We start from the raw sequence: 1,078,515 nt of genomic DNA on the forward strand, positions 1-1,078,515 counted from the left end.
GAGTTAAAGACAAATTTAAGAACTCATAAATAACATTTGCAATGTAAACAACACAGCTTTTACATTAGCTTAAAATAAATCACAACAATCACAACACAGTATTTTATTTGGTCTCAATATTGAAGATGTTTTCTTGAATTACTACTTATGTAGAGCTCAAAATGTAATTACATCTATGATTTTTCTTCAAGAATCTAAAAAAGAAACAATTGGTATGTTAGCATAAAAGTATTTTCATTGACAGCATTTTAATTTCATTCCCTTATCCTCTCATTCCATAAACATGTCTTTCTCTTTGCCCCTTGTCAATAGTCTGTGATGGGATCATGTTGTGGGAAATCAGGAGCACATCTTCCAAAGGACTGATGGTTAGAAATGGCACAGGGATGGGAAGGGGCTCTCTGGTCAACCGATAATTTATAATTTTCACAAATGGCTGACCCACAAGATTGCTTGTGAAAAAAAATTTGTCCAAAACTACATATTAAAATAAAGAATGGAAGATATAATATCATACATAATCTTACATTTTACAAAAGACACAGTGATTAGCCCTCTTCTGTGTTTAATGTCTGCTGTGCTGTATAATGTCATGGAGAGGCCTTCTTCTTATAAACAGCTTTTCAAGAAGCCACATGGGATTATCTTTCTTTTTTGAGCAAAGGGACTCATTTCTCTGAACTACACATTTATGACCATGAATGGGCATGTGCCACACACACTGACCAGGCATGTCCCTTAGAAGTGAAGGGTAATCAGTGGACACAAGTCACCAATTGTGCAGGTGTCTTCGCACACACCCCGCACTACTGAGGACTCTCATAGAAACCAGGACTGAGGTAAGACAATGAGTTATACTCTTTCTAATCTTAGGTCTATTTTAGTCTCCTTGACCCCTTCAGGGTTGGAGTCTAGCCTACCTTCATGTTTTAGAAATAAAGTTTTATTGTAACACAGCTGCTCCCATTTATTTTACATATTATCTATGGACAATTTTCTGCTACAGTAGCAGGCATATATTTGAAAGAAACTATATAGATTACAAAACCAAAAATATATACTCCACAGCCTTTAGAGAAAAATTTGTTAATCTCAAGTGATGATGATGTAAAATTTCTTTAAGCACTTGCCAAATATTGTAAATTTGTTTTATGAGCTAATATAAGCATTAATGTACTCAGGCAAAAATATTAGCCTTGTATCTATGTACATATAAAAGTAATTGTGTTAAAAACTTATTATATAACAAAGAAAAAACCTATTTGTGTTTTCTCTACTCAAAAATTATTTTACAGTGAATACTACTGGAGTCATAATACACTTACTTTATAGATTAAAAAAAAGCAGAACTTGACTTTTGCTGCCTGAAGCTTGCTATGTTTCAAGGAATACAATGAGACCCAAAGTGCATTGTATTTTCATAATAACAAACCTGTTGTAATTTGGGGGCATTTCCCTGCACTTAAATTGAATAAGATACTAGCAGTCAATCGTGAAATGAAACCCTAAATTAATAACAGCAGCCTGGCTGGATGCTTGATAAGAACACCAGTTTTCCTCATTAGTGTGAGTCAGTCTCTGCTGTTTTAAATCTTGATAGAGGGTAGGGATATGTCTGGGTAAACTAGGAAATACAAAACTGTCTACTAATTGTGATTTTTCTCCGTTATGTAATCAGAACCTGCAGGAATCCTTTTAAGCTGACTACTGGCCCATGGTTCGCCTCTGATAGGAGTGTCATTCTTATAGGAGGTCTCACTGTGAACAAGTCTAGGATGTCTCTTACCAAGGGGCTCTTACCTACTGAAATAGCTGGGTGATTGCTATAAAAATATGATAAGAATCCACAGATATACGCACCATTGGGTCGTTTCCACCAGCTTTCCTCAAGGACCCTTTTCATCATTTTTCTAGCTCTTCAAAAATGTCAGGGTATTCCCCCTCAGTGCTGTAGAGCAGAAAGAGAAAATTGTGCATGGTAAGGCTCTTAGAGAAGAAAGCATCTAAACAAATGATACAGTGGAACCTATGCTATTCTCTGGGCCCTGTAAAGTGCTCTGGGAGCGAAGTAATTATTTTTCAGTTTAGTTCTTACCTGTGAATGATTTTTTAAATTTTTTATTTTAAGGTGTCTAAAATCATTCCTACACAATTACAATCTGGTGAGCAAAGAAAGTCATCTTGTATGGCCTCACCCATTCAGGGTCATCCTTAATTATACTCACATTCTAACCAAAAATAATTGGAATAAAAAGAGAGCACCCCACTTCCGATTTATTGTGCTCCAATGTCTACACACCCCAGACCGACTCGGGCTTTACTGAATCTCAGAAAACAAAATAACTCAGATATAATTGGTAAAATAAGGGAATTGAAGTTCTCATTCAGGGAGTTCCATGTGACACCAAATTGCTAGTGGACTGTGCTTTCCATGGTTAAAAACCAGCTATTTTGTTAAAACTTGCTTCCAGATTCAAAGAAGATGCCTCTATAGTCCTCAGTTTTAAACCTGGAGACACAATAGAATCAACCAGGGGGCTCTGAAGAGACCCGTATGTCTAGAGCCATATCCGTAAAGGCACTCATTCCTGGCAGTGAGTTTGGGTAGGGCTCTGTCCAGAGTTGCCTGATGGCAGCCAAGGTTGAGAATTACTGCTTCAGAGGATAGATACTGAGATAGAGGAATAGGGAGGTTCCCTCTGTAGCTTCTTTCTAAAAGTCCTTGACAAGTTCTTGTTTTAGCAAGTTGAATTTCTTTACCTCCTCTTCCCATTCAGGATTGAGTTCAAGTATTTCTTCACAGCCATTTGTTTCCGAAGGCGCGTATAGTTGTCAGTGAAGACCGCATCCGAATGCCGTTTGATTGGCCCCTGGCCTTCTGAGATGTCATTGCTAAGCGATGTGATGGAGATAGAATCAAGGATTTTTAGCAAGAAATTATAAATATACCACAGTTCCAATTTTTCTTGGTGTCAAATAAAAATGAATTCTAATGCCCAACTCATTTTCTATGACCAAAAAAATACATAGGAAAAAAATACCCCTAAGCCTAAGGATGAGAGAGTGAGAACTAATCCAATATATGTTGGCACTTACTGGGAGTGTCTTAAGATACGTTCAGTAGTACGTACCAAGTGGGCAAATGTTCTGTCAAATCATAGGGGGATGTTTAAAGTTTGTTTTCTGCCACTGGGAGAAAAAAGTTATTTATAAATTAATGCTTCGTGAGGAGCTATGTCACCTGAATAGTGCCATCTAAATATTCAACTATTGGTCATTTAAAGAAAGAATCTTCCAATGCATGGTTTGAGCAGGAAGTTAAAAAAAAAAAACTATTATGATTAACCTTAACATTTGCTTCAATTTATACCATGTCTTATTTATTTTTTACTGTGTCTACTTCAATTTGATTGAAGATTTACAAATGTTTGCTCCTAAAGGAAAATAAGTGTGTCTAGAGCCAGTGAGAATTTTATTAGTAAGCCTTATTTCCTTAATCCATGGGACTGGTATATTTTATTGAAGAATATAAATTATTTTTTAATTAAATTAAATACGATCAAATTTATAAATGTGCAACAAAACTAGCAGATTATTAACAGTGCAAATATAATCCTCAGATTAAAGATCATAATGTGTTTGATAAAATAATAATAATTTATTTTTACCCAAAGCGTTTTCCAACAAGAGACTCAAGGTATTTTTTGGCAGAAAGTTGACCCAAGAGTTTGCTATAGTCACTGGTGAAAACTCCATCAGCATGTCTGGTATTCCTAAAACAAGAAAGGATAATCATTATTTTAAAAATGATTTTTCTAAAATATTATTTTGGCTCAATCAATAAGAAAGAAATTAATAAACTTATGAAAGCTCCTTATAAAAACTTAAGTCCAAAAGGAGATTTTCTAATAATTGAATTAGATTTTCTAGCTTCCTACTAACCCATATTTTTTTCACCCTCAAGTTTTGAAAAGCAAAGAAATTAGCTTTTGTAGAAGTATATATCAACATTAAATAATATTCCCTGATAGAATCTATAAAGCAAATTCTTCTCTAAGAAATATCGGTAGGAAAAATATAACATTTGAATTAGTTTCCACTTATTTATGGTGCTTTATTTCTCCTACCCTTAATAATGACAGACATAAGGGGAAACAATCTTGATTATTACCCATATTATGTCTTTTGCTATTTCTTCTGCCAGTATTGGAAACAAAATCCTTTAAAAGAGAGGAGCTTAGGGTTTATCAACCAACTTTTCTGTTCAAATGAGAAAATGTTTTTTCTTTGTCCTCAGTAGAGATCTCTACTGTCTATACTTCAATGCTGCTCTTGACAAATGTCTCTGTGAATGTAGATTTTATTATTAGACATCTTTTCTTTCTGTGGACACGAAACTTTTTTTAAAAATATATTTTATTAATTTTGTACAGAGAGGAAGGGAGAGAGATAGAGAGTTAGAAACATCGATGAGAGAGAGTCATCGATCAGCTGCCTCCTGCACAACCCGTACCGGGGATGTGCCCACAAACAAGGTACATGCCCTTGACCGGAATCGAACCTGGGACCTGTAGGTCCCCAAGCCGATGCTCTATCCATTGAGCCAAACTGGTTTCGGCAGGACACGAAACTTTTGCCTTAGAAATTTATCTATCCTGAAATCTTAAATGGGAAAGTTTTCCTAAAATTGGTGCAATATCTGATGTTGGCATTTTGTGCAACAAAATGCAAGTGATGATTAGTTCACCCTGGCTTGTTCCATGTTACAGGCTCTGCATGCAAGTCATGTACATAAATGCAGCTGGAGGAAGCCCTGGCATGAGGAAACATGCATTGTTGCCCTGCAGAAATGGCTTCATGGAGACACAAAAATAAAAAGCACTTATAATTCAAAATGTCTTTTCTGAAAGACTACTTTGTAAAAGTGAACTCACCTAGATGCATCATAATAGGGTGTGCCATTTTCAGCTAAGGCATTTTGCAAGATGTCAGTGTCTACTTTTAATGAAGCTTGGTCAGGTTCATCTTCTCCTTCATAGGATATTCTGTCACCCAACCTATCAGGGGAGAAATATAATACATTATTTTATCAGAAGTTTGTGCTTATGCTTATAAATTATTTTAAATAAGATACCCAAAATCTTGTGAAGCATTGCCTATTTACAAAATATGTATAGTATATCTGATTTAAGGATTCAATGGTTTATGAGAGTGTAAATAATAACATTTTATTTATCCCATAAAATAGATACCATCCCACTTTTATAAGCTGTATGCATCAGGTGTGATAGCTACTCAGTTCCATCCCATCAGGACATTAAGCAAAGTATACTTCCTTGGTAATATCTTCAGGTTGCAAAGTTCATAAGCATAAATTTCATAAGCACTTTGAAAACATTTAATATTCAGTATGAAAATGGTGAGCAAATTGTATGCTTATTGATGTTTTTGTATTGAAGAAACTTTTCTCTGTATTGAAGAAACTCAAAGAATCTCTACGTCTCTGAATTCTTATTCAAATTTCATTAATTCTGTGGGGCCTTTGGTTTCTAACCTTATGTATTTCTGTAAAGGCTGTACAGTGCTTCACTGAAAGACTAAGGATAGTCATACCTATACACGGAATATTACTACATTTCATAAATGCATACACATTTTGAACACCAGCACACTATTAAAATTCTCTGTTTGTATGTTTTCTCTGTTAGGGGAAGCCTCTAAGGAATATGTTGGTTCCTGGGCACTTGTGTATCTTTTGGTGATGTGGTAGCTGGTAGTCAGTAACATTCTCTTTGAGAATGAAGCCTAGTAATCAATGCAAAACACCGGCGTTCTCGTGATTGTTCATCTGTGATGCTATAACCATTCAGTCAGAATCATTCCATTTAGTTATCAAAGCAACAGAGGCTTTAAGCAGAACTTGTGAAGAATAGTAGTTAGTGCCCATTTATAGGGCTCTTAGGTATAGGACTAAAGGAAAGTTTAAACTAATGTAGTTTTAATTGACCATTTATTTCTTTAAACATACATTTATTTTATTTCAGATAGAGCTTTAAATGAGCTATATTATAATCTATGAACTTAAAATATAAAATACCACACAAAGAGAACAGTAAACACTAAGAATTTTTAAAAACCAAAACCACATATACTAAGTTACTCATGGGGCAAGAGTATCTCAGTAGATCAATTATTCACAATTCTTAATATTAGCAAATGAATTCTGCATTGATAGAGCTTTCTCCAACATGATTCTATATGTATTTTTATAATCAACTACTAAAAACTTATGATTATTTGCTGATTGATCTTAAAAATGAATGAAAATGAGGCATGCAACAAAAGTTCTATTTTTCCATCAGATACTGATCTGAACTGAGATGCTGTATGAAAGCTCGTTCCTCATCTAAAACTGCTTTTGAATGAATGGAAAGTCAAATTCTCCTTCCTCCTTGTTTGGAGATGTGAACTATCCTATCCATAACACTAGACAGTGACGCTGTCTCTCATGCCCTGAGAGTGATGCTGGGGCCCAGGCTAATCATGGGCACCTGGTGTTGAAAAAAACTTGCTTAATTCATCAACCAGATATTTAGTATTTAAATAAATAACATGTAATTTTTGAGAGTTTGAGCTGTCCAAAACCCCAGGTAGAAAGTCCTGGTTTAGATGAAGGAATGTCCAACTGTCTGAATTGGAAAAAAAAAAAACAAAAAAAAACTTACCTCAGAGCAGAAGGTGCTCCGAAAAGAGGCCACGCCAATGTTTGAGAGAAGAGCGTGCTAGAAAGGAGCAGGAGCAGGATGAGCTGGGGTGTCCTTCTGGATTCCATCTCTGCACCTCGAAAGAGAGAGTCACATCAGACTTCCCATCCACGGACCTCACCTGCTCGTGATTGTGAATGTCCAGCAAATACTGAAGACTCTTGCACAGAGTTTGGAAAAAAGTCATTTTCATCTTATAGAAACAGTTAAACTGTAATAGTATTGCTTTTTAAATGAAGAGGATTTCTCTTGGTGACGGGCGCTTGGATAAAAATTAGGATCCTTTTGAACTACTTCCAAGCTTTCATAGTTGACCCAAGTATATATTTATTGATTGGCTTACTCTCATCCTGCTGGAAATAGCCTCAGGGGCTATCTTCTATTACAAAGTGATAGTATCAAATTTTAGTATCATTTCTAACAACTGCAAAAAGATGATTATTTTTCCTACTTTAAGATTCTGCATCTGATTAATATAAAACTAAATTATTTTACATTTTATAATGAACATGTACATATAAATGTGTATATATAACAGTACTGGTAACATACTTCCTTAAGCCTGAGTTTGAACAACTTAACACAATTACTGGTGAAAATTGATACCTCCTCCCCCAAAAAAAATTTTTTTAAACCACATATCACTATTGACCTATTTTTTTCTACAGGGAAAAAAAAAATTAAAAACAATGTGTGATTTTAACATGTAATCCACTTTCACAATTTATGTCCAAATGGTTTCTAGATAGAAACTTAAGACTCATGATCTGTTCTCTTGCTCTCTATAAAAATCACAGAATTTCAATTTAAAATAAAAAGGAAGATAAATGCTTCCTAGATTCACATAACCAACATATGACAGAGAAAGAACAGAACTTACAAAATAAGTTTGAAACTTCAAGAACAAATGTACCCACTGAGCCCTTCAGTCAAAAATGTATATACAAACAAAAAAGAAAACACTGCTTGTATACATTATTTTTAAAAACAGTATCGAATAAAATGGCAAGCAGGAAAACCATCTTTTAAACAAAAGAATTCAGAAAATTCATGCATGCGTGATAAATTGAGCCATTTCTATCCTTCCCAGGTGACTGAGAAATTCCTCTTTTTGTTGTTGTAAGGAAAGAACACTGTAAAAAAATTTTCTAGAGAGAAAAAAAATTCAATCTACCCTGAGAAAGTCCCAACTGCAGAGAGGGATCAAAAGAAGAAAGCTGTCATTGTCACTAACCTTGCCTAGGAGGGTTCTTGGAGAGCCTTCTGTTCCACAGAAGGTTGGAGCTGTCTCAGGTGTTGAAGTCCCGTGAATCCAAGAAAGGCTCCACCAGTTAGAGTTGAATCAGACCTTGTTCTGGCTAAGGGTTATTGCCAGCAGCTGCTTACACTCTACCTTGACCAGCAGTTCAAAGCCCATCATTTTATAGGCCTTGTACTCAGGGCTGAGCCATCACAAGACTCTGAAAGACGTCACAGCAGCTCTCCCACAGGATGAATAGAGCTTGAAATTCTTATCTAATTTCTGATTTATATAAATATATAGTGAGCATCTTCATGACGTAAAAGAGAGGAAATTTACTTTCCTTTAAACAAAAACAGCTATTAAGTTTAATGTAAAATAGTGTAATCTTTAATTAGCAGTAATGATGTAAGCAAGTGAATTTGCATTATAGTCAAGGACATTGAGGTTCTTCCAGAAAAAAAAGGATTTCATGTGCAGGAATAGGTTTAAAAAGCAATAAACACTTATGGTTATTTTGCTTACAAATGTATAATTTTATTTTATTACAAGGCATCAATTCTTCTAAAGCCTTTATTTTATTTTTATGCTATTTGTGTAGATCCTAATTCATATATTCTTTCTTGATATCCTAATTTTTAAAGCATCTAAAGCTAATTCTTTTTTATTTTTCCATTGTAATAATTTCTTTATGTTGAAACTTTATGTTAATCCCAGTATAAAAGTTTCAGAAAGACCCCAGGCTAGGGTAATACACACTCTGTAGTAGAAGATGGTAGTAACACTGCTATGTGACATTTCTATAGAATGTCATCATTTCCAGTGCGCTTTCACAGACATAATCTCAAATTACTTAAAAACTAAATTATCAGACTGTCTACCTCAAGGAATTCAATTTTTCTTCTTTTTCAAAATTTTTACTCATCATTTTTATAAATCTTTGCACTGCATACAATTACTGTGTTTCTCTCCCATTCTCCAACACACACCCACACCCACACTAGCTTTTGAACATCTCTAACCCAATCATTTGAAGATGGTCTCAAAGAACAAGTTAGAAAGCATGGAGAGAGTACTGTGCTTTGATACATACTTAATTTCTATCTGTGGGTTTTTAATTCATGGTAGTTTGGCTTACATTTAACCATAGTTCAAGGTAAAAAAAAAATACAGCCATATGAACTTCTTTCCTTATATTTTTTAAAACTACCAGTGCACATATTCTTTTACAGTTTTGTTCTTAAATTTATCAAGAGAGAATGACTCTAAAGCCATGTTCTTTCTTGTATTTTAAGATTTTAGTATCTATTTGGTTTGTTCAAAGTCAGACTGATTCAGTAAAAGAATATCCTGCTATGCTAATCATACTTTCTAATCCAGTTACAAGAAAAATTAAATGAATTAAACTTCAAAATGGCTGGAAATTTGTTTCCCAGTTGACAGCTCTGACTTAAACCAGAGTTCCTGTGGCTTAATACCAGGAAATCATTTTTACCTGATTATTACAAACAAGAGGTTGAAATGATTCTCATATGGAATTTTTTATCCTTAGATCTTTGTCACTCAGTTCTTAGTAAAGCAATGTTATTTAATAACATCAACAGCAAAGTAAGTTGATTGTGAGTTACAGAGAAACTGATGTTGAGTGATAAGTAGAAAATTCTGAAAGAAAAAGAATAGAAAAGTGATGGTTATTTCATCAAAGGAAGTATTTAGCTTTAACAAAAAGTAACTATTGAAGATTTTTCTAATGATAAGGACAGTTTCTCCCATTATAATAATAAAACACAAAAATAAAAAGAGTTACTTGGTGGTTTTTTTTACCTCAAGATGAGAAGAAAACAAAGGTCTGTAGTTTTCCTATGAATATATGGTGGAAAGCAAAATTGAATTTTAAAATGGAATCATAGCACCATCTGCAGGTTCAAAGAGTTAATCCACAAATATGTTGTTTTTTTTCTTCTATTTTTATTCAAAGAAAAGGATGCAAACCAGAGATCCTTTAACCAGATCCATTATGGATGCTTCCAGAAAAATAAGCATAAGAAAAAATATGTAGTTGAACTTATACTAAATACTTTACTATGAAATTCAGTAAATACAAAAATACAAATGTGAATTTACTGTATAATCTGCTTTTCCTCAACTTTGACATATCTTTCAATATTTTTCACACATCTTTAACAAAACTTACTTTCCAGCTTAAGGCTTCTCAGTAAAGGGCTGTTTATAAGAACTATCATTTGTTCATTCTGCCAGAACAAATCTCTAAGATTCTCTGGGGTTAATTACAAATTGGGATTGAAAGTTTAATCATCTGATCTTCATTTAACTTATTTTTTTGTTAAGAACTGGTGGTTTACTATACTTGTTGTTATCACCATTGTTGATGCTAACAGGTCAGATAAGGACAACAAAAGCCCATAAAAATATTGAGATCTTCCCTCTCTCTTTCTCATCAACAGGACCAAGGACAGAGAAATAGAATTTTCATTCTAACCCAAAACTTACTGATTATAGGCAAATGTGGTGAAAGGGATTTTCAAACTCAGGAATCAGACAGAAACTCAGATTCACCGTTTCTTCCTCAGTGCAAAGAGATAATAGAGGATCCTCATCCTATATTATAAAAGTCTAATATGCTAAGTGTCCAGTCAACCATTCAGCCAATCAAAGTGTAATATGCTAATAATATGCTAAGGCTGCTCACCCACTCGCTATAACGTGCAATGACCACCAGGGGGCAAACAGTCAACCTCTAGGTTAGCTTGCTGCTGGGGTCCAGTCAATTGGGACTGAGTGAGATGGGCCAGACATGCCCTGGAGCCCTCTCATGGTTTGTCAGTGGCTGGCCAACCTCCTGCATCCCTTTCCAGCCCCAATCGTGCACTGGTGGGGTCCCTTGGCCTGGCCTGTGCCCTCTCCCAATCCGGAACCCCTCAGGGGATGTCAAAAAGCCAGTTTCAGCCCAATCCTGCAGGCCAGGTTGCACAAATTCATGCACCGGGCCTCTAGTTGCTATTATGGATGAAATACCTTAGGGTGCTCTTTGGCCTCTTTGAGGGACAGCTCTGTCTGCCTTTCAGCCTAATTCACACTCAGCCTGAAAGCTATCCACTGCTCTAGAGGTGGCAACAGCTTCCTGCTGAGGCTCGTCCATGGGTCTTTTGCCACCTCATTGGTTCTAAATATCCTTTAAACTCTTCTTCCATTAACCTGTGGAGGCAGATGTTTGTGTCCAGCTGGGTCTCTAACTTGTGCACTCTTATTCTTTACCCCAAATCATACTTTTAAGAATATCTGGAGACACTTCATTTTAAGATTCAGTAGTTTTAGATGGATTGACTGATCGTTTCTAAAGTTTTATGTTTTGTTTGTTTGTTTGTTTGTTTTTTTATTCAAATTGTGAGATTGCATCAAATAATCAACATGGAAACTTGGAGGAAGATCATTCTAGCCTGGAGCACTCTGTCAGGTTTTTGAAGATTGTGGCTAAAATGGCTAAAACACAAAATGGAAGCCCATGCAGATACTTGATGCTACTCAAGACCCTATAGGAAAAGAGGCTGGATCCATTGCTCATATGTGCCAGGAGGAAAGGTCAATGTGCTGGCAGAAGCCAACATCAAACCTTGATCCGGTCTTGGCAGGGAGTAGCAGAATGGCCCTGGGGAAGGAGATCTGAGGCAATTGCACCCTCCACCTCCCCTGGGCTCCTGGCACCTGGTCCTCACGCCTCACTGTCTAGGAAGCAGGAGATGTGGCTATTGGACAAGCTCCATTTTTTTCTTAATCATTATTCTGATATCCTGTGTCTGTACTCATTTCACTGTCCTTCCCTGTCTGGGACACTGATGTTCTATTTGATTCTTAACACCATGACATTTAGCTAGAAAGAATGTATGAAAATTTAGTCCTGCTGCTTTGTTTGGAGAAATTATAACAATTCAATATTCAAATGAGCCAACTGACTTCCAATGAGCAGCAGAGGTGGGATTGGAACGCTTCTATCTCTACAACTTCACTGGTTTTTCCTGGATTATGAAGCCAGCAAGTCCAACCTAGTCTTAAGATAGGATGCTCAATCCAGAAACTTATAAATATTCAAAATACTTATTTGAAAAATAAAAATCACAAATTACAAAATTAAGGGAAGTTAACAAAACAGTATAATTCCATAGTTGTCTTTACCCCCCTTACCATAAGGCCCCAGGGATAGTTTTGTCTCATGTTTTCTTATATTCCATCACAAACAAAGATGCACTATCTATCTTCATGAATATAGCTTTATTACTTCCCCTAAATAATTTCATTCTGATAAATTCCTAGAGTAAAATTGCTATGTCAATTCTGCTGTAAACAGTTGTGAAGCTGGCTGGCGAGATTTGAAAGCGAAGACTAATAAACCACTTAATTGAAATCTCTTAATTATGTACAAATGAAACAATATTTCCTACACTTAGAGAGTAGCTGGCTAAAAAGGAGATGTCCAGCTATTATATTAGCTTCTCTAGACTTCTCTCAATAGTGGAACCTTAAATAGAACGTTCACTATACCAATGCTCTTGATCTCCCAGTAATCAGGATGGTCTTTCTTTCATGTTAATTGTTTTTAATGATTGAATAATATTTTGAGTGGAGTAGATACATTGCTCCTTTACTAGACACAAGCAACAGAAGAGTAATAGTTTTATAAGCAAATAGCAAAATTGTGTTATTGCACATGGACGAAGTCTAGCTTAGTGGCTAAAATGTACACTATGGAGATATGCCACCCTTTGAATACTAGCTCCACCATTTGCCTACAATGTAAGATCTCAAGTAAGTTATTCAATCTTTCTGAGACATATATTTACATATATATGAATAGATAGACAGTATATTTATATATGTATGTTTATAAGTGTATATTTACAAATTAGTACTGAATATATACTTCATAAAGAAAAATACATTAAGATGAATATGTTTATAATATACTTATGTACATGTTTTTCTCAATATGTAAAATACTTATGTATACACTCACAAATATACATACAAGATGTATAATACTTTTTATACATATGATCTAGCCAAGACCTTGAGAAACTGCTACCCTGACAATTGCCAGAAAAAAAAGCCTGTAATTTATTTATGGTTAACAACCCCATTCAGCAAGTTATCTCATTCAGTTACAGAGGAATCCATTTTGTGAGCCATTTATCTTAGCATATTGCTCCAGGAAAGTGCATTGCTCAAAGCCAGTCTGTGGATGATTTATTCAACTTTTCTTTTGTAATGTTCAAGCTAAGTTTTTGAGTTCGCCTGACTTAAAAATATTCATGTTAAACTTATCACCACACTATATATAAAGTTTTAAATTTATTTTATTTGGGATATATTCAGAATCATTTTTAATAAAATCCTTATCTTTCCCAGCAATAGCCCCTGGGCTTAGCTGCAATCATATATGGAATAGGTTTCTCTACCAATTATTCCTCAATCAGCACTTCATCTTCCATACCTGGAGGTCAAGCTGCCCAGGTGAGCTGACTAGTAGAGAATGTATTTTCTCTCTTTAGTGGGCAGAGAGAATTTTTTCACTCTAAGAAGTAGGCAGAGAGAACAGTTTCAAAATTCATGTTTTAAAACCACTTTAAGAAAAGTATTCATCATGGATATGAGGCCTCTTTGTTTTTACAAATCAGTGGTTCTCAATCTTCCCTGATTCCAAAGGGCCTTCTGATACTAGGTACAAACCCTGTCCTCAAAACAATACATCCGTAGCCATACATGACCGCTAATGTACACAATTTATATTAGTCCTAGAACTCTTCTTTCACCATTTATCAACTCCTTTTGGGCTCTTGAAACTGATTACAAAGGTTTGCTCAAGGTACTCCAAAAATCTCTGAAGCACACCGAGGTGCTGCTTACCTCAATGATATTAAAGCATTTGCCCCAGTAGGTTTATTTTTACTAATTCTTTTTTTATGATAACAACTGACTAAATTCCCATAATACTCCAGGCTTTAATTATCCTGAGCCTACTGCTTAGGATACTGTAATGAGTGTTTTGTTTATTATATCACACAGGATCCTGTTTAGTATAAACTTCGAATCGGAAATGACTGAGCTGCTCCTGGATAAAAGATTTGACTTTGTTTTGTGAGCACTTGAATGACATATCTGTTCATATTCCTTCCTTTAACTTTACAATTAGAATATGGAGAGATGTAGCTGTGGCCCTTTGCTGGTGAGAATTTAGTGTGAAAGACTGTTTTCTGAGCACTAACCTGATTGCTGACTCCATTTCCTCTTGGCCATAACTTTCTCATCTACTTCTTATTTATGATATCTTGGTTGGAAACCCTTTTATAAATACTAAGTAACAAGGCAAAGTAGAAAGAAGGAAAAAATGGGATAAAGGAATACAAAGAAAGGAAAAGTTTTGGAAATATATATTTTTTGTACTTATACTCCTTATATCCAATTTCTTTAAAAACAAGCAATTAATTAAATATTTAACTATAATTTACATTTTTAAAGACTTTAAACGTGTAAAATACAACTGCTAATGGTAATAGAAATTGCCTTTTTTTGTTAGTCCATGTGTTCCATTGTTGGTTGTAAAATCTCAATTGTCAAAACTTTTCATCTTTTTTAGCTATGAGACATTTTTATACTGTTTCTCTTGGAAACTTTTAAATATATGGAAGAGTAAAAAATGGTATCATGAACACTCATGAACCCATCACCTAGGTATTAAAAACGGTTAATATTTTTCCATATTTGCTTCTCTTCTTTCCATTTTCCTCTGTTGAAGTATTTCAGAGTAAATAACAGACACAAAACCTCCTCTCACTATACAAAGGCAGTATGAAAGGGCATAGACAACAGATTTTTGCGAGATAGAAAACAGGGAAATCCGCACAGTAACGTATTCCCAATGACATAGGGGGAAGGCACGCGTTTGTAGGGGGCCAAACAAGTCTTTCCCGAGGGAAACCACTTTCACCAGATGAGTAGCTGGACTTTGGTTTTGCACCTGTCACGTGGCAAATAATGCTACCATCTTCAGGATGTTCCCTGTCAGCCATTTCACCACGCATGATGGTGCTATTGCAAGTGTAGTTTCATCATTTCTGAAGGCAAGTGATGTGATGCTGGGGAGGTATTGATGAAATTGGTACAGTCGTTTTTCTTTAAACAGATCCTAAATAGTTACAAATCCATCAGAACCACCTGTGGCAAGTGTATTGTGGCAAAATGGCATTGACTTGGTAAATCTGCTTATTTTCTTTTAGTCTTAAAGCCATACTTCTTTTTCTGTCTCTCTGGGCTTGGGTCCAAGCACTTAAATGCCACTTGGCCTTCAACCAAAACCACCCTACTTGTTTGGAAATGCTCATATGCAGCCATTCTGGAATTTTAGCTTTAACCGCAGAGCTGCTGTCAGTAGCCCATGTTCCTTAAGTCCTGCAGCCTGCCAGATGCTGAGAGGGTACGCTATACCTTTTCAGCTGAGACAGTCCTGGCATTACAAGGAGTCTGGGAACCCACAATTTAGCTGTCTGATCCTATTTCCCAGTAATGTCACATTCACTTTTGAACAGTATTTAGCACATCTGACAGGAGCACCATGGATTCCAACAAGATTCTTTTAAAAATGTTTTTATTGAATTTATTGGGGTGATATTGGTTAATAAATTTATAGGTTTCAAGTGTACAGCTCTATAGTTCATCATCTTTATATTGTATTGTGTGTTCACCCAAAATTAAGTCTCCTTCCATCACCATTTATCCCCTCTTTATTCTTTTAAAAAAATATATATTTTATTGAATTTTTATAGAAAGGAAGAGAGAGGAATAGAAAGTTAGAAACATTGATGAGAGAGATACATTAATCAGTCGCCTCTTGCACACCCCCTATTGGGGATGTGCCCCCAACCAAGGTCCATGCCCTTGACCGGAATCGAACCTGGGACCTTTCAGACCACAGGCCGTTGCTCTAACCACTGAGCCAAAACAGTTTCAGCCCCTCTTTATTCTGTATACTCCACCAACCACTCCCCTTCCCCTCTGGTAATCACTATACTGTTGTCTGTGTCAATGAGTCTTTTTCTTAATCCATTAATCATTTCCACCCAGCACCACATATTCTTGATCCATGTTCAATCATATAGTTCCTTTAAAAAATTTATTTTTATTGATTTGATAAAGAGAGAGAGAGAGAGAGAGAGAAAGAGAGAGACATCAATGATGAGAAATAGTCATTGATCAGATGCTTCCTGCATGCCCCACACTGGGGATCAAGCCTGCAATCTGAGCATATGGCTTGACTGGGAATTGAACCATGACCTCCTGGTCCATAGCTTGATGCACAACTACTGAGCCACACTGGCAGGGCCCGATCATGTATTTTCGATGGATGGTCTAACACCCTTCTCCAGGCCTGTGTTCAGTTGTAGAATGAACCATTCAGGGCAGCACTGGTGTGCTTGTCCTTGAACCACATGTAGTTGGCCTGGACACCATAGTGTTCATGGATGTGTTCCAGGAGACCAACAGGAACTGATGTTAGGGTTCAACTTCACTGAAGAGATCCACCCTCTGGTGGCTGGTTCAATTCTAACTCATTAGAACCACTCACCTTGGACTCCTCTCAGAAGCAACTTTGCTACTCTGGCTGTCTCCTTGCTTGCCTCTGAAATTAGAATAGCTCACCTCTGCAGGTTTTAGTATGCATCTCTGAAAATAAACACCTGTTTTTACATAATCACAATAACATTTTACACCTAACAGAATTCATAATACTCTCCTCATAGTTAATACCTAGTCTAACCTCAAATTTCCAGGGATCCCATCCCCCCAAAATATTTTTATAACTGTCAAATTTTCTGAACCTTAACATGTATGAAGTAAGCATACTCAAAGTTCCTCTTTATATCCATTTAGCCATTTTGTTTACCTCTAAATGCCAAGATGCATGGATATAACTAAATGATTAGTAAAAATGAAGTGTTAGAATATATCATACCATGATCCCATTCAGTAGCAAGAGTTAATCATAGACTATTTAAATCATTAATACAAATTATCTTCCAGGAAAATTTCAGCTCTCAATGTTTATACAAAATAAAATGTTATTTATTATGAAATATCCAATGGTTCTATTACTTAAAAATAATATAAATTGGTTTTTAAATATGGGCTCACTGTACCTAAAAGTTTACTTTTTTACAATATTTATACCTTTGAAAGAAAGAAAAGTTCTTCTAGTTCTTTCAACAATGATAAACATTGCTACATTTTTAGCATTTGATTATGTTCTCTGCCTCCCTTTTAGAAAACTGGTTTCTATGCTAATTTACACTGTTCTTTGTATAATTTTCTGTTCCTGTTGAACATAGTCATGTTCTTTTATAGGCTTAGAAATATTAGAGATAAATTTCTTTTTAAAGATGTTTTTTCAGCAGCATTACCTCATCAGCATTGCCTAATTGTATAAAGCATCTGTAGATCAGGGATCTGGCAAATGTTGTTTTATTTTTAAAAACAAATTTCCAGTAAATCCAGTTTTCAGTTTACACTTATAAAGTCAAAATGTCAAGATGACTCAAAAACAGTACATTAAATTGCAAGTGAACTTTCCAGATTTGATTTGGTAAAGATAGGACAGGATTCAACGAGACTGTGTGTCTACAGTATGCCTGAGCGAGCAATCAGAGATCATTCAGGAACATCACGTCAAAGGCCAGACCCACACCACGTTAAGCAAATACCTTGAAGTGGAATTGGCCCTAATAGAACAAAATTTTTTTTTTCTCAAAAATGTCAACACATGTGGGAAATGTTACTGAAGTGTCTCCTCTAATGAGAGTTTCAATGCGGAATACACTGTGGAAAAGCATGTACTGAGGGGTAAGGCAGAGGCCGAAAAAGTCACAACACGCAGAACCATGTCTCATTTCTATACCACCCAGGCGAATGGAAGTGTCTAAATAAAGACTGAAATTATGTCAAGCAACACGTCGAATCTTGATGTTTATCTCACATGAGCATCTCTCCACTTCAAGACCTTCATGGAAGGGATTTGAATAATAAATTGCACTTGTCCAGAAAAAAACAGATTTAATGAAGTGGGAGATTTATTCTGGAGAGTCTGAATAATGAAAGCTTTGGGATATATGATCCAAATTTTTAAATTGAGATGTAATGTGATAGGTTTTTTTTACCCATCAGTAGGTATTACACTTTCTGTTTCATGAGAGGTGCATGGCTAAGCCATTAACATCAGTGAACTCCTTCTAAAGCACATGTGTCAAACACAAGGCCTGCGGGCCAAATCCGTCCTGCCAGGCCTTGCAATGTGGCCCGCACCGCGCTGTCATCACTGCACTCCGCTGCGTTTCCATCACAATGACAGTTTATGACTGTTCAGTAAACCATTCGGCCCGCGATTTAGGCTGGATTTTAGATTTTGGCCCCTTCTCTGATTGAGTTCAACACCCCTATTCTAAAGGATGGTCTTCACTCCTGCCTATCATTTAAATCACAAGAAAAGTGCAACCTGGAGAAATCACTACCATGGAGAGCTGATGGGCTCTCATTCTAAGTTTTAGAAATTATGCATTCATGCCAATAGATGTTTATAGCATGATTATCTGAACACCAAGATATCAATAAGCAGAAGCCCTGCCAGAACGATGGAATAAGAACCTCTGGAAATGTTCTCCTTCATAAAGATAATGAGAACACTGGGCAAAAAAAAAAATAGCTCTAACATTTTCAGGACTCTGGAAATTAACTGAAGATTTGTATCAACCCAGGGAGCATTTATTTAAGGAAAACAACAGAATCTTGATAAGGACAATGGGCCCTGTGGCATTTTAACTTGCCCATTCTTAGTTCTTTCTTGGCAGCTCTGTGGTAGTTTGAAAATCAGCAGCCCTGCAAACCCAGTATCTGTGACAACCAATAGCCTGGCAGTCACTGGAGAAGTCAAAATGAGTGTTGTTGAAACACACACACACAGACACACACACACAACACACACACATACACACACACACACCATCTGGAAAGTAGTTAGAGTGCTAAAAACATAGTTTACTGAGAAAAACAATTACAGTAGGGGAAAACAGACCTCGATATAGAAAAACTGGTTCAATCCTGAATACAGTAAGGAAAAGTGAGAATTTATAACCAAAGACTTGAATAGAGTGAGGCTCAATTGAGGGACAATGAGAGGAAGCATCAGCGGTAAGGAGGGATCCTAATTAAATTGGCCTAACAGTATTCTTATCAAAGGTAGGCCAGGGAGATCAGACAGCCCCTGGGAAGATGGTGGAGGGTAAGGAACCTGATTAGACATCAAGAGTTATTAGATAGTGACTGATTGGTGTGACTCGGTGGTTGAGCGTTGACCTATGAAGGGAGGTATAGTTTAATTCCAGGTCAGGGCACATGCCTGGGTTGTGGCCTCCATCCCCAGTGGAGGCATGCAGGAGGCAGCTAGTCAATGATTCTCTTTCATCATTGATGCTTATTTCTCTCTTTTCCTCTCCCTTCCTCTCTGAAATCAATAAAAATATATAATTAAAAAGAGTTATCAGATAGCAAGGATGGAGTATTATGGTTAAACTTAGCAGGATTTTTGCTAAAAGTGAACAATGCAGAAACATACATGGAGGCTGAAAAGTTAGGGCCTATTTGAAAAAAGAATTTGGGAGCTAGAGTGGCATTTGGTCAAGGAGAGAGTCTTTGTCACTTTAGAACTTCTCAAAAAGCCTCATGCCCAAGGAATAGTCATTGTCTAACCTGACTGGCAGCTCCTGGAAGCCCCATTCACAGTGTGTGACCCCATATCACCTCATTCAGAGGTCACTCAGACCTAAACCTTAACCCTCACCCTCCCCCAGCCTTAACTTAATCCTATCTCTAACACTAACACTAACACTAACACTAACAAACACTAACACTAACACTAACACTAACACTAACACTAACACTAACACTAACAAACACTAACACTATCACTAACACTAACACTAACACTAACACTAACACTAACACTAATACTAACCACTGTTTGGTCCTTTGTTTCACTTAGGGACAATTCTGAAGGGACAGTCTAGCTCTCTCTATATTAGGGGTGTCGAACTCAATCAGAGAAGGGGCCAAAATCTAAAATCCAGTCTAAATCGCGGGCTGAATGGTTTACTGAACAGTCATAAACTGTCATTGTGATGGAAACGCAGCGGAGTGCAGTGATGACAGCGCGGTGCGGGCCACATTGCAAGGCCTGGCGGGACGGATTTGGCCCGCGGGCCTTGTGTTTGACGCATGTGCTCTATATGATTGGCTGCTGCCTCTTTTGGACATGCCATTCATTTGAACCTCTTCTTCCCAACATTGTCCCTTCACTCATTCACAGATATTCCTTGCTGAGAGCTCCCCAACCCCATCAAAATTTCTGCACACAAATGACCATTTTAGAGTCTGTTTTCAAGGGTCCAAACTTAAAATAGTAGTAATAATACCAGAGAGAGAAGGAATGTTTGAAGCAATAAAATCATTAAGAAGGCAAAAAGGAAATGCATAGTATGGACTGAAAAAGAAGGAATTTTCTCCATTTTGATAAACAGAAAGGAGGGGAAGAGACCAGGTGGGGGAACTTTGACAGAGAGTCACAGTAAAATTGTGACACATAAAGAATTATTCCCCTAAGAAAATTAAAGTGTTAGGTAAGCAAAAAATTGAAATATGTGTTGGCCAAGCAAGACAAATACTTGTCCCCTACAAGCGAAATTTGGGAGCACAAAAATAAATCAGAAAGATCTGGAAACCAGAGAGCCAGATAGCTATGGAAAAAAAAAAAAAAAAAAAAAAAAAAAAAACACACACAGAAGATTCTCTCCCTGTCTTCCCACTGAATATCTTTACTCTGAGACCTTCAGGAAGATTTGGTCATTTGTTACTCACCAGCTGCCAGCCCTACTTCCTCCTATCTTTGCAATCAATAAGCAATTTAAGTATCAGCCCTCCACTATCTGTTCTCAGCTAAGCTGGAGCTTACCTACAAAGCCTGATTTGTATTGTTGTACACATCACTACATTGTACAACTAAAACTAATACAATTTTATATGCCAATTATATCTTAATTAAAAAAAAACACTTTATTCTCTAAAAAAGTTAATTAAGTAATTTTGGAATATAAACTAATGTTTTTTTATAATATTTTCCATATGCATTGACTCATTGAAAAATCATGTTTCATTTATTGGTGATGTCACCTTTTTTAAAAATACATTTTTATATAAAATAATGTTTGTGTCTCAGGAATAAAGAGTGGTCTAAATTGGGTTTGAAGGCCAAAGTAAATAGGAGATATTCAAAGTAATTCAAGAAATAACCCGTGAATCAAAATGAACATCAGTTTAATTTGTTTCATAAAAAATATTAAACATTTCAAATAAAAATACAACTAAAAAAGTCTGCAGGTTGTGCTTTAATTTCACATTTCAGACATTGCACAATATATACAAGACACTCATTTTGATTGTGAGATATAAAAGTTTTTACTCCCAATATGAAATGTTTCACTTCTCATGTTAAACAATAAGAATGACATACATGCAAGATAGCTTTGTTATCAAGATAATGATCCCTTGAAATTTTATGTGGCTATATGATGATTGCTAAATGTGTTAAAACACACACACACACACACACAAAAAAAAAAAAAAAAAAATTTAGAACAAATTGGTTATCCTGTGAGCTTTTTTTCTTTCTTTCCTTTTTTTTTTTTTTTTTTCCTGGTATATTGCATTAAAGAGAACTTATCTATAGACATCTATAGACATCAGTAAGAATAATTGTCCTTAAGAAATGATATAAATATAAGCTAAATAACACTAGTAAAAAATGCTATGTAAAACATCTTATTATGTAAAAATCATTACAGTCTTAAGCCATACCTTAGTAGCTGGGACCACCGCACTGCAGAAACTAAAATGAGGGTACAGTTTCCTTCACCCAAAATCCCAATGTTCATAGGAGCAAACAAACAGTGACATAAGCAAAATATTCACTGTATCAGAAATAAAGCACAGGCCTGTAGAGTCATTATTCAGTGAACTTGTGTCCCTAAATGAAAAAGGGCAGCCACAGGCATCTGGCCCCTGAAGTCCCTGGCACCCACATGTGGGAATGTACCTTTCTTTAAGAGGATGACCATCTTGTGGAAGTGAACTCCTTAAATAACTGCCCGCAGTTATGGCATGGTTCAGTCCTTTATAAAGACTCTTCACAGAATCTGAGGTTAAATGCACAGAGATGCATATGAGGGACGATGCCTGATGAATCAATCCAGGAAGGAGAATTCTTCACGGGTGTAACATCTGTTTCAATAACGGACGTTGTCCCCACTCATTCCAACTTATTTGTTTATGAAATGACAGGAGAAATTCTCTAGATAAAGTGCTTTCCCTATTGCTAGATTTAAATCTAAGACATAATACTTATCCCTTAGAAAAAAATGTTTTTAGGTTAAATACATTGGATTTGTGGCTGTTGTTTTTCTAAAAACATAATGACGACAGTGAAGAAAGTAAATTATCATGTGGGTAAATCCAGGGATTCTGCCTCCATGATGTGTGGAAAACGATTCTGAGGAAAAGCACCAAAGTAAAGTCAAAATGGAAGTGTCCTGTCACACCCACAGAGTTCAGCTTCTTTGCCTTGAGGCCCATCCTTTGCGTGAGTGGAATCAGGGAACTTTGGGATTGTCTATGTTCCTTCATTTTGTGTCCATATAATTCATGAGAAATCCAAGACTGTGAAATCACTCACTTGTCATTCCAAAGAAAGCAAAATTAAAAATTCCTTAGGCCAGAACACGTTTTAAGTGACACTGATTTCTTATACCCTATCAGTATTTCCTGAAGTGTGGTACACGCACCCCCAGGGGTACGGGAAGAGTTTGGTGGGGGTATGCGTTGCACCGGAGTTTGGTGGGGATTTGCACTGCACCGTGCTTAGCTGCGCCTAATTCTACGTTCTCATGAATACGAGGGCTACTCAGCGTTACGAAAATTATAGAAGGGGTACACATATGTCAAAAGTTTGGGAAACACTGCTCAGACAGCGAATGGGGATTGTAAACCATACCTATCTTTTTTTTTATTTTAGTCTAAAATACATATACTGCATTACTGATAGTTCTTAGATTAGAATCACCACCTTTAAAAACCCTCACGTGGAGTACAAAATACGCAAATATATAACGATTTGTGAGAACAGTACTTATTTGTGAGACAAGGAAAAAGGGGATCAAAGAAAATGCACATCGTGGTGTTCAGCTTTCCAGTTTGGGAACTCCTTGGTCGTTTGAGCCATTGTCCTCCAAATCCTGTTTATAGTCCATCTATGCTTTCCCTTCAAGAAAGGACCAGGAAGGAAAGAACCAAGTTCACCAGAACACCTCCTCAGAAATCTGGGAACGCCTTGATGATGGACTCGTAGGTGGGCGGGGGCGGCGGGGCCAGGCCCACGGGGAGGCTGCTGCTGGACCAGTGGAAGTCGGGGCGCCTCAGGCTCTGCGCGGTGAGGAGGGCCGGGGAGGTGGGGGATGCGGGGAGAGTCATCACCTGGCTGTCCGTGTCCACGGGGAGGGGTGGGCTCTGCAGAAACGGGTGGAACGTGGACGCCCTGAAGCTGGATTTCCTCGGGAAGGAGTTGCCCAGCTCCAGGGAGGCCTGCCGCTGGAAGGTGAGGCTGGCCAGGCTGAGGTTGCTGCGGCGCTCATAGCCGCTGTGGCGGTAGAACCCAGGCCTGGCGAGGCCGTGGGAGTAAGACGACCTGGATCGCCGGCTTGAACTCCAGTGGGAGATGCGGGCACTAGCTCTTCTTCGGGACAGACAGACCCACAGGGCCCAAATCAGTCCTCCGAGGACCAGCCCGATGGCCATGGACACTGTGAAGGAGATGATGAGCTCCTCTGAAACAAAGAAACACAAAAAACCAAACAGGTCATTTGATTTGTAAGTAGGGACTCAGCTGAAGACACAGGGCAGGATGCACATAGGAACTATGAGATGGTATGTGCAGGGTCCCTCCTCCCAGAAATGTATATACACTCTAAATAATTATTCATTCCACTGGGTTACTCTGAAAAGAAGGAAACCTTAGAATCAATTGTTCAAAGTGTGTATACACTTTTTGGGACCCACCTGTATGATGACACCCATTTTAAGTTAGAGAAATATCGATAGATGATTGTACTAGATGGACATGAACAAGTAAAAGCTGTTGTTTCCATTTAAACAAAAGGACATGCTAGTAACATAACATTTTATTGGTACCATTTCATGTTACTTACATTATTTTGTCATCTTTTAAAAAAATATTTTTATTGATTTCAGAGAGGAAGGGAGAGGAAAAGAGAGATGGAAACATCAATGATAAGAGAGAATCATTGGTTGGCTGCCTCCTTCATGCCCCCTACAGAGGATCGAGCCCACAACCTGGGCATGTGCCCTTGACCAAAATCGAACTCAGGATTTCTCAGTCCATAGGCTGACATTCTATCCTCTGACCTAAACTGGCTAGGGCTATTTTATCATCTTTAAGAAAGAAGTAATAACTATAATCTTGTGGGGGTTTTTTGTTTTGTTTTGTTTGTTTTGTTTTTAAGGACATTATTTAGCTCATAAAATTTTATAGGGCTGCAAATCTAGTTAAAAATTATTGCCATTTGAGTTCCAGTAGTAAGTAATGCGCTGAGTTCACAAGGAATTTGGTAATTGTATTGATTTTGCCTTTTCCTCTGTTCTTATCAAGTCCATCAAAGTCTCCCATCAAATCCTGCCTGCAGGGTTCATGATGTCTCACTTTCTGAGCTCATTCAGAGAGAGGAATTCCTGGGCTAGAGCCATCTGGTAGGCTGACTGCTTTATGTTATATCCTCTGAAATTCTGGACTGTCACTTACATCTACGACTCATTGATGACATGACTTATACAGACTACTGGGCTCGTTCTCAGTCCCAAAGTACTGGTTCATGCTGCCCTCATGTCCTTTGTTTTGATAATAAAATTCCTTTCCCTGGATTTCCATAGAATGTCCACTATACACTAGTATCCTTCAATTCACAGAACTTGTATTTGTTCAGATTTCCTGTTGTGATGGGAAATGGGGGAGGACAGAAAACCTTACCAAAAGGGAAATTCTACCTTATTGCTTCGTGGGAACTACACACATATCCTTGAATGAAACTGGGTAATAGAGCCTCTGGTTTGAATGGAAAGACACCCTGTTTATCAGAAAACCCCTCCAGCTTTATCACCCACCACATTTCTCCATTCTCTGCCCCATGATCTAACCCATGAGCCATGTTGATTTTCTCACTAACCCAAAGCATATCATTCTCTCTTAAATCCTGTGATTTCCCACATATTTTAAAATATATTTTTATTGATTTTTTACAGAGAGGAAGGGAGAGAGATAGAGAGCTAGAAACATCGATGAGAGAGAAACACTGACCAGCTGCCTCTTGCACACCCCCTATTAGGGATGTGCCTGCAACCAACGTACATGCCCCTGACCGGAACCGAACCTGGGACCTTTCAGTCTGCAGACCCACGCTCTATCACTGAGCCAAACCGGTTTCGACAGATTTCCCACATATTTTTTTCTTTATATCTAGATACAATTTTTACATTTCAGTCTGGAAAACTCATTTTTCAAGCTCCATTTCATGTATAACCTTTTGGATAGAGACACCTACTATTCATTAAACAATTAGTTACTCTTAAGTAGAGGAGTAAGCTATCTTATCCAATTGCTTATCCGGAAATTAACTAAATGGGGTTGTGAAATTGGGAAAACAAAAGAAGTTCCTTTCAGGAGGAGGCAGAATTTGATTTCCCACCCCTTGAATCTGGTCTGCCTTCATGACTTGCTCGGGCCGATAGGACTCAATGGAAGGAAAGCTGTGCTAGCACAAGTCTAAGTCTCAAGAGGTCTTCCAGCTTTCACCCCTCTGCTCTTGAGAACCCTGCACTTGCCAGCCAATGAACTCATCCGGGCTAGCCTCTTGGTTGTTGAGAGCTACATGGCCCAGTTATCCTGTGACCCTGGCCAAGAGACTGTGAAACTACAAATATGTGAGAGGGATTATTTAGGTAATTCAGATTCTAGTCAATCCAACAGCTGAATGTGATACATGGGAGAAGGCCAGCAGGAGATGCATTAAGCTGAGCTGCATCCACATTGCCGACCCCAGAATTATGAGCCATGTCAATGATCATTTAGGCCACTGTGTTTTGGGTTGGATTGTTACACAGCAAAAGCTAACTGATTCAAATTCAGCTTCATCCCTAACATGTTTGTGATTTTTAAGGAATTTGTTTGACTCATTTGTTTTATTATTTTTAATGGAGTCAGACTTTATATGATTGCCAAGGCTTTTGTTTTGTTTTGTTTTTTGGTGTTTTTTTTTTGTTTTTGTTTTTTAGTGTTTTTTTTGTGTGTGTGTGTGTGTGTGTGTGTGTGTGTTTTACCAGTTTGTTGTTGTATTCTATGAAAATCAGTAATTCAGAAATCACAAAATAAGCTAATGTTAATGAATATATAAGAATGATTATTGCTCCTTAATTTTAAGATATATTTCATGTCTTTCCACCTTTCATTATTACATTTATCTCCTGAGGAAAGGTTATATTTGTTATCTCCTACTTTCCCAATATCTTTAGAAATATAGAAATCCTCTAAGACAGTTTTTTATATTAAATCTAAACAATATTTTTTTATAATAGAAAGATGACTTCTGAATTACAAAATGATTCAGGAAATATCTCTTAGACCCAGTATTGTTCTTCCAAAATGCGTCTCACAAAAATAATACTGAGTCATAACCTGAAAATGCAGTCTCTTGAGATGAGGATTTTATTCCATTAGACTCTATCTGGAAAAAGCAAATAAGTAAAGTTAGAACCGAACGTAAGCCTTGCTAGTAATATAGTAAATTTCCAAATTAATCTTGATTGGGGCTTCACATATTTGGAGCCCAGAAAAAAAGTTATAGGAATTCAGTTTCCAAGACAATGGCAGCAATGTAAATAAGAATTCTCCAACATTTCTTCCAAAAGAAAAAACGAACGCAAAACACTAGAGAACAACAAAATGAACAAATAAAACTGTACAAAACCCATGCCTTCAGCATAATTAGAAGACAGTGACATCCAACCTCCAGCTACCTAGAAAATGAACTAAGAAAAACAACAGAGGTGCCAATCAATTATCTTCCATGCTTCCAGCGAAAGCCTTCATGGAGAAGAGAGGCAATTTTGTAAAAACTATAAATGATGAAAAGGTGTTCTGGTCCCTGAACACAGTGCTTTAGGAAAGAAGCTTCTGGTGCATACAGGGAGTGAGGAGGCACATTTCTTTGGAAAGACTGCCAAAGATCACCTCTCATATGATTGCATTTATAAGAAATGTCCAGAAAGGACAAAACTGTGGGGATAAAAAGCACAAAGCGATTGCTTAGGGCGGGTGGGAGAGAATGGGAGTGACTGATATGGCAACAGGGTTTCTTTGTGAAGGACAAAATGTTCTCAGATTAGATTGTGGTGATGGTCACACAGCTTTGTGGCTATAATAAAAACCATTTATTATAAATTCTGTGGGTAAATTCTGTCCCAATGAAGCTTCTTAAAAACAACAAAGGTGCCGAAGCCAGTTTGGCTCAGTGGTAGAGCATCGGTCTGCAGACTGAAAGGTCCCAGGTTCGATTCCGGTCAAGGGCATGTACCTTGGTTGTGGGCACATCCCCGGTAGGGGGTGTGCAAGAGGCAGCTGGTTGATGTTTCTCTCTCATCGACGTTTCTAGCTCTCTCTCTCTCTCCCTTTCTCTCTGTTAAAAATCAATAAAATATATTTTAAAAAAAACAACAACAACAACAACAAAGGAAGAGAAAAAGAGGGGCTTTTGGTAACTATACAGTGAAGGAGAAAAAAAAAGAGTAAGGGAAAATTCGGGATCCTTTGAGACAAAAGAAAATTAAAAACCGTTAAAGGACACACAATTCCTCTCCCACCTTCAACATATAGAAATAAAAGTCAACCAGTAAAAACATCATACTTTGCTATATGGTGGGGAAAGAGGATTCTAGGAGACTCCCTGGATTCTGGCGTGGAAAGACAAGGATGGACACCAGATTTGAAAGTCTGTTATGAACAAAATTACTTGGGAAAATTATGGTAAACAAAATTATGTTTTCTATTGATATATTTCTCTGAGTCAACAGCTCCATTAGGGAATTTTAAATATCAACAACTTCAAATATGGAAACAGAGATATTGGGTTTTAGCGAAAACAAACTCTTAAAAATGTCTTGGACTCAACTTTCTCATTTTATTGATATTGAAAGATTGTAAGATTTATATAGTAGAACTAACATAATTTTTTTTAATCCTCACTAAGGATATGTTTATTGATTTTTAGAGAGAGAGGAAAGGAGAAAGAAACATTGATGTGAGACAGAAATGTGGGCCATTTGCTTTTCCTAAGTGCCCTAACTAGGGATCAAACTAGCAACCTAGGTGTGTCCCCTGACAGGAATCAAACCCAAAACTTTTTCATGTATTGGGCAGCATTTCAGTCAACTGAATCACCCAGAAAGGGCAGAACTAACATGATTTATTTTAATAATTGAATATTGACACCAGCACTGTTCAGGAGACTATGGCTTTCACTCATGTATAATATAACATAAAATGAGGAGACAAATAGTCAAGTTCACAAAGTACATGCCCTGGCTTTTATATATAAACTTATATAACCACTAGGGTTGGAATGAGGGTCCTACATATATCAGGATATAAGCAGGTATATTAGATGAGGACAAACACATATATTTACTTTATTACAACTAAGTGGAGATAAAACCAAGATCTTGAAACAGAGTCAGTTACCCAGTAAAAGCATTTGTAAGATTTACAGGAGTTTCCATACAGGTGTTTCTCAGTGTATCTACCCTTCCAACCTCTGGACTATAGTCTCTTCTGGCAAATAAAGTGTTCCTAATGGTTTATCTGTAGTGAGAAATAGTATCAGTTTCAATGTCAAGAAAAAAAAATAGAAACTTTCAAAATATATAATCAGGGCGAAATAATTTCTTTTCCTTAAAGTGATTCAGAAAATTAGCAAAGGAAACCAAAATACATGGAGTGAGAAACATAGTTATATGCCAGGTGACTTCCTTTCAAAAATCTATTATTGTTCTAATATAAGAAAACAAGGGTTGCAGAGACTGGTTTGACTCAGTGGATTGAGCATAGGCCTGCCGACTGAAAGGTCCCAGGTTTGATTTCGATCAAGGGCATGTACCTTGGTTGCAGGCACATCCCCAGTAGGAGGTGTGCAGGAGGCAGCTGATCAATGTTTCTCTCTCAACGATGTTTCTAACTCTCTATCCCTCTCCTTTCTTCTCTGTAAAAAATCAATAAAATATATATATTTTTTTAAAAAGAAAGAAAACAAGGGTCATACACAAACTCCAGTAGATAAGTTGTTAAAGAATATTTTCAACCACCACAATCTTTGTAAATACTAAATATAAGTTTTGTGAGTAGAAAGATTATTATTTTTAGTGGCACTAAAAGTAGAATAATAGTCTCACAAGAGAAATTTGATAACATATCTATTTTAAATTATTATTTCCTATGGGTTGGTAATATTTCTATTTGACATCATAGACCTAGTGTCTGGGCCCACAATATAGGCAGAATAGATGAGTATGATTCAAAATATGTGGTTGTTATAAATGGAAGACTGTATATGGTTATATACATAGCTGAAGAGGATTAAATATTGAATGCCAAAAGTACCTGAGAATAATATATACATATTAATAATAAATTATTTAAATTTTGAAGGAATATAAATTCAATAAGATGGAGCTACAGAAATTATAAAAATGCGAGAGAACATTATACTGCGTTAGATATGGATTTGCCTAATTTTGTTGTTCAGTTGAGTGCACATGCCATGAAACTGACTTCTTTTCCCATATGGTCAGTCAAATATCTGTTTTAGAAATTATTGCACTAATTCTTATGTCCTTGCTATCTATGCAGAATTATTTAATACTTACAAATGAGAGTAATGACAAAAAAAACTCTCTAAGACTTGCTGAAATATATGGTAAAAAGCCGATCTATCTTGCTATGCTACCTTCAATATAAACTGCAAGAACAAGTGTAGAAATGCAGAAAAGCAGTAAGAAAGAAATATCAAGAACCACAATTATAATAGCCTGTTCCAAAATGGTCTTTCATAAGGAGACTTTTTTGTTTATAGTGAATGATTATATTGACACAAATTGTGAATCCAGAAAATATATAATAAAAACAATACCTTTTGGCCATACAGCTTTACAATTATGTAGTTCAATTCTGGCAGACTTCTGCCCATAAATTTTGGGAGCTTAAAAAAAATTACTATAAAAGAAAACATACCTGAAAAATATATTGGCTCAGATATTTCTCTTTTGAGGACAGTTTGCTTCTTATTAGGGGAAGAAAAATGAGCCATGATTTCACTTCATATAATTGCAATACAATGCACATAATGAGGCCAAACAATTACTTTTAAAAATGCAGATATCCATTTCAAGGCAAAAAAGAACAAATTCTGAATCAATATACAGATGATGTATTATAGAATTGTACACCTGAAATCTATTAATTTTATTAACCAACACACTGCAATAAATAAATTCAACAAAAATAAATAAACTTAAAAACCAGGAACAATAAATAAATAAGATCAGTAAGGTATGGCATATAAATTAGGTATTGTTATTCCAATTTGTATTAAGTTTCTATACAACTAGCAAGGGACTGGCTCATATGTCCTCAATGAATAATTTTTATTAAAATGGGTATTTAACTTGCCCAAGTCATATTATTAATTTTGACTTACTAAACGGTCACTACAGTGCCTCTCAATTCTAATATTCTAATATTGAATCTGGTTTTTAGTAAATCTAATCATTACCTCAAATTTTATTAGTATTAAAATTTAGTGGAGGCTACCATCTAGTGGTCTTGAGTTGAATCGTTTCAAAATCTGAAAAGAATTTTTGTCTTTGATAACAGAATGAAACATTGATCTCTTTACAAAATTTCTTACAATTATTAGAATAATGAAGCTTAATTATTACCAAAGCAGGCTATGTACTAGCATGCTGTTCTTGGTTCCCTTGAGTATAGAGGAGAATGTTTTAAGCAATGAGATGTTGGCAAGAGCTTTTTAGAGGGAATAATATTTGGGGCACAGAAAACTCATTGAATTACAATAATTTCAACAGAGTAATTACTTTTATGAGCATATCATCTGCCAGAAAATCCTCTCCTGTCTGTTCTCACAATGCTTCTATATCCAGAATTCAACTTTTTATTAACTACTCTGCCACCTTCATGGTCCAAGCAGCACCATCTCTGACCTGGAATATTGCAGTAGCCTTTTATCTGGTCTTTTTGTCCTACTCTCCCAATTATGTTCTATTCTCAATATAATAGCCACAGTGAACCTTTGAAAATGTAAGTCAAATCACATCGCTCTTCTAAGCCCTCAATATTTGAGTAAAAGTAAACTCTTAAAAGTGGCCTCTATAGATAGAGGTTCCAAGTTGACCTGTATCTAATTATCTCTGCTCACCTCTGCTCTTCTACTGGCTCATCTGACTCCATCCGCACTGCCTTCTGCCAACAGACTCCTTCCTGACTTAAGGCTTTGCATAGACAGTAGAAACATCATATATAATAAAAGCCTAATATACTAACTGTCCAGTCATAGGGTCAGCCGTTCAACCAATCAAAGTGTAATATGCTAATGATATGCTAAGGCTGCTCAATTGCTCGCTATGATGTGCACCACCAGGGGGCGGATGCTCTGACTGGTAGGTGAGCTTGCTCTTGGGGGTCTGGCCAATCGGGACTGAGCAAAATGGGCTGGATATGCCCTGGAGCCCTTTCTCAGGCCCTCCCTGGCTGGCCAATCTTCTGTGTCCCTCCTAGGCCCTGATCATGCACCAGTGGGGTCCCTCAGCCTGACCTGTGCCCTCTCAGAATCCAGGACCCATTGGAGGATGTCAGAAACCAGTTTTGGACTGATCACGTTGGCCAGGCTGAAGGGCCCCACTAGTGCATGAATTCATGCCCTGGGCCTCTAGTGTAAAGATGAGAATCCAAGTAAGTTTTTGTAGACTGATCCTTTCGGTATACTGACTATAAGTACTGGTTAAACTACATACCCTTCCCTTCCCCTAAAACAATTGCTATCTGCAGGCACTGAAGAATGATCAAACATAGACAGTTACTAGAGGGAAGCTGACACTTGGAAGAAAAGAAGAGCAAGAACTAAATTATATTTCTACTTTTCAAAATTCTGGCCAGAGCACAGTTTCCAGTCTGAGTTATGTGGGGCAGGTGAAACTCCACTGAAAATCTATAATATTTCCAGTCTGAAGAAATAAGCACAACTGAGGACTGCAAGGGGGTATCTTCATCTAGGCTGTCCTTCTCAGGCTGATTCTGTTGCCCGCCCTGCACTAATTGTTTTAACACTTGCACAGCATGTCATAAGTTTTGAGGTATGGTTACTATGAAAATGCAAGCTTGTCATGATTGGCAACAACCATCATCATTTTATGCAGCTCACGTGTGTGAAGTCTGAGACATTGATATACTTAACGCTCAAGTTTTGTTTTTCTAAGCTAGTCTTTCTTTACTTCTACAAGTTCAAAGTGAGAAGCAGCCAGTTGACTTTGGTAACCATGGACAATGTCTTCCACTGCATTTTACAAGATTTTCAAAACAATGTCTGTGGAGTCAGTGATCAAAATAGATATTAATTTAGATACACATAAGAAAGAAAAAGAAAAAGATGGGCATTTATGTTTCAAGAAACTTTTATTTTTTGTATATTCACGTTTACACTTTTGCATTTTCCAGTTAATATCCCTTACTTCAGAAAAAAATAATGCGATCTTTTACATATTTTCCCCAAAACATTATATCTGCTCTACATATTTGCCCTGATTTTGTTAATGCTTATTAACATAACACTCCTCTTCCTGCTTTTCATTATTTTTATCTATTTCCCATTGTATTCACATACTAAGACAAAGAAACACCAGGAACTATCTTTGGAACAGTAAGTTTGAATTCTTTTTCAAGCACAGATTTCTATATTTTTTTTTTTAAAAATTGTCATCAACCGAAGGACTTTTATACATGCATATAAGTACAACCAATGGACACAAAACTCTGGGGAGGGAGGGGATTTGTGGTAGGGAGGGAGGGGGGCAAAAAAAATCAATTAAAAAAATTAAAAAAATAATAATAAAATAAAAAAAATAAAAAAAAACTATCATTTTGAGGATTGGCAAATAGACTCCAATGAAACATTTGCTCTTCCAGCTTCAAGTTTACTTAATGATTGCCATCCATGTTGTAGTCAGTGGATAATGATTTCCTTTCCCTAAGTGAACCTGAGATTTGGTTGTTGGGGGGGGAAAAAAAGGTTTGGCTTTAACAATTAATTTTTGCAGTAAGAGCTACTTTGCTTTTGAATTCATTTATACCGCTGCTTAGATTTGTAACAATGAATTCAGTGTCAGCACACTCTAGCTGTGTTTCAGACATCTACTTTCTCTGTTATGAGGACACCAAGTAGTATTGTAACAAACGTATCATCAGATGTCCACAAGTCTACAATGCAAAGGCTTATCATCTGTGGGTGTCTATCTGAATAAGCCTATCAAGCCATGTTTTAGCTATGCAAATATAATTTAATTTTTTCTTCCTAATTTTGTTATATAATTATTGTAGGATGTTCCCTAATATAATTGACAAATGGAAGCAAACCTAACTGGTCGATGGTAGAAAGAATGATTCATTCCCTTCATGTGAGTTTCCATGATGGTGGACCCGTCGGGGCGGTTGCCAGGGGCAGTTGGCCACTTCTGCTCACCTTTCCCCTCATTGTTCCCAAAATATCCCCTGCAACTGCCACAAAAAGTCCGGAATAGCTTTCTCCGTGGATTAAAAACTTGTTCTGGATTCATAAACAGGGATCTCCATCTAAAAAAACTCCCTTGTCTCCTCTGAAGTCTTTTTCTGGATGTAATTCAATTTGCCCCCTTGATTTTTAACATTTCCTTGAACCCAAATTACATGTCAGTTTCACACCCTAGGCCTTCCCGGGACCTCTACCAGTGGTTGGCAAACTCATCAGTCAACAGAGCCAAATATCAACTGTACAAGGATTGAAATTTCTTCTGAGAGCCACATTTTTAAAACTTAAACTTCTTCTAATTCTACTTCTTCAAAATAGACTCGCCCAAGTTGTGGTATTTGTGGAAGAGCTGCACTCAAGGGGCCAAAGAGCTGCATGTGGCTCGCGAGCCACAGTTTGCCAACCACAGCGCTAGCCTGAACAACTGGTGTTACTGACTCTCGGGATTCTAGCGGCAGCTGTGTCTGATCGCAAGCCTCTGTGTGTGCCTCCCTCTCCTGCGCTGGCTCCTCTGTAATGTTAGACGTGGTGTTGTTCCCCCTTAGCTTTTTCTAGCTCAGTTTTTCCCCTCTAATTTCATAATAGGATTCCTTATTTTTCCTGTGGTATCACACTCCTTCAGTACTGACTTATTAGTTAGGTGCCCTTTGGGAATTAAAAAGTATAGCATTGACCATGTATGTTAAGTTAGCCTCTACAGGAATTCTTAGTTTCATTCAATACAATAACCTTCATTTAGTACAACTAAAACTTCATTTTCTGACAAAAGCCACATTGTCATATTCCAAAGAGCAAGTTCTGCCGCCTTGCTTCTCATCTTCATTCTCATTCTTTTCTAAGTATATTTTGTAACACCAGCCCATCTATGCCTGTGGCCCAGGTTTTTCTGGGTGTCTTTATAGCCCCCAATAAAGGTATTTTATGTTTAAAAAAATCCATTATAATCAATCCATGGAAACAGTCAGTTTACAGTAAACAAAAGGTCTCAAAGATATCCCATGTTTTCATAAATCACAGTACATTTCTCTGCATCCTAATTTTAAATAAGAAACAGGTAAAGAAAATATCTTACCCCAAAAGTTTTCTGGCCATGGACTTCCTAAACTTGTGGTGTTATTGGCCATAATATCCGCCAGAAACAGGAGAGAGAGGAGAGAGGAGAGAAAGAGAGAAAAGCCAGGGTGGCCAAAAGCTGCACTCTGATTCTAGGTCTTTGTGATTCCGCAGGAGAGAAATAATTTTCACACAACCCTTCATATACTTGTGTTTGCATAAAAGGAAACAAGTGTATCATGTTTCCTGCTTTTATACTCAAATTAGCAACTGTTTTTCTTATCTTGGAATTCCACATGGTTCCCGAGACACAGAACCATTTCCTTCTCGTCATTTCCTCAGCGAAGGCACTGAATGCCTCCGCTTGGCTGCCTCCAAACTGCGTTTGGAGTAACAGACTTTTTTCCTTCTCTCGCCATCTCTCACTGACACACACAGGGAGATTCCAAACCCAGCTGCAGCGCGGGTGACATTGATTCGGGAGAGAGAGAGACCGTTTCCAATGGTTAAAAATTAACTTTTAGAGGCGAGCAAATTCAGAAACCCTGGTTCTGTTCAAGGACAATTAATTTTCTAATGCCTCTTTTTTTTTTTTTTAATCTAAATCCGTTGCTTTTCAAAACTCTTACCATGTCTCGTTCTATTTGTATGTTAATATTGAAAATGTCTTTATTTCGTAAATATGTATCTACTATGTAATTTAGATTGAATTACAATTGGTATCTAAGTATGAAAAAAGTTTCTAGAGTGAAAGAACCTATTTTTAAAAAGATGATAAAAAAATAAAAGAGAGGCTCTTTTATTTGACAAAGAGCAGTTTTTCCATTGTAAAAAAAAAAATTAAAAATGAGCCCAGACAGTGTGGGTTAGTTGTTGAGCGTTGATCTATGAACCAAGAGATCATGGATCAATTCCTGGGCTTGATCCCTAGAGTGCAGCATGCAGGAGGCTGCCAATCAATGATTCTCTCTCATCATTCATGTTTCTATCTCTCTCTCTCCCTCTCTCTTCCTCTCTGAAATCAATAATAAAAAAAAATTAAAAACATAAGTAATAGGAAAAACATAAATACAAACATTTTATTACAACAGAATTTTATATGCTACAGCAAGGAGTACGTTGAGCACAGTAATTTTTCTTCCTGGGGAGGTGAGAGAAGGGATGATCCTGGTATTGTGTGTGAAAGTATGAAAATAATTTTGCCCAGGAGTAAGTGGGTAGAAAGGTTGAAGGAACAACATGAAAGGAGAAGAACAATTACAGCCCTCACTGGGGATGACGAGAGAGTATGCAAAGTGTGGCCCTCAGAAAGGCTGACATGAGACTTTTCAGGAGCTGTGGGTTAGTTATTACTTCAATTTTCTGTCTACAAGCTTTACTAGCTGAGGCTACATTCTCTGAGCACTGAGAAGTCATCGTAAGTAGGAGTCAGGGCTAAACCATACTTAGTAACTGCGCAAGACTGCATTCAGTGGGCCATTTTCCTTAATCTTTGCCTAATCTAGCACTAGCTCTGGCACAGTTTGCATTCACCTAACTGGCCATGGATTCCTTATGTGGCAGTGTGAAGCCGCAACCACCTTTGTGAAGTAAGATACTCCTGAATATCTGAAACAAAAAACACGGAGCTTATCGCATATTAATCTTTGTACTCCTAATTCTCTAAAAACTAGGTTGTTTCTGCTCATTTTTTATAGACTTACAGTAACTGTAAATGCACTGGATGTTAATATATAGGCCACCCGAAGGAGAATAGGAAAAGAAAAATGTTATAAAAATTCAGAGACATCATTGGGAAGACTCATCTCTATGATATTCTTGCTGAGGTTTATTTCCATATAGTCAAATAAGTAAAATATCCATACTGTTGTTTAAGGAAAGCATATGTGGGGCCTCGTTTTAATAGCTACTTTTACTTCTCAATATTATGTCCAGTCAAAATTTATGAAAACAGAAAACTAAAAGGTTATCTTATTTCAAACATATATATATAATCTGGATAGAATTATATTGAAATACTTCTAAATGATTTCAGAAACAGCAGGATTCTTCCATTACTCTATGCATTTAAAAATCCACATTTGGTTGTATTATAGATGAACAATTCAATACATAATAATTTCAAAACTGGATGCACTTTGAAACAGAATTTATATCAACTGTATTCACTCTGAAACAAGAACCCAGATGGTAGAAAGGATGGGCCTGCTTGGTCCAAACTGCCTCGTGGGCAGAAACAGAGTTTGCTCCACCTCAGGCCTGGGGTGCAGGCCCGGACTTCCTCTTATTGTTCCAGATTGGAGCATCTAAATTTTCTCCAATACATTCCACTTTTGCAGATGGTCAGAACCCGTCAAAACTCTGAAGAAAACTTGTTTTTTCTATCACTATATATAACCCTGGAATACTTTTCTTTTCTGTTAACAGCTGTGGATGGCATTCGTTCTTATCTGTGCATGTAATTTGCTGGTTAAGGATTCATACTGTTTTTTGGCAGCGATCCATGTAAATGGGTGTTTATTATCTATGCGATTTCTGAGTCCCATGACTTGTAATGCCAAAACAGGAAGTGGACCTTAATCTTTCCAAAACTGTAAGGTCTGCTTTTCTACTCTTCAGATCTGGATTCCCCGCTAGTCATAACACACAATCAGAGGCTTGTTCCTCCCCCAGAGTCACAGGAGCTATTCCCTCCCTTCATTTCGGCCTCTTGGTCCTTCCAGGGCATTTAGTAGTCCCCTGTCTGAAGTGGCTCGCTAACCACCCCCTCTCCTCTGACCCTGCGTTACCATTCTATTCAGAGCGCTTAGCAGGCCCTGACTTTGTTCCATGTGTCTTTTTGCTTTTTCTTTGTCTCTTATGCTCTTCCATGAGAGGTAAGCTCTATGAGGACAGGAACTTTATTGATCTTGCTCTTATCTGTGTCTACGTGGCTTATATAGTTCTCTTAATAACATGTTATAAATAAATAACAAAGCAGTCCTAGCTGGTGTTGCTCAGCGGATAGAGCAGCGGCCTGCAGACTGAAGGGTCCTAAATTCAATTCCAGCCAGGGGTGCATGCCCAGGCTGTGGGCTTGATCCCCAGTAGGGGGCATGCAGATGGCAGCTGATCCATGATTCTCTCTCATCACTGATGTTTCTGTCTCTCCCTCTCCCTTCTGCTCTGGAATCAATAAAAATATCTTTAAAAAGAAAAGAAAGCCCTAACCGGTTTGGCTCAGTGGATAGAGTGTCGGCCTGCAGACTAAAGGGTCCCAGGTTTGATTTTGGTCAAGGGCATGTACCTTGGTTGCGGGCATATCCCAGTGGGAGGTGTGCAGGAGGCAGCTGATGTTTCTCTCTCATCAATATTTCTAACTATCCCTCTCCCTTCTTCTCTGTAAAAAATAAAATATATTTTTTAAAAAATAAATAAATAACAAAACAGGCTCTTATTAACTAATTATTTAATAATAAAATAATTCCAAGGGACCGGAAGATAAAATTGTTTTAGCCATTCCATGTCAGGTTAATAAAAAATGCCACTTACCACTGAAAAACCAAAGTTAAAGATCTCTATTTTTAAAGGCATTCAATATTTTAAAAGTTTGAGTTAGTACTTGATATAGAGACAAGCAATACAAAAGAACATTGTCAGACAAACTCAGACTTAAGATAAACATTTGACTTTAAACTTTCCTTTTTTGCTTTATTTTTAAAACTATCATTGGTTGTTGCCCTCATAATAAGTTGACCTAAGCAATTTAGTATTTTAGAAAAAAATCCAGACAAAACAAAAAACTAGAAGTACAGCTTATAAGTAAAAAGTACAAAATGAATTGATTCAAGTGCCTGAATTTGTTCAGAAAAGAGATAAAGAGATAAATAATTTGTTCACATATATACACTGAGAAAAGAATGAAACTTCATTAACTGGAAATACAATATGAATTAAAAACAAATTCAAATATCATAATTACTGAGGAAATATTAAAGCATTCCCTTTAACAGAACATTTGACCACTATCATGATTTCTATTCAAAATCAGACAGCACGGCCTTGCTGGTACCATGAGAAAAACAAATAATATACTATGTAAAGAATTAGAAAGATAAAAATGAAAGCATAATTTGTTGTAGGTTGTAAAATGGTCTACATTGTCACAAAAAATATAAGATATACAAAGGAAAGAAGTCATTACTAGGGAAAAACTACAGCAATAACAAAAACATACCAGACTTGTGGAAAATGATTTTATTGAAGGAGTGACTTGTATGCATGCATATAAGCATAACCAATGGACAGAGATGGGGAAGAGAGAGGGTGAGAGCATGTGCAGAGGGGTGTGGGCAGCTGAGGAGCGGTCAATGGGGTAAAAGGAGACTTACTATGTAATACGTTAAACAATGAAGAACTCAAATCACACACACACACAAAATGGTAGAACCTACATAGAACAGAATATCTCCATTTTCAATAGTATGGATGGCATTATGTTAAGTGAAATAAGAAAGACAAGTATGACATGATTTCACTTATATGTGGAATCTTAAACAAGAAAACAAACAAACAAACAAAAAGATGCAGAGAATAGATTGGTCTATCAGCATTTTTACATGAGCAGCACTCAAATCTATGTACATCTGTCACACTGAGAACCAACCCACGTGGGTTCAGTGGGGCCTGAAGGATTCCATGCGCTGAGAAGTCAGTGATGTTTCACTAATTTTATCTCACCCATAAGAATAGTTCGCTTTGGTTGACATGATCATAGCTTATTATCAAGGTCCTACAGCCTGGCTATATTTTAATAAGAAAGTTAATTTAGCGTGGCATACTTGCTATTATTGCAATAACATAGGCTCTCACCATGATTAGTGTTCATTCGTGAATATTCCCCAAGGCATTCATTCAAAAACACATTCTAAAACCTATTAGGGTTTATGGCAAATATTTATCTTAAATTTGAGGAACCAATTCCATTCTTTTTAACAAAAAAACTTTCCTATTCCTGTGATTCATATGTAAACCTACATTTGATAAATTGATATTCAAATTTCCATACATTTGAGTCCAAATGGCACAGACCAGAAGATATCACTCATTTAGAACAACATATTAATGTACAACCTGTCTAGTCACAACAGGTTGTACGTTAATATGAAGTCTCAGGACTTCAATTCTTTCTTTTCAATCATTGATGACAGTTTTCAGTCTAAAGATCTGTATATTTAACTAGAAAAGAAAGAAGTGAAGGTAGAATAGAAGAGTCCTGTTTCTTCACTATCTCATTGGCCTTTATTTCATTGGATCTTCTGGCTTGAATCAGAATAAATCATTTATGGTATCAATGATAACAGATTTGTAATATGTTTTAATGTGTTTTAACAAATCTAAAGAGTGCAAGTGCAGTCCAAACCTATAGAGAATTTTTATAATAGTTTGTTTTTCAGCCAAAACCAATGACAATTGCCAGAACACAGGATCTCAAATTCTCTGGAGAAAGTTTCTTTTTTGCATATGAAATAAAAGAGGAAACTTCAGGAAGGTTATGTGAAGGTGGGAGAAAGCAAGGTGGGGATTGGATTACAGAATACAATTATATGCTGTTTTGAGGGTAGTCTCTGTCCCAGGGGTATCACTTCTAACATTTCAAAAGTATGTTAACCTAGGGGCACAAAAACAATGGAAATAGGTAGCTTAAAGCAAGGCTAAACTGTCTTTGGTTATACACCATGACCTGCCCATTTAGGAATTTATGGTTAGATCACCTTGTGAGGTTACTTTTTGTAGAACCCTCTTTTCGTCCACAGGAGGAGAGAGTAAGATGGAGAGGAGGGCTAAAGATTGTAGAGGGCAGTAAAGTGAGAGTATAGAGGAGATGAAAGTATCGTATGTTCTAGACTTTTCTTCTCAGGAGGCACCTTCTGCTCTGGTCCAGGTTCCATTTGGCCCAAAGCACTCCATGGTGTCGCCTCCCACCAGAACTCACAGGCATGTCACCTGCCCCAATTCTTTCTGCTCTAGCCTGCCAGGACATCAGGGAAGCTGTGGAGAAAAGAATCAGGAAGCTTGTTCTACCTCTCACATATTTGAAACATAGGAAATGACTCTGCAGAGTGAGGTAGGCGAGCATTCCTTTTGCTTTTCCCTTTCCACGATTTCTTCCTCCCAGGCCCCAGGCCCTGCTCTCAACATTCTTGTCAAAATTCTGGCAGGAAAGTGGTCACTCTGTGACCTTGGTCAAGTCATTTAACTACAAAGCTTTCTTCCTAACCTCTAAAATTAGAGCCAACATTTAACCTGAGGGCAGCATACCTAAGCTCTGCAGGCCTTGTTTTAGATGGTAATCAGTTGTTCACAGCCAAAAAGAATGCAGGGTATCATGCTCTCATGAGAATGCATGAGAGCTTCATTTTTAACTTTCAAATCATTTCTAATATGACATAAAAGAAACTGCATTTTCTCTTGCCTGACATATGTCACATGCATTTTACTCCTGTGTTTGTTTGTCCATTGATTTCCTTCTATCATTCTTTCTATGATTTTCCTGGTCTTTCCCTCTCCAAACTCTAATGTCTTTAAATATAGATAGATAGATAGATAGATAGATAGATAGATAGATAGATAGATTTCAGAAAAGAAGGGAAAGGGAGAGAGAGAGAGAGAGAGATAGAAACATCAACAATGAGAGAGAATCATTGATCAGCTGCCTCCTGCACACCTCCCATCGGGGATTGAGCCCACAACCTGGACATGTGCCCTGACCAGGAATTGAACCCTGACCTCCTGGTTCTTAGGTCAATGTTCAACCACCGAGCCACACTGCCCAGATGGAACTCTAATATGACTTTATGTGTTAATTGAGGTGATCATAATACCTATCCCACAGAATTGATTTAATGAAAAGACTCACATGAAGCACTTAGATCCTGAGGTCAGTGGAGGGTAACTATAAACAGTGTCTGACTTACACAAAGCTCTATTATTAATGTCTATTAAAAGACCGGGGTTAGAAAAACTCTAAGGGCAGTTTTAGGTATTATTTTAACTAATTGCATAATGATTGTTTCCTAATGACAGTGAGCTCTTATGAGTCCCCTTCCCGCCCCCCCTTTTTTTTCCAAATGTCAGGCTATTAGTCTGAGAAGATAATAAAGATAAAACGAAATAGTAGTAGTGGACTTCAATAAAGACTGAGATGGGTTTACCTAATATCTAAATAGATTAGTAGAAATTATCTATATTATAAAAGGCCAATGGCCGTAAGGCTGTAATGACCAAATGACCAGTCACCAGGAGGTGATTGGGCCCCTCGTCCCTCCCCCAGGTCTGCGAGCCTCTCACAGCAATGGGGCGGGGCTTGCGGCTGTTACAGAGTGGTCGCTTGCAGCAGCAAAGCTACTCGTGCATGGTAGGTCTGGGTCTTACGCAATTTTGCACACTGGGCCTCTAGTGTTTAAATAACTAAAAATTAAATGACTAGTAGAAGCAAAAAATGGAAATGGTAGAGCAATGGTAGAAATTATTTTTGAGTGAATATAAATCTTGAACATAATTTCTTGTTTCTTACATTGTGAGAGTGGCATGATTTTATAATTTTGAATAATTTAAAGTAAATTTTGCCTTGAAGAAATGTACTTCAATAATAAAGGACAGAGATAGGTGGAAAACATATCTGTAGGTGGAAAAAAAATATCTCCTTCACCTCTCTTGTCTCAAAGGAATCATGACACATGGGGGTTCGTGGCTATCCAGCTCAATTACATTATCCAAATGCAAAATATTATCCATAGTGTCCTCTACCAGATGTACTTTTGGTTATAAATAAAATGCTAAGTTTTAAAATTGTATTATATTTAGAGAAATAAAATACTCCAGCTTTTTTTTTCCTGCCTTTTCCCCCCCATAAACCTCTTTCCCTATCTTTGACAGGGCATTAACATTTTGAAAATATACAGCAAGCTAGCAGTGGAGTAGTTGTTTTTAGGCTTTATTGAAGACTCATTTCCTCTTACTGGGTTCACACCCTAAGAGGAATTCCAGGGAGGAGACAGGAGAGAACTGTTCTTGAAAATCTATGTGTAATCAGTGGAATTGTATTCCTCTGGGAGTGGTTGGTTTTTTTTTTTTTTTTATCACACAGTGTACTTGGTAGATAACAAATGCCCCTCCATCCAAAATTCTCAATGTCCAGCCAGTTCCTCTCCTCACTGGATTGTGCTTTACACACTCATATGCAAACTTTCGCTTGAAACAGCACTGGTTTGTTTATTATTATAACCTGCATTGGCTCTTATCAAAATAATTTTAGATGTATCATACACGGGCAAGAGATATACGCTTCAAAAGAGAATGATAATCTCTTTTTAATAAAAGACAAACAAACTAACGGAACCTCTAGAGCTGTGATTTTCAACCTTTTTCATCTCATGGCACACACAAACTGATTACTAAAATTCTGTGATATATCAGGAAATATATTTTTTGTCAATCTGATTTTTTAAAGGGTATAATTTTCATTTATTCACACACCAGATGGCTATCGTTGTGTTGGCTCTTGTCTTTTTTCTTCTTCTTCTTTTTTTTTTTTTTTTTTACAATCCAAGGGAAAAGACATCAGTGCCTCTGACTAAAAAACCAGCTATTGCACATTTAAAAAATTCCTGGGGCGCACTGGTTGAAAATCACTGCTTTAGAGGATGACTTTTGGTAAAATGGTGATTTGTTTAACAATACAAAAAACACCAAATAATCAATCATATCTTAAAAAACAAGGTACATATGTATTATGTGGGTCCACATTGTATCTTTTCATAATTTTAAGTTTTTATTTATTCAGTCAGTTTTTAATTTGTTTTAGTTTGTTAATAAATATATTCTGTGAAGAACACCTTTTCAACAGTTTATGTAAATAAAAGTCTACCTGTCATACATTAATATTTAGGAACATAAATTACATAGCATAGGGATAATACTTCGTGGTATAAAAGATGTAACTTCAGCCTCTTTGCACCTTAATTACTAAATGCATGAGAGTCTAAAATGAACAGAGAGCCAAAAATAATGCTAAGGAGTAAAAATTAATTAAACTGTAAATTAGTGGTGTTAAAGAAAACCTTTACATTACACATTGAAGCTAATTAAGTCCAAATTGAAGAAAAGGTGTTGTTTTTAGCAATCTCTGAAAAGAAGCTAAGCAAGAGTAAAGATATATTGTGATGTCATACTATTTTTCTTAGAAATTAGCATTTAAAAGTTAATTTCTGCTAACAGCCATTCCCATGATTACAGTCAAAGGTGCAAATAGTTTCTTTTGCCCTTAGGCAGTAATTTTTTATTTGCTTTATATAATTTTTAAAATCTTTATTGTTAAAAGTATTACAGTTGTCCCCTTTCCCTCTCATTGTCCCTCACAACCCTATTGTCCTTCATCACCCTATGGTCCCTGTTCATGGGCAATGCAGATGTGCATATAAATTCTTTGGTTAATCTCTTGCCACTCCTTTCCCCACTTCCCTCAAAAAATTCCTCAGTCTGTACCATGTTTCCATGCCACTGGTTCTATTTTTTTTTTTTGTCAGTTTATTTTGTTCACTAGATTCCACATATATGTGAGATCATATGGTCCTTGTCTTTGTTTAATTGGCTTATTTCACGTAACATAATAATCTTCAGGTCCCTCCATGATGTCAAAATATATAAAGAACTCATATATTAAATAATTCAACCAAAGGAAGACAAATGACCCAATTTTAAAAATGGGGAGAGGGCCTGAACAGACATTTCTCCAAAAAGGACATACAAATGGCAAAGAGACATATGAAAAAACGCTTAACATCACTGATCATCAGAGAGATGCAAATTAAAATGATAATGAGGTATCATCACCTCACACCTTTCAGAATGGCCACTGTCAATAAATCAACAAACAAGTGGTGGTGAGGATGTGGAGAAAAGGGAACCTTTGCACACTGCTGGTGAGAATGCAGACTGGTGCAGCCACTATGAACAACAGTATGGAGTTTTCTCAAAAAAAATTTAAATTAAAAAATGGAACTCCCATTTGTCCCAACGACTCACTTCTAGGGATATATCCTAAGAAACCCGAAGCACCAATCAGAAAAGACATATGCACCCCTATGTTCATAGCAGCACAATTTACCATAGCTAAGATCTGGAGATTCCCCAAGCACTCATCAGTAGGTAAGTGGATAAAAAAAAAACCTGTGGTACATTTAGACAATGAAATACTATACAGCAGTAAAAAAGGAAGGCTCTTTTACCCTTTGAGACAGCATGAAAGGACCTCACAGTGATTTTAAAGTAGCCAAATATTGAAGAACAGAGGCCTGAAAGTGGGCAAGTGATGATGTGAAGATGGGGCAATAGGAAACAGTTGCAGGAACATGAATATTGCTTAGCCCTGTGGTTGGCAAACTCATTAGTCAACAGAGTCAAATATCGACAGTACAATGATTGAAATTTCTGTTGAGAGCCACATTTTTTAAACTTAAACTATATAGGTAGGTACATTGTTATGAACTTAATTAGGGTGCTCCTAAGCTGGCCTTTGCTGAAAACTCAGGGGGCCAAAGAGCCGCATGTGGCTCGTGAGCTGCAGTTTGCTGACCACTGGCATAGCCAAACTGTCCCATACAGTAGATACATTTGGCTATTTAAAATTACATTTATATTAACTAAGAATTAAGTAAATTAGAAATTCAGTGTATCAGTCCCACTTGCCACGTTTTCTGTGCTCAAGCTAGCATGGCTGGTGGTGGCCGCACTGAGCAGCACACATGTAGATTTCCTTCATCACAGGAAGCGTCATTGAAAGGTGTTGTCCTGTAATTTCCAGATTTGGAAAAGGCATCCATGGAAATATGGATAATTTTCAAATGTATTTGGGGCTATTCAAATTCTATAAAGAAGTGATGAGCCCTAGCCAGTTTGCCTAGGTCAGTGGTCGGCAAACTCAGTCAATAGAGCCAGATATCAACAGTACAATGATTGACATTTCTTTTGAGAGCCAAATTTTTAAAACTTAAACTTCTTCTAATGCCACTTCTTCAAAATAGACTCACTCAGGCCATGGTATTTTGTGGAAGATCCACACTCAAGGGTCCAAAGAGCCACAGTTTGCTGACCACGGGCCCAGGTGAATAGAGTGTCGGCCAGCAGATGAAGGATCCCGAGTTCTATTCCAATCAAGGCACTTTTGGAAGGCAACCAATAGATGTGTCTCTCTCACATCAATGTTTTTCTCTCTCTCTGTTTCTATCTCTCCTTTCTACTATCTCAAAAAATCAATAGAATAATACAACAAGTGAGAATTAACAACAACAAATAATTGATGGGCCAGGAGAAATATGCTTTTACAGTATTAAAAAGTAAAATAATCTCACAAGAAACACAAAATTTGCCTCAGATAATTCTGGATTCCCACTCTGCTGAGTAATCCTAGACACATTGCTTTTAGTTTCTGAGTCTTTGTCCCTTTATTTGCAAGATAGGATAACATATGCTTCCTCACAAGAAGTTCATAAACATTACAAATGATGTCTGTAAAGTGCTTCCTACAATGCCTGGCACAGAGTAGATATTCAAGTAATTATTGCTTTTCTTAAGTAACCATTGGGAAGAGGGTAAAGCTAGTAATGGTCATACATAAAAATCATATCTTTGAATAAAGTGTGAGTCTATATTTGCTAAAAATATATTTTATAAGCCTGAGTTCATTTCAGAAGCTTCACACCAAAAGTGTTTATGATCTTAGTAACCACTGGACAGAGGAAATGACCAAGTCAGGACAGGAAAATATGTACCCACAAAGGAATCAGGGAGTCAGGAAGAGCATAATGAGTAAAGCGGGTATGAAGGGGAAAGGGAAAGATGATAAAACAGAAAGGAGCAGATATATGAGGGTAGAAAGAGAAAATATCTCAGATGAAATTCCTCCTGGAAATACAGCAGAAAGAAATGGGAGGCATAAGGACATAATCAAATCGGAAAGGAAAAATCATTTCTCACTTCAAGACTGTAAGGGAACAGTTTTTTCATTAAACAAATTTTCCTGTGCAAGAGAGGCAAACATGTCCAAAAGATTCAGGGGGAAAAAGATAGCAAAACTTCTAACGACCATCTCTTCCTGGCAGGCTTCACCATGGAAGCGAGTCACAGGCCACTGTTTTGTGATGTACAAATGGCACAGGGTGAACTAGGTGACAGTTAATCTTTCAGATGCAGTATGCAGTGTTCACGGTAAGAGTTGGGCTCTGCCAACCAGAATTTAAATTCTCTGCGATTACTCATCCAAAGAGGCAGCCCAGAAAACACATATGGCCCAGGTCCCAGGGGAGCATATGTAAAAATGAACATATTACATGTCACTGTGGCCAAACCTCTCATATCAGAGAATACTGGAGTCAAAAAGATAGCATGCCGGTCTAGGGAGGGATCTCGGTATTGCTGTGTATTCCCTGGGGAAAACATGGGTTGCCTGAAATCCATCTGGACACTGCAGGAGACAGGGTGTGTGGGAGAGGAAGCAAACCACCCCTTGCACAGGAGGCCAGAGCTTTTTAACACCCAAACACAGTGGGGATGTGTTGGCTGAAACAAGAAACAAGGTGAAGAAAGAACTTTGGAAACTGTGAGATTGCTCAGAGGCCCAGACTCAGAAACCAATTTCCATTTGATCCTGAAAAGTAGAGTCAAGACTATAAAAAGACAGTAGCAAAACCTATTGTTATTACTCAACGTGTGTATACTGAATACCCATATTGCCCCCAAAATAGAGGTAAGTATTGGAGATGCAATGATGAACAAGACAATCACAATTCTAGCCCTTTTAAACTTAAAAAATTATCTATGTTCAAAATTAGGTAATTTGATTTATACTGTCAATTTAATAAACACATATATGTGTACTGATGAAGGCATTAGTTTAGAAAAGTCAGCCATGTTGTCTATCATAAAACCTTATGCTCCATCTGATGAAATCCCCGAAGGAGCTGATGAAACTCACCAGAAGGTGGCAATACACAACTTCCCATCTCTGCCATTAAAGTTGCTGCAGCTGAAAAATTAGAGATTACTTCTATTTAGCCTGTAACACCTCTATAAGGATTGCAAAATTATTTTTTTCTTTTTAATATATTTTATTGATATTCTACAGAGAGGAAGAGTGAGGGATAGAGGGTTAGAAACATTGATGAGAGAGAAACATTGACCAGCTGCCTTCTGCACACCCTCTACCGGGGATGTGCCTGCAACCAATGTACATGCCCTTGACCAGAATCGATCCTGGGACCCTTCAGTCTGCAGGCCGACGCTCTGTCCACTGAGCCAAACTGGATGGGCATCAAAATCACTTTTCATTTTAGTCGTTTCATTAGGAATGCTATGTATATTTTGAATACTACACAGTATTGACATTGCCAAGTTTATAGGTTTTATTGATTATTGGGTAGCTTAAAAGTGCACTGTTATAAAAATCTCAGGTCAGAAAGCCCTGAAGACTTTCCTTTCACGCCCTTGTTCTCTCTCTAACCTTTTCTTATTTTCAACAATGTGCACAGCAAGATGCATAAACATTCGATTAGGTTATCCTATCAAAATTAGTTGTCTTTTACATTTGAATCCCTAGCCTCAAGATATATTTATTGTATTATACATTTTTCAAGTATGTTTTATATTCCCTAAAAAGAAGTCAGAATTTTTACCTTCATTAGTGATACAAAATATGTTTTTCTCTCTAAATGCAAGATAAAAATATTTTAGTTACTTTTTCTAATGGAACCATCTAAACATTCAAATGCCCACTTTAATCTCAATGTAAGGTGGGAATAGCGCTAATAATTTAAAATTATGAATGGGTCAGCCAGATTTATAAGAGTAATGGACATATACCCACACAAAAACTTGCAGTTACCTAATAAAAAGGTCATTTTTTAGAGATGTTTACTGATGTATGTAAGGATGAGATAACTAGACACCTAAGATTTGCCTTAAAACACTTTATAAAAGGAAAAATATTTAAAATGTTAGGTAAAGCAAATATAGCAAAATATTACATACTGTTAAATTAAGTGATGGGTATATGAGAGTTCTATCCACTTATATGCTTGTTTAAAATTTTTTATAATAATATGTATGAAGTGACAAATAGTAACTTGTTAATATAACAGAAAAGGAACTTCTGATTTAAGGTAGCAACCAGGGTATGCATTTGACTCCCCAGCCATTCTGATACTCCAATGAAATAAAAGACTAGGGACCCAAAAAAGGAATACGTAGTCACAAAATGAGATCGGTGAAAGGAGATAGCATCTTTAGCATGGAAAAGATTTCTAAAAAAAAAAAAAAAAAGATATTTGGAAGACTGGGGGATGTATGTTTATGGATGAAACCAACAAAGAAAGACATGCCAAGAATACCCTATGTGGTTCCTATAAAGCAAACCAGATAGCTCACCCTAATTCCTGCCTCAAAGTCAGAAAAGTAAGAAGAATAGGGACAGGAAGTAAGGCTGAAAGGGAGGGAAGCTGCAGGTCTGCATGTGTATAGCGCAAAGACACCAGGTGGCACTCCTACACCTCTTTTTACCTCACTGCGCCAATGGCAGTAGCCTAACTGGGGTACTCTCTGTCCCAATTTGCCTAGGACTGAGGGGAAGTGGGACAAGGAAGGAGAAGCAAAGTTTGTGACCCCTTTATTTGCAGTAGGCTTCCCTCCTTCTAAATAAATAGCCTTTAAATTGATCTCTTCACATGTACAATATCAAACAATATCTTGGACATAATGATTCTTTGGGACAAGAACTGAGATCTAATGAGAAATGACAGGGGAGAAGTTTAACCAAGAAAAACAGATAGGTTAGAAATTGATAAAGCAATCAAAAAAAGAAGAAAAGAAGAAAAAGAAAAAAACACCAAAAGAAAAGCAAAGCAGAGCAATTGCAATGCCTGAAAATGTACGAAGTAGGACAGAAAAGGACACAGCAGAATGACATGAAAGATGTTTCCTGGAATTGTCTTTAGGAAGATTAGCCTGGTGGAAAATGTCAGAATTTCTGCTGCAGTAGAAACAAATTGGACGAGATGGGAAGTACAGAAAGAAATGGGGGTGGAGGTGGTATCTAGAGAAATTAAATGACGGACAAAGTGAAAGAGGCAGACATTTTGGGTTAAGGACAACATCATTCTTCTTGTCACTCAGGTGCAATATTTGTGATTTATCAGTGATTCTTCTCTCTTGGCTTCTATAGCCAATCGATTTACTCAGTCATTGTTGCTTTTACTTAAACAATGTCTTTGATATCCATCTTCCTTTTCCTTCTGGTTTGGTTTGGACAATGGGGAGCACCAGTAGAAATAGGAGAAAACAAGAATGTAATGCTATTAATTTCACTAGCTCCCTTCCAGTCACCTCTGAAATTACCTATATTTCTAAGGGGTCCTTATTCCTTTCAACACCTTCTTCTCCACAGGAATGTTCACAGAACTCCCTTCTTCCTTTCAACCAAGTTTACTCCAGATTCCAGGAGCCTCTCCCTCCCCTTTCCAAGTCCCTGTGCTATGCCTTATGGTTCTACTGAACCCCACCCACATCTTTATAAATTGGCTTTTTGAATACAACAAAACAAAAACATCTCACCTCAAATTAGCCTAATTGAGTGTTTATGATCTCTATTTTTGGGGGTGATTCTGACAAACACAGGTACCTATACTTTGCTTACATTGATCATTTGCTGTGGGAAAATATTTTGTCAAGTTTAAGACCCAGAATAGGTCCTGATTGGCTAAAGCCACTGAGAACATTTTATTCCTTTGGCCACAGTGATTGGTTGGGTGGGAGGTATTGGCACATAACCTAAATTAGTCTAATTTGGGTAAATTTTAGGACACTTGCCTGAAGCTTCCAGATGCAAGTTCTTTTGTTCTCAATGAGTGAACCAAGAAGCATGTAGTTCAATTTTTTGCTAGTAACTGTTCTACAGCCATAAGGGGACTCAGCCTTCAAATGAAGCCAACATGTGGACAGCAGCACAGAGAGGCAAAGAAAGAAACCAAATCCTTGGTGGAAACTTTGGGTTAATCCTGAAGCCTAGCTTTTCAGACTTTTATAAACTCATAAATCTTCTTTATTGTTTCTGCCAATTTCAGCTGCATTCATGATAATGAGTCTACACTAACACATATTACTACGCTAACACAGAAACTTAATCCTGATGACTTCTCACAAATTCTCCAGCTAAAAATGTGCATGAGGAAATGCAATAAACCAGGAAGAAGAGATGCACAAATAAGGATCTCTTTTCCTTCCTGAGAGCTCCTTGAAGTATTTCCAAGTGGCCAATAAAACTGTGTACCAGTGAGCTCATTCAGCCATTCTGGAACATGCTTTGTAGGAATCCAATTAAGAACTTCTTCAGCCCACATGATCTCTTCCCACTGCACACTCATCTACAACCTGATGTCATTACTGGCACAGTTATCTTGTAAACAAAAGCTCAGTTCAAAACGCAGTATTTAGAAGAGTAGTGCACAAGTTAGGCAGAGTGGTGGTGGCAGGCTGTGAAACAAATTTTTAAAGTATCCACAAAAGGTTATGAGCCTAATGTGATATGATATATGATAGTAATATACGAAGAAGAACAAAGACTCTGACATGTCTAGACTGTGACACAAACCCAAGGGAATTATGAAAAGAACACAATCTTATTGTAGAAGTGAATTAATCAGGGCATTTCAGAGATGTCTACTTCTCAGGGGCCATATCAGACATAAAACTACATATCCAATCAGAGCTGAAGGTACAATGCTTTAGGATAGTTACAACATTGCGAACCAAACAGAAAAGTTAGGATTAACAGCTGAAGAGAAAGAAAAATATCTTATTCTACCATTTTACATGATGAAATATGGGATTATCCCATATTTATGGCCCAATGCGGTATAGATGTCCTGGAGATTTGGATAATAGCATAACAGCATCACTGATGGTCTGTAGAATTCCATGAGTTATAGTAAGATTGCTACATTATTCATGCATGTAATTAGCAAATATTTATTGAGTACATCTTATGTGTTTATTTTAAATGCTGAGAATTCAAGAGTTAACAAACAGGCAAAGCTATATGCCCTCACGGAGCTTATATGCTGTGGGTAGACAGAAAATAAACTTTTATTCACAACCCATTCAATGTTCTCTCCTGTGTCTCAAAGGCTGAAAGTCAGGGAATTACCTTTCCCAGGGGATTCTCCTTTCCTAGGAGATTTGGGTGAATTTGCATTTTGCCAAGGCTCTCACATAAGATTTGGAAGGCAAAGAGGAGTGCTACAGTGGCTGGCTGAAGGCAACCGGCCATCATGGGGACTTCAGAGCCAGGGCACTGTGACACTGCAGGCCATTTGCTGCAGTATTTTTACCTCTGGGTGGCAGCAGCCAGTTGCTGAGTCCTGGGTTATATCTACAGTGATATTACTTGAAAGCTAATGGCAGTCACACTAATGGTCACTAATCTAGTTTACCAACAACTTCTGATCACCTAATATCAGATCCTCAAGTTGTTTTTCTTTTTATTTAGTTAATCCTCTCATAATCTTACATACCAAGACTGGTTCCAGACCTTCAAATATGGGAATCTCCTATGGTTGGTTAGTTGATGTGGTTGGGTTAATATACAGTGTTGACCTCATTTCAATTTAAAATACAGTTCGAAGGAGACACATTCTGGCTAACAGTTACTTAAATGAACACCTCTGGCTGACTAAAATCAAGAGTCTATCTATTAAAGATAAGGATTTAGGAGAGCAAGTTGACTATTGCTGCTTTATAGAGAAGAGAATTAGACAGACTGAGGTGTGTGTCGGCTACTTTTGACGACACTACAGTGGAGGCTGTAAGAAAAAATATGACAAGCTCAGAAACTTTACAGTCTTGGATCAAGCCAGGATCCTCACATTTGAAGTCATATAATTGATATAGCCAAAAATCAGACCTGTCTGCAGCTGCAGGTAGCAAGTTTATAATGCAAGACGATTTCAAAGCCTTGCTAGGCCTCTTGTGTGGTTGTTAAGGACTTTGTTGGTAAGAGTGGGCCCTGGGAATGGGGAAAGGGACATTTTGGAAGAGTTGGGTGAATCTTAGTACTCTGAATCCCAAAACCTCCCAAAACTTCCTTGCTGAAGGAAGTAACCCCCTCCTCCCATCAGTCCTTTCCCTCATTTAGCAGATTATAATGACTCTACCAGCAGCAATCTATCATAATAAAAGGGTAATATGCTAATTAGACCGGACATCCTTCTCGATGAAGGTGGGGCTGGAAGAAAGCAGCATGGGACCCAGGTGCCTGCTGGTGGCCCAGAGGTAAGCAGCCCAGATCCCGGGTGGTAGAGGGAAGCCAGTTATGGCATCCAGAGGAAGGTAGGCCTAATTTTGCACAAATTTTCGTGCATCAGGCCTCTAGTTACATCATAAGAGACCACCAATCACTTAAAACTCAAACAGACCATTATTGACTGCATCCAGACCTGAACAGAAACAAAGCCCCATTAGCATAAATGTAAGAGATCCCTTCTGTTTAGAATTTCCATAGAAGTTTGCTTTGAAGAGACTGAGGTAAGAAGGTGGAAGGAGAGACCCCCTTGTGGGACTGCCCAGGTGCTCATGTCATAGGATAAACCTCAGGAACCTTGATCCTTTTGATCAACCAACAACATGGCAAAATTTTGCCATAGTATTAACACCATTACATGAAAGATAAATGATAGAAATATAAATAATCATTTGCTGATTTCATATAGGTGCTAGGGCTCTCATTTTACAAATATAACAAAATGCAGTGATGCAGCATTTGGGATAGAACTGAGCTGAAGTGACTCTGCAATTTCTTGCTATTCTTTGGCTCTTCCTGTTCATGCAGAGAGTTGCCATAAGGTATGAGACTGGGATCCTACATAAACCAAGAGGAGATAAAGAGAAGGCTGACAAGAAGGATGGCCTTGGGCTTGGAGGAGGGAGTTGGTTTGCTGCCCTGGCTGCTGCCTCTCAGCCTGAGAAGACCCCATGATTACATTCTCTGCTCTCAGAAGCTGGTGTCCTCACCCTGTTAGCCTTTTGAAAAGTGAAATTGAGACTGATTATTTCCCTTTATTTGCCAACTTCAGAAATATCAAAAGAATAGTAAATGTAGCCATAACTATAACAACATGTTCATTACCGGTATATTGCATTTAGTGAGCACGTGACAGGCACTGGTAGGTATGAAGTGCTTTTCAAGTATTCACTCATTTAGTCCCTCAATAGCTCTATGAGTGAGAGAGGTTGTTATAATCCTCAATGATAGGTTTGTAAAATCCGAACTTGTGAGCAGTGAAATTTCTAGCTTAAAATCATGCAGATAGTTAATGATGGAGTCAGGACTCAAGCCTGGGCCTTTCTGGCTTTAACACCCAAGACTTGAACCACTGTACTATTCTGACTTCCTTTTGCCCCTCATGAGGCCTTGAGTCCTGTTTGTTTTGTCTATTATATATCTCTCCAATCTAACCACTTTTCCCAGCACCAACGCTCTAATAACGAATGCTATGATCTTTCTAAAGGATTATTGTAGCAGCCTCATAACTGGTCTACTTTTACCCATTTTAACCCCACTTCTAATCTGTTATCTGCATTATAGCCAAAGGGAAATTTAAAAAAAACATAAATCTTATTAATGCTGCACACTTTAATGACTTCATGTAAAGACCCATCCCTCCACACCAATTTTTCAGGCCCACATGGCCTGCCCTTTACTACATTTTGAGCCTCATGGTGTCCATTGTTTCCTGAAGGTCCTGTCCCTTCCTTGCTTTCTCTTCTCCCATCTTCATCGGCTCCTCGAACGCACCATGTACTTCTCTTTTATAGACCGTTTACAAATGCTGCTCCCTCTGTCTGGAGTGGGCTTCCAGACTCCACCCCTGCCCCGCTTAGACCTAGCTAGTGCCATGCTTTCTGAAGATCACGGTTTCAATGTCACTTCTTTAGCCACATCTTTCTAATCTCTAAATTAGTTCCCTTTGCTGAAAGGTGTCATAACAACATTTGCCTTTTCTTGGAGGTTTGTGTTTCCAGTTATTTGTATGGTTCTCTGATGGATGTCTACTTTCTGAACCATACTGTAAGCTCTTTGAAAGCAGAAGCAGTCAGGTTTTTGCTTACCAGTGTAGTCCCACGCCTTAGGGTAGCATTTGATGTATGGTAGGTTTTCAAACAATAGTTGTTTTAAAAAAAGGAACAACAACACACTTCCTGGGGTGTAAGAAAAAGACAACGTTTTCTAAAAGTCTGTACTGTGCTTAGTCCTGCTGTAGAGGATAAAGTTGGCAGAGAAGGGAAAGTCCAGTTCATCGGTAGCCAAGACCAGCCACACCGCCCTAGACCCTCCATGCTTGAGCTGGGAGAGCAGCAGCGAGGTGTAGTTAAGGAGTTTCTGTTGGTGGGAGCAATGTTTCAGGGTTACAACTTAAGTGGCTCACTTCTCTGGTAAGCAACTTAAGGAAGCAAATGCTTAACACACAAAGCATACCTTTCTCCTGCCCCCAGAAGCCTGCAGGGTGAATTGGTTATCCACAGGGAAGGATTGTGGGAGCTCTGAGCCAAATTCTTTTCTCCTGGGGGATAGGTCTAGAAGTCTGGATACCAGGCTGGTATCTACCCTGGCAGAGGGTGCTATTTAGAATGACTCCCAACGAGCTCTGGGATCTATAATGAGAGTCGCCCTGGGCAGAGGCTGAGGCACAATATACATTGAGACTGACACCAAACACTGCCCTCTCCTTTTCAATTAGAGATTGATTCTTTGGGCTCTAAAGGAAAGATAGTTTAGCAGATTCACTTTAGACACAGCCATGTTACTTAACTATGGAGACAGTTATTGTGTGAACTACACAGAGGGAAATTCCACAAACTTAGATGTGAAAGTCTACTATATACCTATGCTATATGCTATAGCTTCTTGCTTTTAACTACGCACACACATTGCTTGGTGCTGTATAAAACAACAACAAAATAAATCAAGGACAAGAGAAAAATGATGCGATCAAGAGAAGTGGTAAACATGAGATGTCTGAGGCTGCCGCCAGCATAGCATAACACACCCTTTTACAGCAAATTTTTCTCAATAAGTAAAAGAATACACTAAAATAATGATAAAAAGTATAGTAAATACACAAACCAGTAATGGTCATTTTTTATTATTATAAAGTATATGTACTGTAGGCAATTGGATGTGTTAGTTATGGGATGATAAAAAGTATAGTAAATAGTAATGGTCATTTTGTACAAAGCGGAAGGGAGAGAGAGATAGAGAGTTAGAAACATCGATGAGAGAGAGTCATCGATCAGCTGCCTCTTGCACACCTCCTCCTGGTGATATGCCCGCAACCAAGGTCATGCCCTTGATCGGAATCGAACTCAGGACCTTTCAGTCCCCAAGCCGACGCTCTATCCATTGAGCCAAACCGGTTTCGGCATAATGGTCATTTTTTATTATTATAAAGTATAATGTACTGTAGGCAATTGGATGTGCTAGTTATGGGACAGGTGGGACAGTTTGTTTACAGCAGCATCACCATAAACATGTAACCCATTACATTATGACATATTTTAAAAGTATGTTATTGATTTTAGAGAGAGAGGAAGGGAGAGGGAAAGAGAAAGAAAAAAACATAGAACAGGTTGCCTCCCATATGCACCCCAACCTGGGATGGAGCCAAAACCTGGACATGTGGCCTAACTGGGAATTGAACTCCTGACCTTTTGGTGCACAGGACAATGCTCAACCAACTGAGCCACCCGACCAGGCAGGGCTGCATTCCAATATAGGGTTAGCAGGTTCCAGCCTTCTACAAACTTAGAAGACCGCAGTGTAGATGCAGTCTGTTGTTGACAAAAACGTTGTCATATGGCACAGGCCTGTTCTCATTTTTATAGAATCCAAAGGGGGAAAATTTTTTAAATGCAAAGTTCAAGACTGGAGTGTTGGCAGTAAGTGAGGGAAAGAGAAACTTTTGCTTTGTGAGCCAGCCCGCCCATTCAGCAAGTTTAGAGAGTAAGAACTGTTTGGTTCAGATTGAAAATTCTAGGGGGTGATTATTATGCTTAAGATTCTTGCGACATCGCTTCCATTATGTTAGCTGCCCTCGTCCCCTGCCCCTGTCCGTGAAGGGAGGTCATGTTTGACTTTGCTTGGAAACCATAAAACCACAACAAAATCCTTCTCTCGAGGGCTGCTAGGCAACACCAACGCAGAGATCTCTCCAGCACCAGAAGGCCTTGCCTGAAAAACGCACACAGGCTCAAGTGGTGCAGCTGAGGAAACTGAAGGCAATTCCTCAGCATCACCTTAATAAACAACACTCAGGCATAAATCCATCTGAGGAAGGTGCCCAGTACCTTCTCAGGAGAGCTAAGCTTGATAAACAACAATAGCCAAACCCTGCAAAGCCCTGACCAGTCTCCCCTACGGTATGGGCTGCTGATTTGACAGTCAAAAGGTCAGCTGCCCTTATCTTTCTGGGAGCCCTTTGAATGGGAGCCCTGGAATGTTCTTATTGAACCGCATCACTTCCTTCCGGGGACCATCAGGGCACTTCCCGGCCTTTTCAGATAGCTTCTCCTCCAAAAAGGTCAACGGGTGTGTGTGTGTGTGTGTGTGTGTGTGTGTGTGTGTGTGTGTGTGTGGAGGGGCGGGGAGGAACCCCAGGCGGAGGTCGGGCCGGTGGCTGCAGCGGTATTCTATTCAATAGCTGGGGCTCTAGGCCCTTTCTTCCCGCCCAGACCCCCAGGGGCTGAGAGGCTCATAGAGGGGGGTCGCAGACCGGACTTGGCTGCTGCCGAGAACTGCCCGAGGCCACGCATCTGCGGGAGGGAAGGAGGGAGGGAGGGAGGGAGGGAGGGAGGGAAGCCAGTTCCACAGCCTCCTGGTCCCGGTCTGGGGACCAGCGCAACCTGGGGCCTGGCGCGGGGCCAGGAGGGGTGTGGCGCCTCCGGGCTGTGCCGGGACCCCGCCTGGGAACCGCACCAGCACCCGGCCTGGCCCTCGGAAGGGAGTACTAGCCCGGGGAGCAGCGGGGGGAGGCCTGACCCCCCAGGGTGCAGCGCGGGGAGGACCGGTTGCAGAGGGGGGAGGACCGGTTGCAGAGGAGGGAGCAGCCTGCGCCGGGGGAGCGGTGCGCCAGCTCGGCGGCTCGGAGCCCGCCCCGCGCGTTGCACTCGGAACCGGGGCGGCCGGCTCCCCGCAGCCCCGCATCCATCCGCTGGCGCCGGGGCTCCGGAGCCCGCGCCGGCCATTCGCTCCCTGCGCCGCCCGGAGCCGGCACCGGCCCGGGAGAGAGAAGGTAAAGGGGAGGAGAAATGGGGGCGGGAAGAAAAGGAGAGGGGGTGAGGAGCTGGGTGCCAGCCGGAGGGATGGCAGACAGATTGCGAGCAAGTTTGCACTGGCTGGCAGGGCGGTGCGTGCAGGGGGAGGCGGTGGCTGGTGGCGGCGGGGGCGTGCGGTGCTCTGGGATGGGGAGGCAGGCGGAGGGATGGGCGCTCCCAGCCTCTAGGACGTAGTGCCCCCATCCCTAGCCCCCTCTCCGGCTTGTCATTTCCGCTGATGGCACCCTTTTCTGGCTCCGGTGATGCCGGAGCAAGAGGCTGCCTCCCTGGCGTTGTGATTGTGATGGCTGGCAGCGGCGCTCCGCTCAGAGGGGAGATGCAGGGCCGTGGGGTGGACACGTTCTCGGAGCCTCCCTTCCTCCACCCGGGACTATTTTAGGAAGGGCCGAGGGAGCGGGGACGGGCGGCAGAGCCCTGGGCTGGAAGCCTGAAGGAGGCCCCAGGTCCAGACTCCACTCAGCTGTCACCCAGCAAATGCAGCCGCGGAGAGCCTTCCCTAGAGGCCAAGAGAACTTTCCTCTCCGCCCAGAAACACGCTCCAGACAGACAGGCTGTGCCTTGCTCTCTGCATGGCTGCTGAGGAGTCCCTCCTGTGAAGGGATGCTTCCCGCGGCCGCAGGTGCAGGGCGCGGGGCCCGGAACCAGCGAGATCCTAGAACAGCATCAGCTGCCCAGCAGAGGGATGGACCCCTTTGCAAAACGGAGTCGGGTGCAGCCTGGATAACGGCGGGGATGCTGCAAGTTCAGGCCCTCTTTCGTGAAACAGAGTCAGGTCCGGCCCAGCCAGAAGCATCGTCGGTTGTGGAATCGGCCCTGCCATCCTGGAATGTGCATTTCTGAGCTGCCCCGTTTGGGATAGAAACCCAGGATGTAGCTGCAATTTTCCAGGGGAGGTTAAGAAAGTGCAAAGTGAATTGTTATTATTTTTTCTTTTTTTTAGCGGCCTATGTCTGTCTTCATCTGGGAGCCACTTGCCAAAAGTAAACATTTGTCACCAGAAACCAGATCTATCCAAGAGAAAGTGTCATGATTCTCAATTAGGCGAAGGTTATTAATGTGACCCACATGTGCGTGAAGTGCTGATTTCACCATGAGTCATGAGGCCGGTTTGTGCAGAGGCCCATGGTTGCCCAGGGTGAGAGAGAGAGATTAATAGTATAGATAAGAAGTCCCTGACATCACCAGCGCAGGGGAATAGAGCATGTCTTTTCTCCTTGTGTCTTTGAACCTGCTTATTACTTTGTGGCAAATGTAGAATGAAATGTGCCAGATGAAGCTAGCATCGTATGTTTCGTGCAAAGATACAAGCACAGAGTGGCTCAGATAACATTGCTGACCTTTGAACACATTTGCGTAGCTTCTATGTGACAGTCTCCTTACTATCTTCCTGGCTGGTGATTTCCCCCAGTTTTCTTTCTGTCGTCACTGTGTCACTGTGCCCATAAAAAGAGTTGTTTTCACTGGATGCTTTTCTGCAAAGGAGTAGGGAGTGGGGCCGGGCGGTGTACCAATTTTAAGATGTTCCAGAATTGCCTGTGTGAAATGTGTAGGGTGCTACACCTAAGGCTCGCTCGCTGATAATTATGCAGCAGCTTCTTAGAAATGAGAGGAGGTGTCATGGAAAGAGGAGGCAAGCCCTTGGCTGGGCGAGCTTGGTAGCAGTTTCTCCTGCGGGTTCCCGTACTCAATTCTGCAGCCACACCCTGTGGCCTGAAGTGACAGGCACGGGCCCCAGGACGCCCCGGTGAGGAAATCTGCATTTCTCCTCCTCTGTGGTACAATCCTGTGCCCTTCCTTACAGCCAACTCAACAAGAGCGAATGCTTGGCAACGAGTGCGGTATATGCTCTAGCAAAGTATGACAGAGAGGAAGCTGATATGTTTGGGCATGGTTAACCATACTCCGAGTTTATAAAAATGAAGCTGAATTGTGACACTCTCTCTCATGCCAGTCAGCTCTGTCCTTGGTCTTTTGATGACTTGTTTGTATTTTTGCTCTTGCAGGCGAAGGACCAATGCTTATTTGGTGCCCTGTAGATTTTATACTAGTGAGTAATCACTGATACCCCAGCCACATACACTGAGTGGCCAGATTATGATGATCTCTGAACACATAATAATCTGGCCACTCAGTATATATTCTATATAATAAAAGGCTAACATGCAAATTGTCCCTTCTACCAGGAGTTTGACCAGCAGACAGGCAGGCCACCCGCAATGACCCCGCCCCCTGACCGGGCTGGCTGGATCCCATCCATGCACCAATTCGTACACTGGGCCTCTAATGTGTGTGTGTGTGTGTGTGTGTGTGTGTGTGTGTGTGTACACTGATGGCCAGATTATTATGCATTCAGAGATCATAATAATCTGGCCACTCAGTGTACTTTAGCAGTATATTTATGATAACTCCAGGATGGCCCTCTTCTTTCCTTTAGCCATTTTTATACCATTTAGCCATCTTAATGTTTTGTTATTAATTAGTACCATTACTAAAGGGTGAAAGAGAAAATCAGTAACGGAATTTAAAATTAGACACGTATGTGACTCATTCCAGCCAAGAACTTAGCTAGAAAGAAGGAGGTCAGAATGCATTCATTAGCTTTTCTATTTTTATTTAAGTGGATTTTAATAGCGATGCTCTTCTTGAGCATATTTGGGTAGCTCATTAAGTAATATCTGCACTCCATGCATACCCTAGCAACATGCTGTCCATCAGTTTATGTTTTATGGTGTCACTTCGTCTTCAATTAGGAACATGCCACATCAGCTTTGATTATTGCGGGTTTGGAGTTTTCTGCTCTCCTTTCTCCAGGCCTAAACTTATAGTTACATTATTTTAAGATGTATTTCTGTGGCCTCAGAGGATCTCTTCTAGCATTTTTTCATAGTTAGTGTCTTCCTTTTTAGGAGCACAAACCAGAAACTGCTTCACTAACCAGTTGTCCACTCTGCCTGGAGACTGGCAATTCCCCGCTGTGATGACTTGCTGCTATGCTTCTCACAGAGGCACATGCTGTTTAGATAGGACAGTGGTCGGCAAACTGATTAGTCAACAGAGCCAAATATCAACAATACAACAATTGAAATTTCTTTTTGAGAGCCACACTTTTTAAACTTAAACTTCTAACGCCACTTCTTCAAAATAGACTTAGACTTGCCCAAGCCATGGTATTTTGTGGAAGAGCCATACTCAAGGGGCCAAAGAGCCGCATGTGGCTCACAGGCCACAGTTTGCTGATTGTGGAGATAGGAGAATCCCAAACAGCAGCCAGTTTAAAATCCCTCTGCATTCTGCACAATAAATACAACAGATAGCTATTGATTGGGCATTGAGCTTGTTTCCACAAAACCCTGGGTTTCTCTGTTATAACACTCACTCTCCTTGGCTGTAGTGTTGATTTATCATCTCCTCTGGTACATAAGCTCTCAGAGAGGCTTATCTGTCTTGTTCACTGCTATTTACTCAGTACCATTGTCAAATAGTTTCTCAATACCCTTTTTTTTTCCTGAATGAAATAATACAGGAATCTTGCCTCTCTGCTTGGCGTGGAGGCTGGACTTAGCTACCTTGGAATCTCAGTTCCTCCTGCTGGAAGGGTTTGGAGATGGTGCAGGGACTGCTCATTGGTACACAGCCCAGCAATGTCTACCTAATTCTTCCTTTGCATCCCAGTGCGGGTTGCTCCCCTCTCCCTCTCCCACCCCTCACAATATCCTCTGCCTGGACATGGTTGTCCTCCCATCATTCTGGTTTGAGAGGTCACGGGCACAGCCACTGCTAGGTAATCAGTCAGTTTGAGGAGTGACCTTCAAGACCTTGTGACCTTGTACCTGTAGTGGTTTTAGCTGTCACATGTGCTGCCATTGGTTTTGGAACTGAAGAGCACACGTGAGAGTATTTCTTCACTCAAATTGCAGGTAGAGAAACTGAGGCCCGGGGAAAGAAGATGGGACCAGTGATTAACTGAAACTCTACTACATGCCAGACACATTTTCAATTTAACTTAGCAGGATGAAATTAAACTTATTGGCATAAAATTATTTCCTTTTGCAGATGAGGAAACAAGTGCTTAGAAAAGTTCCCTTATCTTAAGGTCACTCAGACAGTAAGGTGCAAACTTTGGATTCAGCTCCATGTCTTTTTAGCCCATTTCAGGGCACCACACTCCCTGGGACCGGCAGTGGTCGAGAGCTTCTGTCCACAGAACCAGCTCCAGATCACCCAACTGGCTGGAACACAACTAAGCCTAGAAATCATACCTTCTAATTCCCAGTCTCCTTTTATTATCTTTGTTTTACTAATTTAAACTTTTTGAATCAAGTTGTATGTCCTCTGAAGTCAAAGTATCAGTAAAAAGCAAAAGTATCATGATTTTGCAAAAGAGGAAATATGTGTACACATGCAAAATATTTTATCTCGTGTGTAAAATAGGAAGGATATTGCATCAACCCCTTTTGCAGTGGGGAAGAAGGTTTTCTGGGGGTTAGCTCATAGAGGTGAGGTATTATGAACTTGATTTTATTAAACAAAAATATGTGTTGAGGACTGCGATGTGCTCACAGATATACTTGGTAATGAGAGGTGAGATGTCAAAGCAATAAGACTTATAGTCTCTATACCTGCAAAATATTCGTGGTCTAATTTGAGTGAGATAAGGCTAGCAATGATCTTAGAGTGAGCTAAGATTAATAATGGTGAAAAATATAAGACAAATCATATGCATAATAGTATAGATGGGTAGTATTGGAGCAATGGAGGGAAAATAATGCTGAAGGGTGGTACTAAGATGAATAGGCCGTACTGTAGAAGTAAGACTGATGCATAAGCTGAAGTTGGACACAACAAAGCTATTCTGACTTTCATGTGGTATCAAAAGAGGGAAGGATAAATACATATTTCAGTGTTAATCTATTGGGTAACATGAATGTGAACTATGAGAGGGTAGGAACATGGTGATAAGCCATGCGATGACTTTAAAAAAATACTTTTCATTTCACTATTCTTGATTGACTGTGGTAGCCATGTCTTACCATCTGCGAGCTACAGTGCTGAGCATGGCTTGGTGTGGGGCAGCTGAATGAAAATGAATCTCTTTTCTCATCCCTACTTAGTATATATGTAGGCAGGTAGATGATAAAGATGATAGATAGATAGATAGATAGATGATAGATAGATAGATAGATTTCAGAAAGTTATAGTGTTGCATTTGGAGAATCTAACTTTCTAACAGCTTAGAGGAGGCACTTGTAAGATTCCTCAGGCACTTCTCATTGTCTGTTGGTTTTCAAATTAAGGCAGCTTGTGTATGTGGGCAGGTGAAGGCTGCTAATGGGCACAGTCATCGCAGGCTATGGGCCTGGATGCATGGCAGGCCAGCCATAGTAATCATTCCTCCTCTGAGAATCACTGAGAGAGCCACTCACTGAGAAGCCGCCAAGTACTGGGTCTACTTCCAGTGGGTATCCTTTCAAGCAGCCAAGAGAAGTTCGCTTCTGCCCTTTTATCAGTTAATGCCATTCACTGTGCCCACCCCTGTCCCCTAACTTGCTAAGTGACCAGAGTCCCTTTTCTGCCCCAGTACACTTTTTAGATGCTTTTGCACGTGGGGACAGTAGCGGTGTGCAATGTTTTGCATCCTTTTCAAAACGGTAATCTAAAAGAGATTACTGTTGCGCTGCTGGTGTGGCTCAGTGGTTGAGCATCGACCTATGACCAGGAGGTCACAATTTGATTCCCGGTCAGGACACATGCCCAGGTTGCGGGCTTGATCCCCACTGTGGGGCATGCAAGAGGCAGCCGGTCAATGATTCTCTCTCATCATCTATGTTTCTATATTTCTCTCCCTTTCCCTTCCTCTCTGAAATCAATAAAAATATATTTAAAAAATAAAATAATTTAAAAAGATTACTATCAGCTTGGGCATTTGTGCTTTCTAACCAGAACCCAGTATATACTAGTGTTAATAATGACACCTTACAGCTTCTACTTAACCAATCCTTCACAAATAATGTTTATATACATTCAGTTGATAATAGAAGTTTTATAGCATTCATAGACTCCTCTTACATTTTTATTTTTCCTTTTGATAAGTGGACCATCACACGTACATGTGCTGTGTTTTCTCTACAGTTTTGTTTCTATCATCCTCCCTTGCCCCCCTCCCCATTCCTCTTCTCCACCTTCATCATCATACCACAGACATGTGTGTGAACTGTAAGAAGTGTCACTCTTACAGAGGCCCTTTTAGTTTGGCCCCACGCTTAAGTTTCTTTCTCTGGGCACATTTTGCGCTTTCCTCTTTTTCGGTCATTAGTTATTTTATCTGTGGCAAAACCTGCTCTTCAGCTAACCCCAGGGTTAAGAAATCCTTGTTCCAAGTACATGTCTCAATGTCAAGATTTCAGCAACTACTCTCTTATCTCTTTTCTCCTTCCCCCACTGAAGAATTATGAGCTAAACTGGATCAAAGCAGAGACTTTAGGAAGAAGTTAGAAGGAAAACATCTTGTCCGCTTAACCACCACTACTCCACCCTTACAACTTACTTCAAAATCTGTGGGGAGAGAAATAACACTAAATCTAACCAATTTTGACTTCTAAAGTCAGGATATTTGAAACTCCAAATTTTAGAATAAAATAGTTTTATATTTATGTTTTAATTCACCAAAGTGTTGTTAGGAGCTAAGATTTGATCTCATTCCTGGAAAGTGTACAAACAAAATGGCAAAACCAGCTGTGCAAAGCAGGCTAACACAGTGTAGGTAAGAGAGCCTGTGGGGAAACAGACATAGAACTCCTGTTTTAAACTTTCACTTTTCATAGACCAATGGAGAAAGTTTCTAGTTTAAAAAACATGAAGTAAAAGTGAACATTTCTCCCCTTAGCTACCAATTCTATTGCATGTGTCTTGTGTATGAATTTGTTTTATCAACTATCATCAAAATTCCTTGTAGTTGCCTAGTACCTTATAAGTATTTTTCCCATTAATCATTCTACTTGGTGGGGAATCATCTCTTCAAATTGAATAGAAATAGCTCTTATTTTAGCACTATGATGACCTATGTAGATATTTTCATATGCACCCTTTCTGTGTGTTTTTCAGGTTCCTGAGTTTATTGAAGAGGAAGGAAAAGAAGTGGGTTTCACCTTGGGGAGTGCTTTCTCCACCCTGACTGCCATCGTGCCCGGGGTTGCATCATGACCCCATAGATCCAGTGAAGATCAAGGTGTTTTCTGGAGCGGCCTAGTCCTGCTCTGCCTGGAGCCAAGGGTCTCTGCTGTGAGTTTCCTGCGCAGCGGACACCATGGCAGCCTCCAGGACGGCCTCTCGGTCTCCGCGGGACATTGCCAACGTGATGCAGAGGCTTCAAGGTAAGGCACAGACGTGGCCTCGTTGTCTGGCTTTCGTTGTTACTGCGCTTTCAATATCCTTTTCTCTCAGAACCTTTTCAAGGTGCTTGCATGTTTATTCAATCTTATGAAACCATAGCAAGGAATCGCAAAATGTCATTTATCCCAGTGTTTTCAAAGGACTCAATGATACTTTAGGATTCTGTCTTCTTCAGGTACAAAAAGACAAAGTTCTTATTTTGAATTTGCATCTGCATTTGTGCAGCCTTATTAATGGTTATTTGGTGTCCAGTGAGAGTCCAGAGTTATAGTAAATTATCTTATCTAATAAAGAGGCAATATGCAAAACTTACCATCACTCCAACACACAAGATGGCCATACCAATGTAGGGGAAGATGGCTGTCCCCAAGTGGACACAAGATGGCCACTAAAAGATGGCCAGCAGGGGAGGGCAATTGTGGGGGATCAAGCCAGCAGGGGAGGGCAGTTAGGAGTGACCTGGCCATCAGAGGAGGGCAGTTAGAGACAATCAGACCAGGAGGGGAGCAATTAGGTGCCAATCAGGTGGGCAGGAGAGTGATTAAGGGTGATCAGGCTGGCAGGCAGAAGCAGGTAAGGACAATCAAGCATGCAGGAAAGCGAGCGGTTGGGAGCCAGCAGTCCTGGGTTGTGAGAGGGATGTCCGACTGCCCATCAGGATCGGGCCTAAACAGGCAATCGGACATCCCTTGAAGGGTCCCAGATTGGAGAGTGTGCAGGCTGGACTAAGGGACATATGCCCACTCTGTGCACAAATTTAGTGCACCGGGCCTCTAGTCCTTCAGTAACAAATGGCAACACAGCACCGTGACAGTAGTAACAAATAACTAGATGCTATTGTCAGATACGTAAACTAGTGGCATACTTATCCCAACAGGAAAGCCCTTAGAGATACAGAAAGTCTTTAAGCAAAATGAGGCAAAGAGGCCCAAAGGGGTGGTGAGATCAATGGTTAGTGGCAGCCTGTGGACTGGAACCGATCCCACCAGTGTTGTTTCTTTAAGAGCATGGTGCTCTTTGCGAGAGAGTCAACAGTCAAATGTTATGGCAGCTCATAAATGAGTTCCTATTTGTGGATTTTCTTTAAACATGTATAGTCCTTCCTTGAGCCAGAAAAATCATCATCATCTATAGATATAAGAAAATACTGCTTCTCTGTGCAATTCCCATTCTACCTCTCCCAGGTTTCAAATGCACGTTCTTAGGATATAAAAATATTCAATATTATCAGGGATTTGCTCTAGTCTTTGTCAAATAATCTTATAGGGTGGCCTTTAGGCTTTCTAGCAAGTGGTCAGTGTGGCTTTGCACCATGGGCATCATATTAATCTGTCATAACTCCACTTCCCCGGCTTGCAGTGGACTTGATGTGCATAGCATTAATTTTCAGTTAGGCACGCTTGACCTTTCCAATACAGACTAAATGCTTCAGTCTGGATGTTTATGGCCTGGAATATGCTCCCTGTTTTAGAAAATCAGGTCATGAGGGAAACTGGGAGTTTCTTCACCTGACCAGAAACCACCAATTAGAAGCTTCCATCCTCATGTGATCCCCAATCATTTTTATCTGCCCAGACAGAGTTTTGATGCTTTGGTTCGAGTGGTGCTTATTTCAGATTTATTGTTGTAAAGATGACACTCGAGATGCCAGAAAGAGCCTGGCTAGGTAAAGGAACAGATCTCTGTTGAGTATGTGGGCATAGACTTCCTCCATAGGCTAAGTGGATCTCTGACTGGGTCTGCCCAGTGCCAGGGACCTCCAGTGTAAGTTGTATTAGGTTTAGTAATAATTAATGTCGTTTTCTAATACTTTTTTAAAATCGAATTTATTTAAACAATACAACAAAATTTAATCAACAATATAGTTGCCGTTGTTTTCTACTACTTGTGCCCAATGCTCAGGAAGCATTTTAATCCCTCTATTGTAAAATTCTTGTGATTTTGATGCAAAAAATTTGGTCAATGCATTTTTGAGGCATTCTTCATTATTAAATTTTTTTCTAAGAAGAAAGTTTTGCAAAGAATGAAACAAATGGTAATCAGAAGGGGCAATATCAGGAGAATATGCAGGTTGAGGGAGAACTTCCCATTCCAACTGGCGCAGTTCTTCAGCAGTGATTCTTGCAGTATGTGGTCGTGCGTTATCGTGGTGAAGAATTACGCCCTTCCGATTAATCAGCGCGGGTTCTTTTTCTCTTAAAGCTTGGGCTAACCTTTCCAATTGGGCACTATACACTGCACTTGTAATGGTTTGGTTAGATGGTAAAAGTTCATAATGAAGAATTCCTTTAAAATTCCACCAAACACACAACATCACTTTTTTCGCATGCAAGTCAGGTTTTGGCGTGGGCTGCGGAGCCTCATTTTTGTCCAACCGTTGAGGCCGCCTTTTCAAATTAACATACAGCACCCATTCTTCATCTCCGGTAACTCGCGAAATTTCTCAAACCAACGCTGGCATTTTCTGGCGCTAACTGCATCTTGACCAAGAGCACTACAGATGTTTTTTGCAGCCTCACTTGCTTTTCTTCCTAATTGGAACTCGTAAAGCATGCAGTGCCGAATATGCTCTTCATCCGCCATCTTCTTAGCCCTAGTTTTGCAACAAAAACCAAACCAAACACAAACTTTTTCAAGCAAAACTTGTTAATTGCACTTCACACGTTCTGTAGATACCACGTGTTTGAAGGTTATGTCAATACAAGTCAACGCCAAGCAAGATTTTAAACGAATGTTTTAAAACGACATTAATTATTACTAGACCCGATATGTCTTTACTTGGGGAGGTGGAACACTGAATTTGGAGTTCCATGCCTCTGTGTCTTGTCTTGGCTGTTTGCCTGGGTGTTAATTACTGAGCCATTCTGTGCATTTGGTGTCTCAGTGACCTCATCTTCGAAGTAATGGAAAGGAAACCTACAGGTCTCTTACAAACTGGGGGAAGGTAATTAATTAGGTGATTAAGCAGATTTTCCTTTGAGTGCATTAAATGGGAAAATTATCTGGATGTGATTGACAATAAAGGGAAATTATAAAGAGTACATTTGAAAATAACTCAGAATTGGATTATGATCCTACAGACATTTTATTCATATTTTAAGTTGAATGACAATTCTTTCAAGGTTATGGTTAGGGGTGAGAGGAAAGAACAGAGTACTGTACTAATGTTTAGCGTGATTTTTAAAATACATATATATTTTAATGTTTGAATGTAATTTATTTATTTTTAAATTCTTTATTGTTTAAAGTATCACATATGAATCCTTTCCCCCCCATTGATTTCTCCCGCTCATCCCCGCCCCCAAGCACATGGCCTCACCCCCCCCCATTACTGACTGTGTCCATGGGTTATGCTCATATGCATTTATACAAGTCCTTTGGTTTATCTCTCTCCCTCTCTTCCCTTCACTTCCCTGCCTTCCCTCTGATGTTGGATGGTTTATTCAATGCTTCTATGCCTCTGATCTATTTTAGTTCATCAGTTTATGTTGTTTATTATATTCCATGTATGAGTGAGATCATGTGATATTTATCTTTCTCTGACTGGCTTATTTTGCTTAGCATAATGCTCTCCAGGTCCCTCAGGCTGTTGCAAATAGTAAGACTTCGTTTTTACAGCAGCAAAGTATTCCATTGTATAGATGTACCAGTTTTTTTAATCCACTCATCTGCTGATGGGTACCTACGCTGTTTCCAAATATTAGCCATTGTAAATTGTACTGCTATGAACATAGGGGTGCATATATCCTTTATGATTGGTGTTTCTGGTTTCTTGGGATATATTCCTAGAAGTGGGATTACTGGGTGGAAAAATTAAAATATTTTTTGTGGTGGATATATAAGTGGTTTTTCTTGAGATGTGTATGGGATGGAGGAAAGCTTTGGAGGCTCCCTCCTGCCCCATCCTTCACCTGTGACAGTGGATGTCCTATTTAATATCCATACACTTAGGGACCCCACTTACAAAATGGGGACTGACCCTCTCGGGATTGTTGTCAAGCTCAGTGAGTTGCTTTGAAAACTATAAATACCGGGATGTGGTGAACAGTTGCAATAGCCATGGAAGAAAATTGCATGAGAAGGCAAAGTTCTCATCATTGGTTGCAATTTTTTTTCAGATTTGGAGAGGAATTCTAATGGTTTTATATATTCTGTGCTGAAAAAAACTAGTAATTTTATTACATAGTGAGATGACTACACTTACTATATTTTTGTTTTTCCTTTCTAGTCAAAGATAGCGTTACAACATGTCATAAGGGTACCTGACAAATTTAGAGCAATAAACCTTATAGTTTAGAAAGAGATGAGATTTCTGAGCACTAGACAGTTACATTAGCTCTTAGCATCAACTATGTCAGATGTATATGCATACATACATACATACATACATACATATTAATATATATATATATATATATGTTATTAATGGTTATAAAATGAAAGGTCTTGCAGCCACATCTAGCCTGGCCTGCATCAGAGGAAACAAAATGGACCTCCGGAAGTGAAGGGGCCTGGCAGATCGATCTGCTCGCCTATTGATCTTCTGGTTAATCCCGCTGATTCAGCTGGCGAGGGACATGTCTCCTCCTGTGTTCAGTTCTCTCCGTCCAGCTCACTGATGTTTTGAGCCCAAGCAAGAGTCAACATCCCGGACAGACAAGACCTGTCAAGGGTGTTTAGTGACCAATGGAGGGTGGGCATTATTGCCCAGATAATTAGGACACATGAAGAAATTTATTTGAGGAAAATACTTTTTCTATGAACCGAATTAGAACTAGAGATGCTATCTATTTTCAAAGTTCAAATCCCTAAGAACATTCTTCATTCTTCATTCTGCCTCTCACCCCACCACTTTTTTTTTCTTTCTTTTTTTGTCTGGATAGATAATCTGAGTAACAAATGCCTTTCCACATCTTAGGTTTTATTCCCATATCAGAATCAGATCCATGTATTGCAACTTATGTTTCCTCTCTTGCTTATTTAGTTTATAACCATAATATTTGGCTGTTTTTATGCTTTTAATTTTTATTTCTAGTGCAAGAAGATTAAAGTGCAAGACAGATTGCTACATCATTTAGCTGCTACTGTAGTCATTCAGTGTCTCACCTTTGCCAATATCTGTGCTTGTCTGAGCCTTGTGTCTGAGGCTGAGATCCTGAATTATGGATGAGCAGACAGACTGCAGTGCGGGGTTTCATTTGATCTTAAGAATAATGAATGTTTTCTGTAACTTTCATCAATTCAAATATAAGCTTAAAAGCAAACACTGAACACAAAGTATAACACAGAGATATTAAAATGTTAAAAGCAAATAATTAGTATGTACATTTTCTGCTCTTAATGGCTAACGGGATCCATTTAGCAGGTGGCTTATGGAGACTCTTTCCTTTATAGTTACACCTAAAAATATAAATATCTAAACTCTTCAGGTTTTCAATTTCTTGAAGATAATGATAAGAGTTTAGCCTCTTGGTAATTTTTCATAGTACTTCCAACACAATGTTTACTTAATAAAATTTGTTGATTGACTTTTATTACATTTGTTTTTTTATTTGAAAATAATCTACTAAACTTTAAGGATTTTTAATTAACGTATCCATGTTGACTATTGTAAAATAAGGGGTATCAATGCAGTCTTACAGAGCAAGGGGTAAATGCCAGAGAAGATTCAAATGGGCAGGCTCAGGGTCATACAGAGGTCAACTCAATCTAAAAGTTGGATAACGAATTACAAAGTCAAACTTTGATTTTTAAAACTTGTGAGTAAATTCAAAGAGAAACAAATGAAAAAAAGATAAACATTTACTATTGGAAACATGCCTATGAAGTTTGCTAACTGTTCAGTAAAATAGAATCCTGGCCTCCTTCTAGAATATTTAAGTGTTTTTGGTTTACTATAATATTTATTATAAACCCATTACACTGTGAAAGAAAAGCTCAGACTACCAAAAATGATGACTGAAAAATAGAATAAACAATAATAAATAAATAATGAAAATGCAATTTGCTCTAATTTAATATTAAGTAAGCATAAGGAAAGGGATAGTTTTCCATCTTGTAAAAATTCTAACTTTTTATAGTTCCTTAAGAGATGAAGTTTTATACTTTATGATCCTGAGTTAATCTCTCTTCTTATTAAGCCACAAAACAATGACAAAAATCTATCTATTGTATTTAGGCAGAAAATTTTTTGGTTTAATTTCTTTCTACAATGAATGTTGTATGATCTTACCTTGAATTTAAATAGAATACAATTTTCAGCATATAACAACAATCATTTCTTTATATTTTGGAACATAGGTTAAATAAATAGTTGATGAATAAATGGATCAACTGTGGCTCCTAAGTTAATGAACTGAAAATAAATTTGTCCAAGACTTGTAAAACCAAAGAAACCAGTAAAATTGGATTCTACTTTGAAGAGATTATTTTTCTGAATTTTTAAAATCAAAAATAATTTTTGACCATCAAAGTACTTTAAGGACACACATCCTACCTGAAAGGGTGACTGTGTTCACCTCAGATGTGTGTGCTGTTTTTGTAGTTAAAATGCTTTCAGTCCTAAAGGTCTGTTACATGTTCATATTACTTTTTTCCATATTGCTTTTTAAGGTATTAAAGAGCTTACATTTGTCTAGTGCCCTTTCCTCCGGGTCTTTCTGTTTGCAGAGCCATTTTATCCATTGTGCACTATGATGGACAAAGTGCCTGAGGCCTTATGGATCTTCAAGGGTCTGTAAAAATATTGGCTGTCAAATAGAACAGGAAACTGCTAAATTAACAAACATTTACAAATACTAAAGTTATGTCAATTAGTCACAGGTAATCAAGTCAGTTCAAAATTATCTATGTATAAATGTATTTCATATGGGGTATGGGTTCCTTTTGTTGCACTTGGCCTTTAAAAGTGGGAGGGTCTAGAGCTTACAAGTAAAAGGTAAAGCATTCTCACACACTGGTCCCAAATTAATTACTTTTAGCAGACACTTTAATTTTGTTTCTCTCCTGGTAAAAACCTTCCTTGACCCTTGACATCTCCATGAAAGCCCCAAGTTCTTGGCTTGGCTTCCCTACTCAAACTCCATCTTAATTGTCCAGCATTTGTCTGCTCTAGCTCCAACCCAAGATGTCTGCCAAGTGGCACAACTTGCAATATCCTGAAGGTGCCCTGACTCTTGTTTCCTCCTGGAGCGAGCTCTACTGACTGCTTCTAAAACTCAACTTATCTTCCAGGCCTAATTGAAGGCCCATCTCCAAAGCTTCCTCAACAAAAGCTATCTCAGGGATAAAATCAGAAATTCTCTCTTCTCTGTCTAAATTCCTTTAGCACTTGTAGCACTGTTTTTGCAATCTTACATTGCTTGGCATTATGTTACATCGCCATGTCTAATCCATCCTCTCCAAGTACAGAGTGGCAGAAATTGGGTCAAATTCACATTAGTGCCCTGCACATTGACCAACATGCTACACTTCATAATGGGGATACTTCATAAGTATTTGTTAAATGACTATAATATATTTAATATCACATAGATAGTCAATGATGGAAACAGGGAGACCATGAGAGAGGTAAGTTTGGTAATAAAGATAAGAGTGACTTGGACTAGATTTTAAATAGTGGCTAGGAATAGAAGTGGTAAAAATCTAGATACGTACATGTTTTAAAGTAAAACCAAAATAATTTGCTGATGGAAGGGGTATGATATGTGAGAGAGAGGGATGAAAGTTGTCCCCTCATTTTTCATTTTGAAATGGAGAAAGACCAAAGACTGTTGGGAATAAGATTGAGGAGGAAAATCAAGGGTTATTTTTTGGGTTTGATTTTGTTTTGTACATGTTATATTTTAGATACCCAATGACATCCAAATGTCCAAGAAGGTAGTCGAGTCTATATGACTATAGAGATCAAAGGGGAGGGCACAGCTGGAGAAAACATCTGGGAATCATAAGCACACTGATAGCCTTTAAGGCTATGAACTTGGTTGACACCACCTAGGAAACAAGGACAGAAAGAAAAGAGAGGAGGTTTGAGAAACACTAGGGGTTGAAGAGCGAGGAGAGTCCCACAAGTGAGACTGAGAAGCTGCAGCCTCAGTGGGAAAAAGAAGAGAGAAAGGAAGAAAGGGTTCAAGGAGGAGTGATAAATTATATTAATGCTAATGTTTTCATATGTTTATGTTTCTAAAGGTTTATTGTATATAAGTATCTACCTATCTATAGCTATATCTATCTATATCTATATCTATATCTATATCTATATCTATATCTATATCTATATCTATATCTATATCTATATCATCTATATCATCTATCTATATCTCTCTATCTATATCTCTATCTCTATCTCTATCTCTATCTCTTATCAAGGAGGAGTGATAAATTATATTAATGCTAATGTTTTCATATGTTTATGTTTCTAAAGGTTTATTGTATATAAGTATCTACCTATCTATAGCTATATCTATCTATATCTATATCTATATCTATATCTATATCTATATCTATATCTATATCTATATCTATATCTATATCTATATCTATATCTATCTATATCATCTATATCTCTATCTATATCTCTCTATCTCTATCTCTATCTCTATCTCTATCTCTATCTCTATCTCTATCTCTATCTCTATCTCTATATATATCTGTATCTATTTATCTATATAAATAGCAGTCCTGAGTAGGTGCAAGTACCTGTGTATATAGTTCAAAATCATTTGGGGAAGAATAAAAGGGTAGTCTAATGCATTGCCAATAAAGATTTGCAAGGTGGCCTGACCAATGTGGCTCAGAGGTTGAGTGTTGACCTATGAAGCAGAAGGTCAGGACACATGCCCAGATTATGGGCTCCATCCCCACTGTGGGGTGTGCAGGAGGCAGCACATTGATTTTAGAGAGGGAAGGGGGAGGGAGAGAAAGAGAGAAACATCAACGATGAGAGAGAATCATTGACTGGCTGCCTCCTGCACACTCTGCACTGGGAATAGAGCCCAAAACCCAGGCATGTGCCCTTGGCTGGAATTGAACCTGGGAACCTTCAGTCCATAGGCTGATGCTCTATCCACTGAGCCAAACCAGCTAGGGCAAAAAAGTATATATTTTTAAAGTGGAATATTTGTCTTTATTTACATCTTTAAAAAAAGAGTTGCAAGATTCTTGAAAGTTACTTAGATAAGAGCAGTATCTTAAGAATTTATTACAGCCCTAGCTGGTTTGGCTCAGTGGATAGAGTGTCAGCCTGCAGACTGAAGGGTCACAGGTTAGATTCCAGTCAAGGCACACGACCAGGTTGTGGGCTCTATCCCCAGTATGAGCATGCAGGTGGCAGCCAATCAATGATTCTTTCTCATCATTGATGTTTCTGTCTCTCTCTCCCTCTTCCTTCCTCTCTGAAATAAATAAAAAAATATATATATATTTTAAAAAATTCTATATAATAAAAACCTAATATGCAAATCAACCAAACTGCAGAACAACCAGTGGAATGACCAGTTGCTATGATGAGCACTCACCATCAGACACTCAACACAGGAGCTGCCCCCAGTCCACAGGCCCCAGGCCCTCCAAGATAGGTGACTGGGGGAAGGGAACAGGGTTGGCAAGTGGGTGGTGCCAGGCTCGCCAAGGTGAGTGCCAGCAGGGGCCCCTTGATCACCCCACAGGTCACCCCACAGATTGGTCCTGATCACCAGCCAGGCCTAGGGACCTTACCTGTGCACAAATTTCATGCACTGGGCCTCTAGTTTATGACATATAATTCTGTATTTTCTGTAGAGCCCAATAAAAAATGTAGCCTACGGATAAAAGGCCTGACACTCAGACCCTGATCAAGTCTCCATTCTTGTGGAGGTGGGATCCCTTGCTGTGACCTGACAGGTGGTCCTCCTGAGAATGGTGCTCCCAGTGATGTCATTTGACACATGTGTGTGACTTGCATCTCAGTACCTTCCTTCCTTGTGCACTTCTTTCCCTCATAATTCTTCAGTTGCACCCCTTGACACTACTATTAAATTCTTTTCAGACAACAAAAGTAATACTTATGGGAAATCTTTATGGAGTTGGTGTCATCCTTTTCCTTTGCTTTGATCTGTATTTAATTAGGTCACAGATCTTTTCCAGAAAAGAAAATGGGAAGTATGACAGTATAGGCGTTTGGATACCTGAAACATGGAGGACTCTGGGATTTCCTCTCCATCAAAACTAGGACTGGACCCTTCTCAAAAGCACTACAACTGGAAAACTACATTTGCATTTAGGAAACTCTTCCACTGAGCTGGTAGCTATTTAACCCTTCCTGTGTTGAGCCAGACCTGAGGCGTTGGGTTAGCCTCTGTATGAGGGATGAAGACCACACAGGTGCCCATGAACTTCAGAGTTCCAGTAATGTGTAATTTAGGTCAATGTTCACCTATAATGGGAAAAAATACTGGACTTTAAATTTCATGTGATATATCCCTCATATACCTTAAGAACCTTAGAAAACTAATTCTCACCCCAGGTTATTATTTTTCTCTTTTATTTTATTTCTAATTGTGGCTGATGGTAATATTGAAACATCTCTTTTTGTGTGTGACATTTATACCTAAATACATAGCTCCTGAATTTTGTATGATGTTCTGCAACTTTAATTAAGCACTTATTAATCATAGGTATTCAGTTATGTACTTGTTTATATAGTTAAGAAGCCATCATGTAAGAATATATATGCAGCTTTGCCATATTTCTAAGAATGGGCAAATTATAATTTTCTTCTAGTTTCTACTCAAATAAGTGAATGGAACTATCTGGGAGAAAAATAAATTGGCTGCTGCATCAAACAGAGTTAGGGTTAAGTGATTTATATAAGATTTTGAAATCCTTGGATGTAGTAAAGTTAGCTTCAGTATTTTTAAAGTGGTTTCTATGGTAACTTATGTTCTTTTTTCCCCCATTGTTCACAATGACCTCTTGGATTAAAAACAAACAATTCCTTCCTCTACTGATATTAATCTTTCATGTTTAGTAAACAGTGGTCTCCACCCACGTTTAAAAAGATATATTTACCATGAATTATACAACTTTCCTCCATTCTTTTGCTTCCTTTCTCAATTGTCACCAACATTGTTCACGTGGCACTTGGGATTCTTTTTATCTATTTATTCTTTATTATACTGTTGACTTGTTTACTGATTGGGGAGAATTTTGTGATTTCCAAGGACTTACCTTGTGGGGTTTCTTTTGTTGTTGATGATGATGATGTACTTACTATTTTATGAGCCATACATTCATTTTGCCAAGAAATACACTCATTACATATTCATAGCCTCTTCAGCTTCTTTACTTTCCTGAGGCTTCTCACCGATTGTCTTATTTTTATCTGATTGTGGTTGATTTAATTATTGCTTCAATATTGAACAGAAAAATGTGGAATTTTTACTCAGAAACCTGGGAGTTAAAACTAGCCCTACCCTCAGTATTATAATGCATGATCTTTCAAAAATACTTCTCCCACTGTATCCCCTTTTCCTGTCACAATGACTCATTCTAACCTTCAAGATAAACTCATTATGCAAAAAGGGTTTTTATTATCTGGCTCCTATTAATCTTCCTTCCTAATTCCTCTTCCTAGATTGTGGTGTTCCAGTTTTAGTTCCCCTAATCTTACTTTGATCTCACTTCCCCTTCTTTGCTGGTGTTCTGGCCCCTAGGCCCCACCCCTGTCCTTTCTGTTTTATTTTCCTGGGCTTCTACTTGGGCTCCAGGATACACTGTGTTCCCTGCGAAGACTTTCCCAGAATCCCCAGCCAAACTGAAAAGCCCCCTCCTTTGCAGTCTATTTCAACACACTTCTACTAAAGTATTAATTACATCTGTCTGAGTGGCTAGTTGGTTTTTCTGTGTCCTATTAGAATTTTGAGGGCAAAGGTCTTGTCTTATTCAACTTTGGATATCCCGTACTGACTGACATGTAGTCAATTCATTCAGTCGTGTATTCTGACATTGAACAAATATGTTTTGGATCATCTGTGTCCAAGTCCTCTGACGACAGATATAAACATGATTGGCATACAGAGTTGCCATCCCCTGGGGCTGTTGTCTACTGGAGGGACATGATAATTAATAAGGAGTTTGTAAATTGGGTGATAGATATGATGATGGGTAAATATAAGTTGGATGAATAAATTAAATTTCCACAACAAGATGCAGTAGTAATTAAGTAGATTAACCAGGGTAGCAGACCATTTGATGGTCTAAATTATTTTCATGTAGTCTTTTACTCTGCCTGAGTTGAAAAACCTACTCTTAAAAGCCTAGATCCCACCCAACTGGTATGCTTCAGTGGTTGAACGTTGACCTATGAACCAGGAGGTCATGGTTCAATTCCTGGTCAGGGCACATGCCCAGGTTGTGGGTTTGATCTCCAGTGTGGGACATGCAGGAGGCGGCAATCAATGATTCTCTCTCATCATTGGTATTTCATTCTCTCTTTCTCTCTCTCCCTTCCTCTCTGAAATTTAATAGATATATATTTAATGTTTATATGTTAATATCTATTAAATATATATATCTATTAAATATATATTATATATATTTAATATATCTATTAAATAAATATCATATATTTAATATATATTAAATATATATATCTATTAAATTTCAGAGAGGAAGGGGAAGAGAAAAAGAGAATGAAACATCAGTGATGAGAGAGAATATATACGTTTTTTTTTAAAAAAGCCCAGATCCTTAGTTTTATATGGGATGGTTGTTTAGATTGGAAGAAGACTTATACTTCATAATTTAATGTTCTTATGTTGCAGATGAAATTCAGTTCTATAACAGTGAAGTGAAAAGTCAAGGTTATAGGTGGCTATTAGAGGAACTACAATCTCTGAGAGCATTGAAGTCTAACTTGATATTCATACATTAGTGCATGCTCCTTCAACGCTATTCTTTTGTGTGTTTGCTAATGATCTCTGGATAGTTATGGGTAGGAGGCAAGATGGGCTACATAATTTTCAGGGCCAACCACAAAGTGAAAATACGAGCCCCTTGTTTAATACTTGTTAAGGGTAATTAACATACAGCAGAGCATTAGGCCAGGTGTGGGGTCCATCTGAGCGCAGCGCCATGTGCAATACTCACGTCAGACACTTTTAGTTGTGCTCTGAATTGAAAAGCCAGCACTGGCAGGAGATGAGACTTTGAGGACTTGGGCCCCTGAGGACTTTAGGGCCATCCCAAAAGAGAAAGTAAGAGGTAGGAAAGGGTGAAAAAGCAAAGAAGCCAAATGTCCAAGAGAGCCCATAGCTATTTCAAAATTGTACTTGGAGTCAATGTTGCATAAAAGGCAAGCAAGAGTAGGGGGTCGTGCCATCCTCCTCTGAGCAGAGCACTCAGCTGGAACTTGAGTGCTGGGAGCTATTAGTCAACTGCCCCAGGAGCCCAGCACAAGGGGGCCGGGAGTCTGCCCGTCACATACCACATATCTGCCTGGGTTCAAAATTACTTATCACAAAAGTAAGTTCATGGCCACTGGGTCTCACACAGCGATATTCTTTCTAGATCTCATTTAGTAAGAAAGAGATATTCTGAAGTCATTTTTGCATTCCAATGTTGAGAGTTTCCAATTTACACATTTATAGCAGGTAGATACTTATGTATAATGAATGCATGTTAAAAATTAATAGAAAGCATGTTTAAATCAGACTGGAAACATGCTAATACAAATAGCACTCTTTAACACTTCTATTTGGTTTTATATCTGTTTTCTAAGAAATACTTTTGTGAACAAAAATGGTTCATTTTCTAAATAATAACTTTCACCACTTTAATGATAATCAGACAAACAATCAAGGAATGTTATATGTCTAAAGGTTTGTTTATTTTCTTCTTTTGTTACTTTGTACTTTTAAAACAATAGTTTTGTGATGTTGAATCTTGAAAATACTTTTATAAGTTTACTATGATGATAGCAATGGTCCCATAAAACTTCACTAAATATCTATAAATAGTTGGAAGCAAGCTAGTTATATTAAAAAACCAACTTTGGCTATTTAACATTACCTATAAAAAGATCTGCATTTTTTAGATTTTCTAGGTGACACAATGATTGAAATCTAAGTGTCCTGAAAGACAGAGAATCCCACAATTTTTTAGGAAAAAAAAAATCTTAAAAGATCAACTTGCCTAACTCTGATTTTTTAAAATGAGTAACTGAGAGTAAATGATTAAAGATTAAATGACCTGTACAAAATCATGTATTTAGTGAAAGCAAAATAAAACAAAAACCTAGATTATCTAAAATTTTATGGAATTTCTCCTCATTGGTAACATTATATGGCTCATTAATAAGAATTTACTTCTTAGCTCTGTTTTGAGTTGAAAAGCAAGGTTGATAATTAGTGTGTGCTTAGTTCATATAAAATTATGCACTTTGTATTTACCTCAAATTAGAGCAGTTATTATAAATAATTGGAGCTGTTGAGGGCAGAGGCAATGTCTTTTTCAAAAGCAAAATATGGTAAATGTTCACTGAATATTTGTTGAATGGATATTAGATTTGTAAATTTACCTTCTTCACAGTGTGCCTTTGAAAAGAAATAGAGATAAAGATGAGATTCAGAGAGAAAGAAATTCAGCTCATCATCATTTTAACTGCTTCAATAGTACTGTTGTGAAATTTTCTCTATAGGTATTGCTAACTTGCTGTAGTCACTTGAACTAGCAACTAGTAACTATTAGGCTATAGCTTAAAATATAAGGCTGTTGCCTGGCCAGTGTGGCTCAGTGGTTGAGCATTGATCTATGAACCAGGAGGTCATGGATTGATTCCCGGTCAGGGCACATACCATGGTTGCAGGCTCAATCCCAAATAGGGGGCTTGCAGGAGGAAGCCGATCGATGATTCTCTCTTATCATTGATGCTTCTATCTCTCATTCCCTCTCCATTCCTTTCTGAAACCAATAAAAGTATGTCATATATATATATATATATATATATATATATATATATATATATATATATATATATCACTGTTCTCAAGGATTCTTTTTCTTCTGAAATCTTTGCCATACAAATGGCTAGTTGATTGCATTTGTGTGATCTGTTGTTTGTGTAATGCAGAATGAGTTGGCAGTTCAGCAGATATTTCTTCTCTACAATAAATATAAATTGAATGCCTTCTATGTCCCGTCATGTCCTGACCCTTCAAAGCTGTGACCAGGTTGGAACCATGATTGAAGAACTTTGCAACCAGTCCCTGGACAGGGCGCAAACGATGCTCTGGAAGTGGGCTGAGATTCCTCCTGAGCTGAGAGGGCAGGCAGCCCCAGGCATCTCCCTGGCTGCTCCTGAGCTGTGCTCTGGCTTGGGCACTGGCCCTTCCTCACAGTCATTCTCAGGCCAGGTTTTAGGAACTAGGCCGCATTCTGACAGAACTGCCAATGAGCTCCCCCCTCTGCCACACCCCGGAGGAGCCCTTGGGTTGCAGACAACAAGCATGGCTCCTTCTCTCTAAGCATTGCCAGGCCACAGATGATAAAGACAGAGGGTTGAGGAATGCTCACAGCCTCCCCCACAGTGCATCCGGATGCATCTATGCCACAGAGTGGTAACATTAACCCACTTGTCATTCTTTTTTAAAAATATATATTTTATTGATTTTTTACAGAGAGAGAGAGAGAAGTATAGAGAGTTAGAAACATCGATAAGAGAGAAACATCGATCAGCTGCCTCCTGCACACCCCCTACTGGGGATGTGCCCGCAACCAAGGTATATGCCCTTGACCAGAATCGAACCTGGGACCTTTCAGTCCGCAGGCTGACACTATATCCACTGAGCCAAACCTGGGGAAAAAGGCTTTTGTTCCATGTCTAAGACATCTAGGAATAGTAATTGTTAATTGCTACTTTTCTGAATTTTATGTTTTAACTTTAGTTTGGGTAAGGTATAAACTAATCTAATAGCATACTCTGCTCATTTTAGTTAAAACCAAGCATTACTCTAGTGAACATAAATAACTCCAATAATAATTACTTTTACATGTTATTTAGTTAGTATTAGTTATTATTTTTTAAATATATATATATATATATATATATATATATATATATATTATTTCAGAGAGGAAGGGAGAGGGAGAGGAAAAGAAACATCAATGATGAGAGAGATTCGTGGGTTGGCTACCTCTTGCACACCCCCTACTGGAGATCAAGTCTGCAACCTAGGCATGTGCCCTTGACCAGAATCGAACCTGGGACCTTACAGTCTGCAGGCTGATGCTCTATCCACTGAGCCAAACCAGCTAGGGTAAAAATTTTTTTAAACTAGTAAAAGCCCCAAAGCCTTAATCACAATTATAAAAATTTCTTTAAACATCTGCATTTAGAAAAGTAAAATTGTTCTTATGTCTTATGTTCCAAACTATAAAAAGAGTTATGTATAGTTTTAACCTATAATTTGTTTTAATTGGCGCAGCTATTGATGCTTCAAAAATAGAATTTTACAAGGTAATTTTGAACCAATCCTAAATGTGGACCACAGGATGGAAGTGCTGTTTGCATTTCTTCTTGGCAGAGTTGCTTGCAACCAGCTACATGTGAATGTGAGCTTTTATATGCTGGATAAAGAAAACTATTTCCTGTTATCCAAAATAGCTTCTAATGAGGGTCAGATTATTGATGCAGAACTTTTAGATACCCCCTTTAGTTTCAAGGACAACCGGTGTGTTGAAGTCCCAAGTAGCTTTTGTTTCTAGTTTAAGAGAGGAAACATTAACCCATTACTTTATTTCTTCATGGCTTGCTATCTATTTAATAATTTAACATAGAAAATGTGATGCCTAGAAAATGTAGAGGTTGTATCGTTTTTAGCCACATGGGCTAAAAGAAGTAAGTCCAAATGGAAAATGGATAAGCTTTCTGTGGTTTATTTTTATTTTTTAAATCCTTACCCAAGGATATGTTTATTGATTTTTAGAGAGAAAGGAAGGGAGAGAGAGAGAGAGAGAGAGAGAGAGAGAGAGAGAGAGAGAGAGAGAGAGAGAGAGAGAGAGAGAGAATGAGAGAGAAACATCGGTCCATTGCCTCCACATGTGCCCAGACTGATATCGCACCCTGACTGGGAATCCAATCCCAAGCCTCTTTGGTGTTTAGGATAGTCAACCAGCTGAGCCAGCCGGTTGGGAAGCTCCCTGTACTTTAAGAAAAATTATCCCTCCAAACTGTAGTGATTACTTTTAGCATTCTATCAGTGAGATGAAACAAAAATATATTACATGGGTTCCTAAAATTTCCCCACATTTAAATAGCTTACTTTTCCAAAGTTATCAAAATAATGTTTCTTAAAATTCAAGCAATTTAGGAAAGTATATAGTGATAATCTCTCCAATACCACCCATAAATGCATGAGAAGGATAGATATAGATACATACATACATACATACATACATACATAGGTAGATATTATTTTAGTGGATATTTTCCCAAGTTAGTATACATGTCCCATTGCTATGGAATATTTTCAGAGGAAGTCACTAAACCTCTTCCCGTAAAGAGAGCAGCTCTCCTGCATCCACGTCTGACTTGAAAGGGAACGTGGCGAGAGGATTTATGTCAGGAGCCATGCCTTCTTTCCTCTGATCCCCTGGGGCTCACGGCAGAGCATCCGTGACATGTGATTTAAAAAGACACAAACATTTTTTGCAATATGACACCACCTGTGTTATCATAAAGCTGAATTTAGACCTTGGGTTGCAGAATATACCATTGAGAACAAGGAGGCAAACCAAAAAATCTCTCCAGCTCCGATGTAATGTAGGCAATTGGCTTTTCTTTTCTCTTGAACCTCCCAGACAGCTGTCTCCGCTCGCATTTTCATGCTGTGAGTGGGAGTGAGAAGCTGTGAGAAGTCAGGGAAATAATAAGGGCCAAGCTTCGCGTTCCTGGCCATGGTTATTTCACCTGCACAGTCGTTACTTTAGTTTGAAATACACAGATCCTCTTCCTGGCCAACCCCTGCTGCTGCCTCCTCATTCTAACCTGTCTCATATTTACTCCTGGTTTGTTCCTCTGCTCATTGTGAGTGGCCACAAAAGGGACACTCCCCCTTCCCCCACCAAAACTGGTTTGGCTCAGTGGACAAAGCGTTGGCCTGTGCACTGGAAGGTCCCGAGTTCCATTCCAGTCAAGGGCATGTACCTTGGCTCCGGGCACACCTCCAGTAGGGGGTGTGCAGGAGGCAGCTGATCTATGATTCTCTCTCATTGATGTTTCTAACTCTCTATCCTTCCCCCTGTAAAAAAAAAATCAATGAAATATTAAAAAAAAAAAAAAAAAAAAGGGACACCCTCCCACTAAGTTAGCTTTTAGAGTAGCATGGGTCTCTCTCTTCCTCCCTCCATTCCTTCCATACTCCTCTGTCTCTCTGTCTCTCTCTGTCTCTCTGTCTCTCTCTCTCTCTCTCTCTCTCTCTCTCTCTCTCTCTCTCTCTCTCTCTCTCAATAGTAACTAGGTAAAACTTGACAGGTATTAATAAAAAAAAAATAAAACAACTCTGGGTCAGGTTTCAGATCATGAGAAATCTTTATATCCAACTTGTTCCAGAAAGGATTGAAAATAGAAACATGTATACCACCAGATGCTGCCTGTTTTTAAATGAGGACGTGACTAGCTTAGGCTGGAAGGAAGTACAGTGCTAATTATCATTGCCTTCATTCTTCACTTAGAGTAGGCAGATCCAAGCTTCTCTCACTCTGAGGGTGAAGGGGTTGAAAAAGTGGAGGCATGGAGAGTGGGGAAGAGCCACGAAGCTCCTTACTCCTAAGCTGTGGAGCACCAGCCTTTGGCTTCTGTTGAAGGAGCACAAGCACTGAACCAAAATGTGTGGGAATCAAGGGGCCAGACAATCCAGGACAGGGAGCCTCTGGGCAGATAAACTAAAGCAGCAGGTGAAGGCAGGAGATGCTTCCAAAGCACGTGTAGCCTTTAAGCACAGCCCATGACGGGCCGTAAGGGGGCTGGAATGGAATCAGTAAGGCGCACACACACCTCACTCGTCTTTTAGATGTTTTCCCATTGCCTAATGCTTAGATCTCATCCTGTGAACTGTTTCTCTCGGTGCTGTTTAAATTCCATTCCTACCGGAACTATTCCTAAGTCTACTGACTCTCAGCTCATTTCATGATTTGTAACCTTTTCTGTGGGTGTGGAAGGTGCCCTCTGCCCATGGCCTGAACCTCATTTTTGCTCTTGTAGCCATGCAGCAGGGCTGTGTCCTGCCTGGAACCTTCAAGGAAAGGAAGGAAGTTGTATCCTCATTCTGCTGTGGTTTGCACTGGGCTTGGGCAGCCATCTTCCACTCGCTTCCTTTGCCCCACCAGAGGTCTCGATGCACTGGTGGTTGAAAGTCAACCTTAACTTACTGCTCCCTCTTCTTTGGTTTGTCTGAAATGTATTGATTATCCCATGGTGCAGGATGAATGCCCAGTTTCTTCAGTTAACTCTGTGCCTAGTTGGGCCTACTGTTGTCCATGGTCTCGACAAATGGCACCATCACCCATAAGTAGTGTCTCTAGATTACAGCAAATGCTTTAGGCATTTAACTCCTTGAACTTCTGCAGACATTCTTGCTTTTTGTATAATAAGTGCTCCCTAGCTTAGTGTAAGTTGTTAGAATATACCCTATGTTCAATCGAATGAGCAAGGTTCCCTGACCTTAGACCACATCAGGTCAACAATGCTGTTCCCATTTCCCAGTTCTCTTTGGTGTCTTAGGTCTGGAAGGTGATCTTCCGAGATTGTCACATTATAGGCTTGCAACTGTAAGACAAGACAAATGCATGAGAAGAATCCTAGCATAGTTTCTATCAAGAAGAGAGAAAAACTATTTGTTATACCCTTACTGGACATATAGATCCTTAATGAAATGCCATTATTGCCATGGCTATCTTTAAGTAAGAGCTTTTAAATTTCACAGTACATAAATTCATATTCAAACTTTCTGAGAATTACACAGATTACAAATTTTTTAATGAAATAAAGAACCATCTAGGGAGAAACTTTTCCTCCAGTGATTCCAATTCCTTCCCATCTCTGAGCTTCTCTAAACATCAAGGAGCATTTAGATTGCCTGAGGGCAAAGCTGAGAAGAAAGAGGAAACTGATCCTAGGAAGTGGAGCTAAAAGATTGTCATCACTGCTGAAACTGGTTTGGCTCAGTGGATAGAGCATTGGATGAAGGGTCCCAGGATGGATTCCGGTGAAGGGCATGTACCTTGGTTGCAGGCACATCCACAGTAGGGGGTGTGCAGGAGGCAGCTGGTCGATATTTCTCTTTAATCAATGTTTCTAGCTCTCTATACTTCTCCCTTCCTCTCTGTAAAAATAAATAAATAAATAAATAAATAAATAAATAAATAAATAAATAAATAAAATATATATATTTTTAAAGATTGTCATTACTTAGAAGAAAAATACAGAGGCAGGTTTTCAACAGATCCGTTTGTTTCTTTTTTGAATTATCTGCCAGCAAAATAGCACTTCTACTATAAGAGAGAAAAGTTACCACAGTTTCTACTTGGTCATGAACCACCGTAAAATTCTGCATCCAATTCTCTGTGTAAGATAAAAGAGAAACAAAAGACATTTTTGTTTGTTGTGGTGTTTTTTTTAAATTAAGAAACTTTTTTATCATAATTTTCACCATTTACTAGCCTTTTAAATAAAAATTATTACATAGATGGTGCATTTTATACTCCTGCGTCTAAAAGAAAGCTATGCAAAGGTGAGATCTGTTTGGACTGTCAGTTCCTTCTTACCTAGGCAGTAACAGCTGTTCCTTGTAGCCTCGCCATCTGTTGTCTTGTTTTGTCACCTCTACTATGGTTTTTTTTTTGCCAAACCAAATCTATTCTCTTATTGTTAAACTGTTTATTTTTGTTACTATATGTGAAGTTTCAGGGCTTGCCAAATGTTACTACATTTAATATATCATCCAGTCCTGGCTCACACTAATGGGTTTTGCTGGCTTTTGCTGCCACTTGCCGAATCTTTTCACATAAATTACAGAATCTTTTTAAGTCCCATGTTATTTTTTGGGTTCAACCCAGCTAGTTACTCTCCATCATCCAAATATTTCTTGTTTCCACTTACCTTGTCTTCAACTCCTTACCAGGGAGATACCATTCTATGTACTTAATACTCATCTGTTCACTAGTGGCACCTTATTAAAGTGCTTGCGTGTGGTCTTCTGTGCTATAGGACAGATATACAATTTCACGCTTGTCATTGCTTTCTTAAGATAAGCACACAGTAAAAGAAATAGTGGTATAAACAGAATAATATATCTGAATACACTTGATTTAAGTGAACATACAAATGGATTTTAATTTTTAACATAGACAAGGGGTAGAAATTTAGTTATACAAATGATCAGGGTTTTTTTAAATATATTTTTTATTGATTTTTTACAGAGAGGAAGGGAGATGGATAGAGAGCTAGAAACATCGATGAGAGAAGAACATTGATCAGCTGCCTCCTGCACAGCCCCTCCTGGGGATGTGCCTGCAAACAAAGTACATGCCCTTGACCAGAATCAAACCTGGGACCCTTCAGTCTGCAGGCTGATGCTCCATCCACTGGGCCAAACCGGTTTTGGCCAAATGATCAGTTTTATAACCACTAGTTTGGGATTCTTACTAAAATAATTGACCAAAGTCATGCAACTTTTTGTAGTTTATTCATTTTTATCTGCAAATTAAGGGAAAAACACTGATGTTTCCGCTCATAGATAACATCCAGAGCACGAATTCCAAGATGCATGATGCATGTCATCTGATGTTTACAAATAAATTTGCCTCCATGCACTTAATGCGAAAACCTCATGCTGCTGAAAACTCAAATGTCTGTTGGTTTATTGAAATATCTGCAGCCTTCCAGATTAGTGCATTTAAATAAAATCCATCACTTTATTTCAATTCAATAAAAATCCTCCAGGACTTATTTCTTTAGGAACCAATTTTTTAATTTTCCTTTTTTTTTTTTTTTTGTTCTTTAATCTGAGTGTCACCTATGGAGGATTGCTCAGATGTCAAGAGAGGGAAGAAGGAGTTCCTGAAAGCCTGTGGTTTTATGATAACCTAATGGCATCAGATAAGAAGATGGGAGAATAAGGACATATATGTAACACTGTAATCAATAAAGAAATTAAAAAAAAAAAAAGAAGAAGATCCAAATAGGATTTTTTTTTTTTTTTTAATCTTCTTCTGTATTCCAAGCACTTCTGAGAGCAATCCTTAGTGATGTTTTCCTCTGCAGGCTTGTAGAGTATTTATTAGCGAGTGGGTTCTCCAGTCAAAAAGTTATGACAATTTGAGAGATTCCTAGGGCGTGGACCTAGTGCTTTAAACAAATGCAGAATGATGGTTTTTCTTTCCTGTGAACTTTTCAATTGAACTTATTCAAGAAAAGGTAAACTTTCCTGGACTTATTCATGAATGTCAATGAACGTTGAAAATCACATCCTTATGTTGGCACTCATTCTTGTTTTGAATATGATGAAAGGCAGGGAAGAGCTCTCTGATCTCTTACAAAAGAGAATGACATCATTTGAAATTACTAATTCTTCTGCTCTCCTCTGTGACACAGATGAACAGCAGCAGCATATCTGGGCTAACAGAGACCAGCTAGATGAGAAATAATACTACTTATTATGTCATAAAATGCTCTTGTAGGCCAGTGTATCATCTTTCCAAAATAGACCAAGTATTGAATGAGTGTGTACATGTTCCTATCACTCAGTCTATCCGATTCTCTTTCTGCATAATAAAAGCAGACGTACTCAGACTCCTGGAAGCCATTGTTAGCTATCAATAATGGTGAATAATTGCCAAATTTTTTTCCTTTTGTGATCTACAAATGGTAAACTTTCTTTTAACTCCACAAATTAAGACTATATGATGTCCAAATTAAAAGTATGCTGTGTTATTTTGAAAATCCTGAAGCTGAAACCATTTTTATTTTAAGAAGATATTGCTAATAGACCATTGAGTTTGTGAAAAAATGACCAATGAGATTTAAGTAATTGAATTATGTAAAGAAGAATGGTTTTAATATTTTAATGTGTATGTTCAGTTCCTGAATCTGAGCTTTTTCTTCCTGGAGCCCCAGGAAATATTTTCTCTCTCACCTTGTTTAGGTGTAATAAAAGGGCAGTATATTTGTTATCATTTTATCAACTCAGTGATTCTGCTACTGAATTAGAGAGAGCTCATGGGTCAATTCTAGTCTCAGAAAAACATGGAGAAATATCTATAAATATAAAAGGCTAAGAAACCATCCAACTGTCTGACCATCTGACTGGCCAGTAGATATGGCGCACACTGACTACCAGGCAGCAGATGCTCAATTCAGAAGCTTCTGAGCTGTGGTGATGTGGCAGCAGTGGTTCTTGGTGACATACCCCAGAACCAGAAAGGAGGGAGCCCAATTCCTCACAGGACCCTGCGATTCCACCTTTAGCGGTGGGTTATGTTTATCATGTAGTTATTGTTTATTTATTAATCAAAGTATATATTATTTTCATATACATTTTACTAATTTTCTTTCATCTCTGACACTTCTATTATAGAGAAAGAGCAAATAGTGAGATTAAAATAGTTTTTCTAATTAATTTCCTTTCAATGTGCATGAATCCATGCACCGTGCCACTAGTATACATATAAAATAATTGTTTTCCTATAAAGAAGAAATGATATTTAATGCCATGGTTACCAAAGGGAATGTGAAAGAAAAAGGGAATTCTTCTAAAGGAGAAAAGCTTTCCATTTGACTATTTTATTCTTAGAAATGCATTCTACAATTGGGGAATAATTCCCATGGTCTCTGAAATTTATGCTCACTCATTCTGAGAACGTAAGGTATCTGGGCTACTGAATTAAACCCAATCCAACAGGTATTTACCTTGCATGTGCTCAACCATATAAATTTCATAAGGTAGAAAGCCTGAGGAGAAGAGGAAAATGCCATAGGGAGTTGTAGTAACTGTAAGATTCATGTCTCTTCAATGCTTAAAGATAAATTTGCCTGCACATGCTTCATAGGCTAACATCATGTTGCTCAAATCTGAAATGTCTGTTGGTGTCTGAAATATCTAGAGTCCCTGGAGCTGTGCATGAGAAAGAAATCCATCACTTCACATTCAGTTTAAGAAAGACCAGCCATGTCTTTAAAGATGTGAAGAGTAGTTTCATTGAACCGTACTTTATCAATTTGACATCCACATTTTTCTCGGGCATATGCACAAGAAAAAGTAGATTTATTTTTGTGAGTGTACAAAACACGGAGCTTATTCTTATATTATTATTTGTTAATTATTGTATTCTTATTATTAACCTGCTTTTGCACCCCGCCCCCACCCCCCACCCCCACCCCCCGAACATGGAAACACTCATGTTCGCAGAGGTTGGGCCCTTTTTTGTCTGTATCTTTGGAGAGTACCAGTCCTATATGAAATCAGCCAGTGTTCTGGTAAGTCAGACTGTCTATAACGCCCAATTTACTTAAGGCTGTCAAATTCAACAGGAAGGGGAGATGATAGGGAGAAAGATCTCTTAGCAATTAATTTTTAACATGGCATAAGTGAAACTATAAAAATCATGCTTCCCATACCCGTCTCTTTCACTCTGCCTATATATCACACTTACCTTGAGCCTAACTAAACATCTAATACTTCCAGTCACCATGTGTAGTGGAAGGCTTAAAGAAATAAGAATAATTGAAGGAGACTTAAGTTTACACTATAACCATAACATTTTTGAAATGAGAAAATGGTTTTAAAATATTTCATTATAGAAAGCTGACATTTAGATATATATCAACAAGTAATTATTCTCTAAGGAAGTTCCAACCAAGGGACATAGATCAGAGAGGAGCTTTCTTTTCTTAAAATTATCCTCTGCTCCAGTTACACCCTTTTGGGAGAGAAGCACAAGGCATAGTAAAGAAGCCGGTTGGATCAGTCCCAGGTCTGCAGCCAGTTTAGCCTCTCATCTCATTCCTATATATGAGTCCCCAGTTCTACTCAAGACATATCTGATATTTGAAGCATAAAAGCATAGAATTTTAGAATGGAATGAGACTATAGAGGTCATGGGCCCAACAGTGGGTAACTGTAACTCATGTTTAGTTGAGACAGCCACAGTGGCTTGTCACACTTTACTGTCCCCCTATCGTCCCTCAGGATTGCACATGTGATTCTTGCTTGACCCAAAGCTATCAAATATTCATGGAATTAATGGATAAGCTGTTAACTGCAGACTTCTCAGACAAAACGTCCCCATTCACTTCTATTTCTGTAGCTTTCAAATTAAAATTTATGCCCTGTTCCTCTCTCTTGTTTACACCCATTTATTACCCAAACTCATTTTGTGATTGATTTTCTGTTAAGAGGATGAAATGTTTGCACATTAGTGAAAGCCTGCAAAAGATAAGAACTTAAAATAAATGAGAGTATATGGAATTTCCTGGTAGAAAACGGTTTTCTGAGATTACTAGTAGCCTTTCTCAGATAACCAAGACTATTCAAGATTATTTCTTTATTATTTTTATATATTTCTTTGTATATTTCTTTAGTAATCCCGTAGAATGGCTAGCAAATACCTGTTATCTCTATTACAAGGAAATATTGAAAAAGAAAGCATTTAAAACTCGGGCTTTCCTAGGTTTGCTTTTGGGAATAACTAGCTGAGTAACTGTGTACTAGGAGGTTTGCTTTTGCGAATAACTAGCTGAGTAACTGTGTATAAGGAGGAGCTGTAGATGGACAAGCTGCTGTGTCAGAAGGTGCTCCTGTGCTGGGTGTCCTCCCAAGTGCCCAGCTGGATGAATCTCTCCAGGGCAGTGGTGTCCCTGGGGCCAATCTCAATGCCAAATAGGAAGGGGGAACTGTAGTTGTGTTCCTTAAAAGGAGCATGTCTCCCTTTCTGCCCCCTGATGTTTACTAGAGCTGCAAGGGAAGAAAGCCAAGATGTGTGCGTCTTGAAAGAGCACCTCTGGTAAATCTGATCTAACCCATTGCTCCCCCCTGCCATCCATACAGAGGGGCAGCTTGGCTCTCTGAGAGGATTTATTTTCTTCCTCTTGACCTTGCTTGTCCTACAACCCAGTCATGCACTGATCAGGCCTTTCATTGGCTGTCTAGTTTGTACCTACTCAGAGTGAAACCATAAAATAATCCTTGTAGAAGAAACTGCCTTTCTGTGTGATACTAGATCACTGATTTTTCCAGTTTCAGAGTATTTTACTCATTGTAAATGCCATCTACATGTCAATTGTCTGTTTGATCCACCAGGCACAGATCACATAATACACATCTGTGTCCTTACTGCCTAGAGCCCAGGGTCTCAACATTGCAGTTCTGTTAAAAGTTTCCGTGGTTTTTGTTGTTGACGCTGATGTTGTTTTACTCTCTACTATCTGCCTTAGCACCCATTCTGCTCTGAGACATCTATTTCTGATGGAGTAGGTAGATGGTAGGAGTTGAGGAGTCTTAAAGGCCGGCTAAGCTTCAGACAGACAAAGGACCAATGGAACATTTTTTTTTAAACGTGAGGCATTTACACCCAAGGTAAATGGCCAATATAATGTTGCTGTCATCATTCTTAAACAAAACATATACAAACCCAAGGTAGACATTAGCCTCTTTAATTGTGGTTGATGTATTAAACCTAAAATTAAGTTGATGTATTATCACCCTAAGCCTAATTTATAGTAGTTGAGTTCCATGTGGCATAAAAAGAATTTCTATAAGAAAATAAGTTGGACTTCAATTATGAATGGCAACCCCAGATTTTTAGCGAAGTGAGAACTAAAGGGAATGAAAACATAGAGGGCTGCCTGCTATCAAGTTCAGTATCTTACAGGGCCCTGGAGAGAGGTGTTCTAGTCTCCCACAGCAAGATTGCCACAACAGCTCCCATGTGAGCAGGGGTGTGGGAAGGGAAATGAGAAGAAGATATTAAACAAGAGGAACTTGCTAAAGTGATTAAGTTCCCTTTATTCTCCTTTCTGCCTGAGCAGTTCACCCCACAAAAGTAGCACTAGTTTAGGACCTTTTCCATTAGTCTAAAAGCATCCTCTACTTTTCTGCTACTCATTAGTTAATGTGATTGAGTTGGATTTTCTCCAGCGCTGGTATTCTTAAATGCTCCTTATTTTCAGAGGTGTTTGTCACAGTGAAAGTTTGTATCAACCTAACTATGTAAATGTAGGAGGTTGGCTGGATAATTAAGCTTAGCCATTTAATTAAATAGTAGATATCCTTTAGAATAATGGTGTAAGCGTTCTGGCAAGAGATTTTGAAGGATATTGTATTACATATCTTTCCCTGAGATTTGTCAAAAACAAAAACAAAAAAAGGACTGGAAAAATAATAGTAAAAACAACTTTAGTCAACTTGAAAATAGTCATAATCCACCCACACAACCAAATATCTGCCAAATAAGAGTGACATTTGGGTCAGCTCAGGTGAAGGACATTGAGAAGTTCTCCAGAGCTCAGGCAGGGCATGGGCCGCTGTCACAGTAAGCATTGTGGTCCTGAAACAATCCTTCACAAAGATTCCATGGCCAAGGCAAGACAAGCCCTTGTGGGTGAGAAAAGCATTTTTACACAGCTCTGTTTCCTTACAGAAGCACGTTCGAGAATCAGGGTTAAAGAAAGAAACAGAGATGTGTCTTATTCTCTGTGGTCTAGAATAAATGCAATGTAGCATTTTACTAAAAGAATAATATACCATCAATAAGTTTTCTCTTAGGTATGGAGGGATAATTCAATAACCCTTAGGTAATAAGGGCTTTCCTGTATATATCAATACTAATAAAGGGTAATATGCTAATTAGATCGGACCTCTTCCAGACATCCTTCCAGACAAAGCCACAATGGTGGGGGGGCCAAGGCAGAGGCGTTTAGGGATGATCAACCCGACAGAAGAGAGCAGTTAGGGGCGATCAGGCCGACAGGGGAGTAGTTAGGAGCATGAGGCAGGCAGAGATGGTTAGGGGTGATCAGGCAGGCAGGCAGGTGAGCGGTTAGGGGCCAGCAGTCCTGGATTGTGAGAAAGATGTCCGACTGCTGGTTTAGGCTCTGTCCCTGAGACAGTCAGACATCCCTCGAGGGGTCCCGTATTGGAGAAGGTTCAGGCCAGGTTGAGGGGCTCCCCACCTGCGACATGTCCTTGCTTGTTTCCTCACTGCCCCAGGGCTTATGTGTTGTCTAATTCATTCACATCTGCTCTCAGGAAAGAACCTAATAAATTCAATCATGCGGAGGCACACATGACAAAGAAGGCAGAGTGCTCTCCTCTGGGAGATATGTAGTCTTCAGTTAACCATCACCCTCTTTAAAATGGCATGGATGACCACTAGGCAGGAAGGCTCTACTGAGTCACAGAAAGCTCTCATGGGGTTGGGGGCAGCCAGCGGGATTTCTGGAAACTGTATAAGTTTCTAGGTGTGTCTGTTTCCCACACATTGGAGGTAGGGTGTCTCCTGTTTCTCTAGTTCTGCTGATGGAGACTTGAAGACCACATGTGGGAATTGTAATAAAATAGGTAACATTCATAGATTTCTTTTTATCCTACACAACCCTCACAATAACCTTAAGGAGCTGGTAGTCTCATTATCCCCATTTTAGAAATAAGGACATGAAGATTTACAGCAGCGAGGTGGCTTGTTCAAGGCCACTCACCCAGTAACGGCAGAGGTGTCACTACGAAGGCCAAGACTTTGGGCTGGTGGTGTGGGGAAGAGAATGCGATGTCCCTACAGGCCCCTCCCATCTTGGGCTTCCTTGATTTTAGGATGTGACCCAGGAGGCCAGGTGTACTAGGAGTTCTGGATCACTCAGGTTCTTTAATGAGGGTCACTGTTTAGAATCTGAGAAGAGATTCGTATATTTCAAAGCATTCCCTTTTAGTGTTAAATAACTTTTAGTTTGGTAAATATATTCACAGATCATTGTTCTTTATAAATGAAATAATTATAAAACATATAAGATTTGTAATACTTCAAAAGACCTCAACTTTAATAAAAGTACTAATTTCATATTAATAGTACTTTATGATTTTTTATTCATGAACTTATTTATGTATTTTTATTTATGTCTTTAGGCCCTATTTATAGCTTAATGCTAGATATAATAATCTGATTTATAAAACAGCTGAAATGATTGCAACCCTCCATAATGTGTATTTAGAAAATATGAAATAAATTTGCATTGGAGAATTAGAAATAAATTTGCATTGGAGAATTAGCAAATGTTGAAAAGGCCACGATATGAGTGGCTGATAGTGATTAAGTGCAAGGAACTGATATAATATAATTGAGCTAAGAAAAAAAATATATAACTTGTGTTTGGGCCTATTAATCTATATAATAAAAGGGTAATATGCAAATTGGTCACAACACCTCACAGTAACAATGGAACAGCAGGCTGTTTGGGTGACAAGGCTGGCAGGGGGGTTAGCAAGAGATGACCAAATGACTGACTAGCAGGCTGCATGGGGCGACCAGGTCGACAGGGGGCCGCTAAGGGGTGTCTAGGCCAGAGGGGGTGGGGGCAGTTAGGGGTGACCAGGCCAGCAGGGGGGCAGTCAGGGGCGATCAAGCTGGCAGGCAGAGGCAGTTAGAGGTGATTAGGCTGGCAGGCAGGTGATCAGTTAGGAGCCAGTGGTCCCAGATTGTGAGAAGAATGTCTGACTGCCAGTGTTGGTCTGATCCCTGGGATCAAGCTAAAATTAGCAGTCGGACATCCCCCCAGGGGTCCCAGAATGGAGAGGGTCCAGGTTGGACTGAGGGGACCTCCCCTGCTTATGCACGAAGTTGGGCACTGGGCCTCTACTAATTATATATAATGAGCCATCATTTATTTTGCCAAATAAAGGAAGTGTAATTTTCTATAATTAGTACATAAAAACCAGTTTCTATTAGAATGATTATGACTTTAAATTATGGCTTGTGGTATATTATTCCTGAATCAAAGTAGCCATTTACTTTTCAAAAGCCCTTTGAGAGTAGATATCAATAGAATACATTATCACAAGGTGATATAACATGATCTTCCTGCTGAGATAACTTCATATTTGCAGGACTACTACCATCAATTATAAATTTGATCTTTCTTTTTAAATTTAATTCTACAGGTGTGTATGTGCACATGCAGACATCGCTAAACACTATTATGGGGCGAGCATGACTAGCTATGTGGAAGAACGGGTAAACATTGATATTATTCCTGCAAGGAAGGATGTGAGAACTACTATGGAAGTGTTTCTGATAAGGTGCTACAGATTTTGAGAGGAGGAAAGAGAACTCACAGGGATGATAATATCACAGGAGAGCTGGCTTGGTGAACCAACGGTTAAGGAGGAGAGGAATTTTTTACCAGGTGCAACAGAGAAGCAGAAGTTATCCACCTGGGTGTCAGGGTCAAGTTGAACAAAGATGGGATGGGGTGACAGCTGGGGAGATGGGTCCAGGACGTATTTAGGAAGTGAGGAAGGGCACAGTTTGGCAGAAGCAAGCTGCAGTACAGTTCAACTATACCTATATGGGTTACTGGTGACATGACTGGAAAATAGGTTGAGGCCAGGTCGGGAAAGGTTTTGAGTTCTGGGATATGGCGTAAGAACCCAGCTAGGCGGTGGTAACCCATTTTAAAGTGGCAAGGGAATGATGTTATCAGAGTTTTGCTCTAAAAATTAATCCAGTGCTAGTGAGTGGTGTGAATCAGGGCACGGAGAGATGTGTCAGGGCAGACCAGAGCAGATGTTTAAGAATCAGCAGGGAATATTTGCATAAACACCACGCCCAGGTCCCAGTAGCCATGATTCTGATTCAGTGAGTCTGGAGGGACCCAGGAGTCTGCAAAGTCACCAATTGCCCTGAATGAGTCTTAGGCCGGTGGAGCATGATGTTCCCTTTAAAAAACATCAGGGCTCGGCCAGTGTGGTTCAGTGGTTGAGCATCCACCAATGAACCAGGAAGTCATAGTTCGATTCCCAGTCAGGGCACGCGCCACCCAGGTTGTGGATTCAATTCCTGTAGGGGGCGTGCAGGAGGCAGCCGATCAATGATTCACTCTCATCATTGATGTTTGTATCTCTCTCCCTCTCTCTTTTACTCTCTGAAATCAATAATAATATTTTTTTTAAAGAAAAAAGATACATTAAGAAGGGTAAGAGCTATTAAACTAAAACTGAAATGGGAGTGGTCTGAGGATGAGAGTAGAAGCAATCAAAGGTGACTGAGGCTTAGGGTCGGGCAGGGAGAGGCTTACCTCTGCTGTAGTCTGTTTTCAGTTGTTTTCACGATCTTGGTGAATATGCTTCAGCAGCATAGCCTCTTGCAAAATATAGATGGGAGCCGCATCTATATTTTTACCTACAAACATGGGCTCTAGCTGAGCCTTGTGACTTCTCCATGGCACTGAACTAATTGTAGCTCCTCATAAAATCCTTCCTGCGACTGAAACATTTGCAACAGGTTTCATTCTTGCTAAAGACTGAAAAACACTTCATTAGCCCCAGTGATTGTGGGAAGTCTTTGAATACAAAACTTGATTAAATTTAAGGAAAAGACAAGAAAATCCCTTTTTATTATGTGAATAATTATTATTGTCTGACAATTGAAAGCTGGCATTCTGTGCATTCTTCGATTTATTTTATTTTTTATTGAAGCTATTGGGGTGACATAATAAATTTATATGGGTTTCAAGGATAATTTATTTTTAAAAGCCTTTTCTTATATGACATTGATTGGTACAAACCATATTTGCTTTGGCACACAATCTGTTTTTTGTTTTGTTTTTCAGATCTTCTGTTAATGCTCAATTATAAAGTCAAATTCTATGTCCATTTCCTCTTCTTGCTTTGAGGGCTACCTACTCTTCTTTAATCCAATGGCCTAAATGGAGTTAGATTTGAGGAAGTCCAAAGACAAAGCTGGATTTTTCCACTGATTTTTGACAGCCAAATTGGGGAGAATGTAAGATACTTTTTTGTACTTCCTCCAGCTAATTTTAATAGGAAGGTTAAGGATCTGGCTGTCCTATTCTTATACCTGCTGTGACCTAAGGATCTTGCCCAGGTTTTGAAAGCCCTTTGGTTTTGTGTCATTGTCTCACTTGGAAATATCTGTCTTTTGGAGTGAAGATTTTGTAGTAATGATTCTCTAGTTACTTACCTCTGACAAATTTAGGAATGTATTTCTTAGAAGTTATGCTGATGGAAAAATGACTAGGTTTAGCAAAGTGAACACACCAAGTTGCAAAGGATTACTCACTCATCAAGAATCTAGACTATAATATACTCTTAGAAACCAATTTACTGAAACAAACAGCAACAACAAAAAGAACCACTGTGCCTGCTCCCCAGCACTTGACAATCAGTTCATGCATAACACTTTTTACCTATTTTGTATACTAGAGGCCCATTGCATGAAGATTCATGCAAGAATAGGCCTTCCTTCCTCTGGCTTTGCTCCTGACCGCCCAGGAGCCTGCAAGTCTTTGCACCTGGACGCTCTTGTAGCTCCCTTTGCCTCCTGCTCTCCTCCTCATAGCAGGCGTCCTACCCTGCCTGGCTGCTCCATGTCTGAGGATACAAATTAACCCACCATCTTTATTGGGTTAATTTGCATATTCACTCCTGATTGGCTAGTGGTCATCACAGAGGTCTGGTCAATTTGCACATTCATATTTTATTAGTGTAGATATCTGAAAGCCATAGAATGCAGTAACTGCATGAAGCAAACAACTAACATGGATTAGATTTAACATTAGTGAAGAAAGATAGTTTGGCACATATTTTAAAAAAGAAAAGAAAAGAAAAGAAAAGAAAAGAAAAGAAAAGAAAAGAAAAGAAAAGAAAAGAAGCCACAGCAGGAGCAGTTTAATCGCTGACTGAATGACCACCAGAAAGACATGCATGGGCATGTTTGTGGATTAGTCAGGGTCCACTTTGTTCTTATTCAGTACATTATGCAAGAGGCATCTCCCAGAACATTACTGATGGTGCTACGAGAATTATAAGAGAAACTTTGCTTAAACTGAATATTTTTTAAGAGGCTACACTTACATGGTAAAGGTAGGGTGGGAGGTAATAATAAAATAAGTTATCACAGAGGAAGCACCCGTTATGTTCTGTGCTAAGTGTGTTACACAGACATGGCCCATTTACCTCCCCCGCAGCTCTGGGAGGCAGCTGCTATTAGTATCCCTTCCCGAAACTAAGGAAACTATGCTTAGGTGGGTTAAGATGTTTGCTCAAGGTCACACAGCTAATAAGCGGTGGTGAACTTAGGTCATTCTGAATCCAAAGATCATGTTTATCCCCATGACAACACTCTCTAAAAATGGAAAGCCATTTCAGAAGATCACTGAGCTGCATTGAAATGCCTATCACTGCTCTCTCAAATGTTATCAGCAATCAACATAATTACACTATCAGACAAATATTTTAAGGATGTAAAGCGCTGGTTTTTAAACTTCAGTTTGGATAAAAATTGCATGAGAGTTGTGCCCAGAGCAGAGCTCTAAGCCTTAAACAACTCTCTAAGTACCATCTGCAAGTATCTATATGGAGAGATGGCAATATAGTGTATTTTCATTCTTCCCTTTATTTTGAGGCTCAAATTGTAATTACAAACTGGTGTTTGTGCCACTTACACAGGTTGGAATCAGGAGATTCTTGCATGCTTATGTCTTTCAAACTAACTGATAAAGAGATGACTAAGAGCTCGAATAAACATTCCTAATGTATTCTGCCTCTTTTTTTTTTTAAGTTCAAATGTATTCTGTGGTTCCAACATGTAGAACAGAGATTTAGCAATAACCTACTATACATATATTTTTTAAAAATTTTATTGTTTGAAATATTACTTATAGCATTACTTATGTCTCCTGTTCCCCCCCCTCCCCCCCATTGACCTCTCCCTGGCCACATACGCACACATGCCCTCACCTTCTTTTGTCTGTCCATTGGTTAGGCTTATATGCATGCATACAAGTCCTTTGGTTGATTTCTTACCCCTCCCCCACCCCCGCCCCCAACCTTCCCTTTGAAGTTTGAAAATGAAGCTACTATATTTGAAAACGAAGCTGCTCTGTTTCTTAGTCATAGAATTTTGCCTTCTAGGGTAATGCTATTTTAGGATAGGTAGGTGTTATTATCACAATGTGTTTGATCATCTTAATCAGATATTTAAATGCTTGACCTGATTCTTGAACCAATGTGCTGGTGTGCCAGGATGACAGACTTTCACCGGGAAGTCCACAGACTTTATATCCACAGAAGTTATACAATAGTTTATACAAGGCTCAGGTCACATGGTCATCCTTTTTGAGGATCCGTATTCTGAAAGCTTCTTGAGCATTCATTACCATATTTACAATTGGAGAGTGATGATTTGGAGCCCTCTAAAGGATCCAACCTACTTTTTCATCCTTTCTCTCTAGCTTCTCTCCTAGGAGGCCTCTCTCTTAGAGAAGTATTTCTTTCTCATTCCCCAGCCCTTCTTTTTCACTGCTGGAGGCTTTTCAGCAAAATGTCTAATTGGAGCAGCTGAGATGGAGGGTGAATGACAAAGACCTGCCCTTCCCGGAGGTGTTTGCATTCCTGAAATGCTTACTCCACTTTCTACACTGAAGGCAACTCCCTGCTCCAGAATGTGTGGTGAGATGTGTTCTGTGCTGGTGTGTGTCACCAGGAAAACACACCACCACCACATCACTCATTGAATAAGAAGTACCAATGAGCGAAGTGCATGGGATCCCTGTTTTATAGTTTGGGGCATGACATTAATTCTCTCTACCTCTGCTGCCTCTCCTTGGAAGTGACTCACCCCCTAACAGAAAGTGAGTCACCTTTAGAGAAAGACATCTCTGTAGCTCATCTTTCCAACGGCAGGGGATCTAACAGAGGTGAGCATTATTTCTAACTCTCTGTGGCTAATTGGTTTTGTGACATTGGGCAGGCCACGGACTCAAACTGCTTCTTATTCCATACAGAGGATCCAATTCTATTATTGTGTTATTCTGAGTTCCCTTTATTTGGTTTATTGCCTTGAAGGCTCTCCAATGTGATTAATTTCTCCAGAAAAACATGTGAAATGAGCAGTTTTACAAGAAGCAAGACATTCACTACTGACATGAATTGTTTTAACGGCTAAGTAGATTTTTTGTGCATTTTAAATACATATAACAAATGGACCACACCTTAAACCAGGGTAGGGAGAGAACTGAATGAACATGAATTGACAATTGGCAAAAATACAAAGGTACATTTGTTTGTAGAAATCAGAGTCAAATATAAATGGTAGCTCTAGCTGGTTTGGCTCAGTGGTTACAGCTCGGGCCTGAGGACTTAAGGGTCCTGGGTTTAATTCTAGTCAAGGGCACATGCCTGGGTTTGGTCCCCAGTGGGGAGCATGCAGATGACAGCCGATCAATGTTTCTCTCTCATCTTTGATGTTTCTATCTCTCTCTCCTTTCCTCTCTGAAACCAATAAAAAGTATATATATATAAATTGTAGTAAAAATTACCTTGGTTATCATACTGGTTATAGTAAAATGTGAACTATTACATAATGACAATATCAACTAGAATCTTAAGGACTGTTATTAAAGTTGCAGACATTTATTTTTAGAAATATAGATTTCTCAAATGCTCAAAGCCAGTGCAAGACTGCGGTTTGAAGATACCCTTCATTCCACCTTATTAGGAAGTGACTGGGGAGAGTTATTGTACCTACAGAGATGACAATCTCTTCGCAAGGGCACTGTGAAACTTTGTGATGATGCTCAATCTGGCATCAAGTATTTTTAATATCTGCCATGACTAGTGTTGTTCAGTGGTTAGAGTGTTGGCCTGCAGGCCAAAGGGTCTGGGGTCATGAGCTTGATTCCTTATCAAGAAGAGCACCTGGGTTGTAGGTTTCCCAGCATTCATAGGGGTGTGTGTGGGAAGCAACCTACAAATGTGTTTCTCTCTTTCCCCCTCCTCCCTTCCACTCTGTCTAAAAATCAATGAGGGAAATGTCCTCAGGTGAAGATTTAAAAAAAAAAAATTATAACCCATTACAAATAGCATGTTAGTTGGACATAGCAAGTAAGCAGGGGGCAATTTTAAAGTAAGCCTGAGTCATATATTACTCTTTCCTTTTGAAATTATTTAAGAATATAAAATGCTGATATTTTCTCTACCAAAGAGAAAGCTTCCCTTGGTCATCTAAGTCACTGAAAAGAAAGAATCAAACCCTTACCCACAGCAGTGTGGAGACTGCCATCAAGGTGAGCCTGGGCCAGGGGTGCCATGGACTAACCGGCCTGATACGGAGGGATGCCTAGGAAAGCCCAGTCTCAGGAAGGGATGGACAGAGAGACTCGCCACTCTGGTTGGAAAGCTAGGAGAAGGGCAAAGTCTGTTACCCGACTAAATGGCTCCATCTGCCTGCACGCATCAAAGCCCAATAAGACAGGAGTCTGCAGCAAAGAAAGTGTTATTTTGGGGAAGGGACCACACTGGAGTCACAGGTGAGCTGGTGTTCAATGACCTGGCTCCCAGCTGGCTTCCAGGGGATGGGTTATACAGGGGAGAAATAGTCGTGGTAAGAAAGGGAGTTAAGGTCACAGTGAGGGTCAGGGTTTCTGCTGAGTGGCCAGCACTAGGATAGGGGTATTGACCAGGGCATCTGGTCCTGATGTCAGCCAGGGCAGTGCTTCTGGTTTCACTACTTTGCTGGGCCTGGAGCTGAAACAGCTGAGGCCTAGATGTTGTCTCTAGTTTGTCTGAAATCTGTTTCTGTGGTCAACAGACCCGAGTCTTTGTCCCTAAGAGTATTTGGTGCTGATCAGAACCTCATTGTGCTGTGTGGATGTGCAAGGGAGAAGGAGAGGGGTGAGTCTGGTGCTGGAGGAGGCCAGCTGGAATCAAAGGGAAAGAAAGGAATAAAGGTCATATTAAAGAAATGACGTTTCTGCAGTTACAGGAGTCGGCTCAGAAATCATATGGCTTCTTGAATCTGATTTTTATCTAGTTTTTATTTTTATTGCACAACAGCACTAAACTAGATACTCACACTGCTTTGTGTGCTTCTCAGATATTGACTCAGGTTAGACTCCCAACAATCTTAGGAGGCTGTGATCAGCATTATCCCCATTTTACAGATGAGGAAACTGAGAGGTGGAGAGACATGCCCAGGAGTGAATTTTGGGTGCTGGCTGCACACCACGGTGTCTCAGGGTTTTCCAGCTTGTGGTGCAGATGGTAACTCTCAGGCTCAACTCTGCGTGAGAGCCACCTTGGCAGTCTTGCTGGACAGGTCGCGGATCTGATGCCATAGATGTGGGGTGGGGCTGTGGAATTTAAATTTCTAACAAGTTCCCAGTTTTAGACTAAAGACATCAAGACAGAAGACAAGATATTATTTCATGTTTCTCCATTGCCTTTGCTTCAGAGAATAATGGAAAAGGTCAATAGTAAGAATGGAGACAAAGAATTCAGTAGGAACATCTGAATCATCTATTCTACATATGTCACCACGGGGGTAGAGAGAAACCCGCTGTTAAAGAGCTTTGATATTTAAAAATCGAGTTGTATGGGTTAGAGAAACAAAAGAATGTAGAATTTTATGTTATCATAAGAAAGGAACATGTTTCATTATTTAAAAATTAGCATGATTTGGTTAATGTTTAAAATAATACCTAGAAACCAAAGGACGCGTTACAGTGTCACAAAAACCTAAGAGCTGGTGGGTTGTTTCCTACCATTGAGGTGATAGCTTTACGTGGTGAAAGGCGCTGGCATAACTGCAGTGGTTTGTGAAATTAATATTTGAGTCAGGCCAAGCCCTGTATGGACAATCCCATCAAGACACCTTGCTCAGAGTGGCCTGTGGTTTCCCTTCCTGCCTGATGGCCATTTGGCATCCTCACCGCTGATCATTCCACTAAGCCTGAGCCTAGAAACGGGAACTTGAGAGATACTGCCAACTGCTCTGTTAACTCTGCTCTTCATATAATTTGGAAGGTGGTGGATTAGACTGAAACTGCCTCTAAGCCCATATTTTCTGCTCCTGTGCCTCCTTCTCATGACATTTCTTTGTCATGGCTGTTTTGTAACTAGGATTTTTTTTCTCTCTCCACGTTTGCATCGTTTCTTCCCCCAAAAAAACAATATTGCCCTTGACAACACAAAGTGGAAATCACGGGGAAGGTCATGCTGGCTGCTTGCTGCAGCTTGAGAGGAGAGACCGTGTTATTCTTGAAAAGTCAGCATCCCTATCTTGCCCACGTGTTTCTTATGGGCCTTTCTGTCTTTATGTCCATGAGCTAAGATGCTCCACTCTGGGTTCTCACATGCCCATTACATGTAGTAATAATTTTATTATTACTACAATAAAAGTGAGGCTGCTATCGCCTCCTGGCCTTGACACACACACCAGCACACAACTACTGTATATTGTTGGAGAGGAAAACCCCATACTTTTGAGATGTAAAGGGACTACATTTACAAAGCAGTTAGGTTCAGGATCCCATCTTTTCCCTCTTCTCTCCTTGCTCACCTAGCCCTCCCCCTCCCAAAATCACCCCTCTGCTTAGCCACTGCCTGGCACACAGTCTGGGTGCAGCAAAACTTTCTTCAGGCCAGTGAAGAAACTCAGTCCTCCTGAGGAGCACAGACCCTCTTTAATCTGCCTTTGCACCCCCACCCTTCCTTGCCCTTGGTACTGAGTAGCTGCTTACCCACGGGAAATAAGATTTAAATGAGAAATGTGAAAAAGTAAGAGATGCTAGCTATTTGTAAGTCCGTTGTAGGCCATCTCTTTTTTCTTCTATTGCGTAGAAGTATGTCTTTCCTTAGAGGTGCCTTTTTACGTTTATTGCAGCAAAGAAAGTGTCTACCTGGGGATTTTTAAGGGATTTAAAGTTAAGCAATCTTTGGTTCATTCCTGTGTGAATACAGGTGAGCCTTTCAAGAACAATAAGGGTGAAGATTCAATGTTGAATGTATTGGTGTTTGGCAGAGAGGAGAATATGCATAATAGAAAAAATTTAAAAACTTAAAAATACCTGTGTGGACAAATGCCAAATGACTGCTAAGTCCACACGTTTCCCTTACTTTTCAGGGCTACGCGTGCCATTCTCAAGGGTGACTCACAAACCCTGGGCTTGCTCTCAAAAGCTGCAGGGTTAATTTACCCCCCAATAATTAATTAAATTACTTGCTCGCCCTAAACGTGTCCAGGTAAGAGAAACATAATGGCTCAGATTTGCTTAGGAAATATGTGCTGGGATGCGTTAAACTTCAGACAGAGCCCTGATTCTGAGTGTCCAGAAGCAGGTGGCGGCAAAAGGAACCATGGAAACAAATAGCGGGTTCTCCTGGCTTACCGAAACCTTTGGGCTTTCTTGCCTTTGTTCAGTGCCTATTCGAGGAACAACATAAAAGACAGCAAAAGTAGCATTTTATGTACCTAAATAATGTAAAACTTCTCCAATATTGTTTGTATGTATTTTTATAAATGCTAAAACTTTCTTTTTTATTTGAGAGAGAGAGGGAGAGAGAGAGAAAGAGAGAGAGAGAGAGAGAGAGAGAGAGAGAAAGAGAGAGAGAGAGAGAGAAGGGGAGAGAGAGAAAGGGAGAGATAAAAAGAGAGAGTGAAATATCTATTTGTTATCCCACTTTTTATGCATTCATTGGTTGATTTTTCTATGTGCCCTGACTGGGGATCAAACCCACAACCTTCGTGTATTGGGATAATGCTCTAATCAACTGAGCTATCCAACCAGGGCTGTGTATACATTCTAAAACCATGTGATTTCCCTGGCAACTTTCTATAATATGTATTTTATATTGTGATTGTAATTTTTATCACGTGTCATAACATTAGGTACTTGAAAAAATTTCAGCAAGTTCAAAGAACAAATTAGAAATGAACAAGACTGTGTAGATATCAATATGAGACATGTAAATGTTCTAATAATATTGGTCTACAAAAGATTGACTCAATTTCTTTTGCCCAGATTCTAAAATTACAACTTTACTTGTGAATCTAAGATTATCATTTGAGATTTTTAATCATTTGAACATTGTTTTTCAACCAAATAATAAACCCTACAAAGTTACTAAGATTTTAAAAACTAGTGAAACTGCTTGAATTCTTAAATATTGACTTGAAAAGCTGTTAATTTCCCCCCCTGAAAGTGCATCTGAAGCACTTTTCATAAATCGATGTGAAACTGCCTTTGCAGAAATACTGGCGTGGGGATCCGTGCATTTGGTCAGCGAGCAGGGGGCCAGGCTGATGACTGAGAGGAGAGGGAGATGCGTTTGTAGAGGGGCTGCTGAGGGATCCTGGCAGGAGAATGCCCCTAGCAGAGTTGCAAGTTCCCTGGTGACAGCAGTGTTTTGTTTACCTACAAATTGAATTAGGTCAACATCCAACATGTCCTATAGCAGGCGGGATATGAGAAAAACAAACATCAAGACTCCTGGTATGATAAAAGGTACTATTGTTGTTGTCTCCGTGTGTGTATGCATCTGTGTGTGTGTGTGTGTGTGTGTGTGTGTGTGTTTATTTTTTTCTTCTAATATAATTTCATCCTGAATTTCTGGCTATAACAAAATTGGGATTATGTAGAATATATTTTAAAATAACTCTGAGTTTAAAATTATTCCTTCTATTTTATCTGAACATAAGACCAATGGAGGTGAAATGAATAGAACTGATTTGTGCTCAGGATTGATAGTTCGGTATTTGTAAGAAATTGTTTTTTTGTAAGACATCAGTGCATTATATCTGCCATTTGTGACAGAGTTGACTTTCTTCTTCAAATTAATGAATAAAAATCCTCTTGGAGCCCGAATCTCAAGCAAAAAATTTGTCATAGTCTGTGAATGACTTCATTTTCCTTTTGCTACCAGTATTATTGTTTTTAAACTCCAAATTTTAAAGCACATTGACTTATTTCATATCGTTATGTGAGCATAATGGAATTAATTCAACTTATCTTTAATTCTATTGCTTTCAGAAGTAAAATGTGAGGATGACTCAGAATCCCACTGCTTTACCATATGTTTAGATGTGGGGGGGTGGGGGGGAGGTGTCAGATACACTAGTTTGCCTCTGGCTCCAAGATCATTTTCCTTCAGTGATGGCCCCAAATGTAGTTAGTAACTGAGTCTTCTTTCTCGCTGGAAAGAAATGCAGATAGAGTGATGCACTGAGAACAGCTTGCTCTTGCTGCAGACTGGTGCTTCCCAAAGTGTTATATATGCTTTACCATGCACTCTTCCAGCTGACTGAAAGCTGCAGTCTGGTGTTTGGTTATTTATAAAAACTCTGAAATCTTATGTGTGTTTCCTTTTTATCTTTATACCAGTATTAGTAACTTTTATTTAGTTCTAATTATTCTCTGTTTCATTGAAATAATTCAGTTTGAACTTAAAGTACTTAAAGGTATAATAATTTAAAATATCGGAAAGTGGGGTGGACAAAGAGAACAGAAAACCTCTTCTGTGTTCCTCAAGGACATAATTAAAATGATCACATAGCAACCAAAATTAATGTAACGTATAGTATATTATTTTATATAATATGTTATATATTCTTTCCCCAAAGATAGAATTACAATAACCACATCAAAAATGACAAGGGTTTCTTTCTAAATTGGGAGAGGCTGGATTCTGCTTGTTACCTCTTCCTAAGATTCCTCATCATATTCCCTTCTAGCTCACTTCCCATTGGTTCAAATATGCCAGCCAAGTCCTCCTTTTTCCACGTGTCTGAACTCACTTACCTGCACGGGATTTGAGAAACAGCTGGTTTAGGGAAACAGAGCAATGGGTCTGTGGGAAACTGGGAGAGGTTGTGCCATACCCCAGAACACTCAAATTAAAATGTTTGCTTAGAACGCTGCTAATGGAAACAAACAACAAAAACAAACAAAACACCCCCCCCCCCACACACACACACAAAAAACACACACACACACAAAAAAACCAAAAAACAACCCCACACCATTCTGGACTCAGATCTGGCCACAGGCCAATTTTGGCAACTCCTGTTTCTCATTTGTGCAGGCTCCTGGCCAATGATAGGCAGGAGCTTGAAGAACACCGATGCGGGAGGAAGTCAGACAGGATGGTTACATGGAGGCCAGGCAGAGGCAGGACCACAGAGCGGCTGCGGAGTCCGCTGGTTGGAGAAATCCAGAGGTGCCGCTGGTCAGCAGGCTCAGAGGGCAGAGGGCAGAGGGCAGAGCTGAGCTCCGTGGGTTGGACTAACAAAGCACAAGCGTCAGTGAGAAGCAGCCAAAGTGGTAGAAAGTGTAGAATGTCGGAGACTCTGAATAGTTGTCCATCTCACGGCAGGTGAAGCCTTTCCTTACCCTTTTCTTCACTTTCTTCTTTGCTGCCACTCCAATCCCGTCCTCAGGAAGGCGCACCAGTGGGCCTTGGGAATGGCATTCATCGGTGCACAAATGGAGGAGGCAGTGTCCCGTGGTGAGAGGGGTGGGGCAGGCTTTGACTTTGGTGTCAGACAGGTAACGGGGTATGTTGATTCCCTCCTTATGCCAAGCAAGAGAAGGGAGGTGCCATTCTCTGGGGTTTGCAAGGAGCCCATTTTCAGAGCAGCAGTTAACTCAGTAGTTGATGTGACACACACAGTAGGGTGCAGCCCAGGTCCTGCCCTTCAGCCCGGGGCTTCTCATTCCCCAGCTGCCCAGAGTGTTGCCTGCTGAAGGCTCACTGCTGAGACCTCCTCAGGATGCATCATCAGAGCCAGGGATTGGCTTCATCCCACTCAGGCCCCCTCCCCAGGGTAGCCCATATCCAGTGAGTGGTTGATGCCTGGGGACAAAGTTCCAGCCTTTGCCTCAATTTAGGACAACCCCAAAAGACCATCCAGCCCCAGAGTTCCTGACTGCCTCTCAGTGCAGCATCGTTCTCTGCCGGAGCCTGCTTCCCTCATGTCTTTAAAAATGTTGTTTGTAAGAGCACATCTCCTCTCCACCCCCACCCCAAACCTCCTGCTGACAAAATTCCTTCTATACTTTGTCCCTGTGGTAGAGAAGAATGCCAAGACAGATGCAAATAGGGAGGTGTGGAAGGGAAAATGAATGTGTGCAAGCCCACTTTCTGTGCCCCTGGTTAGATTCTGTTTCCTGCTCTGTGGAGGGTGCTGGAGCAGGGGTGAGGTGGGCGGAGAGTGGGGAATGGAAGAGGTGGGAGAACTGAAGACAGGAGGTCAAGGTGTCATGGGGAGGAGACATCCTTAGAGCTTAGAGCTCAGGAAGGTGGTGGAACATAAGGTCTAGCTTGGAGGTGCCCTCTCTATTGGCTGGGTTCTAGCCACATGGTTGCTCTCGTGGTGTGGTGCAGGGGTCAGAAAGACTTGGCGTGGCTTTGGCACTTCCTTGATGAGACCTGTATTTCTGAGTCTGAGCTGTCTTATCTGTGATTGGGGATCGATCGTGTCAGGGTTGACTATCTCTGGGGTTTGGTCAAAATCAGGTGTGTATCTGTCCTGGAAACTCCTACGGGCATTTGGGCAAGAGGGGAGAGTAGAGAGGAGTGAGTGAAGGCACAGGCTTTGCAGAGACCCAGAGCCACGTGCTGCCACGCTGTGTCACGTTAGGCAAGTTGACTAACCTGATAGCCCTGCTTCCTTATGTGCGAAACCGGGGTGTGGCTTGGGAGAGACATTTCCTCACAGAGTTCTTGCACAGGTTAAAGTAGATGATGTGTGTAATCATGTGGGCAACATTATGACTGCCATATGGTAAGTTCTAAATAGATTACAGTTATTATCATTAAAAATCAACTTAAAAATAATTTGTTACCATACAACTAAACTTGAACATGAGGTTCCCATGAAATCCCTAAGGGACACTCACCTGCTGTGTCATATGACAGTCCCTGCTGTGGACGGCATGGCCACAGGGTCTGTGAGCCAGTGTGTCTTTCCCGAGGAGGAAGGTCACTGATGCCACCCCTCGCCCAGGCTGGAGGGGTCACGGGCTGCAGCCCACCGGTGCCTGTGCGCCGCGAGACGTCCTTGCACACGTTTGCGATGGGAATTTCCAGCACCAGCTCCTCAGACTCTGTGATTTGACCTTACTTTTCAGATTTACTCTTTTTATCATTTCATCTCCATGTCAAATGTAGGAATGTCAACGTTCGAATCACAGTTCTCTTTACACCTTCTTAAGGGGACATGCACTATAAAATAGAAAAGTGAAATGGTGTCAAGTTGTTTTATTTCTGCTTGGATTTTCAGGAAAATAATAGAAAAAGAAAACTTTGATTAGAAGGTGAGAATAAAAAAAACACAAAAACAACAAAATCCCACAAATATGGGATAGAAGTCTTTAACCTGCTTCAGACAAAGGGGAGCAATTTAATGAAAAACTAACAAACAAACAAACAAAACAAAAAAACAACACCTGTACTTTGAAGACACCAGCTGGAGGAAAGTCATATTTATTTGCGTTAACTATATGGTTTTAAAAAGCCTTGGCTCCATACTGGATATAAAATACATCAACGCTGTGGTCAACTACTCTCTCCTCTCCCTCCATCCAAAAGACTGCATTTGAGTGACTAAAAGACCGGGATGAAAGCGTAGCTTTATGTTTGAGCAGGGCTTGTGCGGAGATGGCATTTCAGGAAATTTTTCAACACCCGCTTCCTGCGGCTGGGCTGGGTTTGCTGAGCTCCGGCCACAGGAGAGATTTCGAAGGGGCTGTGGCTTTCTTGCAACACCAGCAGCAAGGCGCACTCTGCAGCAGGACCTGCGTGTGGCAAGCTCGTCCCGCGCTAGCTTGTAGCTCTCCCAAAGGCCTCTGATCGGAAATGATGCTTGCCCAAGGTCAGCTGTCCTTGCTGCTCAGGAGAAATAGCCATGGAGAAGCAGCAATTTCTCCCCACTGCGATCCCAGCAAACCCTAGGGGCTGGCTTGCATTTTCTGCAAGTTCACGTTGCCCCTGGCCTTTCATTCATAGCCCTGGTCTTTCTCTTCATCCACTCATTGGTCCGATGTTACTGTTTCGTCTTTCCTTGCTTTGCATGTACAGGCCTAGGGTTGTTGTCTGCTTTAAAAAAAAATTAATTTCTTTATTGATTAAGGTATCTCATATTTGTCCTCAACCCCCCCATTTCAATCCCCTCCCCCCTCTCCCCTATTAATGTCTCCACCCCCCCTATTGTCCCTGACCACTGGTTGGGCTCATATGTATGCACACAAGTACTTTGGTTGACTAGGTCCAACCCTCTGCTCTTTTGATTCCTGCTCTCCCTGCTGGGCTGGGAGGAGCCACAGCCACCCTCTGAGCTGGCGCCCCAGCTGGTTAGAGTGGGTGCTGGCCGGCAGGTGGGGCCCAGTGCATTTATTACAGAAATGAGGCAGGTGATCTGCAAGTGAATCAGGTGGGAATGAGATCAGAGTAGGCGTCAGATCTCCCGAATTTGGGCCATGGTTTTGTATGTCTCCAGCCTTTATCCCACTTTCTAGATTTCTGACACATGTCCTAACTCCTACTGTGCTTCATTTTCTTATTAACAACTGGGTTAATGTACCTCCTCTGTCTATTCAGTCACACGACTTTTGTAGCCTGAGACCAGTGAGCAGACATGAAAACATAATTCACATGTGGTAAGGACATAGGTGTAATCATTAATTCACCATGTGAATTTTCTTTCCCAATGTTGTATATCCACAAATAGAGGAAGGAAAACGTGATGGAGAAAACACATTCACAAACTTCTGCCCAAACTATTCAAATTGATTATCTTTATTTAGATTTAAGAGGTATTGAAGAAGCCACTGGTACGGATTGTCATACTGGGTTCTGCTGTTTCCACTTTCTCATTATACTTATTGCTTCTTTTCTCTTTATTACAGTTATTGCTCTGCTGTTGGGCACACCTTTACCATTGTACTTAGTATTGTATACTTGATTCTTTTATAAAAAATATTTTTTAAATATATTTTTATTGATTTCAGAGAGGAAGGGAGAGGAAAGAGGGATAGGAATATCAGTGATGAGAGAGAATCAATTGGCTGCCTCTTGCACGCTCCCTACTGGGAATTGAACCCACAACCTTGGGCATGTGCCCTGACCAGAAATTGAACCGTGGCCTTCTGGTTGATAGGTTGATGCTCAACCACTGAGCCACATCAGCTGGGCTGCATGCAGGATTCTTTCCACAAAAGTTGAAGGGCCAGCTTTGTTTTCTAATTCAGAATCTTTTGAATTTTAGGGATATATGGTGGGCATGCCACATACTATGTATCATCTTCAAGCAGTTTGTAATCACAGTCATTAATATTTCTGCAGGGAAAAGTATGAATTTTAACAGTAAGTGGGATAAAGATTATAAACAGCCTCTTCTCAATTCTTTTTCCCTTCAAATGATTTTATTAAAATGTTCTGAAATTAAGGTTACTTAAGTATCCAAGGCTGGTGCTCCTCTCACCCACATCCCCATACATACCTAATTAAAATTCTCATTTAAAGAAAGCATTTTTCATGCTGTTGTATTTATAAGGAATAACCCATTGCGGGATTTCTGCCTGGTATATTGTCTGACCCATGTGTCCTTAGAAAACCAGACAATTTAACTACCTCCCAACTAAACATTCATTGAAGATTTATTTATTTATTTATTTATTTATTTTTATATTTGACTGACTGGCATGTACTATATGCTTTTTCTGGTCTGACAGTGATAAAATTAAAATGTTATGGAGAAATGGCTCAACTATATTTTTAACTAACAATAATCAACTGAAGCTGGTCAGCTATTTCTTTTTTTGACTTTTTAAAGTTCTGAAAATATTTTAAAGGTTCAGAATAGTAAAATAAACCAAGCACAATATGAGGATATCCACACCCGCTCCCCTCCCACCCGCTCCTCACCACGTAGCACCAAACTTTCCAGATTTGAATGACAGCGTATCCTAGGCACCACAGGGTATTTCATTCCTATTGGAAAAATCATGGAATTTCTGTATAATCTTTCAGCAACGGTCATCGACTTACCGTGCTGTGGTATTTCTTAAAATAAATATATCTTTAGATAAAGATTTTTGCCCCAATAAATATATAAACTGTGGAAATAATCCAGTTTGATAATAACTTTTTGAAATAGTTAATTAGACAATAATAATATAAAGGAAACATATACAAATTTTCTGGCTTCCCCTGAATTGAGTTTGCCAGATTAGCTGAGATAGAAGGTCCATCTGAATTCTTCTTCACATCAACTCTTGTCCTCCTGTTTTCTTTCATGATGGTTTTAGGGCTGTGAGTTAAGACATCTAAAAGAAGAAAAAAAAAAAAGAGCTGCAAGATTTCTAAAGGCCGAGAATTACTAGTAGATGACGAAAAGTTGTTTCTGTTACATTATTGATCAAAGCAAGCACAACACAAGATCAGATTCAAGGAGAGGGGAAATTCCATTATACTGTTTGATGAGGTGAAGGGCAAAGCCACATTGCAAAGGAAGATACAGATTGGGACCAGAGAACTTTGCGGCCATAATTTTAAATTTGTTCTCTGGTCACCATTTTATGTATCCTTTCTATAATACATCAAAACACAGGCATCTCCTCTCAAGACATCAAAAGTCTCATCCAATTATGGCACCAAGCTCCGAGTTCAGTATCATGTGGTCTGCATCTGGTCCAGGTTCGGATGAGGCTCCTCACTGTGATTTCCCCCAGTCTCCAGGCTTGTAAACTTAAAGCTGAAATTACTGCTCCCTACTGACCCGGCATGCACTGACGAGACCAGGGGAGTAGCCATTTCAGTAGCTGCTTCTTCCAAAGAAGGGAGGAGTGAAAAGAAGGTAGCCATCATGGTCCAAAGTAACTCTGAAATCCAGCCTCGCACATGCAGCCAGCTCCTTTAATCCAGGGGCAAGACTTTTTATCTTTCTGACTAGAGGCCTGATGCCTGAAATTTGTGCAAGAGTTGGCTTGCCTTCTCCTGGCTACTAGTATTGGCTTCCCTCTGACACCCAGGACCTGGGCTTCCCTCGCAGCCCTGGCTTCATCTGGAAGGTCCTTTGGAAAGAGGTCTGGTCTAATTAGCATATTACGCTTTTATTATTATAGATAAGAAGTGGCTCGTGTTTGTGGCTGATAGTTTTCTTAGGCTTCTTCCTAGCCACAAAAATGTCTGGTTCCCAAGTCCTCTCCTCATTTTAAACTGGCCTGTCCCTTAGTCCAAGGTGGTGGTGTTTTTACTTAACAAATTAGTTGGCTTCCTTAAAATCTGCTTGGAGTATATTCTGTGTCCCCCAAACCCGAAGTTTAAAACAAACTTTGAACCACATGTGGAACTGCTATGGGCAATGCTCTTAAGATTCTTAGATGCTGGTTTGTCTAGTTGAAAAGTTCAGCAAGGCACTACCTTAATTCTTTAGAGTTCTTAACAAAGAGCCTACAGTTACACCCATGATTTATTGCTACCTCAAGTCTGTTTTTTACTTTGTAGATCTTTTTTCACAAGAAACTGGAAATAATAGGCCATCATATTTTCTAATCTACCACATCAGAGGTTTCCTCTCAATTTTACTCTCAAATTTAGGAGTTTATTTTTTTAGTTTATCTCTTAATTTTCCAGTCTTTTATAAGATGCCAATTGACCTTTCATAATTGTCTTTAAAACATATTTTTATTGACCACAGGCAGGAAAGAAGAAGGAAAGAGATAGAAACATCAATGATGAAAGAGAATCATTGATTGGCTGTTTTCTGCACACCCCATACTAGGGATCAAGCTTGCAACCCAGGCATGTCCCCTGCCTAGGAATTGAACCATGACTTTCTATTTTATAGGTTGACCCTCAGCCACTGAGCCACATCAGCCAGGTACCAGTTGACCCTTTCAGCGTTCTGCAGGGAAATCTCTCTAGCCAGAATCACCAGTTCAGGTTATTGCAGATGACAGAATATCTATATATACAATATATATGAAAGGCTACATGACTGACCGAATGTCCATCCAATCACCCAACTGACCAACCGGCTGGTACATATAATGTGCACTGGCAATTTAAAAATAAACGTTGACTCACGCATGCATGAGATATATAAAGCTCTCGCTGACGCCAATCACACATATGTATTTTGATCAGTCATTGTTGATCATGAATTTGGCTGTTTTTGTTGACATTTCTATCATAGAGAAAGGGCGAATAGCAACATTAAAATATTTCTTCTAATTAATTTCCTTTCAATGTGCATGAATCCATGCACTGGGTCACTAGTATATACATGAGATACCTGTGGCTCTTTCTCTAATCATCTCTAGCCATCCCCTCACTGTTCTTCCAGCCTCCACTAACAGTCTCAGTGTCCTCCAGCCTCCTTCTTCACCAGGTCCCAAGGCAACACCACTGTTAAAGCAGCACCACACTCTCAGTAGCAATTTCTGTTTCACTCAGCCTTTGCCACACCATCACCGGAACTGAGTGGCTGGTACTATAACACATTGCAGTTCCTCACGTGTCTGTGAGCGGGCTGTGCCTGCACTCACTGGTGTGGCTGCATTCCGCTGGAGCAGCAGAAGGGCTGTCAGCTGGTGTTGGCTGCCACCTGGGGGAGGGGTCAGTTCTCCTCCAAGTGACTTCTTTCCTTGTGTGGTGGTCTCAGGGCAGAGCTTCAATAGAGCCAAAATGGGGCTTCAGACTTACAGAGACCTGACCTCAGAAGTGTCATATAATCAATCCCTTTAACCACATTATTTATCAAAGCAAGTCTCCAGGCCAGCCCAAGCTCACGGGGTGGAGAAATTGACTACATCCTGGTAGGAGAGGCAGCAAAGTGAAATGGCAAAGGATGTGCTGACAGGCCAGGAGGAATTTGTGGACATATTTTGTAATCCAGTCACAGCCTGGTACTATGCATTTGTTTCCATCCATTGTTTAATTTAAAAATCTAAACACTGGGTAATTGTAAACTGCTTATTTCATTATTTCATTACATTAAAATATTCAGTATACCTTAAATCCTACTCATGTCTGACAAAATTAGTGATTGAGTTCAGTAATTATAGATCTATAATTACGATCATTTAATTCTGATCCCAAAACAACCATTTAACTTGGGCCCTCTGATTGTGGCTGTTATTTAATTAATGATAATTACATTGTCACCTATGTTCTTATTGTGTTTTTTAATTTCCTTTGTAGCAACATCATTTTGTTGCATCAAAAATTTTAATCTTTATATTTCTATTTTTAAATCCTTCCCAGTGTTGTTTGTTTGTTTGTTTGTTTGTTTTGTTGTTGTTGTTTTTAGATGAATCCATCTGCATAAAAAATGGCATAAAGTTTACTTTATTAGGTACCATTAGGAACAATATGATTGTAAATGTATGATTTTTCAAAATTTACATTTTCAGGTAATTGAAATCTTTAAGATTTTCTTTAAGCCATTATTGTCATTAAAGCTCTAAAGTGTATAATAATAATCTGCAAAATAAGAAAGTTAATCATAACCTATTGCAAACTGAATGTACCAATCAAAAATAAATGTACCAATACATGATCCCCTAATACCAATATATGATGCGCCAAATTTCAGACTTAACAACTATGTCTACTTACTTAAACAGTCTTTTTATTTTTGTATGTGTTTATACATTTGAGATGTTATTGAAATCTGTATTTTGTTTGTCATGATTATTTATGTTCTGATAAAAATATACCATCTTTATATCCATGCCCATATATGAAATGTTATATCCCTCTGATATAAATTCTTATAGAAGAATTTGTTAAATATATTGAAATATGTTAATTTCAATTACGGTTAGCATTTTTGAAAACATCATATGTTAAAAGGGTACTTATGGGCATGTATTTTTAAAAAATTAATTTAGTAATTATATTTAAAAGCTTGTTGCCATAGTATTCTCTTTTAGTTTTATGTTATATACTAGAGGCCAGGTGCACAGATTCGTGCAGTGGTAGGGTCCCTTAGCCTGGCCTGAGGCTCTCCAACATCCCCTTACGGGTACCAGATTGCAAGAGGGTGAAGGTCAGGCCGAGGGACCTACCAATGCATGATTGTCCGGGAAGGGACCTACCAATGCATGATTGTCCGGGAAGGGACCACTGGAGGGCTCCAAGTCATGTCCAACCCATCTTACCCAGTCCCCATTGGCCAGACCCCAGAAGCAAGCTAACCTATCTCCTGGAGCATCTGCCTCCTGGTTATCAGTGTGCATCATAGTGACTGGTCAAATGGTTGAACTAATGGTCAGACTCTTAGCATAATAGGCTTTTATTATATAGGATTATATATATATATAGTAAATGTGGTAAAATGAAAATACCATAACATACTAGTATATGTGGTAAAATGAAAATACCATAACACACTAGTATTTCTAGGCAGCAAATTTTTCATGATTGATTGCAAAGGCTCCAAACAACCCAGGTCACCTTTTACTGTATCTCTGCGCTTCCAGGTGCATGAGTAAGTCACCCAGGGCAAACCACAGCTGTGAGAAATCAGCAAGTCACTATTAGTTATGACTCAGCAGGAGGAAAACTGGTAACTATAATTAGGTGTGACAATTTCTTAACGGTCAAATTTAATCACCCTTTTTAAGTTGGTTTCATTCCTGCATGTGTCATGATCTTGTCCTGAAATGTCAAAATATTGAGAAAATATATAAACACAGCAAAGAAATATAGAAATTGAATCTCAGAGTCAGCTCCCTTTATTTCTCACCGTTTCTAGAGAGGGATATTGCCTTGGAATTTGGGGAGTCTTTCTTTGTAAAAAAATCTTTATTGTTAAAAGTATTATATATGTCCCTCCTTTCTCCCCATTAACATCTTCCAATCCAGCCCCTGTCCCCTACCCCAGGCTTCACCACTGTATTGTTTGTGTCCATGGGTTATGCATATATGCATACAAATTCAATGGTTGATCTCTTCCCACCCACCCATCCTCCCCTGCCTTCCCTCTGACAATGAGTGGATTAGACAGCTAATGATTATCTATATATATAAAAAGCCAGCAGCCAGAATGCTGTAACAAACAGAACGACCATTCACTATAACTTCCACTGCCGCCAGCTAGTAGGCCCGATTGTAGGTGGGGCCAGCCAACCAACCTCCTGCAGACCCTCCCCCAGCTGGCCCCACCCCTAATCTCCCCCCTTATCCCAATAGGGGGCACGGCTGGCCCTCCAACCCCTGTAGTCCCGCCTCCCTGCCTGACCCCACCACAGATTGGCCCCTTACCCCAATTAGGGGCAGGACCAGCTGGCCAACTGCGTCTCTCCCTGGCTGGCCCTGTCCACAGTGGGCCCCCACCACCCCGATAGGCTCATGGCCCCTCCCCCAGCTAACTCCACCTCCAATCAACCCCCCACTCCAATTAGGGGCTGGGCCAGCCAGCAAACCACCTGAAGCCCCGCCCCCCAGCTGGCCCTGCCCTGATAGGTCCCCCCCACCAATTAGAGGTAGGGCTGGTCAGCCAACACCCATGCTCCCCCCCCCCCCGCCCCCCAGCCAGCCTGAACCTGATTGGGGTGGGCCAACTGGCCAACCTCATGCCATCTCCATCTCCCAATAGGACTAGCCCCAATCTGTGCAGATCAGGGCCAGACTGGCCAGAACCCATCTGTGCACAAATTTATGCCATGGGCCTCTAGTTTCTTAAAATAACAACATTAACCCAGGACCATGTGCATGCACTAGTCTTCCTCCATAGACTTCTCTCAAGGACCAGCCTCCAAGTCCTGAGGTCTGTAGGGCAATCCACTTTGGAAGCAGAACCAGTGATGAGAGCCTCAAGGGTGAAACACCTAGAGAACTTCCGTAGCTAGAGCCACCCATCCCCCCACACTACACACTTTTAAAAGATAAAATAATATGATTACTTCCAGAGTTCTATAACTATGAGTTTTTTTCATGATATAACTTCATGTCATATTAATTAGAATTTTTTTCCCCCTTCTAGATGAGCAAGAGATAGTACAAAAACGAACTTTCACAAAATGGATCAACTCTCATCTGGCCAAGGTAAAGGAAACTACCAGAGTTCTGTGTTTACCTAGTTTGAGCCCATAAATCATTAAATGTACAGTATGAAGTCATGCTGCTTTTTCTTTTTCTGTGGTCGCCATTATTAATCAGTGATATTGTCAACCCCATGAGTTTAACTGTTGCCTACGTATAGCACTTGCTCACATTGCCTCTGAGAGAAGTGAAAGAATGCCGAGAGCCAAGAGCAGCTATTCATGTCAATTCAAGGAATACTGAAATAGTCCTCCAGTTATTTCTCCTGTCCTAAAATGTGTGCCATATGAAAAGAATTGGTGCTGGATTTTATTTTTTGTGTTTGTTTCAAGAAAGCAGCAAGGAGTGGTCTGTCCTGAGCAAAGAATCCTATCTGAGGAGGTTATACTAGTGTCTCTAATGCTTTGATAAGAAGTACCCAAGTAACTGTTGTGGCAGGACACTCAAAGGGCTAATTCCGAGATTATTGAAACTGACATTAGGTTGTATCAGTGTCTGTATTTGTACAGTGTAATGACTGAACATAAACACTGATATCCAAATTCCAATGCAGCTATTATTATAAAAAACTAGAGGCCCAATGCACGAAATTCATGCAAGGGGCTCAGCCCTCGCAGCCGTGGCTTGCCTAAGCCCTTGAAGCCCTGGCTTCATCCAAAAAGTCGTTCGGTTGTCTGGTCTAATTAGCATATTGTGCTTTTATTATTATAGATTAATCTCTTATCTTGCTGATGAAAAATATGCAAACAAAAAAATCATTGCATTTATAAAAATAAAAACAGACAACGGGACAATTGTCTGACTTGAGTGAGAGGATCCTTTGACTGAGAGCTGTACCTACAGTGTTCGAGGCATAACTCTATGAGCAGTTTTTGATAAGAGATTTCCCCAAAGTTTCTTTTATGGTTTAGAAGCAAACAAAACATGGCAATGTGTTTCAGTCCAACTCTACAAATTAGCTACTTACTGTGGTGTCTCTAAGAGGCTTTGGTGACAGAAAAAATGTTAGTAAGACACTTTCCCAGGCCTTGGAAAGCTCACAGTCCAGCCAAGATTGAAGACAAGAACAATGTGTCTAATAGTTTGATGAACTGGGATTGTCTCTCCTGCAATCCCTTTCTCAAAGCCGCCTGGTGAGAGGGAATTCTCTGGCCCAGGGTGCACCCGGCTTCTACCCTAATAACGCAGTAGATGCCTCTCATTTTCTCAGGTCCTGGCTGGGGCCGGCAGCCATCACTTACATACAGAATTCACATCCGCTGGGAAGGTTACTTCTTTCTTACGTGAAAATACAGTTGTTTTTTTCATATTGTTAGATTATATGCTAATTGTAAATAATATTAACAATATGCCTCTTACACGTGTAAAGAAAGTAAAAATCATCTCAAATCTTACAATCCTGATAGGGCCATCGCTAACATATTAATCGCCACTTTTCTACACAGGGACACACGATTTCACAAAAAGTGGATTTATAGGAGAGTGACCTGTATGCCTCTGTTTCATGCAGCACATCTCTCCATGTCAATAGCCACAGAGCTACATAGCCATTTTAATGGATGAATAATTTTATTATAAATATCTAAGTTATAAGTCACAAAGTACTCAGTAGCCTATCGGTGGTCATTTATGTGGTTTCTAGTTGTTTGGTAATTTACAGAACCCTACATTGAAAGTCCTCGAGCCTTTATCTCTGAACACGTGTGTGATTTTTCTTAGGATAAACTTCTAGAAGTGGGTGGCTAGTCAATTAATACATGCCAAGAGCTTATGTGAATGCCCATTTCCTTACACTGGTAACGGACTTTAGAGATACAGTGTTTTCTAATCTGATTGGCTAATATACTTTTTAATTTTGTTTTAAGTAAGGTTGAATACCTTTGTGAAAGTTTTTAAAGTAAAATTCTTGGGATACACTTATCTATTATGCACCGAATACTTAAATAGAAGGGGAAGTCTGAATATATGCCATGCCATACAGTGTGTGAAGGGCGTTTGTAGAGCAATTATCTTCCAAGAGTTTGTTTTCAAGTCTGTTCTGTAATTGCTTCTTTATCACTGTTTCAAGTCGCTTTACACAGTGATGTGGTAACTGGCTATTGCACGAGGCTTTACCGATGTGTGTTGTTTTTTCTGGTTTCTTCCAATCCTGCTCTGTACCTCGCCCCTATAATCTTCCACCTAATATCTAAGCCCTCCCTTTCCTGCGGAGTTCAAGCCTCTTTCATTTGTGAGGCACCTCTGACCACCTGTGAGAGTGCGCCCCTGTCCCCTAGCACATGCTCTGAGGATGTTAGCAGTTTCCCCACAGCCCCTCCCAGGCCATCCCCCTCCTTTCCCTGGGCTTCCTGCCTCTGGTGCAGGAGGATCTGAAATCTCTGCCCCAGTCCAGGATCCGCAGCTAGGTGAGGCTCAGCATGCCTTAGATTATCTGGTACTGTTCCCTCTCTCAGCTTCCCAGCAACTTGGTGAATCACGGAGGCATGTGCTAATTCTTGGAATTTCTTTTAAGTCCCAATAGCCCTAAGCACAGTGCTGAGTGCCATACAGAGCTGTTTGGTCCAACAACAGCACAGAGTCTGCACCTGCTCTTGATGTTTTTATAATAGTAAATGCACGTCTGGGGAGAAAAAGGAACAGTGCATCTGGCGCTGTGCTATGTAGCTCACACGGGCTATTTTACAGCCCTCATCTCCATAGCCTGCTGCTGCTCAGATTTTAATCCAGACAGGAATCTAAAGTCCATGTGGTTTTTCCTCCTTTGCACATTTTTGCATCTATTGTATTCTTTTGAAAGACCAAGAAAATTATGACTTCCATAATTTAACCCTACTGTGATTGAGTGTGTTTTCTTTTTAAGTATATTTTATCGATTTTTTTTACAGAAAAGGGAGAGGAATAAAGAGCTAGAAACATTGATGAGAAAGAAACATCAATCAGCCCCCCGCCCCCCCCCTCCCCCCCACACACCTCTTACTGGGGATGTGCTTGCAACCAAGGTACATGTCCTTTACTGGAATCAAACCTGGGCCTTTCAGTCTGCAGGCCGACACTCTATCCACTGAGCGAAACCAGCTATGGCTGATTGAGTGTTTTTGTTCTTTTTTTTCTTTTTCTTTCTGCACTAGTGACTTTGTCTTTCCTGAATTACCTGGAAAACTGAAAACAGAAGCAGAACTAGGATCCTAACATTTGTTATCCTGAGCTTTTTATACTGACGCTGTGGTATCTTGTCAAACACAGCCAAACCCACAAATCCACTGGACAGCACTCTCCTTTCCTGACTCGCTTACATTGCAAAAACATTCTGAAGATCAAATTTGACCCCGTTGCCCTTCCTAGGCTGTTGACAATTTTAGGACAGCTATAGAGCTGAGCTCTATATCTTCACCTGTCCCAGCAGCTGGTCACATGACCCCCTAGTGATTCCTCTCTCTCTTCCCCAGCTTTTGCCCACCTTCATCCCTGAGTTTTTATTTACAGCCCTATTTCTTTCTCATCCCACCCCCATCTCTGTCCCCTGCCTGTCTGTCTCTAACTCTCCCATGCTGTCTCCTCCTCCATGACAAGACTACTCAACCTTTCTGCCTCCATCTCCATCTCCTCATGCCCATTTTTATCCTCATTTTCATCGCTATTCCTGTCTGTCACCTGCACCTCCAAGCACGTGGGCCTTCTAGGCTTCATGGTCTCATGGAGGTCACACTTGCTCACGCGGCCAAGTTAAAAGGGAAGCATGCACTGGCCTTCCCACTGTGGTGTGCTTGCTTCCTTCTGAGAATGATCATCTCTCTCCTGCAACAGAAACAAGGCCAATCTCATGTCTTTGATTCAGTATCTGGACCACGACATCCTGTTGCTTTTCCTGCTGTCCCTGTGAGGAGACTTGCTTCACAACCTCATCTACACCTAGTTACCTTCCAAAGGCCCCACTTCAAATCATCACCATGGACAGGGGGTGAGGGGGGGTGGGTGAGCTGTAAGGCTTCCATATTTGGATTGAGAGACACACATTCAGTATGTAGCAGGCTGGTTTGAAGCTCTTGAGGATTTTTTCCCAAAACTTATAAGATAGAGACCAGTACTCAGACCTGTAATGACTTCTCTCCTCTTTCCTAGTAAATGCTTCCTTGTGTGATAATGAATGCCGATTGTCCATAGTTCTGTGCTTTGGAATTATTTCAGATAATCTCATAAGCAAACCATTTAAAAGAGTTAAACTGCATTTTATTCCTTGATTGTGGTATTTTTCTCCTACAATTTTCTGTTGGCATCTACCAATCAAGGTCAGAAAATGACCCATCTCAAGAATATTTTTATGCTGGTACTCAGGATATTAGTCCTAAATCGCCTATTACTTATGCTATGTAACACAAGTTATTTTATCTCTAAAAATAAGAAAAGAGAAAAATGCTATATTGGGAGGAAAGAAAACACGTGAGAGTTTCAACTCTTCCAGAATGCAGGTTGTAAATCTTTTGTAGGGTCTCTGTGTCTGAGAGCTTTAGCATAATAGTCCTGGGAATTTTAGTGGATTTAATCTAGAATGATAAACCATTTCATCCTAAATTTTGTGATTATGTCTTGCTATTACAATACTTTCTTTAAAAATTTAAGCAAACTAAAATACTTTTTTTTGTTAATCCTCACCCCAGGATTTTTCCCCATTGATTTTTAGAGAGAGTGGAAGGAAAGATGGGGAAACAGAGAGAGAGAAATAAAGATATGAGAGAGACACATCAATTGGTTGGTTGCCTTCTGCACATATTCCAACTAGGGCTGGGGATCGAGCTTGTGACTGAGGTATGTGCCCTTGACTGGAATTGAGCCCGGGAACCTGCAGTCCACAAGCTGGTGCTCTACCCACTGAGCCAAACCGTCTAAGGCACAAATACTTCTTTAAATTTTTTAAAAATTAAATTTATTGGAGTGACAATGATTAATAATTTTATTTGGCTTACAAGTATACATTTCTATGATACATCATCTGTATATTGCTTTGGGTGGTGGGCACACAAATGCAAGTATACTTTTATTTTAAAGGGCAATTTAAAAGACTCATTTAGAAAGTTTTCATCTGTTTTCTCAAAATCTTCTTTGGAAACTGACCAATGGATGAAAGTGGGAGGGTATTTATGGGAAATTTTTATTTTTGTTCTTATCTGCTTTCTCAGTTGCTAACTAATAAACTATTTCTAATTAAAATTATTAACTCTTTTACTAATGACTTTTATTCTATTGAAATAGCTATCTATGAATATTATGACAGCAGTATGAAGATAGGGTGGAAATAAAAGAGCAATCTGTTTGCAAAAATATGCTTTGCTGAAAACAAAAATCTTATACAAGTAGAAAGAAAAATAAAAACTTTCTGTGTTTTTGTGCCATTGTTAGTACACATGTAGACTATTTAACATTGTGGATACAATTATCAGTTCATTTTGGGGGGTTTGCTTTGTTTTCAAATAGAAGCCTCTACGATTCTGCAATTGTACAAAACATTGTAAATCACAAATTGTTAATATAACATAACAGTAACAAAAATGAAAGGGTTATTTTTATTTTACATACCTTATAATTCCTTTCAGAAAAGCGCTTCATATTTAGATAAGAACCCTATAATTTTTTTCCTTTTCAAGAAGAAACCTGAGCCCTGGCCAGTGTGGCTCAGTGATTAGAGTGTTGGCTGTGCACAGAAGGGTTGCTGGTTCAATCCTCAGTCCTTTTGGGACCAATCAACATGTCTCACTCACATCAATGATTCTCTCCCTCTCCCTCTTCCTCTCCCTCTCCTTTTCCCTTTCCCTCTCCCTCATCCTCTCCCTCTCCCTCTTCCTCTCTCCCTTCCCCTCTCCTTCCCCCTTCCCTCTTCCTTTCTCCCTCTTCCTCCCCCTCTCCCTCTTCCTCTCTCCCTTTCCCTTCTCCCTCTCCCACTGTCTTTCACTTCCTTCCACTGTCTCTAAAAACAATGGAAAAAATATCCTCCAGTGAGGATTAACAAACAGAGAGAGGAAGAAACCTGAATCTTTCTGTTCTGTTTGCTCTGCCAATAAAAGCAGGTGTAGTATTGTTTTTCAACTCGCCCAATATTGATTTTGAGTAATGGCTTTTCATAAGGAGGTCCTCATTCAGCTCCAGTTTGTCATCTGTCATTGATAAAAATGTTTCTGAATCTCAGGGCGGCCATTTGTTAACTCTTCCCATGTTCCAATTACTGCACTTTATCAGTTTTATCTTTTATTTTCCTTAATCCTAATGGCAATAATCAAATATAAGTATTATTTCCACCATTTTCCAAATTATGAAGTTGAAGTTTAGAGTTCATTATTAATCTTAAGTCACATAACAGGTGTGTGAAAAACCCAATCCCAGGATTCCTAAGCTTGGGCACTAACCACTGTGATACACTCCCAGGAGGCATTTGTTTATTTAGCTCTTCATGCAGCAGATACTTTTCAAGCACCTATTTTGTGCAAGGCATCCTGGGTACAGTGGTAAACGAAGGCAGGAGAGCCCAGGCCATGGTGGAACTGACAGCCGCAGAGGAGGCCATTCCCGGGAAGTGTGGCTGGGAAAGTCCGTGAGAGCGGAAGTGCAGGGTGTCAGGGAGCACGTGGCAGACACCACCCACCCCGCAGGTCATCTGAAGGAGGGCATCGGACAGGCTCCACAGGAAGACACATCTAAGCTGGAGCTTGAGAGATGGCCAGGGGTTGGGTACCGCTGTTTTCAGAAGTTGAGATGAGAGAAAGAGATGCAGTAAAGGAATGGAAGATAATCAGGAGGACTTGAAAATGTGGGTTCCAGGAGTGGAGTGGCAAAAGAGAAAAAAACAAAGAACAGTCATAAGAGAGTTGGATGTTGTGTCATAGCAGCGAGGTACATTAAAGGCTCTTAGGCAGAAAAATGAAATGACCACTCTGGCCCTAAACCTCTCTCTCAATCTCTTTTAACCTTTCTTCCTGCCCTCTCCCCCCACTTTTCCCCTCCCTCTCTCCATCTCTCTCAAGTAAATTAGAGTGAGATTGCAGGCAGAGTGAACTTTCTATAAATCGGATGGGAGGTGAGGGCAGATTGGATTAACATGGTGGTGGGGAATGGAGAAGAGGGGAGAGACAAGGTGTGTGAGATTACACTGGGCTATTAACTGGAATCTTAGAAAAGAAAGGGTCAAGAATGACTTCTAGTTCTGACTTGAGCGAATGATTAAGACCATTACGGAGACTGAGCACACAGTAGGTTTGGGGAAGAACTAATAAGCTCAGTTTTAGAGAAATGACTTGATAGAGATGAATCCATTTGATTTAGAAGTTAGAAGTCACTGGCCAGCACTGGGAGTGGCTTTGCCATTGAAAAAAACAGACTCCAGCAAGCTGATGAGCACATGAAAGGTAAGGACGTTAGGACACTGAGTGTGCATTGCATGTTCCTGAGACAGAGCACTAGCTGAAGTAGCACATGGGGTCTGGCCAGCGCTGTTTTTATGAAGGGCGGGTTTCAAAGTGTCTGTGCTGAAGGGAATCAAGAACTATTGATACTATTGATAATAGTAGAGAGGGAGAGGCTGGAATGAAGGAAAACAAAGTTATGTTGAAGACACAAGGCTCCCAAGGAGGCAGAGTGGGAGAGAAATAAAAAGCACAGGTGGATCCCTAACTGATGTTGCTTAGTGGATGGAGTGTCGGCCTGTGGACAGAAGTGTGCCGCGTTTCATTTCGGTCAAGGGCACAGGCCCAGATTGTGAGCTTAATCCTCAATAGGAAGCATGCAGGAAGTAGCCAATCAATGATTCTCTCTCATTAGTGATGTTTCTTATCTCTCCCTCTCCTTTCCTCTCTGAAATCTATCTGTTTGTTTTGTTTTGTTTTGTTTTAAGAGCACAGGTTGAGGTGAAGGTTTGGACTAGAGGAGAGAATTCTTTTCTCTGAGACCTGATGGGCCTGGAGACCCCTAAGTTCAGGATGAGGTTGAGGGGAAGAGAGGAAAAAGATGGACTTGAATTTGAGAGGATTCCCACCAAATGGCTACATGCTTTTTCAGATCTAACAGAATAGTTCACATTTTTTAATAAAACATTTATGTTGGACTATTTTTAAAATTGACAGTTCAAAAGATGTCAGTTCTTTCACATATTTAAATTGCTTTATCTTAGGAAATTCCCAATTTTTATTCAAGGTCTGTAGAGGAATGTAATTATATGGTGCCATCTTGGCCCCCAAAGAGAGCAATTAAAGATGTGTTTTTATAAAAACTTTCATGAGTTAGATTTTTAATTAGAAAAAGAAAGTATAAGTAATCTTGACATTCACGTTGGTTATACTCTTTTATCAAGTGCTTGTAGTTCTTGGTTTTTCTCTCATTTTAACAAGTGAAGTAGGATGTTATATTTGGATTTAAACACCCTTGATTCATTTTTTATGATAGTTGGCTGGGAAATACATATATAGTTTGGCAAAATGTCCTCTGGGGAAAAAATAGGTCTCAGATAGCCATTGTTTAGCATTTCTATAAATGGAGCTTCTCTTTCAATATGCAATAAACAGCCCTTTCTCCATCCGCCTGCCTTAGATCTCTGCGGCTATTAAGAGGAGGCACTGAGCCTTTGAAATGCTGTAATTTGCAGATGACCTCAGGCATGATATGAGCATTATTTTACTTTTTAGAAGAACAAAAAAACAAAAACAAAAAAACACAAAAAAACACCATAAAAGATCAGTTAGGTACTGTATTAGTTAGCTAAGGCTGCCATAACCAAGTACCACATACTAGGTGGATTAGAATGAGACTCTGATTATCTCCCCTTCCTGAGGCGACCCTCTGAGGTTCTGGGTAGAAGCCTTCCTTGCTCTTCCAGCTGCTGGGGGTGGCCTACATGATTTCACATTCCTTGGTTTGCTGCATTGGTTCAGTCCCTGCCTCTTTGCCTCTGTGTTTGTGCCCAGATTTCTCCTTTGTATAAGGACACTAGACTTCGTGGATTAAGACCCATCCTAATGACTTCATTTTAACTTGATTGCTTCTGTTCCCCAATAAGATCACATTCTGAGGTACTGGGGTTAAAACTTCCACATAGCTTGCGGGCGGGTGGGGGTCACAATTCCACCGATACTAAGTTCTAGGAAGTACATTTTATTTAGTACCAAGTGACATACATATATTTCTTTAAAAGGAATACTTCTGACTTACCAATGATAATGACATGAAACACTTTCAGGACTGAATTTTTTCGCATCTGTTTCCTGTATTCACTTTGGTGGGATCATTAATGAGCTAAGGTAAGGAGAGAAAGAAGCAAAGAGCAAAAGGGAAATGTAATAATTCACTCCGGAAGCCATTCTTCAGTTGTTTTTCTGAAGCTACTGTAGCTTGGTAATCCTAAACATACTGATAAATTCATTCTTTCTAAATACGTAACTAAAGGGTTATGAAGGAAAATTATCATTTCAAAAACAAATACCAATCATTCACTTATTAATAGAATATTAATTTATTGATAACATAAGTATAGTTCTAACAAAGCTAATGCAGATTAATAAATATTTTGATAATATTTATCCAATTCTTTTAGAAATATTTGTTTTGTATATTTATTCAATAAATACTTTGATGCTGTCTTTATGCTCAGCAATATTCTAGGTACTGAGAGTGCAGCAGTGATCAAAACAAAAAAAGTACAATAACCCCCTACCGTGGCACTTATAACCTAACTAGAGGCCCAGTGCATACAATTCGTGCACTGGTAGGGTCCCTAACAGCTGCTGACTGCCTGCTATGTACTCCCTGCCTTCCCTCGGCCGACCCTGCCCCCTGGTTGAGCTCCTCTGTGGAGGAGATAATTTGCATACTAGTACACTTTTATTATATAGGATCAGGGGGAGATGGATGGTAGAGAAGGCAGATAAGTGGCTCTATTCAGGGTAGACTGAGAAGGGTCCAGGACAGAAGGAGGGAGAAGAATTAGAAGGTTGTTGAAGTCATCCAGTCAGGAGACGAGTGTCTGAAACCAACACAGACAGTGGAGCTGGTGAGCAGTGGTGGGATTCTGAATGAGTTTTGAAAATTAAGACAGCAGATTTGTTGATGGATCTGATTTGAGGTATGAAAAAAAAGGTTAAGAATAACCTAAACTTTGTACTAAATCAAACAAATAACTTGAGGAATACGTTTCTATTGTACAAAATGAAAATAACTGTGCAAGTTGTTGAGAGCAGAGCTTTCCAAGCAGATTTAAAAGTGGACTGGAGGGCAGTTACTGCTTTTAGGATATTTATTGGAAATTGAATGAAGTAATTAAGGAAGTGGAAATGATTGCTCTATCTGTCATAGGAAACAAAAAAGAACGGGAACTATCTTCTCACTTTTGCCAAGTAAAGGTGGAAAATAATCGCAGTGGTGCTTTTATAAAGGGAAAGAAAGGAAAACAGATTACACATAAAATTCTCAAATCACTTTACCTGGTTTCTGGAGATATTGGGACAATCTAATTTGATTTTCTAAATAAAGCAAAAATAAAACAAAACAAAACAAAAAAAACCTTTTAGATATGGAATTACTTTTACTTGGCTACTGTCTACGGTTAGCATCCTGATTATACCGATCTGATCTGAGGCTACTTTGGCTTTTTTTTTTTTTTTTTTTTTTTTCACATTTCATGTGGTGGGCTCTTTGCCAACCTTTGGGAGAGGTAATTTGCTCCACATCTGTTGGTCAACCCCTCTTCCCTTCCCACTCTCTCTGTTCCTGGTGTTTACCTTGTTGCTCCCACCCATCAGATAACCATCAGAGGATGCAAACATTTTAGACTGTTGGGATTTTTTCCACATACTGTCCCTCAGCCTGTGACATGACTCCTATTTAACATTTATATAAACCAGCGGGAGTGTTTTGTCCTGCTCTAAGAGGGCTGGGCCATTGTGTGTAGACAGGGTTCAAGATGCATAGAATACACCTTGAGTACCAGCCCTTGCCTTGGGACTGCCTTACCCACCATCTGGGACCATCTCAGGCTGTGACTGTGGTATTTCCCGTGAGCCTGAGGGTGCTCAATGGCAGGTGTATCCCAACCAGAGCAAAGAGTTGTACGTGTCATCGTCTGTTCCTTTAGAACTTTTCCACTTCAGTTTTATTGATGTGACTTAGTATCTAGCAATTATGCATTTTAAACCCTAGGGTATGTGTTTGATATTTTAGAGTAAAATGCTGTAGCTATTTTTTTGTGATATACAATGTTTTGAGAGGTTCTTCTCTAAAAGGACAAAGCATCTAGGCTGCCTACTTGTTCTGAGACTAAAGGTATTAATGACTAATGATGACCTGGCTTGCTCCTGGCATGGGATAGGTGATTTTGTCTTCTCCTTGCCTAAAGAGTAAATCTTGCATGCTGTTCATTTCCTCGGTGTCGATGTGATACTTGTAACTAAGGAATTCTTAGATTCTAGCAGATGTGTAGATCTGCTGATAAAGTGATGATATGCCAGTAATGTTTCAAAATAGGTTTGCTTTCTTCTTATATTACTGGTTTCAGTCTAACACCCAAAACTTCTTTCACCTTAATTGCTGTGCATGTGATTGCCCTGCTATTACAAAGTTAAAAATGATAAAAATATTTTAGTCTGCTATCATTTTTATAATTTGGATATAAACTGAGTGGCCAGATTATTATGATCTCTGAATGCATAATAATCTGACCACTCAGTGTGTGTGTGTGTGTGTGTGTGTGTGTGTGTATATATATATATATATATATATATATATATATATATATATATATGTTTTAGAGGCCTGGTGCATGAATTTGTGCATAGGTGGGGTCCAACCAGCCTGGCCAGGAGGAAGGGACATGGGTGGTTGGCCAGCCTGCCTGCTGATCAAACTCCTGGTCAAGGTGACAATTTGCAAATTCTCCTAATGATCTCAGATTCAACATGAATATCTGTGGAGTATCTAAATATGACTGACAGGGCCAAGAGGAAGAGAATTTTTCCAAACACTACCGAAAAGTTTTCCATAATCTTATCTTAATAAAAAAAAAAAAGATAATTGTGTTTTTGAAAAGTGCCTTCTAGATCTCTATCTAGTGCCTGAAGCTGCAAATTGGTGAGCAACAAGACCACATTATCTTTATTTTCCATTAAGTCAGACTTCAATAAATTGCCTCCTTTCTGAATCTCCCTCTTGGCTTCCAGGACCATGACCTGAATCTACCACAGTAATCAGATTGGCCCATAAGTGCTTACATATGTGACAGGAGAGACATTTTAGCTAGAAGGCTTTCTATTATAGCAGTGCACACACACACACACACACACACACAAAAAAAAAAATGAGAACAACCACAATAGTACAGGCCTCCTCTCACTGACCATTTGCTATTATAAATACTGTGTTAAGCAAAAAGGGATAGCAAAGCTTGGTCAGCTTGTTCAATCATCAATAGGACTTTTTTATTCTCATGTAATTTTTGATAATGGAGGAGTTGATTTGTTTTGTTTATTTTGTATTTTGGTTTCACACAATACTTATGTGCAATTGGATAGTGCTTGTAGAAATATAAAGATCATTGCTATCTGGGCCAGTGTGCTCAGTGGTTGAGTGTTGACCTATGAATGTTTTGACCTATGAATGGTTAGATTCCCTGTTACAGGCTCGATCCCCAGTAGGGGTAGTACAGGAGGCAAACAATCAATGATTCTTTCTCATCATTCATGTTTCTATCTCTCTCTTCCTCTCTGAAATTATACACACACACACACACACACACACACACACACATATGTGTGTGTGTGTGTGTGTGTGTGTGTTTATTTTTGCCAACTCTTTGCAGTAAGTTGGCCAGAGGTTTATTTTCTCCCTTTTTTACTTGTTGATGTATTACATAAAGAATTGATTACATAATGCTAGATCCTATAATTCAGTGTGCTTAAAATATAAAACTTGTATATTACTAATTAAATTGACATAAGCATTTTTATTTTAAATGGACATAGTTTTCCCTAATTTCTATTTTGTGTGTTGATAGCTCTCAGACTGTACCTCCTCACTTTGTGTAGGAAGACACTGGGGGAAATTTTTCAGAAACAACTCATATTTCCCCCAAAAAGAGAGATTTTGGCATTATGATTTTATTCATGCCTATCTCCTCCCTTAGATTCCAAAAGACATTTGTAAATACCCTTGCTGAGTGTGTTTTAGTCACTAACTACATATTTACAGACAGCTAGTGCTGAGCACTGGGCCTGGTACTAAGTATATAAAGAAAAATCTGACTTCTCATGATCTCAGTCACTGGGAATACAGGTTTGTGAATAGCTAACTATAAAGGAATGTGATCCTTGTCCTCTGAACAGCATACTTGGGACAGAAGAAGTAGTTACTTCTCATTGAATAACTGAAAAAGATTACATATAAACTGAGTGATGAAAACTGACCAGAGATTTGCTAAGAAGAAGAAGAGGAAAGGAAAGGTATTCTAGGTATTTGTGTTCAAATAAAATCATCTCCTCTACTTTTTCCACACACAGACTGAAAAACTCATTCATTCATTCCTTCAACAAGTATGTAGTGAGTTCCTACTGTGAACAAGGAATTCAGAAACAAGATACTTCTAGGCCTGTGTTGTGTGACGACAGTCTGTGATTGCCTAGAATCCGTATACCACATTTAAAGATCCATTCAGAGAAAATTACATTCTTTCCATTAGCCTATAGCACACACTGAGTGCCAACCATATGCTCAACAGTGTTTAGGAGAGAGCACTGAAGGGAGGATTGAAGGGTCCTGCCCATCCAGGCAGTTTCGTGAAGACGAGAGGAGTTGGGATTGAATTTAGTGATTGGCCATAGATAGGAAGAGATGAGAGAGAGGAGGAATAGAGGCCTGGGTGCCAGGCAAGCTGGTCAAAGAGGTTTAGAGAGGAGCAGATCAAGGGGAGGATGGTACCAACAAAACTGAAACCAGAGAGTCCAATGGGCTAGGGAACTGCTCAGTGGTCACAGCTGGTGTGAGGGCCGCTCCCAGGAGCAGCTGGCGGGGAAGGAAGCAGTGAGCACAGTAGAGGAGAAACAAGTCAGGCAGGAGTGATGTCAAGAGAAAATGTCCTGCAAAGTCCCAGAGGCCTGCGTATGTTTAAGACAATATGGCTGTATGGATGCAATTTATTGCATTTGGGGATCAAATGTCTTGGCATATTTATTATTTCATGAAAATTCTCTGCTCTAATTTTCTTTATATATTTTTAGGTTAACACAATCTGTGAAATATTTTTATTTGTTCACTGAATATGTTACATATGCATGAACTTTTCCCTCATTTTCAACTGTTTTTGAATTTTAAGATGCAAATGGACATTTGCAGTGATAAGTGGGCCATATTTCTAATGATTATGTATAGCTCACGCAATAATTTTGATTCTTATTACATGGAATAGTTTTCATTGCAATGACTCATGTTATCCTGAATAATTTTATTTATATGCTTAGAATGTAAAGTCATTATTACATTTTTTTTGCTACATAAATAATAAGCAGTCTCAAAAAGTGGAATTTAAAAGAGAACGATTGCCAATAAAAATTGTTATTTTTGAACATGTATTTCTCAGCATGAGAACAAAATGTATTCAGCTTTTCAATTTATAAAGAGAGAAAAATGTGGTTAAAATTAGAACTGTACCATTCAGAGAATAATTCATAAAGTCATAAGAGAAATGTAAATGCTGCATGTCAGTGGGTAGTGAAACAAATCACATTTCAGTAAAACTTTTAGCTACATAAAAATCTCTTATTTTAAAGAATGAAAATTGAAAGTCAGGGATCCAACATCAGGCCTTTAACATAACCCAGAACCAGAAAACTGTAGAGATTGAACCCAGGTGATACATAGAAAAAAAAAATGTTATTCTATGGGAAATCTGATGAGCATCATGACTTCTTTACTTCCTTCTGAGCCAACACAGACCTTAATTCAAGGTCAATGAGCCCAGCATATTAAGTATTGTAATAACCTTCTCAAACAATCAAAGACCCTCTATGAATTGTAAGTGGTCGTGGATTTCCTTTTGCCCTGGTTAGTCTGTACTCTTGCACTTTTGATCCTCTGGGTCCAAAGCCACATGGTGAGAGAGGTTTGCCAGGCTGTGAGATGGACCATAGCTGACCCACCAGAGGTGAAAGCTGGGCTCTGGGATGAGCTAGCAGGGCCCCCTGCAGGTCACTGAGCTAGGCGCTCTCCTGGAGAGATTGTCCTACAGAGGTGGGCACCTGGTTTAAGCCCCAGAAGTGTGCTCACTTAGTGAAGTGAGAAGGTTGTGCTCGCTTAGGAAGTGGGAAGGTTGGCCCAGTGTAGCTGGGGCACCTCCTGCTCCCCTTCTAGGCCCTGCTGGAATGTCTCCCATCTTTTGCACTGAGCACGCCCTCTTTCCTTCCCTTCTTCCACACCACCCATTCGTGACAAAATCCCTTTCTAGAAAGATGCTTGATTGCATGTGAAAGCCTCAGCATCAAGTCTCCCGATATTTTTGGATATTGAGTTTGTCTCCAATGGATTGTTATTCTCCTTATAGCTATCAAAAGGTGATTGCCAATCATATCCAAGTAAATCTTACTGAGGTATTTTAGAAATCTCCCTACAAATGTCAGCAAAATGAGTAGGAAAGGTATGACAGAAAGAGACAAGCAGTTTTTTTTTGTTTTGTTTTGTTTTGTTTTGTTTTAATTAACAGCGGAAACCGGCACTGGTGATCGAAGATCTTTTTGAAGACATGAAAGATGGTGTTAAGCTGCTTGCTCTCCTGGAAGTCCTGTCTGGGCAGAAGCTGGTAAGAATTTCTTCTGTGACCAGACTCATCGAATTCTTCCCATCTGGAATTGGCGGCGGTGGGGTTGGGAGTGGAAGGGACTCTGCCCATGTAAGATACAATTTTCCTCTTTTGTAGTCAGTAAGATGCAGGAAACACTAGTCTATTGGTCACTTCCAGGAGAAAGGAATACATTCCCTTTCTCATTCCTTCACACCTTTAGTAGGTTTAAAACAGTGTCTATTGTAGCACAACCTTAGAACTAAGAGCAGAGACTTCCTCACTAGGCAGTCAATCATGGTTAACTCTTGCATCCGTGTGGTACCCAGGCAGCTTGGTTGCACACGGACACCCATCTCACCTGTTAGCGAGTTTCAGCGTGCCATTTGGAGAGGAGTGTTGGTCCATTCTGGGGTATGTGGATAGCCCTTTGTTGAAAGGTGAGCTGACATCAACACGGCAGGTTTTCATAAGCTTGTGGCCACCCTCCAACACCACGGCTTTGTCCCAGGAACAGCGCGTTCTGAGTTATTTGCTCTCACAGACAGAGAAAGCAGCAGCGTGAAAAACAACACTGACAGTGAGTGCCATGCTTTTCCTACGGTACTCAATTCATATTTTTTCCTTGGCTTATGTTTATTTTTATTTCAGAGAGATGGAGAAATAAAGTAGTTTGCAAACATAAGCTATGATAAATGCTGTTTGCCACAATTAGAGAAAGGAGCTCAGGAAATGGTCTTCTTCGTGGTGTGTACACAGGGTTCAAAATTGAGAGTACTTATCTTTTTCTGTGTTTATTGCATCTTGACAAGTGCTACACAATCATTATTTCTTGGGTAACTTAGTGTTTTGTTTTGTTTTATAATAGTTGCTTTTCCCTGGTCATAAGTTTCTAGTTAATTTTGTGAAGGGAGTTCTCAAAATAGCTTTTGGAAGAGGTTGTTTATTGAAAAACAAAACAAAACAAAACTGATAGTGATGCTGTATAAGTCATTTTCCAGTTTGATTCATAGAAGACGCTTCCTGTGTCCCGGATGCCATCTCTGCTCACGTCTGATGTCAGCCATATAGTGGTTAATTCATGGATGCAAGAGTTAAGCGCGCCCCTCTCCCTCCCCCAGCATCTGATCTCAAGCACAAGTAGCATACCTCTGGGATTCTGCCCTCCGGGTTTATCAAAACCACAAGTTGCACCAGGGAGCCCTCAGGTATAGGAGTTAGCGGGCCCAGAGGACCCTCAACCAATGGCAGTAGGAGTCCATGATAAATGCTCCAGCCTGGCACTTGCAGGAGGAAGGGTTCTGAGGCAGATCTTACAGATCTCAGAGAGTGCCAATGGGATCCCCAGGGAGCTGAATCCATTTGCCCACAGTGGGGCCCTCCAGAGCACACCCTTTGTTAGCTTTCCCCACTTCCTCGTTTCACTTTTCACGAATCTTCACTCTTGCTTCCTGGGATCACCTCCCCAGTAAATTACACACAGCCAAGTCCTTTTCTCAAGCTCTGCTCTGGGGGAAATCGAACAAGACGCATGAACAGCCAGTTTGGAAGACACAGATGTATGCATAAACAAAGTAAGCTGGATAAGTGTTAGGATGTAAGAGGCACTGAATTGAAATACATACTCCCTTGATGGCCAAATATACCTGGTCATATGTATATATCCTCCTGAAATACGCTATTTCCCAGAAGGTTGAAGGAAACTTCATTATAATTCAAATGTATGTATTTTAAGGAGTATGTTATTCTAAGTACCAATATAATTCTGCCATGGTACATTAGCATAGGTCAAAGCAGACATAACCTGAAAATAATCCAGATTCGCTTCAAAAGGAGAGGAGATTCATGATACTTAATATACTAGCTGTCAAAATGAATGAAATACAGTGACAGGCAACCACATCTATGAATCTTAGGAATCAAATATTATGTAAAAAAATAAGTCTCAAAAGATTAATGCAGTGACAACCTTTATATAAATGTAAAAACTAAAAAAAAATATTTTAATAGTGTATATGCATGAAATGAATTTATATAAAAGAAGAGCATTCGACTGGATTTAGTGTGATGGTTGACATAGATGTAGGAAGGTAGATAGATGAATGAACTGAATGATGGTGTTATTGGCTTTCATATGTAATTTCTGGATCCTGGCTTTGTTCAGTAGGTGCTGTTTACATTATAAAAAATAACTAATTAAATAATAACTAGCCTTAGCTGGATTGGCTCAGTGGATAGAGTGTGGGCCTGTGGATCAAAGGGCATATACCTTGCTTGCAGGTTTCTCTCTGGCCCGGGCCCTGGTCAGGGCACATGCAGGAGGCAACCAATAGATGTGTTTCTCTCACCTCGATGTTTCTCTCTATCTTTCCCTCCCTCTTCTACTCTCTAAAAGATCAAAGGAAAAATATCCTCGGGTAAGGATTAAAAACAACCAAACAAATAAATAAATGGGCCATGTATAGATCAATGGTAGGACTAGGTCATGTATAACAGAGGTTCCAAAATAAAGAATAAATGAAAGTCAAAAATTTTAAAAGCACATTTTTAATTTAAATATTTGGTTTAAAATATCATAGATGTGTTTACCTAGTACACTATAATTGGGAAGTAAAAGGTACTTGGTTTGAGCTGCAATGGGAGATTAGTTAGGGTCTGGTGTCACAGAAAAGAAACCAGTTGACCAGCTATGTGATAATGGAGACATTACTTCACCTCAATTATCCAGCTGGTTCCTATCAACGTAAAGGAGGCTAATCCTATCTACATTATTTCAATTCTTTTGATTTTTAAACTTAACATTGTGGTACATAGAAAGCATATGATAATTTTAGTAACTCGAACATAAGTTATCAGAATATACATTTGTGTAGATAATATTTTCATTCTCACAATCCTACTTTTTAACCTTGGCCTTTATATTTTGATCATCCAAACCTAGAAATGTCATAGCATTGTCAATAACTTTTCATGTGAGTATAACTGAATAAAAAAAGAGTGACTTACCAAGAGTACCTTTGCAAAGACTTAATTTTGTTTAGAGCAGTTTCAGATTTACAACAAAATTACAAGAAAAGTACAGAGACCTCCTATATACCCCAGGCCCTCATGTAAAGCCTACTTTTCATAAAAATATTTCCTAATCTATAGGATGACAGGGTCAGTAGACAGCATAGGAATCTTGTGAATTTCCACTCTAAGACATACAGAAATCTGAAAGACTTATTGAGTATATCAGTAAACTACTAAGGTGCTGTGTGGATAATGCCCTTTCGTATACCTGCCCATCTTTATAAACATTCGCCAAGTATGTTTAAATAGACTTACATAGATTTTATACATCTCTTTTTATTTCTTTATCTTTTATTGAGCCATCCTCTGACTGTGTGCATTTTGGTCTATTCCTATTCCCCTTTCCTAGCCGTGTGAACAAGGACGCCGTATGAAGCGGATCCACGCGGTGGCTAACATCGGCACTGCACTCAAGTTCCTTGAAGGAAGGAGGGTAAGAGAGACAAAACCAGAACACTTAAAGAGAAAGGTGTGGGCGTACAGATGTTTTTAGTATTGGCTGCAGAGTGAAAACTCTGCTTGTGAGTTACACAACACACACACACAGGCAGCATCATTATAAAAATAATTTTAAATTTACAGAGAAGTGGCAAGAAGGGGGACAGCGATTTCATGTCTACGCTTTATTCACCTTCCTCTAAAGCTGACAACTTATACATAGTATGTGTATGAGTACACAGAGTACAATTATCAAAATACGGAACTTCACATTGGTCCGATACTGTGAACTGAAGCATAGACATGAGTCTGATTTCATCAGTGTTTCTCCCATGTCTTGTTTCTCTTCAGGATACAATGGATCCCACACCTTGCATTTGATCCTTTGCCCCTTCCACTCTATGGCACTTGCTCATTCTTCCCTAGTCTTTCACGTCATTGACACTTTTCATTACTGAGGGCCCAGTAATTCTGGAAAAAATGCCTCTCAATGTTATGATTATATGGAAGCGATGCATATTTTGCAAGAATTCTAAGGAGGTGATGTTGTGTTCTTGTCAGCACATCATATTAGTGGATATAGAATACTGATAGGTCTCATTGCTGGTCATGTTAAGACATTTTCTGTGTTTCCTTTATGGTAAAATTATTATCTTCTCTTTATATTATAACCGAGAAAGAACTTAAGGAAGTCATTGACATCAGGCTAATCTTCTGTTTATTCTTAAACTTTGCTCACTAATTTTAGCATTGATTACCTTCAGTAATTATTTCTGTGCTGTTTGCCTAATGGTGATTTTATATTTCCCTCATTTGTAATGTAAGAAATTATTTTCTTTTTCCTCCAATTATTTATTCAATTACTTATTTTAGCACAAACTTGAGGATATTTATTTTATTCTACAGTTTTAATTTATTACTTTTTTTTCTTTTCTAAATTTTGGCCATTAAATTTCTTCAGTCTGGCTCCTGCGTATCCTGTATTTTCTCTGCCCCAGTCCTCCTCTAAGGAAGCTGGGGTCCTGTTATTAGCAAATGGCATTTAGAAACCAAGATGTGAGTGCTTGGTGTGCTCATTGTTACTGAGGTTTCACTGCTCCTAGTCTTTCCCGACAGACAGATCTAGAGAATATGTTTACTAACCTGGGGATATCTCTCTCACGTGCTCACTCATTTCTCCCATATACCATTATTTCAACTCAGCACGTAACATAGTTTCAGAATTGCTGGCCCATGTCCCTGTGAGAAACATATTGACTAACTGGAGAACAATATTTGCATGCAGTTCTTTTGGTTCTTATCATTACAAGATCCAGTCAAAAGACTGCCTCTACATGTACTTAAGTTGCTTCTGTTCTTCCTGTCCCTTTTAATGTTACTCATTGAAATAGAGTTGTATTCCATTTTTCAGATCCTCCTTCTGCAGCATACACATTCTAGTTGACTAATGGAGGAAGGGAGTGTGGAATGAGATCATTACTACGATCCTAAGAGCAAAAGTTATACTCAGAGAAGTGCCTTCCTCATCCTTAGTTCTCCATTATCATTCCTTCCCTTTCACTCCCCTTCACATGTCTAGGTAGCTGATCTCTCTAGTTTCTCATTGGTCATGCTTGTATTTCTCTTGCACAGGTGAGCAGATGTTTCTTCATATGCCACCTTCTTTTTGCCATGAGGAGAGTGTGCTATTGATGCACTCTCACACTTTGCTTTTTAAATTTAACAGCGTATTCTGGAAACCATCCAAGTCAGCTCAGGGACAGCTTCCTCATTCATCTTCGCAGCTGCATAGTATTCTATGGTCTGGATGTGCCAGAGTTTATTTAACCACTCTCCTATGAATGAGCACTTATGTTACTTCTAATATCACTTAAACAGAAACAGTGATGCAATTAATAAAACAGATAATGAAATTGTAGCTAAGAATTTTTGAGCTAGAAGTTCAAGAAGTCCTTTACGTATTATTAATTTTTGTCTTTGTTTAGAGATTATGAAAAAGAATAAGTAGTTCTAGTTGGATTCTATGAAGATTGATTATTGAGATAGACTCCATTTTGCTAGGATGGAGGAAATAACTTTTTTGACAGTTGGGAAGGCATTGAAGTGGAAAATTGGAAACAATTATAGGCAGATGAGCATGTGTCTTGAACATGTTATAATTATCAATGCCCCAAATAAAGAACTAAACACTATCAGTCTCTTTCTACTTAACTACTTCTTGGTTTTCCTTGTCTTTAAATTTTATTCTGCAAATAATGCTCTATATTTACTTCCTGCATTTTTATTCCCTTTGAATAAAGAATGCTGGTTTTCAAAGATTATTTTTTGTATATATCATCTTCTCCCTTTGCCTTTCATGTCAGTCCATGTACAGAGGATCACCGGTTAGTACAAATTTTAGAATTTTTAACTCCTGACTTTTATAGGTTAAAGAGAACATAAGTTTCATGCTATTTGGTAACAAACTTCAAAGTAAGTGCATCTTCTTAAATTATTCATCACAGTTTCTTTTAAGTTCTGGTCAAGTTCTTGTCTGATATTTTGTTGGTAATCCCTTGCATGATGTCACATTTTTCAATAAAGTTTATTTTATTTTATTTTATTTTATTTTATTTTATTTTATTTATTTTATTTTGTGGTTAATTTTATTGTGTGCACCACATGAATGCTCCTGAAAAACCCACTGAAACCATGTGCTTGTTGCTTTTATTATGGCTCACCCTACTTACTCGTGTGTATCACTACACAGGCATGACCAAGTCTTATTGATGTCTAATAAAGTGTGTAACGTTGCATAGTTAAATGGGTTATAATCTCTAGTGCATTGCTAGTACAGTGTTTCTTTCTAAACAGATCAAATTAGTCAACATTAACTCCACCGACATTGCCGATGGCCGACCCTCCATAGTTCTGGGACTGGTGTGGACCATTATTCTCTATTTCCAGGTATTGTGCCATCGCTCCTTCATTAGTTGATATAATGTCATGGAGGGAAGGAATGGTGGGCATTTTAATGATGCTGTCATTTGTCTTACTTTTGAGGTTGATTCTCAAGCTGGCAGAAATCTGACCTTCACACATACATTGGTTTTTGGTAGCAGAATTTCCTCCTCTTCTCTCTAAAGGAGTTGTACATGTACTGCCCCAATCTGAAAAGTGGACAGGACACAGTGAAGATGAAATATTGCTATAGCAAGTTCAGAAAATTTTTCTTTGTCTGGAAGGGAGCAGGTCTATGCTCCTATTAGACATTAAAGAGAGAAATTAACTTGCCATCCCATCCAGAATAACAGTTTTAGCCTTTATTTTTTTAAATACATTTTTTATTTATTTCTAAGAGGAAGGGAGAGGGAGAGATAGATACATCAATGATAAGAGAAAATAATTGATTGGCTGCCTTCTGCACTCCCCACACTGGGGATTGAGCCCACAACCCAGGCATGGACCCTGACCAGGAATCAAACTCTGACCTCCTGGTTCACATGTCAGTGCTCAACCACTGAGCCACACCGGCCAATCTAGCCTTCACTTTTTTTTTTTTTTTTTTTTTTTTTTTAGAACAGCTTTACGTTTACAGCAAAATTGAACCTAAGGCACAGAGATTTCCTCTATAACCCTGCACCCATGCATACGTTGCCACCTCATAATCAACATCCTGGCCAGAGCCCTATATTTGTGAGAATGAATGAACCTATATTGACACATCATTATCATTCAGTTCATATTAGGCTTCCCTTTGGGTGTTGTACATTCATGAGTTTGGATAACCATTCGGTTTTATTTATTAACTCTCATGGATTAGACGAGAGTTTCTTTCTGGGTCTAAGATACAGCAAGAAGTATGAAGAGAAGGACAGCCATCCACCCAGCCCTTTAAAAACTGACATTTTGTCAGGAGTGTTCAGGAAGTTAACAGCATTTTTAGTTGGAAAAGTGAAACATCTGAGGAAAGAAGAACAAAGGTAATTCCTAAATTTTCGCCAACCTTTTTTCCTCCCACATAGATCGAGGAACTGACCAGCAACCTGCCACAGCTGCAGGCCCTGTCCGGCAGCACGTCCTCCGTGGACAGCACAGTCAGCTCCGAGGCTGCCAGCCCCCCCAGCAAGCGGAAGGTGGCCACCAAGATCCAAGGAAACGCCAAGAAGGCTTTGTTAAAGTGGGTGCAGTACACGGCCGCCAAGTAAGTACCGGGAGTTTGGTTACACTGAAACCCTTGAAGAACGTGAGTTACCAGTGCATGCTGAGGGCCTCTTCCCACGACTGCAAAATCTGAGGAGACGTTTGAGTGGTGGCTTTGCTTCAGGTTTCATTTCACTCCTTCCTTGAGTTAAAATGTAAACACTAATGCTCTAGGAAAATCCTATATAAGAAAGAGGTAATATGCAAATTAACCTCACGCCCTCACACAAGATGGCTGCCCCCATGTAGTCAAAGATAGCCACCCTCATGTGGTTAAAGACGGCTGCCACAAGATGACCAGCAGGGGATGGTAGTTGTGGGTGACCAGGCTGGCAGGGGAGGGCAGTTGAGGGCAATCAGGCCAGCAGGGGAGCAGTTAGGCTTCGATCAGACTGGTAGGGGAATGGTTAGGGGGTGATCAAGCAGCCAGGCAGGTGAGCAATTGGGAGCCAGCAGTCCTGGATTATGAGAGGGTCCCAGATTGGAGAGAGTGAAGGCTGGGCTGAGGAACATTCCCTTCTTCCTCCCCCCAATGTACAAATTTTGTGCACTAGGCCTCTAGTTCTATAATAAAACCAATTTCTTCTTCATTTATGTCAGTAGGCCTGATTAAGTCATTTCATCCCTACACCTTAGTAGCATGTGGGATAATTCTATTCAAGTCATTGCTTTGGACTTTTGCTCTTATGAAATAATCTTTACACAACTAAATTTAAGATTTAAACTTGGTTATCTCAATGTAAGACTATTGGGTTCTCTTCAATAATAATGTGAACTACGGTTCAAATTTTGAAAGATTACATGTTATTTTTTCCTGAAAGTTTCTAGCAATTTTATTTATTTGTTTTATTTTTTGGTTTCATCTTCTATCTGGGATGTAGATTGTTTTGTCAACTTCAGCTTTATGGATGAATAATGTGCTTCTAGTTTGGTTTCCTTCTAGGTATAGTAAATGTACATGTGTGTACATTTATGTGATAATGCTGGGTAGAAAAAATACTACTTTGAAAAAAATGTATTTTTGTAGCAATTTCAATAGAGTTTTCAATTGAGCATATTAACTAATATTAACTAATTAACTAATATTTTATGGTAAGATCTGTTCACATAGAAGCTGTGCTTTTGTATGATTTTCCTAAATAACATGTAAAAATTATCTCACTTTCTGTTTTGTTTTGGATGCCTGAATCTAATCTGAATACTATTCTTCACTTCCAGAAAATAGTTGTAAACAAGCACTTATCATGATAAAATATTGAGGCCCTAAACACAGGGAGTTCTATTTTTAAAGTGTTTGGAAAGCAAAAATAAGGAAAGACAGAAATAAACATAAAGAAGATATAATTAGTGTTACTAATTTATTTAGTTTTTAAGTGAGGAAACGTGGGCTAAGGGAAAATATAGATATAAAGGTAAGATGGACCGAGAGGCTAAGGTACACATGAATAGATAATAGAACTTTCTGCCCAATCCTGGTGGATATTGGCCAGTATGTCAGCTGAAAAAATTACAAATTTATTGCCAAAGACAGAAACTCTAAGAGAACCAGAACAGGATTCAGGACTACTTGACAAATACTGAAGTCTTACGAAATTGTTTTTTAAATATTTGTGAGAAAGCCAGTGATTATATCTGATGATGCTATTTTTAAGGCAATGTATTTTATGAAAGCTGAATGTAAAACATAATTTAAAGTAAATCTTAAGTTTACTGAGATAAAAATTAAGGGCACTTATGAACTTTTGATGCTAATCAGTTTATCAGTTAGATATGTTTTATTAAGTTTCAGTTCATGGAAATTTTGAGAACATAGTGTAAAAAAATAGAACTGAGTGATGTTATTTCATCTAATGTCTATTATATTATGTCTATTATAACCTGTGCATGTGCAACATAGTTTGCTTATCATTATTATTTAAAATGTTACTTTGTTATATATATTTTTATAATTTTACCATCAGTTTGCCAGACATTTTAATCTCAACTAGTTTTCCTTAAAATGTGCTTTCAATTGAGTATCTCTATCACTGAAAATCTAATATAGAAATCTTTAAGTATGGAACTATAATTTCTACATCATATCTTCTTACCCTCTAAAATACTGTTTTGCTTAATTTTTCTCAAAACCAGTTAGCTAATATAGCTAGCTTCATATCATTTATTGCTAAAGAGCATTGGCTTCTGCACGAGGCCTTGAGAAAAATGAGTATTACCTATTCAGACTGTGACATCATTCTATGTTTTTAATCTCACAAAGGCAGACTGGAATAGAAATCAAAGACTTTGGGCGGAGTTGGAGAAACGGGGTTGCCTTCCATTCGGTCATCCATGCTATCCGGCCGGAGCTGGTGGACCTGGAGAGGGTGAAGGGAAGGTCCAACCGAGAAAACCTGGAGGAGGCTTTCACCATTGCCGAAACGGAACTGGGGATCCCCAGGCTACTAGATCCCGAAGGTACATTCAACAGTGTTTGCTCAACTCAGTGGACTTGCATGTTTTACACCTAGAAATTACACATGATTTCATGTCTCTATGAAGCACAGAGAATTTGAGAAAAGCATACCTCTAAGTAGTGTCTCCCTGTAATGATTTTCATTTGGAAAACTATTTACTTCTATAATTGGGAACAAACTATAGTTCTATCGCTCAAATGACACTTCGATATTGTGGCTCTATATTTGGGAGAGGTCTATATTTGGCCATATGTAGTTATGCAAGCTAGCTAGACACTAGTTATTCAGTGCCATGTCTGTGTTTAAACTACTACCCACTCACCACAATTCTGAAACTTACCTATTTTGTGTATTTTATTAATTCGAAGATGTCTGAATAGCCAAATAGTATCTCAGGATTTTGATCAATTAATGTTGAGATTTCAATGAAACAAGTACTACTTTTCTAAAACCTCCTGAAACATCATATTTATGAATTACAAAATTTCTGCCATGTATGATTCAGACTATATTTGTCCCCCCCCCCAAATATTTCTAAATATCAATCATGTTTTTCTTCTGCCTTTAGTATAGTGTCTTTGGTAGATTGGCTAGATTTCAAAGCTTGTATTATTATAATCTAATTAACATAAATTAATTTGGTTTTGGTTTTTCCAGATGTTGATGTCGATAAACCAGATGAGAAGTCTATTATGACCTATGTAGCCCAGTTTCTGAAACAGTATCCTGACATCCACAACACAGGCTCTGATGGACTAGAGAATAACGTAAGCATTGGCTTTTCTTTAAGTATTGGTATGAACTCAAGGACAGTAACTCAGATGCTTACCTACGCATGCTCTTTCCAAAAAGTTAAATTGTAATGCATTTTTATCTAGAGCAACTGAGTAAAGAATAGATATCACCAATTTTGGAGGTAATCAGAGGGAAAGACTTCTCTGCTGTGTACATTGACTATGACAGAAAAGGCAATATTAAGTGCTGGAAATATGTAACGCTGATGAGTTAAAATTGAGGAAAGATATTGGTGTTGGGAAACTTTATTTTAATAATTTAAGGATTGAATACATTTTGTATCTATCTCATCATTTGTGCATCTAGATCTTGAGCCCCACTGTTCTATTCAATCTGATGAAAACTAATTTTGACTCGTAGACTTTGTTATATAAATTGCTGTTCACATCACACAGGGCAAATCTATAAAAGTTCTAATTATTCACCTTGGTTAGATTTTCTTTTAGCCTTTCAATAATTTAAATCACATTTACATATTTTCATACTGCTCAAATGACACATGCCTATTGTAATAAATAAAAACAACAAAAAAAAGAAATTATTTCTGTTCTACTTTCTACAGAGAATGTATTCTAGAAAAACATTTAATGTGTTGGTGTGAGATCCAAGCATTTTTCTATGTATTTATAGAATATTTCTATGTAATATTTTAACAAAAAATAGAATCACATTATACATACAATTTTAAATTTCCTTTTCATTGTACAAAACTTTTCAATGTCATTCTCTCTAGGTCATCTTATATATGTAGAGCAATTTATTTATTCAACTTTAATTTTTAGAAATTTCTGATGTTATGCTGATATTAACAATGCTTCTGTGAACAAATTTTCAATAAAGCATTGTTTTACAGTTCTTTCTTAGAAATGTATTTCCTAGGCTAAAGACTAACAGATTTTTAATGCTTTTTGAGACTTTTTTCTTTTTAAGTCCCTTGTAGGAAAGTTTATTCCATTTTTATACTTTAGCTAACTCACCAGAAAGCCTATTTTCTCAGGCTTTAACAACAATGGATATTATCATTTTCCTAACTTGTTAAAAGTAGTATTTCTTTTTCTTATGGATAATTTCTCATAAGGCAAAATGACACCAGGAAAAGTAACAAATGGCAATTTCAAAATGTGTAAAAAACAATCCCTCTGTCTTTATTACTTAAATCTCATCTAGAGTTTTCAGAGCAGTTTGAGAACACAATGAAGAGCAACAGCAAAAACAAAAGAACAAAATAAAATCGCTTTTCTAAATAAACCTAGGAACAGGTTTGAGGAGGAAAAAGGCCCAAACTTTTTCAATAGGAAAATGCTTTGCACTAATAGACATCAGCGATTTCACACAAGAATTAAGCAGAACCACTGTCACTGGTTGCTTGGATAAAGTTAATCCGACATTAGATAGAGCTATAGTAGTTTGTTAAAATCTACAGATTCAGGGAACATTTTTTGTTCCTTGCCAGGATTCAGGCAGAAGCATGGGCCTCCTGAGTAACTAACTTATGGCTCGCAGAGCAAATGTCCCTAAGGAGCATCCCATGAGGCCAGAGCTCAGACTGTGTGCAAATCCCAGCATAGATTCCAGTCACGTGCTTAGAGCATTGGGAGATCTCTGGGTTTGGGCGAATATAATGGGGCAGGGAAGCTGCTGTGAAAATGAGAAACTCTAAAGAAAGCACATTAGACAACAAAGCATCGAGAAACTCAGCTTCCCCTCTGATTTTCAAATCTAACGTCTTTATGTTACCCAATTGGATTTATCTCAGATCTGGTTTTAGAGTTTGTAGTATTTGAATTTCTGACATTAATCATCTTTCTGGAGTACATTTGGTGGCTGGGAAAGTCTGAGGACCAAAAGGGAGTGCTTTCCTAATGCCCACAATAGGAATTTAAAACAAAATCTCTTAGAGACTTGAAACACACACACACACACACACACACACACACACACACACACACTCACTCACTGCAGGCATAAGCTTGTTAATGAACTTTAGTAAAGAGGCTTTATTTCCCTGAGATCATTCTCATTATCTAAAAAATAAGTTCTTATTATTCTTTTAAAAATCCCCTCTGTCCCTTCCCTAAAAAGTGGATGCCAACGATTTCTTCAGGGTTATTTCTAAAATTAATTTTGAGAAAAACATATTTTAAACTTTGCCCCTTTTTAATGTGGCATTTGTAAAGTTGGGCATAATCACCTAAAATGACTATTTTAAGTAGAAAAATGTATATTTTCATGATGTAAGGTCACTTAATGAAGCTGAATGACCTCCTAATCCTGCCTCATGAACCATGAAGATTTTATAGACTCTCCCTCTAGGGGCGATTGAATGCCATCACTTCAAACACTCAGTTCTTATCTATGCAAGCATTACTAGTTTATTTTTTAATCAATTTTTTAAATATTGGCATCAATATATCTACCAGGCTTCCATTTTTGGTGTAATTTATTTCTATGTCCTTTTTTATGCATTTATTTGAATTATTTTATTTATATTAGATAACATCTTAAATAAAATTTTCTTTCTGGGAATATATACAATATATTTTTCTACTTCAACCAACAAAACAGATAAGGAAACTTTTACCTAAAGGTGTTCCTTGTGTAATCAGTACTCAATGGTAAATAAAATAAAATCTTCAATTGTTTATCACTTATTCATTCTCTCATTGCACTAAATATTACAGGCTGCTTTCAAAGGCACATCATAGCCTTAATTGTTGATCTAGAGGCAGAGAAATGCATACTCTGATCATATTTTTAGGGAAAAAATATGAATCCACTAGTGATTTCAGAGAGGAAGGGAGAGAGAGACAGAAACATTAACAATGAGAATCTTTGATTGGCTGCCTCCTACATGCCCCACACAGAGAATCAAGCCTACAACCCAGCATGTGAACTGACCCAGAATCAAACTATGACTTCCAGGTTCATAGGTTGATGCTCAACCATTGAGCCACACTGGCCAGGCTACATTGTTCTTTTAAAAAGTTTAAAATTTCAAGACAATTTATAAAATGCATATATTGCCACATATAACTATTACCAATTAAAATGAAAACATCAAATGCCAGAATACTACATTGCCTTATAGGATTCAAACATTTAATGCTTCAAAAGTTATGAAAACAAAACAAAACAAAAACACACACAAAAAAACTCGTGAAAAACATCTTAAAGTAACTATACCCTTAAAATTAGTATCTATTTACTTATAAACAAATGCTTTCCCATTGTTCTTTTCTTATTTTTTATATAATTTTGTCCCTGATTTATATTATTTTCCTATATATTATCTTTTCATATTGTTAGGAAATATTTCCAGATTTCCTACTTTTTGCAAATTCTATCCAAAATCTTAAGGTAAGATTTAATTAATCTTGAATTAGTAACTTCTTTCAAACATCCTCCATTTCATAGTTAGTTAGCCATTCTTTTGCATGCATTTGCCTTTATATACACATTTCTTTTAATACCTTAATTCTGTTATTTTCTTTTCCTTTCTATTAGAACAAATAACACATGTAATTGTTATAGAACGTTAATTACAATCTAAGCCACTCCCATGGACTTTTCTACTAATCTTTAAATATATAATGACATCAATTAATTACTTTTTCAATAACAATTAATAACACTAATAAAAGGGAAACCGTACGGTGACAATAATTGTTTTTATTATATTTGAAATAGAAAATAAAATAAAATTAAAGACATTTTTATATTTTAATTAATTAAAAAGGAATTCATTAACTGAAATAGGTAAGTATTCAGTTAATTTATAATCCTGAGTGAATTGCATCTCTTCTGCCCAATATTGGGTCACATGGCTTAATAAAGTTCACATGGTTTAGTAAAATTTTCTTGCTGGGAATATACACAATATACTTTTCTACTTCAATCATTCCCTTTAGAATATTCCCTTCTCATAAACATGTTCTTAATTAAATTAGTGGGTCTTTTTGAGAAAGAAACTATAGATAATTTCAGCATTCAAATAAAATTAATGTTTTTTTTACAGAATTCACTCTTGTTTTTTACTCTCCAATAAGGGGTGCTGGTGGGGAGAGAGAAAACTTCTCAAAGACAGTTGACTGATTGAATATTACGGCCTCTCTACTACAATCAGTCTGGTATTAATCAGCAATTAAACAAATGCACAGTTACTAATATAATTATAAAATCTGCGGTTCCTAGAGAGAAGACAGGCTAATTCTGAAGGAAACGAAAGTTTGGATAGAGCAATTCGAAAGAGATTTGACAAGGGCACAGATGACGGAATCAAACTTGCAGGATAAATATCAGGTAATGCATGAAAAAGAGACTTCAGTTTTAAAAAGCTCTGCATGTGTAAGATTCATATACGTCATTTAATCTATGTTGAATATTTCAAGTGATATGAATGAACAAAGGCTGTAAAGAAATCATGTGCATTATCTTGTTTGCATGTGATTTGATAATTGTGTTTCGACATAAACAAGCAGTTTGAATTGTGTGGGTTCACACTGTGTATACGGCTCTGAGGTTTCGTGACTTTTCCAGAACTCAGGGTCTTAGAAATAACCCGGAGCATAAATAAATATCTTGTTGTTTTTATATTAATAGAAGTCATGATTTTGCAGATGTCACATAACAAAACAAAACAAAAAAATCCACCAAAATTGATATTGATGCCAAATTAAAGAATATTGTAGAACAAGCGGGCTTGAATAAAGGGTTGCCCCATGCACGTTTGAAGTGGGGCCCATTGATGGGATCAGGCTCCACAGACACCTGCCTGGTTCCACACCATTGCATTCAGGGGAGGCCGGGCTGGCAGTGGTCTTAACTGGATTTGGCTTCCAGTTTCTACTTCCAAGATACAAAATCACATGACAGGTTTCCCAATGAAATTGTGACTTACTATACGCACTGTTGACATTTTCCTCGTATTTAAGATGGTACTGCATTTTAGTAGCAAAGCTATGCTATAGTCTAGTGTACATTTTAGAGGCAAAGCTATGCTATAGTCTAGTGTAGATGATTATATTTCAATCATTTGCAACTACAAGAAAAAGGTATCATGATGTGAGAGAGTCAACATGGCAAACCACAAAAGATGTAGCTATTGGATTAGTGTGTGATTTCATATCACCATATCTAGAAAGTGTGCCTGGATGTAGATGGATGATGCCATCCATGTGATATTTGATAAACTAGGCAAAATGGACAATGTGTGGGATATGCCTTTTTTGCTTTGAAATTCAATGTAATATTTTCCCCCAAAACATAAAATTTTTCTGGGATGAGCTCCATTTAAAAAATGATTAAACCTGTAAATTGAGAATAGAAATGCAAGGATGGAGTGAATGTCCTTATTTGGTCCCTTAGTGAGTTGTAGTTTTAGCATAAATTGTCATAAATTAATTCAGGTTGTGAAAGTACCTGTTGCACAGGTGCTACCTTATAAATCAGAACCGAGGGCTTAGAAAAGCACAGAACAAAAACACACCTCTGGGCCAAAGATCACCGGTTTTGTGAAATTGGGTCAGAGATCATCTGAAATCTGAACAGATTGTGGGTTTATATGCCATCAACATTTTCTATCTGTTTCCATTTTCAAGCAAAAGTATATTTCCCAGTTTTTCCATGCACAGAGTTTTGTGGAATACAATTGAAGATCAATTTTATGTTTTGGTAATTTTTTATTACATTAGGTTAGAGGACTAGGAGATACCTGTGGTAAAATATTGATGCACCATCTCCCCCCAGTGTTCTTCGTGTAGATTTACATGTGTGTTCGCTCTGAGATTTAGACATTATTTTTTTAAAATATATATTTTATTGATTTTTGTACAGAGTGGAAAGGAGAGAGATAGAGAGTTCGAAACATCAATGAGAGAGAGTCATCGATCAGCTGCCTCTTGCACACGCCCTACCGGGGATATGCCCGCAACCAAGGTATATGCCCTTGACCAGAATCGAACCCGGGGCCCTTCAGTCCCCAAGCTGACGCTCTATCCACTGAGCCAAACCGGTCCCGGCTAGACATTATTTTAGATGTTTTTTGTTATCTGTGACATTCTGTAGGGCTAACCTCATGCTCTTTAACCTAACTGCACATATTAGTGGTACTTTCAATTCACATGTGAACATGGAGTCACCTTTTAGGATGTATTAATTTACTATAAAATGTGTAGAAAATACTTAGCCTGGGGCCTGGATCATGGTCAGGCATGATGAATGGCAGCTGCTATTCTTAGCATGTCTGTTATTGTTATTATCAACAACATATATGGAGTACTATCCAAATATAAAAGACTGTTATTTAGGAAACGTAGTTTCCTTTGCTTTTCTTGACTCATTGCCATGTTGTTGCTGTTTTTCCTCTTTCTAGTCATTCAAGCACTTCAGGGTCCAATATGAAATGAAAAGGAAACAGATTGAACATCTAATACAACCCTTACAGAGAGACGGGAAATTGTCACTTGACCAAGCACTGGTGAAACAGTCCTGGGATCGAGTGTCCTCCAGGGTAAGCTCCCCCATGATTGACTTCATAGGGCTCACGTAGTTTAGTCAAGAACATTTTCCATCATCCTTTTCTACACTGTGATGTTGCACCAGGTCCCCTGCCTCTGCCTGAGGTAGGAAAAGCTTTTCTGTGGGAGAATTTTTGTCCTTTAAGCTTATGGATGTGCTAATATAACACCTTTCCTGCCTCGCCTGCCCTACAATAGGCTGTCACCATTGACCACGTGACAGACTGCAATCCTGGAAGACCATGTGGTTACATCTCACTTTACACAAATTAACTCTGAGCTGTTTAGCACGAAAGCCTTCACAACATCTCCATTTTCCATATTCATGTTTCATCAGTAGTTAATAAACTCCCCATATTCACATTCATTTTTATATTCTTTAATTTAACATATCTTCTCACCTGGTCTTTCATGAACCCGAAGGAAAATTGCTCAGGAACTTTAATATTAATACTTTGCAAACTCAAAGACCAACATTTCAATGCCTGTGACACTTCTGTCACTAATGGAGCTATTTTCCTTGAGTGTCCCTATTTTCTTTTATTTCTATAATTTATTTTTTTCCATAAATTTCATCAAATACTGGCTTAGTTTCTAAGTACCTTACCCTATTCTACCTGGCATTCCATCAAGCTGGAAAATGGTATTTGAGAATTGAATAAAGTGGAAAACATGCAGACATGGTTATGAATTATATAATTACTAGAGGTTTGGTGCATGACATTTGTGCACTGGGTGGGGGCGGGGGTCCCTCAGCCTACCCTGTGCCCTCTTGCAGTCTGGGACCCCTCTCTCCTTACTGCCTGCCTGGCTGCTGTGCTCACCAGCCATGAACCAGCTGAGCAGCACTCCCCCTAAGAAGTGCACTGACGACCAGGGGGCAGCTCCCGTGTTGAGCATCTGCCCCCTGGTGGTCAGTGCACATCATAGCGATTGGTCTTTCCACACTTCTGTTGATTTGCAGATTAGCCTTTTATTATTTAGGATAAAAAGAATCCTGAACATTTGTCTGACTCCAGAGATGTCTAGATGGCCCTGGTTTTTCTGATTTCCGGCATGTGGGTTCTGAGCTGGTGCATAAACTCCTGCCTTCCTGAGCATGTCTGTATCCCAGTCCTTGTACTGCAATGTCTTCCCCATCCTCAAAGCATCAGCTTGAACACAGATCATGTCTTACTTGGTATTTATTAAATTAACCTGAAATGATTAACGTAAAGCTTTATGTAGGCTTTGAAACCACTTGGGGGAACTTTAGGAATTGCCTCTGTTTTAGAGATAATCCAGTCTTTCTTCTTTTGCATTTCAGCTCTTTGATTGGCATATACAGCTGGATAAGTCTCTCCCTGCACCTCTGGGCACTATCGGTGCCTGGTTATACAGGGCAGAGATGGCCCTGCGGGAGGAAATAACCATTCAGCAGGTCCACGAGGAAACCGCCAACACAATACAGCGAAAGCGTGAGCAGCACAAGGTAAACTCTGATCAGGAGACCTCCCAGCATTATGTGGTGGGGAGATGTGGCCTATTTAGGACTCACACTGACCGGGCTTCCCAGGCACCCATTCCCACTGACTTAGAGATCTCACACTGTGTATAGAGCTCTGAGGCTTGGAGACTTTTCTAGAATTCAAAGTCTTAGAAATAACCCAGAACCCAAATATTTAGTTATTGTTTTTATAGAAGACATGATTTTGTAGATGTCACATAACACCAGCAAAATCCACCAAAAAATGACATTAGTGCCAAATGGAAGCTTACTGTGGAACGAGCTGTGAATAAAGGATTGGGCCATGCATGTTGGGAGCAGCCCATTGATGGGGTCAGTCTCTACTGAGACCCGCCGAGTTCCACACCATTGCATTCAGGTGGAGGCAGGCTGGTGGTTGTTTCTCCACCTCGTTACACTGCTATTCACTGGATTTTGGCTTCCAGAAAGCCTGGGCCATGTCCATGCTGAGATTCCCAGTATATTAAAAAAAAGGGTGGAATGCTAAAGCCATGTCACATTAATCACACCACTTGAACAATTAGCAGTTCATCCTAAATACAATTCCAAAATTATTTTCATGTAAATCCTGTAACAATTAAAACAATGCTTAACCAACGTGAATATTTCATACAAAAGGAGTCACATAGGGTTTCACCAGTAAGTGTAGAACGCATATAGATGTGCCAGTTCAACCAATATGCACCAGGGAGACTGGTTAAGGTGCCTCCAATCCAGAGGTTTGAGAAACAGCATGTGTCTGTGGTTCATTTAAGATATATCTAATCTAAATGCTCCACCAAAGAGAAAATGCCCTACAGTATTCACCATGCTGTTTATTAGCATGAGAGATTTAGCAGAAATCTTACTTCAGAGTATACTCTAGGCCAGTGGTCAGCAAACTCATTAGTCAACAGAGTCAAATATCAACAGTACAACAACTGAAATTTCTTTTGAGAGCCGAAAACCGACTTCTGCACATGGGCCACGAAGTCTCAATTACACTATGCGTGCATGGTCGCATGTGGTGTTTTGTGGAAGAGCCACACTTAAGGGGCCAAAGAGCCGCATGTGGCTCACGGGCCACAGTTTGCCAACCACTGCTCTAGGCAGCATCTACCCCTGATGGGGTATGGGTTTCAATTGGATGCATGCTGTCAGTGATTATACGATCTGAGTCTCTGGCTCCCTGTGCCAGCCACTAAGTGTGCCGCCGGAAGCATCTCTCTTGCCAAAGAGCAGTAAACAACCATGAAAACCAGAGGTGAACTGGAGTGGGGAGGAGAAGGGTAGGAATCAGAGACTGCAAGATAGGGAATGGGATGAGAAGACAATAGAAAGCAGGCAGAGACAGGTAGGGGGTAAGATGAAGTTCAAGGCAAGTTTCCAGAATGATTTTTTTACTGAGGTAAGAACTCGTGCTAGATCTGGGCATAGGTATTTGAAGTCATAGAGTCATAAAGCAATGTAATTGTCAATTATAAGGTAAACTTTCATTCATCCAAAATATACTTATTAGGTGCCTATAATTAGCTAAGCTTTGGTGATGTGAGAAATATGAATCATGGCTAGGATAACTAAAATTATAGATTTTTCTCAAAAGGAGAAAAATCGGCTCATCAATTTGGTATCAGTACTCTGCTCTGCTACTTTGGGCTCACTTGAAAGTGTAGAAAATTGAGAAAAGCACAATTCTAAGACTCATCAATATGTCAGCAAGAATGTTTGAGAATATTATCTTGCATCCAAGTCCCAAAGTAATTATGGCTCATACCATAAAAACTTAAATATGACCTTAAGATATAGAATTCTTGATTTTATGCATTCATCATATTAATATTTTTAATATAACAAATGACCATCTTTCATTACTCAATATATAGGCAGTCTTTGAAAATTGAATTTAGATAAATATATTTTTTCAAGAGTTCATTTTATGTATTGACCAATGTTTTTTTATTTGTATGTATACTTATATGTATGTAGAAACATGTTTACTTATATGTATGTAGAAATATGTTTATTCTGGAAAACAGGTATACCTCTATATTTTCTGTTTTTCAGATGCCCTAATGCTTAGTTATCTAGAAAGCTAACAACAATAATCATAGCAAATTATACCCTTGAGAATTTAGCCATATTTCAGTTCTAAGTACTTAACTTTGCTAAGCACTTGACCTTGGGATTATAAAATAGGTGTTATTATTTTCATTTTGCAGGTAAGTAAACTTTAGGCAGAGAAAGGTTATGTGTCTTGTCTAAGGTCACATAGCTGATAATCCAGGTTTTTTAAGTATTAAGCTCAAAATGTACCCATAAAACTATTGCATATTATAATATATGTAGAGTGATTGAATCTAAGTAGTTTTCATTAATAACATTGCCTTGACAAAGGTCAGTCATAAGGAATCATGAGACTAGTCATCAGATTCTAACCATCCTCACTACAGGTACTGACTCTACCTAGATCACTTTGCTTCCTTTCTTGAAGATTTTATTCCCTGGATGGTAACACAAGCCATTATTATTAATAACTTCCACAACCTGTAGGTGATCTTCCAATATCCTAGCCTTGTCTCTCTCAATCCCATCCTGCACCCTAATCTAGCTATTCCCTGCATAGACAGTCTAACCTGTCATCACCACTAACTGAAACCCCTCACAATCTCTTTCTCAGGCATCTCATGTCCTTGCAAAGTCACCCCAATCCCAAGTCTTCATTCCTCTGTGTTCTATCCTACTGCCATCTTACTGTCCTCATCCTCCCCAGGCCATCAATTAGGTCCCTTGGGACCCTGCTTAAATTCCGTTCTTAGTCATTCAAATCACTCCTTGTACACACGCTGCCCACCTCACCCAGGTCTCACTTTGTCCTGCTCTCCTGGTTAAAGCACAGCCCTGGTGAAAGCCCACGCTCTGCCTAGATCCTGCCCACACAGAGGCAGCTGACTGTGGCTGAGAAAATCACACCCCCGGCGTGATGACTAACCCAGATGGGAGCCTGACACTCCAAAGGCGTTTCCCAACTCCATTCTCTCTCCATTCCTGGTACAACTATTTCATACCTTGTTTTCTCAAACCTTCCACACCTCCTCCCCCATCCTTACTTTTAGCTGCTAACAGGGCTTCCTCTTTCTCTGGGAAAATAGAAGCAATCAAAAAAGAATTTCCGCAAGCTCCTGCGACCACAGCATCCCACCTACGTGCATCTGTGCTTGAATCTCCCTCTTCACTTCTGTTACTATGGATGGATCATCTGCTCCGAGGGAAGGCCTACCTGCCCCACATGCACTAGATCCCACCCTCCCTGCTCGTCTCCAGAGGACAGTTCCCCTAGGTCATTATTATCAGAAAATTGTTCACAACTTTCTCTTCTATTTTTTGGTAATCCTTTCTGTGCCTACAGTTAAGCCCCTATGTTTGCTTCATATTGTTTCTTTGCACCTCTCGCGCTCCTTACTTACACTTTTGGCATTGTTGGTTTTCTCTGTCATATCCCAACCATCTTAACCCATCCACTTTCTTATCAGAGGAATATTATCACTTTAAAAAAATATTTTAATAGTTTATTTATTTTTAGAGTGGAATGGAAATGGAGAGAAAGAAAGAAACATCTGTGTGAGACCATAACATCAATTATCTATTGAACCAGCAAGCTCATGGTAGACAGGATGATGCCCAACCAACTGAGCCATATCAGCCAGGGCAATAATTATCTTTTTTTTTTTTTTTTTAGTGGTATCATCCTGGCAGCTGTGTGAGAATAGACAGGGTTAGGGAGAAAAGGTAGGAGCCAATGAACCAGTTTCAGTAATCTAGATAGAGACACTAGAACCAGGGTGGTCATTGTAGAGATGGTGAGAAATGGTCAGATTCTGGATAAAATTTTAGGTCAGAGCAAAGAAAATTTTCGGCATTAGATATTGATTATGAAGGAAGGGGAGTCAGACATGACACTGATTTGGGGACTGAGTAACTGGAAAGTGGAATTTTCACCAATTAAGATGGAGAAATGATAAAACAGATTTGACATAGAAGTTGTCTGGATCATAAAAAGGAGGTGGAGAGTGACTGAAATACAGCAATAGCTGCTTGAGGTCTGTCCTCTGTCCTTGGACCAGCATGGCCGCATGAACTACCCTCTTTCTGGGCAAAAGAGATTTGTGAGTATCTGTGCAGTCACCTGCAGACTCAAAGCAGGTTAAAACGTAAATACAGCCAGGTATCTGAGGATAGAATAGTTTGCCCCAGGCTTTTTCTACAAAGTAAACATTAATATCCTGCCTCCAAATTAATGTCACCTATGTCAACAAACGCATATGACTTCAAACATTTTAATTTAGAGTATGAGAGCTTCCACTTTCCCCTCCCATCAAGTGTTTCTCCTACGGCTTGAAGCTCTTATTGGCTTCTATGTTCTCCAGATAACCCACTGAATCCTGGTGTGGGAGGAACAATATTCACTTAAACCTGTCACTCTGGTGGACTAATGTGTCTTACTCTCAGAGAGTGACGAGCAGTTGAGTATTTATTCTGCTATTGAGAAATGAACTATGGCATAAACAAAATATGGCATGAAGTTGTTCACCTCTGTCTTTCTTTGCAATTGGCTAGGAATTGTGAAATTCAGGTAAATCTTTATATGAATAGGTCTGCTGACAGTGAAAACCTCAGAAAAACAAATCAAGGGAGATTAAAATGAATCTAAATAAGTTATTCAAATTATGGAGTTCTATACAGTCTCAAGGAATACTTATACACTTAACATGGGATATCCACAAGAAACTCCCTGTGCTTATTTGAAATCTTCCAACCATAAGGGTATTTTCATAAAATATTGTAATGTAGTCGACTTACTTTAGATGGCAAGCAAACATCACTTTATGACAGCTTGCATGTATTCAACAGAAAAAAAAAAATGTCTAATCTTTTCTTTTTCTTTTTTTTTTTTTTTTGCCATGAAAGGGTTAAATTAGTTGTGCTTAGTTTTAAGCTTTAAAAAACCAGCATCCCTAAAATTCCAGGGAAGAGAAAAATACCACCAAATCACTGTGTGGGGGAATCATGTCATTTTCCTTTGGGTCATGTACCTTTAAAACGTGTGAATGCATTGCTGTGCGAGTGGCATGTGTGTTTGAAAGATGCCATGATCGTTAGCTACAGCTCTCGCCGGGGCCTTGCAGACCAGCATGGGCTCCTGTGCGAGGGAAAAGCCGGTGACAGGCGCTGAGCCGCATGTGGATGTGGCAACAGCATCAAACTGTCGAGCACATTGACTCATCCGTGCAGGCTGCAAAGGATGCTTCTCAGGCTCCTGTGAACATGTGGCCTCATTTTTTAAATTATTTTTTTTCAAAAATCGCATCGTAGGATCTGCTTCAAAACACAGATGCCCACAATCGGGCCTTCCGTGAAATCTACCGGACCAGGTCGGTCAACGGGATCCCTGTGCCACCGGACCAGTTAGAGGACATGGCCGAAAGGTAAGAGGTCTGAGGTGAAGCCTCTTTTTAAAATGCTCGCTGAATGAATGCTTTTTCCATTGCTTTCCTTTTTTTTTTTTTTTTTAATGCATTTGCATTTTCTTTGACAGAAATGCTTATATTTGGTAGAGTAATGGGGCTCCCATAACATATGCTTAAGGAATGTCAGCATGCTAAACACATTATTAATGAAAGAGTTAACCTGCTTGTGTAGAGAGCCTGGAAATCACAGAACCGGTTTCTTCAGAGGCTGTATTTTTATTCAGGGCTGTGAGGAACATTATGTAATATTGCAAGAACAGTGCATAAAAGAAACAGATGAGAGATGTTGGCAGGGGAAAGAGCTGTATCAAAGTCTTCCCTCAATCCCGATTCGCCTTTACACCCAGAGCCAGAAAAGGAATCTGATCTCCCGATAGTGATCGATCAGCCAGAGTGTAGAGGACCCAGTGCCTGCGTTAGATTCCACCAGGACTGTGACAGGTTAAGTAAGCCCCGCTCTGTTACTTAGCTACATCCTGTGAATTCTCCTTGTTTTATTTCTAGGTTTCATTTTGTTTCCTCCACATCAGAACTGCACTTAATGAAAATGGAATTTCTAGAATTAAAGTACCGTCTGCTCTCACTGCTGGTTCTTGCAGAGTCGAAGCTGAAGTCTTGGATCATCAAATATGGGAGGAGAGACTCCGTGGAGCTGCTGCTGCAGAACTACATCGTGAGTGTCCCTGGGGCTTGGGCAGAGGAATCAGAGGACCAGGGAGGTAGCATTGAACACCTGCCTGTGCATCTGATAACTTAATCTTGGATTGAAATGGGAAGGGCTCCAGGGTGTCAAAGGGGGTCCATAGAAGTTTGTGAGCTATTCATTGCAAACTGAAATACACACCTATATTCTTTGGAAATAGAAAAGATTTTGCTGCATTAACCACATTAAACCACTGTGACTGACTTATTGCTTAAAAAAGAGAAGTTTTTGCATTGTATACCCATGGCTTTGACTGTGAGCTCACCATTGAAACTGAGTGAAAAATAATTAAAGGTTATCTTCTTGTTTTCTAAAACCCAATCTTGGAGAACAATTCTCAATTGTTGTAAACTATTTTTTTTTTTTTTTTTTAGATTAGGAGAGCATGTCTTTTTTTAATGGCTATTCCCTGACCACTTGCTTCTTGTGTGCACTCAGGAAAAGTAAAATTTGTAAATCTCTGTGCCAATATAATTTTTAAAGATTATCTCATAGTTTGGGTTTTCAATAAAGATTATTCATATTTTAGTTTATTTATATAGAATAGTAGCATTGTATTAATGAAGGAATTAGGTTTTTCTATAACTAGGAGTTTCTATTTACATGTAATTAGAGAATTATAATTATCAAAGGCAGCTTATTTCTCTTAGGTAACCCCCCCCCCCAATTTATTAAAAATTCAAATTTTCTCACTAAAATGAATGTTAGTAAGACATCTCAGTTCTGTCTTGTTCAATTGATGTTTAATAACAAATTCTAAATACTAAATTAATAAATCCAAAATATAGGCCCGTATTTTCCCTGACAGTCACAGATAACTCTGTAACTGGTATGATTGATACTTGTTGAAACCATGTCTTTATTGAAGAAGCATCCTAGAACCATAAAATATTTTGCTACATTTTAATTTTATTTTCTAAGTGATAATGGAACAGCATGCATTTAGGGAGGGGAAGGTTTAACAGGTTTGTAGTAAAATATTTCTTTTGGTTTAATTTATTGTCTCAGAAATAATTGTCAAAAAATGTGAACTCTGTTGTATGTTTCCTTATGCATTTTTAACTTTTTTATATTTTATTGATTTTTTACATAGAAGGGAGAGAGATAGAGAGTTAGAAACGTCGATGAGAGAGAAACATAAACCAGCTGCCTCTTACACACCCCCTACCGATACATGCCTTTGACCGGAATCGAACCTGGGACCTCTCAGTCCTCCGCAGACCAATGCTCTACCACTGAGCCAAACCGGTTTCGGCCATTTTTAATTATTTTGAAAAGCAATAAAAAAAATCTATATTTTTAACAAGTACTTACATCAAACTTTTAAATATTAACTACAGATGTGCATTTATGTATTCAGGTTTAGTCATATAAATGATACACTCTGAACTCGGTAGATAATTATTCAGAATTCATCTTTTTCCAGCTATTTAAGGACGACTAGTCAGATTGAAATGCCTAGTAGGAGTGTTGTACCAGGTTCATGTTCAACACAGTGATGTTAGTAATTCTCTTTGACTTCCTCAAGTAAAAGGTTTGTGAGTGGAGAGTTGTTGCCAATGATGGGAGGAAAAATAGTCAGTATTTTCTGCAGGTCTATGAAGTTCACCAGACAGCTCATTTTAAACTGCTTCCTAAGTCCAAGTCATTTGTAAAATTGCTAGTTACTCTTATCAACAGCGCAGGTTTCAATGAACATGTCCTAATATTCTTATGCCCTGTGAATAAGATCTATTTATCACTCATACTATTTTCCAAAAAGGGTTTTAGGTATTTTTCAACAGTTTAAATAACTTTGGAAGATTGAATATTTGTCACATGCCAAGGGTTTTCGTATTGTCTCACAGAGGAAACAAAGACGGAATGCTTTAGGCACATGCTCCAATGGCACAGTTGGCAAGGAGCGGAGTCAGGATTTGAATCCACCTCTTTCCGACTCAAAAGCCCTTGTGCTTAAGCAGTAAACTTTACTAACAAAATTGGCTGAAAAAAGGGATTTTTAACTTTAATAGACCAAATCGTTAAAATAATCTCTTGTAGCTGAAAGAACTAAAGAATTGTAACTCACATAAATATTAGTTCCATTTACTATTGGTTCCTATTGACAATGTTTCCCACTTTCATACGGTAACCAATAGTTTCTACTATTTCTGTCACAGGCAACATGGGTTTCGGGCAGGAGGAGGTCAGATGGGGGGCCTTATGGAAGTTTGGCCACCAGTCACGCAGAAAGGTGTTGAATCATGCTCAGCTCCTTACTACCCATGCCACCTTATAAATAGCTTGATTCTAGAAGATTCACTTTTCCCCAAATCTATATATAGTGGTGCCTCGCATAAAGAACGCCTCGCACAGTGAACGCTGCACACAACGAACTTCATTTCATGATTCATACAACGAACTTCGTTTCACACAACGAAGTCGCCCGAGCTTCCACGACCGCTTTGCCCGAGCTTCCACGACCGCTTTGCCCGAGCTTCCACGACCGCTTTGCCCGAGCTTCCACGACCGCTTTGCCCGAGCTTCCACGATCGCTGCCGATGTATTGCATCCTTCCACGCAGGCACTGCAGGCAGTCGTTAGTCACTGCGCTTAACTTAAGCACGTATCGCGGCAATCATTCTTCATTACGAATTAAATCACGCACGTATCACGGCAGTCGTCCTTTTAAGTTAAACTCAATATTTTTTTTATATCATGATGTATCTAAATAAAAATAACAAAAAATTTATCTTTTTTTATGTCATCTTAGCATATTTTATGCTACAGAACGAATTATTTTTTTTTAACATGTATTGTTATGGGAAAACGAGTTTCACATAACGAACTTTTCGCATAACAAACTTGCTCCTGGAACGAATTAAGTTCATTGTGTGAGGCACCACTGTATACAAAAGTCTAAGCGACCATTCAACTGGTAGCTATGACATGGACTGACCAACAGGGGGAAGACGCTCAACACAGGCATGGAAACATGGAACAGAATGATGAATCTCAAAGGGAAGTGGGGAGGGGAGAGAGGATCTTCTATGCATAGTAGAAATCTTATATGCATAGTAGAAAAACGATGCATGGATTTGTGCATCCGTGGGATCCCTCAGCCTGGCCTCTGGGGATCGGGCCAAAATCGGCAGTCTGACATCCCCTGAGGGATCCCGAATTGCAAGAGGGCACATGCCAGGCCCAGGGACCCCAACTGTGCACAAATCCATGCACCATGCCTCTAGTTTATTATTAATAATAATAATAGGAATTTTCTAAGGAACAAAGAATGACTCATACTGTTTTACATCTACCTCACACCCACAGACACTCTCTTATCCTCTTGGAGTTTGGAGGAAAATTACTCTCTTTAAAACAGATTATTTCAAAGAGTATAAAGACTTTCAAGTAAAATTATAAATCAGGTTCTTAAATATGACCCTTTCCTTGTTTTCTAAATAAAACAATTTACTGTAGTGAACCATATGCTGTTACATCACCTAATAACCAAAATAATATTCAGGATCTAAATTTTCTATAATTATCTTTGCCTTAGTCTGAATTCTCAATTAAATATTTTAAAATTTTATTTTTCAATTAAATTCGGCATGTTCCACATTGGGGATTGAGCTTGCAACCCAGGCTGCCCTGACTAGGAATTGAACCGTGACCTCCTATTTCATAGGTCAATGTTCAATCCCTGAGCCATGCTGGCAGGGCCAATTTGTACTTCTTAATCCCTTTACTTTTTTCACCCAGTCTCCTAACCACCTTGCTCTCTGGCAGCCATCACTTTTTATTGAGTCTGGGTGTGTGTTTTTTTTTTGTTGTTGTTGTTAATTTATATTTTATTCTTTAGATTCTGCATATATTTACAATAACCAAGATATGGAAGCAACCCAAGTGCCCAACAATAGATAAGTGAATAAAAAGTCATAGTGCATATACACAATGGAATATCACATGGCCATAAAAAAGAATGAACTCTTACCATTTGCGACAGCATGGATGGATTTAGCAAGTATTATGCTAAGTAATATAAGTCAGCCAGAGAAAGACAAATACCATATGATTTTCTTATATGTCAAATCTAAAGAACAGAATAAAAGAACAAACAACAGAAACAGAATTTAATCTTACTCATCTGGAAAAAATATATATACCTTTGTTAAGAGTTAGAAAATTAGAGAATGTGCCTTCTATTACTTCTTGTACAAGGTCCATGGCATGCAGCTGATAAGTACTTAATATATTCCTGGAAAATACTTCACAAATGCTTGTTGGTTAATTTAGGCTACATGCTACTGATAAGAGATTACATACTGTAATGAAAATCAGAGGACTGGTTTGGCCCTTGCTCTCAGAATTGTTCATAATATGACCTTGTGGGTTAACACATGCTTCAATTTTACTATGGAAGAAAGAGATAACATTTTTTCCCAAATAAAATATAAAAAGAGCTCTTGGAACTTTGGACTATGTGAATGCAACATAAGTAATATGAACACTTATTTTATTGTTTATGATTATTTTATTAATGTACATAGACAATTCTGATGAAACCCCTCCTCAGAATTGATTTTTAAAATCTTAAATTATCTGGCTTAGCTCCCTTTGAGTGAAATTGATGAGCTTTTTATTTCTTATAACTGTATTTATCTTGTGAGAGTAGAAGTAGTCTTTTCCATTAAGACTTTGAATTTAGTGGCACAACCAGGTATCTTATTTTTCTATAAATGTCTACTGACTAATACAGCTTATTTGTTCAACTTTATATCCAAATGTAAACCTTATTTTGAAAGAAATAAACGAATTCTGTCGCTGTTATTTTAAACACACATTTGTGTTTACTTTTGCAAAACCTGAGAGATTGTCTCTAGATAGCTCACAGTAAAAAAGAGGTTTGGCAGTCTTCCTGCTTAAGTAATTCTAACATACAAAACAATTCATATTACTAACTGGATTGACTCAATCTCCAGAAAAAAGAACCAAAATAAATGAAATAATTAAAAAGTAAAATAAAGAAAGCATTGATCTTTAAAAATTATTTAGTTTTCCTCATAGGAAAGCTGAAAGAAACTTTAATAAAATTCTACAGCCCTAATTGATTTGGCTCGGTGGATAAAGCATCAGCCTTTGGACTGAAGGGTCTCAGGTTTGATTCCAGTCAAGGGCATGTAACTTGATTGTGGGCACATCCCCATTAGGGGGTGTGCAGGAGGCAGTTGATGGATGTTTCTCTCTCATCGATGTTTCTAACCCTCCATTCCTTTCCCTTCCTCTCTGTAAAAATCAATAAAATACATTTTAAAAAACCTCACAAAAAAAACAAAACTCTACAATATTTAAAATATTCTTAGAACATTTCCTTTTCTACCTATCCCCCCCTTTGACTAGAAATAAAAATAGAAAAAAAAATTTCTCTTCTTCAATTTGTTTATAAACTACTCCAACAAAAGCCTAATTAAGTTTTTCTGTCCAGTAGAGGCATGATTTCCCATTTCTTTGGCACTTGTAACAATTTTCTCCTTAACTTCTTGAAGTTTTTGCCCAAACTGAAGACTATTTTTAAAACTTTTCCTGAGATATTTACCTTTTTAATTTCTTACAGTGTCTTGAAGATTGGGTGTAATTTTCCTTAAAAAAAAAATCAAATCATGACTTGCTTTACCTGGTTAAGTTACTAAAAATGTAAATTACAGTAAATTACTTTTCCTTCAGTTGGGGAGCAGGGAGAGCTTAAAGAAATAGCACATGAGGCTAAATAATGAGTCAGTCAGACTGTTGTGGAATTACTTTATCCTCACACAAAAATAATGAAGCCTATTAAAATGATTGAATAACGTATTCATCATAAGATCCCTCATTCCAAGCTTTACCATTTCCCTGAAGAACAGTTAATATGTAAGTAAGTGCTTTTACACATAAAATGATATGAAACAGGTATTATACAGGTAATTTTTAAATGTTATGATGAAATATGATACATGTTTATCAATAAAACCTAAGGATGTCTATTCAATTGCTGTCTGAATAGTTTTGCATCTTCAAGTTAAGCATTCATCAGCCTACTATTGAGGACTTCAGCTGGTTTTTGAAGGCTAATTTTGCATTTTATACTATGACATCAAGTATTTCAGCGAGTTCCAATCATAAGGCCTAATTATACTATTAAGAGAATTTAAAGAGCTTTTGGTGATAGGTTGTTACCTATAATTACATAGACTTCCTACTTTGTAGAAGTAGGAATAATCTTTGAAACAGGAGCTATTTCATATTTGTTGTTTTAACTGTTATAAAACTTACCTAAGGGTTTGTTGTGTGTTCTCAATTTTATAGGTATCCATTTGCTGATAGCAACTCTATTACGTATGTAAATTACACACTGGCATGCACATGCCTTATCTGTAATTTTTATACTAGAAAATTGAAATTAGAGATCATGGGTAGAATGTGATATTATTAAACCTTTTTTCTATTCTTGTGAACATTTTTGTACTTATTTTTTATTATACGGGAAGTGTGCTATGTGCCATTTATTTATAATCTGAAGTTCCTTGGAGCAATCATTCACCAGAATTATTGTTCAAAAAGCAACAGAATTTCACTGTTATACTCCAGTGGGACACTTGATAATGTTCTTCTAAATTTAGTGCTTTCTAAATGTTAGCCTCAGGTTCCCTGCAGAAACATCTAAAAACAAACCCTTGGGTAGAGAGGAAATAGAACATTTTCTCAGTCTAGGGGTGAGTTAGAATTCAAAGTGTGGAAATGCTTTATATTCTCAGAATAATTAAGTTATTTATGGAAGTTGAATTAATTTGACATTTTTAGGAAGGAGGAGGTTGGTAAATGTGGGTAGCATATTCACATACATACTGAAGAAAGTTGGGTTTGCTATTTCCACCTAAGCCAGTATTTCTTATCTTCTAACTATTCCCCCTTTTCTAGTCTTTTATAGAAAACAGCAAGTTCTTTGAGCAATATGAGGTGACATACCAGATCTTGAAAGAGACAGCGGAGATGTATGTCAAAGCCGATGGTTCAGGTAAAACTCGCGGCGGGATTTGTTTCAGTGTTGAATACAGGAAAACGTAGGAACTACAGATTTCTACATGAAAAAATACAGATTTCTATCTGAAATCATTTTTTCTCTCTCTTGTGGAATATCTGTATGATCATACTATTGGCCTGGAGAGCATATATTGAATTCAGCCCCACTGACTTTGTATAATGCCTAACCTGCACCATCATATGTGTGTGTGTGTGTGTGTGTGTGTGTGTATGTGTGTGTGTGTGTGTGCATCTCTGTGAGTGATCTTCTAAGGGAGAGCAAAATAAACATTCATTTTCTAAATTGCAATTTTCAACCTATTTTCAATTCTGAGGATTAATAGCAAAAAAATGGGCTAAGTTGAATATTTTATAAAGTAACTCGTGTAAAGACCTAATTTGTAAGATATTCTTATTTCAATTTTTAAACATCTGTCATATTTGCTGAAAATGAACTATAGCATGTGTGTTTGATACTCAAATATGTCTATTTGAGTGCATATAAAATGTGAACAAACACACATGTCACTTATTGCATCCCAGTTATTAGGAATTTTCAATATATTATCATCCTTACAGTGTAATAGACTCTAGAAAAAGGATATGGAAGATTTAAAATATAAAATAAAGATTGTGGTTTTGGCTTAGTTCATAGAGCATCAGCCTGCAGACTGAAGGGTCCAGGGTTTGATTCCAGTCTAGGGCAGGGACCTCGGTTGCACTCTCCTCCCTGGTCCTGACCCTGTTTGGGGCGTATGCAGGAGCAACCCATCCATGTCTTTCTCTCAAGACATATTTTACTCTTTCACTCACTCTTCTCTTCTCTCTAAAAATCAATGGAAGAATAGCCTCATGGGAGGATTAGAAAATGATAATAAAGTAATAAAATAAAGATTGCAATGTGTGTCATCTGTGTCAGTGGAAGAAGCGGAGAATGTGATGAAATTCATGAATGAGACCACGGCCCAGTGGAGGAACCTGTCGGTGGAGGTGCGGAGCGTGCGGAGCATGCTGGAGGAGGTCATCGCCAACTGGGATCGCTATGGCGACACGGTGGCCGGGCTGCAGGCCTGGCTGGAGGATGCGGAAAAGATGCTGAGCCAATCAGAGCTTGCCAAAAAGGTGAGGTTGCTTCTGACAAGAGAAGATGAGCAGGTGCAAATTTAAAAAGAAGGGACTGTTAACAGCATAGTTCTCTAGGGAGGGCTTCACATTTACTCCTTTTGTAGGAACAAAGTATGGACTTTGCCTGAAAAGCTACATATTCAGGGTAGTACACTGTTTTATACTAAGAAAGGCGCCGCTTTATCAAAGTTATGTTGGAACAGTTCCTGTTGGTTGCTCAGTGTTTGCTTGTGCATTCCCAAGAGCAGTAACTGATGGGGGAGAGGCAAACCCAGTGGACAGCAGGGGGCGCTGTACTCACAAGACCTGGACCTGAGTTGGCAGGCCCTGTGGCTTTCCAAATGTAAGATGCAAACACAGTACTGGCTGTGGGGGTTGGCAGCCACAGTTAACAGATGGGTCGCTGCATTTTTTGTCTCTTTGGTTATCCTTTTTTGGGGGGATGTTATTAACCCTCCACCAAGGGTCTCACTCTCAGCAGGCGTGATTCCCCCCCTCCATTTACAGGTGAACATGTGCATATGCAATGACACTTACATTTAATGTCACTTACATTTAAAAATAACGTGAAGTGGACTGATGTCTATCTATACAGGGGTGGGCAACAGTAAATTTATATTTGTGAGTATGTGAAACAGAGTTCATTCTTGTATTTTTTATCATTATGTTATTTATTTGTAGTATCTGTCTTCTTATTGTTGCTATTCTTTCATATCCTTACTTATGATTTATCTTTTAGGTAATTATGGATGGTGATGTAAACCTACTTTTTCCCACCCCTGTATATACTTCTTAATGGGAGCCAGACATTTCCCATGGAAAATCCATTTACATGTAAAAGATGTTAAAATGCCAGACTCCATTAAGAAATATAGTACATGTGTTAGAATTACTGCTTACCATGCAAAATTGGTTCATCTATTGTTGTGTTATACAAGTAGAAGTGTCATTTTTAAAATGTTTTGTCATTTCATATTTCATTTAGGTTACATATTCTTGTGTAGCCAATGGTAACAGAAATGATATAGCTATACAGATTGTGGCTTTTCTGATTAGACCTCAGTGCCTGAGTAGATGTCGTATGTGTTAATTTTATCCTAGGAAACATAACTGCCAGAAACAGAACTGTTCTCGTATATTTATGGAGGAAGAACTCCCACACAGAGCTTATGAAATGGGTTTTCAATTATCTTTTTCTGCTTTCACTGTGGTGTGTGTGTGTGTGTGTGTGTGTGTGTACATACACTGGCACATACATGCTTAACTTGAAATCAGGTGGAAACTGCTTCATTGTCAATGGTGTAACCTTTAACAGAAGAGGGAGGATGTTACTGTATTTAGTGTTCCTGGCCCAGATATTTAATTTTTAAATTTTTCTTTGATGGTTTAGCTCCCTGTTTAGTAATTATCTTAATGATCTGCTGTATGCAGGTATTACAACCAAAAGTAACAGGTTGAAAGTTTGTTTACAATTTTTTTGAGGAAGTCAAGCAAATATGTTTTTCCAATCTATATTTTTCTACAATCGTATCTCTTTTTTGTTGTGGTTGTTGTTAGTTCTCACCCTATGATATTTTTTCCCATTGATTTTTAAGAGAGTGGAAGGGAGGGGGAGAGACAGAGAGAGAAACATGGATGTGAGAGAGACATAATTGGTTGCCTCCCATCACGTGCCCCCAACAAGGGCCAGGGATCAAGCCTGCAACCTAGGTACATGCCCTTGACTGGACTCGAACCCAGAACCTCCAGTCCAAAGGCCGACGTTCTATCCACTGAGCAAAACCGGCTAGGGCAATAGTATCTCTTTTATATGTCTCTAGCACTGGCTTTTACTCACCAGAAGACAATGTATCCTTTATGCTCACAAAAATTCAACTTTTCACCTGAAAAATAGGAATAACAGAAATGGTCACATTTTGTTTTGTGTTCAGTAAAGAAAGGGTGTAGATGTTTTTATAGAAATACACTCAGCATTTCTAGTTCATACTTTTGAAACTATTAAAATCTTGCATTTTGAGAGTTAGGATTTACCTTAAAATTTGCACACATTGTTAAAGATATTTCTCTGAGTTTGGTCCTTATCATATTCTTTATTAAATTTGGCGTATGATTCACAGTAGCATGCCTTGTTTATTGTCTAGGACTTTTTTCGAAATCTGCCTCACTGGATACAGCAACACTCTGCCATGAACGATGCTGGCAATTTTCTCATTGAAACGTGTGACGAGGTGGTTTCCCGTGACCTGAAACAGCAATTATTACTTCTAAATGGGCGCTGGCGGGAGTTGTTCATGGAAGTCAAGCAAGTATGTCTTTCCAATCAATAGATGCCTGAAGCACGCATGTGCGATACATGTTGCCATAAGCAGTCTGTTTAGAGGCTATTCTGTGAGTCTCTAATAACATCGGCTTATTAAAGCCGAGTCCAGATGTGTGTGGATCTGTTATATTCATACGTGGGCCTTTATTCTTTCCCCTGAATAACAGAGGGACCTAACGGAAATGTAGGGTTTGAGTAATGATCATATTGCCATCTGGAACCTATGCATATGAAGCGATTGATTCATGTTTCAAATTATAAGTCCTCACTTCTGTGCTAGCTCATTTTTTTTTTTTTTTATACTTTCATGGTCATTGGGCTTCAAGTGTATTTACATAAAAGTCAGGAATGAGAATCTTCCTCTACCATGTAAGGATTCCATGAGGACATAGAAGTGAAGGTTACAGACATCTAGTCCCGGTTTCATGATTGTCACTGATGTCCACCCCCCTTTCCTTAACAGTACGCGCGAGCTGACGAGGTGGACAGGATGAAGAGGGAATACACAGACTGCGCCACTGCCCTGTCTGACTTCGCAACTGAGGCCCACAGGAAGCTTTCTGAACCCTTGGAAGTCTCTTTTATTAACGTCAAGTTATTAATTCAGGACCTGGAGGTGAGGCGGCTCTCCGGACCACAAAGGGAAAATCAATCCTAGTCTCTGGGAAAATCAAGAGCAGTGAAGCTGCTCAAATCATTTTAAAGCTTCTTCTATGTCTCTTTTGATATGTGTATCTTCATTGGTACCTCCAAAAATATGTTTAAATTGTATTTTTTTTAAAAAAGTACTTGAATTTTTAAAGGCATATTTGGGCCATAAGGTAACTTCAAAATCATTTTTTAAGTTGGAGGTTATTTTTTCTTCAACCAAATTATAAAGCACTAGAGGAAAATAGGATGGCTCTGTAGATGGCTCCTTCCCATAGAAATCTCCAGCAGTAACGGCTTACAAAACGGATTGTGCTATTTAAGTGGTTTGAATACCCCACAGCTCTCAAAATGAAGTAATGGAAGGATATTGAATGACATGAAAAACTTTTCCAATTCACTATTAAGTGAGAAAAGTAAAAAATAGCACCATCCTTTTTTTTTTTTTTTGGTAAAAACTAAAAATGGATGTAAACACACCCAGGAAGCCACATTACTGTTGATGGCTTTGGTGATCCCTCTGTGGGACTTTAACTTAAATTTTTTTTATCCTAATGTATCTCTATCTATCACATTTTCTGCAATGACAATGTGTTATTTCTTAAAGAAAATAAATTTATTTCCTAAACTTAGAGGGAGTGCCCCAAAGTGTTCACATTCGTTTGTTTACATCCTACGTTAGCACATATGTTGAAAGTGTGAAGATTACGTCAGCATATGTTACCTAAGGATTTCTGCTTAGTTTTTTTGTTTGTTTATTTGTTTTTAAAGCTTTTACTTAGGCCCTGACCAGTTTTGGTCAGTGGATAGAGCATTGGCCTGCAGACTAAAGGGTCCCAGGTTTCATTCCAATCAAGGGCATGTACCTTGTTGCGGACACATCCCTGGTGGGGGGTGTGCAGGAGGCAGCTGATTGATATTTCCCTCTCATTGATGTTTCTAATTCTCTATCCCTCTCCCTTTCTCTCTCTAAAAAAATCAATAAAATATATATTTTTTAAAATTAACAAAAAGCTTTTACTTAGCTATATATTACCAACATATAGTATCTTAGTAATGAAGGAAAGCAATAGCTGGAATCTCCAAAGGTTTATGAGTATAAATATAGAATGTTCTCTAGAGCATACTGACTTTTGCCCAGCCCTCTGCAGAATCCTGAAATTAAAAGGAAGTAGCAGGTGCTAATTTAGCTGTCCCCTGCTTCCTGCAGGACATCGAGCAGAGGATCCCTGTGATGGATGCTCAGTATAAGATCCTCACGAAGACAGTGCACCTCGTCACCAAAGAGAGCTCCCAAGAAGAAGCCAAGGAAATGTTTGCGACCATGTCCGGGCTCAAAGAGCAGCTGGCCAAGGTGGGGGAATAGTCCATGCAAGTTACCCTCCGCGGGACCCACACTGCCTCCTGCGCGCCCTGCCTCCTCTGTCACCGAGGGCAAATCCTTTACTTATTTAACGAATCGTGCTTTTGTTTCTTTTTTGTGATTTTGATTTAGTAACTTTGTCATCTAGTAACTCTGTCATGAGTTTTAAAAATGAATCTCTGGGGCTGATGCCAGCTCTTACCTCTGTTGACTTAGAAGCATTGGTAGCTGTATTTTAATAGAAAAACACACCTCTTCAGGGGGCCAGGGGACCAATGAAATGTGATTAAGCCAAAACTGGTTCAGCTCAGTGGATAGAGCATCAACCTGCGGACTGAAAGGTCCTGGGTTCGATTCAGGTCAAGAGCATGTACATTGGTTGCGGGCACACCCTCAGTAGGGGGCATGCAGGAGGCAGCTGATAGATGTTTCTCTCTCGTCGATGTTTCTAGTTCTCTATCCCTCTCCCTTTCTTTCTGTAAAAAAATCAATAAAAATATATTTTAAAAAAGAAATATAATTAAACAAAAGGGGGAGAAATAGAAGAGGAGGAAAGAAGTGGATGAGATCAGATATTTAAATGAGAAAGAATCCCAAAATGCCCCCATTTTGATCATTTATTTGATGTGCCTTTCCTGTAAGAGTACATATGCTATTTTCTGCCTGGACGATTGAGAGACGTTTTCACGAGAAAACTGTGGCATATAAGTGTGCCACTGGTATAGAAATATTTCTTACATATGAGAATTGAACAACGCATAGGAACTATCATGAAACAAATGCCGTTGGTGATCTGTAAGCACGAAATGACCACATCACTAAAGAAAGTGTTCCTGAGAGCCAGGCTATGCCCTCAGCTGGTGGCGCTTAATGGCTTTTAACAGAATCTTTGTCTCTGTGCTTTTGAAGGTCAAAGAACGTTACTCCCCACTCCTGTATGAGTCCCAGCAGCTGTCAGTGCTGCTGGAGGAATTAGAAAAGCAGATGACGCTCTTCTATGACTCACTTGGGAAAATCAGTGAAATTCTAACAGTGCTTGAGCACGAGGCACAATCCAGTGCTCTTTTTAAACAAAAACATCAGGTAAGAAAAAGTCCCTTTCCAGAGACACGGTCATTTTTAAAGCATGTGTAGTGAAATTGAGGTAGTGCTTATTTATAGATATTCTATAAGCAGGCTAGCACATAATGCATACTTTGTAACCAGTAGCAATTATTATTATTATTACTATTATTATTAATTATAGAGAGACCATGATTATACTGCCAAACCCCATTCTAATGAGTCTCATCATATTGGATAAAGATTATTTCCTATTTTGAGCCATAGTGTCACTTCTTTCATTCCCAAATTGCTATAAATCGGCATCAAAGAATCCTTCCACAATTAAAATACTTAATGTTGAGTAATAATGATATTTAATGATATCTCTCTAAATGTTACCTGCTAAATCTTCAAAAAGCAAAAATGTGTCCTTATTCTGTTTTGCCAAAGCAAAACCAAAATTCTGCTCTTGATATTTGAATCCAGATTACCAAAGCTAGTATGCAAATTAGCCATTTTTAATATTTTTCCCAAGCCATTGAGGATGTTGAAATGCAAATGGATTCAAGTCAAAACATGACTGTGGGCCTTAGGCGGGCTGGACCACATCCCCTGCTGTCTCCTGCAGAACTCACTGACGCCAGGGCATCCTTCTCATCCTGCCAATGTGTGGCCATTGCGAGGCCTCCCACGCCCACTGGTCAGCGGCCGTTTGTGGTTAGGATCTGGGGCCCACCATTTTATCAATGAGGTGGTTAGCTTGTGAACCTTAGAATTCAAAAGGGGTCTATGCAATTTACACAAATAATACAAAATCTGCATCTGACTCAGTCGAGTATAATGTGCATGGTGCTAACTTTATTTAGTGAGACTATATACCCTGCTCTGTAGATTGATCTCATTATTGTTTGCTCAGTACACCATAAGCCAATTATTTGGTTGGAGAAAGCAGATACCAGGCAAACAACAATGTTTGATGCTCTCTCTTTCTCCTAATGTTAATAAGATGGGCTTGAAATATTTTTTAAAATCTCAAAAAAAATGTAAAAAGCCCTGACTTCAGTGATTGCTTAACATACTGAAAAAAATAAAAATAGTAACCTCTCTGTGCTTTTGATTTTATTTATTGCTGTGAAAAAGCCTAAAGCTGCATCATGCTGTTCTTATTATTTTGTAATGATTGCTCTCTTTCCTTCTCTTTCTCGCCCTTTCAAACTCGATTGTTGTGGGTTTCCTTCCCTCCCAGGAGCTGCTAGCTTGTCAAGAAAGCTGTAAGAAGGCCATGGCACACGTTGAGAAAGGCAGTCAGAGTGTTCAGAAGTTTGTGACCTTGAGCCACGTGCTGAAGCATTTTGATCAGACGAAGCTGCAGAGAAAGACTGCCGACGTCCATGTGGCCTTCCAGGTGAGTCCTCGCCCCGTTAGCAATGTGAAGATGGAGGGGGTAGGGGAACGGAGGAGGTAGTGCAGCAGTAAGGACACAGCACCAGCATGGGCCATGCTTTCACTCTTGCTAAATGCCTCACTGGTGTTTGGAAACCAACATTTCACCGATTTCTCTAATATTAGCCTTCATTAATATTAAAAGGGTTGATAATTCTTGTTGTAGTGCAATGCATTCCTTCCAAGTGGTTTTGAAAGAAACAATATTCCTTCCAAAAGTGCTACTTTAAATAACGAGAAAGCATCCCATTGTGATTATTTTTCCCAAATCAAGAATATGATCAAGAAGACTGGAGACTGGAAGAAGCACGTGGAGACCAACAGCCGCCTGATGAAGAAGTTCGAGGAGTCGCGGGCGGAGCTGGAGAAGGTGCTGCGGGTGGCGCAGGAGGGCCTGCAGGAGCAGGGGGACCCAGAGGAGCTCCTGCGAAGACACACCGTGAGTGCGTCCCCCTGGTCTTCCAGAACATTCTACCAAAGCTGACCACTGCAAATATTTTTTTTTTCTAAAAATTATAAAGCGCGGTTGCATGTTAGATGTGGGTGGCTTCTGAGTCAGAACTCTAGATGATTATAGCTCATTCCTGAAAAAACACTCACAAAAACAAGAGCAGTTGCTGGGAAGGTTTGGCGAGGGCAGCAGCTGGCTTGAGGCTTGCTCAGAGGCGTGGCTGCTTCTCTATCTGGGGTCAATGTGCCCCTTTATTCCACACGCTCCCCAAACCCCCTCTCCCCTCCATGGCAGGAGTTCTACGGTCAGCTGGACCAGAGGGTGCTCAACGCCTTCCTGAAAGCCTGTGACGACCTCACGGACATCCTGCCTGAGCAGGAGCAGGCGGGCCTGCAGGAGGCGGTGAGGAAGCTGCACAAGCAGTGGAAGGTGAGCGGGGACCGGGTGCGAACTGGGGTCCTCACGGATGGAGGGAAGAGCAGGAGCGTGTAAGGGTCCACTGGAGGAGAAATTTCGGAATTCGGGAAACTACCTTTCCTATTCAAAACCATGAACTAGGAACTAGCATGGAGCATGGTGAAAACAGTAGAATTTGTAATTCCTCTCTTTCAGTGACAGCCATTTGTGATCAGAGGGTGCTGATGACATCACTTGGCCCTACAGGGCTTTTGTCATTGCAATTGGCAATGGACAGGGTCGGTGATGGTATCCCATTTTTCCAAATCTTTCTGTGCAATGCAGGATCTGCAAGGAGAAGCCCCATATCATTTACTCCATCTGAAGATCAAAGTGGAGGAGAACAAATTTTTGGCCTGTGTGGAGGAATGCAGAGCTGAGCTGGCCCGGGAGACCAAGCTGGTGCCCCAGGAAGGCAGTGAGAAGATGCTCAAAGAGCACCGGGTGCGTCACGCACCCCCGAGTGCCGTCACACAGTCACGTGGTCACTTAAAGGACATGATTGATGCTTTAGGTTGGGTCTGGAGACCCTGAATGGCTTAATTTCTTTACACAGATAGTCTAAATGGAATCTTCCTGTGTGTGTGTGTGTGTGTGTGTGTGTGAGTGTGTGTGTGTGTGTGTGTGTGTGTGTAAAGATAAACCTATTTGGATGGCTTCTCACTGGGATTCTATAAATGTTTCTTGTTCATTAGATCTTCTTCGGTGACAAAGGGCCACATCATCTCTGTGAGAAAAGGCTGCAGCTCATTGAGGAGCTGTGTCTGAAGCTCCCGGGCCGGGACCCAGTGAGGGACATGCCCGGAACCTGTCAGATGATGCTCAAGGAGCTCAGAGCTGCCATAGAGAGCACCTACACGCAGCTAGTGGAGGACCCCGACAAGTGGAAGGACTACACCAGCAGGTAGCCTTGGCATTGTTCCCGGACAGTGACATCGTCTATTTTAGTTGTGTCAATTCATAGACTTTTACAAAACAAGAAGTGACATATGGTCCATCCTATGCAAGGAAGGAAGTCAGATTGTATGGCATTGCCCGTGTTCTTATATAAAAAGGCTTCATTCAATAAAAAGGACAGGTTTCATTCAGAAAAGGTGAAGCATTTTATTTTTAAATGACTTATATGTGATCTTTCTCTCTCTCCTCTCTCTCATTTTTTTGATTTCAAAGAGGAAGGGAGAAGAAGAGAGAGACAGAAACATTAAAGATAGAAAGAAATCAGCTGCCTCCTGATGCCTCCAACTGGGGATTGAACCTGCAATCCAGGCATGTGTCTCTACTGGTAATTGAACCTTGACCTCCTGGTTCATAGGTCGATGTTCAATCACTAAGCCATACCACCAGGGCAGGTGTGATCTGCTTGAGGCAGCATTGATTCATCTTTTGCTCTGGGCTTGCCACATGTCCCCGAAGGGGGACTTCTGACTCTTCAGGGTTATGTCTCACTCTGGTGGGGACATGTGAGGTTCTGTCCTCGCTCCCAGGTACCAAGGCTGGGACAGACACAGCTCTTTTCTCAGCTGAGCTCCGCCTGCTCTTCCCAGAGGTGGCCACACCTGCCAGAGATTCATGTTTCTTGAAGGAACCATTTCCAGAAAACCTGTTAATCAATTTGCTAATCACTTGAGTGTATAATTTTCATGAATGAATTCAAACTAGAAAATGTAGTGGCTCAGCAGTTGAGTGTCGACCTATGAACCAGGAGGTCAGGATTTGATTCCCAGTCAGGGCACATGCCCGGGTTGTGGGCTCCATCCCCAGAGTGGGGTGTGCAGGAAGCAGCTGGTCAATGATTCTCTCTCCTCATTGATGTTTCTTTCTCTCTCCCTGTCTTCCTTTATGAAATCAATAAAAACTAGATATTAAAAAAAAAAAAGAATTCTAATCGTCCTGAATTGTCCTCCTGTTAATGAGATAATGCCTGTGTGGTTTCAGAATTTCCGAGTTCTCATCTTGGATCGCTGCGAAGGAGACACAGCTGAGGGGGATTAAGAAGGAGGCCATCGATGCTGCCAACCATGGAGAGGTGAAGTGGGCAGTCGAGGTAAGTCCTGGGACACTGTTTATTCCTGGAACTTTTCCACTAATAAAACACAAGAGACAGACAATCTAACTGGTGTCTTCTTTACTTTCTATAAAAGATTTACATTCCTGAAAATTAACTCAGAAATAAGTGCCCTTGTGTTACTGTGGGAACTGCAGGGAGTTTTTCTCCGGAACCGTTGTTGGTTGGAGATTTAGTCACGCTCAGTGGGGCCTTTCAGGCATCTCTCACTAATGGGGAGCCCTGGGGGAAAAGGGCATGTGTGGGTGTGTGACACAGCAGAGGATGCAGGACGCCCTGGGGAACAAGAACACTGTGGGCTTTTATACAATACAGCCAAGACCAGGCCGCAGGAAATGAGGGGTTTGGGCAAGGTCTCTAAGCATCTTTCTATGTCACATTCAGCCTGGACTGGAACGGCCCCCATGTGCTCGGGGACAGCATCATACCCAGCCATGACAGAGCCTCCGGTCTCAACCAGCTTGCATCCTCTGTATGGTACACAGCAACCCTCTCATTCTTAGCTTGGCTCTAAATATTACAGACACACGCTACTGTGAATATTCTTTACCTCTCAGTGGTTTGAACCCTTGCAAGTCACATAGTTGCCATTAATGAGAACATTTTTTTTTTCTTTCTGTTTTCTCTAAGCTTCATTTTATGTGTTAAAATTATAATCCCCTTATATGCTAGAGGTACTCAATAATATCATGCTCTACCAAGGGAAGGATCTACAGGGGTGGGTAAAAGGAGGTTTTCAGTTGTTTCAATGGGTAAAGACACGCAGGTGGTGACTATTACAGTTGTGTCATTAACTCTGTGTTTTGTGTACTCACAACTACTAACCCACTTTTTTCCCCCCATCTTATATCACTACTGGTTGCCATTATGGTACAAAAATAATTCTCCTTGTAGAATGAAAAGATCACTTTTTTTCTGGCTGGTGTGCATTTGCCCTGTAAAACCTCTGGAGCAAAACATGTGGTTGGGAACCACTCTGCCCTCACACTGCCTGGAGCCGGGGGGTAGGGAGGGGATGCCTGAACCCCTTGCCCGGGGTCCCCTGTCCTCTGAGGGCTGAAGCCCGAGTCTTTCTGGCTTTGTCTTGGCCAATAAACCTTACTTTTCTGGATTAGAGTTGTGATCCAGTTTGTGAATCTTACTCTCTAGGGTACTGATTTCTAAAAGCTAACAAAAACAAGGCATAAAATATGACTTAATGCAGTTAAAATGGGTCATTAAGTTATCTATCATAGTATTCAGCAAGTGTCCTCTCCAATAAAAAAAAAAATCTGCTAACTAACTTAAAGATTCTTTTATCCTTTTCTACGAAAAATACCATGTTCCTTCCACCTTACAGAAAACAAATGACAAAGTATATTATATATTGTAACCAGCTTACAGAAGACAAAGTATATTATATATTGTAATTTCCAATTCTGGTATCAGATATTCCTCTACAGTACTTTTAGAAAGGTCCTTGTTGGGATCCAGGGAATCTGTAAATATGGAACCATGTAGTCATAAAGGTACTCTTTGGTTTAGAGAGAACTGACTTTACACCTGAGGCATTGGCATTGGAGAAACTCCTTCTCGTTCTTGTAGCTTTTTGTGAAAGATCGGAACAAAGTGAAATGAGCAGGCACTCCACTGGCCCCGTACAGACCTTTGTAGGTGGAGCCCTTTCTTGCTGGAAAGTTCTGATGCACAATTGTATTTTGTTCATCAAAGCGTTCTTTCATTCCAGGAGATAAGAAATGGTGTTACCCAAAAAGGCGAGACTCTTGGCTGGCTGAAATCCAGGCTTCCAGTTTTGATTGAAGTTTCTTCTGAGAAAGAAGCCCAGAAGCAGGGTGATGAGTTGGCGAGAGTATCTAGTTCCTTCAAGACTCTCACAACTTTATTGTCAGAGGTATATCATTTATTCACACTCTACACAGTTCTGGGCGAGGAATTTGGAAGGTTCTTTCCCTTCCGGGTTGTAGTTTAACAAGCATGTTTATAAAGAAATCTTAGTTGAAATAGAATGATTGATTCTCATTTATATGAATATTGGTGGAAAAGATGAGTAGGATGTTTGAGGTATGGTCTATGTCATTATCAGATATATTATCAGACAAATATTAGTTCCAATGAATGATCTACTAGTATAGCTGAACTACCAAGCTTATGGGTTCCATAATTTCTTACTCTTAATAAAAGCATTATTTTATAGTCAGTTTAAGGAACATCATGAAGGTTAAGAAGTCAGGCTTGAGAGTCAAACAAACCCAGAGTTAGGATTTAACTCCGGTGCCACATTACATATGTAACCCCTTGAGCTTGTCATTTCATATCTCTGGGTCCTTGCTTTCCTTAATTGTAAAACAGGGCTAACAGTATGCCGAAAGGTAATGTCAAGAGTCAAATGCAATACTGTAGCTATGGCACTTAATACATCGCCCTGCTTCTGGGGTTCTTTATACAGTTATGAGAATACATGCTCGTAACTGATGCCTGGTAGTAATGAACTACTCAGTGTTTAGTCTGCAGCCCAGTAAGATCTTTTAGGTCAAATCTACTCATTTTAAACTTCTTGGTATACTGTTCAATGTTTATATTCCTTTATAGATTAGAACATACAAACCCATCTGCTTCATTTCTGATAGAATATTTTTACTGACCAGATGGTCATACAAGTCTAACGGGTTTGTGCACGGAAGGTGATGTAAGAATGTGAAGTAGGATAGATAGTTATCAGTATTTTTCTTAAGATCACTAATTAACTTGAACAAAATAATGGTCAACTGAATGAGGACAAAGAGCCTTGATTCTGGAGATCTGGAATTCTTCCCTAGCAGGCTCTAATGTAACAGTTGGCCAGTTAACCTTTTATATTTTTAATCCATGTGGATCTCCTTAAGACTCTAGTAGTGAATTTGCATAAATAAAAATACTCTGCACTGCTTGTGATTTGATTTTTATGTGATCATTTTGGTATGTAACATATAGTGTTCTTAAGAATTTTTGAGAAATTAAAAACAACAATAGGATTAATCAAATTTTGGAACATAAGCCATTCAAAACCTTTGATGGCCCATCTTATATAGCAGAGGACAAAGCTGAAAAATGAATAAAATGACAAGGAAAAGAATCCACTAAGGAACCACAAAAATTAAAAATTATATTGATGCTTTGCCTGAAATATTGGAAGTACGTTTTAAACACATACTCTTTTATTTCTTTTTCCTCTATACAAAAATTTCCTTACTTTAAACAGGATACACTAAACTTTCTTACAACACACTTTTTTTTAATGATTTGATTTTAGTTATAAGATTTAATTAAAAGGATCCAGGAGACAATATATGCAATATGTGCAGTTGTAGTACCCTACCTTGATTTTGAGGCTGAGTAGGTTTTTAATATGCCACGCAGCATCATATCAAATGATACTTGGAACTCCCATAAGTGATATGCAATTAATAATAATAAAAAAAACTTTAAAACATTTGAAAGAATAAAGATTAGGTAATCTGTGCATATATTTCAAGTTGTTGAGAAAGACTTTACACATATTCTTTAAAAATTAAGATTCCATGAGCATATGATTTATAATATTTTCATAAACACCTAGGTTGAAAAGATGTTAAGCAATTTTGGGGAGTGTGTCCAGTACAAAGAGAATGTCAAGAGTTCCCTCAAAGAGTTAATTTCTGGTTCTAAAGAAGTCCAGGAGCAAGCGGAGAAGATCTTGGACACGGAAAACCTGTTTGAAGCGCAGCAGCTGCTTCTTCATCACCAGGTAGAATGGCCCTTTCCCCAGTGCGTTTGTGCAAAGGTGACAGCTGATTACTGATTCTGGAGAGCGGAGTAGCACAGAACCTGGATCAAGGCAAAGGATTGGGAAGGGGTGTGCAGGAAGGAACCCAGCTGAATGGTTAAAAGGAAGCACTTTTGGTCTCTCTCTTAAATATAAAATATTTGAAAGATTCTGCAAGGCAAATTCTCAGCCTGAATGATTTGATAATATCAAAAAGTTCAAGACATGTTGTGAAGGGAAAGTTGATTTTGCTATAAAAACCTTTAACAGTTTGCAAATTGTCTGTTTTATAACTGAGATGGGCAGCATGGAGATAATTGTTTTCTGTTTGAGATGAACATTGTTTTGTCATTATATACAATAAAAATCTCACTTTTCAATTTATAATTCTGAATACATCTTAGTTTGAGAAATTATGACTTACGTGGAGTACCAGACCTTTCAGGAGAGTGTGCTTTTAGGGTTAGAACTGGAATAAAGACATTCTGGTACATTTATATATATAAAAGCCTAAGGGACCTTTCGACCATTCAACTGGTAGCTATGAGGTGTACTGACCACCAGGGGGCAGATGCTCCATAAAAAGGCATGGAAACATGGAACAGACTAATGAATCTCAGAAGGAAGGGGAGAGGGAGGGTAGAAAGAGATTAACTAAAGATCTTATATGCATGCTAGAGGCCCTGTGCTTGCAGGGATCATGCTGAATCCATGCACAAGTGCTCTGACATCCCCCAAGGAGTCCTGGATTGTGAGAGGGTGTAGGCCAGGCTGAGGGTCCCTACTGGTGTAAGATTCTGTGCACCAGGCCTCTAGTATATTGATAATCAGCAAGTTTAATCAATGTCACTTGTCAAACTCAATGTAAGTGGAAGTATAATTCAAGTAAAATATTTAATAGCAAAATTCTAACTAACTTAATGTAGGGCAAATGCTAGCTAATTATATATATATATATAGTATAAAAATTAAAGTTAAACTAAAAATATATGTAAAATGGCAGCTTTTAGGCTTTATGAATATATTTAATAATTATAAAAAACTGTGAGTACAGGAAAGTTAATGCTTGGTAGTAAGGTTGTTCAATTATTGTAAAAGTTGTGTTTGGGTTTCAATTTAAGTCAGAGAAATATGAAATTGTAAATATTTACATTAATATTTTCAAACTTCACATTTCTTGGATCAAGTGCTTGGTTATATGTGTGTTTATTTGTGAAAATTCATGAGCCATACACTTGAGATTTGCCTACCATTCTGTTTGTACAGTATAATTCAATAAAAAGTTTATTTTAAAACATGGCTTTCCCAGATTTCTCAGCAGATTAATCATTCTGAATGTGCTCAAGAGTTACATTTCTTAATATTAGCATTTCTTAGAGCATAAATGATTTTTTAAAAATGGAGTTAGGACCTCATGTGTTTAAGCAGCAAATAATTATTTTAGGAGAATCTCATGGCAAAGGAGTGATTTTGCCAAATTCCTTCTGGAGTATTGCACAGAATGCTAAATGTTGTCTGACTTTGCACATAATCGAAACACCAAGACCAAATTATGTTGTTTGCAGTTAAAAACACAAAATATCTATAAGTAATGTCCATCTTTGAGTAATGCACAGTCTTCATAGCCGTTCTCACTGTTCATGTTGACTTTAAAATAGAGTTTGGGTCCAAGCCGTGTGTGGTCCTATCATTTGGTATCTCCCCTAATGCTTGGCCGCGATGCCCCTGCCTAGTGGCTTAGAGAGTAACATGTATGTCCACCTTGAACAAATGCTTCCAGCAAACGACAAAGAGAATCTCTGCAAAGAAGAGGGACGTGCAGCAGCAGATGGCGCAGGCCGGGCAGGGAGAAGGGCTGCCGGGCCAGGTGCAGGAGGAGCTGCGGAAGCTGGAGAGCACCCTGGATGGCCTGGAGCACAGCAGGGAGAGGCAAGAGCGCCGCATCCAGGTAGGAGACGGGAGTTCAGGGCTGGGCAACTCCCGGTCACAGTTACATCTCCTGTTGTTGGGAGAAGATGCTTGCCCCTGATGCTCCCTCATGGTGTTAGCTACCGACCCACTTAAGCAGCACACCAGCCTTATGAGATGGGTAGTATAAGTAGCACATTTTGCAAGTGTGGATGCTTAGAAAGGAAAGAATTTGAGCACGTGACTCAAAGTCACAGAGCAGTGATCTACAATAGAGGCAGAGTTTTAATTCACACTTGCCTGAATCTAGAAATTGACTCTGAATTATTTCCCATTTCTGCAGACAAATATTATAGCCACAGGTCATACTTTACTGTGATCTTGGATATTAGTTGAAATAAAGTTTTTGAATTTTGCCTCCTGTTCATGGTAGATTCCCTCTGTCCCTTCTCTCTTCCATTCTCTCTTTCCTTCCTTCCTTCCTTCCTTCCTTCCTTCCTTCCTTCCTTCCTTCCTTCCTTCCTTCCTTCCTTCCTTCCTTCCTTTCTTCCTTCCTTTCTTCTTTCCTTCCTTTTCTTTCTTTATAGAATATGGGAGGCTTTCCTTTCCTTTGTCCTTTACATTTTAAGTAATATCCTTAGATGGACAGGACGTTACAGCTGGTAGAAAATTCCTAGTCCTAGTCCTCATACACACACACTCTTTTTGTAGATGAAGTGAGACTCAGAAGGGAAATCCTTTGTAGAAGCCATTAGGATTGTCTTTATTGAGTATAATGTGTGAAATTTGAACAGAGTCAACGAGAAGTTGGCAGCCTGACAATGAATAGGAATGTGAACAATACTTTGTGACATACTCTGATAATTCATAACATTGTATGTTGTTTACTTTTTCACATGTAGGTCACATTAAGAAAATGGGAGCGATTTGAAACCAACAAAGAGACAGTGGTCAGATACCTTTTTCAAACAGGTTCCAGCCACGAGCGCTTCTTGAGTTTTAGCAGTTTGGAGAGTTTGTCTTCAGAACTGGAACAGACAAAGGTACATGAGTAAGACACAGAGGCCCTTGGCACTCATTATTCAGAAGAAAAACTGTGTTATCTCTCCCTGTGATGCATTTAATCAGTACTTATTGTTTATTAATCATCCACTCTTCAATACCCTGGTCAAGTGTCTCTGAGGAATTAAAACATAAATAAGATTTAAATATCAAGAACTGAGAGACAGTTTTCATTAAAGTGGGAAATAATTTCCTAATAAGTAAATGCAATAAAAATTTCCTGCAGGCAGTGATATTTTTCATTATAAAATTGGGACACTTTTACTAATTGTTTACAGATGCTGCTGTGCAAGCACTTCCAAGCTAGGATAATTGTTCTCTATTTCTTTGCTCACTTGATGTTGTTAACAAGCCCTTCATTCCGGTTGTAGCCCTGGAGTGGTTGTGCTAAGGAACTTGAGTGCTTTCTGTCTGCCAGTATGTAGGAGGGTGTTCATGGAATATCATGTTTAACCTTCACAACAAGGGCTTGCTGGTGAGTTACAGAAAATTCGGAGACTTATGTGGCTCAAGGTCACATGACTGGTGGAGGACAGAGCCTGGTTGCAACTCCAGGCCTTTCTGATGCCAGAGTCCTTTCTTTCCTGCTACACCCTGCTGCCACGCTCACGTGGGCTCCTTAGGATGTGGATAGAAAGCCTGGAAATGTTATTCTACTTTTGTTTTATTTGCTCTTTGTCAACACCATTCTGTTCTTTGGATTCCTTTGTGTTGTGCTTGCTCCAGACATATACCTCTCACAACAGGTTCTGAGACTAAATGCATGTAAACAATTTCAAGCATAACTTTATCCATGGTTTTTCCTTCGTTCTGGGAAACATTAAGGGAGAAAAAAATACAATTTTTTTTTTTTTTTTTACTTCTGATTCTATTCATGGGATTCTGAAAGATTATGCTGTGAAGTCAGTCTTCACGATTGAGTCTTCAATAACTAAGCTCACATATATCAGTAGTGCAGTAAGTGGTTATAAGCTTAGAATTCAGAATTGTGACATTAGCAAAATACCATGTTTTACAATATTATAAATATACTAGCGGTCTGGTGCACAAAATTTGTACACTTCTCTGAAATAATGTTGATATTTCTATGAGGACATTAAGCTTTTCAAATGTGAAGTTATGATAGGATTATGTAGTAATTCTATCTTATCTTATAGGGCCTTCCATAATAATTCTGGGAGATGCTCTGTGGGAAAAGATGGCTATTAGAAATCTGACTTTAAAACATTATTGACATTAGGTTTTCACATTACCTACTCAGTAAACGGTTGTTTGTGATGAAAATTTAAACCTTCTGTGAGATTCTCTTTCGTGAAAAAACTGAGATTAATTTTTTTTCACTCAATATTATCCCTTGTAGAAAAAGTTTAGATAACCACTAAAATTTACCAGTGCCTCAAATATATTAAACTAATTTTTGAATTAATGTTGTTCACATTACTGAAAATCATTGTGTGAATTTTATAAACTATTTTGTCCTCAATTGTACACGAGGGACATAAAGAAATTATAATGGGTACTTGCCAGAATTCCAGGTACTGGAGATAGTAAAAATAAAGTTGCTAATTAAATGCTGACAATAACCTACAAGAAGAGCATCATGGCATTTCATACAAAAGAGCCAGAACCTGGAAAGTAATTCACCAAAATTCAACAACTAGTAATGATCAAAGCCAAGATTCTGGTCCAGGTGTGACAGTTGCAAAACTTTTATTCTTTCCACCATGTGGTATGTGGATGTATAGAAAGTAAGTTCAACACCATTAACCTTCAATTATATCTCTTTTCAGAGAACTAGTTAACAAAATGCTTCTTTATAGTAAACTAGAGGTTCAGTGCACAAAACTCGTGTGCAGGTAGGATACCTAGGCTGGCCAGCAGTCAGGGCTGATTGGGGCCTTCTGGCTGCCAGCAGGGTCCTTTGTTCTGTGCTCTCCCCTAGTGGTCAGCACACATCATAGCAAGTGATCAAACTCCTGGTCAAACTCCCCAGGGGACACTGTGCATGTTAGGCTTTTATATATATAGATAATAGTGGTACTCTGTATTGACTCAGATAGTCTTCAATTAAATAAACCAAGATTGATATTTATTTTCCTGGACATTTTTTATCTCTATGATTGAAAAGAATAAATCACTATTGATTGTCCTTATTATTCTGAAATGGCCTGTGATAAACTAACACATTTATGAATAAGTTAATTATTATAATGCAGCTCAGAGTTCTAAACAATCAACCTAAACCAGGAAACAATGAAAAAATGTTTTTGTGAGAATTATTGGATTACTATGAAGGGGTGTGTGTGTGTGTGTGTGGTTGTGTATATAAGATGAAAATAGCAAAGTCTATTCTGGTCATTATGAAAACACATCTGTTTTATGGCTCAGCATATAATATGCTAATACACATGCATGTATGAATCTACTCATCCATCGAATCTAGGGAGACTCTGCAGTACATATATGCAGTTTATTTGAGGGCAGAGTTTAGAAGTCGCCTTCCTAACAATTCTGATATACTTTCCTAGGAGTTTTCTAAGCGGACAGAAGGCATTGCAGTCCAGGCTGAGAACCTTGTGAAGGAAGCTTCAGAGATACCGCTTGGGCCCAAGAACAAGCAGCTGCTCCAACAGCAGGCCAAGTCAATCAAAGAACAAGTCAAAAAGTTAGAAGACACCCTCGAAGAAGAGTATGTGCTTGACTCGCCCTAAACTTTCGTCTCTGAGATTAAATTCCATACACTCTTTCCTGTATATTGTATTCCTCACATTCTTGATGAATCTTGAAGTGTCTGTGTAGTTCAGCATGTTTTGAGGGAGCAACTCCCAATTCAAAAGACAATACCACCAACACAGAAGCCAGCATCTCTAACTCAGCAGAAAAATACCAGGGATGTGGTTTTTGCTTCGTAAACGGGTTTTGTTTGTGAAAAAAGCCATATTTGTTAAAGTCTGTGGCCTTTATACATTGGAGAGAGAACCTCAAAAAGGAACCCATATTGAAAATAAATGTTTACTGTATTATGCTGTGGTCACCAGTGACAGGGAAGAGGAGATATTTTGGTTGTGTAGGTTCTGGGCCAAAATACATAAGATATAGTCCAAATGTCTTCATCTCTGAGCTCACAGAGCTTGTCAACGGTGCCTCAGTATTCAAAATCCACTGATTGATATTCTATTTCCAAACAAATTTTAAAAGTCTATTTTATATTTAATCATTTAATATATGTTCACTTATAAAAAGAAAGAAAGAATAGTTTGGCCTATGGTATCCTGTCACATACAAAATGTACAAACAAAACTTTGGAAGGAATAAACAGGAGAATATGGTCAATGTTCTTCAAAACAATATGGCTGAACATCCCTATTTTAAAAGTTATTAGTGGCAAATCCTTAAGGTAGAGAACACAATTTCTAAGATGGATTTTTAAATGTAAAATTTGTTTTTATACTCTTAGCACCTTGACATGAAGATTGTACATTGCCTAAACTTTAAAGGTTGTTAAATAATATATTTAGAGAAAATTATTATGAATTTAAACTTTGAAAATGTTAAATATTAAATGCTATCCATCAAGGCATGGAAAAAGTCAAACTTGGAGAATAATAGAAAGGAAGCTACTTTTATGAGGAATTTCCATTTGAATCCATCTTCATTTAGAAACATGCAATATAAGGTAGCTTGTATTTCCTGTACTGATAAGAACATTCGGTACATTCAGGGTATAGACTTGAGACTGCAATATTCTTTAATTGGACAATCAATGATGTCATTGTATTTTTTTCTTGATGTCTTCAAGTGCCTTTCGGTAAACAGGAAAATTCTTTTACTTTTTTTTTTTAAAGCAAAGGACTTACCAGTGCCATGATAGACTATACGTTTCTTACTCCTTTTCTAAATTGAAAGCCATAATCACATGGGTACATATGCATAGCTAATACAAACTACAAATCTACAGCTAAATTGTTCTCATTAGATTTATTACAAATAAAGCCCCAGTTGTCTAAAAGCATTTAGGGTGCTCATGTACAAAGATTTATAAAAGTATTTTGGAATCAAGACTGTAGAGACCCCAGAGAATTAGCTGAAGTTATTATAGATTATAGATTGAAGACTTAGCTTCATTGATAGAACAGTTCCTGCCAGTCAACATGGAATTCAAGTTATAAGCTCAACCTTAATTCATAAAGATGCATTTTGTAAGGATTCTGGAGCATAAAGCATCACTAAGCAGGAGGACTGTGCCCACAAAAGTAGGACAGCTGCAAACCATGTGCACTAGATATGCAGGCAGTTTATTTAAATAAGTCCTGGCAACCATTTAAGTCGACTACACCTGTATCCAACTCCCCTTAAACCCCAAAATATTTTGTTTGAAGCACAGTTCTATTCATAGCATGGTGTAGTTTGTTAAATCCTCATTCTCAGAGGAGATAGAAAGACGAGAATTGACAACTAGTCAGATGAAATGTGCCAGTAGTTTCAATGTTGATATGGTCAAAATATCTTAACGTATCTTTTTACATAGCAATTTAAAGGAAAATGTATTGCTGTTCTTTCTTAAAATACTGCATTTTATTTACTTAATTTGGTTAATTTTAGTATTAAAACCATGGAAATGGTGAAAAACAAGTGGGATCATTTTGGCAATAATTTTGAGACCCTTTCCATCTGGATAACTGAGAAAGAAAAAGAACTCATTGCCTTGGAAACTTCGTCATCTGCCACGGACATGCAAATCAACCAAATCAAGGTGACCTGCTCACACGTTTATAATCCATGTCTAGCTTTTAAAAATTCCTTTCTTGCATTTTATCCAATGCTCTTTGGCCCCAGAACAAATATTTCCTTGCTATGTGACTCTATTAAAATTAAATTCACACAGATTGCTGAGCTAAGAGGTCTTGATTGATACCAGGCAACCGTTTAGAGATGGAATTATGTATTAATATTGTCTGACTTAAGCATCCAAAGTTAATATTGTGTGCAACACCATTAAAATGATTATATGGTTACATTATGCTTTTCCTTGATTTTGAATGGACCCCATTGGAGTGCTCTGTTGATTCATTTATACAGTATGATCTGTATTCATCGTCTACAACTGTGCTTACAAGAATTATCCCAAATGTCTAGTTCAAGAGTTAGTGATATTTACCCTCACAGACCACAAGGAGAAGTTACTTTCTTTACATGAAGCAATCAGATCCATCACTCCTATTCTTTTGTTTATGATGATTTTCAGGGCCTGGACTAGATAGACTCTGTAATATCTGAGGTCCTCAACTTCAAACTACCCATGTGCATAGACTGCCATTGTTCACTCCATTCAAATAGTTTGAGAAAGAGATGGGCTGAACTTAATGAATTCTGAGAGTCTGTTTCTCTTTTTTATATGCAATTTTTACACATCACGTTTTTAAAATTCAGCCCCTTCTTTTTCTATCTCAGCCCATTTTATTGGAAAGGGAAAACCCTCTGACATTTCATTCAATTAAATATAGAGAAATGAATACCAAGGTGAGGGAACATTTCACAATATGACTCAGAACGAGTCATAGCCATGTGCACGGTGGGAGGGTGCAATCTTGCTTAACTTGGCTTACATGCTGTGCAGATCATCCTGGTTTATCACATGTCTTATGCAACTGAGGCTACATGCAGCCTGGTATGTACAAGTATGCTTATATGTTGGGTGGTATATAAGAAAAAAACAGATGTTAAGCCATTAAGAATATTCATGGAATATGTTTACTCTTTAAAACTATTTTTGCAACTTTGTCATTTAATTATCTTTGCTCAATTCTGAGAAAACAAGGAATAACACACTTAAATAGTTTTGTCTCAAATTGTTCTTTCCAAAAACTTTAACATGCACTTTCTAATTTGCTTATGCTTCCTATTCACTCTTTTTCCTATTATTTAACCTTAGTACCGGGACTTTGGAAATATATCACTTTTACCAAACATCATTATGTTGTTACTCTTTAGAAAACAAAACAATTACATATTTTATTTTTTAAAAACATAAACATTCTATTGTGGATTTTCTTGGGATCCGCCTAGAAATACATTTTAACATTCCAATGTGGCATTTTGGAAACTATTTTAAAATGTATTAAATGAATATAAGAAGCAAGAAAATCATTTGCTAGAAATAATCAAAGATACAGTGAGATGCACTTTAGTGTGGAATCTGGGCTGGTAGGTTCATGTTCTACTTCCACGTAGAATGAAATGATAGGAAATAGTAAAAATATGGCCTTTTTTGTCATGTTTTCCATTGAAAACAACCTCAGGTTAAAACTAATTCATAACATTGCATAGTTGTGAAGATATTCATCTATAAGCCCACTTTTGGTTTTCAATATGTGCTATTCTGAATGGACTTATTTCTTATTCCTAATTGATCATCTACAGGTGACAAGAACATATATTGGGTTCATCTTCTGTCTTCTCACTCTGGATTATGTAGTTTGTCTATATGAGTTTGCTGATGACATGTATTATACTAAGAAATTACAACAAAAATTGTTTCATTGAGGTGTTGCAAACACCTACAACAATTATTAACACCTAGGAAACACTCAATATATATTTGTTAAATCTATGAGTAATTTTTCTTTAAAAATGTCATTTATAAACAGTAAAACAAAAGAAGAATTGTATTTATGCTCAAACAACATATACCTATCAAGTATGCCATTGCAGTCATGCATATGGAAAATAAAATAAGTAATATACTCACACTAGCTATTTCTGATTTGCCTTATCTAGACAGAAATTATCTCTATGTTTTCTCATTTAAGCATAAGTCACATTATTTTTTCTAGGGAAACAGTATTTTTCATTTAAATGATTTGAAACAGATTGTTTTTGTTTTGTTTTATTTTGTTTTGTTTTTTTGCTTTATTTTGACTGAACGATTTGGCTCTTTTTCTCAGAGAAATAATTTTCATTTTCTTCTATATTAATAAGCCTCTACATTTATGAGAGACAGATAGACACTTCCGGTCACATATGCACGTGCATCCTTGATGGCTCTCGGTACTTTTCAGGTGTTAGATAATACATGAAATGCCCCCAATTGAAATGGTAACGAGTAGGTGCTGTGCTATAGAGCCCAGAGCAAGTGAGTAAAGCAGGGCCAGCAGTAGAGGCATCACCTGAGGAATTGTTAGAATTGCAAAGACTTGGCTCCACATTAGCCCTACTGAGTCAGTCCCTGAAGGTGGGGGCCAAGTGATTAAAATACTGCATTTTATTTTGGCATAAAGGATAGATGATAAATGTGAAAAGACTGGGTGTAGGTCACAGTGGAATCAGATAAGCTTGTAGTTTGGTCAAATATGAAATACTCAACTACATTTTAGGAAAATTAAGCGAATGTCAATGTTAACATGCCTATGAATGATTGGAGCACACTTTTTCTCAGATCAGTTGGTTAAAACGCTGATTCATAGGTAAGCAGGGAATTCCAGATACCTTTAGAGACACTGTAAGAGTTCCAGGGACATTTCCCTGCCTACGTCACTGCAGGCGGGAGTAGCTGCCCTGTTTCCCCGGAAATAAGACAATGTCTTATATTAATTTTTTCTCCCAAAGTTGCGCTAGGTCTTATTTTCAAAGGATGTCTTATTTTTCCATGCACTAGGTCTTATTTTCGGAGGATGTCTTATTTTCGGGGAAACAGGACTATTTCTCTTTATTCTCCATCCAGCGAGCACAAACACCCATGTATATTTCAGACTCAATCTGCATATCTATCCTCCAAAAACGAGGTCAGCAAACACATGGGGTTTGTTCATAGCTGCTCTCTGACGACCCCACTACATTGAAATATCCGTTTTCTCTCTGCAATATTTGTATCATTTCAGGAAGGCAAGCTTGCTCAGCCTGCGTTGTCATTTTTCTCGTGTTTGAATACTAGGTCACGATTCAGGAAATAGAAAGTAAGATCGGCAGCATCACAGGACTGGAAGAAGAAGCACAGTCTTTTGCCCAGTTTATTACCACTGGAGAATCAGCCCGAATCAAGGCCAAGTTGACACAACTAAGGAGATACTGGGAAGAACTTCGAGAGCACGCACAGGGTCTGGAAGGAACGATCCTGGGACATGTCTCTCAGCAGCAGAAGTTTGAAGAGAATCTTAGAAAAGTAAGAATTGGTCCATACATACCACAGTGCCCTGTTTCACATTGCATTTATCGTCAATGCAATAGAAGGCAATGCAATAGAGTCCAGAAATAGTGGAATAAGGAAACGGCCCAATTTGCCAATTATTTACCAAGTTGTCCATGATGCTTAAGTTTATACCTATTTATATGGCACATTTTTGAGGAAATAAAAAATGTCATTATATATTGTGTTCAGATAGGCATTAAGACTTATTCATATTTATTTGAAATAATAGGACACATTCATTTTACATTTTTTAAATGTATTTTATCAACACATTGAAAGTTATCAAAAAATGATAGGCATGCTGCTTCCCCAGTAACCATTCTCATCTTGATGTGTATTTTTCCCACCATTATTTTGATATTTCACCAATGTTTTAGGTCCAGCAGTCTGTGTCTGAATTTGAAGATAAACTTGCTGATCCAATTAAAATATGTTCTTCAGCTACAGAGACATACAAAACTCTCCAAGAGCATATGGTAAGAGCATGCTTCAACATTTCTGCTTATTTATCAACTCGGAAACTTGGTAATTCCTGCTTGAAAAAGAAATATAGTAAACATTTTTATGAGAGTTAAAAATTTTTAAATGTTTATGTTATACGAGGAATGATATAGATCCAGCATATTTACTTCATATGACACAAGAAATACAAGCATGCAAGTAAGTTTCATTAAAATGTACGCTAAAGAAGTAGCCATTTAATATATATTTCTCTCTCTTCATGGACATGGACAACAGTGTGGTGATTGCAGGGGTGGAGGGGGATGGGTGCAGGTGGTGGAGGACAGGGAAGGGATAAGAGATGATGGGGAAATTAAATTAAATTTAAAAAATTACCCTCTTTGTTCCAGAAAAAAAGTCTTTCTCTCTCTTAATTAGAACATGTAACTTTTCATATTATAGCTTTAGTAAGTCCTGCTACCCATTATAAAAATTAAGTGGGCAGAAAGAAAATACACGAACATAGCAGATTTCAGATTTTAACCCGCTAGACTCAAATGTGCAAGGACCATGTCCCTGCTCACCTGTTTGCAGTGACTAGCATTTTCGGTCCGGTCCCTGAGCTGGTGACCATTGTGAGATGTTTTTCAAAGGAACAGCAGATGCTTCTGGCAGAATTCGGGGGAAGGAGCAAAAGGAGGGACATCAAGGCACAAAGAAATAGTAAAATGAAACAGCTGTTAATTAATTAACAAAAAAGTATATGTTTTCCCTGTTACATGTGCATGTGTACGCTCACATACACACACATGCAGGAAAGGGCTGCAGGGACAGAAAGCAGACAACTGGCAAAGGCACGGACAACTGGAAAAAGGAGGGGAAGTGACATCACTGGGATTGTTATAATAAGAATGTGCTTTATTGAAGTGTTACTGAAGTCATTTTTTTAAAAAATACCCCCCAAATGAGGAAAATTAAGTTAATTGAATTTCATGGAATTATTTTAATAGACAACTAAGTCTACTACCAGAAAAGATAATATTCTATTTTGTTTAAAATTTAGATTTCTGAAGCCAGTTATTTTCCCCTGTCTTGATTTTCTGATTTTCATAGTACCTGCCATATTCTGAGGATGGTTATTATCATAACTAGGCCCAGTGCACAAAATTCATGGCATGGGAAGGGGTGTCCTTCAGCCTGGCCTGTACCCTCTCACAATCCGGGACCCCTCAAGGGATGTCTGACTGTCAGTTTAGGCCTGATCTCTGCGCAATCTGGGACTGCTGACTCCTAACCAGTGGCCTGCCTGCCCGATCACCTCTAACAACTCACCTGCCTGCCTGATCGCCCCAACTGCCTCTGCTTGCCTGCCTCATCACCCCTAACCATTTTCCTACCTGCCTGATCACCCCTAACCAGCTCTGCCTCAGACCCCACTGCTGTAGCTTCATCCAGAATGATGTCTGGAAGGTCATTTGGCTGACAAACTAATTAGTATATTATGCTTTTATTATTATAGATAATCATATGCATGAAAGATAACCGCTATGTCAGCTGGACTCTTCCAATATATTTTTATAGAAATTACTGCATGTTACATACAGCACTTGAAATTTGGAATAGAGTTTTTAGATAAATTTCACATAAAATAAATAATAATTTTCATAAATTATCTGGCTTATTAAGGAAAAGTAGACATTATTCTGATATACAACAGCATAGTTTTATTGGGTCAATAGTCGCCCTGTTTTCATTTTCATTCCTGCATTCATGAAATAGCTCTCCTCTCTCCCACTCTGTGTCACTGGAAATTATGGTCAGGCCATTTTCAGCGCCATTGTTGTGTGTGATGACTGAGGGGACAGTTTTGGTGGGAATGGGTGTCAGAGGAAAATGGTGGCCTCATTTCTCTGCTCTCATTGCCCTCCTCTCACCCCCTCCCAGGATCTCTGCCAGGCCCTGGAGTCCCTGAGCAGTGCCTTGGCCGCGCTCTCTGCCAGTGCCCAGAAGGTCGTGAGCAGAGGCGGTGCAATCCAGGAGGCCGGCGCCCTGCAGCAGAGATACCAGGGGCTGCTGAGCCGGGCGAAGGAGAGACAGACAGCGCTGGAGAGCCTGCTGGCCCACTGGCAGCGGTGAGTAGCCTTCCTTCCCCAGTTGGCCACCTGGGTGTAATAGCCACTCTTTATAAAAATATGTTTATATTCACTTTAGAGAGGAAGGAAAGGAGAGGGAGAGAGAGGTAGAAACATCAACAATGAGAGGGAATCATCCATCAGCTGCCTCTTGCATACCCCTCACTGGGGATTGAGCCTGCAACTCTGAAGGGGAATCATAGCGGCAGCCTCTTGGTGCATGGGACAATGCTCAACCACTGAGCCACACTGGCTGGGCATAGCCATACTCAAATAGGAAATTTCAGGCCAACTGTTCTCTAAGTGATGGGCAATAATCACCCCAGATGTAAAACATGCCAAGTCATGTGTTTAACATGGGAGTGAATAAGGATGTACCAGGTACAAGTATCTTTCCATATTACACACATATAGACTATGTGTGAGTACATATGTGAATATGAGAGGAGTGGTATTTTCACCTTCACGTCTAGGAATAAGATAATGAACGTTGTATTATTTGTATTGCTTAGTGTTGGACCCTCCAACTTCAGAAAGGCCTCGCTTTCTGATACGCTAATTTGGGATGCATTTGCTTCATGTCCCTTCTATCTTTAGGCTGGAGAAAGAACTGTCGACCTTTCTGACCTGGCTGGAGCGGTGCGAAGCCATCGCCAGTTCCCCAGAAGTGGACATCACTGCCGACAGGGCCAGAGTGGAGAGTGAACTTCAATTAACACAGGCAAGCTCCAGGAAGTGGGGTTTGGGGGGAGGAACAACAGACTCTGTGGTGATTGCATCGTAAAACAAGAGCAAATACAAGCCCTCCTGCCAACTTAACGTCTTGCTTTGGTTTCGTCATCCCACAAGAACCACCCACACCTGAAAGACAATGTGTTGGTGAAGTTGGTGATGGCCGATGTGATGATGTTATTATAGAGAGGAGGATAGAACATTTTGACAAGCACCTACCATGTGCCATGTTATACCTATCATCCCAGTTAACACCATGCTATGTGGTTAGCTATCTACCGTATATGCGTGTTTATCTGTTATTAGGTGGGAACCACAACATATGCATCTCTCATAGACCTAAGAGATTTATTGCCTGATGAAATATTAAACAAACAAACAAACAAACAAACAAAATAAACAACAATAGTGGTTCAGCTGCATGACAGTAAAATGAAGAGCACTTAAGCTCCCCAATTTGGCCCGATATTGTCTCTGAACAGAGGGAGACCACATCCCTGTGACCTAGATTTGCGTCTCTGTTATTGTTAGGCATGCATTTTCTCTTTAGCAGTAGCTCTCCTTTGATTTTCTTCGCCTGCTCAGTTTCTTCATCCTGAAAGAAATTCTAGAGCATTTAAATGTGCCTAACACCGTAACTCAGACCCTGGAAAACTAATTCCAGTTTCAGTAGCCTTTTAAATGTTGGTTTAGAGATGAAATTGGTTCATTTCTAAATTAAGGAATAAAATTTTCTATAGTTTAGTCCCAGTAGCCTCCATTTTTGCGAGAACGCTGAGCCTTTGGATAACAAACTCCTGTGTCATGCGGTCTTTCCTTGTCAATCATGCTGGATGAGATCTATAACATATTATGTGTTCGGCAGGCTCTGCAAAGTGAAGTTGTATCCCAGGCCTCCATCTACAGCAACCTTTTGCAACTGAAGGAATCATTGTTCTCAGTGGCCTCCAAAGATGACGTGAAAATGATGAAACTGCACTTGGAACAGTTGGATGAGAGATGGAGAGTTTTGCCAGAGAAACTTAGCAAAAGGTTGGGGTTTTATAAAACATTCTAATATTGTGCATTTTTTTAAATGATGAGTGTATACACTAAGAAAACATAGTTTTGTTTACTTTTATTTAACCCAACTATTCACAGGATAATTATAGAAGGGTAGATAACCACATTATTTGCCATTGTAAAAATCAAAGCACTCAAATATTGGCTTTTCTGATGAACCTCAATTCAAAATTTTAGTCTCACAATCAGGGCAAATGATCAAACTAGTTGAACTATAGTAAAGAGAGTAGGTTTGCTCATGTTTGTAGTATTTACTGCTTAAACCGTTTGTGTACAGGAGAAAGATGGTAATTAAAACTTTGTTTCTCATGATATGTCTAAACAAAGGCATCCAATCATCTATTATTAGTCAACCTGATTCATTTATTGCACAAGCAGTGATTCATTCCTGACCATACCCCACGCCCCTTTCTGGGTCCTGGGAATAGTAAGTAAGGCAGGGAGAGTCCTGTCTCTGGCTGAGGGAGGATCAATATATAACTAAACAAATGAGTGAGTGATGCTGTTTCCATTGGTAAGTAATGTGAAGACAGCAGCACAGGGTAACATGGGGGCACTGTAGGTCCAGTACAGCCCCCGGGCACCTGACGTCTGATGCAGATCTGAACATTGTGCAGAAAGCAGACTCATGTGCTTTGGGGGGAAATCACAGGGTCAGAGGGAGCAGAAAGAGCAATGGCCCTAAGGCAGCAATGAGCTGGGATGTTGGAGAAGCGGAGGCAGTGAAGGGGTGGGCGGCCCCCCTGGATCAGATGAGGCCAGAGAAGTCAATGATGAGGGACCCCTCATAGACCACAGCAAGGAGCTATGGAGTTTCGCCTTCCTGTGTCCCCCGGGAGAATGCCCGTGTGCAGGCTTGGCCGAGGGTGTTGTGATGACATGGACATCATTCCTGGCTGCTCTCTAGAGAGTGGATTACAGTGAGGCCTGTGGTGGCAGGAAGGAGGCCAGCTAAGGAGGCTGTTGGAGGCCAGGCAAGAGCTGAGGCGATGCAGAGCAGGGTGTGAAGGTGGAGAGGAGAGCCCGGCAGACTGTGATGGGTGCCCAGATATGCGCGGGTCAGGGGTGGTGGTAAAGAAATGGAGGACCATCAGGGTGGGCAGCACGAACAGGAACTGGGACGCAGCAAATTGTAAGAGAAACAGGGTTGGAGAAGTAGGAAGCATTATGCATTCTGGTTTGTCCCTGTTGGGCCACATTAGTTCTGCCAGTGATTAATCAGATTCCAAAAACATACTAACTCTTCTGTTCTACTGTTGGACATTTGAACCTTTATTATTAATTAATTAATTAATTAATGTATTCATTCATTCATTTTAACTTTATTGGAGTGACATTGATTAATATGAGAATAGAGTTATGGTACAACCCAGCAATCCCTCTCCTGGGCATAAACCTGAAAACTCAAAAACATGTATTTGCAAAGATATGCGCACCGCTAAGGACCCATTACCTTCTACCCCGTCCTCTACCCAGGCTTCACTTCCTGCAGTCTGTGGTTGCTGAGCACCAGCAGTTTGATGAACTGCTGCTTTCCTTCTCCGTCTGGATTAAGCAGTTTCTGGGTGAATTACAAGCCACTTCGGAGATCAGCTTAGCTGACCATCAGGCAGCTTTAACCCGGCACAAGGTAAAGTGCATTCTTTTAAGAGGGGAGAAACATTTGTTCATAACAGAGAGCTCTTCAATTTTAAAGGGAAGCACATTTTAAATAACACTCGCCCGCGATTTAACATTGTATTTCTCTATAAATGTTCTCACAATGGGTTATGCAGATACCTTACGCAGATAAAGCCTCTCCAGATAAAATACCTTTTTGCTCACAATGGAGTGAATTATTTCTAGAATAAAGTGATGAGAATGTTCATTTGTAAGCTTCCCAGTTTGTTTTGGTCCAATGATAAAAATGAACACTGAATCCCAATGCTTTCACAATATGGTTTTTCTGAATTACTATTTAGCTTGAAATTTCTTTTTATTTCTAAATTATGCATAATATGTACCCTGACATTTAAACAAATTTCTAAAATCAGATATTGGTCATCAAGTATTGGAATAGTTGGGGTAAGCTACATGATAAGCTTGTAACAATATTGACTGACAATACATTTAGTGTCTGTTGAGTGTTCACTCTATGCTGGGCTTGTCAATTGGGTTTACCCCAAGGAAAAGCATGTTTTCCTTTCTTTATGACTGCAGGTGGTTTTGCCATTTGGAGCAAGGTGCTCACCAAATTAGGCTCCCACCCTCAAAGTCAGGAGCTGGGGCACCATCTTCCTGGATGAGTGCATGTCAGGGGATGACTCCCAGCTGTTTGAGAAAGTAGTCTTCAGTTGTCAAACTGCCCAGGAGGTTCTAAAGAGATTTACATCTCAAAGGGACAGAGAATGAATTTGTAATTTTCTAAAGTAAATGCTCAAAGAAGCCCTCTAAAGCTTAGTAGTTGGGCTGAGGGAACGATTAGGGCTGTTCTGGGCACGATTAAGACAGGTGATTGTTTCTCTTTCATGGAAACCATGCTGAGAGTGCTAGCAAACCTCTGATGGGTTTTAGCCATGATATGTTGTGAGCTGGTCAAATTTTCTCTACAACAGTCTTAGCCAGTTTAGCTAACATTCCTTAGAGTAGGGGTGTCGAACTCAATCAGAGAAGGGGCCAAAATCTAAAATCCAGCCTAAATCGCGGGCCGAATGGTTTACTGAACAGTCATAAACTGTCATTGTGATGGAAACGCAGCGGAGTGCAGTGATGACAGCGCGATGTGGGCCACATTGCAAGGCCTGGCGGGACGGATTTGGCCCGCGGGCCTTGTGTTTGACACATGTGCCTTAGAGAGAAGGCAGCTAAAACTTGGGCAGTTCTATTTGCTTTAGTCACACCTCTGAAAAGAGGCTCACTTCTGTCTATTCCCACACTCTTACACTACGTTAGAATCAGCTAGATTGTATGTATATGTATATGTATATGTATATGTATATGTATATGTATATGTATCTATGTATATATAACATATCTTTTAAAACCTTACACATTTTCAGTTTCTTTTAACTGTATATACTATAATTATACCTTTTAACTGTATATACATATATCTTTTAAAATCTCTCAAATGTTACATATGTGCATATTTATAAATATGCACTTTTTAATAATTTATTGGGTGACATTGGTTAATAGGAGCATACAGGTTAACTATTTGTATTCACAAAGGAATTCTTTCTCATGTACTATGTTAGTTCCAAATCAAAGTTGTGTTTTGGATGAAATACATAGATGAGCGAAACAAGAGAAATCTTAAGAATCTTTCTAAAAGTTTCATTGTGGGTGACCTTCAAATACTATACCAGGCCTTGCATTTAAAATGTATTTTTTAAATTTTTATGTACTAAATTGATTGGGGTGACATTGGTCAACATGAACCCATAGGTTTCGGGTGTGGGTTTCTGTGCTACAAGGTCTGTATGTTGCACTGTGGATCTTGACATCACCGATTCTGTAACATGTCTGTGTCAAAAACCAGTGTCTCTGAGGAACCAGTGACCCTCTCTTCCCTTCCAGGACCACGCAGCAGAAGTGGAAAGCAAAAGGGGGGAATTGCAAAGCCTGCAGGGGCACCTCGCCAAGCTGGGCGCTCTGGGTCGAGCCGAGGACCTTCACGTCCTGCAGGGCAAAGCAGAGGACTGCCTGCAGCTGTTCGAGGAGGCCGGCCGGGTGGTGGAGAGGCGGCAGCTGGCCCTGGCCCAGTTGGCAGGGTTCCTGCAGAGCCACACCTCTCTGTCCGAGGCGCTCCGCCGGCTGAGGCAGACAGTGGAAGCAACCAACAGCATGAATAAGAAGCAGACTGACTTATTAGAAAAGGACCTACAAGATGCTATTCGAGACATCAAAACGCTAGAATCTACTGCCATTGGTCTGGACGGCCTTCTTACCAAAGCTCAATACCATCTCAAAAGTGGGAGTTCTGGGCAAAGGACTTCCTGCAGAACCTCAGCTGATCACCTCTGCTCTGAGTTAGAGAGGATCCAGAACCTTCTGGGAACCAAGCAGAGTGAGGCAGATGCCCTGGCAGCACTGAAGAAAGCATTCCGCGACCAGAAAGAGGAGCTGCTGAGAAGCATCGAGGACATCGAAGAGAGGGCGGACAGAGAGCGTCTGAAAGAACCCACCCGCCAGGCTCTGCAGCAGAGGTGGGAGGAGCTGCTGAAGCCATGGTCTCAGCTGTGTTTCATTTGTCCCAGGATTAACTCTGTGCAAAACTTTGATAGTACCATACTTAGCAATGCCTCTTTTTATATTTTTAGGATAAAACTCATGACTAATTTGACACTTAAGGTCCTAAAATTTATTTGGGTTCCTCACAGATTTTCCTAAGGGCTTTGTGTATGCCACTCTGAGATCTTATTTACAACAGAGTATGCAGATCATACTGTGTGTTTTTAGCTGATAGGAGAAGAGACACATGTTCTGTAACAAGAGTGAAGCAGAGGAGGAAGGAGGGGTGCAAGTAGACTTGTAGTTCTGGTGGTAAATCTGAAGGAATTCCTCCAACCGTGCTAGCCCTCAGAAAAGACTGGAGCAAACTCATTTGTTGAGATTGAGTGACAGTGGATGTGGGCAGAAAATGGTATGAGGTAGTCTTCTTGTAGGAGGAAATGAAAATTATGCCTGTGGAGCTTGGTAAGATGATCAGCTGCCATTTAAGATTTGTATTTCTTCACTAAAAGTGAAGCCAATCAGCTCGGCAGAGTAGTTCTCCCAACCATTCTTTTTAAAAACATGTATTTTTATTGATTTCAGAGAGGGAAGGGGAGGGAGGGAAGGAGAGAGAGAGAAAAAGAGAGAGAGAGAGAGAGAGAGAGAGAGAGAGAGAGAGAGAGAGAGAAACATCAATGATAAGAGACAATCATTGATTGACTGCCTCCTACAGGCCCCACCCTAAGGATCTAGCTCACAATCCAGGCATGTGCCCTGACAGAGAATCAAACCTTGACCTCCTGATTTATAGCTCAACACTCAACCACTGAGGCACGCCAGCCAGGCTCTCCCAACTATTAACTGTTTCCTTAGAGGTGAGAAGAAGGAATAAAAGTGAGTTTAAGCAAAGATGAGGGACTGCCAGGTGTAAATTGTAGCCTTCTTTTCAGTCTTGTTTTCCCTCTTGATAGAACTTTCTTCGGCTCCTGTACTCAGGGTTACTATTTTTTCTATTTTTTTGTTTCCCCCAGGGGGCAAACAGACAGTTGAAAGGCATTCATACCAAGGCATCCCTAATTGATCAGAATTATATTGACCCTGCCAATTTGTTTCCTTTTAATCAGAATCAAACATTGATTAACAATTGATTCGTGGCTCCTGAAGTTACACACTTTGTGGGAAGCAAACTATCTGACTGGCTTAACAATAAACTTACAAAAGGGAATAAGACTTGGGAAGGACAAGTCTTATATGTATATACGTAGAGTACAGCTTGGTAAAACTATTTTTATTTTATGAAACAGCTATGATTCTTAAATATTATTTTACATGAATTAGACCTCATGCACAAAATAATTTTATATCAATACCTTACAATAAGTACTCACCTCCTTTGCATACAAGGTCACCCCTAGTTTTAAAAGTCTTATACCATCAAAGGGTAATAGAAAGAGAATACAAACGTAATAGAAGTTTGAAGGTAAGTAGTGAGACTGCCTTTAAATGTTTTCTGAGGGACACTCTAAAGTACGCAAAGTTAACTCCAAAAGCATCTTTATCAGTTGACATCTGTTCATTTGATTGCTCTGTTATTAGTTTTCTAGATCTCTGTATGTGTGCTTTATGAAGAGGGAATGTTGGTTTGCTACCTTTACTTAAGCAGCATTTTACTTCACAGATTGAGAGTCTTCAATCAGTTAGAAGACGAACTGAACTCTCATGAGCATGAGCTATGTTGGTTGAAGGACAAAGCTAAGCAAATTGCTCAAAAGGATGTAGCCTTTGCACCTAAAGTTGACACAGAGATAAACCGCTTAGAGGTCACCTGGGATGATACCAAAAAGCTAATTCATGAAAAGTAAGTCCGAAACTCCTCAGGTTTTGTTTTTTAACTTCTCCCTATTTTGTGACATTGGGCCATGCCTGCTGATTTGCATGGGTGTGATCAAGAATTGAATATCTTTTGCCATCTTTAGTATTCTGTGTCTTTCAGTAATGATAAGAATTTAATCCTACAGAACTTGATTGAGGAGGCTGCGTTGAGATAACAATTCCAAGTAAAATTCAATGCTTAAACACAGTTGTCAAGTTACTAACTGCTACCATGAGAGGCTTACCCTCCTAATTTCCTTTTTATTCTGTTTTGTTATAGTTGTTTGTAACTGAGATATGACTGACATAAAGTAAAATTCACTAGCTTAAATATATTCATATATGCTTAATTGATTTTTTTAAAAAAAAGGTAATTTGATGAAGAAAGAATATAGTCTTTTCAATAATATCCCTGAAACAATTGAGTATCTATATGCATTAAAAATAATGTCTACATAAGTTTGAGTTATCCAGAACATATATGGCATCTTTGCTTATTATTGAAGTCACAGATTTTATTCGAATGGCTGTGTGCATTCTTCATTGATGGGGATATTTTGGACTTTAGAGTTAAGTAATAGCAACCAGCACTCCTTTGACCTCGGTAGGTAAAGACAGGGTTTCTCTTTAATCTATTAATGTGTGTTCATATATCAGGTCCAACCAAGGAGAACTCTTTCCTTTCCTAATAGCTGATAATAAATGATGGCTTTTCTTTGATCATTGCAGCCAGGGCCAATGCTGCGGGCTTATTGACTTAATGAGAGAATATCAGAACTTGAAGTCAGCTGTATCTAAAGTTCTAGAACATGCCAGCAATGTGATTGCAACCAGAACTACTATAAAGGATGAGGAGGATCTTAAATGCGCCTTATCCAAGGTAGTAATTCAAAATGTATTTCTTTTAGTAGAACACTTTATTAAACCTGTTGTGTATTTTTTTTTTTACTCACAATGTATTCTCTACACAGATCTTGTCAGTACAGTTAGATGTAGATAATTCATGCTAACAAGTTCAACTTTTTTTTTAAGAGTTCTGATATCCTAGCATTCTAGCAATTCAAGAAAATTAGTATATATATTTGTATCATTTATTAATCTCCTTGTTTCTGCACCAGGTCATCCAATAATTAAATTTCTTGGAGGCAAATGGTTTTAAACTCTTATCTTTGATGATTTTATTAATTAAGGAAACATTTATGTTCACAGCATGAAACTGCCAGGAATGAAATGTGTAAGGAGCAGAAAGAATTGGATGGCTTCACCAGTAAAGGAAAACAGTTGTTATCTGAGCTGAAAAAAATTCACAGCAGTGATTTCATCTTGGTGAAAACAGACATGGAGAGCACCATGGACAGATGGCTGGATGTACGCTCATCACCTTGGGTTCCATGAGTAGTTTAAATATTCACGTTGCTGACTCTCATTTTGGGGCAAAGGATTTTGAGAGATGCGAATTCCATTTTTAACTTTTTACATTAAATGCAAATATAATATTCTAAAGAAAAGTAGTGTTCACAGAAATTTTAGAACTAGTAAAAAAAATTTACTTTATTTTGTTAAAAGTTATTGGCAAGTTTTCTAGAATTTTACTTGACAGCTTCAATCGTAACAAATTTATAACCTGTCTTCTCAAAACTCTAGAATTATGAATAAAAATAAAAGAATAATGTATAAACAGCCTTCAGACTATTAACCAAAATGTATAGTAATTTAAAGTAAGAAGACTCTTTCGCATTGAAATACATTGGCCTTGTAGTTTACATCCTTGAGTTTTAGTTCCTGCTCCGTCATTTACTGGCTATGTGACCAGTAAATGACAGGTCACGTGACCCCTTTGGAACTCTATCTCAATCCATGCATATTTTACAGTTTCCCAGCTCTGAAAATCCAGTGATTCTGTTGACCTCTATTATCAATATCTAGGCTCGAAATTTAAACCTATAGTGGGTTCCCTTACTTAAGCTAAGCCACTTAAGTTAGACATTGATATTGATGTACTATAATCAAATAGTACATTATGTCCGCCTGCCGGCTTAGACCCCCTTCCTGGGGGCTTCAGAAGACCTTATATTCTTCCACTTTTAAAATGATATTATTATGGGAAGAATATTAAGCAATAATAGCATAAGCATGTAAATTTGGTTAATCTTCTATACAGTATATTTACTTATTCTATAAATATGTTCAAGCCTAATTATGCCCTAATTTTTATGTATCATCATTACAAATAAAAGGACTTACTATGTTACTTTCAAAAAGAAATATAATACTGCCCAATATGGATCTCTATCTTATAGAAGTCAACCTTAGAGTGAGTTATATAACAGAAGACCCATTGTGATGACTTTTCCAATTTACAAATAAAAGTCAAATGTTTTAGAAATTCAACCAACTCTCCCAGTGACAGAAACAATTTATATAATGGCATTTACATAAATTGAGTTCAGTGCCCTAGTTGGCTTACAATAATTTTTGTAAAACGTGGCTTTCTGGTCAGATTACAATTTTCTGATTAAGGAAGCATTGAATTATTTTAGTATTTTAGTACTTTGGTGGGGCAAAGAGCATTTTTTAGAGCCTCAGACTGTTAATGATTTGATTTTCTCTTCCAGGTGTCAGAGAGAATCGAGGAAAACATGGATCGGCTGAGGGTAAGCCTGTCCCTTTGGGCTGATATTCTCTCGAGTAAGGACGAGATCGAAGGCTGGTCCAACACTTCGGTCCCTCAGCTGGCCGAGAGCATCAGCAACCTGAACAACAGCCTCAGGACGGAGGAGTTCCTGAAGGAGTTTGAGGTACATGAGCTCCCCTTCATCTGGGAGCTGGTGGGGTAGCATTGGCCAGAATAAGAACACATTGGTGTCCTTTGTTAAAAGTGCATTCTTTTTTTAAATATATCTTTATTGATTTCAGAGAGGAAAGGAGAGGGAGAGAGAGATAGAAATATCAATGATTAGAGAATCAGTGATTGGCCACCTCCCACAGGCCCTGACTGGGGATCAAGCCCACAACCCAGACACCTGCCCCAACCAGAATCAGACCATGACCTCCTGATTCACAGATCGATGCTCAACCACTGAGCCACGCTGCTCTTTGAGACACACAGAAGTGTAATAAAAAAATATTAACTATCTTTTGCTATTTATCTGGAAGTAAACCTATAATTTTTCCACTCATCTTAGAATATGGCATCTTCTAACTGGAAAACCAAATTGAAAGGGATTGTAATTCAGTAATATTTAGTATCTATTTTTTCTCCATTCAAATGAAATGCTTACTGAGTAGCTACCCTATACTGAGCATTTATGCTAGGAGCTGGTTTCCTCCACTTCCTCTTCAGAAATGTAAGGAAATGGAGATTGGAGTGTCACAGGCTTCCACAGAAAATGGCCTTTTTAAAGTTCCAGTCACTAATTTATTTTATCCTCCTTTTATTCCCATTTCCCACATTCATTTATTCATTCACTCATCGCCTTCTTAATGAGCACCTAAAATATGTCAGGCAGTTTTTAGACTGGAAATATAATAGTGAAACACATAAAGTCTTTACCTTCATGGTATTTACATTATTTACATTACAATATATATTATATGCAAAATGTCAATCAGTAATAGGGCTATGGTGAAAAATGAAGCAAGGGGAGGGAAATAGAGTGACAAGGGATAACTTGGTTCACAAAGCACACAGGTGACTGTACTCTTGGTGAGGGAGGGACTGTTGAGCTTTGTATGCTTGGTGCCCAGCACTGTGCCTGGTCTAGATGTGAAGTATCACAGATATGTGAATAAATAAATTACTATAGTCTGACAAAATATGTAGTTAAATCATCTGTATTAACTACCTAAGTTATCAGCTATGTTTGACCCAAAGAACTTTCGAGAGATTGTTCCTGTTCCTAAGGGCAAACAGAAGTAGAGGAGAGTATTCAGACTAAAGTACAGTTGGGAAAGGATACTACGTCCCTTTAGTTATATTTGATGTTAAATAACCATTACAGCTTAAACTGTATGTAGCATGTGCTGGAATAGGGCTTGTACCTGCTTGGCAATGTCAATTATTATCTTTTCAGAAATCTCGTGAGCCAGTGGTAATCACAACCATTATCAAATATTTATTGTGGACAGCCAGGGTGGTTCAGTGGTTGAGCACCAACCTATGAACCAGGAGGTCCCGGTTCCATTCCCAGTCAGGGCACATGACCTCGTTGCCGGCTCAGCCTCCAGTAGGGGGTGTGTAGGAGGCAGCTGATCAATACTTCTCTCTCATCTTAATGTTTCTATCTCTTCCTCTCCCTTTCTCTGTGAAATCACTAAAATTTATTTTTTAAAAACTCCATTGTAAGTAAATTACAATGAAATTAAATCTATTTTAAAATGAAGGTAATGAACACGCAAAGGTTAAACCTTCCTGGTTATTATTCCCCTCTGCCTGCTGCCTGGGCTCTGGAGCTGACATTCACGCTGTCTCTCTGGTGGGAATACTGCAGAATGGTGTTCCGTGCAGCTCCTCCAGCCCCACGTGCGGTGACTCATGATGGTGCTGAGGCCACACAGCAGGCCTCTTCTTGGCGAGCCAGTCGTTAAACCCACATACAGTCTACTCCCACCCCTGACCTCTGGGGTTCAGGGAGCTGGTGGGCATCAGCCCCATGTTCGTGTCCAGTCCAGTCACTCACAGAGATGGCTTTTCTGTGGCTGTGGCCCAGGAGCTGGACTCAGCCCAGTGCCTGAGAATGCCATGCTGCTGCAGAGCAGGAAGTGAGGGGCCGTGTGGGTGTGATGCCTTCATTGCCCAGCCGGCTTCTGGAAAAGGCCAGGGGCTGGCAGATAGTTCATCACATCTCACTGGGGAAGTAAATTACCTTCTGGATCGGAGGCACTGGGAGGTTCGTTAGTGTCCACAAAGCACCCAAGCAAGATATTTAACCATTGCTTTGTGGGCCCAAATGACTAATGATGTTTCTAAGAGTCTAATTTGTTCAGTAACAATTCTTTGGTTATTTATTCTTCCTTCCTTTTTATGTTAGTGTCGGTGAAAAAAAAAAAAAAAAAAAAAAAAGGCAACAAAAACACAAACATACAATAAGGCAAAATATTAGACATCACTCTCCTAATTAACCTGATCTCTGTTTTTACATCGTTTACACATTTATTTGAAAAGTTTCTTGTGTGTTGCAGATAGCCAGCTGTTATTAGGCATTCCCAATGTGTACTGGCTTGGCAGTACTTCCTCAAGAATTTAATATTGCCATGGTAACCAGTCATATCAATGCTAATGACTAAGTGACAGTTGTTAAAAATCCCCACTGACTCACGACTTTTGGTCAGTGTTTAATTTTTTTTTTTTCCAGGAGCATTTTTCTTTCCCAATAAAAGAGGGTGGGAAGAAAGAAAGTTCCGCATACTCCCTCACATCCCAAGTGCAAGTAAATGGTGGCATGTCTCCAAATTCCTAAATAATGACAATGATCAAAAAGTGGAAAAGATTTTTTTTTTACCCTCGCTTAATGTTGGGGCCTTTTGACAGTGAACTCTTGAAATTATTGAATGCCAACTATAACGTGTAAATGTTTGGATTCGTCATGCTTTTCCCCTTTGTCTTTTACTTGACAGTCTGAAGTTAGAAACAACGCATTGAAACTGGAAGACCTTCATGCTAAAGTGAATGACCTGAAAGAATTAACGAAAAACCCGGAAACACCATCAGACCTTCAGGTCAGCACTCAGCTCTGTAATAGCCGCTACCTGCTAGACTCTCTATCTCAAAGAGTACTTCTACTCTTTAAGGATTTCTATGTTGAAGTGTATATGTTTTGAGTGGCCTACAACAGTGTTTCCCAACCTTCTCTCATGATGAGAATCACCTGGTGGAGTTGTTAAACCACAGATTCCTGAATCCCAACTAAGAAGTGCTAAACTAGAATTTTTGGGAACATATAGGTAAAATTGCATACCTAACTTAGTGCTCTGTATATAAAATCTGTCTTAGAGCACTAGTTAAGTATACAATTTTACCTATATGTTCCCAAAAATTCTAGTTTAGCACTTCTTAGTTGGGATTCAGGAATCTGTGTTTTAACAACTCCACCAGGTGATTCTCATCATGAGAGAAGGTTGGGAAACACTGGCCTACAACTCTAGGTCATCTGCCAGACTGTGACCTTCAGCCCAGAGGTGATTCATAAGAGAAAAAAGAGCATTCCTGTGTGACAGCCAGGTCACCTAAGAAAGCTTTCTGGGGGAATGATAGGCCCTGGAGAGAGGAAGTTAAACAGATGCCCACAGGCTGCAGGCAGAGCAAGTAAAAAGCCAGAGAAAGGTGCATTGCTTGCCTCGAGAGCCCTTCACTGGGCAGTCTCAGAGAAAGCCAGACCAGGGCCTGGGAGAGGAGAGAACGGGAAATGTCACCAGGCTTAGGAAGTTCCTTCCCCACCTCCTATGTGTCCCAGCCTGTGAGGTGGGAACAGAAATAAAGTGAAAAGAGACAGAGAGCGGTGCTTAGCCCCTTTCTCCACTGTGGGCTTCCTGTTTGCAGCGGATTGAGCTTGGACAAAGAAAAGCCCTTACTATACGTTCGATTTTCGTTCAAAGTCTTGATTATGAAATGGTCCTGGATGTTTTCGTTGTAGGATTGAAACTGTTGGCAGTTTATCATAAGTCCCCTTTTTACCTGTGGTCCAGAGAAATCAAGGCCCTCCTGACATAAACCAGCTAGGAGCAGAGAGCCAGCCCCCGAATGCTTAGAGTGGGAGACAGAAGGAAAGTGCTTTAGGATGAACTAATGGGGGGGGGGGGGGCAGTGTCCAAAGTAGTGGGCACATCGGGGCAACGTGTATGAGTGGTCCCCGGAGAATAAGGAGCAGTTTTCAGGTTTTTGGTCACCTGCTTGTTAACCTGTGTGAGTCCAGCTGTTTTTGAGATGTGATCATGTGTATCCCCTGGGACCTCAGACAAACTGCCACTTTCTCGTCTCATGTTAACTGTAAGCCTTACTCTTTCCATTTGCCATCATGTAAAATGTCTGGCAACTCGTACCTACTGATTTTCCGTCTTAGAAAAATTGGATGAACATCCATGGTTACGCTTATGTGGTTTGGTTTGTTTTTTTTATGATGAAGCAATACGTCTCCGGAATTCCCAGTAAAAGAGTGTCTGGTTTTCATGGATTTTGGTGAAATCCTGCTTTATGTTTGATGTTTAGTTTATAGAAGCGGACCTAAGGCAGAAGCTGGAGCACACCAAAGAAATCACCGAAGACGCAAAAGGAACGTTGAAAGAGTTCAGGGCTCAGAGCACACAAGTGGAGAAATTCATTAACGACACAACAACCTGGCTGGTGAAACTAGAAGAATCCTTGGAGAACTGTGCCCAGACTGAGACTTGTGAAGGGCTGAAGAAAGTAAAGGTAGGTAACTAGCTCTCATTAACGGGTTACACTTCAGTGGGAATGTTAGCTCTCCTGCTCTGTGGTGGCTAGACTCAAACCTTAACCTCTGCTCTCAATCACCCGCATTATCACAAGACTTAGCAAAGTAAGTAATGGGTAAAGAACTGAAAGCAAGATGAACAATCTGAAAACAGAAAGCACGTATTGCTGTAAGCCTTGCTCACAGGCTACTATTTATTATTATTATTATTATTATTATTATTATTATTATTAAAGGGGTGGCATCTATAGAAGTGTTTGAATGTCCATGAATTTTCAAGCTTGAATGATAAATAATTTTTCCTCACTTATTATTTTTATTGGTTAGTATGGCTGCTTTTATCTAGAGAAAGATCTATTTTTTTTAATTGAGAAAACATCTCACTTTTATGTCAGTATGTTCATTTTTATAGGTGACATTTCTTTTTTTTTTAAATATATATTTTATTGATATTTTACAGAGAGGAGGAAGGGAGAGAGATAGAGAGCTAGAAACGTCCATGAGAAAGAAACATCGACCAGCTGCCTCTTGCACACCCCCCACCGGGGATGTGCCTGCAACCAATGTACATGCCCCTGACCGGAATCGAACCCGGGACCCTTCAGTCCGAAGACCGACGCTCTACCACTGAGCCAAACCGGTTTTGGCTATAGATGACATTTTTAATAAACTCTTTATCAAGCTTATGAGTTGAGATGAGTTTTCAACAACAACAAAAAGATATGTTCTTTTTCAGCTTATTATTATTTTACTGTTCTTGAGACTAAGGAAGTATCTTTTTAAATTAACTACTTGTGCCTGTGAGCCATGTGACCCACTGAAGAATGTGAACTGAGGAGGTTGATTGCATTTGTAGTTTCTAATCAACTGATTAGACCCAAGCTCATGGCTGGAATCCACAAGAATTAATTCAATTTGCTTAAAATGCTACACTCTCACTCAAATCCTAGCGACCTCTCAACAGCTGTTTGCAGTTGTTCCCAAGGAGAGCTGGGCAACATTCTCAAAGAATCAACACAGAGATATCACAACTATTCCAAAAATAAGCCCACAAAAATGTATACATTACTGAGTGGACTTTTAAAAATTGATTTTATTGATTTTTTACAGAGAGGAAGGGAAAAGGGATAGAAAGTTAAAAACACCCATGAGAGAATCATCGATCTGCTGCCTCCTGCACATCTCCCACTTGGAGGGGGGAAATGTGCCTGCAACCAAGGTACATGCCCTTGACCAGAATCAAACCTGGGACCTTTCAGTTCACAGGCCAATGCTCTATCCACTGAGCCAAACTGGCCAGGGCTCCTGAGTGGATTTTGATAGCATCTGTTTCCAAAAGCAGTGCCATCATGGAGTAGGGGGACTATTTCTCTTGCATCTGATAAACATCCTCCATGGCATGCTCTTCTCCTCTAGGAAATGCAGAAAGAACTACAAAGTCAGCAGAGCAGCATCGGCTCCACCCAGGAAAACCTCAATAGCCTGTGCCGCAAGTACCATTCGGCGGAGCTGGAGCGCCTGGGCGCGGCCATGACGGGCCTGACCAAGAAGCACGAAGCTGCCAGCCAGCTGTGCTCCAGGACCCAGGCCAGCCTGCAGGATTCTCTGGAGAAGCACTTCCATGGTGAGCTCCCACAGGCCTGTGCATGAATTGTTTGTTTACAAGAAGGAATCCGGACCAAATGCTGCATGGAAACTGCCAGCAAACGTTTGCAAAACTTTCGGGAAGAATAGCAAGTTAAAGTCACTTGGGCTTTGAGATGTGGGCAGTTGGAAGTGTTATGTGAGTGCCCTCATCTTAAGCAATGTTCTCCCTTTCTCCCCGGGAGGTAGGAGTCTACCATTTGGTGATTCGGAATTGCATCTAGATTTTCCACACGTTGCTCATGCGTGTGGGAATTACTTCCACTGCTGTGAGGAGGTGACAGGCAGCCTGGATGTTAGGAGAGAGCAAGAAACAGTAGCACATGTAATTCAGAAAAGTGACCATCCTGTGGATGTGCCTGACTCGGTTTCCCACATGGCTGCCTGTGCTCTGATGTGGACGCGTGATGACAGTGCTCACATCAGCTGGGGCCACATGTGTCAAACACAAGGCCCGCGGGCCAAATCCGTCCCGCCAGGCCTTGCAATGTGGCCCGCACCGTGCTGTCATCACTGCACTCCGCTGCGTTTCCATCACAATGACAGTTTATGACTGTTCAGTAAACCATTCGGCCCGCGATTTAGGCTGGATTTTAGATTTTGGCCCCTTCTCTGATTGAGTTCGACACCCCTAAGCTGGGCGGAAAGAGGAGAAGGTTTCTCCTTGTGTCACAAAGATGGCTTTAGCACCCCTGAAGTATTTCTCCCCTCACACTCTCCCAGAGTCATGCCATGAATTATTTCTTTATCAAAATTAAGAGACATAAGGGGAAATCAGACACTACTGAAAGTAAATCTCTTTAGTCTTTTCTCTGAGATAATTTCTTGATTCTGTTGTAGACAGTCATGGCTATAGATCATGCTGTGTCGTATATGTCATATTCTAGATTATTATCTTCTTTCCTGAATGTTGTGTAAGGCACAATGCAATGGGCTGAGGGCCAGAATTAATGTATGGTAGCTCAGTCAATGTTTTGGATGCATTTCTCATTCCTGTTCTTTTCCAAAGAGTCCATGAAGGAATTCCAAGAATGGTTTTCTGGAATAAAAGCAGCAGCAAAAGAATCATCAGACAGAACTGGTGACAGCAAAGTTCTAGAGGCGAAGCTTCGAGACCTTCAGGTACAAACACTGGTGTTGCCTTTTCTTCTTCCCCAAACTGCACTCAATTGCGATTGGGTCAGACCTAAATCACTTCTCTCCCCAAATATTTTAATCTTACTCAAACATTTCTTTTTCCTTATCAAAATTAGATTTCTTGAGTTATAAGGAGATAAGCAATATGAAAAGTAAGCTGAAAAATCAAGTTAGAGCTATAGAATTTCTAGATCCCCTTCCCCTCTCTTTTAGCTTATTGACTCTTTGGAATTCACTTTAAACCTAATTTTAATTTCTATAGCAGTGAAAGCATAAACAGTGATATCTATTTCACTTTCACGTTACTATCCTAGGGGAGTTTTAAAAAGAAGACATCGCTGACATCACGTGTGCTTTTTAACAGCCTGTGGTCTAAATTTGAAACTTAGATATATTCAAATCAAAGTAATAGGTATTATAGATTGTGTAGGTTTTACTCGCTAGGAAAAATGTATGAATTCAGGAAAGAGGCCATTGTGAAGTAGAGTTAAGAAATGATTGACAAGAGACTGGATTCATACTGAGATTTGCCTACGATTTTTAAGCAGCTAATCTGAACAAAGCATCGTGTTAGTATTGTAAAAATAATTTTTAGAAAGTTAATGGAAATGTGAGGATTTTGTGGCCTAATGGGTGATGACGATTATGTAGATAATCATTGGCTGTCAAGGTAGGAAGGGCGTCCTCACACAGGAAGCTGGTTTCACAGGAGGCAGGGTGACTGCAGGTGTGGAATTGTCCCCTTTAGGGCTGGATATGCAGTGAAACTCCACAGAGAAAAGTCTGGAACTCAGGGACGAGGCAGGACTAGCACAGCAGCTCTGGGTTCCTTTGCTCTGCCAAAGCATATGTTCTTCCAAAAAAGATGTATAGACCAAGCAAAGAAGGGAATCCCAAGTCAGGATAGTGAGTGCAGGGCGGATCAGAGGAGGAGGAGGGATAGAGGCAGGTAACCAGTTGGAAGGTATCACACTAACCATGAGGAGATGGAGCCTGCACTAGGTTGGAACAGTGAGAAAGGGGAGACTGAGGATAAGACTTGGTAAGAACATCCTCCTTCCCAGGTCGCCATTGTTCCCAGTGGGTCCTCAGTGGTTCCAATGCCTGGCTGGCCCATCCTCAGTGCTGAGTCTCCATTATAACCAGTTGCAAACATCCTTCTTACCTCAGCTTTGTGAACGGCTGACTTCCTCTGAACCTGTTTTTCTGCTCTCACGCTACTATCTCAGCTCAGAATGGTAATTAGTGCTCCATCTCAGAAGGATAGCAAACATTTTATACAACTTCTGCTTCCTGAAACAGACCATTCTGGACTCAGTCGGCGATGGGCAGCGCAAGCTTGATGCTGTGACTCAGGAAGGACAGACATTGTATGCACACTTGCCTAAACAAATGGTCAGTAGCATTCAGGAGCAGATTACCAAGGCCAACGAGGAGTTCCAAGCATTCCTGAGACAATGCCTCAGAGACAAGCAGGCTCTTCAGGACTGCGCTCTGGAGCTTGGGAGGTAGGTTGTTTTGATACAGGGAGACTTCATCCTACACAGAATGTCTTCCCGGACTCAGAGGGAAAAGGCTTTGTGAATGAACAAATCTTTGAAATTGTGAGTTTGAATTTAAAGTGTTGACCTTAATTACAGATTCATACTAGAAAAATAACTGACTGCTCAAACTATGATGGCATCACATGGTTTGCTTTTCTACACAGAAAATAAAGGAATTTTCTACGCATAAAATAACTGTGAATGACATGAATTCATACTTTTTTTTTTTTTTTTGTCTATTTGACTAACTCAAGATAATAGAGCTTTGGCACCCAGGTTTTATATTTATCCAAGTCTTTTTTTTAAATATATTTTATTGATTTTTTACAGAGAGAAAGGGAGAGGGAGAGAAAGTTAGAAACATCGATGAGAGAGAAACATCGATCAGCTGCCTCCTGCACAACCCATACCGGGGACGTGCCCACAACCAAGGTACATGCCCTTGACCGGAATCGAACCTGGGACCCTTCAGTCAGCAGGCTGATGCTCTATCCACTGAGCCAAACCTGTTACAGCCCAAGTCTTTTTCTTGAGTCTACTTCTGCTGAATTGGAGTCATGGCAGAAACACCTATTGTATTTATGTGAGTCAAGTGTCCAATCAGAAAGCTATGTCAACATGGGTGAATATAGAATAAGAAAGAGGGGGAAACCTTGTTACTAGGGGGGAAAGGATGTCAGTAAAATCAAAATGCCTTTCTGGTAGTGGAGTAATTTGCCTGACTCTTGTCCAGGTTTCCAGAGAATTTACACTGTTTTCAAAACTGAGAGCCCTGGCCGCCTTGTGCCATATTCCAATCCCATCAGATACAGAGACACAGAGAGGACCTTCCCCTTTTCTCACAGGCTTCCCCAGCCTTGCTTATCCACTGACCCCAATTCAGGATCTCTAGTAAAACCCAGAAAGTCAAGCACATGTTGCAGGGGAATGTAATCTTGCTGGTAATTGCCACCTATGATTACCAGGTAATCAATTCAGCTTGATAGGCTGATTCATTTCTGCCTGGGTTGCAAAAGAAATTGTCATGATTTGCCATTTTGTTGCTGAAATAAGCGATCATTTGGATGGGCTTATTGTTGTAGACATTGTGACCTCAGCTATTAGAATGTATTTATTATAATGATAACCTAAGAATCTCTCGATGGTGTTTTTCTTTTCTTTAGCTTTGAGGATCAGCACAGAAAGCTGAATTTATGGATCCATGAAATGAATGAGAGGTTAAGCTCAGAAAACTCAGAAGAGAGTAAACAGCACATTCTTGAGAAGAAAAACGAAGTTCATAGGGTTGAGATGTTTCTGGGGGAACTCCTGGCTGCCAGGTATGGTGCCGAAATGGAACTGGTCCTGTCCCCACCAAGGACTGTGTGTGTGTGTGTGTGTGTGGTTGATTGGTTATTTGGTGTGGTGGGTAGCGGGTTAGTTGGTTGGTTGGTCGATTGGTTTGTGGCTGTGCTTATTTTCATGCTTGAATGTCTAGAATACAGATGATTGTGCAGTGTTTTCTACAGCAGTGTGGTGCCTTGGAGAGAGCATAGGGATGGAGGAAAGGGGCTGGTCTACATCTTTGTTCCACATCTCTTCACTGTTGATAGGACATTCACTTTCTGTATTTTTTTATATTAGCCTTTAGCATTGTGATGATGATAATGATGATAACACTTTCTTCTCAGATATTATTGTAAGGATATCAGGTGATTAAAAGATACTCTTCAGCCGAAACTGGTTTGGCTTAGTGGATAGAGTGTCGGCCTGTGGACTGAAAGGTCCCAGGTTTGATTCCGGTCAAGAGCATGTACCTTGGTTGCGGACACATCCCCAGTGGGGTGTGTGTGTGTGTGTGTGTGTGTGTGTGTGTGTGTGCAAGAGGCAACTGATCAATGTCTCTCTCCTATTGATGTTTCTAACTCTATCCCTCTCTCTTCCTCTCTGTGAAAAATCAATAAAATATATTTAAAAAAGAAAAAAAAAAGATACTCTTCATTTACAAAAGTAAAGCTATTGATCCCAATTTCCACATATTCTTTATACACATCAACCACCGGTCTCATTTCTAACTCACCTCATCCTCACAAAATTCTTTGTAAAACAAGAGGAGTGGTCATTAAGTCTGGCTGTGTGGAGGCTCCCCTTCTCCATTACAGTATTTGCCTCTTCATTGCTCTCTAACTGACCAACTGATTCTGGCTCTTTCCCAGGCCAGGTTTTCTGGCCTGACTTTCAGAATGTTGCATCCTAAATTCATGCTTCACTCCTGGTATTTTCAGTTGCTTCATGGAAACTGACCCTTTGGAAAGGGTAATGCTATTTGACCCAAAACTCTTTAACTATCCTCTTAAAAAGTAGATACAATAATCTGTGAAGCAGTAGAGGCTAGCACAAGCCTGCTTCATCATGCAAATTAACAGCAGTAATTGACTAAGTGAAAACTGCCTGATTCAGACTAGACCCATTCCCCATTTCCACAAGTTCTCTTTTTGGTCAAAATGTTGAGTGTTCCGAGTCTTGAAAAACAAACATGCAAACAAGTGCACAACAGAACCCATACTAACAACTATTATTGGTGTGCTAGTTTGATAACTATCCTAAAGTTTCCCTGGGATGCTCTGGCCCCACCTCTGAGCGCTTACGGAGGGATAAACACTTTGTTGACACTCTATACTCCAATCCTCTACAATGAGTTTCTCAAGGCCAGGGACCATCAGGCCTTTATCATCTGTAGATTGCCATCATCTAGTATAATGCCAGAAAAAAATGGAATATATTGCTGAATTAACAGAATAATATATCATTCTACATATATAACGTTCTGCAAGTTGCAGTGTACTTTTTTGTGCTTTAAAATCTTGACTCTTGTCTAGAGACAATATAATGTGATCTACTTCTCTCCTTGCATATTTTTCTTGGTCTGTTACTCTCTGATATTCCATGATCAGAGCTAAGAGTCCTTAGTATATTGGCTACCAGGTTCCTTCTAACTGGTTACTCTGTGCACTCCCAGTGAGGGTTACTCAGGTGAAGGTGCTCAGTTGGATCACCTGACTCCTCCAACCTGCCTGTCAATTGCTCCCCCAGTCCTCTGTTGTTGTTTTTAATCATATTTCTAATACACACATTTTTGGGGAATGCCCTGCATTTCTTTAAGTACCCCAGACTTGAGACTCATTGAATTTTTATTATCCATTTATCTTGAATTATTATTTAACTCACATCATTGCTTCCACTACAGTCTTGTCTCATCAAACAGATTACAGGAATAAAAATATGTACTTCAGCCGAGACTGGTTTGGCTCAATGGATAGAGCTTCGGCTTGGGGACTGAAAGGTCCCGGGTTCGATTCCGGTCAAGGGCATGTACCTTGGTTGCGGGCATATCCCCAGTAGGGGGTGTGCAAGAGGCAGCTGATCGATGACTCTCTCTCATCGATGTTTCTAACTTTCTATTCTCCCTTCCTCTCTGTACAAAATCAATAAAATATGTTTAAAAAAAAGAAAGAAAGAAAAAAAAACTACAACAAAAAAATATTTTTAAAAAAATATGTAATTCAGAGTAGATATAATATTGTATAAGTCACATATCTCTCACAGAGACCCATTGGATGCTATTTACATAGTAGCTGCTCAGTAAAATAAAAGAGGCCTCATAGGAGATATGTGATGCAGCCTTTTTCTACTACTCACAATAGTTTGTGTTCGGACAACTGCTCTCCCCATCCTGGTTTCCCATGCCTCTCCTGAGAACAGTGCTGATCTGAATTCAGAACCTGTCACACGGGAAGAAGCCAACCCAGCCACCTGTGGTCACACTTTCCCTGGAGCTAATTTACATACCTCCAAGCTGAGATGAGTAAGGCACCTGAGATATAAGAATGTGACAACCTTAAGCACTCACAAAATGGCCTTTTGAAAGAAAAATGCTTTTTATTTTTTATTTTATCTCTGCCAAACATTGTACTGGTGCTGGGATATGAGGTAATTGCAATAGCCCTGGCTTCTAGAAGGAAAGCCTGTGGATTGAGACACACAGGGTGTAGGAGGCTGAGAAGGTGTCCAGAGGAGGAGACCTGCCCTCCTCACCCTCTCCACCCTCTTCACTCTCTCCACCCTCCCCACACCTTTCCACTTATAAACCTTCTCCACCCTCCCCACACCTTCCCACTCTCCCCACCCTCTCCACCATCTTCACTCTCCCCACCCCCTCCACCCTCCCACACCTCTCCACTCTCCCCACCCTCTCCACCATCTTCACTCTCCCCACTCCCTCCACCCTCTCCACACCTCTCCACTCTCCCTACCCTCTCCACCCTTTCCACCCTCCCCACCCTGTCCACCCTCCCCACCCTGTCCTCAGCTATCATGATGCTCCGCAGGGATGCCATGCCTGCCCTGAGCTGTGAAAGGGGCGGGTAGACCAGGAGCAGAGCAGAGCAGAAGTGCTCTCACAGAGGAGCCTCCATGTGTGTATAGCAGAGGGTTGGGGCGCTTCAGCAAGCTGCTCAGGGTTAGAGCATTCAGTAGGAGTGGAGAGATGCTGGGTGGCCTGGGGGGACATGCCCCGCCTTTTCTGAAGCGATTTTCTCAGCATACCCTAGGCTTGGATCAATCAGGTCCCCGGATGTGTACTAACTACCTTTGGAGAAACCATAGGAGAGGCAGGTGGCCAGGGCAGTCTCCAGACCCTTCCTTTTATTTTTATTTTTTAAAATATATTTTTATTGATTTCAGAGAGGAAGAGAAAGAGAAAGAAACATCAATGAGAAGTGAGAATCATTGGTCAGCTGCCTCTTGCACATCCTCCTGGGGATCAAGCCCACAACCTGGGCATGTGCCCTGACGGGAAATCAAACCGTGACCTCCCGATTCATTGGTTGATGCTCCACCACCCTCCCCACCCTCATAGGTCAGCCTGGCGAGACTCTTCACTTAAAGGCGTGTCAGCTGTGAGCTCCTGTCTGCTGAGTGCTCCAACATCAACAATCCTCTGTCTCTCCCGGCACTGGGAGAGCCTAGCTGATGCTTTTTTCTGTTGTCCTTACGCCGGGAGAGTCTAGTTGATGCTGTTTTCTGTTGTCCTTAGAGAATCTCTGGACAAGCTCTCGCAGCGCGGGCAGCTGCTCAGCGAGGAGGGCCACGGCGCAGGGAAGGAAGGGCGCCTGTGCTCCCAGCTGCTCACCAGCTACCAGGGCCTGGTCAGGATGACCAAGGAGAAGCTGCGCAGCTGCCAGGCGGCCCTGCAGGAGCACGAGGCCCTGGAGGAGGCGCTGCGGGGCATGTGGGCCTGGGTGAAGGGCATGCAGGACAAGCTGGCCTGCGCTGACAGCACCGTGGGGAGCAAGGCCACCCTGGAGAAGCGGCTGGTGCAGATACAGGTACAGGCGGCCCTGCCACACACCCTGTGCTCAGGACTGAGGCGATCAGGCTCACAAGTGGTAGGGTCGGTCCCAATCACGCTGGGAGCCTCTCTCTAAATGAGGAGTAGGTGAGCGGAATTGGGCAGAAAGGATGTGGAGGGGGTTATTTTTCCCCTTTGTAAAGAAAGAGGTAGGTTTGTTGTAATAGCTCTAAAATATATATATATATTTATATATATATACAAATTTTGTTAAATTTTAGCAAACATGAAATAAATATCTAGTTTATTCCAAGCACTATGTAAGTTGCTGGGCTTATGAAGATAAAAATTAGCCCTGCAGGAGTTCAAGTTAGTGGGAGGACCAATTGCAAATGTTACTGGCCATGCAACATGTATGTGGGGCTGTAATTGAAGGCAGCGGGTGGTGGGGAACACCAAAAGGAGACCACCGTCCAGCCCGAGCCAGTGAAGGTGACCTTGACAGACGGGCCTTAGCCAGGCTTTGAGGCCAGGGGACGGTTAGGCTTTTAACAAGCGTGTTTTCATTTTCAAAATAATTTCTGTTTACTCTGAAACTGAGTTTCCCAGGGAAGTTACAATGCCTGGGCAAGTAGTCCAAAGTTTTCCAAGAATTTAAATTGGAGTTAATTTTTACTCCCCGATTCTCGGGTTGCTAGCATTTAATTAAAGTTTTATACTGCAGTAGAGTCCAGACTTCGTTGTTGTTTTCGTTTTTTTTGTTTTTTTTTAATTATTATTATTATTATTATTAACACTATTACAGATGTTCACCATTTCTCCCTCCTTTGCTCCCTTCCATCCAGCCCCGCCCCCTCCTTCACAACATCATTGTCTGTGTCCATGGGTTATGCATATAAGAATATATGTTTTTTTAAATTAATCTCTCCCCCCTCCTCCCGTCCCTTTCCCCTCTGAGATCGGTCAGTCTGTTCCAGTATCCATCCCTCTGGTCCTGTTTTGTTCATCAGTTTATTTTGTTCATGGCTTCTTTCTTTTCTTTGTTTTTAAATCTTTATTGTTGAAAGTATTACATACGCCCCCTTTTCTTTTTAAGGGGAGTCAGGCATTCCCTGCCTTGGTTCTCGGGGAAACAATTGTGTTTGAAACAATCAGAAGGCGTTACTGTTTCTGCTGACACCCATTCCCTCTTCTCACCAGGACATCCTCCTGATGAAGGGGGAGGGGGAGGTGAAGCTGAACATGGCCATCGGCAAAGGGGAGCAGGCCTCAAGAAGCAGCAACACAGAAGGTCAGAAGGCGATCCAGACTCAGCTGCAGACCCTCACAGACGTGTGGGCCAACGTCATGAGCTCCTCCGCCCACGCTCAGAGGTACAGAGTCCAGTTCAAGTGCCCGATCGCCTAAACAAAGCCCAGTGGTCAGTGAAATGAGGGAGCAGTGCTGCAGCGCCTGCAGGACAGGGTCCACCAGTGTGATTTTAGCTAGTTGTACGCTTGCCTGTCTTTTCTCTACCGGCAAAGACTGGTTTTGTTTGTTTGCTTGCTGTGTGTGCGTGCGTGTGTGTGTGTGTGTGTGTGTGTGTGCCTGTGTGTGTAATATTTACATCTCCTATAATATGTCATGGAATTTTGCACACAACTTGAGCTCCGTAAAATATACCCTTTTAATTCATCAAAACAAGGATATGTGGTCTTGAATAACTTTAATATATTTTTACTTTTTCTTTTTTATTTATTTTTTAAAATATATTTTTATTGATTTTTTACAGAGAGGAAGGGAGAGGGAGAGAGAGTTAGAAACATTGATGAGAGAGAAACATCAATCAGCTGCCCCCTGCATATCCCCCATTGGGGACATGCCCACAAGCAAGGTCCATGTCCTTGACCGGAATCGAACCTGGGACCCTTGAGTCCACAGGCCTACGCTCTGTCCACTGAGCCAAACCAGCCAGAGCTCTTTTCACTTTTTAAAGAAACATAAGGGAAATTAAGTTATTGGCAACCGTGGAGCTTAAGTATAAATCTTTTTCTCAACCCAAAGTAATATCGCCCACGTTGGGGTTGTGGAAATATGAGGGGAGGGTATTTGATTGCCACAGGGATGGAGCATCCCGGGCATTTAGTGACCGAGCCCAGGAGAGCTAGTGCCCTCCAATGCGTGGGACATTCTCACACAAGCAAGAGTCAACCCATCTTCCCAGAAGGCCTGCAGAACTCGGTTGAGAAGCACTGGCCAGGGGCTGCTGGGAAAATAGAGAAGATGCTGGGAAAATAAAGAAGATGCTGGCTGTTAGAATAGGCAATGTTGTTGCTCTTATATTTATGAGTGGAAGATTTTCGCCTTCCTCCTACCCTCAGAGTACCCACAAGTAATCTGGCTGGCTTGCAGGACAAATGATTGTCAGTCAGAATTATATTAAATATATTCCAGGAGCCATATTCTGACTGTGATATATACAATTAGGTCACCAAAGAAGTGTGTGTTCACTGTGATCAAAATAAGTAGACAAGTAAAAGATAAAAATTCATCACAAAACAAAATAAAAATATTTGCAATCACCCCTGCAATGTAAAAGTGGGCCATGGTTTCAATTAAATGTGGGAGGTTGTGTTTTGTTTTGTTTTGTTTTGTTTCTTTAATATGGAGCATTTGTAGAAACTTCAAATTTTGAATCTTAATAATAGCTCCAACTGGTCGGCAAAGAAAAAAAAAAACTTCAGACTCCCTCATCATTCTATTTTTTGTATAGTAGATCAAACTTCCCAATGCTTGCCAATAAGCTAGCTTTGTAAAAGTGAACAGGAATATGGGTGAATATTTTTCAGATGTTAGAATAAAATGTTAAATACAAAAAATAGATTCAAAACCTTGATTCTTCTCTTTTAAAAAGAAATTAAATTTGACAACTACATATTGAGCAATAGCAATGTTCAGATGACAGTGGGTAATTACAGAGTTTATTTTGTTTTGTGCTTATTTTTTTCTGTGCTAAAACAATGAAACAAAACAAAGTGCTTTTTACCCTCTAAGTGCTATGAGGCCAGGGTAGGGTACATTCCAGAAAACTCTGACTCATCTAGTGTTGCTGAGATGTTGTGAGACTAGAAGAAGGCAGGGCCTGGGTGGCTCCTGGGGAGGTGAAATGGATTTGGAAACTCAATTGGAAAGGAAGAGAATGTTGGCATGTATGATGAGGTTCCTGTGGATGGAAAACAAACAATTTGAGCCCTGGTTAGTATGGCTTAGTTGGTTGGGTGTTATCCCATGCACCGAAAGGTCACTGGTTCTACTCCCAGTCAGGTCACATGACCAGATTGCAGGCTCAATCCCCAGTAGGAGGTGTACAGGAGGCAGCCAATCCATGTTTCTCTTTCACAGCAATGTTTCTCCTCTCTCTCCCTTCCCTTCCTCTCTCTAAAATCAATAAAACATTTTTTTAATAAAGAAACCGTTTAAGCAAATGCTGCAAGTACATTTCCCACAGATATGACTCCAGGATTATAGGATTTTATGCAAGGGAGATTGGGAGAGGTCACTGAAGATGAGTTTCGATTAATTCAGAGCTGAAGACTTTAAAATTCAGAATGCCAGCCTGGAGAACCTTTTATTTGACTATCTGAAGAGCTATTTGGTTGACTATTACATTTGGGATTACATTTCTTATATTATAAATGTATTTAGCCTTCATTCCTTCGTCCATTCAACAATAAACATTGTGTATCTATAGCTGTATGTGAAAATCAATCTAATGATATTATTTAACCAGGAAGATTACCCTAGATTTTAAATTTCAATCAATAAATAATTGCCATCTGTTTTTCTTAAATATATTTTATTGATTTTTTTTTTTTTTACAGAGAGGAAGAGAGAGTTATAAAGAGTTAGGAAAGTTGATGAGAGAGAAACATCGATCAGCTGCCTCCTGCACATCCCCTACTGTGGATGTGCCCGCAACCAAGGTACATGCCCTTGACCGAAACAGAACCTGGGACCCTTCAGTCCGCAGGTCAACGCTCTATCCACTGAGCCAAATCAGTTCGGGCATCATCTGGTTTTAATAAAATAAACTGAGTCCAATAAAAGTAAGAATTGATATATATTAAATAAAATTTGCTCAGACAGTGTTGCTCAGTGGTTGAGCATTGACCTATGAAACTGGAGTTCATGGTTCAAATCCTGGTCAGGGCACATGCCCAGGTTGTGTGCTTAATCCCTAGTAGTAGGGGGCAAGCAGGAGACAGCCAATCAATGATTCTCTCTCATTATTTATGTTTCTCTCTCTACTTATCCCTTCCTCTCTGAAATCAATAAAATAAAAATAAAATTGAATTGATGCCCCAGTGCTAATATTTAACAACACAACTCATAAATTTGCCTATTTACTAAGACAATTAGCCTTTGGAAGACAAAACTCCAGATGCATATATCACAACAACATCTTACTTACATTTTGACATGGATTCACTTTGGTTTGAAGAAACTGTGCATTGGGTCAGAAAAGTAGTGTTTCTCTCTGCCCTTATAAGCAGCACTCTCACCATTTACAGTAGTGTTCAGTAAGACAGCTTACATCAAGCATGTCAAACTCGCAGCCAGTGGGCCACATGCCTTGTTTATTTGACCTGTGTTAGTCTTTGAGTTTGACATGCCTGGCTTATATGGCTGCAATGCCCTCCTACTCGGTTTCCAGTAGAGCTGTCAAGATAACTTCCTTTTCTAATAACATCAATCCCAGCTCTTTAGAGGCTGTGCTTAGCCAATGGGATGACTACCTGGAGTGGAAAAACCAGTTGGAGCAGTGGATGGAATCCGTGGACCAAAAACTGGAGCATCCCTTGAAACCGCAGCCGGGTCTGAAAGAGAAGTTTTGCCTTCTGGACCACTTCCAGAGCATCGTCTCGGAGGGGGAGGATCACGCCGCGGCCCTGCACCGCCTCTCGGCCCGGTCCAGGGAGCTCTACCAGAAGACGGAGGATGCGTCTTTCACGGAGGCAGCCCAAGAGGAGCTGAAAACACAGTTTAATGATATAATGACCGTTGCCAAGGTTAGTGCTTTATATTGAAGGAGACACTTCAGGGTTAGGTAAGATTAGCTTATGGGTTGAATGATTGGGGAATTCGCTGCTCTAAAACTGTACAGATTTTTTTTTCTTTTTTTTTAAGTACATTTTTTAAATTAAATTATTATCTGTGAACATATTTTAACATTCCCCCCCTCATACATACCCTCCCTCCCCAGAGTATTGTGTCCACTGGTTGTACTTATATGCATGTACAGATATTATATAAAGATAATTTCTCACCTATGGATGCCCATGCATTTTTTTTTTTCCTGCAACTTTGGGCTTATTTTTATAATTTTATGATTTTTCTCTACTTAGAATGTTAGTCAACCCATTTTCTTTTCTTTCTATTATTATTATTTTTTTATTTTTTTAATTGTTGAGCTTCAAATATCAGTGTTTGAAAGTTCTTTACAAAAAGCCAACACAAGTAATTTCTTTAATAATAAGAAGAATCATTATAACAATTATTATTAAGTGGATGATTAGTGAGGGATGTTAGTCAACAGATTTTTATGCAAAGCTAGACATAAGTAAAATTACAGGAAAATTGGTTTTATCCTCAAAGTCTTTTAGTTTAGTTGAAATTTGATATTTTCATTTTAAGATATTAAACACAGAGAAAATTTAAGAATAAGAAGGAAGCCCTGGCCGTTTTTTCTCAGTGATTCGAGCACCAAAAGTTTGCTGGTTGCAGGCTCAATCTCTGGCCCCGTATGAGAGGCAACCAATCGATGTGTCTCTCTCACATTGGCCTGCCTCTCTCTCTCTCTCTCTCTCTCTCTCTCTCTCTCTCTCTCTCTCTCTCTCTCTCTCTTTTCGCCCTCTCTCTCTCTCTGTCTCTCTGACAGTCTTTCTCTCTTGCACCCACCCTCCTCCTAATCTCTCTAAAAATCAATGGAAAAATATCCTCAGATGAAGATTTAAAAAGATAAGAACAAAGTCTTCTGAGATCGTTAAGAGACCAGTGTCAGCCAGTTGTCTGGTGTCACAGCCTCTGCTCTGTTCCAGGAGAAGATGCGGGGCGCGGAGGAGATGGTGAAGGACCACCTCCTGTACGTGGATGCGGTGCAGGAGTTCACCGACTGGCTCCACTCGGCCAAGGAGGAGCTCCACCGCTGGGCGGACACGTCCGGAGACCCGTCCGCCACGCAGAGGAAGTTGACTAAAATTCAGGTCAGAAAGTGGACAGTACCGTACCCTCCCTTTCATTGGTGCTTGCGTCTGACATGCCAGTGATAAAGATTCTATAGATTCGATTCTGTTAATTAAATTGTTGTGTGTGTTTTTTTTCTGTTTTCTGTTGGTGTGTACGACCTTGCACCTCGGGAATTCTAAACGTAAACAAGAGGGGGGGAGGGGGAAGGAATGCAAAACACTTTACACTTTGAACAAAATGAAAGGTTGTCCATGTATATAATATGCTCCTGCATGCAAATGCGCTGCTTGCTGCAGGGTGAGACATACCAGTATGCACCAACTTAGAGCTGACAGAATCAGATATTATTTTCCAGCACAGTAGAAGAAAAGTTTATAGAATAACTTAGTGAAAAGTTTAATAATAAGTTGGAAATGGCATTCCAGAGGTTTTATTCTGCTTTCCAGTACAACAGTATTAATGAAAGACAGTGCTTTAAAAGATATTAAAAGCCGAAACCGGTTTGGCTCAGTGGTAGAGCGTCAGTCTGCGGACTGAAAGGTCCCAGGTTCGATTCCGGTCAAGAACATGTACCTTGGTTGCGGGCACATCCCCGGTGGGGGTTGTGCAAGAGGCAGCTGGTCGATGTTTCTCTCTCATCGACATTTCTAGCTCTCTATCCCTCTCCCTTCCTCTCTGTAAAAAAATCAATAAAATATATTTAAAAAAATTAAAAAAATAAAAGATATTAAAATTATAATCTATCAGGACAACTTAAAGCAAAAAATTTCACACAACTCAGAGAACTAGATACCTTCGTGTACTTTGGTTCTTTCTAGTGGCTTGAATAACACATGGCAATGATTTGCTCCCTGTGAAAAACAATAGATTTTCATCTAAAAATTAAGCAATGAGGAAATCTTGAATGATTAAGTTTTAGATGAGGAATCAATATTGTAACTGTGGTCAGGAATTTAGGACTCAAATTGTGTTCTTTCAGTTTGTTTGTTTTTAAAATAATTCTTTATTGTTGAAAGAATTACATATGATTCCTTTTTCCCCCATTGATCTCCTCCAGCTTGCCTCCTGTCTCCCCTCGCCCCCCACCTCTGCTCCCAGCCCCAGGCCTTCAGCACCCTATTATCTGTATCCATATATGCATTTAAGGTCTTTGGTTGATTACTTCCCACCTCCCAGCCTCCACCACCTCCCCTTGAGATTCCACACTCAAACTGTGTTCTAATGACTAGAGTTCAAAACATAACAATCATAAAAGCAATAGATGATAATAGCAGTAATAACTATATTTTGAAGATTCACTTCTTAGGGCTTATCTTTTTTAAACTGTATAGAAGGTTTTAAATGAGATAATCACGTAAAGGGACTTTTTACATTTCTATTATCCGTGAGATCCTTTAAAATACTTCTTTGGCACATTCCTCCCTCAGTAATGTTTTAATTTATTCATCCATCCATTTGTAAGCTACCATCTGAGAGACCCTGAGCAGAGCACAGTCCTGCTAAAATCCTTGCTCACTGATCTGCCAGTTTAGCAAGCGATGAGTTTCAACCCGTGTGCTGCAAGGATTTTTCAAACATGCAACACTTGACTATGTGGTCCGGGACACTGACCTCTTTTCCCTTAGATTGTCCCATAATAAAAAGTGACAATAGCCAGGATAACAATAGCCATCCAGTGGGAATGAATCAAAATTATGCCTATGTTCTTGTCAGATTGGCAAAAAAATTAATATATTGTTTTAGTGCGCTGCAGAATGTTGGTAATGAATGTGTGCCATGAGATGAAAAAGGTTGAGAATCGCTGGGTTAGGGAGAAACAGGGACTTGCTTATTTGTAGGAGCAATCCGTTGTGGGCCACCCAGCAGCACACATTTAGACAAAGCTGCCAGCAGGGTCCCTGTGTGTCTGCCTCGGGCTGTTTGGGATCCCACAACTGGGTTTGCCAGCTGCCCTGTGCCCAGGAGGAGAACTCCTCGCTGGCATCGCTGGGGGTGGGCGGCTGGCCGGTCCTGGGCTCCCTGGGGCACACTTGCTGAAACTTCCTAGCAGGACGGGGTGCCCCTCTGCACATATTTGGAAGCCCGTTGTGACTCAGCCTCCTCGGTTTCCATGGTGATATTCCATTACAGGAGCTGATGGATTCCAGAGAGACCGGGGCCGGCCGCCTGAGCAGAGTGGAGGCCCTGGCCCCCGCCGTGCAGAGGCGCAGCACGGCCAGCGGGAGCGAGCTGCTGGCGGCGGAGATGCAGGCCCTGCGCGCCGACTGGCAGCAGTGGGAGGACAGCGCGCTCCGGGCCCGCAGCAGCCTGGAGAGCCTGGCCAGCCAGATGGCCCTCTCGGAGCAGGCCTTCCAGGGCCAAGTGGCCGCCCTGGAGCAGGCCCTGGAGCAGCTCAGCACCCTCCTCACGGCGTGGGCCCAGCAGCTTGCCCTCCTGGAGGGCAAGAACACAGACCAGGAGATAGTGGAGAGCTGGGAGAAGGGGCGGGTAAGTTGGCTTCCTGTGCTCTGCTGGTGGGTGTGCTAGAAATGTGGTCTGGTTCTCATCGCTGCTAAAAGACACAAACCAAAAAATGAAAAACCTTCTTGCTAACTAAAAACACAACATTCAGACTTGGGAGACGTACGTGTTTCCAATGAAATTTGCAAATCGGATCTGTTTTCTTTTCTCCCGAGTCTAACTATTCTACATAGAAGGACAGAGGAGAGAAGAAGTGATTATTTACCATTGAAAGCAGTTCTTGTTAGTGGAAATAGTCTACTTTCATTCTCATGGTACAAGAGTTTGTAAGATTGCATGCAGCCATTCAGTCTGAGAAATGGCCTGTGGGTAGAGGCATAAATAGACGAAGAGTCATAGCTGCGCTCCTGCCAGTGAATGATTTCCAACGATTGCGGGATTGAATGTATAGCTTGGAAAGGAACATTTGGTGAGCCCCTAAAACACAGCTAACGGTTTGCACCCTGATCAGCTCTCCTGTGTGGAGTTTTGACAGCTGTGCCAAGATTAACGGTTCACAGAACTCCTATGTCATGCTCATGGGTCGCCTTCCGGACATTTTTTTTTTTTTTTTAATAACTAATGGCAGCTCTTTCAGAAGGAGAGAAAGGGAAGCATAAAAGGGGAAGTGAAGAAAAGGCAGACGCTTGAGATCCCGCTTCTTTCTTGACTGTTCAATGGCTTATTGGAAAGACTTTCTTTAGATATTTGCAGTTTAATAATGCTCTGAATCTTAGAGATCCTTAAAAGGAAGTTTTAGTAAAGTAACCTTCTCTGTGGCTATTTATGTTATAAACATTTCAAAAATAGTTCCAGCCAGTAGGAAACTCACGTAGTATTTCCAACATTGTCTTGTTTTAAATCAAGTATTTGGAACAAAGGTAGTGTACCGCAAAGGAAATCTTTCTAATAATCTCTTTATGCTATTTTACTTATAGTATTTATAGATTATATTTTTTTCTGATGTCCTTCGTGTCCTTTAGGGTTAAGCAACCAGAATAAAGTGTAGAAAGCAGTTCTGTAAAACAGGGACAAGATGTTAGTGATTATTCCACATGGTCAGTATGGTTCACTCTGATATAAAAAAAAAATCTGTTTTGATGTTTTCATTCTGTTTCCCTTCTTTTCCCTACCATTAATATAAGTGAAATTTTTAAAAAGCAAGATTTTATGGTATTTAAATTATATGGCTATTCTGAGCTATCATTATTTCTTTATATTGATTCCATTAGTAAAAATAATAGGTGAGGCCTATGAAAAGGTAATACAATAATAAAGATAGGTGTTTAATGGTGCAAACAATTCAAAGACCACAGTCCGGGCTTTGATCTTTTTCAGATTTGGTTCTGGGGCTCATGCTTTTGATGACAATACTACATTTCTCTAAATACTCAGATTTTCTCTTATTGTGGTAGTCATTTTATCTAAAAATGGTGATAATAAAAAAAGAAGTATGATTATGTGATGGGATAAAGGTTTTAGCTAATGCTTTGGTGGTTATCATTTTATGATATATAAATGTATTAAATCACTATACTGTATACCTTAAACGCACAAAATATTATGTCAATCACAACTCAATAAAGCTGGGAACAGCAATTTTTAAAAAATGAAGGTAATATTCCCATTACAATGCAAGCCTAGGAGAGTTTTACAAAAGAATGGATTTGCGAGATTCACATGGCTTTGTTTTGCTGTGAGGAAGGGCCTGTCATTGTTAGCAATCCTAATAATAATCATGAGCTGTCACAGACCTTTACTTTCTCTTCTGCAATGAAATGGTGACACTCAGAAATCTTTTCAAAACTAAAAATGGATCATTATATATAAACTGTATAAAATCAAAGCACACAAAAATCCTGTCCACTGTGTTCCAAAACTTTTATTTCTTCATATCCATGGGCTATTAGTGTGAGAAATTTAGGATTTTTCTTAACCGCCAAGGAAAAAAATATGTATTCCAGGACTTAACTGAAACACAGGTGTATAACCTGATATTTATATAATGAAAGGTTCCAATAATATGCTTAATTTGTGATAACATTCCAGAAAAAAATTGTAGTGTAAATTTTTGGTCAAAGCTTTTCACTTTTGATAACACCTAACGTGTAAGTGACTCACTGAATCTCTGTTATTTACCTCTTTGGTGCATGGTCATTTTTTTTGATTCTTATAATGCTCTTCCTTAAATAAAAGATTCAATATGATGTAAAGTAGAGTTACTAGTTGAGCATTTGGGGTTTCGGAGAGAAACTTTATAAGTATTACTTAAGAATTTTGCAAATAAGAATATTTTAGATGCCTGTAGGCCGACACTAAGCTAAATAAAGAAGTTTAAAGCAAAGAGAACATCTTTCCTCTCAGAGCCACAGTCCAAGTGGGAAGGCCAACAAGTTCAAAACCATCGGAAACACTCACTAGTGATGAGTGCCAAGAGGTGCTGTGTCCTCTGCAGTGAGAAGCCGCTGGGAGGTGGGCAGGAGGACAGAGACTCCTCTGGGAAGAGTTATTTGAGGGGAGTCTTGAGGTCTGGTTACAAATGGACCAGATAGATGTGGTGGAGAAATGGCACCACTGTACAAAGTTACTGAGGGACGAGAAAGCACAGGAGAGAAAACTAGAGAACAGGATGCAAATTAAGGTGATAGATACTGTGTCATTCTAGAAAGAAATGATAAAGATGTGAATGGGGGCTGGGAGAGTCAGGACGCAAAGGTAGCTGATGAAAAGAGCTCTCTAAGAGGTGGAACAGACCAGTCCTCGTTAGCTCCTGTGTGGAGTGAGGAGGAGACCTCGCCAGGCCCTGGTGATGCTCAGCTTTCTGATTTAGATCAGTTGGAGGACAGAGGTTCCATTTATAGGGTGAGGAGTGCAACACAGACCTGGCTGTTGAGAGGCGTGGTTTTCTACAATTCTAGGCCATCTCACGATAAACATCTCCGAGGATAAAAATAGTGACAGCAACAGTTCTCTGAGCAGTTACTCATCTTTATTATTATTATTCACCTTGGTGATATCATTATCCACACACTCCTATTTAAATATGTAGGGAGTCATTTACCTGCTAATTTTCCTTATAAGGCACTTATCAAGGGGCCAGAATTTGTGTACTTGACACTCAGGATGATTTGCTCGGAGTGACCATCCTCTGTGTAGTCATGGACCATGGCTTTGATTATTCACATGCCTCTCCCACCCGTACAATTGTGAGCTCTTCAAATATGGTGCAAGAATCATACCGTCGGTCATGTCGGGGGTCCCAGAATTCAGCAAAATGATGGGCACACAGCACACATTTAGCAAGTATTTGATGATTATATGAATGAAACTATGAAATGGTTCCATTGCTACTTAAATCAGACCTGTGGATTATAAGAATTTCTTAATGTGAAAGTTAGTGTTATGTGTTAGACAACATTACATTAGTTGTCTGTGCACAAGTACCAAAATAAGTATTGCTTTGCTTTGAAATGATTTTTTTATTTTTATTTTTAAACAATACGAATATCCGCTGACACCCTGGTCAGATTGTCTTTAAACAATTTAGGCTGGTTCACCTTTCTTTTTCCATCCCACTTTACGTTATTTTTTGATCACGTGGTCATTTGACTTCTTGGCAGCCTTTCATCCCAGAGTGCCTACCTGTGGCTAGAAAAGGACACACAGTCAGTCACGTGCTATTACTTGCCATGGGGAATCTTGCAAGTAGGCCTCATTTCTTCCTTGAATCTATATGTTGCTTGTTCCCTCACTAATAATTTATAATATGATTTATGCATTTTCAGTGTGAAGATGTGGAAATTACCTAATTTAAACGTTTGCCCCTCTGTTTTGTTATTTCCTAATAGGAGATACTGGATGCTCTACAAAAAGCAGAGCCCAAGACAGAGGATCTTAAGTCTCAGCTGAATGAACTTTGTCGATTTTCCAAAGACCTGAGCCCATACAGTGGAAAAGTTTCTGCCTTAATTAAAGAATATAATTGGTGAGCATGAACCTTATTGGTATTTAAAATGTTTTAATACAAATAAAAAACTAAAGCTTTATATATTTTAACATGTGATTTCAACATTAATATAATCACTAAATGACATGAGCGCATACTCCAAAAATTGTTTATTCCCTCAAACATTAATCTCCTTCATCATTTTTTCTTTCTTTTAAATGCTTCCAATCATGGTTTTAGTCTTTGTTTGCAAGCATCTAAAAGCTGTCAGAATAAAGAACAGATTTTACAGCAAAGATTTCGAAGAGCCTTCAAGGATTTCCAGCAGTGGTTGGTTAATGCAAAAATCACTACCGCCAAATGTTTTGATATACCTCAGAATATTAGTGAAGTTCAAACAAGTCTTCAGAAGATACAGGTAAGATTGTTATTCATTCTAATAATGAAGCTTAAATGAATTTAAAAATATGTCCCTTGACTGTTTTAGAAGCTTATTAAAATTTTGCTTAAGAAACTCAAATTTCAAATAAATCCCTGCTTTAAATCTTGAAATTATTGTGTGCAAGAAGGGAAATTAGTCCATTTATATAAATGCATGTGATTTACACACACACACACACACACACACACACACACACACATATATATATATATATATATATATATATATATATATTAATAGGGATTTAGGAAATAATAAAAGCTCTATGTGACAAGCATTGTGTCTGAGCACTTGAAAAAGATTTTTTAATTTAATTTTCACAGCAAATACATCAGGTACAAAAGATTATTATCCCCAATGTTCAGATATGATAAAAGAGTCAGTCACTTAATATATACAATAAAATTGTTTATTCCTTCTCTGTGATTTTATTGAGAAAGAAGTGAAAAATCAATGTATTTTAAAGCAGAGAGCATTTTATTATGTCTACTTTTACATTTTTCTTTATAGGAGTTTTCATCAGAAAGTGAGAATGGACAGCACAAGCTAAATGTGATGCTATCTAAAGGGGAACTTTTGAGTTCTCTGCTGACCAAAGAGAAAGCTGATGGTATCCAGGCAAAAATTGCAAATGCAAAAGAGGATTGGAAAAATTTTCACTCAAATCTTCACCAGAAGGAATCTGTCCTAGAGGTATAATATAACCAACTACATGGACACATTCTGTGTAGTGATTGTGTTGGTTAAACCACACTCGCAACATATACAAGTACCCTTGTCAATGACTTTGCTCATTTTCACTGAATATAAGTGAATGACTACATAACACTAAGAAACAGTTCAATGCTAGAAGTGTGAGCCTCACCGAGGAATTTAGTACGGGCTCTTATCCTAGACCATAGGGACAACCAATTTTAATTTTTAAACATATCATTTAATCTTCTATTTGAAACCCCTTCATTTTGGAAGTTGTTCTAGGAGAATGAACAGAAATATTTCTATAAGGCTAAAAGATGCTATGGATGAGAAGGCATATTATAACTAATGCAAGTATCATGTATATAGTAGATTTTAGGAGTTAAGAATGCAAAGCGACAATATTCATACAATTTAATTTTATCTAGAGATAATATAAATTGAATTTATTATACTTGTAACAATCACTAACACAATGCAATTCTTTTTTTATGAAGCCGTCTGTTTTATGTACCAACTCTCCTCTTAAAAGAAAATTTAGATACATGGAAAATATTTTTTTCCTTTTTAAATAACACTTCCTGGCAAAAGGTGGCTAGTCTTTCATGGCAGACATCCTCCATTTAAGAGGGAATGGTAATCCTTGTGTAGTGCCTACAAATCTATTAACTCTGCAGGGATTGTTAATGCAATGTGGTCTGAGCTCTTTTGCTCTTGAGGGTAGTGCATCTGCCATTGACAGCAAGATTATCTACTTCAAGAGATGACTAGTTGATGGATAGGTCAGGAATAGCTTGCCTTATTACCTTCAATGTTTCCTTCCTTCTTTCCTTCCTTCCTTCCTTCCTTCCTTCCTTCCTTCCTTCCTTCCTTCTTTCCTTTCTTCCTCTTTCCTTCTTTCCTTTCTTCCTATTAATAAAAACATATATTGCCTATTTATGTTCCAGACCCTATGTCAGGAATATAAAAGGGTTATATTTTCCCCTCTACTCAAAGAACGCTCTTTCTAGAGAAAGAAACTGTACATGAAGAGATGACTGCAGTGTAAGACAGGTATGCTCAGTATATGTTAGTCACTTCAGAAGATGCAACTAACTCCATTTGGAGAAGTTGAGGAAGTTTCCAGAGAGGTGGCATTTTAACTGAACATTGAAGACTAAACAGTTTTTGAATTTGGCCAGGCTGGTGTGCATTTCAGGTGGAAGAACTTGAATGTGCAAGTCCAGGGAGTTATGAGTGCCACCTATGAATGGGTCTTCAAGAAGTTCCATCCACATGGGGTTTTGGGGGAAAGCAACAAAGATAAGACTGGTGATGAAGAGTAGGGCCAAATAGTGAAATGTTTTGTACCCTAAGCAAATTGATCTTGAGTGTTGACCAGGTCTGGATAATTAGGAAATAGTTCATTTTTAAAAAAAAGTAGGTTCGTAAAAAGCTTTATCTAAAGGATGTTCAAAAATGACACAGGTATTTTGGCCGGTGTTGCTCAGTAGTTGAGCATAGACCTATAAACCAGGAAGTTACTTTTTGATTCCCATTTGGGGCACATGCCTGGCATATGCAGGCTCGATCCCCAGGAGAACATGCAGGAGGCAGCTGATCAATACTTCTGTCTCATCATTGATGTCTCTATCTCTCTCTCCCTCTCCCTTCTTCTCTGAAATCAATAAAATATATATTTTTAAAAACGTAATACAAGTGCCAAAATGAAGGATAGAATGTTCCAGATAGTGGGAACAGGGAAAGAAGGGGAGGGGGGTAGTAGGGCCAGATTGAATACCAACGGGAAAGACTTTGCTGTGAGGCAAAGCGATCAAGACCAGATGCTTTATCGTGTGTCCCATCTCACCTGAAACCTGGTAGAATCTGAAGATCCAAATGAAGGACTTCGAAGTCAGCGCAGAGCCTGTGCAGGACTGGCTGAGTAAAACCGAGAAGATGGTGCACGAAAGCAGCAACCGCCTGTACGACCTGCCAGCCAAGAGGAGGGAGCAGCAGAAGCTCCAGGTGACAGCCCTGGGCCGCTCGGTCATGTCTCCACCCTGTCCTTTGTGCACCTTCCCCGTCCTGTGCACATCCTTCCTGTTCTACGGTCCTGCATGCATCCTTCCCCCGATCCTTCCCGTCCTGTGCACATCCCTGTGTCCAGGTGCCCACGAGCCCATGGAACCCCGTGATGCTGTCTGAGGTCTCACATCCCCTCGCCCTATTTTTGACTGATGGTGTGTTTCCCAGCTGTCCGCGGAGGTGATCTTTTTGTGTCTTGCAGCCTGTGTGCCGTGTACAGCCTGGAAGTCACCACGCTCCAGGGCGCACCTATTGCTCGCCACTGTGTGTTGATGTCCGTGCTGTCCGGGCCAGAGCCCCCTCCGTCGGCGATGTGCTCCCCGCCAGCCTCTTAATAGTAACTTGCTTGTGCTTTTCAGTCTGTCCTTGAGGAAATAAACTGCTACGCGCCTCAGCTCCACAGGCTAAAAGAGAAAGCGCAGCAGCTGTGGGAAGGACAAGCTGCCAGCAAGAGCTTTATGCACAGAGTGTCGCAGCTGTCTGCTCAGTATCTAGCGCTAAGCAATGTGACCAAGGTAATGCCCGCAGGTGCCGTGAGTGAGTGTGGGACAGGCCACCCATCTGGAGTCTGGGGGGCGTGGGGATTGGGGGGACTGTGCAGGGTGCAAGCCCAGGTCAGGGGTAAGGCGTGTCAGTCTGCGCCCGGCCTTGCAGTGCGAGTCTGTTCTTTGTGCTGCGTCATCTCAGTGTGGTTCCACACACAGCGAGGGAGGGTCCAAGAAGAGACTTCCTAGCCTCCACTAGCGCACAGCCTATTCCCTTTACACTCACTTGGCATGCGCGCTGGAGCTGTTTTGAAAACCCGATGCATAAACATCAGGCAACGTTCAGTTTGGGGCCTAAGGACACTCAGATCAAGTTACTTTAGAAAAACAAGAATTCAAAGCAGCTTACATTTTAGTAGACTAAATAAAATGAGTTTGGGATCCCTTTTTAAAGTTTTTCTAAATTCTTTATATTCATGCCATAATAGTCAAGGCTGTGTTGATTGAGATTTTCAATTCGATCAACAGAGCAGAGCTCAAAACAGACACTAATTTGTTTAACCGATTAAATTTCTTTTCTAACAGCCTAGAAAGATGTATGATCTTGTTTAGAGCGTCCAGCTGGCATGATGCAGACCAGTCTTGAACTTGGTGGGGCAAGCCTACTCGAAGCTTTGTGTGCTTTGTGACATTTGTCCCCTATATTTGTCTTTTGCGTTTCAGGTCTTAGAATGTAGGGATCCAGCTGTAAGTTAGTCTTTAAATTTGGCCTCCCCCATTTTAGAATGGACTCGCTGCTGGTCTGCTCATTTAGGTCCTCAATAAAACATCACCAACACAGTCACACTAATACAGACTTGGAGTAAATAGACTATGTTTACACACATGCTTTTCCTATGAGTAAGTTACTCCTTTTGTCTTTAGAAAATCTGGCACACACCTAAAGTCAGAATGCATTAAGGACATCTTTCTATTCCTTTGTATTTATTTAGATACCAAATATCAATAGATGTTTGAATGAGGTAAGAGCTGAAGTTTATCTTCATAAATTTCACTGTGTTGGATATGACTTGTAATTAATGAATAAAATCGTATTTAGGTTCCCAACTTTTAAAATTTAAATCTCAGATAATTTTTTTAGAATTCTTCCTAACCATGTAGGTCATGAGGTATCACAGGAGCCAAATGTGATTATGTGACAGCTAGAAACCACTTTGATTGGTCTCCCTGATGAGGCAATAGGAAGAAATTGTATTGCTGCTGTCTGAAAAAAAAAATCACAATTATCATCAAGAAAAATATCAACTAAGTTTAGGGACAGTAAATTATAATTTTTCTGCTTTTTGACCCAGTGGTTCTTACATTTTTACTATTTAGAAAGAGTTCACACATCTCTCAGATTCATGCAGATTGGCATCATATCTGTGCAGTGTCTGAGCCTATGGCCAATTCTAGTGATTTGAACCAAACGGTTAGCTTGCCAGTCTGAGCAGCCTCAGGCTGTGAGGTCTGTGGAAGGACAGTGGGGAACGCATGTCTGCCTGTCGTTTCCAGGAGAAAGTGTCGAGACTGGACAGGATTGTTGCGGAACACAGCCAGTTCTCCCTCGGGGTGAAGGAGCTGCAGGACTGGATGACAGACGTGGTTCACATGCTGGAGTCTTACTGCCACCCCACCGCCGACAAGAGCGTGCTGGACAGCAGGATGCTCAAGCTGGAGGTATGCAGCTGTAGAAAATATCTCTAATGGACAGATTGTTTTTCTCAAAAAAAAAATTTTTTTTATCCTCACCTGTGGATATGCTTTGTTGATTTTTAGAGAGCGTGAGAGAGAGATGCATTAATGTGAGAGATAATCAGTTGCCTCCCAAAACCAGGGATTGAAACTAAACCTAGGTATGTGCCCTGACCAAGAATCAAACCCACACGGTTTGGTGTATGAGATAACATTCCAATGAACTGAGCCATCCAGCCAGGACCACAACATGTCCTAAGTCTCCATCTGCCTGGTGTTGCTGCATCACACTCCTGCCCTGGAAGCCCTTTTCACCTTGGGTGGGCCAGCCTAAGCCTTCCAGGTTCACACATAAAGCTTCACAAAAATAAATAACCCACAGGTGGCTATTTGCTGGATAGCCGGTTAAGCGGCTAGTTTCAAATCACATCACGGACACATCTATTCTGAGAAAATATTTCAATGAACCATTTTGTAGGACAGGTCGCTTTTCTTCTTGCTCAATTCACTTGCCTGCCTACATCATTTAGTCAACTCTCCCATCTCAACTTATTAGTTTTATCTTCCATTTATGGCAAAACAGTGGTTCTTTATTCATTCTTCTCTCCTGCATATGCTGGGTGTCTTCTAGGAGACTGTAACTCTGTCTTAATACCAAGGATTCAAAAAGGGATAAAGTATCATCTTTGTCTTCAAGGATGTCACTGTGGCTGAAGCACAGAGGCAGTAACAGCCCATAGGGCTATGGTTATAGGCACCGAGTGGAACCAGGCAGGAGGGAAGGGCTTGAGAGCCAGAGCAGGTTTCTCAAGAAGTCCGAAACCTAAACTGGTACTTGAGAATGGTGCCACTGGAGCAAAAGCCAGAGTAAACAAACAGCATGGTGAAGGAGAAAAGCCAGCAGTCCCTTCATGGTGGCAATGAGCTGCCGAGGCTTACTCTGCGGAGGCTGCCAGGTCCAGATTAGGGAGAGAGAAGAAGCTTGCCTTTTAGGTGAAAACGCCAGTTTTGTAACTTGGATTCAAACGTCCTTGTTAAATAAAAAGATGAGCGCCTTTGAGGAACTTGAAATACTACATGAATTGATAATATATAGAATAAATTATAGCTCTGGTTGGTTTGGATCAGTGGATAGAGCATCAGCCCGTGGACGGAAGGGTTGAGGGTTTGATTCTAGCAAAGGCCATGCACCTCAGCTACAGGCTCAATCCCTGGTCCCAGTTGGGGTACATGCAGGAGGCAACCGATTGCTATGTCTCTTTCACACCAATGTCTCTCTCTGTCTGTACCCCTCTGACTCTTCCACTCTCTCTAGAGACCAATGGAAAAATATCCTAGGGTGAGGATTAACAAAAGATAAATAAATAAATATGTTACAGTTCTTTTTTTGTTGGGCTAGAAGCCTTCACATTTATAAAGTTCTCCATCCTGTGACTTTTGAGAATCCATGAATTCCACTATAGTCTAATTGGTCTCTTAGCAAAAACCAGTAAAATAAAACTTTGGTGGGAAGAAGGGATATTCCAAGAAGTGTTAAGAGCTGCAAAGTCAAGGCCCCCTGGAGACCAGCAGGTGACAGGTGATTGCTTATTGCCACTCACCAGCTGGTGACTTTCCCATCCTTCCGTGACCAGCCTGAGAGGTCTAAGGCTCAACATAATTGCACATCCTTCTACAATATTCAGAAGCTCTAAAATATACATATTTAATCTTTATTGTTGAAAGTATTGCATGTTCCCTTTTTTCCCCTATTGATCCCCTCTAGGACACCCCTCCCCCTGCCCCAAGCCTTCACCACCCTGTTGTCTGTGTCCATTGGTTATGCATACATGTATACAAGGTCTTTGGTTGATTACCTCCCACCCACCCACCCTCTCACACCTTCCCTTCCTAATGCCATACTCTGTTCCATGCTTCCGTGTCTCTGGAGCCACTCCGTTCATCAGTTAATTTTGTTACTTAGATTCCGCATATGAGCGAGATCATGTTAATACTTGTATTTCTCTGACTGACTTATTTCACTTAGCACGATACTCTCCAGATCCCTCCATACTGTCTCTAAGAGTAAAAGATCCTTCTTTTTTACTGCTGCATAGTATTCCATGGTATAGACGTACCACAGCTTTTTTTTATCTACTCATCTACTTGGGCTATTTCCAGATCTTAGCTATTGTAAATTGTGCTGCTATGAACATAGAGGTGCATACATTCTTTCTGATTGGTGCTTCAGGATTCTTAGGATATATTCCTAAAAGTGAGATCACTAGGTCAAATGGCAGTTCCATATTTAATTTTTTGAGGAAACTCCATACTGTTTTCCATAATGGCTGTTATGGAATCTGCATTTTCATCAGCAGTGTACTAGGATTTCCTTTTTCTACATTCTTGCCAGCACTTGTCATTTGTTGATTTGTTGATGGCAGTCATTCTGACAGGTGGGAGGTGATACCTCATTGTTGTTTTCATTTGTATCTCTCTAATGATCAGTGACTTTGAACATTTTTCCATATGTCTTTTGGCCATCTATCTATATGTCCACTTTGGAGAAGTGTCTATTTAGACACTTTACCAATTTTTCAATTGTATTGTTTGTCTTCCTTTTGTTAAGTTGTATGAGTTCCTTTGATATTTTGAATATTAATGCTTTATCAGATGTATCATTACCATATATGTTCTCCCATACAGTGGGCTCCCTTTTCGTTTTATTGATGTTTTTTTTTGCTATACAGAGCTTTTATTTTGATGTAGTCCTAATGGGGTCTTTCTCATCATCTACAAGGGTTCAGGAATCTGGAAAAGGTGCTGAGCTTAAATGGATTAAAGATACTAGATAAGAAATATGAATTTGAAAGGCATTTTGGAGGGCTGGACAGGAACTTAGTTCTAGTGATTAAGCTCCTGGAATCTCTGCACCCAGGACTTTTTTTTTTTTTTTTTTTTTAATATATTTTATTGATTTTTTACAGAGAGGAAGGGAGAGAGATAGAGAGCTAGAAACATCGATGAGAGAGAAACATCAACCAGCTGCCTGTTGCACACCCCCTACTGGGCATGTGCCCGCAACCAAGGTACATGTCCTTGACGGGAATTGAACCCGGGACCTTTCAGTTTGCAGACCAATGCTCTACCCTTGAGCCAAACCAGTTTCAGCCAGGACTTTTTATTCATACATTTTTCTCTCTACCAAAGCAGATATACATATCAAAGGAAAGGCCTGATAAATAATAAAGGACCATCAGGTTGAGGGAAACTGCCCTCAGCTGTCTGGCAGCAGGCAATCATATGCAGATCTTCAGCCCTGCTGAAGGTGTCCATCAACCTTTTGCTGGACCTCCTGCATTTATTATGCTGACTACTGTTCCTAGCCTCCAGCATAGTTTGTTTATTTTCTCCTCAGTTTCCTTTGCCCTAGGAGATGTATCATAAACATATTGCTAGGAGAGGTGTCTCAGATGTTGCAGTGTAGGTTTCTTTAGGATCTTTATGTTTTCACAACATATATTTAAGTCTCTTATCCATTTTGAGTTTATTCTTGGGTATGGTATAAGTTGGTAGTGTAGTTCAATTATTTTGCATGCATATGTTCATTTTTCCCAAAACCATTTATTGAAGAGACTATCTTGACTCCATTGCATGCTCTTGCCTCCTTTGTCAAATATTAATTGAGCATAATGGCTTGAGTCGGTTTCTGGGGTCTCTGTTCTGTTCCATGGGTCTATATGCCTGTTCTTATGCCAGTACCAGGCTGTTTTAATTACAGTGGCTTGGTAGTATAACTTGATATCTGATATTGTGATTACTCCAACTTTGTTTTTCTTTCTCAAGATTGCTGAAGCTATTCAGTCTTTTTTGGTTTCATATAAATTTTGGGTGTATTTGTTATAGATCTATGAAATATGCTATTGGTATTTTAATACAAATTGCATTGAATCTGTAGATTGCTTTGGGTAGTATGGACATTTTAATGATGTTAATTCTATCAATCCATAAATACAATATATTCTTCCACTTGTTGATATCTTTATCTCTTTTTTCAGAGTACAAATCTTTTACCTCCTTGGTTAAGTTTATTTCTAAGTATCTTAATTTCTTTGTTGCAGTGGTAATTGGGATTATTTGTTTAGCTTCTCTTACTGAGAATTCATGATTGGTATATAAAAAAGCCATTGATTTTGGGGTGTTTATTTTGTATCCTGCTACATTGCTAAATTTATTTATTAAATCTAGTAGTGTTTTGGTGGAATCTTTAGGGTGTTTTGTGTACAATATCATGTCATCTGCAAATAATGAGACTTTACTTCCTTCTTTCCAATTTGGACTCTTTTATTTCTTCTTATCTGATTGCTGTGGCTAAGACTTTCAGTAATATGTTGAATAAGAGTGGTGATAGCAGGCATCTCTTAAAAGAGTGTGAATAACAATTAACCTCCAGGACTGTGGGGCAAGGTGTTTTCCAAAAGGGTGGGTCAACTGTCTTCCCCCAGGCAAACCTACCTGGATAGCAAATGTTTTTTGTGAGACTGATGACCTCCCGAGCATGTGAGAATGACTCAGTACAGGAAACCAGGTGTTTGCCTTCTGACCTCTAACCCCAGAGCCCCCAACCCTGCCTACTGTTCACACAACTCCAATCCACTCTGTCTTCCCTCTGCTGGAGCACAAGGTGAATGGCTGCACATGAAATTTTGTGCATTGGCCCCTTAAAAAGGTGCCTACATTTCCAGCCGTCTTTTCCTGACAGAAGCAACCAAGCTGCTGCTTTTCACAGCCAGGTGTTATGTGGGCATTTTTCTCAGTTCTGGTGTTCTATACCGGGGGGCAAGCTTCCTCACAGCTGAGATATCTCTTCAGAATTTCAGCTACTGTCTGTGGGAGCCCGACCAGCCCTTTCCCACCTTTGCCCTTCCTACCAGTTGTTACGAAGCGAGTCCCCAAGAGATGGACCACCGGAGCCAATTTGATTAAGCATGCTAGAGTTTATTACAGATTCGAATCCGGGCTCAAACCTTGGCTGACGCAGCAGCCGGCAAACACCCAGGTGAGAGCCCTGATGGAGGGGCAGTCCCTCCTCTTATACCTCCCTTCCCATTCCACTGCTGGTAAGTCACTCCTGATTGATCCCTCAGAACAAGGAACTGGCCCTATCTCTTGGGCCCGCTAGATTGACTGTCACATGGTTTGTCACACCCTGGTTAGCCCCTCAGGACAAAGAACTGGCCTTATCTCTTAGGCTAGGCCTGCTGTCACAGTCACATTCCCTACTGGTCTTACTGGAGAATCAAATCTTTGATTCATCCTCTTCCCTGTCTTCCGTAGCAAGGTTATGGTAGTGAGTTCGGAGAACCATGATCTTAAGGTCCTGGACTCTGGATTGTATTAAACTTACCAGAGATCTGAACAAACAAGGTCCCACAGTTAGAGCTAGCAATAGAATGAGGAGGGGGCCGGCTAAGGCACTAATAAGAGTTGTTAGCCAAGGGGACCACGTAAAGAGGTTTTCATACCAGTTCCCCTGGCTGGCCCTGGCTTCCTCCCTTTCCTTTAATCTTTTTCTTAGTTGGCTAAGGCTCTCCTTTATGACTCCAGAGTGGTTGGTATAAAAACAACAAGCTTCACCCAGGGCTAGGCAAAGCCCTCCCTGTTTGAGAAAAAGTAGGTCTAAACCTCGTCTATTCTGGAGGACAACTTCAGCTAGGGAGCTCAGTGACCCTTCTAGCTTGCTGACTGTACTCTCAAGAGTGCTAAGGTCAGTATCTATCTGTTGGCTCAATTCTTTGTAGTCCTGGTTCCCCTTAACAAGGGCTGATGTTCCCACAGCCGCTGATCCTGCAATTCCAATTCCCAGTAAAAGGGGAACAAGGACTGGGGCCCTCTTAACCCGGTTTGGGGCGAGACCTAAGTGTTCTCGGCCCCCTTCCCCAGAGAAGTAATAGACCTGAGGAAGTATGTGTGCTAAGATGCAAAGGCCTGGCGATTCCTTGTCTATGAGAAACGGGGGAAAGGCGCAAGGAGTTATCCCATTGGTACAAGCCCACCAAGTCCCTTCAGGGGCAGCCAGCAGGGCTGCTCCTCCCCGAGATGGCTCCTCCGGTAGCAGGATGGTGGAGGCGCAGGATGAGGCGTAGAAAGAGTCCTTCAGAGGGTAATTAGCAGGCATCAAGCATGTCCCTTGTCCTTGTAGATCCCCGAGGGTGAGTTTCGGGTTACGACCCCACTGGCAGTGATCCTCCGCAGCATCCATGGAGATGTTCTTTATGTCCTGTGGGGTATCTCCAAGAGAGATGTTAACAGCAATCCCTGAATAATAAGGGGGTTCAGGGTTGAGACATAACCAACAGTCATCCGTGAGGTTGGGGGAGGATTTGTTTAGGAACCTGAACATGGCTTCTAAAGTTCTTAATACATTCGTGGGGAAGTAGAGAGGTGCGTCCAGTTGGCCAGGCTTCAGTTTATTTGCTACTCTAATTGCTACTCTAGGGGAAAAGTTCAATGGGGGATGATAGGTGGGAGTTGGTGGCCCTAGAATGGGTCTCAGGGGGCCTATAGGACTTCCCTGATGTGGTAAGGATTTTCTTTGTATTGTAAAGAGAATCCCAGGGTCCTTTCCAGAAACGTAGAGTCTGAGGCCCCATGTCTTCCCTCCCATCCAATAACTTGCTCTCCACGTGATGATTTCGAGCTTCACTGGGTTGCAGTTACCTACACGGCAAGTTCCAGCTTGGTCTGGAGCCCCTGGGCGTATCTCTCTGGTGAATCTGATATCCCTATCTCTAGTTGTCCAGAGGGCAAGAGTCTCACATCCCCATGCAGCGCAATAATAACTATCTTTACCCCCGCACTCACTAGGACCTTCCCGAGAGCAGATGTAATGTTCACTGTGCCATAGTCCTTTTTCTAGGCTACGATCCCCGCAGCCGTAGCCTTGGACTGCTGCCCCTCCTCCTCCCCGGTATCCAAATCTTAGAGAGTTCCCCTTCCTCGATCTTCCCCAATCTTCTCCAAACATTTTACATAGGTCAAAATGAAGGGTAGGGTACCCGGCTGTTGTAGTATTTGCTATTACAGATCCATCTAGAGTTCGAGTAACTTCCCAGCGATAGAGGGTAGGCCGAGAGGGGGTAGAGGAACTTGCCCCTGTAGGGCTCAAGATGAGGACGACTAGGAAAGGGAAAATTTGACCTTTAGAGGGTCGGACGTGGGTTGGATTCTCCATTCTCCCTTCTGGTCACCCTCTGCCTTTTTCAGTCGGGTGTGGTGGATCCAATGTTGCTTCCCTGCAACCTTTACCGCTGTGGGGGTGCTGAGGACAACAGTGAATGGGCCGTCCCACCGAGGCTCAAGTTGACCGGGGTTGAGCTTCTTAACCCAGACCAGCTCCCCAGGTTCGACGACTGGGTTTCTGGAAGTTTGGCTTCTCCCTGTCTCTTCTCCTCTGACTGTCTTCTGGATTGCTCTCCGAGTAAGCTGGAGTGCCTGCAATGACTTAAGAAGATGTTGGTTGTGAATGGCCCCGAGATGTTCCTCCCCAAGCCTGGGAAGGATTGGGGGTGGCCTTCCAAAAATGATCTCATAAGGGGTAAAACCCTGTGAATAAGGGGTACATCTGGCCCGAAGGAGGGCGAAAGGGAGGAGACTTACCCAATCACCGCCAGTTTCGAGTCTCAGTTTTGTTAAAAACTCCTTGAGGGTCCGATTCATCCTTTCTACCTGTCCTGAACTCTGAGGTCTGTATATGCAATGAAGTTTCCAGTTAATTTTTAGAGAGGATGCCAATTGTTTGGTGACCTGGGCGGTGAACGCCGGACCATTGTCAGACCCCAGATATAGTGGTAGGCCAAACCGGGGGAGAATTTCAGAGACTAATTGTTTAACCACTACCTGCGCTGTCTCTTTTCTGGTGGCAAATGCCTCTGGCCAACCCGAGAAGGTGTCCACTAATACAAGGAGGTACCTGTAGCCTCCTCTCACCGCAGGTAGCTCCGTAAAGTCCAGCTCCCAGTGCTCTCCCGGGGTGCTTCCCCTGAACCGAACTCCAGGTTCCCTAACTTGAATAGGGTTAGGATTCACCCTGGCACACGTGTGGCATCTTCGAGCAATGTCCTGAGTGAGTTTATACAGTCCCTTTAGAAAATAGCTCTTCCGGAGGAGCTCGGCCAGTTTAGTTCCTCCCAGGTGGGTGTTCCGATGTGTTTGCTCAACTATTTTCCTTCCCAAGGCCTGGGGAAGGAAGATCCTCCCATCGGGCAGGCGGACCCATCCTCCTTCGTTCTTTGTCCCTTGGAGCTTCTGACCTAGTTCCTCCTCCTCTGAGGTGTAATGAGGGCTCGGAAGAGTGACATCCCTCTGGAGGATCAGGACCTCCAGGGGCCCTACTGGTCTTTTGGCAATGTCCCTAGCTGTTTGGTCGGCTAGACGGTTTCCCCTGGATATCTCAGAGTTGTCTTTCTGGTGTCCCCTGCAATGGATGACTGCCACCTCCTTGGGTCCCCAAACTGAGGACAGTAAGTTCAGGATTTCTTGAGAGTTTTTAATGTCCTTCCCTCCTGCCGTGAGGAGGCCCCTTTCCCTGTATAGGGCTCCATGTACATGAACAGTGGCAAAGGCATACCTACTGTCCGTGTAGATATTGACTCTCTTCCCCTTTCCCCATCGGAGCGCCTGGGTTAGGGCAATCAATTCAGCCCTTTGAGCAGAAGTCCCATGTCCTAGGGCTTGCGCCCAGATGACAGTTTCCAGAGTGACTACGGCCGCTCCTGCATATCGGGTGCCCTCTTCCACAAAACTGCTCCCATCTGTAAAGAGGGTCTCATCGGCCTCGGGTAGAGGGATGTCAGTGAGATCCGCCCTTAGAGAAGTCAGGGACGTGAGTATCTCGCCGCAATCATGGAGTGGGGCATCCTCTCTAGGCTCTGGCAGCAACGTGGCAGGGTTTAAGGCAGCAGTTTGGAGGAAACTTATTCTTGGAGGATCAAGAAGGAGGACTTGATACTGGGTTATTCGAGCATTTGAAAGCCACCTTTCTGGGGGGGCCCGTAATAGCTGTTCCACATTGTGGGGAGCCGTAACTTGAAGGTTCTGGCCAAAAGTCAACTTTGATGCCTCCTTTACCAGGGTGGCTGTGGCCGCAATGGCGCGTAAGCACCCGGGCCACCCAGCAGCCACAGGGTCCAGTCTTTTTGACAAGTAGGCAACTGGCCGTCTCCAGGGACCTAGTGTCTGGGTTAGCACCCCCTTCGCTACTCCCCGGGACTCAGCTACAAACAAGTGAAATGGTTTTTCAAGGTCTGGCAGGGCCAAAGCAGGGGCACTCACCAATGCTGTCTTGAGTGCATTGAATGCTTCTTCTTCTGCTGTAGTCCAGGTAAGGGCTGGATCCTTTCCCCCAGTGGCGGTGTACAGTGGCTTAGCAATCTCTGCAAAGCCTAAGATCCACAGTCTACAGTACCCGACAGCCCCGAGGAACTCCCGTACTTGCCTTTTGGTGGTTGGAGTGGGGATCTGCAGGATGGCTTGAATCCGGCTCTGAGAGAGGGTGCGCTCTCCTCGGCGAAGATGGTACCCCAAATACGTAACCTCAGTCTTGCAGAGTTGGGCCTTTTTAGCTGAGACTCGGTAGCCGAGGCTCCCTAGAGTTTTTAGTAAGTCCCGGGTGACTTCTTGACACTCCGATAAAGATGAGGCAGCCAGGAGGAGGTCGTCCACATACTGGAGTAATGTGGCCTCCGGATGCCTGGCTCTGAAGTCCTGGAGATCCTGACTTAGAGCCTCATCGAAGAGAGTGGGAGAGTTCTTGAACCCCTGGGGCAAGCGTGTCCAAGTCAGTTGTCCTGAGTCCCCTCTCTCTGGGTCTACCCACTCAAATGCGAAAATGGGCTGACTCTGGGATGCTAAGGGGAGGCAGAAGTATGCATCCTTTAAATCCAGCACTGAATAAAATTGTTGGTCTGGTTTAAGGAGGCTGAGCAGGGTGTAGGGGTTTGGAACAGTTGGGTGTATTGTCTCTACCCGCTTATTGACTTCCCTTAAGTCCTGGACTGGCCTGAAGTCCTCTGTGCCTGGTTTTTGCACAGGTAGGAGTGGAGTGTTCCAGGCCGATTGGCACGGAACTAAGATCCCTGCTTCTTTAAGCCTCTTGATATGTTTGGAGATCCCCACCCTGGCTTTTCCACTGATTTGATACTGGCGGACACGGACTGGCAGAGCAGTGCTCAGGAGTTGGACGACTATTGGGGGCCGGTGCCCTGCGAAGCCTGGCGGATTCGTTTCAGCCCATACCTCCGGGATCTCCTGGTGCCACTTTGCTAGGAGGTCAGATTCCATCCCCGGGGAAGGCTCATCGAGTAACCTGTACTCTTCTTCAAGCGGGAACGTAACAAGAATTTTTCCTTCCCCCGTTTTGACTTGGGGGCCCTCCTCTGTGAAGGAGATAGTGGCCTTTAACTTTTGGAGGAGGTCCCTTCCCAGGAGTGGCTCGGGGCATTCAGGGATGACAAGGAAGGAATGAGTGACCGTTTTCTCTCCTATGTTGGTGATGCGGGCCTGGGACCAAGGGTAAGATTTCAGTTTCCCAGTTGCCCCCACAATAGCTGTTCTTCGGGAGGACAATGGGCCTTCAGGCTCTAGGAGGACAGAGTGGGTGGCCCCAGTATCTACCAAGAAGTCAACAGGCTTGCCCCCCACGGTTAGTGTTACCCGGGGCTCCCGGGGGGTGGAGGAGCCCTGACGTCCTCAGTCTACTTCTTCCACCAAGACTGGACTGGGCTCCGACCTCTTTTCCCTTGGTCTCTCAGGGCACTCATTCTTCCAATGACCTGTCTTCTTGCAATACGCACACTGATTCCGCCCGAGCAATTGTCTCTGACCTTGCCTGTGCCATCTTCCTTTTCCTTTTCCTTTTCCTTGCCCATTTCCCCCTTTTCCTCTGTCCCTCTCTTCTATGGCTATGAGGACCTTGGCCATCTTCTGGGTCAGGGCCTGTGATGGGTCCTCTCGGTTTTCAAAAACCCTCTGGGCTATAGCCAGCAGCTCAGAAAGAGACTTCCCTTCAAAGCCTTCTAGTTTCTGTAATTTTTTCCTGATGTCTGGGGCTGACTGAGCTACAAATTGGACCACAAGGGCTGCCTGATTTGCCGGGGCATCAGGATCTATAGGTGTATACGTCCTATAGGCCTCACATAGTCGCTCGAGGAAAGCCGCCGGACTCTCATTTGGCCCTTGTTTGGTCTCAGTCACCTTAGAGAGATTGGTAGGCTTTCGAGCGGCAGCCCGAATGTCTCTCAGGAGAACCTGGCGGTAATGGTCAAGAGCCTCCCTTCCTGACATCGAATTGGGGTTCCAATTAGGGCGGGCCAAGGGGAAGACGGTGTCAATCAGGGCTGAATCTGTAACCGGCTCCCCATGGCCGTCAAGAACTTGCTTTCTCCCTTCAGTCTTTATTCTCTCTCTCTCCTCTCTGGTAAACAGGGTATTTAGTAGTTGTTGGCAGTCATCCCAGGTGGGCTGGTGAGTGTAGAATACAGACTCCAGTAAAGTTATCAGCCCCTGGGGGTTCTGCGAAAAGGGGGGATTCTGATTCTTCCAATTGTATAAATCCGAGGTGGTAAAAGGAACATAAGTCCTTAGGCTCAGCCCATGGGAGTCCGTTTCTCCCACCTCCCTAAGCGGTAACAGGGCAGCCGGTCGGCTTTCACTAAACTGAGCTCCCGAACGAGTGTGGGGAGGGCTGAGGGGGAGCTCATCAAGGGTGGTCCCTTTCCTATCCCCCTCACCAGACCTGGAAGAGTCAGGTGACACAGGGGGTTCCTTCTCGGCGGCTCCTTCTCTGGGCAGGGGGGGATACTCCACTCTCATCTGGGATCTCACTGGGCGGTCAGGCCCCTTCCCCTCGCCTGGCGAGGTAGTGGAGGCAGCTGCGGCCACATAAGGGGGTGGGCAAGGGAATTTCAGGCCCGACATCGGGTCTTCCTCAGGAGCCTCTAAAACAGGGGGTGCTGAAGGGGCCTGACTCGGCTTCTCTCTGCTCGCCTGTGGCCGGGCGAGTAAGACGGACCTGGGAGGTCTCTTTCCCAATTTTCCTTTGTCAGGGAGACAACCACACTTCTTCAGCCATTTGGGGTTATCAAAAAGAACATCAATCCAGATATCAATGTATGGAATTTGGTCCGGATGCCCGGGGCTTCCATAAACTATCCGCCGGACTCCCGTACAGGGCCCCATGTCTACGGTCCCTGTTGAAGGCCAATCAACACCAAATCTCGGCCACTCCAACTCACAGAGTCTCCGGAGAGTGAAGGCATCTACAGAAACACCATAGCCTTCACCCCGTTTTCTGAAGTCAGAAAAATTTTTAATCATACATTCAAGGGGACTTAGGTGACTCTCCTTCGAGTTTCCTTGCCCCATTTCTCTCTTTCTTCCCAATCTATAAACAGTTAGGCAACAAATAAGTCCAAAACAAATCCAGAAAAGAAAAAACGAAAACACTTTTACCAATTCTCACACACTTGATTGCGGCCGCACTCTCTCAACACTCACAACACTCACTCAGACCAGAACAACACTCACTCAGACCAGAACCATGGAATCTCCACATTCCAAAACCAACCAGAACCAGGGAGTCTCCAGACTCCAAAACCAGGCCTCGGTGGTCGTCACCACCTCGGTTGCGAACCGGGAGTTTAGCGGCGTCCCGCCTCCCGAGTTCACGATAACAGGGTACGTACCAAACCAGGACAAGAAGCTTCAAGAAATTTAAAAGAAAAACCAGGCCTGACTTACCGGCGCCGAGCAGGCAGATCCGGGCGTGGTCCGATGTTCCAGAGGACGTGAAATTTCTTAAATTTTTTTTAGAGGGGCTTACTGAGAAGCCCCCCTGGTGGGATCTCACTGGAGCCTCCAAATGTTACGAAGCGAGTCCCCAAGAGATGGACCACCGGAGCCAATTTGATTAAGCATGCTAGAGTTTATTACAGATTCGAATCCGGGCTCAAACCTTGGCTGACGCAGCAGCCGGCAAACACCCAGGTGAGAGCCCTGATGGAGGGGCAGTCCCTCCTCTTATACCTCCCTTCCCATTCCACTGCTGGTAAGTCACTCCTGATTGATCCCTCAGAACAAGGAACTGGCCCTATCTCTTGGGCCCGCTAGATTGACTGTCACATGGTTTGTCACACCCTGGTTAGCCCCTCAGGACAAAGAACTGGCCTTATCTCTTAGGCTAGGCCTGCTGTCACAGTCACACCAGTCTCTAGACAGTCTCCACTTTCCATCTTGGTTATCAGGGTTCTCTCCAGAAAGTCTTCAGTTGATTATTCTATATATATATTGGTCCTAGGAGCATGTCTGTGGAGCATCCACTTACTCCACTGCCATGTTTTCTATCTCATTTCCAGCCATTTCTAATCTCTATCTATTTCATTTCTATCTCATTTCTAATCTCTATCTCTGAAATATTTAAGGCCAGAAATGTTAAACATGCCAATGACAAATGACTTCCATGTTTACTTTTACAGTCTCTATTATCAGAGAAACAGGAGAAGGAGATCCAGATGAAAATGATCGTGACCAGAGGGGAATCCGTCCTGCAGAGCACGGCTCCTGAAGGCATCCCTGCTCTTCAGCAGCAGCTGCAGAGTGTGAAGGATTTGTGGGCTTCCCTTCTGTCTGCAGCCATCCGTTGCAAAAGGTAAGAGAAACTAAAGCTCACTACTGCAAAGCCGTGGCTGAACGATCAGTGTCATCACTGTGTTCCTGGGGCAGGCTGGCTTGCTGTCTGTTTCTCTCTTTCCCTCCTTCTCTCCCTCCCTTCCTCCCTCCTTCCCTTTTCTTTTTTCTTATTAGAATAGAAGAAACTGGCAGGTACAATCTTGCATTTAGGTCATTTGCAATACTATGCCTTGTGTACTATAACTACAGGGTTAGCTTATTGCTGTCACTGCTTAAGAAGGCGAAGGTAGATAAATGTTTCATCATGTAAAGATATATTAGTTAAAATCCAGTAGTTTCTTTGGGAGATCAGCCAGTAGGGGGTGGGAAAGAGATGATGAGGGACAGACAGCCAATAAAGGCGTGGGGCAGCTGGAACTGAATCCTGCCCAGCAGTGCTAAGAGCCAGAGAAGAACATGTGTCTCAGAGTTGCCCTGCCCAAGAACAGGGCAGCTGGAGAACCTATATATATAAAAGCCTAAGCAACCATCGCAACCAAACTGACAATCGAACAGGCTGTGTGGAGCCCATAGGGGACGGAAGCAGTTGAGACAACCAGGCCAGCAGAAGGGGACAGTTGGGGGAAACCAGGCTGGCAGGGGGGACAGTAAGGGGTGACCAGGCTCGCAGGGGGAGCAGTTAGGATTGACCAGGCAGGCGGGAGTGGCAGTTGGTGGAGACCAGGCCAGCAGGGGGGGCAGTTAGGATGATCAGTCAGGTGAACAGTTTGGAGACAGTGGTCCCAGATTGTGAGAGGGATATCTGACTGCCCTGGATCGGGCCTAAACTGCAGTCGGACATCCCCCGAGGGGTCCCAGATTGGAGAGGATGCAGGCTGGGCTGAGGGGACCCCCCTGCCCCTGTACATGAATTTTGTGCACTGGGCTTCTAGTTTGCAAATAAAATTCCAGGTGTCAGGAGGGCAGTTGCAGGCTGCAGGGGCAACAATCCCTGGCCCTTCTTACTTATATAGAAAGAAAGCCCTGAAGCTGAGAGGCCACAGGGACCAGAGTGTGCCCTCTGACCCAGAGGGCATGGAGCAGGCGAGAAGTCTATGGTCAGTGTGCTGCAGTGTGTGGCCCAGGGTACACCTGGGTTAACTACAAAGCACCCAAAGCAGAGCAATAAAATGAGGCACAAATGATCAAGGGAGTTAAAATATAATCCCCACATTGAGAGGAGGAAGTACTTAAATTATATAAGAGAAACAATTAGGTTTTAATCATTAGATTAATTCAGGAAATGTTACCCTACTTTCCCACTGTAATTCTCTGATTTTAAATCTCACGTTAGATATTACCATGCTTGTTCTTGCTCAGTTTTTCCTTCTTTTATTAATTCCTTTTCCTTCTCCCCTGAATGTCCTGCTCACATTGATGGAGTTAAGTACTGGTTCTCTCCCTGCCGGAGTCTTGCTTGGCTCCATAAAAAGTCTCACTCACTGGGGGGATCCCGCCCAGCTGTGCCCTAAAGCTTCTTCCAGCATCTCCTGTGACTGGAGTATTGACTCCAGGTTTTATATCAAGCCCCACTTTCTGCCTAGGGACTTGAACTCAACTGTCCTTGGCCTCCTGAAACTGTAGGCCAGGTACCCAGCTTTGATAAGCCAGCCCAAGCCTACCTCTTCCTGATTGCCCTGTGCACTTGCTGCGGGTGGGGTGGCCAGGGCAGACACTACCCCAGCTTCTCTGTACAGACTGTTGTCCTTCCACATGCCTTTCAGTCAACTGGAAGGGGCTCTCTCTAAGTGGACGAGTTACCAGGATGACATCCGGCAGTTCTCCAGCTGGATGGACAGTGTGGAAGCCAGCTTGAATGAACTGGAAAGGCCGTGCGCAGAACTGCGCGAGAAGACAGCTGCTCTCGGGAAAGCCAAGGTGGGCGCTGGATTTCTCATTCCATTTGTTCTCTGGGGGGCTTCTTCAGAATGCCTCTGTCATGCAAACATTGTGATCACTTGGCTAGTGAGATCGGGCTTTCCACAGACAGGAATTATTTGGGGCTTGTGCTATCATTTCAAATGGCTTCTGGAGCTAGATTTTTGTTTGTGGGTGAAAAGTTTCTCTTCCAAGAAAATCTCGATGACCTGTGTTTTATGATACAGATTATTTAAAATTTGGCAACTTGTAATATCTTTAGATTACTCATTATTAGGAAATAAAATGCTTTATTTTTACCACTTTTGTATTTCTACTTTCATGTACTTTTCATAATGCTTGTATTAGTACAGTACTACATGTAAAATTTTTTAAATAGATAAGTACATACATAAATATTGGGGTATGTTCCTAAATCTTTTTTATAGATAATAGTATTACAACAATAACACACATATAGAGATGGGTAGATCTATCTATGTACAAATGGATAACCTGAGATCACTTGTCAAATATACAGTTAGATATCTTATTATTACCCGACTAGCATGGTTCAATGGTTGAGCATCAATCTTTGAACCTGAAAGTTGCAGTTCAATTCCCAGTTAGGGTATATGTCCAGGTCTGAGCTCAATCTCCATGGGGTGCATGCAGGAGGCAACCATTCAGCGATTCTCTCTCATCATTGATGTTTCCTTCTCTCTCTTCCTCATCCTTCCTCTCTAATATCAATAAAAAAATATATTTAAAGTATACTAATATTATCAGTACCACTGATATGATGGTATATGTGGTAACACCTTCATTATGTTTTAAATATTCTCTAGTTATTAAACGAAGAAGTGCTGAGTCACAGCAGCTTGCTGGAAACCATTGAAGTCAAAGGAGCTGGCATGAGGGAGCACTATGTCACCCAGTTAGAGCTCCAGGATCTGCAGGAACGATACAGAGCCATCAGAGAGAGAGCCAAGGTATGGCTAACCTGTAACCGGACGCACTCACTGGGGTGGGAATGTTTGGGTCTGTTCTTACTTACAGACTCATTTACTTTTGGAAATTATGGACTTGTGGAAGCAGATAGAAGAAAATTATATAGCAGACAGCAAAATAATTTTTAATACTTTAAAACACTAGGGGGAAAAAACCTATCAAATAAAGTTACTAGCCTTAACAAGTTTGGCTCAGTGAATAGAGCATCGACTTGTGGACTCAAGGGTCCCAGGTTTGATTCCAGTCAAGGGCACATCCCCAGTAGGGGGTGTGCAGGAGGCAGCTGATTGATGTTTCTCTCTCATAGTTGTTTCTAAATTCTCCCTCTCTCTTCATCTCAGTAAAAAGTCAATAAAATATATTTTTTTAAAAGTTACTAAAAAAAATGTTTCTCAAATAAGAATTCCTAGATATTTATCAACTTAAGAAAAATTTGGCCTGGCCATCATGGCTCAATGGTTGAGCGTTGACTTATGAACCAGAAGGTCCTGGTTCGATTCCCGGTCAGGCCACATGCTTGGGTTGCAGGCTTGATCCCCAGTGTGGGGTGTGCAGGAGGAAGCTGATCAATGACTCTCTCCATCATTGATGTTTCTATTTCTCTCCCTCTGCCTTCCTCTCTGAAATCAATAAAAATATATTTTTTTAAAAAGAAAAATTTTGAACAGCATTGTAATATTTATAAATGCTTTAGTGTGGCTGGTACTGAGAGTTTTCTAAAGCAGGGAATCTGCATCAATAATATCGTTCTTCATTAGGCCTTACACATAAAATAAAAGTAACTTTTCAAAGCACATCCTACTTTATTAGATAAAATACATGGAAAAATCAGTCCACAGTTAGTTTAAATTCTTACTTAAAATAATAAATAAGAATTTCAGTTTTCATAAGCAAAAGTGTATTATTTTTTTAATATTTTTACTGATTTCAGAGAGGAAGAGAGAGGGAGAGAGATCGAAACATCAGTGATGAGAGAGATTCACTGATTGGCTGCCTTCTGCACACCCTCTACTCAGGATCCAACTCGAAACGCGGGCATGTGCCCTTGACTGGAATCGAACTCGGAACCCTTCAGTCCACAGGCTGACACTCTATCCCCTCAGCTAACCCAACTAGGGCGTATTTTTGTGACAAGTAAAGTTAATTCTTTTTTTTCTTTTCTTTTTTTGTGGCATGTTGATGCTACCATTCCTAAGGAGTTCAGAGATCAGAAAGTTAATAAAGTGATCTTTAAAACTTTTAATCCTCATATTATCTTTAAATATTTTAATATAAATCTTAAAAGTTCATTCTTCTAGAAAACCATATTCCAATGATCTAATAGTCATAATTTTCTAAAATTCCAACAAAGAATTCTTACTGTACATTGAATCTGCATGTAATATTCTATTCCCATCTTAAATGCTAATGACAGGAAGCAGTAACAAAGTCTGAAAAACTAGTTCGCCTGCACCAAGAGTATCAGAGAGACCTCAAGGCATTTGAAGCTTGGCTGGAGCAAGAACAAGAAAAGCTGGAACGATACTCAGTTCTTGAAGGTGATACCCATACTCATGAAACCACATTGCGAGATCTTCAGGTAAGGTTTGCTTTATCTTAAAACAAATCACTTTCATTCTGAAAACGGAATTATTCTTTTAAGCAATGAGAAGTTGTCATGACCTTGAATTCTATACCTAGATGATACTTATTAAATGACACTCTAGTAAAGTCTGATCTAGAACATCCTGGGACCTCAGTAGTATATGCTAGTTGACATTATGTAGCAGGTGACTTAAACTTGCCAAGACTAGGACTGGAAGAATTTGTTCAGCTGTGATGGTGGCCTCTGGCAGAGATTGCTAGTGGTCTAACTCAGTGGTTGGCAAACTCATTAGTCAACAGAGCTAAATATCAACAGTACAATGATTGACATTTCTTTTGAGAGACAAGTTTTTTAAACTTAAACTTATTCTAATGCCATTTCTTCAAAATAGACTTACCCAAGCCATGGTATTTTGTGGAAGAGCCACACTCAAGGGGCCATAGAGCTGGATGTGGCTCAAGAGCAGCAGTTTGCTGACCACTAACTTAAAGTGTTGACTGGCCCACCTACCCATTGTTTCTTAAAGGATTCATTTAGATATGGTACACCACATCTGGAACCAATAGAATGTGATACTTTTTAAAGTCAAACTAGTGGCACCATCTGGTTTCAACCAAAATCTCCATTGCTGAGGATTTAGGTTCAAGGTCAGGGTCCTAGAAGAATAAGTTAGAGGAGCTCGAGAAAGTGCTGGTGCAAGGGGTGAGATGGCAGGCCTAGTGGGAAAGTGGCCCTATCCACTTAACTTATTTACTAATCAGTCTTCATTGAATATCTAATATAGTACAGACACTTGGCTGGCTGCTGCAGGTAAAAAATATTAAAATATTATTGCTGCCTTCAAGGAACTATAATCTAGGAAGAAAAGCAGACTCATTGGTAGAACATTATAAACAACATGATGAGGGCAGCAATAAAGTAAAGCTGGAATCTCGTGGGAGCATCAGAGAGGCTGTTACTCTTACCCAGAGAGATAAGGAGGGATTGGGAGGTTCTCAAGAAGGGCCACTAAGCATGCACAGTGGAGAATGAAAGGCCAATGAGACAACTCCATACCCTGTCTTTATTGTGTTGGGAATTACTGGCATGCTGTCAGCCCTTGTCAGAATTGATTCAGGATTGGGCAAGATGTACCTACAGCTTGTACAGGTAGAAAAGGCAGGGACTGAGATGGTTATTACTGGCATTGAAAATTCCTGGCTATTTCGCCAGTGGCATGGCTCTATGGTTGAGCATCAACCTATGAACCAGGAGGTCACAGTTCAATTCCAAGGCAGGGCCACGTGCCCGGGTTGCAGGCTCCATTCCACATGTGGGGCATGCAGGAGGTAGGCAATTAATGATTCTATCTCTCATCATTCATGTTTCTCTCTCTCTCCTTCTCCTTTTCTCTGAATTCAATAAAAACATATTTTTAATTAATTAATTGAATTAAATTCCTGGCTATTTCAAGAGGTCTCAGGGAGTGTCATAGGAACACAAGGTTGGGATTAGGAAGTTTAGACTCTTATCCTTGGTGAGACCTGACGGAGTGACTTTAGGCAAGAGGAAACTTCTTTGATTCTGTTTTCTTCCATAGAGTTGTTATGTGCGATGGGGTGGAAATACTTAAATGGTGTTTCATTCATGAAATAAATACATAGTAGAAGTCATAGTTTCATTCATTTATGTAAGGATCTCATCCATTCTGTTTTTTTTTTAAATATATTTTTATTGATTTTTTACAGAGAGGAAAGGAAAGAGATAGATAGAAACATCGATGAGAGAGAAACATCAACCAGCTGCCTCCTGCACACTCCCCACAGGGGATGTGCCTGCAACCAAGGTACATGCCCTTGACCAGAATCGAACCCGGGACCCTTCAGTCCACAGACCGATGCTCTACCACTGCCAAACTGGTTTAGGCTCATCCATTCTGTTTTTAACGTAGTAGGATAGTCAGTCTGCCAGGTTTAGCTGGCGTCATTTATTTTCGGAGAGCTGACTGTATTTGTGCTGAATAACCCCTCTCTGCACTTCTCTCCAGACACTTGGCAAAGGCAAACGCTGAGCTCTTTAGGCTTCTGGGTGGGAACGGGGCCAGTAAGTTCCTCACCAGCAGATGCTTCTCTCGTTCTGGTGAGAAGCAAGTGTTTCCCTTCAGTCAACAGTAAGGTGTCCCAAACCCAGCTCCAACCTCTCAGTTCGCCATGCATTCATTCTTACATTGTCTTATCCTGAGTCATCACAAATGTCCAAAAGGAGATAAGGTGACAGTGGCAGGAAAAGGAGGTGGAGGATTGTGATGTTCGAACTGTCCACCAGACCGTCTTCAGGATCTTGATGTCCCATACCATAACCCGCACAGTGGCATGGGCTCAGCTGGCGGTATGGACCAAATACACAAACTTTTGTATAAGCTGAAGGCCATTAGGACATACAGATTTTTAAATGATCAGACTGTATTTTCCCCCTCAGAATGAAGACTTAAGATATGGACCATATAAGAATTTATATAACACATGCCCTGACAGGTTTGACTCAGTGTATAGAGCTTAGGCCTGTGGACTCAAGGGTCCCAGGTTCGATTCTGGTCAAGGGTGTGTATCTTGGTTGCGGGAACATCCCCAGGGGGGGGTGTGCAGGAGGCAGCTGATGGATGATTCTCTCTGTAAAAAATCAATAAAATACATTAAAAAAAAAAAAGAATTTATATAACACAGCGATGATTTGTATAATAGCAAAAACAGTTATAAAATATGGAAAGAGTGATATGTTGGGAAGATTAATAACGTAAGGTAAGAATGCATAAATGACAGCCTAGAGCCATGTGTCTATATTTAAAATAAATTTTTACTGGAACACAGCTACACCCATTCATTTATAAACCATCTCTTGCTACTTTGGAGCTACGATGGCAGAGATTGTATGTCCCATAAAACCTGAAATATTTACTATCCTGCCCTTTCCTAAGAAAGCTTGCCAGCTCCTAAATTAAAGGAGATTAAAAGTACAAAATTAATGTTTCAAATATTTTAAGAACTTTGGAATTAAATGTCTCTGTGTGTGGATGTTTTGATTAATATTTTACCATCGACGATGTGTTCATATTACAACTTTCTTGAAGTGAGATCTTATCTGGGGAAAAATTTATCCATTCATTTCTACCAAACAGGAATAAAAGTAGCTATTAGCAATTTCAAATGGTTTGAACTGCTATGAAATTTTTTATGTAACGCTGTATGTTAACTAAATATGTCGGCACTTTTAACACACATGGTGAGTTTTGCCGTGGCACCTTTCAGCTTTAGCTGATCAGATCAAGTAACAGTGTTGATTCTTGAATGATAAGAAATACAAGTATATAATATTGTCTTGCCAGTATCTTAAAATATATATATATACATATACATATACATATACATATACATATACATATATAAAATTGATTTCTATATATATATATAATATATATATATATATGATTTTATATATATATATATAAAATTGATTTCAGAGAGGAAGGGAGAGGAGGAGAGAGAGATATCAATGATGAGAGAGAATCATTGATCAGCTGCCTCCTGCACATCCCCCATTGGGAACTGAGCCCGAAACCCAGGCATGTGCCCTTGACCAGAATCAAACTTGGGACCCTTCAGTCCACAGGCTGACGCCCTATCCTAGGGGTGTCGAACTCAATCAGAGAAGGGGCCAAAATCTAAAATCCAGCCTAAATCGCGGGCTGAATGGTTTACTGAACAGTCATAAACTGTCATTGTGATGGAAACGCAGCGGAGTGCAGTGATGACAGCGCGGTGCGGGCCACATTGCAAGGCCTGGCGGGACGGATTTGGCCCGCGGGCCTTGTGTTTGACACATGTGCCCTATCCACTGAGCCAAACCAGCTAGGGCTTGCCAGTATCTTTTAAAATATTAGATTTTTAAAATAAATTATAGTTTATGCTCTTCGGGAGTTGGTTCATAGGGAACTGGCAGGGTAATGAACACTTGGGGCTTATGATTTGGTGGAGGAAAATGTATTTGCACCTGGAGCATTCCATTGGCAGGTGTGACCCCTCTGTCTCCCAGGTTTGTCCGCCCTGTCACCCTCGGGGCCAACTTTTCTTGGCCAACACACTCCCTAGAGCTCAGACTTGGCAGAGTGTCTCTTCTCAGGAAAAAGAAGGCCCATTGTTCCTGTCCCAACCAGAACTGATTTCCTTCAATATCAAAGCAAGAGGCCTTAGGCTTTTTAAACAGATTAGGAGCCATCAAAGACCTAGGTTCTTCTTTTAAACAAAAGCCCTTTAATCACAAGTGTTTTTGCTTAAAAACTGAAAAGTCAAATTCCAGAAACTCTAAGATGATTGAGATAAATATTTCTAGGTGTGTGCTGTGTGTGTGTGTGTGTGTGTGTGTGTGTGTGTGTGCATATGTTGATTATTTTAATAGGAGATCTTTGCAGATCTTTCTCCGGACGTGGGAAATAATATCTGGTGTTAGGTACATGCTGTTTTATATAAGACAGAATAAAACCGTTCTTTTCTCACGAGAAGTCCCAATGGCACAGCTGGCTGGGGTGAGGCTCAACCAGCTGTGCAGGTGTGCAATGGGAATACCTCTCCCCGCAGGAGCTGCAGGTGCACTGCGCGGAGGGCCAGGCGCTGCTGAACGGGGTGCTGCACGCCCGGGAGGAGGTGATCCCCTCGGGACTCCCCCAGACCGAGGACCGGGCTTTGGAGTCCCTCCGGCAGGAGTGGCAGGCTCACCAGCAGAGGCTGTCCGAGACCCGGACGCAGTTCAATAACGTCCTCAACAAGCTGAGGCTGATGGAGCAGAAGTTCCAGCAGGTGGATGGGTGGCTGAGCGCGCTGGAGGAGAAAGTGAGTCTCAGGACCGGTCGCCAGTCCAGCCGGGTGGCCAAGGAGACGCAGCTACATCAGATGAAGGTAAATGCGTGCAAGTGCCTGGTCTTGCTCAAAGTAACAGGTGCTTTGCAGAGTGGGTTTCCTTAAGATATTTAGTCATTTCCTTTCCGTCCAAGGTTTAGATTTTGCAAAATCTTCTGCTTGACAAGAAAGTTAACATAAATTACAATGGAGCATTCTCATATCAATGATGAATAGAGTCCTAAATGAGTCTTTAATGAAATATAACTTAATGAAGTATTTTGTATCTGCTCCTTATGCCTTATTACCATGCTTTGTAAAGACATATAAATGCTAGTATTACAATCCAGGTAAATTGATGGTTCTGATATGAAACTATTCCAATATAGTGCATTGATAATACTTGGTTTTTAGTTTATTTCTGATTTTTATGCAAATCTGGTACATGTGATCAAAATAATACTTATGCCTTCTGGATTTCTTTTGTTATTCATCTATTTTAAAATGCATCTAAGTACAACAGAAGATATAACAACGTATGCCACTCTGCTTTAACAATTTTGAACGGAAGTGGAATATATACAGAGAAGTACTTAAATTCAGAGAATAGCTTTTATCATGTTATTATATATTTCATGAAACTTACATATGACACATTTTCAAAATTACATCTCAGAATAAATATATTCTAAACATGCAGTGGAGTCATTTCTGATTAACACAGTTGTATCTATATACAATTTTATATATATTTTTTAACTAAAGTGTAATACACACAGAAAAGTGCCTAAATCAAGAGTGTGTAGTTTTGAGCACATTGTTGTAAGTACACTTTTTTTTGTAAGTACACTTCTTAATGAAGGTTACGTACATATTTTCAAAATTACATCTTAGAATAAATATATTCTAAACATATAGTAGAGTCATTTCTGATTAATACAGTTGTGTCTCTATCCAGTGTTAGATATTATTTGAACTGGAATCATTTCCTATTAAGAAGGTCCCTCTATTTGTCTTCCTCAACAATGCTCAATAATAACCTTTCCCTGCCATGCTGGTGTCCTTTCAGAAGTGGCAGGAAGAGATCGCAGCCTACAGAGACGAGGTGGAGGACGTGGGAGCCAGGGCCCAGGAGATCCTGGATGAGCGGCGAGTGAGCAGCCGGCTGGGCTGCCAGGCCACCCAGCTGACGTCCAGATACCAGGCCCTTCTCCTCCAAGTGCTGGTGAGCGCGGGCCCCGCTGCTGGGTGCTGGGTGCTGGGTGCTGGGTGCTGGCCAGCACACTTCGCAGGCCACTGTGCTCCTCCTCCCACACCTTACCTTCCGGGGAAGATGCATACTTATCACGAAAGGCACTGGAGTGGGTCTGTAACTCACAGTTCCCTTTCGTTTCTTGTTTTCAAAGGAACAAATAAAACTCCTGGAGGAAGAGATCCAGAGTGTGGAGGAAGCCGAGTCATCGCTCAGCTCCTATTCTCATTGGTACAGCTCTACTCATAAGAACTTCAAGAATGTGGCTGCCAAAATTGATAAAGTAGATAAAGCCATGATGGGGAAAAAGATGAAGACATTGGAGGTAGGCATGGCAACGTCACACGTCTTCCAACCTGTCTCCTTTCACTGAGTTGCTCCTTCTCCTGGGTTAATGTTGGGAGACATGCGCTCATCCCTGCCCATCCCTGCCAGGTGTGATGGGCGGTCCTTGACTCATCATGTCACTTAAATGCTAAGTTCTTATCTCTTTAAGGCCCAAAGCAGACTTCCATTTAATGGTGATGTGTTCTGACCTGAACGACTTGGCTGCTCACAAAATTCTTAACTAAATTTCAAGACCAGAAATTTATCTCAAAATGGATGGCACCATGCGTTAACAGCTTTAACTCAGATCTTTAGGAATATTACTGAGGATAGGATAGACACCCAGTCCTGTCTCCAGGCACTGATTTGGATATGATCTATTGATTAAGACATTCTAAAACCGATATTGATGTAAATAAAAGAGGATTCCTGATTCCTGGCGGGTTAAAATTAGTTAGAATCTCCATACACTTTTTTTAAAGGGCCATCGTGGATGTGAGAATGGGGTTTGTACATCTTTTCTTTAAAAGGAATGGAATAAGGTTAAAATGCCCATGTTACAATGAAATCCAAGTCGCTTTTCCTTGTATTGACTCAGTATTGGCTTCCTGGTCACTCTTCCTCAGGGTCTGCTCAAAGACATGGAGAAAGGTCACGGTCTGCTGAAGTCGGCCCGTGAGAAGGGAGAGAGGGCTCTGGCGTACCTGGACGACAGCGAGGCAGACAGTTTAAGAAGCGAGATCCATGGGCACGTGGAGCAGTTGAACGAGCTGACCAGCACCGTTCGGAAGGAGCACGTGACCCTGGAGAAAGGCCTTCATTTAGCAAAGGAATTCTCAGATAAATATAAAGCACTTACTCAGTGGATCGCCGAATACCAAGAAATCTTGCACGTTCCTGAGGAGCCCAAAATGGAATTATATGAGAAAAAGGCTCAGTTATCTAAGTACAAGGTAGTGTGTTGTTACTGACAGTTGCAGGAGTTGCTATGGGGACTGAATAGAGTGGGTGGGAGAGGATTCCTGTGTTTCCCTTAGTGGGAGGTGGAAAATATCAGTAATGTGTCTGTTCTACTGGGGGGTGGGGGGGAGAGGAGACGGAGATTTTTGTGTCCAGATACACTACATAAAAGTTCTATTTCCATCCGGGAACCATATTTGCCTGTTACGCAAAGGTTGAATCAATGAGTAGAGAGCTATTCTCACAGTGTGATTCAGGTAGAGCGATCCTCCAGATGAATCTTCCTGTGTCCAGATCTCACACCTGTAGATTTCATCTGTTTCGTGTAGAGTCTTCCCTTCACCTTTGGGTACCCAAGGCCTATAAGCTGCTCTCCAGTTAATTTAAAATGAGATACCATATTGGTAATACAACAATTTCTACTTCACCAACTTTAATTAGACATCTTAGAAATTAATCTTCCAAAGAACAAATGGTGGTGTAAATATAGCTAGCTATATAGGATATAGAGATAGTTCACCTATCTTAATTTTTGAAACAATGATGAAGTCTATATGTGGAATAATTTATGTTCACAATTTGACCGTTTAAATAAACAATAGTCTTTAAGAACTGTCAGATGACTCACATCAAAAGTTCCCCTGCCAAGCTTTGTCCTCCTCCAGCCAATATGTCATCATTGACTTTTCTATGGAGTCAGACAGCGCGTCATTGAACCACTGAGTTCTCTGTATGATTAAATAGTGCTGCGAGCCAGGACAGCAGACTGGCAGCTGCAACTTGTCTCCCTGACTTTACATGCCCCTCAAGCTGCAGTCGACTTCAGGAACTCAAAATATAAAGATAGTGCCTGGCTCTGTGTTGAGTTTTTTTCTCTGCTGAAAGGAATGGAATGGAAGCTGGAAATAAAAATGTTAAATTTCATCAAATGCAATTCTTTCCCATGCTTCCCTCTTCATATGAGTTAATGTGTTACTCTCTGTTTAAAAACTATATTAGGCCCTGGCCAAGTAGCTCAGTTGGTTAGAGCATCCTCCTGATACTCCAAGCCTACAGGTTCAATCCCAGGTCAGGGCACATACAAGAAGCAATCAGTGAATGCAGAAATAAGTGGAACAACGAACAGATGTCTCTCTCTCTCTCTCTCTCTCTCTCTCTCTCTCTCTCTCTCTCTCTCAGTGTGTAAAAATTAAAAGCTATATTAGCCATAAAAAAAACAATTCCTTTCTTTTTTACATTCTTACATTCATAGAGTTATAAAATAGGTCTTGATTGAAGACCATCTCACACGTAGCATATGGGTATGTTCACCTTGATCACACGGATGAGCTGGCTCTCTCTCTTTTCTTTGTAATTCAAGTCACTTCAGCAAACAGTGCTGTCCCATGAGCCGTCAGTGAAGTCAGTGAGAGAGAAAGGGGATGCTCTTCTGGACTTGGTGCAGGACGTTGCCTTGAAGGACAAGATCGAGAAGCTTCAAAGTGACTATCAGGATCTCTGCAGTGCAGGAAAGGTGAGGAGAAAGCAGGAATCCCATATAAAAGGGGGGCCTGACTCCCTTTTCTCTGTCAGAAAAATGTAAGGGCAGGGATAGGTGAATATCCTTGTCTTTTATTCAATGGCAGACTGACTTTTTCTGTTTCATCCGGTCCTAGTGGTGAGACCAGAGCTAGTTATATGAGCCTTCTACCCTATGAGTTGCACTGGGTTTTGCAAAATATAAAAGTTCTGAGTGGGGTTTTTTGGCTTGAAAGTCACCTCTAACAGGCACCTGGCTTCGCAGGAGCATGTCCACAGTCTCGAGGTGAAAGTCAAAGACCATGAAGATTACAACAGTGAGCTCCAGGAGGTGGAAAAGTGGCTGCTGCAGATGTCCGGCAGGCTGGTGGCCCCCGACCTCATGGACACGAGCAGCCTAGAGACAATCACCCAGCAACTGGCCCACCACAAGGTACAGCTGGTCTCTGAAGAGCTAAAGACTACAGGGCGGCTTCCACAGCCTTGCTGTGTGTGTGTGTGTGTGTGTGTGTGTGTGTGTGTGTGTGTGCACACATACACATATATAATTCATATATCAGAATTATATGATTGTAGTAAAAGAATCAAGTCTGAGTTCCAAGAACCTCCAATAATTGAGAGCAGTCGAATTCAATATTTAAATGACTCAGTAGTAGCTGAATCCTGGCATTCAACTCTGAACACACTAGCATCCCCCCCCCCCCAGCTAATAGTTTTTTATTGGAAAATTCATCTATATAGAATAATTTTTTAGAAAGATTGTCTTTAGTTTAGAAAAGTACAGCCAAAAACAGGATTCAGAAAGAGTAACCAGAAAGTCTGGACTCCAGCCAGACTCTCCCCTCAGCTGGGAGAACTTAGCCTCTCTGAACCTCCATCTCTTTTCCTCTTTTTATTGAGTTCATTGGGGTGACACTGGTTAACGAAGTTGTACAGGTATCAGGTACACATTTAGGAGTCTCCTCCTTCTCTGTAAAGGGCAACAGTGATACCAGCCCCATCACATAGCTGTTGAGGGCGTCACAGGAGATAATGCCTGTGAAAACTTCTGTCAACCACAAAAGGTACTGATGGGAGGCATTCTTATTTTCATTCATATGCATTTTCAGTAATTCTACCTGCCAGATGTCACATGGTCACAATTTAATGGAGCAATTTGCTGACCTTAATAAGAAACTGAATTTTAGTTATGTTGTGTCCAAGAAAGCCATTAATGCCTGAAGGCATCAGGGTCCCTGTCTGTAGGAGAACATTTTATTTAGTAAATATGGATAGAAAACTAATTATATGATATATTCTGTTAGACACCGAGAACATACCCCAAAGAACCTCATGATGTAGTGACTCTATTCTAACTCGAAGACACGTGGCTCATTAAAATATGGTGTATACAATAACGATGAACTCAATACCATTGGATATAGTGATGGACCCCAGGCTGCTGAGGGACCACTAGGTTCCCACCAGAGATTTTGATGTGTCAATCCAGGACACCTGTGCTGGAATGTGTCACTTGTTATTGGTAGCATATAGCAATAAGGAAATTGGTTCCTCTTCTCTAAGTGATCCATGAGGAAGCTCACTAGTGAACACAGGAGGATAGAGGTGCGTGAGCTGAGGTCAGGCAGAGTGGGTCCCAAGCCTGGGGCTCAGCCATTCACTAGTTGTGTGACCTTGAGTGTATTATATAATCTCCCTGTGTCAGTCTTCTACTCTGAAGAGCAATGACAAAAATACACACTTCTCAGGACTTCTACAGAGTTCCTGGACTATAGCAAGTACTTAATAAGTGGTAAGTGGTAAGCGTTATTTTTATTATATAAATATTATGTGATGTAAACTAGATATTATGTAAATTAATCATTAGCTGTTAGATTATTATGTAAATCAGATGTTATGTTATTAGAGAAATTGGATATTAGTAAATTAAATAGTAATTAGATTATTTTAGGTAGAAATTATACCAGAATTATAATTGATAGAGCTTAAAATTTTATAAACATCCTTTATCTGTTAATAATGCTAGGGAGCAGATATCTCTGTAGCTGAGATCATCCATGAACTAATTAAAAGGTTACTTCATCATCACTTAGTCTATTATTTTCATCAATTCTTCCAATTGGAGTATTCCTGAAACATACTTCTTTTTTTCCATTTGCTGTATGGTAACCAAAGGTAAATTGCAAAACTCTTTCAAAAATATCATTAAACTGAAATTTCTCTCTCAAGCCTTCTGCTTAATAAATCGGTTATTTAAAGACTGATGGTGGAATTATGAGAACTCTGTTCCTATTTTGTAGGCGATGATGGAAGAAATCGCTGGCTTCGAAGACCGTCTGAACAACCTGAGAACTAAAGGCGATACTCTGATCAGTCAGTGTGCGGAGCACCTCCAGGCCAAGCTCACCCAGAACGTGCAGGCGCATCTGCAGGGCACGAAGGACAGCTACTCCGCCATCTGCAGCACCGCCCAGCGGGTAAGCACAGCCACGTGGTCTGGAGTGACCGTGAACCTGGGAGGAAGCCTGTGCCATCCGGAGGGTTGTAAAATAGTTTCGACGCTTCAGTCTTCGGGGTAGTTCTGGTGCATGTCCAGGCAGGAGCACGGAGTTCAGTGTCTGTGGACACAGAACTTTTGGCTTTCAGACATTCACTTTCTCCCAATCCATTTAGTCCATGAATTAATGTCAAATTTCCTTAAATTTTGATTTTTTGTTTGTTTTTTTATTTGACAGTCACCAGTATTTTTTTTCTAATTTGCCAGTCTATAACACTAAAATAATTTCCAGAATAATTATTTTTTAACTCTATGCAGCCTAGATTCTACTCTAATATTTTTATGCATTCATAAGAGGATAAAAAGAACAAGCACCAATTTTGAGTTATATTTTAATGGGTGTAATGAGTTATGCTACAATGGAATTCCTAATGTTATAGAAGTAAGTCTAAGATGAATAAGAATTTCCCTTTTAACAAAGATTAAGGACACCAACTGAGGGAACTTCTCAGCCATTATTTCTTCCTTCAAACAGGTTCCCAATCCCTTTCACTCTTCTTCTCTCTGCTACCCAAATGCTGTAAATATTGTTTCTTTTTGTTTTTTTAAAAATACATTTTATTGATTTTGTACAGAGAGGAAGGGAGAGAGATAGAGTTAGAAACATCGATGAGAGAGAGTCATCGATCAGCTGCCTCTTGCACACTCCCTACTGGGGATATGCCCGCAACCAAGATACATGCCCTTGACCAGAATCGAACCCAGGACCTTTCAGTCCCCAAGCCGACGCTCTATCCATTGAGCCAAACCGGTTTTGGCCAAATGCTGTAAATATTGTTACACTTGATGTTGTCCCAGAGATCTCTCAGACTTTCCTCATTTTTAAAACTCTTTTTTCTTTTTGTTGCTCTGCTTGAAGGAAGAGAGAGAGAGAGAGAGAGAGAGAGAGAGAGAGAGAGAGAGAGAGAGAGAGAGAGAGAGAAACACTGATGAGAAAGAAACATGGATCAGGTGCCTCCTGCATTCCCCCTACTGGAGATTGAACCCTGACCAGGAATCGAACCTGCAACATTCTGGTGTATAGGATGGGGCCCAACCAACTGAGCTACAGCAGCCAGATTGTAACCTTGCTCTCTACATCACTGATTGGATCCTCTACTCCATCTAACCTTGTCTCACTCCTTTTTCCTCCTTTGTCATCCTCTACAATTGTTTGTTAGATTACTTGATTCTTCTTTTTAGGTAACTTTTGGAAGGTGAATTCCTAAGTCTAGGGAGTCAACGGATGTCACCCAGCATTTCAGTTAGAGAAATGTTGTTTATCTTTTCATGACATGGTCTTTTCTTTTTACTTTTAGTTTCTAGCTTAAACAAAGACTGCAATTTGTATACCATAACGGAGAAGCTGAAAAACCTTTCATCTATGTTTGACAATCTACTTCAGTGATTTTATGTATTCTAACACACCTTACAGTTATATGAACCTTGCCCACGTTCTTTCCCTGACGGGATTTATGTTGTAATGTGTGGTTTGGGAAGTAATAAGCGGGTGATGGCAATTGTGCTTTGCCACCTTTGGAACATCTGAAAACTCCGTTGATATGTATATGGTCCTGGGAAGCGCTGGGGGTGGGGGGACAGATCCATTTCAGGGACTGGTGGACGTGTTCCTTTGATGCCAGGGCTATGGGTAGGGGTATGAGACAGCTCTCACAGCTGCGCATGACTGTTCTGTTGCAGGTGTACCAGAGTTTGGAACAAGAACTGCAGAGGCATGTTAGCCGCCAGGACACTCTGCAGCAATGCCAGGCCTGGCTCTCTGCCATCCAGCCTGACTTACAGCCAAGCCCTCACCCGCCTCTGAGCAGGGCAGAAGCTGTGAAGCAGGTACTGACATTTATGTTATGTTATGTGACTCATTCAGACATTCAGTGGAAACATGTTAAGTACTCGTTATGTGCCAAACTCGGCTGGCTGCTGGGGCATACCTTGTCTTATTGGGCTGCACTTACTGGGCTCCGCAGATAATGCATTTTACAAATTTTACAGCAAGAAGATTATGACTCACTGAAGGCTCAGATAATAGTTAGCTTTTTTTAAAATTTCTGAAAAATGAATATTTTTCCCATTGCTTTTCAGAGAGAGTAAAAGGAAGGGAGAAGGAGAGAGAGAGAGGGGTGGGGGGGTATCAGCTTCTGCATTGAGTGTCTGCCCCCTGGTGGTCAGTTTGTGTCACAGCGACCACTTGTTTTGCCGTTTGGTCCATTTGCATGTTATTCTTTTTTTATATAGGATATCTACATAAGAATGTTGTGTTTAGCAATCCATGTAATTCTAAGGAAAAGAAACTAAGGTGGGACTGAAGAAATTAGGCTTCATTACTGGCTATGATTTTGGAAAATCACCAAATGTTTCCGTAGTCAATGCCACCTGCCCAAATTATCAATACATGTAGTGACAACCACTTCTCAGAGCCTCTGCTCCCACCACCTCCTTCAGGCCATTAGCACTTCTCATGTGCAGTGGCCAACAACCGGCCACCCCTCTGGTCCCTGCCTGCCCCTCTCATAGGAATCTAAGCTCCGTGGGAACAAAGGTTTTGTTTCATGTACTGCTTTGTGCCCATCATCTGAAACAGAATCTACATATCTGACTATCTTCAAAATGACACATTTCTTCATGTCCATGTGTATAGATTAATGACTCACTGGGAAATGCCTTTCTCAGACTTTCCACAGAAAAAAAGAGCCCAACCGTCTAATTTTTTTCCAAACTCCAATGAAGCCTACAAATACACAATGACCTTTACCCCCCTTGATGTCTCCAGACTATGTGAAATCATGCTGAAAATCAGCCTATAGTAAAGATTCTTTCTCTGAAACAGAGAACAGTTAGAATGTGAGCTGAGAACCAGGAAAAATTATAGGCGTTTCTTGGGTGTTTTCTTTTATCAGACCATACAGGCTTTACCACAAGTGATGGGCAAAGGACCCCTGCCAGTGCGTTTCTGATTCTTTCTGAGAATTACTAACACATTCCATGTACAACAAAGGCTGTATAGACTGGACATAGCAAACTTATTTTTGAAATGTCAACAAGATAATACCAATGGCACAGAGACGTGCTGTCCAAATATAGCACGCGTCTCTTGCATTCTGACAACTGTGCTTGTTTCAGGTCAAGCACTGCAGAGCTTTGCAGAAGCAGGCAAGGACCTACTTGGACCTCCTCTGCTCCATGTGCGACTTGTCGAACTCTTCTGTGAAAACCACGGCCAAAGACATCCAACAGACAGAGCAAATGGTAAGACGTGTAAGCCATGGGATGCATCTATTTCGTTATATTTTCTTGTTTGAACGTTGGGTGAAAAGTTTAAGGAAGATATTTCCTTGAATCATTTTTGCTGTAAATCTCCTATTGGAGGTTATAATGAATAGATATTTGAATTTCAACTAAGTCATAGGAAAATAAGCACGCTCTGTTCCCAATGCCACTGAGTTGGAACTGAGACATCTCGTCCCATTGATCTGCTAATTCTTAATACTTCATTCCAAGGAGGACCGTGGATATCTTTCCTTGATTGCCATTTTCTTTTCCTATTTTTCCACTCCTTTATTTTTGTTTTGTTTTCTCCTTTCCATCTTTTTCTTTGGGTAACACTTCATATGGAGGGCGTGTGTTCCTGATCTTTGCTTTACGTTAGGGATGGCAAAGGCTTTCTAATCAATCCACTGGCAGCGACTGAGTGTGGTGTTGGGAAGGACTCTGGGGCTGCCTCTGGGCTCAGTGGAAAATGCTGTGATGAATTAGCAGTACCATCCACAACAGAAAGATGGCAGCACAGGGTCATGTGCCTTAACCTCTTTAATACTTTTGGGTTTAAAAGAAAAACAAGACTTGGTTTAGGTTTTCAATATATAAATATTTATGGGACAGTAAAATCACCGAAAGCAAGAAATATCTTTAAAAAATGAAGGTTTCTCCTTTTATATCATATTTTCAAAACAAATCTGTCTTTAATCCTTACAAAAATGCAATAAAATTCATATATTTTTACAGAAATTATTTATTGAAATATATGATTTCAAAAGCCAGTGAAGCTGATCTAGAAATACATTTAAAACATTAATAACACAGTGTTTTATAAGAAGTTAACAACAAATGTATAATAGAGAACGATTTGTTTTTTCTAAATAACCTCAAGATTGAACTCGCAAATTAGTCAGGTGTTGAAAACTTTTGACCTAATAGATTGTAGGGCAACTTTTGACCTAATAGATTGTTAAAACTTCTTAAAGTCCTCATGATACTGTTTGAAATTAAATGACATGTCTTACACATGAAGTCCTTAAAAATTTTAAGTATTAAAAAAAATCTGCATTTCTTGAAGCAAAGAAAGAATCCTTTATGGATTTATAGCAGAGTGTGTGTATGCATGCATGTGCATTGGCCTGTGTACATGGACAGGCTGAGAAACTGCATCTCTGATTCACGGGACATAAATGCCTCTGTCTATTAACACTGACTTCTGTCTCTGTGTTCCCTCAAGATTGAACAAAGGCTGGCCCAGGCTCAGACCTTAACTCAGGGCTGGGAGGAGATCAAGTACATGAAGGCCGAGCTTTGGATTTACCTCCAGGATGCTGACCAGCAACTGCAGAATATGAGGCGGAGACACGCAGAACTGGAGCTCAATATTGCACAGAACATGGTTTCCCAAGTGGAGGTAGGAAAGAGTGGGTTTCCCCAAGGAGACAGAGAAGGCTAAGATGGGTGTGTCCCTCAATCCTTAAACATTACATAGCTATTGAAGGAATAAAAGAACCAGAAAGACCTTCATTTGCTGCCAGGAAAGGAGAGATAGAGAGCAAACATTTGTAAAGCACAGCAAAGGAAATATAATCAGTAATATAATAAAAGGGTAATATGCTAATTAGACCAGGTCAACTGGACATCTTCCAATTGTCCAGTCCTCCTTCTGGACAAAGCCATGGTAAAGGGGACCAAGGCAGAGGCGGTTAAGGTCAATCAGAAAGGCAGGCAGCTGAGTGGTTAAGAGCCAGATGCTGAAATGGATGTCTAACAGCTGGACATCCTTTGAGGAGTCCCAGGTTGGAGGGTGCAGACTGGGCTGAGGGAACCCTCAATCCCCTGTGCATGAATTTCATGCACCAGGCCTCTAGTATTGTAATAACTAAGTATGGTGTCAGGTGCATACCACACTTAAGGGGAATCATTTTGGAAGTTATGTAAATGTCTAAACCACCATATTATACATTTGAGTATAATATTGAGTGTCAACTGTACTTGAAAAATAAAAATAATAATTTAATAAATGAAAGTGAACATTCAAATAGTTTATTGTAGCTCCACTTGGCCACTTGAATCAAAGGACCCTCACTCTGCACTTTGTTCCTGAACAAGGTGCTGCGGTTTAGCTGATACAACCAGAAGCTTCTGCTTCTAAACACACACAAGCCCTCATCTCTTACCATCTTTCATCACAACGTTGCTGAAGTTGCAGGACTGTAAATGTGCCCATTAATTAAACACATGTTAAATATATAAAATATATAATATACATGTTATATTATATCTATCTATCTATCTATCTATCTATCTATATATAAAAGCTCAGCAACCAGAATGGTGGAACAAACAGAATAACTGAAATGACCAGTGGTTATGACATGCACTGCTGGCAGCCAACCAGCCTATCTGGGCCCTGATCGCTCTTCCCCGCTCTGGCTGGCCTGACCCCTGATTGGCTCCTAACACCCAGATCAGGGGTGGGGACAGCTGGCTGGACTCCACCTGTACACAAATACATTCACCAGGCCTCTAGTATATTTTATATTAACCCTATATAATAAAAGGCTAATATATAAATCAACTTAATGGTGGCATGACCAGTCGCTATGACATGCACTGACCACCAGGAGGCAGACGCTTACTGCAGGAGCTTCCCCCTGGTGATCAGTGCGCTCCCACAGGGGGAGTGCAGCTCAGCTAGAAGCCCTGAGCCAGGCTAATGGCTGGTGAGTGCAGAGGCAGTGGTGGGAGCCTCTCCCGCCTCCACAGCAGCGGTAAGGATGTCCGAATCCTAAACTATCAGTCAGAGATCCCTCAAGGGCTCCCAGATTGCAAGAGGGCGCAGGCCACCAGTGCAGAATTTTGTGCACTGGGCCTCTAATAAATATATAATATATTAATTTATAAATAATAGAAGCTGTAGGAATGTAAGTGTACCAATCAACTAAATATATATTTGAATATGAACTAGGTATTTATTAATATATATTATATTTGTAATAGAAATATCATTGCTATTTCATGTTTATACATAATTTAATATAAGATTATTTTAATTTGATTGGAACTTGTACCAGATTTTTAACATACTTTAAAGTTTATTTTTTCTCTATGAAAGTGAACCATTTATAGTTTCTACTAAAATATTATTTGCCTATGCAGAAAAAACACAAGATGACTTAACAATAGATGACTTTTTTTCCCCTCAAAAGCATGAACTTCAAAAGTTTTTAGGAAACTAAGGCTGCACTTTAAGATAAAATATTAGCTTTTTTCCTTAGTGAATATAATATTGTTTCACATTTCTCAGGTTTTCTTTATACTGTTCAAAATTACACAGTAAAAGAAAGTACTACAGTTATCCTTTGATTCTATACACTTGGAAATTTGTATTCATAAAGAGGTGTGATCATTTTTAATCTCTCATTGCTCCACCTGACCCATTAATTATACATGCTTAATTCATTAGGCTTATTACATCTATGCTTCCCTCTATATTTATTGGGACATCTATTGCAGATTACCTATTTTGTTGGTGTTGTTACCTTTAGGATTTTGTTAAGAAACTGCAGTGCAAACAGGCGTCAGTGACGGCCATTACAGAGAAGGTGGACGAGTTAACCAAGAAGCAGGAGTCTCCTGAACATAAGGAGATCAGTCATCTGAACAACCAGTGGCAGGAACTGTGCCTTCAAGCCAATAGCCTGTGCTTGCAAAGGGAAGAGGACCTGCAGAGGACAAGAGACTACCATGACTGCATGAGCGTTGTCGAGGTGTTCTTGGAAAAATTTACTACCGAATGGGATAACTTAGCCAGGTAACAGCAATGCTTGGGCACTATGGTCGTCAAACTGTGGCTCGTGAGCCACATGCGGCTCTTTGGCCCCTTGAGTGTGGCTCTTCCACAAAATACCACAGCCTGGGCGAGTCTATTTTGAAGAAGTGGCATTAGAAGAAGTTTATGTTTTTAAAAATTTGGCTCTCAAAAGAAATTTCAATCCTTGTACTATTGATATTTGGCTCTGATGACTAATGAGTTTGCCAACCACCGCTCTGGCGCATCCCAAAATACTAAGCCAGACATTTCTTAATTTCTATAAAAACGTAAAAGGCCTTTCTTATAACATTGATTGTCAATCATCAATACTGACAAAACATTGTTAAGAAACTCATGTTGCCTGGGTGTGGCTCAGTGATGGAGCTTTGACCCATGAATGGTTTGATTCTATGTCAGGGCATATACCCAGATTGCAGTCTTGATTGCCAGTAGGGGGCATGCAGGAGGCATTCTATCAATGATCCTCTCTTATCATTGATGTTTCTATTCCTTTCTTCCTCTCCCTTCCTCTCTCAGAAATCAATAAAAACATGAAAAAAAAAAAGAAAAGAAACTCATGTTGTCATATGGATACAGAGCCCTGGTTCTCCTTGCTCACTGTTAATTGAACCAGTGGGTAAAAGGATGCATATAAGAGGCTACTGATCAATGTTTTCTCTCACATCAATGTCTCTCTCTCCCTCTCCCCCTCCCTTCTCTTTCCCTCTCTCTTTTCCTCTCATATATTGATATGCTTAAAATCAATAAAAGCATATTCTCGGCTGAGGGTATATATATATAATATCTGAGCACACAAATGAGTAGCTGAGAGAGCCCTTGGTTATGTCTTGCAGATTTTCTGTCTAGCACTAAAGTGTTTGCTTGAGCTTCTTCTCACAGGAAAGCACATACATCATTGGCCACTTAATCTCTTTAGGTGTTATTTTCAAGAATGCAGGGATAAGTGCTTCTCAGTGTCGAATGTTTATACAAGTCATCCCGGGATCTTGTTAACATGCAGATCTTGCTCACTGTGCAAGGGCCAGAGGAAGAAGCTGAAAGCATGTGTCAGAGATGTCGGAGGGCAGTAGGATCCTGAAGAGTAGAAAGGAAGTATGTAGACCAAGCATGTCAAACTCGCAGCCCCAGGCCGCATGCCTCATTTATTTGGCCCATGTTGGCCTTTGAGTTTGGCATGCTTGATGTAGGACATTTGCTTTGTCCCAACTTCTGATAGAGAGATACATGGGTCTTGCATTCCATAGTAATTCTGTCACTTGGGTCAGTCAACTCCAAGTGAAAAACAGCCTCTTAAAGGAAATGGAACAATGTGATAGGACGTGGTATGAACAAATACAGATACCGAGCTGGCTAATTGCTTTGATGTCTTTCCTGTATTTACAGATCCGATGCGGAGAGCACCGCGGTCCACCTGGAAGCTCTGAAGAAGCTGGCATCGGCCTTGCAGGAGAGGAAGCAGGCCATCGAGGACCTGAAAGACAGAAAGCAGAGCATGATAGAGCATCTGAACTTAGACGACAGGGACTTAGTCAAAGAGCAGACACGCCACCTTGAACAGCGCTGGTCTCAGCTGGAGGACCTCATCAGTAGGAAAATCCAGGTCTCGGTCGCCAACTTGGAGGAGCTGAGCGTGGTGCAGGCCAGGTTCCAGGAGCTGACGGAGTGGGCGGAGGAACAGCAGCCCAGCATCACCGAGGCCCTCCAGCAGAGCCCCCCTCCCGACGTGGCCCCCAACCTTCTCATGGACCACCTCACCGTCTGCAGCGAGCTGGAGGCCAAGCAGATGCTCCTGAAATCCCTCACGAAGGACGCGGACAGGGTGATGGTGGACCTCGGCCTGAACGAGCGGCAGGTCATCCAGAAGGCGCTCTCGGACGCACAGAGGCATGTCCACTGTCTCAGCGAGCTCGTGGGCCAGCGACGCAAGTACCTGAACAAGGCACTGTCCGAGAAGACCCAGTTCCTCATGGCACTGTTCCAGGCCACCAGCCAGATCCAGCAGCACGAGCGCAAGATCATGTTTCGCGAGCACATCTGCCTGCTGCCGGACGACGTGAGCAAGCAAATCAAAGCCTGCAGGAGCGCCCAGGCCAGCCTCAAGACCTACCAAAGCGAAGTCACCAGCCTCTGGGCGCAGGGCCGCGAGCTGATGAAGGGAGCCACGGAGCAGGACAAGGGTGAGGTGCTGGCCCAGCTCCAGGACCTGCAGAGTGTGTACGACTCCGTCCTGCAGAAGTGCGGCCACAGGCTCCAGGAGCTGGAGAAGAGCTTCGTGGCTCGGAAGCACTTCAAGGAAGACTTCGATAAGGCTTGTCACTGGCTGAAACAGGCAGACATCATCACGTTCCCTGAGATCAACCTCATGAATGAGAGTCCGGAGCTTCAGACCCAGCTGGCCAAATACCAGCACCTCCTTGAGCAATCTCCGGAGTACGAAAGCCTCCTCCTGACCCTGCAGAGGACCGGGCAGGCCATCCTGCCATCGCTGAGCGAGGTCGATCACTCCTACCTCGATGAGAAGCTGAACGCTCTGCCCCAGCAATTCAACGTCGTCGTCGCCTTGGCCAAAGACAAGTTTTACAAGGTCCAGGAAGCCATTCTCTCCCGGAAAGAGTACGCTTCCCTGATCGAGCTGACCGCCCAGTCCCTGAGCGACCTGGAGGACCAGTTCTCCCAGATGAGCCCAGTGCCCAGCGCCCTGACAGTGGAGGAGGCACTGTGCCTCCAGGAGGGGTGCAGGGCTCTCCTGGGCGAGGTGGCGGGCCTCGGGGAAGCGGTGGACGAGCTGAACCAGAAGAAGGAAAGTTTCCGCAGCACAGGGCAGCCGTGGCAGCCCGACAGGATGCTGCAGCTCGTCACCTCGTACCACCGGCTGAAGCGGCAGACGGAGCAAAGGGCGGGCTTGCTGGAAGACACCACGGCTGCCTACCAAGAGCACGAGAAGATGTGCCAGCAGCTGCGGAAGCAGCTGGAGGCGGTGCAGGTGGAGCAGGCCCAAGTGAACGAGGAGACGCTCCCCGCAGAAGAGAAGCTCAAACTCTATCACTCCTTGGCGGGCAGCCTTCAGGACTCGGGAATCCTGCTCAAACGCCTGGCCATGCATCTGGAAGATCTCGTCCCACACCTCCACCCCTCGGCTTATGAGAAAGCCAAGCAGCAGGTCCAGGCCTGGCAGGAGGAGCTGACGCTGCTGACTTCTGCCATCAGCGCCACGGTGACCGAGTGTGAGGGCCGCATGGTGCAGAGCATAGACTTCCAGACAGAGCTGAGCCGCTCCCTGGACTGGCTGCGGGGAGTGCAGGCGGAGCTCAGCAGGCCCGTGAGCCTGGACCTGAACCTGCGGGACATCCAGGAGGAGATCAGGAAGGTGCAGATTCATCAGGAGGAGGTGCAGTCCAGCCTGAGGATAATGAAGGCCCTGGGCGACAAGGAGAAGGAGAGGTTCACCAAAGCCAAGGAGCTGATTTCCGCCGAATTGCAGCAGGCACTGGCTGAGCTCTCGGAGCTGGACAGGGACCTTCAGGAAGCTTTATGCAGCAGACAGGTGGGTACAGGCTTATTTGTAGACGTCTGTGAGGTGTTTGTGTTGTTGTTGTTGTTAGAATTGCTTCCTTAAATATTTCTTTTATGATACTATGCAGAATCATCTTTCACTGATGGTGACTTTAATTTTTTTTTTTTTATTGTTCACGGTTATGGTATTCATTTCATGTGATTTCCATGTTGTCCTCACTTATAATGCAGTAAGTAACCCCTGCTACCTCTCACCTTTATGAGAGATGATAAATGATAGCAATAATGGAACTAATACCATGATAAGTACATTAGTAATAAAATAAACAAGTTAGCAATGATGAATTGGTGACGCCTCTTTTAAACAATGCAAAGCTTGGCATTCAGAAGATTGGCGTGGATGAAGAATCTCCAAAAGGAGGGGCAGATGGATGCCACAGCCCTGACCTGATGCTGAGCCACGGTTTGTGCTGGGGTCTCCCGTTAGTTGCCCCATCTGTTCACCCCTCCCTCGAGGAGGAGTGCTCTCTGGCTTCCCTGTGGCACCACAGGAGCGAGACTAGAATAGTCATCATGACTTGACTTGGGGATAAAGAAACGAGAGCTGCACAGAATGTGGGATGTAGATATCTCTTTAAGATAATGATTTTGTTTCCTTCGGGTAAGTACCCAAAAGTGAAACTGCCGAATCATCTGGTGGTTGTACTGTATTTCATTTCTCAAGGAACTTCCATACTGTTGTCCTCAGTGACTGCACTGGCTTACATTCCCACCGGTGTCATTACACTTCTAACCAGCAGAGGCAGTATTCCACTTCGGTAAATATTCAGTCTGCCACATATTACTAAGCGTGACTGTGTGTATAGGATGATGTACACATGTGAGAGAAAGTCTCAGAACTAGTCAAGATACCAGTATACATTTCTGTTTCATTTCTGTCCCTGTTTACATATTTTAACTACAATAATAAAATTATAGCAAGATTGTCAGAAGGGAAAACAAAGGCTAACAATGGATTACACACACACACAAAAAAAAATTTTACAATTTTTTAGTTCACTTATACACATACATCCACATGACAAAAGACTGGAAAAGAAATTAAAAAATTCAATGATTTCCTGCAAACACGCTGCAATTGAGGGTTGATTGTGTTTGTAATGACTATGTTTCAGGCTACGTTGACTCAAATATATAGTCAATGCCAAAGGTACTATCAAGTGTTTCAAGCCGCGAGCGACTGGCTTGAGGATGCCCATGAGCTGCTGCAGCTGGCAGGCAACGGCCTGGACGTGGAGAGCGCGGAGGACAGTCTCAGAAGCCACACAGAGTTTTTTAGCGCAGAGGACCAGCTCCAGGGCAATCTGGAGGAGCTCAACGGCCTGGTCGCCAACCTCGACCCACTCATCAAGCCGGCTGCCAGAGAGGAGCTCGCCCAGAAAATGGCGTCCCTGGAGGAGAAGAGCCGGAGGGTGATCCAGGACTCCCACGCCCAGCTGGATCTCTTGCGGAGGTACTGGAGCAGTTTTATTTTATTTTATTTTTTAAAATATATTTTATTGATTTTTTACAGAGAGGAAGAGAGAGGGATAGAGAGTTAGAAACATTGATGAGAAAGAATCATCAATCAGCTGCCTCTTACACACCCATTACTGGGGATGTGCCCGCAACCAAGGTACATGCCCTTGACTGGAATCGAACCTGGGACCTTCCAGTCCACAGGCTGATGCTCTATCCACTGACCCAAACCGGTTTTGGCACTGGAGTGGTTTTAATCTCTGTATTCTAGTGAGATGTAAGGCCTTTTATTTATTTATTATTTTTAAAATATATTTTTATTGATTCCAGATTGGAAAGGAGAAGGAGAAAGATAGAAACATCAATGATGAGAGAGAATCATTGATTGACTGCCTCTTGCACACCCCCTGTTGGGGATGGAGCCCATAACCTGGGCCTGTGCTTTGGCTGGGAATCAAACTGTGACCTCCTGGTTCCTAGGTCGATGCTCAACCACTGAGCAACGTCAGCTGGGCAGAAATATGAGGTGTTTTGAAGTGACTTTTCACATGGAAAAGAGGAATATACTAATGATGAACATCCATGCAAAATTTCATTCTTCTCTCTGAGCGCTGTTAGGCATATTGATGTCAGCGCTCTGTACCAGGGATTTGATGTTGCTGATGGGTGTTTGTTGGACCTTTTCAAGGTGTGCGGCTCAGTGGCAGGACTTCCAGAAAGCAAGGGAAGAGGTTATCGAGTTGATGAATGATGCCGAAAAGCAATTGTCCGAATTTTCTTTACTGAAGACTTCTTCCAGTCGGGAAGCAGAAGGAAAACTGTCGGAGCACAAGGCTAGTGGTGTTGTTGTTTCTAACGTCCTTTCGTTGTCTTTGTCAGGGTCTCTGTGACGCTGCAGTTCCCGAATCAGGTCAATCCAGCCTCATCGGGCGGGGCTCCTTGTACACGGAAAGGACACATTAAGCATGTTTCACAGCAGTTTTTACTTAATTGCATGCTGTCTGCCACTTTTTTAGAATTCAGTTGGAAATGCATGGTTAGGTTTAAAAAGACATTCAGAGCAATTGCTTCTGATAAAGTATGATTCAATGAATCCCAGTAAATCTTTTCTGGCGATAACTTAGATTAATTTCACAATTAGTAGCTGAGTCACCCTCATCTATCATGGAAATATAAGATAGATTATACCGTCCTTAAATACTAAACCCAGTTCCCTTATATTTTTGCTACCTTTTAAAAATGGGAGGATTTCATCTCAAGTAGCAAATAAACATTGATTTTGAATAAATAAATATTCATCTTGCCTCTTTCAAAAAAATAAAATAAAAAATCCAAGCCTAACTCAGTGAAGAACTCAATGTAAAAGGAAGAGGAAAAAAGAATGTATGTTGGGGCTTTACCCTTTGCGGGTCATTGTGGGCTTTCCTCCAATCCGTAGAACTTTTGTAAAAAAATCTCTCCCTCTCCCTCCCCCTCTTCTCCTCCCCTCCTTAGGCGTTAGTGTCAGGGGTTCACTCTTTCCACGAGAAAATCGTGGCCCTGGAGGGCAAGGCCTCGCAGCTGGAGAAAGCTGGGAACGACGCCAGCAGAGCGACCATCGGCAGGTCCATGACCACGGTGTGGCAGCGCTGGGCGCGGCTGCGGGCGGTGGCGCAGGACCAGGAGAAGATCCTGGAGGACGCCCTGGAGGCGTGGGAGAGCCTGGGCACCAAGGTGGTTTCCTTCATCCGTGGGCTTCTGACCGCTTCCTCCCTCACGCTCATGTATTTGGGAAAGCGGCCTTTGGCTTCTGTGTTAAACTTGCTTTATGAAAGCAAAAAGCGCTTCCCCCCACATCTCTATTTCCATGGCATGAACACCAAATGGTGAAATGCTGGGCAATATCCAATCTGCGCTTTAGTCCCAAGTCAGGGTCCCATCATGTTAATAAGAAAACCAAGACATTACATTTTGAAAGGAGGACAAGTGGGCATTTGCCAGTTTCTAGTGAAACGTTCTTACCTGGCCCTGCAAAATTACAAAATACGTCTTTCGTTGCCATGGAAATGAGCAGGAATTTAACCAATGTCCCAAGTCCTATATTAATTTTTTTTCATCTTTTACGTAGGATTCAATGTTTTAAGACACATCTTCCTTTATAAATATTGGGGTTTTTCAGTTGTCCTTTACTTAAAACACACACACGATTTTTTTCTATGTTATGTAATCTCTGATAGGCCTGATATTATTTTGAGATTAAAGCTGTAAACCCAGAATTATAAAGATGGCTTTTCCTTTCATGTCCAGAAGATTGTCCAGGCTTTAGTTTCCTGGAATTTGGAGTTCACACCCTCATTTTTAAGGAGCTTTGACACACTTATGTCAAATGTGTATTTACAGGAGTTGCCTCATGTGTTCAGTTTATTTTCTGGCTTCATGGTCGATACATTTTCCATCAGGTGAAGAAAGCCACTGACGTGATCGATCAGCTGGAAGGTAAATCCCCGGGAGGTTCGGCAGAGAAGGCCTCCAAAGCGGAACTCTCAGCTCTCCTGGACCAGCACGACGCCTTCACCCTGGAGCTGGACCAACAGCAGGCGGCCCTGGGCATGCTGCGGCAGCAGGTGCTGAGCATGCTCCCTGACGGGGCCGCCCCAGCCCCCGGGGAGGAGCCGGCCGTCATGCAGCAGATCACAGCCATGCAAGATCGGTGCCTGAGGTAAGCATACGCCCTTCCTTCTGTCCCTGAGCCGCCCATGACCCAAAGGGATGAGTGTGGTTTTATTGTCTGGGGTGCTCCATCATGCCACCTTACAATTGGGGAGATGGGGAATCTGTTCCCTTCATCCTCGCTTCCCAGTTTTCTTAGCTCTTCAATTATTTATGTGACAAACACATACCTAGTACTTAGAAATACAGGGGTGAACCGAACAGATTCAGTGGGTGCCTTTATGCTGTTGACAATCAGGCAGCAGAGATGGGCAATGACAGGGGCCGTTTGGGTAAAGTGTGGACAAGGTGAGAAGGAACAGAAAGCGGAGGCAGGGAACCCAGGAGGGCAGGCAAGGAAGGCTCCCCTCAGCTGAAGACGGAGCAGCTTGCATGAGGTGGCGGTGGCGGTGGGGGGGGGGGCAACTTTTGCAAAGAGGGGGGTGGCCTGTAAGAAACCTTGGAAGTAAGCAAGCCACAGTCAGGGAACTGTTGGGTAATAATGGCTCTTCCTGAGAAACAAAGCTTGAAAGCGAAACAATTGAGAGCTACTTAGAGGCTAGTTCTGAAAAGCTTGATACTCACTGGCTAACCTGGATGGCTTGGAGATTAGAACAAGGGTGATGCCAAGTTCAGGCAAATAAGCCTTTTCGAACTTGGTAGATAGAGGAAAGTAAACTTAATGATACATAACCAGCCTGATTCACTTATGGGGCCGGAGAAGAAATGTCAGTAGATCATTTAACTGCTGTATTAGCTACTATGGTTCATACATGTCCTACATCCACCTCTTCAGTTATAGATGAATTCAGTAATTGGGCTCCACTTTTTTTTTTTTTTTAAATATATTTTATTTATTTTGTACAGAGAGGAAGGGAGAGGGATAGAGAGTTAGAAACATCGATGAGAGAGTCATCACACCCCCTACTGGGGATATGCCCGCAACCAAGATACATGCCCTTGACTGGAATCGAACCCGGGTCCCCAAGCCGACGCTCTATCCATTGAGCCAAACTGGTTTCGGCTGGGCTCCACTTTTTAACCAAATTTATGAATTCAGGGTAATTGGGCTCCACTTTTTAACCAAATCTACATCAATTCAAAGAAAGACTTACAATGTGGGCGTTGAACATTATTAACTGTAAAATTTCCAAAGCTTGACTTCAAAGACTGGTTTCTAATAGCCACCAATATTCTAATTACACATCACTCTTAAAGGCTGATGACCCTGATTCATGTGTGTAGATTTCTGGAGAGAAACTAAACAATGTCCTGGTTATTTTACATAGAATATTAACTGCGAAGTAGTAGCAATGGAGTGTGTCAGTTCTCAGTTTTCCAGGGAAAAATCATTCACATCCAGTATACTTGAACCAAATGTAAGTCTTGCTGAAAATTAGCTGACAGTTTTGGGGACGTGTATTTACTCGCAAAAAGATCTGAGATTTTACCTTTAAAAAAAATGTCTGTTTTGGATAATACAATGCTGGGAGCTAGGGGTTCCTTTCACTTCCAGTTCACTTCTGCTTTCTCCCTGAACTATTTCTGAAGCATGCAGGAGAAAGTGAGGAGTAACGGGAAGGTGGTGAAGCAGGAGCTGAAGGACCGAGAAGGGGTGGAGGCGCAAATCAATTCTGTGAAATCCTGGGTTCGGGAAACGAAGGAATATTTGGAGAACCCACACACACTAGAAATAGATGCTCAACTTGAAGAACTTAAGGTACAAAACTCTCCTCATTCCTTATACCCATCATTAAAAAATTGCCCTGATTTTAATATGACACATTTGCTTAGATTCAATCAAATATTGAATTAAAAATTTCCAGAAATGTGTTATATAAAAGGCTGTTAGTATTATTGGTTGGGGTTTTTGTTTGTTTTGTATAAAGTGGACATGTTTCTTATTCAAAGGCTAAAGAAAAGTTTGGCTTTTCTTAAGATGTTTCTCTAATTCCACACTTTATCATGTACTGATGGACAATACATTGTCTTGTCTCTATGCCCATGGAAATTTCTTTAGGCTCCCAGACATTCCTTCTTTTGATCTTTTCTTCAGATTCTCCTAACAGAAGCCACAAAGCACCGACAGAACATTGAGACAGTAGCTGAAGAGCAGAAGACTAAGTACCTGGGTCTTTATGCTATTCTACCTTCTGAGCTCTCCCTGCAGCTAGCGGAGGTGGCATTGAACCTGGGAACTGTTCATGACCAGGTAAACCCGTGCCCAAGAAAGAGTGCCTTTCCCTTTTATAGGCTCAGCAGTCTTGTACAAGAGTTCTTGATTTTTACAACTACATCTTTATGAATATAGACTTTAAAATCTGATCAGCATAAAACAATACGGTTTCCCCTGGAGAGTGTGCTCAATGGTTAGAGTGTGTGCCTGCACACTGAAGAGTTGCAGGTTCAATTTCCCATCAAGGGCATGTATGTGGAGTGCAGTTTTGCTCCCTGTCCCCTATTTGGGGTGCATGCAGTAGGCAGTCAGTCAGTGTGTCTCTTTCACATCATTGTTTCTCTTCCTTCTCCCTCCCCTATTCCACTCTCTCTGAAAAAGCAATGGAAAAAATATCCTCAGTTGAGGATTAACAAAACAAAAAACTAATACTTTTAAATTAGATAAAACATACACACACCAGATGATCACAGACATGAACAATAATCTATACTAATAAAAAGTTAATATGCTAATTAGGCTGGACATCTTCTGAACAACCTTCTGGACATCCTTCCAGCCCATGGTGGCAGGGCCACAGTAGAGGTCATTTGGAGCGATCAGGCTGGCAGAAAACAGTTAGGGGGATCAGGCCAGCAAGGGAGAGCAGTTATGGGGAGGTCAGGCTGCCAGGGAGAACAGTTAGGAGGATCAGGCTGGCAGGGGAGAGCAGTTAGGGAGACTAGTTAGGCAGGGGAGAGCAGTTAGGGCAATCAGGCGGGCAGGCAGGTGAGTGATTAGGAGCAAGTGGTTCCAGATTGCAAGAGGTTGCAGGCTGGGCTGAGGAATGATTCCAACCCCGCCCCCCCTGCCACGTGCACAAATTTCATGCACCGGGCCTCTAGTGTCATATAATTAGAAATAACTTATCTGCTTTCCTTTAACTTAAAAAAAAAAAAAAAAAAGTCTTAACAGAACAACAACAAAAAGCGTTTATAAAAATATACCATGTGTTTAACAAATATTCATTGATTGCCCAGAGGCTACCAGTCACCCTTCTAGATGTTTTGCAGCCTTTCATTTATACAAAGAGAAAATTTCTTTACCTTCTTTCCTTCGGCATTTTATTATAAGCAAAAGTATGAATATGTGTTATCAAGTCAAACCACAGCCATTAGAAATGTTAAATGTTAACTGTTCTTTTTTTTGCCTTCCACTGGAAGTGCTTAATGTTCTCTTGTCATCCTGTAGGGACAGGATTGCAAAGTTAGACAAAGTTACCAGGTCATTAGCAGCTGCTCATGGAAAGATGCTTGGAAACATGTGTATTCCAGTTATAGGGAAGAGGTTTGCATGTTTTTGTTTTGTTTTGCTTTATTTTTTTGGTGTTGTTTTTTTTATTGATTTTTTACAGAGAGGAAAGTAGAGGAACAGAGAGCTAGAAACATCCATGAGAGAGAAACATCGACCAGCTGCCTCCTGCACACCTCCTACCGGTGATGTGCCCGCAACCAATGTACATGCCCTTGACCAGAATCGAACCTGGGACGTTTCAGTCTGCAGACCGACGCTCTATCCACTGAGCCAAACCAGTTTCGGCGAGGTTTGCATGTTATGAAGAAAAATTCTTAGAGGAGGAGTCTGTGCATTGAAGAGTCACAGTACTTGTAAACAGAGATTCAAACTTAGCTATCTATATGGCCATCTATGAAGACACTAAATATTTGATGAGTGAATCACTGTACATGTGTTGCTTTTTTGGTTCCTTTACTGAAAGAGCAGCAGAAAGACCTGCAGCGAAGGCATGAAGATGGGGGGTGGAGGCTGCATGGAAAACATGTGAGTTTGTAACTATGGGGGCTGCTTCGACACAGCTCATTGCAGGAACCACCTGAAATCTCTTGTCAACAATGAGGTTTTTAGTATGTTGCCCAATTTTAACCATGCTTGGTTCTGCTGTTCTCATTGATTGTTTAGATCCAGGACAAAGTAAAACAAATTGAACAGAGCAAGGCCACGAGCCAGGAGTTCAGCCGGCAAATTCAGAAGATAACCAAAGATCTCACAACTATTCTAACTAAGCTGAGAGCAAAGACAGATAACTTAGTTCAAGCTAAAGCTGACCAAAAGGTAAGGAAAGAGAACTGGGAACGTAAAGCGTGCTGCTGAATACATTCAGTACTTTTTTGGAGTTATTTGGATATTTTGGGAATATCTTTTTTTTTTTTAAAGAGCTTTTTGATCAGCAAGCTTTATTAAAACCAGACAGTGAAGAGAGGCAATAAAGAAACTATAAATATGATAGCATGGATCTATTTACATGACATAATTTATCATCACAATTGAACTTTACTCATAAATAAACATGCATGTGTGGGTAAGTGGGAGAAGTGTCAGAGAACTAAATGATGAGTTAGAAATATGGGTAGGTATGCCAATTCCAAAGTGAAGGATGTTGTTGGGAGCTAAATCCGAGTTCTCACTCTGCTGATGCGTTAAGTGACTAATCCCTTTGGGTGGAGCAGAAGGAAAATGTTACTGCTCTCAGCCTCGTAGGAAATAAACACCAGGGTTGCAAAACATCCTGCCCTGACTTCCAGCCCAAGAAATGGAAATGACCTGATCATGGTCATACCAATTATTTGTATTTATCCTATACAGAGATTATTTAATATCATCCTTCTGAATTTAAAAAATCTGGAGACATTTCTTTCCTGTAGTCTGATGTTCTTTCATTTGGATGACCATCTATCTAGGTGCTAGGGGAGGAACTGGATGCCTGTAACTTGAAGTTAATGGAGCTGGATGGAGCGGTACAGAAGTTCTCAGAACAGAATGGCCAACTGGGTAAGCCGCTGACCAAGAAGGTGAGGAAACTGATGGAACTCCACCAGCAGACCAGCAGACAAGCCGAGACTCGGTTCTTCAAGCTCAGCCAGGTACGTGTTCCAGGCCAGGAATCCAACTTCTCAAGCAGGAATTCTCTGTTCTGTTTTCCTCTTTTGAAAATAAATAAAAAGATGATCTCGAGAATGGTGAGAATAATTTATTAAGAGTAGCTTAATTCACACTGCATTTGTGTTCCTAAGAATTAGACATACAGATCCTGCCTTTATTTGATAGCAAGCCATATTATAAATTCATTGACAAAGGTGGTCATGTAACTACACTTTTGGGGTGAATATTTTGTAAACTGGGAAAGTATTTTCTAAAATGCATATTCATCCATTAACATATTTCACAATTCAATTTGTGTGAATTCAAGCATCTTAAAGTAAGATATGTACCATATACAGATAGAAAGATAATATGTAATAGCTATCATTTACTTAATAGGTTCAGGTCACACACATCAATCATAATTGTTGCATATAAACTCAACTTTTGCTAATCAATTGTGTATGTTTTCTGTAACCAGGGACGAGTTACATTAGAATTTGGCAACCAATGAATGACAATATTAAAACCTGGAATGCCATAATCCCCGCCCTCTGTGAGGATGGAAGACAGAAGGGAGGAGGCAGAAAAGGGAGCTAGATAGATGAATAAGAGATAAGAAGAGAGAACTTGCTTTAAAGACAGATTATTCAAACATATGAAGTACTTGGACTTTATCCTAAAGTCACTGGGAAGTCCTTGAAATATTTTCAACCAGGACCTGCTTTTTCATGATACTTTTTGTAAACTAAAAAGGGGGGAGGATTCCTATGAAAAGTAACCTCACTTGGTGCCAATTGTAAGTTACTAACTGGGCAGGTCATGGTGGGTAGTCACTCTCCAGGCCTATAACTTCTTTAGTGTTTTTGTGCTTCTAGAATAGCACACCTTCAAAATAAACTTTAACCAAGAGAGCTTATAATCTTAACTATCCTGTAATCCAATCACCACCTTCTAATCTTCTCCAATCTTCCTTACCTACCCACCTTGATTTTTTAAAGAAGCTTCAAAGCTGTTATTCTGTGGAGTCTTTGAGATTTTGCTCCCTGATAAAGGTCATCAGTTACCTCAAATAAACTAATAAAAATTCTCTATGGGTTTGGTCATTTCTATCGTTGACACTTTAAATACCTCAGATATTATAATGATCAACTATAGGACTGTTGTATCCATAAAGAGACAGAAAACTGATGAGAAGCTCAGAAAATAGAGGTTTCATTTGTTATCTGAATGTTAATGATTTTTTTTAGGCAACGTCACATTTAGAAGAATACAATGAGCTTCTTGAATTCATTTTGAAGTGGATTGACAAAGCTAAAGTACTGGTGCATGCAAAGATTGTGTGGAATTCTGCAAAACAACTTCGGGAACAATACATTTCACATCAGGTAACTTGGGGAAAAATAGTTTTCAAAGAGTAACTAAAGGAGCAAGTTAATTTAAGTGGCAAAACTGAGAAAATTTAGAGGTCCGTGATGCCAAATTACTGTAGATGCCAGATTAAAAAAACAAAAACAGAAAGAAAGCTATGACTTGTCCAGTTGTTTGACAGTAGCTACCTATGAGATTTCATAAGAGTATATAAATAAATGGATACCCTCTACCTGCCCTAGACTTTCCTTTCTCAATACAAAAATAATTGCTCCATTTTTTGCGGCTTCTTTGAAATAGTTATATGCCAGGATACGGTGGGGACTTCTGGATACAGAGATGAAGTGAGCCACAGAAAGATGATTAGGCCAGAGTCAGACTCTTGGGAAAACCAAGCTCTGCCACTTAGGGCGGTGTGATTTGGAAGAAACTACTTTCCCTCTCTGAATTCAATCTTCCCATCAATATGATGGAGATGCAAATGTGTAACTCATGTGCAGACATTAAGCACCTTATCTGGCATGTGGGGGTTGAGGTCTCCGGCCCCCGCCTTCTCAGCCCTCCGCCTGGCCTGTCTCCTGGCCTTCCACAGGAAGTAGTGGTCAGAAATGAGTCCACATCACAAGGTGGCCGCATTGCTTCATTTCCTCTGCAGTTTTTCTGGGGCATGTCATCCAGGAAATTATTTCATTCTTTTATAATTCGGGTTTGAAGTAGATATAGATACCTAACAGCCCAGTTATCTTACAGTAAAATACAGAATGCCTTGTACCGGTAAGTTATATGGATACCCTCAAGTATTCTAGATTTTCTCTTTCTCTCATTCTGATTTCTGTATGCTTATGTCTTTTAAATCTATCCTCTTTTGTATTCCAGTTGACAGGATTCTAAGATTAAAGCCTCATTTCCCCCCTGGACTTCTTTAACAGGCTTCTAATTGGTTTCCTGCACCCACAATCTTTCTTCTCTAATCAATTGCACACACTCATCTCAATCAATCTTCCCTAAATAACCCCAATCTTCTACTTGAGGAAATGCTTGCATATTAACAGACAAGACTTATGATACAACTGGTTATAAACAATGAAAAAAATATTCAGCTTCATTAGAAGTCTACAAATACAAATTTAAGAGAGATAACACATTGCCGAAACCGGTTTGGCTCAGTGGATAGAGCATTGGTCTGCGGACACTAAAAGGTCCCAGGTTCGATTCAGGTCAAGGGTATGTACATTGGTTGCAGGCACATCCCCAGTAGGGGGTGTGCAGGAGGCAGCTGGTCGATGTTTCTCTCTCATCGATGTTTCTAGCTCTCTAACCCTCTCCCTTCCTCTCTATAAAAATATCAATAAAATATATTTTAAAAGAGAGAGAGAGAGAAAACACATTTTAACAATCAAGTTAACACTGTTCGTTAAAGTTTATATTGAAAGAAGTGAGAGCTCTCATGTACTCCTGGGAACTTGATAAAATCTCTTTAAAAAACAATTAGCAGACTGGATCATGATCATCAGAATGTTCCTACTCTGGTCCACAATGTAGAAAATATTTTATGCGGGATTAGTCACGAGAATGGAATTTTATTTTATTTTATTTTTTTATTTTTTTTTTATTTTTTTTTAATAAGTTTTTATTGTTCATATTATTACAAATGTTCCTCCCCCCCCCCCACCATTGCTCTCCTCCACCAGGTTCCCACCCCACCCTCTGCCCTTTCCCCTCTCCCCATTGTCCTCATCCATAGGTGCACAGTTTATGTTCAGTCTCTTCCCACGCCCCCCTCTCCCCTTTACCCCAAGAATCGTCAGTTCACTCCCCTTCCATACCTCTGATTCTATTATATTCAACAGTTAATATTGTTCATCAGATTTTTTTAATTTCCTTGGTTTTTAGATTCACTTGTTGATAGTTATGTATTTGTTGTTCATAATTTTTATCTTTGTTTACTTTCTCTTCTGAAAGAACCCCCTTCAGCAATTCATATAATTCTGGTTTGGTGTTGATGAACTCCTTTAGCTTTTTTTTATTAGTGAAGCTCTTTATCTGGCCTTCGATTCTGAGTGATAGCTTTGCTGGGTAGATTATTTTTGGCTGTAGGTTCTTGCTATTCATCACCTTGAATATTTCTTGCCATTCCCTTCTGGCCTGCATGGTTTCTGTTGAGAAGTCAGCTGACAATCGTATAGGTGCTCCTTTGTAGGTTACTACCTTCTTTGCTCTTGCTTCTTTTAATATTCTCTCTTTGTCTTTTGCTCTTGGAATTTTAATAATGATGTGTCTCGGTGTGGTCCTCTTTGGATTCCTTTTGTTTGGAGTTCTGTGCGCTTCCTGGACTTGTAAGTCTAATTCTTTCACCAGGTAGGGGAAGTTTTCTGTCACTATTTCTTTCAGTATGTTTTTGATATCTTGCTCTCTCTCATCTTCTGGGACCCCCATAATTCTGATGTTGGTTCGCTTGAAGTTGTCCCAGAGGTTTCTTACATTATCTTCAATTTTCTGGATTCTCTTGCCTTCTAGCTTCTGTGGAGGAGTGTCTTCTGGCTCTTTATGTTCCAAATCTTTGACTTGATTCTTGCGATCTTCCCTTCTGTTTTTAGGACTCTGTAAAATATTTTTTATTTCAGACAATGTATTCTTTATTTCTTGTTGATCCCTTATCATTTCTTGTTGACTCCTTATTAATTCTAGTTGATCTCTTTTCATATCCTCATAGGCCTTATCCATCTTTTCTAGGAAATTCTTGAAAAACCTTATAAGCGTAGATTTGAACTCTATATCCAGACGCTTTTTGTCCTCCATTTCTTTCGTTTGTGATCTATTTTGTTGTCGCATTTCGCAGTTACAGATGGGACGGGGTTTCAGGGTGGAGCCTGCAGCTTTGGCTTCTGTCAGCCCCGCCCTATGCGGGTCCTTCAGTGCTCGCTGCTGCCGGCGCCTCTGAGAGAAAGGTGCCCTCGATTTTCGCCTGCTGCCAAACAGTCTATGCTCTCCCCTAATGAGCCCGGTATTGGGGTTCAGTTCAGTTGGAAGTGGAGTTGGAGGTGGCGTTCAGAGCAGACTGGAGCCCCTGTCTCCTTCCCGTCAGGGCAATCTCGCGGCACAGCCGACCGTCCCTTCTCTGCGCGCCGTGTGTGCGCCTCCGGGACCTCCTTTCTCCTCTCCCCGGGGTTCCGCCTTACAGCCCGGCTCCCTATGGCTGAGCCTGAGTCCCCGGGGTCTGGCCCAGAACCGGGTTCAGAGCAGTTGGGGGCCCAGCACAGTCGGAGCTTTTCTCTCCTTTCCGCTCGGGAACGCCCGCCAGGCACTCGGCCTCCCTCCTCTCCGGCTCCATCCTCTCCGTGCGCGCGCCTTGTCTCCGTACCTTGGGCTTTTCCAGCTCCTCCGCGCCTCCTTCTGGTTTTCTCCTTGCTTCTCGCTGTAGAATTTCCAGTCAGTCAACCTTCCTGTAGTTCTGGGCAATGTCCGTTTTATATTTTAGTTGTATTTTATTGAAATTGTTGTGTGCGGCTGCGGCTAGGTGTTCACCTGGGCGCAGCCATCTTGGATCCCACGAGAATGGAATTTTAAAGGAAACATAAATGTTCATTTTTCTGAGTACATTTTTGGATATAACAGAATATATTGCAATCTTGATAAGGACCATAAAGGCTTTTTCTTTCAAATAACTCCTGTGCTCACTTGTTTATTCAACAAACATTTATAAAGTATTTTTCAAAGGCAGGAATTTCAGGAGGCACTGGGAGTACAAATAGTATGTCCTGTCCCTTCCCTGAGGGAGTTGATAATTAAAGGGAGGAGGAGATGGACAGATCTAGACAATAACACTCCAGGTGATGGTGATGCAGGCATTAAGGGATCAAGTTGACGAAAGATCCCACAGAGAGTGCTCCACCCAGACTGCATGGTGAAAGAATTTTCCTCAGGAATGGGTGATTCTGAACTGAGCTGAGTCCTGACAGACAGGCAGCCCACTGCTATAGTATAAGAGTGAGGGAAGCTCTAAGTAGTGCAATGGAAGGAGCACTCTAGGGAGGGGGCATGGAGGAGGAGGCTGGAAGAAAGAGGCCTCAGAGATTAGAGTAGAGAGCGAACATGGAAGCTGGGTAAGCACTTGGACTTGATCCTAAATTCACTCTGAAGCCTTTGACAGATGTTCTGCAGACAAGTGACAAGTACAGACTTGTGTTTTTAAGAAAGATGATTGAAGTGCCCCGTGGAAATGATCAGGATGATGAAGGCAAGATGACGTAGGAAGTGATTGATTAGATTGTGGCTGTAGTATTCCAGGAGGAAGCAACAAGGCCTCTCTTTGGAGAATGAGAGAAGACACAGGCAGGGGTGTTACCGAGCTGGAATTGTGGGTTTGGAGACTGTGGGAATGGCTGCATAGGAGGGAGGAGCCAAGGACAATTCCCAGGCTTGTTGGACTTGGGCAGTTGGGTGGGTTGAGTCCAGATGGACAGATATGGGTGTTGTGGTTACCTCCCATGACACTCAGGAGAAAACTCGGCCTGCACACACTGTTCCAGTGAGTTCTCTTGTGCCTGCTTTTGTAATTAAAGCCACCTGAGTTTATCCAAAAACAGTGCACAGAGAGAAAATGCATGTTTCCAATGTCAGATGAAAAGGAAAGATGGAAAATTGTTGGTGGGTTAATATCTCAATTACCTGGAAATGTACCCACACATAACAGCCAATTATAGCTTACTTAAAGTCATCTCTCAGGTATGGAATTATGGAATATTTTATTTATACACTAGAGTCCCAGTGAATGGATTCATGTACCAGTGGGGTCTCTTGGTTTGGCCTGCACCCTCTTGAAATCTGGGATCCCTTAGGGGATGTCAGACTGCTCCTTTTGGCCCAATCCCTGCAGGCCAGGCTGAATCTGCACTGGGCCTCTAGTAGGCATATATGATCTTCGGTTAATCTCTTCCTGCCTTCCCTTTGAGATTCATCAGTCTGTTCCCTGTTTCTATGCCTATGCATTGAGCATCTGTCCCCTGGTGGTCAGTGTATGTCATAGCTATCGGTCGAACGGTCAGTCGCTTAGGCTTTTATATATATAGATAATATAGGGTGGGCAAAGTACATTTGCAGTTGTGAGTATGTGAAACAGAGTTTATTCTTCTATTACTAATTACTGTATTATTTATTTATATTATAACTGTAAACCTACTTTTACCCATCCCATATATAATGTTTATTATGAGAAAAAGTATACTATTAAAAAAAATTTTTTTTAATTGATTTCAGAGAGGAAGGGAGAGGGGAAAAGAGAGATAGAAGCATCAATGATGAGAGAGAATCATTGATCCCTGCCTCCTGCATGGCCCCCACTGGGGATCAAACTGTGACCTCGTGGGTCATAGGTCAGTGCTCAACCACTGAACCACACGGGCTGGGCTATACTCTAGTTTTTTACAATAAATCAGAGTCTATGGCCTAAGAATCATGCCTCACCCCCCACTTGTCTTTATACATCCCTCACCCAGGACCTACCCACATTGTATTCACTCTCCTCTGTGCTTCTGCCTGTGTGCCCCCTGTCCATCAGAATACAGGCATCCTTCAGACTCAGCTCTGAGCGAGGCTCTTCAAGGAAGCTTTCTCCAACTGCCTGCAGTTCATCTCACCTCTGGCCTCCTCACCCGTCTTCTCTTTCACTCCACGCAGGCCGTGCACAGCCCGTGGTCATTAGCCCATTCGTGTTAGTCCCGCTCCCAGTAGACGGTGCTATCCTGAGAGACCAGGGCGTGTTTCATTCGTCTTGGGATCCTAGGTTACCTCTACCCCCTCATTTTGCTTAAGGCGGGTGAGCAAACATTTGTTGTTTGCAGAGCTTTAATTTTATTTTAATATCGTAGGTATAGAATATGAGAGCTGAAATGCATCTCCTTAGCTGAAACACATGTGATGAGAGACAGGAGGCCCAGGGGCCTGAGAAAGCCACCCTACGTGCAGAGCACTGCTTTTACTGGGATGCTGTGCTCCTGCCTTAGCCAGGGAGCTGCTTGGGGTGGTAGACAAAGCCTGAGCCTCATGTTCAACACTCAATAACAAGTGGCCTCTGCAAATGGTTTACGGTTTCTGAACTTTGATTTCTTATTCTGTGAGATGGGGTTAATAATAGGTAGGGATGGGCACAGGGGTGTGAAGATCACACACGAGGGCGCACAGAGCCCACCTGTGCAGTGCACGTGGGAAGTGGGAATTATGTCTCCTTACTCCCTTCCCAGTCCGATGGTCTTTACGGTGCACCACACCGTTTTGGTTACCAATACCTCTCCACCTACCTGTCAAGATCATGACTATTGATACTTCACTCTAGACCCTGCTGGAAGAGTCTGAGGAAATTTACAGCGATCTGGAAGTGATGGCTGAGAAGCTGCAGTGCCTCGCTAGCGTGTACCATACAGAGAAGATGGCTCAGCAAGTGGCCGAGCTGGGACGGGAGGCGGAGGAGCTGAGGCAGATGATCAAACTGCGTTTGCAGAATCTCCAAGATGCTGCCAAGGTAAAAATAAATAAATAAATAAACAAATAAATAAATAAATAATAGTTATCATTTAAATTGAGAAGCCCATTTAAAAAAACCATGCCCTAGCTGGTTTGGCTCAGTGCATAAGGTGTTGGCCTGCAGTCTGAAGGGTCTCAGGTTCAATTCCAGTCAGGGCCATGTACCTTGGCCCTGATTGGAATTGAACCTGGCCTTGGTGCTGATTGGGGCTCATGCAGGAGGCAACCCATCGATGTGTTTCTCTCACAGCGATGTTTCTCTCTGTCTCCCCCTCTCTCTTCCACTCTCTCTGAAAATAAATGGAAAAATATCCTCAGGTGAGGATTAAAAAACCAAACCAAACAAACAATGGTGTTTTATAGAGGAGGTATGATGCTCCATCTCTACAGAGCCTTCTTGACTGTGATGCTATTCTTCACCTTGAACTTGAACTTCAAGTGGTTAAGTGTTGACATTCATGTTGTCTTTCCTCCACAGGACATGAGACAATTTGAAACAGAGCTCAAACACCTGCAACTGGCTCTGGAGCAAGCCCAGACCACCCTGTCTTCTCCGGAAGTGGGGCGCCTCAGTCTCAAGGAGCAACTCTCTCATCGACAGGTGAGCAAAATCAATCCAGGAGGGCCTAGATTTTAAAAAGAGGAGAGGTAAGAAAAAAATGATTTTTAAACTCAGTTATAGTCTTAGTTCTGTATGCTAAATGTTTTTTAATATATTTTTTATTGATTTTTAGAGAGGAAGGGAAAGGGAGATATAGAAACATCCATGATGAGAGAGAATCATTGATGGGCTGCCTCTTGCACGCCCCACACTGGGGATCGAGCCCACAACCCAAGCATGTGCCCTGCCCGGAATCAAACCATGACTTCCAGGTTCATAGGTTGACGCTCAACCACTGAGCCACAACTGACCAGGCTCTATGCATTAGTTTTGTGGTGTTTCTTGGAAAACGTTTATAACTTGTAATCACGCTGCAATTTGTCTCTTGCTTATGAGAGAACGTCTTGGATACCAATGTGTGACCTCTGCCCTGGCCCTTTCAGCACCTGCTGTGCGAGGTGGAGGCGCTGAAGCCGAAGGTCCAGGCCGTGCAGACCTGCCAGAGCGCTCTCCGCATCCCCGAGGACGTGGTGGCCAGCCTGCCGCTCTGCCACGCGGCCCTGCAGCTGCAGGAGGAGGCCAGCCGGCTGCAGCACACGGCCATCCAGCAGTGCAACGTCATGCAGGCATGTGCGGGGCCCCCACGCCAGCCCAGCAGCAGCCAGGGGCATGGCTCCTGGACGGAGCTTGTGTGGGCTCAGCCTTCAGAACACACCCAGAGCGTTAACTGTGGCAGACTGCGGTGGTTATGTGGAATTAGGGAGTGAAATGCTATTTTATTTGGATCGCCCACGGAAGCCTGAGGAAAGCTCTGTAAAAAGTAGCTGTTGGTGAACACTGTCTTTTAGCGATATTTTTAGAAGAGCAGCTTATAAAGGTTAATATTTTATTCAGCCACATTTTTATCTCGTTATTCATCTGAGAATCATCCAGAGCCTTGTAATATGCCTTTACTGATAGCACATATGACAGAATTTTTTTCATATTTCAGCTTATTGATGCACCAAATGCATTTTTAGTGCCTGGGAAGTGCACCCAAGTATAACGCTTAGTCTCTTTAGTAAAAGAAAAATCATTTGTTAGGAAAATATGATACTGTTTACCTCATATCTCATTGCAATTCATGGTGCACCATTTCTTTATCATTATTATTATTTTTTTACTCCTCTCTCGAGAATATTTTTCCATTGATTTTTAGAGAGAGTGGAAGAGAGGGAAAGACAGAGAGAAATATCTATGTGAGAGAAACACATCGATTGGTTGCCTCCTGCATGTGCCCTGACCAGCGTCCAAGTCAGGGAGGAGCCTGCAACTGAGGTACTTGCCCTTAGTTGGGACCGAACCTGGGACACTTGGGTCTGCAGACCGACACTATCCACTGAGCCAAACTGGCTAGAGCTCATGTTGTACCATTTTTACCCCCAAGTTATATACATACCCTCCCATTGTGTTGCTCATGGCCTCTTTGGTCAACTATCCTTGGTCCATATAATACCTTGTCATTGGTTAGGCAGTAAATTCCTGGGAATAGAGGTCACGCTGAAGTGATTTTTTATCCTCTACTCCAGTAGTTACCAAGTGCCTTACACATACACTCCGTATTCTTAGACGGATAATAATTGTGTTTTCAAACTGTTCCTACCATGTCTGACCATGGCATTGCCTTCGCAGGACAATGAGTAGGGGGAGATGGAACATCTCGCCACTTAATTACTTTGAGTTCCTGAATCATCTTGGCAACATAGAGAGAAGGTTCGAAATATCTGAGCAAAGTTGAGGCTTTGGATCGCCTAGGGATTTTATCCATCATTTCTCTATTCCCCAGACACGCAGGCGATAAGCGTTCAGGCTGTAGTTGGCTGATAGCGGCACAGCCTTGCTCCCCCAGCTATTGGGATGGAGCGATAAGACTGTGGCCTCTTTTCCCCCAAAGGAGGCCGTGATGCAGTATGAGCAATGTGAGCAGGAGATGCAGCGCCTCCAGAAGCTGATAGAAGGAGCCCACAGAGAGATCGAGGGCGCGCCCGTGGCCACCAGCAACATCCAGGAGCTGCAGGCCCAGATTTCTCGGCACGAGGTGAGACAGGAGCACGGGAAGGGGGCAGGGCACCAGCTGGATTAGCAACTGTGACTGGCTTCCAGTGAAGGAGAGAGAAAGTTTCTACCTGTTCCACACATGCGTGGTGGGCTCTTGGGCAGTCTCTTGGGCTGTCTTTGCATTTTGAGGATGACTAACATGAATCTTCCCTCGCCTCTTTTTTTAAAAAATATGTATTCATTGATTATTAGAGAGAGAACAAGGGAGAAGAAGAGATAGAAACATCGATGAGAGAGAAACATTGATCCGTTGCCTCCTGCAGGCATCAAGTCAGCAATCCAGGCATGTGCCCTGACAGGGAATCAAACCTTTGACCTCTAGGTGCATCGGAGGACACTCAATCTACTGAGCCCTGCCTGCCGGGTGAAGAACTGGATTTTTTTTTTTTTTTTAGATGATTTCCCAAGCCCCCAGATCTAGTTCCTCAAAGAAAACAGATTCTAATCTAGTATTTTGGGCTCCAAGTTAGTTTTCACTGCAGCAGGGTCTATCCGGGGTACCTCATTGCCTCAAAGAAAAGAATGACGGGCCCAGAAACAAATGACATGCCCAAGGTCATGGAGCCAGTTCCCAACACAGACAGCTGCCACCGACTGTTCTGGCTCCTGATCAGAGATCTGCTCATTCTGTCACCATCTCCGCACCCTCCCCACCCCTCCTCTCCGTTCTAAACATCAGTGTAGACAAATGTTAGCTTTGTCATGGGATTTAGAATAAATCTTCACATCAATGATGACCTGGGCTGAGCAAGGCTCATTGTATGTATCAAACAAACACAGGAAGGAAAGTGCTGAGAGGAGTCAACCTGATTTGTGATAACATATAAAACTGGAAGAATGCTTCTTCCTGTACTTTCTGTCTGCTGTTAATAGAACTAAATCCTGATGAGAGTCTGATTTCCTTACGGATAGCTTGAACTCAGAATAACTGATAACTGATTCATTTGCCTTTTTTTCCCCCCCTGTGATTTTTCAAATGTTGCATTTAATGAGAACATCATCCTGCCACTTTCCAGTCACAGGAGAGAACACGCAGGCCTGCTGCTGTCCACTGGGTCTAGGCCTGCCCCTGAGTGCAGAGGGCAGCCCCAGAGGGCAGCTCTCCTCGGAGTGGCCACTGCTCCGGAAACCCCCACCATTATGCTCGTCCTTCATAATCATTTTCAGAAATAACCAGTAAAAATGGAAAATACATATGCTTTCTGAGAATAGAGAACAGGTCAGCCCAGTCAATGCTCCATTTTAATAGAGCAGACTTGACCACCAAACAACAAAGTTAATGGGAGATGGGCAGGCGTACCTTAAGGAAGAAAGTTCTGGAGAACTAATTCTGCACTCTGTCATGTAGGGTAACTATATAGTGCAGATTCTCATGAGCATAGGAAATCAATGTCTTTGGAGACTAGAATTGCATTTAAAAAAAATCTTTATTATTGAAAGTATTACATATGCCCTCTTTTCCCCCCCATTGATCCCATCTAGCCCCCACCCCACGCCTTCCACACTATATTTTCTGTGTCTGTGGATTATACACACACTGAGTGGCCAGATTATTATGATCTCTGAATACATAATAATCTGGCCACTCAGTGTGTGTGTGTGTGTGTGTGTGTGTGTGTGTGTGTGTGTATTAGAGGCCCGGTGCATGAGTGGGGTCCAGGCCAGCCTGGCCAGGGGGAGGGGACATGGGTGGTTGGCCAGTCTGCCTGCTGGTCCAACTCCTGGTTGAGGGGACAAGTTGCATATTAGCCTTTTATTATACAGGATATATACACTGAGTGGCCAGATTATTGTGCGTTCAGAAATCATCATCATCTGGCCACTCAATGTATATGCATACAGGTTCTTCGATCTCTTGAATTGCATTTTTAGCAAACAACTCAGCTTAGTTTTACACACAGTAGAGTTGAGAACTGCTTAGGCAATGGGTGTTTGCTGTCAGCGTGGGCACACACTGGCACTGCAGGCTGGATGGGCAGTGATCCTCCATGTGGGCACAGAGGGCGGAAGGACTGAGACTCATCGTGCTTCATTAGATTCCTCTCACCTACCTGATGGGGCAAGCCATTGTAAGAATGCCCAAGGATTTGTCCAATGGGAACAGAATCCAACGAGTCCAGTGAGCTGGTAGTTGTCTTTTATATGTGCCTGTTAACTAATTATTCATAGAGTACCCATGTGGTAGCCATGAGACCAGATAGACAGTAAATAGCTACTTAATTGCTACTATATTTTTAAAACCTGTTAGGTTTAATTATCTACCAGCCCTAGTAGATAAAGAAGTTATGATTTCTACTTTTTAAATCCTTGCTTTAAAAGTCCCTGTACTATTCTAGATGTCAGAAGAACTGGCTAAAGTAACAATAACAAAATGGTACACATGTTTGTGTATATGTGTATACATATGAACATATGTTGACATGTACACATCCATATACACAGACATATGCATGCAGATATGTCATTTTTTTATTGTTATTTTGTTTGTTTCTGAACTTCAAAGCTCTAATTTGAATGTCAGTGTTTTTAAAATGAGTGTATGTACATGTATCTGTATATACTTCCTCATTTTAAAGACACTGACATTTAATATCTTTGCTACAAACTGTTTTGTACAAACTTTTTAGACAAAGGAGCCAAATAAGAGGAATAGGAAGAAGTAATGGTGTTGTAGTTTTAGGAATAAGTTTTAGAATATACACTTTCACTTTTCAAAAGAAGTATACAGCTTTTAAGTAAGAATATCATTTCTAATATTTTAGAATTAAAGTTCTAATTTATTATTTTAGAATATTAAGAGCTGTGTGCTGCCCAGAATATATTTTCAATAAGTTCCTGGTAAAAGGTTTAAAACCCTCTAACTCGTAAGAAAATTTTTTTCAACAAGGAACGCATTTAAAAGCTGTGAAATTTGAGCTGAATAAGTTCAAAGCTCTCCTCGGAAGCATCAGAAACATCTGAGGCATAGTAGAGAACAAGAGGGAAATTTTGATGAATGCAAAACATTTTATTTGGGGAGTAATCTGCATTTAAAACGTTAGGCTTTCCTGGGTAAATAAATTCAGCTTATTTACAAAACAACAGCCCCCAAAGACCCAAAATGGCAAGCCATTTGCTTACTGCCCAGGTCTGAACAGCACACTGCGCTGTGTGAAATACTCAGCATTGAGCTGAGCTTTGCATTTTTTGGTAATTTTAGTCATCACATGACCTGATTTCCATGGCATGAACCATCTGGCAGTGACAGATTCTTTAGGCGCTGCAGAGAGAGTGGCAGGTTCTTCAGGTTACATAAGTTCCTGCCTGCGCACGCAGCATCCCTCCGGGGCAGGATCCCTGGCCGGAGCCTGGGTGTCCTGCCTGCGGCTCGCAGCCCCGCTCTGCCCGCCCCGCGCGGTGGTCTGGCTCCAGCTCCAGCGCTGCAGGCAGGCGCTGCCCCTCGGTGCACATCCTGCCTCCCTCCCCCTGCCGCCCGGCGTAGCGCCGCCCGCTCATTGGCCAGCCCCGGAGGAAGATGAAAGCTACTAGCTGCTTCCTTCTGATGCCGCTCTGACACTCAGGGGGTGGGAAAATGTTTCCCCAGGAGCTGGCTCAGAAGATCAAGGGCTACCAGGAGCAGATCGCCTCCCTGAACTCCAAGTGCAAGATGCTGACCATGAAGGCTAAGAACGCCACCATGCTGCTGACGGTGACGGGCGTGGAGGGGCTGGCCGAGGACTTGGACCGGGAGCTCCTCCCCGCCACCTCCGCCCACCCCTCTGTGGTCATGGTAAGTGAGGGTCAAGGCCAGGTTTGCGGGGCGCCCAGCACTGGCACTCCCCCTCTCTCTGACTGCACCCTGGCTGCTGGCTGCATGTTCACTCTGGCTTATTTTAGGGATCAGAAGTAGGTCTTGCCGATGAGAAGTGAGGAGCAGGCTCCTGAACTGGGCCAGAGCCAGTATTTAGTATTTGACACTGTAAACAATGACAGTTGACATAAATCTATTTGCTTGAGACTACTGGATTACTTAACATGCCAAAGGTCGCCCTGCATTTGTTTATAACTGAGCAAGAACACGGAGAGGCTCTAAGTATTAAAAGAGGAAAGGAAGAAAAAGAAAGAAAGAGAGAGAGAGAGAGAGAGAGAGAGAGAGAGAGAGAGAGAGAGAAAGAAAGAAAGAAAGAAAGAAAGAAAGAAAGAAAGAGAAAGAGAGAGAGAAAGAAAGACAAAGATAAAGAAAGAAAAGAAAACCCCTTTGCATGTTTTCTAGGGGATGGGATAATCATGATACACATATTGTATGTTTTCCAAGTTAAAACGTTGGCTGGCTGGGTATGTGTGTTTAGTTTAGAAATGTTTAGTAAAATATAGAAGAAGGCTAATATTAAAAAAATAAGAAAATAGAAAATCCAAAGCTTAAGCTTTGGATTAAAATAAAGAAGTTCCACTAATTTCTGCCTGCATTATTTCCCCATCACTTCACATGTAAGCTGCATGAATTATTTTGGTAACTCAGTGTTTCCCACACATGTGTGTGTACTTTCCACACATATGTGCTGTGCCACGTCCAGTGCATAACCAATACTTAGGTGATAGATCCCCTAGGGTGCAGTTATCTTCTCAGGATATTTGAAATGTGAGATGCACACAAAAGTCCAAGCTTCATTTGATAGACTCTTCCATCATGTGTACAACTCATTTTTAAAAAATTATTTATAAAGATACAAACAATCAAGAAAAAGAAAATGAATTAGAGAACTATTTCATCAACTACAAAACTGTTACTCTGATATGCACCTCCTAGCCTTGATTTTTTTCAAATGGTTCCTGGCTTCATGTGCACCTGCACTGCACTTTTATTTTTTAAAACATATTTTATTGATATTTTTTTACGGAGAGGAAGGGAGATAGTGAGCTAGAAACATCGATGAGAAAAAAACATTGATCAGGTGCCTCCTGCACACCCTCCACTGGGGATGTGCCCACAACCAAGGTACATGCCCCTGACTGGAATCAAACCTGGGACCTTTCAGTCCACAGGCCAACACTATCCACTGAGCCAAACCGGTTTCGGCAAGCACCACACTTTTAAATACTAACACAGTGTGTATGAGATATGGGTCTTAGTCACTCTAATCTTTGTTCTAGTATAGTTATCTCTGTTTGACCTATGCCTGACCAGGTCTTCTGTTACCCTGCTAATTGATCTTTATGTCCTCTGGGCTACCTTTTGTGTGATGGCAGGTGACTGCAGGTCGCTGTCACACTCTGCTGTCACCTGTCACCGAGGAGTCTGGGGAGGAGGGAACCAGCAGTGAGATCTCCTCTCCGCCTGCCTGTCGCTCCCCATCTCCTGCGGCAAACACCGAAGCTTCTGTGAACCAGGTACCTACCACCCGCTCCGGGGCCCCCCTCGCTGTGCTCTCTGGATGGCTGCAGGACTTCGTTCCTGTCGGACTGGGGGTGTGAATCCTGGACTTGGAGGAGCACAGCGTGCGGTATGACAGTTGCACAAGCTGTGATTGTCATGTGAGACCACTCCTGGCTTTACAGGCCATCTCCTCTCCAGAGCTCCTGGCAGTGAGATGAGCAAAAACTGGGTCACAGGAATGCTAGCGAGAGAAGGCTCTGTTTTAAGGCATGAGGCTCCTGTGTCTGACAGCTCTCGGTAATGGAGCCCTGCATCCTAACAGAAAAGGAAACGTTTATGTCGCCCGTGTAAAATATTGTGATTCTATTGCTACATGTATGGAAGTTAGTTTTGACAACCAGCTCAGATTTTTTAAAATAAAATATTTTTATTGATTTCAGAGAGGAAGGGAGAGGGAGAGAGACATAAGAAACATCAATGATGAGAGAGAATCATTGATCGGCTGTCGCCTGTATGCTTCCTATTGGGGATTGAGTCCATAACCTGGCCATGTGCCCTAGCTGGGAACCGAACCGTGACCTCCTGGTTCATGGGTCATTGCTCAACCCCTGAGCCAAATCAGCCAGGCCCAGCTCAGATTTTGAAGCTGGAAAACTTTACTTCATCTTATCATACTTTTGTTTCATTTATTAATGATTTTCCAATTTGAAGGGCTGGCTGCCAGTTTACATATTAGAATGCCTAAGTAGATTTGAGCTTTTGCACTTATCATTCAATAATCTTAAATTTTATTGTTTTATAAAATAAGAATAACTCCTTGTTTTGAGATGCCTTTTATCACACATTATATTAAAATAGATGCTATAAAAGTATGTCAACAGTTTTTATGGAAATATTAAATAGAAATAAAAAAGACACACATACAATAATCAACAAATTTTGAGGCATGTTGAGTAATACTGCCTTTTTCTCATTTGGCCAAAACAACTAACCATTTTTTTTAATTGTGCTACTATAAAATTATGTAAATAAAAAAAGAAAAATAAATAAAATTATGTAAATTTTCAAAGAGGTTTAGCTGTATTACCAAGGAAGAAATATTATACAGAGAGCCCTAGTTGGTGTGGCTCAGTGGACTAAAGGGTCCCTGGTTCAATTCCAGTCAAGGGTACATACCTAGGTTGTGGGCCCGATTCCCAGTGTTGGGCATGCAAGAGGCATCTAATCAGTGATTCTCTCTCCTCATTGATGTTTCTCTCTCTCCCTAACCCATCCTCTCTGAAATCAATAAAAATATATTTACAAAAATATTACACAGAGCAAAGACTGTATTAATACAATTGATCATACTTTTTTAAATTTTAAAGCAGAAGCATTCAAAATAAGGTTTCTGTGATAAAGAAAACCCCTCTCCCCCCAAAAGGAAAATACAATTGAGGAATCTTTAGCTAAACAGTTCTCTTGGTTAAAAATCTCTGGAGCTCTAGGGCAGTTTCAGTTCATCCGTTCATCAGCTACATCCTGAGTGCCTGTTCAGGGAGCACTCGTCCCAGAGATGCAGCAAAGGGGAAGACAGATGGGACCCCTACCCTCCAGGCCCCTGTAGTATACAGAGAACGATGGCGGTGGGACCAATAATAACAGAAGTGATGAGAGGAAATTGAAAAACAGCACCCATGGGGAAGTTCAGGGTGCTCTGGAGGATTTGGGGAACTGTTCGCCAAGTTCTGATTTTAAAATATGCATTACTCATTCTTTGAAATGTTCTTTCCTGTGGTCACATATTCTTAGGGTCAGAGAAACATGTCTGCAGTCAGCTGTTGATTGTTTAGAAAAAAGCGTATGCCTAATATTCTTAAAACTAGAGGCCTGGTGCACAAATCTGTGCACAGGTGGGGGTTAGCCTGCCCCCAATTGCTCCCTCACCCCAATTGGGGACTGGGCTGGCTGGCCAACCTCCTGCGGCCTGTCCCCCCAGCCCACCTGGCCCCCGATCAGGGTGCAGGAGTCCAATTGGGGGCATTGCTGGTCAGGGGAGGGGCTGAGAAGGTTGGCCGGCTGGCTCTACCTGCATCGAACCAGTTGGCCAGCCACAGGGTACGTCATAGTGACAGGTCATTCTGGTTGTTCTGGTCCCTTGGCGTTTATGTATATAGATTGGACAATAAACATTGACCTTGAGACTAACCCTGTGGGAGAATATCCCTTTTCTAAAAATATAAGTCTTGATGCTGCTTCTTGCAAAGTGTCTTTCAAAGGACAGGAAAGTATCCTGTAAATGATAATTATTTATCATAATTATTTTAACTATTGAGCTCAAGCAAATGCCCCAATTGTGAGTGAGATTATGTTTTATTTTAATCCCACTTGTCATCTCTCTCCGTCAAAGGAAACTACCAATTAAATCACATTGTTAACCTGACACACATATGTGATACCAGAAGTTCTTTCTTTTTAAATGTCATTCAGTTTATGTTAGGCAGCTCTTCCAGGAGGAAGCTATTAAAAAGCAAAAGTATTATGCAGAGGGGGCATCAGGAGAGAACTTGGGGGTCAACAGAGGTGAGGCACAGATCCTCACTCCCACAACATTACAGGGGCTTGAAACTTTGCTCCTTCTGAGGGAGGTCTCCTGCTTCACATTGGCGCCAGATATAGGACTCTCTTTCACAGCCTGCGTAGAAAGAGTTCCAATTCAGGGTTCAGGTTCTGGAGAAGGGCTGCACACAAATGAAGAGACTTGAGACTTGAAGAAATTCAACTTGGCGATACGGGGGGCCAGGTGGTAGTCCAACTCTAGTGGGAGAACTACTCCTGCTCTGGCCCTGCCATCCCTTTTATCGAGGCTTTGGGGAAAACATCTTAGGCAACATAAACAGAAATTTACATGTAGCCCTTAGGCAGGAAATAACAGACACTTACACGGGACAAACAAGGTGGAGGCAGCTTCAGCTAACAATATCTCAACTACAGGTTAGAGCAATTAAGGTTGTTGACCAGCCTTCCTGGCTTCCTGTCAACATCTCTTTTTTAGTGAAACTGATTTGTTTTCCAGCACATTATGTTTGGTGTCACACTAACAAATTGACCCCATCAGTTACAGCCACATTCCATTCTTCTTCAGTAAAGTAAGTCAGGGGAGAAGGGATAAATATGGTCCCAGCTAGTTTGTCTCAGTGAACAAAGCATCTATCTATGGACTAAAGCACATGTGTCAAACACAAGGCCCGCGGGCCAAATCCGTCCCGCCAGGCCTTGCAATGTGGCCCGCACCACGCTGTCATCACTGCACTCCGCTGCGTTTCCATCACAATGACAGTTTCAGTAAACCATTCGGCCCGCGATTTAGGCTGGATTTTAGATTTTGGCCCCTTCTCTGATTGAGTTCGACACCCCTAGACTAAAGGGTCCTGGGTGAGTCGGGAGCTTATATATACACCCACGTTTGAGAATGTGCAGAGAAAAACTACAAATGAGAAAGACGGAATGGCTAGAGCACATGTGTCAAACACAAGGCCCGCGGGCCAAATCCGTCCCGCCAGGCCTTGCAATGTGGCCCGCACCACGCTGTCATCACTGCACTCCGCTGCGTTTCCATCACAATGACAGTTTATGACTGTTCAGTAAACCATTCGGCCCGCGATTTAGGCTGGATTTTAGATTTTGGCCCCTTCTCTGATTGAGTTCGACACCCCTAGGCTAGAGAGCTGGGTGGACAGTAGAGAGAGGAAAGGAAAGTGCTTCCAGAAAGGATGGCCAGTGGAATGGGTGCTGCTGAGCTGTCCAGCCAGAGAAAGACTGGGACATATCCTTTTACTTCACAGGGAGGAGCCACTGCTGATGAGGCAGGTACAATCTTAGTGAGCTCCTTAGGATTGAAGCCATCTGGGCATTTAGAATTTAATGGAGGGTGAGAAAGTTAATCTATCAAGTGTAAACTGCCATTTTCAGAAGCTGCATTACAAACTGGGAGGAAAGTAATAAATAGTGATTACAAATGTGTATTCAGGTGTATGCACATGTAATGACCTGTCAATGATTTGTGAAATTTCTAATAGATGACACCCTATAAGAAAATCATTATGAGAGAAAGACTGTTTGCAGGGGTTTTCAGGGGGAAAAGATTTGACCCTGTGTGCTGAGGAGAGAGTCAGGAGAGAGGAGAGGTAGTAAAGGACTGAGCCTTGGAAAGCAAAGGAGTATGGGATTCTGGGAGGGTGAGCCTTAAGCAAGAAAACTGGCCAGAATAATATAAAGGTGAGTCTGAATCCAGACACACTTTTGGAAATTTAGGAATTTTAGGAGTATCTCTTGGGTGCCTTCATTGAGTGTCTGTACACATATGTGTGTGTGGGAGCACACGCATACGTGCATCCTGTAAAGTGAAATTATGTTGAATTCTGGTTGGGGATTTCCAAGTGGGTGAAGCAGAGGTCAAAGGGACGAAGGAAACAAAGGTGTTGGCAAAATAAAGGTCTAAGTAACTTTAGACATCACTGGTGCACGTGGGCTGAACCAAGTCAGTGCTGGCAGGCTGTCATGTTCAAGGGCGTGGAGGACTGAAGTGGGTTGGAGGTGCACGAGGATGAATGAATGAGAGCTTTCCCAAAAACTCGAGAATACCGAGGTCACCAGCCAACGAGGTGACAGGATTAGCAAAGGAGAGGAACCCGTCTCCATGTCCCAGTGTGGTCAGGAAGTGTTAGAGACTTATCTGGAGCCTGAGCAACAATAACAATGTAGTTAGGTCCCCTGGCCCTCAGCTAGGACTGTAGTGAGTCCTCAGAAGCAGATGGTGCTGCACAGAGGAGGGACGGTGCATGAGGTGGGAGTGACTGGTCCCAGTTATATGACTGTGTAGGAGGAGAACGCCAACTGGACCTCAGGGGTCCTGACTTCTCCGGGGTCAGACTGCCGTCTGCATTCACGCCACTACGGGACCTGCTTCTCTTCCATGCTGACCCCAACCACCAGCCCCTGCCTGCTATGACCTTGGTTTCTCAGGCAGCTGGGACCTGCTTCACTATATTTCACCAAGACGTTATTATCCATAAGGTTCAGGCATTTAAAATTAACATAATTTTCTTCATTAATATAACTGTAAAAGGAGTGAACTTTATAATGGCAATACCCAGAATCTAAACATCACTCACAAATTCAAATTTCTACTAATATACAGATAAATAACCACAGAAACAATTGGGAACACATGACCTATATGTCTTGATATAATAGATCCTATTGTCAATATTAATAAAATATGTTCTATGACTTATAACCCAAGGAATAAAAATAAGTCAAGGGCCTGGCTTTTTTATCATTCACTTTGATTACTTTTTTGTGTACTTTCCAGGAATTGATTACAAGGAAACCTTTTTTTTTTTAATATTATTTGTTTCTTACACTAGTTTAACTTCCCCATTATTTTTTCCCTTTCTAAAAATGAAAATATTTAAATTAATTTCCATGAAGAATGAGCTCTCAAATATGGAAGATCTGGTTATTCCTGAAAAATCGCTTTCTAGAGATTTAATTTTACTTAAAGCAGATTATTCAGAACTTTAAGCAGAATTTTAGAAAATGTTCAGAAAAGATTACTTAGGGTTTTCGTTTTGCTATAGTCATTAATCTTCAATCCTTTGTATTTCCATTTTACCAAATAGAAAATAAGAGTGAATTTTGGCAACTTCTATTGCTAAATTTGTTTTGATTTTTTTTTTTTACATAAACTGAAATTCAAAAGCAACTATAATGTGCTTTTTGATATGACCTCTACACAAGAATTTGCTCACTTTAATAGTCTGTAGCCCCACTCTAGCCAATTTGGCTCAGTGGATAGAGCGTTGGTCTACAGACTGAAGAGTCTTGGGTTCTATCCCAGTCAAGGGCACATGCCCAGGTTGTGGGCTCAATCCCCAGTAGAAGGCAGCCAATCAATGATTTTCTCTAATCATTTATTTTTCTCTCTCCATCTCTCCCTCTCTCCATCTCCCTTCCTATCTGAAATCAATAATAATAATAAAAAGTAGTCTGTAGCCCCTGGCACAAGTGAGAATCCTCCCCTGACAGACAGCATGCAGAGCATGTGAGCCTCCGCTCTGTCTTGCCCTTGACTCCAGCACTGTGCTTTGCCCACACAGGATATTGCTTATTACCGAGCCTTGTCTGCTGAGAAGTTGCAGACAGATGCCGCAAGGATCCAGCCCAGCGCTTTGCCATCCCAGGGGTTGTATGAGCCAGGCCTGGAGCCCTCGGCGACCGCGATGCTGGACAACCTGCAGCGCTCCTGGGAAACTCTGAAGAACGTGGTAAGTCGTTGGAATGTGGACCAGACACCCATGACCTTCGTGGTTGCCTTTTGCAATCCACACAGAGAGTTTGCACATGCTGACCACCCTCTGTTGGGCCACAGTGGGCGCGCGGTGAGGAAAGCAGTGTCCTAATCTGGAAGATAAGGGGCGAGGGAGCGTTTGGTAATATCCCTTTTCTGCTCTAGATCAGCGAGAAGCAGCGCACACTCTACGAAGCTCTGGAGCGCCAGCAGAGGTACCAGGACACCCTCCAGGCCATCTCCACGAAGATGGAGGCCATCGAGCTGAAACTCAGTGAGAATCTGGAGCCGGGCAGGAGTCCAGAGAGCCAGATGGCTGAGCATCAGGTAAAAATAGCGGTGACTTAGTTTCCTGCCTGATTTCATGAGTGCACTCCTGTGGCTGGTCACCGGCCAAGCGTGCGTGGGGAGAGCAGACTGACTTTTTTTACTGGGTCAGTTCTCACTGAGTAAACAAGATGCCACATGGTGATGGTTTTCACTCCTGCCTCAGGGATGGGTCTAAGAGGGAAAGAAAGAAATCCACACCTTGAATCTAATGAAAGGAAGCCACATGCATTGATGTTGCTTTCTTATTTTTATTTTACGAAGTGTAGTTCCTTTACTTTAAAAAAATCTTTATTGTTGAAAGTATTACCAATATCCTCTTTTTCTCCCCATTGACCCCGTATTGCCTGCCCAGGCCATCCCCTCCCCAGGCCTCCGCCACCCTATTGTTTGTGTCCATATATGCATACAAGTTCTTTGGTTGATCTCTTCCCACCTCTCCAATCCCCCTTCCTTCCCACCCCTCACCTTTCCTCTGAGATCTGATAGTCTGTTCCATCTTGTATTTCCTTTATTTTGCTGTAAACCGTTGTAAGAATAAGACGCCCTTCCACCTTCTCTGGGGATTGTTGTTCTAAGAAACTGAACCGTGCGCCCAGCACCTCCCATTACACTTAAGAGAATGGCTCTCAGACTTCAATGGGCAAAGACACAATTGAAAAATCAGGGCTTCTAAGTTATAATTTGGTGCTTGTTCTCGACCTGAATTCCTTTTGAAAAGGTTATATAAACTAGGCAAAGCTATAACATTTTACAAGATAGAGACAATTATATCAGCCTAACTCAGAAAGCTATTGATTAAAAACAAAACAAAACGAAACACTAATAAATTATATGAAGGCTGGAATAGAGTGAACTTGAGTGTCACTTGCTTAGATAAGCAGAAGTCCATGTTTCTGGAGAGGGTCTCACAGCTCACCTCTCTCTCCTTTTTGGGTCCTCTTTGCCTTTGTTCAAGGCTCACCATTCTTGTGTCCCATGTGACTGACCCCTCACCCCCCAAAAAAATAAAAAAATAAAAATACACAAACAAACAACTTCCCTGGGTCCCCCAGGACTTAGGAACTCCATGAAAATGGGATCCTGGTGATTTGCCCTGGTGATCTGCCTGGTGACATTATAGAGTTGCTGATTGAAAATGCAAATTAGCTCCCAGTCACCACCACCTCCATACCTCCAGGCAGTCCTATGAAAACACACACAAGCTAAGCATAGAGCAAATTATTATTTTGTTCAAGGCATTTAATGGAGAAAGCTCAAAAGTGTGTATTTATGCTAAGTATTGTAAATTAGAAATGAGCATGTGGCTTTTCTTGTAATGTGGACCAACCATGTGACTTCTGTCTCTTTCTAAGGTGAGCATGGTAATGCTGACAATCATGGCAGTGAGGAGATGTAGCTAATTCAGTGATGAATGCCTATTTGAGCTTAACAATTATGTTAATGCTCTAATGAGAGGGGAAGAAGTATAAATAATCTGTAATGTGTTACGTAATTACAAATCTGACATTTTCCATTTGACCTACTTTTTGCTGTCAGAATCTAAGTTCTATAAATTCTGGGACAGAGCTGCCCACATGAAAGCTCATGGTATCACAGCATCTAAATTGGTTTTTACCTTCTGGAATGGTACTTAAAAAATTCCAAGCACTGCCCAGCCAATGTGGTTCAGTGGTTGAGCACCAACCTATGAATCAGGAGGTCACTGTTTGATTCCCAGTCAGGGTACCATATTGGGGTTCTGGCTCGATCCCCTGCAGAGGGTGTGCAGGAGGCAGTTGACCAATGATTCTCTCATCATTGAAATTTCTATATCTTTCTCTTTCCTTTCCTCTCACTCTAAAATCAACAAAATAAATTTTTTAAAAATTTCCAATCACTACTGTAGAATCACTGTTTCTAAATTCCAGTTGAATGTGAGTGAGAAAGTCCAGTATGCTTTTTATAGTTCCTAGAAATTAATACAAACACTTCAGTTGTTATTTTTCCCCCAATACTCTCTCGGAAGCATTCATGTTTCTTTTGAGAGCTAACCAAATTCCTACCTTATTCCTTTAAACTTTTGTCCAAATCTACTGAATTTGGGTGGAATGCTGTGACTTTCCTGTTATCCTCTATACATTGTTTGGTAGATTACATTTTAGACATTCACGGGCTCATACGCTGGCTTGTCACTCTGTGATGGGACCTCCATGTCATAGGCAGCTAACGCTTTGTGGGAGTGTGTGGTCTCTGCCTCACCAAGCCCAGTGGTGGGTAGTAGACAGAGCTCTGAGGTTATTTTGTTTTGGTGTTTTGGTGATAATATACAGCCACTCAACGTTGAAAATGAACTATGCTGCTGTAGATAGTTCTGAAAGTCACAATGAAATTCATGTTTACGTTTGGTGTTGAACCAAGCCATATCCTCTCCAGAGTGAGTCATTTTAGAGAAGCGCAAGGTAGCTGGGTCTGTAAACCACGAAAGTGTCATGCACACGCCCCCTTCTCACCACAAGTCAGAAGCCCAACGACTTGCCTTTCATCTTCCTCTCCTTAGCTTTGAGTCAGACATCCTGGGGAAGCAGCTGGCCACCAGCCAAGACAGGGCTAGGGGGTGAAGACCTATTTGACTGCTGGCTGGACATTTTCACAAAAAACTGAAGTGAAATTCACATCCTATAGCATGAACCATTTAAAAGTGTAGGGTTCTGTGGCATTTATAAAAACATTTCATCACCCATAGAGAAAACCCCAGGAAGCTTGGCTGTTAAAAACTGTAGCTGTCTTCCAAAAATATCCGCTCTCCCTTGAGAGTAAACAGAAGCATGAAAGAGAGGCTTCACCCTCACAGGATGAAGCTCAACCTTGCTAGAATCTCTCACTTCCTAGTTCTTTCATTACATGTACTCTTCAGAGCATTCAGGGAGCTGCCTCAGAACCGTGTGAGCTGGAAACGGAAGCTAGTGACTTCACTCTATACTTGATTGGTCAAAGCTACTGAGATTAAATGGGGAAGCTTTTTTGTTTTGTTTTATTTTTTTGTTTCATGATTCAGATACATGTTTTCTCTGTCAAGAATAAGAATGAATTCAGCTAGATCTGTTAAGCATCTACTATGTACACAGCTGAAATAGATGAATTTTTTTCACTAATTTGTGGTCAAAATAACCTACTATAGGGTAGAGTGGATTACCAAGACATTGAACTATAAATAAAATTTTTTAAAAAAAAGTGACTGTGGGCTACAGCCGTAGGAAGTAGCTAAGAGAAACCTCCTGCAGGTCTTTGGGGAGATGCAGATTTTGAAAATTTGGAATGGCAACAGGAGTGGGTAGAAGGCACTATAAATGAACTTGTGAGGAAAGCCACAGATGTGAAATAGTGAGGGTGCTATTCTTGCTCATACAGAAGATCAATGCAGAGAAAGACAATGCCGTCCAACTAGTTATGGAGATGCCTATAGATTAAACAGACTAAATAATGCAAATGTTATACTTTTGGCAATCAAATACCAAGAAGTTATTATTAGGTAGTATGAAATAATTTACTGGACAAAATTTTTTTAATATATTTTTATTGATTTCAGAGAGGAAGGGAGAGGGAGAGAGAGAGAGAGAGAAAAACATCAGTGATAAGAGAGAATCATTGATTAGATCGGTTGCTCCTGCATTGGGGATCGAGCCTGAAATCCGGGTATGTGCCCTGGCTTGGAATCCAACCGTGACCTCCTGGATCATAGGTCTTCGCTCAACCAGTAAACCACTCCGGCCAGGCCAAAAAGCATTTTGAATGTATAGGAAGCAAGATCAGTCTGTAATTCATTACAATCCCATTATAATATCCCAGAAAGTTCTTTGGTGGAGACTGACAAGCTAATTCTAAAATATATGGCAAATGTATGAAAAAATGTATATTAAAACTTGAAAGGGTCGAGAATAGCCAATGCAACCTTGAAGAAGATGAGTAAAGTTGAAGGATGTATCCTTTAGAGTGAGACTTATAGAGCTATGGTGTTTATGGGAGTATGGTATTGGCACAGCCAGCCAGCCAAAGGGTCCATGGAACAGAACTGGAAACCAGAAGCATACTCACATCTACATAGAAACTTGGCTTATGTCAAAAATTACACTGCAAAGCACTGAGTAAAAAATCATTTTTAATAAATAATGCAGGGTCAGTTGGCTACCCAGATAAAAAAATATGTTGATCCCCTACCTACATTGGACACAAAAATTAAGTTCAGGTGGATTGTACATCTAAATGTGAAGAGGAAAAAAAACGTTTTCAAACAGTGCTTCTCAAACTATCTGTAGTAAATAACCTTTAAAAAATTATTTAAACTTTCTAACCCACCACAGACCATTATCTTCCTAAAATAAAATAAAATAAAATAAAATAAAATAAAATAAAATAAAATAATAAAATACTGCTTGGATATCAGGTCAATGTCAGGTTGCTATAAAGTTTTCTAACATTTACCCATGATATTGTCACCCAGTCATGAACTGGCGACAAACATTTTTAGACTAATGCCACTTTTTCGACCACACTTTGAATAGCATTCTTATAGAACAGCGTTTTTCAACCGCTGTTCCGCGGCACACTAGTGTGCCGCAAGATGTTGCCTGGTGTGCCGTAGGTGCAGACAAGAATTTTATAATTTTTCACTATTTTGTTTACTTAATATTTCATAATAAAGTAATTATAAAATACTTTCTTTGTGTTTATTTGATTCCTATTCAAGAGAATTACTTTATATATAGTCAATATAGGCACAGAGTTAAATTTTTTAACATTTTCTAATGGTGGTGTGCCTCGTGATTTTTTTCATGAAACAAGTGTGCCTTTGCCCCAAAAAGGTTGAAAAACACTGTTATAGAACAGTGTTTTCCATGGTGTGGTACGCGTACCCCCAGGGGTACAGGAAGAGTTTGGTGGAGGTATGCGTTGCACCGTGCTTAGCTGCGCCTAGTTCTACGTTCTCATGAGTCTGAGGGGTACTCAGCGTTACGAAAATTATAGAAGGGGTATACATATGTCAAAAGTTTGGGAAACACTGTTCTAGAAGATAACAAGTGAGAATATGTTCATGACCTTGAGGTAGGCAAAGATTGCTTAAATAGGACACCAAAAGGCCTAACTTTTTGTTGTTGTTGTTAATCTTCACCTGAGGATATTTGTCCACTGATTTTTAGAGACAGTGGAAGAGAGAGGGAAAGAGAGACACACTGAGCATGCCCAGCCCCTTCAGGTTATAGATGAGCCTATTGAAAACCAGAAAGATTCATGAACTTGTTCAAATTCATTTAATTTAATGGCACACATGGTTTTGAAATCAGACATTTTCTGACAGGTAGTTGTCTGAGACTTTCATGTTGAAACTTGTGTTAGTAGGCCCCCTATTTGTTGGTTAAATGGCTTTGAGTGAAATATATCCACTCATCTCAACTGGTGGGAGACTGAGCTGCTGACAGGAGTTCTCAGCCCCCAGAAATGTGACTTGAGTGTGATTCCTGACTTTCCCACAGGCTCTGATGGATGAGATCCTCATGCTCCAAGAGGAAATCAGCGAGCTGCAGGCTTCCCTCGCGGAGGCGCTGGTGAACAAGTCCCCGGAGTCTGACCCCGCGGAGCAGCTGGCCTTGCAGTCCACGCTCACCGTCTTGGAGGAGCGCATGTCCACCATCAAGATGAAAGCGTCAGGGAAACGACAGCTTTTGGAGGTAACATAACGGAAGCCCCGCATGTCCATGTCCCTTAGAGTTGTGCTGACAAGTGTTTGGGATATTTTGTGACAGACAGGTTTTCTTTTTTGAAAAAATATATTTCTTTATTTCAGATAGGACAGAAGAGGGAGGGAGGAAGGGAGGGAGGGAGAGAGAGAGAGAGGGAGGGAGGGAAGGAGGGAGGGAGGGAGGGAGGGAGGGAGGGAGAGAGAGAGAGAGAGAGAGAGAGAGAGAGAGAGAGAGAGAGAGAGAGAAACATCAATGATGAGAATGAATCACTGATCAGCTAACTCCTGAATGTCCCCTACTGGGAATCTGGCTGTAACCCTGACTGGGAATAAAACCATGATCTCCTGGTTCATAGGCCAATGCTCAACCACTGAGCTACAGGGGCTGGGCATGATGTGTGTAGCCAGAAATGCATCTTCTCATCCTTTTCTACCTCATTTCAGCATGAAAAGTTGATAATGTAGAAAGCAAATAGTTGGTAGACATGGGCCTCATGAAGAATAATTGTGGAAAATTTGCACAGTGGTGCTATCCTATATAATAAAAGCCTAATATGCAAATCGACCAGCAGAATGACCGGCAGAATGACCAGTTGCTATGATGCGCACTGACCTCCAGGGGGCAGATGCTCAAGGCAGAAGCTGCCCCCATCCCATAGATCCCAGGTGGGCCAAGGCGGGTGCCAGCAGGAGTCCCCCCTGCTTGCCCCACTAGTCACCCCACAGATCACCCTGATTGCTGGCTAGGCCTAGGGACCTTACCTGTGCACTAATTTTGTGCACCGGGCCTCTAGTGTTAAAATAAGAGCATATTATGAATATTACTAATGCTGCGAAGAATAAAACCTTAGTCAGACTTAGCCGATTCAAGCACACTGATTCATGAAAGTTTATTTTTGCTTTATTCTCTCTTATCATTTCTGGCCCTAAATATATAGGACATTAGACCTGAGATTCCACAAAATCCTTTAGAGAATCTGTCTCCTTGTACTTCTGGGATATAATCAGTTCTCAATATATTTCTTATTATGTGAACTTAATATTATTTTATTTGGCTGATGATTGTACTATAATTTAATTAAACATGGTCCTATTGTTGGGTGTGTAGGATCCTTCTAGTTTTACCTGTTATAACATTAGTCAGTTCATATTTTCATGTACTTCTTATTTGGAATAAATTTAAAATCAATGTGTCTGCTTTATTTAAAGTTTATGTTAAACTATTTTTCACATAATTTAAAAATAATAAGTTATTTATAAAGTAATTTTAAAATAAGGTATTTAGAATATTTTATTTTAAGAATTAACTTTTTAATGTAGTAATATTGTCCCCAATCATTTGATGAAACATTTGTGGAGTTTCAAAATTAAAATTAAGTGATTGGCTTGGTGTTTTTTTTTTGTTGTTTTGTTTTTAATATGAATTATTTGCCTCATTGAAAATAAAACAACAGAGATCTAACAACAACAACAAGAATTTTTTCTTTCATTCAAGAAACTAGTAACATGGGCCACCTCTTCTTGCAGGGAATCAATTGCCTGAAACTCATGATGTTTTCTTTCCGGGTGGACCATATGCTCTTCAGTTTGTCACAGTCCTCACCACTCCCTACAGTTTCCCCACATTGGGGTCATGTACCTATTTCCAACCCACCATCTTTGCCATTGTTTTGTTCTAATCCTTGATCAGTTTTCATCATTCATATTATCTGCCTGGTCCTGTAGAATGTAAAAATGCTTAAACTCTAGGTGCACATTAGGATCAAAGGGAAAGCTCTTTGAAAATATGAATCTTGAGACTCATCTTCAGAAATTCTGATGTATTGCTCTGGTATGTGGCCCAAGGAGAGTTTTTGTGTGTGTGTGTGTTTTGCCTTGCTTTTGAAGTTTCACAGTTGATTCTGGTGTGCAACCAGAGCTGAGGACCATTGCTCTTGTGTTGCGTCCTAAGGATCTTACCTGAGGGCGCTCTGTGACATTCCGCTTCCTTCGTTAGGAGAAGTTAAATGACCAGCTGGAGGAACAGAGACAGGAACAGGCCCTGCAGAGGTACCGCTCTGAAGTCGACAAACTGGACCACTGGCTCTTAAGCACTAAGGCCACACTGGACACCGCGCTGGGCGCCTCCAAGGAGCCCCTGGACATGGAGGCCCAGCTGGTGGACTGCCAGGTACGGAAGTGATCTTGAAGGAACATGTCAGCATCACAAAGCACATTTTAAAATGTGAAAACATAATGGTAAAAAGGCTTGATATGGATATATTATTTTTTTTTCAAGCCATATACTTCATATATTTAGAGAGTGGGAAAACAAATACCTTATACTAGTTAAAGCTTGAATTGAAATCCAGACTTCAACTCAGTCTTTTGAAAAATTTTACCAGTAAGTTCCCAATTTTAGAAAATCTTCAACTTCCTAAAGGAATTTTTTTTTTTTTTTTTAAATCATAGATACCAATTCCTGTGCTGTGCTGGGTGCTAATAAGACACTCAGAGGCAGTGAGAAGAATTGGTGTCAGTGCATCAGACTGCGGATGAATACAGCAGGAGATATCCCTAGTGCTCTGTTGCAATTTTTGTTCTAGTTCTGATATATCATTTTTGCAAACTTTGACAAACTGTCAGTTTTAGGCAACAGACTATAGACAGTGAGTTGTCTTTTGGATCAGAGAATACCTTTTTCTGATGTGAGGTCCCTAGGAATTAAGGTAGAGGCAATGACATTAAGGTTTCCATTATATTATTATTAGAGGCCCAATCTACAAAGATCGTGCCTCGGCCTTTACAGCCCCAGAAAGATGTCAGGAAGGTTATTTGGCTCTCTGGTCTAATTAGCATATTACACTTTCATTATTATAGATTGTCTACCCCTATGTTATGAAAAATTTCAAGCACACATGTAAGTACAGAGATTAGATAACGAACTCCCTGTGCCAATCATTGAATTTCAAAGATTATCCACACATTGTATGTACTGCACACATTGATGATGTACATCTTAAAGGCTCTTTCATTTAACTATAACTAGCAAGTTTCTAGAAAATCCTACCTAATCTGCAGGGTTAAATATCGGTAAGCATGACTTCATACTTATCCCATTTGGGATCAGAGGAAATACACAAAAACCATTCATTGGTGGGCATCATCTTTTTTAAAAAACTAGGTAGTATTCCATTTTGGCCATTCCTTTTATGATTGAGATTTATTGTAGTATTGACTATTATCATTTGAACTTTTTAGTTCCTTGGGCAATTTACCTATGTGTATTGAAGGCATCATTCTTCTCTGCTTTGATGCTAAACAATAGAGAGCTACATGCCAGTGCTTTCTATAGACATCTATTCTAGCATTTCCTTTTAGGATTTGAAATTGCTAACATGCACTTCGAAATATGTTCTCCCGCCACTCCCTTCGGATACCTCTATTTCTATCATAAAGTCCATAATTCTAATAAAATATTACAGGACTTTTTACAAAGCACTAAAATCATCTTTTGACAAAATTTTTAGAATCTAGAAGCATATGGAATCACACAAATAGATAACACTTCCTTAGTCAACTTAAATCTAGTATTGAGCCAGTTGTATAATTATAATGGGGGCTATTGCACAGACTTGGCACATTATGATGTTTGGGGCTCTGGGCACTTTGCTTCCATGAGTCCCTTCTATAAAAATGGTCTTTTCTCCTCATCTGTTGCCTATCTAAAGTGGACTTTGTCCCCCTCCCCCCAATATATCCTATAATATCTAATCTTAAGAGAAAAACTTAGAAGCTCAAGCTATTTTTAAAAATCTACTATTCAAGGCTGTAGGAAAACTAAGGGGAAAACTCTGAAGACGTATTCTCTGGATGAAAGACATAAGGAAGTGTTGCGTTTCACTGTGAGAAACGGTCTTTGTAGAGGCCGGCATGGTGTGTGAATTCCACCCTCTTTCTGTCCTCCCAGAACATGCTGGTGGAAATAGAGCAGAAGGTGGTGGCCTTGTCGGAGCTGTCCGTCCACAATGACAACCTGCTGCTGGAGGGCAAGGCCCACACGAAGGACGAGGCAGAGCAGCTGGCAGTGAAGCTGAGAACCCTCAAGGGGAGTCTCCTGGAGCTCCAGCGAGCCCTGCACGACAAGCAACTGAACATCCAGGTGAGGCCCCAGCCCCGATGGTGAGGCGGCGCTGCAAGGACAGCGAATCCATGTGCATTGCTGACGTGCCTTTCCTGAGCCTGTCCCTTTAAGGAAACAGTGGGGAGTGATGCTTACTTATGTACATACCTGCATCACACAAACTTTGGCATGGATTTTCCAATAGACTTTATAAGGATTGTTTAAATCTGTACACCTGAAAGTTGCAGTGTAGGAAAAGAAATAAAATAGCAAAATCTAGCAAACAAACAATTTAAAAAATGTCCATCATTCATAAATTAATATATCTTATAACATCCCCCCATAGCTTACTGTCCTGCCTCCTCCTGTATCTCTCTGCCTCGCACTTGCTCGCTGCCCTTCCCCCTCCTGTAGCTCTCCACCGCTGCCCCAGTCTCCTGCAGATCCATGATCCGGTCCTTATGTGATCAGTCATCACGCCTCACAGTATAATGGATAATTAGCATATTCCTCCTATTATATAGGATGGGAGGAAAATGATTCAGTTTTTGAACAAATCGCTTTTCGAACAGCCTCCTGGAATGAATTAAGTTCAAGAAACGAGGTTCCACTGTAACTCAGTGGAGGAAAAACTGATGAAAAAGAAGTTAAGATTGCAAGAACCAACTTGTGTAGGAGGGAGAAGATAGGATCCAGTATCAGGGAAGGAGACACCCCTAATTGAGTGCAGATGCTAGCAGGGGATGGGGCCACAAAAGTCGTGGTGGCAATTCATTGGACATTCACTATGATGGCTTCTTTTTTCTCAGTGCAATGATTTTTTCAGACTAACCTACATAGTTCCAGTTCTCTGTTAATTGCATGATTCTATGATTGAAAGCATCACACCTAATCAATAGAAAACTACTAGAAGCAGTGGTTTCATATCTGGGATAGCTCTTATTTATGAAGCTCCAGCTGGGCCCGCCCCCTGAGGCAGGTAGGAATGGAAGGGACAGCCAGATTGGTCCAGAGGCGCATCTGGGGTTAAGTGGGCACACATCCCAGGGCCTCAGGCCTGGGGAGGAATGTGAACTCGTGAAGCAGGTCCTGCCAGGACCTTGACAAGCCTCTGAGGCGCAGCTGTGGGCCCCAGCTCTCAGCACACAAGAATTTACAGTCATCGTGGCTTCATCTTCCAGAGAAAGGGAATGAGGATTTATATCTAAAACCTTCCCATTTGAACAATTTAATTCTAAAATTGAAAAATGATGTGTGTGCCAAATGAAGCATAACCAGGTGACAAAGGTGGTTCTCGGGCCGTCACTCTAAGGTCCACTGCTGTTCTAAGGTCCCCTTAGCCTGGTCCCACCAGGTGTTCACCAGAGAACTGGGGCGAGATCATCGAACTTCCCTTTCGTGCAGATCAGTTTTCTCATCTGTAAAATGGGAATAGTAATAGTATTTAACTTTAAAACATTCTGAGGATGTAAAGGCAGGTAATGCTCACAGTAGGTACTCAGATCACAGCGAATATAATAATGAATAACAACTAGCAGTTTGCAGAACACATTCTTTGTGAGGAAAGGCCCTGCTGAATGCGGGAAGGCTAGACTGGTCTGGGCGGGCTGCACGTGCTGACAGCCACCCGCGCTGCCCACCCCTGGCGGGTGCTGCTGGGCCACATTGAGTCAAGGTCTGGTGCAGCCCGTGGGGGTCAGCCATCCTGGGGATACTGCTGTGCAAGCTATTTGCTTGCCTTGAAATTAGTTTTTGTTCATTTTTAAAATACTTAGACATTTACCATCTTTCATCTGATGAGTTTCCAGCATGTAACATTTTGGTGGCTTATTTTTTTATTTCAGTAATTAGACCTTTTGGAAGAGATTCTATTTCCAGGTGTAGGACTAAAAGGAGCACTGCGTGTGCTATTATTGCCATGAAAAGGATCGTTCCACTTCGTGTAGCAAGTTCAGAATAGATCTGGGATTAACTAAGGGCTGTTGGCGGAAAGAAATCTTGCATGGAATGTAGATGTTAGTGAAGTTGGACCCTTCATTTGGGGTTGAGAGTCAGGAGGAATGAAACAGCTTCTCAGCTCTTGTGGGGCCTTACGCACTTTATTTCTCGGAGCTACTTATCTATACAGAAGCCATCTCTGTTCAGGCCATTCTTTTAACAAATTGAACTTCTGTTTGTATCGGTGAATAACCAACCTCTTTAGCTCCCCCTCCCCAGGGGTTCTTTCTCTAAGTGAAGGGACACAGACTTACTGGCATGTGATAATATCTCTTGACTTATGTTATGTTTTCTTTGCAAAAAGCTTAGGTCATTTCACACGTTATTACCCACCCAGGGAGCAGAGAGTTAGCCCTATATAAATAATTAAGTGCTTTATAAAGAAAAGCTTTATTTAATGTTTAGCATTCTCCAGTCCTCACTAATCTTCCAAGGAATGTTCCTGGCAAAAGCAGTTACTGTTCTAGTATTTCCAAAATAAACAGCTATGTGGCTCCGCCCACAGGAGACTCTGGGCATGAAGTCACTTACTACTTCCCAGTCCCTAGCTAAGAGGGAAGGCCGCTCTCCAACCTCAGAGACAGTGACTGCAGTTATCTCTTCCCTCTGTCCTGGCCTGCTCATCCCCAGGGCAGAGGGAGGGAAATCTGAGCTGGATTCTCCATCCTTTCTTTTGCTTCCTGTGGTCCCAGGGTTATGGTTCAAAATGACTAAACCGGTCAGAGAAAAACTCACTGACTGAAAAAATGAGGCGTCTGCCCTCAGGTGGCCTAACTCCCTTTTCTCTAAAGCGGTGGGTTCCGTGAGTGAAATATAAGACTGGTTTTGTAGCCCGTCTTAGAACATGAACATGCGTGTGTGCTTGGGCAGTGACCGCGCTGTCCTTAGACCTGGCGCTGCCGCTGTCCTTTTCCTAAGCACACATTTGGCGCGAGGCTTTGGGAGGACAGCTCTGTCAGACAGGCGTGACCTGGGATAGAAGGGGTGGTGAACGGAGAAGTTACCATCTTCAGCTCTGGAAACGAACTTTTCCAAGAGCAGAGCAGGAGGAGGTGATAGGATCCCACCCGAGAGAGACAGCAGGTCATGGCCTTGACCTCTGTCCCATCAGCTGGAGCGGCTCTGATTGGGGACAGTGGTCAGCCTCCTGCACTGACTCTCCGGGTCCAGTGGACCCGCTGCCGCATCCTCACCGGGAGGTCCCGGGTCTCTCAGAGCGAAGGCTGGGTCAGCGGTGCATTCTCAGATGGAGGGCATCTGCTTCGTGTAGAAGTGTCTGGGCCTTAGTCCTGGAAGAGTGTCCGTTCAGCCCACACCGCCACCTGCAGAAGGGTCCCGGTTTTCTGTGTGAGGCTGTCCTGCGGGAGTGGGAATGTTCCCAGCGGGGTGTCCCCAAGCACCCATCCCCAAGGCCCTGCGCCATGGAGATGGCATATTTCAGACCGGCGGCGTTGTTCTGTCTACACCACATTCTCTGGCTGGGAAGCTGGGTCATCTTAAAGCAGTGGTTGGCAAACTTTAATTAGTCAACAGACCCAAATAGCAACAGTACAACGATTGAAATTTCTTTTGAGAGCCACATTTTTTAAACTTAAACTTCTTCTAATGCCACTTCTTCAAAATAGACCCACCCAGGCCATGGTATTTTGTGGAAGAGCCACACTCAAGGGGCCAGAGAGCAGCATGTGGCTCACGAGCCGCAGTTTGCCGACCACTGGCTTAAAGGAAAGTACCGTGAGCTCAGTGGCTCAGGACCTGGGAAAAGATTATGGATAACATTCCCTGTAGGTTTCACTGCTTTCTTGTTTCCTTCCGTTTATTTCACTTCAAGCACGGATAGCAGCTTTGCCAAGGTGATCATCTCAAACGTTTTACAATTTAATAATGGGGTTTTAATGAATAGAAAGATAGACAGACACTATTTCCCTGTAACAGTCTCTACGTAAGAAACGTGCAAACCTGCAGAGAATTTTTATTAGTTTATTTGAGCCAAACTGACCACATACAGAGGGAGCTGATGGCAAATGCTTAGAATACATTTCCTTTAAGTGTTTGGAATGAAGGCGGGGAAAAAAGAAAAGAGGACACAGAGGTGGGAAAAGCCAGGGGGACTGAGTTAGGGAATAGTGAATAGATGATGTGCTCTCCTGAGGGTGGCAGGGATTATGCCAAAGGTGTGTTAACCTAAATGCACAGAGTCAATGGGCAGGGCTTGCCTAAGGCAAAGTGCCTGGGGAGTGGCTTCCCACCCCAATGGCCCAGCTAGGAATTTATGATCAAAGCCCCCTGGGAGGTCACTTTCAGGGAATCCCTTTTACCCCTATTGGCAATAGTTAGTGAAATTCCGAAAATAAGAGGAGCTTTGTGGTCACTTGGTGGGATGCAGCCACCTGGCTGGATCCCATGCTTTTATCAAAGTCAGCGAAGAACCAGGACAGCAGCAGCAGCTCCCCTCTAGCCAGCAGGCCCACTCCTGCATGAAATACACTCTAACACCTCCCCGCCCCACCCTGCTCCAGCCATTGGGTCCTTCACTGCCCTACTCTCTATGAGATGCCATGCCTCTTCCTTCCCCTCCTTTGCTTTGGGGTCCACAGGCCTGCAGGGCCCTCCGCCTGCCTCTGCCACTGTTCTGTGCTCTGTGGAGCTGTCTCTGAGGCTGCCTGCACAGAGCGGCTCTGAAACCTTTCCCCTTCACTCTCTGTCCATCATCTGGTTTCCCGTTCTTTGAAGACTCTTACCTTCTCTTATTTGCTTATTGTTTTCTCCCCAGTAGGGCCCCTGTCTGACTCCTTGAAAGGAATATCCCCAATGCCTAGAACAGTGCTTGACACCCAGTAGGTGCTTAAGAAGTACTTAGTGAATGAGCTATATTCAAATTGTGCAACTTATCCTCTGACATTTACATGTAGGTGAGCAGAAAAATTCTCGGTGGGAACGAATCCCATTCTGATATGAGTACGTTAGGGCCTTGCAAATCCCGTCAGAACAAGCAACCTGGAAGGATACATTCCTACCAAATAATTCAGAATTACTGGTCTTTCTCCTTATTTATTTATTTTTCATTTTTTAATCTTTTAATATATATTTTTATTGATTTCAGAGGGGAAGGGAGAAGAAGATAGATATAGAAACATCAGTTATGAAAGAGGATCATTGATTGGCTGCCTCCTGCACACCCCCTACTGGGGATCAAGCCCATAATCCAGGCATGTGCCCTTGACCAGAATCGAACCCAGGACCTTTCAGTCTGCAGCCCACTGAACCAAACCAACTAGGGCTGACTTTCTCCTTTGTCGAAGCCGGTGGTGGCAGCGAATGGCAGTGGGGTGTGGTCCTGGTGGTGTTAGTAGAGGAAGTGAGATTTAGAGTTACTATGTTCTTCTGGAAAATATTCTGGAATAATGTCTGGTGACCACATCAGTCAGCTAAAAAGTCCAGCTTCTAAGTAGGCAGCTCTGCCCTCAAATATATATGAGTATAATCATCTATTTATTGTTCTCCCTCCTACAGATGCCGTAAGTTCAATGAGTTTTGTGTTACCATTTTAAAATATATATTTTTATTGATTTCAGAGAGAAAGGGAGAGGAAGAGAGGGAGAAAGGGGGAGAGGGAGAGAAAAATCAATGATCAATGAGCATCATTGATTGGCTGTCTCCTGCACATCCCACACTGGGGATCAAGCCCACAACCCAGGCACTTGACTGGCATCGAACCCAGTACCCTTCAGTACACAGGCTGACACTCTTTCTACTGAGCCAACCCAGCTAGGGCCATTTTTAAAAAAAATATGGTTTCACCTCCAAACGGAGCCGCTTTGGTGTTTTTGAGACCACACCGAAGCAGCTGCCGCTCCGCTCTGGTCAGGGCTTTCCTGGGAGCGGTATGACTCTTGATTTCTGTCTCCTTCAAACCAGGGAGCAGCACAGGAGAAGGAGGACAGCGACGGTGACCCAGCTGCTGCCCAGAGGCCCGGAGTCCAGGACTGGCTGGCCCAAGCGCGCTCCTCATGGGCCCTCCAGCGGCAGAGCAGTCTCCAGCAACAGAAGGTAAAGCACTTCCTACCTCTCTCCAGCCTGCAGGAGTGCCAAGCCCACACCAGAGGGAGACACTTAGAAGGCCAGTTTCCTGTGTTCCAAAGACAGAATGCGCCTTTGCCTGCTCTTCGCAGGGACGGGCTAAAGGGTTCAGCATATCTCCCTGTGACCACTGGAATGCTTGGGCCTTTTTCTGTGGTTTGTTTATTTGTTTTAGTCTCTGTTTTTTGTTGTTGTTGTTGTTTTTTTGTGCTTGGTCATTTTAAACTCTATTCTTTTAAGAAAATCAAGATTATCTGCTCTGTTTTTCCAACTTGCCCCAATTTCAGACTATTTTATCTAATAAAAACCTCAAGAAGGCCTCTGAGAATTGGTGAAAGTCTGAGTTACATGGTTGTTGTTGTTTTTTTGTTTGTTTGTTTGTTTTTAAATAAATGTAATTTATTTTCTACTTCCAAGTAGATACCATCACAACATTGGATTGCAAATTGTTAAATTATAGCCTAGTGAAAAAAATGAGCTGTGATGAATAGGAATGATTCCTCATTGACACCTTAACTTTATGAATTAGGCATATTAAATTATTTTTTCAAAGAGCAAAGGCATTTATCACAAAAAATGAAAAAGTAAAACTGAATTCATTGATAATCAAATTTATCAAGTAAGCAGGGAATTAACAGCTGATCTCAAGGACTTTCAATTCATATATATATATATTTTTTAATTGATTTTTCACAGAGAGGAAGAGAGAGGGATAGAGAGTTAGAAACATCAATGAGAGAGAATCATCGATCAGCTGCCTCTTGCACAGCCCCCACTGGTGATGTGCCCACAACCTAGGTATATGCCCTTGCCCGGAATCGAACCCCACCTTTCAGTCCACAGGCCGACGCTCTATCCACTGAGCCAAACCAGTCCCAGCAAGGACTTTCAATTCATTTTGAAAATTGAAATTTCATGGGGGAAAAAAGAAGACATATGTACTGCTATTTGTAATACCTCCAACAATAAAAAATGAATAAATAAATAAATAAAATAAATAAGAAAATTGAAATTTCACATTGTACCACTTGAGGGCACCATTGCCCAGAAAAATGTTAATTTTCCATTGATTTTTTTTTCTTTTTTTCTCTTCATGATTTTTCAGGTCTGTTTTATCAAAGCCACAAAAGCTGTAGAGTAGTTTGGAGAGACGTGTGAGCCTTTCCCTCAACCACACCTTTTATGCAACATGCAAACTTACACATGTGCTGCACGAGTTCTCCGAGGCTGTAGTAGACATAGAAGCATGGTTGCAGAGGATACCCATGAAGTCACAGCTGTGTGATTGTTCTTTCCCTTGAGCAGGAGTTGGAGCAGCAGTTAGCAGAGCAGAAGAGCCTCCTGCGGTCAGTAGCCAGTCGTGGGGAGGAAATCCTCATCCAACACTCAGCTGCAGAGACCTCTGGCGGTGCTGGGTAGGTTTCTGCTGCTCTTTCTATTCTGGTCACTGATTCCCTAACATCTGAAGAAATGCTAACATCGCAATCAAACTTTTATTTAACACCTGCAAAATTTTCATCAGTTTTTTCTCTTTAGGATATATAATTTACTTGCATTTTGAATATTTTATTGTGTGGCATGAGTACATCTAGGGAGTCTTAGGGCTAACTTATTTGTCTTCTTTTTGATATGCTCAGCATATCTGTCCAGAGAAGAAACATAAGTTCGTTTTGTAAAAATCAAATAAGAAACACATTATAAAATATCTAACTGCAAAACATTTTCCCTGTAAGAACTTATCTTCCCTCAACATCATTTTCCCTACGAAAGATGTTGATTTTTCTTGAGGATCTGTTTTTGTAACTTCTGCATGCAAACTCATTGAGCTTTGAGTCCTGCTATAGAGTGAAGAAGAGAAGTCTTATACACAGAAGAGTATTAGAAGAAAAGCTAAGGAAGTTGGGCAATTTTCTTTGTATATATATATATATGTATTATTGATTTTTTACAGAGAGGAAGGGAGAGAGATAGAGTTAGAAACATCGATGAATGAGAAACATCGATCAGCTGCCGCCTGCACACTCCCTACTGGGGATGTGCCCATATCCAAGGTATATGCCCTTGACCAAAATCAAACCTGGGGCCTTTCAATCTGCAGGCTGATGCTCTATCCACTGAGTCAAACTGGTTTCGGCAGAAGTTGGGCAATTTTCAAGTTGAAGACTTGAGTCTAAGGGTTGGAAAGGAAAGGAGCTGCGGTAGAGAGGAATGATCCCTCTGTTTTGAGGGAGGTCTGGATTTTATTCTAGTTCAACTGCTGGCACCATGGAAAAGTAACTCAGCTCTGAGCCCTGCTGTGCTCCTCCGTGGAATTAGTATAAGAAGGGCCTATCTTCTTCACAGAGAGGTTGTGAAAGTTGTGAATGTCACAGATCAAATATGCAGTTATTTATTTTGTATTGATTTCAGAGAGGAAGGGAAAGGGAGAGAGAGAGAGAAACATCAATGATGAAAGAGAATCATTGATCGGCTGCCTACTGCATGCCTCACACTGGGGGAATCTAGCCCACAACTCGGGCACATGCCCTGACTGGGAATCGAACTGTGACCTCCTGGCTCATACGTGGACACTCAAGCACTGAACCATGCTGGCTGGGCTGATGCGCATTTATTTTTAATGTTTGCTAATTAGTGGACACTCAATATTACATTAGTTTCAAGTGCACAGCATATGGTGCAGGGATTTAAAACTCGGCTCTGTGTCACCCTAAGAGCCACAGTCATGCTCAGATGCACATTGCTGCTTGACCTGAAGGATGAGGTGCAGGTCCCTTCCTCTCCTGCCCTGAACCCTACCTAATCCACATCTTCAAACCTGGCCTTTCACTCGGGGTCAAAACTCGCAGAGACCAAGTAGCATTTTTACAGTTTTTAATTGAGTTGTGGGCTATTTGTCAAAGAATACAAATCCATAGACTTTCTGATCCCCAATTATTTTTATCTTTACTGTTAAGCTGTTTTCAATGTATTTTTAAATGTTGAGCTATTTTCAATGTATTTTTAAATGTTGAGCTATTTTCAATGTATTTTTAAATGTTGAGCTATTTTCAATGTATTTAAGTGATTGTGGCCCCAGTTGCATGATCCTATATTTGTTGATGGTTAGTCTCCCATTTTTTATTGAAATTTATTTTTCCGGAAGTGTGAGCTAATAACTAAAGTCATCTGGTTCTCATTTCAGAGGCCACAGCTTGTGCACGCTGTACGTGATCACCTTTTTGCCCACATGGTAAACTTGGATTGTTTATTCCTCTAATAGTGAAAAACCTGCTGTGTCATCCCAGGAGTTGGGGCGGGAAGGAGAGAAGGCCCCCGCTGAAGGCCAGATGCGGATGAAGTGGGAGAGCCTCCAGCAGGAAGTCAGCGCCAAGCAGAGGCTGCTGCGGGACGCCCTGGCGCAGGAGCAAGAGCAAGTGGTACCGCACGTTTCTCTCTTCTGTCCTCACCCTTGTAGGAGATGCACAGCACAGCTGAGATAGTATAACTACCGTCCTCTATGTATTCTCATTTTCAATGTAAAAGAAGATGCGAAACAAATGATTCTTCCTACATTTTTCTTAACAAGCCCATTTCACATTTCCTCTAGTAATTAATTACATGTTTATTTGTGAAAATTTGATTTCTAGGTACCGTTTTTCCTCAGAGATAATCCATACCTGATTACTCATTAGCATAAATCATTAAATTGTGTTTCCCCCCTTTTTTACGACTTTGAAAATTAGGGATGCAAATTAGGGATGTATATCCATCTAGGATAAAAGAAATCCCAAGAATCTGGAACTAAATTGTCAAGTCATCTTATTTTTCCTGGCTACTTCTAGTATGTAATAGTTTCAGAGGACCTTAATGAGACACCATGGGGGCCTCGGTGGTTCTAAAAGACAGGGAAGCCAGCGGTCAACTGGAATTGCTCCTGTAAACCAGGTGCAGGCTGATTTGCAAGATGGGTAGGTACTGAGTGACTTTGAACTTGGCTCAGCCAATCAAGCCACACCCAATGGAATTGAACATAGCAACAGAAGGTTCCAGATAAATAGCTACTAGTTTGCTCCAAGAAGAAGCCAGAGAGTCAGAGGAATGGACACCTTGGAGAGCTAGTGAGTGAGGCCAGACCCCAGGCAGGCCTGCCAGGCTCACCACAGCCATGGCCCAGCAGGCTTTTGACAATAAATACTAGTCCTGTGTCCTGGGCTAGCACTCACCTGGACCTTTCCACAGCAGCAGCATGAACGGGGTACATTCTAGGACTTCCCTTTGGGTCTGAGGAACCCGGACACAGTGCATGTGCTCTTCCGTAAGCTGCCCCTGTTTGTCTGCAGCTTTTCAGCAGGCCGAACCGGCTCCTGGCTGGCGTGCCGCTGTACAAAGGCGATGGGCCAGCCCACGACAAATCCGCAGTGACATCCTTGCTGGATGGGTTGAACCAGGCCTTTGAGGAGGTCTCATCCCAGGTAAGGCTGTGCTCTGAGTTTGCTCATGGATCTTGGTCTTCGTGAGGTTTCCCATCCCTGGGCATGATTCTTGAGACCCAACCCTAATGAATGACCCTAAACTCCAAAGTCTCATCCTGGTAATTTTCTTTGGTTCCTCAAAACACTGTACTTAATTCCTTCTTCCACTTCTTTTTTCCAGGGCGGAGGGACAAAGAAGCAGAACATTCACTTGGAACAGAAGTTGTATGATGGAGTTTCGGCTGCCTCCATGTGGCTGGATGATGTCGAAGAACGTTTACTTTTGGCTACGGCCCTTACACCAGAAGAAACCGAGACTTGCCTCTCCAACCAAGAGGTAGGTTTGCCAGCCTATGCCTATGCGTGTACGGCCTTATACAGCACTGGACTCCCTAAGGGGATAAAGACTTGATTTGTGTATAGATTCCTGGGTCTGAACATTCCAATGCTCTTCTTTTTGATCAACCCTAGACACTGGCCAAAGACATTAAGGAGATGTCAGAAGGAATGGATAAGAACAAGAACTTGTTTTCCCAAGCGTTTCCGGAGAACAGTGATAACCGCGATGTCATTGAAGACACTCTGGGATGTCTTTTGGGGAGGTTATCCTTGTTAGACTCTGTGGTAGATCAGCAATGTCATCAGATGAAGGAAAGACTTCAGCAAGTACTAAATTTCCAGGTAAGGCATTGTCAACAGGTTGCCTATCCTCCACGGAAAGAGTTATTGGTTTGCTCTAAGCAGAAGCCAGGGAGGGTGTCCTAAACAGGATGTCTGATTGAGATATGATACACCAAGACCTATTTTACTTCTTCATATGAACAATGAGGAGCAAGAACATTACAGAAAAACTAGGAGATTGAACTCGGATTACAAAACTGAGTTTTATTCTCCCAGGAATGGAGAATAAACTTGGGGAAAAGCAGTTAGCTACATTCAGGGCTGAAATAGGAATTTAAATCCAACCAATAAAAGTCATATTTATGGCACAGCATAATTACAATTTCCAGTTGATAATAGTAGTGTTTAAAACATCTAACCAAAGAAACATGCAGGCAGGGCTGTGATACAAAGGGAAGCCGGGCCTCCAATAGCAGGCCTGCTATAAGGGACTGGGGCTAATGAGTTCCACCTGCGTTCAAACATATTGCATTACTTCCCGGTCCTCACCCCTCAGGCTCACTGCCTTCAGCCCCAGACTGGAGAATGTTGCCAAGAGAGGAACTGTGTGCTTATGAAACTTTTCCTAGGACTTTAAATTTCAGCAAATGCGAAAGTGGCTGATAACCGTTCAGTGTTGATTTTCATTCCTAATAAAAAGTTCCCTTTGGGAATACGTAAGTTTTAATTGAATTTTATTTTCAACAGACATAGAAGTTTTATAAAATGGATATCTGTGATTAGGACCAAGAATTTTATGTACAATGTTTTATTAAAAAAAATAGTGTAAAATGTTAAATAAATGTAGCATTAGCCAAGACACAAGGGATTTTCTGGGTATATATCTGGAGCAAGCATGTCAAACTCACTACCGGCGGGCCATATGCCTTGATTAAATGATTGTTTTAGAGGGGCAAATTACCACTGCCTTCAGGTAATTTATATTCTTAAAACTACAAACTAAAATTTAATCATTTTTTTTGTGTGTCATTTTTTTTTATTTACAAAATATTTTCACATGTACTCTTGTCTTTAATCTTCACAAGATCCTTAATAGTTAAGCTTTGTTCTAATATCCATTTTGCAAAGTCAAGAGCAAAAATTAAGAACAAAGTCTGCAGCCCAGCTTAGTCAGTGGATTGAGCTTCACCCCAAGGACCAAGAGGTTCTGGGCTCAATTCTCTGTCAGGTTATGTGCCAGGATTTGGGCTCCATCCCCAGTAGCCAGTGTGCAAGAGGCAGCCAATCAATGTGTCTCTCTGATATTTGTTTTTAACACACTCTCTTTCTCCCTTCCTCTGTGAAATCAATAAAATTTATTTAAAAAATAATAAAAGAATGGTCCGACCTGGTCAGTGTGGCTCAGTGGTTGAGCATCGACTTATGAACCAGAAGGTCACTTTTCAATTCCCGGTCAGGGCACATACCTGGGTTGTGGGCTCAGTCCCCAGTGTTGGGTGTGCAGGAGGCAGCTGATCAATGATTCTCTTCACCATTGATATTTCTATCTCTCCCTTCCTCTCTGAAATCAATAAAAATATATTTAAAAAGAAAGTACAAAGTCTCCAAAGCCAGTCTCCTTGAGTTCAAGTTCTGGCTTTGTTATGTACTGGTCTATTACCTTACCACCTCTCAGCCTTTGTGTCCAAAACTCTTAAATCACACCCTACTGACTGCCTCATAGGGTTTTGTGGTGCTGCAAACAATATCACATCTCATAAGCAAAACCCTTGTTTCTAGCACCATTTTTCCAGTGCTGTTATTACATTTTCCTATTTAATCTGCAGCTGGGCTTTCAGATTGGTGTGGGTTTGGGTTAGTGACAGCTACTGCCTTTTAGAATCACATGATTTTTTCTAATTCTCCTGTTCATTGCTTTAAAAAAATTATAATTTACTGCACAATCCACTCACAATTTTGCTTTTTAGCCTGACATTTTGGTTTTTGTTGTTGTTGTAGTTGTTTTTTGAATATATTTTTATTGATTTCACAGAGGAAGGAAGAGGAAAGAGAGATAGAAACATCAATGAGAGAGAATCATTGATTGGCTGCCTCCTGCATGCCCCCTACTGGGGATCAAGCCCACAACTTAGGCATGTGCCCTTGACCAGAACCAAATCTGGGACCTTTCAGTTCACAGCCTGACTCTCTATCCACTGAGCCAACCAGCCAGGGCTAGCCTGACATTCTGTGTGGTGATGAAAGTTGATTTTTCTTCCTTGCTGGGATTGTCCTTCTCCTTGTGAGATGGCCAGATTTTCATCTTGGTTTTGGGCACTTGTATCTGACTTGCCCCCAGTGGAGAAGATGTGATCAACTTCACCCTGGGACAGACATCCAGCCCATCGGACACATTTACCAACCAACAAGGGATTTGCTGATATGGGGTGGGGAAGGGCATGATTAAACATTTTATCATTCCAGCTTTGTTCTAGTTCATTATTCCCTTTAAAACTGAATACCAAAATTCTGGTAGCTATTTGCTTTTTGTACAACTCTAACTCAATATAAATACGTGAACATTTTATTTATTGATTTATTTTAGGGAGGGAGAGAGAAGGAGAGAGAGAGAGAGAAAGAGAGAGAGAGAGAGAGAGAGAGAGAGAGAGAGAGAGAGAGAGAGAGAGAGAGAGAGGGAGGAACCCGGGGATTGAACCCAGACCTTGGCTATCAGGGTGCTGCTCTAACCATCTGAGCTACCGGCCAGGGCATATTTGGACTTTTAAGTGAGTGATGTTTGTGGACAAAAGGCATGGCTAGGGTCTTTGGTGTTTTCTCTTAATATGTCTTTGGCCATAATGAACCATGTTCTTTTCTAAACTTCTGGATGGCTTTTTATAAGCTTGTGAACATTTTTTGAAACTAAGGGAAAGCAGAAAGTGAGGGGGAGAGAGAAGGAGAGGAGAGAGGAAGAAAGGAATCGTATGATTCTTAGGAATTTTATTTTCTTCCCAAATCAGGGTAACATCAATAGGTGGTTTTACTAGGTAGAAGTCATGAGTGTGCTATTTCTGCTGGGATGTTTAAATGTGCACATTGACTTCAGACATAAAAAGAAGTTCAGGCTGACTGGTAGTGCTTTTTTATTTGGATGCCTCGCCTCCTTGTATATTGTGCTGGGAATGGTTTGTGTAACGATAATTCAGAAGTCAAATTTAGCATTAAATTTGTTACCAGTTTCTTTTACCTTCCCCTAGAACTGTATTGATATCTCTGGACATAAAGTTCCCACTCCTGTATATTATTCCTAAAAGTGTGTGTTATGTTTATAACCATTTGAATTCCCCGGCACACATGCTAAGTCTTCCTATTTCTCACCCCCTAGAATGATCTGAAGGTGCTGTGTACGTCGCTGGCTGACAGCAAGTACATGCTTCTGCAGAAACTGGCCAATGTGTTTGAACAGCCCGTGGCGGAGCAGATAGAGGTATTTACAGCTGCCTTTTTCCAGAAGAGCTAACGCATAGAGCCGATCGGATTTACTGTGAAATGTCAAGTCATCTGGGCGAGATCTATGGCTTACCTCTGTGACTTTGTTTGTCACTGTTTTGTTTGTGAGAGCTGGGTTTGAATCCCTGGCCAGGTTACACTGACTCTCTCACTTAGGCCTGCACGGCACTGGGAAATGTGAGCTGGGAAAAGGTGGCATGACAGCTGCTGACCTGGAGAAGTGTGTCCCCTGACGAGATTAGGCGTGAATGTCAGTGACCTGGGCAGGAAGTCAGCCTGCCCCGGAGGCAGCACAGAGGGGCACTGTGGACATTGGGAGAGGGGTAGTTTGCCTCAGAGGGGTGAGGGCAGGGAAGAGTCTCCACAGGGAAATCGGAACTGGACTTAGGAGTCGGGACACACAGGGACTGGAAGAAAGGAATCCACAGGAGGGGACAGCAAGAACAAAGGCATAGGGAGATAGTCTAGAGGTCTGCAGGAGGACAGTGAGTGGCCCTTGTTAGCTGAGCTTATGAGGAGTCAATGGGATTGAGGGGAAATAGGCTGGATGAGACCATTAGAGGCACCTTGTAGTTAGGGCCATTGCATGTCAGAGGATTTGGACTTTAGTCTCTAAATCACTGGTGTCTGAACTTCATTGATCGCACACCTCACTAGTTGAACAAGCACATACCACAAATACATGAATATTTACTCATTTATAATCTGTAAGCAAGTACTGTGTTATAAAGCACATGCAGAAACAGAAGTGGGAATTGAAAATGAGTCTGGCTGGATGTCAATGAAATACACAGTGTCTCACCCTCGTGGATCATCTCACACACACTGGATGTCTCCCCTCGGGAACTGGCAGTGGGAAACCGCTGGGGATGTTGGACGGTGAGATTAAGTGTGGGGGCCAGATTCTCCTTCCGGAGGGCTGCCAGGACAGTGCCATGGTCAGAGGGCAGGGTTTCCATCATTCATTGGCTGCCTCCTACACACCCCCTACCAGGGATGGAGCCCCCAACCTGGGCATGTGCCCTGATGGGAATCAAACCAGCAATCTTTCATTGAGTGTGACAATGCCCAATGAGCTGAGCCACACCGGCCAGGGCCTTTTTGTTTGTTTTTGTTTTTTCAATGAATGCATTATCCTTTGTAATCTCTCTGGGTGTATTATTTGTTCATTGAAGTTTTATTTTTCCTGTATAATTGGTTATTTTTATTTGTTTGCTTATTTGGGTTTCTGTCTCGTGTTGGAGGCATTTCTTAGGAAATTCTTTGCTGACTATTTAGATGCAAGACTAAACAGCAAAGGGGCAACTATGATGGGCTTGACCATGTTGAGATCTACTGAAGGGTGGTCTGTGTGGGCTATTTGCTGGAGAATCCTTGTGCCAGACTTTTAGGTGGTCTTTTCATATTTTTTTCTTCTTCCTCTCTGGAGAATAGAAATCTGGCTCCCATTCTCTAGAAGAAACAGGGACTTCACATTCACCATTCAGTGGGCATTCACTTTATCCCTCTGCTTTCAATCAAGTACTCAAACCCACAGCTATGTCTGGTGCCCTCAGTCTAGAGACTGTTTGTGTTTTACCTTTTCCAGAAAATCAATGTTCCATCTTTCACCAGGGAAGGGGCAGTGTGGAATGAGGAAGAGATCTGGGAATTTAACTTCTCTCTTTTTTTTTCAAATAAAATATGTATTTTTATTGTTTCAGAGAAGAAGGGAGAGGGAAAGAGAAGTAGAAACATCAATGATGAGAGAGAATCATTGACTGGCTGCCTCCTGCACACCCCCTGTTGGGTATTGAGACTGCAACCCAAACATGTAACCTTACTGGGAATCGAACTATGACCTCCTGATTCATAGGTCAACACTCAACCACTGAGCAACACCAGCCAGACTTAACTTCTCTATAAAGAGCTTCTCACCAACCCTCCTTATTCAGCACCCACTTCACCAGAGTGCCAGAGACCCCTGTGGCTGTAAACTTGGGGATGAAGATCCTCTGCTGGACTAGGATTCAGCTTTCTTAGAATGTCTTAAGTCAACTATCATCTATCTTTCTGATTTCTAGCTTCCACAATTTTGTTGGTATTGTCTTCTTTCCTTCTGCTTTGTTCTTGTAGATATATTGGGGGGGTGGGGGAAACACCCCCAAAACAAGCCAACAAAACATTTGCTGTGGTGGTAGTGGGGATTCAGGAGAGAAAACGGGGCACATGGTTTTTATCTACCATCTGGGATTCATGTTCTTTTCATTCTTCAAGGGCAACTGAGGTTGCATTTTTTCCAAAAGCCTACTCATTCTGCTCCAGGACTCCCTGGGCTCTCCCGTTTCCCAAGTGCTCTTACAGGGATGGCTTGTGTCAGGGTTATTTAGTACATAATGGTTTTGCATATTTGTTCTGGCTTCCCAACCAGACAGTTAGCTCCTGGAAGACCCGGATGAGATCTTGTTCTGTCTCTACACACCTTGCTGTGGGAAGACAAGGCTTAGCACTAGCAGCCGCCGTAATACTTGTCAATTGTGTGATTTTCTGCTTCTTGGGGAAACCATGCAGTCACATGTTTTCAAAGATGCTCAGAATGCACTTCAGGAAACCAGACATGATTCCCTACACTAGCGTTGGGGAATATTCATAATCCGGGCCATATAAGGCCCATGGAATCATTTGGTCTTGCCCTGCCAAGGCATTAGGGGTGAGTTAATTAAATGTTTGGCCAAATATAGCAGATAATTTTTAAGTTGATAATTTTGTATGGTCTGAGAGTGATGTTATAAATATTCAAATGGCCCTTGGCAGATAAAAGTTTCCCTATCTCTCCCCTAGACAATCCCAGGCAGATACCTTTTTCTAATGTTATACATTGTGCTTCTTTTTGAGGTGTCACTATTCATGAATTTTTCTTTCTTTGAAGGAAGGTGGTGTTCTCCCAACCATCCATTCTCAGCCCCTCTCACCTCCTCACCTTTAAGATAGCTGATCTGTAGCGTAAAAAAGGGCCGCCTTCTCTTTCCCACATCATGTGACCATGGCTTTTATGTTGTATTGCAATGAGTTTTTTTGGCTGTATTGTTTTATGTGGACAGAAGAGGAATAAATAAGGAGACATGGTAGTTATACTTTTTTGTGGAAAATTATTCATGGGAGTTTTGATGAAATGTCATAAATTTTACCTAGGCAATACAGCAGGCTGAAGATGGGCTGAAGGAACTGGATGCAGGAATTGCTGAATTAAAAAAGCGTGGTGACAAGTTGCAGATTGAGCAGCCTGCCCTGCAAGAACTCTCCAAACTCCAGGTATGATTGTCTACCAATGGCATTCAATGATGCACCCTAACTAGAGAGCAAGAAAAAAGTATTTTCTCTATTTTCTTGGTTTTTCTCTATAAAATCCAGATCATTTAAGTTCTAATCTTCCTCCCAAGTAACTCTTAGAAAATCTTCTGAAATTTTACTATATTTAATGCAATAAAAAAATTGTATTCCCAAGGGTCTAAGATTTAAAAAAAAAATAATTTGTTATTATTTCGATGGTTGACCACTGTGGTGTATTTTGGTGTACTATATTATATATCTACTGTAAAATTATTATCAGTGCAACCTAGAAAAGTTAAGAAAGGGAGATCTACTCTGTATTTAAAGAGTGGTTTTTATCAGACACTGTGTCAGTTCCAAAACAAAACAAAAACTTAAATCAGGAGGAAGCTGAAATCTACACAGATCTTCTGGCCTCACTCAGGAGCAGAGGGCAACATGAGCTTACTTGCATTCCTGGATAGGCACTTAAGGCAAGAATCTGCTATCCGGGTGGTAGGCCGAGCCTGGAATATCACACCAGCAAAAATGTATCCTTTGATGAGCAATACAGTTAAGTTATGTTAAGGAAAACAATGTGCATGGTAACACATATACACACATTTGCTCTGCACGCCTATTACGGACCGTTGGAAAAGTACTAGCATGAATCCAGTCCAGGTCCACAGGTCCTTCCTCTTAAGAAAATAAAATAGCTCTTATTTTTACAAGAGCGTTTTTATTGTGAGTGTCTCACTCCACTATCTGACATTTCGCAGTGTCATAGCCCACTGCCTCTGCTCTGTCCTTTCTAGACAGTTTCCGACATGGTTAACGTCAGGTGCAAGAGCCAATGTCAGGGCTGTAAACAGCCCTTAGAGTTGGACCTTCCAGCTCGGACATGGTTGGCCTCTAAACCTTCACATGGCACATTAATCAGGTCCATAAGGCTCTAATAAATTCTGTGTTTGGTGTATCATCGTCTCCTAAAAAGCCTTTCCAGTTAAGATATTTATTTATTTCACCACATTTGGCAAAAACATGGCCTTTTCAAGTCTTTAAGTCTTCCAGCTCCCAGCAAGTGCTTCTACTTCTCAAGCTCTTTATTTGGAGAAGAGTCCCAAATCCAATTATTAATTAGTATCCGAAATGTTAAAGATACTATATTCGATTAATCTAAAAATAGATGAATGTTGAAAATATTATAAAAATCAGAATTACATTTTCTGGGGCATTTCCCTTCACCTCCATGAACAATTTTTAAAATACATTTTTCTTGAGAGGAAGAGAGAGGGATAGAGAGTTAGAAACATCGATGAGAGAAAACTATCGATCAGCTGCCTCTTGCACACCCCCTCCTGGGGATGTGCCTGCAACCAAGGTACATGCCCTTGACCAGAATTAAACCTGGGGCCTTTCAGTCCACAGGCCAACACTCTATCCACTGAGCTAAACCAGTTTTGGCTCCATGAACAATTTTTGATCCCACATCTCACCACAAACACTGACATTCCAAGAAGACTGGTTAAATCTACCCCATGTGTCATTTCTAGGCAATGTTTTTGCATATCCTTTGTAATGTTAAAAAAATAGCTTTTTTTTAAAAAAATTATTTTTCTATTGATTTCAGAAAAGAAGGAGAGGGAGACAGAGAGAGAGAGAAACATCAATGATGGGACAGTTGCTTCCCACATGCCCCACACTGGGGTTCAAGCCCATAGCTGGGCAAGTGCCCTACCAGTAATTAAACCTTTGGGTTCATAGGTCAATACTCAACTACTGGGATAGCTTATCTTTTTCGAAAGAAGTTTTTGAGGTGGGGATTCTGAGTAAGGCAGGTGGACGGATGCCCATTACACAGAGCATCACCATAGGCAGACACCTGACTGCACGTCCTTGGGTTGTGGGTTTGGTAGTAATGTGCTTTTAGAGAGGAGCCTCCACATCACTTGAATGCTGCTGTGTCTGTTTCTAAGGACATGTACGATGAACTGATGATGACCATTGGCTCTCGGCGAAGTGGACTGAACCAGAACCTCGCACTCAAGAGTCAGTACGAGAGGGCCCTGCAAGATCTGGCCGACCTCCTGGAAACTGGACAAGAGAAGATGGCAGGCGACCAGAAAATGATCGTGTCTTCCAAAGAGGAAGTCCAACAGCTCCTTGACAAACATAAGGTAGAGAGGGAGGATATACTTGTGCAAGCATAGTCTCACTGACTGTAAATATTGAGTAAAACACAATATTTTCAATCTTTTAGGGGTTCCTACTTGTACACTCAAATCTTTAAAATGGCAGACACATGTGTACGCAAACCCACTGGCATTCAGTAGCATAGAACAATTACAGAGGCTGTGCTCTATAATGTTATCAGTTAAAAAAGAATACCAACCTCAGCAGTGATTTTAAGTAGCCCTCCCTCACAGCATCAGGCGGGCTTTCTCACCTCATAAAATGGGAAACTCGGGGACCCTCTTCAAAGGAGCCCAGCTTCCCTCTTAACTGCTCTTTCCCTTTGAGTTTTTTATGCCCATTTGTTCATCTGGTTCTGAGTGTTTTCTCTCTCTGGCCAAGGACTCCTTGCTCTGCTCTGGGAATGGGTTGCTTTCTCCCACCTGTGGCGCCCGGCTCTTATGGCCCTAAACACATGCTCCTTTAGTTGCTGTGGCTGCAAGAGTTTCCTTCTGGGGACAATAGGTCCTTCTGCCACATAATCACACTTGGTAGGCCTGCGATTGCTCCAGCAGTCTGTGCCGTACCAAGTTCAAGTTAGACCCTGCTCCTTAATTCAGCCATGCCTATTTAATGCACTCACAAAGGTAACTCTTGCATGATTAGCAATAATTTTGCCAGTTCAGAACCCCAAACTCCAAGGCTACTGGAAGTTCCTATAGGGAAACTTTCAAATTCCTGTTGGGTTACAGATGGTTAACTTTCTCCTATCATGGAGCTCTCTGGTGGCTTCTCAAGGTAGATTTTTATTTTTATTTTTTATTACTATTAGACTTCTTGCTGTTTTTCCCAGAGGTTTTTTTTACGAAACTTTGTGATTTATGAAGGCCTTATCATTTGGCTTTGAAAACATTGCTTTAAAGTTCACAGCTGGTTTTTCTCAAATCTTTGACCCTAATAATAAAATAATCTCCTGAGTTTCTCCAGAGAAGAGACTAGGATCAATGACTATAAATAACAGAGAAATTAAGCTCCATAGATGAAGAGCGCTGAGAGGAGTAAGCTGCCTTGAACTGACAGCCCTCCTGGCCACGAGAAGCCCATCCAAGGCTGTCAGAGGGAGATGGGGCTGTAAAAGGAATTTCAGCTCCCCATGAAATTTGAGCTCTGTGACGTCCACGTTCTCTTCCAACTTTAAGTTTCTATGGTAAAATAATTGATGGTTGATTTAAAAAGATGGTTCTAGCTCCTCCTGACCAGAGTATTTTCTGAGAGGGAGTTAGCATTTTCCGAGGGGGAGCTAGCTCGGCAGTGACCTTGGGCAAGTTACATAGACTGGACCGTGCAGTGTCCCCATCTGTAAAATGGAAAATACATCTGCCTGCCTCAAAGAGTTGTAAGGAGTAAATGAGTTTAGTCAAGTGCCGATAGAGTACCTGGCATGTAGCACACACTAAATATTACTGCGTATAGATTCTCAGTCCTTCAGTTCTACCTGTGGTGCTGGCAACAGGAAGTGGGATAAACCCTATCCCTGCATCTGGGCCCTTTGATACAGAAAAAGGAACAATTCAAAACACATTTGCAGGATGGTGCAAAGTCTACAGTTTCCTTGTTTGTAGGTATAATCTGAGGGAAATTTAGAATACATAGTACCACTCAAGCCCAACCATAGAGGGAGGGAGTTGTGAGTGTGTCAGGTGAGTCAGGAGGATAAACAGAGGCCCGGATGGAGAATGAAAACTAAGATGTGCGAGGGACAAGGGAGGCCAGTGTGGAAGGTGGAGTCAGTGAGAGGTAGGTCAGGTCAGGAAGGAAGCCCAGACCGCAGGGAGGAAGGATTCGGAGAGCAGAGGCTGGTTACGTCTGAAGGGCCCTGTGTAGGGCATAGCCCTGTCTGATGCTCATGGTGGGGGAACCAGAGAGACCAGTCAGGAGCCCCTGCCTCCGCTGGGGTAAGGTGGAGGCCAGCAGCAATGGGACAGTGTCACACATCAGCTGCGTACCATCAGCTTCCCCGCGTGAAGCAATGCTATCCGATGGTAGTATAGGAATGAGTCGCTGATCTCTTTCTGCCTGAAAAATTGCAGGAATACTTCCAGGGTCTGGAGTCCCACATGGTTTTGACGGAGACGCTCTTCAGAAAGATGATCAGCTTTGCGGCCCTGCAGGAAACTCAGCTGCACGCAGAAGTGATGGCGCAGGCCTCAGCTGTCCTGAAGGGGGCTCACAAAAGGGGCGTGGAGCTGGAGTACATTCTAGAGGTGAGAGCTGAAGGCAGCGCCCTCCCCTGCAGCAGAACCCCTGCTGCCAAGCAGCCCAGGAAGGCAGGGCAGTTATTCCTGCCATTTGCCTCCTGTAACCTCAGAACTCCGAGAAGCAGCAGCATCACGTGTGGCCTTGCCCCCTCTGAGTTTCCCATTCGCATTCTGATAAAGCCTTCCCCACGCTCAGAGGCAGCTGCATGGGTCTGCCTTCACACTGGGCAGGACGAGGTATGGGATTTGAGAGGCGGGCTGAAAAACAGCTGACCTTTGCCATAAATCATTGAAGTGAACTTCAAGTGATTGGCAAAGAAGAGTTCCCATTTAAAACAAAATAAAAATCTGAATTTTAAAAAAAGTCACATGAGCGTTTTCCTTAGTAGACTGCCTATGTGATACATTCATATTTCTTAAATGTCTGTGCTTTTTTAAATTTGCATGTGTGATGTATGTAGTTCACTTCCTACATGAAGTAAACAAGCCTGTTCCTTTTAGTTAAATCATGCATTCCTCATTACCGTGGTAAAGAAGGAACATTGGATAATCAGATGCTTACTGTGTTCCAGGCATAATGCATACATCATTCTGTTTAACCCTCCAAATGGACCACATAGATGCCATCATTCCCACGTTTACATGTGAAAAATGAGGTTCGCAGAAGCTGAGTGGCTTGTCCATGGCCAGTCACTTGCTCCTGCTGCTAGTTAGTTGCAGATGCCACGGGCCGTTGTTAATGCTTCTCATGGTCACTGTCTGATTCCTGGCTTCAGAGCCATCCTTTGCTTCCCAAAGCCAACCCCCCACTTCGACGTCTCCCTCTGACCGAACTTCAAAGAGAATCTGTCAAGTGCATAGTTTGCACACGGAGAGGAATGCTGTTCCTTCATGAGGGCTTCTCGCTCACGGACTGATGTTGTGTTCCCAGACGTGGTCCCATCTGGAGGAGGCCCAGCGGGAGCTCCGCCGGCAGCTGGAGGCGGTGGAGGGCAGCATTCCCAGCGTGGGGCTGGTGGAGGAGAGTGAGGACAGGCTCACGGATCGGATCACCCTCTACCAGGTCAGCATCCACGTGGCCTCTCGGTGTGGGAAGTTGCCACGTTTCCTTCTGAAACGCTCCCATGGTCTTCACAGAATCTAAACAAACTTGCAATCAAATACGAAGCACCGGTACTTTGCTTTCAGGCTGTTGACGTTGTTGCAGGCACATGAATTTTAAGGGCTGGTTTTATAATAGACTATAAGAAGGTTTCTTTTTTTCTTTCTTTTTTTTCATGACAGCTCCTTTTGAAGATTCAGTCTCCACCAAGCATTTTCTGTAGTTTATCCTGCTATCCAACTATCTTAAAAAAAAAAATCATTGTTGTTTTATGACATTAACAGGTGTGTGTGTTTTTTTAAAATGACAGAGTACTCCTCATACAGGACATGCTTCCACCAGGCATGTCCTGTACGTTATGTGGTGAAATAATTATAGTTCGATAGGCTTACATGCATGTAAAGTCACCACCAAAATAAATAAATAAGGACATCTGTACTTAGATTTAGTAGGTGAAGCATCTCAAAGTTTCCAACATTACTTGGGTGCAAATAATTGAAGTTTGACTGAGGATGATGGGGACATATGGTTACCAGAGAAACCGATCCTTAGAAAGACAAAGTGCGTCATCCAAACTCCTGACTCAGTATTTTTCATCATTTCAGCATTTGAAATCCAGCCTTAATGAATACCAGCCCAAACTCTATCAGGCACTGGATGACGGGAAGCGCCTTCTGATGTCCGTTAGCTGCTCAGATCTGGAGAGCCAGCTGAACCAGCTCGGAGAACACTGGCTAAATAGTACTAACAAGGTGTCTAAGGAACTTCACAGGTTGGAAACGATATTGAAACACTGGACCAGGTAATACAAGGACTATTTGGCCCCTTTTTTAGATTAGTGTTAAAGAGTATTTATAAGGCTGGTGGGTACAGGACTTAAAAAAGATATCATGGTCCCTATAGGAATGTGTCACCAATTTTGGCAAATAAAAACAAATCCAAAGCCCCCAATTGGATTCTAGTGTAATCGTATAAACATGTAATCCAAAGAGGGTAGGGAGGCGGGTACCTTACCTTTGAGCTGTTGGCTGCACATGGGTGGTTATAGTAAGGCCTTAGGGGGAAAGAAGAGAGAGTAGTTTTGAGAAAATGAAGTTTCTCAAGGACAAGAGGAATATTCAAGAGAAGTGGAGGGGGTGATGTTACATAGTGAAATACTCTATTTCTATGCCATCTTTATTTTAAGGAGCTTTTAATAACAGTCATTTAATATGGTGTGAATAGCATCCACCTGAATGGATAGGGGGAATACATTTTTTATGTTTAGCTTAGAGAGGAGAAAGCTGAAACTTGGAGAGACTGACTTGCCTCAGGCATAAATATTAAGGGAGTAAGAATTTGAGAGTTTGAACATAGGGCATTATTCTCCCAAATCTATCATGCCTCCTTTAAGATCAGCATTGGGTCCCAATTAGCAAATCACACAATTGGGTGATTTCCAGAGGGAAAGAGGGATGGGCGAGATAAAAGAAGATAATGAGGAGATAAATGGTGACTGAAGATAAATGGAGAGTTCACTTGGGGTGGTGAACACACAATATAAAATACAGGTGATGTATGATAAAATTGCACGCCAAAACCTATATAATTATAGTAACCAATGCCACCCCTAATAAATTCAATAAACATTTTAAAAAATAAAATTACATGGCCGGGTGACATGGGTTAGCGGAAAGTAGGGATTGGATGTATACCTAACAGGCTCATCAATGTACTTACAGATATCAGAGTGAGTCCGCGGCTCTCGTTCACTGGTTGCAGACGGCAAAAGACAGGCTGGAGTTTTGGACTCAGCAGTCTGTGACCGTCCCCCAAGAACTGGAGATGGTCCGTGATCACCTGAATGCTTTCCTGGTAAGCATGTAAAGCATTGGACTCACATGTACCATCTTACAGGCCGATAGGTGAGGTCCGATCTGCAGGAGAAGAGAGGAAAGAGAGGAAACCAGCTGTCAGGGGGTAAACTTACCACACCAAGTTCTGGAGAACCCCTGGTGGGAACTCTGTGTGGAGTAATTGTGCGGCATACCTGGCTCAACATCGCCTCTTTCAGGACTATATAGGTAGTGGCTTCCTTGTTGGCTCTGATTCCGGAAGAGAGTAGGCTGCTTTTGTTTTTTTCTCTGCCATGCTTTCCATAACGCCCCTTCAAGATGTAAAGAAACGTTGTTTTTGTCATCAATTGGTGTCTTTTTCCTTAAAGAAAAAGCCAGGCTCTTTAATCCTGATTTGAACTCTGCACCTTCTTTCAGGAGTTTTCCAAGGAAGTGAATGCCAAATCTTCCCTGAAGTCGTCCGTTCTGAGCACTGGGAACCAGCTCCTCCGCTTAAAGAAAGTGGACACGGCCGCCCTGCGCTCCGAGCTGTCACACATAGACGGCCAGTGGACGGACCTGCTGACCAATATTCCGACTGTCCAGGAGAAGCTCCACCAGGTACAGCACGCATCTTTGGCTTCCTGGGGCATGGCCGATTTGAGCAGGATGGAATGGAAAGCTGCCTTCATCTGCTTTTGCTCACGAATTTAAATAAACTTTGTCTTCGACGTCTTGTCATTTTTCTCTTCCACTGGACTACATATTAAGATAAGCCCTTCACCAAATGCCATATTTACAAATGCCAGATCTTCCAAGGGCTTTTTTTTCTTTCTTTTTAATATATTTTTATTGATTTCAGAGAGGAAGGGAGAGGAAGAGAGAGAGAAACATCAATGAGAGAGAGTCATTGATCAGCTGCCTCCTGCACTCCCCACACTGGGGATGGAGCCCAGAACCCCAGCATGTGACCTGACCAGGAATTGAACCGTGGTCTCCTGGTTCTTAGGTCGACACTCAACCGCTGAGCCACGCTGACAGGGCCCATGGGCTTCTTTAGTGTGTGTACATATGTGAGTGTGTATTACAGTCCCTCCTGGTCTTGCTCAAATTCTTTGTTTTCTCATGACCAAAGTGTGGGTCACTGTGCCTACCTTATAAAGCGGGTAGCCTTGAAGATTTAACAATGATACATGAAAAAGACCTAGGATCTTACCTACTATACAGCAGCTGGCATTCATTCAACAGGGAAGAGAAGTTAAAAAAGGGAAGTCAGTTCTCCTCTTTGCTGGAGACATGTTTCTCTCCTCTGAACTCCCATAGAGTTTATGTCTCTCTCTTTTTTTTGTGCTCATCACTGTAGATACAGTAAGATAGATGGGTTTAATGACAATTTTTAATTCTACTAATCAGCTGCTGCGCATCCCACATTTATCTCTACATCACTCTGCACCTCAGAGAAATCCATAAATATTTTAAATGATTGCTTATGTTTTTCCAAATTATTATAATAACCAGCTTCACAAATGTATGCTGTGTTAAGTAAGATTCAGACTTGCAAATGTATTTTAGAGACTGAAGGAGTTGGCTGTGCTCTTGGGAATAAATATGAGAGGGCCAAAGCCCTCGGAAATGATAGTTGGTATTGTGGTGTTTTTCTTTCTCCTTTTAACATTCTTGAGTCATAATACACAGAGATTTTATGAGCTAATTAATAAGATACATCTGCTGAGTGTTTTGTAGTTACGTTTTTTGAAAGTCATAAAACTAGCTATAAAATAACAATAATATTTTCTTCTTTCTGGTATTTTGATTAATTAGCCAGTGTTTATACAATGTTTATAGTATTGGATGGCAAGTGAACATAGAATGACTGTGCTTGTTCAGTGTTTGCCTGCTGTTTCCTTCTAAGCTTGCAATGAGGTTATGATCCAAACATGGCCTTAAGAAGAGTTGCCTATGCTGGGACATTAATAAGGGCTCGTGTGGGGTGTTTAGGTCAACAGGCACCAGTGGGAATTCTAATACTTGTGACTTGCTCTCCTCGCTGGGCAGCTCCAGATGGATAAGCTGCCCTCGCGCCATGCCATTTCTGAAGTCATGACTTGGATCGCTCTCATGGAGAATGTCATTCAAAAGGATGAAGAGGATATAAAAAATGCCATAGGCTGCAAGGCCATCGATGAGTACCTTCAGAAATATAAGGTGATTGATTACACATGCTTTATCTCTACCTTTTCATGTTTTGGAACTATGTTATTTGAAGGGGCATACGAACTCCAGTGATGGCAATCAGGATGTGAGGTATAGATTTCATCCGTAGCGACCAGATAGGTATATAAGAAATAGAACATTGCCTCCCTAGTGAAAAGCATAGAAAAGTGGTCTGGTATTAGGAATAATTTTCAATAAGGTTTGTGCCATTTTAAGAAGTCATAAAAATTGATACTATAATATATAAATATTTTATAGTATAATCATAAAATGTATCCAATTCTACATCCTCTGCCATACATATATATTTATAAATTCAAATATATTTATAAATTCAAAAGGTATAAATTTAATTAATGTTTACTGTATTCATATATATCTTATATGAATACATCCAGTTTCTGAAAATAACCGGTTCTATGCATGCACACAGACTGCCATTTGGACTAACCCATGGAAGTGATGATATTAACCTTTTGGTTACTGACAGCTCTCCAGCTCCTGAGAAAACACAGGACATGCCCACGGCTGACCTTGCTTTCTTTTCTCCCTCCTCGCTCCAGGGCTTTAAGATAGACATCAACTGTAAGCAGCTGACAGTTGACTTTGTGAACCAGTCTGTGCTGCAGATCAGCACTCAGGACGTGGAGAGCAAGCGCAGTGATAAGACGGATTTCGCTGAGCAACTCGGAGCGATGAATAAAAGCTGGCAGATCCTGCAGGGTCTAGTAGCTGAGAAGGTAAACCACGCGGCCCCCGCTGCGGTATTTCATGAAGAATCCAAGAAGAGATAGACTCTATCAAGAAAAGTAACTGTATGTGTTAGGATAGCAACAGACACTGGGCTCGGGGATGCTGCTGGAGAGAATCCCACCAAAGGATACATACATGGCTCTGCATGTTCTTTTGTAAAAATACGTACATGTTTTTGTTGATTTCAGAGAGGAAGGGAGAGGGAGAAAGAGATAGAAACATCAATGATGAGAGGGAATCATTGATCATCTGCCTCCTGCATGCTCCCTACTGGGATTGAGCCTGCAACCGGGGCATGTGCACTTGATTAGAATCAAACCTGGGACTCTTCAGTCCATAGGTCAATGCTCTATCCACTGAGCCAAAATAGCTACTGCTGGCTCTACATGTTCTTTAATCACGTCAATTACTTTGTCTTATGTGACCTCCACCCTTTGTATATTTCATATAATTTTAGTTTTTTAATTTCTTTTGCCCTCGTCTCAAGTAGACTTAAGATCTTTACTTGCTTACCAAAAAATAGTCATTGATTCGCATGTTATAACATTCATTTTTGATCAAACATACTGTGGACTGTATTTTATGAATTTTGAAACCTCAGTTTGGAGGAAATAGTGGCCTGCCAATGATTTGAAATTAAAATAAAATTGTAAATTTCATTTCATTACTTTTGTTCAGATCCAGCTGTTGGAAGGTTTGTTGGAATCGTGGTCAGAATATGAAAACGATGTGCAAGGTATGAAAACGTGGTTTGAAACCCAGGAAAAGAAGCTAAAACAACAGCATCGAGTCGGAGACCAGGCTTCAGTTCAGAACGCAATGAAAGACTGTCAGGTAACTAACTGTCCAGGCGGCTGACGCGCTCCAGGCCACAATTTTACATGTCCCAAGTGTAAGTGCCCTTCTTGAGAACTGAGAGTTAAATATTGAGAACAGTTGCATTCGATTACAAATTTCTCTGATTCTGTGAGTTTATAGGATTTGTCCATTGGGTCTTTTCACCTCTTTTTATAAATTCAAAACAGAATATTTATACATTCTCATAAGTAGAGGATGCTGCTAACCCCTGATCACCAAATACTAATCATCGGATTTAATAATTATCAAGATTTTGACATATTTGCCTATTTCTTCTCTTCTGAAAGATGTCATAGTTAATCTCAGATAGCATGCCCATTCGTTCCTGCCTGCTATAATTTCCAGCTCTACAAAAGGACTTTTCTTATATAATCATAATATTATCACCACCAAAAGTTTACCATAATCCCTTAATATTTTTAAGTATATTTTTATTGATTTCAGAGAGGAAGAGAGAGATAGAAACATCAATGATTAGAGTCATTGATTGGCTGCTTCCTGCACACCCCCTAACTGGGGATCGAGCCCGCAACCTAGGCATGTGCCCTGACTGAGCATCATACCTGGAACCCTGCAGTCTGCTCTATCCACTGAGCCAAAATGGCCAAGGCTCCCTTAATATTTTTAATGTTCAACCCATAACACTATTTCCTAAATTTCCTATAAAATGTATATTTCTAGTTAATTTATTCCCATAAAGATACAGCAGTGTGTACATGCTCCTTTGCTCCTTAGCTCTCTTAAGTCAATAATGTTTTCTTAACACTATGAACTTGCCAGAGAAAATGTAGACTGGCCCCAAGATCAGCCTGTGTATTTCCCTAAAGTGGCATTTAACTTGCTCTTCTCTCTCCTGTATTTCCTATGAATTGAGAAAATGTAGACTGGGTCCAAGATCAGCTTGTGTATTTCCCTAAAGTGGCATTTAACTTGCTCTTCTCTCTCCTGTATTTCCTATGAATGGAGTTAGCACTAGAGTCTTGATTGGATTCTGACTCAACTCTCATGAGGGGGGGGAAGTTCACAGGTGCCAGTGTGACTACTGTGTCACATGCTTGCTCCGGTAGTGACAGGGACTGCAGATTCGGGTAAGTGGGCACACTCTAAATGTTCCCCATTGACCTAAGACCGTGGTCGGCAAACTGCGGCTTGTGAATCACATGCGGCTCTTTGGCCCCTTGAGATTTAGCGAAGGCCAGCTTAGGAGTACCGTAATTAAGTTAATAACAATGTACCTACCTATATAGTTTAAGTTTAAAAATTTTGCTCTCAAAAGAAATTTCAATTGTTGTACTGTTGATATTTGGCTCTGTTGACTAATGAGTTTGCCGACCACTGACCTAAGAACACTTATTTTTTCCCTCAGATATTATTATTTCTACAGACGACATGGGAGCTGCCACAATGAACCCTGCAATAGTTGTTTTTAAAACTAATTCAATAATTTGTAATGTGTTACAGATTAGCTTGGACACTTCTTGATAGCATTTCCTAAGAACAGTTTGAAGACTCAACTAGGAAGAAATTCTGCTGAAATGTCCCATTCCCAAAGCTAGTTTTTATATTCTAGACTTCCAGAAGAAAGGCCTTTAGTAATGAACTCCCTTCTGAGAAGGGAGTTCCTTCTGAGAAGGAAGTTCAAATGACTTTTCATTTGAAATCCCAAGTGGGCACATGTAGAGTCAGGTATATTTAAGCTCCGAAGCATAGCTGTTTGGTTCAGAAAAGGCAGAGCAGATGCCCTGTGCTGGGCTGACAAGATAATGGCTTGCCAGTCAGAGATGCTTAAAAATGGCAAAGGAAACCATCACATAGAGAAATAGCTTGAAATTAAAAAAAGCTTCACATCAGAAGATGGGTGCATAAAAGATGGAAGGCCAAAAACATATCATTGCATTTTCTTGGTTAAAAATACGTTTTTATTGATTTGAGAGAGAAAGGAAGAGAGAAACATCAATGATGAGAGAAAATCATTGATCGGCTGCCTCCTGCACACCCCGCACTGGGGATCCAGCCTGCAACCTGGGCATGTATCCTGACCAGGAATCAAACCTGGAGCCTCTCCAGGGGCCAGTAGCATTTCTAATTTAGGCATCAATTCTAAAAGGTGCAAATAAGTCAGAATTTCAAATTTGGATTATGAAAATGTATACCTCTTGACGAGCTCAAGAGTGAAAACACTAACATTACAATTAAAAGGTAATTCACATATGAACATGAGCAGGATCAGTGCTCCCTGCATAATGTGACAGACGTTGTCATGGAAAGACTGAAACGATACCTTAATGTAACTTCTCTTTTTTCTTCCTTCTGTCCTATTGTTTTTTTTTCTTTCTTAGCATGTCTTTCTTCTTTTCCATTCTCTTTTCCTGCCATTTTCCATTGTATTCCTTTACATGTCCATGTGTTCTATTTAATAGAGAGAGACATTGTTATCTGGAAAATGTAGTGGACGCCTGGCAGGTTTTACTCCTTTTCGGACCCAAAGGTTAATCTCCCACAGGTTCACCTCAGGCAGTGTCAGGAAGGAGAGCTGGGAGCGTAGGGCGAGGAACATGATGCCAAGGCCAACTTGGGATGTCAAATGAAAGGTCATTTTTCTAAACAAAGAACAGAATGAATGTAGCTCCGCTCAGCTATTTGGGGGCATCACTGGGTCTTTATGTGTGTGCATGTGTGTCTGTGCGTGCGTGTGTGTTGTTTTTTTCCTAACAGGCATGTTTTGTTGGCAGTACCACAAGCCTTGATCAAAATTTATTGTCAATTTTGGGAAATGGTTCTTCTGGACCAAAGTTTGAAATTCAAGCCAGCATGCTTAAATTGGTGACTGGATTCAAGCTTTACTTTGTTTGAAAAATCTTGACTATTTTTCCACTCTTTCGAGGTGATTTATTCATTTAAATCAGCATATAAACTGCTATGTAGGAATTAACTTAAGTTAAGAATGATTCATTATAGCAAAAAATGTTGGGTTTGGCTTTTTCCTTCATTGATCAGAAACAGAATCATCTTTTAATTATAATTGAAAGGGAAGGATCGCAATTTCATTTTGCACAAAATATATATTTCAGCCCTGTTTTCCTGCTGGGTTTGCTTTTATGGCAATATTAAGGTACAGAGCATTTTAGAGATGTGTTTCTGAGCAATGGGACATTAATTCCACAGGGCTCACTGAACAAAGTATATCTTTGGATAAATGAGGATACATTTAATTCCAGGTTGAATTTTAGAATCATATTAAAGACATATTGGAAGGATTATTTATGGTTATTTAATATTTTAGGGAGGTAGAGATAAATAGCTTTAAATAATAAAATTAATTATGTTTTCTATGCTGCATAAATGACCCATAATCCTAGTAACCACTATAGTCATCTTCTGATTAACAAACTGTCAAAATACTTACAGAATTATAAAGTGGAAATTAAAAACCAATATTAAAAACTACAAATGATCTATTCTGGCTACTAAATGCATGAGTTTCCAATTAATACATCATGACAAAAGTAGCTTTATGATATTAAGGAGAGAAAAATAAATAAATTTTCACTGAAGCATGGCAGAGTATCAACTGATAGAATATAAAATACTGTCTTACAATTGCCTAGTTTTTATTTTTTTTTTACATTTGCCTAGTTTTTAACAGCTTAAAATATTATATATATATATATATATATATATATATATATATATATATATATATGTGTGTGTGTGTGTGTGTGTGCAATATGCCACAGCTCCATTGAAGCATATAATAACTAAACTTCAAATGCTGGCAAATACTGGGGTACAGAATACCATTCCATTGCATTTTACCCTGTGGGTTAAATTAACAGGACAATTTTTCCAACTGCAAGATGCATTAATTTAAGAATATAATCATGTTACCAGTTCTGACTATTTCCTGTAGCTTCTTGGAAAAAAAAAATTACATGGTGCCATTTCCTTATCTACTAGGAAATCAAATTTTACGTCGGTAAATTATGCTAATTTATCATGGAATAAAAAGGCCATTTACAGAATTTAAATGCAGGAAACAGTTTTCCTATGGAGACCCTGTCCTGAAAATTATAAGCTTTTGGGTTATTTAGAGATTTTGAGGATATGAGACTATAATGGCTTGATTTCAATGCATCATAATAGAACAATTTAAAATGACTGTGTTCTTAATCTTTCAGGATCTAGAAGATTTGATTAAAGCCAAGGAAAAAGAGGTGGAGAAGATTGAACAAAATGGACTGGCTTTGATTCAGGACAAGAAAGAAGAAGTGTCTGATGCCGTCATGAGCACACTGCGGGAGCTCAGGCAAACCTGGGCACGTTTAGACCACATGGTAATGCTAATGATGTGAGCGCTGGCTCCAAGCCCTGCTTGCCATGTCACGCTCATGACCTGCTGTTGTTTTTTCTAAAGTAACTGAGTAATTAATACAAATCTGTTCATCATCTCTTTGTACTTAAGTTCACTTTATTAACCTCATATATACATACATATATGTAATGTTTTATTAACCTCATATATACATACATATATGTAATATTTTATTAACCTCATATATACATGCATATATACACACATCATATATATGCATCACTTTATTTACCTCATATATACATACATATACATATATATTATATATATACATGTATATATGTGTGTGTATTGTATATGTATATTAATTTCAGAGAGTAAGGAAGTGGGAAAGATATAAACATAAATGATAAGAGAGAATCATTGACTGGCTGCCTCCTGCATACACCCCACTGGGGATCAAGCTAACAATGCAGGCATGTACCCTGACGTGGAATTGAACCATGACTTCCTGATTCATAGGTCCATGCTTAACCACTGCCACATGAGCCAGGCTATTAACCTCTTTTTTTAAAGTCTAGCTTCAGAACTTTTCTATAATAAATATACAATAACCTCATTCATATCCATGTTTATTCATACCATTTAGGCACACACATTTCTCCAATGTGTATCCCCAGCCTGGATTTCTCTCCTAAAATCTAATAGATAGAGTCAGAGGCTGGGGTGAAGAGAGAAACCCAATCTGTAGACATCTCCTCTTGCATGACCAGTAGACATCTCAAACTCTCATGTCCAAATCACTTTCTGTTCCCCCTACACCTATACTTTCTCCCCATCTCAGTCAATGACAACTCTACCCGTCCAGTTGTTCGGACAGAAAACTGTGGAGTCATTCTTCACTCTGTCTTTTTGTCATACCCCACATCCAGTCCATCAGCAAACAGGTCAGGTGTTTTTCCAGAATCTAACTCTGCCCAGTCGCTGCAGTTATCACCCAGGTCTCTGTCACCTGGTCTGCTCACCTTGTGGTTATCAGTGACCTCCTCAATAGTCTCCATGCCAGAGGAGGTGCTGTTCCAGTGGAAGCCAGGTCACAGCAGTCCTCAGCTCAAACCCGCCAATAGCTTCTTGTCTCGTTTAGAATGAGGACAAAACCTGGTGAGGACCTGAAGGCCCATGTGACCCGGCCTCCAGGGTCCCTCTGACCTCGTCTCCATCTCCAACAGCTGTCTTTCCTTCAGGCTCATTTGGCTTCTATTCTCTCCCTGCTCTTGAACTCCACAGGCCTGGTCCACACTCAGGGACTTTGCACTGGCTGTGTCCTTCGCCTGGAACACCACACCCTCTCCTAAATATCCACCTGGATCACTCCCTACCCTCTCCTATATATCTACTGGATCACTCCCTACCCTCTCCTACATATCCACCAGTCACTCCCTACCCTCTCCTACATATCCACTGGGTCACAGGCGTCAATCAGGCTGGCAGGGGAGTGGTTAGGGGATGATCAGGCTGGGAGGCAGAAGCAGTTAGGGGCAATCAGGCAGAGGCAGGCGAGGAGTTGGGAGCCAGAGTCCCAGTGGGATCGGGCCTAAACGGGTGGTCAGATATCTCTCAAGGGGTCCCAGATTGGAGAAGTTGCAGGCTGGGCTGAGGGACACCACTCCCCCTTCCACCCCCCCCCCCCACAAATTTAGTGCACCGGGGCCTCTAGTTTTTTATATAATCTACTAGAAACTCGATGTAAGAAATTCATGCAAGAATAGGCCTTTTTTCTCCTGGCTGCCAGCACCGGTTTCTTTCTGGCACCTGGGATCTGGGCTTCCCTCGCAGCCTTGGCTTCATCTGGAAGGTAGTCTGGAAGGATGTCTGGTCTAATTAGCATGTTATGCTTCTATTACTATAGATTTTCTTAATTGTGGTCATAGTTCCTCGATATTGAAAAGGTTGCATTCAGAAGATTGGGGCTGACATCTGGGAAGTCCAAAGCAGATATCTTTCTAAAAGATACAAACTGAAAACTTTTCTGTTGCAGATAAATATGGAAGGAAATGTTATGAGAAGTTTTTGTCTCAAGATACTCATTTGTGAGGGTGTGTGCAGATAAGTGAGAAAGATAGATAAGTAGATAGATAGATAGATAGATAGATAGACTGATATCATTTCCTGGGACCAGATTTGCCTCATTTCAAATATAGACGTCTCACATTCTAGCAGTATGATCCCAGGTGATTTCCAAACATCTTTGTACCTCAGTTTCCTCATCTGTAAGATGGGGATGATGTTATATACCTCATCGAGTTGTTGTGAAGATTAAACGAATTGATGCATTAGTCAAAACACTCATTTTCTAAACTGTAGTATTGAACACATAGGCTTTTCATCATTTTTATATAATACAGGTATATAATATATATTACATATAAAGATTATGTATAAAACCTTTTTAAGAATTTTGATTTAGATTGAGTGTTCAAAAGGAGGAGAGGCATCGGTTTCAACATTGCTATATCTTACGTTTGAAATCTTTTTTGTTTGAGTTCATTTATAATGTCCAAAAACCTGATAAAGTTCTTTAGTATTAATGTTGAAGAGCATATGTTTTGTAACTTTAAGTGTTACACAGTTCTAAGAAGGGTCTTTCTCTTGGGAAAGGCGGGGCAGTTACAGATGCTGCTGCGGTCCGCGCACGACCAGTGGAGCCAGCACAAGGCGGCCTTGGACGAGCTGAACAGCTGCCTCATGGAGGCCAGGTACTCCCTCTCCCGGTTCCGGCTGCTGGTCGGCTCTCTGGAAGCTGTGCAAGTCCAGGGGGACAATCTGCAGGTGAGGACTGAATTCAGCCTGCCCTCAACATGCTTTTTAATTTGAGAAAATGAAGAAAATAGCACATGTGGACATCATTCTGAAATATTGCTGTCTATTGCTTACATTTAATTATTTTTAAAATGTTTGCATAATTTAACCGCAGATATTGTTCTAAACATTTGATACAGCCAAACTAAAAACTTAATTTTATTGGTTACTCACCCAAATGTGCCTGTGGATACCGAATTCTAGATTAACGGTATCTAATTAAATGATTTTTAAATTCTAACATGTAAATATCCACATGGGTGTATTTTATAAAATGACTTTATATCCACATCTATCTTCTTGATCCATATCGCTGCCTTTTCTGTCTTCCCTTTTCTCTTTTCATCCTGCTTCTCCAAAGGTATGCTAAGGGATTAAAAAGAAAGCAAAGAGAAAGATAGCAAAAGTGGTAAATCTTTAAACTACTGTTTTGTTTTTATTTAGTGTAATATCTTTGGTCTACCCAGTGTGTACACATGCCTTTGTTTCTAGCACTGGATGCTTTGTTTCCTGTGTCATTATTATCAATGCATTCATCTTGATTCATCTAGATTCAAATGGCATCCTGGTTCTGTGGCTGTTTGACTTAAACACAGCACCCCTCCTAGCTCAGGCCACTGCCCTCAGATTAGCTGCCGCCCACACTTCCCAGCACACCTGGGCCTTGGAGATCCACCTGTCACTGCTCTTTCTCCCCGGCCACAGAATGCAGCCATGGGCCGGCAGGGCAGGCCCTCAAGAGGTTTAAGTTCTTGTTGCAGAAACTAAGAATCATTAAAACTTATTTTGAGAAGAGTAACTTTAAAAGCCCCTAACCGCTGTGCCACGGCCCTGCCATCGTGGCTTTGTCTGGAACGATGTTCGGAAGACATCCGGTCTAATTAGCATATTACCCTTTTATTAGTATAAATAGTAAATGTGTTCTTTATAACCTTGAGCAGGTTGTAAGTACTTTTTAACTTAGCCTCGTCCGTGTTTAACACCTGCAAGTGCTCTCTTAAGATATGAAAGAATCGTTTTTTTATGATTTGGGATTGACAATAAATCTATGCCTTACCCCCCCCCCCACCCCCCCCAAAAAAAAGATATGAAAGAATCCAGGGCCTTTACCTGGCATGTTTTGATTTGATGGCAATCAGGTGCCAGCGTCAAATAGGACTGGACTTTCCTTAGCCTCCCCCACTTATGGAGATGTGCTAAGATTTGAGACCCTCCCTTGGTTGCACTAAGAACTGAGACTATCAGTAATCCTTCCCTATAAAGCACGTGTGTCAAACACAAGGCCCGCGGGCCAAATCCGTCCCGCCAGGCCTTGCAATGTGGCCCGCACCACGCTGTCATCACTGCACTCCGCTGCGTTTCCATCACAATGACAGTTTATGACTGTTCAGTAAACCATTCGGCCCACGATTTAGGCTGGATTTTAGATTTTGGCCCCTTCTCTGATTGAGTTCGACACCCCTACTATAAAGCATTGCAGCGACATCTCTGTTTCTATATGCAAATGTGCATATTCGTGAAAACAGCTACAAGTTACTTTTAGACTCAGACTTACATTTAGATCAAAATTACTATTTTATCTGTGGTATTTTTTTCTTTGGGCAGAATCTTCAAGATGGTCTAGAAAAACAGGAGAAGAGCTTACAGGAATTTGGCTCTGTCACCAAACAGCTATTGAAAGAGTGCCACCCACCTGTGACAGAAACGCTTAACAACACATTGAAGGAAGTCACTCTGAGGTATGGAGCTTGCTAACGTGACACTCTCATGCATTACATGTAGCACAACCACACTGTAAGCAATGAAACAATTAAAGCTCGCCCGTGTTCCGAATTTGGGCTGTGTAGACACTATTCCACGTATGCTTTACTTTAGACAAAATGAAGTTAGTGGTAAGGAAAAGCAGTAGGGATGTTTAGAGAGGAGTCAGAACTGCTCTGTACCCCAAGAGGGGCCTCATTCCTGCTGTCTCCCTGGGAGTGAGTGTGACATGCACTTTTTATGATGTGCAATGGAAATGAGACATCCTTGCATGACTTCCAAGCGCACATGAGGCGGGATCGTGAAACATGAACCGGGGAGCCAGAGCATTTGGCGCGAGGGGGGGATCTGCCCACGCCCTGTGTTGGCTTTGCAGATGGAACGGCCTGCTGGAGGAGGTGGCGGAGCAGCTGCAGGCCAGCAGGGCCCTCCTGCAGCTGTGGGCGCGGCACCGGGACTACTCGGCCCAGTGCGCCTCGGCGGTCCAGCAGCAGGCGGCCCGCACCCAGGAGCTGCTGAAGGCCGCCGCCAGCAAGGACATCGCCGATGACGAAGTGGCTACGTGGGTGCAAGACTGCAATGTACGTTCGGGCGCGATCGTGTTTTGTTTGCCAAACACGCCTTCCTTGGATTTCTCTGGTTTGGCAGGGCGAGTGCTGGTGTGGGCAAGCTTTTGGTGTGTCTCAGCATGGGAGACAGTGAGCCCCAAAGAACTGTTTTACGTATCAAGGCGCCTGCTAGGATTTTCAGAACACATGCGTCAGATTGTGAAGGGCCCTCTCACTTCCATTTTGAAAGATGGGTTGTTTTCCCGTTTTTCTTAATGGATGCAATCCATGTGAACGATTCAGGCTGCCTGTTTCTACGGAGATGGTCAATATAAGAAATGACCCTAGGGAGAATAATGTGATAGCTTTTAAAAATCTGTTGTTAAAGGGATCATCCATGTTGGTTCATTATCTTTTACACTAGAGGTCTGGTGCATGAAAATTCGTGCACTCGGGGTGGGGGGGTCCCTCAGCCTAGCCTGTGCCATTTTGCAGTCTGGGACTGCCAGCTTAGGCCTAGTTCCCGGGGGATCGTGCTTAAGCTGGCAGTCAGACATCCCTCTGGCAGCCGGGGAACCTTCAGGGAATGTCTGACCCATGGAGAGAGGGCCTAAGCCATTAGCACTGCCGTGGAGATGGGAGAGGCTCCCAGCATCCCTGCTGAATTCACCAGCAGTGAGCCCAGCTTCTGCCTGAGCAGCACTCCCCCTATGGAAGCTCACAGAGTAGGGGGCAGCTCCTGGGTGTGCATCATAGTGACCAGTCGTTGCAGTCATTCTGCTGATAGGGTCAATTTGCATATTATCCTTTTTATTATTTACACTAATAAAAGAGAAATATGTAAATTAACCATACCTTTGCAATGCCTACCAGCCAATCAGGAAGGAATATGCAAAGCAGCAGGACAAAGATGATGGTGCCCCTCTCCCCCCAGCTGCTCCAGGAACAGAGTGGCCTGGCCGAGTGGGGCTGGACACCTGCTATCAGGGGAAGGGCCGGGGGGTGGGACGTGGGAAAGAGGAGCTACAGAAGCCGTGCTCCAGCTGGCATGAAGCCAAGCATGCAAACTCTGGCCAGAGTCAGCAAAGACTCCAGCCAAAGTGAAGGCAGAAGACAGCGGCCAGAGCGAAGGCCTGGGTCCTGGGTGCCTGAGAAAAACGTGCTGACAGTCAGGTGAAGGAAGGCATATTGCATGAATCTTCATGCAACGGCCCTCTAGTATAGAATAAGCATCAACATAATGTCTTCTAAGAATTTAATGGTACAAAGAAGTCTTTCTCTCCTGATTTATGGATGTACTTCTTAATAGCTTTCTAATAGTCCTCTTTTTTCACTGTATCTGCCAATAACCTACTTAATGTTTCCAGGAACAGTTCTCTTATTTCCCCAGGGCATGGCTCTTATTAGTTGTCCATTTTTTGTCTTTATTTTAATGAATTTGTTTCAGATATCTTCTGACAAACTTTCCCAATCAATTTATCAGAACTAGGCAAGTTATAAAAAGCAAATAAATAAAAGTTTGACCCAATCTAATACCTACATTAATAACAAATCATCACTTGAAAACTAAAGTTCAACATTGATGGTGAATATAGTTCCTCTGCTTTTCTCCATCCACCAAAAGTTTATCCTTAACAAGATTAGTCATTTTCAGTGTTCAGCCTTCCAGAGTGGAGGTACACCTGTTTTAGAGTGCAGTGCTCCCAGTTGTTTGTGCCTGCATCTGATAGCTACGTCAAGGGTAAAGTTGGCAGTTGCTTTCCCTCCTCTCACAGTAGGCCCTGTGTGTTTCAGCAGGCTCTACTTTCTCCTCCATGACTAGGGGCACCAGCAGCAGGTGGAAGAGTCAGTCATGTGTCGTCGCTTAGTGGAAGAAGGAAATCAGAAACCAGATTTCCACTGGCTTATAACTCTGAGCATAAAAGGTGGAGGCAAGAGCTACGATGGAAAGTACTGGAAGTGCAGCTCACCCCTAGCCCTGCACACCAGAACCATCGCTAGGGTTCCACACCCGCTGAGATAGGAGGGTGTGTCACAACCACTGTCACTCGACCACCCATTGTACAATGATACTGTTGATAAACACATCTCTTGGGCCTATAATACTATGTAGAAAGAAGTGAAATGTGGCACTGTGTTTTCAATTTGATATCAAATATATGAAGAAGCAGAAAAAACTGTCCACTTTTGCTGTTATTGACTCTAGTTGTAGATTTGTTTTTCTTGTGTATGTATGTTTTGTTGCATTCCCCTGTGTTCTACAATAAAAGTCTCTGTGGCTTTTGTGACCAGAACTAGAGACCCGATGCACAAAATTCGTGCAAGGGGCTTGGTCCTCACAGCTCCAGCTTCATCCGGAAAGTCATTTGGCTGTCCGGTCTAATTAGCATATTACACTTTTATTAGTATAGATAGTAAATGTGTTCTTTAAAATTTTTAATCCACATGAGTTCTTGCTGGACGGCTCACAATCCCACTCCATACAATATCTGAAGAGCTTCAGTTTTAGGTCTTTGGTCCCAGCCATGACATTGGTGACCACCAACTGAGAAAGCAGTCTGTGCTTTCAGCCCTCTGTCCTCCCTTCAACCCCAGGACTCAGCTGCCTCTTCTGGTCTGCCTGTGGGCATTCACAGGCCCATCCAGGAAACCAGCCACAGGAAGGAGAAAACGCCAGGACATTGGCTGCATGTGCCTTTTGGATTTATGAGTGGGGCGTGGAAATCTCGCGATGGTTCTGGTGCGCATGGCTGGGGGTGAGCTGCACTTCCAGTACTTTCCATGGTAGCTCTTGCCCCCACCTTTTACGGTCAGAATATAAGCCAGAGGAAATCGGATTTATAAATTGGACTCAGTTCTTGATTATTTTTCCTTCAGGTGAAGGTGATTTCGTGTAATAACTTGTCAGATAAGAATGGAGCGTTTCTAGATGTGTGGCCCTTTGCTGATTGTTTATTATTCGGACTGCACTTAGCATGTTATTTCATGATGGGCATTATTTTCCTCTTCCGCAGGACCTTCTCAGAGGGCTGGGCACCGTTAAGGACTCCCTGTTTGTTCTCCACGAGTTGGGAGAGCAACTCAAGCAGCAGGTGGATGCTTCCGCAGCAGCAGCCATTCACTCGGACCAGCTGTCTTTGAGCCAACACTTGTGTGGCCTGGAGCAGGCTCTTTGCAAACAGCAGACGGTGTTACAGGTACAGGGCTCCTCTCAGCATGTGTTGTCAAGTGGGTGTTCTGTAACTTCTGGGTGTAAACTCAGGAAAGAAGAATTTTCATCATCCGGACACTGCCTCCTTCAAGACCACAGAATAAAATATAAACAAACCTGGCATATTCAGTGGGAATAAGGGAAGGCAGGCGTTTTACAGTATTCTTTTTTAAAAATATATATTTTATTGATTTTTTGCAGATAGAAAGGGAGAGGGACAGAGAGCTAGAAACATCGATGAGAGAGAAACATTGACCAGCTGCCTCCTGCACACCCCCTACTGGGGATGTGCCTGCAACCAAGGTACATGCCCTTGACCGGAATCGAGTCTGGGACCCTTCAGTCCGCAGGCCGATGCTCTATCCACTGAGCCAAATCGGTTTCAGCTACACTATTCTTTACAAAGTAATTGTGCCCCTAAACCAATGCTTTTTTCCGCGGCACTGAGTAAAATATGTTCACTTAATAAATGCTAAGTGGCTTAATATTAAAATTCATAAGTTTTTGCAAGAATCAGGATATATTTCTGTTTGATAATATATTTAAGAGTGACTCTAACTGGTTAATTAATTCTACATAGAAGGTAACGCATTCTAGGATTTAGAAAATTATATAATTAAAAAGAAGAAAATGTAAATCATTGTAGCCTTGTCTGTCCCATTGCAATTGGACAATAGACCATGAGAAATAATTTCAGTATCCGTCTCCTTTCACTAGATTTCTAACTATTGATTTTCTTTTGTAATAAAAAGGCTGGAGTTCTTGACTATGAAACCTTTACCAAGAGTTTAGAAGGGTTGGAGGCCTGGATAGTAGAAGCTGAAGAAATACTTGAAGGCCAGGACCCCAGCCACTCGTCTGACCTGTCGACCATCCAGGAAAGGATGGAAGAACTCAAGGCAAGTGTGTTGAAATCCTCGTCCCAGACCTTCCATCTTCTGTCCTCCAAAAGGAAAACCCAAAACTTTGGACACAGTCCTACCTTTTTATTGGGAGTTAATTCCTTCTCCAGCATGGTGAGCCTTTTGCAGAGCACGCAAAGGGAAAGCGCCCACAGCCAATGTCCTGGCATTTTCTCCTTCCTGTGGCTGGTTTTCTGGACGGGGCTGCGAATGCCCACAGGCAGACCTGAAGAGACAGCCGTGTCTTGGGACTGAAGGAGGACAGGGGGCTGAAAGCATAGACTGCTTTCTCAGTTGGTGGTCACCAACGTTGGGGTTGGGGCCAAAGACTTAAAGCTGAAGCTCTTAAGATAATGTTTGGAGTGAGATTGTGAGCCTTCTATCAAGAACCCAGCAACTCTTGCTTACGTCTCCCCCTTAGTTGTGGGGTGACTTTGAGCAATTTACTTAAAGCTTCTGGGCCTCTTTTTCCTCATGGCAAAGTGGGACTTGTAGTGTAGTCCCTTATGGGATTGTTTTGAGGCTAAAAATGAGTTATTGTATTAGCTGTAAAGCTCTTATGACAACGTTCAGTTCAAATAAGTGCTCAATAAATGTTAATTATTTTTACTATCACTATTATGATAAAGTAATAAAGGAACAGATTAGCAGGAATAAATGAAGTATAAAGGGTAAGAAGTAAGCCTTCTCAGCCGTCAGCATAATTTTCATTCTTTATCAGTTCTATGAAGAATTACTTTGTATTAGGAAATGAATCCAGTAAATAATACACACAAACTACTAACTGTTCCCCAAAGGGTAGTGAGTAGCTATGGCCAAGCGGCAGCAGCAGCCCCGGATGCTGACTGGAAGGGGCTGCTTTTCTTTGTTTGTGGCGCACACGATCGCAAGCAGGGGCCTGGAAATGCACAGAACAACAGCCGACCTCTTCCTGAAATCCAAGTTCACTGAGCACTGGGGCAGCTCCCTCCCCTTCTGACCACGGTGCCAAACCCTCTCTTGAATCTTGCTTTCAGGGACAAATGTTAAAATTCAGCAGCATGGCTCCAGATTTAGACCGCCTGAACGAGCTTGGCTACAGGCTGCCCCTGAATGACAAGGAAATCAAGCGGATGCAGAGTCTGAATCGGCGCTGGTCCCTCATCTCCTCGCAGACCACAGAGAGGTTCAGGTAGAGTCTCCGGGAGATGTTTGGCTGCTGTGACATGTCAGTAGAAACAAGTTCATGACTGGTGTGCAGTTATAAAGCCTAGGTCTTTTCCGTGTCCAAAATTGGAACTAAAAGTAAGAAACTCAAATAGTGCTTTCTCATGTATAATGTATTAAATATTCTTTTATTCAAAAAATAACAAGCCCTTTTACATAAAACTATATTAAAGATACATCATCGTGTCATTCTTAAAACTTAACCATTTTAAACTTGTTTTTTCCTAATTTTGTTTTCTAAATTTTACTACCTCACATGAAAAGTTTGTGATAGTGAAATTAGAATCTGAGGCAGAAGTTATTTAATCTTGTTTTATATGCCAAAGATAGAAGAATAAGCAACAACAGAGCCACTGTTCTCTTTCCTTTATTCTGTCAGTAAGTTGCAGTCATTTTTGCTACAACACCAGACTTTCTTGGAAAAATGCGAAACGTGGATGGAGTTCCTGGTTCAGACGGAGCAAAAATTAGCTGTGGAAATTTCAGGCAATTATCAGCATCTTCTGGAGCAGCAGAGAGCCCACGAGGTGAGTGATGCTAGTAGATTTGGGGGCAGTTCCATAGGCTTTTAAAGATGCTACAAAGTGCCATGTGGGGGAATTGAAGGGCTGAATGCCGTGCTGAGTCTGCTCAAATGCACACACTGTTTTTGCCTTCTTTCTTGTGATGGGTTAATCACAATTGTAGCCCACTCTTTGCCCGTCATTGGGTATAAGCCAGTGGTCGGCTTCAATACCCTGAATGGATAGTGTCACAATTGAGGTCAAGGTCTACTTAACAGGAGTGGGGAGGGGAGGCAGGCAGGGTTGTGGGGGTAGTTCAGAAAGTTGGATTCAATTTTCAAATTGAGTTACAGACTCCATTAATATTGCCACGGTGAGTTGCTATAGAGATTCTGCTTTGATAAAAATTCTTTAATAAATGAAAATTGTGTGTTTTTTTAAAAAAAGCATATATGCATTTTATACTAGGGAATCAAGATACCAAAACCTCCAAGTATACCTCTTGACCAGATTATAGTATATTTTCTCAAGAAACACTGATAGAAAACTAGATACAAAACCCAAATTAGTTATTTTGCTATGAGCCTCTATTACTGGTGCGACTAAGTTGTTCCACGTGTTTATAAATATATTCATAATATTTTATGGAGATAGGATTTACCTACAAGCAGAGAAAAGGCTTACTGCAGAATTTAAAAGAATAAAATGAATTTTGAAGCATTTTTGTTCACATTTAAGGAATCAAGAATTTAAATATGTGTAAGGTATTTCTAAGTCCATTTTTATTGATTTGACTGATGAGGAAATAAAATACAACGAATGAAATCTGCAATGAGATACCACTTTACACCCACTAGGATGACTACCATGGAAAAGATCAGTGTAGATGAGGGAGGGAATAGAGAAACTGGAATCCTTACACATTGCTGATAGGAATTGAAAATAATGAAGCATTTTTAAACTCCTCCAAAAGTTAAAGGTAGAGTTATCACGTGACTCTGTATCTTCATTCCTAAGTGGAATTCACCCAGGAGAAATGAAAATATATGTCCACACATATATCTGTGTGGACAAAAACTTGCACAAGAATGTTGTTTATAGTGGCATTATTCATAGTAGCCAAGAAGTGGAAGCAACTCAGATATCCACCAACTGAAGAATCAATAAATAAAATATATTTATAGAGCAGAATACTACTCAGCAATAAAAATGAAAAGCTCTATTGACATATACTGCAAAATAGATCAGATTTAAAAACATAATGCTAAGTGAAGAGAAGTCAGTCATAAAAGGTAGCACATTGCATAAGTCCATTTATATAAAATGTCCAGAGTAAGCAAACCTATAGAGATGAAAATAGGTTAAAGCTTACTTGGAGGTGGAGATTGAGAGGAAATGGGGAGTGATTGTTAATGAGTATGGAGTCCTTTTTTGAGGTAATGAAAATGATCTAAGATTTATTGTGGTATTGGTTGCACAAGTCTGTGAATATAATAAAAATCATTAAATGACACACTTTAAATAGGTGAATTATATGGTATATAAATTATATCTCAATAAACCTGTTTAAACAACAATTGAAAAAAGGTTGGAATCATTTCTGTTGAATTCTTTAGTATTGAAATAATTTTATTAACCCAATTAAACTGAAAAATAGTGAGTTCAAAAAAAAAGGATTGTTTTATTTTTCATTCTTTAACTTTTTAAAAGATCTTAAGCTAGTCTCTGTCTGAAAACAAGTCATACTTGCATACAGAAGGACCTGAAATACAATTTATGTGCTAACCAACTTTATAGGTGATTTTGAAAGAAAGGAGAGGAACATAATTCTACTTTTAGTCAGTTTTGGTAAACAGAAATTAAACTTTAAGTCTATCCTAATTGATGGTTTAAAACTACATGACTTCTGCACTACAGGATAGCACATGTATCCCGACTCAGCTGGATATATTTTTCATAATCTTACTTAAATCAGAACTTTTGGAAACTTATTAGAGAATAGGTCATTAAAATTAGAAACTCTAAATTATGTGGTTTAGTGTGTGTGTGTGTTTGTTTTTTTAATAACAGTTGTTTCAAGCTGAGATGTTCAGTCGTCAACAAGTTTTGCACTCGATCATTACTGATGGACAGCGTCTTCTGGAACAAGGTCAAGTTGATGACAGGTAGGACCTTTGATATATTATTATGAAGAAAGGTTCCAATAAATTAGTCATTTTCTTTTTAATGAGCAGATTAGAAGGCCTATATCCAACCTTCCCAAGGCAATTGTACTGCAGCAGAGCCTCCATAATTGGAAGAGAGTCTTCTATGAATCTCTGAAATGACTGAGGATTGAATCTTTTGAAAGAACTGATATTATATGATATAAAGGACTTCGTATAATTGGAAATCACCTAGCCAACCTCTGCTAGTAATCTGTAAGAGACTGGGATTAATAAATAGATCAGAATGAATTGTATAAATGAGGCATCAATGGTATATAAATATATGCTTCTCATATTCTTCTATGGTTACAGAATTTTATTCCTAAAAGGAGCTCTGAGATGGCTAGACCATCTAACTTATAGATGAAATCTTGAGGTCTAAAATGTGAACTGATTAGACTAAGGCTACAGAACTTACGTAGCACAGAACAGAGCCTAGAACTGGTGTATCTGGTTTTGAGTCGAGGCCAGCCAGCTCTCTCATACCTTGCTAATTCCACCAGATTTGAAAATGGTGGGCTGCCTTAGGTCAGCCTGCTTTCTCTTCCTGTACTTAGCAGACTCTTAATTTAAAATGCAGGCATACCAGGGCCACAAACAATAGTGAGGTGAAGGCCTGGAAAGAGGAGAGGAGCAGGGGTTAGGAGGTCAAGGGGAGAAAAAGGGGGACATCTGTAATATTGTCAACAATGAAGATAACTTTTTAAAAAAAAAATTGAAATGCAGGAGCTCTGTGGTAGGTGAGTTGATGTCATACTACATTTACATTCCTTGGGAACCATGTTGTGCTATCCGATCTAGACTCCATGGTCATATTTGCAGAATAAACCTCATTTATTTTATTACATGTGTATATCTTTCTCATATTTAGGATCAGTAATTGTGATTATCATTAGTATTATTAAAAAAAAGAAATCGTTATTTTTATTAAGAAGCTGTGGAGTTGTTGTTTTTTTTTTGTTTTTTGTTTTTTTGTTTTTTTTTTGTTTTTTTAATGCCTTGGAAGCAATTTTAATTTTAAGTGGCTATTTCTTTGGAAGAAGATGAAAGATTTCTATGGTTAAACTTGGAACAACAAAATGTGATACCGTATTTATTCCAGTCTAAGTAAGCCAGATTTAATGTGAACTTTACAGAGAATTTAAGTCCCTCAAAAGAAGACAGATTTACATGCGATCAACTTATCTTTTGCTTTATCCTCCCTTAGGCAACCCTATAACAATATTACAAAAGTTTGAGTCATTAAGTAGAATAAAATTTAAAAGGTAAGCGCAAGCCAATGTCTATTAAATTTTCAATGTTATCAGTTAGGGAAAAAGACCAAGGGAGGAAATTATGAGGGTTGGACTAGAGAATCATTTTGAAAGTTGCAAGTGAAAAAAATTTTTTTTGGTTAGAACGTGTTGACAGTAGGAAGGCCTCCGATTACAAATGCATTGTGTTTTAAGAGCTCATTTATAACGTCTGCTTTGTAGAGCTCAAGTTCAGCCGAAGAACTGTGTCATGCTTTAAGCAGTTCTTCATGCTGGCAGGTAGCTCAGGACTGCTCTGCTCTGCAGAGTGTGGTTGCAGCTCCAGGAGACCTTGGTTGGCTGCCTGGCAAGTAGCGGGTAGGCAGGGCACTTCTCATGTGCAGGGTATGCTCGGGTCCTGGAGTCAAATGCTTTCAGAGATGAGAGACGCTGGTAGGGTTTAGGAAGGTCTCATTAACCAGCTCATCATATTTGTTTCTTCTGCAATTAAATGGTGAATATCAGAAATACTCTTTTAAAAACAGAAACATTGAGAGCACTTGTGGTCACAAACTCAGAGTTCACAGTGGCCCTAGGTAATAGGAGTTTCCAAGACTATGAGGCCGAAGAGTCAGTCCAGTTCAGATCTGCAGGAGGAGAAATCACATTTCCCGGGAAGAAAAGCAGAACTAACATGATAGAGAAAGAATGAGTAATGTTCCACATTAGCACTAAGACTTGTGAATAACAGTATCATCTATAAAGAAACTCATTCTATTGGGGACTAGGCAAACCAGTTTCAGAGCTACAAGATGAAGGATAAAGAAAACTCAATGAATCACTGCCAAAATTTTAATTGTTTAAAATATAGTTTTATTGATTTCAAAGAGGAAAAGAGAGGGATAGAAACATCGATGATGAGAGAGAATCATTGGTAGGCTGCCTCCTGAACACCCAAACCGGGGATCGAGCTCACAACCCAGGCATGTGCCCTGACTGGGAATTGAACCTCCTGGTTCATAGGCTGACACTGAGCAATGCCAGCCGGGCAAGGCAACATTTGTTAAAGGTAGAAAATACAGAAGTAGAAAAAACAAGCTAAAAAAATCTGGTATTATTTACCTGGAAATTGAAAAGACTTCAGTAAAAGTACACAGACAACCTTTGTATTGTGATGACCAGGACTGTTTATTGTGAGGGAATACTGAGAGTTCATGGAATACAGTGTGGTTGGATTTTTAAAAATGTTTTAAATAACAAAATTTTATTGAAGTGGTTCCTGATTCTGGCTAAAATCAACCAGTTTTATTCATTCAAAGTGGCTTATAATTCCAGCTGAGGACAGAGGTTATAAAGAAGCATTGCTCACCATTTTCTCCTGCTGTGCACACACCAGGTGCTGTGGGCATGCTGCAAGCATTTCTATAGGTGGCTTAGGGTGAGCATTTGGGGGGCATTCCCATTGCAGCTGCTGCCCTAAGCCCCCTCCTCTCTCATGCACTCGGCATTGACCTCATCCATATGCCCTTGGCCTGTGCTGAAAGGTGAGAATACTCACTGTTTTCAAGCCCCAATATTTTAATTGTTATTCATTTATATATATATTTTAAATTATTTTCATTGATTTCAGAGAGGAAGGAGAGGAAGAGAGAGGTAGAAACATCAGTGATGTGAGAGATTCATTGATTGGCTGCCTCCTGCTCATCCCCTGCTGGGGATTGAGCCTGCAACCTGGCATGTGCCCTGCCTGGGAATCTTAACCGTGACCTTCTGGTTCCTAGGTCGATGCTCAATCACTGAGCCACACCAGCCAGGCTTGTCATTCATTTTCAGATGTGCTGGCAATAGACCTGACAATAGAGCATGGCATGATATTTGAAAACCTCTGCCCTAGGTTGCTTTTCAGTGCCTGCAGCCATCGAGTCTGTGGACGTTGGCTGATAACGTACCCTCATTCGTGGTCACAGCGTTTCCCCCTGTGCGATTGTTTGTTCCCCAGGGACGAGTTCAACCTGAAACTGACCCTCCTCAGTCACCAGTGGCAGGGAGTGATTCGCAGGGCCCAGCAAAGGAGAGGCATCATCGACAGCCAGATCCGCCAGTGGCAGCGCTACAGGGAGATGGCAGAAAAGCTCCGCAAGTGGCTGGCCGAAGTGTCCTGTCTCCCCGTGAGCGGGCTGGGGAGCGTCCCCATGCCACTGCAGCAAGTGCGGGCCCTCTTCGATGACGTGCAGGTGAGGGCAGAGCACTGTCTGAACCCCTCCTGCCTTAACGCTCTGCACACTTTCCCAGCCTCCCTTTCTCAGAGGGTTCTGGAGTGACTTTGGAACGAGGACAAACGTTGTTCTCAGATGTCAACAGACACATAGAAAATGGCTGCTTTTCAAAAGCCACATTATTTATTTATTTATTTTAAATATATTTTTATTGATTTCGGAGAGAAAGAGAGGGAGACGGAGAGGGAGAGAAACATCAATGATGATAGAAAATCATTGATCAGCTGCCTCCTGCACGCCCCCTACTGGGCATCGAGCCCACAACCTGTGCATGTGCCCTTGACTGGAATCGAACCCTGGGCTCTTCAGTCCCCAGGCCAACGCTCTATCCACTGAGCCAAACCAGCTAGGAAAAGGTCGTGTTTAATGTTGAAAGTTTGGTAGGTTCCAGCTTTGTACAAACTCTCCCTCCTCTTCACACACCCAGGCCACCCAGCAGCTCCTTGGTTCCCATCAGGGATGGAGAGGAAAGGGAAGGACAAGCTAGCATTGACTGCACTTATTTTACTCAGGAGCCATTTAAACAATTCTCTGGAGTCTTCCAAAGAAGGCTCAGTCCTGTCTGTGCATTCCTGGTCCAGCCCCTCACTTTCACCAGCCTGGAAATTGGATTTGGGATTCCAGCTTCCTGGATAGATACCTCCTGGCCTTCTCATCAGTCTGTCCCTGTGTACTTCATGGGTCCCTCTTCCTCTGAAGATCACTGTTCCCTGCTTTCTTCCTCCTCCTCACTTCTCTTGTAGACCTCATGTACAGTGTGGCTTCAATGGCATCCTACCAGCAAAGAATGGCCAAATTAGTATCCTCTGGTCACATATACACCCTGAGCTTTCAGCTCATGTAATTTATCTGCCTTTTAGGTTTATGTATATGTGCATCACACACATAGCATACTCTGTGGGTTCCAGCAACATCTGGGTTCTCTGGACCAACCATCAGTCCATTTCCCATGATCCCGATCTGAGGAAATGTCATCACCAGCTAGCGGTCTATCAGTCATGAGGCAAAGCAACACTCTTCTTTTTCTCTCCCTTCGTGGGTCTAATATTTCTCATTTCTGTCCCGACTGCCTCTGCCTTAGAGTAGATGCTCATGGTTTCTTGCCTAGACAGACGATAGCTTTCTAATTTGTCGTAGTTAGAAAGATCCAGTACATGCTCTTCTTTAACTGCATTTTCTATGCTGCTGCTTTCAGCAATCACGCCATTTTCCTGCTTAATATCCTGTGAATCTCAGTCACTTGTATTTTCCAAACCAAATTCCTATGCAAGGTGGTCTTGCCTCATCATCTTCCGCTCTTAGATGCATCCTATATTCCAGCCACTGGAAACTGCCTCCAGGGCCCTAAATTCGTATTTATCTTGTACAGCAACTAAGTCCGTCCTCATTCCTCTGCATGGAGGTGTCCTCTCCCTGACTCCGCCCTCACATGACACCAGGTCCTTAGCCTGGTTGTGTTTATATGTCTTTCAAGACTCACACAGGCATTACTATTTTGAGGGAGCCCCTGTGTACCCCATGTGGGTTAGATATGTGATCACTGATCTTCCTTTGAATTAGTTTGTTTATATTAAATATGAATTACAAATGTTTTCTGTGAAAGAAATATAAAGATCATAATAAAAATTTTTAAAAGCACACACACACACACACACACACACATAAATGTGACAATGTGCTCCCTGTGCATGAATTTTACAGAGGAATTTTCATATTGTCTCATGATTTTATTTAATTAGAAGCAGATACAAGGCCTCTCCCTATTGACTTCTCATTTATTTTTACATTAAAAAAATATATATTTTATTGATTTTTTTACAGAGAGGAAAGGAGGGATAGAGAGTTAGAAACATTGATCAGCTGCCTCCTGCACAACCCCTCCTGGGGATGTGCCCGCAACCAAGGTGCATGCCCTTGACCGGAATTGAACCTGGGACCCTTCAGTCCGCAGGCTGAAGCTCTATCCACTGAGCCAAACTGGATAGGGTGACTTCTCATTTATTTACATGGAGTTTTATTCATGCACAAAATATTTGCTCCGTTAATGCTTATAGAATAAAAGAGGGCATGTTGTGTCCGCAAAAATCCAGGGTCATTAAAACATACTTGGAATAGGGAACTGATGGAGGAAAGAATGAGAAAGTAAACAGCTACGCTTCCTTCCAGTTCAAGGAGAAAGTGTTCCTGCGACAACAGGGCAGCTACATCCTGACCGTGGAGGCGGGCAAGCAGCTGCTGCTCTCTGCGGACAGCGGGGCCCAGGCCGCCTTGCAGGCCGAGCTCACGGACATCCAGGAGAAGTGGAGAGCCGCCAGCGTGCACCTGGAGGAGCAGAAGAAAAAGCTGGCCTTCTTGCTGAAGGTAGGCCCAGCCCTCCTCCTGCAGATGGAGCAGAGTTGCAAGCTCCTCCCGTTGGTGTCCTGCAAATCAGATAACGCCAAGGTCCTTGTCAACCTGCGGTGTTCTGACCTCCCGTACCTTATTTATGACTTTGTCCTGTCTTGCCCAAACTGGAAAAGTCTGTCCATTTGCAGCAGTTTGTCTTTCTGGTAAATCCCCCAACAAAGTCGTTTTAAGTCTAACAAGACCATCCAAGTGGTGAATTCTGATGGATGGCCGGTGCTAAGCCAGGAGCACTGTGATGACTGTATAAACCCAGACAGGAATGCAAAAAGTAGATTCCACTCCCTTGTCTAAGACTCCACAGTGGTTTTCAAGATGGATATCTCTTACTTTTATAGCAGGGAAAGAACTGTCCAGCAAGGTACTCTTGATTTGATCTTAGCTAATCCAAGTGTGTTGCTATAAGATAAAATCTCCAGGAGCTGTGTTAAGCCTGTAGTTGGATTCTGATTGCATGCTGATCACGCAGCAAGTTTAGGGAAATGAGGGTTTATCCAGATTTCCCACAATTTGCTTTTCTCCCTCACTTTTCCAAGCCATTTCTAAATATGTCATTAAATCAGCAGTTGAAAAAGAGTATGGGCTCTGAACTTAGTTAAACCCAAGTTAAAACTATAATATACAAACTAATCTGGTTGACTCAACCTCCCTCAACCTCAGTTTCCTCATCTGTAGAGTGGGTATGATCCTTCATACCACATTATGAGGATTTAATGAAATATTGAAGGTAAATCATGATGGCACATATTGAGCCCTCAATAAATGATGCTAATTGTCATTGTTAATAATATCATTTTTTAAAAAGTGAACCCAGCTAAATACTAAAGATTTAAATATGTTGATACTCACCAACACTTTAATGTGATTGTCTATTTAAATCAGCCTGTAACTTTTTGGATCAAAGGTGATTACTCAAGTGAATAGAATACATTTTATGGTTAATGTTGTGTGTTTTTTTAATACTTAAAGTGTGCACACCCATTGGGTTTATCCTACTAAATTTTATTTAATGATATATTACCTGGGTGTGGGAAACAAAAATGTCATTGAACATTTATTAAAGAACAATTACTTGCAACACAGCATAATTCATCAGTAACACAATATGCTGGATTCCTTTTTCTTCAGCTTTGCTTTCGGGAAAGGATTAAAGACATTGCAAGTCATTCTGTAGAGAACATGTTAATCATATGTTTTTCTTTATCTGTGCTGGGATTATTGGACACATTCCTAGGACCTAATAAGGCGAGATGGTTGACTCACTGCATTTGCTTTTCTTGTCAGTCTGTTTGTTGGCATGTGGAACAGCCATTTTGATCGATGTCTGCAGACTGTGGGACATTTCGCTGTTTCCTTATAACTCATGTAGTAAAGAGACTTGGCTATAGCTACAGCATCTAAGCCATCCTTGAAAGGGAAATCCCCATACTTTTCTTGTTAAAGTTTATTTTATCTTAAATCACACATGAGGTCCTACTTGCCTAAGGAGTTTATGAAACTAAATTTTCATGTTTGGACAGCCTCATATTACTGTATCTTTCCCCCCACAGCTATTACAAAATGCTTATCTATTTTTATTTCCTAATTTAATACGCTAAATAAATGTGCCAAAAATGTAAGCATTATAATTCTATGTTCTGTGTGGTTACCTACTTTACTGTCGCTCTTAATTTTGTTATAATAAATAAGGACTTGATTTTCCCTTTTGGGTCAATGAATGTTCATTGACTGTGGATTGATAGGTTTCAAAATGGGTGATGACTTAGTTGAGAATGCTGTTCGATTTAAGTAGAAAGAGGATCTTTCTGTTTACTCACTTTGCTTAGCATTGATGAACTCAGTGTGGCCTAGAACATAGAGGTATTTTAATAAGGGGAACTAGAGCAGATCTGACCATGACCCACTGTGTGCTTGCTTGTTTGTTCCTGGTGACTAGGAAGAGAAAAGGAGGTTACATATTACTCTAGGAAATTCCCTAAAAATGAAATCAGAATCTTGAGCCAAATTCTCAGGTCAGTGAGTATGGGAGCACTCTAGTCAGCACTTCTTAAAGAAGACAGTTTCAGTAAATAGCACCTCTGAATCGCTGTGTAAGGCACCGGGAGAGAACAGAGAAAGAAATTACTCAAAGAAGGATGGGGAGTGATGAAATAGGTAATGTAAGGAAAAATGCAGCATGATTTGGTACCACACGAATTATTAAAAGCAACTATAGTTGTTTTTCTTTGGAACTCAGTAACTTGAGTTGTGGGGAGGGATTCCTGGGTCGGGTTTAAGGGAGGGGGAAGCCAGGAATAGGACTATTAGACAAAATCAAGGGGATTTGTTTAGTTGCATTTAATTTGCATTGGCACTGAGACAGCAGATAAGAGTTCATCCGTAGGTAGGGTGCTGTAAAGAATCAATTCTCTCTTTTGATTTTTGTATTTTCTTTCTTTTACTTTTTTATTACAAAAGAAATACATGTGTCTGATTAAAAAAAATCAGGTAATAATTGATGTATGAGAATTCAGAGGGTATTTTTCTTCTAAGTTCCTACAAAAGAACACATAGAATTTCTTTCTCCTCTCATTTTAGGACTGGGAGAAATGTGAGAGTGGAATAGCCGAGTCTCTAGAGAAACTGCGCACTTTTAAAAAGAAGCTTTCCCGCCCTCTGCCAGATCATCATGAAGAGCTCATTGCGGAGCAGATGCACTGCAAGGTGAATGCCTGGGCTCAGCTTTTTGGTTGGTTTCTTTGTTTGATTGTAATATTTTGTTTTATTTCAGAGAGGAAGAAAGAGGGAGAGAGAGGGAGAAGCATCAATGATGAGAGAGAATCATTGATCAGCTGCCTCCTGCGTGCCCCCCACACTGGGGGTCGAGCCTGCAGTATGGGCATGTGCCTTGTCTGGGAATCGAACCATGACCTCCTGAATCATAGGTCGATGCTCAACCACTGAGCCACACTGGCTGGGCTGTTACTTTTTTCATCTAAATACCAAATCTGATGTTTGAATTGTGGGTTAAAAACTGTTGTCAAAAGAGGAAAGCCTTTGCATTGGCATGGCAACTTAATATGTCTATGGATATAAGCAGGAATGTTGCATGTTTAATATACCTGGATGATTTGATCTTTCAGCCAAATCCTGTTACCATGGGATCCCATCTCCCAAAATGCACGGCACTGACACACATGCCCTGCTATTAAGTTTGGAGATGATAAGTTTGCACTTTGGTCTAGTTCCCTCTGCTTTTCCCCCAAACCACCCTCAGCAGCAGTGCAAGACAATTACCTGGAAAATTCAGGCTGGAACTTCATTTGCTCAAATTGCCCAGGATGTTAGCCTCTGACAGTGCCGTTAATTGCCTTTGCCTTTGGGAACTTGTCTGCGATGTGTAGAGACAAAAAGAGAGGGGAAAAGCCAGGTGAAATACTCTGTTTATATATTAGATTAGCTGGAATCTAAGATCATGAAGAGCTGGCAAAAAGCATTAGTTACGCAAATTGCAAAATCTGTTCAAACATTGCAAAAACTAATGTCAATCTATTCAAATATTTTTTTATGATTTTTTTTCCTTAATCGGCTCTCTCCAAAATCAGAAGATATGTGTTTGGACAAGTTACTTAAATAAATATCTAATCCTGCAAAAAACACATTCAGCCCATTATTTTAATTTGAGTAAAATTATCACTAAACTTTCTCAACTTTTACCTTATAACTCTATATCACAATATGTGTTTGAATATGAAAGTTCAATCGAAGAGCTTGAGTTTTAAAAATATATATATTATTAATATGATCAGTAACTCAGAACTAGAAAAATGGATGGGCCAGGGTTTATGAAGTCAAGTTTAAAAGTAAAGAAGGTCAATGAGGTAATGCAACTTCAACTCTCCAACTTAGAAAAGACGATTAAAAACGATCAGTGAGCTGAAACCGGTTTGGCTCAGTGGTAGAGCGTCGGTCTGCGGACTGAGAGGTCTTGGGTTTGATTCCGGTCTAGGGTATGTACCTTGGTTGCGGGCACATCCCCAGTAGGGGGTGTTCAAGAGGCAGCTGATCGATGACTTTCTCTCATCAATGTTTCTAACTCTCTCTATCCCTCTCCCTCTCTGTAAAAAAAAAAAATCAATAAAATATATTTAAAAAAAAACGATCAGTGAAATGATGAGTAGATGGTGGAAGGATTCTGTAGGCAACCAGGTATTTTATCAGAACTTGGAAAATTATAAAATTATGCAGAGGAAAATAACTAGATACCAAGTTAGATGTTCAAACAGAGAGTGGGGTGGAGAGGTAATTGCATCAAGAAGGGATTGCGAATACATTTCAGAAATTGTTGAGAATGAATGTCCATGAGTCTTCAAGTCTGCCTGCTGGTTTGCCTTTAATCTAGGAGTTGGAAGCTGCAGTGGGGAGCTGGACAGATGACCTGGCCCAGCTGACATTACTGAAGGACACCCTCAGTGCCTACATCAGCGCTGAGGATGTCTCCATGCTGAATGAACGAGGGGAGCTTCTGCAGAGGCAGTGGGAAGAGCTGTGCCGCCAGGTGAGAGGAGTCCTAGACTCTGCACTAGCTCAGGGAGGTGGAATACCTCCCCCTTTCCCTTCCACTCTGTCTAAAATCCAATGGAAAAATATCTTCAGGTGAGGATTAATAATAACAAATAAGAAGTCTAGAAATCATAAAATGCGTGCAGATAAGAATTTTTCTTTCATATTAAAATTATGGCTATTCTTTGAAACTTGAGAGTCAGACTTAGGAAAAATAGAAGGTAATAAGTGTGCTTTACATCGTGAATGGTAAAGGGCATTGATCTGAAATGTCAAGTGGCCCACATTTGGATGGGTCTCATAACTCACAGTAGGCACAGAAGAAGAAATCTTTTATTACAGATATAGTTCAGATAAACTTGGGGCCATGGACACAGGATGCAGTGTGCGGATGATGTTTTGTTGAGTTGTACAGTTGAAACCTATGTGGTTTTGTGAACCAATGTCACCCCAATAACTAATAAAAAATATTTTAGATGAAGGCAAATTATGTCTTACCATTGCATGTGAGATGCATTCATTCAAACTGGATTGTGCTCTCTCTTTCACTGGCTTGCATAATATTTTTAAGAGGAAGCACAGTTCTGTGGTTCATGGTTGTGGTTTTGCTAGGTAGATATTGGTGGTCTGTTTCTTATTTTCAACATGTGAAAACCATTGTTTTCTGTGTGAGTTTAGATGATACTGTGGAGCTGATTCTGTCCATGGCACATTGTTACTGCCAATTTATCGTGGTTATTTTTAATAATTCAAATTATAATTGCCTTCTATGTGTGCAATACCTTGAAAGAGACCCCAGATTGAGTTTTGATTTGGAAACGAAAGGAAAGGATTAGTGGAAAGGTATCAAGACATGTGAGGCAAAAGGAATAACATTGATTAAAGGCTCTCAAGTGAAGAGCAGGCCCTGACCTTGAGTCTTGAGACCACACCCTCCAGGAAGCAGGGACCATGCTCCTTCATGTACCTGGTTGTCTTACCTGGCACATAATAGGCTGTGATGCATATTTTTCCCCATCAACCAGTCACTATCATTGTGAATTTCACAAGCTATAGTAGATGCCACCGCTAGTATCAAGTTTACAATTGAACTGAGACTAAAATCAGTCAGAAGTATGAATACAGTGAAAGAAAAACTGGGTATAAACAAGATAAAACAATGTATAAAGATGTAAGCAAATTGAGGGCAATGTGGATTGTGGGGAATGAAGAAAATGCCTGCTGAAGAGGATACATCTTGAACTGAGATGGGAGCAAGGCAAGGCACGTGGCCTGCCGGCTGTGAGTTTGACATGCTTGGTGTAGAGGGTGTGAGCAGATGTGTTGGACATGGTGGCAGCTTAAAAGAGGCAGAGGGGTGGAACAGGGGCCCTACCTGGGGAGAAGCAGGTGTGGAGGATGAGGAAGAGACACTTGAGAAGGAGCCTGCTGTGCTTCCCCTCTCGGGCCAGCTATGTTCCCATAAAGATCTCTCCTTTCCTCCCACTTCCCCCAACGCTAGCAATGCTTCTCTTCATGCTTCAGAAAACAGAATTCAAGAAGCTTAAAGACTCTTAATTCAGTTAACATCAACAAGAAATTTGTTGGTAGGTCAGTTTCCCTCTGTTTAGATTAAAACCCAGAAATTTCTCAGGCCATAGCAAGAGGAAAATTCTGGAGCTCACTTGGTAAAGGTGTGAAAAGTTTCCTACAAATGCATGCTATCCTTTTAAAAAGGAGAAACGTAGGAGACGATTTTCATAAATGTGCTAATGATTTTAGTTAAAAATTAATTAGCCACTTTCCACATATTCTTAGTGAAGAGAGTGAGAAATTTACCTGGAGTATGATAATGTAAATCATATGTTTTATTATTATCTGAATTTTTTTAATCCAAAATCAATACATTACATATTTTTAATTTATATTTTTAATTAATATTACATATTTTAAAGATTTATCATGGTATGTAACATAAATGAAAGCTAATTTGGTGAGTACAAATAATGAAAAATGATCACAATACTGTTGAGTTACTTTTATGTTATTTGTTTTTCTCAAAATCCAGCAACATCTAGCACTACTTGCTGACTCAATACTTTCCAGGATGTTATGTATAATGATTTGGACTAGATCCAGTTCTCTGACTAATGGATGTCTATAAAGCTTTCAGAGAGATGAAACTTTAGAAAGAGTCCTCTGAACTCCACATCCCTTTTTGTCTGTGCCATCGTGGTCAATGTACTGTTCTCCTCCTCCCTCTTCCCTCCTCTCTCCTTTCTCCTTCCTCCTAACCTCCTCCATCCTCCCACCTCCCTCCTACTCTTTCTCCTTCTCCTCCTTTGCACCTGGGAGTGGACTAAAACTTAAAAAAAAAAAAAAAAAAGAAGAAGCAGGTTGAATATATAGTGTTTCTAAAAACTTTCTATATCGAGTATCTTAAGGTACCAAGCTAAAGCATACTTATCTGACATTACTTCAATCTAAAAAAATTAGTTAGTAAATCAGTGAGAGTTTACCCAGGGTCAAGCCAAAGGAGCCACCAGGATAGAAGAGTAAGGAGGAATATACTAGTAAATCAGTTACTAGGTCTTGACTTAGTGTTTCCGGAGACGTTCTATCAAGTATAAAACCACAAAAGGAAGTGAGCTTGTGTCTAGGTCTCATTTTCAAAGTTACAGACGGGTTTGAAACACAGCACTGCTGCTCTGCCAAGAGCAGGGAGTCTGTGCAGGTTCCAATGGGAGCTGTGGATGAGCAGGGGGAATTAACCAGGACTTGGGTGAGGATGTAGAAGATGCGCCGTAAGTAGACTCGGCAGAGGAGAGTTCATATAGAAAAGTGTCCTGTTTTCAAATAGGCCCCCCAGATGCTTGGCTGTGACTGTGCAGCCACATTGGTCATGTTTGCTTTTATTCCTGTTTGAGTTTGTAGCTCTGTGTGCAATTCTAGTTGAGGCATAAATATATCCTCATTGTGATAGCTCGGTGTTTTTCACATTGTCATGGTAAAAATATTTGAAGTAGAGGAGGATGTGTTTCCTGTTCAGCTGCCTCACTCTGGAGGTTTTAGCCAGTGCTCATAAGCTGTTGGCAAAAGCAGTATGTGTATGCCCTTGAGAAAATGTAAGTGCTAAGCGGGTAAATTGGAGGGTTTCAACTGAACCAGAGAAAGAGATGTTAGCGTTCCCTTATCATGCAGCTTAAATATTAGTCTTACAAAGCACAAGGAAAATACTGTCCCCATTAAAAATTAAATCTTTTGAAAAACTTTTGGCGCCAGTTTGTTACCAGAAGTGCAACTTAATTAAAGTTTACCTGTATCTCTCCCAGCTCTTGCACTACGTAAACAAATGAAAGCCACACTTCTGGTGTTGATCAGTGCTAGAGATATATGTATATTCTAGCTGCTTTGTGGAGCTATAGAATGCATGAATGTCAAGGAGGAAAAAAAAAAAGGAAAAATGAAATGATGCCCTAGATTCAAATACAGTGGTTGAAGTATATCAATGACCAGTTTTTGTGAAGTCTTTAGTATTTACTGGTCAATTTCTTAAATTATTTTATTGTTTGTATTGTAGTGTGAGCCTACTGTACTCCAGTGTATAGGACAATGCTTGGTAGACACTGGTTTACTGCAAACAATAGACATTTTTTATTGAATGTATTAGGTTGACATTGGTCAATAAAATTATATAGGCTCCAGGTGTACAATTTTGTAATACAGCATCTATAGATTGTACGGTGTGTTCACCACCCCAAGTCCAGACTCCTGCCATCACCATGTATCTCCCCTATACCCTCTTTTACCTCTCCTCATCTCCATTTCCCTCCGGTAATCACCATACTCATAGACAATAAATATTTGTTGAGTTTTTGAACCAATCTTAAGATTAATTTACAAATTAAAAAAAAAAAAGTATGGCTTAAGAGAAGATTATTAGCTTTGCCCTGACCAATTCATTAGTAAATGATGAATACTGTTTGGAATCTCAGCTTGCCCAGATATTTGGTCATATTATATTGATATTACAGCCCAAGCTTTACTGCTTCTACCTCATACCGACTATAAATAAATGCCTCCAATGCATCTAACCTCTGTTCCTATCACTTGAATGTGGATAGTACTACCTTCCTCTTAGAGAAATAGGTACTATTTTTCCCTGAGGCAATCATCTTTCCTGCAGCTGTGGTTGAGAAAAGCCCTAGAATTCATTCTTGTCCAAGGTCAAGATTTGGGAGAAGAGGAAGCTACACATAGCAAGATCTATTAATCCTAAGTCTCAAGGGCAAGAGTGTCTACTTTTTCTTTTTTTTTTAGGAGGGAGCGGGGAGAGGAGGGAATGGTTGCATTAAGAAGTTCCAATTCGGAAAATATATTATAGGGTCAGCCTGGACATCACTGAACAAGAACCATCAGCTGCACTCTTGACTCTCTGAGTGAAAAAGGAAAAGTCACATTCACCAGAAATTCAGAATCGTAGGGGTCCCAGATACTGTGCACGGTGTTGTCCGAGTTCTAGAGGAAAGGGGAGAGGGAGGTGGGAGAGTAGTCCTTTCCTGGTGCTGTCTGGAGTAGCTTAACATCGGTGACATTTGTCTCCAAAACTTGCAACCTGTGTTTTCTTAGTCTTTTCCACTCTTACCGGAATCCATCTCAGGTAAATTCACTATTTATTTTTAGTTTTACTAAAAACGTTGGATTTTCTTAGTAAAAGTGCACCATCCTGTATTCTATCCACATGGAACCATCTGTCGGGTGAAGCTGGAGTGTCAGCACCTGTAATACATGACTGTGCTGTGTCTCCCCGGGAGGAAAGGACAGGGTTCAGGTCTCCCACTTGTGTTTAAGAGCAGTGTTCCCAGGACTGGCCTCAGAGAGCTGCACCTGAGGAGACGCACTGCTGTTCCTATCGGTCCTCCCAGAGTTTGCTGGCTGCTTCCCTCTGGGTACGAGCTCCACTCTGACCATCCTTTTGCGTTTTCGCTCATTTTCAACTTTCCAGCTCTCCCTACGGCGGCAGCAGGTCAGCGAGAGGCTGAACGAATGGGCGGTCTTCAGTGAGAAGAACAAGGAGCTGTGCGAATGGCTGACTCAGATGGAGAGCAAAGTTTCCCAGAATGGAGACATCCTCATTGAAGACATGATAGAGAAGCTCAAGAAGGTATGGGACGCCTGGCGGCATCTGTTTCCACCCCTCCTAGTGCTTAGGCCTCTGTGAAAGGTACGGATTGGCCTTGCTCACAATTACTTGCCATCAAAGCAGCACTCTCTTACAAACGTTTCACCTTTTTAATATAAAATAAACTGGCACAGAAAGGCCTCCTTTACTTTAAAAATATTTCCTTCTTTTAGTTTATTTGTTTATTTTTAAGTTTACATTTTATTTCTCCGTTACTGTTTCCATTCAGTATTATTTTGTATTAGTTTTAGGTGTACAGTAGAGTGGCTAGATAATCATACACTTGTAAAGAGGTCCCCTGATATTTCAAGTACCCACCTGGTAGCATAGTTATTACAATAGTATCGACTCTATTTTCTACACTTAGCCTTGCCTCCCCCGTGACTGGTCTGTAACTACCAGTTAGTATTTCTCAATCCCTTTACTTTTTTCCCCCAGCCCCCCACTCCCCTTTACACCTGGCAACCATCAGTCTGTTCTCTCTATCTATGAGTCTGTTTCTGTTTTGTTTGTTCATTTAGCTTGTTCCTTACATTCCACTTATATGTGAAATCACATAGTGTTTGTCTTTCTACAGAGAATATTTTCAATTAGTGATATTTCCCACATAGTTTTGAATGATCATTATGTTTTAGGTTATGTTTCTTACACATATCCCCATCTGGTGTACAGTGTCGCCTCCACTTTCTGTTCATTATCTGTCTCCAGTGGGAGCCCCACGGGACACCGAGCTCCCCTGGAACAGGGACTAGGTTTGTTTTGTTCATCACTCCATCTCCTTCACCCAGAATAATGCCAACTTCTCATAAGCTTTGTGGTAGCCTTCCCAGGATCTCTTCCTTTCCTTTGGTAAGAGTACCTCCAAGGTCTCTGAAAACAAATAAATGGGTATTAGGAAAAGTTTTCTGTTTTCATGCACACATGCACAGAGAAAAATTAAAACTCCAAAGCAACACGTAATATTAATTTACTTCATAGGTTTCCACTTACATTGCAAATTCTAAGGATAAACATTTGTATTTTTGATATCATAATCCTTTCAAATGTGGGCTGAGGTGACAGAGATGTCATGTAAGCATCTGCTAACAGCTCTGCTAGTTTCTGAGCATCAGGGAATGCACCACTAGTCATGATTAACATACTGTAGATGTAGTGAAGTTTGCTATAGAATAAATGTTGGCTAAGTCTATCTACATTTTCATTATGAAATTCAAGATGCATAGTTCAGGGATGAAAAAAAAACTAACTCTGGAATGATATACAGTTATAATTTAGAAAAAAATTAAACTTCTTACAGTTAATTTTGTTATGCTATTTGGCACAATATTGGGAATCATCTTTAAAATATTAACTACTATTTTGTATATAAAATAAGTTATGGAATTTAAAAAGAAGTTCTTTATGAGTGTGCCTCTTGTGCTGTCTCTTTTGTAAAGGAAAATAACACTGTGGCTTGACCATTTTAGTAATATTCGTAAAAAGCAATTAATAAACAGACTGTAACCAAGACACTGGTGTCTACTAGCATTGACAGTTAAAAACATTTTCATCTGAAAGACATATAAATATTAGGCGTAGAGTAATTCATTTGAAATAAATACTTCTCAGTAAAATTATCTCAAATGTATGGTGAAATATTATACCTACTAGTAAGTACATCCAATGTATTGGTCTTTGAATCCCAGGGTGATGAAGTAATATAAAGAGGAGGGTAGGTGGGGTATGGCCCAAGGATAGCACTCAATGCTGGGATACAGTAAAATTTCACTGGCTCCTCTCATTTTGGGGAGGTCTTTGTGCTTAGGTAACTGACATGAGAGCTTAGCTCTGTTATCACACTAACTTAAGAGCAAGAGAAGGTTAAAATGTTTATGCTCCTATAATACCTGTCTTCCTATATTATGTTGCTGAGAAAATATTTGTTCCATAATAAAGGCCTAAGTCAAAAATGAAAAGGTTGATTTGAAAGATTGGGTCTTGTCACTCTGGAAGAGGGTAGGAGGGTCATTGGATGGGGAGTGCAGGTATAGGTGGAGCAGAGGTACCTGCCAGCATCACTTTAGTCACAGCATCGAGTGGCTTATCACCTGCAAATAGGCCACATATAGCCTGTTCTCATCCACAGCAATGCTGAAGAGGAGCCAGTGCTGAAACTGGTAAAGGAAGAGCATTTGAGACCCATTGATTCTCTAAGACTAGTGCTTATTAGTCTTAAGAGTTAATTTGCCATTGATTTATGTGTTAAAAAATATTGACATATTATAGAGGATGTCTCTTTAAAATGAAGGTACTACTCTTTTTAAAAATATATATATTTTTTTAATGATTTCAGAGAGGAAGGGGGAGAAAGATAGAGCTAGAGATAGAGATAGAGATAGAAATAGAAATAGAGATAGAGATAGAAACATCAATGATGAAAGAGAATCATTGATCGGCTGCCTCCTGCGTGCCACCTAATGGGGATCAAGCCTGCAACCTGGACATCTGCCCTTGACTGGAATTGAACCTGGGACCCAGGCTGATGCTCTATTCATTGAGCCAAACCAGCTAGGGCAAAAGTACTACTCTTAAAAGATTTTGCATCAATAACGATTAACATGCACACACATGTACACTTACATTTATATGATTTATATGTCAAATACACACACACACACACACACACACACACACACACACCATATAAGCCCCTGGGGCAGCTATTTGTATGAGAACTGTCAGGTTGGTGGTTACAAAAAGGTATAACATCCCAGCATTAAAATCCTCCAAGTTTTGTCTTTTTTAAAATCTATGTGTTTTCCTTTGTTTTTTAATGCCCATTTTATGTAAATAGAAAGCACCCCCTATTCCCTTATAAAAATGCAATGTGGACTCTGCATACATACTGCAAATAACAGGTTCCACGCTGGCTTGCGGGCATGGACGGTTATTCAGTGTTCCTCATGTCGGAACTACTTCCCAACAGTAGGAAACTATAATTACCATGCTCTGAGGAGAGCCAGGCTGCATGCACAGGAGTATGCTTTCTGACTTCTGGGATTGCTATTTACTGCGCAGGATTACCAAGAGGAAATTGCTGTTGCCCAAGAGAACAAAATACAGCTCCAGCAAATGGGAGAGCGACTCGCCAGAGCCAGCCACGAGAGCAAGGCCTCCGAGATCGAGTACAAGCTGGGGAAGGTCAATGACCGGTGGCAGCACCTGCTGGACCTCATGGCAGCCAGGTAAAAAGGCCTGTCAGCGGGACAGGTGGGCGCAGTTTAACCCATTCCCTCTGCCTTCCAGCTGAAGATAACCCAACACCTCTCTCTGGGTCCCTTATCCACCCTTTTAGTCCACACTTTTCTCAAAAATGCCACCTGCATTAACTTTAAAAATGCTCCTTATTTCATCGGTATAGTGGTGTTTACAGTTCGCTGAAAGTCATGTGCAATCAAAATGCTTTCCCAGGAAAGGCATTCTTTTTTCAGACCTTCCTGGGTATTCAACTGCTGCTGAGGAAGTGAAACTGTCAAATGAATGAATGAATGAATGAATGAATGAATGAATACTTGAATGGATGATCTGTATGGCAGTTAGGAGTCTTGTAATGAAACAAATGCTACTGATTTACAGCCTTTTTGAAGTTACCTTCAATATTCTGTTTTTTAAAGTATTGTATTTAGTCAAAAAGAAAAAAGAAAAGTTATCACACACCTACTATATATCTGGTTAGCAAGGAAAACTTCTAATCATTGCCACTCTGCTCAGTTGTAAAAATAACCCGCTGCTTTATTGCAAATTTGTCCTTAGCTTTAATAGCCGTAAGTGTCTGCCTTCTCTCTGGGAGGAATAGTGCATTCAGTTTTTGTTGCAGGAGGGCAGGGTGAGGAAAACAGATAAAAATAAAAAATAAAAATATATAAGGGTGTCTACTAGCCTAGAAACGTCTGATATGATTGAATGAGGCACCCTGGTATTTGATATAAAAAGGGGAAATGACTAAGTAGATGCTTTATTTTAGGTGAACTTTGCTTCATGCTAGAATGTAGGCTCCATGAAGACGGGGACCTTTGTCCACCCTGATCACTGTGTATCACAGACACCAAGAGCCTGAATGTAATTTGGGCTCAATAAATATTTGAATGAATGGATGAATACTTGAATACTAGAATGGATATTCTTTATGGCAGTTAGGAGATTTGTAATGTAACAAATGCTACTGATTTACACCATTTTGAAGTTATCCTCAATATGCTGTTTTTTTAAAAAGTATTTAGTCAAAAGTGTGTGTGTGTGTGTGTGTGTGTGTGTGTGTGTGTATATACACACTGAGGAGCCAGATTATTATAATCTCTGAATGCATAATAATATGGCCACTGAGTATAGAGGCCTAGTGCATGAATTTGTGCATGGGTGGGGTCCAGTGTATGAATTCATGCATGGGTGGGGTCCGGCCAGCCTGGCCAGGGGGAAGGGACATGGGCAGTTGGCAGGCTTGACTGCTGGTTAAACTCCTGGTCGAGGGGACAATTTGTATATTAGCCTTTTATTATTATATAGGATCTACACTGAGTGGCCAGACTATTATACATTCAGAGATCATAATGATCTGGCCACTCAGTGTATTTACATTCAATAAAAAGGAGTAAATGTTTACTTTCAAAATATTTAACAATAGCACTGTAATAGCTAACATCTATTGAGCCCTGTTTGTGCCAATGATCATGCTACAGGCTTCATACACATCTTCTCACATGTTATTCACCACGCCTTTTGAAGGGAGTATTATTATCATACCCATTTTCCAGATGCAGAGGCTGAGGATTAGGTTTGCTCATGGTCACTTACATCCTGAGTGGCAGAGCCTGTACCCCCCGACTCCACAGCCCATGTTCCAGAGCACTGTGCTCTCTGACCTGCCAAACTTAGGACTTCCTTGTCTCTGTTCTAGAAAATGCAATTACAAAGAAATTGGGTTCTTTTATTTATTTCAACAACCTAATGTCCCAATCCTTTGTTTGTAAAGGACTGACCATGTAACAGTGAGTGAGAGCTTTTGAGAATACAGAGGCCCTTTCTTCAAGGAGTTCATGGTAGAAACACAGACAGGCAAAGACATCAAGTAAAATGACGAGCCACATGCTCTAGTCATACTACCAAAAAGAGATGGGAACATACGGTTCAAATAAAGCTACTCTAACGTTTATTCAAAAGTAATGTTAGGACCCCAAGGCTATAGTTTGGCTTCTCAGTCACTGAGAACAAAATCTTATTTCAGGAGGAGAAATTGAACCCCCTTGTGCTATAAATACCCTTGTTAGGGAAGTCACCCCCTTGATAAACATCCCTGGATTCTTTCGGTTCAATTATGACTCATGGATTGGCTTGCATTGCCATGTAATCCAAGCAAAGTAGTTAATAGTCTTATTTTTTTTTTAATGTTTAGTGGCTAAATGGTATAGAACATTATGGGGATGCACTATGTGAAAGTTGTTTTAAATTAAATATGATATAATTTAATCATAAACAGCTAGCTTAGTATATGCCCAGCTATTAGCCTATATTACATCAAATGAGTTAGGTGATTTTTCCTCAAAGTCATGTGTGTGTTTTTATAACTTTATTGTCTGGTTTTTCAAGGGAGAATTTTTACATGTTATTTAGTTTATTTTTCTAAAAAAAAAAAATACACACCAGTAAACTAGAGTCAATTAAATATCTCTAAGGTATGCATACTTTGCACGAGAGTCACAAAAATGCTCGAGGTTCCTTCTTTTGTGGAGTCTCATCACACACAGATCTAACTCCCTCGGGAGACTTTTGTATATGTTGTCCACTTCTGTCTCCTTCTGAAGTGGACCAGATGAGATGTTGACCATTGAATTGTCCTGGAGGTGTTCATAGTTTACTTGAAGCCTTTCCTAAATGATTATCCATCACATTAGCTTTCCGTTTCCTTGTTTATCAGAGCTTCACCCATGCACAGGCTAAATGGCCATCTCCACACCCATCTTCCAGGATGATCTGCCAGCTGAAATATTAAGTTTCCATGCGTCAGTCTCACTCACCTCTCTTTCCTCTTCCAACTTTTTTTTCACACTGATTCATTACCACAAAGCATAACATAGTTCTGCTTTTTGGTGTGGCTATGTGTTCTGGTGCTCTTGTGGCAATTGGAAAGGCTGTTTTTGAAGATGATCATATCTCCAGGTCAGTAGCTTACCAACTAACAGAAACATGGAAAAGGGAGAAAGACAGAGATTTGGGCACACAATGCAACAGAGAAGTCTACACTTTATATAATCTTATTAACCAAATTCACTCCAATAACTTTAATAAAAATACATTTAATTAACCAAATTCACTCCAATAAATTTAATAAAAAGAGAAGGATAAGGAAAAAAGAAAGTGAGACAAAGAAAGAGAGACAATATTCACTGATACTAATTTTGCCTCCACATATAAATAGAATGCATAGTTGTGAATCAGTTTCCTATATCGCCAATGGGTTGACCATTCTGAGTACAAAATACCGATGTCCTTTGCATTGCTTGTTTCAATTGTCAGCAAGCATTATCAGTATTTGAGGGCAACAAAAGTTGCTCAGTTACTTTCATGGCTCAATGGATAAGTTTTAGTATCCTGTCCATATTTTGTAGGCCTGCTCAGTTCAGTGTAGCAGTCACTAGCTACATGTGGCTATCTGAATTTACTGAAATGGAATACAAGTAAAATAGAGTTTAGTTTTCATTATAATCTGTTGTACTGGCCACATTTCCAATGTTCAGAATCCACATGAGGATGAAGGCTATGTTACTGACTAGGCACTGCAGACAGAATATTCCCATCATCCCAGAAAGTTCTATTGGTCAGCGCTGGCTGACTAAGACAATTGAAAGCATTTCTGAGCCCTGGTTTTCATTAAGTCAACATCAGAAACAGTCACCACTCTAATTCCTATAAAACTGTCTTCAAGGATCCTGCCTTTCATCTGGCCAGTGAACCCTATGCAAAAGCCACATCGCAATTTTTCTGGAGCCCCGGATGGACAGGAAGTCTGTCTTGCAGCATGAGTTGTTCTGTGCTTCTTACACTAGGAAATGCACTGTTGAACATTTCCCACCTCACAATATGGGATTGTCAGACTCAAGCTATTTGCTCTGTTGCAAAAGCTTGTCGCCTGTTAATAAATTCATGACTAATATAGTCCTTTAACCAGAGTTTTCATTTTATATTACTGATTGTAAAAAATAACTTCTCAGAGGAGTGATTGTTTTATTTTTTTAAAAAATCACAGTAGGCCATCTTTGAATAGAAAGATTTAAAATAATTTTATTTATAACTAAGTATTCTGAGGTTTGTTTCTTTTTTTTTTTTTAAGTACTTTTATTGATTTCAGAGAGGTAGGGGGAGAGAGAGATTGAAACAATGATGACAGAATCATTGATTGGCTGCCTCCTGCACATCCCCTACTGGGGGGTGGAGCCCATAACCCAGACATGTGCTCTTGACCGGAATCGAACCCAGGACCCTTCAATCTCTTAGGCGGATGCTCTATCCACTGAGCCAAACCAGCTAGGGCTGGAATATATTTCTTTTGTAAAATACAAGTTTGCTTCTTTTACAAAAAGTGTTCCTCTTTGAAAGGAGTCTGCTCACACAGCCAGAGCCCGTCATCTTGTTCTATTTTACTGGCAATTCACTTAGCAAATGTATTTATTTCTTTGTTATTTATTTGTGTATTTGTATACCTTAGTCCAAGAAGGAGTTAAAGCAGCCAGCATGAGTCACATTGTATTACATTACCAGTAATTAATAATTTGAAGTTTATTTCCTTTAAAAACTAAAATTATGAAATTCATATAGACTCAGAGCGGAAAATTTGGCAACTTGAAACTCACAAAAGAAAAACAGTGATCTGAAATTCCACCAAGCAAAGGAACAGATACTTTTTAAAAATCACCTTACAGTGAACATGTTATTTTTATCATATGTCATTATTTTAAAAGGACAAGGCTTTGAATATGCAAGGGGAGAATAACATTTCTTCATTATCTCTCATGCGCAAATAGTCTATTCCCGGGTAAGACCAAGCACTCTCCAGGGACTAGCTTTTCCATCCCACCGTACCGACCGACCCCTGAAACCCCTACTTACACCTCTTAGCTGCAAGGAAACTAAAGAAAAGGAGAAGTTGCTCCTTTTTGCTCCTGCAGTGGGCTGGACTTGTGGAGGGTTGTTCATTTGTTTCTTTGCATTTAGATGATTTAAGGTTTTCAACTATCCTTCCCAAGTTAACAAATAGCCCTCCAGGGAAGTGGCTGGTCCTGCAGGGCGACGGAGTGTCTGCAGCCGCCTTATTTGTGGTCTCCTCCTGTCCTTAGACCCAGCCTCCCCCTCCTTGCAGATTACCCGAGCCTCTTCCCCTGCTCACACTCGTGGCCCACATTCCAGGAGCTCAGGCCTGGCACATGCTAATGAATGTGGGTTTTATTTAGCAGCATGACCACTTGTCACTGCCCAGTGTCATATTATCGGGCAGAGACTTACCAACATTTGTCTGGAGTGAGCATTTTCGTAGTTGCAAACACAGAGCGGGGACACACTCCTCCCCACGGGGCGGTTAGCCTTTTCGCTCTGCAGAGCTGACTTCTGCAAGTGGCAGCTTCATGGTGGTGGCGGAAGGTCTGCGGGCCCTGAGGATGGCGGAGGACGGCGACATGGACGCAGATCTCCCGGACTGTGACTGCGATGTCACCAGGCAGGCATCTCCCCGGGTCCCTCCCGTTGTGCGTAGCTCCCGGGTTCCATGGGCTTGGCAGGTGGGAGCTCCACTGCGTCCTCGTGGTGGTTGCCAGGGCGAAGTGGAGAGGATCGGGTTAGGAGATTGTTGGCTGGGAACTCCTAAGAGTTATCTGAGGGCCGGTGTTCTGGTCCCCCTCCTGGGCCCGTGGAGCTGGATGAGAAGGGTGATGAGCCTGGCGAGGGCTTGGCATCCCAGTTGTCTCCGGACTGTATGCGTCATACGGGGGTATGGCTACAGTAGGGAGCCTGAGACGCAGGAAAAGAACCAGTTAGTCCATCCTCTGCTATTTAAAGGCTGTGCTCCTGAGGAAACCGAAATTCACCCGTAGCCAGATCACACCGATAGCTGAAAGCTTTCCCATTCATTATTAAGCACAAACCTGCTCGTGGTTGAAGGGCCTGTGAGAGAAACAGTTGGCTCTCTTTAGATTTGATTACTAACTAGTATAAAGGTTTGGAAACATGCAACATGTAGAAATGTATTTCTAAAATAGTAACAGGGCACCGGGCAAATGTTTTCTTTGTGATTTTCCCAATGAGAATACTATTGTCTCGGTTATTTTCATTGAACTGTTTAAAATTCATTTTCGTGTTCCATAACATCCCCCAAATAAATTCCTACTGTTGAGTAGGATTTATTAATGATCCTTCTGGTTCTATTATAGTAAGGATATAAGTTTTTGGTTTTGGTTTGTGGTTGGTTCTACCTAAATAGTTTGAAGGAATGTAGTGAGTTGTATCTATTAGGGGTGTGTGTGTGTGTGTGTGTGTGTGTGTGTGTGTGTGTGTGTGTGTTCGTGGGACAATGCAGAGCATTAAGAAGCTGGACAACTGGATTTAGTAGCAGACTCCTTCCCCAGCAAGGTCAAGTGCCCATGAGGACTGTGGAAGGAGAACCATAAGCTTCAGGGACTTAGAGATTTAACCGGCTTGTAAACGCACCCAGTCCTGTGACGTCAGTGAACATCTATTTTGAATTCTAATCCTGGATGCTAACAAAAGAATGTTGCTTAAACTTCTTATAACAGCAGATTACATTAACATATTGTGACCCTTTCTCCGAGGATTTCCTTTAAGGAAATGGAGGAAATATAGAACATTTTGGCTTAAGGAAGAATGATCCTTGTCCTGCAAATACCAAGTCTAATAAACTCAAGGGAGCTGTATGAGGGTTTTCCTACCCATTTTTCTCTCACACACATAATGTATTTGTTATTTGTAGTCAAATACACTTGCTTAAAAGATGAAAAAGGAGAACCACTTAAATATTCACCCCATTGACTTCACCAAGATTTACACATTCATTCGGAAGAGGAACTTGTCCCTAATGGACTATATGAACAAGCATTTCCATGTCACGATGCCCTTGACACATTGCACACTAACTGCTCAGACTGTTGGAATTCCTTCAATATTATACAAGATAGCTAACCCTGTAAACGATTTGGCTGGTATAGACAATATCCTGTGGAACAACCTTAATTCGCATCTCTTTGTGCCTTGGATCTTTTAATCATTTTTGCCAGCAAATTTTGAACCAAGAAAATCAATTTTAGTACAATTAAACCATTTGCAAATGTTGGACCTGGAGGAAGATGTAAAGATTCACTTCATTTTAACGAATTAATATCAAATACATTTAAAAAGAAAATATGTTCACTAAGTAAAGGTATTTTACTTAGAATAGTGATTATTAATGTTTAGCAGGCAGTTAAGTAATGCACAACTTTGTGCAACTCTTACTATGGGAGGGGAAAAAGAAAAACAAAAGTGGGAATTCACAGTCGCACCTTCCCAAGGAACTTACCGTAAGGGAGAGAAACGAGCAAAAATGCTACCAGGGAGTTAAGATATGTGCATGGAGGAAACAAACCTTGAGGTTCTCTTCTAGCCTCTGGCGCCAAACGAAACCCTGATGCCATGATGAGGTTGTTCTAACACCCCATCCCAAGCATGGTCAGCATCCAGATCTTCCCAGATCTGAAGACAGGAAGCTGGCCAGGATGAGAGGTCCTGAGAGGACATTCTTACAGGTTAACACCAGGACACACATCTCAATGCAATGATCTATTCTTCAGTCCTATTCCCGTGGCTCTATGGATTATTATTTGTCTTACAGTCGGTTTGGGCCACTAACACAGGTGGCCAGGTTATGTTAAATCCCAAGGCCATGCTGTGGACATTGCTAGAATGTACACCTGAGCTTGGCATTCAGGAGCCATTCAAAATTGTCATTTACCCAGCTGGTGTGGCTCGGTGGTTGAGCATTGACCTATGACCCAGAAGGTCATGGTTGAATGCCTGTTCGGGGCATATGCCAGAGTTTCAGGCCCAATCCCCAGTGTAGGGTGTGCAGGAGGCAGCTGATCCATGACTCTCTCTCATCACTTATGTTTCTACATTTCTCTCCCTTCCCCTCTCTGTTCCTCTTTGGAATCAATAAAAATCTATTTTAAAAAAATAAAACTGTCATCCCCTGGCCGACACACCATTTCTCATTTCTTAGACATGAGAAAAAGATAAATGGATTGTATGTAAAAGTTCTTGGGATTATTATTTAAGACCAATACCTTGAAATGCCCTGGGGACAGGGTACAATTTATAAAGTTAATTAGAGAAGTCTTATTTTAATAGAATTATGGAGGTGATATGCATATTGCAATACATATCTATTGTAATGTAACTTTCTATTCTCTAACTAATAGGCTATCTTGTAAAAGACGATCCTAATTTTTAAATACTTTTTTTTTTAAATAAGGTAATGCACCTAAGAGTGGCTTTATGAACTGAAATGTTATTCAAATGTAGCATTATTGCTATTATCATAATTAATGAAATAGGGTATTATTATTATTATTACCCTGGCCATAGTGAAACTTCTTTTAAAAGTATTTGTGTGACAGGGGAAAAGTCATGTGTCATGACTAGATTTTTCATCTGTTAAACATTGATTTATAGAAAATATAAAAGAAGTGGTGATAACCATTTTTATGCAATTAAAAATCATAAAAGTGCCCAAAATACTTAGGTTCTGAGAAATTTTCTTCTCAGTGGTGGCTCTTGACCTGAGAAGCCTATCAGAGTGATCTGGGGAGGAGTGTGGGGAGGTGGGAAGTGAGCAGCGGGCATGTGAACTCTGAAAGCCCCCTGCGTGTTCCTGTCACAGTACTAGCTTGAGAATCACCTCTTTACTATTTGAAAGTAATTGAGCTGAGAAATACTGATGACTCTGAGTACAAGTTGTCAGTCTTTGAGAACCTTCTATTGTAGACCTCTGCCTTGAAATATATCACATCCCTTGGATTTTAAAAGGTCATGTTGCATGTAGAGCCAAATTGACACCTCAAAGATGGAGGTGTTGTGTAGCTCATCTGCCATTCATCTGCCCAGTGTTTCCCAAAGTGTGGTACGCGTACCCCCAGGATACGGGAAGAGTTTGGTGGGGGTACGCGTTGCACCGGAGTTTGGTGGGGATATGCACTGCACTGTGCTTAGCTGCGCCTAATTCTATGTTCTCATGAGTACAAGGGGTACTCAGCGTTACAAAAATTATAGAAGGGGTACACATATGTCAAAAGTTTGGGAAACACTGAATACAATGAGCAGTGTCAAAGGTGGTGACATTTCCTGAACCGAAAGGCAGGCCTGAGGGACCAAAAGCAAACCTGACTTTTAAACCAGGCTGTTCCAGAAATCACTGATCACGTGCTTATCATCCACATCACCGTTCTTTTGAGAGCAATCTCTACACACTCAGCCATGACAGGTTCTCACCAGAAATCCAATAATTGATTTTTGCTGCTGTTTCTTGATAATAATAGAATTGAGAAATACTATGTGTCCTTCCCAAACTCCTGCTCATACCCTGCCCTCCATTGGAAAACACCTTTATAAACTAATGTCTATTCCTGCCCTGTGCTTTTCACCTGACTCCTCGGCATCCTTATTCATTATCTATAGTCACCTGTAATTCCTCTTCTTTGTCTTCTCTCTTTGGCATCTTCTTCATAATTCCTTATTCTCTGCCTAAACCAAGTTCTAAAGCTATTTCAAATATTGAACTGCATTAAACAAAACAAATCAATTTTTTCTAGTAGCCAGATTATTCTACAGGTGCCATACCATAGTTACCTTCACTGCGTACTTTCTTAAAATCATTAGCAATACTCCCTGACCATAAGTATATATTGATCCCCCCCACCCTATGTACCCTGGAACATTAGACTCATTTAAATCTCGCAAGTATTCTGACTTCATCTCCATTTTATAGATGGAGAAACAGAAACACAAGAAGGTTACACAACTGCCCAAAGTCACACAGCCAGTCAGTGGCTGAGCGGGGATGGGCTTGAGCTTTTGGCAATTTGTCTTCAGACCTAGTGTTCCCTTCTGCTCGGGAGGGAAGCACGAGTGGGCCTTCCTCAGAAGCTGATGTCCTCTCTCTGTCCACAGAATCAAGAAGCTGAAGGAGACTCTGGTTGCCGTCCAGCAGCTGGACAAGAACATGAGCAGCCTGAGGGCCTGGCTGGCCTACATTGAGTCAGAGCTGGCCAAGCCCATCGTCTACGACTCCTGCAACTCAGAAGAAATACAGAAGAAGCTCCAGGAGCAGCAGGTAAAACCGAAAACAATGGAAGAAGATAAACAGGCTTTTGAATATCTGTCCTCCTGGCCTGGCCGGTGGGAGTGAGAGGTGACTGGGATGGGAAGTGTGGAGGCCACTTAACGGGTCTAGTGAGTAAGGGGAGGCTTTGCCCAGGCAGGTGTCTGGGGCAAATAAGTTCCGTGTCACCACAGTGCTAACTCCTAAGAAGATACGCCATCACAGGGTTAATGTGATTGGTGGATCAAGAAGCCATCCTAAGATGGTAGGTTAGGTTGAGCTTCAATGATGTATCTATATCAATAATGCTGTTTTATTTGTGGATTGCTAGCTCACTGCCATAAACTTAGAAAAAAATCTTACTTAAAAAATATGTTTTCATTGATTTTTGTTTTTTTCTTAAAGAGAGAGAGGGGATATGGGAAGAGATATGCATATTTCATTAAAAAAAAAAAAGATGGAGAGAGAGAAAGAGAAACATTGATGTGAGAGAAAAATATCAATCAGCTGTCTCCCATGCACACCCCTGTTGGGGATCAAACCTGAAGCCCTGATTTGTGCCCAGACTGGGAATCATACCAATGATCTCCTTTGAAACGACGCTCCACCAACTGAGCCACACTGGCCAGAAAGAAGCCTTTTAAAATGTCACATAGTAGTGTTTGGAGAAAGATTACAGTGCATACTTAGAGCGATTTTAGAGTCTAAAATAATTTTCTTTTGCAAGGAGGACTGCATGATCTGCAGACCACACACAGTAATTTCACCTTCATATGTGTACCAAAGACAGCATATCCCTCTGGTGTTCAATGCACACCCAGCAAAGCGAAGAGGATGACCTTGAAAAATGCATGCAGAGGGGATTTTCACCTCCCACTCCCCTTGCTGCTTCTTACTAAGCATAGAAGACTCCAGTTGTCATAAATAAACGCCATCCACCCCCATGAAGTATTGCTAATCCATGCATTTAGATTGTTCTTGAAAATTCTAAATTTTCACTCTGGTTACCTTTATTAGTATTTAGGCCACTATAGCCAAGTTTCTTAACTTAAAAAAAATGTTTAAAATATATAAACAGACCTATTTCTGCAATCCTGTGAAATAGTATATATTTTTATTTTTCAAACTATTTAAGTCAATGAGAACAGGCATTGAAATATATTTTTTAGGTGTTGGGTTTACTTTGATATTTAAATTGGCATTTCTTTTGACAAACAATTGTTAGAGTATTTTTTCAATTTTTGTAAGATTAAAACTGATGGGCTCTTTGATGTTTGAAATTCTGATGATTGAACTTTTGGGGAGGGGGGGGGTCAATAATTCAAATTTCCTGGAGCACATGGTTATGCTAACTACAAGTGATAACTAAAGTTAAAATGTGATGACCAGTATTGTAATTTAGCAAAGGTAAGAAAATCAAAACAGTATCTAATTAAATATGGCTATCAGGGGTCCTCAAACTTTTTAAAGTGGGGGCCAGATCACGGTCCCTCAGAGAGCTGGAGGGCCGGACTATATGAACTACTAATTCCTACTGTAACACCTCGGCTGCGCTCACTGCCCAAAAAACCTGGCGGGCCGGATCAGACTCCTCTGTGGGCCACATGTGGCCCGCGGGCCTAGTTTGAAGACACCTGGATTATATGCACTTATAGCCCCACCCACTACTAAAACCCCAATAGTGAAGGTGGGAGGGAGTCAAAATGGCAAAGAGGACAGAAGAGATGCTAAGATGCCAGACACCCACAGAATGTTGAACAGATGAACAGTGATGGTGTTGGCAGATGGAGGAAGGAGGAAGGGGTTCATGCCACAGAGTTCCACAGAGGCTCAGGATGTGGAGGTATTAAGTCTGAATGGCTTTAAAATGGACGATTGCTTAAAAGTCTGAATAAGCTGTACACAGAGAACTCTGTGAAACTAGGGAAGCTGGTGTTGATCTCAGAGCACCTTTTTTTTTTTTTTTGCCACATTGCTTTTCTCAACCAGTTCAGATGCTATCATTTCTAATTAAACCTCATTTTTAGTTGCCTGTTATTTAAAAAAGAAAAGTCTGAATAAGGAGTGATTATACTTCAGATATACTCAACATCCCCCTCCCCTGTAGCCCAGCTAGTCAGGAGAAAAAGGTGAGAGAGAATATACATACAAGAATATTAGTCCCAACTATGTGAGTGAATTGAGAACTTATCTTTAGAATGAGAGAAAAGCTAAACATATTCTAGAGCTGCATCAAAGAAACGGAAAACATATTAAGGACCTTAATAAGGCAAGCAAAAAATGAACTCACTTTTAGTGATGGAATACTTTGAGTACATTGAGTTAAAAGCTCAATAGAAAAAATAATGTATGTTTTGTGCTGATATTCTTTGCAGTTAATATAAAGATTTCAGAAAGTTCAATGCCTTCTTTACCATCATATCTATTTTCTTTATTTAAAATTGCCTACTAAGAAAAACATAAATAAGTACATAAATAAAATAAAATTGCTCTCTGAGGAAGCTGCTGATGATAACGATGATGTCCTTATATATAGTAGACAACCTAGATCTGTTAAACCCGTGGTACCTCTTAACAATGGTAGAATTAACGTATCTTTAGAGATCAGATCCCAGATCTTGAGTGCCAGCTGTTAACAGGAACACATGTGTTATTTTGATCAATTGATTGATTAATCTATCTATGGCAGTGGTCAGCAAACTCATTAGTCAGCAGAGCGGCAAACTGCAGCTTGCTAGCCACATGTGGCTTGCAAGCCCCAGTTTGCCAACCACTGATATATGGGAATGGAAGTGATATATCTGTGAATTTGAATCTGGGGCAAGGTTTATATTTTTTAATTTATCTTTATTGTCGAAAGTATTACAGATGCCCCCCCCCCCATTTTTTTTCCCATTGACCTCCTCCAACCCACACCTGCCCCTCCTAGGCCTTCACTAGACTGTTGTCTAGATTCATTTTTTTTAATCCCTAAAGAAGCTCATTTTATTGTTGATATAGCTAATGTAGTCTGTTTCATTTGTTTAGTTTCTATTTTGGCATTGCTCACATAGCTGACATATTTCTAGATTCATTGACTCATGCTTTGAGCTTGCCATATTTTACAAATGAAGTTGAAGCCTCATGCATTGAAGGAAATGAAATATTTGTCAACATTGGGCCTAACCATTTGTCAGTTTCTCCCATGTGTATGCAAGGATTGCAATAAAGCATGACTCTTTCCCCGCAGGACCTTCAGAGAGACATAGAGAAGCACAGCACGGGCGTGGCTTCCGTCCTCAACCTGTGTGAGGTGCTACTGCATGACTGCGACGCGTGTGCCACAGACGCTGAGTGTGACTCCATCCAGCAGGCCACGCGGAATCTGGACCGGCGATGGAGAAATATCTGTGCTATGTCCATGGAAAGAAGGCTCAAGTAAGCTGGGATGTTCAAACCCCTGGGAAAGAGGAAGCACCAAAAAGAAAAGAAAAATTACACAGAGTAGCCATTGGTCACTATTTCCTTTGGGTTGCAAAATCCAAAAATAGCCTGGGTTTCCCAAATTTGCCATTGTCTACTTTTAGTTGGGAAAACAAGCAGATATAAAGGTAACATGCAAATATAACAAGCCAAACGATGCCTGACCTAACCGTTTAAATATAATTCAGAGAAGTATGCCTTTCCTGAATAAGTTCCAGAATTGGTGGTTGAACAATACCATTCTCTTGTTAAAAATTAAATGATAAAGCAAAGGCAGAAGTTGAATCTGGGGCAAGATTTATATTTTTAAACTTATTTAAAAATATAAATCTTTAAATTCAAGGCAGAAAAAGACAGTGCTGTGTTAGAAAATGATGGTAATGATTTAAGATCCGTAATCTCTGTGCTCTCTGGGGCACTCTTGAAAGCTTACTCTTCGTCCTGCTGTCCTAGACTGATTCTGATGAGGGCGAGTTTGATGTTGGACTTCAGTGGGTTTTCAAACCTTGTTTGTTTCAGCAAAGCCTTGCACACGTGTGTGCCCTGCAAACGTGGCATTGCATTCCCTCACTTTCTTGCACTTCCCAGGACAGTTCCCATCATGTGCATGTAGTGATCAGTGTGACTAATTCCACATCCAGAGCCGCAGGGTGTGTGTTTAAAAAAAAAACAAAAACAAAGCAGCTGCTTCATGTCAGCTCCACCAGTTGTCTCCTTTGCATTCATGTTGGATTTGGTCCCAGCACAATGACTGTTGGGGCCCACAGCTGCGTCTAGGCCTCTCCATCCCGTGGCAGGATCTGGGGGATGCACCGTCCCCAACAGTTAGACACTGTTCTCTCCTGTTCTGCCTCAGAATTGAAGAGACCTGGCAGCTGTGGCAGAAGTTTCTGGATGACTATTCGCGTTTTGAAGACTGGCTCAAGATTTCCGAAAGAACAGCCGCCTTCCCCAGCTCGTCCGGGGTGCTCTACACAGCTGCGAAGGAAGAACTAAAGAAATTTGAGGTGAGAGGTCGTTCCCAGTCTCTCGTCCCGCTGTTGCTATGGCAGTCCCCGGCTGGGAGACGGTGTCCCAGGACAGAAACCAACTGTTCACCCACAGGTTCCTTTGTTCAGACAGCTGAGAGATACGGTTGTGACCATCTTTATCACCATCTCATAAACAGGCAAAGAAGTGGGATATAAGACTTTTATTTTAAGATGATCAAGAGTTACAAATACAAAAATAAATATAAATAAATAAGAGAATTACAATACAGTATAAAATAAAGGAATGAAGAGGAATTTTATTAGAAATCAAATATCATGATTCCTCCCCCCCACACACACACATATACACACCCCTCTCCAAAAGATCTTAGCATTCTTTTTAGTTTCTATTCTTCACAATCAACCATTTAAGATTAAAATATGATGGCTTTCCACACTATAAAAATCTGTCTTCCAAATATATTCTCTTCATTTATTTTTACCTAATTGGACCATGAATATATATATATATATATATATATATATATATATATATATATATATATATATATATGTAATGTTATATGTGTATATATGTATGTGTGTCTATATAAATATGTGTGTGTGTGTGTATGTGTGTATATATATATTTAAACCAGTAATAAAATGGAGTTGGCTCCAGATTGAATAAACTATTTTATCACAAGCCACTTCTAATTATAAGCGAAGAGCAGTGCCATTCTTGAGTCATGGAGACTTTATAGTTTCGTGGGGACAAAAATAGCCAGTCTAATCACACTCACAAAGACAGGAATCATTCAATAACCGACTCTCATTCCCTGCCTGTCGTGCAGTCCTGAGTCTGCCCCATCACTGTGATAGGACAAAATCTTGACTTCTCGGCCGGCATAGCATGAAGTCCACCATTTTTCAATTTGAAGTTGCTTCTCTCGTCATTGCAGATGCATGTACTCATAGATACTGACAGCAAATGGTTCTGATGCATGTGTCTCACAAAAATTATTCTTGGTTAATCATCCTGCCCAAAGCTCCCCAAGGTGTTTAAAAATCAGAATAAAAATCAAACCTAGTGCTGCTGCACTCATTTTTTAAAATTTATTTTAAATGTAACTCCCGCCGGGACCAGTTTGGCTCAATGGATAGAGCGTCGGCTTGGGGACTAAAGGGACCCGGGTTTGATTCCGGTCAAGGGCATGTACCTTGGTTGCGGGCACATCCCCAGTGGGGGGTGTGCAAGAGGCAGCTGATCGATGACTCTCTCTCATCGATGTTTCTAACTCTCTATCTCTCTCCCTTCCTCTCTGTACAAAATCAATAAAAATATATTTTAAAAAAATAAAAAAATAAATGTAACTCCCATTGGTCTTTATTTTTTATTATTATTTAAAAATATATTTTTTTATTGATTTTCAGAGAGGAAGGGAGAGGGAAAGAGAGATAGAAACAACAATGATGAGAGAGAATCATCGATCAGCTGCCCCCAGCATTTCCCCTACAGGGCATCAAGCCCACAACCCAGACATGTGCCCTTGACCTGAATCACACCCAGGACCTTTCCATCTGCAGGCCGACAATCTATCCACTGAGCCAAACTGGCTAGGTTCAAATGCCTTCATCTTTACCTTACAGTATTTACTGAGGCCTGTGATCATAATTATGAAGCTTGCTTGTTCTAGTGAGGTTTAAAATCTGAGTGTCAGGGATGGGCAGGTATCTGAACTTATCAGAGTGTTTAAATACTGTGTGAAATAAATAAGGATTTGAATGGAACTATACCTAAATTCCAGGGGAAATGTTTCCTATCTAAAAGCTTCTTCCTCAGAAAACCTTTGGTAAAAAGCCACAGATGCTCCACAGTAAATGCAGGTTATCCTGTGTGAACCAACGTTAGTGTAGTATTCCTGTTCGCATCTTAGCACACTCAGCCCCACAGGTTAAGACTACTAGAACTGGCTTATGCTCCAAAGAAGATTAGATAAGATACTTTGGGATGCTATTTTAGACTCTCAGATCTTACAGCAAGAGTTAGTCATATTGTCAGCTCCTGCAATGAATGATTTTATCATTCATCTTATAGTTAATTTTCTTACAAGACAAAAACAAATGATGAAAATTAAGTCTGGCATGAGTACTTGGGACAGATCTGGGGGTGCTGAGGGACCTGCCCGCGGTGCCTGCCAACATTCCAGTGACTTCTAGTAAGGGCAACAGCTCAACTTTTCTTACCGCCTCCTTCTCCGGGGTAACAATTTAAACTTTGATAGAAAAGAATAATTGATTTACTGGGATGAAGGCTCTTAAAGCACCAATTGGAAGGAAAGCCATTCCAGAGCAGAGATGTGGCAGATATAAATAGTTGGATGGGCCAAAGGAAGCCAAACGCCAGGACTGAGATGAGGATGGTCCAACTAATTGTACAATTTTCTATCTAAGGCCAAGGTGAAAATTAGTTGTAAGTCATACACATGAGTTTGTAAAGAAAAAAAAAAAGCTTAATTTTACTTTGGCCAAATGTTTTTTTCTAGGCTTTGCTAGATTGCAGAGAGAAAGAAAAAGGGTATTTTACCTTAAGAAACTTTGTACTGTAAATGTAAATAGCACTGGCTGGTGTGGCACACTGGAGGCAACCAATCATTGTTTCTTTCTCTCCTCTCTCTCTCTTCCTCTCCCTCTCAAAAAAAAAAAAAAAAAAAAAAAAAAAAAAAAAATTTAAATAAAACAGTACCGGGTAAGATGCTACATCACTTTTAAATGTTTGATAAAAACTAAAGCAATAAAAAAGAAATAGAGCATGGACCAAACTTTTTTCAATGTAAAATTACTTGGATTTTACTAAACTACTTAGCTTAAAAGTTCATAATAGCTTGCACTTAAAGGACATTCTGTAAAAGGTAGTTTATTTATTTATTTTTAATTTTATTTATTTATATTTTTATTAAATTATTATCTGTGTACATATCTTACCATTGCCCCCCCTCCCATACATGCCCTCCCTCCCCAGAGATTTTTGTGCCCATTGTTTGTACTTATATGTATTAGTTTTATTTTTTTAATGGACACCAGAATTGAGGCAACTTCTGGATTTTTAAGAAACTACATATTTTACAAATGAAGAGAAAGTTCTTTTCTAGATATCTTATCTCAGTTTTCACATCAGGGATTGTGAACATTTCAAACTCATTCCAGCATACATAAATATTTATGTACTAACTTTGTTTTACAGAAAAATTTTGTTCCAGCTGTTAATTATCTTAAACGATATATTGTATATGCACATGTGTAAATTCTATATGTAGAAGTATGTGGTATATGTGTGATATGTGTATGTGTATTTGTATATAATACATATATATGTATTAGTAGTTACCATTTTCTTTACATTGTTGCAGGCTCCACCCCCGCTCCTTAAGCCACACTGACTACATTATTTCCCCTTAATAAGGGATCTCCATGCTCATTAGAGACTGGCCTGTGCCTGGCCTGTGACAGTGACTTCCCCTTCCCCCTCCCGCGGCAGTCTGAAGCCCTGGCACCCTTGCCAAGAGCCCCCGATGGGTCTCCCTCACCGAGTGCTTCTCCGTGGTCCTAGGCTTTCCAGCGGCAGGTGCACGAGAGCCTGACCCAGCTGGAGCTGATCAACAAGCAGTACCGCCGCCTTGCCCGGGAGAACCGCACCGACTCGGCCTGCAGCCTGAAGCAGATGGTCCACGAAGGCAACCAGCGATGGGACAACCTGCAGAAGCGTGTCAGCTCCATCCTGCGCAGGCTCAAGGTCTTTATTATGCCTCCTCGGTAGCTCAGAGGCCCAGGGGACGGGACCAGGCCGTTTGAACACAATTTTAGGACATTGATTCTGTAAGATTGGGGTGGGGAAGAGGGGGCGATCCAGGGTTAATGTCTACGGCAAAGGATGGCGGGGTTCTCATTGCTCATTAAGAAAATGACTTTCCAGAAGACCATTGGGATTGGCGATACCATCTCAGCGTGAGGGCTTTGTGATTTTTATTGTCTTCTTTTCGCATCCAGCATTTCATTGGCCAGCGTGAGGAGTTTGAGACGGCACGGGACAGCATTCTGGTGTGGCTGACGGAGATGGATTTACAGCTCACTAATATTGAGCATTTTTCCGAGTGTGATGTTCATGCTAAAATAAAGCAGCTCAAGGTAATAGATTAGTGATTCTTCAAATTATCAGTGTGAAGAAAGTCTGAAGGGGAAAATAGTTTTTAAATACTTTTTTTAAAATTGATTTTAGAGAGGAAGGGAGAAGGAAAGAGAGAGAAACATCAATGATGAGAGAGAATCACTTGGTCAGCTGCCTCCTGCACGCCCCACAAAAGAGATTGAGTCTGCTACCCAGGCCTGTGCCTCGACCAGAATCGAACTGTGACCACCTGGTCATAGGTCAACACTCAACCATTGAGCCACACTGGTTAAGCTAAAGGGGAAGAGATGTGTGGATCCTTTGGTGACAAAAATAATAACTTCTTTCAGTTTTCTTTTTTTTAATTTTTGGGGTGATATTAGTTAATAAGATTATAGAGGTTTCAAGTGTTCATTTCGAGGATACCTGATCTTCATGTTACCCAACATCCAAAGTCACATCATCTTCCATCAACATATATTTGACCCTCTTTACCCTTTACTTCTCCCACCCTTTTCCCTCTGGTGACCACCATACTGTTGTCTGTGTGAGTTTTTGTGTGTTTGTTTTTCTTGTTTATTCATTTGTTGCTTTCAGTTTTATATCCCACCTTTGAGTGAAATCATATGTGTTTTTTTTTTTACTTTTTCTGTCTGACTTATTTCATTCACTTAGCATGATTCTCAAGATTCATCCATGTTGTTGCAAATGGTAGTATTTCATCTTTTCTTATGGCTGAGTGGTATTGTATTGTGTATATGTACCCCATCCTTTTTATCCAATCATCTATCGAAGAGCACTTTGGTTATTTCTATGTTTTGGCCATCATAAATAATGCTGCAATAACATAGGGATACGTATATCTTTGTGAATAAATGTTTCTGGTAGACACCCAGAAGTGGGGTTGCCGGGTCATATGGCAACTCTATTCATAATTTTTTGAGGAAGCTCCATACTGTTTTCTATAGTGACTGTACCAGCTTACATCCCCACCAACAGTGAATGAGGGTTCCTTTTTCTCAAATCTTACTATTACTTGTCTTGTTGATAATAGCCATTGTAACGTGTGTTTTGATTTGCATTTTCCTAATGGCTAGTGAAGTTGAGCATCTTTTCAGATATTAGTCATTTCTTTGTCCTCTTGGGAGCAGTGTCTCTTCAAGTCTTCTGTCCATTTTTTAATTGGATTGTGTGTTGTTTTGGTATTGAGTTATATGGTGTTTATATATATTGGATATTAACACCTTGTCAGAGCTGTTGTTTATAAATATCGTCTCCTATTCAGTTGATTGCCTTTTTGTTTTGTTCATGGTTTGTTTTGCTGGAAAGAAGCTTTTCAGTTTAATATAGTCACATTCATTTATTTTTGCCTTTACTCCCTTGCTTTTGGGGTCAAATTCATAAGATCTTCTCTAAGACCAAGAAATTAGTTCTTCTTGATTGAAAAAAATAAAAAATGCAAAATATATTAAAAATGAAATAGAGCACTAACCAGAGATAACGATAGTTATCTATCAAGTTAATAAATAACATATTGCTTTTATTTATTAACTTGATAGCCATAGTGTTGGGAATCTTTTTTCCTGATTAGGGATTAGTTTTGTGTGTGTGTGTGTGTATGTGTGTGTTTTGGTTTGTTTCTGTCACCTTCAAATAGTTTATTTGATCTCTGTGTTTCAGAGAATTACAACTTTCTCATATTGGAATTTCATTCCACATATTCAACACTCTTAGATGCCAAGTTAATTTTCAACTTATTTTATATACTTCACTATATAATTCAACTACAGTGGCTGGTTAAAATTTTAAATAGAAGGGACATGCACTACATTAGATAAAAGAATTCTCTAAGTGGAAATCTATTTAACAATTTGAATAATTTGCAAAGCACCTTATGAAATTTTCTTCACAAGATAAACAGATTTAACAACTACATAAAATCATGATGGCTATAACCTTAGATTATTACAATAAAACAGAAAGTTGCTCTTAATCATATATTATCAGGATGAAAAAAATATATTTTTGTAAAGTAAAAGCCTCTTGGCTTGTTATAGTATAGGGTAAGTTCACTATTCCCTACGTGGTGTGTCTAAGGATGTAGCTTATCATTATTGCATGTCCATGTGAGCAATAATTGTGAGACGTGTCCTGCCTAGGCCTTCCAGCAGGAAATTTCGTTGAACCACAACAAGATTGAGCAGATCATTGCCCAAGGGGAGCAGCTGATTGAGAAGAGTGAACCCTTGGACGCGGCGGTCATCGAGGAAGAGCTGGACGAACTCCGGCGCTACTGCCAGGAGGTCTTCGGGCGCGTGGAGAGATACCACAAGAAGCTGATCCGCCTGCCGGTAGGTAGCACAGTCTTTCATTGTCCTTAAATCCAAAGAGAAACCGTGCTGTGGGGTTCTGTAGTGTTGTCCAGTGGCTAAGAGCCCAGACACTGGATCCAGGATGCTTGGGTTCCACTTTCAGCTCTAACGTGTTGGCTACGTCACCTTCAGCAACTTTCTTCACGTATCTTGCCTCAGTTTCCTCAACTGCAAAACTGGTTTAATAACAGTACCTGCCTCATAGAAAGGATTATTGGGGGCATGAGATGAAGATGGATAGATGACTGATAAATAGATGCTAGATTGATAGATAACTTAGAAGAGTACTCTGCACATGTCATCTATGGAAGACAAAGAAGCTTCTAGAAGAAAGGAGGAGGTGAACCTGAGCAATGTAAACAGTTGCTCTACTGATGAGGTTGTTTTGTGGAATTTTTTTCTCTGCCATTTCCCTAATTGCTGCCATAATCACATCTCAGCCTTGTAGCCTCGAGATGTTATTACCAGAATATTTTTAACTTTCTGTGTTAACTGTATTTTGTGTCTGGGATATAAGTTTAAAACGGACCAGCTATGATTTTATCAGTGATTTCCTTCTGTTTCTGACATGCACCACTGTGTTTGTGTTGTGTTGCATGCATAGTACTAAATTGCCTTTATTTACATTATCTTATTTAATCTTATACTGATTATTTGAAATTGTTTTTGTTTGTTTGTTTTATAATACATTTTTATTGATTTTGAGATAGAGAGGAAGGGAGAGGGAGAGAGAGATAGAAACATCAATGAGAGAGACTCATCGTTCAGCTGCCTCCAGCATGCTCCCTATTAGGGATTGAGCCCGAAACCTGGGCATGTGCCCTGGCTGGAAACCAAACCCAGGATCTCTTGGTCCATGGGATGACACTCAATCCACTGAGCCACACCAGCCAGGCAGTAGCTTTTAATATTATTTCAGTTTTAGAGCTGATAAAACCAAGACTTTGTTAGATTAATTTATAAGACCTTTTTAAAAGTGATCACAAGAGTCTTGCTTATTTGGCGATAGGAGGTTTAAAATTACCCCCACTGAGGTAAGAATGTGACCCCAACAAGCGTGAACTCTGAGCTTTGGCGAGAGGCAGGACAAGACGTGAGGAGGGGTCCCCTGGTCGCTGGGGTAACGGAGTTGGCTTGACTGCCTTTCTAGCTCCCAGACGATGAGCACGACCTCTCTGACCGGGAGCTGGAGCTGGAGGACTCGGCAGCTCTCTCCGACCTCCGCTGGCATGACACCTCCGCGGACAGCGTGCTGTCCCCCCAGCCTTCCTCCAACCCCTCCCTCTCCCTCGCCCAGCCCCTCCGGAGCGAGCGGTCAGGACGAGACACCCCGGCCAGTGTGGACTCCATCCCCCTGGAGTGGGACCATGACTATGACCTCAGTCGTGACCTGGAGTCTGCCGGGTCCAGAACTCTGCCCTCCGAGGATGAAGAGGGCCAGGGAGACAAAGACTTCTACCTCAGGGGAGCTGCTGGCTTAGCAGGTAGGAGAAAGTGCTTCCTATACACTGGCTTAAAGGAAATGAAAAGGGAGTGGATGTTGTACTGGAAACATGTGACTCAGCAGACCCATCTTCTTCCTTCTCCCATGAAGGGGAAGTATACGTAAGGGAACATTGGACATTCGTATGACTATCGAAGACAAAAGTTGGCATGGCCATTGATTTATCCCACATATATCATATTAGGTCAGTGGTCGGCAAACTCATTAGTCAACAGAGCCAACTATCAACAGTACAACGATTGAAATTTCTTCTGAGAGCCAAATTTTTTAAACTTAAATGTCTTCTAACGCCACTTCTTCAAAATAGACTCGCTCAGGCCGTGTTATTTTGTGGAAGAGCCACACTCAAGGGGCCAAAGAGTTGCATGTGGCTCGCAAGCCACAGTCTGCCGACCACCGGACTAGGGTCTTAACAATGTGACAAGCACTTTGCTAAGCACTGGGAACACCAGTTCTTTTTCTTACACTCAAGTGCGTAACATGGATAATGAGTAGGACATGTTTGGCACTAGGATATGACGTGCTTGGGCAGGTACAGGAGCACAACCAGGGGACACTACCCTGGTGCTTTGGGGAATGGCTTTAGGGAAGGGACCTTAAGCGGAGTAGGAGTTGGTCAGGTGGATGCAGCAGTGTTCAGAGGAGAAAAGCAGAGGGAGAGAGACTCATCATTCAGCTGCCTCTGGCATGAACCGGTTTGGCTCAATGGACAGAGCATCGGCTTGGGGACTGAAGAGTCTCAGGTTCTATTCTGGTCAAGGGCATGTACCTTGGTTGCGGGCACATCCCCTGTAGGGGGTGTGCCAGAGGCAGCTGATCGATGACTCTCCCAGCTTTCTGAGTAGCCACAGAACTGCTGGTCACCTGAGGTGTGTCCACGGTGCCAGCTGCAGATTGGGAAGCAGAGAGTGGTCAAGGAGGAGGGGAAAGGCCAACCAGGACCTGGTCATAGCACGGCCTGGTCACATGGAAAGGAGTTTGACTTTTAGCCAGAAGGTAACAGGGAGCCACAGCAGGAGCCTAAGGCGGGAAGCGACGTGATCAGATGCATATTTTCAAAGAGCCTGTCTTGAGACTAGATGGAGGGGAGTGCATTGGGAGGAAAAGAGTCCAAGTGGAAACGTTTCCTAATCCAGGACAGAGATGGGATGGCGACCTGAACTAAGGGAGCCGCGTGGGAAATAGTGAGAAGGGAAGAGATATGGCAAATCTAAAGCAGCCTCCTTCCTCCATAACTCATGGCTGACAGAAGTGGGATTGAGGCGATTTTCTGGCTCCAGTGTCTTAGTGAAAGATGTGATTTCTCTCATTTCTGTTTTGTCTTTATGGCATTGTCTGACAGGCATTTGGTATGTAAGACAGCGCTGTGCAGCGTGTAGTCTCTGGAGCACTGATTGTTGAGCACTGAAATGTGACTGCTGTTGAGATTGGCTGTGTCAGACACACTTCCATGAATACATGAAGTTCAAAGGCTTACCCAAAGAAAGAATATTACACATGCATATGTTGATGCCATGCTATAATTTAGATGTATTGTCTTAGTAAAGTAAAGTAATATGTTATTTTCATCTATTATTATTAATACTTTGGGAACCTGGCTATTAGAAATTATAAGTGTAGCTCACCTTACGTCCATTGGCCTTTCAGCACTGCTCTGGAATCTGACTGTCTGGGTTGACATTTTTTTAGTAGCTTTTGAGACTTTGATAAGTAACTTAATTCCTCTGAACATCCATTTTCTCATCCATAAAATGGGAATGACTCTCCCATTCACTGTAGAGTTGCTGTGAGGGTACCTGAGTGCCGGACATGGTGCCTGGCTCATAAAACACTCAACCAGTGCGTGGGAACCCTCACTAGGATTCACTTTAAGAAAGCATGCCCAGGAGCTAGCTATCTGTCTACAAAAACTAACTTCCTTTCCTCCCCAGGAAAGTTGTTTTCCTGCCTCGAGGGAACCAACGTTTCCAGAACCTATCTGTCAACTTAGACTGTGCTCTTTTCACAGATGTCATGATCCCCGAAAGCCCCGAGGCCTATGTAAAACTCACAGAAAGCGCCATCAGAAATACCTCTGGTAGGCGCGCCCAGCCAACGCAGCCTCCGCCCTCACCTGTCCCAGGCCCCTCTTAGCACCGCCTGTCCCTCTCTGGCTCTGTGGCACACAAGCATGTTAAGGCAGAGCCTTCTCTTCTGACTGCTATACCATGGGAACAAAAACAAACAAAACAAAACAAATGTGAGGTTAATCAACACCAAGAGTAAGATCTGAATAGCCAAGTGCAGGAATTCCTCACCTGCTCAGAGGCGACCAGGCCCATGAGGTGCACCCCTGCGGTGCCCCTCAGCCACAGAGAACAGGAGACGGAAGCCCTGGTCCTCAGCACGTGTGCCCTGGCGCCCTGTGGGGTTGAAGCAGCCCTAACTTCCTGACTTGGCTGGGTCGCCCACCTCCCTCTGGCTGGAGAGTCAGAGCTCAGGCTCTGGTTGAACCACCAGCCTGCACGGGTGACCTTGGGCCGCCGTTCGTCCTCCTGATCTCAGAGGTCACATATCAGACAAGGACTGAGACCAGATGTTCAGCTCTGTGTAAATGCTATTTAGTACATCTGACCGCATAGAAAGACTTTGAAATGAAAATTGTATTCCACCGTACCTGAAGAATTAGATTTTCATTTCAGGACAGAAGGCTTCCTGAAACAAGAAAAATTAAAGAAAGCAAAATGAAACCAGTTTTGCTTGACGTTGCACTAGACAAACTGGATGTAGTTCAGGGTCAGTAATTTGGAGGAGGGTGGAGCGTAGGGTTTGAACACTGATGTGCTATGAGTTGCTGGGTTATTAGCTCACACTTAAATTTTTCAAAACAAAAGGACAGGAAGCAAAGTGTCATTGATGAGATAACGACAGCCTGGTTCTCAGTGAGACCTCTTCCAGGTGTATGTAGAAGACCTTTAAAAAAAAAAAAAGTCGTAATTGCTTACTGATATTTGTTCTGCTTTCACCCTGTGCTGGCTGCTCTCCGATAATCCATGCTCTTGTTCAGGTCAAAGACTGCAATACACACATGCAAGCACACTGCTGCATGCACACACACATGCACGCAAAGAATTTTGCTAAGGGGTATGGCATCTCTGCACGGAGACTGAGCTGGGAGTTCTAGGCTGTGAGGAAGAGCAAGTCGAGATGGAAATACTAAAACCTAAGCTTTCTCCGGCTTTTGATTTAAGTTTTAAACAAAAGCAAGTCATTGCTCCTTTGTTGTTTCCATGCATACCTATCTTGAGCAAGTCTTTCCTTGGCTAACATGAAGTCCTGCCCTAAGTGAAGACGTGGCCGCCTGGCACCTCAGTGGCACTGTCTTCTGCTGAGATGCAGGAAGGAAAATGAGAGGGCGAGCTCACTGCAGAGGGAGGTGAGAAGCAGCTGCCTTGCAGTTATTGGGGAGCAGACAGGTTTTCAGAAAGGCCTTCCACAGTTCACAGGGAGCAGGTTTTCAGGGGACCCACCATGAAAGGGGCAGGCCCAGGGCTGGTATAGAACCCACTGAAGAGCCCTTTTTAAAAATATTTATATTTTTATTGATTTCAGAGAGGAAGGGAGGGGGGGAGAGGGAGGGAGAGAGAGAGAGAGAGAGAGAGAGAGAGAGAGAGAGAGAGAGAGAGAGAGAGACATAAATGTTGAGAAAGAATCATTGATATACTGCCTTCTGCATGCCCTACATTGGGGATTGAGCCTGCAACCCAGGCTGGTGCCCTTGACCTGAATGGAACCTGGACCCTTCAGTCCGTAGCCGACGCTCTATCCTAGGGGTGTCAAACTCAATCAGAGAAGGGGCCAAAATCTAAAATCCAGCCAGATTGTGGGCCGAATGGTTTACTGAACAGTCATAAACTGTCATTGTGATGGAATCGCAGTGGAGTGCAGTGATGACAGCACAGTGCGGGCCACATTGCAAGGCCTGGCGGGACGGATTTGGCCCGCGGGCCTTGTGTTTGACACATGTGCTCTATCCACTGAGCCAAATAGGCAGGGCTGCAGAGCCCTTTTGCCGTATCCAGGCAGCTAGGACTCTTAGTGAAGCACATCCATCGGTCTGGTCATTTAAACCTCTCACTCATCAGCACGTCGGTACTAAACTTGCTTTATAATTGCCTCACCCATGCCGTTTCTCTACAGCTTTAACTGCAATAATTCCTTAAACTTCTTGAAGGTCACGCTTGCAAAGCTTGTAAAAAACCTTATGCTTGACCCTGCAGGGGATCCCAGTGCCTTAGAGTCACAGATCCGACAACTGGGCAAAGCCCTGGACGACAGCCGCCTTCGGATGCAGCAAACAGAAGCTATCATCCGCAGCAAAACTCCCACAGGACCTGAGCTGGACTCCAGCTACCGCGGCTACGTGAGTACCCTGATGCGGACCGGTCCCTGGAAGTCACGGCTGGGTGACAGAGGACAGTTTGTCTGGGACACGAAGGCTCTATGAGCTCTCCAAACACCACGCTGCCCTTGAACTCGGGCGTGGATGTGCAAAACACAGCCCTGTTAGCAGCAGGTGAGCTGTTGCATCTAGCTGGACCCTGCTCAGGCCCACTAGCCTATTGCAACGGCCACCTGTTCCTTTACTCTGAGAACTTAGCGAGATCCACTTAATCGAAAGTAATAAAATGCTTTGGCTCCCGAAAGTGATTAGGCATTTTTTTCCCCAATTCTGCTGATCATGTTTGGACCATGGTTATCTTTGGAGCAACAGATTTTAGCTAATAGATTACTAACAAGGAATTTTTAAAGTTCTTTTCTTGGGTTTATTGATTCACTAGATGGCCTTGGAAATGTGATTGTCTTCTATTTTTAGTATATTCATTCTGGAGAAAACAATTCTAATGAGGGATTTGTGGAAAAGATGAGTATATATTACTGCTCCTTTTTTTAAAAGCTCTTAGGAAAGTATATAATGACTTTATTTGCTCTGCTCAAGTTACTGACCAAATACTTTTTCCCAGAGAACTAACTGTTTTGCTACACATATTCAAGCAAGAGAGTCCGAGAGGAAATCTCATCTATGCCTCTTTTCCCACCTCAGAGACTACCTATTAAAAAAGGAAAGAAATATTTTTTGTTTTGGTTAATCCTCAACTCAAGGATATTTTTTCTATTGATTTTTTTTTTTTTTTTTTTTTTTTTTTAGACAGAGTGGAAGGGATGGGGAGAGACAGAGAGAAACATTGATGTGAGAGAGACACAATGATTGGTTGCTCCCCAACCAGGGCCAGGGATCGAGCCTGCAACCGAGGTACATATCTTTGACCGGAATCAAACCCATGTCCCTTCAATCTGTGGGCTGATGCTCTATCCACTGAGCCGATCCGGCCAGGGCCGGAAAGAATTCCTAATTTTTCGAAGCCTCACATACTGCTTTTTGAAATCAGAGAAGAGAACCATTCTAGTTGTATATGCTGATATTCACATCCCCACAATTACAGAAGAGTGACTAATTATGAGTTCACTTCCTGTCCAATTTGGCCTATTACACCAACTTCTATTAGAGTGAAACCTCTTTTTTTGCAAAATATAATATAGTTTCCTGAGATCCGTGCTGACATCACTGAGATTATTGTCAACCTCAATCAAAAGCAATCAAAGTCACTTAATAGCAATGTGCTTTGTTACAGGCTTTGAAAGGTGACTTTATGGTCAGTAGAACAGGCGTGCCTGGAAATGATGCGTTCCTTTAAACTTTGAATTCTGTGCCACTAAGCATGACATTGGAAGCTTCTCTTTTGATATTAGACTTTATTCCCTTCACGCCTATTAAGCAATGCTTCCATTTTCTCATGAAGCAGCTGGTTTTAATATTGCTTTATGCTTTTAAATACTTTAATTAATGCAAAAAAATGTTCCTTCGAGATTTGTGGTAATATTATTATTTCCACTTTTGCGTTTAAGAAAGAGGGAACAACTTGCCAGAAATTATGTAATGTAACACCAGCTAAGGGCTCCAAGTTTAAATCCAAGATGGTTTCATCTATCCTTGCTAATTTTTTAAATTTATTGATTTTATAGAGAGAGGCAGGGAGGGGAGAAGGAAGGAGAGAAAGGAGAGAGAGGAAGAGAGAAATATGGGTCTGCTGTTCCACTTCTGTGAGCATTCATTGGTTGCTTCTTATATGCGCCCTCACAGAGGTCAAACCTACAACCTAGGCATATGGAGACAACGCTTTAATCAGCTGAACTACCTGAGCAGGGCCTAGTCTGTCTTGATTTATAAACTTAATTTCAAAAATGTTCTGAGGACTTCCCATGTAGAATCACATATGCAGAGTACACCTTTGAGCCTTGCTTTATGTGTCTATGGAGGTGTCCCCTGTTTAAGAAGCATGCTTTTGAACTTGGCCTTGCTGAGCACAGTCACTGTGCTGTTTGAGGAGCTACAAAGACCTTTCCCCAGAAGCCCTTGCACTCGTGGGGATGTGAGTGTTTGGTGATGGGGCCTGTGTTCTGGGTCCACATAGATGAAGCTGCTGGCAGAGTGCAGCGGCAGCATCGACTCGGTGCGGAGGCTGGAGCACCAGCTGAAGGAGGAGGAGGAGAACTTCCCTGGCTTCGTGAACCTGAACAGCACGGAAGCCCAGACGGCCGGTGAGTGAGTGTTTCCCAGGGCAGGGCAGGGGCGTGGAAGGCTCAGAAGCACCTGGTTGCACACCAGTGTGGCTTACCTCCTTCTATACATTTCCGTCCTGAGAACTTGTCTCCGTGTCCCAGTGATCTCCTGTGACAGAGAGGGAGGCAAAATGCGCCTGTGACCCCTCTACTTCAGTGCACTGTCCCTACTGTCACTAGTCAGGCAATTTATTTTATTTTATATTTTAAATATATTTTGATTGATTTCAGAGAGAAAAGAGATAGAGAAAGAGAAACATCAGAGATGAGAGAGAATCATGGATGGGCTGCCTCCTGCAGGCCCCCTACTAGGAATGGAGCCTGCAACCTGAGCATGTGCCCTGACTGGGGAATCAAACCGTGATCTCCTGGTTCATAGGTTGATGCTCAACCACTGAGCCACACGACCAGGCTTGTCAAGCATTTTAGCTGTGCACTCTCAGAGCTCTCTTGCAGAGAGAAGTCAAGAATAGCAGGTTTCCTTCAGGCACACTGCTGCTCTCACTCCTTCATAAAGCTCTTTCTTATTTGTGTTTTGACTCCATCACCATTAAAAATGCCGATCAGAAAAACAGCTGCGACGCTATGCTTTGCAGCTGGCGGGAACAGACATGCCGGGGGATTCCTTTTTCCCTGTTGCTCTTAGAGTCAGCCCAGTGCCCGATCCCAGGCCCCCCGCCCCCCAAACCCGCCCGTGGAGAACGCCTGCCACGTGTCCTGTCCCTCAGGTGTGATCGAACGGTGGGAGCTCATCCAGGCTCAGGCGCTGAGCAAGGAGCTGCGGATGAAGCAGAACCTCCAGAAGTGGCAGCAGTTCGGCTCCGACCTGAACAGCACCTGCGCCTGGCTGGGGGAGACCGAGGAGGAGCTGGAGCGGCTCAGGCGCCCGGAGCTCAGCACCGACATCCAGTCCATCGAGCTGCAAATCGGAAAGCTCAAGGTGAGCGGCCCCTGGCCTTTCCCAGGGCGGCCAGACAGGTGTGACGCTGATGAAATACCCAACTCATTCTGCTAGCCATCGCCAGAAGGTGGCCTGTGACGTAGGCAGGGTCCCCAGCCTGGGAGCCACTGTCTGTGCCGATGAAGTTGGAACAGCTGCAGGCCAGGGCCCGGGAATCTGCTTTCTCATCCAGCTTCCCATGCTGTTCTCGTGCCCAGAACTCTTGAGTGCCATTGGTCTTTTGAAATGGGATTCTTACACTAGGACAAAAAGTGCATTTCCTGCTGCTCAGAACTGCTGGAGCCCGGTTTTGTTTCATTTTGTTGTTGAAATCCCATGCCGGGGGTGGGGGTCAAGTTACTCAGATTCCTTATTTTATTATTTTATTGCACAGGGTCATGGTTGCTTCCTGCGAAATGCCTCTGAATTTTATTTACAGTGGTGCCTCACACAACGAACTTAATTCGTTCCAGGAGCAAGTTTGTTATGCGAAAAGTTCGTTATGTGAAACGCGTTTTCCCATAACAATACATGTTAAAAAAAATAATTCGTTCTGTAGCATAAAATATGCTAAGATGACATAAAAAAAAGATAAATTTTTTGTTATTATTTTTATTTAGATACATCTAAAAACATATTTTAAAAAAAATAATATAAAAAAATATTGAGTTTAACTTAAAAGGACGACTGCCGTGATACGTGCGTGATTTAATTTGTAATGAAGAACGATTGCCGCGATACGTGCTTAAGTTAAGCGCAGTGACTAACTGCCTGCAGTGCCTGCGCGGAAGGATGCAATACATCGGCAGCGATCGTGGAAGCTCAGGCGAAGCAATCGTGGAAGCTCGGGCGACTTCGTTGTGTGAAACGAAGTTCGTTGTATGAATCATGAAATGAAGTTCGTTGTGTGCAGCGTTCGCTGTGCGAGGCGTTCTTTATGCGAGGCACCACTGTATGTATCCTCACCCCCCCACACACATACACACACGTGCACTGTTTTTTAATCCTCATTCCTCAGACCCACAGCAACCATTCTGAAATATTCAATGAGTATTCTTTGTTCCTGTATGTTCATTCAAAAAAGAAGTAGATTTGTGTGTGAGCGCCTGTATTTTAAATGACACACATGCTGCTGTGTTGCACGTGTCGCTCTGTTTCTGACTCTCTCACTCTGCCCCATATTTTACTGAGATCTGTTCGTGTTGTGAAGTGTACACCTAGTCCATCTCTCGTGACCGCAGCCTGGTCCTCAGAGGTGTGACCTCACTGAGCTTATCTGGACATCCTAGTAAGGCCCCGTGTGTATTCATGGATCTTTTTTATTTGGGGGAAGCCTTTCCAAAGGCCCTGGACTATGTTTTTAATGTCTTTCTCGTTATTTTCCTTGTTTGGGGTTCCTCTTCCTCTTCGCAGGAGCTGCAGAAAGCTGTGGATCACCGTAAAGCCATCATCCTCTCCATCAACCTGTGCAGCGCCGAGTTCACGCGGACGGGCGGCGAGGAGAGCCGGGCCCTGCAGGAGCGCCTGTCGCAGATGAACGCGCGCTGGGACCGCGTGTGCTCCCTGCTGGAGGAGTGGCGGGGCCTGCTTCAGGGCGCCCTGATGCAGTGCCAGGTGCGCGGGCTCTGGGCAGCTGTGCTCCCGTCACACGTGCCCGGCGGCACCAGTCTGTGACTGGGTTTGCCAAGGTCACCAGAGGGATGCGGTTGCTCCCCGAAGTCAATAGCGGAATGCGATAGCATGGTGCCCAAACTCTTTATTGGACTAGAGGATGTGGGCATGTGAGCAGCAGCTCAGAGCAGCCAGCCCCCATCTTCTGTCCAGCCAACGAGAGACTGTTCCCACACGTTCATCTCAGCCCCACCACTCCTTCTGCTCACTCATGGCATTCATTCACTCAGCAGACATTCCCTGAGCACATCCGAAGACAGCTTCTACACATCAGAGTGAGCATTGCACACACTCATTCCCGCCACACTGGCCCAGTCTCACTGTCTGACTGGTACTGCACATGGCAGTCACTATACACCACAGCCTCCTTGTTGGGGAAAGCAGACAATACAAATGCAATTCAGTGGTTAACCAAGAGGCCTCCAGGTGTTGATCAGGATTATGGAGAAAAGCCGCTCAGGGAGGGGGTCAGGAAAGTCCTCAGCATCTTTGAGCTGACAGTGGAAGGAGATGGAACAAATGGAAAGGCTTCGTGTCTCCAAGGGCAGAAAAGAGGCCAGTGTGATCAGAATGCAGTCAGAGAGGCAGGAGTGTGGAACCATCAGGAATGAGATCATGCAGGGCATGGTAGGTCCTGGCCAGGAGCTTGGGTTGTATTCTGAGCATGAAGGGAAGCCCTCTCAGGGTCTGAAGCCTGCTCCCCAGGTTTACATGTGCCCCAAGAGTACCTGATTCTTGACAGCAGGTACCCCAGCTGTTGTTTTAACCCTGCACCCCCGCCTAGTACAGTGTGTTCCACTCAGGAGATGTTCAGGAACTATACGTTGAATAAATGAATAAACAAATGGATAGGTGAAGGACATAGGGATTGGATTTAGGCCTTAAAAAGATGGGAAGATTTGAATTCAGGGCAATAAGAGGAGAGCAGAGTTGCTTCCTTCCAAAGTACATAATAGCCCTTGAAATCTCTACAGTATTTTGTATTTTGAACCAATTGTCCTTATGTCTGAATTTTCCCTCCAGTAATAAATTAGATGCTTTTGGGAAGAATGTGAGCTCAATGATCACAACAGCTCAAGAACTTGCTCAGGAAGGAGTTGTGTCTGAGATCCTAAAACCAACGTGTCTTTGCCAGTGGTAGCAATTGTGAAGAATAGAAATGTAAGCTGTGAGTGAAAGAAAACTGTATTAGTCAAGATGATTTCATGCTCTGTCCTTTTTCCCCAGGATTTTCATGAGATGAGTCATGGCTTGCTTCTCATGCTGGAGAACATCGACAGGAGGAAAAACGAAATTGTTCCTATCGATTCTCACGCTGATGCAGAAATACTGCAGGACCAGCACAAACAGCTTACGGTAGGATGTGTGAATGCCTTGTTTTAGCAGTGATCCCTTTCCTTTGCAGAAAAAGAAGTGGTTATGTCTTTTACCTTTTAGGTTCTAGTCTCTAAGTTAATTTTGGTGAAGCAGACATGGGCATAGAAGAGGACATCGACTAGCTTTAGAGTCTGGTTCCAAAGCCGTGGCTCAATAGTAGAAATCTTAGCTGTTCTAATCTTAATTAACTTGTTTTATAAAGCAGATCTTTGGTGAATTACACTTACTTTTCATTTAAATTGTATTTGTTACATCCATGTCCCAAAAGTATATGAGGTGGTTTATAGTAAAAAGGCATTGCAACTATTAAAATAGAGAGCATTAGGGTTTCATCAGAGGAATTAAGTGAACCAAATTCTACATTAACCTTAACATCAAGTTTTCTGAAAGTTCAGACAAAAAGGGAAATGTGATGAACTTTACTTATTTTCATTATCTGACAAAAAGACAGCATACCAGTTGTTGGGGAGTGAGAAACTTTTTCTAGCACTAACTTCTGAAGGAAGCTTGCAGAATTTCTGGGTCGATTCTCATGCAAAGAAGTGTGGACAATATAATGTACTACAGCGTACTTAAGTGACTGCATAAACTATACAGAAGCAGATTTGCATCCCATTAGGAGAAAATGAGTTGAATTTTGTAGCTTTCTGTAGTTCTTAAATATTATTTCTTACCATTGAACACTCACTAACCTAACCAGCAGAATGGGTTGCTTCTAATTCAGTACCACAAAGGTCTTAGAAGACAAGAGGAAATAGCAATGTGACTGCATTTCCACTGAACTTTGAACCTCGGGCTTTAAGTTGTAAATGACAAATCACCACATATCTTTTTTTTAATCTTGAACAGATGTCTAAATGTATCTAGACATACTGGAGGTCTGATACATTTATGGCGATGTTTTACTGTTCTGTTTAAAAGACTATCTTATGTCTCATTTGCATAATACTTTCTATTTTAAGTACTTTCACATATATTTACTGACTTGAACCAAAGAATACTTATTGTGGTTCAGGCAAGAAATAATATCATCATTTTACCGAAGGAGCAAAATTCACATTAAAGAGGTCCAGGGGTCTTAGGGAATGGTTTGAGCAGAGGCAAGATTAGAGCACAGGTCCCTGATTCCCAAATGCCATGGGCGCTTCTATCTGTCCTTGTGTGAGCTCTGCATTCCGAGGCTCGGGCATAAGTGCCCAGGAAGTTAAAGTGATGTCATTCTGTGCTGTGGAGACTTTCCCTAATGATCAGAAATCCTTAGAGAAATGTTTCTTGCTATATACGTAGCAAATAAGGCAGGAGCTCTTGGAATCCCAGCTCAAGGTGGCCTCCCTGCAAGACATGTCCTGCCAACTGTTGGTGAATGCGGAAGGCACAGACTGCTTAGAAGCCAAAGAAAAGGTCCATGTGATTGGAAATCGGCTCAAACTGCTCTTGAAGGAGGTCAGCCGTCACCTCAAGGAGCTGGAGAAGTTACTGGACATGTCGAGCAGTCAGCAGGTAAGCGCTCAGCAGGCAGCACTGGGCAGCCTTTCTTACAGAGCATCAAGGAATCACCATCCTTGTGTGTGACATTTCAGAATGTCTTAGAGTGGCTCCTGCAAGTCTGGTCTCAAAATAAGTAAGGGACATATAGTCTTTTTTAAATATATATTGATTTCAGAAAGGAAGGGAGAGTGAGAGAGAGAGAGAAACATCAATGATGAGAGAGAATCATTGATTGGCTGCCTCCTGTACACCTCACAAGGGATCAAGCCAACAACCTGGGCATGTGCCCTGACCTAGAATTCAACAACGTCCTCCTGGTATATAGGTCAATGCTCAACCACTGAACCATGCCAGCTAGGTGGGACTTACAAACTTTTATAATAGGACACCGCGTTTGATTCTGTCACACCCAGGAGACCTCCTGTAATTGCAAACCTTACGCCACCACTGCTGTGACATTTTATTTTACCCTGTTTAGTTAAAAATTCATGTATTTTCTGTACCATAGCCATGATACATCACAACCAATCATTTGCATATGATTCGGCCTAAAAGGTTGAATTCTCCTGACACGAAGAGCAGTTAATTCATAGAAAATGTCCCGTGCTCATTTACTGTGTTATTTTTCCCTTCGCTCTGCTGCATCGTGAGAGAGGTGTCGGTTTGGAGAAGTGCATTTGCAGGCGCAGAGGTGCCTGGTAAAACTTCTTTCCCTGTGAAATACTGTGTGAGCACACAGCACTGTGCCCTCCTTTCAGAATGTCAGAGAACAGTCCACTGCAAGCAGCAGCATTAGTTCTGGAAACAACAAGCTTTCTCTGATCCTCAAAGCTCCTGGGAGACTTCTGTTTCTAACAAACGAATTGGTCTCTCTGGCCCAAGTCACCTGCAGCTCTAAGGCAGATTCCCTCCCCTCCTGCACTTAGACTCACTCATATCCACGTCCCTGAGAAATAATAAATCTACGAGTGACACAGTAAGAATGATCCTGTAGCTGTATTTTCCAAAAGGGACGAGCAGCCAGAAAAGCCCAATACACTAGAACTGTGGTCGGCAAACTGCGGCTCGCGGGCCACATGCAGCTTTTTGGCCTCTTCAGTGTGGCTCTTCCACAAAATACCACGCCCTGGGCGAGTCTATTTTGAAGAAGTGGCATTAGAAGAAGTTTACATTTAAAAAATGTGGCTCTCAAAAAAAGAAATTCCAGTCATTGTACTGTTGGTATTTGGCTCTGTTGACTAATGAGTTTGCCAGCCACTGCACTAGAAGACCTAGGTCCCGGGGACGATCTTCTTGTAGTTTGGATTCTACTTTTCCCAAGGAATGGTGACTTGATTTATACGGGGGATGGGTGAGGATGGAATAGGAAACACATTGTGTGTTGCAGAGCCACTGTGGCTCTGGAACGTGGAATCATTAAAAGAATCTCTTTTCTACGTAGGACCTGTCCTCCTGGTCTTCTGCTGATGAGCTGGACACCTCGGGATCACTGAGTCCTACGTCAGGGAGCAGCACCCCAAACAGACAGAGAACGGTAACTTTCTGCTGGCCGTTTGCCCATGGGAAGGGACACTGGGGAGTGACAGTTTCTGTACTCACCAGGGTCCGCAGGCTCTCCCCCAAAGCGGGGGTCCCCCTCCAGACGAGGGTGTCACTCAGTGACTCAGGAAAGTGCTGTTTCCTCAGCCCTGCCACGTGCCCTCATCGCCTGCAGTAAGGAACGGAAAAGAGCGGTTCTGTTTTTCAAAAGCATCAGGGCTCCCTGTGGGCGTGGTGTGCAGGGAGACACATTATTTTTCTCGCTCCAAGGGCCATCTCTAGATTGATGTTCCCTGGTCCCTTCCAACCACTACTGCCACCGCCCACCTAGAAACTAGCTTCCACTGAGGAGGTGCCTCCGCCAGACTGGGACAAGAGCACCCATGAGACCATGGGATGGATGAGATGAGCGGAGAGTCTGTTGACTCTCAGGGAAGCTCCTGAGTGGTCCTGAAGGTTTTCAGTGACCGTGCAGCCCCCCAAATGGCAACAGCGTAAGGTGACTCAGCCACAAGGCCTACGGGGGCTGCCGCGCTGGCACACAGAAGCAGAGTTAGCCCCTGCTCCACTCTATTCCTTGGTTTCTCTGTGTAGTTAGAAGCTTGTTTTTGTTTAGTTATTTTTTTTTTGTCCTGCTTTATGGTTACATTCATTTTTATTATCATCCCATTGTCCTTAGTTTTTAGAAGCATTAATTTGTAATTTTTTGTGTGTGATGAACACTTAAGTTATATGCTGATAAATGTTATGACCTTTCTTTAGGATTTTTTTTTTTATTAACTACATTCACTAGTTTCCTATAGATCCTAGTTTAAGAATGTGAAGGAATACTGGCTTTTCAATTCAAATTTTAGTCTTTGTGTAACTTGAGTCTTTAACTTGTTGGGTCTTCATCACTTTACAAAGAATAATTTCCTATTACGGTGGTTACTATTTTTTTATCTAAAGAATTTTGGTACTATTTTTGTGTTCTAGAAGATGAAAACATATGATGTGGCATGATATATTGAACTTTATTATTTTTTAAAATATGTTTTTATTTATTTTAGAGAGGGAGGAAAGAATGAGAGAGAAAGAAACATTGATCAGCTGCCTCCTGCACACCCCCTACTGGGGATTGATCCCGCAATCTGGGCCTATGCCCTGACTGAGAATTAAACCAGCAACCATTAGGTGTGTGGGATGACAATCTACTGAGCCACACCAGCCAGTGCTGAGCTTTATTTTTATTGTGAGTTAAGTATACAGAGATGCAAGCTAGCATACGGTCACTTTAATTTCTACCATGAAACGTGGGAGGAGAAATATGCCCACTGTGGTGTGAACTTCTCAACCACAATTTATGTCCCTCCGATGACTAATAGCATCCATGTAAACTTATCTCGTTTCTTCCTCAAAAGAAAAGCCAGTTTCCTTAATCGTGGGTACTGATCATTTCGTTTGATTTGTTTTTTTTCCTTTGCTGCATTTTTAGTTTAATTTTCACCAGTAGCTTGTCTTTATTTGCCTGGACTGAACATTCTTCTTTCTTTACCCCTGTTCATTGCAAACAGCCACGAGGCAAATGTAGTCTCTCCCAGCCTGGACCCTCTGTCAACAGTCCACATAGCAGGTACCTGATTCTCCTGGTTTCCACCCTGTTCTAGAACTGCAAGAGGATGATGAAAAGTGCCCACGGTGTTGCTAGGCCTCCCTTGGGTGTGCCTGGGGGCAGTTGAGAAATTGCTCGTTTCGGTGCACACCCTTTCGGAATAAATTGGAAGAGGCTTTTCCACATGGAAAGTGCGAGCGAATCTCAGAGCGTGAGATATTTGGACGCCACCCACCACAATCAGAATTAACACGACATAGGCCATCTGGAACTTTCCATCCAGTGGTATCCTGTGTGCACCTAGCATCTGATATGTCCCATAACATAGTTGCTGATTGAGTCAGGGCAGACTTTCATCATCCTCTTTCTTTCTAGATTTGACAATAAGACAGGTAATCAATCAATGAATTATTCTACCATTCCCGGAAACCCACACATCTGAATAAAATCTACTAACATCCCCGGCTTTTTCTTTTCTTTTCATGTTTTATCCAGATTGTGGGTTTGGGATTCTCCAAATGGCAAGTCCGAATTCAGTGTTATTGAACATTTATGAGCACCTTCTCTCCTCTGCTTCCCCTGAAATTGGTCTTCACCCAGCACACTCAGTCACTCGCCCTCCTGCCCGGGGCGGGCACCTGCCCAGAGCCCACTCACCCATGCCACCCTGTGCTTCATATCTTCTCCAGCAGCCCTGTGTCTGCAGCTAGTGGTGCTTTGCCTGCTTCGTTACCGGTGTATGTCTGTGCGCCCTGCCCCTTCACTCAGCGCCGGCTGCCCCAGACAGCTGTCCAAATAGAATCACTGACCTCAGAGCTGACTCTTCCTTCCAGTCCCGAGCAGTTCAGTGTTAGAGTAGCTTGTCCCTCTGGAAACTCAGCACCGCTGAGCTGGGATCCACATCCCTGGGAGGAGGGCAGGGGGACGGGGATGTGTGGAGCCACAGACAACTCCTGAGGAATAGCCGCGGCTTTCTAGCCAGGAACTGAAGAGAAAGGCTGTTTCCTTTGGTCATTCCCACTCTGCCCAACGAATGCAGAATGTGCTTTCTGGGTTTAAGCATCCCTTTACTATGTTTTTTGGTTTGTTCCTTCCCTTTGGTTTGGTTTGGGGGGATTGTACAGAACAAAATGTCAACAATGAAATGTGAAGGTAGGGCATGATGTACTTCCTCAGGTGCCCTGATGGTTTCTGATGCCCTCCAAGGAAAAATAACTGTGCTATAGGCAGATCATTGTTCTACATGGTCCCTCTTCTCCACTGAAATTGCCACCATGCCATGAGCATATTGCTATGGGAGAGCCCCACAGCATCCTTTTAGGATCCCAGAGACCAGTTACTGGGTTGGCATAAGTGACGGTAATGAGAAGGGGAAAGCTCTTATGTTATTCATCAGCACCCATAGCAACCACCTGCGGGTTTCCAAATACTGCATCCATCTGCTCCCCCAGTTATTCCAGACAGCCACTCGGGTTTTCAGAAAATGTATGTCACAGGCCTCGTTTCTTAGGGCAGCCAGGGCTACGCCGTGTCTCCTCAGGGCTTTGCGGCTGGGACAGCCACGTTCTCGTGGTGGCATCCCCAAGGCACCTTTCGGCTCTGCTCCGCCCAGCGCTGTTTATTAACACCTCTCTGAGCACACAGCACCGGGTTCACTCGGCTCCTCGGGGGGCCTGGCGTCCTTCGCCTGAATTACACACTTCATCAAGCGCCTTGCCAGAAGGGTTGTGGTTGACATGTTAAACGTGCTTGGATTTCTTAGCTGCTTGGTGCCTCTAAGTGGGGTGCACCCAACTCTGCCATTGAAATGCAGAATCTGCTGGGAAAGAATGGACTCCATCCACAGTCCAGGTGCCTTGGTGTTTCCTGAAACCGAGGCCTGGTCGTACCCTGTGTTTGATCTTGCACTGCCCCAGCCAATTGGAAAGGTTCTTGCAGAAGCACAAACAGGTTAGCATCTTGACCCCAGCGATCTGCAGTGGGAACATGTTCGATGTGTCTTCTTCCCAAGAGAGGAAAGGGGCTGAATTGGAAGAAACTGCTTATTAGTTTGAAGGGAGAGGCTCTTATAGTCTTTGGATTTAAAGTCAGGTATGAATCATGCTTGCTGTCTATTTCAGTTTGATTTTATGTCTATTTCACTGTTCTGCATCTTCTTAAAAATAGTTTAAACCTGCATATACATTCATGCTAATATGGTTAGGCCCTAGGCCTACAAAATTAATACAATATGGTCCCGCCATTAACAGACCTGCAAGGTGTCAGAAAGAAGAGATTCCCTAAATCAATTACAAGAAGCTCTTCAAGACTTCTTCAAATGACAAGCCTTTGGAAAACATCTGGACATACATTTGTAATAACTATTCATTATTTTTTAGATCAAATACATTTAAGAAGCATGCTTTTGAAGCAGCGCTGTTGATGCTCCACTTGGTACTTTTCTTCCAAGGGGACTTAAAATGATCTAACCCAGTGGTCGGCAAACTCATTGGTCAACAGAGCCATATATCAACAGTACAACGATTGAAATTTCTTTCGAGAGCCAAATTTTTTAAACTTAAATTTCTTCCAACGCCACTTCTTCAAAATAGACTCGCACAGGGCATGGTATTTTGTGGAAGAGCCACACTCAAGGAGCCAAAGAGCCGCACTGGCTCATGAGCTACAGTTGCTGACCATAGATCTAACCTGATCTCCAATAAGATTTCACAACCCAACTGCCGATCACTGAAATTGACAAATGGGAAGATTTTACTCCAATTTCCAGCTAGGCAAAGGAATAATTCCTCTGTCGTTTGGATAGATTGAATTGGTGGCTTAATTCCAAAGCTTAGAACTGTGAAATGCAAGATTTGCCAGGGCACCTCTGCTCTCTGGCACCTTCCACCCAAGAACTAGGACCCAGGGAGAAGTGGCAATAACTGACTGAAACACTGCAAAGGAGGGGAAAAGCGCCTCGTTTTACAGTATGTGCGAGGCAGCCAAATTTCAGGCAAGGCTTGCCTGAAAACACTATTCAGTTTCTTGTGAAAAATTGTTCTTAAGTCTTTTCCTCCAGACCCCAGCCTGGGGACCTATTTGATCAAAAGCATTCAAAGAGCCTCGGCCTAAAGCATCCTTGCCTGTAGGCCAGGCCCCAGCCAGGGCTGAGGGACAGCTAGAGGGTAATGCTCTAACTTGTTGCCTTTATAATGCTTGAGGCATGTATCCCCAGTGTTTTCCGGGCACTTTGGGAAACTCAGTAATCCTTGAAAGAACTTCTGGGAAGTCAGGAATGTTCCTGGGAGAAAAGACTAAATCTAGCCAGCCTCTGAGGATGTGAGTCAGCACATCCTTGCTTTCATAGTACAGATAATAATACACTGATGACACTTAATTTAGCATTATGTGTTCTAAGCACCACACAAAGCACGATATACCCATTGTCTCATTTAACCCTCCCACCATCCCCATGACATGGCTGTAGTCCCAGATTTACAGACAAGGACACGAAGGATTAGAGGCATGAAGATTTAGGTTTGAACCCAGGTCTATCTGACTCTGGGGGGACTCTGTCTTATTAACCACTGCAATCTAGCACGGGGCTACTGGCAGGTAGAACTATAAAGGATTCCAGGGCTTAGGTACCAGGCAGAGTAGAGTGCTCCTTTTGGAATAAGAGGAGGATGAAATCCTGAGCTGATTCTGGAAACGTGGGTGCTGAACCACGTGTCCAGGAAACAGACCGTGCACACAAGGGTAGGCAACAAGATCATAGACAAGCTAGATAATCCCTCACAGTAAATTCCTGTCACCATCCGCCAGGGTTAGCTGATACGTCACAGAATGAGTTGCAAGCTTCTTCTGTGTTTGAGTGGTGGATGCACAGATTTAACCCATTTTATTTCCCTCCGCGGTGTAGAGGTTTGGAAAGGAATCAGACTCCTGTGCATACTGGCCAGGCTCCCGCACCTCTTGATCATGCTTTCTTGTGTGTGGTGTGTGGTATGTGGTGTGTGGTGATGTATGACTTCCTTCCCTACCATCCTTTTTCCACAACTGTATGTGTTTTGGGGAAAGAGAAGAAACAACGTCTGGGTAACTGTTTACCCAGAAATTTTAATGAGTGAGGAAAAATAATAAAATACGTGTTTAGTTATGAGAATAAGCACATTTTCGCTGGGCTGAATTATCTGGAATATCCCTTATGATGAACTTCCTTGAATAAGGTCACACTTTTAATGTTTCCTTTATGGATGCATTCTAGACTGTCACCTGTTTATGTAACAGGCCACTGAGGAGAGATGAGTGACTAGTGTCTTTGTTCTTTCTCTTGTCAAGTTTCCCAAGGCTCTTGAAGCAGAGGTGATTTTAGGTCAGTGGATAAATATTAATAGTACCCTTTTACCCCAGTGTCATTAACCTGATGGTACTCGCAATTTTAAGACTTGGGGCATGTTGAAACCCTGGTCATTGCTCCTGGGGGTAGTATGTTTCTCAGCAGATAAACTGGGCCTTTCCAAGAGCAGTCGACTGCATGGAAGCTTACTACGGACTGCGAGTTCTCTCTGTCCCTGTCTCAGCCCATCACTCCTCCTTAGGTGGGCATTCTTCAGCACCAGAAGGCACGTGGTAATTAAAGTTTAATAAGGAATGCTCTGATGCTGTTAAATGTGCCATGTCCTTAGACAGACGCTATCACGTGTGAGCCCACATTACAAAGATGGTAACCTTTTCTCTTCTCTCAGGGGTGGACTCATCAACGGGCACCCTGATCTTTGGCTTAAGCTAATGATTGGCAAGCAAGGGCTATTCAGCTCTGTCAGTCAGATTGTATTGTCAATTATATGCATAATCTAGCCATCACGAATGTTCTTACATGTTTCCTAAAGAAAAGAAGTCAGAAATCGTTCTCGTTTTATTTAAATGTTGAATGATGAGGAACGTGGAGCTCTCTTTTGTGCTTCGGTTATAACTCATCCAGTGACAGGTGGGGAGGGCACACTGTAAGAGAAAAGAAAAAGGTATTTTGAAGAAAAATTCAACCCAGAGTTCATGGGCCAATGTTCCCTCCTTCTTAAGACACTTTAAGGTAAACCATTGAATCATGAACTGCAAGAACCAAAGAGATCTTAGGATATTAATGCAACTGTTCTTTTTTGCAAGTAAGAAAATTGAAGGCCAGTCCAGAGAGACTATGCTGCTTGGCCAAGATTGTGCAACTGTCTGAACACAAAATGTCCCCCTGTGCACCTGATAGGCAGGGACATTGGAACTCTGAGAGCCTGCTGGATCTCTTCCTTTAATCCTGGGATCTGGGCAAGTCATTTGCCTTTTCTAGAAAGTCAAAATTCTGGAAGTTAAAATCCTAGAGTTGAAATCTTAATTCTGCCACTTGCAAGCTATCAGTCACTGGTTACTTCCCCTCTTTTTCATCATCTATATAATGAATATAACAAGCACATTGAGGACTATTCTGGGGATTACATGAGAGAACCCAGGATAAATGTTTAGTACATTGCCTAGTAATTAGACAAATAAATGTTAACTATCATTACCAACATCTACAAAATTAGGAGATAGGTTATATACTGTATAAGGCCTTCTCTCAACATGAATAGTTTATAATTAGAAAACTCAAGAATTTCCTATTTTATCCTTCCATTCATAGACATGTGCCATTGTTCTTTTATCCTCTACTGTATTTCACAAAATATACAAATTTCCTATTTAGCTCATTAGGAGTAATTCATTAGTCTTAACATAAGGACAGTTAATCAATTTGACCACTAGATGGTGAGTGAACCCTTGTGGCCTCTCAGTTGGCCCACTATTTACACTGACTATTAATAATTAGTAGAAGGCATCCCATGGATAAAATATGGAACATTGGAAGTCCATCTAGTCTAACTTGAAGGGGTTGACTAAGAGGTTGGCTGAGGAAGGTGAGTTGTTCAAGGTTACACAACCGTTAGTTGTGGTCTTCAGAAAAGAAACTAAGACCCAATTTTGGCCGATGATGTGTTTCTTTCATTACATATGCTAACAACACAGTGGGCCACATGCTCCTAGGGGCTTCCAGAGGCTCGGTCTGTTTGCCTCTCATATTTCTTTGATGGTTTTAAATAAAAGAGTTTTGAGTAGTCCCTCTAGAAACTTAGTGTTTTCTTAGAAAAGCATACAGAGTAACCAACACAGTTTTCACACCTTCATATTTCTCCAGAGGCCTCATATTCCTTGTCCTTATCCTTAGTGATATTGCTGTCACTAGGAAATCTTTACTAGTTGGGGGAATGTGTTTTGTCAATACACCTAGTCTTTTTGCTCCTACAGTATTGTGTGTTTGTGTGTATGCAAAATGTCTCTTTTTAATAACATTTCTCTCTTCATCTTTTCCATGAGTAACCAAACAAAACATTAAAGAATGCTCACACAGAAAAAAATGGTGCACCCTCACCCCCACCCAGAACCTACTTCCATATTCAATATTTTTCAGGCAGTCTTTCTTAAGAAATGTGAAATTCATGCTTAATCTAGAATGCACAGTTTAGTAGATAGGAAGATATAAATGTAGATAGGAAAACATAGAACTTTGAGTAGAAGGAGCCTACAAAATGACAATCTGTCCTCAGAAAAATGGTGTCTGTTTCCCAAAGTCACAGCTAATAAAAAATAGGATCAACCTAGATTCTAAGTCATTCAACACCAGCGTTCTGTATACCGACTCTATTGCCATCCTGGTTCACACAGCGTCAGAACCCACTGATGCCAGAGACAGATGCTGACTCAGTGCAAGATGAAACCAGGGTACTCTAAGATTAGTTGATCTTTATTGGTCTGTGCAAAAATGATTGGGCTGTTCTCGCTGTATGGAGTTTGGCACATCTAAGAGGACTAAACGGGATACTTCAAATGATTCTAACAGCAACTAATTTTGGCTACCAATGCTCCTGGTAGTCTTAACCCAAAAATACACTGCACCGAACATCCACATCTTAATTATCGATATTCTGGATCAACTTATGTTATGCTGGTAGAATGTGTACAGAGTAATTGTCTTTGTTGGTGGGAAATGTTTTACCAAATTAAGGGGTGGAATTTGAGCTCAATTAGTTACCTTTAGTTGACTGACTAAGTGTTAACTTTTCATCAGTACAATTTCCAAGAATCTCTTCAGTGGGTGGTGGGGGGATGGCCTGGGCACACTGCAGAAGGTGGGTGGCCAATTGGCAGGTTGGGTTGTGTTTGGCATGGTCCTGTAGCTTCCATGAGGGTGAGGGAGCTAAAAGCAGCATCCATACAACATTTGAGATACTTGAGTTTTTTTCTGTTGATTCCTCTCTCAGGTCCATAAAAGGTGGCTCCGATTCCTCCCTTTCTGAGCCTCAGCCAGCTCGGTCGGGCCGAGGTTTCCTGTACAGAGTGCTCAGAGCGGCACTTCTCCTTCAGCTGCTCCTGCTGCTCCTCATCGGGCTCGCCTGCCTGGTACCAATGTCCGAGGAAGACTACAGCTGTGCCCTCTCCAACAATTTTGCCCGATCATTCCATCCCATGCTCAGATACACGAATGGCCCTCCTCCCCTCTGAAGCAAGCAGATGCCATCTGCAGTGGTGCTGGTCGTGTAAGGGGAGTTTGGCCCAGAGCCAACCCAAACTAGCAAAAGGAGCACCTGAATGCTGGCGAATGCCTTCGGAGCAATGGCGTTAGCCATGTGTTCCAATCATGGGTTCCGAGGTGGATGATACACAATGACAGAAGGAGAGCAAATAGAAAAAGGTGTGGAAGAAATATTGTTGGAAACTCTGAGCCTCAGTACTAAAGACATGAAGTACCTCCAATGTTCCCTGGACGCGTGTGTCCTGGGCCTTTGGCCCATTCTGTGCACACCCAGGACTTCAGCACACCATCTGGGCGACTTTCCCATGGTGTGCCCCATCCATTCATTGAATGACGTCACATTGGTATCGAACAATCTACCAACCAACCAGTGCTGAACCTTGGAACAGACACTTTTGAAGAGCTTATATGGCAGCTTTCTTTTTGCCTTGTTTTTCTTTGGGGCATGATATCCTAACCTTTGCTTTAGAAGCACAAGCTGTAAATCTAAAAGGCACTTTTTAAAAAAAGTATAAAGAAAAACTGGATGTAATAAATAAAATCATGGAAGGATTTATGTGAGAAAAAAAAAAGTTGAATGTTATAGTAAAAAAAGAGATATTTATGTATGTACAGTTTGCTAAAGCCAAGTTTTGTTTGTATTGATTTCTTTGCATTTATTATAGATACTATAAAATATTTTGTCTGTGCTTTTTTTTCCCCCTCCCCTGGAGAAATGACTCTAAGTTACCCTGTTGAGCAGAATTCAACCTGAGTTATCTTTTTGCAGAATGAATGAAACTGACACATAAGCGTGCATTAATGATTAAGGATGATTAGAGGTAACCCATATTTAGACCTACCGGTCTCTAGGTGATTCTTCTCTCCACCCTCTTCCCACAGCCGGTCATATCTCCTCAACTCTGGTTTCTCAGCACTCTCTTTTCTGCCCTCTCTGCACAACGGAAGAAACTTCTATGGAGCCTCCACTCCATCCCAAGGGTACACAACAGCCTATGAACTTCTTATGTCTTTTATCTATCAGTCAAGTGCACAGACAATAAGATTTGGTTCTGCCCCTCTGATCTTGCCAACGAGTGGCCCTCATGGAATTGTTTGGTGCTCATGAAATTTTAACCCACTGTTTAATCCTGGGTGGAGGGAGAATCATATAACACCTAGGTGTTGGGCTTCTCTTGAAAGTGGAAAACTCTTGGTGACCAAGGTACCCATTCATAAGGGGCAGTGATTGCTGGAGGGAAGTGGCTGCTGCTCCTTGACCTGCAGGAAGAGATGGTTTTTACATGTCCACTTACACCCTATCAACTTCTCACTTCTTGTACCAGCTTGACTTTTTTCTTTAGTTTCTGGCTTCCTATTAACTTCTCCCTTGGTAAATACCTGTTACCTCTAATCATCCTTTTAACATATCCACGAAGAATCCATTTGGGGCTCCCACAGAGGGACCTGAATTTGAGGGAGACCCCCTCATTCAGATGAGGAAGAGGAGAGACTTTCAGCGGGGGCACCTCCCACAGCCCTCTGTGGGGAGAGGCCTGGTCCTTCCCTGGACAGAGGCGGAGCCAGATGAATTCATGTGGCAGCAGCAGCATCCTGGAGGCTAAGAAAGCTGGACCACATGGGCGATGAGGAACTCTTTGTCTGGGGAGCAAGGAAGCCAGTTGGGTCTGATCTTTCTATAATATGAAGGTCATAGTAAAATGAATCAGCCTTGTGATGCTTATTTGTTTGTTTGTTTATTTATTTATTTATTTATTTATTTTAGCCATTGCCTAATTCAGGAGCAGGAATGTAACTGAATTTGAAAACCCAGTTATATCAGGAAAAGAAAGTCCTCTGTCAGCTGTGCACAGATGACTGCATTTGATGCCATGGGTGGTGGAGAAGAAACCCCAGTCTCCAGGTTGACTAGACATCTTGGCCTCCTAGGGGTGCCCTCCCATCCCATCCCAGCTACATCCCGCCAGACACATTCCTGAGGCAACTGCTGGGCTCAGAGGGTGACGCTGCCCACATCCAGGACAGCTCCAGGTAGCCACCCCCTTATCCCTCAAACCACACAGTGCAGCTCACCATCACCCCCCACACACCCCTCCACTGTGGGATGTGCAGATGGAGGGTGACTGTAGGGACCCCGCACCCCCTGGGGATTTGCAGATGGAGGATGACTGTGGGGATGTGTTCTGCTCTGGGCGGTCCATCCAGGCCGGCAGTGTTCTGAGTGTGGCCTGGGTCAGTGGCATTAGCGTCCCCAGCAGCAATGCACCAATTGTGGCTCCAGCTACCACCTGCCCGGGTTCCCCATCCTGGGGCCTTTCCCTCTCCCCACTGGCCACAATGGCAGGTGATGTGAGCAATTCTCCCTTCACTCCCCTCATACACACATTGACTTGTAATGTGAGCTCCCTCAGGTAACAGTTCTCCATGTAAACCTGGATTTTTGTTCTGGATGCTATCCTGTGCGGTTGATCTAGCTCTCCATTGCTGCCCATTGAGTATAGATTAAAAGAATGCATATATGTATATTTTGGAAATGTAATACACATAACATATATGTCTGTATAACAATACAATGGTATAGTATTTTAGTTACTTAGTTATAATTTTTAATATTTCACAGAAAAAAACCATTTCTTCTTCTTCTTTTCTGTTTTAAAGGCTGTTTTTTTAAAAAAATCAATCCTTTGATTTGCAAAAGATTCTCTTGTTTTGTAAAGAACAGTTCCCTACATCTCACTCAGTCGCCTCCCAATGTGATATGACCTTTCTGTGCCTATCATTTTTCTTATTCAAACAGCACACGCGTATGTTTTTTTAACATTGGATCTATTTCTATGACTCTGTGACTGGCAGTTTTCACTTAACAGTATTCCAGGGCCGTAGCAATACATACGCTCCCTTCATTGCTGCATCGGAAAAGCTGGTCTCTTCCAACCTTTGTTTTCTCCCAGGTTTTTCCTATTCTCCCCGCAGGAGGCACCCCAGCCTGGACGTGCATGCCAGTCTCCATGTAGTGCTGCCTCTGTGACCCTCAGATGCGCAGTATCAGGTGGAATTACTGAATCAAAAGGGTATGTACATTCTCAATGTCATCTGGAACATTCTGCCAGATTGCTTTCTGAGAAGTTGCTGTGGTTGACAATCCCACCCACAGCCCCTGAGAGAACCCTTTTCCTCAGACCCGTCCTAAATCTAGGACATTGGCTTCCAAATGAGGGGAGGCCATCCCCAAATTATTAACGTCCAAATCCTGCACATTAGAATCTCACAGGGGACTTCTTCAAAAGTAGAACTCCAGGCCTCACCCCAAATCAAGTAAATTCTGGTCTCTGGGGAGCGGCCTTCGTCTGAAGTTCTCTGGGTGATTCCCATGTGAACATAAGTTCACGAGGCCAGACTAGATCTTATCAGTTTTCTAAAATATTGCCCAAGTGAGGGCAACAGTAGCTCTTTGTTCTTAAAGTTTGCATTTTTGTGACCATTTATATTTAAATTATATGTTGCTGTGTTTGATTTACCTCTGTGGGAAGTCTGTTTTATTCTCTATTGTTTATAGTGTTTTTTTGTGTGTGCTTTTTTTTTTACTCTTTTAAACTATTTCCAAGAAACTCTTTGTATATTAGAAAAAATAACTCTGTATGTCACCCACCTTAACTTTATACAGTTCCTTTAGTTATACAGAAAGTTTTAATTTTTATGCCATCAAATCTGACAGGTTCCTTTCCCTTTGTAGATTCTGAGTAGTCTACATTAAGAAAGTTTTTCACTCCAAGATTTATGTAAATGTTTGCTTGTATTTTCTCCTACTAGGTCTATAATCAATGTGGAACCACTTCATAGGTGATGTAAATTAAGGAATCTCTTTGTTATTTTCTAAATGAATAGACAACTGTCTCAAGCCAGTTAGAAAGGTAACTTTTTTTTATTACTAGTTCTTAGCAACTTAGATGTCAGTCAGCAGGGGCCTTATTGAGTAGAAGATAGTACACAAGCCATATTTACTATAACACAACAGTTTTTGTAATGAGATCAATCCATTATTTATTGGGGAAGATCTCTACCATATAGTCTTACTTTTTAAAAATATAGAATATTTTCTATAATATGTTCCCATTTTTGTTGGAAAATGTTAATTACGTAAGACAAGGAAAAAACTGAGAGAGGAAATTCAAGGCACCACAATGAGAAGAGAATAATGAGAGGGGAGAAACCGTTTTAAATATATAAATTGTGACAAGGTAAATGATTTGTTTTTAAGGTCCAAATTACTGTAATCCTATCTAATAAAAGAGTAATATATAGCCGAAACCGGTTTGGCTCAGTGGTAGAGCGTCGGTCTGCGGACTGAAAGGTCCCGGGTTCGATTCTGGTCAAGGGCATGTACCTTGGTTGCTGGCACATCCCTGGTAGGGGGTGTGCAAGAGGCAGCTGGTCAATGTTTCTCTCTCATCGACATTACTAGCTCTCTATCCCTCTCTCCTCCTCTCTGTAAAAAATCAATAAAATATATTTTAAAAAAAAAGAGTAATATACAAATTAACCATGACTCCGTGACAAAAATGGTTGCCCCCATAGCCACAAAATGGTGGCACCCAGTCCTCTCAGCCCCACTGCTGGAGTGTCCAGGCCTGTCAGCCCCACCGGGACTCACGGGGACTAAGCTGCAAGGCTGGATCTGCTCCCAGACATGGAAGACAGAGCCCAGACAGCAGGGCTTGGGGCTTTCCTTAGTGCAGTGGCAGCAGGGAAGACCCAGGCCCGGCAGACAGAGCCCAGAAAGCAGGGCTTCGGGGATTCCTTGGTGTGTCAGTGTCAGCGAAGCCCCCAGGCCTGGCAGACAGAGCACACTGCAGGGCATTGGGGCTTCCTTCACATGGCACATGGCAGCAGCAGGCAGAGAGTAGACAGCAGGGCATGGGGGCTTCATCTCCATTGCTGCAGCAAAACCTCCAGGCCCTGCAGAGAGCACAGAACTATGGGAGTGGGCCTAAGCCATCAGTAAGACATCCCCTGAGAGCTCCTGGATTGTAGAGAGTGCAGGTTGGGCTGAGGGACCCCCATGTACAAATTTCATGCACAGGGCCTCTAGTAGTAATGATTATTTTAAAAGACAAGAAAAAGAAAGAGAGAGATACTTCTGTTGTGCCATGAAGAGACATTTGATTTATTTGTTAGTTAAACAACACATAATTTTGGTGTGCCCAAAAGAAATGGCGATAGGCCATTTATTCACAGTGGAATCCTGGTGGCTGACTCTGCTCTGGGTGATCAGGAACGTGCTGCGTGTTGGTTCCAGGGAATAAGAGCGAAGGTGGTGCAAGCCCCCAGTTTTCGACGAGGAGGCTTTCAGACCAGGGCTCTTGCTGAATCCTGGGCGAAAAGTTTTCCTGGGAGAACTGCTTCCCTCCAAAGGAGACTCATCCACTCAAGAAAAACCTCAACTTCTAAACCACCACCCTCCCCCTAAGTCACCCTGCTTGCAGATAACATCAGTCCATTAGCCTGATCCCCGGAAGTGAGGGGGCGAGGAAACCAACAGTCTCCTGGAAGTCACCTGCAGAGCTCACTTATGCCCCTCAGGAGCCACGCGTTCGCCCTGTTTGGCTTTTCCCCTGAAATCTTCTCCTACTCAACAACCACCCCCCCCCCCCAAAAAAAATAAATTTCTGCCCACTAGAGTGTGGCTATGGCCTGGGGCTCAGTCCCTGTGCCCCTCCCCACTCCCTCAACCCCATGGCCCTCCTTCATGGAGTCTGCTGATCAGAATAAGAAACTGATAGGGAAACAGGATTGTCTCTCTTCTTAGCTGGGTGGGAAGAACAGGACTATGGTCTGAGGTTGCCTAATCAAGGTCACCAAGGCAGCCCATGGCCTGTTTCTGTAGACTCTTGGTCCTTTATATTTTCAAAGGTTGTTTGCAGGCCACTTTAAGTAAGATGCTTGCTCTCTGGCTCTTACAGAAAAAGTTTGCCAACCCCTAAAACGGAGTTGCCCAAGGCAAACATGGGTAGTGGCAGAACTGCTTGCTCTAGGTATGACCCAGGACCTTTCAGACACCTGTGTCAATGACCTTATCCCGTGGGGTCAGCTCAGCACTTGACCAACTCTCCCAACCTCACTCTATGCTGCTTGGTGTTCTTCCTCTAAAAACATCTCTATGGGTTCCATAAATAATCCCTCCCTTCCTTCCTTCCTCCCTTCCCTTCCTTTTCCCCCTCCCTCCTTCCCTCCCTCCCTCCCTCCCTCCCTCCTTTACTCCCTCCCTCCTTCCCTCCCTCCCTCCCTCTCTCCCTCTCTCCTTCCCTCCCTCCCTCCCTCCCTCCCTCCCTCTCTCCCTCCCTCCCTCCCTCCCTCCCTCCCTCCCTTCCTTCCTTCCTTCCTTCCTTCCTTCCTTCCTTCCTTCCTTCCTTCCTTCCTTCCTTCCTGCCTCCCCTCAAGTGTTCATTGGATTTGGTGGGGGCTGGGCTCCACTGTCTTTGGAGTGGCAATGCTGCCCTCCTCATGAGGGCACAAAGGGCCCTGTAAACTAGGATGGCCCCTCAGAGTTGGTGGTGTTTCTGTCCTGCTGGAGGCATCTGCCAGGTGAGTGGCCCTCAGTTTTCTCAGCTGTGGTGCAGCCCTCAGGAAGGGGAGGGTCCTGTCCCTCTGCACACCTCCTTTCTCAGAGCCCGGCCCTTCTCTTTGGCTTAGAGAGCTCAGCAGAAGTGGGAAGTATGGGACCAGGGTGGTGGCAGGTGATACACCTTGTTTGCTCAGGGGTTTGGATCTTTTTTATTGGCTAGATGAGGTCCTCACACCATTGCCCTGGGCCTTCAAGCCATTTCTTCTCTGGTATCTTTTTTGGTACCCAAAGGTACTCGAGAGGCCTACACATCCCTGAAAGCTACTGGAAGCTGGAGTCTCCAATATTCCAGAAGGTGAGGACTCAGGGACAAGGTGGACTCACCTGTCAGCCTGCTCTCCAGGACACGGGACACAGGAAATTGGAAAGGCCAGGGTCACTCTCTCCACTTGCCACAAGAGCAACTTCTTGTTTTATTAATAAAACAATCATTCCTAATAATAGATAAACATGTAAGGGTGGACCAAGGGACTGAACAAGCAAGCTGCATGGGGCAACTAGGCTGGTGGGGGGATGCAGTTGGGGGCAACCAGGCTGACAGGGAGGGCAGTGAGGATTGACAAGGCTGGGGACAACTAGGGGGGGGAGGGACCAGGTAAATGCAGGGGGGGGGGGTGGCAGTTAGGAGCTACCAGACTGGCAAGGAGGGGGCAGTTAGGGGTGACCAAGCCAGCGGGGATGGGGGGGGGGGGAGGAGAGAGAGAGAGACAGGGGTGACCAAGCCAGCGGGGGCAGAGGGCAGTTAGGGGTGATCAGCCCAGCATGCAGAGGCAGTGATGGGCGATCAGGCCAGCATGAGGGGACAACCAGGCAGGCAGGCAGGTGAGCAATTAGGAGCCAGCGGTCTAGGGTTGTGAGAGGGATGTCCAACTGCTAGTCTAGACTGGCACTCGGACATCCCCTGAGGGTGTCCTGGATTGGAGAGGATGCATGCTAGGCTGAGGGGATCCCCCCATGAACGAATTTAATGCAGAGACCTCTAATATTATTAATAAAAGGGTATCTTTTTTCTTTCTGCCTCTATGCAATTATGGAAAATAAATTTAAAATCTTTACACTGCTTTAAGCTCTCTGATGGAGGATTGTTTGGTTAAATCCTATGAGATTGCAGCTTTTCCATTGGAAGAAGCTGGGAACTTTCTGGAATTCCATCCTTTGGAGCTCCAAGGCTTCCTGCTTCCTCAACCCAGGTTCTAGAGGCCTCAGGCAGAAGCAGTTGGTACCAACATTGGCAAGTAGTTAAAGCAAGCTTCTCTTCCAAACCTCCTGTCTTTTCATAAACATGCTAATGCTTTTCCCCTTACATATATTTTTTTAGCATTTGAGAATGTATTGGATTGTAAGCATTGTAAAAGGGTATTTTAAAATCCTATCTAATAAAAGAGTAATATGTAAATTGATCATCAATCCAACACACAAGATGGCTGCCCCCATGTGGACACAAGATGGCCGCCACAAAACAGCCAGCAGGAAAGGGCAGTTGGGAGGAAACAGGCCTGCAAGGGAGGGCAGTTGGGGGCAATCAAGCCTGCAGAGGAGACCAGTTAGGGGTTCCCAGGCAGGCAGAGGAGGGAAGTTGGGGATGACCGGGCCTGCAGAGAAGGGCAGTTGAGGGGTCCAGGCCTTCAGGGGAGGGCAGTTAGAGGTGACCAGGCCTGCAGGGGAGGGCAGTTAGGGGCAGCAGGCTGGCAGGGGAGCAGTTAGGCATCAATCAGGCTGGCAGGCAGAAGTGTTAGGGGCAATCAGGAAGGCAGGCAGGCGAGCAGGTGGGAGCCAGCAATCCTGGATTGTGAGAAGGATGTCCGACTGCCCGTTTAGGCCCAATCCTACTACTGGGATCATGCCTAAATGGGCAGTCAGACATCCCTCAAGGGGTCCTAGATTGGAGAGGGTGCAGGCTGGGTTAAGGGACATACACCCCCAGGCACGAATTTTGTGAACTAGGCCTCTAGTATTTAATAATAGCCTGGCCAGTGTGGCTCAGTTGGTTGAATATCATCTCATGCACTAGGAAGTCCCTGGTTTGATTCCTAGCCAGGGCATTTGGAGGGGTTGTGGACTCCATTCCCAGTAGGGGGCATGCAGAAGGTAGCTGATCTCATCAATGTTTCTCTCTCTCTTATGTCAATAAAAACATATCTTAAAATATTTAATAATAAAGTCAAATATCTATATCTAAACTAATAAAAGAGAAAGATGCAAATCGACCATACCTCCATGATGCCCACCAGCCAATCAGGAGTGAGTATGCAAATTAACCAACAAATATGGCGGGTTACTTTGCATACACAGGCACAGAGCAAAGACTAAAGGCTCCACCTAAGCGAATACAGAAGAATACACAGTCTTTGCTGTGGCTGGGGCCAAGCCTGAAGGCTGAAGGCTTGGCTCTGCTGCCGCCAGGGTCCTGGGTGCCGGTGGAAAACCAGTGCAGACAGCCAGGGGAAGGAAGGCCTATTGCATGAATCTTCATACAGCAGGCCTCCAGTTATATATAGTATATGGTCATGACTGCTCAGGAGGAAGCTGTGCTCACAGGTGGGTGGGAGGGTACTGCATGCAAAATGAGGCATGACACAGATGCTGTGGCGGCTTGAGGAGGCCCAAAATGGGGAGAAGAATAAGGGTTCTGTCAGTGCCAGCTGTGGCAGCCTTGAGCAGGCCCAGAGAGTGGAGATGGAGGGCCTGCTAGCGCTTGCTGCTGTGGTTTTGAGTATGCCCAGAGACGAGACAGGGGGGCCTGCTTCCCTCTGCGCATGCGTTACAGAAGAAACACCTTTTCTGACTGCTCATTGGCTAAGCTCCCCGTATGCCTATTGCAGTGTTCTTGGTAATTTGGGTAATAAGAATCCAACAAGGTGATCTAGGGTTCCACCTCAATCCTAGAGGAAAAAGCGAAGGTCCACTACTGGAGGGGCTAAGAAATGTCTTATCCTGCCTAACCAGTTTGGCTCAGTCGATAGAGCCTTGGCCTGCGGACCTCAGGGTCTGAGTTTGATTCTGATCAAGGGCAGGTACCTAGGTTGCAGGCTCCTCCCTGGCCTGGGCCCAGGTCAGGGCTCATGAAGAAGGCAACTAACCAAAATGTCCCTCTCACATTGATGTATCTCTCTGTCTTTCCCTCTCTCTTCCACACTCTAAAAATCAATGAAAAATATTCTCAGGTGAGGATTAAAAAAAAAGAAAGAAATGTCATATCCTATGAAAGAGATATCTTGACAATGTCTATAAAATGTTGTCATTTTTTCGTGGTGAAGGGACTGGAGTCTGTGTTGCTGAAAACACTTTGGTGTCTGCGGCAGCCAGCAGTGGCAGCAGCAGCTGGGTGATGGGGTGGCACCTTCCCCTGATCAGCTTGATCGCCTCCCACAGAGGGAGTCTAGATTGTGGCTTAGGCCTGTTCCTCAGGCCTCAGCTGTCAGTAGGACATCTCCTTAGGGCTCTTGGACTGTGAGAGAGGGCAGGTTGGGCTGAGGGACCCCTGCCCCCCAGTGCACAAATTTCGTGCACTGGGCTTCTAGTTTAATAATAGACATATTTAATAATAAAGCCAAATATTTAATAATAAAAATATTTAATAATAACACCAAAGATACATGAATGGATCGTTTGCAATCCATTCTTAGTGAAGCATCGAGCAGCTCCAGAGTGGCACCTTCCCTCCTTCCCTTTATTAAGAAGGACCGACTGTGGTTGAGCCCAGAAACGCATCTGCCTCTGGTGTGCTGGAGGAACTGGGGCGATGCAAAGCAGCTCCCAAAGGCGGTGACAGGACCCCTCCTGTCCTTTCCTCGCCCTCCCCTCACTCTTCCCTGCTCCCCTCCTGCCTGTGGTCTGGGCCCTGGGTATTGACACATGCTCTTTCTGGTGGCAAGTGTGGAAACACTCAGCTTAAACTCTGCTGCGCCTGGGGTGAACTCAATCATCAGCCCATGAAAATGTTTACCAGCTCACCAATCTTTCATTGGCCTTTCCCACACTTATTGATTTCTCAATAAGCGAGCATCTGATGACAGCTGCAGTGCTGGAGAGAGGTCACGCGGGGCCCTGAGCCCAGAGAGTCACCCGGAGTGCGTCTGTCCCACGGCCGCTGGGTCGCCGGCCCCGGACAGAGCCGCCTGAGTCGGCCACTGCGGAGGCTCTTTCCCTGCAGTAACTGGCCCAGCCACTGAGCCTTTCCCACCCAGTTTCAAAATCACTTCTGAAAATGATTGCCCGCTGCTTCCTTTCCCTGTTCCAGTTTTTTTTTTTTTTTTTCCCCTTCCCCGCTTTCATCTTATTAGGATGAAAGCTGCTATTCCGTCCCTTCTCCACAGACACCCAGGGCTTGGCCATCTGCCATGGCCTCGCTCCTGGGCCCAGAGAGAGGCGCTGGCCCTGTGACCAGGGGAGGGAAGGAGCCCGGCCCAGGTGCCATCACTTCTGAAACAGGCCTCCTGCTGTGAGGGCGCCGCTGCCTCCTCCTTCAAGGTCTCCGGTCATCGCTAGAAATAGAGGCCCTACCAAGGCCAAGGTCCAGCGGAAAATCTCTCCTGGGCTCACCCACCGCGCCTGGCAGGCCCTGGCAGGAAAAGTGACACCACAGCTCTGGCGCCAGTGCCCGGGAGCAGCAGGAGAGCCTGCCCGCCCGAGGGCTGCCCACCGGGAGGAGAGGAACAATGTCTGCAGAACCTCCGAGCATGGGGCATCCCAGCGTTAATTTGAAGAGTCCCACTTTGCCTTCAAAGTTCACCTGACTGCTTTTTCCTACTCCTCCGGTGTGAAAGCTTGCTTACCTGCAGAAGGAGCACTCTCTGTGGCCTCGAGGAAGCTTTCTCCTCTGCTCTGTGACTAAGCGACCTCCAGGGAGCCCAGGCCCCGGTCAGAGCACCCGTTTACTGTCAGAGGGATCCCATGTCTGCTTCAGCCATTTCTGATTCCCGGAACCTTCCCAAAGGGTGTTAATCCCCGGTTTCCACATTTGTACAGAAAGGATAATGACTTACCTACCCTTAGGGCCCCGAGGCCAGTGGGATGGATGGGCCCACAGATGCCGCCCAGGGCAGGTGGCGGGGCCACAGAGTGAAGCTTCTGTGACTCTCGTTGTCCTGACGCTCTTTTTTTTTTTTTTTTTAAATGAACATTTTTATTGCTTTCAGAGAAGAAGGAAAAGGGAGAGGGAAAGAGAGAGAGAAACATCAAGGATGAGAAACATCCATTGGCTGCCTCCTGCACGCCCCCTACTGGGGATCAAGCGCACAGCAACCCGGCATGTGCCCTGACCGGGAATTGAACCGTGACCGCCAGGTTCATAAGTCGATGCTCAACCACTGAGCCACGCTGGCCAGGCTATCCTGCTGCTCTTGAATGCCCCGTGCAATTAAAAAAAAAAAATGCCCCGCCAGCTGCTCGGTCCACGTGCAGGTGGGAAGGTGTGCAGGGAAGCCTTGCCCAGCCAGGAGCCCAGATTCTCTCTCTCCTCCTTTGGGGCGTCCTGATGAGGTCCTTGGGCTTTTGTGAGTAGGCGGTTCTGCTGGAAGTGGGCACAGCTGCTGAGCCCGCACCCCTTACCTCACCCCCCTGCAGTTCTTCCCAGTGGCCTTTGCCCGCCTCCTGGGCTATACCCATCTGGCCACAAACACCACTGGCGTGACATCCTCCCAGGCCTCCTGCAGGGGGCGCTGGCGGCCCGCCTCACTGTGAGTCACCAACTTCTTTAAAGCCGACGCCCACAGCACTGCTGGAGGAGGAGGAGCTGGAACTGGGCCCAGCCCATCAGGACACTGACCCTGGGCAGGCAGGCTACAACCACCAGGGGTACCCAGTCTCCAAATGCTGAGGCTGGGAGCCGCCAGGCAGGGCTTGTCTGTGCGGGGACTCAGGCTGAGTCAGCAGGTCCATGGTGCTGACAGGGCCCTCACTTGGTGGTGATGAGGCCGCGGGACAGGCTCCAGGTGTGCAGCTTGGTTTCCAGAAGGGTTTCTATTAATCTCACCCCTGTGTTCTGGGCCAAGGGTCTGGGGGTGCCAGGATCCTCCACTGGGAATAGAGGTCCCCCAGTACCCCTTCTTTTTGGGGGCTAGAGAAGGGTCCAAGAAATTCCAATAAATGCTATTTTAATGCTAGTGCATATGTGGATTTTTTAGTATTTGCTTAAAATAAATATATCTCTACTTTCACATACCTGGCATAGTGAAGCACCAATAAAGGGCACTTTAAAAAATTAATATATATATATTTTTTTAATTTTTTATAATCAATATATACAATTGATTCAGAGAGGGAGGGAGAGGGAGAGAGAGACAGGAAAATCAATGATGAGAATCATTAATCATTTGCCTCTTGCCCGCCCCCTACTTCGGATCAAGCCCGCAACCCGTGTATGTGCCCTTGACTGGAATCGAACCTGGAAACCTCCAGTCCACAGGCTGATGCTCTATCTACTGAGCTAAACTGGCTAGGGCTAACTGGTACCCTTGAGTGTATGCTTGCACATGTGTTGTAACTCAGAGCTGAAAGGAAAATCAAAGATCATCCCATCTGCTGAGAGAGCTTCAACATTCCGGCTCAGAGGTGGCCCAGCCCAGGCCCAGGTGCCTCCTGTGGAAGAGAATGCACTGCACCTGTGCCTTCCGGCAGGCGGCCCAGATAATCCGCAGGCGGTTCCGGTAGAAAGTGCGTTTCTATCTTGAACCATCACCCCTCTTCTTGCCTTGGCTTTCGTCTTCGTGGTGATCACAAATATTCCAATTTTAAGCCACCATTATAGTGAACTTAAAACTAGCTTTTTAATGCCCACAGTCCAAATAATAGACATGATAAAAATTTGCTGCCTCAGAATTTGCTGTGTTCTTGGAGCAGCAAGTCTAAAAAGTGCAACCCCGGATTTAAATGTCCCAAAGGCTTAAGATACCTCACACTGGAGAATGTGACCTGGAGCCACTGTGAGAGCTGAGTCTACCCCCAGTCAGGCCTTCCGACTTTGACAAGCCCCAAGGGTAGGTTTCAAAGTCTCATAAATCGCCCTAGCTGGTTTGGCTCAGTGGATAGAGCATCGGCCTGTGGATTGAACAGTCCTGTCAAGGGCACATGTCTGGTTGTGGGCTTGATCCCAGTAGGGAGCGTGCTGGAGGCAGCCAATTAATGATTCTTTCTCATCATTGATGTTTCTATCTCTCTCCCTTCCTCTCTGAAATAAAATTTTTAAAAAAGTAAAAAATAAGTAAAATAAAATAAATAACAAAATAAAAGACCCACAGATTGCTGAACATTCTCAAAGCTCGCTGACCACTGGAGATAACACGTGGCACAGCAGTCTGTACCCTGGCATTTTGAGAAGAAGGGAGAGACAGCAGGTGTGGAGAGGGGGCTTCTACCTCTGCCCGGCCAGGTGAGGAGAAGGGTAAGTCCTCCCTCCCAAAAGCAGCTGGAAACCTCCGCAAACCTGACAAAAATGCCACGTCAGCACTCTGCACAGTGACCAGAGGCACCCAACGCGATGAGTGGCGTTTGTGCCTAAACAACCGCTGAGCTTCGGGGAATTGCAGAGCAAACCTGCGGCCTTCTGAGTGGGCTGCTACCATTCCCCACCCCCGCCCCGGTTTGGTCAGGAGCAGAGAGGGCACGTCGGGAGGACCAGCAGCTCTGTGGCTGTGGCCACGGTCTCTCTCCGGCAGCTCACTTGACTGGGCGGGTGAGCAGGAGGCTTAGGCCGCACCACCCTGCGGCTGTAGCTGTGGCTGCAGCTGTGGCTGCAGCTGTGGCTGTGGCAGCACATTCCTGGCTGAGGCTGTGTAACATTCCCAGCAGAGACCGAAAGTCCCCAGGCAAAAAGCTGATACAGACTTGACCACAGCCTGACAACCCAGCATGCTCCCCATCCACACGCAGACCCAGCAGCTGGATCCGATGGCCCCAGCTGCTGGGCAATCTCTGTCCAGTGATTAGGTAACCACAGAGCTATGCGGACACAAGGCAATTCCTAGGAAGTCAGGCTTAGAAACCAAAACAAGGAATTAATGCAAAACCCAACGGAAACACCAGAGGCCAAACGCAGTAGGAGAGACAATTTCACACGTTTAACCCACGTGAGCTACTAAACAAACAACTACAGAGCGCAGAGCCAGCAGCAGCCACCTGAGGAGGGACTAGAATTCAGAGTTGCTACCAATACTGTCTAAAATGTTCAGTTTTCAGTAAAAATGGTAAGATATGCAAAAAAACACCCATACTCATAAGTGCAAGAGGGCAAAAGAAACTGCGCATGTGCCTCCCCAGATGTTGCTTGTAGCCATCGAAGACTTCAAGCAGCTAATATAAATGTATTAAATATCTAAAGGTAATCTTGTTTAAAGAATCCAAGTATGACAACAGTGAATCAAAGAATAGGAATTTTTGATAAGAGATAGACATTATAGGAAAAAGGACTACATTTTTATGTTGAAGCTGAAATGGACAATAACTGAAATGAAAAATTCACTATCAGAATTCAACTTCAAATTCAAGGTGGCAGACAAAAAAAACAAACAAAACAAAAACGGTCCCCTTGACAACAGAGAATAGAAATCACCTAATTGGAGAAACAGAGAGAGAAAAATAAATAAAAAGAAAAATGAACAGAGCCTCAGAAACTTTGAGGACAACATCAAATATATCACACCTATTTAATGAGAGTCACCAGTAACTGAAATGAAAAGTGCTGAAAATATAAACACAGAGATTAATATTTTCAAAGTCTCTATATATTTTTTCTCATTTCTTATGTAACTTCTTTAAATGATATAAAGTTGTATCAGCCAGTAAATATAACATTTTATTGTTGAGTTTATAATATTCAGTATATACATGTCATATATACGGCACTAATAATACAAAGGAGGGAGAAAGAAAGGAGCTATCCCAATATTTAGGAGCAAAGATCTTTATTTTTTCAATTAATATTAAGCTGAAATAGAGTGTGCTCACTCAAGGTGCACACTGTAAGATCAACCACTAAGAAAATAATTTCAAGTGAGAAAAAATCAACAGAAAAAATTAAAATATACCCTAAAATTATTTAACAAAAAGGAGGGGCCAAGAAGGAGGAAAAGAGAAACAAAAAGGAGATGCACAAAACAATGACAAAATGGAAAATGGAAATCCACACCTATCAATTATCCCATTAAACGTCAGTGCTCACAGAGTGATAACAGTTACAACAGAGATAGCTACTCTGTACTGAGAGCTTCCTATGTGTGGTCCCATAGTAGGCATTTTAGATATTTCTCTTTTTTAATCCTCATAGTAGCCCTATGGTGGGGTATTGTTCTTATTTCCATTTTAGACAGGAGGAAACCTAAGAAAATCAGGATTGAAGAACTTGACCACAGATGATAGAACAAGAAAACAAAGGAGTTACTTGGAAATCAAAATGACTCAAACAATGGGAAGAACCTTACTTCGTCCAAATAAAGACATGAGCACAGACAGGCTGGTGGAAAGAGCTTGGGAAGGGGAGAGTCAGTTCAGTGCCTACCAAAGTCCTTCGATGCTCTCCGCGAATTAACCCACATCATCTCCACAGCAGCCCTTGGCGGCAGGTGGTGACATTCTCTCCATAGGTGAAGAGAGCGAGGCAAGGGAAGTACCTTACCCAGGGTCACACAACAAAGGGCAGAGTGAGGATCTACCCTGAGAATGCAGCAGCAGAATCTGTGTGAGCATTATGTCGCCTCTCAATGAGTCACACTGTTTTTCTCCCAGAGCCATCAGGCAAATCACAGAGAGAATGGGTCAAAGGGAATGTGCAGGCAGCTGTGCAAAGGCAAGGAGGAGTCATGAAATGGAGACCTGGAGGATGCACTGGTCATTCCTGCTCTATCTTCGTGATGGGTGGAGAGGTTTTAGAGTGAATTGTGTAACTTTTGGGTCATTCATTCACTCATCCACTCGTTCATTCATTAAAAATTACTCTCAAGCTTCCTTTTTCATTCTCACTGGAAAGGGGTTGAGGTAAGGCATTAGAAACAACTCCAGTTTTAGTGAACACATTCACCCTATGAATTAGGTCTTACTACCACCATTTTGTTGACAAGGAAGTAGAAAACCTATCATAAAAATAAAAGTATAATATACAAATCGACCAAACGACCTAAGGCATGATGACTGTCCAGATGACTGTCCGGATGACCTTCCAGATGACCATGCTATGACACACACTGGCTCCAGGCCAGCCAAGGTGGGTGAGATGCGATTGGGAGGCACTGCCATTGCCCTATAATCGCTTGCAGAGATGAGGCTCAGGCCTCCCTCTGCAGGGCGGTCAACTGGGGGGACCTCCATGATCAATCACCCCACAGAGGGAGGCCCAGGCCATTGGCCAGTGACACTGTAGCAGGTATGCAGCGTCAGCCAATAATTGCCCCACGGAGGGAGACCAAGGCCAGCCAAGCAATCACACCCCATGCCTGTCACCTGCAAAGGGATGCAACTGGTGGCAGGGGAGGGAGGGCAGCACTGCACAAATGGCAAGCAGTGGCAGTGGCAGGGGCGGGGCCAGCTGCCAGCACCTAGAGGAAGGAAAGTCCCCATAGGCCCTGATTTCTAGCCAGGCCTAAGGACCCGACCCAAGGGATCCCAGATTGTGAGAGGGCAAAGGTTGGGCTGAGGGGCACTCCCCTCCCCCTATGCACAAATTTTATGCACTGGGCCTCTAGTCTATCATAAAACCTGTTTGTGATCTCAAGGCCAGGTGTGCTCTATTCCAGTGTCCACACACTTCCTCCCATGTCTGGATGAAGAGGGAGTCGCAGATGTGGGCAGGGAGCCTGGCATCCAACTGCTGGTCAGGATCCACGTGCTCTACAGACACATTTCCTCATCACGGGCTCAGGCGGTCAGTGGTGAAGCACTGGCAGGAAGCAGAGCTTACAAGAAAACAAAAACCTGTCGTCTTTTGTCTAGTTTTTTATTTGAACATCAAATAGGTTGAGAAAATTGTTTACAGGTGCTTGAGCATCCCATGGATTCTTTTCTTTTTTAAAAGTGCAAAAGAGGTTTACAAGTGTGTTTCATTAAACAAAGCAAAGCTGCAAACGGAACAGAATCACATCAATAATAGAACGCATCGGCATAAGGGCGTATCAATCCATCCAACACCATTTGGCATTTGAGCCTTTCCCCATAAGACAGAGCTCTACACTGAAGAGTATGAAGTGCACAGAAAAGCATTGTTTGCAAGTCATGAGAGAACATAAACTGGCATAATGTCACATATGAATTCAAGTCTCCGTAACCAATGACCTCTCTGTGAATGCAAAGGGGTCCGTGTCTCAGGCACCTGCTCATGGGGCTTCATGCTGTCTCCAGGGCACACAGCTCTGTGGAAACACACTCAACATGGGTTTGGGACATGGCAGCATTGACACATATTAAAAGTTCAGGCACATTTGGATGCAAAAAAAAAAAAAGAATAGAAAATTTCCTTGAATATCTAAAAGACAGTGCAAAAATTGAAGTGCCATAAACGAGGCAGCAGTTGCTTAGAAAACAATTGCGAATGACTTAGAAAGAGGCCACCCTCACTTTGAACCAAAGGGGGAAGAAATGCAGCCAGGCACAGAGTAGTCAGATGAATGAGGGGATGAGTGTTTGGAGCTACAGTCAAATTCATTTGCTGCAGCTGAGGGCAAGTATGTTTTCAGGTAGCTCACCTACAGGAGTGGGCAGTGTGATCTGGCCATCCGCCCAAGGCTGGCCTCTAACCTAGGGCATGACTCCATCTGCCTTTAATAACCAGCTTCCCCAAGCGGATTGGCCTTGAATGCAGACAAGATGATGATCTAAGTGATCATCCCGGGTATGCGTGGTCCATCTCAGAAATAGGACAAGGTTTGGAATGGGTTCCACGTAGGGGTACTCTAAACCAATAGCCTACATCAATGGCCATTTCAATGTATCCGATGTAACAGGTGAGAACACGTGCCTGTGACTGAAAGTAAATCCTCAGTTTCTCAGTAAGTCCCTTATTTGTTCAGCCCCCGAAAGACATGGGGTATTGGCATGTTAAACACACACATTAACAGGGAAATCTATGCACAGACTGCACTTCCTTGGGGATTTGGCAACCCACATGGAATCTTCTCTTTGGACGAGCTAGCTAGCCCTGGATTGTGTGTGACGGCATTACCGAATCGGGACAGCAGCCTGGAGCTCGGCAGTGGCCAAAACAAGCACAGACCACTGCCTGTTCCCTGGGCTGGACTGAGGGTATCGCCTGATCTTCCCTGGAGCGTGAGCTGTCCCTTTAGCAATGGCGTCAGATAGAGCTAGTTATCTGTGGTTTCCAGGGCAAAAGTCTGAACCCCAGACAGCAATATCAATCTGACTCACCATCCTTTCCAGATTCTTATTACTTTATTTCCCATTCTCCAAATCTCTGAGCCCACTTGCCCACAGTACCCCCTGCCCAGGCCAACCATGTCTTTTAAACTCTAAACTGCCTCGTGGTGAGGGGAAAACACAGTATGCTCCCTGACCCCAACAGCAACGGTAGCTGCAAAGGGTCAGCTGCCTATTAGTGGCACTTCAAATGAGAATAAAAAGAGATTTCTAAAATTATCTGAGACTCCTGGGCCAACATTCCAGCCATCTGGTATTCTCTGCCCATGTCAAATGTAGTAGTACCTTAACATGATTACAAATGACATCTGATGAATAATGTAAAACTCTCCACTGTAGTATTGTTTGGATTTAGCTGGTATTGTATCATCTACAGTCCTAATTTTTTTTGTTTGTTTTTATTTTTTTAAAAGAAAATCTAAGTATAAACATTAAAAAGAACCCACTGACCCATTTAGCTACAGTCCAAAAATATTACTACTAATAGTTTGGTAAAGCAAAATTAGCTGCCCTGAATAAATTTTCCTTTTCAGGCATAATCTCTGCTACATAAGATTGTCTATCATTCAATATCCAACAATAGGCATCTGGATTAGTGCTGTTTTGTCTACTGTGGATACAGAAGTTGATATGAAATGTGATCCTCATTTAAATGAATAATCACCAGGCCTTAGGCATCAATGACTACTTACAAAAAAAAATGAATATGTTTGTTGCTTTTGCATGTTAACCCAGTCAAATCAAATCCAGAACAGAAGTACTACATTCAGTTGTCTGATAAACAAGCATTGCAATTTCAAAAATATATATATTATACTATATAAGGTGCTTATTAAACAAAACAACAAAGGAATTATGTACTAAACATATTCTGAATGATGACACATACAACTGCCCCCAAATTTAGATGCGCATGTATGGAAACATCTTTTTTTTTTTTTTTTTTTTCCCCTGACCCTCCCTGGTTCCCAGGCCTTTGACGGCCACTGGCTGGGCAATTAGAAACGAGTGAAATCCACTCTGTGGAACAGGCATCCCCGGAGAAACCCTGGGAGCTTGGCTGGGTTATCGGCCCACACATCCCCTCCCGCTGGGGTTCAAATGACAGACGGGGAGGTCATCGGCAGAAAGTAAACTTGTTTCTTAGCTGAGAAGAGGAAACCCGTAAGTGCTCTCTATAAGAAAGAGTCCTGGGGAAGGCTGCCCTTGGCTGGTGTGAGACCTCCTTTTTTTCATCTCAAGGTCAATGGATTCTGGGGCTCAAGTTTAGTCTCTCTCTCCTGGAGAGAGAGTGTCAGTTTAAGGAAATGAGCCCTAGGGGCAGTTTCTCCCCTCCCCAGGCCAAGCCCTTCTGTTTGGATGATCTTAGTAAATAAGCAAGGGCATGTGTAGTCTGAGCAAGCCCAGGCGCCTGAAGAGGGGGTGCTCCTCTCCTCGCTCCCCCAATCCCCCCACACACTCACCACAGCTTCAGAGTGTGCTGGGCCAACTGTAGGGTCGCCGCTGCCCACTGCTGCTGCTTCCAATCAGGGCCATGTGGGGAAGTACAGAAAAGGAGGCCAGCCCCCAAGTCCCAGGCAGCCACAGTGCAGTGTGGCCAGCCACCCAGAGTCTCCCAGTGTCATCCAGTGTTCACTCTGCTCTCCTCGCTGTGCTCTAGACCCGACAGTCATGCACATGTGCTCATGTAGGCCAGTGCCCCAGGGCTTCACGTGTCACCAGGGTGCCCTCTCCTTTAAAGTGATTTTGGTCAGCGGCTGGGCACTTACATGACTAGATCCACCTTCCATGCAAATTACACACTAGAGAGATCCAAGGAGCGCATCCCCGGTGGTACATGTGAGACCACAGCACAGCAGGTGAGTCCTATGGGGAGAGGGATCCCTTTTATAAAACAAAAAGAAAAAACCAAGGATGTACCCCTCACGGGGCCCTGGAGGTGACTTAGCTGGGACAACTTGCTGTTTTCCACGGGTTCTGGGGAAGCAGGATCCACCGGGACCCAGGACTGGACAAAGTGCTCTCGGGGAGCCAATGGGGGAGCACTCGGCCAGTCTGGAGGAGCAGTGTCTGAAGTGGACAACTAGGGGGTCTTCCTTCCCTGTGCGCATCTTGTATTCCTATAGGGGAAATGAATAGACAATCACGGAACCGGCAGCTACAGCCAAGCAACAGAGCGAAAGCGTGAAGGTGTTTAATAAAAAGATACATGACTATAGGAATACAAGAGGATGCTACAATAAACCCTCCACCTAGCTCTCTCCAAGTTGGCAGGTACAGGAGCCACTTGCGATTCTCTCCTGTGGCTTAGATTCATTAGAAAGTGCTTCTCAGAGGTGCCACGTCCGCTCCCCAGGCCTGGCTCTCGGTAGGTAGCTTCAGTGCACACTCATCTGAGCCCCAGCTCGGAGCCCAAGTTCAGTCGCGCCAGCTCCTGGCAGCCTCACGCTTAGCCACATAGCAAAGGGAGAAGGAGAGCTCTCCCCAAGAGGTTAGCTCTGGGTCCCTTTGGCTGTTCCCAAAAGGAGACGCACCACTAAGGACCGAACAAGCAGACGCAGGCCACTGAGTAGGAAGCCGTGGTACTGGGTGCAAGCCGGAGTGTGTTCAGGAGCAGAATTTTGCTATGGGTGGTGTATGACGTGGGGAGAATGCTGCGGGGATTCTCAGACACTTGGGGGGATGGGGAGCTCTCAGACCGTGTTGGGGAAACCCTCTGCCTCCCCACTGATGTAATACGTTGGCAGGGAATGTGGTAAAGTTGGGCCCGTGGTGGCCATCTGGCCCTGGTGTGGCTCCTCCATGGGGGCGCCCCCGCGGTTGGCCGGGGCGTGCAGGCGGTGGGCATCCAGCATCTCCAGCAGCAGGTCATAGAGGGGCACCACGTTCTTGCACTTCATGCTGTACAGATGCTCCATGCCTTTGTTACTGCGGGGGCCGGGAGGGACACATAGAGAGGATGCGTCAGACCATCACAAACCCCAGGCCCTGACACTCCCAGACAGCAACAGTGAACAGTCCAAACACATGTGCCGATCGCTCTTCCTGTTTAAAGAGGCATTTTTAGGGTTTTCTGTGCTGTGTAGGTCGCTTCCTCCCATGGACTCAAATGAGGTTCCATTCTCTTTTAGCTGCAATATAGCTCAACAGAGAACTGCTGAGAGAGAGATACAGCCTAATTGGAGGGACTTTTTTTAAAATGTGGAAGACAGTTCAAGAAGGTCTCTTGCTTAAAAGGGCTTTCCACTTAACTCAGAATAGCATCTACATGTCTTTTCCATGTTCTACAGGATGTAACTGAAGTGGCTGCCCCCACCTGTCAGCACACCCCCTGCCTCTCTCCCTGCACTGGGTTCGTGCTGTCCATTGAAGAAACTAAGCACATTTCCTTCCAGACTCAGTGTGTCTGCACCTGCTGTCCTGCTTCCCCGAGTGCACGTCACCTACCTTCCAATCCACCTTCCCAGAAAGGCCACGGCCTCAGCCCCTGCAGCCCAGCCACCCCTTGTGACGTGACTCTGTGTTCCTACCTGAAATTTCTTTTCATGTATGTCTGTATTAATATTTATCCTTGACCTCTCATGCACATATACTCATCAACATATACACTGCAAGTTCCACGAGGGACAGCAATTTGCCCATCCTATATGCCTACAACTGTGCCAAGAATGTGGTAAATGTCCAAAAACTAGGGAGTTAATGGACTTAGGGAAATGCAGGTACATAGCATTTCTCCTTTACCAGCTGTCCTCTGTCCTCCACCAGCCCCACTCTGCTCCGACTCCACCACACTACCAGGAAAAGCATAGAACAGCTATTATCTATCTAGAAATTTTAAAAACTAGCATGAGTAGGCAGAACCAAGAGAATGTTCGAGAATATATTTGTACTTCAGCAGGGGAAAGGTCATCAGCAGTTGGAGACTTGCCCTGCCATGAAAACACTTTGGGTGACCCTAGTAGCCCACATGTTGAGAATCAGTGCTATAGAGCCTAAGACTATGGGAAAACACAGATATTTACATTATGATTCATAACACCAGCAAAATTAGTTATGAAGTAGCAACAAAAATAATTTTATGGGTGGGGGTCACCACAACATGAGGAACTGTATTAAAGGGTTGTGGCATTAGAAAGGTGAGAACCACTGGTAGAGCATAAAAGAGTAGCATAAGCAAAATAAAGAGATTTCTACTTTTATCTAAAAGCAATGGGAAGCTATTGCATGGTTTTAAGTAAGGAAGCGACATGACCAGATTTGCTATTAGGATGGTCACTCTCCGTCATGGAGAATGAATTTGAAAAGATCAAAATTGGAGGCAGGAAGAAGTGTGAGGTGCCTGGTGCAGAAACTCGGAAGGGAATGATGGTAGATTGGACTAGAGTAATGGCAGTGGAGGTGACAAGAAGAGATTTGAGAAGGATGGAGGAGTCAACATTGACCCTCCATGACACATCCAGGCACAGAGTCTCTTGTTTAGGATTTCTCAGTGACACAGGAACCACTGTGGACATGCCCACTACCTGCAGAGGATGAGTGCCTCAAAGACTTCCCTTGATCAGGTGGGAAACGTGAATGACCAAGCTTGCCCACTTCCCCCAACATGCACACTGGGCACCCTCCCCCATGTAAGACCTTGCATATGCTTTGAATTGAATGCAAATGTCCCTCTGTCTGTGAAGCCTTCTCTTACACTTGCCCTATGCCCCAAACAGGTGTGAAGGCTTTTCCTTCTATCCTCCCAGAGCATTTATGTTTATTACATGCCAGAAACTGTTCCAAGTGTGCTGTCCACATCCAGGTACCAGCCCTTCCTGGGGGGATCTGTTATGTATATTTGGGGGTCTGTTTTCTTTATGTCTTTCCTGTGGAGAACCAGGAGTGCCTCACCTCATGTGCCTGATGTGGGAGAGGATGAGGAGGAGCTGGGCCAGGCGCCGGTGCTGCTGCTGCAGAGTCAGACCTGACTTGGCCATCAGATGGATCAAAGTGTCCGTGATCTTGTCCAGGACTCGGTGGATATGGTCCTTCTCTTCCAGAGACTTCAGAGTGCTGGACAGAAATGTGTACACTCCTGGACGTACAGAGAGGGAGAGAGAAAGAGTGAGAGAGAGAGAAACTCAAACAGGATGAAGTCCAGGAGTTTGACAGTGTGCGTGGGACATAATGCTGAGTCAGCACCTTTTCCTCACACAGCAAAGGGGAAGTTTGAACCCATTTGACCCAAGCAACTATATAAAATTCCAAGGTTTGTCATTAAGAATCTCCGGAGAGGCACTATTAGCCTTGGGGACCCAATGGCTCCTCTAGCCACCCACCTCTAACAGCTTTGACCCCAACACAAACTATGCCATTAATATTGACCATGACCCTGTGAGAAGGGCACCCCTTTTCTAATGAAGAAACCAAGGACAGAGAGATGCACTAACTGAGATAACTCAATAGGACAGCAAAGCTGAGAATGAAGCCCAACAAGCTGACTCCACTTCTCATTATAATGGAGATGCTCAGGAGACACATTTTGATATGCTAAGTGATTTACAGGTAATATTTCCAAGTAGCACTTTACTTGCTGTTACATTTCAGGTCAGGTTTAGGGCCCCACTGCTTTTCATCCTCAGAAGAAAGGTTTCTGATGGGTGGTGTAGAGGTCTGTGGTAAAGGCTGTTTTTCACTGCCGGGCATGTTCTTCTTTCCCCTCTTGCCTTTCTTCTGGCACTAGATCTTCCTCCCCGCACATGGACTTATCCAATCAGGCCAATCTAGTCTTTTGGACTCATAGCCCTGCCTTATAGTGTCCACATACAACTCCAGAATTGTATGTGGATGTTATGAGACAGAAATTCTTTCCTCTAGGGTTGCTGAACTGTGAGGACAAGAATGTGGGACTTTTACACAGTGGCATCTTCCTATAGCACATGGAGCTCCTGTCTGAAGAATAAAACATTCCAACAACACGCAAAGGTTAGAGTTGGGGGAAGGAAGCGCGGTCCTGGTTCCAATTATATAGTCCTGCTTCTTGTATCTTTTTATTTGTCTTTGGATCTTTCATAGTATCCTTTCTAACATATGAATCCATAAAGTCCTATTATGCTTAAGGCAGTGTGAGTCATCTACAAAAGAAAGGACCCTGACTATTCAACTAAGTTGTAAGCTCAGCCCAAGGACCAGAAGGAGGAGGTTGGTAAAGAGCTAGGATGTATGAGATCAGGAAGAGGTCGGGATGGGTCAGTCTTATCTTGGAACCACAGGATAGATTTTCTATCAAGCAAATACTCCAGAATAAGCTTCATTCTACGTAATGATAGCATCTTGCAGGAAGTAGATGTGATATTTTCTCCTGATGATATGTAGTTAGCATATTGTTTGGGTCTTATTTCTATTCAGCCCCATGGCCTCTCATAAATAAATTTCTTCTTCCCCCTCCCCATCCTCCCTAGTACCTTCAAGTTAAGCCTCCCAAAATTCATCATCCCCTGACTCTGTACTGATAATGTGGGGATGAGTTATGGCTCTCACAGCAGCTGGAGGTTGGGAATGGGGGAAAAAACATTTACACACACAGAGGAACTCATAGTAAACAGAGTTGTAACTGCCCAGAATGGAAAATGGCTAAGCTTTAAACAAATGCAACAACAAAACCAGAATAGTCAGGATCTTGGCTTACACGCAGATGGATAGAATAATGAAGCTTTTGGTACCGAGAGGCACTTTGGTCCAAAGCAAAGAGAACACAGAATGAGTAAGCAGCAGACACACAGTGGGATAGGAAGGAAATTGCTGGATTACTTCACTTATGTTCCATGCAGACTGTTGATAGAGAAAGAATGTGTACATTAAAAAAAAACAAAAAACAAAAAAACAAAACAGTAGCCTTGAGATTAGCCCAGATGTAACGGATGGCAGGGAAAGTGTATGCCACTGGTTTAGGGGTCTGGGGTGGCCTCCGCTGAGTCCCCATGATCCTGCCTTTCACCCCACTCTATGTCATCACACACATTCTAGCCTTGTACCTCTCAGAGGCTTTACATCTGGCTGGATATCCTGAGAACTTGCCCATGCCTCAGAGCTGAGTTAATGCAACTTGGATGATGCATTTTCTACCAATTCCCTTTTTTGTTACCACACAGGATGCTGGCTTCATTCACCAATAATCCCATTCTTCTTCAAGGAGCAAACTGTCCCTACCTGGGAAGGTAAAGCACTTGGCCTTCCTATTCATGCACACAGGATTAGAGCAGAATGTGCTAGAAGCTCAGAGGTCAAGCCAGCATTATGCTGTGACCTTTGCAAGGGAGGTAGGAGCCTTGCCATTCAGACTCTAGGGTGTGAAGTTTCCTCTGGGGCTGTTGGTCCCCTCTCTTCCTCAACGTGCACGCATGGACAGCACATAGATCCTTTCCTTCAGGATGCTGTTATGAAGAACCTACTGTGTGCACACATTTTGTTATACGACAAAGATTTCAAGCCTTATTTTCTTCCAAAAGTTAATGTCTTAAGAGCAGCTATTGCCTGTGGAGAAATAATTTTCTTTACAACAACTCTTGGGAGGCAAGCCATTTTCAGAACAAGCCTGTTTTCTAGTAGAGTTTTGGCACCAATACAGCTTGTCATCAGCAAATGCTTCCTAGCTGAGAAAATACACTTAGAAATAGAAATACAGTCCTACCAACATGCCAATAATTGACAACTGCAGCCAACACATCCTTTTTGGTCTACTGTGGCTAAACGTGGACCATGTGTGTTGCCTGTTGCTCTAAAGGGCCCTTTGAAAGAAAGAACAGAAATCCAAATTCCCAGAATATTTCAGGCACTTTGGCAAGGCAAAAAGGAGCTGGTGGTCAATTCCACATTGCAGGTGGTCTCCACCACCCTGGATGGCTGTGCCACTGTTCCCAGAAGCACAGAGCCAAGGTCAGACACCAAGGACTTTCAGAAACATTCTTGTGACAAGGCAAGCTTTTGCAACTCTCGAGGTTGTTCCAAATCCCAAAAATGGAAAAAAACAATTTATGTGTCATTGTCCAGTCTTCCAGTGCTTTTGGCAGATCTGAGCTACTAATAGCCTGAACCTTGCAGCCAGCATTGGAGTTACAGGAAGAGTCTGTGGAGAACTCTGGTAGTACCAAGGAATGGGCAGTGAGACTGTTGGGACATCCCCATGTGTGAGATCTCAATTCAATTTTTCTCACTCTCTTGGTCTCAGTGACTCCTCTCACTCTACTTGGACTTTCTTCCTTTTTCCTTTTGCTCTCTACTCTATAGGAACCCCCTCTCCACCCCTCATCACTCTGCCAGGTAAGAGCGTCTTCCAGAAGATGGAGGAATGCAGACATGAGCACTGCAGGGCACAGATGCACCTGGTGTGTCTGGAAGGAAGCACAGCATAGACAGGGGTGTCCAGCAGACCCTGCCCTTGACCTCCCCTGGGAGGCAAACTGAGCTGCTCCTAAAGAGGCGAGGACAGCCAGATGCTTGAGGACAAATTCTTCAAGAAGGCCACATTGGTTCTTTCTAAAAGGAGGAATGTGACTGTGGACCCAGGGGAGTCCTTCAGTCCATGGCAGTTTGACCAAAATAAAAGGAAATGGCTCAACGGGAAAAATAGTGAAGAAAGCTTAAGCCCACAGCTGTCATCAGTCTAGACCAGAAAGCTGTCACTCAGCTGGAGTAAAAAGGAACTTCTAATCCTGTTCACCCAGTGATTAATTATTTTCTGAAAAATCTAAGAGATTTTTCTCTAATATTTGTGATCTTCAAATATGGTTGTCTCTCAGAACTTCTTTTGGCATTCTAACCAAACCTGCTGACTGATAACCAAACTTACTGACTGACAGGCTAAAGTGCTTTCAAAAAAACTCTCCATTGATGTACATCTAGGATCATGAGTCACATGACTACCATGATTTCTTTACATCTGGCCACTAAAATGTAAACTCTTGAGAACATGGACTGTATTATCTTTCTGTGAAAAGTGTCTTAGCATGATGCAAAACTACTTTGAGGATGTCTTCTTCATGCATTTCCTCATCTGTGTGGTCCTCCATGCTTTCTCCCCCTTCCTGCTGGTTGGTTAGAATGGAAGACCTGGAAAGCCACCCAATAAGATTCCAGAGCCCTCGTCAGCCTGAGTCCCTGAATGACCACATGGAAGCAGCGCTGACACTAACCTGTGCATGCACCCAGCATTAAGGAAACAGGAAATAAACCTCTCTGTGTTTGAGCTGTTACACATTTTGAAGGTTGCTTGTTATTAAAGCTGCCTTGCTTTAATGCAAAATATGGAAGATTTTAAGATTGATTGATTGAATAAATGAATAAATTTGTATAAGGGAAGAGGTAGTCACAGGATATTTGCATGCCTCCTTTGTTGCAATTTTCCACGTTTCTAAGGATTTAGGTTGCATAGTTCACTTAGAAGTTATTTTCCCTACAAAATTTGAATATTGTCACATTTTTTATCTAGATTCTAGTACCACTTCACATCGCCTGTCATGTTAACCATTTATTCTAAACACTAACATACTTCATAGCAACCCATATATTAAAGAATCAGTTAAAGAGCCCAGGATGTGAGAATGTTTAGTCAGGCATGACTCAAAGATGCAGTTCCATCATACTGAGGATTTCAAAGAGATTGCTCTATGCCATGCAGGAATTGATTTCTCATTTCATGAATCAAATAAAATGAGTGTTGCTTTGAGTGCTATTTACCCATAGATAGAAAAATTTCATTCTTCTACTGATGTGTGATTATTTATCTGGAAAGTGAAGAACCTGTCCATAACCCAATCCTTGCGCATTGTTTACTGTTCCACTAGTATTTGTAAGATCACAAACTCTTCCAACTCCTCTTCTAGGTGGTCTCAGCAGGAGAGGGATCCTAGAGATGATGAGAGTTCTTGCCAGAACCCTACATGGGAACATGGTGGTCCTTTTTGTCGGGCTTCACTATATACCCATGAGCATCCTCTCGGCACAAATGAGTATGAAATCATATGCTAATGATTCAGTGACATTTATCAATTTAGTATAATTTTTAATGAAATCTACTGGATGTTCCTGGAGATACATACTTGGTACATCAATACATTCAAACTGACTCAAAGGGCAAATCTCTTAGTAATGATTTCAGGTCGTGAAACTGATGAACTAATTCAACTTATTTGAGAAGAAACTCAAATGGGCACTTTAAGAAAATAAATTAAGCAGAAACCAGTTTGGCTCAGTGGTAGAGTGTCGGTCTGCGGACTGAAAAGTCCCAGGTTCGATTCCGGTCAATGGCATGTACCTTGGTTGCGGGCACATCCCCAGTAGGGGGTGTGCATGAGACAGCTGGTCGATGTTTCTCTCTCATCTTTCTAGCTCTTTATCTCTCTCCCTTCCTCTCTGTAAAAAATCAAAATAATATATATTTAAAAAAAAAGAAAATAAATTAAGTGGCAGCCATCTATCTCACCTTTATATTTGAAACTGCAATTTTTCATTTTGTAAAAAATAGTATCCTAGCCTTTTACCTTTTAGGATAAAACCATTTATGAATGCATATTTTTCTCAGGAGAGTTATTTTTGTTAGTTATATCTGCAAAATATTTTTAAAAATCAGCTAGGGTTTTGATTTTCCAAGTAGTAGGATTCTGAGATCAAGAAGACATCCTAAAGATACATCGGTGGGAAATGTGTGGCTTGTCTATTACAAAGGAGTTTGTTCACATGTTTTTATGTGTAACTCCTAGTCCCAGGGAGGCGGACTGGTCTCAAGAGGTCTTGAGGGTTGCATTTGTTCCAGTGAGTTTACTTCCCTGAACCTCACTTTTTGTTGCCTGGCATTTCAAGGACAATAGAGTAACAGCACAGAGCAAGAAGCAGCTCTTACACTTTGGGGCAGGTTGTATTTTTCTGAGATGACAAGATTTCCCTCCAACATGCATCTCTACGTCTACACTCTTCCCTGGTGTGTAGGTAGACCTGGGACTTACTTGTAGTTAAAATAAAAAGGAAGAAAAAAGAGGCCCGGATGGTGTAACTCCATGGTTGAGTGTCAACCTATGAACCTAGAGGTCACAGTTCCATTCCCAGTCAGGGCACATGCCCAGGTTGAGGGTTCAGTCCCCCGTGTGGGGCGTGCAGGAAGCAGCTGATCAATGATTTTCGCTCATCATTGATGTTTCTATTTCTCCCTCTCCCTTCTTCTCTGAAATCAATAAAAAATATATCTATATTTTCAAAAAAGAGGCTGGAAGTGATGTTTCTCAACTTCTAAGGGCCTGCCACACAAAATTATGCAGCTTCTGCCTTGTCAGCTGACACTTGTTTCTGGAGCCCTCCATGCCTTCTAAGAGGGAGAGTGTGCCAGGCTGTGTGGAAGCCCAGGCCCATAAATAGGTCACAGACAAGCCCCCCAACTGGTGTCCCAGCCAACAGCCAGCATCCAAGGCCAGCATGTAAATAAAGACACTTCAAGATGACTCCTGCTCACGACTATCAAATAACCCTGAATTGGTAAGTCTCCCTATCTGAGGCCCCAGACATTGTGTGGAAGACACAAGCCATCCCCTCTGTTCCTTATCCCAATTCATGACCAATAGAATCCAAATCTATTTGTACGTGTTGTGTTGATTAATTACACAGCAGCAGTGAGCAGAACACCTGGACATTGGCACCAGGTGCTTAGGGAGGAAAATGATCCATAGTAGGAAGATTAAAGATAAACTCCTGATCTGGTTCATCATATGGTGAAATCACATTTGGATCCTCCCGTCTCTACATTATGAATTCTCCTCTACATTATGCATCCTACTTGCCTATGGTGCCTTTGCTCAGCCCTTTGACCTTCATCCTTGATGATGCAATGGTAAAAAGTTGAGCTCATCCTGCCAAAACCTTGAGTAGTTAACAATTCTCATAGGAGGCCTTTAGCCCTAACCACAGCCTCGTTCTTCCCCTGACTGGCTATCCTAAATACTTGTACTTTCATTTCTTTTTTTTAAATTTTTTTTTATTGATTTAAGAGAGAATAAGGGAGAGGGAGAGGATGAGGGAGAGAGAAACATCAATGATGAGAGAGAATTATCCATCAACTGTATGCCACCTACTGGGGATGGAGTATACAAACTGGGCATGTGCCCTGATCTGGAATTGAACCCTGATCTCCTGGTTCATAGGTCTATGTTCAACCACCGTGCTACACCAGCCAAGCCTACACTCTCATTTCTCACTAAAATAAAACATTTTGAATTTTTAGTTGCACAATTCTTATCAAGTCCCAGTTGTGAGAAATAGAATTTGTAGAGATTTCCCTAAGAAAGTATTGGTCTAGTTTATTTTATTTTTATTGCAAGCCTGTGAACTTTATAACAGAATGTGTTTTTCTCTTTACTTTGGCTAAGCAGAGGAAAGTTAGAGCCAAATTTGTGGCCCACTCCTAGGAACTGTACAGATGTACTGCTGTGTGCTAATCTGGATTTATTATTTTATTCATATTATTTTCCCGTTTTGCAGGTTTTGTCAATTACTAGTTTACTCCCTTTGCATTGCATAAAATTTAGTAAGCTATTTCAAATCTTTATGGAATAGGCAATTATAAACAAAATAATTTTAAAAAAGACATCCTTCTATTTTCTGGCAAGTCACTACACAATACTAGTGTAAATATAATGTTTACTTACATTATATTTGAATGTCTGTTAGACATTCATCTGATGTAACCTCAAACCAGAAAAAGAAATGCCATACTATCTAAGAATATATAATTGGCCTCGATACACATGTTCACATCCTTCTGAATTGAATAGCACTGCTTAAATCCCCTGTGATGTTCAGCACCTATCTCTAATAAATGAAGATTACACCTTCTTTGTTCTGATTTTCATGTTTATCTGCAGAGCCACAAAGTTTCAGATATATTTCCTCCCTTTTTTCCTAGATGTAGAGCTGAAATGGCTGATAGTTCTTTCTAGTTATTTTGAAAAATATAATTACGGGGCATGTAGATTATAATATATTCTTTAGACTAGAGGCCTGGTGCATGAAATTCATGCACTGGAGGGTATCCCTCAGCCCAGGCTGTACCATCTCCAATCTGGGACTCCTCAGGGGGATGTCCGACTATACATTTCACTCCATTTTTCTATGAACCTAAAATTGCTTTTTAAAACATTACATCTATTATATTAATAGCTAAATAAAATTGGAATAAAAAATTTTAATTAAAAAAAATCCATCCCTCCCTGCTTATCCACTTCAATGATTTGACTCATTGGGAAACAGAGGTTCAGAGAGGTTAAGGAACAGGGAGAGTGGGTGCTGGAGTTGGGAGGGGTTTTAGGCGGGGCAGCCTGGCTGGGCGAGCCCGAGGTCACCCTGTGGTCAGTCAATAAGTGGCAGCGCTGGAACCAGAACCCAAACAGACCCTCTCCTGGCCCCATGTTCAAAAGCTCCAGGAAGAATTTCCCAACTTCAAAGCTTGTGAGAAACTACAAGTGCCTGCCAATGGACTCGCCTCCCGAGACACTTGAGAAAGCTAATAATTTTCCTGGAATGATTTAGGAGCAATCTAGTTTTCAAAACAGGGTGCAAGATGGTGTGCAGAGCGGGCATGCTGGAGAACACGGGCCTCACCTAAAAGTTTCTTTAATTATGAACTTTCACCAAAATGTTAACCATGATTACTCTTGTGTGGTGAGACTATGATTCCTTGGAGCATTATTTATCTTGGTGTTTTTTCTGTATTTTCCAAGTTCTCTGACTTGGGCATATATGCCTTCATAATTTGGTCAAGGAAAATGTTATAAAAAATATAAAGCCAAAGTCCCTTTCATTGCTATCATTTCACAAGCTTGTCAATGCTTGGACTGTTGCGGGGAAATGCAGTTAGTGAACGGATGTTTCAAAAAATAAGGAGCTACACCTCTAAGTACAAAACATCAGCTTCAATGACTGACATGATATTGTCCCCGCAGGACCTGCAGGTTGGATGGAAATGAAACACAGTGTTATTTACTAGAAGGTGCTGAGGGCTAGACTCTTCGTGAAGGTGAAGTTTTCTCTCTCACTCAAAGAGTAGCACTTACTGTGCCAAGAGAAAGGGCAGATGCCGCACCTGTCAGGGTGAAAATGAACTTTACACTCCGGATGTCACTCATCACTGTTGTTGATGCCAATTTCAAAGAATAAACAAATGGCTCCTGCTCGTCCCTTCCTGAGGTCATGCTCAGCCCTCCCCGGAGCTGATGGCAGATCTGAGCTGGACCACGAAGCCCATGTCTCTCCGCGCCCCACCGGGGGGATCTGGAGATTAGGCTGCACTTGGCCCTGGAGGCCTCCATGGCACAAACAGGGCACTCTTCGAACCAGGAGCCCCTTGATCACTGGACAAGAGCCAGGATGGAGTGGTGTCGGGGTCACAGGGTAAGCTGCTTCTTCCTAGCTCATGATTGACTGGGAAAGGTGGTGTCCATCCACCCAAAGCCTCAGAATCAGAGCAAGGAAACCATCGGAGGAGCCAGGGGTCGTCCCGAGGTGAGCTTTTAAAGGCAGGCGCACCCTAGCTTATTCAACCTCAAATCTTTCTTTTTGTAAATATCACTTGGAAAAAAAAAATCAGTGGCAAAGGGTCTAAAGGCAGAAGGTAAGACATAAAATCATAAAATGACAACCCTTTGAGCACCCTGACTGCTTGGAATCAGGGAAGTTCACCAACACAGTATCTGTACAATTCTTAAAAAGTAAAGTTAATACAATACAATAAAATTCTCAGATGTTAATCTGCTTCAAAAAGGTGAGCTTGGGTTGATAATATGATGTTTATAATGTAGCCTGTATAGAAATTCCTGGCCTTGGATCTTCTGCAGCAGAGAGCCTGGGTGGGGATGGGGGTGGGATGAGGGGGTGGGGTCGAGAGAAGAAGCTCTCTGCTCTCAGGGACTTGCCAGCAGCACCTCCCTCCTCGGCCTTCCGCTTGGCCTACTCAGGTTGCATGCATGCGAAAGTGTAACTGGGTAGAGCTTTCTGGAGCTGTAAGCAATATGAAGCAAGAGCTTTAAAGATATTTCCACCCTTTCACCCAGAAAATCTAGAAACATGTCCAAAGTAATATCATAAGTGGGCAGCAGACATAAAAGAATGCAAACCAAGCATTTCTAATAATAAATTTAAAAATTGCATTGTATATGACAATGTCAGATTTGTTATATACAAGATGTTATACCCTCAAAAATAATTCTGCAGCCAATTAAAATATTATTTTTAAAGAAGGTATGTGTGTGTCACCTTAATTTAAATGCATAAATATAAATATGAATACATGCACACACAGCATGCGAGAGAAAAGGAAGCAGAACCTAACATGAATCAAGTGGAGGTCTAAGCAGGCAATGCTGTAAGAGCTAGATTGTTTAACAGGTAGGCATTGTTACCTTCTCCAGTTCATGGACCAGGAAATAGATCACAAAGGGTTTAAGCAACTCAGCCCAAGTCATACAACTCAAAAGTAGACAAAAGATTTGAACTTGGAACTAGAGACCCTTGCTCTTAACCCTCACACTATATTGCAATAAGAAACATCAAAATGTCCACATGGCTGGTTAACTTTGGGTTGTTGTTCTTTCTTTAATAATATATTTTGTATTCGTAAGTGACCTAAATTGCTGTTGGAAATCACAGCTTCCTTTGTTAAAAGAACAATTTCCTTTTTGTATCTATGTTTATCTTCAGACCATGAAGTACTTGAGGTGGGGGCTTGCTTTCCTAATCACTCCTAATATTATCACTATTAGTGGCCTGGTTCACAAAATTTGTAAACTAGGGCGCGGGGGTGTCCCTCAGCACAGCCTGTACCCTCTCCAATCTGGGACCCCTCAGGGGATGTCCAACTGCCAGTGGGATTGGGACTAAACTGGCAGTGGGACATCCCTCTCGCAAAATGGAATCACTGGCTCCTAACCATTCACCTGCCTGCCTGCCTAATCGCCCCTAACCACTCTGCCTGCTGGCCTGATCGCCCCCAGCTGCCCCCTCCCCCACTGGCCTGATCACCTCAACTACCCCTCCCCATTGGCCTGCTCACCCCCAGCTTCCCTCCCTGCCAACCTGATCACACCCAACTGCTCCCCCCTGCCAGCTTGATCATCCCTAACCCCCTCTTCCTTGGCCTGCCACAATGGCTTGGTCCAGAAAGATATCCAGAAGGTTCCCATTCTAATTAGCATATTACCCTTTTATTAGATTGGCATTACCCCTGGGTGACCTGGATGGAGCAGCCCCCGGGCTCCCGGGGGAAGCCCATGTACCTCACTTCACTAACCCACAACAGGAGCTGCTACTGTCTCCCAGTCACAGAGAAGGCCCTAAAGGCAACTTTGCATTCCCAGCACTTAATACAGTGCCTGGAAAACAGTAAATCTTCACCAAATGTTAGGTAAGCTAACAAATAGTAGCTTGAAAATCCATGAATGTCCTCAGTTCAGTGGAATATTACTGTCTTTCTTATCTGCCAGAAGAAAAAAATCTAAAAAGTGATATCAAGTGAAAATGTGGAGAAAGCAAGGCTTAGGCAGCCTCAATCTACTGCAACATAAAAAGTCACGTGCGCCTTTTGGGGGAAGTGCTGGAGCTGATGCAGCCTCAAAGACATCCTGGCACAGTCAGGGACAGGAAGATGCCTGTTTGCCCATCTTTCTTTCAATCCAAGAGCAGTTGGACACGGCCACCAGGCCACAAGCAAGAGGCCAGGCCCAGCGGTAGGTCTTGCAACCAAGTGCAGACATGTTTGCTTTGGACTCAAAACCTCACAGGACAGTGAATTTCCCTTTAAATGTTTCAGGAAACCATATATACTCTTTTACTTGTCCAGTGAGTATCTTGTGGAGAAAGACAAACCCATTAGAAAACAGTATTTTCATTCACGTCCGAGCTCAAGAAATTGGTGGTATTCTGTTGTTGTTTTCCTCTGGTTTTCTTTGGTTCAAGTGTCAACACACTTGTAAATGGTAGTTTAGGATGCTGGGCTTGAAGGCACCTAAGGCCTATCCAAATATAGGGCCCGAGTGAAATTCTGGTCTTTCTGTTGGAACAGGGAGATCTTGACACCACAACTTGGTAGAATATTAGACCACTAAATATTTTCCCTTAAAAAAAAAGAACATACCGTAATGGAAATGTAATATTAGCTTATGTTTTTAAGCTGCCTTATTATGTCATAAAAAACCTATCCAGTTGACAAAACTATTTAGAATTATGATTTCCATTTGAGGAAACTGGTGGAAAGAGGTGCAGTGGCTTGATGAGACCATGTTAGTTTGGTGATGAAGCCAGAACTTTCTCCTAGACCTGTTTTATGACTCCAGCTAATTCCCACTTATCCTCAAGACTCAGCTCATGCACCAGTCCTCATACAAGGACCTATTGTCACACTGTGTGCACATTTATCATGATATTAAAACTGTTAGTTCATTGTCTGTGTCCCCTGCAAAACTCAATGTGTAATAGAGCGAGCAGATCTTATTCACCCTTGTGCCTCTACAGTTCTGAGCACGAGCAGATGTTCCTGCACAGTTTGCTGAATGCTTCGTTTTATAAGGTACTAGAGGATTATCTAATTTAGCTGAAATTTCATCACCTACACCAGTTGTGTTCACACTAGGTTCCACAGACTCCTAAAAGTTAAAAAAGATTCTCAAAGGTCTTTAAATTGCTTTTTAGAATGATAAAATGTGCTTTTAATGATATCCTTAAAATATCATTAAGACATTAAGATCAGAATGTACTGGATCTGTTGAATCATGGCTCTCAATCCTGATGAGATTTGAGTTTTGGTGAAAGCTTGAAACAAGTACTGACATCCAAGCGCTGCTCAGAGCCAATTATATCAGAATCTCTGAAAATGGTCCCCATAGGGGGATATTTTTTTTCTCTCAAAGATCCCCAGATGACTGAAATGTGTGGGATACTGAGACACACCCATCTAGATAACTCATATGCCTTTTGTTTCCCACATAACACATGTTCCACCCGTGCTTATGATTGCCTTAGAATATAATGGTTGTATTTCAAGTATCTCAGATAAATAAGCATAGAACAATGCAAACGAAACACATAAATGAGGTGCTCTTGCCAAAGCCAGATGACATGACAGCATGTTGTGCAAACAAAGTTTTCACGATGGTTCTGAACACAGGCCAGGGGTGGGGGAAGTATAGAGGAGCTCCTGGTATAGAGGAGCGGACCTGGCCTGGTGCTAACAGCAGCTCAGCTTCTGCCAACACGTTATCACTTTGCCTTTCAGTTTTTAGTATTTAATTTGTGAGTTTGCTTTGTGCTTAGATAAGCGCTATAAACTTGGAGAGTATGCTCCATTATTTATTTGCATCATAAACATGGTAATTAATATTTAAGCAGCATTATAATACAAAGAGCATATTAAGTCAGCATTGGGGGAACCTGGCAGTTTTTCCTTTCTAAACAGGTGCACACATTATTCAGACTTAAGGATGCCTATTTACATGACTTCTGGAGCTTAGAGAAGGTGGGTCAACATAGCCACTGAACCAAGGAGGGCTTCCTCCTTGTTCAGTGCTTTTGGAAGCACAAAACTACAAAAATCTGTTTCCTCCCTTGGGGGATGGGGGGGGGGGGTGTCTCAACAGAACTAAAAACTGTTTCTAATATCCAGAATGATGTAAGCATTTGTAGTTCCCAAGTAGCTGCTACCTCTGCCCCATCCCAGAAATTCACATTAGGACTCCCACGCCTTCCCCAGGCTACAGACACTTGGTTGATTCACCAGTTTCTTAGAAATTCTGACAAGATATAGGAGCCAATGGCCCCATCTGGGGCCCAAAGACTATTCCATTTATAAGAAGGTTGTCTTGGTTGTAAAAATGCAATTTTTCATCCCCCAAAGTGAGGAGTGAAATCCCCTTCTTAGAATGTCCAGGCAGGGGTGTATTATCTGCTAAGAAGGACATAGCAATTTTTTTCCATAGAGCCAAAAGCCAGGGAGGGCTTTGTATGGCAAGAGCATGAATAAAGCATCTACTGTGTGCCAGATACTATATGGCATTTCTCTCAGTAGTCACAAGGATTCCATTAGTTGGTATCATTATTTCCATTTTCCACCTGAGGCTCGGGAACACAGCTTATCCGAATACATCACTTCCCCACCCCCACAGCCGTAGCTGAGTGGCACAGCTGCCTCCCCCATGACAAGTCCATGCCATGACCAGTTGGCAGGAAATTAAGGGAGCCCATGAGGTGTGCTCAATGTTGTCCAGAAGTTAGTGGCAGGGAAAGGTTTCTACAGTTGAGTGACCATCTACAGAACCCAGTCAACCAGGAGAAGACAATGAGCCACTTAATAACCATAAAGTGCCATTTATCGATATCTCAAAATAATAGCAAGAAGCAGGCTCCCTGGAGAGGGAGCTTGCATCATAAAGAACCCAAGCTATACAATGAAGTCTCCTTCACCTAACAACAATGGGCAGACCTGTCACCATGCCTATTTGCACTTTCCAAGGCTTGACCTTTCAGGACTGAGAATGAATGGTCCTGACTGTCAATATGCTTTCAAAATGTTCTTGTATCTAAATATGTCGACACTGAATCACTGTCTTATTTCTAAACATAAACATGTAAATGCTCTAAATAATTGTCTAATAAATAAGAGTACAAAGAAGGCAGATCCGAAGAAAGGAAACATCCATTGTGATAAAAGTTTTGTTATAGCTTTTCATGAAATAAATGCTTCCCTGACCAGAGCAGGGCCCCCAGTGCACACAGGTAAAGCAAACGATGTCACACCCTCCAGCATCCTATGCTTTGACAAGCCACTGAGATGACAAGATGGGCCATATAAGCAGAGAACCAGAACTAGAGGAGACAACAGCTAGTGCTGTTTGTATGCTGATGTTGAATGTATATGATCCTGTTCACCATTCCATAGCCCCCTTTCCTCTCATGAACACCAGGGTGTAGATTTTAGAGACGTTGCCATAATTCTTTCTGGGATTCTCTTTTCTTTGACTTTTCACTCTATGACTTTTGGCTCTTTCCTCCTCTTCACTACTTCATCAACTGAGAGAGAAGTGTCTGTAGATCCATCTGCTTGGGATGAACAGGTAATGAAGAGTACAACATTTCGGTAGCATGAGACATTTCAGGAGCAACAGATGCACCTACTGAAGGGAACACGGGGGTCCATAGGCACAGAGAAGACCTCCAGGTATCTGGGATGATCTGGGAGTCAGGAGAGGAGAGTGGGTCTACTAGATAACAGAGATGCTGACTCGGGAGTCCCACAGGCTCTCCATGGAGCCAGCTGGATAAAGTTACCAAGGAATGAAGTGTATGAGGATCTTTGAATTACTGGGAAATATAAAGAATTCTGGTCAGAAAGGGATAGATGTAAGTATTCAATTCAATTTAAACTATTGATTGGAGAATATAGGTTTATACTTATTAAGCTTTGACCTGTGACTTTTTCTGAGTCATGAAAAACACTCACTGAAAGAGTTTTGTCCTGAACAGGAGTGGATTCCCAGGGGTTTATGAGGATCACATATGGGAAAAGAAGCAGCTAATTGAGTGCCTGTGATAGCAAGAGGCTCACCTCAGTTTTCCTTGAGTTCAGCCAATATGAAGGAAGATTCAAATAACAATCAATTATCATCCAGGAGATAAGTCTTGTGCTAAAATTTCTCTCCATATAATCAAATGCACAATAACAAAGTCTCAGGAAACAGTGGCGACCGGTATTATTATAATAGTATTACCCCAAAATCCCCTTACAGTTGTTAAGCCCAACAGGCAACCTTTAAACTAAAAGCACTTAATTATATTGAAAAAAGCCATGAACTGACTCCATTTAAGCCAGAGATTTTCAAGAGCAATGACGATAGCTGTCCTTGATTGAGGGTCTTCTGTGTTCCATGAACTACATTAGACAGTCTAGACATAATTTCCCCATTAGCTCACAGTAACCCAGGGGGATGGGCATTGTTTTACCAGTAGCTGGTTTGGTGTTGCCTCAATCTACAGTGTGCTAAGGATAGGTTTTATAACGGTAGTTATAGCCTGGGAACATGGGGACTTGCCAGGTCCTCCTGGTTGTGTCCAGCAAATGAGCATCTATTAAGTGACTGAATGATGGGATGCTTGTTGACCATTTATGGGCTAAAGGCTAAGAGGAATACAGAAGAAGAGATTCATGTCTTATAGGAATATTAGGACATCTGTGCATAAAGAACCAATCCAGGTTGAAGTAAAAAAAAGAAAACACACAACAAAACAAAAAACAACAACAAATAAACAAACAAACAAAAAACAAACCCTGCCATACATTTTCATATATTTGAAATAAAGCTGTAGTAGGAATTCAATAAATGATGATTATTAAATAAATGAATTAAATCAAACAATCAACTAACCAAATGCTAGATTGTGTGGTACTGACTGTAAGAACCACAGTAGTCTAGAGAAGAAAAGCTCATTCTGAACGTGGGTGGTAGATTTCCTGAATGAGATGAGATCTGAGAAGGATCTGACCGACTGCTTTTTTTACTCTGAAAAAGGATCCAGTACCATACACGATTCTGTTTCAAAGACCTGCCCCATTTATCTCATTTCTCAGGAACAATATGCAACCCGGGGAGCTATGCCCAGCAGCAGCTCTGCTTTTTGGAAACACAGCTTGCTTTGGGAGTGGAAAAAGTTACCTCTCTTTTTCCAGGTGGAGAGACAGCTACTGTTTTGTTACTGCTCTCGAGCCAGCTGTCACCCTGCTATCTCACCAAAAGACAGCTGTTAAACTCTGTCAGTATGCAATGCCTTGCATTTCCAAATTGGTGTTCCAACCCTTCAAGTTCAGGGGAAGCTCACAGGAGATCCCGAGAAAGAAGGAGAATCCAGTAAGAACATTGAACTAGTGTGTGTGGGGGGGAAGAGGAAGGTAGAGGGAGGTATTAGGTAGAAGTCCAAATTCTGCAATTCTTCAGTGGGAAATTCTGGCTTGAGATTCTGGTGCTAATATTTTTTTCTTAAATATGTTTTTATTATTTTAGAGAAAGAGAGAAAGGGAAAATCAGAAGAGATAGAAGCATTGATCAGAAAGAAACATCTATCTGCTGGCTCCTGCACGTCCCCTACTGGGGATCAAGCCTGCAACCTCAACATGTACTCTGACTTTGAATTGAACTTGTGACTTGGTGCACAGGTCAGCGCTCAACCACTGAGCCACACCAGGCAGGCTCTGGTGCTAGTCTTTAATAAAAGACTTTCTTATGTGGGCTAAAAGTTTTTTCCCCCCCTTTGGGACTTAAAAAACATGGGTCTATGAATCCAAAATTTTGATGGCAAAAGTCTTGCCTTTTTTTACATAATATTTTTTTACAATATACCCAATCACAGGAACAGGTCAATAATGTTGGAAAAAGCTATATGGATCAGAAGGAAATACTTTTGGTTACCAAGGTAACTTTGATTATACAGCTCGCCAATTTCACTTCCTGTCTGGGATATTATTTCCTGGTAAAGTGGGGAAATGTCCCAGCCCTGACAGGGCAGCTTTCCCTGAAGTTAGAAGATTGCCCACATGAAAGCTGTGCGCATGTGCCCACCCTCCACAGAAGCAGCAGCAGGTTCAGGACCTGGCACCAGGCAGCCGAGTGGCACTGCTCCCAGAACATTCACCCACTAAGGAGCCATTGAGGGTCTGGACCCTTCAATGTCCAGGACAAATGACTAAAATGAAAAGCACAATGCATGTGAGTGGGACCAGAAACTTGAATGGAGTCATAATCACTTCCTTAGTATAGATGGCATTAATTTTTTTTTATGTAACTTCATTCTGTAATTCAGTCCATGCCTAGTGTAATAGTATAGAGTTCCATTTATCTGTTGATAAGTGAGAATGATTACTATGATGGCTATTAAGTATCTGGTTACTAGCATTGGTGGGGAAGAGAAATGGAAAATTGTTAGAGGGGGTGGGGGGTGGGAAGGGACCACCAATCATCAGGAAGAGACAAGACATCTGAAAAGAGAGAGATGTGCTGATCTCTACCCGTAATCAATATAGACTGTTAGATCAGTTATTGGAAAATTTGAGATAGTATGTAATGGTGTAAGAAAGGAAATCCAAATCATCCCAGGGCTTTAAAATGCCTATGATTTCTATGTAAGAATGAGGCCTGAGGCATGAAGGAGGGCCATGGATCATGGGCAAAGGTCCAGATTAAGGCATCTACACTGTAGCTGACACCCAATTGTTAAGTTTCAGGTCCCACAGACTGGAGATCTAGTGCTTAGGGCCAAATACTGAAGGCCTGGGAGGAGGTAGGGTGCTAGTTCAGGCTGAGCCATGATTTCCATCTGGTGACCTGACATGACTTTTTACAATACAGCCAACTTCACTACAAAAAAAAAAAAAAGTGCTCTCAGTTGAGCTCTCTCCAATGAATAAATAGGAGGGGACAGTTGAATTAGATACCAAAGACCAATGAAAAAACTCCCTTTCAGCTAGTCCAATTTACTGCATTCCATCTGCCTCAGTTTTAGGACCAGGATTTTAAATCTCTGAGCCAGTTATATTTTCAACTACTCAGTTTTGACCAACAATATAGTCTGTGTCAAATAAGCTTCTTTCCTCATGATCTGGAGCTTGGAATTGGTTACCATTTTCCCAACAGTGTAACTTGAACTACTGGTCAACAGACATATGTCTACACTTGAATCACTTTAATAAAAACATCCCCCATATCTACCAAAAAATGCAACTATTTCAACAAAAAGGCCATTTAATTCAATGCCCAGTTTTTGTTTTTCATTCATCATATTTGACCAGTGAGGTTCCACCTCAGTGAGTAGTCAACAATGCCAATAGATTGTTTTAAATGTCTGTCAGTGGTTTCCTTCCACTGATGATTATGCCTTTGTAGCAGGTATCTTGCATCTGGTTGGGAATAGATATTTCAGTAACCCAGAATTAAATTCTCACATGTTACCAACTCACCAGAATTAAGCAAAATGATGGATTTGAGGCACACAAACTCCTCTCCCTGGAGATTCATCATACGAAACCGAGATGATGTAGCCAGCAACATGTCAAAGATCTCCACCATGCCCTCTACACATTTTCCCTGGTTCCTATGAAAACACAGAAAAAAAAGTATTAAACATAGAAGTTCCAGAAGGTATGATAAGGTTCACATTCACAAATATCTACTGGGTCCAAATCTGTATCAAAAAACTGTAGCCATTCTGTTTATTAAGCATGAACATTCATTTGAATTCTAGAAAGCAAGGCAAAAAGATTTCCCATGAATAAACCATTTTTTTCATTTCAAATATTCATTCCCCAAATATGCATGTTAAGTATAGCATTCTTTAACCTATGGGTAATCAAAAATTATTAAGATTGAGGTAAATAATTTTTCTAGTAAATATTTTTTTATCTTTTCCTATATTCTAGATATTGTGGTAGTTATGGGAATAAAAACAGGGCCTCCACCCCAGCCAGTAGATCATGATTCAATTCTGGTAAAGGCACATGCCCAAGCTATGGGCTCGATCCCCAGTGAGAGGCATGCAGGAGGCAGCCAATCAATGATTCTCTCTCATCATGGATGTTTCTATCTCTCTCCCTCTCCCTTCTTCTGTGAAATCAATAATTAAAAAACAAAAACAAAAAACAGGGCCTCCAGTTTCAATATGTTCATGGCCTTGAAATAACACAATCAAATATAACAGAGTGGTATAGAGTGCTTTTGAAGTAGAAAAAAACTCTAAAAACTATGGGCTGTAGATGAACTGGAACTATTGAAGTTGTTGAGAATGACAACTGAGTATTTGTTTAATAGGTGGCATTGAGTTAACACTTTAAGAGAATGTAGAATTTCACTGAAAACATCCCTACAAGAAGGTCCTAAATGTGGAAAGGAGGAACAAATGAAAGAATATAGAGCAGTGTGTTAATCTAATAAAGATATAGATTAATGTGAGAAAGAAGGAAATGGTCAGGTGACAAAGAAGGTCCTACATCATTATAGGAAGTTTAGGCTTTTCCCTATGAACAGAGCATTGGCATCAAGAATTTAACACTCATAATACATCATGTGCCATATTTAAAAAATAAATTACTATCTTAGTATCATTTGTATACAGATGTTGCAGAAATTAAATGAAATGATAAATGTGAAAGGAACTCATTCATATTTTTGTTCATAGGCTCAATTTGGAACATGTTGTAATCAGAAAGGACAGGAAGAAGTTAAAATAGTCTATGCATATGCAAAGATATATTTGTGACATATATACAAATTTAAAACATAAACACTAAACACATGCCCAGTATCTTTTTTGTTTTGTTTTCAATTAATAAACCTTGAGGTTCTTCATCAACTGTTTTTAAAAACTGCATAGTTTTTCACTGAAATAATAATAAAAAAAAAACTTGTGATTTCTTTAACCACTTTTTTTATTGGCAGATATTTAGTATGATTTCAAGTATTTTGCCATTACAAACAGCTCCTGCAATAATTACCCTCGTGCTTATGTCTTTGGGCACATCTATGGATAGTTATAGAATAAATTCCTAGAAGTAGAATCACTATATCATAGGACTTATATATTTTTAAAACTTTGATAATTAGTTCAAAAGTTGCTTCCAAAGAGCTTGTACCAATAGGCTGTTGGTAGGAGAATATATTGGTATAAGCTCTTTCTCTGAGAGGTCTCCTCTTTCTCTTGGATGCTAGTCATGTTCACATTAATTTTTTTAAAATATATTTTATTAATTTTTTACAGAGAGGAAGGAAGAGGGATAGAGAGTTAGAAACATCAATGAAAAAGAAACTCTTATCAGCTGCTTCCTGCACACCCCCTACTGGGGATGCGCCCACAACCAAGGTACATACCCTTGACCAGAATTGAACCTGGGACCCCTCAATCTGCAGACTGACTTCTATTCATTAAGCCAAACCAGTCAGAACCATATTGATTCTTAAGAGCTCTTTATATATTGTACTAATTATCAGTTTGTCCTAAGTGCTCTCAATGCTTTTCTAATGGTTTGTCATGTTTCTTTTGACTTGGTTTCTGGTATTTTCTGCAAAACATTTAATCATTATATAAACATATTTATCAAATTGTTCATTTATGGCTTTAGAATAGTATGTCTTGTTTAAAAAATTCACTCTCCTTTCCAATACATAAAAAAAAAATATTTCTATCGTATGTTTCTTTCACGTATAGTTCTTATATTATTTTGTTTAAATCTTTGCTCTTCTGGATTTTATTTTTTATAAACACTTTATTAAGATATCATTACTTATCATAGAATCCATTACTTATCATAGATTTCATTTAAGTCCATTTACCATACAATAGATTTTAGTAAATTATAGTTATGCATCTCTTTCTTGATGCAAGATGTGAGACAGGGATTCAACTTACTATTTTCCCAGGCAGCTGATTAGTTTTCTTAACACCTTTATGGAATAAACCATCTTTAACACACTGACTTGAAATATGCCAGTACTTTTAATAAATTAATTTACTTCTTACATCTGCCCCTAAGGTTGGTATTATTATTCCCATTTTATAAATAAGGGAATTTGGCCTCAGAACTGTTAAGTCAAACCACACCTTTAAACCAGAAGAAAGAATTCCAACAATAAGATTTTCTTTGAATTCTTGTCTTGCTTCACTTTAAGTCACTCAAAAAGACTGATAGAGAGCCCAATACATACCAAGCTTTGAGCTAGGCATTCAGCACAGAGAAGAAAGGCACAGGCCTCATTAATACGGAGACCCAGAACAGGACAAAATAGACAAGGAGAAAGGTGCAACACAACGGGATGCATTCCCCAGAAAAGGCCTAGAAAATCGCTTACAAATAATGCCCATCTCCCCAAGTGTAACCCACACCAACATGGAAGCAACGGTTACAATATTCTTAGATAAAGGTAAAGAAGGTTTCATGGAAAGTGCTTAGAATGGTATGTGGCTCACAGCAGAGTCCATATTTAACTATCAGTTATGGATTGATAAATCGATCCATAGATATCAAGGGAGAAGTTGGCCTTTTTACCTGAAGCACCCAGAAAGCAATTGCTGGGGTAGATTTTGCTTTGCCGGTGGAAATCCAGTTGTATGAAAGTTCTACATCTACATCGGCAGAGGAACACCTCAAATGCTACATTCCACAAGAGGAGGGTGATAAGGTGGTAACACCCAGGGGTGAGTTGGCCTTAACCAGACAGAGAACACTAGAAGTGAGTTTTTTTCTTGTCCTGTAGTTGAATTTTTTATTTATTTATTTTTTTTAAGAAGCACATTTTCTTTCTAGTGAAAAAATAAACAAGGATGGGGGAAAGGTTTGGAAGATGAAGCTTTAAAAATAACAGCTCTTAGCCAAAATAGAGAAATGTTCCTTTCTCAGTATAAAGCCTCTGTTTACTTCACAGACTGCACATCGGCAGGGGAGCAGCTCTCAGGGTGGGAGGGAGCCTGTGCTCACCTGCTGTGAGCAAAAGTTCAGCTCCTCTGCAGAGAGTGGAGTCTTCGCTGTGCTCTGTTCTCTGGTCCCTTTTCAATAGTCTCCCACACGTGCTCCTGAGAAGCTTGTTCTTAACCCTTTCAGCAGGAGTGCATTCTTCTCAGCCTCTTCCCATGGCGTAGCCTGTTCATTCTCACCAATCATACCTGTCCACACACAATGCTTGCTCTTCAGCTCAAAGTGGGAGCCACAGACTGTGCCCTCAGGTGTGCAGCCTCATGTTCGCTGCTGGGAGTCTCCAGGTTGAGGGTGCCTGGGAGAATATTCCACTGAGGTCGCATTTTCTAAGGGTGCTCTCCACATCTACAAGAACTTTATGCCGATGTCTCCATCAGACTAAATCCATTCTTCTTTCCACGGGAAAAAACTCCCTGGGTCTAAACACTTCAGCCCATCCACTGTTTGTGTAATAAGTAAGTGCTAGGTTCTGTGTTGACCCTGATGATCTTTTTGGTAAATCCCTAGATGCTGCCTACATGGACATGACTGACTGATGACATGGTATCTAAAGGTCCCTCATTAGCAACGTCACAGGTGAAAGAGCTTGTTTGCCATGGAGCCAGTGAGCAGGTGACTGGGCACCCATGTGGACCTTGCTGGGTGTTCAGACATGTGACACCTGACCAATACAGAGGAACCCTTTTCTATCTGTCCACTAAGGTCATCATACTTTGGGGTCTGAGCTACCTTGTCAAAGTGCTGCCAAAATATGTTTCCTAACCTCAGGGAGCCATTCCGACCAGAGCATTCACTCAATTTCAGATGGAACAGATGAATCAACAGCATCAGACATGGGCTGACTACTGAGAATTTGGTGATAACATTACTAAGTAATGTTAAAATTGGTCTAAATCCATGAAGTGCTCCTGAGGCTGAGAAACACATGGGGTATGGAAGAACAAGATTTATTTTTGAAGAAAGAACAGCTTTAGTCATAGATCAGAAGTGGTTTAACAAGCAACCCAGCCCTGGACTCCAACTGTGAGACGTGACAACCTGCAAGGCTGAAGCCCTCCACCAATTACATCTGGAGTCTGCAGCATCTTAGAATCCCCTAGTGGGGAAACCTTGTTCTTCTCCTTGTCCTCTTCAAATGCAGTCCATTTGCAATTAAGCAAGGGGGGCAGGGTGGGGGCTGGCAGGATTTGCAAGAGCATTTGTTTATGCAATATCCTGAAAGTTTCTCCTCTATAGAAATCAAAGCCTGCTTATCTGAAGCCCTCGGGTCCCTATGCCTCCACCTGGGAAATAAAGAGCTCTCATGAGGGTATGCAGATCAAACCTGCCCTTATACAGCCTCAAAAATAATCTCACAAAATGTAAAGCTACTTGTAGCCTCTCTTTATGGACATAAACAAATGAACAAACAAACAGAAAGCCCAGGAGATGGACATTGAACTTGGCTGTCCTGAGAAAAGTACATTATGTTTAGGGGAAAAAAGTTTATAAATTAAGATGGTGTTTAAAATCAACAGTGGCATGGTTAGTTGTATTTAAAGAGCTTTAGTTGTATTTCAAGAGCAAATATTTTGGTGGCTACAAAACCTCTCAGCACACACTCTGCAATGCTGTGAATCCATAAATAGTTGTATCATCAAGAGGTTTACAAATCCAACTCTTCGACGTGTGAAATTAAATGGAAAATTTCTGTGCTACACATCATCACCATTTACAATGGCGACATATCTTGAGAAAAATGCAAAATTTCACTGGCTGCATCTCAGAACTGATTACTTGCGATAAAAGCGATTCAGAGTTTGGCATCCAGCTGCCTGGGTTCAAACCCTGATGCATGCATTTACCAAATACGTGACCTTTAACCAATTACTTAACTCTATGCCTGAATGGGTGTCCAAATGACATGAAAAATGGAATAAAATAAAAACCAATAAGAGAAATTTTAAGAATATGACCAGAAGACCATCCTATTATAATTATTCTGACAAAAGGAAGATAAAATCATGTTGTATGACTCATTTTGAAGGACCGGACTTCAAGTGGAAATGACTTTTAGTCCATTACTTTGAGAAGAGCTGCTATGAAATGAAAGCCAGTCCTATGTGCACTGAGAGGCTGAGGAATAAATGCCTGGAGCAATTTAGAGTATTTTAGAAATGTAAAATTCTCAGAAGACACATCCCAAGTCAAGCAGACCCTGCTGAAGAAGTTGGAAAGCATGACTGCAGGAAGAAAGTTTTCATCTCTCTGCTTTTCTCAGCTTCAATTCATGTGCAGGTTTATTATTGCTGTTGGTGTCATTTGATACATAAGGGACTCTACCAAGAGAAGCCAGTCAATATCATTGGACAGTAAATAGAATTCCAATGCGAGGAGAAAATAGCTAAAAATATATATTTTTTTCCATATAGGAAGTCCATGCTCGTTGAAATCGAAGAAAGGAGTAAACACTTCCCTCAGGCAGTATCCTCAGGATATTTTCAGCTCAAGGAAATGAAATTCTCCATCAGAGACTTTTCTTGCTAAAGCACTAACTCACTGACTACTGAAGTATGGAAGAGGCTGCCACAGGTCACAAGGCCATCACACTAACTGGTAAAGTCCATACTCAACCCCTTCCACAATGAAGGCCCTACCCGTGCCCCCAAATCATGTCCCAACACAAAGCCATGAGGACTCTCATTCCCTCTTTCCCTCTCTATTGCAAGCGGTGGACTCCAGCTTTGCAAAAGTCATTGTAAGCCTACTTCTAATCCTAGCGACAGAGTATAGACAAATGATACACTTATTACTCACCCAGAGGATTTAGACCCTCTGTTCATGCTGATGCAAAAAGAATTACACAGGAAATGTTAGATTGACCTGCATGAAAGATGTGTCTGGATATTAGTGCCAAACACTTAGTCATCTAATGTTCAATTACCTTTATTAAGCTACCTGCCATATAGGAGTTAAGACTAAGGAACTCTCTGCTGTTTACTTTTCTCACAGCAGATGGCTGATAATCACAGTTTTAAGTCAAGAGATATTTTACAATAAATAGAAACAAGCCTTAACATGCACTCTTTTCATATACTTTTGGGTGCTAAAGTGGTAAAAAGAAAGAGAAAAAGGAGGTTAGAGTTGGTTATTACAGACACTTCTGTCAGAATCTATAAAACACACTTTTGGGTTTGATGGCTTTGCCAAAGGAGATGGAATTTGGCACTTCTACAGATAATGTTCCACTTGAGGTTGTTTGTACAGTCTATATAGTTTAAGAGTTAAAGTAAGTCACTAGAGGAAAATTGACTAATGGTTGTGTCTACTCAAGTATCCAACTAGAAGGAGATTTGATCTATCTTTTAAGATACATCAAATATGTAGGACATAAGAAGAATGTCTGTTATTTGCTTTTCATTTGGATGTCTTGGAATTATACACATAAAGCAATTAAGTAGCTTTTCTCTATTCTACTTAGATGACCTGATTCTGTTAACTGGAATGTAGATGACTAAACAAAGGGAGTGCTGTGTTTGTATGTGAGAGCTGGGTTTCTACTTTTAATAAATAATAATTGTTTCCCTGTAAGAAACATGATCAACACTTTATTGATTTAACTCAGTTTTCATTATACACTATTTTTTTTGAGTCACTTATATATGCCGGACTCTGTACTAGACACACTGGAAACTCAAAGATCAATTTTATTTGTTCATTCCAATATTCATTCAGAAAATATTTATCCAGTCAGAATCTACTATGCTCCAACCACTGAGCAAAGTGTTTGGAGTACAACAATGAGCAAAACATTGACTCCTGCGATATATAGTTCAGTAAGGCAGACAGACATTAAATACACATTATCACCCACAAACACACACACCAATAAAATGAAGTAAAACTATTAATTACAACAATGTCAAGAAGAAAGAGTACAGGTCTTAGAGTAAAGTACATCAAGGGGACTCTTTTAAATATGGGGGAAGATGGGTATCAGAGAAGACCAATTTGGAGAGGTGACATTTAACCTGAAATTAAAGAAGTAGGAATTAGCAGGGACTGGAAAGAGTTTACCAAGCATAGAGACTAATGTAGGTTTGGGAAGCAAGAAACTACTTGATGAGTTTGAGAAAGTGAAAGAAGGTCAATATCCTGGAACCCTGGCCCTAGGAAAATTTGAGGGAAGAGTGATCAAGATTTATGTTTTTCAAAGATCAGATTCACAGAGGGAGTATTTCCTCAAGTCTCTGAAGCTGGAAGAAAAAAAATTCACATTTCTTAACCTGACCATTTCAATTGCAAAAATTCTTAGGCACACAAAGTCCAGAACAAAATGCACCACAAAATTTGGTTTTATGGTGCAAAAACAAAATGAACCATAATTAATCAAGGCCATTGAAATGCCAACCCCGCAAAACAAACAAACAAACGAACACCCCATAATGCCTTTATTTGCCTCTTCCTTTTACATAAAATCTGCCCTAGCTGGTTTGGCTTAGTGGATAGAGCATCGGCCTGTGGACCAAAGAGTCCTGGGTTCGATTCCTGTCAAAGGCACATGCCCAGGGTTGTGGGCTCCATCCCCAGTGGAGAGCATGAGGGAGGCAGCCAATCAATGTTTCTATCTCATTATTGAAGTTTCTGTCTCTCTCTTCCTCTCCCTTCCTCTCTGAAATCAATAAAAATATATTTTAAAAATCTTTATTCAGTCATTATCCATTGAGAAGATTGACACATATTCATACAGCATGTTGGAAATCTAATAACTAAGCTAAAGACCTACTCTTCTTGCAGGGATTATAGAGTTACTCATTCAACCGGGACTTTTCAGACTTTTATTAGATCCAAGCACTTTGCAAGTTAGTCAAGGTCCTACTCTCTTGGTGATAAAGCCAGATAAAGCCAGACAAGTAATATGGGAACAACATCATCTCCGATTGTGTTAAGTGCTTTTAGGAAATAAAACAGTGAGCAGCAGGCAAGTCAGTAGACGGGCAACTTCAGCTAGCTTGTCCTAGAGGAGGTGACACTTGAACTGAGGTCTGAATGACAAGATATTTTGAGGTCATCTGGACTCCATTTTTAGAAGAGACATTTTTAAGTGTGTGTGTGTGTGTGTGTGTGTGTGTGTGTGTTTCTAACTAATATAAGAAAATGAACAAGGTAGTTATTTTAATGGTTATTATAAGGCTAGCAAAGAGTGCTTTGGCTATGAAGTCCAATGAGGGAAACCAACAAATTCATAGCACTGAGCCCAGAAATCCAAGACACTTGAGTTGAAAATTAGAAGTGACCTGACTGCCTTCCTCTTAGAATCTCCAGGCTTCTTAGGCTGAAGTTGGAACACAGCCATTATGAGAATGACACTTTTCCCTGGAAGCCAGTTCACAAACAAGGCTTGAGAATAGAGCCAACAGAATATGGCTGGTCTTGTGTGAAACAATGCTGTTTCGTTGAGTACATCTGTAAACTCTTCTAGACCTCTGTATCCTCCACCCTTTTGGTCTTTTCTTTGATTATGGACAATCTTTGCCTTGAGTCCACCGTACAATGTTTGCTAACTTCATTGCATGCTTCTCAATCTAAGTTTTAATCAAGTAAAACCATGGATACAAAGCAAACGTATTTATTTGAAGATGGGCGAAGGATATTGAAAGCTGCTTCCACGAGGTGGGGGGAGTGGATGTGTATCTGCTGAATTATTGGCAGTTGTTTTCCCGTAGCTCTTGCATTTAGGTGCTGATCTAGAAGTGTAATTTTAAATGTTTCTTTTGATTGTGCTAACATCGGGAAAGTGCAGTAATCTTACGTTGTGTAGCAACAGGTAGTAAAGGACAGTGTAGCAGAAAGAGAGGAGTTGTCTTCTTGGCCCCATTCTGTCAGCAGACAGTTGTGCAACCTTGGGCAAATCACATAACCTTTCTGGGACTCAGTTTTCCCATCTATAAACATGGAGGCTGGGCCAAACCAATGGTACTCTTTGAAGTGGTTTTCTCATTAAATAGAGTAATATGTGAACAAAGTGCAGCTGTTTCAGAAGGACTATGAGGGTGTCCCAAAGACCCACACACCTTCCTTCCTTCAAGGCAACCACTAGGTCACCTTCTTCGAAGGATCCACAGAAGACATTTTGAAAGTCTTAAATGCTACTTCAGCTCTAAAATAATGGCCCCGTGACTTTTAAGTACAAAAAGGCTAAGTATCCAAAATCATACATCACACACTCAACATTTTGTAGACTTACTAACATCTACAAGAAGGCAAATAAGAGGATAATTCATTGCCTTGAATTACTAAGCTCCACTTTTGGTGAACAAACTCCTTAAAATATTGTTACTCTTTTATTAGCACCAACAAAATCTCTAGCAACTTACCCTACCATCAGCCTCAATGATGTACTATAAAAACAGTGAGAGCTAACATTTATTCAGTTCTCACTGTGTACTTATAACTATGGTCTAAGCACCTGACACCTAAACTTCAATGTCTGTTCAATGGTCAAGTACACTGTGCCAGTCCTAGGACAAATCCATACGCTGAATGAATATTCCACTGCACTTCCTTCTGTCTTCTTCCTGTGCTCTGGGAGTAAGCCATTCATCTGTCACAGTAGTTATCTCTCCTGCTTCTCTATCCACCATCCCCTACGGTCGCTTCTAAGGTTAGGTCTATACTAAATATGTCCCCATAAACAGCACTTACAACCACTACGCATATGCACTTACACATAAGCATGTGTCACTTATTTACTTTTATTGACATAATAAACCTTTACATTCATGTAACTGTCTTCTCCATATCCCCCTCCCCAACATATTACATGCTCTCAGGGGACAGAGCTGTCTGTATCTGACTTTTCCCTATGTTCCTACTGCCTAGGAAAATGTTGATATTAATCACTTATTAATGGTGGAATTATTAAGCATTAAAATTGGAGTGCCACTTACTACCTTTTGATTGTAAGCCAGTATTTTAAAGTTTAATGGCAATAAACTTTATTTTCTCAGAGGAAATATTAGCATTATAATATTTTAATATCCTCAAAAAGCTGTTCCAAGGATAAATGTGAGAATGTGTAGGGTAGCATATAATAAGCATGGACACATATTGTCAAATTCTCATCATCACTTAAGACTCGCCTTTATACTATAGAAGTGTTGATTCTAATGCTTTTTAAAGGCAAGTCCATCTAAGAGATGAAAAAGCAAGAATAGCTCATAAATGCTTATTAGAAACTGAAATAAAAATTAAGAAAAATTCACTGTTTCATTAACCTCAAAGGCCACATGAATGTGTTTTACTCCAACCAGAATCATGCATACTGTCATTTTCAGGGCCATGTTTTGATTTTGGTTTTCTTATTAATTTGTTATCATCAGTGCCCTCTCTCTCTCTCTCTCTCTCTCTCTCTCTCTCTCTCTCTCTCTCTCTCTCTCTATCTCTCTATCTCTCTATCTCCCTCCCTACCTCTCTCTCTCTCTTCCTCCTCCCTACCCCTCTCTCCCCTAAATATTTCTAAAGCTCAGGCCTCAGGAAGTACCTGTAGAAATTATATGTTTACTCTAACGCTACACTGGGCAAATGCCATTGCTCTGATTTACCAGAAACATCTTTAAGAAACTAAAGCAGGAATAGAAGTATAACTCTACCATTTTATCCGTGATTGGCACTACCACATATTGTTCTGGAAACAACTGATAAACAAAATTTTAACCCATTTCTTGGCTTTTAGAAAAACATCTTTATCCTTTCTTTCCGCACCCAGTGTTTTCCCAAGGACTTGATGCTGCACTCTGACCCCCAGGCCCCAATGATGGCTCTAACTGATTGTGAACCAAGGTAAGCAGGGTTCTTCCCAGCCACCCAGAGAGCTGCAGCCTGCAGAAAGCTAATGAAGCTCTTGAAGCAGCATGTTCCTCTTGCACCCTCACTTTATTGAAATGCTTTTGAGTCTTATTGTGTTGTAATTACATACTACAAAAAACTCAACCAACATCTATTTCAAGGATCGGGCCCATGACTCTTACTAAAAGATTTCAGTTCCATTTTCCTGAACATACAGACTCTAAATGCATCCATGAGAGCCCTCCACAAGTATTTCCATTTCACTTTTCAGAAAACGCAAAATGATGCAGGTTCCTGACTTAGCTGATGATGGATGCGAAAGGAAAGCCATTGTGAGCTAAGTTGTTCTCTCTTTCCTTACTGGGTTTTCAGTATAACATTTGGCTCATAACAAAATAATTTTGATTATATATATATACTTTAAAAAGCATAATAAATGGTGGGGCAATCATTTAAAAATACTTGAGAAAAAATGTGAGCCAATGATTTTATATACAGGCAAACTTTCCACATAAGGACACAGGCACATTTAGAAACATTTAGGCTAAAAAAAAAAGTGTCTTCATGAACCTCTTCTGATAAAAGAAGCTCCAGTTGAGAGAGAGAGAGAGAGAGAGAGAGAGAGAGAGAGAGAGAGAGATCAGCATATGGTTGAGCAGGCAGACATTAAACTTATTTAATGATAGAGTTAACACTAAAAATGGAATTAGGGTGACAAACTTTCTTATAAATTTTGATGCAAAAATAAAGATAATCTTCATTTTCAATTAAAAAATAAAATAAAAACCTAGTAATACAGACATCCATAGAAATCCTTGTAACATAAGTATATAGAAACAATGGTGTCCACTATTTGTGACTTTTTAAATAATGTATTAGAGGTATTATTCAATTCAATTAGGTTAAAAAATACATTAGATGCTTAGGAATAGAAATGAAGAAGTAAAACAGATGATATGATTGTGTATTAAGGAATCCCAAAATTACACTTGATCTTAGCCAAAAGGCCGAGAAGTGATGAACCCCAAAATTAATGAGAAAACTAAGTAATAAAGAACTAGTAAAGTAGTTGTCTATAAACATGACATGCAAATATTAATTATTACATATAAGATATATATTTATACTATATATGATATGTATGCATAATCTTGAAAATACATGCAATATATACTACTTAAGGATACTTGGAAAAACTTCTATAAGACAAAGAAAGATTTGAACAAATGAAAAGGCACACCCTGTTCTTAGATACAAAAATTCAACATAATAAAATCATTAATAGTCCCTAAGTCAATTTATATTTAACAAAATTACCAACAAATTTTCTTCTGGAGTTAATACTAAGGATCACATGGCAAAAGAAACAAAAAACCTACCTTACCCTAAGAAATAAAATAGCAGCTCGGCCCACATGGCTCAGTAGTTGAGTGTCACCATGAACCAGGAGGTCCTGGTTCAATTCTCATTGAGGACACATGCCCAGGTGTCTGGCTCAATCCCTAGTAGGATGATTCTCTCTCATCATTGATGTTTCTATCTCTCTCTCCCTCTCCCTTCCTCTCTGAAATCAATAAAAATATATCTTTAAAAAACAAATAAAGCTATGTTTTATTGATTGGTAGATAAATCTTAGCAGATACTTGAAATTTTATAAAAAGATTTAAGGTTATAAAGAATTTTAGTATATGATTATGGATACATCTTAAGTCATTTGAGAAAATATTGATCATTTATAAATGGTTTTGGAAAACAGAAAAGCCACCTAGGAAAATATAAAAGTCAATCTTTATTGTACATTGTATATCAGGATAAATTTCAAATATGCCCAAAATATAAGAATAAAAAGTAGTAGAAGAAAGCAGAAGTGACTATTAATTATAACTTGAGGGCGAAAAAAAACCCCCCAAAACCCCTGAAGTTATAATTAATATATTTCTGCTATAAAACTTAATTTACAAAAGCTTTCTATATGGAAAAAAAATAAAAATAAAAAAACAAAACAAAACAAAACAAAAAAAACCTCCATAAACAGTTTAATGCAAATGAGAAATTGAGAAAATATATTTGCAATTTATATTGAGGAAAGTGAGTCTACCCAGAGCCCTAAAAATCAAAGGGGAGGAGGATTTAAAAATTTTACAATATATTTTGTTGTTGTTTGTAAGACAAGATTGAAAAAACCAATATGCCCATCAATAAAGAAATCTCCCAATGGAATATAAAATAATCATGAAAAGAAATAAGGGATATCTTTATATACATGCATGTAATAACCTTCAAAACAATATGTAGGATATTATATATAATATATTACTTTTGTATATGGGGTGAGGGAATATGACTACATACAAATATCCACACATACATATATCTACCATATATAGCCAATCTTCATTCATATTTGACATTATAGGGGGCATCCAGTGGAGAGAATAGTAATGAAAGTTATATTTTTTTAATATGCCTGGTTATAAAGTTTTGACTTTGGAAACAAATGTTTTACATATTGAAAATTTTTAAATGAAAATATAACAATGGAAAGCAAGTTAGAAAGAATGATTCTTATTCTATATCAAGTTAGTGACATAAGCACAGAAAGAAGGGTTATTTCAAGTGTCTGAAGAACACAATATTTTGATTTTCCATTCTCAGTGGAATAGAATTGAAAACAAATAAAGCTACTTAAATCTTCAACTATACTCAATGGTCACTTGTTAGTAGAAAGACTTCTATTGTTGTTTAAATCTTTTTACACAATATAAGATAATCTAATGAGTAATTATATTTTTAGAAACTAAGGTTTGTACTGGAAATGTCAGCACAAAATAATATATGCTTTTTTGTGTATGTTTATTTGTTAATTTATTTATTGACATCAGAGAGGAAAGGAGAAGGAGAGAGAGATAGAAACATCAATATTGAGAATCATTGATTGGCTGTCTCCTGCACACCCCCTACTGGGGATCAAGACCACAACCCAGACATGTGCCCTTGACCAGAATCAAACTTGGGACCCTTCAGTCTGCAGGCCTACATACACTCTATTCCCCTGAGCCAAACCAGCTAGGGCTTCCTTTTTGTTTTAAAGGTGTTTGTACCCTAATTTAACCCATCAAAAAAGCCATGAAACTATGGAAACTCTAAAATAGTGAACACGCCAAGTGCCAAGATTGAGTTCTGAATACCCATTTCTCTGACATGAATGTGTGCCCCTTGTGCAATGGTTAGCTCTAGCGCTGGGGCAGGACATTTATAGTCTGAGGATGGCAGATGTCCCTGTGTTCTTCAGCTAATAGCTTGTATCCAAATGACAGGGGAGTCAGCATGAAGGCACTCTCATTAGCCAAAGATGGAACAACGTAAGCATCTAAAAAGGAGAGCAAATCAATTGATTGGAGCACATTGAATAGACAAAGATCCGCAGCTCATACAGCCCCTGCCCACATTCTCCCTGGACAGCAGGGATGGACGAGGGCTGCCCTTCCCTGATGCTGCTCTCAGAGACCAGACTCTGCTTTTCTGCTGCTGAACGTCTCAGAAAGCAACTTCATATTTCCTTTCTCAGGTTTCCCTGCCTATTTTCTTTCTCAAACAAGAAGTTTTCATTTAACACATTTATACCCGCCCCCACCACCACCTATTACTAAAAATGTTCTTTTTAGGGACAACAATAAACCCCTTATTAACAAATCCACTCCTTCCTACTCCTGCCCACCTCTCCACAGTATTCGGCATAATTCACTATTTTTTTTTCTTTTGAAAGTTAACCCTTCCTTGGAATCAGATATTCTGTGCTTCGACATCTCAAACAAACTCTGTCTTAACCCTGGGCCAGGATTCATTTCTACTTATAACTCCTACAAGTCAACCATCTAAGAGGTATTATCTCAGCCCATCCAGTGCCTCTTTTTCCACTGCCTATTTATCACATTTATTTCACACTTTCAAACTCTGGGGATGATTCAAATCTTTTCCCAGATTTTATCTACATCTTTTTTCTGTTCTCCAGCTTTCTGCTAGACATAATGTTCAATATATCCTCCCTGTTCCATAAGCCCATCTTGTGTAAGGAAAAACTCATAAGATTCTCCCAGCACCTGGTCTTTGTCCTGTCTTCCCAATTCCTATCTATATCTTTGTGATCCTTTCAAGACCACAGATCTTGAAACCTAAAGTCCACCCCGCATCCACACTGACTGAAGTGCTCCTTCCGGCTCGGCTCTCCTCAGAGGCACAGGTGGAGCCGTTTGCAATCTCCCTGCACATGGCACTCAGTCTGTTCTGATCAAATCTGGAGACACAAGAGAAGCCCTTTCCTTCTCAGGGGTATGCAGCAATCTCTTAGCTTTGTAACAGGTTTGGTCCTATAAAGTCACGATGGGTCTTAGAATCTGTGCCAATGGTGGAAGGTTAATGTTTATAGGAATTAAAACAAACAAACTAATTCTCTGTTTTGGCATAAAAATCAAAAATAAACTGAAAGTGTGCTTTTTACATCTCCTTTCAATTTGATAAAATAAAAAACACTAGTAAAAATATAAAGAAGACCATTCAGTGACTTAAAAATGCCTATAGAATTATCAGAATTCCAATGGCATTTTTCACAGAAGTAGAACAAATAACACTGAAACTTATATTGAACCACAAAACACACTGAATATTATATTATATTGAACCACAAACACACTGAATGGCCAAAGCAAGCGTAGAAAGAAGAGCAGAGCTGGAGGCATCATGCTTAGGGAGACATAACACTCAAAATCAATAGCTTTGATTACTATCACAAAGCTATAATACACAAAATAGTGTAGTATTAGCATAAAAATAGACACACAGATCAATAAAACAGAATAGAGTGCCAAAAAATAAACCCTCCTCTTGTCAATTAATTTACTACAAAGGAGTCAAGAATATACAATGGAGAAAGAATAATCTCTTTAATAAATGGTGTTCAGACAACTGGACAACCACATGCAAAAAAAGAAAGGAAAGAAAAGAAAAAGAAACCTAGACCACTATCTAATACAATTCACGAAACTTACTCAAAATTTATTAAAGACTAGACCAGCTGTCGGCAAACTCTTTTGTCAACAGAGACAAATATCAACAGTACAACAATTGAAATTTCTTTGGAGAGCCAAATTTTTTAAACTTAAACTTCTTCTAATGCCACTTCTTCAAAATAGACTTGCCCAGGCCGTGGTATTTTGTGGAAGAGCCACACTCAAGGGGTCAAAGAGCCACATGTGGCTCATGAGCAATGGTTTGCCGACCATTGGATTAGACCATAAAGCTCCTAGAAGCAAACATAGGCAACAAGCTCCTTGACATTGATCTTGACAATTATTTTCTGAGCTTGACATCAGAGCAAAGGCCACACAAATAGAAATAAACAAGTGGATCTACATGAAGCTAGAAAACATCTGCACAACAAAATGGAAAGGCATTTCCTCCTGTTTTTGTTCACCCCCTATCTCTTTCACCACCCATCTGTTCTCTGTGTTTATGAGTACATTTGTTCTGTTTCCAGATTACATATACTGTATAAGTGAGGTCCTAATGGTATTTGCCTTTCTCTGTCTGACTTATTTCACTAGCATTGTTGTATCACAAATCAGCGAGCTAGACAAGACGCCTTAATGTAATGGTTCTCAACCTTTTTAATGCCACAACCCTTTAATACAGTTCCTCATGTTGTGGTGACCCCCAACCATAAAATTATTTTTGTTGCTACTTCATAACTGTAATTTTGCTACTGTTATGAATCATAATGTAAATATCTGTGTTTGCTGATAGTCTTAGGAGACCCACAGGTTGAGAACCATTAGAAGGATCACCTAAGACCATCGGAAAGCACACATATTTACATTATGATTCATAACAGTAGTAAAATTACATTTATGAAGTAGCAACGAAAATAATTTTATGGTTGGGGGTCACCACAACATGAGGAACTGTATTAAAGGGTAGCAGTATTAAAAAGGTTGAGAATCACTGCCTTAATGAGTCAATTAATAGGAGTCATTTATTGCGCATGGCCTAGCGGGAGGCGTCTCTTCCAAATCTCTGAGCAACGCATACAGGAAGTTTCCTGTGTCATACTTTTCGAGCTTCTTTGTTTGCAGATATTGCAAAGAGCTCTGTGAGAGTTATTGTTACAGACAGATTGTCATCTTGGATACATAAATGACAAGCATTTGGCATAAGAATATGGGAATTATTATCAATATTAGTCTATTACATTAGAAGGCTAGCTTGCAAAGTCAGACAGTTAAGTTTTTTATCTTTTTCTATTACTCAAACAAAAACAGTTATTCTACAGAATAAGAGACTGTCTAAAAATGACAGAGTTTACAGAACAAGGGACTGTCTAACAATAGCAGAGGATTTCAAACAGTAGTTTTTATACAAGATGGAGGTTATTATGCTTCAGCATAATGCCCTCAAGGTTCATCCATGATGTTGTAAATGGCTGGATTTCCTTTATTCTGAGGTTAGACACCTGAAACTAATATGATGTTGTATAACAATTATATCTCATTTTATTTTATTATTATTATTATTACTACTATTTTTAGATTTTGTTAATCCTCAACCAAGGATATTTTTTCCATTGATTTTTAGAGATTGTGAAAGAAAGGGAGGGAAAAGGGAGGGAGAAAGATACATCCATTAGTTGCCTCCCATATGTACCCTGACAGACCGGGGCTGGGGATCGAACCTGCAAGCCAGGTACATGCCCTTGACAAGTAACCAAACCCAAAACCCTTTGGTCTATGGGCCAATGCTCTAACCACTGAGAACACTGGCCAGAGCTATAGCTCAATTTAAAAAAAGAAAGTGATAGAGAAAGATAAAACACACATAAATGGATGTAGGTATGGTGCAGGCTTGCTTTTGTTTGCATTCATTTGTACACTAATGCTACTTTACCACTAGACAGTAAATTCCCTGAGGACAGGTCTGCCTCTTACACATCTTTTTTCATATCCTTCAGGATCATGCAGGATCCCAGAGACGATCGTATTCAATACTATTGAGTTGACTTGAACTGAACCCTAACTAACACAGATTTGAAGGTGGCCATCTCCCTTTATCCTTGGATTTTGATGGCACTCAATAAAACAAAGGAGGATATTTATAATGCCAATGTGGACAAATAGCTCTGATTAAAGCAGATATAAGGGGGTAGGTTATTTGATTATCCCTGTGTAGCATGTGTGACTGAAAAAATATTAAGATATTTTAGAATTAAACTGTCAAAATATTATTTTGATTATATTTTAAATTAATCTGTTGGCTCATTGTGAATAACATAGGGAAAACACAAAAATAATGTGGTATATAAAAATGTAAAAAAGTCAAATTAACCTCCTACACAGGATTAATTCTTTGGTTGGAATTATGCCTTTTCCTCTGGAGCAATTTTGTATTGAGTGGATCCTTACTGTTTATAAGCTTATTCTTCTTGAGGAGTTAAAAACTTGTGGCTTAACAAGGTTTACAAAATAATGCTACCTAATTGCTTTTGTTTTTAGGGAGAAACCTTGGTTTGAATGTTTTGTTTTTTTAGTTTTTCCAATAAAATGGTGTTTTCATGATTGATAGTCTTCTTGTTAAAATTAATTTCTGCTGATATTCCAATATGTGTATGTGTGTTTAATAGCTTAATATAATTCACATAGCACATAATTCACCCATTAAGGAGTACAACATAATTTGTTTTTAGTCCAATAGATATTTTGATTCATTTTCAATCAGTGGAATCAGTAATGAAAGTTTGGCTAATTTCTCACTTCTCTTGGCCTCAATTTTTACTACGGTTTATAACTTTGTATTCCAAATATTTGTCAGAATGCTAAGACTCAATCAACTGGCATCTACCATTGAGTAATTAAGGACTCAGAACTGTCAAGAACCAATGGAATATAAACTAATAACATTCTTTGCTATCTGTATTCTCATGCAATGAATGCAATATAGAAAGCACAAATGATAACCCAGCATTATAGAAGTTGAATAAATGTTGGCTTCCTTATTTTTATTTTTCTATCCATTCCTATGAGGTAGAATGAAAAGACGTTATGAACAAGGTTCTTGAGATATGAATGGGCAAACTGAAGCACTTCCAGAGAGTTATGGAGGGACTCCAGCAAAGCTACTAAAAAGTATCTTCTACCCAGGACTGAATGGGATAATCACTCACCACACCTCCCCCCACCACCTGCTTCCTCAGCTACTGCAATGCTCCCTTCAGGGATAGCACTCCTTTTTCAAAGGGGGAAACCGGAAAAGGGAATATACAGGGAGGCCCTTACACTTCATGTCTGAGAAACCCGTGCATGGGTCACAGTCTGAATTCATCAGTTTACTTTGGCACTTTATGTTTTTACTCTTTCAAGTAAAGAAATCTGCAAAGAATTCACATAAAGTTTTACACAGAAAAAAAATGAAGTCAATTAAAACAGAAAAGCTGCCAGGCCAAGGTAGTTCAGTGGTTGAGCATTGACCCATGAACCAAGAGGTCACTGGTCCAATTCCTGGTCAGGGCACATGCTGGGGTCGCAGGCTCTATCCCCTGTAGGTGATGTGCAGGAGGCAGCACATCAATGTCTCTCTCTCATGGGTTTCTTTCTCTCTCTATCCCTCTCCTCTCCCACCTCCTCCCTCCCCAAATATTTCAAAAAGAAAAGCCAACCTTGGCCGGTGTGGCTCAGTTGGTTGGGCATTATCCTGTAGTTGAGTGGTTGCTGGTATGATTCCAGGTCAGGACACATGCCCAGGTTATGAGCTTGATCCCCAGTTGGGGGTGTGCAGGCAGAAGCCTAATCAATGTGCCATTCTTGCATCAATGTTTCTCTCTCCCTCTCCCTTCTTCTCTCTCAAAAAACGAACAAACAAAAACCAACAACAAAGAAAAGCCAACAAAAGCACTGCTGGAACTTGGTTTTTATTTGAAAATTCTTATTCACAATTTTTCTGAAATACTAACAATAAATAACAGAAAATGAAAATGCTCTTCCTTCTAGAAAGTGACATTTTTTAATGGAAAATGAATTTATCACCTGAAAACAGTCTGCTATGAAGAAGAAGAAAAATATCCCTTGCAGTGCAGCAACCTGTTTTTCTCCTCGGGGAAACTTGTTCCTCCTCCACGCCTACAAAGAACTTCTGTTGTCCGATTCCATTCCCACAGGCAGAGCTCCCGGTGCTCGAGTGATGACAAGAGCTAGATCAACAACCGTCTGGCCAGAAGAGGTACAGGGAATATTCTGCTTGTTGAATTAAGCCTGCTTTTCAAATGGGCAGGGGTTTTTTTTGTTGTTGTTTTTCTTTCCTCCTCTGAGAGTGAATGGGATCCAGAGTGCTTTGTCTTTACTGAGAAATCCACAAATATTTCTCAGAATCCGTTAGTCCTGATGGTGCCTGCAGGACAGAATTATGCCCCTGGAAATGGGGTGGTCTTATCAACCCAGCAATTTCCATTATTTCCCCTAACATCACCTTTGCCCCCCAGCAATAGCAAACTTTGCTCCCGAAAAAACAGAGACCCTAGGAGCAATCATCTAAGTTGAGCATTTTTGCTTGTGTTTTCCCTCTACACCTTTCCAGCATGAGCACTCAAGCAGGACCAAAGGCAGAGCTGCATTCGGAGCCGCCACAGAGGACAGATTTGGGTTCTCTGTGCCAAAACACACCAAAGAATTAGGTGCTAGGATGGAAAAATAAGTTTTCTCCATTTCCTGATTGCTTTCGCAGGCCTTCTTATTATCTTGAACTTTCCTCTTGTAAAATACACACACTCACGTTAAGAGAAATCACTGGCTTCTTTATTTCTGCCTTATAATAACTGTAAATTCTTGGTTTTCCCAGGAAGAGTTGATGACATGGAGTGTTTAGAACTCGCCACTGCAGGACACAGGGAGAAGTGGAAGTCGTGGGTAGACGAAGCATGGCACAGATAAAATTAGCTTTCAAGCATATGACTAACGGGAAGTTATAAGCTACCTGAATCAAGATATCATGGGTTGTCATCAGAGAGTACATCAAGCAATGATTCTTCCTAATGGACTCAAGCTAGAAAACATGTCTTCTGTGCACCAATGTGGAATGGCAACCCAATAGGCCTTCATGTTCGTATAATCACTAATCCCACTTGCCAATACTAATATTTGAATAATTACAGGAAAGACTTGGGTAAATGCTCTCCTTCTGACAGCCTTGGAAGGCACAAATACCTGGATTTGAAAATGTTTGTGAAAACAGGAGTTTTGAAAAAGAGAGAGAGAGAGAGAGAGAGAGAGAGAGAGAGAGAGATTTGTTTTTCTACTTATTTATGCACCACTGGTTGATTCTTGTATGTGCCTTGACTGAGGATTGAACCTGCAACCTTCGCATATTGGATGACACACCAACCGACCAAGCTACCCTGCCAGGGCCAAACAGGACATCATAATAATTAATCATGGAGAAAGCATAAAACCCTCGTTGGCAACATCAGTAATCCATGGCTGACAGAACAATCTGACTTCTGGCTCTCTCTCTCTCTCCTACTTCTCTGCAGATGTCAAAATGTACAGTTCTCTGGTACTTAAATCAATGTTGCTGTAACTCTGCTCCACAGGGCTCAGCAGTGCAGGGAAACCCAGAGAGGGACAGGGCATGGGAGGCAGTGTGGCACTCTAACGGGAAGGAATGCACAATGTCTCCAGACATGTGGTTGGGCCACCGGGCAGTCTTGGATGGCTGAGCAGATGGGGAGAAGTTAGCAGGAAACAGAAGAAGGCGGCCCTTTCCCATTCCAATGGCCATGTGCCCCACATAGACAAGGCCTACCTGGAAACAAAAGGCTGCAGCAGCAAACCAAAGAAGGCATGGCCGAGCAGGAAAAGATGTGGAAGTCATGTGCACGGGACAGGATGCACTATGAGCAAGCCAGCGCCAGGCAGAGCTTGGATTCCAACCCTGCTCCACCTTTCGTTGGCTTGATTCTTTTTGCAAGATGCAGAAACTTAGCTTCCGTCCTGGTAAGATGTGAATGATAGCTTCCTAGAAGTGCCATGCTCATCAAATGAGCTCATGTATGTAAAACATTTAGCATGCAGCTGGTGCTGGGTAGGCACTCGCCCAACGGGAGTGGCTGGTGAATAGTGTCTAACTCTATTACTCTGAGCAGTGGCTGAACAACGAGGAACAACGAGACTCATATCCCAAGTCAACCCAAAGGGGACATGTTAAATATGGCAGCACATCTGAAAAGCAAATTCATCTTCTAAAATAAACGAGTAACTTTTATGAATTGGCAGAACTCTGGTCAGACTTCCTCGTTTACTGATGGGAAAACTGGAGAAGGAAATGGAAAGGCCATTGTGGTTTGGATGTCCATGCGCCAAAAATGTATTTTAGTTACAGGAAGGTTAGTCATCCTTTCTTTTATATAACAACACGAGGTGAAGGTGGAGTTAGAAAATCACTGTTCATAGTTTTCTCAGTACACATCTTATACATATACATACATATATACATATACATACGAACGGGTTCTAGGTATGTTTGCTGTGAAAATACTGGACGCTGTATAAATATGTAAGTGCAAATACACATATAGTTTAGAAATAATAGGGCTAATCTAGGAAGACACTTAGCAGAAAGTTATTCGTAGACTCTGTGACCTTGATTGGCCTGCACCGCCCAGATCTGCCCATGTGTAGAGTAAACATACCTGACCAGCTTCTTGGAAGCTCCCTGGAGGACTGTGTGAACCTGGGATTACACAGAATGTGCTTTCCCCAAACTACAGCCAGTCACTCACCTGTCCAACAGCAAGTTGGGAGCAAACAGGAGCTTCCCTGGGTGCTCCATGGAGCGCCAGACAAGACCAATCATCAGGATCTCCAGCCATGCGCATTCCAAAAGGTGGACCTGATCATGGAGGGTCAAATCCACAAAGCCTAAAACGAGACAAGAAAAACCCTGCTGACTTCCCGTAAAAAGTAGTCAAAAGTAGTCATTGCTGCGAAGAGGAATGCAACCAAGGAGGGGTCTGAACACATAGGGCCTGTTCTATGAGCCCTTACTATGGGTCAGAAGCAATGCTAAACACTTCTTGTGCACAATTTCTTATTTTTAAAATATATATATTTTATTGATTTTTTACAGAGAGAAAGGAAGAGGGAGAGAGAGTTAGAAACATTAATGAAAGAGAAACATGAATCAGCTGCCTCCTGCACCCCCCCCCCCCCACTAGGGATGTGCCTGCAACCAAGGTACATGCCCTTAACTGGAATCGAACCTGGGACCCTGGAGTCCACATGCTGATGCTTCATCCACTGAGCCAAACCAGTTAGGACTAATCTCTTATTAATATAACAACTCTAAGAGGTAGGAACTGATGGGGAATACCATTTACAGATAAGGAAACAGATATTCAGAGAGTTTATATGGTGTTAAGGTCAGAGATGGAACTTAATACCCAGAAGCTATGCCCACGAGCACAACTGACATTACCTGTTATGAGCTGCAATTAATTATAGACTTTGGATCAAGTGACCAAGTAAATCCAACCAACAAATTAAGATATGACAGAATCACAGAGGCATTCAATTAACAAGATGTCCATAAAGCTGGCTGCTTTCCAAATCAGTTTCCTGTTCTTTTTCCCTGAGGCATCCCATAGATTCTATTTCCTTCTTCGGTCTCTCTGCCCCCAACCCTCTGCTCTCTCTTGTCCATGAGACTGGCTCTAGCAATGCCATTTTTCTGTGAGCTTTTCTTCATTTTATCTCCCCAATACTATACTTTTTTTTTCTTTTTAAATTTTATTTTATTGTTGAGATTATAACAGATGTCCCTCATTTTCCTCCTATGTCTACCACCCATGTCTCAAGCACCCCCGGTCTTCACCTGTCTATTGTCTGGGTCCATGAAATATGCATATATGCTTATTTGATTAATCTCTACCCACCCTCCTTCCTATCTTCCTTCTGAGATCTGTCAGTCTGCTTTATGCTTCCATCCATGTCTGTGATCCTATCTTATTTGTCAATTTATCTTGTTCTTTAGATTCCACGTATAAGTGAAATATTTGTCTTTCTCTAACTGGCTTATTTTGCTTAGCATAATATTCTCCAGGTCCATCTATGTTGTCTTAAAGTAGGGGTGTCGAACTCAATCAGAGAAGGGGCCAAAATCTAAAATCCAGCCTAAATCGCGGGCCGAATGGTTTACTGAACAGTCATAAACTGTCATTGTGATGGAAACGCAGCGGAGTGCAGTGATGACAGCGCAGTGCGGGCCACATTGCAAGGCCTGGCGGGACGGATTTGGCCCGCGGGCCTTGTGTTTGACACATGTGTCTTAAAGGGTAAGAGACCCCTATTTTTTACAGCTACATAATGTCCCATTATGTAAATGTATCATATCCTCCTTAGGATATATTTTTAGAAGTGATACCACTGGTTAACTGGCAGTTCCATATTTAATTTTTTGAGTAAACTCCATACTGTTTTCCATAGTGGCTGCACTCCCGCTAGCAGTGCGCAAGGCTCCCTTTTCTCCACATCCTTACCAGCATTTTTCACTTTTTGATTTGTTCATACTATCCAAAGCAATCTGTAGACTCAACACAAGTCCTATTAAAATTCCAACAGCATATTTCACAGAACTAGAAAAATATTCCAAAATTATATGTGAAACTGAAAAAGAGCTCAAAGAGCCACAGCAATCTTGAGAAAAAGGAACAAAGTTAGAGGGATCATAATAATACCAAACTATACTCCAAAGCCATTGCATTCAAAACACCCTGGTATTGGCATAAGAACAGGCATGAAGGTCAACGGAACAGAACAGAGATTCCAGAAATCAAACCACACCATTATGGTCAATTAATATTCAACAAAGGAGGCACTTGAGCTATGCAATGGAGTATGCAATAGAGTAAAGACAGTCTCTTTAATAAATGGTGTAGGGAAAATTGGACAAATACATAAAAAAAAAAAAAAAAAAGAAAAGAAAGAAAGAAAGAGAAACTAAACTACCAGCTTACACCACACACAAGAATAAACTCAAAATGGATAAAATACTTAAATGTATGTCATAAAACTATAAAAATCCTACAAGAAAATATATGCAGCAAAATCACAGACATCTCACATAGCAGAATTTTCACACATACAAAGGGAAAATAAACAAATGGAATTACCTCAAACTCAAAAGCTTCTGTACAGCAAAAGAAACCATCCTCAAAATGCAAAGAGAACCCAGGGTATGGGAGAACATATTTGCTAATGATACATCTGATAAAGGTTAATTCCAAAATATACAAAGAATTCATACAACTCAATAAGAGGAAGACAAACAATCCAATTAAAAAATGAGCAAAAAAGCTGAAACCGGTTGGGCTCACTGGATAGAGCATCTGCCTGCGGCCTGAAAGGTCCCAGGTTCGATTCTGGTCAAGGGCATGAACATTGGTTGTGGGCACATCCCCGGTAGGGGGTGTGCAGGAGGCAGCTGGTTGATGTTTCTCTCTCATTTATGTTTCTAACTCTTTCTCCCTCTTCTCTTTGTAAAAACTCAATAAAATATATATATTTAATGGGCAAAAGACCTAAATAGACATTTCCCCAAAGAGGACATACAGATAACAATAGACATGAAAAAATTCTCAAGGTCACTAATCATCAGATAGATGCAAATTAAAACCACAATATCACCTAATACTACACTTATATTAGCTATGAATCAAGCATAAAATTCATGATTCTATCAAATCCTGCCTTTTTAAAGCCCAAATTATTGCAACTTCTGCTCCATCATTCAGCCATCTGAAGGCCCAAAACCATTGGAAACACTGGGTTTTGCTCTCATAAAGCAGGACTTGTAACTGAAGAGAATGCGGGCAGCTTTGTTTACAAGGAAACCTAAAGAATCAAACAACAGCGATTGTCGACATAAAAACAGTCAATGGGATGTACATGGCAGCCCAGAGAATAAAGTCAATAATACTGTAATAACTGTGTATGGTGTCAGATGGGGACTAGATTTATCTGGGTGATAACTTTTAAGTTATAGAAATGTTGAATCACTATGTTGTACACTTGAAACTATTATAACATTGTACGTCAGCTGCAATTGAAAAAAAATTTTATAAACAAAAGGAGTAAAAAACAGTGATTGGGTTCCAGGCCACCCGGGGAGAAAAGGAGCATGTATCCCAACAGCCTGCAGCTCTTTGCCTCCGGAGTATGTTGGGTTGAAATGGACTAGCCTTGCTCTGGGACTGTGGCCGGCAAACTCATTAGTCAACAGAGCCAAATATCAGCAGTACAACGATTAAAATTTCTTTGGAGAGCCAAATATTTTGAAGTTATACTTCTTCTAATGCCACTTCTTCAAAATAGACTCGCTGAGGCTGTGGTATTTGGTGAAAGAGCCACACTCAGGGGGCCAAAGAGTCGCTTGTGGCTCGCGAACCGCACTTTGCCAACCACGGCTCTGGGAGAACACTGCTGGAGGCAGCAGGAGATGCCCCTTTCTCAGTACGCAATGTCTGCTCTGGGGAGCAGAATTGATCAGGAAAGCTCTCAGGGAAGTTTCAGTTCTCTAAGATCTCACCCCAATCTTCTGAATGAAGTCTCATAACCACAATGTCAAGTCACTCTGTAACTTAAACTCACTTTCAGAAATGTTAACATTCCAAAATGAGATCTTAGATTAATCAGGGAACTTGTATCCAATATGCATGGCTCATGGACACAGACAATAGTGGGGTGAAGGCCTGGGAGGGGTGGGTGCAGGGTGGAGGGGTCAAATGGGAAAAAGAGGGGATTATCTGTAATGCTTTCAACAATAAATGTAATTTTAAAATAATAAATAAAAACAGCAACAAAAAACATGACTTATTTTCTTTCATGAATTCACTATTTTATGTGGAAAAAAATGTAATCATGTGATAATGTCACTCCTGATCAAACCCACACTGTGTCATTCAATACCCACCCTCGGGGGTGTCTCTCGAGAGAACTGCAGCTGGCCATCAAAACCCAAGAAGCGCTTTCTGGTGGCAACCTTAATATTAAAGTGAATCATTCCTTTTAATTCCAACTTCAAAACTTCTGTGCTGTTTAAGCTGGACCATTTTAGTGGTCTTTTGGGAGCCTCAGAAGCTCACCACAACCATACCACACACACGTTTGGTGATTATGAAATCTGTCTGAACTGTGTCTGTTTGTTAGTAATATGGTTCCCGTCTGATTCCGTCCTTCCGTTGACATGATGTAGATCTCTCAAAAAGAAACAGTCTGATGGCCTTTCCCATCTGAGCCTAGGGCCTGCAGACCAGGGTCAAGTTCCTGGAGGCAGCGTGGAAAGAAGGCTGTCAATTAACCTCAATGAATGCGAGAGCGATTGAAGGAAGTTAATAGGGGAGTGCCTCCTTTCTTTGGATACACTGTTCTCAAAGTTATTTTAGTCACACAGGAGCCTAAAGGGTATTTAGGATATGTCCATTAGTACTCTCAATTTATAACCAATGGAGAAAAATAATGCAATAAATCTCAAACAAAATGATATGGGGCCAACCATCTATTGACATCAAGCTTCAATCACTTGACCTGTTTTCCTTACAAACAGAAAGAATGGTCCAATATGCAGTTTCACCTGATGTGCTAGAAGAACCCAGAAGCATTCAGCAATGCCTTTCTCGGACACTGGAAAGTGTCGCCAGTATGAGGATGGGAGGCAGCAGCATCTATGGGGTATGAATAGAGGCTCCAGTGACAGGTGAGACAGTGAGAGGTGACTCCTATCGCTTAGGGATTCCCGTCTTACTGACAGTGATGGGGGGCTGTGGAGCTGTGGAATCCACACCAGTGGGACAGAGCACATACCTAAAAAGCAGTAACAATAGTTGATTGAAACCAAGTGAAATCACCTACAATGAAATCTCGTTTTGTAAAATGAAATTTTTGAAGTGAACAGGGGTCTTTTTTTTTTTTCCGGTCTGCATTTACAGGTCCAGTAGAGTATCCAGAGATAGAATAATCTGGAAACAACAGACATGCCTCAAATCCTACTCCCCACCCCTGTGTGGGCAGGGGACTTTCATGGAAAAGACCACCATGTATGAGCAACCCCTCATTCCAAGCCTCATCACCAAGGAAAGACATTCCTGCATCTGTCCTCCATTAAAAAATCACTTTTTCCTCCAAAAATGTTAACTAAATTTTACTTGAAAGGAGCTCATGGTATGTCATCCCCCTTCCCTTGGGGCCCTGGAGGTCCTCTTCCTCACTCTGCCAGGGACTACCATGCAATGGTTCAGTTGGCCTGGTCCCACAAAAGATCCTTAAAGCCTTACCCTCTCTTACCGGGTATGGTAAGGCTCTTAGAAAACATATCGAAAGGTGCAGAGACCCTTAGGCAAAGTAGTTAGTGTAATATATATCTGTGTAAAGCTCTGCACTTCTGTGGTGTAGAAGATAAATCAGAGTGGCTCTTCAGGAAAGGCATGAGAAAAATAAGCTCTACAGTAATGATATTTCTTATTTGCGTGAGATACAATCCACAGAGATGCAAAGCAAAGTAGAAACCCTGTAAATAAAAAGAGCAACTTTTCTCAGGGAGTGCCATCTACAAAATAAGGCCACGTGGTTCGTTCCCTTAGTAAATCCACTGGGAGAAAAATATTAGTTCCCTGACCTTCAAAAAAAATTGTGTTTTGTCAAAAGATGACCCCAATGTTCTCAAAAATGTCACTTATGAAATTGCCCATTGCATTCTTTCTGCATTGCCTTAGCTCAAGACTTACATAATTCAACTCCTTTCCCTGATACCTAAGATTCAATGCAAAAGTAGAACAAGTTTAAAAGAAAGAAAAAAGGAAGTGAAGGAGAGCGATGAATTATAGAAGGAAGGAGAGAAAGAGAGAAAGGAAAGAAAGGAAGGAAGGAAAGAAGGGAGGGAGGGAGGTAATAAGAAGGAGAGAAGATGGAGAAAGGGAAGAGATTATACCATAATGTCAGCTGCAAGTGGAATAAAAATTGGGATCTTTGGGAAAAAACCTATAGAGCAGATAATGTCAGAAGAACCTAGAACCCAGTTCAAATGCTAAGCAGTCTTCTTATCCTCCATTGGTATTTTCTTTTCCTTTATCTACAGAAAATAGGAACATAATGCCATTCTATGGACCATGTTTTCCATGGTGCAGTTGAGTATGACTTTCCCCTTCAAGTAAAATCTTGGATTTCCTATTCTTTTCTTTTCTTTTTTAAATTTCATTGTTGAGAATATTATAGATGTTCCCCCTTTCTCCCCCATTACCTCTCCACCAGTTCTTGCCCCACCCCGAAGCAAGCAGTTATGGGCATCAGGTAAGTAGGCAGAGTGGTTAGAGGTGATCAGGCAGGCAGGCAAGCAATTAGGGGCAATCAGTAGGCAGACGGCCTCTTGATGGACTAGCGCCCCCCCCCCCCCCGCCCCCAACAAAGAAAGAGAGAGGTCCAGGCCATCAACAACAAATCTGTGGCAATTGTGCTCCTGGCCAGTGATTGCCCTGCAGAGGGAGGCCCAGGCCAGCCAAGCCATCACACCCCCCACCTGTCGCCTGCGGAGGGAGGCCACTGGTGGCCGGGGGGGGGGGGGGGGGGGGGGGCGTAGTGCTGCACAGATGGCAAGCAGTGCTAGCAGCGGAGGTGGGACCAGCTGCCTGCAGCAGGGGGCAGGGAAAGGAAAGCCCCAATAGGCCCTGTTCTCAGGCCAAGCCTAGGGACCCTACCTGAGGTGTATCAGATTGTGAGAGGGTTCATGCTGGGCTGAGGGACTCACCCCTCCCCACCCCCTCACCCCTGCCCAAGTGCATGAATTTTCATGCCCCAGGCCTCTAGTATATATATATATATTCTTTGGTTAATCTCTTTCCTCCCCCTTCCCTCTAAGATTACCTTTTATATTCATGTCCCATTATAGAGAGACCCATTAGAACTGTGATTCCCATTCTATACTACTTCAAGATGTTTCCAATACCATATATGCACTGAAATATTCTTATTTAAGAAATGAGTTTAAGCCATTTAAACAAATAATGTCATATAATACTCTTACCAACCATGAACCACCGTTACAAAATAAAATAAATGGTAATGGGGTGTCCCTAGTTGAGATCTACTGTGAGTCATAGTGCAAGAGCCGGGCCCTGTGCCGCCATCCCTGTGTCTATTCTGGCTTCTCTCTGCTGTATTGATGGACATTACGGTACCATACCACCTACCCAATGCACGTAGGCAGCTACCATACTAAATAGCCACCTCGTCAACACCATGCCGATGAGTTCCGGAGCTACAACAGTCCTCACCCTCAGGCCTGATTACAGGTCTACTTGATGTATTTACAAGTCACTTCTCTCAACATAGGACTTTTTGATTGTCTGCAGGGCACCCCAACCCCCACCAAAAAAAGAAGAGAATGAGGAAAGAAAAACTGAAAAGACTCTGAACCAATACATCAAGTAGACCTGTCTTGAAATTGTCCTGTGGCCTGTGGCCAAGATACTTAAGATTTCTGAAAGCCCTTCCCATCTGTACAATGCAGATGGACTGACCTGTCATTAGGGTTGCTGTAAAAATTACGCAGTGGGCAGATGTCCCAGAGTATGAATGCTAGTTCTCAGCTCAATGAATGCTAGTCCTCAGCTCTCCCTCATCCAAACAGCCTCCCTTCTGCCCAAGAGGAGGGAGCCCTGATTTTGCAAAGCAAAAACGGAAACGTTTTATTTGAAAATATTTTTGATCTAGAACTTCAAACTGGAATGGGACACATCGTGTCTGCCCAGATTGAGTCATGATCCCATGTTGTTTTCTGTTTATTGTTTTCTTTTTTATTTATACATGAGAAGAACCTAATAAAGAGGATAAAAGGCTTCCTGGACATCAAACAGCTCTTACAAAACAACATTTTAATGATTTAAAAGTGGAGGAACGAGAGCATGTGGGTTATATTTCTCCTAAAACAGGGACGTGGAAAAATGAGAAAAAGAGGCACGTTTGGGGTTTTATTACCCTCAAAGCATTTCAAGATGTTTAGCAAATCCAGAAGGCAGCTGGATTCTTACACCCCTGGGGTAAATGATCAATTGTTTTCTACTGAACTCAGCAGAACTTCACAGTGTTTGTGGCTTCTCATCGCCTTGGGGTAGAGAGAGGAAACTTGCCCTGGGACTACCTGCCTTGGGAAAGAAAACTGAGTTCTCAAGACCAATGTTGAGCAATAAAAACCAGTGGCAAGTGAAGAACTGAATGTGACAAACATGATATTTTAAAAAGGCATCACATTTAGCGTAGTTGAGAGCCAATTAATTGAGTAAAGCCTGGAGAATTCCATTTAAAGGTTTTAAAAATAAATAAAGATATTGCATTTTACAATTAATGGTGTACACCACCAATACCTCTTAGAAAGATGACCATATGTTGACACAATTGATGGATTTGTATAAGTATCAGGACTTCCCTGATACTTATACAAATCCATCAACTTTCTCATCTCCACTATGCAGCCTGAGCAGGATAGCATGTTTTGTTTGTCATAATATTACAGAAACACTTGTGTCATTATTACCACTTCCTTCAGAGCAAGGCAACAGAGCCCCACCCATCTTACTCTGAGAATTATTTTTGCCTGGACAGATTCAAAGATGGTGTTTCCATGGCACAAACAAAATAAAAACTAGTAACACTTTCTACTTCCCCATTTTTACCCAAATGAAAGAGAAAAACCAACAAGAGAGCTTTCTTAGAAGGTGCTGAAGTAGACCCCATGTCTCTCTTATAATGCGTACAGGAGGTATAAACTAAAGGCAGACAATTGTCTTTCCTCTCAAAAGGTCTTGGGATAATGAATGGCCTACTCACTATAGGCTTACTCACAGGAAGGAAATCCAAAGACAAACTGGTTTTGAGTTTACTCAACTTTGCTTGGTTTTAAATCCCTTCCCAGAACTGCGTTCAAAGATTTTTATAATGTTCTTTTGAAAAAATTATTATATAGACTCCAATAAATGTATTCAGACCCCATTTCATAAATTTTCCAGCAGTTTTTCCTGCTCTAGACATCAATGCAGTATTGTTTAGTCATCATTCCTGCTTCTGGGTCAGTATTTGTGTGTGAGATATATTGCCCATCCATCAGCACATAATCATGTTTACACAACAATATATAGGACATAAAAAGATGGAATGGAAATAAATTTTCTCTGATTTATAGAGGTAATTATAGAACTTCTCTGACAAAAACTAAAAAAATTGTTAAAACCTTTCAATATTTTAAGGTTTGGAATTATAGATTACTAAAGGCCCGGTGCACGAAATTCATGGACAAGTAAGGTCCATAGGCCTGGCTGGCGATCAAAGCCAATCAGGGCATTCCAGAGGCCTTCTGGGGCCTTTCTCCTGGCTGCCTGCTGTCTACCCAGGCCTTCCTTCATTCCCCCTGGTGGTCAGCACACATCATAGCGAGCAATCGAACTCCTGAACTCCCAGTTTCCCAGTCGAATTCCCAAGGGGACACTTTGCATATTAGCATATTAGCATATTAGAGATAGCACATGTAAAATAATTATAATAAGAAGGAGAAAATTATTCATTTAAATTCATTTAAATATGAATTTCATGAAATATTTCCTTAACCTTTATTCAGTGATTTAGTGATTTAATTTATCATACATCTTTAAATGGCTAGATATGCATTTTATTATTTTTCAAAGTCTGGATATATCTTAATTCTGATCACAGCATGTGTGAACTTCAGAAATGCTAAATAACTGTCTGTAAAAAATATGTTCCCAGCCCTTGCCAGGTGGCTCAGTTGATTGGAGCATTGTCCCATGCACTGAAGAGTTGAAGGTTCAATTCCCAGTCAGGGCACATAGCTGGGTTGCATGTTCAATCCCAGGTCAGGGCAAGTACAGGAGACAACCAATCGATATCTCTCTCTCTCTCTCTCTCTCTCTCTCTCTCTCTCTCTCTCTCTCTCTCTCATCAATGAACATATCCTCAGGTGAGGATAAAAAAGAAAAAATATACATGTTCTCAGTTTATGTAGTAAATTAATGAGACAATGTCATTGCATCTTTTGTAAAAAGCCAGCTGAGGCTTCCTCTCTCATATAAGCATTCATTTAGTTGGCAAATTTCTCTCCAAATTCAGTAACAGGAAAAGATTTTCCTCTCCTAAAGAATGGAGGTGCTCCTTTTTGTTGGGAAATAAAAACTGAGCTTACTACAAATTTCAGAAGCACAGATATTAATAAAATGTTCAAAAGGAATGACAATTTTACCTTTTTCTTGAAAAAGTACTGCCTTATTCTCACTTTTTCCCAACCTCACTTTTGACTGTATAATTGAAATACAATACCTCTCCTATGAGACTCTGCAAAGCAGATATGGCAATAAATTATTAAAACATATCTGTTTGTATGCATGCATAATTATCCCCCCCCCCCCGCCCATTTAACAATAAGTAAGGTATGTGATGACAGGTAGGGAAGTATTTTATCGGGAGAATGAAAAATGAGTCAAGACTTTCATATATGAGGATCGAACTTAGGAATGAAAAAAACAAATCCCTCAGAGAAAACAAAGCAGATGGCAACTCTATCTTGTTACCAGCCCCATCTGTACTACACTCAGAGCCTGGGTTTATGAAGACATGGTTGTCATGACAATAAGCATTTGAGAAGAGTTCTGGAGGAGCTGATGAATTCGAGTGTCTCCTAGCTTCCCAGTTTCCCAAACACACACACAAAACCAACACTCCTACCCATCCAATAAGTAATCCTATTACTTCTTGTATTGGTTACAATTACTCTATCTTGATATTATACAAGTTGCACTCTCTCCTGTCAAAATCCTCCTTTATTCCAATGCAGCCAGGTTGAGGGTAAACTACCTTTTGATTTTTAATCAGCAAAGGCAATTTTTTGTGTGTGCAAGCTCAGAAAGAAATCCATTTCAGCCTACGTAAGAAAGGGGGAAGGGAGTAAAAAATATGGTTTTTCAGTTTCTGAGATTAGATTGCCAACTGAAGAAGGAAAATAAAATTATTAGACTATAAAGTACTTAAGAACATCCTTTGACGTGCTCATCAAATGGACAGGAAGGCCAGCACTGCCATTCTGATCCCCGAGGAGGCAAGGACCGGCTGCATTTGAAAAGTCAACAAGCACTTGTACCTTGGAACATACTTTTTCCCCATCTACCCAGAAGCAGACCTACAGAAGCATTTCAAATACTATTGTCATCAGTCTGAGTTTTCCAGAAGACTATATGCTCCAAGTAAACACAACAAGTCTCATGATACAAAGACCAAGAGGACAGCAGACAATCCCCTTTTAGAGCATGTCCCCCAAACAAATGGACACGATGCTCTGCTGTCCTCCTACTTCCACCAGCTCAAGTCCCTCGGCGCAGGCAAAATCCATGACTACCTTGCGGTTTTAAGGAGTGTTCCCTGAAACACAGACACACCAATTTTAGTGAAAAGCTACAGGAACACCCAGCATTGCCAATGACCCAGGGACACCAAGTTCCAGGATGAATTAGGAGCTGTTAAAAGAAAGGCTCATTCTCCCATCGCTTTGTTTAAATTCAGATGTTAATGTGTGAGATTGACAAGGCAAAATCAGCAAGAAGTGAAAGAAATGCCGAGTTTTCAAATCACATAACATTTCTGCTGAGAAACAAGAGGACAAAATAAGGTAGGGCAGCCAATCTGGGTCTGGTGGGGCCTGAGAGTCTCCCAAGTGCATGGGAAGTTTGTTTAGAAAAGTGGGTGCCCTTTCTTCTGGTCTTCCCACAGCTCCCCACCTCCCACACTCTTTCCTTGTCCACCTCAGACCTGAAGTCAATGAACACCGACTTTCTATCCACCATGGCAGAGAGGCCACGGGAGTGAGGAAGCCAGAGTGTTTTCCCTAAACCCCTGGTAGAACCTTGAGTAAGCACAGTTGACTGTGCCAGGGCATTAAATAACCACCCTAAAAATAAAGTAGCTTGGTGCACCTAGAAGAGAGATCTCTAAATGCCAATTACCTTCTAAACAAGAACGATCCCACTTCTTGCCTGCTCAACTTGGCTCGGGTTTCCTCAGTAATGTCACTTCCTAAGGGTTACAACAGGAACTACAAAAACGCTTCTTAATAAAAATAAAACGTAGCTATATTGGTTTTATAGGGCTACTATGACAAAGAACCACAAACTGGGTGGCTTTAAAAAAACACACATAAAAATGTAGTAATTTGGAACCCAGAGGTCTGAAATCAAAGTGTCAGGAAGATGCCAGAGGAGAGTCTGTTCCATGGCGTTCTCTCAGTTTCTGGTGCTGCTGGCAACCCTTGGCATCTCCTGGCATATACATTGAGTGGCCAGATTATTATGATCTCTGAATGCATAATAATCTGGCCACTCAGTATATATATTCTATATAATAAAAGGCTTATATGCAAATTGTTACCTCGACCAGGAGTTCCACCAGCAGGCAGGCCGACCAACTGCCCATGTGCCCTCCCCCTAGGCAGGTAGGCTGGACTCTACTCATGCATGAATTCATACACCAGACCTTTAATACACACACACACACACACACACACACACACACACACACACACAGAATAGACAGATTATTATGCATTCAGAGATCATAATAATCTGGCCACTCAGTGTATATGCATCATTCTAATTTCTGCCTCCATTGTCACATGATGTTCTCTATGGATCTCTGTGTCTCTTCTTTTTTGTAAGGACACCAGTCATGTCAGATTAGCACCCACACTAATTGAGTCTGACCTCATCTTAACTTGATTATACCTGCAAAGCCTCACAGTCACACGTACTAGGGGTGAGGACTTCAAGGTAACTTTTGGAGGAGGGGAAGCAACTCAACCCACAGCAGTAAGTAACTGTAAACATTTTAGTTTGTATATTGTCATGTTTGATTTCCATCAAATGTTAATTGAGCATCTTCATGATAATGACATGTGTTGAGTGTCAAAACACAGGGAAGTCTCTGAGAGCAGACATTTAAGAAAAGGTTATTTTTGGGTACCCATATTCTTTTCCTTCTTCCCAATGCACTCTTCCAAAGACTTCAACTCTCAGCATCAAGATCAAGTTCTTATTCCCATGGTAGCGCTTATCTGTAAATGTCTTTTGGTTTATTAGTATCTCTCACCAGATTGGGCTGATAAAAGGCCCTTAATAAATATTTGTTTGATGAATGGGGGGTTATTAATAAATGAATTGAAGGTGGTGTAAATAAGTTATCATCTAGTGGTAGGTACAGCAATTTGAAGAACTTCCCTATAAGGTGTCTAGTTTCTCAGTGAAGGAGATAAAATCCTCTTTAAGAAGGATAAGGAGGTGATACCATAAGATAGGGTGTTAGAAAAGGATAAGGAGGTGATAAGATAGAGTGTTAGAGTAGCAGAGTGCAGGATTAAAATAGTTACTGTGGGAATTGGAAGAAAGCAAGAGTGAGATAGAAACTGAGAATCTCAATGAAAACGTACCTAATCCGAGTGGGAAGAATTCCTCAGATTTCTAATCTGAACCGTTTCCCCCCCCCCTCTTTTTTTTAATAATATATTTTTATTAATCTCAGAGAGAAAGAGAGAAGTATAGAAATATTAATGATGAGAGAGAATCATTGATCAGCTGCCTCCTGCACACCCCCTACTGGAGATCCAGCCCACAACCCTGGCATGTGCCCTGACCAGAAATTGAACCATGACTTCCTGGTTCATAGGGTCAACACTCAACCACTGAGCACACTGGCTGGGCTCTAATCTGAGTCTTGATAAGAAGCATAGACTTCACTGTTGAGGCAAAGAGAAGTCATTGAAGGATTTTAAAGATACGAATCTTAACTACAGTGAAGGAACAAAGAGAATGAAGAGAAAAAGATTCCTAGCAGAGGGATTAAGGAAGGTGAATTAGTCACATTTGGCAACCAATGAGATGAAAAGAGGGGGAGAAGAAGTCACAGATCTTGGAAGTGTCTGGGTGGCGGGACTGGCGCTGTGATGAGCATCCAGCAGAAGAGAAGGCTCATGGAGGAAGGCAGTCAGCGCAGGATTGAATATGTTTAGTCTCAGATTCCTACAGTGTAACCATAGAGAGCAGTATGAAGCTGAGCAGCTCTGGGTATTATGAGGAAGTAGGTAAGAACTGATATCATGGGGTGGCTAGTATCAATTAGAAGGGTACACAGACAGAAGAGACAAAAATGTCATGAAAAATGCCATTGTATCAAAACAATAACCAGTTTTTACATACTGAAAGTAATGACTTGATAACACAAACACACACACACACACACACAAGAAACAAACACAAAAACACAACCCTTTCTTCCAAAAGACACTGTTTCTAACATTTAAAAAAATACAGCCTGCAGCTGGCATATGCTTTGCTTTCCTTGTACTCATTATGTCCAAAGTTGTTAAACAGATGTCCAGAAAGGGAAAAGTAAACATCTGTTATTTACTATTATGAAAAAGAGCAACTCTGACCATGTATGTGACTTGAAAACACACACAAAACAAAACAAACAAAACAAAAAAACCAACCTTTTCAACAGTAAGAATTCATAAGCGGCATAAAACACTCTGCTTCCTGACCATTCCTGACTGAGGTGACAAAACCCTCCACTATCTCACATTCAGAGAGGAGCATGAAAAAGTCACTTATGGCCCTAACAGGTTCAGTGGATAGAGCATCCACCTGCAGACTGAAGGGTCCCAGGTTCGATTCTAGTCAAGGACATGTACCTTGGTTGCGGGCACATCCCAGTAGGGGATGTGCAGGAGGCAGCTGATCCATGTTTCTCTCTCATCAATGTTTCCAACCCTCTTTCCCTTTCCCTTCCTCTCTGTAAAAAATCAATTATATATATATATATATATATATATATATATATATATATATATATATTTTTTAAATCACTTATCTTTAACCCAAAAGTGCTGTTGAGGGGAGAAAGGGTCCCAGCCCCCAGGAGCCTTCTGAGTTAGCATTCTCTGCCCCCCTCCTCCTCACCTCCCTACACCTCTCTCCCTGCCGCCACTCCCTCCCCCCAGCCCTGGCCTTCTTAGGGTGCCAAGTTGGAGCTGCCCACTGCTCACCCTTGAGGGGACCTGGCAGGGCCATTGGGACAGTTTTCTCCCTGCAAACTGCTAAACCAGGTGTCAGCCCGGAATGCAAGTCGAAGGAAATAAAACTCAACATTGCTTTGTCCATTTTGAGTTTTCTGAAGTAAAAGAATTCTGAACACATTTTTTCTTCTTTATTTTTATAAACTAAAATTAAAAAGAATATCCATGCACACTAATTTTGAGTTAGTCTTGATTTCCAACCTATGTTCTACTGTCATAAACCCACAGGGAGTGGTTTTTGTTGTTGTTGTTTAGTGTTTCTCTTCCAATTATCTATGAAGCAGTTAGGAAATTCATCAGGGAACAATGGGCCAACATTCCTCATCACACTTTCAACCTCTCTTAGTGTCATGGTCAGCTTCTCCAATCAGCCTCCAATCCATAAGGAGGGGTTAAACCAGAAAGAGGGGTTAAACCAGAAGGAGGGGTTAAACCAGAAGGAGGGGTTAAGCCAGAAGGAGGGGTTAAGCCAGAACTGGAGATGGGCATGTAAGTGGCTTTTTGGTTCCAATAAATCATTCATAGATTTAGTAATGAAAATATAATCTACATTCAAGATTGCAAAGTCTCTTGTTCTAAATATTTCCAATCACAAATGAGAAATTTTTGGGATCACTATCAAAAACAAAACAAACCCTCTCACACTGCCCCCCCCCACCACCACCAATGGCACATACACCAAATTAGATGCAAGATTTGTTAGTACTTAGCAAGGCAGAGGAGTAGCAATCTTTTCTTGGAGACAAGGACATACAGATGCTATCGTTAAAGTGGACACGTGGTCTTACTCTGTCCTTGAAGACATGACTAGTGATGGTCCTACAAGAGGATGGGCTGATTCCGGGAAATCACTGATGGGGCTCTGTTTTGCTCAGGCAATGCTAGAATGAAGAAAAGCATGAGCAAAATTACTACTTTCGAGGGAGACCTAATTATAGCTCATGTTTATATAAAAAATACTTGTTGGCTAGCTTCTGAGAGTTCCACATGTATCAATAGGACTCAACTTTTTGAAGGTAGAATAAGATATGATGAAGATGCAGTGTGTGGTAGAAGGGATGATTGGGTTTAGTTGAAGCTAGCTTTGCTACATAGAAGCTATATCATGTGGACAAATTATTTCATCTCTGGTCCCTAACACAGCACCTGCTCTTACGGTATGCTCTAAGAATATTTTTGAATGATTGAATAAATTTCTCTGGGCTTTAGTTATTTCATCTGCAAAATAGAAGTGATAATAATATCCTTGCAGCATTTTTATGGTGAAAACTTAAAAGTATATAAAACTAAAAAGTACATAAATAACCTATTATATTGCCTAGAAAATATTGGAGGTCAACAAATAAATGGTAGCTATCATTGCTTTAGTTCCTTTTTCATGCCCAGTATTATGCAGATGATAAATTTTCTTCTTATACCCTGACAACGAATTTCACCATCTAAAATTTACGCATTGAAATATATTTATGACAGGGTTCTGTTCCATTTGGAAGTCTGGTTAAGTCTATGGACCCCTTCTCAGAATAAGAATCTAAGTGCATAGCAGAAACCGGTTTGGCTCAGTGGATAGAGCATTGGCCTGCGGACTGAAAGGTCCCAGGTTCGATTCCAGTCAAGGGCATGTGCCTTGGTTGTGGGCACATCCCTAGTAGGGGGTGTGCAAGAGGCAGCTGATCAATGATTCTTTCTCATCGATGTTTCTAATTCTCTATCCCTCTCTCTTCCCCTCTGTAAAAAATCAATAATATATACATATATATATATTTTTTAAAGAATCTAAGTGCATGAAATAAAATATTTTTTAAATGACACATCAATTATACTGAAATCCCATTCCCAAATGTATGTTGACAAATCCCAGATTAAGAACCCCTAATATGAGAAGGAAGATAGAAGCCAGTGACTTCCCGATGATCAAAGGCGCTGGTAATTTCACGTACACCACGTTATAATAAGGAAATCCTCTCTGCTTCCCCTACTTCTTTTGGAAAGCTTGCCTAAAGTTATCGAAGAACAAAGAGAATATTATTAACTGCTGGAATGCTTTGTACATGTGAGACAAAGAGATCTGGGGGCTTTGGAGGAAGGATGTAAGTCAGATCTAGTAAAACAACTGCTATTTAAGAGCATGTATAAGAGTTGGCCTTAAGTCTTAAAATAAAGATATTATTACTTAATGAATTATAAAATGACTTTAAGATATCAAAAACCATTTTATTTACCTTTAAGAGATTGCCTGAGAATTGGTCCCATGGACCAGGACATCCACTCGGTCATTCACTTTGACATTATGAAGGGTGGTCAGAATGGATGAGATAAGAACTGTCTACCCATCCCACATCCAAAAACTCCTATACTTTCTGATCAAGGCATCTTAGGCATCAATAAAAGTCAAATTTGAAGACTAGAAATTGATAGCAAAACCAAATCATCTGAAAGGCACACAGCTGTGTGAAAGGATCTTGCTTTGGATACAAGATGAATGTAAAGAATATCTAAACTTCAGAACATAAGCTGATAGGAAGAAAATAGAACTTAGTCCTATATATATATGAAAAATCTTTACTCTTAAAGAATTGATTGTACTTGGTTAGGTAGAACAATGATACAGTCTCTATCTGGAATCTGCAAGTCTGTGCATGATTAATGACATGCTTTCAGGGGGAAAAAAGTAGTTGGTAGAGAATACAAGGGTTCTGACCCTTTTTGAGACTTCCCTTAGTTCTAGAAGATACTAGATGTCCAAGGCATGACTCACTAGGTCATCTCTAATTCTGGACTTACTAGAGAGGAGAATACAGGTTCACTCATCTTTACTTTCCTCAAAGAAGCCAGGGACGGTGCTTTTCACACACACACACACACACACACACACACACACACACACACGCACACACACACACAAAGATATTCAAAAAGATTCTGAATGCACATACTATAAGTTCTTTGGTTAATCTCTTCCCATCCCACCTCTCTATGAGATTCATCAATCTGTTTCATGCTTCTTTGTCTTTGGATCTATTTTGTTCATCAGTTTATTTTGTTCATTAGATTCCTCGTATGAGTGAGATCATGTGATACTTGTCTTTCTCTGACTGGCTTATTTCTCTTGAACACAGATAATAAATAGCATGGTGAAGGCCTGGGGGTGGGGTTGAATGAATCTATGGAAGAAACGGGACATCTGTAATATTCTCAACAATAAAGATAACTTTAAAAAATAAATAAAAGCCATTTACGTTTTTTAAAGATTCTGAGGGAATATTTGCAAGGAGCTAAGAATGAATAGGAAAAAAAAAAAAGAAAAGAAGTAAATTAATATTGATTATATTGGCAACTATAACATCCTAAGGATATAGCTTGCTAGACTTTGGCTCATTACCTTAGTGGCCATGTGTAAATGGTATATTTATATATAAATGTTATCTCATTATTTAATATCCCCCCAAATTGGGATGCCTCAGAGAAATAATAAAGATGAGATAAATAGTCCTACCCATAAATTTCTAAAAGAAATACATCTGAAAGTAAAGAAATTTTCCTAATAAAATACTAACAAGTATCAAGAAAAGCTGGGAATTCTCTCATCACTTCCGGAAGACCTCAGGGACACCTCCCAGTGCTCTTGCCTCCCTTGGCTTTCTGTGGTGCGTTTCCTAACCTCTCAGGAGACTGGCACCTCTACAGTCTTTCCATTCTCTGCTACTGCTTTTATTTCTCTCTTTAGCTCTTCTGTTACTCCATCCAATGTAGTTTTAGCAAAGTGAACCTGATGTAAATTTTGAACTCTAACAAAAATTTCAAATCACTTTAGCCCTGCTAAAGGCACAATCCATGTCAAGAGAGAGGCCGTAAATGGAACAATAGTTTGTTGAAAAATAACAGCTTCTTGGATCTATCAGCTTCTAGCAATTATAGTTATTCTGCACATTACTTCTCGCTGCATCATTCTCCTGATGCATCAGTAGTAATCGTCGTAATGGGTCAGACTTGTCCTTTTGAACTGAGATCGGGAAGAAAAACATTTTTTTATATCAGAGTGTAAAAAGCATTCTAAATTTTCTAAGGTTGCCACGAAGAAAATATCCTATAACTCGTTCACAACAGTTTGCAGTTACCTAATGGCTCAATTTCTCTTTCTTGAATGATCCACCACAGATCCTGTCATTGATTAGCAAGTTACATGTATCTTGAGTGAGTGAAAAATAAGTAAATAAATACATGGTGAGAAAATTCAGAAGCCAGATATACAGCAGTACTCCTTATCCATGGGGAATACATTCCAGGACCCCAGTGGATGCCTGAAACCATGGATGGTACCAAAGCCTATACATACTATGTGTTTTCCTATATATACACACCTATAAAGTCCAATTTATAAATTAGGCACAATAAGAGGTTAACAACAGCAATTCACAATAAAATAGACCAATTCTAACGATTTGCTATACTAAAAGTTTTGTGACTGCGTTCACTTGTTTCAGGGACTCCCTTGCAAAGCCCTTGTTTAGGCTCAATGCTTTCTGGAGCACCACGTTATTGTCAATAAGATACTCCTGTTGATGTTTTTTTACCCACAAACTGACTGCCTTTTCCAGCTTCACCAAGCACTTACTACATACGGGGGCCATCTCTAGCAGTTTGAGATGTGACAGAAAAACTGGCACAAATTTCTTTTTCCTTCACAATTTCATGGGAAGAAGATTTGTTCTCACCATTGATCTCAGAAATCTAGGCAGATGATTTTTTTTTTCTTTCCTATGAAGTTGAGAACTTTTACCAAAGAAGCACTTTGGGCTTCTCTGTGGCCTGTCCAAATTCTGCATCACTACTCTTGGGCTTTGGGATGATTAGAAAGTAGAATAAGGGCAACTTGAACACAAGCACCGAGGTCCTGCCACTCTCCATCTGAAAACAGATCACTGCTCCGTGATGAAGGGGCAGGGAGTGGCCATAGCCTGGATACGCTGGACAAAGGGATGATTCACCTCCTAGGTGGAGACAGAGCTGGATGGCTCCAGGTTTCACCATGCTACTCAGAATAGCACACAACTTAAAACTTATGAGTAGTTCATTTATGGAATTCTCAATTTCAGACCATGGTTGACCATAGGCAACTGAAATTGTGGAAAGCAAAACTGCAGATAAGAGGGATACTGTATGTCAATACTGATCACCCCCCAAAGACTGATCAAATGCAGTCCTAACAACTAGGTTTGGGCAAAACAATAAACAGTGAGATGCTCTTTACATTGCATATTTGCTTTATTTTGCCATTTCATTTTTATTTTGGCAAGGGCTGGGAAGGGCATTTATATATAGAGAGAGATAATACTTGCTTATCAAAGTTTCTTATAGTCCCATTTTGCCAGCTGGGATCAAGTGTTAGAACAATGCCTTTTGATGGGCTGGAAACCTTTTTCACTTTCATCTCCTTTGTGCTTAAAAAGTCATGGATGGCTCCCTACCTGTTTGAAATGACCCAAAAGGTCGGCTTTTCTGGACTTTATTCTGAGTGTGTCACTTAGGCATTTGCTCAGACAAACCAAAAGAACAAAAATGTCACCCATCAAATATTTACTGAAGGGATGGTCAAGGCACTCTGTGAAGAATTAAAATCAATGCACTTTCATTAATGTGTTTTGTATGTTGAGATGGACCTCAGAGTTCTAAATTTGCCTTCTATGTGCATGTATTTTATTCTATTGCTAAAAAGTAAATGATATGTAAAGAGTTACATAACATCATCTCATATTATAGGTATCAAAGTAAGACACTATAAGACTGGGCACCCCATCCATGGGCACAACCTACAAGCTTAAAGAATTTTGGAGGAGAGAAAAATCAGTGGGAGACAGGTCTATAAGACAGAGGGGTTTGGCACAGTCCATCAGACATGGTGAAGACATAAATGAAAATATAAGGTTCATAAGGTCATAAATGAAGGCAGCAGGGCAGAGGAGGGGCGCATTTTCTGCAGAGAAAGCAACAAGGAAACCACAGAAGTAGAGATAAGTGCCTGGGCACAAGCAGAACACATCTAGAGGACAGAGGGTGGTTGTTCTGGCTGAACATAGGTTGTATGTGGAGAAAAGGAAATATTTGCCCAGGTGGAGTGGAGTCCTATTGGGGAGAGTCTCACTGCCTCACTGACAAGTTTGAATGTGACTCCTTGGTCACCACTGTGGTAACCACAGCAGGCGGTGGTGGTTGCCTTGTTCTTCAGAGGTAAATAAGGACTTTGTTTCATGCACACTGTAAAGACAAAGGAAATGAGGTGTTTATGAAAATATATTAATGTTCTTGAGAGGCAAGAACATTACCTCTTTCCTCAACGGTAGATGGTATAGTGTGACACAGTGTGTGACCTCTGGGACACATGGCCTTGGCTGAATCCCAGCTCAGCCATTTCATAGTGAGGAAATTCTGGGAAAGCTACGCAACTTCTCCATGCCTCAGTTTCCTCATCTCAATAGGAGATTTAAAAAGCACCTTTCTCATAGGGTGACTATGATGAATAAATAACCAATACACATGACACTTTTAGAATAATGCCTGATATCTGGTAATCACTCATCATTAGCTCAGTAATAGTGGTAGTCATTATATTTCAAGGTGATAGTATGTTTGGCATAAATGTATTTTTGCCTCTAGGATACTCAATTTCCTCAAAAGCTCTTGCTATTCATGTGAAATAAATAACAATAATTCTGATAATTCTATTTTTAGAGGTTTGACCAAGCAAAATATAAATGGAAAAAAAGAAATTAAGAACACAATGTATCTAGAATTTCAATGTTGAGCTTAAAATACCCTCACTAAATACTAGACATCTATTTTAAGTCATAATCTTACTTTAAGAATTACTTCTCATATAAAATTTTTCTTAACCACAAGTTCATGCTCCTGAATGAATGATGTACAATTCCTTTTGTATCTCCAGCATACTTTCTGGTACATAAGTGCTCAATACATTTGGATGGATGGATGAATGAATGAGCAAGCAGATGGATATGTGGGTGGATGAGTGGGTGTATGGGTAGACAGAAGAAGGAAGAAAAGTGAGCAGTTAAGCAGATAAATAAGCCAGACTCTGTCATTTGCTCTTCCAGAATGGCATGCCAAATCCTTTATGGATGCATGAGTTTGGTTTCCAAGGCCTTCACCCCTGTGGTAGAATTAGGGGTTGATTTTCACATATACTGTCTGCTTCAGGACATAGAATGGCGAACGATCCATGAGTTCACTAAATTATTGAATGTGTACCCACATAGCTCTTGCTCTTCCTTACACAGGACTCTACCCTGGATTTTGGAAACACTGAAATATATGTGAGGGCACATGAAAGGCATAAATCTTCTTCCTTGCCCCTGGGAAAATACTATCCTATATAATAAAAGTGTGGTATGCAAATTGCTCCCTAGACCTGGAGTTACTCCAGGAGTTCGACCATAAGGTGGAGGGAGAGGGGGGGAGGCCCTATCCAGCTACCCAACCTAGGGACCCTACAATGCACGAATTTCATGCACTGGGCCTCTAGTTATTTATAAAGACTGACTTTGAAATCAAGACAAGAAACCTGTCTTAGAAACGGAGGAAACTGATCCCTCCCACGATAAAACTGCAAATGAACATACCCTAAACAAATATAGACAGGCTTACCTAGTCTCTCACTCATTCTCACATTCTCTCTCATAAGCATCTCTTTCCTGTTGTTAACATTTTAAAAATGTAGATTAGTAGGCTATATGCTAACCTGTAAATATGCACTGGATTTTGTAAAGAGAAAGAACCTAAAAGCCTCTTTACTGCCTTCAACGTTGTTTCCTGGACTTGTTTTTGAAAAGGGGATTTTGGATTTTGACTACTGGCATGCAGTGACAAAGGGCGAAGGCTGTCCACCCACGTGCCCTGAGTCTGCAGCTTAAAAAGCACGTTAGAACATCAGCAGGCCCTGATGCTTTGGTTTCAGCTTATTTGGAGAAGTGATTTGCACCTTAACTTAACAAGTTATTTTTCAGCATATACTTGCCTAAGGGCTGCTCATGCTCATCAGGAAATACAAAGTAGAGACAGATATTTGGAAAATTTAAGCAAATTTAGTCAAGGTTATTTTTTTTAAATGCCATAGTTCCAGTCATAAGGATTCAGGATTAATATCTTCCATACTATGTGGGAAGAAGAACATCAAGTTCTCAGGCTGGAAAGGACCCAGACTTCTATAGTGAAGGTCACCTGTCCCATTGATGAGGAAACTGAGGCTTGGACAGAGGAAGATATTTTGCATGAACAGTGGTCAGCAAACTCATTAGTCAACAGAGCCAAATATCAACAGTACAATGATTAAAATTTCTTTTGAGAGCCAAATTTTATAAACTTCAACTATATAGGTAGGTACATTGTTATTAACTTAATTAGGGTACTCCTAAGCTAGCCTTTGCTAAAAACTCAAGGGGCCAAAGAGCTGCATGTGGCTCGCAAGTCGCAGTTTGCAGACCACTGCGATGGAACATTTGTGTTCAAACTGAATAGTCTCAGACATTGGCCACCATTTGAAATTGCTCCCGTGACCCTCAGATCCTTATTCAATGTCTCTGGGTCTCAGTGTTCCCGTTCGTAAAAATGGTGATAACCACAGTAATGAGCTCACAGGGCTATTGGAAGGATTAAATGAGTAAATACACATAAAGCATTTAAAATAATGCCTGCCCTAGCTAGCACTCTAGAAATTACTTGCTATGTAATTTTATACTTAGTATTAAAAATACAGAGAGTCTCTAGTACAGAGTTTATAGTGCTACTTAAATCTAGACATAAAAACTAAGTACCCAAGGCAATTAAGGTGTGGACTAATGTAAGACATAGATGCACATTCTAACTGCTCCATTAAGTAGCTGTGTGGCCTTAGGTAAGTCGCAGCCTTTCTAAACTTCAGTGTCTGCTCCCTGCCAGACTGAGGCTATGTAGGCAAGCCTGTGGCAACTGAGTGTAGTATCATTATCTCCATTGCGTTCAAGATGCTATTCATACTTCCAGATGGTCAGTTGTCCAGGACAACTTTGTTCAAAATATCAGATTGTAGATGATTGTAGAAGAGCTAGATGATCTAATTTCTAAATTAACTACCTAAACACATACTAACTCATTTAACATCATGGAATATTGTTTACCTCATAAAAAGTTCCTTTCTGCTTTATAATTTCACTCTTTTAAAAAATATTTTATTGCCTTTTTTTTTAGAGAGAGAGGAAAGGAGAAGGAGGGAGAGAAGTATATTGATGTGAGAAGAAACATTGATGGGCTGTTTCCTGAAAGTCTTCCCACCAGGGATGGAGCCCACAACCAGGGCAAGTGCCCTGCCTGGAATCAACCTTTTGGTAAATGGGCAATCCCCAACCAACTGAGCCACACCAGACAGGACCACAATTTAACTTTAAAAAAAGAAAGAAAAAAAAAGAAGTGTGAACTAGGGGAAACTCCTCTTTTCCCTCACCAATAATTTAAGAGAAAAGTCAATGAAATTGCTAAAACCGGTTTGGCTCAGTGGATAGAGCATCAGCCGGTGGACTGAAAGGTCCCGGGTTCAATTCTGGTCAAGGGCATGTACCTTAGTTGCGGGCACATCCCCAGTTGGGGGTGTGCAAGAGGCATCCGATCGATGATTCTCTCTCATCGGTGTTTCTAACTCTATATCCCTCTCTCTTCCTCTCTGTAAAAAATCAATAAAATATATTTAAAAAATAAATAAATAAAAGTCAATGAAATTACCAAGCTAGATATGCATGGCTGCACAATACAGTGTGCCCTCATGCAGGCATTATAGATACCAAATCATATAATCTCTGGCTCTCATCCCGTTTCAGTCTGCTTCTCTCCTCTACCTCTGCAGTGAAGAACTAAAACAGTGTCCATCACACAAGTCAAAAGGACAATCATTCTTAAGAGACACGTGCCTTCTGGAAAACAACATCGACCTCCTCAAAAACATTCAGCGTTGCACCACTAACAGAATCAAAACCAACACTTCCAGAAATTCAACATCTTTCATTGTCACCCTGCCCACATAGCCAGCTTCAACTCCTTCAGTCTTCTTCTAAACGCTAAGCTGCATTGTCACTGCCACCAATAAAGCCTCTTAAATATCCCTGGAATATGACGTGTTACTTATTTTTGCTCTTATGCTTTTATTAAAAAAACAACAACACACATTTCTTTTACTTTCTATATGCAAAGCACTGTAAATGATTTAAGAGTGCAAAAATGAATAAACATTATGGGTAATCCTTGAAAACATTATGCCAAATGAAATAAGTCAGGCACAAAAGGATAAATACTGTGTGATTGTGAGCTACCTAGAATAGGCAAATTCACAGAAACACAAAGTCAATTAGCAGTAGTCAGGGACTATAGGGGGAAGGAGAGAAGGATGGGGAGTTATCGTTTATGGGTACAGAGTTTGTTTGGAATGAAGAAAAGTTCTGCAAATGGACAGCTGTAATGGTCGCACAACCATGTAATGTTCTTATTGCCACAGAATTGTATACTTACAATGGCTGAAATGGTAAATTGGATATTATGTATATTTTATAACAATAACACATTTAAGCATAATGGGAAAAATGAATAAGACATGATTTCAGCCTTCAATGAGCTCTCTGTGTGGTTGGGATGACTAGATAACCATAAAAAAATGAAAGATGCTCTAATTGGAGTAAAAAAAATATAGATAAATAAAAATGCTGGACATTTACATGGCAGATGATATTTCTGTGTACATGGAAAAAACACAAATCTGAGGAGAAAAAGTGTTCAATGTCACACATACAAATATGCTAACATAATAGATGTGTATCCTCCCCCATTCTTAATATATGTACACAAAATATGAGTGGAAAACAATTAAATTCCAGCAGAAACAATACAGTTTCTCAGTATTAATGTTGTACATTTTTATTAAAGTATATTGAAACTAATATAGATATTGGGAATGTGCACAAAAAAATCCCTTTATTTAATTGTCATGCAAAGCCAATTATCTGAGAGCAATACGGTCATAATACATTAATTGAATTTAGGTAGAAAGTAATAGGATTCAATAGTTTCAGTGATATAGACCCCTAGTTGGTCCATATATATTTTGATTCCTACTTCAATCTTAGAAAAATATTGGTGACCAAGTAACACTGAGTTTGTTTGTTTTTTTTTTCACTGTCCTGTACAAATGATTTAAACCTGTAATAGCTTTAAATATAATCCTATATAATAAAAGGATAATATGCTAATCAACTGAATGAGGGAATGACCAGTCACTATGATATGCACTGACCACCAGGAGGCAGACACTCAGCACAGGAGCTTCCCCCAGCCTGGGGACTGCTGGCCAACGTCTTGGTCCCTTCCCCCAGGTGGCAGGTTCTGATCACCTGAGGGTGAAGGAAACTTGGGAGTGGGTGGAGAGGTGGGTGGAGAGAGGAGTGGGGTGAGGTTGGGGAAGATGGTTCTGATTGCAGGCCAGGTGTAGAACTATATCCATGCAGGAATTTTATCCACCAGGTCTCTAGCAATTTTATAATGCTTCAGAAGTTAAGTACTTCTTAGGTGTACAGGTAACTAGCAATGCCATAATGTGATCACTATTATATTTTTTAATTAATTCTGGGAGAAAAAATTATAAAACAATAGTAATAAATATTAAATAGGCTGTATTAATGAAAGCATTTATTAAACTTGAACTATATAATTTTCGTTTTGATTAGACAAGACTTTTAAATATTTTTATCAAGTAGACAATATTTATAATTGGGTAAAATAATATATTGTTAATGCCACCAGGTCTGTTTATAGGCCTTAAACTTTATTTATAAGAGTGTTAGGAGGACAAGATCTAGATAAATTAGTAATCAAATAAAAATATTTCCACTTCATTTGCATTGACTGGATAATTTCTCTACACTGACCTAATGAATTATGGAATAAATTATAATTCAAGAATCTCATTTTATGAGTTTTTCTGTAGCTGAAGACACAGTAGAAGATTCATCAGATTACTCCAGAAGAGAGAAGATATTATCGTTAAAGAGGAGGTGTTTACTAAACCACTATATAATCTTTAAAAATGTGCCTTTGTCATCCAGGGCCTCAGTTTTATAAGAAGTATTGGTAAAATTTCTGAGTAATATACTTTGAGTGTTATGAAACTAAAATGAAGAAGGAAAGATCAATTTCGATTTCTTGGAAACTCATATATAAATACAGATACATTACTTAAAACTATCTTAAGTTTAAATTCTTAATTCCATTGATCCCATAATTAAACCTAAACAGCAGACAAAACAGATATTTATTTGTACTCTTAATCTTCTTTGGGGAAGAAATTATACATATTTATGAGACACCTAAGCAACAAAGCAATAGATGCCTACAAGATAAACATGGTCCACTTCTTACAACCAATACTAATAATCCAAGAGTCTATTAAAATAATTACAAAATACAAAAGGGACAGATTCTAGAAGTGGTGGGACATGGCAGCCAACCAAAGGCTGTCAAATTCCTGGAAGAGAGAAACTGATGGGTGAATGCCTGAAGCAGAGCAGAGGGCTGATGTGTGAGAGCCATTGCTCATAACTACACCCATTCACAGCCCTGGCTGAAAGATGAGAATCAGTCTCAGCAGAAATGTAAGTGATCTGCTGGAAAAGGAAAAGGCTCCAGGGTGCAAATCCTTCCCTGCAGGGGAGATGGGCCAGGCAACTACCCTATCCTATCTTTAAGATGGACACAAGAGCATGCACATGCATGGACACCTATGCATGAAACAATGACAGAAAGGCGGAAAAGTGGAAGGGGGAAGGAATAGAGCATTCAGTCTCTACTCTTTACCTTTCACAGCAAGATATTCTGCCTGAAGATGATAACCAAGAATGAGAGACGTGGGCAAATCAATTAAAATATGCCTGTGGCCACAAGTAGAACTAGCCAAAGTAGTTTCCATTAACAAAGAGGGAAGGGAAGCTAGCAGGAAGGGACCCTGGATTTTTTTCATTTCATACCCATCTGCATTTTAATTCTTTGCTTTGTGCATATACCTAATGAGTTTTGTAAAATAGGTCTTCTAAAAAATAAAAACTAGTTTTTCCATAAAATGTGCTGTAGACCTATTTAAGTCTACTTTTATAATCCTGTTGATACTAACCCTTCCCCACACCTTTATGCCTAAGGTAAACCCACAGGCGCAGAAGATCTAGAGATTTAAATAAACACATGTGGGGAGGGGAAGAGCGAGGGCTTGTTGGTCCCCTGAGCTGTTGTATGTTCTAACACATAGGAAAAAGGAGAAAAAATGCATTTCTTTAAACTTTGACATTTTGTTCATCATGGAGTTTTGCATTACTTTTGATGTTTAAACATGCCAGATTACTTGTCTCAGATTTTGTGCCCAAGGTGAGTGCTTCCGCATCTCTTCCCAGTCCCACCCTGTCATGGAGGCAAACAATGCCACCCCAAACTTTAATTTTATTTTATATTTTATTGATTTTTTACAGAGAGGAAGGGTGAGAGATAGAGAGCCAGAAACATCGATGAGAGAGAAACATCGACCAGCTGACTCTTGCACATCCCCTACCAGGGATGTGCCCGCAACCAATGTACATGCCCTTGGCCGTAATCGAACCTGGGACCCTTCAGACCGACGCTCCACCGCTGAGGCAAACCAGTTTCGGCTGCACCCCACACTTTCATACTGTACGCATTCTCACCTGCATCTGACAGCAATGTTTGCCCTCCTCTTCCCACCATACCCCACACACATAAATAACACACTTGAAATTTAAGAAAAGTGTAACTTGACCAAGAGAATTAACTTCTTAGTATATTTAATGTCCCAGGGTAGATAGATGCCCCATTAAAAGCTTATAAGTGTTGCCCCACTCAATATAGCATAGGCCGATATTTGAACCTGACAGCTCTTCCAGAAGGTCCATTGATAGTATCTGTAGATCATGATGGTTTTCCAAGAGAGATTCCCTGATGACAGTCCATCAGCACTGTCTTCCACAGACACAGAAACAGACGGGAGTGCAATCCAGCGCAGAGAGCCGTACATATGTTTATGTGAACTAATAGGTTTCATCTGTTTAGTGCCTAAGGGTTTGATGTTTATAGATACAATGATATGTTTCATATCAGCCTCTGAATAGGAGCTATCATCTCCCATTACAATGATGAAATGAAGGACAAACAAGCTTGCATTATTTTTGCAAAATTACATGAGGAACCAGGCCTTGAATTCAGGTTTCAGGGTCAATGTTGTTTCCTCAACAATTGTCTCAAAATATCCAAGTATGGGGAGTTAATGTAAGATTAAAAACATGAGAACTTAAACTTCTCTGAATATTTGTTTAAAATGTCTGAAATCTTAGCATGAGTGTGTAATAATTTGTAGAAACAAGAGTGATACAAACATAGCCTGTTTCTGTAAGAAATGAAGTGGCTTATTTGATAAAGAAAAGCATACCCAACTCTGGGATAAAGAAGTAGAACCATGGAAATACTTCTTGTAAAGGGTAACCCACTAGTCTCAGATAATACTACCAAGAGCAGACTGCAGACTGTCTACTCAGCACTGATAGAGTATAATTACAGAGGTAAATGTCATTTTGTGTAAAAATTCTGCATTTCTACATACAGATTTTAGCCTAGCTTCAAATCAAAATTGATTACCAAATTCATTATTTCTAGTGTTTTGGTTCTCAAATTGAATTCTGCTTATATATATTACTTGTTTCTTAGTAATTGAGTTTGAAGGCCTTGTTCGCTTTCTATGAAAAGTTTTTTGTTTCATCTTAACTCATATTTCTCAGAAAGAGAATTTTATGACTGAGGATAATTAGCCATATTAAAGACATCCAATGAGGAAACAGACATACATATTAGATTTAAGAAACCTTCCTATAACTAGAAGGATGATGAGATACTGAAAAACACAATGGAGAGTGGCAGCAAAAATCTCCTTTACTGAGTATTTTGAAGAACAGACAATTATCTTACAGAGAAGAGTCTTGAGAATCTTTCTAAATATTCCAAGCTCTTCTTGCCTGTGTTTTAGTTCTATTTTTTTGTTTGTTTGTTTTATTACTTCTTTTTCTTTGACTTTTCCCCCTAATCTTTAGAGAGAGTTGGTGAAAACAAAGCAGTAGGCAAAATTTAAATAGAGTCAATTGAGCAGAAACCTATAAATTTGGGAGTTAACTTAATCCTTTGTAGCAATTCAAAAGTGCAACAGAAGCAGCATGCTGAGGACTCTAGAAGCTCCTTAGCCAGTGGTGGGAATGCGTCACCTGAATGTAAATCATCTTCTGTTTGTCTCAGGTGGACAGGTCTGACAGCCCAGGAGGAGACAGAACGTCAGCCACTCCCACCTTTGCCTAAGGGGTTGCAGGAAATGAACCAAAGGCAGGAATAGGATTTGGGTCAATCCTGATTGACAGATGACCAGATGCCAAAGGGAACCTTACATTGGCCATGCTATCTTTGCCAACAGGCAACAATAAACAAAACAACAGTTTGATGGGGGTTTGTGAATTTTTTCCACTGAAAATGAATAAGCAAAGCAAATTTGCTTATAGCTCAAAAAAGTCTGATAGGAAATCTTGAAGGTGACAAGCTGAAATCTGAGCTACAGAAGCAACAGCATTTGGCACCCCAGGAGCACACCCACATCCACCTCTGAAAACTGGTGCCGGGTTAATACTAACGTTCTGAGCTACTTGCAGTCCCAGCACATACCCCATGCACCTCACATAATGCACTCAGAAGTGGCTGTTACATGATTAAATGAATCTACTCTTGTTATTTCACATACTTTCAAGAGATCAAATTGGACTGTTCTCCTTCTGCCTCTTTAGTAACTGGCTACTGGTTTATCAGTGTCTATTTCAATGATATATTTCTTGCCTAGCCATTGTGATTCAGTGGTTGAGCATCCACCTATAAACCAGGATGTCAGGATTCAACTTGCTGTCAGGGTACACGCCTGGGCTGCGATCTGGTCCCCAGAGTGGGGTGTGCAGGAGGCAGCCGATCAATGATTCTCTCTCATCATTGATCTTTTTTTTCTCTCTCTCCCTCTCCTTTACTCTCTAAAAATCAATAAAATTTGTTAATTTTTTTTCTTAACTCCCCAGAGCTCTCTGCTCATGCCTGCATTACAACATTAATCATACTGAGCTGTCATTCTAGAGCAGTGCTATCCGATAGGCTAGCCACTGGCCCCCTACCTGGTTAGTGTGATAATGAACAGAATTTTAAATGTTATTTAATTTTCATTAGTTTAAAATTTTTGAAAAACACACAGTTCAGTTATCAAAATAATTGTAAATGTATATGGAAAAACTTGGGAATGTTAAAATATAAATATAGATAAAATATCCTCCATGAAAATTTAACATCCAAATTGACAAGCTGTAAGAGTAAAATACAAACCAGGTTTCAACAACTTAGTACAAGACAGAGAGTGAAAAATAGTTGATTGATTACATTCTATATTGATTATATGGTGAAATGTTGATATTTTGGATATAACAAATTAAATATGTCATTAAATTTAAATCTGCTTGTTTCTTTTTACTTTTTTAACATGGCTCCTAGATAATTTTAAGTTACACATGCAGCCTGAATTCTATTTCTATTGGGTAAGCACTGTTCTAGACATTCTATGAACACTCTAAATACTACTCATGGCCCTAACTGGTTTGGCTCGGTGTATAGAGCTTTGGCCTGTGGACTTATGGGTCCCAGATTCAATACCAGTCATGGGCATGTGCCGGGGTTGTGGGCTTGAGGGGCATCAATGATTCTCTCTCACAATTGATGTTTCCGTCTCTCTCTCCTTCTCCCTTCCTTTCTGAAATCAATTTTTTAAAAATAGATAGTTGAATAAAAATAAGTAAATAAATAATAAAAATAAATGCTTCTTGTGGGGTTAAGCATTTTATGTTAAACATGTTTTACCAGTAAGAAAACAGAGAAGCCTTTAAAAAGCAAAAAGGTCATGTAACATGCCTAGAAGGACAGATGAAGTGGGTTCGAACCAGGTCTCCATGGCTTCCTACTCGCAGCTCTCACCCCCTCTTTTTCTCCAGTGCCTCCATGTTAGCTTGCCCATCAGATTGTGAACTTCTACAGAGCACAAACCCTGCCATAATCATATTTGCTGGTATGTCTTTACCAACTTTGACCTGGTAAGCAGCCCATGAATTTTTATTTAATGAATTAGACACAGTGAATGAATGAAACAAGGTTATCCATGTAAATATATTTATAACTATAAAGGAATGCATATAATGTTAAATTCAAGTTCAAAAATAGAAAGAGGATGGAAACACATATGGTTTGTTGGGAAAGACTACAGACCTCCTTAGCTGTGGTGTTTATATTTGATCAAAGACATAAGATCCTTTTTGAAGACATGTTCATTATGACCATGAAGAGTTTAGCCTAATGACAAATGGTCAGGCTCCTCGGAAACCAGGTAGGAAAAAGAACAGTATCTACTGAAGGAGTATAGGATATCAATTAATTAATTAGTCAATTAATTAATTCAGATATTGCACACATCTGTATTTTTAGAGTTTAATATTATTGAAGCTGCTCAAATTAGAGCAGCAATAACTTTGTGTGAACAAACAGTTAGAATGATTTTATATCCTTCAGTTTATATTTCACAGCAGAATTTTTAATGGACACATAGACACATATTTCTCAGCTCCATTGTATTGCCCTTGGTGTGTCACTAAGGAATGCCTTATGTTGAGACATGGATTTGTTTTCTGAGAAAAATAAAACAACTCAGGATATGAATATTAAAAAAATGATAGTCTTGATATTTCTCTTAGATTAAAAGTTTCTGTAATACTATTTTCTTTATTGTCATTTAATTCTGTCCTGAATGGCCATTCCTAAGAATAAATTCAATTCAGCTCCACAAAACTGGCCAAATGTCTGCTCGGTGACACTTATTGAGTGAGATGATGGTTATTAAAAAGTGAGTAAGACAATCATTACTTTATAAAGTGTCCCCTTTGATATTTCCAGTACCCAACTGGCACCGTACATCGTTATTACAATAGTATGACTATGATTGTCTAACCACTATGCTGTACACCTGAAACTATATGAAATAATAATGAATATAAATTGTAATTAAAATATTTAAAAATAATTTTAAAAAATAAATTAATTAATTTTCTAAAAAATAACAAGAAACTCCTTCAGATCACTGTTTAGTCATTTCTTACCCACTCCTGAAAATGAGTCATTTCTTTTGGAATGGCAAGATGAGGGGGAAAAACAAGTTTGTAAAGAAGCAACCTTAAAATGCAAGTATAAAGTGAACAAGAAGACTAGGACCACTGCACAGCCACAAATAGAAACTAGAACAGACTGTGCAGGACATGAGAAATAATTCTAGAGTTCATGGTCTGGTCATTCTTTCTAATCACTAAAAAATAAAATTAGACTCCTACTAAGACACCTGCAGCCATTTTAAAACTTCAGATGGTTCCAGTTTGCAGTGCTCATCTATTTGAACTTCTTTTGGGCAAGATAGCCTAGACATGTTGGATGTACAGATTGCTGGTCTAATTCTGTTCTTAATGGCTATCCCAAAGAGAAAAGATCTCAGTAGTAGTTAACTGTGCTAATCAGTTATCTATTTGTGTCATCTATTTTTCTAAATCTATTTGTCTTAAATTATTTAGACAAAAAGAGGTTTTGTCTCCTATTTAAGGATAAATATATAGTTTTTCCTTCATTGCTTCTCCCCCTCCTCCAAGGCAAGAAATTGTCCTTGAACAGGGGCCAGACTGAAACCTATTCAAAGCATTATATAGTGACACATCAAAGTGAGAAGAGGCTGGGAAATTAATTACAACATTTTCTTTTGAACTCTCTAACAAGTGCCTTAACTGGTGTGTAGGAGTATCAAAATCCAAGATGCAAAAGGGGAGGACTTTGAAGGAAGAATACAAATTGGAATGTGGCTGACCATTTGGATTTATTTTCTTGTCTAGTAAAATTAGCAAACAGTGTATTCCAGGAAAACCCATCACTTACCAACCAACTAAGGGGCTATTCCCCTCACCCTCAGGGACTCTTTTTAAATGTGAGAACTAAAAGTACAGTATTGGAATCTTTCAACTTCAGACAAGCAATATTGAATAAAAGAGCTGTCGTAAAAAGAATTATGTGGCATTAACTAGGCAATAATATTACACAAATTAAGAAATCTGTCTGTCTGATTATTTTTAAAGCTCTTATGTTATCCACTCTATAATAGAAAAAATATTTCTTATAAAAAATAAGTAAGAAAATAACATCATTTTCAATTGTATTAAAAACAAAACAGCCCTAGCCAGTTTAGCTCAGTGGATAGAGTGTCATCCTGCAGATGAGGATTAGATAGGTAGATAGATAGATAGATAGATAGATAATAGATAAATAAGCAAATAGACAAACATAAAATACTCAGAAATAAATTTGATCAAGGAGGTTAAAGATCTCTACACTGAAAACTATAAGACATTGGTTAAAGAGATAGAAGAAGATAACAGATAAGTGAAAATACATCCCATGTTCATAAATTAGAACTAATATTGTTTAAATGTCCATACTATCTGAGCCATATAGACATTTAATGCAATATTTACCAAGATTCCAGTGACATTTTTAAGAGAAATAGGAAAAAATAATTCTAAAACGCATATACAACCATAAAAGATCCCAAATAGTCAAACAATCTTGAGAAAGAAAAACAAAGCTGGAGCTACTCCTGATTTTACTTCCTGATTTCAAACTATAATACAAATCAAAACAATAGTTAAAACAGTATGGTGCGGGCATAAAAATATACACATAGACTTATGTAACAGAATCAAGAGTTCTGGGGATTATTCACACTGCAGTTAAATTGTCTATTTACCTCAGAAAGGACATAAATTTTGAATGCTTATTAAAAGCTGAAATCTATAGATATAAAAGGCTAAGCAACCATTACAACCAGATGACCAGACAACCACACACTGACCACCAGGAAGCAGACACTCAGCACAGTGCACTCCCATAGCCAACCTCCCACAGCTGGCTAATTTCCGGTGGTCCCTCCCATGGCTGGCTCTAATTGGCCCCAATTGCTGGCCAGGCCGAAGGATCTCATCCATACAAGAATTTGTGCATCAGGCCTCTAATTGTGTGTAAAATGCTATAGTAAATTGTGTTACCTTTTCTAAGAGGAATTGCTCCATCAAACCTTTTAGAGATAGATTATATTGAAATTTTTACAGAGAACTCTAAAATATAGTTATTTATATATAAAAGTTGTTTTTAGTACCTAACACAACCATGAATAGCTTCACTATAACCATTATTAAACATACTAGAGGCCCAATGCACGAAACTAATGCGAGAGTAGGCCTTCCTTCCCCCAGCTGCCAGCATCGGCCTCTCTCTGGCACCCAGGACAGCCTTCTCACTGGCTGCCTGCAGGCACCCAGGACCGCCTTCTCACTGGCTGCCTGCAGGCACCCAGGACCTGGGCTTCCCTCACAGCCCCGGCTTTGTCTAGAAGGATAGAAGGATGTCCAGAAAAACATCCAGTTTTATTAGCATACTACACTTTTATTGTTATAGGTATTAGAATATTCACGCCCAGCTGATGTTGCTCAGTGGTTGAGCATTGACCCATGAACCAAGAGGTACCCTGGTTCAATTCCTGGTCAAGGCACAAGCCCAGGTTGTGGGCTCAATCCTTGGCAGGGGGTGTGCAGGAGGCAGCAGATCAACATGACTATCTCATCAGTGTTTCTATCTCTCTATCCCTCTCCCTTTCTCACTCTCTAAAATCAATAAAAATATATATTTAAAATATTCATGTAAATCTATTCGAATAAATTTCATTCCTTATAAAGCATGAAGTACCTTAAAATAGATGCATTGTGAGACTATTTTAAAAAATAAATTTGCATTAAGACCAGCTTTATCAGAATTCACGAAGATTAGATTGTGGCATAAATGTACAAACTATAAATGCTACAGGAACAAAAAGAAAAACAATCTTAGAATGGATAAATTCCTGTTGGATGTACTGATACCAGTTCATATTCTGGGATCATCATGAAAGCATTCATTAGCATTATCTCCTCTTACCTTTCAAGCACATAATTGAACTCAATCAGAGCATGTTCTTCAGTCATTAAAAGTAAGAATTCAATTAAATGAGAAAGAAAAAAGTTCTATGAATATGGATACCAATTATTTTAATGAGCAATTGATTAAATTAATCCACTCTGAAAATTTTAAGTTGGATAGCTGGTTTAGTATTGTATTAAACTCCCCTTCCCTGGTAAAATATAACTGATCGGTTGACTTACTGTTTTAATTTTTCATTAATATAGAGAATAATTTAACTTGGCTGAAGATCTCACAGTGGAACAAAATTTCTTAGCGTTAGGTAAAAGCAAAGTCATGATGCTATCAAATAACAAACCGTCACTCTTCTGTAGATTACTCTGATTTCCATTTCTTTAAATATTAGAATGCTTATTTTACTGAGCATTAAAAAAATCAAAATTTTAAAAAGGAAAAAGGAAAAAGCCCTTTATAATTTTTAGGCTGGTAAAAATAATATACACATCCGCATCCTTGACAAACAACATTGTTTGAAATTAATCAGTGTGATATGATAGCCCAGAGGCCAAGCCATGGGAGAATATACCAGTGAGTGAATTGTAGAGCCATGCTCACTGCAAATGTTCATGGTGTCTTCAGAGTTAAGAAGAGGCTCGTTGGTCTCTGCATTATTCAGAAAGACCAGCATTTTTGTCTACTTCAGATTATAGAATGGACATATAATGACAGGTTATCAACATCAAGTGTCATAGCTCATTTTATGTGTCAACTGACTTAGACCATGGTGCCCAGTTGTATGGTCAGACACTACTGGTGAAGTCGCTGGGACAGTATTTTTTAGATGTAATTTATATTTACAGTCAGCAAACTGAATAAAGCAGAAGTCACTTCATAATGTGGATGGACTTGGTTCAATCAGTGGAAGGCCTTCTGAGCAAAGACTGAGGTTTTCCTAAGAAGGAAATCTGCTGAAACACAGCATAGAAACCCTCTCTGAGCCTCCAGTCTGCTGGCCTGCCCTACAGATTTTAGAGTTCCAGCCCCCACACTCCGGTGGCCCAAATTCCTTAAAAATAAGTATTGCTCAGTAGATAATTAGAGAGAGAGAGAGAGAGAGAGAGAGAGAGAGAGAGAGAGAGAGAGAGAGAGAGAGAGATAATAGGTAGATGATAAATGATAAGTAGATGATAAATGATAGGTAGATGATAGATTGATGACAGATCCCACTGGTTCATTTATGTGGGGAATTCTGACTAATATACCAAATTGGTATAGACTTTTATTATCTCTTTAGATCAGGGGTGGGGAACCTTTGTTCTGCCAAGGGCCATTTGGGTATTTATAACATCATTTGAAGGCCATCCAAAATTATCAACTTAAAAATGAGCCTGCTATATTGGGTCAAACGTTTAATTAATTCACCCCTAATGCCTCAGCAGGGCCACACCAAATGATTTCAAGGGCCTTATACAGCCCAAGGGCTGGACATCCCCCACTCCTGCTTTAGATAAAGACTTGTATTATCTAAGGACATAATAAAAGAAAACAGAGGGAAAGGGAAAGGGGGAATTTACTAAGCATGATGAAAGTAAAGGAATTTCCTGGGAGGAAAAGGAGCAGCATTGGGAGTTGTCTCCATTCTTTGATGGTGGGCCCCTTTCAGACAGGGAGATGTATGCTACACATGCCCAGTGAGTAAGCTGCTAACATTTGGTAGAGGCTATGCTGAGAGATGGAAGGGATCAGGGATGGGTGCCTCACAACTGTGCCAGACAAGTCAATGTTTGACAAGTCTTGGTTAAATTAGGATCATACATTTGAACTTTATAAAAACCTAACTATGTTTTATATGCTCTTTGGCCTCATCTCTACCCACCCCCCTGCCCACCCAGCCTAAGCAATCTACGAAAAGCCCTTTTAAAAATTACACTCTCCTGGATGGTGTGGTTCAATGTTTGAGCATCAACCTATGAACCAGGAGGTCACAGTTCAATTCCAAGCAAGGCACAATCCCAGGTTGCAGGCTCAATCTCCAATAGGGGAATTGTAGGAGGCAGCCTATTAATGATTCTCTCTGATCATTGATCTCTCTCTCTCTCTCTCTCTCTCTCTCTCTCTCTCTCTCTCTCTCTCCTTTCTGAATATATATATGTAATTTTAAAAATCTCACTCAGCAGAGCAAAGGAGATTATGACTGGTACATTGTCCCTTTACTACATTGTCCCTTTACAGAAGAAATGGGTCTAGATTCAGTTACAACAACCAACCAGAACAGGTTGGTGCCCAGCACAGGGAGAGAGCAAGGAGAAAACCAGTGAAGCTGGCTTCAGGTGTCAACACCCTTACAAAACCTCTTAGAGTTTCACACATTCACTGCTTCTCTTAAAAATCATTCGTTTCACATGGAAACAGACTAAGATGTATCCCAATGTCAAAATAACAACTAACAACTGTACAGTGATTCCATTCATAAAGCACGTACAGACAGCCTTTTATCCACACAGCAGTCACTAAGGCTGACAGGTCAAGTCTTGAAATTGGTCCCTTTTATCAGTGGGAAAACTGAGACTCTGTTCATCTAATTTGCTACAAAACGGAGTTGATATGTGAGCCTAGATTTCTAAGTATAAGTCCTGGGCTTTTCCTTCTTAGAATAATACTGTTATTATGAATATTGCTGTTCGTGAATTCTGTAATAAGACCACTGGTATCATCAGTATGTCCGTTTCACCTGAACTCTGGCAGGCTAAGCTCTCTGTGACTCAGTTCCCTCCACTTAAATGGAGGTAATAACCATTCTTGCTTTGTAAGTAATATAAAGCATGCAAATCGCTCAACAAAATGCCTGACACATAGAAACCACTCAATAAGTGTTAGCCATCATTATCTCAGGAACTAAATTAGATGGTTGTGCCATCTAATTTAGTCATTTCCTGCCCAAAAGGTTTTAGACAAAGATAGAAAACAGAATCAAACACGATAACATCTAACGGGCACAGCACAATTGTGTTTGCTTAGCATCGGAGCTCAGAAAACTACAGCTCGGGACAGCCCCTCACTTTTTCAATAAAGTTGATTTGAACACAGGCACCCCCATTCATGGGCACATCATCCTTGGCTGCTGGAGTGTCCAAGGCAGAGCTGAGCAGGTGCAACAGAGGCTGGGTAGTCTAAAATATTTAGTATATTCCCCTTACAGAAAAAGTTGGCCAACTCTGCTTTAAATCAGTGATGAAAAGGGAAACAAAGAGAACAACTGAGCAAGGTACGTGCTGTGAAGTTGAACTGGGGAAACAGGAAGGGCCTATGAGATATTGGTGAATCAAGACAGCCACGGAGCTGCTTTTCCAGTTCTTTTACCCTGTCAGGAAACATTTGCTGAGTGTTTACAGTGTGCAAAGCTCCACTTCTACCATCAAGATGCACTCATTGGCCCTCCTACAAAATTGTGTTTTGTTTCTAAAAGCATTTAGAAAATTATGAGAACTCACATATGACTTTCTCAGCACCTGCTTTTAACATCATTGAAAAAAAAAAACCAGAGGACCTGTAAGGCTGATATGGGAACAGAGTAGGTACTCAAGAAATGATGACATTAACAACATAGTAAGAGCTTTGTGTATCCTAAACACTCAGTACAGGGAGACACTCAGGGGGATTCCCTGATATCCTCCAGAGCAAGCTCATGCACCTTGATGACCCTGCAGAGTGGTAAGCCAAGTCATCAAAATGAGAATAGTCTGAAAAGCCAGATGTATTCTTTAGCTTGTTTGTAATCTAGGAAATAATAAAACAGCATACACTCAGACACAGACAGAACACAGTGGCTCTATGTTTTACCAGCTGTGTATTCTTGGCAGATTATTCAACTTCTCTAGCCTGTTTTTTTTTTTTTTTGAGTAAAATGAAAATAAATACCTATCTCATAGAGTTGTTGAAGGATTAAATGAGATTATCTTGCGGAATTCTCTTGTTATTACCATCTGTTTTTCAATGAAGACTATAAACCACTTTTACAACTTCACTATCAATATTCTCCCCCAGATTAGAGTCTGCAGGACAAACAAATGATGCCAATTCAATATAAATCTAGTCAACAAGTATCTATTGATTATCTATGGTGTACAAGGTACTATGAGAGGCACCACATGGAGTACAAAAATGAATGAAAAAACACCAAATCAGGAGTAAATAAGGCATATCCACACACACAAAAATCTGGTATAAGTAAAACATGTTATAATAAAAATATAAACAAATAGCTAAATGCAACCAATTTTTTTTTTTTTTTTTTAGCATGAGATTGAGGAATATCAGAAAAAGTTGCATTTAAGCTCGCTTTGGAGGATCTGAAAAAGCAGGGATGGACACTCTAGGCATAGGGGTGTCGAACTCAATCAGAGAATGGGCCAAAATCTAAAATCCAGCCTAAATCGCGGGCCGAATGGTTTACTGAACAGTCATAAACTGTCATTGTGATGGAAACGCAGCGGAGTGCAGTGATGACAGCGCGGTGCGGGCCACATTGCAAGGCCTGGCGGGACGGATTTGGCCCGAGGGCCTTGTGTTTGACACATGTGCTCTAGGGGGAGAGACTGGTGTGGGAAAAGACAGAAAAAGGAAAACGGAGTGAGTTCACCAGAACAGGAAGTCATACCACTGGGAGGGCCCTAGAGTGTGAGGAGAACAAATGAGCATCGCTAACCCAACACAGGAGGCTGGCTGCCTCTAAGGGCAGAAGTGCAGGGTTTCTGGTCAGCAGGCCAATGTTGCCCTGTGTGATCTATTACTAATAGTAAACTGAATAATTCCCTTTGAAGTATAAATCGGAGGAGATCTGAGGCACTTCCAGTACAACACGTCTTCCATTAGCTTGTGTCTGCCTTCTAGAGAGAGAAAGGGCCAACGTCCTGTCAGGACCAGGGCTGTGCCTGCCCCATTCCCAGGCTTATCTTCAGAAAGCCCAGAAAGAAAAAAACCCTTAAAGAGATTTGCTTCCCCACAAATTCCAGTCTGTTTTCACAACATTTAAGTTTGCGTAGGGGAGTATCTCTTACACACAAGTGTCCCTGGCCATACATGTCATGATCGGAAGCCTGAGAGATGCCAAAGGACAGTGGCAGGCAAAGGGCAGAAAGAGAGTAGTGATAAAAGAAAGCAAGTCTTCATTAACCCCCACCTCCTATTAGCTACCTATCTCTGACCTGCCTTAACCTTACTTACTTACTGAATGCCAAGCATGGTGGTGACCATGTAGAGGACAGAGAGGAAATCAAACAGGGATTCAACCTTGGAAAAGTGTCTAATCTAGTCATCATCATGTATTGGATTGGTCTTTCAGGTAGAACTAATGAAAAGCAGAAGCAACCAGAAGATAGAAGGCCAGCAAAGAGACCCATCCAAGAGTCCGATACTATGAGTACAGTGAGGATTGAACAATAGCAATGTGTCTAGAAAGAGGGGAACTGTAATAACAGGAGTGGAATAAAGAATAAATTAACTCAAAATTAGGGAAAACAATTAGGCTGGTTTTTTTTTTGTTTTTTTTTAAAGAAAAGCCAAATGAGGAAAAGTGCTGCTAACAATGAAGCAGAAAATGGGGTTGGAACAGTGGGAAGAGACAATGAATTTAGTTCAATCATTGAGCCCCAGCATCCTGAAATGACACAAAATGCCTAAGGAGTTTGTGGTTCACGGTGGAAACAGGCTAAGAAAGTCAGCAGAGCTGCCCCACTGCTGCCCCATTGCCTGCTGTAAGAGAAGAGGTAAGTGGGAGGGAAAGTCACTTCCTGCTGACTCAACATAGTAGTGCTATGATTGATAAGGCTGGTTCCTGCACAGAATCCTGCCATGGCCACTAGCACTGCAAATGGCAAAATTGCTGCCCACCACTTTGGTGCCTGAGTCTACTGGAATAGTTAGATGAGGGGAGACATGGAGAAATGTGTGTGTGTGTGTGTGTGTGTGTGTGTGTGTACGCGCGCGCAATATTCTCCACTCTCTTGCATGGGTTCATGCCTGCTGTGTATCTGAACAGCTCATTTAAAAAAAAAAAAAAACATTTCAAAGCATCTTGAAATATAGAGCTTCATTTTGTTCCTTCCTTCTACATGAAAATAAACCCTGTTTTTTTTTATGCTAGTTTTATAAGAGCCTGACTCTAGACCCAAACACTAGTTATGTAGAATAATAAAGTTCTTGAATCTGTATAAATATTAAAGGTTAATTTAAAATAAATCATAGGGGCTCTGGTTTAAAAAGAGGAACAGAGCATGCCCATGTGCTCTGGTAGATAACAGATGGGTTGGACTAGCACACAAATTAGAGGACAGGAAACCACAACTCACCACACCAGAGGAACCAGGTTCTTCCAAGAAGCCAGAAATTGATACACACAAAGAATACTGGTGTGGTTATCAGGGTTTTTGTTAAAGAAATGCATTCAGAACAGCTTGGAAAACTGTGTCTTTTGCCTTCTCACTCAATACACCTGGGCCTAAGCTTTTCTTGCTAAAAATGTGGGTGATCTGAAGGAAAGAGCTTCCTGCCAAGAACTTTGCTGCCAGAGAGAGATGAAACTCTAGATCTCAACAGTAGGCAGAAAAAAGAAGAGATAAGTCAAGGAGGCAGCTCTGACCAGAACCTCACACCAAGGAAATCTTCACTAACATGACTTGGCGCCAGCCCATCCCCTTGAATACTCCCACCCATCAGCCTGGAGGTTTGCTGGAGGAAGAATGATCCATCTGCTGACCCAGAACCACAAAGGGTGGCCCAGGAAGGAAACAGATTCCCACAACCACAGTAAAATCACTGACCAGCTGCCTGCTCCAACCCTGACTCATGTTAATAAATGTGAATATTACAAACAGACCACAGTGGACCACATGGATGTATGAGGAAAACTGAGAGCAAGAAAGAGAAGACAAAAGATGACTAAACAGAATTAATGAGCCATGAAAATATAAAATAGAAATCATTCTGGGACTAGAAGATTACTTTCAAAATTCTCTGCTCTCAAAGAGATCTATATCCATAAAACAGGAGAAGATTGCAAGGAAAAGGGAGTATAATGGGATTGGATCCCTCCCCCCACATCCCGCACAGCTTTTTCTCACCACACTCTAAATATGGGAATACAAAACAAGACTAAAAATGTGGGTGATCTGAAAGAAAAGGTTCCAGGATTTTGATGCCAGGGAGAGAGAGAGTAAGCATATGATGACAGCATGAAATACTTGGTCCCACTACAAATAGTGATAGCAAAACAAAGCTGGAACTTGGGGGTGCTGATGAGGGTAATGATTCTGGGCACCTAAGATACCTAGGAGGACAGTAACAAAATGTTTGCCCCATCACATCCCGCACTTATTTTATTCTTAATCAGCTATGGATGAGAGCATTCTTTTTAGGTATAGTGGGATGTAAAAGTAAGAGTTTTGTGTGTGTTTTTAAGTAGAATAAAAACAAAAAATTCTTGGAAATTAAAAATATGGTTCCCAAAATTGAAAATTAAAAATTGAACAAATATGATAATAAAGTTGACATGACTGAAGATCTAAAAAGTGGTGTTCTTATGTGCAAAAGTACTCTAAATGTAGTGTCAAAAGAAAACAAAGACAAAATATGAGATAATCTCAAAGACGTGGAAGGCAGAGATAGGGATTCCAATATCTATCAAAATTTTTCAAGAAGGAGAGAATAGAGACAATAAGGGGGGGAAAAAGCTAAAATATAACAGAAGAAAAATTTGCCAGGCTTTAATGGAAAGGCCTGTTGAAGACCTACAGAATTAAACAAAAGAAACACACCAAGAGACATCGCAGAGAAGTCTTATCATTCAGAGGACAAATATAGAAGAAAAAGCCAGGTGACCTCAAAGAACTAAGACACATCAGAATTTTTCCTTAGCAGCAACTAATTCTAAAACACACTAGGGTATTATCTTCAAAGTTCCGAGGTGGGGGGAGGGGATCATTTAAATCTAGAATTTGATACTTAGTCAAACTATTAGCAAATATAATGGCAAACTTTTGGGACATATGAGAGATGGGAAAATTTAGACACACACCCCCACTTACCTATTCAGAAAAATTACCTAAGGATATTCTCCAATCAAAAGGAAAAAAAATTCAAGAAAGATTAATCCAAAATAAAAGTCCCCTATGCTTCATAATTCTTCTTTGAGCTTCATTGTGTAATTCTAGTAACTAGTATTTTACACAATATTGTTGTGCATGCTAGCTGTTTAACCAACATGAATACATTTTATAACTATAGAATAGTAACTATAAATCTTAACAATCTTAAAGCAATAAGATAGAAAAAAATAGAAGGTGTAAGAAATAAATGAAGAAATCAGTAATCAATTTATACATACACATATTTAAAGTAAAAATGTTTAAAAACTAAAGCAGTTTAGAAAATTTCTTAGAGATATATATCATGGCTTGGAAAGACAGTCACAGTAGATTATGTGAAAAAATAGCAAGTTGCAGTTCAAATGATATATGATCCCAATTGTATTAAAGTATTGATAAATTATGTGTACATGTGGCCTATCTGGGTGTGGCTCAGTGGGTGTGCGATGACCCATGAACCAGAAGGTTCAATTCCCGGTCAGGGCACATGCCTGGGTAGCCGGCTCAAACCCCAATCAATGATTTTCCTTCAACATTGATGTTTCTATCCTTCTTTCCCTCTCTCTCTTCTCTCTCTGAAATAAAAAAACAAACAAACACATTTTTTTAAAAATTATATGTGTATGTGAAAATGCTTAGAATATCCTTAGAGAAATTCACAAAACTCTTCAACAAAATTTATCTACTGGGGAGTAGTGTTAAAGAAGTAAAACAACATAGTTTTGCTTCTTAATTTATAAACTTCCTTATCAATTAGATTTTTTTACAAGCCTATATTTACCACAAAGTTAAGAAAAAAGTTAGAAATTATAATCTATTACTCCTAAACAATTTGAGTCCAGTCTCTACATCTTTATAAAAAGTCCTACAACAGCGTATGATTTACTTATTAGGTTGACTTTTAACAGAGTGCTTGCCAAAACAATAGGTATCTCTAAATGGAGGTACCTATTACACACTATCAAGCACCTTAACAATTTCATAATTAATGAGCTACTCCCTTTATTAGAGGGGGGAAAAAAACCTAAACTGTATCTGTAAAGTAATTGTCTTCTTTGCACATTATTTACACTCTTCTTGCCCTAACTTGACTTAACATACCCAGTGGTTTAATGGGTTGGGGATTGAAAGAGAATGTGTCTAATTTATTTCATATTGATATCCAAATGAGCTATAAATGATTAAAGGACCTCCATCTACATCATAATGAGTATAATCAAGAGATCATCATAAAACTAGAGAGACTATCAGGTGCCACAACTTTGATTTCTTTTCTGCCTGCCAGAAAAGAAAATGGCAATATGTTGATTTCAAAATTTGTCTTGAAAAAAAGGAATTATGATAAAATTTTATATTCAGTATTATACAAATTGGCTGTGTTGGGTAGAAGTGTAGCAGAAATGGAATTAGTGCTAATTCAACTGAAAATGCACCAAAAGAACCTTGAACAAATAACTACAATGAGTTACTCTATCACTCAACTATAATGAATTACCCTAAAAAACATTCAAGACAAAAGGATTCTCTGCATTGACTAATTCGGAATTCTCCACAGGTTTCTATTTGTTTAAATTCACCTAGGTTATTGGCTACTAAGTCATGTGGTAAATATATATATATATATATATATATATATATATATATATATATATAGCTTTAAATTAAAATAGTTATAAAAATCACTTATTTATACAGAGGAAAGCAAAAAAATGGACAAAATATGTTATCACGGTCAATTATTATGCAAATGAAAATCTGGTTAATTGGATCCCTTATAGCACTTTGAGGATCATATAAACAGCAACATAAGGATGTGCAAGACTCCCAAGCTGGAGCTGAGATAAGTTTTAGAATGTCTTCGACAATATTTTGAGAAAGGAAGCATTGTTAACATGGTTTTAGAGTCGCTCAAGTAGAGTGGAAGGGCAACTTTCATTGGAAAGCATACTTTTGACATTTGTGGGAATTGAATTTTTTTAATGGAAATTTATTCACTTTGTTGTAAGTTCAATGTAGGAAATCAAGCATGTAAAACTTAAAGTTTACTCTGACAATGAAAAGCATCATTGGCTAGAGGCACTTTGGGCACATAATATTTTACTTGGGACTTGTAGCATTTTTAAATTTGAAAACAGAAACCAAAAGGATTGGGAAACCCTGAGGCCAGTGCCTCTGCTGGGGGAAAGTCATAAGAGAGCTCTTCCAGCAGGAAGTGGTAGCGGGACAGCCTGCTCCAGAGAGAAGTTTCTGAAGGAAAGGTGGAGAGTGCTGTAGTCAGAGGGGGAAATATCGAAAAGGAAATTATGTTTCTTTTATGTCTTGTGGAAGAGACTAAAATTCCACTTCCAAAATAGTTTCATCCTTTTAAGGATAACACAAGGGATTGAAGGCAGAAAAGAGTATTAGTGAGAACCAAGGCAATTGCCCCTCAGAATCGCAGAATGGCTCAGAGGGATCAAGTACCACCCAGGCATTGGGTATGATGTCAGAGCGATGTTCCAGGTACTATTCTAGACACTGGGGATACAACAGTAAACAAGATTGATTAAAATGTCTGCCCCAAAGAACTTAAAGTCTGTTGGCTCCATGGACTTTCAAACATTTGAAAACATAGTTCATACATGTATAAGACATATACTTCAATGTTTTGGGTTCATATAAAGTAGTGGACAGCTTATATTAATGCATGTATCCTAATCAGGGGCAACCATTATCTCTTAAGGGCAAAACTTAGCTCTGGAGGATCAAGAAAGCTTATACTATATTACATGGTTTGTGGTCTTCCAAAGTTCAAGCTACCAGATGAAATCTTATCCTTGGTATTTAATTATTCTCTCCAAATTGAATTAAATTAAAATTTTCTACTGGGAGGCAGTAATAAAAAACAAATGTTGAGACACACTGTGATATTGTGCCAAGACTCACTACCCATGTTCCAGGAATACCCCAGCCCAATTTTGCAACCACTGTGGGTTGCAAGTCCCTCAAACGCTGGTTACTAGATAGGAACCACCCACAACACAGCACTGCCATGGGAAAATGTCTGAGAAAAGATAAGCTGGGAAAAGAGGGAAGAGACTAGAAAAGAGGCCATGATTATGTAGACTAAGACACGTTTTTTACAAAAAGAAAAACTATGAGAAATCAGCATTTGACTTCATCACTGGGTGGGAAAAGGTGTGTGCTGCACCAGTGATTCCTAACAATTAAGGGTTTATGCCTTCACAGATGACTAAGTGATCGTTCACTAAGGTTGATTAATGGAGTGATTCAAACAAAGATGGAAGCAACAAGCCAAGTTCTACACCCAAGAAGGTGAGGGTTGAAGAGGGGGCATTTCCTGCTGAACATGTCAGTCCCAAGATGATTAGTTCAGACCTTGGACTAACCATCTTGGGATGTTGACTTACTTAGGAGAATGATTCCGGAGCTTGTGGGAGACACCAGTCTGGTCCCATAAGCCCTGATCACTCTCCTCTCCACTCTTCTTGCTAAAGGAGCATCCCCTACAGGAGCATGGAAATTCTCTAAACACACACACACACACACACACACACACACACACACACACACAGATACCTTGCAGAAAATGTGTACACTCAATAAATAGTACCTTTTTTCCCCCCAATATGGATTTTGATTTAGTTTTGTTTTCTGGGATCCTGATTCTTTTTTAAAATGATGATCTATCTATGATATATGTTGGCATTCGTTAAGTCAGAATATTCATTCAAGAGGGTATCCAATTCTTGAATTATGATTTGAAGCGACTCTTATTTGTCTACCAAATTTCTATTCAATTGTTATTACTATTAATAGAACTCAGATTCTATATTAGGTACAAAGTACATAGATTATGACTTTCTTTCCCAGCGCCCCTTGCAGCCAGATGGAGCCAATTCTGACCTTGGAGATATAAGAGAAAGTGCTGAGTAAGGATCTTTACAGGAAGCTGCTGCATCAGCACTTTCCCTTCTTCCACTTCCCTGTGGCCTGTAATGCAGCTGCAACTACTGAAGCTCCAGTAGCCACATTGGACCAGGAGTTGACCTTGAGAATGGAAGCCTTAGGCTTGAATAGGGGACAGAAAGTCAGAAGGAGTCCAGTTCATTTTTACTGTGGAGCTGCTCTACTGCTATACAAATACATTTTATGTGAGATAAAAATACACTTAGCTTTGTTTAAGCCACTACTATTTGGGGGTTTGTGCTTATATGTAGTTGATTCTAATCCTAAAATAGTTATATTTGTAATCAGATTTCTTTTTTTAAATATATTTTATTGATTTTTTACAGAGAGGAAGAGAGAGGGACAGAGAGTTACCCTGTTTCCTTGAAAATAAGACAGTGTCTTATATTAATTTTTTCTCCCAAAGTTGCGCTAGGTCTTATTTTCAGGGGATGTCTTATCTTTCCATGCGCTAGGTCTTATTTTCAGAGGATGTCTTATTTTCGGGGAAACACGGTAAAAACATCAATGAGAGAGAATCATCGATCAGCTGCCTCTTGCACACCCCCTACTGGGGATGTGCCCGCAACCAAGGTACATGCCCTTGACTGGAATCGAACCTGGGACCTTTCAGTCCGCAGGCCGACGCTCTATCCATTGAGCCAAACCGGTTCGGCTATAATCAGATTTCTTCACAATGAATACTATTTCTTTCTTTTTTGTTAATTCTCACCAGAGGATATTTTTCCTTTGATTTTTAAAGAGAGTGGAAGGAAAGGGAGGAGAGAGAGAGAGAGAGAGAGAGAGAGAGAGAGAGAGAGAGAGAGAGAGAGAGAGAGAGAGAGAGAGAGAGAGAAATATCAATGTGAGAGAGCCACATCAATTGGTTGCCTCCTGCATGCACCTCAGTCGGGAATTGAGCCTGAAACCAAGGTATGTGCCTTGACCAGAATCAAAACCAAGACCCTTGAAGTCTGCAGCCAGCTCTCCATCCATTGAGCCAAACCTGCTAGGGCCAGATACTATTTCTTATATTCTTTCCTATTTCATTAAAATATTTGATGTCTAAATACTTGAAACTTATAAAATAGCTCAAAAACATTTAAATGTAGCCAAATCTCTAGTTTTTATTCATTTAGAAAAAATGACCAGAGCTGATATAACTCGGAAATGATTTTTTTTTCATTATAACAACATATTAAAGCAAAGTAACAACGATTAAATCTCAGTTAGTTTTGGTTAGTGGCAATATGATTATTTGAGGAAAAAAGGCATAAAAGCATAAAGACAGATCACATAACACAAATAAAAAGAAACACATGTGCTGAATGTTTAAAATGCATTTTTAAAAAGTGATTTATAGCCTAATGCCAGGTTATCTCGTGCTTTTATTGGATAGTTACATAATGGTCTTAAAAGTAAGACTCAAGTTAATTATGTCAATTACTTCAAACTAAAAATATATTAAACCAAATATAAAACAAATAATATTAGCCAATATTTATGGAATGCTTACTATGGCCAAGGTTGTCCAAAGACAGGTCTTGTTTTTAAGTCTGTAATATGCAGACTTTCTTGATATCTATGTCATATGGCATGGGAGAGAGAGGAGAGGTTTTTTTTAAAAAAAAAAAACCTCAAACAATGATAAAATAGTACAACTCTTAAAAAAAATGTGCAATCACTTTTTTAGCCTATTTTAAGAGCTTCCTACAGAAAAGTGTTCTGGAATTGAACATTTCCCTAATACTAAACTACTCTACTACTAACTTCTCTCTGTCTCCATTTACTCATCCACAAAAGAGGGCAAAAAGGCACTCAGGTGAGTCAACACAGGTAAAATGCTCACAACAGAGTCTGACATACAATAGTTGGCTACTGCATGTAAAGCGGGTGAACCATAACTGCATGCCATCTCCTCTGGTGATAACTAGGATAGTACAATGGAAGCTTCTTGAAGGCAAGGATTCTGCCAGCTTTGCTCCGCAGTATGTTCTCACACATGCAACAGTGCCTTGCATGTAGGAAGAACTCATTAAATAACTGTTAAACAATCCAAATCTTTGTACTCTTAATAACAAGGATTATAGGGGCCCAAAGTATAACCTGTCTCTATTTCATTATTCCACCCCACCTCATCTTCTTGCAATATGTTTATGTTTATATTCCTATCTATAAATCAAATTTAAAGTTTTGGATAAGAGTATTGGTCTCTGAATTTAGACATCTTATCTATTACTTTTTTTTTTTTTTTGCCATGTGTTGCTAAGTTCCTTTTGATATTTCTTACATAAAATGTTGCACTCCTTTGTTTACTGTGGTAAAATATACATAACATGGAATTATCCTTTTAACCATGTTTAAATGTACAGTTCAATAGCAATAAATATTGTTGGGCAACCATCACTACTCTCCATCTCCAGAATATACATCTTTATAAAAGTGTGGCTTCTTGGGTAGATCTTTAAATTCTGATTATTAAAAATAATCAAGACAAATCAGAAATTGGTTAACTAGGTTAATAATAACCGTTGTTCCAGTTTTCACAATCACTTATATACTAAAGATTTTTTTAAACTTTATTTTCTGACAAGCCAATCAACAAGTGTTGGAGGAGAAAAGTGTAAAAGTTATTTTTGCATATTAAGGAACAGCGAGCACTTAATAATATAAAAAAACAAGAACTCAAAATAGCTGAATCAAAGGCTGAAATTTGGGGAAAAGAGAGAAGGGAAGCTTTGTATTTTCTCTTTCTGTCCTGGAAAGAATTGTTTCTGTCCCATTATGTTGAATGGTAAATCACTCTTATCAGCACTGATTTTTTTTAGATCTTAGAAATAAGAAAAGGTGTATATAGGTACATATATACCTATATACATTTTATATATACACATTATATATATATATATATATACACACACACACACACACACACACACACATACACACACACACACATAAACATACAGGACAGGTTAATCACATTATATATTCATTAATATAGATCAGGCAAATTTTATAACTTGAGAATAAATTACTAATTTTCTTTTTGGTTTCAGAACTGGGAAGAATAATCAAACATGCCCTCAATGGGTCATACCTATCACTCTATATAAAAGCTCACTAGGTAGTAAACGCAGAGGGTGAACTGCACAAGGAGGCTTAACAACACTTCTGCAAGATGCTGCTTGGTGAAAGGAGTTGAAACAACTGTGCAGTCATCTGTACAAGAACAACTTTGGAGCCACACCTTATACTGTACAGCAAGATGAATTCAAATGGATCAAAGATATAAATGGGAAAGGAGAATCTATTAAAGTGCTAGATGAAAACATTCCTCGGTGAGTTAATTTTTTATAAGGTATTTGCCAGGTAGATGTGTGGAAATGCTGAAGTTCTAAATCAACTTCAAGGCCAGAAGTTCAGTGAACCACTTGGGCGGGCAAAGGAGAGAATATCCAGGAGTAAATGATTAGCCAAGCCTGTACTAGGTGAGCCAAACATTCCTCTTTAAATCAAAAGCTCCTGATTTCTTTTGCCTTGAAATTACAACACTTTTTCTTTGGGGTATAATTTGTATTCATTTCCTAGGGCTGTCATACAAAGAGCAAACACTGGGAGCTTTCACACAGCAGAAGTGTGTTCTCTCTCAGTTCTGGAGGCCAGAGTCTGAGATCAAGGTGCTGGCAGACCCATGCTCTCTCTGAAGGCTCTAAGGAGGCTCCTTCCTTCTCTCCTCCAGCTCCTGGTGTTCGAAAGCAATCCTTATCTTTGGCTTGGAGGTGGGTCACTCCAACCCCATGTCCATCTTCTCTCGGTGTCATCACATCATCTTCCCCCTGGGTGTGTCTATCGTTGTGTCCAAATCTGCCCTTTTGGTAAGGATTAAGTTTCACCTTAATGACCTCATTTGAATTGCTTACCCCTATAAAGACCCTATGTCCAAATAAGAACACATTTGGAAGTACTAGGGTTAGGATTCCAACACATTTGGGGGGGCTCACAATTCAACCCACTTCAACACACTTCCATAGTAATATGTCTAACACACACATAGCTACAGCATCGCTGACCTTCTCCATGCCAAATTCCCCAGGAACTTAGCAGAGCCACAGGCCAATGTTCCCCATAGGGACATCCAGCACCACACATTGTCCACTGCACTCACGATAAATGTGCAGATTCTGGACCCGAACCCAGACTCACTGAAACAGACCCCAGAGAGAGGGGGACAGGGCAAAGAAGCCTAGATGGGGCATATTTTTTTTCAAATACCCTCAAAATTAGAAAAGAATTGCTAGCCTTCAGGCCAAGAAGCATCTACAGGGCTTCAAAGTTGCATGGGAAATAAAAATCACATTCCTTGGGTTCCAACCAGAGCCTCCCAGGAGCAGTAAAAGCCAGGCAGCAGTGACTTGAAAATGGAACATCCCAAAGACAGTGTTGCCAGCTCAGAGGGCCTGCCACCAATGATGTAGGGTAACTCTATCCAAGTCTCAAGGCTCTCATTATAAAATGGAAGCAAAATCTTAACTGTAAATCGGACCCTTAAACAATATGCATCTGTCATCTCTTCAGCATGCCCCCCATGTTTTCATGCCACATTCTCTTTCATCACCATCCCGCACTGAAATGGGCTGGGACACCACCACAATAGCCTGAGAGCAGGGTTCGCTGGGCTCATTACAGGTTGGGAGTTAGAGTACTGGGTATGCTTGCCAAGTCCCTGAAATCTGCAGGAACCTCCCAGAATAGAATGTGTCCCTTGAAGATGCTCCCAGTTCCCACATTGAGAACTTGTGCCCTCTCTCTGGTCCCTTGTCCCTACCCATTCTAAGTTTTAAATTGCACTTGCTAAGAGAAAACTAACTAACTTGCTGCAAGGAAGATAAAACCTTTTAAAGTCCCCAGAACTCAGGTTCCATACATGCCTCTGGATATGGCTCCGCTCCTTACAAAGGAAAGATTGAAAAGAAGCCCCTAAGACAACTGCTGGAGAGGTCAGAACAGCAGGTAGGCAAAAGAGGGTAACACGAAAGCCTTGAAGATTTCTTTTTCTTTATGGAAAAATTTGAGTTCTAACCGAGCTCAGAGATTTCTTAACATCAGAAGTTTCAAAAGTCACCCTTCATTCATTCATTTATGAATTCATTCAACAAGCATTTCCTGTGCTTGGCTCACTGTTAATTTGAATAATGGGATTCGTATTAGAATCAGGAAGCTAATTACTAGATTCCTGGGGAACATGAGAGCAGAAGAAGCCTTGAGCCCTGGAATGGCTAAGATAAATGTGCATCCTCAAAGAAGCTTCTGAGCAAGCTGAGCTCCGGCATAGCAGGAGTCATGTCCAGCCAACAGGGATCCTCATCCTAGGGCCAAAACTGAACAAGGAAGGAATCCAAAGTAAAATAGTGGGGAGTCAGTTGGGGTACAGAAAAGGGACTCTTCTAGTGTTGAGTAGAGAGGGACATAGGCAGGAGAAGGGAAGGAGAGAAAGATTATCTTGTTTGCCACTAAAATATGAGGAAGTGGTTAAAGCAGCATGCTTCCCATGACAACGAGCTAAACTGTCATTTGTCATTTATCCCTCTTCCTAGGCCAGCTTCTACTTGTCTGTTTTTAAAAGGCAATATAGAGCCCAGGGCTAGATATTTATCCAAATATGTACTAAGATATATAGATCTTGAACACAAATTTGAAGTATGAAATCAACTTTGAGGTATGTACAAATATGGTGATTTTTGGTAAAGACAGTTTTTTTCATAAGTCAGAGTAATGGTTTTGTGACAATTCAAACTTCTGAGAGATAAATAAGAAAGCAAATGTACTTTCATTTCCACTGAACCAAAGAATCAGCCAGTTAATGATACAATTGAGTGTGATGCAGAAATTAAAAATATAATAACTTTTGTCATGGGTATTCTTCCTCTTTTGACCTTCAGCTAAATGATGCTGATTTATTGATGAGTTTCACCATGTATATTTTAATAATAAATTAAAATGTAAGACTCTAACTCTTTGAAAACTAAATCCCCATTAATGGATTATGTATTTTGCACACCCTCAACAACTGTGAGCTATGAAAAGCAAAGAAGGCAACTTGCACAGTCACAAAGATTTAAAAGATAACTAAGAGCTTGGGCCAAGTAGAGTGATTAGGTTTACTTCTCACATGAGATGACTTCATCAAGACTAGCAGTGGCTCTTTTATCTAATGTGCAGAAACCAAACCAACACAGAGAGCCAACGATGAAGAAACAAAGACATATGTTCCAAACAAAAGAACAAGATAGCACTCCAAAAAACAGGCCTTAATAAAACAGATATGAGTGATTTACATCACAAAGAGTTCAAAATAACTGCCATAAATATGTTCACCAAAGTCAAGAAAACAATGAATGAACAAAGTGAAAATTTCACTGAAGAACTATTGAGAGCATATCAAACACATCAAGAGCTGATGATTACAATCAGTAAACTGAAAAGGTTGAATAGAAGTGTTCAATATCAGACTAGATCAAATAGGAAAAAAGGATCAGTAAACTCAAAGACAGAGTAGTGGAATTCATCCAAATCAGAGGAACAACAACAAAAAAGAATAGAGCTTACGGGACTTATGAGACACCATCAAACAAACACATATTTATTTTACAGAGTTCCAGAAGAAGAAGAGAGAGATAAAGCCTATTCAAAGAAAAATGAGTGAAAATTTTGAAAGAAACAGATATCCAGACCCAGGGGCCCAAAGAATTCCAAAAAAAGGTGAATCCAAAGTGACCTGCATTGAGACTCATTATAATTGTCAAAAGTTAGAAAGCATCAAGAGAAAAGCAACTTGTTACTAAAATTACTAGCAGATTCTTCATTAGAAACTGCAGGCTGGAAAAGAGTGGAATACTATATTCAAAACACTGAAAGAGAAAAATAAGCCAACCAAGAATACTCTACCTACAAAAGTATTCTTCAGAATTGAAGGAGTATAAAAAGTTTCCCAGGCAAATGATGCTGAAGGAATGTATAACAAGGCCAGCCTTACAAGAAATGTCAAAGTGCGTTTTTTTAAGATGAAAAGGAAGAATGCTAATTGGTAACAGGAAAATATACATATGAAAACATGAAGCTGCCTGGTAAAGGTAAATGTATAGTTAAATTCAGAATAATCTACTGTTGTAATTGTGATGGGGAAATCACTTATAAAAGTGGGGCAGATAAAACTAAAAAGCATAAAACATTCCATCCAACAGCTGCAGAATATACAGTCTTCTGAGGCACACAGGGAACCGTTGGTAACAAAATGTTGGTAAGGAAACAGAATAGACAAAATACATATTATCAAAAGATAACAAGTGTTGGTGAGGATTTGGAGAAAAGGTAACCTTGTACACTGTTGGTAGGAATGTAACCTGATTCTACTCTAGAAAAGAGTATCAAGGTTCCTCAAAAAGTAAAAATAGAATTACCCTATTACTCAAAAATTCTACTTTTGGGTATATATCCAAAGGAAGTAAAAATGAGATGTCAAAAAGATATCTACATTCCCATGTTCATTGCGGCATATTCACAATATCTAAGACATGAAATCAAATTTAGTGGCCATCAATGAGTGAGTGGATAAGGAAGATACGATATATATATATATATATATATATCCATATCCCCAATGGAATATTATTAAGTCATGAAAAAGAAGGAAATCCTGCCATTTGTGACAACATAGATGGGCCTTGAGGGCAATATATGGAGTGACATAGTCAAGAGAAAGAAAATATTGTATGGTATCACTTATATGTAAAACCTTAAAAACAAACAAACAAACAAAAAATGCTCAAATTATAGAAACAAAAAGTAGAAACGTGGTTGCCAGGATTCAGGGATGAGGCAAATAGAGATTGGTAAGAGAGTACAAACTTTCAGCTGTAAAATGAAAGCAGGCTGAGGATCTAATGCAAAACATCATGACTAGAGTTGATAAGACTGTAGAGTATCATTGAAATTTACTAAAAGAATAGAACTTAACTGTTCTCACACATACACACACACACACACGCACACATACATACACACACACACAGAGATGAATGGGTTAATTACCTAGACGGGGAATCCTTTTACAATGTACACTCTCAATTTCTCACAATTTTGTCAATTTCACCTCAATATAGTTGAATTTTTCAAAAACAAAGTTAATTCACAATTTCTATATTGATAGACATTCCGAGGATTATCCAAATGTCTTTTGCAGGTTATTGTATCATATGGCTAATTCCAGGTTCTTCTAGAATTCACTTTCTTACTACTCTTTTTACTAATATACTTTCTATTCCTTCTTTTTAAAATTACTATTATTATTATTCTCAAACTATTATGACATAAATGTAATGTTGTCTATATTAGAGTTCCAATATGAGCTATTTTTTAAATGGTAGATGGTATCTGAATATAAGTGTTTCAAAATGTGCTTTTTTGATTTTTCTAAAAAGCTTGACAATTATCTTCAAACTTTTTCAGAATATATTTTTCTTTCATTTTTCATCCTTTTAAAATTAATGACTATATTTATTCTGCTTGATCAGACAAATAGGCTTTTGATTTACAAGAGCTGTAATCTAATAGTACACATACACACATATACACTTATTCATATAACTTCTTTTTACCTACATATTTAAAAAAAAACAGTAAGTAACAAGATATAGTTTGGTCTAAGGATTTTAAAATTATTCTGGTCTTTTAAGCTAATATAATTAAGGTATAGAGTGGTTTAGCTACATATCTCATTACTATAAATTTGCTTAGTTCTAGGTTTAACAATGAGATGGCTAAGCATGTACATAATACTTTTCTTCCCTTTATTTCTGTCTCCATTTTATTTTTAAATTCAGAAGATTATTGTCATGAATTCTTTATCCACTAGTAATGTATTTGAATTTATTTTCAGTTGTTCCAAATACCTTTAAAATGTTTATAATTATAAAAATGTCATGATGGAAATAAACTTATAACTATTATAATGTATATTTGAGTTCAGCAGTACTCTGGAACTAATACTGCTAAGAGTTTATGAGGGAAAATATGTACCTATAGTACAATAAAGCTTAATAGCAACCAAAAGTTGACTCTCAGGGTTATGGTCATTAATATTATTTCTAAATTTCTTTCTTCTCCCAAAGTATGTAAAAAGACAAGAACAAATATTAAGATAAAAATCTATAACCACATTATATTTAGATTCCAATATTTGCTTATTATAGATCTGCTTTACATGAGAATGCTAAAGTAAGTAGGTGCTCAATAAAACTTTTTTTTTAATCCTCACCCAAGGGTATTTTTTCCATTGATTCTAGAGAGAATGGAGAGGAGAGGGTGAGACAGAGAGAAACACCGATATGAGAGAGATACATCAATTGGTTGCCTCTCGCAAGCCCCTGAGCAGGGCTGGGAGTATACAACTAAGGTACATTCCCTTAACCAGAATCAAACCCAAGACCCTCCAGTCAGCAGGCCAACACTCTATCCACTGAGCCAAACTGGCTAGGGATCAGTAAAACTCTTAACTCAAAGGTGGCTGTGAGTTTTTATCTGCCATTAGGACTGACCCTAAATATCTAAATATGCCTGTTAATCTCCACAATTCTATGTAGTCCAGACTCTACCACCTACATGGGTGCCCTCTATCAAGTTTGGATCACAACATTGCTGGCTTCTTACTCAAAGCATCACATTTTAATATGTTAATATATGCAAATACATAAAATACTCTCTAAGGCCAGACATGTGTTCCCTTGGCCTATAACAGGTCGGTGAACTCTAAAACGCAAGTACAAAGCCCCACCTTCATTTAGTTTAATCAAATGCATCCCATGCTTCCGAGGTAATAATTGATTTCATCAATTCAAAGAACCCAAATGAGAAAATCTGTCTAAATCCATTACTCATTTGAACTATGTGCCCAGGAAGAAGATTTAACTTCCTCTTGCCTTGATTCATCCATGTTAGCTCCTGAATGGCTATGATAGGCCATGGAGGATGTCTAGTCATGTTTCCTTAAAACTAGAGTTCTTCTCCCTGAACAAGAGTACCAGTCAAGCTTCTTAGCCATGCCACCTCTGAGGGAATTAGTGAAGGACCAATGTCACTCAGCCACTGCATCCTTCTACAGCTCGCCCAGGAGCAGTGTGAGAACCTAATTGGTCTATTGTGTTACCTTTCCCCTAAAACAGTGTTTCCCAAACTTCTCTCATGATGAGAATCACCTGGTGGAGTTGTTAAAATACAGATTTCTGAATCCCAACTAAGAAGTGCTAAACTAGAATTTTGGGGAACATATAGGTAAAATTGTATACTTAACTTAGTGCTCTGTCTTAGACAATATACCCTGTTTCCCCGAAAATAAGACAGTGTCTTATATTAATTTTTGCTCCCAAAGATGCGCTAGTTCTTATTTTCAGGGGATGTCTTATTTTTCCATGAAGAAGAATATCGTACACTTTTATTGTTAAATGAAAATAAAAGAAATTTATTACCTGTACATGGTACGGTAGTACGGTAGTTGTCAACACAAACCAGACAAACTGTGAATCTTACAGTATCAAGAATTTACTCATTTATTCAATGACAATCATGTCATCATCTTCTGGAACATCATCATAATAATTCAATTCCTGAATTTCCTGGTGAATTTCTTGTGACTCCATTTCTTTCAGAATCAGTGGACCAAATCTCTCATGTTTAGCCTAGGGGGGGGCCCTTATTTTCGGGGGTATGTCTTATATTTCACTCAGAAGGAAACCTATAAGTAGGTCTTATTTTCGGAGCATGTCTTTTTTTCGGGGAAACATCGTAGTTCTGAACAGCTCTGTCTTAGAGCACTAGTTAATATACAGTTTTACCTATATGTTCCCAAAAATTCTAGTTTAGCACTTCTTAGTTGGAATTCAGTATTTTAACAACTCCACCAGGTGATTCTCATTATGAGAGAAGTTTGGGAAACACTGCTCTAAAATATTAAGAATAGAGAGAGTCAAGTAAATAATGGGCATTCAGTAAAGAAAATTATTATTCTGTCTTCAGTCCACAAAGATCTTAAGAGAAAAAAAATTAAGGCAAAATTATTTATTAATAATTGAGGTTTTTCTGAAAAAAGTTCTCAATTTTAAAAATATATGTATTGTAGACCATTTAATGTTAAACATTTTGATACTGTGAACATGCAGCATAATATTAACTGCATTTATTATGTGTCTACTCCACATTTTTTTGGTAAATTTTAACACAGGTTAAATATAATGTCAGGTTAAGTATTCTAACCTTCCATATTTTTTAAAGCATCTATATATATAAAAGCCTAAGTGACCATTACAATGGGCTGACCGGCCAGTAGCTATGATGCATACTGACCACCAGGGGGCAGACACTCAATGCTGGAGATGCTGCCTGATGGTCAGTGCGCTCCCACAGCCAATTTCCTGTGGCCAGCCAACCTCCTGCAGTCCTTCCCCCTGGCCAGCCAGCCTGGATTGGCCCCGATCAGCCCCAATTAGCCAGGAGGGACCCCAGCCATGCACAAATTTGTGCACCAAGCCTCTTATTATTTCATAATTTCCAGGAGAATTACAGTGTGCTGACCCTAAAAATCGACAAATTCGGATGTAACCTTGAAACCAATTAGACTACAAACTATTGTTTCCTACTGTTGCTCTCTCCTATGACATCGCAGCTGGTTCATGAATATGTAGTGATTGACTTGCAAAAACAAAAAGTCCAGCTCAATGTTCTTACCTGGCACCCTCTTTGCCCAGTTGATCATGTGAACCAGCTCCCTGTCGGCGAGGTTGGTCAGCAAGCCCATCATCGAAGCCTCACTGAAGGGTCTGCTAGGATCGTACTCGGAATAGATTATGGGGGGCTCAGCCTCCATCAAGGCACTGACCATCTGGTCGGCTGTCAGAGATAAGGCAGGGCTGTTCTTCTTCGTGTGCTTAATCAAGAGAGGGCTTGGCCAAAGGCTGGCAGCTCTCATGTCTCCAGAGGTCCCCGCATCATTCCTGCTCTCCCCATCATCCCTTTGGCGCTTGTGTTTCAACATTCTCCCTCCTCTTCGGTCTTTCCGTAACCCTGAGAACACAGAAGTATAAACACAGCTTATTCTTTAAATCATGTGAACGAACTTTCTATGCTAATAACCCTTTATTCTATTTGAAGAAATACCTGAAGGCACAGATATGCTGGTGTTTGACAACCACTGTTCAGGAAAAAAAACTTTTAAGGCTTTGATTTGTAGCATTCACTAGTTTCCATTGTGTAAATACTCCTACCGTGACAAATTTCAAGGTACTTGTCTGACATCAAGCAGCTTACAAAACTTCTGAAAACTGAATAATTGGCTTTTGTGAACTGACAAATTGTGTGTGTGTGTGTGTGTGTAACAGATGCTATGAAAAGAACAGAATTATAGCCTTAGCTGGTTTGGCTCAGTAGATAGAATATTGGCCTGTGGATCAAAGGGTCCCAGGTTCAATTCCAGTCAAAGGCACCTACCTTGGTTGCAGGCTCCTCCCCAGCCCAGGCCATGGCTAGGGCTTGTGCAGGAGGCAACCGATAAATGTTTTTCTCAAATCAATGTTTCTCTCTGTCTTTCCCTCTCTCTTCAACTCTCCCTAAAAATCAATAGAAAAATATCCTGGAGTGAAGATTAACAAAAATAAATGTAATAAAATTATAATTAGTTATCCTTGTAATATAGCTTAGCATCAAACACTGCTTCTACTATAAATAATTTTATCTAAGAGTGATATGCAAATTAACCATCACTCCACTACACCCACAAGCCACTCCCACAAGCCAATCAGGAGTGAATATGCAAATAAACCCAACCAAGAAGGCTACGACCACAGAGAGCAGGAGGGAAGCTTAAATTTCCCCAGCAATGAAGGAAGCCAGGCTTTTCACCTGCCGTTGCTGGCCTAAGCCTCCATTCAAGGCTACAGTTTCAATTATAGAAGGTAAACAAATCCAAACAGAAATGGTGGCAGCCACAGAGCTGGAAAGAGCAGGAGGCTAGGGTTTACCTCCAGCGATGGAGGAAGCCAAGCTTTCCACATACCCTGGCCAGCCCAGGCCTCTGCTTCGGGCTACAAAGTTTCAATTATAGAAGATACATAAATCCCAACAGAAATGGCTGCCGCCATGGAGCAAGCTGAAGGCTTGGCTCCGCTCCAGGCTACAAAGTTTCAATTGTAGAAGATAAATAAACCCCAGATACCAGGGCCTCAGCTTGGGGCACTAGGAGGCGTGGCTGGCCTGCAAACCAGAACAGGCCCCTTACCCAGGCCTCCCCATGCCCCAAGGGAACCCCCCCCCCCTGATCCGGGACATCTTTCAGGGCAAACCAGCTGGCCCCCACCCTTGCACCAGGCCTCTATCCTATCTAATAAAAGAGTAATATGCAGATTGACCATCACTCCAACACACAATATGTGAGTTAAGACTGAAGAGGGACAAGCCACTTGCTCCACAGTCCTAGGCATCTGTGATTGCAGCCCAGTGAAGCTACCCACCCACAGTCTTACAAAGGATCATACAAGAATTCTATGTAAGACTATAGGCCCCCAAATTCAATAACTTAGAAGAAATGGGTAAGTTTCTAAAAATATATAACCTTCCTCGACTGAATCATGAAGAGCTTGAAAATCTAAATAGAGCAATCAATAGTGAGAAAATTGAAACAATTATCCAAAACCTCCCAAAAAATGAAAGTATAAGAGCAGCTGGCTTCACTAGTGAACTTTGCCAAACATTCATAAGTATTAAGAAAAACTTAATACTTATCTTTCTCAAATACTTCCATAAAAAACTAAAGAAGAGGCACTAATTCCTAACATATTTTATGAGGCCAACCAACATAACCCTGATACCAAAACCCGGCAGAGACCACACACACACACACACACACACACACACACACACACACGCCAGACCAATATCTCTGGGGAATACAATGCAAAAATACTAAACAAAATACTAACAGATCAAATATAGCAACACATTAAAAGATAAATATTATACATCATGATCAAGTGCATTCACTCCAGGGGTAAAAGAATGGTTCAACATACATAAATCAATCACATAAACAAAATGAAGGGTAAAACTCATATAATTATACCGACAGATGCAGCAATATACCAGTGTCATTACCAGTGACCAGATTGCACAAATATTTTATAGTCGTTCAAAGCAATCGAACTGGAATTGAGGAAGAGGTGAAAGATGGCCCAACTTCTATGTTAGCCCAGGCTCAATGAGAATGGCTGATCAGAACCTGTGATTACAGGTTGTGCCTTATAGAGATGGGACATAAAAAAATGACATGTATAATTAAAATCCAAAGATAAAATTAAAAAGTCATCATCTGTTCCCTACCAGACTTTTTCCAATATTATTTGTAGAGGAGGGACACAAATTGATATGTATTTTACTTGAGGTCACTTCCCTTTATCTAACTCACTTTACCTAACAGTGAAAAAAGAAAACTACACCAAAACACCAAACTACCAGTTCACAGGACAAAGGGAAAAAAATATTAGCTTAAACGAGGCAAACATTAAACAGGCAGCCTCTTGACAGTCAAGACATTTATTTGTAGCAAACAGCATTTTTTGGCTTATACAATGCCATATAACCAAGATGTATTGTCATTCAGGACATGAAAATGTCATTTTCCAGAAGAGTTGAGTAAACAATTCAGCAACACAACACAGCTGCCATGCAACAGATATGCTAGTTAGTGTGCACACATTATTAGTTCTCAAGTTGTGTCACTGAGTAAATACTAGCGTCAAGGCAAATTTCTTTTAAAACTTTAAGCTTATGATAATTCAAGGATCACCCACTGGTTTCTTTTGAGAGATTTAAAAAACAACAACAAGAACAATCTGTCATTCAGCAAGCCCAACCTAAGTGTGAAATGCCACCAGTTTTCCTCGTGTCCCATGCGGTAAACCTTCTCTAATATCCTTGTCACGCTGTTGCAAGGATTTGGAGAAGTTGAGGATAGAACCTCTATTTAGGACCATCTGTGTGAATCTGCATGATTCTAATCCACTGGGAAGTGTTAGATTAAGGGAATTTTATTAAACTAATAAACACAGGCAATTGGACTGAGAATGGAAGGCGCTTTCTGTAATTTAACACCAGAATTAATATATTATTATCATTTAATACCACTATTATTATATTATTCCCAATCTGTCTGGAATTTGGGAGTCATGCCAGGGACTGAGTCCTGGCAAGGATAAAGGAGATGAAGACATATCAACTGCTTAAACAATTATGTTCTGAGCCTGGAATAAGAAGATCTGTCTTACTGTGTCAAACCAGGTATTTTGAAACATAATTTTAGAGTTCATCTGATCACTCCCTTTTTTTTTTTAATTTTTTAAATTCTCTGGCTTGGTGATTGTATCTCAATAAAAAGTAATACACTAACTAAATATTCATTACTTAATAGAATTCATTGTATGATTTGCTTCTAACACCTTCTAACTTTTTAAATTTTCTTTTTTCAGGAATGATCTTTTTTTCTTCTTCATACTCTGTTCCTAGACAAAATGCTAGTACAACTTCAGTAGTTATTTTTCCACTTCCAAGACTACTTTAATGTAGTGTTAAATATTTCAAACATTTGCATAATAACCTTTGTTTTGTTTTTCAATAATTCCACATTATTCACGGGGTATTAAAAAACCAAAGCGATACACTAGAAGTCTTTAATTCAACATGTTGAAGGAAACATAAATGCTTATTAGTTAAGAATTAAATAAAAACAAAAACTAATAAAACTTGCTTGGAAATTCCCCTGCATCCGTTCCAATGTTTCCTTATCAAACACTAGTGAATCCTATAAGGCAGGAACTGTTATAGTCCCCCACTTAGCCAAGTAAAGAAATTTAGAATAACTACCAAGCCCAGGGTCACACCAAGGACAACAAAAGAAATTTAAAGGTAAAATATGTCACTATAGATTATGATTAATATTCTCATTGCCTCCAAGTGTATCAGGTCAAGAGGACTATGAATTATCCAGTTCATTTTTTTTAATGCTCTTTCCCTTCTCTTTCAATCCCAACAAATCAACACAATCTAGGATTTCTTCATGTCTATTCCTGCCACCATCCTACTTCTCACCCCTAACCCTTCTTGCCAGCATCAGTGCAACAGCCCCTAATTTGTCTCCTGGCCTACCTTAGATCTCCCTTCCAATCCAATTAACTGCCAATTAATTAATCTCCATTACACACTGTTTTATCCTGTATTGTCTAAATCCCTCCAAGACTTTCTTAACCTATAGCAGGAGTTTTTTAGCAAGGTCTGAAGATAATTAGTGCCATATGGGGATATCAGAGGTGGAGTGGTTAAGGCTGTGTTTTTATATATGTGTGTTTGTATTAGGATTAGGGAATAAGTAGAATTTACTTACTAGTAATATAAGGAAGAAGGGGTTTTTTGTTTTTGTGAGTTTTTAAAATATATTTTCTTACTAATTTCAGAGAGGAAGGGAGAGAGAAAGAGAGATAGAAGCTGCCTCGTGCACTCTCCCTCACTAGGGATCAAGGCTGCAACCCAGGCCTGTGCCCTGACTGGGAATTGAACTGAAACTCCGTGGTTCATGGGTCAATGTTCAACCACTGAGCCGCACTGACTGGGCCAGAAACAGTTTTTAATAGTCAACTCCAGCCATTCCAAGGCCACCATCGTGGCCAATCACATTATGCAAGCCCAGTCGGGGCTCTCCTTCTTCTCAGGCCCCAGAGCTAAGTTTTCATTTGCTGTGACAATGAGGACTTATCAGTGATGGAAGTGAACAGTTGCAGCAGTACAACTGAAGAAAACTTAATTAATATGCTGTCAGCCCTGCCTGGTCATGCATGTTCTATTGCAGAGCATGTACCCACATGTTCACAACAACCCAAGTCTCCATCTGCCCTGTTGAGCTGATGCTCTCTGACCAAAAAGCACTTGAAAAACACAACTACAAAATAGCATAACAATTCTTCTCCACAGTTAGCATATATTTTATAATCAGGAAAACAAGACCCATAAAAGTTACTGGTTTTTAGATTAATTCTTCTGTAAGTGCATAAACCACATTAATCTCTCTCTTTTCCAAATAACATTGGAAAATTATAATTTACTAGAGGCCTGGTGCATAGATTCATGCGCCAGTGGGATCCCTTGGCCTGGCCTGGCCTGTTTTGGGGCCAGGGAGGGATTGAGGGAGGGCTCCCAGGCATGTCTAGCCCATCTCACCCAGTCACAATGGGCCAGACCTCAGCAGCAAGCTAACCTACTGGTTGAAGTGTCTTCCCCCTGGTGGTCAGTGCATGTCATAGCATCTGGTTGGACAGTCAAATGAACTGTCAAACACTTAGCATATTGGGCTTTTATTATATAGGATTTTAATGATATTTGCCTCAAATTTAATTTTAAAAAGGACTGCATTGTTTCTATTCTGACTTGTTGCTCTACTGTTTATTTGTTTTTTAATGTCCCTTGTGGAAGCTAAAGCAACCAAAGAGATAGCCTTCATATAAGAGCACAGTGTTTTGTAATTTTCCCAGAAGTCTAGGCAGGGAGGGGAAATTGATCACAGATTACCACACCTTTAGCCACATGTATAATCACACTGCCTTATCCCAGCAACAAAAAAGCCAAGAGTCAAGGTCCAAATCAAGTAAGGGGGTAAGTCACAACCCACATGTGTTCTCAATGACATACTTTTTTATTTAAAAGTATAACGTTCACTCTTAAAACTACTGTGCATTTAAATAAAATCTGCTAATAAAACTTTGCTTCTGGAGACAGCTGCGGCAGACTGTTCCATGAGAATCTCATTTATTAATAACAAAATTTACAGGATGAGGAGAAAAGCAATCCTTATTTTTTCTTGCCTGGCTCAATTCCCCTGTAATATCTTAGTGATGAGTCTCCTGCTGGCAGGCATTCTGTGGTCAAAGGAATAAATAAGACACCAGGGCTCAGCCTGGATGCTCTCTCTCTTTTCTCCATTCCTTAGCATCTCTGCAACTCAGATTCTTTGGTTTCCTTCTCTAACCTGTAAAATAAATAGTCTCCCCACCTCCCCAGGGGTCTCTTCTTTGTCGGATGCTGCTCGGTGCAGAATTGGAGAAAATAAAGTGCCTGTTGTCTCTGATGTGGATACGGATGAGTCTTCTCACCCTCACTTGAGTCACCCACACCCAATTGCATGCTCTTGAACAGAAGTGCCTGCCAGTGGGACAGTCATCATCCAACAGCCCCAAAATTGGGTCACAAGCAAGTTCAACCCAGCAGGAGCTTCAGCAAATCTTCAAGCGGGTGCCTATCATGTTTCTCAAGGCTTACAAGGGGATATTCTGTTTTATAGACTCTCTTTTGTGAACTTTGTCACCTTAACTATATTAGAGACCTCTGACTATGCCCTATGACCCCAAAAACCTAGTGCTGGGTGAATTAGAGGCTCAATAAATCCATGTTCCATGATGAATTTATCCTGGTGGCTAGTACAAATTACCGGGGTTCCTTTCTTAAAATATCACTCTGAACTAGTTCTAAGACTAGAGAATGATGAAATGAAAAATTATCAAAAGCCTCGATGATGACAAAGTTTGACCACCCTATTGTAAGAGAGCTCAGCCATAGGAAATAGCTCATTCTTATCCCTGATACTTTAGGAGCAATTCTATCTCACCATACTACACCTGAGGAGTTCCCTGTTGCCCTGATCCAGAAAATTCCTCTCTGAAACATGTCACAATTTCGTTTCTCAATGATAAGGGCTGCGCCTAGTTCTTTGTATTTCCCCCTAGACTTAATGCTGTGCCTGGTAAATAAATTCCCTTTCCGAGGTAATGATCAATGAATGTTTTATGCAGTGAATTGAATCAGCGCCTTTCAAAGAAACAGCACTCCGTTGAGGGCAGCAGCATTATCCCAGGGCCAGCTTCTCTACAGAATCCCTATTTTCCTTTTCTCTGACTAGATTTCAGTGTTAGCAACTCCTCATTCAATCCAAAGTAGCAGATATATTATGCTGTGATTTATTCCTGAATATCAAATCTCTCACCCCATCTCATTTGAATTCCATTACTCAGTCTTCCAAGTTCTTATCTACTAAAAAAAAAAAAAGTAATGCCTCTAATGCAGGTGGCCTCTCCACAACTGTTGACTTCACCAAGCACCCACTGGGTCCTCTACTTACAGTTGCTGGAGCTGACATTGAATTGCAAATTTCCTAAGCAAGCCAGGTTATCAAATGTCAAATGCTAAGTTTATGCTGCTCCAGAGCACATGTCCTTCAGTGGGCAGGCACTTAGCAACCTGCCCTAGCTTCTAGTTTCCTATAAAAACCTGGATTCTACTGCTGTAGAGAGGGAAAGAGCAAGACAGAGAAAGAAAGAAGCCTGGGGTCAAAATTCAAAAGCTGATGTCAGTAATCCTTAACATAAGGGAGCAGAAGAATCTCCATAGTAAGTGGCCAGAACACTCTCAAACCAACATGAACTGCATGTGTCGCCTTTTAAAAATCTGTGAAAACAGTTCAAGACTTAGCAATGCATCAGGCAGGGCTAACAGTCCAATCGTAAGTCAACTGTACAGAATGAGGTCCATGTCATCACTTGAGTTTTTGAAGTCCTAGTACTTTCTAAAGGTAAGTATATGGTTCATTTACACAATGGAATACTACTTCACTGTTTAAAAAAGAAAGGGGTGAGCGAGAAAATATTCCCCATGGAGGGACCATTTTGCTAAGTTAAATACTAACTTAAATAAGCTAGTCAGAGAAAGACAAGTACCATATGAGTTCACTTGACATGTGGAATCTAATGAAAATAAACTAACAAACTAAATAGAAATGGACTCAAATTCACAGAGAACAGACTAACAACTGTCAGAGGGGAGAGATGTTGGGTGAAAAGGGTAAAGGGATTAAATATAAAAAACTCATCAACACAGAAAAGATGAGTATGTGCCTTCCTGGCCTTGCCCTTATTGCACCTGCATCCATTTTTAAAAGCCATTTATTCTGTTCATGTTCAGTCGGTGTCAGAAGTTAGGATAAAGGATTGAGAATCAGAATGAAGACTTCAGCCCAAATGAGAAAAAAAAAAATGCTCCTCTGGCTATAATTTCAGGAAAACTTCTTAGACTTTATTTACAATTCACAAAATTAGAACTTGTATGCCCGCAAGGGAGATCCAGATGAAACAGAGTCTAGGCTTTCCTGGTGGATGGATTTCCCCAGAGCTTGCAGGAAGGCTTTTGCCCTTTTTCACAAAGGCTAGTGCCACATATATACCAACCGCATTATTTTTTTAAATTCTTGACAATTGCCTAGTCGAAATGGTTGAGCATTGACCTATGAACCAGGAGGTCACAGTTCAATTCCCGATTAGGAGACATTCCTAGGTTGCAGGTTCCATCCCCAGTGTGGGGTGTGCAGGAAGCAGCCAATCAATAATTCTCTCTCATCACTGATGTTTCTCTCTCTTCCTCCCTCTCCTCTCCCTTTTTCTCTGAAATTAATGAAGATATATTTTTTAATAATAAATAAAACTTTTCACAATTGATAAGTGTCTTTTTCAATATGACTACATTTTTTGAAATGTTGATGGTCTATAAAGTATATTATTATTGTGATGAAAGGTCTCCAACAAACAATCTGAAAATATCCTGTTTCAATGGGCAGGGCTTTGATCCAATTCCAAAGGAAGCTATGAGAGCTGAACACGTGGGTTTTTGGGTTTATTCAAAAGGGTCCCCCAGTTTCTCAGGCTTTCAGCCTCAGGAAAAGGCTTTGTGTAATCATTAAGTTCATGAAAACTGCCTGAACTGCTTGATGAGGAAAGGGTAGAAGTCGTTACAAGCAAGGGGATGGACTTGCTTTGTACCTGAATTAAAAGTCTTTTTAAAACTAGAAAGAATATTTAGTTGAGAGTTTTTTCAATGGGATATTCAACCCCATATGTCCCTTAGAGATGATACTGAGGTTTTCATTAGTAGATGATGTGAAGGAAAGCTTAGCCAACTACCTGGGTAGCATATTTATGCAATAATAATTTAAAAAACTGACAAACAAAAGAGAAACAGGGGCTTAGCTACATAGAAAAGACTGACAGCTGTCAGAGGGGGGGGGGACTGGAAGAACGAAGTGAAGGGATTAGGCAAAGAACATATTGTATATGCATGACACACAGACACAGTCAACAGTATGGTGATGGCGAGAGGGGAGGGAGGTGGGGGCTTGGAGGATGTGAGAGAGGGAAGGGACAGTAGGAATAAATATTTTTGTGGGTTTTTAAATATATATATATATTGATTTCAAAGCGGAAGGAAGAAGGAGAGAGAGATAGAAACATCAATGATGAGAAAGAATCATTGATCAGCTGTCTCCTGCATGCTCCACACTGGGGATCAATCCCACAATTCCCATGTGTTCTGACTGGGAATCGAACCGTGACATTCTGGTCCACAGGTTGATGCTCAACCACTGAACCATTCCAGCCAGTCTATAATAAAGTTTTTAAAAATAAATACTCATCACCCCTCCCCCCCAAAAAAGAGAAAAATGGTCCCTTGTTGAAATGGCTATTTTTTGGCTGAAGTTCACCTGTCCTACCCTGAATACAGAGCAGTATCACTGTGGAGGCCTATTGTACTGTATAATGTGGAGAATGATTTGCACATCATTGCATTGAAACATCTGAGATATTAAATCCCATTTTATAAATGAAAGGCTGGCGGAGGTAACATGGCTTAGCTCAGAGGCACACAATCGGGGACTGACAAAAATTAGAACTCAACACTGCTTATCCCAATGCTCATGCCCTTTTCTCTGCTATCCTATCCCCAAATACTAGCGTGATTTGTCAAATTTCTAACAAAATGGTGAGCTGCCTTATGGCTTGTTGACCCAGTGCACAGGATATGCAGGATCCCGTTATTATTTCTTGATATTATGCTCATTATGAGCTATTTCACATCAGCTTCATTGCACATAACACAGTAACCTGAACATACTAGCAAATTCTTTCATCATGCGTGATGATTTTTGACTCATTCAGAAGTTACACATTTGGCATCATTAAGCAGGATGGATAGTTCGTTTTAGTCAATAGGCAGATGGGTTTCAAATGCAGCAATATATAGATGATAACGTCAAAAAAAGACTGAAGTCTTCTTTTAATGAAAAAGTAGACACGAGTACAAAGGATAACCTGAGAACCTCAAAGAAATTGTAAACCCTAAATTGCAGGGAATGGAGCAGAGTAAAAAGTTTCTTAGAGTAGACAGGAGAAAAAGGAGAAAATTGGCCCACTAAAAATGATGAGAGAATTGGAGACAGGGGTAAGAAAATAACAATTATTTTCTCCATGATTTTAAAGTGAATGAATAGAACACAGAGCTGCTGAAACTGGAGGTTTTATTTTTCAGGGAGAAAGAACATAGTAGAGGAAAGAAAAATTTAAGTTTGATGAAAGGTCCTAAATGGAAATAAGAAAAATTATGGGCAAAGGGGGTTAAAAATGCTACTTTGAAAATTATAAGATTGTCACAACTTTTTAAAGGAATCATTTTTGAATTAAGGACCTTATTACTAAAAAGATGTTCTGGTAATTTAGTGATACATATCATTTTAGGGTTAGTAAGTAAAAAGATCTAATATATGTTATTCTATTTCATAATATTACAAAATCTGAAATATCACAGCCATATTTGGGAGAACATAATTAAAACTAAAAATATATGGACTGAAATTAAAGGGGGGAAATAGATCATTTTGGTTACCAGGTCCTATCAGAATAAGTTTTTCTATTTAATCTTCTTAGAATTTCTAATAGAATAAGCTTCCTAGAGTTATTATCTCTATATTATTTATTAATCTTTATAATTATTAAATACAATAACTAGCTTATATACCAAGGATATTAGTTATCTTAATAGTTTTTCTTTATAATTGACATTAATTGAAATAGGTGAAACTTAACAGAATGAACATGTTAAAAATAAAGTGTATGCATCTATGAAATCTTAATTATAATTACATAGTCATTTATGATCATTTTCAGTAGTTCTTGGCAAAAATAAATGAGCATAATGAGTCCCATTAATGGGCTAACGAATTCTGTTTACATGTGTGAGCAGGACTTAATAAAATTATTTAAAATAGCAAGAGAGCATGTGAAGTGAAACACTAGGTACAGGTGAAAATCCACATCATTGTGTGCATAGAGGCAGAGTGTAATGAATGAGATTACAAGTTATTTGAGAACGTAACTCTCACCAAAAGTCAATAAATATTCAGCTAGTACAATGGCTACTTTTGGTTTTTTATCAGTAATATAGAGGCCCAGTGGACAGATTCATGAACTGGTGGTGCACTGGTGGGGTCCTTCGGCTTGGCCTGTGGGGATTGGTCTGAAACCAGCTTTCCAGCATCCCCCAAGGGATCCCGGATTGTGAGGATGGTTCTCGGGTGACACACCACGGAATTGGTCTCCCTCCTCTCTGGTTCCAGGTGTGTCACCAGAGAACCGCCGCTGCCAAGTCACCACAGCTCAGCAGCTTCCGCGTTGAGCGTCTGACTCCTGGTGGTCAATGAGCATTGTAACTACGGGTCAGACCATCAGATGGTCAGAGGGTCACTTAGGCTTCTATATGTATAGATACTCAGCTGGTAAAATTGCTACTTTTAGCTTTTAGTAAGTGAAAATGACATTAAGGTCAATTGTCTCCCACTCCTCACATCCCTGTTCTCATAAGGCTCTGCAAGGATGTTTATATGGACGTGTTATTAGCGTATGAGATCTGTCCCTCCCCGGATTTCTCAAATGTCATGTGCAAGGCAGTGACCGACACCTTGTTTTCCTCTGTGGGATTAGAAACCTTGGGACTATTTTCACCAGCTGTTCATCTCTTCCATAAAATAATACAGATTTCAGAGGGGATAATCTCTATGATTACATTGTTTTTAGATGGTTCACACAACAAAACACTACGGATTGAGTGAGATGCTCAACACTCTAACAAGGGAGATAACTTAAACACAGGTAGGCTGAGCAAATCACATAAAATTAACTCAGTTCACTGAAATTAACCAAAACTCATTTCAACTGAATTTAAAAATTAAGGGGTTCATAAAGGAATTTTCAAATGTTATAGGGGATACAGCGTAGCATCTACCAACTGCACAGAATGCTTTGGATTTGCCTTTCCAACGTGATGATGTTCCCTGATTGTTAACAGAGCTCAGTGGAAGTCTCTGGCGATGGAAATGTCCCCTCGCTGGGCTGTCCAATGTGTGAGCTACTAACCCTGGTGGTATGTGGCTGGAGTGACGGAGGAGTTGCAGTTATAATCTTATTTAATTTTAATGCAAGTTTAAATGGCCACAGTGGCGAGTGGTTACCTATTGGGCCATGTAGTAGACTAATGTGCCATGACTAAGTAACATGTGATGATGTGTAACAGTGCTTAGGGGGGACAGGTAGCAGCCACTGGGGCAGGGTTCAACTCTGGGTTGATTAGAATCAGCGAGGGCATTTGGAAACAATTCTGGGATGCACCCCAGGGAGTCTAACCTAATTGATTTGGGGAGGGGCAATGCAAGCAGTATTGCTCTCTCTAAATCAGAACAATTAATGAGCCTGAGGAGAGATGGTCCCAGGACGGGTTTCTAGCCCTACATTCATTTTACTTCACTCGTGGAGGCAGCCATGAGTGGGGACGGAGGCCTTGCCGGAGACAAAGCAGAGACAAAGAGAGACCACACAGGGTTGAGGTCTCTGGTGGATTTTCAGAGACCATTAGCGGGAGCTACACACATATAGGAGAGTGAAACATTGGAAAGATACAGACAAAGGGGGCAGGGGAAAGCTTACTGAGTGTGAGAAAGAAGTATGACACCCATAGCAAGTGAACTGGCTAATACAGTGATTGAAAAAAACGTAAAGAAAAGCCTTAGAGGCTGATGCCCTGTCACTGGCTCATGCAGTCACTCCATCTAAAAACCCTCCTGGTGGTGAACCCAGTCTTCCTCGCTACACCCCTCGAATGCACTGTCTTGCATTGACACACACTTCTTGAAACCCGTTTAAATTTCCTTGTCTTCCACTGTGTCTGGTCTTGGGTATTCCAGGGTCTCTCTCCCAGCTTCAATTGGCCCTCTTTCTTGGTCCCACCACCAGCTCAAGTTGGGGTCTCCCTAAGTTATCATGCAATTCACCTGAATGGCTAGCAGATGCTTCAGGGAGTCTGTGCCGAAGCCGTGGGGGTTTTCCTTTGAGTTTCCCTGCCCTGTAATGGGAGAGAACCCATGGCCTTGGTGTCATTAGCACCAAGCTCTCACCAGCTGTGCTAACCCGTCTCTAAGTCTCAGAGGAAGTTTAAGGTCACAGAGATTAGGCTGCCTTTTTCCATTGTGTTCTCTGAAGATAGGGTGAATCACCTTGATTGCAGAAGTTGCCCAAATAAAAAATATTTCAACTTTGCAATTTTGGGGGGGAACAGTGTGTACTCCCAGTGGATGTGGGGCAAGCAATCAGCATGGGTGACCATGGATCAGTTACAAAATCCTTGTGAAAAGAAACCTGATGGTCATGGGATGTCTTGCTGAGAAAAAAAAAAAATGACTTTAAACATAAAATCATCAAACTCTTTGTTAGTTATTACCTTAAGAAAACACAATCAAATAACAGAATGGGACATAATTCATTGTTTCAAAACAATTTTTTCTCAATTGTTTGGAAAGCTTTCATTGTTTGTGAAATCTTTGTTCCTTAGTTATCTCCACTAACCTTCAAAAGGGATTGAAAGCATTCTGTCAGGGATTAAAAATTTTTTTTTAACTTTTTCCCTCCAGCTTCATGAAGTACCTCCTGAGTGAATCACAGTAACCTTTTGGGCATCGGTTTTAAACATGGAGAGGAAAAAGTATATAGTTAGTAGCTTTCATGTATTCTTAACCATTTTTAATGGAGGCTACCTCCCATCATCAAAAAACACACATATAAAAAAAAAGCATTTTCATTTCCAAGAAATCTGTCATTTAATAATGATATTCAACATCATGATGTTAACATTAATCAAGCTCACTCCCATGGTATTTCTGAGTTCACCTAAAATATAGTTAAGTACCAAATGAGGAATAATATAATTACCAGTTGTGAAATGTGTCAGGTAAGTACAATGATAACAATGAACACAGTTGCATTGTAAGGTAGCTGGTCAATCTTACTTCTAAAAGACAGGAAGAAACATATAAAAAGAAAAATAACTACCATAAAGGAAATTTCCTAAAAAATGAAAGAAATGAAGTAGACTCTTAACTTATATAAGAATATCAAAGTTGAGCCTTAGCTGGTTTGGCTTAGTGGATAGAGCATCAGCCTGAGGACTGAAGGGTCCTTGGTTCGATTCCTGGTCAGAGTACATCTCCTGGGTTGCAGGTTCAATCCCCAGTAGGGGGCGTGCAGGAGGCAGCCAATCAATGAATCTCTCTCATCATTGATGTTTCTATCTTTCCCTCTCTATTTCTGAAATCAATAAAAATATACACTAAGTGGTCAGATTGTTATGATCTCTGAATGCATAATAGTTTGGCCACTCAGTGTAGACTGACCACAGAGTTGGGATTTTAAAATAAGATTTTTCCATGTATAAGAACTGCATTATGGGTAATTAGAAAGCAGAGGACTTACAAGCCAGAGGCTGGGGGCCACAATCTCCTGGTCCCTTGACATTTCAAGATTTGCAAGCTTTCCCTTATTCATAAGTACATTGAGTGGCCAGATAATTATGCGTTCAGAGATCATAATAATATGGCCACTCAGTGTATATTTTTTAAAACAATATCTAAATTAGATTTTTTATTGTATTCATAAATAATTTATATACATGTTAAAAACAGAAACTACAAAGAAAAAAAAGCAGAAAATAAAAAGTATAATTGGCCAAAACTGGTTTGGCTCAGTGGATAGAGCATCAGCCTGCGGACTGCATGTACCTTGGTTGCGGGCACATCCCCAGTAGGGGGTGCAAGAGGCAGCTGATTGATGATTCTCTCTCATCGATATTTCTAGCTCTCTGACCCTCTCTCTTCCTCTCGGTAGAAAATAAATAAAATACTTTAAAAAAACAACAACAACAAAAAAAAACTACAATTGCTTTACCCAATGTTAACTGCTGGTACCTTTCTGTTGCCTATCCTGCCAGAATCATTCATTCATTCATTCATTCATTCATTTATTCACTCTCTTCTTTATGACTCAAGATAAGTTTATATAAATTAAAGTGCTTAAAAACTATTTGTAATCTATATAATACATTTCTATCATATATATCATAATTTATAATATTTACAGAGTTTATATATATATACATATATACACATATATATACATATATATACACACACATACACACACACACACACACACACACACACACACACATATATATATATATATATATATATATATATATATATATATATATATATATATATAATGATATCTGAACCAAACCAACCACCATTGGATTGATTTTGACAATTTATATCAAAAGTCATAGAAAAACATGCTTACCTTTTGATTTAGTAATTCAAGTTCTAGGAGTAAATTCTAAGCAAGTAATTATCATTTGCAAAGATTTAGTGAGAAAGTCATTCATAATCTTGTTTAAAATTTTGAAAATCAGAAATAATGTAAACACTTCAGAGCTAACAAGAGAGATACCCTGTTGGGAGTAATGATAATGGTGAGGGCTGATCACTAACAGGGTGGCATGGTGATGAACTCATTCAGGGTTATAGATTTAAAAGAGAAATATATTTAAGATTATTTTATTTCCATGAAACATAGCAAATCTATATTACACAGAGAAAATAGCCGAAACCGGTTTGGCTCAATGGATAGAGCGTCGGCTTGGGGACTGAAGGGTCCCGGGTTCGATTCCGGTCAAGGGCATGTACCTTGATTGCGGGCATATCCCCAGAGGGGAGTGTGCAAGAGGCAACTGATCGATGACTCTCTCTCATTGATGTTTCTAGCTCTCTATCTCTCTCCCTTCCTCTCTGTACAAAATCAATAAAATAAAATTAAAAATAAATAAATAAATACACTAGTTATTAAAAAGAAAAAACTAAATATAAATACCAATAACTAAGGAAATAATTAAGTAAATTATGATTTGTCCTTACTGGAATATTAATGTAGTTACCCTAAAAATCATGCTTTGAAAGCTACTTAATGGCTTGGGGAAATATTAAATGAGTAGGCAATGTAATCCCAAAGCTGTAAGTTTTAAAAAATATTTGACATCTGAAACAATCAGATCATGTAATATTTAAGCAATATGTCTTTCAAATATCAGTAAAATGAGATAACTATGAATAATTTTTAAATTTAGAGAAAATGAAAAATGTTACTGAAAGTCATCTAAAAAGACAAAATAAATGACAAGTTCTATAAGGTTAATGGGCTAGAAGGCTATCATAATGATGTCAATCCTTCCTAAATTAATTTATAAATTCAATGAAATTTCATTAAAAATTGATTTTAAAACTCCTTGGAAGCAAAAATAGCCATAAATAGCAAAACAATTTTGAAGATGAACAAATTCCCTTTTAAGAAGGATTATAAAGTCAAAGCAATTACCAAGTTATGAAAATTAAAACTGGTATTAGTGAAGGCATTAACCCATAGAGGAAAGAAATAGCCGAGAGAGCTCAGAATCCAATTCACTCATTTAGAGGAACCTCATGTTTACTAGAGGAAGCGTTACAGATCAATGCGGGGAGACTGCACCATTCCATGAATGGCTCTGGGGCATTTTGTTTATGCCGATGGAAACATAAAATTGTATTCGTACCTCATGTCATACCCCAAAACCCCTTCCAGCTGGAATAAGTAGTAAAATGTGAAAAAGAAAAGCAATAAGACTTTTAAAGCAGAATATAAATAAATTACTTTATGTTATCCAAGCAGGGAAGGATTTATGAAACAGAACTCAAAGCACAAATGAGTTCTGATAAAGAAAAAGTATGATAAATTCTAAAATTTAAGATTTTCCATGAAATAGGGGATAGCATAAGCAAAGCAAAGACAAGCTATATACTAATCTATTTAAAATACATAAATTAAAATTAGACCATATAAAGAATTCTGAAAAATCAATAAAAAAAAGAAAACTGATGTTTCTGTACATTTTTCCTGCTGGCATTCTGTTGCTATAGTATTGGGACATAAAAATCCTTTGTGTCTCCTTAAGAATTTTTTTGAATCCAGTACATTTGACTAGTTCATATTCATCAAATATTAAAAACATTTCATGAGTCCTAGATAAAATTTACTAGTTTATTTTTAATGGTGATTATGTATTTTTCATTTCCATTGTAAGATTTTAAATTATTTTCTTTCCTAAGTCAAAATTAACCCTTATTAATACACTGTCTTTAAAACAGTCATCTGTTTATAAAAAAGCTTATGCTTTTAATTTCCTCAATTGACTAAGTAAATTCTGATTGTCATATAGTGTTGATTGGGTTTATTCTTCTCTGCTTGTTTTACCAACATTTTTGAAATATCTCCTAGTCCTCAATTTCTTATTCTTTCCCTAAAATCTTCCCTTTAGGAATGTTTTATAATTAAACACACACACACACACACACACACACACACACACACACACTTTTCAAAATTCACTATAAAAAAGTAATGGTATTGAGCTATTCGCACATGGCTCACTCCTGGAGGGGAGTTACATGCCTGGAGGAGAAAGAATAATTAGATTTCTTATGATTTTTAAAATATGGTGTCTAGTTTAATCATTTATTTTCATTTGGATTATCTAGATAGATATGAGATAAATGGATATTTAAAATACAATACTAAGCTACTAGTTTGACTGAACTCTATCTGGCACATAGCCTAATCCTTCACCTCGTGTATATAAGTGTTTAGTAAGCAATGACACATTAAACACAACACCAGGCCATTGGCTTCATGCTGGTTGTACAGCACAACCAGGCATGGGCACTCTGAGACCATGCTGGCGATGGGATCTGGTGACAGAATGGAGGCCACAGCTAAGTGGTTGGTATAGCCATGGGTAGGTGACAGCAAAGTTGGTACACAATTAAGATTCTAGCAATAAGAAAGTGAGCAATCAGATAAATAGCCTAAACATCAAAAATCAAAACTTCGTATAGATGGGACATGCCAAAGATTGGAAGTGGAAGTGAGGCAGAGAACAGACTTGAAGACTATGTCTGTTCTTCAAGATAGCAAAGGTCAAGCAGGAGTCAAGAGCCAAGATAAGCCCTGGCCAAGTATTATAGCTCAATTGGTTAGACCCTAGCGACCCTGCTTGTGACCCACCAGTTGAGAACCGCTGCTGTAGAGCCTAAGACCATCGGAAAACACAGGTATTTACATTACGATTCATTAACAGTAGCAAAATCACAGTTATGAAGTAGCAACAAAAATAATTTTATGGTTGGAGGTCACCACAACAGAGGAAGTATATTAAAGGGTCGAAGCATTAGAAAGGTTGAAAACCACTGGGTTAGAGTATCATCCAATACACCAAGGTTTCAGGTTCGATTCCTGATCAGGGCACAAGCAAGAATCAACCAATTAATGTATAAATAAGGGGAACAACAAATCAATGCTTCTCTTCCCCCCTTCCTTCCTCTCTCTCTAAAAAAGAAAATCAGTCAACAAAAAATTAAATTGAATATTAAAAAAAAAAAAAAGAGCCAAGATGGCCGAAACTGCTCTCTCAGAGCTGGAACTGACCACACACCCACGCACTCAGCTTGTCCTCAAGCTGCGGGGTTCAAAAAGCTCAGGAGCTGGATGAACACGGAGGCTCCCACAGTGACTCACCTGCCCTTCCGATTAACACCAGAAAAGAATCTCATAGTATTCAAGGGGAAATGGGATGACTCCCAGGGAGTCAGTGAGTAAAAGACACGGGCTTTTAGTAAACGGAACAGTGAAGCTTCAGGTTGAAGACGACACAAAGTGACAAGGTGTGTTCTGTAGTCAGTGAGCAGACCTGACCTACAGCCAAAGGTTCCTGAGGGAAAAGACCCTGAAGAAGTAAGTGGCTCAGAAGGTGAAGTCCCAATGCCAGGGTTAGCAGGAGGCTAAATTGTAGGTTCCTCGGGGCTTGGTACCACATTTTATATATAACTGATTATTCAAACTGAATTTAAAACATAACTAATTACCTAGTAATTCTGGAATAATTGTGATGGTGACATTACTACAATGAAATTGAACCTTATTAGATGAAGTACATAAGGCCATAATTGAGTGTACTCTTATTTTTTATTTTTCAAGTACAGTTGGTATATACCCTGTTTCCCCGAAAATAAGACCGTGTCTTATATTAATTTTTGCTCCCAAAGATGTGCTAGGTCTTATTTTCAGGGGATGTCTTATTTTTCCATGAAGAAGAATATGGTACACATTTATTGTTAAATGAAAATAAAGGAAATTTATTACCTTTATATGGTACGGTAGTACGGTAGTTGTCAACACAAACCAGACAAACTGTGAATCTTACCGTATCAAGAATTTACTCATTTATTCAATGACAATCATGTCATCATCTTCTGGAACATCATCATAATAATTCAATTCCTGAATTTCCTGGTGAATTTCTTGTGACTCCATTTCTTTCAGAATCAGTGGACCAAATCTCTCATATTTAGCAATAGCTTTCTGAGACAGAGTCTAGGGGGGCCTTATTTTCGGGGGGATGCCTTATATTTCACTCAGAAGGAAACCTGTAAGTAGGTCTTATTTTCGGAGGATGTTTTATTTTCAGGGAAACATGGTAATATTATATTAGTTTCAGGTGTATAACATAGTGATCAGACATTTTATAAATCTACTCTTTATTACCCATTACAACCAACTTTTATGGAGGATTTACTGCAAGCTAAGTATAACACTGAAAGCTATACATTAATTCTTATTAGGTAGGTGTTTATATATACTATAATAACCCTCATTTGATAAATTAGAAACAGGGATCTGGAGAGATTAAGTATCTTGTGCAAGGTCACACACACGCATCACTAGCCAGAGCTAAAATTTGAACCCAGGTGGTCTGAATACTAAAGCTAAAGTCAACCACTGTATATGAATAATAACTAGAGGCCCAGTGCATGAAATTCATGCAAGGGGCAGGGTCTCTCAGTCCAACCTGCACCCTCTCAAATCAGAGACCCATCGGGAAATGTCTGACTGCCAGTTTAGACCCTGTGGGATCGGGCCTAAACCAACAGTTGGATATCCCTCTCGCAATCTGGGACTGCTGGCTCCTAACCAGTCGCCTCTCTGATTGCTCCTAATTGCCTCTGCTTACCAGCCTGGTCGCCCCCTCACTACCTCCCTGCCATCCTAGTAACTCCCTAACTGCACCTCTGTTGACCTGTCTACCCTCTAAAGGCCCCCCTGCTGGCCTGGTCACCCCCTAACTGTCCGGAAGGAAGTCAGATGTCTGGAAGATATCCAGTCGACCAGGTCTAATTAGCACATTACCCTTTCATTAGTATAGATACCTAACATCTGTATACCAATATGTAATGATCCAAATATAACTCATGCCTTTGCTTCTCAGAATAGCCTGGTGAGGCAGTTGGTATTTTCACACAGGTATGTATTCTATGAGATGGGAGCCATAAAGAGAGGGAAATAAATCTAGGGTGGGCAGGACTTCACTTGTCAACAAGACATATCCTCAACAAACTAGCCAGAAGTCAACATAGTACAAAGAGCCAGCTGGCGAACTTGAGCTTGCTTAATTTCTGAGAGCAGTGATATCAGCAAGGTTAAAACAGGTGGGTGAGCTGAGACAGCGGGAATCACTAGGCCAACTCTAACCTAGGTTTCTGGAGGGACTAAAGGGACGTGGTCATCTTTTTAAGCGAATGGCCTCTTTCCACCATTAGATAGCCTGCACTTGTGGTCAGCTAATGACCACATTGGACCTGTCTCTCCAATACCTGCACGTGGTAAATGCTAAAGGAAGGTACTTTCTAAACAATTTAGGTGAGGTTTGGACTTGGCCTGGCATTTGTTAAGTAAAATTTTCTAAATAACACTGCTAAAATGTTAATACAAAAGAAATGTAATAATACCTGGTCTTTCAAAGCAAGCTTTTAAAGACCTAAACACTGAAGGATAATTGTGTATGTTTCTCATAAATTTTTATTTGTTCAGGCAGCCTTAAACTAAAGCACATGTTGCGTCTAGGTGTAACCAGAACATTTCTCCACATATAACTCCAGGCTTTACCTTAGGATTTCTCTTAGGGCGAGAGTATATTTCTGTGATTTCCAAAAAGCCTGGCTACCAGTGTGTTGGATAAGTTTTAAGTAAACATCACCAGACTGACTTTTGTGATATTTATTCAGGAACCTGTGCAAATTCACACTGTCTTTTAGCTTCTTTCTTTCTCTGTGCCACAATGCAGAATTTAGCAAGTTTCCTCAGCTCCTGGGACTCAACTCTTAGGTGTGACTATGGCATTTTTAATAACAGAAAGCTTAGCTATCATCTCAAAGTCAGATCTCTACAAACTTTTCTTTGAATTCTGTCTCTTATATGGCTAAATAATTTATAATGATATTATAACCATCTGCTCATATCACTGTTCATATCAAACTACTTTTTTGTGACACTCTCCCCTCAGAAGAAATTTTTTTTTCCATGCTAATTAATGCAGAGAATAGATTTATAGTTGTCCTTTCCAACAGATGTTTGCAGTTGCTAGCTGCTCTACAAATTTGGCTGGAAATATAAGTATAACTGCTGAGGTTGTTTTTTATATTCATAAACTACCTTTAACTTTAGATTCTGATCTTTCCCTATGTAGTCTGAACTTACATCATAAAACATAATTTTCAAAAAATATCAACCTTATACAATACTCTGACGAGACAATCTTGAATTCTTAAAAAAGAACATAAAATTTAAGATTTGAAAGATGCTTTTGAGACCACTGAATTTTAAACCCATATTTTTCAGATGTAAAAAGAGAGTTCACAAAAATTGAGTTCTCTGCCCAAGGGCCCTTGGAAGAGCCAGACTCATACACTTGACCGTTAGCCAGGATTCCTTCAACTGGACAAAGTTACCTTTTTTTAAAAAAAAATACCAGAATAGCCTAAACAATTAAAAAAGAAAACAGGCTTTACAACATTATTGAAATTATTATCTAAAGATAGTGAAAACCTTTGGCTTAAAGAGGAAAAAAAAACTGTTTTTTTTAATATTAAAAATTAAGCAATATAAAGCAATTAAATATTCAGTCATTCTTTGTAAACTATCCATCACCCTTTCCATATAAATGTTTTTTATACTTCTGCTGAGTAACTAAGCCAAGTGTGTTGCTTCGTGTTTTTGTTAATAGTCATATTTTTGTGTCCACAGTAATTTTTCCTAACTCATAATTTGTGTCTATGTGATATGAATATCTTACTTGTGCACGTTGTTATCTTTCGTGATGATCTAAACCACTTAGGTCATACAATACAATGAAAAGAGCACTGAACCAAGAGTTCGGAGCCTTGGCTTCTTGTCTGAGCTGCTAACTAGCTGCATACGTTGGACAAGAACAATGAGCAGAAAAACAAAGAGGTGGGCAAGGTGACCTTTACATTCTTTTCAGCTCTAGACGCCATTTATTATCCCAACCACAATCATTGAAACAAAAATTAAATACATGAGAATTCATAAAGTCTGGGGATTACAGAATTCAAAAGCCACAATTTATTCATACAATTACTTCCTCCAAAGTGCTGCTTTTTTTTTGGTTGTTGTTACTCCTCAATCAAGGATATTTTTCCATTGACCTTTAGAGAGAGTGGAAGGGAGGGGGAGAGACAGGCAGAAACATTGATGTGAGAGACACATCAGTTGGTTACCTCCTGCACCTGCCCTGAGCTGAGCAAGGCCAGGAATGGAGCCTGCAACGAAGGTGCGTGCCCTTGACAGGAACTGAACCTGGGACCCTTCAGTCCTCGGCCCAAGGCCCTATCTACTGAGCTTCACCGGCAAAAGCAAAGTTCTGCATTTTTTTAAGTTCTATCCACAGAAATGGTCCTTACATGCGAAAGTAAAGAACAATTTACTTTGGCAAAAGCAAATGATAGGAACAAGAAAGACCCTTTCTGAAATGTTTGCCAGGCCTTCAGAGACTGTCATCAGTCAAAGTGGGACACGGTCACTCTTGGAAAAGTAAGTGGACAAGAGCAATGAGCTGAAACACAGAAAGGCGGACAAGAACCAAAGCCGCGACCTCTCCATAAGCAATGAAATTATTTCAGCATCAAAAATTAAATCAGGATTCTAACCATAACAAATAAAAATAAAAGCATGATTGCCGATGCCTGCTGGTTAATTTTGTGTATGCAGTGAACATAAAGTAGCCTTACAGTTGATTGTGTTTTAATGTGCATTCCTAAGCCATTGCAACGTACATGTGCATACACAGAGCCCACATCTAGATAGCTCAGTGAAATCCAGCATCTCTGAAACCAGCCTGGATTTTTCCAGAAGCACTGGCCCACATCTACTCCTAGGTTTTCCTGCTTTACATCATCTATATGAGAGAGGCATGAAAATAAAAACAAATATTTGTATTCAGCACTCCAACAGAAGCTGCCGGTATACTACATAGAAGATTCCTATTGTAAATGAAGCCAGAGATCCCTTCTACATGTAAGAGCCTATGACACTCTGTCTATAAACTTTTTAGTCCAAAATCTGAAAAGTGGATATTTCAGGTTGTCATAGATTATAAAAATCGTCCCCATTTTCCAACCCTTGCCACCTAACTCTGAAGGCCCCTCTCACACAGACTGAGAACTCACCACTTGGCCTGTTCTGGCCCACTGCACATCGCCAGGTAATGTGAGCAACGGCTTGATTGAAATGGGCTTGTGATTCGGGGCTTGCTCTCTTGGTGCCTCTGGCATTATCATGGGAACGTGCCTGGACTAGCCTGCTGGATGAGAAGCCAAACAGTCATCGCAGCCACTCTGGCTGAACCAGCCAGTTGACCTCAGACATGTGAGCAAGCCCCGCCAATCTCAGCAGCCTCCTAGCTGATCCCCTGGCATATGAATCACATCCTTACTGTTGTACACCATTAAGATTTTGAGGTGAGGCCCTGGTATGCAGTGAAAGCTAACTGCTATACAAGTTTTAACTCCCAGATATTTTCTCTTAATCAGAAAAAATAGGACTCATGATTTTCAATCTATTATTCATAGTTTAGCACTTATAGTGTACTTTCACTCTTGCTCACTCATTCTGTTAGTTCATGCCACATCTGGTGTTGACTGCCTATTACACACAGGCACTGATCTAAGGGCTTGCAGTACATCACTGAACAAAATGTGGGAGCAGGTTTTATTTGTGTGTAACCTCCCATATGGATCTTACAGACATCAACCTATAAACATAATCTAAAAATTAATGACACAATGTTTTGAAGGGTGGAAATGCAATAGAGAAATAAAGAAGCAGAGAAGGGTTGAGTGATTGAGAGTGCTGTGGGATGTGTGGATGAAACAAATCGCACTATGAAAAGGGATTATCAGAGTCAGGCTCATTGGTAGGCATCCTAACAGATTAAAACAATGTCTTACTGTAAGAAAATCAGGCACTCTAACAAACCGTAGGGCACTTCAGTGAATTTATTCAGCCTTGCCATTAAGTTGGGGGTAGGTATGTGGTTCTTGCTTTTATCTGAAGCTAAAGACTCAATGTCATGGGTAGAGATTCAATATTTTTATTGATGTTTAGAAAAAATTAATTTCTGTGTTTAAGCTGCCCAGATGATAGATCAAGTAGACTAAAATGTTAGCAAACTAATCAGATAGATATTTTACAGATATAAAATACATTTACAATGATATGTATAGACACACAGACTGGCTTTGTGCAGTTAAATTATCTAGAGTTCTATTTAAAAACAGTGGGAAGACCTTTTATTATGTCTTTGCATATTAAAATTTTTGTTAAATTAAAAATGTGTATTCATAATTTATACTTATGCAGCCAGCCTGTATCAGGGCATTAATTAGGAAAAACAGAATTTTTTATGAAGTGGGGTCAATGTATGGGTCCCCTAAAAGAAAAAAAAATGTTTTTACATATTCACACATTGATTATTTCAGCTTTCAGAGAGAATAGACCAGACTGGGCTTAATCTACCTCCTAGCACCAAAGAATATTCAACCTAAACCCCACTGTTTCAAATTGAACTTTTTATGAGTAGCTATTATATTCCTGTCACTTATCGAGTTACCTTAAAAAGCTATTTGTGAGTTTAATTAAGCCTGACTAATTCTCCAGCTATACAAAGCAAGATGAATTCCTTAAATGTTTAATCCATTTATGACTCAGAGTATCATTTTCTTAATGGGGCTGTTAAATTCTTAAGATTAATTACCCTTTAAATTCAAGCTGCTTTCTCAGACATTCAAGACATATAGTCACACCTCACATAACATTTCATCTGTTCCTCAGGAGAACTGATTGCAAATGCTGTATTCACAACCTCAACCCGGCAGGTTTCTGACAATGGAACTCAAGAATCTTTGATGGTTAGTTTCTTAACAATCATGCACACCTTCTTCCTAATTTCCACCCTGGGTTTTTGTTCTCCTTCCAAGTAACAATGAGCTAAAGGTTAGCTGCCCTCTCTCTGCATAGTCACTATTCTTTTTCATTGCAACTTTGTTGTCCTTAACTCATCCCAAGTCTAGTCTCATTCAGAGAGCTTTTCCCCATTGTGATCAGCAGGGAGCCCATTGTCCATCTGCCACCCTTGGTATCATCCTGAAACACTAAATGCACCCATGACTTTTTTAATTTATAAACTTCCTATTTGTTCTTTCCCTTTATTTTGAAGGCTATGCAAGACTAGACTACAAACACTGTTCTTTAAGACTAGATTCCTAAAATGCAAGGTCAATCAGCACTGGATTCCTTAAACAACACACACACACACACACACACACACACACAACACAAAACACTGGAAGATTGGAGACAGGAGGGGACAGAAAACCACACATACACAACACCCACAGCCACTAAGACACAAGCACTCAGGTGCAAATCCTGATGGCCTTGTGTTTGGTCAGTACTCATTTCAAGGCTCCCAACTCTAGATGCTGAGATTATGCAAGTTGGTGAATAACTCAACTTCGAAAGGAAAAAGCTGCCTTTTGATGGAAATTCAAATTTCTAAGACATGTTAAGATTATTAATTACCTATTTAGCTTTCACATTTACAAGTCTCAGTTTACAAAAGTTTATTCTCCAATATAATTTTCTAGCATTAGCAATATAAACAGTATGGAAAGAATCTTTCTAGGATAACTCCCTGAGCAGTCTTTCTTTCCTTCTATGCCATCTCCCATACACCTTTCTTTAAAATATTAATTATTTACATTTAAACTATAAAACACTAAATGGTTTTATGAAACTCAGCATTTCCAGTTCCAACTGTTCCCTATTTTTTAAATAAAATGTATTATTGAAATACTTTTGTTGCAAAGAAAAATAAGAATAGGAAAGAAAGGTATTAAAAGAGAAAACACTAAACTCCCACAGTTATTGGAATAAACATAGACATAGACATCTATTGGGAGTAGCACCCTGTGTCAAAGGTACCTACCACCTTTCATCATGCCGACTTCGTAGCACTTGCGTAATCGGCAGGCTTGACAGCTCTTCCTCCTGTTTTTATCAATTGTGCATTGGTTGGTAGCCGGACACATGTAGTCATTATGTCCTATTAAAAGCAAGAGGACAGAATTAATTTTTTTTTTTTTTCAGAAAATGTAGCCAGTCATAATCTACAAGGGAAGCTGTCTGGAGGATGTTTTCATATCACTTGCTTGGCCTTATTATGTTGTTATCTCAGTCCATCATCCTTTTTAAGTCCTTTTGTAAGTGTTAAAAAAAAATCCTTAATTTCTGCCTCAGCCAAGTACTTTGGGAGTTTTTTGGGCAACTCACCTTCAGATCACACAGCTTATATTTGGGGGCATGATGCTTTACATACACTTACAAAGTTAGATAGTCTCAGCAGATAAAGTCTTTTTTTTTTCTTTTGTTTTGTTTTTGTTTTTAGTTTAGTTTAGTTTTTGTTTTGTTTGTGTGTTTTAATCAGGTCCACTTGATTAAATTACTATCAAAATAAAACTTACTTTCAGAGAGTTTCAAAGTGGCATTCTTAAATTTAAAGAACCTTTAAGTAGGTATTCAAATGAAGCCTGGACACCTAAATTTAAGTTGGGGTGGTGAGCTGGGCATTGGCACAGTTCAGTCCTTCAGTTGGAAAGTTAGTCCTTCACTTAATAGTAGGAGGGCACTGAACAAGCCAGTAACCATGTCCAAGTCTCCTTTTCCTTCTCTTTAACCTACAGAAAAGAATGGTACCCACCACATAACATTATTCTAAGAATTCAATGTCAGAACACATAACACAGTGTCCCAGATTCAGTGAGAACTCAATAAATACTATTTTTGTTATTACTATTACTTTATTATTAATCTTCTTTCTTTTCTCTTTTGGTTTTTGAATCTCTCTTACTCAAATACTTCTTTCTCATTGTATAAAATCACATGCAAGTCTGTCCCACAAAAAGGTCTCCCTTGATCCCACATCACTGTCGAACTTCCATCTTATATTCTGTCCCTCTTTGGCAGTTCAAATCCTCTGAGATGTTTACACTCCAGGAATCCTGTTTCCTCCTCTCTCCTGTGCAGCTCAACCCATGCCAATCTGTTTTCCACCTTAGTTGGCCCACAAAAGCAGCTGCTCTGATATCACCAATGACAGTCATTGCTTAATTAAAAAGGTATTTTCAGTCAATATTATACTTTATAAGAAGCTTCAAATGGTTCCTCCCTTCCTCCTGAAACATTTTTTTTTCTTTTCCTTTGGCTTACATAATAAATAAATAAATAAATAAATAAATAAATAAATAAATAAATAAATAAAAAGAAAACTCTCCCAGACCTCTCAAGCTGTGGCTTCCCTCATGTTGTTTGCAGATTCACCACCCAATGTGAAGCCAAACTTGCACAAGGCTCAGTATCAGGCCCTCTTCTCCTTTTACTACTTAATACTCTCCAATGAAATAATCTATTCCACACTTATGGTTTCCACTGTCATTAAAGGCAGATGACTCACAAATATATACTCCTAGTCAGCCCTCTTTTGGGAGCTCTGGTGCATTATCTAACTGCCTACACCAGTGTTTCCCAAAGTGTGGTACGCGTATCCCCAGGGGTACGGGAAGAGTTTGGTGGGGGTTCGTGTTGCACTGGAGTTTGCACCAGGGATATGCACTGCACCGTGCTTAGCTGCGCCTAATTCTACGTTCTCATGAGTACGAGGGGTACTCAGCATTACGGAAATTATAGAAGGGGTACACATATGTCAAAAGTTTGGGAAACACTGGCCTACATGAAGTTTCTGCTGCAAAATTTAGAAATCACTTGTACTTCTTTATCCATAAAAAAAAAAAAAATCTGGTGTATAGCATGCAGAATATTAAACTTCACATATGACTAAACACTGGCATGTTTTTACAAAGGAGTCCATTTATATAAGTCTAAATCCTTATACTTCTTGGGAACATATCCTAAATTTAGACTAAGCAGATGATAGGTTACTATTTTTAAATGTGCTTCCCATTCAAAAAAAAAGGGGGGGGGATGGGGGGTATATATTCCACCCTCTAATTGAGTCTCTCCTTAAATCTCTATTTTCCTGTTTACAAAGGGCAACATGTAGTGAAATGTTTGAATCACAGAACTCTTTGTTCTTCATTTAGCATAAGGGTCTGACCCAATTAGAACAGAGTGGACTGGGGATTTTATAAGAAGTGTTTGTCTCATAAAACTCAGTTCTCCATCTTTAGATATATGATAAAAGTCACTGTATAAACAGGCACCTGATTGTATTAACATCTCACTCTTCAAATGCTTACCAGGAACCAGCCAACGACAGCAGGCTTATAAACTTGTAACTTTAGTAAGAGACCACAGAGTTCTTCAAATATTCAGGCATTTCATCCTCCTTATCAAGAGGGCCAAATTGAGGAAATAATAGAACCAGAAACAAATTTACCTGGGCAGATATAAACACTAAGCAGAAAGTGTATTCTTCCGACACTTCAAAGAAACTTAGTGTTTGGTCTCAGATGGTATTGTATGCAGTACATGTTGAGTTACATAAACTCTAAGAAAATTAATTTATATTAAGCTTCAGAAGAAAATAGTTAATAATCACTTGAACTGAAAAATTACTTTGATTCACTCAAAGCCAGCTGTTTTTCAAGCCAGAAGATGGGAGAACTGAATTGGGTCCAAGGCCAGCTGGCTATAGAACCATGTGGAATTCCAAAGTTAACATAAATTCTCTGGATTTGTGCAACTGAACTCATCCCTTAACAAAATGAACATCAGAATCATGTTCCTAATATAAACCTTTTGGGACAAAGCTAAGTTTTCTCCTGCCTGAACCACAATAAAATTTAGAATTTATAAATTGGCAACAAGAAAAATTTATAGCTACATATTTGACATATATCATTAGAACAAAGTCTTCTTACTCAAACACCATTAACAACTATTTGTAAGTCTTCAACTTACATCAGAAGCAGACAAACAACAAACATCTTTGTCTCCTAAAAAGCATAACTTAGTAAAGGGATGTTATTAAAGCAATTGATTTAAGTGGGTTCAAGAAGAAACTTCTTTTTGAATTTCATTATTTGGCTTGATGAAAACAATGCATGAGAAAAATTCTTGAATGGAAATGGAGTTAATTTTTTAAAAACCAATGGTATTAATGAAACATATAGCGCTTTTACTGGAGAGACTGAAGTACTCTGGGTGCCTGTGACCAGGTTGGCCCAAAAGTTTCTTTTGCAGAGGCCTGGAGAAAGCATAAAAGCTGGGAGGCAAGATGTGAGGTTCAGGTGAAATTTGGGAGAAATCATCACTATTTTCTCATCCACCGAAAATTAAATATAGAAAGCCTTTGGGCCAGTGTAGGGCTTGAATAATAGGAAGCGGAGAGCAAAGAGAGTGTAGCATGCAGGAAGCTTGAAGGTTAGGGAGAGGAGACCTCTGGGAGCAGAAATTAGCAGGTAACCCGCAGCTTCTGGGGCAACAGCTCTTTCCCAAGAGCTGGGATTCCTTCTCTTGACTTTATGTCCCTCCTTTTCTTCTTTCTTTTCTTCTTTCGGTAGCAGCTGTTTTTGCATTGTTATCATTCCAGAGGAAGTCTACATTTGTTAGTTACAAAAATAAGCAATGACCCATAATCAGAGATTCAAAAGAAATATGAAAACAGCAAAGAAAAACAAACAGGTGAGGATGTGGAGAAAAGGGAACCCTTATGCGCTGCTCATGGGAGTGCCATCTGATGCCACAACCCTTATTTTTTAAAATGAGCTTAATACTCTGGGGTGGGGAAGAGATGCATCAAAATGAAGGAGACTTTCATGAAGTTAGACCAAAAGCCAAATATGAAAACTAGTAAAAGGTTTTGCACCATTAGGGAAATCTGTATTTCTTTCTGCTTTTAAGTATCAATGCATATGTATATAGAGTATGAAATGCAGGTTGTATATGAAATCACAGGATCCTACACAAATTTACTCAAAAGGAAGTCACTGACTCTTTAGTTTTACTAGGGAAAGGTTATATTTTTCTTTAGGTATTAAGGTCCAGAAAACATGTCAAAGCATAGTTTTGAACCTAAGCAGTGAGACGATAATAAGGATCCTCCATGAACTTTCAAAGCTCTGACCTGAGTGGGAGCTCCCAGCAGACATTTCTCCTCAACTTGTTCATTTCACACTTACGCTCACTTCCTGTCTGGGAGGCAAGTGCATGAGAGAGTCTGACCAACATTCTCTCTGCTAAGAAAACTGACCCTGTTGGGTACTAAATGTACTGTGTTATGTGTGGATTCTTTCATTTAATCCAGCAACTTTCTGAGGAAGAAATTATATTAATTTCCATCTTACAAATGCAAAACTATGATAAAATCTATAACCCCTGTCCAAAGCCATACAGCAAGCAAGTGGCAGAGAAGGGTTTTGAAGCAAGTGTCCCTCATTGCAGAGGTCAAACTCTTCTGCATCCTAACAACTTTCATACATGGAAGGCCCAACTTGCCCAAAGGGAACTGTTATCTACTTTCCAGAGGCAATAATTGTCTACAATTGTTTGTCCACTGAGTATTCTGCTTTTTAATAAGCCTGTGCATAAGGAAGTAAAAAGTGAAGAATTAATAGAGCCAATGTCATTGTTTTCTATCTAGCATAGGGGTGTCGAACTCAATCAGAGAAGGGGCCAAAATCTAAAATCCAGCCTAAATCACGGGCCGAATGGTTTACTGAACAGTCATAAACTGTCATTGTGATGGAAACGCAGCGGAGTGCAGTGATGACAGCGTGGTGCGGGCCTCATTGCAAGGCCTGGCGGGACGGATTTGGCCCGCGGGCCTTGTGTTTGACACATGTGATCTAGCATATCTGTAAGATAAATACTGTGTAAGGCTAAATCAATATTGAATTCTGTTGACTTAAATCACAGGGATGAAATGGAAGATCCAACTCTCTTGGACATGATTGTAGGGAGGATTAAGGTTAGAGTTAGGGTTAGGGTTAGGGTTAGGGTTAGGGTTAGGGTTAGGGTTAAGGTTAGGGTTAGGGTTAGGGTTAGGGTTAGGGTTAGGGTTAGGGTTAGGGTTAGGGTTAAGGTTAGGGCTTGGGTTAGAGCAAGACGAAAGTCTTGCTCTCTCTTGCACACTAAGAAACAAGTTGGCTTCCTGCACGAGCTCCATCTAATCCAACCACCAATTTATGAGAAATGCTTTATCTTGGTCATGCCATACATGTTTATTAACCGTGGTCCAAGGGAAGAGTGTCATGGGAGTTGTCTGGTAAAACTGAAGAATTGGTCCAAACAGTAATGATGTTAGGATCCAATAGCAAAAAGGAAAGGAAAACTCATAGGGAACCTGTTGTAGAAATAAGGGTTCAAAAGATTTTCATTAAAAATAAAGAATTAAAAGTATTCAAAGTTAAGCCAACAACAACAAAAAAATTCATACCAAAATATGCTCTAATCATCTCTGAGTAGTAGTAAAATAGGCAAGGCAGAGAGAAGATGTGAAAAAGCTTGAAACAACTTTGTCAAATTTTCAAGGCTAGAGGAGGAGGAGGAAGTCAAAGATTCTGGTGGTTTGTGCCAGGGTGCCTTAAAAATTGTTCTTAATATTCATCAGAAAAAGGATCTGGTTTGAAAAGGGTGGAAAGAAGAGGTGGAACAATTTTAAGCATGCTGTGTTGGGGATTTTAGTAGCACGCCAACAAACAAGTGCCCCATAGGCTATTCTGAAGCATTGGAGTCATGTCAAAATGAAGTTGGAGATCATATAATCCAGAAATTCCACTTTTGGCTATATGCCCAAAAGAATTAAAGGTAGAGGCTCAACCAGATATCTGTACACCCATGTACATAACTCCACTATTCACTATAGTCAACAAGATAGATGATAACATGTGGTACATACATCAAATGGAATTTTATTCAGCCTTAAAAAGAAATCAAATTCTGACACATGGTAAAACTTGGATGAACTTTAAGATATTATCCTAAGTAAAATAAGTCAGACACAAAAGGACAAATATCACATGTTCCACTTATATGAAATACCTCGAGTGGCCAAATTCATAGAGGAAGAGAGTAGAATAGCAGTTACAGAGAAATATGGAGAAGAGGAACTTGGAAACTATGGTTCAATAAGTACAAATCCCATTTGAGATGATAAAAAATATCTGAAAAGGGACAGTGATGATGGTTATCCAACAATGTGAATGTATTTAATGCCATTGAACTGTATACTTTAAAATGATAAACTTTTGAGTGTCTATTTTACCACAATTTTAAAAAAATGAAGTGGGAGGTCTAAGAAGCACTTACATGAGGAAGGGCAGGAAAGGGAATCCAGAGAGTTAACTTTGCAATTGGCCTGTGCAGGTTATGTGATTGGGCCCAAGACTGCCTAGCAGTATTGGCCAGATGTTTCTATGGGCCAGGATCATGCTAGATGGTGTTAGCCCTTGATCTCATCTCAGCATCACACCAGTTAGGTTACAGTTAGATTGCTGTAATTCCTACATTGTAGAAGCTCAAGGTCACCCAACTAGTAGATGGCAGAGCCGCCATTAAAATCTAGGTCTGTGTCCTTCTCAAGTTCTTGTTCCTCTAGGAACACAACAGTAGGGTCAGTGAAGTAGAAAGAACTCTATAACTACAAAACCAAAATGTGTAAACTGTTATACTTGGAACTATAATAAAAAGAGAATTCCCTAATTACTACATCATATCATTGGAAGGTCATTTCAGAAGCAGCAATAAAATTATTTCCAGAACCTGACCATCCCATATATGAGAAATGAACCACATGAAATATATTCATCAGTAGAGTGTGACATAACATTATCCAAACCTTCCTGGAAAACAAGTCAGCACATTCCAACATAAAACAGAGAAAAGAAAGTAGAGAGCAAGGTATTGGTGAAATAAAAATAAGGAAGTTGTATTCTGTGAAGGAATAACATGGTATTCCATTTGGAAATAAATTTGATTCAGATAATAAAGTGAATATTCTTATATTTACAGCTGATGTAATGAGCCAAACAAAATGAAACAGAATTTGGCTGTCTCATTGAACACATTCCTAACACTCCAATGAGGAATTTTAGTGTGTCATGGTTTGAACTATTTCACAACCACATCTGTACGTAATGAGGTAAAATTAAAAAAAGCATGATAATAATGCATCCCAAATTTTTTTCCACATTTTGTCAGTTCTAGTATGTCTTATCAGTGAACACTACCTTCCATTGGCATTTTATACCAATTTTTAAGTGAAACAAAAACATTTCTTGCATACAAGAATATTTTTAAAGGCAAAGCATGTCCAGGAATTCAAGGAAGGATAATTGTCCTGGGGAGTGTCTTTTTCCTTTCTTTCTTTTTTTTTTTTTTTTTTTTTTTTTTTTTTAACATATTTTATTGATTTTTTACGGAGAGGAAGGGAGAGAGATAGAGAGCCAGAAACGCCGAGAGAGAAACATCGACCAGCTGCCTCTTGCACACCCTCTACAGGGGATGTGCCCGCAACCAATGTACATGCCCTTGACCGGAATCGAACCTGGGACCTCCCAGTCTGCAGATCGATGCACTACCGCTGAACCAAACCGGCCCCGGCAAGGGAGTGTCTTTTTCAAGTGAAAATGAACTAAAGAGGAAATCCTCTATCTATTTGCCCTGGGAAAACCCCAGTCTGCTAAACATCTTGGCCAGGGCATTAGTCCTTCTCCTGTACTGCCTCACTTGTCAGCTGCAAGACCACAGTTGGTTTAGGCACCTAGTCCAGGATCAAACCAACAGCTGCCATAAAAGAAAAAAATAATGCAATCAGTGGCTACCAACTCATTGTAATACCTGATACAATAAGCCAGTTTAAAGAATTCCTTTTGGGGCTCAGCAAGTAACAAGTGCTGTTCCACAGCCCAAGAAAGGACTTCCTGAAAGTGTCCCTCTGAGACAATAGGTAAGTGTCAAACAAAGGAGAACAATGTGACAATGGGTGAGATTAGCTCATTTTTAGGCCCCTCTCCTTTGCTCTGTTCAATTGTTTGCAGGGTTTTTTCCAAGCTTTCCTTCTTTCCCCCATTCTCCCAAGCTTTCTTTCTACCTGGAGTCATTTAACATCTGAACACTGGTATCCATAAGCAGTAGAAAATATTTTAAACTGTCCTTGTCCAAAGATGAAGAATCAATAGGAAGAAAATGGCCTGGTGATCAGACAAGAGGGTAAAGCTCGGAGTAGAGCTGTGCTTCTGCCCTGGATTCTAAGAACAGCTAATAAGTACAGTCCCACCTCCCATCCTGGGCCATGGGGTGGTACAGGAGAGAGTGGAAGACCGTGTTTATTAAGACCATGTTTATTAAGACCTGTGTGAATGTCCCTCAAGCTGCCACCCCTGAATGCTCCCTTGTAGACTTTTGACCACTTAACTGCTAAATAAGGGGTTTCCTCCATCTGCAGGAGCCCTCCAAAGTGAACTCCCTCAGCAAAGTTCCTCCCAGGCATCCTGAAAAAGTAATGAAAGAAGATGCAAGAGCTTTTGTTCTTGTTGTTGTTAATTCTCACCTGAGAATATTTTTTCATGGATTTTTAGAGAGAGTGGAAGAGAGAGACTGGAAGAAAAACATTGATGTGAGAGAAACACAAATGCCTACACATGCCCAACCAGGGCCAGGGATTGAGCCTGCAACAGAGCTATGTGCCCAGGACCCGAATTGAACCCAGGACCCTTCAGTCCACAGGCAAATGCTCTATCCACTGAGTTAACCGGCTAGGGCAGGAGTTTCTGATTCAATGGTCTTCTTGCACATTTAACACATGACCCTGGTCATTCTTCTTTTTTAAGTCCATTTTAAAAGTGAGAAAATGGGGACAGGAGGGAATGGTGACAGAATAGACTGACATGTCCCAAGCCTTCTCCCAGAGCAGAAAGAAAGAACAGCTGAGGGTCACATGGGGAGTGTTTGTTGGTGAATTAAGGGACAGCTATACTCTAGGACAAGGTGGGAGACTGCTAGACAGGACTCCCCAGACTGGGCATCCCCCACTGCTGCTGGGTTCCCTCCCAGAGACAATGGCTCAGACAGCTCAGATGCAGAGACCATGCCATCTTGAAGGGGAAAGTGAATGCTATCAGATGCCTGAAAATCTACAACTGCATCACCCCCTGAACTGCTGTGAACCCCAAAACACCAGTCCCCAATTAGCACAAACACACAGATTTAGAGGAGCTCTACAATCCATCACAGAAAGGTCAGATTTTACCTGGGATAAGGAGAGAGAGAACTACATAACCAGACATCCAGAGAAGAAGAGAGATCATGGGGAAACCAAAAAACAAACAAAACAAAACAAAAACAAAAAAACAAAAAACAAACAAACAGCCCACTGTGAAAGAAAAGCAGGCATCATCAGAAAAGGAAGCAAACAAAATAGAGGCAAGCAGCCTGTCAGAGAAAGAATTCAGAGAAATAGTCATAAGATGGCTGAAAAGAATAGAAGACAAATTCGACAATATAAGTAAGAAACAAGAGGAAATGAAGAAGAACCAAGAAGAAATGAAAAATGACATCGCTACTGTAAAGAACTCAATAGAAAGCATCAAGAGTAGACTAGAAGAAGCAGAGGACCCCATAAGTGAACTAGAAGTCAAGGTGGGGGAAAATACGCAAGTAGAGAGAGCAGCTTCTAGAAAAAAAAAAATTAAAAAGCAGGAGAGCCTAAGGGAACTTTGGGACAACACAAAACAAAACCAACATCCACATAATAGATGTTTCAGAAGAAGAGGTAACTGAGCAAGGAATAGAAAACCTGTTTGAAGAAATAATGACAAAAAACTTCCCTGATATAGGAAAGAAAATCCTCACACAAACCCAAGAAGCTCACAGTCAGAAAGTTATACACAAAAGAACCACCATCAGACTAGCAACTGATTTCTCAACAGAATGTCATCAGACCAGAAGGGAATGGGATGAAATATACAAAGTCATGCAAAGGAAGGGTCTGAATCCAAGAATACTGTACCAAGCAAGGCTATCAATCAAAATTGAAGGTGAAAGCAGGAGCTTCACAGACAAAAAAGGTCTAAGGAAATTTATTACCACCAAACCAGCAATGCAAGAAATGCTAAAGGGTCTGCTGTAAAAAAAAAAAAAAAAAAAAAAAAAAAAAAAAAAAAACTTCTGGAGGATATCAAGGGAGAAATTGACAGCAATACAATCATAGTAGGAGATTTTAATACCCCACTATAACCATTGGAAAAAATCCCCTAAACAAAAAATCAGCAAAGAAGAATCAATCCTAAATGACTCACTAGACCTTATGGAATTAATTGACATCTTCAGAATATTTCACCCCAAAGCCACAGAATATATTGTACATTCTTCTCAAGTGCACATGGGTCATTCTCAAAGATAGACCATATTTTGGGACATAGGCAAAGTCTCTTCAAATTCAAGAAGATAGAAATCATATCAAGCATCTTCTCAGATCACAGTGGCATAAAACTGGAAATCAACTACAATACAAACAATCCAAAAAAAATCTAACATATGGAGACTCAGCAGCATGCTATTAAACAATGACTGGGTTACCAGAGAGATCAAGGAAGAAATAAAAAAACATCATGGCAACAAATTACAATGAAAATACAACAATCCAAATTCTATGGGACACAGCAAAAGCAGTCTTGAGAGGGAAGTTCATAGATCTACAAGCCTACTGCAAAAAAACAAGAAACAATGGTAATAAATTACCTAACCCTACAACTCAAAGAATTAGAAAGAGAGCAACAAGAAAAGCCCAGTGTAAACAAAAGAAGGAAATATTAAGATCAGAGTGGAGAAAAACAACATAGAGACCAAAGAAACAATACAAAAGATCAACAAAGCCAAGAGCTGATTCTTTGAAAGGACAAACAAGATTGATGAACCTCTAGCCAGGCTCACCAAGAAGCAGAGAGAGAGGACCCAAATTAACAAAATCAGAAATGAAAGAGGTGAAACAACAAAGACCCCACCAAAATAGGAAATATTGTTTTAAAAAGTACTATGAACAACTCTATTCCAACAAACTGAACAAATACTATGAACAATTCTATTCCAACAAACTGGAGGAAAGGGATATATTTCTAGAAAAATATAACCTTCCAAAACTCAATCAGGAAGAATATAAACATTTCAATAGGCCAATAACTATGAAAGAAATTGAAGCAGTCATCAAAAAGCTTCCAGCATGGGAGAACATATTTGCCAATGATATCAACAATAAGGGTTTAATCACCACATTTACAAGGAACTCATGCAGCTTAACAAAAAGATAAACAACCTAATCAAAAAAATGGGCAACTAATCTAGACACTTTTCAAAAGAAGACAGAAGGGAGGCCAATAGAAATATGAAAATATGCTCAAAGTCACTAATTATCTGATATATGCAAATCAAAATGACAATGTAGTATCACCTCACACTTGTCAGAATGGCTATCATCAACAAATCAACAGAGGACAAATGGTGGTGAGGATGTGGAGAACAAGGAACCCTCGTGCACTGCTGGTGGGAATGCAGATTGGTGCATCCATTGTGGAGAACTGTATGGAGTCTTCTCAAAAAACTAAAAATGGAACTCCCATTTGACCCATAATCCCACTCCTAGGAATATATCCTAAGAAACTAGAAACACCAATCAGAAAGGATATATGCATTCCTATGTTCATAGCAGCACAATTTACAATAGCTAAGATTTGAAAACAGCCTAGGTGCCCATCAGCAGATGACTGGATCAGAAACTGGTACATATCTACACAATGGAATACTACGCTGCCATAAAAAAGAAGGAATTCTTACCATTTGCAGCAACACGGATGGAACTAGATAGCATTATGCTAAGTGAAATAAGCCAGTCAATGAAAGAAAAATACTACATGATCTCACTCATTTGTGGATAATAAAGAACATTATAAACTGATTAACAAAAAGATAGAATCAGAGGCAGTAAAGCATCAAACAGACTGTCAAATTACAGCGGGAATGTTAGGGAGAGGTGGGGGAGATAAGAGATCAACCAAAGGACTTATATGCATGCATAATCAATGGAAGCAAGACACTCGGGGGGGGGGGGGGGGAAGATGAGGGCATGTATGGGAGTGGGGTGGGGGGTGGCAATGGTAAAATATGTACACATATAATACCTTAATTTAAAAAATGGAGGAAAAAACTGTTTTTAAAAAAGTGAAAAAACAAACCCAACGACAGTCTGTCAGGCATAGTGCATTTTCTCAGCTTGAATAACAATTTCTCTTAAATAAAAATAAATGGAGGTGGGTTTCATTCATTGTATTGCTGATGAACCTTTACAGGATGAGGTTGCTTGATGAAATAAAATGTATGCTAAGGAGATCTGTTTTGCATTTATTTGACTTATTTGCATGGTAAATTCAAGCCAAATTAGCATGGATAATTTTGTGTAGTTTGTGGTCCTCGTGGTTGGGGACAGTTTCTTTGACACTGGCCATAGTAGCTCCGCAGCTCATGGCTGCTCAGGAAATGAAAGGGTGCGAGGCAGAGTGGCCTTAAAATCCGCATTGCCTGGGCATCCAGACAGCTCAAATCTGGGTGGTCACACTGCCCCGCGGGGAGAACTCTCAGCCGACCACTTTACAGTGCTTGGAAGGAGTCTCCTCATGTCTCAAGGGTGCTTGGGCTTCTCAGTCTACACGCTGGTCCACACCGCATTCTAATGAGGAGAACAAGAGAGCCTGGGAAAATCTAGAGTCTCCTTTTCCTCCAGCCCCAGAACTAGCCTCAGGAATGAACACGGCCTAACTGCTGGGGATGCCTTGGCCCCAGGTCGTCAGCTATAAGAAGGACGGGAAGGATCTGCTGATCACTGGGACCCATTCCGGTTCTAGGTTCTAAACGTCAATTATTCTCTCTCCTCACTTCCCTGAGGTCCACATTTGCTCTTCACCTGGCTGCTCAGGGTGCGACCTTGGCATTTTCTTTCCTGCTTCAAGCGCGTCTGCCTCCGCCTGAGGTCACTGTACCCAGTGGAAGGAACACGGGCATGCTGAGGAAATGTCATGGCAGTAGGAGCACTGACTGGGCTTTGAGACCGAGCTCCATGTGATTCCCCAGTGGCTACTAGGAGGCTCAGAGAGACAATATATATAAATGCTTGATCAACCATGAAACTTGGTGCCAGTAGAAGGCATTACAGACTAACAGACAGCTGTTTTAAAATGAGACCTGTAGATAATGATGTGGAAAAATCTGCCATATATATTATTTGGTGAAAAAAGCAAGACACAGAATAATATATACAGTATATTGCCACTTGTGTTGCCAGATATACATATCTATATAGATAGATGGAGACAGAGATAGAGATAGAGAGAGAAAGATTGATAATTTTTGGAAGAAACTATTAATAGTGCTTGTCTCTCAAGAAAAGAAGTATGGATTTTGACATGGGATGAGAAGTCCTAAACTTTTCATCATGTGCCATTTTGTACATTTAGCCATGTGTATTAGCTTTTTTTTTTTTTTTTTTTGAATAATCAAAAAGTTTCTTTAAAATTTCTTAAAAATTTCTAACCGACATGAGCCCAGCATCAACAATGTCCATTTCTTCTCTGGTTCTCCTTCCATTATACCATCCTGTGATTATTTCTCTCCACCCTGCAATCGACAGACTGGGCAATAAACCTAACCACCAGGACGCTGCTCAGCCATAGAAAGGGCTACATTTCTCTCATAGAGACTAGGACAGAGGTTGAGAGTGAGCTGTATTTTTCGATCTTCAGATCCTGTAGCAAAAAAACAAATAGCAGAGATCCCAACTGCGGACAGAGGCTCCAGTCCGCTCCTGCTCCTGTCACAGAGCCATCCTGTGCATCTGTGACTCTCCTCCTAGCTGGTACCCAGTAACCCAAACCTGCATCCCAGAGGGGCCATCATCACCCTTCATCCTGGGCCTGCTGGGCTGAAACAGGCACATGGGCTGTCTAGGCCTCGCCCAGTGCTTGGGGACAGCCCCATTTTCCCTCAGCAAGCAGGACTAACTCCAGGAAAGTCTGTCCCCTTTTCTTGCCTGTAAACCTGCAGGACAAGGAGCCAGCTCTGGTCAGGTGGCAGCTCTCACTTCCAGTTTCCCTTTGAGAGCATCCCTGCCCTGAGGGAAGGCAAGAGCAGACAATGACTAACAGATCACATGGGTTCTGTTGTCTCACCAGCTGTTTCCATGCTGGTTTTGTTCTCGGTTTCCTCATCTGTCTGAGAGTGATTATCAAGCTAACTCCCTAGACTTTTGTGAAGGATTAAATGAGAGGATGCATTTAAAACCCGTCTCAGAGACCCTGGTACAGAGTGAGGACTCATTAAACATTAACTGCCTCTATTGTTAGATCTCCAGGCCAGCAGAGCTCAAATTTGTAGGGACAGCACCTAAACGACAATGCCCTCAAACCAATCTATAATAATCTGTCATTTTCTAATATAGCTCGGCCAGCATAGCTAAGTGGTTGAGCACTGACCTATGAACCAAGAGGTCACGAGTTCAATTCCCAGTCAGGGCACATGCCTGTGTTGCAGGCTCAGTTCCCAGTGTGGGATGTGCGGGAAGCAGCTGAACAATGATTCTCTCTCATTGCTGATATCTCTCTCTCTCTCTCTCTCTCTCTCTCTCTCTCTCTCTCTCTCTCTCTCTCTCTCTCTTTCTCTCTCAAATCAATAAAATATATATTTAAAGAAGAAGAAGTGCTATAGCAGTAACAGCAATAAAGAAACTTTATTTATTCAAGGAAGTTTAATTCTCTGCTAGATGCAAGAAGCTATATGCCTAACATATTAAGACACCCAAGGATACACTGTCACTGCTCTCTGAAGCTTGACATTCTTCATAAACTAAAGAAGTAAAAGTAAGAGGTAAACATCCACAGAGAAGTTGACAAAACTCTGAATTTCTTCTTTCAGTTTTGTAGTAGAAATGTTAACTAATTGTCAGGTGTAGATATGAGGAAAAAAATCCATATTTAAGAAGTAAGGGGTACAGATCAATTTAGAAGCAAAATAATGAAACATTAAGGCATTTTCTCTACTTAGCTTCAGAGCAGAAAGCTATTCTAGAGCCAATGGAGGTAATGATAATGACCTCACAGAGCAGAGCACCCACAGTAGGTTAAGCATGATCTCTCACCATGACATCAACCTCGCCAGTGGGAATCACTGTGCCATTTCTCATGGAGGAAATGGGAGATTGGAGACATCGGATACAGTAGACGACAATGGGGTGTAGGGCTCAGAATGCTGTTCTCTTCTGTGGAGCAGCCCCCTACATGGGCTGAGCCTCCAAGATCACCTCTGAAATGTGGCTCTGCTCATGATGGTGGCCAACTGGCAAGCAGAACCAGTTGGTTCAGGAGGGGTGTATCTGACCAAAGTTGAAGCCAGAGTCCTTCCCTGGTATTTGCTACTGGAAGAATGTCACTGATTGAGCTGTGACAACTATTGCCAGCTCTGCTTCTAATCTTTGGGAAAATGCAGTTTTACAGTAAGGATGGAGCTGGCACACAGAGAGAAACTGAGGCAAGGCTGGGATCCCAACAGGCTCTGGGTCCCTGGGCCTAGAGAATTGAGATCTGGCTGCACCCCTAGCTAAGACACTTAAGAGTGCTTCCACCAGTCTGGCTGGCATGGGTCAGTGGTTGAGCATTAACCTATGAACCAGGAGGTCATAGTTCAATTTTCAATCATGGCACATGTCTGGGTTTCGGGCTCAGTCCCCAGTGTGAGGTGTGTAGGAGGCAGCCAATTGATCATTCTCTCTCATCATTCATGTTTCTATCTCTCTCTCCCTTTCCCTTCTTCTCTGAAATCAATAAAAGTCTATAATAATAATAAAAAAGAATGCTTTCAACAAAACTCATTCCCAGCCCACCACAAAGCTAGTTTGAATTGTAGTTTGGTAACTTAAAATGAGAAGTCCAAATACGTGAAATAATTTTTCTAAGACTGTGCAGTTGATAAGCATAATAATGATCATTACTATTTCTATAATAATTTATAGCTTTGTAATAATTGTTTAATAGCTATATTTTATAAATTGGGACAGAATATGATCCAGATTAAAAATACAAAAACACATTATAGGTGAAGAATAATTGTTCTATTGTCTATATTTTAAGTCAGGAAAGTTAAAAAAAAATAGGTGAGAGAAAAAATAAAATGTTAATGGCTCTGACCCCTTCTGGACCTACTGACACATATGGACCTCCTGGACCCCCCTAATGCCTTCCCTGTGAAGATTTTCATAGAAAAATGTTACAGCAAAATGATTCATATGCCTTTTTATAATCTTTCACCCCACTTAATTGGTAATTGAAACAAAACCTGTTTTGAAAAAAGGAACAAATCTCCACCAAGTCTTGCAGAAATAAATCAATCTGTTATTTCTTAGTAAACTGTTCAGTCTTTCATTTCTATTCCTTTCCTTTCAAATATGCTATTGAGAATTTAAATTACTTAATTTCATGAACTATAAATCACAGCAATCCCTAATCCCGTTATGGTCTTAAGCAAAAGGATGGTCCTTAGCAGGTGGGCTCAGACAAGGTGTGATTGTGGTCTTGTTTCTATTTAAAATTCAAAGCTAAACTCCTTAGAGAGGAAAAAAATAAAACAATTAAAAGTAATGTATTAATTCACAAATTAAATACTAAAACAGACAGGAGTGGATCAAGAAGAGCCAGAGGGGCAAGGAGAGGAGCCACAGGGGCAAGGTGTGTGTGAGTTCACCTTTGGGCTGAGGAACCCCTGCCTCCTTTGTTCTCATGTCAGCTCACTGAACCAATCAAGGGCAGCCGAGTCACATTCTCTCATCATTGGTAGTTCTATTTTTTGTTTTTATTATTATTATTATTTAGCTTTGAATCAAGAAGCAAGGTGATGGGCCAGAACACATCTCAAATTCAACCCCCTGTCCTGTTGTTCAAAGGTCCAAATATACCATTTAACCTATTTTTTCTTAAGTATCAGCCTCACTGTCCTTCCAGTCATTCTGATTCAACATCTCAGGATCACCCCCTTCCTCTCCCTTAAAACCCAATCTGGTTTGCACCACTGCCAGTTCTGCTTCTGTTCTTAGGCAAAACAGTCCTTCCATCTGGCAGGCCCCACATCAGCTGCTGGGATGCACACTGGTGACCCTGTATTGGCCCCCAGTTCCAATCAGCTTTCTTTACTTCTCACCAGGTCTACCTCAATGGTTTCACAATTCCAGCATATTTCACCACACACACACAAACTACCCAAGCACAAAGGGGCTTGGTAGTAGTAACAGTAATAGTAGCATTTTTAAAAGAGCTCTCTTATCAAAGAAGTGAGAAAATTTAATATCTCTAAAAAGAAAATCTCTTAGTCACACTCTTTGGATATTTCTAAGAGTTAATGCAATGAAATATTCTGTCTCTGCCCTGAGGCAAGAAGAAACAGCGTTTCACAGGGACACAGTATCACAGGAGATGCCCTGCACCATGTCTGACCTGGGCAGCTAACGAGCCACCAATACCAATAGAGAGCACAAGGCTCCCTGAGACTTCAGACAATTCATCCTAGAAGACAAGAGAGTCTTGTCTCTGAGAAATTTTTTATCCTAAGGCCTTCTGTAAAATATAATAACATCAATAATAGTAGAACCATTATAGTGATTTAATCCATTATGGACAAAGATAACTCTTGATAACTCAAGAGGACTTTTCTTCCCTTCACCTGACTACTTCCAGAAGGAAAAAAAATACAAAATTTCTATATGAAGAAGCAGGAGCAAAATGAATTGCTAGAGTTCATGTCATCAGTCGCTTTTGGTGTGATTGGCACAGGGAGTTCTGGCAAAGGGCAGACAACCAAGGTGAAGATACAGTAGTGCACAGACTGCTCAACTAACGCATGCAGTATCATGTACAGCATGCTCTTCATATGTGTGCAGACAAACATAACATGCAATGCATAGGAAAGCCACACTCCTTTAATGAAAGCTTGTCAGGATGCGTTTTCTCAATCCGGGGACACTGAAGATGAGTGTGAGCATTGTCATGTCCTCAGATTGTATTCCCTGTCAAAGTGATCCTTTTTCTTGAAAGGTCTGGGAAATACTGACTGCATAGTCCAGTGGTCAGCAAACTCATTAGTCAGCAGAGCCAAATATCAACAGTACAATGTTTGAAATTTCTTTCGAGAGCCAACTTTTTTAAACTTAAACTTCTTCTGAATCAAATTCTGGCTCTTCCCCTGGGGATGTGCGGTTAGGAAACACAATCACTGTGTGGCCTCCTGATGGAAATACCTCATCCTTGCTGGTTTGGCCAGCTGCTCTAAAGACCTGAGCTCCTGGTGGTTTCATTAACACAAGGCCTTTCACCGCCTCTGCTATAGTTTCTCAATGATTCAGAAGGAATAATATTATACTGGTCTCAGCTATGTGATATCCACCTGATTCAATTCCACTTGGGTTCATGAGTAAGAAAATAAAAGCTGCACTTGTCCTTCTGGATGTTTTGGAAATAAGGTATGAAGATGTGGTAGATACGCAACCATCTTTCTCTACTGAGGAAAGAGGAGAGAAAATACTAGTGTAACACTAATGAATTGCAACATGAATTTTAAAATAGTGTTTTTGTTACACAAGTAAAAGATGTTTATTTTGAAAAAATAAAAATGTAAATAGGCAAAAAAAAAAAAAAATTTAGTCATAGTCCTATCACTCACAGTCACTGTTGATATTTTGCAGTGCATACCTCCAAAGTTTATACATACCTCTTTCCCTCTCTATATGTGTGAATATGTATATTGATGTATGCACTTGTGTGTGTGTATATTCACATATACATGTAAAAACACACATAAAAGAAATTGTTTACAAGAAACCTTTGACTCCTACTCAAACTCTTTCTCCTCTCTTGTATTCAGAAAAAGTGGCTCCCTAAAAAGCACTTTATGAGCAGTGTATGGTACACATACCCTGGGCCTTAACGGTACTGGTATTTCTACGAAAAACAGATCCAAGATTAGGATTGTGACTCGGCTGCCCTTGATTGGTTCAGTGAGCTGACATGAGAACAAAGAAGGCAGGGGCTCCTCAGCCCAAAGGTGAACTGTGCACACATCTTACCCCTGTGGCTCCTCTCCTTGCCCCTCTGGCTCCTCCCTGAGTGAAATATGCTAATTAGACCACACAGTCCCTGCAGTAAGTCAGCAGAGCACGCAGCCAGACCATAAGGCAGAGTGAAAGAACCCATGACTGGGATCTGAACTCACATTCTGCTGTTATCTCATATGTTTACACCAATTGCATCAATAGTAACAATCTGAAGATGAAGTATTGTAGGGAGAGAGTAGGGGAGGGGAGTTGAAATCCTTCAAAAACCCTGTTTCTAGTTGATAAAAACTCATCAAACCACTTTCTTCCTTCTCTGAGATCAAGTTTACTGCCACAGTTTTAAAAATTAAAGGATGTATCTAAGTTTATATTCCACTAATGGTCCACATTCTGGGAAAGTTTATGTCAACTCTTGGAAGCAAAAGTTTCTAGTCATTTTTTAAATAACATCCTTTCATAGATATCTCATAAAACTAAAAACAGAGGATAAAATCAAGAAAATTGCAAACATAAAAACTGCGGCCAAAACCAATTTGGCTCAGTGGATAGAGCATCAGTCTTCAGACTGAAAGGTCTGGTCAATGGCATGTACATTGGTTGTGGGCACATCCCTGGTAGGGGGTGTGCAGGAGGTAGCTGATCTATGTTTCTCTCTCATCGATGTTTCTAGCTTTTTATCCCTCTCCCTTCCTCTCTGTAAAAAATCAATAAAATATATATTTTTTAAAAGATTGTGGAGTATAAGATGAACCTACCTAAACATGTCTCAGCTTGGGACCAACTATTTTCTTCCATACCAAGTGTCAAATACATCTACCCCCATGATAGCTACATTATATATGACTATAGAGGAACATTTCTAGATTTTTATTAACATCTCTCCCATGTCAGACTTCAAAAATAAATTGAAAGAGCACATTACATCCTGGAAACAAAGTATTATCAAACTTTAGATACATCACAGACTTATTGATAACTTAGCGGCCCGATGCATGAAATTCATGCAATGACCTTAGCTCTGGCCCCACCTCTGCCTTGGCCCCCACCTACTGCAGCTTTGTCTGGAAGTAAGGACACCCAGAAGGATGTCTGGTTTAATTAGCATATTACACTTTTATTATATAGATGAGAGCCTTGCAGAGATATGCATGAAATAGGTTGGGTTTTTTTAAAAATATGTTTTTATTAATTTCAGAGAGGAAGTGAGAGGGAGAGAGATAGAAATGCCAATGATGAGAGAGAATCATTGATCAGCGGCCTTCTGCACACCCCACACTGGGGATCAAGCTTGCAACCTACGCATGTGCCCTGACCAAGAATTGAACTGTGATCTCCTCTGTTCATAGGTCCACATTCAACCACTGAGTCATGCCAGCCAGAGTAGGTTTTTAAAATATATCACAAATGGTCAAGAAAATCACACTCTTTTAAAATGTTATATAATGAGGGGGGGGCCATTGGTATATGTACAAAAATAATAATTTAATAAAAATATATTTAAAAAATTAAAAAATGCTCATTAAAATGAAAAATAAATAAATAAATAAAATGCTATATAATGTGCTACCATATTAGACATGCATAAGTGAGCAGCAACCACTAACAACAAATCACAGGGCACTTATGATGAAATGGAACTGTCTGCTAGGTCCACTGGACAGACTCCAATTTACACACTGCCTTCCCCAAAATGTCTTCGAGTTCACTCTAGAACACTGTACCTGCTCCCTCCTACCAACACAGAGTGTTAGCTTTGTCCCTTTAGACTGTGTTGAAGCATCTCTTGTAGTGCTGAGCTTACCTCTTCTATGGTTTCATGTGTATTCACAACCTTTCCATCTGTGTGCAAGCTGAGTCTTGAATTGGATCTGGGGGTTTGCATTTCTCCCAGTACTAAAATACAATGGCCATTCAATCAATATCCACTGCATGAAAAACCCTGTTTTCAGACCCTGAGTTCAGAGAGGTGGCCTCTTGGGAGGATGGAGGAGAGGCTGCCACTGGAACGGGAGTCTGCAGGTGTGTACACAAGTGCTAAGTAGAGTGCAACAAGGAAAACAAACATGGAGAGAGAGACCACCCCTTAGAAGTTAGGTTCGATGGTGAGGAGGGGAAAGAATGGGATGTATCAGACACACAGGCAGAGGACAAGCAAGTCCACGAGGGTTGGGTGAGGACGTGGAGCAAATTAGCTTGGGAAGAAGGGAGACCAGCACAAAGGATGGTGAACAATGAGGTGGGGAGGACAGGCGAGTGCGGGGCTGGTCTGCAGGGAAAGGAAGGGTGTACTCAGAGTAATGAGTGTGCTAGCAATCAGAAAAAAAATAAAAATAGAGGAGAACCATCTCCACGGTGACTGTAATACACCACTGTGGCATCGGTTAACAGGAGTGGCACAAGCACTTTCCTATACCTTTAGCAACCTGAAGAGAAACCAGAATATTACATTTACCTTTAAATGAATTCCTTTATTAGTAACTCTGCAGTGTCAAAGGGACAAAATAATTATGAATTCTGATTATCTTAAGAACTGTAATTTATCTTCTCTGGTGGGTAAAGAAAACATCTTGCACATCCCTTAATGAATTACACAGGCATGGTGCAGCCATCCACTCAAATCATTGTGCTTATATTTCCATCACACACAAAAATCATACTGATCAATGCAATCGAGCAACCCAGCACTGGGGGATGACTTAAGAATTTCTCTACTCATTCACTCTGCACTTCCTGATCCATGATTTTTTGAAACTGCCAAACAGACCAAGTAAAGATGGTATTTGTTTATATAAAATTGAAAATCCATATATTCGTTCTCAAAAAAAATAGAGGAAACCCTATCTATTATATAGCAAAATTATGACTTCATAATAAAACTGTATTCTTTGCTCCTTTATTTCTAAGCAGCTGAAAGGATAAAATCTTTTTTATTTCAGTTAAAGGAAGATGAACATGTGAAGAAAATAACAGGAGCACTTTCCGACTGTATGGTCTTCTCAAGTAAGGCATTTCTCTCCTTCAAACATATCAAATCTGCTCCATCACTCACACATGGGTGGAGAATTAACATCACAGAAAAAAAAAAAGTTGTAGGAAGTGGATGGTTGATTTTTTAAATAGATTTTTCCTGCACATTGTGATTTTTCGGTCCAAAAAGCTAGAGGCGATCAGGTTATAGCATAGCCTGCATACGTAGTTCTAAAAGAGTAAAGCATAACATAGAGTTCAGAAGTGACTTTTCTTTGAAGGAGTACCAGGGAAACAGGCCATTCTCTTCTAAAAAGATGCAGCACTTTTTTCAAGGTATTGACAGCAGCTTTCCACGAAGGAGAGCCACTTAGGCAGGATTAGGCCACGGGGTAAGTTTTATGAAAATAGAGTCAGCACATTATTCTGAGGGCTAGCCGGTGCCCTTTGAAAATGTGCCCATTAAAGGCTACCTATAATTTCTGTGCAAAATTATTGCCACTCATAAGCAAGACTTTCTAATGGAATCGTTGATGAGCTTAAGCACTATATATGGGCTTGTACGCTACCACTTTAATGGAAATCGTCAATTTCGTGAGGGGGACAGTGCCATTAAGTTGGGAAACTGGAAATTTAATTTCAATCAGATAACAAAAAATGATGAAGAATGCTTGAAGAGGTAGCATGAAAACAGCAGCGATTAAAAACATTTGAAACCCTTGCTTATCTTTCAAAGGCATTTGTTGCCATGGTTTTTAAAGACCACTGAAAGCTTCGGCTATGTCCACAGGAGCTGCCAAGAAATGGGGTTCTATCCTGATTTTATTTGTTGAATGCATTTTGTCTTAATTATCCCCAAGATAAAGATTACTTGGCCAAGGTAAGAAGAAGAGGGGGAGGAATAGAGCAGGAGTAAGAGGTGGAGGAGAGGGAGGAGAAGAAAGAAGAAGAAGAAAAAGAAGAAGAAGGAGGAGGAGGAGGAGGAGGAGGAGGAGAAGGAGAAAGAGGAGGAGGAGGAGGAGGAGGAGGAGGAGGAGGAGGAGGAGGAGGAGGAGGAGGAGGAGGAGGAGGAAGAAGACTCTTCTGTCCTTCAGCCTCAATAGTCTTTATTTCTCTGTTGCACAACATGCATGTTCTCACAGGATGAGGAGTAAAAAATTGAAATAATGGAAAGATTAGGCCAGTTCTGGGTCAGAAAAGATGTCTATGGACTTCCACAGTATGAATAATTTGGGGAAATTTTTTTCAGTTTTTTTTTTTATGAAAATGCTTATAATTGCTCCTGCCGTTTACTATTTGTGCAGGTTAATATGTTGATATCAGCATGTTCTCTCTCAAATCATTAAGTTCCTGGAGACCAGTGTTTGGTCCTATTGGGCTAATTTGTGATTTTCCTGTTTAGAATGGAATTGAATGTACACTTTTAATAACAACAGCATTTTTTATAAGGTTTTGATAAGATCCATGGAACTGTTATTATTATGAAAAGCAAGGGGAAGTTTGGGGAGTTACTTCTCCATTATTAATAATGGACAACCTCTGGGAAGTATTTAAGCCATTCTTTGTACTGTGTCTTTAAAATTAATTGAGGAAACTGATTCAACTCCTCCCACTCCCCACACACAACTGTTTGCAGAGTACTGATTTGGTCTCTGTACCTGCTGGATAATTCCATCTCCCTATCCAACTGTCAAGTCAAACTCAGTATGTCTAGAATTGAACTCATCCTATCCCCACTCTAACTGACCTTCCTCTTGATCTTCCCAGTTCAGAGTATGATATCATCCTTCTCTCTCTGTTTTTGAACCTCTTTAATTCATTTGTTTTCCAGATATCCCATACTGAATCATGTGAAAGTACTGTAGCTTCTTTCTCTATAATGCCCTTCATCTTACTCCCTTTTCACCCAGTTCACAAATACCAAAAAGTCCAGATTTTTAGTATTTCTAAGATATTTGAACATTAGCCAAAATAGTCTTCATGCTTCTATTCTCTCTCTTCTCTGCTCTTTCCTCTATGCCCCTGGCAAGATAATGTTAATTAAAGACTGCCTTGTTGTTTATCTTCATGACTGAATAAACAAAATGGTTTTGTGTTGACTAAAAGCAAATGGATCCTCACATTCCTTTCATCCTGTTATTTATCATTGAGTGCTGCTTATAAGGCTTTGACTTGGGCCTTACCTTTGTGGCACTCCCAATCAGTAAAGACCATATATGAGTACCTGCTATGCTAAGCAATGGGAGCAAAGTAACATGGACCATGAGAGAGAAAGACTTCAGCATTGACATCAGAGAAGGCTTGTGGATAGTTGCTTTTGACTGGGAAAGAAGAAATTGTATAGGTAAATCTGGAAAGAAATTCCCAGCAAAGAAGCGGAATGGTCATATTTGGGTAACAGCAAGTAGTCCAGTCTAAAGAAAGAATTTACTTCAGCAGTTGAAACAGTTACTTTAAAACAACTGGAAAGACCGTCTAAAGTGAGATTGAGGAACTCTTTGAACAGTGGTCTAAGGATCATTCTGTGGTTCGCTGGGGCCATGAAAGGATTCTGTACAAAGTATTGACATGATTAGAGATTTGCTTAAGAATGTTAAAAGACTGACAGTGAGAAGTCTGGCATTGAAGAAGGAAAAACAAAGAAGCAAATGACTTAAATCAGGAATGGGGAACCTTTTTTCTGCCAAGGGCCATTTTGGATATTTATAATATCATTCATGCACCATACAAAATTATCAACTTAAAAATTAGCCTGTTATATTTGATCAAACATTTTATTAGGTCCCCCCTAATGCCTTGGCAGTGCCAGACCAAATAATTTTGCGGACTGGATGTTCCCCGCCCTGGCTTAAAAGAAGAAGACAAAGGGGGGAATTAAATTATTGGATGATTCTGGTGAAAGTTAATGGGGTTAACTCTGAGGAATGGGAATTGGATAGACAGACATTTAAGAGACAGACTCAACAGAAATACACAATGGTACCAATGGGAAACAGCAGGACTGCCAAAGTGCAAAGATAAAATGACTGACTCCAAGTGTTAAGTGTGAGCACCTGAAGGAATGGTGTGGGAACTGATATAAGCAGTAGCTAGGAGAAGTAGCTAGTGTCCGCTGAAGACACACAGGACTCACTAAAAGCAAGGTTGGAGCAGGATCTAGATCTGAGAGATGTTTGCATAGCCCTAACACTTTAGGTCGTAAATATTGCACCCTAGGGCTGTCATTACAAAGTACCACAAATGAGTAACTTGAACAGCATCAAATATTGACACACAGTTCTAGAGGCAAAAAGTTTGAAATTAAGGTGTCAGCAGGGCCCACTCCCTTTAAAACTTGTAGGGAATAACCCTTCCTTGCCTCTTTCTGGATTCTGGTGGTTGACCAGCAATCCTTGGGGTTCATTGGCCTCCTGCTACAGCATTCCAGTCTCCCTCTCCGTCATCTTAGGGCATCCTTCTCCCAATCTCTATGCCCAAATTTTCCTCTTCATATAAGGATATTATTAGTCATATTTAATTATGACTTCATATGAGCTAATTACATCTGCAATTACTCAATTTCCACATTCTGAGGTCCGGGGGAGTTAGGACTTCAGTATATTTGGGTATGGGAAAGGAGACAATTCAACCCATAAACACATATGTATGAGATTGCCTGGGACACTAGATAGAGAAAATGAGAAAGTGAGAGGAGCAGAGATTATAGATGCTAGTGAATGCTTATGGTAGAGAACTGAAGAGGGAACATAAAGAGGCAGAGAGAGGACAGTTAAGTCCCCTCTTCTCTCACGGATAATTTACTCAATTTCCACTGAATACTACTTAGTTTATGCTACTTCATGTTTCTGGAATTCTTTTCCAAAGTTCTTATTTCCTATGAAATAGAAGGGAAATAGAAGTTTTAGGGAAAACTTCTCTGAGTAAGTGATCTTTGGCAGAGATCTGAATGACAGGAAGTCAGCCAAGATGCATGTGTTGCAAGCAAAAGGAAAAAGAGAAGCACATGTATGAAGGTCTCAAGGAAGGAACAGGTTGGTGCACTGCGGTAAGAGGAAGACCAGTGTGTCTGGAGGGAGAGGAGGATGAGTAAGCACATGTAAGATCATGTGTAGTATTTTAAACCATAGAAAACAATCTGGACTTTAAGTGCAGTGAGAGTTTCAACTGCAAGACCTTATGACTTGAATAACAGATCTGTCCCACCATTGAATGGAGAGCAGACTATAGGGGGCACATGTAGAATGCGGAGACCAAAGATTTCATATTTTTGTGTGCACATATTACCAGGCTCTCAATTTTTGAGACATATCTCTGAAAGAACTTCTGAGATAAAATAGTTCTGTAATGACAGAGCAGCCTCCACTTTTCCCTATCCTCTGGCCTCTTCCATTCATGAGCATGCATGTCAATCCAGAAGGTGACTAGAAATGGGAAACTAAACGTAAAACCTAATCCATCATGGCTGAGCAAGGGTGAGTCCTTAAGCATAAAGGAGCTAGATTCTCTTTTAATAACGCTCGGCAAAGTGAATGAAGCCAGCTGAATGGCCTAAATTGCTTCAGGAATAAGCCTCTCTTACCCTGGGCAGCTATTGAAGGAGCTATCCAGGGTGCTGGATGTCTCACCCTGATGCCTTCGAAGGCCCAGCCGATCAGGCTGACATTTATCTTTGTTGGACTTAAAGCCCCTACTACAGTGAACCATAACCAGACCCCACCCTGACACCATGTCCTCCTGAACTTAGCTAACCTTTCAGCCAACACCTGTTTTAACCATGTCTGTTTGATCTAAGCATCTTCTATTATATATACATCTTAGAGAGAGAGATTATATGACGTGGCAGCATAGTGAGGGATATATATATATATATAGGTTTGAGCCTGCGCTGTGCCTCATGACCATTTGAAATAATATGCAATAAGCAGTGTTCTCAGTGGAATCATTTTTCTTGGAATAATACTCAAAGTTGTATCTGGCCACTGAACCAAATCTGCTTATATAACTCTTCCAAGAGTCTCTGCCCACAACACATCTTAACAGACACAGCTTCTCCACCTGCAATGATTAATATAGTCATAGACTATCCAATTTCACCCCCTCCCTTAAGCAGTATACTTGACATTTAAGGGTGGAAAAAAGCATGTTCCACTGGAGGCCATTACTCAATTTCTTGAGTAATCAGGTTTATACACCAAGTAGTGGATGGAAATTTGTATGCTTTCAAGTCAAACACTTTACCTCTTCAGCTGAAACACTTAGAGCACTAGAGTAATCTGATGGATACTCACTTCTAAGCTTTTTTCTTAAGTAACAAGAAAAACAGGGAGAGCTATGACATCTTCAGAACTTCCTACCTGCATGCCAGACCCTTCACTGTCCTCAACTAGGCTTGAGGAGCAGTGTAATTTATAAAGAGCCAGGGAAGTTCAGAAAAACTTTTTAGTTGCAAGTTTTCAAGGCTATGATGAGAAAATGGGACTAAAACCCATCAAACTCGCTCTGGTATGCTCCTCTTATATGCACAAAGAAATCAAGTACATGGACAAATCATTTAAGTAAAAAGAAAATAAAGGCTTTGTTTTTACATAGTGTAAGAATAAACACATGGCCCAGAAATGTCTTTGTTTAACCTAATAGTAAAAAAAAAAAAAAAAGTTAATTTTTATTCACAGAACTCCCCAAACTCTATTTTACCTCCTGGACTTTGTTCCTCTGCTCATTCCTGTGACTGAACACCAATCCCCTCCTTCACTTTCGTCACTTGCCTCATCCTTCAGGCCTCATGTTAAATCAGGACACCTTCTCCGAGCTTGACTCCACCCCCATGAGGACCGGGTGAAGTTTGGACTCCTGGAAGAACCTGCGCTCACCCTCACCCTGGAATGTGTCACACTGCAAGCTAATTGCCAGTTTCTTTGTAAGCTCTATGAGGGTAAGGACCGTGTCTGTCCTACAAGTGTCTCTACAAGGCCTTGCCCAGTGCTTTGAACTGATGAACAACTAAATGAGTGAGTGAACATCATGTTTCTAGGAGCTAAAAATTCTACCTGGTTTCTAGGCTTCTTCTAGAATTTTGACTCATATTCATCTCATTTAAAACAACTTAAAACTCATTTAAATTTGAGTTAATGCCAATTTTATAGTTGAACCTACCAACCAACCCTACTTCTGTCAAATGATTTTTCACTACCAGATTAAATACTTGGAGAACATAAAGATATTTTAGATTATATTAAATCAAATGAACAGTGGCAAAGAACTTTAAAGGGCTTATACTAACCTAAACCAAAATATAAATGTATTTTTTTTAAATCAAGATAGTGACAGCTAAATAATACATTGTTATCTACACATATGTATACATGTTTTTGTATATATCAATATACAAGCATACATATGTATTTTTAAATATATATATATATTAGTATACTTGTTTATATATGTAAAACAAAAACTATCAGAAAATATCAGTAATTTTATTAAAATCCAAGAAAAAAGCCCAAGTCTTACAGTATTTTATAAGATATTGAAAGTAATAATTGTCAAAAAAAAAATGCTTTTAAAAGGACCAACTTGACCTCACATACTACTCAATTAGATATGAACAGCTAAATGAATAAATAAATAAATAAATAAATAAATAAATAAAGTCCATCCTCCTAGCAATGGAAGGAAAAATAGTGTCTCTCATCCCTCCTCCACCCACCCCCAGCTTTCATCCATATCAGGGCAACAGAGAAATTACAGCAGATGAGGAACTCCATCTAAAATATTCCTAGTATTTATATACTAAATTTGCTTAAGCTGGAAAGGTAAAGGAGGCAGAACAGAGAAAAATGCTCCACTGTTAAGACAAAAAGCGATGCAGTTAGTCCACACTGCTGTCAGAGCTCTGTTCCTGGTAAGAAAAGGATCTTTAGCATGGATAGTTTATGTAGTAAAAGTGATTACAGCTTCCCCCAGGGTAGCCTTTAAATGCAAATAAACACTCCTAGAGTAGAGATAAAATGCAGCGGGCAGCACATCAGAGAAGCTGTATTTGGTAAACTATATACAAGAAGAGGACCACAGCCCACAGGCAAAGGAAATGTGACAGCGAGAAACTTAGTAACCGTTGAGTACAGCATGATAGGTGCTTGACCCTATGGCAAGTCACCAGGTACTGGTTCTTCTCATTTTAGCAAAGGTCATGTTATCTATTGAGATAACAAAGCTGGAAGAAGAGCCTTAAAAGACTAATACTAACCTAACCAAAATATAAATATAATTTTTCTAAGTTAAGTTAGTATCAGCTAAATAACATGTGGTTATGTTAGTATTGGTTTGAGCAAAGATCAGAACAGAAACTCATTTGGAACAAGCCCAAGTGGAGAGGTATCTATGGATAGCCAATTAATATCACACTGTATCCTGTCAGCCTAGTTGCCAGCAACACATACACCTCCACCAGCCATCCCCCAATCACTCTAAGCCCCAGTTACTGAAATCCTGTGGTCAAGACTCTCTGGATCTTGCCAAATGGAAGAAGCATAAGAAATCAATGGCAGCTTCTCTGAGCTCCTATCTCTTCTCCATATTTCTAAAAAGGCTCCAGGGGATCTACTGGGTTTTAGGATTTTGTGCAAGTGGCTGGTAATATGTCTTCCTTCCTCTATTGATTCTCATCTTAGGACTCAAAATAGAATTTGTTATTTTCAACACACTGTTACCTTGAATACTTCTCTTGAAGAAAGCCTTACAGCCCTCGCAGGACCAGACTCCATAATGGTAGCCTGAAGCATAGTCATTGCAGACTGCACAGTAGCGCGTCTCCTTGGCAGACTCCACAGCCAAGCTGCCCTTGTCACCGCTGCTGGTCAATCTCTCTCTGCCACTCTGGCGCCGATTATCTGAATTTGGCCTGTGAGAGAGAGAGAGAGAGAGAGAGAGAGAGAGAGAGAGAGAGAGAGAGAGAGAGAGAGAGAGAAGAGTAAATCCATTAACATTAGAAAAGCAAAACATGTACTCTCTCCTCTAAGTATGAGAAGCCGGGTTGCTGCAGCAGATCCACTTTATTCTGACATTTTGAAATAATGAATCATAATGTAAGCTAATCTTTCTTATCTCTTGCTGTCTGCTGCAGCAAAAGGTGTTTGCCTATTATATTAACCTTGAGGGGAAATTGTCTATTGCAAACTTGTTTAAAAAACGAGCTGCCTACACCGGAATATATTATCCAGAAAATGACAAAATGAATTAGCTGGTTTCTAATAGACTTATTCATTGGGGTTTTTTTTTTTTTTTTTTTTTCTTCAGGGATTCACAATTAACTCAGCACCATTAGAGACCAAAGCTTATTCCAATTCCAGATCACACGAAGGGTCTTTAGGAAATAGAGACGAAGCATCAAACAGCTGAGACATCTGCAACTCCAATGAACTGCTGCAAACATAGCACATGTGTAGAAATATAAACCAGATTTGATGCCATTGTTACCATGTAACCCTAGGTATCGGCTTTTGTAACTCGACTATTATTTGAGGATATTAGCGATTATTCAGCACTCCTCTGTATGAACATGCAGAAAGAAGAAAGCAGAACATGGATGATTGCATCAACCTTCAAAGGTTTTGTGAAGAAAGCATATCCCAGAAAGAAAAGTGAGAACCAAGTAAATAGAGGAGTAAAAAGTTTTAAGGAAGTAGAAAACTGAAGAAGAGAGTGATCAATATCACCAAATGGGACAGAAAATCCAATAAAACAAGGACTGATAGAGGGAAGTTGGATTTGACAAAGAGAACACTTAGCAAGTTTTGGGGATAGTGTGGTCACAAGTGAAAATCCATCCAGTGGGTGGAAAACTGGATGGAATATAAGGAAATGAAAAGGAGTGAAGGCCATTCCTTTGAGAACTCAATGAGAGTGGGAAGGGAAAGATAGGGTGGTTGCTAAAGAATATAAAAACAAACAAGGAATCTTAGGATGGAAGAGACCTGAGAAGGTCTCATGTAGATTGAAAGAATGGGTCAGCAGAACGGAAATGGTTGAGGGTACACAGAGGGGAAAAGTAGAGCAGATGGGGTTGAAAGCACAGGTAGAAGGAACAGCCCCAATGAAGATACCTTGAAGACTGAGAGACAAAGGTAAGAGAATGAGTAGATGAAACTAACTTTGAATTAAGCGGTATAGGAGCAGAAATTATAGCAATCCAGGATTTGTTATGTGCAACCAAATGTGACATAGGAAAACTGGGGTCATAATGTCTAGAGCCCAGCATAGTGCCTGTTATATAATTGTTATTCAATAGATATTTAAATGAATAAATAGAATGTTCCAGGATGTAAGGGGGTGGGGGGAGGAAAAAGAGTGAGAGAAATAGAAAGATGTTGGCAGAATAGATGGAGTAAAGGTTCCTATAAAATTAAAAAAGAAAAGAAAAGAAAAGAAAGAAACCTAGGATGAGATAAAATGAATTAAAGATAGAGCTTCCAGGGTCTTTAGGTTAAGGAAGCTCATGCTTCCTGCTTCTAGCCCACAGCCAAATAACAGACCACAGTGACCATCACTGGCCCTCCCCTTCGTAAGTCCTGTCTTCCCTTTCAGCTCGAATTGTATAGCCCTTCTCTGCCCTTCTCACTTGTTAATATTGTCCACAAATTTGTACTGATGGTTCTCAAACTGCCCTTGCCATAAAATTCACCAAGTACCGGTTTCTTGGGTTGAGTGTGACTGCCTTTGCCATTTTTCCCCATTCTAAATGACTTAGCTCTTAGGTTGGCAGCCTCAAATAGGAGTCCTTTATTTTTCAATGTCCTTAGAGAGCACTGACTTGCCATTTTCAAGTCTAGTTTATATTCTTTGGCCCGTGTCTCTACATTTCATTACCAAGCTGTCCAACTCCTTCCTATTCCCAAGAACTTCAAATCTTTTTACTGTTTGTTTACTAATTTCTTATGCATGATTCAAGTCAGTAGAAAGCAGCTGTGAATATTTAACTATACAAGCTTAGTGCTTTGGGGGGTGGAGAGGGTGGTTAGCAAGCATGACATTGACAGATTCAGTGTTTTATAAATCTTAGTAAGTATTGTAACCCCGGTATGCAGCTCAAGGTCCAGCACATAACAGGTATTTAATACATGATTATTGAATTAATGAATGAGTGAGTGAATAGTATATGCATTGGCAAAATTTCCAAGATTTCAGGTATCTTTCACCCACTCCCGCATGATAAAATACTGCATTTTCTAAAATTGTGGTTAAGATAACATAAAATTTATTATTTTTAGAGCACAACCAATCTTTATAACTTTTCCATCTAACAAAACTGAAATTCTATACCCATTAAAAAGTCCTCATTTTCTTCATTTCCTCAACCCACAAGTCCCTGGCAACCACCATTGTACTTTCTGTCTCTATGCAGTTGTCTAGACTAAGTACTCGTGTAAGTGGAATCACATAATATTTGTCTTCTTGTGACTGACTTATTTCACTTAGTATTATGTCCTCAAGGTCATTCCATGTTGCAATACATTTCAGAATTTCCTTTCATTTTAAGGCTGAATAATATTCCAATGTATGCACATACCACATTTTGTTTGTCCGTTCATCCCGCTATGGACTTGGGTTGCTTCTATCTTTTCCTTTTGTGATTAATGTTGCTATGAACATGGATGTTCAAATATGTCTATGAGACCTATTTTTGTGGCTATATAGACCCAAAAGTGGAATGGCTAGATAAGGTAAATTATATTTTTAATTTTTTGAGAACTGCCATATTGTTTTCCATAATGGCTGCACTATTTGACTCCCCCATTTCCAAGGGCTCCAATTTCTCTGCAGCCATTATTTTTTGTGTTTTATTCTGCTTTTTAATAGTAGCCATCCTAATGGATGTGAGGTGACTGCTGCAATTTAAGATCACCTTTTCCATAAATTCCTCTCTTCTAGCCAGTTGCAATCCCCACCCACTCAAAATAATTTATCTCTGTTCTAAACCCAATAGCAGATTTCTGTTCACTTTCTGCAACTTGCTACTCTACTCCTTCAATTGTACATTCTATTGGTTACTATCTGCTAAGTTCCTTGTGCCTTATTTATCTGTAAAACCCCCAGTGTTGGGGGGAGGGGCAGGTGAAGGCATATGCTGAGGTGTAGGGGAGGCTGGGGGGAGATCAAGGAGGGAAAAAAGGAGACATATGTACTACTATTTGTAATGCTTCAAACAATAAAAAATAAATAAATAACTGAAAAAATAAATAAAAGTAATAATAAAACTCCCAGTGTTCACAGCATAGTGCCTCGTCCACAATAGGTCCCAATAAATTTTGATATCAAATGAATTAATCAACAATTGAACCAATAAAATAATAATGTCACAGTATAAATGGAATAAGGAAATATTGTTCTTTAAAGTATTGGTGAGACTCATTTGTGGATAATAAAGATCATTATAAACTGATGAACCAAAAGATAGATATAGAGACAGTAAAGCAACAAGCAGATTGTCAAATTTCAGCGGGGAGGGGAGGAGGATCTGGGGGAGATAATACATCAACCGAAGGACTTGTATACATGCATATAAATACAACCAATGGACATAAAACTCTGGGGAGGGAGGGGATGTGTGGGAGGGAGGAAGGGAGGGGGGCAAAAAAATGAATAAAATATGCAAAAATAAATAAATAAATAAATAAATAAATAAATAAATAAATGGTTTAAAGTATTGGTGAGAGATATAATAGAAAACACCATGTTCCCCAGATCTAGTGGAGACGTTTGCAATGCCTTTTGTCTTCGCTATATCTTTGAGATGGCCCTGGAATACTAAAACTCCACTGCAGACATAGGGCCTAAAACTCAGAAGGCATCCAAAAAGGAAAGAGAAATTACACAGGTCATATTTCCTCTCCATGAAACAACTTTTGTTATCCCACTTGGAAATTCATGTGCCTAACATTGTCCGTGTCATGTTAGCCACACCCTTCTCAATGAAGACTCCCAAAGTGCAAGTGACCAAGATGACTATCATCCAGATCAAGCTAAAAGGCAGTGAGATATTCTCATTGGTTGCAGAGCCCTGTGAGACCTTGAAATTTCAGGTTGTCTTGAGTAACCATTAGGCCAAGCTAATTTGGCACAACTGCCTCTAGACAAAGATCTGTGTCCTCACAATGCAGACTGAGTTGGCCTAATATCTGTCCTAGAAAGGAACAAAGTGTAGGGTGATCATATCTGGACTCAGAGCAAGTCACCTGTGGTCAGATCAATCCCCAGCCATAAGCCTTTAGGAGTCCTGGACTCATCTCTTTCTACTGTCCTCTACCTCTCCAGGCCTGAGTGCACCTAGTGCACCTGTCCTAGACCTGCCATTTAGGGCTTCACGTCTCTTTAGTAGAAAGAGCTTATATCATATTAGGGCAATATTTCTTTCTCCCACCCAGCCTCAGAGGCCCTTTGCTTTCTCCTAATTTTTATAGGACCAAATTAACTACTTTCATTTTCATGTTCTTAAGGTCTTCAGGACCTGCCTTCCCAATAAGAAGCTTCAGAAACCCTAACTATACCCCTAGTCCTTTATTTTAAGTGTAGATTGAACTAATTCTTTAGCCATATTGCTATAACATCTTGCAAACTTCTCATCAGTTTTTCACTGAATCTTTATAGGTCTTCATCCTGGGTAGTTTTTCATAAGACTCCGCAAAGAGGTTAACTAGTTTACCAAGCTTTATATTAAGAGATTAGATGTTATTCAGCCTTACAGATACCTTTAAAGATTCTCTAAAAAGAACTAAAGCAGAAACTTAAGCAAGAAATGGAGAGATGCTTTGTATCCACGAGTTAACACTCTGAGGCACACAGAGGTGAAGAACAGAGCAATGATAGGGGAGAAAAAAGATGACAGAGCATAAAAGATCAGACAAAACTCAACATCACTGCCCCTATGAGAACTGGAAACTCAACTGGCTCAATTTAGTTCCCTTTTCATTACATCAGTGGACTTCTAAACATTTCCAAATGGATGCCCCGCTGATATCACAGATTTAATATGATTAAGAGATGTCTGAAGGCATTCAAATTGAATCTTGAGAGTGAACACTTCTTGGACCAAGTAAAAGCAGACCATAATAAAAAGTATTTGCCTGAAAGATTTCCATTAATCAAAGGGTAAGTTTGAAGCTCAACATAATTAAATACTGTTGTTTTTCCAACCATAAATCATAGTACCAGCCATTCAAAAGCATATTCTCCTGATTGACCAAGCATTTTAAAAAATTTTAAGAGCCTTGGTTTCTAGAGGAAATATTTTTTTATAAAATCAAATTAAAAGAACCAACAGAAATGCAGTATAATTACAAGAGACTTACTCACAAAAGGCAGTCCTCAAAGTTATGTTCACGCAAAGTTTCCTACACCTTCTCTTTATGGCACTTACCATGTTTTCTAGTCCTCTATTTGAGTGATTATTGACAAATATATTCCCTCTAATAAACAGTGAATTCCACAAAGTCAAGGACCATGCCTCATTTGCTTCCAATTTTAACCAAAACCAATAGATCCTTGATAAATATTTGCTAAATGTACCTCCTACATCTAACCCATCATCAAATTTAGTCAATTATTTCTTCAAAACACTATGCCTATTCTTCTTTGAATCCATTATTTTCATCATTTTTGCCTAAGAGATCAATACTCCATATCTGAATTACTAGAATTAGTCTCCTGCTCCCTCCCCCATCATTCCTCAAACCCATCTTGCCAGCCACTGCCAAGAGAGTCATCATAAAATACAACATTGGTCATTCAATTACTTCTTAATGTATCTGTGTATCATTACCTTTTTTGGGGGGAGGGGCGGAATTATGGACCAGTTTGAGAATACTGTGAAACACTAAAACTACCTTTTCTAGAAAACACACATAAAACACACTCTCAAACTTCTGCCTACAATTTTAGGAGAGTTCTAAACCAGGAGAACTCAAGTTTTAAAAGACAAACAAACAAACAAAAAAACATGAACATAGAAAGAATTAAGCCCAAATTCTTGAATTCCTTGCTCTAATCAGTATTAGTTTCTTTGTAGCTCCCTAAGCAAAATTTTAACAAATCCACCCTGAGAATTGCTTGTACTATGCTCCCAAGATAGTCAGTGACTGCCTCCCATCACCCATACTCATCTCATCTATCGTATATAACCAAGCTTCAGCTCCCCATCACCCACAGGCTTAAGTATAGCAACTCATTCTGGCTCAACTTTGGATTCTTACACCACTTAAAGTCTTCACCACTCCTCCTGACACTTAGTTACACCCTGGCTTATATTTATCTGGCAACTCCTCACCCTGGTTTCCTTTGCAATGTTTTCTTCCTCCACCAGGTTCCCAAATGACTCTGTTGCCCAAGGTTCTTCCCTTGGCCCCACTGCCATCCTCAGCTGACATTTTCTCTTTGCAGGAAGCCCAGCCCTGGGTGTGGCAACACGCAACTGCCATCCCACTCACCTCCCCTGAACATCAGACCTAGATGTAATTACCCACTCTGGAGGACCTCTAGAATAACCCAAAGAAACCTCAAACTGAGTGTGTGCCAAACCAAACTCAGTATCTTTCCCCAGAAGCCTGCTTCCACTCCTGCATACCCATTTGGGTCCTATGGCCCTAGAGTTCACCTGAGGCTTTCAAGCATACTCTTCTCTCTGCCTGGAACACCCTTTCTCACGTCTGAATAATTCCTATTAATCTTCCAGTTTGAAACTGAATTTCCTCCAGGGAGCTTTGCTGACCTCCCTGAAGTAGGTTAGATACACCCTGAACTGCCTCTACTGAAGCAGAGGTCTTTCACGCCCTGTGGTACTGTGGTGTATAATAAGACATAAATATTTGGTCTTTATCCCTGTTTCTTACACACAGCTCCTCAGACCCTTGGAATTTCCTATGTTCTGAGAGCGAGAAAAGTGTTTAAATCCTCACCATCTTATACTGGTTAGCATTTTTGTTTTTTCTTTATAGCTCTCACTGTTCCCTGACATTGAAACATTTTAATTGTTTGTTTTATTGTGTGTCTTCCCCACTAGAGTATAAGCTTCATTCCCCCAGCACCCTGAAGAAAGCCTGGCATAGAAAAGTGGTTAAATAAACAAGTGCATAAATAAATGATGGATGCAATGGACTCACATTTTGCTGTGCTCTGTTCAAGTATCTATCTGACCCCATACACCACAACCTCCACCACAGCTGGGACTGTGGTCTCCCAGCTCCTTACAAAGCACAGTTGGATGCATAGTTAAGTGATGAATAAATATTTGCCATCTGAATAACTACAAGACATGGTGAGTCTTCTCAAAAGTCTTCCCAACGCCATGCCTTCCCACATCACAAGCCCATCCTCCACCCTAAAGCAAGAGCAGAATGGACTCCTGCGTGCAATCCTTCATGTCTCTTCAACATCTATGATAGAGCTTCTGATCATCTTTGACATCAAGAAATACCTATTAAAGATGTGCAGATTTTCCTTTAAATCTTTAAGGTACTTTGTGCCTCCTGAAGTCCATGAATGGTCTCCCCAAATGACTTTCAGACTAAGACCCTCCAGCTTAGAGGAGAAAAGCAGACTCTCCTAAGCTACTGTTATAGTTACCTTTGCTTCCCAGTTTTCAGCACAGTACTGACAAATGGAAAGTATTCCATAGCTGATTTTTAAGTGAGTAAAATTATATGTTCCAGCCCTAACCGGTTTGGCTCAGTAGATAAAGCATCCTCCTGCAGACTCAAGGGTCCCAGGTTCAATTCCAGTCAAGGGCATGTACCTTGGTTGTGGGCATATACCCAGTGGGGAGTGTGCAGGAAGAAGCTGATCAATGTTCTCTCTCATCAATGTTTCTAACTCTCAATCCCTCTCTCTTCTTCTCTATAAAAAATCAATAAAATATATTTTTAAATATTATATGTTCTATATTGTATGTCTTGTTCTCGCAACTAAGATGTAAACTCTTCAATATTTTAAGCATTTTTTATCACCCCCAAAGCATCTGGTGGCCAATAAATACTTACTGGATAAATTAATCAATAAAGAATTAATCATAACTTTGCAAGAGGCATATCTGAATCTATTACAATAAAAGAATACTGTATCAAGCTGTGAAGTCACCGATGATGGTTGTGTATGTACAAATGTCCAAGCCAATCTGAGTGTATTTTCTTGTGTACCTCTCTCTACTTTAAGTATCAATGTGGGAGGGGTATTTTTTTATTTTTTTAATCTTTACTGGATCATATTTTTTCCATTGATCTTTAGAGAATGAAAGGGAGGGAGAAGAGGTGGCAGAGAGAGAGAGAGAGAGAAAGAGAGAGAGAGAGAGGGGTGAGAGAGACACATTAATTGGTTGCTTCCCACATGAGCCTCAACCAGGACTGGTGATTGAACATGCAACTGAGGTACATGTCCTTGACTGGGACTTGAACCCATGGTCTATGGGTCAATGGTATAACCATTGAGCAAACTGGCTAGGGCTAAATATCAATGTTTAAGTGGGCATAAAGATTTAAGTGGTTCATGACTATGCCAGTATTTATCTGTGGGTATTTCTACTCTCAATATAATTTTGTATTTGGATTTTAATATAATCTCCATTTATTTTCCAGGCAGTAAATAGATGTTCATAAAAAGAGTGGACAAGTTGACCTAAAATGGTAGTCTAGAAAGGAAAAACCCTGAATCTCATTCTTAGAATAACTCAAGTTAAATGACTCCTGGGCCAGTTTGAGGCAACCCTGTAAAGCATGTTATAGTTAGATTCTGCTTGGCAAGTTAAAAATTTTTTCTGAATGACAAAAATAGTACTTTCAGCTCTTTTGGAAATTAAAGACGACAGCTCCTTTACACTGCTTATCTGAAAACTTTATTTATGTCTTGCCTTATTTTATCTCTTTAATGGGTCTAATTTTTTTTTCTCCTACTCAATATGGAGAGGCAGGCAATGTTCTTGCCTGAGAGGTGCAAAAGAAAGCTTCTTCCAAAAAATGATGATAGATGCAGCTCAACACAGTGTCACAAAATTACCCAGGGAGAGAGTTACAGCTGCTATTTCAGCTTCTGCCAAAGTTCAGACCACAACCCTGGACTTCTGGAAAACCCAGCGTGACCTTTGGTCTAACGAGATAAAAGGAGCTGAGGGAGTAGGCAAGCAAACTTTCACACTAAATTGATGGTTGTGGCAGCACTATTTTAAGTGCTTTATATGTAACTAACTCATTTAATCCTCAAAATGACTCTAAGCAGTACTGTATGATTACTGCAGTTATTTGAGAAATGAGGTAACCAAGGTACATAAAGATTAGATAACTCAACAATCAAGAAATTGTGAACTTAAGGACTCAGACAGTCTGGCCCCGAGCCCATGCTCTCATCAGAAAATGAAATCCTCAAAAACTCCACCCAAAGGCATCTGAGGTCAAGGGCAGAATATGTCACATCTGGGAACAGAGTCCTTACTTGAGACTTTATCCCTCATCAATAGTAATCCCATCAGGAACTGCCTACAGTTATTTATTACAAGGCCAATAATACTTTTTGGAGGGGAAAATGGTAATTCAATCTCTAGTGCAAAGGATGAGAATGCTGTTGAGTTCCAGGAAATGGACTTAATGAGGCAGACAGTCATACTGGAAAATGGCTTGATGAAAGTTTGAATATTTCCTAAAAATATGATTACAGGACTTACCTATTGTAACTTCACAAACCAATAGAAAATTATGTGTTATTAATGTTCCTCTTGGAGAATTCTGTCATTTTTTATGCACAAAGGACACCAGCATTCCTCATTGAAAACTCAAGGCTCCCCTTAAATGTCAAGAGGCTTTCCCGCCCACTTAACAAAACTATCTTCACCCCAAAATACAAGCAAGTATTGAATCTCTACACTAATGGGAACCAAGAAGAGCCTGGCATCAAGCTCCCTAAACAATGCCATTTAGTCAACATCTTTTTACCTTTTATCAGTTAATAATGTGTAATCAAATGACCTGATTGGGGTTTCATCACCTTCCCTTTCTCTACAAACCAATCTGCTACAAGTGCTAATGGGCGGTGAGGACAAGAAGCCCAGAAACCACGAGGCACATGGATCGCACAAAAGAGGGAGCTGTGGTTTGACACCACACCTTCATGAAGCAAGTATCATCTCTAGTCTAATTTCCACAGAAAATATGACACAAGGGTAGGAGGATAATACAATAATTGACTCCTATGCAGAAATGTTAAGAAACACATTCATTCGCTCAACAGCATTGCATTAGCATCTACTGACTGGCATCCTAGAACAAAGGACAGATGGGGAAGGAATAAAAAGGGGGACAGGGGAGCGGACAGAACAAAAAAGGCAGCCTCTACCCCAAGCACACAGAACTCAAGGAGAAAGACTTGAGCGTTTTGTAAAAAGCACTGCAGGCTGAGCTCCAAATACCAAAACCACTCCTGCTCCAACACTGGCCTCTGGTCTGCTTTTAAGTGCGATTCATAAATCACCCAGTTTATGATCCTACTCGAGAGATAAGGACAACATGTCATCGCATAAAAGCTCCACACAAACACATTCAGATTTGCAAATGGAAATGTTTACTTGCAAAAAGCATTTGGGAACCTGTAGGCCATTAGGGAGCACACTGCTGCAGCTGTGACGGGCTGCGGGATCAAACAAGGGAGGAAGGGAGCTGTGCTGGGAAAGTTCTAGAGTGAGTCAGAACTCCCGGGTTCTAGGCAAAAAGCTGCCAATAACAGCTGCCTGGCTTAAGTAAGTCACCCACCCTCTGGGTCTCGGTTTCTTCTCTGCAAAAATGACAACTCTCAGCTATGTTTTCTAAATTCCTTTCCAGCTCTTCGTATGTGTGACCCCCGCAACCCACAATAGCATCTGTAGCCAGCTAGGTCTCGTGAGAGCACAGACAATTTTTAAAACTCTTTCCCAAGAGTAATAAAGTGCATAAAGGATGAGTGGGGAAGAGGTGGCATTTACTCTACAGCATGTAAGTCTGTCATCATAACCAGTTCAAGATGACGAGCACCCTCCATCAGCGGGAGCCATCAGTGCTAAAGTAACTTGCCACCCAAGTACCACTTCTCTGTATGAAGCATGAGAAAACCAGAAGAAAAAGAAAACTAGAAGGAAGGGAGGCAAGAAATAGACAAAGAAAAGAGGGAAGGTACTTCTGCACGCTTGGCATTTCCTTAGTTCACTGAGCTCTATCAACAATGATGGAGCTGAAACCGGTTTGGCTCAGTGGAGAGAGCATAGGCCTGCAGACTGAGAAGTCCCAGGTTCGATTCCGGTCAAGGGCATGTACCTTGGTTTCGGGCACATCCCCAGTAGGGGGTGTGCAGGAGGCAGCTGGTCGATGTTTCTCTCTCATCGATGTTTCTAACTCTCTATCCCTCTTTCTTCCTCTCACTAATGTAAATAATAATAATAATAATAATAATAATATATTTTTTAAAAAAACACAATGATTGAAGTGGGAACTTGAATAGAAGAAAATACAGCTGAGATATCAAAAACATAGTAAGCTGAAATTCATGGACTGCGGCACTGCCCTAGCAGCATACATGGCTGGACAGAGTTTCAGAGCAGATGAGCAAGTCTGGATAGGAACCCATCTGGATCAGGTTTTAAAAAGTTCTCTTGCACAGAACAACTTCATCTATGGTAAGGCCAAATTTTCAAACATAATCAGTGACGAGAAATGTTAACACCTCTGGGTATGTACTAAGGGTTCACTTAAATGTGGAAGTTAAAACTTAATCTTCGGAGTTACTTTTATTTTATTTTCTTTCATTTTTCTTATCCACCTAACAGAAAACAAGCTCAAAAGCAACCGATTCTTTGGCTGCTGATGCAATAAATAAAAAATATTGCTAACTTTTCAGAAGGCCCCGTGAATCACCTGGGGTGTAGAAACGACAAAGCAGATTGTGTCGCTGGAGCACATGGGATATGAACACTATAGATTTCATGGAGAAACGATTGGGTTGGTGTGTGATAACCCCATCATGGGCAGTGCTTCTGTGTCACACAGGGAGTTTGGGAGTTTGATGTGCTATTATTATTATCCCTTTGGCTGAGGGTAACATATACAGAATGCTCTCTGGAGCTTCTTGACCACTTTCTCCAAACTCATCTCCTGCTTCTCCTTCAATCACCTTCCAGTACTTTGTACTCCAGCAGCCAGGTCTGTGCACACCCCATACCTGCCCTGCCTTTGCTGCCTTCCTGCCTTTGCTCAAGCTGTGTCCTGCCAACAATGCCCATGCTCAGCCACTGAGAGAAATCCTAATTGCTCTCAGACTCAGCTTCTCTACTTCGCTACCTCTACACCTGTACCACAAGTTCTCACAACCCTCCTCCCTTCACACTGCATTGCAAAGAATGGTCACACATGTTTCATGCCTGTTAGACTGTGAAACCTTGTGAGCAACATCTAATATGTCAGAGGCAGCCGGCAAATCTTTTGAATTTATTTAAATTGAATTCCATTCAGTTGAATTGTATGAAACTAGCACCATGATAGTCTTTGGAATAATTAACATACCTTGACGTATACCCAACTGCCTGCCCAGATTTCCCATAGACAAGAAGAGACAATAGAGCAAAAGAAGTCACGAGTGTGGGTAAGTCACTTTCAGTTTGCCAGAATTCTATTGTTCCTACTATCTGTAATTCCTACTATCTAAGGAACTCTAGAATAAGTTACTTAACATGTCAGCACCTCTTATGCCACTTAGCCTCATTTGAAATACTTTATTTATATAATATTTTAGTTAGCTGGAGAATTTGTGGCATTGAATAATGCTTCTAAAAAGAAACTAAAAATCCCGAATCCAGATGTTAATGTTAGTCTTTAAAGATTACTTTGAAGTGTGTATGAGTAATCTTCCAATGAATGTATGACAGTGAAAAGGAGTTTAATTATTATCCAATCCTTGACTCCTCTCTCACATGCTACATCACAACTGTCAGGAAATTCATCACTTCACCTTCAAAGTACCTATCAAATTCTTGATATTTTTTTTAAAGGTCTTAACTTTTAAAATATGATAGTAATAATGTGGTTGTGTTTTAAAAAGTCTTCGTCCTTTAGAATTGAACATGAAAACATCTACAAATAAAAATAATCATTATCAAAATTGGGTGGTAAGTACATGAAGGGTCATTAAACCACTTCATTTCTGTTAAGATTTGAAAACTTTCACAATATAAAGTCAGATTAGGTCATTTCTCTCTTCAAAACCCTCTACTAGTCTCCAACTCCTTTGAAGGGAAAGCCAGCATCCTAATCATGGCCTTCAAGGGCCCCACTCACTCTGACCCCTACACTCCTCTCCATACTCACCTCCACCTTCTTCCTTCACTCCAGTCAGTCTGGCCTCACACTCCAGCATGCCCCAGCTTCAGGGCCTTTTCAGTGCTGTGAACACATCCTGAAATTTTTTGCACTGGCATATCCTCATTGGACCCTTCCCTGTTTCAAATCTTCTTCTTAAAGATCACCTTAGCAATGAGATCTTTATCAATTTGTCTGATTTGATCATAGGTCTATTCACAGTGCCTAGTACAGTGCCTGACATAGAGAAGCTGGCCAATAAATATTTGTTGAATGAATGAATGGACAAATGAACGAACGAACAGAGTCAGCCATCCAGTGAACCTAGGTGGCCATTTTACAACATCAATAGAATAAGGTAACAGCATGTCAGTAGGGTGCATTGATCACAAAACCATATTGCCAAACAGTGACTTCAATTATTTCTTAGATTAATGGTCCAATGTGATCATCAGAAAGTCAGCCTTTTCTAAAGCCGGAGTCTCAAGTACCCAGGACACCTACCAGATCCTGAGCTGACCTAATACTCCACCGCATCAATGACCTCATCAGCCAGTGTGATGAATGACCCAGCCTGCAGCCATCCGCACCCTCTAAAACATAGTGACACTCTTAATGACCAAATCCAAGGATTACAGACAGCTCAGTAAAGGCCTGGTCCATTGCTTCATTTTTACAGTGGCCCCCTTACAGAATTCAAACTACTGGTACCCCAACCCCCCAGAAGAACATCAGGGCTAGGGTTCCAGAGTCACAACAACTCTCCAGAATGAATTGGCCATAAAATCTGCCAGAGCCCTGGATAGTGTGGCTCAGTTGGTTGGGCAGTGTCTCATGTACTGAAAGGTTGTCATTTTGATTCCTGGTCAGGGCTTTTGCCCAGGTTTGGGGCTGGATACCCTGTAGGCAATACGTGAGAAGTGGTCAATGTTTTGCTCTCCCGCCAATATTTCTCCCTCTCCCTTTCTCTTTCTGTAAAAACCACACACAAAAATATATTTTTAAATCTTCCCAAGATTGGTATATTATCACAATAAAAAATTTTAAAAAGGTTGTAGGCTAACCAGTCTGGCTCAGTGGATAGAGGGTCGATCTGTAGACTTAAGGGTCCCTGGTTTGATTCTGATCAAGGGCATGTACCATGGTTGTGGGTACATACCCAGTGGGGAGTGTGCAGGAGGCAGCTATCAATGTTTCTCTCACATCAATGTTTCTAACTCTCTATCCCTCTCCTTTCCTCTCTGTAAAAAATCAATAAAACATATTTTTTTAAAGGTTGTAAATTATAAGTATATCATGAGAGTCATTTTCAGATGATTTTTAAAACTAGCTAATATTGAGAGTGTAATGAATAAAAACTGAGAAAGGAAAATAAACAGACAGAAACAGGTGCCTCGCTATTCTCTGGAAACATCCGTGTCCCAGGCCTCCCAGCACAGACTGGCCAGTTCCAGCCTCTGCATCTGCACGGCTTCCTCTCACTTCTGGGCAGCAGCCTCCACAGCTTCCTCTTGTTTCTAGACAGTATCCTCCGATGGTTGTGTCTAGACAGTGGAGACAGAGGCAACCTGGAATCTCTGGGGATAAGAACTTAGATTCCCAGTCTCTATTCCACTTACTCTATCTTCCCACAAGAGTTGGCCTTGGTATTTATAACTTTTATATTTAACTCTGAAATACTCTTCCTAATTCTCCTGATGTAGATGTGCAGGGTGTAAGGATGGTTTGAAGCCAAAAACAATCAACCAAACCGACCTCCGATTCACTACCTTCCCATCGCCAGTGCTCTGCTCACATCTGGCTCACATCCAATTGGGGCAAAATCACTCAGCCGTCAGCCTGTGGCCTCAGCTGTCCCCCGTGGAAACAACAAGCTTCCTAAGAGTCTGAGGGCCCTGGAGAACACACGTCTAGCCTTGCTCCAACTCTCCCCTCCCACTGGGCCTTGGAGTGTGACTCGGAATTCTTCACTGTCCTGGGGTTAGAACTGAGGAAAAGGAAATATTTCCACTGACTTGGGAATTCTCGCTCACACTTCATTTGCCATGGCCTCACCAAAAAGACCTCGGAGTGTTTCTTACACACGTATAGCTATCGGGCCCACCCGTGCTCAGAAGATGAGAGCCTCTCCTTATCCCACTGACTGCTGGGCATCTCCTTTTCACACTTTGATTTCTGTTTGTTTTCTAATTCTCATCCAAGGATATTTTTCCATTGATTTTTAGAGAGAGAGGGAGAGACAAAAAGAAATATTGATGTGAGAGAAGCACATCAATTGGTTGCCTCCTATACGTGCCCCAACCAGGGTCTGGGCCTAGGCCAGGGAAGAGCCTACAACCAAGGTGCGTGCCCTTGACCGGAATAGAACATGGGACCCTACGGTCCACAGGCCGATGCTCTATTCACTGAGCCAAACCAGCTAGAGCTCACACCTTGATTTCTTTACAAACCCCCTGTGTCCATGCAGGGGAAATCCCCCCCATAAAACACGCCCTTCCTACTAGCCCCCCTGTAGCCATGCATCCTGGCCCCTCATGTGAGACGCTGTCTCCCAAGCCATCATGGCCAAGCCCAGGCTCTCCGCTCTCAGCTTGGCCAGGCCAATGTGCTGCAAACTCAAGGTAGAAGGAGTGCAGATCTGTTTAATGTTTTCCCAGGGGCGGAGTTGTACTTTTCTTCTCAATCACTTACCCTTTAGGAAGCATTTCAGAGAAGCATTCTTCGAAACTATTTTCTGAAATCCAATAATGCCGCAAAAATAAGAGAATTCCCCCCAAAACAACCAAGAAACGTGTAATTTCTGTAGCACTCACTGTATTACATAGAAAAGCTTCCTAATTAATAGTCCTGGGGCCCAGGTCTTTGACTAGATTTGACTCCTGTATTTTCTCCTCATGCAGAATTGTTATATTGTAATATTCTATTGTAGTATTTCCCCTTGTGCTTCCATTGCCTGTCTTTTCAGATAATAGAATGAACAGCTAGGTCTTCCTGAGTTTCCTTTAAAGCTAGGTCCTGAATTATAATCAGTAATGATGGCAAAAATGAACATGCAAATTCTACAGTGGCATGTTCCCATTCCCAGTAGGAAAAGACAGGCAGGCATCTATGTACTAGCTGGAGGGGGAAGCCATAAAAGATAACCTTCAAGCCCCAAAAATAAAAACACATTTAAAAAAAAAACTAAAAAAAGAAAGAAACAGTTAACAGTGAGGTAACAAGTTAGGGCTGCCACATAAAAATATTGATACAAGATGCCCAGTTAAAAAAAACAGTTAACAGTGAGGTAACATAGTTAGGGCTAACCAATAAAAAAATACAAGGTGCCCAGTTAAATTGAATTTCAGATAAACAACAAAGAATTCTTTAGTATTATATCACATGGGACATACTTATTCTATAAAAAAAAAAAAATGTTTTGCTTTTTACCTGGTATTCAAATTTTCCTGGGCATCCTATATTTTACTTGGCAATCTGAAACATGGTGCCTTTAAGAGAAGGCTCCGAGATACCTCAGTCCTGCAGAGATCTCAGAGTTGAGCTCAGGACAGTGGGAAGGTTAATGATCACAAGCTTAGCCATGTTTTCCTCATCAAGAGATAAATGTCTGTATTGGACAAAAGTAGGCAATTTTGAAGGCGCATTAACACTTGGGCCAAGGAGATATTGCATCAAACACCCATTTACTAAAATTACCTGGGCGATAAAAGATGAATGCACCTTCTGATTCACTTCGTTAAGGTCACGGGTAAGTACTATCTGGCATAGTACCAGGAGGCTGTGGCTTTAACTGGTCTTTTTCACTTTCTGACTACCTGCTGTGGCTCTCCGTGTAGTGCCAATTAGGAAGTTTTAGCCTAAACTCTGAGATGGTTAAAATGATCATCTTCCAAGAGAAATATTGACTTAGAAGAGGCTGCCGCTGACCTAATCATCCTTTCTGTGTTTTTGCACCACCTGCCTGCCACGTGCCATCAGAATGCAGATGGTAGGGCAAAAGCCTCTTACAGATCCCTATATCATTACAATGTTATCGACTGTTTCCTCTGCTGTATTTGCATCCCCAGGACTATGTCTGGTGCCAGGTGGGCACTGGAAATATCATGGGAACACTTCGTTAAGTATATAACACTAGGCTACACCCCTGGAACTAATACAAAATAATATCAAATGTAAACCATCATTTTTTAAAAATATATTTCATTGATTTTTACAGAGGAGAAGAGAGGGACAGAGAGTTAGAAACATCAATGAGAGAGAAACATTGATCAGCTGCCTCCTGCACGCCTTACTGGGGATGCACCCACAACCAAGGTACATGCCCTTGACCGGAATCAAACCTGGGACCCTTGAGTCCACAGGCGGATGCTTTATCCACTGAGCCAAACCAGTTAGGGCTAAAGCATCATTTTTTTTAATTAAATAAAAATTTTAATAAATACATAATGGGGTAAAAGTAGGTTTGCACTTGTTCATAAGGAAAATGATAATTTGATACAATAATTAATAAATAATAATAATAATAATAATAATACATTAATAAACTGTTTCAGGTACTCACAACTATCAACCTATTTTACCCCACCCTGTAAATAAATAAAAATAATGGCAAGAGGAAAAGACATCATGATGGTAGTTTTGTTTCCACTTTCTTAGTGGAAGTCATTTTGCTGAGAGGATATTGATATCATTGTTGCCACCAGAAGAAAATACTTTAGGGGCTACAATTTTTGTCAAGAGAGAAAATAAGTAGGAAGGTTACCTCAAGAAGTCTATACTGAGTTCTACCACCTCAATTGTCTTTCTTTAACACATATAAAAGTCATATAATGTTAATAAAAGCATTTCATTCCGACATGCCTTCTTTGTGTTACAAACTATGAAATTATTACTACCTCCTTTTTGTCGTTAATTTTATATTTTGACAATTCTAACAGTTCTTTAACTCATTAGTAAAAATGAAAGTGAAAAAAATAATATAGTTTTGTTTAATTTTAAATCTTATCCTGATAAATATAAATTTCTACAGAAGAAATGGTGTCAAATCAACTTGGCTTAGTACAATTATAGCCCATCAGCCATGTCCTGATTTAATACATTTATCAGGAACATTAATTATACTTATGACATATGGTTCCATTAATTGACATTCTTATTAAACTTACATTTCATTTCCTGGAACAATATTAAACTACAAGAGGAAAAATTTAATAGTAAACAGCATATAACCAACATAATTAGCCTTAACGAAGACACATGCTTTTCAACTTAAGGACCATGTTACAAAAAAGTGTCTATTGTATCCTGGCTGCTGGATCAAGCACAGATTGAATTATTATTTTTTTTAATTTTGCCAATACTCAGGTGAAATATCTATTATGAAATCATGCAAGTTCCATTTTCACATTGGAAATTGTGGAGTAAAAATAGCACCTAACTGCTTTAGAAATCTGAAAGTAGTCTTCATTGGTCTCAAGAAAAATCTGGTTAAGTAATCCCTAACCATTAAGCCCTGGAAACAGAAAATAAGAAAAGGAAAATAAGAAAGAACAGAAAACAAGAAAGGAAATCTTGAATCACAAAGGAAACCAGATATAGTTATTAGAACTAAAAGAAAGCAATGTAAGTGGTATAAGAAATAAGTTTCCAATGGATCCTTAAAGCTGAAGTGGCACACCACGTTAAAAAATTCACAGGGACCATCTGCCAATTAAGCAGGCATGGCCAGTACATTCACTTTGACTAGCACCATAATTTTATTGTGATCACCATCAAGCATCATCCCTTCATTCCACTTTGCTTGAGCTTTAGTTCCACATACCAGAACTAACAGCAATGAGTCCAGCATGGCCTCTATGTCCTCAGTGCACAGAGGCTGGTCATATCTCCATCTGTTAAGTGCTAAGTTGTGGGCTGGAGGTAGACAAGGTTCTTGTCCTATCTCTGCCTGCCCTAGCTGGGAAACCATGAGCAAGTCTCTTCACCTTTCTAGACTTCAGTTGCTTCCTTTGGAAAATACAGAGATCGAAGCACACCATGCCTAAGGTATCTCCTAGCTTTATATACTGTGATTTTATTACTTTTTTCTGCCAAAAAAATTTTTTTTAAAAAAATGGGGAGGGTGAACCAAAATAACACTAAAATTCTGTCCAGATTTAAAATTCTTGGGTGGGTTTCACATGCATAAGGTTGCTATCAGGATGTCTTTGTGGGATTTTATTTAATGGTTCTTTCTGATATCAGAAGGGAAAACATCCCCCTACTTAATGGAAAATTGTTTAAACATGCTTTTAGCAAGCATCTTAAAAATAGCCGTTTTCCATAAAACTAAAAGAAGCAGCCTCGGGACATCGCCTAAGATTAAATCATTGTCACAACTGGCTCTCATCAATAATAAATCAACAATTGCTGTCGTGGATGCAGAGAAAAGGGAACTCTCATGTAGTGTTGGTGGGAATGCAGAATGAAAAACAGTATGAAGATTCCTCAAAAATAAAAGATGGAACTGCCTTATGACCCAGTGATTCCACTTCTGGGAATATATCTTAAGAAACCCAAAATACTAGTTCAAAAGAATTCATGCACCCTTATGTTCATTGCAGTATTATTTACAATGGCCAAGATATAGAAGCAACCCAAGTGTCCATCAATAGACAAGTGGGTAAAATGCTGTGGTACATATATACAATGGAAGATTACTAAGCCATAAAAAAAAAAACTTACCATTGGTAACAACATTGACAGACCTAGAGGGTATTATACTAAGTGATATTAGTCAGTCAGAGAAAGATAGGTACCATATTATTTCATATATATGTGAAATCTAAAGAACAATATAAACAAACTCATAAATACAGAAAACAGCTTGATGGTTGCTAGAGTGGAGGAGGCTTGGGGGATGGGGTGAAAAAGATAAAGGATTTGGAAAGTACAAATTGATAGTTACAAAGTCATCATGGGGATGTAAAGTAGAGCATAGAAAATATATATTTATATAAATTAACCATATATATATGTGTGTGTGTGTGTGTGTGTGTGTGTGTGTGTGTGTGTGTGGTTAATTTATATAAATATATATTTTCATATATATATATATACACAATATATGGCTAATATGCTAAGTGTCCCCTCGGGAGTTTGAGACAGGGAGTTTGATCATTTGCTATGACATGTGCTGACCACCAGGAGGCAGTGCAGAATGAAGGAAGGCCCTGGCCAGCAGTCAAAAGGCCCCAATCAGCCCTGATCACCTGCCAGGCCTAGGGACTCTACCCATGCATGAATTTCATACACCAGGACTCTAGTATCCTATATAATAAAAGGCTAATATGCAAATGACCAAATGGTGGAATGACCGGTCACTATGATGTGCACTGACCACCAGGGGGCAGACACTCAATGCAGGAACTGCCCCTGGTGGTCAGTGTGCTCCCACAGGGGGAGCACCACTCAGCCAGAAGCCGGTATCACAGCTGGCGAACACAGAGGCAGTGGTGGGAGGTTCTCCTGCCTCCGTGGCAATGCTAAGGATGTCCAATTGATGGCTTAGTGCCATGGTCGGCAAACTGAGGCTCCCGAGCCACATGCAGCTCTTTGGCCCTTTGAGTGTGTCTTTTCCACAAAATACCACGGCCTGGGCAAGTCTGTTTTGAAGAAGTGGCATTAGAAGAAGTTTAAGTTTAAAATTTTGGCTCTCAAAATAAATTTCAGTCATTGTACTGTTGATATTTGGCTCTGTTGACTAAAGAGTTTGCCAACCCAAGGCTTAGTGGGCCTAAGCAGTCAGTCATACATCCCCTCAGAGCTCCTGGACTGCAAGAGGGCACAGGCCAAGCTGAGGGACTGCCCACCCCCAAGTGCACAAATTTCATGCACTGGGTCTCTAATAGTCAATAATACTGCAAAAACTATGTATGGCGGGTAATGAAAATATTGGAGGGGGAACACTTTGTAAAGTATATGATTGTCTAATCTGTACAATTATACTGTACTGTACACGTGAAACAAATACAAAATAATATTGAATGTAAATTGTAATTTTAAAAAAATAATTTAAAAAGTAATAAATCATTGTCACAATGGAATATAAAGATATCACAAGGAATTAACACATCAACTGCTGAGTAAGTCTATCAGTGATGTAAGACATCTTACCAGTTTTCTTGCATAATTAGTGGATTAGAACTTGAGCTCCAGAGTCAGTTTCTAGATTTAGAATCTCCAGTCCTCCATTATTAGCTGTGTGACCTTGGACAAGTCATTTCCCCTCTCTTGGTTTTAGTTTCTTCTCCAATAAAAAGAAAATAATTACAGTGCCAGCCTCTTAGAATTGATGTAAGGATTCAACAAGATGACCATTTAAGGCTTTCAACACAGTGCCTTGTGCACTATCCTCAAAAAAATACTAACAACTGCTATTAACAAGTTATTTCTCTGATTCTTAGCAAATATCCCTTATTTTGTTACTTCAACAATGTGGCTGTATAAATTACTAAACATTTATTCTGTCCAAAGAACTGGACTGAAACCGTAGGGAGTACCAGCGACTAAGATTCAGCCTCTCTTCACACCTTTGTCTTTCCCTTCTTTGCCTGGCCACAACCTTCCATAAAACCATTTTGGACTTTGGCATCCACACATGGGGGACCCGTTCTTCCTCTGTGTCCCCAGTGGTCCCTTCTTTGTCACAATTCTTATAACAAGTATATGACAAGTCTATACACTTGACATTTCCCTTATTAGACTATGAGTGACTTCAGGATAGATGAAGCGTCTAATCTCTATATGTACAATACAAGTCAGTACATGATTCAATAAAGTTTGCTGAGCGAGTGAATAGATATATATTAATTAACAAAAACCTATTAAATTAATATAGACAATTAATTAAATCTATTAAACAGCCGAGGGAGACAAATCTACCTACAACCATAATGAAAGGCATTCTGTGGGGATTTCCAGGGTAGAGGTGGCATTGGAGTTGAGCCTTGACTTCTGGGTAGAATCAGCCTATCAAAGATGGGAATAAATGGTATATGCTGGGGATGAAAGTAACTATGAATAGCAAGAGTGGGAAATCGGCCATTTAAGTATGGTTTGAACAAAAGCTTCATGGAGTGACAGGAGGAGGTTAGCTGGAATTTAACTCCAAGGTCTTTGAATGCCACACTATGGAATGTGCATATGACCTATGACTAGTGAGAAGCCACTGCAGGCTTCTTTAAAAAGCAGAGGCAAGGACCCACTCAAACATACACTCTGGTATGTCAACTATGCTCTGGGAGGAACCCGAAACATTCAAATCTGAAAGCAAACTTTTCACAAACCGAAAATCCAGTAAGGAACCTATTGCAGCAATAATGGGGAGTTGGCCATGTGGAGAGAAAGGAGAGAATAGCAGGAGAGACATCTGAGAAGAAACTTCTTGCCTGTGTTAAGGCGTGCTAGAAAATGATTAATATTGCATCTCTGCACTCCAGTGTTCAACACAAAAACTTTAGAACCTGTGACTGCTTCTACAAATTCCCTGATGACTCTGCTGGTTATTCCCTCGAGTCAAACACAGACTTCTTAGAAGATGCTTGGATTCCGTCGCGGCTTTGGTTTCATCCACCGTAATTGGTAATTGCTGAGCATCGGAAACAAAGAACAAAGAACCAAGGAGCCCTGGGCGGGTGAGTGGATAGTCCCCCATTGTATGCGGCCTGGAACCTGGACTTCTAGTCCTGTGAGCATTGGGGGAGACCCACATGCACGTCTTCCTAGAGAAGTTGTGTTTGTACATGTTTCTAAAACTTCAAAGACTTGCTTTGAGCTGCTGATTGTGGGCAGAGTGGCAGGAGGACAAGAGCAGCCTGAGAACTGGGCCATGTGGGAAAGCCTCACCAAACCCTGCCCTGGGCTTGGGTGCCAAGGTGGGGTACCTGGATGCCTGCTTCCCTTATCAATAAATGAGTCTTCTAAAATGCAAAATGGGGCAGGGGCAATAAAGACAGAACACCTTCTATTTGTGGGCGGAATTGTGTAAATACTTCCTGATGGAAAGACATCTTACCAGTTTTGATGTGATGTAAGCACACAAGGAGAGCTTTAATGAAGTCCTCCACATTCAAGACTTCAACGAACTTTCCAAGCACACAAACTGGAAATTCTGGGCCATCCCTCAAGTGTACTGATATTTAAGATTTTAAAGTTGCATAAACAATAATAGAATCTGGCCACTATCTGAAAAACTAATGGAAAGAGAACCCTGTTGGGGGCTAGTGCGAGGACTTCCATTGCCAGCAAGTATCTCAACACAAAACAAAACCCTAAACGGGACAAGCTGATTGGCCTAGGTGTGTACTTGCACTGTGTTTCAGATTGTCTCCTAATTTCATCTCCATAGTTTATGGCAAAGTCTGCAGTCTCATATTCTTCTTCAATGTGTCTTCTTGGTCTCTCTAGTCAATATCCATGGTAACTCCTTACTTCAAATCTTATATTGGAAAGATGAGTAGAAATCAATGTTGCTGTCATCTTTCCCCTCGGTGCGTCTTTTCCCCTCTGATTCTGATACCCAAGTGGCTCAATAAAATGAAAACTTGCAGTCAGGCAGATCTGGGCTTGAACTCTCCTCCTTGGGATAAAAGCACAGCAAAATCTCGAGCACCCCCTCAGACCTCTCCACACTGCACAACCTCATCTTTAAAAATGAGATACATGTTTGGAGGGAGATTAAATATGACCCCGCTCAGAGAATGCTGTCAGGCTGCAAATCCGAGGACTACATGGGGGCGGGGGGAAGCCAAGGAGTTTTTTGCTTTGTTTTGTTTTTCTAAATTGCTTATTCCCACTGCAACCCCAGAGCAATTATCAGAACCACTCAGATGTGGCCCAGATCCCAGTAGTTTTTTAATCATCCGGATGATTCTGAAATCATCCTTGATTCTACTGCACAGCCAAGGTTGAAAATCCATCGTTGTGGAGGCTCTGTAATTGTTAGCTTTCGTCCCTCATCCTTCCCCAGTTCCTTTTCCTCAAAGCACACAGAAGTTCTCTCTTTGCCCTCTGCACAGGGGAGGGGCGTGATAAACTGCTTCATCAGTTTCAACAACTTCCCTCTCCGGGGTCACTTAGGTCCACAGTCCTTAATGCCCCTTCCTCTTTTTATCAACTGATTTTTCCCCCTTATTTGAAGTTTACTACAGTGGCTTTGTTTTGGTTTTCTAGCATAGTATAGTACCTCACATGTTTTAAGCATTTCAAGAAATAGTAGCTTCCTGCCGAAACTGGTTTGGCTCAGTGGACAGAGCATTGGCCTGCGGACTCAAGGGTCCCAGGTTCAATTCCGGTCAAGGGCACAGCCCCAGTTCGGGGTGTGCAGGAGGCAGCTGGTCGATGTTTCTCTCTCATCAATGTTTCTAGCTCTCTATCCCTCTCACTTCCTCTCTGTAAAAAAATCAATAAAAAATATTTTTTTTAAAGAAAAGAAATAGTAGCTTCCTGCTGTTATAGGAAAAGTTTAACTTCTCATCACAATAGGATATTAGGGTTGTCTCTTAAAGGCAAACTGAGCAAGCACAGGGGAATTACAAATTTTCCAGATTCATATCCACCTTCTTTGAGGAGTGGTTGCCAATTCCTGTCTGAAGAAGTAATGAGGAAATAAGGACTGCTATGCCCTGGGCATATGCTCAGCTCTGGACAGCTATAAACTTCCTTAATCCTCACAACAACCAAAAGATGTGGGCCCTGTTTGGATTGATGCTTTACAGATAAGTAAACTGAGGCACATAAATTGAGGCACAAGGTCACAACTAGTCAGGAGTCACCCAGAAACCTAAGCTGCCTGGCTTCCCATCCCGTGCTTTAGTCCTCACCTATTACATATATCAGTTCTCATAGTTGGTGGCAGTTGTGCCCTATAAAGTGGTCACAAATACTGAATTATCATAGTGAATATGGCCATTGCCCCTAGGAGACATACCGTGTTCAAAGCTCTGCTCATAACATTTTCATCACCAACCAATGCATGGCCTTGCTGTGTGCGATTCTGTTTGAAGACACCTTACTCATCATACATGTTGATTCATGAGCATGAACTCATGGCCAACAGCACTCATGTGTGAATGAAGCTGACCTAACACTTGTGTCTTCTCAATAAGACATGTTGCAGCCTTCCTGTGCTTAGAAATATGGGACTGCACTTCAGGGCTATACGTGAGGGTCATTTGTGAACAGCAAAATCACCAACAAAAAGCACACGATATATTTTTTTTCTAAGTGGCACTAAATAGACCTCGAACCGGACACTTGTTTACAGTAGGAGCTGAAACCAGAAGGCAGAGCGTCACCTCGTTTGACCTCGGCCGGGGATGTGCATGCTGGCCAATGACTCAGAGTTTTCACCACTCTGCATGTCAGCGAATGACCCAGAAAGCGTCAGGGATATTGATTTGGGGGTTGCAAATTCATTTTAGACAATAGGCAAATTTGTAAATACAGAATACGGAAATAATGGGGGTGAGCTGGACTTGGAATGTCCTGGGGGGAATCCTCTCTTTTTTTAAGAAGGAAGAGGGGTTCACAGAGTCCCCACATTCTTACAATCACAGCTGAGGACTCCTCCCAAATGGCCTCTCTCCCAGCCAGGAGACAGAGCAGATCACTGTAACTGCGCCCCCTGCCTACCTGCAGCAGCCAGCCACCAACTCACAGACCTCCGGACTTCACGGGCCATACACTTGGACCATGCACTTCGCTGGGGGCGGAGAGAAGCTCACACAGAGAGTGATGGTCTCTGGGCCACGGCTCAGGGCCCCTCCACTCAGAAACCAAAAAGGCCTCCGACAGCCCCACACTTTCACTCAGACAACTAAAGAAAATAATTCTCAATGCAACTAAATTGCCTTTTGTACTCAAATTGGAATGTACATCCTTTCTCTCTGAATTGCTTGAAATATTCCAACAGAAATAAACCCGACCATTTGTAAGGTCTTCAAAACAACAAAAGCAGAAGTCAAAGTTAGCACGCGGGACCCTGAAGGACTCTTGAAATCAGCTATGCTGATACCAGTGTTACCTTGAAAAAGCTTTACAAAGGGAATAATACCACTTTAAATACCTTCCTGAAATAAGCAAAAACAGATCACAGGCACACCTACAACATTTCAAAAACGAGTGGTTTTGTTAGCAGCGGGGGGCATTGCCCTCGGCTTTAAGTGCCATGGGCAAGTTCTCATGGACCTGAGACCCAGGGGACAGCAGCCAAGAAAGTACTTGATCTCCACACCAGATCCGCACGCGGGAGGACAAGGCCCTAGGACCTCACCATTCATGCCGTAGCAGTTCCTGGCTGCTAAATGCTAACCTGACACAGGAACTGCTTGGCATATGCCAATGCATTTTATTTCATCTATGCCATGGATGAGCTATGCAGTTTGGACCAAGGTAACCAAATGAATGATGAATGAGATGTCAACACAATTCCACTAAGTGAAGATTTCTTTCTGATTTTCTGTGTGTGTGTGTGTGTGTGTGTGTGTGTGTGTTTTAATATTTGTATTGGTTTCAGAAAGGACAGAGTGGAAGAGAGAGATAGAAACATCCATGATGAGAGAGAATCATTGCTTGGCTGCCTCCTGCACACCCCACATTGGAGATTGAGCCTGCAACCTGGTATATGCCCTGACCAGGAATCGAACCGTGACCTCCTGGCTCATAGGTCAATGCTCAATCAGTGAGCCACACTGGCCAGGCTCTGATTTTGTTCCTTTTATGCTTCTATGCTTAGAGATGGAAAAAAAAAATTCTAGAATTTTTCATGTAGTTAATGCCACTCTAGAAAGTTAAGGCATATTCTTTTGCTACTGGCTTATCAGTGCTGGGTAGGCAATCTATTAAGTCCTATTTCAAATTTCATTAAAATTTTTAAAAAATTAAATGGGTTAATAAAAAATAAACCAGAAAAGATGGAAGGAAAAAACTAGGAACATACAGATGAAGTGTTGGGGGGGGAGGGGGGAGGAGAGAAGAAGAAGCTTGATACAGAAAACGCAGCCTAAAAGAGGTAAGGGTCTTAGAAAAAATCAGAGCCTTTATGTCAGAAAGTGAGTCCAGTTGTCTAGAAAGCTGCTCAGAAAGCAGCGCCTGGCATGCACTCACATGGGCTGCAGGGCCCTACGCTCGCCGCATACCACTGTTGGAGAAGAGGCGGAATGAGCCTGGCCAGCCAGGCGGTGCAACCAGGAAATGGGGGGCAAAAGGGGGACAGCTCCGGACCAGACAACCCTGCAGCCTCAGAGCTGGAGGTGAGAATCTGAGCTTCAATGGCAGAGGCCCTTCATTCTCACGTAGCTGGCAACATTTGATCTCTCCAAAAAATAACCACCTATGAGTTATTAATGCCCAGCCCTCGACATGTCTTAATTAACTTTATTAACTTTAAGAGGGCTGTAATTTTCCCAAGCGTAATTCGTAGGAGCTCCGGAAAGTAGAAAATGACCAGACAAAGTAGCCTACTGTCTCAATGTTATGGACGTTGTTATAGAGGATGTTATGGAAGCAAACTGAGGACATGCAATTTATCCCTCTAGAAAGGAAACATGAAAAGAACCCAGGCTTGTTGGGAATTTTCCTTTTTAATTTTCTATGTAGTAATTAGAATTACATATTCAATTTATGGTATGAAATTACTGATAATGTCATTCTTGAAACTTTTGGCAATATACTTAAATTTTAACTTCACAAAAATGTGAACTACACTAAATGATTCTATTTCTGTACGGGATAAACTTCTCTCGCTATATAATAGGCATCCAAAAATCCTACCCTCCAACACTTCATTGCTTCTATCATCATCATCATCCCACTACCACCACTACCTCTACCACCATCATCATCATCACCCCATAATCATCATCATCACCATCATCCTCACCCCCACCACCAGCATCGATCCCACAGTCACACCTTCATGTCATTTATAAGTGTCAGGCACACCCTTTCTTATTTGACCTAGCTTCTTAAAATTATTACTTTATTAAACTATGTAAGATGTTGTTGTTTGGGACCAACACAGTTTCCTTCCTATTCTTCATATCTTCAATAGGGTCTAAGCATATACACATAACGGAAAGCATTGTTGACTAAGGCACAATTTCCCCCATAATTCTCACTGCTATTCTCTATGGCACAGAACTTGGGAATTACGGCTTCTCCCTCCTGAGATCGAGAATCTCCTAAAGGCGCTTCCCTCCACCTCTGGCCACTGAGGTCCTCAGCTCTCAGAGGACAGGGTGTGCTTCAGGGACAAAGCAGGGAACAGCTCAGGCACGCTGTTTTTAAAATGATCTTCTTCGTCAATTCACGGGCAGAGCTCAAAACGCAAAAGAAAACTCCTCAATGACTTTGGCGGGATGGCTCTTCTCTCTGAACTCCCTCACTCACACTTTCACTTTGGCTGGCTGGTCTCAGGAGGCTGCGTTTGGGGGAATCACAGAGCCTCTTTTCCTGGCACATGCCTTTTGGTTCTAAACAGTTGTGGCCACTATGTTTTCCATTCTTCAGTAAGCAAACCGGGACTTGGAAGTAAACTAAATGGCTGACTTGCCTCTCTCCATCCATCATGAGAAAGAAGGGAACACGGCATGCCGCACTCTCAACCATGTTCCTCTAAAGTTACGTTAAAAATAATACTGAAGTCGCAGGCAGGCATTCCATGTATTATTTTTGTACTGAGTATGCATTTTAGAAAAAAAAAATACGATTAAAGCTCTTAAAACTCCTTGTGTACGACTCTTTTCACATAATCAGGGTCTGGACTTTTTAAAACTGTATCTATAAGAAAAATGGTGGGGTTTTTTGCCCTAACCGGTTTGGCTCAGTGGATAGAGCGTAGGCCTTTGGACTGAAAGGTCCCAGGTTCGATTCTGGTCAAGGGCATGTACCTGAATTGCAGGCACATCCCCAGTGGTAAGTGTGCAAGAGGCAGCTGATCGATGTTTCTTTCTCATCGACGTTTCTAACTCTCTATCCCCTCTCCCTTCCTCTGTGTAAAAAATCAATAAAATATATTTTTTAAAAGAAAAATGTTCTTTTTATTTTTATTGATTGATTTTAGAGAGAAAGTAAAGGGGAGAAAGAAAAATATGGATTTATTGTTCCGCTTATCTATGCATTCATTAATTGATTCATTAATTGATTCTGTGTGTGCCCTGACAGGGGATCAAACCCACAAGCAACCTTGGTGACTCTAGATGATGTTGTTGTTGTTTTTTGGGTGTTTTTTTTAAAGGTGTACTACCTTTATTTACTTATTTTTAATCCTCTCTTGAGGATATGTTTATTGATTTTTTTTTTAAGAGAGAGGAGAAGGGAAATAGATAAATATCAATGTGAGAGAGAAACATCAATTGGTTGCCTCCTATCTGGGGATCAAATCCCAACCTAGGTATGTGTCCTGACTGGGAATCGAACCTGCAACCTTTTTGGTGTATGGGACAACACTCCAACCAAATGAACTACCCAGCCAGGGCAAGATAAATAGTCTTTATGATAGCCCTGGTTGCAAGCAACAGCTGCAGATTGGTGATGAAGATTTTACTTAAATTTGGTTGCCAAAGAGAATTATTTCATATAATCATCAATCTCTATTTATAGTAAAACTCCTCACCACATTCAGTCTAATCTTCCCGACTATCTTCTAGCTTACAAAAGTACAAAAACAATTATCAATGTGTGAACAAAATATTGAATGCATGGACAGCTAATGTATTGCTTTCACACATACTATCTCACTTGACAAAATTACCAATGTCTTATCATTAACAGAAAGCTTGAAATCTCTGTCATTTTTCCCGATAGCTATTATTCCTGCCATTTCTTGCCCCTGTCTTTTATACCCTTAAAACAATAAGAAACCAAAATGCCAAACCTGAATATTCTCTGGATATGAACGTCATAGCCTAAATATATTCACAAAAATAATCTGAGCACCCAAATTAACTGACTGTGAGAAAAAAAATTAGAATAAGTGCCAATTATCCTTCAGGAGGTTTCTAGCGGACAGGTACAAGCCACATGGAGTAGGTGAAAATGAAATGGGGATTGAAGACATGATTCCATTCTCAACCGAAAATACACTCATTCTCGAAGCAAAATGCGGCTCCTTGAACTATTCTTAGGCCAACACAACATGCCGAGTGAGCAGTAACAATTTTAGTAAATGAAAAAAGAAAAAATCTCTTTTTCTTTTAAAGTAAGAAAAGAAAGGGTGCTAAAATATCACCGAAATAGAAAGACATAATTATTGGAAACTTGAAAATTAGCCATTAAAATCTCTTCCTGGAGATGAGCCTTGTTCAAAGTTAAGAAATAGTTTTAAGTGGTCACCCGTGGACAGGAGACTCAGCCAAAGCAGGCAGCGGTGTAATAGTGTACAAATTACCAGGGCACTGACTCTGATGCACAGGGTTTGTGTAATTGTCAAGTAATTTGGAGCAGTGGGCAATATTTAGCCTTTAGGAATATTGAGTAATACAACTGAAATAAACATGGGACATTAAATACCTCATTAGAATTTTAACCATCCTAGTGGATATGATTAAGTTTCATCTTTAGTTTGGTCCAACTTTCCTAAGTGGTTTGGACTCTGAAAAAGAAACCCAGGATGAGATGAGTCCCAGTTGCCTTCATCATGCAATGGCAGGGCAGGCACCTCCTGAGAATGAAGTCACAGCTTGCCTATTTATACCTGGATTCCTCTTAATAACAATTGGCTGGGATATGTGACAATGTTTCTCACATTAGTATATGCCCAGGGCAGTTTTAGCTGTCACATTGCTTCAGACATAGATATGGCTGCATAGTGTGGCCAATAGACAGAAGTAACCATAGCATCCTTATGCTGAAGAATGTGCACTTCATATAAATTCTCAAAAATAGTAAAGCTTCATCTAACTGATCTAAAGTCACCAACGAATGAATGGGGGTGGGGGAGAGATAAAATAAAGAAAATCAAAACAGCTTTTTGGTATCTGCAAATGAAACCACCAAGCTCTTAACCTGAATTTTTTGTTTTCTAACTGAACATAACATTTTAGGGAAATAGCTTTCCAATGTCTTTGGCCTCAACCCTCAATAAGAAATACATTTTACATCACAGTGGGCACACACAGCAGGTATAATTAAAACAATATTTTTCAGGAAACAAAACCCACCCTACCCAATATTACGCACTGTGATATTTTCTATTATGTCCTTTTCCATTTTACTCTCCTAAAAAAATGCTCTAGACTCACTAAACAGATGTCATGACTCTCTAGGTCATAACAAGTACTTTGAAAACACTGCTTTTGACCCTCCAAAACTTTTAATCACTCCTGAAGAAAGTTCAAGTTCCCTATACAGTTTTCATTCATTCTTTCTATTGTACCCTGTGCCATTCAAAGGGGGGAAATATTAACTAATATTTTAAATAATATTAAATAAACACTCGCATAGACCTCTCTCTTCCTCGCTGGGTAATGAGAGGCAGGATTCAAACAAAAGAGGAAGGAGGTTATGGGAAATACACCACGAAGGAAAGACCACTCTAAAACTAAATTTCTGCAAAGAATCCTACTTGCGTGAAATTTTTACTTTAAAAAAAAAAAAAGTTGTCTTTTTTTTTTTTTTTTTTTTTTTTTTTTTTTTTTTTAGAATACTCTAAAAGTATCTGAATGTCGCCTGTTGTAAAAAGTTTAAGATGGGGCCCATTCTAGGGATATGATTTGCCTCTGGGATGAGGGACAATTTTGAATAAATGGGATCCCCCTCTCATTTGACCACTCTGGCTTCGCAATTATCAGCAAGGCAGTAAATAACCCACGGAGGAGCGCTCTCATTAGCGCCCATTGAAATTCGGAGGCATTAATTTGCAATAAAAGAACTGAAAATTAATGGGAAAGAAAATACTTTCTGGAGTCCCTCTGAAGGTGATGGAATCCACACCCTCACGCAGAGCCTTCCTTCGCATCCAGGGGTTTTAAAAATGCGTGTGAATTAGATGTAATCGCTGTATTTTGTTCTAACACTTTTTTTTATAAAGTGGGCAGAATCACTTCTCTTTTCCCTTTTCATTTTAACCCTAAAATAAAACAAAGGGACATGAGTTTTATATCTCTGGCAAGTCTGGTTCTTTTTCAAGTTTTGAAAGTATTGCCTGCTTGTCTCTGAAGTGATAACTCGGGCCGGACCTGTCTGGCTGCGAGGTGCTTGAACATCAAGAAGGGGGCAAAAGGATAGGGGGTAAGGCCTGACACCCCAAAAACCTGCCCATGGCATCCTCCGGACCAGAATGCACCCTCCTCCTGGATCCTCCGCTATAGATTTCTCTGGAGACAGAGCCTTGGTAGAAAGGGCCGCAGCTTGCATGCAGAAGGCTTGGGGTGAGGGAGGAGGTGCACCTGACAGCCCGACAGGCCCTGCCTAGCTCAGCACCGGCCACCACGTGGGCCCTGAGGCTTCCCAACCCAGGACCAGGGCATCCCTGTCCGCGTGGCCCAGGGCAGCCATTCATCACAAACACCCACCCAACCCTGTCCAGGTCCATCCGGGAGGGAAGGGAGAAACTATCAAAGCGAAAACGGGAGGAAGGGGCAGGAGGAACGTGTATATCCGCTACCAGAGGGAAAAACAAGCACACTAAGCATTTGCTACTTGAGCCACAGCGTGCCTGTGAGCCCTGGCCGGCGAGGCTTCTCCCACAGAGACGGAGGGACAGGTCGTCAGACAGACAGACAGACAGGGGCAGCAGCGAACCCCGCTCGGCTCCCGGGCCTTCTTCGCCCTATGGGCCTGAAATACACTTTCAAAAACACTCCTGCTTCCAGATGGCAAGTTTCAAACTCCCAGGATGCCTGCACAGCCCTGGCTGTCCTGGGTCTTATTCCAGCAACCTGCTCCGCAGGACCCAGCTAGGGAACTGGGAACCCGGGAACCTAAGACCCGTTCAGCTCCTCTCTGCCCTCTGAGGGCGGTCAAACCCCGAGCTCAGGGCCCGGAGGAGGACAGGAGCTGCTAGGAACCGCTGCCCCCAAAACCACCACCACCACCATCCTCATCAACATCCTCATCATCTTTTCAGTCCTAGATCCCAGGTGAAGGGAACTAACTTTGCGAGCACCTTCAGAGGCTGACATCACCAAACACAGATCACAGGACTCCCCCAGCCCCGCCGCCTGCGGCCTGGAACCCTGGAACCCCAGCGCGGGACGGCCAGGACCGGGCTCAAAGCGCCCTGTGTGTGTTCCCTGGCCTCGGCGTGTTTCTCCCCGCAAATGACTGCCGCCTTGTCAGGGTTTCCACTATTTGTTTGGTTAGGAAGCACACGGGGTTTCGGATCTGACTCTCGGGCAGACAGTAGCAGCGGGGTGGAGAAGGAAAAAAAAGGAAAAAAAATATTTAAAAAAAAAGCTGCCCAGCTGGGGAACTTGCCTCCCCGAAGCCAGGTCCGCGGAGCAGCCCGGCGGGCGCGCTGGCCCTCGGGGCGCAAAGGCTGGATCCTCGGTGCACGGTGCACGGTGCAGGCTGGTGCTCGGCTCCCCACACACACACCCCGGGTCCCGGGCCCCGGGCTCCCCCTCCCTCCCGGCCACCCCACGCGGGCCGGGCTCGGGTACCTGTAGAAGGCGGGCGGGCCGGCCTCCCGCACCGCGTAGCTCGGCTGGTCCTCCAGGTAGCAGGGCACCTGCTGGCCCGGGTGCAGGAAGGGCGACAGCTGCGGCGGCGGGTGCAGCAGCACCAGCGGGCTCGGAGACACGCTGCCGAGCGGCGGGTAGCCCCCCAGGCCGTTGGCCCCGAACGCAGCTGCCGCCGCCGCTGCCGCCGCCGCCTCGGACCCGGGGCCGTAGGCAGCGAGGCCGGACTGGCCGTAGACGGGCGCGGCGGCGGCGGGGGCGAAGTCGTAGGGGGCGCCCTCCGGGTAGCTGTAGACGGGCTTCCCGCCGCCGCCGCCGTCCGCGAACACCTCGCCCAGCGGCCGCTCCAGCGGGATCTTGAGCTGCGGGCGGCCCAGGGGCTCCAGTTCGTTCCCTTGGATCTGGTGCAGCAGGGCCATGCCGGACGCCTTGGTGTGGAGGGTCATGGTCATGGTCAGCGGCCGCCGCGGGCAAGGTGCAGGGCGGCTCCCCGCCGCGCGGAGGGCTCAGCGGCCGGCGGGCCACCTGCAGGGAGAGCGCAGCCCGGTTAGAGGGGAGGCGGCGCACGTCCCAGCCAAGCTCTGTCCCCGGAGCCCCGGGTTCCGGAGCCCCCCATCCCACCCCCGGGTCCCTGGATCCCCCCATCCCACCCCCGGGTCCCGGGATCCCCCCACCCCCCATCCCCGCAGGGAGAGCAGCGCGCAGCCCGGCTCTGTCCCCCCGGAGTCCTGGGTCCCCCGATTTCCTTACCCCACCCTGAGCCTCGCACCAGCCAGTGCAGCCAACTTCCTGGCTCCCTGGCTTCAACTTTTAAGGACTGTCTCCGGTCTCCCGGGCTCACAGGCATTACAAAGGGGCTGGCCGCCCGCCAGGGGCTGTTGTTACCTTGCACTGACATTGGCTTACACATCACTCCTCCGGGCGGGCGCAACTGGTTTTGGGAGCGAGCGACCCCAAAGAGCAGCTTCCCTGAACTTGACTTGTTATGGGGGGCTGGATTGCACCTCGCAGGGAGGAGACAGGGGCTGGGGTAGGGGTGGGGGGCGGAGGCGCAGAGGGATCGCCTAAAGGTGGCCCAGGGAAGACGGGGTTTGAAATGAGCTGGGAAAGAAGGCTAAGCCAGGGACCGGCTTTCTCTCCTGGGCCGCCTTATGTGCCCGGTGCCAGACTCCAATCTATCTCTGTTTGTCTCTCTCACTGGCTGGATCCGCTCTCCTTGTTGGCTGGCAGTGTGTGGTGTGTACATAGAATGACCCTGGGGAGGACCACTCTGTAACGGAGATAGGAGTGAGGATGGGGGGGAGGGGGATGCCTATGCAGCCAGCCACAGACAGATATATTTAGCAGCTGCTGTAGGGACAGATAGGAGGCATCTGGGGCAAAGGGGTGGGTGTTGGGGTGGGGGGTGGAGAGTCAAGGGGTTCCTATGGAAAGGATTGTATCTTGCCATCAAGAGAAGGCTGAGGAACCTCCGTTTCCTCGTGAAAAATCCTCCCCAAGGGGCCCCTTCCAGCCACAACTTTCTGTGATTCTCCCAGCTGGACTTGTAAGCTTGGGCAGGACCAGGATGTCGCATTTGCTCCCCTTAGCAATTCTCGTGTGTAGCGAGATTTACAAAAACCCCTGGAGAGGCGCGGGTAAGCGTGGCTGCCTTCCACGGGTTTTGCGAGTAAAACTTCAGAAAACTGAAGTTGAAATGTGACCTTTTTATTCGAAAGGTAACCTCGGGTCAGTAGCTACATCTTTGGCATTTATGGCACACTGTTGGTCTAACTGACAAATTTTAAAATGCGAGGATACATTTCTGTTCTTTAATCCTCAGCTCACATGGGCTGAGACACGCAGAATCAAATGCCCAGAAGAAGAAGAAAAGAGTGAAAAGTTTTGAACTGAATTAAAAGCTAAGCACACCCACTATATATACATATATACATATACATATATACATATACACATATGCTATTGTGCACCCATAATCTTGGATAGTTTATGCTTTTATAAAACTCCCTTTGCCCTAGCCTAATAGACTGATACAACTATTAATACTTTGCTTTAATTGCCATCCCAAACACTCAACATACTACCTAACAATATATTCATGACACATATCATACTTGCCAAGGTTGCTGTTACTAATAGTAATCATTTTGGATATCTGTATACTAATAAGAGCACATTTTGCATAATTCTCATGAGGACACACAGATCATGGGAAGACAACATGCAGATACAGCTGATTTCATGTGAAGCCAAAAGCGAACGTGGCATCAGTAACTATAGATCGTAAGCAAAGAAAGGGTTAAAACCACATTAGGTGAATCACAGATATTTCTCTCTATGGCCAGCAACCATTACTTTCCAAAGCAATTTTTTTTTTTTTCTTTGCAGATGATTTCGTTTCAGTAAATCACACTTTCCATTTTCTAGCGTCTTTTTTAAACCCATGCAAGAGCGCTCCGGAGGGCTCTTTACAAACCTGAACCTGCCAAATGTATATAGAAATCACACAAAGAATCCTACAAGTCCTGAGAGCAAAAGGAGACACACACACACACAAACCACAGCAAACAGCAAACCCTGGACTCCTGCTAGGATACAGACACTGGCCGGAAAGGTAAGTTGCTTTCTCAAAATGCTCCAGCTGCGAAGAGAGAAAGCAGAACAATCCTACCCTGCTGGGTCAAGAGCGTCTCCCCAGAAAGGTTCCATGGGCCGGCAGGAGTGGAGAGCTGAGACAGCGAGGAGGATGAGGGAGGAACGCGCCCGCGTGTGCGTGAAGCTCCTGTGTGAGTGAGGCAGAGCGCGTGTGGATGTGTTTGTGTATGGAATGGCAGGGATTCGGGAAGCAGCCAGTAGGCAGGGCACTTGGCAGCCCCTCCCGGCAGACACAGGAGTGGGGCTGCTGCATAGAGCTGGCTGCATGAATGGCAGGGAGAAGCCTGCTGTCTGCTCAGGGAGAGCAGAGGGTGGCACAGCCGCGGAACTCAGCACTCTGGGGGGTGGAGGGGGAGAAGCAACCCTCCAGCCGCCTTTGCTCCTTATCCTTGGAGCCTGAAAAGTGACCCAGGTTCCCGCTGCCATCCTAAGCAAGAGAGAAAAACAGGCTTGCTGTAAATCATAGGCTTATGGCTAAAATAGAAATGCCCGTCGAAAGTGTATGGATATCAAGTTCACCCAATGTGACACGGGCGGTTTTTCCCAAAGAATGTCATTTCACGATAAAGGCCTCTGGGGTACACTTGGATCAAGTGCCTTGCTGGCCCCGAGTCTCTGAGCAGACACACGATTGCCATGCCTCCCATTGCGCCAGGAAACCAGACTTTGGAATAAACGTTCTGGCAATCTAGGGATGTGTTTCCAGCTGAAATGCAACACTCCTCCACCTCGCTGAGCAAGCCCGCAAACCTTGCCACGGGTAGCTCAGTCGATGGCTTTCTGTAAACATATGAAAAGGACACGTGAAAAGCTGGGGTCTGAAGATAAGACGAAGGTGGGCACCTTTGTTTCAAACTGATGGTGAGCTCTGTGACTGTGCTGGCATTGAGCCTGGGGAGGAGGGTCTCCTCTTGCCTGATGGTACCCGCATGGAGCTAGCCGGTCCTCTCCACCATGGTATGAAGACCCAACTGTAAGGTGCTCCCAGTGTGCCTTTGCCCGGGCTCCCAGGACACATGACTCCTCATGGCGAGCTGGTTGCCAGGCATTAGTCATTGTCTTGGGTATTAAGTGACTAATCACAGTGCCAGGAGGGGCCAGGCTCTGGCCCTGGGACCCTACGCAGTTCCAGAGAGATTTATGAGCGGCTCTTGAGACCAGTACAAAGAAACAAGCAAAAAGTTATATTTGTAAAAGTTACAAAAATGTTCATGATGTCATATTGCAAACAGACATACAATTTCCTGCTATGAAAGACCTAAAGCGTTGCAATGTTGGAGCACGGAAGACCTCCCTCCTCAGGCCGCACTGCAGACAGATACTGAACAGAAAGGCAGCTATCGTTGTAGGTGATTGACCATGTTCAGGTCAAACCAAAGAAACAAGAAGGTGCAAGGAAGGGAGGAGAGGGAAGGGAAGGGAAGAGAGCAGAGGAAAGGAGGAAGGAAAGAGAGGAAAAGAAGGAAGAAAGAAAGGAGAGAAGGAGAATCACCAAACATTCTCCTGCACATAGGAAAGACAAAAGGCCTGTTTTCTCTTTGGAGAATTTTGAGACTAACAAAATTAATCCAACAAAGGCAGTTTTCTCAACATTTTCTCTCCATTGGTCTCTCTCCTCTTCTTGGTAAGGTTTGCTCCCCAGGTTTGGTGGCAGTGGGGGTCAGGGGAACCACTGCACCTGACCAGTTTTCTTCTGGTGCTTCTGGTATCAGCCTCTCAGTCCGGCTCCCAGCTCTCTCCTGGCTTCCTTCTCTGTGCTGTCATGCCCATTCGCTCATTCCTGCCGCGCCCTAACAGCACTCACAGGTGAAGAAAGGTCAAGTCTACTTCTCTAGTGCCACCGCTGAGGGCATCTCCAGACCCACTTTCCTAGTGGCCTCCTGGGCATTGCCGGCTTGTTCCCCACCCGCCCCCGAAACACGGTGTGCCTCTCAACAAACCCGGCCTGTGGACAGCGTCCCCGCAGTGGCCCAGGTTCAAGCCTTACCGTCTTCTTTGAGGGCTTCCCCGTTCCTGAGCATTCTGGCTTTGTCATTTGTCCTTTTTCCTTCTCCTTCTATCACCTTTCCTCAGGTTCTTCCCTTCCCTTCCCAGTCCCCTCTCCCCCCACTCCTTCCTAGATCCTGCTGCCTTTTATTTCCTTGGTGTTTTTTTTTTTTCTGCTTCGGGATCCATCTTCTTTGACCTGTTCCAGATCATACTTCCCCAGGAGTCTGGGGCCTCCTTTCTTTCCATGAAAGTATCCTGTCTAATGTATCTGCTCCATGTGTAGTTTGTCTTTCAACCAAATGAAAACGTGAGACTCCCAGCACTCGGTGCTTTCCTGGTGACATTCTCTCTGCCTCTGACCCCCATTTGTTGGCTCGTCAGGGGCGAGCATGCCATTTTTGAAGTTCTGGCCAAAATGCCACCACATCTATAATGCCTTTCTTATTCACCCGGAATTTCCTCTCTTCCGAACTCCCATGGAATTTCTCATGCATGTATTACATTCTTCCTTGAATTATTTATTATTATACAGGGTGGGGCAAAAGTACGTGTACAGTTGTGAATATGTGAAACAGGGCTTATTCTTGCGTTGTTAATTATTTGTTAATTGCTGTATTATTGTCCATACAAACAACTGTAAACCTTCTTTGGCCCAGCCCTGCATATGTCATTCCTGCCTACCCTCCGTCCCCCCCCCCCCCCCAATTCCTGCTCAGAAGGTCCCTGAGAATGGGGCGTGCAGAGAATTATTTGAGGATTCTTTGAGTGCCTAACACTGTGCCCGGTCATATTAGGTCATTCAAGATTAGCTCATGCATTCATCCAAATACTTAAAAATAATAAAATAATATTACATCTATCTGCATAATCATCTCCAAAAGCTAACTTTCCATGTAACTTTCTACCATTCTCAAAATTGTTTTTTCCCAAAGGTTATCTTTGTATCCTCATAATGATGCAGGCCATAAAGTCAAAATTCATATTCAAGCAATCTCGAGGATTAAGTCTGCCAATTCTTGGCAGCGTGGCTCACAAGAGAGCCCTGAATTTTTAGCTCAGAACCAGATAATACTATGACCAAACATAGTTTCTGCTCTAGCTCCATTAAAAGCTTTCTACATTTTCAAAAACATTATTCCTCCAACAGAAACATGAAAAAAAAAATGTTTCCAAAATAGCTTATACTCCTAGAAATGGTTCCCTCACTCTGAGGCATGAAGGTCTAGCTATTACTTTTATTATAAATGCTCTGTTTGGGAGTGTGCCCTGGTACATTTATTTGACACCAACTATTTTCCTCTAAAGTAGAATAAAAATGAAGAATTTCCTTTTAAGTTTCTGCTCATTTTTAAAATAGTTCAGCCTAGCCGAAACCGGTTTGGCTCAATGGATAGAGCGTCGGCTTGGGGACCAAGGGTCCCGGGTTTGATTCTGGTCAAGGGCATGTACCTTGGTTGCGGGCATATCCCCAGTAGGGGGTATGCAAGAGGCAGCTGATCGATGACTCTCTCTCTCACCGATGTTTCTAACTCTCTATCTCTCTCCCTTCCTCTCTGTACAAAATCAATAAAATATATTTAAAATAGTTCAGCGTATTTGTTTGAAGGGTTTTGACTAGCTCAAATGCTTTTCTTTTTCAAATGACCTTTGACTTTTGTTTTCTGTGGTAACTTTCATATGCAGTGAAATGCACATATCTTACAGGTAGAGTTTGATACATTTGCATACAGGGATATACCCATAATCATCCCAGTGAAATCAGAGTATCCCTGTCACTTAGAGAAAAGTTCCCTCAGGCCCGTTCTAGTCAACTTCCTGCCCCTATTAGGCACCCACTGTTCTCATCTCTGTCAACGTAGATGTATTTTGCATCCCAGCCCAAGAGTGTGGACCTCATAGACCCCATGTCGCCAACAGCCAGGTGCTGGGTGTGTGGCTTTGCCAAGGCACCAAGGTACAGAGCTGTCCTTCTCTCAGTCAGCCCCTTCTCCTGGGAACGGCTCCCTCAAGGCCACAGAATTATTCCAACACTCTATTCACGAACCGTTTTAATAATAACAGGCTTTACATGATTGCATGTTACCTAAGTCAGCAATGCTGCAAGTAAATGAGAAGCCAAATGGACTGAGATTCTTAAACAGCCTTTTTTCTTCCCACCACCACTCCAAATGTTTTAATCCTATATAATAAAAGACTAATATGCAAATTGACCAAACAGCATAATGACAGGTCACTATGACGTGCAATCACCACCAGGGGGCAGACGCTCAACACAAGAGCTGCTCCCTAGTAGTCAGTGTGCTCCCACAGGGGGAGCACCGCTCATGCAGAAGCCTGGCTCACAGCTAGCAAGCACAGTGGTGGTGGTGTGAATCTCTCCCACCTCCGTCTGCGGCAGCACTAAGGACCCCTTGGGGGTCTCAGACTATAAGAGGGTGCAGGCCAGGCTGAGGGAACTACCCCCCTCCCCAGTGCATGAATTTCATGCACCAGGCCTCTAGTGATTTATAAGTCAAGAATCAAACCCAAGATCCTTCCTTTCACAAAACCTAGACCTTGGTGTTATTTCTTGGCTTCCTCCCAGAACTTGATGAAGAGAGCTTGGATTTTTAGTTGTCAAGCAGAATGGCTACTTTTCATGGTGAAGCAATGAGTGACTCAGATTTAATTTACCTGCTTAATAGAATTTAGTAACTTTCATCTTACATTTTCTTTACTTTTTTAATATTGTGAAACCTTTTTATATAACCTACCTATATTTCATGTGGCAGAAGACAATTTAGAAAGTACTTTTGCTATAAGCGCCATGCCTGGTGAAAGAATTTCAATTATTTTAATTATTATTACACTGTGTTCCTCTTCATCCTTTTATCTCTTTTTTACTTGAGGAATTTCATTGCCAGCTTTGGTATTATTTCTTTGTAGAGAGCAATATCCGGATTGTACCTAAAATTCATGTTGATTTAAATAGTCCTATCTAATGTTAAGGAGGGTATTTATACACACACACACACACACACACTCACACAGTAATCAACCAAGAACTTATCAAGTCAAATGTCAGAACCAACTCTAGTCAAATTATTTTTAAAAGGAGAGACAGAGAAGTGCATATTTGGAACATTTTCTGGCCTTTCTTCCTACTTTGTCACCACATTCACATAGATAATTGGCTCCCTCCCACTCTCTCTAAGTACCCAGGACCCCCACACCAAGTTCCTCTCTTCTCCCACCCCCTCAGTTACAATCATACTGTCTCAAGGAAGTGGTATACTTATGAGCATGCCAAGTAATGACTCATTTATTCAATTCACTCCAAAAATACTGATTACTTTATTTACCATGACTATTTCTTTTTTTTCTTTTTTCCTTAGTGTATTAGTATTCTACTGCCACTTCACAAATCGCCACATCTGTAGTAGTTTAAAGGGACATATATTTATTAGCTCATAGTTTTGGTGGGCCTGGCACAACTCAGCTCAATCTCTGCTCAGGGTCTCACAAAGCAACAGCCAAGCTGTCAACCAGTCTCAATGCAGCTTCTTCTTTAATTCACTAGTTGTAGGATTTCCATTCAGCCAGATTCTGGTGGTTCTGACTGATGGTTGTTCTGTAGTTTAGTTGTGATTGCAATGTGGTTGTGGGAGGATGCAAGTACATTTACCTATTCTGCCATCTTGAGTGGAAGTCCAGGAGACTCTCTTTTACCATAACCATCTCTAAGTATTGGGGCCCTTCCTAAGTTAGCTCAGGCTGCCACAACAAAATACCATAGATCAGTGGCTTAAACAACAGGAATTTCGTGTCTCACAGATCTGGAGGCTGGTGGTTTGAGAACAGGGCACCAGTATGGTCAAGTTCTATTGAGGATTCACTTCCTGGTTTTCAGACACTTGCCTTCTCCCTGCAACCTCACATAGTGGAAAGAACTTCTCTCTCTCCTTAGAAAGCCACAGTCTTATTGGATCAAGGCTACATCCTTATGACCTCATTTAACTTTATCTCCTAAATCCTAGAGACCCCATAGCCAGATAGTCACCATGGGGACTATGAATTTTGGATAGACATAATTCAGTCTATAGCAGGCAACCAAAAATAAACCAGTGGCTGTGCCCACAAAGAGCTTATGTTTAGGAGCTTAATGTTTAGCTCTATCTTAATAGTCTCTCCTACTTCTCACTTCTGGGAGCATCTATGCCTCCATCTTTCCTCAGGTGTTAGTATTTCTCTGGGTCCAGCCCCTAGGCCCTCTTGTTTCCCCTATACTTCTGCCTGATTGAAATCAACCCTTCCCAGGGTTCCTAAGTTTCATCTGTAAACTGAAGACTTAAAAATATGTTTTCAACCAAATCATCTTTGCTGGCTAGGAGATCCACATTTCCAGATACCCATTAGACACTTTTACTTGCATATTTATTCGTTCAATAACATTTAGTGAGCACCTACTTCAAATGTACTAGCTATTTGAAACTCAACTTGTCTAAAATTACGTATCTTTTCCTCAAACCCACGTCTCCTGTTTTTTCTATCTTAGCAAATGGCATTGCGGTTCATGTAATTGTGCAAGCAAAAAAAAAAAAAAAAAAAAAAATCAGCCTGAAGCCTTGACCCTTTTTCTCACTCTCAAATTGGATCTATCACAAATCTTTTTTATTTCTGTTTCCTTGATCTCATTAGAGTATATTCTCCTTTTTCACCATGATTATTATATCAAGCCACTATCTTCTCTTCCAAAATGTGCTTCTAGTCTTTACCTCCCACAATTTATTCTCCATCTTGCAGGAAGAGTAATCTATCTGAAGAGCAAAGTATTTGAATTATTGTTCTCATTTCTCCAGAGTTCCCATCCACTCTCCCACAGGTACGTATTCCTGACATATTGAATTACTTTCAGGTTCCTCAAACCCTGAGTCTAATTTACATATGTGATTCACTCTGCCTGGAAATGTCCTCTCCTCCCTTCTGATCTGACTTACTTTTCCCCATTCTTCAGGTCTCCTTTGACACATCACAGCCAACAGGAAGCTTTCCTTGATTTCTTATTGGGTTTGTCTCCTATGAATGCCTATAGCTTTTTGAAAATCCTCAGCAATAGTTCTTATTATACTGTTGGAATTTTCTGTTTATTTTTCTATATCCTGCCACTAACCTATAAAATTTTAAAAGGCACACAGGGACTTTTTTTTCCCAAGTCATGAGTCCATTCCTTAATACAATGCATGATCATAGTTGGCCCCCAGTAAATACTATTCAAATAACGAATGTTTAAACCATTCTACAATATCACTGACTTCCTCATTAACTAACACAAAAATGGTGAATATAATGACTAGAATTCAGAACCAGAACTTAGAGAAAAACTTGGAAGTAGATTCATATTTTCTAGAACAACTCAAACTTCTTACCTCATAAGAAACTATTAGAATTGATGGCTTTTATTGTAAAGTTTGATATTTTGATTGTATTTATAAAGAAACTGAAGCCCAGAAAGGTATGGATGACTTGTCAAATGTTATACTTGCTGAAGGTCTAGTTCAGAGGACCTGGACTATAACCTGGGTCTTTATATATAGCCATTCTGTCTACCCACCCCTAGTGTCTTCATGTGATACTACATTCTGTCTCCTTTTAGTATGAGCCATGATCAGCATAATCAAGATATAATCTTAGTGCCTCAGAGGGCTATTTTTAATCTTGAAAAGCCCCAGAGATTTTGTCCAGCCAATGTGATGCAATGATTGAGCGTCTACCTATGAATCAGGAAATCACAGTTCAATTCTCAAGGTGCATGCCAGGGCTGCAGGCTCAATTCCCAGTGTAGGACATGCAGAAGGCAGCCAATCAATGATTCTCTCTCATTGGTGTTTCTATCTCTCTCTTCCTCTCCCTTCCTCTCTGAAATCAATAAAAATATTTTTTTAATCCCCAGATCTTTGGGAAACACACAAAAGACTTTTACATTCTCAAATCACTAATAAAGAGAAGGGGAGAAAAATTTGAGAGCATAAGTTACAAACCTCCAAACAACAGTGTTCATAGAAATGACTTGCCTTTAAAAACATGGAGAAATGAGCTCTCTACCTTCCATTCATCAGTCCTTGGAAGAAAGTCCATTCAAGTCTGATTTTTATATCCATATCATTTGAACTTAACTTTCTAGCTAAAGAAAAACATTAAACCTTTCTGCACGTGTTAATTGTGCAGAGTTTCAAACAGAATGCCTTTAACCAAAAATTTAATTACTTTACTTTATTTGACCTATTTCCATTTCCAAGAGAATCTACTTTGAAAGACATTAATTGCCTTCCTACTTTGCTAACATACTCTTTAAGGAAACCACTTTATAATCAAAAAGTGCTAGTCTTCCTAAAAACCATAGCCTTTTAAAAGAACTGGAAATATTACCAAGGATCACGTTATAAACACTCAGAAGAACTCAATGGCAAACTTTTGGTCAATTCTCAGATAAAGACAGTACTTTCAGTGACATTTCCCAGAAGTTTTTTTTTTTTTCTTTTTACCATAAATACAAAGAAAGGAAATAATTCCACAAACTTTTATGCCAAATGCTAATAAATGGCTAAATTGTACACAATGTAACTTTTCCCCCTTTCTCCACCCTGTCCTCAATTTCCTGGCCTTGGTTCTCTCTCCCTCTTCTTGTCTGCTCTCAAGCCTGTTTCTTCTCTGAGGTCTTTGCAGGCTAGCCCTAAGCAAAAACATAGCTCATAGAATTGAGACCCACAATTCTAATCAAACTTGCAGCAGAAAAGAATGCCTGCCTAGCCCATTTATTCTCTCTTATAGACTAGTATGCATTCTCAGTTCCCTGGCCTCCTTTTCAACAGCTCCAGTCACTCACATCTCTTCTTGTTCCTCAATTTTGATGAGGTGCTCAGCTTTCTAGTCAGGTTGGTGGGGATAGTTATTTCTGTTCACTCTGAGCTAGTTCAGTATGAGCATGATCATCAGTTTGGGAAAGTTTTTTTTCAAATAGGTTTGACAACAACAAAGCATCCAAAAAACATCCTTTTCCTGAAGTTAATTTTTTTAATATATTTTATTGATTTTTGCAGACAGGAAGGGAGAGGGATAGAAAGTTAGAAACATGGGTGAGAGAGAAACATCAATCAGCTGCCTCCTGCACACACCCTACTGGGGATGTGCCCACAACCAAGATACATGCCCTTGACCAGAATCGTACCTGGGACCCTTCAGTCCTCAGGCCGATGCTATATCCTCTGAGCCAAACCATCTAGCTAGAGTTAATTTTTTAATTGATATCTCCCTTACCAGAGACTTAAGATAAATGCAGTTGGCTGTTACTTGGGCATATACCATGTGCTTTACAGATTTTATTTCATTAAAAATTTTATTTTATTTATTTGTAAATATATAATGCAGTTTGTGTTTCAAACATCAAAAGATATTTCCGAAGCCATATTGAGAAAATCATCTCCCACCTCTCTCTGCTACCCAACAATTTCTCTCTCTAGATGCAACAGTTTTTAAAATTTTTCTTCCAAAGATATTCTATGCATATAGCTTCTCTCTCTCTCTCTCTCTCTCTCTCTCTCTCTCTCTCTCTCTCTCTCTTTCTCTTTCTCTCTCTCTTTTTTCCATATCCCCTTTAAAATAGTAACATGTATTCTGTTTTGTGACATGTGTTTTTTTAGTTTTCATCAACAAATATGTATCGGATATCTTTCTATTTTGCTACAAAGTATTTGTAGTAAATACTTTGCAAAGTATTTCATTGAGTGGAAGAGCCATGATTTATTTTACCAGTTCCCCATTAATGGCAATTAAGTTTTGCCCCCAATCATTTGCATCTATCAACAATGCTATAATTAATAACATGGAACATAAAAGATTCTCACAGGGGTAAATGAGGACAAGATTAATTTTAGTAGCTATTGCCAACATGCCCTCCATAGCAGCTGTATAATGTGAATACCCATTGTCCATGCACTTTCAATTTGAGCTTTCTTACTGTGATACAGGATGAGCATCTTTTCATGTTGGGTTTGAATATTAGCTCAGCCAACTAGAGGTTGTGGGAATTTGGACAAATTAAAGTCTTTGAGATCTATAAAGCTGGGACAATTCCTAACCCAAAGATTGTTGCAAAGATTAAGTGCAATAATGTAAAGAGCTACACATTCCTCTTGCCCCCTTTCTGCCATTATTTTTTCCAGAAGCAAAGCTAATAATCCACTAATGGTAACAAAAATTTTGATAAAGGGAAGAGTTATATGGCCCAAAGGTTTTAGATGAAATAAAGAGCTATTGTTGAAGGCTTGCTTACTTCCCTCCATTCCAAAATAACAGTTTGCTTAACACAACATCATTGAAATTCAGTAAAAATCAGAATATTTTTTTCCCCAGGATAAAAAATAACCCTGCACAGCGGCACCTTAGGTGTGGAGTAGAACATTAAAACTAGAAGCAAGCCATGTACACTTGGAAAACAGAAACTTACTATGACTCCAGTGTGTTTTTGGACGAATTGTTGAAATACCAGTTTTTACTACTTTACAATGTGTTCAGACCCATTGCAAACCACCTCCATGGCTCCCACTGAGGCATTGTACAGCTCAGTAAATACTCAACAGCAGGCCTTGAGACTCTGTAAATAAGTGGTAGATTGTTGACAAAATCCTGGCTGTCACATCAGGAAAAGCGCTGCAGCTTTCATAAAAATAAAGAGAAATATTTTGAAGCAGACTGTCAAATATCGGGAATTGAGATGCTTTGTTACAGCTAAAATGTTTGGGACTCAAACAGCAAATATGTCTACAGTCTAATTTGAAGTCCCTTTATGAACAAAATCATCAGTAAAGCTGAAATCACCCATCACCCAATTTTCCTTAGCCATATCTTTTAGTCTTTTCCTTTATATCATATCAATAAATATAATCACTGGATTTAGTGATTGTGGGTTCCAATAACAGACAGGGAAACAATGATTATGATCTTCAACATATTTTCAATGGGAAAAAAAGAGGTTTATATTTATGACTAATTTTTCATTTTTACAAAAGAAGCCAAATAGTTGTTTTTTTTAATTAGAAGAAAGTCCTATTGTTATATATTTGTAAGTTTTCTGATCCTTATCATAGGTATCAAAGGAGGTTTTATTCAGAGTCCTTTTCACCATTAAACATACTCTATTCCAAATTTTTATAAATCAACTAAGAAAAAATGAAATAGCCTATCATTAAAGATAACATCTTGTTCCCCTAACATTTTTTCTTTATTGATAAAAGTATTACATATGCCAGGACTGGTTTGGCTCAATGGATAGAGCGTCGGCTTGGGGACTGAAGGGTCCCGGGTTCGATTCCGGTCAAGAGCATGTACCTTGGTTGCGGGAATATCACCAGTAGGGGGTGTACAAGAGGCAGCTGATCGATGTTTCTCTCTCATCAATGTTTCTAACTCTCTATCTCTCTCCCTTCCTCTCTGTACAAAATCAATAAAAAATATTTTTTTAAAAGTGTTACATATGTGTCCTTATTTCCCTATTATTCCCCCATTCTCCCCACTCATGCCCTAACTCCACTGTTGTCTGTGTCCATTGGTTAGGCTGATTGATCTCTCTCCCTTACCCCCACCCTCCCCTAGCTTCCCTCTGAGGTTTGATGGTCTGATCAATGTTTCTCTGTCTTTGGATCTGTTTTTGTTCATCAGTTTATGTTGTTCATTATATTTCATAAATGAGTGAGATCATGTGATATTTATCTTTCTCTGACTGGCCTATTTCACTTAGCACAATGCTCTCCAGTTCCATCCATGCTGTTGCAAAGGGTTTACTGCAGCATAGTATTCCATTGTGTAGATGTACCACAGTTTTTTAATCCACTCATCTGCCAATGGGCACTTAGGCTGTTTCCAAATCTGAGCAAAGGGTTTAATCTCCAACATTTGTGGGGAACTCATACAACTTAACAAAAGGAAGATAGACAACCCGATCAAAAAATGGGCAATGGACCTAAATAGATGCTTTTTGAAAGAAGACAGAAGGAAGGCCAAGGGGCATATGAAAACATGTTCAAAGTCACTAATCATCTGAGAGATGCAAAGCAAAACAACAATGAGAAACCATCTCACACCTATCAGAATGACAATCATAAGCAAATCAACAAACAAGTGCTGGCGAGGATGCCAAGAAAAAGGAACCCTCATGCACTGCTGGTGGGAATGCAGATGCAGCCACTGTAGAGAACAGTATGGAGTTTCCTCAAAAAACTAAAACTGGAACTCCCATTTGACCCACTGATCCCACTTCTAAGAATATATCCCAATAAACTAGAAATACCCATTAGAAAGTATTATGCACCCCTATGTTCATAGCAACACAATTCACCATAGCTCCCCTAACATTTTTTAAATGTATTTTTATATTACAGATACATATATCTTAATTTATAACTTAACCAAGTAGATTTAATTCTCCATAGGGAGTGGGTAGGCAGCTTGCTATTAGAGGATTTCTCTTTGAATTACATGTAATGTTTTAGTGTTGTGTTGTGCTTCTTACTCGCTTTTGAGATCTTTGTGTACCTCAGGCACATATTTTGTGCTCAATAAATATACTGGAAGAGAATGAATAAATGAGTGAATGAGTGAATTAAATTGTTCCAACTTGGTGTCTGCCTTCAAGTAAATAAAAAGTCTTTACAATGTTTTGTCTGTTGCTTTGAGTTATCTAGTATTTACCAGGTGTTCATTACTATCAGAAATATAAAATAATCCATCCCTCAAGGGCAAGAAGACATGTTCTGAACAGTAGATGCCCTAAAAGTCAGATGTTTCCATTGTCCCAGTCTTGCCCAAACAGATCAGGATAGGCTCGTGCTAGGTTACCCTGAGATTCTTAAGTCCCAACTCCATTCACAGTATGGACTTCTCTAAATGACCCCCAGGAACTCTGTAACACATGGCCCAGGAACCACAGATTCACAAAGTCAAGAGACGTGAACAGAGTGGATTCAACGGCCCCAATACCACACAAAGAGCAGTGGGCCATGTAGCTAGGAGGTACTCTCTCCATTCGTAACCAGATGTAATAGTTCTACTCGATTACCATTAACTCCTTGTGATCATTCATAGCATTTACTACTTATATTGATACTTTTAGGAAATCCTATGATATTCAACTTTATACAGTCTTTTATTCATGTCCAGAAATTTCCACTATAAAACCAATTTGCCAAGTAATATTACAAACCCCTTGAAGATGGAGACTAGTTGAGGAATCAATTCAGGATGACACAGTGGAGATGCCTGGTGGTAGAGAGACTGACCTTATCATTTCAGTCATTTTATTAACTGAGATAAGTGATTTGATGGTCAATAGGTTAAAAAACTAAACCATGTTTATTTGGTCAAATATATAGATATAGATATAGATTAGATATAGATATAGATATAGATATAGATATAGATATAGATATAGATATAGATTAGATATAGATGATATAGATATAGATATATAATGTTAAAATGGAGCCATTCAGTTCCAGTGTTAGGCTGAGATCTTGAAGTATGAGATTAAATCATAAATTAAAGTCTAGGTACTATGAATTATTTAAAGAGGAGGAGAAGGAAGAGGAGGTAACAAAGGGGATTTCACTATTCCCTCTCACATGTCACGGGTATAAAAGGGTCAGATGTTGGGAAACAAGATTTAGGGAGAAAGTCATTTGCTGGGCATCCCCCTCCACCTATGGTGGAAGATCTGGGAAATGCCCACACCCATCTCAGGTCCAAGGAAAGCAGCTTCAACATAACTCCTGGAGAGCTGATAAATGTCCGCTGAGAATTAGCAGACACAGTAGCCACCAGGAAATCTTAAGGACAAGAGATCCTGACTCACTCCTCTGATAGCAAGCAAGAAAAGATGTCTGTGTTGGGACTGGCTGTGTTCCTCACATTTGTGTATCAAACTATCCCAGGAATGGAATCCTGAGGAAGAGAAGCTGCTGCTAACACCTATAGCCACAGAAAGCTTGGCACCAGCTCAGCACAGCGTTTCCTGCCCCTCTCCTCTCCTCCTGACCCACCCATTTCGACCCTATAGGAATTAGAAATCCAATTGGCAAGATACCCAGAGAGGAATCAATTTGACTGAAGGAAAAAGAGGCCAATTGCCCTCTATCCCACTGCAGGCAGCAAGCTTGACTAAGGCCTGAACTAGGAAAGGGGAGGAGATGTGACATCAAATGAAACTCACATGATTTGATATTTACATCAAACTGGTTATATCAGTTAGTGAGTAGCAGTCCTTTATTGCTTAGAAAAAATAGAAAGTCCTGATATTTGCTTTACATCTCACCCAATGAAACAACTAGCCCTATATAACAAATTTAAATCCATAGTGAATACTCTATATACTTCATGAGACTGTCTTTGTTCAGCATAATATCTATATTCCTTCAAGAGCTTCAAGCTCCTATGTACTCTTTTCCCCACTGCCTTCAATAAATAAAACAAATGGATCCCATAACTAATAGTTCAATTTGCTGAGCCAAGAATGCCAACACATGTGCTCTCCTCTCCACTCCCGACCACTCCAACTACAGTTCACCCCCACCCCACTTCCCATCAACCTCTCACTGAACTACAATACCATTGGGTGTTTTCCTACCTATAGCACTTTTCTCTCTTGATCACTGGTAATGGTTAGTTTTACATGTCAATATGCTTAGGTTATAGTACTGTTTGTTAGTGTTATTCAAACACTAATACAGATGTTGCTGTGAAGGTATCCTGGAGATACAGTTAACATCTACAACCAGTTGACTAAGTTATCCACCACAATGTGGGTGGGTCTTGTTCAATAAGTTGAAGACCTAAGAGCAAAAACTGAGGTTTCCCATAGAATAAAATCTGCCTGCAGACTGTACCATTAACTCTGCCGGCGTTTCCTGCATGTTGGGCTGCCCTACATAGTTCAGGTTTTCCAGCTGCCACACTGATGGCAAGAACGTGGGATGGGGTCACTTTTGAAGGAACTTTCTAAAAAGACAGACTAGTAAGGTCAAAAAACCACAGATAACTTTGGACTCCCCCAAAACCTAACTACTAATACCCTACTGTTGACTAAAGCCTTACCAATAATATAAACAGTTGATTCACACATACTTTTGTGTTATGTGTATTATATACTTTATTCTTACAATAAAGTAAGCTAGATAAAATAAAATGTCACTAATAAAATCATAAGAGGAAATAAATTACAGTACTGTACTGTAGAAACCATAAGTTTACTCATCTGTTTTAGTCTTCGCAGTTTGTCTAATTACCAATTGAGAAAAATCCACATGAAAGTGCACCCATGTAGTTCAAACTCATGTTGTTCTTGGGTCAACTATATATGCAAATGCCTTTTAGTGGGAAGAATAATCTATTAAGGGAACTAAGAAAAGTCCTAGCAACTGGACCCAGTAGCCTACAAGTAGCTCTGTTGAAGGTTTTATCTTTATCCCAGGAGCAAAGGGCCACTAAGGAGATTTGGAGAAGAAAATGAGAAAAACATTTCTTATAACACTGATTCACATGTTGCCTTACTCAGTCTTGAATACTTGTCAATTTTTTGTCTGATCTTAGCACCTTAGAAAATAAACACTAAGTTTTAGATTACAAGCAATCAGTAAGACCCATAAAGGAAAATAGAAGAGCCTTTCCTTCTGTTATTGAAGTTGACTGAGTTCTTTTTTTATATACTTAAAAATATGTCTTCTTCCAAAGCAGGAACAAATTGAGCAACCCAACGAAGTAGTATTCTATAACCCAAAGTACAAAATAAGTGGGAATGAATCTGCATTAATATAAATAAATGATTGAATGAATAAACAAATGAGGAAGAATAGATCAATATCCCATGCAGAATTCCAAATAATTTATGTACATACTCCACCCTCAATGAGGGAGCATATTACCCCCAAACCCTAAGAGTGGGCTGTGTATAGGGACTTCTTCTATAGGATACAGTAGAAAAAGGAGGTTTGGCAGCATCTTTACAATGAAGAAACCTGACAGACACTATCTATGTCATATGGTCAAGGTCAAGGTCAATAGTCATAAATCATGTTGATAGTATATACTCTTGAATGATGTAATAAAAATGGCATCTTACCTTTGTGTTCTTCCTCCCTCCCCTTCTCCAAAAAACCATAATCCTATTCTAAGCATTAGAAAAACATCATACAAATCCCAATGGAGGTACATTCTACAAAACACAAAACCAGTATTTCTCAAAACTGCCACTGTCACCAAAAAGAAGGAAAGTCTTAGAAAGTGTCACAGCCAAGACATAAGAGCAAAACATCATATGGTGTTATGGATACTGAAAGAAAAAAAGTATTTCAGGTAAAAATTAAGGAAGTTTTCATAAAATATGTGCTTTAGTTTAATGTAACATATCAGGATTGTTTCTTGTTTATATTAAGTAGTTCCATTACAGGAGACAGTGTGTGTGGGGCATAGAGAAAAGCTCTACTATCTTCACAATTTTTCTGCCAATGTAAAACTGTTCTACAATAAATGATTATATAAACACACACATAAAAACATATGTGGCCCAGCCAGTGTTGCTCAGTGGTTGAGCATCGGTCCATGAACCAAAAGGTCATGTTTCCATTCCAGGTCAGGGCACATGCCCATGTTGTAATCTTGATCCCCACTAGGGGTGTGCAGAAGGCAGCCAACCAATGATTGTCTCTCATCATGGATGTTTCTATCTCTCGCTCCCTTTCTCTCTCTAAAATCAATAAAAATATTTTTAAAAACATTTTAAAAAACATGTATATGAAAAGTGAAATATGAAATCATTTTCTAAGTAGACACATAGAGAATTACTAGTTGTACTTCCCGTTAGACTACTCTGGAGTGGACCTATTTGGGTTGTTGTCTACACCTAGGGCTCCTGCTTTTCCTGAAGGCCCAAGAGGGTCTTCTCTTCCTATCTTGCCCTGCACAGACCAACAGTACTTAAGGGCCTGACTCCTGGGAACAAATTGTCCATCCTTGACCAGCCAGCAAAACAGCCCACAGCTCCCCAGAGAAAGAGAAGTGGACGAAGGGCCCTGATGCCTTTCTGGGGACCAGCAGAGAATGTGTGTCCATCGTCCAGGCACACACAGCCCCATGCAAAGTGTTTCAGTTGGGGAGCAGATCGGGGCTGGATGTCAGACGCCACTTGCCCCCTCAGCCCAGCACAAGTTACTGCACAAGCCATTGTAGTGGCCTTCGGAGAGCCAGAATGGCATGTGGGTCGCTCTGGGTGACCCATGAAGGCTGAGGTGCTGGAGCAGTAAAGTCATTCGGTGCTACAATGAAACTCCCACAAGCCAACCACCAGCTCAGAAGTCTCAAGTGTCATAGAAAACAAGGTTAAGTTTTATTTCAAATTTCAGTGAGTGGACTCAGATTATCGGAAGAAGCATGGATGGGGCATGGGCAGGGGAGTGGGGTAAGAGGACAGAGCAGGGGGGGGGGGTCATGCAGAGAGAATGGAGGTGTAATTAATGTATAAGTTGACTTTGATTTACCCTTAACATTTTTCCACATTTGGTCAAGACTTAATTTCCCATTTACACATCCACTTCCTGTGTTTAAATGATTAAATTTCTGGAGAAGAGCCAAACATCAGGCAGCTTGGTTTCTAAAAGCATAGGAGTGAGTGATGAAATGGGCGCTGCCACACATTCTAAATTGTATGCACGTTACTAGCGGGAAATGTGGAGGCATTTATCCAGAGTCTCACACATATTTATACTCTTAAAATCATTTGTCTTTAGGAACTAATCTAACACATACTAAGACAACAAACAGATGTTCATTGAAGTATCACTTACTCAAAACTTGGGAGTAAACTGGAAAAAAAAAAACACCACAAATATCTGTTAATGAGGAAATAGCTAAATAAACCGTTATCCATGAATAATTTCATTTATAACATTCAATTATAATACTATTCTTAAAAATAATTTGTTCAAAAGAAGACTCACTATCATACGTAAAGTGAAAAAACAGATTATAAAGATATACACAATGCTTGTCTTTACATTTAATATTTTCTATACTCATGTTTCTAAACAAACATAAATTACACTCATAAATAAAAAATAAACAACTGATAATTTTTTCTTTGATTTTTTTTCAATATCCCAAATATAAAGGATGAACATGAAGGTTAAAGTTCAAGTTCCAACAGGTTGCTGATTGGCCCTTAGTCAAGTAAACTTGGAAGTCATTTTTGAAACAAGGGGCTTGAACTCAATAATCCAAGTCCCTAACTTTTCATAATTCCCTGATTTACATGACCTTTTATATACATTTCTATAACATAGTACAGTTAACAAAGGACTTTGCCCATATGTAACTCATCTTTTAGAATTTTAGTTGTCCTTTTCTCAATACTATTTACCTCTATGTCATACTCTTCTTTTAGAAAAGAAGAACAGTAACAAATATGTTATGCTGCTACTTTTTTTTTAGTATACATTTTTTATTTATTTAGGAGAGGAAGGGAGATGGAGAGAAAGATAAAAATACCAATGATGAGAATTTCATTGATCGGCTGCCTCCTACACACGCCACACTGGGAGGGAGCCTGCAACTCAGATATGTGCCCTGACCGGGAATCTGACCGTGACCTCTTGGTTCATAGGTTGATGCTCAACCACTAAGAGCTCTCCTGTTTCCACTAAAAATTTAATTTGGAAAATATATCCTACCTTGATAATGTATATTTTGCACAATACTTTTAAAACAAATATTTGTCACTCTTTACTAGAAAGGTATTTTATTCTACTCTATTAAATAAAATGTTAAAGTCATTCTGACCTGTCTGGTACAGAATTTGGGTGTGTGGCAGTTAGCAAATATGTGGTGAAAACGGATGAAACATAAAGGAATGGAAACAGGGGAGAGGCAGGATGTAGAAGAACCTTCTGGAGTGGGAATCAGCACATCAGGGCCCTGGTCTCTGACCCTCACTAACCATGTGCCCTGACATGAAGCACTTTGTCTCTTATAGTCTCAGTTTCCTCATCGACATCATAAAGGGGTCATATTCAAATAATCTTCTGTCACACTTAAAATTCTACTTCCAAAGATGTTTGAAAAAATATGTAGTAAAAAAAAAATGTAGTTTCTTTATTATTTATATCCTACAACAATGACTAAAATCTGAATATTTAGAAGTCCCTTATATTTACTTTTTTACATTTTGATTTTTTTAATATATTTTATTCATTTTTTACAGAGAGGAAGGGAAAGGAATAGAGAGTTAGAAACATTGATGAGAGAGAAACATTGATTAGCTGCCTCCTGCACACCTCGCATGGGGGATGTGCCCGCAACCAAGGTACATGCCCTTGACCAGAACCGAACCTGGAACCTTTCAGTCCAAAGGCTGATGCTCTATCCACTGAGTCAAACCAGTTAGGGCTTTACATTTTGATTTAAACTCCAGTAAAAAAAAAATGAAGAAGAAGAAGAAGAAGAAGAAGAAGAAGGAGAAGAAAAGAAAAGAAAGTGAGATAATATCTAGCTAGAAATTTCTACTACCTTATGATTATATAGACAAAGTAGCAAAAACACTTTCAGGATGACTACAAAGGTTAGAAGCTGACCATGGATCCCACAATTTTAATGCCAAATGCACTCCTGGGACATGCTGAGAAGTCTAACAAGATGTTGACACCAAACATGAGCCCAACCTTCCTCCGAATTCTGCCCAAGTCTGGGCTCCACCTTTCCAGAGGTACAGAGCAAACTTGGAAGTGCAATGGTTTTCAATCATGATGACACCTTAGAATCATAAGCAGGGCTTTTAAATAATGCTCTCGCCCAGACCCCACCCCACACCCATGAACCAGAACCCTTGGGGGAACTGGCCATAGGTATTTTTTTAGACTCACTCCCCTGAGTGGTTCATTAGAACCATTGTTGGTTGAGAACCATGGATTTAAACAATAAGGAAAAGGAAGAAATGAGAACTGCCAAAGTTAAAAAAAAAAAAAAAAAAAAAACGGGGGTTGGGGGGCAGTCTTCTCTTAGCCATGCACAGGTGCACGAAGTTGGGTTTGCCATTCTACACGCTGCACCGTGCACACAATACAAAGAAATGTGCATGACAAAGTAATTAGAATGCAAGAACAGCTGCTGGTGGTGATCTCATGAGGAAAGTGGGAACTTCTGAAAATTAGGCCAGGAACAAATTCTGTCCTGGGTGGTTGCTGTCAAGATGTGGATCTCCTGGCTCCACACAATCAGTTGTTCATTTGAAGTGCTCACGGTCGGTCACCCGTTTCCTCGGCGTTAGTCATTCAGGCCTCTGCTCACCTCCTGTACACCCTAGCCCTCCCAGGATCCTTCTTAGAGTAACGCCTTCCTCACCACAGCCCTTGCTCTTTGCACCATCAACATCCAGCATGTGTGTCCAGTGAAATCCTTAATTGCTAGTTTCACCTCTTCTTCCCAATTTCCATGGCCACCATCTAACCAATGCCCTTATTTGAGTCTAGTAAAAGGAAGAACAAACGCCGGCCTCAGAGTCAGGCAGGCTCTCCTCCGCCTTCTCCCACTCAGCACTAGCTTCCACACACACAAGCCTGGACTAACCTTTCTCTGTTGCCATTCTCAGCTTCACAAAACCAGGTTGGGCCTTTTTTTGCCTCTCATATAAAACCTGCCTACCTACCTGCTAGCACACCCCATCAACGCAACCTCTTATTTCTCCAGATTCCTAGTTCTCCAAAATTCCTTCCCCAACCAAGCCAGCCTGCGGTCAGTCTTTGGAGCAAACATTTCCCCTGCGTCTGAGCAAGTGAAGACTTGTTGCTGCTTCTCCTGCAGTGTACAGCCACCGGCACTCACAGCTCCATGGTTTGCCCCAGCTGCCAAACCATCCTTCCAGTCTGCTCGCGGGACAGAGGAGAGACAGCACTGCTTTGTACTGCTCATCATAAAACCGCTGCAAGAACCTGTGGCGATGCCTCCCACAAATGCCTTCCACCCTGAACTGCATTCCCGAGCCTCCCTTCCCTAATATTTCAGTACTGTGTGGTTTCTGACTGTTGGTCCCAGCTACTTTCAGCTGGGCCCTGCCCATTTCCCTACACTACTCTCCACTCCTCCCCTTAGGTCCTCCAGGCTCCCAAGTAATGATTCTGATTCCTGCTGCCCGACCCACGCAGGCCCAGCCTCTCTCCTTGAACTTGCATTCCATGTTCTTTGCTGCCTCTGAACTCCAGAGTCTGAACCTATTTACTTGTAACTACCATGGTCCATCCCTCCCTTATCCTCTTCCTTCGGCCTCCTGCTGGGATTTAAAGACCTGACATAATCATTCTTACAGTAACCCACTTCCTGACCACAACTCTGGCTGCCAAATCATAAACATTTGGTACATCATCTGATTAGACCAGGCCTCTAGGCCTGACTTCCCTTGACTTGCTCAACCTGGTGCTATCAGAGACCCAGCATCAGTGATCCTGGAGCATCCATCCCCTGCAGGAGGTGGTCTCTCTTTGTTCTCTGCTCTAAGTTGTAAGCTCCAGGACCATGTGAACTTGCTAGTATTCATCTCCATCAATGACCAAGTCTGTTGTTTGGGAAAGTCTGGTCCATGGGCCAGACCGTTTTCCTTTGAACATCTACTTATTGTCCTGGCTCTTCCTTTTACCTCCCCTGGCACTTCAGTCTTTGCTCGCTGACAGCACGGGCTGCCAAGAGAGTAGTCATGCAGATAGTAATTTGAAGTTTGACCTTTCCTGAAATCAAAGGGATACATTAGGCTAGACATTGACTCAAGCAAGGGTCATCCCAGCCTGATTATTCCATTATTTCCCTTAAGGAATAATGAGGGATAAGTCTAGAAAAATGGCATTATGACGAAGTCAGTGACAAACAGAGAGAGAAGAATTTTAATAAGTGTATTGCTGTTTAGTGGTTTACAGTGACTTTATTTAGTCCCAGGTGTTGTTGTTTTTTCTACTCATCTAATCAGCTGATTCTGTTAATGTGCCAGTAAAAGTGTAGAAAGGTTTGGCTTCTTTCAGTTTCACTTGCAAATGTTCACCAGGGATGGAAGGCGTGTCCTAGATATAGACTGTCTAAGCTGGTCATCTCTAGTCACTCACCACAGACTTCTGCAGGTGGATGTTGGCGGTAAAGGGCAATGACAGCCCAGCTCTCCTAATACTGGACAAAACCAAGCTGAGAGTCCATCACAGGAACGTACAGTTTTAGTTATTAGAGGAAGACCGCCATGCAGTGCCATTACCCATCAATGAGTAATCGGTGCCCAGTGATCCAGAAACTGTTACCCATTCTCGGCATACAATTCCTTATCCAGGGACAGAAAAGTTCAAACAACACAACTTAACTTCAAACAAAATGTCAAAGTTATTCATTATCTCAGGAAAACCATTTGTTCCCTGTACACCAACTTCATTGTTTTCTGTGAGATGCTGTCCTTCCCAAAATGGCACCATTTAGTGTGATCAAAGAAAGCTTATGAAAACAAAACAACAAAAGCAAGTGACAGTATCTATCTCTGATTGCTAATAAATTTTATCAGCCAGGGAAATGCTTTCAATCCAACGTCTTGGCAACATAAACCAAAACGTGACCAAATCCTTCCAAAAGCCTTTTCATATCCCAGTGGCAATGTTCCTTATAATAGTCCTGCTTAATCTAATTTATGACTTATTTCAACTCTACAGATACCTGTTGGACACCCACTTCATGCAAAGCATTGTGTTTCTCACTCTCATTTTAGAAAGTTTTCTCTCTACCAAAAATGTTAGGTATGTTTATTTAGTTGAAAGCCATCTGACACCAAAACATTACCTATAAAAATCCCAAAACATGAAATTTGAACTTCACCCAGGGATCAATTTTCCAACAAAAACCTCCACAGCCCAATCATTTGCCACTAGAGGAAATTAGAGGATTTTTAAAGATAATTAGACTCTGAAAAGTCTGCTCTTGCCTCTACAACAAGCAGGATCTTCCCCATACATTAGTGGAAAAGAGAAGATGCCATAGTTCCTACTATGGCCAAGACCCATGAAGCAAGGAAAAACCTAGCTTTCCTGAGTCACTGGGCTGCCTGCCAAGAAGGTTACCTGACTCCATTTTTAGACTTCTTGCTCTCATTAGAGAGACTTCCTTTGACCGAAGAGCAAGAAGTCTAAAGGCCTCAGATGCTCCCCAGCAGCTGCCTTCGAACATGTACGTAGCATAAAGAATTATTCTTCATCAGTAGACCTTTCATTTTTATGGAAGAATGAGTCAGGATTGTTCCAGAGCATTAGTATATTCAACGATGAAATTGTGTGTTCAAAGATGAAAAAGTGTATTCGTTTGCTAGGGCTGCCATAACAAAGTAACACAAGCTTAGTGTCATAAACATCAGAAATTTATTGGTCCACATATCTGGATGCTAGAAGTCCAAGATTAAAGGGTCAGCAGAGTTGGTTCCTTCTGAGGGCTGTGAGAGGGAATCTGAGCCACACCTCTCTCCTAGTTTTTCTGGTGGTTTGCTGTCAATCGTTGGTGTCCCTAGATTTGTAGAAGCATCACCTTCATCTCTGCCTTCATCTTCAGGTGGTGTTCTCCCTATGTGCATGTCTGGGTCCACATTTCCCCTTTTTAGTGGGACATCAGCCATATTGGATTGGAGCCCGTCCTAATGACCATATTTGCATTTCATTAGCTCAGTAAAGACCCTCTATTCAAATAGGGTCACACTCTTAGGCACTGAGGGTGAGCACTTCAACATATCTTTTGGGGATCATGAAGCAATCTATCACAGGGAGGTTTTAGAACCTGAAGGAAAAGGGTGTTTAATAATCCAAGAAGCAATCGATTTGAGGTACAGTCAAATGAAGATGAGGATATTTTAGAAGAGCTGATGAAAGGAAGAGTACCACTAATGCTTCACAATTTGTCCACTTTCCAACTGCTCAGAGCTTTTACCGCTGTAACCTCCCTGCCAAGCAGTCATTTAGCATTACACATATATTACTGAGACTGCCCACCTGATAATAATACAAAGTTTATGATCATTGATTTGCAAATCTGGGGTTTTTAGTTCTAAACTGTTCACACCACACGTGCGGAGGTTATCATGCAGTGCTTAGCTCTCCAAGCCCTTTTGTCCCTCTGGCTTCACTGCACTCAAAGCTCTTCCGAAAAGCGCCCATCCCATAAATCCCTAAAAACTAGACTGTGCCTCTTTGGAGCATCTGCCACATATTTTGCTAAATCTTGCCTTAGAAATTAAAACCAAAGGGCCCAGCCCGCATGGCTCAGTGGTTGAGAGTCAACCTATGAACTAGGAGGTCACAGTTCGATTCCCAGTCAGGACACATGTGACCCTATTTGAATATGGGGTTGCAAGCTTGATCCCCAGTGGGGGGTGTTCAGGAGACAGCCAACCAGTGATTCTCTCTCATCATTATGTTTCTCTCTCTCTCCCTTCCTCTATGAAATCAATAAAAATATTTTTTTAATTTAAAACCAAAGGGATCCAAATCAAGTTGATGGTTGTTTTTTGCACATATCTGTGACCACACAAAATCCAACCTACCCTTTGTAATATGATGTAAAAGATATTACAAAAGTAAAGAGCTACTTTTCATTGTTTTGTGGTAGAATCAAGAAAGTCCAGGAATTTCAGGTCAGTGGGTGAATTTGAAGGGCCACTCATTCATGACATTTGGGTGCATGTCAAAGCGCCCAGTACAGTGAAGACCCCTCCTGGCCTCTCACTTCCTGGAGTGCCAAATCTCCCTTCCTGCCCCAAGTTGACAAATGAACTGTTACAAAAGCATGGTGTGCCATTGATTATGGCCGTGAGCACTGCCCTGTTGAACACCCACGTTCCTTGACTTACCTTAACAATCTGCGCGTAGCATGTGTTAGTAACAAAACCAAAAGGAGGAATTTAGGCCGGAGGTGGGGAGGTTGAGCTGTTTGTTTCATAGAAAATGTACCCTTCCTTTTTCAAGCAACCTCCAGAGAGAAGCAGGGAGTTGTGATTTAGCAAGAGAAAATAATAGCCAAGCAGTGTAGAGACAAATTAATTACTTAAACATATCCCATTCCAAATAATGTCTTACTCCCTGTAGGATTCTTTTGTTAGTTCTTTTTGTTATAGGTAAAAAAATAAATAAATAACACGTGCTCATTTTTCAAATTTTGAACAATACAGAAGGGTATAAAGTAAAATGTATAATGTAAGAAATGAAAGTTTCTCCTTTCTTTTCCTAATCTCATTCCCCAGAGGTAATCCCTCTTCACAATTAAGCAAATACCTAAACATGTATCCTTAAATATTACTTATAGAGCTGCTTATTTAAAAACTAGGGGTGATTTCTTTTTTACATTTGCACTATCACTTTTTCCCCCACTCTACAATATACTGTAAACTCTCTTCATATCATTCCACGCGTCTTTTGAAAGAATACAATTTTATTTTATTTTTTTTTATCAATGGTGAAATAGCCACCAAAGGCATAACTACCTGAGCATGGACATCTAGACTGCCACAAGTAATCCCAGCTTCCTTTCTTGGGCAGGACTAAGTTTTCAACAGGTGAGGCGGAGAAAAGTGGAAACTTTAGAACAAAGCGGAGCGAACAGTAGTTCCTGTGCTGTGGACAAAGGTGGGGATTTCATTTCTTCCAAGTGCCCAATTTTTCCACTAAGAGAGGATAAACGCTTTCAATTACATGAATTCCCATCAGGCAGACAACAATAGGCACCGACACAATTCTATAGCTCTTGAGCAATAAAAAGTATATCGCAGATGGAGAACAGGACAAAGAGAAACAGCTCTGCCTCCATAATAAGGTGGAGAGCGAGAATCGTTATCCACAAAAGGCTGCTGAAGCACATTAACTGAAAATTTTAAGCAAATAAGTTATACAGTACATTATTTCTCAGTGATTTACAGGATTTCTGTAGAAAATTCTAGTATAATCCATGCTTCTAGGGTACATATCTTGACCATCTTACCGACTTAGATGTTTCCTTTGTATTTCTATTATATGTGGGGGGAGATTCTTTTTGCCTTGCAAACTTTCTCCCTCTGTCTGAACACTTTTACTCTCATTTTTTTGCTCAGAAACAACTGAAATAGTCAAATTAACCATCTTCGTATCTAATTTGAGGTGTAGCGATTTCTAGAAAGTCTCCTTCTCTCCAACCTTCTTTCACTTCCCATTATGACAGAATATTTGTAAAGAAAAATGGACTCAATCAGATTTATAATAGCAAAATTGTATACATAACTAATCAGTTATTCCAAAAACATTTTGTCTAAGATTCTTTATATTGGCTTAATTCTTCTTCGCTCTGTACATATACACCTAATCACATATCACCATTACCTCTTGAAAAGAAGTGGTTAGTTTTAGGATTTTTTTTCCCCCCAGAGAATTTAATTCTAACTTCTTTGGTTATATTTACCAATTATATTTAATTTTAATTGTATTCAATTAAATATTAAAGTTAAATTATATATTAGTTATATATCAATTCTATTTAATAACTGGAATGTTTTATAAAACAGTCAAAAATATGCCTGGTCTTGTTAGTGATGATTATTTTTTAAAAACAATAGCACTGAAAAAGAGTTAGATGTTATTGTCACTAATACTATTTTTTTAATTGCTTTTATTTTTTTAGAGAGAGAGAAAGTTTAATGAAACATTGAGAGCATTATGCTAAGTGAAATAAGCCAGTCAGAGAAAGATAAATATCACATGATCTCACTCATTTATGGAATATAATGAACAACATAAATTGATGAACAAAAACAGATCCAGAGACAGAGAAACATTGATCAGACCATCAAACCTCAGAGGGAAGGTAGGGGAGGGTGGGAGTAAGGGGAAGAGATCAACCAAAGGACTTATATGTATGCATAAAAGCCTAACCAATGGACCCAGACAACAGGAGATGAGGGCATGAGAGGGTGGGATAGGGATGTAATGGGGGAATAAGGACACACAAGTAACACTTTAATTAATAAAGAATTTTTTAAAAAAAGAAATATTGATGTGAGAGGGAAACATCAATCAGCTGCCTCCTGCACACCCCTACCAGGAATCAAGCCCACAGCCCAGGTGGGTATCCTAACCCAGGCATGTATTCTGACCCAGAACTGAACTGGCAACCTTTTAATGCTCACAGGATGACACCCAACCGAGCTACACTGACCAAAGTGTGATGATGATTTCAACTGCCTTTATGACAACCCATAGGAGAAATAAAGATGGTATCTATACAACGGTATATGTTAAGAACATTGTACTGATAGGGCTGCTATTAGTAGTACGCTAGAGGCCTGATGCACAAAATTCATGCAGGAGTAAGCCTTCCTTCCCCTGGCTGCCAGCACAGGCTTCCCTCTGGTACCCAGGACCTGGGTTTCCCTCACAGCCCCGGCTTCATTCAGAAGGTCGTCTGGAAGGATGTCCCAAAGGATATCTGGTTTAAACAGCATATTACACTTTTATTAGTATTATGGAAGTGCTGATAAATGAATTAACCTGTTGGGTCAGGCTATTTAGGGTTGTCTACTTAAATGTTGGGGAAAGCACACTCCAAACCAAGAGTTTAAATCTACATAATTTATACTGAGTTGTCCCTTTTGATAGCAATGAGCCAGAGTTCAATCATCTCTTAGAAAAACTTTTAGTAAAAACATTTTGGAAATAATACTTGGTAAATTATGACATCAGTACCAAAAAAATAGGCTTGTCTTCCATTTCCTACACAAGAATGGAATGTGCTGCTTGGATGGCAGCTATACCAAGGTTCCCAGGTGTAAACTTAGGAGCCACTACAACCCTATCTGATATCATTGAAAAGAGGGACCTTTTGGTTTACTACATTATAAGCTTTGCAATATCAAAGACCCTGACTTGTTATCCATTGCATCACTAGCAGTTAACTCCAGGCTTAGCATGTAATAGCAGCTCAATAAATATTTGTTGAATGTATACACAGCCCATTCTCTTCATTTTATACTACCGTGTTTCCCCGAAAATAAGACATCCTCCGAAAATAAGACCTACTTACAGGTTTCCTTCTGAGTGAAATACTGTTGATATGTGGCTCCATTGACTAATGAGTTTGCCAACCACTGGTCTAAACCAATTTGAATTTTCTGCTGAAGTTCATCCTGGTAAATTCCCTTAGGAAAGGTAGTTTGTTGAGAAAAGGGTTTAGGAGGAATGTTCAAAATACTACTCAGTCTTTAATGCTCCCGGGGGAAGGATTTCCCATTTGAAGGAAAACTTGATCTTACTGTTTATTTATTCAGAGAGACCTACCGCTGCACAAGGAGTAGAGAAGGCAGATATTGAAAGGAGGGCATTTGTCCATTTTTTTCTCATTCAGCAAATATTTATTTAACCAGTTCCTGTTTAGGTGCTTAATAAACTATTTTTAAGTTCATACCCACAAAAGCTCCATGGGGTGGATATCATTAACCACAGTTTAGAAAAGGAAACTGAACTTACTAGTATAGAGGTTAAACAACCTGACTAAGAGCATGGAATCTCTAGGGGCTAGGGCCAGACGCCGCCTAGAACTGTAACTTCAAAACCCAGCTGCCCTCCCCAACCCTCTATTGGTTTCCATAATTATGTTTTGCAAATATTATATTGGGTCTAGTGATCAAATCTGGCCAGCAGACGGTAGAAATACTAAGTGTACATAACTAGAAACTGGTAAAGACATTATGGAAATAATACTTGGTAAGAATATACCTACATCTCTACTATTTATTTATTTATTTATTTATTTATTTATTTATTTATTAATCTATCTATCTACCTCTCTATCTATCCATGTGTATTCTTAGATAGAGCAATCTTACTCTGAGAAATTAATTATTGGAAAATAGTTCAATAAAAGGAAAATGTATGTTGATGCTTTTAGGAGGGAAGGTTATCATGCTTTAAATTGGAGGGAAAGTTTTCCAATTCTAATGATAATGAACTAGGTGAATAAATTCTGGCATAAAACTTAATAATAAGTAACTTATGGGAATCTTGTGTTAATATTGCTGGTCATTATTAACTCTAGAAATATTGAAAAGGGTTTATAACACAATTATAAGTCAAAAAAGCATAGTGTAAATTGTTTTCTATTTAAAACTATAAAACATAAACCCACATGAGCAAACTGAATTTACACCTAAATAAAAAAAATCAAATAAATAAATATTAAGATGGCAAAATTTTACATAAATTAGATTTTTTTCTTTAATGCTATTTATAGTTAAACTTCTTTTATTTATATGAGGTCAACTATGACAAATAGATTACGTTAATGCCAGGGACAACTGAGGATCAGAATAAGTTTAACAGGAAACCATCACTTCCAAAGGGTGTAAGGCTCTAGTAATTGCACCTTGGCAAGAGATGAAGTGAACATGTTCTAAGATCCCTAGAGGCAGCCTTTCCATAGTATGAGCCCTTATTAATAGATGAGTTTGATTAGATCTTTTCTTCTGTGATTCTAAGAAGTCTTCTTGGAGACATGCCCTGCAGAGGGAGACTTCCAAGTGCAGATTTCCCAATGAGGTCTTGGCAAAGCCACTGACAATTCTGACATCCAAACCTACCTAGATATGTAAGGTGATAGCAAGAAAGAAAGTGTTCCAGAAGCTGCGAGATCGGTATGCAAATTATCATACATTAAAGCACATTACTCTTATCAGGAGACTGGATCAAAATATGGAGGATTATGTTCTTTGCACAGGGAGGGCCCAGAAGCTCCTGGATTGTACTCTGACGTTAACTAGAACTCCGCTTGTCACTACAGAAGGCTCTTTGACAAAGACGAACACACTAGGCATACAAAAGTTTGGACCATCCTCCTTGTTTTTGTAAGAGTCAGGCTTAACAGTTTTTTTTTAGTTTGAAATAATTTTAGACTTAAAAGACAGGTTGCAAAAATAATACAAAATATTCTCACATTTGTTTTACCTAGATTCCTGAAACATTAACATTGTATCACAGTTTACTGTTCGATCACCTATCTGCTTTTATTCTATCATCTATCTTCCTGTCTATCTTTTTTCCCTGAGACATTTGAGGGTAATTGCCAATATCAGTATGTATTTAAAAAAAAAAAAATCATGTTTTGCTTAACCACAATACTCATATCAAAATCAGTAAATTCAGCCTAAACCGGTTTGGCTCAGTGGATAGAGCATCGGTCTGCAGACTGAAGGGTCCCAGGTTTGATTCTGGTCACGGGCATGTGCTTTGATTGCGGGCACATCCCCGGTACACGAGGAGTCTGGGGGTGCAGGAGGCAGCTGGTTGATGTTTCTCTCTCATAGATGTTTCTAGCTCTCTATCCCTCTCCCTTCCTCTCTGTAAAAATCAATAAAATGTATATTTTTTTAGATCAGTAAATTCACACAGATTCAATAATGTTACCCGCACAGGCCTCATTCACATTTTGCCAATTGTCTTACTAATGCCCATGATCACACTTGCATCTGTTTGTCAGGTGCCATTTTCTAAATAAAAAGGGGAAGAAATTGTTTTCATAATCAATAGACATCTATGCAGACTGTCAACAGGGCTGAAAAGATTCCACTATGCTACCAAAGACTTGACTTTTTCTATGAAAAGTGCCAGAATCTGGGTAACAAGTCCCAGAACTCCTCCCCCTGACAGTGCTGCCATCTACAGGGAGTATGTGGAACTAATGCCTACAAAAAAAGATGATGTCTATTGTAGTTTATCATGAAATCATAGTCAGCTAAACAGAGAAACATCGTAATCAAATGGCAAAGGAGCGTAATAAAATATGCCTGCTTTTAAATTCTTACACAAAATATATTCTACTTCTTTGCTATCCAATAAGACAGCTACTAGCCATCTGTGCCTATCAAGCACTTGAAATGTGGCTACTGTAACTGAGGAGTAGGGATTTTTAATTTCATTTCATCTTAATTTATTTAAATTCTAAATTGACAATTTAGTCATTGGAAAACTAAACTAAGTATGTTTATAATAATTCTGGTATATGAATCTACTTTTTCAACTGTAAATTTTTTAAGATATCTAAATAGAATTTAAATATTTCTGGTGAAATTTTAGTATTTGATCTGAGATGTGCTATAAGTGGAAAAGACACACAGAATTTCCACAATTTAGTGCAAATTGAAAAGAATGCAATATCTCTCATTAATATTTATAATGCAGTTTTAAAATTATGATATATTATGTTAAATAAAATGTATTATGATTAATTTCATTGGTTTCTTTTTTTACTTTTTAATATGGTTACTAGAAAATTTTAAATGGGACTCACATTTTATTTCCATTGCACAGCTCTGTTCTAATTGACTTAAAGCCTCCTTACAAAAAAAAAAAAAAAAAAAAAAAAAAAAAAAAAGATAAATAAACGTATTTAAGTGCCTTCACAAGTACATGAAGTGTTATATTTAAAAATGTTTTAGGTCCTATCTGATCCCAAGAGTAATTTTTAAAAAATACAGCAGACACTGATACTTGTGTGAGTTAGTATAACACAACTTTTGGAAGATATGATCTAACAATATTCAATGGTCATCACGACTGATACATGTCTAAAAATGGTGAAAATTTTAATATGATGAGTATAACTACATGTCCCCTCTATCATGGCTGATGAACTGTTGACAGGAACCACCGTTTGTAAAAGAATTCCGATGTTTGTCTCTGGTCCTATTTAAATCAATTTCCAGCATTCGATGTCAAGACTGAGTGTTTAAAAAACTCCATTCCAGCAGTGTCCCTGCCTTCCATGCTCAGGAGCGCAAGGCACAGACTGCTCTGTGGTCCCTCCCTTTGTCTTTAGCTGCTGAAGCAATTCTCCATACCATGATCCATGCGATGATCCTCGCGATGTCTTTTTCTGAGATACAAAAATCGTACCCCATTCTCCACATCCCATCTTTAACATACTCTTCTGCTTCTCAAACAAATAAAAATGAAGGCAGGCCCGTAATTCAGCAACTTAGAACCACACAAATATAGAAAGATAAAGTGTTCAAGCGGGCTGGTTTGCCCGGGGCTGTCCAGGTTTAGCGTTGAAAGTCCTGCCTTTGGGAAAACCAGGATGGCTGGCCACCCGCTTGCCAATCTGACCTGTTGCCAGCAAAGCAACAGGCAAAGGTCGCGGCTCCAGCAACACTCCACTGCCTGTGTCCCTGGCAACTCCTGGTCTCCTTCCCTTTACCCAGGGCCACCTTTTCCTTCCCATGCCTTCACCTGGCCTGCCTTACAGTGTGCTTCAGGCCTCACTCCCTCCCTCACACCCTCCCCTCTCCTCCAGGCTGAGGTAGGTCACTGCACGCTATATTTCCATTCTCTACACATTCCCTGTCAGCTGTGAGCTCCTGGAAGCCCAAACTCATACCGTTCATTCACTTCTGTACCCTCATCACAAGTTAGCTGAATTTGTGAATGAATGAAGCAAACTTCATGGGTCTTAGAAGAGCACCTGAGCTCTGGAAAATTCCACTGGCCTTCTTCCAGCTAATACACCCTCTTCTGCCATCACAACCAACAAACGGTTTCCAAGCCTGGATGGCTCTGCACTGCCCAGCTTGGAAAAATCTTCCCCTGTTCTCAGCCCCTCCTGTCACTAAGTGCTGACTGACACCAACCCCACTTCCCCCTCCTCTACCACACCCCCAGGAGAGACACACACAGAATCAACCACACACACACACACACACATACCAAGAAAACACCAACAAGAACAACCAAAAGAAAAAAAGAAAGAAAAGAACACCACCTCACTTCCATTTTCTACACTAGCTAGAAATGTTTGCCGTTGGGTGTTGGTGTGGAGATGGCTCACTAGGCATATTTCCTCCCATTGTGCGAGGAAGGGGTCTGTGTGCTGAAGAAGGCAGCACAGTGGAGAGAACGCGCAGTGAGAATGGAAGAAGTGGACCTAGGTGTCTCCATATGGGAGAGTGGTGAGTGGTTTTCGGGCGGGCGGGTACCGTGCAAAGAGTGTCAGACACAGCCCTCGTTTTCCAAGAGCTGCTGAGGTTATTATTAGGAAATTACCTAAATATGGCTTATAAGTATTAAATAACATAAGGAAATAAACTGCTTTTAGAAACACAGAAAAAAAAATTTAAATACATTTTATATATGTTAACATATTAATTTATATGTATGTATGTTATATATTTTAAACTTACCTATTTTATTGTATTTAAAGTAAAATGTGCATATCAATATACATAAATAACATTGAAACATATTCAAAAAGTTCACATTATAAGATCTATTTTAAAACACTAGATTGTGAGTGGTCATTTTTGAATGCTAATTTTGTAAAATAACTTTACCTGTGTCATTCTTAAAACCCTGCAAAGTCATCTCTGTGGTTATCCCCATTTTATAGAGAACCTGTGGCCCACAGGAGTGAGGAAACTCATCCAGGGTTGTAGCATTTGTAAATGGAAGAGCTTGATTTCAGGAGGCTTATCACTGTGAAAGGTGACAGTAACATCATGGAAGCGTAGAGAGTTGTCCACACTACTCTCCAATAATCAAATAAATCAGCAAAATCACTTTCTAAGGAAGCCTTCAAGCCTACAGCACTGTTTCAGTACCCGTTACGCTGTCACACTGTAAGCTACACCACACGTGTTGCAAAGGAGCAAAGAAACGCTAAAGAGCAGATTTTTTCTTCACTTAAGTTTATGATTTCTCCCAAGTGCTCTTTGAAATAACCACCAATTTGTTTAGGACAAACTAAGAATTCTCAACATGTGGTCTCAGATCAGCAGCCTCAACCTCACCTGGGAACTGGCTAGAAATGCAAACTATTTGGACCCCATCCTAGATCTACTGAGTCAGGAACTCTAAGGGAGGAGCCAGGAATCAGGGTTTTAACATGCGATCCAGGTAATTCTGATAGGCACTTACATTTGAGAATCTCAGGCCTAGTTCAATTCTTTCAGTTAGAAATAACTAAAATCCAGACTTAAATAACTTGCTCAAGGCCATACAACTTATCAGTAGTAGAGCTGAAAATGGAATACTACTACCCAGGAGAATAATTATCTTCTTTTTCTAATTATTAAATACATAAAGCATATGTAAGCACAGAAAGAAAATTAAAGTGAATACCTAAGTGACTACCATCCAGATATTGCTGATTAATTCTTTATATTTTTTACCTATGATTCTATGTGTTAAGTAATTAGCTGTGGGGAAAATGGTATAGGGTCAAATATTACTTTTTTTCTTTTTATTGAATTTGTTGGGGTGACATTGGTTAGCAAAATGTGCACAATTCTGCAATATATCACCTGTACTAACACCAGATATTTAAAAAGTTTGAATATCATCTGCCCAGCCACTTTTTCTCAGGAATAGAACAGCATATGAGTAGAGCATGATATGTACATATTTTCTAGAAAGTAACATCCTTAACCATAAATCTCTGAGATATGCAATGAGATACATTGATATGCAAAATAAATCCTATATAATAAAAGGCTAATGTGCAAGTTAACTGAACAGCAGAATGACCAGTCGCTATGATGTTCATGATCACCAGGGGGCAGATGCTCAATGCAGGAGCTGCCCCCTGGTGGTCAGTGTGCTCCCACAGGGTGAGCATTGCTCAGCCAGAAGCTGGGCTCACAGCTAGCGAGTGCAGCGGTGGTGGCGGAGCCTCTCCTGCCTCCACAGCTGCACTAAGGACCCCTCAGGGGACGTCTGGCTGTTGGCTTAGGCCCACTTCCCAGCAGTCAAACATCCCCCAAATGGTCACAGACTGCAAGAGGATGCAAGACAGGCTGAAGGGAACCCCTCCCCCCAGTGTTTGAATGTCATGCACCAGGCCTCTAGTTTATATATAAACATTGTTTAATGGAATATTGGCAGAAACTCAATCACAAAAGATTTTGCATCTTTTAAGAGGTTATAAAATGAAGTTTAATGGGTTCATTGATATTTTCTAAACATCTTATCATAATAACCAGGTCTACTCATTTGTCTAGCATTTTTTCAAAAAGCCAGCAGTTTCACAATTAGCTCACATTTAGTTCTCAGTCTATGGAATAGGAATGTGTAGAGGGGGTACTGTCCTGGGGGTACAAAGGCAGGAAAAGGGTTTGGAGGGAGCAACCAGCCTATAAGAATTCTGGGGGAAGCTTCTTCTAAGAGAGCAGGGTGGATCAGATAGAGAAATAGTGAAAAGTCCATCTGGGGATTCCACATTTGCAGGCCAAACCCATTAATATATCCATCCAAGTCAACATTGCTAGTCTTAAGAGTTTTCCCTTAACAGAGACCAAAAAAACTGCCATTAAAATGCTTTTTCGCAATCTATATTTCCTCATGTAAACTGTGTGACTTATAAACACCTTGGGGTTATGGCCACTTTTCTAAAGCAAGAAAAAAAAGGTCTATTTTAATTCATTGCTCTTACCAACATCTGTCCTCAATTTTAGCGATCATATAAAAGAGTTACTACTTTGTTTGATTCTTGGTAGAAATATCACCAATAAAATCCTAACTACAATGCATTTCAGTGTTGCCCCTCTATTTAAACCAATCTTGATATTCTGGCTACCTTCTCATAAATAGAGAAATTATTCCATTGTTTTCCTGCCATAAATAGATCCCACTCTCCTCAAAGCTGGAGTATTTTGCAACAACAAATGCCTTAAAACATTTCTAATTAAGTGCTGTAAGAACAAAGAACAGGTGGCTTTTTTTGGTGATTTATTTTGATATCCAGGTAACAACAATCATTTGAGTGTATTCCTAGTCGCCCACTCAATTTAGTAGTGGCCCATCCTACTGATAAAGCTCCACATAGTGGCAAACAAAAATTAAATAGCAGACTCTCAGTTGCTGCAAACAGAGGCCACATTGATTAGGCCAAGACAGAGGGTAACCAGACATAATATTTTAGTAATAGTTGAAGGCTCTATGAAGGAACACTCAACCTGGAATTGATTTCTTTCACTCTAAAGGCAAAGTGGCAAAATGCCCATTGTTGCAGGCAGCTCAGAGGCAGATATTGCTGGGTAGAGAAAAAGTGCTTCAAAGAGTTGCATCTCCCTCATTTGAGTGGAACTGGTGAGAAGTTGTAGAAAGGAATAACTAGAACTATACACCAAAGCTGTAGATTGAAGTCAGATCCTTAAGCAATTGCAAACAAATCACATTTTCTCCATGATTAGTAGAGTAGTTCATATAAGAGGAAAACATATCTGAGGTGAACAAAATCAACAGGAGATTGATTGTAGGTACACAAGTTGGGCAATTAAAAGAAGAGGACCCAGGTTTAAACACAGCAGGCCATTTTCCTTTTAGCCACCGGGAGCTAAAACGTTCACCAGTCATTAATGAATAAGGACTCGCATTAACACCAGGGCCATGATTTTATCAGAGCTGTATATTAATTGCAGGGGTTTGTGTGTGTGTGTGTGTGTGTGTGTGTGTGTGTGTGTGTAATCACTTATTTGTGTGTTTACTTACAAAATCTTAACAAGCGTCACCTTACAGCAGGAGAGAATTTAATTCAATGGCACATTAGTTTGTTTGGGGTTTTTGTTTTGTTTCGTCTTGTTTGTTTTAGACTCAAGACCAGAAAGCAGAGCATAAAACAAAGGATGAGCTGAAATATTCTGCATAGGACAACAATAACAAAAACAATGCTATAGAGGTTGGGATTGCTCTCAAGCTGGAAATAAGGAGCAAAGAAGACAGGAGAGTTGAGAACACCAGGAATGTTGTAGTCTGAGTTGGAAGATATTTAAGAAGAGAGATATTTAATATTCTATATCCGGGTTCTTGTTTGTTGTGCTTGTTTCTTGTTTGTTGCTCTTCTCCCATAGAATCCAGTAACTTTGTAGCCAGTAACTACAAAGGTTTTTCTGGGTGGCCATTTGTGGAAATCAAAGAGAGAGAAGAAATTCCACCTCTAAATCCCCTCAGTACGGAGCACAGACATGACCTGCATGAAAGTAAAATGACCCACATGGAATTAATTCAGGAAGGAAGAGCTCAGAGCCAAAGACAGCCCCAAAGAAACAAGAGTCCTGGGATATGGAAATTGGTCTTCATAAACAGTGCTGTGCCAGTCTTCTCTAGATTTTACATGGTCTGGTGAATACCTAGACTGAATGGTCTAGTGATCCCTACTAACACCTTGTTCAAACATATGCATTCACGCTTCAGTTATAGCATTGAGTAAACTGTACTTAGATTAATAGACAGCATAGATTCAGACACACTTGACTAAGCTTTCACTGACTTTAAAACTTGCTGATTTCCACCAGCCTTTCCTAGTTCTGATCAATAAAGTTCCCAGCATTCTGATTCTCAGAGGAGTGAAGCTGCTCTTCGGTGAGATGACCCCGGAGCAAGGACAGCTCCTATGTGACGTGGTTTTGCCACGTGATTTACATCATCAGAAACATGTACAGCCCGGCCAGCAAGGCAGTGGGTGAGCATTGACTTATGAACCAGGAGGTCACAGTACAGTTCCTGGTCAGGGCACATGCCTGGATTGTGGGCTTGATTCCCAGTGAGGAGTGTGCAGGAGGCAGCCCATCAATGATTCTCTCTCTCATCATTGAGGTTTCTCTTTCTCTCTCCCATTCCCTTCCTCTATGAAATCAATTTAAAAATAATATCTTTTAGAAAACACTTAGCAAGGGGAATCATGACATTGTGCTATTTTTATCAAAAATGAAGATGTGCCCCAAGAATCCTATGGTCCAGATAGCAGCCACCAGGTGGTATTCTGCAGTGCAAAGCTTCACAGCCTGGCAGGGGCGACATGCCAATGAAATGTTAATTAACATAGCTTCTTCTGATATTTAAATTCAGTACAAAGAATCTAATTTATAAATGAAGTCTTAAATATATTAGCAGAATCTAATATATTATTGTCTCAGACATTGGAAACCATAGGAATATTTTAGTTTTGTTTTAAGTCCTCCAGACCATAGAATAGGTCTTGATGAGTTTGTTTTTTGTGTCTTTTTTTCCCCCGATTACTTCTAAGTTTATAATAGTTTTTACTTTTCCATACATTCAAAAGATACAGACAGGCTGCTTTGAAAAATAACTTCCTTTTATTTCTTCATTTTAAGAAATAATCTATTTGTGGTTTAATTATGTGAATAGATGAGAGATTCGGAGAGGCAGCTTTAGCTACCCAACTCTACCAGAAACTCACTGGGCGAGTCCCTTATCCTCATCTGTATAATAAATGTTGGGTCAGGTGTTTTTTAAAGTCCCCTGGCACTCAAACATGCTGACTTTTTTATGATCTAAATGTATCATTATTGTTGTTTCTGTTGAAATATTCTGGGGAAAAAATGTCAAGAACAAATTGGTTGAAAACTACTAAATAAAAGCCTAAAATAGAAATGGAGACATATGTGTATTTTAAGCCCCATTGATGGAAGGAGGTCCCTATGACATCTGTAATAATATAAGTAGTTTTCTCCTTACCATCTATTGTGCTGCCTTTGTTTTTTTTTTAATCCCATAATTAACCAAATTGCACAAAAATTTCTGATACATTTCTATCATTCAGCTATCTCTAAAGGCTAAAAAGCCAAAATATGGACCCACGAGGAATTTATATGACATGAACACTGCATTTCAAAATTCCCAGCAATTTTGGCAATTTCACAAAGCTTTATATTCCTAAGGTTGTGTAAGCTACCTTATCCTTTATAAACTACCATGTTGCAGAAGACAAATCAGGGTAAACACCACTCCACGTCTAGCCTAGAGATGGCCTCTGTGCTTGGAAGCATACTTTAATAAGTTCCTCAAGGTCAGATCACTTATTGCCTTATTACAAGAAATGGATGAAATCATTACTGGCTTTCCGTTTGTCTAAAAACCTACCTGCTCTCTCAGTTTAACACACCACACTCCACTGTCTTTTTATTTATTTATTTATTTTCTCCATCTTTGTGGCACCTGTTCTTAGAACCAGAGTTTTCATCTTCGTTTTAGCCAGACATGATGAAGCACATGGGAGAAGTCACAAACAAGGAGAGCGTCCAAGTGATAACTTCTACTTCTGGGGGAAACCACAGATTGATGGGTTCTGAGTAACAGTGAACATACATGAGCTCACTCTCTTCAAGAGCAGTAACTGGAGTAGCATTTCGGAGGGTAGGAGCCAAGGTTGAAGGCCAGTTTCGTTCCCATCCACTTTGACAATAATACATTTCCTCCAGACTCTCGGGGTCTTGCTTTCAACCATTTGGGGCAATGAAGGAAGATGAGAAGGAAGGCAAGAGATAAGAGAGATGGAAACTTTTAATACGTCCCTAAAAGCCTCTTTATAGAGATGAGTAATAAAAAGATTGAGGCCAGCAAACTTATTCAGCCTTTCCACATTTTCTCTAAATAGTTATAAAACGGAGAGTCTTCTAAGGTCAGAGTTAAAGCAATACAGCCTTGTTTTTGTATTTTAAATGGTTTTTAATGGAATGCTAAAATAGCCTTAGCACTAGTAAAAGGTGCCCTCAAGGGAAGCTTTGGTCTGACTCGGGAGGGGTTAAGGGACCCACCAAGTAGGTAGGTTAAATCATTGTGCTGTGAATCCTTCCTTAATGCCAAGCAGGGCCCTCTGCAGCTCCTCCCCCACCACACACATTTTGCTTCTCATTCAATTCAGAAATGATATACAGTGAATCCATCTCATTTATTCTGACCAATCATAATTTGTTATTCTCAATTCACTCAAAAAAAAAATTCGTTGAACACCTACTATGTGCTGGACACTGTTCTAAATGCTGGAGATTCAATAACAACAACAAAAATTAAAGAGCCCTGTCCTTGCAAAAATAAATCAAGAGCCATGTCCTTACTCTAAAATATAAGTGTAGGGAGACAGAGTAATAAATAAGCAAAGTACACAGTAGGTTAGACGGTGATAAAGAGAGGAAACAAGGAAGGGGTACAGAGAGCAAGGAGGGGTTGCAATTTTCACTAGGATAGTCAGGGAAGGCATCATTCACCCCAGGTGAAATTTGAATAATGACCTCAAAAAAAAAACCCATGAGCAGGCAAGCCATGTACTTGAGGAAACAGCAAACATATAATCCGGGATCAAAGGCATGTCCAAAGCCTTCAAGGAACCGAAAAGGTGCCATGTGCCTGAAGCAGAATGAGCAAATATTAGCAGGAAGTTCAAGAGATGAGGACGGGTGGGGGACCGATGTGGCTTTTACCTAGTATGAGTGGAGGTTATTGGGAGGTTTTAAACAGCATCGTGACATTACAACTTTCATGTCAAAGGACAGAGCTGACTGCTTCTGAGCAGCAAAGGCAGAGCAGGAAGACAGGGAACAAGGCTGCTAGGACATACTCCAGGCGAGAAATGGTGGCAGCTGGGACCAGGTTGTGGGGGCGACAGCGGTAGGAAGTGCTTACATTCCAGGTGTATGTTCATCCTAAAGCCAAGAGGATGCTCTGGTGTTTGGGTTGGCAGTTGGAAGAAAGGAGTTAAGAGTTACTCCATCATATTTGGCATGAGAATCGGAAGGAAGGATTTGCCATAAATCAAGACGGGACATGTTGTAGATGAGCAGGCTTAGAGGGGGAGATCAAGAATCAGGTTTCAGACATGTTCAGTTTGAGAAACTTCTCAGGCATCGAAGTAGAGACATTGAGCAGCAGCTGGATAGATAAGTCTAGAGTTCAAGGGGAGGGTGATAAATGGTCTTTAAAACCTGCCACCAGAGGTAACTCAGACAAAAGAGCCAAGAAGCCCAAGGACAGGATCCTGGAAGCTCTGTCTTTGAGAACTTGTGGAAATAAGGAGCAACTAGCAAAAAAAGACAAAGAGCGGCCACTGAGGGCCAAAACCAGGAGAGCCGAGTACTCTGGAAGTGAAGGGAGGTCTCAGGATGAAGGGAGTGATCGATTGGGTCAAATGTGGCTCACGGGTCAAAAACAAGCAAGACAGACAGCTCACAGTGTGTTTAGCAATGGCCCGAAGGAGGTCAATGAGGGCTATCTGCTGCTGCAACATGGCCGGCAGCCTGAGCAAAAGAATCAATCAAGTTTTTAGCTAAATAATTAGACCTCGGGGGAGGAAAATCACTTATCATCTTCAGTTGTCCGTTGTTTTATAAACATTACTTTAGAAAGAGAGTTGTATTTTCTCTCCAATGGCAGTCAAACTTAATAGTAACATTTCTTCCTTTCTTTTTTTTTCTTTTTCTTTTTTTGTCATAATGAAAATGTTTATTTCCTGGCAGAAATACAATCTGAATGAAGCAAGGAGATAAAGCACCAGAGATCTGCCACTCCAATGAGAAATGTGGAGTTTAATCAGAATTCTTAATCCAAAATTCATCTGTTGTATTTTTTTTTTTTTTGGGGGGGGGGATCCGAATTGGAAAGGTGTCATCAAGTTTGAAAGAGTCTACCCGACATGTATATAATGTTGTTAGAGAAGAAAATTTTATTTGTTTTGCTCACTAGTTAGCTCCATGGCATAGATAAGTGACTGACACATAGTAAGCACTCAATAAATACTTTCTGTTCTTGTTAACTGGAAAGCAATAGGAATTGAAAATCAAAGTGATGGCTGTAAGTATAATATATGCTCAGCTGTATTTTTTTTCATTTTGTATTAGGTATTATATGTGTACATATCTTACCATTGCCCCACCCTTACCCCACTCCCATACATGCCCTCACCACCCTGTGTTTTGTGTCCATTGGTTATGCTTATATGCATGCATACTAATAGCAACATTTCTAAGCTTACAATGGGAGGTTTAATTTTATGTTGAGGCACTGAAATTTTTTGTTCTCTAGACTTAGGGAATTACAGATGATATTCTTTTTTAATGAAAAATTAAATTTAAAAAAAAAGAAAAAGAACATTTTGTTCCTTTTTCAAATCATACCTGAAATGCAAAATGTATATTTCTCTTCTCTGTTTTATCTCAGTTTAGTTTTCCGTGTTTTCTCTCCTTTCTGCTAATCCTGAAGGTTTGCTCTGTGTGTATGAGCAACTAAATCTCTCCTCTTGCTTATCCTCTTGCAATCTCTCACTTTCCCCAGATCCTCACCCTGCACTATCACCATCAATTTATCTTGGCATCATAAAATTCTACTTATTACCACCACAGAGATGACGCCACCGACAGAACATGATAGATTCTAAGTATAGACCACCGAGAAGAAAGGAAAGCAGGCCAGGTCAAAGAGAGAAAAAAAAGAGCTGGAGAGGGCTTCATTGGCCATGTGCTTCCACTATTTTCCTCAAAAAAAAAAAACAAAAAAAAACAGGTTAAACCAGAAACTGCAGGATTTAGAAAGTCCATGTTAGTAAAGTCTGGCTAACTATTCTAAGTAATTTAAATAATTTCAAATATTTAATAAATAAACACTTGGTGATATCCATGCACTTCCACTGATGATACTGGCCAAGGACCAAGCATTAAATTCCAATCAAATAACCCATTTTGCAAATTACGTATTTACATGATTTATCCAAACTGGTGTGTGTGTATCAAAATTGCCTAATTCTCCAAGGTTGGCAATATAAACCCAAATAGTGACAATTTGCAGTATCTTTCTGCCATGATATCACAGTCCTAACTTTAAATCTCATCAAGAGCTGAAGTAATCAAATAGCTAATGGATATGTTAAAAACAAGTCTTTTAAATTAAATTTAAAAATTAAATGTAACTAAATGCGCTAACATTATATAGGTTTCAATTTCCATTTCAATGGTCATGATCTGAGCATTGTACTGTGTGCTCACCACTGAGCACATCTTCCATCCAAACCATCTGCCATCACCATATATCTGACTTACTGGCCCCACCCCCTGTGCTCTGGTAACTATCTCTCTGTTGTCTGTTTGAAAGACTGCAATGTTAATACTTCTCTTGTATTAATTATGATGAGTCTCAAGAGTATGATCAGCAAATCAAATTTACTGTATGTTTCAGATTAGATTTCATTATTTTGGTGTTCTTGGCACTTTTAAAGGAATTGTGATTGAAAATAAAGAAGAGCCACATGCTCCAGCTGCAATGAATTAATTATTTTATTAGTCTATTAGTGGCATTAGCAACTAATAGATCAAGAAAATGCCAAACTTGCCCTAAGCAGTTTGGTTCAGTGGATAGAGCATCAGCCTGTGGACTGAAAGGTCCCAGGTTGGATTCTAGTCAAGGGCATGTACCTTGGTTGCAGGCACATCCCCAGCAGGAGGTGTGCCAGAGGCAGCTGAATTGGTATCTCTTTCATCAATGTTTCTAACTCTCTATTCCTCTCTGTAAAAAATCAATAAAATCTAAAAAAAAAAAAAAAGAAAAAGAAAAAAAGAAAAGAAAAGAAAGAAAGAAAAGAAAATGCCAAACTCAACAGACTTCTTTATTCTACAATATCTTTGAACAGAGAAAAAGCAGTAAAACACAAGGAAGAAACATTAAACTGCCCAGAATGCTCAAACGTATTTTCAGAATGTAAAACATTTTCAGGAAAAAGGTACCAAATGTTTAAAGGAAAAAAAATGCTGAAAACACTTTAAAATAAATACTATGTGTTGAAAATAACACTTTAATAGTATACTGTAGTCCTTTCCTTTTACAGTAAATTTGGCACCTTGAAAATAAGCTGAATTTTTTCCTGCGTCTTTGCAATTTGGAACTGTTACTTTTTCCCTTGTACTTAATGCAATTTATTAATTTTTTATTTATTAACTTTTATCTTTATATCCTGGTCGGGGGGGAAAGTTTTGCAGAAAATACATAGGGAACCTGTGGCAATATTATAAATTTCTAAGAAAATCGCCGGAGTATTAATAAGTCAAAATTTGGAAGTAGCTCTGGTAGGTGATTAAGTTGCCAAAAAGCTATAGGTTCTGTTGCCGGTCAGGGCACAGACTTGCCTAGGTTTCAGGTTCAGTTCCTATTCAGGTGTATGCAACAGGCAACTGATCAATATTGCTCTCTCAGATCACTGTTTTTTCTCTCTCTATCTTTTATCAGTAATAACATATCCTTGGATGTTTTTAAAAATGAAAATAAACTGTAAGAAACTGGTAATTTCAAATAATGCAATTTTTACTTTTTTAAATATATTTTTATTGATTCCAGAGAGGTAGAAACATCCATGATGAAAGAGGAATATCAATTAGCTGCCTCCTGCACGCCCCCTACTTAGGATTGAGCCAGCAACCAAGGCATGTACCCTGACAGGAAATCAAAACCCTGACCTCCTGGTTTATAGGTCGATGCTCAACCACTAAGCCACATCAGCTGGGCAAAATAATACAGTCTTTAAAAAGCCACTGATTGCACATTTCCCTCTATATCTATATCAATATTCATAATATATCTCTGAGTTCTTCCATCGTGCCATTGCTAATTTTTCTTTATTCTCCCAGAGTCTATTATGAATTGTCTGTGCTTTTTGGTGTGTTTTTTTAAGCTACGTTAAGATTCTGCCTTAAAAGAGGTGGAATTCCTAGGAACTTGCAGGAACATGGCACAATTGCTAATTGGCCATGGCTGCTTTTACAAACCGGGTAGCTGCTAAAAGCTACTGTTGCTGAATGCTGTCTCAGCAACACACAGGGTACACAGCACCGAGCCCCTCGCCTCCGCCAAGGCTACAAGTCTGGGAATCTGCCTACCAAAATGTGGACCAACTCCTTCTCTTAAACCCAGACAGACAGAAATCTTAAAGAGACTCCTACCAGGTCATTGCAAGAAAGGTGGCCCTCCTAATGCATATTAAATAGTCTCAGTCATAGGATTTCAGTGTGGAATCTTCCTATTATAATCCATTGTTTCAAACCCTAGGCCATGCAGAGTAAGCTACAAAATGTATTGCTGCCAAAACCGGTTTGGCTCAGTGGATAGAGCGTTGGTCTGTGGACTGAAAGGTCCCAGGTTCGATTCCGGTCCGGGGAATGTACATTGGTTGTGGGCACATCCCCGGTGGGGGTGTGCAGGAGGCAGCTGGTCGATGTTTCTCTCTCATTGGTGTTTCTAGCTCTCTATCCCTCTCCCTTCCTCTCTGTAAAAAAAATCAATAAAATATATTTTTTTAATGTATTACTGTTAGCATATTCTCAATGACCTTTTCTCCCATGTGCCATCCCAGCTGGCTGGTGGACTGCAGTTTTGGAAAACCCTGTACACGAAGTTATATCTGTGTCTCACATCATCATCTGTGTTTATGTAGGATGTTTGTCCTGAGAAAACTGGAAATACTTTGTTTGAATTGGAGCACATGTTATCAGGTAAGTTAACCTTACCAGATGAGTCACCTGGTTGGTCTACTATTAACTCTTTGCGCTTTTTTTCTAAAGTATCAACTTCAGTACCTCCTACCGATGCTCTGCCACCATAATTTCATAAAATAGTCAAGGTCTGACAAAAATGCTCTTGGGACCACTCTATTCCCATTCATAGTCCAAGACACTTTGTGTGTTATTGTCAGCATTGGGCATGCTCTGTGCGGGTAAGTTGGAAAGGGAATTATTGAAAACAAGGGAAGAGAGAAAAACCCAGAAGCAGTGACTTTAAAATAATCCAACTTTAACTCTCAAGCAATGAATTCCTTGGATGTACTATTATAGAAAGAATATACATAAATATTATGTAAATCAGCATGAGCTCTGACCTATTTCACAGCTTAGACCCCATAGATCATGACCCACAGGAAATCCCAGTGGAAATTCTTTCCTTAAAGAAATTAGGTAGGTCCCAGGAGGTTAGGCTCAGTGGAGTGAAGGGTCCCAGGTTCAATTCCAGTCAAGGGCACATGCCTAGGTTGTGGACTTGGTCCCCAATAGGGGGCCTGCAAGAGGCAGCCAATCAATGATTATCTCTCATCATTGATGTTTCTCTCTCTCTCTCTCTCCCTCTTCCTTCCTCTTGGAAATCAATAAAAATACACTTTAAAAAAAGAAAGAAAGGAGTTAGTATTAGGGGCTGGAAGGAGGGGGATTAAGGGGAGGGGGAGGGGCTGGGAGACATCTGTAATACTATCAACAATAAAAAATATATATTTTTTTAATTTAAAAAACAGCTAGTATTACTCGTTTCAGGAAAACTTGTCCAGGGTCATGTGACAAAGTCATGTGCCAAAGACTGAGCCCACGAATGCTGACACCTAGCACATTATCATGCTCCCTCAAGATCTCCATTGTGCCTCGAAGGTTGTTTTAAGTCCATGAAGGTGGGTGCTGAGACCATGCACACCACTTAGGCTGCACTTCTGCGAGATTTCCTGTTCTTACTGCATTTTACATAAAAGCAACTTTTATCCACTTGGGTTAGTTTTCCAGGTTTCTCCTTAAATAAATCTTGGGCTCCTGGAACAAAGCTTATAGAAGCAGGATGAATAGTATGAACTCTGACCTTTGCTTTCTACTTGAGAAAATGGTCCTTTTAAATCTTTCGCCTTTTAAAAAACAAAAACATCGTCATAAAATTAAAGCTGATTTTCAGAACAAAGATGACCTGCTCAGTACTGACTTTGGAAATCCCGTATCTTCAGAAATTGCACATCTGATGCCAAAATAATAAACTTGCCTGAAAGAATCTGTGCAGGGTTAGCATCCCAAAGCAAAGTCCGATTCTACTGCAAGAAAATCAGAGGGTTGTTTCTCGCTCGGAAGAAGAGCCACTCTGGAAAGCTTGGTAAAACCATACCTGGTCACCTAGTGTTTCCACTGGGAACCTGGGAAATGTTCTTCATCAAAGACATTCCTCTACTGGTGCTAACAGGGCGAGGTTCAGGGCTGGCTCAGAAAAGGTGAAGGGATTAAGAAAAAATATACTAAGAGAAACAGACAGTATTGGTGATTACCAGAGGGAAGGAGGGGGGTGAAGGAGAGTAGAAGAGAGTAAAGGAGGAATAAATGGTGATGGAAGAAGACTTGATTTTGGGTGATGAACACAATACAATATACAGATGATATATTCTAGAAGTGTGCCCCTGAATCCTATATAGTTTTATTAAGCAACATCATCCTAATAAATTCAATTTAAAAATAAAATGAAATGAAATAAAGATACAAAAAAAAATCTCTTTTGCCATTCCTGCTGGCAGTAGGGCAGCCCACCTAGATGACTGGAGGCTCCTTGATCATCAGTATCATCAGGGAACAGAGACCAAAATCTAGGAAGGGTGTGGGGGAGGAATGCCCACTGCGTGCCCCCTCCTCACCTGCTCAGTATACTACGAACCATTAGCCACTGACTCTCCATCCAAGTCCCAACTGCCCCAGCTCAGAACTATTGATCAGCACCGATTATCTGGAACATAAGAAGTTGCTTTCTGGAAAACTTCTGCTATGGGTGAAAATATGCAGAAATGCACACAAAGAGCAATTTAATTCCTAATAAGTGAAGAAGCACAGCTGTGTTTTTCATGGAGAGTTTTGAATATACAAAACTCATGACTCTCAAGAAAATGACTCTATGTTAAAAAAAAAAAAAAGAAGAAGAAGATAAGGTATGAAGAAACATCCCCAAAATGTAGACACTAATTTACATTATACAATCTCAAACATCGCTTGATGACACCAATTCATACTCTTCTTTCCTTCCCTCATTCCTTTCATATTTAAGCATCCATACCAGACAATTGCCATTTTGCATAACTCCTATTCAATAGTAGTTATTATATGATCATGTGAATCATATTTATTATGTCACTGTAAGACTTTATACATAATAATCTTGTTCATGAATCACTGGGAGTGTCTGTGACTTGAGTCTTAATGAGACCATTAGCTCTGTTGACAGCGAGCTGTCTAGCAGCTCCTAGCCCTGCGTAGTAATGAAAACACTTGCTGCTCCTCTATCGCCTCCAAGACTGTGGCGCCTGCACCCAGGCTCCCCTCCTCCAGGGTAACATGGAGGCACAGGGTCACGAGCCAGAGTTTACCTTCCCAGCCTGCCTTGCAACCAGAAGTGGCTTGCCAATAAACTTTGTGAAGTAATGCATACCAGTGTTTTTCAACCTTTTTTGGGCAAAGGCACACTTGTTTCATGAAAAAAATCACGAGGCACACCACCATTAGAAAATGTTAAAAAATTTAACTCTGTGCCTATATTGACTATATATAAAGTAATTCTCTTGAATAGGAATCAAATAAATACAAAGAAAGTATTTTATAATTACTTTATTATGAAATATTAAGTAAACAAAATAGTGAAAAATTATAAAATTCTTGTCTTGTCTGCACCTACGGCACACCAGGCAACATCTCTGCCGCGGAACAGCGGTTGAAAAACGCTGATGCATACAACCTGCATGGTGCTTGCTTTAAAAAGAATGTCTTCCTCTTTCTCCTTTTCTACAAGCTATTCTTGCCTCTCCCCAAAAGCAATATCCCCAGTGTTAGGCACAGAGTGTTGCACATGACACTATTTCATGGGCATCATGCTTTATTAGTTTCTATGTGGGTCTCCCTCACATGCATAACTTGTGAGCAATTGTTTTCTTATTTATTCTTTCTTTCTCTGGCACTTTAAGTCTGCCTGGCATGATGCAACTGATGAATAAATGCCAGGTGAACAAACACATTAACCAACACATTTAGCATATGGTTGGTTACACTAATTCTTAAGGCAAATTTAAAGACAGTCTCTACATCTGAATTCATTTCAGAAATTTGAAAGCTTCAACCATATTATCTGGAGTTCAATACATTTGGAAAATTGAACTTCAAACTTTATGATAACATACATTTGACTCATTCCTTGTAGGCCAAATGCACTTCCAATAAACTATGTCTCACCTCTCACATTGACCAAGATGGGAAAGTCTGGTGAGCCACAATGCTATGCCAGAGAGACTGTGAGCTAACAGGCACTTCCAGTCCCCGCTGGTGGGAGCGCAGAGCAGCAGGATTTAATTTTCCCGTGACTGGCCTCATACGTGTGCTCAAAGACACGTGCACAAGGGTGTTTACAGGAGCACCACTTGCAACAGGACAAAACTGGAAACAACCACAACGCCCTTTAATAGAAACTTTGTGGATATGAATTATGGCATGTCCTCAAAAGGAATACTCCGCTGAGAGTCAGAAGCATAAGGCAGATCAAAGTGTCCATCTGTAGAAACTGCTGTAAGATATTATTATTAAAGTGAAAAAGAATCATAAAAGGAGTATATTCCTGAATGTCTTTTAATTATGTGTCTAAGGATCTCTAACATGTGCATAGACAATAGTGGAGGACTATAGGAAAAGTTATAATTCTGGGAGGCAGACTGGGCCTGAGCAGTGTTGTTCTGCACTGTTCAAATACTACTTGTATTCTATACATCATTTCTTTCTATTAAAAATATAGTTTTATCTCTTCATATTCATTGTAATGGCTAAAAAAATTAAAAAAAACACACACACAAAAGATAACAAGTGTTAACAAGTACATGGAGAAATTGAAACCTTCATACATTTCTGGTGGGAATATAAACTTGTGCAACTATCTGGCAATTCCTCAAAATGCTAATCATGGAGTTACCATGTGACTCACCAATGCCATTCCTACGTATATGCCCAAGGCACATATCAAAAACATATGTCCACACAAAAACCTGTACACAAGCACTAATAACAAACAGCATTGTTTATAATAGCCAAAAACTGGAAACCCAATGTTCATCAAATGATGAATAGAAAAACAAAATATGTTATGTCCATACCAAGGAATATTATTTGGGAATAAAAAAGGAAGGATTATGACTTGAATGAACCTTGAAAACATCATGCTAAGTGATATAAGCCAGACACAAAAAAGACCAGATATTGGATTGTTCCATTTATATAAAATGTCCAGAGTAGGACTCCATAGAGACAGAAAGGAGTTGAATATGATCTAAAATTAAATTGCAATAATGGTTGCATAACTCTGTATATGTACTAAAAACCCCTGAGCTGAACACTTTAAATGGGTGAATTTTATCTTATGTGAAACGTATCTCAATAAAGCTACAAAAACAGAACTTTAAAAATTCTGTCACATAGCCCTGGCCAGCGTTGCTCAGGGGTTAGACCATCAGCCTGTGCATCGGGAGGGTCAAGGGTAAGGCCATGAACCTGGGTTGCAGATCCAATATCAGCCCCCAGTTGTGACTCCTGTGGGAGGCAAGCAATCGATGTGACACATCGATGTTTCTCATTCTTCCTCTCCCTACTTGTCCTCTCCTCCCACCCCCTCCTTTGCACTCTCTCTAGAATCCATAGAAAAAATATCCTCGCTTCTCAGGGAAGGATTTAAAAAAACATATATGTTACTCAATCTTTATACCCATCATGAGAAATAATGGCTGTGAAGAACAAATGAGATAATATACACTGAGTGGCCAGATTATTATGATCTCTGAACACATAATAATCTGGCCACTCAGTATATATTCTATATAATAAAAGGCTAATATGCAAATTGTCCCCTAGACCAGGAGTTCGACCAACAGGCAGGCTGGCCAACCGCCCATGTCCCCTCCCCCTGGCCAGACTGGCCAGCCCCACCCATACATGAATTCATGCACTGGGCCTTTAATATAAATGTATGTGTGTGTGTGTGTGTGTGTGTATACATACACTCTGTGGCCAGATTATTATGCATTCAGAGATCATAATAATCTGGCCACTCAGTGCATGTGACAAAACACAGGAAAGAAAAACAGCAATTACTTTAAAATTAAAAAAAGTTTATAGGCATGAATAGCAGTCTGGGTATTTATCGCTCAGAAATATTTCTGTAGTAAAAGAAAAAACATACTAAGGGTTTGCCTCCCACAGCCCATCTGCCTAGTCAATGATTCATTCATTAAAGATCCTTCCAGTCAGTCACCCAGAATATGCTTGTGATTCACTCCCACACCTCCTGGTGCTCCTCGGGCAGCCATCTAAGAGCTTCTGAGGTACAAAACGTTCCATCCACCCCTCTCTCAATTATGTGCCGCTAATTGACAAAAGGAACAGGGGTTTTAGACCTGCGGTTAGTCCCCATTTAAAAACCATTCCGTAAAAAGAAAATTCTTTTTTTCTTTTCTTTTCTTTCTTTTTTTTTTTTCAGATGACGATTGATGCCTAGAATAATATAAAGAATGTAAAATAACCTAAGAATTCATGGCTGGTGTTAGGAAATCAATAGCAAAATCTTATAAGGTGCTTCTTCCATAGGAAGCACTGTTCTAGCAAGATATATATATATATATATATATATATATATATATATATATATATATATATTAATTCATTTAATTGCCACACCAACTTATTAGTTGTAGTTTATAGACAGGGATCAGAGAATATGGGTAACTTGCCCAGTGTCACACAGTTGGTAGGTGGCAGAGACTGGCACCAAACACTCTGACTCCAGATTCCCCGTTCTTGACCTTTTCTATCCACTCCTTATCTGAATTCCTGTTTGATATGTAAAAGAACTGCAACATATCACGTTTTCTCTAATAATGGTTTTACATATGTTTTATTGATTTCAGAGAGAAAGAGAGAGGGAAAGAGACAGAAACATCAATGATGAGAGAGAATCACCAATTGACTGCCTCCTGCACACCCCATACTGGGGATCCAGCCCACAACCCAGGTATGTGCCCTGACTAGAAATCAAACCATGACTTCCTGGTTCATAGGTCAATGCTCAACCTATAAGCCATGCCAGCCAGGCTCTAATAATATTTTTAATCAAAATAAAACTTAAAATCAAATTCAGACAGTCACCCTAATTTGTACCTTTCATCACCTCAGATTCACTTACATTGCACATAGCACTTCAGCCTCAGTTACCATGACAAATGTAACCAGCCATGCTACCTGTTAGCCAGAGGGTTTTAATAAGCATCTATTCTCTGTATTTTTATGGGGGGGGGGGAAACTTGAGGTATTAAAGTTTAACTTTTGTGTCAAATACGTAGGGTTTGTTATCAAACACAAATAATCATGAACCATTTAAGAAAATTAGTGAAGCCTATGATAGTTGTTATATGAATAATTTTAAAAATTGCCCTCTTCATGAGCTCCGCCTAAAATTATACGAATCTTACAAATTTAAAAAAGGCAAAATCATTTAAATCAATCAAGTAGTGGATATATGTTCTTCTCAAAAAAATGAGGGTGGAGGGCCATGCAACTCACTGCTCTTCTTCATTGAGATGATATATTTTTCCCTAATCTGAATAATGTTCTTTTGGAATAATATGGAACTAACCAATAGCCCAACAGCGATTGATCTGCTTATATTTTACTAGAGGCCTTGTGCATGGGTAGGGTGCCTGGCAGCTGCCAGCTACCGGCTGGGGCCTTCCTTCATTCCGTGCTGCCTCCTGGTGGTCAGCACACATCCCTGTTGGTTGAAATCCTGAGGGGGATACACTTTGCATATTAGGCTTTTATATATACAGATGGTCCACAATTTGATGAACTTCAGCGCTTTCGCTATTTGAGAAAGAAAGCATAGGCAAGTAGAGTTCATGTGGTAGTCTGTTCTTGGTTATCCCAATGGGCTACCACGTGGGATAAAAGTAAGTTTATTGTTGTGAGTATGAGAAGCACAGAGTTTATTCTTGTATTATTATTTATTAATCACTATATTATTTTCCATGGGCACCATTGTAAACCTACTTTTGTCCCACACTGTATGTCTACATAGAAGCAAAATATGTAGACAGAACTGTTGAGAAAACAATGAAAAGCCTTAAATCAGGAAATAGGAGTTGTTGACTGAGAATTACTTGATTCCTCGGTGAATTTAGGAAGATGGTAGCAGTGAGTCCAGACAATCCAGAAGGAAATTAATCATATTCATTTTAATTGTTCACACAGCAGGTTACAAAAGTTTGACCCAAAGAGACAGAATGCCATTTTCTTTTATATTCATCTGAACATGTGATAGCCTTACAAATGTACACAGATGGAAATGTGTCCTTTTAAAACTTTTCTGCCTGGGGCATGCTTTTTAAAAATATAAAGAAATACATAGTAATACCAGAGACAAACCTAGCTCTTGTTCTCATAAAGGAAGGTCACCTGGAAAATGATTGACTCTCCTTGAGCATTGTGGGAGGGACTGTGAAATCTTTCAACTGCCATGGAAAACAATAAGGCAGTCCCTCAAAAAAATTAAAAATTTTAAATAGAGCTAAATTAAACTAGAATTATCATATGATCCAGCGATCCCACTTCTGGGTATAAATCCAAAAGAATCAAGAGCAAGGTCTCACAGAGATATTTGCATACCCATGTTCATAGCAGTATTATTCCTAAAAGCCAAGAGGTAGAAATCGCCCAAATGTCATCTTGTCTCCTTTTTGCATTCCTAATCAGTCTGCCAGGACTGAAGGAAAGGAAGGAATAAAGTCATATTTCTTTGTATCTATAACACTTAGCACATTCCACTATTCATTAGTTTACCTGAAAATATTGACTGAATGTCTGCTGCTTCATCAGCCCAGTTCTAGGTGTAATGATCATCAATGTGCAAATTACACATCTTCATTAAACAATGATTGGTGAACTTGACTGTAATGATTCTATTAAGCTGTATTTAACACAACAGCACACATTTAAATAGCGTCTATTATATGGAGAAACTGTTCTAAGCATCCCTATTGTCATCTCTAAGTTGCAAAAGAAAAGACTGAGGCTCACAGAAAGGTTAGGCAACTTTCCCAAGATTGCACAGCTAAGAATTGGCAGAAACAAAACATGAGCATCTGAAGGCTTCTAGAGACAGCGCCTATAACCACTCTGCTGTATTTGCTCAGCATGGACATTCTGCTAAAGTTACTGGAAATGATATGAATGATATCCTGCTCTTCTCCTGCATAAGCTCACAGGTTAGCAGAGTAGCGGGAGGGAGCTATGATATGAAATAAGTGCCATGACAGAGACACGCATGGGAGCAGAGGAGGATTCAATGAATTTTATTTTTAAAATATGAAGGCTTTACAGTGAGAAATATTTAAGGTAAGCCATGATAATAAATAAATAAATAAATAAATAAATAAATAAATAAATAAATAAATAATAAATAAGCCTGGAGGAGAAGGAGGAAGAAGAGGAAGAGAAGCAGGAAGGAAAAGGAAAGAGGACAAGGAGATCATTATGACAATGGAAAGGTTCCAGGCACAGCATAGAGACTGAAGTGGCTGTGGATTGCTAGGGAACAGCAGTGAGTGACAGAAACAGCAATTTCCTTCCTAGAGAGGAAGCTGGTGGCTGAGAGGCAGACACAGCCACAGCAGCAGCCCCGTCTCTGCTGATAGCCACCACCAGGGTGTCACAGGTGGTAAAGAAGAATGACTTCAGACATGGGAAGGAGCAAATGGGGAATGGGGAGGGCTATAAAGCAATATGTGCAAATAAACTACCATTTTTTAAGTTTATGTGCATATAAAAATTCAAAAAGTATATGTAACTACATTTCCCCCTGGCTTATTCTATATAATAAAGACTTCTGTAATGTTATTGCCTACGAGAGAGCCAGTATATTTGGACATTTGATTGTAGATTCACAAGCAAGTATATTTTTGTACTCAACTGGTAGAGAGAAGGATCAACAAAAAAAATGCTCAGGAGATATTCTGAGAGCGATCAGAAGCAGCACAGAACTTTTATTAACCTGTGGGAGACTGCTGACAGGAAAGTCCTCCTTACATGAGAAATCTGTTGCTGGGATTCCAAAGCCTCAATATCTGTAGGACTACTGGGGACTGATGAAGTCGTCTTGGCAAAAAGAATTACAGACCATGAGCATCACAATGGCACAGTATGCTAAGAAACCTAGTCCAGAAGTAGAGGAAAAAATCCTGTAGATGTTAGATCATTTCTATTAGCTATCATCCATCCCCAAAATAACACCGTCATGAAAGATAGGATTCTGGTCTCCTGAAAGCATGGCCAAAGAATATCATGTGTCTGCTTTAGAAGTGTTTTATTTTAGTCGATTTTTGTTAAATCAACAAATGGCCCATTAGGACCCAGACTTAATTGCAGTTTACACTCTCGCCTTTTGGAGCTTGGATTTGTACCTCTATGGGAAACAGCAAGCTGCCAAGAAATGCAGCAAGCAGCCCTGACTTTGCCCAGGTTTGAGGCCCCCACCCCAGGCAGGGCAGGAGTGATCAGCAGAGTCCGATGCCAGAGGAGCAGCAAGCTCCAGGTGGATTTTGTCAGAAGCCTGGCAGCTCCTTTGAAGTTCTCAGAAAGTAACCTTGTTACAGCAGCTGAGGTTATCACATCTTGGCATGTGAAGCCATTGGCACCGTCTTCAAAAACAAGTCAGGAGGAAATGCCCTTCAGTGACCCTTCAAGTCGTAGCTGCCACTCTGGTCTTGGCAAACCAAAGAAGATGACACTTGACTTTAGATCATGTCTACTTTTATTTTCCTGTGTCTCCCTTGTAAATGATAACCCCCCTCATCTCCTCCCCAGCAGTCAGGCCTCTTACATGGCCAACAGGCCTCCCAAGGAAGCCTGGGAAAAAGCTTGATCATTTAAATACCAGTTTGCCTTTCTTAAAATACCTCTCTGCTCCAAAATAACTTCTCAATTCCATTTCTGCACTGGGATGAGCTGAGGTGTTACAAGCAAAACAATCTGATTTGAGAGCTTCATACTAAGTTAGAAACGAAGCGAACAATCCCACAGTTTTAAAATGGGAAGAATAACTCAGTTAATCCCAAATGAGTATATAATCAACAGAATGTGTGGAAGGAAATAATTGCAGAGGGTGAAGGCATCCAGTGGAGGACAGAAGTGTCATTGCAACTCCAAGAAAACCAGGATGAACAGCCTGGCCCATCTCTTTGGGGAGCCAGCAGCACATGGCCTGGGCATTCTGAAATCTAGCACAAGGAAGGAAGAAATCCTAATACCCTGTTTCCCTGAAAATAAGACAGTGTCTTATATTAATTTTTTCTCCCAAAGTTGCGCTAGGTCTTATTTTCAGGGGATGTCTTATCTTTCCATGTGCTAGGTCTTATTTTCGGAGGATGTCTTATTTTCGGGGAAACACGGGTATCTAGGGAAGTAAGACTCATCATCGTATCATTGCTGCTTTTTATCACCTACTCAGTTCCTTTGTTCTTAATTTGTTGAGCATCTAATGTTCAGTGGTTAAGGGAAAGGATTCTGGAACTTAACAGAGAGGTTCCATTCTATCGCTTTCTAAATGCAGGGTCTTTTCAACTATAAAATGAGGATAACAGGAACCTCATAAGATCATAGTGAGAAATAAATCTAATTTATGGGAAGTGTGCCTGACCCATAAATATTCCTACAATATAATAGATGATGATGATGATGATGATGATGATGATGATGATGATGATGATAATGACAACGACAACGACAATGACAATAATTAACAATTAATTCTAGGGCACCATCTATGTGTGGTCCCAGGGGCTGGGAATGGTGCATATTCCTCATCACAAATAGCACACAATTAAGCAGAAGAGATAGACCTGATGCTGAATAGGTACACTACCTGATGGTGTGGTGTATTTGACCTTGGTTCAAGGTGCAGAAGACTGTGGTGTCAATATTGTAGGTTCTTGAGTTGGATCCAAATCCTGGCTTTACTATTTGCTAACTGGGCAGTTTTGGACAAGTCATTTACCTCTTTAGTACCTCAGTTTCCTCGACTGTAAAATGGGGATATACACAGAACCCATGGGTTGTTGTGAAGAGTAAAAGAATCCCTATGTTTAAAGTATCTAGAACAGTATATGCTATATAGTAAGTGCTATATAAATGAATGATATCTTATTGCTTTCTGGGCTCTTCACAGGTCCAGAAGGAGATAAGAACTCCAGGATGAAGTAACAGATGAAGAACCAATAGAAACGGAAGGTGGTGCTCATGAGAGGGAGAAGAGAGACTGGAGCACAGACTGTGTGGCCATGCAGCCCTAGGAAATACAGTTGGAGAGGCTAGACAAGGTGAGAAAACTTTAGTTCTTCATGTATCCAAAGGCAACCCTCCCTTAAATCTCAATGTAATGGATCAAACTGTCTGTTATGAGTCATGGTCAGAGTAGCCAGAGTCTGCAAAACTTGAGCTGATGGCAAGTAAAAAAGACCCTCTGCCCCCAAATATGTCCTCTACTAACCCTTATGTGAAGCCAAATATGTTTTTATCATTGAAGTTAGTTTTGGAGTTAAGTCACTATGTCCAAAAATTTATTTTAAAATGCAATAGATCAATTGAAAAGATAACCAATTGAATTAACACCCACTAGCACAGAAGCATGAGTTGTATGCATCCCATCTAATTATATACACACAAAAGTCAAAGGAATCATATTTACCCATAAGCAAACCTTGAAAATAGTCATTTTATTTATTTCTTATGAAAGAAATAGCCACAGACACTTGCTTATAACCAGAATAACTTCAACTAGCAAATATAAGCAAGTTCTTAGTTCTTTGAAATTATATTAGCAAGATTATGAAATCACTTTTATCTTTCTGACTAAAGGGATTGCATATCATATGTGACAAAAATATAGGTTACTTTTTTATTGTAGTTTAACAGCATACATTTTTTACAATGTAAATTAACTGCATGATGAGACTAATACTCTATAAACTTGAGCTGCCTATTAATAGAAAAAAATTTGGAATTGAAATAAAAATGTTATCCTAGAAGAAAGAAAAAAAGATGCATACATTTCTAAAACTATTATAAAAAGTTACCAAGTATAAATTGAAGAAACTTGCATTTCCATATTTTATCTTCCCAAAAAGAAAGGAAATTATGAAAAGGCTTTTTGAGTAAACAGCAGTCAGTTAATAAGAGTTTGGAGAGCAATTCTGGGTCTTTCTCTCATTGCTCACAATTCCACATTCCCTGTTTATCATCTTCTAATTCACAGTGGGGCCATTTCATTACGGCTGGCAATTTCTTTTTCTGATTAGTTTGAAAGCAGCATTTTCTACTGATGTAGATGCCTGCTACAGTCTATCAAGACATAACCATAGATTTAACCTCTATCTTATTCACTCAACTGCATAATGAAAGTGGAAAAGTAGACATCTTGTTCTGTCTCACTGATGGGGGAGGAGGGGAGATTATGAAGGTTATTAGAAACCAAAGGCCTTCCAACTCTATTTCCTTGTGATCACACGGCTATTATTCTATGAGTCGGGACAAAATTTAATCAGTATTTCATCATCATAAGCCATGGTGGAGGCACTGAATTGGTGTAAATTCTCAGAATTTCTAGCCATGTTAGACAGAGATCAATGTGGGGGGAGGGGAGGAGTAGTGGCGGGAAGCAGCGGAGACATGGGAACACCTCAACTAGCCTCTCATTGGCTCTGTGGTTAGTTGGCCTCTACATGGACCCTGCAAGTAGCTGATCCATTTCCACATTGCTCTAGGTTACCAGCCAAGCCCAATCCTTTCAAGGATTTAAATTTAAAAAAAATTTTTAAAGCATATCTGCCTGTATGTTTTTATCTGCTAATCAATTCCCCTGAAGCAGAGAAGGAGGGTGCAAAGATCAAGTGTGCCCTTCACCTTTGGGTGGCAGGCACACAGGTACCTTTCTAGAGAAAAGAGATGAGTAAAATCTCTTTTTTATGATTACTTAGATACAAAGATCCTTCTAACTGCAGTTTGGCTAGACAGAGAAAATTGAATCTATTTAATTTAATGATCTATTAAAAATTGTGTGAAAGTGGCCTCAGATAAAAGGAAAATTTAGGATAAGTGTTTTACCAGAGAAGTCTTGCAGGAATGTGTCTTTAGTGCCACACTTGATGCCTGCAATCATCCTATCATCACAGGCCCATGAAACACAGGGAACCTAGTTCCTCTGGGTAATTCCAAGTTGTTCAGTATGAGATTGCGTCCTCGTGATCTACTGGATTAGAGTAGACTCCAAATTGGAAGTGGATTAATTGTGAAGACCCACATGTCTTTGTTAATGGCTCAAGGTCAAATGTAGGTCAGAAAAAAAGGAAATAAATAAAATAGGAGGCAGTGATGACGCAAAATGAGGCAGATGGGACAGGTGTTCACTATGGACCTAGAGAAGCCGAAATTCAAGTCCCCCTGAGATGGAGAGCAGATTGGCTGTGGAAAACGGAAGGCTGACAAATCTCAGAGGGAAGGCAGGAATGGGATGTTGTGGGGAGGGAGAGTAACTGGGGAATTTATGTGCATATATGCATAGCCCTTGGGCACAGATAATAGTGAAGCATAGTGAAGGCTGGAGAGGGGCAGGTGCTGGGTGGAGGGGGTCAATGGGAGTAAAAAGAGGGCAGGACATCTGTAATACTTTCAACAATAAAGATAAACTTACAAAAAAAAAAGAAGAAGAAGAAGAAGAAGAAGAAGAAGAAGAAGAAGAAGAAGAAGAAGAAGAAGAAGAAGAAGAAGGAGAAGAAGAAGAAGAAAATGGAAGACTGGACAAGACCAGAAGATGATCAGAGGGCAGGACCAAGGAATGAGCTAGACCAGGCCAACAGTTGAGGCAGGGAGTTCTCATCAAGAGTGATGGGCACACAGAGCCTGGACTGGGGGATGGGCAAGCAGGCAGGATGCAAGGTGAACCCCGCAGGTGGTGGGCAGCAAGAAGAGTTGCTGCAGTGACAGGTTTGGGAACCAGGATGCCGGGCCCTGACCCTGGGAAAAACAACAGGAGCAAGGCAGGAGCCCAGTGTCTGAGGCTACAGAAATTCACAGGCTGGTGTGTATCACAGGAAGAGGGGCTCAGGAACTGGACCAAGGGGACAGACAGAGGCTCATAGCAGAAACTGAGAAGGAATTAGTCCCTAGACATAGGAATAGGATGCAAGTTCAGAGCAGGGGCAGCCACAAGACTAATGTGCTGAGTCACAGAAGGAATTGATACTGTTGTAATTAACCTAGTTATTAATAACAGGAAAGGAGCAAAGGGAAGGTTACATATTACATGTATGTCATCTGGGAAGCTTTGCCAAGAAACTGCAGCTTCACACTCCCCAGGGAGCCACTGGTCTCTTCCCCACAGATCGCTGGGGGAAGGTACTGGACAGGGGAGAGACAGACGCATGCCCAGTAGAGTCACACATAGGAATAGGTCATTGGCCAGAATGGGTGTGGCCACTGAAAGCTTGAAGATGTGAGATATTTAATCTCCTAAACAAAGGAGTTTACTCTCCATTCCTACTGGCTCCTCTGGGTTGACTCCTGCCTTTCAGGACTCTCTCACTCTACAGCCATGGGGACCCCCGCACACAATGGACTGATGAACCGCAACTAGCCTGATGCTGAACTGGACCAGGCTACAACATGGAACGGAAACTCCAGACACTGGCTTTGCTTCTGCCTCTACTGAGTCACTAGCTACACTCTTCTAGGACTGAATGAAGGGAAATGGGTCTTTGGAAACCCAGGGACGTAATGCCACACAAATAAAAAGCACTTATCGGCCAGTGTGAGTCTCTTTTCTTTGAGATAGCCTAAGGATTCTACCCCCAGCCTTCAAGGGGGAAAGAGACACCTCACTTCCCCCAGTAACAGAATAATCCCTACCTAAGGGGGGAATCTTAATTCCCTGCTTAGCACTTTCAGCCCTGCCATTGGTTTCTCTGGAACTTTGGGCAAGCTACTTAACCTCTCTGAGCCTCAGTATCCCCATCTGTACGAGGCTAATAGGACCTATCTCATAGACTTGCTGAGAGGTTTAATTAAGACAATGAGTGCAAACCGCCGATTACCATGTCTAGCACATGGTGGGGTTACACATACCAACTTTTCTTTACCCTGCTACTCCTTTCACTTCATTCCTAATCAACTCTAAGTTTTTTAAAGATAGATCTAAGCCTTACTAATTCCCCTGTGAATCTTGCCCAGTTCTTACCATCATGCCAGGGACATACAGGCCCCATAGGCTCCATGGTGAATTCACTGACAATGAATGAACAGTAAAAGAGCAGTAGAGTGGTTATGGAATATAAAGGTGTCATAGCACACCTAATAAGACCTTTCTTCTTACTGGAAGTCAAACAAATATTTTCATCTACAGGCATTTTTAGCATCACCTTTTCTAGAACAAACCCTATGTTATACTACTGAGTTTGTGTAGCACAGACTACATCTATGGCCGTTAAAGTCCATTAGAACTCCAGAGTAAGAAAGCACTTTTGTCACTGAAACCGGTTTGGCTCAGTGGATAGAGCATAGACCTGCAGACCTAAGGGCTCCAGGTTCGATTCTGGTCAAGGGCATGTACCTTGGTTGAGGGCACATCCCCAGTAGGGAGGGTGCAGGAGGTGGCTGATCAGTTTCTCTCTCATCTATGTTTCTAACTCTCTATCCCTCTCTCTTCCTCTCTGTAAAAAAATCAATAAAATACATTTTTTTAAAAAGGTGTGGCGGGGGAGAGAGAAGAGGAGGTGAGAGATAGAATCAGACTGTCCCAGAGCACCAGCAGCCATTTCTTGGTGGCTAGTGGGATAAGGAAGGGATGGGGGGAAGGGATTTAAGGAGGAGGTGCAGCAAAATTTTGGGGTTGATGGTGGATAGGTCCCTTATCTTGATTATGGTGATGGTTTCATGAGCATATAGATATGTCAAAACTTATCAAATTGTACACTTTAAATATACATAGTTTATTATGTGTCAATTATACCTCAATAAAGCTGTCAAAAAGGTTGGAAGTCATCAAAGAATTTTTTTAAAGTTTTCAAGGTTTGGGATCAGAACAAAACATCAAATAACTACTCTGTCTTCAGTTGATAATAATCTTTCTGATAAATAAATTCAAAGTCTTCTCACTGTTCAGTTGGACATGCTATAAGATGTGGATTTTTTTCCCTTAACAACAATATAACAATGTTAATAGCTAAAATCAAATTGCTCACTGTGGTATGAAATGATCTATGCACTTTAATATGTTGCATGATTTAATCCGCAATATAAACCCATGATGTAGATAGAACATCATCCTCATTTAGATGATGAGCTAAGAATGAAGATCACACAGCAAGAGTGAACTGGCATTTCAAACGAGGCAGTCTGAGTCCAAAATGAATGCTTTTAGTCAAAAGTTCTTCTGCCTCCCAATTTAACTTTAGGGGAAATCTATAGAGGGTATTGGTCAACAGCCTCTGTCTTCTCCTGTCCTAGGGCCAATTTTCCCTTAAAGTTGATTCATCAACTTGTCTTTTGACAAAAGATAATATGTTACAATTTAAGTTGGATGTAGTTCAGAAATGAAAAAATTTATTTGAAAATCAACTAATATAATTTATCATATTCATCATACTAGCAGAGTGAGGGAAAATATTCATATGATTACTTCCATAGACGCAGAAAAACATTTTATAAAATGAATATTAATGATATATTAATAATAAAATAATATTGTAATAGTAAGTCAGTTGATTAAATTATTAAATTTCACATTAATTCACATTTTGAAAATAACTATTAACCAAACTAGTTAGAGTGAACTATTTTGATTTTTTAAAAGACTTAGTAGTTGTTGTTGTTGTTGTTTTAAATTACAGAGTAAGAATAATTTCTAATGATGAGATGTCAAAAGTTTTTCTTCTGAGATTAGAAATAAGAAAAGAATGTCCACCATCACCTTCTATTACCATTGTGTTATAGAGTCCTTGTTGGTGCAATAAGGCATGAAAAAAGAATTTATAAAGCCAGGAAGAATCAATTAAAATGGCATTATTCAAACATGGCATGATTATATATATGGAAAATTTAAAGGGCTCTATAGACAAAATTATTATAGCTAATAAGTTTAATTAGCAAGTTTGCTGGATACAAGGACAACATCCAAAAATGTATTGTATTTCTCTGTAGCATCAACTGTTAAAAATAGACATTTTTAAAACTATCTTTTATAATAACATAAAAGTATCAACTATCTAGAAACAAATGTAAGAAAGGATTGCAAGTAGTCTACACAGAAAACTCTTAAAACTATTTTAAAAATAAAGAGAAATTAAATGAGGCTTAAATAAACTGAGAGATATACTATTATATATTCATGGATTGGAAGGCCCAAATTAAAAATTACTTTTATGCCTAACTGATCTAGAGTTGGTTTCATCTCCTTACAATACAATCTAAGCAAATATGCTCTATGATTTTCCATCTCTTTTTTTTCTACTAAATGGTCTTTTTTATTAAATTTATTGAGGTGACATTATTTAATAAGATTATATACACTGAGTGGCCAGATTATTATGATCCTTTAGCGCATAATATAATAATCTAGCCACTATATATATATATATATCACTATATATATTAAAGCCCTGGTGTGTGAATTCGTGCACGGGTGGGGTCTAGCCAGCCTGACCGGGGGGAGAAGACATGGGTGGTTGGCCGGCCTGCCTGCTGGTCAACCTCCTGTTCAAGGGGACAATTTGCATATTAGCCTTTAATTATATAGGATACACACTGAGTGGCCACATTATTATGCATCCAGAGATCATAATAATCTGGCCACTCAGTGCAAGTTTCAAGTGTTTACTTTTATGATACATAATCTGTATATTTCCTCTCTTTATTTTTACTCCTCTCTTTCTTCTCTTCCTGCCCCGATTCAGTCATTTAACACAACCCTGCCCTTCTATAAGTTCTTCCTTGTGCAGCTCAGTTTAAGTTCATTTTTCTTGGCTTGAATTCTATAATGATTTTCAACATTTAATTATTCTTAATAATGTTTGCAAACTCTTATGTCATATATTATGTAGATAGCTATCACCTCCCAAACAAGAACACTCACTCCAAAAGGACAAATATTCAGACCTTATATTTCTTCACTCATTCTTTGTATAGTGCTTTCCACATAGGAAATGCTTGATACACACGTACAAATGTGATTTGTTTTATAGGCAATATGTTGCCTCAATTATTGGATAAGAATTAGACAATGCATTGCTTTTAACACAAGTAGAAGCAATAGCCCAATATCTTAGAAATCTAAGATTTAAATGGCTTTTTTCCCTATATCAGTGTGACAAATAATAATTTTAGGAGCCTTATGAATTCCCAAGAATTTATCCAGAAAACTAAGAATTGGGTACTTTACACAAAAACTCTATAGTCCCAAATCAAAAAAACTTAGCCGTAAGATTTCCTAGAAGAACAAACAAAAACACTCAAGATCCTTTAAATAAGTACTGTGTTTTTTGTGTTTTATAATACCAGAGGGACCCAATTAAGTATACCACCTCCACTTGCCCTCAAAACCCATGAAGAGGGCTGAGACACACTGAGACTAAAGCTTCAATCAATAGAAACTACCAGGGGTAGACTAGAATGACAGCAAATGTATTCCCTAATTTTATTTGCTCACACTCTTGGATAAAATACTTAAAATCCAAAAGTTTAGCCCTTAAAATTACCAAACAAAAGCATATTTTCTAGGTTGCCCGAGAGTCCTAGAAAAATTATGAAAACGAATTCATAAAATTGCGCCAGGTGCTATCATCTGTCATTACTCTATATTTAAATATGAAAATGAGACAGAGCAGGGACAGAGATGAGGAAGGAACACAGGCAAACACTGATCCTGCTCAAACAAAGCAGATTTTCTCTGTCTCATAAGGATAGTCCAAAAGGTGGAGTGAGCCACAAAAACATGCCATCATCCCTTTTGGCAAACGGTAGCTTAAGAAAGAGACAAGCTATTCTTCATCCTATGTAGTTCCTCCAACAGAACCAGAATGTGTGTGTGTGTGTGTGTGTGTGTGTGTGTGTGTGTGTGTGTGATATTACTAGTGTCATCTGGTGATCCTTGATTGTCCTATCATATTTCTGTGTATGCATCTCTAGAGTAATCAGGTGGAGACCTAGTTATGTCATTGTGGGGGCCATTATTACATGTCAGTGTTTGAGGTCCTTTCTCTTGGACTAGTTAATCTCCTCAGAGGAGATTCCTCCAATCTCCTTACTGGATGGTACAAGCGTTGTTATCAGTATTGAGGTGGGAGGGGCTGGGGTATCCCCTTCAGCAAGACAGACTTCATTTAATCTCTCTATTTTTCAGAAGAGACTACTACTCTCCGCCAACCTGCAGAGGACCTGGAATGAGGAAGGCATCTGTAGCTGCAATGGCTCTTTTCACCCAATTCTGCTTTTAGCCTCATCTCAACCCTAGTCTTGGAAGCATCTGTTGCCTCCAAACCCCAAGCCTTTCTGGGGTTCCTTAGTTTGATGGACTTGCCTTTTTAATTTTAATGTTTATTTTTCAATTACAGTTTACTTTCCATATTATTTTGTATCGGTTTCCAGTACACAGCAGAGTAATTAGACAATCATATACTTTACATAGTATCCATCCCAATATTTCCAGTACCCAACTGACGCCATACATAGTTATTACAATATTATTGACGATAGTCCCTATGTACTCTGCATCCCTGGGACTAATTTGTAGCTATGATGGACTTGCCTTTTAATGGCTGCCCCTACTCCTCAGGCTGAGGCTTCACCTGGACTGTTCTGCCAAGTTGGTTACCAGTCATCCATCAGCTTGCCATTCCCGCATTTCATGTATCACTCCCGTCTGCTGTTGTCTGCTCTCCCATCATCTTTGTTCTTATGAATTTTCTGCCTCTTGTCGTTCCTTTGTTGTCATTTTAGTGTTTCCAAGGAAGTGGCTTTTCTGAGTTTAGACAGAGGTGCCTGGTTATATTTTATGTCATCTAAAGGGCTTCTCTCTAAACAGCCCCTTATGCCTGGTGCCTACCCCATCCCCTTCTTCTTCCTAATTCATAAATCGAAAGTGTCCAACACAGGAGATACAAAAATAATGTGTATTTTAAAAGAACTACACAGTTCTTTATCACTGAGAGCCTGAAACTATCTAACGTTTAGCATTTTGTATGTGTTATTTCTACGTAAGTGTGCGCCATAGCCATATTTTATATGAACCTTCTAGGGGTAGAGAAAGGCTTATAATCAATGTTATACAATAGTGTTAGCTGAAAAGTGCTCATATTTACCTCCCAAACCTCCTTTACTTCACACTATGAAGTCTCAACTTGCTCAGATAATGAATTAGTTTCAAACAAAATGTTGGCTCATTGACTTTATGCCAAGAAGAATACTGTTTATGGCTGATCATGATGGTTTTGTGGAAAGATGATGGTTTTAAAAGAGTCTACATTTTCATTTCAGTATCATCAGACCGCAAAGTTTCTCATCTCCAAAAGCACATCCAGATTCATAAACACTCGGGCACGTTCATGCCAGAGTTACCATTGGCTCAGGGTTCCACTGGAGTCCTTTGGGCCTAAGGAACCACTTCCTCTAAAAGCCCTCACTGTCATCTGTGCTGATTCACACCTTCTCGTTTTCTTTTTACAACCAAAGACGCCAGCTTTGCCTTGCACGGACAGGGCTATGGGTGGCTTTTCCCTCTGCTTCTTCAGAATTCGTTCCTATCTGCCATTTTCCCTGCTTTGCCCCTGCCTCCTCCCCAAGCCAGGCTCCTGCTCTGCCCCATCTAATCCTCCCAATACATGAGGACTTGTCAACAAGAAGCAGACTTCCAATGTGTCACTTCTCTTTTGAGGAGCTCTAATGCTGTCACCCGCAGAGAGAAGCCAACACATCTTAGCAGCCAGGGCTGTGCAGGTCTCCCCAGTCAGAGCACATGTACCAGCTCCCACTCAAACCCACTCTCACCCCTTCCCTCCCACTCAAACCCTGTGCTCACCCCAAAGCTGCCAATCCCTTCCTCAGGGGCAGTTACTTATCGTCTCAAGTATATCTCTCTCTGCCTCAATTATTCCTGTTTTCCAAGGCCCTGATTCTAATCCATCTCCCTGAAAAGATTCTCCCACTGCCTCCAGGGACAATCAGTCTCTCGGGAAAATTCATGTGTCACTGTCTTCTGGAAAGCAAATCATATTCTGTCTGGCATCAGTGGGCTGGTGTAGATGTCTGTGATTACCTCAGATAAGACAAAACATCCTCTGCCTGTACAGCTAGCTCCCCGAGAGCCTACCACAATGCCATGTGCATCTACTTAGCAATGAATCAATTGCTTTTGAACAACAGTGAATTCCTGTTAATATGGATGTGCCAAAAGCCTATACTTGCAACTCCAAACCAATGAGTCTGCTCAACACAGGTTGTAGGAAGGAGAGGCCGGGTCCTTGTCTTACATGCATCTTGCACAGCCACTTGTTCTCCCTGCTTTGGGCATAATGCCCAGCTGCTGAGCAGACACCATGCAGAGATGTTAAATGAATGAATGAAATCCTTTAGCATCTTCCTTAACAAACATTCAAGTCCCATCATTCCCAAAGAGTTGCTGGGTCAGTGCTGATTACCAAACCTGAAATTTCTCTTCATGTTTTTTCATATCGTTCGAACATCAGCAGCTATTCTTAAACAGCCCGATCTGCTCCTATGTCCCCAAGAATCTTGCTCCATCAATTGATCTCATCCATCATGCTTTGTATTCCAGCCCATTGGCTAGGACAGATGTGAACTTCATTCTCTCAGTCCCTGTATCGTTGTTCTCACTAGTATAATGTTTTAGGATTTGAGAAGGTAGAAATGCAGAATTCTCAAACATGTTTTTAAAAATGAGAGGCTAAGTGATACTCAATTCTTTAGCCACTAAAAATAACCCAATCTTTTTCACTATTTTTCCAATACTCCTTGAGTACTTAATAAGTGCTCGTCTCTTTGCTAGGTGCTGATGTGCAAAGATGATGTTACTCAACTGTAATTCAATACAGGGTTCCTCATCTTTCGTATAAATAGATGAAGCTCATGCTCCTCTCTAAATATAGCCCTCTGGAGAGAACTGGCTTCCTCAGTACACAGTTTGCAACTGATTCATAGAAAAAAGGATGTATCTTCTGTATACTCTCACCAACCCACAAGGTATTTTATTAAATTTCATTGTATCATTTCCTATTATGAAAATAATAGCATTGTGGTTTGTTTTCCAAATTTTAAAATGTTCCATTTTGCTATGTTTTATAACATTCATTTATTCAACAAATGCTCAAAGTGCCATACCAGCAAGGTGCTATAGTTAAAATGGTGACTGATAAAGAAAATGCTTATTAAATTATATACAAAATGCTAACAAAGAGCTCCATCCCCTGCTCCACCACCTCTTCTCCTAACAATCACTGATCTACAGAGCTAAGAGTCGATTTTTTAAATTTTTATGTTTTTATTTATTTCAGAGAGAGGAAGGGCGTGAGAGACAGAGATAGGAACATCAATGATGTGACAGAATCATTGATCGGCTGCCTCCTGCACACCCCCTACTGGGGATTAAGCCAGCAACCTAGTCATGTGCCCTGACTCAAAATTGAACTGTTACCTCCTGGTTCAGAGGTCAATGATCAACATGGGCCATGCAAGAAACTATTTAATGCACGTATAATTTTCCAAGACACTCTTATTCCCATTCCATTTTTAAAATAAATTTGGTTAACTTTTTGCCCATATAAAAATATTGCATGATTAAGATGAAAAATGCAACAACAACAAAAAGTTGAAGAAGCAAAAATAATTCATTCATAATCCTACAACAAGAGTCAGCTTTGTTAATGGTTTTATTTTTTCTAGTTTTATTCATCTTACTAGATATCTTTTACTCTAAAAGGATACATAACAAAAAAGATATGAGACCAATGTGAGGAAGATTAATGGTATGGAAGGACCTGATATGAGATCAAACAAATGTAAAAACCACAAAACTGTCAAACCACTAAAAATCAGAATACACATTTGAGTTCATTATGACTATAAACCAAATATGCTTTGCTCTTATTTACTTGGTTATTTTTTAATAGAATTCCTTGAAAATTCACACAGAATTCTAAATGTTGAAAACTAGACCAAATTTATAAATAACAATAATTAGTAGACATTAAAAAAAATACTATCTATTATACTCAAAGAATGAGTCCTATACCTGACAATAGATAAATAGATCAGTGGACTATATGAAAGAATAAAAAAACAGAAAATAGTACATGTGGAGATTTAATTTACTAGGGAGAAAACAGTTTCTTGTATTTGGGATGTTTAAGCAATTGGTTATCCATCTAAAAGAAAATACAATCAGGTCCTCTACCTTTATATAACAATAAATTCCACATGGAAAAAAATGCTAAAATATTACAAATAGAAAGAAATGGACATTAGAATTTAAGTTAGAAGATATTTAAGAAAATAGATGGGAAGACATTTTAAAGTAAGACAGGAAATCCAGATTCCGTAAAGGAAAAAAAGGTAGGTGTGATAGCATAAGGTTATTTTTTAAATTTTATGGCAGAAAATTAGAAAAATAAAAGAATAAATCAAACATAGAACAACTAATATGATTAAAAAAAACTATAATATTCCAAATTATTTTATAAATTTATAAGAGAAAAAAGCAACTATGTTGGGGGGGGGGGGGGCGGCGGAGGGAGGGGAAGGCAGAGATTGGCCAAGGATATACATAAGTAAGTGACAGAAAAGAAAATCCAAAGAAACAATTAAAATATGAACACACTCCACCTCATTAGAAGTCAAGAAAATTAAAATTAAATTAGTAATGCTAGCTCCTTATACTAGCAAAAATTAGACAGTGGAGAATTACAAGGGCAGTGGAAATGTGAGGGAAATTATATCTCAAATATCACTAGTGAGAATGTGATTTATTATAATATTTTTAGAAAATAATATGAGAAACCCCATTAACATTCAAAAATACATCTACCCTTCTACTTTTGGAAATTAGACCATAAAAATAAACACCAACAGCTAAGAATATATGTCTACAAGTATTTGTAGTGGGGGGAAAAAGGTTTTTATGTACTAAAAACTTTTCACAATAGAATGCCTTTTGATAGCAGAATACTCGAGTAAATTTTAGCAAATTTATACCTCCTTCAAATATTGAAAAAATAAGATAGATAATATATCTTTATTAGACCTCCAAAATATATTCAATGAGAAAATGAAAATAAAGAATAATATTAGTACACACATAGGCATATATAGCCTGATCCCACATTCTAAAATAATTAGGGTCCATTCTCCTATATATGAGTGTATGTATAAGGTGTTTGAGATAGAGATAGCAGTAAGGGAACACATCAAGCTATGTTCATTGGTGTCTCTGAAGTAGGCAAAGCAAAAAGAAAAGAAGAGGAAGAAAGACCAAAGAAAAGACTATTACCATAGAAAATATGCATGCTACCACAACAGAAGAAAATACAACTTTATCCATTATATTGAGAAAATAATCAATACTAGAATAAGTCCATGGACAAGGAACTGATGTGACATGGCCAAATAAAATAATGATTTGGTTTCTAGAGAAGATTGTGGACAATTTCGCTTGGCATCTTTAATGAGAGTTTCTGCAAAATAATAGTATTTAGAAGGGAAGAAGAAAAATAGGGCAATTTTTTCAAGAACCATAAAAGTAGTTTTGCCCTTTGACACTACATTTTGGCTTTTAGGAATTACTTATTAGGAAATAAACAAGAGACGTGGACGATGATACTAGTTACAACACCTAAGCAATTAAATTCTAATGGTAAGTAAATTCTATGATATAATTTTAATTTTCAAAATACATACTGCATGTGTATGTGTGTAAAAATATGTTATTATGTATATATGTTATACATATATATTATACAATATAATGTTAATGAAAACCCAAGATATAATACAATTTCACTTGCAAAATACAAACTTTGTATATGTGCATGTGTGTTTGTGTGTGTGTGTGTGTGTGTGTCTATACAAAGTATGTATTGTACAAATAGAAATTGTGTTGTATGTTGGGTTTTTGTTAACACATCATGGAAATTTTTTATTTTTTAATGTACAAATATATATTAATAAATACATATATATGTTCAAAGCAACAGAATTAAAGAAAATATACTAAAATATTTTTAGTGATTATCTGTGGCTGGTAAGCATGTAGGAGATATCTGTTTACATCTTTATTCTTTTCTCAAAACTTGTTAATATTAACGTGCGTTCTACAATAGGCGAAACACAAGAACCGCTTTTAAACGGAAGCATAAGGAAGGTAATGAATTCATGGCACTTCTAGACAATTCAATGCTCCAAAGCATGACCTTCCTCCAACTTCCGTCAACATTAGAACATGGCGTCAAAGCCCTCAGCAGCATCAATCTGTGTCTACATCATCTGGATAAAGGTTAAAGCATAGCGCCTCCTAGCTTGACAAACTGTCCGTCCATCGTCGTCCAGTCCCCCTCCACTTCTACCCCTGCCCCCCCCCCCTCGTATCATATGAACCCCAAACAAATCCTCAGGTTATGAGGATGAATCCATCAGGTAGGCAGCCTCAGGGAGGCGACAACAGAAAGCTTTCCTATGAGAACCAGCAGAGCTGTCTTTACAGTACCTCCACTGAACAACATTGGAAATGGATTTCTTCAGGTCTCCAGCCAGAGCGGATGTCTACAGTTTGATCTGAGGGCCCATCATTGGAAATGCCTTTCCCTCTTGGTTCTCTTCCAGGTAGAAAATATTTCAGCCAAAATGCAAGGCAGAGATACTGACATAGGAGGCAGATGAGCCTGTAGTGGGGCAGCTGGTGCGATCCCATGGCACAGCAAGGATAACCAATAAGCTTTCTCGTCCCAGAAAATCTTCCCTGAGAGGACCCAACAGGCCAACAAGATAAGCACCAACCCTCTGAGGCATGCTTCTCCCTCCCACCCATCCCTGGGAAGGACTTTTGCTTCCTAGTTGACATAACCACGATTCCCACCACATCTTGTTCCCATGGCACAGTGGGATTGAAGAAAGATCAACAGAAATGTGTTCTGCACATTTGAGCTGAGTAAAGATCATAAACTATTCTGTAGTTTTTGTGAATACTCAATAAAATCTTATTTATAATCTGAATGGCAATAATATATTAAGATTTTTAAAAGATTTTTATTGATTTTGTTTTTATAGAGGGAGAGAGGGAAAGAGAGAGAGAGAGAGAGAGAGAGAGAGAGAGAGAGAGAGAGAGAGTGAGAGAGAGAGATAAGAGAGGAACATTGATCAGCTCTCTCCTGCATACCTACTGAGGTTCAAGCCCTAAACCCAGACATGTGCCCTAACCAGGAATTGAACCAGCAACTTTTTGATGCATACCTAACCAACCAACCCACACTGGCCAGGGAAACTACTGATACTATTTAAATAGATGCCAAAATAATGACTAAAAATTATCATAGAAAATGTAGACATGCGGCCAGGCCCGGAGCAGCGGCTGCCTGGCTGGGAGCGGCCAGGCCCGGAGCAGCCGGGTCGGGTGAGGCCAGGCCCGGAGCAGCAGCAGCCAGGTCCAGAGCAACTTGGTCGGGAGCGGCGGTGACCAGACCCGGAGCAGCTGGTTGTGGAACGAACCAGAGCAACAGAGGCCAGGCCTGAAGCAGCCAGGCCCGGAACACCTGCCTCTCAGACATGGCTGGAAACTTTTGTGGGAACTTGAGGGTCTGCTGAATTAAGTGATGAAGGCTTAGATCTGGATGTGTTGAGTTAGTATAGGGCTGGGGTGTTGATCTGTGAGTGCCTTGGGTGGGGCCTGGATGAGGCTGGTTGACCTATTTGGAAATGTCTTTTGTGTGAAATGTATCATTGGGCATGTGGTGGTATTATTGATATGAGAAAATGCTAAGTCACTGATTTACTATCTGAAAAGGGATTTACTATTGGGGAAAGGGAGGGAGGAAGAGACTGAACATAAACTGCACCTATAAATGAGGACAATGGGGGATGGGGAGGGGGCGGAGGGTGGGGTGGGAACCTGGTGGAGGGGAGAAGAAATGAGGAACCTTTGTAACAATATGAACAATAAAGATTGATTTAAAAAAAAAAATGTAGACGTGGCTATGTGCATGCACGTCCTCAGTTGATTCTAGCTTCTGGTGTATGGCTCCCTTTGACACCATGGAACCCAAACCTCCTGATGATGACAATTTTCACTCTTGTAAGGATACATTGCTGTTGTATACACAGAGCTTTGGACTGGATAGAAAATTCTGATCCATTTCTTAGCTCCCATGTGTCAGGTCAACAATATGAGTAGAAAGCCACCATAATTTGCAGTGTGGCACTGTTATGTAGACAGACCAAAATAAATTGAATGAACCAATCAGGATCTCTTAAACTCAACCAACCATAATCAAAGTGTGTATAAGGGCTCCTATTAGTACATATTCAGATAGATAAATTAATAAAAGATGTCCCTTCTCTTGGCACCCAGCATAAAGGCAAGCATTATAATAATAAACAGTACTAGAATATGTTTACTGGTTTGCAATTTACTTAGAGACAAGATTAAAACCACAAGATAGAGTCAAAACCAGGAGAAATCACAGCAAATAGGTACTAGTAAGAATGGAAATACGGTGCTAAAGTAATTTGACCCAAATAGAGAATAAAGAGAACATAATAGGAGCTTATTTATTAGTGGAAATGAACACATGTTGTTGTATTTTAATCAGTTCTTATCTTTTCATGTGTGATTTGCCATTTTGTGGATTATCCTTCCTTCTGCTGGTCTTTATACATCTGAGTCATCTCTCGCCATCGTTAGTTCAGGTGTCCACGGACCCCAAAATAATGTTTGCCATTAATATATGTCAAATTTAATTAGCAAGGCAAACCAGATGGCATGGCTACACTTTACTCGTCAAAGGACCCCTTCACCTCTCTAGCTTGGGTTCAAATCTGATGGCACATCTTCACCAGTGGAGAAGTCCAAATGGGACCTGAATTTAATAAATGATACTGGTCAGTTAACCCTGGCCGGCTGTCTCTTTGCTAAGTAAAAACTGATTCAGATATAATCAGTCAACTCTATTAACTGGCATTTACAGGCAGGAAGAGGTACTCATACGATGACGAAAATAGAAATGGCTCTGTTTACACATGTGGCAGAGTCTTAGCCTTGGAGTTCTTGTCTTGAGTGGATGAGTTCTAAAGAGTAACAAGGAACAGTAAGAGTATGTCCATGCAATGGGAATACAAACAATTCACAGTGAGCACTTGAGCTCTCATTTCACTGAATTATAAGCTTCTCAGAGGAAGAGATTTTTTATATTGCTGCTGTATTTCCTTCAGCATCTAAGCCTTATACCCACAAACATAGCCTGCAAACCCATGTTCACAGTGGCTAAGATCTTGAGTAAGTGTTCTAAGTTCAAATCATGTTACCCCATTTATGGACTAGATGGTCTTCAGCAACTTACTAGATTCCTCTAAGTCTTGGTTTTGCTTCCCTAGAAAATGGGTATAATGATCCTCACTCCGAGAGATGTTGCAATGACTAAACAAGCTTTTCTCTATGAGGCACAAAGTACCATTACCAGCAGAAAATGGGATTGATAAGTGTACAGGTCATATTACTGCCATATTCATTACTTGACTGAACTGATTCCAGAGATGATCAAAGGAGATCATAAAATAAATAGGACTTTAAAGAATTGATTTTTTTTTTATAACCTGACACTTGGATCTAAAAAAAAACAAAACAGGAAGAAAGAATGGTTGAAGAACCACCCCACATGTGGGTATATCACTAACCAGCTAATATATTTTACTAGAGGCCTGGTGCACGAAATCCATGCACTTGGGGGATGCCTCAGCACTGCCTGCACTCCTGCCACCTTCACTGCACTCGCCAGCCATGAGCCCGGCTTCTGGCTGAGCCATGCTCCCCGTGCAGAAGCACACTGAACATCTGTCCCCTGCATTGAGCATCTGCCCCTGGTGGTCAGTGCATGCCATAGCGACCATTCGGTCAATTTTCATATTAGCCTTTTATTATATAGGATGTATTGTATTCTTTGGCCCTTGAATGCTGTTTACATAAGACCAAATTTTAAAATTAATAGAGCCAAATATCTTTTGGAGTAGGAGACCAATGGTATTTTATTAATAAATGGAAAGGCAATGAAAAGGGAAGGATATGATTCTGGTGCTGTTACCTAAATGGCACAGTTAGTTATTCAGATAGACGCACAGTGAGTTCAATGGCACCTAGAATCCCCATGGCTTTGTTTCAGACCTCTCTCAAAGTCCCAGCCACGGCACAACCGTAGTCCTTTCTGGAATAATCAGCGTCAGGCAGAAGACCACTCAGAGACTCACAAGTGCGTGGAAACACGTTTTGAAAAACTTCTAGTGGTTTGTATTAGTTCTTCCCCCGGCCTCAGTTAGGCAGAGGACTCATTTATTTGTTTAAAAACCTTTTCCTTCCTTCCTCTGGCTTCATTGTCTTGCTCCTCGCTCTCCAAACTGACTGCGTTGAGCTGGCAAATAGCTCCAGGCACTGTCTCCTTGGAAGTAAGGAGCTCGTCTAGCTGCCCTGGTAGGAGTTCTGTGATTCACCCAGAATCATTCACAGCTGCTCTGACTTTTTTTTTTAAATTAAATTTCTTGGGAGAGACACTGGTTAATAGATCACATAGGTGTCAAGTGAACATTTCTATGATGCAGGGTCTGTATGGAGGTGGGGGCAGGTAGCAAGGGGTAAAGGGGGCCAAATATATGGTGATGGAAGATGATTTGATTTTGGGTGACAATATTCAGACTCTTAATACAAGGATTTGAAGGACAGCTGTTGAAGATCCCTGCACCAGAGGAGCTTTGCCACAGCTTCTAAGCAGCCTGCCAGCCGCCATGCCCTTGAGAAGAGGCTCTGGGGCTGCTTCCAAATCCCTCAGAACAGTCACCCTCAGAAGACTGGCCCGACCAGTCCCACTGCACCGCTGCGGACAGTGGCAAAGCCTGGAACTAGTGACGTGATTTAACATTTTGGTTAGTCGCTAAGTAAAGTCTTTGCCTAGAAACCTTCATTTCCTACACAGCAGGGCAAACCAGGCCCAACCAAAATTTTCCCAAAGTTCCGAGCCAGCTCTTCAGGGAGGAAGTGACCTCGCAGGGCAGTATGTGCCAGTCTGTGGTCCTCAGTTAAACCAGGTTCAGTCACACTGGCATCTCTAGCTGATGGGCACACAGACCTGTGTCCCACCCCCCTCCCTGCCAGATGGGCTGGTTACAGGAAAAAAAAACCTTGCAGTGTTCCTCAGTGGACTCAGACTTCCTGGCTATTGAAGGATAGCACAGTATTTAGAAATCAGAGAGGATTTTAACCTTTCTATCACATGCCTGGCACTGGATTCGCAAACTATTAAACGAACACACAGCCTCCCAGGTTGGCTTCTGGCAACAGCGGCAGCTTGTACTTTCGATGTAATATATGCACGGTTTTACAAAGGGTTGGCTAACGCGTTGAGAAATGTTCTGTGGAGGACATGAGGAATGGATCTGAAGATCAGCAAGCTATTTTCTCTTTTAAGTTTTAAATAAAAAACGACGTGATTGCTTAGTGATCAAAAACGCAAATGACATGACTACTTGTCCACCAGATACATGTGTGTTTTTCATTACGAAACTCCCACTTGTCCCTTTCAATAATAAGTTCAATGGAAATGCTTCTCGGTGATGGAGAATGTCAAGATCATGTCTCCATTTCTAGGTAGGGAACTGAAAATACAAACGCTATATTCTGAAGCTGTTCCAGGGTAGGGTTAAATTCGACACACACTCACATTGTGCTTCTTAATAGCATCATCCAACTGGCAGGAGAGAAAGAGCTTCTGAAATTCAAATCAGGAAATATTTCCACTTGCTAGCGGCTATGGTAGGACTCTGAGGGACACAAAAAGGTGTTGTTGTTGTTTTTAAGTTTGGGTTTTCTGCATGTGGAATATACTATTGATCATTGTAGATACATTCTCTAACCTCCCCGATAATATGTAAAGAAACTTCGACCACACAGTGTACAGAAGAGATGTTTTAATGGGTTGGCTCACGGATCGTATCCCTCCCTTCAAGAAACACACAAGGATACTGGGTGTACTGCTAGGCATCTGGCAATACAGGCTTGACAATCAAAGAAATTAAATGAAAAATTATTCTCCAAACCCAATGGCCAAATTGTGCCTTATGTATTCAAGGAAGAAGTCAGGGGAGAGAAACAGGAAACAAATATGCTCACACATACCTCAGTGGTGATTCAAAATTCAGATTAATTCCTACATCCTTTCTCAAAAGAGCTGTGCTAAGATTTGCTACTACAGTCCTGGGAAACATGCTAGAAGTTTTTTGCTGTAGTCTTTCTAGTTTTCTTCTTCGTTTGTTTTTTAAGAGGGAGTGAAAGGGCGGTGTGAGTGGTTTCTAAAGATTTTCTAATTAAAGCTGATTTGATTCCTCACTTAAATAAAACAAGTGGTCTGCCCTGACCAGTTTTCTCAGTGGTTAGTGTGTCAGCCCTCGGAGCAAAGATGTCTCAGTTCAATTCCTAGTCAACAGCATGTACCTTGATTGCAGGCTCGATCCCGGGCCCCAGTCGGGATGGGTACAAGAGGCTACCAGTTAATGTGTTTCTCTCATATTGATGTTTCCTTCTTTGTGTCTCTTCCCTATCCTCACTCCCTTCTACTCTCTCTCTCTCTAAAGATCAATGGTAAAAAATACCCTCCAGTGAGGATATAAAAAATAATTAAGAAAAGTGGTTAAAGCTCAAAGCAGTCTCACTTAGCAATAGGCGCTAGGGAATCAAAGTTTCACTAGTCTGTTCAACTCAATTTCCTTGACCACAGTATTTTACAAAGCTAAATGGGACATAAGTTATTTACTACCAGTGGTAACTTTGTTTTCCCATCTAAAAGGCTAGTGTAGCTATGTTTTCTCTTATTTGCAAGCAGCGATGAACCTAATTTATTAACATTTTCTCAAAAACAGAAAAAGAAAATAACAAATGGAAAATTTAACATTGAATTAAGGAGTGTTCAGAATTAACAGGTGCCCAATGACAGATTTATAGGGACCAATGAACTCTATATTTTAGGTCTAGGAAACATCTGCTCAGAGAAAGTGGTTTATGGTTTCCATATCAAATTTAAAAAAAAATACCATATTGATCTGAGACTTTGATGGAAATTTTTTTAAGCAAAAGTAATGCAAATGCTATTCTAGATGGCTTGTTTACTTCATTATGTTCTATTAAAACCAAGGGAATACAGAAATTGTCATGCAAGGAAGTGATGAAGGTAAGAAAATATCATTTCCAATGGAAAATCATAAGCATATGCCATGGGGTAAGAAGGCTAATTAAATATAACATTCAATTAATCTACAAAAAAGAATTTTTCTCCATGTGAGTCCATAGATCACATGGGCTTCTACAATCACTTGGACCACTAATCAAAACAGTGAAATACAATCCCTGGAAAAACTCAGTAGACATGTCACAGATAGTAATACAGATACAGAGAAATTTTGCACAAACATGCAACAGCCTAAGCATCTTCTTTTTATTTTTTAAACCCAGTCTTTTAGGCTCATTTGAAATAATTACACAAAGCAAGGAATTGGCTATTATCCAATCAATTTAGACTATGGACACTGACCAAATTTTTTGACATTTTGCCCTCATCTCTTCTATTTTCAGCCCACATTTCCCCCCTCCACGGTGACTTTCTGGTTATGTATTATCTGGTTTTGGCAGTCTCTACCACCCACTTCAGATAATTGCTCAACTCTCCGCTTGGCTTCTTGTTGGGTAGGCTTGACCTAAGAGAATGGATGAAGAAAAAGTCAGCATTTCCTTTGATCTCTTGGAACTCAGGATTCCATTATATAATCTGCCATAAATCCTAGCAGTAGAGATTGACATCAACTTCCAAACTTGCCACAATCTGACACTCCTACTTGATTCATTAGGGATTCTGACATTTCTTAATTAACATGAACTCAATACTTAAGTTTATCTGTGATAAGACTTTTTTTTTTTTTAGTTGCCTTCTTGATATTTTTAAGGGTTGTCTTGATTAATTTTTTTCTTCTACAATCTAAGCTTTATAAGCCAAATGTTCTAACTGGCTATATGCCTCTAAGGTTGAAGCTCACAGATGTTTCCTTGTGGCCATAACAAACACAACTCCTCTGAGAATAAGTTTGATAAATAAAATTGGCAATAAATTTTGAACTAAAGAGCTGCATAAAGAAGTCAAGTGCAGCCCACACTAACCACACTTTTGTGAGTCTACAAACTCGTCTAATGTATTCAGTTCTCAACTATCAGTGGTAATGGATTCTAGGAATGCCATCAACAAATTAAAGTTTCAAACAATCCAAAAACCTCCCTTTACTTAGCATTATAAATCCCTTTCCCCACTGAACAACATATTACCATGACTGCTAACAAGTAGAAAATTGGCACACTTAAATTTGGCTTGTATTCCAAGTGCTGAGGGAGGAGTGAAATGGATAAAATCCAGGTGGTGAGAAGGAAGTGAAGCAAGGGCCCTGCATAGTCTAAACATGAATAATTTGTGAACTGCTCTGACTGCTTATTACTCAACTACATTAATATTGTTTATGCAATATGAATGCTGTAGTAAGCAGGAGACCATTGCGTTCTGCTTTTTTTCTTTCCTAGAAAACATTTTTCTATGACTGTCTTCCTTCACAAACTAGAATTGAAGCACCTCAATTTGTGAAGACTAAATGATCTAGAGGAATAGGCCAACAAACCCACAAGAACAAATTTCTTCATGCCGAATATTATAAAGTCACCCTCTCCCTGCACTTCGCTGCTTAAAATACAAAACCAGGCATTGTCCACCATGACACCTTTTCAGGAGAATAGTGTCATCATTTGAGATTTATTGTAACTGAAATTAAATTACTTAGTGTGTTGGCCTTTCCCCCAGGCCCCACCCCCAATAAGACTTTGCCTTTTTTGTTTTTGTTTTTAATTGGCACCCTTTCTCTTTATTTCTCCTTAGAAGAGAAGGAAAGACAGGAAAAGAGAAAGCACAATCTGATCTCTTCCTTGTATCCTCAAGTCACTGAATTCAGTGTCCCCATCCCCTTAAGCATAAAGCACACAAACCAATAGAATGATGACCTGTTTTCACTGCATCACTAGAAGAAACTTTGATGGGAATTGGTAGTTATTATGCCCACTTTACAGATGGGAAAACAGAGCACTGAGCATGCAAGTTGTTTACTAAGGTTACTCAGCACATCGGTAGCAGAGTAATATCTTTTTACTGCTAGCCTACTTCTTTCTTCACTAGTCACTTTTGAAGCAAAATTCTCTTTACAACCATAAGCAATCATTTCAAAGAGCAAGTCCTAAATAATTTTTTAAATTGTATTATAACTCTCTTGAACTGTTCTAATCACCTCCAAATTGATGTACTCCCTTTTCATCTGAAAACTTCACCTACACAAGTGTTTTTCTAAGGCTGCCTTTTTATTTCATTCCAACTCTACTCCAAAATCTTTAATGCCTACACAGCAAATCCAAAAATATGACATTCTCTCCAGTCCTAAATGATCTCATACCACCTCCCTGCATGCTTCTCACCTATATTCCTCTGAAACTGGCTAATGATTCCCTAAAACTTTTCTCCATGTCTTTCCCATGGTCTTCCCTGTCCTTATATCTTTCTATATAAACATAACCCGTCTTTAAGGTCATGGGCAAATAGTGACAGCATCCATACCATCTCATCCACCTCTGAAACACCCAACCCCTTCCCCATTTCTCCCTCAACCAGGAGTAACTTCCGCTCTTTGTGCTTCCACACCATGGTGTTCATCACTCCCAAAGCACTCATCACCTTCTACTCTACCTTATATTATGTGACTAGTGGCCCAGTGCACAAAATTCGTGCATGGGGGAGTGAGGGAGGCTGTCCCTCAGCCTGGTCTGCACCATTTCCAATCTGGGACTCCTTGGTGTATGTCTGCCTCCATGAATATCTCGGACCCCTCGGTGGATGTCTGACTGCCAGTTTAGGCACAATCCTGAAGGCCTAAACCGGCAGTTGGACATCCCTCTCACAATCCAGGACTGCTGGCTCCTAACTGCCCGCCTGCCTGCCTGCCAGCCTCATTACCCCTTAACCACTCCCATGCCGGCCTGATCGACACCTAACTGCTCCCCTGCCAGCCTGATTGCCCCCAATGCCCTCCCCTGATGGCCTGATCACCACCAAGGCTTTTATTAGTATAGATAGTATGGTCTACAGCAGTGGTCAGCAAACTACGGCTCATGAGCCACAAGTGGCTTGCAAGCCATGGGCTGTCCCTCTGCTGACTGAATTTGTCTATAGTACATATTATAGGCATTATGCAATAATTTGTTGTCATAATATGTGCTTTACTGATCGTAAGTGATAGTAAATGCCCTGAGGTCAGAGAACTTGTTAGGCTCTATTGAACACAACAGTTATGCCCCTGACTCCCTGGGTATCCCAGCTCCTCCCAAGGCACTGGAGTGAGTGCCAGTGTGAACAAACCCCATCTCTGCACTTGAGGCACTTTCGGTCTGGCTGGCAGCAGAGACTCCGGGACCTTGTAAATATTACTCACTCCTTAAATACAATCAGGAAGAGAGCCTAACCATGTTTGTCAAGTTAACTATATTGGATTCTGCCTAACCTTCATCTCTAAATATCCTATAGTAAAACTCAGTGCAAGGAGGATTTTCAAACCTCCATATAAAAAATTATATCTGTATCTGTCCCATTGTTTTAAAGTGAAATAATTAAAGTGGGCTGATGCTCTGATGCGATCATCTTCAATTAAACTCTTTTCCGTATTTGGGTTTAAGAAAACGAATCCTGACAAACGATTGGCTCAGGTACATAAAAATGAAAGTACAAAAAACAAATGTTTTCTGTCAGATAAACTCAGAAGTCCTTGTGGATTCCTTAGGATCTTTGCTGGAATTCAGAAAGGGAAGAGCCCAGCGAGGCCACTTCTCTGAGCAGCAGAGCCAGGACAGGTCTCGGAAATGCAGGCCGTCCGCTTGCTAAAGGGCCAGCCCGGGGGAGAGAGCTGTTCAGGGGGCTCAGCTGCCATTGATTCAGAGAACAGCTGGAGGGGATCGTAGGAGACCTAATGCCCACGACTCTCTGCCAGCAAAGCACCGGGACCGAGCCCAAGAGCCATGAGTTCATCCCCTGAGCAAGTCTTCAGCTTTCAGCTCCCCCAGGATTGTGATGTTGTGTGGCCTGTCTCTGTCCCTCTACCTGACAGTGCCCAACAAGGGCCTGTGTGTTGACTTCAAGGCTGCAAGAAAGGGGAGCTGCTCTAAATAGGGGAGTGGAGCCAGGTTGAGCCCTTGAAGGCTGGGGTAAGAGAATGAGGCTCAGGTGTGCAGCCACTAAGTCATTGTGGTTTTGTAACAGGAGGTCCAGGAAGCTCCCAGCCACTTGTCCACTCAGAGAAGTCGGGAGCCTCCTGAGGCAGGGTGAGCCAGGGAGGGGAGTAGCGGAGGGTGAGCAGCAGGCTCTCTGAGGCTGTCCTAGGCCACTCCTCCCATCCTGCCCTCCATGCTCATGCTCAAGCCCAGCCACATGGCCAGGAGGCCCAGACTCTGGGCCCACACTGTAACTGGGGCACCCACTCTGGGGTCCTTCAGGACATTGTCAACCACCCCTCACACCCATTCCGTAGCACCATACCGGCTACTCTCAGTCACTTGGCGACAAGGTTTTGCCTGTACCTAGGAAATAATTTATACTTTCCAGATAAAAACGTGCATCTTATTAAACTGAACTTTTTACGAAGCTCTTTCACATAGTTTACTTAACTTAATCCTCATCAGTAGCCCCTTTCACAGATGAAGCTACTGAAGCTGAGAGAAAATGTAGTACGTTCTCTGGTCAGCCTATTCTCTCTGAAGCAAGCTCAGCTTGCTTCTCCAAGGCAAGGATCAGATGAATCAAAAACTTTAGAAATGAATAGTATCCAGTAATAGTGGAGGGCATGAACTTTCAAAACACTAACCTTCCAGTTTTAGGATTGTCACTTATAAAGTGGTTGACATTGGACACGTTACGTAACTTTGCAAAGCCTTCGTTCCCTCATTTGTAAAGTTGGAATCATTCTATTGTTTCCCAGTTAAGATCGCTGTCAGGATGAAATCTGATAATGCCTAGAAACAGAATTGTGCAAAGTAAGAAGCCCCTGAACACTAGGTGCTGCTATAACTGCTTTAGCTACCATGGCATGGGCAGTAAATAATCGTTGCAGAGATAGTGAGAGGGGGCTAAGCCAGGCTTCAAGTAGGATTGAAGTCGCAGCATAACTCTCCATGTCCAGAGACTCACACCTTGCCCGAGAACCACATAAATCACTTTTTTCAATCCTCACTGAGGATATGTTTGTTGATTTTAGAAAGAGAGGAAGGGAGAGAGAGACACATCTATCAGTTGACCTCCCATATGTTTCCTGACTGGGAATCAAACCTGCAACCCTTTTGGCTCATGGTTGCAACTGAGCCCCCAGGCTGGGGCAAAATGCTTCTTTTGATCCCAAAATAACCATAACAAGCTTTCTACACACTCTCACAGCATGTTCTTTGGTGCTCCTTTCATCACAGCGGAGTGTGACTGTCCTTACAGTCGCAAAGGAGAGGAACAAAGAAGGGAAGGATGTTGGAGGTTTTCACGCTTTCTCTCCTGACACTTCATGCTCGTTTCAAAAGCAGCAGCATGTGGACAGGTGGCCTGCTCAGGCGGATGGGTGTGTTGCCCTTTTTGATTCAGCTCAAGTTCCAAGTTATAGTCAAATGGATGCAAACTCCTAGCAGCTACAGCGCTGCCCATTCGCAGCTATGGTGCTGACCATGAGTTCCGGTCATTTACTCAAACAGCATTCACTCCATCATCAGGCACTGTACTAGGCCTGGGATTAAAATGAGTCTCTGACTCTTGGAGACTTCAAGTGGGTTTAATCTTATTTGCTCCATACAATTATATCCGCCAGTTACTCATAAAACCCTACTTTGCAGGTGCGGAATTTGAGGCCAGAGGTGAAATTGCACAGCCAGACAGCGGAGGGAGCTGTGACCTCAGCCGTCTCCTGTGGATTTGCATTAAAGGACCTAATGTCTAATCCTCACCAAAGAGCCACTGCTATGGAAGGCTGGAGCAGAGTATAAGCTTTCTAGAAAAATATTTCCAGGGTGAAGAGATGGTTCAAGCCCGAGTAAAGATGAGTGCGCGGGACCACATCTCAACCAACATCAATGGCATATGATGTTGGCAATAGAATGCGGGCAGTCTGCTCAGAGCTGGTCACCGTCATTCTTGCCTGTTTTCTCGGTAGACAGTCTGCCACCATGAAGCAAAGCTGTTCTCTGTCCAAAGCAAACTGAAGCCCAACCGCTGGGCCCTGAGCCCCAGCAGTTGTTCTGACCAACTGGGCTAAACGAATATGGACAAATACTCAGAGAACCCCTAGATGACAATACGAAACTGGTTAGCAGGCGCCCAGGGAGTCTATTTCTATTGTATAGAGGGGTGGTGGGGGGAAGGCAGATAAGACCTATCTCTACATCCTAAACTGCATGAAACATACAGCTCTTTGAAACGAGAGATCATTGTTTGACTTTGTCCTTACTGCAAGTTTAAGTCGCAGGAGCGCTCTTCCTTTCCTTGGCTGTCACAAGCAATAAATCAAAACAAATATCGCCAAGGGTCTAAGAAAAATATCCTGCTGGTGAACATAACCTTTATATGCATATTCAACACTTTGCCTTTTTCCCCCTACATGTCACATCTCTGATATTTACATTATTTTTGTTCCTCGTTTCTTTGAAAATCTAGCAACCTCTACAATAGTGTGTCCAACTTCTGGAGTATTACAGCCGTGCATCCCAAGGCCTAATATCTTCATAGGATATTCATAACACGGGAACGAACATTTGCATTGGAGAAACAGGAAGGAATTTTATTGGGTAGAAATGAACCTTGAACCCTAGGTCTCCAAAGTTCACATCCAATTTCATTGTTTCATATCTACACATATATACACACATACATATATACCTGTGCGTGTGCATGTGCGTGTGTGTGTGTGTGTGTGTGTGTGTGTATAAACACATACACAGGAAAAAAACAGACGATTTTTCCAGCAACCTGGCGCTCGGAACGCTCTGCCAGGCAATTTGATCTGGTCCCTAGAAACCAATAGAAATCTGGCCCCTCTGAAGGGAAATCAGTGCCATGACCCAAGTCCCAATAAAGCCCAACCCTTATAATCAAGTTGGCTTCATGGGCTCCTCAGAGAAGGAGCAGTGTTTACCCTCCTGACACAGCCTGAGACACAGCCGCATGCACATTTCCTGGGGCGGGTGGTGTTCCTCTCGCCAAAATGAAAGTATCCTGCCTGCCTCCTCCGTCAGCCCTGTGCGGGGGAGGCCCCAACGCACCCCCCCTCCTGCTGCCACAGGGGCTGGTCCGCTTTCCCAGGAGAGCAAACTGAGGCAGCAGGACCCAGGAGAACTGAAACCCCAGGGCAGAGCCGGCATGTCTCCCTCTGGCATTGCTAGACGGCATAGCTTTTCAGAAAAACTCCACTGCCTTCAGGGAACAAGCCGTGGCTTACTCACATTGCCCCGCTCAGATTCACATAAATTACAGCACCACGGGGTACGGGAACGGGACTGTGTGCGGGCCGGCCCGCCACCGGGCCAAGGAATAACTAACTTTTAAAACCCCCACCCGTTTCCACAACACGGTTCCTCAAAGCGAGAGTCAAGCCCAGTAAACACCCAAGGCAAGGCAGGGGGGTCATGCTGCCCTCTGAACCCGCTGAGCCTTCCTCCAAAGTGAGTGTCCACGGGGCCAAGTTCAGATTTAACCTTTTAAAGTCACAGCAACATATCCCTGGAGCGACCAGAGCAGAAGGACTGTCTTTTCACATGGGAGGGAGCTCCAGAGTGACCTCCTGCTTGTAAACAGCAGCAGCAGAGCAGACAGGGAAAAGAAGGTGACATAAACATGGAAAGAGAAGACACAGGAGTACCTGTTTGAGAAGAATGCCACTCAAGCCTGTCTTCTGATGCTATGGCCTGGGCCAGAGACAGGGGCTAACCCTCCGAGCCCGGTTAGGAGCTGCTGAGCACGGAGCCTGCATTTTCAGTTTTGGTGAAATCGGCTCCGAGGCAGAAGACGGGAGGCTGCTCTGACCATGAAATTAGGAAATGCAGTCACTCAAAACTAAAGAACTAGCACCACCATTTGACTAGGAAGGGAAGCTCTCCCGTGCAGAGCAGAGGAGGGGGTGCCTTCCTCTCTGCGCACCAGGCCCGGCTCTCCCCGTCTCAGCCCGGGGGTCAAGGCCGCCGGGTCACCCGGGGTCGGTAAGCTGCCTCGTGGGCCTGAAGTGCCGTTCTGTAACCCGGCTGATTGTCTCTTTCCCGCAAAGACAGCTGGAAGTCTTAGTTGGAAAAATAAACAAGTCAATGTTGTGCCTCCAAAATCAGTTACAGCGAAGAGCACGCGTGGGGACACCCCCATGCCCTGGCTCAGCCAGGGACTGAGCATGCTTGTCACTGATTCATCGGCTCCTGGAGGCCTTAACCTGCAGAGGCTTCGAATCTCTGACTCTGCAGCCTTCCTTTCTGTCACGTGACCTTTCCATGCACTGCCCAGCATTTCCTGCAGCCACTGGGGTTGTGGGTGTTTGGGCTTGATTACTCTGAGATCAACATTCCAAAGTAAAAAAAAAAAAAAAAAAAAAAAAAAAAAAAAAAAAAAAAAAAAAAAAAAAAAGGGCTAAGAATTAAAATTGGAGCTTCTTAAAATAATATTGACACAGCAATACCTTACACAGTCTGCTGTGCTTTAGGTAGTGTGCATTATAAAGGCCTTTTTAAACATCTATTAGATGTCTCTATCCTACAAATGTGAGGAAAGGCTGGTGTGCGGAAGTGAGGAGGGTAGAAAAGGGGCGGGGAGGTGCCTGTCTCGCTGCTGGGCACCCTAGAATCTCCAGGTGAAAGTTTGCGTCTGCAGGGCAATAGGTGGAATCCCATAATCAGCTTAGAAAAGAAAAAGAAAAATTCTCTGGATGAAGGTCAATGGGGGGGGGGGGGGGGGGGGGGGTGAGACATATATACTACTACTTGTCACACTTTAAACAATAAAATACATTTTTTTAATTCTCATAAGCAACACTTTAAAGCATTTTGAAAGGATCTTAACCCATCTTCAGTCTTCTCTATACTTGAGAGGTGCCCATAAAATAAGGTGACTATGAAAATCTGACTGGGGTTCATTTCCACTGAGCACGTGGAGCAGGATGCCTTGCTACTAGCATTTCATTCATTTCATTATGGTTTCTGGCAAAAGGTAATTTCTTCAATAAAATGTTTTGAACAGCTTAAACGTTTTAAAAGCAAAATCATTTTTTTAAATTAATTAAATCCTTCAGTTATTTTATTTGTCAAAATGTAGGAACTATGCTTTTCAGATGGCATTTAGTTTTTCTGTTAAAATCACTTGTACACATTGAGACAGAGGGAAAAATTACTTAGGTCTCCAAATAGGACATTCAGTAGATTCTGAACTGACGGCTACAGATTGTTTTCTCTTCATTAGAAAATATAACTCTATCACACACAATATAAATTGGGTCGATTGTTCTTAAATAACTATCAGTGACGTTTACTTGCATCCCAACATGTGCTTTCTCAATTGAGAGAGAATAAAGATAACAGCAAGTGTCCTCCGAGCGCATACTAGAAGTCAGATACCATTGTAAGTACCTTCATAATGAGCCAGTGAGGGAAGTATTGTCAGAAACTCATTTTACAAATAAAAAAACCATGGGATACCAAGATTAAGTATCTATACCAACATTTCACAGCTGGCACCAGCTGGACCTCAGGTGCCAAGATGTTGACATTCCACTGCAGAATCTAAACCAGCTCACAAGAACATAGTATGGGAACATGCATGTTTATATGTGTCTTCATGGAAAGAAAAAAATGGAGAGGTTATCAGTGTATGGGTAACAACGGTTTATACAGATTGATACAAAATGTATTTATGAATCATCTTAAAGTTTACCATTCTAATGAAATCACTGAAAGTTAAAGTGTCTGCTTAGACTAACACTCTTTTTAAGTATCCAGTGCTTTCTTAGAAAGAAAAAAAAATCTTCTTTGAGGAAAATTTTCTAATTAAATTGCATTCACCATTATTAGATAGACTGAATAATGGAAACCAAATGAGAAGAAAAGACCAATTTAAGTAAAGCGTACAATATTGTTCGAGAAATCCTTCCAGGTTCCAACCTTTTTATAATATGTCCCGTCATTCCACAGGAGACCACTCACAGACTGGACTTCACAAGCAAAGAAGCAGAAAATTGGTGCAATCTGTCTGGGTCACTCAGGCAACATCCTGCTGAAATGTGGGTGATGCCAGTGAGAATAAAAACCAGGGTTTTGCTTTGGAGTGTGTGTTTTTGTCTGACACCAGGCTGACAGCAGAGCTTGGGGCTCAATTACCAGTACATAGTTAATGGCACAGATGCTTCATTTGTTCTCATTAGCAAAGATGTGGGATGGAGAAATGGAAATGGAAACTGAGCATTGCTCTGAACACAACTACCCAGAAGCTATCACACTATAGAAGCGGCTCTGAGCTTCCAGTCCCCCATGAAGAGCAATCAAAAATCAAAATGGAAACTCTGTTTGCCTTGAGATATCAGTCAGTACCTGAGCACCCACTCACTCACCTTTCTAAGGCTGTCCTAGGCTCCTGTTGCATAGATGACCACGTCACATCCATAGGACCAAGATAGGCCAGTGACCAAGGACATGACCTAATGTGAAAAGACAAACTTGACCGATCACATTCCAGCTCTTGGGAGTATACATTTTGGAAACCTAGAGAGAACTAGTGAGACTCACAGGCAGGAAGGGAGTCTTGGGGTAGAGTGGAGACCATGGTAAACAAAGGCCCTTAGCAAGTTATGCAGGGACAGAAAAACCATCGAGCCAAGATGAGCAAATAAGGGCCCTGGGCCCATAGGCACATGGCAGAGTCTGGTTATAGTGGCGTTGGCCACAGGTAGGGTTGTGGACATCACACAAATTATTCCATAACCCAATGACCAGGTCTCTAAAGGAGTCTCTGTTTCTTGCCATGAAAAGAGTGTAACAAATATTCACCTCAGATCACAGGTACTAGTTTTTGTGGCAAAAAAAAACACACACACACAAAATCCAGCAGTCCTGTTTTGTTTTTTTAATATACTTTTATTGATTCAGAGATAAAGGGGGAGGGAGAGAGATACAGAAAACATCAATGTTGAGAGAGAATCATTGATGGGCTGCCTCCTGTACGCTCCCTACTGGGAATTGATTCCACAACCCAGGCATGTGCCCTGACCAGGAATTGAACCATGACTTCTTGGTTCATAGGCTAATGCTCAACCACTGAGCCACGCTGGCCAGGCCAGCAGTCCTGTTTTCAATGTACAAGTCCATGGAATTTGACAATAGCCTTAATATGACTAATGCTTGATGTCTCTACTCTCATTTATACAACATTGGAACTCTCTAATTCAACCTTATATGGATAAAAATAATCTCTTTAAAAAAAAAGACAAGAAATGAAAAGCGACTACATTTCTTCAAATCACAAAGTCGGGCAGAAAATACTTTTGCAAAAAGATCAACAAATTCAATTAAACCTTACACTTTATCTATAGAAATGCCTTTAAAATCTGCCTTCATAGTCACATGCCTTTATATAGAAATAAATACATATCAAGTCACAAACATCCCATGTGAAAAAATACTTACTGGGGGGGGAAAAATTCTTAGGAAAATAAATGGGCTTTCATATCTATAGAGGTGATAAAGGAAGTAACTTCTGGAGAATAGAGTGATTTCAAATGGAAAAGCTATTTACTCTGATGAGCAGAGAAATTCTCTCTCTGACCCTTTTTACTCCCCTAAGACCCTGCCCCTCACTCACCATTCTCTCCAAAGCCCAGTCCATCACCGCCACCACCCATCAGCCTTGGTCACCAGATACACAAATGCACCTACCCTGTTTCCCTGAAAATAAGACAGTGTCTTATATTAATGTTTTCTCCCAAAGTTGCACTAGGTCTTATTTTCAGGGGATGTCTTATCTTTCCATACGCTAGGTCTTATTTTCGGAGGATGTCTTATTTTCGGGGAAACACGGGTACTTCTCTGTGGGAAGATGTGTCTCCACCAGGATTCAAAGAGAGGTGACCCTCCCAGTAGTTTATTTTCATGGAAGGTGTCCTTCTAAGGGGAAAAGAAACTTCACGAGGCCAAGGACAGTGCCAGAGGAAAATGACTTTTAAATACAGCACAGAATTTGTCCTAATTCCGTCAACTTCTCATTCTTGCACAAACACCTAATTCATGATGAAAGGAGAGGCTGCTAGGAAAGGCAGAAGGAAAGTCTCTGTGAGACCAGGCAAGCCAAGGGAAGCTTCGATTCCTCGACCAGATAACGGTTAGGAGTGAGGAGTGAGGCGTCCTCCCCGCTCGATGAGATGCCCACCTCAGCCTGCCCGTGTTGGCACCTCTGATTGGCCCCCGCAGCACCAGCCTTGGCTGACACTGGTGGCCTCGGCGGGCCCTGCAGGGACATTCAGCACTCGTGGCAAGTGTTGCAGCTTCTGTTTATTTACCTGGCTTTGGGGAAGGAAAATTTCAAAAGGACTGTAAGGCTATAAAATAGCTGCTGGAGAGCAGGGAGAGGAAAACTGTGCTATTGTTATTTTCATCCCGTTTTCTTGCTGGGCTGGTATGTTCTAGGGAACCATGGGTTGCCGAACTGCAGACTCCACCTCCAAAATATCTCCAGTCTCCATCACTTCAAGCCTTCTTCAGCTCGCAGCTGCACTGTTACAACAGTGTCCTGGCCGGTCTGACTGCCACGCAGCCCCTATTTTAACCCATCACACACCCCTTCACCCAACTACCTTCCTCACTCATCACCATAACTGTGTCATTACAATAGCAAAGTAAGTACAAACCACTCACCATCTCCCAGATAATCTCTCCAGCCTCGACCCCTGATCAAGCTGCCTCGTTCACATCTCCTCTATGAGGAGGTTTGGGCCTCTTTCCCATCTGATCAGTTAGGGTCCTGCCACTTCTTCAAGGTTCATCTCAAAGGACACCTTCTCTACGGAGCCCTTCCTGATGGCCCAGCACGGCCCTGTTCTCACCCACCTCCCAGGCCCCACAGCACACTGCTTCCACCCCTCTCCCCCAGCAACGAGTCCTTCTGAAGCATCTCCTCTGGGCCAGAGAAGGATGACTAGACATGACCTTGAGGATATTGTGTCTAGGAAAGGAGATTGTATGACATGTGAATTGTATGACAATCTGGTAACGAATTCATTTTCCTGAACACTTGTTAACACTCTTAGGTAAGTGGCAAATTCCGTCTGGTGCTGAGTCACCTGTGTACCACCCACACCCTTTACCGCCAACTGAGGGTAGGTTACCTGGGAATGTATTTAGCTCCATGGCAGTAATTCACAAAGTGCCTGAACACAGCCTTTTTTCATTCAAATAAACCTCAGTGTGAATAAAAGGGATAGAATGTTCTAACCATCTACATCTCTCTAGCATCCCCATTGTCCGAGGAGACCTACATCACCTGGCTCTCCACACAATAGAAACAGTAGAGACTGACCATCTGCAGGGGCGCTGACTAGCTGCAGCCCCCAAGTACATCCCTGTGAGGATTTAGAAAACTTCTTCTACAATGGCAAAAACTAGACTGGAAACTACTTTTCTCCAGGTCCCAAAACCTTCAAAGCCCTTGAAATAGGGACAAGAAGCAAAAGATAAAAATGTAGGAAACAAGAAATAGAACTAGATAATTACATCTATTATAGACAGGACATAACATATTTAAATTGTACAGAGTTGTCTGGCCAGTGTAGCTCAGTGGTTGAGCATCAACCCATAAACCAAAAGGTCAATTCCTTGTTATGGCACATGCCTGGATTATGGGCTCCGTCCCCAGTAGGGGGGAAGCAGGAGGCAGCCAATCAATGTTCCTCTCTGATCAATGCTTCTGTCTTTTTATTCCTCTCCCTTCTCTCTCTCTCTCTAAAATAATCAATAAAAATATATTTAAATTGAAGTGTTGGCATTAAATAAGAGAATAATAGCGAATTTAAAAAACAAGCATTTGGGTCACAAGGTTACCATAAATGTAAAACATGCTTGAAATAAATAGTACCCGTATTTTTTGGACCATAAGACGCACTTTTTTCCCCCCAGAAGTGGGGGGAAAAAGTCCCTGCGTCTTATGGTCCAAATATAGCCTACACATATACTTTTTTTAAAAAGTTTTTTTACTTGCCCGGCTCTGTGTGGTCTCTGTGTGCTTGCCCGGCTCTAAAATGGTTCTAAATGCTGCTGTTTACTTTACAGGGTTGATTACATGTGTTTATGACTGTGATGTTGGGTTTTAATGCACATAAAATATTTTAGGACACTATTTGTTTCAGAATCTTTTTTTCTTCATTTCCCTCCTCTAAAAACTGGTGCGTCTTATGGTCCGAAGCGTCTTATGGTCCGAAAAATACGGTATTTTGTGTCATTACTTAGGCAATGAATGTGTTTATCATCACTTTCCTCACAACTAAATTTTTGTTTATTATGGTACATCTGTGTTTATCTTTTATAAAATCTTTTAGCCTTACTAGTTTGCTTACTCCACTTTCCAAAGCAAAGACCCATATGAATGATTTCAGAACCCTCTAATATCATACCCAACCTTTTGGCTACATAGATACATAGGCATTTTTCCAAGAACAGTCTCTAGAAATTGTATATGAATCTTTAGGAAGCCTAATGAAACACAGAATACCAGAGGAATGGGGTTATCATTGCAAATTTAATGTTTAATATACTATCCTATATACTATTATGTTTGTTTTAACTCCTATCAATTTTTTACAGTGCCTATATAATTACTTTTCTTTTTCAAAAACGATCACCTTTTACCAAATTAGTAAAGTTTTACAATGTGTACCTTTCCTCCTAAATAAATTGGGATAGCCAATTCTCATTCTTGAACATTTTACTTGTAAAGCTCCAAAAAGATCTTTTTTTTCTTTTTCTCATTAAACTTTATTTTACTAGGTCTCAAAATTCTGTGACAGATTCTTGGTCAAGTTGTTTCCATTAAAAAGTGCTGATTTTAAAAACTAGCTACTTAAAAACTCACACACACACACACACACACACACACACACACACACACGTCTACAGAACATTCTCCTTTCCTTCCAAAGGGTCTCAGGTCTGTTCAGCCATGACCAGGTCGGATCTGCAGCAGCCCTGGAGCTGAGAGTGAGTAATTCGGGGACCCCGCCCCACAGAGATCCACCTCTAACCCTGCCTCACGAGCTTCTTCCTAAGGGAAGGCGAGGTGGGAGCTCTGTCTGAGAGCACGGAGAAGGCTCAGCCTCTGCAGGTCGGGTTAAGGCGCTATTTGTTTTTCTCAAACAGGAAAACAAAGGAGAGGGAGTAGAGACCCAATCAAATGACAGACTACGGAAAAAGGGATTTGGGCATGGGAAAATTATCAAATGCTCCATGGGAAAATCAAAGCCCTACTCTAAGAGATAAAGGGTCAAATACCAAGTTACAGGTTTCCCCTAAACACAGTCAGCTGATCCGCCTGTGCATGTTTGTCCCTCTGGATTTGTTGTTGTTAATCCTCACCCGAGGATATCATTTCCATCGATTTCTAGAGAGCATGGAAGGGAGGGGAGAGAGAGAGAAACATCGATGTGAGAGAGACACATCCATTGGTTTCTCGCTCCTGTGCTTGACTGAGGCAGGGACAGAGCCTGCAATCAAGGTTTGCCCCCTTGACTGGCATCAAACCCATGACCCATCAGTCCATGGGCCCACGCTCTAAACACTGAGCAACTGGGTGGGGCATTCTCCAAATTTTTTAACCATTTCATTTCTCAGGTCTCTGTGGCGTTTGTGCACTTAAGAGATGGAAGAAGGATGCCAAAACCAGTTTGGCTCAGTAAATAGAGCATCAGCCTGAGGACTGAAAGGTCCCAGGTTCGATTCCAGTCAAGGGCATGTACATTGGCTGAGGGCACATCCCCAGCAGAGGGTGTGCAGGAGGCAGCTGGTCGATGATTCTCTCTCATCGACGTTTCTAGCTCTCTATCCCTCTCCCTTCCTCTCTGTGGAAAGTCAATAAAATAAAATTTTTTTAAAAAGAGAGAGAGATGGAAGGACCAGCGACCCTGCGCTGAGCCCGATGGGTCTGTGTGAGCTGCTTGCCGGGACATTTGAAAGGTGTTTTGGCAGAACCCGCACACCCAGAAGGACCGAGGAGAGCTGTTGGCCACCGTGAAGCCCAAAAAGCAGCCGGGTCCCTAGGAAGCGCTCAAGCAGAGGAAGCAGCCAGCCCCAGAGTTTGTGTCTTATTTATTTAGGCAAAGAAAGAGTATTTCTTTCAACCAGCAAGGAAAATGTTAGGTTATGTAACACTGGGGATGAAGAGAACGAGGCTTTTGAGGCTTTTTTTTTTTTTTTTTTTTTTCCTGGAGAAAAGTGTTGTGAAATAGTCCAGGAACAACGTCCAGTTTCCACGCTCAGTCCTGCTTCCAGAAGTTTCTATATCATAAGATCAAGAGCTCTGTCTCCGGGGTTAGAATTGGGGTTAGGGTCAGGGTTAGGAGAGGCCAGAGGAGAAACAGGACCCTCCCCCGTCTCCAGCTGCCCATCCCCCATTAGGGCCAGCAGGGCCCTGGGAGGCTTTGGCCCCGAGGCCTCCTCGGTCATTTCAGATCCAAGGTCCAGTCATCCGGAGGCATCTTCCCCACTCCACACACTGCACTGCCACCTGAGAAAGAATCCTTATTCCTGTGATCTGAGCCTGCCTGACAGATAATTAAGGGTGTTCAAGGGGCTGCTCAGACTGGGATTGACCAATAGATCAAAATTCCAGGAGCCAAGCACCTGGCCAGAGCAGGGCGCCAGCTTCAGGAGCAAGTAAGAACTTGAACCCACGTGAAGTCTCAGCCAGCAGATGGATCCAGAGAGGAGGGGTTCAAACAAACACAACTGGCTGGCTGAAGAGGGACAAGGAAGTGACCAGCCACCATCCCAGGCAGTTGGCCGAGCAGGACAGACGGTGAGAAGGTTGTACCTGAGGCTAGGGAGCCCTAGGTTCTCCCTAAGACAGGAAGTCCCACCCCTGGAAGTCTAGGGCTTTCAGCCAAGATTTGGTTACAGAGAAGCAAGGCAAAGCCAGGTACTTGGAAAGGATTTTAGAGATTCTTGGGGCCACACACCATGTTTTCCATCCAATGATGGATGAGTGCCCACAACGTGCCAGGTGTCGTTCTAGGTGTGGGGGCACGCAGTAGTAAACAAAATAGACCAAAATTCTAACAGATATAAAATAAATAGCTGAAGCCGGTCTGGCTCAGTGGATGAAGCATAGGCCTGTGGACTGAAAGGTCCCAGGTTCAATTCCGGTCAAGGGCATGTATCCTGGTTGCGGGCACATCCCCAGTAGGGGGTGTACAGGAGGCAGCTGATAGATGTTTCTCTCTCATGGATGTTTCTAACTCTCTATCATTCTCTCTTCCTCTGTAAAAAATATCAATAAAATATATTTTTAAAAAATATTTTAAATAAGTAAATAAACAAACAAACAAGTCTATAGGTCTGAAAGTTACTGAGAGTATGATTTTTTTTTCCCCTGAGGAGAGTTTCAGGCCATGTCTAAGGAAGGAAGCAGGTCACACATGAGGCATGCGGCATCCTTTAAATTGCACAGGGCAAGATGGCCGGCTCCAAGGCCTTTGAGATACAGATATGCACTCAAACAACCATCTTTTACCTTTAAATCTGAGCCTTTGAATAAATGTGTTTTTTACTACATTTGAAATAAAGACCATCGATACTATTTCAGGTTGTTTTATTCAACATTTCTACAGTATTCTAAGTACTTCAGTTCAACTGAAGAAAAGCTGTGTTTTGTTTTTTAAAGTGAGGAAGAGCCGGGCAGTGGGGAGCAATGCCCAAAGAGGCAGCCTACAGAACACTAGATAAAGTCCACAGACGTGCGTTGGACTGGCGCCTGGTACTAGGCTGAAACCCCTTGACAGAGAAAGGAGTGATTCTCTGTTAGTTATCAGTGAGTCTCAATCTTGGCTATCAGCTGAGGAATCTTTACAAATATCCATACCTAACCCACACCCTCACATGTTCTGATTTCTGGAGAGAGACCTAAGCATCAATATTTTTAATCTCCAGGTGATTCTAATGTGCAATTACAATACAGGGTATAGGACAGGACAGCTGTCATCCATAAAGCTGCAGGAGCTGTGGAGAGGAAGGAAGATCACCCCTCAGGGAATTTATGGCCTAAACCCTGCAGAGACCAGCTCAGACCAGCAGGGTGTCATTGTCCGCTCATTGTAACACATTAGCATGCTGGACCACACACTCTGAGCCAAGCCGCTGGGAGCAGAAACACAAAACTCACATCAGGATGAAATTGCCAAAGAAGCACCTCTGAGAGAGCTCCGCCCCTTTCCCAGGAAGATGCTGAATATTCCCTCCCCTCTTTGAATACCCTTTTCCCTGATTACATAAACCTCAACAAAGGAAGCAACTTCTGCTAAAGGGGGGCTGCTCTGTCTGTGGAGTAGCCCACTCTCTGTCTCACTGTTTCACCAATAAACTCACCCCCACTTTAAACTCTATGTGGCTTGAATTTGAATGTTTTCCTGCAGGAAGCCAAGAACCCACAGTGGGTCTCAGACCTTCATGTCCCTTGACCCCCAGAAGGCCTGCCTCATGAGGAGTGGAGAACCCTGGGTTGAATTATTTTTCCTTCATCATTTGTATCAATCTGGCCCATTCAGTCCCACTCATGTACCTCATGCACATATCTGGGTGTCCCCAAAAATGTATACCACACTATAACAGCTGTTAGTTGTTAAATTAACTTGAAATGTATTTTAATAAACATTGCCTTTATAATTATTCAACGTGTGGGTATACATTTTTTTGAAATACCTCCTATAGCAGTGGTCGGCAAACTCATTAGCCAACAGAGCCAAATATCAACAGTATGATGATTGAAATTTCTTTTGATAGCTGAAAACCGACTTCTGCGCATGGGCCACGAAGTTCAATCATACTGTAAGTGTGCGCCCACATGTGGTATTTTGTGGGAGAGCCACACTCAAGGGGCCAAAGAGCCGCATGTGGCTCACGAGCCACAGCTTGCCAACCACTGTCCTATGTAATCAAACCAGACCCCAACATAGCCAGTTCCTGTATTATCATTTCTATGCCTTTACTTCCTGTTTTTCATTTCATTTACTTGAACATATTTTTCATTAGCTTTCTACAGGTTTGCCATGTTTGGCAGTACTGCTTAAGAGAATGTGTGAATTTTCATTAGTGAAAAGAATAACTCCCAAGAAATGGTCCCAACATCTGAGAAATAAAGCTAAGACAATACACCATTCCAAATTTATACCAAGCCCTCCTCCCTTTGCAAACTCGGCTGTAAAAATTACACTGCACATCCTGTTCCCAGAGCGATTCTATTATTGACAATGTGGGTAAAGAAGTAAACAAAAAGAGCCATGCTCATTTCAAGCCGCTAAGAAACACAGGCCAAAAGAAAAATAAAATCAATCCACCTTTGCCAAGTGGAAAAGAACAAAACCAGCAGGGACTGAAGTTCTATGTTCGGCTTTGAAAAGAGCATCTCAGACAATAGAGGACAAGTACTGGGTAACCACTCCAAAGGTTTGCAAACAATGCAGCAGAGCAATGCCAACCGAGGCGGTGTTACTACGTGTGTGTTTACTCTAGAAAGAGCAACTGGGCACCCCGAACTCATTAATTAAATGCTCTGAGTGTTTGCACCCATTGACAGTCACCCTATCGCAGGCCATTGGACTGTCAATCATATTCTCTGTTCTAACTCTAGAAAAATTATTTTAAAACATTGTCAGCAACCACTTTAATTCCCATTTTACAGAAAGGGAGGTAAAGGCTGAAAGTGGTTCATTACTCTTGGAGTGGCAGTTAAGCTGCATCCAACACAGCTAAGCGTAGGCACTGATCTCTGATTGTTGGTGTCATCACTAACCAAACAATTTCGACCCATTTCTCAAGAAAATCTGTGGCACTGGCTTTGTGTTCCATAGCCTAACTCAAATGTTCCTTCCTTTCCAAGAACTCTTTCATGTATTCTCCCTTTGCCTTTCTCTCTCCATGTTCTGTCTCCACTTCCAAGTTGCCTTCCATGGTTCAAACTCGATTGTCAGTAGCTCCAAGGGCCTATCCACAGGGCTTTGCTTCGTAGGATTCTGGTGACTGCGTGTGTCTTGAGATAAGCAGCCATCTGCTATGACCTTGTCTTGTTTACTGGTTTTTTTTGTTTACTTCTTTACCCACATTGTCAATAAAAAAAACAGTAAATATATTCCATGACATATATATATATGTCATGATAAATAAAGCTAAGACAATACACCATTACATATATATATAACGTAAATGACATAGCATATATATATGACATAGCATATATTGAATATATATGACATAAACACATATATGACATATATATGACATATCAGGTCATAGAATCTGCTATGACCTGGTCATGTTCTGTGTTGGGTAATAGTTTCTCTGCAGAGGCAGTTCCATGAGTGGTAAAGGTAGGTGGGGCCAGGGTACAGCTATGGGATCTCCAGAATGCCTTTCACTAGGGATGATAACTGCAGCATATGAGGGTGCCAAGGCAGGGGACGGGCATGGTGCCCATGTGTCGGCTCCATTAATGAGCACCATTTGAAGATAATAATTATGATAAGACCACACAGGGAGAACAGGATGCCTCAGGTAGAGTAGACCAATAAGTGAACAGGACTATTGAACTGTATTTCATGATCAATTGGAAAGATCTTCCAGAAGATGGACAGAAGGATGCTGAGGGCTTTGGTTCTTCCAAGTTCCCAGAAGGAGAATCCCAAGAAAAACTTAAAATCCTCTGAGTTTTCTCAACTTATTTCTTAATAAAAAGAGAACTTTCATTACAATCTCAGCTCAAAAGAGAGATGTGGCTGGCACCTTCCATATCTCAACCCATTAGAGGCACTGCCCTTGGAATACCAAGCAGGACCAAGCAGGCACCCGGCCACTGTGTTGGGAAGGCACTGGAAGAAACATTGGTGAAGCTGGCTTATCTACTCTCTCAGTCAGCTTCCTCTCTCTCCTGCACTATTGCTTTGGTCACCAACCTCTTGACTTACATTAGTCCTACCTCAATCCTTGCTTCCCCAGCATTCTGATCTTCATGGTATTTCTCTCTTGCTTCCCTACCATCATCCTCTTATATACAGAATCAAAACCTTGACTCTACTTCCTAACTCATTGCCTCCTCCACCTGTGCCCTGGAATCCTAGGAGAGGAAAAGACCTTCCTTGACTTCTGTGGACTTCAGCTGGCTCTCTGCTGCCCCCACCTGACCCACAGCAGCATCTGCAGATGGTAATCTGACAAAAAATGGCCCTAAAATCCCATGCACCTTCACCAATTTCTGGCAATAACTCAAATTTTACTCATTTTGTTTCACTGTAACCTCACTTAATGTATGGGTTCAAAACAATTCTAAACCTTTAGTGGCAAAGTTATGCTAGTAAGTAAATGAGTTAGTTTAGGGTAAGCATTTTATTTTTATTTTTTTAAGGTAAATGCAGAATAGTGGTAGTGTGGTGATTATTCTAAAAAGTCCAGCCTAAAATTATGAGGGTTTTTTTTAATCACCAAGACACACCATATAAATGTAGAATTATTCCAAAAATTGACCTTTTGTGTAACATTGATTTCTTTATTTCTTTCTTCCTACTTCAAATTTCCTATCATTAGCTTAGATAACTAGATATTAATAAAGGAAGGAAGCAAAGGAGGTATAACGGTGGAGAGCGGCTACAGTGTTTGGACAGGTTCCAGCCTCAAATTAATGAGAGGGCACAGTCCTCTCGTGGCAAAGCCACGTGCAAGTCCCAGCGTGGAGGGCAAAGCCCTTCCAGCACAATTATAGACTATAGTTGTAAGTTTGATCTTATGGTCCAAAGGCTATAGTTGTAAGTTTGATCTTATGGTCCAAACCTGTGGTCCCAGGTGGCTAAGTGATGTGGGCTGCGGAAGGTGTAGCTAGTGCTGCCAAAACAAAGCTTGATAGAGCTCAGGTGCATGCAATTGAGTAGATTTAAAACCCTTGAGAACACTGTAAACATCTTGACCATGCCCTTATTTTGCCTCATGGATTCTGGCTATAAAATAAAGACTCGGCTTGCAGGCTGTGGCACTGTCTCTCCATCCGAGAGCAGTGTCCCACCTAGCACCAGCTTTATTCTCTTGTCTGTCTTCTTTAATCCACCGTGCCTCCCCACCCTCAGGTTCACCCCTGGCTCTGCTGAGCACAGCACATATAACAGTAAATAAACTGACGGACCCAAACAACATGGCAGCCACACATATAAAGCAAAGAGTATTTAAAAGTACAAGAACTTGATTGATAAGAAGGCAATCATAGTGGGAAATGTCAATACATCTCTTTTGGAAGTGAATCAAGACTACATCCAATGATCTACATTTGATAGTAATACAGGAGTCCTGAAAACTTTCAATAAAGAATTTTTTTCATTATTCATCAACTATTTACAAAATGAACTTGGGCACAGAGAATAATATACTTACAATTTTTCAAAAAAAAAGACAAATAATTTGATAATAATCCAATTAAATGTGAATAAAAAGAGATAAAATATTTATTTGAAAACATTTATATACCTACCTAACCTTTAAAATTGAAGAAATCAATGGTAATATTCAAACTATCTTGAAAGCGTTCAAAAAGATGCTTCAGACTAAAACCCATGCATCATGAAAGAGTGACTTAATAAAGTTTTTATATATATATCATAATTATGTTACATATTATGTCTATATTTCATATAATTATGTCAATGTATTATGTGGGTATTAGCTGCATAATTCTATTTACATATTCTGTTATGTTATATAATATATAACAATTATATTGACATAATTATACAATTATACTATGTAATATATATTACATATATATAATGATGTGTGACATAATTATACTGATATAGTTTTAAATTACTTATTAAATTCTATATACAAATAATGTTATTTTAATAACTCAGAAATGAGCAAAATAAATCCAAAAGCTTTAAGAGAAATTAGAATCTGAAGCTAAAGCAAGACCAATAAGAAAGAATAAGTAAATCTGAAAGCTGTTTCTTTAAAAACAATCAAATAAAAATCTTATAATTCTGACACTGGAAAGAAAAGAGGGAGAATTACAACACACAAAACCAAGAATGAAAAAACAGACCTGTTTAAGAGAATTGCCCATGCAAACCTAAGACAACGTAAAACCCTTCTGGCAAATCACCCTAGAAAAATACAAATTACTAAAATTTTCCCCAGAAATTGTGGGGAAATTGAGCAGATCAATTATCCCTGATAGCAGGGAAGATTTGAGAGAGCTATCTTGATGACTTAATGAGATCACAGCTGAGTCCTATTTAACACACAAAGGAGAGACTAATTATGCCCTAGGCAGTCCCCCCTACTCCCAGGCCAGAGGCAAAGAGTTGGGGGTCTGGGGAGATTAGAGCCAGCGAATACCCGCTGTTTATTCGCACCTCTACTTTGTGGGTCCAAACTACAGTTAGGCTGGATGCCAAGCCCAGGTGAGGAGCAGCCTGAAAGTGCAGATAGCAGTGCTATTGGGGGGACTAGAAGAGATAAACCAAAGAACTTACATACCTATATGCATAACCCATGGGCACAGGCAATGGGGGTAGGGGGGTGAAGTCCTGAGGGGTGGGTAAAGGGGGGGAAAGTGGGAGACATCTGTAATAATATCAACATTAATAAATATCAATCAACACAGACACTAGGGGGGTGAGGGCACGAGCGGAGGGGTGGGGGGAAATGGGGGTCCTTACAGGCAGTGAAAACTATGGGCTGTAAAAACCAGTGGGTTTGGGTCTCAGTGACACGCAGACTGCTGGAGACCCAATTGTTCCTCTTAAAAGGCCTTCACTACAAACTGAACTTACAAGCTCCAGCTTCCTCTGAGCTCCAGCGCCAGGCGAGGCTCTGATGAACACAGAGGAGAAATTGGACTGTCTGGCATCGGGGCAGGAACTCAGGGGCAGCTTTCTTCCAGACAGAGGTGCTCGCAGGGATCATTGTTCCTGTGCTGGGACTTCCTAGGTTGCAGGGCTGACTGGCAGTCATTTCTGTTTGCTCCACCCCTGGTGATTCCCTAAAATCCTGCCTCATCCAGTTTACAATCTCACCCAAGTGTGTGCAGCAGCTTTTGCATATGAATGGCCTGTCCTTGCTCAGGCTTAAATCTCAAACAAGCTGCAGCTGAGCCAGGGAGCCCCCAAACTATCAATAAGAGGTCCAAAACCCAGCACCAGCACCAGCCGGCCTTGCTTCAGAGGGGGGCCTCATCTGGGCACTTCCAAACCCCATACAAAGAGGAGGAATTTGCAGATCTCTCTGTAGCTACTGCTGGGTGGCCCCACCCAGTGGCTGACTCTGCACCTTCCTGGAGACCCAAGAGCCAGTGTACCCAGAGGTCAGTGTCAGACCATTCCAGATTACAACTCTACACATCCATAAACAACACACTCAAGGAGCAGATTCAGCACCAAAGTCCCACTAAAGCAAGTCCTGCTCCATAGGGGTGACTCCTGCACAGCAGATCTCCCATGCAGCTGATCCTCACAGCCAATTAGCCTGGAGGTCAATTCCTCTAAGTCAGTGTTTCCCAACCTTCTCTCATGATGAGAATCACCTGGTGGAGTTGTTAAAACACAGATTCCTGAATCCCAACTAAGAAGTGCTAAACTAGAATTTTTGGGAACATATAGGTAAAATTGTATACTTAACTAGTGCTCTAAGACAGATTTTATATACAGAGCACTAAGTTGAACAACAAAATGGCAACAAATACATACCTATCAACAGTGGAATCTAAAAATCAGAATAAACAAATAAGAAATCTAATGAACACAATAAACTGGTGAATAAAATAGAATCAGAGGCATGGGAATGGAACAGACTGATGATTCTCAGAGGGAAGTGGAGGTGGAGGTAGGAAGAGATTAAACAAAAACCTTATATGCATACTAGTGGCCCCATGAACGGATTCATGCACGTTGAAAGGAAATTAATTAGAAGATTCATATGGTAATTACATCACTGCAAAAAATTACATGTCAAAATCGTATATATAATATAGTAATATAAAATTAAAATCCAAAATATTTTAATATCACTATTCAATGTTTATTTTGAAATTGCCAGTGTGCTTCATATGTACCAGCTGATAGTTTGTCAGTCAATGGTCGGATGGACAGACGATCAGTCACTTAGTATCATATATATAGATATAGATAGATAGATAGATAGATAGATAGAGATAGATATCGATATATCACATTGGACGTGCTTCCAGCCATGGAAATTGATGTGTGAAGGCCATGCGCCCCAATACTTTTAAGGAACTAAGAGGTCATAGAGCTAAGTGAAGAAGATTGCAGTTGGTCTGGCAAGGTCAGTAGAGGTCAGATGGAGGAGACAAGTGGTCCAGGAGCTTGTGGGTATTTTTGTCAAACTCATCCAGTGGGAACCTGCTTCCACAGGAGAGCGGGAACACGTAGTTTTTCCCATATAAATAGTTGCGATTGTAACGAAAAATTTCTCCTTTAAGTATGAACATGGCTAAAGGTAGCATGTGTCTGCCACACCCTCTATGCTACTTCTTCCCATTTACTACTAACAGCTGAACAGGAGGGCCAGTAATGGAAATCCTTTGGGCATGGGACTTTTTTTTTAATATCTCCAAACCTAAGATTTAATTTTTTTTGAACATAGTTTTTCTTTCTCACCACAGCTTTAAATCAATTTCAGGATGCCAGTTACTTATGGCAGACACATTTTAACAATTTTCTATGAAGAGCCCAAAGAAAGACACTGAAATTAGCCAATTTCTTCTGATCACTATAGTTGTGCTAATGGGATTTTTTTTCCCCAATGATTTCTTAGTTTTTCAATGCAATTCTTTGGATCCTGACAAAGTAAAATGTAATTTTTAAGTGATACAAAAAAATATATAGAAGGAAATAACTGTCCACGAAATTTAAGGGAATTGAAATAAGATAACTAAAGTGATTTTAGAACTAGAATGGCACAAAACCTTTGTCTCTGTCTCTTTGGGGTAATAATTTGAGATAATGTCTCTATATCCCTAAAAGAGACTATGGATAAGAATAAAATCATTTCTTAATATGCCATTCTGCTTTAGAAAAAAAAAATGTGATGAAACATTTTATGTTAGTAGGCTGGGGTGATTTAGACTTCATTTTTAAGTCTTTGAAACTTTTAAATCTTGGCATGGGGAAAGGGAGGCAAGATATATTTTTAAAAAGAAGAAAAGCACACATATGAGCCTAACCAGTTATCAAGGATAATAGGGGGGTAGGGACATAAGGGGGGGGGGGAGAATTGGAATGGGGGTTTGAGGACAAATATGTGATACCTTAATCAATAAAGAAAGTAATTTAGAAGAAGAAGAAGAAGGAAGAAGAAGAAGAAGAAGAAGAAGAAGAAGAAGAAGAAGAAGAAGAAGAAGGGGAGGAGGAGGAGGAATACCCTGGCCAGTGTTGCTAAGTGGTTAGAGTGTTAGTGATTCCAGGTCCAGGGCATGTACCTGGGTTGCAGGTTTGATTCCTGCCCTGAGTCGGGGTGCATGCAGGAGGCAACCAATTGATGTGTCTCTCTCACATCCATGTTTCTTCTTTCCCTCTCCCTCCCTTCCACTCTCTCTAAAAATATTCTCACGTGAGAATTCACAGAACACACACACACACACAAGAAGAGGGCCGTGTGGCATGGTGGGAAGCACAGTGCTAGTGTAGGGGGATGGCAGTGGGGCCAGGCATCTCCCCCACTGTGACCTGCAGGCTGCCCCTCCCTCCCCAGCCTTCTCCCTTCAGTTAGGAAATCAATACAAAGAGGGAAGCACTAGTTCAATGTTTGTCCAAGACAAAGTTCACCCTGAGCATGAAACAAACTGTCCATGTTAACGCCGCTCAGCTCGGGGGGCCTGAGGGAAGAGTGGGGCGAGGAGACCACGGCCACAAGCAAACGGCCGCGCAGAGGAAGCCAGCGTTGGCCACGCCAACAGGTGACAGCCCGGCACTGCTGCCACAGAAGAGTGTGGCTGGCTCAGGTCTGGCCGCCCAGCTCCGAGCCCCGCGCTTCCAGGCCCAGAGTTCACGATCCTCCACACGCATTGTCTCTTTCAAATCAAACCTCTCTCTGGCCAGTTTCATGGGGGAATTAACCGTGATTTACATGTCAGGACAGGCACTTCTAAAAACCAAACTACTTTAAAACATCAGTGGAGTGCATGATGCTTGGAGGCAAGCCCATCTCCCTGTTAGCCTGCTCTTTCTCTGACCACCCCTCCTTGTTTTCCTCTTTAATAAGGGGGCCCCCGCCAGGAGAATGGGAGCATAAACAATAACGGGGCTGGACACAGCTGTGAGCGAGGAGGAACGTGAATTCTGCTAAATCCAAACAACTGCCCCCCTTTCATGGGTTTGATCTTTATCACTGCTATTTCTGTGCAGAATCATAATAACGCTACCAAAAATATTTGGAGACCTACACAATTGGGGCAGCTAGACTTGGCATGTTTTCTACCTACTTTCCAGTTGAAGGCAGTCATTTACAAAGTACAGTATGACTTTGTAAACCCAAACTCATCATCATCATAAAAGGATTCTCAGTTACCTCCTTTTTCACTACGTCCATTTTAAAGACAATTCACAGTTTCCCTCTCCTGTTTCCTCCTCGGTTCAGAAGTGGGAGAGTTTTGTTAGAGGTGTTTAAAAGAAAGGGTCAAAGACAGAAAAGGAAAAAGAAAAAACAGATACAGACACATCACATTTATCTTAACTGGTTTTCAGCAACAACACCAATGGGTCGCCGCTATAAAAAAAAAAATTAAAAGAGAGAGAGAGAGAGAGAGAGAGAGAGAGAGAGAGAGAGAGAGAGAGAGAGAGAGAGGGAAACTTTACACACAGGACAGGGAAACGTTGCTTAGTGTTTTTCCAATTTAAGAAAACGGTGCAGTTTGGGTTGAGAAAACCCGTTTGGCCGTGTTTGCCACGCAGGTGCTGTGTACGTGAACTTGTTTGGGTCTTCCACCGCTGACCTTTATCAGATGGGCCGCAGAGCAGGGACTTTGGCAGGTCACGCCGGCAAAGATAAATCTGTGCCTGGAATTTTTCTGCCGAAAGAACAATTATCTTCTCGTGGTATCTTCCGTTGCAACCTTATAACCGAATACCTTTTTAATAGTTATTCTAGAGTAACCATCCTTCAGTACCCTACTGGCTTAAGATGTCAACGTCAGGGTCACTTAAATTCCCCAAGTGAACGTACTTGAACCTGTGGTGATGGTGGCCTTGTTTACTTGCTCTCACAGAAGGCTGACCTTCTAGCAATCCCTAAAAGCAGGGTCCCCTTCCATCTGGAGGTAAGGTAGGTGTTCAGCATGTCTTCCAATCTAAATGTGGTTTTCTCGGAGACTCTTCCTTCTTTCCTCATGTCTAAGTCACCATTTTCCTCTTTGGTTTTTACTTCAAATCAGGGTTCCATTTAGTCACTTAGCAAGCGGGTGGTGGCATCAGAGGACACCAAAGGGCAGAGGGGAAACTGCTCAAAGGCATCCAGGGTCCTGCACAGGAAGGACAGGGCCTGAGGCAGAAAGAGTCGCACCAAACAACAGGGCTCCGTGAACACCCACACCCCCCACTTTCCCTCTGAGCACATTCGTTTCACCTTTCGGTTGCCTATCCTTTCATGGTCTTACTTCTCCGACACCTGGAAGAATCCATGCTTTGTTTTATTTTTTTTAACTTTATTTTTATTGTTGACAGGAATCCAGATGTCCCCATTTTCAGCCTCCTTTGCCCACCTCCTCCCAGTCCAGCACCCCCTCCCTCTGGCCATCACCACACGGCTGTCTGTGTATGGGGGTCATGCAGGTATGTTCCTCGACTAATCCCTTCACTTTTCTTCATCCAGCCCTTTGTTTGAGATCACAGCCATAAAACAAATGCAATCAAAACGCCCACTATGGGTTGTTCCTGCTTGTTCCCTAGTTGTTCCACGTGTAAGGCTTTTTGCTCCAATAAGATTATCACCTCATGAACATAAAATTGTACTTTTGGGGGCCACTGTTAGCATCTCACACAGTTCTGGGGACACGGTGAAAGCTTTATCAGGAAACAAATAGACTTGAACAAAGAAGGAGAACACACTCAATTCTCATGTCGGTGATTAATAACCCAAAGAAACATCATGGAGGCTTCAATTAGGAGGAGCAATTAATGAGAAAAAAAGGAGCCAAAGGCACCCGGGCTTTGGGGGGGACTGAGTCTGAGTCTACACTAGCAACGTTCTTACTAAATGTCCTGAGCAGAGAGCCGACTCAGACAATTGTCTAGAAATTTCAGTCACAGCAGAACAGATCTTAAACCAAAAGCAGCGAGTTCATAAATAGGAATGGGATTTTAACCCACCTGGAGACCCACAAGCCCTGCACTAACTAATTAACTAAATTCTAAACCAATGCCTTACTGTAGTGGAGACACAATTTTGACACCTATTCCAGGTACTGTATAAAACACTCTCTTTATAAGAATAAGTAACTGAATAATCACAAAAAAAAAAACAATCAACAACAACAACAAAAACTGAGGTTCAAATATGTGAGAAAATGTGTCCAAGAGCGTGCAGCCAAATCCCACATTCTGAGAGAACCAACCCAAAACCTCTGTTTAACACCCAAGAATCATGACACTTAGGGAGCTGAAGGGACGAGGCCAAAGTGACCGAGGACCCAAATGCATCCCCAGCCGCAGGGCCGCAGCCACACTCTAGGTGTGCTTTCCATCCCCCAGGACCAACGCTGACTCCATTTACTAGCTGCACAAAAGTTTAACAAGGATCTCTCAGAGAAACGTGGGAGTGCTTCACATTTTTTTCTTATGAACAAAACCATCGTTCTCCAAATACACATTGAAAACTTTAAAAACTCTTTTTGGCCGCTCACTCTGAACTGGAACTGGGAAGGGACGCCGCCATTGCTGCTCATTTCTGTCTACTTCCTGGAGCCTGGGGCCCAGGGATGCCAGGGAGCAGCATCTCTGAGCACCTCCTCATGGTCCCGCCCCTCTGGGGCTGCCACCCACCTGTGGATCCTCTGCTCCTCAGTCCTGACCCAGGGACTTGCGATGCAGACGTGAGGGACGAGGAGGTGGGAGGACTTGGCACTAGTGCCCTGGACCAGGCAGCCCTGGGTTGGAAGCCTGTTCTTTCGCTTCCCAGCTGCTGACTGGGGGCAAGTTCTTCAGCCTCTATGTCCTCCTCCTTTGAAATGGTGCTCATCCCAAAAATTGGTGGGAAGATGAAATACTCAGTTCTCAGTAAGTATTAACCATGGTCATAACCTCCCAGAACCGGAAGTTAAGTTGTGTTGTTGCCCTTACACTATATGCTGACAGCCAAGGAAAGGGAGAAAGAAAGGATGAGACTTTGAGTGATAGGGGGCAGGCAGAACTAGTAACCACCCTGTACACATAACCAACCAGTCAGGCCGGGGTGATTGTTAAAATATTCATTCCACACCAGCTGTTCAATAGCCACTGAACTGAGTCTCTAACCGTAGTCCCTACCTGCCTCGGCCCCTCCCCCAGGACTGCCACCTGCCACCTCGCTCCGCCAGCTGCTAACGAGCGAGCCCTGGCAGGGTATAGGTGAGTCTCAGGGAGACGCCCAGCAAGGACCCTGCCCACATGCCACTGGTTGGCATCCCTTCCGATTGGTTGGCTCCCATACTATGCTGGCTGTGCCAGTGACTACTTTGAATATGTGTTCATGTTTGAAAAAATGTTTTGTGACATTCAGTAGTCCTTAGGCACCAAAATGAAAGCCGTGCCTATGGGACCAAGGTGAGCACGTTGGGAACTTTGGTGCTAACTGGGGAAAAGCACTTCTTCCTCCCACCGGAAGCAACCCCTCACCAGTAGACTCTGAGGGGAGTGTGCCGGCAGGCCTCCAGCCTCCACTCACTGCTCATCCGGACGCCTCGTTGTGAGGCATGGCTACCTCTCCTCTGCCCTCCCAGCCCCCGCAATGTGCACCTCAAAATAGAATCAACATGAAACTGCAAAGTCTTTGTAAGGAAGTCCAATGATGGCTACCTAGGGGCTCATCTATGCATATGTAGACTATACTATTTAAAAGCTGGACTTAGTTCCAGACTTGGCTGCTTTACCAAGCTCTGTTACCTTAGCTAGACATATAAATCCTCTAAGCCTGGGATTCCTTATTAGGAAAGCAAGAATAATAATACTCTTTCCCCTCAGGATTGTGTGAGGATTAAATGAGATAATAATTTTACTGCACTTAGATGCCCACCACATACTAGGTAGTTACTATCTCTACTTCTGTTTTTAAATGACAATGTTAAAGATATATGTTATTCATAAATATATATTTAATATTGTCATCTGACTTTTTCATGGAGGGGAAAGAAAATAATGTTATTGACTCATGGCAATGGACAACAGTCCCTAGAGGGTGCTTTGGGCATACTGGGGATCAACTGTTCTCATTAAATAAGAAGTAGTAATGGGCCGAAGCTGGTTTGGCTCAGTGGATAGAGCGTCGGTCTGCGGACTGAAAGGTCCCAGGTTCGAATCCGGCCAAGGGCATGTACATTGGTTGCGGGTGCATCCCGGGTAGGGGGTGTGCAAGAGGCAGCTGGTCGATGTTTCTCTCTCATCAACGTTTCTAGCTCTCTATCTCTCTCCCTTTCTCTCTGTTAAAAATCAATAAAATATAAAAAATAAAAAAAGAAGTAGTAATGGCCCAAGTTCAATAAAAGAAGCCAACAACAGCATTGATTGTGTTGTGAGGGTCATAAGATACTCCTGAAATTCAGAAATGCAGAAGGAAAAAAAAAGAGACTTCAGATTCAAAGGTGCTTTTGTAAGTCATTTCATCTACATGCAAGAAAATAAAAGAGAAACTAAAAAGGTCAAATCAGTCTAAAACCCAATGTCATTGACAACAGTGTAAGTTACCGTTAGCAAATTTCATCACTCTGTGATCAGGGCCATCCACGGATATTGACTGAGGGGCCTCTGTATTCCACATACTGCCAGGGCCATGGGTGGAATACATTTATGTTTGAAACATTTTGAAACATTTATGTTTCAGTGACTTGGAGCATTAGCAAGAAGTATACAACTAGGTACTTGTCCTGGGTGATTAAAACCTAATTGGGGAGACAGCTCATAGAATAAAAATGAACCTGAAAAATTTTGTGGGGAAAAAACCTGACCTACAACATTGTCTAATATTTTTTGGAATATGCCTATATTACTCCAATATTGAAATGACTATTGTATGGACACAAAACTCTGGGGAGGGAGGGCATGTAGGGGGGAGGGCACAATGGTACAAAGATAATAATTTAATTTAAAAATTAAAAAAAAAAGATGAGAGAAAAAGAACCAGTTTTTCACTCACTACAAATTGCCTTACCAATAACCTCACTAAAAAAGGATTTTAGATTGCATGACATGAAAATGTCAGCATTCAACCTTTTTTACATGCAAACCCAGAAATTTTATACACTTCAACCTTAATTTCAGGGAGCCATTTTTTAAAAAATGGAAAACATATTAGTCTATGTGTAACACATTTTTATCTACTCTAAAATCCTGCTTATTTTTTTAGGGCCTTTTCAGATTTGAGGTAAATTTGGGTAGAAAATATACATAATGTTTAAATCCAGTGTTTTGAATCTAGTACAAAATGTTAATCTGTGCTGCAGAAGATTTCACCAACATATTTCATACTTAAATGAATGTTGGATCCACTCCAGCAAACTGTGTTCATGCAGAGATTTTACCTAAAGTCAAATTTAAGAATAATTTCCCCCACAAAAGGACTGGTTTTGTGCAGAAGACTAGAAAATACAATTGCCATCCAGATTATTTAACTTCACAAAAGACTGTCCATGGTGCCAATGTACTAAATAGGATAAAGTTTTATTTTTAAAGATTCACAGCTTGAGAACTTGTCCAGTTTGACTAAAGATCATTTTCCTGTGGTGCAGATTATCTTAGAATTTGAAATTCACCTCTCTTTAGCTATGTATTTTCCAAACAATTCTAAATTCCCACGCAAACATTAAGCTGATTTACAACCATAGGTCAACGAAGTTTTTAAGAAGAAATACATGGGATACTTTACCTGAATAGACAGAGGAAAATTAAAACAAGCAAATAATACAATGTGCTCCCAGTAGACAGGCTACAAACTACGTTAATATAGTTGAAGAGTTGTTCAGCTCTCATTCTTTGATCATCAAAAATTTCTCCTAATGTGAAAAATTGTCATCATCCTCTAGATCTGAAAACCTTAGAACCATGTAACAAGTCCTTATAGACATCAACCATTGTGCCCACATGTATCCCACCCCCACACTTTGGCATTAGCTTATAAGACCCAAATGCTCCTTCTGCCTTATATGATTTTAGCCCATGATGTGAGTCTTAGTCTGATTCCATCTTTTCCTAGCAATGACACTATTAAATTATCTGAGGTAAATTGAATGAAATAGAAAAAAATTAATAAAACTTACCTTTTTTATGAGCTAGAGAATATAATTCCTAGTCAAATGGGGTGGTATCAGATTCTGAAGATATTCAAAGCCACGTGTCCATTTATCTGACTGATCAAAACCTTAGACTTGACCAAAATAAAATCTATTAACCAAATATTTCTTTTGGACAAAGCTAACACAGTCAGTTTAGGCATTGATAGCATACCTGGAAGAGTCACTTCTGCTTTCAAATAAATTTTGTTTAAAGGAAGCACAGAACAACTGTCTCAAAACCACCAGTAATTTCTCCAAAAGATGACAGAGATGGTGGTCACGGTGAAGAGAAATTCCTCCACCACTGATGTTGGTGGCAGACACACCACAAAACAGGGAAAAGGGGGCAACAAGGAACAACCTTGGATTCTTAGCCTCAGAGCTAAACAACTGCAATTAGAAAAGAGATCCTACAGAATACAAATTATAATAAACAACAGGTTAATATTCTTGGTACATAAAGAACTCTTAAACATCTATTTGGAAAATAGAACATGTACCTAGAAAAACTAGCAAAAGATTTACGAAAGACTTCAGGGAAAGAGACATCATTTTTTAGAATTTCAACCCCACTCCCAATCAAAGAATTACAAAGTTTAAAAACTGTATGCCACCAGTTTTAAAACAATATTCCTGGTGCTGATGATGTAGGAAATAGATACTCTGGAACGCTGCTGGTAGGAATATGCAGTGTTCAGACTATCCTAGGGAGCGGTTGACGTCAGGAAAACGCTCTATCAAAACTCAGGAACTTCTGCTCTGACACTTTATTTAAGCAGGGACATCAATAAATCAATCACAGGTAAGACTATAGACTTTGGAATCAGATTCTCCCTGCTAGAGACTGTTCTTTGCTGCAGTTGGAACTCAGGGTTTATGTGATTTACCTGCCTTCCTCCAACTTCTGATTCCTTCTGCAAAAACAAAAGGTATTGTCAACCCTGTAGATTATTTGGGGTATTAAATGGAACTTTGTGTATTGCTCCTGAAACTGTCAGGATATTCATTAAACTTTTTGTCATGCCTCAGGCAACTCAAAAAAGAAGACATAGGGAATATGGTCAATAACGTACTAACTATGAATGCTGCCAGGTGGACATTGGAAATATTGGGGAATCGCTTGGTAAAGCATAGGATTGTCTAACCATTATGCTGTACTCCTAAAACTAATACATAATAATATTGAATGTAATCTATAATTAAAAAATAAATTTTGTAAAATAAAAAGAGGAAGGAGAAAAGGAAAAAGAAGGATGAAAAAAGAAAAAGTGTGCTCCTTCCTCTCTATAAAGATAGAACTCAGCCCGACCACCATGGCTCAGTGGTTGAACATCTGCCTATGAACCAGGAGGTTATGGTTCAATTCCCATCAGGACACATGCCCAGGTTGCGGGCTCAATCCCTGGTGTGAGATGTGTAGGAGGCAGCCAATCAATGACTCTCTCTCATTGTTGATGTTTCTATCTCTCTTTCCCTTTCCTTGTTCTCTGAAATCAATAAAAATATATTCAAAAAATAAAGACAGAACTTATAATGTTTTATATTTTCATATTATTTTATATACATTAGCTTGTGTATCCTCACCACAGACACATGAAACATATAAAGCAAGTATTTGTTTCCCCGCAGTAATAAGGAGAAACTGAGGCATTATGCTGACTTAGGGGCAGAGCCAGCCTCAGAACCAAAGTTCTGACCCAGCCTCTATAATTTCCTGTGCATGGGGCACATTCTGTAGAACATTTATTAATAATACCTACAACTGTCTAGTTCAGAAATATCTCCCTCCCATGCCAAAGTCAGGATATGACTGTCGGTGGTATTATAACGGGAATAATCGCTTTGGTTATGCATGCAAAATAAAGTTTTATATGTGCACAAAAAGAATATTTACTAAAATTGTCCCCTGGTATAGTCATAAAATTAGGGCAGCTATATAGAAAATAGTTTAGATTATGTTGCCTAATGGACATAGGCTGCAATGATACCCAACAGGGACTGCCCGTCATATGTCGCATTGTTCTGAGCGGCATCTGCTATGAAATCAACATAGGCATATGTCTATGGACAGTATCGGGCCAAGATGAAATCTGACTTCTTAAAGCTCCTCTGTGAGAGAAAAGATGGCCTCATAAAAAAAATCACCTCCACATATTTTGTATTTTGTGATCAGTAATAACCCATTTGGGATAGGAAGAGCAAATAGCTCTAGCAAATATATCATTGCAATCAAGTACGGCAGTGAAAGGAACTAAATACATTTTACCACAGAATAATAGGTAAGCCTCATCACAATTTTATTAATACAATTAAGTGCCTATGATGAATTTATCAAAATGTTTAATCTATAAATGAAGGTTCAATTCAAGGTAGACTCATAAAATATTAGATTTTAAGGAACATTAGAAATTATTATTTTATCTATCATCTCCCACCTCCATATTTAGATCTGAAAATCAGAGATATTAAGTAACTTTCCAAGATAACAGGGGGGAAAAGTAGCATTGAGATGGTCAGAAGATAAAAGGTCTGGAATCTGGAATTAGAGTTGTGTTTCTTTCATCACCTTTCTTGTGTCATTTAATAATCTATAATATCTGACATCTTTGCACTTTGAGGAAAACTAGTCCTACTGTCTTCTTTTAGTAAAATGGTATAATGATTAAAAAAATTAAAATTGCCGAAACCAGTTTGGCTCAATTAATAGAGCGTTGGCCTGCAGACTGTAAGGTCCCAGGTTCGATTCTGCTCAAGGGCATGTACCTTGGTTGCAGGCACATCCCCAGTAGGGGGTGTGCAAGAGGCAGCTGATCAGTGATTCTCTCTCATCGATGTTTCTAACTCTATATCCCTCTCTCTTCCTCTCTGTAAAAATCAATAAAATATACTTTTTAAAAATAAAAATAAATATATAAATAAAAATAATACCTACATTTAGATTGCAATGAAAATAAACCAAAATGCCCTTTATATTAAAAAGTACTTTGTGATGTAAATGTCTGCACAAATATTGTTTATTAGTAATAGACACTGGGTGATAGAAATTTCTTACTGTTTTCCCAAACTGCACGATTCCACCAAGAGTTCCTAAATAAGCAGTATTGTCTTATTCATCACTGTGTTCTCAAAACCTATCACAGTGCCTGGCATATAGAAGGCAGTCAACAAATATTTGCTAAAGCAATGTGTCAGTTTGGTCCATCAACAGCAAAATCTCAGACATATGTCATAGTGATATCTTCACCGATATAGCTCCTAGGACAATGGAAACTAAAGTGGAAATAAACAAATGGGACTACATCAAAATAAAAAGTTTCTGCTCAGCAAATGAAACCATCAACAAAACAACAAGAGAGCCCATTGCATGGGAGAACATATTTGCCATTATTATATTCATAAGGGTTTAATCTCCAAAATGTATAGGGAACTCATACAACTTAACAAAAGGAAAATAAACAATCCAATAAAAAAAAATGGGCAAAGGACCTAAATAGACACTTTTTGAAAGTGGACATACAAAAAGCCAAGAGACATATGAAAACATGTTCAAAGTCACTAATCATCTGAGAGATGCAAATCAAAATGACAATCAGGTACATATCACACCTCTCAGAATGGCTATCATCGACAAATCAACAAATGACAAGTGCTGATGAAGATGTGAAGAAAAAGGAAAAATTCTAAATGTGATAATATCGCTTGTTGGTGATGGTGGAGAAATGGATATTCTCATACTCCTCTGAAAGTAACTTGGGTCGGCCATATAAGAAAGCAACTTTTGAGGAGAATGTGTGCTTTAAACCAGCCATCCTGCATTATTGTAAATACCTAACAACCCCTCAGAAAGATGTCCTAGAGAACTACGTATAATATGTATGATGATACATGAATAAGGTGTCTCATTGCAACATGAGACTATCCAACAGTGAGATTAAATAAGTTTGAAAAGATCTATGTTATGAGATACCATGCAACATGGTGCATAATTCTGAAAAACTGAGACTATCCAACAGTGAGATTAAATAAGTTTGGAAAGACCTATATATGAGATATCATGCAGAATAGAGCCATGGTATTAAAAGAATTCCAAGACATCCTATTAAGTGATACAAAGCAAGGTGTAGAGTAATACTAGTACCTTCTATGTAATACCATATGTTTTATGTTTAAAATATATCCCAAAATCTCTCTTTTTCTCCCTCTACCTCTTCCTTCCTCTCCCCCTCCCTCCTTCTCTCCCTATACATATACACACATATACTTACATATATTTATAAATGGATATAAGTTATCAGTGATTGTATTTGAGTAGAGGAATGGAATTAGGAGTGGTGACAGAAATTTTAACTTTACCTGATTTTCTATTAATATTCACTAGGAGAATCTACTCGCGAATATATATTACAAATTCAAATGTTAATAATTATTTTATCCTTTCTCCCTAAGGGGTGCTGGGCTCTGTAAACACAGCATATAATAGCATGTATTACAGATGTAGGATCTAGAAACTCCTTCAAAGATCAATGTCACAAAGAAATCACATTATCAGGGAGTTCTGTTTCTACTAGTTCAATAGGAAACACTATATGGTTGTCAAAGAAGAATCCATAGAACACCTATTTCCAGTAAAGTTTTAATACTTAAGAGAGAACTAATTCAGCATAGATGATGATGATACATACATACATACACAGATGAGAAGAAATATATACATATAGTCAATAATTACCTACATACACCAAAATATACATTACATTATTTTATTGTTTGTAATTTGCAGTCAGTGTGACTCAGCCTAAGCATCAGGCAGAAACACCTGCTGTATTTTCAGAGCAGGTTTTGCAAAGGGGGCTGACAGGTTACAAGGAGCTGTGAGAAGCAAGCTGTCATCCTTTGAATGTGGTAAATGTTTCTCTCCTGAGACTCAGAACTAGAGAACTCGATTTATCAAGACTAAGCCTGAGACAAAGACCCTACCCAGGCCATATGCCAGTTCTTTTCCACTGAAGCCCTTCACTTTCATGGGACTCATGCACTGAAGATGAGATAATTTATTTATCTGTCCATAGTTATTCATCTGCTCCTAACAGCTCCCCAGTGCCTCTAATACCACACAAGATGCGCATCCGTTCCTAACAGAAGCAAGAGCACGTGTTCTGGCTTCCTCTGCAAAGACATCAATCATGCTAACGGTTCGTTTCTTGTCACCTCCAGCTCTCTCTTCCATGTTAGACCTTGGAGCAGTAAACTGTGGAGCAGGGTTTAGTAATCATGGCAGCAACACCGTTTTCTTTAGGGTTTATGCCTGTTGATAGCAAACCAAGTGATCACTGGAGGTTATGAATGGATCTGAATCCCAGGAGTTAGAGTTTTGGTTCTGCATGGGCCAGTCTGTAAGGACTAGTGAGTTACTGCAGGCTGGCCCTCTGGAAGTGAAGTGAGCCCACAATCTTGTCCCCTTACCCACTGCTGCCCTGCCTGCAGTCAGAATATGTCTGTGCCCCAGGGATCCTCAAGTGCAAGTGTCCTTGGCCTAAGGCCAACCACAATATAGAGGATGAATACCGGCAGGAAGATACACTAGGCCAGGGCAGCGTATTGTGAAATACTGAATTCTCACAACCACTGCTATGAGACAGGCATGCCTTTGGGTCCCATTTTAAAGGATCTTGGCCAAGATCACACAGCTTATATGTTGTGGATTGGGGTTCAGAGCTGGATCTCTCAGATTTCAAAGCTCGAGCCCTTACCCACTATGTAATAGGTCCTCAAATGTGTTAGTGCCTCAAGCTGGTCACCAACAACATTTAAGATTATTTCTGACAAATCCAATTTCATAGAAACTTTAGAAACTCTTTACATTAGGATACATCCATATGTTGATTCAAGAAACACTGACTGAAGGTCAGCTACGACTCATCTCAGATGCAGCAAAGATTCCGGTGGCAGGAAGGTATTCTATCTCAGGAACTCACACTCTAGTAGAGGAGACGCACAACCTAAGTCCAGTGAGACAGAAGCAACGCAATGGAAACGCACTGACAAATCCCTCTCTTCCCTAGAGACATTCCTTACTTCTCAGCCTTTTTTAGATTACTCTCCTCAGATAATTTTCATAATTACATTTTTGCAGCTGATAAAGAACTTTTATTATATTCTCCTTCACATAAAATTATCAGATTTGTGATAGAACCAACAGTTTACCAACGCTTTGCCAAGCATTTGGTCATGGTGGCTAATAAATTTTTATTTGTTCTTAATTATTCTTTATTTACAGAATGCTAAGATTAATTTAAATCTTCCAAAGATGCTGACCTTACAAACACCCATTCTGGGGGGGAAATATTTGCAAAAGATATATCAGATAAAGGACTATTATCCAAAATATAAAGAACACATAAGTCAACAATAAGAAAACAAACAATCCAATTTTAAAATGGGCCAAAGATCTGAATAGAAACTTCACCAAAATAAGTGTATGGGAAGATTCTCCACATCAGATTTTGTTAGGAAAATATATAAATTAAAACAATGATGAGATGCGGCTACACACCTATTCAAATGGCCAAACTCTGGAACACTGACAATGCCAAATGCTGACAAGAATATGGAACAATAAGAACTCTCAGACATTACCAGTAGGAATGTAAAATGGTTTAACCCCTTTGGAAGACAGTTTGACAGTTTCTTTAAAAAAACTAAACATATGATCTAGCAATCATGCTTCTTGGTTTCTACCCAAAGGAGTTGAAAACATGTCCACACAAAAACCCGCACGTGGATATTTATAGCAAAGCTACCCATTACTTCCCAAACTTGGAGCAACCTTCCTACGAGGAAGTGAATGAATAAATTGTGGCAATCCAGACAGTGGAATATTATTCAGAGCTAAAAAGAAACAAGCGATCAAGCCATCAAATGACATGGAGGAACCTTACATGGATATTACTAAGTGAAAGAAGGCAATCTGGAAAAGCTATATACTGTGTGATTCTTACATTATGGCATCCTGGAAAAGCAAAACTATGGAGACAGTAAGAAAAGATCAGTGGTTTTCAGGGGTTGAAAGGAGAGGGGTAATAGCAGAACACAGAGAGTTTTTACAGCAGGGAAATGCTCTATCTGATACAATACTACTGGATACGTGTCCTTACACATTTGGCAAAACTCAAAAAAAGTACACCGCCAAGAGTGACCCCAAGGTAAACTACAGACTTTGTGTAATTGTGGTGTGTATATGCAGGGTCGGTCATCTGGGGAGGGATTTAGATAGTGGGGGAGGAGGGGCTTGGAGGGTAGACGAGGGTATGTAGGAGATCTCTGTACAATCTCTCTTGCACTGAACTATTCATTCAAAAAAAAATTTTTTTAGTCTCTTCTACTCATGAATTAAATGTATTTTTAATTTGTAATATTCCCCAATGAGAATTTACAATCTTCCACAACATCCAAACCACTCAATTCATGTCATCTAATGCATTGCATAAAAAGCAGTTCAGGGGAGGGAAGCAGAGAATTGAGACGCAGTCGTATTTGGTGTGTGTAGCAAAGTCAGCCCATGTAGCAAACAGCAGCCACAGTGCAAAGAGGCTCATATCCCTTGAAATACCATTAGTCGACTTCTAAAGCTCTCTTAAAATAACTCAGGTCCTTAGTCTACTCTTCTTACTAACCACATGTTTTGGAAAAACACCATTAGGGTGCAACTGGCACTAACTTTTTCCAAATAAAACATTTGTTTCTGAAAACATAAATTGTCTTCTTTTTCTGTTGTAAACACTGGTTCTGTTGGCAAACGGGAATGTGCGTTGCAATTATTGTGGCAGGGCTGTTGGAGGGCCTGTGGGTGTGTTGTGTTTCCACGGGCCCACAGCCACCGGGATGGCTTTCCCATCAGGCAGGAGTCCCGACAGCTCCCTGAGCTTTCTGACGGGCCTCCTGGCAGCGGGACGTGGGCTCATGATGCAGATGGGCTACTCTGAACTCTGAAAACTCTTCTCTTCCCCCAGGGCTGTCCATTGCCCACCCGGAGTACCATATTAGCCCCGTGTTTTTATGACTACAGCTTCGGTATAAGGTTATGTTTTATAAAATTATGCAGAAATTGCAGAAGGTGTTTCAATCACCTATTGCTGCATAGCAAACTATCCCCAAAATCAGTGTCTTAAAACAACACTAACTTTTTTAAAAATATATATTTTACTGATTTTTTACAAAAAGGAAGGGAGAGGGATAGAGAGCTAGAAACATTGATGAGAGAGTAACATCGACCAGCTGCCTCCTGTACACCCCCTATTGGGAATGTGCCCGCAACCAATGTGCATGCCCTTGACCGGAATCAAACCTGAGTCCCCAGGCAGACACTCTATCCATTGAGCCAAACTGGTTTCAGCTAACACTAACTTCTTATTTCGTGATGCTCTGAGCCATATGGGCAGTCCTGTTCTTACTGGAATCCCCTATGGGGTTGCATTTGGGCTGAAAACTTGGCTCAGGACAGGGCCTCTCTGTCCATGTGGTCTCAGGATCTCTCTCCAAGAATGCTAGCCAGGTCTAATCTTCCTTTCATGACATTCTGAGAAGGCAAGCCCCAAGCAAGTGCTTATCAAACTTCTGCTTACATCACACCTGCTCATGCCCCGTTGTCCAAAGCAAGTCACGTGGCCAAGCCCAGAGTCACTACTGAGTGGGAAAGATCTATACAAGGGCTTTAACATCAGTATTTGATAGCCATGATTTAGACCAGCAACAAAGGCATTAAATGTGAAAACATGAGGATGGGGTATTTTCAGGGCTTAATGTTCATCATAATTCACATACATTGACATTATGATATGCCATGCATTGGACTAAAAAATCCATGTTTATCAATTCACTTAACTCTTGTACCAACACTAGAAGATTAGCATCATTATGAATTCTCATGTTATAGATCAGAGAACTGGTGCCCAGAGACTGAAGCAAATAGGACAGGTGGGGTTCTGACGAGAGCCCAGTGAGTCCAGCTCCAAAGACCACGCTCTTAATCCCCGTGTCGTCAGACTTCTAAACAAATGATATAGAGCTCCCCACCGTAGTGTCCACGGCCTGTCTTTAAACATTGACCTTTTACATTAAGCTGAAGTAGGTCATCTTAATTCCCAGACCAGCGAGTTGGAGGAGGCCCCTGTGGACACAGAGGGCAATGCTTGAGCAAACTGCTATCCTCCATGTCCAATTCACCTGGATTTCTGAGTCACCGCCAATGCACATGCACAGGTAAGGTCCCCTTCTCACTGAGGACAGGGCACAGGCTGGCCAGGCCCTCGCGTTCAGAGCATCGTGGAGGAGGCAGAAGGGCACAGGAGGGCAAGCGCTTCTTAGACCACCTAGCATTGTCATCAGACACCAGACACCTAACTCCCTTAGCCTGTTTCTTCAGCTTCAAAATGAGGCCTCCAGCAGTATCTGCCTGTGAGAGTTTAGGGAGAGATTAAATTAGATAAGGTGGACAGAGCTCAGCTGCACTCTCTGGTACAGAAATGCTAACTTTTGTTATGAAGATTAAATGCTTTTCAGAGCTTCTTTTTTAAAAAAAATGTATTTTTATTAATTTCAGAGAGGAAGGTAGAGGGAGAGTTAGAAACATCAATGATGACAGAGAATCATTAATCAGCTGCCTCCTGGGGATCGAGTCCACAACTCAGGCATGTGCCCTGACTGGGAATTGAACTGTGATCTCCTGGTTTATATGTTGATGCTCAACCACTGAACCACACCCACCAGGCTCAGGTCTTCTTTGGGAACTGAAAGAATGTGGAGGGATTTCATCATCTTTGAGGAGGGCCTACTAAGGGCCATCAGCAGAACAATGTCCACTGTGTATTAGCTAACTTACTGATAATTATCAAAGAAAAAATTTAAATCCACTATTTGACTAGGTGGGGGGGGGGGGCGGGATGTGATTCTCAGAAGTACATGAACCATGTCCACCAAAGTCCTACATTACATATCCTGTCTGCTATGCGTCAGCCCAGTCTGTACTGTACTGAGAGCAAGCAAGTCAAATTGCCTGGGTGAGACTCCCACTGAAATGCACTCCTTGTAACCAAATATTTTGCTTCATTTTGTGTATTTTTGCTGAAGGAGGGAAAAGTCCAAAAACAATATTGAATTAAAAGCTGAATGTGTAAAGAGCAAAAATATTTTTTTAAGATTTTTTTTTTCATATGTTGTAGAAACTTTGCTCCTCACATTGCCACGACCATTCACAACACAACACACACGCACACACACACACGCACACACACACACACACACACACACGCCAGGCTGTTGGGTTTGCAAAAAGGAGATGCCCAGGGGAGTATTTCTTGTTGCTTACAAATTCTTACGTCCCTTCAAACACTATCATGAGCAAAAGGAAGTCCTGAGAAAGATGAGAGTGAAATAATACCCACAGAGGTCCCCTGACAGCAAGAAAACGCTGATTAGCCAGCCGGCAGGGCTCAGTGGCTGAGCGTCAACCTGAGAGCCAGGAGGTCACGATTTGATTCCCTATCAGGGCACATGCCCGGGTTTCAAGTTCTATCTCCAGTGGGGGAGCATGCAGGAGGCAGCCACCCAATCAGCGGTTCTCTCTCCTCATGGATGTTTCTGTCTCTCTTTCCCTCTCATTTCCTCTCTGAAATCAATGTTTTGTTTTTAAATTTCAGAGTAAAAGGGCAACATAAGTACCCATGAGAATATCTCTTTTTCTAAAATATGAACATTTCACTTTCCCTAAGAAAGTCTGCTTGGGGTATTTTTTCACTCGCATCTTGAACACACAGGGAACGCCATGGAGATGCTGGGTTACACTAGGAGAGGCACGAGCTGTCAGCAGGCCGGGACCGAGTGCACATTGCACGCTCTTCCATCCGTGGGATTAGCAACCCTGGGTAAGCCCCATTTAATCCGGTTAACTTTTCCCCCTCGTCTATAGAAATGAGAATCATCCTTCTCCTTTCAGAATCCTGAGGTTATTGTAGGTGAAAGTGCTTCGTTCCAAATAAGCGAGTGCTAAATGTTTATTTGCTCTGCCTTCCCCAAGGCTTTTCTCTTTTAAAACCAATTACCTTAAAACCTACACCACATTAGGAGAAAAGTCCTTACAGAAAGCTTCCACAATTGACAAATACAAAAAAAAAAATAATAAGCTTTTACTTGAAAGCTCCACATTAAGGGATTACATGCTTTACACACCTTAGCCAGGAAATTAACAATTGCCTTGCAGACATGGGGTCGGTGAGCTAATCACACACTTGGCATTCAACACACGCCACCATGGTCTCCGCATGAGTCACTGGCTTTCACACCTACATGCATACCCAGAAACTTAATGAAAGCCAACTAATATTTTTTTTAGGAGTACAACAACAAATATTCTTTAGTGGATCCACATGTGTGTTTGCCATGAAGACTGCCTATGAGCTTAATCCATCCTCTACTAAAATTTAAAGGGTACCAATCCTGCTTTTCTCAATTTTCCCAGGTGAGTGCCAATAGGGTCATTAGCACGCTGTCACACAGGGAGAAACTGCTGTTGCAAGCACTAGAACCTTTTAATCCTCAGTCCTTTATACACTATACCTTAAGTCCCTGCTGTGAGCAGCTTTAAATCCTTTTTGTTAACTCAGAGGCAGGGGAGGGGACAGTATAGTAAGGTAGATACTGCGAATTGGCACTCACCATCCATTTCTCCTTTCTTGTAGTGCAGTACCTTTTTCAAAATCCCAGTTGCACCTGGCCAGCCTGGCTCAGTGGTTGAGCATTGACCTATGAACCAGGAAGTCACAGTTCAATATCCAGTCAGGGCACTTGCCTGGGTTGTGTGCTCAATCCCCAATATTGATTTCAAAGAGGAAGGGAGAGGGAGAGAGAGAAACATCAATGTTGAGAGAGAATCATTGATCAGCTGCCTCCTGCACACCCCCTACTGGGGATAATCCAGGCATGTGCCCTTGACTAGAATCAAACCTGGGACCCTTTAGTACCCAAGCCAATGCTCTATCTATTGAGCCAAACTAGCTAGAACAATAAAAATGTTTTTTAATGCCAATTGCCATCCATTAGTCAGTCTATTAGGAATTCAACTTGGTGGGTCAAGACCAATGTTTCCTAATGGAGCAGGTGGCCTAGAATAAAGCAGAACTGCACAGCACATACTAGGACAGAAGCACAGACTAGGACAGAAGCCATCAGGGGGTATCTCATTGCCTTGTGAACCTTTCATTTCAGGTAGACATGCATGTGACTACATGCTAAGTGTGAGTCAAATAAGTTTTACAGTAGAGCGTGTCCAAAAGTTTGACCACTGTTCCGGTATGCCTTTTTATACCTCCAACATGGAGAAGTTACATGCCATGTGTCCTGGAATGCCTTGATAAAAGATTCCCATGTCTTTGGGGTTGGCCAGTCAGATATCCAAGTGTGAGATCTGGAAGATGGCGGTGGTCACACCTCTCCTGCCACCTGTTTCTGTTGCCAAGCATGTGGTGGACACTTTCAGTCCTCTGTGGCATCATTAGCAGAGGACCCAGCATATGGTCACAAGATCCATGGGTCCTGGAAGGCAAGGCACAAGGCATCTATTTCCCAGCCCAGATAGCAGCAAAGACGGTTAGGTTCTGGAGTTAGCAGCAGGAGGTCAGATGTTGGTAGTATCAGTGAAATTCTAGACCCACTGGCTTTGAGTGTAGAAGTAACAGCAGCCCTCTCTGTGGTTTCATCCTGTGGGTGTGCCTTTGGGAATTGCTTTGGAAAGCTCAACCTCAAGTCTATTTGTTCCGCCCTCACATGATTCTTTCTGTAAGTCACTTAATACCCTATAATAAATCCCTTCTTGCTTACTTGGAGTAGCATCTTTTCTGCACTCAAACTTGTTGAAACTGACAGGAAATGGAAAAATAAGTAATTTTTTTTAATTTGGTACTCAGCATTATACTGGAATCACTACAGAGAATTCTGAAAAGAAGCAGAAAACTAGATAACTTATTAGTCACATATTTTATTTTACAGTTTTTGTTTTTCTGGGTCCTATACCACCAAGTGATTAATAGATATCTACTAATTGAGGATTGTTTGATTGATTGATTGATTGATTGATTGATTGATTGATAAAAGCACATGATGGGCAATATCAAAATGGTTTGGGACCTTCATAACTAGCTGTAAGAAGAATGAATAAATGACTTAGGTCTGGTTTCCTAGAGAGACGCCAAAACAGGCAAGAAAGCAAGGTTTTTATATTCGACATTGATCAAGTCGCAAGGTGCCCTTGGGAAGGTCTGTGACCCAGGATGAGGTAGCTTCCTGCAGCCAAAGGCAAGTCCTTCCCAGACAGGCTCAGCTACGGGTATTAAGAGCCAACCACTCTGGGAAGCTGAAGAATGAGTCCTCAGTCCTCAAGCGGGACCTGGGTGGTAAACCACAGCATCTGTTCAGAACCCAGAGATGTCTTTATCGTGTCCCACAGTTTCTTAAATGTGTTGTAAAGATGTTCATCCCAGTCCATGTAGAAAAACAGGAAAGGTATGGGCTCGGTGTGTAAATGACTGTCAGCCTGATACTAACAATGAAATCCATTTTCCACTTAGCAGTACGTGCAACTGAGCATGCTTTTCAAATAGAACTTTCTGAGTTGAGCCAGAAAGCATGAGTGTAAGTTTTGCCCCAAGTATTTTATTTCCAGATCACCAGTGGGTATAATTTACAGTCTCTCTGCTTTTATTTATTGCCCATTACCACTTTGAATAATAACATTTTTTATGCTATCCTCTTCTCTGCTTTAAACCACATCATGAATTAACCACAAGGTTTCACACAAAAACTGTGGAAGAGGCAGCTTTATGAAAAAGAAAAGCTCATGAGACTGAGACTCAGGAACCCTGAGGTCTATTCTCAGTTCTCCCCTATCTCACTCTCTCACTTTTACTTTTCTCTTTCTCTTTCTCCTTCTCTCTCTCTCTCTCTCTCTCCTCTTTCTCTCTCTCCCTCCCTCCCTTCCTCCCTGCCTTTCTCTATTTGCTAGAAATAACTATACCTGCCCTATTATATAGATTTTTAAATGGACATGCATGAAAACATTGCCATAAGAATTATAATACATGTTTAACCTTTTATCATTGTTGGTCAACCATACATTTTTAATTATTCATGCAAATCATTATGCATTGCGAACCCATTCAAATCTGCATACAGTTGGAAGTTTTGATACATAAAGAGAAGGGCCAACCCCATCCCATTTGCTGATTCAATCAGACATTCAACAAATGCTCTTTGAGCATCAACTATGGGCCAAGCACAGTAAACAAACCTGCAGGAACTGGATACTGCTACAACAAACGATATTAGCTAGCATGTATTGAGTACTACCTACGTTCCAGGATATTTTCAAATGCTTTACATTATTTAATCCTCACAGCAATCTTCTAAGACCGTGTATAGTTTCCTGGGGCTGTGCTAACAAAGTTACACAAACTGAGTGACTTAAACAACAGGAATATTACCTCATAGTCTTGGAGGTCGGAACTCTGAGACACGGTGTCGGCAGGGTTGGTTCGGAGGCTCTGCTGCATGCCTGTCTCTGGCTTCTGGTGCCACACTGTCCTTCTCTGGCATCCTTTGGCTTAGAGCTGCATCACCCCATCTCTGCCTTCATTTGCATGCAGCATTCTCCCTGTGTGCATGTCTGTGTCCAAATGCCCTCTATTTATAAGGACACCAGTTGCCTTGAGACTACAACATCTTTTGGGAGGACATAATTCAACCCATAACAGGTATCTGTTTCACAGATGAGGGAACAGACACGGGAGATGAGTAACACGTCCTCGAGTGCCGAGGTCACAAGGCCAATGCACTGGAGAATGTGTACAGTGTGAGAGACAGGGGACCCAGCACTGAACACTGTGGGACACCGACACTCAGGAGACAGACATGAGACCCCACTTCTGTGATCCCAGTCGACTGCATGGAAAATGGGTGCCTGACTTAAGGGAACCTCATCTGCCAGCTTATCACTGGCCTGCCAAGCAGCATGAGGCAAAAGGGCTGCTCTCCAGACGCACCTCACACTGAAGAGCGGCTGCTTCACTGGCCAGGCTCCCTCTGGAGGAGGAGCACAGAGGAGCTGCATGGTGGGAGCAGAAATGGAAAGACACACGGGAGAGCCGGGCAGTAGTGGGGAACACACAGACCAGGGCCTTGAGAATGAGCAATAATAAATAGTAATGTAATAAACAATAATAATGAGCAGAAGATAACTAAACATAGAAAAGAAGAGGAGAGGTGAGGGCAGCATCAGCTGAGGCACAGGAGCAGAGGCAGAGAGGTGAGATGTCATGCATCTGTGGGAAGGGGAAGGGAACGGGCTGAGAGCCACACTGCACCGTGCATTCAGCCCTCCAGTTCTCAGGACGTAGGACCCTTCTTCACTGGGTTCTGGGATTCCCACCCATACTTACACCCACACTTATCCTGGTGTTAATCTCTTTGTTTTGTTTTGTTTCCTGCAACCTTAAAATAATCTCACTCCAACACCCAGAGAGAAAAGAATAAAGCATCATTGAAGCTAATGGAAGAGAATCTTCAAGAAGGATATGGTAAAAAAAAAAAAAAAAAAAAAAAAAAGAAGAAAAAGGAGGATATGGTCAATTGTATCCAACATTACACAAAGATAGGCCATATAGGCACTTAAAACGTGACAGGGGTTTGCTAACAGCAATGAGAGACCTCAGTGAGTGGAGACAGATGGAAGCCAGGTTGTAACAAGTGGTTAAAGGAATGGGAGGTAAGACCAGAAAGGCAGAAACATCAACCACACTTTCAGGTGGTTCAGCTGCGAAGAGAAAGAGGGAAACGAGGCTCTTAGTAGAACTTGCTGTGGAGTAGAGGGAGTGATTTTTTTTTTTAAGTGAGAGATTTAAATATATTTTTAAATTTTTTATTGAATTTATTGGGGTGACATTGGTTAATAAAAGTATCTAGGTTTCACTAAACGTATTTAAATGCAGGTGGAAATAAGCCATTAACATAGGTGAGGTTGAAAACATTTGAGAAGAGTGGAAAACTGCGGTTGCGACTGAGGCTGCAAGTGGCCAGGTGGAAGCAGGTTGAGGCAATAACCTGAGACAGGAAGAGGGAGCAGAGCAAGGTTGGGTGTGGACACATAGCAGGCCATCTTGGGATCTGATATGAAAGGTATTTCCTGTAATGGCTTCTATTTTCTGAGTGAAATAGGACATGAGATTATCTGCTGACAATGAAGAGGAAAGAGACAGGGGAAGAGCCTCGAGGCAGAGAAGAATATTTGCAATAATCACTTTGGAAAATGGCAGTGAAATCTCGCCTGGAAAAGGGTGAATGACTACCATTCAGTACAGAGGGCTCCAGTGAGACCCAAGCCCACGCAGTTAGTGTGAAACTCAGCTGTGATTTTGTGATTTCCTCCAGTCTCATTCAGTGGGCAGGAAAAGGAGCAGAAACATTGGTAGTTGGGATTAATTCAAATGTGAAGATAGATGGGCAAAGGAAAGGGGAGTCTAAGGGTTAGGAAGGAGGTGATTGAAAAAATGAACAGTAATATCCACACGGGCGGCCGATGGAGTGGGGATGGACAAGGCCAGTAGGAACATCATATGAGGACCAAGGAATCTCAAAGAAGAGCAATTTGGGAGTAAGAAAAAAGGTCTGGGATGATACAAGGTTAAGACTTCAGAGGCAGAGAAATTCTAGGGGATTAGATGACCCTGAATTTGACCATCTGTCCCAGATGCAGATTGAATGTCTGTCCAGTTTCTCTTGCTTTGGGGGACTTTCTGTCTGTCATATGTGCTTCTAGGTGAACAGCTCATCCTGGGGCCTCACCCCACCCAGCCCTCACTGGGTTGGCATGGGACACAGACCAGTGAGTTCATCTCCTGGCTACCTACAGTGTGTGGTCCAGGGGTGGCTACATGACAAAGCTTAGATCAGATTCTTCTTTGAGATTTCTTTCATGGATGTTGGAGGCAGAGAGTCTCCTTTTTCTCAGCTCCTGAGCTAGAAAGACCGTGTAGCTGCTTGTGAGCATCTTTCCTGGCAGCACAGAGCACTGCTTTGCAGAAGGAGAAAATGAGACCAACGTGCAGAGACAAGCTGACCAGGCAGAGGTGGAAGACGGACAGAAGCAAAAATCCAGAGAATTCTAAATCCCTGGATCTAGCCATGCTGAACCTCATCTACCCCTGCATCTTTCAAATGACTCTCCCCCCAATTCTCTCTTTGGCTTAAGGTAGTCTAAATTGGATCTGTAACCTGCAGTCAAGGGTGTGAGTGGCTGAAACAAAACATAGAAAGGTACAAGAGCTGAGAAGGCCAAGAAACTAAAGAAAAGGCAAAAGAACAACAAAAAACAAAAAGAAAAAATAATAAAGATAAGGCAAAGGAATAACTATATGGAGGCTGCGTAGGAGAAAGAGAAGCATGCAGACCCTGCTTGCTGATGAAAAGTTGGATGTGCACTCATGTGGATAAATCACTGCTGCATAAAGTAGATGGAGCCTTCCTGGTCAAAGATGTGTTGTGTAACCATGAAATGCTTCCCCTGGAAAGTTAGTTTCTGTTTCTAAGTCCTAAGTATTGTTGCCATATCAATAATACACTCTTCCTTTTAAGCCCACCACACCTTGACCTGGAATCACTCACTACTCATCTAAAAGACAGACCATGAGGTAAAATTGAAATTTAGATAAAATCAGGTTAACTTTCTCCCCAAGATACTTCATGTAATTATTTAAATATCTCAACAATGACCAGCATAATGACCTCAGTAGCAATTATCGCTCAAGTATATTTGGGTAGAAGAATTTGTGTTAAGTATTTTTAAACTCTTATTTGGAAAAGTCACATCAACCTAATGCATTTTATTGGGCAACATAAAATATACATGAAAATTATGGAAGAACATAGTCTGACACAAGAATGTGAAGCTGGCTGCCAATTCTAGAACAGATGCACCAAGGCAAAGCCAACAGCCAGCAGGCAATTTAACCAGGAAGACTTGGCTTGATTAAAGGGATTCTCGATTTGGCCAAAGCACAGATAGTTAATGTGCATGTGGATTACATACACGGACAGAATCTATTTTTCTTATCCCACATATGCTTTCTATCAGAAATCTATAAGGGTTATGTTCAGACATTTTTAATTTTTATATATGTGTTAAAGATTATTGTGTATATGATTGAGTCACATATTGGGAATGTTATATTAACATATATTCAGATAAATGGAATGAATTTTGTGTAATAAGGAGAAAGTGCTGTACTAGTGACGATGGACCATTCTTAGCCTCATAGAAATCTATAAATATAGGGTGTCTCCCAAAAAACGTATACAGATACTTTGACTAATTATAAAGGCCATGTTTATTAAACTGCATTGCATTTTCAAAATTAAGCTATCAGCTGTTAAAGTGTGTATACATTTTTTAGAAACATGCTATATAAGTAACTGTTAAATCAAACATGGGAAAACATTATAACAGCATATGTTTTTAAAGTGATGTTGTTAGATGTATTTTTGAATAGTGTGGAAATAAATTAACAGAGAAAATAAAAGGTTCATTAAATATTCTATTTGGAGAATGTACAAAATCAATGTTCCTATCCCCGCTCCCACCACCACCACGACTGCTTTCTGTGGTCTGGCCCACACAGGGCCTCTCAGCATCCCCATCCTCCAGGCACCCAGAGGTGCAGCCGCTGCCTCCACTGTGGCTGAGTGTGGGTCCACAGCAGCAGCCACACATCTGGACTACATGTGGGGACCTCCAGAGACTGTAGGCCTTCCCCGGGGAAACTGAGGCTGCCTCTCCTGCTGATGCACACCTCGCTCCTGTTCTCACAGGGCTGGGCAGCCATGTTTCCTCAGTTGTGAAACACTACTTCATATTGTCCTTGCTCATGAAAAAGAAGGTGGCAGAGATGACACCCCTGAGGCCATCCTTGGTCACTCTCCCTCTGTGTGGCCTGTCATCCAACCTGCAAGTGTCAAACTCATTTCCTCTCATCTAGACTTTTTTTTAAATATTTTTTATTAACTTCAGAGAGAAGGAAGAGGGGGAGAGAGATAGAAATGTCAACGATGAAAGTCATTGATCAGCTGCCACCTGCATGCCCCACACTAGGGATCAGGTCTGCAATCTGAGCATGTGTCCTGACCGGGAAGTGAATCTTGACCATCTGGTTCATGGATCAATGCTTAACCACTGAGTCATGCCAGCTGAACTAGACTTTTCATTTTCTTTTAATATTTGGTTATAATCTACTTTTTCCTCTCCTTTAATTAGACACCAAGGCTTTTCTCAAGGTCTGAAAAAAATTGATGTGGCAGAAATATGATAATCATCCAAAAGAGTAACACGTTTTTCTCTTTGAAATTAAAAAATATATACTATAAATTCTTGAAAAATATCTGTGAAATCAAAATTTAAAAAGAAGACATACTAGTAAAGTGAGAGAAATTCATAATAAAATCCGGATTCTAAAGAAGTATACTTGCTATGACTGTTTGATATATTGGTAAATAAAACTGTGTAGGCTGTCTTCATATCATCAATTTCATATTAACTGCTCCATTTTGAAAGTACTGAGATCAGCCCTGTTCAAACATTAAAAAATTACCACCTAGCCCTGATTGGTTTGGCTCAATGGAAAGAGCATTGGCCTGCGAACTGAAGGGTCCCAGGTTCAATTTCGGTCAAAGGCATGTACCTGGGTTGCGGGCACATCCCCAGTAGTGAGTGTGCAGGAGGCAGCTGATGGATGTTTCTCTCCCATCGATGTTTCTAACTCTCTATCCCTCTCCCTTCCTCTCTGTAAAAAAAATCAATAAAATATATATATTTTTTTTAAATTACCACCTAATGCAATCTGGCAGCAACATTTGAAAACACAAGGTTTCTTATAGGACCTCAGACTATGCATGTCTTATCCAAATAATTAGGTACATTGCTTTTTTAAAGAAATCATATGGATTACACTCATAAACCTTCATTACTTCTGAACTGCAAGTCTTGATTGTTTGCAGGCAATTGTCACCCAGAACACAGGGAGCCAGGAGAAACTGGAGGATCATGGAGTAGCAGAGAAGACACGGCATAGAGTCAACATAGAATCTCTCTTGGTTCTATCACCAACCAGCAATTGCAATCTTGGAAGGTGACACCCTCTCTGAGCCCCAGAGAGGTTGTGAAATAAAAACATTAAAGCTTCTCTCTGTGGTGGTTATGAGAATTAAGTTGGGTAGTAAATCATAAGAGATACCCCATGAGTAGTAATTCTCTACCAACAATTCTCATCCTAGATATGCAATCTCATGGAATTCTTCTGGATCCCCAAGTACCAACATATGAAATACTAGGTGTTTTTAGTGGTGAACATTTATCTACCTTTGAGATTCTTTGTTGTCAATGATGGATCCTCACTCTATCACCAAAGTATAGAATATTCACCTACTGATCAAATTTCAAACGTTTGGAGAATTTGTCAATTGAGCATCGTGTCCCATGCCTTAGCTCCTCAAGAGATCCGGTGTTCAATGAAGATGTTTTCAGTGGCTTTGCAGGTGCCTGTCTTGCCTGATAGTCACATCTTTGAGGCCAGCACAGGTGACAAAGTGATGCTGATGGGAATGGATCAGTCTTTCAAGACATTTGATGATTTCATAGTCAGGAAGAGCAAGGCTGGTCATGTTCAAGCCCAACATCTGGGAAACCACCTCCCTAAAGTCCACCAGCTGGAATATCAAACAGAAACACAGTAACTGAGAGAGCAAATGTGTCAACTACCGCTGAGCCAAATGCAATATCAAAAATCATGGAAAATCCAGGTGTGCCTGAGGCAGGTAAGTGACTTACTCTCATTAACCTCAGTTCTCTCATTTATAAAATAGGAAGACTAGCCTACTAAATTACCTCTACAGGCACCAACCTTCAGCAATTTCATAACCTCTTTTCTGATGAGCCAATTAATGTGGTATTGGCTACCAAGTCAAGAATCCAATTAAGCAACCGTGAACAAGACTCTGACCTAAGGCTCTGACCTAACTAAGATTTCATTTCTCACTTCCAAGGTAGGAATAACTACAGACCTATCTCCGGGCCTAGAATGTACCTCTCAAACTAAAGGAAGGGCAAATGGCAAGAAAGTTATGAGCTCATGGCAACAGAAGAGCTTCTAAATGATGCTCAAATCGCATCAGACAGATCACCACCATAACCTAACAAGGACTGGAGACAATGGTGGAAATGTGCCTTATACCCCTTTGAATTCTCATAGACTGGTTGGTGATCCTAGGCTGAAGCAGAAGCAGATAAATCAGGGACAGCTGGGCGACACCTCACTAGAGGTGCCTTCCATCTTAGGAGAGGTGTGATCTAACCTGAAGACAGATATGACACCCAGACCTACTTTCCAAACATTCCCACCTTATGCTCGTTCGCTTCCCAACCTTCTCCCTACGCTGAGTCCAATTTGGGAAACATAACGCTTTCTCAGCCTTGTCTCCCTGATGAAAAGGGTTGCTTGAAGTTCCCCATCCTTTCAAACATGGCCAAAGCTCTTAATTCTGGAGTGGTTTGACTCGGAGAGCGCTCACGCGTCATTTGGCCTTCCTCAACTCTGCCTGACACATGAGCCAGAGCAGAGGCAGCCAGAGAGAAAAATATCCTAGGACCAGAGTCCACTCTGAGCCCTTAGAGCACCAGACTGAGTGAGATGAAAGCCAAAGCATTGGGGGTCAGGCTGCCCGGGACATGCTTCTTCCTGCCTGACCTCTTGATGTGCTCACCAGATAACACTCTCCTCCTTGAACTAGCCAGCAAATAAGACCTGCTTTATGGTTTACATCTGGGTTTGGTTGGCCTTCAGATCTAGGTGCCACTGTTGGAGATTGTTTCCTGCAGCTGATCTCTCTGGAGATGAGGTTTATCATGACCTCCCGGCGCTGAAGCCTGGTGACCATCAGAAGATGTGGGATGATGCAACCTCCAGGAGCAATCAGCGAGCATCATAACAACCTCCCCATAACCAGAACCTGGCTTTTCATAGGCTTTCCACTGCCTTGATAAGAATGTCTTTTTCTTTCCTACAATCCATGCCATGAAAATGGGAATTACTTTTGTTTGTAGAATAAATCATGATGGTTCTTTTAATGTCAAAAAAGATGCTAGATAGCAGGCAGAGATGTTGAAATGATATAGAAAGTTCTGTAAACTGCCTGGCTGGCATGGCTCAGTGGTTGAGTATCAACCTATGAACCAGAGATCACATTTCAATTTCCCATCAGGAAACATGCCCGGATTGTGGGCTCAATTTCCAGTGTGGGGCGTGCAGGAGGCAGTCAATCAATGATTCCTATCATTTATGTCTTTATCTCTCTCTCCCTCTTGTTCCTCTCTGAAATGAGTTAAAAATTAAATAAATAAAAAAGTTCTATAAATAGTTTATGAAGAAATGTGTGAATAATGATCAAGCTTTGGGATTGTCCTATCTTTCCTACATAGGAAGGTTTCATCACCGGACGTCTACCCACCTGCTTTTCCCTCTTTTCCGCTTCCTCCAGGGATTTCCTTAGCGTCTTCAATTCACTGGTCACCACCTCTATCGTGTTCCTGGCCCTGGCTTTGTCCTCCTGGGCCTCGTGCTCGGTAGTGTCAAGTTCCAACCTGACAGACATGAGCTTCTTCTCAGCCTTCTCCTTCATCTTTTCCAGTTTGTCTCTGGATTTACTGAGGTCTTCAATGGCTTTGGTCTGCTCCAGAGTTTTAATCTAAGAAGACAAGAGAATGCTGATCGTCTCTCATGTATTTACTTAGAAAAACTGCATAAATAAGTCAGAGGTCTGTGAAATTCACTGAACTCATAACTTTTTTATGAGTAAAGAATGAAATCTTTATATAAACTTCGTCAAGCGTATGTGTGGAATGAACATGTCTTAAAACAGTTATAGTTTATAAAAAACATATCAGAGTACCATTATTTGGAAAATCAATGAGAGAAAATGGTAAATAGCATGATTCTGGAGTTGAATATTAAAATGAAGCCTGCTGTCCCTAGCCAGATTGGCACAGCGGATAGAACATCGGCCTGTGCACTGAAGGGTCCCAGGTTCGATTCCAGCCAAGAGCACATGCCTGGGTTTCGGGCTCAACACCCAGTAGGGGGGCGGGGGGGGCTGCAGGAGACAGCTGATCAATGATTCTCGCTCATCATTGATGTTTCTATCTCTCTCTCCTTCTCCCTTCCTCTCTGAAATCAATAAAGAAATACATATTTTTTTAAATTTTAAAAAATAAAATAAAAATAAAATGAAGCCTGCTGGTTCCTATGTGCAGATTCCATGAGCTCCCAGGGCTCTTTCTGCTTCTTCCAATGGGTCACGCCTGGTTTGGACGCATTAGGAGGACCACAACGTCCCCTCTGCGTGTGTTTTACCGCAGGAAGCCTGCCTCCCTGCCCTCTGCCAGCTGCATCACTGCTGTGAGGAGGGGCTACAGCAGCGCTTTTCTGGGGAAATGTCTCTGACTTCACCAGTGAGTGCACTGGCCTGCAGGGAGCCAGGACAACGCGGTCATCCTACTGGTGACTTGCAAGTAATAACATTTAAAATATAACCTGTGCACAGAAGTTACATATTCATGCCATCGAACTATTTTGACCAAATTATTTTACATTTTAGTTCCTTTCTTCTCTGTATTCACTGGAAATCGGACACCTCAAATCCAAGAAGCACATCACCCAATCTATTGTATATACCCTCCTGGATACTTGATACAATTCATCTCCCAGGGACCAACATCTCACAACTGCCTGCCTCTCCTTACTTCTTCCTTCACAAATTCCTACATGATGAAACCCCTCATGACCCCTAAAATCACCACCGCCCTCATTTTAAAGAAGTGTTTTTAATTTCTGGACTTAACACCACCTTGTTTGAGTGACTTTTCCCATAGCAAGCAACTGCAGCTCTATTTCAAATATGAAAGAGCCACTAAACTGAGCTAATATGCTGACGTGTGTAATGTTTGCACTTTTCCCACAACTCTAGAAAATCAGGGGAAGTTTCCATCTTATTTTCTGGTGTGTCCATGATGAGACTGGCACCCTTTCGCAGAAGCAAAAAGCAACCAGAGAGCGAAGCTGAGCACTCGCCTTCAGCTCATTGGTGTCAGCCAGTTTGGCTTTGAGCTCAGTGTTCGATTCCCGGCACGCGCTCAGCTCCTTCTGCAGCCTCTCCACCTGCTTCTGTAACCTCCTAGAGGCGACATTGGCCTCGTCCCTCTCCACAGCCAGGCCTGTCCGCAGCCGCTTCTCCTCCTCCAGTTGCGCTATCTTCTGCCGGAGGAGGTTCAAGTGCAGTTCTCTGCTCTCCAGTCTGTCTTTCTGGGTCTTGAGCTGGTTTGGCACAAACAGGAGTTTTGAATTGAACGCCAATAAACATACATGATTTACTCAAATAATCTTGATCTTTATCCTCACTCCAATAAGCCTGCTGTCTACATCATTTTTTTAAAAATGGTACTAGGTTCCTTCTCCTGATTGCATTTTTATTTCTATCTTTTGAAGAATTAATTTTGTAGCTGCAAAGTATGAGATCGAACCGCCAGAGAAAAATTCACAGAGAAATAAGCATTTTTCAACACCTGACTGCCTCCAACATAATGTTCATCTAATAAAAATGAGAAATTTCCTTTAAGACAATGAAAAGGAGCCCAGCTGGTGGGGCTCAATGGTTAGTTGAGCAACAACCTACGAACAAAGAGGTCAAGGCTTGGCTCCCAGTCAGGGCACATGCCCAGGTTGTGGGCTCGATCCTCAGTGTGGGGTGTGCAGGAGGCAGCCGATCTATGATCCTCTCATCATTGATGTTTCTAGCTCTCTCTCCCTCTCCCTTCCTCTCTGAAATCACTAAAAATATATTTTTTTAAATACAACTAAAATGGCTTATCAGGGGCAGAATATAGTAAAACAGAGAGACAAAATCCTCTCCAACACCCCACAGCCACTCTACTTGCCCTGGTCTTTCCTAAAAGAAGACAGGGTACAAATTAGCACCAAAAACTTAGACTGCCTCGTCTCCATCCCTCAGGCTGTGAGTAGGCTAGCTTCCTTTAAAGTTCACATATTTTTTAAGTAAGTGATACCTAGGAACATTGTTCAGAATAAGTGATGCCAGGGAAAATTTTTTAAAGCTTTGTTTATATATTTAACATCTTAGAAATAGAAGGGACTTGAGGAAAGTTTGAGTTCTTTGGTGTCATTATTACATGCCTGGCCTATACCATCCACAAACCAAGCAGGTCCTGAAACAGCACTTATCACTAACAATTAAACTTGATGAAGGAAATTAGGGTGTTTTTTAGAAAAGACTGTGGGCTCTAAGAGGAGAAAAAAGTCCTCATGGGCGTCACGTGTCACAATTAGTGAGTGGAATATTAAGTATAGAAACCTCTTTCATCTGTTACAAAAATTAGGAATGAGAATCGTGTAGAATTATAGAATGTTAGAGCTGAGGAACGTCACATTTTCCCTAATTATTATTATTAGTTTTTTTAATCCTCGCCCGAGGGTATTTTTCCATTGATTTTTAGAGCGAGTGGAAGAGAGAAGGAAAGACAGACAGAAATATTAATGTGAGAGAAACACATCGATTGGTTGCCTCCTGCATGAGCCCCTGCCAGGGCCCAGGTCAGTACGTGTCTTTGACAGGAATCGAACCGGGAACTTCGGGTCGCAGGCTGACGCTCGATCCACTGAGCCAAACCGGCTAGGGCACATTTTCCCTCATTACTGACTCTGCATTTGTTAAGTGTTCAAAGGTGTGAAGAACTAATGGAAATGTGGGCTAGAGTATCTTGCCTAACGGTGACAGCAATGTCCTTGCCTGGAACCCTTTGTATCATGGCCCTTTCAATATTTCTCTAACTAACCTCCCTTCCTTGAGCTTCTTCATATTGAAGTCCACTCTATTGCAAATTTAAACTAGCTAGTTCTGTAATTTTAATAATTACACAAGACTTAAGAAAAATGGTATTAGATAGTGACAAAAAAAAATTCAGTTATCTGAGGGAAACTTCAGAAAAAATTGTAGCTCCATTTAATGTCACTAATGGTAACAGGGGTTGTCTCCTTTCTGTTTAAAATATTCCCAAAGATACAGTACATGGAGAGGAAGTCAAATGTAAATAGAGCATTTTCTATGAGCCAAGAGTTCAAAATGTTATTTATTAAAAATTGACGACCTCCTGAAATAGGTATCATCCCCATCTTTAATATGAGGAGAGGAAGAGAGGAATGCAACTTCCCAAGGTCACAGAGCTGGGTGGAGCCAAACTGGGAACCAGCTGGGACTCATTACATGGCCTGCACACTGAAACTCTACCACAGAATTTTCTCCTAAGAACTATTACAAGGATACATTTGTGTTCTCCTTTTTCCTTCCCCAATGCCAATAATTACATAACTAATAATTATATTTTATCCTTTTCATGCATTCATTTATTTAAACTATTTCTAACTCTCCCTTTGAGTGAGTGAAAAGTAATCTCTTCTCTCTCTATTTTCTAATCTAATAGAGCTTTTATAAAGGCAGAGACGGCTAACTGTTCACCAATTCTTCTCTCCCATAATTATAGAAACAGTAAATTTTTCAGCTATGTAAATGGCTAGCCAGAGTAAAGGTTACCGTTTCAAGACTCCCTTGCAGCTAGATTTAACCATCAGCACATATTCCATGGGACATAAACACATGTAGCAATTCTGGGAACCTCCTTTAAGACAGCTCATGTCTGCACTTTTGCATCTCTCTCCTACATCCCTTCCTTCTCCCACTTCCTTGCTGGAACACAGATATAATATTTCTAAAAACTATTTTTAAGCATGAGGATAAGGACCACCCTGGGGATGGGTGATTAATGAGCTTAAATGAGCTGGGTTTCTTCAAAACTTCACGGAGCTGAGCTGTAGTAGCCCTAAGCTGCCTACTTCCAGGAATTTATGCAACAGAAGAAAAAAGTAAAACACTTCTACTCGTTTAAGCCACTGTTACTCTGGGTCTTTATTACCACAGTCTAACAAAACCTTAGGTGATACACTGCCATCACTCAGACTTGAAACATATTCTAAACACATATTATTATAATCATGTTTCCTGGCCACGTTGGAAATATTGTGGCAGTAATTTATATCTCAATATTGAAGTTTCACAGATATTCATTCTCTCAACACTGGCAAGTTTCCACTCTCCTACCTTTCTCTGTAAATTGTGGGCGATGGTCTTATTTTCAATGACGGCATTGCTCTCAAGGCGTACCAGCTGTTCCGCGCGAGCTAAAACTACATCTAGACGCATGTCAAAGCCGAGTTCAGCAGCTATCTGGTCCAATTTCATTTTCTCTGAGAGCTGGTCCAGAAATTTAAGATACTAAACCCAAGAACAAAAATGAAAATGGGACACAAAAATAAAGTTAACAGGCAATCTCACACAATCCTCCCCTTTCCCCCACATTGACAGGGAGTTCTCATTAAACCAGTAGGTGCCCGGCTCCTCAACACTAAAATTTGGTACTGAATTCCTGACCCGCCCTACCAGCTCCATGTCCTGTTCCTTGACCATATTCTCTTGACTCTCCTGGGCAGTGACTTTGATGTTCAATCTAACACCGCACTCTCTTCTTAACCTTGCCATGTGACAGGTGTGCATGCTCCCAAGTATTCCTCCATCTCTCTGCTTTGCTACATGCTGCTGCTACCACGCCCCTGCTAGGCTAATCCAGCCCCAGGCATCCACCCCTCCAGACCTTCCATGGAGAGTTTTCCCACCCCATGTGGCCCAGGCCTCAAAGTGGAAAATGAGGACTTAACCAGTTGCCACACCACTCTCCATACAAACAACCTTGGACAGCATTTTTGCTTTAGAAAAGGTCTTTAAGAATTGTGAATGTATCCTATAGTTAAAGGAACAACACTCCAAAATGAAGACGTTATCAGGAAGGTCAAAGTTCACATTTTAGCAGGTTAAAGTGACAAAACTGTTCTGGGACCTTCCTCTCCTTGATTTCTGTGGCTAAGCTGGCCATGCCAGATGTAGAGAAATGTCTACTAAGTACTTGCTGGATAACCAAATGGATCAATGTGCTTTCTGTATCATCATTTCATGATTCGGGTTCCATCTTTGCGATTTTCTTCCCAATGGCAATAACTCAGGCAATTTCATGTTGAAATAAATATAAATTCCTGACAACTGAAGCAATCCATTGTTTTTTTAATCCTCACCCAAGTGTATGTTTATTGAATTTAGAGAAAAAGGAAGGAAGAAAGGGGAGAAGGGGAGGGAAGGAGAGAGGAAAATGATTGATGTGATAAAGAAACATGCTCTGACCAGGAATCAAACCTGCAACCTATTATCTTCTGATTTGAACTTTCTAAGAATCCCAACTGGGCTCCTTACCTTTAGTGTCTGGACCTTCAGAGACATTCTGCCTTCAGAAAACCCTTTTCTTTTCCTCAAAACGCCCATTCCCTCCCCCCCCCTTCCCCATTACCTATAGGATAAAGCCTCCAGGAATGAGCCTGACTTACCTCAATTATCCCTACCTACCTCCAGAGCCACCTCCCACCTTTGGCCTCGGCCAGTCTCTTTGTGCCTCATTCCTCTTCTAAACAGTCCAGTCACACCTCCCTTCCTTCATCCCTCCTGCTGTTCCCTCTGCCCCAGATCCCTTCCCCAACTCTTCTGCCAGTCAAATTCCTACTTATTCTTTAAAGCCCTTCACATAAGTCACCTGTGAAATCTGTCCCTTCTCCCCACTAAAATGCTACTTATCCTTCAATGATCAACTCAACTATCATCTTCCTATAAAATCATCCCTTTATATAGAAGCTCTCACTCTTTTCATTGGGCTTCTATTGCTCTTTCTTAATCAGTATCTCTATTATACACTTACAGCTTTTAGTACAGCAAATTATTTGAATGACTGTCTCCTCTATTGAATTATGAGCCACTTAAGATGAATCGTGAGTTACGTACGTAACCACCATCTATCGAATTGCTGAAAATTTCACAGTAATTTCAGGTAAAATACTACAGTGCAACAGATGTATCTACCTGTGGACAAACCCTCAGATTACTACCTTTTGTTTCTCAAAACTCAAGTTGTCCCGCAAAACATCTCCAGACACCAGCTCCTCCTCCAGGTGTGTCAGCTGACCCCGAAGAGCCTCCAGCTTGTGCTCGGCTTCCTGGGCTCTCTGCAGAGCTTTCTGGTGAAACCCAGACTCATTTTCCAACTGCTCAACAAGCTCAGATATTTGGGCTTCAAGCTGGGAAACCATCTGGAAACAAACAAAACAAGAAGCAGACTTGGTTTAGATGCGCCAAAGTGTTAAAATCTAGTGCTCAGTGCAAACAACATATTATTTATAACAACAACATCCAGATTCTTCAGAAAAAATGGTCTAAGAAACAGGTAATTGACTGATGTATTGAAATAAATATGTATCCATTACCTAATAAAATACTTTGAGCCTTTTTAATTTTTTATATAATTCCTCAAATAAGTTACTCCATAAATGTTTATGGATAAGTTATTTACCCCTAAAACTGCCATTAATTTGGGAATTTTAAAGCTTAGTTGGAAAAAGAGTTCAGACAGATAGTATTTTTAAAACCTATACAAGTGTCAAAAAAATATATGTAAGTATCATTCTTCTTCTACCATATATAATGGTTTAAAGACTATGCAGTGAGTTCATCTTGATAAGCAATGAGAAGTTATCAGTGAATTCAAGAGCACAAAGCTGCAGGGTGGGGCAAAAGTAAATTTACAGCTGTTCATCTACCCAATAAAAGAGTAACATGTTAATTGACCATACCTCCATGATGCCCCTCAGCCAATCAGCAGTGAGTATGCAAATCAACCCAACAAATATGGTGGGTTAATTTGCATACTCAGGCGCCAAGTGACCGGGGGCAGGGTAGGACACTTGTGTCATTGCCATGGCAACAATACAGGCATTCCACACCACCCCAGCTGCTCTGGGCCTCTGGGCAGCATGGGAAGGAAGAAAGGCAACTCCAGCTAGAGCGAAGGGGAAGGCTCCAGCAGCCAGAGGAAGGAAGGCCCATTTTTGCATGAATCTTCATGCATCAGGCCTCTAGTATGGGAAAGAATACAAAAAGTAAAAATAATAATACAATAATAAACTCTGTCTCATGTACTCACAACTGGAAACCTACTTTTGCCCCACCCTGTATTGCTTTAAGCTCCTTTTCCATTTTCTACTAAGATTTGGTTATTCTTTCACTAACCTTAGTCAGTGGTGCTGCCCCTGGGCTACACAATTATGGGGCAATATTATCGTCTGAACAAGTGAAAGGTCAAAATTATTTTAATAAGGTGATTCTGCAAAGGATCAATGGAAGTGTCCAAGCAGGTAGATCAGTGTGAGTATTATCTCCCCTCCTATAACATAAGGTTACTGCTGAATGCCCCAAGACTCACACGACCCCTAACTTGGCCAATGCTTCCTCCCTTCTGTGAAGTTGCTCTCTTTATCCTGATCTTCCCTTAAACCAAGAACATAAGCTTACCCAAACCAAAGGTATACTTTGAGAAACTCAAATTGATCCTTGCAAATCCAGTTTTCATAAAATGTTCAATTCAATAAAAATACCAAGTGTGAGGTGATAAATTTTGTTTTGTTTTGATGGTTTGTTTTCCACAAGAAGAGGGGGAAAGTAATAGCTATTTACATAATACTCAGTACTATTCTCACAGAAATTAAAGTATCTTGATGGTTTCATATTTACCGCTTCAGTTTTTAAAAAAAACAAATTCTGCTTGTTTATAAACAACCATGCTTAAAGGCAAGAAGAAATTAAAGCTGTGTTCAAATATTTTGAAATATTAGGATTTGTTCTGAGTTACCCTCAGAGCTTAAGCTGAGGATCAATAGTTATAAATCAGAAAAAGAATTCACTTCAATGTAAGAAAAAAAAATGTTCCCTGGTCCCTATAATTATAAATTAATGCTTGCCCTTTATAAAAGATCCATTAAGAACAAAAAAATACATAAAACAGCCACAAATAATTCCCATGATTTCACTGCTCAGAGATAGCAACTATTAATATTTTCAAATAACTTATTTCATGCATACCAAATATCATTGAGTGACACTATATTTGCCATTTAATCTTTTTGCTTTTACCTCACATTTTAAGCATCTTTCCAAGATTCCCATTTGCCAGAAGATGGCCAATCGTTAGTTAAGAATGTGCTGAGGTGGGTTGAAGTGCTCTAATCAGGAATGATAGACTACTTGACCTCAAAATTCTCTAATCCTGGACTTCTATGGCTTTCAAGGTTCCATTAATTCTAGATCTCTGGGGGTGCTCGAAATCAAATATTTGTGGGAAGCTGCTCAATGCCACATCCAATAAATTATATTTCCCAAGGACATTTCAAATTTCATTACAGAATATGAGAACCATCATTTCATATTTCCCATCCTAACTAATGATAGATCTGATCTTAATGCAAGAGAGAGGTATGCTTGTCTTGGTACAACGTAGAAAGTTCAACCTACAAAACATTGGCCATCAAACACGGTCCCCAAGATACTGCCTCCTGGGGACTGTTTTATGATATCATATGATACAGCACATTCCAGTGCAGCAGGAAATGTGGTTTCACATTTAACTTCATGTGGGAAAGGTGTCTTTCTACCTGAAGATCATTCAACACTTCTCCGATCCCACGGAAACACAGACAACCTCATCTGGAGAGATGGGAAACGGAGTGACCTCTTAGCGACAATCAGCACACTGCAGAACAGAGACAAAAAAAAAAAAAAAAAGTCTTCCATAGAAAACAATCCACAGACTCCAGTGTGAAGATGACACCTTGAGCAACTGCAAGAAGCTAGACTATGAAAATGAAACTGTCCCTGAAGAAAGACATTCTAATGTATAGGTCTAGTAATAATTAATGTCGTTTTCTAATACTTTTTTAAATCAAATTTATTTAAACAATACAACAAAATTTAATCAACAATATAGTTGCCGTTGTTTTCTACTACTTGTGCCCAATGCTCAGGAAGCATTTTAATCCCTCTGTTGTAAAATTCTTGTGATTTTGATGCAAAAAATTCGGTCAATGCATTTTTGAGGCATTCTTCATTATTAAATTTTTTTCCAAGAAGAAAGTTTTGCAAAGAACGAAACAAATGGTAATCGGAAGGGGCAGTATCAGGAGAATATGCAGGTTGAGGGAGAACTTCCCATTCCAACTGGCGCAGTTTTTCAGCAGTGATTCTTGCAGTATGCGGTCGTGCGTTATTGTGGTGAAGAATTACGCCCTTCCAATTAATCAGCGCGGGTTCTTTTTCTCTTAAAGCTTGGGCTAACCTTTCCAATTGGGCACTATACACTGCACTTGTAATGGTTTGGTTAGATGGTAAAAGTTCATAATGAAGAATTCCTTTAAAATTCCACCAAACACACAACATCACTTTTTTTGCATGCAAGTCAGGTTTTGGCGTGGGCTGCGGAGCCTCATTTTTGTCCAACCATTGAGGCCGCCTTTTCAAATTAACATACAGCACCCATTCTTCATCTCCGGTAACAATTTGCTCTAAAAACGGCAAACGGTTTTGACGAGAGAGGAGCGAACTGCAAATTGTGACTCTTTGATTACAGTTGTTGTCGGTCAACTCATGAGGAACCCATTTTCCAAACTTTTGGACTTTGCCAAGTGCACGCAATTGATTGGAAATTGTTTTTTGTGAACAATTTAAAGTTGTCGCAAGCTCTTGTTGGGTAATTTGAGGATTTTGCACCAAAAGAGCTTGAAGAGCTTCTTGATCAAAATTGGACACACGGCCTCGACCACTCTTGTCATCTAACAAAAAATTTCCCTCGCGAAATTTCTCAAACCAACGCTGGCATTTTCTGGCGCTAGCTGCATCTTGACCAAGAGCACTACAGATGTTTTTTGCAGCCTCACTTGCTTTTCTTCCTAATTGGAACTCGTAAAGCATGCAGTGCCAAATATGCTCTTCATCCGCCATCTTCTTAGCCCTAGTTTTGCAACAAAAACCAAACCAAACACAAACTTTTTCAAGCAAAACTTGTTAATTGCACTTCACACGTTCTGTAGATACCACGTGTTTGAAGGTTATGTCAATACAAGTCAACGCCAAGCAAGATTTTAAACGAATGTTTAAAAACGACATTAATTATTACTAGACCCGATAGACCTGACTGTGGGACAGGGACTTAGGTATCCGATCGTCCTGGTTTCAAATTTCAACTCTACTACTTGCCAGTGTGTTAACCAAAGTAAGTAATTAACCTCTTTGAAACATGCAGACTTTATGATAATTAGGTGAGATAATTTAGATCATTTGAGTAGCACAGTATTTATACTCAATTTAAGTTCACCACACTGCATACATTTTTATCATCAGTATCACTCCGGCAGTATGTTGTTTTGGTCAATTCTATGCTTTTGTCATACAGAGTTCAAGGGACCTTTTGGGAAGTGTCCTGTGTCCTACGTCCGTCATGCTTCCCTACTTATTTTCAGCCCATGGAGACTGAAGTCTTCCTGAGAAGGAAAATTAACGGACAAGCATGTTGAATCAAAGATGAGAGGGTCTGTGCTGAATCCTCACCCTGTGTGAACCCAAGAGCGTCCCATGGACCTTAAAGACTCAGCAGAGAAGAACTTGTAAAACCATTGAGATGTCGATGGTGAACTGTGCAGATTCACCAACTGCCCCCTCAAGGTTCCGGAGTCCAGAGAGGATCAAACAACTGAGAACCTCCCCACACTCTATGCATCAAAACTCAGCTTCATAAGCTTACTTAGACCTCAGTGGATACACCACCAAGATTTTTTTTTCCAGAGCTAAATTTACATAAAAGTATCCAAATAAATGAATGTTCTAATCTGATTCAGTTCTTGGGAACATCAGATGCCAGTGCCTGATGAACATATGTGTCCCACCAAAGCTGGAGGTATGTTCGTCACACCAAGAAGTCTGAAGAATCAAGACGCAGTTCTTTCTCTCTTTTTCTTTTCCTTAGTCTTGACTATTAATATACCCCTGATACCCTATGGGGCAAAATGTGCCAGGGATTTCGACACTAGAAAAAGGTAGAGGATGGGGGGGAGGGGGGGAGATGTAATAAAGAATACATACCTCGATTGTTTTTAAACAAAAAAGGCACTGAAGTAAACCACACTTCAAACCCAAGCAACTTGCTTTTTGGGAGGGAAATAATAATGCCTAAAAGAATTCATTCACTTCCCAAGGACAAATTGTTGTTGATTTCACCAGAGGTTCTTTTGCACTAAGTTTGAGCCAAATGGAAACACGAGAGCCCTAAACTGGAGAAAGAGCCACTTGGGTCACTTAAGGACCAGTGCCTTTTGGACTTAAACGACTCTTTTCTGATTATTCAAGTTATAATTTTCACTTAAGAAATATATAAAATAAGTTATTAGGAACCAGGTGGAACATCAATCAAATTCTCCTTCCTTCCTGTCAGTATGTGTGGCTGACATGGTTGACTAGCTAATCCTACCCTCCCTACCTTTGTGCATATCAACTTTTGTTATGGGGTGAATTAGGTCCCCCAAAGAGAGGTATGTTGATGTCCCCCAGTACCTCAGAATGTGACTTTATTTGTAAATGTGGTCTTTTTTTTTAATTTAAATTCTTTATTGTTTAAAGTATTACTTGAGTCTCCTTTTTTCCCATGAAAATGGGAGTCTTTACAGAGATAATCAAGTTAAAATGAGATCATTAAGGTGGGGCCTAGTCCAATGTGATTCATATCCTTATAGAAAAGGGAAGTTTCGACACAGAGACACGTACAAATAAAAGGAAATTGATGTGAAAACAGAGAACAAGCCAAGTGGTAGCTGAGGCTGCCAGAAGCTAGGCGAGAGGCATGGGACAGATTCCCCATCACACCCTCAGAAGAAACCAATCCTGCTGACAGGTTGATTTGGGACTTCTAGTGTCCAGGGCTGTGAGACAATATACTTCTATTATTGTTTAAGCCCTTCCTCCTCCAGTTCCTGGTATTTTGTTACAGCTATCCTAGGATATTAATACACTCTAGGCCCTAGAGTCTAGGGGCTGGGAGAGCCAAAATCCCTATCTGTTCACTCTTCCCAGTGCCCGGTAGCCAGGGGTGACCGTGTAACACACTTTTGGACAATGAAAGGTCACTGGGAGTCTGTTGAAGCTTCTTGGTAAGTGTTTGCTTAGTATTAGATTTGAAGACTAAGAACAGAGCAGAATGATAAGCTCAGAGGGGGCGTAGGGACTTGTGGGACACCCCTCAAGTCCTTTGGGGCATGAGGGTGAGTCCCCACCGCTCCCACAGAGCTGTCAGACCAAGATGCACACCAATGGGGAAAACAGAGCCTCATGTGTACATAAAGCAGAACAGAAGAGCTGGTCTAGATAAATGTTTGTGAGCCTCTATTAATTTATCTTTAATTTCGGAAATGACAGGGAAATCAATCACAGACATAATTCTCATCCAGATGATTAACCAGTGAGGCAACATATAAAAGGGAAACAAAAGTCTTGGCCTCCCCCTATGTCCGCAGCAGCACAATTTACAATAGTTAAGATTTGGAAACAGCCTACCTGCCCATCAGTAGATGAGTGGATTAAAAAAATGATGGTACATCTACACAATGGAACACTATGTGGCAATTAAAAAAGCAGGAGCATGGATGGACTTGGAGAATATTATGCTAAGCCAAATAAGACAGTCAGAGAGATATAAGTATCACATGATCTCATTCATATGTGGAATCTAATGAACCACATAAACTGATGATCAAAACTAGACCAAGAGACATAGAAGCATGAACAAACTGTTGAACCTCAGAGGGAAGGCAGGGGAGGGTGGGTTGGAAGAGATTAACCAATGAATTTGTATGTATATATGCATAACCAGCAGGCACAGATAATGTGGCGGTGAGGGTCTAGGGTGGGAGTGGGGAGTGAGCTGGAAAAGGTTAATGGAGTGTGGGGAGAAGGAGGACCTATGTAATACTTTCAACAATAAAGTTTTTTTTTTTTTTTTTAATTTGGCCACAAAATTCTAAACCAAAACCTGAAAATGTCGCAACTTTCTGTCATTGTGCAAGACGCCATTTCAAAAGCACATGTTAACGAGTGTCCTGAAATTTCAAGGCTAAATAACATCTAAATCCTCATGTAGGAATCCTGGAAATGGACAGCAGAACGTTTCTTGAAAAGAGTGGTACTCAACGGGGGGTAAATTCACCCCCCCTCCAGGGGCATATGGCACTGTCTGGACATATGTTTGGTTGTCACAAGTTGCGGGGAAAAGGAATGTGAGTGGTATCTAGCGGGAAGAAGTCCGGAGCTGCTGCTGACCACTCTACAGGGCACAGAATGGCCCCAAAACAAATGACTGCCCAGCCCCAAATTTCAACAGTGCCCCAGCTGAGGAAGTCTGCTCTAAGACATCATAAAGCTTTCACAAAAAAGAACATTACACTTTGCTATAGGCACAAAAGCAAGGAACAAGTAGAAATGGTTGCTTGGAAAAGCCTGGGTGGTGTCCTGATGAGAACTGCAAATCCCGAGAGCACAAATGAGGAGCAAAGGGATAAACAAGAAAAGTGATGTTCCGTACGTAGGAGGCCACACGGAGTGGAGAGCCCAGCCTGGACCCACCACCGGGCCTCCACATGGACATCCCTCAGTTTCTGACCGTATTTAACCATAGCAACTGGCAGGTACGCCGCCTCCTCAACAAACACCTTCATCCATTTGTCCGACTCCCATTCTTCAGAAACATCTCAAAGACAATATACAAAATCCATTTCCTCCTGATTTTACTTGAAGATGAGTCACACAAGAGGCTGGCAATACGCTTGATTTCAGGCTTTTAAACGGGGAGAGCTGCCATTTAAAAAAAATTACAGGGTGGGAAAGGCAGACAAAGGCACTGAAGAGACGCGGAATCATTGTGATTGTTACGGGAAGTGGGGGAAGGCCAAACAGCTTAACCCACTGACACCGTTTTGCTTTACAAAATAAACATATACATCATGCTGGCAATTCTGGGCCCCATTTCGCAGGCTGGAATTAACAGAGCTTCAGAGGACATTTGGGAAAATAGCAGAGGGAAGCGACAAAATGAAATGGCAAAGAACCATTAGCTATTGAAGTGCATCTATTGCTATTCAAGGTAAAGAGCCCAATGAAGTTCTTCTCTCTCCATTCTGTAAATAACTTCCTCCCCCCCGCTAGTGCCCATCTGTGCACTGAATCACAAGGAAAACGGGGTTCCCCTCACAGACCCACACATCTCACAAGGACGAGCACTCAATATTCAGAAAGAGAAGAACCCCGGGCTGAACAAAGCGGTCACGAGGGTGGCTCCTAGAGGTGAATGCTGCAGAATTCTTGAGGGGATTTAAAAGGCTATGGTGCAAGAGGAAATTGACAAGTGCAGCCTTGAACTGTGAGTTAACGATCACTCTGAGGTTTTCAGGAACATTAAAAAATAGACATGCAAATTTTCTCCTTTTGGCCAATAGGAGAAACAGTTCCTCATGGGAGCACACACAGTTTGGGGATGACTCACTTTAAACCTCATTGCTTAGAACTTCAATCGTTGGCGCTGGAGGACAGTAACTTAGAGTTGGGCTGAAGTTGACTGGACGAAGCAAAACTTGACAGAACATGAGATTCACTCATAGTATAAACCACATGACAAAATTAAATAAGCTTCAGTCATAGGTGTGCGTTAAGTCATTTTTCTCCACTTGTTAAATAGGTCCCTAGAAGACTGTTTTAGGCACCTCCACATCAGCAAAAGGAGGGGCGAAGGAGGGAGAGAGGACATGCTAACAACATGCTTTGCATTAAGCACTTACAGTCAGCAACCACCTTATGAGACAGGTCCTTTTAGGGTCTAAGAACCCTCACCTGCAATTCCAAAATCCAAACCATCTGCAACCGGCAGGCTTTCTGTAACTCATTTACCCATAAAGCTTGACAGGCCCGGTTTGGCAGTGAGCCCTGACCTGAGGTGACGTGAGACTCTGCAGGAGCTGGGAGGGCCTCGCGTGGAGGGGCTGCTCACGCAGAGCAATGTGTGTGACGGAGGAGGACTGTGTCACACTGCCTTCTCTATCGCCTCTCTAACCTCCGAAAAATTCTGGATTCAAAAACACATTGGACCCCAGGGGCTTCAGGAAAGGGGTGTGGACCGTGCTGTCCCTGTACTGAAGGTGAGTGAACAAAACCGCCCGGGCCATACTCGGGGAACGGGCCCCCATTCACACCTGGAGGGAGGGAGTGCGGGACAGAGACAGGATCCGCCTCGAGGTTCTGACTCCGGACCCGCAATGTAGCCAGCAGCTGCGTGAGTGACTCTCAGGCTTGGTAAGTACGATGCAGAATTGAAAGTAAAACTGAAAGCACATTTAAATGATAGCTGTCACTCACGCAGATAACTCAGTCACTGAGGATGCTACGTGAATGAGTGCACTGAAGAGGCCTCACTCACCCTTTTCTGTCTCTCTTCCTGGCTGTCCATTTCTCGAATCTTCTCCAGAATGGCCTCCTCTGTGGACCCAATCATGTCCAGGCTGCCCCTAAGGAGGACTGCAATTTTCTCCCTAAAGGAGGTGTGCTGGCTCTGGGAGGCCTCGGCCGCCTCCAGGCTGGCCTTCAACCTTCTCTCCAGCTCGCAGGAGTCTTTCTTCAAGAGGCTCAGCTCCTGCTTCGAGGCATCCCAGGCCCGCTGGCCCGCAAGCAGCCTTTCTCGGAAGGTCTGCACTTCCCTTTCAAGAGCTTCCTTTGCCTCGACAGCGCTGAGCAAGTCCTAAGACAGTTACATAGAGTGAGAAGAAAAACATTAGCGGCCAATGAGAGGCACCTAGGTTTAATCCTCACTCCATTTTAAAATCTAAATCATCTCTTCCGAAAGTTATTAATGTCAGGTAAATTTAGGTATCTAAAAAGGAAAAGAGATACATGCCCTGGTCAGGTAGCTTAATTGGTTAGAGTGTTGTCCCCATATACCAAGGTTATAGACTTGATACCTGGTCAGGGCATATGCAAGAAGCAACCAATGAATGCATAAATAATGGAACAATAAATCGATGTTTCTCTCTCTGTGTGAAATCAATCAATAAATTTAAAATTTTTGATATACTTTTATTGATTTCAGAGAGGAAGGGAGAGAGAGAAAGAGATTGAAACATCAATATTGAGAGAGAATCACTGATTGTCTGCCTCCTGCATGCCCCCTACTGGGGACTAAGCCCACAACTCAGGCACATGCCCTGACTAGGAATCCAACCGTGGCCTCCTAGTTCACAAGCTGATGTTTAACCACTGAGCAACAATGGCCGGGCAATAAATAATTTTTTTTAAAAGATAAGAAATATAAATCAGGACTAGGAAAAAAATAAAATTGGCATAAGCCTTTTCTATGTGGCCTTCTGGAAAGAGTTAATAAAAAACAAATCATTGGTGGCAGGGGGGAAGGGGAGGCCGGGGGAAGGTCAATGGGGAGAAAAAAGAGACATATGCACTACTATTTGTAATACTTTAAACAATAAAATTAAGTTAAAAAAATAATCATTGACTAATATACTAGTAGATTCAATCCATATCTAGTACTGTATGGTTATAAAACCAGTAGTTCTCAAGCTCGGTGGACAGGGAAATTGATTTTGAACAAACAGTAAACTCTCGTCGGGACCAGTTTGGCTCAGTGGATAGAGCGTCGGCCTGCAGACTCAAGGGTCCTGGGTTCGATTCTGGGCAAGGGCATGTAACTTGGTTGTGGGCACATCCCCAGTAGGGGGGGTGCAAAAGGCAGCTGATCGATGATTCTCTCTCGTAGATGTTTCTGACTCTCTTTCCCTCTCCCTTCCTCTCTGTAAAAAATCAATAAAATATATTTTTTTAAAAAAAACAGTAAACTCTCAGACTCCTCATTAAATACTAAAAATTGACTAGAGGTATCTCTTTGATACTAGTCTAAGTAATAGACTAGCATTCTCATAGGAACATCACTGAATAGAGAGTAGGGTCTTTCTTTCAATATTCATTGGCTGTGTATCCCCTTTCCTCCTGAAGACAAACTAAAACTGGCAGGATGTGCAGACAGGAGCAGAGATAACTAGCCATTTGGTGGGTTAATGTGGGAGAATTAAAAGTAGAGGGAGTAAACCACCATACGGAGAATAATAATTTCAATGAATGTTAAAATGTATCCTTCAGTTCATAAAAATAATGAAAGGCATAGGGAAGGTTATCTGAGCACCTATTTCTATTTACCATAATCTAGAATGTTCCAGAGAGCCATAAAAGAGGCACCTTGAAAATTCATTTTTTTTAAACCAACGCTTGTTGAATCAAATTCCAAAACACATGAGTTCACATTAAACAAAATTATGCAGTCGGTTGACCAGCTCTGCTATAGTACTGCAGCCTACTGAACAGACAAAAATTATTTATTTTTTATGAAAAATAGTAGTTAGGGTTAAAAAAAAACTAAAAAGAAACAATATCTTTGAATAACAGATTCCACAAATACACTAGCCAGTAACATTTCAGGCCACTAGTTAAAATGCAGTCATTCCTTTTGCATTAAAACTGAGCCTTCAAAAAAGTTTACCTCTGCCAGGACCAGTTTGGCTCAGTGGATAGAGCATCGGCCTGCGGACTGAAAGGTCCCAGGTTTGATTCCGGTCAAGGGCATGTGCCTTGGTTGTGGGCATATCTCCAGTAGGGGGTGTGCAAGAGGCAGCTGGTCGATGTTTCTCTCTCATCGATGTTTCTAACTCTCTGTCCCTCTCAATTCCTCTCTATGTAAAATCAATAAAATATATTTTTTTTAAAAAAAGTTTACCTCCACCAGCAGCATGTAGACAGGGAAAATATTACTTGAAAAGCTTCCTACTTTTTTTAATTATTATTATTAAGGTATTATATGTGTACATATCTTACCATTGCCCCCCCCCACACTCCATACATGCCTTCCCTCTCCAGTTTTGTGTCCATTGGTTGTGTCCTTCGGTTGATCTCTTATCTCCCCCAGATCTCCCTACCCTCCCCGCTGTAATTTGACAGTCGGTTTGTTGTTTTACTGTCTTTGTATCTATCTTTTGGTTCATTAGTTCATAATGTTCTTTATTATCCATAAATGAGTGAGATCATAGCTTCCTACTTTTTATTTATTTATAAAAGAGAATGTCTTTTATAAATGACCCCTTCCAGTTTCGGTGATTTTGTTTTTAATCAGGAAAGCCTCAGGCATCCATTTGAAATGAAAGTCATCTCATGTCGAGGGAGTTAGAGAAGCTCCCTGTCAGAGTGCAATAAGCGAACTAATTGGGAGACCTGTTCGGTGAAACACTTTGCTCTTCAAGGTCCTGGCAGCAGCTCAGAACTCTGTTCCCTTCCCCAGCGAGCCCTCTTTGACCAGAAGCCCCACCACTGCTGATTACACTCTGGCCCGTAGGTAACGAGTGAAGGACCCTTTATCACAAATACGATATTTTAATGCTTTACTCGTGTCTTTTCAGATGGTAACACAATAGCTGCTCAATCTCAGTAACCAGTATCAGGGCTGGTGACCATAAACGAGGCCTATTATATTTCACTCAGAAACTCCAATCCTAATGTGTGGTTAGAATGCTGAGGTCCTAATTTTAAGGATGCATGAGATGAAAAAAAATTTTTTTTTGTTAATCCTCACCCGAGGATATTTTTATTTTCCCATTGATTTTTAGAGAGAGTGGAAGGGAGGGGTAGAGAACAAGAGAGCGAAGCATCAATGTGAGAGAGAGTCTTCAATCCATAGCCTCCCGCACGTGCCTAGACCAGCCTGAGGATTGAGCCTGCAACTGAGGTACTGGAATCGAACCCATGTCCCTTCAATCCGAGGGCCAATGCTCTAATCATTAAGCAAAACCGGCGAGGGCTCATGGATAGAAATTGTAATCTCCTCCGTTCTACAACCCCACAGAATACTAGATATTAATTTTTATATTGAAAGAAAACCCTTAATGCAAAATAAGTGAGTTTCCATGGCCAATATATTGCTAACCAAGTATTTTCAAAAGGTCCACAAAAAATATATTAGACACTAGAGTACTATAGATTTACTATCAGTTTGGAGGAAACTACCCAGCTGGCAGCTTATACCAGAGACCAATAATCACAGTTAAAATATTACAGCTCCAAGGGATTTTCCCACCTCAATGTCAGACCGTGGTCTCGCTGCCTTAGTGACAAGGACCAAAACAGTCCCCGAATGAATCCAAAGCACGAACACAGGTCCAGTAAAAATCAGTAAATTTCATCTGGGATCATGGCATACAGTGGCACAGGGCAGCGGGTTCAATTTCCTTCCTGTACACATTTCAGTCCAGTGACCTATTTGCTAATTTGCTTATGAAATGCAGCACTGGCGAGCCAGTGGCGAGGCCTTGGGGACAGCCACTCTCCCGGCGCTCTGATAAGCACTTCAGGGGCACAGGGCTGATCCACTGGGCACAGATGTCCTCAGACTGCAAATGCAATTACCTGTAGAGCTATCAGGAGGCAGCGGCCGAGGGGAGTCTGGTTGCGTGGCTACCTCAAGGACACGCTGAAGTAATGTGACATGGTATCTCAGGCCAGGACCTGAGGCTGCTGTCAGACCACACTGACACGCAAAGCAGGGCTGACCTCCACCGGAGAACCACATCTGCAAATAAGGTCAGGCCCTACAGAGACAGTGGCAGCAGTCACTTTACTAAATTCATTTTCATTAACGAACTTTAGGTTCAGTCCTACTGATGCAGCATATGAATAATGATACCTCTGCAATGACTTTTAGCCAAGACAATTGTAAATGATGTGATTTAGGCATTCGATCCAACTTCTTAATTAAATGCGTGTCTTCATTAATTGCCGATTAAATGCATTAAGTAATGAAATCAAAGGTCTGTGATTTAAGAAGACAGTTGAGCGTGAGTGGAGGCAATGGAAAGATATGTACACATATAATACCTTAAGAAAAAGAAAAAGACAAAAAGAAAAAGGAAAAGACAGTTGATTCCTATTATAATGTTGCTAGCTATTTATTATATGGATTTGGGTATGTGTGAGATCAAACTGCTTCTCAAAAAATATAATGATTAATGTCTGGGTGGAAAACCTCTGACTATGGTTTAATTCATTCATACCTGGACAGACCTTGAGAAATTAAAGACCAGTTGGCTGCTTCTACCTACTGCAGTTAAGGTGAACAAATAAACTCAGCAATCCTCCCTAAACAGGCACTCTCATTCGCTGCTGGTAGAAGTGTGAATAGATATGATAGGTACATATTTACACCAAAATATGTAACAAAATGTAACTGACACATATCCTGTGGCCCTGCAATCCCAGTCTTTAAAATATACCTGGAGATTCTTAAATATGGAAAATAAGGCATGTGCAAAGTTGTTCAATCCTATGTAGCAAACGAGTAGGTACAACTTGAATATTCACTGGCATGTGACTGGTTAAATAGGAAACACCCACCCCACCAAACATTATGTAGTCTTAAAAAGAATGGAGGAGCCGAAACCAGTTTGGCTCAATGAATAGAGCGTAGGTCTGCAGACTGAAGGGTCCTAGGTTCAATTCCAGCCAAGGGCATGTACGTTGGTTGCAGACACATTCCCAGTAGGAGATGTGCAAGAGGCAGCCAATTGATGATTCTCTCTCATCGATGTTTCTAACTCTCTATCCCTCTTTCTTCCTCTCTGTAAAGAATCAATAAAATATATTAAAAAAAAAAAAAAAGAACGGAGGAAACTTTTTATATGCTGACATGAAAGGCTCTCTGAGGTAGATATAGTTAGTGAAAAAAAGTCAAGTGCCTAACCATGTGACTATACCATTTGTACCTAAATAAAAAGAATCTCCACACATATGCACAAGCCACTACCAATTTTGATCATTTCCAGAGAAGGGAAGTATAGCCAGTGGGCAGACGTGGGAGGAAGATGAGACAGAACAGTGGCAACTCTGAGAACACACACGGAATTTGGGTCCATTAAAGTTCTGTCAATAGTGATATGAGCACACACACATGCACATGCACACACATGCATGCACACATATATTAAACTTAGGCTGCATAAGTAAAGTATCTAGAATAAGGAAGGTGATGTCCTGTTATTTCTATTTTCCTGTTTCTATTTCCCTTGAACTAAACAAGCCTGAAGTTTGCCTTTGGTTCTGGGATATAAATTTTAATAGAGATAAACCCTCCTAGAACAGTGCCTCTCAAACTGTGAATAAAACTCTAGTGTACCTCCTACAGCTGTTCCCAGTCCCAACAAGATAATTTTAAAAATTAATGGTAAGAGCAGTGATTTCTATAGCAGTTTGGCATTTGTTTTGATTGTTCACTATAACAATTCATTTAATAACCTTATATAACACTATCTACCTTCAGGTATTATCATGAAACTTTCTGTGGATGAAGGCATTGACATCCATTTTTCAATCAGGTATTGACCCTTCAGGTTTTATAGAACTGACATAGAAGCTACAAATCTGTTGTGCAATAAGAACACGTTACATGTGGTGGTTTAAGGTTGTTTTGCCAACCATTACCCAAAAGTATAAAGTATATCAAACACAGTCCATTTCTTTCATCAAAATAATTTAGATTTCCATAGAAAGATAAATTAAATCTAACTATACCTTTACACAATAAATTGATAAAACTGTCTACTGATGAATTCTTGAAGATGAATTTTGAAAACCCACTCGCTTTACTTTGGAGATAAGTTACAAATAAATATCTTGAGATCTCTGAAATTGCTTTAAAACCTCTTCTAGTATCAACAATCCTTTGTGAGATTCGTTTTCTACTGTAAGTGCTTTAAAAGAAAAACACAGGAACAGTTTAATATACATTAGCCCCTGCTAGTAGCATTGTCATCAACCCAACTAAGATGACAAAGGTTAACAAGCAGAAAGCTAGCTCGTTATCACAACAAAACTTTTATTCAAAGTGAGCACACAGGACTTCAATAGAGGGAATTTTAGTCCTAACTTCTTGTTCAGATACAATTGTGGAATGACAAAAGGCTGTCAGTACAACAGTGTTTTCTGCATTAACCCTGTACACACACTTTCAAAAGAGAAATTGCACAGTGTATGTGAGTCTTTTTCCTGCATTTATTCTGATTATATGTATCCAAATTATATTTACATTAATTTTATGTTTGTGGCTTCTGATACTTAAAATGTAAACTTATGATTTCGTGTCTTTTAAAATAAATTGTCTATGAATTCATTTTATTGATTTTTTTTTTTTTACAAAAGTGTTGGTTAGCAATGGACTGAAAATAAAGGAAAAACAAATCCTTCTCACAGATAGTTTGAGAAAAGCTGTACAAGAGAACTTTCAGAGTTCAGAAAGGAGAATGGTGAAAGTCTTGAAACCATGTTCTAAAAAGAAATGGTAGCCCTCACCAGTTTGGTTCAGTGGATAAAGCATCAGCCCAAGGACTGAAAGGTCTTGGGTTCAGTTCCAGTCAAGGGCACATACCTCAGTTGCAGGCTCTATCCAGGAATCAATGTGTTTCTCTCACATTGATGTTTCTCTTTGTGTCTCACCACCTCCCTTCTACTCTAAAAATAAATGGAAAAATTTCCCCAGGTGAAGATTAACAACAAAAGAGGAAATGGGAAAAGAGCTGGGACATTTATCCTGTAGATGTCTTCATCTAACTGAAGGTAAAAAGGAGAATGAGGTCTGTTTTGCGTGGGCTCACGAGCTAATGGCGTGCACATTGCATAGTAAGATCTCACTGCAAAATGAGGAAGACCTTCCCCAAATCTGAGCTATCCCAATGGCAACACCAACCTTGGGAAATAGTGAAAATTCAGCTCAAGTTTTAAATTCTCATCACTGACAAAATCAGTACAAGTTAACAATGAACGTAGCTGCCCATGAAGCTAGTGTGTCTCGGGCTTCCCTACAGTCAACACTGCCCCAACCTGGTCAGACTGTGCCCCGAGGACCATGGACAGTTCCCAGCTGGAGATGTGAAGAGGGACATCATCCAAATGGAATGGATTCAGCATCATATGCTAAGATCAAACCCATAATAGAAACATTTAGGTAGTCCTGTCATTTAAGTGCTATTTTAATTTATTTTAAATGTATGAACAGGACCTCAAGGCAAAGGAATAAAGACTTAATTATAGTTACAGAGCAGAAATAAATATTACAAACCTTGATAATGTATATAGTATAATATTTTTTAAAATGGAAAGTAGAACTAAGAAAGTAAAAAGTAGGAGGCATTAAGTTCCTCATTCTATATCAGAAAATCTAAAGATACTGTCTCACATTGTTGAATCAAGAACAGAAATGCATTACTTTAATGTCTTAATTGCAATTATCAGAAATTTTTTAAAAAGTGTCAGATTGAGGCTAGAAGTGGAAGAAGAGAGGACTTGACATTTTACTTTGGAATCTTATCAACATGTTTAGTTGTAATTACATGAGCAGATTATTATTTTAGTGTTTATCTTCATTTTTTATTTTTATTGATTTCAGAGAGGAAGGAAGAAGGAGAGAGAGATAGAAACATCCATGATGAGAGAGAATCATTGATCTGCTGCCTCCTGCAAGGCCCCCACTGGGGATCGAGCCTGCAACCCAGGCATGTGCCCTTGACTGGAATTGAACGTGGGACCCTTCAGTCCACAGACTGACGCTCTATCCACTGAGCCAAACTAGGTAGGGCTGTTACTTTTCATTTTATGTCCTTTCCCAGAGGCTAAAATTCTCCCAACCTCACAGATGATAAGAAAGAAGATTCTAGCAAGGAAAGTTTGAAAGATCGGGGCTGTTTTGCCAGAAGAGACTTAGTAATCCAGGATAAATGTCTTCAAATGCTTGAAGGGTAATCATAAGAGAAGGGGATTCCCATTTATTCTGTGACATTTCACTGAGGAAGAACCAGGATGTGGACATGAATAATAGGATTTCTGAGCCTGACTTGATACAATGAAGAACTGCCAAATCATTAGGACTGCAAGGAGGAGGTGAATTCCCCGCCACTGGGGGAGTTCAAGGAAGACTGGACCCTAGCTAGATAGGGACATTTTAATGATGGGACTTATTTTACATACAGTTAGGTGACCTGGATCATAAAAGACCTTCAGCAGCACATATGCTAAAATTGGAATGACAGAAGATTAGCATGACCCAGAGCAAGGATGACATGCAAATTCGTGAAGTGTTTTATATTTAATCAATACTAGATAGATTATAGATAGATAGATAGATAGATAGATAGATAGATATAAAGATAGATTGATTGATAGATAGATAGATAGATAGATAGATAGACAGATAGATCTTGAGGTCACTTTTGACATTATGATTCTATGACTGTAGAGATCTTTAGTTTCTTTAGTAATTTATCCTGCCTTCAATTTCTCACTTCTAGGAACTATTTCCATATGCCTGTACTCTGAATCTCTGGATAAAAGAAAATAAATGGGAAAGGATAGTAAAACACTGAGCATCAATTATGTACTGCGCATGTCCTCGGAACTTTATGTATATTCTTCAATCCTAAGAATAACTGTCAGAGAGAAATCCTTAAATAATGTTCCTATTTGACAGACAAAAGACTGAAATTCAAAGAGGTAAAGTCAGATGCCTGCGCTCATAGAGCCAAATGGTTCTAGAGCCGGGATAACAACCCAAGAGCCTGTACACCACTCTGCTCTCTGTGACTCTGCAAGTGTTCCTTCTTACATAACAGTGCTGCTGGCTGGCAAACCAAGAAAGCAGAGGAGACATCCACTGGAGTCTGCCCGCCTCCAAAGCCAGTCTTCTTTCCTAGCGTCAGTTCTAGCTCTGAGGATGAAAGGGAATGTGGACAGGGTGGAGGAAAAAGAAACCGTCTGAAACCCAATAAGTACGTTTAATTTCTGATCCACTGATGTGAACTTCTGATGTCTGTAGGGAATGTGTGTGTGGCTTGTGTGGATAAAGTGACTCCTTCTCTCCCCTTGGATGATTTCACAATAACCAAGAGAAAAGGTGCCAATCTTCGATAGTTTTTAAAACATACTTCATGCCAACTACTAAAGATTTTAAATACGATATATTTCCTTACATATAATGAACCACCTGGCTTTCTTTTTTTTTTTGGGGGGGGGGGGGATGTTCAGAAAGTAACTTGAATAGAGTCGTTAAGAAAATCAGAAAAGCTTCTGAGAAAATCAGAAGCAGGCCCCGACCCCGCGGATACTTGTCTCTCCACAGTCTTTCTGGACTTCACTAATAAAGGAAGTTTCCCACCCCAAAAACAGAGCGTTAGAAAGCATGATGAAGACTCTCCCTGTGACCATCCATGTGTCAGGAAAACCGCTGGACAGTATTTCTCAGTAATAAATCTTTGGAGTCGTAACCTTATGAATGAGGACTTTATTAAACACCACAAATATTTTATTGCCCACATTTTTTTTTTTTTTACCATTTTTATTACATTGGCAGGAACTTCATCCCAAAGTGAATGTGTTTCCAAAGTCTGAACAACATTGCATCAGTCGTTTACAAGTAAAGACACTTATGTAAGAAAAGGAATGAGTTCTGGTCTTTGTAATGTGCTCTTATAACACCTTTTCATTTCCTAGTGCTAATCTTCAGAAATGCATTTTTGTAAATATTCAATTCCTAATTTTTGAGCCTGATAATCCAATAACTACTACTTATAATTGATTGAAGTTAATCGTTCCCTGAGGAAATTTACATAGCTACTGGTTGTTGTTCCACTAACAAATAATTTTTGGCATCAGACTTGTAGGTAGAATGTAGCTGTGAATACACAAGTAAAGGGGTTATTGATGAAAGCATAATAATTTAATGACCAGAGTGCAAATCCCAGCTTTGCTACTTACTTGTTGTGTGCACTTGAGCCAAGTACATAATCTCTTTGAGTACCTAGCACAATGACGGTGTTAATGGTAAGTGCTTGATAAATGGTGACCATACTAATGATTGCCAATAGTATTCATATAAAAAGTCTGAGCGCCTTAAACCTCACTCAGAAAGTTTACTCACAGGTAAAATATTAAGAGTGTAATTCTGAAATAATTTTATGTATATTATAAGACGGAGCAAGTGAGTAAATAATGTTGGGATCCAAAAGATAGAAAATAAAAGGATATTAAGAAAATTCTAGATTGTTACTTTTATTAAAAACTAGAGGCCCGATGCACAAATTTCATGTAAGAGTGGGCCTTCTTCCCCCTGCTGCCGGCACCAGCTTCCCTCTGGCACCCAGGACCCGGGATTCCCTCCAGCCACCGGCAGGCACCGGGACCAAGGCTTTGTCTGGAAGAACGTCCAGAAGGACATCCGGTCTAATTAGCATTTTAAGCTTTTATTATTATAGATACCAGGTAATACTATCAAAATGAAATTAAAATTTTTTTTGATTTTTTAAATTTTATTTTATTGATTTTTTTTTACAGAGAGGAAAGGAGAGGGATAGAGGGTTAGAAACATCTATGAGAGAGAATCATCGATCAGCTGCCTCTTGCACAACTCCTACTGGGGTTGTGCCTGCAACCCGGTACATGCCCTTATCGGAATCAAACCCAGAACCTTTCAGTCCGCAGGCCGACGCTCTATCCACTGAGCCAAACCGATTTTGGCATAAAATAAAATTTTTAATAAGACTATGAGTTTTTATTTGTCTTTCTTATTTGCTTATTTGTTTCTTTCGGTTTTATATCCCGTATATGAGTGAAATATATGGTTCTTGATTTTCTCTGTCTGACTTGCTTCGTAGAATGATAGACACAGACAACAGTGTGTGGTTACCAGAGGGAAGAGGAATGGGAGGTTAGTAAAAGGTAAAGGGGTCAAATACATAGTGACAGAATAAGATCTGACTTTGGGTGGTGGGCCGACAATACAATATACAAATAATGTCATCACAGAACTGTATACCCATATAATTTTATTAACCAATTCACCCAAATAAATTTCTTTAAAAAAATAAATTGAATACCACTATAAATGTATTACTAAAAATGTATTTCTAGATCCGTCCACTGAGAGCAGTAACACCCCCGACAGCAGCAAACCTACAAAGCCTAAATCTTGCTTCTAAGCGCCGTTCACCAGCAAGAGGAAACAAAGGTCCTTAGCAAACAGGCTCATCCGAGTTCTATAGTCTGAAAACTACAAGTGACCTAAGGAGCAGCTTCTGTCAGAAAGCAAGGAAGCGATGAAAGACTACAGGAGTCAGGCTACAAGCTACAGAGACCATCATCCTGGGGCTCCTGCTGGCCAAACATGACAGATTTTGAGCACACACAGAAGAAGAATTGGTTTCAACAAAGGAAATAGGTAAAAATCCAGGTGTCCATAGAATGGAAAAGAAAAGGAAAGAAAACAAATTAAGAGCTTTTCTCACAGAAGAATGCCAGCTAATAAGCAGGATGGTAAAATAAGAGTATTACCACTTTGCCACCACCCTTGGTATAATGCAGGCAAGAATCGATGGATGCTAAGGTCACTGGGTGAAGTCCATGGGAACAGAATTCACCTGCCAATTATTACCCCACAGACACCTTATGTGAAAGCATACCTTCACACTCGAGAGATGGGCAATAAACTTAGTGTCGGCAACAATGGAACATTCTACATCGTTTACCCCCCAATGTAAAGCACTATTAAGCATACAACTTTACCAAAAAGGTTTTCTCTGCATCCAATCCAGACTCTAGCTACAACTTTAAGTGTATAGGGTAAAGAAAAACAAGTTAAGCAGTATCATGAAAATACAGTCAGAGCACTTCTCCCCAACAAGTCAATGCTATTTTATAAAAAAGCAAAACTATAAAAGGCTAAAAATAATCAACAAATGCAATGAGTAAACCAGAGACGAAAACAGCTATAAAAGAGATTTTTATAGAGTGATGACAGCTGGACATAGAATATTAGATGATTATTGGTGATTGTATAACAAATAACCCCAAACTTAGGGCTAAATACAACAAATGTCTATCATCTCACAGTCCCCCTGGGTCAGGAATGTGGGCATGACTTAGCTGGGTGTTTCTGACTAAAGGCTTCTCATAGTGTTACAGTCACGGTGTTGATCAGGGTGACAGTCATCTCAAGACTCCACAGAAGAATTTGCCTCCATGCTCACTCACATGGTAGCTGACGGGCCTCAGTTCCTGGCCACATGGGCCTTCCAATAGGCTGGCTGAGTGGCCTCACCACATGGCAGTTGGCTCCCATCAAAGAGAGATCAAAAGAGTGTGTCTAAGATAGAAGTCACAGTCTTTTTATAAATCAACTCAAAAGTGACATCCTAACACTTCTGACACATTATAGTCACTGGAAGTGAGTCACTTAGTCCAGCCCACACACAAGGGGAGAGAAATTAAATTCCACATCTCAGGGGAGGAGGACAAAAATCTTGTGGGCTTGGAACCACCACAGATGATCTCATGGCCTTATTGTTAACTATGAGATACAAAAATGGCACTGTGGTTATGTAGGCTAGTGTCCTTACTCTTATGATCATATGCTAAAATAGGTAGATACAATACATATAACATCTGCAAACTATTTTCAAATGGTTGTCCAAATGTGTGTGTGTGTGTGTGTGTGTGTGTGTGTGTGTAAAGTAATAAAACAAATATATCAAGATGGTAACAAGTGTTACATTTTGGTGGATGGGTTCTCATTGTATTCCTTCACTCTTACTATACACTGAGTGGCCAAATTATTACGACCCACCTGATGTTTGTAGGCAAATTAGCCATACATTGCATCATATGGGATATGGAAGCTGAAAGCCTGTTCGAACACCTTTGCTGTCTGCAGTTTCCAAGATAAAATATCTCCAGTTAGCACAGGAACACAAGGATTGGACAGTCAAGGATTGGAAAAAGGTCATGTGTCTGATGAATCACGTTTCCAGTTGCATCATGCAGATAGCAGAGTGAGAATTTCTCGGAAACAGCATGAAAGCATGCACCCCACATGCATGAGTAAAACCCTTCAAGCTGGTGGGGTCAGTGTTATGGTTTGGGGCATTTTTTCCTGGTATAATTTGGGCCCTTTAATTCGTGTGGTACAATGTCTGAATAATACAACATACCTAAGTATCGTTGCTGATCAAGTTTATCGTATTATGTTGATGGTGTATCCCAATGGAAATGGCTTCTTCCAACAAGACAATGTGCCATACTATGGTGCTCGTATTGTACAGGAGTGGTTTCAAGAACATGAGGGAGACTTTACCTTGCTTAGGTGGCCCCCACAATCACCAGATCTCAATTCAATTGAGCATTTGTGGGACGAAGTTAAAAGAGCCATCAGGCAGCTGATTCCACAACCATCAGATCTCACAGAACTGGGCAGTGCTATTCATCAGGCATGATGCCAGATTCCTCGCATCATCTTTCAACATCTCGTGGAGTCAATGCCAAGAAGAATCGCAGTATTGAAAGCAAAAAAGGTAGCCCAACAAAGTACTGATGGGGTGGTCATAACAATCTGGCCACTCCGTGTACACTTAAGTTTTTTCATAAGAAAATGTTGGAGTAGCCCAGCCAGTATGGCTCAGTGATTGAGCATCAACCTATGAACTAGGAGGTCACAGTTCAATTCCCAATCAGGGCACATGCCTGGGTTGCAGGCTCAATCCCCAGTGTGGGGCGTGCAGGAGACAGCCACCCAATGACTCTCTCTCATCATTGATGTTTTTAGCTCTCTCTCCCTCTCCATTCCTCTCTGAAATCAATGAATATTTTTTAAAAGGAAAAGAGATAACGTTGGAGTAAAGTAATTTACTTGATCTTTTCAAATTAGCTAGAACCACAGCAAAGGATTGCTGTGGACTGAATTGTGTCTCCCTGGAATTCATTTGTTGAGGCCCTAATGTCCAGCGTGGTGGTGGTCGGAGATGGAACGCCTGAGAAGCGATTAGGTTTAGCTGACATCATGAGGGTGTTGTCCTCGTGCTGGGATTGGTGCCCTTGGAAGAAGAGACACCGGCCAAAACCGGTTTGGCTCAGTGGATAGAGCGTCTGCTTGGGGACTGAAAGGTCCCGGGTTCAATTCTGGTCAAGGGCATGTACCTTGGTTGCGGGCACATCCCCAGTGGGGGGGGGGGGGTGCAAGAGGCAGCTGATCGATGACTCTCTCTCTCACCGATGTTTCTACAATATCTCTCTCCCTTTCTCTCTGTAAAAAAAGAAGAAGAAGAAGAAGAAGAAGAAGAAGAAGAAGAAGAAGAAGAAGAAGAAGAAGAAGAAGAAGAAGAGACACCGGACATCTTTCTCCCTCTCTGCCACGTGAGGACGCCACAAGAAGGCAGTCATCTGCAAGCCAGGAAGACAACTCTCACCAGGAACCTTCATCTCGCTCTTCCAGCCTCCAGAACTGGGAGAAATAAATGGCCACTGTGTGAGCCACACAGTCTGCGGTATCTGGTATGGCGCCCCACGCTGACTGACACGAGGGCCTTGAAATGATTGAAGCTACTTGGTAACAAGGACAAAACCTTTGCTCTTTTCGGCAAAGCTAATGTGTCAGGAGAAGAAATCCCGTGGTAAGAAGGGATTTGTGATGTGGGGAATTGGGAAGGGCGGGCATGGAAAGTATCATCATTACTGTGGATCGTTTCCCATTCCAACCACCCATCTCACCCAGCTTGGCAGTGACCACTGGAGACATGGAAGGCCTGCAGGGAGACCCCACAAGAATGGCTTCTTGTACTGCATCCCGGTCCAGAATCCCTTGAGCCTGTGGGAGACCACTGGACCTTGGCCCCTCATGGAGCCTGTCTTTTTTTTTTTTTTTAATATTTTATTGATTTTGTAGAGAGGAAGGGAGAGAGATAGAGAGTTAGAAACATCGATGAGAGAGAGTCATCGATCAGCCGCCTCCTGCACATCCCCTACTGGGGATATGCCTGCAACCAAGGCACATGCCCCTGACCGGAATCGAACCCGGGACCTTTCAGTCCCCAAGCCGACGCTCTTCCATTGAGCCAAACCGGTTTCGGCGGAGCCTGTCTTTTTAAGCATCAGTCATTATCTAATTCAAAATTCCGTCCCCTTGACTATTTAATCATCCCCTCTATATTTTAGTAACTGCACTCAGCTCATTTTTGCTTTTAGAATTTGATCATTACTTTTTTATTGTTATTATTATTATTGTTGTTGTTGTTGAAAGTATTACAGGTACCTCCTTTTTCCCCCACTGGCCCCTTATAGCTCACCCCAACCCCTCACCCCAGGCCTTCACCACCCTATTGTCTGTGTCCATGGGCTATGCATATATACATACATGTTCTTACTTTGATCTCTTCCCACCCACCCTCCTCCTTGATCATTACTATTAATCCAAGAATTGTCACAAAAATTTAAAAATACAATTAAAGGTTTATATAGTATTAAAGGATTTACAGTATTAATTCTCATCATTAAACAGGTTCTAGCTATTGAATAAGATCAAGCAACTCACTATAAAAATAACAATTTAGAATTAAGAGCCCCTTTCCTTTGGCAATATGTCTCAAAATTATAATACCCATATTCTTTGACCCCTCAAGTCTGCTTCTAGGAGTCTGTCTTACTGATGTATTCTCACACACAAGATACAAGATTATTGATAGCACCCTTGTATATGATAACATATAGTGTATTGCCTGTGTTAAGAGAAAAACAGTGTACAGAATATGCTGCCCTTGTTAAAAATAAATAAATAAAAGAGTAAGCATATGCACACGTGTATGTGGGATGGTTCTAGAAAGGTATAGAAGAAACCGTTAACAGAGGTTGCCTCTGAGGACAACCGGGTGGCTGGAGGCAGTGGGTAAGGGGAACATTTTTCACCATATTCTATTGTGTCCGTTTAAAATTGCATATCTGGTTCAAAAACATAAATGCTTAAAGTCAGACATTCTCCATGAACCCTGTACTTTTAAGTTCTTCTTTTTGTCCTCGTTTTCTAGCTACACCTCACACAACCCCTCAGAGCCCTGAGCTCCTGCCGGCGCAGCCCCGGAGCCCGGCCTGTGAAGCAGGGGTGCCACCTGCCTCCAGTTTCCCATTTCTGCTCCAGCACCTGCCCCCCGAGGCGCACCCACTTCCCAGCCGTACCTGCTGCAGCCCGGCTCTCTCCTGGGCGCAGGCGGCGGCTCTCTTCTGCTCTCTGTGGGCCTGGGAAACCAGCCGCATGATGGTTTCTCGGCTGGCTTTGGCCTCCACCTCATGGACATTCACGGCCTCTTCAAGAGTAGCAAGCTGTCCTTTCAGAGACGTGTTTTCCGTGCACAGCTCCCTGAGCTGGAGAGAAAGCAATCGCAGCTGTCCCACGGAAGTGACGGGTTCCCACCACTTTCTCCGGGCCACCAGGTCCCTCCCCCGGCCCCATGACCGCACTGTCCCATGCAAACTGTGGGAGCTCTCCCCCTCCATCCACTCTACGGTCACATGTGCCAAGGCTGCCTCTGAACTCAGGGCGGACCCCGTGGGCAAATTAAAATTAATCCAACAGCAGGCACAGAGGAACATTGATGAGAGCTCAGCTAAAAGCTGGCAGACAGGGCAAGCACCCTGCCATCTAAAGAGCTGAGGGAAGGTGATGATCTGCAAGGTGACAGCAGCCACGGCCATGGGCGTGGTGGAAAAAGAGGCACCAGCGTCATGCAAGGCGCAGCCTGACACAGGAGAGAACACAGAGAGAAAGCAGGACTTTTAAAAACAAGTTCTCTGAATGGAGGCAAGCATAGAAAGGTCCTGAATACCTCCAGGTGCCCTAATGAGTCACGACGGGCCAAGTAACCTATGCAGTTTATATGATTAATTTCCATCTTAATGGCAACTCACCATTAAAGTAGGATTATTATTCTGGGGCTTTAATATAATGTTAAATATTTATTCAGAACTCATCTTAATCTTATACTCAAGAAATATCCCCAAAATGATACACACTGTTTTTTGCTGTTGGTGTATGTGTGTTTCTGTCTTAACTCAAAACAAACAAAAATCTTCCTAAAACACACCATTGAAATGAATACCTCATTGTATTTGACAATCTAAGTATATTTTAGATAAACACAATCCCTTCTGGAGAATAATTAATCCCCCAAAATGCTAGAAAGGATCTTGGAACTGAGCCTCGGAGAAGTGACATGGTTTGTTCCGGGTCACATGCCCAATCAACACTACACTTGGGCCCTGTCTCATTCGCTCGCTCTTCACCCCCAGACTCAGTCACAGCTTTTCTTTTCACGGCACATGTCAAAATGACCCCTAAATGTCTTTTTTCATATGCATACAAACACCTTTAGAATTAAATCTTCATCTGATATCCTTTCGTTCTTCTTATCCGGATCTAAGCAGTCCCGGAGACAAGCTAGAAATTCCTCATGTTCCTTGCAATTCTTCGACATCTGATTCTTATTCTCCTCGTTTTCCTTTACACACTTTCTATCAGGCAAATAGCAAATAAGTCATCAAACAAAGTCCAGAACTTAAGGTCTTTATAGGAAAGCATCCCTTTCATCACAATAGTTCCCCAGACACAGAGCACAGTACTGCCATGCAAACCCTGTAAAGGAAGGAGAAAGTGGAAGCAATTCCGAGGCATCTACACTCTGCAGAAATGTAGGGAAATCTTCCTGGCATCTTAGATCTAGTAGCAGCAAGGGGGACAGACAGATTCTCTGTCAGCTGTCCCCAACCTCCTAGGGTGTACACAACCCCATGGGTCTCTGTTGGGGCCTCAGGGAAAGGGGGGCGGGAGGGAGCAGGAGAAGGCTGGCACATTGGTTCTAGGGCACCATGCTTATTTTAGAAGGGTTATTTCCAGCATTCCCTACTTCATGGCCAAGCATAACTATAACAAAAAGTACATCAGGCCCGGCCGACGTGGCTCAGTGCTTGAGCGTCAGCCTATGAAACAAGAGGTCCCGTTCGATTCCCAGTCAAAGCACATGCCTGGCTTGTGGGCTTTATCCCCAGTGTGGGGCGTGCAGGAGACAGCCGATCAGTGATTCTCTCTCATCTATGATGTTTCTCTCGCCTCTCTCCTTCTCCCTTCCTCTCTGAAATAAATAAAAATTAAAAAGTACATCAGAAGCAGGGGGTGTTCCCACCTCTGGAAAAGATCATTATTAATTCTCACACACCTAGAAGTTGTAAAGCATACTGGAAGGGGTCAGTCAAGGAAAATAAGTCAATTTATGCTCTGCTACAAATACTTGATTTCAAATCTCGGGTAGGTTTGCTGAGATAACATGGTCTATTTCTCATGCTTTAACACTTAGAGACTAAGAGATCCTCAAAAAATAGACATATTTTAAAGGCAAATTAGAAATCATTTCAGTAATTTTGTACCATTTTTTTTACTACTCTAGATAATAAACATGATTATTGCTTTCCCTTTCTGCCATGTTGAGTGTTTTCTGCATATTCTTTTCCCTCCATTCAAAGATTAACAAAGCATGTAATTGCATAGACTCAAAAGCATATCATATTCCTATTTAGAAAAATGTATAACAATCAAAGACCAACATCAATCTCTCACTCTGTTCTTATTTTCAGCAAATGGGAGGTAGTATGTAGCCAGTCTCCTGACTCATGAAAGGCACAATTAATACTATAGCTCTGACTGATTTATATAGACAATTCCACATATAAACCCTGAGATTTCAATCTCACTTCTCTATTCGGAGGGTTTCTAAACTATTTCCACTCCTATGTGCATTTCACTTTTAGCCAGCAAAGTTGCAGGAGTGTACCCTAAGGACATAAGCACAGAAGTGTGGAATTATGAATGCCCATGGATACTCACTGCATGTTGATTTTGAGTATTTATTAAAGGTGCTAAAGATACAGTCATAAACAAAACAAAGATCCTTGCCCTCATGAAGCTTCTGTTCTAGAAGGGAAGATGAGCAATAAACAAAATATTAATGTGGGTAGAATGTATAGAATATTAGAAAAGGACTGAATGGGGAGAAATTGAGCAGGAGAAGATAAGATATATTTGGGGGGAGTGGGGTAACATTTTAGACCTGCTCATTCATGGAAGCCCTCCCTGGGAAGGTGACTTTTTAAAAATAAAATAAAATAAAACTTATAAGAGTTTATTTGAGCCAAAACGGATGACAATGCCAGGAAGTAAGATTTCAAATGCTTCCTGAGAAGGTGACTTTTGAGGAAGACCTAAAGTTGGCAGAGAAGCCAGATACTATCTGGGGGGAAAGCTTTCTAGGAAAGGGATCAGCAAGGGCAAATGTCCTGAGGCAGGTTCACACCTGGTGTGTTTAAGGGTCAGCAAAAAAGCCAGACATCTGGGAGGGAAAGGATAGAGGAGAGGATGGAAGCAAATAAGGTCAGGATAAGCCTGATAGGTCTTAGAAAATGCTGTCTCTATTCTGGGTGAGAAGAGAGGTCATTGGAGGGCTCTGAGCAAAAGACGTATTGGATCTAATTTGTGTTTTTGCAGGATCACTCTGGCTGTATGGGTGGGGCATGGGCAGAGGCAGGAAAACCACTTAGGTTGCTTGGACCAGGTTCGTGGCAATGAGGGTGTCAGTTGGATGCTGTCGAAGATTAGGTATATTTTGAAGGTAGAAATAGATTGTGAGATTTACTGAAGGATCAGACATAGAATAAGGAAAAGACAGAGGCCAAGGATGATGTGAGATTTCTGACTTGATCAACTAGAAGAGTGGTCGGCAAATTTATTAGTCAACAGAGCCAAATATCAACAGTACAACGATTGAAATTTCTTTTGAGAGCCAAATTTTTTAAACTTAAACTTCTTCTAAATCCACTTCTTCAAAATACACTCACCCAGGCTGTGGTATTTTGTGGAAGAGCCACACTCAAGGGGCCAAAGAGCCGCATGTGGCTCGCGAGCCATAGTTTGCCGACCATGGAACTAAAAGAATGAGCTTATCATTCAATGCGAAAAAAAAAAAAAAAAAAAATGTGCAGGAGCATTCCGTGGAAACACCAGAAGCTCAGTGTTGGACACATGAGATGCCTATTGGACAGCCACGTGGAGTTGTGTGGGTCTTGAATCCTGGCGAGAGATCCTGGCTAGATATAGAGATGTGGGAGTCACTCACTAGCATTTAGATCATTCTTAAAGTCATGAGACTAGAAGAGGTTACCAAGAGAGTGACTTAGAAACCTGAAGAGATTCCTGGGCTGAGCCTGGGGCACTCCAATATTCCGAAGTCAAGGAGATGAGAAGGAAAGGGCAAAATCCATGGCAGAGCAGGCAGACGGGTCAGGGAGAGAGTGGGCATGTGTAGTCCTCAAAGCCAAAAGAAGACAGAGTTTCAGGGGGAAACCAACTGTGACTGATGTTCTGACAGGTCAAGTAAGATAAAGACTAAATAGTTTCATTTGCAATGTGTGCTCCCTGGCCGGCTAAGTGTGTGGATTCAGTGGAGGTAGACCCAAGAGAGAAGGAGAGAGAAGTTTGAAGTGAGTGTACAAACACTTTAATGAGTTTTGCTCTAAGGGGAGGAAGAAAAAGGACCAGACCTGAAAGTGTGGAGGGTTTTTTTGTCAAGATAAACTAAGTCAAATAAATACCGAGTACTTTATTAGTAAAGTTACTACACACAAAATTTAAAAGCATATTTACAATAGCTCTCAGTTTTTTGCTGATTATCACCTTTCACCAGAGCAGAGTGTATGGAGAACCTAGATTTCATGAGCTCTGCATACACTGGCAGTGAGACCGAATGAGGGCCTAGCCTGTTTGGCTCAGTGGATAGAGTGTTCGTCTGCAGGCTGAAAGGTCCCGGGTTCGATTATGGTCAAGGGCATGTACCTTGGTTGCAGGCACATCCTCAGTAGAAGGTGTGCAGGAGGCAGCTGATCAATGTTTCTCTCTCATCTATGTTTCTAACTTTTTATCCCTCTATTTCTCCCTTCCTCTCTGTAAAAAATCAATTTCATATATATATATATATATATGGACTGAATGAGGAGTGTTTGGGGGGTCTGGGCTGCCAGGGTGTTTTTGTGTGCAGCTTCTGAGTTCATGCCTCCCTCTGTGCACGACTCCACCACCTCCACCTCTGGTTAAACCTCGGCTTAGAGGAAATCTCCAAATTGTATCTAGAAGCATGCACAGCCCTACACATGGTGAGGACAATGCTGTTTGTTAAGACTCTTGGTGACATTTAGAAATGAACTTGGGGGGAAATGTTAAGACTCCGAACATCTCTGAACCTGAGGTCAGTAATTTTTTTTTTTCCCAAATTGAGTTTCCAGGTTAATGCGAGCTCTCAGGAACATTCAAAGGCGCGCCTCGCCATCAGAAGCTAGTATTTTAAACAAACTCTACTACGAATACACTAAAATACCCTTACTGTAATTCCTCGTCTAGTTCTGCCACCTTCTTCTTTAGCTCCTGGTTGTCCTTGATTGCGGCGTGAGCCATGATTTCGGTCCTCATTTTGGAGGCGGACAGGGCTGCCGATTCTTCTTCCAGCTCCTGGACCCTGTCTCTCAGAGAGCTGAGGAGAGATGACTTTCTCGCGTTGTTCTCTTTGTAGTTCTCCATCTCGGCTTTCAGTTCCTGCCAGGAAGCTTCTTTAGAAAGCATTTTGGACTGGAGGTCTCGAAGCTTAATATGAAAAAGAAATGGAAAAACCAAAAGGATTTCAATGGCATAAGTTTGAAGAAACCCAAAACTGTAATTGCACTCTTTTATTCATGACCTCATCCACCTTTCCTTTCGTTTCTTCATGTATGCCTCTGTATGACCAGATGGGAACTTGTGCCTTAATAACAGACTTCATGTTCTGTTTTATTGCTTTTTTTTTTTCAAAACCAATTGAGCAATGCCTTGTGGCAATGTAGTCTCACTCCAGAGATATGTGTGGTGTGTTTTGCAAAAGGCAATAAAATATTTTGCAGTGGTGACCCACTTCTTAAATCCATATTACTGCTATTGCTGCTGAAATGAAACAAGGAGCCCGCATACTATGCTGTTTGTAATTTCATGGCCACAACCGCTTCCCTTACAGGATTCCTACAGAGGAAACATTTTGACTTCTATGAAGTCTGGCGCCAGAATGCTGCACAATGTATGTGCCCTGTTAAGTTATGCTATCAGGCCCACCCTATAAGAAACCATTATGAATGTATGTACTTCTTTGGAACTGTGAGCGTGCAGCACATATGTTTTCTCTCTCTCCCTCTCTCCCTCTTTCTCTCTCCTCCCAAATACATTAGCAACTCATTTTTCAGTAAGGTCCTGGCAGCCCAGTGCAACCGATACCCTGTTTCCCCGAAAATAAGACAGTGTCTTATATTAATTTTTGCTCCCAAAGATGTGCTAGGTCTTATTTTCAGGGGATGTCTTATCTTTCCATGCGTTAGGTCTTATTTTCGGAGGATGTCTTATTTTGGGGAAAACACGGTAGTTACCTCACAGACAAGCCCACAGGCTCCTCAAGCTCAAGGCCACCAGGCTGTGAGCAGAAATTCCACAGTGGACCTGATCCAGCCCGGAGGGGAGATGGACTCCAGTCCTCTTGCTAGAATTTCTTCCACAATCAGAACTGTCACGAGAAAGGGCTTTAGAATCCCCTCCTATGGGATCCAGCCTGCAAGCAATCCACCTTAAAGGGCCATGTTCCAGAAGAAGCTAACGGCCCTCCAAAAGCCAGGCAGCTGCAACCCAGAGAGCTCAGGGGCGCCCAGGCCTCTCAAGGCCGCGGGGCTTCTCTGAGATGGAGAAGGCAGCCCCGCCGCCTTGCAGAGCAGCATGACAAATGCGTAACCTTCAGGAACCCTCCACAGCCGGGAGCTAGGCGCACAGGAAGAGAATCAGTAGGTTTGAATCTGTGGCCTGCTGTCCTGTTTGTAGTCGCCTCTCTGCTCTGCTTTCCCCCACCGGAGGCTGAGAGTCCCAGTTCTGAGTTGGGAAGACATATATGCTTACCTCGGACTGAGCACATTCAAATTTGACCAGAGTTGCTGCAAGTTCACTTCGGGCGTGTTCGGCCACATTCCGATAGTGGTTTAATTGCTCCCGAGCGGCTGGGGCTTCCAAGAGATGGTCGTAAATCTCCTGATAGGGTTCCCCAGAAGACAAAACAGAGAGGAGAGTGAAAACAACCTTCCTGTGCAGCTGTGCGGAGCGAGATTGAATGCAGACGCGTCCTCGTGTGTCAGAACGCTGCCTAGGGGCGTGCTTTGCTCGGATATTTCATGCTCACCCCCAAAATGCTCAGGAGGCCGCCCGGAAAGAAGGATGTGCTCCCCGGGGAAGGCATTGAGAATTGGCCTGTGTCCCTTTAGAGATTCCACTCACACCCCTAGTGCTGCCCCTCACCCCCCTGCTCAAATACCATTTGGTCTCTGACCAGAGCCTATAGACAGCAAAGAACAGACAGAAGAGACGCCTTGGCACCTCACATGGGACTGGGAGGCAGTTTCCTCGGTGATGATTCATTCTGCTCTTCATTCTCCATCTCTGTCAGGATCCTGGAGGTGACCTGGATCACCGGAGGAGTCCTTCCCCATCCAGAAAGGAGCTGCCCACAGCCGATGGGGGCCGTTGCAGAAACACAGACCCCCAGCATGGCCGAACTGCCCCAATTTTTCAAGACAAGCCCTAAACCCAGATTTTGGAAGTAAAAGGCTGCAGTTTTTGCAGCTTGGCAACTAACTTTAAGTTTAAAAGAGAAGCACCGTGTGACCCAAATAAACACATCTGCAGAGCAGATCTGATGGGTTTGGTCTGCGTGGTACTCAAGGTCCCGTGTGGCACCCACACCATCACCCTGCTTCCTTCAGCTTGAGCGGACACTCACACCCGCCTCCACGGAGGTTCCAGGGCCTGTGGTCTTTGGGGAAGGCATACAGGAAAGCCACCCGTTTAAGGGGCTATGAAAGAGGTCACATAAAGGAGGATTTCCTGGAATTATCTAAGTGGGCCCAGGGGACACACCAGTAAAACCTGTTTATGACTGCCCAGCCACTCAACCGCCAAAGACTACTGTTTGGAAATACTCATGAATGCAAATGCCATTCTACAGCCCTTCACTTTCCAACAAGCGTTGTCATGGTCGGTGTGTTTCAGGCCAGGACATGCCAAACAAAACCTTCGGTGCACTTAGGAACAGCCAATGCATGCCAACCATAACACGTCCAAGAAGATGGTAGGTATGTGCTCCTGGGGAGAAGACATAAAACTTTTAACTGCATCTAATAAGAGAACCACATCCTGTTCGGCCTCACTCAGCCTTCAGGGGAACTTCTCCGCCCTAACCACCACAGCAATATTTTCTGAAATCTGCCCTGTGTAGTAAGGACCTGGGTCACTGAGGAGAAGTTGGAACTCTAATATGCTTGGCACACAAGTTATAAAATTCATTAAAAAAAAATAAGTTTGGCCTCACCAGTGTGGCTCAACGGTATAGAGCGACAACCCAGGAACCAAGAGGTCGTCAGTTCAATTCACAGCCCGGGGCACATGCCCACAACTTCAGGCTGAATCCCCAGTAGGGGGTGTGCAAGAGGCAGCTAACCAATGATGTTCCTCTTTCATCAATATCTCTATCTCTATCTCTATCTCTCCCTTTCTCTCTCTCTAAAAATCAACAAAAACGTGTTTTTAAAAACAAAAGAAAGAAAATAAGTTCTTCAATAACTATGGTTATCTCTTCCAGTGACTAGCGTCATTTTTCAGGCAGTGTTGTACCAAAATTTTACATTTCCTTCTTATGAAAATATAGTGTGTCCATTGAACATACTATTGAGAGCCACAGAAGACAGTTCAGACATGGCCCTTCATTGTAGGAAATTACAATCTAATGCAGACACTACCAGAAGCATTAACATCTTCAAATGTCCATCGGTGAAAGAAACTACACATGGAGATGTCATTGCTTCTGATACTGGGTCGGGGCCTAAATTACAAAGACGAAATTAATGGGTTTAGAAGACCATTGCCAGGTCAACGTCCAGCAGACTGGAGATTATCTACACTAATAAAAGAGAAAGATGCAAACTGACCATACTTTCATGACGCCCACCAGCTAATCAGGAGTGAGTATGCAAATTAACCCAACAAAGATGGTGGGTTAATTTGCATGCCAAGGCACTGAGCAGCCAGGGTCAGGATGCTGTGTCTTTGCCATGGTGACGACACAGGTGTTCTGCCCTGCCCCGGTTGCTCAGGGCCTCTGGGCAGCGTGGGTAGGCAGAAAGGCAGCTCCAGTCAGAGCTGGCAGCCAGGGGAAGAAAGGCCTATTCTTGCACGAATCTTCTTGCATTGGGCCTATAGATTATCAATAATATTTACTGAAGGCCTACTCTGGGTCAGGCACTGAGCTTCCTGTCTCAAAAGAAAAACATCATTCATCAAACCACCACATTAATGACTGAATAATTACAAACTGAAATGAATGCAAGGGAGGAGAGAATGAAGCAGATAACAAAGGACAGTGGCTTAAGACTCAGGAAGTGGGAAGGAAAGATTTCCCTAAAAAAAGTGATGATTAGTAGGAATTAAAAAAGGCAAAGGGTACTGAAGCAGGAGCAACACACATCATTCCAATAGCAAAAAGGACAAGCAATGGTCCTGTGGCAGACATACGCCCTGTGTGCTCAAGGGTCTGAGAGAAGGCAGTGAGGTTGAAGGACAAAAACAGATGAAGCACCGTGGGGGCAGGGCTGCTAAGGCTGTTGGGAGCTCATTCATATATTCTGGGACATGATAGGGCTTCTTTTTTCCAGAATACTCTAGATACTCCTACTTGTGCATTTTACCATGTGAAATTCAGAGTTAGCTTGACAAATTCCCAAAAACCCTGTTGGATTTTTTATTGGGACTGTGTTAATTTTATAAATAAGTTTAAGGAGAATTGACATCTTTTAAATGTTGAGTCTTCCAAATAAAATGTTTTTTTCCATTTGTTCACGATTTATATGCCCCTTAGCTAGGATGACTAATTTTATGTGTATACTTGACTGAGTCACAGGGTATCCAGATATTTGGTTAAACACGATTCTGGGTGTGTCTGTGAGGGTGTTTCTGGATGAGATTGACATTTGCAATGGTTGAGTGAGTAAAACAGATTGCCCTTGCCATGGGGGAGGGGGGATAAGGGGGGGGCCCCCTCATCCAATCCACTGAAGGTTGAATATATCAATAATAGAACAGGAAGACTGAGCAAGAGAATTTTCTCTCTCTGTCGGAAGCTGGGACATCAGCCTCTTCCTGACGTTAGACTCAGACTCAGGGTGGGACTTACCCATCAGCTCCCCCGGGTCTTCAGCTCACCAAAGGCAGATCTTAGGACTTCCCAGCCTCCATTATTGCAGAAGCCAATTCCTTATCACAAATCTCTCTCTTTAAAAAGCTCAAAGAACACAGGAGTGCATTTACGTACAGCTAGCTTTTCTCTTAGCCCTTCCTTTCAATCCCATAGACGCTCACGGAGTCTTCTTCATGGCTATCTTGCAGACAGTCTTCAATTTGGCTTGGACTTCTCTGACCTGAGTTAAGAGCTTTGCAGCGCTGGTGACCCTTTGTTTTCGGGGTCTGTTAGGGATTTCTGCGACATGGCCCTGTGCTCAGAGAACACCGTTAGCATTTAGGAAGGACAGTCACTGGTGTACACCAGTGTGGTGGCCCACTGTCCACGCAGAACTGGGTCCACCCAGACTGTAAAGCGTCCTTACGGTACCAGCCATTGTGTATCTGCACCATCACCCTTCCCATGTTATTCCTACTTCAGGGAATTTATTGAGTCTTCTGTGAATGCTCCGTTTTATGAGTGCTCCATGGGCACTGAAACGGAAGGCGTATTCTCTGTCTGCTGGACTTTGAGTTCAATATGTATCGATTGGTCCTCCCTTATTCATTATTTTAATTAGGCACCTCTAGTTTCCCTGATTTCCATCATAGCTGAGCGGTGAGGTCTCCTATTACTACTGTAATTCTTTATCACCTTAAAGCAGTTGTATTCTTGCCTCAGGCGGGCTGGAGCTGTTTCACTCGGTGCAATTCAGAACTTCCATCTCTTCCTTGTGGATTATATCATGCAGCATCAGAACCTGCCTTTACTCGTCTTATTTCATCCTTTTCTGCTCAGAGTCCAACCTTTTCTGATATTGAGATCATGATCCCTGGTTCCTTTTGTTTGCATCTGATGACACATACCTTTGTTCCATCTTTTTATTTTCTTTTTTTAAGTATGCTTTTTAAATTGATTTTTCAAATTCAGAGGAAGGGAGAGGGAGAGAGAGCCAAACATCGATGAGAGAGAAACATCAATTGGTTGCCTCCTGCTGGGTATCGAGCCGACAACCTGGGCATGTGCCCTGACTGGGAATTGAACTGGTGACCTCTTGGTGAATGGGATGATGATCAACCACTGAGCCACACCAGCCAGCCCCATCTTTTTATTTTCAACCTTTCCATATCACTTTGTTTCAGGAGTCTCTTCTATATATACAAAAACCTAATATGCAAAGTGTCCGCTGGGGAGTTCAACTGACTGAGTTCAATTGCTTGCTATGATGTACGCTGACCACAAGGGGGCGGCGTGGAATGAAGGAAGGCCCCGGCTGACAGCTGGCAGCCAGCAGCCGGCAGCCGCTTGAGACCCTACCCATGCATGAACTTTGTGCACTGAGTCTCTAGTGTATAAATAAAGTTGGGTTTGGCTTTGCGGTCCATTCTAAATTTCTTTTTCCCTTACTGGATGACTTTACTACAATTATATTTGCTACTATGATAGATAATCTTGGTCTTAGTTCTGCTGCATTGTTTCATATTATGCTTCTTTATTGCTCTTTCAAAACCTTTCACTACAGTATCTTACTCTGATATATTTCATGTATTTCATCTGATAATTAGGAATGTCTGTATTTTGCTTCTAGTTTCAACTTTATAACTTTAAATAATACCTTTGGATACATTTCATTCCTCTATTTCTTTAGATAATATTCACTAACTCACTACAATGGCATATCTTATCCCTACTTCCACCTTCTAAATTTTTTATCTTTAGACTATCATTTTCAGTACTTCCCTTGCAACTATAGCTATAAGTTATTGGATGAGAGAAATAAAAAATGCTTATGCTGCCTCTCACCTTCCTTCCTCTCTTATGCTAGTCGTTTTCTCTTCAGGGGACTCTAAATATACAGATGCTTAATCTCTTTTGCATGTATTCCATTTCGTTCGTTTTCTGCCTATTCCTTTTCCATTCTTCATCGCCCTGTCATTTTTCTCCTCCTCCTGTCTCCTCTATGCCTGCCTATCTCCCGGTGTACCTTACAACCCTGCTATTATTTCTGTGGTGGCTTCCCTGTTTTTGTCGCTTTCTTTTCTGAGCTCTGCCAGATCACACTTCACCTCCTTTTCCTGCCTTGCCATGTCTTCCTTGAGGTCCTAGGTCTCTGCCTTCAGATAAGCACTGGCTTCTCTCAATTATTTTATTCCTAACGAAACGTTCGGCCGTGACTTCTTGCATCATACCCAGCAACTGTTTCTGGCAGATAGCCTCACCTGTCGTATTCCTCCTATTCCTCACCGCCCACCCCCTTCTCGGTGGCGGTGTTTCTGCCACTGCTGCTGCCATAGCCTCACACAATCCCTGTGCTGTTTCCTTTGGAGGGCTGAGTAGGAGGGGAGTGTTTGCTGCACCAGCCGTGGAAGAGGTGTGTGCGCAAACAGAGTGGAAAAGTAGGGTCTCGCCGAAACCGGTTTGGCTCAGGACTGAAAGGTCCCAGGTTCGATTCCGGTCAAGGGCATGTACGTTAGTTGCGGGCACATCCCCAGTAGGAGATGTACAGGAGGCAGCTGGTCGATGTTTCTCTCTCATCGACGTTTCTAGCTCTCTATCCCTCTCCCTTCCTCTCTGTAAAAAATCAATAAAATATATTTTTCTAAAGAAAAAAAGGAGGGTCTCTTGTGTTCCCAGCAGAAGTTTCCCTAAGACCTAGGCACTGTGACTTCATGTGACCCATGGGGCGAAGGACTGGAGGGTCTGGCAATGCAGACCTCCGTGAGCCCTGCCCAGAGCTTCCTGCACTCTGGCTTGCGGAGCCGTCTTTCCTTCACTCTCCCGCCCCTGCTTTTCTGGAACCGGGAGGTGCAGGAAAGCTCCTTCGCTCTGCAGCTGGGAGCCCCGCATGCACAGTCCCCGCTGCCCTTGGAAGAATCCCCACGTATTTTGTCACTTAGGGTTCCAGCCATCTCTTGGTTACATCAAAAAAAGGGAGTTTGTTTCTCATTTTCTTTGTTGCTTGTAGCTATTTTCCAAGAACAGGAGGGAGAGGTTGGCTAACTCCCTGTTGCCGTTTTTAAACTAAAAGCAATGAGATGGATCTTTATTTTTAACTAAATGGCCCTTTGGTGGCTTAGAGGCATTTTTTAATGTCCTTTTGAAAAAAAATTCTCGTTTTGAAAACTATCTAATTAAAACAATGTGGTGCTCAGCAGGAAACTAACAGGATATCCGATCAATAGGCCTCAGAAAGAGGCCTTGGTCTCTATCTGAGGGAGGATTTAGTGGATGAAAACAGGTGCATCAGAAAGAAGGGAAAGAAGGTATTGGTCAATAAAAAGTGGAGCTAATTACTAAAGGGGAAAAAAAAAAAAAAAAAAAGATTAGAGCTGCAGTACCCACTATCAGCCAAAATAAATTTTAGACTTAAAATACTGAATATAAAAATGCAGCCCTCACCGATTTTCTCTGTGATTAGAGAGAGCATCAGCCTGTGGATTGAAGGACCCCAGGTTCAATTCTGGTCTAGGGTGCATACTACAGGTGCAGGCTCCATCCAACACCCATGCAGGAGACAACCAATCGATGTGTCTCCCTCCTGTCACTGTTTCTCTCTGTGAGTCTCTCCCATTTCCTCCCATTCTCTCCATAAAAAACAATGAAAAATTATCCTCCTGTGAGAATTAACAAAAGTTATTAATTAATTCATAATAGAAGTTTCTTTTAAAATGCAATAATAGAAAGTACTATAAATTCCTAGTTATCTTGTCTCAAAAGGATTTTCTAAGAGGAGAAACAATAGAAGAATATCAAGAAATCAAAGGCAACAAAATTTTAAAACCTATATATGAGAAATGTGTAAACAGAAATTAAAGTGAAAGAGCAAACTGGAAAAACATTGGCAAAAGCAATACAGTCAAAACATTAATATACAAAGAATCTACTCAAACCAATAATAAATGCCCTAAAAAAAAAATTTACCCAGAAAAGCTAACAATTATTGGCAGTACTATAAACGGCTAATTAAGTGAAAAGTATCCTACCTCACTGGTCATCGATTAAATACAAATTATAATATCAGTGCGGTAGTATTTCTGAGCTTTAAACTTAGCAACATTGAAAGAATACTTAATAATCAAGTGTATTAAGAGAGAGTTCGATGAGAAAGACATATTAACACACTGCTCATAGAAAGGAACATGGTACAAAATTTCTGGAAAGGAATTTGGTAGTATGGATTAATAGAATTTAAAAGTTAACACTGTTTGCCCTGACTGGTTTGGCTCAGTGGATGGAGCATGGGTCTGCGGACTGAAAGGTCCCAGGTTTGGTTCCGGTCAAGGGCATGTACCTTGGTTGTGGGCACATCCCCAGGGGGGGGAGGGGGGGGTTGTGCAGGAGGCAGCTGATTGATGTTTCTCCTTCATCGATGTTTCTGTCACTCTCTCCCTCTCCCTTCCTCTCTGTAAAAAGTCAATAAAATAAAAAATTTTTAAACAGTTAACACTATTTGTCCTACTTATAATCTTATCTAAGGAAATGAAAACATACCCAATGATTAAATACAAAAATATTCAGAAAGGGATTCTTTAGCAAAATTTCCCCAAAATCTGCAATAGCGAAAACTTAGGAACTATTAAATCTCAACAACAAAAGAATGAACCCAGAGGTCACAGTTTATGTTTTTATTTTTTAAATATATTTTATTTGTTTTTTACAGAGAGGAAGAGAGAGGGATAGAGAGAGAGAAACATCAATGAGAGAGAAACATCAACCAACTGCCTCTTGCACAGCCCCCACTGGGGATGTGCCCGCAACCAAGGTACATGCTCTTGACTGGAATCAAACCTGGGACCTTCCAGTCCACAGGCTGACACTCTATCCACTGAGCCATACCAGTTCCGGCCGGAGGTCACAGTTTAAATATGCCCAGGTTGTGGACTCCATCCATCCCCAGTGCGGAGTGCGCAGGAGGCAGCCAATCAGTAATCCTCTATCATTGTTGTTCTATCTCTCCCTCCCTCTCCCTTCCTCTCTGAAATCAATAAGAATATTTCTAAAGTATGCATTTAGCATTAACTGTAAAATTAAATAACTGTGAATTTTTTTAAAAAAATTTAAAAGTAAGAATGTTAACTGTATTATCTTTTCATTATAGGACTAGATTTTATTTCCTTCTTTATTATGTATTTCTACAGTTTCTAAATCCTTTACAATGACCATGTATTACTTTCATACTCAGAAGAATAAACATTATCCCCTCCAATTAAAAAAGAGTAGCAAGTACAAGGTTAGACAAAAATGACAAATTCTGCTATGTAGTGTCTTCAAAAGGAAGCAGCCATAGGACTTGAATGCATGTGAGCACAGACACACCATGTTCTCTTAATCAAGCCTCATGAAATGTGTAATATTTTTTTGAAAATTCTTCAACTTTTCCTATAAGTATTAAACAATCTTCACTTTCTTAAAAAAAAAAAATAACTAATTTTACCCTTTCAAAGTGGCATGGTTAAAAACTCATCTTTTGTCCTCACATGAGCACAATCTAAGTTATTAGGTATCTTTCAGCTAACCCATAAAGCAATTTCATGTTAATTTTAGAAAGCCAGCTACACATGATTTGATTCCGCTGCTGATATTATTATGATAATGATAGAAATTGTCTCACTGTGTGGCTCATAGTCTTTTCGGAATAAAGGATGGCTTCAAAGCTCAATGGCATAAAGAAGAGATAAGTGTATTCATCATTTAGTACAGAATGTGTCCCATTATCTGACCTAGGGACAATGTCTTGGGGCCAATCTTGCTTCTATGGTATTTGGTTATCTTATTATCCCAGGGACAAAAAAAAAAAAAGAAAAAGAAGAAGAAGAAAATGACTGCTACCCTGGACACACAAAATCTCCTAAATCCATTCCCATCTTTCTATCCTATAAGCACTTTGCCTTTGTTCCAGGCTTTTTCCATACTGCAGTGCACAACTGTATGACCAAGGCTTTCTCACTATGGGTTCTGTCTCCTCCCTTTTCCCCTCCTCTTCCCCTTCCCCCTCCTTCCCCTCCCTCCTCCCCCTTCTCCTCCCCCTCCCCCTTCACCATCCTCCCCTCTTCTCTCTCCCTCTCCCTCTCTCTCTCCCTCTCCTTCCCTTCCTCCCTCTTCAGGCTTCCTGTGCTGCCCCAGTAAGCAATCCCTTCTAAGAACCTCCCCCATGGTCTCCAACTTCTTCCCACCGAGCAAAGTTTCTCCCATAACTTCCAGTGGATAAATCAACTCTTGAATGATGTACTTCTCCAACCTCATCCTTGTTCCAGTCCATTGGACTACTCACCAGTTCTCCTACTTTGAAGGACCTTCCTGGCCCCTCTTGCTTTCCCCCCTTGTATCTGCATTTGGTTTCAGCGGCTCCCTAATGCCTGCAGGGAATAGTGGGATGGGGTGTGGGATCCAGAAAATTAATCTAAGCATCTACATCTTAGCAGTTGAGGGGAAAGGTTCTAAAGAAGACATTTCAGCATAAAATCAAGTTTTGTTGGAAAGCTGGCCTATTATTTTCCCATTCCTTTTGTCTTGGGTATCACTCTTATTCACCTAAAACCCCTTCTGACTCAATATCTCTATTGGAAAATATACAGCATTCCAAAAATTCTTAACATAATTGCTCTACTGCCGGAGCATGCTGGCATATATCCTATGACCCCCAATTCTACTCCTAATTCTGCATGATGCTCGTGGTTGTTAGTATCCATTGGTTGGTCAACTACTGAATATCCACACAGTCCCATCCATCAGAGGGGAATCTAGAAAGCAGGTAAAAGAACTGAACTGTTTGGAGCAACATGGATAGATCTCATAAATATATTATCTTTTAAATAAAGTAAATTAGAGAACAAAAATTAACAGCATGATACCATTTATGTTCTTAAAATACATGTTAAACAAAATAATATATTTTCTATAGGCATAAGTATAAACACAAAAAGTATGTTTGTTTTGTGTGGGGTTTTTTTAATATTTTTATTGACTTCAGAAAGAGGAAGGGAGAGGGAGAAAGAGATAGAAATATCAATGGTGAGAGAGAATCATTGACTGGCTGCCTTCTGCACACCCCCTACTAGGATTGAGCCTACAACCTGGGGATGTGCCCTTGACTGGACTGAACCTGGGACTCTTTTGTCAGCAGGCCAATGCTCTATCCACTGAGCCAAATGGGCCAGGGCCAAAAAGTATGTTTAATGGTCTGAAGGATACCCGCCAAACTCAGTACCTCTGAAGTGACTAATCTTAATATTAAAATTAATTTTCAATTAATTAAGCAAAAGACAACTGAAAGCATGTTTGAAGAGTCCAATTACTAGATTCTCAATTTCCATATTCTCCTGTGCCACCTTAAGAAACTGAATTCCATGTTTTCGAATTCCTTTCTGGCTGCAGAGGCAGCAGGAAACCCTGAACTTGAACCTCAGCATCACAAAGGAGGCAGAAGCAGAAAGAATCCGAGTTTCGGCAATATTTGGAATATGTTTTTTGTACAGCTACAACGTTTTGACTACGTTTGGGACGGAAAATTCACCATTAAAATAAATGGAATATAAATAATATTATAACCAAAATAGTAAGAATCTTCAAAAAATTAAAACAATTCAATTTTTTAATATCTTTATTAACTGTGAAAAAGGATCTCCAATTATCAAAAGACAAGCCAGAGAGAGAGGAAAGGGCCTAAATAACTTCTGTGTTGCATTAAGTAAAGTCCCTGCTCTCTCTGCCAAGGTGGCCCTTAGCTCTGCCCAAAGAAAACTCAACAGAGCCTGGCTGGTGTGGCTCAGTGGTTGACCAAACCAGGAGGTCACGGTTCAATTCTCGGTCAGGATACATGCCGGGGCTGAAGGCTCAAACCCCAAAGAGGGACATGCTGGAGGCAGCTGATCAATGATTCTCTCATCCTTGATGTTTCTTTCTCTCTCCTTCTCCCTTCTTCTCTGAAATCAATAAAACATATTTTTTAGAAAAGAAAGAAAGGAAGGAAAACTCAATAGAAATGACACTGAGTCATCACATCTGGCAGCATGTCTCCCATTAGAAGGAAGGCCTGACATCGCCCGCACACTGCTGATGCTACGCCTCCACAGAGGCCCGTCTTAGAAAACATGAGAAGATAGCGGCAAACGTTAGGAACGTGTAATCTAGAGGCTTCACTTTACAAAGAAGTCAAATAATTTGCAACCTCTCCTAAGAATACTTGTAAAAAGACAACAAGAATTAAGTTTTCTCCTTTGTGTCCAGAATAAATAGGATTAAAGCAGATTAAACCACAGTGCTTAGCAACTTTCACTACAGGAAAATGATAAGAATGCACTCGGCTACTCAACAGGACAGACTCAAGTGGGCACCCTCCTGCTTAGGACCCATTTTGAAGGACAGAGCCCACATCTCCTTCATCATTAGAGCTCACCCTCTCTCCCCTCTGACTTGCATCCCATTCTCATGAAGAACACACGGGAGGCCTCTGGGGAAGATCAGAGAAGGGGTCAAAGGCCAACAAGAAAACCAGCTAAGGAGGTGTATGCACCTCCGTGGTAACCCTCTTCCTAACCCACTAAGTTATAGGAATGTCTAACCATTATGCCATATACCTGTAACTGATGCAAAGCTGAATTTCAACTGTAATTGCAAAACAAAAAACCCTTTTAATAAGTCTTCTAAAATCATTTTCCTCAGCCCAGTTTCCTTTAGAACCGGACCGATCAGGACTCCCACTGACAATGCAGCTAACTTTCAAACACCCTCTCAGAGCAATCAGTGCTTCTCCTTCACAAGACCAAACATGATGGCGAGGAACAAAGTCTACGTGTGATTAAGTATTTGATGTCTCACTCCCTCAGAAGACTGATGTTCACTAATCATCTCTCACATCCGCTCTCAGGACCTCACCATGCAAATAAACATTTGTAGGATGGATGGATGGATGGATGGATGGATGGATGGATGGATGGATGTGCTTTTTACTATTATCTTGGCCCTCCTGTTTGATCCACTCCACGTTCTCATCCCATTCTCATCTGTTGTATCAGGTGCCATCAGTGCCTAGTGTTGGCTGAGGCCCTGTGCACTCTGGTGCATTGGTATAAAAAGCCCACACGTTCTCCCACTCTGCCCCGTCTCAGCCTGCCCCTCTCCCCAAAGCACTGACAAACCAGCAGCCATGGACACATCCCATGGCCATCAGTCCCCCCAGGACAGAAGTTGCCTTCCCTTTGCCTCTGTGGGGGTTCTGGAGCGTCCTTCCCAATAACTGAAGAGCTTCTCCTCTGCCATGGCAGGATCAGAAGCTAAAATAATTCCCCACACCGCCCTGCGAGGGTCTCCTTTCATCTTTACAGGCTACCAGCGGTCTACATTTCAGAGGATGACTTTAACTTCCATCCAAAGTTTAAGGTTTATTGCTTATCCTATGTCAAACCAAGACTGCCTGGCTCAGTAGACAGAGTATCAAATTGTGGACCAAAGGGTGCTGGGTTCGATTCCGGTCAAGGGCACGTATCTCGGTTGCAGGCTCCTCCCCTCACATGCAGAAGGCAACCAATCAAAGTGTTTCTCTTTGTCTTTCCCTCTCTTCCACTTTCTCTAAAACATCAATGGAATAATATCCTTGGGTGAGGATTAACCGAAAAAATAAATAAATAAGTAAATAAGCGAATACATATATAAATAAATAAAAACAAAAAAACAGTAAAAAAGGAAGTAAACAAATGGCAGAAAGGGAAATAAAGAACTTAAGAGCTAAGAAGTGTCCGATACATGCTCTTGGAGCTGGGCTCTTGCTAAAGGTGGGCCACAGTTTGACCTTCCAAGCAGACCAACATGGGTCACACTGTCCACAAGGCAAAGCAAACAAACATCTCAGTAACAGCACACCTATTCACTACAGGAAATCATGACAATATTTCAAAACCCGTGAAGCAATCCAACGAGGAATGCTAAGCCCTTGTTCAGCAAAAACACTTCCGTAGCAAGGTCAAAACCATGGAGTCCAAGCAGACATCTCCCCAGGGTTCTGGCTTTTCTAGGATCATTTGGAAGTAGAGCACAGAAAGAATTAATGCCTGTTCATTGGCCAAGCCTCGGAATATCATTTGACAACATTAACTAAGTCAATATCAGAAACACATTTCTGGGACCTCTTGTCCGGGTTGGAAGCCTGCATTCCTCATCATCTGGACTGAGCTTCCTGCTGAGACCAGTGAAATATGTCCTGTTAGGCGAGAGTAGTGACCTCATATATCTAACCAACTTACCAAGCTCTCAAATGTCATATATTCTAAGCTGATTTAATACTTTTAAAGCATTTCCACATCAGGATTGAAAATGGCTCTGCCAAAACTTCATCCAAAACTAAGTGTAGACTGATGCAATAGTGTGTTTTAAAAAACACACACACATAATTGGGGTCACACTATAACTTTGTATCCTATCTTCTTCACTAAGTATAAATATGTTCTCACTAGTCTCTCACTAGTCTCTAAACTGTTAAGAGATGCACAATATTCTTTTATAGAGCTGTAAATTAATCTGACTATTCTGCCTTTAGACATTTAGTTCTTTTTCCAATTTGTCACTATTATAAATGTGTTGGAATTTCCATTTTTTCTTTAAAATAAATTCCTGGAAGGGAGACAACTAGGTTAAAGTGACTTAAAATTTTTAAGGATCTTGGTACATATTACACATAAAGTAGCACCAACTTGCATCCCCACCAATAATTTATGACATTAAGGATCATTGCTTCATCAGTCCCATCTCAATATTTTTTATATAACCTTGATGATGCCTTAATTTTAATATTTATCACATGAATAGTAACACTTGATAAATTACTTTAAAGTGATTTTTTTTTCAAGATGTATAATTGATGAAGTGGAAAAAAACCATTTGGGAAGAGTTTTAGAATTTTTACACGTGAGAAGACATGTTAAAGAGGATACTGATGAAAAATATGTCCAATCTAGTGATCACAGAGGTTTTTGTTTCCACCATTCCTCTCACAGAGCCACTCCATATGTGACAATGCTCCCAGATCTGCATTCATTATTAGCCTTGACACTCCTATACCCAATACCTCCCATGGAGATATAGCCAATATAAATCCTGAAACACTGATTATCACTTAAAATAGGACCCGAAGTTAATTAATCTGCCTGTGCCTTTGTTTGCATCCAGCCTAAGACGTTATCTTGCTAGTGTGAACAGAATAAAAAAAAAAAAATACTTCAAAGACCTTTATATTTAATTAAAATAGAAGCTTCTAATCCGACCCAAGTTGTACAACAGTTGTGGACTTATAGAAAGCAGGAGGAATCTCCCAAAAAGTGGTTGGGAAGAGATTTAACATAAGCACTTTACTAACGTCATTGCACTCAATCCTTACATCAATTCTTGTGAAGGATGAGGAGCTCAGCGTTGGCCAAGGACCCACAGGCAGGGAGCGACGTAAAGCAACCTCAAACTAGCAAGTCTAGCGGATCCCACATCCATACTTTTACCTTGAGATCTGCAAATGCTTCTGTTTATGGAACCTTATGAGTGTGGGTTTATGGAATAAACTCAAATATTATTCATGTATAATCGGTACACATGTACTACTGGATACATTAGGCATGTTACCAATATACCAAAAATATGAGTTAAGTAAACTGAGATGAAGATAAATAAAAATTCAAATGTTTCCTTCCTGAACCTCTCATTAATCATTGTGCATTACATGTCTTCTGTAGCCACAGGCCCGTTTTAGAAAGTACAGCCCTCATCTTCTACGCTATATTATGTCTACCACTCATGTACGCTCCATGAGGACAGGCCCTGTGTCTGCCTGTACTGGCACAGAGTAAGCACCCATGAAATATTATACATGGTGGATATTAATCAATGAATGATTCAGCTACAGGTTGTGGGTTTCAGAGCAAAACACAGAATCAATTATATTTGTATCCCTAGCACCAAGCACTTACCTACACATGATGAACATCCCTATCAATGTCTTTTCAATAGATACCCATCCAATGTTTGTGAAATAAGTGAATGAGTGATAGATGGACACGGATGGATGAGTAGATAAATGGACAGAATGCAAAGGCTTCGTCCCCTCTGGTCACAGTTTAGGGTTAGCATATCAAAGGTAAAAACAGCCCTAGCTGGTTTGGCTCAGTGGATAGAGCATCCGCCTGGGGACTAAAAGGTCCCAGGTTCGATTCCAATCTAGGTTATGTACCATGGTTGCAGGTACACCCCAGTAGGAGGGTGTTTTTCTCTCATTGATGTTTCTAATTCTCTATCCCTCTCCCTTACTCTCTGTAAAGATAAATAAAATATTTTTTTTTAAGATAAAAACACCTGGCTGACTCAAATGTTTCCTTCCTGAACATCTCATTAATCATTGTGCATTACTTTCTTTATTATAATAATACCTTACTAGTGCTAAACAAAGGCATGTTGGGACAAGTATAAATAGAAAATAATGCATATTGTTTAAATTAGCCCTGGCTAGAAATCAACCTAGAAATACCTTCGATATGAGCTTTAGAAGATGCTGGGGGAGATTAGAGAGTGTTGGCCCAGATACACGGTGGAGGCAAGGCCTTGAATGATTCATCCACATCTTGTCAGATAAGGAGAAAGCGTTAGCACAGCTATCAAACATTTACCTTGAAGGGACCAAAGTTAAAAGCCTTCATCCTCGTTAAAGGTCCCTTCCTATCTATTTGTATAGATTATTCTGTATCTGGCTATGAAAATATCTCGGCTAACAAGCTTGCAATTGTTTCTTTGACTCGCCCTCTCCTTAGAAACTTCCTGTCCTTGTCACCCCTTGTCCAACAGCAAGACTGGTTCTCAAGGTTTTACATGCCAGATGTATGCTATGGAAAACCACATTAATCTGCACTCTATGACTTCCATATCTTTCTTCTGTAACCTTGCTGATATATGTCACTCAAGTTTGCTTGTTAATCAGGCAACAATAAGATGTTTTGTCTTACCTCTTCCTTCAGTTGTGACTGCAATAAATAATCTGGTTTCTAAAATTAGCATCAATGTGGAATTTTTCTCTAAGGCTCTTTAAACAACTATCAGCCTCTCTTTGCTTATTTCCTTTCTTGAGGCGGATATTGTCACCGCACTAGAACTTAAACTCTAAAAGATGTTATTATTTATAGCCACCAGGTAATAAATATTTATTATGCTTCGTCTGTATTAAGCCTGATTCAAATGCAATGCCACTTAATTCTGAGAGCAACCACCTGAAGTTGTTACTATCCACATTGCATAAAAAGGAAACTCCGTTTCAAAGAGGATAAGCAATTTGATCAAATCTCACAGCTGTGTTTTTTGGCTCTCCTCCTCTCCCCTCTCCTTCCCTCCTCTCCTTGCCCATCTCCTAAACTCCTCTCTTATCTCAACTCTAACCTCTCTTACTCTGGCTGGCTCCACCCAGCCACCACATGGTCTGCTTTCAGTCCTTAACTTGACGTTCTCAAACCCTCAATCTATTTAAATTAGGTTCTTGAGTTATTTGCTCTCATGTCCCCAACACTTATCTTTCTTTTAATCACCAACATAACTATTTTTTTTAATTGCATGATTATTCATACTTCATATCTACAATATATCCCCCACCAGCAATGATGTGCCTAGAGGCAGGAAAAGGCCTGTTTTGTTCACCACTGTGTCTCCACTGACTATCAGTAAATATCTCTGCAATAAATGAAGGAAGGAATGAAATGGCACAGCCAAAATTCAAGCCAAAGCTTGTCTGACTTCACTATGTTATTGTCCCATATACATCTGGTTAAATGTTAAAACTATCATTTCTCCCTAAATTGAATTACTTATGACCTTCAATATTGCTGCCTGTAAGTCTGGCTGTTGTAATGAGTTGCATTTCCATAACTAATGTTAAGTTCAAAAAAATTTAACTTGAATAAAACTCATAAATCTCTCTCCAACCACTTTGGGAAGATTCCTCCTGCTTTCTATAAGTCCATAACTGTTGTACAACTTGGGTCAGATTAGAAGCTTCTATTTTAATTAAATATAGAGGTCTTTGAAGTATTTTTTTTTAATCTCTTCACACTAGCAAGATAACTTCTTAGGCTGGATGCAAACAAAGGCACAGGCAGATTAATTGAGTTCGGGTCCTATTTTAAGTGATAATCAGTGTTTCAGGATTTATATTGGCTATATCTCCATGGGACTGTCAAGGCTAATAATGAATGCAGATTTGGGAGCATTGTCACATACAGAGTGGCTCTGTGAGAGGAATGGTGGAAACAAAAACCTCTGTGATCACTAGGTTAGACCTTTTCATCAGTATCCTCTTTAAGATGTCTTTTCATGCATTAAAAATTCTAAAAACTCTTCCCAAGTGGGATTTTTCCACTTCATCAATTATAAAACACTTGATAAGGTACTTTAAAGTGAATTTTTTCCAAGATGTATGGAGTCAGATGGGTATTAGACTTATTGATGTGATCATGTCATGAGTTATATAAATGTCTAATCACTATGTTGTACACCTGAAACTAAAATAGTATTGTATGGCAACTGTAGTTGATAAACCAATAAACACACAATAAATAGACTTCCTTTGGAATTCTCCACTACTACCTATTTCATTTACTCTGAAGTAAGAGACTTCGGGAAATGTGCTCATTATAGTAAGGTCTTAAATTGTTCCCCTTTGCACAGACATTGAGATAGACTATGATGACATGAATATGTTTAAAATATACATTTCCATACAAAGCTGGCAGGGAGATTCACGAGGGAAAGATCACAGGGTAAATTCAGTCAATAAAAAGGCAGTTATTTCAGTCACCTGGAAATAGAATTCAAATATTTATTTTTATAAACAATATTTAAAATATTTTATTCAACACTAAACACGCAGCTATAGGCACCATAATCAATAGTTGCGCTGATATAAGAGAGTAGTGCTACTGGTCAACCTCCGCAATGCATTTGAACTTCTTTGCCTCAGATCAAGGCAACAATTTCAAAGGGAAAAAATTGGAAGTGAAACAAAGGAAAAAGAAACCTTGGGTAAAGGACATAATGTAAATAATTCCTGTGCAGCAAATGTTACTCCCTTTTCCAATTAAAAAAAAAAATTAAGTTGTCCTTGAACACAGAAAAAGTAAGTCTTTAGTCAACTTAATTCAAGTACAAACCAAGGAGCTTTCACTATTATTTCGGAAAGGCTACTCATTGTGCTGAGCAACATTAAGTAAATCACACACAACCTGTTTTTAAATACACAAAGGAAAGCCTGCCCCCTGGTTGGTGTTCAAAAGTTCTTTTTTTCTTCCTGTTTTTTGAATGCTTTCTTGCATGCTGCATTCTGAAGCCAGATAGTCCAAGAATAATTAAATACCAAGACAAACCAAGTGTTGTAGTTAAATAAGATTGGGTGTGTAAAAAATTAGCTGGTGATTAATTTTTTAACTTCTTAATCGAAATAATTTTTGACAGAGAAAAGTTGCAAAATTAGAATAAGGCGTTACTGCACCCTCTCCAGCGGCCCCTGATGTTAATAACTCACATGACTAAGGGACGTTTATGAAAGCCAGGAAATTAACGTTGGCACAATGCTATTAACTGAACTACAGACCTATTCAAATCCAACCAGTTTTCCCATTAATGTCCTTTTTCTGGCCCAGGAGTCCATCTAAACTCCACAGTGCACTGAGTTGTCATGTCTCCTCCAGTCGCTACCTTGACACTTTGCAGAGTTTATTTGTAGAAAATCCTGCAAGGTGGGTTTGTCTAGTGCAGCGTTTTTCAACCTGGTGTGCCGTAGGTGCAGACAAGACAAGAATTTTATAATTTTTCACTATTTTGTTTACTTAATATTTCATAATAAAGTAATTATAAAATTCTTTGTGTTTATTTGATTCCTATTCAAGAGAATTACTTTATATTGTATATAGTCAATATAGGCACAGAGTTAAATTTTTTAACATTTTCTAATGGTGGTGTGCCTCGTGATTTTTTTCATGAAACAAGTGTGCCTTTGCCCAAAAAAGGTTGAAAAACACTGGTCTAGTGTTTCCTCATGGTTAGATGGTCGTCATTTATTTTGGATAGCTTAGAGCCCTTTTTTACTTAAAACTAGTGACTGGCTGCACGAAGATTCCTGCAAGAATGGGCCTTCCTTGCCCTGGCTGCCGACTGGCCTTCGCTCTGGCCCAGAGCCACCTTCCCGCCTTCCCACACTGCCTAGAGGCCCAGAGGGCTGGAGTGGTGCGGAACACCTGCCCCCGGCCACGCAATGCCTGCATATGCAAATTAACCCCCATCTTTGTTGGGTTAATTTGCATACTCACTCCTGGTTAGCTGAGGGGTGTCATGAAGGTACCGTCAATTAACATGTTATTCTTTTTTTTAGGAAGACGAGGGGAAAACATCTAATTACTAGTTCAATCCCAACCAATAAAGCACAGTTCGTAGGATTTTGTGGAAATAATTATTAGTTCATAGTCTAAAGGTATTTATCTCCTTGGGCAAGGGGGACATGTCATCCTCTTAATTTTTATAGCCTTATTCCCAACTTTTCATGTACTTTTCTTCCTCACCATGGCTTAACCACACTTGTATTTTTAGCTCTTTTACTATTTCCCTTTACAAATTTTTATCTGGCTATCAGATAGTAACTGAAGTGTTTTTTAAAAAAATGTTTTGCTCTGATTATGAATTTGTCTATATCTCTTTATAGATTTTTGCTTCTGCCAATTTTTATTTTATATATTTTGGGGCTGTATTTTTATGCGCATATACATTTAGAATTTTTACAACTTTCTTATGAATGAAAATTTTTATTATTATAAAATAGAAATTTAATTTGTATCCTTATAGTGACTCTATCTGAAGACCTATGAACCAGGAGGTTGGTGTTTAATTCCCTGTCAATACACGTGCCCAGGTTACAGGCTTGATCCCCAGTATGGGGCATGCAGGAGACAGCCAATCAATGATTCTCTCTCTCCCTTTCTCTCTGAAATCAATAAAAAATATTTTTAGCCAAAACCAGTTTGGCTCAGTGGATAGAGCATCAGCCTGTGGACTGAAGAGTCCCAGGCTTGATTCTGGTCAGGAACATGTGCCTTGGTTGTGGGCACATCCCCAGTGGGGGAGTACAGGAGGCAGCTGATTGATGTTTCTAACTCTCTGTCTCTCCCCCTCTCTGTAAAAAAATCAATAAAGTATATTAAAAATATATATATTAAAGAATAATAATAGCAAATATTAATAAGCACTTTTCCATCACTCTATGGGTGCTTTACATTTAATTGTGAAGTCCCTAAACTACACTAGTGATACATATGATGATCCCATTTTCAGAAGACACTAAAGTTCTGAGACATGAAATTATTTTACCCAAGGTGTCACACAGATAAGTGATATCACTAGATTGCTTGAACCCAAGAATAAGTCCCTGCAGTACTTTACTTCTTCATAGAGTTACATATACCCCTGTTTTGAATTTTAATGTTTTTCAGTGCATCATGGAGTGGCAGGAAAAGTATTAAACTTTCAAAAGAAAGATGTTAACGTCCCCACTCCATCATTAGCTAATTAAGCAAGAATTTCATCATCCACATAATGGGAAATTCCTGTCTTGCCCCCATGACTTATAAGACTGTCTCAGGTGAAGTTACTTTCCAACCTGGGAAAGTAGTCAACGGTGGCCTTTCTGCTTGTACTTTTATTCTCAATAATATTTAGGTCTTCCAGGTCAATTGAAATCTTGGGTGTGGTGGATATTTTCCTTTATGTAGGCAGTGAAATGTGTCCTAAAAATATCAATATGAAACTACAAAATTATGCAACATGGTCACTTATTCAGTGCTAAAACTTCTTTTTCCACATTTACAGTGAAACGCTCTGGCAGACAGAACTCACTAGAAACATCACCAACATTTAATATAAAAATACTACATAATTATGCATGAGCTAACATTCTTTACTCACAGAGGACACCACTGACAGCAGGTGCCTCCCGGTGTGATGCACTTCATAAGCCACATCACATACGTAGTACTCTTCCCAAAATCGAAACATGGAAAACAATCAGGTAAAAACAGTCTACAAAACTAGTGACCAGACTCTGCAAACCTACCAGTGTCATTTAAGACAAAGAAAGGTGGCGGGACTGGCTACTCCAGGTTTACAGAAACTAAAGATACATAACAATGAAGTACAAAGTCTGATCCAGAAATGAATAAAAGAATTTGCAGTAAATGGCATTATTGCAACAAGGCTAAACATCCTAAATTTGATCATTATATTGTGTATTTTAAGAAAAATACACTAGAATATTTAGAGATAAAGGGCCACGATGCCTGTAATTTACTTTCAATTGATTTTCCAAACAAATCTATTACCTAATAACAAAGAAATATGTAAATTGACTGTACCTCCTGCCCACAACCAGAGTGAATATGCAAATCAACCCAACAATTATGGAGGTTAATTTGCATACATACCTGGGTCCCCAGAACCTTCTTGGCACCCAAGTCACTCTCAACCAGCCATCGGAGAGACCGAGCCTGGGGCTTGGGAAGGGGCCTAGTGTGCCACCAAACACAGACCATCTGCAAGTCAGCTCTGGGTTGCCCCGCTGCAACCTAGTGACCCAACACTAACTGCTCACGTGGCTGAGACCCAGAAAGTGAGTCAGGGTCTGATCTGCAGCCTCAGTGGAAGCTGTTCATCAGTGTACTTTCCTCTCTCCCTCTTTCTGATTTTCGCCAGCAGCCAGGCTTTTCTTTCTCTCCCTGCCTCTTTGATCAGGCCAGTGATAGGCCTGGAGATTCTGACTGGCATAGGAACCAACCAACCAATGGCTGCCTAAGAGGCAGAGCTTCTGACGCTGACTAGCATAGGAACCGACCAATGAGAACCAAATCTGGGTGCTGTGGGGAGCCAATGGCTGCTTAGGAGATGAAGCTTTTGACACTGGCATAGGAACTGACCAATCAGACCAAATTGGCCAACAGAGGAGAACAGTTAGGGGCGACATCAGGCCTGCAGGAGAGAGCAGTTAGGGTTATCAGGCTGGCATGCAGAAGCAGTTAGGGGCAATCAGGCAGGCAGGCAGGTGAGCAGTTAGGAGCCAGTGGTCCCAGATTGCGAAGGGAATGCCTGATTGCCAGTTTAGGCCCAATCCCTGGCATCAGGCCTAAAATGGCAGTGGACATTCTGAGAGGGTTCCCCAATTGGAGAGGGTGCGGGCTGAGTTGAGGGAATCCCCCCTGTGCATGAATTTCATGCACCAGGCCTCTGGTAAATAATATAAAAATACTACATAATTATGCATGAGCTAACATTCTTTACTCACAGAGGACACCACATTGGGATAAAATATGCACATATAAAATGGAAGAAAAATTAGTTTCATTTGTACAAGACAGTATTAGGTTTCCACAAACATGCCAAGAATCAGAGAAATCTGCACGCAGAGCAGATGACACTAAGGCAACATTCACAGCAGAATATTAGAAGTCCTGTAGCAGGCTGGAGAACCCACTCCATGTTCTGAACATAAGGGTGGCCCCAGGGATTTCTGTGGTCAGTGAGGCTAAGCTGAGAGCATCTCCGCGTTAGAAATTCAGCTGAACACAGCTCCCCTCTCTCCAGCCACCACCACTGACACACTCTGTGCTTGACGGGATCCTGATGCCACGTCCAGAAGGGGATGCTAACCTAGGCTGAGCCAGCCGTGTGTGTGTGTGTGTGTGTGTGTGTGTGTGTGTGTGTGTGTGTTATAACACAGGCTGAGCCAGGAATGTGTGTGTGTGTGCTCGTGCAAAGTACCCTAAGTACCTCCTGGGGAATTAATGAGTAAATGAATCCAATGGCGACTGAATTAACAACATGCCTGGCGTCGCCGGGACCGGTTTGGCTCGAGCGTCGGCCTGCAGACGGAAAGGTCCAGGGTTCGATTCCGGGCAAGGGCATATACCTTGGTTGCGGGCACATCCCCAATGGGGGGTATGCAAGAGGCAGCTGATGGATGTCTCTCTCTCATCGATGTTTCTAACTCTCTATCTCTCTCTCTCTTCCTCTCTGTGAAAAATCAATAAAATATATTTTTTTTAAAAATGCCTGGAGTGATCAGCAACCAAGAGGACCAGAGACCTGGCTCAGGACTGAGGTTAACCCTGCCCCATCCGATTTTAAAGAAATCGCTCTAAGTCATGTGTTAGTAGCTAAGTACTAACTGAGATACTAAGGTAAATGAAAGTGTTGTTTGCTATGGGGCGGGGAGGGGAGAGGAGAGACAGGGGGTTGGGAGGGTCTATAGGGAAGGGGCACGCTGTTCAAATGAAAGGTCAGAGAAGCAAACCGGTACAACCTACGCTCAGACGCGCTCCACAGACCCAGGCCCAGCCCCAACTTCCCAGGATGGGCCCCTGAACCCCCGCTGCAACCCCAGCCCACGTGCCGGCGGGAACCCCCGAAGTTCGCGCGGGGCCCCACCCCGCCCCGCTGGCCGTACCTCGGGCGCGGGCGCGGCGGCGCCGGCGGGGTGCAGGCGCCCGGGGCGGCCCGCGGAGGCTCCGCGGCCGGTGCTCATGCCGCCGGCCCAGGGCCCGCCGACTCCGGAGCGACGCCGGCGCGTCTCCCGGGGCAACCGGTACACACCGGGCGCCGCCTTCCGCCCCTGAGACGTCCCCGGGGGCGACCCCGGGCCTCCCGGGGTGTCTCCTCGCTTCCGGGCCCCATCGTGGCTGAGGGCGGACTCGCCAGGGCGCCCCGGGGACGGCGGGCGGAGGTGGTCTCCGCGGAGCATCCATCCCGCTGGCGTCGGGGGGCGGGGGGCCGCGAGCGTGTGGACGGGGAGGTGGAGGAGCAGTTATGCAGCACTTGCTGTGTGCAAGCGCTTCTGCTCCAAGCTCCAGGGCCAGCTTCGTGGGCCGCAGCCTGTGCGGTTGGAGGAGCGGGAGGAGGGGGTAAGGGCGCTGAGGACTGAAGGTCTTGCTGATCCGGGGACCCAGAGCAGTGCTTTTTCCTTGGGTTTGGGCTCCCCTGGTTGTGGGGCCTCCTGGGGAGGTGATCTCACTTAGCTTTCCCAGCGAGGCTGCGGGAAATGGGCCTGATGGTTACTAACAGCCATGGCCTCTCTTGAAACACGTGCGTTCTCTTAAGAGCTGTGCTAAGTGTTCCCCTTGTCTAAACTCATTAACTAAAACAAGATTATGAAGTGGATATTAGGGTTAAGCCTTTTTTAAGATGAGTTACCGGTCACAGGGAAAGAACATATATTGTCCAAGGGTGTGCAGCTCCGCTGAGACAACGTAATGGTCAGACCCCAGACCCTAAAACTCAAGCACAGAGCAGGTGAGCAGCCCCACAGTTTGTGGCTGAAGATGGAACCCATGTTCACCGGACTGTACGGCCCTTGGTAGGCCTTTGCACGGTTCAAACTCAGACAGGAGGCAGCTTTTCTTGGATCCCATCCAAGCAGTCATCTACAAGCATCCACTGTACGTCTGAATGCCTTGGCCTTGACAACGGCTTTTGATTTTACAGCAACATGGCCACCTACCCAAGCCAGAGTCAACTCAATGCTTACATTTCACAAAGTTCTTTAAAAGAAAGAAAGAGGGGGGAAGGAGGAAAGAGAGAGCGGTAGAAAGAAAGAGAGAGAGAAAGAGGGAGGGACTGAAGGAGGGAGGGAGGGAGGGAGGGAGGGAGGGAGGGAGGGAGGGAGGGAGGGAAGAAGGAAAGGAAGGAAGGAAGGAAGGAAGGAAGGAAGGAAGGAAGGAAGGAAGGAAGGAAGGAAGGAAGGAAGGAAGAAGGGAGAGGAAGGGGAAGGGGAAGGGGAAGGGGAAGGGGAAGGGGAAGGGAAGGGGAAGGGGAAGGGAAGGGAAGGGAAGGGAAGGGAAGGGAAGGGAAGGGAAGGGAAGGGAAGGGAAGGAAAGGAAAGGAAAGGAAAGGAAAGGAAAGGAAAGGAAAGGAAAGGAAAGGAAAGGAAGAAGGCGTAACGGTTTGGCTCAGTGGATAGAGCGTCGGCCTGTGGACTGAAGGATCCCAGGTTCAATTCCGATCAAGGGCATGTACCTTGGTTGCGGACACATCCCCAGTAGGGGATGTGCAGGAGGCAGGTGATCGATGTTTCTCTTTCATAGATGTTTCTAACTCTTTATCCCTCTCCCTTCCTCTCTGTGAACAATCAATAAAATATATTAAAAAAAAAAGAAGGAAGTCCTTAGTGGAACTAAGACTTCCATAGCTCTCCCATTAACAGTATGGTTTGTGGTAAATGTTCCCAGGTTGCAGTTTTCCTTGCAGCAGAATGGCAGCGAGTTTGTTAGATTGCCAATGAGATGGCACCACCAGAGGAGACAAGCCACAGCCACTGCACCTGGGAGAGGACCGCCTGGGAAAGCCCTTCTCTGTTAACTCGATTAGAATTCCATTCACAGAGGCAGAGTCTGGTCACTCCGATCCACCTGGTCACTCTTTCTCATGGCCACTGACCATGCGACTGGGCAGGCTTACCACATCGGCGTCGGGGGTGGACGTGTTCATTAAGTGGGTGGGAGGAACCCTCCCACAGGGCACCTCAAGCCACCACTATGCACATTTTACACATCTCACCCTTCATTTGTCGGTTAGACCTCAATAAAGCTGAGAAGACACACACGATAGAGAAAAATGTTCATCAGTGTTAAACAGCTTTTTCTCTAGTGAAAGCAGTGTACTTCGGGGTGAGTAGGAACAGAAAAAGTGACTGGCCTGACTCCTGCCCAGATGCCTTTGAACTTTGGGGGATGTTAAGACAGAAGCCAAGTGACTCTTCAAGGCAGCGGCTGGTGGTGTGCCTGGGAGAGTGGAGAAGGAGCACTCTGGGTGTGGGTGTATGTCTGAGCGGACCCCAGGGGGGACTACAATGTGGGACTAGCCTGAACTATGGTGGTAGTGGGTTTTCCCACAGGCTGGCAGTGGGAAAACCCTGAGTATGATGGCAGTGTAAGCAAGGGAGGGAAGGAAAAATGCACAACGATGCTCCAGCCAGATTTCTCCCCAACCCGCAGGTGTGGGCAACTTTTATGATCCATAATATTACCTCAGAGTTCAGACTTTCATTGTTCTTTATAATGACGCCAAAGATAGAAGCTACCCGCCGTGGGACCGAATACACCTCCCATAACTACTTCTTTACGGAAGAGGGTGTCCCTCGTTGGATGCCAGGCTGAGGGTGGACCCGGGGTGCAGGGACTCTCTGCTAGCCAAGCATCTGAAGAGCAGCACTATGAATGCGGACCGGAGGGGAGCGAGCAGGGCTGGAGGCTGCTGAGGCCTGAGAGGCAGCGAGGAGACAAAGCAGCGGAGACAGAGGAGAGAGTTCAGTTTGGAACAGATTTAGTCTGAGGCGCTGATAGGAGAAAGCAAACACATTTTGCAGTTTGGGAACGGGGAACCCTGCGCATATCCAGCTGAAACCAGAATTTCCAGCTCGTTCTGCTATCGTGTTAAATTTTGTCCTAAAGTATGTCTATGAAGCTGGCTTGCAGACATGTGTGTTAAACAAACATATCTGAGACCAGATGAAAATGCCTCCTGAGGAGTTGGGGGTGGGGGTGGAGGGCAGCAAAGACCAGGTCTCTCCTGGCCCTTGGGCTTTTATTTCGGGGCTTGTTTGCTTGTCTGTCTTGCCAATATACATGTTTCTCATAAGAAAACCTAGACTGCCAAAACGATTTGGCTCAGTGGATAGAGCGTTGGCCTGTGGACTGAGGGGTCCTGAGGTTCGATTCCTATCAAGAGCATGTACCTTGGTTGTGGACACATCCCCAGTGGGAGGTGTGCAGGAGGCAGCTGATTGATGTTTCTCTCTCATCGATGTTTCTAACTCTCCCTCTCTCTTCCTCTCTGTAAAAAAATCAATAAAATATATATATTTTAAATATATATATATATATATATATATATATATATATATATATATTTTTATTTTTTTTTTACAGAGGAAGGGAGAGTTAGAAACATCAATGAGAGAGAAACATCATTCAGCTGCCTCTTGCACATCCCTTACTGGGGATATGCCTGCAACCAAGGTACATGCCCTTGGCCGGAATCGAACCTGAAACCCTTCTGTTCGCAGGCTGATGCTCTATCCACTGAGCCAAACCGGTTTTGGCCCTCCTCCCTAATAAAATATATTTAAAAAAAAAAAAAAAAAAACTAGACTATGGTAACACCTTTGGGGGCTTTTACCTTTACTTAGAAACCTGTCACTGAAACCGCTCCTATGGCCTTTTAGTTGTCTACAGATGGTTTTAGGCGACTGTGTTGGACTGACATATTTTCCTTAGCAACTGAATGAAATGCTGCCAAAGACAGCAAACAACCGCTTTCGTTGTCTAACGGAAGATTCTTGGGTGAAATAGAGACCAACAAACTTGACTCTTCTGTAACTGACACAGCTCTGAAGGGGCCTGAGAGCCACTCTCAACCCTCGCTTGAACTTGGTCCAGGAGCTTTGCTGATCTCTATTTGGTCTTTTGAACAAAAGAGTCTTTAGCAATGGTTTTAGTTTGATCAATACATCCTAGAACAAATCCCATCCTTTATTTGTTATAACATGACAACACAGCTAGTTGCAAAACAATTTACCAATGTCACTTCCAAAGGTCTTCGTAAATTTAATGTCTAGTTTCTTTTATTTCCCCATACATATGACTGTTTCCAGTAGATTTTATACCTAAAATAAGTGTGATCCATTTAATAACTTTACTATAGGCTAATTAAATTTAGAGAACCACTGAAACCTGGCTTTATGGAAAATAACCAACTCAAGGACCTTGGGTTTCATTGTTAAATTACAGGTTGGTTCTTTTCAAGAGCAAAATCCTTATCGAAAATTGAAAGTACTTTAAACATATTTTAGCTGAGTAAATATAATTTCCTGAAAAACATTCATGAAAATATATATTTTCTGGACTTCATTTCACTTTAAATTCAAGATTTCATCTATATTTTCCTCAACTAGTCAAAAAGATTTGTTGTATATAAATACCATCCTTCATAGCCTTACTGAAGTGATCTTTCAGTTGTAAATTTTCAGGTAAATTGATATTTTAGGGAAAAGTTAGAGGGATTAACTGGACAATCGATGTTAATATTTTTCTATTCTAAGGAGAGAAAACACTTTCTGGCAAACTGTCAGAACCACCACCTCCCCATGTGTCTCTTCAAAAACAAAACAAAACCAAGAAATCACTAATTGGGAGGATTATGGAAAGTCTGAGGTGAGGCAAGTGCCCTAAAGGCCGTCCTTGATTCCTCTCCCCTCCAAGTCCCCTCACAGCTGGCTAATCTATTTTCAGACCCATGCAAGAGTTGTTCTTCTAAACCTGTTCAGATTACTTCCCTGTTCTAAAACTTTTAAGTAAATCCCGCCGTTTATTGGGAAAGAGGGAAAAATCTTAACATCATAGACCTCACTTTTTTAAAAATAATTTTCAGAGGATATTACTTTTTCCTCCTCAAATCAACCCTTTGGGGTGGATATTATTATCCTTTTATTACAGATTGAAAACTACAGTTCAGCGAGGGAGCTTGCTCATGTTCACACCGTATAAATGGCAGTACAGGGCTTTCACGTGAGGCCTCCAAGTTCTTGGTTATTGATGTTATCACACTGCCAGTGTGTCTCAAACACTGAAGCCATCTGCTTGGCTGGGTGTTTCCCCTGCGCAGTCTATGCTCAGTCCAGACTGCCAGAGAGGATTGGTCACGTGGTGCACACACGCTCTACATTTCAAAGGCCACCATTCTCAATACTTTTTTTGCTATTTTGAAATTTCTTTGTATATTTATTACACTTTTGTTGATTTTCAAAGATGTGAGATTTGTACACTATTATGACATTTTTTCAACTAATAGGACTAAAGCGTCTCTTCTAAAAGGTCTCTGAACACATAATAATATGGCCACTCAGTGTATGTGTGTGTGTGTGTGTGTGTGTGTGTGTGTGTGTATTAATATATATATATATATATATATATATATATATATATATATATGAGGACCGGTGCATGAATTAGTGCATGGGTAGGGTCCAACCAGACTAGCCAGGGAGAGGGGACATGGGCAGTTGGTCAGCCTGCCTGCTGGTCAAACTCTAGCCAGGGAGAGGGGACATGGGCAGTTGGTCAGCCTGCCTGCTGGTCAAACTCCTGGTGGAGGGGACAATTATTAGCCTTTTATTATATAGGATATACACTGAGTGGCCAATTATTGTGTTTCCAGAGACCATAATAATCTGGCCACTCAGTGTATACCAGTTGCTTGGATTTATGAAGTAGGAAAAAGTAGGCAAGGATGTGGAGAAAAGGGAACCTTCGTGCACTGTTGGTGGGACTGCAAATTGGTGCAGCCGCTATAGGAAATAGTATGGAGGTTCCTCAAAATATTAAAAATAGAACTACCATATGACCTAGCAATCCCACTTCTGGGTATTTATCCGAAGAAATCCAAAACACTAATTCAAAAAGATATATGCTTCCCCATGTTCACTGTAGCATTTTTTATAATAGCCAAGCTATGGAAGCAACAAGTGCCCATCAATAGGCGAGTGGCTAAAAAAGTGGTGCTACATATATACCAGGACTATTACTCAGCATAAGAAGAATGAAATATCATTTATGACAACATGGACGGACCTAAAGGGTATTATGCTAAGTGAAATAAATCAGACAGAGAAAGACAAATATCATAAGATTTCACCTGCATTTGGAATCTAAATAAACAAAACAGAAATGAACTCATGGATACAGAGAACAAACTGACAGTCACCAGATGGGATGGGTGTTGAGCGGTTGGGTAAAAAAGGGGAAAAGATGAAATACAAATTCGCAGTTATAAAATAGCCACGGCTTAGGAAATATAGCCACTAATACTGTAATGACTATGTATAGTGCCAGGTGGATGCGAGACTCATCAGGGGTTCACTTTGTGAGTTATATAAATGTCTAACCACTGTGCTGTACACCTGAAACTAATATAGAATGTCAACTGTAATTAAAAAGTAAATAAAACGTAATAAAATAGAACTTGGATTTCTAAATTTTTTTTTTAAATGGTTTTCTAACACACTGATCAGCACATATCTTTGTGAATTCCATACCTGTGAATTCACTGACATCACGGCCCCGGCTGAGGTCCCACAAGGCAACACTCTGCCTCTGGTTTCAGTTTCTACTGTAAACAAGTGTCTGGTTCAAGGTCAATTAAACACAACTTCTTGTTTTGCACTTTTGTGCTTTTTCAGGGCACCGGGCCTCTGATATATTTCAGTTTAAAATGACTCCTTTCTTAGTGCTGAAGTTCTGACTAGCGTTCCTAAGCATAATAAGGCTGCGATGTGTCTCATGGAGAAGATAGTGTGTTAGGTAAGCTGCACCGAGGCCTGGGGTTAGTGCTGTAGGCTGTGAGTTCAATGTTATTGAACCTACAATAAATATTAAACAAAGTGTCTTTGAACAGAAATGCACACAGAACAAGGTTCTATATTGATCAGTTAATGAAAATGCTGTGGCCAAAGGCGAACACTGTATCTCTCCCAGCAGCAACGGTTCAGGATTTGCTAATGTAGTGTTTGAAGCAACTTTATAGAACATAACTACTATGAATAACGAAGATCTTCTGCATTCCATGGCAACCAGTCACTGATTAAACTTGACATTCTTATTGCAGTTTGTATGATCTACTGTTTGTTTATTACACAGAATGGTTGGTGTCTTTGACTTCCAAGTTTAAATCTACAAATATTTTCATTGTGACAACTGCCATTAAAAGACTAATATTTAATAATGCGGTGATTAAATGGGATAAGCCAAATGCACTTCCAACCAATTCAGGTATATGACCATTATGTTTTTTAATTATATATTCTTGTTCAAAACTATCCACCTGAATTAAAAATAGATTTTCCAAAACTCCTTACTAGTGAAATGTTTTGGAAATTTGTTACACATGACAGAATGCTGGGGGGGGGGGGGGGGGGGGGGGAGGATCTATAAATCTTGTTATTTTTTTTTTTTGCCCCCTGGTATTTTTTATTCTATATCTGAAAGTTTTTCGTGATGAAAAAATAAAGGAAAGAGTAAAACTAAGTTCAAAGATTTGCAGAATGTATCATGCATTCAAAAGCAGGCCAAATGTTCCTTGAAACCAATAATAATAACTTTTAGATGTATTTACCCTAAATACTTTGGTGTGGTTTTTTTAAATAAAATTAATAGTGTCAGCAAAAAGAGGTAGGGGTCAAAATTCATTGTGCATAATACCTTCAGAAGCATCAAAGAGATTATGAAATCGTTTGAAGAAAAATGAAGCCATAATGCTACAAAAGTATTTGTGGTGATCATAAAGCAATATAATCTTTAAAAGAGAGGTTTACAATATTGAAAGAATATCACTGCTGTATCACTTCATTAGATATATTACGGAAAAGTTAGAACTGATACATGATGGCAGCTTTTTCCCAGTCAAAAGCCAACCCGTGGTGCCAGATGGGTACTGGAAACACAGCAGGGACACTTGGTAAAGTACATGATTGCCTAACCACTATGATGTGCACCTTACACTGACACAAAATAGTATTGACTATTTCGGTGAGAGAGCTTGTCCTTTTTAAGAAATACTAGAAGGCCTTGTACTTATCCCTGGACATGGAGGCCTTCAAACAGGGGTTAAATGGCCGGATCTGGGAGCCAGGCGGCCTGGAGTGAAATCCTGGCTTTGCCACTTCCTCGCCTTGTGATCCTGGGAAAATCTGTCCACCTTCTGGGCCTGTTTCCCCATCTGTACGACAGAGGTAGTAACAGCTCTCTACCCCTGGGGTGGTTGCAAGGATTGCATGCGTTAATGCATGTAAAGTGCCTAGTACAGAATCTGGAACAAAGTGTGTACAGAAGTGTTAGCTATTAGCATTATATTTGCAACATGGAACAGAACATTCCTGCACAAGACACTACAAAGAAGGATTCGAAAAGTGTTTACTCTTATTCTAAGTTACTCAAAACTTTGGAGGATCATCGGCTTTAAAAAATTTGGGGGGGGGGGGGTGGTTTACTACTCAGCATATGAGAACAAATTCTTAAAGCATTTTCCATACCTTCGGAAAATGAGAATGTGAGAAAGGAGGTGCAGGTGATCACCGGAATCAACAGAGCAGCCTCATCTCCAAGAACTTAGGAACCAATTGGCCTCCTTTGATTAAACCAAAGCAGAGACATGCAAACACCTTGGAAAGACACTATTTCCCAGCCACGGCAGCACTGTGTGCTTCACCGAATACATGAGCACACACCAAAAAAGAATATAATCACAGGTGAGGCCATTGCACAATGGAGGCTCGGGGGGGGGGGGGGAAAGTGATGGACCTCAAATGTTAATGGCTTGTCCATTTGTGATAGCTTTATTTCTCACCCAAATTAAGGGTATACTTTCCACTTTTTTAAGAGCAAGGTTCCACCCTCAATGCCGGCAAGCCTGTGGCCACGAAGTCACCCCCAGGGACGTGGTCTTCACTCAGAATCCGCTGCATCCATTCCCAGGACGTATTGGGGTGTTCCAGAGCAGAGGTCCAGGGGCCCCTGAGGTCACGGTATGTCCAGGCAGGACTACTTTAAGGCAGAGCTGAAAAATAAAGGCTTTCTTTTTCCAGCGTTCGTTTTTGCTCCCACAAGTTGGAGTTTTTGAAGGACCCATGTTAAAAATTCCACCCCAAAATATGATAATTTGCCAAACATTCCATTAAAATCAACTTTCAAAAGCAAATGCGGCTTCTAAATTAAGCAACACCGAGCTTCTTTTGGATCTTTTAAATGTCTTTATTATTTTGGAAAGTCTTATGGCTTTGGGTGGGGGAGTGTGGGATTTTCCTAACCCCACTTTAGACATGCTTTAGGTTTCTTTTCAAATGATGCCAACTTTCTTTCAAAAAGCAACAAATAATCCTTGTTAAAAAAAAAAAAAAAAGTCTGTGGAAGTTGAGAGGGAAGACTGTTCCTTAGGCACTGCTTTGGCTTCTTGGGGCTGATTCTAAGTGCCCACTGAGGTTTTCACCAAAGTCTTCAGAAACACTGCAGTGGCTTTCTTGACTCAGACCAGGCTACCTTTTATGACTGACTGAGGTTGAGCCAACCCTATACAGACCTATAAGTGATCCTCATCTACTCTTCTCTTGACATCATCCCCAAAAGACTCTAATTTCTGGAAAGAGATTTAATCTTGTGCTGATTCACTGATATGACCCCAATTAAAATACCCTCTTTATAAGCTTGCATGACTAGCCATAAATTCCCTTGGTCTATAAAACTACCTCTAATAAAAAAGAAAGAAAAGGAAGAAGCAAGATACAGAAAGCCAAGTACACAGCTAATCCTGTCTGTAGGTCTCGGCACTGACTCCACACGCTGGTGTATGAGTGCATATGGCCTTCATTTCTCTCGGTAAACAAGCCACAATTACCATATGGAAGTACCTGATGATACTGGTAGGTTGGGAAAGGCTTCCCTGGAATAAAAACTCCAAGTCCTTTCAATGGTCCTCAAGAACCTGGCCAGTCTCCCCAATGCTCTGTCTACACCTCCTTGTTTTGCCTAAAATATGGCGAGCACGTGCCCACTCCAGGGCCCTTCACACCCATATTTCCCTATGGCTGGCCCTCTCACTTTCCAGATGGCTGCTTCGTGTACTTTATTCTGCTCTGTAATAAAATCTGACCTGCTGAAGTGGCTTTCCCTGGCCACTCTGTCTAAAACAGCTTCTTCTTCCCCCACTCTCCTCCCAGGACACATCACTTCCTGACATGAAATCTTTCACAGACTTGTTGGTTTCCCCTCATTGGCCTGTAAGCTCCTGGAGGATGGATTTTTAGTTTGTTCATTACTATATCCCAAACACTGAACACAGTACCTAAGACATAACTGTTGCTCAGTAAATAATTGTAAAACAAATAAAATAATGAATTCCCCTGAGAATTTGTAGAAACTGATCACTTCCAGCTCAAAAACATTTAGGTCCCAACATTCTCAAGCCATGGCTCGTTTTTACAGCCTTATTTCCTGGCTCAGAGTCTCTTGTAATACTGATACGCACAGTAACATGGAGGACTCTCAAAGGCATTACGCTGAGTGAAAAAAGCCAATCTCCAAAGATGTGTATTGTATGATTTCATTTCTAAGACATTTTGGAAAGGACAAAACTATAAGCATAAACAACAGATGTATGGTGCCAGGAGTTTGGGGTGGGGGCACAGGAAACTATACAGGAAGCCAAGTACACTGTTTCTTCAAAAGATGATTGAGGGGTTAGGCCAAATGTTACCTAAAAAAAAAAAATAGCTTTTAAATGTACTTGCTCTATAGTACTTTTGTATGGCTTTTTAAAATAAAATTAATGGTATCAGCAAAAAGAGGCAGGGATCATCATCTTATACATCAGAATCACAAGGGAAATCAGCCAATCTTTCAATGGGTTAAGTAGAGATTAATATAGAGGAAAACTAGAGTTTTCCATGAAGAAAAAAATGACTAAACAAAGTAGAAAGAAGGAAGTAAAATACCAACTCTGTGCCAGAAGAATAAATAAGATTACCTCTCTTGGTGTATGGCAAAAAGCCAAACACACACAATTAGATCATGAAATTAGATCAGTGACAGAGCTAAAAGTGAGTTTCCGCTTATGTATAAGGACATTATGTAGCAGAATAATTGAACACCTAGCTAAAAATTGTGTAGTTAATTAGTAATAGAGCTGGAAGTGAAATTCATATCCCTTGCCCATGGTACCAACTCTTTGAACAAGAAGTTACCTCAGTAATGAACAGTCACTGATGGGTCTTCTCTAAGATTCCATTTTTAGGGTTTTAGCCGTTCAAATCACATTCTTTTTGGGAACTGATGAGAAAGGAACTAGAAATATAGAATTAAAGCATACTTTTACAGATTAATATAAAAATGTGCCTCGTTTAAGTTTAAATGACTTATCAGTAATGCTATCAAAGATTGGGCAAGAAGGGTAATCATTTATATGAACAAATCTTAGATTGCACCAAGACAGAAAAACAATTTTTGGTTAGAAGAATAAGCCAGTTCATTCTTGTCAAATCACTTCCATCTGTTCTCAAGAATAATTTCCTTTTGAAATAACTACCCACTGTTTTTCAGCTGGTTGGTGGCATGAAACATAAGAGGCATCCTTTCATTCCTGGGTTTGCTGATGCTCAGCCCTCTACATCAAAGGCTTTGCAGAAGACTTCTTCTCTCAATGTGGTGCTCAGCCTATTGTAAAATTCCATGAGATCATATGTGCCAATGATAGGAAATATAATGATACAGAAAATAATATATTCTCAGCTGCCCCCATCCCAAATCATTTTAAAGCATAAAGTTGTGCCCGGCTGGCATGACTCTGGTTGAATGTCGACCTATGAACCAGGTCATGATTTGATTCCTGGTCAGGGCACTTGCCTGAGTTTGGGGCTCAATCCCCAGGGTGGGGCATACGGGAGGCAGCCAATCAATGATTCTCTCTTATCATTGATGTTTCTCTCTCTCTCTCTTTCCCTCCCTCCCTCCCTCCCTTCATCTCTGAAATCAATAAAAATATATTTTTAAAAATAAAGCATAAAATTGATATTTTCTTCTACAGAGACTTCAAAATATTTATTAACTCATAATACAGCTTATTATCCACATAATCTGAGGGCTCACGTGTCCAATGATAGTAAATTTACTCATTTTTTAAAAAAAATTTAATTACATGGTTATAAGTTATGCTAATGACATAGTAACTTCAAATAAAAGCCATAACTTGAGTTTGGAGTCCAGCAGATAGAAATTTAAGCTTTGGCTCTGTCATTGACTAGTTGAGTCAATGACCCAGACTCAGTGCTTTTATATGCTTAATGGAATAAAAAATTTGCTTTCAGGATTTTTATGAGGATATTATGCCACATTATGAGTAAAGCACTTAATATTGAGCCTGCTTTTCCAAAAAGGACATTATTAAAGCCAAGACACATATGAAAACATGCTCCAAGTCACTAATCATCCAAGAGATGCAAATCAAAACGACAATGAGGTACCATCTCACACCTGTAAGAATGGCTATCATCAACAACTCAACAAACAACAAGTACTGGTGAGAATGCAGAGAAAAAGGAACTCTCCTGCACTGCTGGTGGGAATGCAGACTGGTGCAGCCACTGTGGAGAACAGCATGGAGTTTACTTGAAAATTTAAAAATGGAACTCCCATTTAATCCAGTAATTCCACTTCTAGGAATATATCTCAAAAAATAGAATCACCAATCAGAAAGGATATATGCACCGTTATGTTCATAGCAGCACAATTTACAATAGCTAAGATTTGGTAACAGCCTAAGTGCCCATCGGTATTAAGTGAAGTGTGAGATGGGAAGAGAAGGACAGTATAAAGTGTCTTCTCTTTCCTGCAAAAAATAAAAAAATAAAAATAAACCTAACATGCCTTTCACCAACTTTGTGAAAAGGAGGAAAATTGAAAGAAATGGAGAAAAGTAAAAGGTGTTCTTTACTTGCTTTCATGCCACAAACTTCTCCAAATAAGATATCTAAATTTTTGACAGTAATAAAATAAAATAAAAAAGCTAAAACAACTATGACATCTTATGAAAAAAAGATCTGTGGTTACAACTCCAAGTGACAAGGTACAGGTACAGCTAATATTGCTGAGGTTCGTGAAATACTAAATTTCAATTCCATATTCATAAAAATAAAGATGACATGTTGCCCACCCAACTTTTCACGCCACCTGGATTCTGTCTGCTGACTGCCTTGGAAACCAGTAGAATCTCTCTGTTGGAGACAAACCAAGCTCAATTTGTACCCTTCTTAAATGTGCGATAGAATTGGATTATTGGTTCCTTTAAATTTTTTCAATCATAGTAGAAATTAATTTGCTGTATTAAAATTTACAAAATAAGGAAACAAAGATAGTATAGCTTCTTTCCTTCAAGCACAAATTATAAGCAAATACAAAGAAATCTTTCAAAACTGTGTATATTTTTATTGGTTTCAGAGAGGAAGGGAGAGGGAGAAACAGAAACATCAATGATGAAAGAGAATCATTGATTGGCTGCCTCCTGCACACCCCACACTGGATATGACAATCACAACCCAGGCATGTGTTCTGTCTGGGAATGGAACCATGACCTCCCGGCTCATAGGTCAATGCTGAACCCCTTAGCCACACTGGCTGGACTAGAAAGAAATAATTTTTATTTTCTTACTAAGTTTTTTCTTGTGTGACTTTTCTACATTGTTACAATGCTTTTTCTTTTTTCTATTTTTCCTGAATTTTAATTTTGCTTCCAAATTCACGTGTTTTGATATACCTCTACAATAAACCACTTCAATGTTTTGTTGAATCATACATTCAAAAAAATTCAGCCAACAAAAACATGAGGACACAATTGTATTGTCTTTGACCTGTGTTTTACCAGAACCCTGGCTCCAGCGTAAGGATTTGAAAGTTGAAACCACAGGAATGTGTGCAGTCAACAATGAAAATGACACTCTGCCAGCGCTTCTTGCTGAAATCTCTGTAGTAAATGGCTCAGAAGAAAAATCCAGCCGCTTCCTTATGCTAAAGGATCTCCCCCTTGTGCCTAAACTCTGTATTGAACTCAAGCAGAATTGAAAGACGTCAGTATGGCATACAGGATGGCATGAACTTGTAAAGTAAGGAAGAAAGCAACTTCCTTTCTCATATAAAGCAATTGTCCAATAGTGTTCATACGAACCCTTTCTAGGACAGTGACTTCAAATGACTCCCAGCCACTGAAGACTTGAAAATCTTAGTGGGCACTAAGTTGCCTAAAGATGTTCACTCGTTCCTTTTATAACAGCAAAAGTTTTCAAAACTACATAGCAAAAGAAAATATGGTCTAGCTATATGATGAAATGTTATAGCCACTTGAAAAAATCACTTTTAAGAATTTCTAACAAATGGGAAGCTGATCACAATATTGAAGGAATAAAACAGTATTCAATGAGGCACACATTTATGGAAAACTCCCAAGTATATATTTCCTAACCCATTCAATCAGCACTAATTGACCTAATTGGTCAGACTTCCTAGCAGATCCTTTTCATCCTCCAGGCTTCAGTTCCAACAGCATCACCTCCGAAGTTGAGATGTTACTTTAAATGCTAGAATTCGTCACCTATCAGTCATTCATTGAGCACCTCTGGGGGGGGGGGGGGGGGCAAATTCCCAAAGACATCGTTGTCATCAGTGGCTGCCCCCAAAAATGTATAGCTAATGAGAATCAATATTTTGGAAGTGTCTTCCATAAGAACCAATCTTCCCTTCTACTTTCTAAAAGATCTGAAAATGGGGTGAACATTAAATACACTGAAAGGGGGAAATGTGACCCGCCACAGAAACACAGGAAGGCAGGAGGACAATGTGAGTGGCGGTCTTTAAGGGGGGGGGAGGGGGGATGGGGGGGAAGGGGAGAATATTCAGCATATCCTAACTAATGCTCCACATGCAGCAAACAGGAACTCCTGCCTTTAATTCACAAAGGAAGGGGAGGATGCGGGGAGGGAATATGCAGGTGGCCACTAGAGGATGCCAGAATGCTGCTTTCAGCAGGACTCTGCTTTCCCGAGGGAAATCCAGATTCGAGATTGAATATAGTCCCATCTGACCAGAAATAACTTCTCCTTTTCCAGTAAAATGGTGAGAATGTGACTTAGGGCACACAGTTAACAGGAAATGAGGGATTTATGAGTCTTGGACCATTACTGAGCCCCAAGTCACACTGCTATCCAAGAATAAAAACAAAACAAAATACTTTATCCCCTCAGCAGGAACTCGTTACTAATTAGTTCCTAAACTAGGAGTTCAATAGTGAGAATTTGGGGCTATAAGTCTAACACAAACACGTATTAGTTCACTACACTAGGCAAAAAGCTATAAAAGTAAAATGATAGCAATAATAAAAACTAACCAACCAGACAAAAAATAATGTTAGGTGTTGAAAACACTTCAGAATTAAAAACAAAATGTTAAACAGTTTGATCCTGCTTTCTTATCTTAGAAATGTAAAAAAAATATGTCTACACATGAGGAAAAACTTAGAAACATATATATCAAAATCTTAACAGGAACATTTGGAGGTGGTCGGATTATGTTCCTGTTTTCCCCTCTGCTTTATTCATTTCCTACCATTTCACAATGTCACTTATTGCTTACTTTACCGAGTCAGACATGACAATAGCATTTTAGCTAGGTAATAAGACAAACATGTGTAGAAGTGCTCAAAGTCCCTGACCCTCAACCCCAGTCCAGCAAAAAAGGAGCAAGTAGCCTGGCCAGCATGGCTCAGGGTTTGAGTGTTGACCTATGAACCAGGAGGTCACAGTTTAATTCCTGCTCAGGACACATGTCCAGGTTGCAGGCTCAATCCCCAGTGTGGGGCATGCAGGAAGCAACCAATCAATGATTCTTTCTCATCACTGATGTTTCCAACTCTTTCTCCTTTCCTCTCTAAAATCAATAAATATCTTTTTTAAAAGAAGAAGAAAGCAGGAAGCTAGAATAGAGAAAAGCTTTGTGGAGGCAGAAATAGCCAAAAGGCCCAGTGGGATTCAGGGCTGAAAGAGCTGTTACGAAAATGGGTAGGAGGGGGAATTTTAATTAATCCACCTTTGCACTGTTTTCAAACCACCCTACAATTTTTAGAAAATGTAAGTAAAGGGTTTGAACAGCGATGAAATTGCCTTTTGTGAAGGATTTGATAGAAACATGGCCTTGAGGTTGAACAGGGCAGGGGTTAAAAAGGCATTATTGTGTTTTATCAAACACAAAATACTGCCCCCAGTTTTTTGGGTTTTTTTTGTTTTGTTATTTCTTTCAGATATCAAGCTATATTACAAAGCCACTGTTCTCAAAACTGCTTGGGATTGGCATAAGAACAGACATAGACCAATGGAACAGAACAGAGAACCCAGAAATCAACCCAAGCCATTATGTTCAATTAATATTTGACAAAGGAGGCAAGAGCACACAATGGAGTTAAGATGGTCTCTTCAATAAATGGTGCTAGGAAAATTGGACAGATACATGCAAAAAAAATGAAACTTGACCACCAACTTATACCATACACAAAAATAAACTCAAAATGGATAAAGGACTTAAACATAAGATGGGAAACCATAAAAATCTTAGGAGAATCCACAGGCAACAAAATCTCAGACATATGTCATAGCAATATCTTTATTGATACAGTTCCTAGGGCAATGAAAACTAAGGAGAAAATAAACAAATGGGACTACATCAAAATAAAAAGCTTCTGCACAGCAAAATAAACCATCAACAAAAAAACAACAGAGCCCACTACATACACGGGAAAACATATTTGCCAATGTTATATCCAATAAGGGCCTAAACCCCAAAGTTTATAAGGAACTCGTACAACTTAACAAAAGGAAGATAAAAAGTCCAATGAAAAAAAATGGGCAAAGGACCTAAATAGACACTTCTCCAAAATGGACATACAGAAAGCCAAGAGACATATGAAAATATGTTCAAAGTCACTAATCATCTGAGAGATGCAAATCAAAATGACGATGAGGTATCATCTCATACCTGTCAGAATGGCTATGATCAACAAATCAACAAACAAGTGCTGGCGAGGATGTGGAGAAAAAGGAACCCTCGTACACTGCTGATAGGAATGCGGACTGGTGCAGCCTCTTTGGAAAAGTTTTTTGAATTTCCTCAAAAAATTAAAAATAAAACTCCCATTTGACCCAGTGATCCCACTTCTAGGAAAATATCCCAAGAAATCAGAAACACCAATCAGAAAGAATATATGCACCCTTATGTTCATAGCAGCACAATTTACAATAGCTAAGATTTGGAAACAGCCTAAGTGCCCATCAGCAGATGAGTGGATTAGAAAACTGTGGTACATTTACACAGTGGAATACCGCTGCTGTAAAAAAAGAAAAACTCTTACCATTTGCAACAGCATGGAGGGACCTGGAGAGTATTATGCTAAGTGAAATAAGCCAGTCAGAGAAAAATAAATATCACATGATCTCACTCATTTGTGAAATCTAATGAACAACATAAACAGATGAACAAAAATAGATCCAGAGACAAAGAAGCATTAAAGAGACCCACAAACCTAGAGGAAAGGCAGGGGAGGGTGGCGGGGGTGGAGGGGGTTAGAGATCAACTATAGGACTTGTATGCATGCATATAAGTATAACCAATGGACACAGACAGTGGGGGGGGGGGGGAGGGCATGTGCTGGGGGTGGGATCAGTCAATTGGGGGAAATTTAAAATTTAAAAATAGATAAATAATCCCTACAAATTTTGTCATTTGTTGTTCTATCAAAAAAGGAGCATAAACCACCATCCTCTGTTGATTTACCTGCCCTTCATCTACATTTCCATCATAATACACCTGATATTGAATCTATGTCTCGTTAAAAAACATTTCATAAAATTTATGAGCTGTTTTATCCAGGAGTTACTTCATACTTAACTAAGTATGATGTCAACAGCTGAAACAATCGCAGATGCCATTTTGGGAAACCTGTCCCAGAAGCCTTAGCTTTCCCCATCATGCTACTCTGTACCTATGCCAAACACAGAAGCCAAAGTTGCTGGAATGGAAACAGGTGTGAGAGCGGGAAAGGGCTGGAGGCAGAGCCCTGTCCACTGAGTGTCTTGATCCCTCACATCAGTGGTTCTTTCTTTTTTTTTAATATATTTTATTGATTTTGTACAGAGAGGAAGGGAGATAGATAGATAGTTAGAAACATCGATGAGAGAGAGTCATCGATCAGCTGCCTCTTGCACACCCCCTACTGGGGATATGCCCACAACCAAGGTACATGCCCTTGACCGGAATCGAACCCAGGACCTTTCTGTCCCCAAGCCGACTCTCTATCCATTGAGCCAAACTGGTTTCGGTAGTGGTTCTTTCTTAAGTATGTTAAGTAGCAGCTCAAAAGCCAATGCTTTGCAACAAAAGAAACAACACATAAAGAAAACTTCATCAAAATCTAAAAATTTTGTGCTGCAAATAATACCATCAAGAAAGTGACATAGCAGCACAATCTACAATAGCCAGAATTTGGAAACGGCCTAGGTGCTCATCAGCAGATGATTGGATCAAAAAAATATGGTACATCTACACAATGGAATACTATACTGCCATAAAAAAGAAGGAATTCTTATCATTTGCAGCAACCTGGATAGAATTGGAGAACATCATGCTAAGTGAAATAAGCCAATCAATGAAAGAGAAACACCACATGACCTCACTCATTTATGGATAATAAAGAGCATTATAAACTGATGAACCAAAAGATAGATATAGAGACAGTAAAGCAACAAGCAGATTGTCAAATTACAGTGGGGAGGGTAGGGAGATCTGAGGGAGATAACAGATCAACCGAAGGACTTGTATATATGCATATAAGTGCAACCAATGGACATAAAACTCTAGGGAGGGAGGGTATGTATGGGAGGGAGGGGGGCAAAAAAATATATCAATAAAATATTTTTTTAAATCAACAAAAAAAAAAAAAGAAAAAGAAAAAAAGAAAGTGAAAAGACAAACTATAGAATGGGGGAAAACATTTGGAAATCATATCTGATGAGACTTATAAACAAAACAAACTCTTAAAACTCAATAATAAAATCTAGTTTTAAGTGGACAAAGGAACTAAAAGCATTTCTCCAAGACATACAAATCATCAAGCACATGAAAATATGCACATCATTACATCAATATGTACAAATCAAAACCACAGTGTGATACCACTTCCTACCCAGTAGCATGGCTAAAATAAAAAACACAGACAATAACAAGTGCTGACAAGAATGTGAAGAAATTGGAGCCCTCATACATTGCTGGTAGAAATGTAAAATGTTGTAAACACTTTTGAACAGTTTGGCAGTTCCTCAAAACGTTAAAACTCAGCTGCCATGTAATCTAGTACTTTCTCCCAAGAGAACTGAAATTGTACTTTTAAAAAAAAAAAAGGTGTACATGTTCATAATAGCATTATTCTCAAAAAAGTGGGAAACAAACCAAATGTCTGTCCACTGATGAATGGACAAATATGGATTATCCATGTGGTATTTCCATACAATGGAGTGTTATTCAGCAATAAAAAAGAAGGAAGTACTGACACACACTGCATCTCATGAACCTTGAAAAGAAATAGTCCAAACCAACACGTGGCTTCCCCCAATTGGAACATAGGCACTGCCACCACCATGGAGCGACACGCCACCAAGGCCTGTATGTTTGGCATAGGTACAGTCACCAAAAGACCAAATATTTTATGGCTCATACCTGCACAGGAAAATCCACAGACAGAAAGTAGACTACTGGTTACCAAGAGGAGAGTAGGGAATGGCTGTCAGTGGGTACATGGTTTCTTTCAGGGGTGATGCAAATGTTCTGAAATTAGATTTTGGTAATGGATGCACACCCTATGAACATACTAAAATGCTATCACTTAAATGAATGAATCATGTATGTGAACCATATCTCATAAAAATGGTTTTAAAAAAATCAACTAGTGCAGCTACAGGAGGGCTTTCTCCTGCTAAGCATTTGTTTAAGTGCAACCTTGACTTCTTCTTCCAGAAGGTATCTTTCTTGCTTCCTCTAGTTTGCTTCCCTGTCCATTTTCTTGTAGGAGGGGGTGAACTACTTCCTCAGACATCCTAATCTCATGTTAATAAGACATGGTAAAAATATAAAACATCCAGCACTTTGGAAAATGGAATATATTTACACCATAGTTCACACTGTGACTGTAAAGATGACACAAATGTACAATTGTGCTCTAACATGCCAAGTGTCTGCAAATAATTCTAATATGCTCAGTATTTAACAGGAACACATGTAGATAAGGAAAGAGTAAATTCAAAATATGCAGCTTTATATAAACACTAGTGTCCTGGTGCACGGACTTGTGCACAGTGAAAAGAAATTAATTAGAAGAAATATTTTAATATTGTTATTCGTGTCTTGCTAATGAAAAGAAAATAGGATTCTACTGAGTCTCCTATCTACCATCTTCAGGACTTCTGTGAAGATCAAATGAGATGAGGCACAGGAAAACACTACACATTTGGTTAAACTGTAAAATATTTGTACCTTGCTATAAAGCAAATCGTGTTCCTGAGCTGAAGAAACTCCAAGGATGCCAGTCAGTAGGGAGAAGCAGCCAGGCGTTGCTATGTGACATCATTACCCGGCCACAGCCACCGTTTCTGGGCTGGGCTGTGGGTTGCATTTTGCACCATGGGATTTTGGCATTGGCTGTGATTTGGTGGGGTGTCGCTCTAGGGTGGTGGCAGGGCCTGTGTTCCACTTGAGGGAAGACAAGTGTTGGTTTGTCTGTGGTGCCATTTATTTTTAAATGGCCAGTGCACATCATGGCAGCTTCTGTGTTGAGCATCTGCCCCCTGGTGGTCAATGCGCATCATAGCTACCATTCTGATGGATGGATACTTAGCCTTTTATATAGAGATTTTATAAATGTTAAACACTTAAAGGTATACAATGTAATTTCATTTAATGATATAACTTAAGGACTGGTTTGACAACATTTATAATACACATTATGGAGTTTATTCATTATATACACCTCATTTCAAATCTTCCTTTCTTAACTTTCCCCACTAGAAAATAAAACCAATGTGACTCTCAGTACAGTTCATTTTATTATTTTATTGCAAGGAAACATTTCTAGGTTTCTTTCCAATTTCAGTTTCAGAACAAACTGACTGAAACATATTGTTTTTAATACTGGTGATCACCAATAAATATGTAAGAATATAAAAAGATTCAACTTGTTGGTAGTACTCCAAATTCAAAGCACAAGAATCTTGTCTATCTAAAGCATACTTTAAAACTGCCAAGCAATCTAAAAATTTTAAAACATGTTAAAATATATTTCAATTGACCACAAATAGAATGCAGAAGGTATTACATTCTTCTTCAAATACCATTTATTTCATTTTGTTCAATTTTGTGCTCCCTACCATTCCAAAGGTCAATCAAAATCCAAATGTAGGCAAGTAAAACAGGCAATTGAAATTAAATAAAACTTAAGATCAAAAGTATACTTCACTAATGAGGTAAGTTTTACTTTCATGTGTTCAAATATCCCAGTTGTAAAAAAAAATGCCCCTCTTTACAAAGCATATTTAAGATGTTTATTTTCACAGAGCCCTTATTACTAGAGCCCCAAATCAAGTTAAATAAAATTCCATGCTTCCTAGGATATTAAATACCATGCAGCATAGCATTTAAAAAGTTTATTTATTCAGTTATATTTCTTTCTGCCCAATTAAAAATAAGCTCATGAAACCCATTTGATTCTGCATGTAACTTAGAACTACGTCACTAAGATTCCAACATAAATGCAAAGACCTGTAAATAGCTTAACCCATCCATCCCCAAAACAATGTGTAATGTTCAGAGAAAAAGCCATCCAGAGGATGTAACTGAGCCCAAGAAGCCCAGCTGCTCAGAGCTGAACCAAAGCAGTCACGTGACTAAATCCACACACCGCTTTTCTGAGGATGACCATTGCCTGTCAGGTCTTTCTACACAACTCAGAGTTCCGAAACCAAGTCAAAGTGGACCATCGAACTGGAAAATTCCGTATTTCCCAGTGGTCAGCCAGTTGGGCTCGGAGGCTGTGAGCTGTTCGCCTTGCCCAGGCTGCAGACCAACCTGAATCTCCGCTTTCAACGTGCGGATGCTGCAGAGCGGGGCGGGGTGGAAGCCATTCAAAGCCTGGTGGAACGGGACAGTAAACTCCCATTTCCTGTCACCCGTCAACTTCCTGTAATTCAAATCACCCTTGAATAAAATTAAATGTGCCTTCTGTAGTTCAGCATATAAGTCAGGAGCAACCTGAGACATTGCACAGAATTCATGAGGCAGTGTCCAAAATATGTGATCATGGTAAACCCATCTGCCCGTCTTAACATAGTTTTCCCAGTTGACCCCACACTCGGACACCCACTTATGATCAGAACATTTTACTTGTTCAATCAGCCAATTAAAATCATGGATAGTAGTATCAGAAACAAACCATGGGATCATTTTTCCATAAAAATGGATCTCGGTAGCCAATTTAGAAGACAACAGGAAGTTGGCTAATGTTAAATCTGTAACAAGTTCGAACCCAGAATTATCCAGAACGATATCCACTCTAACAATAGATGCTTTTTCTCTTGTTTTCTTGCGATTGCTAAGCAATGACCAAAGATGTTCCATGTCATTCACTAAAATGAAAGGCTTTAGGTCTTCCAAAGAATTTATTATACTGGTCTTCTGAGAACTGGATTCCCCGCCTGATAGAGACAGATCACACTTGTTTCCCCACAGTGAAATCTGAAAAAGAAAAAGTACAAAACATTTACCCTTCTTCTGAATAACCAACACAAACTAGCATGTAGGATGTGGGGGAAGGGCTACTAAAAGTATTCATAAAATTCATTCTACAAAACGTCCATCAAATCCACTTTGTCTAATAATGCAAAGACTATGTTTGCATGACATTGTATACAAAGGTAAAACAGCCCTGGTTGAGTATCATCCCATGCACCAAAACGTCTCAGGTTCGATTCCCGGTCAGGGTACATGCCTGGGTTGCAGGCTTAATTCCTGGTAGGGGGTGTGCACGAGGCAGGCAATCAACGTTTCTTTTTCTCTCACATTGATGTTTCTTTCTCTCCTTCTCCCTTCCTTTCTCTCTAAAATCATTAAAAAAAAAAAAAAAAAAAAAAAAAAACGTTATTTTTTTTAAAAAGGTAAACACTAAAACTTTTAATTGGTCAGTATTTAGTGAAATTTTAAAAACTGGTTTGAGTGATTTTAATGACCCATAATAATTTAATCAGAATGACATTTTTGCATCTTGCAGATATAAGAACAAGATCCGAAAAGAAGCTACAAAGTTTACTTTATAATTCAGTGTCAAGAGAAAATAAGTGACTTTTTTCCTCCCAGCCCCACTCCCCAAAAAAAGAAAAACCCTGCTCAATTCTGTGTAAAATCCAGTCCCTCTAGGATTTAGTTCTCTGTTATAAAATAAAGAAATTGGACAAGGTGATATCTAGTCTAAAGACCCTTCCAACTCTAATAATTTATTATTCTACTTTAAATTGAAACAATACTCAAGCTTATTTTGTGGGAAATTGCATATAGCCTTCTTTTGGAAAGCTATAACTAAAAGTACATGTGTAGGAGTGCAGGCTCTGGAAGCAGGCAGCCCTGGGCTCAAATCCCTGCATAGCCAATGAACAACCACTGGTAAATGCAGGCCCCAAGGCTCAGGTTATGCAACTAAAACATGAGATAAAAATAGAATTTATCTCGTAGAGTTATTGCGAGAATTGACATAACCAGTGTAAGTAATATATCCAATAGCTGGCTTACAGAAGTACTCAATAAACATTAGCTCAAACAGATTGTACTCTTGTATGATTCAAAATAAGAGGAAAATACATGTTTCAACCAGAATACTATTTTTAAAGGATTAAATGAATATACACACACACACACATATACACATACACACACACATATACATTTACAAACATTCTTACACACATTTTTTTTAGGTTTAAGTCCAACTCTGATAAAGAAACATCCACTGGTATAGATGGTGGCCCTCCCCTGCTGAGGTCAGAGTCTCTGTTGGCCTCCTGCATATTTCCAGTCTGTGATTAAGTCTATATTGATTTGTGCCCTTATCAATATTCCCTCAAGACTACAAGTTCTATCACAGCAAGGGTTGGTCTGTTTTTCTCACCATACATGCCTGTCATCGAGAACAGTGTTTATAGAGTAGACACTGAAATGTGTGGGCAGGGTGAGTTTTATGGTTATACGGTCAATATTCCCACAGACCGCACAGCCTGGAGCTCCTTGTAGGAAGTTAACCTGCGGATCCTCATGCACAGTGACAGAGCAGCTTGGCTCCTTTACTGAGGAGCAGAGCAACAATGTTGGGTGGCTGGCCAAAGCAGGTGACAGAAAACAGATTGGTACTCCTTCTTCTCACCATTTATTAAACTTATGGGACGAAAAACATTATATCCAAAGGCTGCGAGAGAATGACCGAGCTATGGGTAATGAGTAACATGCTGCTTTTCTTTTCTTAATTCTAAGCTAACACAAAGAATAGTGCAGAGGAGACAAGATAATTGGGTTCCCTAGTCACCAATACTTGACACCTTTCCCTCTTCATCACACAGCTGACTCCGCTTACCCTGCAGAACCTCTACGGTCAATGGATATTCAGAATCTTGAGAGATTTAACCCCTCGTATGCTACCAACTTGGACCAGTCACCCCTCCCCTGAGCCATTTTAATGACAGACCTCCCAGGTTCTACCCGGGGCCCCTTTAATCCATTTTCTGAAGTAATCCTTGAAAGAAGTCATGACCCAAGCCCTCTAATAGCTTCCCATTTCACCCTAGGAATTAAACCAAGTCCTTACCTTTGCTCACTTTGCCTTCTATGGCCCTTCCAGCCCCTCCTCTTTCCTCGCTCATTTCCTACAGAATCCCCTCTTGGTTCTCACACGCCCGGCGGGCTCCACCCAGACACGCCTGTGACTTGCTGCTTCACCCGCTTCAGGCCTCCCCCAGGGCACGGATCAGCAGGTCCTTCCCGACTCCATATGGCCTCCCTCCCCCAACCTCCCAGGCCCTTCCCCGCGCTACATCTCTTCATACGTCTCCTGACATCTCCTTCTGGAAACGTTCCTGACTTTTCCTGGGCAGTCAGGGCTGGGCAACTACTGCGTAGAACTACTCATTTTCAAACAGTTCCGAACCTAGTGATATAAATGTAAGGATGCTTTGAATGAGAAATTAAAACTAAACATGTATAAGCTCGATGAAGAAGTGCAATGAGACTGGATTAAACAGGGCAGTTTCTACCCGATGATAACGACAGCGCATTCTGTGTTCCAGACTCTGCGGAGCACTCACATGAATGAATCCAGTTCCTCACATCAAACTACGAGTTGTTCAATGCCACTGTCATTTTTTAAATGACAGGTAACAGACAATACATATAACATAGGTCAATGCCACTGTCATTGAACAGACGCAGAAACTAACGCTCAGAGAAACGAAGTAGCTTGCTCAGGTCTAACCACAAATAAGCGACAAAGCAGACACTGAAGCCCAAATCAGGCAGGGCCACCAAATGGCTGTGAAGTATTCTCTAAGAAGGACAGAAGCTACGCGGTCAGAGCATCACCCGCAGGTGCAGAAGAGACTGCAAAACCCATTTTCAGAGATTAAATGGACCGTCATCTCTTGAATAACGCTACTACTAAAATGACAAATGGTCAGTGATAACTAAAATGCCAATGTCTATACGGGCTTTGTTGTTAAATGTGTACCAGTCTGTTTTTTAACCATTTAACTCAACAAATATACTCAGGAGATGAATGATCACATTTACCTGAAGAAGCTTAAAAAACTCGTTTTTCAGCTGATTTTCATCCAGGTTCTCAACTGTTTTCATCAGCTCTTGCAGGTGAACACATAAAGCTGTGATGGATTCCAGCGACTCAAAGAAGTTTTGTTCTTTCGATTCTTTAAATACATCAAAGTCATCAATTGGTGGACTAAAGTGAGAGAAAAACATAAGTGAAACATTTATGTAACTCTGTATCTTTTTCCTACACATGTGAGTAACTGCAATTCTTTAAAGGAAATAGAATAGTAGCATTTCGTCTCAAAATGACAGATAACTGCCCAGCGGAGTGGCTCAGTGGTTGAGCATCATTCCCCGCACCAAAAAGTCTCAGGTTCAATTCCCAGTCAGGGCACATGCCCAGGTTGCAGGCTAGATCCCCGGTCAGGGGATGTGCAGGACGCAGCCAATCAATGATTCTCTCTCTCCTTCTCCCTGCCTCTTTAAAATCAATTTTATATATATATGTGTGTGTATATATATATATTTTGTGTGTGGGGAGGGGGGGGATTTTTTGGTAACTTTTATTCCCAAGTTGACTGTGACCAATGGCAATATATGTGCCATGATGGGCTACATCCTCATGCTGTCCAATGAGATCAAATGATATTAATATTGCCCTACAAAAAACATAACTAAAAAGGTATAAATACTAACTGAACAGCCTAAACAGAATCAACTGTAAAGACATTCAGATGACCCGGCCTTCTAGATTAGGGTACATTTAGATCTCATGTTCTCACCTTAGGGTGAAAACAGTATGACTGAGTTAATGGGATTGATTTAAAAACAAAAACATACCAGACTGTATAATCCAAATGAGTGCTGCCTCCGTCCAGCACCAGCCACCTTGGGAGCGCACCCTTATTCCAGAGATGCTGCCATTGCTCAAAGCACTCTGGAATGTTCTCCAGGACCTGGGGCACGTGGTTAAACGTCCTGTCGGTGGTCACTTATCTTCACCCTTCGGAGTTCATGTCTTTTTGGAGACAGCCAAAAGTCACTTGGAGCATTGTCGGTAGAATGAGGTGTATAAATCAAATGGAGTAAAACATGTTTGGTCAAAAATGAGGAGTGACTAAAAAATAATGAGACATATTCACTTTGAGGCTTGTAAACTGGCTCTGAAAGAAATTCCAAAGAATGAAAAGGTGTTTTTAGCAATGGCAGCACTGCTGAAATAAATCCTTCTCTCCAGGCGGCTTAAAAAATAAAAATTGGTGGGATACATAGGCCCAAGTGTTGGGGTCAGCAAATTACAGCTGTTGTGTTTGACCTGCAAGCTAAGAATGGTTTTACACTTCTGAATGGTTGAAAACAATCAAAAGAATATTTGTGACGTGAAATTACAATGCCAGTGCCCATGAATGAAGTTTAATTGGAACACAGCCATGCTCACTCGTTTATGTGGCGTCTAGGGCTGCTTTTGCTTCGACACAAACCATGAGGCCCCACAGCCTGAAATATTTATATCTGGCCTTTAAAAAAAAAAAAACTTTCCCAAACTTTGTTCTAGCGTTTTATTTTTTTTTTAAATGTGTTTTTTATTGATTTTAGAAACAGGAAGGGAGAGGGAGAAACAGAAACACCCATGCAAGAGAAACATCCATCCGCTGTCTCCTGCGCGCCCCCTAGTGGGGATAGAGCTCTCAATTTATCTCAACCACTGAGCCACACCAGCAGGGCTGTTCTAGTTTTTATTAACAAATTGTTCATTAAAGTCACACCTCACATTAAGAATGAGCTTTATTTCTTGTATTTAAGAGAATAAACTCACATCACTATGTATGATTTCTGATTTTTAAATGTTTGCTATTTTAGAATCTACTAAAGTTGCTTATGTGCATATACAATGGACTGGTGGTTCACTCCTAGGTACATCCCCATGAAAATACACACCTATATTCACCAAAATATGTATTTGAATGTTTATAGCAGCACTTTTTTTTTAAATTTTTAAAGTGCTGCTATAAAAAGTATTATATGTTCCCTTATTTCCCCCATTGACCCCTTCTAGCCACCCCACCCCCATCCCAGGCCTTCACCACCCTATTGTCTGTGTCCATGGGTTATGCAAACATGCATACAAGTTCATTGATTGATTTCTTCCAACCTACCCACCCTCCCTCACCTTCCCTCTAAAGCAGCACTGTCGCCGAAACCGGTTTGGCTCAGTGGGAGAGTGTCAGTCTGCAGACTGAAGGGTCTCAGGTTCGATTCCGGTCGGGGGCATGTACATTGGTTACGGGCACATCCCCAGTTGGGGGTGTGCAAGAGGCAGCTCTCTCATCAATGTTTCTAGCTGTCTATCTCTCTCCCTTCCTCTCTGTAAAAAATCAATAAAATATATTTTTTTAAAAAGAAATAAAAATGGATGCTTTAAAAAATAGATAAATAAAGCAGCACTATCTATAATAACCTCAAACTAAAAACTATTCAAATACCTATCAACAATAGAAGAGCTAAACAGATTGTGATATATTCATATATTGCAATACTATATAGAAATTAGTTATTTACAATTATGTGCAAACAATAAGGATTAATCTCAGCAACACAATGCTGAATGAAAGAAATCAGATGCCAAACTACGTCCCATGTAATTTCATTGGAATGAAATTTTAAAACAAGCAAAACTAACAGATCAAGGCAGTGGTTACCCTTGAGGGGCTGTGATGGTAGTGAACGGAAGGGGATCCACGGGTGCTCCTGGAGTCCTAGGAAGGGTCTGCTTCTTGATCTGGACACTAGGGGCGCAAGCATGTTCTGGGAAAGATGTGCACTGGTCTGTGTGTACATTACACTTTAATAAAAGCTTAAAAATGTCTTCTATTTTCTCTGTGCTACTGATTCCTTATATGAAATTAACTAACATATAATCTAGTTTTATAAATAAAACAAATATTTATTTTGACCTTTTTTATAATAAATTAGAGGCCTGGTGCATGAAAATTAATGCACTTATTCCTACTTCAGTTATTCAATCTTATGTCTACTCTCGGCATGTGGATTATAATTTCCAAGAATCGATTGTAGTGGTAACATTTGCAGCATTTCCAGTAGTGCCATTAATATCTGTTGAACTACATTCATGTTTCCTCTGGTTTTTGTTTTTAAACTTATCACTTTATAATTTCAAAAAAAGCATAAGTTAACTGAACATTTACTTGATGGTTATATACTTACCTCTGGATAACTGCTTCATGAATTCTACGATACATGTAGCATTCCACAAACAGCCATGGTGAGTAGAACCATCTTGGTTTTCCATCGCTGTCATTTAAAAGACTGTGATGATGTTCTAGGTACTGATTCCATATGTCAGTATCAACAAACTTCTCCACCAAGGGGACAATGGGCTTGTCTGTTTGTGATTCATTCCGCAATTTAGAAAGAAGAGAAATTGCTTTCTTCTCAGCTTCTATGCCTTTCTACAGAAATATAGAAGAAACATTCACATAGATCAACTGAAGGACTTTTATACATGCATATAAGTACAACCAATGGACATAAAACTCTGGGGAGGGAGGAGATGTGTGGGACGGAGAGAGGGGGGCAAAAAAAAAATCAATAAAATATATTTTTAAAAAATAAATAAATAAAAATAAATAAAATAAAAAAATAAAAAATAGATAACCTATGCTAATCTTTCCTAATAAAGAAACATGCAAATTAACCATCACTCTGCTACGCCAATCAGAGTGAGTATGCAAATTAACCCAACAAAGATGGAGGTTAATTTGCATATGCAGGCACAGAGCGGAGTGAAGCCTGCTATGAAGGGAAGGGGGTCTGCTGAGGGAGCTATTGGCGTGGTGCTCCAGACAGAAGCAAGGATTTGCCAGCTTCAGGTGGTTTGGGAGTGAGGAAATGCCGGCTCAGGAGTGGCCAGGGAGCGGTGATGTGCTGGCTCTGGAGGGGCTGGGAGTGAAGCCAGGGGAAGAAAGGTCTATTCTTGCATGAATATCGTGCAACAGGCCTCTCGTAGAGATAACATGCTAATGGTTGGGACGCAGTAATGGGTAACGACCAGACCATTAGCATATTAGCTGGGGCGTTGCTCGGGAGACAGGGCAAAAGCGGGGAGCACTGGGAGAAGGCGGGACCAACCCAAGGGAACTCGAGGTACTGAGGGCCGGGCTTGAAGCTGCCAGAGAAGGCCTGAGGGTTTGGGGGCGGGGCCAGGTGCCCTGGAGCTCTGCGTGGTCAGGTTCAGGTGTCAAGGCAGGGCTGCAGGTGGGTGGGCGATGCCACACAATTTCAAACTGGGCTCCTAGTCTATCTATAAATAATTAAAATTTATATGTACTTTATATATAAGTATCTATACATGAATAATTCCTCTAAAGTAGCACATTTTTATGGACCTAAACTTAAGAAGGAAAGAACTACTATATTACAAAACTACATCTTATGTCTTTACAAACTATTATAAACCTTTAAATTTAGAACCACTGAGCCAAACCGGTTTCGGCTAGAATTCTTGAGTTGAAAATCAAATCACACACACAGATCTCATATCAACATTATCCTGTCTTATCTATTTTGCCTTTTTAAGTTTCATCTAATAACTAGAGTCCCTTCATTATTTTTAAGTGGAATGACCATTATCAAAAAGGGGAAACTGTTTATTAAAGATTTATGAAAATAATTAAAGTTCAAATACATTTCATACCTCTCCGTGTTTCTCAAACATTTCATTTTTATGTCGATGCAATGTATCAATAGCCTTGGTTAAGATCTGTGGTAGTCTGTCTTTAATTGTAAGATATGCAAATGACCTAGAAGAAAGAATCACACAGTGTATAACTTAGTAGCGTTGATACTAGAAGATGGGTCATATTTCAGTTTCTGGGTCAACTCGTTTAAATTAAAATTCCTTTTCATACAGCCATTATAAGGAAAATCAGCACTGTCTGGCCACCACTACATTAATAGGAAAATCTGAAACTTCTCTGGTATGTCATCAAAGCTAGGCAGTCTTTGTGCCTCTAATCCCAGATTCTCCCCATAAATGTTAAATCCTTACCTTTCCCAGTCTATTACTTTTATTCTCCTTAATCAGAAACTAGTTTTAGCAATGTGACAGAAAGAAAATAAAAAAGAATTACTCTAAAAATCAAACAGGCTCTCCTCCCACGTCAATTGCTATAAGTCAAGTGACATCTACTTAGATGAACAAGGCCGTGGATGTAAAAAGGCTTGGAAGACTCTAGCAGAGGTTCTCAACCTTCATAACGCCACGACCCTTTAATGCAGTTCCTCATGTTGTGGTGACCCCCAACCATAACATTATTTTCGTTGCTACTTCATAACTGTAATTTTGCTACTGTTATGAATAGTAATGTAAACATCTTTGGGTGGCCACATGAGGAACTGGTTGAGAACCGCTGCTGCAGAGCCTAAGGCACTGGAAAACACAGATATTTTTCCAGCTACTTTTCCAGCTACTGTATCCTCTGAGGCCTGGACTCAGGGCCAGGTGAAGGCACCCTGAGGTGAGGCCAGAGGCGCCAGGGCGCCAACAATAAGCAAACACCCCTTAGAGTCAGTCGCACCCACTAAGTGCCCGCTTAAATGTGGGGCCACTGGTATCTCTCAGGCGTCCATCTACTCCATCACTTTCTGGCTTTTTTTTTTTTTTTTTTTTAATCTTATTGACTTTTTACAGAGAGGAAAGAAGAGGGAGAGTTAAAAACATCGATCAGCTGCCTCTTGCACACCCCCCACTGGGGATGTGCCTGCAACCAAGGTACATGTCCTTGACGGGAATCGAACCCGGGACCCTTGAGTTCCCAGGGGAACGCTCTATCCACTGGGACAAACCGATTGGGTCGAGGTCACTTTCTTGTGTGTCACAATATTTTGGAATAAGGGCGTAACTCCAATATAAAATTGACCATTCAATGTATACAAATGGATTTTTTTTACGGTGTCCACAACTTTACCTGGCAGGATTTTTAATGGTAGGATTATGAATTAATCTAACAGATATTCTGGAAGAAACACATTTCTCTATCCATCTGAGATTCCTTTTACAGAGAATGTTGACCACCACCTCCCTCGCGTTCCCCTCCCCTCTCCCCCCAAAGAAAGTGCGTTCCTTGAGCCAGTGAAGCCATGCCCCGCGGCCCCCAGAGAGGGGCAGGAGGGCATCGAACCCTCGCCAGGCAGCCATGCGGGGCGGGAAGGCGGTACAAACCCCTTCCCAGACTAGAGCGCTGTCCGGTGCCATTACTGTTAGCCACGGCGCCGGACGGTCCCGGCGGGGACCCCCAGCCCGATTCCGGACAAGCAGAGGCCACGAGTCACCGCGAGGAGGATGCTGCGCCGCCGGCCGAGTGCGGAGCCCGGCCCGGCCCCGCCGCCAACCGCCGGGGAAGCGGCACCCGGCCGTCCCCGCAGCTCCCCGGCGAGGCCCGGCTTCCCGCCAAACCGGGAAGAGGAGGAAGAGCGGGGCTGGGCGAGGCAAGCGACACCGACCCTTCGTCCTGTCCCGACAGGGGCGGCGGGCAGGCCGCCATCGCCCTCGGCGTGCCCCGCGCTGGGGTCTCACCCGCCGCAGGAAGGAGGCGGGGCCGGCGCGGAGGAGGAGGAGCTGAGAGGGGGAAAAAGGGCTTTTGAACGAAAAAACTTTATTGGGCGCCCGTGGGAGAGACAAGCAGCGGCCGGCTCTAGGACGTGGGCGTCTTCCGGGGGCGGAGGCGGGGAAGGCGGAGGGCGACCCGCGAAGCGGAACACGGAAGCGGGCGGAGGCGGAAGCCGGCGGCACCGGGAGTCCCAGGGACCAGGGAGCGGAAAAGGTCGCGGCGCGGTCACGTGGCAGGGCGGTCACGTGGTCCTGGAGGCTCGCGCTCCGCCGGGCCGGAGTTCTGTGCGCCTGCGCAGCGCCGGGAGAGGCCCGGGGCACAGGCGTGGGCTGGCTCTGCGGAAGGCGAAGCCGCCGCCGCCACTCTCTCTTCTCTGCAGCCGGCGCTCTGGGCCGGCGGAGAGGTTAGTGCACCGCCCGCCCTGGGCCTCAGTCCCCCGCCCACCCCCCGCCCCCTGGCACCTCCGGCGTCACGGGTCTCACCGGGGCCGCTGTGGTACTCTGCCCATATAACGGTGATCTTTGGTCCACTTAGCTGGGAGTAAAAAGCACTCAGCCCACACACACTCACGGAACGCTCCTGGGAGCCAGGGCAAAGCGGTACCGGATTTAGGCATTGGAAGGTATGCTCCCAGAGATTAAAGTCACTTAGCCATTGAATCGTATAGCCCAGCGACTACTGTTTGCTTAGCAAATGAGCCCAGGAACCGAGGAGCTGCTTTGAATGGGATACAGAAAGGAGGAGTTGAAAAAGAAAAAGAAAGTAGGAGTTGAGTATCTAACGGGTGCTGGGCACGATGGCCAAGGGGACCACGTGATCAAAGACAAATCTCACTCCGCAGACGTTCAAAGGGGAGACAAATCTATCCCTTCCTCTTCTATTTTTCCTTCTGGCGTTGTCTTTGTTTTTTATATATATATAAAAAACAAAGACAACGCGTTTTTTATATGTGTATATATATATATGTATATATATATATTTGGCTGATTTTCTAAGTTTGTTGTCTGTTACCCCAATGCGATGTAAAGTTCAAAAGATAGGAATTTTTAGCCATTTTCCTGTATTTCCAGCAAGTAGGACAGTGTCTACCACATGATAGGAACTCAGTTCACACGTGTTGTGTGAATTAATAAACTGAACATATAAGGTATACAAGGGATGTTAAATGCAATGGAGAACTCTAAGGGTGAAGAAGATAGAGACTGGGTGCTGACTGCATTTTAAATGAAGTGGTTGGGGAAGACTTCGCTGAGTAGGGGTCATTGAGCCAAGGTCTGAAGAAGGTGAGGGAATGAGGCTTGCAGAGAGGGACCTAGGAGAAGAGCATAAGAAACAGTAAATGCCAAGATCCAGAGGCCAGAATGATGAGCAAAATGAGCCAGGGAAAGAGCTGTAGGAGGTGTTAGAGAGCTACAGAGCCAGAGGATACAGGGCCACACAAGCTATTTTAAAATTTTTGGCTTTTATTTCAAGTGAAATATGAAGCCATTGTCAAATTTTCTACAAAGAATGTGCCAGTAAAGAGGGAAAATTAAATGGCATGGAAGAAAGAGGGGAGAAGAGCTTAATCATTCCTTCTGTAGAACCCACACTAACCACTGAGGGACACCAGCCAGGGCTTTGAGTGCTGCTTGTATGTACTGTGGCTGGAGTTAGAACCTGGTATGATTATTTGTAAAGTACTGTATTGTTTTCCATATGAATAATTTTAACCAACTTTTGCCCCACCCTAATGCTAAACACCCACCCCCACCCCCGTCCTCTCCTCTCTCCGTCCCAGCCAAAGGGAGGTGGTGCAGTGCTGTGGGTACAAGCGCTGTTTTGGGAACCGGGAAAGCCTCGGCTTTAATTACATCTCTGCAACTCGCTAACTGACCAGTTAGTCTCTCTAAGCCTCAGTTTCCTGACCTTTAAATGCCTTATTGTCAGGGGAATCAGAGCACTTGGTAGGTAGATAGTTCTCGGTGAGTGGCGTCTTTCTCCATTTCTCTTCTACGTCATTACCAACGATACGTTTCTTTCTTTTTCTTTTTTCAGAGAAGAAGGGAGATGGAGAGAGAGAGAAATATCAATGATGAGAGGGAATCATGGATCGGCTGCCTCCTGCACACCCCCCCATTGGGGATTGAGCCCACAACCCGGGCATGTGCCCTTGACCGGAATCAAACCCGGGACCCTTCAGTCCGCAAGCCAACGCTCTATCCACTGAGCCAAACCAGCGAGGCCTAAAGATACATTTCTTAAACATCCTTCGGCCCTGTGAGTGTCACATTAGAAAGCTTGGCTTCCCCCCACCCACAGAGTCGCTCTGGGGTGGCTTATGATCTGGCCACTGGCCCCTGTCCAGTGCTGACCTCTGAGGCCGCTGACCCCTGAAGCTGCCCCTGTTTGTCAGGCAAACAGAACTGTGTGCCTCGGATGCTGGATTGGCTGGTCCCTCTGCCCTTTTGAGACCCAGTTCAGATGTCACCTCTGACTTGGTCCTGCCCACGCCTCACCCCAGATGCTCCCTTCCCAGGCCCAACAGCACTGTGTGCTTTAGTGCTCACACATTAATGTGTGTTTCCCCAGCCAGACTGTGCATCCTGCGATCACTGACCGACTCGTAGCTCCACACCTAACGTGTGATTTTGTAACATTATATTTTAAAGATATATTTTATTGATTTTTTTACAGAGGGGAAGGGAGAGGGATAGAGAGTTAGAAACATCGATCAGCTGCCTCCTGCACACCCCCTACTGGGGATGTGCCCACAATCAAGGAACATGCTCTTGACTGGAATCGAACCTGGGACCTTTCAGTCCGCAGGCCGACGCTCTATCCACTGAGCTAAACCGGTTAGGGCTGTAACATAAATTAATTGTCTACTACAGGCTTACTTTGAAAGAACAAGTATTCTATACTCTAAATAATAAGGGAAATTACTTATGTAGTCTGTTTTCTTATGTGAAAAGAAAGTGTCTATGTGTCTGTGTCTGTCTGACATCCCGTATCCTCACTGCCATGCTCACTCCCAACCTGAAAAGCACCTTCCCCTTCGAGTAGCAGCTTAGATCTCCCTGGGAGCCTGTCCTGCCTCTCCCTGCACAGTGGGGCCAGCTGCTGTGTGATTCTCGGGGCACCGGAGTAGGCCTCGGGCCTTCCGCTGAGTTCAGTGAACAGGTGCAAACCTGTCCCCCCCAAAGACTGTCAGCACCGCGATGGCGGGACCCTGTCCTTTCACGGAAGCATGCCTGCCCCCAGCTCACTGTAAAGGCTGCATACATTTTGTTTTGTTTTTTGCTTTGTTTTTTGTTTTGGCTGCATAAACTTTGAATAAAGGAATTTCTAAGGACAGGTTTTAAATAATAGATACGCCAATGAAGAAAATGGAGAGTTCTCGCAGCTCTGTTTCTTTTTTAAGGCCCTTGTCCTGTTGGCTTTGTAATCTCGTAACCTTCCAGAATAAAGGCCAAAGGTTGATTAAAGGGAAAGTAGCAGAAATACTTTATCTATTTTGTAACATTTTTTTTTTTTTTTTGCTAGACTAAGATGTGTCTTTTTGCAAATATTTTTACAGAAATTTTCCTGTTACCTAGGAAAATACTGTGTATTTTTTTGAAACTTTAAAATACAACAACAGCAACGCTTGAACTTTGAATTCTTTTCCTTCTAGGTTGGGATGTGGTCATGTCAGCCAGACTGCTCCATGCCCTGGCCGGATCCCACTGCGTTTTATCAAAAGCATGTCAGCGCCGCAGACTGGCTCACCGAGCAGGAAACCCGCTTAAGGAGCTCGAGAGCGCGGCCCGCGGCACCCTGGCGAGGGGTCCGGCCGGGGGTTTGCTCTTTCCCGACCCCGCAGCCCGCGGTCTGAAGGAGGCCCGGGTCCTGGAGACGAGCCCGAGCGCACCCAACGCCAGCGTGTCCTCTGCCTTCGGCCCCGCCCGCTGCCCGGACGGACGGGCGCGCCTCCCCGCCAGGAAGGCTCCGGGCACTCACCGGCTGACTCACAAGCCAAACCCATTAGGTCCCAAGTGGTTTATAAAAGTAATCGAGAGGCATTGCTCGTCCACGTCCACAGAAACACTTGTTCCTAAACAAGACTTCCCGCAGATCAAGAGGCCACTGAAGCCTTCGAGGACGCGGCAGCCGTCCAGGACCAACCTCCCCGTTCTGTCCGTGAACGAGGTAAAGGCGAGGTGGGGCCTGTGGGGAGGAGTGATGGCGCCCTCTCTGAGCTGGCGTGGACCGCACACAGCTCAGCAGTTTTGTCCTCAAGATCTCTGAAGCCAAAGAGTAAAACTTCCTGTATTCAAAGGGAATCAAAATCTTCATGTTAAGAATGAGTGAAACATATAAAGACAAACTGTGGGTGATTAAATGAACAAATACGATAGGGTTAGTTATTGGCCTAAGGAAACTTTGAAAAAGAAGAAGAGTATTAAATGCAGTCTAGGAATGGTCCCGTAAAAACAAACACACAAAAAAACACTTACTTTTAAAAAATCAAGCTGAAGGAATTGTTTATTAAATTAAAAACAATGCTTTAGTAACTGTGCAGACAGGTAGGCATTCCTGAGTCGTTGGGACTGCATGGGTGGGGTGGTGAAATGAGGTGGCAAGGTCAAGTCCAAAGGCAGGGGGAAGGTTTCTGCTTTTTTATTCTTTGAAGGTTGAAGGGGTATTTTTGTTCTCTGTTACAAGGTATATGGGAATTTATTAGCTATAATTATATTTCCCCTCTAAATGAGAAATATTTAGGGTCAGAATCAAGCCCTTTGTTAACCTTCCTATCTTCTAATAATTCTAATCTAATAACCTAGAACTGTGCCTTGTACTTAATAAGTGTTTATTAAGTTGGAAAGGATGGAAAAGAGGCAAAGAGATTTTTTTCTTTATGTCTGTATTCCTCATCATTAAAAAATAGGAATGTGGCCAAAACTGGTTTGGCTCAGCGGATAGAACGCCAGCCTGCTGACTGAAGGGTCCTGGTTCGATTCCAGTCAAGGGCATGTACCTTGGTTGCGGGCACATTCCCAGTAGGGGATGTGGATGTGCAAGAGGCAGCTGATCGATGATTCTCTCTCATCGATGTTTCTAACTCTCTATCCCTCTCTCTTCCTCTCTGTAAAAAAAATGGGAATGTGGCCGAAACCAGTTTGGCTCTATGGATAGAGCATCAGTCTGCGCACTGAAAGGTCCCAGGTTCGATTCCAGTCAAGGGCATGTACCTTGGTTGCGGGCACATCCCCAGTGGGGGGTGTGCAGGTGGCAGCTGATCGATGTTTCTGACTCTATCTCTCTCCCTTCCTCTCTGTAAAAAATCAATAAAATATATATATTTTTTTAATTAGGAATGTGGCCCTGGTCAGGTGGCTCAGTGGATTGCAGGTTTGATCTCTGGTCAGGTGTACAGGAGGAAACAACCAATCAATATTTCTCTCTCCCTCTCTTCCTTTCCCTCTAAAAAAGAATAAAAAACATATCCTCGAGTGAGGTTTTTTTATTTTTAAAGGAATGTAGAATATTTAAAACTTGATCAGTCCTGCAGTATCTATCAGAAAACAGGTTAGAATGTCTTTCAGGACATCTCAATTCTGAGTGGACCCTAAGCATGTTTAATTTTGTTGTGGGTTTTTTTGAGGGTTTTGTTTTGTTTTGTTTTTTAAAATATATTTTTATTGATTTTAGAGAGGAAGGGAGAGGGAGAGAGACAGAAACATCAATGATGAGAGAGAATCATTGATCGGTTGTCTCCTACATTCCCCCTACTGGGAATCAAGCCCACAACCAGGGTATGTGCCCTAGTCCGGAATCGAACCTGGGGTCCGTCAGTCCGCAGGCTGATGCTCTATCCACTGAGCCAAACCAGCTAGGGCTTGTTGTGCTTTTTTACTGGGCTGATGGCTTCCTTTGAGAAGATCTACAGACCCTCATTACTAATCTTCAGATTATGACGTTAGGCATCGACCAATGGTTTTTTATTTTGGATTTTGGTTTTATTTATGTTCTTGTACGGCCTCTCTGAACCCAGGATATAAAGTAGGAGTGTTGAACTCAATCAGAGAAGGGGCCAAAATCTAAAATCCAGCCTAAATCGCGGGCCGAATGGTTTACTGAACAGTCATAAACTGTCATTGTGATGGAAACGCAGCGGAGTGCAGTGATGACAGCGCGGTGCGGGCCACATTGCAAGGCCTGGCGGGACGGATTTGGCCCGCGGGCCTTGTGTTTGACACATGTGAGAGCTACGTGTGAACTTGCCATTCCTTCTTCCTGGCTCCTGAGGTTTTTATCATATTACTTCGTGATAGTCCAGGAAATCCCATATCTAAGTGTCTGAGATGAAATTAAGCACAAAAACCTGAATTCATGGCAGATACAAAGCTATATTTGTACCAGAAAGCGGGCGTGATTTGTCTCGTTCCCGGGCTCCTGAGCTCGCCCACTCCCTCTGCCACACAGCACGCACTTGCAGTTGACGGAGTAGCTTCATCACCTCCTCTGTGGGAATCAGCTCCCCCTGGTCTCGTTGGCAGAGATCATGACGTACCGATATATCAGCCCCATCCGCTGCTCATCACTTTCCGTGGCTACCACAGTGCCGCTGGCATGTCCTGTCTTTAGGAGCAGAACGGAGTGTCAGGACCCCGGCCCTGAGCTGCATGGAGCCCGCATGCGCACCGAGTGCTGGAATGCCCAGGCGGGGCTTCAGACCACCACTGCGATGAACTGTAAACTTAACTAGTGGGCTGTTACTTTTTTTTACTTCTGTTGAAGAAATGATCAGTGAGACCACTTTTTTTTTTTTTTTTTTTAATTCTTTTTCTTTTAAACAGAGAGGAAGAGGGAGAGAGAGAGAAACATCTACCAGTTGCCTCCCACATTCACACCAACCAGGGATCAAACCTGCAACCTGGGTATACATACACTCTGACCTGGAATCAAAGCCACAACCTTTTGATATATAGATTGTTGTGTGTGTGTTTTGGGGTGGTTTTTTTTTGTTTGTTTTGGGGTTTTTTTGGTTTGTTTTTAATGAAATAGAATATGTAAAGTATAAGAATGCATTGCAAGTGTAAAGGGTAAATATTGTTTGGGGAAACTTTGTGACAGCTACCGGGGTGTGCATACTGTGTATATGAAAGGACTTCTCACCACAGGTTGCGATTGGAAAGTTTCAAACAGTAACGTAAAATGTATCTGTTTACTCAGGTTCACCTGCGATCTGTACAGGAAAGACAGGCATTTCCCCCCCCCTTACGGTAGAGAAGCAGCATGGCTGTAATGTGCTAACGTTCTTCAGGCACCAAATGTGAACAAACTAAACTTTCCTTTTTAAGACGAGTGTCTCATCGGAGCGTGTGACGCTAAAACAAGAATCCTGTGCAGCTTCCTAGCCCCCTCTGCTGGAACGTGTCTCCTGTGGCCAGGGGGGAAAGCCCGTAACTGAAAGTGCTGTGGTTTTCTTGGCTTTGGGGTGTTTTGTTTTTAACATTTTAAAATAGGAAGGCCTAAATTTAGGTCTTAAATCCAAGAACTATTTTTGGTTGGTTTGGCACATTTATTGAAGAGCAGGTTGTTGACCCCGTTTTACAACTTGAAAGTTGTACTATGTATGTGTATGTATAAAATGCTTACTAAATAATGATCCATTGTAAAAATTAAGTAAAAGACATATGAAAATGAAAGCTTCGCACAAAGTAATAACACTTTTAATTAATAGGGGGAAATGCAAAAACAGGACACTTCATAGTTCTCTTTCCTTTTACCAAATAGATTTACATACAGTCTTGCAATTTAAGAGCAAAGGGGAAAAAAATACATTGACCAAGCCAAACTGAAAAACTTTATGCCTCACTTATTAATAGAAGAAGCCTTAACTTAAACAGATTCAGGTTATGAGGGATACAGAAAGTAGTGTGGCAAGCCACACACGCCATGTGATACTGGCTAGAATTTTTAGCAAAACTAAATGGGACACAGTAAGAGAAGGAAATGTGACAATCTTTAGGAAATCTGCAAAGAAAATCCTCGGATCGGCTAAGTGAAAAACAGGCTGTGTTTTAAAATGAATTTATTATCTGACAATCTGGAGCTCAGAATAAATTTTCTCCTGGAAATGGTGATTAAATGCTTTGCCTTGCCCCATTTTTGAGAGTGAAAAGGAGTGAGCATTTTCAGCACAGATGGGCCAGGCCAGTACCAAATGGGGGCGACGTAGACGAGACAGCAGGGAGTGGGAGACCGTGTGGGCTGGGGGACCCGCCCCTCCTAAACCCTAGTTGATTATTGTCAGATCTTCCGCTTGATCAAAAGATGGTAGAAATCTGGATTTTGTGTAAAATTGTAATGTATTGTTGATGGGAGAAAGGAAGGAATTAATATACTCCTTTTCTTGAACTTCATACTGAGACTGGAACAGAAAAGACAAGACTTTAGGAGCTGAGATGAGTGAGTCCAGGAATAACTTTTGATTTAGTGACCCTCCTCTTTTGATCAGTGATACAGCACCATATATCTCAAAGGAATAGAATCACTCACGTTCTGATCAGTAGATGTTAAAACAGAAAATAATGAATATGAGAATGTTCAGATGTAATTTACTTGATAAACTTTTTTTTTAATTTTTTTACTTTTTATATATCTTTTTATTTTATTTATTCTTGATAAACTTTTTAACCTCCCATAAACTTTGATGGTTTAATAACTATAAGAAATGTTGAACATTTGTGCCAGTCAGAGTTCTAAGTAGTGGACATTGATCATCTTGTTTAAACTTCACAACAACCCTAAAAAATAGGCATCATTATTAATCTGATGTTTAAAAATGAATCAGATTCTGTGCCTGAACTCTTAGCACCTGTGCCAATAGCTTTTGACTTCATTGACCTCGTCCCAAAGTGAGAAATGTATTTTATATTATACTAGAGGCCTGGTGCATGAAATTCGTGCATGGAGGGGGATCCCCTCAGCCTGGCTTGCACCTGCCCTCTCACAGTCCAGGAGCCCTCGGAAGATGTCTGACTGCCAACTTAGGCCTGGAGAGCTGACCTATGCTGGCAGTTGGACATCTGTAGGACTTCCGCGAACTGGGCTTCTGGCTCAGCAGTGCTCCCATTGTGGTGGGAGCACATGAACCACCAGGGGGCAGCTCCTGCGTTGAGCCTCTGCCCCCTGGTGATCAGTGTGTGTCATAGACCTGTCATTCTGCTGTTTGGTCAATTTGCATATTAGCCTTTTATTATATAGGAAATACGTAGTGACCCTGTATACATATGTAGACATACCTAAGTGACAAAATACTTCACAAAATAAAATGTCTCCTTACTATGAATAATGTACCCTAATATTTTCTATTTTATTCTGTTTAGTTTTGTTTTTAAGCTGGTTTGGACCACTTAGCTGATACCAGGACTCACTAATGGGTTGTGACAGACAGTTTGAGAAAAACACTGCACTGGGCCGTCTTTTCATGTGTGTGCTATACAGACACAAATCATGAATGTTCCCATGTACACACGGCCAAGACTCGGTGCAGGAATCAAACCTGGGTGCATTCTCAGATCTATGAAACCGTGCTTAATATCAACCGGAGTAGAAGATCTGTAATTCCTTTGTAGATTTCGAATAATCTCGGCTTGTACAGGCTAGTGGCAAGTTATTGAATGACCTTAAATAATAATGTGGCTGTGAATAAGAGTGATGGAAACTCCGGGTTGGAGAGACTTTTTGAATAGCATGTCATCCAATAAGTAAGTAAATAACATGTCACCCGGGCACCCACGTGATGCTTCCTTAGTCCTCTGTATCTTCGCTCACTCTGCCCCTGATACACTCACTCCCAGTAGGGGAGCAGTTTCCCTCTCAGGATAGCATCCTACTGTTTTGGCTAGCACTGAGGTCGGCAAACTGCGGCTCACCAGCCACATGCGGCTCTTTGGCCCCTTGAGTGTGGCTCTTCCACAAAATACCACTGCCTGGGCGAATCTGTTGTGAAGAAGTGGCGTTAGAAGAAGTTTAAGTTTAAAAAATGTGGCTCTCCAAAGAAATGTCAATCGTTGTACCATTGATATTTGGCTCTGTGGACTAATGAGTTTGCCGACCACTGGGCTAGCAGGAGCACATTCTTTCATACACTCAGCAGCAGCCTGTCTGCCTGCAGCCCCTCCTCCTCCTCTTTAATACATCCCTTGTGTGAGTCTTTGAGAAGTTTGGAAAAACACCAGCTTTGCAAGACGGAGCTGGTAAGGTGACAGCAGCCATTGCGGACCCTTGGGCCTCCCGGTAACCCCTGTCCTGCTAATCTCCCCACAACAGGACCTGATGCACTGCACGGCATTTGCCACCGCTGACGAGTATCACCTTGGAGCCCTCTCCCAAGATCTGGCCTCTCAGGGATACATTGAAGTCACAAGCTTGCCTAGAGGTACATCTTGAACCTGGGGCCAAGTATGTTAAAATGCATTAGCAAATACGCTTCCTCTGATACTGTCTTAAGTCTGCGTTTGCTTAAGTTTCCTTTTCTGTTTAAAGGATTGCATCATTAATGTGGTAGCTGAACCCCTTCATACAAACAACATACAAAGATAAATTAAAATGTAGTTTATGAGAGCTTAATTCTCAGATTGAAACCAATAAGACCTACTAAGCTGCATAGCATCACCCGTATGTTGGATGATGGTCTTGACCGTTCATTGCTTTCGCATTACAGTGTTCCTTTAGCATCACTGCAGAGGCAGGAAATTGATAGAAATGTTGACCATTATCATCCTTTAAAGAAAAATTGACCAATATCACCCAAGACTTTAAAACTAAGAAAATGCGCCAAAAGGTGAACACAATATTAAAATAACCTTAACCGAGGAAATTAGAAGATCAGGAAGGATTCTTGAGAAATAGCCTGCCCTATATTAAAAAAAAATAATAATAATAAGTAACTTGGAACACTTTGCTGAAAATTCATGAATTTACCTCAAAGTAGCAGAACGTGTAGGTTGAAAACCCCCTGCTACAGAGAAAATTCTGGGAGTTGTTGACCCCACATGAAATAGTCCAAATAGCATTATGCTTTCTCAGTCTTGATGATCTGAACCGATTGTTTGGTCCATTTGATGGCGAAAACAGGCATAAGTGACTTAGGAAGACGGAGCTTGGTCCAGGGCCCCAAACGGAAAGTCACCCTTGGCAGCTGGGCGGGTGGCCGGGGCACGGCTCCCCGGGGATCCTGCCCGTTCTCCCTGCGAGGCTCCACTTCCTTCTGTGCTGCTCTGGCTGCACAGGTGACCTTGGCCCTCTGCAGGATTTAGGGAAGTTAGAGGTCACCCAAAAAAGGTGCTTTAGGATTTGATCCCTATCTGAATTCCCTCCCTTCTAGCAGGAAGTCTGAAACTTTGAGGATCCTAATTTGAGGTTAAGATACTATTATATATAACTTTTTACATATTAACATGTTTTCAACTTATAGAATATTTATATACTTGTTACAACTCTTTATGAATATTTGTATATTGATATTTATTTAATAATATTTAAAAGGTCAAAATATTTCAACATTACAGGTGACTGGTGGTTGTTCCCATAATTAACTTTGAAATGGTCAGTAGCTTTGTTTCTGTATTTTTTTTCTTTACCCACAATTTACACAGTATCATTTAAAATTCAAAAAGATTAATTGAGAATTATATTATTAATATATAAAATTATAAACAAAGTGGTATTTAAAGATGAGAGTATATAGATGGTTCTTCACCTATATACTACTTTAAATTAATTTTGTAGAGCTTTAGTTGTATTGAAACTAAGACTTTAATAATAATTAACTGGACTGGTGATTACTGGATCAAAATGGGTATGAATGAGCGGGTTTAAATAGCACTAACAGTTTCACAGGCTGTTGAATGTTTGTGAAAGTATTTCCTGTGGCTTTTTCATGTTCATTGAACGTTTTCAGGAAACCTTAGTAGAAAGATGATAGCGTGCTCTTAGAGTGCTTAATGGTGTAAGAAGATGATCACGCATTCTTGATTAAACGTTTATGGTGCCTTTTAAACCGTGTGCCACCTCGTGACATAGCTTTTCAGCCAGTTATTTTAATCCACAGATGCAGCCAATATCTTGGTGATGGGTGTGCAAAACTCTGCAAAAGAAGGCGATCCTGGAACAATATTCTTCTTCAGGTAAGACCAGGAAGAACCCACTGGGAGGGGGACCGTGGGCGGGAAATGTGGTCTTACAGGTGCAGGTGTGCCTCCTCTCTCAGGAGCGAGTCTGTGATTTAAATGTGTCCTTTGATTCTTAGTATATCCAGGAGAGTTTGTCCGTTTTAGGAAACTTTCGGTAAACCCTGCTGTAAAATAATTTTTTTTAATATATTTTATTGATTTTTTTACAGAGAGGAAGGGAGAGAGGGATAGAGAGCTAGAAACATCGATGAGAGAGAAACATCGACCAGCCGCCTCTTGCACACCCCCTACTGGGGATGTGCCCGCAACCAATGTACATGCCCTTGACTGGAATCGAACCTGGGACCTTTCAGTCCACAGACCGACTCTCTATCCACTGAGCCAGACTGGTTTCTGCTGTAAAATAATTTCTAAAAGCAGCAAATAATCTTCCCCTGGCTTGTCTCTTTAAGTCTGGATTTGCATTTACTAAGTCCAGGTAAAGCACCTATTTTCCATTCATCCTCAGGGCGCCTTGCTTCTCCGACTCAGGCTGCCTGCCCTGCTGCCTTTTCTTCCTTTTCTCCTCCCGCTGCAGCTCTTTCACTGATGCTCTGGCCACTTTACCTGTCCGGGCACTCTGACTGCGACCTGGCTCACACCCACTCCTTTACTGAAAGGCGGTTTGAATGTCACATGCTGCCCAGTGGCTGAGGGGGAGGGGAGCGATAGTAGAAACCACTTGGAATAATTCCATACTACCCTCCCAACATGGGAGAAAGGTCTGCTAGTCCCATATTCAGCCGAGGAAACGGGGGTCAGGGGAGTTAGAGAATTGTCCACGAGCAGGGACTCACAAGTGGCAGGACAGAAACACGGAGCATCCGGAAGAACCCGGACTTTGGTCTTCATCCTTGTAGTTCAAGGGCAGGGCACCCTTTTCTGCCCCCGGGTCATTTGGACACTTATGACTTCATTCTTGGGCCATACACAATAACAACTTACAAATTAGCCTCCTGTATTTGTTCAAACAATTAACTCACCCCTAATGCCTGGGCGGGGCCAGACCTAGTGATTTTGTGGGCCTTCTTCGGCCTGCAGGCCGGATGTCCTCCCCTCACCCTCTACTCCCCCACCTCCTCCGCCCCCATGTGGTTGTTGATAACTGGAAGCCCTATCAATGCCTCTGTCAATGACTCATCTTCCTTTTGATGTTACTTTGAAGATAATTCAGAGTGCAACATGCAGTCCCAGTAGAATAGTGGGAGGAATTTGAATGCTGAGGCCAGTGCCGACCGTTAGAAACATAATATTATAGAAGCCACAGACACAGGCCTCACCGGTAGCAATACATTTTCTAACAGCCACATTTTTAAAGTAAAAAAATAAAAGAGCCGAAACCAGTTTGGCTCAGTGGATAGAGCGTCGGCTTGGGGACTGACAGGTCCCGGGTTCGATTCCAGTTAAGGGCATGTACCTTGGTTGCAGGCATATCCCCAGTTGGGGGTGTGCAAGAGGCAGCTAATCGATGACACTCTCTCATCGATGTTTCTGACTCTCTATCTCTCTCCCTTCCTCTCTGTACAAAATCAATAAAATATATTTTTTTTAAAATTTAGTTTTGAATAACACTAACAAAATCATATATTGCCTGTAATTAAATTTAATAGTGTATTTTATTTAACTCAACATACCTCAAATATTACCATTTCAACATGTAATCAATCAATCAATGAAATTTTGCATTCTTTTTTCCCCCTAAGAGTATGGCAGGATAATTTTAAATTTTTTCTACTACAGCTTACATTCAGTATTATTGTGTGTGAGTTCCAGGAGTGTGACAGTTTACATTCTTCTCTTCGCACCGAGCCTTTGAAAGCCGATGTGTCTCATGTGCAGCATCTCGGTGTGGACCAGGCCTGCTTCGGGTGCTCAGCAGCCACAGCCCAGCTCCAGGCGGAGGGTGCACCGTGCCTGGACCTCTCCTGTGCCTGACAGTGCCCCCTGGATGCCTGCTCTGGCCGCGGCTTTAAATGCCTCTCAAACCCGTGTCCTGAGACTGTGCTGGCCCTCCACCACCACTTCCTCCCTGGTCTCCTCACCCCACCAGTCTGTGTCTGTCACAGGCAGGATCATTTGTCAATAGGTCTTCTGGTCACTACCCTCTGCTGCTGAAAGTTCGGTGGAATTTGACTCAACTTATCAAAACACCAAGTTCGTCCCTGCCCGCACCCCACCACCAAGCAAACTGCTAGCTCATTATTCTGAGGGGGTGCCCTGTCCCTCCCACCGTCTTCCTGAGCCCAGGATGTGCCCTCTGCTGGCTGCCCCCTCCCTTCTCTCCTTTGGCTGGCTTGCTGGTCCTTCGGGAACTGTGTCCGCCCGGGTATATGCTGCTCCATTCAGTCAGAGCACTGGTCACGCGCTATTGTGATGGGCAGTCTAGGATCAGTCTCTCCAGATGGGGCGTTCCGTGAGGATAGGAACTAGGCCATCCTCATCTTTGTAGCCCAGATGCTCGGTGCATCATTTAAGAAATGTCTAAGGCTGCCAGGGGGCCAGGATATTTTTACCTTCCTTTCATCCCCACCTTTCCTTCCTCTGGGCAATAACCCAGAGCCGTAACTCCCTCTTTTATGTGCTGCTCAAACAGCTCAACACACAGACTTCAGAAATCAAAACAAGTGGGTTTATAGCTTTCAGGCCTTACATTCTATCAAAGCCAGAATCGGATTCCGAGGATCCTGCGGCTCATTGTAGTTCTGCCATGCGCACTGTGAGGACGAGGCTTCACCCCCCGGTGTCTGTGCTTTCATTGGTCTCGGTCTCTCTATCCCACAGCTATGAAAAGCATGGCCCTCTGTTCTGTTCCTACAGCAGAATCTGTAGGAGCACTAAAGCGAGTCTCAAAAATGTCCTTATTCTGATCTTTGTACATCAAAATGGAAGCAAGTATACAACAGTCTAGATACGTCGTTCCACAGTATTATAATAAGAGTTGTTTATTCTGCAAACCAAGAGAGAAATCATGAATTGTTGAGAGGTCCAGTTTTCTCAAGAGTTCAAAGAGTAGCTTTTGTTTTGGCATATCTGTCTAGGAACCATAATGTCAAATCAGTAATAAATCACATGTTTTTAAATTGCATTCTGGATACATCCCAGAAGTCACTCAAGCATGGCTTTACATATGGTCCTAAAGGATGTATTCTACCTTTAACTTCGTTCTTTTATTCTTTTAAATTAGGGAAGGAGCTGCTGTGTTCTGGAATGTAAAAGACAAAACTGTGAGTATTAATAAGGTGTAAAAGTATAAAAATACAGTTTTCTGAGAATAAATAGTTAATGCTCAACAATCTGAGCCACTGGAGGATAAATTAACAGGCAATCCACAACTTGTTTGCTCTGCATTATGTCATTTTTATCCTAGCAGTTTCATCTTCCAAAATACATCCTATTTTGGCTTATAAACTTCCTGCAACCTCTGAGCATACACTAGTTTTTGGAGAATCAGAACAATCCTAGGTACACTGCAGTCAGAAGGAAGCATACGCCATACATGGTAACCTACAAAGCAAATATGTACACATAGTACACGGGGAGCTGGTCCTCCGAGTCTCATTTTTAGATCAGTTTTCTAGGACTTCATCACTCACAGGAAACAATTTCTCCAGTGCCCAATCAGGTGTTTAATACAGCCCTTTTGGAGGCAGTTTGAGCATACACACCAAAGCTTTATACTTAGCTCGGCGGTTTCCATGTAGTTATCCAAAGGAAACGGTTGCAGTTATGCATGGTGGCTGATGCATGAGGTTCATCAACACATCATTTTCAGTAGCAAAATGGAGAAATAACCAAAATACATGGTAGTAGAAAGTTTGTTAAATACTACCAATTTTTCGAGTTTACTACTGTAGTAAATGTAGAATATACTACAGCTCTTTGAAATCATGTGGGAAAAATATTCCTAGGAAGTGGTGGAAAATGTGTGTATGACACAGTTAAAAGAGCAGGTTACAAACTATAACTAATAACAGAGTTGGTTAGAAAAATATACCTCAGATAATTCCAGTTTTACTAAGAGTAAACACACACACACACACATAAGTGTGCGTGGAGGTAACTGGGGGCATTTTCTGAAGAAAAGGGAAATATAAGTGACCAACAAAAAAAAGATGATACAGACTGGCTATTTGAAGTAGCAAAGATGTAAAAGCTGATAATACCAGGGTTTTTTAATATTTAAATTAAATATTCATAAATGTTTGCATTCTGAAGTTGGAAAACTATTTGGGAGAGTGGCTTTGCAAAATTTATCCAAAATTGTAAGTGTGCATGTCTTTGACCTAGCAATCTCTAAAGAAATATTCCCACAAGGCCATGAAGATACACACATTCGTCTAGTGGAGAGAGGACTCCCTCCGTAGGTGCACATTTAGGATGGTTACCCAGATGCACTTTCTGCATGAAAGCGTTCCTATGCGCACTATGATCCCATCCTATATAATAAAAGTGTAATGTGCTAAGTGTCCGACTGATCAACCACCATTGGGTTGACCACTCAACCAGTCGCATGACACACACTGACCACCAGGGGGCAGATGCTCTCACCAGTAGGTTAGCTTGCTGCTGGGGTCTGACCAATCGAGACTGGGAGAGAGAGTCAGACATGCCCTCCTGCACTCATTCCCCAGCTGGCCGGCCCCATCGGCCCCGATCAGGACTAGGTGGAATGGCCCTGACTGGCCTGATCCCTGGCCAGGCTGAGCGACCCCGCCTGTGCACAAATTTGTGCCCCTAGTTTCCTTTTAAAAAGCTAAGTAAATATATAATACACACACACACACACACACACACACACACACACACACACACACACACGGCAGGGGAGGGGGAGGGGTGTGGCAGGCTGGGCACGGAGCTGAACAATTCTCAGGGGGATTAGTTTAGGAGAGCAGGGCGAGATTGTCACTTTCCAGACCTCTGTGCTGTTTACATTTTTTAAAGTCTGTTACTTAACATTTTTTTAAGTTAAATTTAAAGCATACAAACCGGTGGTGGTTTTCTTTGGGTTGTGGGGTAATGATCATTTTCATTTTCTCCTCTGTGCTCTTTTGTGTTTTCCAAACATAAAGACGAATGCCTAGGTCTTCCCGGTGAGGTGACTGTCACAGTGCATTGCCTTTTCCTTACCAGCTGAACAGCAGGAGGAACGCCACTCTGCCACGGAGGGAGCGGCTCATCTCAGCCCTCCCTCTCTCTCGCCCCCTCTCCTTCCAGATGAAGCACGTGATGCAGGTGCTGGAGAGGCACGAGGTGCAGCCCTACGAGACGGCGCTGGTGCACTGGGAGAACGAGGAGCTCAACTACACGAAGACAGAGTGAGGGCCCCCGCAGCTCCCAGGGCACGGGGACACCCGGGGAACGCGGCGGGATAGACCATAGACGGATCCGCAGACTAGTGTTCAGGAGACAGGTGTTGGTACCCATCCCCACCCCTGCATAATAAATACCACTCGTTTACCTTCTTGGGCTGCTCACAAATGAAAACAAGCAGAGAGCCTAACCCCAAAATGGTGAGCAGCCTAAATCGGTGAACAGTGTGCCTTCATCAGAACGAGCCCTCAGATTATCCTCGTGGTTTCCCCTGAGTCCATTTCTCCCTGTTGGCATGTTTTTGGCACTCACGGGAATGCAATGAGAAGACCCCTTGTAGGAACGGGTGGGGCCTGGCAGACTGTCCGGGGAGATGTCTGGGCTGGCTCGCAGGGGTGGGGTAACGAAGAGAGATGTCAGGGGGAAAGAGAGGCAGTAGGAACAGGCTGCAAGGTCTTTTTCTCCTCAATGGGCCACTTGTCTGGTGGAATAGGGGGAATGGTCATACTAAGAAAGGAAGGGATGCCAGCAGAGCTTCGGGGCATCAGGAAGAGACACTGAGAGCCTGGGAGGGTTCAGTGAGGGGTGATCACCAGGACAGACAGACTGCTTGCCCGTGCCCACACTGTCCTAGTGCTTTTCGCACACGTTTCATGGGATCCTGGCAGAGACCCTGCCATTGCGGGCCACCGGCTTCCCCTGGTGCCCAGGGCAGCGGGGGTTGAACCCAAGTGCGACGTGAACTAAGAGGCGCTGCTCAACGAGGAGCTGGTGCAACTGAGCCATCAGTGAGCGCTTGGCCTTGTGGCTCTAGTTCCCGTGAACCCCTTTGTGCTCCAGATCAAACCGCTGCTCCTGGGTCCGCTCCCGCACCCACATGCACACGCACACACACTCCGGCCTCATCCTCACTGCCTGTTCGCCTAAGGGGGGGCAGGTCCCTGACTCTCTGGGCCCAGCATCAGTGACCTGGTTTCATTGGGTGAGACCACCTCCCCGCCCAGCAGCCCGGCAGCTGGAGGCGTGGTGAGCCCTGCCTGCGGCTCCTGGCTCTGCCGCCTCCCTCAGCTCTGCGGCGAGGCCTGGGCTCCTTCACCAGCATCCGGGCAGCTCCGGCTTCCTCCCGGCCTTTTGCCTGCCTGCCTCCACCTGAGGCTGTGGAGCAGATTCTGCATGTCCACCCGTGTCCATCTCGTCCTGTCTCACATCCTGTGGGAAGATTCGCCCTACACTCCTCCCACTCGCTCCTGATGTTTATATTTCTACCGTCCCTCCATTTGCCATCTCCCCGGTCCCTTCCAGAGGTCTCTACTTGGGCAACTTAGTTTTTTGTTTGTTTGCTTAAGCCTCACTTGAGGATATGTTTTCAATTATTTCTTTAGCGAGAAAGAGGGAGGCATCCATCCTTTGCCTTCCGTACGCGCCCACTGGGATGGGACCCGCAGCCTGTGCTCTCCGGGCTGGCACTGCAGCCACTGAGCCAGCCCTTCGTCCTCACCGCTGCCTCTTCCTCCCACCCTCGCCGCATCAGTGTGATTATAAATGCACTGTCTGTGCTTTCCGTTCAACGTGTTTTCCGTTAACCGTTTACTGTGATGATTTTTCCTTTCCACTACGTATCTTCCCAAGACATGCTTTCTAACTTTTTTTGTGGGATACTGTAAACGGACCATTCTCCTGTTGAACATTTCATTTCTTCTTATTTTTTTTTACTGTTAAACGTTGGGCCACGACGTTTTTGGTACACACATGCCTCTTCACATCTTTTATTTTCTTAGAATGAACTTCGAGACGCGGAATTACTTGAATCAAAGTGTATGAGGATATTTATAAGACACTTGATGCAAATGACCAAAATGACCTCTAGAAAGATTTAAACTAAGGTGACTTTTTCCAAAGAAAAACATTAAGTGCTCGTTAAGACTGACAAGGTACACGTCCCCTTCCCACAGGGGGCAGTCGAGACTGCACCGAGGGGAAATCCGGCTGAACTCCGAGCTGGATGTGGATGACGCCATCCTGGAGAAATTCGCCTTCTCCAACGCGCTCTGCCTCTCAGGTAGGTGAACGCTCCTTACCCGGGAGAGGACTGCATAGCTTTCGTTTCAAGGGAAGCTGAAGTGTTTAGTGACGATTCGGACATGTTTTTATCGAATACCCAGCAAAGCTTCAGCATTCCTTTCTTTTCTGCGAGAGAGAAAAAGCAGAATAGAAATACCTGTGCCGAAGCTGCTCGTTGCTTATAATAATTGTGTGGGTAAAGCTTACCCCCTCCAAAAACGTTTTAGATTGCTGTTACCACCTGTTCTCCCCACCTGATCATTGTTAGCTTGTCTCTGGTGCGGCTGGGAAGCTCCGCCCTGTGTGACAGGCACGGGCCTCTGGAGAGAAACACTAGTTTTTCACAGAAAGGGGAGGGTCACGGGGCTCTCCGTTCTTCCGAAAGGGCCAGGCACCTGGTGAAGCTGCAGAAGCCCCTGAACAGCCTGATTGCCCTCAGACTGCACTGTGGCCTGTCCACACCACCCTGGGGGCCCAGGCCCTTCTGCGCTGTACCCACAGCCCCAGGGGATTGGGGGGTGAGGGTGGGGGTGGGGAGCCTGTCTCTGCCCACCTACACAGCCGCCCTTTGTCCCGGGATGTAGCTCTTTCTGGTTTTCAGGCTTCAATATTAGAAAACCAGGAATTCTATTCAAGGTAGCTTTGGACTGCCAGCAGGGCTTGGAAAGCAACTTCATTTCCTGCCTTTTGCCACTTTAGTGCCATCCCTTAAGATGATGAACTTCTTAAATTTCACTTCCAAGTTGGCAGCAGATTTGCATCTTAGAGCAGCGTTCGCCATCCTTGGGGACCTCACGGACGCCCAGTGGTCCGTGGGCTCCCGGTTGGCGACCGCAGTCGTAGAGTATTGCTGACACGCGGGAAAGGTTCCGTGCTCTTCTGCATTTCGTGTAAATGTGAAGGTGATAAGTGATCCGTTGTGAACTTTTTCCCCAGTGAAGCTGGCTATTTGGGAATCATCATTGGATCAATTTGTGGAATCTATTCAATCAATTCCAGAGGTAATTATACCAACTTTATGCTTCCTTTCAGGATTGGTTTTTATTTGGGAGAAAATGCACATTTTCCACTATAACCATATATTTTGGAGTACAATAAAATAATAATAAACATTAGGAAAGCTATACTTTAAAGGAAAAAATCCCACTTACATATAAAATGATGAATAAGAAATTTCATTTTTTTTTAATTTCCTTTTTTTTCTTATTGATTTGAGAGAGAGAAAGGGAAACAGAGATAGAAACATCAATGAGAATCACTGATTGCTGCCTCCTGTATGCCTCACTCTGGGGATCAAGCCTGCAACGCGGGCATGTGCCCTGAACAGGAATCAAACCATGACCTCCTGGTTCATGGGTTGACACTCAACCTCTAAGCCATACCAGCCAGGCTGTTTTTACCTTTCAGGTGTAAAATTCTAATTACTTTCCTCTGACGGTGCAGTATTCTTAATGTAACTGCATTAAAGAAAAGTGAAGTGTTTCTCTCTAAGGAAGGAGGTCATGACCACTTTGCTTAATTAAAAAAGGTATTATGCTGAAGTTTTTCACAATAGTGGCATGAAAAATGCATATAAAGATATGTCAAAACTTGAAAATACATTAAAAATCAAGCTTGCTCTAATCTTTTTACCGTGGAAGAATAAATCTAATTATACTTGGGATAAGAGGTCCTGAATTTTTCGTGTTAATCCTCACATGAGGATATTTTCCCATTGCCTTTCAGAAAGTGGAAGGGAAAGAGGGGGAAAGTGAAACATTGATGTGAGAGAGACACATTGACTGGTTGCCCCCACCACACACATGCACCCCAACTATGCCCCTTGGGGGGGGTGAAATCCTGAAACCCAGGTATGTGCCCTTGATCAGGAATCGAACCTTTGACCTTTCAGTGCTGGAGCTTATGCTCTAATCACCAAGCAGCACCAGCCAGGGCAAAGGTCTTGAATTTTTAATAAAAGATTAGAAACGTATAATGTAGTAAATGCAGGTAAGAAAGGAAATGAAAAGGGGAATATAAAATTTCTACCTAACAAGATTAAGTATTTTTTATTAGCTTGGGAAACAGTTATCCAAGAGATGTCATTTACATTGGATAATGCTTCAGAATTTGCTTTATGGTCCCTCTTACTGATGCAGATATATGTGTACACATGTATGTTTTCTTTTTCCCTCCCAAATAGGCTTTAAAAGCTGGGAGGAAAGTGAAACTATCTCATGAAGAAGTTATGCAGAAAATCGGTGAACTCTTTGCCCTCAGGTAAAATGTTCCCAGTAAATATTTCATATGTTTAATGATCTCAAGAAGGCATTCCTGCAGTTCCTCAGTCAAGAGTCAACATTTGCACCTTTAGGGACTTGGAGCTGTTTTCATTCCGTTCTTTATAAGCCTGCAGAATTTTTTTTTTAATATATTTTATTAATTTTTTACAGAGAGGAAGGAAGAGAGATAGAGAACTAGAAACGTCGATGAGAGAGAAACATCGACCAGCTGCCTCTTGCACACCCCCTACCGGGGATGTGCCCGCAACCAACATACATGCCCTTGACCAGAATTGAACCTGGGACCTTTCAGTCCGCAGACCGACGCTCTACCACTGAGCCAAGCCGGTTTTGGCAGCCTGCAGAATTCTTACCCCTGAGAAGCAGTGAGCTGTATTAGGGCCAAACTGAAGAAAGTCTACATGTGCAAAAGAGATCATAGTTAATCTGCATTAAACCTACCTGAGAGAGCACAGGTGCTGTTCTTCGAAGGTAGAAAGACACCTTCTAGCATTTGGATAATGGGAATTCTCAGTAAAAATATGTCGCTGCATCATAATGCTAAATGGATCTAAATGTGCCACATTTCATTGATGTAGGCGACATAAGATGCGCCATGAGAGGGTGCTGTCACTTAAAACTACGATATGGTGCTTCTAAAAAATATATGTATGTATATTTTTATTGCTTTCAGAGAGGAAGGGAGGAGGGACAGAAACATCAGTGTAGAGAGAGAATCTTTGATTGGATGCCTCTGCACGCCCCACACTAGGGATTGAGCCTGCAACCCTGGCATGTCGCCTGATCAGGAATCGTAAGGTGGCCTCCTGGTTCATAGCTTGATGCTCAGCCACTGAGCCCGGCTGGCTGGGCTGTGATACAGTGCTTTTTATCCCAGAGCTTTGATCTTGCACTTGCTGAAATAGCTCTTTCCGTTTTATTTGGGTGTAAATTCTATCACATTCTCTCTTGGGCATACATAACAAGGAAAGCATAAGGGAAATAAGGCATTGACATTTTAAGTCACAGCTTTTAAAGATGCCTCCCATGTTAAATGTTCCAGTTTATTGTTGTTGTCCTTTTGTGGAAAGGAAATGATTCTCCAGAGCAGCTTTCAATAGGCCGGCTGCCATGTTCAGTGTTTCATCCCCTCTGGTGTATGGGATGAGACTAGAGTTCATCGACCTGAGGTTGTTCTCCACGTTCTCGTTAGATACTCGGCGTGGAGAGTGGTGGTCCCTGTTTCACCACCTATGCGTTTCTCCTAGCTCAGGGAGCCTCCGCCAGGAGCACACACAGCACGTCTGAGCCTTGGCTTCTCTAAGGGGTGGGGTGGAGAGAGCCCCTCCTCTCGTCTTGGGAATGCAAGCAGAATTTGATACAGCCAATTACTGTATCAAAACTCGGAAGTTGCCTAAGCCGGTTTGGCTCAGTGGTCAGAGCGTCGGTCTGCAGACTGGAAGGTCCCAGGTTCGATTCCGGTCAAGGGCATGTACATTGGTTGCGGGCACATCCCCGGTAGGGGGTGTGCAAGAGGCAGCTGGTCGATGTTTCTCTCCCATCGATGTTTCTAGCTCTCTATCTCTCTCCCTTCTTTTCTGTAAAAAATCAATAAAATATATTATTAAAAAAAAAAAAACTCCGAAGTTAGGACTAAATATGCTTAGGTTTGTGAATAGTATCTGTAGAGTCCTGCTGTTCTTATCCGAAGTTTTCTTCTCTTTATAGTAAAAGTGCTCATTTGTTATTAAAAGGAATGTAAATCTTTGCATAAAAACATGCACAAATTATATATGGTATGATTGCCTTTGTGTAGACCAACAAAAATAAATACCCCTATTCATCTTGATATGTGTACATACTACACATATATGTGCACACATGCATGTGTGTTTGCACAGAAAAAGGTCTGGAAGGACACAGCAATGTTTGCAGGGCCTGAAGGATTTGAGTTGTATGTTGGGTGAAGAGGCCTTACCACTTTTTTCTGAATCCTTCTCTAGGTTTTTCATTTTTTATAGTGAGCTATTTATATGTTACTTCTACAACTTAGGTTTCATTTAAAAGCAAGCTTAAACCTCTTATGTAAAAATAGATAGAAATTAGGAACGAGAGAATGTCTCAGAAATTAGGACTGTCACATACACACATATCCTGGAAGGCTCCAGGGGAACTAACACTGTTTACCTATGGGGGTACGGGACAGGAGAGAGGAAAGATGGGAATAAGAGGAGGAGTAAGAGTGGTCAATTTTCACCTTTTTCTTTACTTTGGAGCCATGTTAATTCCTATCCACACCAAAAAAATGTTGGGGTATACTGTAAAACTTTTTAGTAAAAAAAAAAAAGTAGAAACAAAAAAAGTTTCATTTTGTATTCAAATTACTTCATAAATAATACTATAATAAAGATTGAATTAGTTTGCAATTTTAAAAATTCTTTTAAATGTTTTCTCAGATATATTACAAAGATCAGCAATTGTCAATAAAGCACCAAGTATAAAAAATAATAGAAACCATGATTCTTAATTCAAGATAGAAAATAAAGTTTTGATTTTTCTTTTTTTAAGACACCGTATAAACTTGAGTTCAGACTTCTTGATCACTCCGGATTTCTACTGGGACAGGGAAAACCTGGAAGAACTTTACGACAAAACTTGTCAGTTCCTAAGCATTACTCGTAGAGTTAAGGTATGTATTTGCACTTTTCACAGTGGACACAGTGTTGCTTATAATTTGCCTATGTGAAGACAAACTTTAAATTTAAGACACTGCACTTAATTGCTTTTGGAAAAATATTTGACTTCTGTTCAGATCTCTAGATTTCCCACTTCCCCTTTTTTGTCTGAAATTTTCAACTCTTTGTGCAAAAGCATATTCTGATATTTGCTCTGCAGACTAGATAAGAGTGGTGAGAGTTTGGAGGCCTAGAGACCTATAAGGAAGTTCTCAAGTTTCAAACAATTGCATGGGGTCCAGAACTGTAATAGTGACTGAGAATAGAGATGCAGTCTGAGAAGGATCCTCTAAGCCAGTGGTCGGCGAACTGCGTCCCGCGAGCCACATGTGGCTCTTTGGCCCCTTGAGTGTGGCTCTTTCACAAAATACCACTTGCGAGCGCACACGTACAGTGCGATTGAAACTTCGCCGAAGTCGGTTTTCGGCTCTCAAAAGAAATTTCATTCGTTGTACTGTTGATATTTGGCTCTGTTGACTAATGAGTTTGCTGACCACTGCTCTAAGCAAATCAAGTACTTGATCATAGAAGGCCAGGGGGAGTAAAGAGTAAGGATGGCTGATGTCTGTGAGCACTGGGGGCGGGGGACACACTCTGTCGCCTCTGCCTCGGTCCCCACCCACTGCATCTTTGTCTGGAAGGAAGGACACCTGGTCTAATTAGCATATTACGCTCTTAATATAGATACAACGCATAACACATTTCAGTCAAACCCCAAACATGCATCTGTAACTTGTCTCAAGTTTCCACTGACCAAACCTGCATCCTCAGCACACCCCATAAGTATCAAGGGGGAATCAAATTATTTTTTTTAAATGTTTCCAGACTTAACAATTTTCAAAACAAAATGAGCTACAGAGAGATTTAGTGGGGATAAATTGCCAGTGGTCACATTCAAGTCTCAAATTCCAAGATTCTGTTCTATGAACTCCCTCAACCAACCTCAGGCAGGCAACAGCGGGCAGAACCTCTGCAGTTCAGCGCCAAAAGCAGTGCCATCTAGTGGTAAGTGAGCAGCAGGTCATCTGTTTGTGGGATTTGACAGTGAATTGTAGTATAAGGTAGGTTAATCAGTTATCTTAAGGCCATGCTGAATGAACCATGTTTCAGGTTTGCCTTTCATAACTGCTAAAATCCACAGGCAGCTACCAAAAAACTAGGACTCAGAAACTAATATATATTTAGATCTTCCATCCAAACCTGACCAATAAGAGCTGCAGTATGCAAAGTACTTCTTGCAGTTCAATCTGTGCAGACAAAATGTCTCTAGATGGATGCACGAGTCAGGGAATATTGGCAGGTTGCCTTTGGGGAGAGAACTGAGGAGCGAGAATTGAAAGGATGCTTTTTCACTGGATACCTATTTCGAACCTTAACAATTTTGAAGCATATGATCTTATAAATAAGTTACTTATTTGCTGAATTAAATGTGTTGGAAGTACATGATACTTGTATGTCCATGTTTTTTATTTTATACTATTTTTCTAATGCAGGTCATGAATGAAAAACTTCAGCACTGCATGGAGCTGACAGACCTAATGCGGAATCACCTGACAGAGAAGAGGGCGCTCCGCCTGGAGTGGATGATCGTCATCCTCATTACCATAGAGGTAAGGCACCTTTTCATGAAAACGAAGTTGGCATAGAAAATGCTAGGGAGCCCTAACCGGTCTGGCTCAGTGGATAGAGCACTGGCCTGCAGACTGAAGGGTCCATGGTTCAATTCCAGTCAAGGGCATGTACCTTGATTGCAAGCACATCTCCAGTAGGTGTTGCAGGAGGTAGCTGATCGATGTTTCTCTCATCAATGTTTCTAACTCTCTATCCCTCTCCCTTCCTCTCTGTAAAAAAGCAAAAACACATATTTTTTTTAAAAAGAAGAAAAAAACTGCTAGGATTACTTCCAAGTGGCTGTGGTAATATTTTGTAAATGCATTCTGTTTTTTTAAAAAGTTCTACATTTTAAAATATACAATATAAAGCCTACAGCAAGTGCCTGAGCCGCAGAGCTGCAGCCGTCACATGGGGAAGACACGTATTTACGCTTTCTTCAGCATTCTTCATTAATCACAAACTTAGAAGAGTCATTTTAGCTTGTACCAGTGATTTGCCATGAAATTAATAACTTTTTTTCACCCTAAGGTAATGTTTGAGTTGGGACGAGTATTTTTATAATCAAGTGATGACCAAAGAAAAGTGTTTCGCAAGACATATTCAGCTCTACAATCAAAAATAAATCTTCACGGTTGGGGGGGAGGGGGAGAGAAGTCTCTTATTTAGTATTTAATTTTTTTAAATAAGTTATAATCTTCCGTTCTAAATGTATTGCTGCTTGAATAAAAATTATGAAGAATCTAATGTTTGGGACTGTTAACACTGATGATTTGAAAGAAAAATTGTTCATCTTAATTTAAAGAATTTTGGGTATGCTTAGCACCTAGGAAATCTAAACAAAGACACTCATTAAAGCCTAAGGTTTAGATTTTGGACACTGTTACTAACCTATCCCTGAAGAATCCCAGTCATGGCCTTGGCTAGGAAACCATGCAGGAACTCAGGAATATTCTCTCTGTATATATAAAACCAGTGTCCGTGACAACCAGGATGACCAAATGACAGGTCACCATGAGGTGCATTGAACACCTCTCTGACCCTTCCCCTCTGGCCCGCAGTCTCCCATCACAGCATGGCGAGCCGGTGGAATGGTGACCTCTTGGTCGGTCGGTCGGTCGGTCGGTCGGTCCGTGTGTGTGTGTGTGTGTGTGTGTGTGTGTGTGTGTGTGTGTGTGTGTCTTCCCACCCCCCCTCCCCCGCCACAGGCTCCGGGGAACCTGAGCCATGCTGCAACTGGGGAACCACAGCAAACCAGGGGGTGGCAGTAGGCACTGGCGAGGGGCAGAAGATGGCCCAGGGACCATAACCATGCACAATTTCGTGCAACCTGGACCTCTAGTATAAAATGAGAGGCAGTCCAGCCGGTGTGGCTCTGTGGTTGAGCATCAACCTAGGAAGCGGGAACTCACGGTTCAATTCCTGGTCAAAGCACACGCCCAGGTGGTGGACTTGATCCCCAGTGTGGGGCATGCAAGCAGCAATCAATGTTTCTCTCATCAATGTTTCTATCTCTATATCCCTCTCCCCTAAAAATCAATAAAACATTAAAAAAAAACAAAAAAAAACAAAGTCCTTACCTTCATTTGCCTTTTTAGGCATAACTGTCCCACCAGAGTGAATTTAAATTTTTTTTCATACATATCGATGAGGATTCTTCTATTTCAAATTTGGATGCTGTCCTTTTGCAACTTGTTTATAACTACTACATGGTATTCTACCAAGAGGACAGACATCTCTGCACCTGCCGAGGACTCCGTTTGCTGGGCCTATGCGAAGGTGACCATCCTGGTGTTTTTTGCAGCACACGGCAAGAGTTCTCAAGTAGCAGTCTTCTGAGGTATTTATACCCCAAGGGCATCAAAGACTCCAAGGAGCACATGGGCTTGGATAGTGCAGTAACTGCTTTCTAGATCAAGTTCCACATAAGCACCTCCATAAAACTGCTGTGCCCATGCACACACCTGCAATCAGTGTTCCCATCAAAACTGTACAGAAGGCATCTCTCACCCAGCTTGAATCGGAGTTCGGTGTCCACTATATTTAAGAACCTTTAGCTATATTTAACCTATGCGTTAAAACCTTTGGGAAGCCAAACAGGATAATTTGAAATACTGCTCAATGAAGCCTTCTTTAACTGAGACCATGATATCCCCACCTAGTAATGGGGAGTTTCCACCCTAGCCAGGTTCGATTCAGTGAACAGGGCATCAGCCTATGGACTGAAGGGTCCCAGCTTTGATTCAAGGGCATATACCTGGGTTGTGGCTCGATCCCCTGTAGGAGGTGTGCAGGAGGCAGCCAATCAATGATTCTCATCATTGATGTTGCTTTCCCTCTCCCTGAAATCAATGAAAAATGTTATTTTTAGTCCTGGCCAGTTTGGTTCAGTGGATAGTGTGTTGACCTGCGGACTGAAAGGTCCTGGGCTCAGTTCTGGTCAGGGGCACGTGCTCAGGTTGTGGGCTTGATCCCCAATGGGGGACATGCAGGAGGCAGCTGATCGGTGATTCTCATCATTGATGTTTCTCTCCCTCAAATCAACAAAAATTTATTTTTTTTAAAAAAATTTTTTCTTAAAAGGGAAGTTTCCAATAAAATCTTACCCCAATATCAACGAGCAATTTGCTATATGGTTCAAGTGTGCATTCATTATTAAAAAACATGAACATGTGATACCTTATGGTCATGGCAAATTAAAATCTAACATTTCAACTTATACACAAATATGTTGCAAAGAAATTAAGATAAACAATAAGGCCTTCAAGCATAAGAATTTATTGTATTAGGGTAATGTTTTGTGATGGAAATTTAACAAATACAGATTTTCCAGTGAGAAAAAGAATCAATGTTAAATTTGAATCATTTACTTATGTTTAATTGGATCATGGTAGACATCAATTCATGGTAATACATTCCACTGCATACATTAGATATAATAGCTTTTTGTAATTGATTTTTAGAAACATCAATCGGTTGCCTCTCACGCACCCTCAACTGGGAATTGAAACCTGCAACCTACGTATGTGCCCAAAACTTGAACCCACCACCTTTTGGTGTATAGGATGACCATCCAATCAAGTGAGCCACACTGGGCCAGGATATAATAGCATGAACTAGGGCTGCAAGGCTGGGGCCCAATTGCTGCAGGCCACCCCGAGGGACCCCACCTGTGCACAAATTCGTGTACGGGGCCTCTATACTAATATAAGAATAATATGCTAATTAGACCAGACCTTCCAGAATTCCTTGCAGACAAAGCCATGATGGCAGGGCCAAGGCAAAGGTGGTTAGGGGTGATCAGGCCAGGAGGGGAGGGCAGTTGGGGGTGATCAGGCCAGCAGGGGGAGCAGTTGGGGGCAAGCAGGCCAGCAGGGGGGAGGGCAGTTAGGGGTGATCAGACCAGAAAGAGGAGCAGTTAAGGGTTATCAGACCAGAAAGGGAGGCAATTGGGGGTAAGCAGGCAGGCAAGTGGTTAGGAGCAAGCAGTCCCAATTGCAAGAGGGATGTCCCAACTGCCAGTTTAGGTCTGCAGCCAGACATCCCTCAAGGGCTCCTGGATTGGAAAGGGTAACAGTTAGGCTGAGAGGAGCCCCCGCCCAACTGCACAAATCTCATGCACCGGCTTATAGTGTGTGTGTATGTGTATAAAAGGCTAATATGCTAAGTGTCCCTCCCACCATCCAACTGGTTGCTATGATGTGCACTGACCACCAGGGGGCAAATGATCAATGCGGAAGCTGCCGAGCTGCAGTGACTTGGCAGCAGCGGTTCTCAGGTGACACACCCCGAAACCAAAAAGGAGGGAGTCCAATTCCTCACTCGGCCACGTGACTCCACTTTCTGCCTGGGTTCTGTTGTTGCTGGGCACTGATGGCCCCGAATCTGGTGTACTGCACACCTGCATTTGTTTCACACGCAGTATGACAACAACTCTGCAGAGTGCCCTCTCATACTCTGGGATCCCTCGGGATGTTAGAGAGCTGGTTTTGGCCTGATCACAGATCAGACCGAGGGACCCCGCTCACTCCACAGATGCTGGGGAGGGACCATGGGAGGTTGGCTCCAGGGTGTGTCTGGCCCTTCTTGCCCAGTCCTGCCCTCCCTGAAACCTTCTAATTAGTTTCCTTTCAGTGTGCATGAAATTGTGCACCAGGCCTAGTCCTATGTAATAAAAGTGTAATACGCAAATCAACCGAACAGCAGAACGATTGGTCACTAATATGCACACTAACCATCAGGGGGCAGACGCTCAACACAGGAGCTGCCCCTGGTGGTCAGTGCGCTCCCACAGGGGGAGTGCGGCTGAGCGAGAAGCTGAGCTCATGGCAGGCAAGCGCAGTGGCGGTGGGGGACCTCTCCCGCCTCCGCTGCAGGTGGGCAGTAAGGAGAAGGGGTCCTGAACTGCAAGAGCCCGACGGCAAGAGGGATATCTGACGACCAGCTTAGGCCCATTCTCCCTTCTACCCCCCCACCTCCTGAGAGGTCCCAGACTGTGGGAGGCACTGGCCAAGCCGAGAGACCCCCTTCTCCCTGCCACTAGTGCACAAATCTTATGCGCCAGGCATCTAGTTTAAATATAAATATTTCCACTGCTTAGAAGGCTTTTAAACTACACATTTTACACATACCACATAGCGGCCAGCAGGCATTCTGGGGTGCCTAGATTACTGCAGCAGTCAAAGGCAGAAATGTTTCTAGATACAAAAATCAATAGTTTTAGGATTATTATGTTTTAACGAAATAATAACATCCTCCTATTTTTAATTACTGACCCTTCTTTCTACTACTTAGACCAATTTTTCCGAAGTCCAGACCATTTCTTCAGCAAATAGCTGGGTGTCCAGGATTACAGATTCCTGTGTTCTACAATTTGAGCCTGAGGCCGCAGTTATCAACCTGTTTTTTACAACTCTCCAAGAGGTTCTTAGGCTTACTAAACTGAGAACCACTAACTTAGAGTCTATTAACAGGTTTATACAGTTTATACAGATATTGTCATTCGTTAGCACCCTCTTTCTCCACTTAATGTACTAAGTACTAAATCTCAGGGACTCAATCCTTTCCACAACCAACCTTCTCAAACTCCCATCTCCCTGCCTTTACACACTGTGTGTCACTGTGCTGGGAGGGGATGAGAATAAGAGGAGGAATATTTTGAGTACCTCCAGTCTAAATCTATTTAGTTGCAATTCTGGGAGTTCTGAATTGGCCGTTTTTAAAGAGATTTAAAGTCTCTTCCAAATTCCCTTTTTTCAGAGATTTCCTCACAGAGGGTTAACAAAACACTATTTTTAAATGCTGCATTTAGATTAGATTTACTGGTATAACCAGTGCTTTAGAGCAGAATGGGATCTGTCAAGAGTCCTGGTCGTTAAGAGAAACTGGAAAGGTATTTAAGAAAAAGCAGCCATTTCCAATCTTATATTAAAAGTGTAAGGTAATTTACTGCATCCCCATCTATTACTCAGAAAAGCATAATGGATTAAAAAAAAAAAATCAAGGCAGGCCTTAGAAAATTGATCCTAGCTTCACTCACACTACCAATGTCGGGGTCTCTCCAGCTCCTTGTACCATTAAGCCAAAACTAGTCTTAAAACAAATCCTTCTAGCTCGTTTCCATGAAAATTTCACAGCAGATAGTATAGTTGTCTTTACACTCAAACCCTGATATCTTTAAGTTATAACATCTTTTAGGTCCTGTAAATGTGCTAATTGCTATGGTTACAACAGTAGTACAATCTCGTGGTCAGTATAGACAGCATCTGAAGCTAACAATAAGTAGTTTCAATTCTTTTAATAAGTACAGGTGATCCTCGAACAACATAACTTTAAACCACGCAACCCATCTATAAGCTGATTTTTTCCCAATACATACAGTTGGCCCTTCGTATCCACAGACTTCACATCAACTAAAGAAGCCAGCCATCTCCAGATGCAACCACCCATGGATTGAAAACAGTATTTCACATTCCCAAGAGCAGTTGATCAACTGGGTATTCTCAACCATGGATCAAAACACTATTTTCGATAGGCTGAATCCACAGACTTGAAGGGCCGAATGTAGAGTTAAAAGATGAAAGTATTGTATAACTACTATCATGTAAAAGTTTGCAAACTGGAAGACTAGAGAATAGTTATACCCTATAACTTCTTTAGAAAAGATTTCTTAAAAATCAGCCAATTTTCTCATCTTTATTAGCATAGATTATTCATGACAAAAGTCAGATAAAAACTCTTTTCCTCTACAATAAATGAGCCCACTTTCTCTCTTCTAAGATTGAAGAGAGAATGAGACTAGATGCCCTTAGAGAAAAAATGAATTAAACACGATAATTACTTAAAGACTGACATTTTAGCAAAGCTTTCAGTTCAATCCTAATTCATCCATAAACAAGAAAAATATAGAACTGTTGGTTATTTAAAATGCCAAATTCTTTGATACTTCTCCCTTTAAGACACGAAGCTTAATACTGCTCCAATGGCCATAGGCTGACCTTAGTGACTTGCTTTTAACTAACAGCATGTGGCAGTGATGGTGCGGCTTCCTCCTTGGCTTTCTTGTCTTTCTCTGGGGGAAGCCAAGCACCACCACAGTGTGAGGACACTACACTCAAGGAGTCCAATGGGGAAATACTGAGACTTGACCATTAACCTGCTGGAGTGTGGGTCGCCTTAGAAGCAGATCCCCTGGTCCCGTCAACATGCTGACTGTAAGTAACCTCGTCAGAGACCCTGACACAGAACCATCTAACTAAGCTGCTCCCAGATTCCTGATTCATAGAAACTGTATGAGATAAACAAGTGATCTTCAAACTCTGCACCCTGATCCATTTGTGATTGATGAAATCAATTTAAGGCACCACAATCAGCTTTAAAAAAAATAAACGAACTAGTTAGAAAAGATAGCTGAGTTTATAACTGGTAACAAGTACTAGTTCCTGAAAATTATTTCAATTTTATATATTTGTGTACTTTTAACAAAGCATATGTCTTAGAATCACAACTGAAAGTTTGAAACCCACAAGCCTACACTTAGGTTTAAGACAAAATGTTCCCTAAAGTGTAGGAACTATTGAGTAAATATGGTCTCAACAACCAATTATAAAATGAGCATTTCCTATAACTTCATAACCAAACCAATAAAATAAGACTCTCAAAATACATATTTTCTGACATAGGTTAAGCTTGATATAAAACATGAAAGGCACTGTCCAAACCTAAGAGGTTACCCATAAAACTATGTAGTGAAAAGGCTGCTCTGGGAGACACCCACAAAGATTAGTATATTACTTTAATAAACAATGTTAAAGGAAATTCCATCTTCAACCTGAGCGCACACACAAACTTCCGGGAAAAACAAGTGCAATATTACTAACTTGCTTTCTGCCCACAGTCCAAGACTCACGGGTTCTATCTTCTTCAGGGCATAGCAAGCGCCCATTTTTCTCATGTACCCAGCATAACATGTCAAAACTTTCAGCACTACAAGAGTTTGAGAGTATTTGTGTATAGCAACTTTTGATGAATCCACTCAGATCATTTATTTGCTTGCACTGTGATTTTCTTGGGAAATGTGTAGAACTATTTTTTAACTCCTAATCTGCCAAATGGATTTCCCAAATGTAAAATCAGCACATAAACACTAAGCAGATAATTTAACTTATTTTTCTTATTACTTAATTCAGGTTATTTGTGGCTCTCCCACAACCAGACTAATAGCTTTCCCTGGACACTAGTCCTTGCAAAAACTAAGTTTTCTCCCCAACCTTTGCATATGCATCCATTTAAATATTTCTACTGCAAGTTGTAGAAAGCAGATATAAACTGTATAGCATCCCTTATAATGCTATGACTTGATGGTGACTAAAAAGCAAACTAATTAGCATACTTGACAAAATGTAAGAATGCATGCCTATCCCTTGAGAGAACTAGCAGCCAAACAACTGACCATTTATAAATGCAAGAATTTCTGCTCTAGCCCAGCAGGCGTGGCTCAGTGGCTGAGCATCGACCTATGAATTAGGTTCATGGTTCAATTCTCCGTCAGGGCACATGCCTAGGTTGTGGGCTCAATTCTGTGTGGGGTGTGCAGGAGGCAGCTGATCAATGATTCTCTCACCACTGATGTTTCTCTCTCCCTTCTGTTCTCTGAAATCAATAAAAATATTTTAAAAAGAATAGCAGCTCTTGAAGAAAAGTCTGCGCCAGTCCTTGACAGCACTTTCTCTAGGAATGAGATTGAGTTTCAGGAATAACCCATGGGTCTATTTTTATACAATTACATAAATGTAGTATTGAGAAACTATTCACTTCTTTTTAAGAATAAGCAGTTTTGCCCAGCAGGCATGGCTCCATGATTGAGCATGGACCTATGAACCAGGAAGTCACTGTCTGACTCCTGATCAGGGCACATGCCCAGGTTGCAGGCTTGAACTCCAGTGTGGGGTGTACTGGATGCAGCCCATCAGATCAATGATTCTCATCATTGATGTTTCTCCCTCTACCTTCTTCACTGAAATCAATAAAAATCTATTTTTTAGAAAAAAGCATAGTTTCTTTGACTCAACGCCAATTACTCTAAACACACAGGCAAGTTTCTACTTCAGGGCTTTCATCTATTGTAAAACTTTAGCATTAGTTAGTTTTGCCCACCTTTTTTTTTTTTTAACAGAGAGCCAGAAACATCAATCAGCCGCCTCCTGCACACCCTCCATCCACTACACCATCCTCCGGGGATGAGCCGACAACCAAGGTACTTTTGACCGGAATCAAATCTGGGACCCTTCAGTCCGAAGGCCGACACTCTATTTATCCACTGAGCCAAACCAGCTTCAGCAGTTTTGCCCACTATTTCTCTTTAGTTTCTCTTAAAACAGTTCACTCTCCATGTAAGCACTCCATCACAAACTTGCAAGTTCAGAGTCAAGGTGTAAGAACCCAACAATCTTTAACTATTACTTTCTACCAATCAAAATCACTTTAGTTTCCTAATAAGATGAAACAGATCTCAACTGGGGAGCCAATCCAAGAAACAGGCATGTCAGTCTGAGGGCCAACTTTGATGTTTTAGTGATAGTGCACTAGAAATTCTTATATCAGGGTCAGAATTTGGTTTTGTAGGCAGAATTTAACAACTCAACAAGTCATTTATCTAGCTGATCAAAGAACAAGAGCCGTTCAGACAGGTGTGCACTAAATCTATTACCCACTTTTGGACCACTACCGTCATCAGCTGCCTATTCTGTCTTCACAGAAGGAAGCAGCCATCAGCAGCACGGTATAACTAACTGGGTCACTAAATCAAACGCAGTTTTAGAAGGGACACTTCTGTATGTTAAATCAGCTGTCTCAAGATATAGTAAGCTTGCCTTCAATATTTGTGAACTAAGTGCCAGGGCACTGGGCTATGTAAACCAATGCGAGATCGGTTTGGCTCAATGGATAGAGCGTCGGCTTGGGGATTGAAGGGTCCGGGGTTCGATTCCGGTCAAGGTCATGTACCTTGGTTGCAGGCATATCCCCAGGAGGGGGTGTGCAAGAGGCAGCTGATCGATGACTCTCTCTCATCGATGTTTCTAACTCTCTATCTCTCTCCCTTCCTCTCTACAAAAATCAATAAAATATATATATAAATATATATATTTTAAATGGGTTGGACAACAAATCAACGACCAAAATAGCATGCTTTAAAAACCAAAGAATCCTGAAAACTGTTGCCTCCATTCCCCTAAACATCAAGCAGCATTCATCTTTAAGACTTCAAAATACTATACACGTAATTAAATGCAGTCCTCAAAGGACTACATGGTGCTTCCAAAGATATAAAAACTCTAGCAAAATGGCAACAACACAACGGAGAACTTTAAAATGTTAAGAATGACTAGCAAGTCCCTTTGCCTGCCCTCTTGCATCTCAGGACCTTTACAGAATGGCCAGCTCTGGAATCCACTCTCAACAGCTCCCCAGAAACCAAACAGGAGAGTGAACCGTTCATAAGTAACAAGCTTTGCAGGCTGATACTTTTGGGCCAACAGCTTCAAAAAAAAGCCAAAACACAATGACTGAAATAAACAAGTTAAATCCTGGCAAACTCCTTAGATGACACCCAGCTAACATCAGTCCGTTAGCACCTCTGCCTCCACCTGCGGCACCAACTGGCATTTCTCCCCCAGGAGGACTTTTCCATTACCCCTGCGGATCAAGGGCGTCTCTGTGGTCCTCGAGTCCACTCCGCCTCATCCTAAAGACAAGACTTAGGTCAGCAAGGGAGGGGCGGGCCGAGAGATGTCACGCACGGGGAGCCTGCCTGCAGGGGGTCCGACCCGCAGCTCTCCATCATCCCTGGCCCAGAGCATCCCTCCCGGGCCCTCCTACCTAAGCCCTGCATGTGGGCCTGGGCCGGTGACTCCGGCCTCCGGCCCCGCGGCGCGGGGAGAAGTTTCCTGCCTCGGCTGCACATGGTCTGCAGAAGTTTGGCCGGAGCGGCGCGGCGCGGGCGCTGCAGGCTGCAGGCGGCGGCGGCGGCCGGGCTGCAGGAGGCGGAGGCGGAGGCGGGCGAGGGGGAGGGCGGCGGCGGAGGGGGGCGGCGGGGGCTCTTGCCGCCACAGCGCTCGCCGCCTCCCCCCCGGCGGGAGCCGCTCGCAGCCTCTGCACTAGTCGCTCCGCTCCTCGGTCATGTGACCTTAACGTAACCGGACAGGAAAAGCCCCGCCGCCGCCGCCGCCGCCGCCGGAGACACCGACCGCGGCGGCAGCAGCAGCAGCAGCGAGCGGCGGCGGCGGCGGGCAGGGCACGGCCAGGCCGCCCGCGGTGCCCCCTCCACACCCCGCGCCGCAGCGCCCCGGCGGCAGGTAAGCGCGCACCGCCTCCCTCCGGGGCCGGCGCCCACGTGCCGCCCCGGCCCGGGCTCCGGGCAGGCGGAGGGGCGGGGGCGGGAGGGGGCACCGGGCTCGCAAACGGTTCCGGCGGAGACGGTGGCAACAAAGGCGGCGAATGCCCCCGGCCCGGCTCCGGGCGAAGGCAGGCGGAGGGCGCGGGTCCCCCGGGAGCGCGGCAGTGGGAAGGGCGGGCAGGGGCGCCCCGGGGGCGGCGGCGGCGGCCGCGCCTGGCGCCGGGCTCTGGCCGCCTGACAAAACCATCCCCCGGAGCCAGGCGGCGGCGAGTCGGCGGCGGCAGCTCCATCCGGGGCTTTGCGGGAGGGGGAGGGGACGGAAGCCGAGAGGGCGGGCGGCGGATCGGAGGGAGGAGGAGGGAGGGAGGGAGGGAGAAAGAGGAGGGGGCGATTCGCGTTCCGTTCCCCATCGCCGGTCCCTCCCTTCCCGCCGCCACCGCGAAGTGCGTCCTGGCGGCGGCGGGCGGCGGCCGGTGAGCGTCCCGCCCCGGAGCTCCGAGAGGCTGGCCTGTCAGGTGCGTAAATCCCGCCGCCGCCGCCTCCTGCCGCCGCCGCCGCCGCTGCTGCTTCGGCGGCCAGGCCGCGAGCTGCGGAAGTGGGCTTGGGGGAGGGGAGCGGGAGAGGGAGGGGGGAGGGGAGGGATCCGGTCCGACCGGAGCAGGCCCGGCCTCTCTGGCGCTTCTCCCAGCTGCAGCGGCTCCTACAGCTGCTGCCGCTACCGCCGCGGCTCCGCCTCCCGGCCGCGGGCGGGGGCGCGCACGCGCGCTTCCGGCCTCCTGGGTCTCGCGCTGTCTCCGGCTCTCGCGCGCGCTCCTCCAGCTCCCAGTCCGGCCGCCGCCCGCCCGCCCCCGGCGCCGGGGCCGCTGCGCCGGCCGGGGCGTCGCGCACGGCGTCGGCGTCGGCGTCGGCTTTGTGTTAAACGCCGCGGGACTTGGGGGAGCGCGCGCGCACGCACGCGGGGCCGCGCAGCCCGAGTGCGTCGCCCCGCCCCGCCCCGCCCCGCCCCGCCCCGCCCCTCTCTCCCCTCCCCTCCCCGTCCCCGGAGGCTGGGGCGGGCCGAGCTGCCCGGCGCCCGCACCTCCCGGCCTCCTCGGGTCTGGGCGGCCCCGCCCCCTGGGGCGGGCGGAGCCGGCGCGGCGGGGCGGCCGTTGCCCCGGTCTCCCGCGGGCCGGGGAGGCGGAGGCCCTCCCGGGCGCCGCCTGGGGCGCCGCTGCGGCCCCGAAGGCGGGTGTGGGCGCGCCGAGCGGGAGGCTCGGGCTTCCGGCCCGCGGGCGATGAGCGCCCCGATGGGGCCCGGGGCTGCGCTGCGGTTTCTGGCTGCTCTGCCTCGCGGCGCGGGTGCGGCGGGTGCGAGCTCCGGGCCAGCACAGCCTCACCCCAAAGCCCGGGCTCCGAAAAAGGCGGGGAGGTCGGGGTGCTGAGGCCGCTCCCCAGCCCCGACTGGCCTCTGTGTAGTGAACTCCCCCAAACCAAACCATTAACGTTCACACCAGGCTGCAGAGAGAACTGGGAGCACAGAAAATGCTTAGGGAGCAGGGTTTTATCGCTCCGAGCTGGTAGGGAAAGCAAGCAAGGATAGCGGAGCCAGCAAGAAGCGGGCGGAGTGGAAATACAGCTGTAGCTACGCCCTTTGCTGCAAAAACTTGGAACTAATCATGCCTTCGGGACACATCCCAGGCTCTTGGCTCCCCCCACCCATCCGCCACGTTCATTTGCTCCTCGTGAAGCCGGCTCCCTTAGTGTGTGAGTCCCGTTTGTATTCATTTCCATACATTATTGTCTTAGCGAAATAAAACCTTAAAAGGTCAGACTCCCTGGCTCACAGCACTCCCGGCTGCTCTGGGTTCCAGAATTCTGGCCACCCAGCCCCTTCTAGGGCAGACCATCTATGTGGACCCCCAACCCAGCTCAGGACCATAGCACCAGTGTTTTAATCCGAGAGGCCTGACACTTCTATAGAAAATCAGAATTAGAATTAGGACATTTTAAATCCTCATTTCTCTGACTTATTATAAGCCGGAAATAATTATTAAATTTTATTTTCCATTCTAAAGACCTTTGGTGTCTATCCAGGGTGTTTTGAAGTCATGACAAGGTAATTTTTAAGAAAGAAAGATTACAACGAATACATTCTTTTAACCTGGGTGTTTCTCACTTGAATGTGTGGTCTCACTTGAATGTGTGGTTTATATAAGGTTATCTTGTAGCCAAAGAATTGGCCTGATGTTGAAACCATCAAGAGATCTCCAAGTACTAAAAGTAGAATACCAGTGTTAAATTCCACCAATAGCCAACAGTGAAGAAGTCCTTAAAGAGTGGCTGATAAACCCCACTCCAGCTGCTTGCTGTGGAGTTTTAAAGTTACTCCTCTCTTCAAAGAAGATGCAAGTAGACAGGTGCTCCACAAACCTCCACCAAAATACTCCAGCAGCAGAGAAGAAACACTAGGCATGTTTTACCTCATAGACTAAAAATTTCCATACAGTAAGTTTTTTTTTTAAATATTTTTATTGATTTTTAACAGAGAGAAAGGGAGAGAGAGAGAGCTAGCGACGTCAATGAGAGAGAAACATCGACCAGCTGACTCCTGCACACCCCCTACTGGAGATGTGCCCGCAACCAAAGTACATGCCCCTGACCGGAATCGAACCTGGGACCTTTCAGTCCGCAGACTGACGCTCTACCACTGAGCCAAACCGGCTTTGGCTCTTTTTATTTTAAAAATTAATAAATTAAAACTTCACACTGTCTTCCAAATTCTAAACTTTCCTATATAATAAAAGGCTAATATGCAAATTGACTGAATAGCAGAACAACTGGCGGTTATGACGTGCACTGACCACCAGGGGGCAGATGCTCAATGTAGGAGCTATCCCCTAGTGGTCAGTTCGCTTCCATAAGGGGAACTCTGCTCAGCCAGAAGCTGGGCTCAGGGCTGGTGAGTGCAGTGCCCGCCTCCATGGCAGTGCTAAAGACCCTTCAGTGGACATCCCCCAAAGTGTCCTTAACTGCAAGAGGGTGCAGGCCGGGCTGGGGGGGGGGGGAGCCCCCTACATCCCCAGTGCATGAATGTCATGCACCAGGCCTCTAATGTACCTTGAGAACGAGAACACTGCATATGGGGATATGCTTTCCTGGCATGAGAATTACTGAAACAGTTAGGAAACTGAAAGAGTCATCTAAGGCTGGTATGTCACATTGGCTTGGATCAGCTTCTTCAGACCTGGAGCCTCTCCTGCCATCTCCTGTCTCTCATCTCCAGACCCAGTCATCTTTCCCTGAAGGAACTGGGAAACTGGGCAAATGGTGTGGCACCGAGCTGTCACAGTAAAGGAAGAAGTGCTGGTTGGCCGGAGACTGTACCATAAATTTCAGAATGCCCCTGGTGAACGGGCATTTAGCATTTTACCCGCTGCCTGACTGTCTTCAGGTTGCAAAATGGGGAAAAATAACCTCTGTTGAGAATTAACAACAAATCATACTCAACCAAAACAAATATCACAACAGTCAGCGGAGCACAGAGTAGATGCAGAACTCAGCTCTCTTCTAAAGAAATTAATAAAATTATGAGAAGATGCCACTTCACTAGTTTGTTGTTTTGGAAAATACAATATGTTTTTAATAGATGTGTTAGCATCCTGATACCAAAAAGTATGAGGATCCCTGCCCTCAAATACTAAAATAAATTACTCAAGACTTCATTCAAGTTTGAATGAAAACACGTTTGGTGCTTCTTTCTCTGGCATACACTGCTATTTCTATAGGTGACTATCTTTTCTTCAGATTGATTTTACTAGTCGTACAGCATTTTTAAAACGGCAGTCTCTGCTTTTGTGGGTTATTATAAGCAAATTAGATTAGGTTTTAAATTTTGCTGTGTGCTCATATGTAGATTTCCTTAAAGTTGATTATAGCATAATGTCTTTAGAGTTATCACTTTAATATCAAGTCTATTCACCATTAATCTCTGACTTGCTTCTCCTTGACACCTAAACTGTTCCTGAACTGGCCTCAGCTTATACTCAGAAATTAAAAACTAATTTTAGTGTTAACAAAATATAATTGAAAAGACAAATCTTTTCAAAATAAATTCTATTGGTTCATTTATGACCCTGCTTTTTAAATTACCATAGAAAAGAATTGACTCAAGAAATGTTAAATTACCATAGAAAAGAATTGACTCAAGAATTGAGTCAAGGTATATATATGTATATATATACCATTCTGTCACCACAACGAAGTAAGATACATTTCCTAGCTTTGAAATACAATTTTAAAATATATTAAAATTCAAATGACCAGGCCCGTTCAAGTTTACTTTATGGGCCTTCACGTATTAATTATTAATAATACTGAAAAAAGCAGTTTTTTCATCCTGGTAAGTGGTCTAAACCACTTGGAAGAATCAATCTTGCTTGTGGGAAGTGCTTTTCGGTTACTGATGCGTGCTGTGCATTACAACATTCATATATGCTTCGCTTAAAAAAGGTCAGGGGCTACAGAGGACCTTTGAGTGCCCTTGAAATGGGTAGTCTAAGTGGTATTTCATATCTTCAGAGAGCAATTGTCTTTAAAAAGTAAACCATCCATTCCAAAAGCTGTTTTGGCCTCTTCTCTCCTGACAGTGAAGGAGGAGCTTGAGTTGCCAGAATACAGTGTGATTACGCTTGTTCCATTCAGCCGCACCTCCAAAAACCGAGTAACTTAAGGATCAACCCACATGCGCTCCGGGATGGAAGCTGGAAGCTGGACATCTGGGGAGTACCGTTATCAGTGTGGGAAGCAGTGGAGATCAAAGCCACAGCTTTCAACAATGTAAACGGTCGTTTACATTTGGCTTTGGAAAGTGTTTTTTACTTATTTCAACATGACATCTTATAGTCTCTGAATTTACTTAAGGGGAAAACCACTTTGTACGTTTAAACATACATAAAGAGGCATTCTGTGAAAGCCCACCTTTAAGAATGCCTCCGCCCTGGTCAGTTGCTCGGTGGTTAGTGTCTGCCCAAGGACCAAAGGCTCTCTGGTTCAATTCCCGATCCCCGCCCGAACATGTGCGGGGGGGCAATCTATGTGTGTCTCTCACATCAATGTTTCTCTCCCCTTCCTTCCTCCCATCCACTCAGTCTTTAAAAAATAAAAAATCAATTGAAAAAATATCCTCAAGTGAGATTTTTTGTTTTTTTTTATTGACTTCAGAAAGGAAGAGAGAGGTAGAAAGATAGAAACATCAACGATGAGAGAGAATCATTGCTCAGCTGCCTCCTGCACACCCCCTACTGGAGATCAAGCCTGAAACTCAGGCATGTGCTTCTGACCAGAATTAAACCCAGGACCCTTCAGTCTGCAGGAAGATGCTCTTTCCACTGAGCCAACTGGCTAGGGCTCCTCTGCTGAGCATTTTTTTTAAAGAAGAAAAAAATTGCCTTCCTTAAACAAAAGAAGTATGCATAGTCTAAAAAAAAAAAAAAAAAAGGTCTCCTTTCTCCATCTCTAGTTCTCTGCTCACTATTCTGATTTACATTTTTTTAAAGTTCCATTAACAGTGTTAAATAGCTGGGGGCTTTATTAGCAGCCCTCCATAGCTAATATATTGATAAGAACTTTTAGGAATGATCTATAGCAAGGTAGTGTAGTGGGAAAAGCATGAAATATACACACAGAAGACCACGGTTCAATGAACTCGTGGGTTTTTTTGTTTTTGTTTTTTCAGTTTTTACTTTTCTGAACTCTCATGTGGTGATTTAAGGATGTGACTTCTGGAATCAGACTTATCTGGCTTCTCCCAAGACTCTCAGACACAAATCACTCCAGTGCTCCAGATCTTTATGGCGAACATGTAGATGTATGCACAGCTCCACTTGGGTGTCTGTCTGTAAAGCTTCTCAACCCCAACTTTCCACACCTCACTTCCTGATCCTCCCCACAAAATGGGGTTTTTGCCCAGGTTCCCTCTCCTGGCGGAGAGCCCCTCGATTTATCCAGTAAAACAGGTTAGAAACCGAGGAGTCACCTTGGACACCTACCCTGTTTCCCCGAAAATAAGACCGTGTCTTATATTAATTTTTGCTCCCAAAGATGCGCTAGGTCTTATTTTCAGGGGATGTCTTATTTTTCCATGAAGAAGAATACGGTACACATTTATTGTTAAATGAAAATAAAGGAAATTTATTACCTGTATCCGGTACGGTAGTACGGTAGTTGTCAACACAAACCAGACAACTGTGAATCCTACAGTATCAAGAATTTACTCATTTATTCAATGACAATCATGTCATCATCTTCTGGAACATCATCATAACAATCCAATTCCTGAATTTCCTGGGGAATTTCTTGTGACTCCATTTCTTTCAGAATCAGTGGACCAAATCTCTCATGTTTAGCAATAGCATTCTGAGACAGAGCCTAGGGGGGGGGGGAAATTATATTTCACTCAGAAGGAAACCTGTAAGTAGGTCTTATTTTGGGGGAAACATGGTAGATCTTCCCCATCCTCCTCCATCCAATCCATCAGCCAGTCTTTTGATTCTTTAACTTCCAACTGTCCTCTCCCCCTCGCCCTTTGTCTTCATCACCACCACCCAGCCTGTCATCTCCTTTCTCCACCACTTCTCCCATGTCTCCCCACGCCCGCCTCTTTACCACCTCCACCACCCCAACTTGGTTAGCTTTGCACTTGCAGACATCTAATGATGTCACCCTGCTGGAAGTCCCCGGCAGTGGCTTCTTACCGCCTTTAAGATGGGAACCAACATCCTTAACCGACCTGAATCTCCAGCCTCATCTTGCCTCATCCTTCTCTGTCTGGCTCTTTGCCCTAAAGCCACCCTGACCTCCTTTCCACTCCTCATTGCATCTTGCTCCCTCCGATCTTAGGGCCTTTGCACACGCTGATCCCTCTGCCTGGAATACTCTATTTTGATCAATTAACTCTTCTCATTCTTAATCCACTTAACTGGCATTTCCTTACAAAAGCCTGCCCTAGCCCTAGCTGGTTTGGCTCAGTGGCTAGAGCGATGGCCTGCAGACCCAGGTTCGATTCCAGTCCAGGGCACATGCCCGGGTTATGGGCTTGATCCCTAGTAGGGGACGTGCAAGAGGAAACCAATCAATGATTGTCATCATTGATGTTTCTACCTCTCTCTACCTCTCCCTCTCTGAAATCAATTAAAAAATATTAAAAAAACAAAACAAAACAAAAGCCTTCCCTAACCCTTAAACCCCAAATTAGACCCCAGTTTATGACCTCATATTTACTTACATTTTTCTCTGATAGCTCTTATCAGAGTTGGCTGTTATAACTGTGCACACTTATTTGAAGGGTCCCTGGAACTCTGTATTCTGTGTATCATTGCATCTTCTGAGCTTGGCACCTTAGAAAGCTCTCACTAAATAGCTGGCCACTTCCCAGACCTGTTCTTAAAGAGTTAGCCCTGCGTGTGGGCAAGGTACTCACTTCTCTAAGTCTGAATTTCTTCTGGAAAGAGGGTAACTGATCCTTGGCACATAAATGGTCATTTTTTTAATTAATGCTGAAGTTATTGTTATAATTAATAATGAATAGTAAGAAACTGATTTACCATGCTTTTGAGGATTAACTGTTATGTGTACAGGATCATCATAACTCTAAAACACTATTCAGAACTTCATTGTTAACATGAAGTGACATTTTAACATTGAAATATTTTCCCAAAATGTAGTGCACAGTAAATGGATGAGAATTTTTAAGGTTAATCTAAGATCAATAGAAATTGAACTTTCACCCCAAATCGCCCAGCTAGTCAAAGCCAAGCCATGTCTGGGCCCCAACACTCTCTGCTCCAAACATATAGCTATTAATTCACTTAAATACTGAACACGCGACCGTTTGCGGTGCACATGGACAAAGTAATAAGTGATGAATAAGGCTCAGTGCTGGCTTTCCGGAAGTTGTAAGTAAGGCAGACACATGTAAACTGATTTGTTCACTGGTGCCCAGGGGCTGGCAGAGCCTCTTTATCTGGGATCAGGCCATTTCTGCAGAGGAAAGGAGAGCTGGGGGAGGGGGCAGGTGGCAGTGTGAGTCTACAGGAGGCCCCTCCCACCGTCTGTAGAAATCAGGCTGCGGAGCTGCCCAGCACTGAGCCAGGCCTCAGCAGGGAGAGGTTAGGACCCAGCCGTTTCCTGGGCATTCAGAGCCTTCCGGGCAGAGAAAACTGCCCTTCATCCTCTCAGTTCATCCTGAACTGCCCACGTGGGTGACATAACATCGCTGTGTGACTATTATTCACATACTTGCATGGAACTGTATTTTTTTCTTTATTGATCTGAGAGAGAGAGAGAGAGAGAGAGAGACATGGATGTGTTGTCCCACTTGTCTATACATTCATTGGTTGCTTCTTGCATGTGCCCTGATCAGGACCGAACCCGTAAGCTTGGTGCATCGGAACGACACCCTAACCAGCAGAACGACCAGCCAGTGAGACCAGATTTTTATAGTACCTGGACTTCAGGACAAATTGGGACTCTAAATGGCCCCTTTGTAAAGGTCACCAAGGGTACAACCTTGTATCAAGAAAGAAATCAAGCACAACTTGATGTCATACAGTAAAACCTTAGGTTGTGATGTCTTTGTGTGAAAAAAAATTTTTTTCCATATATTAAATCTAGTGCCCTTCCTTTAGAAAGATATTCTGACATTATGTCCTTTCTACCTATTTATGTTTTTAAAAATCTCCCTGCCCAGCTGGCATAGATCCGTGGTTGACCATCAGCCTATGAACCACAAGGTCACTGTTGGATTCCCAGTCGGGGCACATGCCCGGGTTGTGGGCTCGTTTCCCCAGTGTGGGGCGTGCACGAGCAGCCAATCAGTGATTCTCTCTCATCACTGATGTTTCTGTCTCCCCCTCTCCCTTCCTCTCTGAAATCAATAGAAATACATTTTTAAAATAAAATAAAAATCTCCCATTCCTACCAAGCACGTACTATATCTTTTCCTGCATAATAAAGATGTAGCCACAGACTGTGGGAGCCGCCGTTTCGAGGCTGTTGGTTTGGTTTTCAGAAGGTCTGTGAGACCCCAGGTCTGGAAGCCGTCAGATCAGATCCGCAGAGAGCCTGTGCAGTCAGCAGGGCTGGGCCATGCGGGCTGAGTGAGCTGTGCTGAGGAATGTGGGTTTCCTCCCAGAGGCAGGAGGAGGCACAGGAGGATGTTAAGCAGGGTGGAATCATCATAGTTGACCTCTGGGAAGATCCTTGTGGATGGATCAGAGGGGCGTTGTGACCTCTGGGAAGATCCTTGTGGATGGATCAGAGGGGCGCTGTGACCTCTGGGAAGATCCTTGTGGATGGATCAGAGGGGCGCTGTGACCTCTGGGAAGATCCTTGTGGATGGATCAGGGGGGCGCTGTGACCTCTGGGAAGATCCTTGTGGATGGATCAGAGGGACGCTGTGACCTCTGGGAAGATCCTTGTGGATGGATCAGAGGGGCGCTGTGACCTCTGGGAAGATCCTTGTGGATGGATCAGAGGGGCGCTGTGACCTCTGGGAAGATCCTTGTGGATGGATCAGGGGGGCGCTGTGACCTCTGGGAAGATCCTTGTGGATGGATCAGGGGGGCGCTGTGACCTCTGGGAAGATCCTTGTGGATGGATCAGAGGGGCGCTGTGACCTCTGGGAAGATCCTTGTGGATGGATCAGAGGGGCGCTGTGACCTCTGGGAAGATCCTTGTGGATGGATCAGGGGGGCGCTGTGACCTCTGGGAAGATCCTTGTGGATGGATCAGAGGGGCGCTGTGACCTCTGGGAAGATCCTTGTGGATGGATCAGGGGGGCGCTGTGACCTCTGGGAAGATCCTTGTGGATGGATCAGGGGGGCGCTGTGACCTCTGGGAAGATCCTTGTGGATGGATCAGGGGGGCGCTGTGACCTCTGGGAAGATCCTTGTGGATGGATCAGGGGGGCGCTGTGACCTCTGGGAAGATCCTTGTGGATGGATCAGGGGGGCGCTGTGACCTCTGGGAAGATCCTTGTGGATGGATCAGGGGGGCGCTGTGACCTCTGGGAAGATCCTTGTGGATGGATCAGAGGGGCGCTGTGACCTCTGGGAAGATCCTTGTGGATGGATCAGAGGGGCGCTGTGACCTCTGGGAAGATCCTTGTGGATGGATCAGAGGGGCGCTGTGACCTCTGGGAAGATCCTTGTGGATGGATCAGGGGGGCGCTGTGACCTCTGGGAAGATCCTTGTGGATGGATCAGAGGGGGCGCTGTGACCTCTGGGAAGATCCTTGTGGATGGATCAGAGGGGCGCTGTGACCTCTGGGAAGATCCTTGTGGATGGATCAGAGGGGCGCTAGAGCCAGAAACAGATGAGCGGGAGGTAGGGCTCAGGTGGGATTGGGGACTGACTGGTGTGGGGGCTGGGAGAAGCGCAGGCCTGGAAGCCGAATTGAGGTTCCTGGCTTGGACCAGGGGTGGGTGATGGCCTCAGGCACTAAGCTGGGGGAACAGAGGGTCGAGTTTGTGTCTATGACTTTCACAGACCTTTTGGAGAAAAGGGAATAAAAAGAAGGGGGGAGGATTTGGGTGGTTTTACCCAGATTGGGCTCCTGTGGGGCAGCCAAGTGGAAGTGGATCAGATCACTAAAGAGCCTGCAGAGGGAGAAATGGGCTGTGGACCAAGGAGGGGAGCGTGGGCAGGAGGAGTCGGTGGAGATTAAAATAGAATAGCCAGAGGGGAGACCACACCGGCAGGCGGCCAGGAGCCAGGACAGGGCATTGATGGTGTGGAGGAAGGGGTTAGTGCCGCAGAGGGGAGTCCGTGGGGCCCGGAACAGGCCTGGTGACCTTGGTGAGCCATCGCAGTGCAGGGGGCTGTGTGGCTGGCTGAGAGTAATGGAGGTGGGAGCAGACATTCCTTTCCACAAGGCGGGGGCAGCCTTGAGCAGGGCGGGCCCGTTCAATGCCGCATCCTCAGCCCACGCAGCATTCTTCCCAGCACAGCCACCTGGGAGCGGTTGTGAAGGTTTAGAAAAGGGCAGTGCTGTCAGCTGGGCTGGGCAGGGCGGGTGGGAGTGGCCACTTCAGCTCAAATCCAGGCCTGGTCCCCTTCCCCCCCTCCTCCCTCTCTGTCCTCCCTCCTCCCACCTCTGCTCCCTCCTGCCTCTCATCCCTTTATCTCAGGATATTCACAAATGTAAGCGTCTAGGGTTGTTGTTTTTCTTCCTATGAAAGACTTTTTAATGTCTCCAATAAGGTTTTTAAACATTGATCTGTGTGGGATTTTCCCCATGTGAGTTTTGAACATGTGACTGTCCCTCTCTTTTTCCTCCTTTCATTTGTTTCCCTTCCCCGAGACTCCTATACAGTCTGGTGTTCTTCCCTCTGAGTTTGGAAGGCATGTCAGTGTGTTTCCTCAACTGGAGGTTCCAAAACTGAAACTCTAAAATATCCAGCAGACTCCCTTAGAGAAGAAACATTCCACAGTGCAATCATGGCTTCCTTATGGTCTGGATAAAATACGTACGTTAGTTCAGGGGAAGAGAGGGAGCCGTACATTTTGCTGTGTCCAAGGAGATGACATATATTTGTTAATACAAAACCTGAAAATGCTATAAAATACTGATAAGTTGGATACCATTAAAACGAAAGTATATATGTCAAAAACCTCTATAAAACAAAATCGGAAGAGAAAAATATTAGTAACAGCTGTAACAAAGGGCTCGTTTTCCCTGTATGCAAAGAATTTTAAAGCTCTGCAAGAAAAAAAAAAGCAACCTAATTTATTGTTGTATTTTATTTTGTGTGTTTTTTGTTAATCCTCACTCGATATTTTTCCATTGATTTTTAGGGAAAGTAGAAGAGAGAGGGAAAGACAGAGAGAAACATCGACGTGAGAAAAACACACCAATTGGTTGCCTCCTGCACGAACCCTGATCAGGGCCCAGGGCCCAGGCCAGGGAGGAGACTGACTACAGGCAAGGTGCCCTTCCCCAGAATCGAACCCGGGACCTTTGGCTCTATCCACGGAGCCAAAAAGTTATGCCTGGTGTTCACCAGAGTTTGGGGAAATGATGGGGTGGATAGACAGCTCCCACATTTTAAGTGTCCATAATATTTGGATCTCTTATAACAAATACATATACTTAAAAGCAGCAATCACAAGACTATTTCTCATTCGTTTTAAACAAACACGTTTGCAGTTGTATGCTCTGACCCATCAAATGGGCCATTTGCACTTATGGATTCTATAATCTTGAGCAAGCTACCTTCCCAATTTAAGTCTATTTCCTCATTGAAAAAATGTGGGGAGCAATACCTCACAAAGCTCAAATACGTTCATGTGAAACTAAATGAATAGCACAAGGAAATGGATGGGTACCAGTGAACACCCCGTGAAGAACAGCACCCTCGCCGTGTGTTTGCGAGGGAATGACAGCAGTGCGGTCTGCAGTGGGAGCTCCTGTCCGGGAAGTGACGCCTGAGCAGATCGTCGGGGTGAGAGCCAGAGCACGTGACAAGCAGCTCATCACAGTCTGCTCTTAGGAGATAGTTTTTTTTGTAGAGAAAGTAGGTTAGTAAGATGGGAAAGGAAATGTTCTGGCACTTTTCAGGGCACAGCCTTGAAGACAAACCTCTAAAGCTATATCCTGGCGGAGGTTGGGTGGGGTGGCGTTTCTTTGTGATCCAGGTCACCTGGCACCGTCTCTGCCTCCATCAGGAACCCGGGCCTTTTCTGCTCTCCTTCCTTATCGGAGCTCTCAGCTTCTCTGACACACACAGAGGGCACTGGGGAGCCGGGTCCTGACCCATACCATCCATGGCCGCAAGTCAGTGAGGCTGCAATCTAGGTCTTTATACTCAAATTACTGCCACGTGGATCCAGTTCTTGGTAGAAAACACAAAACTCAGCCTCCTGGAGTCTTGCTTTGTGACCTGATCCCTCTCTTAAAGTAGTATTTCGCCTGATTCGTTTATTTTCTGTTAGTTTCTGAATCTCTCAGCTCATCCCCAGCACAGGAAGGAGAGTGGGGACTTAACCTGTTGAGTCAGAATTGCTCTGGGTCAGTTTTTGCTTTAGCCTAGCCGGCATGGCTCAATGGTTGAGCATCAACCTATGAACCAGGATGTCACAGTTCAAGTCCCAGTCAAGGCACATGCCCAGGCTCAATGCCCAGTGTGGGTGGGGCATGCAGAAAGCAGCCAATCAATGATTCTCTCTCCCTCTCTGAAATCAATTTTATATATATATATATATATATATATATATATATATATATATTAAGTTTTTTTGGTAATGCATTCTCCACAGTAGCTTCCATAATTCTGAACTTATCTATTTTTTTTAATCTGGCTAATTAATTTTTATGTGTTGGGCTTGTTTATAAATTAAATTTTTTATTTTGTGATAACTATAGATTCATATGCAATTGCAAGAAATGATAGTGGAACTCCATATGCCCTTTACCATTTTTTCCACTAATGGAAACATCTTGCAAAACTGTAGTACGGTATCACAGCCAGGATGTTGACACTGACACAGCTGAGCTACCGAACATTTCTGTCACATGGGGATCCCTCCTGCTCCCCTCACCCCTCTGCTACCAATCTGTTCATTACTGTCATTTTCAAGAAGGTTATATGAGTGGAACTGTTCAGTATATAACCTACTGGGATTGGCTTTTCCACTCATCATGTGTGTATCTCCTTATGGCTGAATAGCTTTTGTTGTATGGGCATACCATTCTTTATTCACCCATCAAAGGACATCTCAATTATTTCTGGTTTTTATCTATTAAGAAGAAAGCTGCTGTGTGTATCCATGTGGGTTTTTTTGTGTGAACAAAAGTCTTCATTCCTCTGGAATAAATGTCCATGAGTGTAACTGCTGGGTAGTTGGTGTTTAAATATAGTGTTTCAAGAACTGCTAACTGCCCTCCAGAGTGTCCATCCCACCAGCAGTGTTTGAGCAGTCGTTTATCAGTATCCTTACCAGCACTTGGTGCTGGCACTGTCTTGTATTTTGGCCATCCTGATAGGTAGGTAGTGAAGTCTCATGTGGTTTTAATTTGCTTTCTGGATTGCTAATGTGTTTAACGGCTTCTCTTGCATTTATTTGCCTTCCGTACATCCTCTTTGGTGCAAAGTCTCTTTAAATCTATTGCCCGCTTTCTAACTCAATTGGCTTTTTACTGTTGAGTTTTAAGAATTCTTGCCGAAACCGGTTTGGCTCAATGGATAGAGCGTCAGCTTGGGGACCGAAGGGTCCCGGGTTTGATTCCGGTCAAGGGCATGTACCTTGGTTGCGCGCATATCCCCAGTAGGGGGTGTGCAAGAGGCAGCTGATCAATGACTCTCTCTCATCTATGTTTCTAACTATCTCTCTCCCTTCCTCTCTGTACAAAATCAATAAAATATATTTTTTTTAAAAAAGAATTCTTTATATATTTTTGAGACTAATTCTTTATCAAAGGGCTAGTTTGCAAAGGCTTTCAAATTTTTCCTCCTGGTCTTTAGCTTTTTTTAAAAAAAATTTCTTAACAGGGATTTTTTTCAGAATGAAAGTTTTTAATTTTAATAAAGTCTAATTTATCAATTTCTCCTTTTATGGATTGTATTTTTGTTGATAAGTATAAAAATCCTGTATCTAGCACTAACCAGTTTGGCTCAGTGGATAGAGCATCGGCCTGCATACTGAAAGGTCCCAGGTTCGATTCTGGTCAAGGCCATGTATCTTGGTTGCGGGCACATCCCCAGTAGGGGTGAGCAAGAGGCAGCTGATGGATGTTTCTCTCTCATCGATGTTTCTAACTCTATTCCTCTCCCTTCCTCTCTGTAAAAAAATTAATAAAATATATATATATTTTTTTTAAAAATCCTGTATCTAACCATAGATATCTAAGGTTTTCTCCTTTTTTTTTTTTTTTAAAGCTATACTTTGGTGTCTTAAATGTGAGTCTTCAATCCACTTTGAGTTAAATTATTTTTAATACGGTTTTTAAATTCTTTTAAAATATATGTTTATTGATTTCAGAGAGGAAGAGGGGGGACATCAATGATGAGAATCATTCATGGGCTGCCTCCAGCACGGCTCCCCCTGGGGACCATGCCTGCAACCCAGGTATGTGCCCTTGACCAGAATTAAACCAGGAACCCTTCAGTTCACAGGCCGATGCTCTATCCACTGAGCCAAACTGGCTAGGGCTTTTTTTTAAATGTTTTTACTGATTTTTTTTAGAGAGAGGAAGGGAAAGGGTAGAAGGAAACATCAATGTGAAATATTGACCGGCTGCCTCCCGCAGGCACCCCACATGGGCTGTAGCCCGCAAACTGGGTCTGTGCCCTGACCGGTTCCTGGGTCAATGCCCAGCAGCTGATCTGCACCAGCCACGCCACTTAGAGTTAATTTTTATATTAGGTTGGTCTCAGGTCAAGCTTCTTCCTCTCCCACCTCCCCCTTTTGCTATGGAAGTTCAGCGGATTCAGGACCATTTGTTGAAAGGATTATTCCCCCATTCTTCCTCCATGGCATTGCTTTTGTGCCTTTATGAACAATTGTGCATCTTTGTGTGGGTCTACTTCTGAGTTCTCTCTTCTGATCCACTGATCTGTGTGTTTATCCCTCCACCGATACCACACAGCCTTGAGCACTGTAGCTTATATAATGCATCCTGAAATGAAATACACCAGATTGCTCAGTGGATTCATGAGCAGAGCAAGGATGATAGGCCTGGTACAGAAGGTCACCAGGGTGGAAAGCCCTAAGGTGCCTAGCAACGGACAATCAACTATTGGGTGACTTTCCTCCCCTAGCAACCACCGGTCATGCAGTGTGAACCCCTGGCCTTCCCTCCCTAGAGATAACATCTGTGCCTCTAGTTGTGTTTCAGCTGCAGCCCAGTAAGCAGCAAAACCAAACTCAGGACCACTGCACTGGTGCCGCCGGTCAGTCAGTGACCACAGCCCTGAGAGGACACACCTGGAAGGCTGCTGCATGTCCTATTAGGATCTTCCCCGGGCAGGCCCTCCCCTCACATCTCCACCCTTAAAACCCAGTGAAGAGGACCCCGTGTGCTCTCTCCCTCCCGCCCCCACCGCCCACTTCTCTCCCTGCCCCAGGCACATACTGTTAGCCTCCTCATTCCCGAGTTCCACGGCCCTTTCTATACCTCTACAACTTGCTTTCTAAGCCCATTTCTTCTAGGAATGACTTCTAACTGTAATTTACCAAATAAATGTTCTCTTACGGTTGGGCCTTGGCTCTGAATTTTTCCCAGCCAGAACACAAGGGTCAGACACCCAGTGCTGACCCTGCTGCCTATAACACCCCACTTTATTCCTCTTTTTAAAAATCCTTGTAGCTATCCTACCATGTTTCCCCAAAAATAAGACATCCTCTGAAAATAAGATCTAGCGCATCTTTGGGAGCAAAAATTAATATAAGACACTGTCTTATTTTCGGGGAAACAAGGTAGTTCCTTTGCCTTTACCTGTGCATCTTAGATCACTATCTATGTCTACAAAAAACACTTACTGGAGAGTATCTCTCTAATTGCTGATGGAGGTGCTGCTTAATTCATGAATCACTTAATAAAACCAATCAGTCTTGGGGGGAAAAAAAACCTTATTTGGATTCTGATAAGAATTGTATCAAGCCCTAGCCAGTTTGGCTAAGTGGATAGAGAATCAGTCTGTGGACTGGAGGGTTCCCAGTTCCATTCCGGTCAACGGCGAATGCCCAGGTTGCAGGCTCGATCTGTAGTTGGGACATACAGGAGGCAGCCGATCAATGATTTGCTCTCATCATTGATGTTTCTAGCTCTCTCTCCCTCTCCCTTCCTCTCTGAAATCAATAAAAATATTTTTTTAAATAAAATGTTATCAAATCTATATATCACTTTGAGAAAACACTGACATTTTTACTATGCTGAGTCTACCTAACTGTAAATACAGTCTCTCCATTTATTTAGATTTTTTTTTTATTTCTTTCATGAGCATTGTGTAATTTTCAAACAAGACTTATGTTATTAGATTTATGTGTTGTATTTCTTTTTTCTTTTTTTTAGTGATTGTACATGGAATATTTCTAATTTCAGGGTCCACAAGTTCAAAGTTAGCATGTAGAATTAGTTGATTTTTATGCTTGTTTGATGATATCCTGTGGCATTGCCAAACTCAGGTATTAGTCCTAGGAGTTCTGGTACATTCCATGGGGTTTCTTAAGTAACAATCATGTCACCTGCAAACAGAGTTTATTTTCCTTTTCTTGTCTGAATGCCTTTTCGTTCCTCTCCTGCTCTGTTGCACGCTCCAGAACGTCCAGGCCCATGTTGAATAGAAAGCAGACATCCTCCCCTTGGTCCGATCGGAGAAAGGCTCTTTCTCGCCTTAGGTATTCTGTTAAACATAATGCTGACCTGTGTGCCGTGGGCTTTTATAAATGCCGTTTGCCTGTGAGGAGGAGCCGGCCACAGCTCTGACGAACCAGCTCCTCTGGAGTCGGTTCTGCTGTCCGTGGTCATTGCTAGGGCGCCCGGTGAGGAATAAAGATCCTAGAATCTGGCGCCAGGACACTCAGATTTAAATACCGGCGCTCCTGGGGAACCCTTTTTCCTGCCTTCCAGCTCCGTGGCCTACACCTCGAAGCCATTTCCTCCTCCACATACAGAAGGGTGAGCACCCACCCGGCTCCTTACTCCGGGCAGCGGCTGGAAAACCCCGCCCTGCTGTGGCCCCACCCAGCACCTTAATGCATCTGCAAGGAGATCTCGCCATTAAAATTTGCATTTGGAATCCTAAACTAAAGGACTGAATGGCCTAGGGATGCTTGCTGTCCGGAGGGCAGACTTAATTTCCTGGCTCCTCTTAAACTGCCTTTGTGAACTTGGGCAAATCCCGCTCCCCCTGACCCCCCAGTGCCGCCTCCGAATGGGGGTGATGACAGCTACTCCGAGGGCTGCTGGGCGACTGCAGGAGTGGACGTAGGGACCGTTCTCAGCAGCGCCTGGCATGTGACCTGTGCTCTTTACTATTGGTGACTGTAGGGACTCATTCTTGTGAATCATCTTTCTTAAAACACATTGTTTGCTTTGCAGATTTTTTAAAAAATGGATTTGGCCAACCATGGACTTATTCTCCTGCAACAGTTAAACGCTCAGCGAGAGTTTGGTTTCCTGTGTGACTGCACGGTTGCCATCGGCGATGTGTACTTCAAGGCACACAAATCAGTTCTTGCTTCATTCTCCAATTACTTTAAGATGTTGTTTGTCCATCAGACCAGGTAACTAACGTGGTTGTGATAATCGAATGACTGCAGACTGGCCTTCGTGGCCCGCTGCCCGCTGAGCCTGCTCTTGGCCCTCAGCGGGACCACGGGTCTCCTCCCTGTCCCCGGGCTCCTGGGCTCCCAGTTTCCCCCTCACCCTTCTTGGTTACAACTCGTTTTCTAAGCCCATTTCTTCTAAACCCAGCCTTCCGGGAGCACTTGGGAGTCACGGGCCTTTGAGGCCAAAGCAGACCCTCCGGGGACCCTCGCCAGTGTCACCTGCAGGGTACAGATCACAGATCCCATAGGAAGCCGGCTGCCCGACCTCGTTAATCTCCCTCTAATCCGATCAGCTCCCAGCTTCCAGGATTTATCCTCCTTTTCTCTTTTAAAATGTCTCAAGCTCAGTACATTTCCTTGTTTTCTTCACCCCATCTCTTCTGTCTTGGAGAAGAGGGCCCCTCGGTGTTTAAGGAAAAGGCTCTTCCTCCCGACCTCAAGCCCCCAGGTCCCATCCCTTAGGTTTTATCCTGAGCTTGTGATTTTACACGTCTGAGCCCCCAGTGTGTGACGGGTCAGTGCTTCCCGACCCGCCGTCTGCCTGAGTAACGGTGCGCTCTGCTCTGAGACCACGGAAGTGCTCCCTCCCGGTGATCTACGGCCTCTTGTGCCGGCTCAGCCCACACCTTCCTCCCCGCGGGCCCTGTGGTCTCAGCCACATCGCTCCCCTGAAATCATCGCCCCACTCGAGTCATCCCTCAAAGGTCACCTCTTCCTCAGAGCCTCTGCTCCCTGTCTCTGTGGCCCATGTCCTTGCAGCCCTGGCAGCTGCTGTCTTCCTCCCTCCTCAGCTTCTTCCTCTGCACTCGGTCGCGCTGAGCCCCTGCTTTCTGCCCTCTGTGAGTCGGGGTGAGAGTTGTTCTGGGGCTCTTCCTTTCTGTGTGCAGTTCTCTCGGGTGCTCCCTGGTCTCCTGGATCTCACCTCTGCCCAAAACCAGTCTCCAGCTCTGACCTTGATCTTTATTTCCCAAGGCCCCAGGCTGCCTGCTGGCAATTACAACTGCATTTCCTCCTTTTATGTCACTTAGCATATCTAAAACGAAATTAAGCCTTGCCTGAGGTTCCTCTTGGTTTCCCCATTTTTTATCTTTGAGAAACCCATAATTAAAAATCTTAGTTTCCAATCAGGGTTTCTTCAAAATACCTTCCATAGTAGTCCTCCCCTTCCCCTGTTCACTTCCATTTACTAATCCTCTCCACGTTAGTGTCTGCTCAGTATTCCTGAACCTTGCTTTCCATGTAGTGTGCCTTTGATCAGAAATCCACTAGCTGTGATCGAAAACCTAGAGGGTCTCCACTGAAGGCCAAAATAACCTTCTGGCTTCCAAACCCCGCAGGCCTGAAGCCTGACCTTCTTCCCACCTCACCTCCAGCTGCACTAGTGGGATACCCACCCTTCACCTGAACCGCACTGCCCACCCCCCACTCCCAGCTCACCTCTCAGTGCCCCTCCCCTAACCTAGTGAACCGGAAGGATCAAAAGCTGGCTCTCTCTCTCACATCACAGCACTGGCCCGGGCCCGTTTTCAAGGTCTGTCCATCGCCCCTTTGCTGTCCGTGTACTTGCCTCCCCTCCTCATGTGTATGACTCTTGGGGGCAGAGGCTGGGTTTACAAACCTTTTTAACATGGGAGTGTATGGTTTAGGCATTGGTACATAGTAGCACTTGATGTTTACCTTGTGACCCTAAGGCTGCTCCCTTTTACTTGGCTGTCAGACCTGCTTCACTTACTGACCTCCCGCCAATGTGCGCTTAGAAGTCCCACCACAATGAATCACACCTAGCTATTCTGGGGGAGTAGAAGGATACAATGTAATGAGTTTTAAATAGATGCAAGAAAAACCTACCTTCAGTGTTGGCAGTCAGTAAAGGACTTTCCAACAAGGGGATATGGTATCTGTGCCAATAGGAATCTCGCGTTTAAGCTATGGTGTGTGTTACTGCACCAGAGGGGCGATGCACAGCGGCCTCGCCCACCTCGTTGGAACAAAGCAATACTGGGTGAAAACCAGTCCCTTTTTCTCAGGCCGCCAAGAACTGCTGCGCGGCTGCTTAGGGAGAGTCTGAGAGTTTTTTCACTTGGCAGGGGTGGGGAACCCTTTTTCCGCTAAGGGTCATTTGAATATTTGTAACATCATCATTCTCGGGCCATACAAAATTGTCAACTTAAAAATTAGCCTGCTATTGTTGGTCAAACATATCAGTAACTCACCCCCAATGCCTAGGCTGGGCCAGACGTTCCCACCCCCGGCTTAGAGAGGGTTTTGTCTGTAGTTGCCGCTAGGTGTCGCTGTGCTGTGAACGCTGCTGGAAGTGGCTTTAAATCATGCAGCACTGCAGGCTTACAGCTCTCAATGGAGACATGCCTTGCTAATAAGTACAGCTTCTGACCGTGTCTACCATTTGACATTCTTTCTTCTCAAACTTCTTTAAGCCCATCTTAGGATACTGGAATGTGAAGGAAGAAATGAAATTTTAAGTGACTGAAAGTTTACACGGAAAGCTTGTAGCTGCGCTAAAGCTGTTTTTCCTACACAAAAGTGTCCTCTCAGACAGACATGTGCCAGCCAGGCCACTCGGTGAGATTGTATTGTGGAGGCTGTGTTCTTCCCAGAGGAGCCGAGTGGTATTGCCTGGGAGGGAAGCAGTCAAGGATAAAGGTGGCTGCATTGTCTCAAAACAACTTCTCTATGTGTCTGTGTGTCTACATGTGATTCTGCTTTAAGGGGAAAAAATTATAATGAAGAAACCAAGATAAGCTTGTGTCTGGAAACCGCACTGGACCCTGGCAGTAACCGCCCGGGACCTCCCTTCCCAGTCCTGGCGGTTTCTCACCACTCTCGGGGCCCCAAACTGGTCTCCTCAGCCCCACCTCTCCTTTGCCATCAGAGACTCACATTGTTTCCACACAAAACACTCCTGAGCAAAGTGGAAAATGTGTCGTCTCAGATAGCTCTTTAAAGTTTGAGATGTGTACTGTCCACTCACCCCCATTCACAGGCTGTAGACAGAGGACACCCTACACAGTAACAACTGAGGGGAAGTTACGGAACTTACAACAAAGCTTCTATTAAAAGGACCTCTGCTTGGTACCTCTCATGGATGCTGGAAATCAGAGTCCCAGTTTCGGATTTTGGCTCTTCTTTTCTTTCCTGGGGAGGCAGAGGGCTCGCTAACTCGAAGCCCTCCTTCCGCCTGGAGGAATGTTCTGTCTGGGCAGAACAAGAGGTGCCCAATATCTTGTGGGGCTGGTTTTTACCCCTAAGGGCTTGTGGTTTCCCAGCTCACCATTCTCTGCCTGGCCTTGGTCACGTCTTCAGGTTAGGGTTGACTGTTTACATTATGAAAGTATTTGACTCTGAAGCCCGATTCTGAATGCTGAGCTTTCCGAAGGCATCCAAATATGTCATAATAATGCAGTGTGGCTGGCAGTCACTCACCCTGTGCTTAATGAGAAGACTATCAGTATCTTCGTTCCTATTTAAAGGTCTGTAAATAATTTAAAAGGATTATGAAAAGAGGCCAAGTAAAGATATGAAAGATGTGTGTGTGTGTGTGTATTTCTATGTTTTTTTTAATAGTCATGTAACTCTTCCCCTTTATACTTTCAAGGGATGCTAGTGTTATGCTTATTCTTTATTCTTTGGCTTTCACACTTTGTAGTCAGATATTTCTCATATGATCATTTGTGTGCATTCATCTTGAAACGTAATACAACAATTATTCAAATCTTCTCTGTCTCAAATTCCTATTAAAGTCATTTTTCCTCTTTTTTTTAATAGGATAAAAATTTAATTTAGAAGTGCTGAGTATACTGCTAACAGTTTAGCGTATTGGAAACTATTTGTTAATAAGATAAAACACCCAAAGAAGCCAAAAAGAATTATAGTAAGAAGTGGTGTAATAAAAATTATTGTATCTGGTCAAGATGATAGCACAGGTAAATGCGGTAATCCTCAACCACATCAAAACTACGACTAAACTACAGAACCACCATCATTTAGAACCACCTGAAATCTAGCTGATAGGACTCCCATGACTAAGGATTTAAGGAAGCCACATCGAGGCTGGTAGGAAGGGCGGAGACAAGGACCTGGCTGGTCCCACACTCGTGTGTGGCTGGATATCTCAGCGACAGAGGTGTCCGCTGTGGAGCAAGCACTTCCAGCCCCACACCAGGCCTCCCAGCCAGGGTTCCAGTGCCAGGAAGAGAAGTCCCTGGAACCCCTGGCTGTAAAACCAGCAGGAATTGAGGCTGAGGAAGGCAGAGGCTGCTGGAGACTCGGGTGTTCTTCTTAAGGGGCCCGTGCACGGACTTACTCGGACTCCTGGGCTCCAGGGCTGGGGCAGCAGCTCGAAAGGCTGCAGGAACACATGGGGTCAGGGTGAGAGCCTTTGGGCTGCGTGCTCCCCAGTGGCAGTTTGGCAGAGCTATTGTTCCTTTTCTGAGCCCTTCCCCCAGGAGCTGGCAGGTGGGCACCATATCTGAGTCTCCCTTAAACTGGCTAAGGCTGTTAGCCCTGCCCTACCCAACTTTGCGGTCCACTCACACCGTTTTTCAGTGTTTTTCCACACAGTGGCTTCTCTTGCCTTACGCTTCAGATGTGCCTAAAATCTCAACTAAGCAGAATTTGGCCTGAGTGGCCCCAGGCCTGGCACTAGCAGCAGCTGACTTTGGTCCGCAGTTTGGCCCCTCCTGGGCACCTCCAAGCCCAGTAGCCATCTGCAGATCTCTTTGTAGCTCGTGCTGGGAGGCTCTGGGCAGAACAGGCAGCAGCTGACCTTGGCCTACACCTCCAGGGAAGCCCCACAGCCAGGGCACCCAGTGGGCAACTTCAAGCCACGTTGAAGCATCTCCACCCAACCACTTCCACAGTGGCACACTCAGGGGGCAGACTCGGCGGGCACCAGAGCCTGCTGAAGGAAGTCCTGCTCTGTGGGGTGGTCTCCTCTATGGTGGTTGGTGGTTGAATCCAGTCCTTGCAGCTGACCGGCCTGGGAAGTAAATCCCTCCCATTGACGTGCCAAGAGCAATCAAGGCTCAACTACAACAGGAGGGTGTACACAGCCCACAAGGGGGATGGGGAGCCCTCCTTGAGTGCCCAGCTTGGGTGATCAAGAAGGCTATGCAACTTGACCTTACAGAATACCTACTATATACGGCCATTCTACCAACTCTGGGAGACATAGCAACTCTAATACGTAGAAACAAACACATGGAAACTTCCAAAATGAGGAGACGAACAGGTTCCAAGTATGGGGGGGGGGAAAGCCCCACCAAAAATAATTAAGTTAAATAGAACATACAGAGTTCAAATCAATAGTTTTAAGGATGCTCAAGGAACTTAGAATTTCAACAGCATAAAAAAGGATATGAAAATCATAAAACAGAACCAGTCAGAAATGAAGAATACACTAACTGAAATGAATAATTTTTTTAGAAGAATCAAATCAGCAATTTGGAATATAAGGAAGCAAAAAACACTAATCAGAATAACAAAAGGAACCAAAAAAAATGAGAGTTGTATAAGGAGCCTCTGGGACAACTTCAAGTATCCCAACATTTGTATCATGGGGGGGTGCAGAAGGAGATGAGAAAGAGCAAAATATTGAAAACCTATTTGAAAAAATAATGACAGAACACTTCCCTAATCTGGTGAAGGAAAAAGACACATAAGTTCAGAGCATCCCAAACAAAATGAACCGAAAAAGGCCCACACCAGGACACATCATAATTAAATTGCCAAAGGTTAAATAAAGAACGAGAGAATATTAAAAGCAGCAAGAGAAAAGAAGTTACCTACAAGGAGTTCCCATAAGACTGTAAGCTGATTTTTCAGCAGAAACTTCGCAGGCCAGAAGGGAGTGGCAAGAAATATTCAAAGTGATGAAAAATAAGGACCTACAACCAAGATTAATCTACCCAGCAAGGCTGTTAGTTAGAATTGAAGAGCAGACAAAGAGCCCAGACAAGAAAAAGCTGAAGGAGTTCACCAACACCAAACCAATATTACATGAAATGGCAAAGGGTCTTCTTTAAGAAAAAGATTTAAAAAAAAAAAAAGAATAAAATGGCAATAAATATCTATCAGCAATTGAATATGAAAAACAAAATAAGCAAAACAGAAACATGCACAGACACAGAACATTTGATGGTTGCCAGATAGAGGGGCATTGGGGTCTGGGTGAAAAAGGTTGAGGGGATTAAGGAGTACAAATTAGTAGCTACAGAATAGTTATGGGAATGTAAAGTACAGCATAGGGAATAGTATAGTCAATAATATTCTAATAGCTATGTATGATGTCCAATGGGCATGAGATTGGGATGACCACTTAGTTATGTAATGTCTAATCACTGGATTGTACACCTGAAACTAATATAATATTGTGTGTCAACTGTAATTGAATAAAAAAATTACTTAGAAGAAAAGGAAATTATTCACAAAATTTTAAAAAATGACTATAAAACCTAAAAGCACTTAAGGAAGGTGTCTTTGGAGTATATTCACTGCATTGTCTATGGAGTATATTCACTCAGTGGCTGACAGCACGTGCCCCATATTCAGAGCTGTACCTCCCTGATTTCTAATGATGCTGTAGGACTGTCGCTGCTGATGGTCCGGGAAGAAAGAGCTCTTGGGGACCTCTGACTATTGCAGCTTCACTCAGGCTGCCTTTTCAGGGCGATGCAAACACTAAAATCCCACATCTGCCGTAGGTCCCTCCCGTAGATTACTTAACTTTTTGACCCTCAGTTTCCACACCTAAAAGGAACGATCATATCTGCCTCATCTACACAGGATTGCTTTGTTTGTTTGTTTGTTTATTTGTACACAGGATTATTTGAATGCTCTAAGGAATCTTGGTATCATGGCTTTGGAATTAGACCCAGATTTAATTCCCAGTTTTACCACTTAATAAGTCTGTGATGCTGAGCAAGGCATGCATTCCTTAGAGCCTGGGTCCCTTAGCTGTAATATGAGAGTTAACGGCAGTTATGTGAAATAATGCCTGGAAAGCCCAGCTGCAGTTCTGATGATGATGATGATGATGACGACGACGATGATATTTGATAAGGAACTGGGTTGTCCTGGAACCACCTTTTTTTTTTTTTTTTTAAAGAGAGATTTTTGATCCCACTTATTTATGCATTCATTTGCTGATTCTTGCATGTGCCCTGACCAGGGATTGAACCTGCAACCTGGGAGTATCAGAACAACATTCTAACCAGCTGAGCTCCCCTGGCCAGGGCTCGGAAACTACTCTTGAGTGCAGCCTCGCAGCACTGGGAAGGTGACCCGACTGCGCTAGAGCTGGGCCGTGGCTGGCCTTCGGCTCCGTCACCGTCTAGCTGGACGTAGATCAGAGTTGCGGACAGAATTGGGCTTTGTCTTTCACTTTTGTTGCCTTGATCTGAGCCACTTGCTCTTACTAGTCCAGCTCCCCATGTCATTTTACAAATGAAGAAATTTTTAAAATCATGTAGATTGTTTGATTTACTTTAAAAAGGTCTCCTGTTGAACGCTGGATGACCTTGGATCCGTACAGAATCCTAGACTTGGAGCAAAGGGTGTCCAGGTCATTGGTTCCTAACCATTATTGGGCCACAGGAAGTGAAGGATCCTCTCCATAAAACAAATTTGATTTGATACACTTGACATAAATCACTAGGAGAAAGACTGCTTCAAGACTGTGAGTTAGACTATCACATTTGTTTAACATGAAGTTCTCAGTCCTTTAAGATATATTTATTGTATTTCTCTGTTCCTAATCTAATTAAGTTATATGGAGTCCCGTTATCTTCTTGAGTATTCCATTTCATGACAGTAAGAAATGGGAAATGTTCATGGTTCATTCACTTTTTAAAAAGTGCTGGTTTTTCCCTCAGGCTTGATGTTACCATTGGAGACAGTTACTGACATTGACTGATGGACCTTTACTTGTCTGTTTCTTCCAGTGAGTGTGTCCGTCTGAAACCATCCGACATACAGCCGGACATCTTCAGCTACCTCCTGCACCTGATGTACACCGGGAAGATGGCGCCCCAGCTCATCGACCCCGTCCGCCTGGAGCAGGGCATCAAGTTCCTGCACGCTTACCCTCTCATCCAGGAGGCCAGCCTGGCCAGCCAGGGGGCCTTCTCGCACCCTGAACAAGTGTTCCCGCTGGCCTCCTCTTTGTACGGCATTCAGATCGCGGACCACCAGCTGAGGCAGGCCACCAAGATTGCCCCGGTGCCCGAGAAGCTGGGGCGAGATCCCCGGCCCCAGCCCTCCAGGGCGAGCCAGGAGCAGGTGCCCGAAGCCACGCCGCTCTCTCAGCTGACTTCCAATCTGCCCCGGGTGAACCGGACACACATGACTCCCTCGGATCCCCTGCAGACCTCCCTGTCTCCAGAACTCGTCTCCACCCCTGTCCCTCCGCCCGCCGCCGCCGCCGCCGCCGCCGCCGCCGCGGAGGAGGCCAACCTGGAAGCCTCTTCCTCGGACGAGCAGCCCGCGTCCCTCACCATCGCCCACGTGAAGCCCAGCATCATGAAGAGGAACGGCAGCTTCCCCAAGTACTACGCCTGCCACCTGTGCGGCCGGCGCTTCACCCTGCGCGGCAGCCTGCGGGAGCACCTGCAGATCCACACCGGGGTGCCCTTCGCGGCCGGCCCGCCCGGCGAGGGCCGCGGGCCCCTGTCGCTCTGCGGCGCCGCCGCCGCGGCGGACCTGGGGAAGGACACCCTGGAGGCGCCCGAGGCCGGGATGATCAGCGACAGCGAGCTGCAGCACGTCTCCGACTCGCCCATCATCGACGGCCAGCCGCACTCGGACACGCCGCCGCCCTCGGACATCGCGGACATCGACAACCTGGAGCAGGCGGACCAGGAGCGGGAGGTCAAGAGGCGCAAGTACGAGTGCACCATCTGCGGCCGCAAGTTCATCCAGAAGAGCCACTGGCGGGAGCACATGTACATCCACACGGGCAAGCCCTTCAAGTGCAGCACCTGCGACAAGAGCTTCTGCCGGGCCAACCAGGCCGCCCGGCACGTGTGCCTCAACCAGAGCGTCGACACCTACACCATGGTGGACAAGCAGACGCTGGAGCTCTGCACGTTCGAGGAGGGCAGCCAGATGGACAACATGCTGGTGCAGGCCAACAAGCCCTACAAGTGCAACCTGTGCGACAAGACCTTCTCCACCCCCAACGAGGTGGTCAAGCACTCCTGCCAGAGCCAGAACTCGGACGTCTTCGCCCTGGACGACGGGCGGTCGGTCCTCCTGAGCAGCGCGGACTCGGAAGTCACGGACCCCGACCACCCCGTGCTAGCAAGCATTAAAAAGGAACAGGAAACCGTGCTGTTAGACTGAATGGTACTTGTCTTTTTTAAACTGTCATTTTTTTTTTTTTTTTTTTTTTTTACAAAAGACTGTCTTCCTTCCCTTTCCCCATTCCGAACTGTCGTTGTCCGTGGCATGATACAGAGAGGTCCCGGGTCCCTTTCCCTCTCCCCGCCCGCGGCCCCAGCCCCTCCTCCCACTCCCCCGTAAGGCTCTGTGCATTATAAACCTGGAACACTTCGCTTCCGTTCAGGGGACATCGGAAAGATAATAGCCAGTAGTACTTATAAACTCCAATGGGTTTTGAGTCTTAGATTATTTTAAAAGCCTACTTGCGTGGAACTAATGAAGGGTATTTAACAAAACCAAACAACCAGAATGCAATTTGGTAAGCTTCGATTATGGCCTTCCTTCCCTGGGTGGCGTCTTCCTTCTCAGAAAAACAATGACAGGAAATGCAGCATGCTTCTCGGAGACACAGCTGGGCCCTTTACTATGCAAAACCTCGGTGTGGAAAACCTTAATCCCCAGAGAACACTCTTAGTATGCCTCCCCCAGGTGTCTCCTTTCAGAATGCATTCTCTGAGATTATGTCCAGTCAAGGAAAATCATTAGTTAAGAAATCTACTTGAACAAAACACAGGGAGAAAAATAAAAAGTAATAATGTGATGGCAATCTTAATTTTTCGATAAAACATGGCAAGCTGTGAGCTTGTGTGTTTGTAAGAGAACACGTGTGATCCTTGCTACAAACAGGTGAATTAATGCACATGCCTTATCTAACTTCTGGCTTCTTTCAAAGTGGAACAACGGAGTACTGTATTTTCATTTTTGATAAACGTGTTGGTTTTAAAAATGAGATTGAAAGTACTGTTCTGTCGATGGGCTTTCTGAATACAGTGGCTATGCCATTCTAGTGGTTGCCAGTGGTAAATTGGTTTTAGCACCAACCTGCTGCTTTTAAATCAGTGTGTCTACCACAGGAAAAGGATACAGGATCTTATCGGGGAAGCTGTGAGCAGAACATGGGAGCCTTAAGGGTTTTTTAAATTAATGCTAAATAGCTTACTGGCAACACTCATTGAAAACATCTAAAATGGCAAAGAGAAATCAGGACCAAAAAAACCTAATTACTGTTTGGGGAGGGAAACATGACTTTGATATTTAGTGTCCGATTTTCTTTTTAACACCTGAAGTTTCCTCTGTTGGCCTGAGAACAGTACAATTGGTTCATTAGTCTTTCCTTGGGACAAAACAGGAGCCAGAAATAAGGACCGAAGGGGAGGGGGAAGAACAATAGCTATGCTGTACGTAAATGTTAAAACTGACCATCCCACCATCCTATTTCATGTATAGTTGAGTTCTAAGATTTGTAAGTTTTTATACATACTTTCATTGAATAAACATTTAATTAAATGGGTACAGATTTTATCTGAGTGTTACTTTGTCAGCCCAAAAGGATGCAAGGAAAGGAAGCGGAGAGCATTGCCTGAGAGATGCTGGCTTGCTCTATCTCCTCCTCCTCATCTGTCTGTAGAACTTCGGGCAGTTTCCTGACCTGCATGTCATTTTCCACTTTTGTTAAATGAAGACTACATTGTGTCATCCTCGTATGAGATTCACATGAGTAAAGTCTCTATGAAGATGCTATGAACAGCCAAAGTTTGACCAGGAATGGGTCTGGAGATGGTGTTACCCAACTTTCTTTTACAAGGAAGAAAAAGGCCGAGTGTTTGCCTAGGTTCATGCTGTGTAAACCTAGGTTATGAAATATTGAGTGGTTTCCACCAATTTCTTTTTTAATATATTTTCATTGATTTCAGAGAAGGGAGAGAGAGACAGAAATATCAATAGTGAGGGAGAATCCCCGATTGGCTGCCTCCCGCACGCCCTACATGGGATCCTACCCACAACCTAGGAATCGAACCCTGACTTCCTGACACTCAACCACAGCCACACCTGCTGGATGATTTTCTTTAAAAAAAAAAAAATGGTACACCTTCTAACTTAAACGAGAGTCTTGTGTCCAGTTAATTCTCTGAATATCTATGAAAGGGGAAATTGGGGCACTCTCCTGCTCCACACCACCCCCAGGCTGCCTTGAAGGGACAGAAGGATGCAGCCTAAAGATGGGGTCTTGAAGACTTGAAAGGGAGTGGAGTCATTCCTAGCAAGCTTCCTGGTTTGAAGTAAGGGGCTCCGTGAGGAGATGTGTGCGGTGTACAGATGGTGCAGGCGCTCTTGGACAAAGTGCGTGTCTAAGACCCGGGGATTTATCCTGCATCTCCCTGTTCTCATTCTAAACACCCTTGTTAACCTGGGAGCGCAGAAAAGTCACAAAACACCCTGTATAATTTTTGAGGAGGCCACCTCCATGGACCTCCTTACTAGAAGGGGCAAGGTCTGGAGGAAGGGAAAAAATGGTGTTAGGTCATCGGCCAAGGTCATACAACTTCTTGGGGTAATTCCAGAGCCCACGCCTCCCAATCCAGAGCTCTTTCTGCTACCAGCACGCTGCCTCAGACCCCCCTTAGCAGCTGTTTAAGGTAATCTTTAGGTAGCCCCCCGAGCTGGCTTGGCTTGGTGGCTAGAGCATAGGTCTGCAGACTGAAAGGTCCCAGGTTCAATTCTGGTTGTGTGCTCGATCCCCAGGCAGGAGGCAGCCAAGTAATGATTCTCATCATGGATGTTTCTTCCCCCCTTTCCCTTCCTCTCTGAAATCAATAAATAAAAAGAAATGTCTACGTACATTAGTTAGCAGAAAAAGATGAACTAAAGAATTATTTCACCTTTTTAGTTAGAGGCACCTAAGCAGACAAAGGCTAGAAGACAGCAGCCAGAGAGAACAGAGAGCCTTACCGATGCCCAGTTTGGGAGCCTCGGGAGTGACCAGGGAAAGACTGCAGATTGGCTTCCTCCAACCCAAGCCCCCACCCCACAGGGCCCCCTCTAAGTATTTCTTGGATGTGCTAGCAAGCCACAAAGCCTGAGGAGGCACTGGCAATGGGAGGATGGAAAGCAAATGCAGACAGCATGAGGTGGATGCTTCCTCTCTAGCATCGACCTGTGAACCAGGAATCTCCGGTTCGATTCCCAGTCAGGGCATATGCCCAGGTTTGGACTCGAATCCCAGTGTGAGACATGCAGAAGACAGCTGATCAATGACTCACCATCGATGTTTCTATCTCTCCCTCTCCTTTCCTCTCTGAAATCAATAAATAAATAAATATATATATATATATTTTTTATTATTATTATTATTTTTAATTTTAAAGAAATGGGAAATCCTTTCTTAAGAAGGGATGTCCTGTCTTGGCCAGTGTGGCTCAGTTGGTTGAGGTGCGTGTTGTCCTGTTGGAGGGGGGCGGGGAGAGGGGGGCAGCACCAGGTGTCAGACCTGTGGGGTCAGACCTAACCTGGGTTTAGCAACCTCAGAACTTGGATTCTGGCTAGGAATGAATTCAGAGCTAAAACCCAAATTCTAAGAGAAGAAATACTGGGTAAATCACAGAGGTAGAAAAAATAATTTCTAGAAGAAATAAGTTTAGGGAGACAAATTACTGAGGCAAAGGAAGGCCCTCAGGAGTGAGGAAGGAACAGTAAAGTGGCTGGGGCAAGGAGGGAGAGGGGGAGGGGCAGGGAGAGGGAGAGGTACCAGCTTGCTCCCAGGAGGAAGAGCGCACTGGGTCCTCCTAAGGGTTTTATTTTTAATGTTTTTGTTAATCCTCACCCGAGGACATTTTCCCACGGATTTTTAGAGAGAGTGGAAGGGACGGTGAGAGAGACACCCAACCAGGCCAAGGGCAGAGGACTGAGCCTGCAACCCAAGAGGTATGTGCCCTTGACTGGAAATGAACCCAAACCCCTCAGTCCTCGGGCTGCAGGCGTCTTCAAACTACGGCCCGCGGGCCACATGCAGCCCGCAGAGGAGTCTGATCCAGCCCGCCAGGTTTTTTGGGCAGGGAGCGCAGCCGAGGTGTTACAGTAGGAATTAGTAGTTCATATAGTCCGGCCCTCCAGCTCTCTGAGGGACCGTGATCTGGCCCCCACTTTAAAAAGTTTGAAGACGCCTGGCCGGTCCACTGAAAAAAACACACAAAAAAACCCGGCTAGGGCCATTGTTGCCAAACTGCGGCTCGAGAGCCACATGCGGATCTTTGGCCCCTTGAATGTGGCTCTTCCACAAAATACCACAGCCTGGGCGAGTCTATTTTGAAGAAGCAGCATTAGAAGTTTAAGTTTAAAAAATTTGACTCTCGAGAGAAATTTCAATCGTATTTCTGATATTTGGCTCTGTTGACTAATGAATTTGCTGACATGCTGCATGTCCTAAGAGTTTGTATTGTGGGTTTTTTTGTTTTTTGTTTTTTTTAAAGGACATGGAAGTTAGCAGCTTTTTTTTAATTTTATATATATATTTTTATTGATTTTTTACAGAGAGGAAGAGAGAGGGATAGAAGTTAGAAACATCGATAGAATCATCAACCAGCTGCCTCTTGCACACCCCCCCACTGGGGATGTGCTCGAAACAAGGTACATGCCCTTGACCAGAATCGAACCCAGGACCTTTCAGTCCACAGACCGACGCGCTATCCACTGAGCCAAACCGGTTTTGGCTGTGTGTTTTTTAATACATTGATTTCAGAGAGGAAAGGAGGAGAGATAGAAACATCAATGATGAGAGAGGATCATTGACCGGCTGCCTTCTGCTAGCCCCACACTGGGAATCGAGTCAGCAACCCGGGCATGTGTCCTGACTAGGAACTGAACTGCGATCTCCTGGTACGTAGGTCAACCCTCAAAGACTGAGCCACTCAGGCCGGGGCCCGGGGGAAGATCTTAATAGAATATTCAGCAGCTTTCCAGGTGTGTCCTTTCAGGGAGTGGTCCCTACTGATTGCTTGGCACCAGGGCAGGGGGTCATGACACAATGCAGTTGGGGCGGAGGTCAGCTGTGCCTCATTTTGTTGCTTTTCTGAGCCTGGAGCTGAAAATCCAACTGAGGCATAGATGTTATCTCTGGGGCGGGAAGGTCCTGGCATCCAAACCCCAAGACCAGGGCTATGCTAGGGCCATGATCGGAAAACTGCAGCTCTCCAGCCACATGCGGCTCTTTGGCCTCTTGAGTGTGGCTCTTCCACAAAATACCACGGCCTGGGCGAGTCTATTTTGAAGTGGCGTTAGAAGAAGTTTTTAAAAAATGTGGCTCTCCAAAGAAATTTCAATTGATATTTGGCTCTGTTGACTAATGAGTTTGCCAACCACTGGGCTAGGGCAATAAAAAACCTATACATTTTAAGAAGTTCTAGTAACACCCTAGCCACTGTGATAACCAAAAACTCACCACCCCCAGCACTGCCTTGGGAGGGGCTACAGCATGGAGAGCCTCGCTTCCCTGCTAACCGATTTGAGCACCTGGTAGGGTTAATCTCACCCCTCGATAGAGCCCACCGGCCCGCCCTACAGTATCATTTTGGCCGAGTCTTTTAAAAGCCTTAATTGTGTTCAGGTTTCAAGTTAAACAGGCAGCCCCACCTGCTTTTCCAGGAACCAGGTGAGCTCCTAAGACTAACGGGGATAAACAGGATCAAGCACAGTGTGGTTTTAAAATTTAAATTCGCATAACTAAAGGATTGCTTGTGTGCTCCTTGATTACGCTGTTATTAGAATTGAAGGAAAAGCACAGGGTGGTTACTAGGCTCTGGTACCCAATATCCTGTTGTAGAGAAATAACCTGGAACTGTTACCCCACTCGGTCCCTGGCCCCAAATCCTAGCGTTATAGGGAAGCTCCCTTAAGAGCTCAGGTGTAACACTTCTCTGGTGTTACAGGTTTCAGTGTCAACAAGCCGTGGGGAAATATGCGGAGTTAGGAGATTACAGAGTGGAGCACTGAAGGATGCCAGTTATATTTCTATCTCAAGAAATAGGTTCCTCCCCCCCCCCCCCCCCCCCGCCCGCCCGCCAGGTGGCTCGGTTGGAACATTGTCCCAAGCACGGAAAGGTTCCAGGTTCAATACCCGGTTGGGGCGTATGTGGGAGGCATCTGATAGATGTCTCTCACATTGATGTCTTTCTTTTCCCTCCACCCCTTCTCTGAAATCGGTGAAAAAATCCTCAGTGAAATAGGTTTGATTTGTGAGATGTGACATTTAAAAAAGAAAATTGTTTTCTTCATTATCTTCACCACCATGCCATCTCCAAGCCCCGGCCCCCTTAGCCTAAACCTGTTATCACTTTAAGAGCAGGTGATAATCTCAACTCTTCCATATATAAAAATAGGCCCCAGATCAGTTTCTTATTTTTTTTCTAATCTTCACCTCACCCAAGGACATATTTAGAGAGGGAGACAGAGAGAGAGAAACATTGATCCGTTACCTCCTACGGAGGCCCCAGCCGGGAACTTAACCCACAACCCAGGAATAAGCTCTGACCGGAAATCAAACCGGCACCACTTCAGTGCACAGGACAGCGCTCAACCCACTGAGCCACTCCTGCTGGGCCCAGATCACTTTCCTAACTCCAGTGACCTAGGCTGGAGATGGTAAGGAACTTGGAGAGGAGTGTGCCTAGCTGGCATAGCCATGGGTGAACCAGAGACGGGGTGAAGGATTAAGAAAAGACAGACAAGAAAATAAAGCTGGGTCTAGGGTGAGATGCTGCCCTCTCGGATATAAAGACAGCGCCACAGCCTGCAAGGCGAGTCTCTGTTTTATAGCCAGTTCCCACGAGGCAAAGTAAGGGCGTGCTTACAACGTTCTCGCGGGTTTCGAATCTGCTCAGTTACACGCACCTGATCAAACTTCGTTTACTTGCTGCACCTCCAGCAGCCCATATCACTCAGCCACGTGGGGCCACAGGTTCCGACCATGAGGTCAAGCTTACAACTGTAGCCTTTGGCTGTAATTGTGCTGGGAGGGCTTTGCCCTCCACGCTGGGACTTGCACGTGGCTTTAACACGAGAGGACTGTGCCCTCTCATTAGTCTAAGCCTTGAACCTGACCAAACACTGTAGCTGCTCTTCACACAGGAGAAACTTGGATTTACACAAAAATGCAAGGATTTCCAGCAGATCCAATTTGGGGATCCCTTTGAAAATGAAGAGGCATGTAGGCTTGAAGTTATTGAACACATAGGTGTGTCCAGGTTTCATCTGCTCACTACCTGGAGTCCTTGAACTGTAGAGATTGTGTCCATTTCCAACATAGGTTGTGTCCATTTCCTTTCTTGTAGAGATTTAACTCTAGTTCTGATTGTTGGTTGGGATTTCAGAGTAAATCTGTGTGACTATATAAAAACTGTACATGACACTGTTCATTTTGGGGTTTTGGAGGTCAGAGGTTTAATAAGATTCTAATTAAAAGGGCCCCTGACCCCAAAAGGTTAAGAATCACTGACAGAGGTTTTTGCACATTCACACATATCCCAGATACATTCCAAACTCCCATGATGCTCTGCGCAGTGTCACAAAGGAATGACTTAGTAGTTAAAAAGTTAAATGTGTGAGGAATATCACAAAACGAAGGGGAAAAGCAAGCAAAACTGAATTAAGGTAAAAATTAGAGAAAAAATCCATAGCATTTCATTAGGTTGCATTTTATTTAGATAAATGAAAATTTGCCCCAAACAGAACTAAGACTCAAATATTATCTTCGGTTAAAGAAAACTGCTAGGCTTGAAGCTTACACTGAAAGCTAACATTTTCAGCCCTTAACTATCTGTAGCTCCAAACAGCAAAGGAAATTTCTGGAACAAAGTATACGCGTACAGAGAGAGAGACAAGTTGTGTGAACCATTAAGAAAATAACCTTTAGGGGCACATTTTACAGTCTTCAATTACAAGAAGTGGAGAGAGATTACAAGTCTTGCATTGCTTTCTGTTGTACATGGTTCCATTAGTAATGCCAAAAATAGCAAAATTTAGGCACTTGCTCCAATTTCTGCAGTTTACACGGTTACTACTATGAACGTCATAAAGTAACGGCAGCTTTAGAATTATAACACAGAACTGTATTTCACACTTTTGTTAATGGCATTCCTCGTTACAGTAAAACGATGTTGCTTAACAGACAGAGGTACAGAGCTTGTACAGAAGTAGTCAGGGCCCATCCAGATGTTAGTAGGAGAAGCAGAGTCATGAAGAAAACCAGTTGTGATGACCTGCTTGGCCATATGTCAGTACATGGGATGAAGTAGTGGGATGGAATTTAAACCAAAAAAAAAAAAAAAAAAGGAAATCTGTTTACCACAAACGACACAAATCTTTAATCTGCTCAAAATAGCACTTTCTTCCTGCCAGAGAGAGGAAGTTGAGTCAATAGCGAAGCTATCATTGAACTCCTTCCAAACTGCTGTCATCTCCAATACTTTTTGGTTGATCTTCAAAAACTGACACTAGCGCCTGGCCAGTGTGGCTCAGTGGTTGAGCGTTAACTTATGAAGCAGGAGGTCATGGTTCGATTCTCTCAGGGCATATGCCCAAGTTGTGGGCTCGATCCCCAGTAGGGGGCATGCAGGAGACAGCTGATCAATGATTCTCTCTAATCAGTGATGTTTCTAAATTTGACACTAGCACTTAAAAAAAAAGTCCCAAGTTGGCCAGAGAAACTATTTAGATTAGTGGTCGCCAACCTTTCAGACCACCAATGGTCCTTGAACCACGGGTTGGCGACCACTGATTTAGATCACAGGTTCCTTTTTTTCAATTTGGAAATTTTAAAATTTAACAATTAAGCACAGGTGGCTATTATACATGAGAGTAATTCCAAAAAGGCCAGCCAGTGCTTTCCAGCTACAAGGCCGTACACTAGAACAGTGGTCGGCAAACTGCGGCTCTGTTGACTAATGAGTTTGCTCACCACTGGGATGGGGGCTTAATCATAAGCAACAGCCTGTAATTATTGAAATAGAGAGTCTAGGTCAGTGGTCGGCAAACTCATTCGTCAACGGAGCCGCAGTTTGCCGACCACGGCACTCGAACCCATGTTTTATTGTAGTCTGGCATGCTGCTATCAGAGCTACTACAGCCGGTGTTTTATTGTAGTCAGGTGTGTGGGTATCAGAGCAACTACTCTTCAGTTCTAAAAGCAAATATTCTTTCTGCTAAAAAGCTATTCTAGTCTTTCTAGAATGTTATCCTTTAAAATCAATTGGCCATTACAATTAAGTTCTCAAAGTGGGAGTACCGAGTTTGAGTAAAATTTTAAAAGTGTATATGCCAGGCCAGTTTACCTGCGGGAAAGTGGAATTTTAGGGCAGATAACTATTCTTAGTGTGGCAACTGTTTGAAGGAATCCTTTACAAGAATCAGAAATCATTCTTAACATTTAAAAAAAAACAAAAACAAGATCGCCTGTTAGGCGAGGCAATTTTACAACTAAGCCTTCTTAAAATTGCTTTCTAGAAACACTGATCGTGAACAAAAAGTAATGCAGAAAATCGACCTTTTCAGGAAGATGCCACCAGATGGTAGCATTGTACCAGTTCCGTCCATCTGAAAAGCTCCTGGCTTATTTTGGCAGATGCCTATCTGCCACAACTTCCTCTGAACACGAACTCAAACCGGTATAAAGTGGTCACATCACACAGCAACTACATTAGAACGTTCTAGCTTCTTCTGCTTGTAGAAGGCGGGAGACACAGGTCTCAGCATTCCTAGCCTCTAGTAAAACCAGCAAATCTAAGGGAAGCAAAGCTTTTGTTTAAATCAGTTGTCAAATCACAGTTTATCCCAAGGAACATAATGCAACGTGGTTCTGAAAGAGTGGGCACAAATATGGCACCGACACAACCCAGCATCTACCAAAATGCCCCTGTAAGGAGCCTGACGTGCTTCATGCTGGGCGGAAACGTGATCTAGCATGTAAGAGCAGAACCCAAAACTTAAAGCCAATCCTTTTTTTTTTTTAAGAGTATGAAAAACTATGTCACTACTTTGCCTCGGGATTTAAGCCCACATCTGTCCAAACCACCATAACAATTAGGAGAAGGACTGGAAGTTAATCCACTACTGAAAAAAAAACCAACCCAAAATACTTCCACCCTCCACAAAAACTTCACAGTAACCACAGAACCTTCTATATGCTCCCGCCCAAAGGATGCTTTTCATGCTTAGCACACGGTGCACAATAGGAAGGTGACTGGCTTCAGAGTAATACTAAATGCGGGCCTGGTCCCTAGGGAGTTTGAAAGAGAGCAGGTAGCGTCTGCTCAGGAATGTAATGCTGGGAAGCTGTTTTCACAGGTCCTCCGGGAGGCTCAGAGCTGCCGAGGGGACACGATGGCCCATGCCCATCACAGACTGGGATACATCAGAAACGTACTCCACCGCACCATCTCCTTAAACAGTAAGAAAAAAAAAATATACAATAGATACAGGAGGAGGATTACTTAAGACACATATAAATACATCAAGAATGATACTCCAGTTTGAGAAGGTGGAACCAGGTATTGCCAACGCCAGTTCCCCGGGGGAAGAATTCAGGACCTCGGATGAGAAACACGATACGGCATCGAGGGGATGCGACAGGCGGTGAGGAGGAACTGGTTCTAGCTCCCGATGCAGCCTCAGGATTGTCGGGGTTCTCTGGGGACGAGATCGGTTGGCGGGCCTGTTCTTCGGATCTCACAGTTCTGAAATCTTGGTCTTGGGTGTCATCAGCAGCATTCGTTTTCTTCTACCACTTGTCTTTCACATTCTGGTCTTGCAAGGGCACTCGTGTAACTAGAGGAGAAAGACAGATTCGAAAGTAAATCTCCTTTTCCTCTCTCCTCCTTTAGAGCACATGTGTCAAACACAAGGCCCGCGGGCCAAATCCGTCCCGCCAGGCCTTGCAATGTGGCCCGCACCGCGCTGTCATCACTGCACTCCACTGCGTTTCCATCACGATGACAGTTTATGACTGTTCAGTAAACCATTCGGCCCGCGATTTAGGCTGGATTTTAGATTTTGGCCCCTTCTCTGATTGAGTTCCACACCTACTTTAGAGTATAACCACGAAGAGCTGTGAAGGTGAGCTGTGGTCAGTGGCCACCCCAATCCCATCATTTAATTCTGCAAGAAAGTAAAAGGTGCTCTTCGACTGCAAAGCCAATGTCTGAGGTTCCCTAACGTGCCACATGCGCTGGAATCTTTTAAGAAGTGTTTGTTAGCCCAGCCGGTGTGGCTCAGTGGTTTAGCATCTACCTATGAACCAGGAGTGTGAGGCTGGTTCCTGGTCAAGGCACCTGGGTTGTGGGCTGAATCCCCATTGGGGGACTTGCAAGAAGCAGCCAAACGATTATCTCTCATGACTGACGTTTCTCTCTCTCCCACTCCCTTCCTTTCTGAAATCAATAAAAATATCTATTTAAAAAGTGCTTGTGACTAATGCTGGGGGAAAAAAATCATTTTTCCTCTAAAGAGCTATAAAATGAATTTCAAGCAGTGTAATATAAACCTACTTTGAGATTCTAGTTGTAAAAAAATTCAACAAACTAGTTGGTATGGGGCTGAGTGAGCACAACGTATTTCTTAGATCTCTGGCCAAACACGCACATGTGGGCCTTTATTTTCTTTGAAGGCAGTCATATTGGGGATGAAATGAAATCATTATTTTCATGACACCAATATGACTGACTGGCATTCCAATCAGAGAGGAGAAACTAACCTAGATCTCCTAGCCAGGGGTCAGCAAACTCATCAGTCAACAGAGCCAAATATCAACAGTACAACTATTGAAATTTCTTTGAAGAGCCACATTTTTTTTTTTAAACTTAAACTTCTTCTAATGCCACTTCATCAAAATAGACTCGCCCAGGCTGTGGTATTTTGTGGAAGAGACACAATCAAGGGGCCAAAGAGCTGCATGTGGCTCGCGAGCTGCAGTTTGCCGACCCCGGTCCTAGTCTGTTTGATGGGCATTTCCCAATGGCAGGTTCTACCTAAAAGCATACTGGTTTGAACTCCTGCTTCCCCTAGTATAAATCTGCCGTCCAATGGCACGGAAGAGGAAACAGTTATTTCAGAAGAAGCTAGCTTAGCCGAAACCGGTTTGGCTGGCCGGTTTGGCTCAATGGATAGAGAGCCGGCCTGCGGACTGAAAGGTCCCAGGTTCGATTCCGGTCAAGGGCATGTACCTTGGTTGCGGGCACATCCCCAGTAAGGAGTGTAGTGTGCAGGAGGCAGCTGATGGATGATTCTCTCTCATCAATGTTTCTAACTCTCTATCCCTCTCTCTACCTCTCTAAAAAAATCAATAAAATATATATTAAAAAAAAAAAAAAAAAAAAAGAAGAAGCTAGCTTACGTGGCATTTTAGGACTCTGCAAGTTCCGGCGTGGCTGGCTGCCTCTCTTGTTCCTGTGTCTCCTCCGGAGTCTGTGTTTTGATCTCTTTTTCGGGCGCGCTCTGCCCTTTTCCTTCCTGAAACCCCACCTCCTTCTCTTTTAGCTTTGGTCCGTTGGCATCCGGGGACTCTTTGGTTAAGTCTCCCGAGGCCTCAGGGTCTACCAGGGCTGAGATCTGGTTCTCGGGGTAATCGACGGCGTCACGTCTCTCCTTTTCTTGGGCTTCGTTCTCTGTTCTCTCTCCCAAGCCGTGGGCTCGATCACCGAATTCCGGCTCAGACCTGGTTCCGGTGGCTTCTCTCTTGTCCTGGGCGGGGTGGACGAGCTCTTCACGCTGCTGGGCATCGACAGGGGAGCCTTGGACCCCCGAGGCCGCGGCCGTGGCCTCCTCTGCAGCCGCGTCCGAGCCTTTGGGAATGTCGGAGGGACTCTGGCCCACGGTGGTCAGTGCAGACTGCTCTCGGGCCGCTTCAGCCTCTGCCGGGCTCTGAGGTTCCCCTTCTTCTTTTTCGATTCTCTGCTCGGCTTCCTGCTGGTCAGCCTCCATCAGCGGGGCCGGGGGCTGGCCGTCGGGGGCCGTGTCTCCGGTGCTTACTAACTGGCCCACGGCCGTCTCGATGACGTTTTGCACGAGTTTCTGGCTCTCCGTCTGAAGTTGCAAAATCTCCTCTTCGGCCTTTAAACTTTCCTCTCCCGTCTCGCTCACGCTGACTCCCTGACCGCTAACCTGCTCGCTGTCTTCTTCTTTGGACTTCCCTCCCCGGGAGGTGGTTTTGTCTCCCTCCGGGTCGGCACTGACGCCTTCTGCCGGGGTGGCGGGTGCGGGGACCGGGGCCGACTCTGCCTGAGCCTCGGGGCCCGTGGGTGCTGCGCCTCCCCCTGGCTGACCGACAGCGCCTTCTCCGTCAGAGGGCTCTGCCACGGTCACGGTGTGGACCAGGCTCTTGCTGAGCTCCACGCGTGCCTCTGCAGACTCCCAAGGCGTAGCTGCCTCGAAAAGCTGGACGGTTTCTCCTAAGACCTGCTCCTCCACAGACACAGCTGCGAGAGGTAGAGCCGCCACCGGGCTCTGAACTTGGATGTCTGTGCAGAGCGCTTGCCCTTGAACTAGCCAAGCAGAGCTTTCTTCAAAACGGTTAACTTCCTTCTCCCCGTCGATGACGGTCACCTGGACTGACTGGACCAGCTGGCTGCTGAGCAGGTGCACCGGTTTGGGCTCACGTTCCTCTTCACTTCCATGGGCCGCCTTGGCTTCCGTTTCCTCCCTTTCCACTTGCACTGCCATCTCTCTCTCCCCCGGGGCTGCAGGAGCCTGAGCAGGACTCTGGAATTCAGTCTTTTCATTCTTTGGACCATCAGCTTCTTCAGTCACTTCATCTTTAAGGGCGACTTCGGCGGTCTTTTTCTGGCTCGCTGTCATGTCTGCGTCCGCAGACGCGTCAAGTCCTCCCACCGAGGGTGCGTCTTCGGATGCCTCATCAGCAAACTGGCCGGCCTCTTGAGTCGCCTCCGCCTTTGAGAGAACGGGCACCGTCTCCACCGGTGCCTCTCCAGGTTCTAAACCCTCTTCGGTTTCTGAGTGTTCTTTCTTGTCTTCCTGGGATTGGAGCCCCGAGGGTGCTGGGGGCGTCTCTCTCAGCGGAGGAACTGCCTGGGCCTCCCCGACCCGCGGCTTCGTACCGGATGCGCCTTCCCCCTCTGCGTGGACTTCCGTGGCCGTGTCTTGCTGTGAGCAATGGCCAGCTTCACAGTCGGCCACGGGGGTGCTCCCACTGGCCTCGCTGTCGGTGAGGGTTTCAGCCGAGTCCGGGCCAACAGCCTGTTCCAGGACCATCATCTCTGATTTCACCCCAGCCAGGGTTTCGGCATGGCGGGGGGTTATGAGCTCGCTGGACGTGATGTTCTCGGGGACTTGAGGGACTTCTTCGGCGTGTTCTGGGGCGGCCTGTCCAGGGACCTTCCCCTGTGGCAGATCCTCAGCCTTCGTTTCTCCTGCGTGTCCCTGCACAGCCACGCCCGCCTCTTCCGCGGGAGGATCCTCTTCGGCCTCTGCCACCTCTGGCAGCTGGGATTCCACCTTCCGCGTGGCCCCCGGGCCCCGGACATCAAGCTGTGACGCTTTTTGAACCCTTTCTGCCACCGCCTGCAGGACCTCCTGGGTCCGCCGCTCCTGACCCTCCACGTCGGGCTCCCCGCCCTCCGCCTCCTGAACTGGCGTGGCCTCCTCCGTGGTGTCTGGGGACTCGCTCAGCTGGGAGACGGCCGAAACCATGTCGGCGGTCTCCTCGGCGCCGGACGCCTCGGTTGCGTCCGTGGGTTCTGCAGCGGTCACGGCCTCGGCAGTCAGTTCCACCTCATGGACCACGGCGTCCTCACGGGCCACAGCGTCCTCATGGGCCACGGTGTCCTCACGGGCCACGGTGTCCTTACCGGCTCTGGTGTCCTCACCGGCTCTGGTGTCCTCACTGGCCACGGTGTCCTCACCGGCTCTGGTGTCCTCACCGGCTCTGGTGTCCTCACCGGCCCTGGCGTCCTCCCCAGCACATCGGCCCTCAGGCGGGGCTGGGATGACCATGGGGGTCTCCTCCGCCCTGACCTCTCTCTCCAGCCCCCCCGCCATGGGTGGCCCGGCTTCCTCTTCGGCTCGGTCCACGGGCCCTGTCGTCATCGCCGACGCGGAGATCCAGGAAGGCGACCTCTCTTCGATGTCGGACACGGCCCTGGCCCCATCGACGACGGTCACGGTCACGGTGTGGACCAGGCTCTTGCTGAGCTCCTCGGACACGGAGACGGCCCCCTTCTGCTCGGCCTCCTGCGCCTCCCGCTTCTCCCTCTCCACCGCGTCGTACTCGGCCAGCGGGACCACGGCCGGCACGTCCGAGTCCTCCTCGTGGGCCTCGGCGGGCCCTTCGGCGGCGGCTTGGTCTTGTTTGCCATCCGACCTCTTCTTCCTCCGTCCGGGGATGAACTTCTTGATGGAGACCCAGGACTCCTCCTTCCCGGGCTCCCCCTCCGCGGCCGAGTGCTCTGCGCCGGCCCCCGCTCCGGCGTCCTCGGTCTTCTCCTCCGGCTTGGACTTGGGCTTCTTCCTCGGGGTGACCAGCCGCTTGAAGGACTCCCAGGTGGAGACGCCGCCCTCCCCTTCGGACGGGCTGCCCGCCTGCTCGGGCGAGGAGCTCCCCGGCCCCGGGTCAGGCTCCTGGGAGCCGGCGGGGACGGCGTCTGGCCCGGCCTCTCGGTCTTTCCCTGCGTCGTCCGGCCTTGGGCCTTCTCCCGCCGCCGCCACCGCCACCGCCGCCGTGGGCTTGGGTCCCTCCTCCTCGTCGGAAGAGGACGCTTTCCTCGCTCTCTTCTTGGACGACCCCACGCAGATCAGCGCCTCCCAGGACACGGAGGTGTCCACCTTGCGCCTGGGCTCCTCGGGCTTGGGCTCGTCCCCGGGGCCCTTGCCCTCCTCCGGCGCCTCGGAGGCCGCGCTCTCCGTGGAGGACAACGTGGCGCTCTTCACCTTCTCCGGCTCCTCCTCCTTGTCGCTCTCGGAGGGCCTCCGCGCCCGCTTCTTGGGCGTCACCATCTTCTTGAAAGACGCCCAGGGGGTCACGCCCTCTCGCTTCTTCTCTCCGTCGGAAGCGGCGCCCTCTTCCACGGCCTCCCCCTCCTGGGGGGGCGCCTCCGCGACGCCCCTATCCAGGCAGGTGATCTCCTCGGGCTCCTCGGGGGAGGACGCCGAGCTCTCGCCCTTCTGCTCCTCGGGGCTGTCCGGGGAGTCGGCCTGGGCCGCCGGCTGGTCCCCCGACTCCTCGTCAACCCCCCTCTTCGCTTTCTGCTTCTTCCCGGAGAGCTTCTTCAGGCCGGAGCTGGTGAAGAGCTTCTTCAGGGGGCTCCCCTGCGCCTTCACCCTCTCCTGCGAGGCCAGCATCTCCGCCTCGCTCACCACGCCCTCGGGCTGGGCAGGCGGCGCCTTCTCGTCATCATCGGGACTTGCTTCGGGGGGCTGGAGGGGCTGGATGGGGTCCCCCCCAGGCGCACCCCCTGGTGGAGGTCCAGCTTCCTGAGGCTCAGCATTGGTTTCGGCCAGCTTTTCCGACGGCGGGGGCCCCTCTGGGTCTCCCACCTCCGCTTTCTGCTCCTCGGCCCGCTCCGCCGTGCTCACGTGGACCTCGGCCACGATCTCCACCTTCTCGTCAAACACTTCTGTGGCTAACGGGGCGCATCGCTCCTCGGGGGAGGCCTGCCCGGGACCCTCAGCGGGCAGCTCCACCTTCTCGTACTCGGCCGACAGTCTGGCCTCCCGCGGCTGTGGTTGTTCGGGAGCAGCCGGCTTCCCGGAGGCGTCGTCCGTCTTCTCCTTTTCCTCCGCGTCTCCTCGGTCTGGCTCTGGCTCCTTCTTCTTCTCCGGAGCGTCCAGCTCATCGTCCCGGGGCTTCCGGAAGCTGGTCTTCTTTCGCCAGCCGGCCCAGCCCTGGGTGAAGAATTTTTTGAAGGGCGACGCCGTTTCACTGGCCACCGGGCTAGTGGGAGAGTCTGGAGATTTGGCTGGCTCTTTGTCTTGTTTTTCTTCCCCATCTCTGCCTTCCCCGGCCACTTGACCGGACTCGGCTTGGAGAGAGATGTTCGAGCTGCTCTGCTCGGGGGGTTTCGGGGTGTCCTCGGGTTTCGGGGTGTCCTCGGGTTTCTCTGCGGACTGTTTCAGCTCACTTTCCTTGTGTGTTGCTTCCCCGGCTTCCAGGTTGGGCTCCTGGTGGTCACCGGCCCCCTCCGACTCTCCGGCTCCTTCGCCTCCCTCTTTCCGGACAGTGAGCAGCTGGGCCGGGTCGGACTTCTCGCTCTTATCCTTCTTCACAGTGAATTTAAAGCCGACAAACTTAAACACCTTCTTAAACCCGACGTCATTGGTCTGGGCCAACTCGGCAGGCTGTGTTAGCTCTTCTAAGTTGCTCTCCGAAGAAGGGACCTGCTCAATTATTTCCGGCATCTCCTCCTGCCCATCCTTTGCGATGTCCTGGACCGCCGAGGAGTTGGCAGCCATCTCCTTGTCTGACTCTCTCTCATCTTCGGACTCTCTCTGTCCAACTGTGAACAGAAAAAAAAGGGAGGGGGAGGGGAGAAGAAGGGACAAAATAAATATTACAATTCAAGAAAACGAAAACATGTTGAAGACACAACCAGGTCACACGTTCTTTAATGTCAGCCAACTCCAGGGTAGGGAAGGGTCTTATCTAGTACTTGTGAATCTCAATAGGTTAAGGCAGTGTCTACTTCTCTCAAATGACTTACAAAATTCAGGTTTAAAGGTACTGCTCTGCTCTCTCTGTGAAGAGAAGGTTAACAATCGAAAAATGAGTAGCCACAACTTCACAAAGGGCGGATGAACCAGACAGTGTACATTCTGTTGCAATGCAAAATGGAATCACCTATCACACCCATGATCTAGAATCCATCACGTTTTAGACATAACTTGTTCCATTTTATAGGAAACACTGGGTTGAAGAAATAAGCAAATAACAACACAAGCAAGCAGACGAATCGAAAGGAGGGGCATTCTATGTGATCACTAATCTGGTCTCTAACAAGTCCCCCGAAGACACTAGAGCTCCTTGGGAAATTCTGGTTGGGTCAAGTATGAAGAGTATTTTTCAGCACAGCAGAAAAGAGGAACTCAAAAGCTGAGGGAGGCATATCAAAAGGACAAGAGCCAGCTTGAAGGGGCTCCTTCTGGCCAAACTTTGAGGCATAAAAAAGAATAGTAACAGTGATAGGTTACAATGCATTTAATAAAATAAAGAAATCCATGAATCGAGAGTGCTACTAAAGCCCTGGCTAGTTTGCTCAGTAGTTAGAACGTTGATCCCATACAGAATGATTTCAGGTTTCTCGGTCAAGAGCACATATCTGGATTGCAGGTTTGACCCCTGTCCCCAATCAGGGCTCGTGTAAGAGGCAACCAACAGATGTATGTCTCTCTTACATCCATGTTTCTTTCTCTCCCTTCCTCCCTCCCTTCCATTCTCTAAAAATCAATGGAAAACATATTCTCAAACAAGGATTAAAAAAAAAAAAAAAAAGAGTGATACTAAAAAAATAAATGGGAGCAGGGAGTACTTCCTTATGAAAAAAATGCCAGTCAATAAATTTAGATATAACTTCCATTTTGATCCTTATATTCTACTGCATCAAGAATTAAAGATCTCTTTAAGTGCATTTGTAAGGAGGACAATTAACATATTCACAAACACTCCTTATGCAACACAAGAGGTGTGACCTTCTTTTTAAAAGGTAGATGGTATCATTGGAAATTCACCAGAGCAAAAATGCCAAGTCCCCCCTCTACCCCTCCCCCAATAAACTCTACTCTAGTAGTTTTACTAGTAATAAACAAAAACATAAATTCCCTGTCAGTGAGCACGAGGAAAAAACAAACCCATTCACTAACCTTTTTAGAATTCAATGAAAAAGGCTGGGACACTGTGCTCCCACAGTGGGAGAGCAGGTGTTAATCACACCGTCCTCCCCACTCCTCCTCCTTCCACCGCCCCTAAATCTGCATTTCAATCCGCAACACTTTTCCTGCCTTCTGGGAGCATGGGGGGTTTACCGTCAAGACCAGGGAAACAAGGGCGAACGGCTGCCAAGTGCTTAGAGCTTAGCAGGATTCAGATGTCTTCTTTATCGAGGGGGATTATGCATATGTTAAAAAAATGTATGCAGGATTACAAAATTTGTCTGTTGACCTAACTAATCCTCGGAGCCACTCTTGTCAGAGCGTCTTCCAGCCCGGCCCTGGTGCTCTGGGCAAAGGCCTGGCAAACGCAACTCTGCCCCCATTTCAGCTCCACCGGCCCCCTGCACCCCAAGGGTCTGTGTGGAGCCTATGGAGACGCCTGCTTCTTAAAATACCGCTTTGATCACATCAGGAAGCTGTCACACCCCCCCCCCCCTTTATTGATTAAGGTATTACATATGTGTCTTTGTTCCCCTATTAACCCCCCCCCCCCCCCATTCATGCCCTCACCCCTCTGCTGTCTGTGTCCATTGGTTAGGCTTATATGCACGCATACAAGTCCTTTGGTTGATCTCTCCCCCTTACCCCCACCGTCCCCCACCTTCCCTGAGGTTTGGCCTAGAGGGCAGCCCTCTAAACTACCGAGCCGAGCCCGGTGGCCAAGGCTTAAAAATGGGTTCCAACGTAAAAGCCAACCATGATCGCACACCTGTGCCTGTATCCTGCCCCAAACCACGTGCGATCGTGCGGCTGCCCACGGGGCTGGAACCCGCCCTGAAACCCGGATCCCGCTCTCGGTCTCATTTACTTACTTTCTTTTTTTCTTTTAATATGTTTTATTGATTTTTTTACAGAGAGGAAGGGAGAGGGTTAGAGTGCTAGAAACATCGATGAGAGAGAGTCATCGATCAGCTGCCTCTTGCACACCCCCCACTGGGGATGTGCCCGCAACCAAGCTACATGCCCTTGCCCGGAATCGAACCCCGGACCTTTCAGTCTTCAGGCCGATGCTCTATTCACTGAGCCAAACCGGTTTCGGCTCTCGGTCCCATTTTCTATTAGTCGGCCGCACTCACCTCCCGCTGCTCCCCAACAGCAATGCCTGCGCCCTCCTGTCCCGCACCCCCATTCTGGTCACCCCAGGCTCCCTGGTGAGAGCATCTCTGGGCCCTTGCTGACGCTAAGGATGCTTTTGGGAGGCAGCATCTCTCACCTCCGCTCCCGCCACTAACGGCCTCATCGCCGTCCCGCCCGCCGGTCCCCGGGGTGGCCCTCCGATGGGGGGCGCCCTACTCACAGCAGAGGTAACTCCGCCAGGGCATGGTGCCCGCCGCGGCCACCAGCACCGCAGGGCAGGGGCTGCGCTACAGGGGCCCGGGAGGCCCAACCTTCCCCTCCCGGTTGCCCCATCGCGGGGTGGAGACTGCTGGCCGCCGGGGGCCGCGCTGCTGATGACAGCGCCCCCTGGGGGCCACCAGGCGCGTCACAGAGGGAGACCTGCAGGTGGGCCTGCGCATCACCGCAGGGAGGGGGGTCCCTGTGCAAACTCTGGCACCCTGGAGGCTGATCCGCTGCAGCTCAGCCTCGCTGAGGGTTCCTGAGCCTCTCTCTCACCCGCACCACATTGGGCAGAGCGCTAACGGAGCAGGTGCCCAAGCCCTCTGCCCTCGGAACCACCAGTGCACATGAGCAGTGGACTGCAAAACCCGGCCTGCCATGAACCAAGCAGGCCTTCCTTCGCTGGGTCGTCAAGAGCTTTCCTTTCTGGAGGATCAGCACAAGAACTGCGACCTCGGGCACGTTCCCATGACAGTTACCATGTACAGTCACACATTAGGCCTGTGTTTAAAGGGTCCTGTGACCTGGCCACTGTCACATGGCAGGAGTGTGGCATCTGGTGGGCCAGAGGCTGGCAGAGGGGCAAAGCACAAATGTTACCATTTTAAAATAATTCCGTATTTTTTCAAAGTGCTAAACTTCTCATGTTTCATAAATCATTATACCTTTTTATTATTTGTAAACGCCACTTATGACAAGGAGAAGTATTTACACGTGTCAGCGCCCACACGTAGATGCGGAAATTGCTATCTGTTTAATGTGGCTAGCAATTTAAATTTCATTTCAGTGTAAAAAGCTCTGGGTTTTTTTTTTCATGGTTACTCTCATGCTAAAAAAAAAAAAAAAAAGGGGGGGGGGAAGGAAGGAAGTACAGGTATCCTACCCACCCACTCGCAGATTCTGAAGAGAATATGACAATCATTTAAAAAAATATGTATTTTATTGATTTTTTTTTTTACAGAGAGGAAGGGAGAGAGATAGTTAGAAATATTGAGAGAGAAACATTAATCAGTTGCCTCCTGCACACCTCCTAATGGAGATGTGCCCGAAACCCAGATACATGCCCTTGACCAGAATCGAACCTGGGACCTTTCAGTCCTTAGGCTGACACTCTATCCACTGAGCCAAACCGGTTAGGGCCTGGTGGTCTTTTTTGGCAGCCATCACGAAAAGACTGGACAAGCAGGTACGATGGGTACTCAATGGGGGTCAGAGGGAAGCAGGGCCGGGATATTTACTTGCTTACTAGTAGAAAGGGCAGGTAAAACCTGGTTATACAGGGGAGAGAAAAAAGGCAAAAGACTTTCACATCAACCTATGAGTGACAGATAGACATGGGTGCCATTCCCTGAGGAGGACAGACCCATGGCTAAGAATGCACAACCTGAAGTGAATCAGGGGAAAACAAGCATTAAGGGATGTAATGGAAATGCGAGAGAACTAAATGCTTTGAACATGTCGGTTTTTTAAAAGGCAACGGTTAAGAAAATGTTCCAGACGAAGGAAAGATGCTGAAGAATATAATACCCAACCCAAACATGGATGTGGGTCACAGGAAAGTGTTAAAAATGGCATCGTTAGAATAATGGGTAAGATTGGAATAAGGATGCTAGATTACTTAAAAGCGCTGTAATAATGTAAGTATATGACATTGATAACTGCACTGTGATTATGAAAGGGAGTATGTCTATTCCTACAAAACACACATGAAGAATTTGGGAGTAAAGGACCCAGATGGACATAACTCACCTCCAAAGATTCAGAAAATTGTATCTCGTGTTGGTTTGTGTTTGTGTTTTGTGTTCCAACATAGGGTCTCAATAATGAAGCACAAGAGATAATGTTAGCAATAGCTGCATCTGGATGTTCCCTAGACTGTGTTTATTCGTGCAACTTCATGTAAAATTGAAGTTATTTGTGTGTTTTAATATATTTTTATTGATTTCAGAGAGGAAAGGAAAGGGAGAGACAAACATCAATGATGAGAATCATTGATCAGCTGCCTCCTACACACCCCTACTGGAGATCGAGCAACCTGGGCAAGTGCCTTGACTGGGAGTCCAACTGTGACCTCCTAGTTCATGGGTCAACACTCAACCACTGAGCCACACCGGCCAGGCTGAAGTATTGTTTTTTAAAAATCACTCAGGAGAGTAAACAAGTGTAGATAATAAAAAGTTAGAAAAAAAAAAAACCAAAACAAAACTGAGTGGTGATTCACCCTACCTGATTTCAGGGGACACTAGATCTTTGCCTCACATTATCTATACTAATAAAAGTGTAATATGCTAATTAGACCAGATGTCCTTCCAGGCGACCTTCTGGATGAAGCCGGGGCTGGGAGGGAAGCCAGGGTCCCGGGAGTCAGAGGGAAGCTGGTGGAAGCTGGGGGAAGGGAGGCCTATTCTTACAGGAATTTCATGCATCGGGCCTCTAGTATAATATAAATGCTATCAGTGTAGCGAATCACAGAAAAACTACTCTCCCTTACCTTCCTGCCTCCTGCAAGAAGAGAGAGAATTCAAGTAGAGAAGAAGGTTAGGGCGCATGCGTTCTGGAGACAGACTGGTGCTTCCATTTCAGCGGCACCGCCGGTGAGCACAGGGCCCTGGGCTGAATGCCCTGACGTTTCTGCTCTCGTCCTCAGCTACAAGGTCACCGCCAGGACTTCCTGCAAAGGCTCCTGAGGAGGATGAGCCGCCAGCAGGCCATCTATACTAACAATGAAACCAACGCTAGAACATTGTTCCCCCCTTCTTCTTTATTGTTTCCTTCAGATCAGAATGATTTGTTTTGAATTATTTTTACCAATTCAAAAAAGAATTAATCTAAATTATAGGGCATTCTAACACTGAGAAAATGGGGATTACATCCACAGAGACACTGTTCAGAGATAATCACGATGAGTATTTGAATTTTCTTCTGATCAGTCACCCAGTAGTCTTAGCAGCTGATGTACAGGCTGCACCTTTATTTTTACGTCCCCCTATTGTTAATGCACGCTGGACCAGTTTTTCACTGCCACAGGCAACGCCTGGCCCAAAGCCCTGCATGTGTTCGAACAGAAGAGGGCAGCAGCGAGCAGCTTTCAGCTCTCCCAACAGGAAGCCACCCTTCCCAGGACCTCAGGACCAGAAGGCCCCACACGTATTTACCCTTCAGGGGTCCTTTCAAACTCTGAAAGCCGAATCCCATATTGCACCTATTTTTACCTCTTGGGCATCCAAGGAACATTTCAAGGGGGAAAAGACGGGGCACAGACACCCCTCTCGCCTCTCTTTGTAAAGATCTAGACCCTGTACTCCATTGTGGACGGAGTGCACATCAGATGCGGCCGAAGCCCTCTTTTCTGTGTTAACTTCCTTCCTCACTTTCCCGTCCCAAATGTGCACAAAGTCAGCACACATTGCCCATGTCTGGCTGAAGGCAGGGATCTCCAAGCAACCACCATCTTTCCCACCCATGACCCAGTCTGTGTTTGAGCAGAAACCGTTTGTAAGGTATTTTCCTGTGCTGTCTGCACATGGGTTCTGAATGAGTAAGAGATGATAGCTTGGTGAGCAAATGGAGTAAAACAAACAAACAAACAAACAAACAAAAAACAAACAAACAGCCTAAAAGATGCAGGTACATCCCTGGCCAGGTGGCTCAGTGGTTGGAGTCATCCTGTACATTGTTTGGAAGCAAGAAGTGATTTCCTTTTCTTTTTACCTCGTCTGAATTTTACCCTTCAACACAAACAGTGTGATGTAACAAGAAGTGGTTTTAAAAGTGGTGTGCCTACAAGGCGCTTTCATGCATTTAATTTTTTTTCTTTTCCTTTTTTTAAAATTATCTCCCTCCAGTAACGGTGAAGTGCCGTGTAGCCAGCGCGCTCCCTCCCCAGGCACAGCGGGGACTGCCCGCGGTGACATCTGGAACTGGTTAACTTTCCCCTACGAGTTGCAGCATCGCCCTGGACCGCTTCCAGGAATTCTCCGCATTCTAAATCCATCCCTTAGATCCACACACCCAGCGACCCTGGGGTCAGGGCTCCCTAACCACAAAACCTCCGAGGGGAGGCGATTAACTGGGATTAGGACTCAGATAAGCCAAGCCCACTGCAGGAGCGCGAGGGTCGCTCCCCCTGGCCTCACAGGAGGCTCCATGGACACATCCTGCCCAGGAAGAAGGGGCCCTGGACGAGGCGCTCAGCACCGACACTTCTGTGGGACAAGAGGGACTTGGTTTTCGGGACAAAAGGGGGGTTGTCCACCACTTGCAGCAGGGTGATTGTGAGGATAATGGCAAGGGCCACATGGCGGGCACTTGTAAGTGGTCGTTATTATTATTATTATTATTATTACTCTCTCAGTTGTGAGGGAAGCGAGTCTGTGTCCCCCACGTTGCTGGACAATGGCGTCTCCGTGCAGAGAAGAGCAGCCACGGGGACGGTTTTTATTTCACCCTGGAACATGGCTTGCACAGAGAAATGCGTCATAAATCATCTAGACCGTGCCTGAGGAGTCTTTCTCCAACCGTTTACTCTAGAGTTAGAGAACATCGCCCTAGTTCCTCACGGTGCTTCAGTTGGTCTCATTTTTTGTGAGTTCCCTAATTCAAAAAGGTTTTGCTGTGTTGTGTGTGTTTTTTTTCTGGCACACCATTGATAATGGGGGGAGGAGACAACACCTCTTTGATCATCATATCCAATCGCTTCTTTTCTAGATTTTAAGCTAGGCCATGGCTAGGGTGATGTGCGGGAAAGACCTCAAGAAAGGCCATAGTGTGTCATGTGAAGGATTTATCGTGTCATCATTCAAGTCCTGCCCGACCCCGTTCCAACGGGGTGTGTGTGGGGTCAGGGCGGGCGTCAGCTCCTTCAGCTCTTCCCTGCTTTTCAGAAATGAAAGCTCATTCCTCAGTAATCCTGCAAAGATGTCATCATCCTGTTCCCTTCCTGGTCGTTGTGAAACTTAAATGCTCCTTGCGTAACGCCGTGCTGAAGAGGACTGGAATAACTCACATTTAGGTGAGTAATCTGATATTTAATTAACCCTGAAGGCTCTAGTAATCTGATATTTAATCAACCCTGAACACTCTTCATTGCTTTTCAAGATTCTGACCAGCTCCATAAAGACAGCTGGCTATAAATCTTCCTCATCAGGAAAACGTACAGAAGGAGAAAACAAAACAAAACAAAAAAACACACAAATGGTTGAAATTCCCCTTGCGCACTGTGAAATGTTTATTTGCTGTTATAAATTGTGGAGTTAGGGTTTTCTGTGTCCTTTCTTATTACCAGAAAAAAAGGTACTAAATTTTGTCACATTCTCCATTGTAATAGAAGTAAAACTCAGAAAGGAGCCAGTTATAATACTTTAAAAATTAAGTTGCCTTAAAAATTACAGAGTCCCTCCAACCACTTCAGATCACAAGGGATGATCTAAATCAATTTTTAAGTCTCCTCAAGTTCCCTAAGTTTAACGCCTGGCTAGTGCTAACTAGGACTGCCTTCCTTTCCCATATGAAACTCTGCCCATGATAATCAAACAGGGAATACAATAAAGGCCAGGCTGGACATACAAAGAGCACCCAGAAAAGTTCTGATGGGTGGAGCCACAGCCCCAGCTGCGACCCACAAACCACACTCCCAGGCAGCCTCTCTCAGCCGGGGCATTTGAATATGTCACTCCCAGAAAAAGCAGTGATCTGGAGCAAATGGAGAGTCTTGTGTTCCTCATTTTTAAATTTCCTATAGTCTATGCAATGATCACTTCTAAGCACCATGCAAATGTGCATGCCAGGTAAAGGATAGGAAGTCTCTTTGAGTTAACTCGGGGAAGGAATTTGAAGGAAATCTCAAAGTAAACAAGCTAATCTATAGGAAGTGAGAGATGTTTTGTGTTTGGCTAAACTTTCACATCTACTTAAAATTCTTTAAGAGGACAAGGCTTTGCAGAAGCAATTGTATTGGGGGAAAGGGGAGTAAGTCCTAAAAATTCTTCTATAGAAGGAAAACATGTAGTTTTGGCCAGTGATGATCTCAAATATACACAGAAGAGCTTGTCTTGTAAACCTAAATGAGCAAATGGAGTTTCCTGTCCGCGGTGGGGGAAACAGGAGAGAGGAGGACACAGGCTGCCACGACATGATAAAAACCACGTTAAAGAAGCTGCAAGCCTGACGCATGTAGCTCGCTTGCCGGAGGTAGGTCCTGAATAATGCCAGCCCTCCTCAGCCAGCCTTCTAGAAAGCACGCTGCAGGAGCAGTCACTTGTACCATCCATCGCCTAAATGCTGCTATCTGCCAGCCCCCAATTTTACAGCGTCTATTTCTTTCTTTCTTTCTTTTTTTTTCTAAAGAAATATTTTATTGATTTTTTACAGAGAGGAAGGGAGAGAAATAGAGAGCTAGAAACATCGATGAGAGAGTCATCGATCAGTTGCCTCTTGCACACCCCCGACTGGGGATGTGCCCGCAACCAAGATACATGCCCTTGGGGAATCGAACCTGGGACCTTTCAGTCCAAGCCAAACCGGTTTTGGCTACAGCGTCTATTTCTTCACGGAAACCACCCCTTAGGCCAGTGCTAACATTTGGGTCCCCCAAATCTCCGGGGACCCTTCCTGGGGACATTCCAAATAAGCAGGTCAACATACAGATATTGCAATTTCTCAAAACCAGGAATCTAATATTTCCTAACACAGCAAGTGGATGAGGCTGTCACAACCTATTTTAAACTTCACCCCAATGAAGGGGATGAGGTCCCCCACAAAACACCCCCCAGGCCTCCCCTAGGCACGGCGGGAGGATTCCGGCCCTGGCCACAAGGACGCATTCGGTCGGTCTGGCTCTTGCTGAACCAGGGAGAACAGGCTTCCTATCCACGCACACAAGCCAGCGCCCGGAGGGAATGACACGCCCATCCGTCGGTAGGTCCCGCCGCGGACCTCCAGGGTCCCCCCCCCCCCCCTAACCCCAAATTAGGGCTAGAGGGGAGAAGGCATTTCCTCCACCTGCCGGCCGCTGCCCGCCTCACCTGAGATGGTGATGATCCCCAGCATGGTGACCAGCTCCTCCTGCCGCTGAGGGGCCAGGTAGTGCCCACACCCTGCAGGCTAGCTCTGATCGGCGAGAACGCAGGGCCACGCCACCCTCCCCAGGTGCCCCGAGCTGCAGCCGCACAAAGCGGCCGGGGTGCGGGCGGGTAGTTATAGGGGGCCGGCCCCTCCGGCCCGCCCTCCCGCCGCCGCCCGGGGCTGGCCCCGCCTCGCCGCCCGCCGGGGCCGGAGTCGGTGTCTCATTTGCGAGGAGCGCAGCCCGCCCCGCCGCTGGGCGGCCCGCGGTCCGCGAGCTCGGCACACACCCGGGGCGGGCGGAGAGGACCCCGAGTCAGCAGCATTTCGATCGAAACCATGACCTCACTCCTGGCACCCCAGCTGGTTCTGTATCCCCGCTCTTACTATCAATCACTGCTCTAGGGAAGGAGCCGCAGCGATGGGAAGCTCTGCGGCCGTTTTTAACGGCGTTCGGCACCCTCCCGTTTGCTCCAAAGCTGATGATGTGCAAACCATGGCTTCGTCTAGCACCTGTGTGTGTGCCGGGGGGGCCATCTGTTTGGCACACGCGGTGCACGGGTCTGAGGGCGGGTACCCGCTTCCTCGAACTCCTCAGAAGGGCTGTTACAGGGCAAACTCTGTGTCTGCAACACTGGATCAGGGCAGCTCGAAAAAGCCCAAGTCCGTGAGCATTCAGTCTGTCTGTTTTTAGTGTTTGTTTTTTTTTTAAATATATTTTATTGATTTTTTACAGAGGAAGGGAGAGAGATAGAGAGCTAGAAACGTCGATGAGAGAGAAACATCGACCAGCTGCCTCCTGCACACCCCCGACCAAGGTACATGCCCCTGACCGGAATCGAACCTAGGACCTTTCAGTCCGCAGACCGACGCTTTACCGCTGAGCCAAAACGGTTTTGGCCGGTCTGTTTGGTTTTAAGCTAAGACTTTTAGATCCAACGGCGCCACCTTCCAACCCACAGACAGCATCCCTCCTCTGACAGCCAGGCCCACAGGGTGAGAACCAGCCACAGCCCAGGCTGGACATTCAGAACCTTTTAGGCAGCCCTGCTTTTTTTTCTTCTTCTTCAATCCTCAATCAAGGGTATCTTTTGATTGGTTTTAGAGAGAAAAGGAACATCGATGTGAGAGAGAAACATTGGCCAATCACCTGCCTTATGCAGCCCGACCAGGGACTGAACCCTCAATCTCGGTATGTACTGTGACCAGGAATTGAACCAGAAACCTTTTGGTGAAAGGGACGGACACTCCAACCACACGGCCAACGCAGGCAGCCCTAAATTCTTACATTCCTATTTCACCGAAACTTCAGCTTTGTTCTATATAAAGACACAAGGTAACTGATAATTTTGACACACTCTTTTGTATGCCGATCTCTGGTTAGGACAGGCCCATTTAGCAAGGTGGGGTGTAACAGGGTGGTGTGGGTTTGTCAAGACAAAAAAAGCCAACTAGTACAGAGGTCTCAGCTCCTTCTGGCCACTAGGGGGCGCTACGCACCACATTCAGGCCTAAACGGAACACAGAAAAGCTTCCTTGGTAAATTATCAGTTACCTTGGCTATCTGACCTTGTTACAAAAATCAGCTTCATCTTCCAGACTTGATCTCCCTCTTCTCCCCCGGCCAATGCCCAGCCTGCCTGGCCCTAAATCCGGGTGGGGATGGGGAGCCACCTCCCAGCTTCCTAACCTTTCATCTTCCACAAAAGAGCCTTCACTTTGGTTCACAAATTCCTCCATTATAACGGGAGTCTGGCGAGTGAGAGAAGCTGCTGGTGCTAGTGGTGTCTGCAGTCAACACAGTAGCTCCACCTTCCCCACTCCCTGTGCCCCCAGCCCCAGCCCCAGCCCCAGCCCCAGCCCCATGGCTGTGCTGATCACAGAAAAGGCTGGCTCTGGAGGCTGTCTTTGTGACCATTTACTGAGTGGCCTGCAGCCTTTCCAACATGGGGATCAGCCCACTCACTGGGTCCCCAGTGGAGCCCACAGCCCTCCCAGACTTGTCCCAGGAGGCCCCGAGACCCCCAGGATCTGAGGTCTCAGCTCTCCAGTTCTCAGCTCCAGCTGCTGGGGACAGACAGCCCGGGGCTTTCTTTCACTTGGTGTCACCTGTGAAGCACACATGTCCCCCTCACGGGCGCACGCATCGATCGGGACCTTGCTTCGCGGCTGCACCCTCAGCTCCTTCCATCCCCAGTGTAATGTCTGACAACAGGACGAGCAGCAGCTGTTTCTCCGGGCTGGTGGGAAGATGCCTCGCTAGTTCCAAAGTGTAGGCCCAAAGCAACATGTAAAAAGCCAGAGGTATTGCTGCTCAGTTTCGTCACTTAAACTTTCGATTTATGTTGGTGATGCTGGCCAAGACACTAGCACAACCAATTTTGATATTCTTAAAGGGGCCGGTGGAAAGCCGTCCCATAGCAGACAGCTCTCCTCGGTTCTCCACCTCTCGTGTGATCAGCCACAGGTGTGTGGTCCAGCTGCCCCCCCCCCCCCGGCCCCCTCCCCGGCCCCCAGCCTCTAGGTGTCTGGATTCCAGAAGAAAAGTCGTCCAGCGGGCAATCTACTTTTATGGCCACTTCCATCCCCTGTTTTCTTGCTTTTGTTAAATCAGAACTTTTAGAGGATGACATCATCACCCAAAGCAAAGGTCATGGGACAATGTTTACCAACAAAACAGATGACAGAAAGAGTGTTTTCCCCTAAGACGTGGTTCTCAACCTTCCTAATGCCATGGCCCTTCAATACAGCTTCCTCATATTGTGGTGACCCCGAACCATAAAATTATTTTTGTTGTTACTTCATAACTGTAATATTGCTACTGTTATGAATCGTCATATAAATATCTGTGTTTCCCAATGGTCTCAGGCTCTACAGCAGTGGCTCTCCACCTGTGGGTCAGGCTAGCAGGGTCGCCTATGTGGGAGGTAACCTCCTCTCTCTCTCTCTCTCTCTCTCTCTCTCTCTCTCGTCTCCTTTCCTCTTTAAAAAGTAAAGAAAAAAGAAAAAGAAAAAAAGCTGCTGCCAACAGGAAAACTGTGAACGAGGAGATGAATGTACACATTGAATCTAAATGACACACAAATGGCACAGGCCGGGCAGGCGCTCCTGTGCTCAGCGTATTTTCATGTCTCTCTCCCCGTGCTATGAACTCAGACACACACCAGCTAATTGAATGTTATGGTCCAGTGGAGTTGGACATGTTGATAAAGACACGGGTATTGTGACTCAAAATCCTCAAGACAAACAATCAGAAGACTAGCTCCCCAGAGGGACAGTGGTGATGCAGCAGAAGAGCTAATGGGACTTGAAAGCACTGGCCACGACGATTTAAGGAAAGCAAAGGGAAGACAAACATAAATATGTAAGAACACAATCCCAATCACAGCAGCGGCATAAAATAAGTATCCTGTCTCCTTTTTAGCAAGTCCACCTATTTTACATCCTTTGATCTGGCAATTCTATGTCGATGAAGTATGCCAAGTGAGAGGTAGAGATTTATGTATGAGAATGTCTACTGTTCGGGATGTACAACATTTAAGAGCCTAAATGTCCCAATGGTAGGAAAGTGTATATCGAACACTCTTCAGTGGAATATTTGTGATTTATAAATCTATACCTCTTCAGGGCAGATGCAGGATAAAATGATATAGTCCATATAATCCTAATTTTGCTTTTTTAAATGCATATATACACACGAAGCTGAGATAGAGACTAGGAAAAAAAAACCAACCATAGTGAAATCATGGGAACTTTCTGTCTCAGAATTTCCCCACATTTTACAAATCTCCTAAGTGACCTTCTGTCACTCTTATGTGAGACCGAAGCACGCTGGACACCTGGCCCTGGAGGTCTGGGGGGCCCAGCACGCAGGACCCTGAACCTTAGAGCTGAACCTCCGATGTCTATCCAAAGTGCAAGGTGGCCTAAACCGTCATTTAAAAAAAAATATATATATATATATTTTATCGATTTTTCACAGAGAGGAAGAGAGAGGGATAGAGTTAGAAACATCGATGAGAATCATCGGTCAGCTGCCTCCTGCACACCCCTCCTTGGGGATGTGCCCGCAACCAAGGTACATGCCCTTGACCGGAATTGAACCTGGGACCTTTCAGTCCACAGGCCGATGCTCTATCCACTGAGCCAAACTGGTTCTGGCTAAAGCGTGATCTTAAACTCCCCAATCAGGCCATCAATGTCAGCAAGCTGCAATCAGATGGAAGTCAAAGTGCGACCTTACTAAAGTTATGCACTCAGGAAAAACCTGCTTCCCTACCAGGCTGGGTCAGCTCCGTGGTCAGGAGGGCGTGCTGCCGGAGTGGCCTGTGTCTGAGTGCCCTGCTCCTCTGAAGGTGGTCCGGAGGGCGCCGGGGTCTGAGAAGCTGGCTTCCCGGCCTGGTTCTCCGGAGAGCTGTGTGGCCAGGGCGAGTGTCCCTGGGCCTCCGCGGGCGGAGAGTAAACATACCACCCATGCTAACACTATTCTGAGGGGAAAATAGAGGTTAACGCCAGAGTATGTTCTAGAAGCAGCGTACACGTTAGCTATTAGGCTTATTTTATTTTATTTTTTTATTATTATTTTTTTAGGCTTATTTTAAATCATGCTTTTTAATTTATTTTTTATTTTTTAAAGGTGCATCCTTTTACTTAACCATTTCCCTGTTGTTTGGCTATTACAAGTAATATGGCAAAAAATCTTTGCATTTAAGATGGTCAGAAATGAGAATACAATGGTTAAAAAAAAAAAAAAGTCTTAAGGTTCTATACATATCAGAAATTTGCTTTCCTGGAAAAACTATCATTTACTCCCTGGGTGGAGGAAAATGTCAGTTTTAACACACTCTGGTGAGCATTGTAAAGCGTGCATTCTTAATGTCAGCAGCAGTTGCCTCCAGTAAAATGGGCTCCTAGGGAGGAGGCTAAAAAAAATTAACTATTATTTTTTAAATATATATTTTCATTAATTTCAGAGAGGAAGGGAGAGGGAGAGACAAAAACATCAATGATGAGAAAAACCTCATTGATCAGCTGCCTCCTGCAGGCCCCACACTGGGGATCAAGCCTGCAACACTGGCAGGTGACGAGGAATCGAACCATGACCCCCAGGTTCATAGGTTGACACTGGCTGTCTTTATTGCTGAAAGTAATACAAATGTCCCCTTTCCCCACCATTACTCCCTTCCGGCCCTTCCTCACCTCCCAAAGTTAATTCTTTACGTATGAAGCACAGATACAGATATATAACGTATAATAAATGGGTATCTATGCTATTAAAATTTGAAGGAAGAACAATTAGGAAAAAAATGTCTCAGAAGACTCATTAGGGGAGTGATTGTGAAAAGAAGGTTGAGAAGTACTACTTTGAATATAAGTAAGCCTCATTTTAAAGAAGCCTTTGAAAAAACTATATATATAAAAGCCTACGCGGTCGAACAACCGGTCCCTATGATGCACACTAACCAACAAGGGGCAGATGCTCAACACAGGAGCTGTCACCTGGTGGTCAGTGCACTACCACAGCCAACCTCCCTCGGTTCTTCTCCCTGGCCGGCAGGCCCCTATCAGTCCCCCAACCTCCAGTGGTCCCTCCTCCCCACTCCTACCAGCTGGCACTGATCACTGGCCAGAATGAGGGACCCCACCTGTGCACAAATTTGTGCACCAGGCCTCTAGTGTTGCAAGCATGTGCCTTTATCATCAATTTTTTCAGAAATGCATCCTAATAAGAGAAGCATCATCTTGTGCTAGAAGCAGTCAACCTGAGAGTCAGCTCACTTCTCCAAGAGAAACTATCTTTCATGTGCCTGAAGCCTTAACCAAAAGGAGTGGGGAGGAGGGGCAAGCTACTGGAAGAAATGGTGACTAGCGACCCAATCCCTCTGCCCCACAGCTCTCCACTTGACTTACAAAATGAGCCCCAAGCAAGCCACAGGTTGCTTGGGGCTCATATTGTAAGCCACATCTAGTAGTCGCATCAAAAAGAATAAAAAACACTTGTGGTTAATTTTAATATATTTGATTTTCTCCCAATGTATCCATAATATTATGTCAACATGTACGCAATGTGGAAAATGATTAATTTTACATTCTGTTTTGTACTAAGTCTTCAAATCCCAAGGTGAGCACATCTCTGACGTGATTAGGCACAGCCATGTATGGCCAGAGCACACACTGGACCTACACACAAAACTGAACATCCCTCCTCTCTCTGTCATTCTTACCCAATGGCAGTTTAATCTCTCTGACTCTTCGGAAGAAACAACCCAATTACAGAATTACCCAAACTTCTGCAGTGCCCAATTCAGAGCTGGTCCCTTTGTTTTCTCAGGAGCATAAACCCAAATCCTATAATAAACACTCCCACCTTCCCTCCCACTCACTGAGATGCCCAGACAGGAGTTCTCCCTTGGTGCAGCCACTACAAAAAGGTCACAGGGTTGAAGAACAGATGAGTTCTTAAGGAGCAAGGAATTAAAATTCCTATTCACAGATTTAATGGGTACAGCTGTCTTTTGCATTGCCTCTTAATTTGAGTTAGCATGTTCAAATCTATTATTTTTTCCCACCAACTTTTAAAGAGACCTTGCATAGAAACAAACTTTTAAAGAAATCCTCAGAGACATAAAAGATACTGGAGCCAAGAAAAAAATAGGATACTTAAAAAAAAAAAAAAAAGAAAGAAAGGAAGAAATTAAAAATATAGTAGCAAAGACAAACCATATATATTGTATAAGCAAAATGAAATCTAGTCTTGAGGACATTCTCCCAAAACACAGAGCCAACCACAAAGAGATAAAAGGTAGAAAAAAGGTTTCAATTAGGCCCGGTCTAGAAAGTCTAAAATCTGGCTAATGGTAGTTCCGAAAGGAGAACAGAGAGAGGAGAAGAAGAAAATCACTTCCCTGGAGTGAAGCGCCCGTATTTGGGGATTGAAGTGGTCATGAGCACCAGCAGACTGACTAATGGATGCACCCGGCGCCTGTCATTAGAGGATCTTCGGGAGACTGAGGACAGAGGGTGGGCGGGACCTGAGTGCTGCCCCAGGGATGAGGACGCAGAAAAGCACCCGATTCCAACAGCAATGCCCTGACCAAGACGACACTGACGGACTCCCGTGCTCCAACACCGAAGGCAAACCAACTCAACTGGGAATGTTCGGGGCCAAGACGTGACAAGCACGAGGAAAGAGTTGCATTTTTGTAAAACCTTCACTGGCTGGGTCTGGACAGTGAGCCACAGAGCCTGCGGTTCATCTCGGGGGCTGCGCGGGAGGCCGGCTGAGGAGCCAGTCTGGCTCTGTGCCTCGGCCACTCCATTTCCAAGGAACAAGTGCTTAGAAAGTGGGACTTCTCCTCTCTCTTCTAGCTACTGGGTCAGGTGAGGGTCAGGTAAGGCTCTGAGCTTATGATCACGGAGAGGGTGAGAGGTATTTCCGCAGCAGAAATGCATATCAACATGCACCAATACTTCCTTCATGCCTTTTGGCTTTGGCTCATTTACCAGCATCCTTGGCAAGAGATCTCCCTTTCTCTCTCTCTCTCTCTCTCTCTCTCTCTCTCTCTCTCTCTCTCTCTGTCTTTTTTTTTTTTTTTTTTTTAAAGATATGTTTTATTAGTTTTTTACAGAGAGGAAGGGAGAGGGACAGTTAGAAACACTGATGAGAAACATCGACCAGCTGCCTCTTGCACACCCCCACTAGGGATGTGCCCACAGCCAAGGTACATGCCCTTGACCGGACCCTTGAGTCCGCAGGCCAATGCTCTATCCACTGAGCCAAACCAGTTATGGTGGTAAGAGACCTCTTTTAGATATTCTCCATCCATGTACGCCCTTCCTCTGGCCAATTCCTTCGGCACGTCATAACACTTGGTGTGAAGCAAACCGAGTTGTTCTCGCTGCTTACAGAGTTGGAGAGACTGTTCTTAAGGAGCAGGAATGTTGACACTGAAACCCAGCTATGCTTGGCAAGCTTCCATCACACACACTCGTATTTGAAATATATATATAAGGCATGGCACTGATCTTTTAATGTGGGACAGCTTGTTTTCTCTGGAGATGTTTTGCCTAGGGGAGAAGAGATGAAAGGGAAGACAAGATAAATGTGTTCCAATATTTAGAGGGCTGCTGTGCGGGGAAGGGAGGGGATCTGTTCCAGGCCATTCCAGGGGCAGTGGAGCACTGGCTTCTTTTTTATTTTATTTTATTTTATTTAAAAAAATATATTTACTGGCTTTTTTTTTTTTTTTTTTATAGAGAAATGCCCCCGACCTTCCAGTGTGTAAGCGGAACGGCCTCCGACTGACCTGGGGCAGGAGCCTGGATAGACAGCCGCACGTCCCCTTCCACTGAGGCTTTCTGGCCCTAAACTTCACGTTTCACGGGTCCCTCAGGAAGGCAGGTGTTCTGGGCTGCGCTGTGTCCCCTCCAAAAAGAGACACCTCCCAAAAACTAAACGTGATGACACCTTGATCTTGGACTTCGAAGCCTCCAGACTGAGAGAAAGTAAATTTCTGGCCCAGGCCTGTACGGCTCATTTGGTTGGGCGTTACCCAGTGCACAGAGAGGTCGCTGGTTCAATTCCCGGTCAGGGCTCGTGCCAAATTTCAGGCTCAGTCTCTGGTAGGGTGTGTGCCAGAGGCAGCCAATCCATGTTTCCCTCTCACATCACTGTTTCTGTCCCCCTCCTCTCCTCCCTTCCGCTTTCTAAAAATCAATAAAGATATTTAAAAAAAAAATTTTAAAGAATAAATAATAGATACATAAATAAATTTCTGTGGTTTACACTACCCATTCTGTGGCATTTCATCATGGCAGCCCCAGCAAAGGAACACAGCAGGATAGCTGCCTTGTGTGTGGTGTCGGCCTACATACTGCGAGCCCACAGAAAGACACATTCCAGCAACCAGTTCGTCCACTAAGGAAATCCAGCACATCCACTTCTCACCAAAGGAAGTAACACATGCGCTGGTAACACTGGGGGTATGGGTGGACATGGGCAGGGTACTGGCACTTTCACTACACAAGTAGTTGGGGAAAATTCTAAGTATGCTCCTCAGGAATAGTACTCCTCTGGTAGCCCTAACCAGTTTGGCTCAGTGGATAGAGCGTTGGCCTGCAGACTCAAGGGTCCCAGGTTTGATTCTAGTCAAGGGCATGTACCTTGGTTGCAGGCACATCCCCAGTAGGGAGTGTGCAGGAGGCAGCTGGTCGATGTTTCTCTCTCATCGATGTTTCTAACACACTCTCTCTCTCCTTTCCTCTCTGTAAAGAAATCAATAAAATATACTTTTTTAAAAATATCTTACTCCTTCTACCTCCCTTCTCCCCCATTTTTTTAAGCTAGAAGGAAAAATTAAGGCTCATTGCACTGTCAGACTTGGATGCAGTTCAGAGGGAAAAAGTCTTCTCCATACAGCTAGGCTGTTAATAACAAAACAAACAAACAGAATCTGTGTTTCTTTAAAGATGAAAGCACTAGACTATTACACCCCAAATTTGTCACAATGACCTAAGTAATTTCAGAGAGGCGTGCTAAGAACACCGCTACAGAGCGGGGCCTGGATTAAAACTGATCCCAGAAACTGCACAGCTTTCGTGCTTTTGTCAAGTTGAAGGCCTATTTGGTGAGTGTTCGCCCTCGTTTTCAAAACAGGATACAGCTTGAGAAACAATGCAATAATATTGTACTCAAAATACCAGAGTGGGGAAAACAAAAACCCCTCTCTCTGTCTACTGAGCGCTTACGTTCAGCAGCATGTGGAGACTAAGAGTCCTCATTTCATCACGAGCAGGTCAGGGTCCGATTTCACGTTCCCAGCAACACCTGGGCAACCCCTAGCAAGCACCTGAGAGAGCCCAGCGCGGGGACCGAAAAGCATCCAGCTGTGTCAGAGCTGATGCCACCAAGAAGCCATGGATGACTCTACAGAGCTGCGTGTTAAAAAACGCAGGAAATAAATGGATACGGCCGAAACCAGCTTGGCTCAGTGGATAGAGCGTCGGTCTTCGGACTGAAAGGTCCCAGGTTCGATTCTGGTCAAGGGCATGTACTTTGGTTGCGGGCACATCCCCGGTAGTGTGTGTGTAAGAGGCAGCTGATCGATGATTCTTTCTCATCGATGTTTCTAGCTCTCTATCCCTTTCCCTTCCTCTCTGTAAAAAGTCAATAAAATATATTTTTAAAAAATAAATAAATGGATATAAAGCGAAAAACAGGCCCTCCACTCTGATAGAAGTAACTATATAATATTGTTAACGCTAACTTCAAACGGTGTCTTCATGCACTCCAATATTTGCTGAAGCACCTACTATGTGTCAGACACTGTTCTAGGCTCAGGGGATTCAGGATGGAACCATCTAGAAGCCCCCTCAGTCCCAGCGGAGGTGGGGGTAAGACACAGGCGTGCGGGGTGCCAGATGTTGACAAGTGATGCGGAGAGAAATGACGAGGAATGTGGGCAACAGGCCTGTCTGCATGGAAACACCACCACGGTGCCAATAATGTCACCGATGGAAACCGAAAAGGGTTTGAATCAGAAAAACATTTCTTCCCAGTAGAGAAACAGCCTCTCAGAGAGAAAAACAAGTATCTGGGGGGAGGCGGGCCATCTTCGAACAGAGACCTGGAGCAGCCCTCCGGGTACTCACTACCCAGAACGTCCCTAAATGATCAAAAGCAAAGGAAAACTGCTTGTCATTCCAGAATGGATTTTCTGAGGTAACGAGATCCGCAGGGAGGGCTGATGGCGTGGCAGTGACCCTGTGGCCTGTCCATGTCCCACAAGCACGGCTCCGGAGCCGGCTGGTTCTAACAGCAAATGCATCAAAGCCAAGGCGGTGCTGAGAAGCACCACGTGAGAAATGAAATTCTCCAGCTTTCAAGTTAAGCTTCTAGGTAGCTGACCAGTAGCTCCTTCGTGCCCGTGTCTGTGGGAAATATTCAGGCACAGAGAAGTAGGATCCTGTGACAGGTAAGAAGCCCACCCTCAGGAAAGCTTCTGCATTAAGCAACAACATTCTGGGGGTTTTTTGGTCTTTATTTTTCTTTCTTTTTTTTAAAATATATATTTTGTTGACTTTTTACAGAGAGAAAGGGAGAGGGATAGAGAGCTAAAAACATCAATGAAAGAGAAACACCGACCAGCTGCCTCCTGCACATCCCCTATCGGGGATGTGCCCGCAACCAATGTACATGCCCTTGACCGGAATCGAACCCGGGACCCTTCAGTCTGCAGACCGATGCTCTATCCACTGAGCCAAACCGGTTTTGGCTCTTTTTCTTTTTTTAAAATTATATTTTTACTTATTTCAGAGAGGAAGGGAGGAGAGATAGACACATCAGTGATGAGAGGATCACTGATCAACTGCCTCTGGCACACCTCCTATTAGGGATCAAGCCCACAATCAGGCATGCGCTCTGACCAGGAATCGAACTGTGACCTCCTGATTCATACTCAACCATTGAGCCACACTGGCCAGGCTGGTCTTTATTTTTCTTAGGGTGAGTATTGCCCCTGGGGTCAGAGCAGCTATACAATAGTGGTCCCCATGCCCGAGCAACCTGGTCACCATCCTCTGAAGAGGGCAGCACAGCCTGTTCTCTGGTTAGCGGGCAGATACTCTGAAAGCAGCGGCCCCCAGGGGCCAACGCTAGCGCCCAGCATCCAACTGCTGGCGCCAATGTCCTCCCTCTGGCTGTGCAAACAGTGTGAGCAAAGCACGTGTGAGAAAAATGTCAACGCCAAAAGGTCACACAAACACATGTGACCTGTGAAAGGTGGAGAGGAAACATGGCTCTCACATGATTTATGATGTTGGCTGTGTCTACTCTGCAGAAAATAAATAAATAGATAAATAAATAAATAAATAAATAATGCCTTGTCAACAATAAATTCAAACGTATTAAAACCCGAGACAATGGCTTGCTTGCTGGTATACAGCAATGAGTTCTCTAAGTCCTTTAACAACCAAATATGTTATTGCCAGAACCACCCCTCCAGGATCTCAAGGCCCAGGGGCTGCATGCATGCGACATCTCACGGTTTAGGCAAAGAGAGGCGCCCAGTGGGAAACGCACACGACGACACACCTGTGCCCCTGCAGCGGGCTCTCTCCGGAGTGAGAGATGCTGGCTCTTAAAGCAACAGGTTCACATTAGACACCAGACAAGTAATTGGGACGAGGCAGCAGTGAGAACACAAAACAAAAAACGCGATGTTCCAGCTGAGGAGTCTAAGGAGGAGGAAGCGTGACTTCACTTCCTGAGCCCAGGAACTGGTCTATAACTTCCTCACCTGGGTGTAGGGCCTACCCCAATGGTCAGATCAACATTTCCTTTGGTAACCAATCCATTGCTTATCTTGTCAACACTACTGGTCCCCGGGGAGGATGACGGTATCTACTCATCCCGCCCAGACCCGTGTTTATTCCTCTCCTGGGCTCACGGCAGGTGTGGTTTGCCCTCCAACCCCCCGTGGTTCTGCTCGGAGCCTGGAAGGGTGACTTACTCTCTGGGACAATGACTTCCGCCTCCTGGCCGTTCAGGGCCCCCTCCTGGGCAGTGAGCTCTTCTTGTTCAGCTAAGCCGTTGAGGGTGGACAGCTGACCATTCTTCTGGAGGAGCTACGGGAAGACAAAACGTAATTTCAGTCTTCACAGCCAACTTAGGAATCCGGGAACTTCAAGAAAGAGACATCATTTCGAGGAGAAATACAGAAAAAGAGGAGGGTGGGTGACAGTGAAGATTTAAGCCCTTTTTATTCATCTGAATGATCCAGCTTCCCTACAAAAGCAGTTAAGTGTACACACAATTCATTCATTCATTCATTCATTCACTCATTCATTCATATGAACCCTTCTATGATTTACACACCCACCATTCCAGGCTTATTTGAAATATAACAAACAATAAATACGTCAGGTGTGGTCCCCACCATTTTGAGCTTATAAATTACCATGGAAGGCAGAACTAAAAAAAAAAAAGTCTTTTACTTTAATGTTTCCTTGTGATTGGAAGTTATGCATATTTGACTAGAACAAGCATAGGTGACAATGTGTCCTTCTCAAGGGAGAGGGCAGACAGTTAAAAAAAAATAATGACTAACTCACAGCTCTGGAACCTGTCATAGAGGAGGAACAGAACAAAGGACAGTAACTGAGGGCCCTGTCCGAGGCTGGGTGTTGGAAGGCCTCTCAGAGGAAGCAGAGTAAAACTGAGGTCCAAGCTCCCGGGCAAGGAGAGGCTGAGAGGCGGGAGTGGGAGCAGAGAAGGGGGCAAGTTGAAAGACTCCATGATTCCAAGGCCAGTCTATGCAGAGTGAACAAAAAAGAGGTATGTAACCGTTTTTATGAGTTATTGTTTTCCATAAAAATATTACTGAAACGGTCATTTGCAATCTTCCCTATTGAATGGCTTGTGCAATTGAGGTCATCAATTGCAAAAACAATGGACATACAGACATGCCCTCAGGCCATTTTTTTTTTTTTTTTAAATCCTGAAACTATAGGTAAAAAAATGTGAAGCCAAATAAAAATAGCACAGTAAACCATAGCCGGTTTGGCTCAGTGGCTAGAATGTCGGCCTGCAGACTGAAGGATCCCGGGTTTTGGGCTCAGTCCCCAGTAGGGGGCGGGCCAATCAGTGATTCTCCTCATTAAAGTTTCTATCTCTCACCCTTCCTCTTTGAAAGCAATAAAAATATATTTTAAAAATAAAAAATAACAAAAATAGCACAATAACCTATAGGAACCTCAAGATTTCAACAATGCTTTATAGTTCATGTGCTTTTCCCATTTGTCTTAAAGCCAGCGTAGCAGGTGCCAGGGCTTCCATCTCACAGGTGAGGAGGCCTGATGGCAGGCTGGCCGGACAAGCTCAGAAACGGAGGTGGCCGTGGCCTGGAGGCCAGGCCTCACCCTTGACCGCGTCCAGGGTTTCCCTACAACACGATGCCCTGTTGCAGGCCCTGTTGCCACACACAGTGATAAAACACCTCCAAGGGCACTCCGCAGCACCCAGACCTGGACCCCAAAGAAATCCCAAAGCTTAGCACTCCATTCAGCATCGCTCCACACTGCTGACAGGCCAGGGAGCAGGCTGGCCAAACCAGTGACTCCCACCACAGCCTTAAAGGGACAGCGGGCTCAAGACAGTCCATCTGGAAGGCTTGAACTGTGCTGCATTCACTTCACCTGGCTGTTCCCTGCTCCCGGAGAAGCTGCCTTCCATGCCCGGGCGCCTCCTGACCCTGTGCCACTGACTTCCCTGCGCGCACGGCCCATGGAGCAGCTGGCTTCCGCAGGCCATGCTGAGCCCACTATTAGTCAGAACACTAAGGTTACACTTCCACTTAAGTCCCTCTCTTACCAAAATATGAAAGATGGGACTTTTAAATGAAACCCAATGACAAAGGCCAAGGTGGGGGAGGGAGGTCTCCACAACGCCCACCAACAAAAAGGTCCATGATGACGAGTATTTTAGCTCAATCCCACCAGTGATGTGCACATGTGAGGCTTACATTTGGTTAACAACATGAAGAAGAGCCACCCCACTGGCTTTGTGCTCCAAAAGGGTAGACGCCTCCTTTGAGCAAATCAAAACCCTCAATGTTTTCAAGCTTATATCCTTGGCTAAAAACTAAGCAAGGAACATATTATCTTAGGCTACAAGGTAACCCCACGGATCCTGGACCTAAAAAAATGCTGATATATACGCCATAGCATGGCAAACTCAACAGGGAGCCGGAGAAAGCTGTAATAACACATTCATTTCAATGCAGTAAATGTTGGTCAACTGAGCGCCTGGTTTAGGAACCAGAACACTGAAGTTGTATAGAGTTTAGAGTTCTACAGAGCTTCTATAATTCTTGAAAGATTTCTCATAATGCTTTGTGAATTATCAAATCCAAACTACCTTTAGCAGGAGTCAAATTTAGTATGTTTTAACGTGAAGGATCTTATACAACACAGGCACAAACCTTCATCCACGTTTAGAAATGTTATATGTACATTTGGGTGAATGGGTGAAAAGGGTGAAGGAATTAAGAAGTACAAATTGGTTGTAACAGAATAGACACGGGAATGTGAAATACAGCACAGGGAATATACTATAGTCAGTAATCCTATGAAATAAAAGGCTAATATGCAAATTGACCAAATGGTGAAATGGTCGCTATGACAAGCACTGACCACCAGGGGCAGACGCTCAATGCAGGAGCTGCCCCTGCTGGTCAGTGTGCTCCCACAGGGGGAGCACTGCTCAGCCAGAAGCTGGGCCCACTGCTGGCAAGCACAGCAGTGGTGGCAGGAGCCTCTCCCACCTCTGTGGCAGCACTGACTGAGGAGCAGCGAGCCCACCTGCAAGGAGCAGTGAGCAGACGGGCAGTAAGGAGCAAGAGGTCCCGGACTGCCAGAGGGCGAAAGCCAGGCTGAGGGACACCCCCCTTGCCCGACCGAGTACACGACTTTTGTGACCAGGTCTCTAGTATTCTAACAACTAATTATGGTGCCAGGTGGGTGTGAGATTTATCAGGATGATCACTTAGTAAGTTCCATAATGTCTAATCATGTGGGGAGGGATACACCTGAAACCAAAATAATAACATATATATCAACTGTAATTGAAAATAAAAAAATGATTTAAAAAAAGAAATGTTATATGTATATGATGGATTATATTAGACGATGTAAATAAAGTGAGTCTTAAAAACTGAGATCACCCGCCAGCCGACTTTATCCGTGAAATGTGGTAGATAAATGTTAGATCAGTCATTCCCAGCGGCCACAGGCACCTGTCTCTACTTCAGGAAGGCACCTGATGAACTGACTTTGGTGACAGGCAATTTATGTCGGTGACATTGTTAAAACTGAGTTTAGAGCCTGTTATAGTATATTCATAGCCTGGATCCAGCAAGTGCACCCACGCTGTGACCCCTGGAAATGTCTCAGGGAGCATTCCGAGTCCATGACACACATTGCCCCACACAGAAATGGGGCTCCGTTCCTCACCACACTCAGATATTTCCGCGCTCTGTGCTCCACTAAGAGCTGCTTTTTACAAGACCTCCTGTGTTCTTGAGGATGGGTCATTACCTTTCCCTCCCATCCCAAACCATCTAAATAATTCAGACTGTTGCTAAGGGTTCAGGTGCCATCAGTACATTAAGGTCACCCCAAATCATAAGAAACCCATCCCATGCTCCTTAACTTTTAACTCCTTTCGGTCTATATATGCATATGGGCATTCATTTTTTTTTTAAAAAAAGGAGGATACATGCTTTTTATAACATAATTGTTTCAGATATTATGGATGTATTTCTTTATCAATAATCAATAAATACATCCTCAGTCATTCTTTTAAAAGTTATGTCTTTTGAGATGGGCACCAGGCTTGAGAGGCACGCTCCTTGCATTTAAACACAGTAAGCGCCAGAGAACCTATTTTCCCACTGGCGTTGTGCTCCAAAAAGGGTAAACGCCTCCTTTGAGCAAATCAAAACCCTCAGTGTTTTCAAGTTTATAACCCCTGAGCAGGTCAGCCAGAGTTCATTCCCGTAAAGTATTACCATATTACAACTAAACAAACGCTGGAAAAAAGATCACCGATGCTCCCAGCAGCAGTATTTTCCTCTCGTTCCCGTAAGAACAACGGACAATCTCCAAAATGGTAGCCAAGGCAGTGCAGAAGATGACCAGGTCTAGCTCCCCTTCCTTCTCCCCAGGACTAAGCCGCGGGAGTACCAGGCTCTTTCATGAATGGACAAAACAGGTGCGCTCTGGGCAGCTGTCAGGATGCTGGGAAGAGGAGGTGGGGCTGCTAAGGTCATGTGCTCACCACCCAAGTGATGCGCTCACTGGATGAACCTGGGTGGGAGGGGCCCCGGGTCCCACACCCGGGTGGTAGACGGGGCTGTGAGCCTGCAATGCACCCTGACTCCAGCAGCACACCCCACGAAGCAGAACTGTGAAGTGGGTGTAGGCAGGAAGGAACCCGAACTTTGTGAATATAATAAGGAAACACACACAATTGGAATAAAAAAAAAAGATTACCTGGAAGGAATTTTAAATCCACAACAAAAATCTGTGAAGAAAACGCTTCAATGTGTTTCCTTTGTTCTAACAGAAACTGTTTTGAAAGTGAAACTTTAAAAACAGTCGAAGAGGAGAAAATCTAAATCAGAGTACAGGTCAGTAACTGTCTTTGGAGAGTAAGTTTAGGTGTGCACACCCACTGGCTCCACCCATTCTAGCGATATGGACTTGTATACACATGCAAGGTGCGCAGCACACAATGATCAATCACAGCAACAGCCTCACGCATCCGTCAGCAGAGGGGAGAATGAAATTATGAGATATCCATATAATAGAAAGCAAAGACAGGAATGAGGTAAAGCTAGACACAACGATGGGGTAGATGTCCCCAATTAAAGCGGGGGGGGGGGGGGGGGGGAGCAAGTTGCTGAGATGGTTTGTTTTCTTTATAATTTCTTTAGCATAAAACAAAGGGAGGGAGGTGGGGGGAGATGCTTGCTCCTATGTTTGTAGAAGCATTAAAAAAAAAAAGTCAGGAATGAGCCTGGCCAGTTTGGCTCAGTGGATAGAGCATTGGCCTGAGGACCAAAGGGTCTTAGGTTTGATTCAAGTCAAGGGCACATACCCTGGTTGCAGGATCCTCCCCAGCCCAGTCCCTGGTTGGGTGCATGCAAGAGGCAACCAATTGATGTGTTTCTCTCACAGCAATAATTCTCTCTTTCCCCACTCCCTTCCACTCTCTCTAAAAATCAATGGAAAAAATATCCTCAGGTGAGGATTAACAACAACAAAACAAAAAAATCAGGAATCATGTCTCAAATCTGTAACAATGGCTACCTCTGTGGAACTGGTGTTTGGTTTTATCCTTTGGAGAGGGATTTGAGGAGGAGTTGTGGTGTATTTTTTATTCACTTTATCGTTATAAAGGCGAAACATACATTGGGCCCTAACGTCCATTGACTGTTATATGCTATAAGCATGTCCAACGTATATTTAAATTCCTGGAAACAGGCAGGAACCGAAGTGGAGGTTAAATGGGGGGACCGACTCCTCCATCAGAAATCCATAGAACAAGAATTCCAGCCCTAATGTCTGTGAGCCATTGGGGCTGAACTCTTTGATCCCTCTCCGCCTCTCCCCCCGGCGCTGCTTCCCAAAAGCCAGCTCACAGACGCCATGTCTCCGTGTCTCCGGATGGAAGCATCTACACGGGCAAGCCCCTCCGAGACACAGAAAGAAAACCTTACACCAACATCCGTGTCCAAGTACTTTTAAAGGTTCTCTTTAAGATGCTGTAGCGTTACTGGGAATCCTCTGATGTGTGACATAATAATGTGGGTGTGTCGTTTTATAACAGCCTCCACGCTTAGAGGTATATAATGCTGGGTCTACAGATGACATATATCCTGGATGCTTTAAAATGCTCAAGTTAAATATGAAAATGGAAATGAGACAAAGTAAGCTTGGTGCAATGTCGATGGCAGCAGAAGCTGGGGGGTGGGTACACGGGTGTTGGTTACAGTATCCTCTACTCGTGAGGATGGTTTGAAAGTTCCCAGAAGTAAAAGAAAAAATGCGTTTTCTTTAGAGGAGCTTCTCGCCCTTTAACCCTGGGGGTGCAGTCAGTAAACGATGTCAAGTCAAGAAAGCTTCAAACAGCCAACAGGGTTTTCTGATGGCTTTGTGTTTTTAATAGTGAAATGTCTCAACCCTGCATAATGATCTAACGTCTCGGTAACTCGAGATCTATAGAAAGTGGTGCTACGGCAATCCTTATATAGAAGGAAGACATAATTCATATTCCATGAATTTAAATAAGATTTAAGGCAGCCCACGAAGGAAAATATGAGATCTTTTAACTTGCAAGGCTTCACAGAGAGACGGAGTATGAACTGCGTATCGAGTTCCTGAGGAGCTGGAGGAGCTGACAGCACGTTGGGCCGAGAGCTCTCAGACCACGTGGAGCTGAGAAGAGAGTGTGTCCCCGCCCTTCCTCCCTCCCCCTCACCCCCTGGGAGTGATGCTAGTGACCTGTAAACAGCAGAAGCCCTTGTCTCTGAGAAGCTGACCTCTCTGTTCCCCATGTTCCTGCTGGAAGGGATGTCAGACCCTCCTGCAAGTGTGACAGCTTTCCCCCCTTCAATGCCCCGAAGCCTCTGATCTTTAAATAAAACCTCCGCTTGCAGCTTCTTTCCGCTCAGATATTCCACAAATCCGAACCAGCGACCAAACATAATCTGACACTGCTTCTAACAGGATGGTGATAGTTTCACAGACCCAGAAAGAAGAAGGCAGGGGGTACCTCATCACCCTCATCCAGAGTCAGGATGGCTGTCAGCCCCGTACAGTGAGAACATAGGGTCCAGCCGGCCGGTGTGGCTCGATGGTTGATCACTAAACTAAGAACCAGGGGGTTGAGGTTCTATTCCTGATCAGGGAACATGCCTGGGTTCCCGGCTCAATCCCCCATGGGGGGCTTGCAGGAGGCAGCTGATCAATGATTCTCTCCATCACTGATGTTTCTATCTCTCTCTCCCTTCCCTTCCTCTCTGAAATCAATAAAGATACACACACACACACACACACACACACACACACACACATACATACATCTTTTTACAGAGAGAAAGGAAGAGTGAGAGAGAATTAGAAACATTGATGAGAGAAACATTGATCAGCTGCCTCCTGCAAACCCCCTATTGGGGATGTGCCTGCAACCAAGGTACATGCCCTTGACTGGAAATGAACCTAGGACCCTTGAGTCCGCAGGCCGACGCTCTATCCACTGAGCCAAACCGGTTAGGGCAATAAAGATAAACTATTTAAAAAGAAGAAGAAAGAAAGAAAATGCAGGGTCAGCCCTCTGGACTCTCTGTACGCCAGCATTTTATCTTGCAGGTCTTCATTTCTTAGATCTGACCTGGAGTCCATGGTGTTGTTCAACTAGACACATCCCCCTATCAACTGCCAGAAGTGAAAAATACTCACCAAGTATCAACAGTTAACCAAGTTCCTACTTGACTGGCTTAGACTGCTTTCGTTGTGCTCTATGGATTCATTAAACCCTAGTGGAAAACATTCTAATGTTCAGAATGCAAAGATTAATCTCAATTTGCCTTTGAAATTGCAATGCTCACTATGTAAGGAAAGTTTCTGAAATAGAGCCTGTGGGTGCGTAAATGCCACTTGGTGAAGGGTATATACACCACATAGACAGTCTCGGGTCACTGCCTACAAATCCCTGACTGCTCATAGTGTTCAGTAGAATTTGTGAAAATTACTTACGGTGGTTAAGTGGCTGCCTTACTTAACTCAGACTCATTCTTCCAGACAGACATGAGAGAAAGAATGAAAGCTAAGAGAGCCACCGAAAATCACTATTTGCTTTTAGGGTGCAAAATTAGTTTTCAATTTAACTGAACAAAGGACACTGCCCACTTCAGGTGAACTCATTTTCATTTTATTAAGAATGTTGTGGGGGTGATGGGGGGTGTGGGGGGGGCTATACAGTTTGGCTCAGCTGATAGAGCATTGGCCTGTGGACCAAAGGGTCCCGGGTTCGATTCCGGTCAAGGGCACATACATTGGTTGCAGGCTCCTCCCCAGCCTGGGCCCTGGTCGGGCTAATGCAGGAGGCAACCAGTCGATGTGTTTCTCTCACATCGATGTTTCTTTCTATTTTCCCCCTCTCTTCCACTCTCTAAAAATCAATGGGAAAATATCCTCGGAAGAGGATTAACCACAACAACAACAACAACAACAAAAGAATGTTGGGGGCGGGGGGTGGGCAGGTAGAGAGTGGAGGTGGCAGAGGGTATATGGGGAGGAAAGGGGGCAAGAATTTAAAAAAAAGAAATAAAACAATTCATTGGCTGTAAAAACAACAAGGAAGAAGACATCAGGAAATGCACAATGCTAAGAATGATCAATGTCAGGATTCAGGTTTAAAACTTAGAAAATTCTTCAGCAGAGATTAAATCAACATGGATAAAAGAAAAATGCTGTAGGATGAGGTAAAAAGAACGATGGACAGAGACAGATGGATAAGAAAGAAATAATAAAGAATGCTGTCTACAAAATAGGTCTCTAAATTTCAAAGATCAGCCAGGACCAGTTTGGCTCAATGGATAGAGCGTCGGCTTGGGGACTGAAGGGTCCTGGGTTCGATTCTGGTCAGGGGCATGTACTTTGGTTGCCGGCATATCCCCAGTGGAGGGTGTGCAGGAGGCAGTTGATCGGTGACTCTTTTTCATCGATGTTTCTAACTCTCTATCTCTCTCCCTTCCTCTCTGTACAAAATCAATAAAATATATTTAAAAAATAAATAAATAAATAAATAAATAAATAAATAAATAAATTTCAAAGATCAGCTTTTTTGCCAAACAAGTAGCCAAGCATCATGGTGATATACCAGGTACACCAATGCCCTTCTAGCAGGTATTATCTCAGAAGTGTTCTGTGCTCACATTGGCTTGAGAACTCTGACCGAGAAAAGATAAGCAGATTTATTTGACAGGAAACTCTTTAATATGCTTTTTTTTTTTCTTTCTAAAATGACTTGCAGAACGCTTTGTGAGCCACAGCTATTAACATCCCTCATAACTAAAGACACCAGGGTAAATACAGCATGTTTTAACACACAACATCCCAGTCAAAGATTGCCCTGCTCTGAAAAGTTATAGTTGTTTTAAAAAGTATTAAAACTCCTGGATTCTCTGGGAAAGTATGCAAAAGAAAACAAAGGGCTCTAAATCTGGGGAGGTGAGAGAGCAGCCGTGCTGATTTCAGGCAAAGGGAATTTATAAGATCTCCGCTTGAGATCAGGGAAATAAAAAGCACCGCCTACCGCCGACGGCAAGTCCCTGTGTGAAGAGGGTCTACCAGCAGTCGGCGTGTGAAATGCCGACCTGACACTGTTTGGAGGCCCCGCAACACTGAGGTCTGTGTTGTGCTTAGGACACAGAGATGCTCCATAAATACAACGGAAGAAACCTGTGCCTCCTGGGCCAGGCCTCTGACACTACAGCATCCGCCTCTCCGCGGACACCACACACAGGGATTGCAGGACACGAGGCATCCTTGTTCCCTACCCCACATGTGCCATCTAACACTCCTGGTTAAGAATCACTCCTCACCTTTAGAGAATCAAAAAAGAGCTCTAACGGTGGAACTGAACTTGAAGAACTACATTCTTTTTCTCCCCCAACTTGCTTTAAACCAAGAAAATGCATTCCTAGCCTTAGCTGGTTTGGCTAAGTGGACAGAGCATCGGCCCATGAACTGAAGAGTCCCAGGTTCAATTTTGGCCAAGGGCGTGTATGTTGATTGCAGGTTCCCCAGCCCTGGTTGGGGTGTGTGCAGGAGGCAACCAACCGATGTGTCTCTCTCACATCGATGTTTCTCCCTGTCTCTCCCTCTCTCTCCCTCTTCCTTCCAATCTCTCTCTAAAAACAATGGAAAAATATCCTCGGGTGAGGATTAATAAGAAAGAAAATAAGGAAAGAAGGAAGGGAGGGAGGGAGGGAGAAAGGATGGAAGGAAGGAAGGAATATGCATTCCTAGTTACAGTATGTAGTGTTGGTTCAGTGACATAAACCATCTAACAGATCCAGTGAACCATGGTTCAGATGTTTTTGTGCTAAGGACAGGGAACAAGTCCCACTCTCACTTTACTTCCACTCTTCTTTAACTTCAAAACAATGCTAACGTTCCATGTTTAACAGAAAAGTAAGCACCTAATACCTATTGGTTACTTATTTGACACCGGGGGGCCAGTGGGTGGGGCCTACATCCTATCAAGATCTCATCCACTGATCTTGTCAAGTTAGACACCTAAAGCTTATATTATAGTGTTAGATATATAGTGTGTATGTCTAAGACAAGCTATTCGCCCCCTTCAGAGTCGTTGTACCTACAAGATGTACAGGACAAAGCAACCGCCTCCACAGATCCCAAGTGAAATATTCCTGGGATGACAACAATGAAAACGAGTTGCCTAACAGCACAAGTTTGTGTCCTGAGACATTTCTGACAATGTCACACCTCATTCCTCCGGAGCCCCTGTACCAGCAAGTCTACGGTCTCATTTGTGGTAGATGTAGAGGTCAAGATCCCAATTCCCACTCAATCCCTCCACACCAAGTCACCTCCGAGTCGTTACTCTCTTCTCTCCAAGGGATCTGCATTTGGTGTGAAATGCATCACGTCCTTGCTGAGGAATTTAATAATATAAAATGGTATGAAACCACTGCATGCCACAGAAAGCCTGAATAGTTTCTTGGCCTGGCAGATAAATAGTTTTGACAAAATTGGGAAACCAGCGTCATCTCAAGTAAACTTTAGATTTTAAGGCGCAAAACATTTTAGATGTTAGTATTATTTCTTCTAATCAAAGATGTGTCCCCAAGACATGATGTGAGAAACCTCACTACGGAGGGAGTCAGAAAGTTAGCGCCCAAACATGGCACAACGAATTCCAATATCCCAAACCCAATATGCCCATCTGGGTTTGAGTGAGGGTCTAGGGCAGAGGCTCATCACTTATTAGAGGAGAGAAGGGAGACCCAGGAAAGAGGGAGGGTCTTTTAGAAAGTACCTCTTCTCCCATCCCGACAAGTTTGTTTATTTGCTCATCTGTTATTTAGTTGGGTGGTTGCCTGATTGATTGGTTAGCATCTGTTTGTTAGATGAGTGGTTGGCTGGTTGGTTAGCATTTGTTTGTTAGTTGGGTTGTTGGTGGTTAGCATTTGTTAGTTGGGTTGGTGGTTAGCATTTGTTTGTTAGTTGGGTTGGTGGTTAGCATTTGTTTGTTAGTTGGGTGGCTGGTTAGCATTTGTTAGTTGGGTTGTTGGTTAGCATTTGTTTGTTAGTTGAGTTGTTGGTTAGCATTTGTTAGTTGGGTGATTGGTTGGCATTTGTGTGTTAGTTGGGTGATTGGTTAGCATTTGTGTGTTAGTTGGGTGGTTGGTTAGCATTTGTTTGTTAGTTGAGTTGTTGGTTAGCATTTGTTAGTTGGGTGATTGGTTAGCATTTGTGTGTTAATTGGGTTGTTGGTTAGCATTTGTTTGCTACTTGTCTGGTGGGTTGGTTCAGCATCCCAAGGCAGCACACATCACCACCTGCTGCAGGCTCTTCACCTGGTGATGCCTGCAGTACAGGCGATGGGAACAGAGTTTATTCCAAATATCCCCCACCATAGGCAACGTGTTTTTTAGGAGGATCACTGAGGTCACTGTCAACATTAAGTAACACCCGCTATCAGAATGCTAACGTAGAGGCAGTATTGCCTTTGACCCACATTGCTTAAAATGACTGCTGATTAAAAAAAAAAAAATCCAGTTAGAATTTATCCATTCCCCCTGCTGCTCCTTCCATTCCACGTCTGTGCTCCATTCAATCGGAAAGAAATTGAACAAGCACCACCCATCGATCTCTTCCTTGCAATAGAATGAACTTAATTTGCAAAGATGGCCCATTGGATATAATGTGATTTACCCAAGAGCGGCGATTGTGATCTTATAACGTTCTCCTCCACATAGTTCTAGCACCATCTCTGAACCACTTAAGAAACAGGAGAAGCAGCCAATTGCTAGTCCGCAGAGAGCGTGCTCTGCTTGCTAAAGAGCATCGACTGCTTCCGAGCTCATGTGAAGCTGCTTCTCAATTGATTAAGTGTCGGCCTCACATCTGCTGCGTTTGAGGTCATGAAAGCAGGGGTTCCTTCCACTGCCAGGACCTCTCCCACCCGCCCCCACCCCAACCCCCACCCTCCCGGGGCTGCGGGGCTGGAAGGCCCTCCGCCAGGAAGGGGAGGGGCCGTGAGAGCTATACTAAGCCATCCCCAGGGACTTCCAGAAATGCCTCCTTCTCTGTGGAAAAGCAAAACCAAACAAACGAAAACTAAAGAGACTCCCCTCCCCACCACGGCAGGGACCACGTAAGAGGCAGGAAGCATTCAGCTCTGATCACGGACTTGCAGGTGCCATTCTGGAGATCCATTAGGGTCTGTAGACGGTTAATAGCAGAATTAAAATGATAAACTGGCATGGGCTTCTCTGACGCGTGTGCTTAGCTCAGCACGGCCTGGAATGCAAACGGCCTGCCCGGTGCCAAGTCTCAGTGACGCGAACACAGTCCCCGGGTCCGAGGAAACAAGGATGCCGTCCAGGCCCACGGACTCACAAGGGGCCCTCCCCTAACGAGTAAAAGCTACCGTGCTTCTGTGGGCCCAGCAGAGCCTAGAGGGACAAATGGCACGTGTGCTTGACAACTACCCAAACGGGAGAGAACCCCAGCTCAGCCCCGCGACCGGTGAGCTCAGTTCTCAGGCTCCAGGCCTCAGTTTCCTCGTCTGTGGAATGGGGACAATCCTCTGCAGCTTTGGCGTGGTGGCCACACCCCAACCCAGTAAAATCAGAGTCTCTGGGCAGCAGCTGCAGGTCTTGTTCCTGTCTAACGGTCCCCGGGAGATTCTGGGGCAGCCCCTGACTCACAGGCAGGACCGGACCAGAGGAACCTGATGATTGGTGAGCGGGGACACGGGGTTTGGTGGTTTGTAAAAACTGGAAATCAAACAAACGAAAACTAAAGAGAGGCACACAAATCGGAATGCGGGTGAGTTTCCAGGAGGTAAGTTTCCAGGAGCAGGGAGGCAGTTTCTATGCAGGTAGGTTTCTAGGCGGGCCTGGCAGGAATTCCTCCTAAGGACGGGAGGGAAGTGACTTGCTGTGGGGAGCGGGAGAGTGGTGAAGGTTGGGAGTCCCCGGGTGGGGCAGAGGAGAGGATGAGGACGGCAGCATTTGATAAAATGACAGTGGAGTCCCAGCTTAATTTGGAGGTCTCCGTGCTAGGACCAACCGGCTTGGTCCAGATCTTGCTCTGGAGGCACCAGCTGTGAGGATGTAGCCATGGGGACAGGATGCCAGGCTTGGGGGAGGGACAGCAGTGAGCACTGCTTCGCCATCCCAGCCCACCCGTCCACACTGGGACAGGCTCCTCCCGGCACGCCCTGATGCCACCTGGTGGAGAATCTCCTACCCAACCCGCCTGTAGGTGCACAGTTAAGATGGCACTTCGCCCTCTGAGACCATGCCCAGGGTTCCATCAGGCTCCCTGAGCTCCATGGAGAAGGAAATTCATAATACTAGCTCCCACAAGCATTAATAGGGGCTAAAATAATTTTTTCTTTTAAAAAATAGTGATGACTGTAAGATATTTAACATTCAGGACAATGAAAGTATATTAAAACAAAACAGCCCAGATGGCGTGGCTCAGTGGTCAACCTATGAACCAGGAGGTCACAGTTCAATTTCTGATCAAGGGCACATGCCTAGGTTGCGGGCTCCATCCCCAGTGTGGGGCATGCAGGAGGCAGCCAATCAATGATTCTCTTAAATCATGGATGTTTCTACCTCCCTCTCCCTCTCACTTCTCTCTGAAGTCAACAAAAATATAAAAAATAAAATAAAAAATTTAAAAAATAAAGCAAAGCAAAAACAAAACTGACCCAAACCCTAGCCATGCCAGTCATCATATTACCTACAGAGCAAAGAAGTGCTACAATAGCTAGGTCACACAGTAGAAATCTTTGCAAGGTCAGCATCCCTCAGCCTTGGCTTTGGATGAGCAGAGAGCTGAGCCAATTACATCCTCAGGAGGGAAATGACGTCTGGGCAGCCCCACACCTTCTCCTTACAAAATCAGCAGGACCACAGAAAAAAAAAAAAAAAGCATGGCCCAGGACGTATAGTTAAAAAAAAAGATCCTCCAGAAAACACAAGCCTAGAGGAGAGGAAAGCATTTTCTGTAGGGACTTGATTATTACATGGATAGAAGTGATCCTATACAAGTGCATTTCCCGTTAAGAAGGAAATCCATTAACCTAATTTATAAATCATACGTTATCCCTGTCAAAATAGCTCTTAGAGCTCCCAGCTAGTAGCGAGAGCAGCTAGTAATGCCATTAGTGCCTCACCTTTCAGCTTCGTCAGTGAGACAGTGGGACAGAGGTGGCCTCCTTTCCCGCACCGACACCCCCAAAGCGCTGTGCTGATTCAGGAGGCAGAGATGTGAGTTGGGGAGACACTCACTCTGCCCTCCAAATGCAGATGTTTTTACTTCTGAGAGGGAGCGGTGTGGGGGTGAGAGGAGGGAGAGACAATCAGATGTATCCCAACCCCCACCCCTCACATTTGAATTAAAAAATGCAGGAGATCTCTGTAACTCTGAGTTTTAATTACCCACTTTTGAATAGCACTTAATGTTAGCACTCAAGTCAATTTAGTGATGCGCCCCTGTGTCTTTAACCTAATAAAATATATTTACCACCATCTCAGCTGACCTCGCCACCCCAACAACTGTGGGACGTTGATCCAGACAACGACAGCAGCTCTGGCTCTCTTTGGATTGTTTGTTCTATAACAGCTAAGCCCTGAGCTCTAAGCTTCTCTGACTCTCAGGCAAGAACAGCAAGTGCCCTGGCCCGTGTGGCTCAGTTGGAGTGTCGTCCTGTACACCAAAAGGCTGCAGGTTTGATTCCAGGTCAAGGCACATACCTGGTTACAGGTTCTATCTCTGATGGGGCGCCGAGGGGAAGTAAATGATCTCTCTCTCTCTCTCTCTCTCTCTCTCTCTCTCTCTCTCTCTCTTTCTCTCTCTCTCACACACACACACCCCCCCCCAATGATCATGCCCTCAGGTGAGCATTAAAAAAGAAGACAAAGAACCACAAGTTACTCTGCTTTGACACCTGAATACACAAAGAGAAGAAAGTGGTTTGTTTTGTCCACAAGCGCTCCAATAACGGATGGGCATCCACACGGAGGTGGCTGAATCCTTAACCCCTTGGCTAGCAAATAAAATGAAATGATTTCCAGAAGTAAAGACTTCAACTGCTAGCAAAACAGTCTCTGGTATTCCCACTGAGTGACTAGAAAAGGAAGTTTCTTTGCTTGTTTTTTTTTTTTTAATTTTTGTTTTTATTGACTTTTAGAAAGAGAGGTAAGGAGAGGGAGAGAGAGAAACATTGATTCGCTGGCTCCTGCAGGCCTGCTACTGGGGGGTCGAGCCCACCACCTGGGTGTCTGCCCTGACCAGAATCACACCAGCAACCCTTCAGTGCACCGGACCGCCCAACCATCTGAGCCACCGGGCCAGGGTGTTTTTGTTTTTCAAGAATGCAAGCCAACACCTGCTCTGCTCTAACTCGGGTGGTGGAGCAGTTGTGGGCAGCTGCGGATCTTGAACTCTGTTTGAGAGCCAGCCAGGGAGAAACGATTTGGATCCGGAACACAGAGCTGGGAAGACAGGTGCGAGACTTCCCTGCTGACTTGATTTGAAATTCGCACAAAATCCTTTCAACTTAACACTATTCGCTATTCCCACAGCAAGCTCGCTTCTTCAGGAGAAAGAGAAGTACCTAAACACGTCCTATCAATGATCCATTCTCAAAATCATTATCTTAATCCTTTTTTGTAAATTTTTTATTATCACCTCCAGCAGATGTTCGTATTCTAGGTGTGAATGACCACAAGGCTTCTGCTCTTTGGGGACCAAACACTAACTTACAGCAAATGATTCGCTTTAAATTCACAGAAACTGAAAAACACTTTGGCTTCTTCACTACAGACTGCACGGATGATTTCCCCTCCCCCCAAAATTCACCCACCTGGTAAACTGCAATACATTGAATATTTTTTTGTTTTGTTTTGTTTTCTTTACACCATCTACACCAGCCCCCCTTTTGGCATGAAACTGGTTTTGCTGTTGTTGGTTTTCTGAAACAAGCATATATTAGGACTGGAGAAGTTACCGCCGAAAAGGGCTTTGTTTGAATACACATCTGTCTCAAACTCCTAAAAAACATGCTCTTTTCATCTTCCCCATAAACTCTCCACTGAGGATTGCAAGCTCTCCGGTAATCAGTAGTTTGAAAAGAAATATAGCCGGGACTGGTTTGGCTCAGTGGATGGAGCGTCGGCTTGGGGACTGAAAGGTGCCGGGTTCGATTCCGGTCAAGGGCATGTACCTTGGTTGCAGGCATATCCCCAGTGGGGGGGGGGGGGGTGGGTGCAAGAGGCAGCTGATTGATGACTCTCTCTCATCAATGTTTCTAACTCTCTCTCTCTCTCTCCCTTCCTCTCTGTACAAAATCAATAAAATATATTTTTTTAAAAAAAGAAAAGAAATACAGTTCTCTGATGTCTCTGATCACCTCCTGGCAAGGAAAAAATAGTTCAATGGCAAACTCAAAAATGTGAGTCACTGCCCAGACAGAACAATATGGTTGGGTACTACTACTCATTTCCTATGATAACGGGGAAGTAAATTTAAGATTGAAACGTTTTGATACCAATTTACATTAGCAAGTGTCCTATAAAACTGTTTCCATGTATTGCCCCTGAAGAGTAGGGGCCTGCATTTTGCTTTCCTATGTTAAGTTTTCACCATGGAATTAGTCTTACTCGATCCCATTCATCCCCATTCTTTTGCTTCATAAATTATGGTCTTTACACTATCTGATCTTGAAGTGGCAGGATCTTGCAAGCTAGACCACTACACACCCAAGTGTCTGTATTGCCCTGCTCCAGCTGCTATAACAAAACACTACAGACTGGGTGGGTTTCAACAACAGACATTTGTTTCTCAGTTCTGGAAGATGGGAAGTTCAAGATCAAGGGGCCAGCCAATTTGATTTCTGGTGGAGGCAACCAGCCATAGGATGCTTCAATCATCTTTCACCCCTGTACCTAGGTCTGACCACCAGTTTGCAGTCAGGACTGCAATGGACCTCCGCCAGGCTTTCCTCTGGCTTTGCCCTGCCCAGGCACAGTTCCCATCTCTTGGGTCCTAACAAGTGGGCTCATGCTCCAGCTCCCGCCCAGTATTAATGGATCAAGTAATCGGAGAGGAGGCATCAGGGGGAAAGCTTCAAAGAACCTCCATGAGACCCCGGCCACGAGCCCCTCATTTCAGAGAACCCCATTCTGGCTCTCCTCTACCAGCCTTCCCCTTCCCATCAGGAACCAAGAGGGCAAACCTACCTGATATTAACATCTCACCCGCCCTGTGGCCCAAGACTCCAGTTCCCAGGGGCATCCCTAGGCCAGGGGCCAGCCAACGGGCATTTGCTATGGTGGAGGATGCGGAGAGGCACAGAGCATGGACAGTGGGCTGGCCAATCGCATGCGTGTGTGGGCGGTCCCTCGGGTGTAGGGGCAGCCAGGAAAGGGAAGAGGACACGCTGCCTGCATCACCACATTCTAACTCGGAGGATCTAGGGGCTACGAATTCTAACCTCAGGCCTGGACTGCGAGGTCGTTTTCGAAGGTTTAGTTGCCAAGGTAGGAGGATGTGACACTTCATTTAATAGTATCTAAACTGCATAGGTAACTGAGAGGATGACAGGAGTTAACATCTGTAAAGGGCCTTCAACAGGCCCTGGACCACAGTAGGCATGAGGTGATAAGACAACACCAGGGAATACAATCTCAACACAATCTCCCAAGAGTAAGAAAAGCTTCTGGGTGTGGGCATTCTCGGCCACTGAGGTAAAACAGGTACAAATGAGGAATTTAAAAACAATGAGGTGAGTTTTGATGAAGAACACTAAATCTCACTGTCCTAAGCTAAGTCGTGAACGAGACACGGTCTCTGGATAACCAACACCAAAAACACCACTGCACTATCACATTCATACAGTATGGATTCCCAAAATTATTTTCATCACAGATGTAAACATGGAATTAATTCATGAGGGCTTTTCAAATATTAAGTATGAAAATCTACATCTCGTCATTGTATCGATAGATTTTAAATAAAATGCAAAAGATGGATAAATCCTACTATCCCTCTTCCATAGTAGTAACAGAAATGTTTCATCCTTGCTAAGAAACACACACACACACACACATACACAAAAAAAACAAAAAACAAAAAACAAACTAGCTATTCCCTAAGGATAAGACTTAATATGCCTCATATATTTCGAAGACTGGTGCTTTATTTAATGTTTGGAAAACTACTCCGTGCCAAGTGAACCAATACAGTTGAAACATAAATTCTTACAAAATCCACACATTACTCTAAATGTGTGGATGTATACTCTTATTACCATTGTATACTCTTATTACCATTTAAAATGCCTTTTTATATTTGTTCAAAAAATAACAAAGCTCAAGAAGACTGGATTTCTAGCCCTGTTTAAATACAGTACACCAAAGAAAACGGTTAAATAGGAGGCGATGACAGCCTACGTGTGGGTTTAAGTCTTCCTATTTTGTTAAGGCACCTAGTTAGTTTTCAGATCTATGAATTAACTTATTTAACACGTATCTATTGAACGTCTATTATTTATTAAGCAAAAAATTTAAGGCAAAGGAGTTTAACAGGTATTATTTCAACTTATTTCAAGTCTAGAAAGCTCTCCCGTTGTAAACGTCTCAATGTTTAAAAAACGGTATACCCAGGAGCCCTCTGTGCATTCATTTTGCATCTTAAAACATGTTTTTAAAGGAGTTAAGGTCCAGGAAGTGTGTTTTTATCTGTATGGGCGTGACGATCGTCTCCACCCTGAAGAGATGAATCCCAGGCTCTCTCTTTTAAACGAGGAGCACGCATTCTGCTTAGTAAGGCATTCCAGCCGGTGGAACATTTATAACTGACAAGCATTCCTGGCAGCCCCATCGATAATAGCGTTGGCTCAGCCTCTCCATCTGCTGCGATGGAGACCCCGAGCCCCCGCCTGCCTGCGGAACCCACCTTGAAACAGCTGCAGAGGTCATGACCACTAGGAAAGAACGGGTTCATTTTCCGCAAGATTCCATAAGGTGCTGCATGGCTTTTAGGCCAGCTTGTTTTCCTGTTAGCTAAATGTCCAAGAGCAAGATGGTCTTTTCATGGCTGACACCAGCATGTGCCTGTGCAAACGCATGCACAGAGAACTCCACCTCATCACTGCCAAGAACACGCAGTCCTGCAGTCCTGGAATTCGTCTCTAAAAGACGCGTCTCTGGTGTTTTTCTTATTGAATACATAAATCAATAAAGGGACGATGGCACCAAGGCGCTAGCTAACTCTTACATAAAGGCGTATGACTGTGATGGAACACAATCGGTGACCTCCTGGGGGAAGGAGGGAGGGATAAAAACGATGGGAAGTAAATTCCTCCAAGTGGCAGGTCCCCAGGGGACTGTGCTCCCGGAGCCACGCCCAGCCGGCCGCTTCCCTTTGTGTGACCTGCGGCGACACAGTCAGAGCCGGAGCCACAGCATTCCTGCCCTTCCCCGCATGCTGACTCCCCCGCACGCTGACGAAGCTAATGTAGGCCCATCGGCCACTCCTTCTCAGTTCCACTCAAGCATGAACTGAAACAGAAACCTGCCACCGACTGTCCTGGCACCTTGGAAAATGTCTTCATCACTTTTACCTCGAAGCCAGGCCTTGCAGACAGCATCTGCATGTCCAGGGCCTTCCTGGCTCCAGGAAGGAGCTTACAACCAGGATTGGAACCACCAGACACCGCATTCTTCACAGTAACTCTGACCGCTTTAGCTTTTTGCTCCATTTACATTTTGGGATTAAAAGAAGCGTCCAGGAACGTGTGTGGAAGGTAAAAGGTTAAAACATAAGATTTGTCGTGTTCTGCTGATCGCTGCATTTCAAGGTCTCGTTAGGCTCCACATAAACGTCAGGCTCCATCCTAATTTCTTTTTTTTAATCCTAACTTTATTTACACAAATTGTCGGAACAATTTGTGAGCCACCCGTGGTTAGGCCGACACAAACGATCAGCGGTGTCATCAAGGAATAATTATGTCCAATCTCATTTTGATTATTTATAAGCTATTTTTCCTGCAAAGATGAATGCGAGACAATTCAACAAAACTGGTCTAGATGTCTCGATACCAAGAACAGTTTTCCAAGTCGGGGCAGTATTCTGTGGGTCTCATCTACACCAAGTCCCTCAGCAAAAATCAGAATGAAAAGCAGCCCTCCTGCAACCCTAAGCTGGAGTGGAAGACACACAACTTGGCTCGGGAAACAAACTCCGGGGACAGATGGCAGGAAGGTAACTGCAAAAGCTGGCTCCTCTCAGCGACAGGCAGCGTAAGGTTTGTGTGTAGCATCCAAATGACTAAGTCACCACACAGCACAGCATCGTGACTTAAAAACCACCATAAGGATTCATTCAAACGTCTTCTGCAGCAAAAGGTGAATTTTAGAAATGTGATGTCTCCTCGCATGGGGTTTCTCGGGGAAGGTTTCAGTGAAGCTGTTTTGTTTATCGCCTTCTCGGAGGGTAAATTCATTTTTCAAAATTCTGTTTTTCGGATTGTTGGGTTGGCTTCAGGCTGCACATTCTTAGCCAGAATACACCTCCCTGTTTTCTATGATTTTTAAAAAAATTAATGTCAGAGAGGAAGCAAGAGGGAGAGAGAGATAGAAACATCGATGATGGGAATCACTGATCGGCTGCCTCCTGCACATCCCAAACTGGGGACGGAGCCCACAACCTAGGCGTGTCCCCGACCAGGAATCGAACCAGGAACCTCCTGGTTCATAGGTCAACGCTAAACCACTGAGCCACGCTGGTCAGGCCCTCTTGTCATTTTTTATTGGACAATTTAAGGAGAAAGGTCAGTGCCCAAGAGTAAACAGTGATGCAGCACACTGGCTGACAATCGCTGAGGTAACGCAATCAGCACCAGAGGCTCACCTTATACTGGTACAGGTCAGACAGGTTGTGAAACTGGCTTAGAATTCGTTACACACACACACACACACACACACACACACACACCCCTTCATACCATTGCTTCTACCAACCTGAGCTGTGTGTGTGTGTGAATTTAATGCATTTGAAGCTAGACACTATCTATAAAATTGTGCACCGACAGGCACTAAGTCACATTCGTTCCTTTTTTCTAAGAACATATAAAAGCCATAATGGTTATGTTAGATGGGAACTCCCTATTTTCCCCACCACTTTCTGATCTTTCTAATTTCCATATTTAAAATGGTTAAAGACCCCCTACCTGATTTCAAACAGGATTTTATTTTGTTTTGTCTCATCATGTAATTCATAACTTCCTTCAGGGAGAAAAATCAACAATTCTGACAAAATATTTCTGATGCACTAAAGACATTAAGATCTGCCCAGCCGGTGTGGCTCAGTGGTTGAGCGCTAACCTATGGACCAGGAGGTCATGGTTCATTTCCCAGTCAGGGCACATGCCTGGGTTGCAAACTCGATCTCCAACGCAGGAGGCAGCCAATCAATGACTCTCTCTCGTCATTGATGTTTCTACCTCTCGCACCCTTCCCCTTCCTCTCTGAAATCAATGAAAGTATACATTTTTTAAAAAAGATATTAAGATCTGCTATTGCAGTGAGCACTCCCTGCCCTCTCCCAAACCCTCCCGTTCCTGCGCATCGCCTCTCACACCTGGGGTCCTCAGGATGACCATCTTGATCCCGCCGCTCTTTTAACCAGTCTAATAATATTTACTTAGCCATTCCGTTATTTGATTAACTGTCCCTACCCAGGGGAGTCTTTGAATTGGCATAGAGATTTCTATGAAATAGATTTTGAAATAAAAATTGGAAGTATGTTCATAACCTTATTATTGGGGGAGGAGGGAATTTGACTTCAAGGGAAAAGAGAGGGTAAAAAGGAAAAAGTCTTCTGTAAGGAAGAATGCCAGATGTAGAAATGTAGAAAGGATGATGGATGAGAACCATCTTGTAACCCCCGGTGTGAGTCAGGCGAGGACCATCAATGGATGCTGAAACAGTGACAACAGAACAGTGGGAATCCAAGGATCAGATCACCCCAGGGGGACGGCATACCTTCCTGATGGAAGGATCTGGTGGGAGCCCTGATCAAACCACCAAGCTCCCTGTCCCTCGCGGGGCAACGAGGCTCCTGCTGCGATGGAACAGGGAGGTGTATCTGGCTAAGAATGTGCAGCCTGAAGCTCAGCATAGAAAAGCCAACCTGACAAAGTCACTATGCGAGAAACCGGCCTGGGCGCCTCGTAAAAAATAAATCCCATGAAAACAAGAAGGCAGGAAAAGGATTCTAGTTTAAGAGAGTTAAAACAAAACAAAATATAACAACACAATTTTGGAACCCTGATTAGATTCTGAACCCAATTTTTTAAATGTATTTTTATTGATTTCAGAGAGGAAGGGAGAGGAAGGGAGAGATAGAAACATTAATGATGGGAAGGAATCATTGATTGAATGCCTCCTGCACAGCCCCTACTGGGGACCGAGCCTACAACCCGGGCATGTGCCCTTGACAGGAATCGAACTCAGGACCCTTGAGTCCACAGGCCGATGCTCTATCCACTGAGCCAAACCAGCCAGGGCCTGAACCCAATTTTTTAATGCTAGTATAACAAGTTTTTATGGTATAACAGGGGAAGTTTGAATATGGAGTCTGTATTAGACAGTGCCATGAATGTTACATGCATTATCTATCAATAAAACTATTGCAAAAAAGAAAAGGCTGCTTTAATTGATATGCATAAATTTAATTTTGTCCCTAAAACATAAGCTTTTCGACTAACTCCACCTTCCTACAGATTTAAATTCAGTCAACATCATCCAATAAGATTTTTTAAACTAAATTCAGGTTTTGTAACCAGAAATATTACATACATGTTCATATTATATTAAACTGTATCTTATTTTAAAATGTTTTTATTTATTTTAGAGAGGAAGGGAGAGAAAGAAGAAACATCTATGTGAGAAATGTCGGTTGGTTGCCTCCTGTCCACATCCTTAACCCATGACCTGGGTACGTGTCCTGACTAGGAATCGAATCAGCAACCTTTCGGTGCAACCTGAACTTAGCCACACCAGCCAGGGCTAAACATGTATCTTGAACATGCATTTGGATAGCATGCTATCTTCACGTAGAATTTATGGGCAAAAGAACCTCCTAGGATTTTCCATTAAGTATACATCTTCTTTTATAATCTTAGCAAGCAAGACTAGTCAACTGAATCAACTGTTTTAAACATGTAACATTCAAGCACTAATAGGTCTTTGTCCCTTGTCCTCAAGTGTCAGCAGTCCATCCAAGCCTCCTTCAGGGCCACACCCTGCTCCGGCTGTCAGCTTGGCTCACCAGACCATTGGGCCATGTTCCACACTGATGTCTCCATTGCCTTCCTCTCTCTCATCCAACCCCTCTGTCTACCACTAGCGTTCCTCAGAAAACAGCCTCCTCTCCACCTGCCCGAGGCTGGAAACAGGGAAGAGAACGGACGGTATGGATCTGAGGTGGGTACCCTCAAGGGAAGGGGCAGAAGACAATGAGCTAGAGGTGCCCAGGAGGAGAGGTGGGATGCAACAGCACGTGATGTCATGGAAGCCTGGACAGTGGCCAAGGCATCTCAGGAGAGCTTGTGGAGTAAAAAGTAAGAAGTACCCATGGAAGGAATTTAGTATGTGTGAAATGATGCTTCAAAGAGCAGTTCTGCATGAAGACAGGATACAAGGGGTCTGAGCTGGAGAAGTTGCTGCTGGTTCACTCAGGATTTCTCTTTTATGGAGGAGGAGGAGGTGGGCAAAGTGGACAGAGAAATGCTGTTCTTGAGAGGGACCTGTCCAACACATAGATGTGTACGTGGGTCTGAAACGTGGTGAACAGGACTGAGTGTTAAAACCCTGGGCGAGGACAAAGTGCACAATGCCTTGATCTCAGCTGGGACATCAGCTGGGAGTTGACCTTTGGGAGATGACCTCAGGGGGGGAAGGTGTTTAAAACAGAATGGAGTTCAACACGTGACGTAGGATGGATGATGCACGAGAGGGCAGGAGAGCAGAGCAAAACCGGAGGGAAGAGCATGGTCATTGCATGGGCCTGGCATTCAGGGTAAAGAAGGAAAATGAGGCACTGATTCTCATTTAGGGCTATGGCCTGCCTCCAAACCCAAAAAGTGCTTATTAGTTCATTCTCTACAGACTTCCACCTACAATCCACAGAGACACAGGCACAGCACACAACCAGCACACCCTTCCCACCCATCACTCCTGCCAAGCCAGTGCTTCCCATGACAATAAGCACCAGAAGTTACATTGAAGAAAGGAATCAAGCTCTCACCCGTGTGGCTCAGCGGATGCAGCGTCGGTCTGCAGACTGAAAGGTCTGGGGTTTGATTCTGGTCAAGAGCACATGCCCGGGTTTTGGGCATGCAGGAGGCGGCAGCCAGTCAATGACTATCTCTCATCACTGATGTTTCTATCTTTCTCTCCCTCTCCCTTCCTCTCTGAAATCAATAAAAATATATTTTTTAAAAAAGGAGTCAATAAGTGGGTATATTAAACTTTCTGTGTATATATATGCTAATTTTTAAAATAAACCATTTTAGTGAATATGTATTATGAAGGACGAATCTTATGTCTACATTGAGTTGCTTCTCTTTATATGGCCTAAAGCAATCTTAAAAGATGAGCCCTCCACAGATTTTTAGATTTTTACAAAGAAGCAACTTTCTTAAAAATTTAGCTGAGTTACAATCCCAGAATAGAGTTATTTGCTTTGATCAGGCTAAGCGGGGGGGGGGGGGGGATCAGTGTGTCTCTCAGCTTCTTATCCGAAGCCGAAATAAACCAGCTGGTCAGCTCATAGCAAAGGAATCATAAGCTTTGGGCATTTTTCCTTCTTCATGACCATAAAAAGCAACAAACGGGTGACATTTCCTTTTACTCTTTTTTGCCAGAGGAAGAATTTGCAGCTCCATTCAAGAAGGCTCTGCTTTGACCTCCCCCTTCTCTCCCCCGCCCCGTCCATTCCCCGCATCTTCGTTCAAGTTCACATACAGTTACAATTCCTCCAGTCTTCGCTGCATGAGCTAAAAACCGTTTGGGGAACACAATCGTTTACAGCATTTAACTCCACAGTAGCCTAATTGTCTCTGGCCCCAGAAACCACGGTGGAGGGAAAGTTTGAAGGCATAATGTGGCGTGCACTGGGTGTTTAGCCCTAAGAGCGCTTAATGAAGTACCATAGAAACTGAGTCTATAAACAGTTATTAGACTTACTGCGGACCGAAAATACAGTCTGCCCGCTGCGATTACAGGCAGTCCTCGGGTTACCTCGGGCTCGATGTATGTCATTTCGTGGTTATGTCACCATCTCCCCTTTATTTATTAAAAAAAAAAAAAAAAAAAAAAAAAAAAGTTCCATCGTTTTGACGTATGTACATATGTGCTTTACGTTTTTATTATTTATTGACCACAGGTAAAGGTCAGGAACTGTTACCTATCTTTTAAATTTTTTTCACTGTGTCACTGCATGACTGCTGTGTCTGTACCCATGTGAGTGACAAAGGTGCTTATGTAGGTGGGTTCCGACTTAATGGTGAAAATCGTGTTACGTTGTGCCTAGGAAAGGATCTCCGATGGAACCCGAGGACCTGCTGTATCTGGATTATTGAACAATGAAATGAATTCAAAGTGTACTCTAGCCCCCAAATTTCAACGATCTTTAACAGTTGCCTCGATTTTCTACTTCTTTCTCTCATCCCTCCTCAAATGTTGATGGAACTGAAGACATAAAGGTTCTGAAAAGTCCTGCAGTTGAAACTTTTCCTAGGCTATTTCTTACTCAGTATCTCTCCAAGTAGAATGAGGCTCACATTTTTATTATTTTAAATATTATTTTTTGATTCCTCTCAAGTATCTCATTCTTCAGAAATTCTCCATGAATTCCATTCCGTTTTAGCTCAGGCTACTGTGACAAACTGCCAGGCCCGGTGACTTAGACAGGGGCTCCCGGCACTGAGCTGGTTCCTGGTGAGAGCTCACTCCCTGGTTTGGTGAAGGCCTTTTCTCGGTTATAAGAAAAGTTCTTCTGTGTCTTCCTTATAAGGACACGAATCCCATGACTGTCCTTATAATCCATCCTCATGACCTAATCACCTTCCAAAGACCCATCTCCTAATGCCGTCACATTGAGGATTCTGCATATGCATCTGGGGGGACACCAGCATTCGGCATACAGCACCCTCCTGCCAGCTCCCCTGGCACACAGCATGTGGTCTCTCACCTTTGGGACCTGTCATGTGTGTGCCTCTTGTTCAGCACTTAGCTACATCTCACAGCATGCTTTCCAGGCTGGCTGGGTGGCTCAGGTGGTTAGAACATCACCACCATATGCCAAGGTTGTGGGTTCAATCCCTGGTCAGGGGTACATACAGGAATCAAACAATGAATGCATAAATAAGTGGAGCAACAAATTGATGTTTCTCATTCTATCCCACTCTTTTGTCCTCTCTCTCCCTCTCTAAGATCAATAATAATAATTTTAAAAAATTACACACACACACACTGAGTGGCCAGATTATTATGATCTCTGAACGCATAATAATCTGGCCTCTCAAAAAAAAAAAAAAATATATATATATATATATATATATATATATATATATATATATATATATATATTTGAGGCACAGTGCATGAATTTGTGCATGGGTGAGGTCTGGCCAGCCTGGCCAGGGGGAGGAGCCATGGGCAGTTGGCTGGCCTGCCTACTGGTCAAACTCCTGGTTGAGGGGACAATTTGCATATTAGCCTTTTATTATACAGGATATACCCTGAGTGGCCATATTATTATGTGTTCAAAGGTCATAATAATCTGGCCACTCAGTGTATATATTTGGTTTCTACAAGTTAAATCCACAATAGGCCATGAGCATTAAGGTCAAAGGTAGTTATAGGGAACTCAGTGGGTATCTTGTAGTTCTTAACACTAGTCTGCAAAAAAAAAAAAAAAAAAAAAAAAAGACCCCCAGTTCATTTAAAAGGAGCTATCTACTTTTCCTTATCTCTCTACTTACTCTTTAAATTAATATTTATTCTAAGATCATGCAATTAAGAAAAAACGCTGATCAATCTATGATTTTCTGGTCACCATTCTATAGCCTCACCTTTTGATTTATTTCTGGTGTGGGGGGGCGCAGCCCTCCGCGGGGCTGGAACGCGTCCAGGCACCTCATCTGCCTCAGACTGCAGCACCGGGGACACAGGGCTGAACACAGGGCGCGCAGCCACCGTCTGAGAAACGTGCTCCGAGGCTGCAGGACTCTCAACCATGACCTACTTCCCGAAGGCTGCGGCATTCTCCTCATTCCTCAGGTCCTGGAGGACCGGGGAGCGGGCCCAGCTCCAGGAGTGACTGAGATCTCCTGTCACTGTTCCAGTCCCAGATCGCACTGCGGGTCCTGTTTGGTCACCACGGAACTTCCCTTCCAGACAGCACCTCTCGAACACTCCAAGGACCCAATGTGTCCAGGATGAGTATCCAAAGAATAACCAATCTTTGTTTTAATCAACGTAAGACAAACTGTGTATATTGTAAAAAAACAAAAACAAAAACAGATCCAAAACTGCCATCACATGGAATTTAAACTCCGGAAGGCTTTACAAAGAAAAAAAAAAAAAAATCAGATATTAAAACCAATCACCTGGGTTTTGGCCCCATTACTTACTGTGAACTATTTTTTGTTTAAATTTTATGTACTATCGCCCTAGCCAATTTGGCTCAGTGGATAGAGCGTCGACCTGCGGACTGAAGGGTCCTGGGTTTGATTCTGGTAAGGGGCATATGCCTGTGTTGCAGGCTCCATATCCAGTGAGGGGAATGCAGGGGGCAGCTAATCAAAGATTCTCTCTCATCATTGATGTTTCTCTCTCTCCCTTCCTCTCTTAAATCAATAAAAATGTATTTTTTTCTTAAAAAATTTATATACTATCTTTCATCATGATTGGAGAAAAGATCTTGATAATCAGGATTGGTTTTAGTGGTGACATTTTTTTTTTACTGCTTTTCAGTAACTTAATTCCTATAAAACAGAGCAGAACAAGAACAAAATTTTCCATTTAAATATTTACATTAACACTATAGGAGTCAGGGGACTCATGTCTAAATATTGGTTACATGTGTCCTTTCTGAAATAATTCAGAAAAATTCATCGTACAGAGACTGCCTAATTCTCAGCAATTCCCTGTAGATTATAATTCTACCCCCTCCCTCCAATTTACAGTTGTGCATACCAATGGTAACTTCAAAGTAGACAGACCACATCACCATTGAACCTTGCCCAGCATTCCGTATGCTACAGGTGTGGGCAACACTGTTTTACACATATACCCAAGTGAGGGATCATTTCAAACACAAGCTCCTTAAGAGGTATTCTCCAAGGAGTATGAAAAATTATCACCCAGAATGAAAGTCTTAAAAAAACCAATAAAAATCATCAAGCCTGTCAACGATCTTATTTATTCAATGCATCCCAGAATTTTAGAGAGTAAGGCCAATCATCCAGGGGTGAAAGAACCATGCCTTCCGGAAGGATGACCAGAATCAGGGAGTGACGACAGAGGAGTGATTGTGCAGCTGACAAAGCCAGAGCCGGTGATGGCTCAATTCAATAAGAAATCATGGGCTCTGCCCTGACTGGTTTGGCTCAGTGAATAGAGCATCGGCCTGCAGACTGAAAGGTCCCAGGTTCGATTCTGGCTAAGGGCATGTACCTTGGTTGTGGCCTCATCCTCAGTTTGGGGTGTGCAAGAGGCAGCTGATCAATGTTTCTCTCTCATCAATATTTCTAGCTCTCTATCCCTCTCCCTTCTTCTCTGTAAAAAAAAAAAAAAAAAAAAAAAAAATTTTTTTTAAAAAAATCATGGGTTCTGACATGAAGGAGCATCATCTTCCTCTGAACAACAGACCAAAGGGCACACACTCGAGGTGGAAAGAATGACAAAGAAGAAAGATAAATAAAGACAAACATTCCCCAAGACGCCCGCTTTCTTGGCCTACAAATGCAAGGCAAGGCAACCATGAGGCTCCTTCACATTCAAGCGGACACAGAGGTGCTGGGAGGAAATGGCCACTGTGGCCCGATGAAGCAGTGGTCCAACCGCTGTCCAACCCAGGGGGTCTGGTTTGCCGTCTTCCACTCATATTCATTTTTGGTTTCCCCTTCTCCATAGACCCCTTTCCTGTGGGAAGTGGTTAGGAGATCTTAACGGACTATTTTTATTTCATATATATATATATATATATATATATATATATATATATATATTATTGATTTTTTTTTTTTTTTTTTAGAGAGAGAGGAAGAGAGAGAGATAGAGAGACAGAAACATCAATGAGAGAAAATCATCCATCAGCTGCCTCTTGCACACCCCCTACTGGGGATGTACCCACAACCAAAGTACATGCCCTTGACCAGAATCGAACCTGGGACCTTTCAGTCCACAGGCCAACGCTGTATCCACTAAGCCAAACCATTTTCGGCCTAACGAACTATTTTTAATGTGTAATCTTACTTCATACCAATAGCTCCATCAGTGCTATCATCTCTTAGTCTGGGATACTAAACTACCTTCCGCTCTGATCCCACACCCACCCTCCTAGCCTGGATTGCCCCCGATCGAAGCCCGGGTCTCTGCCCTGACACAGACCGCTATTAGAGAAATGGCTCTGATCTCATGCCATCGCCTACACACTCTTCTTCCAAGTCCTAAGTTGCTCCTACAAGCGACGGTTCCCTTGTAAAGAGAAATCATGGCTGGCACAGGTTTACACAGCAACAGACAGCTGAAGCTGGCCTCCTGAGGGGGGCTCTTGTCTGATTATTGGGGAAACTGAGGTTCTCAGTATCCGAGTCTGGAAGCCTCGGTATTTCCGACTGGCCCCCCAGGCAAGTGTCTATTCCCTGCCCCCAGCCCTGCTGCCCCTGCTCATTCACGTCTGATACACACGTCTGCCATATCGTGGAAATGTTTGCCGACCCAACCTCCCAGTCACCGCTCCTGTCTCACATCACCCCGCCCCTCTCCGGCAGAGGTCCTCCCCATCTCGTGTGAGCTGACCTCCCCGGAGTCCAGCAGCCACGCAGGTGGCATTTCTGCACCTTCGCATTCTTTTGTATCCAGAACCTTCCCTGGCTCTCTGCTGCCTGTGCAGCTCTTACAATGAACGACTGGTTGCAACTCTTTTCTTTTTAAATTAATTTATTTTTAATTTCTTTATTGATTAAGGCATCACATATTTGTCCTCATTCCCCCCATTCCCATCCCTCTTATTTTCCATCCTCTCTCTGTTACTCCCTATAAGCATTCAGCCCCGTCATATGTCATGTGCTTTCTGGTCTCCCAACCAAACGGCCCTGAATCTGCCTGTGGCATTCCGGAGTGTTCTCTCTATAGCAGTTATCTGGACAAGTCACTGAGGAGACACGTGCTGACTAATGGCTATTTTTTCTATTGGCCCTCCAATTATTTCAATCCTGGGACCCTCTCAAATTACCTAATTATGAGGTGCACAAGGGTAACACTATGTGGTCTTATGCTGTTATCTCTCAAAGAATCTAGTCCATTGCCTTTCATATGGTGAAGTGGTTAGGAGATATTTAATTGACTATCTTAATGCATAATGTTATTACATACCAAGAAAAACAATTTTATAAGATAACACCTGCTTCCCAGTTTTTTACATTTACGTAGATATAAATTTATCAGCAGAGACCAGGGAAACACCTCAAAGGTAGAATATGAAAGCATTTTATTATATTTTTAAAAATATATATTTATTGACTTCAGAGAGGAAGGGAGAGGGGAGAGAGAGAGATAGAAACATCAATGATGAAAGAGAATCACCGATCCGCACGCCCCCTACTGGGGATCAAGCCTGCAACCCGGGCACGTGTCCTTGGCCGGAATTGAACCCAGGACCCCTCAGGGCAAATATGAAAGTATTTTAAACCATGGACTTGCTATAATAATTGACTAGATTTGTAGTCAGTCCCTTGATGCTTTAAACTTAGTGTACAAAAAGACAGCAGGAAAATTTTAAAAGTAAAGTGAAATCAATAAACAGAATTACACATACATGGAAACTCAAGTTTTAACAGGAAGGACTTTTAACCAGTAGCACTGGAACATCAGGTAACCATACAGAAAACAAAGTTCGATCTCTCCCTCCAGACATACAGCCATCACATTTCCAGTGGATGGAAGAGCTCAATATGTGGAAGGGAAAACGTTCATTTTTTAGGACTGAGCTCTGGAGTTCTCCCTTTGTCTCCGCAGTTCCCAGCACAGTTCCTGAGCACAGACACCAGCAAAGAAGTGTTTATGGAATCAAGATTGAACAGTGATAAACCTGGGGAAAGCCAGACCCTAATCTGATCTGCAAGGACTTGCTTAGGTTTTAAGATTTTGTCACAGATTTTTGGAGCAGCCAAAGGCCATAAAGTAAGCCCTCGGCTACATCTACTTATCTAGCAAAAGGAAGTTTAGAATTAATCAATGAGGGAAAAGGCTTAAGAGGCAAGCAGATGGAAACGAAAACAGTGAACACTGACAAGTCGGTGCTTCTCGATCAGGAAGGATATTAGCATCTGATTCCGCACCTATTCACCCTGAACAGCACATTCTTTTTAGAAAACCTCTACCAACAATAGCATGCTTGCTTTTGACACAAGAGAATAAAGAATGAAATTATGTAGGAGGAATATTTTCCTTTGTTTATGTGAGAAGGGAAATACCTAACCACTCTTCATACATCATCTGAAGCCCTCCTTCCCACCCACACTAGCTCCAACTTCCATCAGTCTGTGCCTGGACCACCTGTTGTCGTCTTGGCCTGGACCACCTGGTCCTGGCCCTCCAGCAGCTCCTATCCCCTACATTTCTTCTTAAGACCATTGTGGCCACACCAGGCAAATCAGAATATGGGAGAACATGAAGGCTACAGAATCTCAGTCCTCCGAAGGGCAGGCTTTCAGATTCAATGCATCTAGGATGGACCCAGGGATGTCTTTCAAAGCTCCCTGGGGGGTTCAATTGAACAACCAGATTTGGGAACTGGGGAAAAAACAATCTCTCAACACTCCCGCAGTTTACAATGTCTGCATATAACAAACAGAACGCTGGACAACCAGTTGTAGTGACCCTTAACTGTGGCTGGTCTCATTTACTAATCAAATAAAACTGACATTTTATTATACCTGGTTACAGTTTAACAGAATACAATTGCAGGGTTTCTCCCCATTTTTTTTTTTTTTTAAACATCATGGAGAAACTGTAGAGAAGACTAAAACGATTGAACTAGAATGAATACTTGTAGTAAGAGAAGCAATAGTGTCTGGGATAGATCCCGAAGTTTCCAGAGCTTTGAGCACCTACTGTTTTCTGGAAAATCACGTTTATTCCAGTTACCCTATCCAGGCCATCATCTGTTAGGAGAATGAGAAGGGACAAAACCCAGGGGACTTGGATTTCTGTGACCCTCAATCCCTGTTTCCAACATGTATGTCATGGATCAGAAGTATGAAGAAATTCCTGGCAACTAGATTTTAGATTGTTCCCAGAGGGGAACATTTTAAATTGATAGCCTAAAAAGTAGGTCATTGTCTAAGCAAATAAAATTAAAGACAGTTTACTAACTTGGGAAGAAAAAGGAGTCAAGAAGAGTAGTCCCTCAGCCACTTTTTTTGCTCTTAAACTTGCCCTATTTTGAGTAATTTCCGGAGGGAAAGTCTTTTAAAATTAACTCACTTAAAATAAACGAGTGCCTTTTATTTAATTCTCTGAAAGCCAGTCCAGTTCCTGACTGGGTGCCCAATATACATGACAAGGCACTCAACCTCATCATTAAAAATGCACCAAGGAAATTCAAGTGCCTACTGAGGTACAGACCGACCAGTATTAGAAAATCTGTGATGCATTGAGGCAAAGGCTTTGGAAAGTGAGTGCTGACCTCCTAGGCAGTAGAGATGCAAAGTGGAAGAATCTCTTCGTTAAGAGATTCAACAAGGGCTATCAAAATTGAAAGTGAATTTAAATCCTCTGATCCAGCAACTCCACTTCAGAAATCTATCCTAAAGATACACTTGCACACTTACAAAGATATCTGAACTAGGATATTCCTTCCATCAATTTAATATAGCAAAAGATTAGGAAAATATAAATATAAAAACGGGCGATTGGTTAAATCACTGTGGTACTTCAACCCATAAAGGAGAAATTTATGTACCTAGGGGTGTCGAACTCAATCAGAGAAGGGGCCAAAATCTAAAATCCAGCCTAAATCTCGGGCCGAATGGTTTACTGAACAGTCATAAACTGTCATTGTGATGGAAACGCAGCGGAGTGCAGTGATGACAGCGCGGTGCGGGCCACATTGCAAGGCCTGGCGGGACGGATTTGGCCCGAGGGCCTTGTGTTTGACACATGTGACCTAGCCATTAATATGAATAGGGGTAGGTCTTTTTATGGGGGGTGAGGGGGGGGGGTAGATCTTTATGTTCTGATATGAAAAGATATCCAATACCTAAAGTAACAGAATATATATAATACTAGAGGTCTGGTGCATGAAATTCATGCACTTGTGGGGGATCTCTCAAGCCTGGCCTGCGCCCTCTCATGGGGAGTGGGCCTAAGCCATCAGTTGGACATCCTTAGCATTGCCAAGGAGACAGGAGAGACTCCTGCTGCACTCACCAGCCTTGAACCTGGCTTCTGGTTGAGCACTGACCACCAGGGGGCAGCTCCTATATTGAGTGTCTGCCTCCTGGTGGCCAGTGCATGTCATAGTGACTGATCATTCCGCCATTCAGTTAATTTGTATATTAGCCTTTTATTATATAGGATGATCCTATTTGTTAAAGATGGAACTATTTTTATTTATATCCTTGCCTATGCATAAAGTTTTTGAAAGAATAAGCAAGAAACCACCAATATTGATTTCAAGCAATGAGTATTTGAGGGGTTGAAAAGAATAGGTAACTTTCACTTTTTACCACATTCCACAAATTGAGGTTCTCAACTATAAACATTAAAAAAAAAAACCCAACCAGCCGGGACTGGTTTGGCTCAGTGGATAGAGCGTCGGCCTGAGGACTGAAAGGTCCCAGGTTCGATTCCGGTCAGGGGCATGTACCTTGGTTGCGGGCATATACCCAGTGTGGGGTGTGCAAGAGGCAGCTGGTCAGTGTTTCTCTCTCATCGACGTTTCTAACTCTCTGTCCCTCTCAATTCCTCTCTGTGTAAAATCAATAAAATATATTTAAAAAAACAAAAAAACAACCAAAAACATTAAACAAATCCTGTTATGCAATGTCTTTAACTAAGTCATTTTAATAAAAGTAAACAAATGCTTTTGATCAGCCTATAAAGCTTTTACAATTAAAAACTGATATGAGATCTACAGTCAGCTTTAAATAAGTAAGCTCCATTACTCATGATAAGAGATATGAAGGCAGGTATGATTGAAATTATTCAATTATTTTAACACCTAATCCTTTTTATTAGATTTACTAATGAGAAGGACACAAAAAGATGATCATAAAAATCCTACCCTTATCCCAGCCTGGGTGGCTCATCAGTTAAGTGTTGACCTATGAGCTAGGTCATGGTTCCATCTGGGCCAGGACACCTGCCTTATTAGGGGGTGTACAGGAGGCAGCCAATCAATGACTCTCTCTCATCATTGATGTTTCTAGCTTTCTCTCTCCCTTCTTCTCTCTGAAAGAGATATATTTCTTTAATTTATTTTTTAATCCTACCCTATATTTGTAATATGGTGCTAATTTGCAGGAAAATGGCCTGAAATCTAATTAGACAAATCAAATAATTATAATTGTAGATTTTTCAAGAATTTATTGAATATATGCTTACATATAGTGCTTCTCCCTTCCAGAACCCAGTTTTCTCCATATTTTTCCATTGAATTCTTTTAAAATTAAATCAAACTTATTCTGAATTGTAAAAGAACTAAGAATTGGATTTGAGGATATTTAAGAGTATCCTTTCATGAGTTAAAAGTACTGACTATGTTCTTCTCAGAATTCAAAGTGCTCTAACTACTCATTTCTCACTTCATGAATGACTACAGCATATAAGGTTAGAGAGGTCTAGGATAAGCACCATTTAATTTGATTTTCCTTTCTTTGGTGTTCTATAACACTATGTGTTAAAGCTGATAAAGAAGAGGAAAAAAAAAACACCTCTATTAAAATACCTTTGAACATAAGACATTTATTTCCATTTTATTCATCATCCTGTAAGACACCAAACTAGAAAGATCCTTATAAGATCAGTTTAAAGCTATCCAGGCACAGTGTTCAGTCAACCCAAATAGATGCAAAAGCATGCACACTGAGGCATGTGCTTCGCAGAGGGAGGTATTTCAGGTGGAAATCTCCACTGACCACACCCATCTACCAACCTAAAAAGCTGCCACAGAGCCAAGGGCGGGGCCTGCAGTCCCCACAGCCTACGGCCATCCTAAGTGACCATCCTCACATCCCATCTCCAGTTTCAGGGCTGTGTTCCCATCAGATAGTAGCACCTTTTATAATCCGGCTAAAATCCACAAAACAGGGTAGCCACACCCATAAAAACACCACTCTTGACACAAGGGTTTGTAAAAGAAAAATGAAAAAGAAACGCCACTCTACTAACACACATATAAGTCTCGATTAATCCTCTTAAATGCCGGGCCCTTTTAGTGTAAAACTGGTGCCATCATCCCATCAAGGCCACCTTCAGTCTCCATCTTGTAAAACAGAGGGCAAGTGAGAGAAAGCATACCGCCACCTCAGGCTGGGAGAGGAATGACGAAATGCACTTAGCTCAATGGTCTGTTTTAATGCACACAAGGCAAAGACAACCTTCAATCTGCTAATCAGATAGATCCTTCTAACTGAGCACAAGTTTATGCTTTGGTGATTCAGCTCTTGTAATCAAATGGGACCACAACGTGAAGGACTGTCGAGTCCCCATCTTCCCACCCGCCAAGGACATGGGCCTCTCATTGTGGTCACTGACCACTGTTCCATTCCTACTCCCGGAAAACACAGAAAGGCTAATGTAGAGGATGGTGACAGTCCAGACTTAGCCTGGAGCTTGGCTTCAGAATCAAATTTGTCATTTATATGCCATATACTCCACTCTCTATTGCCACCGGATTTAAAACACTCCTTGAAGACAAATTTTTAAAAACGGATGATTGAGGATTAATACGAGGTTTTATTTACCCCTTGTGTTTGGCAGTCTAATATTCCTGCCCCTGTAGCCGCCAAAATAGCCAAGTCTCAAAATTAAACCTGGAAAATAACGGATCAAGCCATTCCCTCCCAGAATTTACATATGAAGACTGTAAAAAAAAATTGACCAAGAAGATAAGATTCCTTCCATTTATTGAAAAACACCACAGATAAAACCAAAACTTCTGCCTCAGTGCATCTGAACGTTAAGCTTGAGCAATCAAGCTTGATCTGACAGGAGTAACAACTCAATGAGTGTGACATCTTTTGATGTGTGAGCACTTACTCAGTGAGCAACTGGTAACTGAAATTAGCAGAAGAAAAGGAAAGTAAACTGGATTGCTAAACAGGCAACATGTACATGATATGAATATCCTTTTAGATGGGCAGGAGGGGGATGGGAGAGGGATCTGCTAACAGCCTTTAGTTAATCATCCACATTCTACTGGTGGGAAGGGAATGACGTATTAGTCTAAACCTGCCTCAGTGCCCACAGACCCAAACAAGAACGCTCAAGAGGCAATTCATAACTGGTCAATGCACGTAAGTGATCTCATTTGAGCCACCTGCCTATGTGTGGCTAATATATTGGTTTATTTGATATCAAAGGCAATTCGAAATAACCTAGCATGCAACTCTCTCAAGAGAAATAGAAACCAAACTCCCCAAAGCTGAATGTTTGCCCAAATATTCATTATTTCTATTAATAACCAAATAGACTGACTTGACGTAATCACTGTCTGCTACCTGCGATGGATCATGATGAGAAGGTCACAGGTTCAATGGTAAGAAAATGAGATGAGCAGGGTGCTGCCCAACTCGATTGCCTCTAATCAAAGCCAGGGAGCCAGTAGCATCCCTTCCTGAGAGCCCACTACGTGCCAGACAGCAGGCAACACCTGGGGGACACCCGTTATAAACAGCAGATATGGTTCCTGCTCTTGTGCGACATTCAGAAATGCTAAAAAAAAAACAAAAAAAACAAAAAAACAACAACCCACAAACAAAACACCAAAAAACTCAAAACATTAGTCAAGTCACTAAACCCATCAATGCGGAAACTGCTAGGGAGAAGGTCCATGGCATGGTGAGAGCCTAGAACGGCAGACAGAATTACTCCGAGGTCAGGAACCCGCGCTTACCAGGGTGAGGAGGGGAGGCGAGAGGCGCGCGCTGAGTCACTGCCCATCAGATTCTCTAGAAAAGACTTAGGTCTTCAAAACCTGAGAAATACATTTTGCTCATTGAGATGAAAAGCTGCCCATTTTCCAAGGATACATGTAAGTGCACTGATTGCCTCCAAATTGATAACTGGGCAGCACGCCAAAAAGGCCAGTGATATTCTGGATGTCATTTAAGCCATTTTTTTTTTTTTTAAGGACAGGGTTTGGCTGTTTCAAGATGGTGGTGACCAGGAGAGAGGGAGAAGACTAAGATGCTGGAGACAAAGACATGAAGAGAAGGGAATCAGAAAACGGGAGGAATATTTTTACACGAACAAATTAGAATTTATTGGGAGGGGAGTAAGTACTGTACCATATTTCAGTGTGAAGTGCTAATAGGAGAACCTGAGGAGTCGTAAAAGCCATGGAAAAAATGAACCTGACCAAAAGCTTTAGCAATTACACACCAACATGACGTTCACTACTGGACTCTGAATACGGGTTGTGCAGCCATTGGACTGTAGTTGGCATTAAAAATGATGTACAGTAAGGATGAAGATGTGACTCAGATCTCAAAGGGATGGTGCAGTCACTAGGCCAAGGCTTAGGCACCTTACAAAAATCTAGCTAAGCCAGGCGGTTAGTATTGGTTAGTATCTCCAACTATAGGGGCTATGGGCTTTTCCAAGGATTTGTAAGTTAAAGACAGCAGGTAATCTAGTTAAGAGCAGTCTCAGCTCAACTACACTGGGGCATCTAAAGAGGTCAAGACAACGAGGCCATAGTTCTGTGAAATCTACCTAGATTTCAGCTCCTTTTCCCTATAAAAACACTTATCCAACCTGTTTACTTACATATGTATGAAACATGTACTAAACATCAACAGCCCTGCCCAAATGACTCTCAAAGCTCCTCATGTAATCTGTATCCTCAGATTCCACACGCGATTTGTTTGTTTGTTTATATTAAGCATGGCTGACCACCTCTTCCTATGAGGGCATCCCAGAACAGGCTGGGCCAAGCTCTGGGAGGGAACGCACATGCTGGGAAATACTACCTGAAATCTAAAATCCAACGACGGGACCGAGTACAAACTTGGCTGCTGGAGCGGCCAAGAATGCGTATTTCAGCCCTGAAGCCTGAGACCATACAATGCAAACGTCCTAGCAGGTTCACTGCCTCCCTGGACAAGAGCACAGACCGCATCCTAGGAAAACTTCTAGCTCCGGGTGTGTGTATCCAGCCGCGCCCACAGGCCATGCATGCCCTGAGCGGGAAGGAAACCTGTCATTCCTTTTGGAAGCGCAGCGCCCGCCCAGCCCAGGTTTTCTCCGGCTCCGGGCGGGCTGCACCCCGGGCTTTCTCCGCAGCGGGAAGGCGGTGCCCGCCCAGCCGCCGCCGCAGCAGGAGGACCGGGTACCAGCCCCGGTGGCCGCGGGCTCAGCTGGAAACCAGGATGGCAGGCGGTGTGGCACCCAGGGGTGGCCGGTTGGTGGGACCCAGGGGTGGCCGGTTGGTGGGACCCAGGGGTGGCCGGTTGGTGGGACCCAGGGGTGGCCGGTTCCCCGCACCCAGGGGTGGCCGGCCCCCCGGACCCAGGGCAGCGCGGGCCCTGGCCCAGCAGCTGGCTCTCCGCCTCTGGGAGGGGCAGGGCCCCGGGGTCAGTCCCCCGGGCCCCGGGGTCAGTCCCCGCGGCCTCCCCCGAGCCCAGCGCCCCGGCAGAGCGCGGAGGGAGGCCGGGGTGGCCTTGTGACGGCGGATGGCGCAGTCGCCCGCCCGCAGCCCCGCCACAAAGGTGCGAGCCCGGCCGCGCTCCCTGCAGCTCGGGTTCCGCCCCGGCGGCCCCACCCGCCCCCCAAACCAACCACCGCCCGCAAAGAGGGGTCCGTGCGCCCGAGTTTGCAGATGGGCTGGCCGGGCCGGCAAGTTCTCGCAGGCAGAAACCAGAAGAAATCAGAGCCCCCCCCCCCCCCACCCCCCTCCGCGGCAGGTGGCCCGGCGCCCCGTACCTTGGCGGCGGGGTCCGCGGCCGCGATGCCGGGGTCCCCCGGGGCTCCCGCCGCCGCCGCCTCCGCCGCCTCCGCCAGCACCGGGCCGCCGGGCTGGGGCTGGGGCTCGGCCGGCGCCCCGCTGCCCGCCTCCGGCGGCTCCGGGCTCCGCTGCTCCGTGGAGCTGCCGGCGCCCATGGCTCCGCGGGCTCTCCGCGCCTCTGCGAACGGCGGGACGGCGAGGAGCGTGCGCCGCGGGTCCCCGAGCGCCTGCCTCCCGCTCCTCCTCCTCCTCCGCCGAGCGCGCCGGGCCGAATGGAGGGGACGCGCTCGCAGCAAACTCCTTAAAAGAAAAAAGAGAGAGAGAGAGAGGGAGAGAGAGAGAGCCACCTCTTTGCCTCCTCCTCCTCCCCTTGTTTCCTCCCTCCCGGTTCATCACATGAGCGCCGCCCAGACACGCCTTGCAGCAGCATCCTCCCCTGCCCCCCCCCCCCCCCGGGCGCCGCCCCGTCCCGAAAGGAGGACCTGCGCTGGGGGAGCCCCGGGATCGCCGATGGCGAGGGGAGACGGAGAAGGAGGGGAGGGCGGGCGGCCCCCGGGGAGACGGGATGGGTTCGCCGGGCGGATGAGAGGAGAGGTACCCAGGCGGGAGCTCCCGCAGCCGCCGGCTCCCAGCTCGCCCAGCAGCGCCCCCAGAGCCCCCTGCGCTCGCCCTCAGGTCCGGGTGGACTCCGGAGGCTTCGGATCCAGCCCCCGCCCCATCGGCACGGAGAGGCCAGCGCTCCGGCCGCCCTCGGGCCGGACCATATTAGGGCACCTCACGTGGCCGGCGCGGGGCTGGGGAGGTGCCCGCAGTCAGGCCACCGGTGAGGTGGGCCCGCGGCCCCCGGACTCCTGCGATCCCGAGCGGTGATGTCAGGCCGTGTCATCGGCCACGCCGGCCACCCTCCTTCCTTCCCCGGGGGACCGGGAAGTGAGACGATTACTGGAAAGGAGGGCCTGATGCCGGAGGTCCAGGCTAGGTCTGCCCCGCGCCATGCTGGGCAGGATGGGAGAGATCTTCATTTGCAGCCGTCCTGCTCCCCAGAGAAAGGCTGCGAACAGCAGCAGCCTAAGGGGCTTGCTTTCCTCTCCCTCTCTCCTTCTGAAGGGCGTTTGTTACATGACTATAGCAGGCAGGCAATAAATATTTGAACTAATTTAAAATCTTAGCTGGGTTATTTGACACGTAAGCATGAAGGTGGTGGGGCTGCAAGAGGCATGGTCCCAGGTTTAACTAGCAAATTAAATGCCTTACTTTTCATAAATAGTTGGAATATTGGCATAGGATGCCAGATAAATATCCTAGATACAGATTTAATACACTTTAACAGAGCTGATTTAAGCAGCAGTTCAGTCCTGGGATAGTTTGTGCCTAGTGTATGGTGTGTTAGTTATCGGAATAAAACTTTTCTGAATGTATCATTTTTATTTGAAGGGGTACATAAGGACCACGTTCTCTGGAATTTCACCCTTGAAGAAGCAGTATATTTGCCAAATGGTTGGTTTTCAGCATTTTTAAGCATTTCACCCATTTCAACTTAAATTTTGGCTGTGTAGGAAGCATTACTTATTCTGTACAGGCACGATGCAAAGCACTTTGTGTATATTTAATCCTTACAACAGCCACCCTCTGACATCGGTCCTGGTATTCACTTTGTCAGTCAGTGGGAGTAAGCAGGCTCAGAGGTTTCACCACGGGCAGATGGAGTTGTAAGGAGCGATCCCACACGGAAACACACTTTACTCTCCCGAAGGAAACTCCCATGGGTTCCCTCTTCTCAGGATTGCCAGTGAAAAGTCGCATTTAGACCTCAGCTAGGATGTTCTGAGCTGGAAACACTGTTAAAGCCCATTTGATAATGATTAAGCAAGCGCATCTGAAAATGTATCTGTAAATAGTACAAATACTATCAAAATTTCCCATTCCGTGAGATTACATTTATTCAGTTCTTGGGAAATTCTTAACAAAGCCTTTCTCATCTCCCAGCCCTTATAGACTGCAAGGTCGAAGATTTCAAGGCAACCACATACAACCTGCGTGCTGAGGAAGATTACCAACTACTGGGTTCGAGTTTCTTTTTCAGGCTCTGAAGATGCTTGTGTTCTTTTTGTTGTTGTTCATTCTTACCCGAGGATATTTTTTTTTAAACTGATTTTTAGGGAGAGAGAGAGAGAGAGAGAGAGAGAGAGAGAGAGAGAGAGAGAGAGAATGAGAGAGAAAGAATGAGAGAGAGAGAATGAGAGAGAGAGAATGAGAGAGAGAATGAGAAAGAGAGAAAGAGAGAGAGAATGAGAGAGAGAGAGAGAGAGAGAGAGAGAGAATGAGAGAGAGAGAATGAGAGAGAGAATGAGAAAGAGAGAGAGAGAGAGAGAGACAGAGAGAGAGACAGAGAGAGAGACAGACAGACAGAGAGAGAGAGAAAGAGAGGGGAACACATGGGTTGGCTGCTTCCTGCATGAGCTCCCAACCAGGGCCCAGGCTGAGGAGGAACCTGCAACCAAGGTGCCCTTGAATGGATGGAGCCCAGGACCCTCTGGTCCGCAGGCCAACACTCTATCCACTGGGCCACCCTGGCTAGGGCTGCTCTTATTTTTTAAAGGAAAATCTTATGTTTAAAAATGTGCACATCTTAGTTCTTTCTTTTCCGCCTGAAACAGCTCCATGATAAGAAGGTGTTAAGAATAACAGGTTCCTTTGTGGATTCACACAAGCACACACATAACTCCCTTTGGTTTCTGACCAAAGAATCCCTTCTGTCAGACTTACAGATCGGTGTTACTCTTGACTGAGTTATTTTTGTTAAGAAGAGTGGTCATGTTATTTACTATGCCCAGCAATGAGATGTCCCAACCTTTTTAGATATTCTGTTAGTGCTTCAGAACATTACAAAGTTCGTTCGTTCATTCATTCATTCATTCACTCACTCACTCATTCTTTCAACACATACCTACTGAGGGCCTACTATGTGCCTCAGTAGAAAAGGCACCTGCTCAAGGCTTTGAATCATGTCCCCACCGCTTTCTTTTCGAAGGTGTTGGAGACTCCTTGGGAGAGAATTGCTTGCCTTCGTGTCATTGATGGCGAGGGAGGCAGCTGTTCTGTTTTCCACTTCTCAGTGCGAAGCTGGCAGTTGCCCTCAGTTCTCAGCAGCCCTTTCCTCCAAACAGCAGGCCGCAGGTGTCCCTGCTCGGCGTCTCCCGGGGGGCAGTCGGGGGTAGAGTTGTTTCCCTGAGAGAATTAATGTTCTCATAAAAACAGCTTGTGATTTCTCAACAACAAATACGTGTTTCCCGCAGAGCAGGCTGGACGTGTTTTTAGTAACTTGTCCAGAACAGGTCACGTGAGATTTGCCCATAACATTTAGAGTCGTAGCCGGACACCGTGTACATGCACCAAGACATTTAAAAACGTGTCTTAAATGAATTCACAAACACGGAGCATTTCACAACAGGGCTGATACCACACCTTGAAGGAGCAATGATACCGATTATTACAACAGAATCTAAAAGCAACGCTTGACTCTACACCACAGATTCCTGCTCCAGCTACATTTCACTGTCAACTCGTCACCCTTGAAACTACCACTTATCACTTCTTTGTTTTAGCTAAATAAAGAGCCTACTTTTTTGGAACCAATTACTTACCTCAAGATATCTAAATCATCTAAGAACCCAATTCCTACTTTCCTCTCCTGCATTGACTAATTATAAGGAAAAATAACTAGAAGAATTAGCAATTTTATTCGATTCATGTGTAAGTAATATTCCAACATTCATAAAGAAACTATAGAAAAAGTCACTATAGAAATTAAGGTCAAAAGCCAACCATCGATAGATATCCTCTATATATACAGTGTATATGCCAAATATAGTATATATGCAAATGTTATTCTTCTACCTTTTAAGGAATGTGTTGCTTTGGGATTAACTATAAAGCCAGCCATTTGTGTATCTATTTCATTTATCAAGATTTAGAAGGAAACCTGACTTGGGGTGGTGAACACACAAACAATATATAGATTATGTATTATAGAGCTATACATTAAGTATGTCAAACTCATGGTCCACGGGCTGCTTGCAGCCCACAACGAATATTTTTGCAGTCCAGCAAATATAACAGTATATAAGAAACATTTTTATTAAAATTTTGTAACTTAATTTTTACAATATCCTGTTATGCATAATTATTAATAACGAACTACAATGTTCACTAATGAATGATTACTATAATCCTGTTGCATTCATTTCCCTTACATGCTTTATGAGCAGGCACATTTCTCTCCACTAATACCAGCAGGGAATATTTTAGCAGCCGATTGCCACACCATTAGTCTTGTACTGACTCATGTGGTGTGCACATCAAGAAATATTTCGTTTTCAGAAAACAAGATAAATAGGTTTATTTGCATTACCCTTTCTAATTTGTGCAATTATTCAGTGTCTGGTAAGTTACTATTCAAGAAAAAATGAATTTGTATTAAAATGTCCTATTGTTAACGATCACTCATTTATTTCAGCCCTTTGTATTCAGCATGTCTCTATGGAAATAAGCCTGCATTTCTAGGAAAATTGAAGCTTTTGTATTTTTGCGGCCCACATAAACTTAAACCTTGTTTATTTGGCCCGTGTTAGCCTTTGAGTTTGACATGCTCTGTATACACTAATCTTAAAATCAAATAAAAAATTGGCTGCTGATTCAAATCTAAGATTATGAGCCCAGGGGAATTAATCCTTTCATTTGTATTTATATACATTTTCATTATATTTTTCTAGCCACTGTGGAAGCCTTTACAGAAAAAATTATTCACAGAAAACTAATTTAACATGCCTTCTGCCACTTCGTTCAAGATTATCTAAATATAAACAAATGAATAAATGAATGTAATTGAAAGGCATTCGCCAATAAGCCAATATTGTTCTGGCTCCTCCTTTTTCTAGAGTTAGGCTGCTCTACGCCCACTTATTATGGGAACCAAGATCTGGCAAATGAGCCCTGGCCGGTGTGGCTCAGTTGGTTGGAGCTTCTTCCTGTACTCCAGAGGGTGGGTGGTAGGTAGGTTTGATATCTGGTCAGGGTACATACCCAAGTTTTGGGTTTGATCCTTGGTTGGGGCATTTGCTAGAAACAATTGATCAATGTTTCTCTCTCACATCTATGTTTCTCTCTCTTCCTTCCTCTCTCTAAAATAAAATTTAAATATTTTTTGAGGAAAGGAAGGCGAAGTGAATATAGTTTGCCCAGTCTGGAGTGAGAATTTCCCAGGACACACTTTTGGAGGGTACCTGAAGGTGCCTGGAAGGTTTCTACACTCCAAGGCAGAGCACGTTATGGTAACCCTCAGAATATCAAATACTTTCACAAATTCCAAAGGGGTTTCATAAGTAACCAACATTAAAAAAATATTTTTTTAACATTAATTCAATGAACTTTTATTGAGTTAATTGCCAGCCAAAACACCTGGGACTTGTCAAAGCTAGAAACTGTGGTTTCATAAGTCAACATTGCTTACTCAAAAAAGGACATTATAGAGACAAACACTGTAAACTATTGAGAGGTTTTAATGTTCCTCTATCAGCGTGAAGCCCTTTGTGAATTTTAATCTCAGATCTGCTATGTGCTGTCTATGACGTCAAAATATATTTCAATTATCTTTTGCATGTAATTAAGAACCCAATAAAAAGGCCAATGCTTGACCTGAAAGTTACTAAAATTATACACAAGGGAGGTTGACTATTTTTTCCCATTTTTCTAGAACTCCCATCCAAATCTCAGCTGATGTCTGATGAGATAATTGATGAATTATCTCAATTTCATCCACTACTTTTTTTTTTAATGACTTCTTGTCACTCCCACAAATGCAGTACCTATACAAAAGGGTAACTGTGATAAATCACAATGAAAGATAGAAAATCAATAGTGAAACTATATTTACTTCTCCTTCCTTTCCTCTTCTCCATTACACCTTCATTGGGAGCATAATTAATTACATGAAAAAGATTCCAAAATCTGCATCTGCTCCTGCTACCAAATCAATGAAAACTCCTAAAAGTGAAGCAATTGTTTGGATATGTTGTTTTGAATGGTGTTGTGCTTTTGAGAATTCTGTGGAAGAAATTACGGTGAAATATTTGAATTTTACTTTCTATAGGAAAACTTGAAACACTGACTAATTCAGAGAATGAAGTTATTGTGCTGAGTAAAAAACAACTGTTTGGTGAAAATAACATCCAGTAAGTGATTATAATAGCCAGTATTTCAAGCAACACTTTACAGAACAAATTCCGCGATTGCAGGTTGGCAACAGACACTTTCATTGACGTATATATTTGGCATAAAAGGAACTACATACATTTAAAGTGTACTATTTGATGAATTTTGACAAATGTTTACATCCTTGGAACCATTACCACAGTAACTGATTGGGCTAAAAAAGAAAAAAAAAGAAAAGAAAGGAGACTGAAGGGTCCTGTGTTTGATTCTGGTCCTCAGTTGTAGGCTCAATTCCTGGCCCAGGTGCATGCGGGAGGCAACCAATAGATGTGTCTCTCTCACATCGATGTTTCTCTCTTGCAGTTGCTCCCCCTCCCTTCTACTCTCTCTAAAAATCAATAGAAAAATATCCACAGGTGAGGATTAACCAAAAAATAAAATAAAATGACTTTTCCCCTTTCATTATGTTTGCCTGCTTTTTTCTCTAGTTTTTGACAGTGGACATCTGTAAATCTTTTTAAATTTTATTTTATTTATTGATTTTAGAGAGAGAGAGAGAAAGAAAGAAACATCGATCTGTTGTTCCACTTATTTATGCATTCATCATTTGCTTCTTTTTTTAATGTAATTTATTTATTTATTTTTCTTTATTGTTTAAGGTATTACATATGTTTTACCCATGCCCCCCTCACTCCATCCCCACTCATGCTCTCACCCCCTAGTGTCTGTGTCCATTGGTTATGCTTATATGCATGCATACAAGTCCTTTGGTTGATCTCTCCCTCCATTGCTTCTTATATGTACACTGACGGGGGATCAATGGTGCACCCTTGGTGTATGGGGACAATGCTCTACCAGCCAAAGTGCACAAGTGTAACTCTTGTCAGGAGAACGAAAAGAACGTTAGGCACATGCTAATTATCCAAGGAAGGTATCTAGGTTTAATCTGAAAGATATGTTTCTATAATATGTTATGACCACCTTGTATTCACAGTATGAAGTGATACATTATAGGAACATTAATAAGTTTCCTAAGAAAGTGAACAAGACGGGAGACCTCAACCTTGAACAGCCGTTCTCAAACTTGGCTCAGACGGGAATAACCCAGGAGTTTTAACCAAGTCTAACGCCTGGGTCCCAAGCCCAGAGACCCGGACCCAATTGGTCTGGGCAGAAGCCTGGGGACTGGGCTGTAAAAAGCTCCCTCGGCGTCACTAAAAGTATGGCCCAGGCTGCGAACCACCATGCTAGGCCTGGAGACCGAACTGACCTTCCTGATGATTCTGGCTTCCTGATGGGAATTAACACTCAACTGAGCAAGGATATGGAAGAAAAGCAATTTCCTTCTAGCACAGGTTTCAAATGATATGAGGGGAAGGGGAATTCTGTTGTTCTGGAATCATCATTACGTATATCCAATCTGGTCCTTCTGAGGCAATCATTCCACCGGGAAGGGGTCCAACATACGGCCTGCCGGCATAATGAATTTTGTTTTACAACGGGAGTATCTTATCGTGAGACTATTTTTAAAATTCATGCCAAAGAACACGGTTATCCCAGCCTATGGTTACAGATAAATATAAAATTATCTATATCCAATGATATACTGCTTATCATATTCACTGGCAGAAAACTATTAAGTTGTGAAATACTGAGTATTTGCTCCTAAGTATAAAATTTAATCACTATAGAAAATATTTTGTCAGCCAAAACCCACATGCAAAGAATCGGGGTGAACTGATAAACATCTTAACTAGGAATACATTGAAGAAGGCAGAGAGGTTGATCTAATACTTTTTTTCTTTGTTTCTTTAAACGGACTTGTTAAAGTCTTTAAAAAATAAATGTAAAATAATTTTATAACAATTTTCAGTACACAACCAATTTTTCACAAAGGTGCAAAAGTAATAAAATGGAGGGAAGACAGCAGTTGCAACAAATTGCACTGGAATACCCACAAAGGCCAAAAAATTAACTTTGACCTAAATCTCACCCCTTATAAAAACATTCACTGAAAGTGGAGCAAGCACTTCATGATAAATATAAAACTTTTAGATAAAAAACACAAGAGAAAATCTTAGATACCTAGGCTTTGGCCAAAAGTTCAAGCGTGATATGAAAAGCATGTTCCATAAGAAGAAAAACTGATAAATTGTGCTTCATCAAAACTTAAACCTTTTGTTCTGTAAAAGACCCAATTAAAAGAATGAAAAGATAAGCTACAGATCGGGAGAAAATGTTTGCAAACCACACAACCAATGTAGGACTGGTATCTACAATAGATATACTGTATAGGGAATGCTTAAAACTCCACAGTGGAAAACAACAATCAAAGTAGGTAACGGGCATAAGACTTGAAGAGGCATTTCACCAAAGAGGATATACAGATGGCAAATTAAAACCACAATGAGCTGTCACCACACAGCCCTCAGGATAACTAACATGAAAACAGTGACAACACTAAACGCTGGAGCATTCACATGGCTGGTAAGAACGTGAGATGGTGCAGCCACTCTGGAAAGCAGTCTGGCAGCCTCCTGAAAAACTAAACATGTGCCCTAGCTGGTTTGGCTCAGTAGATAGAACGTCAGCCTGTGGATTGAAGGGTCCCAGGTTCAATTCTGGTCAAGGGCACATGCCTAGGTTGTAGGTTTTATCCCTAGTAGGAGGCAGCCAATCAATGATTCTCTTTCATCATTAATGTTTCTATCTCTCCCTCTTCCTTTCTCTCAGAAATCAATAAAGCTATATTAAAAAACACAGACAACTAAACATGCAATTACGATAATTACCATATGACTGAGAATCACATTCTTTTTCTAAAATATATATATTTTATTGATTTTTTTACAGAGAGGAAGGGAGAGGGCTAGAGAGCTAGAAACATCAATGAGAGAGAAACACTGATCAGTTGCCTCCTGCACACCCCCCACTGGGGATGTGCCTGCAACCAAGTACATGCCCTTGACTGGAATTGAACCTGGGACCTTTCAGTCTGCAGGCCAACACTCTATCCACAGAGCCAAACCGGTTAGGGTGCAATCACATTCTTGACCTTTATAGATTCTGATAACATGAAAATCTGTACACCCGGGTTTACAGCAGCTTTATTTGGAATAGCCCCAAAGGAGAAACAACTCAGATGCCCCTCAACACATTGAGCGGGTTAAGCAAACGATGGCACGTCTGTACCCGACATTCTATGCGACAATAAAATGCAACAAACTACTGATCCATGCAACACGTTGGATGACCCTCAGCGGCTGAAAGAAAACCACCCATCCCCAAAGATCACACACTGAATGATTTCATTCTTGAAATGACAGGATCTGGAAATGGAGGAGAGACTGCTGGTAGCCACGGTTAAGGGTTAAGGAACGGTGAAGGTAGGACAAAAACAAGCAACAAGAGGACTCATTGTGTGCTGGGAATGTTCTGTGCCTGGACTGTATCGATGTGAATATGCTGACTGTGATATGTACACGGTAACATTGCAAGATGTTACCAAGAGGGAAACTGGGGGAAGGGTATGAGGACTCTCTCTCTATTATTTCTTACAATTATTATACATGTGAGTCCACAATTAACTGGGGGGAAATTTTTAGTTTTTAAAAAAAGAACAGGGTATTGCCCTCGCTGGCTTGGCTCAGTGGCTGGAGCGTTGGCCCTCAGACAGAAGGGCTCCAGGTTCAGTTCCTGTCAAGAGCACGCACATTGGTTGCAAGCTCCGTTCCTGGTCCCGGTCAGACACATGTGGGAGGCATCTCCCAACAGATGTGTCTCTCTCTGTGTCTTTCCCTCTCCCCTTCACTCTCTAAAAATCAATGTCAAAATATTTCCGGGTTAGGATTAAAAAAAAGAAAAGAAAAGAAACACAAGTATAATCTCAGGTGGGCTAAAATCAAGATCTAAGATACAAGTTTTTGTTCAATTATAGGCTCCTCCATTTTCCAGAGTCCTTGAAAATATCCTTTAAAATGAAAAGTAAGCCAAATTGGATGTCAACACAATAGTAATAGGTTGGTATCTTGTTTTACTCTTAAGCTGGTGGACATTGAAGCTATCAGACTTGATAAAATACAGCAACAATGGGCTTCCTGGCTCTGCCCTGTGGGGAAACCCACTCTCAACTCTTGGCTCTATCATCAGATTTTTAGAAATATCTGGTATGCTAGGGAAGGAGAGGGCTCAGCTCTAATCCCGGCCAACATCACTACCAATTTCTCCTGCTTGTGGAGGGTCCCAAAGGAACCGAGTCAAACAAGAAATGAAGCCAGGGCCGGCCACAGTGGGATCAGCTAAGAGAAGCATCAGGGACAGTTTCCGCAAAGCCCCTCCCTTGTCTGCCCCTCTGATCACCAACGTTGAGCGTGGCTTTAGTTAGCAAAATAGAAATATCATATCAGATAGACAAAGAAAGAAAAAATATCAGGTAGAGAATGGGAGGCGTGCTTTGGTGTTTTAAAATGCTAATCTCCTAGGGTCGGCAAACTGGGTCGTGAGCCACATGCGGCTCTTTGGCCCCTTGAGTGTGGCTCTTCCATAAAATACCATGGCCTGGATGAGGCTATTTTGAAGAAGTGGCGTTAGAAGAAGTTTAACTTTAAAAAATGTGGCTCTCAAAAGAAATTTCAATCGTTGTACTGTTTGTTTTTTAAATATATTTTATTGGTGAGGACCTTTGGTCCCCGCCGGCGCCAGGGGCGGCATAGAGCGCGTGGCCGCGGCCTTCGGGGCTGGGATGAGCCGCACTCTCGGTGGAGGCAGGCGAGCCGAGCCGGAGCCATGGCCAGTACAGTGGTCGCAGTTGGATTGACCATTGCTGCTACAGGATTTGCAGGCCGTTATGTTTTGCAAGCCATTAAGCATATGGAGCCTCAAGTAAAACAAGTTTTTCAAAGTCTACCAAAACCTGCCTTCAGTGGTGGCTATTACAGAGGTGGGTTTGAACCCAAAATGACAAAACGAGAAGCAGCATTAATATTAGGTGTAAGCCCTACTGCCAATAAAGGAAAAATAAGAGATGCTCACCGACGTATTATGCTGTTAAAGCACCCAGACAAGGGAGGATCTCCTTACATAGCAGCCAAAATCAATGAAGCTAAAGATTTACTAGATGGTCAAGCTAAAAAATGAAGTAAATGTATGGTGAATTTTAAGTTGTTAGTCACTTATATAAAAACAGCTTTTTGTAATAAAATGTCCCAAAGCTACACATTTTAAAAAATGATTTAGCACAAACTAAGTCAAAGCCTTGGTATAAGTTTCATATTTAAATTTGAAGGTTCTAAATCAAATTATAGAATATTTGGAAATTAATGCTCAATAATATGGACACATACCATTTGAATAGAAGTAGTGTTCTGTCATTAATCATTTAGTAAATAATTTGCTATTTACTTCAAGGCAAAGTGAACATGAAAGTCTGCTCTCAAGGAACCCCAATCTGATGAGACCTATACACTAGTAATTAAAATGCAATATGGTCCATATTATGATGGAATTAATACAGGTTGTTATAGTAGTTAGGAGGAAAGACTGTCAAGGTACAGTTGCTTAAGACCGTGAATTTAAAAGTAAGTCTAGCCACAACTCTGACTTTAAAAAATTGATGTTATGTATATCACAGGCAGAATTCAGATTTCATACATTAAAATCTTGATAAAAGAGGAGTATGTTGTTTCTAATAAAGAAAATATTTACAAAAAAAAAAAATATATATATATATATATTTTATTGATTTTTTACAGAGAGGAGGAGAGAGGGATAGAGAGCTAGAAATGTCGATGAGAGAGAAACATCTACCAGCTGCCTCTTGCACACCCCCTACCGGGGATGTGCCCGCAACCAATGTACATGCCCTTGACCAGAATCGAACCTGGGACCTGATTTCAGTCCGCAGACCGACGCTCTACCACTGAGCCAAACCGGTTTCAGCCATTGCACTGTTGATATTTGGCTCTGTTGACTAATGAGTTTGCCAACCACTGTTCTAGGGTTTATATGTACCCGGTTTATATGTTCTGGATTTTTTAAAGTCCATATCCTTCTTTGGCCTATATTTAATAACTATTATATAGTTGCTTGTCCACAAACATTTGCAATATTCAAGGCAATGCAGCAAGGCCTTGCCCAAGATTAATAAATTTCCATAATAATATATATTTTTAATTTTTAACAATTATTTACTTTTCTAGAAAGGGGGGGAAGGGAGAAAAGGGGGAGACTAATTTGCTGTTCCACTTATTTATGCGTTCGTTGGTTACTACTTACATGTGCCCTCATCAGAGTTGTAACCTGCAACCGCGGTGTATCAGGATGATGCTCTAATCCACAGAGCCACCAGCCAGGGCCACTAGAATCATATTTTTTAAAACATGTGGTAATGATGAAGCCCTTAGCCAGCACACAATGGCCACCGATATTAGAAGCTGATTTTTTGAGCAGGATAAGACGGGTTCTAGCAGAGGAGCGACACTTACCCCAAAAATGTCCACCTGATTTTTATTTCCCAGATGTCACTGTATTCAAGTAAAATGGGTTCCAGACACATTGGGGATATGCAGAGAAAATGCCATTTCAGCCTCTTCATTATGATGGGGGTGGAGGAGGGGGGGGAGGGGGCTCACTTTGGTGCCCAGAAAAGAGGTCAAGGATTTCCAGAGACCTGAGTAGAACAAGGTTCCTTTGATATCCTTGGTCGGAACAAACTAGCAACTTAGTTGAAGAATGATTGGTTTTTGTTTTGTTTTTTGGTGTTTTGTGTTTTTTTTAATTTTTTAAAAGTTTTTCTCAGCACAAGTTGCAAAAGCAACTTTAAATGCATTATCACCCCAGAATTCAAAACCAGATAGATAATTAAATGAAAGTCCCTTCCCTCCCACCCAAGCCACATTTAAAATTCAGGACAGCGTTTGGAGCAGGTAAAAAGGGTTGGTTGGCCTTGGCTTTGTCCCATATTTGAGTTCTTCCTTCCTAAAGCTGCCAAGTTCCAGGTTGCACTCCGTTCCTGCCTCTTTATTTTGTTGTGGTTCATACCTTCACTGTGGAAACTGCTGTTCAGGCAGAAGTCCCTTCTCTGTGCCCATCCACCCTCTCTCCTCTCCTGCATTTTCCTGCATTCACCGCCCAGCCCTGGGATCCCCGGATGAAGGAGGAAGCCCGCAGTGGGAAGCTCACCTAGGGCCTCCTTGCTCTTCCTGGCACCTCTGGCAGCCTGAGTCAGCCCAGCTTCTGGAGAGGGAGCACAGTGATGGTTCTCTTGGAGGTCAGGAGGTCACTGGAGTGTGAGAGAGGAGGTGGGTCTGGCCTGGGGCAGGTCGCAAGGATGAGGAAATTACCGTATTTTTCGGACCATAAGACACACTTTTTTCCCCCCAGAAGTGGGAGGAAAAAGTCCCTGCGTCTTATGGTCCAAATATAGCCTACACATATACTTAAAAAAAAAAGTTTTTTTACTTGCCCGGCTCTGTGTGGTCTCTGTGTGTTTGCCCGGCTCTAAAATGGTTCTAAATGCTGCTGTTTACTTTACAGGGTTGATTACATGTGTTTATGACTGTGATGTTGGGTTTTAATGCACATAAAATATTTTAGGACACTATTTGTTTCAGAATCTTTTTTTCTTCATTTCCCTTCTCTAAAAACTGGTGCGTCTTATGGTCCGGAGCGTCTTATGGTCCAAAAATACGGTACTCTCAATAAGTCTCACATGTTTTAGACTGGCTCATTTGTTTTTGTTTTTTTCTGTTTTCTTTTGTGTGTGTATGGTTTTGTTTTGTTTTTCCTTTTAGACTATAAATTAGGAAACTTTAAAATGTGATTTATTTCACCAGCCATTGTGGGGTCAAAACACGATGTCTTGCCCTAGGGATGTGGCTCACCTATGAACCAGGAAGTCCTGGTTTGGTTTCCGGTCAGGTCACATGCCTGGGTTGTGGGCTCTGTCCCCAGTGTGGGGTGTGCGGGATCAATGATTCTCTTTCATCATTGCTATCTCTCTCTCTCTCTCCCTCTCCCTTCCTCTCTGAAATCAATAAAAATCTGTTTGTTTGTTTTTAATGATGTCATTACCACTTGTAGGTGAGAATTTTGGAGCAACAGCTGACAAATAAGAGGTGAGATTGTTTCAAATGACAGACTTAGCCACTTGGGGAACTTCTTTTCCAGAGGAGGTCTTGGTGGAAACAGTTGGACTTACAACCATTTAATCTCCTTAAGGCCAAGAACTTGAGAACTATTTACTTGGAAAGTAATCATTTGGGTATGATCATTAAAGCACCTTTATTTTGGATTCTCTCTTCCAGTTGCCCCTCTCCCCACCCCCCCCCCCCACCCCCCCGCCAGGCCTATTACAGCTTCCCTCTGAGGCTGAGAATCTCCAGGAGTTTCCCATAAGCCACCATTCAGCGTGGCCACAAAAGGGCTTTTAAAGGGCTGCCACTCAGGAGCAGGCTCTCAGAGGACTCGGAGGCGCAGGAAGGAGGCAGGGGAACGGCTGTGTGTGTGCATGTAATCTCGTTCTATCTAGGTGACCAATCTGAGTATGTTACCTGCACACCTAACGTAGAAGTGCTATAAGACTACAAGTACAGTATTTACCAGTGTAAATATGCACACTGGATCAGAATGCTCAATTTAAAATAATTGATGGTATGCAATCCAAGAATCTGGAGACCACTTTGCTAAAGGCAAAGAAAACCATTCTTCAGTCAGGACCATAGAAACCGGCTTGTGCTTCATGACCAGGAATTCAGGACTGGCGTTAAACTCTTTCACAAATCACACGACTCCTTAAGCACACGTTTGCTCCCCCGTGGCCTAGCGTAGAGCTTGAGTGTGTAAGAGAATAGTTAATGGAGGGCAAGCCCGCTGTGCGAAGGGGCGGAGAGGCGCTGTCACTAAGTTGGTTCATCTGGATCGGAGTCTGGGTCAGCCACATGGTAGCTGTGTGGCTTCGGGCAAGTTACTTAACCTCCCTCTGCTTTGACTTGCTCAACCGTACCAGATTAAATAGCATCCATTCCTTCCTCACAGATAGCGAGGAGTAATTGTGAGGAGGCATTTAGAGGGCCGAGAACCGTGCCTGGCACTTAGGAAATATTCCTGAGGCAGAGTTCTCCTTCTCCGGGGCAGTGGTCTCCAGCTGCTTTAACTGTAGACTCCATCAATTAAAAAAAAAAAAAAAAAGCATCCTGGTTTCATATTTGCATGCATTATTTTTTACACGTTCTTATTTATACATTTTCCTATTAATCCACACCGTTGAGACTCAGCACTACAAAGCAAAGTGTTATTTTACCAGGGGTGGACGGCATGCCGGATAGAACATGGGAGAAGGGACAGCATCACTTCTGAAACTGGGTTATAAAGAGGCCTGAACTTCCTTCTTGGATGAACACTTTCTCTCCCTTGTTCATCTCTCTCTCTCTCTCTCTCTCTCTCTCTCTCCCTCTAGCCTTAGCCCCAGCTCTACCTCTAGTTCTCTCCCTAGTCCCAGCTCTACCTCTATCTCTACCTCTGCCTCTGCCTCTGTATCTGTGAGCAGCCGATGGGGAGGCCCATGGGGAGGGACTGAAGCCTCTGCTAAGAGCCAGCTAAGAACTGGGATCACCAGACACGGTGAGAATGAGCTGGGAAGCAGGCTCTTCAGCCACACGAGCCTAGAGAGGACCACAACCCTGTCCCACAGCTTGAATGCCACCTCAGGAGACCCCAGGCCAGCGCCACTCAGCCACGCCATTTCCGGGGTCCTGAGCCTCAGAAACTGCAGAAACAAACACTGGTTGTGTTCAGGTGTCTAAAACACCACGTGTTTGTTCCAAGGACAAATAAACGACATGGGAGTTTGCGAGCCCCAGGACTTCCAGGTGTTTCTAAAAGAAGGAGAAGGTAGACTCTCCTGAGTTTTAGGGGCTGCTTGAGAGGTTCCGGAGTTTCATAAGATGCTGCTAAAAGGACCCCTATTTTCAGACCGAGTGGTGGACTGCAAATACATGCAAATTTAAGTACCGAATTGTAACGTGAAATAGCCTCGGATCGGGAAGGGTTGGGAGGACAGAAGACCATGGGGACAGTAACGGGATGGCGAACAGCCCGTGGACAGAGGGCGGCCACGAGAGAGGCCCAGCAGAAGTCGCCAGCTCGTTCCCTACAAATGGAGCCACAAAGCACTGTAAAAGCAGCTACTAAAATGAATATTTGTAAAGGACACGGTTGGCTTAACGATGGTAAGATGGTCTCTCAGCTACATGGACATTTGCAACGTGCTAAGAGTTGGAGGGGCCATCTTTTCACACAGGGTGTGCTTTCCACCATTTCTGCTTCTGCGTGTGAGGCTGCAGGCCTATTCTGCTCTCCTTCAGCAGAGACAGCGGCTGCAGGTCATGCCATTTGGGCACTGGGATCTTGAAGAACAGCTGGCTCCACTGAAACACTTCTCACCCTGGCTGGTTTGGCTCCATGGATGGAGCATCAACCTGCACACGGTAGGGTCCCAGGTTCGATTCCAGTCAAGGGCAGATGCCAGGTATGTGGGCTCGGTCCCTAGCGTGAGGTGTGCAGGAGGCAGTGGATCAATGGTTCTCTCTCATCACTGATGTTTCTCTCTCTCTTTCTCTGAAATCAATAATAAAAACAATTCTCATAGCCAGATGGAACAGTGGCGCTTTTGTGTGGAACTGTTACTTTCCTCTGTGAGGGTGGAGCCTGTGTTTTTATCTCACGGTTCCCCAGTGCGTCCTCCACAGCAGAGAGCTGTGACGAAGAGGCCATTGTCCCGTGTCCTCGGTGCTTCACGTCCCGGCCACCACCCACCGGAGGAAGCTCCTGCCTCTGGGTGTGTCCAGGTAGCGTCTCCCCAGTGGAGGCCATCACTGTGCTGGGACACAGTCATGTGGGGTTTCCCACATTGTGTGGCCCTAACAGCACACCCCCTGCCCTTCCTGGCCGCCGAGCTCTCTCTCATTCTCCAGCTCTTGGTTTAGGTGACCCCCTCTCCTTTCCTCCGGCATCGTAGCCAGCAGACAGAGATGGCAGAGACACACTGGCCCGATGCCACTCGTGGGCCCCACGGATGACATCCCTCCCCTTGCTCGTGGCATATCTTGATTCTCTCCCTCTGCTGACTTTTCCTTTCATCCAAATGTTTAGCTGTCTTTTGGATTTAAAAACAAACAACCACCAAACTTTGCTCAACACCCCTAGAGGCTGCCTCTCTTTCACAATCAAATTTCTTGGAAGAACAGCCCCCATAGCACCTTACGCTCTGCCATTTTTTCAAGTCTCTGCCATCTGGCATCTATCCCCACCACTCGCTCCGCAGGCCGCTCCCTGCTTGTCCTGGTGACCGGCCTCTGTCTCCGTTTCTACCCCGCAGTGCCAGACTGAAGGTGGCCTTGGATAACCCTCTGAGGCTCCCAGCCCTCACTCGGTCTCTGGCCACTGCCCGTGGCTCTCTAGCAGACACACATCTTTCCTTCACTGTGGCTGCTCCTCCAGGCCCTATCCCAGGCCTCCCCTGGCCTTTACTGACCATCTCCGGCTCACTCTCCTTTCTTCCTGGGCCCAGCCCACCCATGGCTTTCCTAGAATGTCCAGGATGTCCAATTGTGTCCCTTAGCCCAGCCTTGATCATGACTCAGAACAGACCATCCAACTGCCCTTTTAGAACGTCAACATGCACTCACCTCCCTTTCCTAAAAACTCTCGCCCTCTCTGTCTCTCCTATCTTGCCGGTTCATCAGACCAGAACGCTTTGAGTCATGCAAATTCCCCCTGTCCCTCATCTCCTTACCAGTGGCCACACTTGAACTTAATGCTTTCTTCTGAACTTTCTGGGTACTTGCTCCCCTCCACCATGTTCACTGCTATAGCCCGAATCGATAGGGTCTTCTTACTCTCCCTTGTTACTCTGTCCTCTTTTATTTTTTAAATATATTTTTATTGATTTCAGAGAGGAAGAGAAAGAGGGAAAGAGAGATAGAGTCAGAGAAACATCAATGATGAGAGAGAATCATTGATTAGCTTGTGTATTGGGGATCGAGCCTACAACCCAGGCATGGGCTCTTGACCAGAACCAAACACTCTCTCCACTGAACCAAACCATTAGGACATCCTGTCCTATTCTACATCTTCAGCACAGACTTTTTGTTTTTGTTTTTTAGTTTTTTAAGTATATGTTATTGATTTTTTTAAAGAGAGGAAGAGAGAGTGATGGAGAGTTGGAAACATCAATGAGAGAGAGTCATCGATCAGCTGCCTCCTGCACACCCCCAACTGGGGATGTGCCCGCAACCAAGGTACATGCCCTTGACCGGAATCGAACCCAGGACCTTTCAATCCGAAGGCCAACACTCTATCCCTGGAGCCAAACCAGTTTTGTCAGCAGAACAGACTGTTTGACATGTGGGTGTTGTGCAAGTTGACTTTAATCTACACACAAGGAGTGGTTTGTTGACCTTGAAAAGACCCTGGTCATAATATTATTTAGCTTCAAAAAGGAATGAAATTCTGACATATGCTACAACATGAAGAGCCTTGAAAACATTATGCTGAGTGAAACGAGCCAGACGTGAACACATATTGCATGACTCCACTGATACGAAGTGTCTAAAATAGTCAAATTCATAGAGACAGGACATAAAGTGGTGGTTGCCCGGGACTGGGATGTAGGGTGTGAGGGGATGGAAAGTTATTGTTTAAGTGGGTACAGAGCTTCTATTTGGGGTGATGAAAGTTCAGAAAGTAGACAGTGGTGATGGTTGCACAGCATTGTGGAATACTTAATGCCATGGATGGTTATGAACGGCTAAATGGTCAATTGTATTTGTATATTTAAATGCAATTTTAAAAGGTGAATAAAAAAAGACCCTAATCAGAAGTCAGCTCCCAAAAGGCACTTTAAAGTTTCATTTAATTGGCACTAGAGGATTTATTGATTAGAATAAGGGATGTTAAAAATCATTTTCTTTATTTAAAAGAATAGTTTATTGATATTTAGAGAGAGAGCAAGGGAGAGGGAAAGAGAGAAACATCAATGTGAGAGCACAACAATGATCAGCTGCCTCCTGCACACCCCCTACTGGGGCTCAAACCCATAGCCTGAGCATGTGACCTAGACCAGGAGTCAAACCGGCCACCTCCTGCTGCACAGGATGACAGCCAACCAACAGAGCCACACCAGCCAGGGCTAAAGATCATTATTAGTGGGTAGATATGGTGGTCAGGACAAGGGGCTACTAAGAAGAATTTCACAGACACTTCCCCCTCTTGTATGAGATGAAGTAAAAATCAGCCTTACACCTTCAGAATGGCTCCTTCGGTCCAGAAATCCTAGAGTCTAGTGATGCATGCCCGCCCCCCGCCCCCTTCACACTCCATGGGACTGCTGCCTTCCTGCCTCAGAACACTGACCATGAGGAGGAAAGACTGGTCCTGCGAGGCACCTCAGCCCCCAGTGGGCAGAGAACCAGGACACACACACACACCAACACACACACACATACATATCAACATACGTGCGCACACACACACACACACACACACACACACGTGTGACTGTTTTCTTGCCTACTTACTTCTAAACATTCGTGTCTGTCAGAGCTTTGGCCCAGGCTGCTTTTACTGTATTGTGCAACCTGGAAGGACTTAAGGTCCCTTCCTTGTATGCACTCCCTGCCCCCCCCCCCCACCTCCCTTGCAGAGTGAAATCTCAAATCCTAGCCTGGCACACAGGCCTTTTCAGTTCTGCCCTGCCTTCTTTTCCCTTCTCTTCCCTACCCTCAAGGGAGGAATTGCTAAATGTCTCTAAATCTTCCTTTTCTGTTTTCTCCTGTGTGAGAAACTCAATGTACACACGACTGTTAAAACAGCGGTCCTCAACCTGTGGGTCGTGACCCCTTTGGGGGTTGAATGACCCTTTCACAGGGGTCGCCTAAGACCATTGGAAAACACAGATATTTACATTACGATTCATAACAGCAGTAAAATTACAGTTATGAAGTAGCAACGAAAATAATTTTATGGTTGGGGGTCACCACATGAGGAACTGTATTAAAGGGTCGAGGCATTAGGAAGATTGAGAACCACTACTGTTAAAGGATTCCATGAGATACAAGATGCAGGGCAGCAGGACTAGTAAATCAACATTGGGAATCGCCATTGTCTCACCACCAGGAAAGCTGCTGAATATTCTATTGAGATCGTCCCCTAGGATCTCCCCTAAAATCGCTACCTTTAAAACCCTTAAGACAGAGAACCCAGTGACTCTCCCTCCAAAGAGCAAGCCAGAGCCTTTTCCTGCTTCTCTCCCCTCCCCCACTTTTACCTTCCTCACTGCTAAGCTCCGAGGGCCCTTCCTTTGCCTCTATAACTTGTTTCCCAAGCCCATTTCATCTATGAATTACTTCTTAGTAGTTACTTTGTGATGTTTTAAAGAAAAGTTCTATAGTTTGAATCTTGCCTCTGAATTCTTTCCTAGCCAGGATGCTGAACCCAGTTTGGATCTAGCCCCACTGCCCTAACACCTGGTGCCGTTCTTGCCACCGCCAACAGAGGGAGGAAGGAAAGTCTGGGATGAAATTCAGGTTTCTGGTTTAGAAGATGAGCGGCATTACCCAATAGAGAGTTCAAAAAGAGGAGCATGATACCAATCGCATCAGAGGCCCAGAGATGACCTCGCTATGAAAGTCCTTCCCTGGCCCTAACTGGTTTGGCTCAGTGGATAGAGCATTGGCCTGCGGACTGAAAGTTCCCAGGTTCAATTGCGGTCAAGGGCATGTACCTTTATTGTGAGCACATCCCCAGTAGGAGGTGAGCAGGAGGCAGCTGATGGATGTTTCTCTCTCATCGATGTTTCTAACTCTATCCTTCTCTCTTTCTCTCTGTAAAAAAAAAAAAAAAAAGTCAATAAAATATATTTTTAAAAAGAAAGAAAGAACTTCACGAAAGGATGAAAATGTGTACAGCTCCTGTCCCACAGTAAGGGCTCAGTCAAGGACAGCTTGTTGGGAACCATGTGTGTCCCAGGCACTGGGCTGGTGCTCCAGGCACAAAGATGAACAAGGTAAGGTCACCTGCCCTGAAGAGTCCTCTTTGTAAGCAGGTCATTGTACTATCACTAAGAAGCACTATACTAGGGGTACAGTGGGGACTTCCAACGCACCCAGGAGGGACCCTGAGCTGCACCTGGGCTGTCAGGGCTGGCTTTCTGAAGGAGGAAGTGGCTTAAGACTTAATGAAGCTCTTTCTCATGAGAAAAAAAATCACTGTTTGTACAAATACTAATGCAAGTTCATGCAAATATTAACTAGAAGAAACAACTATTTACCTCTTTGGCATTAGTAGCGTGCATTCTGCATTAGATAACCAGTTTATCTAAACCTAGGATTACTGGAAACGTTTGAAAGGAGGGTGGGCTGAGACCTACCATCTGGTTGCTGAGTTATCTAACTTGGGAAAGCTTACTAAGCATCTAGGATCACTCAGGGACCTTTGAAAATCCAGATAACTGAGCCTCACCACAGACCAAAATCGTGAACTCTTTGGGAATGAGGTATTTTAAACACACACACACACACACACACACACACACACACACATACACACACACACACACACACACTCAGCAGAACCTGGGGAAACTGAGAGTTACCTATTTCAATTTTTGCCGTAGACATAGTCTAAATCTTTATCCTCACAAATGCTGGCCATTGGTCATGAGGGAAATAGAATGTGAATGACTCAGTCTAGCTCACTCTTGTCTTAAAAAACCAACTTCAAGAACAGGCCCCTCCAGCCAGGGGCAATTTGCCCTTATTTCTGGCCAAATAACCCCTTTGCACCCAATACAAAAACATAGACATATTTAAAAGCATATGTTTTAAAAACAGTAATAATCGCTATACCCTTTGAGCTCTGTGACCCACGTTTGCATATGCATACACATTTCGCATCTTTCTAACTGGGGGAAGTCACTGGAAATTGGCCCACTGTTACTCTTTCAAGGTTGTGCGTCTCCCAGAGACTGAGTCGTCAGATTCCAAATTTCATTCCTTCCTTTATATCAAACAAACGACCTTGCAAGATCTGTAATGAGGATGGGAGTGACAAGTCAGAAAAATGCCAAGGGAACCAGCAAGAAAACATGACAATTAAGTGCCTAATAAATCGAGTAGGGGAGATAATGGAAAATAAACAAGCGAAGGAAGAGCAAATGCAGAGAATTTAAGACAAGCATCTATTATCAAGGAAACTGAAGACGTCGAGGTAACCATTTGGGAAAAACAATGAAATAGGCCCAGTAGTTCATGACCCGCGTCTTATGTGTGTGTGAGGCTGGTGTTTATGGTAACCCCTGAGCACTCTACCTACGCTGCTCCCTGAGTTTTTAAAGAGGTGTCTTTCGTGGTTCCCAACTGTCCCAGGTGCCCATCAAATGCAGCCTTTGTTTCTCTCGAAGCCTCTCTGCCTTCAAGTGCCTTTAGCTGTATCTGGAATTGCCTTAGAGGCTGAGGGTTGACAATTGAATCCAAACCCAAACTCACAGACCTTGGCCTTCATAGCACATTGACCTACAAAATACATCTATTGATGCACACGGAAGAGATGAAAGAAAGAAAGCTCAAAAGAGGTCAACGACTCATCAAAGGAGGAATAAAGGGACTGAGAGCCAAGCAGGCTGAACAAAGAAACCTGGATTGATGCTTACAGGGCCAATTGATGGTTTTACAACAGGCCACAAAGAATCAGGGTGTAGCAACATCAGAGACATTCTCCCCCGTCCCCAATCTAGGGCCAAAACAAAGGAGTTAAATATAGTCTGGAATTTAGGTTAGATATAAAGAACTTTCATGGAGTGAGTTTAATAAAGAAAAAGATTATGGAGAAGGCTATATAAGTCCCCTTGCCTGGGTAATATTTATTATTCTCAAGCATCCATTCTATGCATGGCACACAGTTATAATTCTCACTGGAGGCCTGGTGCACAACATTCGTGCATGGGGGTGGAGCATGGGGTGGGGTGGGGAGGTCCATCCGCCCAGTCTGTGCCCCTTAGTATCAGGGGATGTCTGACTGACAGTTCAGTGCTGCTGTGAAGGTGAGAGAGGCTCACACTACCGCCACTGTGCTCACCAGCTGTCAGTCGGCCTGTGGCTGAGCAGTGCTCCCCTGTGGGAGTGCACTGACCACCAGGGGGCAGCTCCTGCATTGAGCGTCTGCCCTCTGGTGGTCAGTGCACATCACAGTGACCCGTCGTTTTTTTTTGCTCTTCTGTTAATTTGCGTATTAGCCTTTTATTAAATAGGATAATTATTGTCAAGAACCAATGCATGGCAGTGTTCTGGGCACTTCAAACACATTTATTTCTTCAGATTTTTAGGAACTCTCAAGGTCAGTATTATCACCCATATTTTAGAGATAAGAAAACTGAGGCTCGGTGATATTAAGAGATTTTCTGGGGGGAATCGTAGTGAGTGGTGGCATGGCTGGATTTAGACCAAGTTATCTTTGACCCTAACATTGATGCTCTTGCCACCATATTAGCTGGAAACATGGTCTTGCATTGGTTCTGACTAGGGGATGACCAAATCAACTCAGAGGGGCCGAGCCCTGCCTTACCTGAGGACACACCCCACACCCTGAGGACTGCCTCTCTTGTCAAACCCAGTCCCTCCATGCTTCTTAGAAAAGATGGTCACGCCCCACTGCCTCTGCTCAGGCCGTTTCCTCTCCGGAGAACGCCCTCCATCCACACTCCTCCTCTGCGAACTCTCACTGAACTCTCAGTCTGCAATGACTCTCTCCCTGTCTGCGTTTCTGTGTCACTTTATATTTATGTTGTCACTTACCACCTTTTCCTTTCGATTATACTTATTCATGCACCGGTCACATCCTCTCCCGGGATAATAAAGCTTTTGATGTCAGCACCCCTGATGAATGGGTCTGTGCCTAGCAGAGTGCCTCACCTGTGCCAGGCAGGCCGTGTACCTTAGTGAATGAAGCAACGAGGAATTGCCCAGGGCATGAAAAGCCAGCAGCCTTAAGGAAAGAAAACACAAATAAAAAGATACAGGAAAGAGAGAGGATACTGACTACAGCCAAGTGGGTGGGAGGCAAATTCTTTCCGAAAGGGAATTTTGTTTTGCCAGCTAAATGGAAAGCAAAGAGAGAGCAGGTCTTCCAGCTGTTCTGTTCGCTGTTTTCTTCCCTCTGTGCTGCATTCTTTCTTTTCCTTCCTTCCTTCCTTCCTTCCTTCCTTCCTTCCTTCCTTCCTTCCTTCCTTCCTTCCTTCCTTCCTTCCTTCCTTCCTTCCTTCCTTCCTTCCTTCCTTTCCTTTTTAAGGGCAAAATTTCTAATCACTATGCCAGTAGGGCCCTTGTAATTTAAAAGCAATAAGGAAGAACAAGATTAATGACTTTAATTTCCAAACACGTAGGGAATTCAAGTGTGGGTGCAGCGTTCTGGTGCGTTGGAGGGAATGTCTGCTGGCTTCACTTTTCATCTCATAAAAGATCAAGACACCTTTGCCCGTGCCACTGCAATGTAAAAAAAAAAAAAAAAAAAAAAGGTATGGGAGAAATTAGAATGAACTCTAGAATTAATTCTCCATGAATGAAGTTTTGTACCTGTGTTTATAAAAATGATCCCAATACAGAGAGTTTTTTAAAAAAATTATATTTATGGTCCCACTTCTCTGGCAGGTTGGACTGGGCAGGTGTTAGCTTTTGCTTACTAGTTTTTTTTTATGAGGATAGCCCTCATTTGAAACTAGCAAAAGGCAATAGGGTGTTCTGGCTGCCATGCTTTGCACTATAGGCTGGCACAGAGCGTTGCCAGTGCGTTTTTGGAAAAGCCTGGGAAGGCAGACCCAGTGCACAGACCAGGAACAAAGGAAAGAAGCAAATGACAGAGAACCCAAGGTATGTCCTGGAACATGTGCCCTGAGCGCCCTTTGGAAGCGTCCCCGTGGCAGGGGTTTACCTTGGATCATGGGTCTGTTAGGCTGTTGGTCTTTTCCATATTTGTTTGCTTGCTACGCGGACACTCTAGGCCAGTGGTCGACAAACTCATTAGTCAACAGAGCCAAATATCAACAGGACAACGATTGAAATTTCTTTGGAGAGCCAAATTTTTTTAAACTTATTCTCCTAATGCTGCTTCTTCAAAATAGACTCGCCCAGGCCATGGTATTTTTTGAAAGAGCCACACTCAAGGGGCCATAGAGTCTTATGTGGCTCTTGAGCTGCAGTTTGCCGACCACAGCTCCAGACAGATCCTATTGTGTTACACAATCATTTGTGTCCCCAGGTGCACCACCAGAGCATTCCAACTACGGGACCTGTGTTGCTCTTTAATAGTATGGAGAAAATTGAGAGACTCTTGAGAGCTGGCCTGAGCATTTTATTAAGCCCTCACTAAACCTGAATCTGTTACAATTGTTTCTCCATGGTGTGGTTGCACCTGGAGAACTGGGAATCAACCACTCATTTATGCGTCTAAGATTCTATGAAATTAAATATGCCTGGAAATTAATAATTTTTTTCTCATCTGTTCAGCGGGTGATACTTCAGCAGTCACATGAGCTCCTGCTACTAGGAGATACTCAAGAATAAGAATTTGGAAGCTCTTTCTAAAAGACTTTACACATGACCCTGAGATAGATTCTTTAGATTTATATGCAAATTTATTTTGTAAAAATTTAATCTACGTATTCTGAGGTAAAAGATGAAGATGTCTAGGTGTGTCTGTGTGGCACACCTAGTTAGAAACATCGATGAGAGAGAATCATCTCTCTCAAAGTATAGGGGAGTGTTTTATTTTGTTTTTCTGGTTAGTGCCTTAAGGGGATTAAAGCATGAGTATAACTGAATAAAATTTAACCCAAGTGCTGAAAATCTTGAAGCAAATTGGATATATCAAATATAAACCTGTTCTAACATCAAACAAGTGAACTGGTTTGGTGCTCAACCAGGAAATAGGTGAAGACAACACTAAACTGGACATCAGTCACCCATTTCTGCAAGGACTTCCAATAACATGCTGACCATGTTGAACCAGAAATTGAACAGAGATGCTGAATCACATTCTAATTAAGATAGAGTAGGCCTTGCCGAAACCGGTTTGGCTCAGTGGATAGAGCGTCAGCCTGCGGACTGAAGGGTCCCAGGTTCGATTCCGGTCAAGGGCCTGTACCTTGGTTGCGGGCACATCCCCAGTAGGGGGTGTGCAAGAGGCAGCTGATCGATGATTCTCATCGATGTTTCTGGCTCTCTATCCCTCTCTCTTCCTCTCTGTAAAAAATCGATAAAAAATATATTTAAAAAAAAAAAAGATAGAGTAGGCCCTAGCTCATTTGGCTTAATGGATAGCGTGTTGGCCTGTGAACTGAAGGGTCCCAGGTTCGATTCTAGTCAAGGGCATGGACCCTGGTTGCAGGCTCGATCTTCCCGCACATGTGGAAGGCAACCAATTGAAGTGTCTCTCTCACATCGATATTACTCCTTCCGTTTCTGCCCCTCCCTTCCATGATCTCTAAGAATCAGTGGAAAAAATATCCTTGCGTGAGGATTAACAACAACAACAACAAAAAGATAGGGTAGAAGTAAAACTGATACTGAAAGCTAACTTTTAACATTAACAATCTTTTTTCCCCCCTTTTAAAAGTTATTACATTTTAATAAAGAAAATAAAAGCTAAAACTATACATAGAGCAGACGTATTTTTTTTTAAATATTTTTTTCTCCCGGTACCAAACCTCATTCTTGGGAACTGCTGTTTCCATCTCTGCAAATCTACGATCTTGTGAGCGTGGCCTGCTCTTACGTGCCTGGCTTCCTGCCTGTGATTGACTGAATGAAAGGTAACACTGATGACTCCTTTCGCTGGGATTTGAACCTGATTCCGGGGATGACTGTCAATATCCATAACCAGTGCCTGCTGGCTGAACAGCTTGAATGAGACCAGGGAGTATAGGAAGTCCCTGTTTGGAGGCAGAAATTGTTCAGTGTGACGTGGGGAGGCCATGATTTCTGCATGCAGACAAAGCCAATTATAACAAATAGGAATGAGGCCAACAGCAGAATCTAAAGATCAAAAGAGATGCCTGATGATGTTGAAACTCCTGGCGCAAACGTTCCGGTGGGCCGGCTGTATTCCTAATCTGCCATAGAGCCACTGCTCAACCCTTCCTTGGGATCTGGAGGAAAATAAATTCTGTTTGGGACTAAATTATTTCAAGTTCAGTTTCCCCCCCACAGTAGAGTCCTAAACTGATCCAACATTAAAACTAACTGAGCTACACCGGTCAGAGACCCAGTTACCTTTCTGAGTCAATATACTTTTCTCCTCCTTGAATTTCCCCCTCGCCTGTGGTGATGTATCTACAAGACAAGAAATGCCAAGGACTGTTGGGAACCATGGGAAGATGGAAGAGGCAAGGATGGATTCTTCCCTGGAGCCTTTGGAAGAATATAGCTCTGTCCACACTTGGATTTTGGACTTCCTGCCGTCAGAATGATAAGAAAAGACATGTCTGTTGTTTTAAGCCACCCAGTTTGTGGTACTTTGCGATAGCAGCCCTAGGAAACTAATTGCATAATTTAAAAAATCCATCCTTTATGGATACAGGATAATTCTATTGTTTAGGCTTTGTCTAACCTAAGATAGGCACCAAAGTATCTTCGGATAAATGAGGTCATTACTAAAAGTATTCCTCTGATCAGATAGTCCATTTCTAAAATGAAAAGAAAATTAATATCCACCATATCTTCAAATAAATACCCATTGATCTGAAGTAAATTGCTGAAAAGCAACTTGTGATTGTGCAAAATGATAGATATTTAAGCATATTTATTGCTGCATTGTTTACAATAGCATAAGACTGGTAACAACCTGAATGTCCATCAATAGGGGAATTAGTCCAATGACTCTATCTGGTTCCATGTCTACTGAGCTATTAAAATTATGGTGATAAATGCAAGTACAGATCTATATGTATAGTTTGTTATCACTTATGTAAAAAAAAAAAGAAGATAATACACACACACATAGTGTGAAAGGAAATGCAAGAAAATGGTAACAATGCACGAGTTGCTTCTGGGAGAAACTAATGGTCTTCAAATAAATGAATAAACAAAATTTACAAGCAGAGCGTGTGAAAGTGTACATTTACATCTACTATATTCAAGCACACTACCATGTTTGATGGCACGTCTCTGGATTTTTCTATTCTCCTGGTCACAGGGGAACATTCTGTTATGAAAACCACAGAGTAGCAAAAAAGTATACAAGAGAGGAAAAAAAATCACCCGATCACCATAATAAAATGATCTTTAGTTTAAATGTTTAAGAAGCTTAATAATCCAGACAGACCACTTCTGATTAACTCAGGAAATAAGTTACAGAAGCGAAGGAAGGGCCCTTGAAATTTAAGGGGAAAGAAGGAAAGGATATATGCCTAGAGAAAGAAGGGGTGGGGAAAAGCATCTGCGTTCTGGAGATAGAGAGATAAAAGAGATAGAGAGAGAGAGATAGAGATAGAGAGATAGAGATAGAGAGGCAGAGAGATAGAAAGATAGATAGAGAGATAGATAGACTCTTTATTATGTGAACTTTTAATTGAAGCTTAGCATGCCTGCTGAAAAGCTGCACCAGTCATCTAAGTTAACAAACCCTATAAACACTGCCCAGATTGAGACATAGGACATTTTGGGCTCCCCCAAAAGTCTCCCTTCTGCCTTTCCCCACAAAGACAACCACTGTCTGACCTTGGTTTGAATTTTATATACATGGAACCACGTGGTCTGTTCCCACCCATTATTACCCCTCCCCCCATACTGTGAGACTCATCAACAGGCTGCAGCCATCCTGTTCTCCCTGCTCTACCCTCTCCCATTGTCAGCCAGGCCAGTTTACGTATCTGGCCTGTTAATGGCCATCTGGACATTTCCACGTGGGGCTCTCACACATAGTGCTGCTATGAGCATCATCGCACAAAGAATGTTGCCAGGAACATCGCTGTACACATTTTTGTTGGGTATTGTATTCATTTTCTATTGTTGCTACAACAAATTACCACAAAGTTCTCCGCTAAAAACAACACACACTTGTCCAGGCGGTGTGGCTCCATGGATTGAGCATGGCCCTATGCACCAGAAGTCACTGGTTCAATTCCCGGTCAGGGCACATGCCTCGGTTGCAGGCTTGATCCCCAGGGTGGGGTGTGCAGCAGGCAGCCAATTGATGTTTCCCTCTCAACTATGTTTCTCTCTCCTTTTCCCTTGCTCTCTCTCTCTCTCACAGCAATAAAAAACATATTTAAAAAACAAAACAAAACAAAAAAAAAACACACAACAAAAACCAAAACCAACACACACGTGTTCTCTGCCAGCTCTGCAGGTCAGAAGTGTGGCATGGATCTGTGTTCCTTCCTGGGGACTCCCGGGGAGGATCCATTTCCTGGCTCATTTGTGCTGCTGCCGAGTGAGTTCCGTTCCTTGCTGCTCTGGGACTGAGGTCCCATTTTCCTGCTGGCTTTCAGCAGAGGGCTGTTCCCAGAGTCCAGAGGCCTCCGCATTCCTTGGCTCAGGACTTGCTCCATCATCACAGTCAGCAACGGCAGCTTGGAATCCTGCTGCCCTCACATGTCTGACCATTACCTCATGGAGCATCTCCCTCTGACTCCTGGGGGAAAGGCCCTTGGCGTTTAAGGATCGATGTGATTAGACTGTGCTCACCCACTTATTTGAGGACCATCTCCCCGTCTATAACATTAATCACACCTGCAATGGATCTTTTTGCCATGGAAGGTAACAGGGACATGGTTAAGACATGGATATCTTTGGAGGAGGGGAGTGGTCTTTATCTTGCCTCCCACAGGTATACACCTGGGTGTGTTGGGACATGAGATGTGCATACATTCCACCCCATTAGATATTGCCGGTAGCTTTTCAAAATGTACCAGTTTCCATTGCCTTTGGGTGTATGTGACAATCCAGTGGTTCCACATCCTTGCCAATTCTCAGTATTGGCAGCTTTGATCAGTGTTAGCCAGTCTGTAGGGTGTGTGCTGGAAATAAATTTGGAATCTATTTGCATTTCTTTGGTGATCAATCATGGACACTTTTCATACGTTTATGGGCCATTGGATGATCTCTTTTGTGAAATGCCTGTTCAGGTCTTTTGTCCATTTTTAAAAATTGGATTGAAAGACCATCCTTTTAACTGTGAAAATATTCACCCGCCTGAACATGTTTAAAATACCTACACAATAAAGTAGATCAATCAAATGCAGTTAGCCTGCCAGTCAAAGAGGAAAACAAGCTAACTTATGTAGTTTTTTTTTTAAACCTTTTCTTTAAGAAAAGCTAAACAAATCATAAAATCAATTATAGTAATCTATATGTAGAAAAGCTTAAGCGACCGTTATGACCTGATGACCAGACAACTAGTCCACCGGTAGCTATGATGCACCCTGACCACAGGGGGCAGACACTCAATGCAGAAGCTGCCCCCTGGTGGTTAGTGCACTTCCACAGCCAACCTCCTGTGGCTGGCCAACCTCCTTCAGTCCCTCCCCCTGACCAGTCCCAATTGGCCTCAATCACAGGCCAGCTTAAGAACCCCACCTATGCACGAATAATGCCCTTGGATTGACAAAGGGCTTTCAGACCTGTTTTCTCATTCTGCTTTTGTTAGAAGTAACAAATGAAATGATGCTTGCTAGTCCTATTTTCATACCCTATATTACTTCCACCAAATACTTACATTAAAACTAATTATAGTTGGGCTAATCAGTAACGTAATTTGCGGATTTGATCATTTTTCTTCTTTGCTTATAATGATCGCTAATTTGGCAATAAATATGATATATGCAGAACGTCTAATAAACCCTCCTTTGCATGACACTGGGAGCCACTGGCTGCTGGGGGTTGCAGTTTAAGTCAGGAACAGAGCATAAATCCACAGAAGCCTGAGGGCTGGAAATGTGTCTGCAGAGAGGGGAGCAAATCTCTACTGTGAGAGCAGCAGAGAGATACAAATCAAGCTGATGTCGTTTTCAAGAAGCACATCACAAACAACCTTTCTACATTCATGAATGCTTTTGTTCATCCTTTCCAGACTAGACAGTAATTACATTAACCTTCTTGTCTCTGATGCTTCCATAAAGAATTGTGCTTGTTTGATACCACATCTTTCCCGGGACTAAATGTGTGTGTCTGTGGCGGGGGCGGTGAGTGGGTAGCGGGGAGTCACTCATATTTATGTGTATGCGCGAAATGAGAGAAACTGCTGAAGAAAAGCAATGGCCATGCATTAAAATGCACAGGCTACAACGGTACTCTAATTATTTTTTGCTTCATGACTCTTTAAATATCACCACACTATAAAAATATATGACCTCTTTCCCCATGAAGTTTACAGCCTTCAAAGATAACATGGGCGAATGTGAGATAGGAATGAAAAGCATAAATTTAATGACTTGTGTTCTCTGTACGGCCATCTCAACATCAGAATCCTATCTCACCACAAGTGAATTGTTTCCCTCTTCTCCTACCACTACCTATCTAAAAAAAACCCAAAAAACACTTTTCAAAATTTAATATATTTTTATTGATTTCAGAAAGGAAGGGAGAGGAAGAAATAGAAATATCAATGAGAGAGAATCATTGATTAGCTGCCTCATGCATGTTCCACCCTGGGGATCAAGCCCACAACCCGGGCATGTGCCCTGACCGGGAATCAAACCATGACCTCCTGGTTCATAGGCTGATGCTCAACCACTGAGCTATGCTGGTCCGGCCACTTCTTCCTTTCTCATACCTTCATTGCTGTCATACCTCAGGGTCTGTCAGGGGCCCACACCTCCCCCATGCAGCTCACATGCTTCCTGTGAGCTGATCACCATCCGGATTCTAGGAAAACCATGTGGCTCAGGCCCAAACAAGTCAACACAATCCCATTCTTGGCCAGAGATGGACACATGTCCCGATTTTGCAAAGAGGTGTGCCGTGCTCTTGCGAACAAGCTGCTCCGTTCTCCTGAGACAGTTTCCAAAAGAGACCTGGTCCCTTTCCACCAGAATCAGGATGCCTGCAGGGCTGGAGGGAGGGGAAGCTGATATCGCAGAGTGCAAGTGAAGGCTGGAAGACAGCAGGCCCTTGAGGACATCGCTGGAGGCTGAGATACACCAGCTGTCCTGACTCAACTCACAGCATGTCTCCTTTAGGGCAGGAGGCAGTCTGAATTGAGTTTTCTGGTAATTTCAACAGAGCATCTCTTAAAAGATGCACAGTATTTAAAATATAGTGTAGCCCAGCCGGCCTCGTTCAGTGGTTGAGCATCGACCTATGAACCAGGAAATCACGGTTCGATTCCCGGTCAGAGCACATGCTCAGTTTGCGTGCTGGAGGCAGCAATCAATGATTCTCTCTCACTGATATTTCTATCTCTACCTCTCCCTTCCTTTCTGAAATAAATATTTAAAATATACTATATTCATAGAGAACTTGAAAGGTAGTAAGGTCAACAGGTCAACTTGAAATTACAGATTGTTACTCTGGCCCCAGAACTAAGAGAGGGACATTCCCGTTGCTTACACCATCTGTTTGTTATCATGGCCCTAGCAAAGGAGCACAGTGAGGCAGGCGGAGGTTCCCTGCCCCCACATTCCTTGCTTACACGAATTTTCTCTTCCATTCTGCCCACCCTGTCCCATTCACTCCCAACGTGACACCTTTGCTTCTCCTCTTCCCTGCCCTAATATTGGCTCAGTATTCTTCCCAACATCCATTTCCCTTCTCCTGCCAATCACACCCCACTTCTCTTTTAAACAACAACCTTTCTGACATCTCCAATCCGTGCACACAGGGCAAGACTGATGCCATTAGCTCGTCTGACATCCATTCTGAGGTGGGGACCCAGCCAGGTCTGCACAGGCAGAATCACGGGGGCAGGTAGGCGGACTCCCCTCCTGCCCTGAGGAGGGAGCCGCTCCCTGCCTGGACCGCTGAGCCCACAGGCTGTCTGTCCTCGGCTTCCAGAAGCCACCTCGGCCTTTTGAACACGCAGGGAGCTCAGGAGAGCGGAGCCGAGACTGCGTCCCCGCGCCATCGCTTGGCCTTCATCCAGCCTCCCTAGCTCGCTTCTTGCCTCTCTAATTACATGGTCCAGCCACCACCCCCTCCCAGCCCATTTTTTCAAAAGCAGGGGGAGCTGGAGATTCTATAACTTGTAGCTAAAACAGTCACAACTTACAGACTAATTTGGGTTCATTCAAACCTGTAATCATGCACTCCACTCACCGACTTTCTCTTTCCTAAATTCTCAGAGAACTTCAAGTTTGTGTTACGCAGTTTTAGACATTGTTCTAACTTGCTGTTCTTTAAGCACTTCGGGAAATTGTGAGCAGAGTCGTCTTGTGTGTGTAGCTTTTTTTCCCTCCGTTCCTCCTCCCCCCTCCAGTTCCATGGGTTCCACATTTACCAACATACAGCAGAGAGAAAGCTATGGGATGAGGATGTTGTTTCTGAGACTTAAGTCCCAGCTCCTACCTCCTCCCCCACCCCACCTCCCGCCAACCCTCTCACCCACCATAGGATTTACCCTGGGGACCTTAGACCTCGCTGCCATCAGAAGAGAGTCAGAAATAGTCACAGAGAACTTGCATTTTTCTCTTGGGCCACTAAACTGCCTTTTCTTCCAGGAAGGTTTGTATAAGCTGAACTAAGTTCTATGGACTCATGCAGAGCATAACATTGTAAAAGGAGAGCAGCATTCTGTTTTAAGGGAAACTTTGGGGAAACAATGCTGAGACGGTTATTTTTGGATCATGAGGTACTCTCATAGTACCTTGAAGGGGAGCCTATCCCGTTTCCGCAGGAAATGGTGGCTGTTAAAAGGCTGCCGTCCTTCCATTGTTTGCTCCGTTTCTCCAAATAATTCCCCCAGCCCAGCCTCCTATCATGATAACGCCTCTTCCAGAGTTTAAGGAGTCAAGCCTTAGCATGTCCCAGAGAGCAAACGACTCGTGACGTGGTACCAGGTGGCTTTCTTTGCCTGGGAAAGTCAGGTTTGGCTCTTTCCAGAGCAGCACAGTTTTAGGGGAGAAAGTTCTGTCCCACGTCTGAAGGATCAGAAGAAGGAGGTGGAGATTCACTTCCAGGCATATGTGTTAAGCCTTACATCCAACCATCCCCCGGCAGTAGGTCAGCACCCCTCGCCCCTGTGGTCAGTCACAGGAGGAGGAGGAAGAACAGCCTGCCTCCCCCTCTCCCTCCACCAGAATTCCCTTCTGCAGAAATGGAAGCTGTAAGGAGGCTTGGAGGCTGGCGGCTAAGGACAAGGGTCTCGGGGTCTGGCAGCTCTTACTAAATGATATTCGTGATAAATGTTAAGATGGAGCGCAGTATTTTTGCAGATGCAGCTGTAACCTATGAGCTTGACTACAACCCGATGGCTAAGTTTAGCCAAAAGGATCAATATTGTCTGATTCTATGCATATGAGGCATATAGGACAGGCAACTTCATAGTGGTAGAAAGTAGAAGAGCGATTACTAGGGCCTAAGGGAAGGGGGAAATGGGGAGTTACTGTGTAATGGGTGCAGAATTAGTTTGGATGATGAAAAAGTTCTAGAATGGCCCTGGGCGATATTGCTAACTGGAGTGTTGACCAAAGGGTTGCAAGTTCAATTCCAGGTCAAGGGCACACACCTGGGTTGCAGGTTCAATCCCTGGCCCAGGTTGGAGTACATGTGGGAGGCAACCGATCGATGAATTTCTCTCATATATTAGATGTTTTTTCCTCTCTCTCCTGGTCCTCTCCACTCTCTCTAAAAATCAATGGAAAGAATGTCCTTGGGTGAGTTCTGGGATAGGTACCGTATTTTCCGGCGTATAAGACGACCCCCTAATTTCACAGTTAAAACATAGGTTTAGGCCTATATTCGCTGTATAAGACTACCCCCCACTTCTGAGGCAACATCAGTTCTTTTTTAAATTAAATTTTTAATGAATGACATTTTTCGAACATACCGTAATATACCGTACATTGATACGATAAATGGAAGGTCTTCACAAATGGCAATGCCATGAACTTGACTGAGAAACAAGAAATCTAAAAGAGAACATTAACAATGATGGCATCATCAGGAAAGAAAATTACATGAAGAACTTGCAGAAAACGCTTGTTTGTGACTGACTGGGATGATAAGAGGTTTTTCTAGGCAGAGGAGCATTGTGAGCTTAAAATCCTTCAAAATCCTCATCATTTTCTTCTTCTGACATCATACGTTCATCAGTGACCTCTTATGGTACATTTGTAAGACAGCCATCACATGAATCAAATTCTGAATCAGATGGTGTGGCTTCAGCTTCGGCTTCCCCTTCATCTTGCCACAAGAAGTCATCCTCCATACCGTCCAAAGAATTTGATATGCCACACTTCTTGAAAGACCTGATTACTGTTTCTTCAGTAATATCATTCCAGGCTTTTATGACAAAGTTACACAAAACATCCAATTGTGACGCATGCATGTTTCCTCCTTTTGTGAATATCCAGACGATTTTTGGGATCGAGTTGGAAAATTTGTTTAGCGGCATATCGAGATGTGTTTCGGGATATACTCGGTGTATAAGATGACCCGACCCCCGACCCCCCCCCCCCCCCCCGATAATTTTTTTTTTCCGGTTGATTTTTTTCCGGTTCAAAAGTCGTCTTATACGCCGGAAAATACGGTAGTGGTGATGGTTGTATAACATTATGAAAGTACAACAACAAAGAGTTCTGGGATAGGTAGTGGTGATGGTTGTACGACATTATGAAAGTACTCAATGCCGTTGAATCACACGTTTATGCTACATATACTTTACCACAGTAAATATTAATAAAGTCAATAAATACTGAAAACTTCAACAACAGAGAAGCATCACAAAATTCCCGTCTGTCCATCACAGGGTCAACTGCCAGTAAATCTCATTTCTCTCTTGCTTCTTCTGACCCCACCCACCCATATTCTCCACACTTAGCTCTCCGTGTCCATTTCATACTTATCACTCCAGACACTCGAGAGTATATCCCTGAAATAGGCTGCACAGTAGTTATAAGAGTTCATTCCAATAGCTTCCTTCCTGTCTCTGGTCTCATCAATTTTTTCCTCTCTACTTGGTCATTCCCATCAATAGACCAATGACTACCCAACCATTAAAACCAATAAAACAGTCCTGGCTGGTGCGGCTCACTGGTTAGAACACTGGCCCGTGCACTTAAGGGTTGCATATTTATTTCGCAGCCCTGGTTGGGGCACTTGTGGGAGGCAATCAATTATCTCTCTCTCTTCCCCCCCTACCTCCCCCCTCCCCCCTCCTTCCACTCTCCCTTAAAGGTAATGGAAAAAATATCCTCAGGTGAGGATTAACAAAACAACAACAAAAACAAAAGAAACAGCCCAAACAAGCACCCAAACAAAAACCCTCCCCTCCAGCAACTGCCCCAATCCTTCCTCCCACTCTTCTGCACTACTGTAAGCTCTTCAGAACGGCCTTTTACGTTTCTACTCCACTCTGTCCCTAGCCCCCGCCTCAGGAATCCAACTCCAGCACACAACTGGAATGAGGGTGTCAGAATTACCAGTGATTCTGTGTTACTGTGGCACTTAGTGGCGAACCACTTCCTCTTGACACACCGTCTTTTCCTGGCGGCTTTGGCACCACCCCTCCCATCTCTACTCCTACTTCAAGGACAATTCCTTCGCTGGTTCTCTCTCCTGTGTTCTCAAGTTTGAAGCCCCTTTTCTGCCCTCGGTGATCTCATCCTGCCTCATGGCTATAAATTTTATTTATATGCTGATGACTTTCAAAATTCTATCTCTTGTTCTGACCTTCCTCCTGAACATTAGACTCATAAATTCAATAGCCTACTGGACTTCTCAGAGACTGATAGACGTCTCGCGTTTAAGAGGTCTAAAATAGAAAGTTTAATTCATCCTAACAGTGCCCCTTGTAAACATATTCCTCCTTCACCTGTCTCATCTGTTTTTAGTTTTTTAAATATATATTTTCATTGATTTCAGAGAGGAAGGGAGAGGGAGAGAGATAATCATTGATCGGCTGCCTCCTGCTCACCCCACACTGGGGATTGAGTTCAAAATGCAGGCATGTGTCCTGACCAGGAATTGAACGTGACCTCCTGGTTCATAGGTCGGAGCTCAACCACTGAGCCATACCGGCCAGGCTTCTCTTATCTTAATAAATGTTAGCACCATCTGCTCAGGTGTACAAACCAAAATCCTGCAAATTGGAAACTTGCTTAAAACCCTCCAGTGGCTTCCTGCTGCAGTCAAGATAAATGGCACACTCCAGTCAAGGCTATTAGTGCTAATGTGGCATGGTCCCTGCCTGCCTATGACGTCATCTGCCACACTCTCACCTTCTCTTAACGTGTTATATGGTGGGTCTTCTTTCTCTTATCCCATGACACAGTGAGTTAGGTCCCATGTTCATGCCATCTGTTTCTTCTTCCTGGAAGGCCCTTTTCCCAGATGCTCATCCAGCTGATTCCTTCTTGTCTGTTAAGTCACTGCTGAAATGACTTCTCCTCAGAGAAGAGTTGCTTTACCTTCTAAAGTAACTAGAGGCCTATTGCAGGAACATTCCTGGAAAAATAGCTTCCCCCGTGGCCTGAGGTAATCAGAGAAGGGATCGAAGCCTGCCTCGCCACCATTGCTGCCTTGCTTTCCGCTTTCCCTTCCTCTTCCTTCTATGCTGTTTTCAGTCTCCACTCCATGCCTGTGTATGCAAATTAACCTCCATCTTTGTTGGGTTAATTTGCATACTTGCTCTGATTGGCTGGTGGATAATCAATTTGCATGTTTCTCTTTTATTAGTGTAGATGCTTCCCCAACCCTTTTTTTTTCTTTCCAACCCTTTCATATTGTGTTACCCTCTTTCCTTCCTTAGAATTCATCAATATTTGCAATTATCTTGAATATTATTTTACTTTTTAATATATATATATATATTTTATTGATTTCAGAGAGGTAGAGAGAGATAGATGAGAAAGAACCATTGATAGCCACCTTCTGCATGCCTTCTACTGGAGATTGAGCCCACAACCTGGGTAGGTGCCCTTGACCAGAATAAAACCCAGGACCCTTCAGTCTGCAGGCTAATGCTCTATCTATTGAGTCAAACTAGCTAGGGCATTATTTTATTGTTTTAATGTTCTGTCTCCTCCGAGTAGAATATAAATTCCATGAGACTGAGAATGTCATCTTCTTGCTATCCTCTTGAACAGGACATGCCTGGGACTCGGTAGGTGCTTAACAAAACCTGTGCGTGATTGACTGAGTCATGAACTCACTCACTCAAGTAAAGCTCCTGTCCTCGGTTTCTAGGAACCTTGCAGCGTTGGCAGGCAGGGTGTCTCAGGGTCTTGGAGGGGCAGTCTGTTCTAGATGGAATATACATATGACAGTGACGTTAAAAGTGTCTATATTTTTAGAGATACTTCTTGAAGCATGAGGGGCTGGAGTGAAATGAAATGTCGGGCACTTGCTGTAAAGACGGAAAACAGGATGGATGAAAAAACGTGGCACATCTTGATAACTATTGAATCTGTTGCTCATTGTACCCTGCTCTTTACCTGCATTTGTGAAAATGTTCATAATCCATTTTTTGAAATAACAACAAAGAGAGATTCAGGTTGAAAACGGAGTTAGAAAGGTTCAGTCCACCTGCAACCCCAGGTGAGGAAGAGCCCAGGGCGACAGGCAAACGTGGGTGGCAGGTGGTGGGTGGCAGGTGGTGGGTGGCAGGTGGTGGGTGGCAGGAGGTGGGTGGGCTGCCCCTCATTTTAAGGCAAAGCCCAGGGTGGCCTCTGGCCTCAGCCAGGATTGGAGAAAGGAGAGCTGACCCCTGTCGGGCCCAGTTATCCCCTTTGTTCGAGGGCTGGGAAGCCCCAAGGCTCCTTTTGGTGGTCCGCCCAGCTCCCCGGCCCACGAAGGGCAGGCTGAGTGACAGGAGCCTCCACGTGTGTGTCTGCGGCTACTGAGTCATTCTCGCCGCTATAGGGTGGGCATGGGATACACAGCGATTATGGGTAAATTTATGATGTTTGTTTTCCCCAAGATCAAAACTCTAACCCCCCCTCTGTTAACATGAGCCATCCGAGCCGATCTGTCTTTAATTTTCCCTGGGTGGTCCCGGGTTGACATCGTGCCCTTTCGTCTCACCCTAGGAACCTGGGAAACCAAGCTTTTGTTCCATCTGCTCCGAGGTCGGCCCGCCTTCCGCTGCCGGCCCCGCGGTTTCGGCATGGATTCTGGTTTTTGAAACCCCGTCTAATGTTACAGGGAACAAGAGATTCTTACAGTTCATGTGAACATCCTGTGTGCAAAGCATGTGTCCCGGCCGCACTCTGGTCTGCACTCACGAGAAAGCCTCAGAGCCAGAGCCAGGCTGAAAAGGTGACCCCTCCCTGACCCCACTCCTTAGAGGCTCCCCAGATTGGCGAGGCTGCCCCGCAGCTAGGACTAGACACGAACCCCCGAACCCCGCTTTGGGGCAGGCACACAGGCTCTGATGGCTGGTGAGCGGGGCTGGGTCTCCCGCCAACAGACCCTGCCTGCCGGGGTGGGAGCCTCTCCCGGAGTGGCATAGGGAGGGAGTGGCATAGGGAGGAGGGGAGATCCAGACAGAAAGTTTCGAGAACAGCTCTGGGAACCTGAGCTCCCGGGCTTTGAAAGCGCCTTTGCAAGCCCGAATTCCTGGGAAGGCCGCTCCTCTTTCCCCAACAATGAGCACAGATGGCCCCTGAAGAATGTGCTTCTCAGGCACCTGCAGGGCGGGCTGTCCCAGGCCATGCAGATGTGTGCACGGCCCGGGTGCTCCGGGACCAGTCACAGTCACAGGGCATGCCCAGGCCAGAGGAGAGTGCAGCAAGGTGGGGTCCCTCCTGACCAGGTGGCTCACCTGGGACCATCCGGTCACCTCAGACACACACTTGCTTTGTTCCTTACATTCTGGCATTCTACTACAGGACAACAGTGCTTGAAACAGAGCAGTCATTTGAAACATCCCATTATTATGATTATTATTTAATATTTTTATTGATTTCAGAGAGGAAGGGAGAGGGAGGGAGAGATAGAAACATCAATGATGAGAGAGAATCATTGATCGGCTGCCTTCTGCACACCCCCTACTGGGGATGGAGCCCACAACCCAGGCATGTGCCCTGACCTGGAATCGAACCATGATCTCCTGGTTCATAGGTCGACGCTCAACCACTGAGCCACGCAAGCCTGGCAGAGACTTCTCCTTATTATCATTTTTGTTTCCCCGCAGTCTGAAGTCTGTTCCCATTGGAAATCCTAAGAAGGCTGGCACCAAACCATAAAACACAGCTCATGTGCAGAATGGCTGACACGGGCATCTTGGATGCATTATGCCTGAGGCTTTATGGGTATACTGAAAATGTATACACTAGCGTGAATATCAACTGTAGAATTCATTTTTGTCCAAAAGGAAGAAGAAGATGAGGGCAAGTTACTCTACATGTTCCCTGTGGTGGAGCGTCAGTGGCCGCCCAGGAGGGATTTGGACTCCCGTGGGCCAGACACACCCCCTCAGGACAGCCTTTCTTTGAGTGCGAGCTCATTTCTCTGGAGGCTGACAACCATGGTTTGTAAGGGTCCCACTCACCAGCTGAGAATCTGCTAACATGAAACCAGCCCATGCTTTGGAATGTAACTGCTCACATTATTTTTTTTCCGCATCAATGAATGAACCTGTACCTCAGAAAGTCTGTTTGCCTGTGTGTGGGCATTTCTCAGTCATGCCTGAGTCATCCTGGAGATGGGTCAGAGCTAAACCCATTCAGACATGACCCTGCCATTGGAGGTAGAGAAAGGAGACTTGAGAAGCTGCAGGTAAGCAATCTTGCTTTCAGGTGAGGAGAGCTCCTTGAACTCGCTGACAGAAGCTCTGATGAGATGCAGGGCGATCGCAGGTCTCCTTGGCACCTACCACCCTTTAAACCCCTGGCAGTCACTCCCAGTCACCAAAATGTCGGGATGAAACAGGTGGTGCATGCTGGCTTTGTGATAAAATGAGCCAATATACATAAAGCACTTAGAATAGTGATCAGCACATAATAAACGCTATATATTATTTGTTTCAAAATGTGGTTTCCAAAGCAATGTGATCTAATCTATCTATCTATCTATCTATCTATCTACCTACCTATAATCTATCTATCATCTATTGAGAAACACTGGATTTAAATCCTGGCCCTTCCACTTTGTAGCCATATAATCAGGCAAGTTTGCCTCAGTTCCTTTGTCTGCACAATAGAAACAAGAACAATAGCTTGTAATACTATTTTGAGGATTACCTGGTATTGTTACTTGCAAGTAACAGAAGTCTCAGAACAAAGTCAGCACACAATAAATGGTCCTTAGCTCGGCTGGTGTTGCAATGGTTGAACATTGACCCACAAACCAAGAGGGTCACTGGTTCGATCCCTAGTAGGGGGTGTGCAGGAGGCAGCCAATTGATTATTCTTTCTCATCATTAATGTTTTTATTGCTCTCTCCTTCTCCTTTCTGCTCTCTCTAAAGAAAAGAAAATCAACCTATAATAATAAAAGCATAATATGCTAATTAGACCAGATGACCTTCCAGATGAAGCCAGGGCTGCAAGGGAAACCCAGGTCCTGGGTGCCAGAGGGAAGCTGGTGCAGGCAGCGGGGGGAAGGAAGGCCTACTCTTACACGATTTCATGCATCGGGCCTTTAGTGAAAACATATTTTTTTTAAAAAGTGGTCCCTAAGTATTAACTTTCATAATTATTGTATCTGGAATGACCTACACTAAAATGTTTATAGTAGTACTAGTGGCCTGGTGCACAAAATTCATGCATGGGGGTGGGGGTTGTCCTTCAGCCTGGCCTGCACCCTCTCCAATCTGTGACTGCTGGCTTCTAACCGCCCATCTGCCTGCCTACCTGATCACCCCTAACCACTCTACCTGCTGGCCTTCTCACTCCCAACTGCCCCCGCACCACTCCGCTAGCCTGCTCACCCCCAACAGCCCCCTCCCACCCTTGACAGCCTGCTCATCCCCAACTGCCCCCACTGCTGGGATGATCACCCCCAACTACTCCCCATTGCCAGCCTGCTCGCCTCAACTGCCCTCCCCCCTTGGCCTGTTCGCCCCTACCAGCCTTGGCCCCGCCTCTGATTATATGGCTAATTGAGGCTTCCTGGAAGGCCTCCTGGTCTAATTAACATATTACCCTTTTATTAGTATAGATTTCTGAGTGGTAGAATCATGGGTGAATGTTTGGCTCATTTTATGTAGAGTAAGTTTAAGCTTCCTTCTAGGGTAAGGGCACAAGTTTTGGCCTTCATCATCTTGTGTACCTAACCCTGTGCCTGGATCATAGTAGCTGCTCAATAAATACTGATCTCAGCTGTTAGAATTGCACTGGGTGATCAACATCTCTCCCAAATATCCATCTTCATTGTCCCACGTTTTTCTACTTAGAAAGTTTCCGAAACAAAATTACTAAAGTGAGAGGAACTAAGTAAATACAATCAACATGAATGTATTCCTCACAAAATTGTGTGTGTTTTTCAAGAGTCCTTCAGAGCTGAGATAATAGGCTCTGGATGCGCCCTCCCAAGTGAGGCCCCTCTGTCAGCCCACGCTATGTGGTTTGCCATAAAAACAACAAACTACTAGTTAATCATTTGCATATGTAGCCCATGGATTGGTGTCCCCACCGGGAATAGTAAGTAAATGAGATGGAAGGCAGACCTGGGTAGGCAGTGAAATTGGCAGTCAAGAAAAATATAAACAGCCAAGAGCAGGATTATAGGAAAGCATATATGGTATGATTCCATATGCATGTAAAATCACATACAGAAATCTGTATGTGCAAATATGTCTAGAAAGCCTTAAATATGATGTAAGTGATGGTTATCTCTCACTTGGTGGATGAAACTCAAAGACAATTTCCTAATTGTAAGCAAATATAAGTGTTCTGAGCACTGACTCATGACATTTACTAAATCTGAACTTAATAGTAATTTTATATTTGTCTGAAAATCGATTAGGTCAGTTGTTTTTGCATACATGTTCTTTTGGAATGGGAGTTGGCATCTAATATTTCATTATGCATCCAGGACTTATGTCTAAAAACAGACTTTAAAGTCAATTAGTAACATTAACTCAAGTTTAAAAGCAACCATTTTTAAAGACCATATTTTAGCAAAGGTATCTTCCCTTTAATGTCTCTTAAAGCATTTATTTAACTATGAGAAATAAGCAACTTCACAAATGCTAATCACCCCAGGACTACAGTGAGCACATTAAACGTGCTTATCTATTTCTATTTGTTGGTACTGATGGTTTGGCTAAATCAGTTAAAGAGAGTAAAAGCAACTTTTATCACCCTCTGCTAAACTACAGAGAAGAGAGTGATTTAAAAAAAAATCACTTCTTCACCTAGTTCATTATGAGAGATTGAATATATAAATAGATGATGGCCAGACTACATCTAACACTAGAACCCACAACCTATAGCAACTTGCCCAGGAAATCAACCTGTTACCCACAATAAGCAGCCCAGGAAGCCAGCCACTGAGTCAGACATAAGAAACCAACACTTTTTTCTCTAGTAACAATCCAGGAAGCAATAACGTCTGTAACAATTGGCCCCAAACGGCCAGGGCTTCTTTAACTTTTATCCAGCTTCCCACTAAGGACCGCCCAGAGAAAGGCAAATAGGCACCCGTAACTAATCACAGAGGGCATCCTACTCCTAGGTAGCTGCCTCCAGCTTCATTACCTAGAGCCTCCATCAGAGCACCCCTGAAGCCTTCCCTCTCCTTGGCCGGCCTTTGAGTCTCTGCCAAATGCAAGTGTCAGTGGCCGGCTCTCCTGCTGTAGCCAGCTCTGAATCGATAACCTTCACTGTTCTCACTTGGCTGGTCTCCATGTACTCCCCCAAGTTGTGAGCTGCTAAATGCACAGACCTATTGGGTGACTGGTCCCTGCTTTTTGTGTTGTCGGAGATATGCCCATGTGTTTCTTTCCTTTGCTAGGTCAGTTCCCTAACCTGCATAGGAAGTGACTAATGTCCACACTAGCGCAAAGAGAAATGGTCTCTAGGGGAGTCCCCCAGCCCATGTTGCCGAGCATTAGACATACATGACTAGAATAAATCTTGCATGTTCACTGGTTGGTATCAGTGTGAAGTGACGTAGCTCGAGGTTGACATTTTACTTTACTAGCACCATGTATGTCATTTACTTCATCTTTTCAACTTGTAACAGCCATCCTCTTCTTGGCCGGAGGCACAGACCGCAATTGGCCGTCTTCAGCCCCGTAAGCTGCCTCTTTGGGGTTTATCTTGTCATTTCCTCCTTCTAACCCTAAAAAATCCAATTCCCTGAGGTCCCAGACTCAATTTTCCAAGACTTCCAGAAACCCTGATTATGCAATAGGAGTTTGAATAATCTTCCAACCTGACAGGATTGTCCTGGTAGGATCCCAGGGTTTAAAATGAGTTATTTTATCCTAAACCAAAGTTCTCAAAAGCTTCAGTGGCTTTTCCACTGATGTGGAAGGGCGTCCTGATTTGAGCCTATCCTCCAGCTCTGGCCTAATTTCCAACCATCATTCTCCTCCCAGGAATCTGTGCTCCATGAATGTTGAACTACCTGCCCCGGTCCATGCCTCGCACCTGTTCTCCTGATTTCTTCTACCCAGGATGCTTTTCTACAGGCCTCAACTGGGCAGGTGGTCACATCTCTCATTCTCCAAGTCCAGGGTCAGTACTGGGAAAAGCCCCGTGTGAGGAGTCAGTCTGTGCTCTATTATTTCTCAGCTGTGGGATGCTGCTCATGGAAATCCACCTTTCTGAGTCTGTTTCATCATCTGTAACCCAGGTTTAATAATAATTACCAAGAAGGTCTGGTGATTCAAAGAGAAAAATGCTTATTAAAACATTCCCGGCTTAATGTTCTCTTTCTTGACATGGGTGGTTACTCAGGCATTTGCTTTGTGATAATTCATTGGACTGTATATTTATGTTTCTGTACTTTTCTCTGCGTGTTGACGTCAGTGAAACAACTGTCTAGTTCACCTTAGTAGAGTCTTAATAAATTCTATAAATATTGGTTTTCTTTCTTCCTCCTCTTTTCTGCTGGAAGGCAGATGACCCAGAGTTGGGTTGGATGGCTAATGCAGGGGTGCCTGATCAAGATTCACAAGAGTCTGAGTGAACTGTATTGAAGGACTGAGAGCGATTAGATGAAATTTAATAGGAATAATACGCAGGAGGCTCAAAAGGGGGAAACATGTAGTAAGGAGTGGGAGGTGGTCTCTTTCTTTCTTTGGAAATTTTTCTTTGTTAATCCTCACCAGAGGATATTTTTCCATTAATTTTTTTAAGAGGGGGTGGAAGGGAGAAGGAGAGACACAGAGAGAAATACCAAAGTGAGACACAGATTGAGAGCTTCCTGCATGCACCCCAACCAGGGCTGGGAATTGAGCCTGCATCCGAGGTACATGCCTTTGACTAGAATTGAACTCGGAACCCTCAGTCTACAGGCTGATGCTCTATCCATTGAGCCAAACTGGCTAGGGTGGGAGATATTTTTTAAGAGAAATTGTTAGGAAAAGCTCAGATTTCAGGTGATTGCAAATTCTATCTAAGTCAACAGTCTAGCTTGACAACTAAGTTTTATTGCCCTCTGCAAAACAAACAAACAAAACCAACCAGAACAAAACAGAAATCTCAATACAATGTCAGGTTTCAATAAAGGTATAATAGTCAAATCTCAAGTGGTAAACGAACCCACCAATTCCTTTATTTGTCCACACCACACCTGCATTGTGAGCATTTGGACATGGAAGTTCCTTTTTTTTTTTTTTAAATATATTTTTATTGATTTCAGAGAAGAAGGGAGAGATAGAAACATCAATGATGAGAGAGAACCACTGATTGGCTGCCTTCTGCTCCCCCACCCCCGCACTGGGGATTGAGCCAGTAACCCAGGCATGTGCCCTGACCAGGAATTGAACCATGGCCTCCTGGTTCATAGGTCAAGACTCAACCACTGAGCCATGCCATGAAATCTCTTCTTAAGACAGGCCAAGCCCAGGGACTGCAGGGATAACCAGGAGAAGAAGAGACAGAACATGGCTCTGCCTCGATCTCAAATTCTAGCCTTCAGAACGTAAGAGAATAAAATGCAGCGTTGTGACAGCAGCCCTAGATAGCTTAATGGACCTTCCAAAGTCCATTCCCATTCGCATCTCTGAATCCTACAGTCAGATAGCAACAGTGCAGGGAAGCTTGCCTTCCAGGCCTTATGTCTGGACACATGGACAGCTGTGGCCCTTCGCAGTCCCCCCTGCGGTGACAGTCTCATTTCCTGACCCTGTTGTCCTTGGTGCCTTCCCCAGCAGTGCCCATGGCTGCTGACCCCTGGGGGCCTAGGCCTCATTCCTCCTCTCCTGTCCAGCCTTGCGCTCGGGCTGGTAGAGCCCAAGGCTCAGAGCTCGGAATTTCTGTGAGCCCCAGAGTCAAGGTCAGAGAACCACCACAAACTCTGTCCTGCTTACAGTAGAAATCAACAGGCTTTGGGAGCTCTAGCCTGGAATAGAGATGGAAAGACTCGCCAAGTTGCAAATAACTCACCTACAAATGAACTTTTGGATCACAGTCATTGGAGATTCAGGGACAGCCCGTGTTTGACACTCAGGCCCCGCTTATAGATAAGGCTGTAACATTGCAGCATCTTGTAACGTTCAACAGTCCAGAAACATGCTGAAAGCGCTCAGAAAGCAACTCATTTTTCCTCCCACTGAAGCTCAGGAATGTCCTCTGAGGACTTTAGCTGAGATATGCAAGTGATTTGCTTTTCAGAAAACTATAGATCAAGACCTCCCCTGTGGTTCTTGTTCCCATACAGCTGATCACATTCTCAGGGCCTGGTCCTCCTGGGCTGAAGCCGAGGGGGCTGTGCAGGCTGAGACCCAGATCAGAAAGGGAGGGAACGAAGATCTCCCCCAGGACAGCAAGTACATCTCGGTCCTCCCTCTGACCGCCTTACAGGAACAGCAAGGCTTGAGTCCTTGAATCCTTCCAGCCCACTGTCCTTGACCTAGGGTGTGCTCTGCACTCTGTTCCCCTGCACCCCACCTCAGCCACATAGCTCAAATTTACCGCTTCACATATTGGGGTTCCACCTAAGATTACATTTTATTCTTTATATATGTGTGTATATATTTTTAAAATATAATTTTATTGACTTTGGAGAGGAAGGGAGAGAATGAGAGAGACAGAAACATCAATGACGAGAGAATCATTGATTGACTATCTCCTGCACACACCTTCTCCCCCTCACTGGGGATCAAGCCTGCAACCTGGGCATGTGCCCATGACCAGAATCCAACCCTGGACCCTTCAGTCCACAGGCTGACGCTCTTTCCAATGAGCCAAACCAGCTAGAGATTTTTATATATCTATTTTCATTGATTTCAGAGAGGAAGGGGAAAGGGGAGAAAGAGAGATAGAAACATCAATGGTGATGGAGGCTGGGGGTGGCCAGGGAGAGGTCAATCGGAGAAAAAGGAGACTTAGGTAATACTTTAAACAATAAAGAGTTTTTAAAAAGAAAAAAAGAAACACCAATGATGAGAGAATCCTGGATCGGCTGCCTCCTACACATCCCACACTGGGGACCAAGCCTGCAACCCAGGCATATGCCCTGACCAGGAATCGAACCATCACCTCCTGGTTCATAGGTTGATGCTCAACCACTGAGCCACACTGGCTGGGCAAGATTGCATTTTCAAAGAGAGTCCACTGCTAACACATGTATGTATGTGTGCACCAATCTGAAAATCACTCCTCATGGTCTGGAAGGTTAAAGGGGGCCCCTCCCAAAGGACATGCCCTTGCCTTAACCCCTGGGACCTGCCATGTTGCCTTGTTTGGAAAAAAGGTCTTGACTGATGTAACTAAATTAAACATCTCAACCTGAGATCATCCTGGCTCATCCAGGTGGGCTCCCATCTGAGGGCGTGTCCTTGTCGGAGACAGAAGAGAAGACACAGATGCAGAGAGGAGGAGACTGAGGCAGATATAGGAGCGATGCGGCCACAAGCCAAGGAATGCCGAGCCCCAGCAGCGGAGAGAGACAAGAAGTGGATTCCCTCCTTGGGCCTTGTAGCCTGCGGAGCCTGTGATTCAGACATGTGGCCTCCACAACAGAGAGAATAAACGCCTGTTGTTTTCAGTCACCAAGGTCGGGAAACTAGCAGAACCACTGAGAGGCTTTTGAGTTCACTTGAGAGGGGGACACCAGCTGCACTAGTGCCTGCGAAGCCCTCTCCACTCCACACCCAGGACTGTGCACACGAAGGACCTCAGCTCCGTGGTCAAGAAACATAACCCTACCTCCGGAGTCTATCCTGGGGGAAGAACTAAGAAAACACGCAGGGGCTGAACCCTCGATCCACTCCCCACGGCGCTGTTTGGAATAAAGGAAAGTTGGAAACAATCCGACCGTCTCACCATAGGGGATCAATTAAATCAGGGATGGCGGGCCATACAAAGGAATCCTGGGTAGCTTTAAAATAGCATCGCGGAGACGTCACTCTTGATGTGAAAAGATGGTACCAATTTACTTGTGTAAAGATCCATGATGGGATGAGCTCATTAAAAAAAGACCTGGGCGCCCCGTCAGAGGAAAGCATTTTAGGAACTTGCTGGGAAAACAAGGACGTTGGAGGAATGCACCCACCCTCCTTTGCCTGCAGACCGGAGTTTCCTGCCGGAGTGCGAACCCCCGGGTCCCGGACTTGACCCGGAACATCCCACCAGGTTTCCAGACAGTGGCCAGCCCCGCTCCCTTCACAATGGCCAGTCCCCCCAACCCAAGTGGACACGAGCCCGTCTCCTAATCTGTCCTCTTGCTACTGTTTCTCCTGACTAACGGATTCTGTACAATCCGGTGGTTTCTGGATAGTGACAAAAAGTCCCTTCCCTTTGTCTGAAGTCTGAAGTCTGAAGCCAAGGAGAGAGTCCGTCAGCAACCAGGGGCCTCTTTAATTTAATTCTGAGCAGGGTTTTTCTTCCAATCGCAACCCAACGGTTCACAGACATCTTCCTGTCCCTGTAGAGGTTGCCGGCACCACTAAATGTATACATGTATATAGACAGTTTGTTCCCACCCCTAAACTCTCTAATTGTTTTATAGATTCTACAATGTCTAATACAGCATATCCTGAAAGCCATGTGTCCATTTATCTTTGCCTTTCAAAAATTTGGACATAAAGTCAGCATATACTCAATCTCAGTCTTAATGGTGAAATTTAAATGTAAGTGCATAAAAGGTGAAAACTGAATACCCCACCAAGAAATAAGTACAGCCCTAACTGGTTTGGCTCCGTGGATAGAGCGTCAGCCTACAGACTGAAGGGTTTGATTCCGGTCAAGGGCATGAACCTTGGTTGCAGGCACATCCCCAGTAGGGGGTATGCAGGAGGCAGCTGATCAATGTTTCTCTCTCATTGTGTTTCTAACTCTCTCTCCTCCCTTCCTCTCTTAAAAAATCAGTAAAATATATATTTTTTAAAAAGAAAGAAGTACATGTATTATATATAAATACATAGAAAAATCTAGAAGTGTAGGGAGTGCAGAAGGTTGCTGATCAATGATTCTCTGTCATCACTGATGTTTCTATCTCTCTCTCTCTCTCCCTTCCTCTCTAAAATCAATAAAAACGTATTTTAAAAAAAGAAAAAGAAACCTGCCCGCAAATACCTTCCTTGTGCTCATGGGCGGGGAGAAAGCCAGCCCTTTGCTGACAGGGGTAGGGGAGGGGGGTGGAGGGGAGGAGGAGAGGAAGGGGAGGGGGGGAGTGCTGGGGTTTAGTCGGCACGGAGGAGGCGTGGCCGGAGAGTCCTGCTCACGATGCTGCCTCATCCCGGGGCCTTATCTGGCTTTCCCTTTCCTGGCAAACCGACGATAATACTAACTTTGATGTTTCTCCCGGCCCCCCCCCCCCCCCCAAAAAAAAATAAAACAAAAAAAACCTTAATTCTTTTCTTCTCCCCCCAGAGCGAGTCTCTCGAGTCTCTCAGACCCAAGGCGTGACCTACATGTCAGGCTCTGGGTGGAGGTTGGGTGGGGAGAGGCAGGGAGGGCTGGTGTCCATACGGGGCCTGCACAGGATGCAGGAGGCCCTGGAGCCAAAGGAATGTGCGGGGACATCCTGCATCGCTGGGACACTCCTGGCTGCTCGCTTCCTGCCCCAGGACCAAACACCCTGGGCCCCCACCCCCGCAGGCCCGTCCTTCCTTCTTCCTGTTGTTCTTTCCCGCTCTCCCTTTCTCTCAGCGCAACACACGGAGTGTGAGGGGCTGCTCGGCCTTTTTTGGCTCTTGCTGTGTGTTCTCTCCCACCCCCGGGCTGACATCCACTCTGCCTCTGGCGGCCCAGAGCAAAGCTGCTGTCCTCCCCACCCGGCCTCACTCAAGCTCAGCCTCAGCCCCTGGTTTCATACCGGGAGCAGGACATTGACCTGGATGCAGGCTTGTTAATCCTGCTGGTTCCCAGCCCCTCTGAGCAGGTCTAGGTTAGGCGGGAACTTTAATATATATAATTGATTTCAGAGCGGAAGGGAGTGGGGGAGAGAGAGAGAGAAGCATCACTGATGAGAGACAATCATTGATTAGCTGCTTCCTGTGCCCCACACTGGGGAACAAGCCAGCGACCCAGGCATGTTCCCGGACAGGGAATCGAACAGTGACCTCCTTGTTCCTACGTCAGTGCTCAACCACTGTGCCACACACACCGGCCAGGCGATTAGAGTGAATCTTCACTAGAAATCAAAACAAAATAAAACAAAACACCCAGCTGATTAGTGATGTAGAACCACAGACAGCATCTTGTCAGTTACATATGGACACACCTGGACCTGCCCCAGCCCCAGATCTACCTAAATTCTATCTATTTCATCATCTTAATATTTCTCAGGCATGTGGTCTTCATTTGCAATGCCACAGGTGGATAGGCCCCAATTCTTAGTCAATAGCTGATATGCCTGTAGTATAATTGATTGTCCAAATCAGGATACTTTAGTGAGTGACCTTATTCATAATTATACTGGAAATAGGGGTGACCAGGCCAAGCTGGGCCCTCTCTCCGTATAAGCCCCATGATCTGGCCCCTCCTTACCTCTCCAGCCTCTTCTGAAGACTCCCCTCCTGGGACCCCCAGCACCCCGACTTCCAGAGACCCCAGGCCTCCTGTCCTCCTCAGAAGTCCTTCATGTACCTTGCTCTCTCTCTCTCTCTCTCTTAACTCCAGAGCCATAATCACGCTGTTCTCTCTGCCACCTTCTCACAGCTACGTCCTCACAGTCAGGCCTAATCTTAGATGTTACTTCCCTGACCCCACGGCCTCCCCCCCTTCCCCTCTTACTCCCCCCCCCCCCCCCATCAGATCAGGTCATCCCAGTGTGTGCTCCTGAAGTGCGGCCTCTACCCACCGCACTGTGGCCATGTTTTCCCATGATGGGCTGCTCACTGGTCCCCGATCCATCTCTTCTTCTGAGAGGCTGGAAGCTCATGTAGGGCAGGTCTATATTTTGTTCTCTGCCGTACACACCGTCCTGACTTATGATGGTGAGAAACTGACCACATTCAATGTCATAACTGTGTATGATGCCAGATGGGTACTGGATTTATTGAGGGGATCACTTAGTGAGTTCTATAATGCCTAACCATTGGGTTGCATACCTGAAACTAATGTAATGTTGTATATCAACTGTAATTGAAAAATTAAAAAAATATTTAAAGAAAATTCAAAGAGG

At 41.9% G+C, this 1,078,515-nt stretch overlaps 10 protein-coding genes and 2 pseudogenes across 26 annotated transcripts; 5 read left to right on the forward strand and 7 right to left on the reverse strand.

Moving 5' to 3' along the window:
* Window positions 1-1,874: 1,874 nt before the first annotated feature.
* LOC118705571 (vasoactive intestinal peptide) lies at window positions 1,875-8,242 on the reverse strand. 2 transcript variants are annotated; one of them, XM_036414434.2, is made up of 6 exons: window positions 7,999-8,242; window positions 6,726-6,834; window positions 4,935-5,057; window positions 3,669-3,773; window positions 2,761-2,892; window positions 1,875-1,948 (listed from the first exon to the last, which is right to left on the reverse strand). In XM_036414434.2, the coding sequence occupies exons 2-6, from the start codon at window positions 6,830-6,832 to the stop codon at window positions 1,903-1,905; spliced, it is 513 nt and encodes a 170-aa protein (XP_036270327.1). In that variant the 5' UTR covers window positions 6,833-6,834; window positions 7,999-8,242; the 3' UTR covers window positions 1,875-1,902. The 2 variants fall into 2 exon arrangements, with proteins under 2 accessions (XP_036270327.1, XP_036270326.1); XM_036414433.2 differs by having other exon boundaries at window positions 6,726-6,840.
* Window positions 8,243-14,816: 6,574 nt separating this feature from the next.
* Window positions 14,817-17,957, reverse strand: LOC118705448 (annotated as a pseudogene).
* A 5,172-nt stretch (window positions 17,958-23,129) lies between these two features.
* On the reverse strand, window positions 23,130-35,344 carry MYCT1 (MYC target 1). The gene is made up of 2 exons (XM_036414431.2): window positions 35,152-35,344; window positions 23,130-23,990 (listed from the first exon to the last, which is right to left on the reverse strand). The coding sequence occupies exons 1-2, from the start codon at window positions 35,201-35,203 to the stop codon at window positions 23,479-23,481; spliced, it is 564 nt and encodes a 187-aa protein (XP_036270324.1). The 5' UTR covers window positions 35,204-35,344; the 3' UTR covers window positions 23,130-23,478.
* Window positions 35,345-58,336: 22,992 nt separating this feature from the next.
* Window positions 58,337-432,062, forward strand: SYNE1 (spectrin repeat containing nuclear envelope protein 1). 4 transcript variants are annotated; one of them, XM_036414424.2, is made up of 147 exons: window positions 58,337-58,504; window positions 65,649-65,917; window positions 118,965-119,026; window positions 134,739-134,834; window positions 138,235-138,318; window positions 140,687-140,707; window positions 141,177-141,269; window positions 142,328-142,506; window positions 144,763-144,959; window positions 145,616-145,725; window positions 149,060-149,110; window positions 149,945-150,052; window positions 152,124-152,261; window positions 153,575-153,739; window positions 159,125-159,237; window positions 159,784-159,952; window positions 166,916-167,012; window positions 167,937-168,139; window positions 170,284-170,448; window positions 170,926-171,078; window positions 172,321-172,464; window positions 173,383-173,556; window positions 174,764-174,922; window positions 175,235-175,399; window positions 175,706-175,840; window positions 176,153-176,311; window positions 176,563-176,771; window positions 177,803-177,911; window positions 179,659-179,823; window positions 181,528-181,695; window positions 183,494-183,661; window positions 184,524-184,664; window positions 187,212-187,372; window positions 189,286-189,436; window positions 192,614-192,841; window positions 193,246-193,344; window positions 195,254-195,441; window positions 196,039-196,162; window positions 197,039-197,205; window positions 198,712-198,865; window positions 200,794-201,422; window positions 203,108-203,287; window positions 204,031-204,181; window positions 204,511-204,669; window positions 205,917-206,099; window positions 208,918-209,019; window positions 210,506-210,709; window positions 212,148-212,355; window positions 213,385-213,497; window positions 214,815-215,020; window positions 216,220-216,375; window positions 220,131-220,422; window positions 221,586-221,758; window positions 225,124-225,433; window positions 226,463-226,627; window positions 228,741-229,097; window positions 232,958-233,094; window positions 233,296-233,473; window positions 234,008-234,190; window positions 236,057-236,200; window positions 236,620-236,775; window positions 238,300-238,464; window positions 251,991-252,163; window positions 253,908-254,061; window positions 254,889-255,032; window positions 256,466-256,630; window positions 261,247-261,564; window positions 262,574-262,729; window positions 262,911-263,081; window positions 263,710-264,036; window positions 265,404-265,556; window positions 265,827-265,994; window positions 267,862-268,038; window positions 269,799-269,945; window positions 271,236-271,361; window positions 272,608-272,784; window positions 274,922-275,187; window positions 276,592-278,752; window positions 279,897-280,234; window positions 280,928-281,072; window positions 281,734-281,952; window positions 282,678-282,937; window positions 284,479-284,647; window positions 284,984-285,139; window positions 287,060-287,212; window positions 287,839-288,021; window positions 289,270-289,407; window positions 295,722-295,907; window positions 296,388-296,510; window positions 296,954-297,136; window positions 298,444-298,587; window positions 302,191-302,376; window positions 303,834-303,974; window positions 310,101-310,268; window positions 310,457-310,618; window positions 316,129-316,323; window positions 318,331-318,504; window positions 320,284-320,475; window positions 326,353-326,484; window positions 327,820-327,929; window positions 329,774-329,930; window positions 330,834-330,965; window positions 331,147-331,302; window positions 331,437-331,646; window positions 334,951-335,052; window positions 338,247-338,366; window positions 340,340-340,540; window positions 342,626-342,799; window positions 343,725-343,856; window positions 344,501-344,697; window positions 345,617-345,749; window positions 346,148-346,330; window positions 347,765-347,914; window positions 348,487-348,663; window positions 349,355-349,510; window positions 353,713-353,868; window positions 356,505-356,675; window positions 358,311-358,444; window positions 358,843-359,047; window positions 362,029-362,211; window positions 362,978-363,124; window positions 364,144-364,298; window positions 364,713-364,860; window positions 366,907-367,001; window positions 370,275-370,509; window positions 372,718-372,912; window positions 375,532-375,657; window positions 377,336-377,491; window positions 382,481-382,639; window positions 385,715-385,881; window positions 395,897-396,059; window positions 399,277-399,464; window positions 400,366-400,516; window positions 404,091-404,273; window positions 404,528-404,665; window positions 406,805-406,996; window positions 408,168-408,501; window positions 410,530-410,598; window positions 412,781-412,923; window positions 415,034-415,160; window positions 415,910-416,121; window positions 417,535-417,735; window positions 419,020-419,148; window positions 420,457-420,669; window positions 422,099-422,191; window positions 423,750-423,808; window positions 431,113-432,062. In XM_036414424.2, exons 2-147 carry the CDS (start codon window positions 65,851-65,853, stop codon window positions 431,351-431,353), a joined length of 26,478 nt encoding a protein of 8,825 aa, XP_036270317.1. In that variant the 5' UTR covers window positions 58,337-58,504; window positions 65,649-65,850; the 3' UTR covers window positions 431,354-432,062. The 4 variants fall into 4 exon arrangements, with proteins under 4 accessions (XP_036270317.1, XP_036270318.1, XP_045429368.1 ...); XM_036414425.2 differs by lacking the exon at window positions 149,060-149,110; XM_045573412.1 differs by lacking the exons at window positions 58,337-58,504; window positions 65,649-65,917; window positions 118,965-119,026; ... (46 more) ...; window positions 214,815-215,020; window positions 216,220-216,375 and adding an exon at window positions 219,391-219,510 and having other exon boundaries at window positions 310,080-310,268.
* Window positions 432,063-448,913: 16,851 nt separating this feature from the next.
* Window positions 448,914-737,844, reverse strand: ESR1 (estrogen receptor 1). Of its 3 annotated transcripts, none has more exons than XM_036414430.2 (9): window positions 737,676-737,844; window positions 649,061-649,603; window positions 614,781-614,971; window positions 584,941-585,057; window positions 557,953-558,288; window positions 497,517-497,655; window positions 474,371-474,504; window positions 455,254-455,437; window positions 448,914-453,291 (listed from the first exon to the last, which is right to left on the reverse strand). In XM_036414430.2, the coding sequence occupies exons 2-9, from the start codon at window positions 649,528-649,530 to the stop codon at window positions 453,057-453,059; spliced, it is 1,806 nt and encodes a 601-aa protein (XP_036270323.1). In that variant the 5' UTR covers window positions 649,531-649,603; window positions 737,676-737,844; the 3' UTR covers window positions 448,914-453,056. The 3 variants fall into 3 exon arrangements, with proteins under 3 accessions (XP_036270323.1, XP_036270320.1, XP_036270321.1); XM_036414427.2 differs by lacking the exon at window positions 737,676-737,844 and adding an exon at window positions 651,750-651,902; XM_036414428.2 differs by lacking the exon at window positions 737,676-737,844 and adding an exon at window positions 649,964-650,068.
* Window positions 737,845-782,801: 44,957 nt separating this feature from the next.
* On the reverse strand, window positions 782,802-861,240 carry CCDC170 (coiled-coil domain containing 170). 2 transcript variants are annotated; one of them, XM_036415500.2, is made up of 12 exons: window positions 861,206-861,240; window positions 860,861-860,960; window positions 824,089-824,345; window positions 820,033-820,177; window positions 818,846-819,031; window positions 802,185-802,502; window positions 792,739-792,939; window positions 790,856-791,029; window positions 787,759-788,001; window positions 786,140-786,376; window positions 783,468-784,342; window positions 782,802-783,231 (listed from the first exon to the last, which is right to left on the reverse strand). In XM_036415500.2, the coding sequence occupies exons 3-11, from the start codon at window positions 824,322-824,324 to the stop codon at window positions 784,157-784,159; spliced, it is 1,926 nt and encodes a 641-aa protein (XP_036271393.1). In that variant the 5' UTR covers window positions 824,325-824,345; window positions 860,861-860,960; window positions 861,206-861,240; the 3' UTR covers window positions 782,802-783,231; window positions 783,468-784,156. The 2 variants fall into 2 exon arrangements, with proteins under 2 accessions (XP_036271393.1, XP_036271392.2); XM_036415499.2 differs by lacking the exons at window positions 860,861-860,960; window positions 861,206-861,240 and adding exons at window positions 825,669-825,797; window positions 849,527-849,620.
* LOC118706209 lies at window positions 810,851-810,948 on the forward strand (annotated as a pseudogene).
* Window positions 861,241-870,637: 9,397 nt separating the features above from the next.
* Window positions 870,638-882,212, reverse strand: ARMT1 (acidic residue methyltransferase 1). Of its 2 annotated transcripts, XM_036415513.2 has the most exons (5): window positions 882,075-882,212; window positions 880,267-880,372; window positions 878,778-879,022; window positions 875,577-875,742; window positions 870,638-872,486 (listed from the first exon to the last, which is right to left on the reverse strand). In XM_036415513.2, exons 1-5 carry the CDS (start codon window positions 882,113-882,115, stop codon window positions 871,719-871,721), a joined length of 1,326 nt encoding a protein of 441 aa, XP_036271406.1. In that variant the 5' UTR covers window positions 882,116-882,212; the 3' UTR covers window positions 870,638-871,718. The 2 variants fall into 2 exon arrangements, with proteins under 2 accessions (XP_036271406.1, XP_036271407.1); XM_036415514.2 differs by lacking the exon at window positions 880,267-880,372 and having other exon boundaries at window positions 882,075-882,178.
* A 226-nt stretch (window positions 882,213-882,438) lies between these two features.
* Window positions 882,439-909,115, forward strand: RMND1 (required for meiotic nuclear division 1 homolog). 4 transcript variants are annotated; one of them, XM_045573350.1, is made up of 12 exons: window positions 882,439-882,584; window positions 885,837-886,351; window positions 892,484-892,592; window positions 894,267-894,342; window positions 897,572-897,611; window positions 899,605-899,705; window positions 901,653-901,759; window positions 902,698-902,762; window positions 903,944-904,020; window positions 906,591-906,711; window positions 908,251-908,367; window positions 908,900-909,115. In XM_045573350.1, exons 2-12 carry the CDS (start codon window positions 885,851-885,853, stop codon window positions 908,930-908,932), a joined length of 1,347 nt encoding a protein of 448 aa, XP_045429306.1. In that variant the 5' UTR covers window positions 882,439-882,584; window positions 885,837-885,850; the 3' UTR covers window positions 908,933-909,115. The 4 variants fall into 4 exon arrangements, with proteins under 4 accessions (XP_045429306.1, XP_036271403.1, XP_036271402.1 ...); XM_036415510.2 differs by lacking the exon at window positions 908,900-909,115 and having other exon boundaries at window positions 908,251-908,418; XM_036415509.2 differs by lacking the exons at window positions 882,439-882,584; window positions 908,900-909,115 and adding an exon at window positions 882,608-882,803 and having other exon boundaries at window positions 908,251-908,418.
* Window positions 909,116-919,090: 9,975 nt separating this feature from the next.
* ZBTB2 (zinc finger and BTB domain containing 2) lies at window positions 919,091-948,317 on the forward strand. 5 transcript variants are annotated; one of them, XM_036415504.2, is made up of 3 exons: window positions 919,091-919,221; window positions 937,339-937,523; window positions 945,527-948,317. In XM_036415504.2, the coding sequence occupies exons 2-3, from the start codon at window positions 937,351-937,353 to the stop codon at window positions 946,923-946,925; spliced, it is 1,572 nt and encodes a 523-aa protein (XP_036271397.1). In that variant the 5' UTR covers window positions 919,091-919,221; window positions 937,339-937,350; the 3' UTR covers window positions 946,926-948,317. The 5 variants fall into 5 exon arrangements, with proteins under 5 accessions (XP_036271397.1, XP_036271400.1, XP_036271398.1 ...); XM_036415505.1 differs by lacking the exon at window positions 919,091-919,221 and adding an exon at window positions 919,637-919,777; XM_036415506.2 differs by lacking the exon at window positions 919,091-919,221 and adding an exon at window positions 936,897-936,915.
* A 6,157-nt stretch (window positions 948,318-954,474) lies between these two features.
* Window positions 954,475-1,026,780, reverse strand: AKAP12 (A-kinase anchoring protein 12). Of its 2 annotated transcripts, XM_045572583.1 has the most exons (4): window positions 1,026,398-1,026,780; window positions 986,630-986,744; window positions 959,182-964,294; window positions 954,475-957,617 (listed from the first exon to the last, which is right to left on the reverse strand). In XM_045572583.1, exons 1-3 carry the CDS (start codon window positions 1,026,572-1,026,574, stop codon window positions 959,190-959,192), a joined length of 5,397 nt encoding a protein of 1,798 aa, XP_045428539.1. In that variant the 5' UTR covers window positions 1,026,575-1,026,780; the 3' UTR covers window positions 954,475-957,617; window positions 959,182-959,189. The 2 variants fall into 2 exon arrangements, with proteins under 2 accessions (XP_045428539.1, XP_045428540.1); XM_045572584.1 differs by lacking the exons at window positions 986,630-986,744; window positions 1,026,398-1,026,780 and adding an exon at window positions 974,084-974,240.
* Window positions 1,026,781-1,037,337: 10,557 nt separating this feature from the next.
* On the forward strand, window positions 1,037,338-1,038,292 carry LOC118705958 (mitochondrial import inner membrane translocase subunit TIM14-like). The gene has a single exon (XM_036415098.2). The coding sequence runs from the start codon at window positions 1,037,415-1,037,417 to the stop codon at window positions 1,037,763-1,037,765; it is 351 nt and encodes a 116-aa protein (XP_036270991.1). The 5' UTR covers window positions 1,037,338-1,037,414; the 3' UTR covers window positions 1,037,766-1,038,292.
* The last annotated feature ends 40,223 nt before the right edge of the window (window positions 1,038,293-1,078,515 follow it).

Source organism: Pipistrellus kuhlii, unplaced genomic scaffold, assembly GCF_014108245.1.
Source record: "Pipistrellus kuhlii isolate mPipKuh1 unplaced genomic scaffold, mPipKuh1.p scaffold_m20_p_5, whole genome shotgun sequence".
Taxonomy (NCBI): domain Eukaryota; kingdom Metazoa; phylum Chordata; class Mammalia; order Chiroptera; family Vespertilionidae; genus Pipistrellus; species Pipistrellus kuhlii.

Excerpts from the sequence above, each read along its gene's own strand:
- LOC118705571 (XM_036414434.2), bottom strand. The coding sequence starts at position 6,832 with ATGGAATCCAGAAGGACACCCCAGCTCATCCTGCTCCTGCTCCTTTCT. Across the intron at positions 2,893-3,668 it reads CTTGTTGGAAAACGCTTTGG|CAATGACATCTCAGAAGGCC; the intron begins GTAAAAATAAAT and ends CACATCGCTTAG. Across the intron at positions 1,949-2,760 it reads ATCCTGAATGGGAAGAGGAG|CACTGAGGGGGAATACCCTG; the intron begins GTAAAGAAATTC and ends TCTGCTCTACAG.
- MYCT1 (XM_036414431.2), bottom strand. The coding sequence starts at position 35,203 with ATGGCCAATAACACCACAAGTTTAGGAAGTCCATGGCCAGAAAACTTT. Across the intron at positions 23,991-35,151 it reads ATGGCCAGAAAACTTTTGGG|AGGAGCTCATCATCTCCTTC; the intron begins GTAAGATATTTT and ends TCTTTGTTTCAG.
- SYNE1 (XM_036414424.2), top strand. The coding sequence starts at position 65,851 with ATGGCAGCCTCCAGGACGGCCTCTCGGTCTCCGCGGGACATTGCCAAC. Across the intron at positions 195,442-196,038 it reads CTGCTGGCCCACTGGCAGCG|GCTGGAGAAAGAACTGTCGA; the intron begins GTGAGTAGCCTT and ends TTCTATCTTTAG. Across the intron at positions 420,670-422,098 it reads ACATGTCGAGCAGTCAGCAG|GACCTGTCCTCCTGGTCTTC; the intron begins GTAAGCGCTCAG and ends TTTTCTACGTAG.
- ESR1 (XM_036414430.2), bottom strand. The coding sequence starts at position 649,530 with ATGACCATGACCCTCCACACCAAGGCGTCCGGCATGGCCCTGCTGCAC. Across the intron at positions 558,289-584,940 it reads AGTCGGCATGATGAAAGGTG|GGTTACGGAAAGACCGAAGA; the intron begins GTAGGTACCTTT and ends CTGTGTTCTCAG. Across the intron at positions 474,505-497,516 it reads CCCAACTTGCTGTTGGACAG|GAACCAGGGAAAATGTGTAG; the intron begins GTGAGTGACTGG and ends GTGTTTTCATAG.
- CCDC170 (XM_036415499.2), bottom strand. The coding sequence starts at position 849,604 with ATGAGCACCGGCCGCGGAGCCTCCGCGGGCCGCCCCGGGCGCCTGCAC. Across the intron at positions 824,346-825,668 it reads TTGAATGTGCTCAGTCCGAG|CTTCGAGACCTCCAGTCCAA; the intron begins GTAAGCATATAT and ends TTTCATATTAAG. Across the intron at positions 784,343-786,139 it reads CGGAAAAGAGGGAAAAGCAG|CTGGTGGACTTTAGGGAGGT; the intron begins GTGGGTAGACGT and ends TTGATATTCCAG.
- ARMT1 (XM_036415513.2), bottom strand. The coding sequence starts at position 882,115 with ATGGCGGCCTGCCCGCCGCCCCTGTCGGGACAGGACGAAGG. Across the intron at positions 875,743-878,777 it reads CATGAAGCAGTTATCCAGAG|TCCACCAATTGATGACTTTG; the intron begins GTAAGTATATAA and ends CTCTCACTTTAG. Across the intron at positions 872,487-875,576 it reads AGTTTTTTAAGCTTCTTCAG|ATTTCACTGTGGGGAAACAA; the intron begins GTAAATGTGATC and ends TTTCTTTTTCAG.
- RMND1 (XM_036415510.2), top strand. The coding sequence starts at position 885,851 with ATGTCAGCCAGACTGCTCCATGCCCTGGCCGGATCCCACTGCGTTTTA. Across the intron at positions 892,593-894,266 it reads AGTCACAAGCTTGCCTAGAG|ATGCAGCCAATATCTTGGTG; the intron begins GTACATCTTGAA and ends TTTAATCCACAG. Across the intron at positions 901,760-902,697 it reads CAACGCGCTCTGCCTCTCAG|TGAAGCTGGCTATTTGGGAA; the intron begins GTAGGTGAACGC and ends CTTTTTCCCCAG.
- ZBTB2 (XM_036415504.2), top strand. The coding sequence starts at position 937,351 with ATGGATTTGGCCAACCATGGACTTATTCTCCTGCAACAGTTAAACGCT. Across the intron at positions 937,524-945,526 it reads TTGTTTGTCCATCAGACCAG|TGAGTGTGTCCGTCTGAAAC; the intron begins GTAACTAACGTG and ends TGTTTCTTCCAG.
- AKAP12 (XM_045572583.1), bottom strand. The coding sequence starts at position 1,026,574 with ATGGGCGCCGGCAGCTCCACGGAGCAGCGGAGCCCGGAGCCGCCGGAG. Across the intron at positions 986,745-1,026,397 it reads CCGCGGACCCCGCCGCCAAG|CTCCTCCAGAAGAATGGTCA; the intron begins GTACGGGGCGCC and ends GTCTTCCCGTAG. Across the intron at positions 964,295-986,629 it reads GGAAGTCATTGTCCCAGAGA|TTGGACAGAGAGAGTCCGAA; the intron begins GTAAGTCACCCT and ends TTCTGTTCACAG.
- LOC118705958 (XM_036415098.2), top strand. The coding sequence starts at position 1,037,415 with ATGGCCAGTACAGTGGTCGCAGTTGGATTGACCATTGCTGCTACAGGA.